Here is a 1,153,433-nt window from a genome sequence, read left to right on the forward strand (position 1 = left end):
TTTTTTTTTGGGACTAACTGGGAACAAATGCAACCCTAGGGCAGAGTCGGTGTGTCGGAACCAGAAGCGGTTCGGATTTTGTTGGAAAAAGTAGCACAATTGATAGCAGACAATACGCAGTTGAGAAACGAATTAACATCTAGAAGTGTGCGGGAAACCGCATCTGATCAGTCGTTGTTGCCTAAGGTGCAGGAGATTGATCCAGCTGCCGCGAGTTTGATTATTCCGTTTTCTGGCAAGGCTTCTGAGGATGTGCGTTCGGTTGCGGTGGACTTGGAGGCTTCAGCGGTGATGAAATGTTGGCCTGATGAGCCGTTGTTACATACAGCCAAGATTAGATTAACGGGTGAAAACATGTGTAAGGTGTTCTGAGACCTTAAGGAAGGCAAGGCAGTTTAAGCAGTTAAAGGATGGGCTTTTACAAAGGTACAAAAAAGCAGAATAGCGCTCAGTACTTTAAAGAAAGGTTGAGTACAATGTCAAAGAGACAGGGGGGGAAGATGGAGAAATTTGCGGACAGGATAAGGGAAATTAATGAGTATACTTACGAGTTGGGCCAGAGGAATGAAGCGAATACTGTTCTGTTGCAGGAGGCCGAGCAAAGGGCACTTGATGTATTTTTGAGAGCGTTACCAGCGCATATGTCACGGAAAGTGCGTGAAGGGACTCCGAAAGATTTGTATTTGGCCATTCAGCTGGCAATTCAGTGTGGGGAAATAGACGTGGCAACAGGGGTACGCAAGAGGTTCAAAATGGTTCAAATGGCTCTGAGCACTATGGGACTTAACAGCTGTGGTCATCAGTCTCCTAGAACTTAGAACTACTTAAAACTAACTAACCTAAGGACATCACACACATCCATGCCCGAAGCAGTATTCGAACCTGCGACCGTAGCAGTCGCGCGGTTCCGGACTGAGCGCCTAGAACCGCTCGGCCACCATGGCCTGCTAGGCAAGAAGCAAACAGTGTTTACAGTAGGTATGAAATTTTTCAAGTGTGGTCGTACAGGAAATGTGCAGAGGCAATGTACCCATTCTCTGAGGAATAGAGGAAGGATTGGAAATCAATAGCGTGGAGGATGGAGAAGTGGAGATAGGAGAGGTAGACAAGCGTTAAACGGCAGAGGGGGCCCAAGACTCACCTAAGGGAGCTCCCGTTTAATTTTAATGCTACAAATACGCATGCAGAGGTGGAATGTTCAGTGGTAGGATCCATAGTAACTAAAAAGTTTAAGATGTTGTTGGACGCAGGGGCGCAAGTGTCAGTGACTACTAGGAAGATAATGGGACGAAGGAAGCTAGACCCACCACGTTATAGGTTGTGTGGAGTGAGGGATAAGGAGGTCACGCCTTTGGGGTCGGTGACAGTTGACTTTGCATAGGGAAAGTCTGATTTAATGCATGCATGGTGGTAGTACCATGGGTGAGCGAAGGCTATGACATGATCCTAGGAGTAGATTTCTTGGATCAACATCATGCCACAATTGACCTTGGACAACGAACTGCGGAACTTGGTGGAATGTTATTTCCGCTAGGGGAAACTGTTGTCAAAGCAAAGCCGTCGCGAGGGGCGTTCAACGTAATGAACAAACCAATTGAACCAAGTACATTAGCATTAAGGATTAATTCGCATGAGTGTGTGTCTAGTGGCACCGGGAAGTCGCTTTGGGTGTGTGGAATCAAATCTACCTGCGGGTGCAGTGTGTGTTATTGAACCATTGGAGGATAATGAAGTTTGGGGTCCATTGGGTTGTTTTGTGAAACGTAGTGTTGTACACGTACAGGAGGGGAACGACTGGCGAGTAGTTCCCGTGAACGTGGATAATTTTAGCGCTGTAGACGCGAATTTGAGGAAAGGAGTTTTAGTAGGCAATTTGGCTGTTCCAGATGACAAAGACTGATGTTCGAGAGTAAGGTGAAGCGATCAACCACTAACTGCCGATAGAACTGCATTGCGTGACAAAATTAAGCGTTTTAATGGAGGAGAAAGAGAGCATATAGAAGAATTATTGTGGGAATTTAAGGATTTGTTTTTTCCGCAAGGCCCGTTATCAGCAACTCCATTAGTTCAACATAGAATACCAACAGGGAATGAAGCACCTGTTTACCGTAAATCATACAGAATACCGAGTTGTTTGCAGCCGATTGCGGAGGATTTCATTGATCAGCAGCTTACGGACAGTATTATAGAGCATAGTAACAGTTTCTGGGGAGTGGGCACTGTCATTGTGCCTAAAAAATCTATGAACGGTTCTAAGAAATACGGGTTCTGTTGTGACTACCGGTACCTCAGTAATAAGACAGCAACGGATGCATACCCCATTCCAAACATATCGGAGACTTTGGATCACTTAGGACAGTCTCATTACTTTTCTGCGATGGATTTGGCAAGTGGTTATCATCAGTTAGAGGTGGCTCCAGATGATCGTCCAAAAAGTGCTTTCTCTACTCCTGGAGACCATTACCAGTACAATAGAATCCCATTCGGTTTGAAAAACGCTCCGGCAACGTTTCAGAGGTTGCTCGACAGTGTCTTGAGGGTTTTGAAACCACGGTAGTGTCTCGTCTATTTGGATGACATTATAGTGCTTTCAAATAGTATGGAGCAACATAGACGGCGATTAAGGGAAGTCCTTATCAGGTTAAGAGCAGTTCGTTCGACGTTGAGCCTGGAGAAGTGTCATTTTGCATTAGAAGTAAAATATTTGGGTCATATTATCAGTAAAGACGGAGTGCGAACAGATCCGAGGTTAGTACAGGCTGTAAGGGATTTTCGGGAACCGAAAACAGTTAAGGAAGTGCAGTCATTCACCAGAATTTACAATTTCTATGGAAAATTCGTGAGGGGTTTTGCAGATTTAGCATGGAAGTTGATGCGATTGTTATGGAAGGGTGTGAAATTTGAGTGGACAGAAGAGGGTCAGAAAGCGTTTGACAAACTGAAAATAGTGTTAACATCAAGTCCAGTTCTTGTGTTTCCAGATTTTGAAAAGGAGTTTATACTAGCAGGGGATGCATCGAATCAAGTATTAGGGTGTGTCCTTAGTCAGGAAATTTATGGGAAAGAACATCCTGTAACCTATGCGTCTAGGCAGTTCATGCAGCGTAATCTATTGAATCACATATTTTAAATGCTATTTATAAGGGAGAAGATTTCGGGTAGTGACAGATCATGCTGCATTGAAGTGGTTGTTGGGGTTGAAGGATCCGTCTACTAGACTCACTAGATGGGGTGTGAGGTTTAATGAATTCGACTACGAGTTGGTGCACAAGCCTGAGAAGAATCACGGTAATGCGGATGCACTAAACAGAAAGGTGGTAAAAATAGAAGTCATAGGTTATGACCTAGCAGTATGGCAAGAATTACAGGACGTGGACAACGATTGTTAATAGTATCGGACGCAGCCACAATTTAATATGTACGACGGTCTTCTGTGCAAGGGTAGTAGTGCCAACGAAGCTGAGGGATGGGGTTTTCAAGGAAGCACATGATCACGTGTTATCTGGTCATGGAGGATGTAGAGCGACGAATAGGAGAGTGGCGGAGAGGTATTGGTGAAGAGGTAGGAAAGTAGATGTGGATCAGTATGTCAAGAATTGTATATCATGTGCGCAGAGAGCAGATTTGAGCCGGAAACAGATACAGCTACAGCGATTACCGGAAGCGACATTTCTATTCTCTTCGCTGGGGATAAATGTCTTAGGACCTTTCAGGCAAACACCGTCGGGGAACAGATTCGTTCTGACAATAATAGACCATTTTTCGAGGTATGTATGCCAAATTAACAAGCAGAAATGGTGGCGCAAGCGTTAGTAAACAACTGGATTTTGAAATTTGGTGTACCGGAAACAATAATTACCGACCAAGGGACCAACTTCATGTTGCATTTAATGAAGGGACTGTTTAAATTGTTGAACGTAAAGAAGTTGAGGGCGAGCGCATTGCATCCACAGGCCAACGGAAGGACAGAACGGGTACACAGAACTATCGGGAAGATGCTGAGTTTTTATGTGGATTCTCATCGCCATCAGTGGGACGAGTATTCGAAGCATATTGTATGCGCATACAATGCAAAAGTCCATACAAATACCGGTTTGTCTCCATATGAGGTAGTGTACTGGCGAAAAATGCCGTCACCTTTTGATTTGGTGAGGCTACAGAAAGGAAGGACCGGTGAATCTGTACGTCAATTCGCAAGAACAATTCGAAATGTTTGGAAACGGGTACAAAAGGCGAATACAAAGGCTTTGGAAAGGCAGGAAGACGCAGTAACGCGGAAAGGAAGATTACCGCAGTATAGAGTGGGGCAACTGGTAATGCTGTCCAGCCCCTATACGCAAAAAGGGAAAACGAAGAAGTTCGTCACGAGGTATCATGGTCCATACCAAGTTGTTGAAATCACAGCCCCCGTTAATGTTAAGCTTCAGCTGCCAACTAGAACAACGATAGTACACATTGGGCGGTTACGGCCATTTAAGGGTTGCCCGGATGTGATTCCAGGCGTGTCACAGGATCACAGTAAAGAAAGAGGAAGAAAGACAGAGTGAAAAGATGTGTTAAGCACAGAGAAAACCAGGAAGATAGAGTACAACATGAAGTATGCTTTGCGATCCAGAAAGTAGTAGAGCATTTGTAGTTTTTTTTGTTTGGGTTTGCATAGAGTAATTAGGCATTGTATTTTCATATGTTGTATGTATTTTCGAATGTAGCCTGCTGCGGACAGCAGTCCTTTTGAAGAGGGAGAAAGGGTGATGGTGAGCCCTGTCTTCAGGTCACTGAAAGGGGGTGCGTTGGCATTGATTCATCTCTTCATCATCGAGGAGGACACATTACAGGTGCAGCACCTGGATGGGGGTGTGCTGTACTCAAGGCAGGAAGATGTGGTGATGTCGAGTCATCAGTGGGCATTAAGGTTGGTATGGAACGTATGAGAAATGTGGAATGAAGTAAGGAGGCTTGAGGAAGTGTTCGAAGAGCTTAGGCAATGTGCAGAGGGCAAGGGAATCCTGAAGGAAGTTGCAGGGGAGGATAAGAAATTGTATGCTTATAAGACGCTACAGAAGCAGGTAGGACGGATGGACGAAGCGGCGCCACAGGTAAGACGGGAACTAGGATGGCTGAACGCAGGGGAAAAAATGTTTAAGACTGCTTTGGAACCGCAGACGAAAGCGATATAAAAGAACTGAACAACACGGTGGAAGAGGTGAGGCAGCTCGCAGAGCAAAATAGGGCAACGGATACTTGGCTTGCAGCTCAGATAGGGACATTGGAAGGGAAGTCCTGAATAACACACGGTTGCTCTGCGCATAAGCAGTGCAGGTAGTGGAATACACTAAAGCGTCGGAAGACGCAATAAATCGTAAGCTGGGAACACCACAGGGACATCTAGAAGTACTAGACAGCAGGGTGGTGTTAACCAGACTTTTGCAAGGAGTATCTGACAGTGTGTGGGATGTGCAGGGAGTAATAACGAATCTGCAAGAAGTGCTGCATCACGAATTGCAAGGCCAGATAAGTACCGATTTGTTATCGCCGGACCAATATTTACGCAGGTAGAGCAAAGCGCAGAAGGAACTACTGTCAGGGTTAAATTTAATAATGGAGCCCAGCGAGCAAAACTTGCCGTTTTTCTACCGAGTTGCAACAGTAAGGGTAACAACCGACCACAGACGAGTGTATATTTTGGTCCAATTCCCGGTTATGGGAAAGAACGTGAGGTTTCAGTGTTACACGGTTCACCCATATCTAGCGAAGTGGGGACCGTTGATCAAGTGTGTGGAAGCGAAAACGAAAGAGGTATTGCTCATCTCGGCAACTAGAAACCGGTACGCCGAGATGGCAAGGGAGGAATTACGAAGCTGCCATAGATGGAAGGAAATTGTATGTACAGCCAGGGTGGCAAGTACCAATCCCGACACATGCACGGTGCAGTTACTTTTAAAATTAAAATTTTAAAACAGTCTTGATCGCAATTTTTTTATTGGAGTGAGTGACCGGTTTCGACTGTTTCATAGAGTCATCTTCAGACTCCAGAGCGGTGGATGGACACAGCCAGACGAGTTCTGTCGACTCTCGACGCTCGTGTTAACTGCTGTGAGCAGTTACTTTCGTAAGAAAGAAGTACATTTTTTCATAGGTATAGCTCGAAGTGTAAGGACAAGGGTGATCAGATAACTCTACTTAGTATTAATATTTTCTCTCTGTGTAGTGTCAGCATTTGACAGTATGTTGTCTATAAGACTTTCCGTTCTATTTGTTATTCTTGAGCGGTTATTTATGGGAGTAAACATGTTAAAGGTATGCAATATACTCACATCAAAAAAACATTTGCACCACCTCAGTTCCGAGAGTTCCGGAACCTATACAGAAAATTGGAATGAAGTTCAACATAAACATCGTTTCCGCCCTTTTTATCGCTCATGAAAACCACACATTGCATATTGTACCACCATACAGAGACACCTTCAGAGGTGGTGAAACGCGTATGTATTCAGTAGCAGCGATGGCGAGGCATGACAGAATCTCTGACCAGAGAGTTGTTTATCGTTGCTAGTCTGCGCTTGACTGCGCGAGAGTTCAGTTCCGAGTTGGACGCAGTTGCGAGAAGGTTGTTGTACGTAGCGAGTCGCGAGAGCATATAGTTGCAGTTGCGAGTTGTTCTCAGTCGGAGTTGCGAGTGAGGAGTCGGCGGGCGTCGACATGGGTCTCTGGTCAAGGTTCGGGACGAGGTATATTGTTGAATAAGGTAATGAAGCAGCATTGCGCGCATCTGATAATGTAATGTATGTTAATTGTAATTAATTAATTCAAGAAATGCCCAATAATAATTTCGTTTTCAAAGCAATCGTTTTTTAAAAAAAAGGAATCATTCCAATTGAAATAATATTTCCTATGCTTTTCCTCCCAGAATCAATTTAGCAGATTAATTATTGCTCAGGGCCTAAGGTCAGCGTAGCTGCCCTTATAAAATTTATCAGGTTCACCTTAACGTTAATTTTGTGGGGACTTAACATTTTTGCACATTTTTAATATCATTGAGTTTTATTACTGTGGGAAGCTAACATTTGGCTCTATTTGCAATTCTTTTCATTTTTATATTTTTGTGGGAAGGTTACATTTGGCTCTATTCCCATTAACATTTAATTATTGTCTTTTGAAAATTTCACGGGGAGGTTACAGTGGTGGTCCAAATTGCTGTACACACACCGGTACCTCTAATACCCAGCAGCGCGCCATTTTGCATTGATGCATGCCTGTATTCGTCGTGGCATGCTATCCACAAGTTCATCAAGACACTGTTGGTCCAGGCCGTCCCACTCCTCAACTGCGATTCGGCGTAGATTCTTCAGAGTGGTTGCTGGGTCACGTCGTCCATAAACAGCCCTTTTCAGTCCATCCCAGGCACGTTCAATAGGCTTCATGCCTGGAGAGAATGCTGGACACTCTAATCGAGCGATGTCGTTATCCTGAAGGAAGTAATTCACAAGATGTGCACGATGAGGGCGCGCATTGTCGTCCATGAAGACCAATGCCTCGCCAGTATGCTGCCGATATGGTTGCACTATCGATCGGGGGATGGCATTCACATATCGTACAGCCGTTACGGCGCCTTCCATGACCACCAGCGGCGTACGTCGGCCCCACATAATGCCACCCCAAAACAGCAGGGAACTTCCACCTTGCTGCACTCGCTGGACAGCGTGTCTAAGGCGTTTAGCCTGACCGGGTTGCCTCCAAACACGTCTCCAACGATTGTCTGCTTGACGGTAATGGAACACTCATCGGTGAGGAGAACGTGATGGCAATCCTGAGCTGTCCATTCGGCATGTTGTTGGGCCCATCTGTACCGCGATGCATGGTGTCGTGATTGCAAAGATAGACCGCGCCATGGACGTTGGGAGTGAAGTTGCACATCATACAACCCATACACACAGTTTGAATTGTAACACGACGTCCTGTGGCTGCACGAAAAGCATTATTCAACATGGTTGCGTAGCTGTCAGGGTTCCTCTGAGCCATAATCCATAGGTAGCAGTCATCCACTACAGTAGTAGCCCTTGGGCGGCCTGAGCGAGGCATGTCATCGACAGTTCCTGTCTCTCTGTATCTCCTCCATGTCCGAACAACATCGCTTTGGTTCACTCCGAGACGCCGGACACTTTCCTTGTTGACAGCCCTTCCTGACACAATATAACAATGCGGACGCGATCGAAACGCGGTATTGACCGTCTAGGCATGGTTGAACTACAGACAACACGAGCCGTGTATCTAATTCGTGGTGGAATGACTGGAACTGATCGGTTGTTGGACCACCTCCATCTAATAGGTGCTGCTCATGCATGGTTGTTTGCATCTTTGGGAGGGTTTAGTGACATCTCTGAACAGTCAAAAGGGCTGTGTCTGTGATACAATATCCACAGTCAACGTCTGTCTTCAAGAGTTCTGGGAACCGGGGTGATGCAAAGCTTTTGTTGATGTGTGTATTAGGAAACAGCTTCCTAGATGCAGTTTCATGTACAAGATCTATACTGACGTCCCCACAAACAATTATAGTGACTTTTTCAGTAAACATTAAGTTCAGCAGAGACTCAAATTATTAGTGAATGTGTCTGTGCCCTCACTATTAATTGCTGTAATTCGCATTATCTCAGCCAGCTCCACACGCAGCTCAACAGCAGCAGCTTCAAAATGCTCTCCAATGCTCTTACCTCCTGCCTCACTCTTCGCTCGTAATCCACTTTAGATTTAAGGAAAATACGAACTCCACCACTTTCGGCACCCTACCTACAAAACTGACTAGCCAACTTGTAATAGTCAATACTAATAAAACCAAGCTATTTTAGATCCCTGTGCCATTGCTCAATGTTACACATACATTCAGTATTGGCATGCTTAACAGCAACATGAGGTACAAAAAATTTGTTTCTCAGGCTCTGGATATTATAGCTTAAAATATGAAAACCACTACGACAGAGAGTGGTAGCAGTTGTACTCACACTTTGCCATGTCACAGCCGATGCTGTTTTGAGCACTACAGGTATTCTGCACCTTGCAAGGTGCTGCGTGCAGTGCTCTCCACGTGAGCTACTGGTGAGGCTGAGTCAACAGCTGCCAGCGATGAGTCTCCTACTACTGCTGCTGCTGCTGCTGCTGTCTGACCACCAGCTGCCGAAGCGATGTCCTTCGCCACTGCTAGGTGTCCCCCACTACAGGCGATGTGGCCCCCGCCGCCAGCGAGGTACTCTCCACTGACGATGAGGTGTCCTCCTCCAGTGTCAGTGTCTATCGGTCTAAAGTGTTCTGCTGTAGGTGTCCCAGCCTCCCTTGCAGGTGATCTGGCCCCTGCTGTGTATGATCAAACATTTGCTGTAAGTGGCCTGACCTCACATGTGTGTGTGACCCGATCTCAGTTGCAACAGTACTTGATTTCAGGACCCTTAGGATTTCAGCTGCCATTGCATCTTTTCTCTTTCTGTACTGGCGGAGGACATGTGTGGTGAAGTGTCCCGTAACAGTACTGTCTACACGAACAAAAGCTGCATTCGCAGTCTCTCAGCAGATTTTTTCCGGATCTTTGTTGAACTACTTTATGGTAACTTCAAAGAGACTTCGGGATTGAAGCCAGTCGTCGTAAACTTCACCCCACGATACTTTGATTGGGCACCTGCTAGTCATCTTGAGGTGAGCCCTTGTACACGGAGCCCATACAGTGTCGGATGCAAGTAGTTTGATTAAATAAATTGCACATTTAAAGGCAATGTTAAGAGACAGTAGATACTCTACTCGGCAAATTAACAGGACATTCTCAGCTAAAACCACGAACCGGGAAGTGGACAAAGACGAGAACGCGCCGTCAAAATCCCTAGCTTTTCTTCCCTTCGTTGGAAATATTTCCTTCAAAATCGCAAGAATCCTTAGTAATTTTGAGGTGATGGTGATTTTCCGCTCACCATCTAAGATTTCGGAATTGCTGGGAGCAGTACGGCAAAAAAAAAGGAATAAAAGTGAGATAGTGTTAATAGTTTCATCCTTCTTTACCTCCTCTGCATTACTGCAGATGACGTGTCACTGAGCACATTTGTACTGTGCATGCAGTACACGTGAGTTGCCTAGTTGTTTCCACTGCCGTGTGTGGAAAACGTAAGTTCTTGTACACTTCACTAATCTGCTGTCTTCATGATGATGATGTTGTCCGCAGCGCAGAAAACAGCACGCAGGTCGTGGATTATTTTTCTTGAGGCTGAAATTAACTTTGCGAGGAACTGCTGCTACGAATAAACTATAACTTATTTGGGATGCTACTCGCGTTTATATTGATATAGACACGAGAAACTATTCTTGATCACAACGTATTGAACATATCTTTCCACAGTCATTATATCTGGCTAAAATAACATGAAACACATCCTGCCACAGACAACATGTCTGTCTACTGGAACGGTCAGAACTGGAGAGCCGGACTGTCCGAGACACTTCGCGCGCCAAGCCAGCCAGGCGTGACCCGAAAGCCACCGAAGTGCATCGGCAGTAATACTTTGATTTTAATAATTTTGAAATGACTGATTGATAGCTGGCTGTTGAGAGATGTTTATTTTAAAAATGAAGTAATTTGGATGACAGGTTTAATTAATAATAGCAACTAAAGTTTAACGTTTTGGTGCCCTACCGCCGAACACAGCAGCCAATCACAGAGCAGCAGCATCATGCAGGCGGTCTTTCTCACAGGAACGGTACCGAATCTAACATTTGTCACCGGTACCTCATCCCACATTGCGTCATCTCTATGCTTCTTGCATCTCCACTGCCCTGGGAATAGCGTCCTGGAGCCTAATATGATGGCTGAATAAGCCAGAAATATTACAGCAGTGAAGGATAATTTTTTATTGCAGAAGGCCGGAATTTGCAAAAAACCTTGCCAGTGTGGTACGGCCTCTATATCACAAACAAAACACACAGTGGAAGAACGCTGCACAAAACATAAACGTTACACTCACCGTTTGCAACCCAGCAAGTCTGCAATTGTGGGACGTTGCATCTCCAACGGGCATTCGATGGAGTATTAGAAAACATTAATTTTGCCCACCGCAACATCTTTTACGGGCTCCATTATACAAGAATCCGGTGAAATACGCATCGCGGAAAATCTAATGAACCGTGACAGCGGCTACCAACTGGATAATGCGTGGAATCCCATCACCTCCGAGATTTGTTCCAGATGAAGACGCCAGAATACTGCAATGGCTGCGGTGGGCGGCAACGCCGAAGGCAGCTGATCTTCGCAATTCCATCAGCGAGGGCTCTGCCACCGGGTGGTGTGGTCCATCTTTTGCTGTGATTCTGACTCATGCGCGGCAATACTCTCAGCGCGCTATATAGGGCGGAGAGGAGAACGTCTTCGTCACTCTTCGACGGCTCACCTGAAGATGACTGGCAAATGTCCAGCCGAAATCTCTTCGAACATTTAATTCGCTGGGAAAATTTTAAATTTCACATCGGACACTTTATGGCACGGTTCACACACGAGTCACACATGAGCTTTCCATGGGGTCACGCCTATGAGGTACACTAACAATGATGAAATTTACTTCCAGTGTTTTTTGCAGTTTCCATAAGAACCGACACAGCAGTTTTGCGCACGTTTTTACAAACAACATTTGCGCTTCCAATTAGCATGTAGTCAGTGTCAGGTTTAATGAACTTCTCATTGCCTTTCAATATTTCTTTGAGAGAGGCACTGGCTTGGTGATACCCGTAACAATAAAATGAAATTCACTACTGGACATAATAGCTGCTACATCCCCTTCAAGGTATGGCTTTCAGACAATATAGCAATGTCATGAGCTTTTCTTTCTTTTTTTTTTTTACTTGTTTCTCTACTGCACTCGTTAATGTTTCGGCAGCTTAAGCACACTCACACAAATCATGACACCGTCTATTAAGGCAGACAAATGTGAGCCATTGACAGATTCGTCAGAATCCAGGACATGGAATTTATTAATGGTCCTCAACACGACTTGTGAAGTATCATTACACCACAGTTGAGACGATCTTTGTGGTACTCGTAGTGATAGCACACTACTGGCGTCTTCATGTTGACAACAGGATTGCGAGTTTCCGTAAGACGGCGATAGCGATGGCGTGGGATCCGGCGGACCCACTGGTGTGCGCCCACTGAGCCATGCCTCCAGCGGCTCTGCACCAGGAGCGGCCTTTGCCCCTGCAATATAGACCAACTGGCGATAGCCACTCCAGACACTTGCACTTGGAGCTTCACGCTACAGCACCGTCGTTTGTGCTTAGTACAGTGAGCCTCATCCTTGTTGACATTGTGATAGCTGGACTCTCTTTCTTGCTCCATTATTTGTAATGAGTCTTCATATGCTTGCAGGAATACAAGTTAAGTAAATCTTCTGTTTCCTGTGTTAACTTGTTCACTATTCCCAGAGGCTGAAAGTACCGCTATAGTTGTAAGGTTCTTCCGTTGCTCTGCGCTCGTTGTTAGCACACTATGTCATGTATACATCCATTGTGGCACTCGGGATCACAGCACCAAGTTACGACACCTGAAGATGGGCGTATAAGAGACCAAAACCGGTAGTGTGCTAAATAAAATAACCTTACAACTGTAGCGGTATTTTCAGCCTCTGGTATAATGCTCAGTTGCGGATGTTCCTCCGACAGAATTGTGTGTGTTCACTAATCATTTTTGCTCCTGTCCAGCTTTCCTATGAGGACAGTTGCTGCACCATTCTGTAACCCACCTCTCCTTACCGTTTTGTACGAAGTCGTACACAAGAGTATGCTTCGCCACGTAACACCACAAAATAAACTTAACAGATCTTCAGTTTCCCGAACATATCTTTTCGCTGGTGAAAGTTTGTACTGAAGGGCACTTTCCACACATACTTGGTGGTTTTCAAATCCTTTGGCGATTGCTGTTTCACTTGGGCTGCAGTAAGCGAAACCGCAAGTTTCATTTAATGTGCTTGTCTTCGCCAAACCAGTCAATGTGCCCGCACTTGCAAAACAGCACAAAGTCTCACGCTTTTCAACGCATTTTATACCAAATAATGCATTTTACATTTATGAAATGAAGAATTTCAGCAGAAGGATTTACTAACACGTCGGCACGCGACGCTATCTTGTCAACTTCAAATTAAACATTCACCATCTGAATGCCGTCTATGTATTCTACAGCACATTTTCCCCTGTTTGAAACTGCTGTTAGAAAACTGAAAACAACTCAGATACTTCTGTTGAGGTGGATAGAATAATAGTGGATCTTAAGAGCAAGCTAGAGAGCAGGAAACAAAATAAATTCTTAGGAAAGAAAGTTCGTGAGATCCTGGAAGAAATACCAAAATCACGGAAGTTGTGTTTTGAAAATGATACGCAATCTTTCTTGCATTGATTATTTGTCCCAAAACAATTACTTTCCTGAGAACATGTGTTCAATTTGCTTACATGCTTTTCACTTAAAAAACAAGAAGATTTTCGTCTGCAGTGGTAGGATGTTTTAAGGGTTGCCAACAATTTGAATCCCAGCCTGAATGAAGATGTTATACAATGAATTCTGTGTTTTTCGTAATGCATATGTTGGATTCGGTAAAATTAAAGCAGAGACCAGATTTATGTAGATTTCCTTAAGCAGCAGACCAAAATTGACATCTCCCATTCGCAATTGCTTAGGCTTATATCATAGTGTTTTTAATTCATATAACTAACTCATTTGGGCACAACAGCAGAGTTGTAAAAATAAAACAATTGCAACTTTTTTGTTACAAAACACATGTCTCAAGAGGATGCCTTGCTACATGCTGAAGTTGCAGCTGTTTGCTGAACGAATCTTCAGTACGATCAAGAACCAGTGGTCGGAAGAACAAAAATGGACGTCCTTGGTCACAGTGAAAAGTGATCTTCAAATAAAAGTGAACTTTTCTGAAAGTTGTGGTGAATTCTTGAATTTTCCGAGAGGGGGAAGAGTAAGGAATAGTTCAAATTGTTCAAATGGCTCTGAGCACTATGGGACTCAACTGCTGTGGTCATCAGTCCCCTAGAACTTAGAACTACTTAAACCTAACTAACCTAAGGACATCACACACATCCATGCCCAAGGCAGGATTCGAACCTGCGACCGCAGCAGTCGCACGGTTCCGGACTGCGCGCCTAGAACCGCGAGACCACCGCGGCCGGCTAAGGAATAGTGAAAGCAGCAAAGAGCAACGCAAAAAATGCATTCAAAAATACAAAATAGTAATCATTTTACTGTTTGGACATTTTCTTCGAGATTTTGTATCTCTCTTTTGTTATCTTAACCTTAATGTTACTGTATTTCCTGTAAATGTTTCAGTCTATTTTATGTTTAAATGGCGAACCATACATCATAGATAAGAGAAAGGGAGAACACTTTTTTTATTAATTTTTTAAAGACAATATTAAAATTATATTTTGATATGTTTAGTAGTTATATTACTTATGGTATTTGTAGTAAACTATTAGCATTGTGACAAATGGCCTGTTAACTTCTGTCCTAAGTTCTTCGGCCGACGTTTGATGACTTTTCGGACGTTTCGCCAGCACGAGTGGCTGGCATTGCCAAAGCTTCACCCTCCATTGTTGGTGGTGGACTGGAGTCGAATTCGAGACCGCAGATTATATGTCCACGGCGCGCCAGCTTCCACGTGTTTTCCCGTGCTTATTACCGCTACGGTTCTCCCCTTGCCACCTGCAACGATCTTCCGTCGCATCAGGGGAATCGAGGGCCCGTTCACATTATGGCTTTCGTCTTTCTCGATGAAGCTATTGTCATGTTTGTGTAATTCTATAGCTCCACTGACCAAGCAGGTGTGATAGTTATTCTGCGCAGCAAGAACTGCCGTGTCGGCGAATTTTACTGTGTGATCGGTCTGACATAGCGCTTGCTCCGCCACTGTCGGTTTTCCAACTGCGCCAGCCTGCAACGCAGCTTATTTTCGGTGATCCTGATGTTGATCAGTCGTCCAGTCATTCCAACATAGACAAGGAATGCCGTATATTCCAAGCGTTACGGATGGGTCCCTGTACTCCTTTGCCGATCTGAGACACACTTTGATCTTTTTTGTCAGTTTATAAATAGTCTTTACGTTGTGTTTGCGCAGTATACGCCCTATTTGTCCGTCACTGTAGGAATTTAAGGCAGAAAGGCCGTACCCAACATTTCTTTCTTCGATATATCACTTTACAGAGTATTTGATTCTGTGATACTTCTGGTGTAACTGTGGAGTACCCATTGCTCCCCAAGAACGCTTTCCCGATGTTGCACCTCGCGTCTGAGACGCTGGAGGTGACATATTCGTCTTGCTCGAGCTACGAGATTATTAATCATGCCCCTTTTCTGGCTCGTGTGGTGATCTGACAGTTTGTACAGTTATCAGACCCACTGTATCGTTTTCGATGTATACTATGTCACATGTTTTTCACCATCCCTCGTGACCAGCACATCTAGAAAGGGTAGCAGTTGGTCCTTTTTTACCTCCATGGTAAATTTTATGTAGCCACAGAGACTGTTCAAGTGTCTTAGTAAGTCACAGAGCTGTTCCTCACTACGGCTACACTCAATTATTACCTTTATTACCAATTCCATGTCATTTACCAGCCACAGCTGGACAGACAGCGTCAAGATACAACATCATCAAAATACATGAATACAACTCTACTATGATAGTAATTTATACCGCAAGACATATTTAAGTTATAAATTAGATTACAATAATATCACAACTATAAAATAGATACAAGTATATAATGAAATTAAATATAACAGTTGCTGTTGGAGTTATGGAACTGAGTTGCAGCTCAAGTAAACACTATGCTATTACTACAGAAGAATTCATCAATATTGTAAAAGGGTTGCTCTTTTAGCTTACACAGAATAGTAGTTTTAATCTGCTCCCGTGGTAAAGACTGAATGTCATCAGGTAGAGCATTAAACAATTTTAGGACCACCATTGGGAAGCTGTTTTGTGTCTTTGCTAATCGACACCTTGGCATGTCGATACTATCCTTGTTGCGAGAGTTGTATTTGTTAACTTTATTCCTCTTTCTCTAGATATCATGGTTTCTCTTTATGTAGACGAGGCAGTTCAATATATACTGGCTGTAAACAGTCAGAACTCCTACCCTAGTGAAAATTGGTTTACAGTCATCTGTTTTTTGCTCAAAGTAATGATCCTCATTGCTTTCTTTTGCAGTAAAAGCACATCCTTGCAGCCTGCAGAATGGCCCCAAAACAAAAGCCCATAACTGATGTGGCTGTGGAACATTGCATAACACACAGTTAGCAGGTACTGTTCTGGTACTATACCTTTGAGTTTCCTCAAGAGGTACAGGATCTGTGAAAGTTTGGAACATATATGTTTGGTGTGCTGTTGCCAGGTTAATTTGGCATCAATGAGAAAGCCCAGAAGTTTAACATCTGGTGCAGTACCCAGTGCTCCAGTATTGCCGAGGTTGCATATCATCCTCTGAGTATTTTTCATTAATTTTCACGTTGTTCATGATAAACCAGGGTCTAGCTTCATTGAACAAGACTTCTGCTTGTTGGACTGCCTGTACAATATTCTCTCCTTTTGAGAACAAGGTTGCATCATCCACAAACTGCAAGGTGTGCCCATTGGAGACTACGTCATTTACGAAAATAAGGAACAGCGGGGGCCCTATTACCGATCCCTGTGGCACACCATGCTGTAGCTTCTTCTCACCGGAATCAGCTCCTTGCACAGAGAAATCCCCCTATAACATATGTTTTGAGCTTTCAGAGCAGGGCCTTATGTGGGATGCAGTCAAATGCCTTACTAAGGTCACAGAGTACTAGTGCTATAGACTCTTTGTCTTCAAAACCCTGACTTATATTTGTAACTAAGTTTTGTTGTTGACCTGCCCTTCTGAAAGCCATGTTTCACATCATAAAAGAGACTATTTCCTTCAAAGTAACTTAATAGTTATTCTTTCATTATCGACTCCATCACCTTCACTAGTACTGATATTATAGATATTGGCCTGTAGCTTGACACTTAATGTGGACTGCATTTTTTTGTAAACAGGCACTGTTCGTGCTACTTTCAGGAAGTCATGAAATTCCCCTGCACAGAGGCTTTTATTTATTACTACTGTTAATGGCTGTGCAATTTCACTGATTATAGTTTTTAACATAGTACAGGACACGCCATAAATATCAGAGCTCCCTGAAGATTTGTAGCTTTTTACAATTTTTGTTATTTCTTTTGGATACACTCTCTTCCACATTACCACGCTGCAGTTATTCTCACATTTCACAGCAACTGCAGGATCTATTCCAAAGTCAGGAATTCCATCTACTGTGTTTTCCACTATTTTTATAAAATAGTCATTAGACTCATCTGGACTGCAAGATTTAGAACAGGAGGTAGGCTTCTTCCTGTGCTCATTAAACAGATCCCATGCTGCTTTACAAGGACTGTGAGCTTCTTCAATAAATCTGGCATTGCTTTCCTTCTTTGCTTTTTATACTCCCTTTCTGTAGATCCTTTTGGTCTGTAAATAACTAGAGTACAGTCTAAACTTAATATCTATATCTTTAGCAGCTTTGACCTTGTCATTTAATATTTGGACAATACATTTAACTTTGGCTAGTCTAGGAGTATACCACCTCTTTACTTTGCTAGTTTTTTGTCTACATTTCGATTTAGCATTTGAATATCCTTGTCATTTAATATTTGGACAATACATTTCATTTTGGCTAGTCTAGGAGTATACCACCTCTTTACTTTGTTAGTTTTTTGTCTACATTTTGATTTAGCATTTGAATATCTCTTGGGTTTTAATGGAAAATGTTCATCAAATGAAGGTATCGTCAATGTATCTGTATCACACCTTAGGTTTACGAGGGCCAAGTCCAGCGCCTGTGCTTCGAAATGTTCCATGAAGAAGTTGGTCACCACTAGACTAAGTGGCGACACCTTCCAGTTGTTCGTAGAAGTTGCCATTCCACGTGACATCGCTCGTGATGGAACATGTGTGAAAGAGATTGATGATGTCTTTCGGGAAAATAGAACCGATATACTCCAGAGAATCACTGAGTGGCACATTGGTAAACAAAGAAAAAATAGCAAAGCTGACCAGGATATCGTTTGGTCCAAGTTTTAGTTTCTTCAGCTTCTCTATTAAATGTCCTGAGTCCTTGATGTATGTTTCAGCCTTTCCCACATGCGGCTGGAGCAGAGAGGCCAAGTGTTTCGCCATTTCCTACGTCGGTGAACAAGGAGAGTTAACAGTCGGTCTTAATGGAACATTATTCTTATAAATCTTTGGTAATCCATACAGTCAAGGTAGTACGCCTTCTGTGTTGTCTTGATCAACCGATTCTTATTCCGTGTGATCCGCTTCGTCGGATCTGCCTTAGTTTTTGGTACGTCATTCGATCTAATACGTCCTGGATGTTCTGCTCATGATCTTCGGTCTCAATTAAGACGGTCGGCAAGCAGGCTTCGTGGAACATTTCCAAGAACAGGCGCTAGATTCGGCATCTTGTAAACCTAAGGTGTGGTACAGATACGTTGACGACATCTTCGTTGTGTGGAGCCATGGTGAGGAACAGCTCTCGGTAAGTAAGACACTTGAACAGTCTCCATGCCAATATAAAATTTACCATAGAAAAGGACCAACAGCTACCCTTTCTAGATGTGGAGCTCACGAGGATGATGAAGACCTGGGAGACAGCGTTATCGAAACCCGACACACACAGACTGATAAGTGCATGAACTGTCGAGATCACCACCCGGGCCAGGAAACAGGCGTCATTAATACGCTTGTAATGCGAGCAATATGATGCAAGATGTTTGAAAGTCTGAGAAACATAGGGGTAAGCTATAGGGAGGGATGGGTAATATATAATATGTACAAGAGCCAAGAGGGAATAATAAGACTGGACAAAGAGCGAAGTGCTCGGATTAAAAAGGATGCAAGACAGGAACACAATCTTTCACTCCTACTGCTCAGACTGTACGTGAAAGACGGAATGATGGAAATAAAAGAATGATTCAGGAGTGGAATTAAAATTCAATGTAAAAGGATATTAATGATACAATTGGCTGTGACACTGCTATCCTGACTGAAAATGAAGAAGAACAACATGATCTGCTAAATGGAATGAACAGTTTAATGAATACAGAATATGGATTGACAGTAAATATAAGAAATACAAAAGTATTGAGAAGTAGCAGAAATGAAAACAGCGAGAAACTTAACAGCAGGATTGGTGATCATGAAGTAGCTGAAGTTAAGGAATTCTACTACCTAGGCAGCAAAATAGCTCATGACGGACGGAGCAAGGAGGACATCAAAAGCAGACTAGCTCTGGCAAGAAGGCTATACTGGCCCTGAGAAGTATCAAACATAGGCCTTAATTAGAGGAAGAAATTACTGAGACTGTACGGTTGGAGCACAGTATTGTATGGTAGTGAAACATGGACTGTGGGAAAATCGGAACAGAAGAGATTCGAAGCATCTAAGATATGGTGCTAGAAACGACTGTAGAAAATTAGGTGGACTGATAGGTTAAGGAATGAGGAGGTTCTGCGCAGAATCGGAGAGGAAAGCAATATGTGGAAAACACTGAAAAAGAGAAGGGACAAGATGGTAGGACATCTATTAAGACATCAGGGAATGACTTCCATGATACTAGAGGCAGCTGTAGAGGGAAAAAACTGTAGAAGAGACAGAAATAGGAATACATACAGCAAATAATTGAGGACGTAAGTTGCAAGTGCTGCTCTGAGACGAAGAGATTGGCACAAAAGAGGAATTCGTGGCGGGCCGCATCAAACTAGCCAGAATACTGATGACTCAGAAAATAAAAATAAAAAAATAAACACATGGAAAGCGTTCTCTGGACCAATGGGTACTCCACCAGTTACATAAGAAATGTCACAGAGTAAAACACTCGGTGAAGTGACACACCAGAAAAAGAAATGCCGGGTATGGCCTTTCTGACATACATTCCCAGAGTGACGAACAGAACAGGTGGTATTGTGTGCAAGCACAGCGTAAAGATTACTTATAAACCGACAAACAATATCAAAGAGTGTTCAGGTCGATAAAGAAGAGAAGTGACCCACTTGTAATGTCGGGAATATACCACACACCACATACATGTCTAGTCTATGTCAGAACGATTGGCCCATCAACCAACACCAGGATCACTGAACATAAGCTGTATTGCAGGTTGGAACAGGTGGAGAAATCGGCTGTGGCGGAGCACGCGTTTTGTGAGACATACCACAGAGTAAAATTCGCCAACGCGGAAGTTCTTGCTGTGCAGAAGAAGAGCTATCACATCTGTTTGGGCACGAAAGCTATAGAAATACACAAATATGGTAATAGCTTAAACTAAAAAGAAGAAAGGCTAAAGGAAAACGGATCCTGGATTCCTGTCCTGCAGCAAACGACCAAGGGGAGAATCGCACCGAAATGCCTATGGAAAATCCGTTGGACGTATGTGCGCCAGATACACATAATATGTCGAAGCGAGCTCAACTCCAGTTCATCACCAGCAGTGGAGGATAGCAGCTATAAAGTGTAGGTTCTAGCTCACTTGGCTCAGTCCTGGATCACGCGAGGACCGAACCAAATTACCTAGAACCTACACTATATAGCTACTATAGTCCAGTTAAGTCCCATAAGATTTCACACATTTTTACTATAGTCCACATTTTTTGGTCGAATTCACATAATTTCATTACAAAAACGTTATTTTAAAATAAATTACTTAGAAAGTTAATAAGAATGACTATCACGTTCACTTATTATAAAATAATAATTTTTTTCGTACAAAAGCTGTGCATAAGAAAATAAATTTAATATTTTTTTTATAAAAGGTGCACATAAGAAAACAAGTTTAATTCATTCCCACAAAGAATAATTCATATCAAAAATTTACTGCCTCTCCAGTAGGTGAGGTGAATGTAAGTAAATAAATAAGAACTATTCTGTTTCTTACCCAAAGTTTTTCTAATTTTTTGTTCTGAGCAGCCATAAGATTTTTATGAACTGTCGATTGTACATGTTTTTTTAGATTATATTTATTTACAATTTAACATATTCACAAGTACCTCTAATTTTCAGGTACAACTTCTTACGTTCTTTACAAATCCAGTCATATATATCTTTTCAATATTTAACTTTATGAAATTCATTAATATTATTTCTCTCTAACAGTCACCACACCGTTTTAGCTGTTTGGTATTGTCCATTTCAAGATTGTAAAATTTAATACGAAAAAATAAAATTTTAAAAAAATTTCACAGAGTGAATTCCAGATCATGAAATTCATTACTTCCATTTTTAAGTTTCTTCATTCCTTTATATTTCACTTGCATCTGTTCTCTTCCAGTTTCTTGAAAATCCCCATCAGTATTTAATTTTGAATATCTATCTAGTAAAATGATCTTAAACCCATTATTAACCTCCATACCATTTTTTCTCCATATTTAGTATGTAAACATTCACAGCTAGCAGTAATAAATAAAACATTTATCTCTAACTCAATTGATTTTTTGGAAAATCCAGGAGGAATGAAACAATATTAAGGAAAGGAAAATTGCTACTCATCGTATAGTGGAGATGCTGAGTTGCAGATAGGCACAACAAAAATACTGTCACAATACAAGCTTTCACCTAACAAGGCCTTGTCAAATTTGATTACACACACACACACGAGCGCGCGCGCGCGCGCGCACGCACACACACACACACACACACACACACACACACACACACACGAGTGTGCAAGTGCACACACGCGAGCACACACGCGTAAATACAACTCACACACTCACGACTGCAGCCTCTCTCAGCTGAAGCCACACTGTGAGCAACAGCAGCAGTGCATGATGGGAGTGGCAGCTGGATGGGGGTAAGAAGTTGGCTGGGGCAGGGAGGGGGAGGGATAGCGGGGTAGGGGTGGAGGACAGTGAAGTGCTGCTGTTGGTGGGAAGGATCCATATGGCACAGGTTATACAGCAGTCATTGAAATGATGGATGTTGTGTTGGGTAGAATGCTCAGCAACAGGGTTGTCCACTTGTTTCTTGGCCACAGTTTGTTGGTGGCCATTCATGCAGACAGACACCTTCTTAGAATGAAATTTTCACTTTACAGCCGAGTGTGTGCTGATATGAAACTTCCTGGCAGATTAAAACTGTGTGCCAGACCGAGACTCGAACTCGGGACCTTTGCCTTTTGCGGACAAGTGCTCTACCAACTGAGCTATCCAAGCATGACTCACGCTCCGTCCTCACAGCTTTAAATCCGCCAGCACCTCGTCTCCTACCTTCCAAACTTCACAGAACTCTCCTGCGAACCTTGCAGAACTAGCACTTCTAGAAGAAAGAATATTGCGGAGACATGGCTTAGCCACAGCCTGGGGATTGTTTCTAGAATGAAATTTTGATTCTACAGCAGAGTGTGCACTGATATGAAACTTCCTGGCAGGAGTGCTAGTTCTGCAAGGTACGCAGGAGAGCTTCTGTGAAGTTTGGAAGGTAGGAGACGAGGTACTGGCGGATTTAAAGCTGTAAGGACGGGGCGTGTCGTGCTTCGGTAGCTCAGTTGGTAGAGCACTTGTCCGCGAAAGGCAAAGGCCCTGAGTTCGAGTCTCGGTCCGGCACACAGTTTTAATCTGCCAGGAAGTTTCAGACAGCTTCTTGGTTGTCATGCCTCCATAGAATGCAGCACAGTGGCTGCAGCTTAGTTTGAGATTACATGACTGGTTTCACAGGTAGACCTGCCTTTGATAATCAACAGCATGAGGATGCAGAAGGCAATGGAAACCATTGCATTAAAGTCACATAACATGTATCCACAGGACACGTGGTCTGTAATTGAAAAATCCATTGGCGAAAGATTCCGGAAGAGTCCCCTATTCGGATCTCTGGGAGGGGACTAACAAGGGATAGGTGTCTAATAAATACTGAATAATCAACGAAAGGATAACGTAGGTGAGGATACTGAAAGGGTAATACAGTACAAAAGGGAGATGAAAATCTAATAATGATGGGCGACTGGAATGCAGTGGTAGGGGAAGGAATAAAAGAAATGGTTACAGGAGAATATGGGCTTGGGATAAGGAATGAGAGAGGAGAAAGACTAATTGTGTTCTGCAATAATTTTCAGCTAGTAATAGCAAATATTCTGTTCAAGGACCACATGTGGAGGAGGTACACTTGGGAAAGACCAGGTGATGCGGGAAGATTTCAATTAGATTATGTCATGGTCAAACAGAGATTCCGAAATCAGATACTGGATTGTAAGGCGCAGCCAGGATCAGATATAGACTCGGATCACGATGTAGTAGTGATGAAGCGCAGGCTGACATTTACGACCTTAGTAAGGAAGAATCAATACGCAAAGAAGTTGGGTACAGAAGTAATAAGGAATGATGGGACTTGCTTAAAGTTCTCTAAGATATAGATACAGCAATAACGAATACCTCAGTAGGCAGTACAACTGAAGAGGGACGGACAACTCTAAAAAGGGCAATCACAGACGTTGGCAAGAAAAAGACACATACAAAGAAGTTAACTGCGAAGAAACAGTGGGTAAAAGAAGAAATACTTCAATTGATCGATGAAAGAAGGAAGTACAAAAACGTTCAGGAAAATTCAGGAATACAGAAATACAAATCACTGAGGAAGGGAATAAATAGGAAGTGCAGGGAAGCTAAGACGAAATGGCTGCATCAAAAATGTGAAGAAATCGAAAAAGAAATTATTGTCGGAAGGACTGACTCAGCGTACAGAAAGACCTTTGGTTACACAAAAAGCAAGGCTGGTAACATTAAGAGTGCTATGGGAATCACTGTTAAATGCAGAGGAGAGCTAATAGGTGGAAAGAGCGCACTGAAGGTCTCTATGAGGAGGAACATTTGTCAGGTGTGATAGAAGAAGAAAAAGAAATCGATTTAGAAGAGATAGGGGATCCAGTAACAGAATCAGGTTTTAAGAGAGCTTTGAAATACGTAAGATCAAATAAGGCAGAAAAGGTAGATAACATTTCACCGGAATTTCTAAAATCGTTGGGGATGAGGCAACAAAACAACTATTCACGTTGGTGTGTAGAACGTATGAGTCTGGTGACATATCATCTGACTTTCAGAAAAATATCATCCACACAATTCCGAAGACTCCAAGAGCTGACAAGTGCGAGAATTATCGCATAATCAGCTTAACAGCTCATGCAGCTAAGTTGCTGACAGCAATAATATACAGAAGAATGGAAAAGAAAACGGAATGTGCGAGATGACGATCAGTGTGGTTTTAGAAAAGATAAAGGGACCAGAGATTAGAAGAGACTAGATTTACTTTCATTCCAACTGATACGTAGTGAGGAGGACCTCCAGGATGTAGAACATGTCAGAAAAACAATAATACATGGCAAATATTTACAACTGAAACAAATAAGCTAATGTACCTTCCTACGGTCCCAAGTGGAATGATCGTCATTTTTTTAGTGAACACTATAAGAAGAAATCATTTTACAAACACTCATTTACTAAGATCACATTAATGCACTGAATTAAAAATTTTAAAAAAGTTTTTATTTATTTATAAGGTAATAAACATATAATAGAACTACTACAATACTTATTTACAATGAACACATTACTGCACTGAAACAGTGCAGAAGTTAGATACACAATTAGTCGGTTCTGCTGAGAAATTCATCAATGGAGTAGAAGGAGTTGGCCACGAATAAATCCTTTAGGCTTCTCTTAAACTGAATTTCATTGGTTGTTAAGCTTTTTATGGTCGCTGGCAAGTTACTGAAAATGTGTGTTCCTGTATAATGCACACCTTTTTGTACAAGAGTAAGTCACTTTAAATCCTTGTGAAGATTATTCCTATTTCTAGTATTGATTCCAAGCATTGAGGTGTTGGTTTGAAAAAGTGACATATTTTTAATGACAAATTTCATTAAGGAATACATATATTGGGAAGCAGTAGTTAGTATACCTACTTCCCTAAACAGGCTTCTGCAGGACGTTCTTGAGTTCAAACCACATATTACTCTTACTGCACGTTTTTGTGCCCGGAAAACTTAAGCTTGGCTTGATGAATTACCCCAAAAATAATCCCATATGACATTATGGAATGAAGGTATGCACAGTATGCCAGTTTTTTCATTTTTATATCCGCTATGCCTGACACAATTCGCATTGCAAATAGAGGTTTGTTTAGTCGCTTCAGCAGTTCTGTGGTGTAATTATCCCAGTTGAATTTATTATCAAGCTGTAATCCCAAGAATTTAACACTGTCTACTTCTTCTATCTGCCTGTCATCGTACGCTAGTCATATACTCATGGGGCACACCTTACAAGCTCTGAGCTGCGTGTAGCGTGTCTTTTCAACGTTTAGTGACAAAGAATTGGCTAGGAACCAGTGATTAATGTCCATAAATATTTTATTAGCCGAACTTTCTAAGGCTACACTTGATTTTCTATTTATTGCAATGTTTGTATCATCAGCAAAAACAAAATAAACTTGGCATCTGGTAATGTTACTGATGAAAGGTCATTGATATACACAAGAAAAAGTAAGGGCCCTAAGTTGGAACCTTGTGGGACCTCACATGTAATTAGTTCCCAGCTGGATGATGCCTGATGGCTTAATAGATGTTTCTTTCCTAATAACACCCTTTGTTTCCTGCCATAGATATAAGATTTCAACCATCTTGCAGCATTTCCTGTTATACGACAATAATCTAATTTACTTAAAAGGATATTATGATTTACACAGTCAAATGCCTTTGACAGGTCACAAAATATACCAGTTGCCTACAATTATTTGTCTAATAAATTAAGTACATTTTCACTGTAAGTGTAGATAGCCTTCTCAATATCAGAACTCTTTAGAAATCTGAACTGCGACTTTGACAGTATGTTATTTGTGTTAAGATGGTTATAAAGCAAATTGTACATTACCTTTTCTAAAATTTTTGAGAATGCTGGCAAAAGTGAAATTGGACGGAAATTTGATACTGTTTCTTTATCTCTCTTCTTAAACAGTGGCTTTACTTCAACATATTTCTACCATTCAGGAAATATTCCACTGATAAATGGCTGGTTACACAGATAGCTTAATATGTTACTTAACTCAGAATCACATTCTTTAATTAACTTTGTTGATATTTCATCAAACCCATTAGATGTTTTTGATTTGAAAGATTTTATGATGGACATTACTTCTCCTGGGGTAGTGAGGGTCAAATTCATGTTATGGAAGTTACTTGAAATGTCTGGTCTGAGATATTCCATAGCAGCATGTACAGAACCTGACAACCCCATCTTTTCAGTAACAGCTATAAAATGTTTGTTAAAAAGTTCTGCAACACTACACACATTTGTAACCAATGTATCTTATACTCTTAATGCTATTTGTCCCTCTCCATGTCTGATTCTACCAGTCTCCTCCTTCACTATATCCCATATTCTCTTTATTTTGTTGTCTGATATGACTATCTTTTCCTTTTAATATATTTGCTTTGATGTCTGTATTACAGTCTTTAATATTTTGCAGTATTTCTTGTAATGTGCTATAGCATCAGCATCAGAACCGTTTCAGATTGACAGACACAGTTTTCTTTTTGTTTTACCAGATGCCTCTATTCCTTGAGTAATCCATAGTTTCTTTGTAGACTTTGCTCTAACCTTGGTGAGTTTTGGGGAAAAACAGTGTTCAAATAAGGTAAGCACTTTATAAGCAAAAGTGTTATATTTTTATTCATGCCATGAGAACTGTAAACATCACTCCAGTCAATGTCTCTGAGGAGTGTCCTAAAATAATCTGTTTTTGACTCATTGATTACCTTTCGAGCTCATATTTAACAGATTTTATTTCCTGTTCAATATTAACATTTAACAGAAGGAACTGCATGTCATGGTCTGAGACCTCATTAACTATTTGTTTTGTAATATAATTTTGTTCATTGGACTTTTCTATGAAGATATTATCTATGGCTGTTTGTGACCAATTGGCTATCTTATTGGGGAACTTTACAGTGGGAATTACGTTGAATGATAGTGTTACTAAGTTCTTATTAGGAAAGTCTTTAAGGAAATCTACATTGAAGTCACCAGCAACCAAGATTTCTTTGGTTTTGGTTGTTAAATGGGCCAGCACAGCTTAAAGGTGGTTTACGACCAGATTAATGTTACATGCAGGTGCTCGATATACACTTAATATTATGAAGGATGTTTTTTAAAATTCTACTTCTCTTGCACATGCTTCCATATGCCGTTCCAGGCAAAATTTATGAATGTCTATGTCTTTAAATTTATGACAAATCCTGCCGAATGTGGCAACTCCTCCATTCTCCATTTCTGCTCTACAAAAGTGAGATGCTAACCTAAATCCTGTAACACTTAAAAGTTCTATACGAGTGGTCACATGCTGTTCAGAGAGGCAGATTATGTCAGCTGGGTTTGAGGACTCTAATTCATCTATGCAGATAATTAATTCATTAATTTTATTTCTCAGTCCTCAAATATTTTGATGGAATAAAGATAGCTGACATTTCACATTGACTGAGTTAAAATTGGATAGATTTGAAATTTCTGCAGATTGTGAAAATTCTTAACCAATAGCTATTTATACTGATTTAATAAGCTAGAACCATGTTTTTTGGTTTCTTTCTCAAACTGAAGGTTTGTCTCAATCCTAACCTCCCTTAAAACTTGGTTTCTTTCTGTCCTCCCTACCCTAAAAAAAGTGTCTTTTCTGAATCCTATAATCACTGGTATTTTATCATTCTGGTATTTAACTTTCCTGCTATTTTCCCAGCCAGTTTACCCTTCCCTTTCCTGTTGAGATGAAGGCCATGCCTAGTACAATCCCACCTATTGAGAGAATCAACAGGAACCACACCAATGTGTGACCCTGCACCCGACGTAAGCAGCCGTTCCAACTCCAAATTAACTCTCTTGACAGAAGAGTCAAATGATGTCGGCCATGGCGCTCAAGCACAGATTCAAACTCAACACTAGTATGCTTTGATGCTGATGCAATCTTTGCCAGGTCACCCTCTGTACTGTACCCAGTCATATATATACTGTCAATACCCAATATAACCACCGTGTCTTCCTTAATGAAATCTTTGGAAAGTAAACCTAAATCCTCTGTCACCTGCTCCAGACCAGCACTAGGTTTTAAAAAAATTGGTGACCTGGTATTCTGATCATAGTTCATCCAGCAAAAGTTGGCCAACACTTCGTCCATGGGAACTATCAAGCAATGACACTTTCTTTCACTTTATTGATTTCCCTATATTCTTACTTTTCAATTTGCTGCTGAAAGTTTGTTGAGCCCTGTCTACACCTGCAACTGCTTGAGGCTCACCAGCTTCTAACTGGAGCAACAGGTCAAATGTATTTGCCACATTCACCATGAATCTGTGAAACAAAATTCTAGGCCTGTTCCTCCTGTTACCTGTTGCCACTTCCCACCACTCTTTACGTTACTCCCTCCATAACCTGTCAAGTTCTCCCCTGGCCTTGTCTAACTCAGCCTGAAGGGCGGCAATTTTCCCATCCTGTACTGCTATCTTCCTATCTCTACTTCATATCCTACAATACCACTGATGAGTCTCATTTACTTCCCCTATTCCCACACCACTACAGTCACCCACATGGAAAAAACCACAGCGCCCGTCACACCAAAGCCCCGACCCCTAACAATTCTACGGCAAGTCAAACACTTTTCACTCGTGATAAACGTAATAGTTTATTAAGAATAAGTCAGTTAAATTACAGATAAACACGAAAATATGTTTGCATAAATTTGGCCTATACGCAATTGTATGTAAACAAAAACAACAGTGCAAAGTTTCTGAAACAACAACTTAAGCTTTACACTACTTCCTGAAAATGTGAGTTAACACTCTAAGCGCCAAGCCCGTAAAATTTACGGGCCTGGGATCGCGCGAAAATCACCAAGCCCGTAAAATTTACGGGCCGCTACATTTAATTTCATTCAAAACACTGCAACGTTATTTCTACGGGTTTGGCCAGCGCTATACGTTTTTCAGATGTTTATTAACAAAATGCGTCCATAGATGTCACGGCAGCGCTGTAATTCATGTTAAAACTTATCTTTGCGTTCTCAGTCTGTATATCATTCAGTTGTTTGTCATCATGTTTCGGCGCGGTTTATCAGACGCAGAAATTGCGGATTTGATCAATCATAGCGACACTCTGGATAATGTAGAGAGTGATTCAGACGATTCTGAATGCAATGGTGTGTTTGAAGGTACGTATTTCCGAATTTTCCACGTAATTGTGCAGTACGCACATATCTGTTGAACATGTGTAAACGATGTATGTAGTTACACATAATGTGATATTCTTTTTAGAAGACGAGATTGATGACAGTTTGTCTTCAGATGAAGACGAGAATGATGTTGAAGGTGTTGCTTCAAATCCAGCAGCTGTGCCGTATCCGAAAGACAGTGAGTGGACTGCAGTTGACACCTACCGACCTCTGCCTGTCAACACGACACCCAGGCAGATACTAGTGGATATTGATGAGTCGAGTTCTGTACTGGATTGCAGTAAAGTGTTCCTTACTGACAGTGACGTAAATGAACTCAAGAGACAGACAAATTTGTATGCATCACAGACAATACAGAAGAAAAGAAGAGGAAATAATCTGAAGCCCCATTCAGTTTTGAGTTCGTGGAAGCCAGTGACTATAAGTGAGATGAGGCGTTTCTTGGGTATTATTTTCCACATGTGTGTTTCGAAAAAGCCCAAAATTGCGGACCATTGGAGCACTAATCCTGTTCTTAGTTGTAACTTTTGTCCCCATGTCATGAGCCGTTTGCGTTTCACTCAGATACTGTCATGCTTGCATCTTGTTGACAATTCAAATCAGAAAAAACCAGGCGAAGATGGATTTCATCCACTTTACAAAGTTTTGCCATATTATAATAATTTGAAGGAGCGATGTATCCAGGCATATCGTCCCTCAGAAAAAGTGACAATTGATGAAGGAATTTGCCCATTTCGAGGTCGTGTGAGTTTCCGTGTTTACATGCAAAATAAGCCTCATAAGTATGGACTGAAAGTATATGCTGTTGCTGAAGCCAGTAGTGGCTATGTTGTAAATTTTGAAGTTTATGCTGGTAAGCATATTGTTGACAATTCTTCGTCTGCGGTTATTTTGCGATTGTTGTCTGACAGCAGCTTGCTGAACAAAGGCCACACTGTGTATTTAGATCGATTTTATTCCAGTCCAGAGCTATTTCAGCAACTGGCAGAGAAAGGCACTGGAGCTGTTGGTACTGTGAACAAATCCAGGAAAGGATTGCCTAAAGATTTAGTATCTGCTAAGCTGAAAAAGGGCGAAATGTCTTTTCGGCGTAAAGATAATGTATTGGCAATGAAGTGGAAAGATAAGAGAGATGTGTATACATTGTCTACAAGGCATCAAGCAACATTTGGTACGCATACTAAGAGAAATGGGTCTGTAGTATTGAAACCACTTCAGGTACTTGATTACAACCTCAATAAAATTGGAGTGGATATTGGAGACCAACGCCTGCAGTACAATCCGTTCCAGCACAGAACTGTGAAATGGTGGCGAAAATTATATTTCCATTTGCTGCTTATGGGAGTATCAAATGCATTTTGGCTGTACAATGCAGTGCACAGGAAGAAAATTACAATAACAGACTTTATAACAGTGCTTGCAGTTCAGCTTGTTGAAGACGACACACTTGAATTCATTCCAAGAAATGAAGGAACTGTAGGTCGGCTAACAAAGAGACATTTTTTGCAGCACATACCTGCAACTACTAAGAAGTATGCTGCTCGTGTGTGTCACGTGTGCAGTTCCAGGAGCAAGAAACAGAGTGGCAAGGCTTCTCGCAAAGAGACACGATACGAATGTGAACAGTGTGGCGTTGCACTCTGCCTGGAACCTTGCTTTAAAATTTTCCACACTAAAAAACAATATGATTCTGTGTGAAATTTATATGTAATACTGTATACTATCAGAAACATGTAATGTAGTGCCACAATTTTGGTTAAAAATAAATCACAATTGTATTCCCTTATTCGTATGACTTTTTCTAAATTCTTAAAACATCTAAGTGATTTCTATAACTGTACCTTAAAGCTGTGCATTGTAAAGTAGTTTCTTTCACTCAGAATTAAAGTAGAAATGTGCAGCTTCAAGATGGTACCAAATTTGCCACAATCCAAACAGTAGATTTGATGCAGTAATTTTTTTAATATTGGTAAAATTGCCCGGTTTCTAGGGACGGGTGCATAAAATAGGCCTGGTACAGAGAGTGTTAAATAATGAAGAGGTAAGCTACAGTTAAATTGCTGGAAAGAGCAAAGAACAATTAAACGATACTGTATGGATTTGCTGGGGCAAAACGTTAACAGAAAATAATAGACTGTAACCTGGCTGTTCTATCTTTTCGCGTTTTCTGCTATATTACGTTAAGAAAAATTAAACCTTTAATGGTACGCTTAAAAAAGCACAATAATGCACCTATTTACTACGCAATCAGTACTAAACTAAATGTTTTATAATCTAAACTGACTTATCTTTACGAGAACACCAAAACTCGCGCTAGCCGCCTGGTTGCAGGGCTGCCACAATTTACATTGTGATTGATAATGGAAGCAAGACTAAAGAAAAATAAATACATGTTCAAAGGATTTGTCGACCTGGAAAAAGCGTTCGGCAATGTAAAATGGGGCAAGATGTTCGAAATACTGAGAAAAATACGGGAAAGTTATAGGGAGATACTGGTAATAGACAATATGTAAAAGAGCCAAGAAGAAATAATGAGAGTGGACAACCAAGAACGAAGAGCTGTGATTAAAAATGGTGTAAGACAGGGATGTAGTCTTTCGCCCCTATTGTATTGTATGTTGCAGAAGCTATGACAGAAACTGAAAAAAAAAATCAAATCAGGAGTGGAATTAAAATTCAAGGTGAAAGGACATCAATGATGTGATTTGCTGATGACATTGCTATCCTGAGTGAAAGTGAAGAAGAATTACATTATTTACTGAATGGAGTGAACAATCTAATGTGTACAGAATTTGGATTGAGAATAAATCGAAGGAAGACGAAAGTAATGAGAAGTAGTAGAAATGAGAACAGCGAGAAACTTAACATCAGGATTGATGGTCATGGAGTAGATGAAGTTAAGGAATTTTGCTACCTAGGCAGCAAAATAACCACTGACTGACGGAGAAAAAGACATCAAAAGCAGACTGGAAATGAAGTCCGATGCTTCTTGACAGAGCATACGGGAACGATGTGGGATAGCCACACCGCCGTACTAGGCGAGGTCCTAATGGAGGTGGGTTGACGTTGCCTTCCTCTGACCATAATGGGAATGAATTATGATGACACAACAGCACCCAGTCATCTCCGGGCAGTTGAAAATCCCTGACCCCACTGGTAATTGAATCAGTCATGGCAAAAAGGGCATTTCTTGCCAGGAAAAGTCTACTAGTATCAAACATTGGGCTTCATTTGAGGAAGAAATTTCTGAGAATGTACGTCTGGAGTAGAGCATTGTATGTTAGTGAAACATGGACTGTGGGAAAGCAGGAACAGGAGAGAATCGCAGCACTCGAGATGTGGTGCCACAGTGGAATGTTCAAAATTAGGTGGACTGATAAGGTAAGGAATGAGGAGGTTCTGCACAGAACTGGAGAGGAAAGGAATATGTGAAAAACACTGATAAAGAGAAGATACAGGATGACAGAAAATCTGTTAAGACATCAGGGAATGACTTCCATGGTACTACAGGAAGCTGTAGATGGCAGAAACTGTAGAGGAAGATAGAGATTGGAATGCATACAGCAAATAATTGAGGACATAGGTTGCAAGCACTCCTCTGAGATGAAGAGATTGGCACAAAAGAGGAATTCGTGGCAGGCCCCATCAAACCAGTCCATAGACTTAACAAAAAAAAAAAAAAAAAGAAAGGTGACATTTGTAACCGGACGGCAGTAGGTGGCAGTGGGAAGATGTATGGGACTGGTCTTGCACCTAGGTCTATTATAGGGATATGAGCCATGAGGTAAGGAGTTGGAAAAAGGACTTGTGTATTGATGGATGGGTAAATTGTGTAGGTTTGCTGGATGGCGGAATACCGCTGGGGGAGGGGTGGGAAGGATAGTGGGCAGCACATTTCTCATTTCAGAGCACAACGATAGGTAGTCGAAACCCTGGGGAATGTAATTCAGTTGCTCCACTCCTGGATGCTACTGAGTTACAAGGGGAATGCTCCTCTTTGGCCGGACAGAGAGAGTTTAGGAGGTTGTGGAAGACTGGAAAAATAAGGCAGGGGAGATTTGTTTTTGTACAAGGTTGGGAGGATAATTTCGGTCTGTGAAGGCCTCAGTGAGATCCTCGGTATATTTCAAGAGGGACTGCTCATTATTGCAGATGCAACCATCACAGAGGGCTAGGTTGAATGGAAGGGGCTTCTTGGTATGGAACAGGTGGAAGCTGTTGAAGTGAAGGTTTTGCTCGTGGTTAGTAGTTTTGATGTGGACAGAGGTACTGATGTAGCCATCTTTGAGGTGGAGGTCAACATCTAGGAAGATAGTTTGTAGGAGTTGAGTAGGACCAGGTGAAGCAAATGGGGGAGATGCTGTTGAGGTTCTGGAAGAATGTGGATAGGGTGTTCTCACCCTTGATCCAGACCACATAGATGACATCAACGAATCTGAACCAGGTGAGGGGTTTAGGGTTCTGGGTTTTTAGGAGGTATTCCTCTAGAAGGCCCATGAATAGGTTGGCAACGGATGGTGCCATGCTTTGCCCATAGCTGTACCCTGGATTTGTTTGTAGGCAATGCCTTCAAAGGAGAAGTAATTGTGGGTGAGGATATAGTTGGTTGTGGTAACTAGGAAGTAGGTTGTTGGTTTCGAATCTGTTGGGCATGTTGCTCTAGATCCTGGAGTGCAAGAGGTTCAATGTGATTATGAGTTCCAGCAATTTGGGATTGCATAGTAGGAGAATTTTACAGATGGAGAGAAGGTATTGCGAGGAGGTTTCGGCTTGGTTGATGTGGTTTTGCAGGACTATGTTGGTGAGGGTTAAGGATTGGCGGAATCTGAGCAGACAGAGGACACTGCAGATGGAAGGGTTGCAGCTCGAGATGGGTAATTTGATGGTAAGGCCATTTGGGGGTTGGGAGTTTCCATGAGCCAAGCAACAATGCATGAACAGCATGTGGGACTGGGTTCTGGCTAGGGATAAGGAAACTTTCCTATATTTACGCAGATGGAAGAAGCAATGATCCATGGTGGTGAAAGAATGCGATAAATTATGTAAATAATGTAGAATTACATCCGAAAAAAGTCGCAAAAATACACTCCAATACGTAAGAAAAATTACTAGAAGGAAGAAATCACTCAGAATCGACAACCTAAAAAGACCCGTAACACAGTCATGAACCTTTCCTCCAAAAGCCTTAACCCTACAGAAACATCAGTACTTTCCAAAGGTCTTACCTTTTTTCCCCACCCCCAAATTTAATCACACAGGACTTGTTAAAGACCTTCTCTCCTTCTCCCAGTCCCTAGAATGGAAACACTTTTTTGCCATTAACCCCTAATAGTCAGACTCAACCAAAGGCCAATGTTGAACACTGCCTGATTAGTTCACTCCTCCATCCAACTGTGATCCACCCCCACTGCCCCAAAATCACCCCCTGTTAGCTTCTCAGAATTTCTTAACCTCGAATCTTGCCTCATCCTCATTCCCAAAATCCCTCAACATGCAAACTAACCTTACATCCACAGAAAGAAGTGCAGTCTACCATCTAAAGACTGATCATGACCTAATGATCCTACCAGAGGACAAAGGCTCCATCAATGTGTTTTTTGAACTGCAAGGATTACCTGGCAGAAGGACTCTGCCAGCTATCAGATACATCCACCTACAAACCTTGCACAGTGACCCCATTCCAGAAATACAACAGAATTTCATCTCTCCTCAAATCCTTAGTGCTATCCCAGAACCTCTCCCTGGAGTCCATCACTCTGCTCACCCCTACCATTCCCTGCACTCTTACCTTCTACATGCTTCCTAAAGTGCATAAACTTAGCCACACAGGGTGTCCCATTGTGGCCAGTTAGTGCGCCCCCACTGAGAGAATCTCCAATCTCATAGATCAACACTTTCAGCCTATTACCTAGAATTACCCTCCTACATAAAAGATACCAACTATTTCCTCCACCAACTCTACAAAGTTCCTGTCCCTTTACCACATGGTGCCCTGTTTGTCACTATTGATGCCACCTCCCTTTACACTAACATCCCTAATGACCATTGCCTTATCTCTGTTGAACACTACCTTTCCCAATGCACGATAGATTCCAAGCATACAACCTCCTTCCTAGTCGCCATGACGAACTATATCCTCACTCACAATTACTTCTCCTTTGAAGACATAACCTACAAACAAATCTGGGGTACAGCTGTGGGCACCCACATGGTACCATCCTACGCCAACCTATTCATGGGCCATTTAGAGGAATCCTTCCTAAACACCCAGAACTCTAAACCCCTCACCTGGTTCAGATTCATTGATGACATCTTTGAGATCTGGATCGAGGGTGAGGACACCCTTTCCACAATCCTCCAGAATCTCAACAGCTTCTCCCCCATTTGCTTCACCTGGTCCTACTCAACCCACCAAACCACCTTCCTAGATGTTGACCATCTCAAAGATGGCTACATCAATATCTCTATCCATACCAAACCTTCTAACTACCAGCAATACCTCCACTTTGACAGCTGCCACCCATTCCATACCAAGAAGACCCTTCCATACAGCCTAGCCATCTGTGGTCATCATATCTGCAGTGATGAGCAGTCCCTCTTGAAATATATCAAGGATCACACTGAGGCCTTCACAGACCGCATCATCCTCCCAACCTTGTACAAAAACAAATCTCCCATGCCTTATCTTTCCAGTCTCCTGCAGCCTTCCAAAGCCTCACTGTCTGGCCACAAAGGAGCATTCCCCTTGTAACTCAGTACCATCCAGGATTGGAGCAACTGAATTACATTCTCTACCAGGCTTTCAACTACCTCTTGTCATACCCAGAAATGGAAAATATCCTGCCCACTATCCTTCCCCCGCCCCCCCCCCCCTCCAAGTGGTATTCTGCTGTCCACCGAACCTACACAATACATTCGTCCATCCCTACACAAACCCTGCTCCCAACCCCTCTTGGCTCATATCCCTGTAATGGAGCTAGATGGAAGACCTATCCCATACATCCTCCCACCACTACTTACTCCAGTCTGGTCACTAACATGACCTATCCCGTCAAAGGCAGGGCTACCTGTGAAACCAGTCATGTGGCCTACAAGCCAAGTTGCAACCACTGTGCTGCATTATGTGTAGGCATGACAGCCAACAAGCCACTGACAAACTATGGACAAGAAACAAGTGAACCATCCTATTGTTGAACAGACTGCCAAACACAATATCCTTCATTTCAATGACTGCTTCATAGCCTGTGCCATAAGGATCCTCCCCACCAACATCAGCTTTTCTGAATTGCGTAGTTGGGAACTTTCCTTGCAATATATCCTACTTTCCCATAACGCTCCTGGCCTCAAACTTTGTTAGTAATTTTTCGCACCCATCCATACCCTTTCCTATTCTCATTCCAGCACTACACAGCCCTCATTCCTCCAATGTACCCAGTCTTTACTTCCCTCCTTTTCCACTCTCTCTACACCTCTCCCCTGCCCTCTGTCTAACCTCCCAACTGCAACTAACTGCCCTACCCTCTCTTCACCACATTCTTGTGCACTCCCCAGCAGCACTTCACTGTCCCCCACTCCCACCCCACTATCGCTCCCATCCCCACCCTAGCCTCCTCCTTACCCCCACCCAGTTGCCATTCCCATCATGTAATGCTGTTGTTGTTGTTTGCACTGTCAACAAAGGCCTCGTTGGCCAAAAGCTTACATTGTGACAGTCTTTTTGTTCTGCCTATCTGTGACTCAGCATCTCCAATATATGGTGAGTAGCAAGTTTCCTTTTCCTGATACTGTCATTTTATCTTTTAATCTCTTTCGAGATACTTGTGTTGTTTATCTTCTTAATTAGAGTCTCCATTTATAAAGCAAAATCTTTATTAGCTTTTTTTTATAATTTGTAATGCCCATATGGTAATTTATCTATTTTATTTTCCGTACATATCTTCTGTCATCATGAGGACTCAATGCTTTCTTGTTTATTTCAACTGTGTATATTTCGTGTTTTTCACTTCAGATCATATTAGTTTTTCTGTGGTGTTCTCTATTATTAAATAAGCAATTTCTATAATCTTCTAAACTTATTCTATTTCTTAACTACTTTAGATTTTTTCTCTGTTTTACCGCCAATTTCATAAATATACCTTTTTGCTCTTTCCACAAGATTCTTCTAGTATTTTTCCATTCCATTTGTCTTCCATTTTTTCTCAAACTTTCTTGTTTACTTGAAGAATACCATAAATATTATTTTCAGAACAATTACTAGTGTCAAAATTATCAATCATCATTTACATGTATTCATAAAAACGTTCAGTTTTAAATGTCGTAGATATAAATGTCCATATCTTGATAATACAACTCATTATTTTCTCCATATTTTGGTTTCATTATTGTATAGTGAAAATCATACATCAGTTCTTTCGATAAATCAAGTATACTCATATCAACATACATGGGTCTGTTGAACACAATTTTTTTATTCATATAAATAGCAACAGGATTTTCAGTAAATATAGTTTTTCAGCTGAAGTCCTTCCTTTGAAGTCCATGGCAGAGGATATGTCCCATTGTGCCACTTATTATGTTTTTTTCATTTTCCCTCACATTTGGAACACGGGAAGGACGATTGTTTAAATGCCCCCATGTGTGCTGTAATGAGTCTAACCTTACAAGCCCTATGGAAGTAATATGTAGAGGGTTGTAGTGTATTCCTAGAGTCATCATTTAATGCCTGTTCTTGAAAATTTGTATGTAAGCCAAAATTTGTATGTAAGCTTTCTAAGGATACTTTGCATCTATCTTCAGGAGCTTTCCATTTCAGTTTCTTTACCATCTCTGTAACACTCTCCAAATGATGATTCGTGCAGCTCTTCTCTGTATACATTCAATATCCCTTGCTAGTCCTATTTAGTACTGATCCCACACACTTGACCAATGTTCTAGGATGGGTTGTGTGAGTCATTTGTATGCTATCTCCTTTGTAGATTGACTGCATTTCCTTAGTATTCTACCATCTGCTTTATCACGACTGAACATATTTGCTCCTATCAGCACGAAGTGGTACACACACCAGGTGTTTGCATAAGTTGACTGATTCCAGCTGTAACTCACTCATATTATATTCGTAGGATACTATGTTCATTCGTTTTGTGAAGTGCACAATTTTGCATTTCTTAATATTTAAAGTAAGTTGCTACTCTTTGCCCCACTCTGAAATCTTACCAAGATCTGACTGAATATTTGTGCAGCTTTGTTCAGACTTCTTCATTGCAGGTAACTGCATCATCTGCGAAAAGTCTGAGGTTACTCTTAGTATTGTCTGCAAGGTCATTAATTAACAACAATACAACATGAACAGCAAGGGTCCAAAAACACTTACCTAGGGCACACTCGAAGTTACATCTACATCTGATGATGACTCCCCATCCAAGATAACACGCTGAATCCACCCTACCAAAAAACCATCTATCAGGTCACAAATTTCACTTGATACCCCACATGATCGAATTTTGGACAGTAAGCGTGGATGTGGTACTGAGTCAAAGCTTTTCGGAAATCAAGAAGAACTGCATCCACCTGACTGTATTGAACCATCACTTTCAGTATGGTATGTGAAACGAGTTGAGTTTCATATGATCACTGTTATTGGAATCTACGCTTGTTGGCATGGAGGATACCTCATTACGTTTGAGCTCAGAATACGCTCTAAGGTTCTACAATAAATCGCTGTCCAGGACACTGGATGGTAGTTTTTTTGGACCACATCAACTGCACTTCATGTAAGTGGGTGTGACCTGTGCTTTTTTCCAACTGCTGAGCTCAATTTTTGTTCCAGGGATCTACAACAGCTTACACATGGCGATGGGTATAAGGGCGGATGTTCCTATTGGTGACCGAGGACAGTGTACTGAACAAAATTGCATCAGTATTTAAGTTGTCTGCAGACTAATGATTATAGCAATTACAAGTTGTATGCTTTTAGGTTCGTTAGTACTTCCAAGCATGTGTGGCAAGAGCAATCCATTAATGCTTATTTTCACATGCGGAGCATATCAGGTGTTGAAGTGTGGGCGCGGGATGCAAAAAGGTTAGTCCATACTGACAGGCGTAGTTCACCTAGTGTAGTGGGACGCGGAATTGAAGCGTCACTCATCCACCAGTGTCAGCCCAGTTTGCAGGTGAATATAAGTTTAATTTAGTTTTTTGTTTATGTATTTTTGTAATATTTGTAATGGTTGTGAATTGTCTAAAGTTTTTATTTATTTTTTATGTTTCATGTACGGAGAGGGCGGCGCAACGAACGGAGACAGCATCTTCGCTGCCGGGACCAGAGAGAAAATTGCTGGCCACTATACGTCGCGGGTCGACAGCCAAAGAGCAACAGAAGATCCTGAAACCAAGTTGCGTCGTGCTTCTAAAAATTGAAAATTAATAATTTGTAATGTTTCTGCATCAATGACGTCATGCAAAGTTTACTCATGTTGTAAATGTTCAGTCCTATCTTGTCAAGGCTCAGGTTCACGTCTATATGTAGGAAGATAATAAACTAGTGTATACTACAAAAGTTTAAATACGTGTTCCGAGAATTTATTTATGAGGAATTATGTTACGTAATTTATTTGACAAGATTATTAATTTTTGACAACGTTCATCACGAGTTTGAATCTTGAAAGTTTATTCAATGTGGTTCTAATACCTATTAAAGCAGATAACTTGTATTAATATAATTTCTGAGGAGAAACAAACGACATCTAAACTGAAAAAGTTTACGCAAACCAATTGGACTAAGTGACGTAATTCTGCGCATACGACTCAAATGATGATGTTTTACAGTTTCGTTCAGGAACCATTCTGAGGCAATTTAAAAAGAATTTAAATAATTTTGAAGTGTGTTGTAACTGACGTAGGTGACGAAGTCTGCACATGGTCACATGTCAAAAAGAAAATCATTCATACAAAACTTGCGTCGTTACACTACACTAGTGGTACAGTTACGACCAAGCAGAAAACATCAGGTCGTAAACTTTGTGGCGTGCTTATGGGAAGAAATGTTTGATGGAGAGGAAAAACAACCAACACATTGTTGTGTGTACATATTAAGGCAACACATACAAAAATATCTGCACTTATATCCGTTACACTCTGTATAAGGGGCGATCAAAAAATTTCTGTTCGAAGGCTGTACAATCCAGACTCGGTACGCCAATCAAGCAAAATCGCCGTTAGCATCGAGAAAATCATCCTACCGATGCACTAAGTTGAAGACACCCGTTTGATAAAACAGTGTGTCCTACTGCGTGAAGACGTCCGTAACTACCAGCAGCACATCGTCGTCCGAGGGGAATAGTCGGCCCTTCAAGGCCTTTTTCAAGGAATCGGAGGTGTGATAATCGCATGGGAAGAGATGAAGACTATAGTGCAGGTGCTCGAATGTCTCCCAATTGAGTTGGCATATTTATGGGTTACGACATTTGCGATATAGGGGGACGTATGTTACCACGAAGCAGCAGCACCCCTTTTTGCACGATTCCTCAAAAGTGGTTTTTTACAGACATGCTGCCCCATAACATTCTACATTTGCCGATGGATGTGTACCACTATTTGATCTTTGGCAACTAAGAAAAGAATGATAGTGTGTTGGTCCTGTTTAGATGCATTAGGTAACAACGTTGCCATAGTTCACATTTCCGCAAACACATCGGAAAGACTCGAATGTCAACAAATCCCTTGCCTACATGTTGACACTTATATATTATATCACGCTACATTGCCTATACACTGCAGCAACACTCTCAAACAGAAAATTTTTGATCGCCCCTTATAGTTAACAAAAGGGCTAACTCAGCCACAAATTCAGTATAGAATCTGATAGAAATTCCATTGGGCCCTGGAACTTCGTTTAATTTTGATGTATCTCAACATCACTAACACTTATTTCGCTTGTCTTTTCAGTGGTATCAGGATTCAACTGGGGCAACTCTCCTGGGTTTCCCTTTGTAAATAAACAATTGAAAACAAAATTAAGCACCTATATGGTTTTGCTTTGCTAAGCTAAATTTCAGTCCTTATATCACCCATGAGTGACTGGACGATGACTTAGCGCACAAACACCCTTTGCATACGACCACAACTTCTTTGGGGGTCTGTAAAAGATCATAAGGTTCAATATTCTGGTACAGTACTCATTGAAGGCTTCACGCTTTGCTCTCTTTGACAGCCAAACATGTTTCATTTAGCATCTGTCTATAGCCCTATGCCTTTTATACCTATTGTGCAATAGTCTGTGTTTCTTTAGAAGTTTCTTTACAATGACTGTATGTGTAAACCACAGAGGACCTCTCCCATGATGTACTGTTCTGCTGGGTACACATCTATCCAGAGTTTGGTCAACTATTCTTTTAAACTTGATCCATAGTTCCTCTACATGCTCTCTTGTCTTGTGCTGAAAGTTTTAAGTTCCTCATTGAGAGATGACACTACTCCTTTATTTTGTTGATTTAGTTGCCCATTGTACTTTGTAAATATTGTTGCTACAATAGCCTCATGTTCACTGATACCAGTTTTGATGTGGATATTCTCAAACAGGTCAGTTCTATTTGTTGCCATCAGATCCAATATATTTCCATCACGAGTAGTATTCTGAACTTATCGTTCCTAAGTAGTTTTCAGAGAAGGCATTTAGTAATGTTTCACAGGATGTCTTGTCACGCCCACTACTAACAAAAGTGTAATTTTCCATATTGATTGTTGGATGATTCAAACCTCCACTGATTATTACAGTGTGATTGGAGAACTTACAGACAAATGAACTGAGTTTTTCTTTGACCTTTTCAGTTACATCAAGAGATTAGTCTGGTGGGCGATAAAAGGATCCATTTATAATTTTATGCCACCATTGATACTGAGTCTCGCCCACAGTCTCACATGCAGCTCCAACTTTTATCTCAGTTGATTGAGTTTCTTGTCTACTGTGACAAATTTACCACCTCCTTTTGCATTAGTCTATTCTTTTGATATACACACAAATTTTCCCCAAAAATATCACTACTGTCAACTTCAGATTTTAGCCAGCTTTCTGTACCTAGCATTGTGTGAGCTTCACTGCTTTTCAGAGGCGCTTCAACCTCTGGCACTTTGTTGCGAATACTTCGACAGTTAACTCCTAGGATTTTAATACTTTCGTCTTTTGGGGACTTTACTTTGGATCTTACACTAAAACTTTCTGGTCTCCTACAGCTGCCATTAAGGGGTTGGTATCTGGTTCCTCGTTCACTCCAGATGAAAATTCGGCGAGAATCACTGTTCAGACTATACCTGGACTCGTCCGTGAACACAACCTGGGACCACCGTTCCAATGACCATGTACTGTGTTCTTGACACCAGGCTTTACCGGCTCTCCTGTGATCAAGGGTCAGTGGAATGCACCTTGCAAGTCTCCGGGCGAATAAACCATGTCTATTCAGTCGTCTGTAGACTGTGTCTGGAGACAACTGTTCCAGTGGCTGTGGTAAGGTCCCAAGCAAGGCTACCTGCAGTACTCTGTGGCCGCCTGAGGGCACTGATGGTGAGATATTGGTCTCCTTGTGGTGTTGTACACTGTGGACGTACCGTACTATAGTGCCTGGACACGTTTCCTGCCTTCTGGAATCGTTGCCATAATCTTGAGATCACACTTTCTGGCACACGGAGGGCCCATGCTATGATCTGCTTTGTTTGACCAGCCTCCAGTCGCCCTAGTATTCTACCCCTCATAACGTCATAAATATGTGTTCTTTTAGCCATTTTTAACACACACAGTCACAATTAGCATGTCTGAAAACGTCTGCACACTTACTCGCTGCACTGTACTTTGACATTCACCAACACACCTCTGCGTATGTGGACTGCTGCCAGTGCCACCGTGCGACGACTGCTGGTCAAATGCACCGCATGGTCATACCCCGAGATGATTTAAACCTGCAGATCGTCCACCAGAGCGTTGTTTCACCATATATCAGCATTATCCTTAATTTATGAGCATGGGTGTGTATACTCTCTGATGATGGAACAAGGAATTATTAAAAAAAAAAAGATCTGTGACATTCACAAGCGTAACACAAGACAGGGGAAAAGTTTCCATGAAGGCTCCGCAATGGTCTCAAGTCTATAGAGGAGTAACTGAGTCAGGAATAAAAGTTTATAACAAGTTTATCAATATACAAAAAGGAAATTAATTACATACAGATGTAAAAGCAAACTAACAAATTCCTGAGAGAACAAACTTATTGTAAAATGAATGAATTCGTATAGTAATAAGCCAGCCTTTTGAGTAAAAAAAGAGGAACCCACATACATTTAAAAATAGAACTCTTAAAGAAAATTTTTACTTATGGCATGAGGACAAAATTGTATATTCCTAACATACATTATAATAATAAAATGTAAATTTATTTATATCGTAGGTTAAAATGTGTGTTAACATTTATTCTACGCCCATTAAGTATTCACTTGAACTTAAATATGTGATGAAGATAAAAGCTTTGTATTTTAATGTAAATCATAATGACAAAAAGTAAATTTACTTATTTATTTGTGGCACTGGGATAAAAATTTGTATTTCCATTCATTCTGCTATTTCAGACATTCACTTGAACTTACACCTGTAAAATGCAGGTTCTAATATTGTCCGCAAGCAATCATTCATAGAAAATAAATATTTGTATGGCATATAAAATGCTCACTTAATTTTGTATTAATTCACTTGACTTGTCCTATATTACTAGTACACCTGTGTACAATATGTAATCGACAGGACCAAATAAAAACCAAATTCAGTAAAAGAAAATCGTTCAAGTGGCGAGTCTTTCTATGACCAATAGACTTGTGAATTGATGTTGCACAACATGTCAAAGTAGATGGTGTCTACATAACAATCTTTGATGTAATGCAAGATATATACCGACAGTATTGAACAAGAGCAACAGACTGAAAACCAATCAGCTAATGCATTTTCGAATATGCAAAGACTTAAAACAGGGGTTTTGTAGTTCTGTTTCTGTTGTGTGAACCAAGTTCTTATGTATTTTTGTTAATAACTAGTGAGTATGTATTACCAACAACACTAATAACATTACTTTCTGTTGCAGTTTTGTGTCAACATTTGTGCAGGCTTGTTATCCTTCTAACAGTTTAACCTATGTTTTACACAACATGCTGCATGAATGTATGGTACTTTTCTTAACATTTATTTTTCATGTAGTAGTGCAGAATATGCAAGTATACATTTGTTTGTAATTATGAGCAATAAATTAATCCCCATTTGTTTCACAATGCGCCTATTTCCTTCCGAGTTTCTACCTTTTTCAACACACTTTTGTATTCTGGATGGATGGCAGGTATTCTACGGAAATAAGTCTGGATATACAAAAATGACTTATTTCCCGGTTTCTTCCACCACACCGTCAGCAGACACTGTAGAAAATGTCATGCTGCATGCTGCAGACAAGCACGTGCGCCCGCCTTCTGTTTGACCATGTCGATATGGCCCAATTTGAATAATACAATGTACGCGGACATTGTTCACGCGAACTGCCCACTCTCTGACTGAGCCTTAACGTTTCCATCTGACAGACGCATCACCAGCAAGAGTCAATGAACTCACTTCCTGAGAAACTGCATACGGATTTGGAATTTAATCAAGGACATAAAGGCAGAAGGAAAATTGTCAACACAGCATAGCATACCTGAACGGTTACCCATCAATACTGGCCACGCCCGACGGCGCGTAATTGATCTGACCGCAATGTGTGTGTAAACCGCGGCACTGCCATTGACTACTGCTTGTATGTCATAGAGACACAAGGCAGCAAAGTAAGACACGACAGGCATCATGTCACTTTTACTGATCCATAGCCAAGAGTCTGGAACAGTCTAAGAGACATTCTTGGCATTTGGGGGTAATTATGTCCACGATTGAAATTTTGGGTTAACGGCCAGTTTCAAGTGCTATAAATCATCCTTCAGCACATGTCATGCAGGAACCTACACACTCCATTTGATATTTTTCTGTCATTTTCCATACATATGTCAAAAAACCAAACGGCATCGTTAGTTACAGATATTAGCAAATAAGGTATTCAATGCATTTTAAGAACATTCAAGAATATTAGAGATATTATGCATCCAATTAAAAGGCAGCTTTGGTCTCGATGTTCCTGGAATATATAAAATTAATTGTAAATGCAGTAACATTGGCCAGTCTATACCTACAATGTCAGACTACTGCACACAGCACCAATACTGCAGTAAATATCATAGTTTTAAGTCTGCAGTTGCCAAACACACCCTCACAATCTGACAACTGTGGGCATTCTGTCATGATTGAGCTAAGAAGTGCAATAACAGCTTTAATCCGGATAGTGGCAACACCTTTAGTGGTGACTGGATACGGGCACTCAGTGTCAAATGGTACAAAGAAAGAAGCTGAATTATCCACCATTTAACTGAATAAGAATCTCAGGGTCTAGTGAAGCAGGGGATACAACCCGTCGGCTCTGACCAATGACGTCATACATTACTCATAGATAATGTCTTCACTTTCAGCCATAGACAATAAAACAGTTCTGTGTTCAGGATAAGCGCTACCATTGTACATTAAAATAATAGAATGTGATCCTAAAAGAGATCGCTACATATTGCTCAAACTATTCTGTGTGTGCATTTATTTAAATAATTGGTTGTTCGCAATTCATTCGGTACTTCATTTCATTCTTAGTGATCTTGAGGTAATTTGGATTATTAGTTTCTTATTTTAGGATAATTTTTAGTATCTCATTTTCGTTTGTAGGTATGGATTTATCTATTCCGATGAACCTGGATGATTTGAGAGAGACTATGTGAGTAGACATGTTGGCCACGATTTGTTTTTTAGAAATGTGTGGTCTCGTTGCCGAGTATGTTCGATGTCGTGAGTGAGGCGAACATATGCGCCTCACAAGTGTACATGCGCCATACTCACGACTTTTTCGTATGGCGCTGCAGCAAAGACCGGTTGTGGCAATCCATTAGACGAGGGACGTGGTTCGAAAAATCTAAGCTCGCCTTGAGAGGCATTATGAAAATCACGTACTGTTGTTGTTTGAGATATCCTGTGTGGCCATGAATGTTGTGTGAGTAAGCGTACAGTTGTGGACTGGTACTCTTTTTGTAGGGAAGGTTGTGGGGAATAAATGAAATATATGGGGCCGTTGGAGTGGCCGGGTGTTATGGTCGGAATTGACGAGTCACATTTTGGTGTCCGCAGCTCGTGGTCGTGCGGTAGCGTTCTCGCTTCCCGCGCCCGGGTTCGATTCCCGGTGGGGTCAGGGATTTTCTCTGCCTCGTGATGACTGGGTGTTGTGTGATGTCCTTAGGTTAGTTAGGTTTAAGTAATTCTAAATTCTAGGGGACTGATGACCATAGATGTTAAGTCCCATAGTGCTCAGAGCCACATTTTGGCAAAAGGAAGTACAACAGGGGGGAACCTCCGGTGGGATTGTGTGTTTTGGGGGTGGGGGGGCTGTTGTTTCAGGTCAAGAGTGTGACGATGTAGTGTTTAAAGTAGTACTTAATCGAAGGGAGGACGTTTTGGTCAGCTTAATTGAAGATCACTGCTATGATGAAAACTAAAACTTTCAGTCGATACTATTAGCATCGAAGGCGAAAAAAAAAAAAAAACAACTGATCCCGTAGTGAAGTACTGGATACAAATTGTATATGTGTCGTCTTATTGCCTCTTCGCGTAGTTCAAATGTAACGTACGCCCATTTCCACGTTTTCGTTAGCAGTGTACACATACACAGGTCAAGGGAAGTATGGGATACAAATATTATGTACGTAGCTCCTTCTGCTATCGGTAGTACTACTATCTACGTAAGAACAGACTATTCGTGGTAGCAGAGGCGAAAGAAACAACACATGTAAAATTTGTATCCCGTGCTTCAGTTGAGCTATTTAGTTCAACTGAACAACAGGAAATTAATGCTAACGAAAACGAAGAAATCGACGTAAGCTAAACTTGTATCCCGTACTGCAGTTACCCAATATAATTCGAATGAGGTTCGAGATACAACCAATATATATGTGACATGAGGTATTCTATGCTATCAATATTTCCATCCATTTTTTCCCCTTCATTTTCCACAGAAATAATACGATACAAACACGCGCTATCCTTAACGTGAAAATACTACTTGTCTTGATATATATCAACTATATTTTTCGTCTCTCGTATTCCTTTGTTTTTGAACAGCCTTGTCAGTTCTTTCATCTGTGTAATAAATGCTCTCTGGCCAATTCTGACGTCCTTGGTCAAAACCGACGGGCTGTATCCCCTGCTTCACTAGACCCGAATCTCAACTAATAGTCCTCCATCACAGCCATCACTACAATTTCTGATAGCACATGGAAGTTCCAGGCTTTATGATGTCCACATAACATACCGTAATTCAACCAACTACATATAAAAGTTTCACATGTCCTTTTAGTACGGCTGTTCTCCAGACGGTGAGCATCGTTGAAAGCTTGAGTTTAGGAAAAAAAACTCAGATGGGAAGAAACCTGTGAAACATTATTCAAGAGTTTCTGCACGCGCGCACACACACAAACTTTGGCAGTTTCCGGTGATAGAGGGAACAGTCTGTGGTGGTGGTGTTGTGCAAGACTCACACTGCCCCTTCATTAGTGAACTTACGCGAAGTTGTTCTTTTTTTAAAAAAAATGGCTCTGAGCACTATGGGACTTAACATCTGTAGTCATCAGTCCCCTAGAACTTAGAACTACTTAAACCTACCCAACCTAAGGACATCACACACATCCATGCCCGAGGCAGGATTCGAACCTGCGACCGTTGCAGTCGCGCGGTTCCGGACTGAGCGCCTACAACTGCTCCGCCATCGCGGCCGGCTGTTCTTTTCAGGATGGCTGACTGCGATAGTCTGCCTCACTTCTTCTCCGAAGATGCTGTTTTGGAGGAATTTTCTCTACTCTTAAGTAACTCCGTACACTCGAGATACTGTGAACTCAATCCCACTATACACAACACACAACAGTTTTCACATACAGGAATCATTTTTAGTTAGTTCAACAATTTCCGGTCTGACAGATACTATTACTTATTCTTTAACATAAATACAGTACATAAATCTTTCAAAGTTCTAGTTAGTCCACCATCCGGACCTCACGAAAGTAAGTGAATAATTCAGATAAGTGTCTTTTTTTTCTTTCTATAACCTTCAACTGTTTCCAATAATGACGGACGTCGCACCGTCATGGAGTATGGCGTGCTTGCTCCTTATGCTGGGCGTGTAACTTCTGAGGCGAGCGCTGCGGATACCAGCCAGCGCCGATCATCGCCAGTCCTGCACACACATAATCGTGGCGCAGTAGACACAGTTGCACTTTCACACACACGTCTTTAAAATAACGCGTAACGCGTGTTCGAGACGGTGTAAATACGAGTGTCTCTAGATTTTGCCCCGCAATTCGCGAGGCGCACACACACACACAACCAACCCCATGTTCTTACATAATTTTATCTGCATGACAACTCCTTTTACTCCACAGAAGAATTTTGAAATGTGTAATAATATGGTGTGTGTGTGTCAAAAAGATATATATATATATATATATATATATAAAAGAACGAGTCACTATATGTATGACAAAAAAAGAAACATACCCTGAATAGGTGTACTATAATTCTAAAACTGACTTGACCCACATTATAGTTATGGTTGTAATTATGACCCAAAGATGACGCAAATATCTAACTGGCATATTTCAATTTCCGTGGCAGAGTTATGTGGCCAATTCACAAAATATTTACGTTTATTTCCACTACGACTTCATTTTTGTTTTCTTATTCTTTTCCAGCACACATTCATTTCTGAAGTTCTGTATGACTTGCTCTGTTGCAAATCCTTTATCCATGGTGAAAAATAAATACAAAGTTCTGCTCCGAAAAACATGACTATGCAGTTGTATGCCACCTTCTCAAAATATATTGTAAAGACTGGAAGCACTGAAATGAGTTTGTACTTAGATCTCAATTTTTATCATTGATTTACCACTGGTTTTTTAAAGGTCAGGAAACATTGTTTCTGTCATTGATAAGTTACAGGTACAAATATAGATGAAAGGCGTTTCTATTTAGTCAACATGGGGTTTCAGTACTTGGTTAGGAGCAAGGTAGTGGACATAATAGTTTTTCCACCTGCTTAGTTGTTGTATTTTTAAAACTAATGTTCGTCAGTTATGCATACAGTATCCACCAAAGTAATGTAGTCAATGATTTCAAAGTGTCATCTTTGCTACTACAGTTACTGTCTCAGAACTAAACTTAATTTGCCTCGGCACTTTCGTTAGTTACACATGATCCCTAACTCACGCATTTTAATTGAAAAAGGTTTTACATTTTATGTATTTGCAAATATTCATTTCACATTTTTGGCAACAGGATGGAGTATTTTACAATAATAATGTGAATGGAGTTAAAAAACAACTACAACCTGTCCCTAAGAATCAGCCAGAGCTCTCTGCCTGGCACTAAAATTAATGCCAGTTGTTATTCACAATTTCTTCCTGTATCTGTTAAATTTTATCTCCATATGATTTTAAGATAGATGTCATAGAATTGTAGAAACAGTTTGTAAAACCAATTCAAGAAATAAGGGGGGGAGGGGGGGGGGGGACAAATAAAAGTGGCCCCGAGAATAAGAGTTGCAGGGTACAAAGAAGTGCAGCAGATGAAAGGAAATAATACGAACCTGACTATAGCAGATGTTGAAAGAGACCATCATTCATCTCTTGACACTTCTGGGCCCTGGGCAGCACGTTGCTGAAGGTGGTTTGAAACTTGACTGCTGCAGTCTCATCTGAAATGTTCTGTTGCAGTTCTTGAAGACTATGAGGGTCACTGCAAACACCTTAGACTTGAGGGCTCCCAACACAAGGTAATAGCACACTAAAAAAAAAAAAAAACACATCAGGGACCTGGCAGGCCAGCTAAGGCTGCAGTAGGGATGCATATGCAGGTCCATGTGGAGCGTTTGTCTGCACGAAGGATGTGATATTCTAGTCTCTTGCGACATATGTCGGGTTGATTTGGTAGGGCTCTGAAGGATTTTCTAGTGAACTGCTGCCACGTTTTCTGGTGTGCGGGCATATTTCAGCTATCTAATACCATTTTTGGACTCGACATTGCATGACTCCATTTAACTTCTCAGAAAGCAACTGACCACACCATTTCCATGATTCTGTTGTCATGTAACATTCCACAACAAACACTTGCTATCCCACTGTAACTTCATCCCTTTTGCACTGCTCCACTCACACTAACACAACCAACACTGCACTCTGAACCAGTGTGGATCACATGGCATGCGTACATGTGGTGTGCATGTCACGGGGTGTGATTAGCGCGTACATTCACGTGTAATTGTTTCCACTCATCTGGGCCCTTTTTATTTTCCCCAAGCTCTACTTAAATTTTTCACGTACACTCTGCTTTGTTCCTCCTAGACTTTCAACTGAATTCATGTTATAAACTTGTTTATACTGTATTCTCCACTTGACACGCAAACCAAAACCATTTGTGTCACTTTCGTATCTAAGTCACTGAAGACAGCTGGTTCTAAAGGCACGTTGTCAATTGCTGCTGCACTATCATCCCACTTGCTAGAACAGAAGATATTTGATGTTATAGTACACTATTAGTACTACTAATTAGAGTATTTCCAGATCTACTATTGTGTCACAGCATTTGATCAGTTCGGTTCACTATTTGCAAACCTATATGTCCTGGAAAAACCAACAAGTTCCAGACATACTGTCTGGCACTAAGTAGTGTTGTATGGTCCTGGGGAGATGGCACGCTACACTTCTTGTTAATTTACCTCTATACTGCGACCACAAAAGTTCTGTTGAATGTACAACAGGTTATAAAGAGCTTGTCCCTTTCTTCTATCTGTAGCTGCATTACAACAGATGTGTAGATAATTATTATTATTTTTACAATTATCAAGGAGTTTTTCAAAGATTACTTGATATACAGGGTTTCTACTGATTTTTCAGAGAATCAAATTCATGACTTTTCCATTACTTCTTTAGTTAAAATCATTACCTCTCAAAAACTGGAGTGGTATGAAAAAAACATTTTTTTTTAAAATGAACTGTTAACACTTTTGAAATGAAAGCTGGATGTAAAAATTCTTACATCACTTAAACTGATGACAAATACCTACACATGACTTACAGTGCAGCATTCATCAAATGCTACAAATGCATTCAGTTCTGACCTACAATAGGGTACTGCTATTTTCAGATTCACTGCATCATTTAAAATACAAATTGTTTTAACATAGTAATGTAGTGAAAACTTACAATCTTCAAAACAAAAGGTTCAGTGTTTTAAATATCTTGGCTAAACTTACTGAGCGAGGTGGCGCAGTGGTTAGCACACTGGACTCGCATTCGGGAGGACGATGGATCAAATCCGTCTTTGGCCATTCTGATTTAGGTTTTCAGTTGTTTCCCTAAACCGCTTCAGGCAAATGCCGAGATGGTTTCTTTGAAAGGGCATGGCCGATTTCCTTCCCCATCCTTCCCTAATCTGAGCGTGCGCTCCGTCTCTAATGACCTCATTGTCAGCGGGACGTTAAATACTGGTCTCCTCCTCCTCTTGGCTAAACTTGAAATTTCAACACCTGAAACTTCAGCTTCTTTTTTATCTCTGAGCTCTTTCATTTCTTGAAATGTTCTCCTTAAGATTGGTCACTTCATTTCCATCAGATTTCTTCTTTTTTAATGCTTGTATTCTTTGTGATGAAACAGCCTTCACAGCTAATATTGCTGATTTTGTGATGTCCATGTTTGGTTGTTTCTTACTGTTACGTAAGCCTCCCAAGCCAGATGTACTGCATTGTAAACACTTCTTTCTGCAACAACTGTATCATCAAAGTGTCCACTTTTTTGTTAACAGAAAAGTCTCTTTCAATTGCATGATTTTTATGAAACATACAGAACAGCTTCTATACAAACTTGATGGCGTCATAATTCACACTTTGTAGTACATTCAGCAGAAACTAACTGTTCCAGCTGTTTTTCAAGATATTCACAAAATTTTAAATATTCTCTCATCACTATGTCAACTGTTGATACAGTTTTACATTTTTTTGACACAAATTCTTCCAATGGAATTGTCACCTGAGAATTGCTCAAAATGGATGTAAGGATAACTTCAGGTAATAAACATGACCCACCTTTGACAAACTTAAATTTCAAAGGGCACTTCTTGGCGATTTTTTAAATGAACTGTACGACTTTTGAAATGAAAGCTGGATGTAATAATTCTTACATCACTTAAACTGATGAAAAGTACCTACACATGTAACTGTGCACTCATTTCTGAAAATAATGATACCCTTTCCCCTGCAATTCTTGAAAGCAGCACTTGCAATAAACCCTATACTGTATCCACATAATGACTTGTTTCATAGTTCTCTGCTAATATCAATAGCAAGTAATTTGACCGAGCGAGGTGGCGCAGTGGTTAGCACAATGGACTCGCATTCGGGAGGACAACGGTTCAATCCCGTCTCCAGCCATCCTGATTTAGGTTTTCCGTGATTTCCCTAAATCGTTTCAGGCAAATGCCGGGATGGTTCCTTTGAAAGGGCACGGCCGATTTCCTTCCCAATCCTTCCATAACCCGAGCTTGCGCTCCGTCTCCAATGACCTCGTTGTCGACGGGACGTTAAACACTAACCACCACCACCACCACCAAGCAATTTGCTAGAACAGTCTTCTTTATGAACTGAGACACATTATACATTAAATTGAACAACTCTTTGTACAATAAGGGGAAGACACTTACTCAAAAAATCAATGTCCAATTGATAATGACATAAGAAACTCAGGAAATGAATAGAATTAGAGAAACAGCTGTTCTGTCTGATAGTTCACCAGTACACATTAGATGACAGCACTGTCTTGGTTGGAGCTACAGTTTATACGTCATTTGCAGTAAGTGTATACACCTCATATAGGTCATTCATCAGTTTCATAACCAGAAGACACCCTGATGTGGTTGTTCAGTGTAAACTGATCACTTAATGTCAATGAGGCATGAAAGTTGCCCTGTTGTGAACTTGTAAATAAAAGTTTTGTCTGTGATTAAGATCCAGGTATTGTAATGTAAGGTAGGAAAATACTACATCATGTATTATACACAGTACTATAAATATTCCTGTTCATAATCTATACACCATTTGCTAAAGCTTACGGAAGATACTCTTTAAGACATTCTCAATGATGCTGCTGCTTTAAAAATGTAACACGTGAAAATTTTAGTAAGGATTTAAAACTGGTTTAATGATGTTCCTTAAACTCCAATAATTGTACATTGCTGTTTATAAACAGAACGTCAGTGAAAGAACCTTATTTACACGTGAAATGAGCTGCCTGTATATTGCTGCCAAGAGTATCTTTTGAAGGTTGTTCAAACTTGTCAAGTAACTGGCTATAACATAAATATATTATTGCTCTTTTCCAAGTGATGGAATACAGCTCAAGGTCTATAGCACAGGAGAAAATATTGTGCGCTAGGACACAAAGTAAACGTCCAGTAATAATACAATGCACCCACCATAGTTGATTTAATTAGAAAACATTTTTTACTAACTCATATTTGCACAAAAATGGTCATAAAAATAGTTTCAAATGCTCAATAGACATTCCATAAATTCAATGATTCTGTCTTTTGTTTTATTGCAAATGATGGAGTGCATCACAAGTAATAAAATTCTATGTTCACATATTTTACTAAGCACCATACACTATTTTAACTATAATTCATGTCAGTCATTGCAATGAGCATATTAAAAAACTTGAAAGATTTAATTGCACTACAATAAAGGTACAAAAGTATATCAAATTCTTCCGAGAATAAAAATTAGCAGACAAAAATACATAACAAATGGTAACTAATGGTAATGTATATCGAAACAATGAATAGCAAACAGGTAGCAGCTGAGCACCATTGTGCCTCATTTTCAGACTCTCTCTTTCATCTCAAGTCTTCTGTGACTTTCACATGCCATTACATTGAAAGTTTAAGGCTGTATGCCGACTTAAGCAAATTTTACTTCTAAAGATGTGCTGTCTTTTCTACACTTCCAAGTAGATAACTACATATACCATCATCACAACCATTAGAACAGTCACAAAAAAAAAAAGGACGCACTAGGTGATCTGAGGCATCACATGAAATCGCATAAAATAAATGACTATCACATTGGCAAGTTATCACTCACCTAAAAAAATAATGCCTACTCATATTTCATTTTAAATTGTTATTGAACCATTACCACCATTTATTTCCCTTCTGTGGCAAGCACCTTTTACATGGAACAACAAGATACTGTCCAGCAATTTGGAGGGATAGGGAGGGAGGCAGGGAGATGAAAATTTTGTTTTATTGGAAGTTTGTCAACATATTACAAGATTAATCAATGTTGCATGTATGCCACAACAAAGGCAAAACAAAGTACTACACATAAAATGTAAATGTAACACATAAATCTGAATTGGATGGACTAAATTTACGATAGACAAATAATAGATGGAGTGATTGTTTGGAACAATGATTATCTTTCTTAGTGGCTATCCTACTCAATTAACTAAGTTCCCCTTGTTTTCATCTTTTTAACCTTTCTCTAGTAAAGAAATAGCTTTGCAACAGACAGCTGCTACCTCATAAGCACACTATTATTATTAATAGCACAACCACAGGAAACACAACACACATCTGATGCTTAAAACAAAATTGTAGCACATTCCGAGGCTGAGGGCCACTATTTAAATATCTGAAGCAAAAGGTCTTTCAGATGAAGGACAATATATGCAAAAAATATCAAGGAGTGATCAAACACAGGTAAGTACCTCTTATTTCAGTCAAGTGCCATCAAAAATGACATTTGTATAAAAATCTGTAACTGGCCCTTTAATTTATGTTCCTGTTATTGTACTACGGCATATTCTTCTTTCTAACAAAATCAATATAAAATATTTATTTCTGATATACACAATATGTAGATGTATTGATGAACATAAGTGATACTGAAAAATGCATCTTCATAGAACATTTGTAATTTTTCAGCTAGGAAAAAAAGGTGTGAATTCATGAATCTAAAACAGCTTTTTAAAATTAGTCATTCCTTTTCCTAGAAACTAGATATTCTCTACTCAGCCCAAGTCTCATAAGGCTTTTCTGTGGCAAGCTTGTTTTCACTGAGATAAATCACATCTGTGTTGGATTTGCCACATAAAAGAACAGAGTTTCCTCGATTTTTGTTCGGAGCTTTCACCCAACTTTTATACATCAGAAAAAGTAAAGTAACACACTTAGTACCACTCATATAGAAGGTGTCCCTCCTAAAAGCACCCAATGCATTTTCTCTGGTGTTTTGCAGATATTTGCAACATAGTTTTTGCATTGTGTACCTGGAGTGAGCCCAAACAAATGCTGCACATACTGTCACACGTGATGCCCAGAGTCAATGGATAGTGTCAGTTTGTTTTCATTTGTAAATAAAATGATTTTTAAAGTGGAATTTTATATACCCACATGATAGAATGATCCTAAATTAGTCTACTGCAGTATTCATTTTATCAACAGGCATTAACTGGTACTGTAAAACATGAGGAATAAACCAGTACTTCAATAACAAATGAGCAGTTATGGTGCATGACAGTAGCTGTCGGTGTGGGCAGGGCCACGCTGTTGCTTCTGGTGTATTGGTTACTCTTCATGTTTTACTGTTCCTGTTAAAAGATACTGATAAAATGAAAATTGAACTAGACTAATTTGGGGTCACACTATCGAATGGGCTGTAAAGCTCTGCTTTAAAAATAATTTTGTTTGGGTGTTAACAGGAGATAAACTGACACTTTCTACTGACACTGAGTATCACATGAAAGACATGATGAGCAGTATTTGTTTGCAATAACTCTAGCTACATAATGAAAAACAATGTAAAATCCAGCATGGAATGTAATAATATTATGAAAAGGAAAGTTGCCACTCACCGTCGTCTATTTTTGATGCAGATTTATGGGCCGAAAGTTTCATTTGTTACAGTCTTTTTGTTGTGCCTGCCTGTGACTCAGCATCTCCGCTATATAGTGAGTGGAAACTTCCCTTTTCATAATATCATTAATGAAAAACAAAATTCAGAGTATCTGCTGAGACACCAAAAAAAATGCATCTTGAAGACTCTTAGCAGAAAGAACCTGTACATGCAACTGTCAAACTGAACTATGTCTGATGGGTTACCTTCAATGCAGCACTTACCCCACAATATTAAATATATATTGATGCATTATGCCTCCAAAATGAGAGTCCAATAGCCTATTACATTCAAAAATCACTGATATGTAATGTATACTTCAGAGGTAGGTACTGTACGTGCATAATTTCTACATGACTCAGCTAATGCAATACAAATTCCCATCTAAAATGGATCAACCTATCCGCTAGTAGTAGAATGACTTTCAGTGAATTTTTACATTACGTAAAAACTTAAAAAAAAAAATTTAAAAAAAATTCATCACCTATAGTCTTTTCATAGTGTTCTATAAATCCCCCCTCCCCCCCCCCCCCCCCCAAAAAAAAAAAGTAAATTAAATCAACTGCAGGTATTTCAAGGGGTCTCCTCAGTCTATGGCTTCTCAGTGGCAACTATATCTGTTGCAAAATACCATTCTGTCTGTCACTGTGTAATGCATCAAAATGTAGTCTCATTCCAACAACTGTTATCTGCTGGTAGGAAGTTTCCGCATTGTCACCAATCAGGAGAACAGTTCCACAATAAATGATGATAAATCAAACAACTTAAGTTTTTTTTAGGCTTTCCCAACATAGCAAATATTATTGAAGTTCTCATGTTTTGTCTCAAAAATAATTTCATAAACTATGCAACTTCTCCATAGAGCACCTGCTAATCTTGTTGTTGATTATTGGCAGAAGAGGACTACTTATGTAGTATTCTGGTTTAAGGAAGAAAGGTTAAGGTTTAGTTAGCTTCCTGCCAATGATAAGGCCATTAGGAAATTAGCACAAGCCAGGTGGGGCACAGGGGAGGAATTTGACAGTGAGATTTTCAAAGGAACTTGCTTAAGCAATTGTGGGAAATTAAGAAAACCTGAATCTGAGTGGCTGTTTGAGGATTTGGACACTGATTCTCCTGACATTTTGAGGAGGAGGTGGTGTTGGGACTAGTTGTTTTGTTTTAACACCCTCTTGATGAGATCATTACAGACAGAGTACAAGCTTGAACTGAGCAACGAAACTGGGCCTGTGCTAATCAAAGAAACCATCTTGGCATCTACCTTAAACAATTTAGGGAGATGATGGAAAACCTTAATCTGAAATGCCACATGGGGATTTGAACAACCATAATCTCGAATGTCATTCCAATGTCTTACCACTAGTTGATTCAAGTTCAATGTGTCTTAACCATTGCATCCCAATAGTTGGTATCACCAATTTTCCAAATCCAGTGCTTAAGACGTCAGTTCTGTCAATTTTTTAAATCTATGCCCACAAACATTATAACCTGTCACAGCAAAAATAGCTCTCATCCTGATATCTGAGTGACCTGTTCTTCCTTTTGAACTTCCCTAAATCCATTCCCCACTCATGATCAAGAAAGGAACTGATAATTCTAAAATTAGGATTGCAGCACGTACTTTTGTATGTGTCTATAGACAGTACAAAATATTTTGCCTCCTGAAGGTACGTGTTGTCCATAAAGCTGTCTGAGCAGTGAATCTTTTTGTTGCTATAAAATAGTTCTTAGCTAGAGCACTGCATCCATATTGCAGAACTGCATGAACAATGCTCACTTTGCCCATGTTGCAGAAGCAGGTGCCTGGCAACAGGTGAGTGACCCTGCCATGTGGCTTAAGAAGCACAAGCTTTGTACAGCTCTGTGACATGTAGTGGAACTAATGGGCCCAGCAAGCATTAGAATGTATTTTGAATTAGAATTTCTTTTCAGCTGCCAATTTTCCAAGTTTTCTATAAAGAATGTGTATGCTGTGTACCTGAGATTCACTATTACACAGTGACTGAGTACAACCACGTATAAACATTAAGGAGAAAATTGAATATTGAATGTGATTGATTTAGCTTTGACAGAGCAAATGAAAAGGAATTATGTTGAGGATCATGACAACATATTACAATTGTCAACTTCACTTATATTAACAAAGGAAGACTTCAATCCAGCTAAACAGTAGTAAGCAATAGGCAAATGAACTGACAGGACTCATTACAGTTGACAGTATTAACTGCAAATAATGAAATGAAGGAACGGAGTGCAAGGTGTATTGGCAAGAAGAGATGAGTATTATTCGAATAAATTTCTATTGGGATAATTATTTGAATAAATAGGTCATTCACACAAATCTATGCACAAATAAATTATTTATAACTTAAATAATGAATAATGTAGAATGCCACTGTATTTTCTTTGTTTATTTTTTGTATCAAATTCTATGACTAGTGTTCGTTCCCTTGGGTCAGTGCTGTTTCTGTTTGATAAATAAGTTACTAATGGATTGTTCATAAGTGTGCCTAGCTGGCTCAGTGGGTTATTTTCCAGATGAAAAAACTAAAGGTTTCATGTTTGATCTCCCTGTTGGTAATATGATTTTTTACTCTTACTTATAACTTCTTTCATTTCCGATAATGAGAAAAATGCAAAGTCAAGTTGCAGTATGTTTTGGAGTATATATTAAACTGTAGGTTCCTCTCCAAGTGGCTGTATAAGGTTCAGGTGTGTGTGTGTAAGGGGGGGGGGGGGGGGGGGGGGGGGAGCTAGGGCACATCACCATGCCTAGTAAAGCACTGCAATGTTCAAAACAAACTTTGGGTTGAGCACAACTTTACTTACTTTACAGAAACATAAAAATACTTAATAGGCAGTTGGCGTTATGGGTTTCACTACCAACACAGTCCATTTCAAATGATTCTGCACTTGCCAGTACTTCCCCCTTCTCTGTGCTAACATGTGGAAGTACTTTACAAGTAGCCACAGGTGAGAGTGCAGCCAACAGAAACTCTTAATCTGCAGCACCTTCTTCCACTGCAGCAAAATTGCTTGCACTATAGGATATTTATGTCTTATTGATATAACTATGCAATTTGTTCATGTTTGTAGTGCTTCAAAATGAGTGAAGCAAGTAAGAAATCAGTTGATAATGACTAACAACAGACTTTCAAGAGCTCCTATAACAATTGTGGAGTGTTGCTATACATACAAAATCATCCAAAAATGTTTTAGGATTAACTCTGACTAAGCTTTCTATCAGAATATGAAATAGTTTCTCATTCCGACTTGTGTATGTGTAAGATTCAAACATTCAGGAAGAGACAATGGATTAGAGTACATAACAGAATGCGTAAACTGCAGCACACTGACATCTTTTTTAATGAGAAAGTGTCAAGAAACAACTGGAAGACATTTTTTACCTTTATACACTGACTGGAATTAGTGTAGCATTGTCTTACCCACAATTTAAAAACAGAGAGTTCACCTGTATTGCTATCCATGACCAATGGAAGCTTACAACAAACTTGGGACATATAACAGCCAAAAAAATGTATAAGAAATTGGGACATGAGTTCTGTATGATGTTACAATGTAAAAAGAAAATTTTATTTTGTATGTGAAATAGGATATGAAATGAACATGGAATCAAACGAATTATCTTATAAAAACTACTGCAAAACTGAAGATTTATCAGTTTTTGCTGAAAACATTGAGAGCTGAAAGTCATATATCATTAAATAAGGACAATTTCAGGGGATTTAATACAGTGCTATCCTCTTTGCAAGAATTATTTTCTTTAGTGACAAATCTTCACAAGTCAAATAAAGTTTAAGAGGAAATCTTCGAAAAAAAATAGTTGTTCAGACAACTAATTTAAAAGCAACAAAAAGTAAATTTGTTTAATAGGTGACAAAGAAATGTTGTAGTAAATGTCATTGAATTTCAATTTTATCTATTATTCATAAAACATTTTTATTCTTGTAAGTGAATAATGTTTCAAATAATATTTAAACAATGAAAAATCCATCATTGAATATAAAAATATCATGAAAAGGATAGTCGCTACTCACCGTTTAGCAGAGATGCTGAATCACAGACAGGCGCAACAAAAAGACTGTCGGAAAGTGAGCTTTTGGCCAACAAGGTCTTCTCTGGCATCTGAAGACAGACTCAAGAGTTGTGTGTGTAAGTTGCAATTGCGCACGTGCACTTGTGTGTGTGTGTGTGTGTTTTGTCTATTTTCAACAAAGGCGCTGTTGGCCGAAAGCTCACTTTCCGAAGCTCTTTTTGTTGTGTCTTCAGCACCTCCGCTATATGGTGAGAGGCAACTATCATTTTCATAATATTGTTTGAATAATATTTGTTATTCACCAGTAACAAATACTAATTTTTATCTGTATTTGTTATTCACCACTCAAATTTTGCCCATCTCTGGCAGTAAGCAAAGGGTGTACTGCATATGTGCAAACTGCAAACTCACAGCCTGTGTGCAAGTTAATGCAAATGCATGACAATCACGTCACTATGAACAGGCATTCACTCAGCTGTGCCATCTCCACTGCTGTGGAGAACCGCTCGCTCAGCTGTCATTACGCAATACACCATTGGTAACCTTCAACAACTTCCACCAAAGTATGTGAAGTGTACTGCCACTCTCTTTCACATACCGCAACTATACTAATACCACACAAATCGGACATGAGCTTGCAGTGCTCTAATGCCATCCTGAGATCTTCCTCTAACAATCAACAGCACCTGGAGATGAGAAACGGGTTCTCAAATCAAAATAACAAATTCAGAGCCCAAGTGTCTTAGTAACATGAATATTTTTGAACTTCCTGAAAGGTGCCAGAATGTGATGCAAACCAAGACATTTGTCTCATATAGGAAATTCTCTTACCAACTGAGTTACCCAAACACGACTTACAAACGAGCACCCATATTTCATCTCCCTGTATCCTTCTCCTACCTTTCTAATTCTAAGGAGACTCCCCTCTATACCTTGCTGGACCATCACCCCTGGGACAAGGAATAGAACAGACAATGGCTTTGTTCATTAAGGGTTCCACAACAAATTTAGAGTGAAAATGCAATAAGATGTTTGAATCTAGTGGCTTCCTGGTAATCCCTTCACTTTCAAAATACAAAACTTTTCCCTATTTAAAAATTTTTCTCCCTCTTCCTCCAGTCACATTGTTTCTTTAAAATATTCTCTATATTTTAGTTCTTCTAGCACTGCAACTTGAAGCCCTTCCAAACATTGCTCCTTTTCCTCATGGTGTCACTTTTGTTCTGAGAATACAAAGATCTGCGAACTAGAAGACGAGTTACCGTTTTGATATACCTGAGATCAGAAAGTCGTTCAGAGCATATTACACATACACGAGAATATCATATACCTTTGCAAGAAGAGAATTTGGGACAAGTCTTGCACTATGTGCACCTACATCTGAAGGAAATCACAATGGAATGAAATTTCTCCCTAAAGTATAATGTGTACTCAATATAAAAAAAAGTATATAATGCATGCCACAACCATAAATATTATCTATCATTATAACACAATGCTCCCATACGAAATCAGCCGTAGATTTCTTTTCAAGCTCTTTGTTATTTTCTGTTAAAACAGATTCTTGAGAAGCTGCATTGTACCTCAACATGACAGCAATATTACCAAGGACTGTTCACATGTGTTGCAGAATACAGCAACACAAGGAAAATAAATGTTGTTATAGGATTGCGAAGTGCACTGAATAATGCATACTAGACAATAAATCTTCCAATCACTCAAATCTAATAACAGGTGGGCCCAAGTACTGTAGAAGCAGGTCACTGAGACCTGCAAAGTACATAATAATGGCAACTACAAAAGTATTTGTAACTGTATGAAAGTCCATTCAACACGTATTTCTAGAATAATCTTTCACATGCCTACAGACATGCATATATAGATATATACTTTATATTTATTTATATATATATATATTTTTAATACACAACTTTATTTAGTTTTTCTTTTCTTAAAACTTATAAATATATTTTGTGTCATTATAGTCACATATACTCAAATTTTAAGTCTTTTAATTAAATTTTTTCACACATGTATAACACGCACTGATTTCACAGTTACTTTAGGATGGATACCTAACATAAAAGCAGTTCATTTCTTAAAACAAAATTTAAAAAAGGTGCTAAACAATAAGCAGCCTCTACAGATGTTGTAACAACACACTCAAAAATTATTTGTTAAAATACAGCTATAAAAATAAAAATTTCTTGCATTTACTAATAGCTTTTTTTGCAGCAAGCTACAAAATGCTCTGTTAACAGCCAGAGCAGTTTAAAACGATTTTCTTGTTTCCAGTGCTACACAGTGCTCACATTAAAAACACTGTCGTAAAGGCAGAAGTCGAAATAACTAAAACATAAAAGAAAATGACAATAGTGAAGTGGGCATATAGAGGAAAAAAACGCCCTATTAAAGCAACTGTCACTGACAGTTGAATACATTAATAAACTACTTTTTCATACTGCTGGGTGCACCATCCCATATGAGAGTATTCAGTGAATGTGATTTGTTATTATAACCATGTGTGAAGGAAGCACTTCTCAGCTACTGTGTGGCTGGTAAAGCTGATGGGGCTGCTGTTGCTGTGGCTGCTGCTGTTGCTGCTGTGGCTGGGGTTGTGGTGGTGGAGGCTGTTGTTGCTGCTGTTGCTGGGGTTGTTGTTGTGGTGGTGGTGGTGGTGGTTGTTGTTGCTGAGGTGGTGGTGGTGGTGGTTGCTGCTGCTGCTGAGGTTGCTGCTGCTGCTGCTGCTGTTGTTGTTGCTGCTGCTGCTGCTGCTGCTGTTGTTGTTGTTGTTGTGGAGAGTGATGCTGTTGCATATGCTGTGGAGTATGTTGTGGTGCAGGTGGAGGTGGTGGTGGAGGAGGTGGTGGCTGCTGGTATGGGACTACCATTATTTGTGGAGGTGGGGGAGATGCAACCACTTCTTGATGACCTTCTGCTTCATATTTACACCGTTTGAACCTACCATACAGAGAAGAATAGGGAAGGTTGTAATGAATAGCAGCTTGGTTAATGCTCATTTGGCCAATTCTCACTGCCTCTAAAGCCTCTCCCATGGCATCCTCTGACCAAGGAGTTGGATTGCTTCGTGATAATTCAATGCCTTCACGCTTGCAACGTCCGTACAATGTGCCGGTTGGAATACCAAACTCTGTGGAGGCCCGTTGCACTGATGATGCTCCAGACCTTATAGATTCCAGGGCACGTTCCAAGTCATCTGGACTCCACGTCGTTGGTGCAGCATTGAAGGGAGCAGCTAGTCTGATACCTTCACGTCTTGCTATTTTATACAGTGTACTACTTGGTATACCTGCAGAAAAGATTATTGTCATTTGTTAGAAAGCAAACACGAAAAAAATTGATAGTCCTGCCAGTACACACCAAAGAAGGTTATTCAGTGTCAATAAGCACCAAAACTTGATAGTGACTGTTTCCAAGTTCAACTCACAATTTTCTATATTCATAGCGTCAAATGTACAATGTGCACTGTACTACTTGTTTTCATAATATAAACAAGGAGGATTCTAGGGACCTCAAGGAAGTATTCAAAAAACATGCCGTATTTTACACAGGAACTCAAGACACTCAAAGAATCTTTTATCCTTAGTCTGGGAATCTATGATCACAACCATAGGTGGAAGCATAAATGGTCAAAGACACGGCTAGCTAGGGCAAAACCACCTGTGGTGATTAACATACACAGCGACAACATCAGCAAGTTGGTGGTGGCATGTCTGTTGCTGTTAGAAGTAGTTTACCTTGTCGCGAAATTGAAGTAGATAGTTCCTTTGAGTTAGGATGGGCAGAGGTCATTGTTGGCAACTGGAATAAAATAATAACTGTATCCTTTTTATGGACCTCCAAAATTTACCCTTGATATGTTGGTGAAAATACATTTTTAATTCCGGAGGTACACATAAAATATCAGCTGAAACTGTGCTAAACGCATTCTCTGGAAATTATTTGGAGCAGTTAAAATGAACCCACGTAAATAATGAACAATTGTGAAAACACACTTGACCTCTAAGCAACAAATAATGCTAAGCTAGTAATGAACATCAAAACAGATAAGGGATTAGTCAACATAGGGTTGTCGTAGTGATATATATTGTAACCCACAAATACTTCAAAAATAAATGAAAAATATACCTATTCAAAAAAGCATATAAAAATTCACTTGATGCAATCTCCACTTCTTCCAAGTTAACAATGTAAGTGTAGACCAGATGTGGCTTGAATTCAATGAAATAGTATCAGCAGCAATTGAGAGATTTATATCAAATACGAGGGCTCTTCAATAAAGAACTTTAACATACTGTAGTAGTTTCATTGTTGGGGCTCCTGGTTCCTGCCTGTGAGAGGCAGGCAAGGTCAGACATGTTCAGTATCGCCTACCGATGCAACGGAGGTAACATGCGAGGAACAATATGCAGCTCCCAAAGTCTGCTTTCATCTCAAAAAATCTTCAGCTGAGGTCTATACAATGTTACAGGAGGCCTATGGAAAGTCTGTTCTTGCCTATAGCACAGCTTGAAGGTGGTTTAAAATGTTTAAAGAGGGAAGACAATCAATTTCAAAGGAAGGTGGACCCAGTGCTCCAGTTACTGCTCTTGCAGAAGAAAACATCAACACTGTTGCTGTCATTGTGAGAGAGGACTGACGAATTACCATAAGATCACTTTCTGAAATACTGAACATTTCATTGGGTACCACCCACACATTGGTGACAAAAATTACACATGACGTGTTAGTGCACGATGGGTTCCAAGACTGTTGATTCCCGAACAAAAGGACATTTGCGAGCAGGTCTGTATGCAGTTAAAGTTGTAATCACTGCTGATGAAACTTGGTTACATTATTGTGATCCTGAGAGCAAACAGCAAAGCTCAGTGTGGAAATCTCCTCGCTCACCAACCCCCAAAAAAGCAAAAGTGGTTGCTTCTGCTGGGAAAGTTATGGTCATCTTGTAGCGACGCTCCCGCGCGCTAATCCAAGCTCGCCGGTGTGTGTGTGTTTGTGTGCTGTGCGCGTGTGTCAGTGCAGTGTTGTGCGGTTGTAATTACTTTACGCGACGTTTGTGTAGTTCCGCGCCCAGCCTCTAGAGGTGCTGTGTTTTCTAGCTTTTATATACGTTCTGTTATTATTATTATTAATCCTTGTTGTTTGAGTTAGTGAGTAGTTCCGTGCCTCCTGACTTGTGTGGACGAGTACTGTTTTCCCTCCTAACTACGGAAGTTTCCGAGGATTAAGGATCCTCTGTATAGGCCGGAAGCAAATTTTATAGCTCCGATCTGTCCATGCATGCCGGGCGTCGGCAGATACGCGCTCGCAATAAAGTTATTGTTGCTCAACTGAAGGTCTTCATTCTTCTGAATCACGTTAAGCAAAGGTCGGACAGCCACCAGTTTAGCTGAACCCGACAAGTGGTGACCCCGACGTGATTCAAGCAAAGCCCGACGTGATTCAAGCAGAGCCCGACGTGATTCGAGCAGAGTCCGATGTGATTCGAGCAGAGTCCGACGTGATTAAGAAGAAGCAGCCGTGAGCTACGCAAGTAAAGAGCACATAATGACCGAACAGCAGGCCGTCTCCAGGATTGCAGTCCGTTTGCCGCCGTTCTGGCCCGACAACCCGGTACTCTGGTTCGTGCAGGCAGAGGCAAGTTTTAGCTGCCCTGGAATAACGGTCGAAGCAACTAAATTGGCGCTGATTGTGAGCCAACTCGACCAACGTTATGCAGCCGAGGTGCAGGACATAATCACAGCACTGTCCGAGGCTGGAGCTTATGCCAGGCTAAAATCAGAGTTGATTCGACGGGTGGCCGCGTCACAAGAGGACCGGATACGTCAGGTTCTGACAGAGGAAGAAATTGGCGACAGGAAGCCTTGTCAATACCTGCGACATCTACGCAGCAAAGTTGACACTGTTACTGTGCCAGACAGTCTGCTCAGAACGCTGTGGAGCAGTAGGTTGCCGCTGCAAATAAAAGCCATAATCGCCTCACAAACGGACATGCCGCTGGATGACGTGGCGCAGCTAGCAGACCGGATTCAGGACTCGATCACACCGGCTCCGGTCAGTGCAAACAGTACCACGTCTGTAGCACGAGCCGACCATGATTCTCTCGCTGCCAAGGTTGAGCTTTTGTGCGCCCAGGACAGTGCGCTGCTGGCACGTGACGACGACAATAATAGAAGAAGGCGATACAGACGGCGGCGTTCGAGAAGCAGATCTTCCGGCGGTACTACCACTCCGCAAGGCGAGGTACCGTTGTGCTGGTACCACCGACGATTCGGCGATCAGGCAAGGAAGTGCACATCGCCATGCTCGCACCCAAACGCCACCGGCGGTCGACAATAGGCGCAACCGACTGCCAGTTATCCTCCAAGCGCCTGTTCGTTACCGACAGGAGTTCCGGCGTTAAGTTTTTAATAGATACTGGGTCGGACCTGAGTATCATACCACGAACAGCCATACATCGTTGCCGGCCGCCAACTGCCTTCCGTCTGATGGCTGCCAACAATTCTTCCATCGCAACATATGGCACACAGAGGATGGAGCTTAATCTCGGCCTACGTCGCGCGTACGAGTGGAATTTTACAGTGGCTGACGTCACGGAGGCGATCGTCGAGGCTGATCTCCTCGCGCACTACCACCTGCTTCCGGACGTCGCGAACGCACGCTTGGTAGACAGCGTCACTGGCTTAGCAGTCACGGGTTTCCGTCGCAACACCGCAACGCACAGTGCCAAGTTGGTCCATGCTACGGAGGGTGAGTACACTGAATTACTGCTTAACTATCCGAACTTGACCAGGCCGCCCGGCGCTCCCAGGTTCATACCACATGACACGGTGCATCACATTCCAACGACTGATGGTCCCCCAGTAGCATGCCGACCTGGGCGTCTCGCTCTGGACCGATTGAAGATAGCGAAGGCAGAATTTGACGCCATGATTCGCGAGGGCATAATGCGGCCATCTAAGAGCCCGTGGTCCTCCGCATTACATCTTGTTCCGAAGAAGGGTGGAGCTTGGCGCCCATGCGGTGACTACCGTGCGCTTAACGCGCAAACAGTGCCGGACAGATATCCCGTTCCGTTACTGAGGGATTATAATCACGCTTTACATGGTGCCACGGTGTTCACAGTTCTGGACTGCGCTGAAGCGTATACACAGATTCCGGTGGCCAATGACGACATTCCAAAGACTGAAATAATAACGCCTTTCGGTTTATTTGAAAGCAAATTTATGACTTTCGGTTTACGCAATGCCACTCAGACCTGGCAAAGGTTTATAGACTCGGTTCTCCAGGGGCTGCCGTTCTGTTTCGCCTACCTGGACGATGTGTTAGTGTTCTCTGCTGACCGCGATCAACACCGACAACATCTGCGAGAGATTTTCGAGCGATTGGAGCGTTACGGTGTCGTCTTGAACGTGGACAAGTGTGTTTTTGGGCAGTCAGAGGTGACATTTCTTGGGCATAAGATTTCTGCTGAAGGCTCTCTTCCTCTGTCCGAGAAGGTGGACGCTATCTTGCAGCTACCCCAACCAACTACGATCAAAGAATTACGTCGTTTTTTGGGGATGCTCAATTTTTATCGACGACACCTTCCTCACGCTGCGGAGCTGCAGGAACCTTTGACGGCGGCATTATCAGGCCCTAAAGTAAATAGCAAGTCTCTGATACAGTGGACAGAGGACATGTGTTCTGCGTTCGAGGCAACTAAGAGGAGCATGGCCAACGCGGCGCTTCTCGCACACCCACGGCTCGACGCGCCCTTAGCAATTGTCGTAGATGTGAGCCAGACGGCGATCGGTGCCGCGTTACAACAATGGTCCGACAACGCATGGCAGCCACTGGCGTATTATTCCCACAAGCTTTCGCCTGCACAGAGAAAATGGAGCACATATGACCGTGAGCTCCTGGCAGTATACCAGGCAGTGAAATATTTTCGCCCCCAAGTGGAAGCGCGAACTTTCACGATATATACAGACCACAAGCCACTCACGTTCGCCTTCCGTCGGAATAGTGTCAACTGCTCTCCCCGTCAATTTCATCACCTTGAGTTCGTGGCCCAGTTTACTACCGACATTAGACATATTTCTGGGATCGACAACATTGTTGCGGATTGCCTTTCACGGATCAGCAGTGTTTCCTGTACCATAGACTTTCCTGCACTGGCACAGGCACAGAGAGACGACGAAGAACTCCTTGCCTATGTTAAAGACACGGCTTCCGCATTGCAACTGAAACTCGTTGATGTTCCGGGGGATGACGTTTCTCGCGGCCGACCTCGTCCCTTTCTGACGCCGGCTTTTAGAAGACAAGCCTTTGATATAGTACATGGATTGTGCCATCCCAGGGTACGCCCAACATTCCGCCTAGTATCGCAACGTTTCGTGTGGCCAGGCATGCAAAAAGACTGCCGTGAGTGGGTCCAATCTTGTCTTCAGTGCCAACGCTGCAAGATTAATCGCCATGTACACGCACCGATCGGTGATTTTCTGGATACCACCGCCCGCTTTGCCCACGTTCATTTAGATGTAGTCGGACCACTTCAACCTTCGAACGGGCAAAGATATCTGTTTACAATGATCGACCGTTTTACACGTTGGCCGGAGGCAGTGCCGGTGGATAATATCACAGCAGACACATTAGCTTCCGCTTTTGCAATGACTTGGTTGGCAAGATTTGGATGCCCACTACATATTACCACTGACCGTGGACGGCAATTTGAATCAGACCTGTTCTCACAGCTGGCCAAGTTTTGTGGTTACACCCACCATAAGACCACAAGTTATCACCCAGCAAGCAACGGAATGATCGAACGCTGGCACCGTTGTTTGAAGGCCGCGCTGATGTGCCACGAAGAAACCTGGACAACCGCACTACCAGTGGTCTTGTTAGGCTTACGGACGACTTTCAAACCAGACCTGGGGTCGTCAGCGGCAGAACTGGTTTATGGAGAAACACTGCGCCTTCCTGGTGACTTTGTAGACGCTGATGCCACAGAGACAGTTGCTACTGGCCAGCCGGATTTCTTGCGACGATTGAGGGACCATGTATCAAAGATTCGCCCTCCGAAAGCCACATGGCATGGCAAGCAGCCCACTTTCATGCACCAGGACCTGGAACAATGTCGTCACGTCATGCTCCGCACTGAGGGCGTTAAACCGCCTCTACAAGCTCCTTATTCTGGTCCATATGAAGTGCTACGGCGCAGTGCCCACACCATGGATATCCTAGTGAACGGCAAAACCATGACTGTTGTGTTGAATCGGGTTGAACCTGCGTATGTTTTTCCTGACACCCCACTAGCGGCACCTCGTCGTAGGCATCCATCTATCGCTGTTCCAGACACTGACGCCACATCTCCGGCGCCGGCTCTTCAACATCCGCCGCCCAACGCAGCACAACATCCGCCTCCAGACGTTGTTCCTCCTCCTCCGCCGAGGACGACCCGTTCTGGACGTCGGGTGCACTTTCCGGCGCGGTTGCTCGACGCCGACGCTCCGCTTCCGCCCGGGGGGCTGATGTAGTGACGCTCCTGCGCACTAATTCAAGCTCGCCGGTGTGTGTGTGTGTTTGTGTGCTGTGCGCGTGTGTCAGTGCAGTGCTGTGCGGTTGTAATTACTTTACGCGACGTTTGTGTAGTTCCGCGCCCAGCCTCTAGAGGCGCTGTGTTTTCTAGCTTTTATATACGTTCTGTTATTATTATTATTAATCCTTGTTGTTTGAGTTAGTGAGTAGTTCCGTGCCTCCTGACTTGTGTGGACGAGTACTGTTTTCTCTCCTAACTACGGAAGTTTCCGAGGATTAAGGATCCTCTGTATAGGCCGGAAGCAAATTTTATAGCTCCGATCTGTCCATGCATGCCGGGCGTCGGCAGATACGCGCTCGCAATAAAGTTATTGTTGCTCAACTGAAGGTCTTCATTCTTCTGAATCACGTTAAGCAAAGGTCGGACAGCCACCAGTTTAGCTGAACCCGACAATCTCATTCTTTTATATCAAGGAATGGTTTATCAGCATGTTGTACCTGCACACACATCAGTAACTGGACAATACTACAGGGATGTCCTGAAAACATTGAAGTCCAAAGGCCACATTTCCGTGAAGCAGGCTTGCACCACGATAATGCACACCCGTATATTGCCAATGTTGCTGCTGAATATCTTGTAAAAATCAAAGTGTAATGCATCCCTCACTCTCCCTATAGTCCGGAGTTAGCCTCATGTGACTTTTTTCTATTCCCTAGCATGAAGAAATGCCTTCGTGGCAGGCATTATCAATCATTAGAAGCGGTGGTGAAGGCTGCGGAGGCAATTTTGAAGGTCCTCTCAAAAAATGGTTTCCAACATGTATTTGAAGACTGGCAGACACTGTTACAAGTGCATCACATTCATGGGATACTACTTTGAGAAGGACCATCAATTTTGAGGATGAGTAAAGGTATGTTGTCAAAAGAAAATTATGATCATTCTTTATTGAACAGCCCTCGTAAATTAACAAATGATGGAACTGATCCTCCTTGGTACCCAAAATGTGTCAGAACACCGTTGCAGAAGCAACAAAAAGAACATGCCAAATTTAAACGGATGCAAAATCTTCAAGACTGGCGATCTTTTACAGAAGCTAGAAATTTAGCATGGTATTCAATGCAAAATGCTTATAATTGTTTCCACAATGAAACTTTGTCTCAAAACTTGGCAGAAAATCCAAAGAGATTCTGGTCACAGGTGAAATATGCTAGCAGCAAGATACAATTAATTCCCTCTCTGCACGATAGCAATGAAGATATTATCAAAGACAGTGTTGCCAAAGCAGAGTTACTACAGGCAGCCTTCTGAAATTCCTTCACCAAAGAAGGCGAAGTAAATATTCCAGAATTCAAATCAAGAACAGCTGCCAACATAAGTAACATGGAAGTAGATATCCTCGGAGTAGTGAAGCAACTTAAATCACTTAACAAAAGCAGGTCTTCCGGTCCAGATTGTATACAACTTCGGTTCCTTTCAGAATATGCTGATACAATAGCTCCACACTTAACAGTCATATACAATTGTTCACTCAACAAAAGATCCATACCCAAAGACTGGAAAGTTGCACAGTCACACCAATATTCAAGAAAGGTAGTAGGAGTAATCCACTATATTACAGGCCCATATCATTAATGTCGATATGCAGCAGGATTTTGTTAATATTTGTGTTTGAACATTATGAATTATCTCGAAGAAAACTGTCTATTGACACACAGTCAACACGGATTTACAAAACATCATTCTTGTGAAACACAACTAGCTCTTTACTTGCATGAAGTGTTGAGTGCTACTGACAAGGGATTTCAAATTGATTCCGTATTTCTGGATTTCCGGAAGCCTTTTGACACTGTACCACACAACTGGCTTATAGTGAAATCGGAATATCATCTCAGTTATGTTACTGGCTTCATGATTTCCTGTCGGAGAGGTCACAGTTCATAGTAACTGACTGAAAGTCATAGAGCAAAACACAAGTGATATCTGGCATTCCCCAAGGAAGTGTTATAGGTCCTTTCCTGTCCCTAAATAATTTGAGAGACAATTTGAGTAGCCGTCTTAGATTGTTTGCAGATGAGGCTGTCGTTTATCTACTAGTAGAGTCATCAGAAGATCAAAACGAATTAGAAAGGATATCTGTATGGTGTGAAAATTGGCAATTGGCCCTAAATGATGAAAAGCATGAGGTCATCAACATGAGTGCTAAAAGGAATCTGTTAAACTTCGTTTACACAATAAATCAGTCAAATCTAAAGGCTGTAAATTCAACTAAATACATAGGAATTACAATTATGAACCACTTAAATTGGAAAGAACACACAAAAAATAACCAAAGACTGCGTTTTATTGGCAGGACACTTAGAAAATGTAACAGATCTACTGAGGAGAGTGCCTAAACTACGCTTGACTGTCCTTTTTTTTATAATACTGCTGCGCGGTGTGGGATCCTTACCAGATAGGATTGATGGAGTACATCAAAAAAGTTCAAAGAAGGGCAGCACGTTTTGTATTATCATGAAATATGGGGAGTGTCACTGAAATTATACTGGAGTCGGGGTGGATGTCATTAAAACAAAGGCATTTTTCGCTGCGGCACAATCTTCTCACGAAATTTCAATCACCAGCTTTCTCCTCCGAATGCGAAAAACTTTGTTGACACCAACCTACATAGGGAGAAACGATCACCATAATAAAATAAGAGCAATCACAGCTCACATGAAAAGATACAGGTGTTTGTTTTCTCCTCGCACTTTACGAGACTGGAAGGATAGAGAATCGTGAAGGTGGTTCGATGAATCCTCTGCCAGAGACTTAAATGTAATTTTCAGAGTATCCATGCAGATGTAGATTAATATTCGATTAAGTTAAGGCAAGAGGTAAGCAGAAGGAACAGAAAACACCAATTTCAGATCCAAAACTACATTTCATGCAGGAATAAAATGGTAGGAACAAACACATTTATAAAAGCAATAACACTCAAAAATGAAACGGATGTCTGCTGTGCTGTGACAAACCAACAAACAGCTTGCTTGTAAGTATAATTTACAGATTCATCACTATTCTAACAGTTTAGATTTTTAGTGTATTCATCAATGTAGGTATTCAGAACACTTCTAGCTTTTTTAACATTCATAACTGTTTCTCATATACCGTCAATGATTTCAGTGCTTAGTCTCTAAAACCATGATTTATATATGACTCACATTTTTGCATCATGTTTATTTTATTCATCCAAAAGTTTTTACATATTTTGGAGTAGCTAGATAATTTGTTTACAAATGGCATGTAGGAATGTAGATTCATTGATTCTCTCTTTCTGACTGTTACAGAAAATATAACAGTAATAGCTGTCTGCAGAAAAGGAAGAAGTTTTCAAACCTGTGCACTATCTAAGATAAGAGACCAACAAACACCTATCATATAATGTGGGCGTACCCTGGAAAATTGCAATAAAAGTCAACAGTTAATACTTCCAACACCGGAAAGCAATAAGAAATTGTATTTCTCAGAGTCAATTCTAATGATTGCAAGCCTAGATGTACAGTGTATCACCAAAACTAACAAATAAAATCCTCTCAGAGCTTTGTTCCATACATAAAAATGGAACTTACTGTGTATACAAGAAAAGACAGATGAAAGAAGGGACAATAAAACCAGGAACAATACTTTTTTTTATTAACTACATAAAATCCACTCTGAAGTATGCCAGTGCTTTCTCCATAAGACCAGAACTAGCCATTACATCAACCAACAAAATTACGAACAACAACATAGAGCTATTAACTACTGAATGTAGCACCTTTACTATAACACCAGTATATAAACTCCATGGTGACAAGCTCAGCCTGACTTTGCCATCAAACTTCAACAACCAGAAAACACAGTTCATTTTAGATGACCTTAACTGCAACTGCACCACAGGAGTACTGAGGTACAAATGGAAATGGACATATACTAGAGCAATGGGTAGAAATAAAGAATTTATGCCTTTCCAGAATGAGATTTTCACTCTGCAGCGGAGTGTGCACTTGTTCGCTAAAGGCAAAGGTCCTAAGTTCGAGTCTCGGTCTGGCACACAGTTTTAAACTGCCAGGAAGCTTCAATTTATCTCCTTGTAATAGTCCCACACTCATACAGCAACAAGATCCAGAAGGGTGAATCCAACTCCGACAATTGTTTTGCAACCAGAAATAGGGGAAGATTGATACTTAAAAACCGTACATGCACCTCTTCCTAAAACACAACACCAACCTATGATAATCTGAACATATACTGCTGTGAGAACAACAAAAATACCATTCCGCAGGTGGATCAACTTTTAAAACACTAAATGGACAGGGTATGCTGAGGAGTTAGATGTACAAATAAAATCTCTGTAAAGTCCTGGAAAATTACCAAGCCTTTGTGGAGACCCTTCAAAAGACTTCTAGGAGACATATACTATGAGGCTGCACAGAGAATTTTATACCAGGCCTCTCCAATGAGTCAAAGAACATACCAAGGGAATATGAAATGCTCACAAACAGAATCCTTACAGTGAAGAGGTAGTCCTATATGGAGAAACACCAATGGAAATGATTAGAGTCAAAACAAAAGAAATGCGTCTAAATCCTAGGTAGAATGAATAAGACGTACAGCAGTAAAGTGGCCTGGAACTTTGTAAAAGAAATAAACAGTGACTCTAGGATAGTCAAACAACTCCCTGGAGTAATGCCCAAACAAACCGCCCACCAACTCCCACTAAATGGAAATTCCAACAAGAAATGCCAGAAAATAAAAATTATCAGAAGCAAGAGCCAAGACTCAAAATCCCATCATTTATTATAAAAGAAAAATGGAAAAGATGTCGGAGTCAACGATGTACGCATGAAGCAGATCAAGCATGTTGGCACTAGCATCAACTAATAGATTTTCCAAGTCTTTAATCGCCGTCTAAAATCTTGCACGATCACGAAGAATGGAGGAAACCAAGGATAGTAGCACTATCGAAACCAGGGAAAGGCACAGGCCAACAGAAGAACTAACACCCAACTGTGTCCCTATACCATTTGTATAAACTGTGCGAAGAAATTATTTTAAAATTGCACAGCAAATATTTCAGAGCAGAAGCTCATTTCCAGTCCCAAAATACCATGCATACCAGTCAAACCCTGTCCATTATAGAAAACAGAGGAAAGGTCAAAAAACAAACAAATAACAGGTGTAATTCTGGTGGAGTTAAGTTCTGCATATGACACTGTCAGTCATACAATACTCATGAAAGAACTCTACAACACTTTAAGGAACATCAGCTCACAAAAATGATTGAATCAAGTCAAAGGTATTGACAAAATAATGGTATCACCCAGGGCAGTGTCCCGGTCCTCTTTTTATTTAATCTACACACCAATGATCAACCAACCTCAGAACATATTATCCGTTTCTCGTATGCTGACGTTTTGGCTGTTACTGCACAAGGAAAGAGCTATGAGAAAATAGAAGAGAATCTAGAAAACTCAATCATCATGTCTGAATATTATCAAGAGAATTCCCTCGGACCAAACCCCTTGAAACACAAGTTAGCACATTCTGCCTTCACTCAAAACAGGCAAATGAATGCTGGACTGGCAGCAACCTGGGATATAATACAAACAAACCAACCTACCTGGGTGTTGTGCTGGTCAGATCACTGACATACAAATACGGTGACAGCAGGAAGGGGGCGGGGGAAAACAGAGAGAGAGAGAGAGAGAGAGAGAGAGAGAGTTGGTAGGGGTGTTTCTGCAGGTGAAAGATGATGTCTATTCAAATTTCGTGCCAGTCACTTAAGAGTGATGCTAACAGTGCTACTATGAAGATGCAAATAAGTTTTGCTTTCAATTCAGTCATGAAAATTAGTTACCTTTGAGATTGGGCATGGTGAGTTGATGTCAGTCAAGAAATGCCTTTAAGGTGACAAAGACACCACTATCAACACCTCACCGAGTTTGAATGAGGTTATGTAATAAGACTACAAGAAGCTGTCTATTCCTTCTGTGATACTGCAGAAGGATTCGGTATGAATGTAGCCACTGTACGTGACTGCTGGCAGCGATGTTCACGAGAATGTATGGTCACAAGAAGACCGGACTCCTGGCAGCCACATGTCACTACCGAGAGGGAAGACCATCGTACTCGCGTAAGGCTCTGCTGCATTGTATTGCACTTGTAACAGCAATCTGAGCAGCACTTGGTATCCCAGTGATAACAAACTATTATAAAAAAGGACAGCTCTGACACACACACACACACACACACACACACACACACACACACACACACACACACACACCCTGTAGCATGCATTCCACTGACTCCAAACCACTGCTATTTGTGACTTCAGTTGACTCATGTTAAAGCTCATTGGAGGGTGAAGAGGATGCCTGTTGTGTTTTCTGATGAAAGCTGTTTCTGCCTCAGTTGCAGTGATGGCCACGAGTTTCTTAAAAGGACCCCAGTCGAGTGCCTGTGACCGACCTGTCTGTGTGCTAGACACACTGGTTCGGGACACAATTTCGTATGACAGCTGTAGCACTTTCGTGGTTATCCCACACACCCTCACAGCAAAACTGTACATCAATCTGATGTTTCGATCTGTTGTGCTCCCATTCGTGAACAGCATTGCAGGGGGTGTTTTCCAACAGCATAATGCTCACCGGTGTACAACTGTTAGTAACCCAACATGCTCTACAGAGAGTTGACATGTTGTCTTGGCTCATCTGGTCACTAGATCTGTCTCCAATCCAACACATATGGTATATCATTGGTCAACAAATCCAGTATCATCCATGAACAGCATTAAACGTCCCTGTACTGAGCCACTATGTGGAACAGGCAGGGAACTCCACTCACAGACTGACATCCAGACCTGCAGAACACAAAGCATGCACGTTTGCATGTTTGCATTCAACATTCTGGCAGTTACACAGGTTACTAATGTAACAGCATTTCACATTTGCAATGACTTATCTTGCACTTACACTAACCTGTGATCTTGTAATGTCAACCACTTAAATATGTTACCTAGACAAATGTAGTCCCTAAATTTCATTACTCTACATTAATTCTTTTTTGGTGTTGCGATTTCTTTTCCATCAATGTATCACTGCAAGAAGACCTGTCGAAAGGTCATCGCCCGGAGCATCATCTTGAGAAAACTGGCAAATAGTTAATGAGGAGTCAGGTCAATCTTACTACGAACAACTGTCAAGCACTTTGCTTTTCCATGGTGGAATATTAAGGCTGAGTATGGTCCAGATCTACACATGCTAAAAAGTCAATCTAACCCTAAATGACACGCAGATTAACAACAGGATGCATGAAACCCACAGCACCTGGGAAACAATGTAAAGAGGTTGGATTCTCAGGATCTGAGCCCCCAAGAATTGCCCATGAAAATACAGAAAAATTTAAACAGATTTTCAATGAAGGCCACATCCTACATGGTATTCATGTGGACCTGACAAATTGAAAGGCCTGCAAGAGATTCCTTAAGACTGAGCTAAAAGAGCCCCCAAAGGGTTAACCTGTCTTTCAAGAGATGCCCTGTGACAATACAACAAGCTGGAAGATTTGGAGACTGAATCACATCATAATGGGTAAAGTACCAATCAAAACAAATTATTAAATAGGACCTCAAAGACAAGGCAGACAAGAAACACGATTGTGGTGAAGTTCATGACATGGAACATCATGTACAATAAAATAAAAGAAAATATGGTCTGCATTTGGCTGTAACATGGACGCTCTCTATTTAAATAGTGTGATTAGCTAACTTCGAAACTTGTCACTTCCAAGCATCTTGGCATCACTTTCTTTTGCAGACACTTCTTACTGAACGTATACATTCATTCCACTTCAGCATCTTTATCCAAATACATTGGTGTTTTATTATAGTAGCCTATGCTGTACTACAAAAAGACCTTAAAATTTTGTTTTTTGGGGATCCACAGCCTCCTAATGCTTAACAGAAGTAAACATGGTCTACAGTAAGCTGTAATGTAGATGACCTTTATTTACAAAAAAACATGGTTTATAGTAGGCTGAAAATAGAGATCATCTCCATTACAGCCAACTACAGACCATGTCAAATTTCCTGCACACGAAGAAGTAAAGTAAGCGTTCTTTGTATAGATCTAGAAACTGCAGAACTGTACCTGTCAACATATTTTACTTCTTTTCCATTAAGAAAATGAAAACACATTGAAATCAAATCAAATGGACCATGGCAGTAACTGTTTCATAAAAACTGGGACATGTTGTTGATGTTGTTGTTGTTGTTGTAGTTGTCTTCAGTCCTGAGACTGGTTTGATGCAGCTCTCCATGCTACTCTATCCTGTGCAAGCTTCTTCATCTCCCAGTACTTACTGCAACCTACATCCTTCTGAATCTACTTAGTGTATTCATCTCTTGGTCTCCCTCTACGACTTTTACCCTCCACGCTGCCCTCCAATACTAAATTGGTGATCCCTCGATGTCTCAGAACATGTCCTACCAACCGATCCCTTCTTCTAGTCAAGTTGTGCCACAAACTCCTCTTCTCCACAATTCTATTCAATACCATCTCATTAGTTATGTGATCTACCCATCTAATCTTCAGCATTCTTCTGTAGCACCACATTTCGAAAGCTTCTATTCTCTTCTTGTCCAAACTATTTATTGTCCATGTTTCACTTCCATACATGGCTACACTCCATACAAATACTTTCAGAAACGACTTCCTGACACTTAAATCTATACTCAATGTTAACAAATTTTTCTTCTTCAGAAACGATTTCCTTGCCATTGCCAGTCTACATTTTATATCCTCTCTACTTCGACCATCATCAGTTATTTTGCTCCCCAAATAGCAAAACTCATTTACTACTTTAAGTGTCTCATTTCCTAATCTAATTCCCTCAGCATCACCCGACTTAATTCGACTACATTCCATAATCCTTGTTTTGCTTTTGTTGATGTTTATCTTATATCCTCCTTTCAAGACACTGCCCATTCCGTTCAACTGCTCTTCCAAGTCTTTTGCTGTCTCTGACAGAATTACAATGTCATCGGCAAACCTCAACGTTTTTATTTCTTCTCCATGGACTTTAATACCTACTCCGAATTTTTCTTTTGTTTCCTTTACTGCTTGCTCAATATACAGATTGAATAACATCGGGAATTGGGACATAGTACTTATGTTTCAAAATAAAACTGCCGAGGAGCAGTCAAACGGTGCTACTCAATGGTTCAGGAAGGCTTGTGGCATCACTAAGTACAACTGAGTTTAACATTTAGTGACATGACAGCATCTGGCACTATTATAGTCATACCACTGAAAACTAGGTGTTCACACATGAATTTATAGTATGCTGCAAGGAGTGGCATCACTTCAGTTGTGTATGTACAGGGTTATTACAAATGATTGAAGCGATTTCACAGCTCTACAATAACTTTATTATTTGAGATATTTTCACAATGCTTTGCACACACATACAAAAACTCAAAAAGTTTTTTTTTAGGCATTCACAAATGTTCGATATGTGCCCCTTTAGTGATTCGGCAGACATCAAGCCGATAATCAAGTTCCTCCCGCACTCGGCGCAGCATGTCCCCATCAATGAATTCGAAAGCATCGTTGATGCGAGCTCGCAGTTCTGGCACGTTTCTTGGTAGAGGAGGTTTAAACACTGAATCTTTCACATAACCCCACAGAAAGAAATCGCATGGGGTTAAGTCGGGAGAGCGTGGAGGCCATGACATGAATTGCTGATCATGATCTCCACCACGACCGATCCATCGATTTTCCCCTTACAGAGGCATCCAGAAGCTTTAAACTGCGCATACCATCGCCGAATGGAGTTAGCAGTTGGTGGATCTTTGTTGAACTTCGTCCTGAAGTGTCGGTGCACTGTTATGACTGACTGATGTGAGTGCATTTCGAGCACGACATACGCTTTCTCGGTTCCTGTCGCCATTTTAACTCACTGCGCTCTCGAGCGCTCTGGCGGCAGAAACCTGAAGTGCAGCTTCAGCCGAACAAAACTTTATGAGTTTTTCTACGTATCTGTAGTGTGTCGTGACCATATGTCAGTGAATGGAGCTACAGTGAATTTATGAAATCGCTTCAATCATTTGTAATAGCCCTGTATATCAATGTAGCTTTACACAGTAATTACCTTAATCACCTGATGATGTCAAACAGTTGCTTCAAAGAAATATTGGTTGGCTTACAAACTTATCTGCTGGAGTCCACAAAGTGTATTTACAACTTATATGTAAACTGGAACTAACCAGTACTAGTAATATTGTAAACTCTCAGGTTTTATGCCATGGTCATTAAAAGCACAGGACATTCTACTCACAGTGGCTATTCTCTCATATTTTTCTTTCTTATTGCTCCCTTGAGAGGCATTCCACACAAGATCTGTCCTCCACCCGAAAATTTTTGCTTGTGTACTTCCTTATTGATGAAGGACAAAAGTTTTAGTCCCTGTGCTTTCTTACTTAAATGCACAATCATTGTTATGTATTCTCTCAGGCAGATTTGTTTATTTCCTTAGAAAATAGTGTGACTATTGTTTATTTGAATTCTGAGAAAATGACTATGTAGTGAAAATTAAAAACTTTCATATGCACAAGATGTTTTTAAATCACTGTCACAATAGGAAAAACAATAGTCATCCATCTTTTTATGTACTTACCACTGAATTGTTGGGCCACATCTTAGGTGAAATGTGACACGCTGACAAAACCTACATTATGGAAGTAGTCCATATTTGTTTACTTGAGGATTCCAAAGTTCAAATAAATAGTGTGTGTTTGTGATTCTTTTCTTCTAACTAGTTACATTGCTACTTCGGCAAACAAATATACTAAATACCATTCTTCAGAGAACAAAATTTCATTCTTATTATGTTTATATAATCATTGAAATACAATAATTGGGCCTGCCTGTGTTTTGTTACTTTGATTTCCCTTATGAAAAGAATTCAAGATAAGAAACATGAACAGAAGCAATCAGTCCCAGGATTTTATAAATAACCTGATATTTAAATGTGTGTACCAATGTAGGAGCAAACATGTGGTGTCATGAATGGAAGATGGGAATGATAATCTTAGCAGAACATAAATGTGACAGTAATTTTCTCATGCATGGAACATACCAGATATAAGTAGAAACCATACATATAATACGAGGACCAAAAGCAATTCTAATATTAATAGTTAATGAAATGACTTATGTACAGTGATGAAGCAATGCACTGCAGTAATTCAATGGTCAGAATCTTAAATAATATTCGTATAGCAACTACATGTAACTAAACAAATAATCATATGAATATAATAGAGGGAAACATTCCACGTGGGAAAAATATATCTAAAAACAAAGAAGATGTGACTTACCAAACGAAAGCGCTGGCAGGTTGATAGACACACAAACAAACACAAACATACACACAAAATTCTAGGTTTCGCAACCAACGGTTGCTTCATCAGGAAAGAGGGAAGGAGAGGGAAAGACGAAAGAATGTGGGTTTTAAGGGAGAGGGTAAGGAGTCATTCCAATCCCGGGAGCGGAAAGACTTACCTTAGGGGGAAAAAAGGACAGGTATACACTCGCACGCACACACACACATATCCATCCGCACATACACAGACACAAGCAGACATTTGTAAAGGCAAAGAGTTTGGGCAGAGATGTCAGTCGAGGCGGAAGTACATAGGCAAAGATGTTGTTGAATGACAGGTGAGGTATGAGCGGCGGCAAATTGAAATTAGCGGAGATTGACGCCTGGCGGATAATGAGAAGAGATGATATACTGAAGGGCAAGTTCCCACCTCTGGAGTTCTGACAGGTTGGTGTTAGTGGGAAGTATCCAGATAACCCGGACGGTGTAACACTGTGCCAAGATGTGCTGGCCGTGCACCAAGGCACGTTTAGCCACAGAGTGATCCTCATTACCAACAAACACTGTCTGCCTGTGTCCATTCATGCAAATGGACAGTTTGTTGATGGTCATTCCCACATAGAAAGCTTCACAGTGTAGGCAGGTCAGTTGGTAAATCACGTGGGTGCTTTCACACATGGCTCTGCCTTTGATCGTGTACACCTTCCGGGTTACAGGACTGGAGTAGGTGGTGGTGGGAGGGTGCATAGGACAGGTTTTACACCGGTGGTGGTTACAAGGGTAGGAGCCAGAGGGTAGGGAAGGTGGTTTGGGGATTTCATAGGGATGAACTAAGAGGTTACGAAGGTTAGGTGGACGGCGGAAAGACACTCTTGGTGGAGTGGGGAGGATTTCATGAAGGATGGATCTCATTTCAGGGCAGGATTTGAGGAAGTCGTATCCCTGCTGGAGAGCCACATTCAGAGTCTGATCCAGTCCCGGAAAGTATCCTGTCACAAGTGGGAGGTCCTGGGTTTGAGGGGCACCTACTCCAGTCCTGCAACCCGGAAGGTGTACACGATCAAAGTCAGGGCCACGTGTGAAAGCACCCATGTGATTTACCAACTGACCTGCCTACACTGTGAAGCTTTCTATGTGGGAATGACCAGCAACAAACTGTCCATTCGCATGAATGGACACAGGCAGACAGTGTTTGTTGGTAATGAGGATCTTCCTGTGGCTAAACATGCCTTGGTGCACGGCCAGCACATCTTGGCACAGTGTTACACCGTCCGGGTTATCTGGATACTTCCCACTAACACCAACCTGTCAGAACTCCAGAGGTGGGAACTTGCCCTTCAGTATATCCTCTCTTCTCGTTACCCGCCAGGCCTCAACCTCCGCTAATTTCAAGTTGCCGCCGCTCATACCTCACCTGTCATTCAACAACATCTTTGCCTATGTACTTCCGCCTCGACTGACATCTCTGCCCAAACTCTTTGCCTTTACAAATGTCTGCTTGTGTCTGTGTATGTGCGGATGGATATGTGTGTGTATGCGAGTGTATACGTGTCCTTTTTTCCCCCTAAGGTAAGTCTTTCCGCTCCCGGGATTGGAATGACTCCTTACCCTCTCCCTTAAAACCCACATCCTTTCGTCTTTCCCTCTTTCCTGATGAAGCAACCGTTGGTTGCGAAAGCTAGAATTTTGTGTGTATGTTTGCGTGTCTATCAACCTGCCAGCGCTTTCGTTTGGTAAGTCACATCTTCTTTGTTTTTAGATAAATAAATAATCAGTTTAAAATATACTCAAAACTATATACTTTATGAGTAAACACACTATTATCATCTTAAATTTGTCTGTTTCCCTACTGTATGGGCAGAATGCTTATTTAGACTTAACTATACATTCCAAAAGCTGAGCATAACATATCTGCAACTTACATGCCTGACAATGTAAATATTTCCCCACACAGGGCCAGAAGTCTTGCTTGATTAGAAAGCTGGAAATTATTGTAGATAATCAGACAATATGCCCTGTACATGAAGTTAAATGGTCAGAGAGAGGGGGAGGGAGGGAGGGAGGGAGGGGGAGGGAGAGAGAGAGAGAGAGAGAGAGAGAGAGAGAGAGAGAGAGAGAGAGAAGGGAGTGGGGGGCAGAGAGCATTTATGTAAACATTTTAATGTGGTAGTTTTTGGTGGGAGGAGTTCTGAACACTGGTTGGGTAATAGTGGAAGTTGGACTCAAACTACCATATCTACAACACTGCCAATAATTGTGTTGTAGCTGCTACTGAATATCTTCCGTTGTGCACTGTTCTTTCATTTATCTTTTTATTTTGAAAGGAGTTAAAAGACTGGTCCATGATGTGGTTCCAGTATGACTCTCACAACGCCAAAAGGGGTTAGTGATCCATATTACTACTGTGTCAGTTCTGGCCTCGTACGAGTATGGAGTATGTACACAGGCTGCCAGCCCTGTGAGAGGGAGGTAGGGCTCGTTTTCTCATTCCGCTCCGCTCCTCTCCTCTCCTCTCCTCTCCTCTCAGGATGTCAAGATACTTCTCTTTTTTGCACTCACAGACAACTGTCATAGTGTTTGCATTCTACCAGTCACTGCTTATTCTATATCACAAAATACAGAGCTGTCGGAATAAAGCCTGTGAAATGCTTATCTTCCTCTAGCCTTGGTCTCATTATTTCACTTTCAAATAAAGTAGGCAGTACATTCCAAACAAATCAAAGTCATCATGTATTTTGCACATCCCAACATTCATAACTTGGGCAGTTGCTATGGTGTATTTTTCCCACAGCATTTTGTTATGGTTTCATATTTCAGCAATAGAGGTTCTGAAATGTTGTCGTAATAACATGTGACAGGAATATTAGTGCAAACAATAGATAGGATTCAAGTGATACTACTGCTCTTCCTACACAATCCCAGCTGACAAAAATATTTTGTCGTCACGTACATGAATCCCTTCCACTCAAAGGTAGGTTAATTATTCCATCAAAGATTGTGGCCATGAACAAACTTATGCATCATAGACGGAAGGATATTAGTCAATACATCTAGAACCCTTTTGTAACATTAACAAAGCTGAATCATGCACTTGATGTTTAATTGTATGTTCACCAATTTCAGACATCATCGTGCCATCTACAGAATACATCAGCAGCTCATTCTGTCTTAAGACTGAATAATCTCAAGCCATATGTGAGATCCAGAGTGGCTACTTTTGGGATATCCTTTTCTTTAAATTTTGTAGATATAGCAAGTCATTTCAATAAATTTTCTGCTTTAATAATTCTCCTAGCTCAAACTCTAGTTAACTGCACATTTTTTCCACAAATTTTGAAGTTACATTTCTTGTTTCTTAATATTATTGTACATAGTTTACATTTTTTTTAAAATTTTTTTTATGCTAAACATTCTGCAGTGGTCAGGAAACTAGACAATTAAAATATATTTTTGGTAATACCAGCACTCCTTTACTTACCGTATGCTTTGCTTGCTTTGTTCGCTGAAATACTGCCAGTCCTTAGGGCTTCAAGTGCACTATTCAGGCTGTCCTCTGTCCAGCTTTTACTAGGCCCCTCTTTCTTGGGAGTGTCAATGCCTAACCGATGGGCACGTTGCCACAGTGTAGTGGATGGAATTCCATATGTTGCAGATGCTTTGGTCAAACTCATGCTATGATTACGAAGCGCATCCAAAGCAAGTTCCATATCTTCCTGTGTCCAAGACTTTGGACCTGTTTTCGTAACCTCATGGTGGCTGACATCTAAAAAGGATTTATTAAGTGAGTTTCTATATGAAAAAGAAACTACAAGCAAATACAGATGCAAAAACATTCTACATATCAAGTGGCAGAGAGAGTGAGGCACATTCAGAAAACATTACATAAATACAATTTTTTTGGAAGCATGGGTTCCCTCATTCAGCTAATATTCTCCCTCAACCACCCAGAGGAGCTTTTCAGTAAGTAGCAAGCCTTGCAACAAGCTGGTCAAGTCCTAAGCTCCCTCTCTATATGTGTCCTTGTCATAAAGTTCATGGACTTCATCGCTAATAGAAATCTATCAGCTATCTACCACCACTTGCGCCAGCCCTAGCATTGAGATTGATCTAGTTCAACAAAAGAAGAGTTATGAAGGAGATAAATGACAGAAAAACTTCTGGACCATTTAGGGGTAGAATCCTGGACATTTTGATTTGTAGTCTGGCATTTAACCACTTAGTTACACCATTTATACCTCTCTAATTTCATTATCTTGACATACGATTTAGGTCTTGTGACTGCTCCATAGCCAGGTTTGTCTTACGCACCACTAATACTTCCTCCTTCAGCGTCTTCACTGGTAAGACATATTCTAGCGAAGGAAAAAGCAATTCACACTGTATTTCAGCTAACATCAAGACACAGTTCAGCTTATTATCCCAGCATGATTACTAAAAAGCTATCAATAAGGATGCAGTTAGTTAAAATCAAACAATGGAAACACCAGACTGGAATATCAACCATACTAGGAAAAGGATAGATTGCTACTGAGTAACAACCTGTCCTTTTCCTAATGATGATGAAGTTAGTAGCACGTTCCTTCGAAAATATTTATGATCTATTACTATGCTGTGGGACAAGTTAGTTACCTTACAGTAATCACTCATTTTCTCTGCGAAAAATATGGCGGTCTGTTGATCATCTATACGATTACCTTCAATTTTTTTTTTTAATTCATATAGTGATTTACACCTAACTCCATATACAATCATTCACTCCCCACCCCTCTCTTTCTTTTAATTGTGCGCACACACAAATTGTATTAGAAACTCGGATATTCTTCAATGGGGTATAAAGTGTTGTCAATCAGATGAGATTTCACTTTGTGTTTGAAGTTAAGAATTTACAAATGTTACTGTTGTCTTCAAACTCTTTTTGATTATTAACAAGAAACTCTATGAAGGAGTAAATGTAGTGTGTGGCTGTTTTCAATACGCCCAACTATTTAAAGGACTAGCTTCAAGAAAAGAAAGTGTAGAGTTAGCACCGCATATTAAATTTATTAAATGGTCCTGTCCAACCAACGCTTTTTTCCTTAATGAATATTTGCGTTGGAATATGATTTCTTAAGCCATCAGTGATGGAACAGGAAAAGTATGTTAGCTTGTTCGACAACCCTGGTATCAGGCTTCATGCAAATGTTGCAGAATTCAGTCATTTTAAGACCCACAGCATGCAACTTCCAGTTCAGGTTTCTATCCATATAACCAACTAAGAATTTAGAGTATTCTATTTCAGAGATTGATTTTTCCTCATACATTATTTCTAATAAAACTCTCACACACTGAGGAGTACAAAACTGGATATACCGTGTTATTGAAGTTCCATTTGCAGACAACCAAATTTCAAGAAAACTTTTAGTGCTGGAGTTTCTTCAGTAGGCTTGATAATAATACTTGCATAATCAGTAAAGAGAATCAATTCAGTTTCTTGGATACATGACAGCACAGTATATGTAATAAGAACATAAATGGACGCAATATCGGTACGTGTGCATTCCACCATTTCCCCATCGGACAGACTCCCATACAGACGACATACTAATAAGCATCCCTGGCATAGAGAAACAGCTGAAAGGTTTGAAAGCAAATAAATCACCTCGTCCATATGGAATCCCAATTTGGTTTTTCAAAGAGTACACTATGGCACTGACCCCTTACCTAGCTTGCATTTATCATGACTCTCTTGCCCAGCACAAAGTGACTGGAAAAAAGCACAGGTGACTCCTGCAAATAAGAAGGGTAAAAGAACAGACCCACAAAATTACAAACCAGTATCTCTAACTTCGGTTTGCTGCAGAATCCTTGAACATATTCTCAGTTTGAATGTAATACACTATCTTGAGTTTGAGAGGCTTAGAAAGCATTGCTCTTGTGAAACTCAGCTTGTCCTTTTCTCCCATGATATACTGCAAACTATGGATGAAGGCCAACAGGCTGATTCCATATTTCTAGATTTCTAGAAAGCATTTGACATGGTACCCCTTTGCAGGCTGTTCATGAAGATACGAGCATATGGAGTAAGTTCACAGATATCAGTGGCTTGAAGACTTCTTAAGTAATAGAACCCAGTATGTTGTCCTCAATGGCGGGGGTTCATCAGAGACAAGAGTATCATCAGGAGTGCCCCAGGGAAGTGTGATAGGACCGCTGTTGTTCTCTATGTACATAAATGATTTGGTGGACATGGTGGGCAGCAATCTGTGGTTGTTTGCGGATGATTTAACGAATGGCAGCTAGCTCTAAATGAGGAAAAATGTAAGTTACTGTGAATGGGTAGGAAGAACAAGCCTGTAAAGTTCGGATACAGAATAAGTGGTGTCCTGCTTGACACAGTGAAAGTTATTTAAACATCTGTGCATGCCGTTGCAAAGTGATATGAAATGGAATGAACACGTGAGAACTGTGCTACGGAAGGCGAATGGTCGACTTCAGTTTATTGGGAGAATTTCAGCAAAGTGTGGTTCACATGTAAAGGTGACTGCAAATAGCATGCTGCACGAGTGTGTGTGATCTGTACCAGGTCGGACTGAGGGAGGACATAGAGGCAGTTTAGAGGAGGGGTGCTATATTTGTTACTGGTAGATTCAAGTAATGTGTGTCATGGAGATGCTTCGGGAACTCGGATGCAAGACAACATTCTTTTTGAGGAAAACTACTGAGAAAATTTAGAGACCTGGCATTTGAAGCTGACTGCCGAACAATTCTACTGCCGCAGACACACATTTCGTGTGAGAACTGCGAAAATAAGACACCTCACTCTATTTGCAAGTGGAACAGGAGAGGGAATGACTGGTAGTGGTACATGGTATTTTTACTGGGAGGCTCTTATCTGAGATAAATTCGAGGCTTCAACCTGAGGCTCTAATGATTATATGGTGATCTTAGATGCGAATTTCTAGATCTTTGCTATGGTGGAGAACTGTAGACCTTTGCACATAAGTTAGGTGCGCACTATGAAGTGCAATCAAAAATTAATAGAAATTTTTCTTTTTCTTAAAGAATTTACTTATTTAATCATGAACATCAACTTTGTCCCATTCATAAGTAATCCCCCCCCCCCCCGATATAATACACTTTTTCCAATCTTGTAAGCACTTCTGGAACTCACTTTTCTTTACAGCGTTCTGCTCCTTCTGTTCTTATTTTATCAATGGAGGCCAAACAATGCCTTTTCATGGTTCTCTTTAGCCTCAGAAATAGAAAAAAAAAAGAAAAAAAAATCGCATGGGGTCATGTCCAGCAAATACAGTGGCTGAGGCAACATAATGGGTTTGTTTAAAAAAAACTTGAAATAGCATTGAGGCGTGAGGTTGAACTTTATCATGATGCAATTTCCATTTGTCACTTTGGCACAATTCTGGACCATACAACCATAAGGCAGCAACTCATGATGCACTATGTCATTGTATTAAAAGAAAACAGTGGGAAGAACCTTCACATGTGATGGAACTTATCGAATTTTTTTCAGTCTTGGCTCTTCAGGCAGTTCCATTGGGACCATGGGGCCTTGGTCTCAACGTCATACCTGTAGACCCATGTCTTGTCACCTGTTATAACATTCTTTAGAAGTTCCATATCATTGTTGACTTTATTCAGCAATTCCGAAGTGTTGTCTACACGTAATTTTTGGTCAAAATTCAACAATTTCAGAACAAACATTGCTGCTACAAGTTTCATGCTAAAAAAAAAAAAAAAAAAAATTATATATATATATATATATATATATATATATATATGCTCGACATAAGCCACAGGATATGCTGACATCGTCAGCAATCTCTCTGATGGTTATCTGGCAATTTTCCTGAAACATTTTCTTTACTTCTACTACATTGTTGTCAGTAACTGCTGTGCTAGGGCATCCAGGGGCAGTCCGAATCTTCAACGTCTTCTCGATCCTCTTTGAAATGTTTACACCACTCAAACTCTTGTCTTACACACAGTACATTCGCCAAAAGCCATAGTCAATATTTCGAATGCGGTGCTGCACGTTATTCCATAGAAAATTCTTTCATCAATTTTTTCAACGTTTTCAACTGTCAACAAAACAGCTGAGAATGCAAACATTCATCAGGAGTTTGTGTACCAACACAATAATTTTTTAAATGTGACGTACAAAGCCCACAAAATTAAAAAAAAAGTCCCATTTCTTTTTGACCATACCTCGTACGTGCAGGAAGTGACTACTAGGGTATTAAGAGAATGTGTGGCACTGGATGTTTAGGATAGAAAAACCTCCAATGCTAATCTTCCCCTTTTATGCAGTGGATCTCTTGGTCTGTTGTTTCAGAAGGTTTCTTACCACATGATGTGGCTCAACAGTGACACTGAGCTCGCACTCACAGTGCCAGTTAAAATCTTCGTCTGGTCATTCAGACTTTGGTTTTCCAAGGTTTCTCTAAGCAGCTTGAGGCAAATGCTTAGACAGTTCCTTCGAAAATGTCATGGACAATTTTCTTCCCCATTTTTCCCAAATCTGTGCTTCAGCTTCATCTCTAATGACTTCATTGCTGACAGGTGATAAACCATAATATACTTTCCTCTTTGCAGCTTTATGAATTGATTCCCACAGGGTATCATTTCTTCACACTTTTCAGTTACATAATGTGGAGAAGGAATCACTAGATCTCACGGTTAGTATCTGTGTCCCTTTTACTTGTGTGCTCATAAGACTGCTGCCACTCTTTATGTGATTATACACACATTTTTATGGAATTGAAAACTAATTTCCACAAAACTGCTAAACGAAACAAACGTATTTATTTACCTGTTATATCAAGGCTCTCCTGGCTCCAACTTTTGGGGCTTCCTTTCACAGCATCCCCACTCAGATCTGTAAACACAACTGACCTTATTATTGTATTACTCACATACACGAGTTATATTTAGCAACTTAATTTTCAGGTAAGAAATACTCTTAATGACAAATTGAGTTGAGAATTTTTTACAGTTATTTGTATTTATATAATGCCATTTTTGCACAAGTTGCTGAAACTACATATAAGAATAAGAATCTTTACTAGCTGTTCATTATTTTCTTATACAATGGGCTTCGTCAACAAGTTCAATTACAGTACAAAGATGGTTATATTCTCGTAACAATGTATATATAAATCATATGAATGTTTGTGTAGTACAATAGCACGCATTTGGAATTTTGTATAGTGTTAATTTCACAATAATAAATAAACATTATACAAATTTATATTACGCGCGGAGTATTCATGTTAATGACGAACGGCTCTGAGCACTATGGGACTTAACTTCCCAGGTCATCAGTCCCCTAGAACTTAGAACTACTTAAACCTAACTAACCTAAGGATATTATATATAAAAACAAAGATGAGGTGACTTACCGAACAAAAGCGCTGGCAGGTCGATAGACACACAAACAAAGACAAACATACAAACAAAATTCAAGCTTTCGCAACAAACTGTTGCCTCATCAGGAAAGAGGGAAGGAGAGGGGAAGACGAAAGGAAGTGGGTTTTAAAGGAGAGGGTAAGGAGTCATTCCAATCCCGGGAGCGGAAAGACTTACCTTAGGGGGAAAAAAGGACAGGTATACACTCGCACACACGCACATATCCATCCACACATACAGACACAAGCAGACATATTTAAAGACTTTAAATATGTCTGCTTGTGTCTGTATGTGTGGATGGATATGTGCGTGTGTGCGAGTGTATACCTGTCCTTTTTTCCCCCTAAGGTAAGTCTTTCCGCTCCCGGGATTGGAATGACTCCTTACCCTCTCCTTTAAAACCCACTTCCTTTCGTCTTCCCCTCTCCTTCCCTCTTTCCTGATGAGGCAACAGTTTGTTGCGAAAGCTTGAATTTTGTGTGTATGTTTGTCTTTGTTTGTGTGTCTATCGACCTGCCAGCGCTTTTGTTCGGTAAGTCACCTCATCTTTGTTTTTATATATAATTTTTCCCACGTGGAATGTTTCCTTCCATTATATTAACCTAAGGATATCACGCACATCCATGCCCGAGGCAGGATTCAAACCTGCGACCGTAGCGGTCGCGCGGTTCCAGACTGTAGCGCCTAGAACCGCTCGGCCACTCCGGCCAGCCTGTTAATGACACTATGTCATTATCATATAGTTGTTGATACCACTATGTCATTATCCTAAGATATTGATACAAATATAGATCACTCGAAATAGGTCTATACCTATATGTTAGATATTGTTTATCCAAATTTAGGTCCTACTACAGGCAGAGGTACCTTTCTCTATGTTAAAACAGCAAATCTGCCATATTACAATCTTTATACTCATCAACTGAGTAAAATGCTTTACCTTTGAGCCACTGACCCAATGTTGTCTTAAATTTATTTTTAGATACTGTTTGTACAATTTTAGGGGGCATATTAAACAGTTAAAGGCCTACATATTTATAACTATTACATATCTTGGACAATCTAGAATATGGCAGATCAATTGTGTGGTTTCGTCTTGTATTAAGGGTGTGGACAGATGACCTAAGGCGATATTGAGCTATGTTTTCTTTTACGTGTAATAAGCAATAATAGATGTACCAACAAGGAACGGTCATGATGTTAAGTTTTTTGAAATGTTCGCTGCATGTATCCCGAGGAGATAAATCAACTATATATTGAAGAGCTTTTTTTTTTTGCCATCTAAAAATTGATACTGAATTGGGAGAATTTCCCCAGAGTAGAATACCATATGAAAGATGGGGGTGGATATAAGCAAAATATGAATGCAGCAGTAAGTTTTGGCTGACATTATTCCTAAGCTTATAAAGTAGGAACATAGCACGTGAAAGTTTAGAACAGACGTATGTGATATGTTTATCCCAGCTAAGTTTCTGGTCAATCATCATTCCTAACAGTTTAACAGACTTATTTTCTTTGTTTGATACCTTCAAATTAAAGAATATTTCCTCAGTTTTTGTTTCATTTATGTATAGGGAGTTTGCACTAAACCAATGAACCGATTTTTCAAATATTATATTATGTTTTTCTCGTACAGATTCAAGAGTCTGCCCTGAATTGATAAAAGTTGTAACATCCTCGTAGAGGACTGTTTTACAGGATAAATACTGTGGCATATCATTAACGTACACTACAAACAGGAAGGGCCCAAATATGGAGCCCTGTGGCACACCTCTTTTTATTGTTTGTGGGTTTGACAGCTGCCCTTTTACACTAACAAATTGTACTCTGTTGCTTAAGTAGGATTCTAATAATTTCAGGGTGCCCTCTTCCATGCCATAGTGTCTTAATTTCATGAGCAAAGTACTTTGAGATACAGTGTCAAATGCTTTACTCAGAATGATGGACTGTCAATCTACAGACTGAGGCTGCCTAAACTACACAGTACAGATCCCACAAAGATTATGCCTTTTATAATTGTCTCAAGTCAATGTCAACACAGATAGCCACCAATCAACATCAGCATCTAAAAACTGTTTATCTGCATGTGATTAACTATGCACAGAATCTTATATACATTTTCCTTCTGAACTTTTATAACCAAGTGAAACGTGCTGAACTACATAAACACAATGGATAAAACATCAGTCCCCTCCTTAAAAAGAAATTTTCAGAGTACCGCAGATATAGAAATAGTACCAGGTCGCCATGCGATATTCCAATTCAATCAATGACATAAGCCATGGCAGTGAAGCTGTATGTGTCAGTTGGTTTTATGGAGTTCGTGCAGTATGATGGGTCAGTCAACATGAAGATTTGACAGAATGATCATTCAAATTGCCATATACATAACAAACTCTGTTTATTTCAATATTCTCGGTGACCATTTGTTGCCCTTTTTTCTACAAATTCAGAATGATAACACTGTGAATAGTCTTTGACACAAAACCAAATGACCACCCTCCAGCTAAGGCAGAGACAAAGTCCGAGTCATCCACTTAAGGCACCAATAAAATTAGCTACCTCTCAGAATTTTCCGTCTGGCCATCTGCATGATCTGGCAACACTGTAGGACATGGAAGTTGCTGGAGGAACTGTTGTCTTCCACTTGAGAAATTAGGGTGCCGTATCTGCTCGTGGTCTAATGATAAATATGATACATGAAGTCGTAAGTTGGAGTCCTTTCTTTAATTTTTAACACACATTTCGATTGTCTGCTTAAGCCACCACACTGATTGAATCACGGAGCTAATTTGCATCGTTTTCTAAGCCATCTGTAACAGCAAAATCTTCTGCGAAAGAGGTCGTGGCTACTCCAAAATATGCTTAAAGATTTTCCTTGTCCTACAGTGGTCACCAGCCACCCGCCACTGGGCTCCTTAACTCCAACCACCACCCAACCAGTTGATTCTAGCATGGCACACTTCTCTTACATTTTCAACATAAAATTGTTTGTTATTGTAGTTTGATTTTTTCACATTAAATAACTTCAATAAACCATCTGAACATCATGCAGTTACACAAGTTGTGTCAGTTGTTACGAGTGTGTTTATAAAGTGTCATTTTCTTACCTGAAGTTCTAGCCTTATAGAAAATGTTTTAAGTGTAATAAAATAGAGCACTAGTGCAAAACATCTGACATTTGTGACATATTGTTCGCTTTGTGTTTAATGGAGGGGTGCAAGGAGAGGAACCAATTTGAAACATTTGTATCATGTAGTGTGAGTGCCATTGGACAGATAATACCATAAAAGGATTTTCTTATTTCAAGAAAGGTTATTCTAGAGTTAATGATTTTCCACATTCAGGAAGTCTCGTTAACTGACACATGATGAAGTGCCACATTTGCATTCAATACCTTAAGATTCTGGGGTTGGGCCTAGGAAAACTGCATAGTCTAATTCAAAACAACAAAAATCAAAGGGATAACTATTACTAAGATTTTGGTTGAACTAAATCGGTTTGCTCTTATGCAGTATTGTTACAGATGAAGAGTTATGGTGCCTTTATGTTAACTTCTCGAGGAGGAATTAATGGTTGAGTATTAACAAAACACATGTCCTTGAGCAAAGGGCAGTATCAACAAATAATATTTTGCACCTAATGGTACAAAAAGGGTAGTTGTACGCCGCATTTTTTCCAACAAACGAGACACATTTTGGTCACAGTGTAAGAAAAACAACCAAGAAAACTGTAGTAACTGCCACTACTACACAACAACACTCTGCTGATTTAACATACTAAATTATCCCAGAGGTTCTTGGGAAGTCTGGCCTCCCACACTTATTCATCTGACCTTGCAGCGTCAAATGTTTAGCTTCTCTGCTCCTTATCACACAACCGTCAAGGATGAAAATCTACTTCAAACATTTTTAACACCAAACGAGTGGATTCCTACAGGCATGGAATTAGTAAACTACCTGACCATTTATAGTCTTGTGGGGATGTAGAACCACTGGCTCTATCACCCCCCCCCCCCCACCCTCCCACAAATAATAACACTGCCCTATTGCAGCAAGAACAACCGTATGTTTGGCAGATTAGTTGTCTGCAGTAAATGCTCTATGCTACATGCATTGTGCATATGCTGTGAGAATAAAAGTATTCATATTAAGTGACGGGAGTGCAAGTGATTATTTATTGCCGTAATTACCACAAGCACTTCCCACTACCTACAGACTGTTATAGATAATGTCAGAGAACATAGTGTTGATGATTAACTTTTCTCTTGTGTTTACTGTTATTTTCAATAAACTAAAGGAAAAAATTACATTAAAATATGAACTGTGCTAATACAAATGAATTACGACTTACCAGAATAACCTTAAAATGAGTCTATTCTAATAAAATATTAAGTATTTGTAACACAAGCATGCCTACACCAGCATGAATTAATAAGACTTTGGACTTCAAAATGTACAGGTTTATGTGCTGTCCGGTGTCATACTTGAGTAGTATGGAAATTAGCAGTTGGAGTGGACACATAAAGAAGCTACAATTTAACTAATAAAATAATGTATACATAAAAAATAAAAAATTATGATGGTAGAATCAGAAAAAAGGCATTATCAAGTGTTAAACTTTGGTCTGGCAGATGGAAACTGCCACAAGATAGGTAAAAAACATGCTTGCACTGAGACCAAACACAGCATTTACTTTAGAGAGAGAGAGCAACCATGTCATCTCACAGCTAGCAAACAGCTGCCACATTTCTCTCTCCAATATAGACCATTTCGAATACTTTATGTTTTATTAAAATAGTATTTCATTGCAAGGTTATCATGGTAAAGTAGTAATTCATTTGTACTTGTACAGTGCATATTTTAAGTGTATTTTTCCATTAGTTTATTGAGAATAACAGTAAAGGTGACAGAGAAATTAATCATCAACAATATATTCTCTAACATTATCTAAAACAGTCAGTGAATGGTCAGGTAGCTTACTGATTCCACACCTGTAGAACCTACTTGTCCGACATTAAAGATGTGAGCATGCCACGTCTGAAGAGGATTTTTGTTGAGAAAGGAACTTTCTTGATGATTGATTGATTGATAAGGAGCAGGAAAGCTTAACATCTAAGGCCATAAGGTCAGATGAAGAAGTGCGTATGGGATGACTTCCAAAACAATCCCCTGGATAATTTACTACGTGAAATTAGCAGTGTGTTGTTGTGTAGTCGTGGCAGTTACTACAGTTTTCTTGGTTGTTTTTCTTATACTATGACCAAAAGGTTGCAAAAAATGCCATCTATGATGGAAACAACACCCTTATACCACTAGACACAAAATCTTATTTGTTCACACTGGCTTTTGCTCAAGGAAATATTTGTTCTTATCTTGATGCAGCCATGAGCTCTTTCCAGGAAGGTATCGATATTACCCGTGGGTTAGAATGTGATGCAAATTATCTTTGAGGTTCACTCAGTACACTACCTTCAGCAGACAGCAGAAATGCAGTTTAGAAAATAAAAGAAGGAGTGAACTTGTTTACTACTAAACAATGAGCAGATACAGCACTGTAACATCTCGACCAGAAGACAACACTTCCTCTAGACATTTCCACACCCTATAGTGTTGCCAAATTGTGCAGATGGCGGGATTTAGAACTCCGAGGGGCAGCCAGTTTTATTGCCACTTTAAGTGAATGTCTTGGACTTAGTCTCTATGACAGTTGGCTGGTGGCAACATTTTATGTCTATGTCTATGTCTGTCCAAGATGATGATAGCCATGTTCAAAGAGCTGCACACATACACCCCTTGTTTGATGACCACTCATGCACCATATCGCATACTGACTGGCCTGCTAAACCACCCCATCTCATACAGAAAATACCTCGGACTATTTGAAACCGTGGGTGTAACACAGGAATCAATATGTGGACAATTTGGTAGCTCTACAAGATTTAATATCAATGAATGGCTTCAAGTGGGTGTGGTGTACTTGAGAAAACTAGTAAACTCACTTCCTTGTTGAATTGAGGCCATAACCTCTTCATAGCATATGTAAGCAAACAATGTATACTCACAGTTAACCTGGCCACTGTACCTTTTCTTGCTGCAGGTAGTTCTCTCCACAGCTAGCGTAAGTTTGAACATTGTCATTCCCAGAACCACAATGTGGGCTTTGGAGAATGACGTGGGGGTTCACACTAGAAGTGGATTCCTAGGGTACAGGTGGTATACAGGACAGATGTATTTTTAACTAGTTCAGTGGAACTCCAATTATCCAGATCATTTTGAGGAAAAAGAAATTTGAACCATGACTAAAATTGTTAGTTTTGTTCGATAGTTATTGAACTATACATTACCACGTAATGTTTCTTTATTGTTCTAAAATCAATCCACAGTGAATGTAATAAAAGATAAAATCTTCCAGTGCACAATGAATACCATATGCACAATACACACACTATTGTGTTTGTGCTGTCATTCAGTGCAGACTACATCAATCTGTTTTGTGACCTTAACTTACACAATGATCTGTCACTATATGTTCTGTCTTCCAAGGCTTTCGCTTTGTTTTGTGTTATGTGGGTGTTTTAATTTACTGAGTGGCATAAATCCTCTAAAAGGAAATGCGCTGTCATATCATTGGCAGACAAAGCCAAAAAAAATCGACAGTTTGTCTTCACTTAATGTGAGCAACCGCTGCCTACAGAATTTCAAGGCAAGGCACAGTATTTGAGAGTTGGATTTAAGTGGTGAAAAACTATCAACAGGCCTAAAAGCAGCAGAAACATTTATTGAAAAATTCAAAACTGAAGTAGATCTTATGACACTGAATTTTTATACAACACGGATGACACAGCCCTTATTTGGAAGGCTTTGCTTGAAATAACTTCAGCTCTAAAAGGGAAACTAGTACTTATGGCCATATGGTTAGTAAAGACCATGTTACCGTGCTGAGCAGGAAACAAAAAAATACCTTTTCTGCTGACAGGAAAATTGAAAAACCGCTAGGCTATCAAGGCTGTTAAAAATTTCCTATATTCTATAAGAATTGACCAAAGGCCTGGATGACTGCTACTTTCTTTTCCTAATGGTATGATTCAATTTTCATACCAGCAGGAATAGTAATAATAATAATCATCAATAATAATAATAAGTACCGTGATGTTAATTCTGGGCCATGCACACACCTACCCCACAGAAAGCCTTCTTGATAGAGAAGACAGAGGTTTTGAAAAACTCTTCCTGCTGCCAAATGTAGTGAGTTTTCTGCAGCCAATGGACCAATTGGTGATCCAAACTATGAAGTGACACTACAGAAGGCACCTGTGGAGGAACTTTTGATAAAAGATGTAAATGAAGAAGGCACTGTGGCTCATCATCAAGTATTGAATTTAAAAGACTGCTTTTACATGGTGGTAGGAGCATGGAATTTAGTCAAAACAACTACATTAAAAAGAATTTGGAATCAATTGAAAGACATTTCAATTGAAGATGAGGTACAGAAAGATCAAGATGAAAAGCATATGTATGAAAAGGAAGAGGAAAGAACAGAAGCAGCTGAGGACAAACATTCATTTGAGGACAAAAGAAAGATCCTTTTGAAAATTCCTGTATGTTCCAACTGCAGTGGTTTGCTTGTGATTCCTCAGACCCTGGATTCCAGATTTTCAGTGACAATGAAATCAAACAAAGTATGAGAGAAGAAAATGATGGTCAGGAGGATTTTTCTTTTAGTGCTTCGCCTGCCTCGTGGATAGTTTCACTCTGCTCTGTGTTTTTATGAAACAAGGGACCGATGACCTTTGTAGTTTGGTCCCTTTAATCTTTAACCCAACCAACCAACCAGGAGGATTACACTGTCACTGAACCAGGTGTGGGACAGTCAGCTCACGAGGAATTTGTGTGTCTTGACACTGCACTAATGTGGATGGAGCAACAGCCTGAGTGGGACCATATCAGTTGCTCACCTCAAGCAGATGCCAGACTTGATTGCATGAAAACAAATGAAGACAGCACAGCAACTGACTGAGCGATATGTGGAAGAACTGACACCATATGTATATACAGTACTATAAACGGAAAAAAACTTGTTTTCATGATTTATCAAACTACTGTCCAGATAGGATCTGGTACCAAGTCAAAGGGTAACTGGACTTCTACTATATTTTCATAAGGGATGACTTTCAATGAATTTTTATGTTACCAAGGATGTCATCTACATTAAGAGTTTCAAGTACTGCAAATTACTACAGGCAGTTCAAATTATTCTTGTCCATATAATTAAGGTTTTCGTGTGTGTGTGTGTGTGTGTGTGTGTGTGTGTGTGTGTGTGTGTGTGTGTGTGTGTGTAGGTAGGCAGGCAATAAAAAGGTTGTTAAGCATGCTTATGACATTTACTACAAAATTTTACATCCATAGGTGATTTATTTATACAACCAACTCACACTAATTAATTTGAGAGAACTAATAATCACATCTCTCACCTCTCCGGTAATGGATTTACCTGAATAAAAACAGGATTGCGATTTCTTAAATGGATGTGTGTGGGTCCTCGACCTGACAGGGACAAATAACTGGTGTTTTTAAAATAAACTGAAAAGTATAGTGAAACTTAGCTTTGGAATGTCCTTACTTCAAATAGTTCTCTTGCCAATATCATGTAATTTGATTGGAAATTTAACAATGATCACTTTTGTTAGAGAAAACAGTCTTTCATTGGAATAAATATGAGGTCTATTCAAAAAATTCCGGAACATTCATAATTTTGCCTCAATAGTATGTTGGAGTGAAAAGTGTTTGGCATCCCCGCACATGCCAGTGTTTAAAGTATATGTGCTGGAAGTTTCATTGTTGTACGTCTGTTAGTTTTGTTCTGTGCTGTATTGAGTGGAACATTGTTGCACAATTTGTGAATTTCAGCATGGCGGAATTAGAGGAGCAACACGTCCACATTAAATTGTGCACGAAACTCAAGAAAACCTATACAGACACACACCAAATGATGCAGGAAGCTTACAGTGATGAGTGCTTAAGCCATACTTGGTTTATGAATGGTTCGCATGGTTTAAAAATGGCCGGATGGACGTTCAAGATGTCTTCAATTCAGGACACCCTTTGATGTCTACTGACAATTCTCATGTCAGGAAAGTCAATGAAATTGTGCATGCCAATGAAAGACTGACAATAAAAGACTGACTGACTGAGGGATTGCAGAAGAATGTAACATTTCAGTTGTATCATGTCATGAAATCCCAATACAGCACCTTTGAATGCATCGTGTTGCTGCCAAGTTCATCCTGTGACCCACGGGTCAAGACCGGAAAGACCTTCACCTCGTAATCTGTGAAGAGCTTTTGGATCACGCAAATGAGAATGAGATGCTTCTTTAAAGAATCGTAGCTGGTGATGGGACATGGGTCTACGGTTATGATGTCCAGACCAAGGGTCAACCTTTGCAATGGATCAGGAAAGATTCTCCAAGACCACAAAACGCTTGTCATGTCACGTCATGTCATGTCATGTCAAACGTCAAAGTCACACTGATGGTTTTCTTTGACTTTGAAGAAATAGTTCACCGTGAATTTGTGTCACAGAGACAAACTATTAATTGACGCTACTATCGGGACTTGCTGTGCTGGTACTGCGAACAGCTGAAAGCAAGGAGAATCTAAAGCCGTAATTTTTCTCGAGGGCATGCAGCTTTACTGTATGGTTAAATGATGATGACGTCCTCTTGGGTAAAATATTCCGGAGGTAAAATAGTCCCCCATTCAGATCTCTGGGTGGGGACTAATCAAGAGGACGTTGTTATCAAGAGAAGGGAAACTGGCATTCTACGGATCGGAGTGTGGAATATCAGATCCCTTAATTGGGCAGGTAGGTTAGAAAATTTAAAAAGGGAAATGAATAGGTTAAAGATAGATATAAAAATTTAAAAAGCAAAATGGATAGGTTAAAGTTAGATATAGTGGGAATTGGTGAAGTTCGGTGGCAGGAGGAACAAGACTTTTGGTCAAGTGAATATAGGGTTACAAATACAAAATCAAATAGGGGTAATGCAGGAGTAGGTTTAATAATTAATAAAAAAAAAATAGGAGTGGAGGTAAGCTACTACAAACAGCATAGTGAACGCATTATTGTGGCCAAGATAGACACGAAGCCCACGCCTACTACAGTAGTACAAGTTTATATGCCAACTAGCTCTGCAGATGACGAAGAAATTGAAGAAATGTATGAGGAAATAAAAGAAATTATTCAGATAGTGAAGGGAGACAAAAATTTAATAGTCATGGGTGACTGGAATTCAATAGTAGGAAAAAGGAGAGAAGGAAACGTAGTAGGTGAAAATGGATTGTGGGTAAGAACTGAAAGAGGAAACCGCCTGGTAGAATTTTGCACTGAGCATAACTTAATCAAATAACACTTGGCCCAAGAATCAAAAAAGAAGGTTGTATACATGGAAGAAGCCTGGAGATACTATAAGGTATCAGATAGATTATATAATGGTACAACAGAGATTTAAGAACCAGGTTTTAAATTGTAAGACATTTCCAGGGGCAGATGTGGACTCTGACCACAATCTATTGGTTATGAACTGTAGATTAAAACTGAAGAAACTGCAAAAAGGTGGGAATTTAAGGAGATGGAACCTGGATAAACTGAAAGAACCAGAGGTTGTACAGAGTTTCAGGGAGAGCATAAGGGAACAATTGACAGGAATGGCGGAAAGAAATACAGTAGAAGAAGAATGGGTAGCTTTGAGGGATGAAGTAGTGAAGGCAGCAGAGGATCAAATAGGTAAAAAGACGAGGGCTAGTACAAATCCTTGGGTAACTGAAGAAATATTGAATTTAATTGATGAAAGGAGAAATTATAAAAATGCAGTAAATGAAGCAGGCAAAAAGGAATAAAAACGTCTCAAAAATGAGATCGACAGGACGTGCAAAATGGCTAAGCAGGGATGTCTAGAGGGCAAATGTAAGGATGTAGAGGTTTATCTCGCTAGGGGTAAGATAGATACTGCCAACAGGAAAATTAAAGAGACCTCGGGAGAAAAGAGAACCACTTGTATGAATATCAAGAGCTCAGATGGAAACCCAGTTCTAAGCAAAGAAGGGAAATCAGAAAGGTGGATGAAGTAAATAGAGGGTCTATACAAGGGTGATGTACTTGGGCACAATATTGTGGAAATGGAAGAAGATGTAGATGAAGATGAAATGGGAGATATGATACTGCGTGAAGAGTTTGACAGAGCACTGAAAGACCCAAGTCGAAACAAGGCCCCGGAAGTAGGCAACATTCCATTAGAACTACTGACAGCCTTGGGAGAGCCTGGCCTAACAAAACTCTACCATCTGGTGAGCAAGATGTATGAGACACGCGAAATACCCTCAGACTTCAAGAAGAATATAATAATTCCAATCCCAAAGAAAGCAGGTGTTGACAGATATGAAAATTACCGAATATCAGTTTAATAAGTCATGGCTGCAAAATACTAATGCGAATTCTTTACAGACGAATGAAAAAACTGGTAGAAGCCGACCTCGGGGAAGATCAGTTTGGATTCCGTAGAACACATGAGGCAATACTGATCCTACGACTTATCTTAGAAAATAGATTAAAGAAAGGCAAACCTATGTTTCTAGCATTTGTAGACTTAGAGAAAGCTTCTGACAATGTTGACTGGAATACTCTCTTTCAAATTCTGAAGGTGGCAATTATAAGAGCCGAGGGGCATGAAAGGGAAGCAGTGGTTGGGAAGGGCGTGAGACAGGGTTGTAGCCTATCCCCGATGTTATTCAATCTGTATATTGAGCAAGCAGTAAAGGAAACAAAAGAAAATTTCGGAGTAGATATTAAAATCCATCGAGAAGAAGTAAAAACTTTGAGGTCTGCCAATGACATTGTAATTCTATCAGAGACAGCAAAGGACTTGGAAGAGCAGTTGAACGGAATGGACAGTGTCTTGAAAGGAGGACATAAGATGAACATCAACAAAAGCAAAACGGGGCTAATGGAATGTAGTCAAATTAAGTCGGGTGATGCTGAGGGAATTAGATTAGGAAATGAGACGCTTAATGTAGTAAAGGAGTTCTGCTATTTGGAGAGCAAAGTAACTGATGATGGTCAAAGTAGAGAGGATATAAAATGTAGACTGGCAATGGCAAGGAAAGCGTTTCTGAAGCAGAGAAATTTGTTAACATATAGTATAGATTGGCGACTCCATGGAGTGTCCTGTGCACCACGACCAGATAATGGGTATACTTGGAAGGAGAGACAGCATTGGTCGTATTTTTTTGTTTTATTAACCGCAAAATCGATTTTCGGTCACTTAGTGACCATCATCAGTGCTGTAATATACAATTTAAATTGGTAGGCACTGGTGTCAACAAGCTTAGAGCGATCACATAAACTCATGTGGTGCTGCAGAAGAATGAAGAAGATTAGATGGGTAGATCACATAACTAATTAGGAGGTACTGAATAGAGTGATTTGCACAGTCACTTGGGACTTTGCATTGGGCAAGAGATTTGTGATAGACGCAAGCTCAGTAAGGGGCCAATGCCGTGGAGTACTATTTGTAAAACTAAATTGGGATCCCATCCAAACCTGGCAACTTATTTGTTTTCAACTCTTTCACTTATTTCTTTACACCATAGATGCCTATTACTATGTTGTCCATACGGGAGTCTGTGTGATAGTCAATCTGCAGTTTCCTAAATACGAAATTTCAAACTTCAGCTTTTCTTTTGCTTCTTCTATTGTCACACCAGACAGGTCAATGAGATACTGGATAGAAGCCTTACCTGCTTAGCGATTTTACATAAGACCTCAGTTTTATCAGGTTCTCGGCCAGACCTTCTGCTAAGGTGTGAAGGTAATGAAGTTCATGCACACACCTTTTACACATGTACTAATCTTGCCTGTCATCATTTGTGCATTCTCTTTTGAACCGATAGTGTAACAGCCTTTGCTTTCTTAGCGGTTTTTGAATTTTGTTGTTAGACTACAGTGAGTTTTTTCTGTCCTTAATCCACTTACTAGGCACATACTTCTCCTGAGAACAATTTACAATCAATTTAAACTTTTCTCATAATTCCTCAACATCCATTACACTGGAACTAAATGATGTCACTTCATTGTCTGCTCTTTCTAGCAGACACAATGTAGTGCTTCGAGAATTTCGGGGTAAATTCTAGAAACACTTGACTCTCCACCACCTCGAACACCCGATATTTTAATGACAAGGATGAGAGAGCCTTTTTACTGTGCCACACATGTCTGTGTGATCAGGAAGGACAGCTGTCACGAGGAGCCAGGAGCTGTGTCAGACAAGCGGCCTCGACAAGTGGTTACAAGCAGCACCCTAGAAGTTATAGCAAAAAGTCAAAGAGTATTTGGATAATGTTCCATGGTCGGTGGTGTCATGAGGATTGTTACAGAGACTTTAACTTTATGTCTTGGCTCTGCATGAGAAAGAGCATATGTAACTGTACGAGTGTTTAGTAGATTTTGACTTTTATCTTGGAACCAGTTGGCTTGCTGGAGTTGTACAGAATAATTGTTACTTTGGGACAAGAATCGAAAATATATTGTTGTTGAACTGACAAGAGCCTACGAGTACATAATCTATTTCAAGAATCTAGAGCTGGTTCATAATATTCCCCTTAACCTGATACAGTCTTAGGAGATTAACTAAACGGTGACAGCAACGCAGCTGATAACCCAAAGAAGAGGATCGGCTGCACACACAATGTACAAGTCAACTGGAAGAGAAGTGTGAGTCATGTAATCCAACATCACACTCTCTTATTGTCCAAGAGAGCGTGAGAACATGGTGACCCAACTTACAGGACCCAAAGAAAGCGGGAATTTTATGACAGAAATCGAGATAAGATATTGAGTTGCCATTGCAACTGAGAGTAACAAGACAAGGAAACTGTTATACAAAATTGGATTCTGCCTAAAAAAGAAAAAAAGGGTGAAAAAGTTAACAACCACCGAACAAAGGAAGACGCAGAGAATAGTTCGAATAAGAAGATTTGGTGTGGGGAAGTAAACAGTCCTCACACATACGTCGACCCAGCTGATGTATATGCAGTAACCAGCCAACGCCGATGCAGTAACCAGCCTCCAACGTAGTATCCTGCCAATGACGCCGCCTGCAACTGCCGTTCACCGTTGCTGACTTCGCGTCCACTCGCCGACACAGACACCGCAACCACCTTTAGAAGCTGCTAGCGCCCGTGCTGATCACTGGTGCCGATTGTACACCTGCTCACTAACGCAGCCTAGACCTCTACGACGGGTGAGCGAAAACCAGTAACTGTTTGGTAAAGTTGAAAGAACTGCAGGACAATAAACTGTGGGTGTATTTATTGTACACAATATTGTATTTTAGGTAGATGATTACTAGGTCAAAGAAAAATAGAGAAATGGATAATATTCGGAACGTTGGGGAAACTTCTGAGCCAGTCATGGCAATGACTGTAACAAAATAAATGCCAGACTGGACTGAGGTAGCAAATCTAACTAAAGCACTGAACCTTAAATTATATAACCAGATACAAGAACTAAATGCTAGATTAGATAACCAAAGTGCTGAGTTGGATGACCAGAAGGCTAATACAGCCACTCTAAGTGAAAAGTTAGAACCACAGAGTGAAGCTTTAAATTCTAAGATTGATGTATTAAATGATAAAGAGGAACATTTATGATTAGATTCAAAGAATGAATTAAGTAATTCCTTAACTGTGCAAATGAATCAATGTTTACAAATTTTAACCATAGACAGGATGAGCAATTTCAGAATTTTGCAAAGAAACTAGAATTTGACACTAAAAGTAATAATAAAGAGCCCGAGCTTAACGAAAAATTAGAATCTTGTGAAAATTATGTAATATCAAATTTAATTCTGTAAGACAGGAACTGAATATCTGAAAGAGAGCACAGATCAACCCAAGGAGTTAATATCAATTATTCAATCGAAAATTCCAAAGAAGAGGATCGGTTGCACGCACAATGTGTAAGTCAACTGGAAGAGACGTGCAAGTCATGTAACCCAACACTGCACTGTCTCTTGTCATCCCAGAAAGCATTAGAACACTCCCTTCGTCTTCTTGACTGATTTATTAGCTTTCATAACCAAAGTCAATATGACGACATCATGATCACTTATCACCATCTCTGTAGTGATGCCACTGATAAGGTCAGGCCTTTTTGTAAGTAGCAGTCCAAAATATTTCCACTGCATGTGGGCTATCAAACAAACTGCTCAGGACAGTTTTCGAAAAACTTTGTTCAAAAGCTACTTTGTAAGATTGTTTGTCTGTACCCCCTTGCAATGAATCCATGGACGTTCCAGTCTATACTCTGTGGGTTTTTTAAGTCACCTCCAATTAATATTGTTTGATCTGGATATGTACACACTAGTGATCATAGACTTTCTTTTAATGACTCTAGAACTGTAACAGCAGTATCAGTTGGCTGGTAAGAACATCCAACAATTATCCTGATTTCACAAACATCTGTTTACATGAGGTAGTTCACAGTCACACTCAGTTTTGCCCTCAATAGATACAATATTTTTCTCAACTGCAATGAACACTCCCCTCTCCTATTGTGTCTAACCTGTTCTCATAATACATGTTCCATGGCTCGCTAAATATATCTGAGCTTTCTATTTTGGGTTTCAGCCAGTTCCCTGTCCCAACAATAATTTGAGTGTGAGAACTTTCCTGCAGAAAAGTAAATCCAGAAGTTATGTTACCAATACTTCGACAACTTACTGATAAAATTTTGACAATCAATGTGTCTTTACTCTGAATGTGGACTGATTTCACTATCTGCATGTAGTCTGGCAAGTGTTCATCAGAGTATGTCAAACTACTGCCTGATCTACAATGCCCGATGTGCACTCCACAAATACCTGAGTAGCTGCTTCCTTTGTGTAGCCACCCCTGACCTATCAAGGGAAATTCTACAATTCTCCACCTGATAATGCAGATCCAGAAACCTGCAGCCAAGACTACCACAGAGCAGATGAAGACTCTCTACTCGGCTCCAAACCAAAGGGGTCCCAATCAACTCTGGGAACAATGCTGGAAATTGTGAGCTCTTCTTCCAACATGTGTGAAGCCAGCAGCTTCTACAACTTCCACCAGCCACCTGTATGAATTGCGGATGGCCTCGGAACCTGTGTCAGGCATCATTAGTGCCAACATGAGCCACAACTTGCAGACAACTGCATCCTGCATGCTCAACAACAACTGCTGCCAGAAGTGCAGTCAGCTGTTCATGAACTGCAGCCAGCTCCTCCTGTGTCCACACACAGTAAGCACATATCCTATCCATCCTAAGAATACTGGCTGAAGAAGAAGAAGGAAAGTATAAAAGCAAGCAGAAACCTAGATATGCAATTTGCTGCCCTCCTGACAGGTTAGCAATGGACCATGTTGCATTAATAAGCTGAGTAGCTTGTCGTTCAGAAAAAAATAAAAACTTCACTAAAGACTTACTGAATTTACACTTGCAGTTAAAAAATTAATAAATCATCCTAAATAAAAAACATGCGTGGAGTTTAAGAAGCATACCACTAGGAAAAAGCAGGAAAAGCTATATATGTAACGTGCCTCTCTGGAGATGTGTAAAAGATGACAGCTGAAGACTGACTGACTAGCTTACTAGGCTGGAATGAGCACACACTTGTCTTCAAAACAAACAAATGAGCAAGTACTGCACTACAGACTGAATGAATTTACACTTGCAATTACAAAACCCAAGTTTAACCCTTTCGTTGCAGTGGCTGTGTATACATGTGACGTTCGCCATGTGTTCTGGACCCATACAAGGCTGTCGCTGAGGTTTTCCTACAATGCTACAGACGACAGAGTGTCGTAGGCCACTGACCTCTCACTGCTGTGGATGAGTTATTTCCATTTCTCGGCGAATAAAAATGTTTCATGCATTTATCGTACGATGTATGTGCCTTCTAGCATGCTATTATTTGTAAAAAAAAGTTTTGATATATTGCATTGTTTATGAGATATGATGATTTTTATGAGCACATGACCTGCGAGGCACGAGGCCATGAATGGGTGTGCCACGTGTGACTGTCCTTCAGAGACAAAATGCAGCAACTTGAGAATAAAATGAGGTATCCCTCTGCTCTCAATTCTAAATAAAATTTGGACATATTATCTACATTTATTCACTGCAATGTATGAGCTAAAACCAACCACAAGCAAAGTTTACAAAATGCTTTATTAATTTGATGCAGTGCAGTAAATGTGATGGAAAACAAAAACAAATTCAGTTCCTTACTGAGTGAAGATATCAGACTCCAAGATGTGCAAAATTCAAGTTTTTTTCATCTAACAGTTCTTGATAAATCAGATGATAAGCATTTCATATCAGCCAGAATGCCTCTCTCAGCTCATACGCCAGCATTTGGCGAGCAGTGAAAGGGTTATACCTCTTCAATAGAAAAACATGCACAAAATTCAAGAAATACACTCTTAGGAAAACACAGGAATAGTTAAATATGTAACTTAATGCACTGACGATGTGTAACAGGTGACAGCTGGAAAGATGTTAAGTCCCATTTAACTGTGAGGCCATAGCCACACTCACTGCAGCATGTTGTTGTGGTCTTCAGTCCTGAGACTGGTTTGATGCAGCTCTCCATGCTACTCTATCCTGTGCAAGCTTCTTCATCTCCCAGTACCTACTGCAGCCTACATCCTTCTGAATCTGCTTAGTGCAATCATCTCTTGGTCTCCCTCTACGAATTTTACCCTCCACGCTGCCCTCCAATACTAAATTGGTGATCCCTCGATGTCTCAGAACATGTCCTACCAACCGATCCCTTCTTCTAGTCAAGTTGTGCCACAAGCTCCTCTTCTCCCCAATTCTATTCAATACCTCCTCATTAGTTATGTGATCTACCCATCTAATCTTCAGCATTCTTCTGTAGCACCACATTTCGAAAGCTTCTATTCTCTTCTTGTCTAAACTATTTATCGTCCACGTTTCACTTCCATACATGTCTACACTCCATACAAATACTTTCAGAAACGACTTCCTGACATTTAAATCTATACTCGATGTTAACAAATTTTTCTTCTTCAGAAACGCTTTCCTTCCCATTGCCAGTCTACATTTTATATCCTCTCTACTTCAACCATCATCAGTTATTTTGCTCCCCAAATAGCAAAACTCCTTTACTACTTTAAGTGTCTCATTTCCTAATCTAATTCGCTCAGCATCACCCAACATAAGTCGATTACATTCCATTATCCTCGTTTTGCTTTTGTTGATGTTCATTTTATACCCTCTTTTCAAGACACTGTCCATTCCGTTCAACTGCTCTTCCAAGTCCTTTGCTGTCTCTGACAGAATTACAATGTCATTGGCGAACCTCAAAGTTTTTATTTCTTCTCGATGGATTTTAATATCTACTCCGAACTTTTCTTTTGTTTCCTTTATTGCTTGCTCAATATACAGATTGAATAACATCGGGGATAGGCTACAACCCTGTCTCACTCCCTTCCCAATGACTGCTTGCCTTTCATACCCCTCGACTCTTGTAACTGCCATCTGCTTTCTGTACAAATAGTAAATAGCCTTTCGCTCCCTGTATTTTACCCCTGCCACCTTCAGAATTTGAAAGAGAGTATTCCAATCAACGTTGTCAAAAGCCTTCTCTACGTCTACAAATGCTAGAAACATAGGTTTGTCTTTCCTTAATCTTTCTTCTAAGATAAGTCGTAAGGTCACTATTCCCTCACGTGTTCCAACATTTCTACGCAATCCAAATTGATCTTCCCCAAGGTTGGCTTCTATCAGTTTTTCCATTCGTCTGTAAAGAATTCGCGTTAGTATTTTGCAGCTGTGACTTATTAAACTGATAGTTCGGTAATTTTCACATCTGTCAACACCTGCTTTCGTTGGGATTGGAATTATTATATTCTTCTTGAAGTCTGAGGGTATTTCACCTGTCTCGTACATCTTGCTCATCAAATGGTAGAGTTTTGTCAGGACTGGCTCTCCCAAGGCTATCAGTAGTAATAATGGAATGTTGTCTACTCCGGGGGCCTTGTTTCGACCCAGGTCTTTCAGTGCTCTGTCAAACTCTTCACGCAGTATCATATCTCCCATTTCATCTTCATCTACATCCTCTTCCATTTACATAATATTGTCCTCTAGTACATCGCCCTTGTATAGATCCTCTATATACTCCTTCCACCTTTCTGCTTTCCCTTCTTTGCTTAGAACTGGGTTTCCATCAAAGCTCTTGATATTCGTGCAAGTGGTTCTCCTTTCTCCAAAGGTCTCTTTAATTTTCCTGTAGGCAGTATCTATCTTACCCCTAGTGAGATAAGCCTCTACATCCTTACATTTGTCCTCTAGCCATGCCTGTTTAGCCATTTTGCACGTCCTGTCGATCTCATTTTTGAGACGTTTGTATTCCTTTTTGCCTGCTTCATTTACTGCATTTTTATATTTTCTCCTTTCATCAATTAAATTCAATATTTCTTCTGTTACCCAAGGGTTTCTACCAGCCCTCATCTTTTTACCTATTTGATCCTCCGCTGCCTTCACTATTTCATCCCTCAATGCTGCCCATTCCTCTTCTACTGTATTTCTTTCCCCCATTCCTGTCAATTGTTCCCTTATGCTCTCCCTGAAACTCTGTACAACCTCTGATTCTTTCAGTTTATCCAGGTCCCATCTCCTTAAATTCCCACCTTTTTGCAGTTTCTTCAGTTTTAATCTACAGTTCATAACCAATAGATTGTGGTCAGAGTCCACATCTGCCCCTGGAAATGTCTTACAATTTAAAACCTGGTTCCTAAATCTCTGTCTTACCATTATATGATCAATCTGATACCTTTTACCACTGCAGCATAGGTAAAGCAAAGCAAGGAGTAGACAACTAACAAACTGTTAGGAAACCAGCAGAAAATAAAACAAAGGCAGGCGCAAGCAGTTAGGAACCATTAAAGCTCTAAAGCAGAGCTAAGAGGAAATTCTGAGGAGACAGAAAAAGCCTACCCATAAATAAAAGATGTAAATTGTAAGCTCGAAATGTCACTGTAGCACACGTAAGTATCAAATATACCATGAAAGTCCATTACTCGAAGTTGAAATCGCAACCTGTGATGAAGACCAGACAGATTTAGGAGGAGATAGCCTGCACTGGAAGAGGAAGTAGTTTCACTTGATAGTGTGTTAGAGAAGCCACAAAAAGAAGTAGTAAATATTATTTGCAAGCTGGAATGATAGGCAAGGAAAAACCATTGTGGTAATACAAAATATAACACAGCTATATTCACAGGGGGATTTCCTTAGCAAAGTTACAAACAGTAGTGTCCCTGTGCAATTACAAAGATGAGTTGCCAGACAGATGGCCAGATGCACCCAAAATTACACATGCAGTCAAATTATTGGAAGACAAAGCTACAAGTCGGGGTGAGAAGCCAGAAACAGAAATGATAACTTATGCCAATTTTGAAGCTGCATTTTGAGCTGAGTATTGGTTCAAGAGTAAACAAGATAATACAGTAAGTTTGATTAATAATCAGCTATATAACTGAGTGCAAGGTGGTACTCACACTAAAATACTAGAGGGAGAGTTTAAGCAAAATCAATGCGTTGACATCCCCATATGAAGAATGCACTGTAGTACATTGGGTGATAAAACTGCTTGCCATCAAGCATACAAGAGAGATGATTTGAACCACCACTGAAACACATGATTAAGTGAGAAATATACTTGACCAATTAGAGGAACATAGTATGGGTATGTGTGACTTTTTTTTCTGCTACCAAACAAGAGAGGAAAACAATGAAAATGGATCAGACAAAAGATAATTTTGGTACAGGAAACAAAACACCAGTGGCTTGGGAAGCCAGACACTGACCACAACAAACAGAGGTGGTGTCCAGATAAGCTAAAGCAACTGTTACATGGATATCACAACCTTGAAGCAGGAGCATGTCACACTGTGACACATAGCCATTTTTTCCCTCTAGAAAAACATGGCTCAGATACAGTTACGCAGCTCTTTAGGCAGCACTTGCCTTTTTTCCCAATCCCAATATTGATAAAAGACTACAACCTTGGGTGGGTAGCACAGTCCTTGTGACCTGTCATTTAACATAAAACAATATTGCTGCCTGTTAATCAATGCTATAAGCAATTCTTGGAACACCATTCCGTTCACTGGTGTACCACATCAGACAGGCATGCAAATAGCATTTATGCTAGCACCCAACAATGTTCTCACTAGATAGCGAGGGGCACATAAATTGCAACTCACGGAAAATGTGACACCTCCAGCATTGGCACAAGTAGTGAAAGTATTCTGTGTGTGTGTGTGTGTGTGTGTGTGTGTGTGTGCATAGTCAAAAGATTTATCGTTCAATTATGGTGGTTAATACTTCCCTTTTTCATAGTTTCTTCCATTTGTTTTGCAGCAGACTTTTAAATTTTCAAGTGAACAGAATAACACTGAATGACCAAACTGTGACACATGGCAAACATGCTTTATCTGCAAAGTTTCTGATGATCAAATGTATTTTTTTGTAATTATTTTAACATTTTACATTGTGATGATGCAAATATTTACAGACATTTACTAACTAAATAACGATGATAACTGCAATAAAGTTACACAAATTCCAAACAGAATAATTTTACACCATCTTTAAATTAACACTTTAAATGTTTTTTCTATGTTTCCGAATATTTGAAATATTGTCTAGTCTCAGCATGATTTAAAACACAAATGATGATTTTTGTGCTTGCATTTAAACACTGACTAAACCTTTTTATATACTTAATGTATGCTGTTTTTCATGTTCTATTATTGTGATTTGGAGTTAGGTCATATTAATAAGATTTGTGGATTTCTCTCTCTCTCTCTCTCTCTTTGAATTTCCCATATAATCTTGATTGTTAAGACAGATCTGATACTTCTTGAACAAAAGTAAATCTACCTCTGTAGCTGAGTGCTCAGCACGTCTGACAGCATCCAGAGAACCCAGTTTCTATTACTGGTATTGCCAGGGATTTTTCCTTTGCTGGAAGACTGGAATGGGTCTACACAGAGCTTTGTGATGCCAATTCAGGCACTACTTGAATAAAAAGTCTAGAAAAATGATAATGGACAGGATGGTGGTGTGCCAAATCTATATCCTTCCATGGCATTATATGACAGAGGATAACACAGTGGTTGACTGGCATCGCAGTTAGTGTGGGGGCATAAGCAAACCATGCGCACTTACACTTGACCAACATGGCATAATTTTTTTTTTCTGTCAATAGTTCTCTACAGGTTGTTGCATGGCCAGCAATACTCCGACATTGCCATGATGTGGAACAAAAATGTGGGAGAGTCAAGAACATAGTCTGCTTGGAGTGAGAGAGTGGGAAATGGATTCCTACAGGACAGATGACAGATGTAATCAAATAGTGTTTCCTCAACATTTGACTTTTGATGAAGTTTTATATTTCTGATGACATCATCTGTGTCCATAGCTTGAAATACTGAACATAATTATGGGTGGATAGAATTTTTTTGCAACTAAGGTTTTCACCAAAGCGCATTTTCATAAAGCCAACAAAGTGATTGTGAAGCAAACTTGGGATATTTAATACAAACTTTTATTGCCATGAGTGATTTATTCAGGACAGCAAACCTATGCTACTTAATTTGAGACAACTAAGAAGCTCATCTCTCTAATAATGAACTTTACCATAAAAAGACAGGACTGTGATATCAAATATAACTCAATTCTCGCTAATAGTATACACTTTCAATAGATGTTTAACCATGATTTAATTTAGAGCACAATAAATCCACAGATGTGAGCTCCGATACTTGTAAATCAGCACAATGCCTAAATTTTAATGAACTATAACAGTATCAATAATAGCTGGACACCTCTTAGTGGACATAATATGGGGAGTGTCCACCTTTGCTTTTATAATGGCCTGAACTCTGCTGGGAACACTTGAAATAAGACGTATAAATATATTGAGAGAAATGGTAGCCCATTCTTCCTCAGAGAGGGTAGTAATGTTGGTCAATGGGGTCTAAAGTGAAGATGATGTTCCATCTCATCCCAAAGGTATTCCACTGGGTTCAGGCTGGGACTCTGTGAAGGCCAGTCCATTTCAAAAATTTCTTGCCCACGAACAACTGCCTCAAAGACACCGGTTTATGACAAGGACCAACGACATGCTCCAGACTGTTTCTCTACAGCACGCAGTACACAATGCCGCAAAATATGTATATATTGATCTGCACTTAGAATTTTTTTGAGCGCAATAAGGCGATCACACCATAACCTGCCAATGTCATACCATCTCTTCCATACTTCACTGCTGGCACTAGATGATGGCATGTAGTGTTCTACAAGTATTTGTCAAACCAAACGCCTTCCATTGGAATGTCAAAGGGTCATTTCAAATCATTCACTTCTACACATCTACTGCCCAGTCGCATTGCTCTTTACACCACTTCAAGTGTTACTTAGCATTGACTATAGAAATTTGTGGCTTATGAGGAGCTGTTGGAACACTGTACCCCATTCTTTTAACACTTTCGAGACCAGCCACTTAGAAGAATGTTGGGTCTAGAAAACCAGGCATTTATGTCGCTATTTAAAGCAGCACTGGCACATATGTAAATGATGTATCTTCAAGACCAATACATGCTAAAAAAGGGCCAATCTTCAAGATTTATTTTTCATATTTACTTTAGTTCTTTTATTGATTACAAATTTCAAAAATAAAGGTCACAGAAAGTATAATTTTCCTTCCAAAACTCCCAAAGAAGTGCAAGATGAGTTACTGAGCAATTTCGTCCTCTTAAGCTTATAAAATTTCTTGCTCACTCAACAAACGTGATGTATTTGCTGCAGAATTACAGTAAACTGTAAAACCTTATGAATAAAGACACGAAATTAAGTCCATACTATCATATTGACTCAGCCATTCATGACAGCAACTGTTACATTCACTAATGTTTCTTTCAAAATAATTCTAGAAACTGACAACAGAAGGCAATCCCGGAGCAGGTCGTCAGATATCTTTACTTTGTCCTTATACGAAATGAGTCCAGTTTTTGAACAATAGGTGGCTCGCGCATCGAGAAAATTGCGTCCGACCTATACTCCGCTGCAGCCTTTTTAACACACAGTTGCAAGCTGAGTTATGCTTAGACTTCCAAAATGTTCACTCCCTGCACATAGTCACTGAGCTAGCTAGACTGCTGGTAGGATGAGTGATTGGTACCACTGATTTTTTACAAGTTTGTTGCAACCACCCTTAGCAATGCTCGATAGTCTCTATCCGACAATACGTGGGGCCTGCCTGGTCTTGGTTTAGCTGTGGTCGTTCCTTTGCAATTTCACTTCAAAATCACGTCACCAACAGTCAACTTGGGCTACTTTAGAAGTGTTGAAATGCTCCTGATGGGTAATGACTAATCCACAATCAAAGTTACTAAGCTTTCCTGACCCATTCCGCTGTTGCTGCCTCTCTACTGACAACACAATACTGCCCACCTCCTTTTATACTGGTACGCCTGCCTATTGTGTCATTTGGTGGCCAAATCCACATTACATACTGGTATTCAGATACTTTTGATCATACAGTGTACTTATAGGGGACTTACACTGCGTTAGATCCTATTACATATTTAATACTGACCAGGTGCCAATGGTCAAGTTAGTTGTTATATGGTCTGTATCACTTCTTTAAGTACTATAACATCACAATGATTTATATTGAGGACAAGCTGCTTGCATGAAGCTTAGATAAAAACTGCATCTTCTGGTATTTTGTAAAAATTTCCTATTGGCACAACCTAAGATATTAAAAACTTGGATAATAGCATCTCATAAATGATTTTCCTTTTGATCATTATTTCTTGGTCAAGGCAGCAGCCTTTGTTCTGAAACATCATACTACAATATCAATATTGTTACATATGCTTATCACATGAGCTCTCTGAAATAGCCTAGGTATAGAAGGAGCATATGGGAGGAGGGACAAATTTTGGCAGTAATGGCGTATACTGCCTCATTTATTTAAACCTCAGTACTGTGGCAATACAATGTTTGGCCAAAACATTGTGAACATCTGCTTATTAACATGCTGATCCATCACTGGAATGCAATACAGCTATGAGTTTGTAGGCATGGATTCAACAAGTCCTTGGTAGGTTTCTGGAGGTATGTGGCACCGAAGGTCTATGAAAGGTTATGCAATTCCTGTAAATTATGGGCAGGTAGTTTATGATTGTGAAGCTGGTGCCTGTTAAGTGTCCCAGAAGTATTCCATCAGGTTCAGATAAGGTGAATTTGGTGGTCAAGAAATCAATCCGAGCTCACTATCATGCTCCTCATGTATCATGATTTTGGCCTTTGACATAAGACAGTTAGTTATCTTTCTGGAAGATGCTGTATCCACTTGGAAGGATATCAAACATGAAGGAATGCAGGTTGTCTGCAATAATGTTCACATAGCCCAAAGCCGTAAGGGTGGATTCAATTACTATAGTGGCATGCACATAATACTGCAGCAGCATGATGCGTTCTATGCACAGAGAGATGAAGAATACTTTTCAGCATCGCCAGTGTGTTCACAGGCTTTGTTCCACACCTCATGCTCCAGTTGTTGCCTACCCTGGTAACTGGCAACAAAGGTGTGAGTAAAACACACACACACACACACACACACACACACACACACACACACACACACACACACACTGTTCCTGCTTTTTGACTTATTAGCAGAATTTATATGTTCAGAAAACTATCACTATCACTTCTTAAGGCAGTATTTGTTCCGTTTACTCTATGCCACCCACAGTGAATAATACAGTGGTTAGGTAACCTCAACAAATCTAAACTAACATGAAAATCGAGGCTAAATATTTCACACGCTCTCCTTGTGTGTGCTAAAGGCAGACACGGCATAATGATGCTATTGGATGAAGCATCATGTGGTACATTGCTTCTTGCCACTGCACATCGTCCCACCACCCAGGTTTATTATGTGCACACCACTATACCACAGGTCTCACCACAGGGGTTGAGATGGTTGGATGATACTGCCCCCACCGACCTGTGTCTGTGGGGCAGTGCATGTTTTGGGCAGCCATTCACCTGGATGACAACGAATTTGGACACAATCATCTACCTCATGTAACAAGGAATGTGATTCTTGAGGACCCCATGATCACTGCAATCATGATTGGTGAGTTACTGAGTTAACAAATAGGGGACATTTGCTTCAGAGCCCCCAACTGCTGAATGGTGGGCTTTGAAACACTTGTGCCTGCGGCAGTACTGTACCCTGCTGTCGGATTTACCACATATTGCCACCTATCCTGCTTTACAGAGGGCGCAAACTTTCACTTTCTGTGATAAGTGTGTGTGTGTGTCCAATATCTTGTCACTTCCATGTGGTTTCATCATCCTTCTAACACTTTACAGAAATTCTCATGACAGCGTCACATGAACAGCAGAACAACTTTGCAGTTTTTGAGATGCTCATTGCTAGGCACCAGGTCAAAGATGCTGATGTCAGTTTTTCCTTTCATTTCTTCTCCATTTATACATTTTTATTTTTTTATTTTGCCATGTCACTTGCCTGCAATGACACCAGGTACATACTGTCTCCTGATAGGCAGTAGTCACAACGTTTTGGCTCATCAGTGTATAGAGCCAGGTCTAAAGTCGGTACACTGTTATGGCATATAATACTGAGAGGTGAACAAACTGCTGACTACGTACCAGAATGTCCTGATGAGGACGGTATGAGGCCTAGAAGCTCTGGAGTAATCATCATCGTGTGCATTGTGTGATCCTCCTCTCCCACATTCTAGAACATAGCAAATTTATAGTTTGTAGACAGTTTGTACTAATGCAAGGACTTCAGACAACAATTAGGGTGAATAAGAAAGAAAAAGCAGAAGAAGAAATGAGAAAGAAGAAAGACTTACCCGCTCTGACATGTGGCTATCAATATCTATTGTATCAGCCTGCTCCATAGCACGGAGAGTTTCAAACTTCACTTTCACATTTCCTTGTTCATCACAACCAACGCCAGAACTTTCTGAAAACAAAAGGTAAATTTATTTGAAGTACAAACAAAACATGCACATGTACAAATTAAGTTGGTTGCTTGACCATTTTTAAATATATTAATTTTTTTATATGTGATTACCCTATAATTGAAAAGTTCAAAACAGCTTTTTTTAAATAATTTATCTTGCACCTTTACTGAGTGGCGGCCATTTTCATTTGTAAGCGCGCGACGATGTTTCAGTTTAGAGACATGAGCAAAAATATGAATATCACTGCACTGGGTTAAGTTATTTTAGAGAAGTGTCCTCTGTTAAATCTGAGCTCAAGAGGGTAGTTAATCAGCCAAAAACTGATTATTTTAGGACACTCCTCAGAGACATACTGGAGTGATGTTTACAGTGCTCATGGCAAGAATTAAAAATATAACAGTTTTGCTAATAAAGTGCTTGCTTTATTTGAACACTGTTTTTCCCCAAAACTAACCAAGGTTAGAGCAAAGTCTACAAAGAAGCCATGGATAACTCAAGGAATGGGGATAACTTGTAAAACAAAAAGAGAACTGTATCTGTCAATCCGAAACAATTCTGATGTTGGTGCTATAGCACATTACAAGAGATACTGTAAAATATTAAAGACTGTAATACGGACATCAAAGCAAATATATTACAAGGAAAAGATAGTCGTATCAGATAACAAAATAAAGACAATATGAGATATAGTGAAGGAGGAGACAGGTAGAACCAGACATGAAGAGGGACAAATAGCATTAAGAGTAAATGATACATTGGTTACAGATGTGTGTAGTGTTGCAGAACTTTTTGACAAACATTTTATAGCTGTTACTGAAAAGGTGGGGTTGTCAGGTTCTGTACATGCTGCTATGGAATGCCTCAGACCAGGCATTTCAAGTAACTTCCATAATATGAAAATTGACCTTAACTACCTCAGCAGAAATAATGTCCACCACTAAATCTTTAAAATCAAAAACATTTAGTGGGTACGATGAAATATCAACAAAGTTAATTAAAGAATGTAATTCTGAGTTAAGTAACATATTAAGCTATCTGTGTAACCAGTCGTTTATCAGTGGAATATTTCCTGAAGGGTTGAAAATATGCTGAAGTCAAGCCACTGTTTAAGATGGGAGATAAAGAAATAGCATCAAATTTCCATCCAATTTCACTTTTGCCATTATTCTCAAAAATTTTAGAAAAAGTAATGTAAAATCGGCTTTATAGGCATCTTAACACAAATAACATACTGTCAAAGTCGCAGTTCGGATCTCTAAAGGGTTCTGATATTGAGAAGGCTATCTACATTTACAGTGATAATGTGCTTAATTCATTAGACAAAAAACTGCAGGCAATTGGTATATTTTGTGATCTGTCAAAGGCATTTGACTGTGCAAATCACAATATCCTTTTAAGCAAATTAGAATATTATGGTGTAACAGGAAATTCTGCAAAATGGTTCAAATCTTACATCTCTGGCAGGATACAAAGGGTGTTATTAGGAAAGAGATATGTATTATGCTATCAGGCATCATTCAACTGGGAAATAATTACATGTGGGGTCCCACAAGGTTCCATTTTCGGGGCCTTACTTTTTCTTGTGTATATCAATGATCTTTCATCAGTAACATTACCAGATGCCAAGTTCATTTTGTTTGCTGATGATACAAACATTGAAATAAATAGAAAATCAAGTGTAGTCTTAGAACGTTCGGCTAATAAAATATTTATGGACATTTATCACTGGTTCCTAACCAATTCTTTGTCACTAAACTTTGAAAAAACACACTACATGAGGTTCAGTTCAGAACTTGAAAGGGGTGTCCCGCAAGTATATGCCTAACATACGATGACAAGCAGATAGAAGAAACGGACAGGGTTAAATTCTTGGGATTACAGCTTGATAATAAATTCAACTGGGATGAACACGCCACAGAACTGCTGAAGCGTCTTAACAAATCTCTATTTGCAATGCAAATTGTGCCTGACATAGGGGATATAAAAATAAAAAAGCTGGCATACTATGCTTACTTTCATTCCATAATGTCATATTTTTTTGGGTAATTCATCAAGCCAAGCTAAAGCTATCCGGGCATAATAACGTCCAGTAAGAGTTATAAGTGGTGTGAACTCAAGAACGTCCTGCAGAAGCTTGTTTAGGGAACTAGGGATACTAACTACTGTTTCCCAATATATGTATTCCTTAATGAAATTTGTCATTAAAAATATATCACGTTTTCAAACCAACAGCTCAACTCATAGAATCAATATTAGAAATGAGAATAATCTTCACAAGGATTGAAAGTCACTTATTCTTGCACAAAAAGGTGTGCGTTATTCAGCAACACACATTTTCAATAACTTGCCAGCAGCCATAAAAAGCTTAACAACCAATGACATTCACTTTAAGAGAAGCCTAAAGGATTTATTGGTGGCCAACTCCTACTACTCCATTGATGAATTTTTCAGTAGAACCAACTGATTTGTGTGTGTGTGTGTGTGTGTGTGTGTGTGTGTAAGTACAATCTAACTTCTGCACCATTTCAGTGCAGTAATGTGTTCATTGTAAATAAGTATTATAGTAGTTCTATTACATGTTTATTACCTTATAAAAAACACTTTTTTATTTTAAATTCAGTGCGTTAGTGTTTGTAAGATGATTCTTTCACATACTGTTCATTGGGGGGGATTATTGTTTTTCTGTCATGTTCTACACCCTGGAGGACCTCCTCACTATGGATCAATTGGAATGAAAGTAGATGTAATCTAATCTCTACAACATTCTCTATTACACAAAATACCCTAAATTCAAAAATAACCAGTCAAAATGACCTCCAAAGTTTGGTATCCAAATTTTCAAAAATACAATTTTTAGGTGCAAAAATAACAAACAAGGAGTGATTTATGAGTCTCTATTTTTTGCTATAGTTAGTTATCATACACTACTAGCCTTATATGGAGCAACAACACTTACAAATGTTTCCTTAATTTTTTATGAACTTTCGAAACTTGAAAATTTGTAAAAATTTCAGCATTGATATCTGACTGTGAACAAAGATATGAATTTTTGAAAATGAGGAGATAATTTACATTACAACTGATTTTATGGCTGTTGCCTATTCATGTGTGATATTGGCAGGATATAATCAATTATTATTGAAGTAAGGTACTGACCTATATACAAAAAGTGGAAACATCACTGAAATTAACATTTATATTATTTTGACATACTTAAAATAATTATTTTCAATTAACATCCTACGAGATGCGACTGTTCCTAAACCTGGTGGTGAATGTTAAGAACACTTATTTCTTCAGACAGCTTCTGTGATATAGACTAAGACCTCCCAGTTGCTGTGGCAAGTTCAAGCACTGAAAGTTTCCTTAAAACATTTTCCATTGGTATCCAAACTTTGTCACTAGTAGATTTCTTGAAAGATGTTCTTGGGCCCAGGATGGTAAAAGTGCACAAAAACATCATTGTTTTCCAAACTTATTCTTTCAACCTCTGCAAGCCACCACTGTCCACCATACACAACTGCCACTATGTCATTCAACGATAAAGACAGAGATGTAATTTTACTGCCACAATGATCCTCATAAATTTCAGTTTCAGATGTTACATAGCATCGAACTAAGTTTTCTGCAATGCCAAGGAATTTGTGGAAATGCCTTGCTCCTTTTATTGCTATACAGTTTTCAAATATGGTTTGAAGTGTTGTTTTCATGTGCAGAACCACTTCTTCTTTCTTGATCAGAAAATAGGTAATGCCTTAAATATTATCCTTGCAAAACACATACATGTCCTGTACTGTGAGAATTTGGTCTGTGGTTTATCTTTGTAGGCTGGCTTTACTTACTTCACATTTTGTTGTACCTCCTACTCCATCACATGCATTTTTATCATGGCAAGATGCAAAAAAGTGCCATTCAGCCTCCAACCCAAAGTCTGCTTTGTGGTTGCACAGATTTGAAACATTCTTTTTGTTCTTATACTGACTACCACTTGCATCTGAAAAGTATATCAGCTTCTCAACCTTGGGAAAATTTTCTCTTATGTAATTTATTACATACTTTTGAAACATATGTACAGCCAAAGTGTTGTGCTTTAAGTAGTCGCTTAGAATGCAAATTGAAGAACTGCTAACTTCATCTTTCTCATTTTTAAAATAGAGAAGGCTGCACTGTTGCCTGGTCATTGACCCAGTCGTACACTTGTATTGTATCCTGAATCACAAATGTAAAATTGTCTGCAAAATCAGCTAGCACTATGCATTCAGTTCCATAAAGTTGTGCTTTTTTGTCTGTCAAAACCTTACTTTGGGTTTTAGAAACATAGTGGTGACTTTTGAGGTTTTTGTAAGTTATCGATTAAAGATTCCAAGTATTCTTCCTGAGATTTAACCACTGTTATCATTTCTGCCCTGTCAGTTGTTTGAAGGTAATACTGTCTGGCATTTCCTCATCATAATTGTGAAACAATTCAATAACGGTTTCCTTATCAGGGCATTTATTACATAAACTCATCATGCAGTCATAACTGTTAATGTCACAGATCATTAAATCTAGTAACTCTTTGTAGTTAAAATCACTGAGTTTTGCATCTGCGATCATTGGCATTTTGATGATATAAACAAACACATACAGAGTGTGTCCCTGAGGATCTAGCCAAAATACACCACTTTGGGTGAAAGTCACAAAATTTTGACCTTCCAATTTTGCATTCAGGATGAGAATTTTTGAAAGCTACATAAAGTCCATTTAAATCTGACAGCACTAGTCCTTTCTGCTTTGTTACTTTAACTCCATTTATGACAACTCTCTTTTGCTATCTTTGCAACCTGGGCACATTCTACTGTTTTCATCATCCTCAAAAAATTGCTGGATCTTTCTAATCATTTCTTCACTTATACCTACTCCCTTCTTCTTTCCTAAAACTGGAGGAATGCCTTGTTCTTTCACTAATTTTTGGGTTAGTTTAACCGAATGATGAGAAATGTTCAATTCATGAACAATTTTTTCTCTTGACCATGAGTCAGGGAGCAAACTTCAAAATTTTTAACTCTTTCCGCTTTAGATGTCACTGAACATTTAATTTTTAATTTCTCTATTAAGCTCGAATATTCAGTGTCAGATGATGTTGGTGGTGGTAGGTTTTCTTCTTCTTTAGAAATAATTTTGGTATCTGTATTATTAAAGCCCGATTCCAAGTCTTTTCTAATTTTGTCTGAAATTTGTTGTACCTTATTTTCAATAGCTGCTTTTTATTCTGCTAATTAACTTTATTGTTTTTGAAGCAGGAGATACCTCTAACTCAGAACAAGCAAAATCCAATATGCCAACAGCTTCCTCATTAGGAATACAAATGTCATTAACAAGGTTACATGATTCTGGTTCTGAATTCACAGCAAATATTTTTGAGTAACAATTTAGGCACAGGGAATTTCCAGGAATCACATTACATTTCACTTGGGAAGCTGTTTCACTCTCATATAACAAGGACAAATGTCCAAGTTTAATTTCCCTCAAACCTTTCGTAATGGGCTTTTTATGAACTTGAAGTGGATCTTCCAAAAATGTGGTTGTACTTCAGAATATATTTCTTCTCATGATACTCACACACTGATGTTACAGAAGAACTTACTCGAAATTTAAACGAAGTTTGTCGAGCTTCATCAAAGTCATTGACATTTTTAAAATTTTTTTAAACTGAACTGTAAACTGTTTTGTGACACACGTCACTTGCTATCTGTCCAACAAAGCACTTGTTCATCCATGTTATTACATTCCAGTTAATCTCTCAAAATTAATTACAAATTACACACAGAACAAAGTGCATCACACATTCTACACTCTCGTTGAAGTATGTACATCCACTCTAACAGAGGTTTCAGAGCAGACTGACTATAAAAATGCCACACCCAGCAATAATGTACTTCTTTATTGAAAATAAACCTAAACATAAATGGGCATTTTTATTACAATAGAACAAAAGCGAAAGCTCCTATTGTATAATATTGCATTATTAAAAATATATGAACTAAATGAATATTGAGTGATGGTGTTAACTAAATATATGTCACAATTAAATTTTATTACAATGAAACAATAAACCATTTAAATAGGCAACAGCCATAAGATCAGTTGTAATGTGAATATTTCCTCACTTTCAAAAACTCATATCTTTATACACAGTCAGATATCAATGTTGAAATTTTTACAGTATGTTGCTATCATATAGGTGTACAAACTGTGCAAAAATAATATTTTTATGTTCAATCCCACCCGAGATAACTAACCCAAACTTTACTAAAAAAGAAAATTTTCAAATTTCAAAAATTAATAAAATATTAAGGAAACATTTGTAACTGTTCTTGCTCTATATGAGGCTAGTAGTGTATGATATTTAACTACAGGAAAAAAAGACTCTCATAAATCACTCCGTTTGTTATTTTTGAGCCTAAAAAGTGGATTTTTAAAAATTTGGATACCAAACTTTGGAGGTGATTTTGACTGGTTATTTTTGAATTTAGGGTATTTTGTGTAATAGAAAATGAGACAATGTTGCAGAGGACACTTTTTAAAAAACAATCATGTGAATTGCGATGTTGTAACTTAACCCAGTGCAGAGATATTCAAATTTTTGCTAATGTCTCCTGACTGAAAAATCATCGCGCACCTACAAATAAGAATGGCCACCATCCAGTAAAGGTGAAAGATAAATTATTTTAAAAAACTGTTTTGAACTTCTCAAATATAGGGCAATCACGTATAAAAAATATTTAAAAAGGGTCAAGCAACCATCACTGGACCACATCATATGGATTGACCCAGTATGTCACATACAACTGCATGTTACAACAATCTGACCTCCACAGCAACATAATAAATGTTTCCCCTAAATACATCTCTGTGCTTGTTTGAAAAAAAAAAAATGGTTTTTTGGTAAAAAAAAGTAATTCTTACTGTAATCCAGTGCAGTATCAAGTGATACTAAAATAAGAATCAGCTTAGTGTTACCAATGCAATTTCAAAATAACTATTACAGCCTACATTCATTATCTCATGTACACAATTGACAGTAATTTAAATCATATTTTAAAATTCTCATTAACAGCAATCACTTACTGAAATGAACTGATGGACCTAATGCCCATGTATCAACTGAACCAGTCATTTAAACTTCACTTGGGTGTTAGCGTTAGTTTGATTTGTGCTGCTGCTAATTACACAGTGGTGTGGTGCAGACAACACAAGTTTATGAATTATTTTATGATACGGCATTTATGTGGAATGTAGAGCATCAGTGGTGCACTTCCTTGTAACATGGACTGTATCCACTAATTTCTCTTAAACATAGTTCTTGATAATGGTTGGCTGGAAATGAATATAGTCCTTTTAATGCTGTACCTTATGTCTACCAGTGTTTGCCCTTCAGCAAGCAAGAAAATAACTGCACATTCGTCCTACTTGGACGTATATGACAATAACATTGCCATAGTTCACATTCCTGCTTTTACTGCACTCGCACACTTGCGTAGGAAAGTGCCAAATGCTATCCTAATCCCTTGTTTACATGTTGGTGCTTACATGCTCATATCGGAGCGGAGCTCTGTTACATTGTAGCTATACTGCAGCAACGCCCTCAAATGGAAACTTTTGAATCACCCGTTATATTTTTATATATATTGTGGATTGGTGATATCAGATGGAAAGGATATCCTCTATATTTTATTTATATAGTTCATTCACATTCTCTCTCTCTCTCTCTCTCTCTCTCTCTCTCTCTCTCTCTCTCTCTCTCTCTCTGCCCCCCCTCCCCTCTCTCTCTCTCTCTCTCTCTCTCTCTCTCTCTCTCTCTGTCTCTCTCACACACACACACACACACACACACACGAGGGGGGGCAGGATGGAAAGATCTTTCGGGGGATATGAGGTGAAATTTGTGTAAAACTTTAAGAAAGTTTTCGAGGGAAGCATTTGCCTGAATATCCATACCTGGAAGGGCTTACTTTTCTACAGGGTCGATACAGTATGTATAATTTATGTAACTTTCGTGGGGCAGGGCATTTATATGTTTTATTGATATTTTGGTTGAATTGGTAGGGCTTGTACATTTTTCTAGGGGCCGGTAGCTTTACTTACTATATTTGTCAACATGTAAAATGCACTTTTCCCCCTTCAAAAATATGCTCAAAAACTGGTGTGTGTCTACAAAAATGATCATTTGTCAAGTAAAAGCAAGATCCACTGACAAAGGGATTGCCAACTTTACTGGATCATCTTGGTATTCAAGATTTATGAAGAGGTATCGGCTTTGTAGGTGGACCAAGACAAAAATAACACAGAAGTCGCAAGCCAAGTACAAAGAACAAATTGCTGAACTTCATTGCTTTGTTGTTAACACAAGGAAAAGAGAAACAACAGAGTCCCAAAACAGCAAAACTTTGAACTTTCACAAACTGGAAGCATGGATGACATTTCCCTAATCTTTAATGTGCCTTCTAATAGAACTGTGTATTCCAAGGACACAAAAAGAAATATTCTTAAAACTTCAGAGCATGGAAAGCCCCATTACACAGGTTTTTTTTTATCCTGCTGTGTTGATGGGAAAATATTGCTGCCACTTTGGACTTCTAAAAGAAAGATGCTTCCTAAGGAACGATTTACGAAAGGAGTAATGTCCATATACGTCATACTGGCTGGATAGATGGGAGAGGAATGAGGTTGTGGATAGATAAAATTTGGACTAGGCAATCTGGAGGCCCACTGAAGAAGCCTGTATGTTAGTACGGGATCAGTTTCGTTCTCACTGAACAGAAGATGTTAAAAATAGACTGAATGACTTGAAGACTCCGTTAGCTGCAACTCAAAGAGGGCTAAGTAGTTTACTTCAACCATTACATGCGTGTATCGAAAGACCATTTAAGGGACTTATGAAGGAGAGGTGGAACAGATTTTGAAACCACACCATCAAGAAGGAAAAAAAGATCTAGCATTTATAAATTTGTGAGAGGGTCAAAGCTTCATGGCACTCCGTAAAAACTGAAACAGTGGTTAAATTGTTTAAGAAGTGTTGATCAATAATCTGGCTGTGTGTGTGTGTGTGTGTGTGTGTGTGTGTGTAAGGTGGGGGTGGGGGTGGGGGTGGGAATCCCAGGTTTTTCCCATTTAAAAATACACTCTCTTCTTGGTAAAAATGCACTATAACCTGGATGAAAGTACATTTTTCCACATTAAGTAACAATACACTTTCCCTTGGAGCTGTAAAACATATCATCCCTTTCAGTAGTGCAGGTTTTATACACAAGCATAGGACTTCCTGGCACTCCCAGCCAAAAAACAACACATTCTGGAAAGACTTTTAATGTGAGACAACACGAACACTGCTTATTTTGGTATTATGAAAAGTATAAATATGAGTTTACCAAATACAGCATTGTAGTTTCTGAACACAGAACACCAAAATTTAAGAAGTGTGATGCCCATGTTATGATAAGGAAGCAGATACCGTAGCAGTGCCACGAGTAGCCCGACAATGAACTTCAAATTCGGGAAAAATATGGTCTGATAATATGTATTCTTGCTTTGCGAAATACTGTTACCAGATAATATTTTTTTGTCAAGAAAAGCTAAGCTTTCACATGTAACACTGGTCGCCAAACCTTTTTTTTCCCCTCCCCCCTCTCTTCATCGACTGTGTGGTAAGGCAGGATCCCAAGACCACAGCTTAAACTACAGCAGCTGAATATTTCTAACAAGAATGATTGTAAATTTCACTGCTGTGCTCTACACATTCCTTGCATTACCCTGCTGAATACAAAGAACTGTCGATTATGGGTGAAATTGCTCAAGAACTCACCTTGCACTTTTTATGTAAGATACTTGTACTTTTTGCCATCATTACTGCATAATTTGTAGTCTCTGAAAGAACTAAAATAAATATGAAAAACTAACCTTGAAGATTTTTTTTAAGATGTGTGTTACCCTATAAGGTATATCAAACATGAATGGGCCAGTAAAATTTTAAATGATGGCATAAATGGCTGATCTTCTGAGCCTGAAATTTTTCTCTGTGTCTGGTCCTCATGTGCAAGTTTTGGAAAGAGTCAGATGCTCTATGATTTAAGAAATTCATTGCACATTCTCACATATAACATACTTCCTCTTGCGTAAGAGGAAATTTACTTTGGAAGTAACACTTCTCAAACTACCATTCATAATATATTCCCGAGACCTGTTGCAAATGTGAACTGTTGTAACATAATGCTCTTCGAAAGAAGTTTGTTGTTACAAAGTACTGCATAATCTTTGTCCTAAAGCCTTTGACACATTTTGCTGTCGGCAGATGCTTGTACAGCCACTGTATTTTGTTGGTGTAAATAGTGCACTTTATGTCCAACCAAAGTTTTTTCCCCCCCACGTTTATATTTTATTGCTGCAGTATTATTTTGCAGTAGTGGGGTAAAGTCAAATTCTCTGTTAGAGTATCTGTTCTTTCCACTCAAAATTATAGAAATTTAATTGAAAATTAAAATAATGGAGAATTCCTGGAATCCTACAAAATTTCTGTGTATTTCCTGGATTTTTCCCCAGATGAAAAAATCCCTGGATTCTTCACAGGGCGTATACACCCTGGTAATGCACTGGAAGCTGCAGAGGATAATTTATTGTATGGGGAGTCAGATTTTGATATGGCGGCTTCAAGTATTTCTTCCTTCAGCTCTGAGGGTGAATGTTGCAAATCTGAGGATGAAAATTGCAAAGTGCCGGCCGGAGTGGCCGAGCGGTTAAAGGCGCTACAGTCTGGAACCGCACGACCGCTACGGTCGCAGGTTCGAATCCTGCCTCGGGCATGGATGTGTGTGATGTCCTTAGGTTAGTTAGGTTTAAGTAGTTCTAAGTTCTAGGGGACTTATGACCACAGCAGTTGAGTCCCATAGTGCTCAGAGCCATTTGAACCAAAATTGCAAAGTGAAAACTTTTTCCTACTTATATTGCGTAAATGTTTGATGTACACGTATGTATGTGTTACGATTGTTTTGCAGCAGATATATTACGTGATAAACCTTTTTCCATTAAAAAAAAAAAAAAAAAAAAAAAAAAAAAAAAAAAAAAAAAAAAGGCATCTTTAAAGTGGGGTGCATCTTTTATGCCAATGCATCTTATGCCCTGGGAAATATGGGGTGCATCTTTTATGCCAATGCATCTTATGCCCTGGGAAATACGGGGTGCATCTTTTATGCCAATGCATCTTATGCCCTGGGAAATACGATAAGTAGAGCTCATCCTTATTGCATACCAATGAGTAACTTTCTTGGATTATTCCAAGTTTCAAGTTGTCAACTCCTAGTACCCTAGACTTTTATTTGTAGTATGATCAAATAACCTCCTTCTTCCAATCCCTTCCTTATGTTTTAATAGTGAGAACTGATCAGGTATTTCTGGTGACAGTATTATCACTCTACACAATAAACTTAATTAAGGTGACTATCAACAGGATTTAGAACTGGTTCACATGCTATTCTGGGAATAAATTATTCAAGTTGTGCCGTTATATTGAACAATTACAGGGATTCACTTATGATGAATATGAAGTTGCACATCAATTATAATTATGTAAAATTGTTAAACTTACATTGAAACAGGTTTGTTTGAGCTCTTTCTTTAAATAGTTTGTGGCTGTAGCAAACATGGCACTGCATATATAGAGGAAAACAAGTGTAATGCATGTAATAGTTCATGTAGTTATGTTCACTTGTTCATAGTGGCAGCAGATGAAAAGATGTAGAAACTTTGAGGGGTGAAAAACAGAACCTGAAATATGCATGAAGAACATCACACTAAAATTTCTGCCCCCTCAATGTTGTGACTAATGAGAAAATGTGTTGTGTTATAGAATTACGTTATTCTGCAAACTCATGTTTTACCTATGTACTGTAGACAATATTTTCCTTTGCTCGTATTTTTGTAACTTCTCTTTGAGATACTCGTTGGGCTGCGGGTAGCTTTGGGGACACAGCAGCCGATGGTACAATGTCAGAGCATGTGGAGCAAAGAGACCTCATTGCCAACCGCAGCATCAAGGAATACACCAGATGGAAGACTCCGTCAACCCGGGTTAACAATGGAGAAGAAGAAAATTCTGAATTTGTAATTAGTCATTCTTTAGAAAAACGTCTCACTGTATTCTCTGGTGAGACATCATTGCTTGTGTAACCAAAGCTGGCAATAAATGAATTTGACAACACAAACTTCAGGTCTTCTGCTTTAAGTGCGCTGGATAAGCAACTATTTTGTTGAGTAGTATGGTTCAAGAAAGTACCACACAACTTGTCACACTCACCGTTTAGATCATACAAATTCACGTGGCACACTTCCCCCCCTTCAATCAATATCCACACTCTTCCACATACTGATGATGTGTCACCCTGACTATGCTAGGATTAAGGGTAACAGGTAAATTGCAAGAACGGAACTGGTTTTCATATTTAAATAAATTCCAAACCGAATCACCACGCCACTGCCTCACGTAATTACTACCAGCAGATATTAAATTCTTCCATACAACGACTGGTCTCTGCATTGGCAGGGCACAGTGACACATGGTTGCCAGATAGCAGGAGCTGTTTACCAGCGAGATGCCGTAGCCCTGCTAACAACCGATTTAACATTATGGGCTACCAAAAAGCCTGTAATATACTGCAAGCAGTAATCGTAGCATATTATATGTAGGAACTGGAAGATCACAAAAACTGCCAACTCTGCCCAAGTCTGACACAAATTGCATGTAAACAGAACATGAGGAGTGACAAAATGTATTCGGTACTACATGTCAGTATGGATTAGCTCTGTTGAGAATAAGAAATTGCAAGAAATATGAAAACTACAGAGTCAGCAAAAACATGCAGAAAAATAGGCAGATGTGCAAAAAAACATTTCTATGGCTTTTCAGTATTCAAAACTCTTGCGTGTGCTGGTTATACTGTATACTGTATCAAGTTCACAATTGGGCCCCAAAACCTGGAGACAGTGGTAATGTGTGCTTTTGTGAATGAGTGCTTTTTTCCTATTCTGAAAGAAGGACTTTTCTGCCCAGAAACTAAAATGTTATGTAGTCCTTTCCACTGTCTTTGTTTGCAACTCGGTGCCTCCTTCATGTACGTGGTGAGTAGCAATCTATCTTTTCATACTGCTGTTGGTTGGTTGGTTTAAAAGTTCATCGGTCTCTTGTTCTGTATAAAACAATGCTGTAATGGTGAGAATAAAACGAATGAGACTGACAACACACAACGGAATGAAAGGAAAAACCACAAGCATGAAGGAAGGGCAACAAACACTTTAATGGACAAAAAGAGGTCAAGAAAATGACAGAAACAGGTAGAAGAGATTAAAACGACAAAGCAGATTACCATGGCTGGCTGACCATGAGAATAAAAAGGAGAAGCCAGCTACTTTGCAACACATTAAAACCTCCACCCTAAAGGCACTAGGGTAGAGGACACAAGGGACAAAGGACATGCGCTAAAACTTAAATCAAATGATAAAACCCACCCTCATGAATAAAACTTAATCAGCCGATGAGGCTCTGTCAGCTAAAATTAGCAGCAACAAGTCCGATAACCCAAGATTTCATTGTAGGGCAGTCAACAAGGGACATTGGACCAGAATATGGGCCACTGTCAACCGGGTGCCGCACTGACACTGAGGCGGGTCTTCATGGTGCAAAAGGTAGTCATGGGTCGCCCAAGCGTGGCCAATGCAGAGCCGACAGAGAACCACAGAGTCCCTACGAAAAGCCCACATGGAGGACTTCCACACAGTCATAGTCTCCTTAATGGCACACAGTTTGTTGTGCATACTGAACCTGTGCCATTCCGTCTCGCAAAGCCGAAAAGCCTTGGGGCGTAAAAACAAATGCAGGTCAGTTATTGGAATGTCGATCTCTATAAGTGGTTTCTGTGTAGCCTGTTTGGCCAGCCTGTCAGCAAGTTCGTTGCCTGGGATTCCGACGTGACCTGGGGCCCAGACAAACACCAACAAACGACTGGACCATTCCAAGACATAGAGGGACTCCTGCATGGTCGCTACCAAAGGATGACGAGGGTAGCACTGGTCGATAGCTTGCAGGCTGCTCAAGGAGTCAGTACACAGAAGAAACAACTTCCCAGGGCATGAACGGATGTGCACAAGAGCACGAGATATAGCCACCAGCTCTGCAGTGAAAACACTGCAGCCATTGGGCAAGGAATGCTGTTCAATATGTCCACCATGGACATACGAGAAGCCGATGTGACCGTCAGCCATTGAACCATCGGTGTAAACCACTTCGTGGCCTCGGTACATGTCAAGAATCCAGAGGAAGCAGGCCAATCTGTTGGCCTCTGGAAAAGACTGTTCAGATGGCAGGGTTAAATGAGTCCTTAGGGCCATGTGAAAGTTCCAGGAAAAGCCGTGGCGTAGGTGTACACCATGGAGGTATACGTGTATGGACCTCAAGTATAGATGGTAAAGGCAAGGACACCAGTTTGGATAGAAGGGATCGGCTGTGAACTGCAATTGTAAGTCTTTTCCTGGGCCACCAATGCGTGAGAACCTTCAATGGAGGGACTCCAGCCTCCACCAGGACGCTGGTCACTGGACTTGTCCTAAAAGCTCCCGTCCCTAGTCGAACGCCACAGTGGTGCACTGGGTCGAGTAAATGCAACAGTGAGGGTGCCACTGAATCATAAACCAGACTCCCCTAGTCAAGGCAAGTTTGAACAAGGGCTCTGTAGAGCTGTAGCAGCGTAGAGCGATCTGCACCCCAAACGGTGGTGCTCCGGCAGCGGAGGGCATTGAGGGGCCGCCAGCATTTCCGCTTAAGCTGAGGAAGGAGAAGTAGCCAAATCAACTGGGTGTCGAAAACCAGTCCTAAAAATCGATATGTCTCCACTACAGTGAGTGGATCATCATTAAGGTAAAGTTATGGTTCCGGATGAACAGTACGATGCCAACAGAAGTGCATAACTCGCGATTTTGCGGCCGAAAACTGGAAACCATGGGCTGCACCTTGTAAATGGCTCAGCAACACCAGTACTGGTGCAGCAGTACGAAATGCAGAAGTCGTCTGCATACAGGGAAGGTGAGACAGACAGCCCTACAGCTGCTGCTGCTAGACCGTTAATGGCCACTAAAAATAGAGATACACTCAATACAGAGCCCTGTGGGACCCCATTCTCCTGGATATGGGAGGGGGGAGGGGTGGGGGGAAGGGACTATGGGAGGCACCAACACGGAAAGTACGAAGCAATAGAATATTCTGGATGAAAACCGCGAGCAGGCCTCGGAGCCCCCACTCGTATAATGTGGCAAGGATATGAAATCGCCAGGTAGTGTCATATGCTTTTCATAAATCAAAAAAGACGGTCAAGCTGTTGACCTCTGGTAAAGGCTGTTCGGATAGCAGACTCGAGGGACACAAGATTATCAGTGGTACAGCAACCCCGGCGGAAACCACCCTGGCATGGAGCCAGTAGGCCATGTGACTCGAGGACCCAACTAACCGCCAACACACCATATGTTCCAGCACCTTACAAAGAACATTGGTGAGGCTGATGGGCTGCTAGCTATCCACATCAAGTGGGTTTTTACCGGGTTTGAGCACCGGAATGATGGTGGTCTCCTGCCATTGCGATGAAAGACACCATCACACCAGATCCGGTTGAAGAGGACGATGAGATGTCGCTTGTAGTTGGACGAGAGATGTTTCATCATCTGACAATGGATCCAATCTGGCCCAAGAGCTGTGTTGGGGCAATGTGCAAGGGCGCTGAGGAGCTCACACTCTGTGAATGGGGCATTACAGGGTTCACAGTGGGCTGTAGTGAATGAGACGACTTCCCTTTCCATCTGCCATTTAAGGATGCGAAAGGCTGGGGGGTAATTCTCCGATGCAGAGCCTCGAGCAAAGTACTCGGCAATCACATTTGCCTTGGTAGATAACATGCCACCGATGTTAATGCCAGGGACACCTGTTGGGGTCTGGTACCCAAAACACGTCTGATCTTTGTCCAGACTTGGGAAGGTGTCGTATGGCACCCAATGGTCGAGACGTATCTCTCTCAAGACTACTTTTTCAGTCTTTTTATAAGCTGGTGAACGTGGGCACAGAGCCGTTTAAAGGCTATTAGGTGGTCTAGGGAAGGGTGCTGTTGATGTTGCTGAAGAGCTAGCCAACACTCTTCAATTGCCTCAATGACTTTTGGTGACCACCAAGGTACTGACTTTCGCCGGGGGCACCCTAAAGACGCGGCATCGCATTTTCCGCTGCAGAAACGATCGGTGTAATGACCTGCTCAACCACAACATCAATGGCACTATGCATGGGAGATTCAACGGTTACAGCAGAGGTGAGGGCTTCCCAGTCTGCCTTGTTGAAAGCCCATCTGGGTAGACGTCTTCCTGTCACGCTGGGGGAGTGACAGGAAGATGGGGAAGTGGTCACTACCACCACACAGGTCGTCTTGTGTTTACCAGTGGACAGATGGGAGAAGGTCTGGGCTGCAGAGGGGTAAATCAATGGCTGATTAAGTGCTGTGAGCCACACTGAAATTTGTGTGGGCCCCAATATTTAAAGAAGCAGAGGTCGAAGTGAGACAGTAAAGTTTCGACATCTCTGCCTCTGCCAGTAAGCACGGTGTCACCCCACAAAGGGTTATGAGCATTAAAATTTCCCAAAAGCAGGAAAGGTGTAGGGAGCTGAGCAGGAGGAGGAGGAGGAGGAGGAGGAGGAGGAGATTAGTGTTTAACGTCCCGTCGACAACGAGGTCATTAGAGACGGAGGGAAGGAGGGGGAAGGAAATCGGCCGTGCCCTTTGAAAGGAACCATCCCAGCATTTGCCTGAAAGGATTTAGGGAAATCACGGAAAACCTAAATCAGGATGGCTGGAGACGGGATTGAACCGTCGTCCTCCCGAATGCGAGTCCACTGCGCCACCTCGCTCAGTGGGAGCTGAGCAATCAGTGCAGTCAGTGCGTTCACGGGCACTGCACCATATGGAAGAAGATACGTTGCAGACAGTTATTTGCTGTGTTGTCCTTATCCTGACAGCCACAGCTTCAAGAGTGGTGTGAAGGGGCACAGGTTGACTGCATACCAGAGTTTAGGACACAGACACAAACTCCACCTGACACTCTATTATAGTCACTACAGTTCTTGTAATATCCCCCATAGTCGCGGAGGGCAGGGGTCCGCACTGCCGGGAATCAGGTTTCCTGGAGGGCAATGCAGAAAGCAAGTGTAAAGCTTAAGAGTTGACGTAGCTCAGCCAGGTGGTGGAAAAAACTGCCGCAATTCCATTGGAGGATGATGTGCTCATTAGATTGGGAAGGCATGAAACACACGATCAGGCTGTCTATGCCGCAGGGTCACCTGCTGCCACCGGATGAGTACCTGTGCGATCAACATCCATTGTGTCTGAGGCCCCAGAGAGATCTAGGTCCTCAGCAGATGTCAGAATCTCCACTTCATCCTCAGATGCAGAGCTTGTAGGTAGCGGTGGTATGGGTGCCACCACAATGTCTAGGTTTTTGGGGGTCTTCTTCTTTTTTGTTTTCTCTCACTGACACCTCTGAGAGCCAACTGTAGGCCGTGGAATGGAAGGTGCTAGAACCATTATCGTAGCGGCCGGCGTAAGTGGATATCATACACACAGGATGTGGCCTCTTGTATTTTCGCTTAGCCACAGTGTAGGTCAGTCGGTCCAGGGTTTTGTATTCCATGATTTTCCTCTATTTCTGTAAGATCCTGAAGTCTGGCGAGCAAGGTGAATGATGCTCTTTGCAGTTGACACAGATGGGAGGTGGGGCACATGGAGTATTGGGATGTGATGGATGTCCACAATCTCACCATGTGATGGTGGAAGTACAGTGGGAAGACATATGGCCAAACTTCCAGCACTTCAAGCACCACATTGGGGGAGGGATATATGGCTTGACATCACAGCTGTAGGCCATCACCTTGACCTTCTCAGTTAATGTGTCACCCTCGAAGGCCAAGATGAAGGCACCGGTTGCAACCTGATTATCCCTGACGGATGCGCCAGCCGAAACGAACACCTCGCTGCCCTAAATAGGCGCACAGCTCATCGTCAGCCTGCAAATGAAGGTCCTTGTGGAATATAATTCCCTGGACCATATTTACGCACTAATGGGGCGTGATGGTAAGAGATACATTCCCCAGCTTGTCACAAGCAAGTGATGCCCATGACTGCACAGAGGATGCTGATTTGATCAAGACTGACCCTGACTGCATTTTGAACAAAGCCCTCCATCTCTCCCAGCTTGTCCTCTAAATGCTCCAACAAAAAACTGAGGCTTCATTGACATGAAAGATTCCCCATCAACTCCCGTACATACGAGGTACCGGGGCGAATAATCTCCGCTGCCATCCTTAGCCTAGTGATCCTCCCATGGTGTGGCCAGCGAAGGGAACGATTTTGGGTCATACTTCCGTGCATTAAATTGAGCTCTTGAACGCTTAGAGACTGCTGGTGGTTGTCCACCAGCAAGAGACAATGTACTATGCTTCATGGCGTGTCACCCACCCTGATGCCACCTACTCCGACCAGGGGCCCTCCCTACGGCAAAGGCTATCTGGCAGGATGGCCGTTGCTGGGAATCCCGATGCCCCAGGGTGACGGGCATCTACTCTTTGGCATATGCGGGGAGTTAGCGGCGCAGGCAGAGCAATCCCTGTGTGGTCAGGGGGCTACAACCAGCAGGGTACATGGTGGCCCCACCACAACGGACTGGCTACTGTGCTGGATATCAGGTGCAACCAAGCAAACAGGTCCATTATTATCGTTAGCGCAGAAAATGATACTGCACAGTGGATGGAGGAAAATGCACCCAGGAGAGTGACTTTACCCAATAGCTGGAAAATGAGCAGAAATGCAGATCCACGTCGATGAAGGATGCGAAAGGTCTCAGCGCACAATGGACACAATGCACCGTGTAAGGTGCCATTCCCCAACTGACTCGCTCCTTGGCAAAATTTTTAAGAATGGAGGTCAAATCCGACAGGGGACAATAACATACAGGCCGAAACATGTGAGACTCCTTTTAGTCGCCTCTTACAACAGACAGGAATACCTTGGGCCTATTCTAACCCCCAGACCCGCAGGTAGGCATACTGCTGTTATTCCATCCGGGACTTTCCATTGTTTAATATATTGTATCCTAACACACACAATAACAAATCAATATGTTACAAATAAATTTTTGTATTTTAGTTGGTTGTTTGATCATGAGCTTTTCAACATTCTACTGACAACAGAGCATGCAGCAAATAAGAACATAAACAGGAGGAGGGGACGGAGGAAGAGGAAAAACCACTGAATACAATGATGTGTAAAAGTGCAAAGCAACTGTCAAAATGAGAGGAGGAAGAATGATTATGGAACACAGTGCAGGTAAAGAACTTCCGTGTGCCATTGTCCTCCATAAAATACTATCCAATACAGAGTTTTATTGATTGGCGACTCCATGGAGTGTCCTGTGCACCATGATCAGATAATGGATATACTTGGAAGGAGAGACAGCATTGGTCATATTTTTTTTGTTTTATTAACCGCCAAATCGATTTTTGGTCACTTAGTGACCATCCTCGGTGCTGTAATATACAATTTAAATTGGTAGGCACTGGTGTCAACAAGCTTAGAGCGATCACAAACTCAATACAGAGTTATTCAAGTGATATTGATTACATAAGAAATGGAGGGAAATGATAAAGGAAAGGAATTATTTATATTGGAGAAAATAAGACAATGCAGATACAAAATGAATTTAAAATACAACAATTTAAAATTCATCTATGGTATATGTTCTAATTTGCTCTAATGTTTATAGGACAATTGTGACACTAATGTGAACAAATATCACTTAAAATAAATTTATTCTACATCACGTATTTCAGGATCACGCAACATGCACAATTACACATGATACGTCACAACACATCAAACAATCTGCACAGTTCTTAAATAAGCTCGAATTTTTTTTAAACTCTGTGCCATGATGTCCTTCCAGATTCCTATCCCATTTGGTTGGATGGAAAGCTTGAATTTTCCATGTATTCCAAATAATTCTGAAATTAGGTCATACAAATAGGAAATTCAACAATGCATACTAACTGTACACGATAGGAGAGAATGACAGGTTTCCAGTTGTTGGAAAAAGAGCTCACTTTGACTGCAGTGTAACACAGTTTAAAATTTGCCAAAAATTCATGTTCATCTGTGGAAAGGAATTAACAAATCTGTCTGTGCTGTGTTGCAATAAAAAAATAGAATTAAAATAGTGAGTAATGACAACAGGATGTTAGTCAGAAGGCAAGCCAGTATTAACCACGGAAAGACCTTCAGACAATACCTTCCACAAGCTCAGCTTCAGTCCGTCTTGACCAATGGGGGATACTTCTATGAGCCACTCACGCTGGCAAATAATCATATTAACAATAAAACAGTCATCGGCCATGGAACTCTGAACAGACATGTCTAGACAATACATCATGAGGTGGCTGCAAAAATCGCGAAGTTTACATAAAATTTAATGAGCTCTAAGAGGGATCCACAAGTTGGAGAGTGTTCCATGATGCCAGACTTCAACTAACTCAGATTCGCCCCAACATATTGCAGCGGTATTGGAATGTCACAGAAACAATGAATGAAACTGTCACTCTAGGAGGCAGAAGTCATCAACTGACAGTATTTGCTGCTCTATCTACAAAAAGTGTAGTATGAGCCAATAGTGACACATCCTTGTCAAGTAATGCTCATAATTTCTGCTAGCACTCAGATACCAGAACCAGTGAAAGAACAATCCACAGACAGGAAGTACAACTTAGTCTTCCTTGTTACTCTGCCAACTGTGAAAAAATTTCACAGTAAGAGTCAGTCTTCTTTTCTTTTTCTGAATATCCACTACTCTGTGTTTGCAGATGAAAACACTGTACTGGACAAAAACTTGAACCTGGAAGTTTACCTTTTGGAAGCAATCCTGTTACCAATTGTGCTATCCAGGGATGATTCATGACCCATAACTAACCCTCCCACCATCACTTCTGGCAGTACTAGTCTCATACTTAATAAACTTCACAGAAGCTCTGTTGCATACTCTACTAAGCTAACACTTCTGGAAGAAAGGATATTGCGGTGAAATTGTTAGCCACCCAGCCTAAATGTTGTTTCTTAAATTACTCTTATATTCTGCAGTGGACTATGCACAGGTTTGAAACATCACAGTTAATTAAAACTGTGCGCCAGACTGGGAACTGAACTCAGAACCTTGCCTTCCGTGTTCAACGATCTTACTGACTAAGCAATTCAGGAACAACTCCTTGGTCCTTCCACGCACAGCTTCACTTTTGCGAGTACATCAGCCATATTCATATTAGGCACGGTTCACAATGAGGCAATGCGATATACGATATGACATGCGATACAATGCATAAGCAAGCTGCATTGGAGAAGTGCAGGGAAACATAACAGAACTGACTTAACTGGTTCACTCTGGGATGAAAGCGATACAACACCGATACGTACCTCTACTGTACTGCCTAGTCGCAGTTTACGTTTGGTGCATTTTACTGCGTATATTGCTGCGTAAGAAGTGTATCTCACAAATCACTGGAAGAAAAGCTTTACCTCTTTCCATTCTCAAGTAAGTGTGTGGCACATTTTTGGTTTGGCTGCAATGAGCTATGACGTGCCACACACGACTTAGCAGTAGCCCAAATTTTTTTTAGTCTAAAATGAAGAGTTTCCTTATGGCTCACTCCTTCTGTTCTGTCGAGGAGCTCCTGGAAGAGCTAAAAAATTAAGCAAATTTCTGCGTTACATTGTTGATTTTCTTTATTTAAACTTACGACTTGTCACCTGAATATGTTTTTTTATCTTTCATTTTATCTGTTTTTAATATCGTGTTACAACTTCATGTATTGACTCGTTCCATGGCCATGGAGACTTCTCCTTAATTTGGTCCCACAGAACAATAAATAAATAAATAAAAATAAATAAATGATTGCATGTCACACTGTCAAGATTTCTCGTGCTGCTGCGTATACAACCCGAAGCATTCACTTGCATGTGTGCTTTATACTGGGAAGATGACATATAGCCTGTGCATTTCTGTCTGTGCAGCATGTAGTCAACATGCCATTTACACAACAGACACTTCGATGATGATATCTTTTGTCCAGCTTGTTGAGAAACGCCCTTGTCTGTAGGATTACACTATGCAATCACAGTTGTGGACAGATGTGACCAACTTGGTGTGGAGGGAGATAGCAACAGAAATGAAACAGGTAAGAATTTGCTGTGGAATCTGTACTATCGTTTTTTAACTCATTTTCTTCACTATTGCTGTTTCTCATTTAGATAATAAACTTATGGCTTTGGTTGGGGATTGTCAAATTTTGACTGTACTCTAAAAATTACTTCATTCAAAACTTAAATGGGAGAGTCCCTATTTAAGGTTCTGGGAATATTGACTGCAGGTATACAAACTAAGCAAGTCCTGTTTCCCGTACATTTAAATATACATCTTAGAATAAAAGTTGCCTACAGCTGCTTTGACAAATAGATGAAGCTATGGTTCAAGTTTAATCACCATCTTACCATATTGTAATTAGCTGCTTCTTAGCAGGAGAAATACCAAGATGAAATGTGTCTTGCTTCGACATAGTAGCTGATACTACACTCATGCTCATAAATTAAGGATAATTGCAGAATGTGGTGCCATACAATGTGGCACTACACAAAACTGGCGCTAACAGCATAGGCACATAGGGGACACACACGGCTCAGATCTGTAAGTCCACGGTATTGGTGATAAATTGAGAAAACCACCTGAAACACGTACTGCTAAACGCCACTGTTTCCTGCGCATGTAACCCGTCATCAATATGGGATATGATCACCATGCACGCATATACAAGCCACACAACGGGTTGGCATACTCTGGATCAGATGGTCGAGCAGCTGCTGGGGTATAGCCTCCCATTCTTGCACCAGTGCCTGTCAGAGCACCTGAAGTGTCCTAGGGGTTTGAAGACGCCGACCGAGAGCATCCCAGACATGCTCGATGGGGTTTAGGCCTGGGGAACAGGCAGGCCACTCCATTCATCTGAGATCTTCCATTTCAAGGTACTCCTCCATGATGGCAGCCCGGTGAGGCTGTGCATTATCATCCATCAGGAGGAAGGTGGGACCCATTGCACCCCTGAAAAGGTGGACATACTGGTGCAAAATGATGTCCCGATACACCTGACCTGTTACAGTTCCTCTGTCAAAGACATGCAGTGGTGTACTTGCACCAATCACAATCCCACTCCACACCATCAAACCACGACCTCCATACAGGTCCCTTTCAAGGATATTAAGGGGTTGGTATCTGGTTCCTGGTTCACGCTGAGTGAAAACCCGACGAGAATCACTGTTCAGACTATAACTAGACTCGTTCGTGAACATAACCTGGGACCACTGTTCCAATAACCACGCACTGTTTTCTTGACACCAGGCTTTACGGGCTGTCCTGTGACCAGGGGTCAGTGGAATGCATCTTGCAGGTCTCCGGGCGAATAAACCATGTCTGTTCAGTTGTCTGTAGACTGTGTGTCTAGAGACAACTGTTCCAGTGGCTGTGGTAAAGTCCCGAGCAAGGCTTTCTTCAGTACTCCATGGCCGTCTGCGGGCACTGATGGTGAGATATCGCTCTTCTTGTGGTGTTGTACACTGGACATCCCGTACTGTAGCACCTGCACACATTTCCTTTCTGCTGGAATCGTTGCCATAATCTTGAGATCACACTTTGTGGCACACAGAGGGCCCATGCTATGATCTGTTGTGTTTGACCAGCCTCCAGTCGCCCTAGTATTCTACCACTCGTAATGTCATCAATATGTGTCCTTTGAGCCATTTTCAACATACAGTCACCATTAGCACATCTGAAAATATCTGAGCACTTACTCTTTGCACCGTACTTTGACATGCACCAACACACCTCTGCGTATGTGGACCGCTGCCAGTGCCACCGTGTGATGACCGCTGGTCAAATGCACCGCACGGTCATATCCCAAGGTGATTTAAACCCACAAGCCGCCCACCAGAGCGTTGTTTCACCATGTATCTGCATTATCCTTAATTTATGAGCACAAGTGTAGTTGCCCCAAGAAGTGGAAACTGATAGGCTCATTCTACTTAATTTGTGGAATTCATGTTTGTATTGAGGGAGATCATGAGAAACCACAGGTGCACTATCTTTGATATTAATATCATTGTACAGGTGCACCTAATACTTCCTTTTTTCCATTGCTTGAGCTTTAAAAATTGATAAACTAAAATATTATCCTCTTCAGAAAAGTTCATAATTGTAACTAAGGCAGAAACGCAATTCATCCTGTCCTGTTGTTTGTTGCATCACATACTGCATTGTATATTGTATCGTTCAAGTGGAAATGCAAGTGTCTCACTGATAAGCATTGCATTGTGTGACCTGTATTACTATGAATCACATTGCCTCAGTATTAAGAACTTAAATGACAAGCCATTGCTATTCAAACAATGTAAGACTGAAAGGTGGTTGGAATAATACAGAAGGGCTACATAATCTAAAGAAATTGAAGAAAATTTTATGGAAAGGGAGGAGAAGTAGATAACGATGTGATGGGTGATGTGATAATGCTAGAAGACTTTGACAGAGCGTTATAAGTCACATGAAAAAGCAAGGCACTTAGAGTACACTTCATTCTCTCTTCTTGAGAGAACCAACCACGAAAAAAATTGTTTCAACTGTAAGCAGATTATATGAGGCGGGCCAAAAACTCTCAGAACTGGAAGAACCATTATAATCCAAATATCAAAGGTAATAAGTGCTGACTCAAACATCAGTTTAGTGCTAACCTGGAGGAGGAGTTCGTGTTCTGGAGAAATGTAGGAACACTAGAGGCAATGCTGATTCTATGCCTTATCTTAGAAAACAGGTTAAGAATGCTGAACACACATTTAGAGCATTTGTAGATTAAGGAAAGATTTTGACAATGTTGACTGGAATACATTCATTGAAATTCCAAATTTTCCGTAGATAAAATACAATGGAAAATATGAAGCATACTTTGAACACAAAGCAGACTGCAGTGGCAGACATGAAAAGAAAGCAGTAACTGAGAAAGAAGTCAGACAGGGTTGTAGTCTGTCCCTTACATTATCAATCTGTCATCAAGCTAGCAATAAAAAAAATTAAGGACAAATTTATCCTATCTCTTGTGCTATTCAGTGTGTCATCAAGCAGTCAGTAAAGAAAACTAAGGTCAGATATGGAAAAGGAATTGAAGTTCAGGGGAAAAAAAACACCCATATGTTGATGAGATTGTACTTGCATCGGAGATGGAAAATTACTTGGAAATTCATGTGAATGCAATGGATAGTGTCCTGAAAAAAGAATATAAGATAAAAAGAAGCTGTCAAATTTCTCAGTACATCACTGAATCAACAATAGCATTCATTAACAGAAATAGTGATTGGACCTCACTCTTCTGCGATCAAATGTGTGTGTGGGGGGGGGGGGGGGGGGGGGGGAGCAGAAAAGATGTGTGTGTGTGGGGGGGGGGGGGGGAGGCGGGGCAAGGGGGGGGGGGGGGGGAGCAGAAAAGGAGAGCAGGAATACTGAGAGTTATGAAAGTAAACATGAATGTTGTTGACTTATCCAGTCTCATATATGAGAGAGAGAGAGAGAGAGAGAGAGAGAGAAGTGGGGGAGGGGGAAAAACACACACACGTTCACACAAGCACAACTCACTCACACATGGCCACTGTCTCTAAGTCAGCCCCAGTGCTAAGAGACAGTGGGCCAGATGTGTGTGAGTTGCGACTGTGTGTGTGTGTGTGTGTGTGTGTGTGTGTGTGTTTTCTATTTCAGAAAAGGAATTTTTTGGCCAAAAGCTTAAATGTTTAGGTGTCTTTCACATTGTGCCAGCCTGTGACTCAATGCTTCCTCTGTGTGGCAAGAAGCAATCTATCCCTTTCACACTGTTGTCATTCCATAAAAATGAAGTGGAAGGTGTAAGGCTATGCTCTGTGTTGTATGTGTGGACACACTTGGTGTGTTTAATAAATGAAACTTCTTGTGGGTTCACACATTGCTCCACTTATTTACGTTAACCTCTTAAAATATGTATTATTTACAATATGATGGTTCTTTTTTCAACTAATTTTTTTATTGCCAAAGTGAAATAGTCAGTGAAGCACAATAATGACAGTAACAATGAAGTTATTTTTAGGTGCTTAACAATGGACATTTTCATCTCTAAATAGCCCTTGGTTTAAAATCACGAGTATACTCGTGATGGCTTAACTTTTTTTTTCTTCTTAAAATTATAGTAATTCTGTTCATCGAAGCACTAAAAGTGAACAGCAACACTAACCATTAAAATTTAGAGCCATTTTTTATATGTTTGTGGCTGTGTGTAATACCCTGAAGCGAGGATCAATACACAGAGCTACACCACAGTCTTTACACATGTATCTTGATTCCCTCCGTGCCTTCTTCCCTCTGGCATCACGCACATTACTGCGCATCCTACACGTTCTTGTTGGATTCTGCTTCTTCTCGGTCGGAGGAATCGTAGATGGGAAATGGCGTGGAACAAGTCGCGTTGGGGTTGATTTTGGGTGAACATTCCTCCCCCTGATGTTTGGCAATGAGCTGTTCAGCAACAGCCATGTGAAAGTCAAGGGCAGTGAGCTTTCCTCCATGTTTTTTATATAGGACAAAGGCATTCCACTCTGCTAATTCTAATAGATGAAAAAATATCTTCTTGTAATACTTTTTACCCCTCTTGCATGGCAATGGATTGTTTGCAATGTGCTGATCAGCTTTATCCACACTCCCCATTGTGTCATTATAAGCAAATACAGCCATTGGCTTGGAAATATATTTGTTTCTTACTTTCCGTGTTTGTATTTCTGCATTGTGGATAGTGGACAGCATGCAGATGTCTCTCTTATCTTTCCATTTCAGTGCAGTCAGTTTACCTCGCTGGAATGCTGCAACCTCCCCTTTCTTCAGTTTCTTGGTCCGGAAAGAAGACGGCATTTCTTTTCTAGTAGGACACACGGTGCCATAAATATCTGTTCTTTTTGTTAGCAGAATGTCAGCAAGCTGGGGAGAACTATAATAATTATCTAGAGTCAAGCAGTATCCCATATTTAGCAAGGGTTGCATTAGTGTCATTATAATTTGTGACGACATTGGTAGATCCTTGTATTCTTCCTCAAATGTAGTGCCCTTGCCAACATAAATAATAAGCAACAAAACATATCCAGTCTGTGACTCATACAACATGAATGTTTTTATGCCAAACCTAGCTCTCTTGAGTGGCAAATACTGGATCCATCCCAGTTGCCCTTTATATAACAGCAGGCTTTCATCTACAGTGACATCTCTCTCTGGAACACAGCTGTTTCTAAATTTAGCCGACAGGTAGCTCACAACAGGCCATACTTTATTCAGTTTGGGTTGTGGATGGCTATCTGCGTTATAGGTTGCATTGTCCGAAAAATGTAATTCAAATTGACAAACCTCTTGAATGGTAGAACCTCTCTAAAAATTGGTGTGGCTAATATAGCTCTTTTTGTCCAGTACATCTGATATGTGGGTTTTTTCACAATGCTTTGTAACAATATTACAGCAACGAACATGTACATCTCATCAATTGTTGTTGGCTTCCATGCCGGGATGTTTCTTTGTGTTGCATATTTGTTGGTCTCGGTAACCAAAATTTGCATGTATCCGTCATCAATGAACTGTCTAAAATAATGCAAGACATCTTCAATACAGGGTTCACAATTAATTTGAGGTTTACCTGTAAAAGGAAAACGTGGTACAGCAGGTGGCAGTGGCTTAGATGGATCTATCTCGTACCACACTCTGGCGCTCGCAATGTCACACTGAGAAGAAACTGATTCATCTCTTCCTTCTTCCGAACTCTCTTCATAACTATCTTCAGAACTCTCAGACCCACTAAATTCAATATCCAACTCATCTTCACTCTCCATTTTCATAAAACGTGAGGAAATAACAGGCAAACTGCAAGAACAGATTGTAGAGTGATCGCTAGTACAACTGCCTGATTCAGAGACATCTCTTCCCAGAAATATACACTTCAGAGTAACACACCACAGTGACATCTACCAAAAATATCAAGGAACTGCCAAAACACGAGATAGAATGAGTAAATTCGGCCTTTTAAAACGTGTGCCAGTCGGAAATGATAAGCCTGAGTATACTCCGCGTTTTATTATTACGTCAGAATCAAAAAAATGAGTATACTCAGGATTTTATGTTAAGCGGTTAAGTGCAGCATGGAAAAATGACCACACTGCTATATCAACTTACAGTCATGGAAGGGAAATAGTGGATATTATGCTAAATAGTGTTCCATGTTTCAATGTTATAGGTACCACCAATCCCAGCAACCCTCTCAAGGATGTACTGAAAGGCTGGGAGAAAATATTAAAACCTGGTTGTGAACGTGTATTAGTTGGAGGTGCCAATGATGTGTATAGGAATGAGGGCAAATCCAAGCAATGTATTGCACAGCTTCAATATGTTTCTACTACATGTTTCCACAGAGCGAGGTGGTGCACTAGTTAGCAAACTGGACTCGCATTTGGGAGGACGACAGTTGAAACCTATGTTCAACCAACCAGATTTAGATTTTCCACAATTTCCCTAAATCACTCCATGCAAATTCTGCGATGGTTCCTTTGAAGGGCACAGCTGATTTCCTTCTCCATCCTTGACACAATCCGAGCTCGTGCTCCCATTTCTAATGACCTTGATGTTGGTGGGATATTAGACCCAATCTTCCTCCCTTATAAACAGACCCCCCCCCCCCCCCCCCCTCCCAAAAAAAAGACAAATAAAATGTAAAGTATTACAGGCAGAAATGTTCAAATGTGGACACCGCAAATGTAGAAATTATTAATACTGATTTAGGTCTATATGACAATACTGGCCCTAGCCACACTATTCCTGCTATACTAGTTGAAGCTGTGCAATACATAGCTGGCTTTGCTGTCACTGCTGTGCAGAACATTGGCACCTGCAATTTACACACAGTCACTACCAGGTTTTAACATCTTCTCCGAGCCTTTCCCTTATCACACTCATATTACTCTTGGAACAGAGAGCTGACTGAAACCCAAAATAACAAGATGCAAAATATTTACGAGATTCGGGACATATATTGAAAAGCCACATTTGACTCCATACAGGGGGCTTTCATGAAGTAGACAGAAATACTGTGTCTATCATGGCCCACATTGATTCAAACTGTGAGGCTATCTGGATGCAAGTAACAGGCCGAGGTGAACTCAAGTTAATTATCCAAATTTCCACTGGCCACCCGATTCCCTGCGACAGTTTTAGAATTACTCAGAAAAAGTCTATACTCAGGAGTCCACAAATACTCAGATTATACAATATTAGTTAAGGCAACTTTAATCATCAAGTGCAGACTGGAACGTATACAGATTCATTGCTGCCAGGATGGACAGACAGTCTTGGGAAATAGACTTGCGCAGCTACTTTGATAGCCCAGATGAAATGGAAATTAGACATTGTACTTACAAACAGGCCTAACATTGTAACATTGATAGTGTTGGTGTAGAGTAGTGCCAGCATTGTGGAAAAATAGCAGTGCAGAATTGCAAAAGCCACAAGCAACTGGCGAGCACAGTATGTTGGCATACCAGCTACAGCAACAGGGCTGTTTATGCACTATGAGACAGACCAGGCCCGGTGCCATGAACCTACCAGTGCAGTGGTAAAAAATGGTTCAAATGGCTCTGAGCACTATGGGACGTAACATCTGAGGTCATCAGTCGCCTAGAACTTAGAACTACTTAAATCTAACTAACCTAAGGATATCACACACACCCATGCCCGAGGCAGGATTCGAACCTGCGACCGTAGCAGTCGCGCGGTTCCGGACTGAAGCGCCTAGAACCGCTCGGCCACCGCAGCCGGCTGCAGTGGTAAGATAGGGTCTTAGGGAACATGAAAATGTGTCAGGAACATGACTAGATGGCACATGGGAACAACAAATGAGCCTCTATCTCATGTAAATAGATGTGACTTTTTAGCAGAGATACTCAAGGCCCAGCCGAGTAACTACCAGACAGGGCTATACCAGACACCGCCACACCATGAGTCAGCAAGCAGCCACCATGAGACCGGTCAGCTGCCACTATGGCACACACTATTAGCACAAAGTCTGTCTTCTGGGACTTGGTGCCACTCCACTAATGTGCCACTTCAGGCTTGCCCCAGCAGCAGCTTGACTCCTGCCCAGGGTGCAACAGGTTGTGACCAGAGCAGTACTGCAATCAGCGCTTTTACACAGCCATTAGTAAAAGCAGGATTTCCACTGGGAGGGTGACATCCATTGCAAGTGAAATACCAGTCTGCCTTTGCATCACTTCACCACTTGGACACAGCACGGCTCACTGAAATGGGATGTATGTTGCTAGCTGGCTGCAGGCATCAGCATTCCGGGGCCACCAACTGTCACCACTCCACATGCGCTTCCTGCACCATAAGATGTGTGGCTGCTCACTACGGCGTCAGAGTGTAGCTGCATGGGTTGTAATAAAGTGATTGAGTTGTAAATGCTATTTTACTACACTGGCACTGGGCTGCGCCCTCGCCACAACCCACTGCCGTTGACCAGTCCAGCATAGAAGTGGCACATCACACCTCCCCTTCTCCCCCCCCCAGGTTGACTTCCGATGTGTTGAAGTCAACTTCAGTGGACATCAGAAGGCTCACCTTCACAACGTCACAGTCACAGCTTGCAGTGTCATCACGCAGTGGGATGAGGGAGCAAACTGTTGATTCTACTTGTGTGTGCAGAAGAGATGGGATCCAGGTATGAAATACAATGGAACTTGAAAGTTACATTAGTCAAATAAGTGGGACCTACTGTTGTGTCTCAGTTTTGTGGGAACTGTAGGGAGTACTGTCTGTAGCCAGTAAGATGTTCTCACTGGAACCTGCTAGGGTACAGTGCATCTTATGCAGAATCAGTGCTGGCAGAATTTTTTTGTGTGCTGTCATTATGGCTATACTGCTTAGCAGTTTACTGAATCCAGGTGGTGCATGGCAAGGTGTAGAGTACACATTGATGTCGATTAGAGCTATGTTGTACTTTTTAGTGAGCAGGCGCTGAAGATTTCACAATAGCAGAGTTCACAGACACATGGTGTTTCCGCAGTGATATTGCAGGTTTTACTGGATAACTTAGCACAGTTAACCATAGATAAAATGAAGTTACTATAACAAATGGCAATTAAGGATGAGCAGTTATCAATCCAGCCATCCGAGGCTGAACTAGATCCAGCTGTGGCCAATCTGATTACTTCCTTTTCTGACAAGTCAACTGAAAATGTGGTGTCTTTTGTGCAGGACCTTAAAAGATCAGAAGGGGTGAGTGTTGGTCAGATAATCAGTTGTTGCAAGTGACAAAGTTATGTTTGATGGGAGAGGTAAAACTTTTGTTAGGTGTACAGAGGCAATAAAAATGCAAAGTCATTTGGGCAATTGGAACAAGGCCTTCAAAATGATATAGGGAGCAACAGAGGGCAAGGTTGTTTTGGAAATGATTAAGCAGAATCATGAAAAGACACAGTGAAACAATGGAAGATTTTGCAGATAGGATACATAATGTACAATCATACAAGTTAGGTGAGAATGATGAGGTGAATAAGATTACACTGAAGGAAGCCAATCACAGGACACCTGACACCTTCCTGAGGGGCCTGTTACCCTATATGTCACGACAGGGTGAGACAGTAATCTCCAGTCAGGTTGAGAACACAATTTGAGAAGACTGATATGGCAATGGAAGTAAGGGATAAGTGCAGATTATTCTCCACTAATACAAAATATTGTAGGCATGGATCAACAGGCACATCCAAAGACATTGTCAACAACCTCACCATACTGAAGATTGAAGGTGGTAGGAGACAGTACTGTGAAGTCTTCAAGGTCAGAGGAATTAAATTGTCTGGTTGGGTCACTTCAATTTGAAAAATGTGTGGAAGTGTTGCCTTATGTGAGCAAAAGTTACTATGTGATCCTGAGATTAGACATTTTTGTATGAACATTGTGCCAAAATTAACCTTCAGCGAGGTGTGGCGGAACTTAGTGGGACAACATCCCAACTGGGGAAAAAGCTGCAGAGTTTGAAGTGCTCCTGCAAAGCAATGAAACTCACATAATACTAGGCACAAAAAGCTGGTTGAAACCCGAAATTGATGGCAATGATATTTTTGGGGAAAAGATGTGTGTTTATTGAAATGGTAGGCTAGTGAGAAATATGTAAAATAAGATTTTACTTTTTAGAATATTTTAAGTGAGAATTGCTAGAAAACAGTGAAAACAGTGTGAAACACCCTAATACTAACACCATTTTAATACAATGCAGCCAATACTTAAAATAATTTCACTATCAAATATGTATCGGCTACCATTCTGCAATTTATGTTATTATTAAATATGTACAGTAATTGCTCTGTATTTTAAAATTTTGTAATGAGTATCCTATGCAAGCAGTTTCATAGGTATTAGAGAAACTCTTTCAGTCATTCTTTAGACACCTTGAGCGATGTTCTTACAGTCATCAATAGTCACTTATAGTTAGTCATCACTGGGACATAGTTTCATACTGCAAGAAATATTCTAATCACTGGAATAGTTTTATACATACCACATGCATAGTTAGGTTAGAATACGTGAAGTTCTTTTACAGTGTTTACATTTTGTAAAACTAATGGATCTTGGTAATAGAAAGCTGCTCTGATTATTACCAACAGCTATTTATTCATCAGTTGAACTACAAAGAGAACATTCTATAGTGCATGAAGGTTCATGTTAGAAGTGTAGCCTTATATGCCAGGGAAACGTGAATGTTAAACAGTTCAGACAAGAGGAGAATAGAAGCTTTTGAAATGTGGTGGTACAGAAGAATGCAGAAGCTTTGATGGGTAGATTGAGTAACTAATGAAGAGGTACTGCATTAAACAGGGAAGAAGAAGTGGGGGGCAGGGAGTGGCCTGTGTGTGTGTGCGCGCCGAGAGGGGGCCCAATAGTGAGATCATGTACAAGTGTACTTGTGTGTAGAAAAGGGGGAGGGGGGGGCGGAGGGCTTTAGAGGAGAAACTAAGGCTTGACTGTTATGGTAAGCAGGTTAGAGTGGCTGTACGCTGCAAGAGGCTACATCAAACCAGTCTTTGGATGGAAGACCACATGACAAGATAACACAACAAACCACCTCTATCTCTACTTTCCCAATTCCACACACAGTCCCCTGTGAGAAATAACAGCAAAACATAATTTCCAAAATGATTTTGCGCTGTTATGAAACTTCCCACTTTTTCTGTTGCCTAAATAGAGTGCAAGACAGGCCTACTGGTTGACGAGCGAATATCTTATTCCCTAATCTGTATCTGTTGCAGTGAAATACCTTTGAAATGTGTTTGAATCATTGCAAAGTTAATCAGACTTACCAGAGTAACATCTATCGCATGTTAACAAGGATTCTTCATCTTGGGGTCAAAGATGTTGTACACTCCTAATCCAAGCAACCATGATTCTTCACTTGGCACCAAACATGAACACTATTAAGCATATCTGGGATGTCTTGCAACATGCTGTTCAGAAGAGATCTCCTCCCTCTCGTACAGTTGCGGATTTATGGACAGCCCTGCAGGATTCGTGGTGTCAATTCCCTCCAGCACTTCAGATATTAGTCAAGTCTATGCCGTGTCGTGAGGCGGCATTTCTGTGTGCTCACGGGGGCCATACACGATATTAGGCAGGTGTACGGTTTCTTTGGCTCTTCAGTGTATGTATCATTAATTAATGGTTTTACTAACATTCTCAGGTTATAGATTATCCTCAAAGATGTTTACTTCAGTCTGGGCACTGTCATAATATACTGACTGGACGAAATTACAAATGTCTGTGAGAAGTTTGTTAACAAACAAAGGTTTCTCAGAAAAAACAATAATATTTGTAACAGGAAAGTGGAAATCCAATTAACAGCTGCCACATTAAGATTAATCAGAGGAGGGTAACAAATGTCTAGATCTTTATGAAGAAAGGAAAAAGAGGACAAGAGAGGAGAGGAGAGGAGGAGGAGAGAGAATCTCCTGATTTTAATTTCATTTGGGGTTGGGTATGGGGGGTGGGAGTTGGAGGAGGAAAACAGAAGACAGAGTTAGCTATAGAATTGCAGAAGTGAAGAAACGTTAATCTGAAATCTGCATCAGCAGTTATAAACCAAGGAAAGTATTTGTGAGTAATAACAAAATAATACCCAAGAAACAAATACTATTTCCCTGTACAAGGAAATTTTAAAAATTCCAGAAACTAGAGATTCAACCAGATCTTTTAATTTTTTGTTATTTTTGAAACACATGCACACTGGATTTGGAAGGAGACAAAATTATCATATCTAACCAGATGTCATGGGCATGATGTGAATACTGGCGTATTATGCTAATTTCTAATTTAATATCATCTCGAAAAATTGGGAAAAGTATCAGGTCATCACTCACCCAACAGATGGAGCTGTAATGTGGCCAGCAAACACATATAAACGCTGCATATATAGTTTTCAAATACCACCTCCATTTAGGAAATACTAGATACACCTGTCAGTTATACCTCTGTATCAAGATTAAATATGATTTCTTTTGAATGAAAATAACACCTAACTGAGGTCATCCATCTCTTCTTTAACTTAATTAACTTTGCAGAGCACAGTGTGTGTATGTACAATGAATCAACTATCATGCTCTTTTTGATTGATAACGTTTCACTCAACCCAAACCAACAAACTGAAGTATTTTATGTCTTGTTATTTCCACACAGATCTGTTTTCAAGTCCTACATCTGTAGTGACAGATCATTCACTTGATGTTACAGAGAACCACTTGCCCTCACACTGGCTCTACTAACATGCTATGGAAACTCTTTTGCAACTCATCAGCCAGTTCTGTACATGCATTGCATTTTCTAAATAATACCTCAAATATTGCAGTATTTCCTTAAAAATAACACTGCTTTATTTTATGCACTATTATTTCCATATACAATAAGCAGAAATGTTCAACATAGCCACTGTTTGGCTGCTGATGGAATAATGTAAAAAGAAATCAGTCTTAGCAAGCCAGATTATGATTATAAATAATGACTGCAAATATCAAAAGCCAATCCAGAATGACTTTTCACTTTGCACTAGGCACTGATATGAAACGTTCTGGCAGATTAAAAGTGTCAATTGGGCCAGTATTTGAACCTAAGACCTCTGCCTTTCACGCGCAAGTGCTCTATCAACTGAGCTACCTGACGACGACTCTCAATCCTGGATTCGAGTCCCAGTCCAGTACACAGTTTTAATCTTCCAGGAACATTTTTATGAAAAGCCAATGTTTACACAGCAATATAATGACCAGATGTTCATTCTGATCATCTTTATGGAAAAGTGGCATAAACACAGCAATATAAAAACCGAAGACCAGATCTTCTTTACAGGAAAGGGGCACAAACTTTTAGCTTGCTGTTTCCTTTGAATGTTCCTTATGAATTGATAACGAGATTTTATTCATAAACCAGTAAATGAGTATGGTTAGCCTTTTCTTGGGGAAAAAATTTTGGTTAACTTTTTACCTGTTGTTATTCAACTACTCTCACTGTGGAGCACAACATTGTCCCAAAGTAATTCAAATTAAGCTGGAGGAGGTGGGGTAGGGGTGGGAAATCACTGACTCATCTCAAAACACCTTTGTACATGACAAATAATGAGTTGGGATTACCTAAGTTCCAGCATCAATGGCGTATTCTTGTACATATTTTTAACATGCAAGATCAGATCAGAACCAAGATTAGTAAGAAAATCGCATTCATGCACAGCACAATTATTTATATCACTTCAGCCAGATTATCATCAGGGTATTACTATTTATTGCCATAGGGAAATACTACAGTAATCTTGTGATGACAGTACCACTGTTTGCCACTTTGTACGAAGTTGTACACAATAGTTATGTTAGCAAAGGTTTATAAAATGAAGCAAGTTGATTATGGTCATTTGAATCTCATTCCGGATTTGTGATCTACTTGAGAAGAAACAGTATTACTTGTGTAGAATGGTTAAAACACACCAGTCAGTTTAATTTGCATTGTAATATACTAATAGCACAACTCTCATCACAAGCTCACACAGAACAGGTAAACTGATCTCAAATTGTGAGGTGTGCCTTTTGGCACTGTCAGGACAAGACAGAAGCTCCTTCAATTTACAATAATAGTAAATGGTAACATAGTGAAGACAGCACAAAAGGCAGATTTTCCAAATCAGATTATTTTTACTGCAGATTTTCTCAAAGAATAACAGTGATTGTAAAGCGGTTGTCGAGGTGGGTTTCAATACCATAGTGATTTACTATTTGTGGTCCCAATGGAGGTGGTACTTTCTTTGATGTACAAACCCGGATAGATAACTGTCTAATGCAGAATCTGAGCTATAGAGCAACCTGGCATTCATCGTAACACAAAGCATTCCAAATCATTGTTTTAAAGACATTACAGAAGATGAGTGGACAAATATATACGTCAATAATGAAATCTTCTGTTGTTAGTCAACACACTTTGTGCTGTACAACACCCTGAGTCCTTAAGCTCTTACCTCTACTAATGGACTACTTTTGTTTTAATTGACTTTTGACTTTTTGGTTCTTTTCATTTGCACTGTTTTTGCTGTATATTTAAATTTGAACACGTCCCACATTTTGCCCTCTCAAAATCAAAGGAAATAACATATAAGATTATTAACAATAATTGTAACAAATTTGGGTGATTAGGTATTTCTTTTTAACTAGTATGTTAAAGCCCAGCTATTTTGATAATCAATTCTTCATGCATCTTTTTAAAGATTACCACAGTTTCCCCAGCTTACTACTGACTCTGATATTTATTGGTAATAACTAAGATTGTCACAGTTATTATCTATTTCATAATCTTCGAGGTGTCAGGTCCTGGCAAAATTTCTTTGGTATCCCACATGCAATCACTACTGATAGATCGCTGCTAACAATTCAATGGTTTGAAGATAAATTATACAATTTGATCACAATCACAAAACAATCAGAGGGCTCACACAGACTGTAGATCTTGCCAATCTTAGCATGTATCTTTCACTCTGCAGTGGAGTGTGCATTGTTGAAGAACTTCCTGATAGTGTAACACTGTGTACAGGAGCATGACTTGGACTCAGATATTTGCCTTTCCTGAGCAATGCTCTTTTTGATTGTTCTACCAAGGCACGAATCATGTATGACTTCACAGCATTGATTCCATCATCAGCTCCATACTATATTACACACTTCATGTAAGTTCTGCATAGCTTGCTGGACTACCACTGCTGAAAGAAAGACTGCCCTGGAGAAAATGACACAGTCATTTGCTTAGGTGTTGCTTCCACAAATGAATGTTTCACTCTGCAGTGGCACCCGCATTGTTGTGAAATTTTATAATAGATTAAAACTGAGTCTTGAATCTTGGACTCAAACCTTGTCTCCTAACTTTCATGGGCAATACTCTTACTGACTGAACCATCAGCTCCATAATATGTTTTCTTCCAGGAATGACAGTCCAGGAAGGTATGCGGGAAAGCTATTCGCAAGTTCCGAAAGTATTGGAGAGAGATATTGACAGAATTGAAGCAGTGAAGAAAGGTTGCAAGCCTGCAAGAGAATTCACCATGAACAGCAGTGTTCTGTTTCGTATCCCAGTCTACGCACATTTTTAATGTAGTTCTTTATTTATTCATTTTTAAAATCATAGTACTCTCAAACTGTCATTTATTATAATCTTGTCTCCTTCAAAAGCCTGATTACACACACCATCTCTTTCCATATTTTCCATATCACATTAACTATTGTTTGGTGCGAATGCATTTGGGGACTAGTCACTCCTTTGCTATCTGAGAATCCTCCCTACCTGATAAGAACAAAATACCTTTAGATATGTATTAGCTGGCCACATCTAAGATGTATCTGTCAGCTGAGTGATGGCCCACTTCACATTCCCACAATTTATATTTTCGGCAACAGAATTTCCTTTAGTCTTGAATAAGCAATAATTTTCAATTACCACAAAATTGTTAATCCAAAACCTGAAACAGAAACATGAGTGAAATAGCTTGTGTATTCAACTGCACCCATAGTTTAATGAATAAAAAAATGACAAACATTTCACAAACATCATGTCTGCCATAAGTTAAGGAACAAAAATAAAATAATGTAAAGGAAAAAGATTTGGTGAAAAAGTGAACTAATACAATGACCCTTACATAAAATAATGTTAACATAGATCAACATAAATTCCACAGTAAGCATATTATTTCCAATCACATCCTCCTCCAACCTTAATGAATACATTGTTAGGGAACTAATGAAGCTGAAATATGCAACAACAATATCCCTGATGAAGTACAAATGGAAGATTGAAAGCAGACTAGAGACTGTAGGATTGTTCAACATTTATCTTTTGATTGATATAATTAATGTAAAATACTGCACAGAATTACAGCAGAAAACACAGTGACTAACACTGCCTGCCAATGATTTAAACTCCCGTATGGGTCTCCAATAATTTGCACATGAGACAATCTGTACATACTAAACTTTGTGAAGATGGTCTTACACTCTTGCCAATCAGTGGTATTCTCACTTGAAAGGAGTAGGTGGCATTTACAAAGAACTATGGAAAATGTGTTAGTCGTTTCTTCACAAATGAATATCAATTCCGTAGGTAGTGATTTTATTTATGTGCAATAGTCTAGAGGAAACTGAGATGTACTGGTTCTTTATGCCCTGTATAACTTGGCTGCTTTGTGGGAAAAAGAGTACTTTTCTATTATTGTTTCGGACAGCTCCTATAAATAAAATAAGAGAAATAATTCCATAATGTGACAATGTTACTTTACACAGAATCCATTTAGTCATGAGGAGCATAATATTTAAAGAATAGCAAGGTCCTTGGGGATTATCCCAAATGACTGTGTAGGACATTTTCTGTCGTTACCTGCCTGGGATTGTGCTTTCTGAGGACAATTGATAGAGACAACAGTGCAAGCTATTCTTAATTGCTTGCGAACAATTATAAGGCACGCATTTCTATCATTTTCCATAGTTGGGCTCAAATGCAACCTCACTATATAGTTTTTCTACAGGCCTTTTCCATGTTCAAGAGTGTAAAATATTGTTTTCTCAAGAATATAATTTCAAGTAAAATCTGACATTGTTTTCATTGCACACGCTGATTTTGTTTTGTTCCTTAAGTTACGACAAACACTGCATTTAATCATAAATGCAAACAGTGTACCTCGGTCATGAGCTGTGCACTCATGCATATCCATATTCTCCACAAGAGTTGCAGAAGGGGCAGGTGGCTGGGCCTCTGGAGGGATATCAACATCTGTTGGACCACTTCCAGAGCTGTGTGGCGTTCCATCCATAACCATCTGTTGCGTTGGCTGTGGCTGCATTCCGTGTGGTGTCATCACAGGAGTAGGTGCATTACTGTGCATCATCTGGAGAGGTAACAACTATAAAAATAATATCAGGAAAATCTAGCTCATACATTTCAAATTCATTGACACTGTGAATGGTAGTCCACTTTATGCTACCATAATTAGCATTTTCAGCAACAGTACTTCCTTTATTTTTGGGTTTGCAGTGATTTTCAATGCTTATTTGTTTGTGACTGTGATGAAAATGTAGCAAAATAGACTGATTGTGGATATAAATTTATAGCTATAAATATAATAGAGGGAAACATTCCACGTGGGAAAAATTATATATAAAAACAAAGATGAGGTGACTTACCGAACGAAAGCGCTGGCAGGTCGATAGACACACAAACAAACACAAACATACACACAAAATTCAAGCTTTCGCAACAAACTGTTGCCTCATCAGGAAAGAGAGAAGGAGAGGGAAAGACGAAAGGATGTGGGTTTTAAGGGAGAGGGTAAGGAGTCATTCCAATCCCGGGAGCGGAAAGACTTACCTTAGGGGGAAAAAAAGGCGGGTATACACTCGCACACACACACATATCCATCCACACATATACAGACACAAGCACACACACACACACACACACACACACACACACACACACATATCCATCCACACATATACAGACACAAGCAGATGTCTGCTTGTGTCTGTATATGTGTGGATGGATATGTGTGTGTGTGTGTGTGTGTGTGCGCGCGAGTGTATACCCATCCTTTTTTCCCCCTAAGGTAAGTCTTTCCGCTCCCGGGATTGGAATGACTCCTTACCCTCTCCCTTAAAACCCACATCCTTTCGTCTTTCCCTCTCCTTCTCTCTTTCCTGATGAGGCAAAACAGTTTGTTGCGAAAGCTTGAATTTTGTGTGTATGTTTGTGTTTGTTTGTGTGTCTATCGACCTGCCAGCGCTTTCGTTCGGTAAGTCACCTCATCTTTGTTTTTATATATAGCTATAAATAGTTTGAAACACATGCCAATAACAATTAAAGTAAACTGGTATGTCAAAAGCATATCACTATAAAAGTATGTATATTTAAGTAACACCAACTGCTTTCCCATTCAGTGGAAAAATCAGAGTAAATATGAAAATTTTTTACAGGGATATGAAATATTTTTAAGCAATCACAAAACATTTAGCATCTGAAACTGTCAAGGTGGTAGCATTTCTATGAAGCTGCAGCAATACATAGAATATACAATCTTTGGCAAGATGGTGTCACACATAGATGTAATAGTACTTGCTCTGCTGAAAACCACAACTGTGTGCTAATAAAGGGCATTCCGTGCCATAAAAATGTATTGAAAGGGTTAGACTATGTTCTGTGTTGCACAGGTGGGCACATTTAGCTTATTAATTAAATAAAACATGTTGCTGTCATTTCGCGCATTATAATTGAAGAGTAACAGCCATCGCCAAATTTTTCGAAAATGTGAAGAACCCACAAAAAGTACTCTCATTAATGAAAAGTAAATTTTGGACACTGAAGAGCTATTGAATACATTTTGCGACAGAAATGGGAAACATGAATTTGAACTGAATGACAGTACTGTAGGACAAAAACATTCTGACCGCAGTATAGCAATCCGAAATTCATGTCAAGGGCCATTAATAGATTCGAAGCATCAGAGTCAAATGAATTTCAATCTGACTTAGTTATATCAATCTTGTTAGATAATGCAGTAATTTGTGTTACACACTAAAGCTGTCCTGTACACAAGTACAGCAGACAAACACGATCAAAACATTGCACCACACTGCTATGCTATCTTACAGTCTTGGAAGGGAAGTAGCAGAAATTAAGGCAATGATGTTATGGATATCACCAATTCTAGAGCCCCTCTCAAGGGAGTACTGAAATGCTGTAAGATGATATTAAATATGGGTAGTGACTGTGTATGAATTGGAGGTGTCAACATTGCGTATAGGAAAGAGAGAAAATGTGCAAATGTTATTAGGGAGCTCTGCGAAAAATACCTGAAGTGAATTTCTTTGTTGCTAGTGTGCTGTGAAGACATGATCTCATGGAAAATTCATGTGGTAATCTTGGAATAATAAAGTTCATGATCTGCAGTGATGCCGTCAATGCAATACCTTTTTATGCAGACAGTTTTGTAAGACAACCTCTACATCTACATCCATACTCCGCAAGCCACCTGACGGTGTGTGGCGGAGGGTACCCCGAGTACCTCTATCGGTTCTCCCTTCTATTCCAGTCTTGTATTGTTCGTGGAAAGAAGAACTGTCGGTATGCCTCTGTATGGGCTCTAATATCTCTGATTTTATCCTCGCGGTTTCTTTGCGAGATATACGTAGGAAGGAGCAATATACTGCTTGACTCCTGGGTGAAGCCCGTACCGAGCTACTGAGCGTCTCCCCTGCAGAGTCTTCCACTGGAGTTTATCTATCATCTCCGTAACGCTTTCGCTATTACTAAATGATCCTGTAACGAAGCGCACTGCTCTCCGTTGGATCTTCTCTATCTCCTCTATCAACCCTATCTGGTACGGATCCCACACTGCTGAGCAGTATTCAAGCAGTGGGTGAACAAGCGTACAGTAACCTACTTCCTTTGTTTTCGGATTGCATTTCCTTAGGATTCTTCCAATGAATCTCAGTCTGGCATCTGCTTAACTGACGATCAACTTTATATGATCATTTCATTTTAAATCACTCCTAATGCATACCCCAGATAATTTATGGAATTAACTGCTTCCAGTTGCTGACCTGCTATATTGTAGCTTAATTATAAGGGATCTTTCTTTCTATGTATTCGCAGCACATTACACTTGTTTACATTGAGATTCAATTGCCATTCCCTGCACCATGCGTCAATTCGCTGCAGATCCTCTTGCATTTCAGAACAATTTTCCATTGTTACAACCTCTCGATATACCACAGCATCACCCGCAAAAAGCCTCAGTGAACTTCCGATCTCATCCACAAGGTCATTTATGTATATTGTGAATAGCAAGGTCCTACGACACTCCCCTGCGGCAACACCTGCTCATAAGAACAAAAAGGGTAAAAAAGCAATGATAATTGAAATTCTCACAGTCGTGAAATCATGTATGAAGGTCAAGGCAACATACATGCGAACTTCCCAATCATCAGCCAACTGAACTACAGAAAAAGTTATGGCAGCCACAGCAGCTAAGGTCAGGTCACCCATGGCATAGCATGGGTCACCTATGACAATCATCAGGTCACCTACAGCAGAGGTCAGATCATTTACATCAGAGGACCCTACACCAGCAAAACAGAGGAGCCTGAACTGCAGTTGGAGATCCAACACCAGGAGCAGCAGCCTCATCTGTAGCAGCTGTGGAGAACATTAGAATGCAGCCACGTAAAATACCTACAAGGCTTAGAATACCTGTAGTAGTCAATGGATCAGATATGACACAGAATAGTGTATGTACAACTATTAACTGTATCTACATTAAAGGTTTTCATATTTTAAACTGTAATAAACAGAGTTTGAGAAATAAATCTTTTGAACTTGGAAGTTACAGTTAACAATGACAATACTGGCTGTACATGTATTATGAAACACTAGTCCAGGGATTTTGAATTAGTTACTGATAACGTTACTTATTATAAACTGGCTAGTCTGTTCTGAGAAATGTTGTCAAAAGTGGAGGAGTTGCATTTTTATTAAACCTAATGTTGAACATAAAAGGAGGTATGAGGCAGAAATACTGAGTATTGAAAAGCATTGAAGCTACCGCTGCTCAGTTGCATGGGAAGCTGTATAAAGTAATAAAGTAGCAATCTATCTTTTTTTACAATATTGATATTCCTACACTGAGTTTTCATCACCTACTGGGGACACAGACATATTCATCAATAAATTATCAGCTGTTCTGGACATTATTCATTTACTAAGAAGGCCATGATAATAGTCTATGGGAACTTCAATAGAAACCTTGTGAATGAATCTGCATCCAAGGAGCTATTTCTTAATGTTCTGTACAGCTTCAACATGTTTCCTCTTCTAAATAGGCCCAAAAGAGTAACAAGTAGTACGGAAAGTCTTATAAACAACATATCACCAAATATGGGCATCACAGAGAAACAACTTATTAATATTAATTTTGTGCTATCTCATCATAATGCCCACATCCTTACAATTCCTTCTATATCTGGGAAAGAAAGGGATGTATATCTTTCTTATAGAAGAGACCACACTGTTATTCCTAAAATATTTACATTCTGAAAGAGTTTTCCTTACTATATTTCTTACCGAGGAAATTTCTCTGCAGAAATCTTTGCCAGTTTTATAAACAGTCTGTATAATGAATCATGGTCAGAAGTGCTTTCACAATTAGGTACTAACAATGCTTTATCTTCAGTGTTCATGACTATCTTTGAAGAGAGCTTTTTGAATAAAGTGACCAGAGTCCATTCACAAAGGACCTAGTATGCAGTCATGCAGTAACATTTCCCACAGGACTCTAACCAGGCCTAGACCCCAAATGAAAAGATCCCCATTTCTCAGTTTATAGAATATGTTAAGACTTGTAAGAGAATATAGCAAAAGGGAAGTGCTAAAGCAAACCTACTTAGAAATGACACCGTGATATGACTGTTGGACAATAAATCTAATTCTGTGTGGTAAATTGTAAAAAGGGAAGAGACATGAAGAACAGGAAATTGCACAAATGCTGATAACAGTAATACTGACAAAAATACTTGCCAAATTACATAAATGATTACTTTATAAACATTTCTCACCACGAACCTACTACGGTGTCGTAGCAGGCGGAGAGGTGATACTCCGACGTGGCGCGTCCCAGGTGGCGGATAGGGGGGTCCTCACCGGTTTACCGGCGGACTTGAGCGAAATAAAATAGCTCTCGCGGACCAAACACTAAACAACCTCTACGGCTAACAACCGTAGTTGTAACTCGGAGCTTGCTCCATACAAGGTTGACTACCTTTGAAAGTCAAACATGGAAGGAAATCTTTCAAGGAATAATCCACCGCTTGGCAATAACCAAGGAAGACTGCACTCGGATACGGTGGGCAGTCACCTGAAAGATAACTTGGATGAGTCGGAGCATCTGAAAATACCCAAAACGGACAGACGACCAAAACTCAAGACAGGACAAATAAACTACATTGCGACACACAATATAAATTCCCTCATACAACCAGGCAAACTCAAAATTCTGACGGATGAAATGGATCGCAAGGGGATTCTCATAACCAGACTTCAAGAAATGAGAAATACTGATCAGGAGCCGATAGAGTCACAAGGATATAGGATTTAGAAGGGAATACCAGGGAAAAGAGTCATGAAACAGTGTCCACAATTTGGAACAGGATTCGTGGTGAGTCTGAAAATAATAGAGTCCATAATAGAATGTAAAGCACAATCTCCCAGGCTCTCAACATTAACTCTAAAAGCTGCAAATAAAATGTACACAATAATAAATGCCCATGCCCCGACAAATGATAAAAATAATAAAAAAGAACACAGAGAAGAGGTAGAAAAATTTTGGGAGCTCTTAGATCAAACGACGAATAACATTAATAAAAATCACATCAAAATTTTAATTGGAGACTTCAATGCCCAGCTAGGAAGGGAAAAGAGATATAGAGACATAATAGGGAAATGGACAGCACAAAGAAGAACAAACAAAAATGGCATAAGACTAGTGGAATTTTGCAGAAACCATTGCTCAAAGTCGACATATTTTAAGAGAAGACCAAGTAAACTAAAAACTTGGAAACATCCAGACTGGAAAAAAAGGAGAATGGCAACTGGACCATGTCTGCATGGATAAGAATTACCAAAAGGAAATTTACAATGTGAAAGTACTGAGAGGGACAGATACCGGATCAGATCATTACATGATAAAAATTAAAATTAAATTAACCCCATTAGCAAAGAAAAAATCCCACCAAAAGAAGAAGAGAACCTATGACCCTCATAAACTGATACAAAATGAGGATTATGAAGCACAAACCAGGGATATAAAAATAACAGATAATCTGGAAGAAATAATTCCCAAATTGAAACAAATAGCTGAACAAGTTGCCCCTATAAATCCAAGGAAAAAACACCAGTGGTGGAACGATGAATGTGATGAAGCAGTGTTGGGTCGACACCAAGCCTGGTTAAGGCATCAAAATGAAAAAACAGAAAAATCATATTTGGAACTCACAAAACAAAGGAAGACAACACAAAAAATAATAAGGAGAGTTAAACGTCAGTACCAAAAAGATATACTTCTAATGATAGAAACAAATAGTGAAAAAACAAACTCAAGAGATTATTACAAAATATTTGGCAGACAATTACAAAGATATGATCCTCCAACATTAATGTTAAAAGATAAAGATAATAACCTAGCCCATAGCAATAGTAAAAATACAGAAATTCTAGCAGAAACATTTAACAAGTTACTAAATTGTGAAGATCCCCCAGAACTTCTGCAGATAAACACAGAAACCCCAATTAAAACACCAGCAGAAAATATAAATCCACCTACAATTAATGAGGTCTACAGAGCTTTGAAAGAACTCAAAAACTACAAAGCAAGTGGAGAAGATCAAACATTTGCTGAACTTTGGAAGTATGCAGCAGAACCAGTAAAGATAGCATTACACCAATGCATAGTAAAAATCTGGAATGAAGAGAAATTACCAGAAAATTGTACTACTGCTATAATACATCCATTACATAAGAAAGGAGAAAAATCAAATCCAGACAACTATAGAGGAATTTCCCTTTTGGACTGCACGTATAAGATCATGTCAAGAATACTATACAACCGCTGTAAAGATCAACTAGAACTGGAACTGGGAGAATATCAAGGAGGATTTAGATGCTGGAGAAGCTGCCCAGAACAGATAATCACCTTGAAGTTAGTTATGGATGTCTACAAAAGAAGGCAAAAACAACTAGTCATAACCTTTGTAGATTTCAAAAAGGCGTATGATTGCATCCATAGATCTTCAATGATGAAAATATTAAGGAATTTTGGACTTCATCCTAAATTAATAAAAATGATACAGTTAACCAAAACAAACACCAAATCCAAAGTAAAATTTAGAGGAGAAATATCTGAACCATTTACGATTAAAACAGGGTTGAGACAGGGAGATTGTTTATCACCATTGCTATTCAATTGTGCTCTTGAATATGTAATGAGAGAATGGTACAAGGAAAATCCTATGAATATTAAAATTGGAACTAAGAAAGATAAAATAAACCTAAATTGCTTGGGATTTGCTGATGACCTAGCATTACTAGCTAATAATATTCAGGAAGCCACGAAACAAATAACAAGCTTACAAAATACAGCACAAAAATTAGGACTCCAGATATCATTTGAAAAGACTGAAATAATGGTAACGGATCCACTTGTAATAGATCACATCACAGTGAACAATAGGGAAATTAAAATAGTGAAACAATTTAAATACCAGGGTGAAATTATAACACATAAATTGGACGAGAAACCTGCATGGCGAGCAAGAACTAATAAAATGATAAAAGCTCAAAAACTAACATGGTCTACGTACAATAAAAAATGTCTATCAATTAAAACAAAATTAAAACATTACAAGACGGTGGTTCAACCAGAGGTTACATACGGAAGTGAAACTCTTTTTAAAGTCACCCAGAAAAACAGAATTGACAAAATTTTAAAAGTAGAGAGAAGAATTGTTAGAACATGCATAAATAAGAAATATCAAAAAGCTGGGCAATGGCGGATAGTTCCAAATGAAGTGGTATACAGAGAACTGGAGCCCATCACCGATACTATACGAAAGAAAAGGATCTCTTTTTGTGGTCACATTCTGAGGACACCAGAAACCAGATTATCAAGGAAAATTATTGAGAAACTCTGGAATTTGAAACAACAAGGAGGATGGCTTAAGGAAATAAGAGAGGATATGGAAGAACTGGAAATAACTCTGGATGATTTGCAGAACAAAACGCCAAATTTAAAGAAGTTGAGGGACACAGAAATAAGATTTAAACCAAAAATTGACAAACGACATACAATGAAAAGGGTATTTACAGATGAGGAACGACGAAAAGCATCGGAACGAATGAAGAGATACTGGGCCACTCGGAAGGGGAAAATACCAAAGAAGAGGACCAGAAATGATTGACTGAAGTGGTCCAATGAGGCCGTAAAAGCAGAAGAAGAAGAAGAAGAAACATTTCTCAAATACACCTTGAATTTCATAAATCAAGGTAAAAATACCTGCACACAACATGGATTAACTACAGCTAGTGAGGGTTAAGTATTAAAGGTGATTGAAAGCCTCAAATGAAAATTGTCAGCAGGTATAGATGAAGTACTAGCATCACATATAGCTCTTACAGTTTCACAAATTGCAAAGCCCTTGGCTCATACTGCTAACTCATCATACACTGAGGGACTGTTCCCTCACAGATTAATTTTGAAAGTAATACCCTTACTCAAGAGTGGTAATAGGTATAAAGTTGAAAATTAGCTACCATATCACTCCTCTCAGTACTAGAGATTAACAAAACAATGAATCACCAAGCAATTCTGCCGACTTTTCCAGCAATCTGTTGACATCTTGAGGTGTCAGGTATTCTGCCAGATAATAGCATCGTTCATACACTACATTTTGACAACATAACATGTTACCTTTATCATATGCTACCTGAGATTGCTCATTGAGTGGTGAACTTGTATGTGTGCTGGCATTCTGTTTTCCATCCAGTGTGGTTCTATGTGTTTCCTCTGTGATCTGCTACCACAGAAGTGTCCTGTGAAGTTCCATCTTCAATCTGTCATGCCTGGTGCTATGTCTGAGTACGTTCACCATGTATACACCTTCAGTTCATCTTTTCATGGAGTTCTCCTGCTACCGCTGTTGTGTTTTCAACAACTCAAGTGTGAGATTTCAGGCTCTGCTGAGATTGGTAATCAGTATGCCTATTCTTGGGGATTTGTGTCACCTTTACAACTATAGATTCTCTTGTAACACTGCCCCAGTATCTGGGGATCTGTGCTGGACAGTTCTTTTCATTGGTTCACGGAATAATTTATTACCAGACAGTGCTCGGCTATGGCTGATTTCGTTTCCTGTTTTAGTTGGGTGTGCCCCTGATGTTCACTGAATTGGATGTCCACTGTCCTACAGTCCGATTAAAGAACAATGGCGACGCGCAAAGGTTAAGGCTTGGACAGGAAGTACACGGTTGCAGGTTTGAAGTGACAGTCACAGTACATGCATACACGTGCTCTGTGCTTGAAAAAAAACATTCATTGTGTAAATTATGTCTGTCCCTTCATTATGTAGAATTTGTCACATACACCACCATCAGCGATGACAACTCACAACAAATGGAATGGAAATTCATTAAACGACTTGCTGCAATCACATTTTATACTTGCACTGACTATGATATTCACAGTAGAGTGCTCAGGACACTACTAAACACTCATTGGCTGTCATAAGATAAGAGATGCAGATGCAAAGAACAAGCCTAAATTCTACTGCCATCTATAGTTGCTTGGCAACTATACAACACGCCACACTTGCAGGGTATATTATAAATTCCTGGGATTTGTAGTTTCAGGTCATATTTCACATTTCCCAGTAGTTCTTTGTTTAGTAATCCACAAATAGTACACTCTCTTTGTGCCACAGTGCCCAGTTGTCAGCAACACTGGTGCATCACTGTAGCCAACAGCAAAGTCCTTGAAGAAACTGCTGTTCCTATATGTGGGAAAGTGTATTCATCACACCCACCATTCTGAGGACTTCTTGCAACATCTCAAGCAACTACATATCACAAAATCTGATACAATGGTCAGTTTCAGTGTGGTATTCCTGCTCACTAGGGTGCCACTGAAAGGCTCATTTGAATTAACTGCAAAAATCTGATGATGCTCTATTGGACCTGTTCAGGCATGTACTGACTACAACTTATTTTCTGCATGGGGGCCAACATTATGAACAGACAGAAAGTGTAACCACGGGCAGGCATTAGAGACTGCTAGATACAAACCTACAAGCTTCTTCAAGCATTTGGAAGATACCTTTGTGATCTGGTCTCAATGTGGCAAGAGGCTCAATGAGTTTTTGGAACCTTTTTACTCACACCACCCAAATATTAAGTTCACCATGGAACTGGAAAGGGATGGCCATTTGCTGTTTCTGGATGCACTTGTGAGAAGAAGAGTAGATGGGCCATTGGGTCACAGTGTGTGTCGCAAACATATATACACTGGTTTATAGCTGCAAGCCAGCAGCTGTCACAACCCAATGCAGAAGAGTAAAGTTCTGAAGCATTGGTTCACAGGGTACACACCTTGTTATACTGAAGTAATCTGGCAGCAGAAATAAAGCATCTACGATTAGTGTCCTTTGAGAATGGAGATACAGCCAAACAGATACAGAAGGCCCTTTAACCAGCCATATGATATACACAAAAAGCTGGATGAGTCAAAGACTTTGCTTGCCCTATGCAGGTCTATTTCTGCCAAAATCAGCAGGACTCTCAGGAAGCATAACATTGAGTGTCTGTTCTGTCCACCTACAAAAATAAGAGAACTACTGGGAAACATGAAAGATGACCTGGTACTATGAAACCCAGGAATTTATAATACACCTAGCCAAAGTGGAAAGTCATACATTGGCTGAACAACATGGACAGTGGACATCTGACATAACGAACATTAGGGAAACACCTAAGTAAATCCAGGCAACTACATCAGCCATTGCCGAGCATTGTCTGGTACTCAGCCCTTCTACAAACAATGATGAAATGAAGGTTCTTGAGATGCTGGATACCAACCCAGTAGAGCCTGGGATACCCCACTGGAGTTGCTGAAAACACAACAAAGGCAGCACCACAACAACACAAAAAGAGTAACTGAGGATGTAGACAAAGGGAACACACCACAGACAGAACACCAGGTGTGCTAGACTAAACACAAAACTTTGCAGAATGCTTCCAGCTGGAGTGGACCACAGTTGGAACACTTAGAACCATATCAGATCAAAACTGAACGCCAGCACACATATGGGTGCATTGGACCAAAGATGAAACACGAGTGCTCGGCCTGGTGCACTGGACTGAAGAATGAAGCGCTTAAGAATGTTTACAACAGGAGCGGACCTCGGATTGAACATCAGGAGCCACAACAGACAAAAACAGAATGCCAGGGTGCAGATAGGGAAGAGGGAACACCTAAAGACACTGCTAGCACGTGCTGGCTGTAGAATGAATGCCTGGAACTAACCATGGAGGGGGAAGGCTGTAGGTATAAATACCGGACCTTGTCAACTTCTTGAAATACTGTGCATGAATCACACTGATATCCAGCAGAGTACCTGATGCCTCCAGATGTCAGTCACCAGGTACTTATACATACACACATTAATTAATAGTAATCAGCACTGTTTTTGAACAAATACAAGTACAGAAACAGCAATAACAGATTATACATATGAAATAATTAGGATACAAAGGATAGAAAACAAATGGTTTCAATCATATTTGCAAAATGGATCACAGGTTGTGGAATTCACTTCCGCTTATTCTAATCGTAAACTCAAATTAACCCTTTCATCGCTGCTAGGTCCCAGCATCCTGCCTGCCTCGACAGCTAGTGGGGACAAACATATTGAATGCCTAAAAGATATTCACAGTTCCGAAAACAGAGAACCATCAGCTGTATAATGGAATTAAAACAACAAAAATTTGTACCGGACTATCATTATGCTATCCAAGCACGCTTCATGACATGACCCAAACTTCCACATGTCGTCGGGGTGTCTACCACCTGCACCCCTTACGCCCATTATGTATATTTCCGTACAGGGGGGGACATTGTTACTGAAAGTTGTTTGCCCTGTTTTCAAGTATAAATACTGCAGTGCCTATGTTGTTTAGATGTATGATGGAAAGTCCCTGAAGACATATATGTATGTCACATGGCTGACAACATATGGAAATTTGGGTCTGACCTGAAATATACTCTGATAGCCGAATGGTAAGGCAACTGCTTGCATTAAGTGGGAAATCTGGGTTAAAGTCCCAGTCCAGCACAAATTTTCATTGTCGTCTTTTCATTAAATAGCTGATGGCTGTCTATATTCACAACTGTGAATACATTTCATGTATTTCACAATGGCTGTAGCCATTGCAGTGCCTTTTCCTTCAGATATGCATGCAGGCTCTGCAATATTGTACTGTGCGCCTGGCTGGCAGACAGCTGACACAGCCCGACGACTGCTGCACACTATGGCCCCTGTGGGCTAATTGCACATTCCTGTATACACAGAACTCCTTTTGTAACATTTCATACATCAGTTCATTATGATAATTCATGCCCTTCAGATTATATAGGATTATTTCTTTTGTCTTCTGTAGGTTAAGAAATCAGACTACATCTACCAGTTGACTCATAAGCAGAAAGGAACCAGGAGCATGTGAAATCTGTGTGAATTTCCGACATTACAGAGATCAGCAGATAATAAACAGCATTGGCAGGAATATTGTAAGGCAGACAAAAGTGAGTCACCATTATGCTGTGCGTGTTTACCTGCTCCTGTGCCCATGGGTACATCTTTGCTATTAGCGGCTGGGCCTTCCTGCCTGTCAGGTGTAGATGAATGCTAATAGCCATCTGAGTATTCTATCTGTTCGAAATACACGTCTGCCTGTAGCTGTGAAAGAGTTGATATTTTATGCAAAGAAAGTCAAAATGTGTTTACCACAGGGCAGTGTGATGGCCGCCTCCATATATATATATATATATATATATATATATATATATATATATAAAAAAACCAACTGCGTCTCAGCATTTCCGCTATATGGTGAATGGCAACTTTCCTTCTCATTTTATTTATATATAAAAAAAGTAATACAAGCCTCAGAAACTCCAACTAAGACCTTGCTGTTCACAGGTGGGACTAGCGTAATATTGGGCAATGTTAAGGAATCTCTGCTTACAACAATCGATCAAGTCCTCAAGTCCTTGCATTCATGGTTCAATGGCAACAGGTCGATGTTTAATGCAAAGAAAAAAAAAATTATACTCAATTTTAAAAATGAATCGAAACCAAGATCTCCATCTGGTACTGTGTAGAAACGAGTTAGAAAGGGTACAATGCAGAAAATGTTTAGTGACGTATGTTGACTAACACACAATGGAAAGACTACATGACAAAACCATTTCAGGGACTCAGTTCTGCAAGTTTTTCTCTGGGAATCATTTCTAAAGTATGCTCTTCAGTAAGTGCTCGAATAGTTTACTTTGTCTTTTTGTTGCGCCTATCTGCAACTCAGCATCTCCGCTATATGGAGAGTAGCAACTTTCCTTTTCACAACATTGTTACAATGGCTTACTTTGGTTACTTCTGGTCTCTTATGGCTCTCATGCAATAGTTTTTTGGGATAAAACTATAGAATACATACAAAGCTATTTGAATTTTGTCACATCGCTCTATAAGGGTTAACTGCAAGTTCCTATTTAAGAAATTGTGAACACTGATAATACTCTTCCTACGAGCACACAAGTGTGTGTTGATGAAAGAGCTAATCTTGGAGACCTGCACACCAGCAACGATTACCATAGCTAAAACACTCACAGCTGTGGGACCTTCCATGTAAAGCAAGCAAAAACACCTCATACTCAAGGACATGTGGGCTACTCTGGTGTCGTTCTTTAGAATGCGGTGCTAAATACATGAAGAGGTTGCAAAGGGAAATGGCTTTTAGAGCAGAGTTAAAAACATTTCTTGTTGAGATGTGTTTCTGTAGTATAAGAGAACGTGTCAGTTTACAGAATTGAAGCCCATCATTTACTGATGAGAACCTTTTAACCAGTTATTAGGTGCAACATCTATGCTCTGTGTGTCTTTGTACAAGAATGTTTCTGCTGTTGGTTTCTTGTTCTCTCTGTTTCACATGCAGTGCAATACATCTATTCAAAGTAGGGAACCAGGTGCAAGAAAAGTTTCTAGGGATATAGTGTTGGCAGGTGTTCTTGTGTTTATATTTTTTCAAGGTGCAACATAATTTTTCCAGACTGAAATTTTCACTCTGCAGGGCAGTGTGCACCGATATGGAACTTCCTGCAATATTAAAACTCTGTGCCGTACTGAGACTTGCACTTGGGACCTTTACTTTCCCTGGGAAAGTGCTCAGTCTCTGCACTACCCAAGCATGACCGTCCCCACAACTTTACTTCAACATAATATTTGCAGCATAATGTGTTGGTGTGTTCGTATTTCTCAGATGCGTACAACAAATTTTCAAATTTTAGTTACATATTTCATTTTACTATATCTACATCTATACTCTACAAACCACCATGAAATGCATGACAGAGGGCATGTCCCATTGTACCAGTTACTGGGTTTCTTCCCATTCCATTCACATATGGAGTGTGGCAAGAATATTGTTTAAATGATTCCGTGAATGCAGTAATTTTTCTAATCTCATCCTGATGATCCCTATGTGAGCTATATTTGTAGTTTATTCCTTGGATCATCATTTAAAGCTGGCTCTTGAAACTTTGTTAGTAGACTTTCTTGGGATAGCTTACATCTATCTTCAAGAGTATGCCAGTTAGGTTTCTTCAGCTTCTCTTTAACACTCTCCCATGAATCAAACAAACCTGCAAGTATTTGTGCTGCCCTCCTCTGTGCACGTTCAAAATCTCCTGTTAGACCTATCTGGCATGGGTCACACACATGTTAGCAATATTCTAGAATGGATTGCCCATTTGTATGGACTGTCTCATTTGTAGACTAATTGCGTTCCCCTAGCATAGTACCAATAAACCGAAGTCTACCACCTGCTTTACTCACAACTGGGCATATTTGATTATTCCATTTCATCCCCCCCCCCCCCCCCACACACACACACACAAAGTGCTACATCTAAGTATGGCCGATTCCAACTGCGACTCACTGATATTATTGTGATATGATAGAGACTATGTGATTTCATTTATTGAAGTGTACAATTTTACATTACTGAACATTTAAAGCAAGTTGCTGGTCTTAGCAGTACTTTGAAATCTTATAATGATCTGACTGAATATTTATGCAGCTTCTTTCAGGCAGTACTTCATTATAGATAATGGCATCATCTGGAACACTTCCCTGGGGAATACCTGAAGTTACTTCTACATCTGATGATGCCTCTCCACCCAAGATCCACTATATTTCCATCATGGATAGTGTTCTGAACTATCTGTTCTAGCTACTTTAGGAGAAGACATTTAGTACTGTTTCACAGGATGTCTCATCATGCCTACCACTAACAAAACTGTAGTTTTCCCAATTGATTGTTGGATGATTAAAGTCTCCGCCAATGATTACAGTATGGTTGGGGCACTTACGTACAAGTGAATTGAGGTTTTCTCGAAAGCTTTAGGTTACATCAGGAAATAGGTTTGATGGGCAAGAGAAGGATCCAATTACCATCTCATGCCCACCACTGATACTGGGTCTGGCCCAAATAATTTCACATGCTTTTCAGAAGTGCCTCAAACTCTGGTATTTTGTTGTGAATTCTTCAGCAGTTAACCACTAGGATTTTGAAACTCTCACCTGTGGGAGGCATTTCTTTTGAACTAACACTGATACTTCTGGGTTTCCTACAGCTAAAAACACCTTGTGGGCATCCCACACACAGTCAGCTACCTGGCTAGAGCCTCTGATGTACACATTTGGGGCACCATACAGTTCTCAACCCTACGCTGCAAGTCCAGAAAGTCACTGCCTAGCTTGCAACGGGACTTTCAAAATCTCTGAGCAGTCCTTCCGCTCAATTCAGAGCTGAGGGGTCATGATAAGTTCCAAGGGCAATACAGCAAACTGTAAGCTGCATTGAACTCCTTGCACAAGGCCAGTCTTCTCAACCTTCTCTGCCAATCAGGGGAATGATCAAAGTATGACCTTGAAGCCCAGACGACAGGCATCATTTACTCCAATGTGCGCCACAATCTACAGTTGCTTGCACCCGGTTTCTTCAATGGCTGCTGGAATAGACTCTTCAACATATTGAATGCGGCTTCCAGATGCACACATAGTGCACCTGGTGTCCTGTCCTGTTCCTTGCTGCCATTTACCAAAGGGGTATCATAATTTGCTGTATGTTTAAACTGCCAACAATTAGCAGAATCCTATCCTTTTGCGTTTGTCTCCTCTTGACACCAACAAATGTGATGATTGATCAGAATCTGAAGCACACATACAGTGGTATTGTTATGCTCTTGGAAGTAGGTCCTACTCATGTATTAGATATCTTATCGCTGAGTTACATTAAATGAAATTTAAGATATTCTAATGTATTAACAGTCAACAACAGTTTTCTTAATCAAGCATTTTGGCTATGTAGTTTTTTTATTTCAAAAATCATTTACAGTCACAGTCTTTCTACTTTTGTGCTTTGATTGTTGTGCTGTTAAAATATGCGGTATGATAATGGCGGAGGTTGCTTCCTCTCCGTAATGAAACACACATGTGGAAAACAATTAAAGAGTGCCGAGAAATAGTTGTTCTTCATATTTTTTATAACCATACAGAAAAAAAATCGGCTCTGAAGTTTTCTGAGGGACTTTATTTGATACAGTTGAGATGCAAGCAGACATTGGATGTTTAGTGGAATTGCTGGTTAAGTCTCGCCTGGGTCTTGGTGATCTTTATTTATTTATTTATTCTTTTTTTCATTCAATTTGAAATAACTACATCTCATATTGTCAATAAAGATTGCTTAAATTAAGAAAACAACTTAATTTTTCAGGAAAAAAATGAAAAACCAAATACTTTTTATTTGGACTATGTCCATTGTTTTATACCACAGATGTAGTCTCACACGAATCAGAGTAGTAAATGTCATAGAAACACAAAAAACAATCATTTTCACAGCATCGAGCACATCATACAAATGTATTTTTTTACATTTGTCACTGTACCATCACAATATAAACCCAATAGATTTGATATGGAGCCAAGTTAAGCAATTTATTATGAGAATTAACAAGACTGTTAAGCTGCCTAATGTACTGGAACTAACACATGCAGCTTTTTCATATGCCACTGCCGAATGCTGGTGGGATATAGAACGGAACATAGATAGAACTTGATAGAAGATATAGAGAAGATCCAACGGAGAGCAGCGCGCTTCGTTACAGGATCATTTAGTAATCACGAAAGTGTTACGGAGATGATAGATAAACTCCAGTGGAAGACTCTGCAGGAGAGACGGTCAGTAGCTCGGTACGGGCTTTTGTCAAAGTTTCGAGAACATACCTTCACCGAAGAGTCAAGCAGTATATTGCTCCCTCCTACGTATATCTCGCGAAGAGACCATGAGCATAAGATCAGAGAGATTAGAGCCCACACAGAGGCATACCGACAATCCTTCTTTCCACGAACAATACGAGACTGGAATAGAAGGGAGAACCGATAGAGGTACTCAAGGTATCCTCCGCCACACACCGTCAGGTGGCTTGCGGAGTATGGATGTAGATGTATATGTAGAAAAGAACAGGAGGAAATGCGGAGCCTGGTTGGCTTTGTGGATTCTGTTGTTGATCAACTCATTATCAACGTAGCAGATGACAGTTCCAGAACTGAAATGTATTTCTCAGATTCAGATAAGGGAGGAGCTAAGAAATTATCAGACAATTGATTGTAATTAATACCTACAGTGGCTTCAGAATTGAACAATATAGTGAAATCCCTGTAGCATGCTTTTGCATCACACATAGCTCACTCAGAAAAGTTAAGTTAGGAATTTTCATCACTCTTGTTTGTAATTGGAAGATATGTTAGGTGATAATAAAAGCATTTTACCTGTAATTAATACCTACAGTGGCTTCAGAATTGAACAATACAGTGAAATCATTGTAGCATGCTTTTGCATCACACATAGCTCACTCAGAAAAATTAAGTTAGGAATTTTCATCACTCTTGTTTATAATTAGAAGATATGTTAGGTGATAATAAAAGCATTTTACCCTTTCTGTTAGGCCACGTAGGAATCGTGCGGTACTGGTGGAGTTTTGCTGAATATAATTTCATTCTCTTTTAAAAATTAAATGTCATTCAAAGCTATATTGTTTCTCTGCTTGTCTCATTTTACATCTAAAATGCAACTACTCACATCATTGCAGGTTAGTTCGACCAGGTGGCTGACCAGTGCGTCCAATTAAATGCACTGGTAAAGCTGTTATCCCACATCAGCGCTCAGTCTATGTGCATGTTAACACAGCATAAAATGTATCCTTATGCATCAGCACTTAGTCTACGTGCATGTTAAGACAACATAAAATGTATCCTTATGATTGTACTTGACTGTACTAGACATAGCTTGGCTTCCGCTCTACATGAAATGAAACCCAATCAGATTCAAGCAAATGCAGAAAATACATGGTGTAAAGCGTACATAAGGTTTACTCTTTTGATGGATACAGTATAGACCTAACATCAAAACAACACTAACAAGCAAGTGAACAAGTAATGACAGATCCCATACTTTCTACAGAGGAGACAGGATTCACAGGAGAAGATAACTGAACTTTTGTACCGGTACTATAGGTACAGGACTTGTGACAAAGCAAGCTGGGATAGTTTGACTTCCCCTCTTGTTTTGCCATCTACCACCTTAAAATTCATTTCTTCACTTCTAACTAATTAACATTAATATACATAAGTATAATCTGCATTTTCATAAAAAAGAAAGGTTGGCAATCATTTTTAAAGAATGTAACAGTGCTCCCTGCCGCTGTTGGATAAGCAGCTGCAGCAGCAAGTCGTATACTCCTAGCTCACTCATTTGTTACATAGTTTAATTCTTAATTTCTTTGCCTGTTTTTGGTACTTGCATTGTTTCATTCATAAATTTCAGGCGTATTATAGTATTTGAGAGTTGTAGCATCGCGTTTTAGTACCTGAATAGTGTAAAATCGCTTAGTCTCCTTCCACCGCCGAGCAGTGTGTCGGCAGTGTGCAAGTAGCAGCATTACTGCTTTTACTAGGCAATCTTGTATTTTAATAACCGTTTAAATTTTGTGTCGATTTGTTTGCGCTCTCTGTAGATTAGTTCAGACGTTCTTTGCACAACAGTTTTTAGCATGGATAGGGACTGCAACTGCTGTGTTCGGATGCAGGCTGAGTTGGCATCCCTTCGCTCCCAGCTTCAGGCAGTGTTGGCTTCGGTCACACAGCTTGAGGCTGTTGCCAATGGGCATCACTGTGGGGGTCCGGATGGGGGTTTGTCGGGGACGGCCAGCTTGTCCCACGCATCCCCCGATCAGACTACGACTGTGGTTGCCCGGGATACTGCCCGCATTGACGCTGATCCCACACCTGAGGTAGAGTGGGAGGTCATCTCAAGGTGTGGCAGGGGGCGAAAGACATTCCGGAGGGCTGAACGGAAGGCCTCTCCAGTTTGTCTGACGAACCCGTTTCAGGCTCTGTCTCAGGCTGATACTGATCTTTGGCCTGACATGGCTGCTTGTCCTGTTCCAGAGGTTGCCCCTCAGTCTGCAAGATCCGGGCGGTCGCAGAGGGTGGGCTTACTGGTAGTTGCGAGCTCCAACGTCAGGCACGTAATGGGGCCCCTTAGGGATATGGCAGCAAGAGAGGGGAAGAAAACCAATGTGCACTCCCTGTGCATACCGGGGGGAGTCATTCCAGATGTGGAAAGGGTCCTTCCGGATGCCATGAAGGGTACAGGGTGCACCCATCTGCAGGTGGTCGCTCATGTCGGCACCAATGATGTGTGTTGCTATGGATCGGAGGAAATCCTCTCTGGCTTCCGGCGGCTATCTGATTTGGTGAAGACTGCCAGTCTCGCTAGTGGGATGAAAGCAGAGCTCACCATCTGCAGCATCGTCGACAGGACTGACTGCGGACCTTTGGTACAGAGCCGAGTGGAGGGTCTGAATTAGAGGCTGAGACGGTTCTGCGACTGTGTGGGCTGCAGATTCCTCAACTTGCGCCATAGGGTGGTGAGGTTTCGGGTTCCGCTGGATAGTTCAGGAGTCCACTACACGCAACAAGCGGCTGCACGGGTAGCAGGGGTTGTGTGGCATGGGCTGGGCGGTTTTTTAGGTTAGATGGCCTTGGGCAAGTACAGAAAGGGCAACAGCCTCAACGGGTGCGGGGCAAAGTCAGGACATGGGGGGACCAAGCAGCAATCGGCATTGTAATTGTAAACTGTCGAAGCTGCGTTGGTAAAGTACCGGAACTTCAAGTGCTGATAGAAAGCACCGAAGCTGAAATTGTTATAGGTACAGAAAGCTGGCTGAAGCCAGAGATAAATTTTGCCAAAATTTTTACAAAGGTACAGACGGTGTTTAGAAAGGATAGACTGCATGCAACCGGTGGTGGAGTGTTCGTCGCTGTTAGTAGTAGTTTATCCTGTAGTGAAATAGAAGTGGATAGTTCCTGTGAATTATTATGGGTGGAGGTTACACTAACCACCGAGCTAGGTTAATAATTGGCTCCTTTTACTGACCTCCCGACTCAGCAGCATTAGTGGCAGAACAACTGTGAGAAAATTTGGAATACATTTCACATAAATTTTCTCAGCATGTTATAGTCTTAGGTGGAGATTTCAATTTACCAGATATAGACTGGGACACTCAGATGTTTAGGACGGGTGGTAGGGACAGAGCATCGAGTGACATTATACTGAGTGCACTATCTGAAAATTACCTCGAGCAATTAAACAGAGAACCGCCTCATGGAGATAACATCTTGGACCTACTGATAACAAAGAGACCCGAACTTTTCGACTCTGTATATGCAGAACAGGGAATCAGTGATCATAAGGCCGTTGCAGCATCCCTGAATACGGAAGTTAATAGGAATATAAAAAAAGGGAGGAAGGTTTATCTGTTTAGCAAGAGTAATAGAAGGCAGATTTCAGACTACCTAACAGATCAAAACGAAAATTTCTGTTCCAACACTGACAATGTTGAGTGTTTATGGAAAAAGTTCAAGGCGATCGTAAAATGCGTTTTAGACAGGTACGTGCCGAGTAAAACTGTGAGGGACGGGAAAAACCCACCATGGTACAACAACAAAGTTAGGAAACTACTGCGAAAGCAAAGAGAGCTTCACTCCAAGTTTAAACGCAGCCAAAACCTCTCAGACAAACAGAAGCTAAACAATGTCAAAGTTAGCGTAAGGAGGGCTATGCGTGAAGCGTTCAGTGAATTCGAAAGTAAAATTCTATGTACCGACTTGACAGAAAATCCTAGGAAGTTCTGGTCTTACGTTAAATCAGTAAGTGGCTCGAAACAGCATATCCAGACACTCCGGGATGATGATGGCATTGAAACAGAGGATGACGCGCGTAAAGCTGAAATACTAAACACCTTTTTCCAAAGCTGTTTCACAGAGGAAGACCGCACTGCAGTTCCTTCTCTAAATCCTCGCACAAACGAAAAAATGGCTGACATCGAAATAAGTGTCCAAGGAATAGAAAAGCAACTGGAATCACTCAACAGAGGAAAGTCCACTGGACCTGACGGGATACCAATTCGATTCTACACACAGTACGCGAAAGAACTTGCCCCCCCTTCTAACAGCCGTGTACCGCAAGTCTCTAGAGGAACGGAAGGTTCCAAATGATTGGAAAAGAGCACAGGTAGTCCCAGTCTTCAGGAAGGGTCGTCGAGCAGATGCGCAAAACTATAGACCTATATCTCTGACGTCGATCTGTTGTAGAATTTTAGAACATGTTTTTTGCTCGAGTATCATGTCATTTTTGGAAACCCATAATCTACTATGTAGGAATCAACATGGATTCCGGAAACAGCGATCGTGTGAGACCCAACTCGCTTTTATTTGTTCATGAGACCCAGAAAATATTAGATACAGGCTCCCAGGAAGATGCTATTTTTCTTGACTTCCGGAAGGCGTTCGATACAGTTCTGCACTGTCGCCTGATAAACAAAGTAAGAGCCTACGGAATATCAGACCAGCTGTGTGGCTGGATTGAAGAGTTTTTAGCAAACAGAACACAGCATGTTGTTATCAATGGAGAGACGTCCACAGGCGTTAAAGTAACCTCTGGCGTGCCACAAGGGAGTGTTATGGGACCATTGCTTTTCACAATATATATAAATGATCTAGTAGATAGTGTCGGAAGTTCCATGTGGCTTTTCGTGGATGATGCTGTAGTATACAGAGAAGCTGCAGCATTAGAAAATTGTAGCGAAATGCAGGAAGATCTGCAGCGGATAGGCACTTGGTGCAGGGAGTGGCAACTGACCCTTAACATAGACAAATGTAATGTATTGCAAATACATAGAAAGAAGGATCCTTTACTGTATGATTATATGCTAGCGGAACAAACACTGGTAGCAGTTACTTCTGTAAAATATCTGGGAGTATGCGTGCGGAACGATTTGAAGTGGAATGATCATATAAAATTAATTGTTGGTAAGGCGGGTACCAGGTTGAGATTCATTGGGAGAGTCCTTAGAAAATGTAGTCCATCAACAAAGGAGGTGGCTTACAAAACACTCGTTCAACCTATACTTGAGTATTGCTCATCAGTGTGGGATCCATACCAGATCGGGTTGACGGACGAGATAGAGAAGATCCAAAGAAGAGCGGCGTGTTTCGTCACAGGGTTATTTGGTAACCGTGATAGCGTTACGGAGATGTTTAACAAACTCAAGTGGCAGACTCTGCAAGAGAGGCGCTCTGCATCGCGGTGTAGCTTGCTCGCCAGGTTTCGAGAGGGTGCATTTCTGGATGAGGTATCGAATATATTGCTTCCCCCTACTTACACCTCCAGAGGAGATCACGAATGTAAAATTAGAGAAATTAGAGCACACACGGAGGCTTTCAGGCAGTCGTTCTTCCCGCGAACCATGCGCGACTGGAACAGGAAAGGGAGGTAATGACAGTGGCATGTAAAGTGCCCTCCGCCACACACCGTTGGGTGGCTTGCGGAGTATAAATGTAGAACAGCAGACCTAATTTTGTGCTTAGTTTTATGTGCGTAATTGATTTTAAAATTTATTTCGACTACTCCTAGTTAATACTTTTGTTATAGGGTGAAATCAGTAGTTATTTCATAACTTAAATTCTATTGTTGAATTATAAATAAATATAAATTCCGTACTAATTATAAACATTTGGGGGAACAACTAATAGCATTCTTTGAGTATTTATTTGGCTCCATTCGAAAACATTTTAACAAAGTCAGCTCTTAATTACTTCCAAAAAATTTACCAGTTTTGTCAAAAGTATTGTTTGCATAACCATATTTCTTTATTTCACCATTGAAAGAAATAATTCGGCCAAACCTTGTAGTAGAAGAAACTGCTAAAAAGAAAGAATTTTTCCAGGTTTTCAGTTAATTGAATGAGGTATGTTTTAATTGTAATATCTGTAAATTAAACATTGAACAATGTGTAGTTTTGGTGCCTATTATTGTGATGATATATAAGGGCCCGATTTTTGGTCCTGAGACAGTCAGTCCACGGCCGAGTTTCAGACAAGAAACCTGTGTTGGTTAGAACAACAACATTGTTCAACTTAACTGTGAAATAAGTGTAACAAAAATAGGCCATGTGTTAATACAATGACAGTGTCTGTTAAATTTATTTGAAGTACTGTGAAGTAAGTGGTTATACTTTTACTGTTCACAGATATTCAACAGCAAATTATGGTAGCAGTATGCTGATGTTTGCCAGAAAACTATTAATGAGGCTTATCGTTAAGTTAAACTATAGTGCACTGACCATTTTAACTGTGTATATTGGGGGGATGTGAACAGCGTAAAGTAAAGAACGATAAAACGTAACTATGCAACTGTCAGCTACGTCATTTAAAGTAGGTGGTGTCGAACTTCCACCCCCATTTCTCAGCCAGTATAGCAACGCAGTACGTCGTCACCAAGGACGATCAACGAGGAAATAAAGGAGGCGAACGTCACAGACTCTCAGGAGCTGTTGTGACGCAATGATTTACAGCAGTGTCAATTATTTGACAGTAGTCTAGTCAGGATGATTTCCAGCTGCTTACGAATGTCAACCAACTCAACCGATGTTCGAGAACAGCATCCCAGTGGGACTGCCTTTTGCCTGGTGCAATGTATTACAGGATAGTGAACAAATAACTTGAAACTAAGCCTGCTGATTATCTTTTATATCTGTGGAGCTACAAATATAACTACTTCCCTAAAAGAATTGAAGCAAATACACAAAAAAACAAGATTTCTATTAAGGAAACAGAAAAACCTGTGGCAAAAATCACTAATTTTCTTAAACTTTTCGAGGTTAAATATAGTTATTAGCAAACTTGAAAATAGAGCAAATTTACAATAAATGTAAATAATGTATGCTCCTCTTCAAGGGAAAACTAGATGTAAGACAACATGTTAGTTAGAATATCTGCTACAGTAACTAAATCACGAGTGTCAGTTTACTACAAATTAGATTATGCATGGAGCAATTATAACTTCCAAAATTTCCCAAAAATGTGCATTTATTTGCACTGATATACAATGAAATTCAGGATGATTTATTCTTTGGGAGTATCAAAAATGCTGATTTGGTATGAAATAAGTTATCCAAAAACATTCGTACTCGTAACTTACAAAAATACATTTTTGTAAGTGTCCAAAAATCCTCAAAAATAACCTATTTCTCAGGTAATGGTACAACAAAATTAAAGAACATTTGTCCTGAATTAGGATAGGCGTACTGTCCTCAAAAATTGTAAAAGAGTACAAGTAAGTTTGAGCCTACAATTGATGATAACAGTAGGAGTTTATCCCGACATTTGTGAATTTACGAAATTTCACAATACATCACAACACAAACAGTTATTGCTACAATCAAAGAAAGATTATGCAAAAGTGATGGAAACAGTAAAATATGTGAATCTGGAATTTCAAATCAGTGCGCAAATTTGCAGATGCGGTCTTGCACAAAGGAAAATAAATATAAATAAACATGCAAACAGTACAGATTTTACTTAGCTGTTTCACGCCAACGTCTATACTGGTGTGCCAAAGGAGAACGCTACAACTTGAGTTTATCTCAGTCAGAATCTGGTAAAATGTGTAGCGCAAACAAAGCACGACTTCTGCCTGTTGCAGCTAACAAAGAATAACTAGTATCATCAGAATTGTCCAAGAGCTTCCTCTTGATGGCTCTCCTACGCTGTCTGGCCATCTTTGAATAGATTTTAATAAACTATCTGAAGACAAGAGCCATTCCTTGTCCAAACAAAGCACGGCTGCTGGAGTCTAATCCTTTGCTGAGCCCAATCTTCTGCAGACCTTTGCCACTTTTTTATATGGGCCTGATTGCGCAGAGCCTCATCTTCTGCGGACTTTGCCACTTTGTTATACGGCCTTAAATACAGTTTTGGTACCAGTTCCACATCACATTCCACACACTCATTTGGATTCATTTGGAGTCCGGCCACGAAGTCATTTCTTTAGTAGACTAATATATGCAAGGTCTTGGAATATTGGTTTTAATTCATCCGTTATGGTATGTGGCAAATGATGAGGGCGATGTTTAGTTACATTGCCTCTATTCTACTTGCATCAACTATCTCCTCCTCCTGGATGCAGCCCTTGTTGGGGATCTTCACTGCCTAAAGCTGAGTGAAAAAATACAGAGCCCTGGCTGTTGTTCTCATTAATTCTGCATGTCTTGTATTTTATCTAATTGCTAGCAATATAGCAAAATCTGTCAGTCAGTTTTTCCATCCTCAATTTCTTGCCATTCATGCTAGTGTTGAGCTGTTGAAGTCTTGATCCCAACATTTTCTGAATGTTGCCAACAAACCATAGTTTTCAGATGTTCATGATCTTCCCTTGGTCCCTCAGTTCCCAATTTCTTTGAATGCCTCTGAATCATCACTCCAAGATAAAAAATGTATGTAAAGTTGCATCATTTTACTAAATGTTGATAAATACTCCTTACTCCAGCAATTTCCATACTAAAACTTGAATCAAATTTGCTACACACTCTCCCTCATGTTTATTTTTCATTTTATCCTTGGATCTGCACATCTTGGAAAGTACTTCCACATCAACTTCCTTGCCAGCGTCCACACTTGTATCCGTTACAATGCCATTCAGAGATATGTGACTTCCCTTCTGCCAGCTTCCCTCAAAAGCTATAGACAAGTCCCTGCTATTATTATTTTCAACAACCGATCCTTCAACAGCACCTTTCATATTTTCCTGTCAATGATGAATGTGTCAGATTTTGAGGGCGGAGCATAGAGGTTCATCACACCACATAACATGGCACTGCAGCCCTGCACTTACCTACAGACTGTAATCCATACACCACCAGTTCAATGTGTATATCACATAGTTTACCTGTATCTACAGTAGCATGCGAGGAATTGAAAAAGATAACATTGTGTTTGCAATAATTCCACATCAACTCTAATCGACAAGGAAGACCTACATATATGTAGCTCTCAGTGAAAAATATTTTCTACAGTGTTCCTGAAAGCATCTGATGATAAAAACACATTAATCATCTCATATTTTGTAGTCCCAGTTTTTACTTTCTTGTATCATTCTCCCATTTCGGTTAGTAGCTAGTTTTCTTTTTGAAGCACTTTCAGATGTAGTGGCAGGAGCATCACAGTCAATGTACCACTACCAGTGTAGAAGTTAGATGCAACTGGGATATCAAATACTGACATGAACAATGCATTAGAACAATACTGAGTACCCTTTACTTTCCAGCACCAACGTAAATACTTTCTAAATACCTTCAGACTAGTTCTTGGCATGTTTTTTTTAAAAACCAAAACAATAACTTCACCAAATATGAGTTTCACAACAAGCACATTGATATACCAAAAAAAATTTAGAAATGGTGCAAAACTGATTGTCAACTGTCTTGTAGCGTAGCCAACAGAAAAGATAGCTCTACTGTGATCCATTAAATCTCTGGCAAGGCAGACTACATCAGTCATGTTCTGTATCTCATAAACACAGTATGGAATATCATGTGCCGCAATTTTTTAAAAACTATTGAGGATACTTCTATCCACATCATCTCAATATTTTATACACAATTTTAAATGGGAGACTCTAAACATTTTGAAAATGCATTTTCCCAAAAATTGTTTTCCTCATAAAAAAAACTCATTCTGTATACCATTAAGAAATGTTAGTGGAAAATAAGAAGTTAAGCTTTTGTGTAAAGTTGGCACTGGCAAACTAACTGTCAACAAATAAGCAAGTAATGTTGTTGTTGTTACTGTTGTCTTCAGTTCAAAGATTGGTTTGAGGTAACTCACCATGCCAGTTTATCGTTTCTTCTCCGCTCAATTACCTTAACCTAAATTCATTTGAATTTCATTGGTCACATGATCTATTATTTAATTTCCAGCATTTTTCTGCAACACCACATTTCAGTTAGTATTATATGTAATTAAAAACATAACTTTTAAGGGGGGGGGGGGGGGAGATGAACCTCCATCTACATATATACTCTGCTAGCCACCAAGCGATGTGTGGTGGGGGGCACAATTCCCGCCAAAGTCATATCCCCCCCCCCCCCCCCTCGTTACACTCGCGGATCGCACGAGGGAAAAATGACTGTCTGAATGCCTCATTATGAGCTCTAATTTCCCTTATCTTTGAATCGTGATCATTGCGCGATTTGAAAGTTAGTGGTAATAATATATGCTCTACATCCTCGGCGAAGATCGGATTTCGGAATTTAGTGAGCAGCTGCTTCCGCTTAGCGCGTTGTCTATCTGCAAGTGTATCCCACTTCAAATTTTCTATGAGATTTGTAATGCTCTTGTGATGGCTAAATGTACCAGTCATGAATCTTGCTGCTCTTCTTTGGAATCTCTTGAATCAGACCCAACTGGTACGGGTCCCATACAGATGAACAATACTCTAAGACTGGACGAACTTAAGTATTGTAAGCAATTTCCTTTGTTGAAGGATTGCATCACTTCAGGATTCTACCAATTAACCACAATCTAGAGCTCACCTGACCCGTTACTTGTGTAATCTGATCATTTAATTTGAGATCATTTCGAATAGTCACACCCAGATACTTGACAGATGCTACCGCTTCCAAAGACTGGGCATTTATTTTGTACTCATACATTAATGGGGATTTTCGCTTTGTTGTACACAATAGGTTACACTTACTAACATTGTGAGATAACTGCCAGTCATTACACCACACATTTATTTTCTGCAAATTCTCATTAATTTGTTCACAACTTTCATGTGATACTACTTTCCTGTAGACTACAACATCATCGGCAAACAGTCTAATGCCGCTGTCAATACCATCAACCAGATTGTTTATGTAAATCGTAAAAAGCAGCGGACCTATTACTCTGCCCTGGGGCACACCTGAAGTTACACTTGTTTATGCTGAAGTCACCCCATTCAGGACGACATACTGCTCTCTGTCTGTTAGAAACTTTCTATCCAACTGCATATGCCACTGGATAGACTGTAAGCGTGCACTTTTTGGAGCAAGCGACAGTGCGGAACTGAGTTGAATGCCTTTCGAAAGTCGAGAAATATGACAACAACCTGGGAGCTGGTATCTAGAGCCTGTTGTATATCATGCACAAAGAGGGCCAGCTGAGTCTCGCATGACTGCTGTTTCCTACAACCATGTTGGTTTCTGCAGATGAGATTCTCAGAGTGTAGAAAGGCTATTATGTCAGAACACAAAATATGTTCCACGATTCTACAACAAATTTATGTCAGTAAAATTGGCCGGTAATTAAGTGCATCTGATTTTCTACCCTTTTTATAGATTGCTATGACCCTGGCCTTCTTCCAGTCCCATGGAACAGTTTGAGAAAACAGATGAACAGGAGTCAGATTTTATCATACAGCCTCCATTTAAACAGTGTTTAACAGAAAGTAATCAGAAACTGCCAGTTCATCTTCGCCAAAGCAGTTACAATCCCATTAGTATGCAGTATCAGTTATCTTTATTACACCAGAACATTCCGGGACTTAGAAATAAAGTTGATGAACTCCTCATTTGTATCGATGAAATGAATTTATCTAACCAAATTGACATAATCTGCCTCTCTGAACATCAAGTGACCACTGATATAGATATGTTAGACATTTCAGGATTTAAGCTAGCTTCCTACTTCTGCAGAGTAGATATGGATGGAGGAGGAGTTACCACATTTATCAAAAACTGCCATAAATTCAAAAACATTGACATTAATAAATTCTGTTTAGAGCAGCATCTAGAAGCATGTGCAACAGAAGTAGAGTTCCATAACAGATCCTATATAATAATAACTATTTACCGAGCACTTCACCAAAAGAAATAACGTCCATAATAAAATCTTTAAAAACAAAGCATTCTAGTGGGTACGATGAAATATCAACAAAGTTAATTAAGGCATGTTCTTGTGAGTTTAGTACAATTCTAAGTTACTTGTGTAACCAGTCAATTATAACTGGGACATTTCCTGTCTGGCTAAAATATGCAGATGTTAAGCCTCTATTCAAGAAAGGGGATAAAGAGATACCATCAAACTACAGACCGATTTCACTTTTGCCAGCATTCTCAAAAATTTTAGAAAAAGTAATGTAAAGGCAGCTGCTCAACCATCTGACCACAAATAACATATTATCAAGAACACAGTTTGGATATCTGAAGGGTTCTGATGTCGAGAAGGCTATTTACACCTACAGTGAAAATGTACTTAATTCATTAAATAACAAATTACAAGCAGCAGGTATTTTCTGTGATTTGTCAAAGGCATTTGATTGTGTGAACCACAACATCCTTTTAAGTAAATTAGAATTCTATGGTGTCACGGGCAGTGCTGCAAAATGGTTCAAGTCATACCTCACTAACAGGAAATCAAAGGGTGTCAGTGCAAGGGACTAGTGAATTAAGTCATCAGTCATCATCAGAATGGGAAAAAAATTACATGTGGTGTCCCACAGGGATCCATCTTAGGGCCATTGCTTTTTCTTGTGTACATTAATGATCTCTCATCAGTTACGCTGCCAGAAGCAGAGTTCGTTTTGTTTGCAGATGACACAAGTATTGCAATAAATAGTATGTCAAGTGTAGTTCTAGAAAGATCTGCTAATGATATTTTCATGGATATTAATAAATGGTTTAAAGCCAACTCACTGACATTAAACTTCGAAAAGACTCACTATATGCAATTCAGAACCTGTAAGAGGTTGCCACCTAGCATATGCATAAAATATGAAGAAGAGCAGATAGAAGAGGTTGACAGTCTTTAATTCCTGGGATTACAACTTGATAATAAATTCAGTTGGGAAGACCACATCACAGAACTGCAGAAACGCCTTAACAAATCTGTATTTGCAATTCGAGTGTTAGCAGACATAGGCGACATAAAAATGAAAAAGCTTGCATACTTTGCCTACTTTCATTCCATAATGTCATATGGTATAATATTTTGGGGTAACTCTTCAAGTCAAACAAAAGTTTTCAGAGTCCAAAAGCGTGTAATACGTATTATTTGTGGAGTAAATTCATGGACGTCCTGTAGAAACCTCTTCAAAGAACTGGGTATACTAACTACTGCCTCTCAGTATATTTACTCATTAATGAAATTTGTCCTAAATAATACATCTCTTTTTCCAACAAACAGCTCAGTTCATACATACAATACCAGGAACAAAAATGATCTGCACAAGGACTTAAAAGCACTTACTTTAGTTCAAAAGGGGATCCACTACTCAGGAACACTCATCTTCAATAATTTGCCAGTAAACATAAAAAATTTAGTTACAAATAAAGATCTGTTTAAAAGGAGCCTGAAAGACTTACTAGTGGCCAACTCCTTCTACTCCATTGACGAATGTTTTAATAGAAACAAATGATGTATTGTATATATTCATACTATTAGTATTGTTATTTCAGCTTAAAAATTAAAAAAATACCATGTTCCACATCCACGAGGATCTCCTCAGCACGGATCTATGGAACGAAAACTAATCTAATCTAATCTGCTGTTCCAATGATCTCTGATAGATGATGGATAAGAATGGTGCTATATTTGTAGTACAGTCAACATATAATCTTAAGGGGATATTATCTGGGCCAGATGCCTTCCTGTCGTCTAAACACTATGTCAGCCATCCTTGCGTTTGTTCGATAATTGAAAGGGGAAATGGTGCTGCAGTCCTCTATCGTAAATGAGTTTTTGAAAGCTAGGATTAGGATTTTGACCTTATGTTTATCACCATCCATTACATTACCCGTACTGTCAGCAAGAGAAGGTATTGAATTATTTGTAGCGTTCATAGATTTTATTTACATACAACAAAAATTTTTTGGGGTTATTTTTTTAATCTGCAGATAAAATATTGCTTTCAAATTCGTTAAAAGATTCTCTCATTGACCTTTTGACAGCTTCTTTCATTTCGCATGATTTCTGTTTGTCAGTGGGGCAGTGACTACATTTAGACGGTTAGACCGTCAGTGAGCGAGCACATCGATTTCCTGCTGCTAATAAGGCGAGTACACCGTTCGCTTGTTACACATTTTTGCGAGCTTCAAACAGGTACAACTTATTTTCAGTTATCTGGGTAGTTACTATTTTATTTTTGTAATTTCTTGTGTGTTTGAGTGCCTACTAGACACAACCGTTTATTTTAATAACAGTGTAGTGTACAGTATCGCCGTTGCTATCGACCCTCGTATCGTACAGGCTTTTGTTTGTTTGGTTAGAACAGCTCAGTGTCGGTTAGACCGTCAGTTAGCGAGCACTTCGATTTCCTGCTGCTAATAAGGCGAGTACACCGTTCGCTTGTTACACATTTTTGCGAGCTCCAAACAGGTACAACTTATTTTCAGTTATCTGGGTAGTTACTATTTTATTTTTGTAATTTCTTGCGTGTTTGAGTGCCTACTAGACACAACCGTTTATTTTAATAACAGTGTAGTGTACAGTATCGCCGTTGCTATCGACCCTCGTATCGTACAGGCTTTTGTTTGTTTGGTTAGAACAGCTCAGTGTCGGTTAGACCGTCAGTGAGAGAGCACTTCGATTTCCTGCTTCTAATAAGGCGAGTACACCGTTCGCTTGTAGGGTAAACATAGTCATGTGTAGGGACTGTGGTTGTTGTGAGCGGACGCAAGGAGAATTGGCCACTCTTCGGGGGCAGGTGGAGGCTTTGTCTGTTAGGCTCATCGAGCTCGAGGCGCAGGCGTCGGCTCGTAGTGGCGTTGGGGCAACTGTGGTGAGACCTATGCCTACTTCGGTGGCCTTGGAATCACATGGAACCCCTGATGTCGCTGCGTCTTCCGGCAGTGAGCATCTTACCGGTCAGCCATCACTCCAGGGTGAATGGCGGACAGTGGTGGGCTCGCGCGTGCCTGGCCGAAAGGCGAAGGTGGGATCTGGCCGCGTGGCAGCTGCCTTACCCCTTTCCAACAGGTACGGGGTGCTTCCTAGTGATGATGACATCGTTTCCGAGCCACCACAGGATGCCTCGCCTGTTGGGCCAGTGGCCGATTCTCCGGCAAGGTCCCGACAGTCACAGAGGGCGGGCCTATTAGTTATAGGGAGCTCCAACGTTAGGCGGGTTATGGAGCCCCTTAGGAAAATAGCGGGTAGGTCGGGGAAGAATGCCAGTGTGCACTCGGTGTGCTTGCCGGGGGGTCTCGTCCGTAATGTGGAGGAGGCCCTTCCGGCAGCTATTGAACGCACTGGGTGTGACCGGCTGCAGATAGTAGCACATGTCGGAACGAATGACGCCTGCCGCTTGGGTTCTGAGGCCATCCTTGGTTCCTTCCGGCGGCTGGCTGATTTGGTGAAGACAACCAGCATCGCACGCGGAGTGCAAGCTGAGCTTAATATCTGCAGCATAGTGCCCAGAGTCGATCGCGGTCCTCTGGTTTGGAGCCGTGTGGAGGGTCTAAACCAGAGGCTCAGACGACTCTGCGACTATAATGGTTGCAAATTCATCGACCTCCGTTATTGGGTGGAGAACTGTAGGGCCCCCCTAGACAGGTCAGGCGTGCACTACACGCCGGAAGCAGCTACTAGGGTAGCAGAGTACGTGTGGCGTGCACACGGGGGTTTTTTAGGTTAGAGGGACCCCCCCTTGGGCGAAACGATAAAATACCTGACGGCTTACCAGAGAGGACATTATCATCGTTGATAAAGAACGTCCGTCCTCAGAGACCAAAAACAGGAAAAGTCAACGTAATATTGGTAAACTGCAGGAGTGTCCAGGGCAAGGTTCCTGAATTAGTATCTCTTATTGAAGGAAATAGTGCGCATATAGTATTAGGAACGGAAAGTTGGTTAAAACCGGAAGTGAACAGTAACGAAATCCTAGACACAGAATGGAATATATACCGCAAGGATAGGATAAACGCCAATGGTGGAGGAGTATTTATAGCAGTAAAGAATTCAATAATATCCAGTGAAGTTATTAGCGAATGCGAATGTGAAATAATCTGGGTTAAGTTAAGTATCAAAGGTGGGTCAGATATGATAGTCGGATGCTTCTATAGACCACCTGCATCAGCAACCGTAGTAGTTGAGCGCCTCAGAGAGAACCTGCAGAACGTCGTGAAGAAGTTTCGTGATCATACTATTGTAATAGGGGGAGACTTCAATCTACCAGGTATAGAATGGGATAGTCACACAATCAGAACTGGAGCCAGGGACAGAGACTCTTGTGACATTATCCTGACTGCCTTGTCCGAGAATTACTTCGAGCAGATAGTTAGAGAACCAACTCGTGAAGCTAACGTTTTAGACCTCATAGCAACAAATAGACCGGAACTTTCCGACTCCGTGAATGTAGAAGAGGGTATCAGTGATCATAAGTCAGTGGTTGCATTAATGACTACAAGTGTAATAAGAAATGCCAAGAAAGGAAGGAAAATATATTTGCTTAACAAGAGTGATAGGGCACAAATCGCAGAATATCTGAGTGACCACCATCAAACGTTCATTTCTGAGGAAGAGGATGTGGAACAAAAATGGAAAAAATTCAGAAACATCGTCCAGTACGCCTTAGATAAGTTCGTACCGACTAAGGTCCAAAGCGAGGGGAAAGATCCACCGTGGTATAACAATCATGTACGAAAGGTACTACGGAAACAAAGAAAGCTTCATCATAGGTTTAAGAGTAGTCGAATCATAGCTGATAAGGAAAAGCTGAACGAAGCGAAAAAGAGCGTAAAGAGAGCAATGAGAGAAGCATTCAACGAATTCGAACATAAAACATTGGCAAACAATCTAAACAAGAACCCTAAAAAGTTTTGGTCATATGTAAAATCGGTAAGCGGATCTAAATCCCCTATTCAGTCACTCGTTGACCACGATGGCACCGAAACAGAGGACGACCGAAGAAAGGCAGAAATACTGAATTCAGTGTTCCGAAACTGTTTCACTGCGGAAAATCGTAACACGGTCCCTGACTTCAGCCGTCGCACGGACGCCAAAATGGAAAATATTGAAATAAACGATATCGGAATTGAAAAACAACTGCTATCACTTAGTAGCGGAAAAGCATCCGGACCAGACGAGATACCCTTAAGATTCTACAGTGATTATGCTAAAGAACTTGCCCCCTTTCTATCAGCAATTTATCGTAGATCGCTGGAAGAACGTAAAGTACCTAGCGACTGGAAGAAAGCGCAGGTCGTTCCCATTTTCAAGAAGGGTCATAAATCAGATGCGAATAATTATAGGCCTATTTCGCTTACGTCAATCTGTTGTAGAATAATGGAACATGTTTTGTGTTCTCGTATTATGACGTTCTTAGATAATACAAATCTCCTTCATCATAACCAACATGGATTCCGCAAACAGAGATCATGTGAAACTCAGCTCGCTCTATTTGCCCAAGAAATTCACAGTGCCGTAGACACTGGCGAGCAAATTGATGCCGTATTCCTGGACTTCAGGAAGGCATTTGATACGGTTCCGCACTTACGTTTAGTGAAAAAAATACGAGCTTACGGAATATCGGACCAGGTTTGTGATTGGATTCAGGATTTCCTAGAAGAAAGAACACAACATGTCATTCTTAACGGTTCAAAATCTGCAGATGTAGAGGTAATTTCGGGAGTACCGCAGGGAAGCGTGATAGGACCTTTATTGTTTACAATATACATAAATGACTTAGTTGACAACATCGGTAGCTCCGTGAGGCTATTTGCAGATGACACGGTTGTCTACAAGAAAGTAGCAACATCAGAAGACTCGTACGTACTCCAGGAGGACCTGCAGAGGATTAATGCATGGTGCGACAGCTGGCAGCTTTCCCTAAACATAGATAAATGTAATATAATGCGCATACATAGGGGCAGAAATCCATTCCAGTACGATTATGCCATAGGTGGTAAATCATTGAAAGCGGTAACGACCGTAAAATACTTAGGAGTTACTATCCGGAGCGATCTGAAGTGGAATGATCACATAAAACAAATAGTGGGAAAAGCAGGCGCCAGGTTGAGATTCATAGGAAGAATTCTAAGAAAATGTGACTCATCGACGAAAGAAGTAGCTTACAAAACGCTTGTTCGTCCGATTCTTGAGTATTGCTCATCAATATGGGACCCTTACCAGGTTGGATTAATAGAAGAGATAGACATGATCCAGCAAAAAGCAGCGCGATTCGTCATGGGGACATTTAGTCAGCGCGAGAGCGTTACGGAGATGCTGAACAAGCTCCAGTGGCGGACACTTCAAGAAAGGCGTTACGCAATACGGAGAGGTTTATTATCGAAATTACGAGAGAGCACATTCCGGGAAGAGATGGGCAACATATTACTACCGCCCACATATATCTCGCGTAATGATCACAACGAAAAGATCCGAGAAATTAGAGCAAATACGGAGACTTACAAGCAGTCGTTCTTCCCACGCACAATTCGTGAATGGAACAGGGAAGGGGGGATCAGATAGTGGTACAATAAGTACCCTCCGCCACACACCGTAAGGTGGCTCGCGGAGTATAGATGTAGATGTAGATGTAGAAAACGACTGCATAAAATTCTCTGCTTTCTCAGCAACTTCCTAATATGTTTGTCGTACCAAGGTGGGTCCTTTCACTTCCTTATATTTTTGCTAGGCACATACTTCTCTAGTACATGGTGGACAATACATTTAAATTCCGACCAAAGATGCTCAATATCTTTGTGTCCTGTGGTGAATGCTTGGAGCTGACTATGAAGATATTCATTAATGACACTTTTATTTGCCTTCCCAAACAAGAAAACTCTACACTGCTTCTTTGCCCTCTTTTTTTGTAACTTCCACTGACATAGAAGCCACAATGACATTATGGTTGCTGATACCTTCTTCTAGATTAAACTGAGGGGATATGCTACTCACTGAAATAAATTACTAGATGTAGACATTGAAATATTGCAGCAGAACTGAACATAGACCACCCTGCATCTATACACTACTTGCTGAAATCAGTCTTTATCATTTCTCAACTTTCTTTTCAACTTGTGGAAAAACTAATTTGATTATCATCATTTAAGATATATTACATTTAACAGTTTTACCTCATCAAACTAAACACAGTTTTGGAAATTACAACACAGAAAATGCATCATGAAACATAAGGGAGGAAACAGTGCTGTGCTTAATTACTTTACCTGATGCTGCTGTGGAATACGACTCTCAAGCACCACAACAGGTAAATTTTCATGATCATCTTCAGTAGATGTTGCAACAGTGACACATTCTGGTCCCATGGGAGGTCTGTTGGCACCCAATTCAGTCATTTCCATTTGCTGTTGATGCTGATGGTGGAGCTGATGCTGGATTGCCATTGGGTTTGGCTGTAAATGCTGGTGTTGAGGCTGCTGGTGAATGTGGATTTGCTGTTGCTGCTGCTGTTGCTGTTGAGGCTGCAGAAGTTGTTGCTGGTGTGGATGTGGGTGTTGATGCGGGTGCTGCTGAGGTTGTTGATGCTGCTGATCGATAAATTCTTTGAAGATATTGCGACGCAGAGGTTCAGGTTGCCGCTGTCTTTTTATGCCTGTGAGACGTCGTAATTTGGTGAAAGAGCGTCGAGAAAGAATAGGCATTGGGGTCACAGGACCCTCTTTTCCATCTGGTACTTCACAAAGTCCTTTGATTTTTAGTTGGTCAGCTGTTTTCAATAAAGACTGCAAAGCAAAGAGCAAATGGCTGTTACCAAAATAGTCCTCACAACTATTTATAAACATACATTGTTATTTATAAATAGAAGTAAAGCTTTCATAAAGACAGGACCTATAAAATGCAATGGTTAAAGTGTTACTCAGCAAGGTGAATTGGTAACCCAGCTGTTGCAGGAACTAGCTTGCTCCCACAACTAGGTACAGTCGCATTCCAATTGAAAGCAGCGTGCATTGTTAGCTCATAGTATGAGCATGACAAGTGTTCATGAGTGACAAGCGCAGAAAATACCTTCACAGGAAGCCATGAGAACCTGCTGTTAATGTCATTAATTTTACTGACAACAAGAACAACATAGGTGTGATAATACCAACAGATGAGGCACCAGCAAGCAAATGTTGACAAGGAAAAGTTAAGTAGGTCAATGGTGTGCAAATTATGGAAGGATGGACATGATGCTGAGTGGAACACTTTCCTAGTATGAGCCCCAACATAGAACAAGTAAAATGCACACAATAATTATTTCACTGTTGGTATAGATAAATGTATTATTAGGCAGCAGTGTCTAAAATATTGGGAAAAAATTGTTCCATCTTTGGGATTTGATTTTAAAAGGTGTCTTAATAAGTGAGTCACTATTTATTTTTCAAACACACAACACTGTAAATACATGCTGAAAAGTCACAGTATCTGACAAGTATTGTTGAACAACAGCGTCAAGCAATGTTCCATTACTGTGAATACATAATTTTGTTTCATGGTCATTTCTCCTCTTATGACTGTAACAGAGAAACTTGTGGACTGTCATGTAGAAATGGACAGAAAAATATTAAAAATACATACAGAAAGTCAAACCTATGGCATTAACTGAGGAACACCAACCTTCCCCTCTTCATTCTACTGACTAAATTTTGCAAGAAAATGGTTTCCTACCTACTGCTGCCATATCATCTAGCGCTAATTCTATAGGATTAGTCTGCAATCTTGTAAAGAATAAGATCTGTAATCATAATATGTCAAGTATCTCACACTCCAACGGAAATAAAGAACGGCTGACACTTTTGTTGCTAATAAACAAACTTCATCTATCACCTTGTCCGATGTAAGCCTTTCAGTGTTAATGCTACTTTATTGACTTGTGTATTAATTTCGCTGCTTTTATATTCAAGTAGCTTTTCAAACAATGGAAAATGACAATATTATGAAAAGGATAGATTGCTTCTCACTATATAGCGGAGATGTAGAGTCGCACATAGGCACAACAAAAAGACTGTTATACAAATAAGCGACTCAATATGTCTGCTGTATGCTGAGTAGCAATCTATTCATTTCATAATACTGACAAGTAGATTTTCAGTTTGCTTCACACAGCTCAGTAGATCTCCTTCCAGACCTTTCAACTGAGAAAATTTTTTGATGTGGTTGCCCAGTACTGAACCCAAGGCCTAAATATTAATGGTCAAAATCATTGACCACTAGACCACATTGTCAGTTTGCTTTTGCTGCTATAATATTAGCCTTTACTCTTGTGATATTAGAAGACCTGAAAGGCTAAGTATAACACCAAAAAAGTGAGTGATGACTATCGTACTCTGATAGACGAGGAAACTGAAAACATAATAAAATCAGTCAGCACATATTCAAACAAAGAGTCAGCAGCCTAATTTGTGACAAATGGCAGATGATAAATGAAAAACTCCACTGTGAAATGTAGTGATAGCTCCAGGGAATATAATTTTATGGATACTGCAAGCGAAGCATCATGAACTACTAAGGTGAGAAATACTGTATGTTCTGTTTCTGACCTTGTTCTAAATGGACACTTCATTCAGTGATATGTAACGACACACAGTGTGTGCATAATAGTAGTGGAGTGTACTCTGTTTGCTACAACCTCTTCCTGCTTCTCAAGTGTAATGGCCAGTTTACCAGCTCAGTTTGCGGAGTGGCACTAGTAGGAGCTACTAGCAAAAGCATGAAATGAAAGGGGAGGGTGGGGTGCAGTAGTTGTTATTCTGCAGACATATGTAGCCATTTTCTGCAAGGTACAAGGTGATAAACAGAAGGATTAAAAAAATGAAAAGAATTAAAACGAAGAAAAACAGCTGTTGTTGCTCAGTAAATAAATACACCCTGCAAGAGAGAGGTAAAGGAACCTGGTACTAAGAACTTTAAAATATAACATAGCTCCAGAATGACACACTTCTCTTTTGCATAAGTTTGTATTTACTATGTTCCTGTGTAGGTTCATCTTCTGTCTAGTTTCATATGTGTGTATATCATAGTTGTGTTTGAAGATATTTTCCTTTTTTAAGATGCTCCCTTTTGTGAAAATTAGTATTTCATATATATACAAGCAAGGCAGTGGCAATATTTTCAGAGTTTTAAAAAGGGGTCTACAGGAACTCTTACATTTAGATTTTTTTATCACCCTGATAATCTTTTTCTATATTTTAAATGTTTTTGTAGTATTTGTGGAATTCCCCCAAAAAATTATTCTGTACATAAGTAGCGACTGTATACTGCAATGATACATTGTCAGCACTGATGAACAGCTTGTATTTTGAGTGAGGATCCTAACAGCACATGCTAGTGAATTCAGTCTCTTATTTAATTTGTTTAGGTGTACCTCTGACTTCAGATCTGCCTGAATATGTACACCTAGAAATTTTGTGTGACTGACCTTCAACACAATTTTTCCTTTGTTAGTGAAAACAGGGTTTACAGGATGGAGGTTTTGTGTGGTATGAAAGTTAACTGCCACAGTTTTTTCAGAATTTATGATAAGCCTATTGGTCTTGAACCTGTGTGTTAAGGTATGCATAACTTATACTGCAGCCTCCTGCAGATTTTCCTCATTCTGTGATTTAATTAGAATATTAGTGTCTTCTACAAGCAGTACAGTGGTTCCTTCATGTATTTTACTAGCCAAGTCATTTACATACAGCAGAAATAGGGCATTTCCTAGAACTGACCCTTGTGGGACTCCATACTTGATTTTCTGCTCATCACTGTAAAAACTAGAAATTTTTTGTTTCGCTGTCTTGGTGTTTTATTTCTGTAATCTGCTGTGATTACTGAGATACACTTTTCAGACTGGCCTCTAATTCCATAATTACTTAATTTACACAAGAGAATGCCATGATCAATTACATCAAAGGCTTTACTTAGATCCAGAAATATCCCAAATACATATTGTTTATCATCCACTGCTTTTAATACTTCATTTTAAGAAGGCAAAAATTGCTGACTGAGTTGACTTTTCAGCTCTGAACCCATGTTGGGAGTCACTTATCAGCCTCTCTATTTAGGAAAACTGTTAATCTTCTAAGGAACATTTTTTCCATAATTTTGTTGAGGCCTGACAAAACTGAAACTGGTCTATAATTAGCAATATCACTTTTTGCACCCTCCTTATGCAAAGGTGTTACATTTGCAGTTTTTACATTATCTGGAAATACACCACTCTCAAAAGATGAATTTACTATGTCTGTTAGTGGTTCCACAATAAATGTTGCACTAGCTTTGACAATAGCATCTGGTATGTTATCAACATCCACTGAATATTTATTAGGTAATTGTTTTAGGATTCTTGACAGTTCCTCACGTGTTGGTGAATACAGGAATAATGTGTCCGAATGAATTTTTTGATCTGAGTGATTGGTTGGCTGTTTGTCATTGTATGTATTTATTAACTGCTGTGCTATATTTGAGAAATAATTGTTGAAAGCACTAGCAACATGTTTGGGGTCAGTTAGTTTATTTTTATTCATAATCAGCTCAATATTACTGTGATTAACTGGCCTGGTGTCCATTTCTTTCCTTATAATTTGCCAGGTTGCTTTAGTTTTATTCTTGGAATCACATAATATTCGGTCATTTTCTAGTTTTTTTGCTTTTGAAATAACTCATGTTAGTATTCTTTTGTATCTTTTGAAATATGCAATAAAGTCAGGACTGGTATTATGCTTGAAGTACTCATACATTCTCCTTTTATTTTGACATGATATCCTTATCCATTTTGTAATCCACTTGTTTGTTTTTTGAGTAGAGTTCAACATAGTTGTTTTCTTGGGAAAAGCCATTAAAATAAAAAAAAGAAGAAAAAAAGTTTGAATGTAGCCATAAGCTTATATTTCTTATTGGTCTCATTACAGTCATATACATCTTTCCAACTTTCACCCTCTAGGAGAGAACAAAAATATTCCACATTTTTTATACTGAAATTCCTTACAGTGTGTTGTATTCGACTGGTAATTTGGGGTCCTGAAACATTCATTGCGAGAATTTGATCATAGTGATCGCTAAAACTGATGTTTACAACTTGTGTGTTATAGGCATATTTGGACGTATTTATCAAGATCTGATCAATAATAGATGCAGAGGTAAGTGTTTCTCGAGTTAGTTCAGTTACCGTTGGACTGATGTTGAACAATTGTAGTAAATTTACAATGTCATCTCTGAATTCATTGGATTTTGAGAAATCAATATTCAAGTCACCACACACAATTATATTTTTCTTGGGAGAGTGAATTTCTTCCAAGAGTTCCTCCATGTGATTGTAAAACATTTTTTGTCTCCATCTGGTGACCTGTATACACAAATAATGACTGTATTTTGCCTTGGTAGTTCAGCAACAGAGTGTTCTATATCATTTCCACAGGACAGTTTATGGTATTTAGTTACACTATTGAATTCAATATTTTCTTTAACATATAGACAAGTACCCCCATGACTCGATATTTTCCTACAAAACATGCTTGCAAGTTTGAACTGAAGAAGGTATGTTTGCTCTAACGTATCTTGTTTGAGCCAGTGTTTTGTAAAGCATAGTACAGAAATAGCATCTAGATCATTTAATATTATTTCTATTTCATTTAATTTATTCAGGAGTGGCTGAACATTTTGATGGAGTAATTTAAAATTAGGGACAGGGAGGGAATCATTCCTTGCTTGACCACTTACCTCACTACTTGAGAAAGTGTACTTAGTGGTAAAAAATCCTCATGTTTTCCAGGGATGGTATCCATGGTGTTTGCCTTGTGGCTTGCTGGTTCAATCATCTGTCGATTAATGACTGCCTTGTTGCTGCATTTGATGGCTCGAAATTCGATCTAGTAAGTGTGTTGTTATGACTTTCATTGGGCTTATATTTTGTTATAAAATGGTCCATAATAGTCTATTTTTCATGGGTGGCTTTTTCACTTCGAGACTGGCACTTTATATCTGATTGTACATTTGTGTATGCTTTTTTCCTGTACTGGTACTTGATTTTCCAGTTTTCGTCATGTGTATGAAAGGAGCAAGCCTATTACAAATGCGAATCTTTCCTTGTTTGTTTAGATGTAAACCATGAGTTGTATATTCATTTCTTTTCAGGCGTTCGATTTCGAAATTCACAGATAATCTCTTCCTACACACGGCTGTGGCACTGTTGATTTTTTCTAACATAATGTGGTTTGCAGCTTTGATTTTTCCATTTAGACCTTGTGTGTCATTTCTAACCAGTATTGGGTGAATTATTACATTTGTTTTTCGCGTGGGTTTAAGTATGTATTCCAAAGAAGCTTTCATGTTCCTCTGCAATTTTTTCAGGGGTTTATCAGTGTCATTTGTGCCACCAATAATGATTAAAGTATTGTTGACGAAGATGTTATCAGTTAATTTGTCTGCATTTTTCACAACTTCCTTAATTTTACAATACTTTGCACACTGAAATTTTTGCCTAATTTGTCTTGTAGTATATTCCCCCTATGAGCGTAAGCAGCTTCAAATCATTGGAAGGTAGAGGATACTTTGATAATGTGTTTTTTTTCACATGATTTGTTACAATCAAATGACAGGAAACAAAATATCGGTAGTTAAAGGCTGCTCTTATTTGATGCTTCTCATTTTCAACTCCATATGGCTTAGTCCAATATGGCATCTCCAAAGTTCTACTTGTGACGTAAAGGCAGTATCGCATCCCATGGACCATGTTCCTCACCGCAAGCCAAAAATTTGATCTGGTAGATTCTTCCTTTCACATTTTCTAATGCAGTTGAACATGAACTTCCATGCTGTGATGTCGCTAAACTTGACCAGATACTCATCCACAAATGCTTTCACATCCCACGAGAGGATGAAAAGTAGCACATTCATGTCTGAGAACTTGCAATTTTTTTTGCCTATGTTTTCCAAAAGATTCTAGGATTTTCTTATTAATTTAATTTAATTTACAAGCATGATCTGCAATACTAAGTGTTATTGTAGTTTTGCTAGTGGTGTGTGTGACAAGACATCCCATGAAACATTACTAAATGCCTTCTCTGAAAACTACCTAGAACAGATAGTTCAGAACTCCACCCATGATGGAAATATATTGGACGTAATGGCACAAAACAGACTTCACCTCTTTGAGGAAGTCTACATCAAAACTGGTTGCACTGACGATGACACAAATGGCAACAAAGGAAGGCATATATGTTCAATACCGTAGATGAAAAAGCAGTACTTTTATACCTGAATGAAGAACTTTAAACTTTCAGCACAAGGCAGTAGAATGTAGAAGAACTAAAAGAATAGTTGACCATAAACAATGGGACAATAGAATAAAGAAACAATTGCATCACACGTGCAGAAGTATTAATAATAATAATAATATCATTCATTTGTGACCATGTGAATCGACTAGAATCTATGTCTTTGATGTCACGCCAGAAGAGTCCTCAAAGATGGAAATGATGTAATGCCACAGATGGAGAAAAGGGGAGTGTTTTACTCAAGACAAAAGAAAATGGAAATGCTCAAATATTGGCTTAATGTCAAAAATCAGCCGAAGTCAACCCAAACATTTACACATCGCACAACGTCTGCAATGAAAAACAGATTTTGTACTAAATGCCTTGCATGGTGTATGTTGTATGAATGGAAATGTCGGTGGGAAAGAGGAGATTTAATGTTTGTGAAGAAGAAGAAATACAAGCATATTATAATGCATGTGACGGAGACCTTCAAACACGGCTGCCATAGAGTTCGACGTGTTCGGGAAAAACAAAAGCAAGACACTTAAATTTTCCAAGATTGATACCAGTGAATGTTAAGTCTTGTGCTGAAAGTGTAAAAACAATACTGTAAGCTGTAAAGTCAAATCTTCTGTTACAGTGAAAATGTACCATAACAGAAACAACATCCAGAAAATGGTAGAGGACTGGCAACAAGCAACTCGTGCGCTCATGACACCCTACACGTATGCAAAAATCTACAATGCTGACAAAAGTCGATTCAACAAGATGTCTGTGGTCCGCACTCCTGTAACTAGAGGTTCTAAAGGTATTGTAGGGGCTATACAGTCCGTTCACACGACAACCCATATGTACGCAGTTAATCCATTGCTTTCACAGATGTGCAAACGTGCTCCAAAATTGTTTAATGTCCTTCAAGGGTCTCACTCTTTGAGTACTCATACACGTCAGTCCACGTTCACAGCACCAAATTTAATCGTCCACTCTCATTCCTCCGGCAAAATGACCAAAGAACTGTTCAGGACATTTCTACAAGAAGCGGCAGTGGAATAAATCAGTGGAGAGAAACTTATGCTAATACTGGATTCTTACAGGCCCTACACAGACACTAGTGTTCTTTGTGACCTACACATACAAAATAAACTACCTGAACACAAAATCTAAATTCACTTAATTCCACCAAACACAACCTCCATTTGTCAACACTGTCAACCCTTTGCTCTTCATTTCTTCAGAATGTACAAGCATGAGATTCATAAAAAATCTGATGCTGCTCGAGGTCCTTCAGAAGAAATTAGTCTACAACAATAGAATAATCTTCTTAAGCTGTAGTCCCTCACTTACAATCACCTGTGTTCTCCACATTTCTATAACTCTCACTGTCACATGTGGATTATGGCTGAACTCATTCATTAACCCAGGCCCTTTGAAACTTCGACAAAGTTCTGTTTTGGAAACAAGCTTTTATTCTGCAATACACAAGGTGAATGTGCAAATGTGGGATTCATCAAATGAGCTTGGTGTACGAAAGTAATTTTGTATGCAACCATTATTGTGAAGCCTTTGCCCCTGAATAAATGACACTCTTTGTGTGTGTGTGTGTGTGTGTGTGTGTGTGTGTGTGTGTGTGTGTGTGTGTGTGTGGGGGGGGGGGGGGGGGGGGGGGGGAGGTGGTTGTGTGTGCATTGATTTTTGAATGTTACATACTTATTATTAATCTTATTATTTTGTTCATTATTACTACTACTACGTTTAATATGTGTATTACTATTATTACTTCTGCACATGTGATGCAATTGTTTATTTATTTTTCTGTTCTGATTTTATATTCTGTGAAACTACAAATGTACTATATAGATTTACTACTTTAAAAGATATAAAGTGAAAGCAGACTGTGAAGATGACATTGCTGTAAACTCCAATCAGCCCTTTTACATGTCATAAACATGTTGTCCCATATAACACTTCCCCATTTGCCACATTCGGATTTCAACCCAGGACCGTTCATATGACGACCTAACGCTCTACCAACACACCCACAGAAACTATACACAATAATATACACAAACATGATGTGACTCACCAAAAGAAAGTGCTGGCAGGTCGATAGACACACAAACAAACACAAACATACACACAAAATTCAAGCTTTCGCAACCAACGGTTGCTTCGTCAGGAAAGAGGGAAGGAGAGGGAAAGACAAAAGGATGTGGGTTTTAAGGGAGAGGGTAAGGAGTCATTCCAATCCTGGGAGCGGAAAGACTCACCTTAGGGGGAAAAAAGGACGGGTATACACTCTCGCGCGCGCGCGCGCACACACACACACACACACACACACACACACACACACACACACACACACACACACACATATCCATCCACACATATACAGACACAAGCAGACATATTCAAAGGCAAAGATACTCTTTGCCTTTGAATATGTCTGCTTGTGTCTGTATATATATGTGTGTGTGTGTGTGTGTGTGTGTGTGTGTGTGTGTGTGTGTGTGTGTGTGTGCGCGCGCGCGCGTGCGAGAGTATCTTTGCCTTTGAATATGTCTGCTTGTGTCTGTATATATATGTGTGTGTGTGTGTGTGTGTGTGTGTGTGTGTGTGTGTGTGTGTGTGTGCGCGCGCGCGCGCTCGCGAGAGAGTGTATACCCGTCCCTTTTTCCCCCTAAGGTGAGTCTTTCCGCTTCCGGGATTGGAATGACTCCTTACCCTCTCCCTTAAAACCCACATCCTTTCGTCTTTCCCCTCTCCTTCCCTCTTTCCTGACGAAGCAACCGTTGGTTGCAAAAGCTTGAATTTTGCGTGTATGTTTGTGTGTCTATCGACCTGCCAGCGCTTTCGTTTGGTAAGTCACATCATCTTTGTTTTTAGATATATTTTTCCCACGTGGAATGTTTCCCTCTATTATATTCATATCAATAATATACACGTTTCCTATGCTCTGGTAGTTCTGCTGTTATTTTTATTTAATGTTTATGGCTGTTCTGCTGGGGACAGCACTTAGTACAAACCAGATCAGAGTTTTCGTCTGTCAACATGCAACATTTGGTACAGATCTGAGTGTCTGACATCTGGAGGTCTGGGTGTGAGTAATGTGTAATGCAACATATGACATACATAGATGAAGTTGAAAAATGATGCTCGAAAAGAGGAAATACAACATCACATAAAGTCAATGCAGACAAATAAGCTGATAAAGATATTCATTAATGAAAGATGGACGACAAATTAATACAATAATGCCTAATGCAGAAAAAGGGTGACAATCTTTTGCAATTACCGAACTTGTAAATATGACAGCAAACACGAAACAACTTTATGTAATTATGAAATGTGATTTGCAAAATAATACTCTTAAGATTTAAGTTTTAATTATAGAAAGGGCTAACCCGTGACTGGTGAGAAAACAACAAGTAATTGGCTTCCACTGCTCCAACAATGTAGGAGTAAATTCCTGGATAACTATGCAAATCTGATAAGACATAAAAGGGAGAATGTAGAAATAATCCTGTTTGACACAAAAAATATTTTTTTCTTACTATATGAAAAGATTTTTGGAATGTAAGAGGGCACAAATGTAAAATGTGATTTTCATGGTACAATGTTATAATTACGAACTTCCAGCATGCTGGAATAGCTGTGGGTTAGCAACTTCTGTTAATCAGTATGACATAAAAACAAGCCAAAGTTGCGAATTTCACTTTTTATTCACTTGACGATTAGTTTCAGACCAGGACCCACTTTCAAATCATCATAACATAGTGAAAAATGCTATTTCCAAAAATGCTAAAACATGTCAAAAACGTGCAAATGAACAGCTACAGCACAGTTATCTGTATGCGCTGTAACTGTTTGCTCATTTCTGACACGGTTTCTGCATTTTTGAAAATACCACTTTTGACTATGTTACAATGATTTGAAAATGGGTCCCGGACCAAAACTAGTCACCGAGTGATTAAAAAAGTGAAATTTACAACTTTGGGTGGTTTTTCATCGTATTGACAATGTTATAATACCTCTATTGTATAGCATCTTTGAAGGAACTGAAATGATCGATGCACACTTTCAGGGCATCTAGAAAAGAGGAGACAAGAAAGATTTTTCTTTTTCTTTTTTTATGATAAATTTTATTATCTTACAACCACTTACAGCAAATTGTACATAGCAATGTGAACTAAGAAAACATAATGTCTTTGAAGTCCAATATTAGGTTACATTCAATTTTTTTTAGTTACTACCTCTTCTGTCTATTTGAGTTATTGGTGGAGAATGTTGAATAAATCAGACATAATAATGATATGTAATAGAAACTTTACTTATAAACACATGAGTCTTTATGAACACAAAACTTATTCAATTAATTTCTATATCAATTTGATACAAGAAAAGGATTTTTAGTGGATAAAAGACACAGAAGGCTGGGCGAAAATGAACATTACACTGCAGACTCCAAGCCAAATGGAAACAACGCAAGATTCATTTTGGCAGACCGCGATTAAATTACTGAGGCTGGAGGACCACACTATGAAGAGGTAAAACACCAATCTTAAATATCTCCAAAAGAATCAGCACCCATAATTACTCCAGAAAGGACAATCCCTACAAAAATCTTTGTAGAAAATTTTCATTGTTCTTTCAGTTTCTGTAAGGGATACTTAAAAAAACACTTAACTGATCAGTAAAATAGCAGCATAATAGCGTACAGTTGTGCATAAATGTAAACATATGACATTGCCTGTAATGTCTCAACAAGGTAGTTTGAACACCATCTCTGAATGTCACTAGCATCAAAACATTTATGGACAACTAGCAGGGAAAACTGTACATGTGACATTTTTATCAGATAAAAAAGTGTATCCTTTTATCTTCTATTTACACAGCAAAATTCTGTCAGTATATTTTGTAACACACTGTATATTGCAACACAAAAAAATTCCAGGCTTGTTACAACGTTCAATATACAGTGCTGGCCACCGTAAATGCAACACCAAGAAAGACAAGAGGTAGCACAACAAAATTTATTTTGTAGATAACATGTTGACCAAGTATCAAATGATTATGTTTACAGACGTCTGTGACATGTGGTTCATGCCAGAATCAGTAGCCAGAGTAGCCTCCATTGTTGGAGATCACCACTGCCACACGTCTCGGCATTGAGTCAAAGAGACGTTGGACGTGTTCCTGGGGTACAGCAGCCCAAGCAGCTTCCACACATTGCCAAAGATCATCTGGTGTGGCAGCTGGGGATGTAATCTGGGTCACTCGTTGAGCAACCATGGACCACATGTTTTCTATCGGCGAAAGATCCGGAGAGCGAGCCGGCCAGGGAAGCACTTCAATCTGGTTATTGATGAAGAACATTTGGACAATGCGTGCCACGTGTGGTCGCGCATTATCCTGTTGAAATATGGCTGTGGCCGAGCCCTGAAGGTAAGGAAGGACAACTGGCTCCAGCACCTCGGATATGTAGCGCCGGCTATTTAAAGTACCGGCAATGTGTACTAGAGGCGTGCTAGAGTAATATCCAATACTGCCCCATACCATAATACCCGGTGCAAGACCAGTGTGGCGGTGCATAATGCAGCTGTCCAGCATCCTCTCTCCACGGTGTCTCCACACTCGAATCCGACCATCGTGGTGCTGCAGACAGAAGCGTGCCTCGTCAGTAAAGACAACATCATTCCATTCTGCCGTCCACATCCGTCTGTCATCACACCATTGGCGACGGAGACGTCTGTGGTTCTGCGTCAATGGTAGACGAAGCAATGGACGTCTTGCGGACAGACCACTCTCCTGTAAACGGCGTCGAATGGTACGCGCAGACACTGGATGATGCGTTACAGACGCAATGTGCTGTGCTATGGTTCGGGATGTCACTGAGCGATCCGTCACTGCCATGCGCACAATTTGCCTATCAGCACGTGCAGTGGTGCACCGAGGTGAATGCGATCGACCACGTTGGACCGTCGTACCCTCCTGCATCCAACGGTCACATATCCGCATGACAGTTGTTTGGTTTCGTCCAACACGACTAGCAATTTCTCTGTATGATAATCCACAATCTCCGTAAGCCACTATCCTTCCTCTGTCGAACTCGGATACTTGATCAAACGATGTTCGCTGTTGTCTACGAGGCATAACTGATCGTCTTGTGAAACAACCACAAGGTAAACACATGTGCCGAACGTACACTCGTCAAAATCGCCAAGCCTTAAATGGCACTATGAGGTGGCGCCACAGGCGCGCGTGATGTGCGTCTGCGCTGAAATTCTAATCAGTTGCATATCTCATCGCTGCAAACCCATGGTGTAAATTTCACTTGATTCGGATGCTTCCTTCAGGGTGTTGCATTTACGGTGGCCAGCAGTGTATCTTGATTATTACATCACTGATTCAAGTGTTAATAAAAAGAAACAATGATTAGCACTGTTAATTTGTGGTGTCTTTTGTTTCCTCGATAGAAGTGAGACACTTAAACAAAAACTAACCATGCTATCACTTTGCAAAAATACTATGGTCACTTCCTTGCCCTTAACAGGACAAGTCAGTGGAGTTTATTCATTCTCGTGTAATATAAATACAATAGTAATGCTTAAATGTGTATGACAAATGTGTATGCAGAAAACAACAGAGATAAACAACTGAAATATCTGTTCGCCACAATTTCTAGAACAGTGCTCTTTCTTGTGAAAGAAAAAATGACAATGTCAAATAATAATGACATGTAGACCAGTTGATGAAAAATGACTGTTGAAAGAAATAAAAATGTTTGAAATCAAAGCACGCTAAACCTTTCAGTGAAGAATTCTAATAGTCATGTAAATTACAGAATAACAACATATAAAGACTTATTAGTTATTAAAAAAAAATCAAGGAGCATCCACATTACAGCAGAGTCCCGGTAATCCGAACATGAAAAATGTTAGTCTAAGTATGGAAAACTGTACGGTAAACTGCTGTACATACACACTGTTTTAACTTACACAGTGCAGTACACATGTATTAGAAAAATTGGCAAGAAAACATTAGGTATAATCAATGCCTAACAATGAAATAAAAGCTGTCAAACTTAGTAAAATACAGCGGACATTTTATCCCTACTTTTTAGAGTAATTGTTTTCTGGCATAATGAAGGCAGTCTGTTATATAACGCATAGTTTCGCCATTGTCTCAAACATCAAATCAGCAGGTGTAGCAGTGGGCTGTTGCTCCAAATAACGTAGCGTGAGGTCAAGGGATTCTGCTGTGCCATTGTGTGGCTCCAGCTCTCCTTTGTCGCTTTCAGGCTCATTGTCACTTCCATCACAGCAGTCCACTTCTTCCTGGTCTTGAGTCACAGCAACAACTAAATCAGTGTCAGTAAGGTTCTCCACACATGTCACATCTGCTACCATCCACTCATCTACACCTCCTTCACTAGCTTCTTCACATCCAGGGATTGTCTGTATCATTTGTAGTAGATTTTCCTCTTCATTTTAAACTAGGTTGTCCTGAAATTCAAGAGATGTCCACAATTTTCTCCACAATTATCTCGGAGTATTTTCTGAAATATTCTACCATGCCTCAGCGGCCCAATAAACAACATCCTTCACATCGGTCTTTTTTATTTTGCCCACAAAAGGAATGCTATCATCTTGGATCAGCGTTCTTAAAAATTGTTTTCTGTAAATCAGTTTTAATGTTTGCAGTACACCCTGGTCCATCGGCTGTAGATGTGGTGTCACATTCGGCGACAAAAACTTTGCCACAATTTCTCCATTGCATAATTCCTCAGAATTGGGGTGAGATGGCGCATTATCAGTCAGAAAGATTGCACGGGGGGACAAATGATTTCCTTAGAAAACCGTTGAACAGAGGGAACAAACCGGCCGCGAAACCATTCTTTGAACAACTACCATCCATCCATGCTTTTTTCTGGTTGCGATAATATCCGAGCAGGAACTTCATGTTGCAGTTTTTAAAAGCTCTGGGCCTAGCAGATTTGCCGATCAGCATTAGAGGCAGCTTGCGATTACCAGCAGCGTTGCTGTACACTAATAAAGTCACACATTTTAAAACCAGGAGCATGGTCTTCTGCTTTTGATGCCAGGCTTTTTGTTGGCAATGCCCTAAAATTAAGGCCAGTCTCGTCAGCATTATAAATTTGTTGGGGAGAATACTGTCCCCCTCTCTCATTTTTTCAAACACACCCAAGTATTCCTTCACTGCATCACGGTCAGAAGAAAGCTTCTCTCCAGTAATTGTTAGCTGACTGATTCCATGAAGTTTTTTGAATATGTCCAACCAACCCATACTCGCACTAAAAGACTCCGCTCCATTCGTTAACTTGTTCAGGTAAACAGCCTTCTACTGAACTAGTGCTCCATTCAAAGGAGTCCCCCTTTCTCTTTCTTGCGTAAACCTAGGGAAAAAGAGCTTCATCCACTTTATCGTACTAGGACTATTTCAAAGTATGCAGAATTTCGAGTGTTTTTCTCAAAGACGTTGCACAGGACTGTTCAAGCTTCACTTGGTTCTTCTTCCAATAACAAACGGTTGCTTTACCAACACCCAGTTCCGTTGCCAGTTTAGATACATTCTATCAGCTTCAAAGCATTCAGTTTTTCTTTGAGAGTTAATGTTGTATGTTTCCGTTTACTCATCTCAACAATGCACAACAATAAGGACAGGGAGTGAGTGAGAGTGAGCCATTGTTCCCACACTTGTTCCCATTTGTTACCATGGTGTACCTACTTGTCTGCTTGGTATACTTCACTGTAGAAACTCGTCACTGCAATTCCGGCTAATCTGAACAAATACGAGGGTTATTCCAAAAGTAAGGTCCGATTGATTGCCAAATTGAAACCACAGTGAACATCAGAAATGTTTTACTTGTAACAATTAGCTACACCTTTCAGCTACTTCTCTACGTAGTCGCCGTTCTGACTTAGACTTTTGTCATAGCGTTGTACCAACTTTTCAATAGCCTCATCATAGAAGGCAGCCGCCAGTGCTTTCCGCCAATTCTCCACGCTGGCCTACACCTCGTTGTCTGTGTCAAAATGTTGTCTTCAAAGACAGCGGCTCATGTGACCAGAGATGAAACTCAGGGGGAGACAATTGCGGACTGTATTGTGGGTAATCTCACATTTCCATTTGAAAACGATGCAGGAGCATCTTCATTGCCCCTGCAGAATGCGGCTGAGAATTGTCGTGAAGACGAAACAGCACGACAGTTATGTAATGTTGGCTGCATAGCTTCAGGCGAAATTTCTCACCAGGCCCTCGTACTTGGCGGCAGACACTATTTTCTAGACATCTTTACGCACTCACTGCGAGCTCAGAAATGAGAAGAGCGACGTGATGCTAACTGGGGTTATACTAGAGACACTACCCAACACATCTGTGCAAAGCTTTATCGGATTTTCATAGTCGTTTCCATTTCGCGACCGATCGGACCTTACTTTTGGAATAACCCTCGTAGGTAATCCGAACAAGGTCCAGTCCCAATTAGTTCGGATTAACAGGACTCTACTGTATGTCAGAAATCAGTAATTCTGACAACAGCCTTAAGGCTATATGGAATGAAGTGAAACAAGAGACAGGACAATCAGCCAAAGAATAGGATAGTATCACTACTGACTTAAATGGAAAGACTGTAAATGATGGGTCACATGTTGTAAATTTGTTCAATAATCATTTCTTAAATGTGGTAAAAAAATACGGGTGTAAACAGTTCAAGAGACAAAGCACAGCATGAAATTTGCGATTTTCAGCCCCTCTATAAGAAAGGTGATAGGAGACATATCAGTAACTACTTACCTGCTTCACTACCGACACCATTTTCCAAAATTTTTGAAAAACTGATGCATTATAGAACAGTAGCCCACATGAGCAACAATAATATACTCAAATTCACACTTTCGATTTCAGAAGAGCTGCTCTACTGGGAATGTCTTTTACAAGTACACTCACCAAATTTTACAAGCATTGAATAACAAAATAGCACCAGTTGGTATTTTATGTAACCTACCTAAAGCATCTAGCTGTGTGAACCACAATATCCTCCTACTCCTTGATGAACTGAGGTTTTATGGAATTGATGGTATAGCCAACAAATATTCATTTCTAACTGAACGAATGCAGAAAGTTGTACTTAGTAATTCAACAAATGTAATCAAGGAAGATCTCTGACTGAGGAGAAATCACACAGTTCTTGGATCTGACATTGTTCCTCCTGTGTGTAAACCATCTACCATCTAATACAAAACAAGCAGAATTAGTTCTTTTAGCAGGTGTCACCAATATAGTAAGTTATCCAAGCATACCTACAGCAACAGAAGAAATGGGGGAACAGGTCTGTGGAGTACAGAGGCTGAACCAGCACAGTGATTTCATTTTTTGTGCAACAGTCACGGACCAAAAGGAATGAATGTGCAAGTGTGTTACCATGATGCAAAAGCCATGAATTGTCTTCGCCACATTTCAGGCCATTTCCTTCTCACATTTTCTTGCAGCCGTCGAAACATGTCCCGATAGTACCATCGATTAATAGTTTGTCCCTGTGGCACAAATTCATTATGAACTAATCCTTCAAAGTCAAAGAAAACTATCAGTGTGGCTTTGACATTTAACCTAACCCGACAAGCTTTTATTTGGTCTTGGAGAACCTTTCGTGACCGAATGCGAAGGATGAACCCTGGTCTCAACATCATAACCATAGACCCACATCTCACCTTGAGTTATGATCCTCTATAGGAACATCTTGATCTTGTTCGTGGAATCCAAAAGCCCTTCACAGATTGTGTGGCAAACGTCTTTTTTGTCTTGAGTCACGAGCCGTAGACAAACTTGGCGGCAACTTGATGCATTCCAAGGTGCTGTGTCATGATTTCATGACATGATCCAACTGAAATGTTACCTTCTTCTGCAATCTCTTGGACAGTCAGTCTTTGATCAGCACACACAATTTCATTGATGTTTCTGACATGAGCATCATCGGTAGACATTGAAGGGAGTCTTGAAGCAGGATCATTTTGAACTTCCTTCTGGCTATTTTTAAGCCATGTGAACCATTCGTAACACCAAGTACGGTTTAAGCATTCATCACTGTAGGCTTCCTGCCTAAACACACAACATTTAATACAGACACATTGCTCCTCTAACTGTGCCATGTTGAAATTCACAAAATGTGGGACACGATGTCCCACTCAATAAAGCGCTGAACAATAACTAACAGACATATAACAATGAAGCTTCTGGCAATTACACTTGAAACACAGGAGTGTGTAGGGATGCCAACCGCATTCCACTGCAACACACTATTGGTAAAAATTACAAATGTGCGGTAATTTTTTGAACAGACATGGCATTCAGTTTCAAATGTCTAGAGGTACTACTCCAAGGAAGGCCACTTGACAGTGAGGGGGTGGGGCAGAATGATTGATGTACTTAAGCCCTCCACGAGACACCTTCATCTGGATTACCTGTGAACTCTTGTGAGACTTTAATAGCAGAAAAAGAACGCGAGGAGTCAGAATTATCAGTTGCTTGCTAGTCAGAATGACAGGAAACTACTTTTGGTACTTTAATTTCATTTGCATACAATTTACCAACACTAGGATTAGACATAATCAAAGCTTTTGCTGTGACCATCTGTCAGGAGCAAGGTGCACAATCATATATTATTATGGCACTGATTAAACTGTAGCCCAACTGCAATGAGGTGCATATGATGACTACAGTAATCAGTTACCAGAGCGCACACATCATGAAAAGACAAAACCCTATGGTCCGAAAATGGCATCAATTTCTACACTGCTGCCGTGGACTGACATCTCTGTTACTGTTAAGACATGAACTGCCGGAGAGAAAGGTGCTGTTCTTGCTGTTGTTCCTTGTACTGCTACCGTTGCAGTGACGGCAGTTGCTGGTGGTGTTCCTCTTTAAGTGCAAACTGCTGCTGCTGCTATTGTTGTTGTTGTTGTTGTTGTTGTTGTTACCAAACTTCCGAATGATTGTGAACATGTCACTGAAAGCATGATATGACAAGACATGGTAGCCACTTTTCTGTCAGCTCCCAACATGGTCATGTAATACATAAAATGAAGTTCATTGAGAGCAGAACATTAAGCGAAAGTCAGTAATGGGAACATGTTCTGGTACAATGCAGATTTGAAATCCAATAAGCAGAATGCTGTGACTGATAGCAGGTCATTTAACAGATTGTACAGACTGAATCATGGCTCCCTGCTTAGTCCTGTTGACGCAAGAGGTTCAGTCCACATGACTTGCTGCACACGCCCCTTGTGGTTATTGTCAGCCGCAGTCTGTAGCGCCTTTGAGCCACAATGGATATTGGCGTTTGGTGGTGATAATGTAACACAGATCTTGCCTCCAAAAATGCAGGATGAAATTAGGTATTTTATCACTTTTCATTTGTATCTAAATTGGGCACCACCTCCTGAGTATAGATGTTTTCTCTAGCTTTATTTTATTGTTACTATTAGAATTATTATTATATTATCACGAAATTTGCAAGCAAGTTACCTGCAGCTCTGCTTGTGAGACATCAATTTCTCCGCGATACACAAATTCAATAATAAATTTGAGATCACTAAAGCATACATCTTGAGGCATAATAATTGTGGGATGCTTGCATGGGTTCTCCATTAGCAACTTCTGAAAATATGATGAGCATGCCGAAAGGACAACCTGAAACCAGAACAAATGCATCTTATTAGTGGATCCTGTATATACAGTGTACAAAAAATGCTACACCCACAGAACTAACTTCCTAAACTGCTATCTTCTTATCTGCAGCTGATTTTTAATCTTATTCATAGCTCGAATGTAACAATCCATCTGCAGGGGTAAAAAGACCTCCATAGCAATCAGCACATGGTCTAATGGTTAGAGGGAGGGATGGACAAAAAATGAAACCAATCTTTAGCTTTTCATAAAACATATGTCACAAATGTATAAAACCTGATGGAGTTGGCACTCCTCGACTCTGAAAAGTCTTTACATTCAGAAAACCAGTGACATGAAAAGCAATTATATTCATATCATGTATCTAACCTGGTTTACTACTGAACTGGAAACTTCTTGCAGAACGCAGCACTCTATCCTAATTGAAAAATCAACAAAATATGCAAAAGTGATTTCTCACAAGCCTTGCGGCAGTTAACAGTTCTATTACAGTCTGTTACATGGTGAAGACTTCTTGTTGCTGTAGTATTTAGTACGAAGATAGGTTTGATGCTGCTCTATCCTGTGCAAGCTTCATCTCTGAATAACTACTGAAACCCACATCCATTTGAACCTGCTTACTGTACTCATCTCCCGATCTCCATCTGCAATCCGCCCCACACTCACACTCACACTCTTCCCTCCAATACTAACAATTCTCTGATGCCTCAGAATGTGTCTTTCCTTTGATACATATCTAAGCCTAACTTTGTTTTGTACGAATAGCAGAAGTTCTTCTATTGTAAGCTTCCATAACTATTTTAATCTGAGTTTTAGTTGTAAATTTATATTATAATGTTTAACAAATGAGAATGTTACCACAGAATAGATAGACATGGAGTGGGATGTGAGTGTTTTGAGTTATGTTTCACTTGGTAACCTGTGTGGGGAAATTCAACAGAGAACTCACTGATGCAGTCCCACTAAACTATACATCACACAGAGAAGATAATCGCTGGTCAGATGAGAAAGATTTTTGCTCTTCAGGGTTAATTAGATCCCACAATATGTGACTTAGACATTCTGAAGAAAGAACTAGGAAAATATTAGAAGCAAGGAATGATAAGGGAACTGAGTTCAAGTGACATTTTACATAACACTAAATGAGTGAACATCAAATATAAATGACACTTTTTGAACAGAGACCACAAAAAAAAAAAAAAAAAAAAAAAAAAAAAAAATCGGGACATGTTTGTGTCTGCGACCATGTAAAGACTACTGCAATGAGTGTGCGCTCACATGTGTGAAAGAAAGAGAGAGAGTATTTTGTTCTTCTTGTGCAACAAATTGCAACAAGTTTTCTCGTGAACAGGATTATTAATGTTGCTGAAATTAGTCACCTTCTCCCCTCACAGTTCTGGGAAATAAACTTTTCATAGCAGGCATGGTGCACAAGTTCAAGAAAGAAGGCCCACTTGCATTGCTCCTATTAGAAGCATTACTACACTGAAGATTAACACTTTTTGTGAACTTGTCAAAGGTGATTAGCACTTAACTGGGCTTGAAGTCCCTAAAACTTCAAATCAGTTATGGCAGTATTACTATCCAGAATGAGTTGGGATTCCTATAAGTCACAGCTCACTGGGTTCTAAAGTTGTTGAATAAACAGCAAAAGTTGAATAAATTGCAAGTCATTTCACACTTCTCATGAGATGCAAGAAAGGAGATAAAACCCCTGAATCAAAGAAAATCAGTATGTGGAGGCAGACGGAAGTCAAGATATGGTTCTCTGATGATACACTCATGGCTATGTTGTTCTTGAGGCCGATTTCCTGCAGGAACATAGGACCACTGCTGTCAACAAGTTCAAGGTGACTACCATTCAAAAAGGCACAGAAACTAGATCAGAAGTGTGTTGCTCCACCATTACAATGCCAAACTCACATTGCAGCAATAGCCCAACAAACAAAGGCCAATATACTTTGGGTTACAGCCTTCAACCAGACTTACCACCGTGTGACTTCCATCTGTTTGGATTGCTCAAGGAAGCTCTTAGTTGAGAGCACTTCACGACCAATGCAGAAGTACAACCATTTAACCATTTGTACCAAATCATTTCAGTCAAGTTCTTGTACTTTCTTTGAAAATGGCATTGTTGTTATTTGTTTTTGCATTAAAAAATTTATGAAAGTATGGCTAAAATGTATCACTAACATACAAGATTATGTAAAAAACAAATAGCTAAACTTTAAATTTCAATTAATTTTGAATAATAAAAGTTTTCTTAATTGAATATAAACAGTCAGAACTGCAATAAACTTTCTTTTTTTATTTATAAAGGGTAACAGTTTCCATCTGTTTTGCACTATCTTCCAACCCACACTATTTATTTATTTATTTATTTATCCTGTGGATCACATATTGTACAAAGTACACATGTTATAGGACAAGTCATTTTTCTTAACAAATATGTAGTTTGGAGAAAAAAAATAGGCAATGGACTGCCATTTAAAAAAAATGTACACAAAATTGTTCGTTGATGAATATAGTAACTTCACATACAGAGAATACAAACAATTTACCTGGGGAACTAAGAAACATGTAGGCAATGTAGTGCTACTTTAAATTTACACAAATAATCACTGAGATTACAGAATAGCGAAAATGTCAACTGGAAACACAACAGAAGGACAATGTCATTTAAAAACTACATTAAACATGAAATTAACATTGAGATTTCACAGACAATTAAGTTTTAATACTAATAGAATGTGTACTTGTACATTCAAAAGCGAGTTGAAAAATTTTGGGAAGTGAAACTGAAATATAGTTGTGTATAGTAGAAATTAGGTTATTATTTTGCCTACAGAATGTTTTACTCTAATCACAGTATTTTACAAAGGAACTTTATAATTTTTCATTTCCAGGAATTCTTGTACTGAATAGAAACAGTGCTTTGTCAGAAATGCCTTTAGTTTATTTTTAAATATTGGATCTGGAGCAGTTTTTATTTGTTCTGGAATTTTATTGTGTAATACGACACCCAGATGAGTTACATATTTTTGGTATGATGATGTCCTTGAAAAAATTTGATGGATATTAGATTGCCCCCTGGTATAATGAGCATGTATATCATTGTTTCGGATTAATTTGCCTGTTCTTGAGAGGTATTCCCTGGTGAATAGGATTGTTTCTTGAATGAATAGGGATGGGATGCTTAGAACATTAATTTTTATAAATTGACATTTACAGGATTTCAGCTTTTTGAGGCCACAGATTATCCTCAGTGCTCTTTTTTGTAGTTTAAATATATTTGTGCTGTGAGTTGAATTTCCCCAAAAGATGATTCCATAGCGGAGCAATGAGTGGAACTGCGCATGGTATGCTTGCATTAGTGTGGATTTACTTGTAGTAGATTTTAGTATTCTTAGTCCATAGCACAATGATGAGAGTTTCTTTGATAAGTTGTTTATATGTGTCCCATCTTAAATTTTGTTGGACCCGTAGACCCAAAAATTTTGTTGCATTTACATTTTCAATTTTATCATTATTTAACTTTACTTGGATAGTTTTTTGACTGGATGTGGGAATTAGATGGAAGTTGATACATACAGTTTTCCCACTATTAACAATTAGGCCATTTTTGTTAAACCACTCAAAGTTTTTCCATAGAGTTATCAGATATTGTCTGAAGGGATTCAGGGCTAGATCCAGTCAACACTATGCTTGTATCATCAGCAAACAGGATAGTTTTTTGTGGGCTCATACGTTCAACAAGATCATCTATGTAAATGAGGAAAAGTAATGGCCCTAGAACAGAGCCCTGGGGAACACCATATCTTATTGTTCTTTCCTCCGAGAGGAAAACTGTGTTATTTATTTTATTCTGTACATTAATATCGTATTGAAGTGATACCTTCTGTCTGCGGTTTTGTAGGTAAGAGCATAGCCAGTTGTGAGCCACACCTCTTATTCCTCTTCTTTCCAATTTAGCAAGCAGTATTTTATGATCTAGTACGTCAAAGGCTTTAGAGAGATCTAAGAAGATACCTGCAGCTATATTATGTTGGTCAATTGATTTCAGTATGTGGTCCAACAGTTCAAAAATTGCTGTCTGGGTGGATAAAGATTTACTAAAACCATGTTGTTGAATGCTGATTGGTGCGTGGTTTTTTATGAAATTTATAAGCCTGTCATAAAAAAGTTTTTCCAGGATTTTTGAAAAGATGCTTAATATGGATAATGGTCTATAATTGGATACTAAATCAGGGGAACCTTTCTTTAGTAATGGTGAGACTTTAGCTATTTTGAGAGCATCTGGAAAAATGCCAGTTTTTAATGATTGGTTGTAGATGGTTGATAATGGCTTTACTATATGGGGAGCACACACCTTTAATATGAGGTCAGGTACTTCATCATAGCCACTAGAGATTTTATTGCATAACAATTTTATTATGTTCATAATTTCATCAGGGTTTGTTTCATAAACAAACATTGTAGCATTAGTGCTGTTTGATGTATTGGTGGAATTGAAGAACGATACCTTGGAGTTTGCCTGAAAGAGATCTTCTGCTAGTGAGGTGAAATATTCATTGAACTTGTTTACAACTGTGTATGGATCTGTGACCTTAGAGTCATTAAGTGTTAGAGAAATGTTTTCCTTTTTAGGTGTTGAACTACAAGTTTCTTTTTTAATAACTTTCCACATAGCTTTCATTTTGTTTGAAGAGTTTCTTATGAAATTGTCACTCCATAAAAGTTTTGCCTGTCTAATCACTCTAAGATAAGTTTTTTTGTAGGCTTTACAATAGTCAGAAAATTCTTCAGTGACTATGTATTTTTTGGAGCAATATTGGAGAAATCTGTTTCTCTCACTAGAAATTTTGATTCCTTTTGTTACCCACGACTTTCTATTTTGATTGCTTGAAGTTTTTGTTTCAAAAGGAAATGCTGTATTAAAGTAATAAAGGAAGGTGTTATGGAAGCTGAGGAACATATTATCAACAGTTGTTTGCATGTAAACACTGTCGCAATTTTCCTTAGCTAATAGGAAGGTAAAAATCCTAATATTGCCATCTGAAAAGTTTCTTCTTTGAAATACTTTTTTGGGGCTGATTTTACTATTTCCCATGTCAACACTCAGTAGCTGAGCATCATGGTCACTGTATCCCATGCTCAGTACTTCGCCAGTGAATTTGTAACCAGTATCAGATATGAAGATTTGATCAATTATTGAATCAGTACGCTCTGTTGATCTTGTTGGAGAGTGTATTGTGGGGATCATATTAAAGGATTTGGTCATGTTTATCAAATCAAGTTTAGCATCACTGTTTTTTGATAAATCAATGTTAAAATCGCCACAAAGTATTATTCTAATATTTAATGAGCTGACACTATTCAGCAGAACTTCTAATTTGGTCATAAAATTTGGAATATTACTACTTGGTGCTCTGTATACATTTATAATTATATAGTTTAGTTCAGGCAGCTTAACCATAGAAACCTCAAATTCCTTATCTTCAGATAATGCAATCTGTTCATTTAGGCCTACCTCACTGAATTTTATCTGGTCCTTTACAAATATAGCAGTACCGCCATGTGTGGAGAAATTCCTACAATAGAAGCTTGTTAATGAGTACCTTGGAATAGAGGTTGACTGAATTTCTTCTTTAGACAGCCAGTGTTCGGTAATACATATTACATCTGGATTTATTTGAGACTGAAGTAACACTTCCAGCATTTGAATCTTATTTCTGAATGACTGGACAATATGGTGTAATACAAGAAATAATGAACTTTGTGACTTTTCAGTTAAGGGTTTAATTAATTTCCTTTCTAAAGGTATTTCTGACACAGCACTTACCCTAAAAAATTGGCCGAGATTTTATTTTTGTGTGTGGCTTCTTGCACGCAATTTTCAGTAGCAGAGATGGTTTTGAGTGGTTGACACAGTTCTGCTTCCATCAAAGCTTCTGTTTTTGGCCTAAACCATTTTGTAATTTGTGGTTGATTGGCGATCTTGATACTTGGGGCTGATTTCTTCAGGATATGATTTCGGAGTTTTTCTACTATTTGGTCTTTTCCTAACATATTTAAATGTAGTCCATGAGCGGTATGAAATCTTCTTCCTAAATTGTATGTATCAATCATCTCTACGTTATGAAATGTAGAACATATTTCTGATATCAGTTTGTCTGCAATGCAAATTTCTTGGTTGACACAGGACCAGGAAGGCAAATCATAACGATGAGGAATGTTAACAACGAGTACATTTGTATGTAATAGGTTGTTTAAGCATTCCTTCATTTCTTTTGCAAACCCTTTTGTTTCATTCCTACATATATCGTTTGAACCACCTAGAAGCACGACAAAATCACAATCACTTAAGTGAGATACATCAGTAGAGTTTGTTAGTTTATTTACCTCACAAAACTGCGCTCCTGGCTTCACAACACCTGTTACCATTAAATTACATTTATCTTTCAATAGTGCTGAAATTCCACGTCCATGACTGTCACCAAGCACACAAATTTTTTAGTTCATCACAGTTTTGGGGCTAGAAGGTTTTGAAACGTGTTTTTGCTGTGTAGATATATTCTGTTTTTGCACATTCGTTAACCTTTTTTGATAACAATGAACCTGTGTTAACTTTGCGGTCTTGGGAGCAAGTTTATTGTATGCAGAAGAAGTTTGTTTTTCACAATGACCATCGTTTTGTGGTAGGATATCGAATTTGTTTTTTTGATCTATTACTGAAGAAGAAACACTATTTACGATATCTGCACACTTTATTTTACACGGACTCTGTTGTGTAGGTTCCACATTTTTCTTAATAACAGGCTTTTCTTTCAGATGGTGCACGATTTGATCTTTTGTTGATTGGCCTACCGTTTTTTGGAGCACGGCAGGAGAATTTATTACTAAAGGCGACGAAATGATTGCGCTATGGTTAGCGTTACCGGTACACCCAGAATGTGTTGGAAAACTTGAAATGGCGACGGAATCATCGGTTACTGTGTACACTTTATTTCTGTCGAATTCACTTACGCCCAGCTCGGCGTTTTTTAGTTTTCCCATGATCATTTTCAAGACATTTTGAGTCTATCAGCTAATACTCTGTTTTCTGCCAAGGATCTGCGCACAATTTCTTGCAACGAATTAATAGTTTCAACTAGTTGTGCTTTGTCAGGATGGACTTCACATGTTACACACTTACATTTTGATTTGGATGATTTTTCACTGCAGTTTTTTTGCGTAGCACTAGACTTGAAACGTTGCGAAGCACTTTTGTTGATCATCTTCTTGCTATTGATGCCGGATAACATTTGAAAATTCGAAATAACTGGAGGCACAAATTCACTAAACTTCTCAATCTAATGTAGATGGTGGCTGTGAACTGAGCAGGCACTGCTTCTCCACGAATGCTAACAACTCACATAGCAGTTAGCGCATAGTGCAGCACCTGCATAAATGCTAACTGCTATGTGAGTAGTTAGCATTCGCAGAGGAGCAGTGCCTGCTCAGTTCACATCCACCACCTACATTATGGCGTGGGTCTGAAGATGGCCCAAAACACACCAAAACTGGTAACCTTATATATATAAATATAAAAATAAAAGTTTACTGTGGTTGTGACTGTGGATATTCAACTTTAAATAATAAATAAATTGCTGTACTCCAGAGAGACATTTTCTCAGAAATTAATAAAAGTTTCATTTCAAGAGGTTTCTTTGTGATTTAGTGAAACTTCTAAATCTGGCCTAAAGTATATGAGGAGTCTCACAACATGGAGAAGAAAGTAGGGTGCAGCACACTGTTAGATGTGTAACTTAAAGGCAGGTCAGACACAAAGACAACTGGGGGGAAGAACACCTTGTTGGTAGGTAGTAGTCTAGGGATGAGTGTAAGTCAAATGCTATTGGATAAATAAAGAGAAGGCAATCAGGTCACAAATATGATGAAGTGGCGTAGCAATTTGCCCAGTAGAAGATTTTCAGTTCTAATTGTCTTTCCCACTGACCACAGAGTAGAATAGCCTTTATAATTAAAAAAATATTTTTTAACCAAAAAAAAAACCCTACTATAACAGATGTATTCTTAAAAACTAATATGGCTCATATTATGGAACACTCATAGCTTATGAAATGAACGGTTCAGTAATCAACCATGAAACTTTAACTGTAAATGTGAAAAAGGTTGTGGACTGAGCATAATATGGGACTCTGTTACAAAAAACTGAACAAATTATTTTTGGGAGTTACCGGGGACGTGTCAATGCAGATCTTTATAACTCCAAGTATTTTCAGGTTGACAAGGAGAGAGAGTGGCATTGTTTCTTGGGACAAGCTGTGTATATTATTCTAACAATCTTCTTCTGTGTTTTTAATATGGCTGAAGCATGACTAAAGTGAACCAGGCATGAGACAAACACAAGTATTCTACCCTTAGATACTCAATAGTGACTAAATCTAAAAGTTTGCACACGAGATACGACACTCACACTGTATTTCTGCATATTGTTAATACGTTCTTCCCAGACTAGTTATGAGTTTACTACATCTATACTCTACAAACCACCGTAAGGTCCATGGCAGATGGAACATCCCATTGTACCATTTGTTAGGGTTTCTTCCTGTCCCATTCACATATGGAGTGTGGGAAGAATGATTGTTTGAATGCCTCTGTGCATGCAGTAATTATTCTAACCTCGTCCTCGTGATACTTATGTGAGCATACGAATAGGTTTGTAATATACTCCTAGAGTAATCATTTAAAGATGGTTTTTGAAACTTCTTTGGATAGTTTACATCTATCTTCAAGAGTCTTTCAGTTCAGTTCCTTCAGTATCTCTGTGATCTTCTCTCACAGATTAAACACACGTGTGACCATTGTGTAGCCTCTCTCTCTCTATACGTTCAATATCCCAAGATAGTCCTATCTGGTACGGAACCCCCACACTTGAGCAGTATTCTAGAACCAGTTACACGAGGGATTTGTAAGCATCTCCTTTGTAGATTGATTGCACTTCCCCAGTATTTTAGCAATAAACTGAAGTGTAACATATGCTTAACCCACGACTGAACCTATGTGATCACTCCATTTCATATTCCTATAAAGTGTTACACCCAGGTATTTGTATGGGTTGAAATATTCCAACAGTGACTCATTGATGTTATAGTCATAGGAAACTACATTTTTTTTCCATTTTGTGAAGTGCAAAATTTTACATTTCTGAACACTTAAAGTAAGTTGCCAATCTCTGCAGCATTTTGAAATCTTATCAAGATCTGACTGCATATTTATGCAGCTTCTTTCAGATAGTACTTCATTACAGGTAACGGCATCATCTGCAAAAAGCCTGATTTTACTATTAAATATACATCATCAACAGCAAAGGTCCCAATACATTCCCTGGGGCACAACCAACATTATTTCCACATCTGACAATGACTCTCCATCCAAAATAACATGTCGCTTCCTCAGTCCAGTCACAAATTTCACTTGATACTCCATATGATCATACCTTTGACAATAAGTGTAGGTGTGGTACCGAGTCAAATGCTTTTCAGAAATCAAGAAATACAGCATCTACCTGACTGCCTTCATCCAGCTTTTCCTATCATCAGTGTTTCCGAAATTCATGCTGGTTGACACTGAGGTGGTCATACTGTTCAAGATACCTCATTATGTTTGAACACAGAATATGTTCTAAGATTCTACAACAAATTGATATCAAGGAAAGTGGATGATAATTTTTGTGGATCACTTCTACTACCGTTCTTGTAGATGGATGCAACCTGTGCCTTCTTCCAAGAACTGGGCACGGTTTTTTGTCTGACGGGTCTACGATTGACTATAGTTAGAAGAGGGGCTAACTCAGCCGCAAATTCAGTATAGAATCTGACAAGGATTCCAACAGGCCCTGAAGCTTTGTTCAATTTTAGCGGTTTCAGCTGTTTCTTTATACCACTGACACTAATACTTCTTTCAGTCATCTTTTCAGTGGTACGAGGATTAAGTTGGGGCAATCCTCCTGGGTTTTCTTTCGCAAAGGAACACTTGAAAACTGAGTTATGCATTTCAGATTTTGCTTTGCTAACCTCAATTTCAGATCCAGTCTCATTCACTAGGCTCTCGACACTGGCTTTGGTGCCACTAACAGCCTTTACATAGGGCCAAAATTTCTTTGGGTTTGTGAAGATCACTTGACAATATTCTGCTACAATAGCCATTGAATGCATCACACATTGCTCTCTTAACAGCCAAACATATTTTTTTATCTATAGTCTTACACTTTGTTTCACACCTATTATGCAGTAACCTCTGTTTCTTTATAAGTTTCTTTACAGTGAATGTATACCATGGAGGTTCCCTCCCATTACAAACTGTCCTGCTGGATATATATATCTATCCAGTGCATGGTCAATTATTCTTTTAAAGTCGAGCCAGAACTCCACCATACGCTTCTGCCCTGAGCTGAAAGTTTCAAGTTCCTCACTGAAATAAGACACTACTGACTCTTTATATAGTTTCTGCTTGTTTTGGTTCCCCTTTGTACTTTTGTAATCATTGTTGCCATGACTGCATGATCACTGATACCAGTCAGTGAGCTCTGGTCTACTTGTTGCCATTAGATCCACTATACTTCTATCATGGATATCATTCTGAACTAAATGTTCTACGTAGTTTTCGGAGAAGGCATTTAGTATTATTTCACAGGATGTCTTATCACGCCCACCACTAACAAAACTGCAGTTTTCCCAATTGATTGTTGGAGGATTAAAGTCTCCACCAACAATTACGGTATGATTGGGGTTTTCTCGAAAGCTTTTGGTTACATCAGGAGATGAGTGTGTTGAGCAAGACAAGGATCCAATTACCATCACATCCCCACTGCTGATACTGAGTCTGACCCAAACAATCTCATATGCTGCTTCCATTTCTATCTTGGTGCATTTGAGTTTCTTGTCTACTGTGGCAAATAAACCATCTCCATTTGCCATTAGCCTCTTCTTTTGATACACACTTTTATTTCCCCACAAAATCTCACTGCTATCAATTTCAGGTTCCAACCAGCTTTCTGTAACTACACCACTGGCCATTAAAATTGCTACACCAAGAAGAAATGCAGATGATAAACGGGTGTTCATTGGACAAATATTATACTAGAACTGATATGTGATTACATTTTCATGCAATTTGGGTGCACAGATCCTGAGAAATCAGTAACCAGAACAACCACCTCTGGTCATAATAATAGCCTTGATACACCTGGGCATTGAGTCAAACAGAGCTTGGATGGCGTGTACAGGTACAGCTGCCCATGCAGCTTCAACACGATACCACAGTTCATCAAGAATAGTGACTGGCGTATTGTGACGAGCCGGTTGCTCGGCCACCGTTGACCAGATGTTTTCAATTGGTGAGAGATCTGGGGAATGTGCTGGCCAGGGCAGCAGTCTAACATTTTCTGTATCCAGAAAGGCCCATATAGGACCTGCAACATGCAGTCGTGCATTATCCTGCTGAAATGTAGGGTTTCGCAGGGATCGAACGAAGGGTAGAGCCACAGGTCATAACACATCTGAAATGTATCGTCCACTTTTCAAAGTGCTGTCAATGCGAACAAGAGGTGACCGAGACGTGTAACCAATGGCACCCCATACGATCATGCCGGGTGATACGCCAGTATGGCAATGACGAATACACACTTCCAATGTGCGTTCACCGCGATGTCCCCAAACATGGATGCGAATATCATGATGCTGTAAACAGAACATGGATTCCTCTGATAAAATGATGTTTTGCCATTCGTGCACCCAGGTTCGTCATTGATTACACCATCGCAGGCACTCTTGTCCGTGATGCAGCGTCAAGTGTAACCACAGCCATGGTCTCCGAGCTGATAGTCCATGCTGCTGCAAACGTCGTTTAACTGTTCGTGCAGATGGTTGTTGTCTTGCAAACGTCCCCATCTGTTGACTCAGGGATTGAGACTTGGCTGCACGATCCGTTACAGCCATGCGGATAAGGTGCCTGTCATCTCGAATGCTAGTGATACGAGGCCGTTGGGATCCAGCATGGCACTCCGTATCACCCTCCTGAACCCACCGATTCCATGTTCTGCTAACAGTCATTGGATCTCAACCAACACGAGCAGCAATGTCGCGATACGATAAACCGCAATTGCGATAGGCTACAATCTGACCTGTATCAAAGTCAGAAATGTGATGGTACGCATTTCTCCTCCTTACACGAGGCATCACAACAACGTTTCACCAGGCAACGCCGGTCAACTGCTGTTTGTGTATGAGAAATTGGTTGGAAATTTTCCTCATGTCAGCACATTGTAGGTGTTGCCACCGGTGCCAACCTTGTGTGAATGCTCTGAAGAGCTAATCATTTGCATATCACAGCATCTTCTTCCTGTCGGCTAAATTTCGCGTCTGTAGCACGTCATCTTCGTGGTGTAGTAATTTTAATGGCCAGTAGTGTAGTATTAGGTAAGCTTCACAGCTTTTCATGACTGCTTCAAACTCTGGCACTTTTTTGTGAATCCTTTGGCAATTTACCATTAGCATTTTAATACTCCCACCTGTGCGAGGCATTTCTTTTGATCTTATGCTGATACTTCTGGGTTTCCTACAGCTTTCGTTATCTGGACTGGATGGAGAGTCACCTAATCTAAAAAACCCTTATATGCACCCCACACACAGTCAGTTACTGAAGTAGGAGCCTCTGAAGTGTAGTGCACACCAGACCTATTTAGGGGGACCCTGCAGTTCTCAACTCGCCCAAATCCAGGAAGTTGCAACCTAGCCTTGTCACAGGATCTTCGAAGTCTCTGGTTCAGTCCTTCCACTCGAACCAGAGGGTCACAATCAGTTCTGGAGACAATGCTGCAAATTGTGAGCTTTGCTGGAGCTCCATGCACAAGGCTGCCCTTCTCAACCTTCTCTGCCAGTCACCGTACTGACATAGAATGAGCTCAGATCCCAGATGACAAGCATCATCTGTTCCAACATGTGCCATAATCTGCAACTGGTTGCACTGTGTTCTTTCAATGGCTGCTGGAATAGCCTATTCAATATGTTGCATGAAGTACCCACGCATACACACTGAGTGCACCTAGTGTCCTTTCCTGCCCTTGCTGCCATTTTCTTAAAGGGTACCCTCATTTTCTGTACATTTGAACTGCCAGCAATTAATAGACCCCTATCCTCTTGCGTTTTCCAGTGAACATTGCACAAAACAGGTTTCCACAAAACAGGTGAAGTGACTCCCACTGGCTCAGTATCAGTTTCAGTGAACGACAGCACTCCAAAGTTATTGGTTAGGGGAACCAGTACAACACTCCCTGGTATTGTCCACATCTTACAGAACATGAAGATCTACCACTGACACGCCACTCACAGTCAAGTGTACAAGTAATGACAATTCCTATACTTCCTGCAGAGGAGACAGGATCCACAGGAGATGATAGTAATTCAGGTACCTCTGGTGCAGGTATCACAGGTATATGGCTCTTGGGAGCTCTTACAACAGACCAATTCACAGCAGCTGCCAATCGTTAGACTGTAGTTCGGATGACTTCCAGATGCTTACGAACATCAACCAACTCATCCTATGTTCGAGAGTAGCACTCACAGTGAGGCTCCATTTTGGCTGGTGCAATGTATTACAAGGCAGTGAACAAATAGTTTTAAATTACGCTCACTGATTATATTCTAATCTGTTGGGCTTTAAATTTGCTAAATTGCTGTAAGAATTAAAGCAAATACACAAAATGAAATTTCTATCAATGCAACACAAAAACCTGTGGTAAAAACTACTACTTTCCTAAAACGTTTTGAAGTTATTGATAGTTGTTAACAAACTTTAAAACAGAGTTAATTTATGGTAAATAAAGAAACTGCAAAACGCTATGCTTCCCTACGGGAAAATTAGATGTAACACAATATGTTAAGAGGATCTGCAACAGTAACTAAATCACAAAAGTCAATGTACTGCAAACTGCTAATAGATGATGCAAAGGACAATAGTAGCTTCCAAAAATGCTCGAAAAAGCATATGTATTTGCAGGGTTGATATATTCTTTGGCAGGGCTGTGAATTGCAAACACTGAATTGCTACAAAATCTATTATGTATCTAAAACACTCGTACCAGTAACTTACGAAAATATGTTGTCCCAGAAATTCAACTGACTGCTCTCTCTGTCTTTGGTTAACCATAGCTGGATGTGCTGCAATTTTCCATATTTGCAGAGCAGTTTATTGGATGTAAAGGAATACTGTGCTGAGTTCATTGTTTCCTGCATAATATGGTGCAACTCTCTAGTACAGTGATGTGCAGTAACCAGTTTTGTTTTGACTGTGGCACTACGTAGCTAAACATATCACTGACAACAACTATGAAGTAGAATGGTTAATGAACTGAACCCTTCTACACATCTATCCTTACTTCCTTCATAGCAAAATGTAATGAGACAAATTGTACCCTGTTGCTTAAATATGAATGAATTACAACCGTGGACAAGTTGCTTATGCAAGGGTCACAGTGCAAGTATTCTGGCGCAGAGTATTAAGCGATTATACCGAATGAAGTAAATAACAGCCTGACTAAAGAAGGAAGGTATAGTATTTGATGTATCCTGAATGGAATAAGACCAGCACAAGTGTGTTATTTGTGAGTGGTCCTACAGTGTCATATATATGCTCAGTAAACTAGAAAAAAATCAGTACTGTTATATCTCAGTGAGGAATGTTCTTAGAGAACAAAAGCTAAAGGGAGGAAAAGAGTGGCTTCCTAAACAAAAGTGGAGGGAATTAAAAGAGCTTGAGCCCAAGAGCTCCAAGAAAAGACTGTCCCTGGGTGAAGGGGGTGTACAATCCCCTTCTACATTGGACAGCAGACAGTAAGAGAACAAGGGAGGGATCTAAGACTCCCAATTCCCAGGACAAGCATATCCAGAAAAAAACTGAGGCAAGAAGTAGGGAAACAGACCTATAGTACTGTAGTCTCGGTTTTTAGGATGGTGGTTATCCAGCAAGGCTATCCACTGGTCAAGATCACCTCACAACAGGAGCAGCTCGTGCAGATGGCTCTCTTTAAGAAGATTTGGGGGGTGTGGGGGGTGGGGGGAACACACACACACACACACACACACACACACACACACACACACACACAGGTCCAGTACCCAAGTTCAGGAGAGTCTATCTGGATCACGGTGCTCTAATCTTTGTCTGTGAAGGGGTGGGTACAGTGCACTGGCTTAAGGAAAAGGTGCCCTATATCACTGTAGGAGGATGTGAAGCTGCTGGTAAAGACAGCAGCTGAGCTCTTCAAGACGGCAAAGATATTAATCTGGGTGCCAAAACTCTTTAAGGATACCTCTCCAGAGACTGAGTGAGAAAATAGGGTCTCACAACCTGAAAGTCTCGACAGAGGATTGGCAGGTAATCAGCCGGAAGGTTGCACCAAACGGCCAAACCATTGGGGTGGAAATCAGAGAGAAGTCCCTCAAGGCAATGTGAGAACAGGACCTGAGACAGTTCTTTGGGTTCTCGCAAGTTGCCGTCAGAGTACTCAAAAACATCAGAAGCGACAATGGCGGCAAGATAGAGACTGAATATGCTGCAGACACAGTAAAGGGGCCACTGCTGCCCTGAGTTGTCTTCTGGGAAGACAAGAAGTGGACGTGGCCCTGATTCAGGAACCCTATTTATATAAAGGGGGTGTATCAGGCCTTGGCAGCACTGGAGGTAAGCTGGTTTATGCTAGAACTATAAGAAACTCCAGAGCATGCATTTATGTAAAAAATGGAATCCCCTTCATGCCGATTGCAGACTTCTGTTCTAGGGACTTAGTGACCATCAGGATGCGGCAACGCGAGAAAGGTATCATGACTGAGTTTGTATCGGCATACCTTCCTTATGAGGACAGTGCTGCTCCCCCTCCTCAGGAGGTGAGGAGACTGACGAAAGCCTGTGCACAACAGGGTTACTAGCTATCGGTTGGATATGGTGCTAGTGCCCACAACTTAGTGTGGGGCAGCACCGACACCAACAGTAGAGGTGAGAACTTTCTAGAATTTCTTCTAGCTAATAACTTAGAGGGAACCTACATTTAGGAATATAAGAAGGGAAGATGTAATTGACATAACCTTCAGTCCCAATTTGATGGATAGTTATGTCAAACAATGGCAAGTGGCTTTAGAACCATCCTAACCAGACTACATGTATATTAAGTTCGAGGTTGAAATGGGCATTAGACAGACCATGTCCCACAGGAATCCCAGGAAAACGCACTGGGAGGCGTATATGAGGGACCTTAATTCAAGCCTATTGGAAGTCAGTGCTTCGATAAGAATCCAGTATAGTTTGAGGAGGTAGCAGAGGCAGTGACCTCTACTATCATGACCTTATACCATGACAACAGCTCAATCACCAGGAAGTGCATGAATAGGAATGTATCTTGATGGAACAACAACCTGGAATCACAGAGGAAACAGGTATAAAGACTGTTTAACCTGGCAAGAAGGAAAGGACAATGGGCGGAATATAGGGAGGCCCTTCTCAAATATAATCTTCCAAAGAAGCAAGCAAAGCAGGTGTCCTGGAAGGTATTCTGTGAGGAGGTAGAGGGTATGGCTGTTCAGGCTAGACTTCACAAAATCCTCACTAGGATACCAACTAATCCAGGAGGAACTTTAAGGAAAGAGGATGGGGAGTATACCAGGACAGCACATGAAATGCTGGAACTACTCCTCAAGACTAGTTTTCCTCAATGTACTATGACAGACAACATAGACCAAGATGAGATTCCTGTAAGATATTGGTTTTCAGGTATTTGAAGGGAGAACTGGGAATCTGTCAGAGAATGTGTTGACCATAGCAAAATCCAACAGGTGGTGAGAACATTCCAACCGTTCAAGTCACCTGCCCCAGATGGAATTTTTCCAGTACTCCTGCAACAAGGAGTGAACTTAGTAAGATTCCTGTGCAGGTTATTTACGGTTAGCCTAGTAGCACGAATCATCCCTAACATTTGGAGGGCAGTGAAGGTTGTCTTCATTCTAAAGCCAGGGAGAATTGATCATACCAAGGCCAAGGATATTAGACCAATCAGTCTGTCATCCTTTCCTCTTAAAACATTTAAAAAACTGATCAACAAGCGTGTTAGGGAGAGGAGGTTAACTAAGGTCCATCTACATGTAAACCAACATGTGTACCAACCAGAAAAATGATTTGAAACTGCTCTCCACCAACTTGTTGGTAAGGTAGAGAAACCATTACACTTTCAGGAAATAGCCCCCTGTATCTTCTTGGACATCGAAGGAGCAACACGACCTTCAAAGCAGCAGGGCAGCAGAGGTGCATGGCTTGGAGATCACCATTTGCACGAGGATTAGAGCCATGCTTAGTGGTACAAAGGTAGAAGCCACCATGAAGCAGGAAAAAATGGTAATCAACACCACCAGAGGCTATCCAAAAGGAGGGTCTGGTCCCCTCTACTGTGGAACCTTGTGACAAATGATCTCATTGTAGAATTAAACTCCAGACAGTACTTTTGCCAGGGATACGCAGTCAGAGCTATGGCACAAGGAGCACTGAACATTGTGCAAAACTGGTGCAGGAAACAGCATCTAAGTGTCAGTCCCACGAAGACTTTTGTAGCACCATTTACAAGGAAACAGATCCAACACACATTGAAACTCAAGCTTCTTGATGAAACACTACCAGTGAAGGGGACAGTAAAATATCTAGGGGTAGCCCTGGACGAGAAACTACTGCACCTGTTCCAAGGCAAAAGGTGCTCTAATGAGTAACAGGAGAGCTTGTGGTAAAAACTGGGGCTTAAGCCCCAAGAGTATGTACTGGATATACACCATGGTAGCTGACCTATGATCACTTACAGGGCTACAGTGTGACGAAAAAGGCGAACAGCAGGTAGCTGCTAAGGAGCTTGCTATGGTGCGGAGATTGGCCTGCTTAGCCATTACAAGTGGAATTAGCAGCACACCCACTCTTGGATGGGAACCATGCTGGACATGCCCCCATTACCCTTGTGGGTAAAGATGGAGGCAGTTGGCAAAAACTGGAACTCATTGGGATTTCCAGGACCTCTCACTAAAATACTGAGTGAGATAGCCATAGGTATGGTTAGTGAAATGCTGGCCAACTATATAATAATTCTCAGTTGCTTCAACAAGGCTTTCAATGTAGTAGTTGGAAGTAGAGAGCTCTGGGAGAACAAATTTCAACACCGTACTGGGGACATAGTCTGGTTCACTGACACTTCGAAAACAGACCAAGGTATTGGGGCCGGGGTATACAGAGTGCAGCCAAGGCTGGAGAGTGCAGTCTCTCTAGGGAAGATGGCCACTGTGTTTCCAGCATAAATATCTGCTATCAGGGTGTGCGTGGAGGAGAATTTGCAGAGGTGCTACAGAGGTCATAGCAGTTTCATTTATTCAGACAGCCAAGCAGCCCTGAAAGCACTAGCTGCCTCTGAAACATGGTCAAAGATTGTGGCAGAATGCCACAAACTCCTTGTGGAGCTAGGGGAAAGTAATGGGATAAACCTATGGTGGGTCCCTGGTCACTCAAGGATTAGTGGTAATGAGCAAGCCGATAGGTTGGCAAGGATAGGGGCGATGATCAAAATAAAATTACCAGACTGGACAAGGAGACAGCATGTAGAATATAGGGGCTAAAGTCTAAAAGCAAAAACATGGCAAGGTATTGATGCTGAAGCCATGTTCTAAGAGAAGTCTCTCAATCCTGGACTTGAACAGGAGAGAAATGAAACTCATTTGGACTATTGACAGGCCATGGGAATTTCAAAAAGCACCTACATACAATGGTGGTAATAGAGAAAGACCCCAAATGTAGGATGTGTGGTGTGGGCGAGGAAACCGCATCACATTTGATCTTCGAATGCGAGGCATTGAAAATTAAAAGACACATAATATTTGGATCAAACAGACCTGAAGAAATTGTGTCTAGCAAAGCACTGGTAAAGGATCTCCTTGCACTGTTCAAGTACACTGGTTGGCTTTGCTAGAGACACAGGGACAATAAACTGTTTCGGTGTAGGCTGCAGCAGGCTTGACCAATGTTATTTTGCTTCACTGGTAAAATCAAATCAAAGGTAGCAAAGCAAAAGCTGAAATACGTAACTCCATATTCAAATGTTCTTTTAGAAAGAAAAACCCACTGGTTTGTTGTAATTTAATCCTCATACCACTGAAAAGATCAATAAAATAAGTATTATTATCAGTGGTGTAGAGAAATTGCTGAAATTGTTAACATTGAAGAAGCTCTAGGGCGCAACAGCACCCCTGTCAGATTCTATAGTGAATTTGCAGGGGAGTTAGCTTGTCTTCGAACTGTAATCTAGAAAAATGTGGGTTCCCAAAACAATGATAACGTGAAACCCAACCCGCACTTTTCTCACATGACCAAGCGTGCCAACTTACAAAGAATATTAGGGGGCCCATACTGGGGGTCTTGCCACGGGAAATTTTCTAAATTTTAGATGAAAAATAGTAAGTTTTAAAGTTTTTTTTTAAAGCATTTTTGAGTCATGTGATCAACATTAGAACCCCAAAAACTGGACTCTCGATAACTTGACATGCCTGACATTTTTTTTGGCTTTGAATACAGAAACAAAACAAACATGCACGGCATTTTCATAAAAAGCTAATTTAATTTACAGTAATAATCATACTTATAGACTATTACAGAGCAGTGAATATATAGCTCTGAGACGAATGAAATTATATTCAAATTCTAAACTATCATTAAAAGAATAAAACATAAAATATTGCTGTCGCACAGTAATAGCACTTTGATTGATAAGTGAAATAGCTACTATAAGCTTACTTTGAATAAGGCTCAGGGTTCATTAAATAAAAACAATATCTCAAAGTTAAAGCATTAATACAGTTAATATAAAGTTAATACAGTATGCCTAAAACTTTCAGTCAGAAAGTATGTAAATAGTGGGTTTTAGTTGGGTCCTACACCCTAAAAAGATTTAAGTATTTGAAAATAACTAATACAGTACTATAGTAATACAGCACAAAACTAGTACTAATATTTCGAGTCTGAAAATTAACATGTATGTACAGGGTGTTTCAAAAATAACCGGTATATTTGAAACGGCAATACAAACTAAACGAGCAGCGATAGAAATACACCGTTTGTTGCAATATGCTTGGGACAACAGTACGTTTTCAGGCAGACAAACTTTCGAAATTACAGTAGTTACAATTGTCAACAACAGATGGCGCTGCGGTCTGGGAAACACTATCTACATTTACATCTACATCTATACTCCGCGAGCCACCTTACGGTGTGTGGCGGAGGGTACTTATTGTACCACTATCTGATCCCCCCTTCCCTGTTCCATTCACGAATTGTGCGTGGGAAGAACGACTGCTTGTAAGTCTCCGTATTTGCTCTAATTTCTCGGATCTTTTCGTTGTGATCATTACGCGAGATATATGTGGGCGGTAGTAATATGTTGCCCATCTCTTCCCGGAATGTGCTCTCTCGTAATTTCGATAATAAACCTCTCCGTATTGCGTAACGCCTTTCTTGAAGTGTCCGCCACTGGAGCTTGTTCAGCACCTCCGTAACGCTCTCGCGCTGACTAAATGTCCCCATGACGAATCGCGCTGCTTTTCGCTGGATCATGTCTATCTCTTCTATTAATCCAACCTGGTAAGGGTCCCATACTGATGAGCAATACTCAAGAATCGGACGAACAAGCGTTTTGTAAGCTACTTCTTTCGTCGATGAGTCACATTTTCTTAGAATTCTTCCTATGAATCTCAACCTGGCGCCTGCTTTTCCCACTATTTGTTTTATGTGATCATTCCACTTCAGATCGCTCCGGATAGTAACTCCTAAGTATTTTACGGTCGTTACCGCTTCCAATGATTTACCACCTATGGCATAATCGTACTGGAATGGATTTCTGCCCCTATGTATGCGCATTATATTACATTTATCTACGTTTAGGGAAAGCTGCCAGCTGTCGCACCATGCATTAATCCTCTGCAGGTCCTCCTGGAGTACGTACGAGTCTTCTGATGTTGCTACTTTCTTGTAGACAACCGTGTCATCTGCAAATAGCCTCACGGAGATACCGATGTTGTCAACTAAGTCATTTATGTATATTGTACACAATAAAGGTCCTATCACGCTTCCCTGCGGTACTCCCGAAATTACCTCTACATCTGCAGATTTTGAACCGTTAAGAATGACATGTTGTGTTCTTTCTTCTAGGAAATCCTGAATCCAATCACAAACCTGGTCCGATATTCCGTAAGCTCGTATTTTTTTCACTAAACGTAAGTGCGGAACCGTATCAAATGCCTTCCTGAAGTCCAGGAATACGGCATCAATCTGCTCGCCAGTGTCTACGGCACTGTGAATTTCTTGGGCAAATTGGGCGAGCTGAGTTTCACATGATCTCTGTTTGCGGAATCCATGTTGTTTATGATGAAGGAGATTTGTATTATCTAAGAACGTCATAATACGAGAACACAAAACATGTTCCATTATTCTACAACAGATTGACGTAAGCGAAATAGGCCTATAATTATTCGCATCTGATTTATGACCCTTCTTGAAAATGGGAACGACCTGCGCTTTCTTCCAGTCGCTAGGTACTTTACGTTCTTCCAGTGATCTACGATAAATTGCTGATAGAAAGGGGGCAAGTTCTTTAGCATAATCACTGTAGAATCTTAAGGGTATCTCGTCTGGTCTGGATGCTTTTCCGCTACTAAGTGATAGCAGTTGTTTTTCAATTCCGATATCGTTTATTTCAATATTTTCCATTTTGTCGTCCGTGCGACGGCTGAAGTCAGGGACCGTGTTACGATTTTCCGCAGTGAAACAGTTTCGGAACACTGAATTCAGTATTTCTGCCTTTCTTCGGTCGTCCTCTGTTTCGGTGCCATCGTGGTCAACGAGTGACTGAATAGGGGATTTAGATCCGCTTACCGATTTTACATATGACAAAAACTTTTTAGGGTTCTTGTTTAGATTGTTTGCCAATGTATTATGTTCGAATTCGTTGAATGCTTCTCTCATTGCTCTCTTTACGCTCTTTTTCGCTTCGTTCAGCTTTTCCTTATCAGCTATGATTCGACTACTCTTAAACCTATGATGAAGCTTTCTTTGTTTCCGTAGTACCTTTCGTACATGATTGTTATACCACGGTGGATCTTTCCCCTCGCTTTGGACCTTAGTCGGTACGAACTTATCTAAGGCGTACTGGACGATGTTTCTGAATTTTTTCCATTTTTGTTCCACATCCTCTTCCTCAGAAATGAACGTTTGATGGTGGTCACTCAGATATTCTGCGATTTGTGCCCTATCACTCTTGTTAAGCAAATATATTTTCCTTCCTTTCTTGGCATTTCTTATTACACTTGTAGTCATTGATGCAACCACTGACTTATGATCACTGATACCCTCTTCTACATTCACGGAGTCGAAAAGTTCCGGTCTATTTGTTGCTATGAGGTCTAAAACGTTAGCTTCACGAGTTGGTTCTCTAACTATCTGCTCGAAGTAATTCTCGGACAAGGCAGTCAGGATAATGTCACAAGAGTCTCTGTCCCTGGCTCCAGTTCTGATTGTGTGACTATCCCATTCTATACCTGGTAGATTGAAGTCTCCCCCTATTACAATAGTATGATCACGAAACTTCTTCACGACGTTCTGCAGGTTCTCTCTGAGGCGCTCAACTACTACGGTTGCTGATGCAGGTGGTCTATAGAAGCATCCGACTATCATATCTGACCCACCTTTGATACTTAACTTAACCCAGATTATTTCACATTCGCATTCGCTAATAACTTCACTGGATATTATTGAATTCTTTACTGCTATAAATACTCCTCCACCATTGGCGTTTATCCTATCCTTGCGGTATATATTCCATTCTGTGTCTAGGATTTCGTTACTGTTCACTTCCGGTTTTAACCAACTTTCCGTTCCTAATACTATATGTGCACTATTTCCTTCAATAAGAGATACTAATTCAGGAACCTTGCCCTGGATACTCCTGCAGTTTACCAATATTACGTTAACTTTTCCTGTTTTTGGTCTCCGAGGACGGACGTTCTTTATCAACGATGATAATGTCCTCTCTGGTAAGCCGTCAGGTATTTTATCGTTTCGCCCAAGGGGGGGGGGGGGGGGGGGGGGTCCCTCTAACCTAAAAAACCCCCGTGTGCACGCCACACGTACTCTTCTACCCTAGTAGCTGCTTCCGGTGTGTAGTGCACGCCTGACCTGTCTAGGGGGGCCCTACAGTTCTCCACCCAATAACGGAGGTCGATGAATTTGCAACCATTATAGTCGCAGAGTCGTCTGAGCCTCTGGTTTAGACCCTCCACACGGCTCCAAACCAGAGGACCGCGATCGACTCTGGGCACTATGCTGCAGATATTAAGCTCAGCTTGCACTCCGCGTGCGATGCTGGTTGTCTTCACCAAATCAGCCAGCCGCCGGAAGGAACCAAGGATGGCCTCAGAACCCAAGCGGCAGGCGTCATTCGTTCCGACATGTGCTACTATCTGCAGCCGGTCACACCCAGTGCGTTCAATAGCTGCCGGAAGGGCCTCCTCCACATTACGGACGAGACCCCCCGGCAAGCACACCGAGTGCACACTGGCATTCTTCCCCGACCTACCCGCTATTTTCCTAAGGGGCTCCATAACCCGCCTAACGTTGGAGCTCCCTATAACTAATAGGCCCGCCCTCTGTGACTGTCGGGACCTTGCCGGAGAATCGGCCACTGGCCCAACAGGCGAGGCATCCTGTGGTGGCTCGGAAACGATGTCATCATCACTAGGAAGCACCCCGTACCTGTTGGAAAGGGGTAAGGCAGCTGCCACGCGGCCAGATCCCACCTTCGCCTTTCGGCCAGGCACGCGCGAGCCCACCACTGTCCGCCATTCACCCTGGAGTGATGGCTGACCGGTAAGATGCTCACTGCCGGAAGACGCAGCGACATCAGGGGTTCCATGTGATTCCAAGGCCACCGAAGTAGGCATAGGTCTCACCACAGTTGCCCCAACGCCACTACGAGCCGACGCCTGCGCCTCGAGCTCGATGAGCCTAACAGGCAAAGCCTCCACCTGCCCCCGAAGAGTACGATATTTTCCACATATCCACCATGCGTAGCAATAATATGGCGTAGTCTCTGAATGAAATTACCCGAATCCTTTGACAACGTGTCTGGCGGAATGGCTTCACATGCAGATGAGATGTACTGCTTCAGCTGTCCAATTGTTTCTGGATTCTGGCGGTACACCTGGTCACAGGGGTTCATGTCTGGCGAATAGGGAGGCCAATCCACGCCGCCTCCTGTATGTTTTGGATAGCCCAAAGCAATCACACGATCATCGAAATATTCATTCAGGAAATTAAAGACGTTGGCCATGCGATGTGGCCGGGCACCATCTTGCATAAACCACGAGGTGTTCGCAGTGTCGTCTAAGGCAGTTTGTACCACCACAAATTCACGAAGAATGTCCAGATAGCGTGATGCAGTAATCGTTTCGGATCTGAAAAATGGGCCAATGATTCCTTTGGAAGAAATGGCGGCCCAGACCAGTACTTTTTGAGGATGCAGGGACGATGGGACTGCAACATGGGGCTTTTCGGTTCCCCATATGCGCCAGTTCTGTTTATTGACGAAGCCATCCAGGTAAAAATAAGCTTCGTCAGTAAACCAAATGCTGCCCTTATGCATATCGCCGTCATCAATCCTGTGCACTATATCGTTAGCAAATGTCTCTCATGCAGCAATGGTAGCGGCGCTGAGGGGTTGCCGCGTTTGAATTTTGTATGGATAGAGGTGTAAACTCTGGCACACGAGACGATACGTGGACGTTGGCGCCATTTGGACCGCAGCTGCAACACGGCGAACGGAAACCCGAGGCCGCTGTTGGATCACCTGCTGCACTAGCTGCGCGTTGCCCTCTGTGGTTGCCGTACGCGGTCGCCCTACCTTTCCAGCACGTTCATCCGTCATGTTCCCAGTCCGTTGAAATTTTTCAAACAGATCCTTTATTGTATCGCTTTTCGGTCCTTTGGTTACATTAAACCTCCATTGAAAACTTCGTCTCGTTGCAACAACACTGTGTTCTAGGCGGTGGAATTCCAACACCAGAAAAATCCTCTGTTCTAAGGAATAAACCATGTTGTCCACAGCACACTTGCACGTTGTTAACAGCACACGCTTACAGCAGAACGACGACGTACAGAATGGCGCACCCACAGACTGCGTTGTCTTCTATATCTTTCACATCACTTGCAGCGCCATCTGTTGTTGAAAATTGTAACTACTGTAATTTCGAAAGTTTGTCCACCTGAAAATGTACTGTTGTCCCAAGCATGTTGCAACAAACGGTGTATTTCTATCGCTGCTCGTTTAGTTTTTATCGCCGTTTCAAATATACTGGTCATTTTTGAAACACCCTGTATATAATCCTATTTATGTATTTAATTCTCTATTTTATAAAGATTTTTAATATTGCTCTAAATGGCATTATTAGGGCTAGAGTGTCTTTAGAAAGGTGCAAATGTCGACTGCCTGACTGGATTACTGAATATGGTCAGATATCCGATTCATCCAAAACATCTCGGTGGGCACGAAGATCATCCAAGTTGTTCAATTGCTTCTGTCCCATTGTTGATTAGAGATATGACTTTACACGTCTAATGTCGCTAAATGACCATTCTGCTGTTGGTTAAGTGATTGGACCTACTTGGTGAAGCTTAATGCACTTCACTATTTCACATAAAATTTCTCCAACTGCAAGCTCTTGTGTAATGTACTTTCTTTCATCACGTGTGTTTTTTAAGATCTTTGCGATATTGGCTAACATATTCAAGTGTAAGTGCAGTCTCTCAATATCTAGGTCATTTTTGAGAAACTCGGTTGATTTCTCCAAATTTGTTTCACCTCTGTTTACTAAAAGCAAGCACTCTTGTTCAACTGCAATGACCTGTTTGAGTCCAGCTAAAGCAAACCGTTCACTAATGCAAGAATGCACCGTTTCACAAACTTCAATGTAAATAGCTTTGTAGTATTCCTTTGGGGTTTTGAAAGTGTGTGGTGAGCTGGCTTCGTTGTTTTCATACTTCTTTGGTATACTTTGATTCCGAGGCAGCGAAGGATCATCAACTTGTGAAGGTTTTTTTCTTTTAAACACAATTCCCAAACATATTCAAAACTATCATACCTTCCACTCAATATACAAATCAAGCCCTCATATTTTTTCCAGATCAGCAATATTTAGATGAGGGCACTGAATTTTTTCAGTCACATCCTCTACTGGGTTCATTGCATGGCAATAAAGACATAAAAAGAAGTAAATCTTGAATTGTAACCTTGACTTAAGGTAGCCTACATATTTGTAACCTGCCTGTTTTGTCCTCTGTAGAAAATGTTTCAAAAAAAGTTCTTCAAAGTTTTTCAACATTCTCAAGGCACTAGAAACTCACACAGTCCATCGAGTCGGGCAAAGTGGCCGTAGACCAGCTTGGTCATTGGCGCTCTCACAGCATACGCTTCTGGAAAGTCCCATCCTTTTATTGGATTCCCTTATGGTGTTTATTAAGTCCTTGGCTAAAGTCATAATGTACCTCATAGGCTTACGATGGTGGAGACTGTCTACAACTGCCAAGTCTAAACTGTGAGCACCGGCCGCTGTGGCCGAGCTGTTCTAAGCGCTTCAGTCCGGAACCGCACTGCTGTTGCGGTCGCAGGTTCGAATCCTGCCTCAGGCATGACCTTAGGTTAGTTAGGTTTAAGTAGTTCTAAGTCTAGGGGACTGATGACCTCAGATGTTAAGTCCCATAGTGCATAGAGCCATTTGAACCATCTAAACTGTGAGCAATACAGTGCACATAACGTGCTTTTGGTTGTATATCCAAAAATAACTTTTTTGGTCCTTTGAACTTACCTCTCATACTCGAGGCACCATCATAGCACTGTCATCTTCAGTTGTCCATTGACAAACCAAGACAAGCAAAAACATCTTTTAAAATACTAAACAGAGCTTGTGATTCAGTTTTTGGGGTCTTCGTTGATGATTAAGGAATCATCGACAGCATGAATACAAAATGACACTTGTTCATAAATTGAAGAATCACTTGTTTTGTCAACCATAATAGAAAAACATTCAGTTTTCTTGATTGAAGTCAATACCTTTCTCAACACAGACTTTCCTAGCAGATCAATGATCTCGTTTTGAATATTGTGGGACGTCCACATATACCCCGAATGCTCTAACCAATCTTTAAACTCAGCTATGTCATTCTTACAATTGAAAAAAAAAAATTTGAGTTTACATGTTCGTGCCCTCTAATTGCTAGTCCTCGACGGCATAGAAATTTCATGGTAGTAAAATCTCTCTCAAGAGCTAAACGACCTTTCTTCATATCACTAACTGTTCATTCAATTGGAAAGCCACACTTTGGTTAGTGATAGAATTTAGTTTCAGAACACCTTCTTTATGCCTAAATGTATTTTCATGAAGACAGAATTTTTCGAAAGCCTTTTTCCAGTTAGTAAACGCTACAGAAGTAAATGCATCTTCTTTTTTTGAAGAAAATTTTAACGGATTTTTAGCATCTGCCTCTTTGCAGGTTTTGTAAAAAACTTTTTCGGTAAATGTTTCATAGTCTAGCCATGTATATTTGATCAACCAAGACTACTGAATTGATCTTCCCTTACCGGATTGTCCTAGTTTTGGCTGTGAATGGTTCTTGCCTGAAGATTACGAAGCAATTGATGATACAATAATTGTTGGAGGTTAACTTGCAGTATCATCAACTCGCACCTTTTTGGTAACAAATTTATCCATTGCAAACTTAATTCACAATACACTAAGAGAATACAGTAAATGAATAAAATATGATGAGGCAACAGTTTGTTGCGAAAGCTTGAATTTTGTGTGTATGTTTGTGTTTGTTTGTGTGTCTATCGACCTGCCAGCGCTTTTGTTCGGTAAGTCACCTCATCTTTGTTTTTATGAATAAAATATAGTCACACAAAATAGTCCACTAGACACTAAAGTCAGAACACTAAGCTAATGTCTCTAAGCATCAAGGCGATGTGAGGCGGAGGGTTCCAGGTGCTTCTGCTCCAGTCCTATTGATGGCGGCGCAGCCGCAGCGCTGGCCCGCCGGCGCCAGATTTTACTCAAATGTTCGCACACCGGGACAAATTCTAAGTGTGCCCACAGCACTGTAACACTATCATGATTCACACAACTCTTTCAGTTAATCTGCTTATGGCCATAATAATTATTTGTTTTAACTCATTATTGAATGTATTTTAAAAGGTAACCATCATCAAACAATGAAAATAAAAAATTCCAACGTAATTTTGTGATTTTACAAAGCATATTATAACTAATAATATTCTTAAAAAAATGAGGGGGTTTGGGCCCCCTCAGGCCCCATGGAGTCGGTGCCTGTGCACATGATATATCTAAGGCTTTGGATCAAGGCAGTCAGGTAGATGAAGTATTTCTTGATTCCTGAAAAGCGCTTGACTCAGTACCATCTATGCTTATCGTCAAAAGTACAATCATACGGTGTATCAAACAAAATTTTCACTGCACTGAGGGTTTTTGGTAATGAGGACACAGCAGATTATATCAGATAGAGCACCAACGTCAGATACAGAAGTAACTTCGGTTGTACCCCAAGGAAGTGTGTTGGGTCCCCTACTGTTCATGTTGTATATTAATGATCTTGCAGACAATATTAAGAGTTACCACAGACTTTCTGCAGATGATGCAGTTATCTATAATGAAGTACTGTCCAAAAGAGGCGGCTTAAGTGTTAAGTCAAATCTTGATAGGATTTCAAAATGGTGCAAAGATTGGTAACTTGACACAGGAAGCCAATGGTGATGAGTGCTTAAGCCGTACTCAGTGTTATAAATAGTTCACACAGTTTAAAAATGGCCAGACGGAAGTTAAAAATGATCCTCATTTGAGACTCCCATCGATGTCGACCGACGATGCTCAAGTGAGAAGTGCCAATGAAATTGTGCCTGCCAATCGAAGACAGACTGTGTGAGAGAATGCAGAAGAATGTAAAATTTTAGATGGATCATGTCATGAAATCCTGACACAGTACCTTAGAATGCATCATGTTGCCACCTAGTTCAGCCCATTGTTCACAAGTCAAGACCCAGAATGACCTTCGCCTTGCACTCTGTGAAGAACTTTTGGATTCCGCAAATGAGAATGAGAAGTATCCTAAGATCATCATACGTGGTGATGAGACATGGGTCTACTGTAAAGATGTTGAAACCAAGGTTCAATTTTCACACTAGGCCAGGAAAGGTTCTCCACATCCCAAAAAAGCTAGTCAGGTCACGTCAAATGTTAAAGGCATGCTGACAGTTTCCTTTAACTTTGAGGGATTAGTTCATCAAGAATTCATGCCACAGAGACAAACGTTAATCAATGGTGCTATCAAACGTGTTGCGATGCCTGTGAGAAAATGTGAGAAGGAAAGAGCCTGAAATGTGGTGAGACAATTCATGGCCCTTGTATCACAATAACACACCCCACACATTCATCCCTGTTGATGGATGACTACAGCACAAAAATGAAGTCAATGCATTGCCTCATTCTCCGTATTCTCCAGACCTGGCCCCTGCGGACTTTTTTTTGTTTCCAAAGTTGAAAACCCCATTCAAAGGACAAATATCTGCAACAATAAGATGAGATAAAATAAAATTCACAGATGATTCAATGTGATTCAGTTGGAGAGGAGCAGGGACAAGAAAAGAGAACTGTGTGCACTGTCAGAGAGTGGTGCACATTGATGATGAGGCGGCATGAATGGGGTGGTGGTGATAGAACAGACGAGGAGAAACTGTTGGTTAGGTGGTATGGGAATACTACATTATTACAGGATGAGGCCAGGATAATTTTGAGAGCAGAGTATGGGTTTTAACCTTAACTCCCATCTGCAAATTCAGAGAAGCCGGTGGTGGCAAGGAGGATCCAGATGTCCCAGGTTGTGAAGTAGCCACTGAAATCAAGCACGATACATTCAGCTGCATGTTGTGCCATAGGATGGTCCACTTTGTTCACTGCCGAAGTTTGGCACTGGACATTCAACATGGCGGACAGCTGGTTGGTAGTAATACCAATATAAAAAACTGTGCAAAGATTGCAGCAGAGCTGGTATACGACATGGCTGCGTTCACAGGTGCCTGGGAACTAGTAGAATAGGATAAGCGTGATACAGAATTGGAATATGAAGTGCTGGATGGGTGGATTGGGATCTTTGGTAAGATGACCCTTATTTCAGGGCATATAATCAAAGCCCTCAGGAAGGATGTGGTTTAGTGGTTCCTGTCCAGGGTGGTATTGATTGATGATGGAGTCACTCCTTGGTAGCTAGTTTTTGGGGATGGAGGGAGGACTGTGTGTGTGTGTGTGTGTGTGTGTGTGTGTGTGTGTGTGTTGGTGGGGGGCAGCATATGGTATGGGAAATCTGTTGGCAGATTAGTTCAGTGGATTGTGTCTTTCTGTGAAGGCCTCTGTGTGGTCTTCAGGGTAGTTGGTAAGGAAGTTCATGTCACTGCAGGTATGCCTTATCCAGTTGGCCAGGCTGTATGGAAGGGTTTTTTTTTTTTTTTTTTTTTTTTTTTTTTGGGTGGAATGAACAACAGCTGTCCAAATGCAGGTAGTATTGGTAGTTGGTGGGTTTAATGTGAACAGGGGTGTGGACGGAGCCATCAGCGAGAAGGAGCTGGCTGGCATGCTGTGTTGAGGAGGACCAGATGAAGCAGATGGGAGAGAAGGTGTTGAGGTTGTGAAGGAATGAGGATAGGATGTCTTCGTATTTAGTCCATATCATGAATATATCTTAAGTGAACCTGAATGAGACTAGGGGTTTGGTGTTGTAGTTTGAGAGGCTAGCAAGGTTTCTTCTATATGGCCCATAAATAGGTTGGCACAGGAGTGTGCCATGCAGGTGCCCTTGGCTGTGCTATGGATTTGTTCATATACCTTCCACTCAAATGGAAAGTAGTTGTGTGTTTGGATACAGTTAGTATGGTTTATGAGGAATGAGTGTTGAGTCTGAAGTTTGTTGGGAGAGGTATGATAAATAGTGGCAAAACCATGGCAAAGATGAATGCTGACGTGTAGGGAAGTGTTGTCAACAATTACTAGTAGGGACAAAGGTAAAAGGATGGGGATGGTGGGAAGTGGGTGATGATGTAGGAGGCTAGATTTTGGGCAACTGGTTGGAGGTGTTGGTCATTACGAGCTGAAATTCCATGAATGGAAGCATAAGAAATAACAAAGACAGTTGAGTTTTGAGTTTGTGAATTTTGGGGAGCACGAAGAGTGTGTGTGTGTGTGTGTGTGTGTGTGTGTGTGTGTGTGTGTGTGTGAGAGAGAGAGAGAGAGAGAGAGAGAGAGAGAGAGAGAGAGAGAGAGAGAGAGGGGGGGGGGCTGCCATTTTGGAGTTGGAAGAGAAATGGGTTCAGAGGAAAGGTTCTGAAAAGAGCCCAAGACTAGGTGGAGATTGGAGGTTATGCTGGGTTTCCGAGATGGGATCACTCTGGCACAGATTATAGTTGGAGAGTCAAACAATTGGTGGAGATCTTCTGCAAGGGAGTCATTGTGATTCATAATGGCACTGCCAAGGGCACCTGTATGGAACCTTTCTATGCAAACCTGTTTATGGGCCATCTAGAGGAAGCCTTGGTCTGGTTCAGGTTCACTGATATCTTTATAAACTGGACTCTGGGCCAAGACAACTGTCCTCATTCCTTCACAACCTTCAAATTCTTCTCTCCCCGCTTCACCTGGTCCAACGCAACCCAGAATGCCACATTCCTGCGGGTTGACCTTCTCCTCTCTTATTGGCCACAATTCTGTCACAAACCCACCAACACCAACAGTACCTGGATTTTGACATCTGCCCTCCCTTTGACATCAAAATATTTCGCAAATGCAGCCTCTCCACCTGGCACAGCATATCTGCAGTTACAAACTCCCTTGCCCAGTATGCTAAATGTTGCACATGGGCCTACACAGACAGGCGCTATTCCCCAGATCTAGTCTGCAAACAGATTTCATGCCCCACACCCTCACACATCTCTAATCCTCTCACCAGCCTCCATGAAACAACTACAATGGACTGTCCCCCCCTCAACCCAATACCACAGAGACTGGAACAACTGAACCACATCCTTCATTACAACTTTGGTTATCTATCATCCACACCCTAAAATGAGGGACACCTTACACAAGATCTTTCACTAAGGTGGTATTCTCTAACCCATCCAACCTCCAGAAAAATCTAATAAATCACTATACCACTCCCAGTCCCAGCATCTTGCCACATGGATCACACCCCTGTGGAAGACCTAGGTACATAAAGGTCCACCCACCAACCACTTTTTATTCCAGTTCTGTCAAAGGCTTATCCTGCCAAATAAGAGGATGGGCCACCTGTGGAAGTAGCCATGTTGTATAGCAGCTCTGCTGCAAACATTGCACAACTCTTTACATTAGTATGACTACCAACCAGCTGTCTATCAGGATGAATGGCCACCACCAATCTGTAGCAAAGGGCAAAGTGGACCATCCTGTGGCACAATCAAGCTGAATATAACATACTTGACTTCAGTGGCTGCTTCACAGTCTGGGCCATCTGGTTCTCTCCTCTACCACCAGTTTTTCTGAACTGCTCCCAATATTATCCCAGCCTCATCCAACAATAATTTACTGTTCCCACGCCTTAACCCAAGAGTTCATGCTCCCTTTATTCTATTACCGGCACCCCACTCAAATTCCCTCATCCACATTCTGCACCGCTCTCTGCCAATACACTCACCTGTCTTTTCCCCTCTCTGCTCCTCTCCTTTTCCGTTCCCCCTCCCCCACAGTGTCCCGATGCAGCACCTGGCAGCCTTGTTCTGTCACTGTCTAGTCCCTGCACACTTCGCTCTTCTCTCGTCCAACCCACACCCTGCTATTCCTCCCCATTCCTTACCCCACTCCAGATTGTTGCTTCTGTTCAGTGAAATAATTGCAGTCTGGCCAGAGCAGCTGGAGATGAGGTGTGCTTACTTTGTGTATGTATGTGTGTGTGTGTGTGTGTGTGTGTGTGTGTGTGTGTGTGTGTGTTTCTTTTCTGAAGATTTTGGCTGAAAACTCAAGTGTTTAACAGTCATTTTGTTGTGCCCATCTACAACTCTATGTGTCACCATTTTAGTGAATAGCAATGTATCATTTTCATAACTGCTGATATTACAACTTAGACATTACATTGTTGTATTAAGAAATAAGGTCTAAGAGGGTCTCACCTTTTTGAAGATTCACAAAGTTTTGAAAACATCTACAGCCTGAACCTATTTCAACATCATGTAAGTAAAGAGGTCAAGTTTAAATAGTTATATATTAACATCTTCCTCTTGTAGAATAAATACAGAAAAAAGAAAAAGATGGTACACATATAAAAGGCACGTGTGTGTGTGTGTGTGTGTGTGTGTGTGCACGCCTTGCAGGGGGGGCAAGGGGAGGCAAGACAGGGAGAGTCCAACATCCCAGCTATTTGCATCTACATATTCTATTCAGTACTATCATGCATTTAAGACTAATGTCAAACAATACACAAATCTTTACAAGCTTAATGAAATTGGGATTTGTAAGCCATTAAAGTTCTAGAGCAGCAGGATCTGTTGGGGCATTCACTTACTGAAAGTAATCACACTATGGGTTTGTTTAACTATTTGACCACAATTATTTTGCAAAAAAGAGATAATTATCTACTTTTAGTTATTGATTATGATTTTTATTTCAATACATGACTCATTTTGAGCCCTGTGATCTTATCTTCAAGTGACTGATCAGTTTACATCACATCTCAAAAACGTGTTGCTTCTGGTTATCAGCAATAACAGTTACATAGTTTTAAGGTACAGCACGAGTAAACACACACATGCATATGAAAACTTTCAATTCCACAGCACAGTTACACAACATTTAACCAAGTGTCTACATGTTTAGATATTCACAGATTTTTTTTTTTTTTTTTTTTTTTTTTTGTGTTAATGTGTTCTGGAACTAGAAGTGTTTGTTTACATGTAAATGTGTCTACACATGCTATACCTAAAATCCATGTAACCACTACTCAATGATCGAGCAACAGAGGATGAACCCCCAAGGCTCAAAAAGAATAATGTACTATTTAAAATAAAAATTTTAAAAAATCTATGATTAGTGACTGAAGGCAGTTTGTTTTTTGTTTTACAAAATTAAAAGTCATAGTGACAACACCTGTCAACAACGATAAAGCTTTAGGTACAATTCCGTTTCATTTTCTTATTAATTGTGTGTGCGAGTTCTGACAATAAAAGATTACCAACTAACTATTCGTTACTCTACCAAAAGCAGAGAATGACCAAATGTTTTATTTCATAATCCTAATTAATCTTGTCTTCAAGATCCCCATTTAGCATTTGTTATAGATACTTCCAAGAATGTTTGTCATGTTCAAAGACTAAAGTTATTTCATCCCTTAGATGACCAACAAATTCAGATTATGATGTCTGAAACAAATAAAAATTACTTATAGGCACCAGAAGCAGAATATTATGAGACACCAAGAGTGTAGTTCACAGACTTCCAGATGGATAATGAACTGAGTCTGCATCAGCTCATGGATAAGTTAACCAAAAATCTCAGCTCTGTTTCCTTTTCACCTAGGAAATGTTGCTCATTGGTTGACCTGAAGACAGGATTGCTAGCACACTTTGTCAATGGTGTCCTACGGCACAATCTTTTGGACCAATACAGCTAAGAGCAAAATGGATTTATGCTAGAGAACTAAGTAATAAGAATTTTGTGTGAAGTTCAGAAATGAACATCTTGCAGAACCCTCTTCAGGGACCTTGGGATTCTTATGCTTGGATGTCATTACATAACAAGAACGAATTTACGATGAACTATAAAATTCATGGTAAAAAACTAAAAGTAAACTAATTTAATATAGACTATTCATCTCTATCTAGGGTTCACAACAAATGTTTATATTCTGATGCAAAAGGTTATTGTCAGACATCACGCAAGAATCTGAAAAATCTCATATATTCAAAAACAAAGTAAGAGAATACCGAGTTAAGCACTTCTATAATTTACCAGAATATTTAGACCCAATTCTATTCTACAGAGCAGACAAGCCTCCGAAGCACACATTCTGTGAAGAGTTGTGGACATTTAATGCAGCAATTGCAGTCTGGCCAATGTGAACAGAGATAGCAGTCACTTGTGCATGACGTGTGCCTGCTTGAATGAATAAGTGTGTGTGTGTGTGTGTGTGTGTGTGTGTGTGTGTGTGTGTGTGTGTGTGTGTGTGTGTGTGTTTTTCCTGTCTTTGCTGAAAAACGCTTTGGCCAAAAGTTCAGTGTGCAACAGCCTTCTCATTATGTCTGTATGCAACTCAACACGTCAGCTTTATGGTACTCTATCCTTTTCATAATTGTTGTTATTACTTCATCCCCTACCGCCTAATGGTAGTTTCACTGTCCTTCTACTTATTTCTGTAATGCATACAACAGTATGCACATAAACATTTCACCAGATTTGCCATTTTCGATATACTCTTTCACAGGCTCTGCATAACAATTATCTGTCGTTTGTCAAAGTTGCTATTTCAATGGATCTCCCCTTTACAGGGTCATACCCTGTTCCTTCCTGTTTCGCTTACACACTTTTGCTACTGTGTAACGTGCCTACAACACCACCAGGTGGTGTAGGATGTAGAGGTGGACAGTGATCATAATATTCTAACTTATCAGTGTAAGTCTGACGCTGGGTTTATTGCTTGAAATAAGTAGGGCCGAATAATAGGCTGCCGCACTCTCTGTTCAAAATGAGGATGTGCAAACGATGAGAGGCAAAGATTAGTAGAGATTCTTATGTCTATGAAGAGACCTATGCACAAGGCTTACAACACCTTGGCTAAATATCTGGCGGAAAACCAAAAAAAATTCTGGTGCTATGTAAAACTGCTAAGCAGGTCTAAGACTTCCATCCAGTCACTCGATGATGAGTCCGGTTTGACAGTAGAAGATAGCAAAAGAAAGGCCGAAGTTTTAAATACCAAGTTTAAGAAATAATCCATGGAGGAGAATCATACAAATGAACCGTCATTTGACCATTGCACGGAGTCCTGTATGGATGAGATAGTAATAAGCATCCTCAGCATAGAGAAACAACTGAAAGAGTTGAAAACAAGTAAGCCACTAGATCTGGATGGAATACTATTTCCGTTTTACAAATGGTACTCTACACTCTGGGCCCTTACTTAGTTTGCATTTATCACCAATCTCTCAATCAGCACAAAATACCAAGAGACTGGAAAAAGTACAGGTGACTCCTGTATATAAGAAGGGTAAAAGAGCGGACCCACAAAATTACAAACCAGTATCCATAACTTCGGTTTGCTGCAGAATTCTAGAGCATATTCCGAGTTTAAATATAATTAATTTCCTCGAGACTGAGAAGTTCATGTCCACGAATCAGCATAGCTTTACAAAGCATCGCTTGTGCAAAACCCAGCCTCCTCTTCTCTCACACAATATATTGCAAACTATGGATGAAAGGGCCACAGGAAGATTCCATACTTCTAGATTTCTGAAAAGCATTCAACACAGTAGTGTGTTAACGAAGGTATGTGCACACAGAACAGGCTGCAAGATATGTGAATTGTGGCTGGTTACTGTGCCCCCACTGAGAGACTATCTGCTCTCATAGACCAACACCTTCAACCTATTTCCCAGAAACTATCCTCCTATATAAAAGATAGCAACCATTTCCCCAACCGAATCTCCACAGTTCCTCTCCCTTTACCACACGACGCCCTGCTCATCACTATTGATGCCACCTCCCTGTACACTAACATTCCTAATGCCCATGGCCTTACTGCTACCGAACACTACCTTTACAGATGCCCTATGGATTCCAAACCTACAACCTCCTTCCTAGTCTCCATGAACAACTACATCCTCACCCACAATTACTTCTCCTTTGAAAGCATTGCCTACAAACAAATCCACGGTAACGGCTATGGGCACCCGCATGGCACCATCCTATGCTAACCTATTCATGGGCCATCTAGAGGAATCCCTCCTAAAAAACCCAGAATCCTAAACCCCTCACCTGGTTCAGATTCACTGATGACATCTTTGTTATCTGGATTGAATGTGAGGACACCTTATTCACATTCCTCCAGAACCTCAACAACTTCTCCCCCATTTGCTTCACCTGGTGCTACTCATCCCAACAAGTCATCTTCCTAGATGTTGACCTCTGCCTCAGAGATGGCTACATCAGTACCTTCGTCCATATCAAACCTACTAACCACCAGCAATACCTCCACTTAGACAGCTGCCACCCATTTCATACCAAGAAATCCCTTCCGTACAGCCTAGCCACCTGTGGTCGTCGCATCTGCAGTGACGAGCAGTCCCTCTCTAAATATACCGAGGGTCTCACTGAAGCCTTCACTGACCATAATTATCCTCCCACCCTTGTACAAAAACAAATCTCTCGTGCTTATCTTTCCAGTCTCCCACCAGTTTCTGAAGTCCCACAGTCCGGCCACAGAGAAGCATTCACCTCGTAACTCAGTACCATCCGGGACTGGAGCAACTGAATTATATTCCCCGTCAGGGTTTCGATTACCTCTCATCGTGCCCTGAAATGAGAAATGTCCTACCATCTATCCTTCCCAACCCTCCTACCGTGGTATTCCACCGTCCACCGAACCTACACAATATACTTGTCCATCCTTACACAACCCCTGCTCCCAATCCCTTACCTCATGGCTCATACCCCTGCAATAGACCTAGATGCAAGACCTGTCCCATACATCCTCCTACCACCACCACCTACTCCAGTCCGGTCACTAACATTACCTATCACATCAAAGGCAGGGCTACCTATGAAACCAGTCATGTGATCTACAAGCTAAGCTGCAACCACTGTGATGCATTCTATGTAGGCACGACAACCAACAAGCTGTCTGTCCGCACGAATGGCCACCGACAAACTGTGGCCAAAAAACAAGTGGACCACCCTGTTGCTGAACACGTTGCTAAACATGATACCCTTCATCTCATTGACTGCTTCACAGCCTGTGCCATATGGATCCTTCCCACCAACACCAGTTTTTCTGAATTGTGCAGGTGGGAACTTTCCCTGCAATACATCCAATGTTCCCGCAACCCTCCTGGCCTAAACCTTCATTAGTCACTGTCCTCATCCATCCAGCCCCTCCCTGTTCCCATTCCAGCGCTACTCAGCCGTCATTTCACCGCCACACCAAGTCTTTTAATTTCTTTCCTTTCTGCTACTTACTCCCTCCGCACCTTCTCTCCTACCCTCCGTCTAAACTGCAACACTTCGCTGTCTGCCACTCCCACCATACTATCCCTCCCCCTCCCCCTCCCCCTCCCCGCCCCAGCCTCCTCCTTACCCCCACCTAGTCGCCACTCCCATCTTGCACCGGTGCTGCAGCTCGCAGTGTAGTTTCAGCTCTCTGAGACTGCAGGTGTGTGTGTGTGTGTGTGTGTGTGTGTGTGTGTGTGTGTGTGTGTGTGTGTGTGTGTGTGTAGCATCTCCGCTATATGGTAAGAAGCAACTTCCCTTCTCTCGTATTGTTACATTCCATCCTGGATTTTCCATTGTTCGAAAATGAAAATGTGGATGAATAGGAAAAACAAACCCGTAATGTTCGGATACAGCATTAGTATTGTCCCGCTTGACACAGTCACGGCATTTAAATATCAGGACATAATTTTGCATCAAATTTTTACAGCGAAATCAGAAATCTTCAGTCGGATGATAAAATGCCACGAAAAGCAAAAGTGACTATGTACCACACTTACCAATGCTTAAGTATGGTTTAGAAACATCTACCCACTAAACAAGGACCTCAGCAGAATTAAGACAACAGAAATGAGTTTCATTAGAACTATGAATCACAACAACTAGAAAGGACAAAACCAGGAATGAGATGAATATAAAAGTAGCTGGTAATGAGGTTCCTGTTACCACTTTCATAAAGAAATGCATGCTTCAGTGGTATCAGCAGATAATGGGACTGAACAGTGAAAGCTCTGCCAATGTGAACCTAGTACGAAGAAGACCATGGGGAAGACCAAGAAAATGTTGGATAGAAGTCTCTACAAAAGTAAGATTAGACGTGGAGGAGAAAGGACACAAATGGGAAGTTTTCCTGCAACAAATATGTATGAAAACAGAAGGAGATGGTGAGCACTTGTACACCACACCCGGGAAACTGGAGTTGGAAAATAATAATGATGATGAAGAACATTGCAGTGCGATATGAAATGGAACGAGCATGTGAGGGTTGTGGTAGGGAAGGTGAATGGTCTACTTCAGCTAATTTCGAGAATTTTAGGAAAGTGTTGTTCATGAGGCTACATATAGGACGCTAGTGCTACCTATTTTTTAGTTCTTCTCGAGTGTTTAGAATCCACACCCTGTCGGATTGAAAGACAACCTCGGAACAATTCAGATGTGAGCTGCTAGATCTGTTACCAGTAGGTTAGATCATCATGCAGGTGTTACAGACATGTTCTGGAGCGCAAGTCGGAATCCCCTAGAAGGGCGCAGACATTCATTTTGAAGAACTAGAGAATCGGCATTTGATGCTGACTGCAGAACATACCTATCGTTGCCAACACATATTTCACATAGGAACCCAGAAGATAAGATACAAGACATTAACGCTAATATGGGGGCATACAGACAGTCGTTTTTCCCTCGTTCAATCTGTGAGGGGAACAGGAAAGGACACAAATAATTGTGGTACAGAGTACTGTCCCCCACGCACTGTACGGTGGCTTGCTGAGTGTGTATGTAGATGAAACAACCTATTTAGGATCATGAATTTGCATCAACTGCTAAAACCCAGTAAATTGAACTGAAAGCCAAGATATAAGCATTTCCCTATATTATCAGCACTACATCTGATTGCATCAAATATTTATGAACTACTTTAAAAGGAAACTGAACAAAAAGTGAACAACTTACCTTATGTGCTTTCAGAGATGAATCATTGCAAGCAAGAGTAACATCAACAAATGCCTCATTTCGCAACAGCTGATGGAATACCGATGTCATATTTGACTGATAGTTGTTCCAGCGAAGGCAGTAATGTTGACCTGCCATGCTGAACACAACAGCAGTCACTGTAACATGCAGAAGTATTACAAGTTAGTTTATTCAATTATTATTTACTAACTTAACAGTTCAGCTGGACAATTCTCAAAACAATCTCGGAGACAATGCCTGTAGTGTTGTCTTGTGCAGTGCACTGTGAAAAGTGAATCAGACACCAAGCTAGGAAAAAGTCTGCTTTTTGATTTTTTTTTTTTTTTTTTACATAACATCCTAATTCAATGCAAAGAAATTTAAGCTTCTCATTGCATTTCTGTGCAAACACCACATCTCAAAAGTGATTATTTGCATGACTGTAAACATTATTTTTTCACGTTTTCATTTCCATAATACACAACTATGAAAAACCCATTTTATGTACACATAATGTGCACCAATACATCTTATTTTATTGTACTTGAAAGTCATAACCTAACATCAATGTTACTGAATAAATGACATTACGTTTGGTAGTTTACATTTCTACAACATTTACTATTAGAGCTGTACCAAAGTCCAGGGAAGGAACTATCAACAAAGTACAACGAACTAAACATACAACTGGTGAAACAATTTTTCCTAACAATGTATCAACATCATATGACAAGCAGCATGTAAAAGCTTGAAGTTCCAAAGGAGTGTAATCAGACACAGAAGAAAGATTATGGGCTTAACAGGACTAAACTACCTGGTTATTGAGTCCGTCAATTCACAGGGAATAGGACAATTGACAGCTGCAGGGTCTGTGACCATGTCACTGTGGTTGAAAATGTATGTGACAGAATTATTAACCACGTGACTAAAAAGTGAGATAAAACCCAGGCAGCTAAACCTGTATCCAGTCACTGAAGGATACAGAAGGGCCATCTTAGTCAGTACAACTAAAATGGGGCGAGAAATTAAAATGGATTGAGAAAATACAGACTGTACAGACCGGAGAGCTAATCACCTTAAAACATAACTGGATAGACAAAAATCTACTCATGAAGTGGCAGCAGGAGAAAACTCACAAAAAAGTACTGGAAATGTGCACGCTTTCAGAGCCAGTGACTCCTCCTCGTGGCAGAAGGGTTGAAGTGAAAGGAAAAGGAATGAAAGAAGAGGGGTGGCAAGGTTTAGGAGATGGGAAGAGTTACAGAAAAGTTGCCAAGAACCCCGGGTCAGGGGAGACTTATCAAGCAGGATAAGAAGGAAAGACTGACCCTCGGGACTGCACTGGATGAGATTCAGAAACCTGAGAGCTTGATGGTAGAACACAGGGTAAAAATCATGATTGTTACTGACAAACCTGGAGCAACAATTAACAAGAGTGGAAAGCTAAAAATGCACTGTACTTGGTAGACAGGCGAGGGGAGGGGAGGGGAGGGGGCAACAGACAACTAAATAAATAAAAGATATAGAAAATTAAAAGGGAGTGAGGAACAGAGAAAGTTACTACAAATATATGCTGACACAAAACAAACTAAAGTAAATTTAAACCAGTTGGATGCCAAGAACCAAGCATATGTCGCAACACCAGTTCCAGTCCTTTGCCTTTATACCTCTTCCCTTACCTTCTCTCCTGCCAGGAGAAGGAGCCACAGGCTCTGAAAGCTTCGACACTTCTATTACTATTGTATGAATTTCTCCTGCTTAGTAAATAGATTTTTTAATGTATCCAATTATTTAGCCCGAGGCCACTGTAGAGAACACCGCAGCAAGAGGTACTCCCCCAACAACCATCCCTAACATCAAACGTGGACACACATTAAATTTTGTTATACATTTTTTTCTCAGAAAATGTAAGACTTCGGTAGCTGCTAACCCATCTTTCACAAATATCTGAGGTTGTGAGGTTGATTGCTTCTCAGGTTAGCCTGCAGGGCACACACAGCGACAATGTGAGCGATCACAAGGTCACTGCCGTAGCTGCACTGTGGGGGAGAGTCCATCTGATGCAAAAGGAACTCATGGGTAAGACTGGAGTAACCAATATGCAGTCAGCAAAGTACTAGGACATCTTTCTGAGAGGCCTGAAGAGAAGTATGCCAGGCCTTCGTGGTCCCCTTGATCACTCTCAGTCAATAAGCTGATCATGGTAAGCTCCCACTGCATATCCCAGGATTTCAACATCTGATGTTGCAATTGTAATCTTACGTCACTGTCTGGTACCCTGAGCTCAAGTTCATCTCCTGTGGTTGCTTCTTTAGCTAATTTGTCAGCAAGTTCATTTCCTGGAGAACCCAAGTGACTCAGTGTCCAGATGAACGTTACTGTCATTCCAGAGCTGTAGAGGTCAACCAACATGTTTTGGACGTTAGCGACCATAAGTTTTTTGTTTTGGCATCTGATGGAGTCACTACAAATCAGGTTAAGACCTTTGTGGCAAAAGTTTTAATGTACTGCAGAGCTCTTGATATGGTGACCGACTCTGCAGTGTGTACAATGCATGCACTTGGCAGAGAATACTTCTCATGCCCACTTGCAAGTGCAAAAGCAAAACCGACTCTATCGATGACTTTTGATCCATCTGTGTAAAGTTGAATAATCATGGCGAACCAAATGGAACAAGCATCTGAGAGTGATGGGATCAGTGCTTTTCTTAGGTCCGTCCAAACAATGGCACTGTGTCAACACGGGTAGGATTGTGGATGCTGAGGAGGAACTCTGAACACACACCAGAGGAGACAGTTGGAAGTCCTTGCACTGAGCTTCCAGTTGTATCCCATCTGGTCTACCTATTTCTGAGCAATTCGTAAACAGCCTGAACTGTTGATTGTGAAGCAGAGTCGAGTATCACAGATGAGTAGGCATCTCAAAGACTGTAGGCATCTCAAAGACTGTGACTGCATAATTTGCCATGTGTTGCTGGCATCTGACCCCTCAATGATGGGACACCTGGTTACACCAGGAGGCTGGATACAGGGCTTCTAAGGAAGGCTCCACTTGCCAACCATACAGCACTGTGGTGGAAAAGGTCTAACAAGCTCAGTATTGATGGTTTTACCAACCTGTAGGCAAACTGTGAGTAGCCAAGTTGGGATACAATCTAAACATTACAAAAAACACAGAACTGTGCAGGTAGCACCCCAGAAGCTGCTGCTGAGAAATCTGAAGGTATTAAGTTTCCTCATGCAATCTACCTTGAGCTGGTGTACATGTGGTAACCACGTAAGCTCAGTGTGAAATAAAAGGCTTAAAAATGTGAAAGTTTCAATGGATTCAACCAGCTGGTTCCTTAGGTATAGACCTGGGCATGGATGCACAATTCTGTGTTGAGAAAAGTGCACTAAGCTATTTTTGATGTGAGAAATTTGATACTCACAATTCAGGGCCTAATTATGTGCTTTTGTATGGCCCATCAAGTTGGTGCTCTGTGGTGCACAATAATGGAGAGCTATAACACTGTGAAGATGAGATTGTGGGTCCCCAAGCAGTCATGATACCACTGATTGCAATGGTAAAAAGGGTTACACTAGCACCAATACCTGAGAGACTCAGTTTCCTGTAGGTATTGGTTGCTGAAGTTTGAACCTATCCAGAATCAGGATTGTCAGAGGGACAGAAAATTCTGGACAAGAATGAGTAAACAGCCCCAGAAGTCCCCCCACTTGTGCAGTGTAGACAGGATATGATGGCACCAGGTGGTACTGTGTGTCTTCTACAGATCAAAGAATACAGTAGGCTTCATTGCTTCTGTAGCATGTATAATTGTGCCAACAGCATCTTGTACCACTCCTTCGATATCCCTCTTTGAATGGTTTCAAAAGATGCTCTGGAGGTGAAAGTTTGCCAGTTGGTTTTCCAAAGTAATCAATAGGAAAGCTATCTCTGTTGGAGAAGGTGCCATGAATGAACCATTGGATTAATGATGAGATGCTCAGGCTGCAGACTGTAATATCTATGGCTGAGTTCCATTGGCCATACTGAAATGTGTTGCAGCTCTGGGGTTCAGGAGGCAGATTTCAAATTCTGAAATTAATTGCTCTATTACCTGATCTCTGCTAGATGTGGTTTGGCTGCCCCACGAGCAATTGTGGGCATTGAAGTCATGCAGTCGGAGGAAGGGAGGAGGCAACCATTCCAACAGCTCATGGTATGATATAGATCTGTCTTGGGGTTGACACGTATTACATACTGTTACCCTAACTGACAAGTAGACATGCATACCAAGACTTGTAATATAATGGTTAGCAGCACCAACTCACTGAAAGTATCAGTTTGAATGAGTGTACAGAACCATTGAGAGGCCCTGTTGGTGTTAATGAAATTAATACAGTAGGATGTGTAATTTTTAATAGTAGGGAGTTGGGTTTCTTGAAGGATGTCTCCTGAAGTGCCATGCCAACTGCAGAGTAAGTAGAAATTAATTAATGAAGTGGCAATGGTAGTCTTAGTTACAATGAAGAAACGTCACATTGGGATCTGAGAAAGTAGCGAAGGAGAAGTGGGACTATGAATTACTTTACTGGAGAATCGTACTCCACAAGAATGCGTTGTTCTCCATCTGTATTCACAGGCTTGAGCCCCAGCAGAGGGACGGGAGGGGGTGAAGGAAACGGGACTGACTGGAGCAGCGGATTCAGCTCTAGTTTCGATTTATTCTCATCTCTGCGAGGTTCCAGTTTCTGTGAGTATTTTCCCAGCTTGAGTTTGGGACAGAAGAGGACCCTTCTTTTCTATGTATGACCTGACACCCGCCGCTTGGTCAGCTACTGGATAGTGAGAGACTAATGGTCTGTTTTGTCCTGGGAAGGAGGCACCTTGACAGATGCCCCCTTCCCTAATGATGCCAAAGTATAACCAAGCAACTTCAGCCACAATGGGGCGGAGTCCATCCCCTGACTGAGAACTGTTCATCGTACCAGATGTGAATTTTGCCAATATGTTTGTAAAACATCACACCTTATCGATCAGTTGGAGTGGTGCAAACTTTTTCTTGGCATCTTGACAAGAGAGGTGGTCAAATGTTTTATATTCCAGGATTCTCTTCTCCCTCTTGAAAACAGAACACATAGGTGAACAAAGGGGATTGTTTTCTGGGCATTTACATATGTAGGGGGCTTTTTGCAAGGGCTGTCCTCATACACTGTCTTGCCACACAACCCACAAGTAGCCTCATTACTACAGCGGAACGACATGCGTCCAAAACCCCTAACACTCAGATCATCTCACAAAGACAGAAACAACATGGAGCTGTAGGCCTCTGCATTAAGACTATTGCTTTCTATCTGCTGAGACGACCCTGTTGCTATAGCCACTGGTATGGATGGGTTTGATCAGTTTCACTACAGATCATCTGGCCTGATGCCACTCACTCCAATGGGCACCACTCCACCACAGCAAAGGCTACCTGGCACAGTAGCCATTGCCCCCAAGTCCCTCTGTCCCACGTTGGATAGATACCTACTCCTCTGTATACATGGGGAGATGACAGTTTAGGCATCAGCAGGGCAAACCCTGTCCTGTAAGGAGGCTACGACTGTGAGGGTACACTGACACCTCCCTCCCCCCACACAATGGATGAGCTACTGTCTTGGATTTTGGGTGTGAACATAAATCCATTCTAATATTAGCTATAGAAGGTCATGGCACACGGTGGATAGATATCCAACAAGTAAGGTGCCCTTCCCCAAACGGGCTGCATTCCAGCCTGAAGGGAAGGTTCTGAAATAATTTAAAACTGATGGGTGCCCTAATTATAGTCAAGTCGTCAATGTAAAATATTCTCTAGAAATAGGACTTCTTTTAGTTGCCTTTTATGGCAGACATGGAGCAACAAGATGTATATTCCAGCCCCTGACACTACCAGTGAGACAGAAGAAAGGAGATTCAGAAAACAGGATGGAGTCAATCCCTGAGAACCAGCCACCAATCAGTGCTTCACGTATCACCCAGGGCTTGATAATCAGCAAACTCTCATCATGCCCTGAGACGACAGGTACCTTATTTAGAATCCTAATCACAATCTTTAAGTTGTATTGCGTAAACCGCCCAAGCTACACAATATCTGATGCCATCCAAATGCTAATTTTGTCCCAAATTCTGCACCTTATGGGACATTCTGCTGTGGATGACCCAAGTGAATGAACTTTAACATCTGGTTGCTGAACAGGCAACACATTGCCTGTCAATGAATAACCACTGCTAAGAAGGCACAATCATGGCTATCCTGTTGTTGAACATTTTGCACACCACAAAGCTTCAAAGACTATGTGCAAATTCTGAAACCCTACACCTCCTCAACTTCTCTGAATAATGTGAAAATTGGTGACTGTAGATACAGAACAGGGAAAGCTTCAGAGTTAGGAGAGGTTAGGATGGGGGAAACAAGTGGCTCAGCAGAAATAGCAAAATGATGATTACCTATGGTGAAAAGAAAGAGAGAGAGAGAGAGAGAGAGAGAGAGAGAGAGAGAGAGAGAGAGTGTGTGTGTACTTTAAGACAACAAAAATCTCAAGAGGCTAACAAAATTTTCTGGGCTGTTGCTTGCATCTACGCATCACTCATCTGGAGAGAAAACAAAATCTTTGTACCTGAAACGAATGCAGAAGAAACATGTATCCTTCTGCTACTAACTGTACAAAGATCGACATAGACAGGGTGCAATTCTTTTTTAGAAACAATATGTTCCCACAGCCATGAAATACAGTGGAACCTCACTTAACAAGCACCTCCCATAATGTGCAATTCACATAACACACAAAACAAATTGTAAGAAAGTTACTCTTTTTAACAAGCCATATTTCGCGTAACAAGTGACGATGACAGTGTAACATCATCAGCTGTTCACACGCAGTAGGGGAAACATTCAACAATACGAACACCTTTCACTGTTAGCAGCAGCATCTGAACTATATATTTAGTATGTACTGCAGTCTGGGTTTAGTGCTCTTTCTGCTATCATCTTAGTGCAGCCTGTGATCACACATTTTTCTAAACTTGTGTTTACACAGTGTTTTTTGTGTGCAAACTTTAATAGCCTTCGTAAAAATGTCCCCGAAGATAAAGCAACAGAACACAACCATAAGGAAAGAAAATGACCTTACAATGAAATGTAAAATCATTGAAAAATGCGAAAGTAGTGTGAGTGTTGCTGACTGAGCACGCACATACAATCGGTCTGCATCAACTATTTGCACTATCCTCAAGAACAAGAACAAGATTAAGGAAATAGATGCTTCGAAGAGACTGACAAGAGTATCTAAACAAGTGTTTCGTATTCTGGACAATGTCGAAAGGTTGCTCCTTATATGGATAAATGAAAAACCAATTAAAAGGCGACACTAACAAGAACATCATTTGTGAGAAGATGAGAATGAATTTCACTGGCCTCATTAAGAAGACACCAGGACCATCAGTGGCCAATGAAGTGTCCATGGGAAGCCATTGTTGGTTCGAAAAGTTTAAGAGAAAAACCAGCATCCACAGCGTTGTGAGGCACGGCGAAGCAGCCAGCAACTTCACAATGCTCCAATATTCTGAGGGTTATCTGCCACAACAGGTTTTTATAGTGATGAGACAGGTCTGTTCTGGAAAAAGATGCCGAAGCATACCTTTGCAACAGCAGCAGAGGAGAATGCATTGCCCGGCCAAAAGCCAATGAAAGACTGCCTCATAGTGCTATTATATACCAATCCAAGCAGTGATTTGAAAATTAAACCACTGCTTGTCCACACTTCTTGAAGGCTTGTGGAGTTTCTGAATGGTCAAGTCCGGAAGAGGAGGTTCAATGTGATGTGGAGGTCTAAGAACAGGCCTGGGTGACATGCGATCTTTTTTGTGATTGGATCAATGAAGTGTTTGGTCCTTTGGTTAAAAAAAAATTTGCTCGACATGAATCTGCCACTCCATGTCTCGCTTGTTATGGGCAATGCTCCTGCCAATTCTCCAGGCCTGCAAGACTACCCCGTTGAAGAATTTTGATTTATCAAGATCCAATTTCTGCTCCCCAAAACCACTCTGTTACTCCAGCCTATGGTCCGGCAGATTATTTTTAACTTTAAGAAGCTCTACTATAAAGCACTCTTTGAGCATTGCTTTGAGTTGATTGAAGCTACCAATTTCACTCTCAGAGAGCTCTGGAAATATCCCTTCAACATCACTGCCTGCATCAAGATGATTAAAAATCTGTGGGAATGGGTTACCAAAAAAACTCTCACTTCTGCTTGGAAGAAGCTTTGGCCAGAGCGCATTGTTGAATGTGAGTCTGAGGCCACAGCATGGAACTAGAAGTGGGAACAATCATATCGATGAGCTTGTGAAAGACCACAGCCAAGAAATGACCACTGAAGAGCTTATGAAGATACAGTGTGTTTCACAGCAGCAGGTTGTGGAGAGGGGTTCTTCAGTGGAGGAGAAGGCAAGTGAAGCAGCAATCTTCTGGTGCACTAAGAGAAATGCTGAAAGCATGGGAATCAGTTGCGTCATACATTAAAATCATCATGCCAATAAAGCAGAGGCTAGTTGCACTACAACTTTCACAATAATGCTGTGTTGCACTTTTGCCAAGTGTTAAAGCAATGGCAGAAGCAAATGACTACAGATAGCTTCTTAGTAAAAAAGAATTAGTTATGTATTGTGAATAATAAGTACATAATACTGTATGTATAATTTCACTGAAATAAATTGCTTGAATAAGGTAAGAGTTTTAGTGCTTTTTCTGCATGGAACACATTATCGTATTTTACCTTAATTTTTATCGGATAAATTTTTTCACTTAACGAGTGTTTCACACTATGAGTAAGATTCTGGAACAAATTATGCTTGCTATGCGAGGTTCCACTGTATTTTGAAAATCAAATATAAGCATTTTGTATTTGTATTTTATTACAAAAAAATCCAGGGAGTGCTGGAGGACAACAACGGCGACTCTCACCAGGGTCTTAACTGAAAGAATTTTTTGGGTGTTTGACAATGAGATTTTTTAAGTGGTTTGGGTTGTAAATTACATACATATACTAATTGTACTGATTTAAATGTTATAAATATTTTATATTTCATATGTAAAATCTAGGATGGAATGTAACAGTATTACGAAAAGGATAGTTGCTGCTCACTTTACGTCAAAGATGCTGAGTCAGATAGGCACGACAAAAAGACTGCAGGAAAGTGAGCTTTTGGGCAATAAGGCCTTCGTGAGAGATAGACAAAACACACACACACACACACACACACACACACACACACACACACACACACACCTCATGGAGCGCGGAGGGGGAGGGACAGCATGGTAGGCATGGTAGTGCTGCTTGTGGGAGCATAAATGGATGAGGTGGAGAGAGGGTAGGACAGCTAGCTGCAGTTGGGAGGTTATACGGACGGCCAGCAGGAGGGTTGGGGTGGGCGGAAGGAGGTAAGCGGGAAAAGAGAGAAATAAAAAGATTGTGGGTGCGTTGGAGGAATAGAGGGTTGTGTAGTGCTGGAATGAGACAGGGAAGGGGCTAGATGGGTAATAAAAATGACTCGTGAAGGTTGAGGCCATGAGGGTTACAGGAACATAGATATATTGCAGAGAGAGTTCCCACTTGCACAACTCAGAAAAGCTGATGCTAGCGGAAAGCATTCAGATGGCACAGGCTGTGAAGCAGTCATTGAAATGCAGAACGTCCTGTTGGACAGTGTTCTCAGCAATGAAGTGGGGCCAGCTGTTTCTTGGTCACAGTTTGTCAGTGGCCATTCATGCAGACAGACAGTGTGTTGGTTGTCCTGCCCATGAAGAATGCAGCACAGTGGTTGCAGATTAGCTTGTAGATAACATAAGAGGTTTCACAGGTAGCCCTTGTTGGGAAAGGTGATGCTTATGACCAGACTGGAATGAGTGGTGGTGGGAGGATGTATGTGACAGGTCTTGCATCTACCTCTCTTACAGGGATATGAGCCATGAGGTAAATGGTTGGGAGCAGAAGTTGTGTAATGATAGACGGGGATATTGTGTGAGTTCAGTGTGTGGCAGAATACTGCTATGGGAGAGGTGGCAAGGATAGTGGATAGGACATTCCTTATTTCAGGGTATGACGAGAGGTAGTCGAAACCCTGGTGGAGAATGTGATTCAGTTGCTCCAGTCCTAGGTGGTTCCGAGTCACGAGGGGAATGCTCCTCTGTGGAAGGACAGTGGGACTTTAGGAGGTGGTGGATGACTGGAGAGACAGGGCACGGGAGGTCTGTTTTTGTACAAGGTTGGGAGGGTAATTACGGTCTACGAAGGCCTTAGTGAGACCCGCCATGGGTGCGACAATCACTGGTGGTTACGCTGTAAGGAAGTGACTTTTTGGTGTGGAATGGTGTCAAAGTGGAGGTACTGCTGCTAGTTGGTAGGTTTGATATGGGCAGAGGTACTGATGTAGCCATCTTTCAGGTGGAGGTCAATAGCGAGGAAAGTTGCTTGTTGGGTTGAGTTGGACCAGGTAAAGAAAATTTGGGGAAAAGGTGTAGCGGTTCTGGAGGAATGTGGATAGGATGTCCTCACCCTCAATCTAGAATAAGACGATGTCATCAATGACTCTGAACCAGGTGAGGGGTTTGGACTTAGAAAGATTCCTCTAGATGGCCCATGAATAGGTGGTTGGCATAGGACGGTGGCATGCGAGTGCCCTTAGCCTTACCCCAGATTTGTTTGTAGGTAATGCCTTCAAAGGAGAAGTAATTGTGGCTGAGGATGTAGTTGATTAAGGGGACTAGGAAGGAGGTTGTACGTTTGGAATCCGTTGGGCACTGGGAAAGGTAGTGTTCAATAGCAGTAAGACCATGGGCAATAGAGACGTTAGTGTGAAGCAAGGTGGCATCAATAGCAATGAGTAGGGCACCGTGTGCTAAAGCAACAGGAACTGTGGAGAGTTGGTGGAGGAAATGGCTGGTATCTTTTTATGTAAGAGGGTAGGTTGTGGGTAATACGCTAAAGGTGTGTGTCTACAAGAGCAGAGATTCTCTGAGTTGGGACAAAGTAACTGTCCACAATGGGGTGTCCTGATTGGTTGGGTTTATGGACTTTACCAAGCATGTAGAAGGTAGGAGTACCGGGAGCCGTAGCGGCGAGGAGAAAGATGGACTCTGGGGAGAGGTTCTGGGATAGAACTAAGCATTTGAAGAGAGACTGGAGATCCTGTTGGATTTCTGGAATGGGTTCACTGTGGCACTGTTTGCAGGTGGATGAATCTGACAGCTGGCGGAGTCCTTCTGCCAAGTAATCCTTGCAGTTCAAAACAACAGTGGTGGAGCCTTTGTCAGCAGGTAGGATTATAAGGTTGGAATCAGTTTTTTGGTGATGGATTGCAGTTCCTCCTGTGGATGTCATGTTAGTTTGCATGTTGAGGACTTTGGGGAATGATGCTGCGCAAGGTTCGAGGATAAGAAATTCTGGAAAGTTAGCAGAGGTGATTAGCAGGCAGTGGGGGGAGGGGGGGGGGGGAGGCACATCACGGTTGGATGAAGGAGTGAACTCAGTAAGGCAGGGTTCAACATTGGTTTTTTATTGAAACTGATTGGTAGAATTGATGGCAAAAAAGGATTGGGGGAAGGAGAGGTGGTCTTTAACACATGCTGCACAATTTAATTTGCGAATGAGGCAGAAGGTGAGGCCTTTGGTAAGGACTGATACTTCTGCAAGGCTAAGGCTTTTTGAGAAAAGGTTCATGACTGTGTTTTGGATCTGTTTATGTTCTGCATTCTGTATGGTGGTGGGAGGTAATTTTTTAGGACAAGGTATATGTAGTAGGTCTGCGAGACAGGGCTTGTCAGCTATGCGAGGTTTGGAGGTTGTTGCAGAGGTGTTTTGAATAGTAGTAGTCCAAGGTGGGAGTAGGAAGGGAACAGGGTCGAGATTATTTTGAGGTGGCGTTTGGAACATTGCTGTTGTTCCTGGAGGGCAAGCGTTTTAATGTGTGATATGGGAACCAGAAATTTGGGATTGTATAGCAGAAGAATTTTACAGATGGAGGAAACTATTGCAAGGAGGTTTGAAACTGATTGATATGATTTTGCAGGATTATGTTGGCAAGGGTTAAGGACCAGATGGAGGTCATTGTGGAAGGAAGGGTGGCGGTAATCCATTTGGAGCGATTCCATGAGCAAGCAGCAACACAGGAACAGTATGTGGGGCTGGGTTCTCGCTAGGGATAAGGAAACTTTTCTGTACTGATGCAGACGGAAGGAGTAAGGATTCATGGTGAAGAATAAAAACGTGTAGAAATACATAAATAACATAGAAATACGCCCAAAAAATTTGAAAAAATGAACCCAAACACATGGGAAAAGCCACGAAAAGGAAGAAATGGATGAAGTAGAGGGAAAAAAGATGAAATCTGATAGTGAAAGGTGAAAACCAACTGGAATAGGCGTGAAGACAATGAGATCAAAAGAAAATAAATAAATAAAAAGATTGTAGTGAGGGTTATGTGTGAGAAAGGGGGACAGCAGATGTGACCAGATTAGGTGATAATGTGTGCAAACTCGAATAGAGAGGAGGAGTTGGAGATGGGGAGGGGTTGGTACGGTAAGATACGAATTTGTGTGTCGCAGGAAGGTACGAGAAATATCACGCGAAAATACATGACAGTGAGGCAGGAAGAGTGATCAGTTTGAAGATATTGCAGTAATTATATTGGCAGGAGTAATACTGGATGCGAGATTCTGCACCAACAATCAGCGCAGTCTTTTAGTTGTTGGTTGCGCGCGGCCGAGACAGTTGATACAGTGGGACTGTAAGTACAGCATGAAATGCAGTTTGCAAGGCAATGAGAGAAACACAGGAAAGAGAGAAAGCAGGACAAACACTGAGTATCGGAGCATTAGAAAATAATGTCAAAGGGAAACAGCACTGGGTTAAGGTATGGAAGACAAGCAGCACGGCAAAATTCAATAATGGAAAATCCAGGAGGGAATGTAACAAAATGATGAAAAGGATAGTTGCTACTTACCATATAGCACAATGCTGATTGCAGATAGGCACAACAAAAAGACTGTTGGAACGTGAGCTTTTGGCCAACAAGGCCTTCGTCGGAGAAAGACAACATCCACACATTCACTCATGTAACTCTCACATATTTTATATGTTTTTATTTAGAAATATCAGTATTGCATGTAGACCATTCTTATATTATATTAACTGGTTTACTGACAATAAATAAATGTAACAATGATGCTGGTGAAACTTGCATATCAACGCAATTCTATTTTGTGCCCCATTATCATTATTCTGGGAAGATTCTTTGAGCTGCAGATACAGTTCCTATATAATACACAGTTGGTATGGACACAGTGGGCATTCTGTAGAGTGCTTTTTTGTGTCAGCATTTCTTTTAAAGTGAATCATGAGGTGTTTCAACACACTGTCGAGCGCAATTGGCCCAACAGGCAAAGCTGAAATGTTTTTGTTCCCCTCTCCCCAATTAGTCGATGTGGGCTTTTGCTGAAATTAGTACCTCCGTATCTTCAGGGGTTGTTTACAACCCTCTCCACTAGTTTCCATGCAGATGTGACGTTTGTGGCCTCTCAAGCTCACTGTGCACAAATATGTCTCACTTATGGAGGTATGTATTTCTGGTTCATCAGAGTTGTTATTTTGCTCAGTTGATAGATGAGTAATGTGAATTTGTGAAAATATACAGTATTGTGAGCTCGGCCTTTCAGTCACTGCGCTGGGGTACTGCTGAAGATGATGAAGGAAGAGACGACAAAACAAGGAATTTTTATTTGGGAAGAGAGAAGAAGATCATGTGGGTCAAAAAGCCATCTCGGAAAAGACATCGTACGGGATCTCACAACGTCATCGCTCACCTCTCTGGAGTCATAGGAATAAGAACACTGAAAGTGCAACTGAATGTTGGAATAATTTACTCACTGGTGACATCCTTGACACCATTGTCAAATACACAAATCAATACACTGACACTGAATAGTTTCTCCAGAGAAAGACATCAGTTCCACAGATGTAACTGAACTAAGGACATTTAATGGTTTGTTGTACCTTCCAGGGGCATACAGAGGGAATCGTCCAATTCTGGAGGAACTACAGGGGACTGGAGGTGACGGTGTCTAAAAATTCAATCTCGTGATGAATCTCAAAAGAGTCGGATATATTGCCTTCATTTTGAGTACCAAATTACAGAGCTCAACAGAAAGAATTTGACCAGGTAGCTTCTGTTCGTGAAGTTTTTGTAAAGTTCATGGAAAATTGTCAGATGTGCGATTGCCCTGGGGATAACATCACAATAGACGAAATGCTTCCTGGTTTTTGTGGTAGACGTGTTTTTAGGCAGTAAATACACTCAAAACCAAATAAATATGGATTAAAACATTTTGCTTATGTTGATACTATACTTATACACACAATGAACATGGAGATCTACGTTGAACTAAAGCCTGCAGGTCCTTTCTGTGTAAGCAATAATCCAACTCGAAGTAGTGCGACAAAGGGGGTATCATCCAACTCAGCATAGTTGCCACATTTATTCAAAATGGTGGCCATAGATGTGACAACATCACACTGACGTCATGCTGGGAAATTCATATTTTGGCAGGAATATAGGTCAACTGGGCTACCTCCAATAACCGGCCTCCACCCCCCTCCTGCTTGCCCCCATCTGGAAAATGGCAGGAAAAGGACTCAGTTGGTGCTGGGCTGCCAGGTAGTATGGACATAAGTCTTTGTTGTTTTGTGTGATGTGCAGTATATTGCTTATGCTAGATGTGGGGTGGATATTTTCACTATTCATCTAGCACTGGAGAGTTGCTCCAGCCTGTCTATCCAATAGCCGTATATGGAAGGATAGATGATGATGGTAATAGGACAGCAAGGTACCACTGACGTACAGGGGGGTAACCTCCTGCCGATCTACAAGTGAATACCTGCTGCTAGGAGGAACATATGGGTGGATAATAATTATAATATTGTAACAGGAACCCACCGTGCCCCCCCCCCCCCTTCTTTTGTGGTTGCTTGGGATATAGCGCAACTGCGCGTCTACCATCCTGCCCCTATATACAGGACTACTTTAGCAACATCATTTGAGAATGAAACACACTTATACGTGTTCCAAGTTGCATTCTAGCCAACAGAAACACAGGAAATACATTGTATGATATGTAGTGCTCATTATCTCACGTGAACATAGTGTCTCAAGACGAAAAAGAAAACTGACTAGCCACCTCCAGTCTAGCCTAGCATCATCTACCAAATGTGTTTTGTACATGAAGAGCCGGCCAGCCAGGGAGTTGCTGCTCACCAAAGGCTCAGCTAATCCTCTATTTCCTACTACCCCAAGAACTCTTACTGCCATCTGTGGTACATTGGGGCCCGGCTCGGCCTAATTCCAGTCCAATCCCTGACATAGACCCCTCAGTTTAAAAATTCTGAAACTGTGATATTTTGTCAATACACCTCAAATTTATCACATGAAATATACATTCCTCCCATTTATACAAGTTATTTTTGAAGATAGAAGAAATCGGACCACGTGTGCATTTTCACGTCAATAAAAATTTCATTACTTGTTGTGAAAATCCTGTACATCACTATGTCATAGGCTATATTTCCTGTAACAAGGAAAATTTCCCATCGCACCCTCCCTCATATTTAATGGTGAGAGGGCCCAGAGGACAGCCCACCAAAAACTGGAAACAGATCAAGCATGAAAACAGTAATAAGGTGTACTGAACTATCAAAAAAAAGTAAAATAGAAACATTCAATGGTCTAAGGACAAGATGTGCAATACAGGGAATCTTGAAATAGCAATGGTGTCGTAGTTAAGTGGTAGCGGTGTTGGACTGCCACGCAGGCGACTCGCGATCAAAACTCACTGCCACCAACTTACATATCAGGTAAAGTCCACAAAGATAAGATACGGAAAATTAGTGTTCATAGGGATACATACAGGTTGTCTTCCCTTCCTGTGTTTGTGAGAGGAATAAGAAAGGGAATGACTAGTAGGACTACAGGATACCCTCCGCCACACACCGTGCAATGCCTCACAAAGTAAGCATATAGATATAAATTTAGTCTCTCTATTAAAATGTCAGTCCATTCATTTATAGGCAATCAAAGAATGTTGTCTCTTATTTAATGAGAAAACAAAAGACGGAACTTCTGCTGTTGCTGATGGTCTCTCTGTACAAACCTTCGTATTAGCCCCAATTTTCTCACTGCAGTTATTTCGTGAGACGTATGTGAGAGGCTGTAATCTACATCTACATCTACATTTATACTCCGCAAGCCACTCAACGGTGTGTGGCGGAGGGCACTTTACGTGCCACTGTCATTACCTCACTTTCCTGTTCCAGTCGCTTATGGTTCGCGGGAAGAACGGCTGTCTGAAAGCCTCCGTGCGCGCTCTAATCTCTCTAATTTTACATTCGTGATCTCCTCGGGAGGTATAAGCAGAGGGAAGCAATACATTCAATACCTCATCCAGAAACAGACCCTCTCGAAACCTGGACAGCAAGAGCGCCTCTCTTGCAGAGTCTGCCACTTGAGTTTGCTAAACATCTCCGTAACGCTATCACGGTTACCAAATAACCCTGTGACGAAACGCGCCGCTCTTCTTTGGATCTTCTCTATCTCCTCCGTCAAACCGATCTGGTACGGATCCCACACTAATGAGCAATACTCAAGTATAGGTCGAACAAGTGTTTTGTAAGCCACCTCCTTTGTTGATGGACTACATTTTCTAAGGACTCTCCCAATGAATCTCAACCTGGTACCCGCCTTACCAACAATTAATTTTATATGATCATTCCACTTCAAATCGTTCCGCACGCATACTCCCAGATATTTTACAGAAGTAACTGCTACCAGTGTTTGTTCCGCTATCATATAATCATACAATAAAGGATCCTTCTTTCTATGTATTCGCAATACATTACATTTGTCTATGTTAAGGGACAGTTGCCACTCCCTGCACCAAGTGCCTATCCGCTGCAGATCTTCCTGTATTTCGCTACAATTTTCTAATGCTGCAACTTCTCTGTATACTACAGCATCATCCGCGAAAAGCCGCATGGAACTTCCGACACTATCTACTAGGTTATTTATATATATTGTGAAAAGCAATGGTCCCATAACACTCCCCTGTGGCATGCCAGAGGTTACTTTAACGTCTGTAGACGTCTCTCCATTGATAACAACATGCTGTGTTCTGTTTGCTAAAAACTCTTCAATCCAGCCACACAGCTGGTCTGATATTCCGTAGGCTCTTACTTTGTTTATCAGACGACAGTGCGGAGCTGTAGTGAACGCTCTCCGGAAGTCAAGGAAAACGGCATGTACCTGGGAGCTTGTATCTAATATTTTCTGGGTCTCATGAACAAATAAAGCGAGTTGGGTCTCACACGATCGCTGTTTGCGGAATACATGTTGATTCCTACATAGTAGATTATGGGTTTCCAAAAACGACATGATACTCGAGCAAAAAACATGTTCTAAAATCCTACAACAGATCGACGTCAAGAGATATAGGTCTATAGTTTTGCGCATCTGCTCGACGACCCTTCTTGAAGACTGGGACTACCTGTGCTCTTTTCCAATCATTTGAAACCTTCCGTTCCTCTAGAGACTTGCAGTACACGGCTGTTAGAAGGGGGGGCAAGTTCTTTCGCGCACTCTGTGTAGAATCGAATTGGTATCCCATCAGGTCCAGTGGACTTTCCTCTGTTGAGTGATTCCAGTTGCTTTTCTATTCCTTGGACACTGATTTCGATGTCAGCCATTTTTTCGTTTGTGTGAGGATTTAGAGAAGGAACTACAGTGTGGTCTTCCTCTGTGAAACAGCTTTGGAAAAAGGTGTTTAGTATTTCAGCTTTAAGCGTGTCATCCTCTGTTTCAATGCCATCATCATCCCGGAGTGTCTGGATATGCTGTTTCGAGCCACTTACTGATTTAACGTAAGACCAAAACTTCCTAGGATTTTCTGTCAAGTCGGTACATAGAATTTTACTTTCGAATTCACTGAACGCTTCACGCATAGCCCTCCTTACGCCAACTTTGACATCGTTTAGCTGCTGTTTGTCTGAGAGGTTTTGGCTGCGTTCAAACTTAGAGTGAAGCTCTCTTTGCTTTTCGCAGTAGTTTCCTAACTTTGTTGTTGTACCACGGTGGGTTTTTCCCGTCCCTCACAGTTTTACTCGGCACGTACCTGTCTAAAACGCATTTTACGATTGTCTTGAACTTTTTCCATAAACACTCAACATTGTCAGTGTTGGAACAGAAATTTTCGTTTTGATCTGTTAGGTAGTCTGAAATCTGCCTTCTATTACTCTTGCTAAACAGATAAACCTTCCTCCCTTTTTTTATATTCCTATTAACTTCCATATTCAGGAATGCTGCAACGGCCTTATGATCACTGATTCCCTGTTCTGCACTTAAAGAGTCGAAAAGTTCGGGTCTGTTTGTTATCAGTAGGTCCAAGATGTTATCTCCATGAGTCGGTTCTCTGTTTAATTGCTCGAGTTAATTTTCAGATGTGCACTCAGTATAACGTCACTCGATGCTCTGTCCCTACCACCCGTCCTAAACATCTGAGTGTTCCGGTCTATATCTGGTAAATTGAAATCTCCACCTAAGACTATAACATGCTGAGAAAATTTATGTGAAATGTATTCCAAATTTTCTCGCAGTTGTTCTGCCACTAATGCTGCTGAGTAGGGAGGTCGGTGAAAGGAGCCAATTATTAACCTAGCTCGGTTGTTGAGTGTAACCTCCACCCATAATAATTCACAGGAACTATCCACTTGCTGTCCTATTACCACTACCACCTATCCTTCCCACACAGGGCTATTGGATAGGCTGGCTGGAGCAACTCTCCAGTGCTCGACTAGTAGTAAAATATCCACTCCACATCTAGCAGTTATTGATGAAACTGGATGGAGTTACTGTCTTGTGATCAATCAATGGCAATTCCAATTGTTTAAACAAACAATATCCTGCATGGCATAAAAAATAATAAAGACTTATGTCTGTCCTATCCAGCATTGACTTGGGTGTTCACGTGAGGATGAGGGGTATGTCAGCTATAGTACAGCTAGTGGCAGGGTCTCCCATGCCAGACAGGCATCAGTGGATCAACCTGGCGAAGCGTGTCCCATAAAGCCTCATTTCTCTGACATACATTCCCATAGACCCTCCCTAATCCCCCAGTGTCTCGCTTGGATAGTTAGCTGCAACAGGCAGAAGAAGTGCTTTGATGATGCAGCACATTTTAGCGAGTTTGACCCAGATAAACTGATGCTGTAGTGTTCTTCAGCACGACAGTGTGCATAGAAACAGCTACGTGAAAAATCCTTGAAATATGCATTTATATATAAAAGCCAACTTCGGAATTTTCCTTGTGTGTGACCACGTGTCCAAGAATCGTGTCGATTTGAAGTTCTAGATTCACATACCTTACTGTTTGCGTTTCTGCTGCATATTCTTTCAATGACTGTATCAGTGCTTATTTGCAGTGTGATACGCTGAGAAATTTCAAACATTTGTGACTGCCGCGATAAACTCGTTCTGTTACCGTCAATTATAGGATTAAACTTAATTATGCTCTTTCAAAATTTTTGAGAATATTAGGCCTATCCTCTATCAAAACAGTCCTTCTCTAACTTCTTTGTACAATTATGTGAGAAATCTGTTAGTTATGAGAATTTTCGGATGCTTGCAAAACTACATTTTCTTAAGTTCCTGGTACAAGTGTTTTGGATATGTAATTTATTTCAAAGCAAAATAGCATTTGTGGTTCACAGTTCTCTCAAAGATTACATCACATCACCCCTCAATTTCATTGTATATCAACAAAAATAAATGTGTATTTTTTAAATTTACGGAAGTTAACATTGTCCTTTTGCATAATCATGAACAGTCTGTATAAAATCAGTGTTTGTGATACAGTTGCTGTAGCAGGCATTCTAACTAACATATTGTGTTACATCATCTTCTTAGAAAGGAGTAGCCCTACACATTATTTACAGTTGTCGTAAATTAACTCTGTTTTGAGTTTGCTAACAACCAAAATTAACCTCTAAATGTTTTAGGAAACTAGTAATTTTTACCACAAGTTTGGGAGTTGCAGTATTGATACAAATCTCATTTTGCATATTTGCTTTGATTCTTATAGAGAATTGATAACTTTTTAGCTCAACAGACTGAAGGATAATCAGTGAGCTTAACTTAAAGTTATCTGTACACTGCCCTGTAATACACTGCACAAGCCAAAATGCAGCCCCATTGTGGATGCTATTCTCGAACACGGGATGAGTAGGTTGACGTTTGTAAGCAGCTGGAGATCACCTTGACTACTTTCAACCAATTGGCAGCTGGAGATCACTGGGTGATGGAAGAGCTCCTGAGAGTCGCGCACCTGTCGTACCAGTACCAAAGGTACCTCAAGTACTATCCTCTCCTGTAGATATGTCTCAAGATACATCATTACTCATCCACTTAACTGCAAATGGCATGTCAATGGTAGATCTATGCATCCTGTATTTGTCTGGTGGCAAGAGGAGGCAAACACAAAAGGGTAGGAACCTATTAATCGTCGGCAGTTCAAATGTATGACAAATGATGTACCCCATAGGGAAATGGCAGCAAAGGATAACAGGTGCACTCTGTGTGCATGCCTTGGGGGTCTCATTCGACATGACAAAAGAGGCTATTGCAGCAGCCAAGGAGGAAACAGGGTACAATCAACTACAGAACATGGTGCACATTGGAACAAATGATGCCCGTCGCCCCGACCCCGAGGCCATACTTGGGTCATTCTAGCGACTGGCAGAGAAAGCTGAGAGGACTTCATAAAATCCTCACTAGAATATCAACTAAGCCAGGAGGCACTCTAAGGAAAGAGGAGGATTGGTATACAAGGACAGCATGTGAGATACTGGATGTGCTGCTTGAGACTCACTTCCATCAATGCACTCTGGCAATTAACACAGAACAAGTCTCTATCAGGTACTGGTTTATAGGTAAGGAGAACTGGGAATCTGCCATATACATCCAGAAGGCGACTGGAACATTTCCACCATACAAGCCACCAGGTGCTGATGGAATCATTTCGGCTCTACTGCCACGAGCAGGAGAGGGGCTAGTTAGATTCCTACCCAGACTGTTTAGAGTCAGCCCAGTAGCAGGAGTCATTCACATTGCTTTGAGGACAGTGGAGGCTGTCTTCATTCCGAACTTGGGGAGATCTCATCACACCAAGTCTAAGGATATGAGACCGAAGATTCTATACTTTCTCATAAAGACATTAGAAAAACTAAGGAGGTTAATTAAGGGACATTCACATGAGAACCAGTGCACATTAACCAGGCAAATCAAGTAAAGCAGCACTTCACCAACATGTTGGGAAGATGGAAAAAACTCTGTGCATCTTCTTGGACATTGATGGGGCTTTTAGTAATAGTATCATCAAATGTGAGGTTAGAGCTGCAGAAGAGCATGGTATTAAGACACCACATGCAGATGGCTTAAAGCTATGCTAAGCAGATGAAAGGTAGAGGCCACCCAGATGCATGAGAAACTGGCGATTAACACCACTAGAGAGTGTTCGAAAGGAATGGTTTGGTCCTTGCTACTGTGGAACCTAGTTGAGAATGAACTCATTGAAGAGTTAAATACTAGTGGTTATTTTTGCCAGTGCACAACTTGCTATCAATTCACCACTGTATGCAGATGGAGACACAACAGCTCAGAGCTTTGCTTCACCACTCATTCTGTGGCATTGTATGAGAGGAATGGTACATCATGAAACGTTACAAAATTGCAAATTCATTCACAGATTTCAGAAGAGGTTTTAAGTAATTTCGTAACTGAGTGAGTCTTGACATTCGAAATGAGGCACAGATTTTAATGTAGAATAAACACAGCCTGTGTTGTGTTTTTTTTCCCATATTTTGAAGGGTTGCATTAGTTAGTAGTGCAGTGAAACTGGCAAGTGCCAAACCTTGGGATTTCCCACTGATGATGATTTGGTGAATGTCGGTGCTCAACAAAATTAGCATCAGAGCCATTACCGAGACTCAACAAGTAATTTCGTTGTTTGGGCGGAGGGGGGGGGGGGGGGGGGGGCGTGTGTTAAAAGGTTAAATCCTATATACAGCCTGCCAAGCAGCACTTACTCCCATCAATGTGGTTGGTATGGAGTCCACCATACCTGTGTAGTTGACTTGAGTTGCTGTCCACCCCTTCCAACCATTATGTTTCCCACTGATTTACAATTCTTTTGTCAGATAATGAGGTATGGCATGCAAGAGGACAGAACACTGATGTACAACAACATATTGACCTGCTTATTTCGCTGCTTTTGCCAGCTATGTAGTTTCTCTGTACCCTGATGTGTCCAGATACACAGCAAAAGACCACCTCCTTGTCTCACTGCTGTAAGGAATCATGGACGGACTGAATCACCTGGTCTACTGAATACATTTGGCGGACTGCTTACAGCATACAGAGTGTCAGAACAGACAAAAAAACCTTGTACTGTGAAGCCTCTGAATCCAGCACAGCACTGTCATAATGCCATATAACTCTGCACAGTAATTTGTAAATTGTTCTGAACGGCATACTTGAAAAACACTTTTGGGGACAACAGCTGAACAACTGAGGTCATTCCCTTGCTGTGATTCATACATATAAACAATAATAAAACTGTGGTACACACTTAAAATTGAAGAGAACTGACTTGTAGAAACATGTTCTGGGGCACAAGTTTTCTTGTACTGCATCAGGCTTTAAATCGCTTTGGGTCTCTGAAGATGCCAAGATGGTAATTTGTTCTATCTCTGATTGCGTATTCGGAGGTCTAATAAATACACATCTGTGAGACAGTTGTTAGCATGAATACTGAATGGCTTGGCTGGATGAGACCAATTGCTGAAAAGCTGCTCAAAGTTGGGATTGATCACTGCACTAAATGCCAAAGACTGAAGCAAAGCTGAGATTTTTACGGCCTGTCAAGCCATAGGGAGACACTGTCAGTTCTAGAGTGGTGGTCCACCAGCGTCCGGATTTGAGGAGCCAGACGAGGCGGCAGTTGAAAATGCACTTTGGAGTCTTAACCATACAGCTATTAAGGGCTACCTCTACACTCCAGCAACTACCAGGGCTGGCACGATCAATGCCTGCTTTCCATAAGGGAATTAATATTGCTTCCTTCCAAGTGAAGGGGTAGTTTCCATCAAACTAGACCTGATTAAAACAAGGTAGGTGCTTGTCTTTACTCCACGTCACAGTTTGTCCAGATAATGCATAGACAGCAAATAAGTGTTCAGCTAAAACATCAGTCACATCTTGGCCACATCCACCAAGACTCGATTTCTCAGCAAGGCCATAGGGGGAGATGTACTGCCCTTGTCTGAAGTCCACGTTATTGAGTCACAAATTCATGTGGTGAAAGAGGACCGATCAATGGAAATAATGAATTCCTTCCCGAGTTCCTCATCCATTGCTTTATCACTCCTCTCACTCATGGTCTTGCAGACTGGAAGACACAACTACATTGTCTATAGTTGGATCATGCTCGAATTGCCACCTGGCCCTGATTGACAAGTGACATTCTTCATTCCACTAAGGGACAGAAAGTTGTTTGATTACACAGGTGACATGGTCCGCCATCTCATTAGCAAATTCCTGTTGTTCAAAGAAGGCCTGCTGCTTACATCGCAACCAATTTGCCCTTTGAAGCATCCATTTTTGGGGTCTACTGCCATTCATCAACCGAGTCAGCATATGGATTCACACGGCAAAGGAGTCACTAAAATGCAAATCTGTGGCCACTTCTCACTGAACCTGAGTCTGTAATAGCTGGGGAGTTAAAACAAAAATCAATGGGGGGAAAATGACTAACTGTAGAAAAGTGACTAATTTGACCACAGCTCAAAAGGCAGACCCTCTCTAATGGACAAGATGCTTATTAATTCGACCCCTGGAGCACGTGGTAGCTGGGCCTCACACCACATTTGTATGCACTGAAGTTACCCATGAGGAGGAATGGGCAGGTGAGCGCCCAGAAGAGTGCTGTCAGTGTGTCTGCGGGCAATGGATCATGAGGTGGAGGATATAAAGAACGCACTGTGATCTGGTATGAGAATTTCCACTGCAACTGCTTGTATGGCATGGTAAGAGGAAATGGAGAAAGATCATCCTTCATGTAAGGATGGCAGCCTCTTAACTCAGTTGTGTCAGTGACTTCAAAACACGTTTGTAGTAGGATTCTCCAGTTTCTTCCAGCACATTTGTTTCTTGAACAGTCCATGGGTATACTGCCAGTTCATAGTGTCAACGGGCACAATATTTCGGTGATCAGACATGTCGCCATTGTCAGGTGCGCTGACGAACTGAGCTCCTGAGGGTGAGCGACCAATTTAAATCCCCTCCCCCCCGCGGGCCGCTCTCTCTGCCGTCCGCACCCGCGCGCCAGAGGTCACGAAGACGTGGGCGTCAGAATCTTTGATGGTGTGCAGTGTTGTTGGCGAAGGTTCCAAGTTCGTTCGTTGACATCTTCCAATGGTTTCAAGGTCAGGTGTAGCTGGCAGACTAGGACCCTACTACTATTACTATTCTGAGATGACTTCACGGACAGACTGACCAACTGAGCTCTCTTTGTTGGGTGGATATAGGTACTACCTAACAGTATAACCATCCCTTCAGGAGTAGATGTGAACTGAGGTGACTCTGTAAGGACTCCATGAGCTGGTAGGGAAACAACTGTCGACCCAGGCAGAGCCCCATGTGCTGACCAAGCAAACAACCGTGGGGGCGGGAGGTGCTTCAGAGGATGGCCACTAGAGACTGTTCTATTTCAACACCTATTCACCCTGTCAACATTGCGTAAACCTTGTGATTCAGGATGAAGTCAGGGTTCCCATTCTTTGAAACACAGTATGTTCCACTGCCGCACATACTGATGGTTTCTGAAGTATGCCAAATTCCCAGTTTGGGAAACAGGGATTGCTGTGCCCACAGCCAACCACTGATAGTGGAGCTTCCTGAGAAAACACACCCCTCCCTTTGCTAAAGAGTCGGACACTTGTTCTCAGGTCACTCCCCCAACGACTGTCCTGCCTGAGTGGCACTGCCAGCAGTTATGCTACCGCCAGCATAGCCCTCAGCATCACTGAGGCACCCAAAGCCTCCAGCTGGTGTTGATGGGGCCTAAAATGAGGAGGGAGGGACTGTTGCTGCTTGCCAACATTGAATAGGTCCCCAATACTGATTGTGGGGCAGGGCATCTCGGAAGCCAATATGGAGACTTTTTCTGGAGATTTATTGGAATGTTTTTTCTCATGTCAGTGTTCAGCTGAAGCATTTAGAGGTATAATATTGTATACTGAGTGCTTGCCTAAGTAACATGTGGATGCAAAAAGTGTCATCTACAGATTCAAATTAAAAGAAAATACACTCCTGGAAATGGAAAAAAGAACACATTGACAAGGGTGTGTCAGACCCACCATACTTGCTCCGGACACTGCGAGAGGGCTGTACAAGCAATGATCACACGCACGGCACATCGGACACACCAGGAACCGCGGTGTTGGCCGTCGAATGGCGCTAGCTGCGCAGCATTCGTGCACCGCCGCCGTCAGTGTCAGCCAGTTTGCCGTGGCATACGGAGCTCCATCGCAGTCTTTAACACTGGTAGCATGCCGCGACAGCGTGGACGTGAACCGCATGTGCAGTTGACGGACTTTGAGCGAGGGCGTATGGTGGGCATGCGGGAGGCCGGGTGGACGTACCGCCGAATTGCTCAACACGTGGGGCGTGAGGTCTCCACAGTACATCGATGTCACCAGTGGTCGGCGGAAGTTGCACGTGCCCGTCGACCTGGGACCGGACCGCAGCGACACACGGATGCACGCCAAGACCGTAGGATCCTACGCAGTGCCGTAGGGGACCGCACCGCCACTTCCCAGCAAATTAGGGACACTGTTGCTCCTGGGGTATCGGCGAGGACCATTCGCAACCGTCTCCATGAAGCTGGGCTACGGTCCCGCACACCGTTAGGCCGTCTTCCGCTCATGCCCCAACATCGTGCAGCCCGCCTCCAGTGGTGTCGCGACAGGCGTGAATGGAGGGACGAATGGAGACGTGTCGTCTTCAGCGATGAGAGTCGCTTCTGCCTTGGTGCCAATGATGTTCGTATGCGTGTTTGGCGCCGTGCAGGTGAGCGCCACAATCAGGACTGCATACGACCGAGGCACACAGGGCCAACACCCGGCATCATGGTGTGGGAAGCGATCTCCTACACTGGCCGTACACCACTGGTGATCGTCGAGGGGACACTGAATAGTGCACGGTACATCCAAACCGTCATCGAACCCATCGTTCTACCATTCCTAGACCGGCAAGGGAACTTGCTGTTCCAACAGGACAATGCACGTCCGCATGTATCCCGTGCCACCCAACGTGCTCTAGAAGGTGTAAGTCAACTACCCTGGTCAGCAAGATCTCCGGATCTGTCCCCCATTGAGCATGTTTGGGACTGGATGAAGCGTCGTCTCACGCGGTCTGCACGTCCAGCACGAACGCTGGTCCAACTGAGGCGCCAGGTGGAAATGGCATGGCAAGCCGTTCCACAGGACTACATCCAGCATCTCTACGATCGTCTCCATGGGAGAATAGCAGCCTGCATTGCTGCGAAAGGTGGATATACACTGTACTAGTGCCGACATTGTGCATGCTCTGTTGCCTGTGTCTATGTGCCTGTGGTTCTGTCAGTGTGATCATGTGATGTATCTGACCCCAGGAATGTGTCAATAAAGTTTCCCCTTCCTGGGACAATGAATTCACGGTGTTCTTATTTCAATTTCCAGGAGTGTATATTACGAACATTATGGACTTTTCTGTGCATGAAACAATATAACATTTGCAGTTTATTTAGTAAGAAAGAATTCTAAGAGCTTACAACATTGACTACAAGGATGATTCTTTAGTGAAGAAATACACAGCCTAACAACAAAGTGACACACTCAGGAGATATGGTCTGACATCAACATAGCTTCATACACATACAAACCATTGGCGGGTATGCAAATGATTACATTTGCAATTCTCTGTGACAAGTAGAATGGTCACCACACTGCATTAGTGTTGTTCATGTTTACTGCTGTCAGCATTAAGCCACTCTCGCATTTTGGTCAGTTGCAGTTGACATATTTTAAACTGCCTTTATTAATTTTTTAATAATATTATTTACATACAAAGTAGTCTCTAAGGGTGTTAAGTAAAGGAATAAAAGAATGTTATGTTGTAGACTGTTCCAGTCTGTATAAGCTACTATATGATACTGTTAGCTCACTTTTTTTTTTCTTGCTTGCTGCACATATTGCTTGAGCTTGGATCTGTGCTGTGTAAAGAAAGTATTGGAAACACTACAAAGTTTATTTTAAACAGCACACATTCTTTAACCAGATATCCCTGCACCAAGTCAGCACTGAGAGAGAGAGAGAGAGAGAGAGAGAGAGAGAGAGAGAGAGAGAGATTAATTAACTTTTTATTAAAAGAGAATTGATTAAGAATTGACTTTTAACCAAATAGCCTGTGGGAGTTTAAAAAGTGACTTTAATCAGAATTTTTTAGTGTGAACAGTTTGGCACAAACAACCACGGTGACAGTCATACGTCAACCTCAAAGTTCAAAATGATGCAGATAATAAAATCTCTGGTCAAACTTTATGTGAGCTAGCTGGAACTTTTTCTGATAATTAATTAAATCATATTTCTGGGCCTTGTATGTTATTATATAGCATGTGAACAAACAGTGCGTTACTAACATATCACATGTAGTGCATATTAAAAACTATTAAAACAATGTATTATTACAAACTGTGTTGCTTGGGACCAGGTTGTGTATCTTGTCAATGAGTAAAAAAGACCAGAGTATATATTTACAAAATAGAATTATTGTTACAAAGTAAAGCAGTAGCAAGATCTTTTCTCTCAAGGCGATGCACGTCTCAAGGCGATGCACAAGGATCGTTTCATCTGCTGACCCCACTACTACAAAAAGAACCATGACAATACAAGTAATAAATAAGACTTACTGCTAGTGAGACAAAATACCTTGAACTGGGACTGGTAGAGTATATGAGAGAAGACTTTTAAAGGAGTCTCACGGTGGGTCTTCATTTGGCCGGATGGTCAAACTGTGTAATACCCACAATTGTGGGGAATTGTATGTAACAGTGGCCCGATGCTGGACTGAGTGCGAACATGAGGGCAGATGTACTTGTTGTCAGGTCCCAGTCGACATAAACTGACCACTCCAAGGGCAGATCTCCAATCACGCATCTGTGCCTCCCATCCATAGCAAATAACAGACTCCCTGCAACATTCTGTGTCACCCTACACTATTGGTGGAGACTAGCAGCAACCAGACTAGGGAACAGTTAACACCAGAGCATCAACAGCTGCATTTAGAGTGGTGTTGGGACTGGAAGCATGGACTGTTAATGACTGGCATCACGTTGTCTTCAGCAATGTATAGCAGTGCTTCAGTATCCCGGATAACTATCGTTAGTGAGTATGGTGGCCACCTGGAAGAGGTCCCATTCTTTCAATGCTTTGGAGTGGTACAGCAGTGTTACTCCTATGACATGGACATCCTGTATCCTAAAAGTGTTACCTCACATCCAACAGTATCATGGTGCCATTTTGCCACAGGGAGATGCTCATCCACACATGGCACATCTCTGTGAAATAGAACACGTGTGGTATCAATGACAGTATCCAGAATATAAGGGATTAGTTACAAAAGCTGTGGGCCATTTGCCTCAGTAGCATATACAATGGCTTTATGACACACTTGCCAACTGAATCCGTGCATGTATCCCAGTCTAATGGGGTGCAACATCATATTGAGAAGTTGGCTCATACTGACAATTTATTCGTAAATCTGACTAGAGTTTGTAGCTTCTGAAATAACGTCACACAGCTTTTCAATCTGTGAAGTCAAATAAAATATTTAAAAAATACTACTCAAAAATTAAGATGACTGTTCCTGATTAATTGTTATGTCACTGAATACTATATTAGACAGTTACCCCATCCCAAAAACCTCAGTCATACACTTCCATAAGAACTGTCCTGGTACTATTAATTCCAACAGTTTTCTGCAATGTCCACTTATCAGTGTCACTGGTGACTTCTTTATTAATATTTGCAGAGTACTAATATTTGCAAGTCTCTAATCCTGAAATATTTTTCTTATTTTTTTTTGGCAAATGAAATCAACTAAGACACTTAAAAGACTACCCTGTAGTGATTTTTTGTTTTTGGTTCTCATTTATGCCAATACTATATATATATTTGATTGCAAAGTGATTTTGGTGACCATTTCCACTGCTAAAATTTGTGGCTTAGGTGAACAAGTTTGTAAAACACTAAAAAGTGGTCTCACATAGTAAAAAACTCCTATAGTTTCCATAATATGTATCAAGCATGGCATCAAAGAGATTGCAAAATAAAATAGTGTATGTACTTGCAGTATAGAAGTCGTTCATGAAATTACAAGCAAACATTCTGTCTTATTAATTGTTTGTTGACTAAAAGACTTTTAGGCTTATTTTAATCCATTTTATCTTGTAAAAAACAATGATCTGGTGTCACAGCCTGCTGTATTTGTATTTATTGTTAGTAAGTGAATGAAGATAAAATAAAGTTTATCTGATACAGCACTGAGCAACCAGGCCTTGTACAAGAGCTTTAACATCCATGTAGTTGCCTGTCCTGTAAAACAAAGTATGTGGCAGCCTATGGCACCACTTATAGTGGAGTACAATGCTGAAGAAGGTATAACGTATTATGAGACTACTGTTCACTGAACATTGTAGCATTCGCAGTGGATGACTCGTGTAAGCATTAGTTGGTCCAAGAAAATCATCAGTTATTACTATAATGGCACAGGAACATTGTGGTTGGATCATGGAACAATGGATGCAGATTACCCAACCAGTGGTACTTGTGGAATGTTGCAGATTTCTCACTTTTATTTTGGTGTCATCTATCAAGTTATCCCTTGCACACTCGCCATGTCTGACTTACCAAACTACATCTATTTTTAAACATTTAACTTTAAACAATATGATAACAAGGTGCAAATTCATGAGTGATGCAAGAAAATAAATGGTGATGGGGAATTGGCTGAACATACACGTGGACACATTTACCAGAATATAATGATATTCAGGAATTTAAGAACTAAGTGAAGTGGAGCTAAAGCCACAGCATGGCACTTTCATTGCAGAGGAGGAGAGCTGACATCCCTTTTTGACCATCCAGATTTAAATTATTTATGGCTCCCTATTATTGAATTTAATCGATGAAAGGAGAAAATATAAAAATGCAGTAAATGAAGCAGGCAAAAATGAATAAAAACATCTCAAAAATGAGACCGATGGGAAGTGCAAATGGCTAAGAAGGGATGGATAAAGGACAAATTTAACAATATAGAGGCATATATCAATAGGGGGTAAGATAGATACTGTCTACAGGAAAATTATCGAGACCTTTGGAGAAAAGAGAACCACTAGTATGAATATCAAGAGCTCATATGGAAAACCAGTTCTAAGCAAAGAAGGGAAAGCAGAAAGGTGGAAGGAGTATATAGAGGGTCTATACAAGGGTGATGTACTTGAGGGTAATATTATGGAATTGGAAGAGGACATAGGTGAAGATCGAATGGGAGATATGATACTGCATGAAGAATTTGACAGAGTACTGAAAGGTCTAAGTCAAAACAATGCCCCAGGAGTAGACAACATCCCATTAGAATTACTGATAGCCTTGGGAGAACCAGCCCTGACAAAACTCTACTGTCTGGTGAGCAAGATGTACAAGACAGGTGAAAAAGCCGACTTCAAGAAGAATATAATAATTCCAATCCCAAAAAAAGCAGGTGTTGACAGGTGTGACAATTACCGAACTATCAGTTTAATAAGTCACATTTTGCAAAATGCTGACACGAAGTCTTACACATGAATGGGAAAACTGGTAGAAAACTATGTTGGGGAAGACCAGTTTGGATGCCGTAGAAATGTGGAACATGTAAGGCAATACTGACCCTACGACTTGTCTTAGAAGATAGATTAAGGAAAGACAAACCTACATTTCTAGCATTTGTAGACTTAGAGAAAGCTTTTAATAATGTTGACTGGAATACTCTCTTTCAAATTCTAAAGGTGGGAGGGGTCAAATGCAGGGAGTGAAAGGCTATCTACAGTTTTTAGAAAAACAAGATGGCAGTTGTAAGAGTCGAGGGGCATGAAAGGGAAGCCGTGGTTGGGAAGGGAGTGAGACAGGGTTGTAGCCTATCCCCGATGTTATTCAATCTATACACTGAGCAAGCAGTAAATGAAACAAAAGAAAAATTTGGAGGAGGAGTTATAATCCATGGAGAAGAAATAAAAACTTTGAAGTTTGCCGATGACATCGTAATTCTGTCAGAGACAGCAAAGGACCTGGAAGAGCAGCTGCATGGAATGGACAGGGTCTTGAAAGGAAGATTTAAGATGAACATCAACAAAAGCAAAATGAGGATAATGGAATGTAGTCTAACTAAATCAGGTGGTGCTGAGGGAATTAGATTAGGAAATGAGACACTTAAAGCAGTAGATGAGTTTTGCTATTTGGGAAGAAAAATAACTGATGACGGTCGAAGTTTAGAGGACATAAAATGTAGATTGGCAATGGCAAGGAAAGCGTTTCTGAAGAAGAGAAATTTGCTAACATCGAGTATAGATTTTAAGTGTCACGAAGTCTTTTCTCGAATTATTTGTATGGAGTGTAGCCATGTATGGATGTGAAATGCGGATGATAAATAGTTTAGACAAGAAGAGAATAGAAGCTTTCGAATTGTACTGCTACTGTAGAATGTTGAAGATTAGACGGGTAGATCATATAACTACTGAGAAAGTACTGAATAGAACTGGGGAGAAGAGGAATTTGTGGCACAACTTGTCTAGAAAAAGGGATCGGTTGGTAGGACATATTCTTAGGCATCAAGGGATCACCAATTTAGTATTGGATGGCAGCGTGGATGGTAAAAATCAGAGGAAGACCACGAAATGAATACACTAAGCAGTTACTTGGAAATGAAGAAGCTTGCACAGGATAAAGTAGCATGGAGAGCTGCATCAAATCAGTCTCTGAACTGAAGACAACAACAACAACAACAACAACAACAACATGGCTCCCTAAACCAATTGTGTCAAATAATAGAAAAATACCTTTGAAACGATCCCAATTAATTTTGCTCTCCATCATTGTCAATAATGGATTGCTCATTATCAAGTGACCAAATCAAAGATACTCCCAGCTTGATCATCTTCGATTTTGATTACCTCAGTCAGACCATTGTTCTTAAGCTAATAGAGCTAGGATCCTGCATCTTGCCATCCTAACATTCACACAGAAATAGCATTCCAGCAAATGAAAATTAAAAAGAAATGCCTATGGTATACCTTACAACACTGACGTATGATCATGTTTGCACTGAGTTTTACTCACTGTACAGGGTGTTACAAAAAGGTACGGCCAAACTTTCAGGAAACATTCCTCACACACAAAGAAAGAAAATATGTTATGTGGACATGTGTCTGGAAACTCTTACTTTCCACGTTAGAGCTCATTTTATTACTTCTCTGCAAATCACATTAATCATGAAATGGAAACACACAGCAACAGAACGTACCAGCGTGACTTCAACCACTTTGTTACAGGAAATGTTCAAAATGTCCTCCGTTAGCGAGGATACATGCATCCACCCTCCGTCGCATGGAATCCCTGATGCAGCCCTGGAGAATGGCGTATTGTATCACAGCTGTCCTCAATACGAGCACGAAGAGTCTCTACATTTGGTACCAGGGTTGCGTAGACAAGAGCTTTCAAATGCCCCCATAAATGAAAGTCTAGAGGGTCGAGGTCAGGAGAGCGTGGAGGCCATGGAATTGGTCCGCCTCTACCAATCCATCGGTCACCGAATCTGTTGTTGAAAAGCGCACGAACACTTCGACTGAAATGTGCAGGAGCTTGATGCTAGTACTGTAGAGCAATGAGTCGCATGTCAACACAAGCACCGAAGTCAACATTACCTTTCTTTAATTGGGCCAACTGGCGGTGAATCGAGGAAGTACAGTATGTACTGATGAAACTAAAATGAGCTCTAACATGGAAATTAAGCGTTTCCGGACACATGTCCGCATAACATCTTTTCTTTATTTGTGTGTGAGGAATGTTTCTTGAAAGTTTGGCCGTGCCTTTTTGTAACACCCTGTATATTCCTAGTGAAAATGTGGGAACAATTTTTTCAGCAAATTTGGAAAGAGAGAGGGAGAGGGAGAGGGGGAGAGAGAGAGAGAGAGAGAGAGAGAGAGAGAGAGAGAGAGAGAGAGAGACATATGCATTGATTTCTGATTTTCATTTGTTATTTCTGTTAATACTCTCAGGATTGCAAGTTGCAGCTCTATTGGAACAATAACAATAGCTTGTTAATCCCTCCCCCCCCCCCCCCCCCCAAAAAAAAAAGTACCGAAGAAAGAACAAATTGTGAAAAAGTTATGAATGGCACTGAAACTTCACATAAGTTCATGTATGTCCCTTGTGTAAGCTCCATACAAATTTCGATTAAACTTAAGATTGTTGAGGTGCAGTCCCTAGCTCACGTAACATGGAATGCCTCTACTACAATAGCAAGCATTTGCACTGTCTCTATTTGCATCTCTAATCGGACATTACAACCCAATATTCATTCTTCTGCCTTGGGTTAGGCTTGAAGTACTTTCCTCTTCATCTGTACTATTAGGTTTTTTCATAGTTCTCACTAATCGTTGAGGCAAATGCCGAAATTGTTTTCTTTCAAGAGGGCACGGCAGGCTTTTACTTCCAACATCCTTGTAGTACATCTTTTGTGCAATTATATTATTCTTTACTGTTATATGCAATTATACTTGTCTCTCCATTGTTTCTAGGTCCCCGGTTAATATACAATACAATGCTAGAGGTGAACTGGATATAATACACAGACAAACTATTTTGAGCTTTTGTGCTGACACATAGTAAATTACTGATGTCTCATCGTCTGCACTTGAATTTCTGTGATCTCCCCTCAGAGATAACTGGGATCTGAGCTAGAGGGAGTGGATGGGGGAGCAATCATATTAGTTCCTTGGCAAATAGCATAACAGTCTTGAGATTTCATGACTAATGGTTCTGGGTACACTGCTACTAGTCAGCATCCATTAAATGTTCCACCCTCCTCCAAACTCATACTGAATTGTGATTCTTCAACACCTCCCAGCATAATTAATGACAAAATAACTTACGGATGAATGACCAGATGTCCATTTTGGCAAGTGACCACACTGCCATCAGCGCACTTGATGAAGACAATGTGGTCTCTTGTCAAAATATTTGGCAGTTGAAAACAGAAATCCAGAGATTCGCTCATGAATTATATAGTCACACTGACCTGATACATCTCTCTTTGTGGTGGAGCAGGATGCAAGTTCAGATAGTGAAGACTTTTTTTTTAAATTGGGCGTGGGAGGGTGGTGGGAGCAGGGGGGGGGGGGGGTAGGGGACAGTGCTGCTCCCCTGCTCCTGTGTGTTTCCATGGTGATGATATGGCATATAGCTAGTCTGTGGTTCCCACATAAATCATTTGTCCAATTTTTTAAACTGAATCTGCTCTCAAAGTTGGTATCCATACTGTATACTGTTTTTACACTGTGACACCACCACCCACCAGTAAAAACCTGTAAGATACTTTCATCCATCACCTAGGCAACTTCTTATCGTTAATTGTAATGCATTTGCATTTTACATAACTGCAACCTACAATGTAATACAGGTATTGTTTCTCCTCCTCAGTTTTTTAACCTAACATCAAAAACTGAAATACACTTGCAGTCATTTTTGTTATGGTACCTATGTAGAGTCATTCTTGTTAGGCGATTATGGCGACAAGATAAGTGAAGTTATTTACATGACACTGGTATCTCATGTGTCAGTAATACATTCAAATTGTACTGTTAACTATCTTCAGTGCCAATAGAAACTGATTATGCAATGCTGCCTTTCGCAGACGGTAGCTGTGTCCTTACTACATTTTGTTCCACGCGGTTTAGCCATTGTCCACGACATATTCTCTGCCCGACGTTTCGTCTCCTAATGTTGGAGACATCGTAAGAGACTACAAGGACACACACTACGTTTACATGCAACACATATTCTGGAATATGAAAACCGAATTTCGCTGTTGTATTTCCATATCAAGGTCTAAAGTGATTTGCTAGGCCAGTTACATATGGTATCTGAAAACCAGTGATCCAGTTTCTGATTCGGTCAACCAAATCATTATTTCTCTTCACTTAAATATTACAGGTAGACAGCTTCTTGCTCAGTTTTTCTGCATCTTATTCACTGCATAGTAAGTCCATAATAGCCGAATATTCTGAAAACAAAATGTAACTTGACTACCCAAGCATATTTCAAAACCGGCTGCTTTTACATGGGAGCGAAAATCGATTTCGGAATTGGAAAACCGACAACCAGAAGCAGATTTCCAGAATTGATACTGAAATGTTTCACCATCCAGAAGCGGTATTGGAAATAGGTTTACGAAATTCTGTTTTGGGAGCCTCATGTAAGCGGTGTGACAGACAGTAGCTTCAAATTTGAGCAAATTATGCAGGCCAAACTGTTTTACGTAACCCCGCAACGGTTGGTCCGTGACGTCATAGACCGCTGCCGTAAGAATGCGGGTCACAATGGCACCCATATCGGTGGATACCGCCGCCGACCGACATCAACCGACCATTTAAGATTAGCGATGGGTTAAAATGCGATTTTTCGATATCAGTGATTTATGTGAACGCTACTTTTCGGCAACTGCGGTTTGTCGCAGTTAAGAACCGCAGTTGACGAATTCACAACTTGTATCCCTCCGCTATTTCTGCTATTTGCGCGACTTCGGCGCTTTATCACCGGAAGTGTTACACTGTCATTAGTAAGAAGTGAAGTGTGTCAATGCAACCGAGAAATATGTTCTCGGCTCTATAGACAATTGTTTGTGAGAGCCTAATGTAACGTTTCAGTAACCCAACTGACAAAAAGTTACCTGAAATGGTATAGTTAATGTTTCCAACGATTCTCCCTCAGTTGTACATGATATACGGAAGATAAGCTTGACCGCGTACAAAATTTAATCTCAACTAAACAGTCAGTATTAAGTATATTCTTCCTTTAGCCTTTGTTGGAATTGTGTGAACAATATATTTCGTGTGTGACGGAGTAAAGTGCATTGTGTAAAATAGACCTCTTTGGCATTGTCTAACACTCTTTGTGTGCGCTAATTATTTTGTTGTGTTCGCTGTAAATTTTTTGTTCTTGAATGTGCAAATATAGTTATTAGTAAAATGTCCTTTTTTCTCATTAATACTTATTCAGCTGCGCAAATTCCAATAGGTTATGGGCCCAGGCTGCATTTGGAATAAGTATATCAATAAAGTAGTAGGGAGAAAGTACTGGAAAAGTTCCAATTTACGTGAAGTGCGATCGCAATTTTTTTCCGCATTATTTTACCGTTAAGAATGAGTGCGGCACAAATTCCACAGATTGAAAGACTTATAGGTCGCGAAAACTATGCAACCTGGAAGTTCGCAGTAGAAGAGTATTTACGTTAAGATGACCTATGGGACGTGGTAGATGGGACAATGAAATCCATAGATCAGAATTATTCAAATAAGGATAGGAAAGCAAAATCAAAACTGATATTACTGATTGATTCGGTGAATTATGTTCACGTTGAAAAAGCTGCTACAGCGAAAGAAGTCTGGGGCAATTTACGAAGTGCATTCGAGGATGGTGGTCTTACGATAAAAGTAGGATTATTACGCGAGTTAATTACCGCTCGTCTGGACAAATGTAAGAGTGTAGACGAATAAGTTAACAAAATAATAACCACGTCGAACCGACTGAGAAACATCAGATTCGAGATCGCTGACGAATGGATAGGAACATTGCTGTTGGCAGGACTGCCCGAAAGGTATGCACCTATGATTATGGGACTTGAAAGCTCGGGTATACCAATCACAGGCGACAGTGTTAAGGTGAAAATACTACAGGACGTAAAGAGTGCTCCAAGCTGTTGTGCATCGGAGAAGGAAGGTGCGTCTGCTTTCTACTCAAAAAACAAAAAGAAGAAATCGGCGAGGTGCTATAAATGTCAGAAGATGGGACACATTGCGCCTCAGTGCAAAGAAAAAGTAAGCCCAAGATCAGACACTCAGCAAAAGAGGTATGTTACTGATAGCCCAGAGAGAAGGACCAATAACAAAGGTAAGGCACTCTCATGTTTTTATTCTTTTGGTGGGGTGAGTAATGGTGATATGGAATGGATTTTAGACTCAGGTGCATCTGTGCATATTGTTAAAGATAAATCACTTCTTTATGACATCAAAGATAGGACTCATATGGGAATATCTACTGTTGATGGCAACAAGCTCCAGTGTCACCTGGCTGGGAAACTAGATCTACATGTAAGTTTAAATGGCGAATCAGATATGGTTACAGCACACAATGTTCATTATGTGAAAAATGTGGCAACTAACCTGCTATCTGTAGGGGAAATTGTCAAGAAAGGAAATACAGTCACTTTTGACATGCAGGGTGCAAGAGTAATCAGTGAAAGTGGTGAAGTTATAGCTACAGCAAGTAACGAACGGGGTATTTTTAAGTTGGATACCATTGACAGTAAACATAAAAATGTTAGTGATTCAGTATGTTCAGCAGAAGGTTTTTTATGGCACCAGAGGCTTTGACATCTAAATAGAAAGATTATGTCTATAATAAAGGATATGGTAAAGGGAATACAGAATTTTAGTGTGTCCCAGGATCCTTGTGAGACATGTATCAAAGGAAAACAAGCAAGGTTACCCTTCAAGACTAGTAATAGTAAATCCACAGAAGTCTTACAGTTAATCCACACAGATGTATGTGGCCCAATGGAGTGTGAATCCATAGGTGGGAGTTATTATTTTCTTACGTTTATTGATGATTACTCACGATATACTCATGTTTATTTTCTTGGTTCTAAAGACCAAGTGAGAGATATCTTTGAGGAATATTGCAATATGGTTGATAGGTGGACGGGAAAGAAGATCAAGATCATCAGGTCTGATAATGGGAGAGAATATATTAACCAGAAATTGAAGAAACTTCTGGAAGAAAAGGGAATCAGGCATCGAACTACCATAAGGTACTTCCCATCTCAAAATGGAGTTGCTGAGAGGGCTAATAGGACCATTGTTGAGAAAGCAAGGAACATGATGACTGACAATGAAATATCCAAAGATTTTTGGGCAGAGGCAGTGTCAACAGCTGTATATTTGAACAATAGATCACCTACAAGAGCATTAAAGAATAGAACCCCTTATGAGATATGGATAGGAAAGAAACCTGATCTAAGCAATATAAGGTTTTTGGGTGTGATGCAATGGCACATATTCCAAAACAGCTAAGATGAAAATGGGATCCGAAAGCTAAAAAGTATATTTTTGTAGGCTATTGTGAAAATTCAAAGGGCTACCGATTAATGGACCCATTGACTAAAAATATTGTCACAAGTAGAGATGTAATATTCTTTGAAAATAGAAAGGACTCAAAAGAGAGCAAAACCACTAAGTCAACTGCACCTAGTTCAGAAGGTGAAACCTTGTGTGAAGAAATAGAAAGTGAAGAAGAGGAAGACGACAGCCAAAGACAAATGGATACAATTTATGACAAATGGATACAATTTATGATGACAATGAGTTAGAGGACGAAAAAAATGAAGAAAACAATGTAAGGCGTTCTTCTCGTGTACCAAAACCGAAGGAATATCCTGATTTTGAGATGTATACAGCACAGTCTTTTAATGATGAGCCAAGAACAGCAGAAGAAGCAATGAGTCGCCCAAACTCTCAAGAATGGAAAGAAGCGACGAAGAGAGAATTAGAATCTTTATATCAGAACGAAACCTTTGAATGGGTAGATATGCCAGGAGATAAGCAACCACTGCAGGCAAGTTGGGTATTCAATTTGAAGAACCATGAAAGCTCATCACCAAAATACAAAGCAAGACTTGTGGTAAAAGGATATTCACAAAAACAAGGGGTACATTACGAAGAAACGTTTTCACCTGTAGTCAAGTATGCATCATTGAGATATCTTTTAGCCTTGGCAGTAAAACGAAATTTAATAATTCATCATATGGATGTTAAAACGGCATATTTAAATGGGAAATTGGAGGAGGAGATATATGTCATTCCACCGAGGGAAGCCATAAAAACCAGATCAGAAAGTAAAAAGATTTGGCGTTTGAGAAAAAGTATTTATGGACTTAAAGTGGACGTTGCTGGAATCGATGTCTACATGAAACTCTAATAAATATGAATATGAAGCAATCCAAGGCAGATCCCAGCATTTACTATAAGGGGAGAAAAGAAGAAATAATAATAATGGCGATATGGGTGGACGATTTCTTTATACTGACTGAAAGTGAAGGCCAAATGAGAATTTTCAAGAAACAGCTGCAAACCAAGTTTAAGGTGCATGATTTGGGAGAAGTCAAACGTTATTTAGGTATGCAGATTACTAAAGATGAAGAAAGACAAGAATTGAGCATAAGTCAATCATCATACACGGAAAAAAATATTAAAGAAATTTGGCATGAGTGATTGCAAACCCATAAGTACTCCAATGGAAGTAGGAGTGAAGTTAAGTGTAAATGAGACTGATGTGGAATGTGACAAGAATGTTCCTTATTTAGAAGCAGTAGGGAGTCTGTTATATTTGTCTCAAACGTCAAGACCCGACATTGCTTTTGCCACCAATGCAGTGAACAGATATTGCAGAGACCCAAAGGAAAAGCACTGGAAAGCCGTAAAGAGGATATTCCGATACCTAAGAGGAACCTCAAACTATGAGTTAAAATACCATAGAGATGGTAACGCAAAACTAGAGGGGATATAGCGATGCGGACTGGGGGAGTGAATTGGGAGACAGATACTCCACCACTGGCTGCTGTTTTAAATTAATGGGGGGCCTCACATCTTGGTCCTGTCAAAAGCAAAAAACTGTTGCATTGAGCACCGTAGAGGCCGAGTATATGGCACTATCTTACACCACACAGGAAGCATTATGGCTACGAACATTAATAAGTGAAATAGAACCCAATTTAGTTGAGGAACCTACAACCATCTTCTGTGACAATAAGGGAGCCATAAACCTAGCTAAAAATGATGTTACTAGTGCTAGGACAAAGCATATTGATATACGGCACCATTTAATTCGGGACCACATAGAGCGACAGAACATTGCCGTGGACTACCTGCGCGCAGAAGACATGTTAGCTGACCTTCTGACCAAACCCTTGGAAAGGGAGAAGTTTGATAAGATTGTGGGACTATTTGGTTTATCTTGTGGAAGCAACACACAAAATATAAGTTCAAGGAGGGGTGTTGGAATTGTGTGAACAATATATTTCGTGTGTGACGGCGCAAAGTGCACTGTGTAAAATAGACCTCTTTGGCATTGTCTAACACTCTTTGTGTGCGCTAATTATTCTGTTTTGTTCACTGTACATTTTTTGTTCTTGCATGTGCAAATATAGTTATTAGTAAAATGTCCTTTTTTTCTCCTTAATACTTATTCAGCTGCGCAAATTCCAATAGCCTTGAATTAATGGAACAAATGTGAAAATATTGATAGTGTTATGTTGAGAATCATAACACAATATATCGTGCAGTACCATAGGAGTTCATGTTTGGAATAGGGATTCTAACCACATTGTTACGTTCACAAGTATCTGAATCACATTGTCGGTCGCCGGATAAAGCAATAATTCAAAATATGACAGCAGAACTGGAAAAGCTGCCACAGCGTCTTCGTCAGAAGTATGATTAGCTTCTAAGTTTGTGAATGTACGTAGGGCATCGTCTGTGCAAAGTGTGAAATCTCCCCTCTCTCAACTGCTTTCATTACCACAAGTATTAGCAGTTGTATAATGTTAGTTATACTGCTAGTAATTAGTAGCAGTATGAAAGTTTAATATCCCTCGTGATTTTCCAGACGCAGTTCTCATTTCGATTACTGATTGATCTATGTATCCATCCACAACTAGAAGAGATAATCGTAAAGATTGAAGAATTCGCAGCGTAGAAGAGCGGTAATTGACAACGAACGTGTGCAAAATGAGTATTGGTATAGTGTGTCATTCAACACTGTGAGTGAATTATGAAAGTTCCATTCTGACCTTTCATCCCACATTGGAAAGCACTGATCTTACAGTTACAAGTCGACATTTAGAATAATAATAATGCTATATTTCAAAATACAGACAGAAGTTTAACCGATATGCGGAAAAAATATCTGTCTTGTGAATACAGTTGTTAGACATTCGGTAAAGTTACGTAGTTGACACAAGATTGCATTTATAGTAGTTTATGTACGGTGTGTGTGTGTGTGTGTGTGTGTGTGTGTGTGTGTGTGTGTGTGTGTGTGTGTAATACGCATCAAAATACTCATCGGAGCCTTATCCTTTATCTGTTTTTGAAATTCCGCGCAGTTTTAGCTTATATGATGAAGAGTATGTTTAAGTATGTCACGAAAATTCCAAGCTAAGCTTGTCAGTTAGCAGTAGTTTTATTCGGTCTTCACATTCCTCGGCTGCACCAATTCTAAATCGAGTATAAAATTTTTCTCAGAGCAAATTAGTTTCTTGGTTCATTTCTTCGACCATAAGCATGTAACACATCCATATCGTGAGACACAATGTTCTTAGAACGAAGTAACGACGTATGACAAGAAATGGCAATAGCCTCTAATGTTAGCTGCGCTTTTTAGTTGCTCCTTGCGACTTCTAGCTGCGACTTGTCACTGAAATTGCAGCTAGACAAAAGGTTCACAAGAAGTAGTACGAAATTCTGCCAACAGATGGCACACGGCATTAATGCTGAAGGCTACGTGCGACTCCTAGTTGTGATGAAATCGCAGCCAGTTTCTGTACAGTTATATCTCAGACTTCTTAATCGCTGTCGCTATGATTTATAACAGATACGCGATTTCTTCCTCCCTCCTGTATCAGATCAATACGCCACTACGAGCGCAGTCACACTTCACTCCATCTCATCGTCCGAACGTAGAGACTTCACAGACGATAGTTGGTGAAACTCTTGTTTTCTTCCGTCAAATCAACCGACATTCTTTCACACAAAGTACTGACTCAGAGACGGTGATAGTTTATTCCAAGAAAGAGTGGGTTTGTGGCATCCTGAGGATGAAAAATATTATGGGGTTGTAGTTCGGAATATGTGGGTAGAAACTGCACGTTTATTGGTAACTACACGTAGGCGAAATCGTTATCAAAATTGTTTGGCGTAAATAATAATCTGTTCAGGTGAGAAGGGTGCGTATCTTATGCTTATGGATACTGTAGTGGCTCTCTTTTGGGTTGTGGTGGATGGGTAATAGCTGCATACAAATTACTACTACACTTCCTGACGTTTTTATGCCAGCAGAATGGTGACTTATATGAAATGGTTTGCAACTGTAGTGTTTCTACTTTTCAGTGCTTAAGGTTCTCCGAGTGTCTTGATCAAAACTTTATGCTTGTCTCTCACGTGTTGCTGAATAGTAGTCACTAAAAGTTAACTAACGTATGTCTCGAAAACTTGAAATAAATACAGGAAAACAGGGTGTCTGTCATCTTTATCCTCAAGCTCAACACGAATAATCTAGAGTAGATAAACAACGTTTTCGTATAGAGTTCGTGATTTCTTTTTCAATGTGAGGGCAGGTTCTCATGTGCAGATTTTTCATTTTATCTCTATAATGTCTCAGGTGCGGTCTCATAGACAGCTGGCGGTTATTGTTGCTATTGCGTAGGAGATTACAGCATTGTGTAGTTGCTCATATCCGAAGCTGCCGTGGTTCCCTTTGTCAGAAGCCGCTTTAATATGACGTGGACCTGTACTAGGCATCTTTCGTGCCACCAGTCTCTTGACCGCTCCTGGGACTTCGCGTTATGCATTCAGTAGCCAGGTCTGCGTCTATTGTTTATGTTTCAGATTCTGGCTTCGAGGATGCTGTTTAAAAATGGCTTGGGGACAGTTTAGGGAGTGGTGCTAGATAAGAGAGTGACAACGAAATTGAAAGTGAACATAATACTGTATAGGAACGGGGGGGAAAGTTAAGACAAATTTGTTTTGCCACCTGTGAATTCCTCGAATGAAACAAGTCATCAGGCAGATGCAGAGAGAAGTGTGGAGACTGAATCTATAGCTAGAGGTTCTGCTACAAACATATTAGGTCGAAACAAATACCGCTGGTTGTCGAAACCTTTTCCAACAATGGCGAATGGCATTATTTTTCCGCATGTTGGACGTAAGTGGTGGACTGCGACTGTCCTTCACAATTCCTACAAAGACAACACTCTGGTAAACCGCTTTAATTGTTGAAGAAGCTTGTAAACTCGCTGGTGACAGAACAGATAAAAAGCGAGAAAACTAGTATCACACACCCCCTGACTTTCGTGCATCCTTCACCGTGTTTTGGGTGTAGCAGAACCAAGATTATAAGTCGTCGTAACCGATTCGAAAAATGCAAAACACGCTCTACCTGTGATCCAAAAACGAAGAGAAAGGCATCTTATATTTGCCATTGTTGCAAGAAGTTAACCTGAACTAAAATCTGTACAAAAATTACTAACGAGTGCTAAAAAAACCTCTGAGAAGGAAACTGAACACCAAAAAAGTGCAAGTGTAATTTTCATTTTTCTGTATGTTTTGTGGGAGTTTTTAATGCTTTTATCATTACATAAATAGTAAACAATAAAAATATAGCAAAAAGTAAAATTAAGAGAGCAAGGTATTTTAGTTTTGATAGCATTAACATTATCATGTTATGTTCATTATGTACAATTTTCTGTTTAAGTTCGTTTTTTTCGTAAAAATGAACTTTAAAATCTATTTGAATATATTTTGTGTAGTAATAATGCAACCTTTTAAATGTGTGGTATTAATGCAACCTTTTACATAAAATCTGAACTGTCCCCACTGAAACTTCTGAATGCAGTTTTTATGGTTTTTTCAATATAGAGGGCACTCAGACCGCACCTGAAAGTGTGTGTGTGTGTGTGTGTGTGTGTGTGTGTGTGTGTACCTTATGGGCTACACCATTCAATGGATCAACATATTGGTTTCTTCTTCAATAAACATAGTGCCAGCGTTAATGTTAAAAATACCATATTTGCATTTGTATCCATACCCAATGGTGCCAAAATGCAGCATATACAAAAAGCACCTGTTTCAAAATTAAAGTTAAATTGACAATGTTGCTTGGTAACTTCACACGTTTGTTTGACATATCTGTGGCTATATACGGCGAATTTGACAAAGATTCCTCTTTTGCGGGGGTCATAATGAGTTCTGAAAGTTTCATCGACCATTCGAAGAAAGTTGATGTAATCCTCGGATTCTGAGAGTGATATTTCCTTTAGCAAATTTTCATTGGCGAATAACTTGTTTAAAGTCATTACCTGGGCCAGCCTTTTTTTTCTTATTCCTTAAACGCAGTACCAAAGTCAATGCCAGGACTGCTTTGTCTGAATTTGTGGTTATTCTCAAAACTGTCAAAATACGAACACCGTGAATGCATTACATTGACACACATTGCTTGTAAGTATACGTGCTTCCGTGGCAAATCCGTGGCTAGACAAGAACGGTTTTGTCAAACACGATTGATCGTTTACGGGGACCTTTGGCGGCGAAATCGTGTCGACGTGTGTTATGAGCTTGAAATGGGAGAGATTTGGCACTGATTGCTTTATGTAGCTCTAAAGCACACAACTTGTTTAATTTCTATTCTTCTTTGACTGAGGGTCTTATTGCTAAATAAGGCAAAGAGCAACTCTTCCCCACAACATGCTTCAAACATACGTCCGTGCAACACAGCGTAAGGCAGCGGTTTGATGACGTCACGAGACGACTGTTGCCTGGTTACGTATAACCAATTCTACTTGCTGAGCTGGCTTAAGTTTGAAACTGCTATCTAAGTCTTCACAGCCTGTGATGATGTCTCAAGCACTAGAAGACGAAACGTTGGGCACAGAAATGTCTAGTACAACGGCTTAATGCCCATAAAACATAAATGAGAGAAGAGACAAAAGAAATTGTCAAAATTTAGCCATTTCATCTGGCATCACATACAAAGTGAAAAATTTCATTTTCAAAATTGTCGTTCAGAAATGGCGTGAAGAATATCACAACGGGATTCTGTTGTATACTTCCGTAACTTGCAATACACAAGGACGTGGTTACTTATGATTCTTCGTAATTCCTGGGCAGGGACCACAAAGCTGTCGAGATACTGTCCGCCAAACGCGCAGTAACAGACGAGGAGAAAAGAAGTCAATTTATAAATGAACAGGGTGAGGTAGTAAATTTTCCTAAGCTTCGTGTTCCTATCTTGTGTCCACAAGTCGCGACTGTAGAAGCACGATGTTTCACAGTGTAATTTAGTACTAGTAAAATCATAAACGATAATTACCTGATAGATTTCGCTAACTTATTGGAGACGACCACCACACAAGCAAGGAAAAAAAGGACATCACGAAATTTTACATAACGAAATAGTCGAACGTCTAACAGTGAGAAAGCATAACTGAAGGTGAATTCCAGTACCGTTTGAATTCAAACCTACGACCAAACAGCGGAATCGTTGACGGCATCTATGACAGCAACATTAAGGGCAGACGCCTCCTCGATCGCGGTTCGACCATGTGAAACAAAGCATAGGTCATGTAATGTCCCTTATTCATATGCATCGAATAAAAATTCTAGTTTCTGTAAGTTGTGATCAGGACAAAACTGACGTGACCGATATGAATCATGTAACAATGGTAGGACCAAGTTCAAAGATGCACTGGTCGCAAGAGGTTTTCCTTTAGCTACAAGTGTTGCCTTCTCGCTCTCAGAGATGTAAAGAAGTGCTCTCTGATAGAGGAATACTTAAAAGAAGCTGATATACTAATTTAAACTTGGTAAAACTAAACACGTATATTTGAATATGAGTACTTAATATGTTTCACACTATCTTGAATATGACACACTAAATGAAACCATTGTGGGAATAGATTTCTACATAAAGTGTTCTCCTTAATATATTGTACTACCATATTAATTAATACTTATTCTGTCAAATTACTTTAACCTAAAGTTTACGCTAACCCTGCGCTGTTTTAACTACTGCTAGCTGTATGGTCAATGTTGCCTAAATCTAAAATAAAAAAAAATAAAAAAAAATGGTTTATGTGGAGCGACTTGGTTCATACATTTGCCGCCTACACACGTCACTCCTCTTCAACATTGGCATTCTTGCTGCCATTTCGCTACGGCATTTTTAGGGTCTCAAAAGGCTGGCGAGCAGGTGTTCTGACAAATATGCTATTTGACCGAAGGTTCCAGCTTTTGCCGACGGAGAAATGTAACTCAAGCCAGTGATTTTTCTGCTCCAATTTCCAGTAGGTACGAGCGCCGAGTAAGTAAGAAAATATTAACTATTACGCTTTCAGTGGTTGATGAATAGTATTACGGGCGTTGTTAGCCGTCATACCTACAAATAGCTATCTCTGTTAATCGAAGTTGAACGCTCGTGGTAATAAACGTTGTTCCGTCACTGGCACCTGCTGAATTGCTCAAAAGCCTGGTGTCTTAAGGCCACTGGAAGTGGACTTTACTTATGCATGAGATATTTTATTATTCTAGTGTGAATGATAACAACACATGGTATAGCAAAGGAAATCTTTGCGAATCACTCTGCTGAACATATGACCCACGTTATGTAGTTCTTGTATCAAATCTCGCTGGAGATAGTTTCGCTGTTCTTCATTTTTAATAAACCCACTGACAAAGTAATAAAATTTGCTAAATCTATGTAGAGAAATTTAATAGTTTTATAAGGGGAGGGAGGAACAGGCAGCTTTGGCAACTATGGCAAGTGCGCAGTCACCTCAATACTGTTCTGCTCCTCGTGCACCAATGGATGACGACGTTACTTTACGGAACACCTCAAAAGTAACGACATAATTTTTAGTTAAAAATATACCATATGTCAACGTCTCGCGTCGACTGCATCTTATAGTATATAATTGAAAACGTATTATTAAACCGATATAGAAATTCACAGATCTTCCTACGATTACACCGTTAATAATTTTACGTATGAACTATGAATTTTGGTCCATGAGCTCTCCGCGGAAGCAGATAGGTGACTTTCCCATTTTGACAGTGTCCTGTTAAAAAGCAGCTATTGCACGCCGTGTGCTATTACAGGGAAGTAGTGGCAGAATAAAGAGGAACAGGTGATGCCGAACAGCAGAAGACACTGCGGCAGCACACATTTGACAGAGAAGCAAAAACGAGTGGTGACAAAAATAGCATATTAAAGTGCTGGCAAGAGTGAACGAACTTTTTCAAACTCATTTACTGCCTGGACTTTACGTCGACTGTATGGTGAAATGAATGATCGCTTTCGTCCTTTATTAATGCTACAATTGTGAAAACGTTATCGACATGCAGCAGTATAATGCCACTGAGAATTAAATTTGACGGTTCTCTCAGTTCTTCCGTTTCTTCTCGTGCAGGCTGCTTCCTCCATTATCGGACGCTGCTGTCTCCCCACTTCCTTTCACGCAACTCTCCGCCGCGTGCGATTATAGGGAAGTGGGTGTATAAGGAAGAGGAACAGACGGCAGCGAAGAGAAGAAGACACTGCGTCCGCACTGTTATGAGAGAAGCGGAAACAAATGGAGCTACAAATCGCATATAAAAGTGCCGGAAAGAGTGGTTGGACTTTTCAAATACTGCTAGGACTTTAGATTCGCCGTGCTACCTGCCTGAAAACGTTATCTAAATGTGAGAGCACAAGACCACGGAGAAATATATTTTGCCGCTCCCTCTGTTCAGCAGACTTCTGCCTCTCATTATCGGCCGCTGCTGACACCGCGTATCCTCCCTTTCACACAACCCACGGGGAAAAAGGAGGCAGCATGCTGCAGGCCGCAGAGCCTTCGGCATGCAACAGTTTCCTGAAATCAGAAAGCATGTGCCGAATATTGTTAGGAATAAAAAAAAAACATTTCCCTTCAACCACCAATTACGAACCGCCATTAAAACTGCTGATATTACAAACGATACAAGGGCGAGTTTGAGGTGGAAATTAAAGACTGACAAAACAATAACTACTGGCAAAAAATGACCAAATTATTGCACGACCACATAGTGCATACATGAGTGTACTAGTCTAAGGTTTATTTCGTACATAACTATGATTAATTGAGAAAAAGTTAAATTTTGTGATTGGTAAAAGGAGGAGGGAACAAGGTAGAATGGCATACTATCCCACATAACGCCAAACGAAACACGATGAAACAGTTCCTTTTGGATATGATTTGATTCCAGTGTTTTAATATACAATCCTAGAAGAACTGGGTTCCTAATGCTCCACATCATGAATTGGCAGCAGAGACTTACTCTGGACTGGTAAGCGACTGGAAGCGACGTGACATCTGTTCCGTCACTTGTTGTCACCCTGTGCAGCAGTTTACAGTTGTGGGAACTTTGAATCTGAGATATTAAAGCTTAAACATAGCTGCTGTTGTTGACCCGAATACGTAATCTCATATATGCTATGAACTTTGCACTGATTTATCACCTTATGCTCAAAACTGGGTAACTCACAACATACTGTAACATACTAAGCAACAGACTGTCTACAGCTGCATCTTACATCACAACATTCTGATTTCATATATGCACGTCTTTAAATGGAGAAAACCTTCACATGACTTTTGGTCACTCAACTTTTTAGTTTGCACATCACCTGTATCTACTGACTGCATTCACAATCTTGTTAATTTTTATTATTTACCAATGACTAAGCCCATCTCATTTTATACAATCAAAGATCAATAAAGATTCTTGTTTCATGATCCATAAGCTCGTTTTCTTCACTCTTACTAGTTCCCAACACGTATTTCTCCATTACCCACTGAGCAATGCTCAGTTTTTGATTGGTTTTTCTTATAATAGTCTATGCTTCATTACTGTATGTCAAAATGGGAAATACATATATTCTATAAATTCATTTTTTAAGACAATTTGCAATTTGAAAACACTATTTAATTCATCAAAATTTCTCCAGGCTCTTCTGTTTATTTCGTCTGCAGCCCATGTAGTCCCCCCTATTCAACTGTCCCACATACACTATCTTGTATTTAATTGACTAAGTATATATTCTTGATCCTCACTTGTACAATTTCATTTTCTATGTGTTCATTGTACATTACTGAAGCCTTACGGTAACTAGCTTATATGCATTTTTTTTTTTTTTTTTTACCCTCCTCTTATCAAACTGCTTCTATTTCTTGTTGAATTTTTGCCTACAACTGATGCAATCGTCATGTGTCATAAGTATAAAAAAATAGGCAGTTCAGGTCTATTCCATTAATGAATATTCCTTTTCGATTTTCTCAGTTTTAAGATTGGCAAATTTCTTCTAGGGCTGCTGAGAATAATTTTTGTGGTATGCAATTTCTTGCCCAACTCGTGCTCCAATTTTGAATTTCTCACTGTCCTGCTGAACTCCAGTAGAAGCTACAACTTTGACACACATATTCTTCAGTATAGTAACATCCCTTGAATAAATGCCTGGTTCTCAAGGGCAATTAGTATAACTGTTGAAAGTAAGTAAATCTTTGCAGCCAACTTCAACAAATTTTATTGTAACCCCATCATCTCCAAGCACCTTTCCTGTCTTAAGCATTAATGTACACAAATTTTTGAAGGAATCTTAAAAACTTGGTGTCCACTCAATATAAATTCCTGTTTTGTTTCCTTCAGAGAATGACTGTGTTAATTGTTAGTCTTGCCAAGTACTTCCTATATCTAGTCACATAGTCCCCCTAACATTCCCAAACAGTTTTTCTTTACTTCAGCAAATTCTGTCATTGTCCCTACTGCTTTTGTCTAATATAAACGTACTTAGTACTTATAACAGAATATTATCTTTTCTGATTAATATAAAAATCTAACCAAACAATGAAAATATGTGCCAATTTATTATTTATTACTTCAAATTGCTTTTGCAATTATCATACACTTTCACTAAACCTGGTTGAATACCAGTTACTGGACTCGGTGCCTACCATGACCATTGGACTCAGGTAGATAGCTACACAGCCCCATCTAGAATTCTATTCAGACATCTGTTGGGGAACCCCAATATTCACTATTACACTTTAATGATAGGCTGCTTCGGCACAATCAATTCAAGTCTCAGTGGTTATATTAATCTTTATTGATGATACTTCATTGATGTGCATTTTTTGTCCCCATGCAGAAATATTCCATCAAATTCATCTGTCCCAATCTCGTTTACCATAGAAGTGATAGTGATTTCAGAGGCTCTCAGATTTAACTATCATGCAGGGGTCTAGAACCCGCTGATAATGTCAGACATAAAAAGCATATGACAATATATTGCAAACCTGAAGTGGAAAATTAAAATGAACATCCACACATTGGAAATTATAATAAAAATGTCAATAAAAGAAATTACACGAGAATTGTAGCAAAATAAATTAAGACGAATGAGAATCTCCTATACAAAGGCCGCAGCTCACATAGGATTGTTTTACAAGAAGGCCGACCTGATGATGGAGGTTGGTATTTCTGGCCCTGCAATGAACGTCAATCTACCATCCTCCGATTTCAATTTGTGGATATGCCAAACTGACAGAGGAAGAGAGAGCGAAGAACTGGCACCTTCCAATTTGCCATAAAAATCAGTACTACACTGTTATCCAATGAGTAATGAGAACACCCCCCCCCCCCCCCCCCCCCAATTTTGAAAATTTCAAGCAAGCAGGACACTTGGTACAAATGCATACTAACAATCATTTGATAACTACCCATTTATATCAGATGAACGATAACCCTTTCTGTGACTGCCAGTGGAAAGGAGGAAGATGTAAATCACTTCCAGTTTTCTTGCAGTTCCTTTGAGGAACACGTAAATCACTTATTGCAAAAACTTGTGAAATTAAAGGTGCCCTTTTCAACAAGTACTTCTGTTTTACTGTGTCATGAAGATACTCAAATTTACAAACCCTTTTTTATTTTATGGAAGGTGGTAACATATGTATATGAAATTTGGCGTACTATCTGCGGATATGAAAACACACTATCTCCAGGCTTGCATACCACTGTCCTCAACGCTTGTAAGCAGTCTCTTAAAGTAAGGGCACCTGATATAGTGGAGATTGAATAAGTTTGAAGTTTAGCGAAACCAACACACTAGAATGTATTAGGACACGTAAGGAACTGGCCAAGGTCTTGGAGAAGCTATTACGAGTTTGTTTGATCTGACTAACTGATGCTCACATTTACAAATATATGAACAAGCCCCCCAGAGTTGCCAGTCAACAATGCTATACAGCTGTCTTTTCACTTCTGGTAACTTCTAAATTAACTTTAAAATGCATTGGAGCTGCTGTATATAACAACAGGAAAGTATACATTGCTTCACAAAAATATATTTCTCTCACAAATTTTATCACGAATCTGTGAAAGGCTAGCATTGTCAGTTGACTGTCTTACATAATGGTTATATACTGAGGAGAGAATGCTGTGGTTGTTTTCAGTAGCGAGTTACTGTACTGTGAGGACTAAATAAGAAAAACATATATTCATGTGATTCTGTGTACTTTAGGAATAGATACTGCAAGAGATCTCAAGCACTGTAGTATTAATACGTCACATTCTTTTGCACACCTTGAACATTTTGTTAACAATGAAAGTATAAATTTACTGTAACAATCCTTGGCACGGATTAAGAAATGACATTTGTTGGTGTTAAAACTGTGTGCTGCAATGGGTCTCTAGCACATACCATTCTTTTAATTGGGCACCCTTATTCACTTCTCACCTTCCATTTAGAAGCACTCTACTCACAAAAAGCAGATGTTTTGAGTGGACTCTCAGTCCATTGCGTTGTAATGTTAGCTGATGATGTCGACATTCTGATGAGCAACTAGACTGCAAGATATCCCAATACTGTTAATTCTTTGTTTGATGTGGCAGAAAGATGAATCATTGCAAATAATTTTTAATATCACAAATTAAATAATGCAGGTCTGGAGGGATAAAACAGTTTACAGGTCCCCTGGACCGGCACTGAACAGCAACGCAATATGGAATACCAGCTAGTTAGATGTTTTTAATATGGAGATGACTGCTAAACAAAAATAATTTCTGAGATACAAACTGTAGTCCTAATAATGGAATCGCAATTGCTAATATTAATTCAATCTTAACAATTTGTACAAAGTAGAGATTAAGATCAAAACCACAGATCCATTCAGCTATGGGCCCACCATTCAATTATGGGTCATGCTACTAGTATCTTTCACTGAACACACATTTCCATTTCGATGATCTACCCAATAGAATAAAGTAGTATCAAGCATTATCATATTGAATGTTAAAATATTTCTTTTCTCTATAAACTCCCCCCCCCCCCCTTTCTTCAATCAGCACATAGCCATAATTACACAATAATATGTGATATGAATATAAAATGACTCACTGTACATCTTTACGATTTAGACCCATGGGGGACAAAAGTAACTACTAAAATACTTGAAGAACTGGTACTTTTTGGAGATGATACTAGTGTTACAATAAATGTCATATACATCTACACTTGTACTCTGCAAACCACTGTGAGAGGCACAGCTGACGGTACATCCCACTGTACCAGTTAGTAGTGTTTCCCGTAATATTCATGAATGGAGTATGAGAAGAATGATTGATTGAATCCTTCGTGCCTGCAGTAATTATTCTAATCTTATCCTTTTGCAAGGCCATTAATATACAACATGAACAGCAAGAGTCAGAATACACTTCCCTGGGGCACAACTGAAGTTGTTTCTCTATCTGATGATGACTCTCCATCCAAAATAACATGCTGCATCCTCCCTACCAAAAAGTCTTCAATCCAGTCACGAATTTCGTTGATACCCGTCGCTTCCACAGAACCATACCAGTCCAGAGTAAGTCCCCGCTGCCCAGTTCTTGTTTCATCGCATTTCATCTGGTGTTATGTGGGATAGTATGCCATTCTACCTTGTTCCCTCCTCCTTTTAACACACACAAAATTTAACTTTTTCCTCTATTAATCATAGTTATGCACAAAATAAATCTTAGACTAGTACACTCATTCATGCACTACGTAGTCGTGCAATATTTAGTCATCTTTTGCCAGTAAATATTGTTTTTGTCAGTCACGAATTTCGTTTGTACCCTATATGATCATACTTTTGTCAATATGTTTAGTTGTGGTACTGAGTCAAATGCTTTATGGAAACCAAGAAATACTGCATCTACCTGACTGCCTTAATCAAAAGCTTTCAGTATCTCACGCGAGAAACATGTGTGTGGGATTCCATACGATTTAATGTTTTCAGAATGCAAGCCGGTTAGCATTATGGAGGTCATTCCGTTCAAGATATCTCATTATGTTTGAGCTCAGAATATGTTCTACGATTCTACAACAAATCAACGTAAAACATATTGGACTGTTGTTTAGGGGCTTACTTCTACTACCCATTTTGTAGACAGGTGCGACCCAAGCTCTTTTCCAAGAATTGGGCATAGCTTTTTGTTCGAGGGATCTACATCCGGTAATAGAAGAGGCTAAATCAGATCAAATTTAGTATAAAATCTGACAGGGATTCCGTCGTGTCCTGGAGATTTGTTCAAGCCACAAAAAAGTTTGTTAATGATGTTCTTAAATAGTTCCCTGTAAACAGATTCTCCCTTAATTGTAATAAAACACTATATACTCAATTCTGTACAATAAGTAGTCATACCAACAACTGATGTAGCACATGAACAGGAGTCTGTAAATGGGGCAGAAAGCTTCAAATTCTTGGTGCCCATATTGCTGAAAACAAACTGCAAAGGCGTATTACTGAGCTGGTCACACAATTAAGCTTAGCTACTTTTGCTTTTCAGATAAATGCTACTCTTGGAAACAAACCAATCAACCTCCTAATATATTCTGTATTTTCATTTAAAAATGTCTTAAGAAATCATTTCCTGTGGTAACTGATCACTTAGAAAGAAAGTATTAATTATAAAAAAGCAAGCATAAAGAATAATATGTAACATTCACTTGCAGTACATCTTCAAATGATCTATGGTACATGTAACTAAATAACTCACAAACAAGGCCAGAAAGATACTACAGGCTTTCGGATTGGTGGAGATACACTTAAGCAGAAGATAGGTGGTAGACGATAATGCTGTAGCATCAAAGAATATCATAGGATGAAAAAGTTTTTATCCCTCAGATTTTGTGCGTTAGCAAGCTGAAAATTCCATGACGTCTCAGAATGTTTCCTATCAACTGCTTCCAAGTGCTTCGTCATCTCGCACAGAATTACGTCATTTGAAATCTGCATAGTTTTTATTTCTTCTCCCTAAACTTCAATCCATTTTCCAAATTTCTCCTTGGTTTCCTTCACAGCGTGCCCAATGTACAGACTGATGATAAAAAAATCAGGGATAGGCTACAACACTGTCTCACTCTCTTCTCAACTATAGTCTTTCTTTCAGATTCTTTGACTCATTTTGTAGTCTGGTTTCTGTACAAGTTGCAAATAATCTTTTGGTCTCTGTATCTCATCCCAGCTATCTTCAAAATTTTACGTAGTGTAGTTTAGTCCTCATTGTCAAAAGCTTTCTCTAAATCTACAAATGGTATAAACATACCTTTGTCTTTGTTCAACGTATCTTCTAACATAAGTAGTATAGGGTAAGTACTGTCTATATTTCACCAAAACTCTTAACTGATCTTCCCCAATGTCAACCTCTACCAGTTTTTTTCCATTCTTTTGTAAATAAGTTTTATAATATTTTGCAACCATTATATTCTTCCTGAAGTCTAGAGGGTATTTTGTATGCCTCTTATTTCTTGTGGACCAAGTGGAATAACTTTGCCAAGGCTGACTCTCCCAAGCAACTCAGTATTTGTGGGAAAGTTGTCTAATCAAGGTGGTCTTGTTTTAGGCTTTGTTCTTTTAATGCTCTGCCAATTCTACTTGGAGTATCATATTTCCCATCTCGTATTCCCCTTCTCTTTCTATACTATTGTTGTTAGGTGTGTTCCTTCCACATTTCAGCTTTCTCTTCTTTGTGTGGTGTTTACTTGCCTTCTGAGCACTTGATATCCATACATTTACTTCACTTTTTTCCGGAGGTCTATTAATTTTCCTACAGACAGCATCTATTTTTCCTGTAGTTATACACGTTTCTATAACCTTCCAGTTCCCAGAAAGGGGCAGCGGCCTTTCCGGCAGTTGTAGGTACAACGGTATGGATGATTTGCTAATTTTTTTTAACATCAGCTAAAATGGTTTTGCTGTAAACAGCTTAAAGCAATTGGAAACTACAGATTGGATCTTTGCCCGACGGCAACCAAATCTACTAAAAGGTTTAATTATAATGGAATCCTCTTGGCTAAAATTTTCTGGCGATAACAATTCAGATCTCCATGTGGGGACTACTCAGGAGATGTTAGCCTCAGGAAAAACAAGGCTGGCATTCTGCAGGATGCAGCAAGCAATGTTAGATTCGTTAGTCAGGTAGCTACAACAGAGAATTTAAAAAGGGAAATGAATAGGTTTTAGTTAGATACAGTGAGAATGTGTAAAGTTCAGTAGCAGGAAGAACAGGACTTCTAGTTAGGTCACTACAAGGTTATCAACACAAAATCAGATGTGGTAATGCAGGAGTACTCCTAATAATGAAGAAGAAATGAGGAATGCAAGTTTGTTACTTTGAACAGCATAATGAACAAATTATCATAGCCAAGACAGACATGACCCCAGCACCAATCAAGTAGTAAAAGTTTACAAGCCAACTAGCTCCATAGACAAAGAAGGGACTGAAGGAATGTATAATGATATAATGGGAATGATTCAGGTAATTAAAGGAGATGAAAATTTAGTTGTGATAGTTAACCTTTAACTGCACGAGTGGGGTCTCAGCAGACCCCACGCTACATTTATGTTTTATAATTTCCATTGTTGGTGCACTACAGACTCGTCATTGTAGGTATTCTCAGTGTGCCGCTGACGCTTGCAATAGGTGGATGTGCACCGCACTCTCGCAACAGTATGTGCCTGTTTGTCATTGTTGGGGTACCTGTAGACCCCATGCATGCTTTTACATAGTATTTATTTACAATATGCTAATAAAGTAATTTCCTCTTATTTCAGTGTATTTACACCGATGACCCGCTTTCTTCGTGATGAGGATATTGCACGACTGTTGGAAGAAGGCACTGACTCAGAAGGTGAAGACACAGAACTAAATGACCCAGATGATGTTGATGACATCAGTGATCATGATTCGATACACAGTGAACACCTTTCTGGTTCAGATGGAGCTAATTGAAGGCTCTTCTTCTAGTGAAGAAGGCGAAGAAAGCTCAGGAGAACAATTTTTACAGTAAGAACAGATTCAAATGGAGTAAATCTGCCCCACATTCATCTCGTGTATAACAGCACAATATTGTACTAGAACGCGTGGGACTGAAAGGACCTGCTGCTTGTAAATGTGAAATGTCACCTGTAGAGAGTTGGGAACTATTATTTACCGATGATGGGATTGAGACTATCGTGCACTGTACCAACAAAAAACTTCAGGACAAATATTCACCTCCATTATTACAGCCGTATTATGCCAACAACATTGATCGCTGTGAGTTATGAGCTTATCTTGGATTACTTTTGTTTACGTTGATATTCAAGTCAAATCGTGAACATGTTAGATCGCTATGGGTGACTGATTTTACTGGAAGAGACATTTTTGTAATGGTGATAAACAGGTTTTTATTCATTAATTTCAATGTAACCTTTGATGACATCAGCACATGAGAAGAAAGAAAATCTACAGATAAACTGGCTTTGATACGAGGAATTTCTGAAAATTTTATAAGCAATTGTAGTATGTAACTATTCTTGTGGTAAAATGTCGAGGAAGGTGCTCTTTCAGAATGCTTATCAAATGTAAACCTGGAAAATATGGCCTGAAAATGCAGTGTATTTGCAATGCGAAAAGAAACTATTTATGTAATGCATTTATATACTCTGGAAAACCACTTACCCAAAGAAATATCCCTTTCGCAGTACCAACACAGGATGTGCTAAAACTTGCAGAGCCATTTTATGGAACTAATAGGAATATCAATGGAGACAGTTGGTTTACGTCTGTTGAGTTAATAGACGAATTACTGAAACGAGGACTAACATACGTGGGTACTGTACGAAAAAACAAATGACGAATTCCTTGTCAGTGTTTGCCTGATAAAAGAAGACCCACGAAACCATCATTATTTGGATTTGTTCGGGACAAGACCTTGGTCTCATTTGTCGCAAAGAAGCATAAAAGTGTAGTTCTACTATCTTCCATGCATCGTGAAGTGTCTGTAAATCAACAATTGAAGAAACCTGCAATTATAGACTTTTACAATGCGACTAAGGGAGGAGTTGATGCCTTGGATTTGAAATGCTCAAATTACTCTTGTTCACGTAGAACAAGAAGATGGCCGAATGCAATCTTTCCTGCAATGCTGAATATTTCTCTTGCTAACGGATATGTTCTTTGGGTCGGTTCTAATCCAAATAAAAAAGTCAGCAGAAGAGAGTACATAAAGTCCACTGCAATGAGTCTTGTAATGCCATAAGTTTGCAGGAGATTAGAAAATAACCCAAAGCTGGCCAAAGATGTAAGGGAAATTATGTGCAAATTGGTTGGTAAAGAACAAAGGTTTTCAACGCCTAATGCAGATGAGCCTGGTCCTAGCGCTTCTAGAAAGTGAAGGTGTTATATTTGCCCAAGGTCGAAAGATAAAAAGAGCTCTCTAACATGTAACACTTGCAAACAATGTATTTGTAAGCTTCATTCAAAGACAATTTTTGTTTGTTCTGTGCAGCCAAAGGAAATGAATGATTTTGTAGGCACAAAATGTGGTGTTATTTTTTTGTCTTGTTACTTTTTCTGTTTTATAATTTTCCATTTGATTTTATGCTCAAATTCCATACAAAATTAAAAAAAAAGTTTAGTTAGAAGTTAGTATTTGTTGATTTTTATGTCATTTTAACTGAGCTGTACAAACAGAAAACCAAAATGACATGTTTTTGTAAATGGCTTAAAGTTTCTGATAAGACTGATAATAAATGACTGAAATAATAAATATGTTGTCTTTTATTATATACATATAAAATAGCCAAGTTATTTCCAGTAATTACTTGTAAGCACACCTAAACACTGTTGGGGTACTTCTAGACCCCACATGTGACTGTATGTTACCAGAAACAGCGCGTGTACTTTAAGGTTAACTGGAATTCAGTACTAGGAAAAAGAAGACAAGGTAAAATAGGTGGGAACTGGGGGAAATATTGAATTTTTTGTTTGATATCTATAGGGAGCCTGTTACAGACTTTTCATCAGAACATAAAACTCCAATGTGAATGCAAGATAGGGATACCTAATATACACAGAAATTATTTTCCGTTCTACAACTGTGTTTCCAAATTTCACAGTTCAACACAGATTCACTCAGTAACCACCAGTGTCATCAGGAAATAAATGTATTGGTGTGCATTTGTAAGAATCTCAAAGACCCTGAAGTGGCTTCTGCACAATATTTAGTCATAAAATTCACATTATCCTTAGTGCATGCTTCTGTGAAACAAATATATCTTCTGCCTTACAGTATAACAACTTATATGATTATGATGTAGAATATATTGGCGAATTATGCTAGTAATCAAATATGTAATGTAATGTATTGCGAATACATAGAAAGAAGGATCCTTTATTGTATGATTATATGATAGCGGAACAAACACTGGTAGCAGTTACTTCTGTAAAATATCTGGGAGTATGCGTGCGGAACGATTTGAAGTGGAATGATCATATAAAATTAATTGTTGGTAAGGCGGGTACCAGGTTGAGATTCATTGGGAGAGTGCTTAGAAAATGTAGTCCATCAACAAAGGAGGTGGCTTACAAAACACTCGTTCGACCTATACTTGAGTATTGCTCATCAGTGTGGGATCCGTACCAGGTCGGGTTGACGGAGGAGATAGAAAAGATCCAAAGAAGAGCGGCGCGTTTCGTCACCGGGTTATTTGGTAACCGTGATAGCATTACGGAGATGTTTAATAAACTCAAGTGGTAGACTCTGCAAGAGAGGCGCTCTGCATCGCGGTGTAGCTTGCTGTCCAGGTTTCGAGAGGGTGCGTTTCTGGATGAGGTATCGAATATATTGCTTCCCCCTACTTATACCTCCCGAGGAGATCACGAATGTAAAATTAGAGAGATTAGAGCGCGCACGGAGGCTTTCAGACAGTCGTTCTTCCCGCGAACCATACGCGACTGGAACAGGAAAGGGAGGTAATGACAGTGGCACGTAAAGTGCCCTCCGCCACACACCGTTGGGTGGCTTGCGGAGTATCAATGTAGATGTAGATGTAGATGTAAGTCAATACAACAAGGAAGCTTTTCCAAGTGCAAATGAGGCTTTTATCAATCTAGGTGCTGCAAACTTCACACACTAAGCCTTAATTGGTGAGAGCCCATCAATATCTACTTCTGGTGTTCCATTATAATTTTGGATGTGTCTAGTATGTATGTGTAGCGTTGTTTATCAGTGCATTTCTATCATCAGGATCTCCGTGTGACACCACATTTGATGTTTGCCCATTCTGAAACAAGGTTTAGTCCTGCAGTATCATTTTTTAAATATTGGTTTCTACTTTTTTTATCATTAAGTTATTAGTTCACCAATGTAATGGGAATGCTTTATGTTTTACTTTCCCAAGTAAAGTTCTATGACCTACACAATCGAAGGCCTTCGTGGGGTTGCAGAAAGTGCTGACACAGAATTTAGTCTATTTTTACCATACGGAGTTTGTGGTATCAACATATTGGATGTTAAAAAAATGCACAACTTCTGAAAAGTTATAATCAGGAAGTGCTTTAATATTCTGTTATGAGATACTTTTCAAAAATTCTGAAAACACAGGAAGAAGAGAGATGGATTTATAATTGGAGGACCCTATCATACGAAAGCTCTTGATTAAATGCATTCAAAAGTGTGCTATGGAAGCAGAAGACATAAGGGATATGCCACGTACAGTAGGACACATACATGATTTTTAAAAGTTTAAAATTTGGTACTTTTTATCTATTGTTTGAAAAGGCTTGACTTCTTATTGTATAACAACAATTATTGCTTTCCCTCTGTAATTTGTAGCCATTTCGTAATGGCCACATTTTTCGGGTGATGAGAGAGTGAATTATTGGATATTTTGGACCTTCATTTCAACTAACTGGCAGGTAAAAATTAATATATCATTATAAGAAGGAAAGTTGCTACTCACCATATACTGGATATGCTGAGTTGCAGATAGGCACAACAGAAACAAATCTCCCAGCCCTTATCTTTCCAGTCTCCCACCACCTCCCAAAGTCCCACCGTCTGGCCACAGAGGAACATTCCCCTTTTAACTCAGTACCACCCAGGACTGGAGCAACTGAATTACTTTCTCCACCAGGATTTCAATTATCTCTCTTCATGCCCTGAAATGAGAAATGTCCTGCCCGCTATCCTTCTCAGCCCTCCCACAGTGGTATTCTGCTGTCCACCAAACCTACACAATATATTCGTCCATCCTTACACAACCCGTGCTCCCAATCCCTTACCTCATGTCTCATACCCCTGTAATACACCTAGATGCAAGACATAGCCCACACATCCACCACAACCACCACCTACTCCAGTCCATTCACTAACAGTACTTAGCCTATCAAAAGCAGGCCTACCTGTGAAACCAGTCATGTGGTCTACAAGCTAAGCTGCAGCCACTGTGCTGCATTCTATGTAGGCATGACGACCAACACGCTGTCTGTCTGCATGAATGGTCAACAACAAACTATGACCAAGAAACAAGTGGACCACCCTTTTGTTGAACACACTGCCAAACATGATATCCTTCATTTCAATGACTGCTTCACAGCCTGTGCCACATGGATCCTTCCCACCAACACCAGCTTTTCTGAATTGCACAGGTGGGTACTTTCCCTGCAATACATCCAACATTCCCATAACCGTCCTGGCCTTAACCTTCGTTAGTCACTGTCCCCACCCATCCAGCTCCTTCCCTGTTCCCATTCCAGGACAACACAACTGTCATTCCACCACCACACCCAGTCTTTTTATTTCTCTCCTCTACCACTACTTCCCTACCTCTCCCCTCTCCTCCGCCTAAGCCGCAGCACTTCACTGTTAGCCACACCCACCATACTATCCCTCCCCCTCCTCTCCCCAGCCTCCTCCTCACCCCCACCCAGTCACCACTCCCATCATGCAATGGTGCTGCTGCTCGAAACGTAGTTTCAGTTGCCTGAGACTGCAGTTGTGTGTGTGTGTGTGTGTGTGTGTGTGTGTGTTGTTGATGAACGCCAATGGCTGAAAGCTTTAATTGGGAGACACTTTTTGTATGCCCATCTGTGACTCGGCATCTCCGCTATATGATGAGTAGCAACTTTACTTCCATAATATGTTACATTCCATCCTGAATTTTCCACTGTTTGATTAGTATATCATTATTTATACTACAGTTACAGACCCTAATGTGTTGCATGAACAGTATAAAATTGAAGTAGGTAAATTATAGATTAGGATAAATAATATAATAGAACAGCATGAACTTTCATGTAACGTGAGCTGCTTTCGTGTAATTAACTTTATATTAAGAGAAATGCAGCCTTGGCAGCAGCCTCGTTTCCTGGCTGACCGACATGACATTGGCTCCACCAAGAGTGAGCAAGTGACAGTTTTCCTGGACCCGCTGCACTAGGGGATGAGCAGTGTACAGCGCACAGAGACTTCGGAGGGCACTGAGTGAGTCTGAGCAGAGGCACAATTGGGAAGGCTGTGTCGCCGGATGTACTCCGTGGCCTGATACACGGTGAAAAGCTTGGCTGTAAATACCAAGGAGTGTGCCGGAGGCCGATATTGAAAGACACGGGTGCAATGACGAAGGCACACCCGACCCCACGGTCAGTCCGAGAGCCATCAGTGTATACAAAGGCACTATCGCTAAGTTCTATGCGAAGGTCGTGAAACTGAAGGCGATAAATGGAGGCTGGAGTAGTGTCCTTAGGAAGCAAATGAAGGCCAAGGTTAACATTGGCCACTTCGCGAAGCCAAGGTGGTGAAGGGTTCACACCCACTGGTACAGTTGCAGGTAGCGTGAAGTTAAAGCCACCATAGCATGTGGCGAAAGCTGACTCCAGGAGGTAACAGAGAAGAGGGACAAGCCCCGTACTGACGATCTAAGGAATCAAAGGAGGAGGCATAGGAGGGGTGGCCACACATGGCAGACAAACGGCATGCATGCCTGCTGAGGAGAAAGTCATGACGGTAGGACAGTGGTAGTTCAGCAGCTTCAGCATACAGACTCTCAATCGGCTGAGTGTAAAAGGCGCCCGTGGCCGAATGGATGGCATGATGATGGATAGTGTTGAGGCAGCGTAAAAAGGATGGGCGTGCAGATGCATAAACAAAGCATCCGTAGTCGAGTTTCGAATGAACGAGGGACCGGTACAAACTAAGTAGGGTGGTTCGATCACCACCCCAAGAAGTACCATTGAGGACACGTAGGACACTGAGGGACTGCGTACAGTGGGCTGCCAGGTAAAATACATGGGAGGACCAAGAGTGTTTCCTATCGAGCATGAGCCCCCAAGAATTTTGTAGTGTCAATGAATGGACGGGCAACAGGCCCAAGATGTAGAGATGGTGGGAGAAACCATTTGCACTAATAGAAATTCATACAAACAGTTTTGTCAGCAGAAAAGCGAAAGCCATTGGCGATACTTTAGGAGTGAAGAAGATCAAGACAGCACTGAAGACACCGCTCAGTGAGACAGGTCCGTGGAGAACTGCAATATATGGCAAAATCATCGACAAAGGGGGAGCCGGAGATGCCCGGCAGGAGACAGGCCATTATAGGGTTAATGACAATAACAAAGAGGATGACGTTCAGGATGGAACCCTGAGGTGCAACATTTTCCTGAGTAAGGATGTCCGACAAGGCAGAACCCACATGCACCTTGAAAACTCTGTCTTGTAAAAGTGCCCAAAGAAAACAGGGTAGGTGCCCATGGAAGCCCCACGTGTATAGAGTCCGGAGGATACCAGTTCAAATGGTCCAAATGGCTCTGAGCACTATGGGTCTTAACATCAGAGGTCATCAGTCCCCTAGAACTTAGAACTATTTCAACCTAACTAACCTAAGGACATCACACACATCCATGCCCGAGACAGGATTCGAACCTGCGACTGAAGCGGTCGCGCGGTTCCAGTCTGAAACGCCTAGAACCCTCAGCCACTGCGGCCGGCAATACCAGTTCTCCAGCAGGTGTCATAAGCCTTCTCCAAATCGAAAAACACAGCCTCAGTTTTGGATTTCCACAGAAAACCAATCATCATATGGGTGGACAAAGCAACGAGATGGTCAACTGCAGAACGCCAAACTCAAAATCCACGCTGTGCATTCGTGAGTAAATGGCGAGACTCGAGCCACCACATCAGCTGGGCACGAATCATACATTTCATCGCCTTGCAGACATAGCTGGTAAGAGAGATGGGGCGGTAGCTGGAAGGAAGGTTTTTATTCTTTCCGGGCTTATGTATGGGTATGAAGGTGGCTTCACGCCAGCGTCCAGGAAATGAGCCCTCAACCCATATGCAGTTGTATGTGTTAAGTAGAAATAGCTTGCCCGCAAGAGAGAGGTGCGGGCAGCGTCTGGCCCTGGGGTGGAGGACCGGGATGAACTGAGAGCATGATCTAGCTCACTCATAGTGAAGGCAGCATCGTAGCACTCACGAATCGGAGAAGAGAAGGGTACGCCCGAGCCTCCTCCACTCTTTTCCGATGGATGAGGGGAGGGTGGTATTGCGTAGAGCTCAAAACTTCCGCAAAATGGCGGCCCAAGGTGTTGGAGATAGCTACAGGATCCATGATGACATCGGCACCTACTGTAGGGCTGGAAATGGGGGAATGGAACTTGGTTCCAGAGAGCCGTTGGAGATTTGCCCACATGACAGAGGAAGGTGTGGAACTGTTGAAAGCAGCAGTGAAAGAAATCAAACTAGCTCTTTTGCTATCCCGAAGAACTCGACGACACTTTGCATGCATCTGTTTATAAAGAATGCAGTTTACCAGCGTAGGGTGGCGGTTAAAAACGAGGAGAGCATGTCTCCGTGCGCGAATTGCGTCGTGGCATGCCGCAGTCCACCAAGGGACTGGGACACGACATGGCAAAGAGGAAGTGGGAGGAATGGAACGTCCTGCAGCAGTAAGGATAATGTTGGTGAGATAGTCCACCTGGTCATCACAACTGAGGAAATCTTGTTCTGCGGAGGTCACCAGGGAGGAGTAAAGCTGCCAGTCAGCCTTAGAAAGATGCCATTTGGGCATTCATGTGGATGGGGTAGGAGTCAGCAGATGGCGAGTACACGTGAAATGGTCGCTTGAGTAGGCGTCAGAAAGAACGAACAGACGACTCAAGACTATGGGCAAGCTGGGCAATGCAAAAGGATAGGTCCATATGGGAATAAGTATGCGAGGAGTCAGAAAGGGAAGTGGGTGCTCCAGCATTAAGGCAGAAGAGGTCGAGTTGGTTAACAGGGTGTCTACATGGACAAGGAAAAATAATTCCCGGATTTCCCGGTTGAAAATACACTTTCTCCCAGGTGAAAATACACATTTTCTGTGTTAAGTGACAGTATACTTCTTCTCGGCACTTATCAATCCTTTTATGGTTTATGGTTTTATACACCGGCGTAGAATTTCCCGGCACTTCAGAAGATGAAACTCAGGGGAAAAAACACATTTTGGAAAGTTTTTTGATGTGCAGCAACATATACACTGCATATTTCCGTGTTACGAAGGTATAAATTCGAACTCCACCAAACACCGCATGTTACTTTCCGAAGCATTAAAATCGAGATTGTGACGCGCTTTTGTAAGCCAGTCACAGCTCATGTTACCTGATCTCGCCAGCTGATGACAGCATTTGACACGTGATGTAGTCAGCCAGTAGCAAGATCACTCTTAAGTAGCGCGAACAAACAAATATGAAAAATTAATAGCTTAAATTAATGTACAATTGTTGCTACAAGAAAAGAAAAGCTATCATATATAATATTGGTCTCTAAGACTAATAAGCTGCAAGAGAAGGTAAGCTTCCACATATATTGTTGATCTTTTTTGCGCATCATAAGTCACATAAATGTGCCAGTAAAATTTTTTAATAACGATGTAAATGTCTGATCTTCTGGGCTCAAAATTCTTCATATGGTCATCCCCAAAGAGTTGATTTTTAAACGAGAGTCAAAGCTCTGTGATTTAAGAAATTCGTCGTACACTCTCTCACATAGTTTATCTTACATAAAAGGAAATTTACTTTGAAAGTAACGCTTTTCAAAGCAATATTCGCAATATTTTTCCGTGACCTATTAGAAAGGTACATTTCAGCAGTTGCCAGAGAGCGCCAGATAACAGGCGTCACTGCACTTGCGCAGCTACGATGACGCAGGAAGCCCGCATGTTCGTACGTGTGAAACATTAAAAGATCTTGCATTGAAACGAATCTAATGTAAAAAACTGTCACTTCACGCTCATTGAAGGCAATGTGTTATTAAGAAGAACTGCACAGTCTTCCTAAAGCCTTTGACACACTTTGTTGCTGGCAGACTCTTGTATGAGCACTGTGTTTTGTTATTGTATATGTCGCATTTTCTTTGCGATTTAAGTTTTATTTTAGTTTTTTTCTCTCGTTCATGTTTTGTTGCTGCAGTATTATTCTGCAGAAGCGGGATACAGTAATTTTTTTGTTAGAGTTCTTACCAGTCAAAATCACAAAAATTTAACTGAAAACTAAAACAATGAAAAATTCCCAGAACACAAAAAGATTCCCGGGTTTTCCCCGGTTTTCTCCTGGATGAAAAAATTCCCGGGTTTTTCCCGGATCTCCCAGTTGTCTCGGGTCGTAGACACCCTGGTTAAGAAGGTCAGCCAAGAGGGCACCTCTCTGGCAGGTCCTGGGAGAACCCCAAACGGGATGATGTGCACTGAAGTCACCGAGTAGCAAAAACAGGGGAGGTAGCTGCCCAATAAGCTGAAGGAAGTCTGCCCTGGTGACATCGAAGGAAGGAGGTACATAAATGGTCATGGTCATCCTGTATGAGCAGCATGACACTCCCCTGAGATGGGATGCCGACCTCAGGGGAAGGTTAAAACGAATCGGTAAGTAATGTGAAAGCCCAAAGTGGTCTTGAGGGCGCAATTTCATTTCCTGAAGGTAGAGTACAAGGGGATGCTGTGATGCTAGAAGCAGCCGTAAATCCTCTTTGTGGCACCGAAGGCTGCAAACGTTCCATTGGAGGACAGTCATGAGGAGTTAGAGATGAAGGAGTGTCAACTCGGTGGCCACCGAGGGACAGCCGGTGGAGAGTCGCTACTACAGGGCACAGAAACAGAAGGATCCTGCTCCAAGGGGCCCGCAGAAGCATCGGCGTGCTTGTGCGGTCGGTCTGTTGAGTCCACAGATGCAGAGCTGTGAGACAGAGGATAGACGTGCTAAGTGACCATGTGGCTACACTGTTGAACAGGATCTTTGTGTTGGTGAAGGAGAAGACCGTTTGTCTTTAGTGGACTTCTTCGAGCCCTTCTGATTAGAGGATGACTTGGATGTTGTTTGGCTGGAGGGAAGTCTTCTTGGGAGTACTCCTTCTGTCCTTTCCTGCTTGCCAGTTGTGTAGTGGGTAGCTTCGCCCCTTCATGCAAGAGTTTGACAGTTTGTTGCACAGTGGAACAGGGGATGGCGATGCTATCTTGACACTGGTCAACTTCACAACCCTAGATTACCAAAATATCTTGTACAGCCCGCTCATCTAGATACACAGTAAAATCCCGGGAGGAGGTGGTGTGGCCACCATTGCAGTTGATACAGCGGGGAGAAGGAAGTGGACATTCGCCGTCTTGTGTATCCCTGCCACAGGTTATGCATTTGGGTGGGTATTGATAAGATGTTCTAGTGTGATTGAACCGATGACACTGGTAGCAGCGCATCAGACTTGGAATGTATGGCCGGATTGTGATGATTTCATAGCCAGCTTTAATCTTGGATGGCAGTACCACCCTATCAAAGGAGAGGAAAAGAGTGCTGGTGGGTACCAAGGAGAAATCGACCTTTTTCATTACACGATGGACAGCAATGACACCCTGATAAGAGGGGTAAGAGTGTATTTCAGCCTCGGTGATATTGTCATGCAGCCTGGTGCACATTACACCACGGGAAGAATTCAAAGCTCTATGTGCCTCAGACACGAGCAGGGTAGCCATGGAGAAGCGAGGCAGCAAGTAATTGTGCTCGAGAATCAGAAGCCATCTCCAAAAGCAAAGTGCCATTCCATAAACGAGAGCAGGATTTCACAGGGCCAGCAATGGCATCAATACCTTTCTGAATAATAAACGGACCGTGGCGAAGGACTGATGGTCTTAAGCATTTGATACCACAAGGAAACGCGGTGCAGCGGGAAGGGTCTCTGAATCAGTATCCTCATTATGTCTACGTATTGTCGATGACGATGGAGAGGACGATTGACTCATCGCGAGGATATCCCCCATGATTGCCAGCACCGTCAATGGCACACCCCTTCCAACTGGGGGCCCCCTTCATGAGGGAGTGCACCTGCCTTAGGTGATTGTTCACACCACAGGTCATACCTCCTGAACATCTGACAGATGGACCAATCGGCAGTTTGGGAAAATTACAGCTCAGGCAATCACCCTTCCCTGGACCTGGCCTGTACCAGGGGGTACGTGTGAACCCTACCTGTCGACCTGGGGCTGAGAATTACACGTTACAGTCACCTTTTACACGTCAGATGCGTGGGCCGGCCTTTGGATACGCACAGGGAGGAAGAAGAATAAAAAGAGGATCCTCAAATGCTGAAGTAGAGGAACGACAAAAAGAAAGTTGAGACTGTTCGCAGGTCAGCGACAGAATGCAGAACATTCTCAATAACACCCCAGACATGTTTCCCAATAGAGAGGAAAAAGAACAGTAAGAGGATAGACAGACAGCACGGAAGGGAAAAAGTGCTGCAAAGGCTGGGGCCCCATGGTAGCAAAGCAGGAACCCGCCAAAGAGTGGCGAGCCCTCTGGGGGTTCTACAGTTGTGATTTTAGTCGCCAGTCACCAGGCAGGAAGGACACAACAGTGATTAGACAAAATAATGAGGAAAAGACAGTTCATATTCATCACTCAGTCATGTCCATCATGGAAACATATGAGGCATTCAAGCAGGAACATCCTGAAGATCAAATTGTGAAATCTGAGTTTGCGGAAGTACTATCACTACATGTTCCATTAAGTGGCAATTTACCTCATAACATATGTTTGTGTAAATATCACTAAAATTTCATAAATGCTATCAGCAGCCTTTATAAGAAACATTGTAATATTCCACCTTACAGCAACGAATTTGTATCAACCATCATATGAAAGCCACCCAGTGAGCTTTGTTGGCAGAATGAATGTATCGCACGTCGAAATGGTAGAGATTCCGATGAAGCCTATATAATCACCGAGCTGAAAATTGTGAATTTATTACTGTACATTTGAAAGATGGAAGAAATCACCTCTAAAATTATTAAAAGTCAAACAAGAAGGCTCTACAGCTGATATAGTGAAAAACATCATTTCCATAAGTCCTCAGTTTCTTCTTCATTGATGCACAAAGACAGCTCGCTCTGCATCTTATTATCATAAAAAAGAAATGGTTCTGAGCGAAGATTCCAAGATGTTTTCATCACTGCATATTGATTTTGATTACACTTGTGTTTATCAAGACTAAGTGCAAAGAGCACAGTGGGAACAAGCGCAAGTTAGTATTTTCACTGTGTCATTGTGGCATTGAGGTTCTCATCATCCAATTGTTGTTTCAGACAACCCATTCCAAGGATAATGTGATTGCGTACATTAGCAAGGTACTGTCAATTACCTGAAAAGGTAGTTTCAATTTGGTTAGATGAAGCTGCATCACAATTTAAAAACAAATACATTACTGCTGCTGTACCTCAACTTAAACTGTTCCACGCTGTGGAAATTATTTAAACTTTTTTGGTACATCCCATGGTAAAGGAGCCATAGATGAAATTGGTGCAGTTGTGAAACAGCAAGTGTAGAACACAGTAAAAAAGCAAGAACTCATGGTAGGTGATGCATCAACTTTTTCTTAGCCAGCTGCAAGAACCACAACTATGTAGGATTTTCATATGTCTACTGATAAAATTCAAGGAATCAATGTGAAACTCAATCTGGCTCAAACATTTTCTTCAACTTCATCAGTACCAATCATAAAAAGCATTCACTGCTTTCACTACAAGAAAGGAGTACTGTAAACATATTTGCTGTCTACAAAGAATTTCCCTGTTGCAAATCATCATACTGAAGAAACTATGGATAGTGTCAAAATGGAGATGGGCACAAAGTATAGTATGATGGTAAATTCTATGCTGGAAAGTACATGCAGTTTTTGTAAATTCTCACCAACTTAACACAATGGAGCACAGTGCTCACTACTGGGAAATGGCCTGCAAAATGTGATGAAACTGTACACACAGGACAACATTATGAAAAAATTAATCCATCTGATGTTATCAATGCGAGAGGATATTTTCAGTTCTCCAACTTTTAATTGAACTTACAGTTTATTTTCACAGATGTCATTCTCTTATAATTTTTCATAATGTTTAAAAAGTGAAATTTTAACGTTACGTTTATCTAATTTTGCAAATAACATCATATTTTCATTTCGCTGCTCACAGGAAAAAGTTTTTCCAACAATAAGTAGCAAGCAACATAAGTCACATAACATTGAGTCACGCATTTTTTTCAATACATTACAATATTTTACATGGTATAAATACTTAGACCTCCCACCATGAACCATGGATCTTGCCGTTGGTGGGGAGGCTTGCGTGCCTCAGTGATACAGACAGCCGTACCGTAGGTGCAACCACAACGAACGGGTATCTGTTGAGAGGCCAGACAAACGTGTGGTTCCTGAAGAGGGGCAGCAGCATTTTGGTAGTTGCAGGGGCAACAGTCTGGATGATTGACTGATCTGGCCTTGTAACACTAACCAAAACGGCCTTGCCGTGCTGGTACTGCGAACGGCTGAAAGCAAGGGGAAACTACGGCTGTAATTTTTGCCGATGGCATGCAGCTTTACTGCATGGGTAAATGATGATGGTGTCCTCTTAGGTAAAATATTCCGGAGGTAAAATAGTACCCCATTTGGCTCTCTGAGCGCGGGTCTACTCAGGGGGTTGTCGTTATCAGGAGAAAGAAAACTGACATTCTACAGATCGGAGCGTGGAATGTCAGATCCATTAATAGGTTACGTAGGTTAGAAAATTTAAAGAGGGAAATGGATATGTTAAAGTTAGATATAGAGGGAATAAGTAAAGTTCGCTGGCAGGAGGAACAAGACTTCTGGTCAGGTGTATACAGGGTCATAAATACTAAATCAAATAGGGGTAATGCAGGAGTAGGTTTGGTAATGAATAAAAAAATAGGAGTGCGGGTAAGCTACTACAAACAGCATAGTGAACACATTATTGTAGCCAAGAAACATACGAAGCCCACACCTACCACAGAAGTACAAGTTCATATGCCAACTAGCTCCGCAGATGACGAAGAGATTGATTAAATGTATGATGAGATAAAAGAAATTATTCAGACAGTGAAGGGAGATGAAAATTTAATAGTAATGGGTGACTGGAATTCGATAGTAGGAAATGGGACAGAAGGAAACGTAGTAGGTGAATATGGATTGGGGGAGGGGGGAATGAAAGATGAAGCCGCCAGGCAGAATTTTGCACGGAGCATAACCTAATCATAGCTAATAGTTGGTTCAAGAATCATAAAAGAAGGTTGTATACATGGAACAAGCCTGGAGATACTGACAGGTTTCAGATAGATTATATAATGGTAGATGTGGACTCTGACCACAATCTATTGGTTATAAACTGTAGATTAAAACTGAAGAAACTGAAAAAAAGGTGCGAATTTGAGGAGATGGGACCTGAATAAACTGAAAGAACCAGAGGTTGTAGAGAGCTTCAAAGAGAGCATTAGGGAATGACTGACAAGAATGAGGGAAAGAAATACAGTAGAAGAAGAATGGGTAGCTTTGAGAGACGAAATAGTGAAGGTAGCAGAGGATCAAGTATGTAAAAAGCTTAGAGCTAATAGAAATCCTTGGGTAACAGAAGAGTTAAGGAATTTAATTGATGAAAGGAGAAAATACAAAAATGCAGTAAATGAAGCAGGCAAAAAGGAATACAAACGTCTCAAAAATGAGATCGACAGGAAGTGCAAAATGGCTAAGCAGTGATGGCTAGAGGACAAATGTAAGTATGTAGAGGCTTATCTCACTAGGGGTAAGATAGATACTGCCTACAGGAAAATTAAAGAGACCTTTGGAGAAAAGAGAACCACTTGTATGAATATTAAGAGCTCAGATGGAAACCCAGTTCTAAGCAAAGAAGGGAAAGCAGAAAGGTGGAAGGAGTATATAGAGGGTCTATACAAGGGCGATGTTCTTAAGAACAATATTATAGAAATTGAAGACAATGTAGACGAAGATGAAATGGGGGATACGATACTGCGTGAAGAGTTTGACAGAGCACTGAAAGACCTAAGTCAAAACAAGGCCCCGGGAGTAATCAACATTCCATTAGAACTACTGACAGCCTTGGGAGAGCCAGTCCTGACAAAACTCTACCATCTGGTGAGCAAGATGTATGAGACAGGCAAAATACCCTCAGACTTCAAGAAGACTATAATAATTCCAATCCCAAAGAAAGCAGGTGCTGACAGATGTGAAAATTACCGAACAGTCAGTTTAATAAGTCACGGATGCAAAATACTAACGCGAATTCTTTACAGAATGGAAAAACTGGTAGAAGCCAACCTCGGGGAAGATCAGTTTGGATTTCGTAGAAATATTGGAAATGTGAGGCAATACTGACCTTACGACTTACCTTAGAAAATAGATTGAGGAAAGACCAACCTACGTTTCTAGCATTTGTAGACTTAGAGAAAGCTTTCGACAATGTTGACCGGAATACTCTCTTTCAAATTCTGAAGGTTAAATTCAGGGAGCCAAAGGCTATTTACAATTTGTACAGAAACCAGATGGCAGTTATAAAAGTCAAGGGGCATGAAAGGGAAGCAGTGGTTGGGAAGTGAGTGAGACAGGGTTGTAGCCTCTCCCCGATGTTATTGAATCTGTATATTGAGCAAGCAGTAAAGGAATCAAAAGAAAAAGTCGGAGTAGGAATTAAAATCCATGGAGAAGAAATAAAAACTTGAGATTCGCCGATGGCATTGTAATTCTCTCAGAGACAGCAAAGGACCTGGAAGAGCAGCTGAATGGAATGGACATGGTCTTGGAAAGAGGATATACGAGAATAATGAAATGTAGTCGAATTAAATCGGGTGATGTTGCGGGAATTAGATTAGGAAATAAGACGCTTAAAGTAGTAAATGAGTATCGCTGTTTGGGGAACAAAATAACTGATGATGGTAGAAGTAGAGAGGATATAAAATGTAGACTTGCAATGGCAAGGAAAGCATTTCTGAAGAAGAGAAATTTGTTAACATCGAGTATAGATGTAAGTTTCAGGAAGTTGCTTCTGAAAGTGTTTGTATGGAATGTAGCCATGTTTTTGTTGTTGTTGTTGTTGTAGTCTTCAGTCCAGACACTAGTTTAATGCAGCTCTCCATGCTACTCTATCCTGTCCAGGGTTCTTCATCTCCCAGTACCTACTGCGACCTACATCCTTCTGAATCTGTTTAGTGTATTCATCTCTTGATCTCCCTCTACAATTTTTACCCTCCATGCTGCCCTCCAATGCTAAATTGGTGATCACTTGATGCCTCAGAATATGCCCTACCAAGCAATCTTCTTCTAGTCAAGTTGTGCCACAAACTCCTCTTTTCCCCAATCCTATTCAATACCTCCTCATTAGTTATGTGATCTACCCATCTAATCTTCAGCATTCGTCTGTAGCACCACATTTCGAAAGCTTCTATTCTCTTCTTGTCTAAACTATTTATCGCCCACGTTTCACTTCCATACATGGCTACACTCCATACAAATGCTTTCAGAAATGACTTCCTGACATTTAAATCTATACTCGATGTTAACAAATTTCTCTTCTTCAGCAACGCTTTCCTTGCCATTGCCAGTCTACATTTTATATCCTCTCTACTTCGACCATCATCAGTTATTTTGCTCCCCAAATAGCAAAACTCATTTGCTACTTTAAGCGTCTCATTTCCTAATCTAATTCCCTCAGCATCACCCATGTATGGAAGTGAAACATGGACAATAAATAGTTTGGACAAGAAGAGAATAGAAGCTTTCGAAATGTGGTGCTACAGAAGACTGCTGAAGATTAGATGGGTAGATCACATAACTGATGAGGAGGTATTGAAAAGAATTGGAGAGAATAGAAATTTGTGGCACAAGTTGACTAGAAGAAGGGATTGGTTGGTAGGCCATATTCTGAGTCATCAAGGGATCACCAATTTAATATTGGAGGGCATCGTGGAGGGTAAAAATCGCAGAGGGAGACCAAGAGATGAATACACTAAACAGATTCAGAAGGATGTAGGTTGCAGTAGGTACTGGGAGATGGAGAAGTTTTCACAGGATAGAGTAGCATGGAGAGCTGCATCAAACCAGTCTCTGAACAACAACAACAACAACAACAACTTAGAAGTGTGTCAACACGATATGCATTTTCTGTGATACAAACCAGATCCATACTCCTAACAGTTTAAGGACACTTTTGACTTACAATGTACATTAGCAGTACACATTAAATTTTTTTTCTTTGATTTTAATGCTTCTTCCCTGTTTAAATGTTAATTCAAGATCCTTGCCTGAATAACATAATATGTAATGATGATTTACAAAAGAAAATCTAAGTTTATAGACTGATAAAAAGACTACATAATCTAACACCCGATTCCAGAATGTAATATTAGTCAGCATGGAATCTCCCGTAAACAAAGTTCTCAAAATTATCACTGACTGGTTTTCTGTAAACAGTCTCACCATAATTTTTAAAAAGACACAACATACTCAGCTTTGGACATCTAGGGATAATACACCAATGATAAGTATAGCACATGACGACAAAATAATAATTATGGTGGAAACTTCAAAACTCTTAGCTATCCTTAGAATGAGAAGTTAAATTAGAAATAGTACATTTCACAACTCCCGATACAAATGAATTCAGCCACATTTGTATTTAAAATTATTGGAAATCTTGTGAAAAGACAAATCAGTAAGTTAACATATTTTCATTCCGCAATGTCATATGGAATAATGTTGTGGGGTAACTGTAACTCATCTTTAAGAAAGAATGTCTCCATTGCACAAAAAAGTGCCACAAGAATAATATGAAGTGCTCAAACACGATCATCTTGTAGACATCTATTTATTGAATTGAGCATCCTGACTACCGCTTCACAGTATACTTATTTCCTCATGAAGTCTGTTGTAAATAATCCACTACAGTTCAAAACGCACAACACTGTGAAAAATAAAATACCAGAAGGAAAAAAGACATTCACTACTCCACACGAAGGTTAAATGTAGCACAAAAAGGGGTGCAGAATGCTGCAACAAAAGTCTTTGATCACTTGCCCAGTAGTATAAAATGCCCAACTGACAGTAAAGTAAAATGTGAAAACAAACTGAGGAAGTTTCTCCTTGACAACTCCCCCTATTCCACAGTAAAATTTATTTTACTGTAATGTGTATAAGGTGGTGAGTAGGGATTACAAACTCACACCTCTATATCTTTTCTATTTTCTTTTTGTGAAAAGAGGTAAAGCTTGAAGTTCAGAATGTAACTGAATGTACAAATTATCTGATGTAAATGTAAAATGACACGTTCCACTTCATTATGATCTAATTAACTGTGCTAAGCCAGACAACAAACAGGTCAACAGTGAGTCGTACATATTATGGAAACTTCCATTTGTTGCTTACGTGTGGATTTAGCTTCTGAAGAAATTAGGGCACCATCAAAATACATACATTTAGGAAACAGAAAAATGCTGCCCTTTATGTAATTTGAATACATTAAGCCATATAAACCTCTTCACAGTGGGATTTACTTTCTTCTTTGCAGCACTAGGGAACTGTGAGAAGATAAATGTGCCAGTTGATAACATATGAGAAAATTACTATCATATCTCCTTGAATATACAAGAACTGTGTTTCATACAAGAGCTACATTAATCACATCATAAAATATCAAAATAAAAGTTCTTACTAAAAGCAATATTTATAGATACTTCGTGTATTGTTTAGCAACTGCAATTCATGCACATAATTTGCAAATCAAAATTCATGCTATTATACATTTTGTATCTGTAAATTGGTGTTTTACTACGACATTTACTTATGTTCTCTTTCCTTTCCTCACAGTAAATGTGTCATATATACAGTTTACTAGTAAAGGGTGTGATGCATCAAAAATTCAGTGATACAGAAAATACTGCTCAAGATCACCTGGGCATGTGTAATGGTTAACCATATTTAGGTACAATCATATTGTGACAATCAGCTTTATTTACTGAACACAACTTCTTTAACAAACGGACTTGAGTGTATTTATTTGTTGCGTAACGGGAACATATACCTATTAATAGTTATGGTTGTATTTGAGCTGAACTCGCTACATAAAGTTAAATAAATGTGTAGGCTTCATCTTATTTTTAAAGTTCCAGGTTGTGCATGTATGAACTGGGCAGGCCTGGGTAGGGCTGAACGGGAAATACAAAACCCCAGTTGTTACTGTTAACGCATCGTGGGCGTCTTAATTTGTTAGAACCCTTGCATCACAAAATCGTAAGCAAAGTGGTTTAGCGATTCAAAGCACGTTTCAGATATTCATTGTCCCTGTAATTTAAACTAGTTGGACTGCTCTGTCTAAAATTTATGGTAGTGCCACATTCACGCTTTAAGAATTGACCTGAAAGAGGCAGGTGTCTAACGATATGGTAAAGAGACATCATATGAAAATAATTAACAATTTAAATGAGCATAACAAAGAAATGTTATTACCGTACCCGTTCTAAGATACGTGTCTCGGTTTTTGCAATAAATATCGCGTTCATTTCGCTTCGCTAAACAAGAACTGAAATCTAAAACAGTTTTCTTTTTGCAAATAAAAAAATAAAAATATTATTCACGGGGAACAAAAAGCAACACAGCTAAACTTTAATAATTTTGGCTTCCAATCAATAAAATGTGATTCTTATTAAACGGGCCATAACTGATATGTCGTGGTCGGATATTGTTTTGAGAAGCTGGATGATTGGTATAGTCAAAGAAGATTGATTGTAGTCTGAAAAAGTTGTCTCGTAGCACTGGCTGTTGTAAAGACGGCCATAATTTGCACCACGGAAAGAAGTTTATTATGATGGCAAATGGCGTTATGGACTTTTATTGACAGTAGAAGTAGTCAGACGGGGAGAAATCTCAATTTTAAAGTGTCACAGACACCGTTGGGCCGTCCAATCTTAATTCCCTTTGCTGAATGTTTACCTCGATTCGATGCCATATTTATCAAAAACGCCGAGGAAATTATTGACTTTGTGTACACATCCTATGGCAATTTAATCACGCTTTAACTGGATCATGTTTGTGAAATGTGTACAAAATAATGGAAACAGTATGTTGTGTTATTCATAAAATGTAAACTTGCTGCCCATAAATGAGTAAATTAAGCATCTCCCTCCATGTAGCTTCCTTTGACCCGAAATGAGTTATAATAATTGCTGATTTTCCAGACCTTCTTCATTGCAAGTGTTGAATGTCGAATGTAATAATGGAACATTATTATCTCGAAAGCTTAGCGTGTTTAAGTAAGTTTCTTGATAAATAATTCTGGGAAATGTATTTTATTTTAATATATGGTACGAGTATGCAACGTCGGAGTTTATGTCAGTTTTCTTACACGAACAGTGAATTATTATATTCTTTTGTATGTCCCTTGAGTACCACAGGTAAAAACAAATCAAATCTGGTGATGTGGAGTAGGGAATTGAAGGAAAGGAAGAAAATTTATGTACACCCCTGTTCAGGTGTGTGGATTCAATAAAAGTCTTTCGAAAATAAATATTTCTTGCGCTGGTTTTATATCGGAAAAATAGAATCCAGTAGTTTATCATGTTGCCAGAGTTTCACCCCAAGCCAATAAGAGACAGCCGCAATCCTTATCTACAATACATGGGCGTGCGGCTTGTGCATATCGCAACTAGCACTGCACAGCTCAACTGCAAGAAAATGCGCGCCTCGAATCGATCTACGTATGCCACCTACACCATCCACTGTCCTCTGGAAAGTATGCGCATTCTCAAATAAACAGTGGAAGGGAAGCATGCCAAAAAGCGGACAGCGGATAACAGACAGGAAAAACTATGCAGTGGTCAAATCTTTTTATCAGTGCTCTCGGTAGCTCACAGCTGTACTGCACCGCACTATGGCGCAAATTTGTCAATTTTTTCCAAGACTTCAAATAACAGGTCTAATTACCTGAAATTTACTACAGAATTTCAATTTTGGTTGTATATCTTAAGCACTAAAGGCAATAAAATACGAACTAACTTGACTAACGCACTTTCCTAAAACCGCAACGCTTCGGCGATGATTAAAACAGTAAACATATTTCATACTTCATAATACCACTATTTTGTGTCCTTACCTGCTAAATATGATCGAATGAAGTAATGGTTAAATTTCTGCAGCCAACAGTAAGGCAGAAAACAAAGTAGACAATTTTTAAGCTATTTTGTTGTGAACCCACTTCTTCCTCTCAGATCTCTCTTTGGACTTTTCACCGTTCTCCTTGCACCCTTTTCTCCTCCCGGTTCATGTAAAAGGTGGACGTAGGGGGAACGAAAACTGTTACGGAATGATAGCCGATAACCGCCAACGCCGCATACACAAAGATGCGCAGAGTGCGTAGTTTCGTATCTGCGCAGATTTCCGTTCTGGACGCTTCCACCTTTTCCCGTCATCAGCAGTGTGCAGCAGTCGCTACAGACGGTAGCAGGTAGAAGGTTTTATGCTGTTGGCGGTGCTGGCAGAGTGATCGGGTAGCTGCTGAAGTATTTTGTTATTTTTGTGCAAAGTTCCGTATTTTTTAAAAAGTAGCGACAGAAGAGGTAATAATGCAGTTACAGAACATTTTTATCTGTTTATCGCATGTGGTTAAATATACGGTCTAATTTAATTTGATGTGATCTCACCACCCTTTGTACTAACTACGGAGGAACTGTATACTAAGTTTGTAACTAGTTTATGTACAATGTTTATCATTTAATTTTTTTATGTTTGTCGATTGACAAACTGGTATAATTTAGTGTACGTGTTCTAAAACTTGGTCTTTTTGTATTGAATGGTATTGACCCAGCCATCTTGTCTAGTTCGTGCAGTGAAGCGGCCATTGTGCAGTGGCGTCGCCCCCACCCTAGTGTAGGGTCAGTCAATGCAGTGCGGCAAGATGCGTAGTTAATCAAATTTCAGTCATCTTTAAATTCTTTTCCAGGAACTGAATCGATATGGGATCAGAACAGCAGTTTTGTTTGAGGTGGAATAATCATCAAAGCACTTTGGTTGCTGTTTTTGATACTTTACTGGAGAGTGGAACTTTGGTTGACTGCACTTTGGCAGCTGAAGGCCAATACTTGAAAGCGCATAAAGTAGTTCTTTCCGCGTGTAGTCCTTACTTTGAGGTAAGTGTGGTGCTAAAATATTAGTATACAAATTACTAACTAATTTAACAAATTCGGATATGTGTTTCTAACTCTTGTTTTTCCTCCATTACAGCTCCTGCTGAGTCAGCATTATGAGAAACACCCGATCGTTATTCTTAAAGATGTGAAATTCCAAGAATTGAAAGCTATGATGGATTATATGTATCGGGGTGAAGTGAATATTTCTCAAGATCAATTAGGAGCTTTATTGAAAGCCGCCGAATCTCTGCAGATAAAGGGTTTATCGGATAGCGGTGGCGGAGGTACAGAGAGGGAAGTGGAACCTAAGAGGAGAAAAGAATCGGTTCCACCTCCTCCCACACCAGCAAGAACGCCACCTATTCTACAGCATTCGTCGTCGGGCCTCACTATCGAGCATCGACGAACGGCGCAGCCATCTCAAGTTCCGCAAGTTATTGATTTACCCGAGGATGCCCCGCCGCCGATGCCGTTGCAGAAGATGGCCACGACGAGGGAGGGCAGCATTTCGCCCGTCTCACGTAAACGGAAGAAGCATAGACGCCGATCAAGTTGTGATGAGAACAGTTTAGGGGCACCTGGTGTTTTACCATCAACTGACAATCACGAAACAAGTAGCTCGTGTGAACTTCCACCCCAATCGCAGGTACCTCCTGCTCCAAGTATACCCGCCACCATAACGCCGGTTACGTCGACGCCAATACCCAAACCGTCGTTAGATACCCAGTTAAGTCATACAACTGAGGAGAAAAACAGTGACTCTGAGATTATGAGCAAACCTTTGGCCTCAGTGCAAGGTGCTGTAGCCTCCCCACAGACAATGCCAATTGAACCTGAACCTGTTGTGCATAAAGTAGAGCCACAGACTGAACCTCTATTAGAACCAAAGTCAGAGTACCTGGAGGAAGTGAACGATGACAGTGTGGAGGACTTGACTTTAGATGATGACATGGACGATATGGATCAGCCTAGAGCGGGTCCTTCGCATGGTGGGGAGGGTTCCAGCAGTCAAGGAACAGGTTAGTGTCGACAGTATATTATGTGTACATCTTGATCTTCAGATTTCGAACGTTTAGCTTGAATTAATGCTTGGTAGATTTAGCTCATTTTTTCCTAGCAGTCAGTAAAATTTTTCGGCATTGTCAGTCATTAAAAGCATACGCAAAGATATGAAATGATGGGTGTGTATCTGCAGGCTTTGCACCGTGGCATGTAACTGCAACTGACAGATCGACGGATGAAGTCTTCATGGCTGCGCAGGAAGCGGTTGGTGCTCATAGGGATTCTCAAGGTAAGAGAAAAGTTTTACTGATTATTAGCATATTTCTACGCAAAGTCGGAACATTGTGATTTAAAGTGTAGCTATTTTGTACTACACCGATCGGAAATTGTCTATTCTGGCCGATTTGTTGCTTTGCGGAGAAATATGCGTTCATGTAATTGGGAGGATGTGCCAGCAAATAAATTATGTACTGTCAAGAAAGTGTACCAGCGAATTAGTTGTATATTGCAGGAAGGATCTGACAACTGAAGATATTGGCTACATAAGTATCTATAATCACTTCATACATAGGTTTAAATGGGCTGTTGAGGTTCTTAAGTTATGAGTGGACAGTAGGCACATGTTAGGTTGTTTGGAGGTGCAGTACTTAAAGTATAAAGTTTTCATTATGTTATTAGTGTTCTCTCTGTCTAGGTGTTGGGTAGTATCTGCTTCTGAACTAATGGCACTTGTAAAATCTTAGTGACATGCATAAAACATGAAATCTGTGGGAGCAAAGTAAATTTAAAGGATAGTGATACAGCATACTTGATCTTAAAACTTAAAATTCCCAACTTCATAAATTAAGGGTAGACGGTTTTAGTGAAAGGAATCAACTGTGAAGTTTCTTTATATAGGATTTTAGTGTTGTGCTGCTTGGGTCTACTGCTGTGCTTGGTACTTAATAATTGGCATTCAGGAGCTGGCATGTCCTCTTAATTTTCTTTTGTTGCCATGCTTCATGAGTAAGTTTTTAAAATTGTCAATCATGTTACAACTTACTCATGAAGAATGTCGCATTGTTAGGATTATATGTACTGTTAATCATTCTGTGCATGTATTATTATTAACAACAGGGTAGCTTTAAAGATTAAGTGCTAAGGTTTTGTTTGAGAATAAGGCAAGAACAGGTAGCCCAGGTCTGAAGTAAATTATATAAATCATATACATGCATTGCCTTACAATGAGAGGCATTAAACAGTGCTCTCTTCCAATATGATTTTTATTATTTTATAAGCATTTTATAGAATTAAGACAAAAAAGTTGGAATTCAGCAAATGGTACCCGTAGTTGCATATGCCCATACTTTGTGTGGAAGTGGCTGATGACACCATATAAAGTCCCTATTTGTGTATATAGATGTCTGTATACTGTTCCTAAACAGCGTTTTCACCTCGAGCATTGAGTTTCATTCAAAGTGCCACAGAACGTCAAAACTTTCCAGTTCGTTCGGAACATCGTGTCAACTTTTTTGCGATTATGAAATTTCGGATACTTGCTTTATGTGCGCATCGTCTTTATTGATCATACACTAGAAGAATCAGTCAAGCGGTGCTTATTACGAAAATCTTACAAGCCAACAAGATGTCACATGACCATCATTTGATGGAGAAGACATCAAGATATGCTGCAGCATGGAAGACTTCAAGATCAACAGTGTGGATAGAAGTCATCAAGATCTGACGATGCCAAAAGCAGTGAGCTTGCACATCCCATGAAGTGAAGATGACCACAAATCCTGATAGGAGGCCTTGATTGCAGAACAAAGTTTCAGAGAGTAAGTAAATTTTAATTTTTCTTAAATTACTGTTAGTCGCATATTCATCTAAAGTTGCTGTCTTACATGGAAAAGTTTGATAGGATTGTTCTGAGGGTGCTGATCTGAAATACATGTTACTAGTATTCTTTAGTTGTATGAATATAAGATTTGCAGGCAAGACTTTTGTTGGAAGCTTATAAGGTTGTTGGTAAAAAATTTCCACCATTTGCGGATAAGAAAACACTGGATTAACACAGCTACACACAGTGTATTTTGCCTGAAGCAGCTCTGAAACTTATTTCACAGTTTTGAAAGAAAGCCTTCCGTACTTGTTATGGTGCGTTGTTTGAAAATGTATTCTCACCTTTAGGACAGCATCATTACAAATTTTCAACACTGATGACATCCCTAGAATTACCAACGTGCCTTTGAGGAATTAGGTGAGTGCTGAATGTTTTCAGGAAAGTGCAGCAGAAGCCTTTGTACATTATTACCTTAACATGAAATTGGATTTCAGCACACAGGTGAGTGGTATTTGTGGTACCTGCGACTAAGTGGATACTGCTTGTTTTTGCTGCTGTGCAGAATAAATATCAATTTTATTTAATTTATTTTTTCCGTAATGAATGGAATGCGATCTTACTGAACACCGCGGAGGGTGGTTTCACCCAGCCTGAGCGTCAAACGATAAAGTTTCGCGTGCGCAAATTTCTGAAGAGAACTTAGCATCGGTTGCTGGTTATTTTAATACTAGCAGTTGCGATATATTATGAAGCTCTCTCATCATCATCATCTTCACAAGAATTTGGCAAGAAGACAACTTTCCAACTCTGCTTAAGAAGATTACCCGTTGCTGTACTGAAGCAGTGAACATGATGAAGCAGCTGATGGTGGATGGTCCAACAGAGTGCATTCAGGCTATGGTTGACCAAATTGCAGTCCAATTCCATGCTACTGACATCATTTATGAAGATGGATGCATAGCTTATGATGGTCAGTATCATTTTTATATGGCACTTTTAGAAATTTTAATAGTGATTAGATGACATGTCTCTTCTTTCCTTGCGTAGTAGCTGAAAATGTCGGTGGCAGACAAACCTTTATCAGTTGTGATGATAATACAGCTTTCAGAATGCAAAGCTGAGCTTGTTTGTGGTTCTATAATGTTCCCTGAGCAGTTGATGTTGCAATTTGGATTGTACGAGTGTGCCACATTGTTGGTACTGAAACTCATGTTGATTTTGAGAGAGGGGGCAAGACTAGACATGGTAAGTCCATGGTAAGTTGATGGAAGCATCTAATGACAGGCCATAAAAAATTCTGTTGGTTTAATTTGAGTTCGATTAACATGTATTGGATGTGGTTGTGCCTCTCCCGGAGGTTGATGTGACCTGTGAGTGTATTTTGGGCATATGTGTCTAGTTTAATACTATAAATGTGCCCAGTTATATTTGAATGAATTTAGGTTTAAAGCAGAACGGAGTGGTAAGAAATAATTATTTTATGAATTTAAATACCTGACACAAATATTTGCCTGTTTCTTCCCATCTTCAGCAAATTTCTTAACATATACCTAGTGTAGTGTTTATTACAGGGCCTTTCGTAAGTATTGGGTTTGATGTGTTCAGGAATGGTTGAAATTGTGTTTAGTTTACTTTCTCCCCACTGCTTGAGGAGGCAATTATAATGGCACCAGGAACAATGCACTCCAGAGGTTTGTCACCCAAGTCTGACTGTTCAAATTATCAACTACTGTTGGAGATCAAGTAATTACAGATGTTGGAAATATGTTGCTGTCGAGGTGCATTTATGGTGTTGAGGTGCTGTGTGTGGGCACAGTGCTGGTGGAAGTTTTTTTGACGTATTATCATTGTGGCCATCTGAAATGTTGACATGGGAATACTTCACAGGTAATGTACTACTGTTGCTGCTGTGTTTTCAGGTATTTTCACTGTTAAAATGTGACTTTGAGATGTTTGTAGTTTAACTTCTTTTTAAATTGGTATCATAGCTTTAAGATTTCCTGCTCACACACACACACACACACACACACACACTGTGCGCGCGCACACACACACCCACACACTCAAAATTATTGCTAATAAGGAACTAGCACCTGAAATGACTATTATAATGTGGTTGATTATAATTGCTTTGTGGTTGGTTTCCCCAAGTTAATTTTGCCTAAGACGTGTGACTGGTTCAGTATATCTTAATAAACAGTTTTATTTTATGCGTAAAAACTTTTGATGGGACAGATGTAAGTATCATATGTAAGAGCATGTAGAGTGAAGAAAATTTAGTTTAATGGAACTTTAGAATATGGCATATATTTATAGTTAATGGCGAATCACTATGTTTCATGGTAATACAGGAAAATGTGTGCTTGAAATGTGTACCAAATTACTAGCTGAATGAATTCTGATGTACATGATTTGATAGTTATAGTTTCTGTTCTTACTGGTACTTGTGGTATTGGGCTTAAGTTGTATGGAAGATTTTCCCCATATGCCTATATTTAGTTTGGATAGCAGGTAGTGACATAGGGATGTTTATTGTTGTTCCAGAGGTCTGGCCACTGTATCGCAGACTGGCCACCTTCTCCAGCCGGTTGACTACACTATCCTCAGACATAGGTTGTTCTAGCATGTTGAGTTGTCCGCGTTGCGACCGAAAGTACTCGGTCACCTACACACTTGATCGACACATGCGGTATGAGTGTGGAGTGGAGAAGCAATTTTGTTGTGCAGTTTGTATGAAACGATTTAGTCGGAGTGATGTTCTTCGTGCACACCAACGTAAAGCAGGTCACTTACCAGTTGAAGCTGGCTGGATGGGCTCTCTATTAGCTTACAATCGCAAGTGATTTTTAATGACACTTCACATACGAATGATTGCAGCAAATGGTAACATGAATTTTGAAGGTCTGCATTATCCTGTCACATAACCACTAATTTACTTAAGTTTTATGGTGCAGTAAACTTTCTAAGCTTTCATTGGTAAGAAAATATTTTACAGTTGTTGAAGATTCATTTAAACTGATCTGTATGTAAGTTGGAATTCTGGTTGGAAGTATTCCAGGGGTCCTACACAAATGATGCTTGTACCATGTACTCTGATCCATTATAGAGGTGGAGGCCTACCTATTGTGCAGCTGGTGCTACAGGTGCCAGTGAAGATGAACATTAGTCTAACTCTGTGCCTCACATTAACTTCATAACACATCCTGAAATTCAAAATTTTCAAATTCACAGGTGAAACATTGTCATTTCATATCAAGGAAATTACATCAAACACCAACTGGATGTGATTAAGCCATACCTGGATGCCTAAGTGTTTTGATGACTTACCAATGAATTTCACACATTGTTTACAGGCATAAGTATGTTGTGGAGGAAGTACACGAAATGTGTGTGTGTGTGTTGTGCTTGCTTTACAGATAGCATCATCACATTATAGGCATATCCTTCATAAATCTAGGTTCTTAAAGGGCAAGTTGAATGCCTAAAATGTGACAGAAAAGTCACATACTGATATCTTGTCATGTATTACATTGGAACAACTGGGGAGATTTGAAGCGGTGTGCACAGGTATATTTTGAGAAATCGCTCTGCACTAATCTGCTGCATTCATGGAGAGCCAGTTGGTGATTGGGTGTGAACTGAACTGCTGCCATTGCCACACCAAACTTCACTTCAGCTATTGAAAGTAAGTAAATACAATCTAGTTGCTTAATTAATAAATACTGTTTGAATTTTGAAATAATTTTATTTGCAATGCAGTTCAGAGGAACAAAAATAAGAATTGGCACTTAGTCATGTGCCCCCCTCCCCGAATTTCTCTCTCTCTCTCTCTCTCTCTCTCTCTCTCTCTCTCTCTCTCTCTCTCTCTCTGTATCTATCTAGTCCCTCCCTGAATTTCTCTCTCTCTCTCTCTCTCTCTCTCTCTCTCTCTCTCTCTCTCTCTCTCTGTATCTATCTAGTCTTCCCACCCTACAGCCTTGGTTCCTCTGAAATGTGTTGCTGGAATTTAAATGATACTAATGTATTTCTTTTTTCCGATAACAATTTTGTAGGTGCGGCATTTGGTGTTCCATTGTGTCTTTTCAACGTGTGCCTTCAAGTTGGAGAGCGTATTTCCTAAGCAGACAGCCTATTCTATGTGGACTAGAGGTATGTAGTACAGCTAATGATTTTTCGATGTTAACCTTTTCAAACAAATTCCTTAAATGGGAGTTATTACAAATGCCTCAGTTTGATGTAATGACTAAATATTAACAAATTATGAGCCCCCGAGTAAACCAGTTGCTGAATTGAGGGATAGTGTATGCTATGAAATTTGAGAGTGAAATTTTCAAATCCCTGTACTGTATGAAAGGGCGACTTGAGTAAAATGTTGTTCGCTGTTCCCTTTTTAACTTAAACTGCCGTGACTTTCACTGTAAATACTCTTATTGTGTAGCTAATTATCCTGGTTAAGATAGTTATCAAAGCATAACATCATGTGGAGTCCTAAACTTGCACATATTTGCTGAATAGAGGGTAGTCTCGTTTCAGCTATTCATTGACAGGTGTAATCGAACTTTGCTGTCCCATTTCATAGTATGCTCTCATCTCTGATAAGAGCTACTTCATATTTATACCAGTTCCTTTCATACTGTATTGCCATTTACTGATGAAATGCGAGTCGAAGTAATTAAGATTTGTTGTTAATTTTGTACATGATATTTGTGGCAAAAGAAGTGTTATCTTCTTTTGCAGTGTACTATTACCACCCACAGAAACACTTACACATATAGTAATGTTGTGATTTTTTATTCTTTACATGTTTGTTAAAGTGACAGTTTCGAATTTTAGTTCTTTTTCTTGGTATGATGTAGACTAAAATCGGTGTTACATGCTGCAACTGAAACATGGCTCTACACTTACTCAAGTCCGTAAACTTAAGTTTTTTTGTGTTACTGTATTGTTTCCATCTCGGGGAAGGTGGTTTTAAAATATCACTGTGGATTTGCTCAGTGCAAAACACCAAAGCACAGCTCATATTTCTTCTGTTGTCAGAACTGCAGCAACAGCACAAAGATAATTGATTTAACTCACCTGCCAAGTGAATGTTACAGGAAATATGTGCACACTGTGCATTGGTGTGGTATAAATGCATGGTAATGTACTGGAAAATAGTCGTTCAGAACTTGAGATATCCTCTTCCGATCTTTAATTCAAATTATACTTACAAAAGAGATTCATACTGGTGTTTGTTCTCCAGTTGCAGATCATTTCTGTTTTTACAGTGTATTCTGGTTTATTAATGGGGTCTTTTTTTCTCCCCCAACCCTGATTCTAAAGTAATAAATATGCCTGCTATTGTAAAGTATACTTCCCATACTGCAACTTTGTACACTTGTTGTTGTAAATTTTAGAGGGTCTGTATTCTGGTCTTACTGCCACCTCTTTGCTAAAGTTTGTCTTGTAAATATAGATTAACAGTTTGTTTTCTGTTGGGAGTTATAGTTATGAAAACTTCGATTTTTGTGGGTCACTGATCCATTTGAGGCACTTGGCAACACATTAGATACACCAAAATAATTCTCATGAATTTAATAAGGTGCCATTCCATTACAGGTGTGGTTATAAATATTGATTTTGCATCAGATTTCTCTTTAATTTGGTTCATGTCTTCTTTTCAGATTTCCAGCTCATGTCAGCATGTAGAGAAGTTTGTTCGCTGCATTTCGTAGAGGATGTACACATAGGGTGGTGTAGGTAGTGTGTGTTGCGAAGGACTTGAAACTGTGAACACTTCTGTGACTTAGTGCCATCTGTGAATGAAGATATCTTTAACATTGAAATAAATGGAAACTTTGTACTTTACTGAGAGAGAAATAATATCTTATTTTTCTATTACATTGTTTGTTCTTTGTTGCTATATTTGTACAAGGCAGCATCGAATAAAGGTTCCATAGTTGTTCCTGTGATCATTAACTCATGTTCTCCATCAAAGGTTAACGATGCAACTTAATCATCCAAGATCAATGATTCATCATACCTATCCTTACCTGTATTGGGATTTACACACATGCTATATGACAGCTCACACAAAAAATATAGTCACACTAACAATGTGAAAGGTCATCTCATAGCTAGCTGGCAGTGTAAACTTTCGTATGACATGTGACACTACTAATGGGCAGATACCAAAACTTTTCAAGGAGTGTTCAAAACAATTATTTCCATAGGTTATATTGTAGTTTCTTGGAAGAAGGAGAAAATTTATTTTGGAAATGTTTTTCTTGCAACCAAATTGGAAAGAATGGTATTAGCTATTTTTCTTAATAAATTGTGTAAATACATTTTTTCGTTTATATAATGCTTACTGCAAGTTCTAAGACTGCAGGCAGTTTTTAGGGGTAACTGGGAAAATAGATTTATTGCATTTATTCTTGTCATTGGCAGTGGTTGCTTTTGATAATAAAACTAAATGTCTTGGCACATCTTTGGCTCTTAATCAAAGAGGAGGTATTAGAAATGTTCAGATATGTGTTGTTGCTGCAGTGCTGCCAGACAAAGAATGGGGCATGTTCTTTGTATTTCACCATGAGCATATATGTAATTTAACACATCTTAGTGGTGTACACAGTACCTTGTGGCTTCTGTTCTTTCCTTATTTACTTGCATAGCATGTGTTTTATAGCAGAATGATGTAAATCCCATAATTTGCAAAACTGCACTTCGAATGCTGCTGTTCAGCTACTTCATTTATCAGAAAGTTGCCAGTTACTTCCATCACATGGCAGGCAGTTATTGATTGTTAGTATATGTGGTTCTGTGTACAAAATGTTGCTGGTAACATTGATAAAGGATTAGTTAATTTTACAACTATCAAAGCTCCACAATAATAGATGGTAACATGTAAAAGTAAAAAGTTTGTTAATGGGTTGAAGTGGATATAACTTGTCTTGAAAGCTTGTTGAATGTGTCTGTATTATGACTGAATTGTTGACTTGCTGGAGCAACAGTTTAAAGTAATACCCATTGTTGGTGATGCACTTCTGGGAACAGCTATGAGAGACCTGATTTTAATTTGAGGAACAACTATAAGGCTTGAAAGTAGGTTGATTGACTGACACAACTCATCTGTTGGCCAGGAATTGTGCTCTGGAAAGGCAGTGCGTTGTCAAGCATTGTTGTGGAGCAGAGTTGAAGTCACCTTATGTGGTGTACTGGAGGTGTACGTGCGTAATCTTTTGCGGCATTTACTGTGGTGCCCTTGTGGAGGAATTGTTGATAGGGCCATGATTAATCTTCCATGCAAAAGAGGTCTCCACAGGTGTCAATTTGAACTTGCATTTGTTCTAGGATGAGTGTGGGGAACAAATTGGGTAAAGCTTCCATTTGCACGTATGTGGATAACTATGAAGTGGGTCATCTCAGTCAATTCCTCTTATCATTTGCACTGTCACATGATTCTTTGACAGTTTCTTCACTTCCTGTATGCCGTCCAGGGTGCATGCAGTTACAGTTGAAGTTCGAAACAGAGCAGCATACATGTTCACTGATCCATTTTGTGGTCTAGATCATGTGCACTACACCTTCACTCAATGTGCAGTTGAAATACCACACACACACACACACACACACACACACACACACACACACACACACATTATTGCTACTCAAGAACTGTCTGTTAGCAGTGTGATATTAGAGAATTTTCTGGACTGAGGTTGTGCCTCGTGATTGTAAATACTTATTGAATATTGATGGTTGGTGGTAAAAAGTGCTCAGAAGAGAGAAGTGAAGTACAAGCTATTAACAGTATTGTCAGAAATTGAATTGCATGTATCGCATCTTGTTGATTGTACTAGTGAAAGGTTGTTGCTTAGGCCCTTCCTTATAGCATTGCAATCCATAACTACTGTCATTGTCCACTCTGAGATTGATGTAAAATGAGATCATCTTATTTCACTATGTGCTCAGCATGACTTGCGACTAGTTGCCTGTATGGCCAGACTGGCACCTGCATGTCAGTGCACAGTGTTCCTCAAACATTTCTGACAGTTCAGTAACTTGGGGTGGTACATAGTTTTTCTGAAGGGACAGGGTTTTTTTTGTGTGTGTGTGTGTGTGTGTGTGTGTGTGTGTGTGTGTGTGTGTGTGTGTGATTGAAGGAAGCGCTGCTGACGATTTACACTGCATTGGATTCTTTGGTAATTTTTCTTGATTGCAGTATTTTCAATAGACTCTTTGACAAGGTGGCACAAGCTAAACATTAGTACAAGTTAAAGCATGTGTAAAGGAAGTAACCAATTAGAACTGGTGTTTGTGGTTTCTTTCTGTGAAGGTTACCAGAATGTCTTGGTTGCACCAAGGCGAGATTAAGTTGGTCAGAAGAGCATACATGATTTTTAGGAATGTTAGTGAACTTTCGTTTGTCCAGGAAGTAACTAATGTGGTACAATGAAGCTGCAGCAAATTTATTTGGGTCAGTCTAATGTAAATGAGACAGATGAGAAAAAGCAAACTTGTTTATTATTTCACAAATAATCTCCAGAACTATTAGCTTTATTTATATTGCACTGAGAGACAACACTGCCATAGCCTTTGGGGGAAATTTTTTGTGGTTGCCTAAATGTCTATGTGGACACTTCACTAAAAGTAGCCTGCAATCAAAGTGACCAGACAGTCATTTCTGTTGTGGGATAATGCCTTGCCCACATTTTGCCAAGATGGTTTTCCTCATGCATTTCCCTTGGGGCCTTGAAGAAAGACAATTTGTGACTGTCAACTTTGGATCAAGAGGTGCATGCCCGAGTATAATCGTGGCTTTGTGGGCAGCTACAAAGGTTTTTTCGTGAAGGCATTGACCGTTTTGTCTCTCTGGGACAAATTTTTTGAATTACGGCAATTACTTTTGAGGTAATAAACCATTTACTTTCTTTTTTGATCTCTCATTTCCATTTGACTGTCCCTTATTGATGCACACTGAGGTAAGCAGTCAAACAACCACCTTTCCGTTGTGGAATATGCATCATCTGTTAAGGTGAGTTATTCCCACACAGGTGAGCAATGTTCAAAACTTTATGAGGTAGAGGTTTATCAATTTAAAGGGATCATTTAGATTGGGTGTTACATCTTAAAAGGGAAGGCTGTACTTCATTTGCTCTCATATCTCCACACACTCAATGGAACACAGATTTCCACATTTTGTTAATAGCAGAAAAGTATTAGTGGACACACTGTTGGTAATTCATACTGTTACTGCAATCGTACAGTGTTAACTGATAATACTGAAAATGGTATTTTTAATAAAGTTCATGGCAATGGAACTTGTCATTTTGTTGCATATTGCTTTAAAGATTTTCCACACACACACACAGACACACACCCAACCAACCAACTTGTCACCTCTGTAAACTTACTTTAATTCTTGAGTACCAAGCTGTTTTAAAATGTACATGGAAGTATTACTTCCAGGACTCTATTGGAAATATGCAGAGGTAGACATTGGGATATACATTTTTTTTTATGTTAACACTGTTGAAGCTTGTGGCACGAGGTACTTGTTACAATTGATCCAATTAATTCCATAAAAAATGATTTAAGAACATATGAAAAATTTTTACAATCTTAGTTTCACGGATGTATTTCGTGGTTTTTGTGTGGTTAATTGCAGATATCTGCTGTTTCCTCCAGATGTAAGGTTACAAACATTTTATCACTACCTTCCTAAGGAAATATTTCAGTGCACATGCACTCATTCGAGTAAGTTTCCTTTTTGAAGTGATAGCATAGCAGTGGAGAGGCAGAACAGTTGCACTGAATAATTTTGTGCATGTAAATATGTTCGGCACTGAGTTCCTGTATTTTTAAACTATTAAAGTGGTGAAATATGAAATGTAAGTACTTACCCTTGCAATGAATGAGTAGGCTAAAAATTAATGAATTGCACAATACTGCATTAAACTTTCTACTATAAGTCACGTCAGGAGATATAAAGAGCTACATCAAGTTTGAAGCAGATTCCAGAAAAAGGAAAAATTCATTTTCTTACTGTCCTATCAAAACTTCTTAGTGTGTCCAGCAAAAACAAAACTTTTGAGTGTATGCGGCTGTTACGGTTTGCTGGTGGTGTTTGTAGAAGGTAAGTAAGCATTTTCAGTGAAGAATGTAACATTTCTTCATATAGAAGACATACTGGAATTTGATTTGGCACACCATCTGAAGAAACAGTATTTATAAAGTTGTTGGAGTCATTGAAATGGTGTTCATTCTACTAGATTCTTGAACTTTATTACCTATGATTGCACACTACATAAATTTGAATTAGCTATTTTCAGAATAAAATGTGTGTTCATGTGTATTGACATATACGTTTAGTATAAAAAGAAAGTATTTGACAATTTGATTGTGTTGACTTGAATCCCTATCAAGTATTGAGGAGATACGGAATTTGAGCCAGTGAACGCGATCATCTTTGCAATGAACAAACACTACATGACGGCAGCTACATTACTATGTCACTGTTGTTGATTAAGCAGTTTTGAGTGTTTTAGGTTGTGTATTTGATTCTTGAGTGGTTCAAGAGCAAGGTGGTTTGGTTGTTTTCATAGTGATTGCTGTTCAGATCAACAGCCCATGCTGATATCGGCACATATACTCTGCCCAATGTGGTGTGTTCAGCACATCCCATTGATGCTGGGATTAGGGTTTCTTAGTGTTCCATTCACGTACACCGTTTGGGAAGAATGATTGAATACTTGACTATGTGCTGTAATAAATCTCTCAGAATCATTGTGACACTCAGAATCATCGTGTGAATAATACAGGGGGGGTTTTTAGTGTCTTCTTAGTGGATATTAGGTGGTGGTTCTTGAAGCTGTGTAAGTTGGCTTTCTCGGGGTAGTTTACATCCAACTCAGTCCGCCAATTAAGTTTCTTCAGTATCACTGTCAATTACTATTTTGTATGGGTCCCACCTACTTGAGCAGAATGGGGTAGAATAAGTGATTTGTAAGTAGGAGTATATAGAGGGTCTATACAAGGGTGATGTACTTGAGGGAAATGGAAGAGGAATAGATGAAATGGGAGATACAATACTGCTTGAAGAATTTGACAGAGTACTGAAAGACCTAGGTCGAAAATGGGCCCCGGGGGTAACAACATTCCATTAGAACTATTGATAGCCTTGGGAGAGACAGGCATGACAAGAGTCAGACAAAATACCCTCAGACTAAAAGAAGTATATAGTAATTCCAATACCAAAGAAAGCAGTTGTTTACAGGTGTGAAAAATTGCCAAATCATTAGTTTAATTAGTCATGGATACTGGCACGAATTGTTTACAGATGAATGGTAAAACTGGTAGAAGCTGATGGGGAAGATCAGTTTGGATTCCGTTGAAATGTTGGAACATGTGAAGCAGTGCCTACGACTTTCCTTGGAAGATGAATTAAGGAAAGGCAAACCTATGATTCTAGCATTTGTAGACTTGAGAGAAGGCTTTTGACAATGTTGACTGGAATAATTTCAAATTCTGAAGGTGGTAGGGGTAAAATACAGGGAGCAAAAGGCTATTTACAATTTGTACGGAAACCAGATGGCAGTTGGGGGTCAATGGGCTTGAAAGGGAAGCAATGGTTGGGAAGGGAGTGAGACAGGCTTCAAGCCTATCCCACTTGTTATTCAATGTTTATATTGAGCAAGCAGTAAAGGAAACAAAACAAAAATTTGGACTAGGAATTAAAATCGATGGAGATGAAATAAAAACTTTGAAGTTTGCCAGTGACATTGTAATTCGGTCAGGCAGCAAAGGACATGGGACAGCAGCTGAAGGAAATGGACAGTGTCTGGAAAGGAGGATATAAAATGATCATCAACAAAAGTAAACTGATAATTTAATTTAGACCAATTAAATTAAATCAGATGATACTGAGGGAATTAGATTAGAAAATGAAGACACCCAAAGTAGTGGAGTAGTTTTGCTACTTGGGAAGCAAAATAAACTGATTATTGTTGAAGTAGGGAGGATATAAAAGTAGACTGGCTACAGCAAGGAAAATGTTTCTGAAGAAGTGAAATTATTTTGTTAATCTTGTGTATAGACTAGGCAGGAAGTTTTTTCTGAAAGGCTAGAAGAAGGGATCGGTTGGTAGGTCGTGTTCTGAGGTATCAAGGGATCACCGATTTTGTGTTGGAGGGAAGTGTGGAGGTAAAAATTGTAGAGGCATACAAAGAGATGAATACTCTAAGCAGCTTTATAGGGATGTAAGTTGCAGTAGTTATAAGGAGATTGAGGCTTGCACGGGAGAGTAGCATGGAGAGCTGCATCAAACCAGTCTCTGGACTGAAGACGACGACAACATATGTTTACAGAATTCGTGCTGGCATGGAGGTCATTCCGTTATATATAGAACATGTTTTTGAGTTGACCTGAAATGAGCAGAGATTCTGCAACAGTTTAGTGCCAACAATATTGGCTGGTTATTTTGTGGATCACTTGTACTACTAGTCTTGTTAAATGCGTGTGACCTGTGCTTTCTTCCAACTACGCTAGACTCTCATTAATCCAGCTTCTCAGTAATCTGGCACATATCCAAAAATGTGCACAATGAATATAGAAGGCTATGAGAATGAAGAACGGGATGTAGCTGTTTATAAATGGTTCATTCTATAACACAGTAAAGGAATTCCATCAGTGGTTTGATTATAAAGGTAAAAGCAACTGCATTTAACTAACAAGTTGGCTGTAGTAACTTGTTTGCAGCAAGTGAGGATTGGCTATAAAACTTAGAAAAATTTAAATGGCATTCGGCAGCTGACAGTTACTCGGGAAAGTTGCTCAGCTAACAGTAAGGAAGCTGATGAGTTCGTAAGCAAGATACGGAAGACGATAGAGGAAGGAGATTTAACTGCTGATGCCTTGTATAATGCTGATAAAACAAGACTTCTTTTTTTTTTTTACAAGATGCTTCCATCAAAAACATTAGCTGCCAAGAGGAAGCTTGTGGTTACAAGCAACAGAAACAGCACGTAACATTAATGGCGTGTTGTAATGCAAATGGGAGTCGTGAACTACCGCTTATGGTTGGAAGATCCCAATATCCACATTGTTCTGGGCCTCAGCACACTGACGTAAATACTCTACCAGTGCAGTATTGCATTCAGATGAAAGTGTGGATGGACAGACAAAATTTTGTACCGGCAGTGAGAAAAGAGCTAAAGAAGGAAAAACCTTCCACTGAAAGCTATCTTTATAATTGACAGTGCTCCCAGTCATCCTTCAGATGTTTCTCTAAAGTCTGATGGTATACTAGCAATCTTTCTACCATGCAATGTGTCAGACCTAATTCAGAGCATGGACCAGGGAATTTGGAATCAAACGTCATATCGACATTCACTTCTTGTCTCCTTGCTGAATGAAAGTGAAAACGACTTGATAAGACTACGCTGAAGGGGGTGGAAAGCAATTAATGTATGTGATGTTTTCCAAGGAGCTGAAGCATGGGCTAAAGTGGAGAGCACTACCCTAATGAAGAGAAAATTGTTGCCATCCATTGATGCAGAGTTGGATCCAGTAGTTAGTGACAGCGATGAGCCAGTCAATTTGGAATTATCATTTACTTTGTCCAGTGACAAGTTCCCCAACCAGTACCAATGTAATACTTGTTATGCAGTTGCACGATAAAGCATGCCACTATCACGTATCATCATTGCGACAGTTAAAAATTAGGGACATGTTTCATGGTGAGTGGTACGGCTGTATAATTATGTACAGTATACATTCAGGGACTAAGTTTTCTTTGGAAATTAAATGTATTTTTGGATTTAATAAAGTATCTCCTTGGTTTTAAAATTGTATTCTTTGGTTAAATAAAGTACAGTACACAATATCCCCTTTGTTTTCATAATAAATGAATAAAATAAAATTTCAGAAACTCAATAATCTGACACTTCCGCTAATCCTGCACCCATATGCGCTAGGAATGGCCGGATTAGTGAGAGTGTAGTGTATTGGGCATGCTTTTCCTAGTTGAAAGAGGGGCTAGTTCGACTGCAAACTCTTGTGTTCAATTTTAACAATGTGGGCTATTTTTTGACACGACAGACACTCATATTTATTTCATTCATCTTTTTAGTGGTACAAGGATTTAATTGGTGCGATTCTTGTGGGTTTTCCTTTGTAGAAGAATATTTGAAAGTGGAATTGCTTTGTTGCCCTGACTTTGAGTTTCTGTCTTATTTGTCAATGTCTGGATACTGACTTCAGCGCCACTAATAGCCTGTGCATATGACCAGAATTTATTGGGGTTTTGTGAAAGATGTTGCCCTCTTGAGAACCAAACACCTTTCATTTAGCATCTTTCTATCTGTAGTCCTATGATTTATTTTACTTATTTTTTGCAGTTATCTGTTTCTTTTGAAGTACATTTGCATTTGACTGTATACTGTGGCTGGTTTCTTCCGTTATGAACTGTTGTGCTGGGTACATAATCATTCAGTGATCAACTTGAACCGTAGTTCCTTTAAATGCTCCTGCTCTGTTCTGAAAATTTTAAGTTCCTCATTGAGATGGCACTACAGCTTTTTCGTCTACTACTTTACTGATCATAAATATACCTTTCTTTGTTGCCAATCATGTCATCGTCACTGATACAGTTTCCATGTGAACATCCTGAAAGAGGGCAAGTCTGTCTGTTGTGTAACTGTGTGTTTATTAAAATTTTATGCCCACCGTTGATATTAAATCTTTCCCAGTCAGTCTCTATCTAAATTCTGATTTAATTTCTCTTAACTGCAAAAATACATCTCCATTCACCATTAGCCTATCTTTTCGATAGCACCTTAATGGTTTCACTAAGAATCTCTGCTTATCAGTTTATGGTTTCCATCTGCACATAGCATTGAGAAGGTCATTGGTTTTCAGATGAATACTTTTACAGTTAAGGATTTTAATACTCTCACCTTTCGGGAGGGGGCAGGCATTCTTTTGGATCTTACCCAAATACTTCTTGTTGTCCTACAGCTGTCATTACCTGGACATGTTGGAAAGTGCCTAAACTATAAAAACCTTTGTGTGTGTATCCTACACACAGCTATCTGGGTAGCAGCCTCTTGATGTGTGGTGCACACTGACACCTTTATGGGGACCCAACAGTTCTCAACCCTGTTTCACAAGTTTGGGAAATCTTACAGCCTAACTTGTCTTAAGAGCCTTTGAAGACCCTGTTTTGTCCTTCCACTCGGCTCAGAACCTGGTGGCCGTAATCTGTTCTGTGGACAATGCTGCAAATTGTGAGCATTTGTCAAAATTCCATGTGCAGGGCTGGTCTTTTCAACCTTCGCCGCCAGTTGCTGGAATGACCCAGGTGGAACGTCGGAGCTCAGATGACAGGTATTATTTATTCCAACACGGTCCACAACCTGTAGTTCGTTGTATCGTCTTGTTCTCTCTATGGTGGGCAATATTGCTTTTTCAATGTGATGAATGAGGCCCCCAGGCATACAAACTAAGTGCACTTGGTTCTTTGCTGCCATTTTCCTAAAGGGCACTATTATTCACCATTCATTTGAACTAAAAGTTGCCCTTAATCTGTTGTTCCAAACACTGGTAGTAGTTGGAAATAAGCTACGCAGCAGTTTCGTCATCTGATTGAGTAGTAAGTAACAGAATCACATTCACTCATCATTCATGTCCTTTGAGAAAAGGACCAGTGGCCTACCACCAAATTAAGTTTTGGGCTGAGTGCTTTTTGATGACAGCGTTTTATGTATCTGCATTAGTTCAACAGTGGTAATTGTTGTTTACAAGAGCCATAATGTGAAATGGTCAAATCAAGTGAAGCTGAAGAAATTTTTACAATGTAAAGGGGTAATTGGAAGAAAGTGTGTGTTGGTTAATTCTGAGGTCATAATTACTGTAAAATAAAAGTCTGTTGATAGACCACACGTATCTGACGAAGTAGTGTTACCTGCTGACAACAGGAGGCAGAGCAGTAAGGAGTTCCTGACATCCTCTCCCTCAGTATTTTCTCATTCACGAAAACTGAGATTGGAGATGAATTTGCTCATTTCAGCATTTTTTACCTCCTTCACCACTTGAACAACAGCATTTTTGATTGCCGGTAACAGCAAGAATTACCAATAAGCATAATGTTTGTTTATATTAGCCCTACTACTGTCAAGTTATGGATAATTGTTGATTTACAAAAATGGTATGTATTCCACTTTGGTTTTGACAGCAGTGAGTCTACTAATTCAACTTTCGTGACAGTTATCATTATGTTCTGTAAGGTACATGCTTCTAAAGCAGGGGCTGCCAAACTTTTCCTCTGACGGAACACTTTAGGAATCCTAGTACTTTGAAGGAACACATTTTTATTTTTAAGGTTATAAAATTAAAAAAAAAGAAAAAATTGTTTCATTCACTTATTTCAATTTTAAATTGAAACAAATACCAGAAATTACAACATCATAAAAAAACTGAAACAATCCATGTTATTAAGATTTTTGCGGAGCACGTATTCATTTACTGCTGAACACGTGGTTCTTGGAACAGTTTGGAAAACTGTTCTAAAGCATATGGAAATGTCACTTTTGGTCATTGCATGTTTCTGCTAGATTCAAATTAGCTGTTGTTCCATGATTGGTACAGTTTGAAATGGTTCATCAAGCGAATGTTAATCATAAAATACAGGGTTTCCACACTAGAGGTATACAAAAAGAGTTATTTTTCACTGTTTATTAAGCCTTATAACTTCATTTCTCCAACATTCTACACAGGACATTTTTATGTGCATAATTGCAGTTCAGTGTGAACATAGTTTGTAGCTTGAGAGTTACCAGAATGGTGCTTAATTTCTTGCCCCAAGTTCATAAGCTTCACAGGTGTTACGGTTTCTACTGCAGCAAAGATACATTGTGTCAAATGTACGACAGCCCAAACTTGTTCAGTGGGCTTTATAAACCCCAGGTAGAAATCCAGTGGTATGTGGTAACAAATACATGGTGGCTAAGAGGGAAAGGTTGGGGGTGGGGGCACAACCCTGCTGGAAAATGGGGCAGAGAATGCATTTGTGGGACTGCATAGTTTGCCAACGTGTCAAGATAGGTGCACCCTGTCATTGGAGACGAGGTGCTGTTCGTGAAATGGTGAGGATCACATGTGTGGAAGTGTTTTTGTCTGTATATTTACTCAACAGTATAAAATGTTGACTTTCTTTTCTTGGATATAAGGATTTGTCTGTTTACAGCATTTGTATAAAAAGTAACGAGACTGAGCTTGTGAATCACAATTTATCATAGATATCACTACAACCACTAAGTACTTTTCAGTGTATGACCCTTGCGTCAAAAACCCACTGCATGCGATATTTGCATACTTCAAATGCTATCGCAAACACACAGTCTGGGATGGCCTTCAAAGCCCTAGTCGTGGCGGCTTGGACCTCCTCCAGGGTACCATGATGGTGTCCTTTCAGGGAAGTTTTTAGCTTGAGGAACAATAGTAAAGTTGGGCGGGGCCACATCATGACTGTCGGGGGTGGGGGGGGGGGTGTTTCTGAGGTATCATTGGAATCCCTTTCCAGATAGCTGGCCACCATCAAGCAGGTGTGACTGCACGTTGTCATGATGCTGCTTCCAATCATTTGTGATGGCTGACCTCACACGTGTCCAAGGGCAACGAGACAATTTGGGATTCGTGCCAAGCATTTGCTTGAGTCCCTTGGTGTGGAGCGTGTGGCACCCCAACATCAGGGTTTTACCCGCCTGCCTCCCTGGTTGCTCCAGAGGCCCAGCGTCCTTTTAGACTTGTCAGAGTACCGGAGGAGCTGCACTCCTGCGTTTGTTTTTACCTCCTTATTTTACGATATTTTAAACCAGCATCCCGACCATGTACCAGTATTTACAGATGGCTCTAAACAGGGGGACTCTGTAGGTTGTGCTGTTGTTTTCCCTGATCGAGTCGTCAAGTTACGGCTTCCTGCAGCGTTTACCATCTTTGATGCCGAATTGTTTGCGATCTTGCGGGCATTGGAGCAGATGAGATGTGTTCCCAGTCTTAAGTTTCTCATCTGTTCTGACTCCCTGAGTGCCCTTCAGGCCATGCAACACTTGTACCCAGCGGATACGGTCGTCCAGAACATCCATGATGCCCTACTCCACCTGCAACGGCAGGGGAAGGAGGTTTCTTTCTGCTGGGTGCCGGGGCGCGTGGGTATTAGGGGAAACGGAACTGGCGGATGTGGCTGCCAAAGATGCATGTTCCCTCCCTCACGTTGTTGAATGTGCCGGCCCCCTCCATGCTGTTACCTCCCTTTTGCGTTCTCGTGTTATGCGTCAATGGGAAGAGGAGTGGCTGGCAGTCGGTGAAAATAAGCTGCGTTTGGTCAAGGCCACCACGCGGCCATGGCGTATGTCCTACCAGTCATGCAGGCGGGATGAGGTTCTCCTCACTCGCCTCCGCATCGGGCACAGTCCCTTAACGCACGGTTTTTTACTCCGGCGGGAGGACCCACCAATCTGTAGTGCTTGTGGCGTCCAGATAACTGTCCGGCACATTTTACTTGACTGTCCTTTATTCTCTGACCAGAGGGCGGTGGTTTCCTTGCCACCGGATTTGCCCTCTATTTTGCAAGACGACGCATCGACTGTGGTTAAGGTCTTACGGTTTTGTGTCCTGTCCAATTTGTTGCCTCGGATTTTAGGGAGAGGATTTTAATGTGCTGCTGGGTGACTGGTTCACCCAGGCTTTAGGTAAGAGGTCCGCCAGTCACGATTACCTACTTGTTTCACTTCGATTTCTGTTCTCTTTTCCTTGTGTTTCCTTTCCTTTTTTAGTACGTTTCTTCTCCTCTTGTTTTGCCTCTGTATGTTTTCCTTTCCTTTTTTAGTACGTTTCTTCTCCTCTTGTTTTGCCTCTGTATGTGAGGATTTGTAACTGCCTCAGGCCTGTACCTTTTAACCGTTCTCCTTGCTCGCTGTCCGTCTTCGTCCCTTCTCCGCATGTGTTCCTGTTTCTGTGTGTTTGGGCGCTGGTGACCACGCTGTTTAGCGCCCGAAAACCTCAAACCACACACACACACCTCACACGATGGACCCTTCGCAATAAGAAGCACTGTTGATATTTTGACAAACTCATGGTGAACCGTGCCCCTGCCGTTGAAAACCACAATCAGCATAGCTTTCACCTTCTATTTGTTTATTGGGTATGGGGATACTGCGGTGTGCCATTGAGCACTCTTGTGCTTTGTGTCCGGGTCATACTGAAACACCCAGGTTTCATCTCTGTGATAATTTTATCTAAAAATTCCACATCAACTTCAAAAAGCTCTGGAGATGTCTTGGCAGATGCCCACATTTGCTTGCTTTTGAACGTTTGACAAAATCTTGGCGGGGGAGTGGGAGGTGGGTTGCAAGATCGAGCATTTGCTCTTGCGTAGATTCTGGGTACAGCCTTTTTATTCGTGATAGAAATTAATGGAATTCACACACATTTATAATAGTGAATATCAAAACCTAAAGAAGAGATTCAACACCACTGAGCCTGTTGGCAAATATACCATAACTTTAATAATCCCAATTTTTTTTTTGTTTACACAATGTTCAAAGGAAACTATGCCAATTGTTCAAAGGAAACTATGCCAATTGCCAAATGTGGTGGCAACTTGAGTGGTGTTCTGCAGTCAAGTTGGATACAAAACCGTGCTGAAGCAGAGTACTCAATTTTTTCTGTGTCACTTCCTCATAGACATTGCTTATCGAACTGAAGATTCCCTTGTGCATGGACACTGATGTGGCTTCCCAGAACATAAACATAGCTGTAGTATACCTTCCCGTTATCTGGTCCCCAGGCCCCATGACACCAACACCCTTAGCTGCAAAACAGAATAGCAACACCAGTTTTCTGTGGACAAAGGAGACCTGTGATGGCTTGCTGAACATTCAGTTGCACATGGCTAGCAACAGTAGTACTCTCTGGTGAACATGGTCATTGAATGCTGGAGGTGTGAACACACATTTCATCTGGGAGTGAGATACATGGGGGTGGGAGGAAATATAATTTTCTGTTGTAGACAAGAGGAGGCAAAGTGTAATTTTAAGGTTGAAAGGCTGTCGTCCAGGAATTGGGACTTACTCTAAACTCTATGGGGTGCTACACAGCACAATACACAGTCATGAGAGCTAAGAATTCTGCAGTGAGGTTGGCTGGCTTTAAAATAAGTGTGAGAAATTGAAGACATGAGGGTTGCCTTCATTCAATCCCCGACTGTTAAGCCAGTTCCACAGGCCAGTTTACGGTTGGTTTTGGACATACCACATTTCTCCCGAGGATTTTTAGGATTCCATGCGGCAATCAGTAGAAAGGGAATCCTTATAGGACCACCTTGTCTGTGTCCGGCTGTTGAGAACCCATTTTCTCAGGAACAGGTAGGTGTATAAAGTTCAAATTTGCCATATATGGTCGCTTGGAAGTGGAAAAATTTTATTCATGTAAGTCGCTTCATTCAGAAGATACGGCCATTTATTTCAAGGGTAGTTCCCGCTTAACTAGAATCATGAAATTCAGCTATCGAAAGATTACTGTAGAGACTTTGACACTGTCTTGGGAGTCCTGAGACGAGTATCTTGCTGCTGTCGATCTTGATAATGGGCAGAAATTGTTGTTTCTCGATTTCCAGGATTTGTGAACTGTATGTATATACATAATTGTATAGAACCCTCAGTGCGCAAGTCATATTTGTACTTGGCCAATTTATGTCCTGGGCTATGCTTTCTCATATATTTCAGATTGTAGAATATCAAAAGATTGCATACATCGTTGAAATATACATACTGCGTAGGTATTGAGTAATCTGTACAAGAACTCAGCAGATCCATTAAACTTTTAAAACTGGCATTTTTAGAATTTTCACCCCTCTTGGATATATTCCTGTGAGTGCGCATGTCAGGAGCAGTAATAATGTATACTCAAATGAGGAACATAGAAGTTAGTTAACTTGCAAAATTTTAATAGTTGCTGGGTTTGTGGTTTAAAACAGTAAATATATTGTGGAATATCAGGCGGTGCCACATATTATAACAGTACCTCATGGCTTTCTCTTTCCCTTTTTTAAGAGCTGAAGTGCAGCGGAGGAGATCAGAAGCGAAGACCTCTGAGATTACGTATGAAGTTCTTGAAGGGCCATTACGAGATTCTTGGGTAAAAATTTCAGATATTGGGAACAAGTTGCAACCCGACTTTTTGGAGGTAATTTAGATGTAGGAACAGCATGCATCACTGAAAAAAGCAAATTGTAGGTATGTCCATTGTAGCAATATAGCTTGGCAATGTGACAACATACAGCTGCATTCAAGGGCAAAATGGCACTATTTTCTCGGTCAAAAAGTAGTTGGGGACCTGAATAAAAGATAAGTGTGTGTGAGGAATTTGCAACCAAGATCTTACACTTTGTGCGTAATTGAATTTATGAAATCACCAGAGAGAAGAATGACCATAAACAGAAAGAACAGGAAAACACAAATTGTCCATTATCCACTGTCTGTCTCTTAAATTAGGTCCATTGACTGAATCCAGTCGAGAAGGAAACATGTTGACAATATTGATGAGAATTCCGAAGCTGTAGAGTTCAAAATGATTTGTATCTATGAAATACAGGTAGAGGAGCTATGTCTGAAGCAATAAAACTTGTAGTTGAAGGTTGGTGCAGTAGAAGGCTGTTTAGCAATGGACCGGAAACAGGAAAAGGAATATGCAGGTGAAGTACAGTGACTAAGGAAACTTGAGGCCAGGATGGTTACGGGAACACCGATATATTTCAGGGAGAGTTTCCACCTGTGCAGTTTAGAAAAGCTGGTACTGGTGGGAAGGATTTAGATGGCACAGGCTGTGAAGCAGTCATTTGAAATCAAGAACTTTATATTGGGGAGCATGTGCAGCAACTGGTCTTGCCACAGTTTGTCAGTGGCCATTCATGCAGACAGCTTGTTGGTTGTCATGCTCACTTAGAATTCAACTTGGCGGATTGCGGCTTAGCTTGTAGTTCAAATGACTGGTTTCACAGGTTGTCCTACCTGATGGGATAGGTGGTGGTGGTGGTGGTGGTGGTGGTAGTAGTAGTAGTAGTAGGAGGAGGAGGAGGAGGAGGAGGGTGTATGGGACATACCTTGCACCTAGGTCTATTACAGGGCAAGGGATAGGGAGCAGAGGCTGAGTAGGGATGGACCAGGATTTGGTGAGCGGCAGAATACCACTGTAGGAGGGGTTGGAAGGATAGTGGATTGGACATTGCTCATTTCAGGGCATGGTGTGAGGTAGTCAAAACCCTGTCAGAGTATGAGAATTCAGTTGCTCCAGCCCTTTGTAGTATTGACTCATGAAAGGAATGCTTCTCTGTGGCTGGATGGTGGGACTTTTGAAGATAGTGGGTGACAGGAGAGAGAAGCCAAGGGAGATTAGTTTCTGTACAAGGATGGGAGGGTAATTCAGGCTGTGAAGGCCTCAGTGAGTCCCTTCATATGTTTCAAGAGGAGAGGTTCGTTACTACCGATGTGATGACTGCAGGTTGAGTAGGCTGTGTGGAAGGAACTTATTGGCAGGGAATTGGTGATAGCTATCAAAGTGCAGGCATTGCTGGTGGTTGGTAGATTTGATATGGATAGAGGGACTGATGTAGCCATGTTTGATGTGATGGTCAACATTGAGGAAGGAACTTGTTGTTTAGAGGAGGACCAGGTCAAGTGAATGGGGGAGAAGGTGTTGAGGTTGTGGAGAAATGTGGGTAGGTTGTCCTCACCCTCTATCCATATCATGAAGAATGTCAAATCAAACACCTTATTTTATTGGGCTGCCAGTTCTGACAATATATTACATGATCCTCAGGCCTCCTGACTGACTTGCAGCAAGATTCCCACCTTTGGGCCTGTCAAAATAGGGGCCAGCATTCCAAGACTGGTATCCGTAGATTTTTGAGACAGCGATCACGGCAAGCATCACTTGCTGACCAAGTGATCGCTGTCTCAAAAAATCTGCGAATACCAGTCTTTGAATGCTGGTGTCTATTTTGGCTGGACCAAAGGTGAGAATCCTACACATTTGTCAGGAGGCCTAAAGATGGCATCACTCACTGGGACTGGTAGCCAAATAAAATAACAATTTGGAAATTTAGACAGCTGAAAGGTGTTTGATTTGATATTCTGTGCTGAACAGCCAAGGTTCTGCAACCATCTGTGGAAAGATCAGCATACAGAGATATTGTGTAGATGTCATCAATGAAACTGAACCAGGTGTGGGATTTGGGATTGTGGGTGGTTAGGAAGGATTACTCTTAAGATGACCTGTGAATATGATGGTGCTCTTTGCCATAACCTGGATTTATTTGTAGGTGAAGCCTTCAAAGGAGAAGTAATTGTGGGTGTGAATATAGTTGGTCATGGTGTCCAGGAAGGAGGTTGTAGGTCTGGAACCTATTGGGTGTTGGGAAAGGTGGCATTCAATAGCAGCAAGGCCATAACATTAGAGATGTTAGTGAAAAGGAAGATGGCATCAATAGTTGTGAGCAAGACAGCGTGTGGTAAAGAAATAGGAACGACAGGGAGTCAGTGAAGGAGATGGTTGATAAGTTTTGTGTAGGACAGTTCGTTGTGGGTAATAAGGCCTGTCTGCGACTCTGTATGTCCCTTATATGGTGGGTAGCAAACTGTCATCTACACAATATTGTAAATATTCGATCCTGTATTTCCATTGTGTGAGAAAGTGTATTTCGATGACTGTATTTTTCTAATTGTACAGCAACATTTTGTTCACTTATTTTAACATCTCTTTCAGTTATTTCAGTTGTGAAAGAAACATTGTCAATGTCACCTGGAATAAAGGTACATTGCTTGGACGTCTTTCCATGACTTTTTATGGGAAGTGATTAGAACCATAGTGTTTTTTTTTGGGGGGGGGGGGGGGGGGGCACAGGATAATTTACAAGGATTATCTACTATCCTACAACCCAGTGCTGTTTTTTAAATACCCTGATACAGGATGGCAACTTGTCTGGTAAATTGAGGAGTCAATGGGAAACTAGATTTTTCAGAGCAGTTTGGGAATTATGAGAGACTAAAGGGGAATTGAACAATTGGAAGAAATATTTTATTACAAATCACTGACATTCATCTTTTAGGAAGCAGTTTGTTGTGGAGTGGCTTAAGGGGGATAGGATGCCAACTTGGAGCAGGAGAGGCACCACAGGACACTTAAAGGTGTATGAAACTCTAGAATTTTCCAAATCTGTTAAAAATTGAGGTAAATAACTATAAAATTTGTGTTTTTTCTAATCATGAAGTTTAAAATATAACAGCTCATTTGTTTTTTCATAAATTAAATAAATTCTAGAGTTTCATACACCTGTAAGTATGGTATGTATGCTGTGCAAAATTCATCGAAGAGTCTCTCTAACTTACGAAGAAAAGTGTACCTATAGCAACAAATGCTGCCATTAGTAAGAGAAAAATGATGAAATTTCACAAGGAAAAAAATTTATTTTGTCATGTTTTTAAACTTCCACCGCAATGAGTGTGAATCCTGAATCCTTCCTGGTGATGCTGACAAAGTTTTATGAATTTATTTGTAATAGTATAGACACTGGAAACTAAAATGTCCTGTGATGCCTCTCCTTTCCAAGTCGGCCCGTTTGACGTCCTACCCCCTTAAGGAAAGTTGAAGGAATTAATTGAATTGCCGTAATGGCTAATGTCTGCTGCCTGATCGTGACTACCTCGTTCCCACTCGTTGAGTACAGGAATCTTTGTAATTGTCTCCAGTTGCATGGGGCTCTTGAATCTGTTTGCCGTTGTCTGAGTATTGCTTGTTGGAGTGTAACATGAATACGAGTTGGGTACATAATTGTGAATTTGCCTTTTGCAGAAAGTTCCATGTATGAACATGTTGTATACACATGTATTGTAGTTCAATACTGAATATTCTGTCTTCAGTTCATTTTTTACTAATTTCTGTGCAAAGTAGTACTTTGTTAACCTACTCTCAGTCTCTTACTGAAGTTAGCAATGCTGACAATGTAAAGAGCACCTGATTTGAAACGTGACGAGTTAAAGCTATGAAAAACTAGCATTCCATTCTAATACCAAGGGTCTGATGCATATCCCTGCAGTAATTTCCCATGTGCCTGAGGTTATTGCACGGTGCCACAGAGTGGTGTATAATGATAGTGAAGAAATTTCCAGGAATGGCAAGGGGGTGTGATGTACAGTGTTGCTGAGAAAATTGTGAAATGCCAACTCAAGAGTTTTGATTTGCAGCCATGAAAAGTAGTTCAGTAAAACACTCAATGTATACAGTAATAATTTACTCAGAGAAATTTGGAATTTCAACCTGGATAAACATGGAAATTTTAGATAAATATTTTGACGAAACAAAAGTTGCCATCCTGTAATAGCTTTTTGTAGTTGGTGACTACTGAAAATTGTGAATGTCATTTGGGGTTTTGTGTATTGCTGTTTGAGTTGAACATATTGATTTTGTGCTGTTGTCTGTATAATTGAATTTGTAGACGGACACCATGACTTGAACACAGCAAGCATGCTGCAGTAAATGTAGGCTGCAGTAGTTACACTGAGATTAAAAAGACATTTGCAAGAATGACAAGTATAGAGAGCTGCATTATTCACCCAACAAAAACTAATAAAACATCAACATATCTATGGGGGAGAGATCTATGTTATAATTCCAATCAAGGTACCTACTTTTAATTTGTCGCATGTTCCCATGAGTTACTATTTCTGTTTTATTTTATTACTGTTAGCTCAATGATTATACTGTCAGGTATAAATCTAAGGTCGAGGGTTCAATATTGAGTCAGTCCTAGAATATTTTTATTGTTACTTACGGTTTCTTTAATCCCCGGGGTCTCATTTTTATTATACTGCAGCCCCCTATAACTAGCTTAGTAATTCAGTTCGTTGAAAATAACACCATAATACCATCTCCACTGGGACCATGCCTTGCAAGAAACGCAGTGTTGTTCCTTTTGAGAACAGCTATAATATGTTTATATTGTTGTAAGTAGGAAAGGTGGACCTTCCATCTCAGAATAATTTTATTCTACACAACATCTGTTAGTGTTGTTTTGCTTGGAATGCATTTTTAAGAGCTCTTCTTCGGATCAAGTGTGTCTTCAGTATCTATCACATGGTCTTTAGGTTGTAGCATGTAACTAATTTGTTATTGTTGCTGTTTAATGAAGAATACAAAAACATCTTGCAATCTTTAACGTCACCGCCATTCAGTTGGGATTTAATTATTTTATTTGCAATTAATATGAAAGGCAATTCAGATTGTGAACTATTTTTATACTAAAATGAAAAGCAATGGCAGCAACGTTAAAAGAAACTGGGGCCTCTTTCATTAAATGATTGATGTAATTCAGAACTTTTACAAGAGTTAATGCAATTTCTTCTGAAAGTAGTAACGACCAAAAGCTTTGCAAATCTCTTGGTAAAATTTGTTACTGACCATGAATGTAAATATGTTTCCTTGCAGAAGTTAATATTAAACTGACTATCAGACTTCTAAATATTAAAATGATTGTAGGTTCTGTATTATCTCACAAACAAAAGACTACAGCACATGATGGTGGTGGTGGTTAGAATTTAACGTCCCGTCGACAACGAGGTCATTAGAGACGGAGCTCATGCTCGGGTTAGGGAAGGATTGGGAAGGAAATCGGCCGTGCCCTTTCAAAGGAACCATCCCGGCATTTGCCTGAAACGATTTAGGGAAATCACGGAAAACCTAAATCAGGATGGCCGGAGACGGGATTGAACCGTCGTCCTCCCGAATGCGAGTCCAGTGTGCTTACAGCACATGAAGTGGCACATTTAATCTACAGGGTGTTACAAAAAGGTATGACCAAACTTTCAGGAAACATCCCTCACACACAAAGAAAGAAAATATGTTATTTGGACATGTGTCTGGAAACTCTTACTTTCCATGTTAGAGCTCATTTTATTACTTCTCTTCAAACCACATTAATCATGGAATGGAAACACACAGCAACAGAACGTACCAGCGTGACTTAAAACACTTTGTTACAGGAAGTGGTCAAAATGTCCTCCGTTAGCGAGGATACATGCATCCACCCTCCGTCGCATGGAATCCCTGATGCGCTGATGCAGCCCTGGAGAATGGCGTATTGTATCGCAGCCGTCCACAATACGAGCACGAAGAGTCTCTACATTTGGTACCGGGCTTGTGTAGACAAGAGCTTTCAAATGCCCCCATAAATGTAAGTCAAGAGGGTTGAGGTCAGGAGAGCGTGGAGGCCACGGAATTAGTCCGCCTCTACCAGTCCATCGGTCACCGAATCTGTTGTTGAGAAGCGTACGAACACTTCGACTGAAATGTGCAGGAGCTCCATCGTGCATGAACCACATGTTGCGTCGTACTTGTAAAGGGCCCAATCGAGACATCAACAACAATGCGTGCCCAAATGTTCACAGAAAATGTGTGTTGATGACGTGTTTGCACAATTGCGTGCGGATTCTCGTCAGCCCACACATGTTGATTGTGAAATTTTACAATTTGATCACGTTGGAATGAAGCCTCATCCGTAAAGAGAACATTTGCACTGAAATGAGGATTGACACATTGTTGGATGAACCATTCGCAGAAGTGTACCTGTGGAGGCCAATCAGCTGCTGGTAGTGCCTGCACACGCTGTACATGGTACGGAAACAACTGGTTCTCCCGTAGCACTCTCCATACAGTGACATGGTCAACGTTACCTTGTACAGCAGCAACTTCTCTGACGCTGACATTAGGTTTATCATCAACTGCACGAAGAATTGCCTCGTCCGTTGCAGGTGTCCACATCGTTCTAGGTCTTCCCCAGTCGCGAGTCATAGGCTGGAATGTTCCGTGCTCCCTAAGACACCAATCAATTGCTTCGAACGTCTTCCTGTTGGGACACCTTCGTTCTGGAAATCTGTCTCGATACAAACGTACCACGCCACGGCTATTGCCCCGTGCTAATCCATACATCAAATGGGCATCTGCCAACTCCGCATTTGTAAACATTGCACTGACTGCAAAACCACGTTCGTGATGAACACTAACCTGTTGATGCTACGTACTGATGTGCTTGATGCTAGCACTGTAGAGCAATGAGTCGCATGTCAACACAAGCACCGAAGTCAACATTACCTTCCTTCAATTGGACCAACTGGCGGTGAATCGAGGAAGTACAGTACATACTGACGAAACTAAAATGAGCTCTAACATGGAAATTAAGTGTTTCCGGACACATGTCCATATAACATCTTTTCTTTATTTGTGTATGAGGAATGTTTCCTGAAAGTTTGGCCGTACCTTTTTGTAACACCCTGTATAATAACCAGAAGAAATGCTTTCATATTTAAGAAAAAATACAAAATTATGGATCTGTAAAGGAAGAACAGGTTTATAAATGAAATACGGTTAAACTTTTGAACAGTATATTTTAAAGAAATACAAGTCAGCTTACACTATTCCTCACAGCCTAATATTTATAGCAAAAGGTCCTCTACATGAAATGCATGATATTCAAATGCACCTACTTGATATTCCGATTTCTAATAACAGTTCCAGTTGTAAATAATTAAGTAAAAGTCCAAGAAAGATCTCCTGTGACCATTTCATTGAATCCACAGAATTAATTGCGTTACATGAATCAAGCTAACCAAGAGAGACGAGCATAATGGCAAAAAGAACAGAGGAAGAAAGAAAAGGGAGTGGTGCCCTTGTTTCACGACTGTTTATACTAATTACACATTATGATCTGTGGATGATTATCAATATATTATCCAGAGGTGTCTAGCATAGTTATATTACTTTGGGGTAAATTTCATATAAAAGTTAGGGACGTTATAAATTGCTCCCTCCATTTTTGACAGTTGTCATTCTTTATTGTTCTTGACTGTCTGTGATCTGTGTGGACTTCTAACAGTACTTTGGTTTTCTGTTAATTCTCACTCAGAAGTGTGTGTGCCGATCATCATCCTGAAGTTCACAGAAGCTTCCTGTCATTTCAAAATGTGTGGTTGTGGTGGTGTGTGTTTGTGTCTACTAGAGTCATCACTCTTGGGTGCATAAAACTGAAGTCACTTTTAAGTTTCACAATTTACTTTTTAGCCATTGTTCACAGTGCAACAGTTTAAGGCATCAGCAAACTAGCAACAGTTCAAGGCATCAGCAAATTACTTACCTTTGTTTTCCTGTTGCACTAAATACCTTCATTTCCACACTTTGTTTGTTGTGTCCAAAAATCTGCACCGTTTACTGGGAATTTTGTATTTATGTCATATTTATTTCAAGTATTTCTCTTTTTGTTTTCAGATTTCTTTTTCTTACTTTTCTAAAATATTTCAAACATAGACCAAATATTTGTGTAATGTGATACCAGGAGTTAATGGAAAACATTATTTTGGTTCTTATTACAAACTAAATATTCTTTGAATAGTAGTTTTGTGTAATCTGTTGAGGGATGCTTCAGTGTTGTGGTGCGGTGTTGGGTTGAAGGTTGTATTTTGAGAGTACTTGCTGGACACTGACTATTTACAGCAGCAACTTGAGGATGTTCACTTTGTGGGAGGAAATGGAGGACTGTGAAGCATGACACTTAAGACAGTGAATAGACTTCAGGATATATGTATCCTACTTTCCACAAAAGAACATTGTTTCTGAGTGACAAATGTCCAATTTCAGTATGGCTACACAACATACAGAACAGCACCTAAGTGGCTGTAACTGGCTTAATGTGATATGATGTCTTTATAGCAAACAGAATACTGAGAGGTCACTGGTGTTAATTGTGTATTCATAAGTATTTTAACCTACAAAAGGAAGCAGCTTTTGTGTTGAATTTGTGCATACTCACAATTTCTGAGTGCATTAAGTCAAGTTTTAATTGACTTAGGGTCTTCCAAACTTTAAAATCGTTTCAAATGACAGTGTTACACAAAATCCAGAAATTACAGTCTATCATCTTATTTCTTTCTACGTCTCTGTGTTGATCATTTTGGCAGTATCCTGTCTGGAAACTCTTCGGAAGAAGCCAAAAGTACCTAGAAGGAACATAAACCAGGTACATTTTTTACTTTTAATCATGGACCAGCACAGAATGCCAGTACATTCAAATAGGAAAGTAACACTAACATCATTGCACACAGTTCAAAGAGGGTTCACTTTGAACAGAGTTAACTATAAAAGTCTGCCTTGTTGGAAGTAAAAGGGGAAGAAGAAAGAAAGGTCAGATTTGTAACAATGATTTTCATATTGTGGTTGGACGTGAATACACTGCTCGCCATTGAAATTACAACATGATGAAGACAGCATACAGTAAACACAAAGTGGCATGAATTGTACTTGGTGTTCAAAATGCAAAAAATTAGCATTTCAATACACTGCACAAATTAGGTAGGAGTAATGCCAGATATATTCTGTATACGAGGTCTGTTCAAAAAATTCCAGAACTTTGTCCATGAAATTTTTCTACATTTACCATTTACTTATTGTGCATGTTCTACTTCAGAGTACTGACCTCCACAATTAATACACTGCCCCAAACACCATTTCCACCTCCATAAGCAGTTTTGTTACACCTCTTGCTGGATCACACCAAAGTGCCGTCAATGAATTTTCTTTTATTTCGTCACTCATTGTAGATCTTCATCCTTTCAATGTAGTTTTCAACTTGGAGAATTAAAAACAGTTTCCAGAGACCCAAGTCTGGAGGATGAGGCAGCACAGTGATTTCGTTTTTTGTGCAATAGCCGTGCACCAACAGGGATGAATGTGCGAGTATGTTATTGTGACGCAAGAGCCATAAATTGTCTCACCACATTTCAAGCTGTTTCCTTTTTACATTTTCACTCGGGCATCACAAAATGTTCCTATAGCACCATCGATTAACAGTTTGTCCCTGTATCATGAACTGATGATTAACTAATCCTTCAAAGTCAATGGAAATTATCAGCATGGGTTTTGACATTTGGCCTGATGAGCTTTGAACTTTTCCAGACCCACTATGAAGATTGAACCGTGGTCTCAACATCATAACTGTAGATCCACATCTTGTCACCAGTTATGATTCTCTTAAGGAACTTCTCGTTCTCATTGGCACTATTCAAACGGTCTTCACAGATTCCGAGGCAGAGGTCTTTTGGTGTTGCCTCATGAGTCATGGGACGAAATTTGCAGTAACATGATGCATTCCAAGATGACGTGTCAGGATTTCATGACTTGATCCAATTGATGATGTGATCCAACTGAAATGTTCTATTCTTCTCCAATCTCTCAGACAGTTCAGTCTTTAATTGTCATGCACAATTTCGTTGACGTTCCTGTCATTAGCGTTGTCAGTAGAAGTTGAAGGGTGTCCTGAACTTCTGTCTGGCCATTTTTAAACCTTGTGAACTGTTTGTAACTTCGAGATGGCTTAAGCTTTCATCACCATAAGCTTCCTGCATCATTTGGTATATGTCTGTATAGGTTTTCTTGAGTTTCATACAAAATTTAATGCAGATGTATTATTTCTTGAAACTGCGCAATACAGCATTATACTCAATACAGCCCTGAGCAATAACTAACAGACATACAACAGTGAAAGTTGCAACAGCTACACATTAAACACAGGCACATGCAGGGATGCCAATCACAGTTTGTTTCAACATACCATTGGCGTGAAATTATGAATGTTTGAATGTTCAGAATTTTTTGAACAGACGTCGTATGTGGTAAGATTACACAGTCTTTTTTTGCCCCCCTCATTCAGAAACCAAATCGGAATGTTTGTTTGTGAGAAGATGGCAGCTGTGCCCTATCTTCTAGGTCTCCTTGAAATTATGGTGCAACAAGACCTTATATCCATTCTGTCCAAACCTACCTCATACAGAGTGTGTTGCCCTGGCCAGCACATTCTCCAAACCTCTCACCCATTGAAAGCATGTGGTCATGTATTTGCAGTAATACTGGCACGCCAACATTCACCAGCCCCCATATTTGATTAACTCTGGCATGGAATTGAAGCAGCGTGGAATTATGTACCTGTATCTGTCATTGAAGCTCAGTTTCACTCAGTGCCCAGCCGTCATGCTGGCAGAGATGGCAGCTGTCTACACTAAATTTTATCCCCATATAACCCCAAATCATTAAATTTAATTGCATGTTCTTGCATACTAAAGTCCAATTCATGAATGCTGCCAGTCTGTGTAGGTCAAGGCATGGATGGGTTTGCAACATATCATTTTCAAATTACATGTGTGATACACACCCGAAGAAAGCATTTATCCTGGAAATTATGTCTCACTTACTTACATTGAATTTCTTGCTTACCACCATTATTAGCTATGACAGCTTGCAACAAATGGAATAAAAATTCAGTAAATAACTCGCTGTTATCACATATAATGCTCGCACTATCTACAACATTCAAAGTAGAGCACTCAGAACACTACCAAATGCTGACTAGCTGTTGGAGAATGTTTGATGTCAAGTGTGCAGAAGAAGCCTAAATTTGGCCGCTGTGGTTCACGGCTCCAGCTATAGCACAGACAAAGAGGGCGTTGTTAGTCAAGAGAAGTCTAGTAGTAAATAACATTGGCCCTATTTGAGACAGAAGTTTATGAGAATGTACATCTGGAGCAAAGCATTGTATGGTAGTGAATCATGGACTGGTCAAAAAGAACTGAAGAATTTAAAATATTGTGCTATAAAAGAATATTGAAAATTAGTGATATCAATATAATAGAGGGAAACATTCCACGCGGGAAAAATATATTTAAAAACAAAGATGATGTGACTTACCATACGAAAGCGCTGGCAGGTCGATAGAAACACAAACAGACACATACATACACACACGTCTGCTTGTGTCTGTATATGTGTGGATGGATACGTGTGTGTGTGCGAGTGTATACCCGTCCTTTTTTCCCCCTAAGGTAAGTCTTTCCGCTCCCGGGATTGGAATGACTCCTTACCCTCTCCCTTAAAACCCACTTCCTTTCGTCTTTCCCTCTCCTTCCCTCTTTCCTGATGAGGCAACAGTTTGTTGTGAAAGCTTGAATTTTGTGTGTATGTATGTGTCTGTTTGTTTTTATGTCGACCCACCAGCGCTTTCGTATGGTAAGTCACATCATCTTTGTTTTTAAATATTGAAAATTAGATGGATAAAAAAGATGTTGAAAATTAGATGGAATGTCAAGATGAGGAATTTGGGGGGGGGGGGGGGGGGGGGTGTCTGAATAGAGGGTAAAAACTATGGAGGAAGGTGGAGATCACAATACATTCAGAAAATAATTGTGATCATAGGGTGCAAGTGCCTTTCTGAGTTGTTGAGGTTAGCAAAAGAAAAGGATTTTGTGGTGGGCAACATCAAACCAGTGAAGACTGATGAAAGATAAGTTTATAAATATTCTCCCAGTTGTGCTGTGTATGCATAATAAGTAAAATTTTATTTGCAGTCCTTCTCAGTTGTTGGAACTTTAATGGCAAGCCATGTACTTTTTGTGTGCCATTTTTAAACAGTGTGAATCATTCGTAACACCGAGTACAGCTGAAGCACTCATCACCGCAGGGTTCCTGCATCAATTGATGTGTCTCTGTACAGATTTTGTTGAGTTTCACACAAAATTTAATGCAGATGCATTGTTTCTCAAAAGTCACAAACTGTGTGACACAATCTTCTACTCAATACAGCACTGTACAATAACTAACAGACATACAACAATGAAAATGTCAGCAGCTGCTCATTAAACACAGGCCTGTGCAGGAATGTCAACCGTATTTTGCCGCCAACACACCATTGGCGTGAAATCACAAATGTTCCAGAATTTTTTGAACAGACCTTGTATGTGCTGAAACGGAAATTCCTGACCTGAGAAACTTACTGGTATTTGTGTTTTAAACTTTTTCTGCACTGTTGTTAGTGTCTCAAGCTTAGTGGTGTAAGAGCTGATGTTAGAGCTGCTATAATAATCAGTGACACATATCCTTTCTTGCTTCTGCAACTAATAAAGATTCTCTTTATTTACTCTCTGGCGTACGTACAAAAGTATTCAATTCTGTTTCTAAAAATTCAAATGCTCGCAATAAGTGTCACAGTAAATTGCCCCTGAGTTGTTCAGAGTGTGATACTGTCAGAGTGTGTTGGTCACAGAGAAATCATTACAGTGTTGTTACGTTAATCTGTCTGTGAACTGAAGAACTATCAGATGAATCCCTGTTCAGTCTACCTCAGTGCATCATAAAGAGCAGTTACAGACTGTTGCATAAAATTATACCAACCCTCCCTCAGGCCAACTCTTAAATCAGTGATTAGGAATGTTCAAACATATCTGTTAGTTTATTTGCGTGGCCGTACTCTGCAGTGTTATTTTCCACTAGGTCTGTTAACAATAAACGGAAAACAAGAGGGTAGGAGCTACCCTGTAACCTCCCCACACCCTGATTCTTTAAAGAATTGAACTCACATATAAAACAGCTTTAAATGTCAATTACTGTACAAATGAGTTAATTAGTTTATGTTAATCAACCTTTACGGCTGAAGATGCAGTTAGTTTTGTTGGTTTCAGATTATTCACTCGTAGGTTAATGAAAAAGTCAAAACCAAAATGGAATCAGTATAGTCTGGATAATTTGCACTTATTTTAAAAATAGCTAGTTTTTCATGCACCTCAATGTTTGTGATGTCGCATCACCTTAACACCTTGTACACTGATATTTTGTAAGGACACACTTTGACATAAAACCTGACCACCCGGCCCAGAGTCCGAGCCGGCACTGGTTGTTATATGGGACAAATAGACTGGTCATGCTGGTAATAATACTATGTAAGTCCAGCTACCTGCGCTAACTGGCAACACTATAGGATGTGTATCAGTTCCTGGTGAATGTTGTGTCGCCTGTTCGCGTTGTTATGATGTGTCAATACTCATGGTCTAATACTAAACAGTATGTCATCTGAATGTAATGTCTTGTGTTCGAAGCTGCTTGTTGTCTAAATTCTTGCAGCACATTTTGTCCAAATGCTGAAGTCTTTAGTGTAATGGTAGCACAGTTGCAATGTATTTCACTTCCATACACACTGGTTTCAATGTTTTTGTGAAAGCTTACATGGTAGACTGACTGTCACTGGATGCATTAGAGCTCTCCATGCCCACTTGCTGGTGCCCGGCAGAGGCTGCTGCAACTCAGCTGTGCTGCTTCGACTTTCTAAAAGTGTCATCTACTTCTCATAGCTTTGGAGAATAGAAAATGCTTTCCTGTTGTTCAGTAACATTCCTCAAAAAATGTCTGTGCGTTTCAACCTCGATAACAATGGGGCAGATGACCCATTATTATATGATGATTATTGTACTACACTTATATGCAAGGCATGAGTATGGCTCAAAATTAATTTCATAATCTGACTACCTTACTATAAAATTAATTTTATAATCTGTCTACCTTACTATGTTGTTTAACATTATTCTTAATTCTTTATACCTCGTTTATTGCTCTTTTTGAAGCAATTTCTCATGCAATTTTTGGGCTAGAAATTCAGATTTGTATGTTTTCTTCCGCACAGTTAGTCACTGCGATGTAATGTGTTTTACTGCCATGGTTTGATTTATAACGCTAAATGTATGCGATAAACTGAATGAATACCTTGCAGTGCATGCTCTATTGCAACGCAGGCACACTGCGCATTTTGAAGTTCGTGAACGGATTCAAGGTGAAATTGATGCTGATCTAAAGTGATAGATTTAAACCAACAAAATTGCATATTTTTGAAGCTACCTAGAGTGGAAGGTAGTTCCTAACATTGGTGGCAGCAAATGTCTAGATGGGTGCCTAATTGCTATTTCACAGATTTAGCACAAGGTAACACTTTATAACTATTACCCTGACCTACGAAACTCGAATTTATGTTGTTGATGGTTGAGTCTTAAGTTCTTCAGATGCGTTCGTATAGAAGACACTAATTTTCACAGAGCAGACATCTATGACCATTAACACAGCCTACTGAGTCGAACTTGTGAGAAAACTTAATATGCAAAGTTTTCCTTCAGACTTTGTTAAAGAATTTCTTCTAACAATTTGTAGCTGCATTAAATAAAATGGAAAATAATAACCTAGAGTTCACTGGTCTCTACCACAATTAGAACAAGAACTCCCACTGTCTTGGGATCACAAGACGTATGCAGGAGAACTGAGCTAACAAGATGTTCCTGGGTTCAGGTCTCTCTCATTGCAATATCAGTCATTGAGACTTATAATGCAACATTACCTGTAAGAATAGCTGTTGCGTATGTGAAGTATGACATCCCTGGAGTCCAAAACTAAAATTTTCTCTCTGTGTCTCACCTTACATGAGGATTTTATAGCATAAGTCATTAAAATGAACTGTCTGTGTGTCTTGCCTTACATGAGGATTTTATAGCATGAGTCATTAAAATGAACTCTCTGTGTGTGTCGCCTTACATGAGGATTTTATAGCATAAGTCATCAGAATGAAAAGGGAATTCCATGTGAATTTAGTGGAATGATTCAGGACCACATGCGGAAGTAAGTGCACAATCACAGGGTTGTTAAAGGCACAGCTATGTAGCGAAATGTTTGGCGTGCTTGTCGTACACGGGCACTCAGAGGGGAGGCACGACTGCATTTGGTTTTTATGCAGCATTACCTTCTGATACTTTTTTAACGTTGCGAATTATGCTTGTCAAAACATCCAACGTTCCATCCTTCTTGGTTCATTGGTCATGTGCAGTTATACCAGATAGGGATAGAAAAGTTCTCGTGAGTGAATGAATAACAATGGCAGTGACAAGCCAATGATGGATGAAATTTGTTGCATTAACCCTCTGGCAGGTGCACCTGTTGTTGTCACACAAGCAAAGGCTTGTTGCCTAATTTACAACATGGACATTTGTCAGTAGAAATAAACATATGCTGAACTAAGTATTGTATTGATTGAAGAAAGCATTTTACATTCACTATCTTCAACATTTGTAACGAAAGCTTTCACTCTTTTAGTTCTTTTAATAACAATTAAGCCCGGTATTCTGACAACTGTTTATTGTCAGAACACCTTTCATAGACAGTTTGTTTCTTACAGTGCTGTTTACAAGCAAGATTATTACATCTGCGACATTTAGTGGATATGGATTAATTTTTTTATGTCCACAATTGATACAAGCCACGCCTTTCTTTGCTGAGGGTTCGGGTTGCTTTTCTTTTGAAGTCGATGCTTGTGCATGAAACTGCGTAAGAAATATGGTGAGATCAGCTGGTATTGATTTGAGTTGAGCTCTAGATATGAGTTGTTGTTCTGCTTGCTTCTTGAGATCAGCACATCTGCATGAAGTTGACTGTGTCTATGTGAAGGAAAACAGTAGGTATGAATTCATTCCAGCAATGTTTAAAAAATAATAAAATGACTTCAGGTTTGTGTATTTCTTCAACTGTTGCAGTGTCATGCATAGCATACAAAAGTATGATAACACAGTTTTTATGAGGTCTTACCCTGCTGAAATCCAAACATTGTACTCCCAGTTTCTCCTGTTTTGTTTGGGAGAAATTCTGGAGGAACTTCAGATATGTTCTTCCGCATTGTATTAATACAAGTGATTTTCTTCTGCAGCAGATATTCAGAAAGGAGGTAGCTTGTGTACCAATTGTCAGTTGTAAGGTTCCTATTAGAATTTTCGACAGACATCACATTTCATAATTACTGAACAAACAAACCAACCTAAAGCACAAAAAGTTTATAGAAAATTTTATTCACATTATTAATCGGGAAAACGGGTAAAATAATATTATCAGTGGTTCTAAACAACAGATATCCATAGTAACAGAACACCAACATAAATCATAGACAACAACAGTTATTATGAAAAGTTAAAAAAGGAAAATGAAAGTAAAACTAAACTTAGGCAAAAACATAATTTGGAACAAACCTATATGAAAAAAATAATAATGAACAACTGAACTTCAAAAAGGTGTACGACTGTATCGACTGGAAAACTCTCTTCAAAATTGTAGCAGAATACAATGTATACAACAAAACACGTATTATCATAGAACAAGCCTTGACCAGCATGACCTCCAAATTAAAGTTCTGTGGGGAACTATCAGAGCTCTTTGAAATTCGCACAGGTGTCTGAGAAGGTGATGGCCTCTCACCCCTCCTTTTCAATCTAGTGTTAGATAAAGGTAATAAAAGAATGGGAAACATCACAACAGGGGATAACCTTAGGAAACCTACAGATTAAATTCCTGGCTTTTGCAGACAATTTGGTGATTGTCATGAAAGGTATAAACGAAACAAAAGACGCTGTTGAAAAACTACACGAAATCCCTTCCAAAACTGGACTACAGATCTCTTATGAAAAGACACAGTTTATGAGCACAAAGAAACTCTCATCTCTGAACACAAAGTACGGCACGATTTACAAAACGGCAAACTTCAAATACCTCAGTGAAACACTACAAATGAGCGGACATTACAGAGACTCAAACGAAGAAAGAAAAACTAAACTGGGCAAGGCATACAAAGTAGTGTGGAATCATTACAACAAGAAGTCTGTCTCACCAAAAGCCAAATTACTCCACTACAACATGGTGGTGCTCCCTGAGGCACTATATGCAGCAGAGACCACACTAATCCTAGGGCATACACGTATCAGATAACTAGAAAAAGCAGAACGGAAAATACTTAGAAAATATTTGGCGCAACTAACAACAATGGAATATGGATCGAGAAACCTACAGAGGAACTACACAAACATACGGAGACAATCACAAAAAAGATTAGAAAAAACAGACTACAATTCTATGGACACCTATAGAGAATGCCATCACACAGACTGATCAGACAGATGTTTGACTGGCTAACAACTAGAAACAACAAATGAGTGGCAGAGGTAAAAAATGACCTGAACCAACTCAGCATAACAGAAGACACAATAAACGACTGAATAAAATTCAGAAACATCATTAAGAGAAGTAAACTACATGAGATATACTGTGACAAACGAACAGGCATAAAATGGACCAAAGAATGCAAGCAAGATCACAGCCGAAAGATGAAAGAAATATGGGCAACCAAAAAGGCAATCAAGGTTAAGCCGAAGACACAAAGCCGACAAAAAGCACAGACAGATGACCGGAAACAGAAACACAGTGAGCGAATGATGGAAGTTTGGGCAGCAAGGAATGCAGCAAAAGGAATTGGTCATGTAGTTTAGTCCAACTGCGCTCTTTAAGGGCAAACATCAATAATAACAATAATCAACTGAACTTCATGATCACTTATTTATAATGGTAACTATGTAAACATGTAATGTTGCTGACCCACTGTCATCCGACCATCAGGGAAGTTGCATATTTGGAAAACAAATAACATCTGATATACATCTCCACTCTACACCTGGGTGCAAGTAGTAATTCCAAAACAGACAGGACATGACAGGAACAATGTTACATGTAAGGTAAAACACCTAATGATATATTATAAATTTTCAAATTATAGTTACAAAACCATTATATTAAGACCATCGCTTATCTATGTATTACAAAGCACCTAACGATGACAATTTGCCAAAATGGGCTCATTGTGAACGAGATAAAATATAAACAACTTGCATAACAGTGTAGCTAGATATTATTCATAAATAATCATGTCATTAAAAGACATATTTTGCACTGCATGCCCCATCCCAAACACAGCCATTATTGTGTGCCTCGATGTGATGTTTATCATTTCGTTTGCACGAGAATAGATGTCTCTCTCACTGTATATGTATTTGTATAATTTATGATTTCATCAATAATGTCAAGCTCAGTTGTTTTCAAAAAAATCACTAACTTATCAGGTATATGCATCACGTTTCTCTTTGGACCTCGTAGAATTTGCGCACTGTACTTTCTGTTGCTTTTTGACATTTTAGTACACTCACTTCAATATACATCCATGCAGAACTATTTCTTTTCCAATAAAGAACTCCTGCATATCTGCCATCTCTACTGAGTTCATCACCATCCTCACCTTCAAGTTCACATTCAGGACTGTGGTCCTCATATTCATTGTTTCCATCATTCAGATCCACTTCACTTTCCTCCTATTCTCAAAAATCTGGATAGCCTTCATCACTTTCTTTGAGTAGTTCGTGAATTTCCTCATCTGATACACCCTTTGAACTGCAACAAAACATAAAAAGAAATGAAATGAGTAAATAAATTCACATGTCAGTGTAATGAAATTAATGTCTAATGTGCATGTATACAAAATAAAAAAACAATTATCAAGTATAGTTAACTTTTTATTACACTTACCTCTGAATACTGACTGCTGGGGCAAAGCTTGCAACTGTCACTTCAGCAGACGCGCATTGTATGAGGGTGGTTTGAAAAGTTCTCAGAACTGAATAGAGAAAATGTACTTACATTACTGAATTTTCAATGTAGTCTCTGTGTAGATTAATGCACTTGGTCCAGCGAAGTTCCAGTGACTTGATCCCTTCTTGAAAATTAGTTTCCTCAAAAATAGTTGTCAACTCTTGCTATCAGTTCTTCGTTTGAAGTGAATCTTCATCCACCAAGAAAAATTTTCAGTTTTGAGAAGAGATGGAAGTCTGACAGAGCCATATCAGGTGAATAAGATGGATGAGGCAACAATTCATACCTTAGTTTGCGTAATTTTACCATGGCAACGGCACATGTGTGTGGGTGCGCATTGTGAGTCATGCAACCCATCTTGCAGATAATTTTTTAATTTCTAATTCTTCATTTAAAAGTGATATACCCTTTCAGATGACATCTGGCAAGCGTGAGCAATTTCACGCACTTTCAATCGGCGATCCTCCATGACCATTTTGTGCACTTTTGCAGTGATTTCTAGAGTAGTGACATCTTGACCGACCACTGTGCGGATTATCATCCAAGCTCTCTCGACCAAATTTAAATTCATTTGTCCACTTGGCAACAGTTGAATATGAATGAGCAGAGTCCGTCCGCCACTGTATTCTGGAAATTGACATGAATGTCCTTTGCTTTCATACCTTTCTTTGCGAAGTACTTAATCACTGCTCAAATCTCGATTCTTTCCATCTTCACAAGTCACTGTGCAGGAACAACAGCAGAGCCATGTCACCGCCACAGATCTCTTCTAAGATCACTGATGTGGCATGTGTTCACAGGCAACAGTCCAATGAATATTACATGAACAACTCGTTGCGCTAGCGCTGACCTCTCGTGATTCTGAGAACTTTTCAAACCACCCTCGTACTTTTTACAACATTTGACACCTGCTTGCTTACAATACAGAAAACAAATTAGGAATGCTAACTAAAGGATCTGAGGCCACTGTAACATTGTAGAGAAAACATCAACACTGGAATACATGGCATCGGTGGCACAATAGCTCAAAGTTAAGGAATCGATTGTGCATAAAAACTGCTGCTGATGTACTTCTTACAACAGTGCACCCGCTGTGGGGTTAAGAAGAATGTTGAAAATTAAAAATAAAAATAGGCTGATGTTCAGTTGGAGCAATGCAAATGTTTTCGTAGCATTTTGTTACTGAACTCTGTTCTGGCTGCTTTCAGAGAAAAAAGAAAAAAACCGAAGTGGTACAGATCAGTAGTCCAACGAGATCTGAACCAGCAAGTACCCTTGCCTTAGATCATGAGATGAGCATGGTGCTACTCAGCAAATATGACAATGCCTCATTTAGCTCTCTGTCATTGCTCTGCTGGTAGTTAATGCAGACAATTTACAATGAAATACAAAACCAGTTGAAATTTATCCATGGAATTACCTTCCTAGGGTAAAAAAAAAAGAAGAAAAAAAACGATCATGCTCTCTTATAAACATGATGACTATTCAGGTTACTATACGAGTATAAAAGGAGTGTTAAGAAAATCTAGCAAGATGAACGACCAGGGGGTGCCAAACATTGTCAGCAATATTGCCAAGTTTCAACTGCATTAGCAATAGGAAGAACTTCATGGGCAGCTCATAATGTTCTCACTGGTATCCACAGCCTGCTCCAGCCAGCCCTCAGTGGAGTTGCACTACCAGTCGCCAATCTAAGAGGCAGCTTTCAACTGACTGTAGATTATGGCATTGAAAAATACAAATGAGTTGCTCACTTATCCTCTTTGGCTTGTGGTGAAAACTTATTTTAACAAAAACTTGTTTTAACGAAACTTATTTTAACAAAATGAAAGATGTGTGCAAAATTAATTTCTCCAAATCAAATGGACTACGTCCATGTCCAGTCTAGTGTCGTATGCAGCTACGATATCTGGAATACCTACAAACTTTGGTGATATTATGGATAGTAAACTATGCATCTGTGCCACAGAGTAATAAATCAAATTGTGAATTCACAGGGAAAAATTGAACATGAGCCCACTCAATTTGAAACAAATCAGGCGAATGTGCACTGCCGGCCGCGGTGGTCTTGTGGTTAAGGCGCTCAGTCCGGAACCGTGCGACTGCTACGGTCGCAGGTTCGAATCCTGCCTCGGGCATGTGGATGTGTGTGATGTCCTTAGATTAGTTAGGTTTAAGTAGTTCTAAGCTCTAGGGAACTGATGACCACAGAAGTTAAGTCCCATAGTGCTCAGAGCCATTTGAACCATTTTTTGAAGTTGTGCACTCTCATACAATCCTCACCTCCAGATCTACCATAGGTAAAGCATACTAATAATCTTGTTCATTGCTTCCATGATACATCCCATTTTGTTTGATACAGAGATGAAGAAAGTACATGTTCATGTCACAGACAGCTGCTTCAAATCTGATTGGGGACTTTCTTTTGTTTTGTTGGTGCTTTAATGTGGTATTTGTGATTCAGACAACGATGGTTACTCCTGTGAGATTGCCAGGAGACATATGACATGGAGTGTTAAGATCATCACTTAGCTTGTGACAGTTAGCAGCTCAGTCAAAGTAGTACTGAAAGGAGGTGATAAGATACAGTTTGTGCACAAAAGCTCGTACTGATTTCGAAACAGCTACTATTTCAGAAAGGGAGTACTTTACAGCTATGCAGACAAGACATTGTTGCAGTGCACTTTCTCTCATTGCCATAACCATAGCTCAAGTAGATAGTTCACAATGTGAAAGATGAGAGGAAGTGTAGTTAATGTATGAAATAACCTCTTTTGAATCATAAAAGTTTACTAACCCAGTGTGATACTTTAGTGGCTGTTATTCAAAATATTTTATCAAGATATGAAAAAGTCAAGCGGATTTGGTAAGATCAATCAGTCTCTCAACCGCTAACACTGTTATGGCAGCAGGGTTGCCAAACAATGACTAAGGCGTTGCAAAGTCTTCACTGTGCTAATGGCAGAATAACAAATTTTCCTAACAGGAATCTTGCAAGATCTTATCCTGACATCCTGTCTAACATGAGACACTGTACTCCATGTATTTAAGATATTTTTAACTTTCGAATTCCTTTATAGAGCAACTAGCAATTCAAACAATTTGATGGTATACAACAGTAAAGGACCTTCTGGATTATGAGGTGTGATTAGAAAGTTTTAAGAATGGGCTTGTAATTGTATAGTGGTGGTACTTATGCTACTGTGAAGCATCTCCTTCAAAATAGTCCCCTTCTGACTGAACACACTGACTCCAGCGGTGTTTGCACTTCTGGAAACATTCCTGGAAATTTTTTTCCTGAAGTGTGTTAAGGATACTCTCCGTATTTGTCTGGATGTCTTCAATCGAGTCAAGTCTCTTCCCTTTCAGTAAAATTTCAGTTGAGAAAACAGGTAGAAGTCTGCAGGGGTCAAATCAGGGGAATATGATGGTTTTGGAAGCACAGGAATTTTGAATTTGGTTAAAAATGCAATGATGGAGAAGGCATGATGAGCTGGAGCATTGTCATGGTGTAGCACCCAACTCCTGTCTTTCCACAATGCAGGCATTTTCTTCTACACCTTTTCTCGCAAACACTGAAGGACGCATTTGTAGTATTCCTGGTCAGTTGTCTGTCCTCTATAGGTAAATTCATGATGCCAGTACCAGCAGAATTAAAAAAAAAAAATAAAAAAAATAATAAAAAAACCATCAACATTGTCTTCATCTTCAACCAACTTTGCCATGCTTTTTTCGGTCGTGGTGAACCTGGGGTCTTCCACTGTGAAGACTGCATTTTGGTTTCAGGATCATATCCATATACCCACTATTTGTCACCTGTAATTACCCTATTTAACAAATCTGGGTAATTTTTAGTCTGCTTAATCAGTTCTTGGCACACTTCAATTCGGTGTTGTCTCTGGTCACTTGACAACACTTTAGGAATGAATTTTGCGGACACTTGATGCATGTTCAGATCTTCAGTTAAAATTGACTGAACTGCATAGAAACTTAAATTAAGTTCATCAGCCATCTCCCTAATTGTAAGTCTACGATCGGAGTGCACTAAGTCGCAAACTTTCACAACATTTTCATTCATTTTTGAGGTAGAAGGACGGCCGGACCGTGGTTCATCTTCAAATGATTTGCAGCCATTATTAAATCTGTTGAACCAGACAAAAACATTTGACGGCTCATACAGTTATCTCCAAAAGCTGTTTTTAATAGTTTGTAAGTCTTAAAAGCTGATTTTCAGGTTTTAAACCAAATTTTCATGCAGACAGAATCCAACAAAAAGCCCTAACAGATGTGCACTCGACCAGTTGCCATAACGAACTGAATAAAGGAAATGCAGTTTCCTGTCAGAGGGCATTCAAGGACAAGGCAATGACTCACTCCCCAGCCTCCGTGTACCTGCCCGCCAAACCAGTAAGCAGTAGTGGATCCATTCTTAAAACTTTCCAATCATACCTCGTAAGTTCTGACTGCCAAATGAATTAACCCTATCCAAAACCAACAAAGCAGGCGACAGTGAGAGAAGTTTTGAGTACATTCAGTATGTCATCATGACATGGGGTGAAATTAAAATTAGTAAGAAACTGAAAGGGACCTAACATAGTAAGATATTTCATCTACTACACTTCAGTAGCAATTCCCTTGTGAATATGCCGATAATTTTTCACTAATAGTGCCTTTAGCAGCAATTCCCTTTTTTTTTGCCCCCACAGAAGAGCTAAAAATCTTTGCCTCCGGCATGATTACAAGTGAAAACGAATGCCCTCTTCCACCTGAAGTGTGAACAGTTTACTACACTAGCATACATGTGCGTATAATAGTGTTATCTTGTTGTCCTAGCAAAGAAAGAGAATTCGCAATGCTAATGATGAAGTAAGCTGCAATTTTTGTTGGAACTAACTTTCTTAACACGAAACCATAAATTTGCTACCTCTTACCTCGTTCCTCAAATGAGAATATTCAGAATATTTACTGTAAGTGACATGAAACTATCAATTGAATTTACTACGGTAATTCAGAATCAACAAGCAAGTAAATCGAGAGCCACATAGTTGCCAACATATTCCCAAAAATGGCCGAGCGGTTCTAGGCGCTACAGTCTGGAACCGCGCGACCGCTACGGTCGCAGGTTCGAATCCGGCTTCGAAAATGGATGTGTGTGATGTCCTTAGGTTAGTTAGGTTTAAGTGGTTCTAAGTTCTAGGGTACTGATGACCTCAGCAGTTAATTCCCATAGTGCTCAGAGCTATTTTTGATTCCCAAAAATGTTGGCAATTCTTCCTTAGACTAGTGATGAGTAGAATACCACTGCTCAGCCGTTGTGAATCTTGAACTGGTTGGAATTGGGGAAGCTTGTATTTTGAAGAAGTGTTGCAGGCTGTCACTGCAATGACTGGGAGCAGACATAACTGGTATAGGCCAACAATAAGTTTTATTCACATTCCCGTCAAATATGATCTGGGTTTAAACCATAGTTATGAATAATATCCAGATGCACGAACTATGTCTCCAGCAGCATAAATAAAGAACAGGGAGAAATGGAGAAATATTTGGGCAGTTCTCTTCTGTAGCTGTCACTGTCCCCCCCCCTGTCTTAAGCAAACTGAAAAACTAAAAATCTCATGCACTGGAAGTGATTCAGATTTTCAGCATCACCAAACACTATTAATGTTATGAGTAAATAACATTCATTTTATCACTATACACTTGAAAACAGTTTTCCTTCAGGATGCTTGCATTGGCACCACCTTCCGTGCAAAATAACACAAATAAAAAGACAAAATAACTCTTTCTTTTTTTTTGGATGTTCAAGTTTGGTGATCAAATTTCATACGCTGAAAATAACGTATAGTTTCAAATCGCAAAAGCAAACCTGCAAGGGCATTTTTCACAATGACTGAAAAATAGGTCTCAAAAGCAGCTAAGATAATTAAACAAGTAAACTGCTGCAATCTCACCTTAATTCCAATAACATGAATGCACAAGTTGTGTTCGGATGTGAAACAAGGAACAAAAAGTGCCAAAATTAATGTTTCAAATAAGTCATTCTTAAGCAAAACTGATATAAATTCCATACAAACCAAAGGGATGAAAAGTGCCATCTTCTTGTAATGATTACATTATAACTGCTGGTTATGTTTTGTCTATAATGGGGAAGAGTGCTTGATGTATTACCTTTCCAGTTTTCAGAAAGCTACTTAAGACAGAGAGAAACCAAAGTGACAAGAAGAGGATACTGTAAGTGAGCATGGGATAGAACATCTAAGCAGTATGCCGCAACTGGCGCATTTTGCTTTTAGTTTATTTCTTGGTTGTTTCACAATAACAAGCCCTCTATTCTATCAAAACATTCATACGTGAATTGTTGTTGTTGTTGTGGTCTTCAGTCCTGAGACTGGTTTGATGCAGCTCTCCATGCTACTCTATCCTGTGCAAGCTTCTTCATCTCCCAGTACCTACTGCAACCTACATCCTTCTGAATCTATCTGGTGTATTCATCTCTTGGTCTCCCTCTACGATTTTTACCCTCCACGCTGCCCTCCAATGCTAAATTTGTGATCCCTTGATGCCTCAGAACATGTCCTACCAACCGATCCCTTCTTCTAGTCAAGTTGTGCCACAAACTTCTCTTCTCCCCAATCCTATTCAATACCTTCTCATTAGTTACGTGATCTACCCACCTTATCTTCAGCATTCTTCTGTAGCACCACATTTCGAAAGCTTCTATTCTCTTCTTGTCCAAACTAGTCATCGTCCATGTTTCACTTCCATACATGGCTACACTCCATACAAATACTTTCAGAAACGACTTCCTGACACTTAAATCTATACTAGATGTTAACAAATTTCTCTTCTTCAGAAACGCTTACCTTCCCATTGCCAGTCTACATTTTATATCCTCTCTACTTCGACCATCATCAGTTATTTTACTCCCCAAATAGCAAAACTCCTTTTTTACTTTAAGTGCCTCATTTCCTAATCTAATTCCCTCAGCATCACCCGATTTAATTTGACTGCATTCCATTATCCTCGTTTTGCTTTTGTTGATGTTCATCTTATATCCTCCTTTCAAGACACTGTCCATTCCGTTCAACTGCTCTTCCAAGTCCTTTGCTGTCTCTGACAGAATTACGATGTCATCGGCGAACCTCAAAGTTTTTACTTCTTCTCCATGAATTTTAATACCTACTCCGAATTTTTCTTTTGTTTCCTTTACTGCTTGCTCAATATACAGATTGAATAACATCGGGGAGAGGCTACAACCCTGTCTCACTCCTTGCCCAACCACTGCTTCCCTTTCATGCCGCTCGACTCTTATAACTGCCATCTGGTTTCTGTACAAATTGTAAATAGCCTTTCGCTCCCTGTATTTTATCCCTGCCACCTTCAGAATTTGAAAGAGAGTTTTCCAGTTAACACTGTCAAAAGCTTTCTCTAAGTCTACAAATGCTAGAAACGTAGGTTTGCCTTTTCTTAATCTTTCTTCTAAGATTAGTCATAAGGTTAGTATTGCCTCACATGTTCCAACATTTCTACAGAATCCAAACTGATCTTCCCCGAGGTCCGCTTCTATCAGTTTTTCCATTCGTCTGTAAAGAATTCGCGTTAGTATTTTGCAGCTGTGACTTATTAAGCTGATAGTTAGGTAATTTTCACATCTGTCAACACCTGCTTTCCTTGGGATTGGAATTATTATATTCTTCTTGAAGTCTGAGGGTATTTCGCCTGTCTCATACATCTTGCTCACCAGATGGTAGAGTTTTGTCATGACTGGTTCTCCCAAGGCCATCAGTAGTTCTAATGGAATGTTGTCTACTCCCGGGGCCTTGTTTCGACTCAGGTCTTTCAGTGCTCTGTCAAACTCTTCACGCAGTATCTTATCTCCCATTTCGTCTTCATCTACATCCTCTTCCATTTCCATAATATTGTCCTCAAGTACATCGCCCTTGTATAAACCCTCTGTATACTCCTTCCACCTTCCTGCCTTCCCTTCTTTGCTTAGAACTGGGTTTCCATCTGAGCTCTTGATATTCATACAAGTGGTTCTCTTCTCTCCAAAGGTCTCTTTAATTTTCCTGTAGGCAGTATCTATCTTACCCCTAGTGAGACAAGCTTCTACATCCTTACATTTGTCCTCTAGCCATCCCTGCTTGGCCATATTGCACTTCCTGTCGATCTCATTTTTGAGACGCTTGTATTCCTTTTTGCCTGCTTCATTTACTGCATTTTTATATTTTCTCCTTTCGTCAATTAAATTCAATATTTCTTCTGTTACCCAAGGAGTTCTATTAGCCCTCGTCTTTTTACCTACTTGATCGTCTGCTGCCTTCACGACTACATCCCTCAGAGCTACCCATTCTTCTTCTATTGTATTTCTGTCCCCCATTCCTGTCAATTGTTCCCTTATGCTCTCCCTGAAACTCTGTACAACCTCTGGTTCTTTCAGTTTATCCAGGTCCCGTCTCCTTAAATTCCCACCTTTTTGCAGTTTCTTCAGTTTCAATCTGCAGTTCATAACCAGATGATTGTGGTCAGAATCCACATCTGCCCCTGGAAATGTCTTACAATTTAAAACCTGGTTCCTAAATCTCTGTCTTACCATTATATAATCTATCTGATACCTTTTAGTATCTCCAGGGTTCTTCCAGGTATACAACCTTCTTTTATGATTCTTGAACCAAGTGTTAGCTATGATAAACATATGCTCTGTGCAAAATTCTACCAGGCGGCTTCCTCTTTCATTTCTTCCCCCCAATCCATATTCACCTACTATGTTTCCTTCTCTCCCTTTTCCTACTGACGAATTCCAGTCACCCATGACTATTAAATTTTCGTCTCCCTTCACTATCTGAATAATTTCTTTTATTTCATCGTACATTTCATCTATTTCTTCATCGTCTGCAGAGCTAGTTGGCATATAAACTTGTACTACTGTAGTAGGCATGGGCTTTGTGTCTATCTTGGCCACAATAATGCGTTCACTATGCTGTTTGTAGTAGCTAACCCGCACTCCTATTTTTTTATTCATTATTAAACCTACTCCTGCATTACCCCTAATTGAATTTGTATTTATAACCCTGTAATCACCTGACCAAAAGTCTTGTTCCTCCTGCCACCGAACTTCACTAATTCCCACTATATCTAACTTTAACCTATCCATTTCTCTTTTTAAATTTTCTAACCTACCTGCCCGATTAAGGGATCTGACATTCCACACTCCGATCCGTAGAACGCCAGTTTTCTTTCTCCTGATAACGACGTCCTCTTGAGTAGTCCCCGCCCGGAGATCCGAATGGGGGACTATTTTACCTCCGGAATATTTTACCCAAGAGGACGCCATCATCGTTTAATCATACAGTAAAGCTGCATGTCCTCGGGAAAAATTACGGCTGTAGTTTCCCTTTGCTTTCAGCCGTTCGCAGTACCAGCACAGCAAGGCCGTTTTGGTTAATGTTACAAGGCCAGATCAGTCAATCATCCAGACTGTTGCCCTTGCAACTACTGAAAAGGCTGCTGCCCCTCTTCAGGAACCACATGTTTGTCTGGCCTCTCAACAGATACCCCTCCGTTGTGGTTGCACCTACGGTACGGCCATCTGTATCGATGAGGCATGCAAGCCTCCCCACCAACGGCAAGGTCCATGGTTCATGACATTTGCACAGTAGGACAGTGTTGCATGCTCTAATGAACCCTGATACCTTCTTCATCATGCCAATACAAGGACTCGAATCCGTAATCTTCCAGAGGAACTTGCTTGTGTTAATGAGTAGCGTGTGTTCATCTTTCTTTTTTTGATGAAGGCTGTGGCCAAAAGGTTATGTGTAAGTGTCTTTTAATTGTGCCAGTCTACAACATAATATGTCATCTTCGCAGTAAGTATCAATCTATCTTCTGGATTGTTCTGTGTTATTTAGCTATCAATTGAGTAATTGAAAATGAAAACATATAAATTTTATTACATCAAGTTTTGCTGTATTCCACAGGGTGATTCCTATCATTAAATTGTTCATGCATAAACACTCAAAACGCTGACAGCAGTGTATGAAGGCACATACTCTGATCAGCCAGATCATCATGACCACTGACATACTATCAGTATAAACCTGTCCAGGCGATAGCAGCATCACCTGGTAAGGAATGACTGCTATGGGACACATGCACGGTGCATGTAATATCAGTGAGCGTGCTGTCCGTGTGTAGAATGGGGAAGGCATGCAATCTATCCAAGTGTGACCAAGGGAAGACTGTGGTGGCCCGGAGCCTTGGCTCAAGCACCTCAGAAGTTGCACAACTTGTTGCGTGTTCGAGGAGTGCTGTGCCGAGTGTCTTCAACATGTGGCGAAACAAATGTCATGTCCAGACGTCAAGGGGTTGGGCAGACACCCCTCATTGCAGATGTCGGATGTTGTACTCTGGGCAGACTGGTAAAACAGGACTGGTGGTGACCTGTGGTGGAACTAACAGCAGGCCTTGTTGGTGGGCAGAGTACAGTGACCTGTGGCGGAACTAACAGCAGGCCTTATTGATGGGCAGAGTACAAGTGTGTCTGAGCACACAGAGCACCGAACACTCTTAACTATGGACCTCTGCAGCCGATGACCCATGCATGTTCCAATGTTAACACCACAACATCGGCAACTACGGCTGAAATGGACACGTGACTATTGGCACTTGACACTTGCACAGTAGGACAGTGTTGCATGCTCTAATGAACCCTGATACCTTCTTCATCATGCCAATACAAGGACTCGAATCCGTAATCTTCCAGAGGAACAGCTCCTTGATACCTGTACTGCGGGACAGAGACAGGCCGGCGGTGGCTATATTGTGCTCTGGGGGACATTCACGTCGGCATCCATGCATCCAGTGGAGCTCATGCAAGGCACCATGGCAGCCAAGGAGTGTCGTACACTGTTTGCAGATCTCATACATCCCATCTTGACGATCATGTTTCCTGACGGCAGTGGCATTTTTCAACAAGATAGTGCTCTATGTCACAAGGCCAGGGGTGTGATGGAGTGGTTCGAGGAACACAGTAGTGAGTTCTAATTGATGTTCTGGCCCCCCAACTTGCCAGAGCTTAACCCGATCAAACATAACTGAGATATGATTGAACGTGGTGTCAGCATTCATCGCCCCCCTCTCCCTGGAATTTACGTGAAGTAGGTGACTTGTGTGTGCAGATGTGATGAAAGCTCTCTCCAGCGACCTACCAAGGCCTCATTACTTCCATACCATGACATATTGCTGTCGTTATCCATACCAAAGGTGTAAATACCGGCTATTAGGTAGGTTGTCGTAAATGTTCTGGCTGATCACCGTATGCTACAATGTTCTTTAATGTGAATATCATTAAGAAAAGCAACTTTGTTAACATTCAACATGCCTTATGATCTGCCATTAATGCCGCGGTATACAAAGCACATAAAAGTATTTCTCGTAAGCTGTTGCCTGCAATTGATTACAGATTCATTGCTTGTACTTGTGATTTCCGTTTGTTGTGTGAAAGGAATGGGGCAGTAGTAGGGGAATTTAATTCTTCACCTGCCAGTAAAAGTATACTTCATAAGGGTGACAGAAGGCATACAGTTTGGTAGGATTCCTTTTAATGAACTCTTAGATATTCCAATTTCATCGACAACAGGGTCATCGTGTAAGGAGGTATAGCTTTGCCTGTCCCACAAGTCAGTAATGTACAGAACAGCTCCCATTTTATGTAACGTCACAAAACTTTGTCCAGAACTGATGAGGGTACCTTTTGTGAGCTTTCCAGATTTTGTGGCTGTTGTTTACACATTATGATGCTGCTCCATCGGCTAGTTTACGTCTTGTGGGACTGGAGGGCCAACTTTTCCTTTGACTTCTTGGAGACAAACATAAACTGTTGTTTACAGTTTCTGAAAAGTGTTGAGTGCACTAGCTCACAAGTATAAAACAGCTTTTCAGTGGGGCACCCAAGTGACAAGCAGAGGATCGACTCAACATAAATATAAAATGATTGACTTGTGTCTATTCAGACATTTTACAGAGGCTAGAAACAGTGGATATGATTTAACCACATGAACATTGCAGCAGTGGGCATTGGCTGCAAGAGCATCATTGTTGTCAGAGAGTTTTGAATTCGAAGCCTGAAACACCTGGTGAATTTAGTAAAGGGGAAACACAGCATTCAGTTGCGTCATGTCACCAAATACCCACCACCAATGACACGCTAATGTTAATGAATTATTGAAAACAGTTACATTCTTTCAGCTTCAAAGCCCCACTGCATGAAGTCAGCCCTTATTTAGTTGTAAGTATGGATCTCAAACAGAATGTGTTACGTCTGTGGCAAGTGAATGTTATCGTTTCGAGGCAATGATGATGATGATGATGATGATGATGATGATGATGTTGATAACAATAACAACAACAATTTTGTGTGTCTCAATGGCCTGGTACAAGTCAATAATAATAATAACAACAACAATTTCATGTGACTCAATGGCCTGGTGCAAGTCTTTATATTGGACGCCACTTTTGACGACTTGCATGTCCGTTTACCTACCCTAGTTATCCATCTGGATAAAGGGAACCAGCAGTTTAACATGGAATCTGAACCACATATTGTTTTGGCAACCCCTCACACCATTGAGAGGAGAAGGCTAGGTTAAAACAACTGGAAAATCCATGGTCTCACTAAGATTCAGTCCCATTATCTCTCATTTTGCAGGAACACATTTACTGCTAGACCACCATGTCTGACATATATGTAGATAAAATCCAGGATGGAATGTAACAGTATTATGAAAAGAATAGTTGCTACTCACCACATAGCAGAAATGCTGAGTTGCAGACAGGCACAACAAAAAGATCGTTTGAAAGTGAGCTTCCAGCCACCAAGGCCTTCGTCGAAAATGGACAGTGCACACAACCACATTCACGCAAATGCGACTTGCACACAAATGATAACAGTCTCTGGTAGCTGAAACCAAATTGGCGTCTACTTTCGATGAAGGCCTTGTTGATCAGAAGTGCGCTTTATGGCAGTGTTTTTGTTGTGCCTGTCTGTGACACAGCATACTCGCTATATGGGTGAGTAGCAACTATTCTTTCCATATGTAAGGATAATTTATCTATAACTTTGATGAATAAGTTTCTATTCATATTTGACGCATATCGCTGAATGTTTTGACTGCGTTGGCTTAGAAGCTTAATTTATTTACATTGACAAGGGAATGTGGACCTTAGTACCTTACATAAATTTAAACTCGTTACCTCCACACATTCCTTAAAAAGGGGTCTTAACAATCAGACAGACAACAGAATGTTCCTATAATGGGTTCCGTGTTTACCGTTTGAGGTTCAGAAACCTGAAAGTAGAGTCTTTTCTGTACAGTATTGACTTTCGAGGTGTGCAAAGCTGCCCAGCTTAATGCAGTCTTATCGTTGTCGAAGAAATCGGCATGTTGAAGTGTTCATTGGAAGTGATTCTACTTCTGTCAAAGTGTATGCTATTCTTTCAACCCTACTTTTACTGACAAGTGAAAAATTACATTTGCCTGTTACAAAAGTGCCTTTTTCTTGTCACACAAGAATAAGCAGTCAAATTAATATAATTTACGACTGGATCCATAATCAGTTACATGCTCCAGGTTTCGAGAAACTGGTTTGATACACTTGGTTTGCCACAACATTATCAACAGACTGTGAGGTATTTAGGATGCAAAGGAATATGTTTTTACTCACACAATGCTGGTGGTGGTTCAATTTTGTATGCTTTGAATGTTTTTGTGACAGGTATCACCTTGGGGAATACACTGATTCTCTTGAAGTGTAAAAGAAAAAATCAAACGAAAAATTGATATACTAAAATTCACGTGTTTTTCATTTTCAATTACTGTTAGTTACATACCATTATATAAGATTTGTTATGGTACATAATCATAACTAACACTTGGTTTAAGAATCATGAAAGAAGGTTGTATACATGGAAGAACCCTGGAGATACTAAAAGGTATCAGATAGATTATATAATGGTAAGACAGAGATTTAGGAACCAGGTTTTAAATTGTAAGACATTTCCAGGGGCAGATGTGGACTCTGACCACAATCTATTGGTTATGACTTGTAGATTAAAATTGAAGAAACTGCAAAAAGGTGGGAATTTAAGGAGATGGGACTTGGATAAACTAAAAGAACCAGAGGTTGTACAGAGATTCAGGGAGAGCATAAGGGAGCAATTGACAGGAATGGGGGAAATAAATACAGTAGAAGAAGAATGGGTAGCTTTGAGGGATGAAGTAGTGAAGACAGCAGAGGATCAAGTAGGTAAAAAGACGAGGGCTAGTAGAAATCCTTGGGTAACAGAAGAAATATTGAATTTAATTGATGAAAGGAGAAAATATAAAAATGCAGTAAGTGAAACAGGCAAAAAGGAATACAAACGTCTCAAAAATGAGATCGACAGGAAGTGCAGAATGGCTAAGCAGGGATGGCTAGAGGACAAATGTAAGGATGTAGAGGCCTATCTCACTAGGGGTAAGATAGATACCACCTACAGGAAAATTAAAGAGACCTTTGGAGATAAGAGAACGACTTGTATGAATATCAAGAGCTCAGATGGAAACCCAGTTCTAAGCAAAGAAGGGAAAGCAGAAAGGTGGAAGGAGTATATAGAGGGTCTATACAAGGGCGATGTACTTGAGGACAATATTATGGAAATGGAAGAGTATGTAGATGAAGATGAAATGGGAGATATGATACTGCGTGAAGAGTTTGACAGAGCACTGAAAGACCTGAGTCGAAATAAGGCCCCCGGAGTAGACAATATTCCATCGGAACTACAGACGGCCGTGGGAGAGCCAGTCCTGACAAAACTCTACCATCTGGTGAGCAAGATGTATGAAACAGGCGAAATACCCTCAGACTTCAAGAAGAATATAATAATTCGAACCCCAAAGATAGCAGGTGTTGACAGATGTGAAAATTACCGAACTATCAGCTTAATAAGTCACAGCTGCTAAATACTAACGCGAATTCTTTACAGACGAATGGAAAAACTAGTAGAAGCCAACCTCGGGGAAGATCATTTTGGATTCCGTAGAAACACTGGAACACGTGAGGCAATACTGACCTTACGACTTATCTTAGAAGAAAGATTAAGGAAAGGCAAACCTACGTTTCTAGCATTTGTAGACTTAGAGAAAGCTTTTGACAATGTTGACTGGAATACTCTCTTTCAAATTCTAAAGGTGGCAGGGGTAAAATACAGGGAGCGAAAGGCTATTTACAATTTGTACAGAAACCAGATGGCAGTTATAAGAGTCGAGGGACATGAAAGGGAAGCAGTGGTTGGGAAGGGAGTAAGACAGGGTTGTAGCCTCTCCCCGATGTTGTTCAATCTGTATATTGAGCAAGCAGTAAAGGAAACAAAAGAAAAATTCGGAGTAGGTATTAAAATTCATGGAGAAGAAATAAAAACTTTGAGGTTCGCCGATGACATTGTAATTCTGTCAGAGACAGCAAAGGACTTTGAAGAGCAGTTGAATGGAATGGACAGTGTCTTGAAAGGAGGATATAAGATGAACATCAACAAAAGCAAAACAAGGATAATGGAATGTAGTCTAGTTAAGTCGGGTGATGCTGAGGGAATTAGATTAGGAAATGAGGCACTTAAAGTAGTAAAGGAGTTTTGCTATTTGGGGAGCAAAATAACTGATGATGGTCGAAGTAGAGAGGATATAAAATGTAGGCTGGCAATGGCAATGAAAGCGTTTCTGAAGAAGAGAAATTTGTTAACATCCAGTATTGATTTAAGTGTCAGGAAGTCATTTCTGAAAGTATTTGTATGGAGTGTAGCCATGTATGGAAGTGAAACATGGACGATAAATAGTTTGGACAAGAAGAGAATAGAAGCTTTCGAAATGTGGTGCTACAGAAGAATGCTGAAGATTAGATGGGTAGATCACATAACTAATGAGGAAGTATTGAATAGGATTGGGGAGAAGAGAAGTTTGTGGCACAACTTGACCAGAAGAAGGGATCGGTTGGTAGGACATGTTCTGAGGCATCAAGGGATCACAAATTTAGCATTGGAGGGCAGCGTGGAGGGTAAAAATCGTAGAGGGAGACCAAGAGATGAATACACTAAGCAGATTCAGAAGGATGTAGGTTGCAGTAGGTACTGGGAGATGAAAAAGCTTGCACAGGATAGAGTAGCATGGAGAGCTGCATCAAACCAGTCTCAGGACTGAAGACCACAACAACAACAACAACATGGCAAAATGTAATTTTAATAACATTTTTAATGCTTACACATTTTGTAAATAAGCCCATTGTATTTTTCTGATGTGTCATACATGCCACATACTTCCAAGACAACAAAATGAAAAAATAATAATATCATAAGGTTGGATTTGAACATGAGGCATGAAACATTGAACATGTGCTTTCATGAATTTTGTGTCAGCTCAAAATGTTGAATTTATTGCATCAGCCTCATTTCATCTAAATGCATTGCTTTACCAATGCTTAATTTTTTAAGTTATTCCACAGTGATGTAAAGAGTGACATGTCTCGTCTCAATGCCTATTTGTCCTTCTGGTTTTGTCATATTTATGTGACCCTGAACTTTCTAGTTACCAAGGGCTCATGAGCAGTTGCCCCAGAAGACAGGTTGGTGTGTGCAGTGAATATTTTTAGAGCATTATTAAGCCTCTCCAATAGTCTCCAAGGTAAAATGAAATTACGGAGTCAGAACCAGGTACAAGTGCTGTCATATTTAGAATAGCATACCGTTTTAACAGTTACATCTCGATAATTCAGATATGAATGTTGTGATAGACTAGAAGGCTTGTTAGTGTGAAGCAACCGAGAAATAAACTAAAAGCAAAATGCGCCAGTTGTAGCACACTGCTTAGATGTTCTATCCCATGCTCAGTTACAGTATCCTATTTTTGTCACTTTGGTTCCTTTCTGTCTTAAGTAGGTCTGAAAACTGAGAAGGTAATTCATCAAGCACTCTTCACCATTATGGATGAAACATCACCAGCAATTATAATGTATTCATTACAAGAAGATGGCACTGTTCATCCCTTTGGTTTTTATGGAATGAATGTCAGTTTTGCTTAAGAATGACTTATTTGACACATTAATTTTGGCACTTTTTGTTCCTTGTTTCACATCCTTAACACAACTTGTGCATTCTTGTTATTGGGATCAAGGTGAGTTTGCAACAGTTTACTTGTTTAATTAACTTCACTGCTTTTGAGACCTATTTTTCAGTCGTTGTGAAAAATGCCCTTGCAGGTTTGCTTTTTTGGTTTGAAACTATACGTTATTTGCAGCATATGAAATTTGATCGCCAAACGCGAACATCCACAAATAGAGTTATGTTGCCTTTTATTTGTGTTATTTTGTATGAGAGATGGTGCTAATGCAAGCATCCTGAAGGAAAACTGTTTTCAAGTATATAGTATGAAAATGAATGTTATATACTCTTAATATTAGTATTGTTTGGTGATGCTGAAAATCTGAATCGCTTCCAGTGCATGAGATTTTTAGTTTTTCAGTTTGCGTATGGCGGAAAATAAACTGTGACAGCTACAGAAGAGGAGAACTGCCAAAATATTTCTCCCTGCTCTTTATTTATGCTGTTGGACATGTAGTTGGTGCATCTGGATATTATTCATAACTATGGGTTAGACTCAGATCATAGTTGACAGAAATGTGAATAAAACTCATAGGCCTATATCAGATATTTCTGCCCCCAGTCATTGCTTTGGCAGACAGCGATGCTAGATCTTCAAAAGACAAACTTCCTCAATTCCAGCCAGCTCAAGATTCAAAAAGGCTAAGCAGCCATATTCTACCCATCGCTAGTCTATTGAAAAATTGGCAACATTAGAAAATATGTTTGGCAACTATGTGACCCTCAATTTACTTGCTGGCTGGTTCAGAATTATCCTGGCAAATTCATTTTATAATTTCTCACCATTTAGATTAAATATTCTGAATCTTCTCTCTTGAGGGATGAAATACGAGGTAGCAAATTTTTGGTTTCGAGTCCAGAAAGCTCGTTCCAACAAAAACTGTAGCTTACTTCAAATTAACATTGCGAATTCTCTTTCTTTGCTGTGACAACAACGGAACAGTGTTATACAGAGATGTATGCTAGCTTAACGGTAATTTGTTCACTTTTTCAAATGGAAGAATGCATTAGTTTTCAGTTCTAATCTCACTGGAGACAAAAAGATTTTTAGCTCTTCTGTGAAAGAGCTACTAGCAGGAAGTTTGACAATCAGTAACGAAATTCTAAGAGAACTTTCCCCCCCGTAAGTTTTGTCACTGCCTTGATTCTATACCTTGTGGATCTGAAGGTCAGAAACTTTGTTAGTGCCTGATTTTTCAGTTCTGTCATTTGTATTGACTTCATTGTAGCATTGAATAATTTGTTAACTGGATTTTGTTACGTATTTACCACAACTGCTATGTTTGCATACTTTTGTGGTAGTCCTGTAATGCTACTTCAATATGAAAGTGGACTGAACTAAAAGACAGACCATTTTGAAGATGAAATGGCATATTACCTGGTTAATTTGTATAATTTGGGATACCTTGCTTAATTTTTTTTCACAGATCTTTTTTGCAACTATATGTTGATAAGTGATATGTAATTCATGTGTTGGAGTACATTGCATACTAAATAACATCTTTTCTTTAGTATATTAAACACAGCAGACAAACAAACAAGGGACAAATAAATCAGTAACAATATAATCTACATGTTTTCTACATGTTTTGCATAGTTTTTTGGTTTCATCTTTATAGAAAATGTATTGGTAGCACCTTGTGTCCTTGCATATTGTGCTGTATCAACAGACAGCAAAGGTGTCCAATCTAGAGCTAGATACTGCGCTCTCAGGATTTCCGATACGTGCTGTAGCGAGGTGTTTAAATAGAATAGACAACTGAATAACATCCCAGTGAGCATTTTTCCATTTCTGTGACTCTGTTCATGGGTCATTCTTATAAAGGGATATGTTTACAGGCTGTGTCAACAACCTACACCATTAATCCTAGCATATGCCCACCAAAGATTTGTTCATTGTTTTTTAAGTATATTAACAACATAATTTTCAAAGAGGTACTGATGTGTAAGAACCTGGAAATATCTTCGAACACACTTAGCAATCACTAAGTATTTTAGTAGCATATACTACCAAGCTGTGCTGGAGTGCAGTACAACTACAGTAAAATAATTTTTAAAATTGAATTTTGTTGATTGTTGTTGATACTTCCTAACATTCACATTTATCTTTCATGTTTGCATGTTTATCTTTTGACAAAAGCTGTTCTTGCTTTTGCCAGTCTGTATTTTATATCTGTTGTACTTCTGCGACCATCAGGTGCCTTGCTGCCTACATAGAAAAACTGACTCTGCATCAACTGACTTAATTCAGCTACAGTTTATTGCTCTTCTATTTACATGTACACATCAAAAGGGTGATAAGCATCATCTACAATTAATTTTTACAGCATGGTTGTTCAGGAATCTTTGCCAATAAATGCAAATAGAATCTGGTGAAAGAGCTTTTCAATTTGCATATACTTCAGACCAAAAGAAAGAAAATAATAATAACAATAAGAGCAGCATTTTTACCATCTTGAGTGTAGGCAGGGCTGATGCACTGTCCTGAAGTTGGTATAATTTTCTCCCAGTTTACTACCAGATTGCTCCTAAAGGCACTGTTAGAAAAAATAATTGGCATATTCACATGGGAATTACTACTGAAGTGTAACAGATAAAATATGTTGCTAAGTTAAATCAGTAAGTGGATCGAAACAGCGTATCCAGACACTCTGGGATGATAATGGCATTGAAACAGAGGATGACACGTGTAAAGCTGAAGTACTAAACACCTTTTTCCAAAGCTGTTTCACAGAGGAAGACCGCACTGCAGTTCCTTCTCTAAATCCTCGCACGAACGAAAAAATGGTTGATATCGAAATAAGTGTCCAAGGAATAGAAAACCAACTGAAATCACTCAACAGAGGAAAGTCCACTGGAGCTGATGGGATACCAATTCGATTCTACATAGAGTACGCGAAAGAATTTGCCCCCTTCTAACAGCCATGTACCACAAGTCTCTAGAGGAACGGAAGATTCCAAATGATTGGAAAAGAGCATCGGTAGTTCCAGTTTTCAAAAAGGGTTATCGAACAGATGCGCAAAACTATAGGCCTATATCACTGACATCGATCTGTCGTAGAATTTTAGAACATGTCTTTTGCTCGCGTATCATGTCATTTCTGGAAACCCAGAATCTACTCTGTAGGAATCAACGTGGATTCCGGAAACAGCGATCGTGTGAGAGACAACTCGCTTTATTTGTTCATGAGACCCAGAAAATATTAGATACAGGCTCCCAGGTGGCTGCCATTTTCCTTGACTTCCGGATGGCGTTCAATACAGTTCCGCACTGTCACCTGATAAATAAAGTAAGAGCCTACGGAACATCAGACCAGCTGTGTGACTGGATTGAAGAGTTTTTAGCAAACAGAACACAGCATGTTGTTCTCAATGGAGAGATGTCTACAGACGTTAAAAGTAACCTCTGGCATGCCACAGGGGAGTGTTATGGGACCATTGCTTTTCACAATATATATAAATAACCTAGTAGATAGTGTCGGAAGTTCCATGCGGCTTTTCGCGGATGATGCTGTAGTATACAGAGAAGTTGCAGCACTAGAAAATTGCAGCGAAATGCAGGAAGATCTGCAGTGGATAGGCACTTGGTGCAGGGAGTGGCAACTGTCCCTTAACATAGACAAATGTAATGTATTGCGAATACATAGAAAGAAGGATCCTTTATTGTTTGATTATATGATAACGGAACAAAAACTGGTAGCAGTTACTTCTGTAAAATATCTGGGAGTATGTGTACGGAACAATTTGAAGTGGAATGATCATATAAAATTAGTTGTTGGTAAGGCGGGTGCCAGGTTGAGATTCATTGGGAGAGTCCTTAGAAAATGTAGTCCATCAACAAAGGAGGTGGCTTACAAGACACTCGTTCGACCTGTACTTGAGTATTGCTCATCAGTGTGGGATCCGTATCAGGTCGGGTTGCCAGAGGAGATAGAGAAGATCCAAAGAAGAGCGGCGCGTTTCGTCACAGGGTTATTTGGTAAGTGTGATAGCTTTACGGAGATGTTTAGCAAACTCAAGTTATTTGGTAAGCGTGATAGCGTTACGGAGGTGTTTAGCAAACTCAAGTGGCAGACTCTGCAAGAGAGGCGCTCTTGCTGTCCAGGTTTCGAGAGGGTCTGTTTCTGGATGAGGTATTGAATGTATTGCTTCCCCCTACTTATACCTCCCGAGGAGATCACGAATGTAAAATTAGAGATATTCGAGCACACATGGAGGCTTTCCGGCAGTCGTTCTTCCCGTGAACCGTACGCGACTGGAACAGGAAAGGGAGGTAATGACAGTGGCATGTAAGGTGCCCTCCGCCACACACAGTGGGGTGGCTTGCGGAGTATAAATGTAGATGTAGATGTAAGTCACTTTGAGTTTCTTACTAACCTTAATAGCACCCATCTTTTGATGACATACTGAATGTATTCCAAACTTCTCTCCCTGTCGCCTGCCTCGCTGATTTTGGAAAGTGTTAATTCATTTGACAATCAGAACTTAACTTAGAAAACCCATCACTGTTGTATACCAACAAATTGTTTAAATTACTAGTTGCTGTACACAGGAATTTGAAAGTAAAGAGTACCTGAAATTTGTGGAGCACAGTGTCTCGTGCTAGACTGGACCTCAGGATCTGATTTTCCACAATTCCAGTTCAGAAAACCTGTTATTCTTGCCAGTAATGTAGTCATGACTTTGCAACGTCATAGCCATTTTTGGCAACTCTTTTGTCATATCAGTGATTTTGTGAGAGTGGAGCTGATTGATCATGCCAAGTTTACTTGTCTTGAAGAAGTATTCTGAGTAATTGTCAGTTAAGATATGACACTGAGTTAGTAAAGTAAACTTCTGATTCAAAATCGGTCATTTCGTGTGTAAACTACCCCTGCTCTCATTTTTCGTGTTGTGAGCTGTCTACCTCAGCTACGATTTTGACAATGAGAGAGTGGTCACTGCAGCAATACCTTGTCTGCGTAACTGTAAAATACTCCCTGTCTGTGATGGTAGCTGTTTCGAGATCAGCTGGAATTTTTCTGCAAAAGCTTTATCTTATCACCTCCTTTTGGTACTACTTTAATTGAACCACTAACTTTCACAAACTTTGTTATCATCTTAAGCCAAGTGACGATCTTAACACCACTGTCACATGTCTTCTGGCAACCTCACAGAAGTAAACATAGTTGTTTGCATCACATGTACCATGTTACACCACCAAAAAAACATGAGAAAGTCTCTGAACAGATTTGAAGCAATTGTCAGTGACATAAACATGTAAGTCATTCATCTCAGTATCAAAGAAAATGGGATAAATCACGGAAGGAATGAATGCATATTTAGTTTTTGGATCAGTAGTTAGTTCAGGTATCAGGAAAAAGAAAACTGGCGTTCTACGGATCGGAGCATGGAATGTCAGATCCCTTAATCGGGCAGATAGGTTAGAAAATTTAAAAAGGGAAATGGATAGGTTAAAGTTAGATATAGTGGGAATTAATGAAGTTCGGTGGCAGGAGGAACAAGACTTCTGGTCAGGTTAATACAGGGTTATAAATACAAAATCAAATAGGGGTAATGCAGGAGTAGGTTTAATAATGAAAAAAAAAATAGGAGTGCAGGTAAGCTACTACAAACAGCATAGTGAACACATTATTGTGACCAAGATAGATACGAAGCCCACACCTACCACAGTAGTACAAGTTTATATGCCAACTAGCTCTGCAGATGATGAAGAAATTGATGAAATGTATGATGGGGTAAAAGAAATTATTCAGGTAGTGAAGGGAGACGAAAATTTAATAATCATGGGTGACTGGAATTCGAGAGTAGGAAAAGGGAGAGAAGGAAACATAGTAGGTGATTATGGATTGGGGGTAAGAAATGAAAGAGGAAGCCGTCTGGTAGAATTTTGCACAGAGCATAACATAATCATAGCTAACACTTGGTTCAAGAATCATGAAAGAAGGCTGTATACATGGAAGAATCCTGGAGATACTAGAAGGTATCAGATAGATTATATAATGGTAAGACAGAGATTTAGGAACCAGGTTTTAAATTGTAAGACATTTCCAGGGACAGATGTGGACTCTGACCGCAATCTATTGGTTATGAACTGTAGATTAAAACTGAAGAAACTGCAAAAAGGTGGGAATTTAAGGAGATGGGACCTGGATAAACTGACTAAACAAGAGGTTGTATAGAGTTTCAGGGAGAGCATAAGGGAACAATTGACAGGAATGGGGGAAAGAAATACAGTAGAAGAAGAATGGGTAGCTCTGAGGGATGAAGTAGTGTAGGCAGCAGAGTATCAAGTAGGTAAAAAGTAAATGAAGCAGGCAAAAAGAAATACAAACGTCTCAAAAATGAGATCGACAGGAAGTGCAAAATGGCTAAGCAGGGATGGCTAGAGGACAAATGTAAGGATGTAGAGGCTTATCTCACTAGGGGTAAGATAGATACTGCCTACAGGAAAATTAAAGAGACCTTTGGAGAAAAGAGAACCAATTGTATGAATATCAAGAGCTCAGATGGAAACCCAGTTCTAAGCAAAGAAGGAAAAGTAGAAAGGTGGAAGGAGTATATAGAGGGTCTATACAAGGGCGATGTACTTGAGGACAATATTATGGAAATGGAAGAGGATGTAGATGAAGATAAAATGGGAGATACGATACTGCGTGAAGAGTTTGACAGAGCACTGAAAGACCTGAGTCGAAACAAGGCCCCGGGAGTAGACAACACGCCATTAGAACTACTGACGGCCTTTGGAGAGCCAGTCATGACAAAACTCTACCATGTGGTGAACAAGATGTATGAGACAGGCGAAATACCCTCAGACTTCAAGAAGAATATACTAATTCCAATCCCAAAGAAAGCAGGTGTTGACAGATGTGAAAATTACCGAACTATCAGTTTAATAAGTCACAGCTGCAAAATACTAATGCGAATTCTTTACAGACGAATGGAAAAACTGGTAGAAGCTGAACTCGGGGAAGATCAGTTTGGATTCCGTAGAAATATTCGAACACATGAGGCAATACTGACTCTACGACTTATCTTAGAAGAAAGATTAAGGAAAGGCAAACCTACATTTCTGGCATTTGTAGACTTAGAGAAAGCTTTTGACAGTGTTGACTGGAATACTCTCTTTCAAGTTCTGAAGGTGGCAGGGGTAAAATACAGGAAGCGTAAGGCTATTTACAATCTGCACAGAAAGCAGATGGCAGTTATAAGAGTCGAGGGACATGAAAGGGAAGCAGTGGTTGGTAAGGGAGTGAGACAGGGTTGTAGCCTCTCCCCGATGTTAGTCAATCTGTATATTGAGCAAGCAGTAAAGGAATCAAAAGAAAAGTTTGGAGTAGGTATTAAAATCCATGGAGAAGAAATAAAAACTTTGAGGAAGACCACAACAACAACAACAGTCATATGTTCGATTTTTCGTTGTGAATCCACAATTTGATTTTTTATTCAGTGACATCGATGCTTTGGTCTACTATCCATAATACCTCCACATTTTGTAGGTGTTCCTTATATTCTGCTTGTGTGTGACACGGGATTGTACATAGGTATAGCCCATTTCATATTTTGGAGAATGTCATTTTGCACGCATTTTTAGTTTTGATAAAATAAGTTTTCACTTTAAGTGTGCAAGTCTTTTGTGTTTTTCAGTGGTGTAATCTACTGCATCTGTTACCATAGGAAGCTATTTCTATGCTTAAATTTCAGCTGGTTTTGTATTTCATGGTGAACTGTCTGCATTAACTGCCACCAGAGCAATGATAGAGAAATAAATGTAGCATTGTCATGTTTGCTCAATAACACCATGCTCATCTCATGATCTAAGGTGAGGGTACTTGCTGGTTCAGGTCTTGTTGGGCTACTGATGTATGTTGCTTCTTTTTTTTCCCTCCAGAAATAGCCAGAACAGAATTCAGTAACAAAATGCAAAGGAAACATTTACTGTGCTCCAACTGAACATAAGATAAGCCTATTTTTGTTTTTAATTTTCAATGTTCTTGTTAATGCAGTAAACTTCATTCATCTCTGGTTTGCTATGGTTCTCTCACAAGAGCTTTTGTATCCCTATTTGGTACCAACACACATGATCGTGATTCTGGAAGAATGAAATGTTGGATGCTTTGGCACGCAGAATTCATGACATTAAAAAGTATCAGAGCATAACCCTGCATAAAAATCAAATGTGCTCACGCCTCCCATCTGAGCGCAGGACAAACATTTCACTGCACAACTGTTCCCAACACAGCTATGAATTGGCAACATTGTTGCAGACATTTGAAATCCCTGTGATTGTGCCCTTACTTCCACATGTAGTTGTGAATCAATCCACTAAATTCACCTGCAATTACCTTTCCATTTTGATGACTTATGCTGTATAAACCTCATATAAGACAGGTCACTGAGAAAGAAAATTTAATTTTTGGACTCTAGGAACGCCAAACATCTTGTAAGTTAACAGCTGGTCTTATCTTTAGCATTGTGTTATGAAGCTCCCAGGAGCATCTTATTAGTTCAATTCTCCTACATCTATCTTGTGATGCAATGGCAGTGGGAGTTTTCGTTCTAATCACAGTGGAGGCCAGTGCACTCTAGATTATTATTTTCTGTTTTATTTAATGCATCTACATATTGCTAGAAGAAGTTCTTTAACAAAGACTGAAGAAAACCCTTGCACATTAAATCTTGTCACAAGATCAACTTCGTAGGCTGTGTTAATGGTCATAGATGTCTGCTCTGTGAAAATTAGCATCTTCACTATACAAATGTGTCTGAAGAGCTTCGACTCGACCATCAGCCATACAAATTCAAGTTTTGTTTGCCACACAGGACCCATATGTCAGTGACTGTAATATTTATGAAGTGAGTATAGTTCCTTTGTGCTAAATCTGTGCCATCGCAATTAAGCACTCCTTAAGATATTTGCTGCCACCAATGTTAGCAACTTTCTTCTGTTCTAGGTAGGTTAAACACACACACACAATTTTGTTGTTTTCAATCTAACTTAATGCCTTAAATATCGCTTTAAATCAGTGTCAATATCCCCATGAATCCTGCAAATTGTGCGGTGTGCCTATGTTGCTGTAGAGCATGCACTACAAGGTATAGACTCAGTTTATCACATACATGTAATGTAAGAAATCAAACCATGGCAGTGAAACTCATTACTCTGCAGTTACTGACTGTGGCTGGACAAAAGCATATGAATTTGTGGCATAAAAATTGCGTCTAAAAGGTAAGAAATAAGATATAGAACATTAAGAATATCATTAAGGAGTGTAGCCAGATTGGATCATAAATTATAATTAGTTTTTAGCCATACCTGTGTCTTGCCTATCCGTGTAGTACAATACTAATGATATAAAAATGTCTCATCTACCTCCATTGCTATGGAGTATGAAATGCATGTTGTAGACATTTTTTGTTTAGCATCACTCATCACTCAACAACAGTAAAGCATTTTATATTCTCCAAAGCAATGAATGGTAGTTGATGCTTTTGACAAAATGCGAGGCAGCACTGCACTTCTTGGCAGCCGCTGCCAGGCGCCAGCAAATGGATACCAGGCAGCTCCGAGGCATGCAGCATTTAGAGCATACAGTGTGCCAAGTAATCAGTCACAAAAATGTTATCAGATGGATTTGTTCTTATTGATGAGTCAGAAAGTGAAATACATTGTAGCTGTGCTACCATTACATTAAAGATCTCAGCATTCAGACAAATGGCGATATGAAATTTTAGGCAAATAGTGGTTTTTAAATGTGAGCCATTGCATTCAGATGACATGCTGTTTATCACTAGACCACAGGTATAGATGTAACAACTCAAACAGATGACAAGACTGCTGCAGTCTGCATTGTTGCCAGTTTGTGCAGTTTAGGTGGACTTAGCTTTGGCCAGCCACAATTAGTGAGGGTTTAGATCCTGCGGTGGCCAGCCAAGTTTAATGTCAAAGGATGTACATTCAGTGGTATATGTAGATACTGTCTGTGAATAATGTTAGTAGCAAAGGAAAAATAAATTGAAACATCATGCCTGATACTGAAGTCTTATTGCATGAACAATGATAATGTCATAGGTTATAAAGTATTTTCCTTTCAGCATTTGCATGGGGGTGTCAGTGAGCAAAAGTTTTGTGTAGGGTGAAATATGTGTAAATTTGTTGTTATTTGCTAAGTGTCCTGGTTCTCAAATACTGAATGACTATAGGGTGGGTAATTTGTGCCCTTTGAGATACACTGCCTCAAGACACATACACAGTTTCTGACATTAGTACTTGACTTCTTGTGCTAAACCCAACATAGGATTATACCCCTTAATGAGTAGGTTATGACAGCATTTTAAATTCAGTCAATAATTATATGGGACATTGAAATTAAAATTTTTGTTTCCCCAGGAAGCTTTTACATTGTAATCTTCAACTGAGTCATGAACCAGGTTAGCCATTTCTATGCAAATGCTCATTGAGAGCAATCTTTTATGATGCCCATAATGGTTTGCATTTCAGCACCATAATCACAAGAGAATCAGTTCCCAATACTGAATGACAGAAACACTTAATCCAAGACTATTCATGTCATGTTAAGTTTTGTCTATGCGAAGTGAGAGTGTTGAACTAAGTAATTTTTGTATAAAGCACAGCTAGACAGGGAACCAATTCATAGGTGTACTATACACCATGTAAACTGTTCTTCTTGGAAGGCCACATGTCCCCCACCCCCCACCCCACCCCAGCCTCCACACCTCCACCACCCTCCCATGAGCACTGGTTGCTGTTCAGTTTACTGTCATATTAATTTCTCACAACACCGTCCCATTTTCCTTGCTGACATTTCTCAGTTGGAAGGACTTGATTACTTTCCATCAGACCGAGTTTGACCATCTTGGGGGTTGTAGGGTGAGGTTGGAAGTACACAGTGACTACTGTAATGATAAATAGTTGAGAGACCACTTTGTGAGACATAGCTGAACTATGACATAATGATTTCTTGCTATTACTACCACCAGGAGCCAGAATCCGAAATTCTGTCACCGCTGAACATCGTCATAGAGGATGCTTATTAACTTCAGTTTCATTTACGATATTTACAGATCTATATTTAGTGTATTATTCTACATTAACATTTGTTTCCAACGAAGTTTGTGCACACAAATATATTTACATCATAAAAAATTAAATAAAGTAAAGATGGAGTGCTTAAGGTCAGCCAAGTACCTCAATGGATACTTTTTAACTTAGGTCTTCCAACAAATCAGTGAATGCTCATTGGTGGCAATCTTTTATGATGTGCACAATGGTTTGCATTTTAGCACCATAATCACAAAAGAATCAGCTCCCAATACTGTAAGACAGCAACACTTCCTCCAAGACTAATCGTATCCTGTTAAGTTTTTTCTATGTGAAGTGAGAGGTATTGAAACAAGTTAGTTTTGCATGTTGTTGTTGTGGTCTTCAGTCCTGAGACTGGTTTGATGCAGCTCTCCATGCTACTCTATCCTGTGCAAGCTCCTACATCTCCCAGTACTTACTGCAACCTACATCTTTCCGAATCTGCTTAGTGTATTCATCTCTTGGTCTCCCTCTATGATTTTTACCCTCCACGCTGCCCTCCAATGCTAAATTGGTGATCCCTTGATGCCTCAGAACATGTCCTACCAACCGATCCCTTCTTCTAGTCAAGTTGTGCCACAAACTTCTCTTCTCCTCAATCCTATTCAATACCTCCTCATTAGTTATGTGATCTACCCATCTAATCTTAAAGCTGCATGCCAATGATTGCATATTGTTAAGGTCGTACATGCATTTGAGACTGTTGGTAGCCTGTATGCTCCTCAGATGCATCAGATAAATCTCATGCTGTCTTCCATGCAGCTTTAGAGATTACAGTCACATTGTAGCACTTTTACTGTCATCTGATCCTAGACCATAATCATGCAATGGCACTTTTCCCTCTATTGTGAGGAAATTGAATGTTGCTCATTGCAGATGAACAATGTAGTCAATATGATTCTTTTTATTTGGCGCATTAGACATCAACCTTGTAGTGTATAACCTGTTTGACCATACCAGGAGGCAATATTCAGCTGGTGAATATACTGGGTGTTTCCCTCAAATGAATGTTGGGGTTTTAAGGCTTTGTAGCATTTATTACATACAACTTACAATTATAAATAATACATCAAATGAAGGGGGGATGATATCAGGAACATGAAAGGTATCAGAGAAGAGATGAAGAATTATTTTGAAATCTTACTGAATGGGGAAGGTGCACGAGAAAGTGACACCGAAGTCATTGAATTAAAGGAGGAGTAGGATCCAGTCTCTTGTTTAGAAACTGAGACTTCCTTGAAACAGATGAAAAGTGGGAAGGTGGCTGGAGTAGATAAGCTGACAGCGGATATCATTGAAGCCGCAGGAATCCATGGAATACAATGGTTACACTGGGTGCTGGGGTGATATGGAAAGAAAACAAAGTGCCGGATGAATGGAAAAAAGGAATCATAACACCATTGTTCAAAAAAAGTAGTAGAAACAAATGCACCAACTACCAAGGAATCACACTGTTATCACACTGCCTTAAGATAATCGAAAAGGTCGTAAAAAAAGATTGTAGAAAATTCTAGATCACCAATTAGAGGAACAACAGTGTGGGTTCAGAAGTTACAGGGGAATAATAGATCTCATTTTCTCCCTCCGTCAGTTAATGAAGAAATATTGGGAAAAACGAAAGGACTTCATAGCAGTATTCGTGGATTTGGAAAGAGCATATGACATTGTACCAAGGGATAAAATATGGGAATGCTTGAGAAAACATAATGTTCCTGATGCATTAGTTAAAAAAGTCCAGATGTTGTTTGATGGTTGTGAGAGCAGTGTACAAGTAGGAGGTGGAAGATCAAAATGGTTTAAGACAAAGAGAAGTGTTCAGCAAGGCAGTTCGCTCTCCAGTTTACTCTTCATTACACTTATGGACACAATCATGAAAGAAATCAAGGAAGGAGAAAATGAGGATCTCAGTGCTTTTGTTTTTGCTGATGACATTTCCATTTGGGGAGAAATGGAAATGGAGATTCAGAGGAGACTAGATTACTGGAACACAAAATTTAAAAGATGGAACTTAACTTTGAGTAGGAACAAGACAGTGGCAATGAAGATGAGCAGGACGCCCAAACCTTGTCACATCATACTGGAGGGGGAGAAGGTTGAATGTGTGAAATGGTTCAATTATCTGGGTAGTATCATATCACACAATGGAAGTTCCAAACTAGAAGCCTTAAACAGAATAACAAAAGGATCTAGCTTCTTCCATCAAGTACGGAATCTAACCTGGGACAAGGAAGTCCCTCAGGGCAACAAACAGACCATGTATAAAACTTATCTCCTGCCAATTGTGATGTATAGTCTAGAGGCCTGTGCCATAAATAAGAGAGAAGAGAGTCAAATACAAGCATGTGAAATGAAGTTCTTTAGGTCAGCTCTGCAAAAAACTAGGAGAGACAGAGTCAGGAATGATTATGTAATGAGAGACCTGCAGGTGACATTGACTACAGAGGAGAAGATGATTGCTTTAAGATTGAAGTGGTTTGGTCATGTGAAGTGAATACACCCGACTCGAACTCCATGCCAGTATTTGGAGATGGAGGTACCAGGAAGAAGACCAATTGGGCTGCCTAGAAAGAGATGGACAGACCAGGTTAAGGAAGATCTTAAGAGGAGAGGAGTAACATGGGATGTAGTGGAGAGGGAAAAGCTATACCAGGACAGAAACCAATGGAGGCATATTGTTCACAAGTTCCTACCCGGCTCAATGGAAGGAAATCCTGATGATATCAAATGAAAGAGCAAGTCAAACAGTTTTTCTTACAATATTCGATGTGAACACCATTCATCATGTACTCATCAAGTCATTAGGCTAGTTTTTTCTAAACCTTGATCAGTATGCCTGCAGGAACTTTTGCGACTCCTACAATCCTGTTTCATAAGTCGGGTAGATCTGTTGATAGTAGAAGCACATACACACAATCCTTTATGAATCCCCAAAGGTAAAAATCACATAATGTCAGAGCAGGTGAGTGATGGCCATGTGAAACAACTCTGTCATGTGGCCCTTTGTGGCCAATCCAGTGGTTGGTTACAATGTTGTGCAACCAATCACATACCGAGTTATTCCACTGATGCAGCACACCCTCTTTTTTCCCCCCTTAATGAAGTTCTGTGATTTGGCTTTTTGCGGTTGAAGAAAGAGACCTAGTTTTTATGTATCAAGATAATAAATACCAGCTACAGTTGCTTCACTGCAAAAGGAAGGCCCACAAACTTTCCTCCTTGATATGGCACAAAAAACATTCGATTTAGGGAGTCTCATAACTGTGCCATCTCAGGGGAATATGCCGACCCCCACATTATGTGTGTTCACATTTTCTTGTACTGAAATGTCTACTTTTCCCTGAAGACAACATGATCGAGAAAATCTTCATCATCGTGTACCAACATTTCGTTTGCAAAACTGCCATGTAAATCATATTCTGTAGGTTTTAGAGTTTGTAACAATTACAAATGACAAGGACATAATTGTAGTTGTCTCCTTAAAATACTCCACACAGATGTCACTGAAGTTGCTAATTCACAACTAGCGTACCAAACTGACTTCTTAGGTCTATGCACAAAAGACTCTCTCATTCATTCAACACGTTCTTCACTCACTCTTGGTTGTCCCATACTCTTCCCTTTGCAAAGACAGCCAGTGCCTTCAAACTGACAGTACCATCTACAGATGATATTATCACTTGGATGACTGCAATGGAACTTAATACGGTACACACATTTCACTGTAACAACAAATTCAGTCCTTGCAAACTGTAAAACACAAAAATCTTTTTGTTCACCAGTTGCCATCTCTGATACTCCCACTTTGTGGTGGAAGACGTAGGAAAGAGTGCATGCACGTGCACATGCACATGAACCCAGGTATGCAAACAGAATTGTTTGAGTTGCTCTGTCATTTGATGTATTATTTATAATTATAAGGTGAATGTAATAACAAATGCTACAAATCCTTAAAACCCCAATATTCCTTTTGAAACATCTGGAGTTAATGCTGAAGCTGTTGTTCATAGCATACTCACATTTGCAGATTCTTACCAGAAGTTTTTATGGCTTATAAGTTTGGCTGCTAGTTTTTAAAGATAGTACTAGTAAGTTAAGTATCTATCTAAGATATGTAATTCCAGTTTGAATAACAACTTGTGGAAACCAGGCACCTGCATACAGGGGCAGACGGGCAGATCACACTTACTTTGAGATATCAAATATGATTGCAAGAACACGTTTTTGACAGAAAAAATTCAACCTAAGTAAAAAGTTTAATACATCAATGAAACATGAGACTTACTTTTATTTATAGATTTGTTATAACCTTTAATCACCAATAATTGCGTGGATATTCAAACACACTCACTTAGAAACAATAGCTCGTTACATGATAACAACTCAGTATCTCTTATTCGACTGCCATGCCGTGACATGTGGCCGGCGCCGTTCGTAGCTAGGTGGCGCTTCCGCGCTCAGCCGAGTTGCGGAGCACCTCTATCGCCGTTTGCGCGTACTGTCATGGCGGCACTGTTGAATGTCGTGGCACTGTCACAACACTTTTCCCCCCTTGAGAAAAAAAAAAAAAAAAACACTCACTTCCTTGGAGACATGGACAGTGCAGAGACATCCATGGCCTCTTGTGAGGCCCCGAGAAGATCCCGCGGAGAGACACGAGAGTATGGTCGAAAATGTCCAGGACGGAAGCTCGTGCATGGAACGTGCCTCCTGGACGAGATGATGGGGGAAAACTCTGGAGCAGCATCCATAGGTGTCGTGGACCTGGGGGTGTGCTCCAGCGAGATGGGTCCCGGAGAATGCGGCGTCGCGACTGGGGCCGGTTCCGGCGTACTCAGAAGTGGTAGCGACGTTGGCTGCATCAACACGTACAGTAGATCGGCAGCAGCGACAGGACTGGCTTCTCGGGCTGGTGGAGGCGAAGGAAGGGGCGGTGGCACCGGCGTGGCCACCACTCGTGGGTGCATCTAGTCATAATGGCGAACAACCATGCCGTCGTCCGTACGTATTTCACAAAGCCGGCGGCCGCGAAGAGCCTTGACCACCCCTGGAATCCATTTAGATCCATACCCTCGTGCCCACACGTCGGCGCCCACCGGGTATTTTCCCGCACTAGGGGACACATCACAAGGCCTGACAGGGTGAAGCAGGTGCAGTAGAGTGCGCGGTTGGTGGCCATGCAAGAGTTCAGCAGGGCTGCGATCACCCAGAGGCGTGAAGCGATAAGAACTCAGAAATTGCAGCAGAGCGTCATCTGTGGAAAAATCACTAAGGAATTTTTTCATCTGGCTTTTGAAAGTGCGGACAAGCCGCTCGACCTCCCCATTCGATTGCGGATGGAAGGGCGGTGCTGTAACATGATGAATCGCTTGTCCAGTACAAAAATCACGGAAGGCCTTCGAAGAGAACTGAGGGCCATTGTCCGTGACGATCGTGGATGGAAGACCTTCTAGCGCAAAGATTTTGGACAAAGCCAGCGTCGTCGCCGCAGCGTTGGGCGACGGACATCGAACAACAAACGGAAACTTCGAGAAGGCGTCAATCAACAGTACCCAATAAGTACCGAGGAAGGGGCCGGCAAAGTCAGCGTGCACCCATTCCCATGGCTGCACCGGATCAGGCCACAGAGAGGGCATAGTACGAGGTGCAGCCAGTTGTTGAGCACACTGACCACACACAGCAACCATGTGGGCGATGTCCGAATCGATACCGGGCCAATAAACGTGCCTGCGGGCCAGGGACTTAGTCCGAGAAATACCCCAATGGCCTTCATGCAACAGTTTGAGAACATCTTTGCGAAGAGAGGCTGGCACCACGACCCGTGGAGATGCGCCATCCGTGGCCAGAAGAACAACACCATGACGAACAGACAGACGAAGGCATGATAGTTGCGAAGGGGATCCGATGCCCGGCCCTTGGTCCTGTCCGGCCAACCCCGTTGAACAAAACCGATCACCTGACGCAGGACCGGGTCCCGCGCAGTAGCCGACGCGACCTGGGAACCTGTAAGTGGAAAACCCTCGACCGCACGACGTTCTTCCTCATCAATGTGGAAACAGAGTAGTTCATCACGATGGAAAACCGGGGCGGGGCCCATCGGCAATCACGACAATGCGTCGGCGTTGGCGTGCTGGGCCGTGGGGCGATAGTGAATCTCATAGTGAAAACGAGACAAGTATAAGGCCCAACGTTGCAGGCGGTGAGCTGCCTTATCCGGAAGCGACGCCGATGGGCTGCACAGAGAGACCAGTGGCTTGTGGTCGGTGATGAGGTGAAACTTAGAACCATACAAAAAATCGCTGAACTTTTTTAGAGCATAAATGATAGCGAGCGCCTCCTTTTCGATTTGAGAGTAACGCCGTTGCGCATCGTTGAGGGTCTTGGAAGCATAGGTGATGGGTCGTTCCGATCCATCCTCATACCGATGGGCGAGAACAACCCCTAGGCCATACTGTGACGTGTCAGTCACCAGAACCAAGTGCTGACTCGGACTGAATGTGGCAAGACAAGGCGCCGACTGCAAATGAGCCTTCAGGCGGACAAAAGCCTGCTCACCCTCGTCGGACCAACAGAAAGGGACGTTTTTGCGTAACAGTTGATGCAGAGGATGAGCTACCGCGGATGTAATCAATTTGTGATAATAAGCAATCTTGCCTAGAAACGCCTGAAATTCTTTGACCGTGGACGGCCGGGGTAGAGCGTTAATGGCCACAACGTGCTGACGTAGAGGACGTATACCCTCACGGGACAAGTGGACACCAAGATACACAATGGAGGGTTGGAAGAACTGTGACTTGTCCAGATTGCACCTCAACCCAGCCGAATGCAAAACCCGAAACAGTGAATGCAAATTGCAAAGGTGCTCCTCAGTGGAGGCCCCCGTGACAACAATGTCATCCAGATAGTTGATGCAGCTGGGAACGGAAGCCGTGAGCTGTTTCAAAAACCGCTGAAAAATGGCCGGCGCACTAGCGACTCCAAATGGTAACCGCTGGTACTGATACAACCCACAAGGAGTGTTGATGACGAGACATTCCTTGGAAGATGCATCCAATGGCAACTGATGGTACGCCTCCGATAAGTCAGGTTTGGAAAAGAACTGGCCCCCAGCGAGCTTGGTAAACAACTCCTCAGGACGGGGAAGAGGATAAGTGTCAATGAGGCTCTGAGCATTGACAGTGGCTTTAAAATCACCACACAATTGCAGACTCCCGTTGGGTTTAGAAACCACCACGATTGGCGATGCCCATTCGCTGGAAGTAACAGGAAGGAGAATCCCTGAAGCTGTTAACCTGTCAATCCCAGCTTTGACAGGTGCACACAATGCTACCAGAATAGAGCGTGCCCGGAAAAACTTAGGGCGAGCTGTAGGTTTAAGAGTAATGTGGGCTTCAAAATCCTTGGCACGACCCAGACCAGCAGAGAACCCGGACGAAAATTCAGAACACAATCCATCCAGCTGTTGATATGGAATATCCTCAGAGATGAGGTGCACATCATCATCAATGGAGAACCCGAACAACTGGAAAGCATCATAACCGAACAGGTTTTCAGTGCCCGCATGATCCACCACATAAAACGTGAGGGGCCTAATAAGAGACTTGTAGGCAGTGGAAGCATCAAACTGGCCAATGATAGGAATTTTCTGTTTATTATAAGTTCTCAGATTTCGCGTAACTGGAGACAAGGGAGGGGAGCCCAACTCCAAATAGTGCGAGAATTAATGAGAGTTACTGCAGAGCCAGTGTCCACTTGCATGCGAATGTCTTTATCCAGAACACGAACAGTAACAAACAACTTATTTGTTTGAGAAAGCACACAGTTAACATCCATGTCTGATGCCTCGTCCTCGTCGACAGGAACTTTAGGGGACTGACACACAGAAGCAATGTGGCCGTTTTTCCTACATGAATTACACGTGGCACAACGTTTTGGACATGCAGCCCTGTCATGCTGTACGAAACAACGTGGACAAGAAGGAAGTGCGGAACGAACCTGCATCTGTGGTTGATGTTTTCGCTGCGAGCGTTGTGGCCCAATGCGACGTTGTTTACGCGAGTGAACCGCCGCCACATCTTCGTTCTCCTGTGAAACAGGCAAATTGTCCGTGTCGAAAGTTGACTGTACAGCGCCTACATCACACCATGCGTCTATTTGCGCGCCAGCAGCGTGAGACACTTCAAAGGATTGAGCGATGCTTAGAACTTCCGACAATGACGGGTTTGGCAGTTGTAGGGCACGTTGCCAAACTTCTTTATCAGGAGCAAGTCGTAGAATAGCATCCCTAACCATTGAATCAGCCTAAGACTCATGATGAGTGTCCGTGACAAAGTGACATTTCCTACTCAGACCGTGTAGTTCCGCCACCCAAGCCCGGTAAGATTGATGGGGCTGTTTATGACACCGGTAGAATGCCACGTGGGCGGCAACGACGTGGGTGTTTTTTAGGTAATAGTTAGACAATAAGTCACACATTTCTTGGAAGGACAGAGAGGCAGGTTCCCGCAGAGGGGCTAACTGAGATAGCAGCTGATAGATCCATGGGGAAATCCAAGATAGAAATAACGACTTACACATAGGAGCGTTGACAACACCGAAAGCCAAGAAGTGTTGCCACAGACGCTTCTCATAATCCTCCCAATCCTCAGCGGCCTCGTCGTAAGGAGAGAATGGAGGCGGAAAAGAGGAAGACAGACGATGAGTATGCGACGTTGACAACGCCTGTATAGCAGCCGTCATCTGTGTTTGTTGTGCCTGAATAGCAGCCGTCAGCTGTGTTTGTTGTTCAATGAGCGCTTGCATAAGCTGTTCCATGTCTGCCCCGTCACGAACACACAAATCCACAACGCAGTGAAAATATTCGACCTCGTCACCAAAAAGTGTTATAACCTTTAATCACAAATAATTGCGTGGATATTCAAACACACTCACTTAGAAACAATAGCTCATTACATGATAACAACTCAGTATCTCTTATTCGACTGCCGTGCCGTGACATGCGGCCGGCGCCGTTCGCAGCTAGGTGGCGCTCCCGCGCTCAGCCGAGTTGCGGAGCGCCTCTGTCGCCGTTTGTGCGTACTGTCGTGGCAGCACTGTTGAATGTCGTGGCACTGTCACAACAAGGTTATTGTTTAATAATGGAAGTGGAACTTTTCTACCGATTTTATACTTTTCATGGCAGAATTTATCTATGTGTTCACAATGAAATGTTGCCCCCCCCCCCCCCACACACACACACACACTCTAGATGGCAGCTGCATTTATATGTACTTTCAGAAAATCTTTAAAATACTGTTGTTAACAACATCATGTGATTATAATTACCGTGCTTGTAAATCAGTCACTATCTGTACATCCAAATGTACAGTGTACAGTGCAACTGAAAATTGAGCAATAAATAATTTCTGTTCACTGTATAAGCTACTCAGGTCTTGAATCCTTGTCTCAAAGCTTTGATGCGGTGTACAATGTTCTGTTAATGAGCAACAAAACAATGTGTCTTGTGGTAAATGCAACAGTGTAAGACTTTTAAGTTCCCAGCACCAAAGTACCATTGAAATGTATTTAGTTGCCAATGAATGCATTTTATTGCACACATTAATAACTGACACATTCTGCTGTGTACAGAACCACTATTCAGCAATGTTCTTCCTATAAACAGTATACCCTGTATGGTCACAGTTGTTATAGTTTCTGATAACCTGGAAAGAGAGCTTTGAAACTAACCAACACTTTCAGTTATATGTTTATTATGGGCTGAAAAACAGTTGGTTTAGAAAATTGATTGGACCTTTTTTTGATAGTAAATCCTGTAACTTGAGACTTGGAGCTCGATGTATTTGTCTAAAATTTCATTAACATCAAACAAATGTGTTTCAAGATATATAATTTTAAAGTGAGTAGTGCGTAGCAAAAACGCTCAAATCTCAGCTAATTCTTGATACTATCTTAAATAAAAAATTAGTACAGAAATTTAAAAACCAAATTGTTTCATGTATCTGGACTTAGAGTTAAATAAAGAATTTATCTGGATAACTCATGTTACAATAGGCCTGTGGCTTCGTTTGTGATTAAAGCCTAAAGTCATTCTCCACAGTAAGAAATCAGATAGTAAATGTCTACCTTCTTCATACTCACTGTTTTCTTTTTCAGCTCATCATGTTCAGTACAGTTAACTTTAGTGGCTTCACATCCTCATTTTTGACGCAGGCTTTGGACTGCCACTGGCTGAGTTAAAAGCCATTTTTTTTACTTTTATTTACTTTTTTATTTTTATTTTTTACTTTCCTTTACCTGAAACTTTGTCTCTGTGGTGACTTCAGTGCTAATGTCAATGCACAATTGATCATGGATTCGTATCCTCTCCCATGCCAGGAGGAACTGTTGGCAAAAATATCAGGTGGCCAGTACTTTTCTAAAATTGATTTGTGTGAATTGTACCTGTAGGTTCCTGTGGACGAAGAGTCTCGGCAAGTTCTTGTTCGAATACTCCTTTTGGTCTCTATCAATATTTGTGTCTCCCTTTTGGTGTGGCTGGCACCCCACTATTTTCCAATAATTTTTAGAGCAATTGATTATGCCTGTCTCAGATTGCACTAATTATCTGGATGATATTGTTGTTACAGGCTCCTCCACAGCCAATCACTTGAAAAATTTGCATGCTTTGTTTTCTGTCTTACATTCTACAAGTTTATGGTGTAACCTTGGGAAATCGCAGTTTTCTCAATCTTCTATTGTTTCTTTGGGGTTCGAGGACTCGCAAGATAAGGTTTGCCCTCTGCCAGACCACATCTCCACTGATACATCTATGCCTCACTTCTCATCCATGAAGGAGCTTCAGGCCCTCCTAGGAAAGATAGCCTACTACCATAAATTCTGCTGGGGGCAGCCACATTGGCTCACCCATTGCATCCCTTGATGTGCAAGAATGTACTTTTTTGTTGGAGCCTGCAGTGTGAACGTGCTTTTCAAATGTTGAAATCATTGAAATCCAAATTACTCCCAGCCCCTTGATTAACAATGTTCTCTGCAGACCAGCACGTAGTTTTGGCGACTGATGTCTCACAATATGCCCTTGGCGCAGTCCTAGCACACTCTTGCTGTGGTCTATGCTTTCTGGGAATATCATGTTCCTTTGCATGGCTCCAAGTTTCACCTTATTACTGACCACAAACCCTTGGTTTCCTTTCTTGCCTGACAAGGCATCACAGTGCCTACTATGCTGGTCCCTGTTCTTATCTCACTACAGGTACAAAATCCATTTTCAACCTATGTCTTAACATATAAATGTAGATGCCTTGTCCCGCCTTTCTGTGGATCCTGATCCAACTTTGATTGTGAAGAACTGCTTCGCTCACATTGTAATATTGAAATGCAGGCCACGGTCAAGGGTTTCCCAATTACGAGCTCGTGCATAGCAGCTGCTGTTGCTGCCGATCCATTCTCTGCTGGTGGTTTGGTTTGTTCATCAGGGCTGGCCAGATGAACAGCTCGGTTAGGCTTCAAACCCCCTGTGCAATTATTTTTCCTTGCAGTAGTATAGTCTGTCGGTAAACTGAAGAGCGAGCAAGCGAGTCCCCACTCTGCCAAGTCAGCTACGTCACAACGCTCTTCTACAGGCTATTTCACAAAGTAGTACCTCCCCTGCCACGGCACGCCCTTTAAATCTGTGGCGATGCCGTGTACAGATACGTCTCGGCTGCGTTCATTTTCAGACAAATATATTAAGACCATAAGGAAAACAAAAAATGATACCTTCTTCCGAAACACAATATTATAGAGTAAATAATATTAAGATAAGAGTGGAAGTCAGGATTATACTACAAACATAGAACCGAATGCCTGTTCATGTGAATGTATTGTATGTTCCTCTATTGCTATTCGTAAAACGAACCCCATATAATGCAATCAATCTGTAGAATTTGAGGCTTGTTCTTACTTTGTGTTTCTACTAAAAGGTAGAAGTTTTCTTTGAAGGATTGCATCGAAACTTAACAATTTTTGCAGCACGAAGAGTGTTTAAAAAGTAAGCAGAAATTTATAATTTTGTGTGTTGTATTAGTCTGATTTACACTACTTTTTGTCACTGTCTTCGTAAACATGTCTCAAAAGTATGTGTACGATGCTATGCATATTGGGTATTTACTCTGTTGTCAGCTGTCAAAAAGGTTACATGTGTTTCGGTAGCATCAACGATTATTTGTTTTGTATAAAAATAGATTAGAGAATCTGTATTAAATTTTGTTATAGGAATGTAATGAAGTCTATGAAAATTTTAGAAATGTTAAATATTGCTTTTGGTGAGCCTGTTGTAAGTGAACCAAGGGCATACAAGTCGTATAAACATTTCAAAGCAGGCCTTAAAGGACAGCGGTTTTATAAGCATGGATGAGATTAAAAGTGCACAGTTAAGAGACCTATAAACTAACCCGAAGAAACAGTTCCTAAAGAATTTCGAAAATTGGGAAAAGCAATGGCACAAGTGTATATAGTGTGTAATGGGGAATAACATTGCTGTAGATTAACAAATAAACTTCTTACCAAAAATTAAAAATTAATACGTGAACGCATCTCGTATGTCAAGCTTTTTGCTTAGAAGTCCAGAATCCACATACATGTTTCGAAGAAAATTTCAGCAGTGTTTAGAATAGCTAATGCGCACAAATTTCAAGCAATATGTCTCAGAATCAGGTGAAGCGTGACCGAGATAGAGCTTTAATGTTCCATAAGCATCAAAGGTTTTACGTGATTTAGAAATTGTTTATAACGATCGGTTTCCTCCCAAGATTATTAGTTTTCCTTCGTGACAATTCCACTAAACCATGCGGCTTATTTTCGCGTTCCTTCCTTATGGGTGCTACTGGATGTTTGCATAAATTGCAGCCCTTTGATTGGGACTGGTAATATTAACCAACAGTCCTTTGTGGGTCGCCTCTTTAATACACGATGCAATAACATTAGAGATGATCGAACGCTCGTTACTCCCCAAATACCTCCTCTTCCTCGTATTCTGCACATTTTCTTGCAATGCTAGATGATTATCCATCACTTCTGAAAATCGAAGTATATCAGTAAGTATACAAAGTTATCTGACTGACACTGGCAACTAAGATCATACGAACAGAAACAACATATATCACTACACGGCGATCTGCACCTCTAGACATGTAATGGGCAACAGATTTTGGGTGCCTCGGCTCGCTCTTAAGTTTACAGACAGACTATATCACCTCTCTGTTTCTGATGGTGGTTTGCTGTTGTCGACCGAACACTTGTCTCTCAGAGCAGTCATTCCTGCTGCGTTATGCTGTGATGTTCTATGCCTTCTCCACCAGGGCCATTGGGGGCTTTCATGCACTAAAGTGTAAGCTAGGAGACACATTTTCTGGTCAAGGATTGAAGGCAAAATTGCCCATTTTGTCACAGCTTGCGAGCAATGTGCCTGACGACAGGCAGTCCCCAGGACTCTCTGTCCCCCTGCCCTGCTTCATGCCAGCCATGGAACTGAACTCTTGTAGACTTTGCGGGTCCCTTCTCAAATTCCTGTAGGCTCTCAGTTGTGGTTACATTTGCTGGTTTCTTTACATTCTCCAGTGTGCATTGATATGGAGGTCATAATTTTTACGTATTTGAGGAATTTTTCTATTGAGGGGTTGCCTTGTACCGTAGTTTCCAATAATGGGCCCCAGTTCTTTTCTCAAACCTTTCAGTTGTTTTGTTCTTGTCATGTTATGGCTCCACCATTCTGCCCTCAATCAAATGGCAAAGCAAAACGAGTAGCATGTACATTCAAGTCCCAAAAAGAAAAGTTTGTTGAGGACTCTTCACCAGATGAAGCCCTTCCCCAATTTCTGAACAACTATCACGTCATACCTACAGCGGAGTCAAGCCCGACAGAGTTGTGTCACGGCTGGCAGCCGTGCAAATTCCTCCACTTTCTGTGGTCTGTGCCTCACCTGCCATTGTGGCACCCTCCTCCCATCAGCTGCCTTCTCCACTTGCGGCACAGAAGGGTTTCAGCTTCTCGGTGCTGGGCACTGGTCCATCTCTGGCTTCGGGTCCATTGCCGCAGCCTGCTGTTCTGATCCGGCTGTCTCCACTGGCACCCTCGCCATCGCCACCTCATCCGTCGCCACTGGCGAGTCCGGCCCCTTCTTCTCTGCCCTGGGACTTGCCTGCTGCTGATAATGCAGAGATAGCAATGGTAGTTGTTGGGCACTGTGGAGGCCCACAGCCCTGTGGCATGCCTGCCTCTCTGTGCTTTGCAGCCCTATGTTCCGGTGCCCACCCAGCACATTCTCCCAGCCCTGCCATCAGCACCAGATGCCACTGCTCTGGATCCATCAGATGTGCCTCATATCATGTGCCTACATCTCATGGGTGCACTCTTCACACGAGGGAGAGGCGTGTTGTATTCTACTGCTAGTGCGTGTGAGTGTGAGTGCACTAGGTGTAGTGTCACTGCACACGGTACTTAAATCGACCACCAATTGTATCGGTGCAAGCCGGCCACTAGAGGCGACCTGTAGGAAGCGTGCACTTGGGACGGTGTCTGGTGCGCTGTCTACCGGTGACGTGCGCCTATGTACATGCAGACCAGTGCTGTCTCACTGTCACCATGTTCTTTTAGAGTGTACTGCTCACATAAGCTGTTCAGTGTATTGCTTATGTCGTATGTTCTGTGTGATTCTTTTGTCTTGTTATATGTGGAGTCAAGAGATTCTCATTTCCGCTATTGTTCAGAGATTTATAAATAAAAGCATATTTGTGTTACTTGTATGGGTTTTGTGTATTACTTGGTTACTACAAAAATATGGAAGAGATGGGAACTCTGCTACACTGGTGACTTTTGCAATACAAATTGATGAGGAACAGTGTGTTTGAAGAAAAATCAATGTAAAAAAAAAGCTCTTGTACTTAAATATGCTATGACAGAGCACAATTACGCTTGGTACCTTATAGAAAACTGTGGCTGCAAGATCTATCATATCAGTTTAGTTTTTATGAAATGTTTATTTCAGCTGACAGGAGAAATTATGTTCTTGAATAGACAGCTCATTATTCTGTTATGAGTATGAATGATTTTCATTATAACTGTAAATCAAACCCTCATGCCTGAGATCAGTGCCACAATGTTTGAAACTGCAACGCACTTGACATTGTGTTTCCTGATGTTGGCTGACCGCAGTAGGCAAACACCATATAAGGGACTAGAACTTAAATCATTGCATCACTCTGCCTACTGAGCCATTCAAGCATGATTTATGGGTCAACTCCCAGTGTCAGTCCTCCAGTACAGTCTGGGACTCCAGGATAAAATACATAAAAATTAAGCAGAAATAGTTCTTATATACAATAATTTGTCTTTACACAAAAACATTCATAACAATCTCTAGGACACAGATTCGCAACCCAACATTGTCTCTTTCACATCACTATTTTATTTATTTATTTTAATTAAAGGTTTTTTGATTTTTCTGTCTCTCAGGGATCATCTCACAATGAAAGACGGTTTATCATGATGTTGTAATGAAAGTAAATAGCTCAGAATATTCGTACACGCAGAATATATGAGTATCCTTATGTAAGGGCAGGGCATGTGTTTGGCCATGACCTTAATGAAGCAACCATCCTGGCATTTGCTGGAAATGATTTAGGAAAACCTGAATCAGGATGACTGGCTAGAATGAACTCCATACTCCTGAATGCGAGGTCATTGTCTTAACAACTGCACCACTTCATTCAGTTGGTCCTTTGTCTCTCTTTGCATTATTTAGCTTATGCTCCTTTCTCCTTTTCCTGGACATACAGTGCTATTCATTGGGCATTTAAATACTCTTCTAGATTCTGTAAGAGGCATCTGGAAGTGTTATGACAACTGAGGAAAGAAGTTTATGTAACAAAGACCAATTTTCAAATGTAGTGATGAAGACTGAATATGAATCACTTACTAATTATGTTGCTTTATCTTAGACTCATCTTTTTTTAAAAGTGAGCGTACAGTGGCTCCCTGCCGCCGTTGGATAAGCAGCTGCAGCAGCAAGTCGTATACTCCTAGCTCACTCATTTGTTACATAGTTTAATTCTTAATTTATTTGCGTGTTTTTGGTACTTGCATTGTCGAATTCATAACTTTTGGGCGTATGATAGTATATGAGAGTTGTAGCATCGCGTTTTAGTACCTGAATAGTATAAATTCGCGTAGTTGTTTGTCTTCTGTTTTTGTTTTGAACGGCCAGTGCCGGTTGGTCACAGTCAGTGTGCTTCCTGCCGCCATTGGATAAGCAGCTGCAGCAGCAAGTCGTATATTCCTAGCTCACTCATTTGTTACATAGTTTAATTCTTAATTTCTTTGCGTGTTTTTGGTACTTGCATTGTCTAATTCATAAATTTCGGGCGTATGATAGTATTTGAGAGTTGTAGCATCGCGTTTTAGTACCTGAATAGTATAAATTCGCGTAGTCGTTTGTCTTCTGTTTTTGTTTTGAACAGCCAGTGTCGGTTGGTCACAGTCAGTGTGCTCCCTGCCGCCGTTGGATAAGCAGCTGCAGCAGCAAGTCGTATACTCCTAGCTCACTCATTTGTTACATAGTTTAATTCTTAATTTCTTTGCGTGTTTTTGGTACTTGCATTGTCGAATTCATAAATTTCGGGCGTATTATAGTATTTGAGAGTTGTAGCATCGCGTTTTAGTACCTGAATAGTGTAAAATCGCGAGTCTCCTTCCGCCGCCGAGCAGTGTGTCAGCAGTGCGCAAGTAGCAGCATTACTGCATGTACTAGGCAATCTTGTATTTTAATAACCGTTTAAATTTTGTGTCAATTTGTTTGCGCTCTCTGTAGATTAGTTCAGATGTTCTTTGCACAATAGTTTTTAGCATAGGGACTGCAACTGCTGTGTTCGGATGCAGGCTGAGTTGGCATCCCTTCGCTCCCAGCTTCAGGCAGAGTTGGCTTCGGTCACACAGCTTGAGGCTGTTGCCAATGGGCATCACTGTGGGGTTCCGGATGGGGGTTTGTCGGGGACGGCCAGCTCGTCCCACGCATCCCCCGATTGGACTACGACTGTGGTTGCCCGGGATACTGCCCACATTGAGGCTGATCCCTCACCTGTGGTAGAGTGGGAGGTCGTCTCAAGGTGTGGCAGGGGGCGAAAGACATTCCGGAGGGCTGAACGGAAGGCCTCTCCAGTTTGTCTGACGAACCTGTTTCAGGCTCTGTCTCAGGCTGATACTGATCTTCGGTCTGACATGGCTGCTTGTCCTGTTCCAGAGGATGCCCCTCAGTCTGCAAGATCCAGGCGGTCGCAGAGGGTGGGCTTACTGGTAGTTGGGAGCTCCAACGTCAGACGCGTAATGGGGCCCCTTAGGGATATGGCAGCATGAGAGGGGAAGAAAACCAATGTGCACTCCGTGTGCATACCGGAGGGAGTCATTCCAGATGTAGAAAGGGTCCTTCCGGATGCCATGAAGGGTACAGGGTGCACCCATCTGCAGGTGGTCGCTCATGTCGGCACCAATGATGTGTGTCGCTATGGATCCGAGGAAATCCTCTCTGGCTTCCGGCGGCTATCTGATTTGGTGAAGACTGCCAGTCTCGCTAGCGGGATGAAAGCAGAGCTCACCATCTGCAGCATCGTCGACAGGACTGACTGCAGACCTTTGGTACAGAGCCGAGTGGAGGGTCTGAATCAGAGGCTGAGACGGTTCTGCGACTGTGTGGGCTGCAGATTCCTCGACTTGCGCCATAGGGTGGTGGGGTTTCGGGTTCCGCTGGATAGGTCAGGAGTCCACTACATGCAACAAGCGGCTACACGGGTAGCAGGGGTTGTGTGGCATGGGCTGGGCGGTTTTTTAGGTTAGATGGCCTTGGGCAAGTACAGAAAGGGCAACAGCCTCAACGGGTGCGGGGCAAAGTCAGGACGTGCGGGGACCAAGCAGCAATCGGTATTGTAATTGTAAACTGTCGAAACTGCGTTGGTAAAGTACCAGAACTTCAAACGCTGATAGAAAGCACCGAAGCTGAAATCGTTATAGGTACAGAAAGCTGGCTGAAGCCAGAGATAAATTCTGCCGAAATTTTTACAAAGGCACAGACGGTGTTTAGAAAGGATAGATTGCATGCAACCGGTGGTGGAGTGTTCGTTGCTGTTAGTAGTAGCTTATCCTGTAGTGAAGTTGAAGTGAATTATTATGGGTGGAGGTTACACTCAACAACCGAGCTAGGTTAATAATTGGCTCCTTTTACCGACGTCCCGACTCAGCAGTATTAGTGGCAGAACAACTGAGAGAAAATTTGGAATACATTTCACATAAATTTTCTCAGCATGTTATAGTCTTGGGTGGAGATTTCAATTTACCAGATATAGACTGGGACACTCAGATGTTTAGGACGGGTGGTAGGGACAGAGCATCGAGTGACATTATACTGAGTGCACTATCCGAAAATTACCTCGAGCAATTAAACAGAGAACCGACTCATGGAGATAACATCTTGGACCTACTGATAACAAACAGACCCGAACTTTTCAACTCTGTATGTACAGAACAGGGAATCAGTGATCATAAGGCCATTGCAGCATCCCTGAATATGGAAGTTAGTAGGAATATAAAAAAAGGGAGGAAGGTTTATCTGTTTAGCAAGAGTAATAGAAGACAGATTTCAGACTACCTAACAGATCAAAACGAAAATTTCTGTTCCGACACTGACAGTGTTGAGTGCTTATGGAAAAAGTTCAAGGCAATCGTAAAATGCGTTTTAGACAGGTACGTGCCGAGTAAAACTGTGAGGGACGGGAAAAACCCACGGTGGTACAACAACAAAGTTAGGAAACTACTGCGAAAAGCAAAGAGAGCTTCACTCTAAGTTTAAACGCAGCCAAAACCTCTCAGACAAACAGAAGCTAAACGATGTCAAAGTTAGCGTAAGGAGGGCTATGCGTGAAGCGTTCAGTGAATTCGAAAGTAAAATTCTATGTACCGACTTGACAGAAAATCCTAGGAAGTTCTGGTCTCACGTTAAATCAGTAAGTGGCTCAAAACAGCATATCCAGACACTCCGGGATGATGATGGCATTGAAACAGAGGATGACACGCATAAAGCTGAAATACTAAACACCTTTTTCCAAAGCTGTTTCACAGAGGAAGACCGCACTGCAGTTCCTTCTCTAAATCCTCACACAAACAAAAAAATGGCTGACATCGAAATCAGTGTCCAAAGAATAGAAAAGCAACTGGAATCACTCAACAGAGGAAAGTCCACTGGACCTGACGGGATACCAATTCGATTCTACACAGAGTACGCGAAAGAACTTGCCCCCCTTCTAACAGCCGTGTACCGCAAGTCTCTAGAGGAACGGAAGGTTCCAAATGATTGGAAAAGAGCACAGGTAGTCCCAGTCTTCAAGAAGGGTCGTCGAGCAGATGTGCAAAACTATAGACCTATATCTCTTGACGTCGATCTGTTGTAGAATTTTAGAACATGTTTTTTGCTCGAGTATCATGTCGTTTTTGGAAACCCAGAATCTACTATGTACGAATCAACATGGATTCCGGAAACAGTGATCGTGTGAGACCCAACTCGCTTTATTTGTTCATGAGACCGAGAAAATATTAGATACAGGCTCCCTGGTAGATGCTATTTTTCTTGACTTCTGGAAGGCATTCGATAAAGTTCCACACTGTCGCCTGATAAACAAAGTAAGAGCCTACGGAATATCAGACCAGCTGTGTGGCTGGATTGAAGAGTTCTTAGCAAACAGAACACAGCATGTTGTTATCAATGGAGAGACGTCTACAGACGTTAAAGTAACCTCTGGCGTGCCACAGGGGAGTGTTATGGGACCATTGCTTTTCACAATATATATAAATGACCTAGTACGAGGGCAGTTCAATAAGTAATGCAACACATTTTTTTTCTGAAACAGGGGTTGTTTTATTCAGCATTGAAATACACCAGGTTATTCCCCAATCTTTTAGCTACACAACACTATTTTTCAACGTAATGTCCATTCAGTGCTACGGCCTTACGCCACCTTGAAATGAGGGCCTGTATGCCTGCACGGTACCATTCCACTGGTCGATGTCGGAGCCAACGTCGTACTGCATCAATAACTTCTTCATCATCCGCGTACAGCCTCCCACGGATTGCGTCCTTCATTGGGCCAAACATATGGAAATCCGACGGTGCGAGATCGGGGCTGTAGGGTGCATGAGGAAGAACAGTCCACTGAAGTTTTGTGAGCTCCTCTCGGGTGCGAAGACTTGTGTGAGGTCTTGCGTTGTCATGAGGAAGGAGAAGTTCGTTCAGATTTTTGTGCCTACGAACACACTGAAGTCGTTTCTTCAATTTCTGAAGAGTAGCACAATACACTTCAGAGTTGATCGTTTGACCATGGGGAAGGACATCGAACAGAATAACCCCTTCAGCGTCCCAGAAGACTGTAACCATGACTTTACCGGCTGAGGGTATGGCTTTAAACTTTTTCTTGGTAGGGGAGTGGGTGTGGCGCCACTCCATTGATTCCCGTTTTGTTTCAGGTTCGAAGTGATGACCCCATGTTTCATCGCCTGTAACAATCTTTGACAAGAAATTGTCACCCTCAGCCACATGACGAGCAAGCAATTCCGCACAGATGGTTCTCCTTTGCTCTTTATGGTGTTCGGTTAGACAACGAGGGACCCAGCGGGAACAAACCTTTGAATATCCCAACTGGTGAACAATTGTGACAGCACTACCAACAGAGATGTCAAGTTGAGCACTGAGTTGTTTGATGGTGATCCGTCGATCATCTCGAACGAGTGTGTTCGCACGCTCCGCCATTGCAGGAGTCACAGCTGTGCACGGCCGGCCCGCTCGCGGGAGATCAGACAGTCTTGCTTGACCTTGCGGCGATGATGACACACGCTTTGCCCAACGACTCACCGTGCTTTTGTCCACTGCCAGATCACCGTAGACATTCTGCAAGCGCCTATGAATATCTGAGATGCCCTGGTTTTCCGCCAAAAGAAACTCGATCACTGCCCGTTGTTTGCAACGCACATCCGTTACAGATGCCATTTTAACTGCTCCGTACAGCGCTGCCACCTGTCGGAAGTCAATGAAACTATACGAGACGAAGCGGGAATGTCTGAAAATATTCCACAAGAAATTTCCGGTTTTTTCAACCAAAATTGGCTGAGAAAAAAAATGTGTTGCATTACTTATTGAACTGCCCTCGTAGATAGTGTCGGAAGTCCCATGCGGCTTTTCGCGGATGATGCTGTAGTATACAGAGAAGTTGCAGCATTAGAAAATTGTAGCGAAATGCAGGAAGATCTGCAGCGGATAGGCACTTGGTGCAGGGAGTGGCAACTGACCCTTAACATAGATAAATGTAATGTGTTGCGAATACATAGAAAGAAGGATCCTTTATTGTATGATTATATGATAGCGGAACAAACACTGTTAGTAGTTACTTCTGTAAAATATCTGGGAGTATGTGTGCAGAACGATTTGAAGTGGAATGATCATATAAAATTAATTGTTGGTAAGGCGGGTACCAGGTTGAGATTCATTGGGAGAGTCCTTAGAAAATGTAGTCCATCAACAAAAGAGGTGGCTTACAAAACACTCGTTCGACCTATACTTGAGTATTGCTCATCAGTGTGGGATCCGTACCAGATTGGGTTGACGAAGGAGATAGAGAAGATCCAAAGAAGAGCAGCGCGTTTCGTCACAGGGTTATTTGGTAACCGTGATAGCGTTACGGAGATGTTTAACAAACTCAAGTGGCAGACTCTGCAAGAGAGGCGCTCTGCATCGCGGTGTAGCTTGCTCGCCAGGTTTCGAGAGGGTGCGTTTCTGGATGAGGTATCGAATATATTGCTTCCCCCTACTTATACCTCCCGAGGAGATCACGAATGTAAAATTAGAGAGATTAGAGCGCGCACGGAGGCTTTCAGACAGTCGTTCTTCCCGCGAACCATACGCGACTGGAACAGGAAAGGGAGGTAATGACAGTGGCACATAAAGTGCCCTCCGCCACACACCGTTGGGTGGCTTGCGGAGTATAAATGTAGATGTAGTTGTAGATGACAATAAATGGGCTTTGTGGTGAGATGTGTTATAGGTTGACAAGAGATTAATGAACAGTGGACGAAGGAATAGTGAAAATTATACTGAGAATGCAGCACATACCTAGAGCCTATGCGGCTCTAATAAAGTGAATCTTACAGAACAGGAAACTGGATGCCAGAAGCATATGCTCAAAGGAAACATGAAGGAGAAATCTAAAATTATGAAAGACTATTGGCATTTGGTAGTAATGGTGATGAAGATAGGTTGATAGAAAAGAAAAGACCTGTCTTGGTACTAATAAATCACACTGTAAAATTCCTAAGATCTTACATTAGTAAAAGAGCAAGTAGCACATACAAATAATGATTCCAGTTTAGGTGGTTGGAAGGTAGCATTTAACTGGTATGCAGACACTATCGTTATCACCATCACTCATTAGTAGCATGAAGTACTTCCCATTCTGTGACAGCACAAACTGTTCAATTCATCTATAATATGGTCTTTCTAAACCTAGCCTGCATATTTGATATTGGAGCATTTTATATGGCAACCTATTATGTGACATCCTAACAACTAGATGGTTCATTTTAGATTGGTACATCTGTACAACATGCAGTCATTATTGAGATCATGACACTATTGTTGTACATAATGAAAACTCATGTCAGTTTCTGTGGAGTACAGTAGTATAAACTGGCCTCACAGGATATGTAAATAATTTGAATCATACAGTGCAATTTGTTGTTGTTCACTTGTTTCTCCCGCCACCCCCCTCCTCCCCCCACAAACCGTGGACCTTGCTGTTGGTGGGGAGGCTTGCGGGCCTCATCGATACAGATAGCCATACTGTAGGTGCAACCACAATGGAGGGGTATCTGTGGAAAGGCCAGACAAATGTGTGGTTCCTGAAGAGGGGCAGCAGCCTTTTCAGTAGTTGCAGGAGCAACAGTCTGGATGATTGACTGATCTGGCCTTGTAACACTAACCAAAATGGCCTTGCTGTGCTGGTGCTGCGAATGGCTTAAAGCAAGGGGAAACTACAGCCGTAATTTTTCCCAAGGGCATGCAGGTTTACTGAGAGCTGCATTAAACCAGTCTCAGCACTGAAGACCACAACAACAACAACAACAACAACACTTGTTTCTCTAGAGCCATTGCCACTTTCTGACAAGTAAATCTACACAAGAAATACACTTCGATTTGATTGGCTTTGAATATGTAGTAGTGTACAGCAAAATAAGAATAAGAGAAACACTTTTTTTTATTAGTGCCCATATGGCTGTTAAGAGGGTGAAAAAATTGCGTTTTATATTTCTGAATGAGTACTGGTGAAAATATATATATAAACAAAGATGATGTATCTTACCAAACAAAAGCATTGGCATGTTGGTAGACACACAAACATACTCACAAAATTCAAGCTTTCACAACCAACGGTTGCTTCGTCAGGAAAGAGGGAAGGAGAGGGAAAGACTACACGTATACACTCACACACACACACACACACACACACACACACACACACACATATATCCATCCGCACATATACAGACACAAACAGACGTGTATACCTGTCCTTTTTTCCCCCTAAGGTAAGTCTTTCCGCTCCCGGGATTGGAATGATTCCTTACCCTCTCCCTTAAAACCCACATCCTTTCGTCTTTCCCTCTCCTTCCCTCTTTCCTGACGAAGCAACCCTTGGTTGCGAAAGCTTGAATTTTGTGTATGTGTTTGTGTTTGTTTGTGTGTCTATCAACATGCCAACACTTTCGTTTAGTAAGTTACATCATCTTTCTTTTCAGACATATTTTTCGCACGTGGAATGTTATATATAAAACAAATATTCTGTAACTTATCAAATGAAAGCGTTGGTATGTTGATAGAGACAATAAAAAACACGCAAACACACACACAAATTTTAAGCTTTCGCAACCCAAGGTTGCTTCATCAGGAAAGAGGGAAGAAGAGGGAAAGACAAAAGGATGTGGGTTTTAAGGGAGAGGGTAAGGAGTCATTCCAATCCTGGGAGCGGAAAGACTTACCTTAGGGGGAAAAACTACAGGTATACACACTCTCTCTCTCTCTCTCTCTCTCTCTCTCTCTCTCTCTCTCTCTCTCTCACACACACACACACACACACACACAGACACACATCCATCTGCACATATACAGACACAAGCAGACATATGTAAATGCAAAGAGGTTGGGCAGAGATGTCAGTCGATGCGGACGTACAGAGGCAAAGATGTTGTTGAATGACAGGTGAGCTATGAGCGGCGGCAACTTGAAATTAGCGGAGGTTGAGGCCTGCTGGTTAACGGGAAGAGAGAATATATTGAAGGGCAAGTTCCCATCTCCAGAGTTCTGATAGGTTTGTGTCAGGGGAAAGTATCCAGATAATCTGGACGGTGTAACACTGTGCCAAGATGTGCTGGCCGTGCACCAAGGCATGTTTAGCCCCAGGGTGATCCTCATTACCAACAAACACTGTCTGCCTGTGTCCGTTCATGTGAATGGACAGTGTGTTGCTGGTCGTTCCCACATAGAAAGCTTCACAGTGTAGGCATGTCAGTTGGTAAATCACGTGGGTGCTTTCACACGTGGCTCTGCCTTTGATCGTGTACACCTTCCGGGTTACAGGACTGGAGTAGGTGGTGGTGGGAGGGTGCATGGGACAGGCCCCTTCCTTACAGCCTCTAGCCTCCAGCCTAGGTCTTCGTGGCAAACGAATCTGCTCCAGTCCGGAATCCCTGAACCATTACACCAACAACCTGAAAACAGCTTTCGCATCCCGCAACTACCCTCCCGACCTGGTACAGAAGCAAATAACCAGAGCCACTTCCTCATCCCTTCAAACCCAGAACCTCCCACAGAGGAACCCCAAAAGTGCCCCACTTGTGACTGGATACTTTCCGGGACTGGATCAGACTCTGAATGTGGCTCTCCAGCAGGGATACGACTTCCTCAAATCCTGGCCTGAAGTGAGATCCATCCTTCATGAAATCCTCCCCACTCCACCAAGAGTGTCTTTCCGCCGTTCACCTATTATATACGTATAACCGGAGCACCCAGATTTGCCTAAAAAGGTTTTTTTTCCCCATATAAATCTTCTCCCCCCCCCTCTCCTACACACACACACACACACACACACACACACACACACACACACACACACAACTACTTTTTTTTTTATTTTAGCATTTAATAGCATAACTTATAACATCATTAATACCAAATTAAATCATATGAAGTGGTATTCCAAAGATGAATTTGTCAGAAATAACCTAGAAATATTGCTGTAAATATAAATGTTATGTGTCTGCTTCAATGTCAATTGTTGTGTTGGCTTGTTTAGTATGTCTTTCCCAGATAAATATATTCTAAATTTATATTTTAATTTTATTAACTATAAAGTATCTTGTGTTGTATTTGTGGTTTGGTGTATTTTGTTTGTTTTCAAGTTGCAACCTTTTCAGATTTAATTATATTATATTTGAAACTGTTTGTCAATTATTCTCAGTCTGTACAATAATGAGGGAGCACAGAATTGTTCCTCCGCTGTCCTGGTGTACAGAATCAAATGCATTCAACATCTTTTTGACCTGAACAATTCTATACTTCCTCGTTATTGTACAGATTTTCAATAATGTACAAACAATTTCAAATATAACATAATGAATCCTGAATGGATTAAAACTTGAAAAAAAAAATACATAAAACATCAAATGTATTAGGTTTGTATATAAGTTTGTAGCATTTTTCCGTGAGTTTAATAAACACAACACAAGACTTAAGTCATCAATAATATATTCTCCCTCACTATTTGCAACTGTCTGCCAATGCTCGGGTAACTTGCCGATTCCACGAATGTGGAAATGACGTGGTTTTGAGATGAAGAACTCGTCGAGCAATGTTCGGAGTACATTTTAATCTGAAAAGGAAGTTCATTGAAGATTGTTTGATAGAGAGCAGAAACGATTAAAATCTGAGGGTGCAGTATCAGGTGAATAAGGGTAGTGCGAAATGACTTAACCAACACAACTCCTGAATGGTTTTTTTGTCAGTCTAGCATAATGCGGGTGGAGATTATCGTGGAGTAGCATCATTTCATGCAGATTTCCAGGTCTTTGTTTGTGGACTGCATCTCCAAGACATTTCAGTTGTTGACAATAAATGTCAGCAGTGATGGTTTTGTGGATATGTGTGTGGCGAACATGGGACCCCGAGCTACTGCCACTCTCTTTCCTTTCCAGGCTGCATAACTTCGTTTTCTACATCCCTCCCTGTCCCCCAACCTTCCCCACTCCCTCCTCCTGCCTCTTCCCTTCCCCTTCTCCCTCTCTTTGGGAGTATGTTTCATGCCTATCCCCAGAGACAGAGGCTTTTAACTGTAAGACATTGTTTCCCTTCTTTGTTCTCTCTGCTGGAATGTCTCTGTCCTCTCTTTGTCCTTCTCTTTTCCTTGCTTCTTCTCTTTACCCTCTTCTCTGCAGCATTGTTGGAGACCTCTCTTCTTTCCTGTTCTTTGTTTCTCCCTTTCTCTTTCTTTCCTCCCTCTTTGTGTCTGAAGGCTGACCCTCGCATAGCTGGTGGTGAGCTAACGCGTAATTCCCTAGCTCAGGTAGAGGGTGATTACCCGAGCTGCTACCTTCCGAATGTGCCAATTGGTCCCTCCATCCATTTCTCAGGAGGTGCGACCTGAGGTGTGGACAATCATCTAAGGCGGGAGTGCCCTCAGAGAGGGCCCCCACAAGGAAGGAGTGCGCCATTGGAGATGCCAGTAATCATGGGGGATACTTTCGCAATGGTTTCATCTACTTCTGCAACTTCTGCCCACTAGAGAAAGCTGGATGAGTCTCAACCATGGACAGTTCTTCCATCAGTGCCAAAGTTCCTAATTGTTTCTCAGTCTGACGAAGGTCAAGACTTCTCCACAGTCAACCGTTTCATTATTCAGAAAGGCGTCGATGCAATTGCAGATCCTGTAAAGTCTTGTTCCCAATTATGAAATGGCACTGAGTTGTTAGAAATAGTCAGAGCCCTACAGGTGCAAAAATTGCTGCAAACTACATTGCTATACACCTTCCCTGTCCGGGTGAAGGCGCACCATACTTCAAATTCATCATGCAGTGTGGTTTATACACACACACTCGATGGATTATCCAACAAGGACATTCAACACTACCTGTCTGACCAGGGCGTAATGGCTGTACATCGAGTCATGAAACAGGTTGACAAGGACTTGGTACCGACCCGTACTCTCTTCTTGATGTTTTACAGAGTTCATCTTCCTTCGAACATTAAAGCGGGATATGAGATCATTTCAGTTCGCCCTTATCAGCCCCAGCCCTATGCATTGCTATCAGTGTCAGCAGTTTAATCATACCAGGAAAACACTTTCCAATCTGGCCAAATGCATTACATGGGGCAGGGATGCCCATGAGGGTGATTGTCCTCCTCCATGCCCTTGTTGCATCAACTGTATGGGCGACCATGCTGCTTCTTCTAGAGATAGCCCTATTTTCAAAGATGAACGAGTAATTCAGGAAAGCTGAGTGAAGGAAAAGGTGTCCACATTTGCTGCTCGTAAGTTACTCGCCATTAGAAAGTCCACTGTGTTCCTAACAGGTAAATATAGCACTGTCCTTACATTGCATATCCTCGGCCTACTAAGGAGGTAGCCACACAGACTTGCGATCTCACCTTCATTGCTACGGTCGTCAGATACGCCAGCCCAAAGATTGCCCATTTGTCCTCCCCACTATCACCTGCTCACTCTCAGGTTCACCCACCCTTTATCAGCTCAAGCTAAATCACGGGCCCCAAAATTGGATGCCTGGTCTTCCAAAAAAGAGCTCACTCAACGAAGATTTTTTATGTACCCTGATCTCCCATCCGTCGATTCCTCCCTCCTCTCACCGTCCTGCTTCCAAGAAGACTCAAAAGAAACAAAGTTCCTCTCCTTCTTCTGCCAGGGCATGTCTCATCTGCAGCACCACCCAGCAGTAGCCATCCTCTGCCGTGTCGCTGAGCGGCACTGCTGGCGGCCGATCCACCAGCCGATCACTGGCGGCAGGAGCTGCCCCTGAACAACCTACGGATCAGGATATTCTGTTTTTGGCTGAATGTCATTCCACACCATTGGCCGCCGGCTCTCAGTGGTCGTTGTGTTGGCGGCAACCGTGGTGAGACTTTTCCCCTTTCTGTCTGCCCTATGTCAATTATCCACTGGAATATCCACAGAATTCACTCCAATTGGAATGAATTGTCGATCCTCTTATGATCCTCTTCCCAGTCATCTTCTGCCTTCAGGAAACAAAGCTATATCCCCATGATCACTTTGTCTTCCCTCATTTCCAATCGGTCCAGTTTGATCTCCCCTCTGTTGATGGCACTTTGTCACATGGGAAACTTATGATTCTTCTCCATTATACTGTCCATTAACATCCAATCCCCTTTAACAGTTCCTTCCAAGCTGTCACTGTACGTCTTTCCATTTCTGGATACACCTTCTCCCTTTGTACCATATACATTCCATTGTCCACATCAATGGCAACAGCTGATCTCCTTCATCTCCTTGGTCAGCTCCCGCACTCCTATTTGCTGATTGGGAACTTCAATGCCCACCACCCGCTTTGGAGATCTCCGCGTCCTTGTCCACGAGGCTCCCTATTGATTGACCTCTTCCACCAAGTGGATCTTGTTTGCCTCAACACTGAGGAACCTACATTCTTGTCTGCCTCCACATCGAACATTCTCATTTGGACCTTTCGGTTGGTACTGTTCAGCTAGCTCGGCACTTTGAATGGTTCACTCTTGCTGATACACACTTGAATGACCATTTTCCATGTATCCTTCGATTACAGCCATATCTGCCATCTATGCGCCCCAGACAATGGAAATTTTCCCAAGCTGATTGGACGATTTTCTCCTCTGTAGCAACATGACCATCACTTTCCTAGCATTGACGATCAGGTCACCCATGTTACAGAAGTACAGCCACGGAACATTCAATACGTCATACCTCCCCTTTGCCCTGGCGCCCCCCAGTTCCTTGGTGGAATGAGACATGCCATGACGCAATACGTGAGCAGAGACGTGCTGTTCGCTTTTTCTGCCACCATCCTACATTGGCCAATTATATCTGCTATAAGCAATTACGTCCACGATGTCGTTGCATCATCCGCGATAGCAAGAAGGCAAGCTGGGACTTCTTTACAAGCTCCTTTAACACCTTCACTCCCTCATCTGTAGTTTGGAGTCAAATACGACGGTTATCCGGCATGTCTAGTTTCTCCCCAATCTCTGGGCTCACTGTCGTGCCTGATATCTTAGTGGACCCAGTCGCAATTTCTAACTCATTGAGACAACACTTTGCTGAGATTTTGAGCTTCAAATTATCTGCCAGCCTTCTCCTGAAGAAATGAACAGTGGAAGTGCAGCCTCTTGCTTTCTCATGTCAAAATCACAAAAGCTATAATAGTCCTTCACCTTTATAATCGAATTTGGAATGATAGTACTTTTCCCAGAAGATGGCGGGAAGCTATTGTCTTTCCTGTTCTGAAACCTGGAAAAGACAAACATCTCCCCTCTAGCTATTGCCCCACATCTCTCACGAATAGTGTGTGTAGGGTTTTGGAGCATATAGTGAATTGCCGTTTAGGCTGGTGGCTGGAGTCCCAAAACCTTTTAACACCTGCCCAATGCAGTTTCTGAAAGCATCATTCTGCAGTTGACCATCTTGTTGCTCTCTCCACTTATATCATAAACAATGTTCTCAGGAAACACCAAACAGTAGCGATATTTTTTTATATGGAGAGAGCATATGATACCAGTTGGAGGAGAGGCATCCTCCACGCACTGTTGTCTTGGGGCTTTCGAGGTCGGCTACCTCTTTTTATTCGTGACGTTATGACAGAGCACACCTTTAAGGTGCGGGTGCACACCACTCTCTCCTGTACTTTCTACGAAGAAAATGGGGTTCCTCAGGGCTCTGTGCTGAGTGTTGTACTGTTTACCATCGCCATAAATCCAATTATGGATTTTCTCTTTCCCGATGTCTCGGGCACCCTCTTTGTTGATGATTTTACAATCTACTACAGTTCTTGTTAGCAGAGTAATTTACAGGTGGTTTCTGATTGGAAGAATTTGTTAATACATTAAGCAAGCTCCGTGAATTACACACACAAAACTCAATACACAGAATAAAATAAATCATAGCATCTGTAGTTGCCCAAAGCAACACAAAAGATATTCACACACCAGGGAGGCATAGATTCTAAAATCTCTCGTCCCCACTAGAATTATGTCTGCAACAAAGATACACACACACACACACACACACACACACACACACACACACACACACAAACAAAACAAAAAACTACTTTCTTAGTCCAAAATCTTGCAGTAGCATATAATGGCGTACCTTCGTCAGAGATTTTGTCATCATATCTGCCAGCATTTGGTCGGAAGTATGAGCTCCACAGTAATTTGTGCTGACTCTATTTTTTCCCTTAGGAAGTGGTGTCTTGTATCTGTATGTTTGGTTCGACTCTTATAGCCACTAGTCTTAGACAGGTCAATTGCTGGCTTGTTGTCACATAATAGTTTGATAGGCTGTTTTTTGGGGTTTGGTGATATTTCATTGCATAGCCTTTGAAGCCATAGAGCCTCCTGGCATTCTGAGGTCAGAGCCATATATTCTGCCTCAGTTGTAGATAAGGCCACTGTTGGCTGTTTCTTACTCTGCCAAGATATCACTGCTCCTTGAGATTTAAAGAAATATCCAATCGTTGACTTTCTGTCTTCAGAATCTCCAGCCCAATCTGCATCACAGTAACCTACTATGTGGCAGTCCTCTGATTTAGAAAACAAAAGTTTCATATCCTTAGTACCTTTTAGATATCTGAAAATTCTTTTGACTTCGTGCCAGTGCGGTATGCCTGGATTATTACAAAAACGGCTAACAATTGGAAAGGTGAGGTCCGGACATGTTCCTAATTGAACATACATTAAACTACCTATTGCTTCACGATAAGGTATGTTCTTCATAGATTCTTGCTCTTGTTCTGTTTTCGGACACATATCATGAGTGAGCATCTGATTACTGTCCATTGGTGTACATATTAGTTTACACTCTTTCATATTAAATCTGTTGAGAATTTGTTCCACATAGTGTGTCTGATACATCCACAAAAAGCCTTCTTTGCGGTTCCTAGTAATTCAAATGCCTAAACAGGTTCTAACTTCACCAAGATCTTTCAGCTTAAATTTTTCTCTGAGTTTGTTTTTAAAAGCATCTCTGTCTTGTGAATTGTTACCAAAAATGAGCATATCGGCCTCATAAACAAGCAACTGTTCAAAGGTCTGAACCTTAATTTTTATAATAGACACAAGGATCAGCTATTGAACTTTTGAAGTTTAGATTCAATAGTCTACTATCTAATTTCAAGTTCCAGCAGCGACCACCTTGTTTCAATCCATATACTGCCTTTTTCAGTCTTTTTACACCATTATCTTCCACTGTCTTTGTAACTGGATCTACTTCTGGAACTTTCACATAAGTCTCCTCATGTAAGACACCTTGCAAGAAAGCTGTGACAACATCTAAGCGATCAATGTCAAGATCATATTTAGCAGCAACCATAGCAAATAAATACTTTAACGAGTTATATCTTATGACTGGTGCATATGTTTTATCATAGTCCAGGCCTTGCTTCTGGGCACAACCTTTTGTCACTAGCTGTGCTTTATAGCATACAACGAGACATTTCATAGCTTTCTTTCTTTTAAATACCCATTTTGCTTTTAATGGCTTTTTATCTGAAGGTAAATCAGCAGACTCCCACGTGTGGTTCCTTTGCGAGATTGTAACTCATCATGTATTGCCTTCAGCCAGTTTTCAGTATTGTCTGACATCATCGCTTCTTCTAATGCCGAAGGATCAGAGACAGTAGACTGCTTAGACTGATAAGTTACAAAGTCATGCAGTTTCTTTGGCTGTGGAATTCTCTATGACCTTCGTATTTTCTGCAGTTGCTCGTTATCATTAATTGTATTGTCTGGACTTGTGTCATCATTGCTGGTAGTATTCATTGAACTACTACTTGGTTTACACTCTCAGGTTCAGGTTCAGTTTCTTCTAATTCAGTTGTAGTTACTTCATCTTGCTTCTTCTCTGTCAGTGGGAGAAACAGTCAACTTGGTTCCTTTGACTCAGTTCCCTCTGTACACTGTTTCGAAGTATCTTCATCAAAAATCACATCTCTCATTTTTATGATTCTCTGACAGTTAGGTTCAAAAAATCTGTATGCTTTTGAATGTTCGCAGTATCCTAGCAAAAATACACTCAACACTTTTTTTGTCCCATTTTTGTCTGTTGGCTCTTGGAATGTGAGCATGTGTCTTACTCCCAAATATTCTAAGATGCTTAAGATTCGGCTTCTTGTTTATCCAAGCTTCCTCTGGGGTCTTGTTCTTCAGGGCATTAGTCGGGACCTGTTAATTAAATAAACAGCAGTGGAGACTGCTTCTGTCCAGAATTTATTTGGCAAATTTGCTTCAAAGAGTAGGCATCTTGCTTTTTGTACTATTGTACGGTTGTAATGCTCAGCCACTCCGTTCTGTTCTGGTGTATACGGCGCTGTAGTCTGATGTTGGATTCCTTCCTTTCTGAAAAATGTTATCAGATTATCATTAACATATTCTGTGCCATTATTGGTATGTAGAGTGCAGATCCTTTTTCCAATTTGCCTTTCTACTAGATTTTTGAAATCTCATATTAGTTGTGCTACTTGATGTTTATTTCTGAGGAAATATACAGATACTTTCCTGGAATAATCATCATTTAGAGTAAGGAACTATTTGGCTCCTCCAATTGATCTAGTTTGCATCGGCCCACACAAATCTGAGTGAACTAGCTCTGTGGCTCATGAGCTAGATCGTGGAAAAGGAAGTCTTGTTTTTTCCCCTCTAAGCAAATTGCACAGGGAGTATTTATTGTTCCCTTATATGGAATTACACTATCCAGGCCATTACAAAGTGCATCCATAGCTTCAGAATGCAGATGACCTAGTCTTTTATGCCACAAGTCTGCACTCTTTGCCTGCAATACGGATTTTGCTTCAAAATTTCGATCATATGGTTGGTCTAGTCAGTACATTCCATTTGCTAATGACACACTAGCAACCATATTTTTTGCATGCATCATAAATACGACAACCTTGTTTGTCAAATAAAATCAAATGACCTTTTTCTACTATTTTACTAGATTTGTGCTTAGCTGAGGCATATACAGAATATCCTCTACTTATATTCTAGCTTTCTTGTTACTAGTGAGAACATCTACAAATGAAGAGCCTATACCTTTTACGGGTAAGTTTTCATTATTTGCTATTAAAACTTGTGAACCTGTCAGTGCTTCAACTCTACTTTAATTACAGTGATATTTAGACATGTGCACTGATGCGCCTGACTCTACATACCATTCTGTCCATGTATTTTTACCTGCAGCTGCTGTTGTGAGAAACGTCTGGTAGCTGGCTGTCTTGGCCGAAGTTTTTTCATCATTTTTCTTCTTGGTGCGACAGTTTAAAGCCAGATGCCCATACTTGTTGCAGTTTTAGCACCTGGGACTTTTTTTGAATATTACATTGCTCTTTTTCTTGTTGTCTCACAGAGCAGATCGCTCATGAATTGTTTATTACAAGCTTCATCATTTATTTCTTGCAGTACTTTATTTTTTATGGAGGCTTGCTTTAGCTTGTCGCACGCTTCTTTTGCTGAAGATGTATCTTGCAAGTTTACATATATTGACAGATGGACGGAGAGTATAATTTTGGCTCTTGCTGTACAAACTTTAGTTACATCCTGTACTTCGCCACTGATGCAACCCCACAGTTGTTCGTGTTCTAAATATGTTCACATAGCAAACTGACAGGTACTGTGGTTTTCTCTTCCCATCAGTTTTTCGATCGTAGGTAATGAATTGGTATTTACTGACACCGTGATTTTACGGATTACGTCGTTCCAAATTACCGCGCACTGCTGCTACTTTTCCTGAGCAGGTGATCTTGTAATTTTTTTTTAGAATATTATTATATACTACATGAGATTAAAAATTGTACCAACTTAGTAATAAACACAGGAGAAACAGTTACAGTGCATATACACACAGTGCAAAATAAATGTCCACTAGCACCAGACATAGAGTTGTTTACTAGAACCCTCGAAAATGTAAGCTACAAAATTTCTTGGGATATGGATCCAAGAAGATCTAAGGTGGGTCCAACATGCAAATTACATTACAAATAAATTAAATAGCATTTGCTATACTATCAAAATTCTTTCTTATTGCACATTGAAAGAGACACTAAAAGATGCATACTTCGCCCAGCCAAAATTCTTACTGCGATATGGCATAATCTTTTGGGGAAAGGCATCGCCTAGCAAAAGTTGTTTTATCTGCCAAAAGAGAATTGTAAGAGCAATAGAAAATGCTGCATCAAGAAGCTCATGCAAGCACTTATTCAAGAAACTACATATCCTTCCACTACCATGTCTGTAAATTTTACTGGTAATCGTATTTGTAAGGAAAATCTTAGAAAATAGCAACAATCTTGTGTCAACCAACCAGAGTATCCACCTGTACAACACAAAGAGAAAGCAGGACATACTTGTTCAACATGCACACACAACACTAAAACAGAATGGACCACTGCAAACAGGAAACAGACTATACAATAAGCAACCTACAAACATTAAAACAATAAAAGACACTTCAAAATTTAAAACTGCTGTCCATAAATATTTATTGCAAAAATGTTATTATAGTATAGATCTTGAAACATCAAAATTTATTGCCAAGGTTAAATATAATGTATGGAAGCTAAACCTTCAGTTGTGTTAATATTAAGCCTAAATCAATGTAAATATTCTTGTGTGATTTAAAAGCATGTACTGTAAATCACAATGACTTGTCCAATATCATATTGTATACCTTGTACAACAAATGATCAAAAGGACCAATAAAAATGTAATGTAATTTATAATTCTGGGCCCATAACCTGTCAGCAGAGTAATTTACGGGTGGTTTCTGATTGGAACAATTTATTAATACATTAAGCAAGCTACATGAATTACACACATAAAGCTCAATACATGGAATAAAATAAATTATAGCACCCCTAGATGCCCATAGCAACACAAAAGATATTCACATACCAGGGAGGCATAGATTCTAAAATCCCACGGCTCTCAACGGACCAACCTTCTTGAATGACATCTTCAAGGATGCCTCGATCGCCTCCACTCATGAAGCATTGAAACCGGGTTCAGATTTTCTCCCAGTAAGACTGTCTGCGTAAATTTTTGCTGTTGTTTATTTTATTTATTTATTTATTTATTGTTCCGTGGGACCAAATTAAGGAGAAGTCTCCATGGTCATGGAACGAGTCAATACATGAAATTATAACACGATATTAGAAACAGATAAAATGAAATATAAAAAAACATATTCAGGTAACAAGTCGTAAGTTTAAATGAAGAAAATCAACAATGTAACACTGGAATTTGCTTAATTTTTTAGCTCTTCCAGGAGCTGCTCGACAGAATAGGAGTGAGCCATGAGGAAACTCTTCAGTTTAGACTTAAAAGTGTTTGGGCTACTGCTAAGATTTTTGAGTTCTTGTGGTAGCTTATTGAAAATGGATGCAGCAGAATACTGCACTCCTTTCTGCACAAGAGTCAAGGAAGTGCATTCTACATGCAGATTTGATTTCTGCCTAGTATTAACTGAGTGAAAGCTGCTAACTCTTGGGAATAGGCTAATATTGCTAACAACAAACGACATTAAAGAAAATATATACTGTGAGGGCAGCAATGTCAGAATTCCCAGATTTTTGAATAGGGGTCGACAAGAGGTTCTCGAACTTACACCACATATAGCTCGAACAGCCCGTTTTTGAGCCAAAAATACCCTTTTTGAATCAGAAGAATTACCCCAAAAAATAATACCATACGACATAAGCGTATGAAAATATGCGAAGTAGACTACTTTTCGTGTTGAAGTGTCACTTATTTCAGATACTGTTCTAATGGTAAATAAAGCAGCATTTAGTTTCTGAACAAGATCCTGAACATGGGCTTTCCACAACAGCTTACTATCTATCTGAACGCCCAGGAACTTGAACTGTTCCGTCTCGCTTATAATATACCTACTCTGTCTGATCAAAATATCGGTTCTTGTTGAATTGTGAGTTAGAAACTGTAAAAACTGAGTCTTACTGTGATTTAGCATCAAATTATTTCCCACAAGCCACGAACTTATTTCATGAACTACATTATTTGTTACTGTTTCAATATTACACACAAGATCCTTCACTATCAAGCTGGTGTCATCAGCAAACAGAAATATTTTTGAATCACCTGTGATACTAGAAGGCATATCATTTATATAAATAAGAAACAGCAGTGGCACCAGCACCGACCCTTGGGGAACGCCCCACTTAACAGTGCCCCATTGGGACTGAACATCACTACCACTCTCAATATTGCGGAGAATTACCCTCTGCTTTCTGTTCTTAAAGTAAGAGGCGAACCAATTGTAAGCTACTCCCCTTACTCCATAATGGTCCAACTTCTGCAATAATATTTTGTGGTCAACACAGTCAAAAGCCTTCGTTAAATCAAAGAAAACACCTAGCATTCGCAACCTTTTATTTAATCCATCGAAAACCTCACAGAGAAAAGAGAATATAGCATTTTCAGTTGTTAAACCATTTCTAAAACCAAACTGAACATTTGACAGCAAATTATGTGAATTTAAATGCTCTAGTAACCTTGTATATACAACCTTCTCGATAACTTTAGCAAACACCGATGGCATAGAAATAGGTCTAAAATTGTCAACATTATCAATGTCTCCCTTTTGTGCGGAGATTCCTATGCCTTCCCTACATCTAGGCCCTGTTGACCTTCCGTTTGCTGACGTCGCCCAATTCTCGGGACTTATATTTGACAGAAAACTGTGCTGGTCTTCCCATGTTTCATATCTTTCGGTTCGCTGTATGGGATCCCTCAGCACCCTCAATGTTCTGAGTGGTCCCTCCTGGGGAGCAGGCCGAGTGGTCCTCCTCCGCCTATATCGCATCTTAGTGCACTCGAAATTCGACTATGGAAGCGTAGTTTACTCCTCTGCACGGCCATCTGTTCTTTGGTGTCTCAACTCTGTCCATCTCCATGGATTCTGTTTAGCATCTGGAGCTTTTTATACCAGCCCCATGGAGAGCCTTACGCTGAGACTGCTGATCCTCTGCTGTCCAATCAGTGAGCTGTCCTATTGAGTCATTACGCTAGTCATCTGTCTTCCATGCCTGCCCATCTGACCCATGCCCTTTTTTTTGACACATCCTTGGATTTAGCATATGCAGGCCGCCCTTTGTCTCAACTAACACTGGGAGTCTGCTTCCTTTAAGTGTTACAGTCTCTTTCCTTCCACTTTCCTAAAACTTTCTTGACATTTGGTTGTACAGCGCTACCTTGGCTTTGTCCCTGGATGTGCCTTCCTCATGCCCTTTGTCAGCTTCACAAGGATAGTACCCCCCTATAGTTTATCATTGGGCATTTGCTGCTCTATGCGCACAAATGGAGGATGCCACATCTATTTACCCTTATGGCTCAAAGAACACATTTGGTGTTGGGATTGCCTATATTGTTGACAACACCCCTAATAGATTTCGGCTTCCCGACCAGTGTTCGGTTTTTACTACAGAACTTTATGCTGTTCTCCAGGCTGTCCAATACATCCATCACCATAAGCGGCTACAGTATATTACATGCTCAGATTTGCTCAGCTCACTTCTCAGCCTCCCAGCTCTTTGTCCCGCCCACCCTCTGGTCCACTGGATTCAGGACAGCCTCCACTAGCTCCACTTGGGGGGAGTCTCTGTGGCATTCCACTGGATCCCAGGGCACGTTGATATCCGCGGAAACGAGGCAGCTGATATAGCGGCCAAGGCTGCAGATTCTCTTCTTCGGCCCGCTGTTCGTATGGTTCCCTTTGCTGATCTACACAGCGTTTTATGTCATTGTGTTACTCTTTTATGGCACACACATTGGTCTACATTTCCCAATAATAAATTACGGGATATAAAACCTCTTCCCTTTGCTTGGACATCTTCTTCCTGGCCTCGACATTGAGAGGAGGTAATTTTAACTAGACTCCGGATAGGGCTTTGTCTTTTTAGCCATCGACATCTTTTAAGTTGCGATCCTCCCCTGCTTTGTCCTCACTGCTCTCAGCCGTGGACAGCTACATACCTTTTACTTCAGTGCCCCTATTTTAATCCGCTATGCACCCATTTACAGGTGCCACCTGATATATCTTCCCATGCAGCAGATGACCCGCGCTCAGCAGATCATGTCTTTGAGTTTATCAGTGTCAGTGAGATGACATCGGTCATGTGAAGCACTTTTTTTTGGGGAATACAATCCCCCTTCAATAGTAGTTTTCTAAGGTTTCCTTCCATTTTTAGTTTCCCTCCTCCTTGAGTTTTTCTCCCATTGCTGCTGATTTCGCATTCAGTTTTTTATCCTTCCCTAAGCCACAGAATGAGTGCTTATGACCCTAAAAAAAAAAAAAAAAAAAAAAAGGCAGTGAAGGTTACACTTTGGGGAAGCAATTCATAGTTCAACATATCATTGCTGTTCCACCAGATGCATAACATTATCTTTTTTGGATGCGCACAGGTCTTTGCACAGGCAGTTGCTGCTTCATTTATGCTCAATAAATCCTTTCTTTTCCTTATGTTAGCATAAATACACCACTTCTCCTCACCAGTAATGATACAGGATAGAAATGGTTGGTATTGTTCAAGAGCCAATTGATGATGAGCAGGCAGAGATGCATTTGTGGCCACCTGCTGATTTTTGTGACTTTGGCTTAAGAGCATGCGGTACCCATACACCTGATTTTGAAAACATCCCTATTGCATGCAGATCTGACACGGTGGTGGAATTATCATAGTTCATCACATTTGCCAGTTCTTGAGTGCATGGATGTGTATTGTCGTGGATTAATGCCTTTAAATGATCTTCGTCGAACTCCAGAGGTCTTCCTGAAAGAGGAGGGTCACTAATGGTGAAACAATCCTCCTTAAAATGAGAGAGCCATTTTCTTGCCATGCTCTGTCCAGTGGTATTATCCTCATTCAGTCTGCCTCCGTAGTGCAGCGGTACCATTACTGCTTTCCACACAAGGGCGCCTGGGTTCGATTCCTGGCAGGGGACTGGGTGTTGTGTGTGCTTCATCATCATTGACATGCAAGTCGCCGATGTGGCGAGAACTAAACAAGACTTGCAATACGGCGGCTGAACCTCGAAGGTGATATCCCAGCAAATAAATACCATACGATCATTACATTTCATCCTCATTCACGGCACAAATGTTTGTGTCTGTATCAACTACTGTCGCCCCTCTATTGAACTCAGACAGAATAATATGTTCTAATTTCTCCACTTGGCACTCCATTTTCCAGTGTCCACAGTTCCACTCACTATCTCCAAATGACAGTATGTAAACTGAAATAGCGATGGTTAAGTACAAATAAAAAATGACAGTTGATTAATAAATCCATAGTAACCAAAGTACCAACATGCCCTCCCCCTCCCCCCCTCCCCTTTTGCCCAAGCTAAGAAAAACACAAATACAAATAAATATTTTATTTTTCATAAAATTAAAGGAAAATATGTATACAGAACAATATATGTGGAATACACATCTAGTGAATATTTATCTGAAGAAGCATTATTAAACAACCCAAACTGATAATTAGTATTGAAGCATGCACATACCAGTTACGGATACAGCGTTATAAAGGTATTTCTAGCTTATTTCTGACAAATACACTTTTGGAATACTACTTCATCATATATGATTGAATTTTGAATTGATGATGCTATGCATTTTGCTATTAGAAACAGTATAGTAGGGGGTGGGGAAGGTTATTTTCGGGGGCAAAATTGCTTTTTCTGTACAAATCTGGTTTCACCATTTTGACATATTTTAACCATGGAACTTTTATTTGAAGTTTTTATTTTAAATCTGTTACTGTTTCAATGATATTCATTCATAAATATTGAACCCATTTTTTCAAGGGCTTGTTTCACCTCCTTAATGGCCTTATGGACTCATATAAAAATATATGTATCTCTTATTTTCCTTTACACTACAATATATTCAAACCTGAAGTGTATCCTTGAATAAGTTTACTTGTGAGTCAGAGAAGATGGATATGTGAGAATGTTATATCATCAGTACTGTGTATATGTGTAGGTGAATAACAGTCCAAGTGCAAACAAGTTTTTTGTGAAAGTGATAATAATCCTGCAACTGTAGCTCAGTAATAGTGTTGTTGCAGAATGTGCACTTTTTGAAACACATTTTAATGTAAATTCATTGAAATGTATTAAATTTAGGACTAATTGCTAGTCATTTGGGAAGGACAGAGTAGCTCCTCCCTCATATATCTAGCCTTCAACAAAGCCAGTGAATTGAACAGCAGTCTCTAAGATAGAGACGCAACGGTAGAACTCCTCCACTTACCTGAAATAGTACCTCAGCATTATTTATTTAAGATACTCTGGGCATGCCATGAAATTGCATATTTGTCTTTATAGCTTAATAGATGTGAATGAAGGTCTAGTGGATGGTGGATGAGGTTTCAGAGAGGAAAAGATATTCTACCACTGTGAAACCTATGATAATGGTATAATAGCTTGTCTGAAATAATTTAATCATTATGTATGCACATTTGTTTGTTGTCAGATTATGTATCATTTTAATGGCTATTTATTATAAATGAAATTGTGAAAGTGATGATAATCATGCAACTGCAGCTCAATAATAGTGTTGTTGTAGAATGTGCCTACATTTAAAGCACATTTTAACATAAATTCATTGAAATGTATTAAATTTAGGACTAATTGCTAATCATTTGGGGAGGGCAGAGTAGCTCCCTCCTCATATATCTAGCCTTCAACAAAGCCAGTGAATTGAACAGCAGTGTCTAGAATAGAGACACGGCACTAGAATTCCTCCACTTACCTGAAATAGTACCTCAGCATTATTTATTTAAGATACTCTGGGCATGCCATGAAATTGAATATTTGTCGTTATAGCTTAATAGATGTGAATGAAGGTCTAGTGGATGAGGTTTCAGAGAGGAAAACATATTCTACCACTGTGAAACCTATGATAACGGTGTAATAGCTTGTCCAACATAATTAAATTATTATGCATGCTCATTTGTTTGTTGTGAGATTATGTATCATTTTAATAGCTATTTATTATAAGTGAAATTGTGAAAGTGGTAATAATCATGGAACTGCAGCTCAATAATAGTGTTGTTGCAGAATGTGCTTACATTTACAGTACATTTTAACATAAATCATTGAAATGTATTATATTTAGGACTAATTGCTAATCATTTGGGAAGTACAGAGTAGCTCCTTCCTCATATATCTAGCCTTCAACAAAGCCAGTGAATTGAACAGCAGTGTCTAGAATAGAGACATGGCAGTAGAATTCCTCCACTTACCTGAAGTAGTACCTCAGCATTATTTATTTAAGATACTCTGGGCATGCCATGAAATTGCATATTTGTCTTTATAGCTTAATAGATGTGAATGAAGGTCTAGTGGATGAGGTTTCAGAGAGGGAAAGATATTCTACCACTGTGAAACCTATGAGAACGGTATAAATGCTTGTCCAAAATAGTTAAATTATTATGCATGCACATATGTTTGTCGTAAGATTGTGTATCATTTTAGTAGCTATTTATTATAAATAAGGCAGTTTATAAAGTTGTTGACACCTTGGGAGAAGAAATGCCTGGCCACCAAGATGTATTATGTATGTGTTATTAAACTGTTCTGAAATGTGTTGTACATGTAAATATACCTGTTTTACCATCTAAATTGTGTGAAACATAAAAATAAAATACTTGGATATCGCTGTGAAAAATGAAATAAATATCACTCATGTACAAAAATGTGCAGTATCATGGAAGCAAATTAAAACTGTGTTTTTTTTTAATACACTACAGACTTAGACAGAGGCGTACAGCAAAGGCTTGCTGGAATCTTATGTTAAAGTTGTGTGGATGTTGAGAATTGTTTTGTTATTTAACCTTATCTGGAGACTATGAGCATTGATAGTTTTACTAATCTAGTGATCCACATTTTGTATTGTTTTTTTTCTGCCTGAGCTCGTTGTTTTGCATTGATCAAAATGTTGAAATGTTGTTTGTTCTCTCTGTGTTTAGGCTAAACATCTATGTAGTGAATGAGCCCGTCCTCCCCCCTCCCCCCCAACCCCATGCCACACTGAGAACATTGCATCCAGCTTTGATTGATTTTCATGTTCATCATGTGCGCAGTGAAGTGTATATAGTTACCGAGAATCAATTATGTAAAATAGATGTCTGAAATGTACTGCATGTGTTTAATTCTAATTTCTATGTTTACGTGATGTTTTCAGGCATAACACAAGATTTAAATGACTTTCCTTCAGTTTTGGCTTCACGCAGATTGCCTTTCTCGGATACTGTGCGTGAATTTCCAGCTTCTCACTCTGTTTGTGAAGGTGATATAGATTCATTTTCATATTTGTCACCAAACTTCAGTAATCAGAGCCATCAAGAAGCCCCATATCAAAGTAAGCACTGGACATTTTACTGTTTGGACTTTGACCTTTTTTGTCCCATACACAACAAAATATTCAGGGGACCTTGTAGCCCTCAGTTTAAAATAATTGCATTTTTGAAGTACTAAATGCTAGTATTGTAGTTCTTAAGAGTTTTGAGTATTTATTGCAAGCAGTAATTTCAATTCAAGTATGAATGTTTTATAAAGACTACACATGTTTTCATTGCAGATGATGGGTGAGTATGAGACCACTATTTTTAATCATCATAAAATGGAGTTTCATAATGGAATAATGCAGTAATGATAGAAACTGGTTTAAACATATACAGTAAATGTGAATATACACACAAATTAAAGGTGGCACGAATGTTAGGTTTTTGGCATCAGTGTATTTCATGCAGTAAAATAGCGGGAAGAGTTTTAGGAACAAGTCTGTTGTAGCAGTTAAGTAGTAAAAGGTACCCAACATCCCTGATCAGTGAAAACACATTAGGGGGAACAGTACTCAAAACTAAAATTCTGATATCATATGAAAACCCAAAAAGGTGGTAGTTGTAGAAAGAGAGTGGTAAAGAAGTCAGTAGTAATGAAAGGACAGATTGAAATTAGAAGCAAAGATCGGGTAAATATGGGAGAAATGAAGAAACCTGTGAAGCAGATAACAATCAAAGGAAATTAACAGTAAGAATAGCTGTGAAATACATAAGAAAGATCAAATGGGAATTTAGTAAATAAATAAATGTGCAGTTGAAAGATGCTGCAGTACTGAGTTACGATAAAAATTGAATGGAAGTAGGCAAGAAGATTAAGTAGTTTTTAAGTTGAAAGCGGGTGAGATGAAGGAAACCTGGCCTACTGCTGCCCGCAGATAAACACCTCCTTCTGCGGGTCTACCCATGCCATGAGCTGTGTGCATCCTCCACACTATTTCACTCCACTACCCTCACCAACAGCCTGTCTGCCTCCAATGTGATGTCCACAGGTAGGGTTACTAAATTACCCCCCCCCCCCCCCCCCCAAAAAAAAAAAAAAAAAAAAAAAAAGGTCACATAGGGCTGAAAATGACCAAACTTGGGTTGCAATCTCTGGCGCAGAACTGGAGAGGCCTCAGGAGAACCTGAAATTGAATCAACCACCAAAGAAGGCAATGCGCTTGGTGATAGATCCATGGGAATGGCAGAAAGGCACAGAGGTTGCAACAATGGGTGTCCACCGGCAACAGTACAGGTGATACCACCTCCGTTGGTGCAGGGTGGGTGGATCAAAATCCATTGAGCTCCCCATTGACAGGGTAAGTATGGGCCTCATTGGGGGCTGCTGCTGCTGCTCCAGATGATAGGAGGACAGTGGAGCACAGGAAGGGGATGGCAGTGGGGAAACATGCTGTTGCAGTTGGGAGCCATTACCCGTAACAACATCATGACCCAACCTGCTGCCCAGGGCAGACCAGCAATAGCTGATTTGCATTACAGGTCAGCTGCTTCCTACCAACATCCATCACAACCAACAGCTGACTCTTGTACTCACCATGACACCCTGATGCTGGCAGAAAGACTGGCCCTAAGATGTAGCCCGGGGAGATGGCACTCCACAATGCAGTGGTAGGTGACTCGTGCAACAAATCCAGGGCACCCTGCAGCTGGTGCCCTTGCAAACATTCTGCCGGGTGGCACCTGTTTCCTGGAATTTCTCCAACAATGCATTGTCACCTGGACATCTTCATTTAGGTCTTAAATGTATGCTCTGAAGTGCTCCAACTCTGAGTTAGAAGCTAGGCGACACAGAGCGGTAGTCAGATGCTGCATACCACTGCAAACACAAAAGTCCTCAAACTCCCATAATACATACTGCCAGCTGTTGTCAGATACCAATATCCTGTGGAATCCCTCAGTGGCAAAAATAACCGACGATGCCTGAACCATTGCAGTCAACAACATGGAGGACAACTTGACAAAGTATGGGAAAATGGGATAATACCTTGACCACGAACAACCACATGTGCCCAAAAAGGGGCTGGAAAAGTCAAAGTGCAACCTGCGCCAAGGGTGATCTTGGACTGGCCAAGGAGAGAATTGGCACAGCAATGCAGCCTGATTATGTTCACAAGCCATGCAAGAATGCACCAGATGTTTGATATTGCACGATGCATGCATCATCTGGAGTATGCAAGGATGAAATGCTGCGGGAACTACTTCATGACAGCATTGTTCCTCTGTGGCAAGCATAAGAGATCCCTCTGTACAATGTTAAGCCGATCACATAGATGGAAAAACATACACCACACCTGCTCCGCACCTGAAGAGATGTGCTGGAAGGTCAGCAGCTATAGCGATCATGACTTCACATGCATCAGTGGAAAGTCCAACCGGGTTTGCTGCAAGACATCACCCAGCACAAACAGAAAAGAGCCTCCTGCCGATCAAACTCTGAATCAGACCCTACCAGTAGTGCAATAGTGCACCAGCATTGGCATGCTGGGTAATGGAGCAGTAATAAATATTATAAAAATAGTTGCAAGTGGGTCCACTACTGCAACCAGTGGGCAAGGCTATCCAGCAGCTTGGAACAAGGGCAAAATAAGGAAACCAATGGCTTGGGGTTGGTAATGAGGAGATATGCATCTTTGATATGTAAGGAATGGGCTGTTTGATGCCGTTCGGATTCCACTGGGACAGGATGGCACCAATGCCATACTGGGACATGTCAGAGCCCAGAGTTAAAGGTTTACCCAGCATAAAGGAAGACAGCCAGAAGGCAGAGCACAAATGCTACTTGAGAGACTGAAAATCCTGTTGACAATCGGCAGACGAGAAAAACTTAATGGTCTTCTGGTGTAGCCAGTTAAGAGGCGGCAGAAGTGTGTAGCCTGGGGATTGATTGGAGCATAATACGAAATCTTGCGCTAAAAAGGCTGGAGCTCCTTCAGGTTCTTGAGCTGTAGGTTGACAATGGCCTTGATGTAATCATCAGTGGGGACCAGGGTGATTTTTACTAAGTACATAAACCAACAAATGCGCCTTCATGGAGAGAAAACTGAACTTCTGCAGCTTGCAGCAGAGGGCATTCTCCAGGAGGCATTGAAAAACTGTCTGGTTTCATAAATTCTCCTTCTGAGTATGGCCCATTACCTGAATGTCATCAAGGTTTTTGATGCAACATGGAATGCCCTGAATCGGGAACACTTTCCATTATATATTGCACAAGAACTAAACATTGTACAGATGTCATACATATTGCATTTTGAAAAGAAACTCTGAAAGTTTTTTTTACAAACATTCAATACGTGAGCCATGAGTGAGCGGGCAGATGTCAGTATGGTGATTGAATTCTTGCCATACCTGTCCCAGCATGGCATCGTCGACTGTGGCGGTCGCTTCCCGTAATCTCTACCAGAGTTCTGCTACATCATGTGGTAGAGGCGGTACATACACCAGATCTTTAATGTGTCCGCGCAGAAAACGTCACATGGAGTGAGATCTGGAGATCGGGGAGGCCATTTCATGAAACAGCTGTCCCCTTCTGTAGCACAGCCATGTTTGCGACTAGCACTGACTATTGGAAAATTACCAAACTACGTTGTGGCGGTATACATGAAAAAAAGCTTTCATATGTATGATATATGTACAATGTTTCATTCTTGTGTAATAAACAATTGAAAGTGTTTCCAGACTTCATGTACACCCTGTACTGTTGGTAAATTCCCAGTGCAGATGAGATTCTAAAAGGCAAGCAGCTAAACTGATAAAGCCCAAAGGGGATGGGGGATGTTGAGGACCAGGAAAATCAGAAACTGCATCCAATGTCAGCTCCAGGTATGCATCACACAAGTTAATGTGGGAAAAATACTGACCTTCCGACAACATTGCCAAAAACTCTGCCTGCCACACACATTGCACATTGACCATCTGCTTAAAATCACTGCAAAGGTGCATGGTGCCATCGATCTTATAAATCCCCATCAGAGGGGTGGCCCACTGACTCAACGAAATGGGAGAAATGACACACTGACCCTGCCAATGCTGGAACTCAACCTTTACCTTAATGTGCATAGTGAAGGGAATGGGACGAGGGTGACAAAATTTGTGGACTGCCAATCGCTTAAGAGAAACGTGCCTCGAAATGTCCAGTTCAGGCCAAGGTATTTCAAGCAATGGGCTATAGGACAACAATAACAAGTCAAAATCGTGAAAAGGAATGGACTGACACTAAATGCACTTTGTCAGTGATCTGGAAGCAAAAAATAGAAAATGCATTGAGCCGAAAGATATTCTGTGCCAGTGGTGAATTGACCACTAAAAAGATGAGTTGCTGTTTCACACTCTTATAATGCGTGGAGATGGAGAATTGCCCCTGCAAAGGAATTCCCTGTGTACTATAAGACACAACCAGATGGAGCAGGTGTTGCAACTGTAGGCACCCCAAGATCCTGTACATATTTATGTTAATTGTGCTGAATGTTGCTACTGTGTCTACCGGAAATTAAACTGGCCACATATCCGTTACCAACATCAGCAAAATATGCCAGAGTTACATGTGTGGGACATTGGTGGCAGTGCCAGAGTCAAGTAGAAACATCAGAACGTCTGACAACTGAGTTATGGCCCATCAACTGTCACAAAGAATTGCAAAATGTCATATCACCACCATACCTTAGACGTAACCTCCACATGCGGGCAGTCACCTCGAACGTGCAGCAAATGACAATCAGGGAGGACTGCTGTCTTACACAACAAATGGAAGGAGAATGACACCGAGGACCCAAGAAACATCACTGGCAGGAATTATGATGTGCGAACCTGCTGAGCTAAGCACAAGCAAAGATGGGCAGCACTGCAATGCCACTGCATAGGCATCATTAACGGCAGCAACACATGGTGACTTACCCTGAGGCAAGACCAGCAGGGGTATCCCTTGGGACACTGGGGGCCGTTTACCATGCAAACCCAATTGAGCCACCTGCCAATTATCAGAAAGGATGCCCACTGCTGTACAGTCATGAAATTCTACGAGTTGGGCAACTGCTGTACAGTCATGCAGTTCTGCAAGTTGGGCAACATTGGGTAAAGATGGGTCAGGCAAGGTCAATGCTGTACTCTGAACCTCATGATCAGGAGCTAACCTGACAATCACTTCTCAAATTAGTGAGTCTGCATAAGAGGTAGCATATTGGGGACACCCAAAACTACACTTGCTTGGAGTCTCTGCAAATCGGTGATCCAGGCCACACACGACTGCGCTGGGCACTTATGGTGCTGGTTAAACAGTAACTGTGCTGCCACCACATGGGTTTGATGTCCACAATACAGCACAGGTAAATGACAAAGCTTATCACTGGGAAGTTTCTTGTACGCAGTGGAGGGCTTCAAATTTTGTACAACTTTGTGTAAACCTGTGCTTCTGGACAACAAGGCAACCTTATCAACTGGATCAACAATACATCTTAGCTGGCAGTGCAGCAAGAATTGGCTCAGTTAATTTTCCCACCTTTCAGTCAACTCATGAAAACTGGCAAACAGCTTCATAGGTGGTAGAAGTGGCACAGAAAACAGAACTGTGGGTGCCTGTTCCTCAACAGCAAGGCAAGGGCATAAAGCAAGTTCGCATTCTGGTTAATCAGCATCTGCATGTTCACCTGTCGATGCTGCTGCTTCTTCTTCTTCTTCTTCTTATTCTGTTAGGCACAATTGATCCTGCCAGCATTGCAGAAATGCTTTGTCCATGGTTGCCCAAATGAACACTAGGAAAAGGGGAAAGATGTTGGCATTTTACTATTAACACAGGTATGAAGCAGGGGAAAATGCTGCTTCACTGCATGGTCAGCACAGATGCTTCATGGACTGACAGTGGTTCAGTGATAGCCGAGGAACAAAACTACATGAGAGGGAAATGAACTCACCACAGGAGTCAGTCTACGGGAAGCAGAGAGTATGAACCCACATAGGCAATCACAGAAAGAATCCAGCACCATCTGGTGTGGACACCTGATGGCTAAACACTTGTCACAACACGCAAGATGAGGTCCACAGTGGTTGAACTCCAAGTAAGCCCTAGCCTGCCCATCCTGCTGCTGATTACAGGTAAAGTCTTCCGCCAGCAGGTGTGCCCAAACCACGTGTTGTGGGTGCCCTCCATGGCAGCTTTCAACACTGTTCCCCTGCACTATCCACACCAACTCATCTGCTTCCATCATGATGTCTGCTGGTGGAGATCATAAAGTGGCCATGCCATTGCTCTGTTAAGCAGAGTTGGAGTTTGTGTTGCACTGGTGTTGTGGGCTCATCTATGAGGGCATATGATCATCTGAGTTATGCTTGTGCACCATCAATACTCTCACAGATTTCACTCATTAGATGTAACATTGCACATGCTACTTCTTCCATCATAACTCATTTCCATATAATAATTCATTTTCCCTTTGAGATTTTGTCATTTAGCAATCAATGTAGGAACTTGTTTATGGTAGAGGACTGCAGCACCATTACCCCTTTCAATTATTGAACAAACACAAGGATGGCCGACATAGTGTTTAGCGTACCTGAGATTGTAAAACAGTTAAGATTCTTAGATGCCAGGAAGGCATTTGGCCAAGATAGTATCCCCATAAGATGTTATGTAGACTATGCTACAAATATAGCACCATTCTTATCCATCATCTATCAGCTCATCTGCTGAAACCAGCATGGTTTCAGGAAGCAGTGGTCATGCGAGACACAGCTGGCCCTCTTTGTGCATGATACACAACAGGCTCTAGATACTGGCTCCCAGGTTGATGCCATATTCCTTGACTTTCGAAAGGCATTCAACTCAGTTCTGCACTGTCGCTTTCTCCAAAAAGTGCACGTTTATGGTTTATCCTATGACATATGCAGTTGGATAGAAAGTTTTCTAACAGTCAAACAGCCATATGTTGTCCTGAATGGGGAGACTTGAACAGAAACAAGTGTAACATCAGGTGTGACCCAGGGCAGTCTACAGGAAAGTAGTATCACATGAAGGTTGTGAACAAATCAATGAGGATTTGCAGAAAATAAATGCGTGGTGTAATGACTGGCAGTTATCTCTCAATATTAGTAAGTGTAACCTATTGTGTATAACAAAGCAAAATTCCCCATTAATGTACGAGTACAAAATAAATGCCCAGTCTTTGGAAGCGGTAGCATCTGTCAAGTATCTGGGTGCGACTATTCGAAATGATCTCAAATGAAATGATCAGATTACCCAAGTAACAGGTCAGGTGAACTCTAGATTTCGGTTTATTGGTAGAATCCTGAAGTGATGTAGTCCTTCAACAAAAGAAATTGCTTACAATACTTTAGTTTGTCCAGTCTCAGACTATTGTTCATCTGTATGGGACCCTTACCAGTTGGTCTGATTCAAGAGATTGAGAAGGTCCAAAGAAGAGCAGCAAGATTCATGACTGGTCCATTTAGCCATCACAAGAGCATTACAAATCTCATAGAAAATTTGAAGTGGGACATACTTGCAGATAGACGACGCGCTAAATGGAAGGGGCTGCTCACTAAATTCCAAAATCAGATCTTTGCTGAGGATGTAGAGCAGGCTGTTCCAACCGAGCTCCAGGGAGCCGGAGCGCTCCAGAGCGCTCACTGCGGCAGCTCAGAGCCCGCGTGGAGGGGGAAAGCTAACTCACTGCCCCCTGGCCGCATGCAGCTGTAATAATCCGTGCTCAATGACAGCTATGACTAGCTGCGGGAGCCCTGTACCTCTGTTGGAGGATACCTTTCTATTCATTGAGAGGCATGGTCGACCGCAGTGTTTTGTATGTCATAAAGTATTTAATTCTGCGAAGAGGTACAATATACAGAATTAAGTACAGTCAGGTAGAAGGCGTTACACGCAGAGAACTGGTAGCCAGGCTTAAGAACGACATACCAGTAGACGTATGTTTAAAAACGGATTCGTAATACGGAGGGTATCAAAACATGCAACATAGTTCGTGTTCTGTAGTGCACCAATAGGCAATGTGTGCTGAAACAGTAGAGCTAGGTGGCGTAATGAAAGATGTCGTGGGCGTGAAGTGTGTGAATTTTGTGCGTCGTCAAAGGATTCCTGAAAGATGTGGAAGCGGAGTATGGGGATATATCTTACCACAGTACAGTTCGTTGGCTGAGTCGTGGAAAAGTTCTTGATGTTTTCTTTGCCATTAGTGAGGAAATACCCCTTTTCTAGAAATGAAAGGGGAAGAAATGCGTTGTCTGAAAGATATAAAATGGATATCAGACCTGGCGTTCCTAGCTGACATAACTATGCATCTGAATAATTTAAATCTGTCATTGCAGGGCAAAGGGCAGCTAATCGTTGACATGCACAACCAGATCAAAGTGTTCATGGAAAAGTTACGTTTATTTGAGAGGCAGATGAGTAATGGACATCTAACGTTCTTCAATCATCTTGCTTCTTTAAAACTACCTGAAGGTACTACTTTCGGCGATTACCAAGCAAACTTAAAGCAGCTCATCACGTCATTTGAAACACGATTCCGAGACCTCACTAGTTTGGAAATGGAACTTAAGGTGTTCAGCACTCCTTTTTCAGTTTCCACCGATGACTTATCATCGTCACTTCAATTGGAGATTATTGATTTGCAAAATTCAACTTTGTTGAAAGAGAGGTACTACAACACGTTGTATTTGTCACGATGGTAGTGTTCATTACAGAAAAAACATTTCCCAAACTTCACAACAATGCCGCTCAGATCATGTGCATGTTCGGATCTACGTTTTGATGTGAGCAGCTTTTCTGAGCAATGAAAACAGTTATGAAGTAAGGAACGATCGCTTCTTCAGGATGCAACAATGAAGGCCATCCTCCGCATTAACGCTGCGAACACTTTGACGCCTGATATTTCCGATCTTGCAATGAAAAGAAAATTTCAAACTACAGAGGCCCAATAAATTTAGTATGCAATTTCTTGTAAAACATTTGTTTCTTATTTATTTCCCGAAGATCATATTTTCTGGTATAGCACGTCACCACGTCTTAGCAGCTAAGAGTGTGGTTGTCGATCTTGTAAGACGCAGCTGGCACATCAAAACGCTTGCCTTGCCGCCTGCCTCAGCCAGCCGTGCCACGTGCCAGCGTGCCGGCCCACTTGACTGGTCACAGCGAGCGACACGGCTCCCTGGAGCAGGGAGCGCTCCGCGGCTCACAACGGAGCCCACGAGCTGGAACAGCGTGATGTAGAGCATATATTATTACCACCAACTTTCAAATCACACAATGATCGCCATTGCAAGATAAGGGAGATTAGATCTCGTACTGAGGCATTCAGACGGTCGTTTTTCCCTCGCGCGATCCGCAAGTGGAACAGGGGGGGGATATTACTTTGGCACGAATAGTGCCCTCCGCCACACACCACTTGGTGGCTTGTGGAGTATGTATGTAGATGTAGATGTAGAACTTAACACATGATATTCAACGGCAGTCTCAAGTAAGAAGTATAGTAAATAAAAATGGCACAGATTCTGATGCAGTGTTCTAGTACGAACAACATTACCTTCGATACTGTGTTGTTACAGGGTTGTAATCATTCTCAATTTCCTGTCACAGCTGTAGTCCCAGCAAATTTGTTACAGAAGGAGTGTGACTGGTAAGCTGATGATGTTAACTCTGGTTGTGATTGATGTGATCCATTGTGAACTAAATTATGTTTGAGATGAAATTATTTTCCATTACTTGAGCTGAAGTACTTGAAGTACTTTGGTTATGCTTTCATCATCTACGTCTTGTATGTAGTGTAGTTATAAACAATCTGGAAAGCCTGTAAGGTTGTTGCAGGGTAGGTTGTGCTGAGAAATAATTGTCAAGAAAAAAGTTTGATACATAGCACTTTTTCCCAGTTAATTAGCATTGATGTTAGTCAATGAGGCCATTGTGTTCAAAGATTCGAGCAGCCCACGAGAGATGGTGTCACCAGACATGTTCTTTGTTTGCTATTTTACAACCAAACAAGGGACACTATCATCTACACTATGAGAACAACTGACACTAATTGCGTCTGGCGGGCTGTGTAAATTTGCACATGCAATGGCCTGATTGCCTAACTTCAATGTTAGTTAACTCAAAAATGATGCAAGATATCAATTTTTTTCTTAACAGTTATTTCTCAGCACAACTTACCCTACAGCACACTTACAAGCTTTTCAGACTGTTTCTGACCACCCTGTATATTGTCTCTACAAAGCCTGTTATCATAGCATGTGTCATCATTGAATCAATGAGAAATATACCAGGGATACTAGAAGTGAATTCCCAGAGGTGGTCTGGACTGCATGAGGAAGGCATATGAACACACACTACTGTGCATGCTGCAGGGGTGCCCTCATGCTGATGACAAAGTTGGTGTGCCCACACACTAGCAGGGACCTTTTCATGTACAATGACAGTGGTGGTGTGATTTATCCTTGTGTCATACATAGCTTATTTGTATATGACATTGTTTGAGTGTACACCTTTATTCGTAATTTTAATAACTCTTTTTGTTGTCTTTATGTGATTGCTGAAAGTGCCATCCACATTTAAATTATCTCCTGACTATTTGCTGGCGGCTTGCTTAACATTTTGCCTCATTTAAATTTTAGAATTTTAACTGGTTTTCCTTCTGAGTAACTTTTATAACATTGTGTTGTATAAATATTATAAACTGCGCAATATACCACATACATTTTGCAACTATTCTGTGGATAAGTTGATCAATTTAAAATATATATATATTATCTTGCGTTTAGCTCTTATCACACCTATGTCAGGCTGATCCAACTTCTAACAAAATCAATTTTGTGCAGATTAACAGATGTAGTCCTTCAATGTCTAATGCCTCAAATGCATGAGATTCATGAATGTTGTGATGGTTACTACCAGCTTGGTGTCAATATTCGCTGCGCGGAGAATTGAATCTTGTGCATATGCTGCAACAAGTTATTAAAATATTGTAGAAAAAAATAATATAATCTTCTGCACCACTTAGAGCAACTTGAATCACTCTTTCAACCTCTTTAACATTCAGAAAGGAACATCCAGGCTGAAATAATGACAATATTATGAAAAAAATGGATTGTTACACACCATATAGTGGAGATATTGAGTCACAGACAGCCACATTGGTAAACAAGTAAGTTTTCAGCCAAAAGGCCTTCTTCTGAAGTAGACAAAGTAAACACACATTCATGCAAACATGACACACACACACACACACACACACACACACACACATGAACGCAGACTGTGAGAAACAGCACATAATAGGAGAAGCAATCTGAGTTGTGGGGGCTGGGATGATTAGGGGAGGGCAAGGGGATGGTAAAGGTGAAGAGAGAATAGGGTAGCTAGTTGCAGTCGTAGGATAGGTGCAGGGCAGGGGGTCAGAAAAGGAGAGGAATAAAAAGAATGTGGGTGCATTGGTGGAATTGTGTAGTGAGGGAAGGGTATAGGTGAGTGAAGGACTGTGAGTAATGAAGGTTGAGGCCAGGAGAGTTCTAGGAGCATAGGATAGATTGCAGGGTGAGTTCCTAACTGTGCAGTTCAGAAAAGCTGGTGTTGGTGGGAAGCATACAGATGGTGCAGCCAAGTTGGTGTTGGTGGGAAGCATACAGATGGTGCAGCCTGTGAAGTAGTCACTGAAATAAAGAATGGTGTGGTGGGCAGCATGCTCAGCAACTGGGTGGTCGAGCTGTTTCTTGGCCACAGTTTATAGATGGCCATTCATACAGACAGGCACCACGGAGGTTGCAGCTTAGCACGTAGCTCACACCACTGCTTTCACAGGTAGCCTTGCCTTTGATGGGCTAGGTGATGCTTGTGACAGGACTGGAGTAGGTGGAGGTGATGGTGGGAGGATATATGGGATGGGTGTTGGGTCTAGGTCTGTTACAGGGATGTAAGCCATGAGGCAAGGGATTGTTAGCAGGGGTAGCATAAGGATGGATGAGGATGTTCTGGAAACCCTGGCAGAGAATGTGTTTCAGTTGATTGAGTCATGAGTTTTACTGACTCTTGAGGGGAGTGCTCCTTTGTGGCCAGATGGTGGGCTGCTCTCATAGACCAACACCATCAGCCTATTAACTACAATACCCTCCTACATAGAAGACACCAACCATTTCCTCTACTGAATCTACACAGCTCCTGTAGCTTTACCTTGTAGTGCTCTACTTGTTACCTATGATGCCAGTTCCTTTTACAGTAATATCCACAATGGCCATGATCTTGCCACTATTGAACAGTACATATTCCAATGCCTGACAGGTTCCATACCTACAGCTTCTTTCATGGTCACCATGACCAACTATATCCTCAACCAAAATTACTGCACCTTTTAAAGCACCACCTAAAAACAAATCCATGGTACAGCAGTGGGCACCCACATGTCACCATCCTATGCCAACCTATTCATGGATGTCTAGAGGAATCCTTCCTAACCACCAAGAATCTAAACCCCTCATATGGTTCAGATTCACTGATAACATCTTCCTGATCTGGATCAATAGTGAGGAAATGCTATCCATATTCCTCCAGAATCTCAACACCTTCACCTGGTCCTTCTTAAACAAACAAGCCACCTTCCTCGATGTTGATCTTGACCTCAAAAATGGCTACATCGGTACCTCTGTCCATATCAGATCTACCAACCACCAGCAATACCTCCATTTTGACAGCTGCCACACATTCCTTACTAATAAGTTCCTTCCCTACAACCTAGTCACCTGTATCTGTTGCATCTATAGTGATGAACAGTCCTCTTGAAATATACCAAGGGTCTCACAGAGGCATTCACAGAACAAAATTACCCTTTCAACCTGATACAGAAACTAATCTCCCATGCCTTATTTCTTGAGTCAACCACCACCTCCAAAAGTCCCACCATCCAGCGACAAAGGAGAATTCCTCTTGTGACTCAGTACCACCAAAGACTGGAGCAACTGAATCACTTTCTCTGCCAGGGTTTCTACTACCTCTTGTGCTCTGAGATGAGGAATGTCCTACCAATTATCCTTCCCACCCCTCACACAGTGGTATTCCACCACCCATTGCTCCTACAGAGTAATCTTGTCCATCCTTACTCCACCCCTGTTCCCAACCCCTTGTCTCACGGTTCACAGTCTTATAATAGACCTAGATACAAGACCTGTCCCACATATCCTCCCACCCCCACCTACTCCAGTCCTGTCTCTGGCGTCTTGTACCCCATGAAAGGCAAGGCTACGTGTTAAAGCAGTGATGTGATCTAAATGCTAACCTGTATCGACTGTACTGCCTTCTATGTGGGTATGGCAACCAACAAACTGTCTCTCTACCCGAATGGCCATTGACAAACTGTGGCCAAGAAACAGCTGGACCACCAAGTTGCTGAGCATGCTGCCCAACAAACGTTCTTCACATGTATGTGCCATCTGGATCCTTCCTACCAGCACCAGCTTTTCTAAATTACGTAGGTGGGAACTCTCTGTGCAATATATCATATGTTCTCATAAACCCCTGGCCACCAGCCCTTTTCACATTCAAGCACTATACAGCCTTTTAGTCCACCAACAAACCCGTGGCGTTTTTGCTTCTCTCGTCATCAACCCTCCACCCCTCACCCCTCCCTGCTCTCCCGCCCTTGCACTCCATCTAACCTCTCAACTATACCTAGCTGCCCTACGCACTCTGCACCACGTCCCTGTATTCTTCCACAAGCGACACTTGACTGTCTCCAGCCCTGCTCTGCTATCCCTCCCTTCCCCACCCCAGCCTCCTCCATACCCCCACCACCCAGATTGCTTCTCCCATCACGCACAGTTGCTTGGAGTCTGGTCTCGGAGGCCAGAGACAGTGGTCATGTGTGTGTGTTGTCTACTTCAGAGGAAGGCCTTTTGGCTGAAATCTTACTTGTTTAGCAGTCTTTTCATTGTGGCTGTCTGCGGCTCATGATCGCCTTTACATGGTGAGTAGCAATCTATCCTTTTCATAATACGGTAACATCCTGGATAGATTCTGTGGCCTTCATCAAGCCTTTCAATTGTCACAGTTCATGTGACTACCTATTGTAATACACTTTCCCTCAGCACCATGTTATTATTTACTCTTTTTACATATACAAGGGTCACTCCAAAAGAAGTGCACACTATTTTTGTAAAAATACAGTTTTCATTCTGCATGTGTGAAAGTTTTACAGTGTGTAGATACATCCTTCCTGCTTGTTTTCAAACTTAGTTCAACTTGTTCCCATGAGTGGCACCGTCACAGCATGTCTTCAAGATGGCTGCTACCTTGACATTCATCAGAAGCAACGTGCCGTCATAGAATTCCTGTGCTGTGAAAACGAGACAGTGGGAAACATCCACTAGAGGTTGAAAAAGGTGTATGGAGATGCTGCTGTCGGTTGCAGTATAGTTAGTCGGTGGGCAAGCAGGTTACGTGATGAAAGCGGGCATAGCAATATTGAGGATTGTCCTCGCAGCGGCAGGCCTCACACTGCACACACTCCAGACAATGTGCAGAGAGTTAACGAATTAGTGACTGCTGACAGACGCATCACAGTGAACGAATTGTCACACTATGTTGGGATAGGGGAAGGTAGTGTTTCCAGAATACTGAAAGTGTAGGAGTTAAAAAAGGTTTGTGCCAGGTGGGTCCCCAGGATGTTGACAGTGGCTCACAAAGAAACAAGAAAAATGGTATGCAGCGAACTTTTGGAACACTACGAGAATGGTGGAGGTGAATTTCTTGGAAGAATTGTGACAGGTGATGAAACATGGCTCCATAATTTTTCACCAGAGACGAAGAGGCAATCAGTGGAGTGACATCATGCAAATTTACCCAAGAAAAAAAAAAAATAAATTCAAAACCACACCTTCTGCTGGAAAAGTTATGGCTACGGTGTTTTTCGATTCCGAAGGACTCTTGCTTGTGGACATCATGCCAAGTGGAACCACCATAAATTCTGATGCATATGTGACGACACTGAAGACACTTCAAACTCGACTGAGTTGTGTTCGACCACATCAGCAAAAGCAGGATGTTTTGCTGTTGCACGACAATGCATGGCCACATGTCAGTCAAAAAGCCATGGAAGTGGTCACAAAACTCGTATGGACAACACTGAAACACCCGCCTTACAGTCCTGACCTGGCTCCATGTGACTATCATCTCTTTGGGAAACTGAAAGACTCTCTTCATGGAAAAAGGTTTGAAGATGATGACTCCCTTGTGTACGCTGCCAAACAGTGGCTCCAACAGGTTGGTCCAGAATTTTACTGTGTGGGTATACAAGTGCTGGTTCCAAGATAGCGTAAGGCAGTTGAGAGGGATGGAAATTATGTGGAAAAATGAAAATATTGTTCCTAAAGGATGTATCTACACACTGTAAAACTTTCAAACATGTAGAATAAAAGATGGATTAAAAAAAAAAAAATAGTTTGCATTTCTTTTGGAGTGACCCTCGTACATACATGCTCTGCAAGCCACCATACAGTAAATGGTGGAGAGTACCTTTTATCACTGCGAGCCATACCCTTTCGTGTTCCACTCACAAATGGAGTGAGGCAAAAATGAGTGTCCATATTCCTCAATAACAATGTATCAAAATGATTAATTTAATCTCTTATTGTCTGCTGTCTTTTGCTCTCCCTGCTTTTTGCCTTTTTTCCCCATTTCTCTCTCTCTCTCTCTCTCTCTCTCTTTTATTTTGCACTCATTCCATCTCCTTTACACAGTTATCATTTTTTACCTTTTGTGTACTTTTCCTGCTTTCCCATTTTATTTTTTTATTGTTGCTAATAACTTTTGTGTGTTATACATACTTCAGTCTCAGTTGGTTTACCCTTATCTCTTATGTGTCTGCTAGTTCTAACTTCTGATTTTTTGTGTATCTTTCGTTTGAATATTTCATTGTTGATTTTCTTTTCATCTTGTCCTAGTATATCTCCTCCTAAGTTGGATAAAGCCAAAAGCCAGCATTTGTGTTTGTTTATTGTGTCCAGGAAGTAAAAGTGCTTTCATTTGATTTCAATTTCAGTTTTTAAGTTTGTTGTAGCGATTTGAGTATACTGAATGTAAGTAAGCATTTTCAGGATCTGTTCTGAGATATGTAATGAGAAACAATGTTATGCATATTAGAACATTAGCTTTACAGCCAAGTTTTGCAGCAGTTGGATTTTTTTAAGGTCATTCATATATAAATTATCTGATCTTGACTGTCAACAGAGAAAAATGTATCGCATGGAAAGATGAATAACTAGTTCGAAAATTTGCATAACAGACATGTAATTTCTTATCAGATACCTGATATGTCTGTTGGTGTGTATGTTTGCTTGAGTGACAGTTAATCAAGAGGCAATAATACCAGAGAAGGAAAGTTTCTACTCACCATATAGCAGAGATGCTGAGTCTCGATAGGCACAACAAAGAGATTCACACAATTATAGCTTTCGGCCATTAAGGCCTTTGTCAGCAGTAGACACACATACACACATGCACACAAACACTCACACAAATGCAACTTGCACACACATCTGCAGTTTCAGAGGACTGAAACCACACTGCGAGCAGCAGCAGCAGTGCACGATGGGAGTGGTGACTGGGTCGGGGTAAGGAGGAGCCTGGGGTGGGGATGGGAGGGATAGTATGGTGGGAGTGGCGGACAGTGAAGTGTTGCAGTTTAGACTGAGGGCATGAGAGAAGGTGTGGAGGGGGGAGGGGGTAAGTAGTGGAAAGGAGAGAAATAAAAAGAAATGAAAAGACTGGGTGTGGCGGTGAAATGATGGCTGTCTAGTGCTGGAATGGGAACAAGGAGGGGGCTGGATGGGTGAGGACAGTGACTAATGAAGGTTGAGGCCAGGAGGGTTACGGGAACATAGGATGTATTGCAGGGAAATTGCGCAATTCAGAAAAGCTGGTGTTGGTGGGAAGGATCCATATGGCACAGACCGTGAAGCAGTCATTGAGATGAAGGATATCATGTTTAGCAACATGTTCAGCAACAGGGTGGTCCACTTGTTTTTTGGCCACAGTTTGCTGGTGGCCGTTCATGTGGACAGACAGCTTGTTGGTTGTCATGCCTACATAGAATGCAACACAGTGGTTGCAGCTTAGCTTGTAAATCACATGACTGGTTTCACAGGTAGCCCTGCCTTTGATGTGATAGGTAATGTTAGTGACTGGACTGGAGTAGGTGGTGGTAGGAGGATGTATGGTACAGGTCTTGCATCTAGGTCTATTACAGGGGTATGAGCCATGAGGTAAGGGATTGGGAGCAGGGGTTGTGTAAGGATGGACAAGTATATTGTGTAGTAAGACTAAAAACAGCCGACCAGTCGCTTATGAGCTCTGCTACATCCATGTACTAATTTTTATTTGCGTGACAAACCCTATTTTCAGGGCTATATTTTATTTTGGACTAATGGATCTATGCAGATATTTGTAAAAACGACAATGATACATCATTCCATATTAATGTAATACTGCCGCCTTCTGAAGAAGACAGGTTTAAATCTGTCAAAACCTAGGTAAAGATTACTTTATCCATTGCAACTGGTCGGCTGTTTTTAGTCTTATTGCGTGGAACCGTTGCTGTTGCGCAGCTATGTTTAAAATACTATATTGTGTAGGTTCGGTGGACGGCGGAATACCATGGTAGGAGGGGTGGGAAGGATAGTGGGTAGGACATTTCTCATTTCAGGGCACGACGAGAGGTAATCGAAACCTTAGCAGAGAATGTAATTCAGTTGCTCCAGCCCCGGATGGTACTGAGTTACGAGGGGAATGCTCCTCTGTAGCCGGACTGTGGGACTTCAGGGTGTGGTGGAAGACTGGAAAGATAAGGCATGGGAGATTTGTTTTTGTACAAGAATGGGAGGATAATTACGGTCAGTGAAGGCTTCAGTGAGACTCTCGGTATATTTTGAGAGGGACTGCTCGTCACTGCAGATGTGACGATCATGGTTGGCTAAGCTGTAAGGAAGGAACTTCTTGGTATGGAATGGGTGGCACCTGTCGAAGTGGAGATATTGCTGGTGGTTAGTAGGTTTGATATGAATGGAGGTACTGATGTAGCCATCTCTTAGGTGGAGGTCAACATCTAGGGTGGTGGCTTGTTGGGTTGAGTAGGAACAGGTGGAAGCAAATGGGGGAGAAGTTGTTGAGGTTCTGGAGGAATGTGAATAAGGTGTCCTCACCTTCAATCCAGACAGCAAAGATGTCATCAATTAATCTGAACCAGATGAGGGGTTTAGGATTCTGGGTTTTTAGGAAGGATTCCTCTAGATGGCCCATGAGTAGGTTAGCACAGGATGGTGCCATGCAGCCGCCCATAGCCATACTGCAGATTTATTTGTAGGTAATGCTTTCAAAGGAGAAGTAATTGTGGGTGAGGATGTAGTTGTTCATGGAGACTAGGAAGGAGGTTGTAGGTTTGGAATCCATAGGGCATCTGTAAAGGTAGTGTTCGGTAGCAGTAAGGCCATGGGCATTAGGAATGTTAGTGTACAGGGAGGTGGCATCAATAGTGATGAGCAGGGCGTTGTGTGGTAAAGGGAGAGGAACAGTGGAGATTCGGTTGAGGAAATGGTTTGTATCTTTTATGTAGAAGGATAGGTTCCGGGTAATAGGTTGAAGGTGTTGGTCTATGAGAGCAGAGGTTCTCTCAATGGGGGCACAGTAACCGGCCACAGTGGGGCGTCCTGGGTGGTTGGGTTTATGGACTTTAGAAAGCATCTAGAAGGTGGGAGTGCGGGGAGTGGTAGGGGTAGGTATAGAAATGGACTCTGCGGAGAGGTTCTGTGATGGGCCTAAGGATTTGATTAGTCACTGGAGATCCTGCTGGATTACTGGAATGGGATCATTGTGGCATGGTTTGTAGGTGGAAGTATCTGACAGCTGATGGAGTTCTTCTTCCACGTAATCCCTATGGTTCAAAACAACGGTGGTGGAGCCTTTGTCTGCAGGTGGTATTATAAGGTCAGGATCAGTTTTTAGATGGTGGACTGCAGTTCTTTCTGCAGATGTAAGGTTAGTTTGCATCAATACAATTTTAATCGTAAAGAAGAAGGATTAAAATTGGATAAGATATGGCGGTCGACGTTGCATCAATCACGTGACAATCGATTGCCTGCAATCGAGAGAACAGACGATAGCCAGAGATAGCTGCACATCGACGCCACGTGACATGCGGTGGCGCCCCCTACGATATCCATATAAGCGGCGGCCCCAGCTCCTAGCAGCCAGTCGTTGACTCACCTCGGAAGATGTTCTCCGTAGTTTAGAATGAAACGTCAGGGAGAAGAAGTTCTACAGATCGACCACGACAACTTAGCCCGGAAGAGTTTACTGATGATTTGGGGAATGATGGTGAGGCAAGGTTCGAAGTTAAGAAATTCTGGAAAGTTAACAGGGGGGTGGTTTGGAGGCAGTGGGTGTGGATTGTGGTTGGATGGAGGGGTGAACTGAGTTAGGCAAGGTTCAGTATTGAGCTTTGGTTGAGTCTGATTGGTTGGGTTGGTGGCGAAAAAGTGTTTCCACTGTAAAACTGGGGCAGCTGAATTACATTCTCCGCCAAGGTTTCGATTACCTCTCGTCGTGCCCTGAAACGAGAAACGTCCTGCCCATTATCCTTTCCACCCCTCCTACCGTGGTATTCCGCTGTCCACCAAACCTACGCAATATACTTGTCCATCCTTACACCCTTACACAACCCCTGCTCCCAATCCCTTACCTCATGGCTCATACCCCTGTAATAGACCTAGATGCAAGACCTGCCCCATACATCCTCCTACCACCACCTACTCCAGTCCGGTAACTAACATCACCTATCCCATCAAAGGCAGGGCTACCTGTGAAACCAGTCATGTGATTTACAAGCTAAGCTGCAACCACTGTGCTGCATTCTATTTAGGCATGAAACCAACAAGCTGTCTGTCCACATGAACGGCCACAAGCAAACTGTGGCCAAAAAACAAGTGGACCACCCTGTTGCTGAACATGCTGCTAAAATGATATCCCTCATCTCAATGACTGCTTCACAGCCTGTGCCCTATGGATGCTTCCCACCAACACCAGCTTTTCTGAATTGCGCAGGTGGGAACTTTCCCTGCACTACATCCTATGTTCCCGTAACCCTTCTGGCTTCAACCTTCATTAGTCACTGTCCTCACCCATCCAGCCACCTCCCAGTTCCCATTCCAGCACTGCACAGCCGTCATTTCACCGCCACACCCAGTCTTTTCATTTTTTTTTTTATTTCTCTCCTTTTCGCAACTTACCCCCTCCCTCCTCCACACCTTCTCTCCTGCCCTCCGTCTAAACTGCAACACTTCACTGTCTGCTACACCACCATACTATCCCTCCCCCTCCCCACCCCGGCCTCCTCATTACCCCCACCCAGCCACCACTCCCATCATGCACTGGTGCTGCTGCTCACAGTGTGGTTTCAGTTCTCTGAGACTGCAGACGTGTGTACAAGTTGCATTTGTGTGAGTGTGTGTGTGTGTGTGTGTGTGTGTGTGTGTGTGTGTGTGTGTTTGTGTTTGTGTTTGTATGTGTGTTTACTGCTGACGAAGGCCTTAATGGCCAAAAGCTATAATTGTTTGAATCTTTTCGTTGTGCATATCGCGACAGCATTTCCACTATATGGTGAGTAGCAACTTTCCTTCTCTGGTATTGTTACATTCCGTCCTGGATTTTCCATTGTTTAATCAAGAGGCAGGTATTCAGCTGCTTGTTGATTTAATTTAATCGTCCTTGACTATTCAGTGTGTAAAGGGCGAAGGAAAGGTTTGGAAGCTGAAACATTAATTGTAACTCTTGACAGAAAGCACCAGTCACCAAATGAAAAATGATAATATATAGGGATATCTGTTACATAACTTTAAGAGGTTAAGTATACATATAGCTGTGAATAATTCAGTATTAGTTATTGACAGTATTCCTCTGGGTGTCATTTTAAATCATCACTTTGAGTAGCTTATGAGATGAATTTATGGTCATTGACTTTACTGATGTCATTGTTGCCATAATGAGTTACAGTTAGCAAAGTGCCTCACAATCACATGTATGGAGAGACAGTCTTCCATAAATAGTTCATATTACTAAGTGACATTCACAAGATTTTACAATAAATAATTTTCTGTTACTGATGTCATTTTTACTTCTTTCCCCTTAGGAAAGGATACTACTGCTCAGAGGGACGAATTTAATGTAGAAGCAAGGAATTCTTCTGATGTGTCCTCTCAGAGGCTTAAGTGCAGAGTAAGAACAACATTGAAAGAGCAACAACTTGCTGTTCTGTGGAATAGCTTCAGTAATAATCCACGGCCTAATTCACAAGAGAAATTACGTATTGCTGAAATGACAGGTTTAAGCGTGAAAGTTGTGTCAATATGGTTTCAAAACAAAAGATGTCTGCAAAAGAAGAAGAATACTCTGTCTCAAGTCCAATGACAAATTATTATTTTGGCTGTTCAAAAACGTTCTGTTCTACTTTCTTGTATTCAGAAATGGAAATTGCATGTGAAGATGTGTACCATAAGCTGAAAAGCTCAGTAGTTGCTGCTGAGAGCTTATTAATGCTTAGTTACCTTCCATATACATATTTCTATTAATATCACTTGTGTTATCTGCCCCTTATGGAAGGTAGGTGCAATTACTTCATCAAAAGTGATGCAATCTGTGCTGCGTTATCATATGTGATAAATGTTAACAGTGATAGAATTGTTTCTTTCTACCACATAAAAGTGGGAAAGTGGGAAAAAGGAGAACTAACTGACAAACTCCACTTCTTAATTCTTCCAAGGCCCTTCATAACAGCAATTTAATATGTGCATTGCTCCTATCTTCTGTGTGTGCTGAATGTCATTGCACCAGTATCCATATCTTTCTTTCTTTTCTAATTCCACTTGGTTTAAATTGACTCACCAACTACAACCTGAAGTTGTTTACTTCTTTAAGTTGTGTGTTGCGACATTACACCAAAGCATGAGACTCACATTCATCCTTCTCTTCCCACTACTTTTATTCTTTGCCCTGTGCTATCCTTCTTTTCACCCTCCATTCCTATTCTGCCCCATCCTTTCCTACTCTCCCCCTCGCTCCCCCCTTTTCCACACTTACGTACTCTGCTCCATCCGCTCCTACTCCCCCCTATTTTCCTACTCTGCCTTATCCTCTTCAGCCCATCCCCTTTTCTCCTCTGTCTTTTTTTTTTTTTCAGTGGTTAGCACACTGGACTCGCATTCGGGAGGACGACGGTTCAATCCCGTCTCCGGCCATCCTGATTTAGGTTTTCCGTGATTTCCCTAAATCGGTTCAGGCAAATGCCGGGATGGTTCCTTTGAAAGGGCACGTCCGATTTCCTTCCCTAACCCGAGCTTGCGCTCCGTCTCTAATGACCTCGTTGTCAACGGGACGTTAAACACTAATCTCTTCCTCCTCCTCCTCTTTTTTTTTCTTTTTTTTTTCTTTTTTTTTCCCCTACTGATTTCTTTACTTTTCTCCTAGCTTTCCCCTACATTTCTTTCCTCTTTGACTAGCTTTCCCCTCTGCCTCTATATCTTTATCCTCTACCCCTCTTTCATTCGTCTTGTTGCCTTTGATTCCTGCTTTCAGCTTTTCTTCTCCTCCTCCTGGCCCTTCTCATTTTTCTGCCTCTTCCTATTCCCTGCCTAACTTACACCCTCCATGGCCTCTGTCCTCATCTGTACAACTGGTCCTTCTGTGTGGCAAAACTAGACAGCCACCTGATGTGCCAAAATTTGGAAGGGTGCCAAATATTGGGTAAAAGTACAGAAGTTCAACAAATTTAATTTTTCTCTTGATTAACACTGTTAGCCGTTTCATCTCCTGACTGCTGTGTTACAGAAGAATCACTCTGGAGACTGTGCACAGCCAAGAAATGAGCAACCTGCTCAGCAGTGACACACATCAGCCTTTTTCTACATTTAAGTCTCACAAACTGTTACTAAACAAGCTTCTTAAAGATTATAATTGTTGGATTATGGGTCCATACTGACTTAGCATTCTGGCTCTGATGAGCAGTTCAGTGCCTATCAGCCACTGTGTCATCCTCCATTTGAATGCAGCATGGAAGGTGTGTAAGGTTAGGAGAATGTTCTCCTAGCCATTGTTACCTCTCCAAACCTTAAAGAAACCTTCATTCATGATGCTCCTCAATGGGCACTCCATTCCAGTCCTTCCACCTAGAAAAAATCTCTAGTGGTACTGGGAACTTAACCCAAGTCCTCTGCCTGAACCCTCAGCTATGAATTAATTAAACAACATTATATTACAATATATAATTATTTTTGTGGTGTGAGGCTAAGATTGAATGACAGGGGGTTTGTTGGCAAAGGGATAGTGGGGGCACCAAATACATTACTTATCACAGGTGCGAAAGTACTTGGAAGCATCCATGCTAACATATGACATAAAACTGTCCCAGAATTTATTATGTGAATGTAGACATGCCCGGTATATGCTAGTGATGAAAACTCATGGGTTTCGAGCCAAATGATAGTGTTAAAGTGCTGCAGCTCGTATTCATACAGTACTAATCATCTTATGACAAAGTCACATTATATAACACTCTTCGAAATGTTGCATTATTTTAACACTGCCACCTGATTAGAAACACGAGACCTTTTCATCAATAGAATTTATTGCATTCACTATCTTTTCACCTATCAATGCAACACCTGGCTTTCAGGTACTTATAATGTATGACAGGAGTCATCGAAACTATTCATTATTGATTAAATCCTCTTGGATGGTTCATTTGGTTTTTATGTGTTCTGTCTGCCACTGGATTAAAAATGCTCTCCTGTAACTGAAAGACGAAGATGTATACCATGCACAGTGAAATGCTTCTGAATGGTACTACTCCGACTTGCAATATATTGTGTTCTGTTATTAATTAATTCTTTGATAACTACTTGGGGAAACAATACAATCCTTAAGAATGATTACACTAATGTGTGATTATTCTAAAACTGTGTATTTAACTTGTGAATTGATCTTTGTTTTGTTTCTTGACAATGTCTTTGTAGTATCAAACTAGAAACCGAAATATTTCACAAAAATGTGTTCCTATCTTGTTTGTCACTCATAAATATAATTGAAATTTTCCTTTAAATTTAATGTGATTATTGAAATTGTTTTTCTAAATAAATTTTTATTTGAAATTACTGTAGTTGCTGTAAATTGAACTGTCATTTGTACCCTCACATTCACCAATAATAATTGTGATAAACTGAAACATATTGATATTAAATAAAAGAAGTATTTGGAGATGGAAAATCTTATTTGAGCTTTCATTTTCTTTGTGTAACTATGTTGGCTCTTGTAACACAATTTTACAAAGACTTACCAGTTTTTGAATGGGGCTGTTGTTTTGACATCTTGCCAATCAGTGCACTTGATATAGTTGTGGCTTTGGATATTATGCTTTCAGCTGAGCAATGTAAACATTCTGAGAAATGTATGAAAAAGACTTCATATAACTTAGAGTCTTTTCTGCAGAAATTAGCTTCATGTGTAAAATAATGCTAGTAGTTCATATTTCCCAAGACCAGCCTGGCCAGTGCCTCCTCATTGCAAGCAATTTAATTTCTAGTACTTGTAAAATTAAAAAGAGGTTACATTTTTGCTCTTGGCACTTCACTAAAACCTAAACCAATTGTTTTAATAATTATATGAATATAATAGAGGGAAACATTCCACGTGGGAAAAATATATCTAAAAACAAAGATGCTGTAACTTACCAAACGAAAGCATTGGTATGTTGATAGAGACAATAAACACACAAACACACACACAAATTGCAAGCTTTTGGAGAGGGAAAGACGAAAGTATGTGGGTTTTAAGGGAGAGAGTAAGGAGTCATTCCAATCCCGGGAGAGGAAAGACTTATCTTAGGGGGAAAAAAGGACAGGTATACACTCGCGCACACTCACACATATCCATCCGCACATATACAGACACAGGCACACATTTGTAAATGCAAAGAGGTTGGGCAAAGATGTCAGTCGAGGTGGAAGTACAGAGGCAAAGATGTTGAGTGACAGGTGAGGTACAAGCGGCAGCAAATAGAAATTAGCGGAGGTTGAGGTCTGGTGGGTAACGCTAATTTCTAGTTGCCGCCGTTCATACCTCACTTGTCATTCAACAATATCTTTGCCTCTGTACTTCCGGCTCGACTGACATCTCTGCCCAACCTCTTTGCATTTACATATGTCTGCCTGTGTCTCTATATGTGTGGATGGATATGTGTGTGTGTGTGCGAGTGTATACCTGTCCTTTTTTTCCCGCTAAGGTAAGTCTTTCCGCTCCTGGGATTGGAATGACTCCTTACCCTCTCCCTTAAAACCCACATACTTCTGTGTTTCCCTCTCCTTCCCTCTTTCCTGATGAAGCAACCTTGGGTTGCGAAAGCTTGAAATTTGTGTGTGTATTTGTGTGTTTATTGTCTCTATCAACATACCAATGCTTTCGTTTGGTAAGTTACAGCATCTTTGTTTTTAGATATGTTTTGATAGTTAAATTTACGTGAACAAGAAATGATGCCATAATGTTCTGCAGGAGTCATTCGTAAAGTTTGGAGAAAGTAATGTGTATTGTTGCCTTTCTTAAAAATGAACTATCTTGTCAAAGTTATTCTTTTCTAAATTGTGTGTACCAGAGCTTCCTCTCAAACCATTCAGTGAAAACTGTCAAATATTCTTTCTGGAGAAGACCGGTGAATACTATGTAAAGAGATACAGCCACGTAGAATTCTTCACATGCTTTCTTTTGGTTTTGATAAGAGAAAGAAGTTACTTATGGCGTGGTATAGGTCATTAAGTAATGCCAAAATGTATAAAATACATGTTTCTTAACTGTCCAATGAGCAGGAGCATGGCTGTAGTGCCAAATTTCAAACACATCTTTCCTTGGCTACTTCTCCCTGATTCGTTTGAAAAGCTCAGAAGGGCATGCTCCACCATATCATTCAGCAGTTTCTGTAACTTGGTTTCACTAGCTCATGTGATAATTTGCCCACTTTCTGTGAGGAAACCGTATGATCCAGAATGGCAGACCTTACTACATTGTGGGCCAAACACTGTAAAAGACAATGCCACTTTTGTTAGGCAAAAATTTTTGGAGGCGATCCAAATGTATTATCAACTTCTCATCTCTGGGTTATATTGACCTTGCTTCTTGTCATCATGAGTTGTAATGTTAAATATAGATTTTCATATTCCTGAACTATAAAGCAGCTGTTAACAGAATCTGAGTTATTGGTTTAAGCAATGTGGGAGGGAAGTCCTGGCAATTGGAGTTCTGAACTAGTTTGTAAGGTATACTAAGATGCATCATCAGTTGACTGTTCCCCATGGTCTGTCAGCTAGAAACGTGTCTAGGATACCACTGTACATGTACCGTGAGATAGACGAATGCAATTTTCAGCATTGTGTTCATTTGTGCAGTAAATAGTATAAAATATTCCTTCAGACCCAAATGTATTACTATCACTGACACAATTTGCGAGAAATGTGAAATTTTATACTATAAATTGTTTATTATTTGTTTGTTTATTGGGAGGAACTCTGACTGCATAGTAACAGTAACGATAGTGATATGAACATCTGCAACTTGCCAGTTTATACACTGTTTGTATTTATTTAAACTGTAACTAATGATTTCTTGGTGTAAAGTGGCTGTTCACTGTTGGGTTAATCTTTTGATCAATAGTAATGCATGTTACTGTGTTTTCATTTGACAAGATTTTTAAGTAAAAGGGATCTGGATCCCATTTCATATCTCTCTTGTTTAACAATGAAAGAGACTAAAATGTTGATACTTTGTTCTTCATACTTGCTTTTTAACTTTTTCATTCGGTCTACACTACACCATGAAAATAAACATTAGAGTGATAAAACAGTACTTCAAACTCTGCTGACTGTTTTTGAAAATGATACTTGGAAAAGACACCTAAAAATTAATATATGTAAGGCACAATTTCGACTTGTGACTAGGTATTTAATGCCTATGAGTTTTAAACAAAGCTTGCTTCTCATACTTTTATCAACTTAAAAAGGACACAAATAGATTTCTGTGTACATTTTCAGTATGTATACAACAATGCAAATTTTAGATATGCTACATTTTTTGTGTCTTTATTCTCAAATAAATATTCAAATGTCCAGTATGTTTCATTAATGTGTTTTAGTAAACACACAGTGCTATTCTCACGTGATTGATTTTGCAGAATGAAATCAGTTTCTGGATTTTATTGAATCACACTTATAAATCATGCACAATATGGTTATTTTGTAGGAAAGTTCTGGCAGAATGTAAATGCTTTGGAAGAAAAGGAGACCACTCACTGGAAAACAGAAGCATTGAGTCATCAGCAGACACACACAAAAAAGAAAGAAAACATGCTAGCTTTTGGAGTAGAGGTAGAGCGTACACGCATACATGCATGATGTGCCCTTTCTGGGAATCGAGTATTTCAATGATTGTTGCCTGTGATCCAATATTGGTACTAGCAAGATATCAAAATATGTGACATAAATAGCTGTGTCTTTTGACTGGAGTGATGCAGAAGCCTAATGTTTTAACATTTCCAAGGGACAATAGACCTTAGTATGTGACATAAATTTCAACTTTCTTCATCTGTCCTTTCCTGAGAAAAAGGATTCTTCTCAGTCAGACATATCAATAGACACTCGGGCAACTAATCGATCCTATAAGGGTTCTGTTTTTGCTGAATGATGCACAGACCCCTAAAAATATAATGAAAAAGAGTGGGGGTGATGAATTAACTGAGAGTGAGTTCAGGCAGGTGTTTGGCTGTGTTGGAGGTCAAGCTTCCTTTTCAGGAGTTCAGGGAATCTTGTGTCTGATGGGAGGATTCGAATTGCCTTTGTGGCATAGCATACACTCCCTTGAGTCATGCTGTAGACCATGTTCAGCAGTTGGGTGCTGCATACCCCAAGGTAGCAGTTCTTCTGTCTCTATTCATGCTTTCAACCAGTTTAGTGGTCGCCATTGTTACATAAAATCCTGTACTGTGGACACAAATTAGTTGGTAAACAACATGTGTGGTTTTGCAAGTTTCTTTACCTTTGATATTGGGGGATTTACTAGTAGTCGGAATGGAACATGTGGCAGTGGGTGGATGCATGGTATAGGTTTCACAGTGGGACATTTCCAGGGATAGAAAAGTTGTTGTAAGAGTAAGGGTTAAGAATGTCATACGGTTTTACTATGATGTTGAGGAGATTAGGAAGGCGACTGAAGGTGACAGTAGGTGGTGTAGGGAGTGTATTGGTGAGAGAGGATCTCATTGCAAGGACTGATTCATGAAAGTCACAGCCTTTGTGCTACTGGATGACAAGGGGGATGTTTCTGAGCTTTTTTGTACGTGGGAGATGTATTAGTCAGAGGGTGATACTGCCCAAATATTTGTTTGTGAATAAGATCTGTGGGGTAATTGTTGGGGAGTAAAGTGTCAGAATGGTGATTGTGTAGTTGCTGATGGACACGTACACCAATGTCACAGATGAAATCTTCTTGGGTTACCAAACAAGTAACAAGATTGTCTCAAAGTTTCTTATTCATCTTCTTCAAGTAAATTATTAGGTTCCCATTGGATATGATCTTTTATTGCTACTAGCCCACTCTTACTCAGCCAAGAGATTACTGAGTGAGTGAGCAGCCAACTGCCTGCAACCACAAGAACGTGTTCCAGCCTGTGGTGGTGTTTTTTGTGTAGCAAGGTTGAATTGTTTGTGTCATGCGAAATAGCATATTGTTTGCTGCTGTGTCAGTGAATGTAAGTCTAACAAGGAGCAGAGATTCCTTCCTTCATCGTGCTCCTACAGAATGATTTGTTTCACTCAATGACCTTGTTACAGAATTCCTCAATGAACTCATCAACATTTTTATAATAGTTCTCAGCACACTGCTAATTTCTTTTCTAAATGAGGTAAAGGGTGTCAATATGACAATTAAATTGCCTGTATTGTTATTGCATGTTCAGAAATTTTGTACACATTATTTTCAAAGCTCTCACTGTAGTGATCAGCAAGTTCTAATACTGCCTGGTCGTTCTGTTTGCTCTCAGTTAGGAACTTTTGATGGATAAGTGCTAATGCAGTGTTGTACATAGAACATAGATGAAAACCTCTATCCCGGTTGGCAATTGTGTCATATATTTGTAAGAGAGATATCAAGAAAGTAACAGGCATTTTGGTCTGCCATTCAGTGGGCAGGGCTACAGCTACTATCTTGGTACCATAAATTTCTTACACAATACTCATCCAGCAATGGCAGCATGTGGTCTGTGTCTCTGCTACTTTGCTTTCTGTGTCATGTTAAAATGTGCAATGCAATAGAAAATTCTGCTACTTGTGAATTGTGTTGGCAAGAAACAGCAAACCAATTGAAATTTATCACAACCTTTGTGATGTGTACAGAAAAGGAATAATGAGTGAAAGCTAAAGCAGTGGTGCATTTATTCTAAAAATGGCTGGATCAACGTTCACAATGAGGACCACAGATGTAGACCTAGCTTTGTCATGGATAAGCTGGTCATAAAAATCAACATCAAAATTCATGAAAATCTTCATGATTATAAAACTTTTGCAACATTTCCCCCAAATTTCATGAAGTTTGGTACATGAAATTGTGGCAGTGAAGCTTGGTTACCCAAAAATTTTGTGCTAAGTGGTTTCCCAAAATCCAGACAGAAGGCAACAAATAACAAAGACTGGCTACAGCTTTAACATTCCTCAAAGATTATGAGAGAAATGGTAACAAAGTTATCGATCATATTATAACTGGCGACGAAACTTGGGTGAAGCATGTCAGTTCTGAAAGAAAAAAGCAATTTATGAAATGGGGACACACAGATTCTCCCAAGAACCAAAGGAAATATTTGCAGATGCTGTCAGCATGGTTACTATAGTACTCTAAGAGAGTGATTCTTGTTGATTTCCTTGAATGTGGCACAACAGTTAACTCAGAGAAATATTGTCAAACAGTGACAAAGTTAAGGCAGGTGTTACAAAACAAGTGCCAGGGAAAACTTAGTACAAAAGTTTTGTTTCTTCATGACAATGCACATCCACACAAGGCCAATTGTACTAGAGAGCTCCTACAGGGCTTTGGATGCAAGCTGTTTGATCACCCACCATTTAGCCCAGATTTGCTGCTGAACTATTACCATCACTTCCCAGCAATGAAGACATGGCTTGCTACACAATGATTCAATACTGCTGCCTAACTGCTTACCAGTATACACCCGTGGTTGTAATTGCAGGTGCAGGTTTCTGCACAGACAGTATTGAAAAACTTTGCACGGTATGATAAGTGCCTTAATTTGAATAGCGATTATGTAGAAAAATAGCTTACGGATGTACTTTTAAAATGTATACAATGAAGTCGGGTTTTTCCTTAGTTTTAATTTTTTATTTCAAAATGTTTGTTACTATCTGGATATCCCTCATATACCCACTACTTCTATGAAGACTGTCACAAAACCCATTGGCATAACGCACATCAGTTTTCACTTTTATAGATTGAACATGTGGTCTGCCACTGCAGAGTCATCTGTCTGGCACAGGCAAATGCTTCTTATATCCTCCACACAGCATGTAGTTTACAGCACTTCATTTAACTGTAATACTGTTGGGATATGATTTGTAACTGTTGTTTCCCAGATTCCAGTCGGTTTTAGCTGTGGGTAATTCTACATGCAGTAAGAATGATAGACATTTGGTTTCCTGTTACAATTTCTCCTTCTTCTTCTTCTTCTTCTTCTTCTTCTTCTTCATGTTCGACTGCAAAGAACATTTTATTTGCTCTCCAAGTAGCCAATCTTGCAGAAGGTGTCTTCTGCATACATCCCGTAGATGATTGTTGCCAATGGTCCAAGATCTGTGCACCTGTGTGGTAAACACATGGTATTGTTCTGCATTGGATAGTGGCAGCTCATATTATTTAGGTACAGGTCTGTGCATGTTTTCTTCTTGTAGATACAAAGTGTGTTCAAAAAGTTTTGCGCATTTGTCTCTAATTTTTTTATGTTTTGCAGGAGGAGAATTGAATTTTTTGTGAACGTACTTGGAACATTTAGCTATAAGTTGGTATATAAAATTATTTTCTTTTATTTAGAGGGGAGCCATAATGGACCGTGAAGTAGATGTCAGGTTGCGACAACGGTCGGTGATGGGGTTCCTCTTCAAGACCAGCAATGACACAACAGTTTGCTCCAATGACTCTTTTGTCACTGTATAGTGTGGTATCACTGGTACAGTCACTAGGGAACAGAAAAATCTTTTTGATTATTTGAACAATGGTCTCCTTATTCATATCACTCACTGCTGTCGATGGTCTACCGCATCGTGCATTAGAGAGAAATCACCTTCTTTAAACCTCTGGAATCACCGCTGGATGCTACTGTGATCCACTGTGTCCTCTCCATAAACAGCGAGCAACTTCCTGTGAATCGATGTGGCAGAGTCATTGCTGGTCTTGAAGAGGAACTCCATCACTAACCATTGTCACAACCTGACATCTACTTCATGGTCCATTATGGCTCAATTTTATATACCAACTTATAGCTAAATGTTCCAAGTATGTTCACAAAAAATTCATTCTCCTCCTGCAAAAAAATAAAAAAAATTAGAGACAATTATGCAAAACTTTTTGAACACCATTTGTAGTTACCCAAGAGTACCATCACATTTTTCTTTATTGGACTGTCCAGGAGCAATGTCAATAAATAAATAGATAGAGCTCCTTTAGCCCCTTTAAGCACTATTTTGTATATAGAGCAGTTACAGGAAAGAGCTCTTGAATTCATTTCCTTTAACCAGAATCAGTCTACATATATGTATGAATGTTTCATGGTTAGACCAAAAGGCTAGAAAACCTGCAGAAATTCCTGCACAGCATCAACGACATGCACAAAACATCAAGTTCACCATGCAGATGGAAGGAAATGGATACCTAACATTTCTGAAATATTCACGAGACCTGCTATGAAAAATATAATGAAAATGACAAACTGTTGTCACCATTCTGACACATAGTAATCTACAACAGCACTTTCAGAGCACACTAAAAATACATTTGTTTTTCTCACAGTAAGACACCCAATACGAAAATGAAAATGATGTCTGAAACACCAGTTTTTCATCATATGGTGTTGTTTCATAACAGAGAGAAAAACTGCATAGAATGTGGCACAGCAGATATCAAGTGAGTTATTTGTCTCTCTCTTAAAATATGCATCAGTTGCTCTGGGAGTCTCTTATCTGGAACAGTGAGAATCCGTTGTACATAGGAGAGAGGAAGATACTGTCTACTGAGATAAAGAAATAAGTCAATAATGCCTGTACAAATTCACACACTTACAGTGCAGCTGCTTAATACTTGCATCAAAGTCATCTCATCCAGACATCCCCACAAGGAGGCTACAAATTTACGCGGCTCACCGTGTCTTTCTGACCAGCACTTAAAAACAAGTACACGAATGCTAGGTCGATAAAGCATTCAAAAATAGAACAACCTTAATGAGGAGAAGACAAATGATAACAAAGTCTCCCCTTTCACCCTCTCTACTGATTTGGATTTATTGTGTCAGTCTTATGACTGTAGGCTAATATGGTCCCTCCGATGTAACGTCATGATTCCCACAAAAAACAGCATTTTTTTATTATTATTATTTTTTTAACTTCAAAACAGCTCCCCCATCAATTCTTTCTTTGTCGGTACTTCATTAAATACATTGTGATATGCAACACTGGTGTCAGCTGTCAAGATTTTGAGAAATTTATGTCAAGAGAAGTAGTATGTGTTCTGAACATTGAGCAAATTACACACTTAGTCTGTTCTGCAAGTTCTTTCTCAGTCATAAATATTTATTATGAATTTCTAACAAGTAGAAAGTATCAATTTTTTCGACTCCAGTGACATCTTCCCACTTGGATCCAGCAGTCAGGCAGAGTAGTATCAGGAAAAAACTACCAAAGTTAGTGAACTGGACAATTTCCAGGCGAATGCTGATTTTTGAACATCGTCAGCATCCAACCTTATGAACTTGATGTACCATCCCATGGAGACATTCATTACACACTTTCAGGACACTTCCAAATGTAGGCTGTCTTATATACAGTTGACATTATATTCTTCTGGGTGGCATCTCTGAAAGTTAACACTTCATAGGGCTGTGTTTTGAGAGTGAAACACAAAAATGTTGAACACTATCCTTACAACAAAGCATACATTTTTCTCTGTTTGATAGTCCAAGTGGTTTGGATGCAACAGTCTCATTATCAAACACCCACTTTTGTGTAGCGAGGTTGAAAGGTTTGTGCCATGCGAAACAGCATATTGTTTGCTGCTGTGTTAATGAATGTAAGTGTAACAACGAGCAGAGATCCCTTACCTCATTGTGCTTGTACAGAATGGTTTGTTTCACTCAACAACCTTGTTACAGAATTCCTCAATGAACTCATCAACATTTTTATAATAGTTCTCAGCAAACTGCTAATTTCTTTTCGAAATGAGGTAAAGGATGTCAATATGACATTTAAATTGCCTGTATTGTTATTGCATGCCCAGAAAATTTGCACATATTATTTTCAAAGCTCTCACTGTAGTGACCAGCAATACTGTCAAATGAAGCTGTAAGTTGACAGGTATCTGTAATCTGAAAACTTGGATAATTAACTCTATTCAAACCACTGTAGATTCAAAATCTATGTTGATGGATTTATTGGTTGTGATAAATACAGTGCACTTGCCTTTGGAGTTGGCTTGTCTTTCTCTTTGATTTGCATTTGCACATGATATTTTCACTATTTCATGAGACTGGTTTGATGCAGCTCTCCATGCTACTCTATCCTGTGCAAACTTCTTCATCTCTGAGTTACTATTGCACTCTACATCCTTCTGAATCTGCTTAGTGTCTTCATCTCTTGGTCTCCCGCTACGATTTTTACCCTCCACACTGCCCTCCAATACTAAACTGGTGATCCCTTGATGCCTCAGAACATGTCCTACCAAACTATCCCTTCTTCTAGTCAAGTTGTGCCACAAACTCCTATTCTCCCCAATTCTATCCAATACCTCCTCATTAGTTATCTGATCTACCCATCTAATCTTCAGCATTCTTCTGTAGCACCACATTTTGAAAGCTTCTATTCTCTTCTTGTCTAAACTATTTATCAAATAATTTAGAAAGGAATTCCTGACACTTAAATCTGTACTTGATGTCAACAAATTTCTCTTCTTCAGAATCGCTTTTCTTGCCACTGCCAGTCTACATTTTATATCCTCTCTACTTCAACCGTCATCAGTTATTTTGATCCCAAAATAGTAAAACTACTCTACTACTTTAAGTGTCTCAGTTCCTAATCTAATTCCCTCAGCATCACCTGATTTAATTAGACCACATTCCATTATCCTCGTTTTGCTTTTGTTGATCTTTTATATCCTCCTTTCAAGACACTGTCCATTCCATTCAATTGCTCTTCCAGGTCCTTTGCTGTCTCTGACAGAATTAAGATGTCGTTGGCAAACCACAAAGTTTTTATTTCTTCTTCATGGATTTTAATCCCTACTCTGAATTTTTTACTGCTTTTTCAATATGCAGATTGAATAACAACTGGGATAGGCTACAAGCCTGTCTCTCTCCCTTCCCAACCATTGCTTCCCTTTCATGCCCGTCGACTCTTACATCTGCCATCTGGTTTCTGTACAAATTATAATAGCCTTTTGCTCCCTGTATTTTACCCCTGCCACCTTCAGAATTTGAAAGAGAGTATTCCAGTCAACATTGTCAAAAGCTTTCTCTAAGTCTCCAAAAGCTAGAACGTAGGTTTACCTTTCCTTAATCTATCTTCTAAGATAAGTCATTAGGTCTGTATTGCCTCACGTGTTCCAACATTTCTATGGAACCAAACTGATCTTCCCCAAGGTTTTCCATTCGTCTCTAAAGAATTCATGTCAGTATTTTGCAGCTGTGGCTTATTTAACTGGTAGTTCGGTAATTTTCACACCTGTCAACACCTACTTTCTTTGGGATTGAAATTATTATATTCTTCTTGAAGCCTGAGGGTATTTCGCCTGTCTCATACATCTTGCTCACCAGATGGTAGAGGTTTTGTCAGGGCTGGCTCTCCCAAGGCTATCAGTAGTTCTAATGGAATGTCATCTATTCCCGGGGCCTTGTTTCGACTTAGGTCTTTCAATGCTCTGTTGGATTCTTCAGGCAATATCATATCTCCCATTTCATCTTCATCTATGTCATCTTTCATTTCCATAATATTACCCTCAAGTGCATCACCCTTGTATAGACCCTCTATATACTCCTTCGACCTTTCTGCTTTCCCTACTTTGCTTAGAACTGGGTTTTCGTCTGAACTCTTGATATTCATACTGGTCCTCTTTTCTCCAAGGTCTCTTTAATTTTCCTGTAGGCAGTATCTATCTTACCTTTAGTGACATATGCCTATACATCCTTACATCTATCCTACAGCTATTCCTGCTTAGCCATTTTGGACTTCCTGTCAATCACATTCTTGAGACGTTTGTATGTATTCCTTTTTGCCTGCTTCATTTACTGCATTTTTATATTTTCTTCTTTCATCAATTAAATTCAATATCTCTTCTGTTACCCAAGGATTTTTACTAGGCTTCGTCTTTTTACCTACTTGATCCTCTACTTCCTTCACTATTTCATGTCTCAAAGCTACCCATTATTCTTCTACTGAATTTCTTTCCTTTGTTCCTGTCAATCGGTCCCTAATACTCTCTCTGAAACACTCTACAATCTCTGGTTCTTTCAGTTTATGCAGGTCCCATCTCTTGAAATTCCCACCTTTTTGCAGTTTCTTCAGTTTTAATCTACAGTTTATAACCAATAGATTGTGGTCAGAGTCCACATCTGCACCTGGAATTGAGACTTTTCCGTGTCTCCAGGCCTCTTCCATGTGTATAACCTTCTTTCATGTTTCTGTGTTAGCTATGATTAAGTTATGCTCTGCAAAATTCTACCAGGCAGCTTCCTCTTTCATTCTTTACCCCCATTCCATACTCACCTACTACTTTTCCTTCTCTTCCTTTTCCTGCTATCAAATTCCAGTCCCCCATAATTATTAAACTTTCATTTCCCTTCATTATCTGGATAATTTCTTTTATCTTATAATACATTTCTTTAGTCTGTTCATCATCTGCGGAGCTAGTTGGCATATAAACTTGTACTACTGTGGTAGTAATGGGCTTTGTATCTATCTTGGCTGCAATAATGCGTTCACTATGCTGTTCATAATAGCTGACCCACACTCCTATTTTTTTATTCATTATTAAATGGACTACTATATTGCCCCTATTTGATTTTGTATTTATAAAAATGAATTCACCCGATCAGAAGTCTTGTTCCTGTTGCCACCAAACTTCACTAATTTCCACTATATCTACCCTTAATCTATCCATTGCCCTTTTTAAATTTTCTAACCTACTGGCTCAATTAAGGGAACTGATATTTCATGCTCCGATCCATAGAACGCCAGTTTTTTTTTTCTCCTGATATCGATGTTCTCCTGAGTAGTCCCTGCCCGGAGATCCGAATTTACCTCCGGAATATTATACCCAAGTGGACACCATCATCATTTAACCATGCAGTAAAACTGCATGCCCTCAGGAAAGATTACAGCTGTAGTTTCCCCTTGCTTTTAGCCATTCGCAGTACCAACACAGCAAGGTCTTTTTCGTTAATGTTACAAGGCCAGATCAGTCAGTCATCCAGACTGTTGCCCCCTGCAACTACTGAAAAGGCTGCTGCCACTCTTCAGGAACCAAATGTTTGTCTGGCCTCTCAAGAGATACCCCTCTGTTATGGTTGCACCTACTGTACTGCTATCTGTATTGCTGAGGCACACAAGCATCCCCGCCAATGGCAAGGTCCATGGTTCATGGGGGACACTATTTCAGACAAGTGTTTTAATACTTCAAGTGTTTTAATCAGATATCCACCTATAATAAGAGAAAGACAAAACTTTAATTGGCAAGTGTGTTGAACACTTATTATCAACATAAAAACACCAGGAAATTATCTCAAGTGGTTAAGATTTTACTATCTAACCTGTAAGATTGATATTTACACTCAAGAACAAAAAAAACCGGTACACAGCACAACATGGCATGGACTCAACTTATTTCTGAAGTAGTGCTGGAGGAAATTGACACCATTAGTCCTGCAGGGCTGGCCATAAATCTGTAAGAGTCTGAGGGTATGGAGATCACTTCTGAACAGCATGTTGTAAGGCATCCCAGATCTGCTCCATAAATGTTCATGCCTGGGGAGTTTGGTGGGCAGCAGGAGTGTTTAAACTTGGAGGAGTGTTTCTGGAGCCATTATGTAGCAATTCTAGATGTGTGGGGTGTCGCCTTGTTCTGCTGGAATCACACAAGTCCGCCGGGATGCACAATGGACATGAATGAAAGCAGGTGATCAGAAAGGATGCTTACCTACACGTCACCTGTCAGAGTCATATGTAGACATATCGGGGGTGTCGCATCATTCCAACTGCACATGTCCCACACCATTACAGTGCCTCCACCAGCTTGAACAGCACCCTGCTGACATGCGGGGTTTTTGATTCATGAGATTGTCTCCATACCATTATGCATCCATCCAATCGATGTGATTGAAAATGAGATTTGTCTGACCAGGCAACCTGTTTCCAGTCATCAACAGTTCAATGTCAGTGTTGATGGGCCCAATCAAGGCATAAAGCTTTGTTCTGTGCATCCATCAGTGGTACAAAAGTGGGCTTTTAGCCCCGAAAGCCTATATCGATGATGTTTTGTTGAATGGTTGCATGCTGGCATTTGTTGATGGCAGCATTGAAATTTGCAGCAATTTATGGAAAGATTGCAGCTGTGTCACATTGAATGATCCCATTCTTTCAGGATCTTTTTCCACCCGCAGCAAAGTTGGAGATTTGATGTTTTACTGATTTGCTGATATTCATGATACACTCGTGAAATGCTCGTATGGGAAAATCCCCATTTCATCGCTACCTTGGAGATGCTGTGTCCTATTTCTCATGTGCTAACTATAACACCATGTCCAAACTCACATAAATATTGATAACCTGCCATTGTAGCAGTAGTAACTGATCTAACAACTGCGCCAAACAGTTGTTGTCTCATATAGGCGTTGCCAACTGCAGCGCTGTATTCTGCCTGCTTACATATCTCTGTACTTGAATACGCATACCTATACCAGTTTCTTTTGCACTTCAATGTATATCCAGCATGGAACCCTGAATTCTCTCTCTGAAGAGGCCTACATAATGACACTTGTTGGGATTAATTAAGTTGAAAAATTGGCATGTGTAGTCTGCAGATATTGTATTACCTGAATATCTGTTTTGTATATGCAGTTGACTCAATAGGAGAGGTCCACAGAAATATTGCATGTTGGTTTCAGAGGAGGCACATCTTCCGGTTTTGCCAAAACCAAACAACAAGAGTCCGATCAGTTCTTGGTACAGTGGTGCATGTGGTGAACCCAGGAGCCAGCCTGATTTGTGAGGCTTGCAAACTTCACCACAGCACTGTGGTGTCAGTTGGAACTCAGGGTGACACAGGTGAAAAGCACGGCATCACTAACATGGAGTACAATTTACAGTGGACTGTACCCTTGATAGCCACTGTTACAGCTGTGTCCACTCCTCATCTTGGATTTGAGTAATTGAGGTAAAGATAAATCTGTAATCTACCTGAAGATTAGTTCCAGCAAGACAGTGATTTACTAGGCTTCATCCCAGTGGAGATGGTAGACCCCTGCCATTTTCCAGTCTTTGAACAAAGTTACCTGTCCAATTGCAGGGAAAACTACAGTTTACCATGGACTCTGAACCATGGACGACTTGGCATTTTCCCCATTAACAAATCATTGCCAGAAATGAAAAAGTGATAAGTGACAGAAATCTCAGGATAGACAAAGAACTGTACCATGGACCTATGAGTTTGAAGTTGGAAACTTCACTGTTTAGCCACTGAGTCACACAATAATAATTTGTGCCATTTGACACCAAGGGAATGGCCATAGTTGAAAGAGCAGTGGAAAGTTGTACTGCCTTAGTTTAATATCTTAGTTGATCTATCACCTTCAAAAATGTTGCATACATGTTTGTAGGGATAACTGACCAAGATCATACTGATAAGAGAGCAAGGAGAGAATTTATTGATCTGGCACATGGATATCAATTTAAAAAAAAAGGTTTTATTATGCTAAATCATAGCTGATTGCAAACTGATCTGTGGAACAGGTAAAAGAGATGTAAGAATTTTTTCATTGTCAATGAAAATTTGTCTAAAGTTGATGATGGATAATAAGGACTCTAATTCTTCATTATCAACATTTAAGAGACGAGCTCCTGAATCGATGCTGTTGTAAGCTTATGAGCCCCTCCTTTTTCTGCATGCACGCCCCCCTCCCCCCCCCCCCCCCCACACACACACAGTGCATTTTTTACCTAATTCACAATTCCTTGATGCCTGATGATGTTTCGTATCAAGCAAACCTGTCTTTTTATCAAGTTGTGCCTTAAATTATTTTATTTTCCAGTTTGATCTAATACCTCACCATTACTTATTAGTTATTTCATCTACCCATCTAATTGTCAGCTGTATGGATTAGGATAGATTGCAACACATAAAATAGAGGAGACATTGAATGCTAGACAGGCACATTTAAAAGTACATTTGAAAGTAGACTAAGATATCAGACAAAAGATTTAGAAAAATATGCACACACATTCATACACACACAACTTACACATTCCTTCCTTCCTGCGTTGTGTTTGCATGAGAGTGTATGTGTATGATGTCTAATTGTGTCGAAGGTCTTTTTGGCTGAAAGCTTACCTTTTTGTCTTTAGCCTATCTGCGACTCAGCATCTCCCTATGTGGTGAGAAGCAGTGTATCCTTTTCATAATATTGTTATTATTCTAGCCTAGATTTTCCATTGTTTGATTCAAAAGTAGTATTGACTTTGTTTTTGGTAAATTAGCTGTCACTTAGTTAAAAGAAAGGAACATAATTCATTCAGTCCTGTGCAAGGTAAGATACATCTCATCAAGATCAATACAATTTTGGGGGGAAGGGGGGGGGACAGGAAATAAGTAAAACGGATTGTCCAGAGCTCCTGGGCATGCATACTGATCAGCTGACTTTGGTGATGAAAGAATCGGAAAGTTGGCTTACTTTGGATATTTTCATTTTTTGATTTTGTATGAAATAATTTGTTGGGACAATTCCACACACTGCACAAAGTATTCATTGCACAGAAACATAGTGTAAGAATAATACCTGGTCTCCGGTCTTGAATGTTCTGTAGGTAAATGTTTAAAAAATTGAGCATAGTAACAACTGCCTCACAGTACATTTACACTCTGATAAAGCTTGTTGTGAATATCGAGGACTGTTTACAAATGGTAGTAAAACTCATAAACACAACACTAGGAACAAAAGTGGTCTCCATTATCCCAACTTAACCATAGTCTAGCAAAGAGAGCTGCAAGTATGCTGTCATAAAAATATTTATTTTACCACCTCCCTTGTGAATTAAAGGAACCGACAGATAATGGAAATTTTCGAAACAAACTGAAATCATTTCCAACTGATGACTCCTCTATACCACAGATGAATTTCTGAGTGGTTATATGTGATTGGGTTACATTTATCATTGTTTGCTGTAGATTAAGATGAAAATAAAAACTACAATTATGCACGCGATCAAGATATATCTATGTTTTCACAGGGAAAATGTGCCTTATTTGTGAACCTACTGACACATTTCACATAGAGGTGAGCTGTTGTGAGTATGATCCACAAAAAATTAAACTAAGATGGCGTGACAGCAACAGATGCTCACAACGAAAATTATCTTTTACCCCCAGTTGCGCCTTGGGTGCTTTTATGTCACTGCTGAGGAGGAGAGTTGTGTCTTAGTAGGAGAATGATAGGCTGGAGCTAAAAAATAACAAATTAAGGATGGTGAAGTCCACAGTTTTGCCATTGCAAACATTCAGTCACACAATTGGAAATAAACATCTTTAACACAAATCAGAATAGGGCACTGTCCTTTGACACAGCCACCACCTCCAGTGGTAGGACCTACCAGAGTCTTGTGCTTGTGGTGTTCCAATGTTGGCCCACCACATTTTACTTGATTGCAATTTATATTCAAGCAAGGCATGGCATTTTTTCTTGATAGTGATTTGTCCACTGTGAGATGTGTGTGGAGAAGTTTTAAGGCTTCATGTGTTGTCCAGACTCCTGTCCAAATTTACAGGTTCCCTGTTTTAATGTGACTCGTTCATCCTTTTTCAGTTGGTGATCAAATCGATCAAGATTATATTAATCATGGCCATTTCTGTTTTAATATGTTGTTGTTGTTGTGGTCTTCAGTCCAGACTTGTTTGATGCAGCTCTCCATGCTACTCTATCCTGTGCAAGATTGTTCATCTCCCAGTACCTACTGCAACCTACATCCTTCTGAATCTGCTTAATGTATTCATCTCTTGGTCTCTCTTTACGAGTTTTACCCTTCACACTGCCCTCCAGTACTACATTGGTCATCCCTTGATGCCTCAGAACATGTCCTAGTAACTGATCCCTTCTTCTAGTCAAGTTGTGCCACAGATTTCTCTTCTCCCCAATTCTATTCAATACTTCATCATTAATTATGTGATCTACCCATCTAATCTTCAGCATTCTTCTGTAGCACCACATTTTGAAAGCTTCTATTCTCTTCTTGTCCAAACTATTTATCGTCTATGTTTCACTTCCATACATGGCTACACTCCACACAAATACTTTGAGAAAAGACATCCTGACACTTAAATCTATACTCAATTTTAAGAAATTTCTCTTCTTCTGAAACGTTTTCCTTGCCATTGCCAGTCTGTGTTTTATATCCTCTCTACTTCAACCATCATCAGTTATTTTGCTCCCCAAATAGCAAAACTCATTTACTACTTTAAGTGTCTCATTTCCTAATCTAATTCCCTCAGCAACACCCGACTTAATTTGACTATATTCCATTATCCTTGTTTTGATTTTGTTGATGTTTATCTTATACCATCCTTTCAAGACACTGTCCATTCCGTTCAACTGCTTTTCCAAGTCTCTGACAAAATTATAATGTCATTGGTGAACCTCAACGTTTTTATTTCTTCTTCATGGATTTTAATTCCTAGTCCAAATTTTTCTTTTGTTTCATTTACTGCTTGCTCAAGATACAGATTGAATAACATTGGGGATGGGCTACAACCCTGTCTCTTTCCCTTCCCAACCACTGCTTCCCTTTCATGCCCATCGACTCTTATAACTGCTATCTGGTTTCTGTACAAATTGTAAATAGCCTTTCACTCCCTATATTTTTACCCCTGCCACCTTTAGAATTTGAAAGAGAGTATTCCAGTCAACATTTTCTAAAGCCTTCTCTAAGTATGCAAATGCTAGAAACTTAGGTTTACCTTTCCTTAATCTATCTTCTAAGATAAGACAAAGGGTCAGTAGTGCCTCATGTGTTCCAGTATTTTTACGGAATCCAAACTGATCTTCCCCAAGGTTGGCTTCTATCCGTTTTTCCATTCGTCTGTAAAGAATTCACATTAGTATTTTTCAGCTGTTACTTATTAAATTGATAGTTCAGTAATTTTCACATCTGCCAACGCCTGCTTTCTTTGGGATTCGAATTATTATATTCTTCTTGAAGTCTGAGGGTATTTCGTTTCTCTCATACGTCTTGCTCACCAGATGGTAGAGTTTTTGTCAGAGCTGGCTCTCCCAAATCTGTCAGTAGTTCTAATGGAATATTGTCTACTCCCGGTGCCTTGTTTCAACTTAGGTCTTTCAGTGCTCTGCCAAACTCTTCATGTAGTATCATATCTCCCATTTCATCTTCATCTACATCATCTTCCATTTCCATTACATTGTCCTCAAGTACATCGCCCTTGTATCGACCCTCTATATACTCCTTCAACCTTTCTGCTTTCCCTTCTTTGCCAACTACGGTAGTTCAAGTTTATATGCCAACTGGCTCTGCAGATGATGAAGAAATTGATGAAATGTATGATGAGATAAAAGAAATTATTCAGGTAGTGAAGGGAGACGAAAATTTAATAGTCATGGGTGACTGGAATTTGAGGGTAGGAAAAGGGAGAGAAGGAAACATAGTGGGTGAATAGGGATTGGGCGAGAGAAATGAAAGAGGAAACCGTCTGGTAGAATTTTGCACAGAGCATAACTTAATCTTAGCTGACACTTGGTTCAAGAATCAAAAAAGAAGGTTGTATACATGGAAGAATCCTGGAGATACTAGAAGGTATCAGATAAATTATATAATGGTAAGACAGAGATTTAGGAACCAGGTTTTAAATTGTAAGACATTTCCAGGGGCAGATATGGACTCTGACGACAATCTATTGGTTATGAACTGTAGATTAAAACTGAAGAAACTACAAAAAGGTGGGAATTTAAGGAGATGGGACCTGGATAAACTGAAAGAACCAGGGGTTGTACAGAGTTTCAGGGAGAACATAGGGGAACAATTGACAGGAATGGGGGAAAGAAATACAGTAGAAGAAGAATGGGTAGCTCTGAGGGATGAAGTAGTGAAGGCAGCAGAGGATCAAGTAGGTAAAAATACAAGGGCTAGTAGAAATCCTTGAGTAACAGAAGAAATATTGAATTTAATTGATGAAAGGAGAAAATATAAAAATGCAGTAAATGAAGCAGGCAAAAAGGAATACAAACGTCTCAAAAATGAGATCGATAGGAAGTGCAAAATGGCTAAGCAGGGATGGATAGAGGGCAAATGTAAGGATGTAGAGGCTTATCTCACTAGATGTAAGATAGATACTGCCTACTGGAAAATTAAAGAGACCTTTGGGGAAAAGAGAACACTTGTATGAATATCAAGAGCTCAGATGGAAACCCAGTTCTAAGCAAAGAAGGGAAAGCAGAAAGGTGGAAGGAGTATATAGAGGGTCTATACAAGGGTGATGTACTTGGAAATGGAAGAGGATGTAGATGAAGATGAAATGGGAGATACGATACTGCGTGAAGAGTTTGACAGAGCACTGAAAGACCTGAGTCGAAACAAGGCCCTGGCAGTAGACAACATTCCATTAGAACTACTGACGGCCTTGGGAGAGCCAGTCCTGACAAAACTCTACCATCTGGTGAGCAAGATGTATGAGACAGGCAAAATACCCTCAGACTTCAAGAAGAATATAATAATTCGAATCCCAAAGATAGCAGGTGTTGACAGATGTGAAAATTACCGAACTATCAGTTTAATAAGTCACAGCTGCAAATTACTAATGCGAATTCTTTACAGACGAATGGAAAAACTGGTAGAAGCCGACCTTGGAGAAGATCAGTTTGGATTCTGCAGAAATGTTGGAACACATGAGGTAATACTGACCCTAAGACTTATCTTAGAAAATAGATTAAGGAAAGGCAAACCTACGTTTCTAGCATTTGTAGACTTAGAGAAAGCTTTCGACAATGTTGACTAGAATACTCTCTTTCAAATTCTAAAGATGGCAGGGATAAAATACAGGGAGTGAAAGGCTATTTACAATTTGTACTGAAACCAGATGGCAGTTATAAGAGTCGAGGGGTATGAAAGGCAAGCAGTCATTGGGAAGGGAGTGAGACAGGGCTGTAGCCTCTCCCTGATGTTATTCAATCTGTATATTGAGCAAGCAGTAAAGAAAACAAAAGAAACTTTTGGAGTAGGTATAAAAATCAATGGTGAAGAAATAAAAACGTTGAGGTTCGCCGATGACATAGTAATTCTGTCAGAGACAGCAAAGGACTTGGAAGAGCAGTTGAACAGAATGGACAGTGTTTTGAAAGGAGGGTATAAGATGAACATCAACAAAAGCAAAACAAGGATAATGTAATGTAGTCTAATTAAGTCGGCTGATGCTGAGGGAATTAGATTAGGAAATGAGACACTTCAAGTGGTAAAGGAGTTTTGCTATTTGGGGAGAAAAATAACTGATGATGGTCGAAGTAGAGAGGATATAAAATGTAGACTGGCAATGGCAATGAAAGTGTTTCTGAAGAAGAGAAATTTGTTAACATCAAGTATAGATTTAAGTGTCAGGAAATCGTTTCTGAAAGTATTTGTATGGAGTGTAACCATGTATGGAAGTGAAACATGGATGATAAATAGTTTGGACAAGGAGAGAATAGAAGCTTTCGAAATGTGGTGCTACAGAAGAATGCTGAAGATTAGATGGGTAGACCACATAACTAATGAGGAGGTATTGAACAGAATTGGGGAGAAGAGGAGTTTGTGACACAATTTGACAAGAAGAAGGGACCGGTTGGTAGGACATGTTCTGAGGCATCAAGGGATCACAAATTTAGCGTTGGAGAGCAGCGTGGAGGGTAAAAATTGTAGAGGGAGACCAAGAGATGAATACACTAAGCAGATTCAGAAGGATGTAGGTTGCAGTAAGTACTGGGAGATGAAGAAGCTTGCACAGGATAGAGTAGCATGGAGAGCTGCATCAAACCAGTCTCAGGACTGAAGACAACAACAACAACAACAACTCCTTTGCTTAGAACTGGTTTTCCATCTGAGCTCTTGATATTCATACAAGTGGTTTTCTTTTCTCCAAAGATCTCTTTAATTTTCCTGTAGGCAGTAACTATCTTACCCCTAGTGAGAAATGCCTCTACATCCTTACATTTGTCCTCTAGCCATCCCTGCTTAGCCATTTTGGACTTCCTGTTGATCTCATTTGTGAGATGTTTTTATTCTTTTTTGCCTGCTTCATTTATTGCATTTTTATATTTTCTCCTTTCAGCAATTAAATTCAAAATCCCTTCTGTTACCCAAGGATTTCTACTTGGCTTTGTCTTTTTACCTACTTGATTCTCTGTTGCCTTCACTATTTTATCTCTCAAAGCTCTCTGTAATATACAGGGTGTAAAAAAGTATTCCATATTTTGAGAGATTGTAGTATGGACAAAAACAAGAAATATATTGCTCACTTAATCTGGGCTTTAAAATGCATACCTTAAGAGCTATGAGGACATACACATCTTCAGTACTCTTAAACACATCTCTTCTACTTCAAGGTCTTTGCTATTATTAATGACCTATGGAATATAGTAAAAAAAAGGGGGACACATTCCTCTGTTATTGTCTGTGGATATAGAATGCAGTAAACATCTGTTAGTGTTCTTACTGTAAACTGTATTCACAGCTCTAGGTAAGTGCAGCACATACATTAGTTCTAATGGAACCAGTTTATGTTTTTAAAGGTTGGAAAATGCTTTTACATTGTAGTTTTATCTTTGTGCTTACCAGCTTAGTGGAAACACTTTTATTCCACACAGAAAATGGCAGATATGATCTTCTGTGATGGTCTGACATGTGGAAGCAAACAAAGATTGTGTCCATCATTTCCCATATGGAATAATAAGTTTCCATTATCATGGTAAGTGCAAAATTAAGACTAGAGCTTTACACATTTCAAAAACTTAACAAAATAGAAACTGTTCCCATTATCACTAATTTATGTAGTGCAGTTATGCAGAACTGTAAAAAACATTTACAGTAACAACACTAACAGATGTTTAGTGCATGCTGTATGCATGGACCATAACAGAAGAATGTGTCCTTATTTGTTTACTGCATTCTATAGGTCATTTGTAATAGCAAAGAGCTTGCAATACAAGAGATGGGTTTTGTACTGGTGAAGATCAACAACCCTTTCAGTCTTTTTTTCCGTTTTGGGGATGAAAATTTTGTAATCTGGTATCCAAGTAGAACTTACTTATTGGAACTGTTTCACGTAGCAGAAACAAAAATTGGACTATCCTAATCGAAGTTATAGATTACGCACTTAAATTTTTCATATTTTTTCGGAATTTTTTATTGTGTATTTTTAGTCTCTAAAGTAATTGTGACATCTGTTCTAAAGGAATGGAGCATTGAAATATGTTAGTAAAGTAGCTGTGAAAATTTATTAGAAAAAGCTTTGCAAAAGTGAAATGATGCTACTGACACTGTATTTTCATGCAAAGTTTATTTTGTATTGAATTGTAGAAAGCAGTTGTGCCTTCTTGCTATACACAGATGAAGCATGCATTTGGGACACTGTATCTGTGTTTTAGCTTTCCAATCAAGATTTCATTTGAAATTCGGCCTCTCTTCTTAATAGTTTGCTTTCATGCCGTAATCCACGATTCTGCAATATACTGATGAAAAGTGAATATATCCAAAGTTTCCTTTTCACGAAACCCAAGATATTTTGCCACATGCCGATATTCCAGCCATGAAATGGTTACAGCCATATCACTGGCATGAGTAAACATGTGCTGTGTCCACCTACGTGATGGAATTAGTTTTTTATAAATTGAAATGAAAAGGTCACACTTGTCAACACTACCAGTGGCTGTGTTGTACAGTTCCACATCCTCAATCTTGGAACATCAATATTCAATTTATTATTCTTATCCCAACATTGACATGTATCCTTGGTTCCAAAGCCTTTTAAGTTCCAGTGCCTTTGAAATTAGAGCCTAAAATCACAGCTGTTGTCAGACTTTGGAAGAATTATAGCACCGATATTCCTGACAACCTGCTACATAAGTCTTTTTTCTGAAATCAATTTACCCAGATAGTTCCAATAATACCACTGGAATAGCCAGTATGTGCTGAAATAATTATCAAAGTGTTACTGTGGAAATGGAGCACTGATTCTCTCGGTTAGTCACATGACAGTACTTGCACCTAGACCAAACTGCATTTACTCTTCATGTATAGTTGAAGAAACTCCTTGAAAAATCAGGAGGACATTGATGTCACTTTCCACACACAACACAGACACTTTGAATCCTCACCTTTTTGGCTTAATTAGTATGAATGGTTTGACACTGATCTTCCGTTTTAAAGGGTTTGGGCTCTAACTTTTAAAGGGATCACCTGTTCATCCGCACACAATTGAGGTTCCATTTCATGAGTTTGACGCCTCTATTTGACTGCATCAAACAAAGGACAGACTTCCCAGAAATTATCTGAATTCTGGGGATCTTTATTATTAGTATCTACAAAATGCAGATTTTGTCTCAATTTGAAAACCTTATTCATTGTTATAGCTTCTGATATAACATGTACACAAAACTTTGTATTCTAATTTAATCATATTTGTGGCTAGTTCAAGTTTCCAATTAGCAAAAGAACCCCAATGTAACATATCATTTCTCCTACATTTGTCGGTGTAAAATTTGTAGTATTATTCTGAAATCCATACAACTTTGTACTTTCTACTGTTGTAAGTGGTAAATCTTTTAGTAAAATAATTATCATTGTAGGTGTTGGGGGCCTGACTACTGTTACATGCTCTTTGCAGTTGGCTGAGAAAAATGAATTTGTGGTGAGACGTACAACAGAATTCCTTGAAATGTCCATCTTATATGTGAGCTTTTGTCCATTCAAATATTTTCTTGAAAATCCATCACCAGGCATACATGTTTGTTCAACAGAGTCCTTCTCTCCAAGACTTGTGATTCTTGTAAAGTATATCAAGAATCAGGCCCACTATCATGATTATATTCATCTAAATCTTCCTCCTTGAAATAGTCCATTGTCAGGGAAAGTTCAGCATTGCTGTTAGCCACTGAAGAAAAATTATCATGTAAAGTTCTTCAGTATCAGATATATAGCTATTTTCCAGAACTTCTAAAATCTCTTCCATACTGAGTTTTTCTTTATTATTCCTGATCATTGTTGAAATAATTCCAAGTAATTACTAACAACAAACTATGGTGAAAATGAGAGCAAGCATTTAGAACCAAGTTGAATTGTTGTAGGAAACCGAAGATGAGAGTTACTGTAGACACTTTGTTCACTGTCGCAGACAATTTTTTGAAACTTTGCCATGGCAACTGTGATTCCACTAACTTATGATTGTATCCAATTTTGACTTTATGAAAAGCTCCTTCAACAGGAAAAAATACCAACAATTCATTGAACATTTAGAAAAAAATTGTATACAGTACTATAGGTACACTTTCTGCATGCTTTGGAAGTTCAAGCATTGGTCAACAAATGACACTGGAATGCAGACTCATAGAAGAGAATGTCCAATAAAAAGTACACGATGCCCAGCACCTTATGAAGCTTTTAGAATGTGTACATTGACTGAAAATAATATTGTCCACTACAGTGGACAGATAAATCGAATGGGTTACAGTATGCATTTTAGGGCCCCTATTTAATGGACATTTGTTTCTTGTTTTGGTCCTTACTACCACCTTTCAAAATATGGATTATTATTATTATTAACACTGTGTATTCTGGGATTAGATTTTCACTCTGCAGTGAAGTGTGTGCTGCATATTTCTTAAACTGAAACTGAGGTTTTCCGTTAAGCAATTTTAACAGCCACATATAGAACCGTTGATTAACTTTTGCTTGTTCTCATAATGACTGGCCACTGTTTTTATGAGTGGTCAGCCAGCCACATGTACCACCTATTCTGCATGTAGTCATGCTTGATCGCATGCTTAATTTTTAATGATCAGTTTAAAACATTTTGTAATTAAACACTGCTGCCGTTGTTGTTGCCACTGCTGGTGAGTCTTTCAAATCTCTAATATATGTCCATGGGCCATTTTTCCAAGAAGATTGCTTACTAGGAAAGACTATTCTCACTAACCATTTAGTTCATATTCTACAAGGGCACTCGTAACAATTTCGTTGAGTGCTATGAAACCAAAACAATCACCATCATCATCTTATATGCTGATAATAAATTGCTTGTCTTGGTCACTCTGTTGTTGTGGTTAGGTAATCAAACAGATAAGATAATTAACTTGCTATCAACAGACCTATGCAGGGAATATTGCTCTTGGTAGTCTGTGCTTTGGATGTTTCGAAGGAAAACAGAAAGTATGACCAGTCATCTTTTGAATACTGCCACATAGAAGTAATTCAGGAGGATATTGTCAGGGATTTAAAACTATGCACAGACAGTGGGCCTCATCATTTTAAAGTTTTGAGTGCTCCCACACAGGATTGCAACAGAATGAAGCTGTGTTACAGCCAAGAAAAGAGGACATACTTCAGTGTGAACAATCACTGTTGTAGTTTGTGGATGATATGGCTGGTGATCTCCAGTCATTACATTTGAAATTGACCAAGCTGATAATTCTTGCAGGAAACTTCGGCTGCATCTCTTTTACACTTTGTACTTGCATGCTGGTGCTGCTTGTGTGAAAAATTGACTTATCTGTTTTGACCATGTAGAATGAGACACTTCTGTGCATTGAGACTCAATCCCACATGGTCAGTGGCTGGAACAGCAGTGCCAACAGTCTCCTGTAGATACGGCTGGCAATGAACAAACAGATGTCATCAAAGAAAGAACTTACATTCATCCTTCTTCTAATTACTTACACAGCTATGTGAGATGGAAGCTTATAGTACATCATGATTATCTCTGTGTTGATGCGATGTAATTTAGGAGATGACACTGTAACTCCACATGACAGCAGCCCAACATCTGATGACTTTCCAGCTGAAACAAACAGGATGGTGCTGCTTTTAAAACAGCAGACTCCATTTGGGTGGATCAAGCTCCAAATCACCATCCAGCCATCCACAGTTTATTTTTCTGTGGCTTTGCAAAATCACTTAAGGCAAAGGTCAAGATGGTTCCTTTGGAAAAGGATATGGCTGACTTTCTTCCCCAATCTTAGTTAGTGCTTTGTCTTTAGTGACCTCATCACCAATGGGACAAGAAACTCTAACCTTCCTGACTTCTCGACTAATGCGATTGTGACCATACTCATCTGGAACTGTCTTTACTGGTCCCAGAATATTAGAATACATTAAATCAGAGACCTATGATGTGTCCAGAGTTGCCATACAGAATCACTGACTGGACAACATTACATCAGGAATTGTGAGGTGAAGGAGAAAGTGGTTTTCCTGAATCCGATCCTAAGAGGTGAAAGCACAATGTCATTCATACAGATCAAGGAAATGCATAAGGTGTCTTGGCCGCTACCAGAAGTTATGAGAGCTGTGCACTGAGATTGAGCTCTCCCACTTAACACAAATGGCCTTTCATTGTATCAGGAGACATTGTGGGAAGAGCTTAACCTGTTTGTAGTTTATAAAATTAGCTCCCTTGATAGTTAAGGAAGTCTAAGCATGAGTAATAGAATAATCTCTCCTAACCCTCTCAGTGTGACTCTCCAGATTTGTTACTTTGTTGCGGGAATGATATGGTAGATTCCTAGGCAGAGCTTCATATGGAAACAACTGTATCCTGGCACAAGTCACATGCTACAGCTGGATCCTCTCCAGAATTGGATCATTGGCTGGGCATAGGGTCTGCTCCACTTACATATCATTCTTCTCAATGGATTAAGCTAGAAAATTAGTGACCGAGGCATGCCATCTCTGTGGTACCTCTAGTGCTTGTCCACTGCAGTTGTAGCTACTCCCACAATGGATGGTTTAACACTACAGCATTTCACCAGGCAGGGTCCTGTTGGAGGTTGTGCAGTCTTATCTACCTCTGATTGGTGAAGCAGCTTTTCCACCCAGATTGGGGTGTGTACTCCAAACAATATAGAAATTAGTTATTTGTTACTTAGGAAAATAACTTTTCAAGATGAAAACCACATTACACACAAAGAAAATAAATAAAATCATAATACTGCAGGAATCAAATAATGAACTCTGCATTTGTATCTTGACTCATACCCTTTGCGTCGTGTAACATAGATTCTGAAAAACAACAGTAAAGTAATCCAGAGGGGTAGCTGCTCCATTTCTAGAAACACATTCTGCACAGTGTATGAACCTCCTATTTGCTCTTTTTAAATGTGTCCTATCTGCTTGGTTTCCTGTGGCCTAAGTGTGTCAACATTCTTTGCTTCCTTTGAGGTGACACGTTCTTCTGCTAAGTGTTACAATTATGAAATATGGTAATGGAAAGTCTTAGTGGAATGTAAATAATTTAAGCAGTAAAGGTAGAACATCACCAAATGGTAGAGGTGCTGAGTTGTTAAAGGACATAAAGAAGATTGAGAACTTAACTAGATTTAGGCGGAATTCTTTTTCAGAGCTGTAGGAGACATGCGTGCACACCCAACACACATGTACACATGCATGTGCATGCACGCACGCGTGCGCATACACACACACACACACACACACACACACACACACACACCTACCTCTGTATGGCTATATTGTTCTTACTGGTTACACTGTACCAGTGTTGCTGCTTGAATGGAATGAGGAGGGGTTGTGTCGGGTGAAGTGGGTGAGGGGAGAAAGGAAGTGGGAGGGCAGCTGATGGCTGGAAAGAAAGACAGAAAGTGCACAGGACAGAAATGTGGCACCAGTTAACTCATTCTTGCCTCAGGCAAGGGCTGTTGAACACACTGCACAGTGACATCAATGAGTGCCAACCGACTTAGGGACCACCTATGAACTTTTCAAGACAGCCACAATTCATGTCCAGTTCAGGGCTTCAGCTATTTATCATTGTGCCCTGAAATGAGGGAATCCTACCCACAATCCTACCCACCACTTCTAAAGGGATATTCCAACAACCACTCAATTTACGTAATGTCCTAGTCCATCACATCCACTTTCAACCACCTGCCATATATGTGCCAATAAATGCACCCAGAACAACCTACTCCACCATTACAGGCATATCCAATTCTATCAGAGGCAGGACCACTTTGGAAGCAAACATGTCATATTCCATCCCTGCCGTAATTTCTGCACAGAATTTTGTATGGACGTGACTGCCTACCAGTTGCCCACCCAAACGAGTGAACACCACTAAACTGTGGTGAAGAGAGGAGTTGACCACTGTAATATTACCATCTCAAACATCACTATTAAAATTCTCTGTCTTTGCACAAGTTTTGAAAGCTTCAAGAGGTGTAAGATATACAAAAGGAAACCTTTTTACTTATCTTCATTTTCTCTTCTTATTGTTGGCTGCAGTTATTGCGTCTAGCGGTACATTCTTGTGGCTGAATTTTTGGTTTATAACATTGAGGGTTCCTGATGACTAAATAACTGATAAAGATTTACCTGTATTATTCTTGAATTTTATTCTTTGTCACATTTTCCAGTATAGCAGCAACTTTACAATTTCAGTTTGTATCACACCACAAATTAAATTATTAGTGACACAATCAAAAACATGTCTCACAATATTCCAAAGAGTTAACAAAGCAAAAGAGTCTATAAACTTTCTTGACAAAAGAAGAATCATCACCAAGTTATAACATTATTTTATAAATGGATCCAGAAATTAATTTAATAGTTAGCATCAGATTGTGCAATTAATAATATGAATTTTAAGTATGCCAGATATATCGTAACTTCAGATATTTCTGCAAGAAGAATAATTTTAACTGTACATACAGAGCATAACAAATTAATTTATTTTTATACATTTTAGTTGAAACATATATACAGAATCATATGAAATTCTTTTAGTTATACAACTGAGATAATGTTCATCTATACGAGAATCAGTAGTATAAATGGTATCGGTTATTTCTATAAGAAAAAGGTTATGTTAAAAAAAGGGTGTCCCATTACACCACTCAGTGGCAGACCATGCTGCTGAGCACAGCCCATGTCATCTGGATCCATGCCCCCAAAACCAGATACTCTGAATTTTATAGCTGGGAGTTGTTCTCGCAACACATCCTTTGATCCCATAATCTTCATGACCTTCATGTTTTCTGTAAATCACTGAAGACAAATTGTGGCATGGTTCCTTTGATAGGATATGGGTGATTTCCCTTCCCACCTTTTCCCCCAGAACAAGATTTTCCTCTATCTTTTTAATGAAATTGTCAACAGCACCTTAAAGCCTAATCTTGTGACCCTCCCAGTTGACAAAATATTGAATGGCTTGAAACAGTGAATTATGTGGCAGATTTGCTTGGTCAACACATGAATATTGTAGAGACACTTGCACAAGAAAACTCAATAACAAAGGCAGTATGTGAAGAACTGCATTCAAATTTTGAGAACTCATATTCACAGAAAATTGTAAAGACATATCACATAATAATGAAGTAAAGAGAGGATACGATGTATAAAGAAGTATATGGACAGTTTTTTTGTGCATTGCATCCACAAACATAATATGAAGGATTGTAAATTATACTGACACCAGGTACCTTTCATGAAATACATTGAGTTGTCGAATAAATGCAGAAATAGATATTGCATTTTCCAATCTTTTGTTTGAAATGGCATCAGTCCCTTTTGAATTCATTGGTTCATTTACATATTGTTTCTCTAAATACATAAATAACAAGCTAGTGCTGATCTACTCACATTGTTAAGTACAGAAATTACTTCTGTACGACATAAAAAACCGCTACTTTGAAGGAAGAATACAACTACACTTATGCTATTCAGTGGTTGGTTTCACTTGATATTGTTGCAGAAGAAGCTGAGTATCACAGTCACCATGGTGTAGTGGTTATGACACTAGATGGTTGCATGGATGGTCATTAGTTCAAAACTCACCTGAATTGTAAAATTTTAATTTCTATATTCAGTTCAAGTACATTCTAGAAGTATCCAAATATGTCAAGAATCATTGTACTTGAATGTTCTGTAACTGTATATCTACCATATGTGTTCTGGCCAAAGGCAGTTCGCTCTGCACTCTTGTGTGTGCAAGTGCTGAATAAACCATCGTTAAGTGAAGTTAGTGTTCATCATTCATCTAATTACACCTTCTTCTACGTGACATTATTCTGGTGGAGGTGCCGCACATTGTCGACGACACAGTGGCTCCCATTAGGTCATGACAGAGCTGCTGTTTATGTGGCAAGAAACCCGAGTTCGAGCCATATTCAACAGATCACAATCTATCACAGATAGAAGAAGAAGAGGACGTTACAATGACAGTAACTGTGTGCCACCACTTGAGACATCCCTTCGGGTTCCCTGGTGACAATGGCCAAGATCCAAACAACTGGCTGAAGGTGTATGAGTGTATAGTCAAATTTAATAAATGGGATGACACCGTGTGTTTGGCTAACGTATTTTTCTATTTGGAGGGCACTCTCAAGTAACGGTATGAGAACAGTGAGGAGAAGTTCACAAGCTGGGAAGTATTTCAGGTGGAACTGCACAAGTATTTCGGCAACACACAATGACAGAAGTGCTAGGCTGAAGATAAATTAAAGTGCAGGGCACAGCGTCCAGGAGAAACTACAGCATCCTACATTCAAGACGTCTTGGAGCTGTGTAAAATAGTTGATCCTAGAATGAAGGAGGAAGATAAGATTGCACATCTCATGAAGGGTGTTGCTGAGGGCATGTATCAAGCCCTACTGCTGAAGGAGGTTTCAACAGCAGATGACTTCATAAAATGGTATCAATATATGGAGACAATGCAGCAAAAAAGAATTACATGCAAGAAGTTTGAACAGCTTCCAAATGTCATATCGATGTCTGTGATGGAGGAAGGAACTGATTTCACAAATGTTCTTAATCAGATAGTGAGAGAGGAAGTTCAGAAGGCACTTGGATTGCATGGCGAACAAAAAACCGAGACACTTCGAGAGGTCATAAGGGAGGAAGTGGAGCAGACATTGAACCCAATCTCTCGTCCTTCATTTCCCTTTAAAACGGTGAAAAGGTTGAGACCCAGGCGAAGTTACGTTCCTACAATGTCGCATGAGGAACCTGTTTGAGCACCAAGGAAGACTGAAATCTGGAGGACCCAGGATAACCAACCAGTATGTTTCCACTGGACATGTGGTGTGCTATTTTCGAGAAAGGCAGCGGATATTTGATGACACCCGTGCCAGAAGACAGCAGACTGATCTTAGCCGATGCCAACTTTGGGACAACGAAGATGAACAAGAAGATGTGTGTGCAGGACGACGTAGGTCACCATCGCCGCAAGCTAGCTGGTGGAGAGGATGCTCCTCAACATGCCGATCAAGGTCTCCATTGCCGTTTAGAAGCTCCAACCGATCACCTAGCCACTGCAACCTGAAAAACCAAAGGGCCACCAAAGAGAAAAATCCCCCACTGTCGATCACTACAAAAATGATAGGAAACTATGTTGATATCTTCATGAATGGCTGACCAGCCCAAGCTCTTGTGGACTCTGTAGCATCATATTCAGTCATTCCAGAGAAGTACCATTGGCAGTTGCAGAAAACTGTATTGATTGACTACAAAACATCTCTGCTGAAGGTGGCTAATGGGAAATATGTAAAACCTACACAAAGATGTACCATTTGTATGGGTATAAGAGGCCATACACAACCATTAGAACTCGTCATCTTACAAGAGTGTAGTCACGATGTCATTGTCAGATGGGACTTTTTGAAAGGTTCTCAGGCAATTATAGAATGTGGTCGCTCAAAGATTTTGCTAGACGAGCTGGGATACTGTGGGCAGAAAGATGCGCATCCGAGTGTGTGGAGACGATGTGTGCTGGATGAAGTGATCTTTCCTGCAGTCAGTGCTAGAAAGGTAATTGTCACATGTCATGCCATGCATCAACCCATGGGTCTTGTAGTGGAATGTAAGAGAAGCATACCACTGAAGAATAACTTTGTCATCCCAGCCTCTTTTGTCTTGTTCAAGAACTGATTCAGAGAATTGTGGATTGTTAACTGTTACTGAGAACCGCAGATCCTTCCAAGACAGCATGTGCATAGCAAACGCTGAGCTGGTAACTGAATAACAACTGAGCAGCATAGAAACCTCTCATACTGTCTGTGGGCGAAATGAGTGCTACCACTAAAATTCAAGATCTTCGAATTCGATTATCGGCGGGCCTCACTAAGGGACAACAGAAGAAGCTACTTGCCATTCTTTAAGAGTTCTCTGAATGCTTCAATCCACAGGTGAAGAGCAACTTAGACAAATCGACAGTGAAGCATCAGATTAGCACTGGAGACGATCAACCAACAAACCAGAGAGCATACTGTGTCTCAGCAATGGAACATCGAATAATTCATGACGAGGTAGAGAAAATGATGAAGAATGACATCATTCAGCCTTCACAGAGTTCATGGTCATCACCAGTGTTTCTTGTCAGGAAGAAGGATGGCAATGGACGCTTTTGTGTTGATTGCAGGAAGCTTAATAAGATAACTAAAAAGGACGTTTACCCTCTTCCACGAATTGACGATACACTAGATTGTCTAAAGGGGGCTAAGTTTTTCTCAACCATGGACATGTACTCGGGATACTGGCAAATCGAAGTATTTGAGGCTGATCGTGAGAAAACTGTATTCATCACCCCTGAGGGCCTGTATGAGTTTACAGTAATGCCATTTGGTTTGTGTAATGCACCAGAAACTTTTGAACAGATGATGGATAATCGTCTAAGGCACCTGAAGTGGATTATGTGTCATTGATATTTAGATGACATTATAGTGTTTTCAGAGGTATTTGATGAACATGTAAAAAGACTGAGGGCCATTCTTAAGTGTCTCCAACAAGGCGGACTGAAACTTAATTCAAGAAAGTGTCTCCTTGGAGCAAAAGAAATTAAAATACTTTGACGCCTTGTGTCAAATGAAGGTGTGCGGCCAGACCCAGAAAAATTGAGATCTATAACGGAATTTCCTATTCCTAAAAGTATTAGAGATATGAAAAGCTTCCTCGGATTATGTTTTTATTACCGTTGTTTTGTCAAAGACTTTTGTATCAAAGCCAGGCCACTCTAAGAGTTGTTAAAAACTGATCTAAAATTATCTGGTGTGGTGCTCAACAAGATTCTTTCAATGTGCTGAGAAAAGCTCTGACGAGTGACCCTGTACTTGGTCTGTATGATGAGAGAGCACCTACCAAACTACACACAGATGCCAGTGGGTATGGGATCGGTGCTGTTGTAGTGCAAATTTCCGATGGGAAAGAGAAGGTTATAGCCTATTCTTCTAGGACACTTACAAAAGCCAAGAGAAACTACTCAACTACAGACAGAGAAAGTCTTGCTGTGATCTGGGCCGTGTGCAAATTTCGACAGTATCTCTATGGAAGGCCATACACAGTTGTTACAGACCATCATTCACTTTGTTGCTTGACAGGTCTTAAGGATCCAACAGGATGATTCGCCAGGTGGGCACTACGTCTTCAAGAGTATAACACTACCATAGTGTACAAAAGACGAAGAAAACAGCAAGATACCGACTTCCTGTCAAGAAAACCTGTGCAAGACCATCAAGACTTTGAAGAAGATAGTGACTGCCTCGCTGCACTCCAGGATCTCTCTGCTGAGCAGAAGGAGGACGCCAAGATATCTCAAATTACGCTTGCCTTAAATTGGTCAGAGGTTGTGAATTGACAATTTAAGGTAGTTAATGGATTACTTTGCAAGAAAAACTTTGATCTGTTTGGAAAGAGGTGGCTACCAGTGATTCCTAAACACATGCGCTTAGATGTTTTGTAGAAATTCCATGACACACCTGAGGTCAGACATTTAGGATTTATTAAGACATATGATAGGCTCCGCAAGAGATTTTTATGGCCAGTTTTATTTAGAAGTGTCCGTCACTATGTGTCGCACTGTCGAGAGTGCCAGAGGAGAAAGGCAGTTCATCAGAAACCACCTGGCCGACTCATATCAATAACACCAGTATAAATGCCTTTCCATTGTGTTGGGATTGACCTCCTAGGATGATTTCCAAAGTCTGCTAGTGGAAATAGATGGATTATTGTTTGCATTTATTATCTGACTCACTATGCCATTACAAAAGCTGTGAAAACAGCGCAAGTACTCGAGGTAGCCAAATTCATCATGGAAGACATTGTATTAAAACACCATGCCCCAAGGTGGTTAATTACAGATCAAGGGAAAGTTTTTCAATCAAATCTTGTGACAGAGATAAACCGTCGGTGCAATATTACTGATCACATGATGACTGCCTACCATCTGCAAACTAACGGGCTTACTGAACGCCTTAATAAGACCTTGGCCAACATGCTATCAATGTTCGTCAGTGTTGAGCAGAGCAACTGGGATGAGGTGCTACCATTAGTGACATTTGCCTACAACACCGCAAAACAAGACACAACAGGATTTATGCCATTTTTCCTGGTGCATGGGTGTGAGGCAACTACGACGATAGACACTGTGTTTCCGTTACGTCCTGATGATGTGGACAATGACTACATCAGCCAGGTGTTAACCAGAGCTGAGGAAGCTTGGCAGTTAGCTTGACTCTGCACGCTGCAGGCTCGAGAAAATGATCACCGAAGGTATGACGCGAGGCACCGCTCTGTTGTCTACCATCCTGGGAACCTTGTCTGGATCTTCCTCCTCAGGCACTACTTTGAACCTTATAAAGTTGTAAAGCAATTGTCTGATGTTACTTATGAAGTTCAAGATTTTGACCCCGACACAAGACAACGAAAGATCAGAGATACAGTCGACGTCCTTTGAATGAAGCCTTATAAGGATCCTGCAACCCAGGGTAAATTTGAAGCTCCAGTGACAGGCAACAAGTGGAAAGGTGATGAAGAGCATAGCAGCAAAGGAAGTTCTAAGAAGATCACCGCCAGGGCGAACATCAGTCATCGGGAGTCAGAGTATGCAGGCCCGATGACTCGTTCCCGGACTAGGAGGACATTACACCGAGATGCTGTTCTCTTAAAGAGGGAGCAGTGTTGCAGAAGAAGCTGAGTAGCACAGTCACCGTGGTGTAGTGGTTATGATACTAGACTGTTGCATGGAGGATCGTGAGTTCAAAACTTACCTTCTAAACAGCTTGGCGGTGAGCTGGTATGACATGGGCATACAAAAACTGCAACAACGTCTACAAAAATGCATCGACAGAAATTTCTATATTCAGTTCAAGTACACTCTAGAAGTATCCACAAACGTCAAGAATCATTGTAGTGGAATGTTCTGTAACTGTATATATACCATATGTGTTCTGGACAGAGGCAGTTCACTCCTCTCTCTTGTATGTGCAAGTGCTGAGTAAACCTTTGTTAAGTGAAGTTAGTGTTCGTCATTCATCTAATTACACTTTCTTCTACGTGACAGTATTACAGAGCATGTGTATAACTTACACAGAACAGCGATGACAATATGAGAAGAATGGATGGCTGCTCAACACTGAGTGACAGACAGGCATATTGAAAAAATGCTGTTAAATATTATTAGCCACCAAATTGGGTTCTTCATCAAATATAGACAAAACAAAATACACAAACGTTCACACTTACATCACTCACACACTTGCTAGTGCCATCCCTAGGGACTGAGGTAAGCAGCAATCTTTGCTCGTGTAGAACGTGAAGGTACAAGAGAGTTATGGTGTGAGGAGGGGGAGAGTGGCAAAATACTAGTACTGCCTGTAGAGGCATGCAGGGACATGACTGGGACAGTATAGTGAACTAGTAGGTGCAGCAGCAGGTCATGGTTGGGTAGGGGAAGGGTAAAGAGGAGAGAGGGAAGAAGAGGAAAGGAAATGACTACAGGTATGCTGATGCACTGGTGTGAAGAAGGCATGTGCGGAGCTGGAGTGGGAGCGGGGAGGATAGGAGATGGCTGTGCCCAGCCCATCAAACCATGTAATCTACCAACTTAGCAACAACCACTGTGCTGCATTCTGTGTGGGCATGACCACTAACAAACTGTCGGTCCATATGAATGGCCACTGCCAAACTGTGGCCAGGAGACAGCTGGACCAACCAGTTGCTAATAAGCATGCTGCCTAACACAATGTGCTTGACTTTGAGGACTTCCTCACAGCTTGTACCATCTGGAGTCTTCCTGCAAACACTAGCTTTTCGGAACTGCGCAGGTGGGTATTCTCCCTGTGGCATACCCTTTGTTCCCATAACCCCCCTGGCATCAAACTTCATCAATCTCTGTCCTCCGCCTGTCTATTCTCTTCCATGCTACCACTCAATCTCTACAAGGGTAATCCCTAAAGTAAGGTCTCCTATTTTTTTATAAGTACATAGACCTGTTTAGTTCTACAATGGTTTACTACAATTTACAGCTTGAACATTTAGCTATTTTTTGATATAATCAACATTTCTGTCGATGCATTTTTGTAGACGTTGCTGCAGTTTTTGTATGCCCATGTCATACCAGCTCACCGCCAAGCTGTTTAGAAGGTTACAAACCTCTTCTTTCACCTCGTTGTCAGAGCTGAATCACTTTCCGGCCAAATGTTCCTTTAACCTAGGGAACAGGTGATAGTCACTGGGCACCAAGTCAGGACCGTAGGGTGGGTGGGTGATTATGTTCCACTGAAACATTGCAGGAGAGCAGCGGTTTGCTGAGTGATGTGTGGGTGAGCGTTGTCATGGAGAATGTGTACACCCTTGCTCAACTTCACTGGTTCTGAATTGCCCGCCTGAGTTTTTTCAGAGTTTCACAGTACCTGTCAGTATTAATTGTGGTCCCAGTGGGCATAAAGTCAACCAACAATACCCCTTTCTGATCCCAAAAAACGGTTGTCATGACTTTATTGGCAGACTGTGTTTGTTTGAATTTCCATGGCTTTGGTGACGAAGGGTGCCGCTAATGGTGTGATTGTTGCTTGGTCTCAGGTGTAAAGTGGTATACCCAGGTTATGTCACCTGTGACAATTGAGTCCAGAAAGTTGTCCTGTTTGGCTGCAAGGCGGTGAAGAAATGCACTGGAAGCATCAACTCGTTGCCGCGCGTGGTCCTCAGTCAGCATGCGTGGCACCCATCTTGCACACACCTTTCGGTAGTTCAATGTTTCTGTTAAAATTCTGTGAGTGGTGGTTCAGGAAAGCCCAGGAACCAACATCCAGAAACCATCCAGGGTAATCTGCCGATCTTCACGCATGCTTTGCTCAACCTTCAACACTGTCTCCTCAGAAATTGATGGTCTCCCGCTCCTTTGTTCGTCATGAATTTCAGTCCGACCAGATGCAAACTCTCTACACCACTTACAAACATTTTTGACGTCCATGCACAACTCACCATACACTTCTGTCAATTGGGGGTGGTTTTCAATTGGCGCAGTGCCCTTTGCATTCAAAAACCGAATAACTGCGCGCAATTTGCACTTGGCGGTAACATCCAACAGGAGCTCCATTCTCAACGGCTGCCAAGTCAAGACTGAGTGCCCCAGCACAGCATGCACATGTTTACACACAGCGCATGAAGCCCTCTTAATAACAGTGTGACCAACTGCCACACAAACAGAGTTCTGTAGTTTAAAAAAATAGGAGACCTCACTTTTGGGATTACCCTCGTACAAAGTCCCTTCTATCCTGCCATTGCAGCTGCATAGTACTTTCCCCTTCTCTATTTCTCTCTCTTCCCCTTCGCCCCCCTCCCCCCACCCTCTTCTTAAGAACAACGTCCTGACACTGCAGCTGTCAGCCCACTATCTTGTCCCCGCCAGATCACTGCATGCTTCTTCCAGCAGCACTAGCATCTTCTCCCACCCCTGCTACCCCTTCCTGCCCTAAACCTTTTCTGTTCCCCCACTGCCCACCCCATCAAAGATCACTGCTTACCTCAGATGTAGTCTTGGTTGGGCCTAGCACCCGGAGACAACAATGGCTATAGGTGTCTGAGCTATTCATGATTGAATATGTGTGTGTTTTGTTTTGTCTGTGTCCGATGAAGACTTAGTCTGATAGCTAATGATATTTAACAGTGGTCTCTCTGCCATTAATGATTTGGATTTAAAGTCATATGTCTCATTGCTGCTATTGTCAGGGTGTTGAATACCATTTGCCTTACTGACTTTATTTGTTTTATACCTAATGATGTCACAAATTCTCTTTGCTTTGCTTGTGATCTTGCAATTTTGAATTTTTTTATGCGTACTGCATTTTTATGATGCAATTCTGAATTTGGCAATACTGCTTGTATCACAACATTAAGTTGTACTTAGAGCTAGTCCTCTGCATTCAGTAAATCTGTCTTCATGGAGCATTTTCTGGGTTTCCATTGGAAACATCACAAATCTGTTGTAACAGAAAACTGGATTCATAGTGTCATAAGAATATTTTTAGGAAAGATAAATTTCTTAATTAGTGTGGATCTTTTGTAAATTTCTTCCTATTATTCATCCTGTAAATTCTCTCTGAGAAGTGTAACTGATTTAGCATATATGATTTGCTGAAACTGTAATTTCCTTTCTTAGCTAAACATGATTGATGACTATGATTATTGTTACCAATTGACCATCGTAATTGGATAAATAATTTATTAAGGGACTTAAATCTGTTTCAGAAAAGATTGTTGGATTTAGAAATAAGTTACCAGTCACTGTTGTGCTGTGTCCTTTTCTGTTGTTCTGAACATTATTGTATAATAATCAATAATATTTGACATCTACTGCTAGATAAAGGCCTCCTTCAGACTTTTCAATACAGTACCCTCTTCAGTTATATGCACCTTTATTTTTTCTACTGCCGACTCACCTCCTGTTAGGCTGTCACTTTGATTTGTTCTCAGCCCTTGGAACCCAGAATAGGACATCCTTGGTGGCCACAGGCCCTGCCCACTTTCATTGCAGTCATAATTACACATGTTCCATTCAAATCTTTATACTTAACCATCTGTCTGTTTTCCTTCCTCTTTTAATAATTCCCATTGTGCACCTGTCTATTGCTCACTGAGCAACTTGCAATTTGTGTAGGGGTTTCACACTGAAAGTCCATGTCTCACAGTCAGCTGTAGCAGCATGACTTTAATTCTGCTTTGCTACTAACATAGAAAGTACTTTCCTTAGTGAGTTCTGCAGAAGATGGCCTGTCTTAGAGCAACGTGCAACGTCCCTCAGCTAAGAAAAGCTGTAAAAAATTAGCTGCACTACGTGTGTCAACAGGGTGCACGCATATATTTAGGTTTATTATACTGTTGAAGTGAGTTAATTTTATCATGTCTGGCTGGAACTAATGAATGAAGAAAAGTCTTTGCAGAAAACACGTGTTCCATATTGTCACTTTCTTCACACACATTAAACCAAGTCCATCTTAGTATACAATTTCAGAAAGGAAAGAACGAAATTAAGCACAGTTCAACTTTTCACATTTACAGATTTATATCACTCTATCTCTCTCTAGTAGCTTGTTTAAGGTTTTAGCTCAGACCTGACACTGAAAGAACCACAAGAAAATATGTTTAATAGTTCTGAATACTCATTCAAATATTATGCAAATTATCACTTTTGGATTCTGAAAGTTCACATTTGTTACTGTTCAGCACACCACATGGAATTTATACCCTCAAACGAAAATAGTGCTGATCTGCTCACACTGTTAAGTACAGAAACTACTTCTGGATTACATTATCATAAAAAAGCTACTTTGAAGTAAGAGTACAACTACACTTAGGTTATTCAGCTGTTGGTTTCACCTGACATTACAGAGCATGTGTATAACTTACACAGAACACTGATGACAATATGAGAAGAATGGATGGCTGCTCGACACATAGAGGAGGCACTGAGTGACAGACAGGCATATTGAAAAAATGCTGTTAAATACTATTAGTTATCAAACTAAGTTCTTCATCAACTCTGTACTGCCACACTGAGGCAAGCTGCAACTGTGATCATCTTGCTGTCAGTCCAAAGTGCTCCACACATTGCTGCCCTGTCTGTGCGGATATTTGTCTTGCTCTGTGGAACATTAAATTGCCACCTCAATGGACTACAAGCTGCTGCTGTAAAATTCTGACAGGTGCCGGCAGACATTTCTCCTCCTTATGTAGAGCATAACACAATCTCCTCAACAACAAACAAATTTTAAGTTTGAATGCTGAATGAGAAACCTGGTGCATAATTTGAACTTGCTTACAGAATGTAGATGCCATTACTTCTACTTTTGCATAACCAAGTATATCAATCCATTGCATGCCTCCTTCAGAGAGATGCCATTTTAATGGCCTGCAGTGTACATTACAATCAACACCTACAAATAGAAAACTGCCATGCATGATTCCCCGAAAGGTTGTCTTGCATTAGTCTTGAAACTGCTCAAACAACAGTAGAATTCTCTTCCATCTCGTCAGTTTTTTTCCTGGTTGTGATAACATTCGTGCTGCAGTGTTGTTATTTGCTAGATTCCATTACATAGCCGGCCAGAGTGGCCAAGCGGTTCTAGGCGCTACAGTTTGGAACCGCACGACTGCTACAGTCACAGATTTGAATCCTGCCTCAGGCATGGATGTGTGTGATGTCCTTAGGTTAGTTAGGTTTAAGTAGTTCTAAGTTCTAGGGGACTGATGACCAAAGACGTTAAGTCCCATAGTGCTCAGAGCCATTTGAACCATTCCATTACATATTTTCATGAACACTGCACTGTTACACACAGAAACACACCCACGCGCACACACAAAACCATAACATACGAGGTCTATTCAAAAACTTCTGGAAAATTTGTAATTTTGGGCCAATGATGCATTAGAGCAAAATGAATTTGGCACCCCTGCACATGCCTGTGTTTAAGGTGTAACTGCCTGAAGTTTCATTGTTGTATGTCTGTTAGTTATTGTTCAGTGCTGTATTGAGGTGTCAGTGTTATAGGAGCAAAGTGTCTGCATTAAATTTTGCATGAAACTCAAGACAACCTTTACAGAGACACAGCAAATGATACAGGAAGCCTATAGCGATGAGTTCTTAAACCATACTTGATGTTACAAATGGTTCACACAGTTTAAAAATGGCCAGGCAGAAGTTAAAGATTACCCTCGTCCAGGATGCCCTTCAACGTCTGCCAATGATGCTCTTGTCAGGAATGTCAATGAAATTATGCATGCCAATCGAAGACTGACTGACTGAGAGATTTCAAAAGAATGTAACATTTCAGTTGGGTCATGTTAAGACATCCTGACACTGCATCTTGGAATGCATTATGTCACTGCCAAGTTCATTCCACGGCTTCTGAGCCAAGGCCAGAAAGACCTTCATCCCGCATTCTGTGAAAAGCTCTTGGATCGCGCAAATGAGAACAAGATGTCCCTGAAGAGAATCATAACTGGTGATGAGATGTGGGTCTATGTTATGACGTTAAGACCAAGGTTGAATCTTCATAATGGATCATGTCAGGTCAAATACCATGCTGATAGTTTTCTTTGACTTTGAAGGATTAGTGCCTCATGAATTCATGCCACAGGGACAAACTGCTAATCGATGGTACTATCGGGATGTGTTGCAATGCCTGCAAGAAAATCTGAGAAGGAAATGGCCTGAAATGTGGCAAGACAGTTCATGTCTCTCGCATCACGATAACACATTTGTACATTCATCCCTGTTGGTGTGCGACTATTGCACAAAAAACAAAATCACTATGTTACCTCATCCTCTATACTCTCCTGTCCCTTGCAATTGTTTTTTTTTTTTTTTCCCCAAAGTTGAAAACTCCATTGAAAGGGGGAAGATCTGCAATGATAGACGAGATAAAAGAAAATTCTTGAATGGTGCTTCATGTGATCCAGCAAGAGCCATACCAAGACTGCTTCTGGAAGTGAAAACAGCATTGGGAGTGGTGTATCACTTGTGGAGGAGAGTATTTTGAAGGAGACTATAAGTAAAAGGTAAGCACAGATAAATTTTGTGGACAAAGTTCTGTAATTTTTTGAACAGACCTCGTATTACACGTTTGAGGTGAGCTAATGTTTCATCTGAGTTAATCAAATACCTGTGTCAAGCCTGCCAGGTATGTGATTAGCACACTCATGTATGATTTTAAAGTTGAATGCTGCACAATACCATCAAATAAACTAAACATGTACGTTTTGGAAGATTAGCAGCGTGCTTAGTAACAGATTAAATGTGTTATTCTGATCTTGCTAAATGCCAGATGATTACTGACACACAAATTGTTTGAAATATAGAAACAATTTTAGAGATGCTTTTGGGCTATGTTGTCATGAGTACATGAAAGCTTATTATTCTCTTGCAAGTTGCTAAGTGCTCTTTGTCATGATACCTGTCTACATCTTCTCTGTTACTTTTTCTGAAGGTATTATCAGATGAAGTTTAATGACCCAATTCAGCTGACCTACTTCTTGGTCTGGAAATCTTTATAAGTCTTGTCTATAATGAGATCATAGTATTTTAGTGCCTTGGAATAGAGTACAGCAGGAAACTAACATGTAGATTAAAATATCATTGTGCTGAGAGTAAGCAGCAACATATGAATCAGTTTCTTTTGGTATTTGGATATCTTTTCACCATTTTCAGTGTTCTGTAAACATAGTCTTACAAGTGGAATAATGGTATGACAAAGCAGTGATTGGATTTTAAAGGTGAAGAACATGAAAGTGAACTCTGTGTGCATACAGAAGTAATAACCATTATTGTTACTGGATATGTGTATCCCTTTAAATATTCTGAATCACAAACTTCACAGTCATTTCATTATGACATTGAAATTCCATGTGATACGGTACAGCTTTTCCCAACATTAAGGTTGGTTTCAAAACCACATTGTTTTACTAAGCATGGTTCTATTGGAAGTGGTATCCCACTTGCCTTATTACAACCTTTGAAAATAATTAACCATCCAATTACAGTAGGACCTACTGTTTAATGCTGTCTCTCAACCATTGTACAGCTTGGCATTTTCACATTAATAATAGTGACATAAAAATATCCTATTACAAACTGAGAACTGAAACTCGAACTTTAGGATTTTCTCTTGGCTACTGAAGATTTCTAGTAGCCTAGTATTAAAAAATAAGTTGATGTAAAAGTTTGTTCAGTATTTACATGTTACCCACATACACTCAAACACATAATCACAGCAGGAGATGTTTATTTACTATAATGGTTTCTTTTTTCAGGTTACAATATATTTCAAAATACTTTAGAAGAAAGTGGGAAAACACCTGTACCTCCATCTCCAGTACTTGTACTTTGCAAAGGAGAACCATACTTCAGTGCTGAACATTTCATTAATGGTGAAAATAAGATGTACAGCTCTATCCATGACGAACGTGAATTGTTGGTAAGAAATGTGTGCAGCACTCAGTACTTGGACTGGAATACTGATCTTGGGAGTGACAGCCAACAGGTGCACTCTTTCCATTTAGTTGAAACTTCTCTTCACAGTGAACCTGATAGCAACTTTCATAATGTCTCCAAACAACTGTATAATTATACTGCTTGTAAGAGTGGTGATCAAATTACTAGTAAAAAAGTATCACTTCTAAGAAAAAGTACCACCTCTAAAAATTCATCTAGAAGATCTTCAAAGCAACACTCCCAAGGAAGACAAAATGTACAAGGTAACAGCCACTGTCAGAAGAAAAAAAAAAGAGTATGTAACACACAGCCTAATGATACATCTCACACGCAACATAAAAAGAAATCAGCTACAGTTTTTCACAAATTTGATTATGTGCATAGTACGTGTACTTCATTAAATGCTAAAGTTCCTTGTATACAATGCCAGCAATATTTCTGTAACAATAACCAACTTATGAAACACTTATTATCATGTAAACAGTCAACACAGCAAGGAAAAAAACACAAAAAATTATAGAATTGTAATTAGATATTCCACTCCCAGTACATTTAAGTAAAATTGGCTTTTGTGATGTGTGCTGTACAAATATGCATGACTTCCTCAAATTGGCATTTTACTAATTTAGTTCAGCTGGTGAAGCACTATATAAAAGTATAATTATATGTTTATGCACCATTACTATTAACAGTTTAGTAATCTATACCACTTGACTCCACATTAAATTTGCAGACATGCATTTTTGTTGTCATTGCTTACAATTTTATTTCTCCATTTACATAATAAGTGCTTGATTATTTCACCACATCATAACTGATAAATCTAATCTCACTATTAACTGTACTGATAGCTTTTTTTCCCTTCCCATGTATTTAATTTTTGGTTATTAAAAATTCATGTGCTTTCTTCTTCTCTCCTTTTTTTTTAAAAAAAAAAAAAGGGTGAAAAAATTGTAAAATAAGTTCCAAGATTCTGCAATGTAGCAGAAAGAAATTTTAAGTATTACTTCATCATTAGTCAATTGTTTAATACAATTTATTATTTGTGGATATGACAATAGTACAAAGAATCACCACTATATATTTAATTTTGAAAGAGCATTGAACTGTAATCATACTTGAATGCAAATACGAATAACAGTTGTAATAAAATTTTATAGCAGGTTGTGCACCAAACAATATTCTGTACAACATAACTGTTAATGTATATATCAGATAGAATCATGAAACTTTGATTTGTTTTCTAGTGGTCAGTGTAGTAGGAACTGTAATCAGAAGGAAATAAAAATGCGTAGAATTATTTCTGCTTTGTGATTTTACCCTATATGCATTTTCAGGAAATAAGTGAGTAGCAATTAAATTTACAACATGATTGTAAATAGCCTTTTCTGAACATGATACATGGCAATATACTCAAATGATATGTTCTTGAGAATTTTCTTCATCAGTGAAAAAGTGCATGTAAAGTAAGCTAACATAATAGTTTATGAACACTGTGATAAAATTGCCCAGTGATAAATATAATTATGTATGGTAATCAACTAAATGTAAGTAATATATAAATGTTATAACGATCAGGAAATTTAAATACAGCTACAGGATAAATTGCATGTACTGGAAAAAAAGTCACTGGTTAAATCATTTAAAAAAATTTTCAGCTTAAAGCTTACGAAATTCACTGTGTATTAGTCCTGACACAAATGACCTGTAACATGACACTTCATTTCCTTAATGACTATATTTTCAGATTTTGGTATTCATTACAAAGCTGCACATTTTCATTGCCCTCTTTTCTGTGAAACTGAGCCCACCTATAACATGTTCTGGCATAAGATCTGTAGCAAGTAGAGCACATTTTCCCAATCTGCAATGGAAGAAGTTTAGTTTTCTCTTAACAAACTCTGGCTCAAGCAAACAAAAGATAACAACAATAATAACAATAAGTTGAGCAAGTACTGCCATAGTAATCCAGCACAACAGTCTGTGATAAGAGGGGCTTTGTATCGTATTCAGTTTCACAGTGGAATTTCTGAAGAAACACAATAGTTGAAAAATAGTGTATGACTAAAGATATAAAAAATGCTAAGTTAAACACTTTTGACTGTAAAAGAGCAATGTAAGAAACATTCAAAAGTCTGCTGCAATAGAATATTATTCAAAGATCTCTCACAAACCCCCAAAAAATTATATTTCCTTTGTGGGGGACAGCAGTCATATAGAATTTTTTGAAAAAAATTTCCACCATTTGACTGTTAATTGTTCATTTGTTGTGTACAATGGATGTGTACAATAATTGTTCATTTATTGTACACAATAAATGAACAACAAACATTCAGATAGTGGAAATTTCTTTCAAAAAAAATTAGGTCACAAGTAAAGGCTGATAGTGGCATTAAACCCAAATTAAAAATACTTTGTGATTGATGTTTCAGAGTGTCGAGTGGTAGGGGCCAGCAGCCAATCATAGTTCTTCCCTGAGTGCCATGTGCTCCCTCTGTTGCCTGTTTTGTAGATACACGCAGCGCCTCATGAAGTATGGCTGGCTGCACTGCCACACCCCTCCACCCCTCCTCTCCCCTGCGACTACAATCTATCAATCACAAAGTAATTTCAATTGGTGTATAAAGTTAGTGTGCAGATACACACGAAAAGCACACAAACTGAAACCAAGGATATCAAACCAAAAACAGAAATACTGAAATCTCCTTTCATATGTTCCTTTTGCAAAGCACAATCCAGGTGCACTGCCCCTGTTTAAGCCTCACACTACTGCAAAGATAAGTGATATAGGTAGTAGTATCAGTGATGTTAAGAAACATATGAAACTGCTAAAAATAAACAAGTCTCTTAGCCACAAAGGAACCACTACTGAATTGTATAAAGAAATTGTGTCTGAGGTTGCCCTTCTTTTAACCATAATATACCCTCTCTCCATTGAACCAGTAATTGTAAGAAAGCACAGATCACACTCATCTACAATAAGGGTAGCAGAAGTATTCCACCGAACTTATGTTCAATATTGTTGGCATCCACTTGTCGTAGAAACTTAGAACATATTATGACCTCAAATGTAATGAGGTATATCTTACAGAAAGACTTCCTCTGGTGCAACCATCATATAGTTTGAAAACATTGGCTGTGTGAAGCTCAACTGGCACTTTTCTTGCATGACATCCTGAAAACCATGGGTCAAGGCAGTCGGACACATCTGCAAGCCACCATACTGTGTGTGGTGGAAGCTATCCTGTACCACTATTTGCAATCTTTTTTTCTGTTCCAATCACAGATATAGAGATGGAAAAGTAACTGTCCATATGCCTCCATATGAGCCCATATTCCTTGTATCTCTTCTTTGTGGTCTTTACACAAAATGTTTGTTGGCAGGCTGCAGTAGAATTGTTCTGCAGTCAGCTTCAGATGCCAGTTCTCTAAATTTTTTCACTAGTGCTCCTCAGAAAAAACCCACGGCCCTCCAAGGATTCATAGTTGAGTTCCTGAAGGATCTCCGTAACACTTGCACGGTCTTCGAACCTGCCGGTAACAAATCTAGGAGCCCACCTCCAAATTTCTTTGATGTCTTCCTTTAATATGACCTAGTATGGTTCCCAAACCCACAAAGCAGACCTAATGAACAGGCCGCATTAACGACCTATATGCAATCTCTTTTACAGATGAACCACACTTTCCTAAAATTCTCCCAATACAATGATGTTGAGCATTTGCCTTCTGTACCACAATCCTAACATGCTCATACCATTTCATATCGCTTTTCAGTGTTACACTCAGATATTTAAATGATGAGACTGTTTCAAACAGGACACAACTAATGCTGTACCCAAATATTACAGGTTTGTTTTCCCTACTCATCTGCATTAACTTACGTTTCTCTACATTTAGAGCCACCTGCCATTCACCACACCACTTTGAATTTAGTCTAAGTCAACTTGTATCATCCTGTGGTCACTCATCTTTTACAATTTTCAATACTTCACAGCATCATCAGCAAACAAACTCAGATTGCTGCCCACCCTCTCTGCCAGATCATTTATGTATATAGACAATAATAACAATTCTATCACACTTCCCTGAGGCATTGCTGACGATACTCTTGTCTCTGATGAACAACCATGCCAAGGGCTACATACTGGGTTCCATTTGCTTAATAAGTCTTTGAACCACTCACATATCTGAGAACCTGTTCCGTATGCTAGTTAGTACCTGTGTTAACAGTCTGCAGTGGGGTAACCATGTCAAGTGATTGCTCCTCATGCATAGTTTGCAGTATATCATGTGAGAAAAGGGCAAACTGAGTTTCACACGAGTAATGCCTTCTAAAACCATACTGGTTCATGGACATAAACTTTTCAGTCTCTGGGAAATTTATTCTATCCAAATTCAGAACATGTTGTAGAATCCTACAGAAAATCAATGTTGAGGCTATTGGTCTGAAATTTTGTAGGTCTATCATTTTACCATTCTTATTTACAGGAGTCAGTTGCATTTTTTTTTTCACTCGCTTGGGACATTGTGCGAGAGATTTGTGGTAATTGCAAGCTAAGTAAGGGAGCAATGCCTTAGAGCACTCTTTGTAAAACCAAACTGGGATTTCTTCTGGACCTAGTGACTTATTTGTTTCCAGTTCTTTCAGTTGTTTCTCTACACCGGGGATGCTTATTACTGTGTTGTCCATACGGGACTCTGCATGATAGTCAAATGATGGTATGTTTGTATGATTCTCCTGGGTGAACGATTTCTTAAACACAGACTTTCAAACTTTGGCTTTCATTTTGGTACCTCCATCTGCCACACCAGACTGGTCAATGAGTGATTTTTATTTATTTATTTATTTATATACTTGTTCCATAGATCTGTACATGTGAGCAAGTCACTCAGATGTGGAACGTGTCAATATACATAATGATATGAATATAATAGAAGGAAACATTCCACGTGGGGAAAAAAAATATATCTAAAATCAAAGATGATGTGACTTACCAAACGAAAGCGCTGGCACGTCGATAGACACACAAACAAACACAAACATACACACAAAATTCAAGCTTTCGCAACAAACTGTTGCCTCATCAAGAAAGAGGGAAAGAGAGGGAAAGACGAAAGGATGTGGGTTTTAAGGGAGAGGGTAAGGAGTCATTCCAATCCCGGGAGCGGAAAGACTTACCTTAGGGGGAAAAAAGGACGTGTATACACTCGCACGCACACACATATCCATCCACACATATACAGACACAAGCAGACATATTTATACATCAATATACATAATAAAATACATAGAATAAAGACATTGTTATAGTATTAATAACAGTGCACAAAAGTCATACTTATTAGCTTAAAAACTAGTCAACATAAATGTGAAGATAGCTGTTTCATATTCAGGGCATTTTGCATTTATTTTAACCTTGAACAGTAATCAAAACTTCCCACTTTGGGTTTAAAAGTGACCCAAAAATGGAAATGAGAAAAACAGGAATTTTTACATTAGGGCATTAATACATTAGTTTAACAGTAAACAGTGTCAAAAAATTTAAAAACATCTTTCCAATCTGGGTTTTACTTATTTCTCTGAAAGAATTCCTCTAGTGAATAAAGTGAGGTCTCAAGTAAATAATTTTTCAAGCTACGTTTAAATACTGATGTACTACTCCTTATACTTTTGATGCTGTTGGGTAGGGAATTGAAAATTTTCATTCCAGCGTAATTTACCCCTTTCTGAATAAGTGTCAAGTTCTTTATCTAACAGTGGAAATCCTCTTTTCTTCTGGTGTTATGTTCATGATGTAGGCAATTCGTTTCATACAGAGTGGGGTTATTTATTATGAAGCACATCAGTGAATATATGTACTGAGATGTTGCTGTCAGTATTTCAAGTCGTTTAAAAAGATTTCGACATGAGGTTCGTGGGGGTACACCACAAATGATTCTTATTGCTCTTTTTTGTGCTGTGAGGATTTTCTTTGCGGCAGGTGTATTGCCCCAGAAGATGATGCCATAACGCATGACTGAATGAAAATAGCCAAAGTAAGCTGACTTTGAGATGGTAATGTCATTGAAGCGTGACAAAATTCGTAAAGCAAATGTTGCCGACGTCAGCCGTTTTAGTGTTTGTAGAACGTGATGTTCCCAGTTCAGCCTACTGTCCACGTATATGCCTAGGAATTTTGATAAGTACACTTGCTTTATCATCTGATCATTCTGTGTGATAACTATTTCTTTTGGGTTTTTGTGGGTTGTCTGGAACTGGATAAAATTGGTTTTTTTTCAGGTTTATTGAAAGGGAGTTAATACTAAACCAACCCAGAACTTCTTTAAGGATATCATTGACCTCGGATTCTAAGTCAGTAGTTGACACATTATCCACCACAATGCTCGTATAATCAGCGAACATTGTAAATTTACACTGCTTATTGATGGATAAAGGCAGGTCATTAACATATATGAGGAACAGCAAGGGCCCAAGCACTGATCCCTGTGGCACTCCATGCTGCACAATTCCCCACTCAGAGTCCACTATACATTGTGATACACTATCTGAAACATCTAGAATAATCTTCTGCTTCCTATTTTCAAGGTACGATTTTAACCAGTTCCCTACAGGTCCTGTAATTCCATAATGACAGGCCTTCTTGAAGAGTATCTGGTGATCTGCACAGTCGAACGCCTTTGATAGGTCGCATAAGACACCAATTGGCAGCCTCTTGCTGTTTATAGACTCTAGAACATCATTTGTGAATCAGAAAATTGCGTTATCTATTGAAACTCCCTTTTGAAAACCAAACTGCTGACTGTTAATGATGTTCAGGTCACCAAGGTGTGCCACAATCCTGTTGTACAGAGCTTTTTCTAGGACTTTTGAAAATGTTGTTAATAGAGAGATAGGGCGATAGTTTGACACATTTGTAGCATCCCCTGCTTTGTACAGGGGCCTGACAACAGAGTATTTCATTCTGTCTGGAAACACTCCTTGTTGCATGGATGTGTCGCAGATGTGAGACAAAACTTCAGCCACTTCACTACAGCAAGCCTTCAACAGCTTGCTTGAAATATCGTCGATGCCAGCAGAATGTTTATTTTTCAAAGACTGTATGATTTTTTTTATTTCATTGGCAGTAATGGGAAGCACACTTATTTGACTGAAAGGTTCTGGAAAATTATTTTTCATTATACAGGCAGCTTTATCTACAGAACCATGGCAACCTATCTGTGTTGGGACAGTTAAAAAGTGTTGGTTAAAGATTTCAGCAATTTCCTCACTATTAGTTATCTCTGAGTTGTCAACAGTTAAAACAATATTTTTGTCTTTGGTGTAGTTTACAGTCCCTGTTTCTCTCTTTATCACATTCCAGATTGTTTTAATTTTATTTTCAGAATTAGTAATTTCAGATGCTATAAACATACTTTTAGAGTTTTTAATTACTTTGGCAAGAATTTTACAGTAGAGTTTATAATGTTTTAGCTGAGCAGGGTTGTTAGAAGTCTTTGATGCTATGTAGAGTTGTCTTTTTCTCTGACAGGAAGCTATGATGGCCTTAGTGAGCCATGGTTTTTTTTGCAGACCTAGCAGGTTGGACTCTGTATGACTTTTTTGGAAATACACTTTCAAAGGTACCTGCTATCTCATTTGTGAATAAATTGTATTTTGAATTAGCAGTTTCTGCTAGATAAACAGGTGTCCAGTCAGTATGCTGAAGACATGATCTGAACGTTTGAATAGCTTCCTCACTTTATTTTCCTTGCTGTTTTCCATCTAAGTGAGGTGTCACTCAGAGGAATTCCCAAGCTGTTGAAAGTAACTCGTTGTCCGTCATGGTCAGACAGACCATTTATAACCATTTCAATATTAATATGGTTGACTTTACTCTGATCAACAAAAACGTTATCAATGAGAGTACTGGAAGAGGTTGTGGTTCTGGTGGGCGAGCTAACCACGGGAACAAGGTTGTACGTGCCCATGAGATTTTCAAACTCCACCTTGCAGGGAGAATTAACCAAGAAATCTATGTTAAAATCCCCAACAACTACCATGCCCCTATTTTTTCTACTTAAGTACAACAAAAGAGTATCTAATTGTTTAACAGATAGACGACATAAAGGGAAGAGGAAATTATGCAGACCTGAAGAGGATGACAGAAGACCGGACAGCCTGGAGAACTACCATGTGAAAACCTGCCTTTAGGCAGAACACTGATGATGATGATCAGTTCAGTGATTGTTTGTTCTCTACTGTCACCCTAGCTTTCTCAAACCTAACACTTTCAATATCTGCCTCCGTAGCAGAGTGGTCAATATGACAGGCCCACATGCAGGGAACCTGGGTTTGACTCCCAGTACTGCCAAGGATTTTTCCATGGTGAGAGGACTGGACTGGGGTACCCTTAGCCTCATCATGTCAGTTGAGGAGCTACCTGATTGAGAGGTAGTGACTCCAAGGTTGGAAAGTTGACAACAGCCTGGAGCATGGTACCCTGATCTCATGACCCTCCATACTGCATCTAATGATGAATGACTGAGGATGACATGGTAGTAGGTAGACTATCAAGTGGTCTTCATGGCATGATTATGAGGTTTACTTTTCCTTTACTTTTCTAATACTCTCAGTTTCAATACTCACATTCAGTTCTGCTTTATTTGCATCTAGCTTAACACCTTCGGCATACAACTTCATTTGTACTTTGCATTATACTGTACCAATTGTCCCAAAATAGCACTCATCTCAGATATGATTTTAAACATTTCCTCCATTTTCCTGGTTCTCAGTGGCATACACTTCAGTGATGATAAATTAGCAGCTACGTTCTTCCAGGTACTACCTGAGTAAGCTCAGTTAAGAAGCGGAAGAAAAAGACATTGGGGGAAAAATGAGAAAAAGGATAGGAAGGGGAACGAAGATGTGAAACTAAAAGCAATAAGGAAATTATTTAAATGAGTCATAATATAAGGTGCAACAATAAAGTAATGAGACTGATGTGAAAAAAAAAAAAAAAAAAAAAATGTTGCTTACCATTTTAGTCAAGTTTAGTTTGTCTCCTTCAGAGTAGTTCCCTTCTGATTGCACACACTTTTTCCAGTGCTTCTGCCATTGATGGTAACATTTCTGGAACTCATCTTCTGTAATATTTTCCAAGACCCTCATCATAGCTTTTTGGATATCTTGTGTTGTTTGAAAATGGTGTCCCTCGTCCGCTGTTTTGACTCTTGGAAATAGAAAAAAGTCGCAAGGAGTGATATCTGGTGAATAAGGTGGCTGTGGTAGTACTGAAATTTGTTTTGAGGTTAAAAATTGCTATACTAACAAAGCAGTATGGGATGGCTCATTATCGTGATGCTGAATCCAGTTATCAGCAATGTTGGCACGGACACGAAGAACTATTTTGCGAAGTCTTTCTAAAATTTCTTTGTAATAATATTGGTTAACTGTTTGTCCAGGAGCACCCACTCTTTATGAACAATTCCCTTGGAATCAAAGAAGGGCACAAGCATGCATTTCACTTTTGACTTTGACATTCGAGCTTGTTTTTGGTCTGGGTGATCCCTTAGAACACTATTGAGAACTTTGGCATTTTGTCTTTGGATTGTACTGGAAAAAAATAAAAAATAAAAACAACTTTCTTCTTTCATCACCAGCGATAACATGGCTCAAGAATTCTGGATTGATTTCCATTTGCTCTAACAGATTGGCAACCACATTTTTCCATGTTTCTTGCTGTTGTGGTGTGAGATTTTTGGGAACCATTTTTGCACAAATCTTTCTCATACCAAGATCTTCAGTTATTATTAGATGAACCATTTCTTGATTGATGTTCAGTTCTTCTGCAATCATTTTCATGGACAATCTTCGATCAGATCATACGAGTTCATGCACCCTGGCCCAGATGACATCTGACCATAATGTTGATGGTTGTCCACTCGATCTTCATCTTCAACATTTGTTCTGCCTTCACTAAACATTTTATGCCAACGAGAAACTTGAGCTCTTGACGTAACCTCCTCTCCAAAAGCCTTCTAAAGCAGTTGTCATTGCGCTTTCACCCAATTGAATGCAAAAAGAAACGGCATACCGTTGGCAATATTATGTGGTTCCATTTCCGTGATGAAAGATACAAACATTTGTTAACTTATTACAGCGCAACTCACGACTGAGCAGTTGCATTGATGTGCTGCTTGGACTATAAGCAGTTTATAGACCAAGGTCAAAGATAATGTGCCTACCAAGCCTGCAGGGTTTGCCACATCTTGCAAAGAAAATCAGTCTCATTACTTGTCGCACCTCATTAATAAAAAATCTGGATAATGCAAATAGGATTCGTGCACCAAGGGTTCCATACAAACTTCTCTCATGTTAGTTATTTTTGCATACTACTCAAAAGGTACCCTGAAGGAAGAGACTAAGAATTCAAAGCTACATTGCTGTGATTGTAATCAGCTTGTCTAACAGGTGATGTGGAAAAGCTCAATGAACATAAATAGATATTGGTGGAATAAAGATGATTAGTTCATCACAAAAGGTGGTAGGGTAAATTTTAAAATAATCTATGTTTGAGATGTATCTTACATAAAGACATTGTGTAAGAAATTAGGGTGAATATGGAGTTGCATGTTGTTTGCTCATTTCATGAATGGAACAGGAAAAGCAGTAAGAAAAATTGATATGAAGTACTCTCCACTATCCATTGTTAAGCAATATATTTTGGATGTGTAGAAATAATCAGGAATTTCATCAAGCTACAATACCACAACAGGTTATTCATAGCTGAGTCATGAATCATGAATATTTGTTAGAAAAATTTATTTAGATCATTATTGAAATGTCAGTTGTTTTTAGAATGGATCAGTAGTCACAGCATGAAATTAGGCACTCATTTCAAATGACTTCTCTTTTGAAGAAATTTTACTCTTTATTTCAGTATAATTGTAAACATATTTGTCTCAAGTGAAATGATTACTGAATTACAGCATTTTACATTGTTTTGTCTAATTTGTAGTTTAATTAGTTTGAAAGTTCTACATTTATGTACTATTTGTTACATAACATATTTTCAGCATTCTGTCTTTCAGATAATGTACCGTCCATTTCTTTTTTTTGTTTTCACAGGGTACAGAAGAAATAGTGAAATGTATATTAACCAGTTAAAGCTGTGTCATATTTCACAAAAATCTGTTCCTTTAAATTCAAAAATGTGGAATTATGTGGATGGAAAATTTAAATGTAATGGATGTGGAAAGATGTACCAGTGGAGAAACTCACTTTACAACCATGTGAAACTTGAGTGTGGGAAAGAACCCAGCTTTCACTGTCCTTACTGCCCACACCGTTCAAAATTAAAGGGAAATTTGTTAAAACATATGAAAATCAAGCATGCAGAAATAATTTAATTTATGGACTGATGAAAATTATCTTCAGAAAAAATCAGAAGATTTATCTGAAGTTTCTTTTCTCTCACTTTTCATTACAAGATATTTCATTTTCTATTTTCATTTTATGTGTTATTAAGTGGCCCATACAAGTATCATTTGATGCCTGCACATGATCCATTAAGAAAGGTGTCACTGATTTACTCAGTAATAAGTACTGGAATACAGGATGTACAATATTCATTGAGGTATATTTTTACATGAAGCATAAAAGCTGAAATCATAATTTGAACTTTTTTCAAAGTAACTCTTCTGAATAAAATTCCATTACAGTGACATTCAGAAGCAAAAATCACTTAATGCAGGAACTAAATATTTAAATTGTAGATGTTATACTCATATTGTTTTCCTCTGAGCCAGGAAAGCAACAGAAAAAAAAAACAATGAAAGACTTCAAATACACGAGAATAGGCCCTGCACATAAAGTGTTAGTAGAGACAGATGAGCAGGGAGAAGAAAGGAGAACAGAAACAGTTAAACAAGATTTGTAATCTTTGAAGAATGACACTGGAACTATATCATGAAAAAGTGTTAGTGCCACTATTATTGCTACACAAATCTGCCATAAAGCAAAATAAATTAATGGAGACATTATATTCACCAGGTTAGGAAGTATACTGTAATGCTTGAATCTTAGAAGATCTTACGAGTATCAATAGTGTTTTGAAAAACAGGCATAGCATATATAGAAACATGTTGAGTATCTAAATCATGAAGAAGATAGCTAAAAGGAAGATGCACAGTTATTAAGGATGCAAATGTCTACAGCAAAATAAAATATTTTGCCTTAAGCTGCCCCTTTGTAACCTAGATATCACAAAAAAAGTCTTAGCAGTGTTGTGTAAGATATAATGGAAATTAGAAATGCACAATTTCTAAAAATGAAAACGAAAGAGGTAGCTAGTTTTCTTCTATCAAATTTTGTTTTTTTATTGATTGAAGCATTCACAACATAATTCAACAGTTTAATGACATATCTAAGAATTGGAAATATGGCTCCTGGAGCTGATATCAGTGTGGAAACTATGTAAATTAAATAAAATTAAAATAAAGTGTGTGAACCATTCATAACTGATTGACCTAAACTATCACCCAGAAAAAGTTATTTCTGTGTATGTAGACCTTCAATTTCCTAGGAATTTTTTTGTTCGTGTGGATGATGCTATATTCAGAAAACAGATTCAAGAAGAACATATATTACTAAATAAATAAAATACTACATGTTTTCATGATGACGGAATACTTTGGTCCATTCAGCTGCAGGTAGTCTTTAAATTTGAATGTATACTTGTGAGTCAACTGGAAAAAATTATAGGGCTAATAGAGGAGTGTAATTCATCCATAAAACAACTGAATAAATGTGTGCACTTAATAGTGTATGCAAATGCATATAATACAGAACTTCCACGTGAGTATAGTGCTTTGCTATGCCACCATAAGTTGGGTATTATGAACCAGGAATCATTTATCACTGAAAAGCAATGTTATGTTTGTGGACCTTTTAGGTTTTTATGTTTACTATCTTTCTTAGGTTTCTAGTCAGTTTAACTGTTATATGCACACAACTATTCGCCAGAACATCTTTGTGTTATTACCAGACACCTCATGCTAAACTGCTATAATTGGATGAAATTATTGGATTTTACACTTAGCATTCTAATCCAACAAATTTTGTGATGTGCCCTTACGAGTAACTACACAGACAAGACTAAAAGAGCTATTGCCAAACCAAAGACTGGTCTGAGCAAGGCAGTGCTTTCCAAAGCATAATCCAATTAAGGGTGGTATACCCTTGTCTTCTTCAAATATTTCAACTGATTTATCCAACCAGTTGCAAACGTACTAACAGTATAATGAGTTCTTGGAACATGGTGCTACTTGGTATTTTCCACATATGCAAATCAATGTTAGAAGTGAGAGAAGAAATTAGTGACTCAAAAAACCCAAGAACTGTCTGAGAATCAAACCCTGTACCTTTAGTTTTGTACACTGGCAAATAATCACTTAGCCACCAGTCAACATGTAAACGAGTGCTGCTTTTTAATTTCAAGATAAGTGAGTTTGCCTAGAGTGCGGTAGCAGAAAAATTTGCTTGTGAAATAATGACAGTTTTAATAACTTGGTATGCTGATTATATGAGAACATCACCAACATTAAGAAAGTTTTCTTCAGCAAAAATCAGTATTGACAGTGTGACCTTTCACAGCTACATGAGAAGAATGTGACAGTGTGCTTCTTTTTTTCATACAAATGAGTGCAATTGATGTTTTAAAAAAGAAAAGATAATAATTCATTTGTATACAATTTGTACTTGGATGCTGACATTACTGCTCCACATAGTCTCCACCCATTTTCTGACATTTTTTATAATGTAACACCAGCTTCTCTATCGCTTCATCAAAGAACAGTGTTGTCTGGTGTCTCAGCGAATTGTTGACAGCATCATTAATTTGATTATCTCTTGTTAAGTGCTGAGTAGCCAGCCAGTCTTTCATCTTGGGGAGGAGATGAATGTTGCTTAGTGCCAAGTACAGACTATAAGAGGAATGTCAGAACAACGTAAGGGAATGCAACCAGGTGACATCTTTGGCAACTACCAGTATTCTGACATGTGACCATCCCATCATTTTCAAGGCATAAGTGCAATAAGATGACATTGTGCAAGGAAACTTAAAACCTTGATTGGCAGAGCTATATTGACCAAGAACTGTAACAAGACATATGTAGAAAGACAACACACACACACACAGAGCCAAAGAGAGAACGTTGCATTAACTCTCCCTCTCTTGTTTGACTAGGGAGAGAGTATGATTCCAAACAGAATTTAAGCAATAACACCGTTTTTATAAGGTCATCAGCTAATTTAATCTCAACTGATCCTTAATAACACTGTCACAATAGCTGGAAGTTCATGTGAGAATCTGTGACTTGTTATACTCCGTAGGATGATCAGTACTGGGGCAAACTTCTGCAGTGGCAGATTTGCTCAGCTGTTGTAAGCATGTGTGCTGCTTATGCTGTATAAACCATTCCTCCATGATAATGATGGTCTGACCACTGTATTACATGCCACAACTGCATGGAATATGGTAGACACTGATCATACATGCACCGATGTCCTCCTATACAGTCCCATCTTTTTCTTGAGTCATTAATCTTCTAACTGTTGTGATGCAGCCAGCCACAAGTTTCTCTTTTGTGCCAACCTATTCTTTGATGTCTTAACACACATCCTATCAACCTGTCCCTTCTTCTTGTCAATGTTATCCACATGTTCCTCTCCTCACTCATGGATGGAGAACCACCTCATTTTTGATCTTATTGGTGCACCTAATTTTCAATGTCCCTCTGTAGCACCATATGTCAAACACTTCAATCCTCTTCTTTCCCAATTTTCTCACAGTTCATGACTCACTACATACAGTCCTGTGTTCCAAACATACCTTCACAGAAATTTATTCCTGAAATTAAGGCCTATATTTGCTAACATTAGGCTTCTTTTGGCCAGGAACACTCTCTTTGCCTGTGCTAGTCTGCCTCTTTCATTCTCCTTCCTTCAGCTGTCGCACGTTATTTTGCCTTCAAGGTAGCATATTCTGCAACATTGTCTAATGTGTGGACACCATTTGCTTTTATCTTTGTTTGGTTTAGTTCCCAATCCATCGTGTGTACTCATTAATCTGTTTATTTCGCTCATCAGGTTCTGTAATTCTTCTTCACTTTCAATAATAACAGCAATGTCATCAGCAAATATTATTATTGGTATCATTTCACTCTGAATTTTAATGCCATTCTTGTCACTTTTTTTATTTCCATTACTGTTTCTTTAATGTGTAGATTGAACAGTAGGGACAAAAGACTGCATTTTACATCTACATCCATACTACGCAAGCCACCTGATGGCATGTGGTGGAGGGTGCCTTGAGTACCTATATCGGTTCCCCCTTCTATTCCAGTCTCATATTGTTCATGGAAAGAAAGATTGTCAGTATGCCTCTGTGTGGGCTCTAATCTCTCTGATTTTATCCTCATGGTCTCTTCACGAGATATAAGTAGGAGTGAGCAATATACTGCTTGACTCCTCGGTGAAGGTATGTTCTCGAAACTTCAACAAAAGCCCGTACCAGGCTACTGAGCATCTCTCTTGCTGAGTCTTCCACTGGAGTTTATCTATCATCTCTGTAATGCTTTCGCAGCTATAAATGATCCTGTAACGAAGTGCACTGCTCTCCATTGGATCTTCCCTGTCTCTTCTATCAACCCTATCTGGTACAGATCCCAGATAGGGGATTTGCAAACCACCATAAAGTTCATGGCAGAGAGTACATCCCGTTGTACCAATTATTTTGAGGTGGAGTATGGCATGTCAGAATTTTGAACGGGATAAGGAAGCTAGAGAATCTGAAAAAGAGAATGAAAAGGCTCAATCTAGATATAGTGGGGGAGAGTAATATCAACACCAGCAGAAAATGGTGTAAGAGGAGTAGAATCCATTAAGAAGGTATGGCAAAGAATGAGTTCCTGTTAACAGTTCAGTGATACACCAGTTCCCACCAGAATCAACTGTAAACCCACCTCAACAACAACTTTTCTGTGGATGAGATGGAAGAAGAAATGGGAATCAGTATAAAAGACATAGTGAGTCCATATTAGAGTGAGTGTTTAACAGATCTCTGGAAAGGATGGCAGAAGACACAGATGACATTCCATCAAAATTTCTGAAACCATTGGGGAGGGGGTGCCAACTAAATGATTATTCAAGTTGGTGTGTAGAATTTATAAACCTGGAGACAAGCCACCGCAATTTGGAAGACTATCATCCACAATCCTGAAGATAGCAAAGACAGATGAGTGTGAGAACTATCGCACAATGAGATTAACAGCTTATGCATCCAAGTTGCTGCCAAGAATAATACATACAGTGATAGATAAGAATATTGAGGATCTGTTGGATGATGATTAGTTTGGCTTCTGAAAAGGATATACACCAGAGAGTCAATTCTAGCATTGAGATTGATAATGGAAGCAAGACTTCAGAAAAATCAATGTTTTCTTAGGGTTTGTTGCACTAGAAAGTGTTTGACAATGTAAAATGGTGTAGAATGTTCAAAATTCTGAGAAAAATAGGAGTAAGCTGAAGAGAATAACAGGTACTATGGAGTATGTACAAGAACCAAGAGTGAACAAAAAGCATGAAAGAACAAGAATGAAGTCCTTGAACTGAAATGAGTGTAAAAAAGCAATCATCATGACACTTTTTCAAATAAAGGCCCCTAGGTTCTGTGGAAACAAATTATTTGTCTCTAATGCAGTGGTTTCCATTGCCTTCTGCATCCTTATGCTGTTGATCACTGCTGATTATTCATTCTTTTAGGAGCAGTTTCCTACTCCAATGCCAAGATGTTGCACTGAAACTCTCCCCAATCCTTTGTCCTCTTTGACGAGGCCATTGACAGAACTAGAGTGACTCCTTGTTCTGGAAGCTTTCAACAACCACCACTGACAATCTTTATTCAAAACTTAAGCAGAGCCTCAGATCAAATCTGGATTGTTATTATTATTATCTTTCCTTTCTCAGACCTTGGGTCTGGTTCGGAATGAAAGTGACGCGGACCTTGATCAAGCGTCACTTCCTTTTAACTGTACGGTATATGTTACATTGCGTTTAGGAACTTTCGGGTAATTGAACATGTATCAATAATTACGGATTTCTGAAGTTGTATATATAAGTTTGGATGTAGCTGTATTGCATTGATGTACTGGTGGATATTGTGTGGTATGACTCCTGTAGTTGAAAGTATAATTGGTATAATGTCAACTTTATCCTGATGCCACATGTCCTTGACTTCCTCAGCCAGTTGGATGTATTTTTCAATTTTTTCTCCTGTTTTCTTCTGTATATTTGCTGTATTGGGTATGGATATTTCAATTAGTTGTGTTAATTTCTTCTTTTTATTGGTGAGTATGATGTCAGGTTTGTTATGTGGTGTTGTTTTATCTGTTATAATGGTTCTGTTCCAGTATAATTTGTATTCATCATTCTCCAGTACATTTAGTGGTGTATACTTGTATGTAGGAATGTGTTGTTTTAAAAGTTTATGTTGTAAGGCAAGCTGTTGATGTATTATTTTTGCGACGTTGCCATGTCTTCTGGGGTATTCTGTATTTGCTAGTATTGTACATCCGCTTGTGATGTGATCTACTGTTTCTATTTGTTGTTTGCGAAGTCTGGATTTATCTGTTGTGGTATTGGGATCTCTAATAATATGCTTGCTGTAATATCTGGTGTTTATTGTTTGATCCTGTATTATTATTATTATTATTATTATTATTATTGTTGTTATTATTATTATTTTCGGTTATTCCCTTTTAAGAGAGCAATTGTAGTCATTATTTCTTCTTCTTTCTTCGTTCTTCCCAAATTCTCTTTATACGTTCACTGTGTTCTCTCTTGTGTTCTTCCAACCATCTTTTTCCCATTCTGTTCTCTGTGTGTTCTTGTTTAAATGTGTGTTTCTTCATGATGTTTCTAAACTGTTCTCTATTGTTTATGTTGTCTTGTGTGATCTCCATTTCTTTACTGTCTTGTTCTGTTTCAGTGATCCACTTTGTCTTGTTTTTGCTCTTGTTTACTATCTCAAAGATTTGCCTTGAGAGTCTGCTTTTATTCATCCTGCTATGTCCATAAAATTTCATCCTTCTCTTTCTAATGGTGTCTGTTATTGTTTCTATGTCTTTGTAAATCTCTCTAGCTGGCCTCTTCATCCAAATTCCTTCCCAAAACACTCGTCCATATATTTTCCTCAGAATTGTTCTTTCCTGCTTTTCAATCTCTCTGATCTTCATATGATCATGAATCACTGTAGTTTCTGCAGCATAAAGTGCTTCTGGTAGGACTACTGTGTTGTAATGCCTTAGTTTCGCATCTTATTATAGTGGCTCCAAGTGAGCTTATATGCTTTTTGTAATCTGGAGATTCTATCTGTATTGGCTATTGGTTTCAGTCCTGATGGATTATCTCTCCCAGGTAACTGAAGTGGGCAACTTGTGCCACTTTCCCATTTTGGGTAGTAATGGGGAAATTATCTACAGGTTTGTTTTCCATATACTGTGTTTTCTCGTAGGAGATTTGTATTTGGGTCATTTTTATTATTAGTCAGAGAGGCTACAGCTAGACTTTAAAAGTGCCCTAATTTAGATGGTGATAAAAAAACACACTTTAGAGCATGTTTCTGCAAAATACAACCAGTCCTGTTGGTAATGCTACCTGCATAAGGCAAAAAAGGTGTGGATCTTATCGTTTTCATCACTTACCAAATTCACAGTTGGTCAATAGCACAATGCACAACTGATCTGTCTTTCACTGTAACAATTCTGGCAAAAAGTAACTTTGAGGTGGGCGAAATCAGCTGAAAAACTTTCAAGATTTAAATATCCCTTTGTGCTGAGCCAGATGGTGACAACTATCACGCAAAGATACAAATTGGTGAGAGTTGGCTCCCTATAAATATCACCTCCCTAGTGCAGAAAATATTCAGGTGGCTGGAATTCAGATATTCTAAAAAGCATTGCAAAGTTTCACTGTCATGCGGAAAAACAACAAAAATATCACCTACATATCTAAAGAAGCATGTGAGTTTCAATGGACCTTGAAAACAGAGATTGAGGCTTTTGCTTAAATTCTTCTTGGAATCCTGCTCTCTCCATGGCCAAATGCCAGAGGAACAAGTTACGCTACTTTCTCACCCAGTGGTAATTAGAGTTTACTATTGATATCATCTGATGTTGGTCATCTTTGGATGTCAAGTGATGCTAGTTGTTTGTCTTTCCGCATGTGCCATTTTTTGATTCTTCACCAGCATACCCGTGCATACTGAAGATTTATATTTCCTTTCAAAGCAGTGTGTCATTGCATTTGTGCCTTTAAAATGATAGGATAATCACCTGCTGAAATATCAGTGCTATCAAAGACATCATCTGCCTGCATTTCCATAAATTGTTTGAACATTTTATACATTGGGAGGAACTTAAGTTTCATATAGGGAGAATACTGAAAAATGTCCCAGGCAGAAAGTCTGAGATTTTGCTTCAGTTCATTTTCACTATGTGGACACACATTATTGTGAATGAGAATGATTCCTTTTGTATTGGTCCTGTACTGTTTGTTTTGGAATAACCTTCAGAGTATTATAAGTGTTTACAATAAATACTGTTGATGTCACAGTATTCTCGTGTATTAACTCTCATGAAATGTGCTGTCAAAATTCCTTTGCAATCCCAAAAGACTGTAATCATGAGCTTGCAGTTTCACAATGTCTTTTGGAGTTTCTCTGGTTTATTTAGAGAATGAATGTGCGTCGACCTGTTTGGACTATTAATTTGTTTTAGAAATCACATACTGTACCCAAGTGTCGTCATAATTCTGTTCAGAAACTTCTCCTCCTCTTCATATAGTGATGAAGGGAATGTCAAGGCCAAAGTTAGTTAGTTAGTTAGTTGGCTGCATGTTCCATTGATCAATCACATGGTACAGTAGCTGTTATGATGTGGAACGTGTCAAGTGCAAAGAATTCGTCTATGGTATAGAAGGAGTTGTCAAGGAGATATGATTTCAATTTATTTTTGAAGCTATTACTGCTGTCTGTCAGACATTTTATTTCATCTGGTAATTTGTCAAAAATTTTTATAGCAGCATATTTTACCCCTTTCTGTGGCAAAGATGGGTTGAGTAAAGGATAGTATAAGTCTTTCTTTTTTCTGGTATTATAATCATGAATGTCATTGTTGTTTTGAAACTGGTCCATGTTGTTGAGAACAAATTTCATTATTGAGTAAATGTACTGTGAGGCTGTTGTAAGGATTTCCTATCTTTTAAAAAGATGCCTACAAGATGTGCGACTATGAATCCCACACATTATTGCGATGACTTTCTTTTGAGCAGTGGATACTTTTTCTCTAAATGTTGAGTTACCCCAAAATATTATTCTGTATGACATCAGAGGGTAAAAGTATGCAAAGTATGTTAGATTACTAATTTCTATATCCTCAAAATTGGCAATTATTCTTGTTGCAAAAGTTGCTGAACCTAGTTGCTTTATAAGATCCAAAATACGAATTTTCCAATTAAGATTCTCATCTATATGTACACCCAAAAACTTAGTATGCTCTACCTTCTGTTGATGTGTTATATTTATTGAAGGAACTGTACTTTTTGCAGCAGAAAATTGGATGTACTATGTTTTTTCAAAGTTTAAAGCAAGCCCATTTGCAGAAAACCAATTAATGACTTTTCCAAAGACCCTATTTGTATCATTTTCAATTGAAGTTTCTTTTACTGGATTAATAATGATGCTTGTATCATCAGCAAACAGTATCAGTTCAGCTTTTTGTTTCAGATAAGAAGGGAGGTCGTTCACATATATCAAGATTGGAAGGGAACCCATGATTGAATCCTGTGGAGCACCCAATGTAATTTCACCCCAGTTAGATGAAGTGGCAAACTTATTTAAATCACTTGACCCACATAAAGAAACTTTTTGTTTCCAGTTCTGTAGGTATGACTTAAACCACTCATATGCTATTCCATTTATAGCATAGAATTGTAATTCCTGTATCATAATGTCACGGTTCACACAAATGCTTTGGACAAGTCACATGAAATTTCTATTGGTGACATTTTACTATTTAAAGACTCTATTATGTGGACAGTCAAACTGTATATTGCTGTCTTAGTGGAACAGCATTTTTGAAATCCAAACTGTGATTTACTAAGTATCCCATTACTGTCGAGATGGCTAACCACTCTTGAGTACATTACTTTCTCAAAGATTTTTGAAAATACTGTAAGCAAGGATACTGGCCAGTAATTGTTGACGTCTGCGGTGTCCCCCTTTTTTGCAGAGAGGCCTGACAATGGCATATTTTAACCAGTCTGGATAAATACCTTGAGTTAGTGATGCATTACATATGTGACTCAGAACATCAGCTGTAATTGCTCCACATTGTTTTAATATCTTATTAGAGATGTCATCTACTTCAACAGAACATTTATTTTCCAAAGACTTAATACGAGGGCTATCCACAAAGTACATTATGTTTTGGAATTAAAAATAAATAAAGTACTGGAAATTTTTTTATTATATACAGATGAAAGCCACACTTAAATACTACTTTTCTACAAAGTTGCCATTTAAATTAAGGCACTTATCATAGTGATGGACGAGCTTGGAAATTCCTTCGTCATAAAATTTGGCCACCTGCACCTTCAACCACGTGGTTACCTCTTCTTGAAGCTGTGCATCGTCATCAAAACGCTGCATAGCCGACCACTTCTTCATTGTTGGGAATAAGTGGAAGTCACTCGGTGCCAGGTCGGGACTGTACGGCGGATGAGGAAACAACTCCCATTTAAAAGATTCAAGAACTTCACGAGTGGCATTTGCCGTGTGGGCCCGGGCGTTGTCGTGAATCAGCAAGATCTTTGAGCCCAAATTTCCCCTGCGCTTGTTTTGTATTGCTCTTCTGAGGTTTTGCAGAGTTTGGCAATACCTTTGAGAGTTTATTGTAGTGCCTCTTTCCAGGAAATCCACAAAAATCACACCTTTTCTGTCCCAAAAGACAGTCGCCATCACCTTCCTTGCCGACATTGTCTGCCTGCATTTCTTGGGTTTTTGGGGGGAATTTGTGTGCCCCCACTGCATTGACTGCAATTTTGTCTTGCAGTTCACATGCTTAACCCATGTTTCATCACCAGTAACGATGCGATCGAGTAATGAGTCGCCATCTTTCTTGTAAGCATCCAAAAACGTTAATGCTGCAGCCATTTGCTGATTTTTGTGAATCTCTGTCAAGATTTTTGGTATCCATCTTGCACAAAAGTTGTGGTAACCAAGCTTTTCGGTAATGATTTCGTGCAACAAACTTCGTGAAATTTGTGGAAAACTCATAGAGAGTTCCGTTATTGTGAAATTACGGTTTTCACGGACTGCGGCATCGACTTTTTCGACAAGTTCGGCAGTCACTATGCTGGGTCTTCCACTTCGCTCTTTGTCGTGAACATTAGTTCGGCCATTTTTAAATTTTATGACCCATTGACGCACTCCACCTTCAGTGATTATGTTGTCCCCATACACTTCACAAAGCTGCCGATAGGTTTCTATCGGTGTACAGTTTTTTGCAGTCAGAAACCTTATTACAGCACGCACTTCACACTTCACGGCATTTTCAATTAACGCTGACATTTCAAACTGTCACAGTAACTCAACGGAGTACAGCACGAACCTCTCACTAGCAGGCAGGATGCCGACTGAGCGGCGGAATGCCATGACACCAAGATGGCCGCGTTAGCCCCACCCCTAATGGTCAGAAACGAAAACGTAATGTACTTTGTGGATAGCCCTCGTAATTTTACTTATTTCACAATAGGTTGTTAGGTGAAAATCTGACTAAAATTTTTCAAAACTGACTCTTCTATGTACTGCCTGGCTTTTTCTTTTGAACTATTCTCACCAATTTTTTCTCCTACACTTAAGATATGGTTGTTAAATACATTAGCTACTTGTGTACTGTTGGTTAGGATGGGCTCATTCTCTTTAATAGTAATACTACTTACCACAGTGGTTTCTTTTCTTGTCTCCTTTCAAACAACATTCCATACTGATTTGATTTTATTGCCAGAGTTGTTAATTTCTTCTCCAACATACGTATTTCTTGATTTCCTTACAACTTTTCTCAGTGTGTTACAATAATTTTTATAGCGTAAAACTACTTCTGGATCTTTACTAGTTAAACCTGTCTCATACAGTTTTCTTTTTCTTTCTGAAGACACTTTAATACCTGTAGTAATCCAAACCAGTTCTTTCACCTATGTGAACATTGGGTAAATAGTTAGATTCATGTTCCATGGATCATTTGCACAACAAACAGTGCACAAAACATATGTTAATCTAACCTCTCTATGACAATGTTAAAGAGGGTTGTTCTTCAAATCTGAAGCCCATCTTCAGAAGTTGTGAAGTGACATTTCATATTCAGAAATTCATCAACATGTTGCAGAAGTTCATCAGTCACATGTGAATGTTTTCCTTAACCACTTTCATCATGCATATCTATGTGACCAGTCTTGAATTTTCTGCACCACTCCCTCACATTCTCTTGTATATGACCAACTGATGACAAATTTCAGCAGCATTGACTCTTTCTGCTTGCAGGAAGTACATGGCTGGCCACACGAGTGGATTTCTGCAGCGGGCCAGAAATGATACTCAGTTCTTCCGGTATTTTTATCAGATCTTGCCTGCCAATCACAGGCCTGTTTTTTTCCCCTAATGATCAGATCCAGTCCCTCAGATCAGCCTGGAGGCCAGGTCTTTTTGTGTGTGACACAAATCAGTGGATTTTCATGAATACCTGTGGACCCAGGACTGCAGTGCATCTTCAACAGGTGAGAAGCCACAGGCAGCAGAGTTCAGTAACTGCAAACATGTCTCACCAAAAGTGCGACTTTCTAGGCGTTATTAAAAAAACACGTGTGGATTTTGAAACTCATTCACATTATCAGCAGGAAGTTAGTTTGGGCGATAGCAGGAAGAAAACTGTGACAGTCACTGGTGACTTGTACACTGTGCGCTCATTTATTTTTTGAAAGAAAAATCACACAAAGTGGGGAAAAAAACACCAAAAAGCAACATTCCAGATGTACAGATCTGATTTAGGATATTGGGCATTTCCTTTGACAATCATGAGGTTCCATATGCAAGGATGAGGATGTTCTTGATCCTTTGAAAAGTACAGTAATTCATAATACCTGTAAAATAATGGATGAGACACAGTTGTGGGTAAGACAATAATGAACATAGTGCTAGCTACTTTTAATTGACGCTTAACATAATGTTTGTTTAAATTCTACCTTCTGTCCTATTTTCCACTTCTTTCAAGAGCCCTGTACCTTTCTGAGCACTCTGATGTCGTTGTTGAAGGTATTTTAAATCTGTAGGTGCAACTACAAGAAAATGCTTTTTTTTGTCACCCTATGTGTTTCTTTTCTTCTTTTTAATAAAACAACATATTGTGTTGTGTTTTGCACCAAGAAATACTATATTTTGGAAAACAGTGTGGGATAAGGCAGAAAATAACAGTGCCTAACTAGGGGATTTTTGTAAAGAACTGTTTTCAGCTCCAGGAAGCATGCCAAATTGCAAATGTTTCATTAATGCTGTTTTATTTCAATAAAGCTAAACATGTTTGGTGACAGAAATAAACTTTTTTTGTAATTGGAACTATGGATTTAAAATACCTTCAAAAATTATAGAGAAACTACAGACAATATATCCACACAAATGAAGAATCTCTTTTCTGAACTTGATTTCAAATTTTGTACCTTAGATTTCATTAACTTTGACCCATAGTTGGTATATCATCTAGGAATGTTTCAACCATTCGTGTTTGTGTAATGTTCATGTCTGATTTCCACAAACACGAGGTATTTCATCGTAGAATTGTACCAGTACAAGTTTCTCACTGGGGTCTTTGGCCCATACCTTTACTATACTAGTAGCAACTAAAATTTGCTGTTCCCTGAAAACCACAGGAAAATTCACAGACTTTCTAAACATGGGCTGCCGCAGAAATCTTCATGTGTGTGCCCGGCTGGGGGGGATTGCTAGTTCCGAGCTCTGCAGGCCATACCTCCACTAATGCACAGGCGTTGAATTTAGGTGTTCCAGAATTCATCGGAAATATCCCTGGCCCATTGGTAAAATCTGCTTGTGAGTGGCCAGTTAATGACAGAACATAACTGGAACATAATTGGCAACTGGCGGAAGAAGCAATAACACCATTCTTTTCAGTCGCTTGCTGCTTACAGGGTGACCAACAGAAGACAGAACTGACTGGTGTAATGTGACATTCAAAATCTCCTTTTACAGCTATGCAAGTGGCATGAAGCTACAACAGGATGTATATGCCCCGGGACAAGCAGAAAAAAAATCAGGAATTTTTTCATCTGGAAAAAACTTGAGAATTTTGTAGAATTCTGGGAATTTTTCATTGTTTGTTTTCAGTTCAATTTTTGTAACTTTGACTGGTGAGAACTGATACTCTAACAGAAAATTATAGTTTATCCCACTATTGTAGACAAATACTGCAGCAATAAAACATAAACGAGTGAATAATACCAAATCAATACTTTAGTTGCAAAGGCAATGCACCATTTACAACAAAACACAGTGCACACACAAGCATCTGCTGACAGCAAAAGTGTCAGAGATTATGCAATGCTTTGTAACACCAAACTACTTTTGATGTGTCTTACTCATGAGCCTTGTTTGGATGAGCGTGACGTCACAGCTGTTTATATTTCTATCAGGCCATGGGAAAATATTGCGAGTGGTGGTTTCAGAAGCTTTACTTTCACAGTAAATTTCCTTTTACGCAAAGTGATTTATGTTACGTTCGAGAATGTGCAATGAATTTGTTAAGTCACAGACTGTTAGACTCTCATTCAAAGCATAACAATGAGGGCTAGCTGCAGAAAAATATTGACCCCAGAACACTAACGATTTATGCCATTATTTAAAATTTTACTGGGACATTTGTGTTTGATATATCTTCTTAAAAAGGTAACACACACTAAAGAAAGACCCAAGTTTCAAGGTTAGTTTTTCATGTTTTAGTTCTCTCAGATTACAAATTATGTAATAACAATGGCAAAAACTATAATATCGTGAAATTTAAAATTTTCCCAGCGAATGAAACATTTGAATAGATTTCAGGAATGCAGCCAGTCATTATAAACTTCACTCCACTGCATTTCAACTCGACACCTGCTAGTTAACTTCAGGTGAGCCACTGATGTCCATTTGAAATATCGTGGAGTGAAGTTTATGACGACCAGCTGCAATCCCGAAACCTATTTGAACAAGTATAATATTATAGTTCAGGAAAAAGTGTAAAGTGAGTTCATGAGCAATTGACATGAGCCTTGCTTTACCATGCAAAATGTTGAAGAGATTGATGGAACTTGCATCCAGCCAGGTAACCTATGAAATGTCTTGTGTATAGCTGTGAAATTTATAATCGTGCTCGTCAGAAATAATCATCTGCTGCAATTTAAGCTGGTGCTCTTAAGATCCTGCGTAATCGCACCCTCTGACAAAAATGCAAATTAGTTTTGACGATGAATATTGTATATGAAAGCTTAACTTTGCTTCCGGTTGTGCTGCGTGTATATTAATTTAAACCATTAACATTTCTGTTTGTGTGTTCGCACTATGAAATGATGCCACAATTGGCTGGAGTAGAGGTGGCAACAGTGCCTCTGCAGCTTGAGACTGGTCCATTGCCGTTGGAATGGGGGATGGTTTGGGAGGAGGGAGTAGTTCTGCCTGTGATCCCATCACCCAACTATGTGCAACTAGGAATGTAGCTTCGGAAGTTGTACCATGAGGGGTGAGAGAGGGGTGGGAGACGTGGCTGAAAGTGATCGTGGTGGCCACGGGATGGAGGAGGAGGCCAGGACAGGAGCACCAACTGTGGTCATAGCCAGTGCTGGTTGTGATGGCAGAGCAGGGGAATGCCGCAGCCTCGACATCAAACAGCTGATGGGGCCTGAATCTATGATGACCTCTTTGGTCCACAATGGACACTAGACAGATGTGCAAGCCCAGACAGCAGCACCCTGAGTGTACGTGGGCCTGTACACAGGAGGGGCACAGTGCATTGGACACAGGAAGTCTATCAGGTTCTGATGTCTGTGTCTGTGGAGAAGATCAACTGGACAAGAGTGAATAGATATATCATGGGGAAGCTGTGCAATGCATCCTCAGTTGACAACACTTGTAACATGTGAGTCTTGAATGGTAGGATGATCTGTTCAGCCTCCACAATGGAGATGAGATGGAAAGGGGCAGTGGTTGGATGGTTAATGTCATTTTGAAGAAAGAAGATCTGAAACTGAGTTTGGGGCCTCTTCTGACACCAGGCTGTGGGGTCCCCCTCAGTGGTGAAAATCCTCTCATGGGCACTGATGGTAGCGAGGATGTAGTGTACGACATGTGCACCACATATGGAAATTGGGAAAAGGCATCCACAAACAACAACCATATAGCTTCCTGAAATGGCCCAGCAAAACCATTGTGAACATTCTCCCATGGGTGGTCACAGTGGGGCCATGGCAAAAAACATTCCGCTGGGGATGCCTGATTGAGGAAGAAGGCGTGGCAGGAGTGGCAACAATGCTGGGACAGCTGCCGGACCAGTGCCTTCGTGCATGTCTTCCTCTAATAGGATGCATGAAGGAGTCCTCCACAGCCAAAGTCTAGACACCCTGAGAGACAGTGAGCTGGTATGCAACTTAAAAAAAAAAAAAACACAGGTTGGCCTGGGGGAAACATGCTCCAGCTACTCCTTCTGGACTGCCTACAAAACATTGTGTGAGATAGGTCACAGGAAGCTGCCAAGGTGACCATGTGTGCCACCAGTGGAAATTCATCCATGGTTGTTTATTTTGTTGATCCAACAAACAATTTCATGGCGGTCAAATTCTGCATTGGAACCAAGAGAGAGGCAGGACAGGTTACCTGTGTGATATGTTAGGTAGCAGGGCAAGTATGGTTGTATTAATGATAGATGCTTAAAAGCAATGCCCGGCACTGCTGATGCTGCAGTTTTATCTAGGAGCTTTGACTGGTGCCCAGTCAAGGAAATTAAGGATTTGTCATCAGTCAAGAGGTGAAATTTGTAGTGATACAGATACGCATAAAACTTTTTGACAAAATAAGTAATTGCTGAAGCTTCTTTGCCAATTTTGGAGTAGTTGAGAGATGCAGAGTTTAATGTTTTATAGGTGAAGGCAGTTGGGTACTCTGAACCATCTGATAGTTTGTGAGACAAAACCTCTGCAATGCCTTACTTGGACACATCTGTCACTAGCATCAGCCCTGGGATCAGACATGGAGCTGCCTTAAGACCATACTTAAGGCATCAAAAAGCCTATTGGCAGGAGGCTGACCACACAAGTTTAACACCTTTCATGCACTACTGATTTAAAGGGTGTGCATCTGCACAACTTATGGAATGAACTTGGCATAGTATGTGATTTTAGCCAGGAACATTGGCAACTATTTATGGTTACTAGGAACTTTCCAACTGACAGTGTAAACCATTCTCCTTGAGCCATTTGAAGGGGGATTCAAAAATTCTTTATAATGTTATGCATGAATTGGGCCCATAACAATAATATTGTTCAGATAATTAACACAGTGCAGAATAGCTTGAATCATCTGTTCTAATTACAGGGCATTATAAATTAAACAATGGAAAATTAAGGACAGAATAATGACAACATTATGAAAAGGATAGATTGCTACTCACCAAATAGTGGAGATGTTGAGTCGCAACCGGGCACAACAAAAATACTGCTAAACAAGTAAGCTTTCCGCCAAAAGGACTTCTTCTGAATTAGACAACATAAACACACACATTCATGCTAACACAACTCACATATACATGATCACTGTTTCTAGCTGCTGAGGTGAGACTGTGAGCAACAGTGCATGAAGTGATCTGGGAGGTGGAGGTAAGGAAGAGACTGCAGCACAGAGGGGGTTGGACAGCAGAGTACGTGTGGGTGACAGTAAGGTGGTACTTTCTGTAAGTGTGCAGCTATGGGGTGGGGAGAGGGTATCGCAGCTAGATGTAGTGGGGAGGTTAGATGGAGGGCGGGGACTGCGGGAGGGAAAGTGGGAGTGGAGAAGGAGAGAAGTAGACTGTGGGTGTGCTAGTGGAATAGAAGGCTGTGTGGTGCTGGAGTGGGAACAGGGAAGAGGATGGGTTGGTGAAGGACAGTGATTATCACAGGTTGAGGCCTGGATTGTTACAGGAATGTAGGACATATTGCAGGGAGAGTTCCTGCCTGTGTAATTCAGAAAATCTGGTGTTGGTACAAAGGATCCAGATGGCACAAGCTGTGAATCAGTCATTGAAATGAAAAATGTTTTGTTGGGCAATATGCTCAGTGACTGGATGATCCAGCTGTTTCTTGGCCATAATGTGCTGTAGCCATTAATGCAGACATACAGCTTGTTGACTATCATGCCCACGTAGAACACAACACATGGCTGCAGCTTGGCTTGTAGATCACATGACTGGTTTCACAAACAGTCCTACCTTCAGTGGGATAGATGATGCTTGTGACTGACTGGAGCAGGTGGTGGTGGATGGATATATGGGACAGGCTTTGAATTTATGTCTATTACAGGGGCTGAGTAGGGATGGATGAAGATACTGTATATGTTTGATGGGCGGCAGAATACCACTGCGAAAGAGGTGGGAAGGATAGTGGGTAGGACATTCCTCATTTCTGGGCACAATGAGAGGTAGTTGAAACCCTGGCGGAGTATGTGGTTCAGTTGCTCCAGTCCTTGGTGGTATTGGGTTACAAGAGGAATGATCCTCTGTGGCCAGATGGTGGAATTTTGGAAGGTGGTGGTTGACCGGAGAGATAAGGTTTGAGAGATCTGTTTCTGTACACGATTGGGGAAGGAGGGGGAGGAGTTTTGATCATTGAAGAGGAACTACATGTCACTACAGTTGTGATGGCCACAGGTGGCTAGACTGTACGTAAGGGACTTATTGGTATGGAATGGATGGCAGGTTTTGAAGTGGAGGAATTGCTGGTGGTTGGTAGGTCTGGCATGGACAGAGGTACTGATGTAGCCCTCTTTGAGGTGAGCTGGAAGTCAACATTGAGAAAGATGGCTTGTTGGGTTGATGCAGTTCATGCAAAGTGAAAAGGGGAGAAAGTGTTGAGGTTCTAGAAGAATGTGGATAGCGTGCCATCACCATTGATTCAGATCATCCTCACCACCAGCTGAGAGCACGAAGATGTTATCAATGAACCTGAACCAGATGAGGGGTTTGGGCTTCTGGGTGGTTAGGAGGGATCCCTTTAGATGGTCTGTGAATAGGATGGCATAGGATGAGGGCAAGCGGGTGCCCATTACTGTACCCCAGATTTGTTTGTAGGTGTTGCCTTCAGAGGAGAAGTAATTGTGGGGGAGGATACACACTGAAGCACCAGACAAACTGGTATTGGTATGTGTATTCAAATACAGAGATATGTCAACAGCCAGAATATGGCACTGGGGTCGGCAATGCCTATATAAGACAACAAGTGTCTGCTGCAGTTGTTAGATCGATTACTGCTGCTACAATGACAGGTTATCAAGATTTAAGTGAGTTTCACATGGTGTTATAGTTGGCGCATGAACGATGGGACACAGCATCTCTGAGGTAGCAATGAAGTGGGGATTTTCCTGTATGACCATTTCAAGAGTCTACCGTGAATATGAGGAATCGAGTAAAATGTCAAGTTTCCAACATCACTGTGGCCAAAAAAAGATCCTGCAAGAACAGGACAAATGAATACTGAAGAGAATCATTCGACATGACAGAATTGCAACCCTTTCACAAATTGCAGCAGATTTCAATACTGGGCCATCACCAAGAGTCAGCATGTGAACCATGCAACAAAACATCATTAATATGGGCTTTTGGAGCTGAAGACCCACTCGTATACCCTTGATGACTACAATACACACAGCTTCATGGCTTTCCTGGAGCTGTCAACAATAACATTGGACCTTTGATGGCTGGAAAGATGTTGTCTGGTTGGACGAGTCTTGTTTCAAATTGTATCAAGCGGAAGGATGTGTACGGGTATGGAGACAACCTCATGAATCCATGGACCCTGCATATCAGCAGGGGGCTGTTCAAGATGGAGGAGGCTCTGTAATAGTGTGGGGCATGTGCAGTTGGATTGATATGGCACCCCTGATATGTCTAAATGTGACTGTGACAAGTTACACATACTTCAGCAACCTGTCTGATCACGTGCACCCATTCATGTCCATTGTGCATTCTGACAGACTTGGGCAATTCCAGCAGAACAATCCGACACCCCGTATGTCCAGAATTGCTACAGAGTGATTCCAGGAACACTCTTCTGAGTTTAAACACTTCTGCTGGCCACCAAACTCCCCAGACATGAACATTATTGAGCATAGCTGGGATGCCTTGCGATGCGCTGTTCAGAAGAGCTCTCCACCCCCTTGTCCTCTTAGAGATTTGTGGACAGCGCTGTAGGATTCATGGTGTCAATTTCCTCCAGCATTATTTCAGACATTAGTAGAGTCCATGCCACGTTGTGCTGCAGCACTTCTGCATGCTCGTAGGGACTCTACATGATATTAGACAGGTGTACCAGTTTCTTTGGCTCTTGAGTGTAGTTGATCATAGTTACCAAGAAAGAGGTTGTAGGTGTGGTATCTGCCAGGTTTTTGACTACTTCACATCCTGGCCTGAAATGAGGAACTGCTCACAGTCTGGTCTCATCAGCCAGCGACAGTCATCATGTATGTGTGAGTTGCATTTGCATTTATGTGTGTGTATGTTGTCTAATTCAGAAGAAAGCCTTTTGGCCAAACACTTATTCACTTAGCAGTCTTTTTGTTGTGCCTATCTGTGAATCAACATCTCCACACATGGTGAGTAGTAGTCTATCATTTTCATAATATTGTGTTCATACATTAGTTTTACAACACTAACCTTTAACTGTAAAAAGCATAAACAACTTACAGAAATGTTTCCTACAGCACTGAATGCAGTTATCTTCCAAGTTTTATTCCTAAAGAACACTGTTAGCTCCCAATGTTCCCACTAGGTGGAAAGCACAAATGAGTTATTCCGACAGTCTTTATTGAGTGGTATAATGGTGCAGAGACTGAAGATTATTTCTTAATATAATTGTGTTCAGTAACAAAGCATCAAAGGGAATCAGCATAATGTTCAGATATGGGCTGAGCAGAAACCAGATTTAACAAGATTTATCGTCCTTTCTTTCTTGCTGGGTCAACTGTAACTGGCATATCATAGATGGATATGCCTGAACAATATCCAGTGCCTCAGTTACAACAGTGTATGGGCACGGAATTTGTTTTTTCAGTAACCAGATTATCATGATGAAGTTGTCACATATCTCTGTAGGGACGTGCTGATTTGAGCGGGGCATGTTGGAACATCATCCTGGGCACTGTGATCACCTGATTAACCTTATGGATTTGTGTGGATGGGTTACATTAAAGACAGAGTGTTCCTCCACTTCCAGGAAATATCAATGAGCTGAAACAACAGATGATACAAGCAGTTGTCACCATACTCCAAGATGGGCAGAAAACTGATTAAATACGGGACATTTGTCATGTTACAAAAGGTAGCCACAGTGGACATTTGTAAGTAAAACTTGAAGATATACTGCATTCAGTGTTGTATCAAACATTTCTGTAAGTTATTTACCATTTCCACAATTAAAGGTTACATTTGTGCAACTGATTTGTAAACACCCTGTACTTTTGAAAATGGCAGATACACCTGAAACCCCAAATGATAAGTGATTATACCAGATTAACCTGAATGGTGCATTTAAAACCAGCAACTGACCTGAAGACTCATCAAGTGGCAGTTGGAGGTAAGCATCCTGTAAATCAATTTTTGAAAAATATTTCCCCTCAGCTAGCTTAGACAACAGCTTCTCTGGATGGGGCAGTGAATGTATATCAATGTTAGAATAATAGTTAACAGTAGACTTAAAATCACCACAGATACATAATGGTCCCATTTAGTTTCTTAATGGCCAGTACAGGAATTGCCCATTGACTGGTGGAAACTGGGGAAATGATATATTGATCCTGAAGCCATGTGAATTCCACCTGAACAGCCTCATGAACCACAAGTGGGTGGGCTCTGCAAAGTTTGGAGAAATACGAGTGTGAGCCATAAAGAAATTTGCACACCCGAGTGTTTGTTCCAGTATTTCCCTACATGTCATGTGCAGTGCATCAAGACCAGAAAAAGGCACAATGGTAGACAATAAATTAACTTGGTCCTCCACTGTGAACACAAAAATTGTAAAGGTGTCTAAGCCAAAAATGTTGGTAGTAGTCAGGGAGCATCATATTAAAAGATTAGTACTCATTCAATGTTTTTGTAATTAGCTACCAGAAAAAATTCACTGAGAAGAGGAATGACTCTATGGCAGTAAGACAGATCTCAGCACTGGGCCTGTTGCAACATAGCAAACCAAGCTGTCAGTACGCAACCACATTGATTAAGGACACAGCAGCACCCATGTACAGTGGAATCATGTGCCCTGGATGAGTAGTGTCAAGTCCAAGGTAAGCTTTCGTGATGGCAGGGAAACTGCCAGTGCTAAACCCGTGATGAGGTGGATGGCCTTGTTGTCCTCCTGCTGCAGTGGAGTATGCATCCATTGGGCTACTTGTTGATACACAACATCCAATTGACCACCCTTGCCTCAAGCGCAGCATACCACAGCATAATGTGGGCATCAGCATCTGGTATGCCCACTGCCACACGCACGCATGTGAAACTGTACTTGTATGTGAGAACCTGCAAGTCACCTGCCCAGGTGGCATACAATTGACTTCTGCACTGTTTATGACACTGATTAATCTGAAGCTTAGCAGCAAGAAGTGCCTCTGCTGAATGTAGTATTTGGTTAACAGAGCACAGAGATCACCAACAGACAACTCACTAGGGTCCAAGAGGCTGCAATTTCCACACTTTGTATAAATGACTGCTAGAAAAAAATTAAATTATGTTTCCACTCTCTGGAAATATAATACACAGGACAAAACAAGTCAAAATGTCAGAGGCAGACATCTCAGCTCTCTGAAGCCTTGTCAAAGGAAGTGAACATCAGTGACGGGGCAGCTGTGTCCTCCACTTGATGTGCTTGTTGTTGCTGAGATGCAGACTGCTGTTCCTGCTGAGATCCAAGCTGTTGCTATTGTAGCTGCTGCTGTTGCAGAGCCACAAACTGTTTTTGTTGTAGTGACAGCTGTTGCTGCCACTGTTCCATAAATATGGACTCCATAAAGCAGGAACTTAAGGCAAAGCCAACGGCGCAGAAACAATAAGGTAAGAACTCAACACCTCTAAAGAGTCCACACCTGATGCAAATATGGGATCCTTGAATAAAGCCAAAGTTGTCATGAGTAGAGCATTAAACAAACACCAAGAATGTGTACCAGAATGTAAAGTTCAAAGCAGTATCGAATTGTGAATAACAACTGAGCCACAGTGGCTCACTTACCCTGTAGCTGTCAGTGTGTCAGACCATGTGACTCTTGCAGCCATGCCTGACTAGGTCTAACTGTAGTGCCTCTGCTTTGCTGCTGCTGGTGGAGATATCGAGATATTAAATGAGGGAGACAGGAAAGGGGGAGAGAAAGGGAGAAGGATGGAAAGTAGAGGAGAGGGGAGAGAGAGAGAGAGAGAGAGAGAGAGAGAGAGAGAGAGAGAGACAGAGAATGCCTGCACCTGTGTTTGGATCAGGAGGGGGGGGGGGGGGGGAGGGAGGGCAGTGGTAGGACAATTCAGTACATAATCTGTATGGGGAAGAAGTAGTATGGACAGAAGAGAGAAGGGGAAGGTAAAAGGTAACAAGAGGAGTCAGAAACAGATTAGCAGAGATTTAGGTCAGGCAGATTGCAAGGGTGCAGGTACACTGAAGAGAGGATTCTCACCTACGTAGTTCAGATAAACTTGTGCTGAAGAGAGTACCCAGTGATGCGTCAGTAGAGGCTCTGGTAAGGTTATCAATATATTTTAACTTCTCATGCTTTCTGCTGCAGATGCAACATCTAGGGGCTGGTGAGTCTGTAAAGAAGATACTCGTTGACACAAAACGGGTGACACTTGTCAATGTGGAGCTATTGTTGGTTTGCTTGATATGTACCAATGCATTTATGGAGCCATCTGGGAGATGAAGATCAGCATCTAGAAAGGTGACTCATTGGGTTGGGAATAGATATTTAAGTTGCGAAGGAAACAGCAAAGGTTTCATTGCTATGAGTCCAGCTCATGAAATTTTCATCAGTGAATCCAAACCAGACAAGGGATTTTAGGTGTTGACTGGATAGGAACAATTCCTCCATATGGCCCATAAATAAGCTGGTAAAGGACGATGCCATGCTGGTAACCATGACAGTACCATGGATTTGTTTACAAATTTGACCTTCGAAAGTTAAATTACTATAGTTCAGGATGTGGCTGGCTAGGAGGATTAGGAAGAAAATGACCCGGAAAAATCACCTTTGGGGAAAAAAGATCTATATTTTTCGTATTAGAAATGAAGGTCATTCTTCAGAACGTATTGCAGAACTGCCTGTAGATTTTGTAATGCTTCTTTTGCATGGAATTCATGACCCAGATATAATCAAGCTAGTTTATGCAACAGAAAATGCCATGAATCAACTGCTCCAAATATTGTGCCGAGCAAGCTGGTGCAGTGGTTAGCATACTGGACTCGCATTTGGGAGGATGACAGTTCAAACCTGTATCCGGCCATCCAGATTTAGGTTTTCCACGATTTCTCTAAATTACTGCAAGCAAATGCTGGGCTGGTTCCTTTGAAAAGGCGTGGCTGATTTCATTCCCCACCCTTCTCACAATAAGAGCTTGTGCTCCATCTCTTATGACCTTGGTGTTGATGGGATGTTAAACCTCTTCCTTCCTTCCAAATACTGTTGATAAATTCCAAGCGTGGACAAGATCCTAAAATGCAAGTGATTAAAGTGATAAAGTGTAAGGGGGGTGTTGAGCACTAAGAAACTCAGAGGAGCAGTATCCAGTGACAGCTGCAGGTATGTGTTGACCAAGTCAGCGCATGAAAAATACTGGCCCCGTGACAACTTTCCCAGTAACCCCTCCTTCCATGGAATCAGATATGCGTCTGAGATACATTGTGCATTAACCATCTATTTGAAATCAATGCAAAGAGGTGTGGCACCATCTGGTTACTGAATCATCACTAAAGAGGTGGTCCGCTGACTCGATGAAACAGGAGGAATGACACCGAGGTCTTGACAGTGCTGCAACTCTGTCCTGATATTTTACACCAAAAGTGAATTAACCCCTGGCAGTGTAAGTTGCCATTCCGTATTCTTATAATGTGCAGAAATGGACAGTTGTCCTCTAAAAGGAATACACTGTTTACTATAAGACACAATGTCACGGAGTGGCTCTAGCAGTGGAGGGGAGCACAAGAGCCGGTATGTATCTAAGTTAATGAAGCTGACTGTCACTCCCATGTTTCCCTGAAACACAATTGGTCACTCATCTACTACCAGTATCCGTAGAATCCTAGTGGAGCAACATTTGTGAGGTGTCGGAGACAAGCTCCAAGTCCAGGAAAAACTCTGGGGCCCCTACTGACCATCCCACAGCTCGCCCACTGTCACAAACTGTTGCCAAATGGCCTAATTTGCAGTATACTCCATGGACAGCATCTGTGTACAGACAGCCCTATTGAATACGCAACAAATGATATTTGGGACAGGATTGCCTGCTTGCTCCTTGAGTGAAAACAGGTGCGGAAGGGGAGGGAAACTAAGAATTTGAAAAGTGTTGTGAGTGGGGATTATGATGCTGAGCCCAGCACAGGTGAAGATGGGCAGCACCATGCATCAACATATGGTGGCTCAGCGGAAGGGAAGGCCACCCAGCTCACCTCCTGGTACACTGGAAGCTGTTTACCACACAGTCTAACTTTGCCACCATCACTTTTTGGAAAGAACCTCTCGTGCTGCTGCAATAAGTTCATGTGATTCAGCAACCTTAGTGACTTCAGCTAAAGAAGGATTCACCAAGAACTGGCCCAGGTAATTTTCCTGCCTTTCCATAGCCTCATTGAAACCTGAAAATTGTGTGGTGAGGGTGGGGGGATGGGGAGGGGGGGAGAAAGTTTCCCTGCACATTGTTTTGAGGATATTGAAATCTATAGCCACATGCACCACAATAAGATTGATATTCTTAACGAAGAAAAAAGCCTTAAAAACATTGCTGTCGTGGATGCCTTTCAGAATGTATTTGATGTATTATAATGTAATTAATTTTAGTTCTGTTATGTCTCTTTCAAATTCTAAAGTGGCAAGGGTAAAATACAGGGATCGAAAGGCTATTTACAATTTGTACAGAAACCAAATGGCAGTTATAAGAGTCGAGGGGCATGAAAGGGAAGCAGTGGTTGGGAAGGGAGTGAGACAGGGTTGTAGTCTCTCCCCAATGTTATTCAATCTGTGTATTGAGCAAGAAGTAAAGGAAACAAAAGAAACTTTTGGAGTAGGTATTAAAATCCAGGGAGAAGAAATAAAAACTTTGAGGTTCGCCGATCACACTGTAATTCTGTCAGAGACAGCAAAGACTTGGAAGAGCAGTTGAACGGAATGGACAGTGTCTTGAAAGGAGGATATAAGATGAACATCAACAAAAGTAAAATGAGGATAATGGAATGTAGTTGAATTAAGTCGGGTGATGCTGAGGGAATTAGATTAGGAAATGAGACACTTAAAGTAGTAAAGGAGTTTTGCTATTTGGGGAGCAAAATAACTGATGATGGTCGAAGTAGAGAGGATATAAAATGTAGACTGGCAATGGCAAGGAAAGCGTTTCTGAAGAAGAGAAATTTGTTAACATCGAGTATAGATTTAAGTGTCAGGAAGTCGTTTCTGAAAGTCTTTGTATGGAGTGTAGCCATGTATGGAAGTGAAACAAGGACAATAAATAGTTTGGACAAGAAGAGAATAGAAGCTTTCGAAATATGGTGCTACAGAAAAATGTTGAAGATTTGGTGGGTAGATCATGTAACTAATGAGGAGGTATTGAATAGGATTGAGGAGAAGAGAAGTTTGTGGCACAACTTGACTAGAAGAAGGGATCGGTGGGTAGGACATGTTCTGAGGCATCAAGGGATCACAAATTTAGCATTGGAGGGCAGCGTGGAGGGTAAAAATCATAGAGGGAGACCAAGAGATGAATACACTAAGCAGATTCAGAAGGATGTAGGTTGCAGTAGGTACTGGGAGATGAAGAAGCTTGCACAGGATAGATTAGCATGGAGAGCTGCATCAAACCAGTCTCAGGACTGAAGACCTCAACAACAACACGTCTCATTACACAGTACAGCAGGCAATTAATTGTAAACAGCAGACCATGTTCAGTTCCTTGTGGTTACAGGTTGTATTAACATCATTTTTGCATGCAGATATATCTTTTGCTTCTTCATTTTGTTTACTGTTGTTGGTTTCCAAATTGACCTTTCATTCATCATAGGGTCTCTCAGTGTCCTATATTGTGCTTTCTCTCTTTTTGTGACCATACTTTTTATGTTTTTTATGCATCCTTGTTGGTCATTTAAATTCCAATTTGTTTTGTATTTTATTTAACATTTAAAGCATTTTTATCAGTTTTTAACTGCTCACCTGCATCTGCCTGCTTTCCTGGCTGACCCCTAAAGACATCATTTGCAACTTTCCTCTCACCTACTTAGGTGCCAGCTCCTGACACATCTTAGCAGTGATCCTGTGTCCTCGTAGGATGCCTCACATGTAAGTTCATGTGACATATGTCAGTTTCCTAGATTTTAACCAATTTCATACAACATCTAACAATGGATGTGTGTTTTCTGTTTCATAAGAAGGAATTTTTGGCCAAATATTTAAATGTATAGCAGTCTTTTTGTTGTGCCTGTCTGTGACTCATGTAACATCTATGTTATTATGGTGTTTTTATTATGTTTGTTGACAAGCTTGTTTTCAACATTATTCAGTGTAATAACATGTATCCATTTTAATAGCAGATGAGTTCACAATACATTACTCTGTAATTTGTTTCTTTTTGAAGTCTATGGAGAGTTGTTTTGAACATTTATGTATTTGATTTATTGTCGATGATGCTTATTGCTGCATTCTTCACTATTTGACTAACTCTGTTGTACTTTGTTGTTTGATGCTATGTATACATCACTAGATAATGGCTGTGGGGGCTAAATCTGGTCATGGTTTAAAATAAAAAGAAAAGTGCAACTGATACTGATATTTTCTTCAAAACCATTTCTGCAGTTTCAGTATGTACACCAAGACACACCATATGCTGAACAAGAAATTTTTGAGGATGCTCCTAGTTTCATTTATGAAATGTATTATTTATGTTTATCTCCATACAAAATTGTGTCAACTTTTGTACTTGAGGCTTTTTGTAGAACTTCTGTTAAGTTTTTGAAAACAGCATGCATGTTACCATTGGGTGACCAATACACACTCAAAATGATTAATTTCTTGGTGATTTCAAGCCCTGCTAATTCAATAGATGATATTTCAAAGTGTTAGTCTTCACTTACTGTTCTCAGGCCTTGACTTGATTGAAACTATGTTCATTTTCTGATGTAAATGGATGGTCCTCCAACTTTCAAAGTGGTCCTACAGTAACAGTTGTGACAATAATGGCTTCTTGCTGTTTAATTCTGGGGATAATTTATAGTCTACACATAGTAATTGTGTGCTTTTAAAATAAAATAAAGTAATAAATTTGCCTTAGATGTATTAATCAGACAGACAAATAACTCCTAGGTTGACCGTAGATGTGATCAATGTTAAATAACATACCCCAGCACAATGGTTTTTAGATTAACTAAAAGAAGTTTAATGTCTGTAACAATCACAGATTAGTTCATTGGCTGGTGTAAGAAACTACTCATTTAAGTGATTTGAAAATAGCTCAAGCCCCTAATATAGGGCTGAGCGAACATGCTATATAAAATTAATAAATAAAAATAGCTGGAAAACACATACTGGTTCATACCTCAAATTAACAGAAGATAAACTCCTTACTAACTCACATATAATAAGAGTCTTAAATGACACACAAAGCATAACCTAAATATTGATTAGTAACAGAAAATATTCAAAATACTCATTGGAAAACTGAGTTAAAGTACATACTCAGTGCAAAAGTTCAGAGTCTACATCAACCTTCACATGCAAAACATACAAAAATACAAGTTCTGCTGAACTGCTGGCAGAAATAAATCAGAGTCATGACTACCACAGAAAAACTCTTTATAAGTCCCAGCAAACTAGCGTTAAATACATTGGGTTGGTGCATAAGTTTGTAGTGTTTTTCTATAGGTCTATAAACGCAACAGACACATATAACAGATACTTTAGCCACCAATAATATATTTCTCCTTCACTGTTTAGAAAAGTGTGCCAGTGCTGGAGTAACTTCTTGATTCTGTGACGGTAGAAATCAAGTGGTTTTGAGGCTAATGACTCATTGAATAATGTTTGGAGCCCAATTTCACCTGGAAAGAAGATTCATTGAAGGGTGTTTGTTAGCAGAAAAGGTGAAAATCTGAGAGCGCAAGATCAGGAGAATGAGGTGGGTGTGGAATGACTTCCCAACCCAACTCTTCTATGGTATTTTTTGTCAGCCTGGCAGCACGGGTCTTTGTACAGGGCACAAACATTCCTTTCTTTTCCTTACATCAACATAAAGACACCATTTCTCATCACCAATAATGATGCAGTGTAGGAATGCCTGGTGTTATTCATGAGCCAATTGATGATGAGCAAGCGTAGATGCACATATGGCCACCCACTGATTTTTGTGATTTTGGCTTAGAGCATGTGGTACCCATACACCTGATTATTGAACCTTCCCCACTGCATGAAAATTTTGCATAATGCTGGAATGATCACAATTCATCACATTTGCCAATTCTCAAGTACACTGACATGGATTATTGTGGATTAATGCATTTAAACTACCTTCATCAAACCCTTAAGTTCTTCCTGAATATGGAGAGTCACTAATGTAAAAACAATCCTCCTCAAAGTGAGAAAACCATTTTCTTACTGTGCTCTGTCCAATAGCATTATTCCTTTACACAGTGCAAATGTTTCTGGCAGCCTCTGCTGCTGGTCACCCCTTTATTGAACTCAAACAGAAGAAAGTGTCTTAAATGTTCTGATTTCTCCACTTTGCTCTACATTTGCTAGCATCCACAGCTCCACTCACTATGTCCAAATGACAAAATGGCTGTATGTGTACTCAAAGAGTAACAGTGAACTTCAAAATAAATGACAAACAATAAATAAACCCATAGCAACCAGAATACCAACATGCAAAACAAAAATGCTGCAAACCAACCCAATATTTCTGAGTGTTGTGACTGATGACGTGAAAAATATCTATCACCAAAAATATGTGTTGCTAGATCACAGTTCAGACCAATGTAGATCTTGCCACTTCAAACTCATACCAAACTGCATGTGTCAGCGAGATGGTGGCAGCCCTTTTAAAGTGTTAGAGCTCCCCCCTCCCTGCCATGAAATGCCATGCATGTAAATCACTTAATGACTTTATACTTTCCCCAGCCTGACTCATAACTTTTTATGGATAAATGATATCCAAAATCTGATTGTGTTATTACTGTGTGCCTAAATTCAGACTGATACCTTACACTTAATTTTATGTGCAGTAGTTCACCAAACAAATGCAAAGTTTTGTTTCAGTGTTCAAAATCAGTTCATTATTTCTGTGGCATCAATTCAACTATTACAATAAATATGGATATGGCACAACTTTCTTATTAGATTTTCCTCCTCTTTCCATTGAAATTATCAGAGAAAATGGTTAGGTATAACAGTTTTTAAATTGTGGGCAAAACTAGGCAAATATTTAAATAATTAATTACAGATCCCAATAAAAATTATAAATCTTATGAACTCAATGTTGGAGGTGGTGTGTAAGTATGTCTGCCAGTGCATACAATTGTGCTGACTGTGTGTGTGTCTTGTATTAAATTATATGTAGACTTTTAATCAAAGTTCATGTAAAAACAGTCTCAGAGCCTAATAAATTATGATGTGATACAAGTGAGTAGTTCAACTAATGCACATTACTGGGAGGCACAATTTGAGTTCTTGATCTCTTTTGTATCATAAATATTATAAAAGTTATTAAAGATTTGTTGAATTTAAAATCGATAAATCTTCTAGGTGTTGCATATTCTGACTTATACTTATTACAAATTATATCTGCATACTAGCAACTTCTCTGTATCCATCAAAGTTTGTGCTGCAGGTGTACAAACACAAACATTATAAAATAAGCCATTTGTGTGGACTGGTGGTGGAAATGACATCACACTGCTAGTTTCAATCTGACAAGAGCATGAGTGTGCAGTCACTGCCACTCAGCTGTACAGCACAGCATGCTGGCATGCGACCACCTCCTCCCAATGCCTGGTTAGCGCTTGTCATCAAAACCAATCATCCATGCTCAAACATAGTAAGTCGTATCACACAGTCTGTCATTTTACAGAAAGTTAATTGGATCTTTGTGCCTCTACACCACTGCTCAGTGACACAAAGTACTGTGCTGTTTAAAGACTGGAACTCAACTTCAAATTCCTGTATCTTATTTTTTCTTGATTGTATGTTTTGATGTAGGATTGTAAACCGTGTGAAATGTTCCATGTTAATTTTTCCAATATTTTCTGTTCTTCATCACTTGTAATATCATGTGTCATTTGGTGTTTTAGAATGTATGTCATAAGTCATTACTTCAGAATTTTTTAGACTGTTAGAGAGGCTCTTCAGACAGCAGAATATGTCATCTGGATTTATCCTAAAAGGCCGTGCATGACCTGAGAGCCACTTCCTGTACTTTCATGCATCAGCTGTGCCAGTCTCCCATTCCCAGTCCTATTAAGTGGAAGGCTATGACTAATGAAATCACATCTACTGAAAGTCCTGACTAGTACCAGACAACACACATAAAGTCAGCTGTCATCATGCAATCTCTAACCCTACATTAATCTCACAGCTCCTTTAAGGTATGTCTAAACAGTTGTGACACATTTCTGTAGGCACAGGTATATAACACATTCAGAGAACACAACTGGAATCACAATCTCACAAAGACATTGCCTGCTAACTCTGGAAATAGGCTTAAATGGCCATAAACTGACTGAAACACTGTGTATAAAATTCTGTGGAGAGTAGCTGGTCAGCCAGAAATAGACAAACTAATCAAGGAACTCAGTTTAATATGTTTTGCTCTTAGAAGTATCTTTCATTGTATTGACTTAAACACATGAATGTTGGCTTTTATGTATTTTCTACCCCCCATTCTCTTAAGGGATTGTCTTCACGCGCAATGCACCCAAAGTAAGTAAAGCTAATCTTCACCACAAGCGAGTGGTAAGAATATTCTGTAAAGTTGATAACAGTACATCTTCCAGGAGCCTCTTTAAGGATCTTTGAATTCTTATACTCACTTCCCAACACATTTACTCCTTAATAGTCTTTGTCACTGATAATTGATATTTTCAGATCAAACGTAATTAGCATACACACAATAGAAGATGAAAAAAAACATTTTCATGTAAACTTTGCTTCCTTGTCAAGTGTTGAAAGCTGAGGTCTGTGCTTTGGTGCAGATGTCTTTAACAAGCTCCTATCTAATATAAAGCAAGAAACGAGGACTCGCTACCTTTTGAAAAGAAAATGAAAACATACAACTTTAACCAGTCCTACAAATTATTGTGTACATGTAATGACTGAAAATTCCTATTAGCTCTGTGGCAAGTAGCAGTGTTCATTGTAAAACCATATGACGAGTAGTAGTATATTGTAAACTGACATGTGTTGTTATAGATATCTATTTTCCTTGGGAAAATACCATTGTACTCACAAAAAAATTAAGCTGGCCATAGGAAATAAACAGCAAGTTGCATTTACAGAGTGATTCTTATTAATGTTTAAGAACCCCTGAAGCGGCTTAGATGACTTCAAGACATGTAATTTAATATGAAATAAATGTCGGGAAATACCCCAAAAGTGGATGACAAATGTTGAATGTGTGATGTCAGCAGTTGATGTACTTTGCTGCACATGCAGCAGTGGAGTGTATCGATCTCTTGCACTAGATCATCCCAACCAAAGTCAAGTACTCACTTCAGGGTGGCTCTGGTCCTGCTTGTGTGACTTTAGCACTTGGGGCTCAAGGTTTGAGTCCTGCATGTGGCAGGCAGTGAGTTTTTTGGCATTGTGTTAGACAGTTGTGTGTTTATGTTGAGGTAAGATTTATTATTTTATTTACTGGTCTCACAGTCTCATGGAGCAATGTGTAGCACTGCCCCTATTGACGATGGTAGGGTCGACAAGCCCACTTGTTGCACATGTGCTGACATACCTCATGTGATGCTGCCACATTTTTAACATCCACTTTTGGGGTATTTCCTGACATTTATGGCCTGATGTGTCTTACATTACACTACTTGTCTCACTGTCAGGTATGTCACTTTGGAGGTTTTTAAACATTAATAAGAATTGCCCAATATCATATAATAGCAATTTATCAGATTCCATTTAGCTTAGAATCAGTACCGTTAATGATAAGTAGTATACTGATAATTTATTTGCAGTGGTTAAGTTACTTCAAGTTGCTCATCTTTTACTAAAATATAACTTGGCCCATTCCACATGCCTAAGATTATGCTTCTTGATGGGATTTGTAGAACACCATGAATGATTGAAAGTGTGTAATAAATAAATGTGATAAAAGTCATAGGAGTTTGCCTAAATGCTGCATTTACCAATGAGTAATTGTGTTATTCAGGTTTTACTGCAACCAGCATTCAGTTATAAAGACATTTACATAACTGAAAGTCATCATTTACATTTCCTTTCCATTTGCTTATATTTCATTTGATTTATTGTTAAACTGTGCTGTGGAAGCTGTTATTAGCTGTTAATTCTTGGAATGTAAGGAAGTGTAAGTGTATAAAGACACAATAATTTTCATGTCATTAATGTCTTAATGGCAAGAAAAAGGAGAGTGCCCAGACTGTTACAGAAAGGAAAAGAAAAAAATGGAGAATGAAATACTGAACAAAGCCAGAAGACTACAGTCTGTATAACAGGTTTATTTTCCCTGCCTTGCTCATGATAGGGTTACGTCTTAATATCAGCCTAAAAACAGCCTGTATTTTTGATCATTTCCATGTACTGCAAAAGGAGACAAGCAAATACTTTTGCATAACTAAATAATTAAACTAACGCAGCATGTTCACAGTAGTGATATAGATTCAGGTTACTGTGAATGAGAATGTTAACAGTAAATGTAAATCAGTGTTGGTCTTTACCTTGATCAATTATTTTTATGCTACCATGATTAATTCCAGATGGCACAGAATGATGATCATACTCCCATCTCATACACAGGTGTACAACTTTGACTGTTGGAAATATAATGCACAAAATGTTTGTTTAAACACACATGTGGAACATCAGTCTTTCTCTAGTTAACATACAATTGTGTTAATATAACACAAAAAATTCCTAACTTTCCATTTTGGTCAGAAAAAAGTCTTTGATAGGAATGTGGCAAAAAACTTAACTTTGTGTACTTATTTCCCCTCCTTAAGGCACCATAAAAATATCAGTATACATACACTGAATACCTACAGTAATAAACAAGTAATCTACAAAAAATATGTTTTTTTCTGTTTGTTTTTCTGAATTATTAACTCCAAACAAATTATTGTCAGAAATAAAATATGTTACATGAGTATTAGAATTCTTATTGTGTACAAAGAAGAAAATGTGATGTAGTTATAAAATTATGTAACTTATATTTTTACAGCACTGTCCATTGTCAAAGGAACTTGTTGTTTTGGTTTGGACTTACTAAGAAGAAGCATATTTTTTATACCAAATATGATCAGTAACATAATTGCTACAAGTAATGAAAGCAATAATTATTAATATTTTAATTTTTTTCTTTTGAACATAAATTTTTGTTTTCTGCACTGTTTGTACTTTGAGTAAGGAACTTCCTTTACTATTTTAAAACCAAAAAATATTTGCACAGTGAGAAGATGAACTTCTATAGCATCTCTATGCGAGAATTAGAAAGTAACAAAACAAGAGGTTGATTAAAGTGGTTTTACAGTGCTAAAAGTGTCACACAATCACATGAAAGGTCTGTTTCCAAAATCCAAGGACATGTTACTCTCTACATATGTAGTATCTCTCTCTCTCTCTCTCTCTCTCTCTCTCTCTCTCTCTCTCTCTCTCTCAAAAGTAGGGGCAATGTCTCATAAACTAGCTTAAAACAGACACTGCTACTGTACCTGAGTAGGCATTTTTTTCTTAGTGTGCCTCTTTAAATCACAGTGAACACTGTACCATGCTGAAGACATGGCTCATGTGCCTCTTTAAATCACAGTGAACACTGTACCTTGCTGAAGACATGGCTCATTCCCAAATAAGTAGCTTTGTATGCACAAAAAAATTGAAAGGCGATCAGTTGCTGGGAATTACACACTGAAGAGCCAAAAATATTTGGTACATGTGCCTAATATTGTGTAGGGTCCCTGAGAGCACATAGAAGTGCTGCAACACAATGTGGAATGGACTCGACTAATGTCTGAAGTACTGCTGGAGGGAACTGACACCATGAATCCTGCAGGGCTGTCCACAAATCCATAAGAAGACAAGGGGGTGGAGATCTCTTCTGAACAGCGTGTTGGAAGGCATCTCAGATATGCTGAATAATGTTCATGTATGGGGAGTTTGATGGACAGCTGTGTTTAAACTCAGAAGAGTGTTCCTGGAGCCACTCTACCAATTCTGGACATGTGGGGTGTCTCTTTGTCCTGCTGAAACTGCTCAGTCCATTGGAATGCACAATGGACATGACTGGATGCAGGTGATTAGACAGTATGCTTATGTATGTGCCACCTGTCAGAGTCATATCTAGACATATCAGGAGCCTCATATCACTCTAACTACACATGCCCACACCATTACCAGCTTGAAGAGTCCCTGCTAAATCCAGGGTCCATGGATTCATGAAGTAGTCCCCATACCTGCACACATCTTTCTGCTCAATATAATTTGAAATGAGACTCGTCTGACCAGGCAACAGGCTTCCAGTCATCAACTGTCCAATGTCAGCGTTGATGGGTCCAGGTGATGCATAAAGCTTTGGGTCATGCAGTCATCAACGGTAGTCGAATGGGCCTTCAGCTCTGAAAGCCCATATCAATTATGTTTTGTTGAATTGTTTGCACACTGACGCTTGTTGATGCCCCAGCATTGAAATCTGCATAAATTTGTGGGAGGGTTGCACTTTTGTCTTGTTGAACGATTCTCTTCAGTATTGGTTTGTCCTGTTCTTTCTGGATCTTTTTCTGGGTGCAGCGATGTCAGAGATTTTTTGCCAGATTCCTGATATTCATGGTACACACATGAAATGGTCATACAGGAAAATCCTCACTTCATCACTATCCCAGAGATGCTGTGTCCCATCACTCATGTGCTGACTATAACACCACATACAAACTCACTTAAATCTTGATAACCTGCTATTGTAGCAGCAGTAACTGATCTAACAACTGCGTCAGACACTTGTTGTCTTATATATGCATTGCTGGCTGCAGTGCAGTATTCTGCCTGTTTACATACTCTGTATTTGAATACACATGCCAACAATAAGCAGCTTTCACTCGGTTAATACGTGGCAGAAATCAAACCTCCATTTGGATCGGACTTCCTTAACTCTTGTGCAAAAAGGTGTGCAGCATACTGCTGCATCCATTTTCAATAAGCTGCCACCCGAATTCAAAAATCTTAGGAGTAATCCACGCGCTTTCAAATCGAAACTGAAGAGTTTCCTCATGGGTCACTCCTTCTATTCTGTCGAGGAGTTCCTTGAAAAATTAAGCTGATTCTCATTATATTGCTGATAGCATTTACTTAAACTTATGGACTGACCTTTTTTTTTTCAGGTTCATGAACATTTATTTTTATCTGTTATTACTTTTATGTTGTAAGTTCATGTACTGACACATTCCATGACCTTGGAGATTTGTTCCTCAATTTGGTCCTACGGAACTTGACATGTGAATAAATAAATAAATGCCAGTTGCTTTGCCACTTCTGTGTATTTACTCCATTTTTGCTCTGAGCAACATTCATTGATAAGAGAACAATGTAAGGATGCACATCACTCCCTTGAACTGGCCTGTATCACAATGTATTGTATCCAGTTAGGAATACTCATAGAACAATAACTAAGGCATGACTGTGGTGCACGGAGAGGGAGGAAGATTGCCAAGGTCTTGTGCAGCTGTATGGACAAGCTGTGCTGTGAATGTCTGTTACACAGGGCATGGCTGGACTGTTTCTTCATGAGAGAGTAAAAGATAGTGTGTGTTGTTACCCTTACCTCTCTTTCAACACTTGGGGTAGAGCCTAGGGTGGGGTGAGAGTCAGTGTGGTCTACTGTAGTGTGACAGTTAGTCTGTATTGGAGTGGAAGTGGGGGAGGCAGGGGAGTAGGCTGTGGAATTGGCGGGGTCATAGTTGTGGTTGCCTTATCCTTCATTTGGTTGTGTGGGAGTGGATGCTGCTTTTTAGTAGCTATGATGGTAATGCTCCGTCAGCTGGTAATCATGATCTGATCATGGTTGGTTCGACATCATGGGTTAGTTTGGTTTGTAGCTGTGAATAAATTGCCTGGAGAGGAATCCATCCTTAACCTACCATTCTCTGTGCTGTCCTTCAAGACAATGGAGTTCTTGCCCAGTTTCTCAGTGATGTCTTTTGTTTGCCAAGTTTCACTAACAAACTGCTGTTGCTGTTTGACATGTCAAATGCACAGGCGTGCTCTCGAGTAGCATGATAATTTCCATTTGTGTGTGTTGTACCTCCGTTAGTTGTGCTGCTGGTATCTTGCATAATCCATGGAGGTTCACTATAACAGAGGTCAGTTTCCCCTCGAGGAGAGGATGTCAAAGGTGTTAGCACTGCACTTTCTCACTCTGTGGGACCCTGAATATGGTATTGCAAGACAGGGAAAATAGAATCATTCCACAAAATGACAGAGTCATTTTCTTTTAGAGCTGGATATTCAAGCCACATGCCTGCAGAGGTGGTATTCTGAGGCATGCAGTGTGCTGTTTAACTTGCCGGATAGGAGTAGGTAGTTACCTGATGGTAAGACAAAGTCAACTTGTAGGGTGAATGGCTCACCATGTAAGATTTCTGCAGGTCAGCTTTATACACAGAACTCAAATATAAAACACCCACAACAAGGATTCTGTCCAATCGCCAACATGATGTGAGTGCTGTTTTTAGTGTGTGGTCCCAGTGCTCCACCAACCAATTGCTTTGAGGGTGATAATCTGTAGTGCAGAGTGTTGGACATTGCAGAGATTACAAGAGTTCGGTAAGTAGAGATGACTCGAACTGTCGATCTTGGTTGGTCATGAAGGAAGCAAGGCAGCTGAAACATGAGATCTATAACTGTTAAATCCTCTTGCCGTAGTTACTGCTGTGGTATCAGGAAGAGGTATGGCTTCAAGCCAGAGGATGACGTGATCAACTGTGGAGAGAATCCTCCTGACCCTGGGAGGAGTTTGACTGGGTAAAGTAAACATGTTGAGTGTGGCTTTTAGGTATCACAAATTGACCTATTTCTGCTGTGTACAGGGTGATTATAATTAAAGTTAAACTTTCAAACTGATGTAGAAATAACACTACTGGTCAGAATGACGTCAAATTGCAATGGAATATTATTGGAGAAGGTGGAAAATGTATGTCAGAAGAAAAGTAAATAGTTACAAAATTCAGCAATAAATGCCACTGTAAGCATCATAATGTAATGACAAATGAATCATACAACAATGCCTAAGGTGTATGTTTGATATTAAACAAACTGTACCACTCATTTTGTGTGGGTGTATAGGTGTGATGCTGTTAGTTACATAAGCCCATCCACCACAGCAAGGTCATACCACATCCGATGGGAAAAATTGGTTTTTAATTGCTCTGAGGCCAAAAACCTCATGAAAAGCATCAATCACATCAGTTTTTAATTGTCTTGAGGCCAAAAACCGCATAAAAAGCATCAATAAAAATCAGATCGGATTATTAATTTCCGTGTGACTGACACAAAACATGTTCAATATGTTGTCCACCATTTTCTGCAACAAGTTGAAATTGAGAAACAGCATGTTCCACAACCAATTGAAGTGTTTCTGGGGTCTTATTCAGAATGTGTTGAGTAATGCATGCCTTCAATGCAGCTAAGTTTGTAGTCAGAACACTGAACACAACATCTTTCAGATAGCCGCGCAGCCAGAAGTCACATGGATTAAGATCAGGTGATCACGACAGCCAGGCTGTAGGGAAATGGGGGCTGACAATTCTAGCATTTCAGAAATGGCATTTCAGCAGCCACTGAACTGGATTAGCAATGTGCAGAGTTGCACCATCTTGCAATAAAATGATCCCATCCACACTGTTGGAGAGCTGAAATGATGTGGTTGTGCAAAAGACACTCATAGCGCTTACCAGTGACAGTAAAAGTGACAGCACCTGTCTCTTTGCAAAAATATGGCCCTATGATAAATGATGCTGTAAACCTGCACCACACAGTGACCTTTTCAGGATGAAACAGTACTGGTTGATTTGTGTGTGGATTTTCTGTTGCCCATATTCAACAATTCTCTGTATTGACATATCCTGTCAGATAGAAGTGTGCTTCATCTGTCCACAAAGTCTCCCATGGCCATTCGTTGTCCACATCGATATGAGCAAGAAATTCTGAAGCAAAGGTCTCTCTTGCTTGCAGATCAACAGGAAGCAGCTCATGCACATGGGTTACTTTGAATGGATAGCAAAGAAGGATGTTTTGTAGGATTTTATGTCCAATCTTCAGGCAATTCTCCATGCACTACACATTTGCACAGCACCACTCATCTCCTCCTGCATTACTTTGGCCACTGCTACCACTGACATCAAATCAATTCATTTCTTCCCTCTACCAGGTTGCACACCAAAAGAATCTGTCTTTTCTAATCATTTTCTTCAGACCCACAGCAGTCATCAGAACAATGCATTTTTTTCAAACCCTTCAGTGTCCAGAACTTCTGCAGAGTGATGTGTGCACAGTCATCATTCTTGTAATACAGCTTTACAAGCAGAGTGTGATCCTGCATTGAGTCAGTCATGGCGAATGTCGCAGACATGAAAGGAGGAATTGCAATGTACCCGGCATGTTTATACCACCTTCAATGGGCAACCGCATGACAGGTGTTTTCATTTACATATTCTGACACATACAGCACCATCTATTGATCAATTTTCACACAATTATTTTCTTCTGCCATACGTTCCACCCCCCCCCCCCCCCCCCTCTCCCTCTGATAATATTCTCATTGCTGGGTGTGACTGTCCACGCAGTCAGTCATAAACTGTGTGATTAGTCCAGGTGTTGTAAACGGCAAGGGCAGCAGTCTTTCGATGGGCTATGAGTGAAATCTGCCAATGGCTAGCGATCGGTATAAATAGTAAAATGTCTGCTGTCTATGTTGTCTTTGTAATGACACACTGCTGCATATACTGCCAACAACTCCCAGTCGTATGCTGACCACTTATACTGGGACTCAGATAGCTCTGTGAAAACGAAATGCAACAATTGCTCTACTCCTGCTATAGTCTGCTGAAGTCACCGTATCACTCGCGTCAGATGCGATTAACAAGGGAGTGGTTGGCAGCAGGTATACCCAATTAGTAGCAAGAGATAGGCTATCTTTAGTGTCATCAGATGCTTGTTGCATATGCAGGATTATCACAAGATTTCTTTTGTTGTATGCTTGCTTTCTTGCAAGTGCATTCATCTGTGGAGCCTGAATGGCAGCCAAATGTGTAAGTGCTGTTGGTAAAAGTCCACCACACCAAAAAATCAGCATAATTCCTGGTGGTTCTGGGTCTGTAGCAGCTGATGGATGAGTTCCATACATTTCACTGTTGGGCAGATGTCATTGCTAACAGAATGGTCATGGAAGGTCACTTTGGATTTTTACAGTTGGTATTTGTCGTTATTGATCAAGATGCTGAAATGTATCAGTGCTTTGAAAATGATTATGAGATGTTCCTCGTATCTGCGAGGGGAAAGGGAAAAGGCCGAAATATGATTTAAATGTGCATAGCAGAAAGGAAACTTGAAGACAATATTGTGTGTGAAATTCTGTCAAGTTTGCCCTGCATTTTTCAGGCTACAGGACATGAACAGAAATTTATGAAGCACAAACAGGATGATAATTGCTGTGTTGGATATATCCTACTTGTCAATAGCGATTTTCAAGTAAGCTTTCCTACTATTTTAAACACTGAACACAGAAGTAGCTGGTAATATTTTGGTGAAGTTTTAAACATTCAAGTTCAGGTAGCTATCAACAATTGTACAAGTACTGAGTATATGAATAGCCACATAATTGATATGTAAAATCTGTTTTGGGGATGGGATGGATGGGTGAGGCCCAAGGGCTGTCAGACTGTCTGATGATCCCTGCTTGAAGTGCTTTATTTATAGCTGAATTTTCTGCATGGAGTATATCTGTATGGCACACCGAGGGCCGGGGGCTAGGTGTAGTGCTAATCTTATGTACAGCACCCTATCAGATAGCACTCTGTTGGGATGTCACACATGAGTCCTAAGGAGAAGGGGGGCTCACGCATGGGAAAGTGTTTGGGCACTGAGAAAAATTCACTATACTGACCTGTGCAATCTGTACCGGAGACGTGTGTATGTGTCCACTGTTGGCAGTCTCAGCACTCACTGTCTCATTCACAATGCTGTTTCAGGAAGACTGTGACTGCTCAAGTGTGAGGTGTTGCAGATAAGAACATGTGGCACTGAGCTTGTCTGCAGTTGACAAAAATTTAGCACGCAGTTCGTGTTTATCCATGTGTTGGCTGATAGTCTCTTTTCTGACTTTTTCATAATACCACATCATCTGTTGTAACTCTAATTTCATTGTTTGACATTTGCAGAAAATTAGTAGATGGTTACTGTAGACAACAGTATTTGATGCCTGCGAGTCAGTATCTGTCAATGTGTATTGTGCTGGGGCACTGAAAACGCTGGTCACAGATTCTCAGTTGCTTGGCTGCTGTGCTGTGTAAGATTCACGCATGTCAGGCCTGCAGAGAAATGGAAATGGTGAAAAGCCTGTCACCAAAACAGGTTCTCTGCCGTCTGTGTCCAAAAAGTGCCATGGGAATGTGTGATGTAGGCCCAGGTTTATAGTTCAAATGCCGATTTCATAAATTGCAATAGGAGAATTGTTTGCAGCAATAAGTCAGATGGCTGGTAAGGTCCACTCTGTCAGAGGGTCCTCATAGGGAAGGGGTTCCAACCCCTGAACAAGTGTTGATACGAAGGAATCTCAATGTGGTGGTGGATCAGATTCATTGATGACATCTATGTGATATGGACTGAGGGTGAGGACATCCCATCCACACCCCTCCAGACACTCAACACATTCTCCCCTGTTCACTTCATCTGCTCCTCCTCAACCCAAAAAGCCACCTTCCTTGATGTTGATCTGCACCTTAAAGCTGGCCACATACGTACCTCCATCCATATCAGTCTTACCAACCACTAGCAATACTTCCACTTGAGAACTGCCACCCATTCCATACCAAGAAATCCCTTGCATACAGCCTAGCCACCTATGGCCATCACATCTGTAGTGATGAGCAGTCCCTGTCGAAATATAGCAAGGGTTTCACTGAGGCCTTCACAGACTGAAATCATCCTCCCAACCTTGTACAGAATCAGATCTCCGTTGCCTTATCTATCCAATCACCCACCACCTCCCAAAGTCCCACCGTCTAGCCATAGAGGAGCATACCTTTTGTGACTCAGTACCACCCAGGACTGGAGTAACTGAACCACACTCTCCACCAGGGTTTCGGCTACCTCTCATTGTGCCCTGAAATGAGCAGTATCCTATCACCCACCAAACCAACACAATATCCTCATCCATCCCTACACAACCTCTGCTCCTGGCCCCTTGCCTCATGACTTATATCACTGAAATACCTAGATGCAAGACCTGCCCCATATATCCTCCCACCACCACCACCACCACCACCACCACCACCTACCCTATTCCAGTCACTAACATCACCATCCCGTCAAAGGCAGGGCTACCTGTGAAACTAACCCTGTGATCTGCAAGCTAAGCTGCAACCACTGTGCTACATTCTATGTGGACATGGAAACCAACAAACTGTCTGTCTGCATGAATTGCAACTGACAAACTGCGCTAAGAAACAGACCAGCAGGTTGCTGAGTGCTGCCCAACACAACGTTCTTCATTTTAATGACTGCTTCACACCCTGTGTGATCTGGATTCTTCATACCAACACCAGAATTTCAGAATTGTGGAGATGGAAACTCTCCTTGCAACATATCCTACATTCCTGTAACCCTCCTGGCCCCAGCCTTTGTTGAACTTTGTCCATCACCCATCTGTCTCCTTACCTGATCCCACTCCAGCACTACACAGCCCTTCTATTCCACCAACACACCCACAGTCTTTTTACTTCTCTCCTACCCCTCACCCTCCATCTGACCTCCTGACTGCATTGTGCTACCCTACCCTCTTTCCACTTCATCCCTGTGTGCTCTCACAAGTAGCACTTTACTGTTTACCACTCCTACCCTGCCATCCCTCTCTCGCCCTGCCTGATATTCCTCCTGACCCTCGTCTGCTCCCCTCGTGGCCTTGGCAGCAAGAAACAGTGGTTGTGTGTGTGTTTGTATGTATGTGTGTGTGTTAGCAGTCTACCCTTTTCATAATATTGTCATTATTCCATCCAGTATAATATTTTGGGTTAGTCCCATACCAGTTTTTGTTCGATGTTGAATAATAACGTGAAGGAAAGATCATATTTTCTCTTCATACTCTTGCGGCATTTCCTGAGATATTTTGGTTTTGGTTTTCATGCCAAGTCCATGACACTTCATAAAACTGTAGCACCAACCAACTCCACCCTTAAAGTCTGTTAGGTTCCACTGTAGCCCTAGTTTACAGGTGTGTATTTGAATCATTTTTGTATTAATTCCAGTGCCATTTTGATGGTGTACTTGAATCAATTTCAGTATGTCATCTTCTAGTTTTGGTCATTTTGCGTTCAAGCCTCTATTTGCACATTTAATCTTCCTGATTCTTTTATGTTCTTCTTGACTAGCCCACCAATTGCAAATGGTTTTTTCTGTTGGTGGACGGTCGAAATGCCATTCAGTTGCTCTGTTTCCATGTTCTACTGCATATGCTCTTACTTTCAATTTATAGCCCATGTCATATGAATCGTTTTTATTTTTTTAATTATGAAACTAGCTGCTAACAAAAATTCTGTACTGTTACCAATAACATAATCACCTTCAGTTCAAGTTTACTGGCACTGTAGACTGCAGTGACACATATGCTAGACAGTGTTCTGGGTTTGTGATGGCAGAGCGGAAGAGAGAAGGTGTTAGCAAGTTTGTGAATCCCCAGAACTCATGTTCATCGCATTGGTGCACTGCTGTTGCCAGTTGAGTCAAATTTTAACAGATAGGGATAGGTTTCCTGTGGCATTGAAAATATGGCCATTTTTAAGACTGATGGTAGCATAAGATGCATCTGAATTTTGGAGGCAATTTTTCAAAGAAAAAAATGGGTCTTATACTCCATAATGTATGGTTCTCTCGCAACCTATTAAGTTTTATTTTGTTCGTGCCTCACCTTCTTGGTGCTTCAGTCTTTTTCAAGCAGTGGATTTCAGTATTATTGCACACTAATTAGTGTTTTTCTCCCATGTTTGCTGTTTATGTGACTGTGTCTTGGTTAGGATCAGGTGTATTTTACTAGGATTTGTCATCAGTAACTTTTATTAATCCAAGTTGTCATTAACATTTGATCTCATTGGCAAAATCCTTTGTTATGAATCAGTTCTTAATGTTCTCCATCAAAAATTATTTCAGTTTGTTCTATCTCACACTCTGTGCATGATCCTTCAGCTGATATATTCTTACATACACATACCACTCCAATATGGAGGAATCTTCCACACCAATTCACAAAAAGTCAGCTAGTCATTACACAATCACTGTCCATGGAATGTGTAGCATTAGACTCTATTTTCAAGACACAGAAGAGGGAAGTTTTTACTCAGCTGATTGTCTTCATGTTGTCTTCTTTGTCTTCTTTAGAGGCATTTAAATTTCCGCAGACTGGGCTAGTACATAGAAAATTAACTGATGTAAGGATTGTGAATATCTGCTAAATTTTAGGTTACAAAATGAAATAAAGCATCTCAACATTTAAATGTTTGTATTCTGATACTCTTCACACATTACAATGAAGAAATTTGAACTAATAACTGGAACAACACATCTACTTTCAGCAGTCTCATAGATTTGCTTGATCACCATTCATCAGAGCCTTCTTCCAAATCTATGTACGATAAAGGAGCACGAAGATACTATAGGCTACAAAGCAAAGCTCTTACGTCTTTGTGAGAGACATTCACTGATAAATATTTAATAAAACTTAATAGAACTGCATTTATAAAGTTTTATGTTAAAAACTTCAATAACAATTTAAAGACATTAAATATAAATATTTAAATATGAAATAAAACAATGGAAAATCCATAATGGAATAATGAGAGTTGCAGACAGCCACAAAAAAAAGACTGCTAATGAATCTTCATTAGTCCTGGTCTTTCACCTATCTATCCCCCTTCCCCCTTCCCTGTACCCAGTCCAGCACTACACACCTTTCTATTCCATCAGTGCACCCACAGTCTTCATCCCCTCCTCTGCTTCTCTCCTTTGCCACTCCCCCCCTCCGCTCCCCCCACTCCCTCTCCCACTGTGTAATCTCCTGACTGCACCTAGCTGCACTACCCTGTCACCACCACATCCCTATATGCTCCCACAAGCAGTACTCTTCTGTCCTTCACCCCCACCCTGCTATTCCTCCTCCTCCTCCCTGCTCCACCACCATTCTCATCCCAACCACTCCGATGATGTGTAGGTGCTCGCAGTCCAGCCTTGGTGGCCAGAGGCAGGGTCATGTGTTTGTGAGTTGTGCTTGCATGAATGTGTGTGCGTGTTGTCTGCTTTAGAAGGATGCCTTTTGGCTAAAAACTCACATGTTTAGCAGCATTTTTGTTGTGCCTGTCATGCAACTCAGCATCTCCTGTGTGTAGTGGTGGATAGCAGTCTATCGTCTCCATAATATTAAGCGTGAAATAATTAATTTTAGTTGCCATAGTTCTTATATGAACTTTTCTTTTGTAAATGAAAATTCTGTGATATGCACAGCGTGGTAGGCGTAAAGAGAACGTCTTAATCACAAAGGTAGATGGCTTATGGGAACATGTGTTATTGCATCTGTAGGCAAATGCAAGCAAGCAATTGGAGAAGACAATGTGAATTTACTTAGCCTTGGTAGCGTAACCAAACAGTGGGGCAGGAATGTGAGGCAGATGTCATCTGCTGCATCATTCAAACTGGATTCCACCAGAGTTTCATAATTTATTTTAAAAAATCTGTGTATATTGCATATAGTTATTTTCCACACATAAAATGTATTGAAATGATCACAATTTATCATTTCTATTTTGTTTTCTTTGGTTGTTAAATGACTGTACAGTACCTAAAATATACGTATTTTGTAGTGAATAGCTAAGCCAGAAGGAATCAAAGGGCATCTTGCACTGGTTACCTGATAGTCTTAAATAATGTTTACTTCTCCATGAATACTCCGTGTAGAAAAATTCCTTGACTGTTATCAACGTACCTTTTCTGATTGTGTATTCCATTCTGCTAATTCAGATGTCTCTATAGACATTACTTTTTAAGGTCATAATGTCCTTTGCCCTCCTTCTTGTCTTGCTGTGCCTTTATCACCCTCTTCTCTGCTTTTGTGGCTGGTTTTACAAACTACTGATGTGCCATCTCCATGATTATTACCTTTCTTCTCCTCCTCCACATGCTCCTGACCGGACCATGCAGCAGCTGCTACTTCATTATCATGCTACATCAGTCAGACTGAATACGAGATAATTGAACCCTAGAGTTTGAAAATTAATTTAAAAAAATCTGTGTATAATTGCATGTTGTCATTTTCCACCTTCATTCTCTTCTAAATGTTCTATGTTAGATGTTTCAGTATCTGGTTCATGATTTAATCCTGCCATTTGGTTTTAAAAAATAGCTGATGATAACTGTTTTCGTACTGAAATATTATTCTTATAATACTGTTAGTATGAATTAGTTTGTCTTTTTTTCTAATTATTCCAATATAATAATACGATTAGTCATAAAGTCATAGTTGTACATAAGCACTACAGGATTGCAGTTATGCAGATTTTAAAAATGCAATTTATTTTTATCTTTTTTCCTTGGATATACTTCACTCCCAGTTGAATAAGAATTGGTGTTACATTAAACTGTTCTTTGGTAGATGGATAGTGCAGCCTCAACCTAGTGTATTGCATTACACATAAAGTGCATGGACCTACACAGTTTCAGTGGGGTGAGTCAGTGACCTGTGCATTGATTCACCATTCAGCTGTATGTCATGCCACTTTCATACAGTAACTGCAATTTCAGTACACTACACACATGAAGGGCATGCTAAATAGTGTTCCATGAGTTACAAAAACACTTGCATATATTCTTAAAATGATGCATCCAAATTACTCAGTTACATTTTAAACAGTATTTTTTTCTATATGCTCTGATTCATTAGAGGCTGGAACAGATTATTGGCAGACCATTTTTGGAGCTAAAAGTTCTAAATGTTCCACAGCAGTTATGCAAAGTTCATTTGGTGCTTATTGTACTTGTATGATATTTAATTCAATCCTGACATGGTGGAATACATATTTTTTTCTTTGCCCCCTCATATTGTACAAAAATCTTTTCAGAGATCATGCTATAATTGTGCTGAGGGTATCATGTCATGTTTTTCTTCTGTAACCACTTTCTGTTCACCTAATTGCATTAGAGCCACACATTTTTATGCTATTAATATCACATTAAAAATACTTTCCACATAGAAACAATGCTATAGCACTTGTGTACTGTGGCTGTCCTTCCACGTGACAGATTTGCTGACTCACTCTGACCAGACTGCTGCCACATTGTCAGTGACAAAACTAAAATTATGGCAACAATGTGCATGTGAAATTATCTAGTGCAAGCACTTAATTTCAAAGGAATGACATATGCTTACAAAATGATTCAACACCACGAATCCCTCACTGTATTCCACAATAAATAAATATAATTTAAGCAAATGAAGGATAGCCCTTACACTCTCTTGTAGCTGTAATGTGTGTCATTTGTTTTTCCAAACATGTAACAGATTGTTAAGTGACCATGCAAACTGTTGCCATCTGATGAAGCAATGGTGAACTATATCCTTGCTTAACCACTGTTCTGATAAAATATAATATTGGAGAATTTGTGTACACAGTACTACATTTTGTTAATTTCTGAATTTTTGTTTTCTGAATGCCTCACATAATCATCTCCAATATGCATGCAACTGCAGCTGCTCTGCCCCAGTACTCATCAATCTTAATTTGGAGATAATCTAGATGAGACAATGTTATCATCAATCAGTAAAGCATGGAAACTGATAGCAGTATTTAAACCAAAAATTATGTTTACAGTTATTCCTTTAGTTACTTCTTGTTCACTTTTCTTCTGACATCGACAGAAATGAAATATGAAGAATTGGTGAAACCTATTGTATGTCTTCTGATGCTGCGGCACCTGTTATTTTTATCCAGTAATTAAAAAAGTAAACTGCCTGGACAACTGAGCACATTAAAAGCATCTGCTTCTCGGACATGGGGAGACACTAGACCTGAATTAAGTCTGCATGGTGATTAACGACGAGGGACAGTGTGCTAACTGGTCTGGATGTTGTCTTTAGGTGGTATATGCTGGGCTGATTCCCATGTTCTGCCTCAGATACACAAAATACATACACTTTGAAAAATAATGTCACATTTAGCCAATGAATTACGCTAGGGGTACACAGATTCATCCCAGGAGGAGGAGTGGAGGGGTGGGGGGTAGTCTTAAAATGCTTTGTGGATGGGTGGCTGCATTGTATGAGGGTCATTCTGAAAGCAGTGCCTCCTATTTTTATTCATGGAAACGACAAGGGATACATAAATCACAGCGTAGCTAAACAGAGCAATATTTTAGCTACAGACTGCCATTTTCCCACATAGTCACCACCATTCATTATGAACTTTTGCCAGTGATGAACCAGAGCCTGTATGCCACACTTGTAAAAATTTTTACCAGCTGAAGCTCACCACTTCCTTACAGCTTTGACAACTGCATCTGAGTTCTGAAAATGTTCGCCACGTACTCCATCTTTCAGAGGCCCTAAGAGATGGAAGTCTGCAGGCGCTAAATCGAGACTGTACAGTGGGTGTAGTAAGACAGTCCAGCCACATTTTGCAATGAGTTGCATGGTCACAAAACTAATGCGGGTCGTTTCGTGTTGCATGTGAAAGTTGGTCTTCTTCTCTGGCCTTACCCTTGAAATTCAGGCTTTTGGTTTAGTTAGTGTCATCTTGTTGCATACTGAATTGACAGTTTCTCCAGTCTCCAGGATATCCAAAAGATCCATAACCTGGCTATCCCAGAAGATTGTGCACATCACATTGCCTGAAGATGACTGTGTCTTGAATTTCTTCTTTGATGGAGAATTTACATGTTGTGATTCCATGGACTGCCTTTTGGATTCTGGCTCATAGTGGTGACACCGCTTCTCATCTCCAGTGATGATACTATCCACAAAATAGTCACGTTCAGCTTCATATTCATCATGCAGGTCCCAACAAATTTCCATTCAATGAGTTTTTTGTTCTTCTGTAAGCAACTGTGGGACCCATCTCACACAGACTTTGCAATAACCAAGATGTTCCAACAGAGTTTCTAAGGCATTCCAGCTGACATTCAGCTTTGCATTCAATTCTCTGGTCATTATCGGTTCAGATGAATTAATCAAGACATCTTCATTGCAAGGGATGACAGCTGTGCAGGGTTGATTGGGCCATGGCTTTTCATGCACACCCTTTTCACCACCTTGAAAATGCCGTACCCATTGCCTGACATTGCTCACGTCTATTATATTGTCTCCATACACCTTTAGCAAGTGTCAATGGATTTCATTCAGCACAATTTCTTCAGCAGTGAGGAATTCAATCACACATTGCTGTTTTATACACATGGCCACCTCAGACTCCATTTTGGAACACTCCTCTACTGGAGCCAACTACAGCAGAACAACGGAACCACCTGCAAATGAAAGAGGAAGATTCAAGCATTAGCACTACACCAATGAGCGCTGGCATGGATAACCAAAGTCACCACAAACAAATAGTGGCAATACTTTTGGAATGTCCTTCATAATAGTAGCTGATATATGGGTGTAGTGGTTCTCTGCAAAATTGGAGAAGTGCCATATCAGTCCTGACCCTTTATCAACTGGATAAAGGGGACCAGGAAGGAAGGAATTAAGAAGCTGATTCTGTTACAAAAAGTATAGCAATACAATCACACGATATTACATTAATTTTTTGATTCTCCCTTCACTTACAGTGGAATGTGTGGTGAAGGGAATGGCAATAGTAGAGAGGGGGGGGGGGGAGGGGGGGGGTGGAGAACTACCATAATAAGTTATTCCCATATGCTAAACAAGTTTACTTATCAAAAGACAGCAAATTAACAAGTAAATACAACAACTGAGAGAGTCATTAGCTTTCAGATACAAGGATTCCCCTGCCATATGAAATAGGGTGAAAAAGAGTTTAACAAAAGTAACTTTGCTTTAGTAAGGGCAGGAAACATATTTAGGAAAGTAATCAAGATGAAATCAATAAAAAGGGCTTCAACAGGATGCCTAAGACTATTGCTGGAATTTCATTCTTAGTTTTCCTGTTGCTCTGTTCCACAGAGAATAAACATCAATTTCATATTTAATCATGCTGCTGTCAATAACAAATGTAATATCCAGCAATAGCTATTTATTTATGTTTTACGAGCATCAGACCTTCTGTGTAATCCATGCTGTTATTGCTTCCAGACTATGAGGAAAGGTGCCATAAAATCTCTGGCTGTAATTCATTGCCCGTAGACAAATTAAAATTTTGATAAGTTCAGATATATGTTTGTCAGTATTCACAGTTTTGTGATGATACAATGAAACTCATGTAATAATTATTATAAAACAAAGCAAACTGTTCCCTCTAATATAGACTCAGTTGTGTAATATTCCTGCAGTTGTTGTCCAATGACTGTCAAGAATTATCCTATAAACCAAAGTGACCTCTTGCATAAACAGACATGGATATTTATCTTTTTTTGGTGTATTGTGGACATTGATTTTTATTAAAATTTTACTTTTTAGTACACTTTCAAATGATAACTGTGTTTTTATGAATCCATTTGAAGTTACATGCCATCTGTTAGCTTTTGTTTAGGCAAGATTCTTAGGAACTTAACAAACACTGTTGTAGACCAGTCACAAACATATTGTAACTCACTCCTGCTGCTTCTCAATCCAAAACAGGACTAGTTCAGAAATTATCTTGTAATATGAAAATGGATCTTAATCTCTGTGTGTGTGTGTGTGTGTGTGTGTCTATATATATATATAGACACACACACACACACACACACACACACACACACACACACACACACACACACACACACTCTCCACGACTCCATAGCTGAGTGGTGAGCAAAGCTGACTGCCATGTGCAAGACCTGGATTTGGTTCCTGGTACCCTGGTACTGCCAGGGATTTTTCCTTGTTGGGAGGATTGGTACAAGGTGCACTTAGACTTGTGAGGCCAACTGAGGAGCTACTTGATTGAGAAGTGGTGATTCCAGATCACGAAAACTAACAATGGCCAGGAGAGCAGTGTGCTGATCTCACGTCCCTTCATATTGCATCTGATGACACCATGGGCAGAGGATGAAACAGCAGTCGGTTGGTAGCAGCAGGCCCCAACATGGCCTTTGGATGGAATTTATGTTTATTGTTGTTATATTTCCATCTACAAGCCTTGCTGCAAGGATCTGATTCAAAATCTCCAGGAAGACCTCTGATGCTTCTTGAGAGCCCTTTACTCATTCCAGAATCTTGTTTCCTTCCTCACTCCTGTAAATTTGACTTACTCTTACTAAAATCCATAAATCGTATTACCCTGTATGCCTCATTCTAACTGGTCATTGTACTCCCATTAGAAAGTTTCTTACCTTATTGACTAACACATTCAGCCCATAATCCCACATCCCAACTTACTGCACCAAAACACCATTTCATCCATTGCCTCTCCACAGCTCCTGTCCCATCATCACTGAAATTCTCACTTGTTACTTTTGATGCAACTCCCATACACTAACATTTCTCATTTTAAAGGCTATGCCACCATTTAAAACTGTCCGCCCCCGGTAGCTGAAAGGTCAGCGTGATGGATTGTCAAACCTCTGGACCTGGGTTTGATTCCTGGCTGGGTCGGGGAATTTTCTCCACCCAGTGACTGGGTGTTGCGCTGTCCTCATCATCATCCTACCATCCTCATTGACTGCAGGTCGCCGAAGTGGTGTCAAATTGAAAGACCAGCACCCGGCAAACAGCCTCCCGATGGGAGGCCCTAGCCATACAATTAAATAAAACCATTTAAAACTGTCTCACTTCTCCTATGAGGGAAAGTATTCAAACAGATCTATGTCACAGTCACGTGTAACCCTCATATCATTCTGTTTAAGGCATTCATTGGCAATTCTCAACCACTAATCTTATTCAGGTTTAGCATTATCACTGGAAGCTGGGTCCAGAGTCAAGATATTTCATCATTATTCTTCTACAGTCTTAGTTCTTTAACTCCAATTTTTTTCACCTCCCTGAGTACTGACCTCCACCTCTGTGATAGTGCCACAAAAACTTTCATCTCCTTTAAACCCAGCAGTAACTAATAATACCTCCACTTTGATAGCTTTGATTCTTTCTACACCACCTCAGAGTTGTTTTTGTTGATTCCTAATTGGTAGTCTGATGTCCTCTAGACACATATAGTTTCCTGCTCAATCTCAGTCCACTTTCCCTTCTAACTCGTTGGTCCATCAGTCATATCAGTGTGAAAGACACACTATAAACCTGCCCCATAAACTCACTTAGCACACCCTATTTCAGTCCTGTCAGATGTTTCTTACCTCATTGGAAGCAAGACCATTAGTGAAAAAAGCCACCTAATTTACTCATTCTGCTCTAATTACCACTTTTTTCCTTATGTGGGCATGACCAACTGTTGGTCTGTGCTCCCATTGAAATATATCCTATCATAATAGACCAACACTATGGACAAAAGCAAATTTGACCTCCTTGATGCAGAGGACATCATCACATTCAGTGGTTTTTACCCCACCCTCCCCCGCTCCCCTCATCACCTCGGCCCATGTTCCAACATTGCACCACCTCCCAGGGGTGCAATATCCCTAACTCCCATTCTTCTGCTTTTGCTGTCATTCATCATTTCCTTCCCTAGCCTTGCATCTCCCATATTTCCCTTCTCTTCAGCTCTTAATTTTCCAAATCCCTCATTTCACCCATTATAACCTGTCACCTCAATCATAGTGCAGTGCTGGGAATCTGTAGTATGTGTGTGTGTGGGGGGGGGGGGGGGGGGGGCGGAGGGGGGGGGTGCACATGTGTGTGTGTGCGCATGCATGGGCACGAATCGTGAAGAAGAAATGAGTTTGTAAATTAGAAACTGTCAGTAAAACCCATTTCTTTAAAGAAATGAATTCCTGTGTGTAAAACCACTTCAAACTTCTGATTGATTTACAACTTTACAAGTAAGTTAATGTATTAAATATTTGATGTTATGCATGTAAGCAAGGGAAACTTCAGAAAAATGTTTGAAATTATGTATAAAGTTCTCAAGAAGTCAGTAAGTGCTCTCATCATCAAACACTGAATGAGTATAGTCTGGGTAATTTGTGCTCTGTTGTAAACAAAAGCTAGTTTCTGATGCATCTCAGTGTTTGTGACAGCATGTCTCCTGAATTATCTGTTGTGCAAAGGTATAATGTTGCAGTTACATTCAATGGTATAAGTAGATACTACCTATTAAATGTGTTGCAAATAGAGTTACTAGTAAGGAAGTCATCATCATCATCTTGGACAGTTTCCAGCCACTGGCTGGGTCTGTCGGGAACACAAGCCTCTCCATCGTGTTCTGTCTTTCCACCATTCCCCCTCTTCCACTTTCATCCAGTTCTCTCCTCTTCTCATCACACATTCCTTTACTCCCTTCACCCATCTATCTCTTGGTCTTCCTCTGGGCCTCTTCCCCTCCAGTTGCAGATCAAACATCCTCTTTGGAATTCTTCCCTCATCCATTCTCTTCATGTGTCCATACCACTGCAGTCTTGATTTTTCTATCCTGTCCTGTACTGGTTCCTCCTTTAGTCTTTCCCTCACATACAAATTTCGCAATCTGTCTCGTCTTGTTACACCCAACCTGCTCCTCTGGAACTTCATTTCACTAGCCTGTATTCTACTTTTGTCGCTTTTGTGCATTACCCATGTCTCACTTCCGTATGTCAATATGGGGACAAAGTAGGTTCGGTATATAATTCCCTTGGATTTCTGTGGCACCTCCTTGCTCCAAATAAGCCCCCTAATGCATTTGTAGAACTGCCCTGCTTTTCTGCACCTTTCATTTATTTCCATTGCGTTTCCCCCCTTACTTTCAATCACGCTTCCCAGGTACTTGAAGTTCTCTACCACTTGTAGTTTTTCCCCTCCACAAGTTATATCCACATTTGGCCTATTCTTCTTCCTTGTTGTGACGATTATTTCACTTTTCTTTGCAGAGAAATGCATTCCATATTGTGCTGCCGTTGCCTCCCATGCATCTAACTGCTCTTGCACCTCCTTCACGCAATTTCCCCATAACATCAGGTCATCGGCAAAGAGCACTAGTAAGGAAGTAATAAAGTAAAATGTTATACCTGAAGCTGAACTTTTATTGCACAAACAGCAAAGCTAGTAAACAATAAACTTTTTCAATTTCGTCATTTTATGGGGATATTGGAAGGAGGGTTATCAGCAAGAAAAAGTTTTGTGGTGTTTTTAAATTATTTGTAAAGTTTGATGGAGGTTGCTAAACACTCTGGTTCTCATGTATTGGATGAATACAGTCTGGGTAATTTGCGTGTCGTGAGCTGTGCTGACTCGTGACATATACCCAATTTCTAACTGTAATGCTTGTCTTCTGTGTTAAACGTTAAACATAAGATTATAACTTCTAATGAATAGATTTGACAGCATTTAAAATGTTTAAATTCTGTCAGTAATTATATAAAATAATGAAAATCAAATTTTTATTGGCTCTAGAAGCCTTAAGATAGGCACCTAGAACTAGAATTGAGTGACCATGCCTGAGGTCAGCCATTTTGGTAATGTCGATTTTTCAGTATTATTTTTAGATATCCATCCAATGTGCAAATGATTATCTTTACTCACCCTGCTGCCTTTGTGGTAAAACAATTATGTAATGTAATTATCATTATAAGATGAAGTAAGAGATCCTCTAATGCCAACAAATACCCACAAAAAACTAATTTCTTGCAATCATATTTTTGTGGCATATCAAGCATTACTTGAGAGGTTCTAGTAAAACCTTTCAAAATAATATGTGGAGATCTGTATCCTGTCACCTATATTGTGAACACTGATTAATATTAAAATGTTGGTTCTCTGTAGTGCTCTATATGATAAATTAGTTGGTTTAAGTTATGTACAGCACATCCATTTGTTTTCACAGAATACAGAGGAACTGATGGACTAAATGAAAATATGGTACAAACATCCCACAGTTCACAACTACTATTCCCTGTCAATCCAAAAAGATGGGCCTATGCAGACCGAAGATTTGAGTGTAGTGAATGTGGTAAGTTGTACCAGCAGAAAAAGTCACTTTACAACCATGTGAAATATGAGTGTGGGAAAGAACCTACTTTCCAATGTCCTTATTGTCCCCATCGCACAAAACTGAAAGGAAATTTCCAGAGACACATAAGACTTCAACACATGAATCTCTCACAACTCTCTTCATAAATTTGTCTGTCTTGAGCTATGAGAAAGTGAAATGTAACTTCAATAATGTGATAGTGCTCTTATTTTCAGTGTGTCTTATGTCTAACTGGGTAAATTTTGTACTTACCTAAATTTTCATTAGATGGAGTATTAATTTAATGTTGAATGGAAGTAACACAGTGACTTATGCATTAAAGATTTCATGAATGTGAGCAAGTTGTGTAGTGTGTCTTGTGTAGATTTTTTTATTTTAACATTACAGTGGAGACAAAAAATGTATTCAGATGCTACCTGACTAAAAGTTGTTAAATCAACATCCTAATAAATATTGTAAGAAATTGCTGTGTTTTGATGCTTTTTAAAATTATTTATTGTGATATTATCATTTCTTATCTTACTAGAAGGAAAAATGGTGTTGCAAATTTTTCTTTAAAAACCTATCTGTGCAGATCAGCTGACAGATGAGTAAAATGCATTTTATATATTTGTAGCTTCTGTTATATTACCCAATACATGGAGTAATGGTGTTTGGGAATCCTCTATGATGCTATTTTTCCTGCTGGGACATGAAATCAAAAATGTTCATTTATATGTTGCCCTTTTTCACCACACACATGAATGGTGTTGTCCCCAGGATATGCTTCATCCATTGTTTGTGTCATTTGTTAATTTCTTCTGTATCCTAAATTACTATCATCATACAAATGTTGATTTATATTTGCAGATGGCAGCTCTTTGTGTTGAGTACACAGTGAAGTCCTATCTAGTGCAACTTACTTTACTTTTTCTGTAAAACTTTAGTATGCTTTGTGATAAACATGTTTAAACATTGTAGTTTTCTGTTACAACTTGGATGAAGATGAAGTAACTAATATATTTTAATTACAGTAGCAAAATTAGGTAAGTAACATGAAATTCTAAATTGTTTTATTGATTAGCAATGTTAAAATTACAGAAGTGAGTATAGAGAATTTACTGTATAAATTTTTATATAATTATGTACTCAAATGTCTGTATATGCTATAAGATTATCACACTGTATTTCTAAAAAACTGACTCATTCCACATCCTTGTGAACCAAACACAGTTGGACCTATGGAACACAAAATCAAATCAGTGCATAAGTGTTATTTAAAGTCTGAAATCATTTGTAAATGAGTGAGATAAAGTGCAACACTTATTAAAACTGAAATACTTATTTATTTTATTCATTGGGTAAATATTCCATGGTTCTCTAAGTGTAAGTGACTTGGAAGTGAAACGAGTTTATATATACAGGAAAAATAATAGTTACGACAAATGTGGCAACAGTGTGTTAGTAGTAATCAGCATGTTATAAATGTTACAATGCCTAGTTCATTCCATTGAATTTTCTTTTTGTGGTAGTTGAGGCAATTTTCTTAAACCTGCCATGATATATTTATCATTATAAGTACAACAAAAATATCGAGGTGGTGGTGAATAGATTTTTTATTATGTTAATGGATTATTTTGTTGATCTTTTGGTCTCCCTCTACAATTTTTACCTCCCACTCTCCCCTCCACTATCAAACTGATGTTTCCTTCATACCTCTGGATGTGATCCCCTCTTTTGTCAAGTTGTGCAATAAATTTCTTATTTTTCCAAATAAATTCAGTGCCTACTCATTGATTACTCATTCTAGCCATCTGATCAGTATTCTCATGTAAGACCACATTTTATAACCACATATTTTAATCTTTTTTGAATTGCTTAGCATCCATGTTTCAGTTTTGTCCCATGCTACACTCAGTACAAATACAATTTCACATGTACAAAGAAAACAGAAACTGTTGATGCCCTATATGTTTATTTATTCTGTGAACAAGTTTTCAGCTTTCAAGGCCATCATCAGATTTTTTACTATTGTTTTGTGAGACTTTAGAAAACTGTTGAATAAAACTGGGAAGAAATCATGTATGAAATGTTTGTTTCAAAACTTGCAGAGTAAAAATTGTCTTTGACAGTGCAGTCTTGATGTAGCAGAATATATAAAAAACTAATGATAAATAAAAATAAAAATCAAGTGAGAACTGGGACTATGTCCCAGATGTTTGTCTCCAAGAGAATCAGTTTTCTCCCTTTGTTTGCTAAGTGGATGATTGGTAGTGCCTAGTGTATCTGGTATCTGTCACATCTGTTAATATGGGCACAGCAAATGGAAAATTGGTCCTTTTCAACCTCTCGCTATGTTCATACTCACTGATCAGTTTGATATGGTTGACTGGTACCAAACTAATGAATAATGACAGCTGAAATATATTTATACTCTACTGTTATCTACAAATCTTCTTTTGTCTTGACTGTTAAAATTATACAAAGCTGTAGTATTTATAATATAATATGATGTTTTATAGTTGCAGGATTGTGATGTTTCTGGGATACTAACGCAATTGTACAGCAATTTTCTGCTAACTTTGCAATGAATTGTTAGTGGAGTACAGTATCTTAATTTTTTATGTACAACATGATCACCCACAAGCAGAGTATATTCGTTGTTGGTGGCAATGAATTTCATGGTATCTAGATCTAATTGAAGATACACTTACAGTATGTGAACAGATGTGAGATGATGTACCATGGTGTGGAAATCTACAGGTTTCTGTTCTAATGAATGCCTTATGCAAAAATTATCACTTCAAAAATTCCTGATAATAAAAACTATGCTGAACCTGTGACATGAACCTGGGTCCTTGCTCTTCACAGGTAATGTTACTGAATAAACAATCCAGGTAAGACCCACAACCTACCCACATTCATTTATTCTTTCATTGTGTTTCATGACTCCATTCTTGAAGGAGAGGCTTCAGGGATGTAAACAAATCAAAGTGTACATTAACTGGTAGAAGCACTCACAGAAGTATACTTATAACCAATTATTACTAGTGCTGACATGTTTTGGGGGTGTGATAAAAAAGTAACAGGATATTTTTTCTTAAAGCATCTTTATTTATTCATCAACATCAACTTTGTTCCCTTCAACATAATCCCATTCAGATATAATACACTTGTACTAGTGATTTTTCCACTCTTGGAAGCACTTCTAGAACTCAGTTTTTATTAAGGTTTCAGATCCTTCAGCAATTATGTTTTTATTTCCCAGTGGTTCTCTTCATCCTTGGGAACAGAAACAAGTTGCAGGGAGCCATGTGTGGTGAATATGGTGAGTGAGGCAACATAAAAATTTTATATTTTGCCAAATAATCCCAAGCATTGAGGTGTGAGTGAGAGCATTTTTGTGATGCAGTTTACTTGAATGGTTTTATCACAGTTCTGGTCATTTTCTTCAGGTTACTTCAAGCAAATGGTGAATAACTTCCATATAGTATTCCTTATTGACCATATGACCATGAGGCAGCAACTCTTGAGGCGCCATCCCACTGTAATAGAAGAAAACAGTGAGAAGAACTTAACATGTGATCCTACATGTTTCATGCCCAATGAGCATGAGCTAAAGGATATGTCAACATCATCAGAAACCTCTCTGATGGTAATTTGGTGATTTTCCAGAACCATTTTCTTCACTTATTCCACATTTTCATCAGTAATTGATGTGCTAGGGCATCCAGGGTGGTCATCATCTTCAATGACTTCTAGGCCCCCTTTGCGTAATATGAGATGTTGTAAGACAGAAAGTTAAGCTATTTGCTGGGAATCAGTTGTAAGCTAATTCCAGTATTCCTCTGGATATGTCTGATATTGATGTGTTTTGACTTGTACAAGTATGTTTATGTCATCATCAAGCATCACTGTTTTTCTAAGAGTAATTTAATACATTTGATAAATAATTTAAGTGTATGAAAACAAAAGTCAGCAAAATATAAACCTTCCTGGGACACCATATTTAATGTTCTCGCGTTATGAGTTTGGTTTTATTTTTATGGTAATATTTCTTAATGTGACCTTTTGATTTCTCTTGTTGGGATATGAGTCCAGATATCAAAGGAGCTCCTTGTAACGCCATAATATTTTAATTTTTCTAGTAGAACTTTCCATATTGTTGGTATCTCTCTACTACTATTCAACCTTCAGAGAAACTCTCATGCCTAATTGCATGGACTAACATACATAAATGGAATCCACAGCTTAGGCATTGTTTCTAGAGGGGGTATGTACTCTTCTGTGGTGTCTACTGTTGTGAAAATTACTGATTACTGTGAAATTTTGGACCAGGACTGAAATCTCTATTGTTATCATTTGTGAGCAATGATCTTTTAGTTTGTTAATAGTTGTTGTTTTTACTGCCACTCTGAAGAAGTAATAATTGAATTTATGCTTCTATATCTGTTTTACATTTTTTGTACCATAAAATCCTTTCTTTCAGAAGTGCTAGTCCTGCATGGTTCGCAGGAGAGCTTCTGTAAAGTTTGGAAAGTAGGAGACGAGGTACAGGTGGAAGTAAAGCTGTGAGGATGGGGCATGAGACATGCTTGGGTAGCTCAGTTGGTAGAGCACTTCCCCGCGAAAGGCAAAGGTCATGAGTTCGAGTTTCGGTCCAGCACACAGTTTTAATCTGCCAGGAAGTTTCATATCAGCACACACTCCACTGCAGAGTGAAAATCTCATTCTGGAAACATCCCCAAGGCTGTGGCTAAGCCATGTCTCTGCAATATCCTTTCTTTCAGGAGTGCTAGTCCTGCATGGTTTGCAGGAGAGCTTCTGTAAAGTTTGGAAGGTAGGAGACGAGGTACTGGCAGAAGTAAAGCTGTGAGGATGGGACGTGAGTTGTGCTTGGGTAGCTCAGTTGGTAGAACACTTGCCCATGAAAGGCAAAGGTCCCGAGCTCGAGTCTCGGTCCGGCACACAGTTTTAATCTGCCAGGAAGTTTCAAAATTGCAACTGCTTAGTCATTAAAAATTATGATAATTCATATGCATTTAATCACAGAAGGAATAAGATGAGTATTTCATGTCTACTAAAATCATAGCTCATTGCATGGTGAAAATATTACTTCTTATGCAAATGAAACATATACATTACAATTCTTTTGAAAGGATATGGGAGCAATTCAAATAAATAAGATTTGTAAACATTTTATTGTGAAACATTTTTCAGGCATATAACTATGCATTGTGCACAGTATGTCCTGGACACTGCATTGGTTTCACACAAATGCACTGAAATTTTCATATCTTTAGGGCAGACTATGGCAGTGACATCATTGTAAATTTACACGCTGATGTGTGTGATACAGTGTGATGAGATGAGATGGAGGGTGGATGTAAACTAAAAAAATACTGGTGAATTGGGAAATGAGCAGACATTGGCCATCTCATCAGCTACGATGGTGATGGCATGCTGCTTGTTGACTGATCAAAATATTTGCAAATGTGACATACCCAATTTGTGTCATGCCACAACATGATGTAGTGCATCCCATTACACCAATTGCAGCTTTCATTCATGGTGACACCACTTGACTGTACCCAGAAATGTGAGATATGACACTGTACAGACCTTCAGTTACTCTGACAGAACACAAAATGTTTTAAAACCTGTTCATATCAGTGTCTCTCTGCCTCCACACTGTAAAATGACATAAATAACATTTTACTAAATGTAAATCCGTTACATTCATGAAATCCCAACCACTCCACCTCCCTGCCTTCTTTTCTCTTGCTCAGTCCCTCTCTCTTGTCCCCCTTATCCTCCCATCTCCTCTGCACCCCCCCCCCCCCCCCCCCCAGTTATCTACATGGATAATTTCAACAGTTAGGTAACTCTACTTTTTGTAAAATAGTAGATACTACAGGTCTAGTTTTATTTTGTTTTGAGATCTGAAGATAATCCAGGGAGTTCAAAATAAGTCACAATGATAACAATTGTGCAATGGGACTGGAGAGTAAATGATACATAAAAATTTTTAAACTTTTCATGATGATGGAAATATTCCACAGGTTGTCTATAATCTATGTATGTGCACAGTCCATCTTCTTTTTTATTGAAACAATTTGCTAGCAAGTGATTTCTTGAAACCAATCTTCACATAATGAAAAATACTCATCATAGCTTCTTGTGTCAGAATTCCCTCTGTTGCTTTGCTCCTTCTTAATCAGTAATCTCCACATTATCTAATAATACCCATATTTATTTAGTTTCATGATCCAAAGACAAAGACAGTTTTTCTTGTACCTTAACAGGTACTGTTTGAATTATAATTTCAACTAACTCTTGTTCTTGTACTGGATCATCTATATATTCATTTTTACTCAGGTTTTTTGTAAACATTTGTACATGGTACTTTCATTCCCTGTGTAATTTGGTAGTGATAACAACAATGATTTCATAAACCATCAGTGGCTTTGTGACCAATATTTGTTCAACAAAGCTGCTTCAAATTCTTTAAAAGTTACACATGTTGCAGATGCTTTACTTCACACGTGTTAATTTTTTTCTTTCTTTATGGACAGGTTTTAGGATAAAGATTTTGAAACTGTTTGGTGATAACCACTGGATGTATGTCATGAAGTAGTTTGAATTCATAAAATTTCAAATTTAAACTGTGATTCATGATGAGTACAGATGTGGTAAAAATAAATTTACTGGTCCATTCGCTGAATGCTGTATGAGTCTCATTCTTCACAATTTCATCATAACACTTCGCTGTATTGTTGAGGCAGTTCACTAATATTATTAAACTTTATTTCAAGTTCTTTCCAGTAAACTCATACACCATGTGTCATTTTTGTAACTGGGATTGTTGTGGCTGAAATCACATTATTTTTTCACTAATTTGACTGCTTTCAAAATTTCTTCACTTTCTTCTAGTTCAGATCCATTAATTACATCACCTGTGCATTTTTGTTATGGTATCAATTTCTCGATTCTGACCAAATGAGAACCTTCAGCTGCAGATTTTTGATTCTGTATCTTCTGTTCTTCTCACTGTATTTTTATTGCGGTGATTTGGCCCTCAGTATGAGTGCATTTACCTTGAAATTTGGCCTTGAGCACATGATGCTAAATGAATACAAAAATGACAATTTTACAAATGCTGCTTTTTTGTGTTGAAATAATGATATTTATTTATTTCTAATCACATTAATGTGAAACAATTGTTCTTTTGAAGTAAACTCAAGTTAACAAAACACGTAATTTTCCTACAGTTATTTTTGAATGGCCTGGTCAAAAATTGTCTTATTAATCAAAGTGTCCATGATAAGGGTCATCTGTGGAAGTTTCTAGCCTTTAGTGTAAATTTTGGGTACTAATTGTTATACAAATTTTCTTATGTGTCTTATGACTTAGCAAATCTATGTGTTTTTAAGGACATCACTGAAGTGACATATCTGTATTTCTTTTTGTTTTCATAGGTTTCATGGAAATTGAAGGAATATGTGTAGTCAGATACCAACATTGTAACATGACTGCCTGCTTTGTCTCAGCTCCACATCCCGGAACAACAAAAATGCGTTTTGAATTTAGTATGTATGGTAAGATGTACCAGCAGAAAAGCAGGATTTACTGTCATGTAAAAAAAAGAGTGTAGGAAAGAATCATGATTCCAATGTCCTAATTACTCCTTCTCATCAAAACATAGAGGAAATTTCCAAAGACATATCAAATACTGACATATGCACTTCTTATATGTCATATTTTTCTTGTATTGAAGCCTAATACAGTAAAATATCCGCAACTACAGAACTGAGGGAGAGCATTACTTCCTAAGAGCACCTTAAATTCATTTGGACAGATTGTATTTTAATCCAGATTGCTACAAGATTGGGCATAGAAGTTTAAACAAAATATCTACAAATTCTGGTCTATATTTCCAAATAGATAACAACAGGTCCACATGCACCTACGTAGCTCTAAAAGTGACAAACTCTGATTAAAAGTAGTCATTTCATAAAAATAAATGCACAACTGAGACAACAAAATGAAAAAAACTGTAAATCTCAACACAGTTGAGAATCCTTCAGGACAAATACATCGGTGATAGTGAAATTAATCTACCATACCACTGATTGCATCCAAGTAAGTTTTTTTTTAGTAAGTGTCTGATTATGAGCTACACTATTCTAATTGAATACAAAGATAAAGCTGTGTCTTTTGCCTTCTTTTTAACATGAGGTAGTGAAGGTGACAGCTGTGTGTGTATGTTATCTAGATGGAAGTAAGCAGTTCCAAAACATTAATAAAATATATAAGAAACCAATGACACCATCATTTCTTATTTTGTTGTTATAGAGATAATGAAATAAGGAATTATGTCTTCTGATTAACAAATTATTTGAGATCCTAATAAATACTTTGAAAAGGAATATGTGTCATGTATGCGGATTCATGATTTTTACGTCCATGACAGGGAACAATGTAGCAAATTCCATGGTGATCACAGTCACGATCAGAAAGTGAACTGATCAAATGCGGTGTGACACCGTGTTCTAGTCTTGATCCTCTTTTGCTTCTGATATGCATAAATGACCATCAACTTACATTTTGAGTAGAAATAAATTTTCTTTACGTGGAAGATGATACCTGTTTTAGTGCAGGAATACACTCAGGTGACAAAAGTCATGGGATAGCAATATGCACATATGCAGATGGCAGTAGTATCAAGTACACAAAGTATAAAAGGGCAGAAATGGCAGAGTTATCATTTGTAGATAGGTGATTCATATGAAGAGATTTCTCACATAATTATATAGTTGCATGACAGACTACATGGGAGATTCCATTTTGGCAATTGTTAGGGAATTCAATATTCCAAGATCCACAGGGTCTAGAGTGTGCTGAGAATTTCAGGCATTACCTGTTGCTGCAAACAACACAGCGGCTGACGGCCTTTGCTTAACGACAGAGAACAGTGGCGTTTGTTTGTAGTTGTCAGCACTAACAGACAAACAACACTGTGTGAAATAACCTAAGAAATCAATGTGGTGCATAGGATGAACATATCCATTAGGACAGTGCAGTGAAATTTAGCATTAATGGGCTACGGCTGCAGACAACTGACACTAGTGCCTTTGGTAACAGGATGACATCACCTGCAGCAGCTCTTCTGGACTCGTGACCATATTGGTTGGATAATAGATGACTGTAAAACCGTGATCTGGTCATATGAGTCCCAATTTGAGTTGGTGAGAGCTGACGGTATGGTACAAGTGTGGCATAGACCTCATGAATCTGTGAACCCAAGTTGGCAAGAAGGCACTGTGCAAGCTGGTGGTGGCTCCATAATGGTGTGGGCCATGCTTGTACAGAATGGACTGGGTCCTCTGATCCAAATGAAACTCTTGCAGACCATTTGCAGCCACTCATAGACTTGTTCCCAAACAACTTGTGGAATTTTTATGGATGACAATGCACCATGCCACTGGGCCACAATTGTTCACGATTGATTTGGAGAATATTCTGGACAGTTCAAGCACATGTTCTTGCCACCCAAATTGTGTGACATGAATCCTATTGAACATTTATGGAACATAATTGTGAGGTCAATTCATGCACAAAATCCTGCACTGGCAACACTTTCACAGTTACGGATTGCTATAGAGGCAGCATGGCTCGATATTTCTGCAGGGGACTTCCAAAGACTTGTTGAGTCTGTGCCACATTAAGCTGCTGCACTAAGGTGGGCAAATGGAAGTGCAACATGATGTTGGGATGGATTCCATGACTTTTATCAACTCAGTGTATCTCACATAAATTAGTACAAAATGCTAGCTTTTAATTTTTAGGGAAGTATCAGTATATGTGTGCCAGAAATAGTCTTATGTAACTTCTGTGCCCTTAAAACAGTTAGTTTAATACAGTCTAACTGACAGTCTTTTCTGAACATAGGTGAGTGTTGTTCTTGCAGCACATCCTTTATTCCAACAATCCTCCTGTCTCAATCTCGACTAATCAACTGTTCTCACATCCTCAACCCAAAAGTTTCGCCTGCCATTGTCCTATCACACCCTCACAATCTGTGCCTCAATGTTATCCTATTCGTGCCCCGCACCTAACCTGCTCCAGCACCCATGTATTGCAGGGGTAGGCCACACATCTGGCACTATTCCTCCTGCATTCCTAGCCACACAGCTCCTGCCTCCCTCTGAGCTGTTAGCTACTGATCCCCAATCCCTCCTGATTCCTGCCTCTTTCTCCCTCTACCAACTCTATCTGACACAACTCTCATCACAGTCTACCTGCTGAACTGCAATTCTATCATTGTATGTCGAGCTGGCACAATGTGGTGCACAGTTTTCTTTGTATGTGTATTTGTACTCTAGCTCATCAAAAGATTTCTTCTGATAACTAGCAAAATTTTCTTTCTCTTTTGTGTGTGTATATCATTCCTCAACACTTCTGGTTAAATTACTTATATTCCATGAAGATGTTCTTTACTGTATTTATACTAAGAAGTTGTTCTGATTTATTTTGATTGTGTAATGGCTGTGAACTAAACAAACAGCTATTTCTGTGGTAGTAAATGTTTTCGTCTATTGTGTAGTCTTCATCAACTGACACTTACGATCAATAAATTGCCCTTAGAAATCATGTGAACATAATCTTTTATGAATGTTTCCAGAATGAAATTTTCACTGTGCAGTGGAGTGTGCACTGATATGATACTTCCTGGAAGATTAAAACTGTGTGTCAGACCTGTCCTCACAACTTTGGGAGACAAGGTACTGGCAGGAGTAAAGTTGTGAGGATGGGCCACGAGTCATGCTTGTGTAGCTCAGTTGGTACAGCACTTGTGTGCGAAAGGCCAATGTGCCAAGTTCGGGTCTTGGTCTTGCACACAGTTTTAATCTGCCAGGAACTTTCATGAATGATTTAGATTTTTTCTCATAAGTAAATTTCATTATGTACAGTATTTAAACTTACAAGTTACATTTAAATTTTACTGTGCAATTGTCACTAAATTGCTCTCATTTACAAAGTAATTGATCAAAAATTCAAAATTTATATGTTACCTTTCATTGAAAAATGTTCTTTCTTCGAATAGTGTAAGCAAAGCTCAACTGTCAAAATAGGCAAGTGTGTAAGCTACCACAGAATGCGACTGTGACCATCAGTATGTGGAACATTATCAGTATTCTCATGTGGCATGTTATAATAAATCTTCAATGACAACTGAGCTGGCTCCATGCATATTATCAATACTAGGAATAAGAACAATCTACATTAAGACCTAAAATCACTTACCTTGGTCCAAAAAGTGGTCCAATATTCAGGAACCCACATTTTCAATAAATTGCCAGCAACTGTTAAAAACTTGGTTTCAGATAAAGCACGGTTTAAACAGAGTTTGAAGAATTTTTGATAGGCAACTCCTTCTATTCCACAGATAAATATCTTAACATAGACTGTTAAGCCAGCTTAAGCAAAAATGTGTTAGATTTCAGTTTTGACAAAACTTGGTCACAACAGTCAAGATTAGGTATTTTGTCTATGATAAATTTATTAATAGTGCATAACAGTGTTTCATTCTGACAGTTTGTTGATTCTGTAAATATTAGATGTTCCCATTTACTGCATTGTATTAACCTATTTCGACTATCTCCTGATAAATGATTAGGGTAGTAAGTATTATATTCAATGGCTATGAGCCACATGTGAAATGTCAAAAGTCTGTCAAAAAAATTTGTTGCACCACTTATGATAAATCAAATGCATGTGAAATTCTCAGCACTTCTTTCAGCTAGAGGCCCAATTGTCATTGTTTGCAAGACTCCTTATCTGAGGCTAAGTGAATCACTATGCCATGATTTTAATTTTACACGTATGTTTTACCACACTCACTTGTGAAGTTACATTTTCGACTCAACTCCCACAGTTCCACAATCTAAGCAATATAACTGGCATAAACTGACTTGAAATGTTGCAACAATTTTAGCATGCCAGTACCATATTCATTTGCTCAGAGAAATGCTTGGACAATATAAAGAATAGATCAGACAATAGGAATGCAAATGGATTGAATAATGGAGCTAACTTTTGAATCAATGAATATACTGAGAACTCATAAATAGCAGAAAGGCCCATTGGTGATCTGAACATTGGATATCACTTGCCTAAAAATGAAGTGCAATGCATATTTGAAATACTTTCCAGTCTTCATGAGCCTCGTTAAATAGCTGAAATGCTGGGATGGTTGGCAACTCCTGTGATGCTTCTGCTGCTACTGCTATTGTTGCTGTTTTAGCCACTGTTGTATTGAACTAGACAACCAATTGAATAATTCTTGATGCTGTTGTTGTTGCTGATTTAGCTGTTGCTGCAGTTTTTCCTGTGCACATTGGTGCTTGATCAAGTTGTTATGCTGTTGCTGCCCAAGCTGGAGAATTCTGGTGTCCATGGTAATGGATGGGTAACTTTTCATAGATCACTCCATAATAGGATTTGACCCCAGTGAGAATAGCTAGGTAACACACTTCATAAGGTAAAGTCCTGTAAAGGCAAGAAATTGTGGGAATCACAATTCCAGGAACTATTGTAATAATACACATGCTAAACTACTAGCACTGCAGAGTCCACTTGTAGAGATGATTGAATAACGGTGAACTGAGGCAGTGGCAACTGACAGTTGGCATTTTATTCAGCCCCTTCTGATGCTCATAATACTGGACTGCGATAAGGGCCAGATTCCTGCCACAGGATGTGTGCGCCATTGCCTAATTACCCATATCAATCATTTATTTGCACATTTGGTGAGATTACTAAAAACAATCTACAGTTACTCTAAAGTGTACAAACAAGTGGCATTAATGTGTTGTCAATATTCAATAAATGTCCAATGAAAATATTACACAGATGAGCGTCTGATGCCACAAAAGGCAACAGTAAATTCATCTACATGCTGCAATGCCTCAGGGAAGTTTTGGCACACCATACAGAATAAACAACATGCCCTACAATCTTCTGAAGTGTTGCACCTACATGGCACTGCACAGTGTTATTCTGCTGCGTAATCTTAAGAGTTAATGAGATCCTTTGGGTGGTAGTGAATGTGCTATGCATGATATAGTCAGACCTTGCACCGAGGTATTACTGCCAGTTCCACTGCCTGATTATGTTTCTCACTGATAAGTGTTTATAAAAATCTAGAAAAATAGCTTGAAACTTAAGGAGTTAAAATGTTAATGTAAATACTTTTATTTTTATTGAAAAACATACCTTACATGAAAAGTGAACTTTCTAGAAATCAAAAGTGCATTGCAGTGTGTGCTCTAAATTTCTCCGAGGAACTCCTGTAGTGATAATATACTAACCAAAACACCATGACTGGTGCTGTACTTATATTTACTTGCCTTGTGTCTTTCCATCTTGGGAAGGCCCCTTCTTTTCCTTCACCTTACTCCTCTATTCCCTTTTTCCTTGTGCTTTTCATCTGCTGTACTGAACACCACTTCTCATTTTCATCCAGCAGCAGTGGGATGGTGCAGCAGTGTGTGTTTGTACATTCTTAAGAGGAGCAAATAATGGTAAACTCAGCTTCTGTGGTCCAGTTCTTGTTTGCCCATCTATTTACTATCCAATACCTCCACCACACTTGTTTTTTAAAGTTAGTTAATTCACAGATATACAAACAAGAAAATCACTTCTTGATATTCTATGTTTAAAAGTATCTCTAATTATTCTTGCTTGAAGACAGAACCTTAACTTCCATTCCATACATTTAGTCAGTCTTCTCTCACAGAAAAAATTGCTGGGGCAATTCATTTAGAGAAAAATGAGACATAAGAATACTATGTAAAGATATCAGCTTATATCACAAAGGCCCATTCAGAGAGATTGAAATTTTCATGCTTGCTTTAAGTACATTTAAACCTTAATGTAATTTGCTGATTATAATAAAACTCTTTAATTTACACAACCATTTAAAGGCAGCATGATAATAGTAATAACATCAACATAGACTTTAATCAGCATTAGTGTTGTGAGGGATGTGCCATAATATAAACTGTCATTCTGTAATTGCAAGTATAAGACCACGCCAACTTGGCAAAATTACATTAGTCATGATAATTTCCTAATCAATTTGAACCATTTCAAGTAACTAGTTTTGCTAAGGCTCAATTCAGTTAACTAATCATTTTTTTTTCAAGTCATGATAATTTCCTAATTAATTTGAACCATTTCAAGTAACTAGTTTTGCTAACAGGATAGAGTAGCATGGAGAGCTGCATCAAACCAGTCTCAGGACTGAAGACCACAACAACAACAGTTTTGCTAAGGCTCAATTCAGTTAACTAACCATTTTTTTCCTATTCCAGCCACAGAGTTGACATGTAAACAGGTGTAATTACTATATTGCTGATAAAGTTAGGAAAATAACCCAAAAATAGAAATCTGTAAAGTATTCATATAGCTAATGTCCAAAATATGGTAGGAACATCAACACTTAATTAGTTTCTAGGAAATTAATGCTTTTATGAATGGTATTGTTTATTTAGCTATTTTTGCAACTTTCAGTCAAAACTCTTATTGTATTGTAAAGTTCAGACGAAAACCAGTTTCCCTGCACTATTCAATTAATTTGAGATGTTAACTTGTAAATTGTTAAAATTACGTATTTAATGTGAATGTTCTGCAGCCATTTTTGAAAAGATATAAAAGCACTGAGTGGGAAGCCATTTTTAAGTCAGTCCATTCTGAGATTTTGAGTGTGGAAGCAATGTCAGTCAAAACAGCATTAATGTAATGGTGCGATGCTGTGTCGTTGTGAATAAGAAGGTGGACAATAAAGAAGGACAGTTAACAATGATTACAGACTAACTTTAATACACTCATGCTCATAAATTAAGGATAATGCTGATACATGGTGAAACAACACTCTTTTGGGTGGTTTGTAGGTTTAAATAACCTTGGGGTATGACCATGCAGTGCATTTGACATGCGGTTGTTGCACGGTGGTGCTGGCAGCAGTCCACATATGCAGAGGTATGTTGGTTCATGTCAGAGTATGGTGCAGCAAGTAAGTGTACAGACATTTTTAGTCACTCTAATGGTGACTGTGTGTTGAAAATGGCTCAAAGAACACATATTGATGACGTTACGAGGGGTAGAATACTAGGGCGACTGGAGGCTGGTCAAACCCAGCAGGTCATAGCACAAGCCCTCCATGTTCCACAGAGTGTGATCTCAAGATTATGGCAACGATTCCAGCAGATGGGAAATGAGGAAATGTGTCCAGGAATACAGTATGGGACGTTCACAGTGTACAACACCACAAGAAGACCGATGTCTCACCATCAGTGCCCGCAACAGCCATGGAGTACTGCAGGTAGCCTTGCTTGAGACCTTACTGCAGCCACTGGAACAGTTGTCTCCAGAAACACAGTCTACAGTTGACTGAACAGAAATGGTTTATTTGCCTGGAGTCCTGGAAGGTGCATTCCACTGACCCCTGGTCACAGGAGAGCCTGTAAAGCCTGCTGTCAAGAACACAGTAAATGCTCATTGGAACAGTGGTCCCAGGTTATGATCCCGGGCAACTCTAGGTATAGTCTGAACAGTGATTCTCACCGGGTTATCATCTGGCGTGAACCAGGAATAAGATACCACCCCCTTAACGTCCTTGAAAGGGGCCTATATGGAGGTCGTGGTTTGATGGTGTGGGGTGGGACTATGATTGATGTACATATACCCATGCGTGTCTTTGACAGAGGAACTGTAACAGGTCAGATGTATCAGGACATCATTTTGCACCAGTATGTCCAACTTTTCAGTGGTGCAGTGGGTCTCACCTTCCTCCTGATGGAAGATAACGCACAGGCACACCGAGCTGACATCATGGAGGAGTGCCTTGAAACAGAAGATATCAGATGAATGGAGTGGCCTGCCTGTTCTCCAGACCTAAACCCATCAAGCATGTCTGGGATGCTCTCGGTCAACATATCGCTGCACGTCTTCAAACCCCTATGACACTTCAGGAGCTCCGATAGGCACTGATACAAGAATGAGAGGGTACACCCCAGGAGCTGCTTGACCACCTGATCCAGAGTATGCCAACCCATTGTGCGGTCTGTGTACAAGTGCATGGTGATCATATGCGTATTGATGTCGGGGTACATGCACACGAAACAGTGGCATTTAGCAGCACGTGTGTTTTGGGACAGTTTTCTCAACTTCTCACCAATACCGTGGACTTACAGATCTGTGTCATGTGTGTTCCCTATGTGCCCATGCTATTAGTGCCAGTTTTGTGTAGTTCCACATTGTGTGGCACCACATTCTGCAATTATCCTTAATTTATGAGCATGAGTGTTGTTCGTCAGAGTGAGACTGTTGTAGGTTGATTAGGTTATATTACACAGTGCTCATTGTTGTACAGTTAGAAGGTGCAACATATGCAACTTGGAAAATGAGACTTAATAATCTAATTAAGACATGGACTGGCCGTAACACTAATTCTGTGAGGGGGATCTAGCATTTATGGAAGTAAAAGATGTGAGACCAAATGTGTGTGTCTCATCCATGTTATTGGATATAGGTTGTGCTGGTGCAGTGATGGGGAAGGATAGCAGAGTATGGGGGGGGAAGATGCTTTATTGCTGCCTGTGGGTATATCCAGGGATGTGTTGGTGACCACATTTACAGCCAATTGTTCACTGTGATCGCTGCCACTGGGAAACTTCAAGCAGATGTATGACTGGGTATGTCAAAACTCCTTATCTTCATTTCAGAATAGCCAAAGACAGCATAATAATAAATTCAATGTAGACTTTTTCTTCTCACTTTAGATTCAGAGTAGGTTAACTGTATTCTACTGAAAAGATCTTCAATTCCTACAGTTGCAAAATAAAATGAAAAAGATTGCTGACTACTTGTTCCTCATACAAATTATTTGGCTCTGAAGGAAGTAAGTTTCAGGTTTTACTCCAAGAAACTTCAGTTTGTAAGTAAACCTTAGAGTAAAAGTATTAAATCCTATTTTTGAAATAATGAAAGATCACAGATATTTAATTAACATTCATGCAAATAAAACTCACTTGTTTTGGTAGGTGTTCAGTTAAACAAAGTAATAATAAGGCAATGAGAGAGGTTGGTGTTTCTCATGTGTAAGACCATTTTTTAATAAAATAGTGGAAAATCCAGGGTGGAATACAAAATATGAAATAGGATGGAATGATATTCATCACACAGAGGATGCATTGAGTAGCAAATAGGTACATTGATGAAGACTGCTTGATATTATCAGCTATTAGATTAATTACTTTGTCATATGTAAACAAATCAGCAATATAAGCTGGGATGAGTAGTAAGAGAGCTGAAGAGGCATGGTGCAGTGAAGAGGAAGGATAGCAGAGTATGGGGGAAGGGGGGGGGGGGGGGGGGGAGATGCTTTAATGCCACCTGTGGGTATGTGCAGAGACATGGTAGGGACAGGATGGTAGGCTGCTAGGTGCAACATGGGGAGACAGTGCTTTCGGTGCAGAAGGCGAGAAGAAGGAAGTAGAGAAGGGGTAAGGACTGTGCAGATGTGCAGGTGGATAGAAGGCATGTGTGTGAGATTTGAGTGGTATCAGAGAAGGGGTTAGAGACAGGTGGAGGACAGAGACTAGTGGAGGTTGACACCAGGGGATGTTACGGAAACAACGGATATGTTGTATGGAGAGATTTCAAGTGACAATTCATGTGAAAAAATATGTTTTTGGGAAGAACCTTGATGGCATAATCTGTGAAGCAGTATTTGAGTCAAGAACATCATGTTGGGTGGAATATTCAGCTACTGGGTAGTCCTGCTGCCTCTTGGCCACAGCATTAATGTAATGGTGCGATGCTGTGTCGTTGTGAATAAGAAGGTGGACAATAAAGAAGGACAGTTAACAATGATTACAGACTAACTTTAATACACTCATGCTCATAAATTAAGGATAATGCTGATACATGGTGAAACAACACTCTTTTGGGTGGTTTGTAGGTTTAAATAACCTTGGGGTATGACCATGCAGTGCATTTGACATGCGGTTGTTGCACGGTGGTGCTGGCAGCAGTCCACATATGCAGAGGTATGTTGGTTCATGTCAGAGTATGGTGCAGCAAGTAAGTGTACAGACATTTTTAGTCATTCTAATGGTGACTGTGTGTTGAAAATGGCTCAAAGAACACATATTGATGACGTTACGAGGGGTAGAATACTAGGGCGACTGGAGGCTGGTCAAACCCAGCAGGTCGTAGCACAAGCCCTCCATGTTCCACAGAGTGTGATCTCAAGATTATGGCAACGATTCCAGCAGATGGGAAATGAGGAAATGTGTCCAGGAATACAGTATGGGACGTTCACAGTGTACAACACCACAAGAAGACCGATGTCTCACCATCAGTGCCCGCAACAGCCATGGAGTACTGCAGGTAGCCTTGCTTGAGACCTTACTGCAGCCACTGGAACAGTTGTCTCCAGAAACACAGTCTACAGTTGACTGAACAGAAATGGTTTATTTGCCTGGAGTCCTGGAAGGTGCATTCCACTGACCCCTGGTCACAGGAGAGCCTGTAAAGCCTGCTGTCAAGAACACAGGAAATGCTCATTGGAACAGTGGTCCCAGGTTATGATCCCGGGCAACTCTAGGTATAGTCTGAACAGTGATTCTCACCGGGTTATCATCTGGCGTGAACCAGGAATAAGATACCACCCCCTTAACGTCCTTGAAAGGGGCCTATATGGAGGTCGTGGTTTGATGGTGTGGGGTGGGACTATGATTGATGTACATATACCCATGCGTGTCTTTGACAGAGGAACTGTAACAGGTCAGATGTATCAGGACATCATTTTGCACCAGTATGTCCAACTTTTCAGTGGTGCAGTGGGTCCCACCTTCCTCCTGATGGAAGATAACGCACAGGCACACCGAGCTGACATCATGGAGGAGTGCCTTGAAACAGAAGATATCAGATGAATGGAGTGGCCTGCCTGTTCTCCAGACCTAAACCCATCAAGCATGTCTGGGATGCTCTCGGTCAACATATCGCTGCACGTCTTCAAACCCCTATGACACTTCAGGAGCTCCGATAGGCACTGATACAAGAATGAGAGGGTACACCCCAGGAGCTGCTTGACCACCTGATCCAGAGTATGCCAACCCATTGTGCGGTCTGTGTACAAGTGCATGGTGATCATATGCGTATTGATGTCGGGGTACATGCACACGAAACAGTGGCATTTAGCAGCACGTGTGTTTTGGGACAGTTTTCTCAACTTCTCACCAATACCGTGGACTTACAGATCTGTGTCATGTGTGTTCCCTATGTGCCCATGCTATTAGTGCCAGTTTTGTGTAGTTCCACATTGTGTGGCACCACATTCTGCAATTATCCTTAATTTATGAGCATGAGTGTTGTTCGTCAGAGTGAGACTGTTGTAGGTTGATTAGGTTATATTACACAGTGCTCATTGTTGTACAGTTAGAAGGTGCAACATATGCAACTTGGAAAATGAGACTTAATAATCTAATTAAGACATGGACTGGCCGTAACACTAATTCTGTGAGGGGGATCTAGCATTTATGGAAGTAAAAGATGTGAGACCAAATGTGTGTGTCTCATCCATGTTATTGGATATAGGTTGTGCTGGTGCAGTGATGGGGAAGGATAGCAGAGTATGGGGGGGGAAGATGCTTTATTGCTGCCTGTGGGTATATCCAGGGATGTGTTGGTGACCACATTTACAGCCAATTGTTCACTGTGATCGCTGCCACTGGGAAACTTCAAGCAGATGTATGACTGGGTATGTCAAAACTCCTTATCTTCATTTCAGAATAGCCAAAGACAGCATAATAATAAATTCAATGTAGACTTTTTCTTCTCACTTTAGATTCAGAGTAGGTTAACTGTATTCTACTGAAAAGATCTTCAATTCCTACAGTTGCAAAATAAAATGAAAAAGATTGCTGACTACTTGTTCCTCATACAAATTATTTGGCTCTGAAGGAAGTAAGTTTCAGGTTTTACTCCAAGAAACTTCAGTTTGTAAGTAAACCTTAGAGTAAAAGTATTAAATCCTATTTTTGAAATAATGAAAGATCACAGATATTTAATTAACATTCATGCAAATAAAACTCACTTGTTTTGGTAGGTGTTCAGTTAAACAAAGTAATAATAAGGCAATGAGAGAGGTTGGTGTTTCTCATGTGTAAGACCATTTTTTAATAAAATAGTGGAAAATCCAGGGTGGAATACAAAATATGAAATAGGATGGAATGATATTCATCACACAGAGGATGCATTGAGTAGCAAATAGGTACATTGATGAAGACTGCTTGATATTATCAGCTATTAGATTAATTACTTTGTCATATGTAAACAAATCAGCAATATAAGCTGGGATGAGTAGTAAGAGAGCTGAAGAGGCATGGTGCAGTGAAGAGGAAGGATAGCAGAGTATGGGGGAAGGGGGGGGGGGGGGGGGAGATGCTTTAATGCCACCTGTGGGTATGTGCAGAGACATGGTAGGGACAGGATGGTAGGCTGCTAGGTGCAACATGGGGAGACAGTGCTTTCGGTGCAGAAGGCGAGAAGAAGGAAGTAGAGAAGGGGTAAGGACTGTGCAGATGTGCAGGTGGATAGAAGGCATGTGTGTGAGATTTGAGTGGTATCAGAGAAGGGGTTAGAGACAGGTGGAGGACAGAGACTAGTGGAGGTTGACACCAGGGGATGTTACGGAAACAACGGATATGTTGTATGGAGAGATTTCAAGTGACAATTCATGTGAAAAAATATGTTTTTGGGAAGAACCTTGATGGCATAATCTGTGAAGCAGTATTTGAGTCAAGAACATCATGTTGGGTGGAATATTCAGCTACTGGGTAGTCCTGCTGCCTCTTGGCCACAGCATTAATGTAATGGTGCGATGCTGTGTCGTTGTGAATAAGAAGGTGGACAATAAAGAAGGACAGTTAACAATGATTACAGACTAACTTTAATACACTCATGCTCATAAATTAAGGATAATGCTGATACATGGTGAAACAACACTCTTTTGGGTGGTTTGTAGGTTTAAATAACCTTGGGGTATGACCATGCAGTGCATTTGACATGCGGTTGTTGCACGGTGGTGCTGGCAGCAGTCCACATATGCAGAGGTATGTTGGTTCATGTCAGAGTATGGTGCAGCAAGTAAGTGTACAGACATTTTTAGTCACTCTAATGGTGACTGTGTGTTGAAAATGGCTCAAAGAACACATATTGATGACGTTACGAGGGGTAGAATACTAGGGCGACTGGAGGCTGGTCAAACCCAGCAGGTCGTAGCACAAGCCCTCCATGTTCCACAGAGTGTGATCTCAAGATTATGGCAACGATTCCAGCAGATGGGAAATGAGGAAATGTGTCCAGGAATACAGTATGGGACGTTCACAGTGTACAACACCACAAGAAGACCGATGTCTCACCATCAGTGCCCGCAACAGCCATGGAGTACTGCAGGTAGCCTTGCTTGAGACCTTACTGCAGCCACTGGAACAGTTGTCTCCAGAAACACAGTCTACAGTTGACTGAACAGAAATGGTTTATTTGCCTGGAGTCCTGGAAGGTGCATTCCACTGACCCCTGGTCACAGGAGAGCCTGTAAAGCCTGCTGTCAAGAACACAGTAAATGCTCATTGGAACAGTGGTCCCAGGTTATGATCCCGGGCAACTCTAGGTATAGTCTGAACAGTGATTCTCACCGGGTTATCATCTGGCGTGAACCAGGATTAAGATACCACCCCCTTAACGTCCTTGAAAGGGGCCTATATGGAGGTCGTGGTTTGATGGTGTGGGGTGGGACTATGATTGATGTACATATACCCATGCGTGTCTTTGACAGAGGAACTGTAACAGGTCAGATGTATCAGGACATCATTTTGCACCAGTATGTCCAACTTTTCAGTGGTGCAGTGGGTCCCACCTTCCTCCTGATGGAAGATAACGCACAGGCACACCGAGCTGACATCATGGAGGAGTGCCTTGAAACAGAAGATATCAGATGAATGGAGTGGCCTGCCTGTTCTCCAGACCTAAACCCATCAAGCATGTCTGGGATGCTCTCGGTCAACATATCGCTGCACGTCTTCAAACCCCTATGACACTTCAGGAGCTCCGATAGGCACTGATACAAGAATGAGAGGGTACACCCCAGGAGCTGCTTGACCACCTGATCCAGAGTATGCCAACCCATTGTGCGGTCTGTGTACAAGTGCATGGTGATCATATGCGTATTGATGTCGGGGTACATGCACACGAAACAGTGGCATTTAGCAGCACGTGTGTTTTGGGACAGTTTTCTCAACTTCTCACCAATACCGTGGACTTACAGATCTGTGTCATGTGTGTTCCCTATGTGCCCATGCTATTAGTGCCAGTTTTGTGTAGTTCCACATTGTGTGGCACCACATTCTGCAATTATCCTTAATTTATGAGCATGAGTGTTGTTCGTCAGAGTGAGACTGTTGTAGGTTGATTAGGTTATATTACACAGTGCTCATTGTTGTACAGTTAGAAGGTGCAACATATGCAACTTGGAAAATGAGACTTAATAATCTAATTAAGACATGGACTGGCCGTAACACTAATTCTGTGAGGGGGATCTAGCATTTATGGAAGTAAAAGATGTGAGACCAAATGTGTGTGTCTCATCCATGTTATTGGATATAGGTTGTGCTGGTGCAGTGATGGGGAAGGATAGCAGAGTATGGGGGGGGAAGATGCTTTATTGCTGCCTGTGGGTATATCCAGGGATGTGTTGGTTGACCACATTTACAGCCAATTGTTCACTGTGATCGCTGCCACTGGGAAACTTCAAGCAGATGTATGACTGGGTATGTCAAAACTCCTTATCTTCATTTCAGAATAGCCAAAGACAGCATAATAATAAATTCAATGTAGACTTTTTCTTCTCACTTTAGATTCAGAGTAGGTTAACTGTATTCTACTGAAAAGATCTTCAATTCCTACAGTTGCAAAATAAAATGAAAAAGATTGCTGACTACTTGTTCCTCATACAAATTATTTGGCTCTGAAGGAAGTAAGTTTCAGGTTTTACTCCAAGAAACTTCAGTTTGTAAGTAAACCTTAGAGTAAAAGTATTAAATCCTATTTTTGAAATAATGAAAGATCACAGATATTTAATTAACATTCATGCAAATAAAACTCACTTGTTTTGGTAGGTGTTCAGTTAAACAAAGTAATAATAAGGCAATGAGAGAGGTTGGTGTTTCTCATGTGTAAGACCATTTTTTAATAAAATAGTGGAAAATCCAGGGTGGAATACAAAATATGAAATAGGATGGAATGATATTCATCACACAGAGGATGCATTGAGTAGCAAATAGGTACATTGATGAAGACTGCTTGATATTATCAGCTATTAGATTAATTACTTTGTCATATGTAAACAAATCAGCAATATAAGCTGGGATGAGTAGTAAGAGAGCTGAAGAGGCATGGTGCAGTGAAGAGGAAGGATAGCAGAGTATGGGGGAAGGGGGGGGGGGGGGAGATGCTTTAATGCCACCTGTGGGTATGTGCAGAGACATGGTAGGGACAGGATGGTAGGCTGCTAGGTGCAACATGGGGAGACAGTGCTTTCGGTGCAGAAGGCGAGAAGAAGGAAGTAGAGAAGGGGTAAGGACTGTGCAGATGTGCAGGTGGATAGAAGGCATGTGTGTGAGATTTGAGTGGTATCAGAGAAGGGGTTAGAGACAGGTGGAGGACAGAGACTAGTGGAGGTTGACACCAGGGGATGTTACGGAAACAACGGATATGTTGTATGGAGAGATTTCAAGTGACAATTCATGTGAAAAAATATGTTTTTGGGAAGAACCTTGATGGCATAATCTGTGAAACAGTATTTGAGTCAAGAACATCATGTTGGGTGGAATATTCAGCTACTGGGTAGTCCTGCTGCCTCTTGGCCACAGCATTAATGTAATGGTACGATGCTGTGTCGTTGTGAATAAGAAGGTGGACAATAAAGAAGGACAGTTAACAATGATTACAGACTAACTTTAATACACTCATGCTCATAAATTAAGGATAATGCTGATACATGGTGAAACAACACTCTTTTGGGTGGTTTGTAGGTTTAAATAACCTTGGGGTATGACCATGCAGTGCATTTGACATGCGGTTGTTGCACGGTGGTGCTGGCAGCAGTCCACATATGCAGAGGTATGTTGGTTCATGTCAGAGTATGGTGCAGCAAGTAAGTGTACAGACATTTTTAGTCATTCTAATGGTGACTGTGTGTTGAAAATGGCTCAAAGAACACATATTGATGACGTTACGAGGGGTAGAATACTAGGGCGACTGGAGGCTGGTCAAACCCAGCAGGTCGTAGCACAAGCCCTCCATGTTCCACAGAGTGTGATCTCAAGATTATGGCAACGATTCCAGCAGATGGGAAATGAGGAAATGTGTCCAGGAATACAGTATGGGACGTTCACAGTGTACAACACCACAAGAAGACCGATGTCTCACCATCAGTGCCCGCAACAGCCATGGAGTACTGCAGGTAGCCTTGCTTGAGACCTTACTGCAGCCACTGGAACAGTTGTCTCCAGAAACACAGTCTACAGTTGACTGAACAGAAATGGTTTATTTGCCTGGAGTCCTGGAAGGTGCATTCCACTGACCCCTGGTCACTGGAGAGCCTGTAAAGCCTGCTGTCAAGAACACAGTAAATGCTCATTGGAACAGTGGTCCCAGGTTATGATCCCGGGCAGCTCTAGGTATAGTCTGAACAGTGATTCTCACCGGGTTATCATCTGGCGTGAACCAGGATTAAGATACCACCCCCTTAACGTCCTTGAAAGGGGCCTATATGGAGGTCGTGGTTTGATGGTGTGGGGTGGGACTATGATTGATGTACATATACCCATGCGTGTCTTTGACAGAGGAACTGTAACAGGTCAGATGTATCAGGACATCATTTTGCACCAGTATGTCCAACTTTTCAGTGGTGCAGTGGGTCCCACCTTCCTCCTGATGGAAGATAACGCACAGGCACACCGAGCTGACATCATGGAGGAGTGCCTTGAAACAGAAGATATCAGATGAATGGAGTGGCCTGCCTGTTCTCCAGACCTAAACCCATCAAGCATGTCTGGGATGCTCTCGGTCAACATATCGCTGCACGTCTTCAAACCCCTATGACACTTCAGGAGCTCCGATAGGCACTGATACAAGAATGAGAGGGTACACCCCAGGAGCTGCTTGACCACCTGATCCAGAGTATGCCAACCCATTGTGCGGTCTGTGTACAAGTGCATGGTGATCATATGCGTATTGATGTCGGGGTACATGCACACGAAACAGTGGCATTTAGCAGCACGTGTGTTTTGGGACAGTTTTCTCAACTTCTCACCATTACCGTGGACTTACAGATCTGTGTCATGTGTGTTCCCTATGTGCCCATGCTATTAGTGCCAGTTTTGTGTAGTTCCACATTGTGTGGCACCACATTCTGCAATTATCCTTAATTTATGAGCATGAGTGTTGTTCGTCAGAGTGAGACTGTTGTAGGTTGATTAGGTTATATTACACAGTGCTCATTGTTGTACAGTTAGAAGGTGCAACATATGCAACTTGGAAAATGAGACTTAATAATCTAATTAAGACATGGACTGGCCGTAACACTAATTCTGTGAGGGGGATCTAGCATTTATGGAAGTAAAAGATGTGAGACCAAATGTGTGTGTCTCATCCATGTTATTGGATATAGGTTGTGCTGGTGCAGTGATGGGGAAGGATAGCAGAGTATGGGGGGGGAAGATGCTTTATTGCTGCCTGTGGGTATATCCAGGGATGTGTTGGTGACCACATTTACAGCCAATTGTCCACTGTGATCGCTGCCACTGGGAAACTTCAAGCAGATGTATGACTGGGTATGTCAAAACTCCTTATCTTCATTTCAGAATAGCCAAAGACAGCATAATAATAAATTCAATGTAGACTTTTTCTTCTCACTTTAGATTCAGAGTAGGTTAACTGTATTCTACTGAAAAGATCTTCAATTCCTACAGTTGCAAAATAAAATGAAAAAGATTGCTGACTACTTGTTCCTCATACAAATTATTTGGCTCTGAAGGAAGTAAGTTTCAGGTTTTACTCCAAGAAACTTCAGTTTGTAAGTAAACCTTAGAGTAAAAGTATTAAATCCTATTTTTGAAATAATGAAAGATCACAGATATTTAATTAACATTCATGCAAATAAAACTCACTTGTTTTGGTAGGTGTTCAGTTAAACAAAGTAATAATAAGGCAATGAGAGAGGTTGGTGTTTCTCATGTGTAAGACCATTTTTTAATAAAATAGTGGAAAATCCAGGGTGGAATACAAAATATGAAATAGGATGGAATGATATTCATCACACAGAGGATGCATTGAGTAGCAAATAGGTACATTGATGAAGACTGCTTGATATTATCAGCTATTAGATTAATTACTTTGTCATATGTAAACAAATCAGCAATATAAGCTGGGATGAGTAGTAAGAGAGCTGAAGAGGCATGGTGCAGTGAAGAGGAAGGATAGCAGAGTATGGGGGAAGGGGGGGGGGGGGGGAGATGCTTTAATGCCACCTGTGGGTATGTGCAGAGACATGGTAGGGACAGGATGGTAGGCTGCTAGGTGCAACATGGGGAGACAGTGCTTTCGGTGCAGAAGGCGAGAAGAAGGAAGTAGAGAAGGGGTAAGGACTGTGCAGATGTGCAGGTGGATAGAAGGCATGTGTGTGAGATTTGAGTGGTATCAGAGAAGGGGTTAGAGACAGGTGGAGGACAGAGACTAGTGGAGGTTGACACCAGGGGATGTTACGGAAACAACGGATATGTTGTATGGAGAGATTTCAAGTGACAATTCATGTGAAAAAATATGTTTTTGGGAAGAACCTTGATGGCATAATCTGTGAAGCAGTATTTGAGTCAAGAACATCATGTTGGGTGGAATATTCAGCTACTGGGTAGTCCTGCTGCCTCTTGGCCACAGTTTGGTGGTGGCTATTCATGTGGACAGACAGCTTGTTAGTGGTCAGGCCCATTAGAATGCCATATAGTGGTTGCGGCTAAGTTGGTAGACCACACGACTGCTTTCATGTTTGTTAATACCTTTGTTAGGTTGGGAGATGCCTGTGACAAGGATGGAGTAGGTGGATTTTGGAGGATGTATGAGACAGGTCTTGCATCTAGGTCTATTACAGGGGTGGAACAGGGACAGACAGAGATATTACACAGGTTTTGTGGGGAGCAGAATACCACTGTGGGAGGAAAGTAGTGAATAATAGGGTGGATAGTTCCCATTTCAGAGTATTACAAGAGGTAGTCGATATCCTGATGGAGAGTGCGATTCATTTCCTCCAGTCCTGGGTGTTATCAAGTCTGAGAAAGTTGCTTGTGTGTGGTGGTCGGTGAGTATGTGGTGAGGTGTAGGAAAATGCTTGGTAGAGCATATTGTTAATTGTAAGTGCTAAATTATTTTATCTGTGATTGAGCATTTTTTATTACAGACATCGAGTATTGTTATTAGTTCTGTGAACATTAAAACATCATATATTTCAAATCAATATTGGTAAATCTACAACTTGCAATGAAAACTGTCAGTCTTTTCCGGTCTATTAAAATATCCACCAACTTTCCTTGCAAGATAATGTAAGTTTGATTTCTCCAAATAAATTCACAAGATATGTCAGTTTGAAAGTAAATACATTATTTGTTATTTTGTCTTGATGAATGAACAAACAGAACGGTGAACAACAGGCAAGGTTGTAATTCAGTCAAATGACTCAACTTGTCATGGTCATCTCTGAATGTGTACAAATTTCAGATAACATTGTTTCTGGATTTGTTACACAAGCTGTGGCTTCTTCCACTTTGGGTGATATGATTTGAAAATTTCTGGTAATCCTTGTTGACTTGTGCAATAAAAGTTAAAATCTAATGATATAATGATTGTAGAGATGGCTTATTAACTAAAGTAATTTAATTTAGTGATATGTTTGGTATTTAAAATTTTGTATTATCCTCCATGTGGTAATTACCCACATGTTGGCAATCACTGACATAGTTTGAAAGATTGAAACTTCTAGTGACTATGTAACAAGTGGTTATGTTCATTATGAACAGGCCACTATTCTAACAGCATGTAAGTTACCATTATTCTTTGATAAATATCTGTATGGTCCTCTCGACATTAATGTATAGAAAGGAGATACATGACAGGGATGTAATATAACCTCTTAAGTAACAGACTAGTCTCAAAGTGGTAACTTTCTTGTTAAGCTTAATACGTTATTAACATTCCACATGAATACACATAGTTTATAATGTTTAATGATCATTATTGCTAATACTGTTTTTAAGATGTTCTTCACTTTGTCTGTACCCAAATTCTTTTCTTCATTTTATGGACAGAAAATGATGAATAACATAAAGGAAGATGTCGTACAACCTACCTAAGCAGATAAATGTCAGATAGACAAGATAAGTGTTTTCAGATGAGACTTAAAGTTGCTCCTTGGTAACTCATTCTTTACTATAAAGGAATTCTTTACTAACAATAAGGTTTTAATTACAAACATGGCAATATCCAGCATGTAGTCATAAAAATATATATTTTTTTAGAAATTTTTGTAATGGTTGTTGAATTGATGCATTTCTTATGATAACATTTGCTGTGAATGTGATCCACAGATCACATCAGATCATTAACTAAACCAGGTTATTAGAAAATAAACTAATTCAGATATGTATTTGTATGTGTTAGCTGTTTTTTTAATGAAATAATGACAGTGATGTATCAAAATAATGTGAAATAGAATGTTCCTTTGATGTAAACTCCATTTAACAAAATGCTTTATTTTTATACTATTGTCTTTTTATGGTCTGTTACAAAATTGCCTTATTAAGCAATGTGTTGATCTGGATATTATCCATTTGTTTGTATATTTTGGATACTAATTTTTACATAAATGTTTCATTTTGTAGGCTTTTTATGACTAACAAAGTTAATATGTTTTTAAGAACTCAATTGAAGTCATATACTCCATATTTACTTTTTTTTCACAGGTTACGTGAGAACTGATGGAATACATGTGGGCCAGATATCAGTGTTGCAGAGTTCACAACTGTATCATCTCACTTCCAAAACATGGAACAGCACAGATGCAAGCTTTGAATGTAATGAATGTGGTAAGAAGTACAAGCGGAAAAGTGGACTTTACAGTCACGTGAAAAATGAGTGTGGGAAAGAAGCCAGATTCCAATGTCCTTATTGCTCATACCGGTCAAAACGTAAAGGAAATTTCCAAAGACATATCAAATACCAACATAGGGACATCTTGTAACTCATTTTTTATGATGTGAGGCTGATACAGTAAAATACAACTACAGAAGTAAGAGAGAGCATTCATTTTCAGAACAACCTACAACCATCTGGACAGTTATTATTCTAATCCTTATTGCTGTGAGATTGGGTACAAATGAAGGAACAAAATGATCTACCATGCCACTGATTGCATCCAAAAAAATTTATCATATGCTCTTTGATTATGAGCAACAATATTTTAATAAAATATGGAAAAAATTGTGTTTTGTTTTCTTTGTAAAATGAAGTAGTGAAAGTGAAAATTGTACCATGTGTAGTAAGATATGTTAATAAATGTCAATGTGAAACTTGTGTCATCATCCTTTTTACTAGATACACACACACACACACACAATTGAACAACAGTATTAATACAAATTGTTGTTTAGATTAAATTCATATGATTATTTTGAGAACAATGAGGTTACACAAAACTATTAATGTCTCACATTTACTGATACTTTGCTAAAAACAAAAACAACATAGCTGTTTTGGGCTAAATTGTTGAGACAGGCTAATATTGTTAAAGATGTAAATGCACTAAAATTAAACTTTATGCCAAGGCTGTGCAGTTTGACAAGATTATGAATGTTCTTAGTAGTGTAAATTTCATGCAATCTGCAGGACTGAATCACAGACAATGTCAAGATTTGATGGATTCACTAGAATCTGATTTCAATGATGTTTCCTCTTTCCCATTCTCTTGATATTTTTTATGTAGTATTCATGAAAAGATTTGAGAATTTCATGTCACTTGAGCTGACTTTGACATCTTCATGTCAACCACACATGTTGACACCAGAACTGTGTCTGCAGAGGTGCAAGCAGAATTAATAGATCTGCAATATAATTATTTTATTAAGGAGGCATTTAGAATAGGAAATGACGTCATTCAGTTTTATTCTTACCTTCCACAGTATAGATTTCCTCAACTATGTGCAAAAGTGGCAACTATTATGTGCATGTTTGGTTTTACATATTTATGTGAACAACTTTTCTCATCCTTAAAATTTTGCAAATTGAAACACGTATCACAAATGGCAGACCACACAAGCCTGATAATGTAAATTCTCTAAAAGCAAACTAATTACAAATTCAATCTTCTGTCAGTACAAAAACTACAACCACCACACATAAGACCTTTTTGTCGTTTTTTGTTGACACACAGCTAACCTTAATTATTCTTTCAAAACTGACCATGAGGGAGAAATGTGGGAGCTGTTATAGGATAGAGAGTAGGGGGATTTGTTACCAATCTTGTAGGAAATATTTTCACTGGGGGGGGGGGGGGGGAGGGGGGGGGGGAGGATGCAGTGGGGAGAATGTTGGGAGAACAGAAGAGGCTCTCTCCTGCAACTGCAGAATATGCAGTAGGAACATTTTGATTGGGGAACAGGAAAGGAAAGTCTGTGCCCTTCAGGCACAGTTGACAGAAGCAAGGAAGGAACTCATAAGGACCCAGGGAGATAGGGAGGAGGAGGGTGATTGGGTACTGGCAGCTGGTAGGAGGATAGGAAGAAAGAGAACGCGGTCTGATAGTTTTATCATCAACACCAAAAAGAACTGCCAGAGGGGATTACAGAAGCATCTGATTACACCTGTCTGCTTTGACCCATGATGTTACCAATATGGCGGAAAAATCATTCTCAATGTCTCCAATATGGCACCTATGATGTCATTACATAAACACGACAACAAACACGAAAATACATATAAAACCAACAAACATGTACCCTCCAAAAATATAATCAAAATAATGGGACCAGCATGGGAAATTTGGGGGTTTGGGCGGGGACAAACGAAATATAAAAACATACCCACACACACACACACACACACACACACACACACACACACACACACACACCATGATCCCAAATCACAAAGCATGACGACATAAAAACACCACAAAATCCCCAAATTCCGCTACACTTACAATATCAACAGGAATAGATCACTTCCCTGCACCTACATAGCTCAACTGCAATTGTCGATCCCACAAAATAAAAACCAACTACTCCAAAAATTATAATCCACCATAACTGTCGATTACACAAAACCAACACCTAAAACAACAAAAATTGTATTTGGACACTTCCCTTGACCTATATAGCTCAAGAGCAGCTCATGATACTAAAACACACACACAGCTACGACACATTGGAATTGGACACTTCCCTTGACATATATAGGTCAACAGCAACTCACAGTACCAAATCACACATAGCTACAGTGACACATTGGAATCGGACACTTTCCTTGACCTATATATGTCAACAGCTGCTCATGATACCAACACACAGTTACAATGGCAAATTGAAATTGGTCACTTCCCATGACTTATATAGCTCAAATTCAACTGACGATACAAAAGAAAATTGAAATTGAATACTTCCTCTAAGATACATAAATCAACCACAAGTAATGATACCATAACATCAACCACCAACACATCCAGTAAATAACACCGACCCAATAACACATAAAAAACCCACCGAACATCATAACACACAAACAGGAGACCCAAAAAAACAACTACTTGCCACAAAAATGTTCTGGTGCTACACACTAGCTCAGCCACCCCAAACACACACACACACACACACACACAAAAGCTTAATGATGGACAACATGTCATCCTCCATTTCAGCTTGCAGACATGCACTATTAAACTTAAAAGTCATATCCATACCTAACAAAAAAAGCCACAAATTGAATTAAACAGCTTAAAATGCGACAAACAGCAAACCAATAACATCAAATGATACCACAATAACATAAACACAATGGAAACTTAATTCTTAACTCACTGAAATTAATTTCCATTCTTCTATAACAGTCACGACCGATAAATGCACACTGCAAGCACCGACACCCAAATGAACCCAATACACCACATAACATGCAGACCATACACACACCGCCAGAGGACACCACCAACTGCAAAAAGACAACATCTACGAATACAACACACTCATAAACTAAACTCCGTGCCGTCATGACATCACACACGACAACACCCTTATGTCATGGGTCAAAGCCGACAGGTGGGATCAGATGCCTCTGTTGACCCCTGCGAGAGTTAAGTGGAGAAGAGCCTCAGATAGAACAAGGAGCAGGAAATGTGCAGCACACTTCAACCAATGCCAAGAAGCCTAGAAATGTACAAAGTGTTAGGAAGATGAAAGTGCCGCTGCTAGGCAATAGCCTTGGGCGAGGTGTCGGCCCTCGGTTACAGGAAAGTTTAGGGGCAGCTTACCAGGCCACCATTATCTTCAAGCCAAATGCAGGGCTAAGTCTTTATGTATGGACTTTACAAAAGAGGACCATGTAGTGGTAGTGGGTGGTGCAGGAAACAGTTTGGACAGGGATGGGGCGTATGACGTAAGTGGTGACTTGAACAAGATAGCTTCCCTGACTCGTGGCACCAGTGTACACTTCGTTGAGCTGTTCCAGCATCATGATCGACCACACTTTGATGGAGCTGTGGGGTGAATCAATGTGGGGTTAGGGATGGCTCTGAGGACAGCCAACTTTGCTCATGTTTCTCTAGCACCTGTCAGGACTATCAACAGATGGGGTTTTGCTAGGCATGGCCTACACCTAAACAACACTGGGAAGGGAAGATTCATGAAAGTATAGGGGGTGGATCTCAGGCCACACATGGTCAAATACCTGTTGTCATAGGTAGGAAAAGTAAGTCTTTTTTAGGATAAATCCAGACAACTGGTTCTCCTGCCTAAAGAGTATCTCCAGCAGTTTAAAAAATACTGAAACAATCACTCACAAGACAGATTTTAACACTTCAAATATCACACAAACCAGGTGTCACAAAGAAAAACAAACCATTGGAAAGAGTAACATAGGGAATTTCACAGACTCAAGAGTCCTCCATCACTACATGCAATCAATAAAAAATAAAATACAACCATTAGAAGTTGAGCTCCAAACTTTGAACTCCACAGTCATTTGTGGTACTGAGCACTGGTGTAGAGACACAGAAATCCAACATGTAGTATTATAATTGTATGAAAGGGCAAACTGTTACTGCAGAACTGCTTCAAGGGGTGGAGGCTCTTGCATTTATATCAGAAAATGAACACAGTTCAAATCAAGACATGACCTCAGTGCAGTAAGTGAAGACAAGCACTTTGAAATATCAGCTATTGAATTAACAGGGCTTGATATCACCAAAAAATTAATCATTTTGTGTGTGTATAGATCTCCCAGTGGTAATGTGGACACAAGTACAAAGGTCAACATAATTCTGTGCGGGGACGTTAACATCAACACTAATATCATAAATGAATCCAGCAGCATCTTCATAAATATCTTCAAAGTTTTGGCATGTCCCTATTGGTCAGTAGCGCAACATGGGTTACTACAATGACTGAATCAGTAATTGACCATCTGGCCACAAATATGGACAATTCAAAATGTGATGTAGCTGTAAATGAGTTAAAGGATCTTCTAAGACTCTTTTCTTGTGAATTAAGTAGGCACTCGAATGTTACTTTTCATCAACTAATGATACACTAGAACTTCATACAGAACAAAAGTCTCATTTCTCACATAAACTTCTCGTAAGTCATTCATTTTGTCTCGCATCAGAAACAAAGTTAATCATATTTACAAATGAGTTGGCTTAATAACCACAACTCTATCACAGGATTCATAAAAAATATCTTGCCTCTAGCAAGGCTGGAATAAGAGTTTTTTAAGAGTTCTTTTTTCACTAACAATAGCCACTGACACTATTGTCATAGAGTTACATAAATACTCCATGGTCCTCTCGTATGCACTCACTAAACATCCATGCACTACCTGACAGATACTTGTCGGTGCCGTTCAACAGCCGCATCTACATTCTTCCTGTGACTGAATTTAAGCCTGCACACACAGACGTGTGACACGCAGTTGGTAGGATTCCACACTCTCACACTCATATCTAAAATATTATGTGTTCGAGATGGTAGAAGGCCGAGTGGTTCTAGAATTTACACTGAAATTCTTAAAACACTACATATTCCCCCCCCCCCCCCCCCCCCCCCCCCCCCCCCTCTCAGATCGAACACGTGATGTTTTATACATAATCATTATGTACATAATATCACACATGCTAACATTTACATTTTAGTAGTATACATTTCTTACATAGGTTTATATACAACTGTTCCACTTCAATAACAACCCTTTGTTTTCTCTAGACCAATCTTTAGCTGAGCGTTTCTTTATTTTATTCTCACTTTACTTTGATTTCAAGACCTGAGTATTCATTTGTGCTTTAGTAAGCTTGACTAGTATTTAGGAATCGTGAGGCTTTTTCTTTATTTCCAATTGTGAACTTCACGTGTTCATGACACTTGAGTATTCTATTTTCTGTTCTCATTCTTTGTATTAGTTTGTAGCTTGTGGCATATAGTTTGGAGGAACTCTGGTTGAAATGAAAGTGTTTCTTTTGACACTCATTTCTTTATATGAAACATAATAATGCTAGTTGTGCATAGAATTCAAAAAATGGTTCAAATGGCTCTGAGCACTATGCGACTTAACTTCTGAGGTCATCAGTCACCTAGAACTTAGAACTAATTAAACCTAACTAACCTAAGGACATCACACACATCCATGCCCGAGGCAGGATTCGAACCTGCGACCATAGTGGTCGCTCAGCTCCAGACTGTAGTGCCTAGAACTGCACGGCCACACCGGCTGGCCATAGAATTCAAACTTTCCAGAATAATCCCTATAAAATTTTGTGACTTTTGTCACGATACTGTCCCCTTCTCCTAGGATCAGTACCTATACCTTGCTTGTGGGTTGACACTATGAGAGCACTTCCTCTTTCCATTTTGGTAGGTATGCCCCCTTATAAAACATTCCTATCTTTTAGGCCACAGGTAGTACTATCTCCATCATGTAGGTATGCCTGCCCTATATACTTCGTAAATGCCGGGTACACCCCCCCCCCCCCCCTCCCTCCTACCCCTTATCCTTTCTGAGTAGGCCTCATGGTTCATTACCCTAGTATACATTTCTATGTATACTATAATTAAATATTCCTTGGTAAAGCTACAAATCTATTCTACACTTCACATTCACTTTTTACTGCATCATTTACCCCCTAGAGCCCTCCTCTACTTCCCAATTCTATACTCTCCATAGATAATATGTCTCCATACACTATTTAAGTCCCACTATCCTACAATCCATCAATTCCTCAGAGTATAAATTACACTGACTTTTCTTAAATGACTATCACAATTAATTCCACTCTAGCTTACATTCTCTTTCTTTGCTCATGCCTCTTCCTTGTCTGTCCCCTGCTCTCTACTGCTTTATTGTTATTCCACTAACTGACATGCTTTTGTCTCTCTTTGCGCATGAGTTGATCGCCACTATACTTTCTTAATTTACACTTCTTCATATAAATGGAACCATCATAGTTTATATATATATGTACATATTTTCCTATGCACACACATTCTTTCCCCTACAACACCTAGCGGTTCTCATATCGCAACAGGTTTCTAGTCTGTCATTTCAATGTTTGTGCATAAGGGTATTCTTGTGTGTATGTGGGTGTGTGTTCGTGTAGTCTGATTCTTCGGCCTTCTTATCTAAAGATAAGATGTAGGTTATTGAAACCACAGAAACCAGGAAGGACTTCAGCAATAGAAGTTAGTGAATATGGAAAAAGGGAAAAATAGATAGGTCTTCAAATGATAAGTAAGAAAGAAAAAAATAGATATGGTTGCTAAGATTGAAGAAGAGAAAGAAGATAGCCCCAAAGACAGGAAACCCTTCCCACCCCCATTCCCCAGGATCCCTACCTCGCAGGTACTTGAGTGAGACACTGGAGGAGGTTTGGTGTTAAATCGTCTCCTACAGAACGTACATTCCCACCTTCACCCTTGAGGTCCCAAAATGAAATTTTAGCAACCCCATGGAAATGGCAAGTGATGAAGAATCAGGCACATTTGTTTGTGAGGGTTGTTTGAAAGGTGTGATGTATGTTTTGTGTCAGTCATGATTTATGTGTTATAAACCATGCTTTTATCTATGTTAACCACCCCTTTCAAAATTGATACAAACCCTCCCATCTACATCACATTTCATAAAAGGTATAAAATATTCTATACAAAAGAGAACATTTATACACTATTATACAATAGTTATTTAGTTAGTCACATCATATTATATTTTCCACACATATAATATTTCATTCCTTTTATTTTCATGTCGATACCTCTTTCCTTCTTATTCTATGATTCACCTGGATAGTTTTCTACTTGATTTTCATGTGCAGTTTTCTAAGTACTAAAATTATAGGATAGATTTTAGGAATAGATGACAGAATAGTTTAAGATTTTGAAGGAATTCGGTGCAGGAAAACTATTTTGTAAGAAAAACCGAAAACAACTCGGTATCCGACAGTCATCACTCTACCTGTTAACACAGAATGTTAATGTCTCTGGGGGATATATGTCTCCACCCAGGTCCCATGGATCTGCACTTGCAGATCAGTACTTCTCTTTAAATTTCATTTGGAAATCTGCCCAAGAAGAAAAGTTCTCAGTTTTTACAGTCCCCCATTCTGCAGGCTTCCCCCAAAAAGGCAACCCACAGTAAATTCAATCTTTTTAGAATCTTCCCAATTTTTCAGCAGAGCTTGGTTAAACATTGTTGAGAAATGCATTGGATCGACATCTCCATCGGGCTTGAATTTAGGGAATTGTCTCGTTAACCCCGAATTCACTCCCCATTGCAGATCAGTAACTACTTCACTAGTTAACACGACATTGGGTGAAGTTATCCATTTTTCCACTTTGTCCTTAATAAGTCTGACTTCCCTCCACAGGTCATCTATGCCCTTCCTGGTATCTAAAAGTTCAGAAGAAACAATAGGCGACATGTTCCCAGATGTTATTCTCTCGGTGACTTTTCGATCTATAATCCCTTTAAATTGTTCCTCCAAACTACTTATATTTATGATATCAGAGTTTGCTATATTCTCTTGAAAACTTTTCTCTACATTCTCCACTCATGTACTTACACCTGTAATTTGCGATTGAATGACAGGCATTAATTCATTATGCTTATTGACATTCTCTTTTAAAGTATTCTATCCCTGCTTTACAGCATTAAGCTTAATATTACATACATTTTCAAAGAATCCTAACATTTCATTGATTTCAGATTCTGCAGTATTACATCTGTCTTCAATGTTAAATTCCATCTTTTTTGTAGAGCTAGGAAATCGTCATTTTGTTTCTGACTAAGGTCAGTAAACATTTGTTTTACATGAATGGTCAAGGAACTAGTCAATTAAGTCTTTAAATCTATTTTTAAATTATCCACTTTATTATTTAATGCACTGAATTCAGTCTTCATAACACCCATGCCTTTGCATAGATTACTAAATTCTTTACTTTGTGAATCGACCTTGGCATTTAACAAACATAAAGTTTCACTGTGAACCTTCAATTGAGCATTTAATTGGGTTCTTAAAGCTTCACTCTGGGCATCTAATCAAACGTTTACTGAGCCTATTTCTTCACTTAGAGTCACTTTTAATTGTATACTCTGAGCTTTAATTAGATTTACTAATTCAGACCAGTCAGAAACTTCATTGGGAACTTTCACGGCCATGGTTGGTTCTGAAGTTTCCCCAACAGACCTTGTGAGCATTTAAAAATTAACTTTAAGTATAATAACTGCACTACTAAAGTGCACTCAACAGTTTGTACCACTTTGTACTAAAACAATAAAGTTCTGTTTTACGCTCACGTGGCATAGAATTTGTGACATGTTGGTGAGCAGGTCAGCACCGGTGAACAGCAAATGGTGCCGGCGGCATCTGAAGTTGGTTTTCACGTCTGCATCACCGTAATATGTGTGAGAGCTGTACACTCCGCACACTTTACCGTCTTAGGTGAATCGTTCTAGGCGTATCTCTTCTTGGTCTAATACATCGAGATTTTCTCTTCGGTTTTTAACATTGTGACTCTCTCACATCTTCTCCTTTTTTTGCGTTCACAAATTCTCTCCATCAGATATGTGGGCAGGATCTAGTTTCTTAAAATGGTTCCCTTGTCTTGTTATGCTTGGTTGCAATGGCAACACTTGACAGCTTTTCCCTCATTTTCATCTCGAAATTCCTTTTTTCTTCGGTCCTTCCACACCGGTCACCACATTCTAATGGTTTGGCCAACAGAAGAGTGTGTGAAGTGTATGTATGCTACCTTCCCCCCTCCTTTATACAAGTTGACTTACTCGGGAGTGCACAGTCAACCTTCTTCGCTGGTAAGGTGGCTGCTGGAATCTCTATAAACTTCTTCTCTGAAGGATGGTGCTAGTTAAAGGAACCTCTAAGACTCCCTCTTTACTCACGAAATAAGTAGGTACTCGAAGGTTACTTTTCATCAACTAACGATATATTAGAACTTCATACAGAACGAAATTCTCATTTATCACATAAACTTCTCATATGTCACTCATATCATCTCACATCAGAAACAAAATTAATCATATTTACAAATGAGTTGGCTTAATAACCACAACTCAATCACAGAATTCATAAAAAATGTCTTGCCTCTAGCAAGGCTGGAATAAGAGTTTCTTAAGAGTTCTTTTTTCACTAACAATAGCCACTGACACTATTTTCACAGAGTTACATAAATACTCCATGGTCCTTTCATACACACTCACTAAACATCCATGGACTACCCAACAGGTACTTGTTGGTGCTGTTCGACTGCTGCTGCTACATTCTTCCAGCAATTGAATTTAAAACTGCACACACAGATACATGATGCACAGTAGGTAGGATTCTGATCTCTCACACTCATATCTAAAATATAGTGTATTCAAGATGGTAGAAGGCTGAGTGGTTCTAGAACTGACACTGAAATTCTTGAATCACTACACTCTGTGAAATAACAACAGTAAAATCAGGCATTGAGACATTCCCTAAGCTACAAGGCTACAAATGACATCTATCAGAAATCAAAATAAAAGATTTTTCAAAAGAACTAGAAAAACAAAGCTGGGATGACGTGTATAAGGAAACCAATGTGAATATGAAATTCTCTACATTGTATTCAAGAGTAGCTTCATATATCTGTAAAAATGAAGTACTAACAAAATGTCAGTTTGGTTTCCAGAAAGGTTTTTCAACAGAAAATGCCATATATGCTTTCACCAGTCAAATTTTGAATGATCTGAATAGCCGAACACCACCCATTGGGATTTTTTGTGATCTCTCAAAGGCTTTTGATTGTGTAAATCATGAAATTCTGCTAGACAAGCTCAAGTATTGTGGCATGAGTGGGACAGTGCACAAATGGTTTAATTCGTACCTAACTGGAAGAGTGCAGAAAGTTGAAATAAGTAGTTCTCGTAACATGCAAAGATCAGCACATTCCTCAAACTGGGGAACTATCAAGAATGGGGTTCCACAAGGGTCAGTCTTGGGTCCTTTGTTGTTCTTATTATACACTCCTGGAAATTGAAATAAGAACACCGTGAATTCATTGTCCCAGGAAGGGGAAACTTTATTGACACATTCCTGGGGTCAGATACATCACATGATCACACTGACAAAACCACAGGCACATAGACACAGGCAACAGAGCATGCACAATGTCGGCACTAGTACAGTGTATAGCCACCTTTCGCAGCAATGCAGGCTGCTATTCTCCCATGGAGACGATCGTAGAGATGCTGGATGTAGTCCTGTGGAACGGCTTGCCATGTCATTTCCACCTGGCGCCTCAGTTGGACCAGCGTTCGTGCTGGACGTGCAGACCTCGTGAGACGAAGCTTCATCCAGTCCCAAACATGCTCAATGGGGGACAGATCCGGAGATCTTGCTGGCCAGGGTAGTTGACTTACACCTTCTAGAGCACGTTGGGTGGCACGGGATACATGCGGACGTGCATTGTCCTGTTGGAACAGCAAGTTCCCTTGCCGGTCTAGGAATGGTAGAACGATGGGTTCGATGACGGTTTGGATGTACCGTGCACTATTCAGTGTCCCCTCGACGATCACCAGTGGTGTACGGCCAGTGTAGGAGATCGCTCCCCACACCATGATGCCGGGTGTTGGCCCTGTGTGCCTCGGTTGTATGCAGTCCTGATTGTGGCGCTCACCTGCACGGCGCCAAACACGCATACGACCATCATTGGCACCAAGGCAGAAGCGACTCTCATCGCTGAAGACGGCACGTCTCCATTCGTCTCTCCATTCACGCCTGTCGCGACACCACTGGAGGCGGGCTGCACGATGTTGGGGCGTGAGCGGAAGACGGCCTAACGCTGTGCGGGACCGTAGCCCAGCTTCATGGAGACGGTTGCGAATGGTCCTCGCCGATACCCCAGGAGCAACAGTGTCCCTAATTTGCTGGGAAGTGGCGGTGCGGTCCCCTACGGCACTGCGTAGGATCCTACGGTCTTGGCGTGCATCCGTGCGTCGCTGCGGTCCGGTCCCAGGTCGACGGGCACGTGCACCTTCCGCCGACCACTGGCGACAACATCGATGTACTGTGGAGACCTCACGCCCCACGTGTTGAGCAATTCGGCGGTACGTCCACCCGGCCTCCCGCATGCCCACTATACGCCCTCGCTCAAAGTCCGTCAACTGCACATACGATTCACGTCCACGCTGTCGCGGCATGCTACCAGTGTTAAAGACTGCGATGGAGCTCCGTATGCCACGGCAAACTGGCTGACACTGACGGCGGCGGTGCACAAATGCTGCGCAGCTAGCCCATTCGACGTCCAACACCGCGGTTCCTGGTGTGTCCGCTGTGCCGTGCGTGTGATCATTGCTTGTACAGCCCTCTCGCAGTGTCCAGAGCAAGTATGGTGGGTCTGACACACCGGTGTCAATGTGTTCTTTTTTCCATTTCCAGGAGTGTATATTAATGACTTGCCATTCTATATTCATGAAGAGGCAAAGTTAGTTCTCTTCGCTGATGATACAAGTATAGTAATCACACCTGAGAAACAAGAATTAACTGATGAAATTGTCAATACTGTCTTTCAGAAAATTACTAAGTGGTTCCTTGTAAACGGACTCTCACTGAATTTTGATAAGACACAGTACATACAGTTCCGTACAGTGAATGGTATGACGCCATTAATAAATATAGACCTTAATCAGAAGCATATAGCTAAGGTAGAATATTCCAAATTTTTAGGTATGTCCATTGATGAGAGATTAAATTGGAAGAAACACATTGATGATCTGCTGAAACGTTTGAGTTCAGCTACTTATGCAATAAGGGTCATTGCAAATTTTGGTGATAAACATCTTAGTAAATTAGCTTACTACGCCTATTTTCACTCATTGCTTTCATATTGCATCATATTTTGGGGTAATTCATCACTGAGGAATAAAGTATTTATTGCACAAAAGCGTGTAATCAGAATAATAGCTGGAGTCCACCCAAGATCATCCTGCAGACATTTATTTAAGGATCTAGGGATATTCACAGTAGCTTCTCAGTATATATACTCTCTTATGAAATTTGTTATTAACAACCAAACCCAATTCAAAAGTAATAGCAGTGTGCATAACTACAATACTAGGAGAAAGGACGATCTTCACTATTCAAGATTAAACCTAACTTTGGCACAGAAAGGGGTGAATTATACTGGCACTAAAGTCTTTGGTTACTTACCAAATAGTATCAAAAGTCTGACAGATAACCAACAAGTATTTAAGAAGAAATTAAAAGAATTTCTGAATGACAACTCCTTCTACTCCATAGAGGAATTTTTAGATGTAAATTAAGAAAAAAAAATAAAAAAAAAAAAATATTAAAAAAAAAAAATAAAAAATAAAGAAAACAAAAAAACACAAAAAAATAAAGTTGTTATATTAACTTAAGTATGTTGTTAAATTAACCTAATTATGTCATGTATTGGAAAATCCGACTCGTTCCACATCATTACGAAATATTGTATTCATGATCCATGGAACTAGTATTAATCTAATCTAATCTAATCTAATCTGTTTAAATTGAACTTTGCTAAAGGGCATTTTCAAAAGTATGCATGTCTGTATCACCATCTCACAAAAACAGATGGATAAAAGCAGGCATTAAGAAGTCCTCCCAAACATTTAAACACCTCAGTTCCATGAAAAAGATTCATAATGATCTAGAATTCTTAAATTTCTATCATAGGTACAAAAGCATCTGTAGGAGGGTGTCATTTAATGACAAAATAATATATAATGCAGAGAATAAAAGCAAAGCAGTCTGGGATGTTATAAAAAACGTAACGGCCAGAGGCACACAAATGCAGAATAACATACTGCTAAGGGAGGGGTATAAGGTAATAAATGATCCACAACATTTAGCAAACTATGTAAATGAGCATTTCTCAAGTATTGTAGAGAAGTTACAGCAAAAATTCCCCAAAACAAATATAACACCTGTAAATAATGTTGCACTAAGTACAATGATGTTACTTCCAACCATAGAGAATGAAGTCAATAAAACTGTTCAAAAACTAAAAAATAAAAACTCAATAGGCTTAGATGAAGCACCAATGTGTGTACTGAAATGATGCATAGGGATTATACAAGCCCCTTAACAAATATAATAAATGAATCCTTCACATCAGGGACATTTCCAGAGCAGTTAAAACAGACAAGAGTTGTACCTTTGCTTAAGAAAGGTAATGCAGAAGACACAGAAAATTACTGGTCCATTTACCCTGCTGTCAGCATTCTCAGAAATAATAGAAGCAAGTATGAAAGACAGATTAATGAATCACCTGAATAAATACAATCTTTTAAGTGAATCACAGTTTGGTTTCTGAAGTGGCAAAAATACGGGGTCAGCCATAGTAGAATTCACAAAAGTTGTACTCAATGCTCTTGATAAAGATGAGTGTGTCACAGGCATAGTTTTGGATTTTTCTAAGGTGTTTGATACTGTTGACCACAAGATTCTATCAAATAAATTAGAAGCATTAGGAATAAGAGAGGTAGCTAATGGTTGGTTTCAATCATACCTAGCAGATACGGTACAAAGAGTGGAGATAACACATACTTCAAATAGATTTAAGCATTTAGTAAAACACTTATCAGAACCAAAATACATTAATATAGGGGTTATGCAAGGTAGCACATTGGAACCAATACTATTCCTGATATACATCAATGACTTTCCCAGTAGTGTTACTCATGGTGAAAAAATTCTCTTCGCTGATAACAGCAATATTACAGTTATTGAGAAAACAAGAGAACTCCTTGCAGAGAAAGCAAATTAAACTCTCAAGGAAGTTTATGATTGATCAATAAGCAATAAAGTGACATTGAACATAAAGAAAACTAATGCCATGAATTTCAGTTTGAAGACGAAAAATGACAATGTTAAATTAAATGTAGATGGCACCTCTGTCGACTGTGAAACAACTGCAAAATTTCTAGAAATGAATATTGATTCAAAGTTGAAGTTGCATGAACACACAAAGATACTTGCAAACAGAATGTCATCAGCATATCATGCCCTTAGAATCCTACCATCAGTGTGTAACATGCAGTGTCTTTTAGTTACATATTATTCATATGTACACTCAATTCACACACAAAAGGTGGGAATTTAAGGAGATGAGACCTGGATAAACTGACTAAACCAGAGGTTGTACAGAGTTTCAGGGACAGCATAAGGGAACAATTGACAGGAATGGGGGAACGAAATACAGTAGAAGATGAATGGGTAGTTCTGAGGGATGAAGTAGTGAAGGCAGCAGAGGATCATGTAGGTAAAAAGACGAGGGCTAGTAGAAATCCTTGGGTAACAGAAGAAATATTGAATTTAATTGATTAAAGGAGAAAATATAAAAATGCATTTAATGAAGCAGGCAAAAAGGAATACAAACATCTCAAAAATGAGGTCGACAGGAAGTCCAAAATGGCTAAGCAGGCATGGCTAAAGGACAAATGTAAGGATGTAGAGGCTTATCTCACTAGGGATAAGATAGGTACAGCCTACAGAAAAATTAAAGAGACTTTTGGAGAAAAGAGAGCCACTTGTATGAATATCAAGAGCTCAGATGGAAACCCAGTTCTAAGCAAAGAGGGGAAAGCAGAAATGTGGAAGAAGTATATAGAGGGTCTAAACAAGGGCGATGTACTTGAGGACAATATTCTGGAAATGGAAGACGATGTAGATGAAGAGGAAATGGGAGATATGATACTGCGTGAAGAGTTTGACAGAGCACTGAAAGACCTGAGTCAAAACAAGGCCCTGGGAGTAGACAACATTCCATTAGAACAACGACGGCCTTGGGAGAGCCAGTCCTGACAAAACTCTACCACCTGGTGAGCAAGATGTACGAGACAGGGGAAATACCCTCAGACTTCAAGAAGAATATAATAATTCGAATCCCAAAGAAAGCAGGTGTTGACAGATGTGAAAATTACCGAACTATCAGTTTAATAAGTCACAGCTGCAAAATACTAACGCAAATTCTTTACAGACGAATGGAAAAACTGGTAGAAGCCGACCTCGGGGAAGATCAGTTCGGATTCCGCAGAAATGTTGGAACACGTGAGGCTTATCTTGGAAGAAAGATTAAGGAAAGGCAAACCTACGTTTCTAGCATTTGTAGACTTAGTGAAAGCTTTTGAAAATGTTGACTGGAATACTCTCTTTCAAATTCTAAAGGTGGCAGGGGTAAAATACAGGGAGCGAAAGGCTATTTACAATTTGTACAGAAACCAGATGGCAGTTATAAGAGTCGAGGGGCATGAAAGGGAAGCAGTGGTTGGGAAGAGAGTGAGACAGGGTTGTAGCCTCTCCCCGATGTTGTTCAATCTGTATATTGAGCAAGCATTAAAGGAAACAAAAGAAAAGTTCGGAGTAGGTATTAAAATCCAGGGAGAAGAAATAAGAACTTTGAGGTTAGCCGATGTTATTGTAATTCTGTCAGAGACAGCAAAGGACTTGGAAGAGCAGTTGAACGGAATGGACAGTGTCTTGAAAGGAGGATATAAGATGAACATCAACAAAAGTAAAATGAGGATAATGGAATGTAGTCGAATTAAGTCGGGTGATGCTGAGGGAATTAGATTAGGAAATGAGACACTTAAAGTAGTAAAGGAGTTTTGCTATTTGGGGAGCAAAATAACTGATGATGGTCGAAGTAGAGAGGATATAAAATGTAGATTGGCAATGGCAAGGAAAGCGTTTCTGAAGAAGAGAAATTTGTGACAACGAGTATAGATTTAAGTGTCAGGAAGTCGATTCTGAAAGTATTTGTATGGAGTTTAGCCATGTATGGAAGTGAAACATGGACAATAAATAGTTTGGACAAGAAGAGAATAGAAGCTTTTGAAATGTGGTGCTACAGAAGAATCCTGAAGATTAGATGGGTAGATCACGTAACTAATGAGGAGGTATTGAATAGAATTGGGGAGAAGAGGAGTTTGTGGCACAACTTGACTAGAAGAAGGGATCGGTTGGTAGGACATGTCCTGAGGCATCAAGGGATCACAAATTTAGCATTGGAGGGCAGCGTGGAGGGTAAAAATCGTAGAGGGAGACCAAGAGATGAATACACTAAGCAAATTCAGAAGGATGTAGGTTGCAGTAGGTACTGGGAGATGAAGGAGCTTGCACAGGATAGATTAGCATGGAGAGCTGCATCAAACCAGTCCCAGGACTGAAGACCACAACAACAACAACAACACTCAATTCTTAGCAATGGCATTCTTTTTTTGGGAACAAACACACAAAATATGAACACAGTTTTCAAACTCCAGGAAAGAGCCATAGAATAATAACCAAAAATACTACTCAATCTCATTGTAAAGATCTGTTCAAAACACTCAGGGTTTTAACTGCTCCATGTGTATACATTTACCTGTCAGTTGTAAACATAAAAAATAACATTCGTAATTACTAAAGAAACAACCCTGTCCATGACCATGCAACAAGAGCTAGACTCAACTTACATTTACCAAGAAAAAATGAACATAAAACCCAAAACAGCATTTCCTACCAAGCAATAAAACTGTACAATAAATTACCAAAAGAGGTTAAAGAAGTTGCAAAAATACAGTTATTTAAAAAGGCAGCTAAAAAGTACCTGTTATGCAACACATTTTATACATTGAAGGATTACTCAGATAAAACAGAGTAGGGTTTGATAAAAAATGTTATATAAATAATAATAATAATAATAATAGTAATGATTATAAAATATCCAACATTCCACATAATACCTTCAATTTATGTTTTTTCCTTCTTTTTTTCCCTTTCTAGTAATACTTATCCCCAAGCTATGCATAGCACAATACTAACACCTCATCCTCTTCTGAGCTCAACATCTCACTCACCAATGTGTGTGTGTGTGTGTGTGTGTGTGTGTGTGTGTGTGTGTGTGTGTGTGTGTAGTGAGTGAAGTGTCACGAAACAATGAAACAATGTGTGTATAGTGTGTGGTGACTGATAGTGAGATATGAGTGAACAGTGTGGCATTACATTATTTAATAAGTTATTTGTAAAAAAAGTATTGTATACCAGGAGTAAATCTAATGATTTCCTCTAACTAGAAGTCTGTAAATGTATGTGTGTACAAATTCCCTTATTTTAAGTTTGTCTAATTTTGTAAATATTTCGACATGTCCTATATCCTTGTAAAAAGAGATCTACAGATGAATAAACCAACTACTACCACCACTACTACTAGCAACATCAGGGGGCTGTTCTTCAACTGCAGACCACTGGTGATATTTGTCCATACATACTTTTACTTACAGCAAAACTCAGAAAATATACAGCATAATATACAAGAATGAAAGTTACAATGTCTGTATTTTTCTATGTGATGTAAATATATAGTAAATAATAAAATAATATTAAATTTAACCTGTTGCCACTGAACCCCTATCACTTCCAGGTGTGACACTGCAGTTCCAATCACTGCCCAGTAGAGCTGAGTTTGCTCTCTTGCTTTGTCTTGCTACACTGTGATGTGTGTTTGCTGCTAAGTTGTCCACATTTATATCAGCTGACTACTTCTGGTCTGGATGCTGCTGCTTGCAATTTCATAAGTAGAGAAGTTGAATTTTAGTACCTTCACACCAATAGCAATATCCTCTTGTCTCTACCTAGGGGACAATATTTATTACAGTGATATGTCTCAACAATTTATTTTTTAAACAATGGAAAATCCAAGATGGAATGTAACAATACCAGAGAAGGAAACTTGCTACTCACCATATAGTGGAGATGCTGAGTCATGATAAACACAATAAAAAGATTCACACAATCATAGCTTTTGGCCATTAAGGCCTTTGTCAGCGATAGACACACATACACACACGCGCACACACACACTCACACAAACGCAACCTGCACACACTCTGCAATCTCAGAGAGCTGAAACTACACTACCAGCTGCAGCACCATTGCATGATGGGAGTAGCAACTGGGTGGTGGTAAGGAGGCGGCTGGGGCGGGGAGGGGGAGGGATAGTATGGTGCGAGTGGCAGACAGTGAAGTGTTGCAGTTTAGACAGAGGGCAGGAGAGAAGGTGCAAAGGGGGCAAGGTGTAAGTAGCAGAAAGGAGAGAAATAAAAAGAAATTAAAAGACTAGGTGTAGCAGTGAAATGATGTCTGTGTAATGCTGAAATGGGAACAGGGAGGGGGCGGGATGGGTGAGGAAACTGACTAACGAAGGTTGAGGCCAGGAGGGTTACGGGAACATAGGATGTAGTGCAGGGAAAGTTCCCATATGCGCAATTCAGAAAAGCTGGTGTTGGTGGGAAGGACCCATATGGCACAGACCTGAAGCAGTCATTGAGATGAGGGGTATCATGTTTGGCAGCATGTTCAGCAAAAGGGTGGTCTACTTGTTTTTTGGCCACAGTTGGTCGGTGGCCGTTCATGTGGCCAGACAGCTTGTTGGTTGTCATTCCTACATAGAAAGCAGCACAGTAGTTGCAACTTAGCTTGTAAATTACAAGACTGGTTTCACAGGTAGCCCTGCCTTTGATGGGATAGGTGATATTAGTTACCAGACTGGAGTAGGTGGTGGTAGGAGGATGTATGGGACAGGTCTTGCATCTAGGTCTATTACAGGGGTATGAGCCATGAGGTAAGGGATTGAGAGCAGGGGTTGTGTAAGGACATACGAGTATATTGTGTAGCTTCAGTGGGTGGCAGAACGTCATGGTAGGAGGGGTGGGAAAGAAAGTGGGTAGGACATATCTTATTTCAGGGCACGACAAGAGATAATCGAAACCCTGGCAGAGAATATAATTCAGTTGCTCCAGTCCCAGATGGTACTGAGTTATGAGGGGAATGCTCCTCTGTGGCCGGACTGTGGGACTTTGGGAGGTGGTGGCAGACTGGAAAGATAAGGCATGGGAGATTTGTTTTTGTACAAGGTTGGGAGAATAATATTGATCGTGAAAGCTTCAGTGAGACCCTCGGTATATTTAGAGAAGGACTGCTTGTCACTGCAGATGTGACAGCCATGGGTAGCTAGGCTGTACGAAAGGGACTTCTTGGTATGGAATGGGTGGCAGCTGTCAAAGTGGAGGTATTGCTGGTGGTTAGTAGGTTTGATATGGATGGAGGTACTAATGTAGCCGTCTCTGAGGTGGATGTCAACATCTATGAAGGTGGCTTGTTGGGTTGAGTAGGACTAGGTGAAGTTAATGGGGGAGAAGTTGTTTAGGTTCTGGAGGAATGTGAATAAGGTGTCCTCACCTTCAATCCAGATAGCAAAGATGTCATCAATGAATCTGAACCAGGTGAGGGGGTTTAGAATTCTAGGTTTTTAGGAAGGATTCCTCTAGATGGCCCATGAATAGGTCAGCATAGGATGGTGCCCATAGCCATACCATGGATTTGTTTGTGGGTAATGCTTTCAAAGGAGAAGTAATTGTGGGTGAGGATATAGTTGGTCATGGAGACTAGGAAGGAGGTTGTTGGTTTGGAATCCATAGGCCGTCTGGAAAGCTAGTGTTAGATAGCAGTAAGGCCATGGGCATTAGGAATGTTAGTGTACAGGAAGGTGGCATCAATAGTGATGAGAAGGGCACCGTGTGGTAAAGGGACAGGAAATGTGGAGAGTCGATCGAGGAAATGGTTGGTATCTTTTATATAGGAGGATAGGTTCTGGGTAATAGGTTGAAGGTGTTGGTCTACAAGAGCAGAGATTCTCTCAGTGGGGGCACAGTAACTGGCCACAATGGGGCATCCTGGGTGGTTGGGTTTATGGACTTTGGGAAGCATGTAGAAGGTGGGAGTGTGGGGAATGGTAGGGGTAAGTAGAGAGATGGACTCTGGGGAAAGGTTCTGGGATGAGCCTAACGATTTGGGTAGTGACTGGAGATGCTGCCTAATTGCTGGAATGGGATCCCTGTGGCATGGTTTGTTTTTAGGTGGGAGTATCTGACAGCTGACAGAGTCCTTCTGCCACGTAATCCTTGTGATTCAAAACAGGAGTGGTGGAGCCTTTGTCTGCAGGTAGGATTAAAAGATTGGGATCAGTTTTTAGATGATGGACTGTGGTTCTTTCTGCAGATGTAAGGTTAGTATGCATGTTGAGGGATTTGGGGAATGATGGTGAGGCAAGGTTTGAGGATAAGAAATTCTGGAAAGTTAACAGGGGGTGGTTTGGAGGCAGTGATAGTGGATTACGGTTGGATGGAGGAGTGAACTGAGTTAGGCAAGGTTCAATATTGGTCTTTGGTTGAGTCTGATTGGTCAGGTTGGTGGTGAAAAAGTGTTTCCACTGTAGGGACCAGGAAAAGGAGAGAAGGTCTTTAACTAGTTCTGCGTGGTTGAATTTGGGAGTGGGGCAAAAGGTGAGGCTTTAGGAAAGGACTGATATTTCTGTGGGACTAAGGCTTCTGGAGGAAGTGTTCATGACAAACCCTAATTCTAGGGCTTTATTTTATTTTTGATAAATGGATCTATGCCGAAAATTGTAAAAACGGTGATGGTACATTAGTCCTTACTAATGTAAAATTGTAAGTATCAGTCATCGTTATCATACTTCTGTGATGCAAGAGTTCTCTAATTTATCTTAAAATTTATTCTTAGCTTATAAGTTTCATACTTTTCTAATGTAAACTATGATGTTCATTGCCCTTAGGTTACCCCCTTAAGAAGACAAATTCATATTTGTCGAAACCTAGGTAAAGAATTTCTTTATCCATTGCAACTGGTCCGCTGTTTATAATTTTATTATGTGAAACCATTGCTGTTGTGCAGCTATGTTTAAAATATTGAAGTTTTGTGTAACTTAGTTGCTCTCAAAACAGTTACTTAAATTTCATCTAAACAAGAAGTTGTAATGATTTCTCTTGATTGTGCGGTAGCTGTGAATCCTTATTTATGAACTATTTTATCAAAATCACAATTTAGTTTTTGTTAGTGTTCAGGGTTATCTCTCACTGATCAGAACTCTTTAACTGAATGCTGTAAGCAAAACTCAAATTTCAAAATGGACATGTGTACAAATTGCAACTAAGTCATCAGAATGGCAGCCATTGTATCGATGGTGTGTTCACGTGGAATTGATGCTAGCCATTCCTGGAGGTACAATGATTGACACTACCTCTACACAGCATGGGAAGAAAGATAGAGATAGCAATTTATGAGAGAACTTTTGAGTTGTTGTGGCAGAAGTACATGAAAAGGTTTGTGAGTGGCAGTCTGCTATAATACTTTTAGCGCTGGGCTAAAAGTCATGATTACTGTCAAACTATGCAAAACAGTGAAAAGATCTAGGAGATGCTGCAAGTCTGAGAGCTTCAGATTATCTGCCCCCAGTAGCTTCTGTACTCAAGAGATTATGGACAAAGCATTCAGACAACACAAGATATTCAGAAGCTGTCTGACAACAGAGCATAAGGTGCAAGAAGATTCTATGATGAAAAGTATTAAGAATGTTTTATTGCTGGGTCATTATGATGTTACGGGAGGGGGGAGGGGAGGGGGGGGGGGGGAGATGTCAGAACTGGTAAGAAATTCTTTGAAAGATAATTACCAGGTAACTTGTATTTTTAACCCAAGTGAAGGGCTCAGTGATGTCGCCTGTAATGTATGGAATTTGAGGAAAGTTGTTGGAAAAGAAGAATATGTAGTATTGATGGAGTTGTATGCAACCCTTTGGACAATAACTTTATTCATACAATGGAGAATGATCCCATTGCTGAAAAGACTCCTTACACTAATTTAAAAATTGTGTCACTCTATCAGTGGTGTGGTAAGCTATGAAAGAAGTTTGCTGTGGAAGATGTTGCAACAGAACTTGGTAAATTGCTCTGGGGAAAGAGACATTCTTACAAGGAATTGACTGATGTATCACTGCTCCTTTGGGCTCTTTGTATACAGTGTGTTTTTCATCTGAATTCTTCTGCTAAGAGGCTACTCCTACAGCTAATTGCTAGGATCATCCAGCCTGACCAAAGCAGTATCCATCATTTTCCAGTGATTTCTGATGTGTTCCCTAGGCCAACTTTGGATTATTTGTCATAGTAAAATTCTTTGCAGGTATTAAATGATACAGTGCTACAACTAATGACAATGTACTTGTAGGCTCAACAACCTGCATTGGTTTAGCTATAAAGCCAATGTCCATTGGCTTCTCTGACAATGATAATCAAGTGTTAACAGTTGTAAGAGGTATCTCTCCTAAGAGTTCTCAGGCACATTGTCTCTGGTGTTTCAGCAGATATTTGCAATTTATTTTCAGTACTTTGTAGATGGAGTCAGCCCAGACAAATAGTGCTCATCATTTCTTTCAATTGTCAACAGAAAGTTTCGGCTTATTATCTGTCACAAAGAAAATGATTTTTAAAGTGGAAATTTTGTGCGTCCATTTGATTGAGCAGTCCCAGATCAGTTTTCGGTGATATTTGCGAAATTGATATGTATTAGCAGTAACAGTAAAACTCAAAGAATAGCCAGTATCCAACAGTGACAGTACTGTCTTGGCCCACACTGACTGCTGCTGCCAAACATGCAGTGCTACTGAGTTGCTACAGGATTGTTGTTTATTCTTCAGGTTCTATTCGAAATGGCTCTGAGCACTATGGGACTTAACATCTATGGTCATCAGTCCCCTAGAACTTAGAACTACTTAAACCTAACTAACCTAAGGACATCACACAACACCCAGCCATCACGAGGCAGAGAAAATCCCTGACCCTGCCGGGAATCGAATCCGGGAACCTGGGCGTGGGAAGCGAGAACACTACTGCACGACCACGAGATCAGGTTCTATTGTTCCTGTTAGTACATATCACTAAAACAAATATTGCACTAGATTAATTTGTGAACACTCTATCAAATGCACAAATAAAATTTCAATTTAAAAATAATTTTGTTTTCCATGGGAAACAAATTGACACTTTCTGTTGACACTATGCATCACATGAAAGGTGCAACAAGCAGTAACTGTATGGGCTAATTCCAGCTAAAATGCTAAAATAAAATTCCAAATATCTACCAAAACATCAGAGAAAATGTGCCTGACAAATCTTAGAGACTTAAAAATGATTCCACTATGGTGTTTAGAGAGAAATTATGAGAATAAACTGAGAGGTAAATTTATCAAGCAGGCAGTGTAGATGGAAAATTTACCTCTTTTTGTATAGAAATTTCAACAGAACTTTGCATCTTGTTTTCCCCTAAAACAACATTATTTCATTGATTCCTTCATTATATTTCATAGAGCCCATCAAGGAGGAGAATCTTCAGGGATATAGAACAAGTCAAAGTATATATATTAAATAAGACAAAGGCATCATAGAAATTTAGTCCATATGCTATATTAACCATAAACTGTCACTATACTATTTGATGCTTTCCACAGTTATGGCATAGAAATCTAACTGACAATGAGTAAATTACTCAGAAAACTCCCCTTTCCTCAGTTTTATTATATAGCTATTGTTTATCTTCTATTAGTAAGGTAATATCTACTTACAGTGACATTTTTTGTAGAAAATATTTTGACACCTGTAAATACTAAGTCCTATTTATAATACATTATTCTGTCTCATGCAGCTTTATATCATACATTACTACTTGCTATGTAGTTAATAGAACTTTTCAATCCCTGACTCTAGAGATTCAGATAATTTGTAGAAAGAGTAATTAAAGAATTTTTTTGGGTGGGTGGATCTCATTTCTTGCTTCATGTTGGATAGAAGCTTATTGAATACCTTTGCACCAAAGCATATAACACCATTCTGACTCTGGACAAGGAGGCAAAGTCTACATGAAAATTGTGTTTGTGTCTTGTATTGTGACTTTTTATATTACAGTTCAGATGGAAACGGTTGTTGTTATCAGCAACAAGAAACATTAAGGAGTAAATATGTTGGAGACTGAGTGTAAAAAATCCAAGATCCTTAAAAAGGTTGCTGTAAGACGTACAGTTATCTACCTAACACAGCATTTTTACTGCTTGTTTCTGTTATACAAACAACTTATGTTAGGTGAATTCCTCTCGAAGATAATTTCATAAGAGTAAAAATATGCAAAGTAAATAACACTCTTTTCTTTACATCAACATAATGAGGGAATCTTCTAAGGACATAACATGCTGAACTTAGCTTCTCAATTAGTTTAACCATGCCTTGACTCCATATGAACTTCTTGTCCATCTGAACCCCAAGGCATTTTACATGCTGTCTCTCATTCAGCACTTACCCAGTAATGCATACTTCTGGCACTAAAAGGTTATTATTGCTTGCTTGAAAACACATAATATGAATCTTTGTAAGATTAAAACTTAAACATTTAGCTGTGAACCACTTGTAAGCCTTTTCATCTACCATTTGAATAGTGTTTCATGTGGTTGAGTATCCTTGTGTTGCCGTGAAACATCAGTTTTGTTTCGCCCTTTAAAGTCACTGGAAAATCGTTTATGTAGGATGGAAACAAGAGTGAACCCAGTAGTGATCTTTGTGGTACTCCATTCAATATGTTTCCCCATAGCACATTCTGCAACTTAGTGGTCAACTTTGTTCTTGGCAAGAGTTTGGTTGTGACCATTCAACCTCATGTAAAGCTCATTAGTAGTTATATTGACATTAAAAGCTTTGCATTGTTTGCAGCAGAGCTGATACATGATGTAGATGCTTTCAAAGATGGTGTGGCTTCTCATGGGGTAGGATTTATTTATTTATTCTCCATAGACAAATACAAGGATTTGTTTTGGATTGTGAACATATTTTACACTTCTTCTCACAATTCTGTGCAACTAGTTTAAACAGCAAGGATAAAAAAGTGTATAACTTGATTACTGGCACTACTCTCTGATAGTCATTCCTTAGTACTATAAAAAGATTTATTGGTGAGAAACTTCTTCAAGGCCATTTCAAAGCACCTGAGCTTTTGAAGTATGTTATAAAATTGGATCCCTATGTATTAGGGGTTCTATACATGTTTCCTCCTCACTGTGTGGTAACGCTTAGACTATTATATGGCTTGTATTTTAAAATTAGATTAACAGTTTTATATTTTTAACATATATATTTCAAGGAAAGCTGTTTGATCATCAATTTCATTTCTGTACCATCATCAGACCCAACACACCATTTAACTAGGTCAGGTTGTTGGTGTACTTGAAAGTCCATTAGACTTATTCTACTGATATCTAAACTTAAGTGATTGTTTTGGAAATTATTCTTCAATCCAAGTAAGACATCATAAAAATTTTGCACCAGATCGCTCATTGTGGGTCTCCTGGTAACAACTATTGTGTTAGCTGCATAATTTAATACCTTGCTGTTGTGCTCTGTGTGCAGATCATCAATACATAATATGAACAATAAAGGCCCCAGAACTGATCCTTGGAGCACACCACACTTAGCTATAGCTGAACTGGAGCTGTAATTGTTAATGATGTTGTCCACTTTGTGTGAAACTTGTATGACCTGATATCTGTCTTGTAGGCATGGCTGTAAGATACTTTTGGCTATTCTTTTTGATACTGTTAGTTTCCAGCTTATCAAGTAGCAGCTCATGATATACTGTGTCAAATGCACACAGTAGATCTAGGAATAAATGTGGCACCATTTCTTTCTCATCTAACTTCATAAATATTGTAAATACTAGGTCATATATGGCAGATACTGTTGAGTAACATTTCTTAAAACCATGTTGGGTTTCTCATAATACTTTTTCCGACAAGAAAATTTTCTCATCTTAGTGCAATAATCTATTCTGACGCTTTGGTTTGGACTCCCATTAAGCTGTTTGGTTGGTAGTTTTTGACTTTGTTGGTGCTACTTTCTTTTTTGTGCAATGGCTTAACTGTTGTACATTTTAATTCAGATGGAAACACACCTTGCGTCAAACATTCACTGAAAAGATGGACTAGAACAGGAATGAATAAATGGATTGATCTTTGCAGAGGAAAATTCATCCTGTCCAGGGGGGACTTTGTTTTGCATTTTTTAAATTATTCCCTGTATTTCCATTGCATCTGTTTCATGCATGAACATTGATTTTTGTACCTGGTAAGGGGTTCTGTAGTTATCAGCACCATAGTTCACAATTCTGCTACCTGAATTAATAAAGTGGATCTTAAAAACATTACTGGTCATATAAAAACTGTTACACTATTACTCATCAGTTGGATATTACTGACATTTGACTTTGGTTTTCTGCTGAGTCTCTCATTTACACAGTTCCAAACTGATTTGCTTATGCTATTTGAGTTTGCTATTTTTTGTTGTATAATTCCCTTTGTGTATAAATTCAGTGACTGTTTATGGGCTTTTTGACATGTTTGGTAGTTATCCCTACCTGACAGCTCTGGAAACTCTTTATATATATTTTCCAAGTAATAAACATTTTCTTCTTCAGTTGTTTCGCTTCTAAAGACAGTGTTACACAGTTTTGAGTATATTTCTTTTTGAAAGTAAGTGACCATGTTACAATGGAATTGGCAAAGGAAGTGTTTTAAAATTTAATCAATTTGTCTGCAACCTTCTCTGCACAATATGCATCATTCCATCTCTCAGACTGCAATTTGGAGTCTCAACTTCTCTAAAGATTTTTCATTTACACAACTTATTTTCATCCTCTCATATGTACTTTTTGAATCATGAATATTCATTATTTCCATTGTCTGTTATAAATGATCAGAGAGGTGGAAGGCTTTTTGTATCAACTCTGCAGTTATCTAAGTTGGTGAAAAGTGATCTAGACAGTGTGAGGAGTCTTTAATTAGTGTAGTTGGCCCATCAACTCTGACTGACAAATTATAACTATACCGAATATCATTTAATTTATCAGAATCTTATAAGCCTATGACAGGACTGGAGTAGGAAGTTCTATGTGTGTGAATTGTGCAAGTCTTGTACCTCCATCCACCATAAGGATATGATCCCTGTGGCAAGGGGTTGGGCGATGGGAGGGGGGGGGGGGGGGGGGCATAGATTTAGTTTTGTCTGTTTCTTGTTGAATAATGTTCCAACTAGTTTTTGCCTTATTCTTTGAGTGTATGATTTTTTGACAGAGTGGAGGATTCTACAGTATTGATGGTAATGGAGTTTAAAATCTTGATTACTGTTTGTTCTCACAATCACATAGACATCTATCTTCTTAACACAAAATGCTTTAATGCCAGGAGTTTTCTAACCATTATCTTTGCTTTTATTAACTTTGCCCTTATTTGTTTAAGGGGAAAACAAGACTTAAAAGGCTGTAGGAACATGTTTTAAAAAAATTAAAATTTTCCATTAACAGAATTTGCTTTATAAATTTCTTCCCTGAATCCTTCCTGTAATTTCTGTCCAAATGCCATGATTGAATTATTGTTTATGATTCTGCATTACTAACTTTCCTTTTATGATCCATACCTGACTGGTCAGTAAATTTTATTGCTAACTTTTGTTAATACACTACTCAGTTGGGGGAAGGCCACTACACATTTTCTCTGAAACACTGTTAAGTGGTCGAAGAAGACTGAGTGGACAACAGCTAGCTGTACACAAATCCAAAAGGACAAATTGAGAGGAAGTCAAATGGGAAGTTAAAAGAATCATCAACATTGTATGAACAAAACCTGAGTAGCAAACTGAGAGAATAACCTAGAGCAAGCATGCCACTGCCTGCAGATACCAATTTTGGTGACTAGACAGCTTCAGATACATAAACACAACTAGCTGAGAAATACCATCAATACTGCAAAATCCTCCACTCTGTCTAAAAATCAGACACTCACTACTGATCGAAGGCTAGCCAAAATATGACTCAGTATTATGGGTGCAAATGCAACTGTTCACTACCAACCCACTTTGCAGATGAGCCACGTGTAAAATAGGTAGTGAATGAGCCCAAGTACAGTTGCAGCAGCCACAACTGGTTTCAGTGATGGGATAACTGCTCCAAGCCAGATGCAACATGGTACATTTGGTGATCAATGTGGCTGAGAATGAAGCCTAGTGTTCAACCTTGCTTCCGACTGAATGTGGGAGTCACACGGTGGCACACTGGTGATAGCGGGGTGTGTAATTTGGGCTTTCAGTCTGCGGGGCAGGTTGCAGCAGCCTATGAGTGTGCGCAGCTTGCACCTGTGGAGTACCTCAGCTGGGCTCTGTCTGTTGAAAGTGCTGGACTCATAGATGGTCCACTTTCAAGTTTGATGCTGGGTAGAAAGGGACAATGATCAGGTGCTTTATTCCATTGCATTGACAGAGTGTCTCAAACTCTGAGGTCCATTGTAAGATGAAAAGGTGTGTGTGTGTGTGTGTGTGTGTGTGTGTGTGTGTGTGTGTGAGGGGGAATGATAACATGTGCTCTAATCATAACATGTGCAGTCATACAAGTGTCTCACACATCATATGGAAAACTAGAGAGCAACCACAGTGCATGTTGGAAAGGGTCAACAAAGTCAATGTGCGCCCTCTCCTAAGGTTGCTGCATCTGGGCTCATGAGGAAAACAGTTTTGCTGGGGATGCTTGATTGTGAACCCAGGCCTGATATATATGCAGTGGTAGCTCTATTGTGCCATCTATCTCAGACCATTTAATGTGATACTAAGCTAAAGCTCTCATCCTTGACATATTCCAGAGGGATGTATGTAGCAACTGGAGGATGTGGCTGTGGAGTGAAGTAAAGCAAAAAAGCAACTTTCAGTTTCCTCTATAGACAATAATGGTTGGGAAATCTTGCAAGGTGTGGTGCATAGTCCTGTGTAGGGCAAAACACACTCCTTTCAGAAGGCCAAACTCAATATTTGAGTTGATGGGGAAGTATAACAAAGCATGAAAATGTGGACCAAACAAGAGCCAAGGAGTTTGTGATCTGTAAGTAACTGGAACTTATTGCTATATAGGAAAACATGGAACTTTTTAATGCTGTACACAGTGGTCAAAACCTTCTCCTCAATTTGTAAATAATTTTGTTGTGCCTGTGTGAACATCTTAGATGCAAAACTGATCGGTTTCTCTGCGCCACTGGTATTTTTATGTGAGAGGATGGCCCCAATCCTGTAATGTGACACATCTGTTTACAAGGTCAGGAGCTTGCCCAGTGTGAATGCTGCTAAATGTGGGGTCTGTTCTCAACTGTACTTTGGAGACCAAATAAATGTAATGTCTACCTTCCTCTAATGGTCCAATGAATGTGTGAGGTAAGCTAAATGGGGATTGAATTCACATAGTAGTTCACTTTCCCCAGAAAATACTGCAATTCCTATATGTTTTATTAGTCTGGCAGCCTCTCAGTTGCATCAACATGTTCTGCTGTCAGTGTGATGCCTTTACTGCTTGACATATGCCCTAAGTACTGCACAGACAACTTGCATTTATCCATTTTACAATGGAACCCATTTTCCAGCAGCCACTGACATAATGTTTATAAGTTCTACATGTGGTCTTCCCTAGTAGTACCCACCAGCCAAATGTTAACAATATCAACTACTCACTTCAGAATACCATGCGTTAGTTGTTCTACGTACCTATGGAAAACTCCTGGTGCTGAGGCAACCCTGAAAGACAACCTTTTGTATTGATACTTTCCAAAAGACATCTTTAATACCAGGATTCTATATGTGTCAGCATCTATATGTGTTCTTCAAATCAATCCTTGAAAAACTCTGCCCTTTCTGTTAACCATGCTAAAAGTTCCTGTGGCTGAGGGATTTAGTAAATGTTGACCTCCTTTTGTAACAATATTATGAAAAGGAAAGTTGCTACTCACAATATAGCAGAGATGCTGAGTTGGAGATAGACACAACAACCTTCTGGTCAGTAAGGCCTTTATCAAAAATAGACGACACACACACACACACACACACACACACACACACACACGCAAATGCAACTCACACATACAACTGCAGTCCCAGGCAACTGTAGCCATACTGCGAGCAGCTGCACTAGTGCAAGATGGGAGTGATGACTGGGTGTGGGTAAGGAGGAGTCTGTGGTGGGGAGGGGGAGGGATTGTAGGGTAGGGATGGTGGACAGAGCAGTGCTACTGGGGAGTGTGCAGGGAAAAGGTGAAGAGAGGACAGGACAGCTACATGCAGTCAGGAGTTAAGATGGATGGCAGGGGAGAGGTAGGGGTGGGGGGGGGGGGGGAGGGGGGGGGCAGAAAAGAATAGAAGTAAAAAGACTGGGTGTGATGGTGGAAAGAGGGCTTATAGTGCTGGTATGGGAACAGGGTGGCTGGATGGGTGAGGACAATGACTAATGAAGATTGAGGCCAGGAGGGTTACCGGAACATAGGATGTATTGCAGGGAAAGTTCCCAACTGCGCAGTTCAGAAAAGCTGGTGTTGGTAGGAAGGATCTATATGGCGCAGCCTGTGAAGCTATCATTGAAATGAAAGATGTCATGTTCGGCAGCGTGCTCGGCAGTGAGGAGGTCTAGCTGTTTCTTGGCCACAGTTTGTCAGTGATCATTCTGGTGAACAGACAGCTTGTTGACTGTGATGCCTACATAGAATGCAGCACAGTGGTTGCAGCTTAGCTTGTAGATCACATGACTACTTTCACTGGTAGTCCTGCCTTTAACGGGATGTGTGCTGCTTGTGACAGAGCAGGAGTAGGTGGTTGTGGAAGCATGTAAGGAGACAGGTCTTGCATCTAGGTCTATCACAGGGATATGAGCCATGAGGTAAGGAGTTGGGAGAAGAGGTTGCATAAGGATGGACGAGGATATTGTGTAGGTACGATGGGCAGCAGAATACCACTGTGGGAGGAGTGTGAAGGATAGTGGGCAGTACCTCCCTCATTTCAAGACATCACAAGAGGTAGTTGAAACCCTGTTGAAGAATATGATTCAGTTGCTCCAGTCCTGGATGGTACTGAAACATGAGAGGAATGCTCCTCTGTGGCCAGATGGTGGCACTTTGGGAGATGGTGGGTGACTGTAGATCTAGACATGGGAAATCTGTTTCTGTACAAGGCTGGGAGGGTAATTACTGTCTGTGAATGCCTCAATGACACCCTTGGTATGTTTTGACAGGGACTGCTCATTAAGTACAGATGTGACAGCCATGGATGGCTACACTGTATGGAAGGGACCTCTTGGAATGGAATGGGTGGCAGCTGTTGAAGTGGTTGTACTGTTGGTTGTCAGCAGGTTTTATAAGGACAGATGTACTGATGTAGCCATCTTTGAGGTGGTCAGCATCAAGGAAGGTGGCCTCTGGGTTGTGGAGGACCAGATGAAGCAAATGGTGGAGAAGGTGTTGAGTTTCTGGAGGAGTGTGGACAGGGTGTCCTCACCCTCAATGCATGTCACGAAGATGTCACATAAATGAACGTGAACCAAGCGAGGGGTTTAGGATTCTGGGTGGTTAGAAAGGATTCCACTAGACAGCTGATAATTAGGTTGGCATAGGATGGTGTTATGTAATTGCCCATTGGCTTATCCTGGATTTGTTTGTATGTGATGCCTTCAAAGGAGAAATAATTGTGTGGGAGGATGTAGTTGGTCAGGGTGACCAGAAAGGAGGCATTAGGTTTGGAATCTGTTGGGAATTGGGAAAGCTAGTGTTCAGTAGGGCCATGGGCATCAGGGATGTTAGAGTAAAGCAAGGCAGCATCAGTGGTGATGAGCAGGGGCACCATGCTGGAAAGGAATAGGAACTACATAGAGTCAATGGAGGAAATGTTATGTATCTTTCATACAGGAAGGTAGGTTGCAGGTAATAGGCTGAAGGTATTGGCCTATGACAGCAGAGACTCTATCAGTGGGGGCACAATAACCAGCCACAATGGGGCATCCTGGGTGGTTGGATTTATGGACTTTATGGAAATGGAAATGAGCAATTGTCGTCATTGGCCAGGAGGCCCCTTACAGGGCAGGTCCCGTCGCCGTAGTGCAGGTCTTATTACATTCGATGCCACATTAGGTGACATGCGTGCCAGATGGGTATGAAATGATGATGAAGACAACACAACACCCAGTCCCTGAGTGGAGAAAATCCCTGACCCAGCCAGGAATCGAACTCAGGCCCCTTAGGACGGCAGTCCATCAAGCAGACCATTCAGCTATCGAGGTGGACATGAACTTTATGAAGCATGTGGAAGTAAGGAGTGTGAGTAGTGGTAGGAGTGAAGAGAGAGACAACCTCTGAGGAGAGGTTCTGAGATGGGCCTAAGAATTTGAGGAGAGACTGGATATCCTGCTGTATTTCTGGAGTGGGTTCACTGTGTCAGGATTTGTACACAGATGAATCTGACAGCTGGCAAGTAATCCTTGTGGTTCAAACGACAGTAGTGGAGCCTTTTCCAGCAGACAGGATTATATGGTTGGCATCAATATTTAGGTGGTGGATTACAGTTATTTCTGCAGATGTAAGGTTAGCTTGCATTTTGAGGTATTTGGGGAATGATGGTGAGGCAGGGTTCAAGGTTAAGAAATTTTAGAAGGTTAACAGGGGTACTTTGGGGGCAGTGTGTGTGGATCACATTTGGATAGAGGAGTGACATGAGTCAGATAGTGTTCAATATTAGTCTTTGATTGAGTCTGATTGGTAGGGATGATGATGAAAAAGTTACAGTGGTCATGTGTATGTGAGTTGCATTTGCGTGAGTGTGTTTGTGTACATTATCTAATTTGCGAGGCCTTTTGGCCAACAGCTTATTTGTTTAACTGTCTTTTTGTTTGTTCCTGTCTGCAACTGAACATCTCTGCTATATGGTGAGTTGCAGTCTATCCTGTTTATAGTAGTATCGTTATTCCGTCGTGGATTATCTGTTGTTTGAATTCCGGCTACACTTTGATACTGGAAACATCCCATATAGTTAAGAGTTGGAAGTCAGAATGAAAGCTTTTGTACAATTGTAGTTCATGTTGTGTAGCTCTGACAAACAGTGTTCTATGGCTACATATTTACTTAGCTGCAGTAGATAAGACTGCAGCTGGTGTTCGTGCAGCAGTCTTCAGTAATGCACACCATTTGGATATGGAGGTCAAGGACAGGGCAATGCAAGCTGTGAAAGTCATGTGGAGCATGGAGATAAATGTCCTGCATTTACCTGACAGCTGTCAGTCCATCAGTTCAACTGATGATGGCGGCATGGTCAACTAGCGAAACATTATGTTCATAGAACACAAAGATCCAGCCAAAGGCTCAACAATAATTTTCTCAGCCTTAATGCTGGGAGAAACTGATGAGATACAACTCATGTCAGATGCCAACTTATGTGCAACCACTATTCATCCTTTTCTCTTAGTATTTCAGCCACAAAGTTGCCAATAAAAATGAGTGGACATACACGATTGCCTCTATGTATTGCGAACACAAAGTACCTTGTAGCAGAACATATTCTGCAGCACAGTAATTATGACCTTGTCACACATTTTTGACATGTAATGTGCTTCCAATTCCAGATTTCTGTGACTTCACATGTGAGAACACTCAACATGTGCTTAATTTGAGCTAATCACCATGTAATACTAGTAATTTTTCGTGGTGTGCTCTTCTTTCTTCTCTTATTTCTTTCCTTGCCTTTTCATTGTATCTATGTATTTGATCTTCCTATCTATGATTTTTCCCCTCTCTTTGTCTCATTTACACTTGTGTCTGACATGACTATTGACACCTCTGTTGTTTTTGTTGTGGCCTTCAGTCCAAAGACTGGTGTGATGTCGCTCTCCATGCTACTCTATCCTGTGTGGGTCTCTTAATCTCCAAATAACTACTACAACCTCCATCCTTCTGAATCTGCTTACTGTATTCATATCTTGGTCTCCCTGTATGATTTTTATCCCCCCACACTTCAGTCTGATACTAAATTCATTCTCTTGATGTCTCAAATGTGTCCTATAAAACCAATTGTTTCTTTTGGACAATTTGTGCCACAAATTTCTTGTCTCCCCAATTCCATTCAGTACCTCCTCATTAGTAACATGATCAACCCATGACGTTATCAAATTTCTCATCTTCTGAAATGATTTTCTTGCCATTGCCAATCTACATTTTATGTCCTCTCTACTTCAGCTATCATCAGTTACTTTGTTGCATTATAGCAAAACTTATCCACTACTCTAAGTGCCTCCTTTCCTAATCTAATTCTCTCAGCATCCCTTGATTTAATTCAACTATCCATTAGCCTTGTTTTGCTTTTGTTGATGTTCATCAAATATTTTCCTGTCAAGACACTGTCCATTCCACTCAACTACTCCTCTAAGTCCTATGCTGTCTCTGACAGAATTACAGTGGCATTGGCAAACCACAAAGTCCTTATTTCTTCTACCTGAACTTGAATTCGTACTCCAAATTTGTCTTTGATTTCTTTAACTGTTTGTTCAATGCACAGATTGAATAACTCTGTCTCACCCCCGCCTTAGCCACTGCTTCCCTTTCGTACCCCTTGACTCATACATCTGCTGTCTGGCTCCTGTGAAAGTTGTAAATAGCCTTTTGTTCCCTTTATTTTACCCGTGCTACCTCCAAAATTTCAAAGAGAGTTATCTACCTAACATTGTCAACAGCTTTTTCTAAGTCTACAAATGCTCTAAACATAGGTTTGTCTTTACTTCGTCTATCTTCTATGTTAAGTCATAGGATCAGTATTGCCTCACGTGTCCCTACATTTCTCCAGAATCCAAACTGATTTTCCCCAAAGTCGGCTTCCAAAAGTTTCTCCATTCTTCTGTAAAGAATTCATGTTAATATTTTGCAATCATGACTTATTAAACTGATTTTCACACTGATTTCTTTGGAATTTGATTTACTACATTATTCTTGAGGTCTTAGGATATTTTGATTGTCACAAACATCTTGCATACCAGATGGAACAGTTTTGTCATGGCTGGCTCTCCCAAGGCCATCAGTAGTATTATTGCCAGCCTATAGGTGTTTGGGACAAAACCAAACAGAGTAGGAAAAGGAGGTGAAGGCAGTTTATGTCAAGTACTGCTGGTCTCTGGTTATGAAGGAGGTAGGACTAGAGACAGATGGCATGGAGCAGTCAAGTCTGTCTGAAAGCTGGAACACAAGAGAGAGATGCAACCACACCCTGCTCACAATGATGTGGCCAGAAATCACCATGAAACCACGAGGGGTATGCTGGCTCATTCAGCAAGACACCAGAAAGGTTGCTTTGGCGTTGATTCCAACAACCAAAAGAAAATGTTGTGTGATGCTGGCTCTGAAGTTCTCAGGCATATAGGCACAGCAGAAACTAGGGCCAGAGGAGTATTTGAAGGACTTGTCGAAAGATGAAGTTTGAAATAAAATGTTTGAGGAAAAATCCTAAATATTTCCAGATTGACTGGCCATCCTATCCATACCTGAAGTCATGGAAGTAAGCACCTGTATATCCGGGTTTGTACACAAAAAATAAAGAACGGTAACTAGTCAACTACAGATGAATATAGCGTGACCCATAAATACAGTAAAACATTGAACAGCGTCACTATCACTGGTTGTCAAGCTTCCACTATTCTTACAGCTTTATTACAAACAGCCATCCATTCATCCATTCTCTCTCTCTCTCTCTCTCTCTCTCTCTCTCTCTCTGACACACATACATACACATACACACACACACACACACACACACACACACACACATACACACACACAGAATGAATGAATAAATGAACATAATGTACAATGGAGGTGAAAATTATTATGTGGGGTTGTGAAGGCAGATGGAAGGGAAAGGGAGCAAGAGAAAGGAGTGAGGCAGTGGGGAAGTTATAAAGGTATAATACATTAGGAAAGTTGCTACTCTTCATATAGCAGAGATTCTGAGTCACAGATAGGCACAACAAACAGACTTGTCACAAATAAAGCTTTTGGCCAGTAAGGCCTTCGTTGAAAATAGAACACACACACACACACACACACACACACACACACACACACACACAAATGCAACTCACACAAACAGCCGGCCGGTGTGGCCGAGCGGTTCTAGGCGCTACAGTCTGGAACCGCGTGACCACTACAGTTGCAGGTTCGAATCCTGCCTCGGGCATGGATGTGTGTGATGTCCTTAGGTTAGCTAGATTTAAGTAGTTCTAAATTCTAGGGGACTGATGACCACAGTAGTTAAGTCCCATAGTGCTCAGAGCCATTTGAACCATTTTTGATCACACAAACATGACTGCCATCTCAGGCAACTGCAGGCCCCTTCCCTTCCCCACCTCTCCCCTGCCCGCCGTCTAACCTGCAGCATTTCACTGTCCAACTGTTCACCATTCCTACCCCACTGTCCCTCCCCCTCCCCACCCCAGACTCCTCCTTGCCACCACCCAGTCACAACTCCCATCATGCACTGGTGCTGGTGCTCACAGCGTGCCTACAGTTGTCTGAGACTGCTGTTGTGTGTGTGAGTTGCATTTGCATGTGTGTGTGTGTTTTTTTTCTTGATGAACACCTTACAAGCCAAAAGCTTTACTTTTGTCAGTCATTTTGTTGTGTCTATCTGCAACTCAGCATCTCCACTGTATTGTGAGTAGCATCTATTCATTTCATATGATTGTTATCATATATTTGGGTCACAGTAGAAGTAGGTAAGTTTTGGGAGAAATGCAAGAGGGAAACAGATAGGTCCCAGAGCCTGTAGCAAAAATGATTATTATTAGTGGTACCAGTCAACAGATTGAAAGTGTTGAAATAGGAGATAAAAGAGGGAAAATAGAGAATAATACCTTCGCAGCAGAAGTAAGCTGTGGAGGAAAATGAAGAGAGGGGTTTAGGTGAGAAGTGGGGCAGGGATGACAAAGGATGGAAACTAACAGAGGTTTTGGTGAGGGTGACTGTGGGTATAGAAGATGAGCTGGAGGGACAATTTCCCTTTGCACAAAATAATAGGAGCAGGAGGAGGAGTTGAATCCAGATGGCCTAGGTATAGAGCCACTTGTTCATGCAACTGGTTTACATCATGTTCAGCAGCTGTGTGGTTGAGTTTGTGATTCATCACAGTTAGGTGGAGACTGTTCATACAGATAGTTCTCTATTTATTTGTTTGTACAGATAGTTCTGTACTTATAAAAGTATGTGAAATGTCAGTCAATAGGTGCAGTACATCTGATAACAGATATATCCACTTTCACCTATGATCTTATGTCTGATTGCATAGAAAATGTCTGTGACCCATCTGAAAATTAGTGTGTAACAATTGAACAACAATGGAGATAAATACTCTTATGGTATTGGATGAGTGAAGGAGTGGAACTATTTAGTAGGAATAGCCTCAGTCATTCCCAGAAAGCATTGCTAAATTTAAATACTTGGTCTAACACTAGCAAGACTCCAATAATTATCGCTAGTAGGATAGTTTTCTAGCAGATTATTGTGTAATAATGCTAGGGATGTAATGTATACCTGTGATGATAACCAACTCAGCAACAGCCGTACTTGTGAGCAAATTAAAAATTATCCAATTAAGAGGTGGTGGGCTAGTATATGGGACAGAGCTTTCATCTGAGTCACCAGGAGGGAAGCACCATCAGGCTGTAGAATCAGAAGAAGGTTTAGCATAAGTATGAACCAGAAAGTACAATAGACTGGGCAGCTGAAGGAATGCTGTTGGGGGAGTGACTGGGGCTTATAAGTGCAGTATTTTGGTTAGCATAGTATTCTTGTAGGAATGCAACTAGAGATATCTAAAGCCTTGGCAAAGTGTATGACTGGAGTTCTCAAGATTAAGGTGGTAAGCAGAGTACTAGTGATTGACTGGTTGTTGCCACTGATTTATTTGTTGATATTATGGAAAGAAATGAAAAGGAGGATCCATCAGTGTATATAGTGGATGCAGTTTCCATGGGTGCCAAATGCAAGGCTGAACGGAATGGAGTTTTTGATTGGAGTCTGTGAAAGCAGTGACAACAGAAACCACTACAGATTAAAAGTGTAGGTTCCATTCTCAGGATGAGAGCTGATAAAGATGTTGGATGACTTGAGAAATTGGAGAAGATAATTTACTTACACTACGGTTTAAGAGGAGGAGTCCTGTCTCTATCTGAAGGAAGAGAGGTTAAGAGAAAGAGAATTATGTTTGTGGGTTCATAAGGTCAAAGATTATGGGTAATCAAGCCCTAGACAAGTGTAATATCAAATATTATAACCCTGGACTTGTGCCACAGCAAAGATGCAAGAAGACTTCACTAAGGCATTGGCCCCTAACCTAGCTTGTATTTGTGCTGAAAAAGTGGGTTACGGATGGAAAAGACCCACCGTGGTTTAACAGCGCAATTCGGAGAATGCTCAGGAAGTGAAGACAGTTGCACTCACGGTACAAGAAAGATCGGGAGAATGAGGACAGGCAAAAGTTAGTAGAGATTTGTGCTGCTGTAAAAAGAGCAATGTGTGAAGCATACAACCACTACCATCATCATACCTTAGCAAAACCCAAGGAAATTCTGGTCTTACATAAAATCGGTAAGCGGGTCGAAGGCTTCCATCCAGCCACTCACTGATAAGTCTGACCTGGCAATGGAAGACAGCAAAACGAAAGCTGAAATTTTAAATTTAGCATTTGAGAAATCTTTCACGCAGGAGGATCGTACAAACATACCGCTGTTTGAGTTTCATACAGATTCCTGTATGAAGGACATAGTGATAAACTTCCCTGAGGTTGTGAAGCAGCTGAATGGGTTGAAAATAAATAAATCACCAGGTCCTGATGGGATTCCAATTCGGTTTTACAGAGAGTACTCTACTGCATTGGCTCCTTACTTAGCTTGCACTTATCGCGAATCTCTTGCCCAACGTAAAGTCCCGAGCCAATTGAAAAAAGCACAGGTGGCCCCTGTATATGAGAAGGGTAGAAGGATGGATCCTCAAAATTACACACCAATATCCTTAACATTGGTTTGTTGCAGGATTCTCTAACATATTCTCAGTTCGAATATAGTGAATTTCCTTGAGACAGAGAAGTTGCTGTCCATGCATCAGCACGGCTTTAGAAAGCATTGCTCCTACAAAACGCAACTTGCCCTTTGTTCACATGATATCTTGAGAACCTTGGATGAAGGGTATCAGGCAGATGCCATATTCCTTGAATTCTGGAAAGCGTTTGACTCGGTGCCCCACTGCAGACTCCTAACTAAGGTACGAGCATATGGGATTGGTTCCCAAATATGTGAGTGGCTCGAAGTTGTCTTAAGTAATAGAACCCAGTACATTGTCCTCGATGGTGAGTGTTCATCGGAGGTGAGGGTATCATCTGGAGTGCCCCAGGGAAGTGTGGTAGGTCCGCTGTTGTTTTCTATCTACATAAATGATCTTTTGGATAGGGTGGATAGCAATGTGTGGCTGTTTGCTGATGATGCTGTGGTGTACGGGAAGGTGTCATCATTGAGTGACTGTAGGAGGATACTAGATGATTAGTACAGGATTTGTAATTGGTGTAAAGAATGGCAGCTAACTCTAAATATAGATAAATGTAAATTAATGCAGGTGAATAGGAAAAAGAATCCCATAATGTTTGAATACTCCATTAGTAGTGTAGCGCTTGACAGAGTCACGTCGATTAAATATTTGGGCGTAACACTGCAGAGCGACATGAAGTGGGACAAGCATGTAATGGCAGATGTGGGGAAGATGGATAGTCATCTTCGGTTCATTGGTAGAATTTTGGGAAGATGTGGTTCACCTGTAAAGGAGACCACTTATGAAATACTAATACATCCTATCCTTGAGTACTGCTTCAGCATTTGGGATCCCTATCAGGTCAGATTGAGGGAGGACATAGAAGCAATTAAGAGGTGGGCTGCTAGATTTGTTACTGGTAGGTTTGACCATCATACGAGTGTTACATACATGCTTCAGGAACTCAGGTGGGAGTCTCTGGAGGAAGGGAGGCATTCTTTTCGTGGATCGCTACTGAGGAAATTTAGAGAACCAGCATTGAGGCTGACTGCAGTACAATTTTACTGCCGCCAACTTATATTTCGCAGGAAGACAACAAAGATAAGATAAGAGAGATTAGGGCTCATACAGAGGCATATAGGCAGTCATTTTTCCCTCGTTCTGTTTGGGAGTGGAACAGGGAGAGAAGATGCTAGTTGTGGTACGAGGTACCCTCCGCCACGCCCCATATGGTGGAATGCGGAGTATGTATGTAGATGTATATGATGGTTTTTTACTTACTTTTCTTGTGAAACTGCTACAATAACCATTCCTACTCTTAAGGTGTGTGTTATGCTAATGTAGATGTAGATCATGGGTCTCTCACCCAGCACAAAGACTGGAAACAAATGCATGTGACTCATGTGTATAAGAAGGGTAAAAGACCAGACCCACAAAATTACAGACCAAAATCCCTACCTTTGGTTTTCTACAGAATCCTTGAACATGTTCTCAGTTTGAATATAATAAATTTTTTTGAGACTGAGGACCTTATGTCGAAGGGTCAGCATAGTTTAGAAAGCATCACATGTGCGAAACTCAGCTTACCCTTTTCTCACACAATATACTGTGAACAATGGATGAAGGGCAACAGGCAGATTCCATATTTCCAGATTTCTGAAAAGCATTTGACATGGTGCCCCATTGGAGACTGTTAAGGAAGGTATGAGCACACAGAATAAATTCACAGATATGTGAGTAGCTTGAAAACTTATTAAGTTGTAGAACCGAGTATGTTGTCCTTGATAGCAAGTGTTCATGAGAAACAAGGCTTTTGTCAGGAGCGCCTGAGGAGAGTGTGATGGAACCATTGTTGTTCTTCATATACATAAATGATTTGGCAGCAGGGTGGGCAGCAATCTGCGGTCATCTCCTGACAATTCGTCAAAGTTGAGTGACTGTAGTAAGATACAAGATTACTTAGACAACATTTCTAGTTTGTGTGATGAATGGCAGCTAGCTCTAAATGTGGGAAAATATAAGTAAATGCATTTGAGTAAATAGAACAAACCTGTAATGTTTGGCTACAGCTTTAGTAGTGTGCTGCTTGATGCAGTCATATCATTTAAATATCTGTGTGTAACATTGCAAAGTGATATGAAATGGAATGGGCACGTGAGGACTGTGATAAGCAAGGCTAATGATTGAATTTGTTTTGTTGGGAAATTTTTAGGAAAGTGTAGTTCATATGTTACAGGAGACTGTGTATAGGATTCTGGTGCAACCTGTTCTTGAACACTACTTGAGTGTTTGGGATCTGTACCACGTCTGACTGAAGGAGGACATTGAAGCAGTTCAGAGATGGGCCGCTACATTTGTTACCAGTATATCTGAACAACACATATGTGTTATGGGGACACTTCTGGAATTCAAATGGGAATCCCTGGAGGGAAGGAGATGTACTTTTTGAAGAACAAAACTGAGAAAATTTAGAGGAATAGCATTTGAACGTGACTGCCAAATGATGATACTGCCACCAAAATGCATTATGCGTAAGGACCATGAGGATCAGATATGACAAATTAGGGCTCATACAGAGGCATACAGACAGTGGTTTTTCCCTCACTATGTGCAAGTGGAACAGCAAAGGAAATGGCCAGTAGGGTACAGGTTACCCTCTGCCATGCATTGTACAGAGGCTTGTGGAGTACCTGTGTCAATATAGATGTACATGTAGATGGAATGAAAGGATAGAATAAATTAAATTAAGATGAAGTCTCTTCATTGCCCAATGTTTCCTCTGTGCATAGAGTAATTATTAATGCTGATTGTATTGTTTGTATTCCATGACTAAAGTTGTGGTGGTTATTGCTGAAACAACCATTTTTGGTTATATCAGTTGTTTTCTATGTCAGTTTAACCTGACTGTTAAAACTGCTCAAAATAACTAGTTTCTGACATAACCAATTTTCAGTTTCTTCCTGTTATTTCCTTTAATAAATGTAAAAACCAAAGATTGAAGAACTTTGACTCTCTCAGTTCGAGATACTTACAATCAAAATATTAAATTAAACAGGCAAATAAAAGAAAATGTAGTCCCACCACCATTTGGTGCTTGTCCTCAAAATGTGATAAGTGGTTGAATACCATACAACAATCAATCACTGGATTCACCTAGTGGTTCTAACTTATTGAAATTCTGCTCAAAAATCTTCTTGTAATCAGGGATAATACCACTATACAGTTCCGCACTGTCGCCTGATAAACAAAGTAAGAGCCTACGGAATATCAGACCAGCTGTGTGGCTGGATTGAAGAGTTTTTAGCAAACAGAACACAGCATGTTGTTATCAATGGAGAGACGTCTACAGACGTTAAAGTAACCTCTGGCGTGCCACAGGGGAGTGTTATGGGACCATTGCTTTTCACAATATATATAAATGACTTAGTAGATAGTGTCGGAAGTTCCATGCGGCTTTTCGCGGATGATGCTGTAGTATACAGAGAAGTTGCTGCATTAGAAAATTGTAGCGAAATACAGGAAGATCTGCAGCGGATAGGCACTTGGTGCAGGGAGTGGCAACTGACCCTTAACATAGACAAATGTAATGTATTGCGAATACATAGAAAGAAGGATCCCTTATTGTATGATTATATGATAGCGGAACAAACACTGGTAGCAGTTACTTCTGTAAAATATCTGGGAGTATGCGTACGGAACGATTTGAAGTGGAATGATCATATAAAACTAATTGTTGGTAAGGCGGGTACCAGGTTGAGGTTCATTGGGAGAGTGCTTAGAAAATGTAGTCCATCAACAAAGGAGGTGGCTTACAAAACACTCGTTCGACCTATACTTGAGTATTGCTCATCAGTGTGGGATCCGTACCAGGTCGGGTTGATGGAGGAGATAGAGAAGATCCAAAGAAGAGCGGCGCGTTTCGTCACTGGGTTATTTGGTAACCGTGATAGCGTTACGGAGATGTTTAATAAACTCAAGTGGCAGACTCTGCAAGAGAGGCGCTCTGCATCGCGGTGTAGCTTGCTCGCCAGGTTTCGAGAGGGTGCGTTTCTGGATGAGGTATCGAATATATTGCTTCCCCCTACTTATACTTCCCGAGGAGATCACGAATGTAAAATTAGAGAGATTAGAGCGCGCACGGAGGCTTTCAGACAGTCGTTCTTCCCGCGAACCATACGCGACTGGAACAGGAAAGGGAGGTAATGACAGTGGCACGTAAAGTGCCCTCCGCCACACACCGTTGGGTGGCTTGCGGAGTATCGATGTAGATGTAGATGTAGATGTATTTGAGCATTATGAATAGTCATTGTTAAAGGATGAAAATTGAACATGAAGAACTCGGTTTTTCATGGTAATTAGCCCACTTTTCAAGGGCTACAAGCAGATAAAAGGCAGATTATATAGACACAGGGAGCAAATCAGTTATTTTCTATTTTTATTGTATACTATCATGAACTGTTGTTAAGTTTAAAATTTATTACTCTTATCGTAATTTCCTTCTTCTTTCATCATTTCATAGAAATGGCAGACAAATCTTCAGTCTTTTAAAGCAAACAAAGCATTGCACCTCATTGCTATGCCACATGATAACAATATTTCCAGACTAGCATTGGTGCCATTCAGCAAGACAATGGATGCCTGGTGACAGCAGTGAGAAACTACTGTACGGTTTGGGTGGAGGCAAATCTTGCACATTGCACAAATACACATACCTTAATTCATGACATGCAGCAACATGGACATTATTGTCTCAGATGTGCTGTAACAGTTCTAATGCCATGTGTTTGTTGCTTGTTTCTGTCAGCATTGTTGTTAAAATAGCACTGATTACTTATCCCATTTTCAGTAATAATGCCATATTTGAAACCAACGCAAATTTTACTTATAAAAATTACTCCTTTGGGAAAAATGTTTATTTAAAAAAGAAAAAATTTACCATTCCTGATAAGGCTAATTGATATTTCAGTTTTTTTACTTGGTTATTAGTTTTCACCAAGACCAAAGAAATACCAAAAAATAATAATTATTCAGAATTTAAATACTGGTATCAGTTTTAACTAATTGGTTTTTCCCATCCCTAGTGAGATGAGGTGGTAACCAATAAGTTTGTCCAAACAGAAAGTGGAGAGTGAGGTTAGCAAGTGGTGGAGGCTCTGGTGATGGGGTCATTGGGGTCAATGCACTGGATGTTTGTTCTGTTGACAGAAATTGGGGCCGAGGTGTCTTTTAGCAGCCATGACTATGAGAAACCCATCTGCAGAAAATGTGGAAGTGATGGAATCCAGATTGGCCTCCAGCAAGAGGTGGTATTGTCAGGAGAATGTTCCTGGTAGTGTGCCATCATGGACATGTTGCTGCGATCATGATTGACCTCTGATGAGGGGTGGCACTGCCAGGAGTATATTGCTGGTGATGTGTCATCATGGATATGTTGCTCATCTTGTTATCCTTCTGAGAGGAGAAGGTCTTCAATTAGTTTGACTGAAATATCCTCAGGTCAGAATTGGTGTAAGTTCATTCACACTATAATTATGTTGTCATCTAGGTTAACATGCAGAACATTGTCTATGTGATTGCTGATACCATGTCACTGCCATGTTCTGTAAGGTGGCTTATGGAGTATCTATGTAGATGTAGATGTAGTTAGGTGAGTCTGTGGCATCATGCAGGGTCCACACCAGTTTAAGTCTGTTGACCATAACAGTGGTTAGTTTACCATGCAGCAAAATATCGAAAGTATTGTCAGTTTACCATGCAGCAAAATATCGTAAGTATTGTCGCCCTGTCTAATTACTTTATGAGATCCTGAGTTGCATGTGTGGATTGCCATTTGGACACGAACTTTGCACACAATTATATGATCCCAGTCCTGCAGAGCTTCATCCACAAAGACTTTATGTTGTCCATGTACTTGTGGTGGTGGCCTCTTTAGATGTGCAGTATGTTGCTTGATTTTGCTGACAGGCTGCAGCAATTCTTTGTATCTAGGCAATTGTGGCAGTTCTGTGAAAGGTGATGGTTTCTCTGTAAAGGAGTCCTGTGAGAGGTGCATGGAGATCTTTATGAGCTATACACACACCTAGAAGAACACATGAGAAGGTGTCTGTCCATTCCCCTCCATTGCACCTGAGAGGAGTTTTCTTGTGCAGTGCCAGCATTCTATGAGACCATTAATTTGTGTGTGGTAAACTGTTGTTTGAAAGTGCTGGACACTGCATGTGTTACAGAGTTCAGTAAAAACTTCTGACTCGAATTGCTTTCCTTGGTCTGTTATTATTGTGGCAGGACAACAAAAACAAGAAATCCTTTGGCTGATAAATGTTTTTGCAGTTGTTTCAGCAGTGATGTCCAGAATTAGTGTAGCCTCGACACAGCATGTTACTCTTTCAATCTCTGGAAGAATTTATCAATATCCAATCGATGTGCTGAAAATGGCCTTAGGAACAGACTTACAGCTGAGTTGTGTTTGTGCATACCATCCTATTTTGGAAAACTGGTCTGTAGCACAAGCTTATCTCCAATATTTACAGTCTTTCTTGACATTTGGCCAGACGAAGCAGTCAGTGACAACCTTCGTTATTAGGTATATCAATAGATGTGCAAGTCCAAGCAGTTTATAAAAAAATGGTTTGTCTCATGGTATGTGGTACCAGTGAACATACATGGTTTTGGGAGACATCACACAGTACTTGTTTTAAAGATCCAGAGGCATTACAGATTTTGACAAGCAGTCCTGCTGTGTTGCTATGCAGAAGGTCCTTTAACTGCGGGTCCTTGAAGTATGCTTGCAAGTGTAGCACAATCAGTATCTATTGAAACAGCATTTATCCATGAAAGAAAATCAGCTACAACATTATCCACAACCATGCCGATGTTGGACATCTGTTGTGAGTTGTGTGATGAAATGGCGGAAGTGCTGAGCACAACAATCTTTCATTAAATTTCTAATGGAATGCAAAGGAGTTCAATGATCAGTATAAACTGTCAAAGGTCTGTCTTTAATGTCATCTGTAAAGTACTATATTGCTCTGTACACTGCCAACAGATCTGTCATAGGCAGACCACTTACATTGCAAGTCTGTCAGTTTTCTGAAAAAGAAACAGAGTGGTTGTGGCATACCTGTTATTGACTGTCAGAGGACAGTGTCAGTCACAAAATCACTCGTGTCAGTGATGGTAATGACTAGTGTGTGAGCCATGGTTAGATTAGATTAGATTAATACTAGTTCCATGGATCATGAATGCGATATTTCGTAATGATGTGGAACGAGTCAAATTTTCCAATCCATGACATACTTAAGTTAATTTAACAACATACTTAAGTTAATATAACAACTTTTTTTATTTTTTTGTGGTTTTTTTTTTAAATTTTTTTTAATAATTTTTTTTTTTTCTTAATTTATATCTAAAAATTCCTCTATGGAGTAGAAGGAGTTGTCATTCAGAAATTCTTTTAATTTCTTCTTAAATACTTGTCGGTTATCTGTCAGAGTTTTGATACTATTTGGTATGTGACCAAAGACTTTAGTGGCAGTATAATCCACCCATTTCTGTGCCAAAGTTAGATTTAATCTTGAATAGTGAAGATCATCCTTTCTCCTAGTATTGTAGTTATGCACACTGCTATTACTTTTGAATTGGGTTTGGTTGTTAATAACAAATTTCATAAGAGAGTATATATACTGAGAAGCTACTGTGAATATCCCTAGATCCTTAAATAAATGTCTGCAGGATGTTCTTGGGTGGACTCCAGCTATTATTCTGATTACACGCTTTTGTGCAATAAATACTTTATTCCTCAGTGATGAATGAGTGAAAATAGGCGTAGTAAGCTAATTTACTAAGATGTTTATCACCAAAATTTGCAATGACCCTTATTGCATAAGTAGCTGAACTCAAACGTTTCAGCAGATCATCAATGTGTTTCTTCCAATTTAATCTCTCATCAATGGACACACCAAAAATTTGGAATATTCTACCTTAGCTATATGCTTCTGATTAAGGTCTATATTTTTTAATGGCATCATACCATTCACTGTACGGAACTGTATTTACTGTGTCTTATCAAAATTCAGTGAGAGTCCACTTACAAGGAACCACTTAGTAATTTTCTGAAAGACAGTATTGACAATTTCATCAGTTAATTCTTGTTTGTCAGGTGTGATTACTATACTTGTATCATCAGCAAAGAGAACTAACTTTGCCTCTTCATGAATATAGAATGGCAAGTCATTAATTTATATTAAGAACATCAAAGGACCCAAGACTGACCCTTGTGGAACCCCATTCTTGATAGTTCCCCAGATTGAGGAATGTGCTGATCTTTGCATGTTATGAGAACTGCTTATTTAAACTTTCTGCACTCGTCCAGTTAGGTACGAATTGAACCATTTGTGCACTGTCCCACTCATGCCACAATATTTGAGCTTGTCTAGCAGAATTTCATGATTTACACAATCAAAAGCCTTTGAGAGATCACAAAAAATCCCAATGGGTGGTGTTCGGTTATTCAGATCATTCAAAATTTGATTGGTGAAGGCATATATGGCATTTTCTGTTGAAAAACCTTTCTGGAAACCAAACTGACATTTTGTTAGTACTTCATTTTTACAGATATGTGAAGCTACTCTTGAATACATTACTTTCTCAAAAATTTTGGATAAAGCTGTTAGAAGGGAGATTGGATGGTAATTGTTGACATCAGGTCTATCCCCCTTTTTATACAAAGGTATAACAATAGCATATTTCAGTCTATCAGGGAAAATGCCCTGTTCCAGAGAGCTATTACACAGGTGGCTGAGAATCTTACTTATCTGTTGAGAACAAGCTTTTAGTATTTTGCTGGAAATGCCATCAATTCCATGTGAGTTTTTGCTTTTAAGCAAGTTTTTTATTTTCCTAATTTCAGAGGGAGAAGTGGGTGAGATTTCAATTGTATCAAATTGCATAGGTATGGCATCTTCCATTAACAGCCTAGCATCTTCTAATGAACACCTGGATCCTACTATATCCACCACATTTAGAAAATGGTTATTAAAAATATTTTCAACTTCTGACTTTTTGTTCATAAAATTTTCATTCAATTTGATGGTAATACTGTCTTCCTGTGCTCTTGGTTGACCTGTTTCTCTTTTAATAATATTCCAAATTGTTTTAATTTTATTATCAGAGTTGCTGATTTCAGACATGATACACATACTTCTGGATTTTTTAATAACTTTTCTTAATATAACACAGTAGTTTTTATAATGTTTGATAGTTTCTGGGTCACTACTCTTTCTTGCTGTCAGATACATTTCCCTTTTCCGGTTACAAGATATTTTTATACCCTTAGTAAGCCATGGTTTGTTACAAGGTTTCTTACGAGTATATTTAACTATTTTCTTGGGGAAGCAGTTTTCAAATGCATTTACAAAAATGTCATGAAATAAATTATATTTTAAATTGGCATCAGGTTCACGGTACACCTCATCCCTGTCTAACTGCTGTAGGCTTTCCCTGAAATTTGCAATTGTTAAATCGTTGACTGAACGTACTACTTTGGAGGACTGTTTAGTATTGCTGAATGGAGCTATGTCATATATTGTAACTAGCTGTGCACCATGATCAGAAAGACCATCCTCAACAGGCTGAGCATTTATCTGGTTACACTTATCTTGGTCTATAAAGAAGTTACAGCATGGGAAAGGCCATCCTCAATTTTGTCGAATGCTTGTTGCATCTGTGGAGTCCAGTGAGTAGTCATCATGTGTGAGGTGTGCTTGTCTTTTAATGTGTCTGTAAGAGGTGCCTGTGTAGGAGCTGCATTAGGCAATTTTTTTTTACAATAAAAATTTATCTTGCCGAGGAATCAGCATAACTCGTGAAAGATCTGTGCTCGGGGCAGATGATGGATTAATTCAGCACATTGAGGTGAGGAACAAGTACTGTCATGGAAATCAAATGGCTGAGCAAGGTAACTTGAGACTGTCTCAACAGAAATTTAATATGTTTGTGTAAAATATCAAAAACTAAGTTGAGATGCTCTTTTTGCGTCTGTCTCCAGAAGAAGAAAAAACTAAAATATCGTTCAAGAAAGCATAGCAGAAGGGGAATTTAAAAAGATCACAGTCTATCAATCTTTGCCGTGTTTGTGCTGCATTTTCAAGGTCATATGGCAAGTAAAGATATTCATACAGTCTGAAAGGGGTGACGATAGCTTTCTTTGGAATGTCATCAGGGATCGTAGGGGTCTGTAAATATGTTTTCTTACAATGCAATACACTGAAAACAGAGGCACCTGCCAAATAATGTATGAAGTCCTGAATATTTGGGAAAAGATCACTATGCGGTACCGTGTAGGAGTTTAGCACTCGGCGGTTGCCGCATAGTCTAAAAGTACTGTCCTTCTTGGGTATTAATGAGTGAGGCCCAGGGACTATTGAACTGCCTAAGAATTGCAGCTTGTAATACTCCTCAATAACCAACATAGCTGTGCATAGTCTGTTGGGGACCAGTCTGTGTGCTTTGTATTAGATTGGTGGACCCGGCATAGAACTGTACTGTTACTATAAAATTGTTACTGATAGCAAGTTGTTTGAACTGGACACAGGGATCAGGTGTCACAGGGAAGACACACATGGCAGCTGCACAGGTACCAGAAGAGCAATGCATTTAACTGACATTTACAAGTGCTGATGAAGCTGTTGCAGATTGCTCCGATTGTGTGTGAGTGTCTGCTGTGGTCTGTCTCGTGCTCACTGATTCATTTGTGATGAAAAAACAGTAATAATTAAATGAATAAACAGGGGATTCATTCATTTTGTCTAAGCACCATTGTCTTGTTGCCTTTAAAGTCTTATAGTTTTACATGTCTATGAGTTGTCTAGGTTGATGACCTGTTTTCTTTATTATCCCTTTAAATGAAGTATTGCAAGTGCCCGAACCAACCAGTCCTGTTTTACCACCTTCTACATAATAATGACTTAAGTTACTTCCTGGTGCACTACATGGACCTGTGTCACTCTGGACTTCTAGGCCTCTGGTATGACCCTGTGCTCAGTTCTGGTTTGCATCCAAAGCATACAACTGCATGACGGTGTACAGTGTGGGTACAGTATTTAGTTTTTGTTCCTTTTTCTTTCATCCCATTGAATGGACGTTAAATGTTAGGTACATGTGATTGTTGGGCCCTCACTCCTTTTTTTAGTTTCACCTAAAATGCAGTGACTTCGAGCCCTTGCACTGTCTGGCCTGACTGTATGTTAAGTATGATACAATAAGTGAGTCACCTTGTTTCATTAGTCTGCTCTTCTGATTTTTCCAAATATGAGATGTGATCAGTAAGTAATGGAATTTTTTGTTTTTCTTAAAGAATTTTTATTTATACATCAACATCAACTTTGTCACCTTTAAAGTAATGCTCCTCAGATATAATACACTTGTGCCAGTGCTTTTTCCAGTCTGGAACTCACTTTTCATTGTAGTGTCCAGCTCCTTTAGTGATTATGTTTTTATCTTATCAGTGGTGGCAAAACAACATCCTTTCATAATTCTCTTCAAACTCAGGAAAAGAAATAAGTCACAGGGGGCGATTTCCTGTGAATACAGTGCCTGGGGCAACATAAGGATATTGTTTCTTGCCAAAAAAATCATGAACAACCATTGAGGTGTGAGCAGAAGAATAATCATGATGCAACTTCCATGAGCAGTTTTGCCACAGTTCTGGTTATTTTTTTCAGATTGCTTTGCACAATGCACAAGCAGCACATAGCTAACAGATAGTATTCTTTATTGCCCGTGTGACCATAAGGCAGAAACTCATTATGTAGTATCCCATTGTAATAGAAGAAAACAGTGAGAAGAACTTCACATCTGATTGAACTTGTCACTTCTTCTTCTTCTTCTTCTCCTTCTTCTTCTTCTTCTTCTTCTTCTTTTTTTTTTCTTTTTTCCTTTTTTTTCTGCGCTCTTCAGGCTTTGGTTGTACTCGTATACCCATATTTTGTCATCTCTTATGACTTTCGTTAGAAGTTCTTGATCATTGTCAACTTCATTCAGCAATTCCTGAGTGATGTCTACACAACATTGATTTTTGGTCAAAATTAAACAGTTTTGAAAGAAACTTTGCTGCTACATGTTTCATGCCGAAAACATAAAAAAAAAAAATTGCATGGCATAAACCACACAATATGCTAACATAATCAGCAACCTCTCTGATGGTGACTCAGCAATTTTCCAGTTCAATTTTCTTGACTTCTTCTAGATTGTCATCTGTAATTGATGTGCTGGGGCATCTATAGTGGTTGTCGTCTTCGTCTTCTCGATCTGCTTTGAAACGTTTGTAGGATTTGGGTAATGAACACAATGTTCATGATGTTTAATGACTGTCAACGTTACTGATTTACATACACAATATTTATTTATACACATTATACGGACAGATATGACTTAAACACTTGGTGTCTCAGAACACACTGCCCAAGGTCCAGAGATAATGTTTTCGCAGCAACGTTCATGGGGATGGAAGTCCATAGAGCTTGTATCATGACACATTTATAGGAGTACCTCTTGTAAATACTTGTCTTACTCATAGTAGATTCACCATAGGCAACACTCAACATTTTGATTGCAGTGCTGAACTTTATTCCATCTTTCAAGCAAAATGTAAAGCACATTCTTTGATCCATCTTTTTCTAAAGTGAATATTCTCTGAGCACTCCAGGACACATACAGTCTTCTTGACTGTCAACAATAAACTAAACATTAAAAACAGCTGAAAATGCAAACATACATCAGGAAGATGAATACCAACAAGATAAAAAAGATATGAAAATCGGATGTATAAACCCCACGAAATTAATATAAATCCGTTACTTTCTGATCACACCTCATATGTTTCCTCACTCCTACCCTTCTGTATGTTACAGTTGTTTATACATGTGGAGACATGATTTTAACACCCAAAACTGTCTGTGGACTGAATCATTTAATAATGCAACTGAAGCAGATCTCTTTAAAGTAATTAACTTGAATGATTGTTTGGAATGTGTCACAATTTTTTAGGCTAAGGTTAGGAAGGAACGCAAGAGCACAACTTAAATTGAAACAAACAGCAATCATATTTATAGTCTTGGTTGTCACAAACATTTAACATTGATCAAATCCTTAACCATGCTTTTGTAAATTTGTCAGTCATGACAGACACCGCACCACTCGAACAAGCAATGTTACATGATTGCTTTCCGGTTTCATTCAAATGCCAGACACACTTTTGATTTTTAGTCACTTTTCCTCTCTTATTAACTCTTGCACACTTTCGTCAGTAAACTCTCTCTTGCCTATCACTCTACCTTCCACCTTGAAGATCTCAGGATCACAAATCTCATTCGATTCAGTCCTCAACAATCAGTGTTTCCTTGTCATCCCGTGTGGTAAGTGTCCACTGACTGGTGGTTCTGGGCAGACAGTTCCATAACTCTGCCCACTTTGTAAGCCTAACTTGTCTGTTTCCTTCATTCTTCTTTCTTTCCCTTCAACAGTTGTACAAGCAGAAAGAGTCACTGACTCTGAAAGCTTGCACATTTCCATAACTTTTATATATGTTTTCTCCTGACACCACTTGGTGATAAGATTTTTTTTATCTATCCAATTATATAATATTTTCAAAAATGGATTATTTTTATTGGCTGGTCTATATTAGCTCTTGAGGCTGTCATTTCTTCAAATATAACCCCCATGTCTCTCTTTGTCATTGTATTGTGTTATCTTGTTCATCTTTTTTCAAGCATTTCACGTGTTACACATATTATTGCCATAACCAACATCTTTTCATGCCATACTGATTTCCATCGTCTTAGATGGGTGCATTTTATTTACAAGAGACCTGCATAGGAAATTACTCAGTACACTCTGCAGTTCCCTCTGAGAAATGGCAGCTATTTCTTTATTAATGTTAGTTTAATGTCACCTGAAGTGTGTGGATTTGATTTATACACTTTCTCTTTTAATGTGACCCCCCACCCCCACCCCACTCCCCCTCCTCACAGAGGTAAAAATTGCAGGGGATTTAGTTGGGGTAATGGGGACCCCATATGTTGTTAGTGATAACTGTATCTTTGTAAATACATAATGAATTTTCTGTAATGAGAGATTGGCTGTATGTGCCATCACAGAGCCACTCTGAAAAGTCACAAAATTACATTCTCTCTCAGTTAATTGGACAAAAAATAGCTGCAAAATGTTTTCCACATGTCTCTGACTGTTAATTGTTTCCTGGAAAAATATAGGGTGAAATATTATGTCAGCACTAACAGTACACCACACTCCTATTTTTTGAGCCTACAGGGATGCCTCATTTATTACGTTAGGCCTTTCAGAATTCCAATAACAGTTACTTTGTGAATGAATGTCTCCACTTAGATGGAACCATCACTTTTCCAAGAAGAAAGATAGTCAAGGGTAAATGCCTCCTATTCAGGGTCCAGTCACAAAAATGTAACCATCCTGGAGTGTCACACAGCTTAAGTTCTTGCACTACAATTATTTTATAGGGCTGTAACCTTATTTTATAGCTGTTTGAACACAGTCACTGGAAATCCCTATTTCACTTAATTTTATTATCTACCTGTAAATCATTTGCATGATGTAGGGATTGTCATGACAAACTTATTGTACAAGTACAAGTACTACAAACACAATAATGGAATATCACCTTCAAGGTATTTTTAAAAATAAAAATTTAGACATGTAAATTAAAATGTTTAGCAATAATTTTACACACAATCAAAGTACTCATCTATGTCATAGAAAGGTAATTTTTAAGCTCAGTCTTAAATTTTCCTTCATATATTAATTCCTTCATGTACACTGGCAAAGTATTGTAAAGTTTTATTCCAAAATAACTTACATGCTTTTGGGTTTGTGTTGTCCTTACCCTTTCTACATACAAATTCTAACGACTTCTTGTATTACACTACTGGTCATTAAAATTGCTACACCACGAAGATGATGTGCTCCAGACACAAAATTTAGCCGACAGGAAGAAGATGCTGTAATATGCAAATGATTGCTTTTCAGAGCATTCACACAAGGTTGGCGCCGGTGGCAACACCTACAACATGCTGACATGAGGAAAGTTTCCAACCGATTTCTCATACACAAGCAGCAGTTGACCAGCGTTGTATGCTCAAATGTTGTTGTGATGCCTCATGTAAGGAGAAGAAATGCGTACAATCATGTTTCTGACTTTGATAAAGGTCAGATTGTAGCCTATTGTGATTGCGGTTTATCGTCTCGCGACACTGCTGCTCGCATTGATCAAGATCCAATGACTGTTAGCAGAATATGGAATCAGTGGGTTCAGGAGGGTAATAAGGAATGCCGTGCTGGATCCCAACGGCCTCGTATCACTAGCAGATGAGATGACAGGCATCTAATCTTCATGACTGTAATGGATCGTGCAGCCACGTCTTGATCCCTGAGTCAACAGATGGGGACGTTTGCAAGACAAAAACCATCTGCATGAACAGTTCGATGACATTTGCAGCAGCATGGACTATCAGCTCGGAGACCGTGGCTGCGATTGCCCTGGACACTGCATCACAGACAGAAGCAACTGTGATTGTGTACTCAATGATGAACCTGGGTTCACGAATGGCAAAACGTCATTTTTTCGGCCAAATCCAGGTTCTGTTTACAGCATCATGATGGTCTCATCCGTGTTTGGCGACATTACGGTGAACGCACATTGGAAGCATGTATTTGTCATCACCATGTTGGCGTATCACCCGGCATGATGGTATGGGGTGCCATTGGTTACACATCTTGGTCACCTCTTGTTCGCAGTGGCGGCACTTTGAACAGTAGATGTTACATTTCAGATGTGTTACGACCCATGGCTCTACCCTTCATTTGATCCCTGCAAAGCCCTACATTTCAGCAGGACAACACACAACTGCATGTTTCAGATCCTGTACGGGCCTTTCAGGATACAGAAAGAGTTTGATTGCTGCCCTGGCCAGCATATTTTCCAAATCTCTCACCAATTGAAAACATCTGGTCAGTGGTGGCCGAGCAACTGGCTCATCACAATAAGCCAGTCACTACTCTATATGAACTGTGGTATCGTACTGAAGCTGCATGGGCAGCTGTACCTGTACACGCCATCCAAGCTCTGTTTGACTCAATGCCCGGGCGTATCAAGGCCGTTATTACGGCCAGAGGTGGTTGTTCTGTGTACTGATTTCTCAGGATCTATGCACCCAAATTGCGTGAAAATGGAATCACATGTCAGTTCTAGTACAATATATTTTTTCCAATGAATTCCCGTTTATCATCTGCATTTCTTCTTGGTGTAGCAATTTTAATGTCCAGTAGTGTATAATTGTGGCATTCTTCGTTTGTACATAGATTTTTCATATATGCTCTTGTACACATAATACTTTTAAATATATACAGTGATGGCATTGTGAGTATTTGTAGTTGTTTGAAAAGGGGCCTACAATGAGTTCTTGGAGAATTATGTGTTATGATTTGTATAGCTCTTTTCTGAAATTTGAAGATATCTATTAAGCTTGATTTAGTTTTACCCCAGGGCATTATGCCATAAGACGTGATGGACTGAAAGTAAGAAAAACACACAAGTCTAGTACAGTCTGTGCTGCACACTCTAGATAATATCCTCAATGCAAAACATGCCAAATTGAGCCTGTGGGATAAATACTTAGATGGACTTTCCAGCTTAAGTTTTGATCAATATGCATGCTCAAAAATGGATGGACTTTCCAGCTTAAGTTTTGATCAATATGCATGCTCAAAAACTCTGTGGATTGCACACTCTCTATCAGCTTATCAATTAGTTTTAACTGGAGGTCCATTTCTTGGGTTGTTTTGCCATACCATTGTTGTATATATTTCAGGACTATGTCAGTTGTGATGTTTAATGATTTTTTATCATCACTTATAACTATGCTCATGTCATCTGTGAACAACATTATTTTGGTAGAAATATTTGGATTTTTTTATATCATTTATATAAATCAATAATAATAAGGGACCAAGAACACAGCCCTGTGGGACTCTTATTTCCATTTTCTTTGCATCTGAAATCCACTTGATTTTCTGATTTTTATGTTCTGGATGATTTCGACCACCTGAGTTCTATCTTGAAGGTAAGATTCAAACCATTGCCTTACAACTCTCCTTACACATATTTCCTCCATCTTGTTTAACAGAATTTGTTGATTTACTGCATCAAAAGATTTAGATAGATCTAAGTTAATCCCCACTACACATTTTTTAGTGTCGAGATTCCGGACAATCTCTTCAGATATGCATGGATAGCTGACTGTGCTGTGGCCTGAGCCAAAGCCATGTCAACTGCAGTTCAGAAGTTTGTAAGCATCTAAGTAATTTATGAGTCTGGTTTTCATTAATTTCTCTATAATTTTGGAAAATGATTGGAGAAGGGATATTGGTCTATAATTTTCTAATTTGTGTGGATCTCCTTTTTTAAACAAAGGTCTAGCCTTAGAGATTTTCAACCTCTGAGGAGACACATCTTCACTGAAAGACAAATTGGCAATATACCAGGGGCTTTATAATTTGTTGGGCAATTTTCTTGATTATTGACACAGGCACTTCGTCCACACCTGCAGACATTTTTGATTTTAGACTCTTTATCACCTTTAATATTTCATTATCATTTGTGGGAATTAACAACATACTACTGTCTACTTTTGGGGTTCTTAATTTCTCATGTTTAGTAAAGTTTTTACTTAATTACACAGGTACCCTTAAAAAGTAAATATTTATGTAATTTGCCAGAGTTTCATCTTTTAATTCAATATTTTCAATGTTTTTGAGTACTATTTCCTGATCCCAGGGTGCCTTACCTATTTCCCTTTTCACAATTTTCCAAGTTGTTCTTGATTTATTACTTGATTTTCATATTAATTTATCATTACTTAATAATTTTGCTTTTGTAGTTACCTTTATATATATATTTTTTGTAGTTTCTTACATGTTATTTAAACTTGTGGTCAGTACATCTTTTCAGTTTATAGTTAAGCATTTTCATGGTCCTGGAGGAATTTCTAATACCTGTTGTGACCCAGGAGTTAGCATGTAAATGCCCATATGAGTTTGTTTTGACAAGTTTTTTTTAGGAAAACACATTTCAAAATTCAACATAAACGGGGAAGAAAAAACATTGTATGCAGCATTTGTGGTAGTTTGTAACAGTACTTCTGCCCATGATTGGTTAATCAGCATGTTTATGAAGTGACTGCAACTATTTGTGTAGAAGGTTCTTTTGTACATTTGATATTAACTATTTTTGGTTACAGGTGCTATGGGAAATTTAAGTATGAGTGCATTGTGATCAGGTATTCCTAGGTCAAAATTCATTACATCTATATCTATGGAATCTATATTTGTGAAAACATTATCTATGAGACCTTTTGAAGAGTTTGTTACTCTTGTAGGGTTAGTTATATGCGGATGCAAGTTGAAGCTCTGTAAAACATTCTGGAACTGATCTCTGGATGCACCTTCAGTCAATAAGATGACATTAAAATCTCCACTTATAATTATTGTTGATTTTTTATGATGTAATATATTTCTAAAAATTTCAGGATCACCACATGGTGAGCTGTACACTGATATTGTTATTAATTTACTCTTTTACATATTCAGCTGTTTTGCAGCAGCCTCGAAATGTTTTTCTTTGCTCAAGAATTCAGTTACAGTCATATTTCTAACCTTTATTCCAGGTTTTACATAACTGCAAACACCACCATGTCTTCTTTCCTTCCTGCAATAATGACTTACTAATTTGTATGGGGAAATGCAAATATTTTCTAGTTCATAACTCATGCACATATGTTCTTGAATATAAATACAATCTGTACTAGCTTCACTGGCTGCAATCGCAAGTTCTAATATTTTATTTTTAATGCATTGTATATTAAGGCTCATTATTTTTAAATTATTAAAATTAGCTTGAGAGGAGAGTTCGTACTTATGCTTCCCAAAGTTACCAGCTATTCCTTGTTGGGGCTGGGTACCAAAAACCCTTAAGAATTACATATTTCCTGCTCCTTGTATTTCTTACCTCTGGAGGTGCCACCATACTTGTTGTTGTAGCTGCTGTTTCAGTGGATGCTGGAGGTGTTTCTGGAGCTGATGTTCTGTGGATGTTGGAGATGCTGCCAGTTTTGATGCTGAATCCGTTTTTGTAACTGATGTTCCAGTTGACACTGGAATTTTTGCTGAGACTGAAGCTTCTTTTAAAACTGGAACTACGGTTGGTGCTGATGTTACTGTGGATGTTGAAGCTGCATATGAAGCTGATAAATGATGCTTTGATGCTGTTGATTTTTCTTCTGTTGATGATGTCTGAGTGTCATTTTGTACCACTGGTCTTGCCTCTGTTCTTCTGATTGCTTGACTAGTCACAGATGCTGTGATTGTTTTCAAACCTGCTGGAGAAGGTGGTACATCTGCTGCTGATGATAATGGTTCAACTGTTTTTGATGATTTTGACACCCTTGATGAGTTGGCTGATGTACTGGATGACACTTCAGATTGTTTTACTTCTTCTAATGCCAAAGAATCTTCTGTTGTTACCAATGATTGTGGGACATCACCTCTTCCTATTTCCACTAATGTTGATACTGTATTAAGGTTGTTTTCAGACAGTGTGATAGTGTCTCATACTACTTTTGACTCTTTAGTATCAATCGATATTTAAGCACTCATGGCTTCTTTCCCTTTCATGTTCTGTGAAGTCCATGCTCTGTAAAATGTTCTCTGCAACCACTATTTATCCTAACATATGTAGCATTAGGATAACCTTGACATATCTTGGCTAAAGGTCTGTTGGTTGTGATAATTTCAGTATTCACGCAAGAGATCATACCTACAAGGGATACTGGCAACAAAAAATTTGACTTCAGACATTTTATAAATTACTTGCGTTAAACTGTTGTAGCACATTTAGTTTCATCATGGTATATATCGCTGGCACCTCCAATTATTACACATGTGCTGCCATTCATCACAGATTGCTTACAGCTATTTAAAACTTCACATAGTGGTGCTCCTGGTTTGATTATGCCTGTTACGTTGAATCCTGATTTGCCAGAACTCGTAATTTCAGCTACACCTCTTCCACGGCTGTCTGCTAGAATAAGGATTTCATGTCTATTTTTAATGTGTGTTTTTTGTTTTGTTTACAAATATTAGGGTTATTTGTTTTGCTTTGTAAGTGCAATTTAGCATTGATCATTGAAACTGTCCATGTGGATCATAGTACAATTCGATTGTTCTTTCTCATCTGTGTCATTTTCAACCACACTAAACCTATTTCTTAGTTTTAAAGTAAGTTCCACTGTTTTTGTTTTTGGTCGTGTGCTGCTTATTTGACTGGTATTTGAGAAGTCTTGAAGCCAGGTTTTGAGGAATTTCTTATACTTATTACCAAGTTTTCAAGTGTTTTAACGTATTTTATAGTATAATCAAGTTCTTTCCTAAGTTCATTCTCTACATTCACTTGCAAACCTGCACTGTGCATTTCACTGGCATTGTCCCACCCCTTGCATTCCATACCACAGTCACACTTATTTAGAACTTCCGATCATGAGAAACAATGTGTGTGACACCACTTATGATTGAACACGCAAATTCTTAATCCATTTAACACAGTATTTTGGCATAGGGTACACTTCACTGATGAAATATGATCACAAATTACAGAGTGATTTGAGACTACATGTATACTTGCTGGTGAGACAGATGTCAAACTGATTTTTAGGAGACTTTTCCAGAGCATATGCCCAGTGTTACCACTTAAGACAAATGCCAGAATGGTTCCTTTGAAAGGGCATGGCTGCTTTCCTTCTCCATCTTCCCTAATTCGAGCTTGTGCTCCATGTCTAATAACCTCACTGTTGATGAGATGCTAAAAGACAATCTCCTCTTCCTCCTCCTCCAACATTGTCCAGAGTTTCTTCTCTGAGTACTGTTTGTGGTTGCCTTATGTTTCCTGTCAAGAACAGTTCCTGTTATGAGGAATTTATTTACCAGTTGGTGAATCATGCTCTGATTAGGAACTTGAACATGACGAAATTCCTAGTGAATTATTCTCCTTACTGAATGCACTGATTCTGTACACACATATGAATCATACAAGGATATTCATTGACAAATATAACACTTTTAATTCGCAAATAGAATACTTTTATTCACCATTTCACTTGAAACACTTTCATTTAATACAATGTATTGCATTGCCTAAGGAACATGTGCTACCTCTTCAAACAAAGGGCTTGCAGCAGTGGAGAAATATAACCCCCGTCACTGCCACTGCCGGGTGGCTGCCCCAGGCAGATGCATTAAGAACTGATCACCCTGTACATGGCCTGTATGCTGCTGAGCTCTATCTCAATGAGTGCCCAAACCTGTAACATCCTTCCTGCTCACCTTCATCAACTTTGCGTTTACTAATACCTATTTTGCCTCTCAGGAGCACATACTAGCAGGTCAAAGGCATGCCCATTGGAATGAGGATGGCTTCTTCCTATGCCAACATTTTTGTGGCCTGCTTGGAGGTGGCTTTTCTGGGATCCATATGCCTCTGGTTGGTTTAGATACAGTGATATCTTTGTCATATAGAAGTATGGTGAGGCTGACCTGTTAAAATTTTTGTAATCTCTAAATACATTCAACCAATGAAATTTCACATGATCATATTCCAAACCCCATTCCACTTTCCCTGATGTTGACCTAATCCTCTCTGAGGGTCAGCTACCCATTTCAGCTCTCATTAAACAAGGGGTGAGAAAAACTTGGGTATTCTTTAAAAATCAGTCCAGTGTCTGAAGTTCGGTTTTTATGGGTTTTTAATTTTTCTTTCATATTGACAATTAAATAATTCATTTTAAATCTATTATTCACAAAAAACCATTCTTACAAATACTTAATTAGTGCCTCTTTTCCATCCCTGCCAGCACTGCATCCATTGACAGAATTTTTTCCACCTATGGGTTTGTTTGTTCAGAATTAATAAGTAATTTAGGAGAACAAAGACCAAGAAATTAGTGAAAACTATAAAGTTTTGCATTCATCAAAAAATTAGTAAATTGCACTTTACACTTATTACAATTCTTCATTAAGTTAAATTTTTTTTATCTGCAAGTGTAAATGTTATGTAGCTGTGTTTCTTATGTTAAAAGGTAAGTTAAAACCCAATATTCATGAAATAAATCCTTGTGACATAAATATTTGCCTTTAATAAATGTGATTGCTCTTTTTAATTTGTGTAAAGCTAAGTATGTAACAACACAACATATTTTATATTGATTAAATTCTCATAATTTTTTGGATTTGGTTTTCCCAGGTTGGGTTAAATTACAACAACCCTGCACTAAATCTGTAAACAAAACTTACATTTTGATAGATGGCATCTTCTCCAGACCAAACACTCCCTCCCATACAGCCTTAGCATTTCAGTCAAACATATTTGTTCAGAACCAAACTCTTTACAGCAATACACCACCATTCTTACCTCAGCCTCCACTGGACATAATTATCCCACCAACCTAATTCAAAAGGAGACTTCTCAGGCTGTTACATGCAGTACTGCTGCTGCTAATCCCCCGAAAAACAACTTAGGAGTATACCTCTTGTCACTCAGTACTACCCTGTCTTGAATGTATTAATCAATTCATTCAACAAGGCTAGACTTCCTAAAAGCAAGCCCTGAGATTAGGTCCATTCTGTCTGACATTTTGCCCACCACACCTAGAATAGCTGAACAGCTTTTCATTGCCCCTCCCCCTCTGCACCACTCCCCCTCCCCTGTCCCCCCATTCCCCATCTCTCCTCCGTCCACCCTATCTCCACAGTACCCCGCTCAGACACTATGCTTCTTCTGCACCCATTTCCTTACCCTGTTAGCCCTATCCCTGTAACTGTCCACCCTGTAAGACTTGCCCCATGCACCCTACTACCACTGCATACACCACCTCTGTAAATGGCAAACACATATACGAGGGGAGAGCCATCTGTGAAACAACATGCCATACCATCTGGTACGTAAACATTATTTGACCTTCTGAATTGGTATTACCACCACCAAGTTATCAGTTAGGCTAAATGGGCATAGACGTAGAGTGTATACTGGCAACACACAATATCCTGTTGCAGAGCATGCTCTACAATATGGCGGTCATGACCTCGTTGCCTGTTTCACCACATGTGCCAATTGGATTCTCCCTCCTGACACTAAGTGGGAACTGGCTTTACAACATTTCCTTGGTTCTTGCAACGCATCTAGCCTAAATTTACATTAATTTCCTTTGGTGTCAGTATTTGTTTTCAGTAGCTATTCCTTTTCTTTGCTACCTTTTTGTTTTCTGTATCTTTTATTTTCTGAACCTTCCCCTCCTCCACCCCCTCCCCAACACACCTATCTATCACATAGCTTTCCACCCTTATTAGTTCTTGCATGATGTTTTGTCAGTAATGTCTGTCTTGCTTACTACTCTTATCATACATCTCATCTCTAAGCTCTCAGGTTCTCAAATCTTGTCCACAACAATCAGTCTTTGCTTCTCATGCTGTCTGGTATGTCGCCCCTGACCCACAGTTCTGGCCTACTTTTCAGTAACTCTCCCCATTTCCTCAACCTCACTAGCACCTTTCCTTCATCCCTCTTCCTTCCAATTCCACCATTCTGCAAGAAGAAAGAGCCACTGGCTCAAAAAGCTTGTACATTTCTGTAACTTTTGTATTTGCTATCTCCTGCTGTTGATTGGTGAAAAGAGTTTTTAATCCTTACAGTTACATTATACTTTTAAAAATTGATTATTTTCATTGACATATTGGCACTGAATGTTTGATTTTTAACAATGCCATCGACAAATTTGATTGATTTTTTAAAATAAATTCAGGTAACAATGGCATTACAGTCAATGGTTACTTGTCAATTTTGTAGTCCTTCCTCATTTCTGACTAAGAATTCCTTCTTTCCATTCTGTCAAATGGACATATTCATCTAAATGCAATTTTCGTCAATTATAGTCAATAGATAGCAATCATTGTCACAGTTTTGGCATATGGATAATGAATTGCTGAAATAATCACCAGCATTTGAAGATGTGATTGTATTCACCATCTCTAACCATAATTCAGTGAGCAAAGAATTACAGCAACACTGTGGAATGTTCCAGGGTCTTAAATAACTATTCTAATATTCCGATATTGTGAGAAGGAAGTTGCTACTCACCATATAGCGGGGATGCTGAGTTGCAGATAGGCACAACAAAAAGACTTCCACAATTCAGCCTTTTCCCACTGGCCTTCATCAACGCGCGCGCACACACACACACACACACACACACACACACACACACACACACACACATACACACAACTGCAGTCTTAATCAACTGAAACCACACTGCTTCTCCTGGATTCCATCCTGGATTTTCCATTATTCTTATATTCCTAAATACTACTAACTTGACTGGAACTAATCATCCAATTTTCCTTGGTGTTGCTATTCAGTAGCTTGGATGCTTTGGTGCTGTGCTGCTTTTACAGGCAGGAAGGCAGCATGATAGCAGGTCCAGCAGGTCTACCATTGTGCTAATGATTAAAGATTAACACTGACATACTAGCACATACTCTTAATGCAGCAACTAAGGGTAGCACCACAGCTTCACTCTTGCTTATACATACTGTAGTTGCCATAACAAACAATGGGGCCTGAAAAGGGAGTGGTTAGCAACTGAATGATGTAGAAGTGATTAGTAAATGAGATGTACATTTTTCTGGAGAAATGCAGTCATTCACTCAAATTCACCAAAACATCATATAAAAATTTGTTAACTTCAGATGTGTTCAGCACATCACTTACAAGAGCACACAGAAGGCACTGATCACAGGCATCTGCTTTGCCAGTGTGCCTTTAGAGACAGCTGCTAATCATGCTTGTAAAAGTTATTATGATTGTATTTGTGAGGGCAGACTAGTTAATACTAGTCAGAATTCATTGAAGAAGGGAAACTGAAAAATGGTACCCTCTATATCAATTTAACTTGGATTGAACCTACTATATGGGCCACACTACCATTCTGACAGCATGAAATATGTAGGACTGTGTTATTAAGGAGGCCATACATATCCATATGGCAGACAATCTTATCAACAGAGATGCAGGTTTTCAATTAAGTGCCCCCTGGAATCTGGCACTGGCTGCCATTAAATCAAAAAAGGGAAAGTGAGAACTTCCAATTCATGATTCAATGCAATGTACTGCTGAGATTTAATTCAGCTTTTAACCACAGGATCATCTGGCAGCACAGTGCACAGTGCACATGCCAAAGACCTTTCTGCAGCTCCAAGTAGGGGCACTGGGAGTGCCGCTTTCATCCAACTGTGAGCATCTTCCCCTGTGTTCATACTGCTTGCTCCTGGCTTGATACATTTTGACACTGCTGTGCGATTATCATCAGTAATGTCTTGCAGCAGTAACAGCAGCACCTACCACCACCTGAAGATGTCAAGCAGTTGCATCAATGAAATATTGTGGGATTTACACAATACGATCTGTCAGCAAACCTGAGAACTGTATTTGTGAAGGCTGAATGTACTTCTCTGTAACTCAACCCACTACGTGCAGTGCAACTCTTGTTTGGTATGAAAGGAAAAAAAGACTAAGTTTCAGTGCTACAGTATTCCTAACTGAGTCACTTCAGCTTAATGGAGGCATGATTTCTTACTGCATTATATAATACAAATAGCAGTTACAGTTGCTACACTACAATATAAATATCAGTGACGAGTTGCTGCTGTAATAATTGCTGACAAATGAACCATAATTCAATTGCATGAGTGATAATTCTTTATTGGTTACAGGATTTGTACTTGGATTGATTTGTTAGATGTTGAAGAGCTAAGCTACTATCTTTATCTTTCCAAAATATTTCTAGGTACAGTTGCAAGTCATAATTGAGATGTTCTTCAGCAATATGTTGCAATGTATTCTTTAGCTATTGAATAATGATGTCATGCTGTCAATATTTGCTGTCAGTGATTACCTATATGACCTTGAGGTGCATTTAATATTCATTCAAGCTCAAGTCTTGGTCTTTTGTAGACTTGAATGACAGTCTTATAGTTTTCTGAGACCATTTATTCCGCTCTTGAAAACAATGACCAATTGATTGTGATTATAGAGTGGTTATTGTAATTACTGGACTTATTGTAGATCCTAGGTGATGGTGCATTGCTGGTCCACTCTGAGTTGTTCATCATTGCAAAAATAGATCTGTAGAAATTTAACATTGGCGATCTGACGTTGCCACTCATACAGCACATGCCTTGAGTCTTGCTCTTGAATTTTTGTTTGCCATAGTACCCCAATTTCCCAGGGAATCACTTTGGATGTTGATTGTGTATTTCATGGGCCTACAGTGCAATCCACCAAGTTCCAGACTGCATTTACTGCCATGGTTTAACTCATCAATTAGCATGAAGATTGCTCATTCTTTTCATGTTTCATTGCTCCTGCAATTTCTGTTTTTCATCAGATTCTCAGTTTTAGTATGAATGAATCCTTATTCTCACGTATGTTTTAATATCCTCACTTTAACCTTCTCTTCCTAACTGCACCCCTCTTCAGATTACATGACGTCATCTTTCTCTTTCTTCTTTTGTTTTGTTTTTTCATACTGTCTTATCTAGTTGTTATTTTGCTTCATACTGTGTAAACATGCTCTTATGGTTTTGCATTTTATTGATAATTTTTGATTATTCTTTGCTAAAATAACGGTGGATGATGGCAAAGTTTTGCTATCACAGTGTAAATGAATACAGATCATGTAGAAGTGTATGAAGTGATGTACCAAGTGGCCATCAAAATGGAAGCAGACTAATGGACACTAACGGAACAAAAGCCGCCATTACTGTCACAAGCCAGCACCCAGCATTATGCTAGAAATAGTGATTAACACCCAGAAAATCATCTGAAGATATACCTGAAAAGGTTCAAAAACTGGTTCAAGTAATAATAAATAACTATTAAAGAAAGTGATGGTTGCAGTTTTATGTATTTACTTTCAATTGACAGTCACAGGTTCCAAAATGTCTGTAATGGATAAACTTAATCAAGCCTTTTGTTATTTGCAGTCTTATTTCAGCATTAGCTCATAACCAAGAAGAGGACAGGTTGTCTGCTAATCTGTAACAATACAGAATGGAATAAAAAATTATAGAGCAAACAGTATCAGTAAAAAGACAATTCAAAACAAACCAGTGATAGGCCTACTTACACACCAACATCATCATTTTCTAAGTTTTCATCAGTGTCTACATTTGGATCTGGCAGCTCAACAAACCCATCACCCTCAATATCATCATTATGATGAATCTCCAGCGTCTCAGTAAACGATAAATCTCTTCTAAAGCAAAAAAGGGAAAATTCATCATTTTACTGGGTAAAAGCACTTATAATTGCCATGTGGCTGCACAAAGTTCAAACAGCCTAATTCAACATAAATTCCACATCAAGCAACAACTTTTAAACTATATGTATTTGAGTATGTAAAGCATAATCATACTAAAAGACAAAATCATATTCCATATCAGTGTGTAAAACATACTTACCTAAAATTATACTCCATTTTTCCTTCATTCAGCAAATGATGAATTCCAACACTGCAATGTCACAACTTTTAAATGTATTGTTAAGACTATTGTATTGTAGTGATCTTTACAGTTGTATGAAATGGAAGCAAGTGCTGCCAAAACTCTCGCTTCATTGCTGTCATGAAAACAATGATTTTAACAATGTGTGACAAATGCATAGTGCTAATGGGTTAATAAACACCACTCAGTCTTGTTAAGTTGCTAATCTTTATTTAATGTTTCCCCCAAAATTGCATTATTTTAAGCTTATTATGTGACCTCTTGGAACCACTACTCTTCTAATATTAATTAACTTTTTAATTTTTTATGTTGGCTCATGTTTAAAAAATCCTGGAATTTTATTTTCATTTTTGAAAATGTAAAGTAAATAGTTAGATGAAAAATCTACTCACCTAGTGGCAGCATGAAAACACACACACACACACACACACACATATAAAGGTTAAGGAAATTTTCAAGCCTTATGAGCCAGTGGCTCCTTCTGGCAGAAGGGCTAAAGGAGAAGACAGAGGGATAAAGAAAGAGGACAGGAGGGGTTTGGTAAATGGGGAGAGTTTGGATAAGGCACCCAAAACCCTAGGTCAGGGAAGATGTACTGGACAGGATGAGAAGGGAAGACTGATTGCAGGGGACTGCACTGGATGAGATTTGAAAACCCGAAAGCCTTGAGGGGGAAGATATGGCAATAAGCAGGACAGAGATTACTAACAAAACACTGTGCAAGAGTTAATAAAAGCAGAAAGCTAAGTGCGTTTTAGGTGTTGGAGGTACGGGGGGGTGGGGGGTGTGGAATAGACAGATCTGAAAACAAAATATATGAAAGCTGAAAGAGAGTGAATAAAGGAGTAGTTGCTGAGAGAAAATGCTAAGACTGAAAAAATTAATGTAAATTAAGGCCAGGTGGGTGGTGTAACTGAGGATATGTTGTAATCCCAGTTTCCACTTGTGGACTTCTGAGAAGCTAATATCTGGGTAAAGAATCCAGATGGCATGTGTGTGAAACAGGCACTGAGGTTGTGACTGTGTACATACTCTGCATCTGGGTATTGTGTGTTGTTAGCATACACCCTCTGTCTATGTCCATGGATCCCGACTGATAACTTGGTGTAGTTATCCCATTGTAAAGGGATGAACAGTGTTTACATAACAGCTGGCACATGACGTGTGGTTTCTCAGGTGGCTCTCCCTTCTACAGGGCTGGTAAAGGTGATGGCAAGAGGGTGCGTAGGGCACGTTTTACAGTGGGGATAGTCACAGGGGTAGGAGCCATAGGTTAGAGAATTTTTGTGGCATGAACAGTGCAGTCTGACAAGTCTATCCTGACCCGGGGTGCTGAGAAACTTTTTCAAATCCTCCCCATTTCCTAAACCTTGCCACTCCTGTATCTTTATCCCTCTTCCTTAGAGCTACTGGCAAATTTCTTCAACCTTTGTAAGTGTATGTTCTCCTGCTGTCACTTGATGAGTAGATTTTTTTTATACATCCAGTTACATTATACTTTCAAAAACTGGAATCTTATATATTTTATTTAATTTTTTTCCTCCCAACCCTTGAATATTTTACACAAATAAATTCAAATAAATACAAATAAATTCCGATGATATATATTTCTGATGATAATCTGTGAAAGAAATATGTTTTTTTGTTGAGTACAAAACAAAACGTTCTTAAACAGCTATGACCTGTTGAAGGTTTAAGAACTTTTAGCATCATACTCTACACTGGGAAAAGAGCCGAAATCTAGATAGAACAAAAGATAAATACACTAATGCACTGTCAGATGGTGGTTTATTCTTTCAAAAAATATTGCATGACTGTTACTCAGCACATTCAAAAACTTCTTAAAGAAATATTCATTTGTATGGTGTAACAACTTTTATAAGAAATGGGTGTATTCATATGGAATGACAAGTATTTGACAGATTATCTGCTAATGTTCCAGGATAGTTTTTTTCCCTTTTTTCGTGGAACATTGCATCAATTTAAATGAGGTATGGGAGAACATTGTCTGAAATCACACATGGGCTATAAAAATAGGATGTCAATTTTTCTGGAAAACCTGAATTCTCAGGGAATTACATTTTACCTGGAAAAGTCAGGGAAATCTCAGAGCATTTTGTGAAATCGCATGGAGTTCTGTGCTTTTAACCTAACATTGGAATTTAATTTTATTGAGCATTTTATGTCTGAAATTTTAAAATGCTTAATATTTCGTAGTGTGTTAATAATTTGAGTACTAGTCCTTATAAATTATCAGTGTTTAAAAACTGTAGTTAAATCACAACTGTGAGGGAAGAAAAGTAAGTGATGTGATACTTTTTTTTTTTTAAGTATTCCAAATTATACAGACTTTCTTAACCTGTATCAGACTGATAAACCTTTGCTCCCATAAATGTTACAATATTAAAAAAGTGATTCATGCATTAATGTGAAGAATTTTGAAATCAAAATTGTTGAATAATTTATAGTTGTCTTAATAAAAGTTGAATACCAGAACCCTATGGATCACATTCTTACAAAAAAGTTGAACTTGGTTTGGTTGGTGAAAAAGAGATTAAAGAACTGTATTCTTCTGAAAAGGTTTCCAATGGAGGAGTACTGACTTTTTATGGATGTAAAATTGGTGCTAATTAAAGTGGTATGAGTTATAATTTCAAAATCACCAGCAGTTTTCTGCACTGTCAGAAATTTGTCATATGTGATACCAATACATTTAGTTGAAGAGAAACAAAATTGTATGAGGAAGATGAACTGTCTTCTAAGTAGCTTATGAGATGTAAATATTGTGAAAATTGCTGAACGTGATGACATTCCAGCAGGTTTTGTCAATTTTTCCAATGAAAATGTTTGTGAAAACATGGAATTATGATAAGGAACTTTCATGGTTGGACAATTTTTTTCCCTCTCATTTAAAAACAAAACTTATTTAAGTTTGGCCATATACCCAGAAGCTTATTTTATTAAGCATGACCAAGCAACTGTGTGAAGAGGTTTTAGTATTAACAAAATAAACAGAAGTCGGAAACCTTAAAGAGGAATCATACATAGCTTTGAGATTCATTTGTGATCATATAAATGCCTTAGTTGGAGATGACAGAAAACTTGTTATCAATAAAAATTCGTGCAACTCTTTTTCAATGGGAAGACATCGTAATTGATATCTTAAGATGTAAAAAACACAGAAAACACTAAACAAATAGGATGACTGAGATTAGTGAACTTGATGAAAATGAATTTAAAAAGAAAGGAAAACATCTAGTGCATAGAGAGATTACAAAATATGCAGATGAATGTGCTGACTAGGCAGAGAAACAACACTATACGACTGTGTTAACAAAATCAAATAGGTTGAGGAAGTCTGCAAAAGAAAACAGAAATGATCTGCAGAAATTAGAAGAAACAAATAATTTCATAACTACAAATTAGCTTTAATACATTGTTTCATGTAGCACATACTTCTATCCTCAAAATAGTTTTATAGAAGTTTTCCAACAATTTTTTCCTTTTTATTTAAATGTTCCTTTGTATGTCATAGCCTTCTGGTGTATTATTTACTCTAATTTTAAAAAATATATAAGACAAAGTTAACCTTTGTTACATTATTGTTGATCTTTGATTTATATTTTGTGGACATATGTGATGTAATTGAAATATCAAGAGTAGAAAATGTAGATGCACATCTTACATGAATAAAAGTAATGCAGCCTTTTTAATACTTTTTCTGAAGCATATATGAAATGAACAGAATTCACTGTCTTGTAGGATGAAAATTTGGCTTATGAAAAGGTTGAAGTGATTACTGCTGTTCTAAAATAACATATTTATAAATTAAGTTACCATATTCATGCATGCAATTGTTTTTTTTCCTCTTTCCTCAGTTTACTTAAAAAAGCAATTTGCATAGTCAGCAGTCACATAATGTGTGTTTAGGGTTTATTTTGTCTGCACATACAAGCAACAGTCATTGATTTAATATATATATATATAATAGAGGGAAACATTCCACGTGGGAAAAATATATCTAAAAGCAAAGAAGATGTGACTTACCGAACAAAAGCGCTGGCAGGTCGATAGACACACAAACAAACACAAACACACACACAAAATTCAAGCTTTCGCAACAAACTGTTGCCTCATCAGGAAAGAGGGAAGGAGAGGGGAAGACGAAAGGAAGTGGGTTTTAAGGGAGAGGGTAAGGAGTCATTCCAATCCCGGGAGCGGAAAGACTTACCTTAGGGGGAAAAAAGGACAGGTATACACTCGCACACACGCACATATCCATCCACACATACAGACACAAGCAGACATATTTAGTCATTCCAATCCCGGGAGTGGAAAGACTTACCTTAGGGGGAAAAAAGGACAGGTATACACTCGCACACACGCACATATCCATCCACACATACAGACACAAGCAGACATATTTAAATATGTATACCTGTCCTTTTTTCCCCCTAAGGTAAGTCTTTCCGCTCCCGGGATTGGAATGACTCCTTACCCTCTCCCTTAAAACCCACTTCCTTTCGTCTTCCCCTCTCCTTCCCTCTTTCCTGATGAGGCAACAGTTTGTTGCGAAAGCTTGAATTTTGTGTGTGTGTTTGTGTTTGTTTGTGTGTCTATCGACCTGCCAGCGCTTTTGTTCGGTAAGTCACCTCATCTTTGTTTTTATATATAATTTTTCCCACGTGGAATATATACACACACATGAGACCACCAAGGTCTAACACATATCAGATTTTTAATGATGTAGGAAAATACAGATTGAACTAACGGTTTTTTGATCTTAAAGCAAATCAAAATGTAAATAACTTAATTACAGATCACTGAGGATGCTTTACCTCAATAAAGCAAAACACATCTGATGAAAAAAAATAATGCATTTTTGTAGTTGTAACGACAGAAAAAAATACCCTTGTAAAACAACTACAGACAATATGGCCACACAAATGAAGAATTCAAGCATTCTCATTGTCATCTCTGTTCTACAAAGCATGGCACCACAGTCCCCATGCACAGCAGCTGCAGAGGTAGTGCTTCATATCATCCATGGGAGACTGTGTGCAGTGTCATAAAATTTGTGTTGGAAGAGCCCAATGAGGGAGTAAAAATCCCTTTAAAATGTATGCTAATGAGGGTTGGCACTCGTGTTTCTCAATGCACAATAAAGAGAATAAAAAATGTGGTGAGAAACATAGCTATAGTTTCTTCCAAAGGTTTCTCTGTTCCAAGAAAGGCACAGAAGATGGAAAGAAAAGTTTACCTTTAGACAATTTTGATGAACAAGTTGTCAGGAGACTAATACATAATTTCCCCATGGCACATAAACAGTGCTCAACATTAAAGTCACTACTTCCTTTAAGACGGAAAAAACTGCTTTTAATGATGGCGTTTCATTAATATGATCCTTACTACACAAATTGTCCGCCCCCAGTAGCTGCATGGTCAGCGCGACAGAATGTCAATCCAATAGGCTCGGGTTCGATTCCTGGCTGGGTCGGATGTTTTCTCCACTCAGGGACTGGGTGTTGTGTTGTCCTAATCATCATCATTTCATCCTCATCGGCGCGCAAGTTGCTGAAGTGGCGTCAAATCGAAAGACTTGCACTAGGCGAACGGTCTACACGACGGGAGGCCATCGTCACACAACATTATTATTATTATTACTACACAAATTAGGCTACAGTTACATCAGTTTCTGTTTTATTGTTCCCAACTTCTTTCTATGTTTAAATGTTTGTACATTTCACATTCTATAACACATACCAGGTGTAGAAGTCATCAGAAACACAAAGGCGCAAACTGAACATTTAAAAGCACAAAGTAAATATACAGACTTCCTGAAAAAAAGCTGAGAAATTGCCATTAAGAGGGAGGTTCATCATATCTATCAATGAAAGGTATATTCTAGTTCTCATATTAGAAGGAATAAAAGCACTACTTTCAAAAGGACAACTCCTTGCTGTAGCACACACAGGTAAAAATCATATATCATGTCACCATTGTGCAGAATACAAGAAATTTATTTGTGTCTTGAGATTAAGTAAATGATTCCACTACAGGAGGAATATCTGATTATGTTCCAAATGGACTTTTAACATTAAAGCCAAGGAGTAAAACAGCAGATCGGTACAAAGAGACAATTGCTGTGACTTTTTCATGATAATTGTCTGAAGCCTTACAGTACTATTCGCTTCAAATGTAGGCATAAAGCAATATTGCATTTCAACTGAATTACTGTCATTTTTGTATCAGGTGGCTGGAAAAGAAATCAGTTTTTTAATTTCCCAGTAGCCCCACTATTGTGCTTGATAATGATATTTTGAAATTTTGTAGTTGTTGAATTATTGGTTGTAAGTATCAGAAATCAATCATTAATGCGTAACTTATAACTATACATGGAAATGTGATCTGTATGGCCTATTTTAGCTTTTTAGAAAATAGGCTGTAGTTATGAAGAATAAATAAATAAACAAATAAATAAATATTGGTCATATTGATTTAATCTTTAATGTGATCATTTGCAGGCTAGACAGCTGTAGGATAGATAGGTGTAGTTATGCAGGATATGCTATGAACAAAGGCATAGCTATCCTAACTGAATCTCCCCTACTGCACAAGGCCATTCACAGGGAAACCCCCACCACTACCATTGTCCCCTCCCCTACTGCACTCTCTGTGCAGACATGGCCATGTTATTTTATGTGACCTATAACATCAATATTCTGAAAACTGTGACTTATATGTTTACCTGTTTAATAACATTTGTCACTTCTTTCTGTGGTTCAACACCCTCTCATGTTAAAAAGTAAACACTACATGGATAATCATTACCCATAAAATCCTTCCATGGTATGCAAAAATTAAAGAGTTTTTTTTTTTGTTGCCTGTCAAGGATTATCTCACTAGCTAAATTAACTCCTTGTATATTTTGGCAAGGAGTAATAATAAAATAATGTGTTGCTCTAGCCTTCTTCTTCATATCTGTATATTTTACAATCCTTGAAAGTTATGTATCCCATATTTCCTTTTTTCACAGGATACAGAGGAATACAAGAAATGCGTATAAATCAGATGCAAGCATGTCACAGCTCTCAACAACACTTTCCTCTAAATCAAAATGCATGGAACTACACAGATGGAAGATTTGAATGTAATGAATGTGGTAAGGTGTACCAGAGGAAAAACTCACTTTACAACCATGTGAAATATGAATGTGGGAAAGAAGCCAGATTCAAGTGTCCTTACTGTCCTCAGCGATCAAAACTCAAAGGAAATCTGCAAAAACATATCAAACACAAGCATATGGGCTTTATGTAACTCAGTTCATATGTCTGTCTGCTCAGAAACCTGAAAAAGTGAAACAAAACAACAAAAGTTAGGAGATCATAGTCATTTTTAGAGTCTGTTACTTCCACCTTCACAGATCATATTTTAATCCATATTATCATAAGGTGGAATACTGACATAACATGAAAGGGCTGTATTCCAGCACTGATTGCATTAGAATCTGTATTTTGTGGTGCCTGGCTATAAAAAATCTCTGTAAATATTCTAATAAACTTTGAAGAGAAGCTGAATATACTGTATTTTTCTATTTTAAACTTATAGTTATGGTGGAAAGTGCATCATGCCATCCAACTAGATACTCTAAATGTCTTAATAATCATTTATGAGAAAGTTGTTTCATCTGCACTTTTTTATTTCTGTGTTATAGCGATAACAAAAAGGGATCATTTGTAACTGACTTATAAATTATGTTAACATTCTGATAAAATTTGAAAAGAAAGATATACCTTCTGCATTCAACACACAAGTAGAAAAAGGTTTCATTTTGCATACAAGGAATGAATATAACTGGACTGCCTTTTAGAAATTTCGAACTACTGTGAACATCATAGGATATATGTTGTTTTTGTTTGCTGCTGCTGTCATATTACCCTGTATGTAAAGTAGTGATGAATGATGATTTGTCTGCAATAGTGGGAAACTTCATTGTTTTTGATGAGTCTCTACATCAAACTGTGCACCCTTTCTATCCCTTATCCCTCTATGCTTGAACTATGTTAGTACAAGGCTGTCTCACAACAAATTGACATTGGAATGTTGAACCCTAATCTGTTCCCCTTTTTTCCTACAATTACTACATCTATTGATATTGTCTGAGTCTGTTGTTAACCTGTAACATATTATTGTCATATTACTGTACACAGGCCCAGTTGTGATATCAGTGGGGCTGCTAGTTCTCCCATAAGAAAATTATTTTCCACATTTTGAGATGGTGCAAACTGTTAAACTTATTAATGGTTTTAAGCAAAATGCTTTTTGAATAATATCTGTATTGTGAATATAATGATATAAAAGAGACTAATATTTGTTTGGTTATGATAAGAAACAGTATGAAGCAACAAGTATCACCAATTATGTTCTCTTTTTTTCAATCATTATAAAAATTTTGAGAAAGGTTCTATGGACACTCTGTTCATTATTAGTAATGAATACTAAAGAAGACTTTCATTCTGAACCAAGTAGTGTGGATTTATGCTCCAAGAAAATGTTTTTTTGCATTCTGTTTGGTTGACATAATAAACATTGAATTGTTCCTTGCTATCTGGGTGGTTTAATTTGTAGCATGTTGTTCCCCCTGGTCATGAACATAACAGTTCAGCTTGCTTATTCTTTACATGTGGCCTATCCATTTACAATGTCAGTTATGATCGGATATAGGATTAGAGCTTGGCAGATCCAGTTAGAGTGTAACTATTAAACTGCTGTCACTTTGTAACTAACATTTAATTTCAACACCTTGACACCATTTACAACCTTAATTACAAAACAGTCCACTATCGATGCAATATGGACATCACATCAATGTAGACATACTTGAAAATGGCAACTAAGCCAAAGAAGTATGTCCAGTCTGTCGTGAATAAACATTACTTATTGTGAGCAGCTATTTGGTGTATGTACTCAAACAATCATGTCATTATCAGACATATATTACGCTGCTGACCCTAAAGAAGAAAAATTGTTATTTAATCTGCAAACTGATGGAACGTTGGTATTGAAGACATACAAATGGTCATTGTTATTGTAGGTTCATGCTTTTCATGCTATGACATTTTAACACCTTTAGTATTTTTTGACAAATGGCAGATTCTTTTAAGACATCTATATTAAGATTTCCTTACAGCAAATATTGGGGTATTTTAGCTGTAGTGTTGTAGCAATGTTAGCAACTATATCAAAATCAAATCCTTTTATTTGTGTGAAGAAAACATGAGGCATTATCAAGCATAAGTTACTTCTTTAAAGACAACAGAATACAATGTTACACATTTAACTTTCATAAATGTCAGTTTACTCTTGAATATTACACAGTTTATATTTTACAGCATTTACTTCACATTATAATTAAATTATTGAATCATTTACACTATTACAACATTGTAGATGGCCTTTCTTTTTAGCCATGATTCCATCACCATTCTAAATTTGTTGTGTGGCATTTCCTTGACACTTTATGGTACTTTGTTCAGAAACACCTTGTCAGTGTGTGCACAGTTGGTTTTGGTCTTAAATAGTCTAATCCAGTGGACATTTATTTAGTTTCTCTCCCTGGTTTCATAAGTATGGACTCTAGCCATAATTTTATGTATATGGGTATTCTCTTTGACATAGACAAGAACTTAAGACTATGTGCAATCTGGAAATGGGTCATACTGTATTTTATATTCAGTGAAGTATTTTTTGTAGGAAGTTGCACTTTGTAGAACAAAAATGTGTCTTATTACTTTCATGTAGATGTATATAGCTCACAAGCTTAAGAATTTTGATCTACTGCAATATGTTCAACATGTTTTTCATAATTCATTTGTTTGGCTTTAATGTGGGGTTACATTATACACTGTTTCTGGAAAGGCAGTCACTTCCCCTTTTGTTATTTCTACAAAACTGATCAGTAGTGTGGTAGCCTGGAAGAGAAAAATAATGAACTTCTAATCTTTATGACAAAGCTCAGCTGAACAAAGCAAATTTATAGCTGCAGCTGGATGTTTAGGAAATATGTGTTTTCAAAATTTAGCTTACATGATCTTGTGTAAACACTAGTATTTATTAATTTTCTTTAACCTTCTGAAGCTGTGACCAAATTTTAATCCATTATTTTAAATATGAACGGCTGAAAGCAAGGGGAAACTACAGTCGTAATTTTTCGCGAGGGCATGCAGCTATACTGTATGGTTAAATGATGATGGCATCCTCTTGGATAAAATATTCTGGAGGTAAAATAGACCCCCATTTGGATTTCCGGGTGGGGACTACTCAGGAAGACATTGTTAAAAGGAGAAAAAAAACTGGTGTTCTACAGGCCGGAGCATGGAATGTCAAATACCTTAATTGGGCAGGTAGGTTAGAAAATTTAAAAAGGGAAATGGATAGGTTAAAGTTAGATATAGTGGGAATTAGTGAAGTTCAGTAGCAGGAAGAACCAGACTTCTGGTCAGGTGAATACAGGGTTATAAATACAAAATCAAATAGGGGTAATGCAGGAGTAGGTTTAATAATGAATGAAAAAATTGGAGTGCATGTAAGCTACAACAAACAGCACAGTGAACACATTATTGTGGGCAAGATAGACACAAAGCCCACGCCTACCATAGTAGTACAAGTTTATATGCCAACTAGCTCTGCAGATGACGAAGAAATTGATGAAATGTATGATGAAATAAAAGAAATTATTCAGGTAGTGAAGGGAGCCGAAAATTTAATAGTCATTGGTGGCTGGAATTTGATAGTAGGAAAAGGAAGAGAAGGAAATGTAGTAGGTGAACATGGAATGGGGGTAAGGAATAAAAGAGGAAGCCACCTGGTACAATTTTTGCATAGAGCATAACTTAATCATAGCTAACACTTGGTTCAAGTGGCTCTGAACCAGAGCCACTTCCTCATCCCCTCAAACCCAGAACCTCCCACAGAAGAACCACAAAAGTGCCCCACTTGTGACAGGATACTTTCCAGGACTGGGTCAGACTCTGAATGTGGCTCTACAGCAGGGACACGACTTCCTCAAATCCTGCCCTGAAATGAGATCCATCCTTCATGAAATCCTCCCCACTCCACCAAGAGTGTCTTTCCACCGTCCACCTAACCTTCGTAACGTCTTAGTTCATCCCTTTGAAATCCCCAGACCACCTTCCCTACCCTCTGGCTCCTACCCTTGTAACCACCCCCCGGTGTAAAACCTGTCCACTGCACCCTCCCACCACCACCTACTCCAGTCCTGCAACCCGGAAGGTGTACACGATCAAAGGCAGAGCCACGTGTGAAAGCACCCATGCGATTTACCAACTGACCTGCCTACACTGTGAAGCTTTCTATGTGCGAATGACCAGCAACAAACTGTCCATTCGCATGAATGGACACAGGCAGACAGTGTTTGTTGGTAATGAGGATCACCCTGTGGCTAAACATGCCTTGGTGCATGGCCAGCACATCTTGGCACAGTGTTACACCGTCTGGGTTATCTGGATACTTCCCACTAACACCAACCTGTCAGAACTCCGGAGATGGGAACTTGCCCTTCAGTATATCCTCTCTTCTCGTTATCTGCCAGGCCTCAACGTCCGCTAATTTCAAGTTGCCGCCGCTCATACCTCACCTGTCTTTCAACAACATCTTTGCCTCTGTACTTCCGCCTCGACTGACATCTCTGCCCAATCTGTTTGCGTTTACAAATGTCTGCTTGTGACTGTGTATGTACAGATGGATATGTGTGTGTGTGCGAGTGTATACCTGCCCTATTTCCCCCTAAGGTAAGTCTTTCCGCTCCCGGGATTGGAATGACTCCTTACCCTCTCCCTTAAAACCCACATCCTTTTGTCTTTACCTCTCCTTCCCTCTTTCCTGATGAAGCAACCGTTGGTTGCAAAAGATTGAATTCTGTGTGTACGTTTGTGTTTGTTTGTGTATCTATCAACCTGCCAGCACTTTCGTTTGGTAAGTCACATCATCTTTGTTTTTAGATATATTTTTCCCACGTGGAATGTTTCCCTCTATTATATTTGTAATTACTTAGTAATAGTTTAATGAAGCTTAAGCTCTATGGAATTACTACTGTTATGTTACTGACCAATGATGAGGCACTAGATATGACAAGATAATTACGATAATATGTTTGAGTTCATCTGTACCATCTGCGTTTACTTTTATGTCTCATATACGTGGTGTGTGCTCTTTTGGGTGTGTCCAAAAGAATGGACACCATTTTGATTCTGCAGCCATCATGAATCAGAAAACAAAGGATTTAAAGACATCAGTTTCCAGAAGGCATTGATTTATATCAATGGGTAAGTTGAAAATTTGTGCTGGACCAGGCTGCAAATCCGGTTCTCTTGCTTACTAGGGGAATGTGCTGACTACATCATGATCTGGACACAGTGGTCATCACAACCACATGGACAACCCTAGCATGCCTCCCTTCAGACCAAAATTCTCAACTTATACTGCACACTACCGATTACAGCCAGTGATCCCTTCAGTCAAAATGCACACTAAACTTGAGCTCTAATGGGGATTGGAAAGATGCCACAAATAATGAGGCTAATGAGAAGGCTCACTACATTAATATGTGGTAGAAGTCTGACGGGAGGTGTACTATGGGTAGTCATTGCAGGTGTGGTGGCCACTGTGCCCGAATAGCATAGTGATCATCACATCTGCCTAGTAAGCAGGAGACCTGGGTTTGAATCCTGGTCTGGTACAAATTTTTAACTTGCCCCATGGATATAATTCAATGCCCATTTCAGCCGAAAATAATGAGGTAAGACTTTTTTTCAAAATTTGCAAAAAAATGTTAAGAATGATTTCTGTACTATGCAAGTGTTTTTGTTGTTGTGGTCTTCAGTCTAAAGCCTGGTTTGATGCAGCTCTCCATGCTTCTCTATCCTGTGCAAGCCTCTTCATCTCCCAGTACCTTACACTGATCAGCCAGAACATTATGACCTCTACCTACCAGCTGGTACGTCCATGTTTGGCATAGATTACAGCAGTGATATATCATGTCATGGAAACAGTGAGGACTTGGTAGGTTTCTGGAAGGAGTGGGCATCACATCTGCACAAACAAGTCACCTAATGCCCATAAATTCTGGGGAGGGAGGCCGTAAGCTCTGAGACCACATTCAGTCACAGCCCAGATGTGTTTGATTGGGTTCAGATCTGGCAAGTTAGGGGGCCAGACTATCAATTGGAACTCACCACTGTGTTCATCAAACCACTTCGTCACACTCCTGGCCTTGTGAATGGCGCATTGTCCTGCTGAAGAATGACAGTGCCATGAAGGGGTGTACATGGTCTGCAACCAGTGTATGATACTTCTTGACTGTCATGGTGCCTTGCACAAGCTCCACTGGATCCATGGAAGCCCACATGAATGTTCCCCAGAACATAAAAGAGCTGCCGCAAGCTTGTCTCCATCCTGCAGTAGTGATGTGAAGGAGCTGTACCCTGGAAGATGATGGATTCGCTCCATCCTATCTGCATGATGAAGAAGCCATCAGGATTCATCAGACCTTGAAATGCTCCGCCACTGCACCAATATCCAGTGCCAATGGTTACATGCCCATTTCAGGTGTAGGTGCTGATATGGTGTTAACATTGGTACATCCTTGGGTTGTCGGGTGCAGAGGCCCATTGTTAGTAGTAGTGTTTAGTGCACTGTGTATTCAGACACACTTGAAATCTATCCAGCATTAAAGTCTGATGTTAGTTTCACCACAGTTCACTGCCTGTCTAGTTTTAACGGTCTGCCAGCCTATGACATCTGACATTTGTAATGAGAGAGGCTGTCCAATCCCACAATGTCTGGGTGTATTTTCATCTTGGTTTCGCCGTATGTTATAGACACTCGGAAACCCAACATGTCATGCCAAGCCTACAGGCCATTCCAATTTGCCTTTGGTCAACCTCACACAGATTACGGGGCTTCCCCAATCTACACATGGACAGCATGCTGACTGACACTACATGCACCATGCATGTGTCTTACAAGCAGTCAGATCAGTAGTAGGTCAGCGGTCATAATGTTCTGGCTGATCAGTGTATATCCTGCTGAATCTGCTTACTGTTTTCATTTCTCAGTCTCCCTGTACGATTTTTACCCCTCACATTTCTGTCCAATACTATCCTGTGATCCCTTGATATCTCTGAATTTGTCCTATCAAGTTATCCCTTCTTCTAGTCAAATTGTACCACAAATTTCCTTTCTCCGCTATTCTATTCAGTACCTCCTCATTAGTTATGTGATCTACCTATCTAATCTTCAACATTCTTCTGTCTCATCACATTTCTAAAGCTTCTATTCTCTTCTTGCCAAAACTGTTAATCATCGATGTTTCACATCCGTAAATGACTATACTCCATACAAATACTTTCAGAAAAGGCTTCCTGACACTTAAATCTATATTTGATGATAACAAATTTCTCTTCTTCAGAAACACTTTTCTTGCCATCACCAATCTACATTTTATATCCTCACTACTTCAGCTGTCATCAGTTACCTTGTTGCCCAAATAGCAAAACTCATCTGCTACTTTAAGTGTCTTGTTTCATAATCTTATTATCTCAGCATCACCTGATTTGTAATTTTCAGTGTGATAGAATCTGCAGCTGCAATGAATTTTTTGAAAGATTTCATGATGCCTTCAGCTGCCATTCTCTTTATTTCATATATTATTGTACAATTTTGCCCTTAGACCATTTCAAGTATCTAAAGTGGAAGCATCAAACAATGGAAAATCCAGGATTGAATGTAACAATATTAGAGGAGGAAAGTTGCTACTCACCATATAGCAGAGATGCTGAGTCACAATAGGCACAACAAAAAGATTCATACAACTATAGCTTTCGGTGGTGGTGGTGGTGGTTAGTGTTTAACGTCCCGTCGACAACGAGATCATTAGAGACGGAGCGCAAGCTCGGGTTAGGGAAGGATTGGGAAGGAAATCGGCCGTGCCCTTTCAAAGGAACCATCTCGGCATTCGCCTGAAACGATTTAGGGAAATCACGGAAAACCTAGATCAGGATGGACGGAGACGGGATTGAACCGTCGTCCTCCCGAATGCGAGTCTAGTGTGCTAACCACTGCGCCACCTCGCTCGGTAGCTTTCGGCTATTAAGGCCTTTGTCAGCAATAGACACAAATACACACACACGCACACACACACTCATGCAAACGCAACTTGCACACATGTCTGCAGTCTCAAACAACTGAAACCACACTGCCGAAGCATTATAAATTGGATACATTAGTGATACTTGTGATTTTGATGTGAGAAAAGGGCACATCTGTAGATATACTAGGCACATTATAACTTACTTTATGGATGATTTAATTTGACTACATTTTGTTAACTTTGTTTTGCTTTTGTTGATGTTCATCTTATATCCACAACCAAGACACTGCCCGTTTTGTTCAACAACTCTTCCAAGTCCTTTGCTGTCTCTGACGGAATTACGATCTTATTGGGAAACCTCATAAAAGTTTTTTTCTTCTCCCTGAGCTTTAATTCCTTTTTCAAATTTTTATTCATTTTCCTGTTCTTCTTGATCAATGTGCAGACTGAATAACATAGCCTCATGTATGTCCACATTTCTTCAGAATCCAAACTGATCTTCCCCAAGGTCATATTCTACCAGTTTTTCCATTCTTCTGTAAAGAATTCTTGTTAGTATTTTGCAACCATGACTTATTAAACTGATAGTTCAGTAATATTCACACCTGTCAGCATATCCTTTCTTTGGAATTGGAATTACTACATTCTTCTTGAAGTATGAGGATATTTTGCTATGTATCTTGTACCCCAGATGGAGAAGATTTGTCATGCCTGGCACAGCCAAGGCTATCAGTGGGTGTGATAGAATGTTGTCTACGTCTAGGGCCTTGTTTTGACCTAGGTCTTTCAGTGCTCTGGCAAATTCTTCTCACAATATTCATGTATCCTATTTCATCTTCATCCAAGTCCATTTCCATTTCTATAATACTGCCTGCAAATTCTTCTCCCTAGTATAGATCCTCTATGTTCTCCTTACCTCTAGCGATATATGCTTTGAATCCTTGCATTTGTCCTCTAGCCAATCCTACTTAGCCATTTTGTGCTTCTTGTCACTCTCATTTTTTAGATGTTTTTATTCCCTTTTGCCTGTTTCACTTGCTGCATTTTTATATTTTTTCCTTTCATCAGTTAAATTCAATATCTTATATGCTACCCAAGGATTTCTACAAGGCCTTGTCTTTTTCCTATTGGATCCTCAGGTGCCTTCACTACTTCATCTCTTACAGTTACCCAATCATCTTGTAATGTAATCCCTTCCCCTGTTCTAGTCAGTTGCTGCCCAATGCTCCTTTTGAAACTTGCAACAACCTCTGGTTCTTTCAACTTACCCATATCTCATCTCCTTGATTTCCTACCTTTTTGTAATTGCTTCAGTTTTAAGCTAGAGTTCGTGACCAATACATTGTCATCAGAGTCCATATCTGCCCCTCGAAATCTCTTACAATTGAAAATCTGGTTCTGAGATCTCTGTCTCACCATTATATAATCAATGTGAAACCTTCCAGTGTCTCCAGGTCTCTTCTGCATATATAAACTTTTTTCATGATTCTTAAACCAAGTGTTAGTGATGATTAAATTATGCTCTGTGTAGAATTGTACCAGGTGGCTTTCTCTTTCATTCCATTTCCCCTGTCCATATTTACTTAAAATTTTCCTTCTCTTCCTTCTCGTACTTTCAAATTTCAGCCCCCCATCACAATAAAATTTTCGTTTCTCTAAACTACCTTAACAGTTTCTTTTACCTCATCATACATTTCTTCAATCTCTTCATCATCTGCAGAGCTAGTTGACACATACTTTTGTACTACTATGCTAGGTGTGGGCTTCATGTCTATCTTGGCTACAATATTGTATTCACTATGCTGCTCATAGTAGCTTACCTGCTTTCCTATTTTCTTATTCATTATTAAACCTACTCCTGCACTATCCCTATTTGATTTTGTATTTATTACTCTGTATTAACCTGACCAGAAGTTCTGTTCCTGCTTCCCTTTTTAAATTTTCTAACCAAACTTCCTGATCAAGTGATCCAACATTCCATGCTCTGATCTGTAGAACACCAGTTTTGTTTATCCAGATGATGAAATCCTCCTGAGTAGTTCCTACCCAGAAATCTGAATGGGAGACTATTTTACCTTTGGAATACTTTACCCAAGAAGATATCATCATCATTTAACCATACAGTAGAGCTGCATGCTCTCAGGAAAAATTACAGCTGTAGTTTCCCTTGCTTTCAGCTGTTCACAGTTTCAGCACAGTAAGGCTGTTTTGATAGATGTTACAAGGCTAGATCAGGCAATCACCCAGATTGTTGCCCCTGCAACTACTGAAAAGGATGCTGCCCCTCTTCCAGAACCATATGTTTGTCTGGCTTCTCAGCAGATATCCCTCTGATGTGGTTGCACCTACAGAGTGTACTGTATTGCTGAGTCATGTAAGTATTATAATTGTGTGAATAATCTGATGATCTTGGATTGTCCCATTATTTCGGTAGCTAAAATTCGATTGTTTATTTTTCGGTCATATCTTTGAGAGGATTAGAAACAAGTATCTCTATAAATTTCACAATGGATTTTTGTTTGAATTTTGGGAACCACATGAACATTTAGAAATCAAATTGACCAGCTGAGGTGTACTTTTTTTTCTGTGAGTAGGGGGGGTAGATGAATTGTCAAAATGTTCACTTATTCAGGGCCCAGCTTTTCTGTGCAGAAAAAGTTACATTGGTGTTAAAATTGTGGAATTCTTTCTTTCATGTTGAAAAACTAAAATCAGTATCAAATTACTGGATGAACTGAAACTTCTCTGCTTTCTCTTCATCTATGTGTTGCTACTAATAACAGAATACCAATCATTATTAAAATATTTTGTAATTCATGCTTTCTGAACAAAACTTGAAAATAAAAAATTGAAATACAAAAAGGTTAAATGTTTTGTGAAATGTTTTGTGAAATGATTTGTTTAAAAGTAAGAAATAAAATAGAGTATAGAAACATTTAATGTACCTTGGAATGATGTACAGCATCAAAATCATGTAAAGCAAATGAGGTGCCGACTGAGAATTTAAAGTTCAATGTTTAACTAAGAATCTTATGATTTTTAAGACTGCTGTATGATTCTGAGTGTCATTCGAAGGCATATTAAATATTTATTTTATCTTTTTTGTTTCTTACTTTTACACAGATTGTTTCACACAACATTTTACCCTCTTTCCTTAACCATGTGTATCTAATCCTCTACTTATGGAAGAAGCCCTACAACACAAATATATTCCTTCATATGAGAATGTAACTGTAATGGGACAAATTACAGTAGAATTTGAGGCAGAAGTCAAAGCCCAGAACAGCAGCAAGGACACAGCCCGATGGCAGATGCTGTTCATTGTACTGCACAATCAGCTTCTGTGTTGTCAGATCACCAGTGCCAAAATCAAGCCACAGACATTGGGAGCAGCTGGCCGTCATCCATGTTTTATTAGCACCTCTTAGCAGCAGCAAGACTGGCCTGGGTCCAGCTCTTTAGAAGCCTCTGTGGCTTTACTGAGTTCTGTTGTTATGCCAGAGACCAGTCATTGCCCTATTCCATACAGTTCACAGTGGCCCACAAACACAGCACTTCTGCTAATTCAACACCAAGAACAAGTATGTAATTGCTGATCTGGTTAAGTACATCATGTTCAGTGTGGCAGGGCCATGCACAATGCTTACTGTGTCAGCTGGGAGTCTTCACAGTAAACTCTGCAGTCACCAGTCACGAACAAAGGACCTCTGCACGTCTGCCCAGCCCTGGAAGCCAACACTGCACCAGCCACCCACAACTACTCTTCACTATTGGTTTGTACTTTGAATCCATGCAATGCATTTCCTGCACCACCCGGAATTCTGTGGCCTACCGTAGAAGTAGAAGGCACTGCTGGCTGGCCTTCTTCTACACTGCAACCTGCATATTTGCTGTCAGAACTGAAATCTTTGGGAGACTAATGGAATAACAATAACCAACAAAAGATGCAGCATGCTGATGGAAGAAGACTAGAAACAGTGATTCAACAGGGTCAGGATGAGATGTAAGTAGTAACCCAACCTTTTTACTTTCACTCTCGGGATTATGTACAGCCTTTGGTTTGAACTTCCCATATTTTTTCCCATTATGTCTGTGTTAGATACCACTGTAGTGTTCAGTAAGGGACCAAGGGTCAAAACATTAATTTCAGTAATATGGACCAAGTGTAATTTACCTGGGCACATCAGAAAGGTCATTACACGAACCATTGTTGGAAGTGTGTTTGGTTTAGATGTGGAAAACTGTGCTTGCTGAGAGGACTTAAGAGTAGACTGAAGTAACTGTAAGTTTCACATTTAGAAAGAAAAATGAGAACTGTAAGTAGTTAAAGTTTCGGTAACAGGTTAGAGAAACTTTTAGATTAGACTCAGATTGTGTGGGATACGAGTATAGTTGAAACATAGCATGGTCAAGGAAAGGATAACCAGTGGTATGTAAGCACTGACCAAGTAGGGCATGGTTTGAGAGCAAGAACAGAATTGGATGGTTCATATTTTCTGTCTCTACATTATGCATGACTGACCAAAAGACCAATATGCTGAGGCACCACGTGGATGCGTGACTTGTGACTGTCAAAGATGTCATCAATTAAATCACTCCAGGTTTGCCAGGACACAATGCACATAATAGTGGCAAATCAAGCTAGTGAAAGTAATTGATGATGCTACCTTATCCGTACTTAAAAAGGGGCTGAATTTCGCACCAACACCGACAACATTACCAACAGAACAATTCATCAGCGTGGTAGAACAGGCTGCTCTTGCACTTCCACGAGACGCTGCAGAGGAAATACGATGGGAAACATACCATGTACTCACCAGGGTGGTTCCGCTGAAGCCAAACATCTTCAGGGAAGAGAGGAAAGCACTGAAGCGGCTCCGAGAAGATGCCGAGACTGTCGTCCTCCCAGCAGATAAAGGGAATTGCACAGTCCTACTACCATGTAATGTATTCAAACAAATATTGTATGACCTATTAGAAGACAAAACCTACCAGAGAATTGAAGATGATCCTACCAGTAGAGTGAAAAGGAAGACTATTGAGCTTCTCCAGCACACCTTTGAAGATAAGAAGACGGTGAAGAAACTTCGTCCACTAGCAGCTGCACCTCCTAGACGTTACGGACTACCTAAAGTCCATAAGGATGGATTGCCTCTCTGCATGATTGTAAGCAACATTGGAGCACCAACATGTGAATTAGCAAAACATCTGATGTCGATACTGAGTCCCTTTGTGGGCAAATGTCAGCACCACATCAGAAACTCCGCACATTTGGCCAGCAGCTCCAGACCTTCCAATTAGGCCAAGAAGACCTCATGGTGAGCTTTGACATGGTATTCCTGTTTATTAGTGTACCTCTAAGAGAATCCCTAAACCTCAAAGGAGAAAAATTCGGACCGACAGTAACAAAAATTTTTGAATTCGTACTTATGTCAACATACTTTCTGTTATATGGGAACTACTACAAACAAACTAATGGAGTAGTGATGGGCTGTCTGCTATCACCAGTAGTGGCCAATATGTTTGTGGAGGCTTTTGAAGAAGAAGACAGGCCTTCTTGCTTTTTTTGATATGTAGACGATACATTTGTAATCTGGCCACACAGAGGACAATGCCTCCAAGACTTTCTGTAGCATCTGAACTTGCTGCACCAGAATATCAAGTTCACGATGGAGGTAGAAGAAAACAACCAGCTTCCATTTCTGGATGTGCTCATCAAGCAAAGACCAGATGGCACACTAGGACACAGCACCTACCGTAAGACGACACATACAGATTTGTACCTGTATGCCTCCAGCGGTCATGCTCCTTCACAGCGAGAGGGTGTTCTAAGCACACTGCTGCACAGAGTACACAAAATCTCAGATTGTGAGAGCCTAGCAGCTGAATTGCAGCACTTGCAGGCCATGTTCTGTATGAACAGTTACAACAACCGGCAGATGAAATGGGCCTTAAGACTGAAGAAGCTGGACCGCAGCCTTCCGAGGACAAAGACAAACCGGTTGTGACAGCGATCATAGCAGATGCCGGGAACACATTGGTGAAGATCGGCAGAATACTCAAACATTGGCTAGACATCTCACCTCCTTGCTACAACTGCATATTAGTAATACTGATAATCACATTAAAAATTCTGTGCACTTTATTGAAAAATTGAAGGAGATGACTGTCAGCCCATGTGATACCCTTGTAAGTTTTGATGTGGCATCCCTGTTTACCATGGTTCCTGTTGACAAAGCTCTTTCATACATAGCTGATATGCTTCCCACTGATATAGTAGCTCTGTTTCCACACTGCCTGCCTATGACTTGTTTTCGGTATGATAATGAGTTTTACGAGCAAACGGAAGGAGTTACCATGGGCAGCCCTCTGAGTCCAGCTGTTGCTAATCTATTCATGGAATTTTTTGAGCAGCAGGTGCTGCAGTCTGCCAGTAAAATCCCTTTTAAGTGGTATCAGTATGTGGATGACACTTTTGTGGCATGGAATCATGGTGAAGAGGAATCGTATGGTTTCTTGGTGCACCTAAATATATTCATCCAAAGATACAATTTACTATGGAGAAAGAGAGCAATCAACAACTAAATATTCTGGATGTATCAGTAATCAAATGGGCAGATGGGAATTTAAGGCATAAAGTGTATAGAAAAGATACAAACACTGAGCGTTACCTCCATAATGATTTGAACCATCATCCCAAGCAGAAGAGAGGTGTCATTAAAACATTGGTGGGCAGAGCTAATAAGACCTGTGAGCCAGTTTATTTGCAAGATGTACTAAATCATTTGCGAATTGCTTTTAACAAAAATGGATACACTGACAATGAGATAGATTGAGCACTTCATCCCAGAAGAAAAGTGTCTGACCACATTCAGCAACAACAATCGTCAGCTGGAAAAGTTTTTCTTCCATTCATCCGCAATATTACAAACATTATTGGGAAAGTTCTGGCCAAGTTTCAAGTTGACACAATCTTTAGACCCACTAAGAAGGTTAATGAGTATTTAAGATCAGCGAAAGACACACGATGCCCTTTAGCAACTCCTGGTATATGAAATTCCGTGTAACTGTGGAAAGGTTTATATTGGAACAATGAAAAGATGGGTCAGTACCCTCTTAACTGAACCAAAAGGAACTGTCGACTAGGACATACCCACAAATCAGCTGTAGTGGAACATGTTTTTAAAGACAGTGATCATGAAATAAAATTTAGTGATACAGGCATGCTAGCCAGGACATCACATTATTGTGCAAGTATGTATAGTAGAAGCCAACCTCGGGGAAGATCAGTTTGGATTCCGTAGAAACACTGGAACACGTGAGGCAATACTGACCTTACGACTTATCTTAGAAGAAAGATTAAGGAAAGGCAAACATACGTTCCTAGCATTTGTAGACTTAGAGAAAGCTTTTGACAATGTTGACTGGAATACTCTCTTTCAAATTCTAAAGGTGGCAGGGGTAAAATACAGGGAGCGAAAGGCTATTTACTATTTGTACAGAAACCAGATGGCAGTTATAAGAGTCAAGGGACATGAAAGGGAAGCAGTGGTTGGGAAGGGAGTAAGACAGGGTTGTAGCCTCTCCCCGATGTTGTTCAATCTGTATATTGAGAAAGCAGTAAAGGAAATAAAAGAAAAATTCGGAGTAGGTATTAAAATGCATGGAGAAGAAATAAAAACTTTGAGGTTTGCCGATGACATTGTAATTCTGTCAGAGACAGCAAAGGACTTGGAAGAGCAGTTGAATGGAATGGACAGTGTCTTGAAAGGAGGGTATAAGATGAACATCAACAAAAGCAAAACAAGGATAATGGAATGTAGTCGAATTAAGTCGGGTGATGCTGAGGGAATTAGATTAGGAAATGAGACACTTAAAGTAGTAAAGGAGTTTTGCTATTTGGGGAGCAAAATAACTGATGATGGTCGAAGTAGAGAGGATATAAAATGTAGACTGGCAATGGCAAGGAAAGCATTTCTGAAGAAGAGAAATTTGTTAACATCGAGTATAGATTTAAGTGTCAGGAAGTCATTTCTGAAAGTATTTGTATGGAGTGTAGCCATGTATGGAAGTGAAACATGGACGATAAATAGTTTGGACAAGAGGAGAATAGAAGCTTTCGAAATGTGGTGCTACAGAAGAATGCTGAAGATTAGATGGGTAAATCACATAACTAATGAGGAAGTATTGAATAGGATTGGGGAGAAGAGAAGTTTGTGGCACAACTTGACCAGAAGGAAGGATCGGTTGGTAGGACATGTTCTGAGGCATCAAGGGATCACCAATTTAGTATTGGACAGCAGCGTGGAGGGTAAAAATCATAGAGGGAGACCAAGAGATGAATTCACTAAGTAGATTCAGAAGGATGTAGGTTGCAGTAGGTACTGGGAGATGAAAAAGCTTGCACAGGATAGAGTAGCATGGAGAGCTGCATCAAACCAGTCTCAGGACTGAAGACCACAACAACAGCAATGTATAGGGAAGCTATATAGATTCAGAAACATCGCAATAATTTTAATAGAAAAGAGAAAGGTTTGAATTTAGGCAAGACATGGCAGTTGACTTTGCACCAATGATGTGACAATCAATTACCTTCAATTGAGAATAATGACAATAGTCACAGATAGACTTACAGTCAGCCTCACATGATGTATGGTGAAGCCCTCTACGTGATCTATATAAATGGGACCTCCACCGCCTGGAAGCCAATTGTTGACTCACCTCAGAACATGTTGCCCACAGTTGGCAATGAAATGTCAGGAAGAAGATGTTTTACTGATTGACCACTGCCTCTCAGCCTGGAAATTTTAACTAATGGATACAATATGTTATTACAGATTAATATAATATAATATAGATATAAAAACACAGATGATGTGACTTACCGAACGAAAGTGCTGGCAGGTCGATAGAGACACAAACAAACACAAACATACACACAAAATTCAAGCTTTCGCAACAAACTGTTGCCTCATCAGGAAAGAGGGAAGGAGAGGGAAAGACGAAAGGATGTGGGTTTTAAGGGAGAGGGTAAGGAGTCATTCCAATCCCGGGAGCGGAAAGACTTACCTTAGGGGGAGAAAAGGACAGGTATACACTCGCTCACACACACATATCCATCCGCACATACATAGACACAAGCAGACATTTGTAAAGGCAAACTCTTTGCTTATTTTACTGCCTAGGTAGCAGAATTCCTTAACTTCATTGACTTCGTGACCATCAATCCTGATGTTAAGTTTCTCGCTGTTCTCATTTCTACTACTTCTCATTACCTTCGTCTTTCTCCGATTTACTCTCAAACCATACTGTGTACTCATTAGACTGTTCATTCCATTCAGCATATCATTTAATTCTTCTTCACTTTCACTCAGGATAGCAATGTCATCAGCGAATCGTATCATTGATATCCTTTCACCTGGTATTTTAATTCCACTCCTGAACCTTTCTTTTATTTCCATCATTGCTTCCTCGATGTACAGATTGAAGAGTAGGAGCAAAAGGCTACAGCCTTGTCTTACACCCTTCTTAATACGAGCACTTTGTTCGTGATTGTCCACTCTCATTATTCCCTCTTGGTTGTTGTACATGTTGTATATAACCCGTCTCTCCCTATAGCTTACCCCTACTTTTTTCAGAATCTCGAACAGCTTGCACCATTTTATATTGTCGAACGCTTTTTCCAGGTTGACAAATCCTATGAAAGTGTCATGATTTTTCTTTAGCCTTGCTTCCATTAGTAGCCATAACGTCAGAATTGCCTCTCTTGTCCTTTTACTTTTCCTAAAGCCAAACTGATTGTCAACTAGCGCATTCTCAATTTTCTTTTCCATTCTTCTGTATATTATTCTTATAAGCAGCTTCAATGCATGAGCTGTTAAGCTGATTGTGCGATAATTCTCACACTTGTCAGCTCTTGCCGTCTTCGGAATTGTGTGGATGATGCTTTTCCTAAAGTCAGATGGTATATCGCCAGACTCATATATTCTACACACCAACGTGAAAAGTCGTTTTGTTGCCACTTCCCCCAATGATTTTAGAAATTCTGATGGAATGTTATCTATCCCTTCTGCCTTATTTGTCCGTAAGTCCTCCAAAGCTCTTTTAAATTCCGATTCTAATACTGGATCCCCTATCTCTTCTAAATCGACTCCTGTTTCTTCTTCTATCACATCAGACAAATCTTCACCCTCATAGAGGCTTTCAATGTATTCTTTCCACCTATCTGCTCTCTCCTCTGAATTTAACAGTGGAATTCCCATTGCCCTCTTAATGTTACCACACTCTGACTATGTTGGGGTAACTTGTTAATTCCACCACAGTAGAACTCAGATGGTTTTGAGGCAGAAGACTTGTTGAGCCATGTTTGAGCACATTTTCATCCTGAAAGGAAGTTCCTTGAAAGTGGTTCAGTAGACTTTAAATTAATTTTTGTTTGTGTTTTTTGTTCTATTTAAATGTACTTCCCTTTAAAATGTGAGACTGTCACATTTGCTGCCATGTTAATATTTACTAATTTTCATTTGCTACATATATTACTGGTAGGTTACTCTATACAATGATTTAGACCCTTTTTTATATTCTGTTTTTAGTGCATTTAGTACTAAGATTTATCAATATTTATTTCTCTTTCTCATTATATATATCTTCTATTTTTAGTTAAATAATGTTGCCTGAATTCTGTCTGTGAGTTTGTTCATAAACTGTTACCAATCTTTGATTGATTTTATTGCAGAAATGAATAAACAACAAAAAACAGCAAATTTGTATTAAGTTACCAGTGTCCAGATTGCCTGAAAGTGTACAAGAAGCTGTGTAATTTGAAGCAACACCTGAGAAATGAGTATGGCTAACCTCCTCAATTCCAGTGTCCATACTGCCCTCAAAGAACCACACGGCAAAACAGCTTAAGACAACATATTATTCAGAGACATGACAGCAACATTCCATATTTTTAAATAATTGCAGGATAATAGGAAATTATTGTTGCTGATACAAGTGCTGTAATATAAATATGGAGTCAGCCACTTATTAGTAACTTTACCTTAAGAACTTGAGCTTCCACATTGTGAACTGCTGCAAATATACAGATATGAATTTGAGATCATCCAAGTGACTTAATTTCTTACATAGAGTGAAACTCTCTCTCTCTCTCTCTCTCTCTCTCTCTCTCTCTCTCTCTCTCTGTGTGTGTGTGTGTGTGTGTGTGTGTGTGTGTGTGTGTGTGTTCACTCTTACAATAGAGTTCAGTTCAGTTCTACATGAAAATATAAACACTATGACACATTAATAACAGATGATATCAGCCATACTTTATTTGAGACACTTGTTCCTTGCTGGTAGAGACATAAATATAGCTTAACTAATGTAAATAGATAATGACAAAATGGAGAGAATAAAATGCTAATCGCCACATAGAGAATGCTGAGTCACAGAGAGGCACAGTGAAAAATACTGCTAAGATAATTAAGTTTTCGGACAAAGTTCTTCTTCCAAAAGTGATGGGGCACCTGAAGATTGTGGCAATGTATGTGTGAGTTGCACTTGAGTAAATGTGTGTGTGTTTTCTATTTTGGGAGAAGGACTTTGTCCGAAAGTGTAATTATTTTAGCTCTCTTTTTCATTGTGCCTGACTGCAACTCAGGGCCTCCTCTATGTGGTGATTAGCAACCTATCCTTTCCATATTGTTGTTATTGTTTACTGGACATTTCATTGTTTTGCATAGATAATGGATGTAATAAAGATAAAAACTCACTGTAAAATTGAGGCATGTAGTAAAGGTAACAACTCACTGTAAAGTGAAGGCACTGAGCTGTCAATAAGCACATAAATAAGACTGTAAAGTTTTCTAAGCTTTTGGACAACATCCTTCTTCAAAGCTAAGTAATGCAGAACACAAAATATGGCTGCACTGTCCCAGTCAGCTGCATTATACAGGCACTCCACGTTAACTATGTGAGGGGTTGTATCAAATTGATTGGAAGAGAGGAAAAATGAGTTGGGCGGTGGCTGGGTGGTGGGAATGGTGGCTGACAGCTGAAGCTGGCAAGGAGGATGGGGGAAGAGGGAGAAAATACCATGGGATGGGGGTTAAGCACTGGTGGATCCACCCAGGTACAGGAAGAGAGAATTGCATGTCACACAATAAGGTGGAGGAGTGAACTGGGAGTGGAAGATTCCACTGAGGAGGAGGGAAATAGCTTTTTCTCATTAAAAAGGGGCAGGCACATATGCAGTGAGTAACCAATTTTGATAATTAATGGCATTATAATATCATGTAGAAGGAAATGGGAAGTATATCATAACATGGAGGACAGTCGGAGCCTCATAACAGAAGTAAAGTGCTGAGTAATGTCATCTGATAGGCCATAACATTGCATTATGCCAAGAGATTAGGAATCTCACAGAACAATAATGAAACTATTTGGTGAGTTGTGAATGAGGTGTCAGGGTAGAATGTGAATGCACAACAATTTACATCCATCCTTTGTAAGAATTAAACTGTTAGTGACACACTGTAGTTGTGTAAAATCAATTGTTGTCAATAGTCAGTATATTTAATCTAAATTTTATTGATACAGGTAAATATGTAGAATTCTTGAAACTTGCTGTTCCGGACAACTACATCATATGCGGCTACAGGAAACAAGGAAAACAAAATTGAATCAATTATTACACCATTAAAGAATGAAGACTCCCATAGGTATGATGAAGTTTCGAGGATTATGAAGATCAGTGCACCAAACAATAGTTCCACACTCAGTCACCTGTGCAATGTGTGTTTCAGGTGTTATCAGTTTCTTGATAAACAGAAACACTGATTTGTGACACCACTGTGTAAAATGAATCAAGAGGTAACATATACAATCTTTGGCCAATATCTTTGCTGCCAGTGCCTTCAAAAGCTTTTGAGAAAGCAATGTATAGGAGAGTAGAGGCTCATTGCAGAACACATAATTTGCTGTTGATTCTCAGTTTGGCTTCAGGAAGGTAGTATCTACAGAAAATGCTAGTTATTCTCTTGTTTGTGAGACACTAACAGGTCTAAATAATAAGTTAAGATGGTAAGCATTTCTTTAATTTAACAAAAAAATTTGATTTTCTGCCATACAATACTTTTGCCTAAGTTGAAACATTGGTTCCACTTCATATCAGGGAAGTAGGAAGCATAAGGTTATCCTCCAGTGTCAGCAAAGAGAAAAGAGAAACAAACAGAGAAGAGACTGGGCTCATGTAAAGTGAAGAGTGTCACAGATTTCTGTTTTGGGTCCATTTTTTCCCTCTTCTTAGTGTGTGTCAATGATCTGTCACTTAACATGACGAATGACGCAGAAATTGTTCTCTTTGCAGATGACACAAGTATTATTGTGAAAGACATTGAACATAGTATAAATTATATAGCTAATAGGGGATGGATATGTGTGTGTGTGCGAGTGTATACCTGTCCTTCTTTCCCCCTAAGGTAAGTCTTTCTGCCCCCGGGATTGGAATGACTCCTTACCCTCTCCCTTAAAACCGACATCCTTTCATCTTTCCCTCTCCTTCCCTCTTTCCTGACGAAGCAACCATTGGTTGCGAAAGCTAGAATTTTGTGTGTATGTTTGTGTTTGTTTGTGTTTCTATCGACCTGCCAGCGCTGTGGGAAAATATTTCTAAAAAAAAATACGATGTAACTTACCAAACAAAAGCGTTGGCATGTTGATAGACACACAAACAAACACAAACACACACACAAAATTCAAGCTTTCGCAACCAACAGTTGCTTCATCAGGAAATAGGGAAAGAGAGGGACAGACGAAAGGATGTGGGGTTTAAGGAAGAGGGTAAGGAGTCATTCCAATCCCGGGAGCGGAAGGACTTACCTTAGGCGGAAAAAAGGACGGGTATACACTTGCACACACACACATATCCATCCACACATGTACAGACACAAGCAGACATTTGTAAAGGCCCTTACAAATGTCTGCTTGTGTCTGTATATGTGCGGATGGATATGTGTGTGTGTGTGAGTGTGAGTGTACACCTGTCCTTTTTTCCTCCTAAGGTAAGTCCTTCCACTCCCGGGATTGGAATGACTCCTTACCCTCTCCCTTATAACCCACATCCTTTCGCCTTTCCCTCTCCTTCCTTCTTTCCTGATGAAGCAACTGTTGGTTGCAAAAGCTTGAATTTTGTGTGTGTGTTTGTGTTTGTTTGTGTCTCTATCAACATGCCAACACTTTCGTTTGGTAAGTTACATCATCTTTGTTTTTAGATATAATGATATAATAGGGTACTTAGTAACATTACGACATGGCTTTCAGAGAACAGATTAATTCTTGATTGTATAAAAATGCAGTGCATATACTTTTTGACATAAAACTCTGTAAAAGATAAATTCCATTGTCTGGTGGTGGTTGAACAGTCAGTGAATTCAACCATTATAAATTCTTAGTAGTGAGGGTGGATGGAAGACATTATTGGAATCACCACTGTCGAGTACTTGTGCAGAAAATGAATGCTACTATCTTCATTATGACAAATATCTCTACTGTCTCTGACACTGAAACAAAAAAGCTTGTTTATTTTGTTTACTTTCATTCTATTATCTCCTGTGTTGTCACTGAGTGAGGTGGTGCAGTGACAAGACATCAGAAGGAGGATGGTTCAAATTTGCGTACAGCAATCCTGATTTAGGTTTTCTGTGATTTCCCTAAATCACTCCAGGCATATCCCAGGATGATTCTTTCCCCATCCTTGAAACAATCTGAGCTTGTGCTCTATCTCTAATACCCTCATTGTCAATGGGACATTAATCCCTAATATTCCTTCCTTTCCTGTCTTGTCATATTTTGAACCAACTCATCAATAATATTCTTAGCCCTGAAATGGACTGTCCAACTGATCTACGTTTGCAGTTCATGAACTTTGTGTTGACCACTGTCACAGCTGTCTAACTTTGCCATCCTTGTCCATATAAGGGGCATTCAACTGAAAACGAGACAGAGGGAAAAACCTAAGTAAACTGTTTATTATTTCAAGAGTAGTTGCCATAATTGTTAATGCATTTATCCCACCATGAGACAAGATAGTAAAAACCTTCATGGAAAAATGTGTGCAGTTGCCTGTGGAACCACGATTGTACCTAGGCATGCACTCCTTCATCTGCAGCAAATCTACAGTCACAAACGTCTTTCTCCAGGGCTCCAAAAAGTGGAAATTGCTTCGGGAGAGATCAGGACTGTATGGAGAATGTGTAATGGCTTCCCAGCAAAACTTGTGCAGTGTAGTTGATACAACTTTGGCAACATGTGGGTAAATAAGCCCAGAAGAAAGCCATTTGTAGCCATCAATTTATGTACTTCAGACTAAGAGATGCACACCCAGCTACAGTCATAGTTTTTCAGGCATCCACAAACATTTTTCCACAAAAGCATTGACCGTTTTGTCTCACAGTGGGATAAATGTGTCAACAAGTATGTTGATTACTTTTGAAACAGTGAGCAGTTTACTTAGGTTTCTTTCCATCTGTCTCATCTTCATTTACTGACCCTTATATATTGCATCATGGGATTTGCTGTTGACAATATTAACTCATTCAGAAGAAACTGCAAGATTCATTCAGCGACTACTAGGTGGAAAAATGATGTGCACTTATATAAGACTTCATTAGGGATTGTACAGAAAAGTGTGTATCATTCAGCAGACTTCAGTTTTCAATAGGGTTTCAGCAGAACTTTGTTCGTGATACACATTCCATGAGCTCATCTTTAACTTGTAAAGTTATGGTTGGGTTTTCTGCTTATGTGGAAACCAATACTCTTTTTTTTACACTTACGGTTCATTTGTTGTTTTATATCCACATGCATATGTGCCTGGGTGTTTATTTGGTTTTTGTATATAGTACACTTGGTAACACATTACTCATCACTGACTGGTATGTTAGTGTCATCAGCAAACGATACTGTTTCACTATGTTCGGCATGTTGGTGAAAATTTATAGTAAATATCAAGAAAAGTATTAGCACATTCCTTGGGGTACTCCAATATTAATGTATTCTGGTGGAGAAAATTTTTTTAAGGTATGATTGGAGTTAGTTTCAGTGATCTCCATCCATTGTACTCTGTTTTTCAGGTATGAATGAAATTGCTTATTTGCTACTCCCTTTATTCCTAGTGCCTCCAGTTTACTTAGCAGAATTGTGTGTATCAAAAGCTTTGGTAAAGACGAGGAAGATACCTGTTATATGATCTCATTTCTCTACTGCTTCCAGAACAACATTTATAACTTGAGTGATAACTGATGCTGTGTTTTTACCAGATCTGAAACCAAACTGTTCTTTACACAGAAGATTGAACTTTGTTATGTGCCCCATGAGTCTATTTTTATTTGATTTCTATTAATGTTGAAAATGATAAGAGTAAAGAGATGGGTCTATAGTTTTCTATGGTTTCTGGGTCATCTTTCTTATGTAGAGACAGGATTTTTCATTCTTTAGTGTCAGTGGGAAGTGACCCACAACAATGAAGGATTCATTTATGTTATGCACTAAGGAATCCACAAAGTCCTTCAGCAAGCACACAGGTACTTCATCTATATCTGCTAAGGTTTTAATTTATAGGTGGCACACAACACTGCTGAGTTCTTCCACAGGGTTGCAGCATCACTGTGTTTAGTATACTGTACAGTGTTTGTATAGGCTGGGCCTTATAAAACTACTGTTGCAGTAGGTGTCTATATTGCTGAAGCACTGATGTGCAAAGTTTGCTAGATTTTTGAGTTCATGTACTATGGTACCATCAGGCTGAAATTGCATATTTACTAGCCTCCCTTTTTTTCCAGGTTGCTTTGATTTTATTTCCTGCCTTTTAATCATTTTGGAACTTTTTTCTGTTGGTAACACTTTTCTGTATATCTTTTTGTATGTGTGGTGACAGTTTCTAAATGCAGGATAATTTTGTTTGTTTTTTATGCTGTTGAGTTATTTAAGGTTTATGGAGGACTTCCTTATGCCATTGGTCATCCAGTCATTATTTGTTTTGTTCTGTAATAACTCTTTGTGCTTTTGGAAACACTTCTTCAAATTTGAATGTAAATATCTAGAGGAACTTTGATAACTTTCCGTTCATGGTAGTCTCTCTGTGCACTTCATCTCATGTGTGATTTTTCAACTGCATGACAACTTCAACTCTTTCTAGATTAGAGAAAACCCTTCTGTATGTGAATATTTTAGTTTTGTGTTCTATGGATACATTTAATTTTAAGATCTGACTGGAGTGATCTGAAAGGCCAATATAATATTCTATATTATAACTTTCTTTCTCTATCTCGGTCAGTATATGACCAATCACTGACACTGCTAAATAGTCAAACCTCTGGAGAAGGATGTGTTTTCAGCTTTTCAGTCTGAGGTGATGTTGGGTAATTGTTAGTGACTCTTTTGCAGCTGGTTCTCGTGGACAGTTGTAGGATTAGGCGTATATGTGGATAGTTTGTGGAAGATTTGGTTGCAGACCATACTTGGACGGTAGTGCATGTCTGCGAAAGCCTTACTAAGACCTTTAGCATACTATGCAAGGGATAAATCATCATTGCAGTTACTCTGTACTTAAATTACATTTCATACCACAAATGTGTGCCAGGCCCAGACTTCAGATCAAGGGAAGTGTTTGGTTCCAATTTTGTTGGTTTGATGTAGTTTTTGAGTAATGATGATTGTGGACATGGTTGTAGTTTTGAGTTTCATGATTTGGTGTCGGTAGTTTCTGTTGACCTGTATAGGTCAAGAGAAGTGTTTGATTGTTGTTTTTAGTTGATTTTGGGAATGATGTTGTCATTTTATTTTATCGTTTTTGTCATTTGGTTTAGTGGTGTCTGTTTATTTTTAGTTTTCCCCACCCACAAACCCCCAGTTTCCCCTGCTTGTCCCGTTAGTTTCATTATATTTTTGGAGGAATATGTATTTGGTTTTTCGATCTATTTTTGGTGTTTGTTGTCATGTTTATGTAATGATGTCATAGTCACAATATGGGAGTTGTTGTGAATGGTCGTTTCCACCATATTGGTGACATCATTGGTCAAAGCAGATGGGTGGAATCGGACATTTCCGTTAACTCCAGACTTCAACCCAGACATGTGTCTTTCAAATGTAATCCCCTTACTGTCTGAGCTACCTTGGCAAATCTTATGGCCTTTTTCAGAGCTACTATACTGTAACCCCATCCCATATATGATAAACTCTTGCTACAACTGTAAGAAGGATGATACCATCAAGTACTTCCACAACCATGGCTACATTGTCCTTTAGTAATAGACACAGTAAATACATTAGATAGTTCGACTTTATAGTCATTTTGTAATAAATTCTGAAGAAGGACATGATTCAAAAAATTCTCAATATTTTCATCTTTGTTAACTCACTACCTCACATACAAGGTGACGGTTATTATTACACTTTACATTGTTTGTATTCCACTCAGGATTCTCCAGTACCATATTAACTCATGATTACCAAGATTGTGTATTCAGCAACAATTGCAGTTTTTCAACCAGCCTTGAAAGTCATTGTAACTTCATTTATGTAGCCTAAGAATAAGAGTGAGCCCTGTACCAATTACTCTGGGTCCCCACATTCTTCCCAATTCTGGTTAGTTTCATTCCTGTAACATAGTCTGTCAGTGAGATCCCTTGTTTCTTCTGTTGATGGTAAGATTTAATCCATACTAGGTCCATGAATATGAGACACTGTACAGTTAGCCATGTAGAATTTTGTCATTTACACAACCAAAGGCTTTGGCAAGGTCACGAAGTATACCAGCAGGATAATTTTTCTTTTTTAGCTGGCATTTCCTTTAGGATGTCTTGTAGCATATTGTTCTCACCAAGAACAATTCTTTACAAAATCCAAAGTGAGAGATAACTAACAAGTTCTGTTCAATCAAACAAGTCAGTATTCTATCACAGGTCAGTTTTGGAAAGATTGGAAGATGAAATAGGTTTGTAATTAAAGGTGGTTTGTGTATCTCTCTGGTTTTATATACAAGTGCAACTACAGCATAATTAAGTGTGTCAGAAAAAAATGCCCCAAGTCATTGACTGATTTCAAAGAATGCTAAAGAAGAAGCCTATCAATTCAGCATAACTTTCAGTGTTCTGCTAGAAACACTATTATAGCCAGTGGAATTATTACTTGTTAATGATCTGGGAACTCAAGTTTAATATTGATGACTATTTTTGATAAGGTTTTTTGTTTGAGTTTATTCTAAAATGTTTTACCTTATTGTTGGAATGTTTTTTTTTCTTTTTTTTTGGCACTTAGTGCATGTATATCACTTTTTTAATAGCAGACTGATTGATTTTACAATACTAGCGATAATGTAGTTGAAACTTGGGACTGCAGCTTGTCCTCAAAGTTAGGTGAAGCTCTTTCTCTTCTAGCACAAGGTATTTTACTCCCAGGAGCTACCCATCCATAATCCTTGCTGCTGTTTGTTTTACTTTTGTTTGTTTTAGATGAAAACATGACTCAAAGTACTGTAAGAATATGTTTAAGAAAGAGTGAAATTTTCCATTTACACTGTCTGCTTTATAAATTTCTTACAAGTATACTTCCTATAATTTATCTCTAAATGCTGTGATAAAACCATCATTTATCATTCTGCAATACAATACTTTCGTTCTATAATCTGTACCTAGCTGGTCAGAATATTCCATCATCAACATTTGTCCATCGTGTTCATATAAACCATTGGCTTTTGGCTTTACACTTAAATCATTGCAGATTGTTGGGTCTAAACACAAGCTATCAGTGACTGTCAGTCCTGTCCTTCAATTGTTATAGAGAATTTTACAGTGGCAAATAATCTGAAATTGGACATCAACATCTTTTGGTGCTCTTGATCAATACTGTCTGACAGAAAACAATGATTCTTTGGTTGAGTGTGCATGACCTTATTAAAACTGTCACTGGCTGTTTTATGAAACTTAAGACAGTATTACTAACTTGTGTGTTTCTTGTTCCAGTATTGTGGCATAGCAGTCAAAGACATGTTCATTAATCTCATTTGCTTCTCATTTCACATCAAATGTTATTCCTTCTTTCGCACTGAATCTCTTGTGTTCTTCAGTTAGCATAAGAGTGTATCTAGAATTGTTGAGGTTTGTTTTCATTTTTCAATCACTGGGTTCCTAATCTTTTACTATGCCATCCGTGTGCCAGTACTCACCAGTTCCTTGAAGCTGCCATAGGATCCATAATACTGTTGCAGTAATAATTGTTGAAATGTATTTATAGCAGACTTTTATTTAAGAGTGATATGATGTGAGTATTTGAGGATGAGAGCAGTATTTTTCACTTTGCTTTTCCAGGTAACTCATCTGAGTGGACATCATTTGCTGACAGTTATCCTCTGGAAGATACTGAGCAATTTATTCAACACAGTGCAGAAAAGCCACTTAACCAAGATGAGTTCCAGTGTCCAGCTTGTGACAAAATTTACAAATATAAATCAAATATGATTCGTCATTTTCGTCATGAATGTGGTAAGGAACCACAGTTCCAGTGTCCCTATTGCCCATATCGTTTGACACAGAGAAGCAGTCTTTATGTTCATATTAGAAGAAAGCACACCACACATAACTGACAAATCACAGTTTTAAAAATCATTTCATAATTTCAGATGTCTCACAATCAGTGAACTGTCATATTCACTGTGATGGATCTTTGTAAACCAAAGTAGAGCAGTTGCTGTGACCTTGAATCAGGCAGCAAAATGGAAGGTGCCAGTTATGTAAAGTGTCAGATCCAAAGATCCATTTGCATTCTCATAATTTATTTGAACTCCGACAATTACATAACAGTACATAATTTCACTGGTGTGTTGCTATTCAGTCATTCATCCATTCACTGATTAAGTTCCATATGTACATTAAAAACAGAAGCAGCTGTTAGAGACTATATTAATAATTATCTGTTGTTAAACTACTGTAAACTATTTGCGCTCCCTCATGCTAAATGCAAATTAAAAGTAACAGTATATTTGCCACTTTAAAAGTGCTGACTCTTTCTCTGTTGTATTAAATATATGCCATGTTCTTCCTACTAGTATCTTATTTTTGCCATGATCATATTGCTTTTAATCATAACATCAAGTATTTGCATTTGTAACAGAGAGGACCTGTATACCATGAACAGTGGGACTCGTCATGAATCTGAAAGGGAACTTCAACCCTTAAAACTAGCTTATCAGGTACTCAACATAGGTTGTAAGAATATTACATTATTTATTATATCAAGCACTACAACTTCCCAAGATATCTTGTTTTTTTTTCTTATTCATATGTTGTGAAATATGTAAATATCATTGATATGAGGATGACATCCTCATAACAGCTATTGACTGCCAAAGATGCACTTCATAGTAAGTTGTCACATGGGAAATAGAAAAATGATGAAGTCATTATTGTAAATAAATAAATTCAGTAACATTCCAGGTGTAATATGTTGTACTTTCTGAAATACTGTAGAACTGTGGATGCCAGTTAACAAAAAATAATAGATTTATTAATTTTTCCATAAATTGTGTTCTGTAGACCCTATCCTGAAGACATATTCAGGGTCGTAGGACAAAGTTTATTACACATTAACATAGACTACCCCTACCACTAAGAGTATATAAAGGTAACGGTTAGCCACTGAACACAACTTATATCTGAACTGTAAATAAACATCATACAAAATTATCATAAATTGGTTACTTTAATGTAATCTGCTCCTTTTTTTGTTTGTGCAGCATGTAAATTAAAAGTATTATGCATTTACTATAAGAATTAAATGTCATTTTAATGAAAGCATTCTTCTAAAGAAACACACAAGAAAAGCTGTAGGACCAAATACAGTGGATTACCATTGAAATGTTAGAATAATGAATGGGCATAGCTGAGAACTATAAAATATTACAAAAGCTGTATGGTACAGTACAATAATAAGAGATGCAAAAGCAAAATTAAATTAACAGCACCATAATGAACACAGAAAACAAGATAAAGGTAGATTCAAATGTAATTAATTCTGAAAGAAAGGAAAACGATGTATCAAACAGGGAAACATAGATCAGGACAATGAAAGTACACAATGCAGTGGTTACAGATGGAAGAGAAATAGCAAACATACTCAGTAATAGCTATATAAACATAGTGGAGCACTTATCATTGGAAAGAAATAGGTCAAAAAAGTGGGTTACTAAGATATCAAGAAAATTATGTTTCTGAACCAGTCACAGAAGATGAACTGAGAAAATTGATACAGAAATTAAAGTCCAAGAATCAGCTTGTGACAATGAAATATGAATTCATACAACAAAACTAGTATGTGACCAAGTAATTACATGATATATTCTTCTTTATAATCTATGGAGTTAGAAAGTCTAATCAAACTGGTTGCTCTTTAGGAAATAACTGATAATCAATGCTTTCTGTCTTTGATGTGTCTTATATTCCACAAACTATTACAAACAATGAGGAACCCAGGATGGAATGTAACAATATATGAAAAGGATAATTGCTTCTCACCATATAGCAGAGATACTGAGTTGCAGAGAGGCACAACAAAAAGACTGTCAGAAAGCTAGCTTTCAGCCAATAAGGCCTTCGTCAAAAGTAGACAACATACACACATGAGCAAACTCATGCACACGCACCTAAGGCACAAATGGCCACAGTTTCTGGCAGCTATAGCGAGAATGTGAGCAGAAGGGCATTGTGGGAGTGCAACTGGGTGAGGGTAAGGAGGAGGCTGTGGTGGCAAGGGGAAGGGATATCAGAGCAGGAGTTGGGGACGGTAAAGTGCTGCCAGGAGTGTGCAGGCACGATGTGGAGAGTGGGACTGCAAGGTACAGTTGGGAGGTTAGACAAAGGGAGGGGGAGAGAAGGGGGATAGCTGAAAAGGAGAGAAGTAAAAAGACCAAGTGTGTTGGTGGAATAGAGGGCTGTGTAGTGCTGGAATAAGAACAGGGCAGGGGCTGGATGAGTGACAATGACTAATGTAGGTTAAGGCCAGGAGGATTACGGGAACATATGATCTACTGCAGGGAGAGTTCCCACCTACATAATTCAGAAATGCTGGTGTTGGTGAGAAGGATCCAGATGGCATAGGCTGTAAAGCAGTCATTGAAATGAAGGACATTGTGTTGGGTGGCATGCTCAGCAGCAGGGTGGTACAGTTGTTCCCTGGCCACAATTTTTCGGTAGCCATTCATGCAGACAGTCAGCTTATTGGCTCTCAAGCCCATGTAAAATGCAGCACAGTGGTTGCAGCTTAGCTTGTAGATCACTTAACTGGTTTCACAGGTAGCCCTGCTTTTGAGGGGATAGGTGACATTTGTGACAGGAACGGAGTGGGTGTTGGTGGGAGAATGTATGATACAGAACTTGCGTCTAGTTGTATTACAGGGATATGAGCAGTGAGGCAAGGGGCTGGGAGCAGGGATTGTGTAGGGATGGACAAGGAATTGTGTAGGTTTGGTGAGCAGCGGAATACCACAGTGGGAGGAGTGGGAAGGATAATGGGTAGGACATTTCTTGTTTCAATGTACAATGAGAGGTAGTGTTAGTCATTGTCCTTACACATCCAGCCCCTTCCCTGTTCCCAATTCGGCACTACAGAGCCCTCCAGAGCCCTCTATTCCACCAACACACCCAATTTTTTTACTTCTCTCCTTTCCTATTTTCCCCCTCTCCCCCACCTCCCAACTGCACCTAGCTGCCCCACTCTCCACCTTGTTCCTGCATTCTCCCAGCAGCATTTTATCATCCCTGTCCCCTCTCCCGCTGTCCCTCCTCCTCCCCACCCCAGCCTCCTCCTGACTGCCATTCAGTTGCCTCTCCCGTTATGCCCTGCTGCTTGCAGTCTGGCTCTAGCTGCCAGAGACTGTGATAGTATGTGTGTTAGTTGTGTTTGCATGAGTGTGTATGTGTCTGTATGTTGTCTAGTTTTGACAAAGGCCTTGTTGGCCAAAAGCTTACTTTCCAGCAGTGTTTTTATTGTGCCTTTCTTCAATTTAATTTATCCATTTATTCTTTTCCCATGGACTTGAGCTGATAATTTTCAGCTGAGTATGGGGTGCAGCATACGGTTTTATAGGAAGACACACTAAGACAGATGTTACATATGTGCTTTAGCTGCATTTACTATGTTACATTAAATCAAACTTATGTACAATGTATATATAATAAATGCATGGTAACAAAAACAGGATTACATTTAACATGCCGATAAAAGCTCATTAAATATTTTCTGTAATAATACCCACTGTTAAACTCCTGTCGATTTTTTGTACTCACTGAAGCTAAATTTGAAAAAGTAAAATAAGTAAGAAAGCTGTTTCTATAAAACAGTCTGCTGTTCCCTCAATTAAATAGCTGCAATTTCTTTCTTTCTGCTGGAATAATATTTGCAAGGACATGCTTATTTTTATCAAAGAACTACAGTTACCTATATGATGTAACAATAGACATCTGTTTAAAATGAACATTGCAGTTTGTTGTGCAAGTAAAAGGAATATTCAGGCCTTGAATCTAGAAAGATAACTTTGTAATTTCTTTCTTTGTATCTGATGAGAGTTTGTTGTTGTTGTTGTGGTCTTCAGTCGTGAGACTGGTTTGATGCAGCTCTCCATGATACTCTATCCTGTGCAAGCTTCTTCATCTCCCAGTACCTACCGCAACCTACATCCTTCTGAATCTGTTTAGTGTATTCATCTCTTGGTCTCCCTCTACGATTTTTACCCTCCACACTGCCCTCCAATGCTAAATTTGTGATCCCTTGATGCCTCAGAACATGTCCTACCAACCAGTCCCTTCTTCTGGTCAAGTTGTGCCACAAACTCCTCTTCTCCCCAATTCTATTCAATACCTCCTCATTAGTTATGTGATCTACCCATCTAATCTTCAGCATTCTTCTGTAGCACCACATTTCGAAATCTTCTATTCTCTTCTTGTCTAAACTATGTATCGTCCATGTTTCACTTCCATACATGGCAACACTCCATACAAATACTTTCAGAAACGACTTCCTGACCCTTAAATCAATACTCGATGTTAACAAATTTCTCTTCTTCAGAAACGCTTTCCTTGCCATTGCCAGTCTACATTTTATATCCTCTCTACTTCGACCATCATCAGTTATTTTGCTCCCCAAATAGCAAAACTCCTTTACTACTTTAAGTGTCTCATTTCCTAATCTAATTCCCTCAGCATCAACCGACTTAATTCAACTACATTCCATCATCCTCATTTTGCTTTTGTTGATGTTCATCTTATATCCTCCTTTCAAGACACTGTCCATGTCGTTCAACTGCTCTTCCAAGTCCTTTGCTGTCTCTGACAGAATTACAATGTCATCAGCAAACTTCAAAGTTTTTATTTCTTCTCCATGGATTTTAATACCTACTCCGAATTTTTCTTTTGTTTCCTTCACTGCTTGCTCAATATACAAATTGAATAACATTGGGGATAGGCTACAACCCTGTCTCACTCCATTCCCAACCACTACTTCCCTTTCATGCCCCTCAGCTCTTATAACTGCCATCTGGTTTCTGTACAAATTGTAAATAGCCTTTCACTCCCTGTATTTTACCCCTGCCACCTTCAGAATTTGAAAGAGAGTATTCCAGTCAACATTGTCAAAAGCTTTCTCTAAGTCTACAAATGCTAGAAACGTAGGTTTGCCTTTCCTTAATCTAGCATCTAAGATAAGACGTAGGTTCAGTATTGCCTCACGTGTTCCAATATTTCTACAGAATCCAAAATGATCTTCCCCGAGGTCAGCTTCTACCAGTTTTTCCATTCGTCTGTAGAGAATACACGTTAGTATTTTGCATCCGTGACTTATTAAACTGATTGTTCAGTAATTTTCACATCTGTCAGCTCCTGCTTTCTTTGGGATTGGAATTATTATATTCTTCTTGAAGTCTGAGGGTATTTCGCCTGTCTCATGCATCTTGCTCACCAGATGGTAGAGTTTTGTCAGGACTAGCTCTCTCAAGGCCATCAGTAGTTCTAATGGTGTGTTGTCTACTCCCGGGGCCTTGTTTTGACCCAGGTCTTTCAGTGCTCTGTCAGACTCTTCACGCAGTATCTTATCTCCCACTTCATCTTCATCTACATCCTCTTCCATTTCCATAATATTTTCCTCAAATACATTGCCCTTGTATAGGCCTCCTATATATTCCTTCCACCTTTCTGCTTTCCCTTCTTTGCTTAGAACTGGGTTTCCATCTGAGCTCTTGATATTCATACAAGTGGTTCTCTTTTCTCCAAAGGTCTCTTTAATTTTCCTGTAGGCAGTATCTATCTTACCCCTAGTGAGATAACCCTCTACATCCTTACATTTGTCCTCTAGCCATCCCTGCTTAGCCATTTTGCACTTGCTGTCGATCTCTTTTTTGAGATGTTTGTATTTCTTTTTGCCTGCTTCATTTACTGCATTTTTACATTTTCTCCTTTTGTCAGTCAAATTCAGTATTTCTTCTGTTACCCAAGGATTTCTACTAGCCCTCGTCTTTTTACCTACTAGGTCCTCTGCTGCCTTCACTACTTCATCTCTCAAAGCTACCCATTCTTCTTCTACTGTATTTCTTTCCCTCATTCCTGTCAATTGTTCCCTTATGGTCTCCCTGAAACTCTGTACAACCTCTGGTTCTTTCAGTTTATCCAGGTCCCATCTCCTTAAATTCCCACCTTTTTGCAGTTTCTTCAGTTTTAATCTACAGTTCATAACCAATAGATTGTGATCAGAGTCCACATCTGCCCCTGGAAATGTTTTACAATTTAAAACCTGGTTCCTAAATCTCTGTCTTACCATTATGTAATCTATCTGATACCTGTCAGTATCTCCAGGCTTCTTCCATGTATACAACCTTCTTTTATGATTCTTGAACTAAGTGTTAGCTATTATTAAGTTGTGCTCTGTGCAAAATTCTATCAGGCGGCTTCCTCTTTCATTTCTTAGCCCCAATCCATAATCACCTACTACATTTCCTTCTCTCCCTTTTCCTACTACCAAATTCCAGTCACCCATGACTACTAAATTTTCATCTCCCTTCACTTCCTGAATAATTTCTTTTATTTCATCATACATTTCTTCATCATCTGCAGAGCTAGTTGGCATATAAACTTGTACTACTGTAGTAGGCATGGGCTTCGTGTCTATCTTGGCCACAATAATGCGTATGCTATGCTGTTTGTAGTAGCTTACCCGCACTCCTATTTTTTTATTCATTATTAAACCTACTCCAGCATTACCCCTATTTGATTTTGTATTTATAACCCTGTATTCACCTGACCAAAAGTCTTGTTCCTCCTGTCACCGAACTTCACTAATTCCCACTATATCTAACCTTAACCTATCCATTTCCCATTTTAAATTTTCTAACCTACCTGCCCGATTAAGGGATCTGACATTCCATGCTCCGATCCGTAGAACGCCAGTTTTCTTTCTCCTGATAACGACTTCCTCCTGAGTAGTCCCCGCCCGGAGATCCGAATGGGGGACTATTTTACCTCCGGAATATTTTACCCAAGAGGATGCCATCATCATTTAATCATACAGTAAAGCTGCATGCCCTCGGGAAAAATTACAGCCGTAGTTTCCCCTTGCTTTCAGCCGTTCTGCAGTACCAGCACAGCATGGCTGCTTTGGTTAGTGTTACAAGGCCAGATCAGTCAATCATCCAGACTGTTGCCTCTGCAACTACTGAAAAGGCTGCTGCCCCTCTTCAGGAACCACACGTTTGTCTGGCCTCTCAACAGATACCCCTCCGTTGTGGTTGCACCTACGGTACGGCTATCTGTATCGCTGAGGCACTTAAGCCTCCCACCAACGGCAAGGTCCATGGTTCTTGGGGGGGGGGGGGGGGGGGGGGATGAGAGTTTATTGAAGCTTAACACAAGAATGCTGGACACCACTCCAGCCCGAAGTTAAGGAGATAAAATATACATGAAAAATTACTTTTGTGTCTATATTGTAGCTGGTCAGATCATGGTTCATCTGAAACTGACGTTTATTATTACAAATAAATACCATCAAGCAACAAAAGTCCTAGGAAATTAGTGTAAGAATTCTGAGAGCTTAAAAAAGGCTTGTTCAAGATGTTAGTTACTTTACAAATTCTCCTTATGTCTATTATGCTGAATATGAACTTTATTTAATATACTTTTAGATGATATTTCTAAAAGACAAAGGAAAGTGATAGCATGCAAAAGAAGATGGCATATTTTTCTTCATGTCAGCACTGTGAGATATGTTTCCAAATGTAATATACTTGCTGCTGAACATCTGTTTAGTTTATCAGTGTGTTGACTCCACTTTTTGCTGTGAACCAAATGAAGTCCTGTTGTCCTGCCACCTGTGTCAGGTATGTTCAGGTTTGGGCTTTTGTTATTACCATATTCTATTGTCATCATCACAGACTATAATTTTTCAACAACACTTCAAAGTTATGGGAAGGTCATTGATGTATAGTATGAGTAATTGAGGTCCTGATGTGGAGTGTTGTGGCCCATCAAATTTTGTGTTCTCATATTCCAAATTTAGTTTTATTCCTGTTGTGTAACTTGTCAGTATGGCTTCTGTTTCCTATTAAGAGTATAATGCCATAAAATTTTCATTTATGTCTTCTAGTACTTTGTTTGTACTACCATTTACGTCTTTCTCTGAAGAGAATCCCCTATGGGAACAAAAACTATGAGAGCCATAGCCAAAGCCATTTGACAAGTTATGCTCATCATGGTGAATCAGCTTTCTCTTCAAAACCACAATATCAGATTTTAAACCAAACAACTGAATGAACTGAAACGCAGTTGGAGTTATAATAGATTTAATTCTTAAAACTATTATAGATAATTATTGTTATGGAATACCGTATTTAAGTCAGTCTCGAAACTTTCCTTGAACCAAGCATTCCGGTAGTTGTATACAGTTGACAAAAGATTTTATTCTTCTATTCAAGGGCCCAAATTGGACCATGTCAGAAGCAGCCCAGATTATTTGTTGGATCACAGCAAATAGTTTGACTCTTAATTTCAGATAGCTTCTAATTATGAAAATTCAAGCAAGCAGAATTTACCTGTTGGTATCAGATGAAAATAGTAATTATTGTTCTTAAATCATTCACTTACATATTGTGTTCCATATCATCTACTGTGTTGAAAAGCCTTCACAGAATAAGTCAAGTTATTTGTTTAAAGACAGAAGCAGCCATTGGAGTTTGCTTCCATAAATTACGCTAAAGCCATTTACACATAGGAGCTCATCTATTCACATAACTAATTATGGAAACCACTTCTATATTATTTTTTAAAACATGCATTGTGTGTCATAATTAACTGCAAAAACTGACACAAGTGAAAGAATAACGTCAGTATTATGGAAAGGATAGATTGCTTCTCACCATACAGAGGAGATGTTGAGTGGCAGACAGGCACAACTAAACAACTGCTATACATTACAGCTTTCAGCCAAGAGGCCTTCCTCATAATCCAACCACAACGGTCAGAGACAGTGGTCATGAGTGTGTGACATGTGCTTGTATGAATGTGTCTTCTGTTTGTTTTCTGTTTTAGAAGAAGGCCTGTTTTCTGTTTCAGAAGAAGGCCTTTTGGTCAACATCTAAAATGTATAGCAGTCTTTATGTTGTGCCTGTCTGTGACTCAACGTCTCCTCCATATAGTGGGTAGCAAACTGTCATTTTCATAATACTGTTTTTATTCCATCCTTGATTGCAACAGCTGAAAGAATATTATAATACAAGCAAAAATGTGCCAGTAAACATTTGGCCACAAACCACCCATTTACAAGATGATTTCAAATTTGTTGTTATGAGCCACTACTGATTTCAGTACAAAATACTGTCCTAGTCAGTACAAATGTGTATGAAATGTAAACTTTTCAATTATGTCCCCATCTAATTGGGTTTAAATTATAACCATAACCTACCTTAACAAGAAATGCAGTACTACTTTAGCATACTACATGTTCCAATTTATTGTACACCACATCCGATAAAGGAGATGCTGCATGTATCATCCTCACTTTTGTAGGCAATACTGCACTCATTTCTGCAGTGGGTTACTGATTCTTTCAAATACCCATGGACAGTCTGATAATTCTTGACAAGATGCCATGATTTTTTGCTTTAGTTCTTGAACATTTTTACTTTTGAAATGATCCTAGACAGAAAAATTGAGGTTAGAGTATCTTGGAGGTCAAGCTAAAGGCCCTGCTTGACTTGTCCCTCTTGGTCCCAATTGCTGCATTAAATGTTGTCTTATATCAGCAATATAATATGTTGGTGCCCTGTCCTATACAGTGAATGGACAAAACTATGGAAACACCAAAAACCCAATCCTAATAGGATGCAGGAAAATCTTGGGCATTCAAACTGGCTCCCTGCCATCTTGGAAATGGTAAATGCAGGTCCTGTATGGTTTTGAGGGAATCTTATACCATTCTTCCTGAAAAATTGAGACATGTTCAGGTAGCAGTGTAACACACACCCATCTCTCCAGAGTAGACCAGAAAGGCTCAACAGCATTGAGGTCTGGTGACTGTGGCAGCCATGGGAGATGTGACAGTTGACGTCACTATCCCAAAACTAGTCCTGGATGATGCAGGCTGTGTGAACAAGGGCTCTGACATTTTGGAACGTGGCACTAAAGATATTGTACCATGAGAAGGATCTGATCAGCCAAAATGGTCACCTAATTCTTGGGAATAATGCAGTTGCTGAGTAACCATGGGGCCCATGGACTACCACAATATGGCTACCCAAATCATCACTGAACCCCCAAAATGTTTCACTCGGATAGAAGTTGGAAACAGTGTGAAAGAAGACTCATCTGATCAAATGACTTTCTTCCAATGCTCCATACTTCAGGTTTTATGGCTTTGGCACCACATTTTCCTGCTATGGGAATTTGAATCACTGGTGGCTGGTTTTGGAATTCATATCATCTTGCAATTCCCTGCTTATGGAGCTCTGTTTGTGTAGTTTTGGTGCTGACATGTTTCACAGATGCTACGTTCAATTCTGATGTGACTTCTGCAGCTGTTGTCCTCTTTTTATTTTTTTTGTCACAGTCCTCCTCAGTGACCATCCATGATGATCACTCGACACACACATTTGTCTGTTCATTGTGACTTAGTAGATTATGTTTTTCCAATTTCCCTGAATGTGGTAGAGATCTTTGATGCGCTTCCTCTTGAAACACCAAACACTCTGTCTACCTGTCTTGGAGAAGACCCATCCATATGAGCACTAACAACAATCTGAATGCACTGAGCTCTGATGTAATGCCCTCACTGCTATGCAGAAAACTGCCCTGAGCACGAGAAACATTTGCAACAAATTGAGGATATTGAGCAAGTTCCGTTCATGGTCGACTCCAGTAGCGTAACCTGCAGGCTTGGCTAGCATTTGCATTTTTGTTCAAGCTCGCATTTCTCACTGTGTTTCCATATTTTGTCTACTCCTTAATAGGTACCACATTCCCAAAGACAGCTTATGGGTGAAAGTTGAGCCTGATTAGATGGGCACTTTATCATAAAGCCTACATTTTAAATAAAGGTATTCTAGCTAGTACTAAACTTCGTACTGATGTCAGTGGCAGCTTGTAATCAAAAATTTGCATTCATCTCATAAATGACTTGTTTGTAGTCTTCTTTCACCCATGTCAGTTTTTCCACAGACCCTCTATATCAGTATAAAAAATACACCTCTTCCTCAGTGATTGGTCAGCTGCTTTTTTATCTACTATTTCATACAAAGCATTTATATACATTTACCAATTTCAAAAATTACTGGGAAGTTAAAATATATTTAATATGAGCATTAAAGTTATCTGGAATTAACATCCCAAGTCTTAACATCTGATTACATTATACACTGAAGTGCCTAATATTGTGTAGGGCCCCCGTGAGCATGCAGAAATGCCACAACTTGACATGGCATGGACTCAACTAATGTCTGAAGTAGTGATGGAGGGAACTGACACCATGAATCCTGCAGGACTGTCCACAAATCCATTAGAGTACGAGGGGCAGGAGATCGCTTCTGAACAGCACATTGCAAGGCATCCCAGATATGCTCAATAATGTTCATGTCTGGGGAGTTTGTTGGCCAGCGGAAGTGTTTAAACTCAGAAGAGTGTTCCTGGAGCCACTCTGTAGCAATTGTGGATGTGTGGAGTGTTGCATTGTCCTGCTCAAATTGCACAAGTTCGTCTGAATGCACAATGGATATGAATGGATGCAGGTGATCAGACAGGATGCTTATGTATGTGATCCCTGTCAGAGCCATATCTAGATGTATCACGGTCCTATATCATTCCAACTGCACACACCTCACACCATTACAGAGCCTCCACCAGCTTGAACAAGGTGCTGACATGCAGGGTCCGTGGATTCATGAGGTTGTCCCCATAACTGTACAAGTCCATCCACTTGATACACTTTGAGATGAGACTTGTCCAACCAGGCAACATGTTTCCAGTCATCAACAATCCAACGCTGATGTTGACGGGCCCAGACGAGGCATAAAGCTTTGTGTCATGCAGTCATCAAGTGTACATGAGTGGGCCTTCAGCCCCAAATGCTCATATTGATTATGTTTTGTTGAATGGTTCACACACTGACACTTGGTAATGGTCCAGCCTTGAAATCCGTAGCAATTTGCGGAAGGGTTGCGCTTCTGTCATGTTGAACAATTCTCTTCAGTTGTTGTTAATCCTTTTCTTGCAGGATCTTTTTCCAGCCACATCAAAGTTGGAGATTTGATGCTTTACTAGATTCCTGATATTCACAATACACTCATGAAATGGTTGTAAGGGAAAATCCACAATTCAGCACTGAGATGCTGTGTCCCACCACATGAGCACCGACCATAACACCACATTTAAACTCACTTAAATCTTGATAACCTGCCATTGTAGCAGCAATAACTGATCTAACATCTGCTCCAGATATCAAGTTTTGTAGTCTGATATAGGGATTGCCAACCACAGTGCTGTATTCAGCTTGTTTACATATCTTTGTGTTTGAATACGCTTGCCTATAACAGTTTCTGTGGTGCTTCAGTGTACATGGAGTGGCTAAGACGGAACTGTTTTACCTTGTTCTTCACAGGTGTGGAATTCCAATTTCCTTTACTAAGTTTGGTGGAAACCTGTTTAAGACCCTTGCACTAAAATGTAAGACACATATACAAGAGTACATGGAAATTACTTTATTTCTAGTATTTGAGCTGAAAACTCCTTAGTTCATCCTAAATTTATTGTTATTAGTAATTACAAATGCCTTTAGGGAGTCAGTGTACTGACATGTAGGTGTAAGAATCCAAAGGTCCCCAATGATATGCCTGGTTATCAGTAATAAACTGTATTCTTACTTCACACTTCTATATAATAAGTCCTATTCAGACTATTTGTATATTGACCCAGAAGATTACGGGGGAAGAGAAACAGCTTGATAATAATGGCGGAGTAGTGTAAGGGCTATTGAATTGGGCAAAACTCAAATAATCAGACTTTGAAAATCCACCATTGTGGAGCTATGGCTGTAAAATTACAGCCAATCAGTGATGAACATGCAGAAGTGTGTGCAACAAACTAACTTATCCCAATTATTACCTGATATGCTAAAGACAGCATTTAATAATTAAATTAGCCAACAATAATCATTTCTGGTGATCAATCAAAGTTAGGCAAAATTTGAATTCTTGTGCATGGTTGTCTCTGTTAGACAGAAAAAATTTCTGAGTCATCTACTGAGTAAAACTTAAATATGAAAACAACTATGCTAAAAGTACCTAATGTTATTAATATGTTAAGATAATAAGCCACCATGCAGTAACATAGTACACATGCGGTACTGTAAGGTATAATACAGTATTATTAGTAATGAAATCTAAAGCCTACATGATTTCATTTTTGCTAATGTATGGAAGGCATGAATGAATTTTTATTCTAACGAGTACAGTAGAACAAAAAGTTTGAACTAAGACAATGGTGAAAAAGAGAAGAGAAATTCAATTTTACACTCTTTTTTTCACATTTTTTACAGCAAATGTCAAAAATTCCAGCCTCCGACATTGCTAAATAATTTTGCATAGTCAAATAAACAGTTGGTACACCCTGTCGAAAACTACCCTCATGTTGTGAATAACACACACATTAAAAAATGTTTTGCATCACCCTGGTTCCCTGATGTTCAGAGGTGTCACTAAACCTGCCTAAAGACGTAAACAACCATGCATGAGCAGCACCTATTAGATGGAGGGTGTCTGACTGCCAATCAGTTCCAGTCATTCCACCAGGAAGGAAATACACAGCTCATATTGTATGTAGTTCAACCATGCCTAAACGGTCAATACCATGGTTTGATCATGTCCACCACTGTCACTTTGTGCCAGGAAGTGCTCTCAACAAGGACAGTGTCCAGGTGTCTCGGAGTGAACCAAAGTGATGTTGTTCAGACATGGAGGAGATACAGAGAGACAGGAAATGTTGATGACATGCCTCGCTCGGGCTGCCCAAGGGCTACTACTGCAGTGGATGACTGCTACCTATGGATTATGGTTCAGAGGGACCCTGACAGCAATGCCACCATGTTGAATAATGATTTTCATGCAGCCACAGGATGTCATGTTATGACTCAAATTGTGCGCAATAGGTTGCATGATGCACAACTTCAGTCCCGATGTCCATGGTGAGGTCCATCTTTGCAACCACAACACCATGCAATGTGGTACAGATGGGCCCAACAGCATGTCGAATGGACCACTCAGGATTGGCATCACATTCTCTTCACTGATGAGTGCGCGTATGCCTTCAACCATACAATCGTTGGAGATGTGTTTGGAGGCAACCCGATCAGGCTGAATGCCTTAGACATACTGTCCAGTGAGTGCAGGAAGGTGGAGGTTCCCTGCTGTTTTGGGGTGGCATTATGTGGGTCCAATGTACACCACTGTTGGTCACGGAAGGTGTCGTAATAGCTGTATGATACATGAATGCCATCCCCCGACCGATAGTGCAGCCATATCATCAGCATAATGGCGAGGCATTCATCTTTATGGATGACAGTTCACACCCCCATCATGCACATCTTGTCAATGACTTCCTTCAGGATAATGATATCACTTGTCTATAGTGGCCAGCATGTTCTCCAGACATGAAACATATTGAACATGCCTGGGTTTGATTGAAAAATTCTGTTTATGGACGACGTGAACCACCAACCATTCTGAGGGATCTGCAGTGAATTGCTGTTGAGGAGTGGGACAATCTGGACCAACAGTGCCTTGATGAACTTGTGGGTAGTATGTCAGGATGAATACAGGTATGCATCAATGCAAGAGGACATGCTACTAGGTATTAGAGGGACTGGTGTGTACAGCAGTCTGGACCACCACCTCTGAAGGTGCAATGCGTTGTTTTCATTAGCAATGAAAATGGCAGCAATGATGTTTATGTTGGTCTCTATTCCAATTTTCTGTAATGGTTCTGGAACTCATGGAACCAAGGTGATGCAAAACTTTTTTTAATGTGTGTAGTTGCATCTACAAAGATTCTTGCAGCCAGCCCTCCATGGGTGTCAGTTGAAATCAGATGATCTGGGGATCACTCTCAGAAACCACCATGCCAAACGCACCTGCAGCTGAACACTTTACTCAAATGTCACCTGACTGCTGGAGTAAAATGTGGCAGACCACCATTCTTTTGGAATAACATCCTTTGGAGTGTGTGAAGAGCAGTGTCTTCCAACACTGTGAGCAGTTTCACCTGCAAAGATTGGAAGTAAATGTGTTCATTTAATCAAGGAATCAGAATGGAAGGTCCAGCTGTGAGTCACTGTTGCTGCATCTCAGTCAGTATGAGACAAATACAACTCCCTTGAGGAGCAACAACACATGTTTAAGCACCTCTGGACTCAACAAAGAGTTTTGCTGTTGCTTGTTTTTGAGCGTGCACCTGTGTGGCAGATGTTAAACTGGTCAGCCACAAACACTCGGTTAAAGGGAATATTTGAAAGAAAGCCAATCAGCCTGCTGAATTTTACACATGTATTGGAAGAATATTGAACAGTAATTCTCAAGTAGTGAATGTCATCCAGAACTGAAGCATTCGTGGAAGTTAAAGTTTTATTCAATTCTCATGGCATGATTTTATTGGTATAATTCAATAATACCTTTTGACAAAGGATATAATGAATTATTAGTATGTAATGAAATTCATCCAAACAATCACCAAATGATACTAATGATGAAACACTCCACCATCAACAAGGAGAAAAGTAATTATCAACAAGGTGAGCAACAAAGTGAAATCCTCACACAGTCAGTCTGTCAATGATAATTCACTGAAAACATTCCTGAATATAATTGGTATTTTCATATGCCCACTGGTTACAGTTGTGGACATTAAGTAATTACTGTTTGCCTTGCCCATAAACAGGAAGAATTAGGGAAAATTCACATTTTTGGGTGCTAGTATTGCCTTCCCACCCACACACAAAAATTTGCTCATGTTGGATAATATTCTACTTTCAAAGCTTGGATCTTTTGTATATGGCAAGGATTTAAATTATTTTTCTTTCCAAGATTCCAAACAAGCCAAAGTGTAAAATCATATTTGTGAATATTGCTGTGTTACTATTTATAGGCATTGTCTCAGAAGGACTTTTTTGGGTGCAAGCATTTCCATTTCTATCAAGTGACAGTCCACAAGGCTTCTATTTTGGACATGTTCAGTATGCCCTATTCTCACACCCACAGTACAGCATCCCTCTTTCCATAAGCCACATATGAATGTTGACCAACGTGTTGTTTGTGTACCTGTTTGTGGTGGCTGCAATACAGTACAACTCATGGAAACAAGTGCAATAGAGCACAATAACCACAGCAGCAACTATGCCACTAGAGACATGAGACATGTTCATTACCAGGCAATCTTCTACACATTCCTCACATTTCAACTGTCATTTTATGCAAATTGGTTCAAAATGGTGCATTTCTATATTATGGATATTTAAAAGATTTTGCTCAACTTAAAGTCTCCTACTCTGATCATACTGTTTCTCTTGACCCTGGCTATGTCTGTTTGTTACATAATGACATCCTGGTACTTACCCTCAACAGGAAAAATTCTTAGCACTCATGACTGATACAAGTAAAAGTACAAGAAAGTATCCCAGTGCTACCTCAAGGAAGAACGTGGCATAAGTTGAGGAACTTTGTAAAGAAAGGGAAGGTCACTCAGAAACCTGTTTTGAGTTTTATTCTTGGAGTATTTGTGATGTCACTAATCTAATGTAGTTTGTCTCCTCTCATTGCCTCTCCTGCAGCAATCTCCAGCCTGTAGCTAAAATAGAACTGCAAAAATCTTACTGACTCAACAATTTTATTTACACTAACTTGCACATTTATTCACTTTTAGTTGTTTTCATTGATAAAATGGCCAGTTTGTTGGATATAAAAAAGTAATAAATAACCATGTCAGGCTAGCCTACAGCTCACAATAATTAATTGTCAGTGTGGCATACCTCAATAAATCTAATAGCAGGCAGCTGAAGCACAGTTTTTCAGTGATGATGATGAGGTCCCATACTCCAGTTCAGCATACAAATACAGCTTTTTAAAATAATATTTCTTATACAAGCTGACACAAGATGTGGAGTTCTCCATGTATTTTGACATACATTTTATGTCTAGAAGCTGACTAAGGCCGCCAGTTTTGGGGCCAAGGTGGCCTTATAAAGACTAGTGTAAGAATAAACTATTATTTTGCAAACTACATAAAACTTTTAAATCTGGCTACGTTAGATTTTATTGCTTTGGGGAGACTGCAAGCTCCAATATGATTATGACTTACAGAAAATGTTGCTGGTTAGAAATGTAGAAAAGTACATGGATGCTATCATTTTTCTGTGATGTGGATCCTCTTGCCATATTGAAAAATGTAGTAAGTTACTTGAAAGTATTAATTAGTAAGTTGAGTAATCAGTGGAATCTGTCATATTTTCCAGAAAATCTAAGCAGCAAAAGTAGGCGCTCAAAGTTCAGAATATAACAGTAGTTATGACAAAATCTGTGGTGAAAAATGATACTAGATTGTAATTTCAGATCTGATTATTTTGGACGTTAATTAGTTTTGGGCAAAATAAAGTATGTTACATGAAAATTGGAATACTTAACATTACAGTGGTATGTGTCATTAGGTAGAATGTGCCAATTAGCTTACAAAGTTTCCAACATGTCAAATTATAATGCTAACTTTAATCAACCATAACTTTTAGTAAATGTGCTCTATAGACCAACTAATATTACTCATGGAATCAACCTAGCCAAAAGGAATACCTGAACAATAAACTGAAGTGGGGGAAGCTTAATCACACTTTTGGAATATCAGTACATATATCACATATTATTTATATGACAATGTTGAAAATATAGCAGAAAACTGGAAAAAGGAAAAAAATTTACTATGGGGTGAAAAACAACATATGGGTTAAAACTATCTTGCTATGTCAAATGTGTTTGTTAGTCATATCCTATTTATTCTGTTGTTCAGATATGAATTAACCCATGTAAGAGTGATCCCACATTTTAGTTTCCAAATAAAGTTCTAGTATCTAATTAATTAAAGCATTTGGCATATTTACAGAAAATTAACATAGGGTGGTTTTCATTGTTTAGTTCTACAAGAACCAAGTTTATGAGATCCTATGTTGCTCTCCCTGAAGGCAATCCTACCAAGCGAGTGGCACAGTGGTTAGCATCCTCGACTCGCATTCGGAGGATGATGGTTCAAACCCACAGCTGGCCAAGCAGATTTAGATTTTCCTTGATTTCTCTAAACCACTCCAAGCAAATGCCAGAATGGTTCTTTTGAAAGTGCATGATGTATTTCCCTCCCCATCCTTGACACAATACAAGCTTGTCCTCTGTCTCTAATGACCTTGATGTTGATGATGTGTTAAACACAATCTTCCTTCCTGTCTTCTTCAGACAATTCTTTACACAAGCCAAATTGAACAGTTGTAAAAGGTTACTGTCAGAAAACTGTCTCAGAGTTCTGTTATATGCCACCTTCTCAAAAAATGTTAAGGAAATGGGAAGGAAGGAAATGGGCCTACAAATTATGAACTAAATAAAGCACAATTTACAAAAATTTTTTGTGCTGCAGCTAATAAAAACCTCTGATTCTTTCAGAACACCTTTGAACTAATTCAGAAGGTGAGTCATTTTGTGATTTGAAGAAAATAGTACTAGCTTATTTTTGGATAATTTAATTCCCTGTTATCTTATAGAATTGTCTTACTAGCCAATGCAGTTAAAGAAAAAGTAATTAGACAATAGAGGTGAATAGTAAGAATATTGTATGAACAAGATAACCAGTATCTTCATACATTTTAGAAATCTAACACTAATTTCCTAATACAATTACCAATTTACATCATTTTTTGCTAATATTAAGAATTAATTTAAACTGAATTGTGAATTAGACAACCATAATATAGGACACAATATTAATTTTCATGCAATCTTTGTTCTCTTGTCTAATATTGAGGATAGTGCTCTATATTGTGGTACAAATATATTCAGCAAGATACCGTCAGCCATAAATTAGGAGAGTTTTAAACCCAAAATAAGTTAAATGTACACCTTATTAGAACACCCGTAAAATGTCTAATTATTTAGATTCAATGACTGAAGTTTATTATTAACTGCATGACACATAATAATGTTCATGGGAAACAAGTCTCCATTTTTACACCAACTATCATACGTAAACAAATATTCATTTCATCATATAAATATTGTACTACCTGTAGAAGATTAACTGCAAAAGCTTAACTTAACAGGGGGAGCAATAACTCTTTTTAAAAGTTACATCTTTGCTGCTATTTTTACTATGTTCATGTTAACATGGTTAAGTGCAAATATGGTATTGCTCTTTATTGATAGTTCATTGTCAGTTTGTTACTAACAAATGTTTCTCTTTGTTAATGTGTTCCTTGATTTGTTCCACATCCCTGAAAATTCTCCTTCAAGATATGACCTAAGTAACATTATAAATAGTGAAGTAATTCAGGACATTAGATTTGCGGCAAGCTGGAGCATCTTCCGTATCTGTTTTCCATACTGCTTACAAAATGAATTCAGTACATATGGCCACTTTTAACATGTTCATTTTGATATTTTATTTTCCATTTTGTTACATAAATAATCTACTAGGTTTAACATATTTTGTAGGTACAGTTGGTTGTATTACTATACAAAATAAAACCAATTAAACATAAGTGCCATGACATATGGCACATATAATTACACTTCAATAGTTCAAGATTTGTCACCTCTTCAAATTTTGAATTTGTAAAATGGCTTTTGTACTGTAAACTACCAGTGACATATGCACACCTGTGGATAGTTCAATAACTATAACTCTTGTCCAATACTGCTAGTTAGAAATATATGTATTTTTGTCTCAGAGACTGATGTATTAGTACAGGAATATAGTATACAAGATATCTTTAAAATATACTCACAAAAACAAATGAAGATGTATTAAAATTCATGTAAAATATGAATAAATGCACATGATGAATCATGTAAAATATACAACTATTTGACTTTGTGATGACTGTTCATTTAAGTTAATACTATAAAAAGAAAAATCTATAGTGGTAGTTACAAGTTTTATAATGAATTTATGCATTCTCCTCATTGCATACTGTGATACAGCAACATTTCTAGATAAAATAGAATATTATGTTCACTTTAATGTCTTGTATGATGTAAACATGCACAAAAGTAAGTACCTTTATTTATTTTATTTATTTATTTATCCATCTTTAAGCAATTACATGCAGTTGATGTCATCGTGAGTAATGTACAATTTACATATTTGGACCTGACTGTTATATTAACTGACCATTTTCTGTTTAGGAAGTATGTAGATAGGACTTTACAACTGTATGTGTATAAACAGCCTGTAATGATCACAGAAAATGACCCTTATTTCGTGGACCCTTGTAAGATATTAAAATAAAATTAACAATGCCTAAAACAGTTTTGTAGTTTCATTATCAACATCTGCATACACACTCTGCAAACCATCGTACCCTATGCCACCACTAGTCATTTCCTTTCCTGTTCCACTTGCAAATAGAACATGGGAAAAATAATTACCTACAGGCCTCCATGTAAGCCCTAATTATCATATCTTATCTTTATTTATTTATTTATTTATTTCATGTTCCGTAGATCTCGTATTGTGAGAACGTCACATGCAAAACAACAAACTTACAAAAAGATACAAAAACAGTCTTCATTAAATACATAAAAAAATGTTCTACATAACTGCATATAGTTAATACCAAGTTTAGAGGAAAAACAGATATTGTACATATAACAGCAGATTTCTTTGCGTGTTAATACAAAATTTCATGTTTTAATTTGGAGAAAAATTGCAAGCACATTTCTTTGTTAACAAGATGGATAATTCTATCTAAATGCTATTTCCCTTTTTCATCATAAAACTCTTCTAATGTATAAACAGACATATTTAACAAATATTCCTTTAGTTTTGTTTTAAAAAGAGATTCATTTTCTCTTAAACATTTTATCTGGTCAGCGAGATGGTTAAAAATTTTTGTTCCTGACCATTTGACACCTCTCTGAACAACTGTCAGGTTCTTAAGTTCACAATGAGGATTTTCTTTCCCTCTTGTATAATATTTGTGATAGTTCTTATTTGATGGAAATTGTGCAGGGTTCTTAATTACAAAACACATCAGTGAATATATGTACTGGGATACAGTGGTCATCATTTGCAGCTTTTTGAAAAGGTTATGATATGATGTCCTAGGGGGTACCCTGCACATAATTCTAATAGCCCTTTTCTGGGCCACAAAAATTTTCTTTGCCAAAGCTAAATTTTCCCAGAAGATAATTCTGTAACACATAACGAAGTGAAAATACCCATAGTAAGCGGACTTCATAGTGGTTAAATCTCCAATGGAAGACATCATTCTGATAGCATACATAGCCGAGCTCAATTTTTTTAGGGCCCTTACATGAAATGTATGCTGGCATCAGTGGAATTGAAACTTCCTGGCAGATTAAAACTGTGAGCCCGACCGAGACTCGAACTCGGGACCATTGCCTTTCGCGGGCAAGTGCTCTACCAACTGAGCTACCGAAGCACGACTCACGCCCGGTACTTACAGCTTTACTTCTGCCAGTACCTCGTCTCCTACCTTCCAAAAGTTTGGAAGGTAGGAGACGAGGTACTGGCAGAAGTAAAGCTGTGAGTACCGGGCGTGAGTCGTGCTTCGGTAGCTCAGTTGGTAGAGCACTTGCCCGCGAAAGGCAATGGTCCCGAGTTCGAGTCTCGGTCGGGCTCACAGTTTTAATCTGCCAGGAAGTTTCATATCAGCGCACACTCCGCTGCAGAGTGAAAATCTCATTCTGGAATCAGTGGAATTGTTCGGCAGTCAGTTTCAGATGCCAGTTCTCTAAATCTTGTCAATAGTTTTTCTTGAAAAGAATGTCACCTTGTCTCCAGGGAATCCCATTTCAGTTCCTGAAGTATCTCTGTAATACTTGTGTTTTGCTTGAACCTTCCAGTAACAAATCCAACACCCTGCATCTGAATTTTTTTGATTTTTTCCTTTAAACAACCTGGTGCAGATCCCAAACACTCAAACAGTATTCATGAATAGCTCACACTAGTGTTCTGTCTGCAATGTCTATCATAGATGAACCACACTTTGCCAAAATTCTCCCAACAAACAAAAGACAACCATTCGTCTTCCCCACCATAATCCTTACATGCTCATTCCATTTCATATCATTTTGCACAACTATGCACAGATATTTAAATATCATAATTACGTCAAGCAGGATACTACTTATGCTGTATTCCAACATTATGGGTTTGTTTTGCCTGCTCGTCTGTATTAACTTACATTTTGCTGCATAGCTTGCTACCATTCATTGCTCCAATTAGAAATTTTGCCTAAGTCATCTTTTATCCTCCTAAAGTCACTCAACAATGACACCTTCCTGTGCACCACAGCATCATCAACAGACAACCTCAGATTGCTGCCCTCCCTGTCTGCCAGTTCTTTTATAAATATAAAAATAATAGCACTCTTATCACTCTCCCCTGGGCCATTCCTCATGAAGCCCTTGTCTCTGGTCAACACCTACCATAAAGGACAACATTCTAGGTCTTGCTACTTAAGAAGTTTTCAAGCCATTCACATATCTGGGAACCTATTCCATACACTCAAACCTTTGTTAACAGCTTGCAGTGGGACATCATGTCAAATCCTTTTCGAAAACCTAGAAATAGGGAATCTGCCTGTTGCTCTTCATCCATAGTTCACAGAGTGCACATTGTCAGGCAATGGTAAGCTGAGTTTTTGCATGAGCAGTTCTTCCTAATACTGTGCTGATTCATGAAAAGCAAATTATTGTATTCAAACTCAAAACATGTTCAGGAATTTTGCAGCAAATCAGTGTTAAGGATATTGGTCTGTAATTTTGTGGGCCTGTTCTTTTACTCTTCTTATGTACATGAGTCACCTGTGTTTTTTTTCAGATGCTTGGAACTTTGCACTGGGTGGGAGGTTTGTTGTAAATGGGCTATGAAGGGCCATTACTATATAGTATTGTTTGTAAAACTGAATTGGGATTCCATCCTGACCTTTGATTTATTTGTTTTCAGTTCTTTCAGTTGTTACTGTACACGAGGTATGCCTTTTACTATGTTGTCCGTAAAGAAGTCTGTGCAATGGTCAATCTATAGTGTGTTTGTGTGATTTTCCTGCACGAATGATATCTTAAATGTGAAATTTAAAACTTTGGTTTTTGTTTTGTTATCTTCTACTGCCATACCAGAGGGGTCAGTGAGTGGCTGGATGGAAGCCTTAGACCCACCTAGCAATTTTACTTAGAATCAGAATTTTCATGGATCAGAGCCAGATCTTTTGCTAAGGTGTGACAGTTGTAGATGTTGTTTGCTTCACACATAGATCTTTTAACAGACACATAAATCTCTATTTGCCTGTCATTATTTGCACATACTCTTTTCAACTGAAAGTGCAACAGCCTTTACCTTCCCACCATTTTCTGAATTTCATTGTTAAGCCACGGTGGGTCTTTTCTGCCCTAAATCCACTTACTAGGCACATACATCTCCAGAGTATGATTTATGACCTGTTTAAACTTCATTAATAATTCTACTTTGCCCATCATACTTGAAGTAAATGATATCAGTTCTTTGTCTAAAGTCAATTCATTGTATAAGTGAGAGGCTAACAACTGCTTATGTGATCCTTCTACTGCAAAATGCTCGTACATTTCGTGACTGAGTTATTATCTTCAGTGACCATAGTCACTATAATGACATAACGATTACTAATCCCTGTCTTTATACTGCTGCTGTCAATAAGAAACTTTCTGGAAAATGTGTTCAGTAGTACTTTGCAAGACTGTCTGTCTGTACCCACTGGAATGAATCTATGGATGCCCCAGTCTATACTTTATAGGTTAAAGTTGCCTCCAACTAGTGTTGCATGATCTGGGTATTTACACACTCCTGGCTGTAGTCTTCATTTGAATAACTCTAAAACTGTCACAATAGAATCAGATGGCTGGTAAAAACATCCAACAATTACCTTGACTTCACCTAGACCTGTTATACATGACCAGATAACTTCACTGTCACTTACTATTTCCCTTCAATAGGGAAAATACTATTGTTAACTGCAATGAACACTCCCCTTCATATGGCATCTAATCTGCCTTTCTGATATATGTTCCATGATTCATTAAATATCTCAGAGCTGCCTACTTCAGGTTTCAGCCAGCAAAGTACGAGAACTTTTGTGGACTTCAGTAAATTTGGGAACTTTGTTATGGATGCTTTGATAGTTAACTGATAAAATTTTGACAATCAAAGTCTCTTTACTCTGAGTAAGGTCTGATTTTGCCATCTGTTTGTCATCTGGTGAGTGTTCCTCAGAGTACCTCAAGCTACCACCTAGCCTAAAAAAAATCCCTGCACTCTCCACAAGTACTCTGCTACCCAAGTAGTTGTTTCCTTTGTGTAGTGCAAACCTGACCTATCAAGGAGAGGCCTACAATTCCCCACCTGATAATCCATGGCCAGAAATCTGTAACCCATCCCATCACAGAGTTTATGAAGTCTCTGGTTGAGACTCTCCACTTGGCTTCAAACCAAAGGACTCTAATCACCTGTAAGGACAGTGCTGCAAATTTCAGCATCTGCTTACACCTCATGTGTGAGGCCAGCAGCCTTCCTAACTTCTGATAGCCACGTGTATTAATTGAGGACGGCCCTCAGGACCCATGTGTCAGGCGTCATTGGTGTTGAAGTGAGCCACAACTTGCTGACGATTGCACCCTGGACACTTGATAGCCACAGGCAAAACCTCCTCCACATCTCAGATGAGGCCGCATCAGACATGCCGAGTGCATACTGGCTTTCTTTCCAGCCCTGAATACTATCTCCCTAAGAGGCTCCATAATGCAACTAAAATTGAAAGTCCCAATAACTAGAAAACCCCTGCTCACATGTGCCTGCTGAGATCCTGCTGAGGGAATAGGCAGTTGTTCACTCACAGGGCAAATAGGGGAAAACAGGTGACTGATCCGCTGGATTGGGTACACTAGGAGGTACCTTGGCAGCAGAGTCCATGGGTGAAACAAGCTACACCTGAGGTGTCCCATGTGAAGCGTCAAATTCTCCAACGCCCCAAGGCAGCAGCCTGAAGGTGACTAGCCATAGCCAGAAGTGCGTGCAACTGTTTGTGAACTGCAGTGCATTCCTCCTGCATCTACATGCAGTATGCAAACATCCTGTGCACCCTAGGAAGAATAGCTGAAAGAGTAAACTATAAAAGTAGACAAAAACCTGGATATGCATTTTGCTTTCCTCTTGACACGTCACCAATGGATGCTGATGCTTTAATAAGCTGTGTAGTTCACCAGCTGATCCCAAAAATAATAATAGAGTGATGCTGAAAGAAATGTGCTTGGCTGTCAAGAGAACACTGTATGAAGCCTCTAGTGAGTACCATAAAAAAAAGTTTGAAAGATCTTCCACAAAACCCAAAGAAATTCTGATTGTATAAGAGGCTGTGAGTGGCACCAAAGTTAGTGTCCATTCACTCACAGACTACACAGCAACTGTATTTAAAAAACAGTAGCTAGAGAAAACCACAGGCGATACCCATCTACAACAAGGCTAGCATAAGTGATCCACAAAACTACGCTCACAGGCAGACTCACCATGTTCATGCCAACCAGCACAGATTTCTTATACATTGATAAACTCATACTTTTCACACACAACATACTGAGCACCATGGATTAAGGCAATCGGGTATCTGCAGTATTTCTTGATTCCCAGCAAGCATTTCCCTCAGAACCTCACTTAAGTGAGTAATCAATTATGTGGGGCTTTTATAACTTGATTGAGGATTTTTTGGTAGGGAGGACACAGTAAGGTATATTGGATGGGGCGTCATCAACAGATGTTGAAGTAACTTCACGTGTGTCCTAGGGACAACATGTGTTGGCACACTTGTTGTTCATGTTGTATATTAATGATCTTGGTGACAATGTTAATAATAACCTCAGACTTATGTAGATGATACAGTTATCTACAGTTATGTACTGCCTGAAAGAGGCTGCACAGATATTCACTCAAAGCTTGATAAAGTTTCAAAGTTGTGCAAAAATTGGCAACTTGCTCTAAATGTTCAGAAATGTTGAATTGTGTACTTCAAAAAATTTTCTAACCCATCACTAAAATATCAGTGAGTCACAGTTGGAATTAGTAAATGATTCCAAATACATGGGTGTAACAGTTAACAGGGATATGAAACAGAATGATCACATAAGATTAGTCATGTGTAAAGCAGGTAGCAGACTTTGGTTAATTTGTAGAATATTATGAAAATGCAATATGTCTACAAGGAGATTGCTTATAAATCACTCATGGGACCCATTCTACATTATTTCTGAAGTGTGTGGGACCCACACAAAATAGGACTAATGTACACAAGAAGGGCACCATGGATGTTGCAGGTTTGTTTGACCCATGAGAGAGCATCAGAAAGATATTGAAAGGACTGGACCCACAGACTCTTGAAGATGACTATTTATAGAGAGATTCTCAATGAAACATATAGTTAATTTTAATTGGATAGATAAAAAATCTACTCAACTAGTGGCTGCAGGAAATCACACATGTAAAAAAAGGTTTTACGTATGCAAGTTTTGGAGCAAGTGGCTCATTTTTCTGGCAGAAGGGTTGAAGGGGAAGGAAGAGGGCGAGGGAAAATAACTGAAGAGGTTTATAAAAAGGGATAGAGAGTGGAAAAGTCACTCAGAACCCTGGGTCAGAGGAGACTTACTGGACAGGATGAGAAGGACCATTCATGTCAGTCTCAAAAATACAGTTGTATTATATTTGTAAGTTCACTTCCTGTCAGTCTCATTTTTTATATATTTGTATGCCCTGTTGCCTGCTTCATTTGCTGCATTTTTGTGTTTTATCCTTTCATCGATTAAGTTCAATATCTCCTGTATTATCCAAGGATTTCTATGAAACCTTGACTTTTTACCCATTTGATCATCTGTTACCTTTACTATTTTGCTCTTACGGCTGCTCATTAATCTCCTACTGTATTCCTTACTCCTGCACTATTCAACTGCTGCCTAATGCTCCATCTGAAACTCTCAACAATGTCTAGTTCTTTCAACTTATCCAGGTCCCATCTTCTTAATTTTGTACCTTTTTGCAATTTCTTCCTTTTTAATCTACAGTTCATAACCAACAAATTGTGGTCAGGGTCCACATCTGCCCCTGGGAGTGTTTAACAATTTAAGATTTGGTTTCGAAATCTCTGCCATACCAATATATAATCAATTTGAAACCTTCCAGTGTCTCTATAGCCTTTTTTCATGATTCTTAAACCAAATTTTAGTGATGATTATGATCTGTGCAAAATTGTACCAGGTGGCATCCCTTTCATTCCTTTTCCCCAATCCCATTCATCCACTATTTTTCCTTGTCTTCCTTTTCCTACTATCAAATTCCTGTCCCCCATCTCACATACATTTCTTTAATCTCTTCGTCATCTGTGCAGCTAGTTGAATATAATCTTGCACGATTGTGGTAGGTGTGGGCTTCTTGTCTATACGTTCACTATGCTGTTCATAATAGCTTTCTGATTTTCTTATCCATTATTAAACTGTTACCTCTATTTGATTTTGTGTTTATAACATTGTATTCATGGGAACAGAAGTCCTGTTCCTGCTACCACTGAACTTCACTAACTGCTACTATATCTAATTTGAATCTATCCATTTCCCTTTTTAAATTTTCTGGCCTCTTTGCCTGATTAAGGGGTGTAACATTCCATGCTCCAAACTGTAGAATATCAGTTTTGTTTCTCTTGATGATTACATCCTCCTGAGTAGTCCCTGCCAGGAGATCCAAATGGGGGACTATTTTACCTCCAGAATATTCTACCCAAGAGGATGCCTTCATCTTTTAACCATACAGTAGAGCTGCATGCCCTCAGGAAAAACTACAGCTGCAGTTTTCCCTTGCTTTCAGCCATTCACAGTACCAGCACAGAACGGCTCTTTTGGTTGATTTTACAAGGCCAGATCAGTCAGCCATCCAGACTGTTGCTTCCACAACTACTTGAAAGGCTTGCCCCTCTACAGGAACCTTACGTTTTTCTGGCATCTCAAGAGATATTTATCTGTTGTGGTTGCACCTACAGTACAGCTATCTGCATCACTGAGGCATGCAAGCCCCCCCACCAATGGAAAAGTCCATGGTTCACATATGTAAACCATTTACGTTGTTGACTTTTGGAGGACAACTCTCTGTATGTACGATGCAAAATTTGTAATGGATGAAAAATGTGATATTTTATTTATTTATTTTTATGACAGTTTATATTATTTGAGACTGGTTAATAATGACACTGTGATGCTCTTTATTTTACTTTGATGTGGCCACTGGCCATGGACGTGCACCTAAACGTAAAACACTTCTCTTATATTCAGATACATAATGTTTATGCACCACATTATAATTAATATTTGTGTAATACTTGTACATTTGTTATTGTCATTACTACACTGATGTCAAGATTAATAAACATGCTTAGATGCATCCATATTTAAAACACAATGCTCCGATTGGCTGTGGTCATGTGCTTGTACATGATCCAAGCCATTATTAATGTCTAAAGCTTCCTGGTGCTGTTGGCTATGTTGACCTCCAGTTTGATTTTGCTAAGAGGCACATGTGGACTGTGATAGTCATTCTGAAAACATTTTACGAAGTATGTATTCCCATTTTTAGGTTTATTATTGAGATAAGGCACTCTCAGTGCAGGTACATTTAAATTCAAGTAATTAATTTGTGTTAATTTGAACTTTATATTGTAATTCCATTTTTCTATTCACTGTTCACTGATGACAATGTACTGTTATTTTGTAGCCTCAGTAGGCCAGGCTTGAAAATGAACCACATGGTTTGAAACTAGTCAACAAACATATGTACTGCAACTATTGACAGATTCATTAATAAGAACTTCATGAAGGCATTAAGAAATTTAAATGTTTACATTATCTGCATTGGAAAGACAATAAAACTGAAAACTCACATTTCTTACTATTTTATATGCCAATTCACCATTTAATTCTATATTGGGCTAATAAGCCATCCATAACATTTTATCATCACATTGGATTGTTGTATTCTGCAAAAGATATATAACGTATCTATATTTGTGAACTGACTTTTTCTTGGTTGTTAATGATCACAATGGTTATGAAGGAAAAGCAGATTTTCTGTTATTTTCGGTTTTCTGAATGGAGATGAAATTGTGATTAATAGTTCTACTCTTGCTCTTTTTTCCTGCTGTATAATGAAATGTATAATTATATTTTTCGCAAACTCCATTGTATGTTAAGAAAAAAACAATGATTATTTGCCAGTGCAAAATAACAATGATAAGAGATTATTCATGTTCACTTTTTCAGAATCAGCCAGTTGGTCATTTTTAACCAACAGTGAGTCAGGAGACATTCTTCAGCAGCTTCATCAGAACAGTGATAATCAGTCAAATCATCAAGAAGTGTTTCATTGTCCATCTTGCAGGAAGATGTACAAATACAAGTCAAATATGACCCGCCACTTTCGCCATGAATGTGGTAAGGAGCCACAGTTTCAGTGTCCCTACTGTCCATATCGTTTGACACAGAAAGGCAATCTTCTGACCCATATTAAAAGAAAACATTCAGATACTCAGGCAAACATACAAACTTCTCCTGAATTTTTCGATGTTTAAAAAGCATAGACCTTTTAAGATAAAAAGTACAGTAATTAGACACTGAGTCAAAGTAAGCTTCATTAAAATAAAAAATGTGCAATTTATGTTATTCTCCGCTTCACAGACATTGTAAATGAGTATGAATTTAACAATATTAAACTGTTTGAAAAAAATGAAGTTTTACATTCATTCAAGTTTCCCCTTCCTTATATGTGTGATTGTCTCCAAGTAAGCATATAAGTGGAAAATTATGCTTTTCTTTTATTCTGTCTACTCATAGCACTTAAAATTAAAACCAATTTAAAGAAAACTAGAAGTCTTTAACTTTCATACTGAATTTTCTGTATATTTTTAAACTGATAGCATTGAATTATAGAAAAAAAATTACATAGCTGTTTACAAGCATAATGTGATAGTGAGAATTCTTGAAGGATTTTACAAGGTACACAAATGCTGTAGTAGGCTCCATCTTTCCTATATGATTTAAACTTTGTTTTCTGGAGATGGCCACATGTTATTTGAATGGTCTTCCTTTTGCTATGTGGCATCTTGCTCTCTCTTTTCCCTTTTCTCTACATTTTTCCTGGTGAAAAACTACTTAAAAGTTTTGAAGACTAGACTTCAGCATTTATTTTTAATTTATCTGGCTGTTGCCATACTCCAGTTGATACTTTTTTCAAGGACTGGTAAGCAGATTCTTCTTCTCCATCTCATTTCTCTTTTTTTAAATTTCCTTATGTTTTTTAAATTTCTGTTGTTAACTGGATATTGTTTTTCATTCCTTTTCATCAGAATAAATGTAGTACTATTAATACATTAATTCCAATAAAGAGCCCTTAGCAAGTTCTGTTCAGAGAAACTTAATAGGGATACAATTGTACATAGTTATATAGTTGAATTTTGAGAATAAGAATGAGAAATAATGTAACTGTTGGTTACTTGTACCAAGTATTAATGCAGGATGTATGAATCTGATTATAATGAGAACTATTACTGATCTGTAATGATTACTTCCTTGAGAGACTGATAATGTTTCATAACAATTATTAAATGACTGTTGAACTCTTCAAACATAACTGCATATAGGTACTATGCTAATCATAATGATGAATGATTAATTAATTACATTGCAGAAATATAGGTTACCAAACTTGTAAAGAAGTCAATATGACTTCATTTCAAATTAATTAAGTAACTGTGTTATGTGTAATGGATAGAGAACATGAGCCTTCAGAGTTGTAGAATGAGTCAACTTATACACAGATATTAGAGAAAAAACTCCTAGAAACTTTGTTTTTGCTCTGTATTCACAAGAAACTGTCACTGTGTGGCTTAATACTAATTGTGCTTTTGCCATCTGAATATAACTTACTAAATTAGCTAGTAAAATATTTCTGCTTTCTCAGCTATATTGAATAACTGCTGTTTATCTCTCATTGGTAGATTGGTATTTAAAAGAACACCCTGGTATTTTTCAAAGAAAATCAGTAGCAGTTATGTATACCTGTTACAGTACACTAATTCTAGTCATTTACCTTCACAAAAAATACTGCTACTTACCACAACAGGAACATTAAGTTCTTGAAACTATATAAATAGATAATTTGTGTAGCCCACAAGCCAGTGTAAGAGCTCAAAGACCTTCAAAGAAGACTGCAGAAACATGTGGTTAGTTGCTTTACATAATATTCTTTCTGGCCAGATATTCTGAATAATTGCTTTTATGTGGCATGTAGCTAACAAGAATTTTCATTTATTTTAATCTAGTGTAGTCAGATGATTTGTAGAAAGAGTTGCTGATGATTTGATCCACTTCAATGGCAGGGCAGTCAGCTTTTCTGACTGTCACTTGGAGGCCCTGAATTTGGTTCACAGCACTACCAGGGATTTTTTCTTGGTGGGGCATCTGGAGCTGCAAGCACTCACTAGGTCAATGAAGGCACTGCTGAATGAGAAGTACCTGCCCCAACATCTGGAAATTTGACAATAGTTGGTAGTGTGGACCACATGTCCCTCCACACCACACCCAAATGACAATGCTGGCAGATGACATGGTGGCTGTTTGGAATGTGTGGAACATGTAGTCCGTATTGGCTAGTGATTTATAATTTTAATTTTTGTGTGGTTTTTTGGGGGTTCCCAGTTTCTTGCTTTATGTTAGATGGGAACTTGTTGAATAGCCTACCTTTGCACCAAATTATACAGGGTGTTACAAAAAGGTACGGCCAAACTTTCAGGAAACATTCCTCACACACAAAGAAAGAAAATATGTTATGTGGACATGTGTCCGGAAACGCTTACTTTCCATGTTAGAGCTCATTTTATTACTTCTCTTCAAATCACATTAATCATGGAATGGAAACACATAGCAACAGAACGTACCAGCGTGACTTCAAACACTTTGTTACAGGAAATGTTCAAAATGTCCTCTATTAGCGAGGATACATGCATCCACCCTCCGTCGCATGGAATCCCTGATGCGCTGATGCAGCCCTGGAGAATGGCGTATTGTATCACAGCCGTCCACAATAAGAGCACGAAGAGTGTCTACATTTGGTACCAGGGTTGCGTAGACAAGAGCTTTCAAATGCCCCCATAAATGAAAGTCAAGAAGGTTGAGGTCAGGAGAGCGTGGAGGCCATGGAATTGGTCCGCCTCTACCAATCCATCGGTCACCGAATCTGTTGTTGAGAAGTGTACGAACACTTCGACTGAAATGTGCAGGAGCTCCATCGTGTATGAACCACACGATGTGTCATACTTGTAAACGCACATGTTCTAGCAGCACAGGTAGAGTATCCCGTATGAAATCATGATAATGTGCTCCATTGAGTGTAGGTGGAAGAACATGGGGCCCAATCAAGACATCACCAACAATGCCTGCCCAAACGTTCACATAAAATCTGTGTTGATAAAGTGATTGCACAATTGCGTGCAGATTCTCGTCAGCCCACACATGTTGATTGTGAAAATTTACAATTTGATCACGTTGGAAAGAAGCCTCATCTGTAAAGAACATTTGCACTGAAATGAGGATTGACACATTGTTGCATGAACCATTCGCAGAAGTGTACCCGTGGAGGCCAATCAGCTGCTGATAGTGCCTGCACACACTGTACATGGTATGGAAACAACTGGTTCTCCCGTAGCACTCTCCATACAGTGATGTGGTCAACATTACCTTGTACGGCAGCAACTTCTCTGACACTGACATTAGGGTTATCGTCAACTGCACGAAGAATTGCCTCGTCCATTGCAGGTGTCCTCATTGTTCTAGGTCTTCCCCAGTCGTGAGTCATAGGCTGGAATGTTCCATGCTCCCTAAAACGCCGATCAATTGCTTCGAACGTCTTCCTATCTGAACACCTTCGTTCTGGAAATCTGCCTCGATAGAAACGTACCGCACCACGGCTATTGCCCCGTGCTAATCCATACATCAAATGGGCATCTGCCAACTCTGCATTTGTAAATATTGCACTGACTGCAAAACCACGTTCGTGATGAACACTAACCTGTTGATGCTACGTACTGATGTGTTTGATGCTAATACTGTAGAGCAATGAGTCGCATGTCAACACAAGCACCGAAGTCAACATTACCTTCCTTCAATTGGGCCAACTGGTGGTGAATCGAGGAAGTTCAGTACATACTGATGAAACTAAAATGAGCTCTAACATGGAAATTAAGCGTTTCTGGACACATGTCCACATAACAGCTTTTCTTTATTTGTGTGTGAGGAATGTTTCCTGAAAGTTTGGCCGTACCTTTTTGTAACACCCTGTATAACTCCACTTTGAACATTAAGCAAGGAATCAAAGTTTACATGCAAAGTACTGTTGTGTATTTGATTGTGGCTGTGTAGGTACAGTGCAGCTGAAATTGGTTCTTATTATAATCAGCAAATCATAATAAGGAATAAAAAGTATTATGAAATGAGTATATTATTTACAATGCTGTAACACACCTGCTTCCAATATATTTATGAAAAAATTAATTTAAAATATTTTTAGCACTCAAATGCAGTTCTTCCAAACAATTAAATGAGATTTTTGTAATATTTCAAGAACTTTAACTTTAAAGAATAAATTCTGCTGGTAACTGTTGATTGTGGTAATTCTTCATTCTGTTCGACAGCAGAAGTCCTAGATTTTTCATTTGTTGATTATGTATACGATGTGGAACATGTTGTACACCTTTCAGATACATTCTGACATCCATCTTACGTAATTGTTTTCTTTTGTTAACAATTTTTACTTCCAGCCTCTCATATACTGGTGATGACAATTGCTGCAATACAATAACTTACAACCCATAACTGCACTCTCTCTTTCGCTTCGGCCTAACACCAACCCTTATATGCATTAATGACAATGCATTATTATTGGGATATTGTTACAATTTCAGTTTTTCATAGTTTGCAATGAAAACAAATTTGTTCAAATAATTTTAATGATTAGAATGACAAAGTGCCTGGTAGCTAGTTGTTTACAGGACAGTTACCACAGCAATAACCAATTAGAGAATGAGTTTGATCACACTCAAGGTCTGTAGAAAAATGGTTACACCTTGTGTCCAGTGCACAGTTGCCATATCACTCTGCTACCATTGCTGCTGGCTACCAGTCATCTGTGGTCGACAATTCTGGCCCATTACATAATTGTTATGATTTGTTCTCACGCGCTTCAGTTCTCTCTGTAGTAATTTTTTAATGAAATTTTCTTAGGAAAATAGTGAGACTATTAAGATCTGTTAAACAGAAGACAATACTACAACTAATGGGAAAGTATGAGTGTACTCACTAAGGAACTTCACTGTATTATGTATTGCTTTAACTCTTCTTACGTAGTTGTGACTGTAAAGTTGAAAGTTAACCCATGAACATAAATATGTAACTATGCAATAAACATTCATTGTGTACTATGTTGTTCAGTAGACAGGTGTATCATATATTTCAACTGGTGAATCTTGGTCTATCACAATGCAATGAGCAATTATTTACTTTACACAATATTCTTAGTACTCATTTCTGCTGAATAATTACTTTATTTGGTTTAGATGCTTTGTCTAAGAAGATGATATCCTAACACTATAGGCAGTGAATGTATTGTCTTTATGTTAAAACAATGGGAGATGCTTTTGATTACAAAACATGCTCAACAGAGTTTTTTTATCAGTTCCTCTGTGGACTGACCCAGTGTTAACTTATTATCTAGCTATATCCCAAGGAATTTAACTCACAGTATTTTATTCAGTTTATGATGATTAATGTCTACTTATGGTACTAGTAGAGCATTTTTAGTTGTTTGAAATTATAGAATATGAGTCTTTATGAGATAAAGGCTTAATATGTTAACTGTGAACCAAGTGCAGTCCTATTCATGTGTAATTTGTATCCTGGTAATGAAGATACCTTGTAGACATATAATGCTATTTTAGACATACATCATTAATCAAATTAAATGGTTTGAAATCACATGTTAAAGACAGAAAGCAAAGGACAGATCAATATGTTTCAGACAGCATATCATGTTATACAGTATCATCTGAATGGGAGTCCCACAGTGATCTGATTTTTTGCCACTGTATATCTAATATGTCAGTGGCATTCCTTCACCTGTGTGTAAAAAAAGTAACTTGACAGTGTTTACAGATTATACAAACATGTCAACTATAAAATCTCAAGATTTTAAACATGGCTGAAACAGCAACTGTTGGAATTCTTCACAGTAAATGATAATTGCCAAACAGTTGCAGGATATAGATTATTAAATTTTTTGCTAATGAAGGTGTCTTCCTGTTCAGGTGTATTTTACTTCTGATGAAGGTATATTTAGATATACCGAAACCGTGGTCAAGGATTTTAATAAATCTTTATCCTGCAACTGTCTGGCTGTTATCATTTACTGTGATCAACTACAAAACTTAAGAGTGTTATGTGCTAACCTCATTCTCAACTCTGTATGAACAAATAAGAAAAACTCACTTCACACAAACCACAAAAACATGGAAGGCATAGTTATTGCACATAACTATTAGATTGCAAAGCAAGTATAATCCTGCAAGTTTATGGCTGTTCAGTCTAACATAACTGATGGAGTAACAGCTTTTTTCATTCTAGTAGCTCTGCTGCTAGTTTTACAAAGATGAATGTAGCTTTAGTTTGCACAAACAGCTAGGAGGAGTTCAACAGTTATTAATGGAATTTCAAACAGTTGCGTCACTTTGTTAGTTTATAGTTTCACTTGTTTGACATCCATGAAGGTTATCTTCCACAATTGGACCTACAGAATGTAGTGAATAAATGAATATATATGCAACTGGCTGAATGGGAATAGGATATTCTCCTGACACTAAGAAGGAAAAAAAATCAGCATTTTGTGTCAGGTCTGAAACTGACTGTCATGAAAGAATGAAAAATATGGTAGCAATCCTGTCTGCAGGCCAACACAGTGAGAGAGATTTTTGAGTGAAAGCAGGCAGGACTCAGCTTTTTGGTTAGCTTATCCACACGATGGTGCCATTTCAGCTTATTCTCCACCCACACACCCCTGAACTTCACACATGGAGCCCCATCCAGTGTACAGGATTTAAATGAGTTAGCAGCAAACACGATAGAATACACGGCATAGTGTTTACATTCTTCTACCTTTTCTTTTAATTTATTTGCTGACGCAGAGGTTTTCGTGCCAGTATTTACCTTTGTGCCTGCAAAGCATCCCTGTGTAGCACTACATATGTACGACGGCAGACGTTAGTTGTGGCAGCACCTACCAACATTTTTCAGAACTTCCGCTTACTTTGCACTCGATTCTAAGCCGCAGGCGGTTTTTTGGATTACAAAAACCAGAAAAAAAGTGCGGCTTAGATTCGGGTAAATACGGTATGTTCAGCATTCTGCTAGATGCAAAAATGTTGTCTTTTAGTTTTAGAGGCCTCTCTTCTGCAATCATAAAAGCTAGAATAATTCCCATATTAATTCTCCAAAATGTTTGATGACACAGGAAGAAGAGAGATCAGTCATGAATTAGACATCAGTTGCTTACTTCCATTTTTGTGTATTGGTGTTACAACTGCATACTTAAGTCTTTCACACAATACATCTTGACTCATCAACTGATTACAGAGGCAACTCAAGGATGGCCCTTTCCAGTTATCACAAGATGTTAGTACTATCACTGACATACCATTATAATCAGAATATTTACTACTTTTTTCAGTCACAATTGATTTTTGTGATCTGTCTAACATATGAGTTGGCAAAAGTGATGTCTGGCTTTGGAGTATGAATAACATCTCCAAGCAAGCTTATGGAACTGCATTTGATTGACAATTTTTTTTTTTTTTTTTTTTTTTACCTGTGTTTCAGCTACTGTCAGTAAGAATTCATTTATTTTGTAACCAAGGGTTTGAACCTTGCAATACTGTTTGTTGTGTATTTTTATATGTTGATTAGAACTAGTCCTTTACTTTAAATTAAGCTCTCTCTCCCTATTACATTATATTTTTGATTCAGATGCTACCCACTGTTTATCATGGTTTCCACTTTAAATGTCTCTGGGCGATTTTAAAGGATAACTGACTTCATAAAGTGGGAAGAATATTCTTAGGAAAGGATTAATTTCTCATCCTCTTTGTGTCTTTAGTAATCTTCTTCCCATTTTTCACCCTGTTAGTTATTTAATGGGATATAAAAAAAAAAAAATCTGCTTACCAAGCAGCAGCAGAACACATGCATAAAAGGGTTGTAATTTGCAAGATTTGGAACCAGTGGCTCCTTCTTCAGGGAGAAGGGTTGAAGGGGAAGGAAGAGGGGTGAAGGAAAAGGACTGGAGAGGTCTAGGAGAAGGGGTAGGTTTTGGTAAAGTCACCCAGAACCACAGGTCAGGGGAGACGTACCACATGAGATGCGAAGGAAAGAGGAGAGAAGCAGTCTTTTCTTCTAATCCTCTACAGTAAGTCTCCCCTGAAAGAGGAGAGGAGTCTTTCCTTCTCATCCCCTATGGTAAGTCTCCCCTGGTCCATGGTTCTAGGTAACTTTCCCAGACTCTACCCCTTTTCCTAGACCTCTCCAGTCCTTTTCCTTCACCCCTTTTCCTTCCCTTTCAACCCTTCTGCCTGAAGAAAAAGCCACTGACTATGAAAGCTTGCCAATTACAAGTGTCTTTTATGTGTGTGTTCTGCTGCCACTTGCGGAGTAGATTTTTTTATCTATCTCATTAAATAATTTTGTCAATAATTGTTGTTTTTGCTGTTAGTTAGTTTCATGTTCTTTGGATCATTTGCATGATAGATCATAATGACATGCAACAAGTCATTTTATATTTTCATCACAAATTATTTTGAAAAAATGCCAACATTTGGATCATTTATAAGTTTTTCTCTATACATTAAAGAAGAAGAAGAAGAACAAGACAGAAAGACAAGTGTGAGTTAGTAGTTTGTACCTGCAACCTTTTACAAATTAGAACAACAGAAGTTCTTCCTCAGATTTGTCGAGGAGAAATATTTTCATTTATTTTCAAATTTACTTTGATGTCTGTGAGACATTTTCTATCACTGTGTAAGCCATCAAAACTTTTGGTTGCAGGATTGTGCACCCCTTGTAATCTAACCTTCCCTCACATCATTTGTTGATTTTCACTGTCTTTATGGTTAACTCTTTGAATAAGCTTCGAGAGGAGTAAGATCTAATATAAACACTTTACTTATCTTCTTTTCTTGTTATTGGCTTCAGTTCTTCGCATTTAGGGGCTGTTTCTTGAAGCTGAAATTTTTAACATTAAAGGTTTCATCATTCCCATTGATGTAATAAGTTTTGAAGTAAGCCTGTTCAGCTTTTTTGTTTTCTACACTATACTTTATTCTTTCAATTTTTCTGTATCACACTGTCTTTTGAATTTTCACATTAACAAAAACTAAAATTAAATGTTTATTCCACATCACAAAAACACATCCAATCACATCAGAGGCATGCCCACTACTACTCACTCGGCAGTGATAACAATATTCCAAAGGGTTTACACATTCTCTTGACAAATGAGTTTCTATAAATTTATATTATCATTTTGTAAATGAATCCAGAAATGAGCATAAAATAGTACCAAATTTTGTAATTAATAATAGAAATTTTAAGTTTGCCAAACACTTTGTAATTTCAAATGTTTCTAAAAGAAAATAATTTAAACTGTAAATTCAGAGCTAGTACATATCGATTGTAATAAAGAAAATAAAGTAATTTCTTTTTACAGACTTTAGTTTGAAATATAATTCATTGTGTGCAAATTTATATGAAATTCCTTTAGAAAAGCAGCTGAGATGATATTAACCTATTCAAAATTTGAGTATATTCCTGGTGTTGATTACTTCTGTTAAGGAAAAGTAATGCTAGAGGCAGGGTGTCGCTTTACACTCTTTATGTGCTAAAGACAATCTTAACATGGAGTAATTAATGTCATTTTCCATTCTGGAATTGTAATTATGTACATCCTTGATCCTTGTTCCTCTTAAAATGTAGTGGATTATTAAAGAAAAAAACCATTCTTGAGAGGATAAATATACTGTGAAGCAGTAGTCAGAATGTCCGCCTCCTTTAACAGATGTGTACAAGATGATCATTGATGAGCACTACATCTCATTCTTACAGCACACATTTTAACAATGAATAATGAAGACTTTCTTTCTTAAATATGAGTTACCCCAGAACATTATTCCATGTGATGCTGAATGGTGTCAACTTACTAATTTTTGTCTCCCCAAAATTTGCATGGATTCCAAGTGAAAATATGGCTGAACTAAGTTGTTTTAGCAGTTTCAAAACCCGCTTTATCCATTTTAAATTCTTGTCAATAGGACACCTAAGAATTTTGAAGTTTCCACCCTATTTATTATTTCCCTCCATGTGTTATGCCTACTTTTATGACCTGATGAAGCTGTGGATTCACTGACTGCTCTGAGAGATGGCTGATTGAAACTACAATGTATGAAACATTGGTTCACTTTCTTGGAAGAATGACAAAAATGTATACTTAACCATAAACAATCCATTGCCATGGAAGTGTATCAAATGTTTACAACTTTCTTGGAATATTAAAGCATCACTTGATGCACACAATTACAATATCTTCTCTTGAATTAGTAGTTCAACATTTACAAAAGTTCAGTTCCATCTGAGACTTGATTAGCACTGGTGTCCTAACTATATGATGTTGACTTGAATGAAATTTTCACTCTGCAGCAGAGTTTGTGCTGATATGAAACTTACTTGTAGGTTAAAACTGTGTGCTGCACTGAGGCTGAAATTGGTATTTGTACCAACAAGCACTGCACTTATATGAGATTTCATTTCAGTCACAAACAGCATGTTATACACACACTGAGCCCACAGCAGTGTTCACCCAGAGCTGGTCAGGTTCTGTAGGACCTCCAAAAACACACTATTAAGTGTGTTTGTTAGTATTCTTATTTCATCCAGGTCACATCTAAGGCTGTAATTTCTGTCTTCAGCCAAGCTGTTCCATGTTCCACATCCTATATAATAAACTGATCCCTTTTGTCAGAATCCTTGGACAAATTCCCTTTGTCCTCGGTCATCTGGCTAAGGCTAGCTTCACAATACTTGTGACCTGGTGCCCTGTTCCTAACATGACCTGTGCCATCTGACCTACACCCCTGGCATGACTACTGTCTAGCAGTAAGACTCATTTGTTCCTTCTCTCTATTGGTACAGACCTAGTCTTAGTTTCTTTGATAGAAGTCTGCTGCACCCTACTGTGACCTACAGCTGGATGAGGTTCTTTACTTCAGGTAAAAAGTCAAATTCATTTTATACCATGAGCTCAAATGTAGACAAAAAAGCTGAAGAGCTGTTCCCCTTTCAGGCATCACTTATAGCCTTTACCCAGTTCCCACAATCTTTTCCTACTTTCAACCACTCTAGTACAAATTTTGTGTAATCTAATTCAGCCTGAAGGGCACAAGTCTTAACATCCTGTTTAGTGATCCTCTTGTCTCTTTCTGCGGAGCCTAAAGTTCCATGGAACAGCCTCGTTGAGTTCCCCATACAGTTCCCCACCAATTTCACCTCAGTGACACCCCAACCCACGACCTACATGTCTGACCAAGCTACAGCAACATCCATATTCATGCCTTGTGCAGTTTCATCTTGTAACAGATTACTAGCATGTGACACTGCCATGTCATTTATGGAAGAATCTTGTGCAGGTAATATAAAAACATTACTGAATTAGATAAACACCAATTTCACCTCAGTGACACCCCAACCCACGACCTACATGTCTGACCAAGCTACAGCAACATCCATATTCATGCCTTGTGCAGTTTCATCTTGTAACAGATTACTAGCATGTGACACTGCCATGTCATTTATGGAAGAATCTTGTGCAGGTAATATAAAAACATTACTGAATTAGATAAACATTACATTACTAAATATTTTCCACAGAAGGTGATGTTCCCTGTATGCCACTGCCACTATAGCATGTATTTAGATCAGGTTATGTTGTGTTTGCTACACAAACAAAAAGTAAACAAACTTTGTAGGAAAATGTAGCAATGCACTTTGTTTGTTCTATTATCTGGATCGATGAAAAGCTAGCCACTGTATTATACAAATGACACTTTAGAATGACAATACTGCAGTAAATGCTTAGCTTTGTTGTTCTTGGAACTCTGACTATTGACAATATTTGATAATTAAAGTAAAAATTGGTATGCTAAAACTTCGACTGCTGTCCTAAAATATATCTTTTAAGTAACTAATACTTTTACAGCAGCTTTTTAATCGCTAAAATAACAAAATTTAATGATGGCAGATGTTTACAGCATCAATGTTCAGTGTATTCAACTTATAAAAAAGCATCTTCAGATCATTTGATTTGCTCTACATCTAATATGTTAAGTCGTACTTTGAAACATAGTTTTTATTAAACATATCATGAAAAGGATAGATTGCTACTCATTGTACTCGCATAGTGGAAATTGCAGACAGGCACAACAAAAAGACTTATTTAGCAGTCTTTTTGTTGTGCCTGTCTCCAACTGAACATTTCCACTTTATAATGAGTATCAATCTATTCTTTTCATAATATTGTCATTATTTCATCCTGAATTTTCCATTGGTTTATATTTTTAATAAAAGTTATACAATAATTTACGTTATTTGCCACATATTAATGTACACTGGCCATATAACACACACTACTTTTCATAGTTTACAGAAAAATATACAATTTTCTTGTTTGAAATGAAAATATCATACACAAATTCTTCAGCAAATAATAACACTTTTGCACTGGAAGGTTAAAGAATGGTCTGCTTTAGTGATCCAAGCTTCTTTCTAAATATGTTTGTGCCTTAATGCTTACTTCAAATTATACATTGATGTTTGGACACAGAGTTTTAAAATGTGCGTAGGAAGCTTACAATTTGCTCTGCATCATGCTGTATTTGTGCTGGTAATGGAAGGTTTCAGCGGTATATTAGTTTTTGTATAAGAATTTCTAGATCTCATAAATGTGTGGCACCAATGAGGTCAACACCAGCATTGATATACATTCGTCTTTGGACTCTGAGCATCGTCTTTGGACTCAACATTGTCTTTGGGCTGTTCTGCCATGATCAGTTCTTTGTGAGCCTTGCATGTTTGTTCCTGTCCCCCCAGACATAATACATGACATCTCAATAATACTGCATGATTATATACTGTTCGTCATGTGTTCCTCTTCATCCAGTGCTCATGACACAACCTCCATCATTCCCTGCCACCTGGTGAAATGTGTTCCCCTCCCACCCGACGTCGACCTGGACATGCTTCGTGTGTTCGCCACACCCACTGGAGACATCGTCGTAGTCACTCCGTTCCACCTGCAAACCGCTGGCCTACCTGTCGCCGCACGACCAGCACGCCCAGTACGATGCCCGGCTTGCTTCAATGACTTCCAGGTTTGTTGGCCGAACCTTCCTTCATTACATCTACCCACACAGCTCCCCGATGACGCTGTTGAGCTGACTGTGGTCCGGCTCCCATGGACCACCCCTGCTGATGCCTTAGTCACCCCCCCCCCCCCCTGCCTCTCAAGAGTACCCTGTACTGCTATGTGACACCGATGAGGTCAACACCAGCATCGAATCATTTGTCTTTGGACTCTGAGCATTGTCTTTGAGCAGTTCTGCCATGGTCAGTTCTTTGTGAGCCTTGCATGTGTTTAGGTGAATAAATGAACTACTGCTAAATGAGTGTTGTAACCAACCTGAACATCTCCCTCAAATGTAAAGGGGAAAAACATTATTTTCAAAGTGTGTCAAAATGACACACTTTTTCTGGTGATATACTTGTTCCTGTGTATCTTCTTCAGCAGTGTTGGTTGTCTCGTAGCTTTTGTTAAATTCTGCAAGAAGCTTCTGCCGCAACAAATAACTGATTAAAAGTAAATATGGTACACTATTTTCTTGGTATCCATGTTTGTAGCACTAGCAGGATACCCATTGCAAAAGTTTATGTGTATCTTCCAACAAAATTTTTGTGAATATTTAGGTCTAAAATGTTTTCAGTGTTTGCTTCTGTCATCTCCTGATCATTGCTAGTTATTTTTATGTTGTTAAGTTCTATTGATTTAGTTTGAGCTTCTATCATCTGGTTTTTTTGTGACTTTTTTTTAGTCCCTGCTGACTGAAGCAGGACTCATTCTCTCAAAAGTGTTTTGCCACTCTCTGGATTTTTTTCTGGCACTTTGTATTCAATTTCAGTTTATCTATCATCCACAAATAAAACTGAATGAGCATCAATAATAAGTGGTAGAGCATCCATATAGAAAAGAACGTAGGAACCCTATATCAAACCCTGTGGGATCCCTCAGGAAACAGATTTTCAGAGAAATAATTGCCAGAATTTGATATTACAATTATTTTTTGTTCCCTGTCTGTTATGTATGAAGTGACCACTGTAAAGCACTGTCCCTGACTCCATGCATCTATAATCTGGGCAGAAGTAAGGAATGATTCTCTGAACTGAATCCTTTTGTCAGAACACAGAATTTTTGTGTGGCCCCTTTACTGTTATCTTATGTGGATCTTATCTTTTATGTAGATTTTCTAATGGCTTTCATAATGCCTTTTTTTCTTTGTTAGAAGCCTATCTGTTTTTATAATTTATAGAACTATTTTCTGCAATCTTTTAAAACTCATAAGAAAAGTCCAGTGGAATAGTTATAGAGCTGTATTTTCATATATCTTTGTCAATACCTTTCTGAACAATGGTTTAACCAACTCATATTTCAGCATGTATGTTTACAACATATGTTTCCACGTATCAGAGGAATTTCAATGAAACTGGCAATGATGCCTATGTCCACATCTCATTTGAATTATATAATAATGACACAGTGAAGGAACAGCTAAAAAGATATTTCAGATCACAGTGAGGTGTATTAAAATCAAAAGTGCATTTGATCCTCTGCAAGAAAGTCAAAGGGGTACAGTTATCATTAACACATTTCATGTAAAACATTGCAGTAAACCTAAACTATTTGTAAGTATCAGTTTAGCTGATCTATTCTCTGCAAGAATGTCAAAGCGGTACAGTTTTCATGAACACGTTTCATTTAAAACATTGAAGAAAACCTAAACCATGTGTAAGTATCAGTTTAGCTCATCAGTAATGTATATAATTATCTATAATACCTAAGGAACTTGCTGGAAGGAATAATACATAAAATAAAGGAAAGGTAATCACTCGCCTATAGCTGACTGATCTGTGGTGCATAAAAACACTCAACAAAAAACAGTATTTACATTAGTTTTTTTAGCAGAAGTATCTGCATTCATACACACAGCCACACAGACACCCGAATGTACACACCTGCAGCCATGTGTACTTCTACCAGAGAAAGAACAAGAGTTCTAAAGCTAGTGGAAATATTGTTTTCTGTTGTGTCATTCTATGCTATAGGCTAGTGGTTGCCTTTCCTTTATTTTATGTATTATATAATTATCTGTTTTGAAGATTGGAAATATTTGTTAATAGGATGATAACTAATAATGCTCAATGTAACTATGTTGTTTTTCTTACAGTTTGTACATAACTGCCATTCTTTGGTAGGGGTCAAGATAGTGGTTTACATTTATATGATATTTCTGGGGGAAAATCCTCTGTTCACGGAGAAATGTGTATGTTCATGAAAAAATGTTTATATTTCTTTAAAAAAGTGTCAAACATGACAAGCTACAATTTGTTAAAAGTCCACTTGCAGAACACAACTTTAGAATATCTGCATAACTAACCATATTAAAACTAAAACAATGGAAAATCCAGGATGGAATGTAACAATATTATGAGAAGGAAAGTTGCTACTCACCAAGTAGCTAAGATCCTGATTCTCAGACTAATATTAGGTTTGTGCATAAATTGGTAGCGTTTTTGTTTTGAGTGTTGGTAATCTGGTTCCTTTGTGCTTATTTATCAATTGTCATGTTTTGTTTATTGTTCATGTTGCTATTTGAGTTTAAATTTTGTCATTTAGTCATTTGGATAAAGTGAGTGGAGATGGATGCTAAAAAATTGAGTGCCAAGTGCAGAAATTGGAACATTTCCAACATTTTCTTCTGTTTGACTTCAGGAGAGCAGTAACAGCAGCAGAGGCAGCCAGAAACATTTGTGCTGTGTATGGGGATAATGCCACTGGGCTGAGCATGGCAATGAAATTTTAAGGAGGATAATTTTGACATTAGTAACTCTTCACTTTCAGCAAGACTTTCAGGGTTTGATGAAGATTGTTTAAACATGATAATACACAATTATTCATGTCAGTGTAAGAGAGAACTGGCAAATGTGATGAAATTTGCATGCAATGGGGAGAGTTCAAAAATCAGGTGTACGGGTGCCGTATGCTCTAAGCCAAAATCACAAACAAATATCAGTAGGTGGCCATATGAGCACCTTTGCTTGCTTGTCATCAATTGGCTGTTGAACAACACCAAACTTTCCTATCCTGTGTCATTACTGGTGATGATAAATGGTGTCTTTATGCTAACATACAGAAAAGAAGGGAATGGTTGAGTCCAAACGAAAGATAATGTTATGCATCTGGTGGAACAGTGATGGTGTTGTGTACTACGAATTGCTTCCACTAGGTGTAACTATCACTGCTGACATTTACTGTCAACAACTGAGATGTCTTGTAGAGGCAATACAAGAGCAATGACTGTGTGAAGTGATGCTACTCCATGCTAACGCCAATGCACATTCTTCTAGACTGACTAAAAACACTATACAGGAGTTGGGTTAGAAAGTCAGTCTGCACCCACTTTGTTCACCTGATCTTGCATCATCATATTTTCACCTTCACTCTCCACTGAACAGCCTTCAAGGAAGTTTCTTTCCAGATAAAAATGCATTCTGAACATGGCTCGACAAGTTGTTTGCCTGACAACCATATCATTTCTACAGTTTCTAACAACAAGAGAAGCGGTGCAAAACTGGATAGCGAACTCCACACTTCTCTTACTACAGTTGACTAACTTGAAATGCTTAGCCAATCTTCGTCTTTGGACACACAGCTATGTTGATCTACATAACTTCTTCTCCAAAGAAATAATGCTGGTTAGACAAGCCAAAAAATTACTATCTCTCTCACTTGAAATAACTCGGTACTCTCATACTTTCAGTTCAGCTCAGGTGTATTTTCCTTTCCACAAGTTTCATATAATTTACTCAAATCTAAGCCGCACTTTTTTTCCGGTTTTTGTAATCCAAAAAGCCGCCTGCAGCTTAGAATCGAGTGCAAAGCAAGTGGAAGTTCTGAAAAATGTTGGTAGGTGCCGCCACAACAAACTTCTGCCATCGAATATATGTAGCGCTACACAGGCATGCTTTGTAGGCACAAAGATAAATACTGGCACCAAAACCTCCATGTCAGTAAATAAATTTAAAAAAAAAAGGTGGAAGACGAGCTTTTTTTCTCTGCCCCAAGTTTCGACCACTGCATTTTCATACATTATCCAACGAAGTAAATACAAATTCCGTATTGTTCATCTTCAAATGTAGCAGAATTTCAATGTACTATGAAAATCCGACATGCAAGACTGTGATGTTTGATGGCCAACTCTACTTTCTGAATTTTTTCCTACCTGTGAGAAGAGATGGTTGCTAATAGGAACCTGATGAAATGTGAATCACATGCAGTATTCTCTTCACCATAAGAATAATATGAATATAAACATTTTGCCATGTAGTCTTTCGTGTTTGCTGCTATCTCATTTAAATCCTGTCTGCCTAATAAACTACGAAACTAGAGTGAGACAACAGCAAACGCGGAAGAATATACATATCGCTTCATGTTTATATTCGTATTATTCTTATGCCTAATAGTGATACAGTCAGAAATGAAGCACAGCAACTGACTAGATTTTTAATCCTAGGATGACTCTAATTTCTGTGCAGAATTTGATGTACTAAAGAAGCAGCCGCAAGGATTTTCAAACGGAGAAACATTATTGCCTAACTCTCGTTCAGAACATGTTCTATCATACGCAGTCTATTATTTGGTTCTTGTTGATCATTATCAAAGAAAGCAGCAGTGTAAGTAACAACAAATAGCAGTCTCTTGCCATTGTTTTGCTAATGAGATGATTACTCTCTCTTTTTTTTGAATTGTAAGCGGCGGTAGTGCTCACAAAAGCAAGTCATGCCGCGAGCAGTGACACGCAGTAAACACGCACTATCAGAATGCGACAAACAATGCGTGACACAGTACAGTAATGCATTTTCAGCTTTGAGTGACGTACACCTATAACAAAGAAAACAGCACTTATCAGATCAAAGCAAAATAAGCAATCGATTCAAACCAGACGAAGCACGTGAAAAAGGAAGGGTACCCGTATAAATACAGACGGAGCACCTGATGCATAGCAATGGCTACCTGGTAAAGCTTAATTGCTAAGCTTACGACTCGAACCAAACTACTGTAGCTCTATCGTCATTCATTTGACCTAAATTGTGTCTCATATTACAATGGACCAACTTTGTTTCGATTTGGAGGTGCGGCCTAAAACTTTACTCTCCCCTTGAATTTCGAGTCTCAAATTTCCAGTGCAGCTTAGATTCGGGACATTTTTTTTTCCTTTATTTCGAGTCTCATTTTTCAGGTGCGGCTTAGATTCGAGTAAATACGGTAAGCATACGAACTCTTGCAAGTCAACTACACTGATACCCATGAGATACAATTAAATATAATCACAATTGCATGGTTTTAACAACCAAATTATTTATATACATCCCACGTGTGTTGCTTCGTTCAGAGCTAAGACATGAAGTTAAAATTCTATAGTCAAATGTCCGTTTTTATGTTGTTGTCTTTTTTTTTTTTTTTTTTTTTAACAATCACATTCACTAACACAGCAAAGAATAGTGTTTAATTACTCCGTGTCCTTTCGCAAAGCTTCTTTGGCTCTTGCGGCAAACAGTTGTTGGCATTGTTTGACTGCCCCGATTATTGTCTTCTCATTAAAAACTTTGAACCTGCACACAGAAACCAGCGGTGCAGTAGATACCTTTTTGTTCTCTTACTTACTTTTAAAATATCGGGTGTTGAAGAAGGTGGAAGGCTGAGTGTCTCTAGAATCTACACCAAAATTCTTGAGTTACTACATATCCCTCCCCTTAGCTCGAACATGCGAATTTTATACATATTCATTATGTACTTTAATATCTCACATAATGCTAATTTATATTTTAATCAGTATACATTATATTTCATTTAGTAATTGCGTACTTAAAAGCAACCCCATTTTCAAGAAGGGACATCGAACAGATGTGCAGAACTAAAGACCTATATCTCTAACGTCGACCAGTTGTAGAATTTTGGAACACGTATTATGTTCGATTATAATGACTTTTCTGGAGACTAGAAATCTACTCTGTAGGAATCAGCATGGGTTTCGAAAAAGACGGTCGTGTGAAACCCAGCTCGCGCTATTCGTCCACGAGACTCAGAGGGCCATAGACACGGGTTCACAGGTAGATGCCGTGTTTCTTGACTTCCGCAAGGCATTCAATACAGTTTCCCACAGTCGTTTCATGAACAAAGTAAGAGCATATGGACTATCAGACCAATTGTGTGATTGGATTGAAGAGTTCCTAGATAACAGAACGCAGCATGTCCTTCTCAATGGAGAGAAGTCTTCCGAAGTAAGAGTGATTTCAGGTGTGCCGCAGGGGAGTGTCATAGGACCGTTGCTATTCACAATATACATAAATGACCTGGTGGATGACATCGGAAGTTCACTGAAGCTTTTTGCAGATGATGCTGTGGTGTATCGAGAGGTAACAATGCAAAATTGTACTGAAATGCAGGAGGATCTGCAGCGAATTGACGTATGGTGCAGGGAATGGCAATTGAATCTCAATGTAGACAAGTGTAATGTGCTGCAAATACATAGAAAGATAGATCCCTTATCATTTTGCTACAAAATAGCAGGTCAGCAACTGGAAGCAGTTAATTTCATAAATTATCTGGGAATACGCATTAGGAGTGATTTAAAATGGAATGATCATATAAAGTTGATCATCGGTAAAGCAGATGCCAGACTGAGATTTACTGGAAGAATCCTAAGGAAATGCAATCTGAAAACAAAGGAAGTAGGTTACAGTACGCTTGTTCGCCCACTGCTTGAATACTGCTCAGCAGTGTGGGATCCGTACCAGATAGGGTTGATAGAAGAGATAGAGAAGATCCAACAGAGAGCAGCGTGCTTCATTACAGGATCACTTAGTAATTGCAAAAGCGTTACGGAGATGATAGATAAACTCCAGTGGAAGACTCTGCAGGAGAGACGCTCCGTAGCTCGGTACGGGCTTTTGCTAAAGTTTCGAGAACATACCTTCACCGAAGAGTCAAGCAGTATATTGCTCCCTCCTACGTATATCTCGCAAAGAGACCATGAGGATAAAATAAGAGAGATTAGAGCCCACACAGAAGCATACCGACAATCCTTCTTTCCACAAACAATACGAGACTGGAATAGAAGGGAGAACCGATAGAGGTGCTCAGGGTTCCCTCCGCCACACACTGTCAGGTGGCTTGCAGAATATGGATGTAGATGTAGATGTAGAACCTCTTCTTTTTTCATTTTGATAATAACTATCTGAGCATTTCACCTAATGAATTTTTATATCTAGGAATCATGCAGACAACATTCTTGATTTCCAATCACAAACTCCAGGTGTCATAGACACTTAATTATTTCTTTTTTCATTCTAATTCTCTGTACTATTTTTTTCTTTAGTACGTTATAGTTTCATTACCTACAGTAGCTTGTAGTCTGGAGGAACTCTGGGCAAATGAAATTGTTCTTTCTGACACTTATAAACATAAAACATAATAATGCTAGTGGAATGTAAAATTCAAATTTATGAGAGTAATTTCTACAAAATGTTTGATTTCTGCCATGATACTGTCCTTTTCCCTTTAGTAACAGTACCTATACCTTACATACAGGTTGACCCTGTGAGCGCACTTCCTCCTTCTGTTTCGGTAGGTATCCCCCTCTTAATTCCTATTTTCCTATGGTACAGGTCAATCCCCTTCTTGGTGTCTCTGTCCACACAGTGTAGGTCAGTCTTTCTCAGATCTGCCTATCTGCCTTTTGTATCCAATAAATGCTGGGTGTGCCCCCCCCCCCCCCCCCTTTTATCCTCCCTGAGTAGGACTCATTGTTCATTTCCCAAGTATACACCTTTATGTACTCTATAATTAAATATCCTCTGGAAAATAAAATCTATTTCATATTTAACACTCACTTCCTAATACTTCACTTCATCCCCTAGAGTCCGGTGCTACTCTTCCACTTCTAAGCTTCCAGTAGATATCACATTTATTTACACTATTCTGTATATCATTCATTTACTTATGCCATACTTGTCCTCTATCCTACAAATCATCAGAACAAATGTTCAACTGACATTCCTGAAAAATTATCACAATTAGCTCCTTCTTGGTTTATGCTCATTAATTCCTCTTTATGTATCTTATGTATCCCTAATGTAGAATTATCATAGTTTTCATACACACACACACACACACACACACACACACACACACACACACGCGCGCGCGCGCGCGCGCGCGCGCGCGCACATATCCATCCGCACATATACAGACACAGGCAGACATATGTAAATGCAAAGAGACTGGGCAGAGATGTCAGTTGAGGCGGAAGTACAGAGGCAAAGATGTCCTTTGAGAACATTTCTGTTTTCTGTCAGATGGGAGTTATCCTTACAACACATTCTCCTCTCCTGAAATCCTCCCGGCCTTAGCCTGCAGTAATCTAGTACTCCACATACTCCACCCAACAGTTTCCACTCCCTCTGTCCTATCAGCTCCTCCAAACTCACATCCTCTTGCTTGTTGTTCACTGCTCTCTGCCAATGCACCCACTGATATTTACCCCTTCCTTGCTCCTCTTCTTTCAATTCCTTTTTTTCCATTCCCTCCCCCTAAACAGCCTCCCTATGCTGCACCAATGGGCCTTGTCTGCCACCTCTAGTCGCTGCATACTCTGCCAGGCAACATTGTTTCCTCTTCCCCCACTCATACCCTGCTACCCATTCCCCTTCCCCATTCCACTACAAATTGTTGCTCCCATTCAGTTCATTTGTTTCAGTCTGGCTTGAGCAGACAGAAATAGTGGTTGTGTGTGTGAGGTCTGCTTGCTTACATGAATGCATGTGAGGTTTTATTTTCTGATGAAGGCTGTGTCCTAAAACTTACTGTGTAACAGTCCTTTCATTATGCCTGTCTTCAACTCAATATATCATCTTAATGGAGAGAAGTTTATTAAACAGCTTAAGAAGATCTGCTATATAGATATTCCAGTTAAGATTTTCATCAATTTGCGCATCCAAGAACTTAGAACTTTCTACATTGTTTATTATCTTTTTTTGTTAACTACATTAATATGAGAGGGAGTATTTTTGACAGTGCAAAAGCTAATCTTACTGTGCAAAATCTGTTAATAATTGTTACAAAGGTTGTTGTTGTGGTCTTCAGTCCTGAGACTGGTTTGATGCAGCTCTCCACGCTACTCTATCCTGTGCTAGCTCCTTCATCTCCCAGTGCCTACTGCAACCTACATCCTTCTGAATCTGTTTAGTGTATTCATCTCTTGGTCTCCCTCTATGATTTTTACCCTCCACGCTGCCCTCCAATGCTAAATTTGTGATCCCTTGATGCCTCAGAACATGTGCTACCAACTGATCCCTTCTTCTTGTCAAGTTGTGCCACAAACTCCTCTTCTCCCCAATTCTATTCAATGCCTCCTCATTAATTACGTGATCTACCCATCTAATCTTCAGCATTCTTCTGTAGCACCACATTTCGAAAGCTTCTATTCTCTTCTTGTCGAAACTATTTATTGTCCATGTTTCACTTCCATACATGGCTACACTCCAAACAAATACTTCCAGAAACGACTTCCTGACACTTAAATCTATACTCGATGTTAACAAATTTCTCTTCATCAGAAACGCTTTCCTTGCGATTGCCAGTCTACATTTTATATCCTCTCTACTTCGACCATCATCAGTTATTTTGCTCCCCAAATAGCAAAACTCCTTTACTACCTTAAGTGTCTCATTTCCTAATCTAATTCCCTCAGCATCACCCAATTTAATTCGACTACATTCCATTATGCTCATTTTGCTTTTGTTGATGTTCATCTTATATCCTCCTTTCAAGACACTGTCCATTCCGTTCAACTGCTCTTCCCAGTCCATTGCTGTCTCTGACAGAATTACAATGTCATCGGCAAACCTCAAAGTTTTTATTTCTTCTCCATGGATTTTAATAGCTACTCCAAATTTTTCCTTTGTTTCCTTTATTGCTTGCACAATATACAGATTTACTAACATCGGGAAGAGGCTACAACCCTGTCACACTCCCTTCCCAACCACTGCTTCCCTTTCATGCCCCTTGACTCTTATGACTGTCATCTGGTTTCTGTACAAATTGTAAATAGCCTTTCGCTCCCTGTATTTTACCCCTGCCGCCTTTAGAATTTGAAAGAGAGTATTCCAGTCAACATTGTGAAAAGCTTTCTCTAAGTCTACAAATGCTAGAAACGTAGGTTTGCCCTTCCTTAATCTAGCTTCTAAGATAAGTCGTAAGGTCAGTATTGCCTCACATGTTCCAACATTTCTACGGAATCCAAACTGATCTTCCCCAAGTACGGCTTCTACCAGTTTTTCCATTCATCTGTAAATAATTCGCGTTAGTATTTTGCAGCTGTGACTTATTAAACAGATAGTTCGGTAATTTTCACAATCGTCAACACCTGCTTTCTTTGGGATTGGAATTATTATATTCTTCTTGAAGTCTGAAGGTATTTCGCGTCTCTCGTACATCTTACTCAGCAGATGGTAGAGTTTTGTCAGCACTGGCTCTCCCAAGGCCGTCAGTAGTTCTATTGGAATGTTGTCTACTCTCGGGGCCTTGTTTCGACTCAGGTCTTTCAGTGCTCTGTCAAACTCTTCCCGCAGTATCGAATCTCCCATTTCATCTTCATCTACATCCTCTTCCATTTCCATAATATTGTCCTCAAGTACATCGCCCTTGTATAGACCCTCTATATACTCTTTCCATCTTTCTGCTTTCCCTTCTTTGCTTAGAACTGGGTTTCCATCTGAGCTCTTGACATTCATACAAGTGGATCTCTTTTCTCCAAAGGTCTCTTTAATTTTCCTGTAGGCACTATCTATCTTACCCCTAGTGATGTAAGCCTCTACATCCTTACATTTGTCCTCTAGCCATGCCTGCTTAGCCATTTTGCACTTCCTGTCGATCTAATTTTTGAGGCGTTTGTATTCCTTTTTGCCTGCTTCATTTACTACATTTTTATATTTTCTCCTTTCATCAATTAAATTCAATATTTCTTCTGTTACCCAAGGATTTCTACTAGCCCTCACCTTTTTACCTACTTGATCCTTGCTGCCTTCACTACTTCATCCCTCAGAGCTACCCATTCTTCTTCTACTGTATTTCTTTCCCCCATTACTGCCAATTGTTCCCTTGTGCTCTCCCTGAAACTCTGTACAACCTCTGGTTTAGTCAGTTTATCCAGGTCCCATCTCCTTAAATTCCCACATTTTTGCAATTTCTTCAGTTTTAATCTACTGTTCATAACCAATAGATTGTGGTCAGAGTCCACATCTGCCCCTGGAAATGTCTTACAATTTAAAACCTGGTTCCTAAATCTCTGTCTTACCATTATATAATCTATCTGATACCTTTTAGTATCTCCAGGATTCTTCCATGTATACAACCTTCTTTTATGATTCTTGAACCAAGTGTTAGCTATGATTAAGTTATGCTCTGTGCAAAATTCTACCAGACGGCTTCCTCTTTCATTTCTTACCCCCAATCCATATTCACCTACTATGTTTCCTTCTCTCCCTTTTCCTACTCTCGAATTCCAGTCACCCATGACTATTAAATTTCCATCTCCCTTCACTACCTGAATAATTTCTTTTATCTCATCATACATTTCTTCAATTTCTTCGTCATCTGCAGAGCTAGTTGGCATATAGACTTGTACGACTGTAGCAGGCGTGGGCTTCGTGTCTATCTTGGCCACTATAATACGTTCACTAAGCTGTTTGTAGTAGCTTACCGTATTCCTATTTTCCTATTCATTATTAAACCTACTCCTGCATTACCCCTATTTGATTTTGTATTTATAACCCTGTATTCACCTGACCAGAAGTCTTGTTCCTCCTGCCACCAAACTTCTCTAATACATAGGTATCAATTTCCATTTTCCTTGTTGGTGCTTCTGTTATTGGCTTAATGTGTAACAGTCTTTTCATTATGCCTGTCTTCAACTCAACATGTCATCTTAATGGAGAGAAGTTTATTAAACAGCTTAAGGAGCTCTGCTATATAGTTTTTCCAGTTCAAATTTAATATGTAACAGTCTTTTCATTATGCCTGTCTTCAACTCAGCATGTTCAAATTTTCATCAATTTCCACATCCAAAAACTTAGAACTTTCTACATTGTTTATTATCTTTTTTTGTTAACCACATTAATATGAGAGGGAGTATTTTTGACAGAGCAAAAGCTAATCTTACTGTGCAAAATCTGTTAATAATTGTAACAAAGGTATCAATTTCCATTTTCTTTGTTCATGCTTCTGTTATTAGCTTGAGTATAATGCTTGTATAATCTATAAAAGGAGTTTATTCAGGATCTGGATTCAATTAAAGAAAATAAGGATAAAAAAATTAGTTTTTAATTGAGAAATGTGGGAGTGGAAATATGAGGCTATCACTTCTATGCACTGTAAAAACTACAGTTTACTTTTAAATATAAAATTAGGAGTTTATACAAAGAATGAGACATTCTACTGATTATCTAGTATACTGAGGTGTTAGATTTCTATAAATGAATGATGTAGCAAGAATATTTCTATATACTTACTTATCAAATATTAAATGCAAAGTCTGTGTTATATGAATGCCTAGCCACACATTATTGTGATTGAGTAAGACCCACTTTGCTACAACTTCATACCATGATAGAGTAATACTTCATGTGCTTGAGAAGAGTTTATGAAACTGTCATTGTTCATAACATTAATACCAAGAATTTTATTTATTTTTATTTCACAAATATTGAATGAACTAACTGGCTTACCCATATAACATAATGCACAGTGTGCTATCTTGTGAGACAGGGAGGTGAGCCAGGCCCATGTTGAATCCAGGCAACAGATTAATGACTGAGTGTAGTTTTCAGGTGGCTTCCTGTGCCTGCTCCCCAAATTCTGCCTCAGAGGGAACGTTTCACAAACACTTAAAATACAGTCATACAGAACAAAATTTAGTGCACATGACTTCCTTCACTTATTTACTTTGTCAGAAAGGGCATCCAGCTGCTCGGTTAAATAATGGAAATAAATTTGCCAAATCCTGAATCTGCATACAATACAGGATAAATGCAAGGGAAAAGAAAGAGTTTCATTTATTAACTAAGAAATTGCTATGTTTTTGGCACAAAATGACATAACACAGGACCTTTCAGTAACTTGCAAGTTAAATAATGTAGGAATTTGAATTTTTCTATTATACTGCATCTTGATAGTATTTGCCATTTTCTTCTTTCCTTCCGTCATTTCAGAGAAAACACTAGAGAACAGTGATTTTATGTGCTTTCTACATAATTCAAATAAAAAAAGCAAGCTCTTTGCCAAAACTGTGGCTTAAAGGGGTTTAAAAATGATTCATTCACTGCAATAGATAATCCATAGGCATTTCAGTGTGTTTTCTGATGGTTCGTTAACAAGATTATGTATTTACTATAAATGTCTCATACATGTTGATTCCAATAGAAGTATGACAGAATTGTTATTTATTGTTTCAGATGCAGCAAACAAATGGAGCAGTTTTGCCCTGAATACTTTCTGTACAGAAGCACTTAGGAATTTTGATTCAGAAGCTACTACTTCAGAAAACCCACCCCGTTTCACATGCCCTCACTGTGGTAGATCATATCGATACAAAAGTTCACTGACTTCTCACCTTAGGGTTGAATGTGGGCGTGGACCACAATTTCAGTGTCCTTACTGTCCTCAAAAGACAACACAAGACAGTAGTCTAAGAAGACATATTCGGAAACTTCATCCTGGAGCAAGTCTGGAGATACATTGATACAAAAGAAGATCTATTTAAGTATCAGCTGCCTTAAATAATGTACTTTCTGTTACTTTTACCATGGTAACATGTAATCCAGATCTGAAGCTCTTTGCTGGGCTAACAGAGACACACACAGCTTTGTTATTAGGATCAATAGAATAATATTATCCTAGTTCAGAGGAGTAAGCTATGGGTTCTTAAATCCACAGAAGTCCACTGATCCCAGCTGGGTTTTGAGCCACTGCAAAGGAAAGGTACAGTTAGTTTCTGCGGCTGGCATTGGCCAATATTGGAGCAAATTTGGCTGTAGTATTTATTTTCATCTCAGCATCTGTCTCCAACTCAATACAAATATTTTGGAGAACTAATGATTTCCAAAGCTTCACAGAGAAGGATTTGAAGTAAATCTGATGAGACAGTATGAAAATATTCTCATGTTTAAATATAGAAGTAACTGTAATATTCAAGTGAAAATATACACTTAACTGAGGTGAATGTGATTAGAGTGTTTAATATGATAATTTGGTTCATCAGTAATGCAGCCAGATAAACAAGAAGCAAATGTTTAATGGCTGTTAGAGTGAAACAATTGTAGTACAGCTGACAAAAGCACAAAAAGCAGACAGACAAATTTTAATTTCTACAGTTATAGGTATCTTCCTTGTGACCTCCTGGAAATACAGATGAAAAAAGTAATGTTAACAAGAAAGATAAAATTAGTGGTGCAAGGTAGAAGTCACTCACAAAAAAGTACCCACAAAGACAAAAGTGGTAACTGAAAAGATATTGTTATATCTGGCTGCTTCTGTGTAACTTCTCTCTCAGTTTGGTGTTCTGAGTGACATTTTCCTCTCCTTCTTACTCTGTTAATCTTAACGTCTCCCCTATTTTGCCAGCTGTTAATAAATAATACAAGGACAAAATATCTGTTTGGAAGCAGGAGAGTCATTGTTTTCATTTTCCATTTTTATATCTTTAAGATCCACCTTTTTCAGCAAATAGTAAGTGCTACTCTTTTTAATTAAAGTATTATTGGATATCTTTAGTCTTCATTTTTCTGAATCTAATTCATCAGGCCAACAGGACTATTCATAACTTTCAGTTAATCTTACTAAGAATGAAACAAATATTTTAGTAAATTCTAAAATACTATTGTTTTTATTTTAATGGTAAAAAGTCCTAGAATGTTTTCATAACTACTGTTCATCAGATTTCTTTCATGTAAGTATGTGAAATATACCTCATATTCATTTAATACTTCTATAACAGTTTTTTCATTTGTGTGTCATAAGGTAGTTATGACTTAATACATAATTTATTAAATGTGTTAGAGTATCTAAAAGGTTTCACACTGTTTCCTGACATAAAGCTGCAAGAAACATATAAACCTCTTATGAAACTGGTGAGTTCACTTACATCAGAAAAAGGAGTGGTTCATGTTTCACCTGCTGCTTGAGAATTAGTGGTGGATCACTTTTCTTTATCTCCAAACAATCACTTAATATACCAATGTAAGTCCAATAATAAGGAAGTCTATATTTTTTGTATGCTAAGATTTTGTTGAACATTTCCCTCTGAACTTGGTGTAACAACATCTAAAAAAGAAAAAAAAGCTATATCTTGCAATGAGGTAGTTTACAGCACAAAGTCATTAAATGATATAGAAACAGTAGTGGGGGCATAACATACTTGATATTCTTCCCATCTAAACACTTAAATGCTTTACTGGCTCCCTTCTGTATAAATACCTGATAACTCACAAAATTTAAGGATCACTATAAGTAAATAATATTGGACTGATGCTTTGCTCAGAATTGATTGTTATATAAATCGATAAGAAGTCATAAGAAATGCAAAATTTATTCATACACATTCACTAGTCATGTCATATAATGCAAGTATTCTGAACAGCAGAAGTTCTCTCTAAGAAATCTACATGTGCAATGTCTCATTGCATCAACATTTGTCCTCAATTGAAATTTATTTTTGTGACTCACCAGTCTATGACCACAATTATTCATTACACATGCATGAGTACACTGCAGCATGAAACAAAAAGTCAGTAAGGAAACTGTAAAATAAGTAACTCTCCTGAGCCACAAGGAGATTAAAAAATTCGAACAACAAATTCACTGTGCATGCAGGTTAAGCAGAATACAGTGAAGCTGCTGTATAGTACCACAGATTTGGCAATACTAAAAGACAGTGGTAGAAACTACTACAGTAATTAGTTAGTTCACTTGGCTGAATAAGTATATCAGTCCATAGGTGACAAAGTTTAACTTCAGTCTACCTATCTTACATATAGGCATAGTTGACTTTAATAATAGTACGCACAGACTCCTTCACTGACTGACAGAGTTTGCAGACATATAACATCCTATCATTGGAAGTGTCAGTTAGATCAGAACATGGCATCCGAGATACAGCAAGCTGGGACCATTCCATATCTTATGATGCCAGAAGAACATTTGTGAATGTGCAGTAAAGTGCAGCATTATTCTGTAGTGTTGAGCACACTGACAATCTTCTTTACTCTTTTATTTTTATGACTAGTCTTTCTATTGACTTAGATTTTTCACTTCATGGTGTCCACACTTAAAAATAAAAAGATATTGGCTAACTACTTCATTGGATATGTAGATGAACAAACATAGCACTGTACAGTATCACCTACTGCAGTCAGTGTGTCCCCCCACACACATTGTATTACAGATCAGCATGACACTTTGTTGAAGCACATCGAAATTTTCAATGTGACATTGGAAACCAAGAAAATGCTGCATTGAACCTTCCTATTGCATCAAGGCATGACCATTCAGTGGATAACAGTAGGAAGCTGAAAATATGTCCATTCCTGATAAACCTGAATTATGGCTTGCAATGCTCAATCTGACTTTCTAGTGCAATGGAACTGTAAATGAAGATATCAAATTTATGATCACCATTAGTGTGCCTGGCAATAAAACATCAACAATCAGCACAGGTATAATATGCCACCCGACTGCCATGCAGAAGTGTACACATTTTAAACAGTTACTTCTTGAGTGGCTACATCAGTCAGTGGAACAATATATCCAGCAAGCACTGTGTAATGAAAAGAGAGGAGGTAAGTCACCTTCAGAATTTTGGCAGCAGCTGTAAAGCTTAGTTGATGACACCAAGTTGCCAGATACAACACTGCAACATGTATGGCGTGTGGCCAGAGACAGTTAGAATGGCTGTGGCGTTTTCTGACGCATGTGATATTTCATCATTGCTCTCAGTAGCCAACAAGGTCTATGTCTCGTTAGATTCAGAGCATACATCATCTGTGATGTTCAAACATAACAGTACAGACCTTGAAGAAGCCACAGCGGAATGATGACGTCAACAACCGGATGTTACTCGACAACTGGACGAGCTACAAAATCACATAGACAGCTTACATCAACAGATATCAACATTGCTTGGAGGCAAGGCAGGTACATAGAATAAGAGCAAGGAAGATGGCAGCGTGTTTAAGGAGCTTATCTCCTGGTATCACCATTGCATCAGAGACAAGGTGATGCCGTGCAAATAATTCTGTACTCACACAATTGGTGACAGTGGCCAGCGATAGGCACTGCCAGTCACGAGTTTGAGCACCAGTGCCTACCACTGTAAGATGAGAGTGATCACAGGCAACTACTGGTGGGTAACCTTTCTACTTTACCCTTGCTGTCCCATCGACTTTAAGTCACAGACGTTAAATCCGGCCGCACTTATCTAATCGACTCAAGTTCCGGCATCAGCACATTGCCTGTTGAAGGTGAAATGTGAAGCTTCCTCCATCTCAATCAAAGCTCACAGCAGCAAATCAGACTTCAATAATGACTTATGGAAAATCCCAGATACATGTAGAACTCAGTTTAAAAGAATGTTTACCATGGACTATCATGATTGCTGATATGTCAGATGCAATATTGGGTGCAGATTTGTTCTTTATTTATGTAGTTGAAGTAGCTATTGGCTCATTGAGCATTTGTGGGGTACACAGTGCATTACAGGCACCCTAGGAAGAGGTTCTCTGCCTATGTTCAATGACAGACAGGGGGTGACACCACACGTAGTGTACTGCAAATCCTTACCATGTGTGCAGGCAGTTAAGCACAACATGGTCCATCACATCTGGACTATGCCTGGTCAACCAGTGTCTCAGTGCCTGCACTGGTTACCTCCTGATCATTTCGCTACTGTGAAGACAGAATTCGGAAAACTATAGTGCTCGGGAATCATCCGTAGATCTGACAGCCCATGGTCATCACCACTCCATCTAGTAAAGGAGAAAGACAGGAGATGGAGACAATGTGGAGACTACTGGGTACTCAATACCTGTACCATTTCTGATTGTTAACCAATACCACGTATTACTGATTTTATACAAACACTGGCAGGCAACACCATTTTTAGTCTCATCGATTGCTGGAATGCATATCACCGGATGCTGGTCACACCTGCAGATATACTAAAGACAGCTGTGATGAAACCATTTGGCTTATTTGAATACCTCTATATGGCTTTTGGTTTGAAAAATGAGGTACAAACTTGGCAGTTATTTGTCAACAATATACTAAACAGTTTACCGTACTGCTTCACATACCTCAATGACATTCTGGTCTTTTTGGCATCTGCTAAATATCACATACTGCATCTAAAGAATGTTTACCTTGACATTGATGCATATGAGATTTCAGTCAATGAATCAAACAGTTTATTTTGACAATGTCAGGTGGGCTACTCGTGACAGCAGCTCACTACAGGATAAAGTTACTCTTTTCAAATAGATGGCTTGCCACCGATTTTCACCAGCTGCACTGGTTCCTTGGAGCAGTGAATTACTACAGACAATGTCTGCCTAATACGGTGGCTATAAAGGGACCTTTCATGTCAGCACCAGCCAGCAAGGATACAGTGGGCAAACAACATTTGCTGTGGGCACCAGAGATACTGATGGCATTCGATAAGATCAAAGCATGTTGGCATATCTGGTTGCTCACTTACAACTGGCAGTTGTTGTGGATGCTAGCCAGCAAGCCACTGCTGCAGTCTATGGCATGTCAAAGGCCACTGGCATCCTCAGGTCTTCTTCTCCCATAAGCTTATGTCATCACAAGTTAAATGGAGCGCTTACAATATGGAATTGCTGACAATTTACAAAGCTGTCAGAGATTTCTGGCCATATGTGAAAACCACAGATCACAAGCCAATTACTTTCGTCTTCAGTAGGAACAAGGATGACTGCTCACAATGACAATTTAGACAACTTGAATTCATCACCCAACTCATGACCTGCAGCATATAAAAGTATCTGAGAATGTAGTGCCAGATTTCCTGTGTGTTTGGAATCAATCTCTCAGGCTATTGACTACAAGGAGTTAGCTGCTGGGGAAGAGTCAGATCATAAACTCACTGAATTCTGTTGTGATAGTTAATGTGGGTTATATCTGCAGGAAATACAACCTGCTAGTGAACATTTCCAAGTTTGGTGCAACACATCACGGGGTAAATCTGAGACATTCTGTACCTGAGAAATTGCAATGACAATTATTTGACAGCATCCGTGGGCTGTCTCACTTGGGAATAAACGCCAGTGTCAAACTGATAATGGACATATCCATGTGGCCCAGTGTAAATGCATGCATATAGACCAAAATGGGAAGAGCCAAGTAGTATTGTTGTTCTGTTGGAACGGATCAAACCTGAGCATGTGTTACCAACTGAAAAGGACATACATGCTAAACACAAAGTGTCACCTTCCACAGAACCAGACATGGAAGATACTGTCTCAGTGCTACAAGGGGAACTGGTACAAGCACTGGAGGCTGATGGAGTTCAAGCGACACCTTCAGTGTAAATACCCCCTACATTCCCGGAGCTCTGCTCTACCGGCAGAAGGGATGGGGGGGGGGGGGGGGGGGGGGGCAATTGTGTGAGTGTCACCAAAAGAACATCTGTAAATAATGCAGTGAAGCACAGCATTATTCTGTAATGATGAGCGCATCGACAATCTTTTTTACTCTTTGATTTTTATTACTATTCTTTGTATTGACTTAGATTTTTCAGTTTGCGGTGTTTAAGCTTAAAAATAAAAAGTTATTGCCTAACTACTTTGTTGAATCTCTTTAGCGGACAGAGATATAAACTGGAGTTGGTTGAAAAGGTAACATTTTTAATGTGCTGACCCTAACACTGCACTTAGTTTTACTGGGAAGTTAGGTAATTAAAAGTTATACCTAATTTAAAATTCCACCATCGTACTTAATAGGAAAAACCTCCTGAGCCAATATGTATTTCTGGATGTTGTGACACCATTAGTTATAAAGACTGGCAGTTTAAATTTCAAATAACATATATTAAATTTTGTGAAACTAATTAATTTAACCTAATTAATTTAAATGTCAGATCCCTTAATCGGGCAGGTAGGTTAGAAAATATAAAAAGGGAAATGGATAGGTTAAAGTTAGATATGGTGGGAATTAGTGAAGTTCGGTGGCAGGAGGAACAAGACTTTTGGTCAGGTGAATACAGGGTTATAAATACAAAATCAAATAGGGGTAATGCAGGAGTCGGTTTAATAATGAATAGGAAAATAGGAGTGCAGGTAAGCTACTACAAACAGCATAGTGAACGCATTATTGTGGCCAAGATAGACACGAAGCCCATGCCTACTACAGTAGTACAAGTTTATATGCCAACTAGCTCTGCAGATGACGAAGAAATTGAAGAAATGTATGATGAGATAAAAGAAATTATTCAGGTAGTGAAGGGAGATGGAAATTTAATAGTCATGGGTGACTGGAATTCGAGAGTAGGAAAAGGGAGAGAAGGAAACACAGTAGGTGAATATAGATTGGGGCTAAGAAATGAAAGAGGAAGCCGCCTGGTAGAATTTTGCGCAGAGCATAACTTAATCATAGCTAACACTTGGTTTAAGAATCATGAAAGAAGGTTGTATACATGGAAGAACCCTGGAGATACTAAAAGGTATCAGATAGATTATATAATGGTAAGACAGAGATTTAGGAACCAGGTTTTAAATTGTAAGATATTTCCAGGGGCAGATGTGGACTCTGACCACAATCTATTGTTTATGAACTGTAGATTAAAACTGAAGAGACTGCAAAAAGGTGGGAAATTGAGGAGATGGGACCTGGATAAACTGAAAGAACCAGGGTTTGTACAGAGTTTCAGGGAGAGCATAAGGGAACAAGTGACAGGAATGGGGGAAAGAAACACAGTAGAAGAAGAATAGGTAGCTTTGAGGGATGAAATAGTGAAGGCAGCAGAGGATCAAATAGGTAAAAAGACTAGGGCTAGTAGAAACCCTTGGGTAACAGAAGAAATATTGAATTTGATTGATGAAAGGAGAAAATATAAAAATGCAGTAAATGAAGCAGGCAAAAAGGAATACAAACGCCTCAAAAATTAGATCGACAGGAACTGCAAAATGGCTAAGCAGGCATGGCTAGAGGACAAATATAAGGATGTAGAAGTGAGTATCACTAGGGGTAAGATAGATACTGCCTACAGGAAAATTAAAGAGACCTTTGGAGAAAGGAGAATCACTTGCATGAATATCAAGAGCTCATATGAAAACCCAGTTCTAAGCAAAGAAGGGAAAGCGGAAAAGTGGAAGGAGTATATAGAGGGTCTACACAAGGGCAATGTACTTGGGGACAATATTATGGAAATGGAAGAGGATGTAGATGAAGATGAAATGGGAGATATGATTTTGCGTGAAGAGTTTGACAGAGCACTGAAAGACCTAAGTTGAAACAAGGTCCCCGGAGTAGACAACATTCCATTAGAACTACTGACAGCCTTGGGAGAGCCAGTCCTGACAAAACTCTACCATCTGGATAGAAAGATGTATGAGACAAGTGAAATACCCTCAGACTTCAAGAAGAATATAATAATCCCAATCCCAAAGAAAGCAGGTGTTGACAGATGTGAAAATTACCGAACTGTCAGTTTAATAAGTCACAGCTGCAAAATACTAACGCGAATTCTTTACAGACGAATGGAAAAACTGGTAGAAGCCAACCTCGGCGAAGATCAGTTTGGATTCCATAGAAATGTTGGAACACGAGAGGCAATACTGACCTTAAAACTTATCTTAGAAGAAAGATTAAGGAAGGGCAAACCTACGTTTCTAGCATTTGTAGACCTAGAGAAAGCTTTTGACAATGTTGATTGGAATACTCTCTTTCACATTCTGAAGGTGGCAGGGGTAAAATACAGGAAGCGAAAAGCTATTTACAATTTGTGCAGAAACCAGATGGCAGTCATACGAGTCGAGGGGTATGAAAGGGAAGCAGTGGTTGGGAAGGGAGTGAAACAGGGTTATGGCCTATCCCCGATGTTATTCAATCTGTATATTGAGCAAGCAATAAAGGATACAAAAGAAAAGTCCGGAGTAGGTATTAAAATCCATGGAGAAGAAATAAAAACTTTGAGGTTCGCCGATGATATTGCAATTCTGTCAGAGACAGCAAAGGAATTGGAAGAGCACCTGAACAGAATGGACCGTGTCTTGAAAGGAGGGTATAAGATGAACATCAACAAAAGCAAAAACGAGGATAATGGCATGTAGTCGACTTAAGCCGGGTTATGCTGAGGGAATTAGATTAGGAAATGAGACACTTAAAGTAGTAAAGGAGTTTTGCTATTTGGGGAGCAAAATAACTGATGATGGTCGAAGTAGAGAGGATATAAAATGTAGACTGGCAATCGCAAGGAAAGCGTTTCTGAAGAAGAAAAATTTGTTAACATCGAGTATAGATTTAAATGTCAGGAAGTCGTTTCTGAAAGTATTTGTATGGAGTGTAGCCATGTATGGAAGTGAAACGTGGACGATAAATAGCTTAGACAAGAGGAGAATAGAAGCTTTCGAAATGTGGTGCTACAGAAGAATGCTGAAGATTAGATGGGTAGATCACATAACTAATGAGGAGGTATTGAATAGAATTGGGGAGAAGAGGAGTTTGTGGCACAACTTGACAAGAAGAAGGGATCGGTTGGTAGCACATGTTCTGAGGCATCAAGGGATCACAAATTTAGCATTGGAGGGCAGCGTGGAGGGTAAAAATCGTAGAGGGAGATCAAGAGATGAATACACTAAGCAGATTTAGAAGGATGTAGGATGCAGTAGGTACTGGGAGATGAAGAAGCTTGCACAGGATAGAGTAGCATGGAGAGCTGCATCAAACCAGTCTCAGGACTGAAGACCACAACAACAACAACAATTAATTTATGAGATAATCAGTATTCAGTTTCGGAAGTAGCTACATTTTCCATGGCAGATTTTTTCCTCTTTCCTTAGTACATTCTGACCTTTGATATTATACTCTTGTCAATCTGAATTTGATACACAAGATGACATACTTCATTAACTGAGTCATTATCCAAGATTTTAAATACCTTAACATAATTTTCAATACAATGTTTGTACTCATAAGTCAGGTGTTTCCAGTGCTGATGCCTAAAATGATTCTACAAACTTTTTCTAAATTTCTAGACCATCACATTTTAATAAAACAAACATTTATCAGTACTTATAGTCCAACCTGACTAGCAAAATCTTATCTAGAAATTTTTCAAATGACTTTGTAGTAGCTGAAATAACAGTTCATTTATAGACAGTCTGAAAACAGTCAGACGTCACTCAAGATCAACAGTCTGCACACAGTCCTGTTCAAGTTAACTAACATGTAACACCCATATTGAGTCTGCTTCTGATGTTCGCTCATGCATTAACTAATACTAGTTAGCCCTTGAAAATACCCATATTGACTTGTACAAAAAATACAGTAATTTCAAAGTCTAAAGGGCTTGAGTGCTTTCTTAATTCAAGTTTGATAATGTTTTGACTGAACTGTGTAAAAGTTGGTAGGAGGTCTGTACTGTCATTGTCTTTTGAACAAGTTATTGTTGAGAATGACAACTTTAATTAAGGACTGAACTTAATGTATGTCCACCTGATCAGTCTGAGAACAATGACATGAAGTGTAAATATGAACCATTTTCTGTACCACATTTAAAATATTTTTTTAGTGATATATTCCATCTACCACTGGTTATTGGACAGTGCTTTATTAACTTATGCTTCAATAACTTTACAAGTACTCTGAGTAATTCTGCCACTGCATTCTTAGTTGCTTGTGGGCACCAACATGACTGTATACACTAATAATCTCACAAAATTGAAAAACTGATCATTGTCTAAGCAATAGAGCCACAGGATAATAAATGTGTGAAAAGTACAACCAAAATTGTGGTATTGTGTACATTTTTGGGCAAATACCATCCCATATTCATTAAGATCTTCAGCTTCATGACTACAGACATTTGCTACCAAACAGTTGATGGAAGAGAGACTATGAAAATCAGCTAGATGTCCTTACAATATGGTACCACAGTTTTTGGAGCATAATGCAGTGGGAGTATTGTGTTAAAGAATGCTTGAGGTTAAAGACAATGATGTGTGGCAAAAATTATAAACTGATAGTTTGTGAACTTAAGATCAAAACTGAACAGTGGCAGTGAACAGTAAAAGCAATTACTGTGGCAAAAATAAACAATAATGTGAAGAGGACTGTGTGTTTGATGTGTCTGACAGGAACCAAAATTAATTAAGACACTGTGCAACCAACAATAAACAGATGCTACCATATGGAGACGACTTCTGCAAATCAATTATGTGGAGATCGATGACATTCTAGACTGAGCAGCAGGCAATGAGGTGAACCAGCTTTGGAACCCAGCAGTACGCAAATCAGCCTGGTACAGAAGCACAAATGACCTGATCTAAGAGCTACAAGGAAGGGCAATAAGCTAAGTGTGGGCAGCAGCAACTGCCACTGGGATAATTTAAAGGTAAAGTGTTCTTGTTATTGGATATAATTAACTGTTCACCAAAATGAATGATGAAGGAAGAAAAGGCAATGTGTCTGTAAACTGTGAGGGACAGGTGGTAAAAATCAAAAGTAAAACTAATGACAACAGTATGTCTGATGATCAGGAAGAAGAGCTAAGATTTGTATAGAAACAGAATGCAGGAATTCATAGTGAACTTTGTGATAACAATGGGTTGAGATCAGAGCTAAACCCAACTTTGTATGATGAAGTAAATGCCTGTCAAGTTCTACACAAAATGTCAAAAACTTCACCCAATGATTATTGTAATGTGAAGGAGGAATAGCATAATTCTGATTTGATTGGACAAGTTAGTGTCAAATAATGAATTTTGCAATGTAAAGCAATGTGTGCAAGAAACATATGGGACTGAAGGCATTAGGTCAATATTAGAGGCATTCATGGACAGCCTAAATGCAAACAAAGACAAATATAGTAGTGACATCAAAAATATTATGAAAAGGAAGCTGCTCACCATATAGCACAGATACTGAGTCGCTGATAGGCTCTGTCACAAATAAAGCTTTCAGCCAGTAAGACCTTCATCAGCGGTAGACGACACACACACACACACACACACACACACACACACACACACACACACACACACAAACAAACAAACACAACTCACACATACGACTGCAGTCTCAGGAAACTGAAACCACACTGTGAGCAGCAGTACCAGTGCATGATGGGAGCAGTGAGTGGGTGGGGTAAGGAGGAGGCTGGGGCAGGGAGGGGGAGGGATAGTGTGGTAGGGGTGGTGGACAGCAAAGTGCTGCAGGTTAGACGGAAGGCAGGGGAGATGTGGGGAAGTAGTGGAAAAGGAGAGAAACGAACAGACTGGGTGTGATAGTGGAATGGTGGCTGTGTAGTGCTGGAATGGGAACAGTGAAGGGGCTGGATGGGAGAGGACAGTGACTAATGAAGGTTGAGGCCAGGAGGGATATGGGAACATAGGATGTATTGCAGTTAAAGTTCCCACCTGTGCAGTTCAGAAAAGCTGGTGTTGGTGGGAAGGTTCCATAAGGCACAGACTGTGAAGCAGTCACTGAAATGAAGGCTGCCATGTTTGTCAGCATGCTCACAACAGGGTGGTCCACTTGTTTCTTGGCCACAGTTTGTCAGTGGGCATTTATGCGAATAGGCAACTTGTTGGTTGTCATGACCACATAGAATGCAGCACAGTGGTTGCAGCTTAGCTTGTAGATCACATGACTGGTTTCACAGGTAGCCCTGCCTTTGATGGGATAGGTAATGTTTGTGTCCAGACTGGAGTAGGTGGTAATAGGAGGACGTATGGGACAGGTCTTGCATCTAGGTCTATTATAGGGGTACGACCTATGAGGTAATGGGTTGGGAGCAGGGGTTGTGTAAAGATATATGAGTATATTGCGTAGGTTCAGTGTACAGCAGAGTACCATTGTGCAAGGGGTGCAGGACATTTCTCATTTCAGGACACGATGAGAGATAGTCAAAAACGTGGTGGAGAATGTAATTCAGTTGCTCCAGTCCTGGGTCGTACTGAGTTATGAGGGGAATGCTCATCTGGGGCCGGGTGGTGGGATGTCGGGAGGTGGTGGGAGACTGGAAAGTTACGGCATGGGAGATTAGTTTTTGTACAGTCTGTGAAGGACATCAAAAAGGAATTTAAGAATGATATTAGTGAGTTGGGTTTGAAACTGAATGAAACTAATAAAAAGATAGATTCCATGAAAACTTGTTTTGAAAATAATGTAGGAAAAATATATTGCTACTTACAGTAAAGACGACATATTAAGTTGCAGACATGCACAATTAAAACACTTACACAAAGCTTTTGGCCACAGCCTTCATTAGCAAAAGAGAAACACACACCATTCACACACACACAAGCAAGCACACCTCATGCATACAAGACCACTAAGTCCAGCATCCCTTCACTTCCGCCAGTACCTTATCTCCTACCCTCCAAACTTCAGAGTTATGTCAGCTGTTCATTGAAGAAATAAATTATATAATAAACTTTGGTGTGGTTGAACAAAATAATCTTGTCTTTAATAGGCCCTAAATTACAAAAAGATAAGATATACAAGTGAGATTAAGCAGGTAAATGAAGCGGCTGTGATTATAAAAAGTATTTATTTTAACTCAACAGGAGGAATTATAGTAACTGTAATAAAGGAAAATGGGGCAGTTGAGTAAGAGGGATAATGTACAACATGGCCTGGATGCACTTATGAGTAGTATCTGCAGTTATAAGTGGTGAGTAAGGCAACTATGTCTGGTCATTGAGTACTAAGCTGGGTCACTCAGATACCAGGCTTTCCTTTTTACTTTCATGTTATAACACAGCACAGTAAGAGAGAGATCTAGAATGCAAACAAGAGGATAACTGAAGAGAAAGAAATAACTAAATTTGAAGTAATGAAACAACTAACTTGAACTACCGACAGGCATTACTCTACCAAATTTGCAAAGTGTGAAAATCCTCTTGAGGATTTAAATTCTTTATTATATCAGTGTTACATAGTCATTTTTCTTGCCATTTTGAGGTATACCAGAAACAATGTTACTGGGTGTGGAATAGCCACTATTTTAAATAGTCCATGATATTTTTGAAAAATTTATTGATTTCTGTCTTTAAATTATAACTAGGATGGAAATCCTTACCTAATAGCAGATCATTAACCCATAGTGGTGGTATATTGCCTTTCCATTGGCTTTATTAATCTATTGTTTGCTTATTTTAATAGACGTCCTTTTACCAGATACTGTTTAAAATGCATTGAGGGTAGCCTTTAAACAGCTTTAACAGTGGTTTGCCAATAAAAGTTTCCTCCATAATTTCTACTGGTGATAGTCCTGTAGACATATGAGGTAATTCATTTAATATCTGGAACTCAGGAGTCAAATAAACCCATGTTGTATGGTTGTTAGGAAAATATGTTCTATGTAGACATCTAATTTCTTTCATCATGCATTACAAGGATTTGATTGTGGATGATATTTCGAAATAGCTACATGTTTTACACCTTACCATGGTAAAAATTACGTCATATTATTACTTTTAAAGTGTGAAGAATGCTATGAGGATTACCCACATCTTTAAACTAGTCTCTGATACAGTTTATTACTGTATCTGTGCTGGCTTGTTTAATGGGGTGAAGTTTTATGCGTTTTGACCAACATTCTATTAGTAGAAGAATGTATGTTACTCCTCCCCTATGTGTAGGTAACTCTCTATAAATACTAGCAGCAGTTAAATCATGTAATCTTTTGGGTACTGTGGGATATAACTTATTTTGTACTTAGCTATGATAATTCTTAACCTTCTAACATACTGCACAAGATCACATTAACTTAACTACTTTTCTACTTAAGTTCCTAAAGTAATAAAATTTATTCATGTGAATAATGCATTTGCAAATGTTGAAATGTCCATATTATACCTTCTTCTATGCTCTTAGAAATGCCTTACAACTAGATACCTTGTTATCTAATCTCCAGAACAAAATATCATCAACAATGGTCCACTGTTCCTGCTCATCTGATAACATCCTTGTATGTGTGTTGCAGAAATCTGGCACTAAAATAGTCACCCGTTTTACACCCCGCTTTGTTCTTCTCTTACTGATGTAACTTAAGGTTAAAAAATTAATCCCAAAAATGACACCAGGCCCTTCACTATGTTTCATTTCACTCATATTCAAACATAATCTTGACAGTGCATGAGGAACTAGATTCTGAGAAACTTTTATGTAATTTATTTCTGTTTGGAACTCTTGTAGAAAACAAGGCCCACCCCATTAGATGGTTATGCAATAGCCTACTTTCCATTAAAAGTGCTAATGTTTGATGGTCAGTGTAAATAATTATTTTTGATCCCCAAGTTAACATCTGGAATTTTTGTATCCTCCAAACAATAGCTATTAACTCCTTCTCTGTAGCTGTGTAATTTAGTTCATGTTTGTTACAGCTTCCACTTGCAAAAGTGATGTTTTATGTTCACCAATTTTCGGTTAACATTCTGTCTGGAATAATTCTGGCACAATGCCATATTCTGATGTATCTGTGGCTATTTTAAATGGCTCATACCTTACAGTAGATTGGCTCTTTCACTAGTACTTCTGTAGTATTCTTAATTGCTACTGCTACCCTTCATCTCATATCCATTTAGCTCTCGGCATTCCAGCCCAAAATGCTGGAGTTGGCGGTCATGTGTGCATGAGGTGTGCTGTGTGTGTCTAAGTATTTGTGTGTGTGTGTGTGTGTGTGTGTGTGTGTGTGTGTGTGTGTGTGTGTGTGTATCTTCACCAACGAAGACTGTGGCCAAAAGCTACATGTGAGTGTCTTTTTATTATGCCTGTCTGTATCTTGACATCTCTTCTTTATGGTAAATAGCAATCTATCTTTTCCTACATTGTTAATATAGCTCTTTGTTTGAATAATGATAACAATCAAGGATCATTCATTACTTGACCCTGCACATATCAAGGATAAAATCCAGCTAGTCAGAGGAATGAGCATAATTATTTTACATTCTGGGCAGTTCTTTATGGCCCTTATCCTTTCAGGATCCAGTTCAATGCCATTTACCCCAAACAGATATCCCATGAACTTCAGTTTTTCCCTGCTAAAACGAGATTCTGGTAATTTAATAGTAATAACTTTTTCATAAAATTTCTGCAGTGTTTTTGTTAATTAGTTACAATGCTCTTCCCACATTTTGAATACTAATAAGATGTCATCCATGTAGATAATCTGTTGCTATAACTGTTCTTTCCCCAGTTTCATCTAAGGTACCAATAAAAAGGTAACACCCATAACTGATGTGAATTTCCATGAAACTATAAAGCTTTATAACATTTTGCATTTTCATGTAATTTTACTTGCCAGTATACAGGTACCAAATCTCTTTAACTGAAATATTTGTCTTGGTTGAAGAAATGAGGAATTCATCGATGCATGTAGGTCTATATCTTTCAGTGTCTATATGCTTAATCAGAGAATGTATGCATAAGACCCAGCACACCTTGCCTGTAGCTTTCCTAATAACTAACAACAGATTGTCTTAGACACTTATGCTCTGTTCAATTACTTTGTTTTCTGTTATTTTATGTATATCTTCTTGTACTGCAGATCAGAAACATTAAGGTACAGGATAGGGTTTGCAAAAGAAAGGGCTCTCATCTTTTATTTTAAATTTGCAAATGTAATCACCTATTACTCCCAATTTATCAGAGACTATTGACCTATATTTCCACAGAACATTTATAATTCCTTTCCTGCTCCTTCCCTAAGGGGAGATATTTGATCGTTATCAGTTTGCATATCAACTGCAGGTCATTATCTACTTATTAACTTCACATTTGGAATTAAATGTACATTATTCACCAATACATCTTGTCTATCTATTGCTGGATTCATCTTAAACTATATTATTGTCCAGCAGTCATCAAATTTCCAAACCAATAATTCTGCAGTAAATTTGGAGCTAAACTGCTTCAGTTGTAAAAGGCTTTTATTTTTTGAATATCACAACTGGTTCCAGACTAACAGATGCCCATCATCAGGTGTAATATTACTGAAACAAGCAAGACATAATGTTAGAGAATTTTTTTTTCTCAAATGATTGTAAGCATAAGGCAGTGGATACTAATAAGAACTATCTTAGCTAAAATTCTACCTGTGATTGCTCTAGCTGTGGTGAAAAACATAAGAAGCATCACAGAACAATAGTAGCTGGAGAATATAGAATGGAAACAGAGCCTGTATTGATAGAAGGGTATAATGCAGAATAACAGGTTGAAACTTATGTTGCATGTTGTGACCCTGAGCACCACAGGGCTGGTTAGAGCAGGGGCATCCACCACAATCAGGAGCAGGGTATGGAGTGGCACATGCAGAGAAGGGAAGTGAACAGATAAGCTACTAAATCAGCTCTGATTGTCATGGGACAGGGTAGAGCAGAGGTTACCAGCACAAGCAAGAGCAGGGCACAGAGCGCTGCACTTGGAAAAGGGAAGTAAATGGGTAAGCTACCAAATTGATGGGGTGATGCGATAGCCATTTCCCAGTATGACTAATAAGTGCCACGAGAGTGACTAGCCTAGCCACTCACATGAAAATGACTGTCTTAAATACAAGCTGGGAAGTATGGTATGAGAGATGTAACTGTTGCTGAAGGTGCATAAAATGAAAAAAGGTATGGTAAAGCAAACTGACCATTTAAAAAAAATTCAAAATTGAAACAGTATGCTAAAAGCAATGTGAATGATTGCATAAAGTGTAGGAGGTATAATAAAACAGGCTAAAAGATTAGATAAAATAAGTCATAATAAGGAAAACACACTTTTTTCACATCCATAAATAAAAACACAATTAACAATTCCAAAAACCTTCCTACTTACCAAGAACATGTCATATAATGAAAAACATTGTTGAGATGCAATAAGACAGCAACCAAGCATAATTAAATAATTATCTGAAGCCAGAAAGCAGAAGAGGTGAAGCTGGACACTGTTTCAAAACAGATAAATTGTTCAGCAGGGCCATATGTTTAAGTGAGTTTGTTCTTTCAAGAGTATTTCAGTTACCTTGAGAATACTTAGGACACAGTCTTTATGGTGAATGTGTGGGGTACTAAAATCCATGTTTATGTCTGAAACAGAGTGACAATTATTTTTTAATTGACTAGTCAAGGCTGAATTTTAGTTGCTAAGGTCTTGACACTCTCTGAAAGGTATGTTAAAGGAATGGCCAGTCTGGCCTATAGAGACAGACAGACTGGCAGTCCTTGCAATGAATCAGATGGATACATGATTGGCTGTAGTAACTGCACTCTATGGCTTTGTGATGTTGCAGTTAGAGTCCAACTTTAGTGAGGATGTAAAAAGCAGATGTCATCCCTGCTTTCCTAAGCTATTTACTGATTCTATATGATGTGGTACCTAGATACAGGACTCTGCAGTGAATTTTTACAAGCATGTCTGCACTAAGGGGTGATAAAGTAATTTGGTAACTGTTGTTATGAAGGACTTTCAGTTGCTTTTTTTGGATGAATGAATCAATAATATTTGGTTGATAACCATTAGATAAATTTAACTGTGGGATATGATTGGCACAATGAAGCATTACACCGAGAGCAGCCGTTTTATGCAGTTTTGGGTGATTTGAAGTGCACTGAATGTACACTTAGTCATTGTTTCCATCCTGAAAATATTAAAGTGAACTTTATTGCAGGATTGTTTCCAGACCCAGAAATGGAAATGTGAAACAACTGTCATGCTCCAAAGTGTACTGAAGGTTAGGATGCATTTTATTAAAATCCTGCTAAAAGAGCAGTAATTGGGCATCAGTTCCATTATGAATGAGTATAATGTCATTGACATATCTTTTATAACAAAATATTCTTTGAAGGTGCTGAGGATGGGTTGAAAAAAACTGATGTTCAATATAGTTAATGTTAACATCGAGTATAGATTTAAGTGTCAGGAAGTCATTTTTGAAAGTATTTGTATGGAGTGTAACCATGTATGGAAGTGAAACATGGATGATAAATAGTTTGGACAAGAAGAGAATAGAAGCTTTTGAAATGTGGTGCTATAGAAGAATGCTGAAGATTAGATGGGTAGATCACATAACTAATGAGGAGGTATTGAATAGGATTGGGGAGAAGAGAAGTTTGTGGCACAACTTGACAAGAAGAAGGGATCGGTTGGTAGCACATGTTCTGAGGCATCAAGGGATCACCAATTTAGTATTGGAGGGCAGCATGGAAGGTAAAAATCATAGAGGGAGGCCAAGAGATGAATACACTAAGCAGATTCAGAAGGATGTAGGTTGCGGTAGGTACTGGGAGATGAAGAAGCTTGCACGCAATAGAGTAGCATGGAGAGCTGCATCAAACCAGTCTCAGGACTGAAGACCAACAACAACACAATTGATACACTGCTCCCAATGCTGTTTCCACTTGTGGAAACGGTCTTGGTTTGCCTCTTGCTGGATCGCATGAAGTGCCATCTGTGAATTTTCTTTTATCTCATCTATTGCTGCAAATCTTCATCCTTTCAACAGGATTTTCAACTCTGGAAATAAAAAGAAGTCCATATGGGACAGGTCTGGAGTGCATTTTGCTCCAACCCACTATTGTTGAGAAATTATGAATGTTTCAGAATTTTTTGAACAGACGTCATACGCCAAACAGTGCTCGTAAATTAGCATTTTGTACTTTCAGTAACGTCTACATAAATTCGAACTTTTTTGTACTTACAGGTATATGCATTTCTTGTTTAATTACATTACCTTCACTTCCATTAATACCTACCATATATACACCAATAAAGGTAGTAGAAGACAAAGTACTCTACTTCTTATTGTAGAAATTTCTGGGAGATCAATGAAATCTCACTGCCTCAATCTATATAAATGTATATACTTTCTTTCTACATGGTTCTCCAGCTATTATTGGTTTTCTTCAATTTCCTCATTTTCATCCGGTAACCACTTTCAGGTAGGCATTTTAGGCTAAAAGCTATGGACTTCTCTATATATGGGCATAATGCTGTAGTTTCACAGTCTGGATTCTGGCCTCGGGTCCAGGGCACTCCACTTTTTCTGCTACCCTGATAGGATAATCCCTTAGTAGTACTCCATTATTGGTCCAAGATATACTCTTAGGTATTTCATTATTATATTCACTGTTGTTTACATTTGATACTGATAGTTGGGCCGGCCGCGGTGGTCTCGCGGTTCTAGGCGCGCAGTCCGGAACCGTGCGACTACTATGGTCGCAGGTTTGAATCCTGCCTTGGGTATGGATGTGTGTGATGTCCTTAGTTTAGTTAGGTTTAAGTAGTTCTAAGTTCTAGGGGACTGATGATCACAGCTGTTAAGTCCCATAGTGCTCAGAGCCATTTGAACCATTTTGAACTGATAGTTGTGACTGTGTGTTATTCCTTCTATGCTGTCATGAACGATTTTGATTGTTAGCTCTGTTGCTTGTACAGGATAAATTAGTTTCCCACTTTCATGCAAAGTTGTTGGAAAAACTTTTGTTTTCTGTATTAGGATTGATCTAGTTCTTTATATGGACATCTGCATTACATTCTTTATTTAATGTATTGAACCCTTCCATGCAAGTCAATAAATAACTAACTGTTGTCCATCCTCTCTACCAAATTTCCTTTTGTGCATAATGGGGTAATCTGCAAACAAAATCTTCACTGGGCATGATTCTTCTATCATGTTATGTAAATATTTAATCTAGTTAAATGCCATTCAGTGAACATCTTACAAATACACCAAGGACTAGCATAGTGCTGTGGAACTAGTGCTTTAGTGTTAATTTGTCTAGGGTACTAGGTGACCAATATTTTCCTGTGATTTTTTTCTGGAAATCATCCAAAGATGTGAATTCTTCTGAACCGGTAATTCCCAATTTTGTGGCATCACCCGGTAGACAACTGAGCACAAAATATATTTTTGTAGAGTCCTCTGATTTCTTAGGTAATGATCTGGAGTATACTCTTACAAATAGGTGCCTAATTGAAATTCTACTAACCAGTCGCTTACTATCCCAGTGTTACCTGTAAATGAGCTCTTGCTAAGTTCACAATGTGTTCTTTCCATTTTCCTCCCATAATTTCTTAAACTCCTTTTGGCTTTATACTAACCACTCATCAAATTAAGTGTAGTACTAGCAGAATCTACTTTTCTTGTACTATTACTTTCACAAATACCTGTAGTCATTTTTCCAAACCAGTCAAAACATTCAAGTCACTAATAATGTTAACCACATCTCTACCTAGTTCTAATGCACCTACTCAGTTTCATGTCTCTGAGATTTGGCTATGTATATCTTTGGGTTCCTGAGTGACTACTTCCTCTATATTTTCGATTTTACCATCTCTTAAAGTTGTACAGTCACTTTGTTTCTTACTAGGGCTCACTGCTTATTTATTTACAGCTATAAATCCTTAGGTAACTTTGCTAAGATAGCTTCTGTACTAGAAATCTTAATACCTTATGGTTTACTGTTAGAGTTTAAATCTGCCTTAGGTGATTTCATTATTACTTTTTAATTCCTCCCCTTGTCTTTTCTATTCTTTAATTTTTTTCAAAGTTTTTGACATTCCATTAGCCATTTTTTGTGTGGTGAACAGCATAAAGTAATATCTTCTCTTACAAACAATGAAAGACAATTTTCTTCTTTTAGACATCAATGCAAGGAATCAGTAAAGCATATCCACACTTCAGAATCAGATCAACTCCCCCCTACCCAACACACACACACACACACACACACACACACACACACACACACACAAAATGGGGCTGACAACAGCTCACCTAATAGGGCACTCTGTACACTGCAGCTGCATTGTGTTGGGGTAGCTCGATGTCTCAACTAGCTCCTGTGCAGTGGTCAGTCATGTAGTCAGCTAATCAGCCACTGTGTGGATCGGCTGCCCTAGAGATGCTCTTGTAGATCACTGCTACTCATGTAAGCATGGAACCAGCATGTTGAAATCTTCCATTTTGTAGATGTACTGTTTCTTCACTCTCCTGTCAATAGTTCTTTCAACATGCAAATATTTGTTGTTGGTGATCTGATGGTATATTCAACTAATCTTATTTATGACTTCTGTTGTGCTAAGTCAAACTTGTTTTATTTTTATCAAATCATGATTAACTTCATGGTAAATACAGTAGTTATGTTGGGGGACACTAGAGCTTGTCTTTGCCTGTATCTTCTTCATTTTGTTCTTCATCTGCTCTAGGCAGCATTGTACATTTCTATTTTATTTCATGAAAATATTAAAAGGATAGTTGCTACTCATCGTATAGCAGAGATGCTGACTTACAGATAGGCACAACAAAAAGCCTGTCAGAAAGTAAGTATTCAGCCAACAAGGCTTTTGTTGGAAATTGACAACACACACACACACACACACACATATACACACACACACACACACACACACACACACACACACACACACACATGACTTGACTGTTGAGGCCACACTGAGAGCAGCACCGCATGATGAGAGAGGCAACATGGTGGTGGTGGTGGTGGTGGTAAGGAGGGAGCTGGGTGGGGAGGGGGTGGGATACCAAGGTAGGAGTGGGAGACAATAAAATGCTGCTTGTGGGAGTGTACAGGGACGAGATGGAGAGAGGGTGGTAGGTTATATCCCTGCAACAGACCTACATGCAAGGCCTGTTCCACACATCCTCCCACCACCACCCACTCAAACAGTCCAGTCACAGGTATCACCTATCCCATCAAAGGCAAGGCTACCTGTGAAACCAGTCATGTGATCTACAAGCTAAGCTGCAACCACGGTGCTGCATTCCATGAGGCATGGCAACCAACAAGTTGTCTGTCTACATGAATAGTCACTGACAAACTGTCATGCTGAGCATGTGGACCAAACAACATTTTTTATTTCAATGATGCCTGTGGCATCTGGATCCTCCATAACAATACCAGCTTTTCTGAATTGCACAGGTGGGAACTCTCCCTGCAACACATTCTACATTCCAGTAAACCTCCTGGCCTCAATCTTTGTCAGTCAACCATTGTCCTTACGCATCTGGCCCCTTCCCTGTTCCCATTCCAGCACTACATAGCCATGTATTCCACCAATGCAACCAAAATCTTTCTACTTCTCTCCTTTTCCGCTATCCCCCCTGCCCTGCCTATTTTCCTGACTGTACCCTCTCTATCTCATCCCAGTATGCTCCTTCAAACAGCACTTTACTGTCCTGCACCCCTATCCTGCTATCCATCCCCCTCCGCACCCCAGCCCCCTCCTTACTGTTACCACCGGGCCTTGTCAGTCGAAAGCTCATTTCCTGACAGTCTTCTTGTTGCACCTATCTGCAACTTGGCATCTCCACTATATGGTGAGCAGCAATTATCCTGTTATGTTATTTCCTGAAAACTCCTTTTTGTAACTCAAAATCTCTCTTATCGGCATCCTTCACATTGGGTGCCAAATGAAGTGATATAGAGGGGCCTCTGATTACAGATTGTAAATAAGTCCACACTTTTCAGTTGATGTGTCACCCTCGTACTTTATGTTATTTAAACTCGACAGGCACCTTACCGTAGTTTCTCTGATGTTGTGGACCTGCTATGCAGTGCCACTACACCTGGCCGTGTGTCTTTGTCACCATCTGTAGATGGTTGAGGGCTGTAAGGGAGCTCATAACTACACTTTTCATTAATAAAATGATGTAAACAGTGTATCATTAATTTTCTGTATCTTATGTTCAAGTTTTCTCTACATACAACTTCAATGACCATTTCACATGGACAGATCTCAGACAATTTCAACATACATATGTTTTCCTTTGACATATGCCAAAAATTGAGACAGTTATAATTACTGCTCATCATTTGTTTTTTTCATTGACATCATTGTGTGCCTCTTTTTGCTCCTTGTTCTACAAGGCACATAAATCATGTGAAACCCAACTCAGCCTTTTTTGACATGATGTCCTGAAAGCCATGGATCAAGCCAGTCAGGCAGATGCAATATTTCTCAATATCCAAAATGCATTTGACTCAGTAGCACACCTATGTTTCTTATCAAAAGTATGATTGAATGGGATCTCATCCAAAATTTGTTGCAGGACTGAGGATAATTTGGAAAGAAGGATGCAGCATGTTATCTTGGATGGAGAGCCATCAACAGATGTAGAAGTACTTTGGGTATACTCCAGGGGAATGTGTTGGGTCCCTCACTGTTCATTTCTATATTACTAACCTTGCACACAATATTAATAGTAGCCTCAGCTTTTTGTATTTGATGCAGTTACCCACAATGAAGTACAGTCTGAATAAAGCTTCACAAATATTCATGGAAATCTTGGTAAGACTTCAAAGTGGTGCAAAGATTGGCAACTTGCTTTAAATGCTCAGAAATGTAAAATTGTGCACTTCACAAAACAAATAAACATAGTATGCTATAAACATAATGTCAGTAACTTAACAGTTGGAATCAGTAAGCTTGTACAAATACCAGAGTGTAACACTTAGTAGGGAAATGAAATGGAACAATCACATAGGCTCAGCTAAGGGCAAAGTAGGTAGCAAACTTTCGTTTATTGGTAGAATATCAGGGAAATGCAATCAGCCCACAAAAGAGATTGTTTATGAATCACTCATGTGACCCATTATAGAATATTGCTTAAATATTTGGGACCCATACAAAAGAAGACTAGCAGGGAATATTGTCTGTATACATAATAAGGCAGCACAAATGGTCACAGGTTTATTTGACCCCCAGAAGAGTGTCACAAATATGTTGAAAGAACAGAAATGGCAGACCCTTGGCAAAATATGGCAAATATCCCAAGAAAATCTACTAAAAAAGTTCCCAGAAACAGCTATAAATTATGACTCTAGGAAGATACTACTACCACTTGCATATAGCTCCCACTGGGTTTGTGGGGACAATGTTAATGTAATTACAGCATGCACAGAGGCATTTACACAATCATTCTTCCCTACTACTTATGTGAACAGAATGAGAAAGAGCCCTTATAACTGCTACAGTGGGATATATGTTTCTGTCATGCACTTCACAGTAATTCACAGAGTATAGATGTAGATGTGAACATATGTGTTTCACTGCTCTTTAGTTAGTACATTATGTGGTGATTAATGCCTCCCAAGGTGTGTCATTCTATTCTTCCTTTTACACATCACTTGATCTTCTATCATATCAATAGATTGTAAGGAAATGTAAGCACCTTCAGTTTTTCTCAGTTCTCATGTATGTCAAAGTTTACTCTCTCAATGATTGTCAAGAAATGCTAAGAAAGCAGATGGAAGCAAAAGCAGTTAATGTTATATTCCATGAAGCTTCAGAACTGCACCAGATGGCATCAACTTCTTGCAATGTTTTGGATGACACCCAGTCAGCCGTCTTCAGGTAAGTGTTTTGCACTGGACATTGCTAGTTTGCATTGCAAGCTTTATACCAACAATTGGCACTGAAAAGCATGAACAAAGCCAGCCGCCGTATGAGCTATGTTGAGTTTCTCACTGTCTCCAAGTATTGATCCACCTATGGCACACAGGCATACATATATTGGTCATACTGCCAGAACGTGGGCTTGTTGTTGCTTTTGTGGTCTTCAGGCTGAAGACTGGTTTGATACATCTCTCCACACTACTCTATCTTGTATAAACACCTTCATCTTCTAATGACTACTACAACTGATGTCCTTCTGAATCTGCTTACTGTATTCATCTCTTGGTCTCCCTCCATGATTTTTACCACCCCTTTTCCCTCCAGTACTAAATTGGTGATCCCTTGATGTCTCAGAATGTGTCCTATCAACCAATACATTCTTTTGGTCACATTTTGCCATAAATTACTTGTCTCCCAATTTCTATTCAGTACCTCTTCATTAGTTACATGATCTACCCATCTAATCTTCAGCATTCTTCTGAAGGACTACATTTCAAAAGCTTCTATTCCCTTTGTACCGAAACTGCTTATCGTCCATGTTTTTTTTTTTAATTTATTTTATTTATTTATTTTATCCATCTTTCAGCACCTACATGCAATCGATGTCGTCAGAAGAGTTACAGCTATTTGTACATTATGTTTTACATACCAAAATATTACATAGTAAAAATATAGCAATGTTGTAAACTATTAGCTTACAACAGCCTCTATACCTAGATCCATACATAACAGTAAGCCATAATTTATCAGCATTAACATGCAATCAATGTTGTCAGAAGTATTATAGCTATTTGTACATTATGTTTCATATAACAAAAATATTACATGGAAAAAAAAAGATAGCTTATAGCTAGCTGCCTCTACATCCATAACTATACATAACAGTACGCCTTAGTTTATCAATAAATTAGATCATCTTTACAACTATTCTGAAATTCTTCTACACTGTACAAAGTATTTTTCTTCATCCACACTTTGGTTTTAGTTTTGAAAATATCCATTGAAACCAATTGAGCCTGTATGGGTAAAGTGTTGAATAATTTTATGCCTATGTATTCATAGCTAGATTGGGTTTTCTTAAGCCTGGTTGTGGGTATATCAATCATATTTGTTTGTCGAGTATTGTGTTGATGAACTGATTCCCTTATAGTGTAGTGGTTTAAGTTTTCTTTTATGTTTAATAGGCAACAATATATGTAAAGAGATAGGACTGTGAGAATTTTTAAGTCTCTAAAATAAGGTCTACATGAGGTCTTGTTGTCAGTGATTCCGTACAAACGTCTAATTGCTTTCTTCTGCCAAGTGAAAATTTTTTTGGCTCCTGGAGAGTTACCCCATAAAAGAATGCCATATTGTAGATGGCAATGAAAGAAGGCATAGTATGACTGAAGCAATAAATCTTGTGTAACACATGTGTGTAATTTGGCTAGTAGGTAGATAACTCGTGATAGCTTTCGACGTACATAATCTGTATGTGTGTCCCAAGTTAATTTTGAGTCAATGTGTATTCCTAGTAGTTTAACAGATGGTAACTCCATGTTACTGTTCGATAAACTGAAGATTATCTTGACAGCCTTTTCATGGTTCATAGATAAGTCATTAGCTTTAAACCAGATATTAGATATTTTGAGACACTCTTCACTTTCCTCCTTCAATATGTTTATATCCTTTCCAGAATTAGCTAATGTTGTGTCATCAGCATAGAGGATAGATTTACAGGGTAAGTTGTTCGGAAAGTCATTACAAACAATATAAATAGTAGAGGGCCAAGCACTGAGCCCTGAGGAACACCTCGTTTTATACTTAAAGTCTGTGACTGTTGGTCATTATGCTTTACTATTTGTTTTCTATTGCTGAGGTATGATTCAATTAGTGAGAGTTCCAAGTGTTTGATTCCATAGCAACACAGTTTATCTAATAATAATTTGTGGTTAACTGAGTCGAAAGCCTTACTCAAGTCAATTAGAATGGCTTCAGCAGATAATTCTGACTCAAATGCGCTTAGTACAAAAGAGATAAGGTTTTCAACTGCTTTGACTGTTGATGAGTTTGACCTGAATCCATACTGAGAATCATTTAATATATTATTGTCTGATAGGTGTATGCATATTTGCTGCGTTTTGCAATGTTCTATTATTTTTGAGAGAATAGGCACAAGTGAAATTGGTCTATAATTATTTATACAGGACTTCTCACCCTTTTTGTATAATGGTATGACAACTGTTTTTTTGAGACATTCTGGAAAGTGTCCACTCGGGAGCATCCAGTTTATCAGTATGCAAAGAGGGTATGTAATGAGATCTACAACTTTTTTAATTACATAGTTTGACAGGCCATACACATCTTCAGATCTAGAGTATCCTAATTTAGAGGTTGCTTTAATTATATCAGTTACTTGTACTTCTCTCCATTTACAAGCTGACACTATGTTTGTAATGTTTTGTTGAAAATTTCTGCCAGATATGGGGTGAGAAATAGGTGTATGTGTTGAATTGGAATTCTGGTTGCTATGGGTTGGAAGGCTAAGATTGGCAGAGTTGACAAAAAAGTGATTGAAATCATCAGCAGTGACGTTAGCAGCATTTGTGTTGTCTTTGTAGTTTATATCCATACCTAGCTCTGCTTTTATTACTTTCCATGCAGCCTTACATTTATTGTGTGATTTTTTAATGAAATCACCATTTGCCTTACACTTGGCTATTTTAATTTCAGATCTATATTTTCTTTTCAGGTTTTTGTAAGTTTCTTTATCTACTGCTCCCTTTTTGACCTTATCGTGACAAGTAATTACCAATAGCCTCAGTTTTTGTAATTGGGCTGAAAACCACTTCTGTAAAGTTGAGTGGCTAGGTTTCCTAACTTTTTTGTTTTTTTGTTTATTAACCAATGGACAGCATGTGTGGAAGATTTGAGAAATGATTTTGAGGAATGTGCTGAAGGCTTCATCAACATTTCTGGAGGAATGTATAACAGTATTCCAATCTATAGACTTAAGTTCTTCTCTATACTTGCTAATATTTGTATCTGTAGATAGTCTGACACAGTGAGTTTGTTCCTCGTCTTCTTTTGGTTTTTTAGTAATTAGTTTCACCCATATACCTCTATGGTCTGGCAGGTAATCGACATTAAGTAAGCCTAGTTTCACTTCCATACATGGCTACACTCCAGATAAATACCTTCAGAAGAGACTTCCTAACACTTAAATCAATACTTGATGTTCACAAATTTCTTTTCTTCAGAAATGATTTTCTTGCCATTGCCAATATCCATTTTAAATCCTCTCTACTTTAGACATCATCAGTTATTTTGCTACCCAAATAGCAAAATCATCTACTACTTTCACATCTCATTTCCTAATCTGATTCCCTTAGCATTACCTGATTTAATTTGACTACATTTCATTATCCTTGTATTGCTTTTGTTGATGTTCATCTTATATCCTCCTTTCAAGACACTATCCATTCCAGTCAGCCACTCTTAAAAGTCCTTTGCTGTCTCTGACAGAATCCAAACTGATCTTCCCTGAGATCTCCTTCCACCAGTTTTTTCATTCTTCTGTTAAGAATTAATGTTAGTATTTTGCAGCTGTGACTTATTAAACTAATTGTTCAGTAATTTTCACACCTGTTAGCAACTGCTTTCTTTGTAATTGGAATTACTACATTTTTCTCGAAGTCTGAGGGTATTTTATATGTCTCATACATCTTTTGCACCAAATGGAAAAGTTTTGTCATGGCTGGCTCTCCAGTCACATGGACAGATCTCAGACAATTTCAACATACATATGTTTTCCTTTGACATATGCCAAAAATTGAGACAGTTCTGACAGAATATTGTCTGTTCCCAGGGCCTTGTTTTGACTAAGATCTTTCAGAGCTTTGTCAACTTCTTCTCACCATATCATATCTCCCATCTCATCTTCATCCATACCCTCTTCCCTTTCCATAATACTTCTTTCAAGTTCATTTCCCATGTATAATCTTCTATATACTCCTTCCATCTTTCAGCTTTCCCTTCTTTGCTTATGACTGGTTTACTGTCTGAGCTCTTGATATTCATACAACTGCCTCTCTTCTCCCCAAAGGCCTCTTTAATTTTCTGTAGGTGGTATCTACCTTTCCCCTAGTGATATATGCTTCTAAATTCATACATTTGTCCTCTAGCCATTTCTGCTTAACAGTCTGGCACTTCCTGACAACATGATTTTTTAGCCTTTCATATTCCCTTTCACATGCTTTATTTGCTGCATTTTTAAATTTTCTCCTTTAATTGTTTAAGTCTGATATCTCTTGTGTTATCCGAGGATTCCTCCTAGGCCATGTCTTTTTCCCCTAGTTGATCCTCTACTGCCTTCATTATTTCATCTCTTAAAGCTACCCATTCATCTTCTACTGTAGTCCTTTCCATTGTTATAGTCAACCACTGTACAATGCTCCCTCTGAAGGTCTCAATAACCTCTGGTTCTTTCAACTTATGCAGATGCAATCTCCTTATTTTCCTACCTTTTTCCAATTTCTTCAGTCTTAATCTACTGTTCATAACCAATAAATTGTGGTCAGAGTCCACAGCTGTCCCTGGAAATGTCTTACAATTTAAAATGTGGTACTGGAATCTCTGTCTTATATAATCAACAAGAAACGTTTCAGTGTCTCCATGTCACTTCCACATATAGTCTTCTTTTATGATTCTTAAACCAAGTGTTAGCAATGATTAAATTATGCTCTGTACAAAATTTTACCCTGCAGCTTCCTCTTTCATTCCTTTGCCACAGTCCATGTTCACCTACTATTTTTCCATCTCTTTCTTTCCCTGCTATTAAATTCCAGTCCACCATCATGATTAAATTTTAGTCTCCTTTAATTATCTGAACAATTTATTTTATCTCATCATAGATTTCTTCAATCTTCTCATGATCTGCAGAGCTAGTTGGAATGTAAACTTTATTACTGTGGTAGGCATGGCCTTTCTGTCTGTCTTGGCTATGACAATTCGTTCATTATGCTGTTCGTGGTGGCCGCCCTGCATTCCCATTTTCTTGTTCATTATTAAACCTACTCCTGCATTACCCCGATTTGATTATGAATTTATAACTCGGTATTCACCTGACCACAAGTCCTGTTCCTCCTGCCACCAAACTTCACTAACTCCCACTATATCTAACTTCAAACTATCCATCTTCCTTTTTAAATTTTCTACCTTACCTGCCTGATTAAGAGATCTAACATCGACACTCCAATCCGTAGAATGCCAGTTTTGTTTCTCCTGATGATGACAAACTCCTAAGTAGACACAGCCTGGAGATCCAAACGGGAGATTATTTCACCTTTGGAATATTTTACCAAAGAGGACACTATCATTATGTAACCATACAGTTCAGCTGCATGACCTCGGGAAAAATTATGGCTGAAATTTTCCCCAGCTTTCAGCTGTTACCAACCAGTACAGCCAGGCCGTTTTGGTTGATGTTACAAGGCCAGATCAGTCAGTCATCCAGACAGTTGCCCCTGCAACTACTGAAAAGGCTGCTGGCCCTCTTCAGGAACCACAGACTTGTCTGGCATCTCAACAGATACCCCTCCATTGTGGTTGTACCTATGGTATGGCTATCTGCATCACTGAGGCACACGAGCCAATTAACTGATGGCAAGGTCCATGGTTCATGGAGGGAGGGGGAATGTGGGTTCATGGAATTAAAATCTGGATGTCACATTAATAAAATTACTAGTCATTAGGCGTGTCATTAGCCATAAATTGCTTTCTTTCTGAAGGTATAAAGGAAATCACTGGTCCTACACATGATAGAAATGAAAGCCACCATGATAAATAATATGATCTTCCACCAAATGTATTTCATCGATTCCTTAATAACTAAATCCCAGAAGGCTCTCATCAACCAAGGCAGAATAATCCATGAAATGTCCTGAGTAGATGCAATGCTCATCTATGGCTGATGTACTGGGCTGCGAAAGGCTAGTGTGGCAGTCATGTTCAACTCAGCTTTCATGCACCGTGCATGTTGCCTGACCAATGTAGACATTGCCACACTCACAAGGTATTCTGTAGGCTGCAGTCCTCCTCAGTTCCAGATTGTTCTTTGCTGGACTGAGAAGAGTACAAGTCTTTGTAGATAAGTCGAAGATTACTTTGACTTATTGTTTCCTTAAGATTGTGCTTGATTTTGACAAAATATTGCCAAAGTATGGGTGGAACACCCTGGACTTGTACCGCTCTTTCTCCTCTTGATCTTGTGGGTGGTCACGCTTTTTCTTCCTTAACGTTGTGCTGATCTGATGAGAGGAGTAATCATTATCTTTGAACACAGACTGAAGGTATTCCAGCTCTTTTGCAAGCCTATTGCTATCACACACAATGTGTGCCCCGTGCACCAATGTTCAAAGGTTGCCCATAATTTGTGATGGGTGGTGGCAGCTTGATGCCTGCAAATACACACCAAGTGGGCTAGCACAGTGGTTAGCACACTGGACTCACATTTGATAGGATGATTGTTCAAATGCATATCCGGCCACCCAGATTTAAGTTTTCTGTGATTTCCCTAAATCACTTAACACAAATGCCAGGATCGTTCTTTTAAGAGCAAGGCCACCTTCCTTCTCTGTTGTTCCCTAATCCAAGTTTGTGCTCCATTTCTAAGGACCTTGTTACTGACAAGCCATTAAACAAACCCAGGTGTAAGAATTAAGATCTCCTGCCACAAAGTCAGATTTTGAACAACAAGCACACACACACTGCACTCAGAATGAAGACAAACAACATGGCAATCCTTTAATATGTAATACTCAGGTGAAAGTGTGACACTCAATGTGAAATTAATACTAAGAAATGAGTGCAAGCACGTATGATGGTAGCAACTACCATGTTGGCCATTAGCAGCTCGTGCTTAGCCACCAAACATGCCAGTGCACAGGCCCAAAAGCAATGAAGCCGAAGCAAATTGAACATTGTCAGCATGCTAAATTCAAATATGTAGTGAACTATCACATTATGTATATAATCTTTTGTAGAATTCGAACATATGTAGGATAAGCTGACATATCCACTCCATTAAATAAAAGAAAAGCTGACAGTAAAAAGGGGATTTGACCCCTATCAGCAGATATAGATGAAAGTTACACACATACAAAAACACTGTATGTCTCCGTACCATATCAACGTGCAGTGTGGGGGCTATTATGTAGGTACTTGGTGAAAGACCACCTGGATATGTTAAAGTTAAAATTTATTAAAAATATCAAACAGCAGTAATGATATAATCAAAGACTGACTATAAGCATCAGAAAAGACATTAGTTATGAATGCACAGTAAAGTGCAGACAAATGACCATAAAACATCATTCACTTTTTGTACATGATCTTGTTTCACTCTCTCGTATGTAGAAGTTTTGTTACACTGTGCTGCTTGGAGTATGGCAGGCTACGAGTTTTTCTTATCGTGTTTCTGAATAAGAGAAGACTTAATAACAGTATTAAGTATTTTTATTAAAATGAAACAGAACCAAGATAAGAAGAATTCCTTCAGATTTTATATCATCATAAGAGGCACTGGTGTTCCCTGTAATTGGCTGCCTGCATCTACAATTGAAATTGAGGAAAAGAAGTTTGCGGTCACATTTTCATAAAATTAACAGAAAGAGAAGCTTTCCGAAGATGAGAAATACAATTAAAATATGTATAGCGATGGACACAGTAAAATAAATGATGCAAGATAAAGTGAATGAACAATGACACAATTTCATACATGCTGAACATTTCATAATAATGCACTTGTACTAATACTCTCTTTTCATTGCAAGTGAAAAGACAATTACCAATCAATTTCTTTCATTCTTTCCTTTAATTTTTTAAATTATTTTTTTATTATAATACAGCTGGTGGCCTAAGTGCCATGACTTCAGGACACCAGTTGTAAGTAGGGTTTGCTAACTATTGTTCTAGTAAGAAGTTGTTATTAGTCATAATAACTAATTGTCTGTACTTTCTGTTTGCATGAATCACAATGGGGAGTAAGTAAAGCAAAAAGGCAAAAATTGAGGAGAAATTTTGAAATGAAATAACAGTTGGGCCCAGTTTATGTAAAATTTTACATAGTGAGCTGTTTTGTTCAGCGCAGCAAAGATGGGATGTCTATGCAAGTTGCTTACATGGTTACACTTGGTAGCACTTCATTTGATATAGATAGAAACCTTTTCCTCATTATTCCCTTCCTTGAATTTTATTGTGGAAAAATTACAGGAATTTTTCAGGTGATACGCATTGTCAGTAAAACATAAAGAATTACAACTATGGTGTGTCTTATACTTATAACACAGAAATAGTTTTCGACAATCACGGTAACAGTCATGATGAATGTCTCACATCAATCAGTCAACAACCAAAGCAAGTAAAACAAAGTACAAAAAAGCAAAGGTATTAATATTTTCTGGCAGTTCTGCCACAGAGCCCCCCCCCCCCCCACCACCCCCCTTGTAACTGTAACTGAAAAAGAACTTTGGCTGTACATTGGGTATTCAACAAATTCAAAAATTAATTACTAGTTCACAAAGTCATCATCTACACTGATCACAAAGCATTATGTTATTTTCAGGTGTTTAAGCTGTGCCATAACAGAATTACCCATTGGGCCTCGTTTTTACACCAGTTCAGTTATGAAATCAGATGCATTAAGGACACAGACAATATAGTTGCTGATGCTTTGTCCAGACTCCCTTTAGGGAATGAATTATCTAACAAAATTTCGAAAAGGAGAGAAAGAGTTTAGAATTATGTACTTGAAAGGTGTGAAAGGGTAACAACAGATCTTGAAAATTTGCAAAGACATCTGCGGGTATCAAAATCATGATCAAAACTGGAAACTGGTTAAGAGAATGTTGGCTAAGGAAGGAGGGGAAAAAATGGAACAGTATTACAAGGTACACAAGGGTATTTTATTCAGGAAACATAAGATGACTCGGAGGATTGGAGATTGGCCAGAACAATGTATTGATACTTTAATTACTTATACACATGAGAGTTTTCATCATTGTGGAACAACCAAATGCACATAAAAGATTTAGGAAAACATCAATTTTGCAACATAGGAAGAAGAGTCAAGAAGAAGATTGCCAGGTGCGACAGATGTCAAAGAGTGAAGGTTAGTAACCAAACAAGTAGAGGTCAAATGCAAAACATACTGCCTAATAGTAATATATACCTCATGTTGCTTATTTCTAAGAATGTATTTTGTTATGTTTTTGTGGTGGGTGATGTATTTTCGAAGTTCATAAAGCTGTTTCCCCATAAGAATGCTATCAGTAAGCAAATCGTCTCTAAGTTCAAAAAAACATATTTTCATCAGATGGCTATTCCCTAAACAATTTTATCTGATAATGGTTCTCAGTTTACATCACAAGCTTGAAAAGATTTTGTTGATAACACAAAAATAAGACATATTCTGACTTTGGTGTACCATCCTTCGAGTAACCCTGCAGAAGGTGTATGAGAGAGATTGGAATACTGTTTAGAACTTATTGTAGTAAGAATCGTGCCAGTTGGGTAGATTATGACAGTGATTTTTAGAATATAATGAACAGCTTACAAAATACTTCAACAGGTTTTTCACTATTTGAAGTGATGTTTAATTGCAGACCATCTAACCTCGATTCTGAAATTGTTGAGTTTCCACAATTAAAAATTCTGTCACCACAATTGAGGGAATAATGTATTTGGGAGATGATGAAAAAACAGGGGGATAGGAGAAAGCAGACACACGATGGTAAAGGGAGATTTTTGAAGTTTGAAGTAGGGGATCTTATGTTGGCAAAACCCAAAGAGAAATGTAAAGTGTTGACATTTGAGATAAAGAAATTTTTCAATATTTATATAGGACCATTCGAAATTCATAAAAATCCACATCCTAATGCATGCAGGCTTGTGCACCCTAAATCTAAGAAGTTGTTTGGCTTACATAATATCACTGAACTGCAAGGACATAGGCATGGTCCTAAGCATCTGATTTTTGTTTGTTTCTTCTTTTTTCATTGTCATGGATTTAGTGTGTAAGATGATGTTATTTCTAGAGTTCTGTCTTATCTGTTGATTGAGTTAAGAATCTATGACACACTATATAGTTATGTTCTTTAATAGGTTTGTGCTTTAGAATTAGATACATATGTACCATGAGACTAAATGAGTATTCCTTTTACAATTTTGAAATGGGACAATGTTCATAATTTGTATTCTAAAAATTAGGAATAGTACATTAGGCATAACCCATGTCACTTTAGGCAGGGGGTTACCTTCATAGTCTCAGATATTATTGAATTTAGCATATGTTAAAATTCAGGAGTAAGTAAGAAACACTTATTTTTTGTTTACTCCAAAAAAATTCCTGCTCCAAGATACAGGTCTCCAAAGATGACACTGCCAACACCATTTTGAACATTCAGAAAAAAATTTTTAACTGCTGGATCTCTAAAGTGTTCGATATGCAACAAATTCTGTGTGTATTATGACAGTACATGTATGCCACGTTATATTATCGCAAAAGTAGACGCCAAAAAAAACCTGGTAACAGGAAAATGTTATAATCAGGCATCTCATCCAGCAAGTACTTCGACTCATTCGTGGGAAATGGTGAACTCTGATACAACATGCCATTGCAAGAAACGTGTTGTAAGAGGGATAATGTGCTTAAATTGTAAAACGGTTTTTCATTATTCGTGTGTTAATGTCAGTCCTAAAAGGAAACTATGGTTCTGCAATAGCTGTTTCAAAGGCGACTTAGGTCAAAAACCTAATATGAGAAACACCAAAGACGAAGTTATCAGTGCTCTACTGGAAGAGTTTTCAGTTATAAAACATCACGAACACGAACAGTATGAAAAAGAAGCAAAGAGGCTTAGCGTTTTACCTCAAGATACTGTAACTTTTGTTAATAACAGTTCTGTTGTTTATGTTTGTAGAAAGTGCGGGAAAAACACAAACAGTGGTGTAACCTGTTGCGAGTGCGAACGAAAACATCAGTCTAAAACTCCCGTCCATGTTCCAAAACTTTACATTTTAGGCGATAGCCACAGCCGCGGTATTGTCTCACGCATAAATAAAGCTTCAAATGTGAAATCGATGAGCTTTGTAAAGCCTGGGGCGCCCCTCTCAGAAATAAGAAAACTAGTTTTTTCTGAAGAAATAAAAAAGCTGTCTTCGAAAGATTTTGTTGTCCTCTTTGGTGGATCTAATGACATTTATCAAAATGATACATCTAAAGCCTGTTGCGAATTAAACAAGTGTATCTGAACTAAGTCATACAAACGTTATCCTCGTAAATATACCACAAAGGTACGACTTGATGTCCTGGTCGTGTGTAAACAAGGAAATTAGTGCCGCCAATGAACTTTTTTCCAGTATATGCAAACAATATAGAAATGTTTCTGTTGTTAATATTAATACCATTGGACGCAGATTCCACACTACTCACGGGCTGCACTTAAATGGCCTTGGAAAGCAACTTGTTACATTAAAGCTAATGGAAATTATTCAGAGACTGCAATACTTCTGCTGCAACATCTTCAGTGGTACCTGTATCATCATCACAGAAAGTATCTCTAGGAGTGACTGATGCAGAATTAGATACAGTAACAGAAAATGCAGCAGAAGTACCTAAAGAAGCAATACTAACAGAAGTAGAATCAACAGCAGCGTCAGAAGAACCACGTTCAGTAACAGCAGAAGTAACTCCTCCAGCATTAGAACGAGCTCCTACAGCAGTAACACCATCTCCCTCACCAGCAGTAACAGCACAAACTACTTCACCAGAAATAGCAGAAGAAACACCATCAGCAACAGCAGAAGCAACTCCTCCAGCAGTAGAACTAGTTCCTATAGCAGCAGCACCATCTCCCACACCAGCAGTAGTAGAACCAACTCTTTTACCAGTAATAGCAGAAACAACTCCTCCACCAGCAGCAACTAAACCAACTTCACCAACAGCAGAAACAGTACAAGCTCCTCCTCCATCACCTTCAAGAGTAGCAGAAAAGAATAGACCAGTCACAGTAAGTAAAGTATCATCTTTGTCTCATGATGAAGTGATACCAAATGATTTGGGAAAACACGTTCCTATAAAACTTGCGGACAGTAAAGTGAAACAAACTTCCAACCGTGTTTCAAACAGACCCAAAAAATTACCTAAGAGAAATGAAGATTTTTTATGGTTTATCCCAAGGAAGTCCAACCGCCACCTAACGTAGATTCCAGGGCTGAAAAAACAATTAAATGTTCTCCATTGCCCCATAATACTGTACTCCTCCCCTCCTGTGACAGTAACTCTATTTTATTTCTGCACTTAAATGTCAGGTCTCTGAAAAATAAAGCTGATGAGCTTGGTATACTATTAAAAAGTAACAAAAGAATGATTTTATGTATAAACGAACATTGGTTAAAGGAAGAGGATATAAAATTGTATGTACCATCAGGTTTCAGATTAGCTACATACTTCTGCAGACCCAGTGAATCCTATGGGGGTTCATCCATATATATTAGCAATGATCTAGACCTAAAGTTTTCTGTTCTTGAAGTTAGTGACCTATGCACTAAAGGTGTTTTTGAAGCAGCTGCTTTTATTATACCTAGTATACAGCTCATAACTGTGTCTTGATATCACACTCCTGAAAGTAATGTAGAACAATTTATAGAACGTTTAGAAAAACTTGTGATCACTATACAAAAATATACTAAATACAAAATTTTAATCTTTGGGGATCTAAACATAGACATTAGGAAAATGACAGCCAGAAATGTTAATTTAGTAAATATGTTAAGATCCTATAATCTCTTTTGTGCTAATGAAAGTCCTACAAGGCACTCCTCCTGTCTTGACAATCTAATAACAAATGTATACAAATGTGATTTTGAGCTAGGCTTACTTAATGTCGATTACCTGTCAGACCATAGAGGTATATGGGTGAAACTAATTACTAAAAAACCAAAAGAAGACGAGGAACAAACTCAGTGTGTCAGACTATCTACAGATACAAATATTAGCAAGTATAGAGAAGAACTTAAGTCTATAGATTGGAATACTGTTATACATTCCTCCAGAAATGTTGATGAAGCCTTCAGCACATTCCTCAAAATCATTTCTGAAATCTTCCACACATGCTGTCCACTGGTTAAAAAACAAAAAAACAAAAATGTTAGGAAACCTAGCCACTCGACTTTACAGAAGTGGTTTTCACCCCAATTACAAAAACTGAGACTATTGGTAATTACTTGTCACGATAAGGTCAAAAAGGGAGCAGTAGATAAAGAAACTTACAAAAACCTGAAAAGAAAATATAGATCTGAAATTAAAATAGCCAAGTATAAGGCAAATGGTGATTTCATTAAAAAATCACACAATAAATGTAAGGCTGCATGGAAAGTAATAAAAGCAGAGCTAGGTATGGATATAAACTACAAAGACAACACAAATGCTGCTAACGTCACTGCTGATGATTTCAATCACTTTTTTGTCAACTCTGCCAATCTTAGCCTTCCAACCCATAGCAACCAGAATTCCAATTCAACACATACACCTATTTCTCACCCCATATCTGGCAGAAATTTTCAACAAAACATTACAAACATAGTGTCAGCTTGTAAATGGAGAGAAGTACAAGTAACTGATATAATTAAAGCAACCTCTAAATTAGGATACTCTAGATCTGAAGATGTGTATGGCCTGTCAAACTATGTAATTAAAAAAGTTGTAGATCTCATAACATACCCCCTTTGCATACTGATAAACTGGATGCTCTCGAGTGGACACTTTCCAGAATGTCTCAAAAAAACAGTTGTCATACCATTATACAAAAAGGGTGACAAGTCCTGTATCAATAATTATAGACCAATTTCACTTGTGCCTATTCTTTCAAAATAATAGAACATTGCATAATGCAGCAAATATGCATACACCTATCAGACAATAATATATTAAATGATTCTCAGTATGGATTCAGGTCAAACTTATCAACAGTCAAAGCAGTTGAAAACCTTATCTCTTTTGTACTAAGTGCATTTGAGACAGAATTATCTGCTGAAGCCATTCTAATTGACTTGAGTAAGGCTTTCGACTCAGTTAACCACAAATTATTATTAGATAAACTGTGTTGCTATGGAATCAAACACCTGGAACTCTCACTAATTGAATCATACCTCAGCAATAGAAAACAAATAGTAAAGCATAATGACCAACAGTCACAGACTTTAAGTATAAAACGAGGTGTTCCTCAGGGCTCAGTGCTTGGCCCTCTACTATTTATATTGTTTGTAAATGACTTTCCGAACAACTTACCCTGTAAATCTATCCTCTATGCTGATGACACAACATTAGCTAATTCTGGAAAGGATATAAACATATTGAAGGAGGAAAGTGAAGAGTGTCTCAAAATATCTAATATGTGGTTTAAAGCTAATGACTTATCTATGAACCATGAAAAGACTGTCAAGATAATCTTCAGTTTATCAAACAGTAACATGGAGTTATCATCTGTTAAACTACTAGGAATACACATTGACTCAAAATTAATTTGGGACACACATACAGATTATGTATGTCGAAAGCTATCACGAGTTATCTACCTACTAGCCAAACTACACACATGTGTTACACAAGATTTATTGCTTCAGTCATACTATGCCTTCTTTCATTGCCATCTACAATATGGCATTCTTTTATGGGGTAACTCTCCAGGAGCCAAAAAAATTTTCACTTGGCAGAAGAAAGCAATTAGACGTTTGTACGGAATCACTGACAACAAGACCTCATGTAGACCTTATTTTAGAGACTTAAAAATTCTCACAGTCCCATCTCTTTACGTATATTGTTGCCTATTAAACATAAAAGAAAACTTAAACAACTACACTATAAGGAAATCGGTTCATCAACACAATACTCGACAAACAAATATGATTGATATACCCACAACCAGGCTTAAGAAAACCCAATCTAGCTATGAATACATAGGCATAAAATTATTCAACACTTTACCCGTACAGGCTCAATTGGTTTCAATGGATATTTTCAAAACTAAAACCAAAGTGTGGATGAAGAAAAATACTTTCTACAGTGTAGAAGAATTTCAGAATAGTTGTAAAGATGATCTAATTTATTGATAAACTAAGGCTTACTATTATGTATAGTTATGGATGTAGAGGCAGCTAGCTATAAGCTAATAGGGTACAACACTATCTTTTTTTTCCATGTAATATTTTTGCTATATGAAACATAATGTACAAATAGCTATAATACTTCTGACAACATTGATTGCATGTTAATGCTGATAAATTATGGCTTACTGTTATGTATGGATCTAGGTGTAGAGGCTGTTGTAAGCTAATTAGTTTACAACATTGCCATATTTTTACTATGTAATATTTTGGTATGTAAAACATAATGTACAAATAGCTGTAACTCTTCTGACGACATCGATTGCATGTAGGTGCTGAAAGATGGATAAAATAAAATAAATAAAATAAATAAATAAATAAATAAATCTCTGTAACAGTTCTATATTTTTTTACAGGTTTTTTATTTTGAATTTCTTTTAAATTTACAGATTTTTCCTTTTTTTCCCAAAAATGCCAGTCCAGAAATCTTCAGAGTTTGGGGATTATAAGAACCTAGACACAATATATCTTTCAGTGAGGCTTGTAAAGAAAAGCACACTCTTCTCTTCCCCTGCATGTGTAACTTAAGCTGGATGGATGTATTCACAGTATCAAAATGATACTGAAAGTATGCTGTACTATGACTAAGTAGTGTTCTTGCAATAGGGAATGAATTTTATGATTGAGCCCCTGATCTGCCAGTTACTTTGGAATTAGTAGTTGATTGCCTTAATTATTTAACAACAGTCCGTTTATTAGGCACACAGTTCAGTTTATAAAGAACGGAGATCATAATATCACTAACTGCTCAATGCGAATACTCCACTGAATGATAGGGAGGATATTTTGTGTTCACTGATAACTTTCTCATAGTCTAACAATTACGATCTATGCCAAAGCCAAGGTCATGCATCACAGCTGAGAAGATGGCAGCTACACCATCCAATATCACATGCAGCAGCCAATTATGCAGAACAATAGCTTTCTTTATTCAGTGTAAAAGTTTTGACTATAATTGGTGCATTTAAACAATTACTGCAACGTGTATGGATTCATCCTCTGGTAACAAATCCATAATTATTACTTGCTAATAAAATTCTGGGACAGCTCTGACATTCAAGGATTTCATTTTACTTAGAGGCAAACATTGAAAACCTTCGAGCAAACTGTTATGAAGCAACAGTTTATAAGTGTGCTCGGTTTCTGCCCTTTCAGCATGAGAATCAAGGAGCTCAACTTCACCACTGTTTAATCTGAAGGGTCACCCATGTTCAGTATTTCCATCAAAACTGAACTCAAAAACAACGTCGCTTTCACTCTCTCCTCTTTGGTGCTTTTCTTAACTTCTGCTCATTTCAGTTTCTCTGTTATGATATTACAACTACTACCTGTCCTGCCGGGTTCCACATTTACTTTTGAATGCCATGCTTTCTGCACTCATTGAATAAAGAGATGTTACATTTATTATAGTCCTTGTGCCTCGTTCTCTCTTTAGACAAATGTGCTGTAGCTCCTCTTGCCTCCAGCGTTTAGTGTGTTGTTTCCTGTTGTCCCAGTCGCACCCAACATACTCTGGTCTGCTGCTCTGCAGCTTTCTCTATTTGGCGGGTGCTGGTCACGCAACTAAAGGCTAATTCATATTGGTTATCATGGCACTATGTCAAGGCACCATCATATTAAGATGTATTCACACTGTCCATCACATCACAGCATGTCAATTAACGTAACATGATCTCAACTCGCATGGCTGCGCTCAACCATGTTGTTGCAGGAACTTCGAGCTTGACAAGATGATTTTCAACTGTTTTTACATGTGAAGTGCACTTACGCCATGGAGGTAAGAATAGCTTACCTCCATGACTTACGCAATCTGGCAGCTCGCATACATGGTTGCTAGAGTCCACATTTGTACGAAGATGGCACGATGGTTAGCAGCTTGCAGGGATACCTTAAATATTAGACAAGGAACCAGGAGCGCCGACTTATAAAAAATATATGGGAGGACCATACTGAGGGTCTTGCCCTGGGAAATTTTCTAAATTTTAGATGAAAAATAGTGAGTTTTAAAGTTTTTTAAAGCATTTTAGAGTCAGATGATCAATGTTAGAACACCAAAAACTGGACTCTCGATAACTCGACACTCCAGGAAACTCAGCAAGCTTGACACAAATTTTGGCTTTGAAAAAAGAAACAAAACATATACATGCATGGTATTTTCGTAAACAGCTTATTTAATTTTCAGTAATAATCTTGCTTATAGACTATTACAGAGCACTGAATATAGCTCTGAAAAGACTGAAATGATATAAATCCTAAATTATCATTAAAAGAATAACACATAAAATATTTCTGTCGCACAGTAATAGCACTTTGATTAATAAATTAAATAGCTAATTTAAGCTTACTTTAAATAAGGCTCACGTTCATTAAATAAAAGCAATATCTCAAAGTTAATGCTTTAATACTGTTAATAAAGGTAATACAGTATGCCTAATACTTTCAGTCAAAAAGTATGTAAATAGCGGGTTTCAATTGGGTCTTACACCCTAAAAATATTTATTCAAGATGGCGTAGAGTAAACGTGTAACATATTCAAAGCTCACGAAAACTGATATGTAAATACGAGACTATTATGTGCGAAATGTGTAGAAAATGGTGGCGATAAGGACATACTCTTGCGCTGTAAAAGTAAATAACTGTAAAGGTATGTTTACACGATCAAAAACGAAGAACTGTGTTTTGGTGCCACATGGCGATCACAAACTCGTAACGGACTCAGCATCGAAAGACGAAATAATTAAAGGGTTGCAAGAGGATAGAAACGTTCTGTTAGCGAGAATCGGCGAGTTAGCACCAGAACTAAGCAGATACGTAAGCAGTGAAAAGTGGTGCACCGCAAAAAGTGCGCCCAACACACACAATTTAAAGTCGCAACTTAAAATTCACTCGGTTTATAATCTATCTGCAACGCCAACGGTATCCAGAAAAAGTGCGTCTAAACAAGTAAGTGCACCTTCACATAAAGAAACTGTTCTGATGTCAGTTGGTAAAGAGCAGTGCAATGTGTAAGTGTAACTGAAGGCAGTGTTTACACGGCAATCAGCGAAAACGGATATGTAGTGAACGATACCAACAGTGTTCCAGAAGATAATGCACCCGAACATATGAAACAAAATTGCGAGTAAAGGCATGCCGTACGGAATCCGAAAGTTTTAATAGTGAGTGACAGCCAAGGCAGGTACATTCTGGAGACAAAACTAGACACAAAATATGACATTCAAAGTTTTATTAAACCAAATGCTCCTCTCTGTGAAGTTTTTAATCAAATTGACAAATTAGCAGAAGACTTAAACGCGAGTGATACTCTCATCTTAATGGCTGTGTCGAATGATACTGAAGACTCCTACAACAACATTGTTGAAAGCATTGATAACGTGTTACCAAGTGTTCTCCAACTCAGTAACAAGACAAATATCATTTTGCATCCAATTCCACAAAGGTTCGACAAAGAATATATAAACGAAGAAATTGACATGGTTAATCATCATTTAGTGCAAACAGTGAACTGTTCAAAATCTTGCAACAAAAGTAGAATATCCATAAACTTTGAAATGGAAAGACTGTCTCGTGATAAATACACACATCACGGATTCCACTTGAACAGACAGGGGAAGCAGCAAGTATGCAATAGACTTTCTTCGGTAATTAAAATTAACAATCGTACAAACAAGATGCATGTATCTCTGAATCGACCACTCTACCTAAAGAAATCAGTGTTTCACCAAAATAAATACAAATGAAAGCCAATGCAATACAAGTGCCTAAAATGAAACAAATGCTACTTAACAAGTGGATTACCATTAGAGGCACCACAGCACACGAAAGGCAGGGCCCAGAATCCAGGGAACCAGCTAGCAAGAAGACACCACCCACACCTCAAATTCAGGAGGATTTTTTACAGCTAACAATACTAGATGTAAAAAAGAGGTAAGTGGTCAAGCAAGACACAATATAGTCCCTGCTTCATACTTTAAATTGTTACATCAGAATGTTCAGTCCCTTTCCAATAAACTGAATGAAATACAAATCTTGTTAAATGATATGAGTGATATTTCCGTTTTATGCTTTACTGAGCACTGGCTAAATAAAGACATGATAGAACTAGCACACCTACCTCAGTTTAAATTAGCTGCCACATTTTGTAGACAAGTACTCAGGCATTGTGGTAGCTGCATATATGTCTGAGAAGATATAGACTTCACTAACATAACCAAATTTGACAGCTTATCTAAAGAAAGAGAGATAGAACTCTCAATAGTAGAACTGGCTACTAACAATTCTGTAATCATCTGTGTATATAGGTCACCAGATGGCGATAAAAAAGTTTTTTATAATCATATGGAAGAGCTGTTGGAGGACTTCAACACCCTTAAAAAAATTATCATATGTGGAGATTTCAATGTTGATTTCTCCAAACCCAGTAAATTTAAAGATGGAATCAAAGACTTACTGAAGTCCTTTAACCTAAAACCAACTATAACCAACCCAAATCGTATAACCACTACGTTTGCAAAAACCATAGATCAGGTGTTTGTAAATACAGATAAATATATCTACAACACACAGACTGCAAACACGGTTTAGTCATTATAATGCCCAAAAACTAACAATCGCTATTCCAGGAAACGCGAAAGTCCAGAAAACTAGATCTATTGTGAGGAAATTTAATAATGAAAACATGGATTACTTTTGTTCTCTCTTGAGAAGAGAAATCTGGACTGATGTTTACAGTTCAAACAACACAGATGACAAGTTTGATAAATTTATGGCCACATACAAACATTGTTTTGAAATAGCCTTTCCTAAACAAATGTCACTTATAAATTTTGTGAACAAACCAAATAAATGGATCACAACAGGAGTGAAAATATCATGCCAGAATAAAAGGAACTTATACGAAAACTCAAAGTAAACCACAAATCCTGTATTTATCAACTACTTTAAACAATATAAACAAATACTTAGACAAGTTATAACAAAAGCAAAGAAAATGGAAAATCACAAACAAACAAAAAATTCCAGGAACAAGACTAAAGCAACCTGGAGTGTCATAAAAAGAGAGACAGGTACTACATCATTAGCCCACAAAAATATAGAACTTCATGAAAACAACAATAAAATAATCAACCCCACAATAGTGGCTAATAAATTTAACAACTACTTTTCTAATGTAGCACACCACCTGATTACCAAACATTACAACTCACAACCAGAGAGCAATACACTTCAGTCAGATACAAAAATTCTTACAAGAACCCTATTCATGTCTCCAACAACACCTGAGAAATTATCTGTCATTATAAAAAGGTTACCCAATAAGTATTGAGCAGGTACTGATGAAATACCAGATATTATCATCAAAGCAAGTATAACGTCTATTGTAGAACCATTAACAGATTTTTCAATTCATCATTCATGAGTGGTATATTCCCGAAAAATCTGAAAATGGCAGAAGTGACACCACTGTACAAGAATGGGGACAAATACGAAGCTGCAAACTGTAGACCTGTATCCGTATTGTCAGGATTTGGTAAAATTCTTGAAAAACAATTTTTTAGAAGGCTGACAGCTTTTCTAAATAAAGAAAACATAATAAGTGATGTGCAACACGGATTCAGAACTGGCAGATCAACACAGTCGGCTATTTATACCTTCTTAAATGAAATTCTAACTGCAGTAGATAATAAGCAACATCTGTCTGGCATATTTCTTGACCTTAGTAAAGCCTTCGATGTAACTGATCATAACACTCTGTTGCAGAAGCTAGGTAATTATGGAATACAAGGCCTGCCAAACAAGTGGATACATTCCTACCTGCATGACCGTCAACTGATCACTCAAATAAAATACGAAGACATAAAAACACAAAAAAATTGTAATTTTTACAGGAAGACACAAAACATTACATATGGAGTTCCTCAAGGGTCAGTCCTTGGGCCAATTCTTTTCATTCTTTATGTTAATGATTTGTCAGAAAAAATGACTAAAGGGACAACAGTACTTTTTGCAGATGACACAAATATCCTAATCAAATCGTGTGATGAAGAAAGCTTACAAAAAACAGCTACAGGTATAATACAAAATTTGACACAATGGTTCAGAACAAACTAGCTAATAATAAATAATGAAAAAACAGTGACAGTCAATTTCCACAATTCACAGAAACTACATCCTGCAAGACCAATTTTTAAAATTGATGGAAAAACTGTCTCATCTGTGAGCGACACAAAATTTTTAGGTATACATATTCAGCAAAACCTCAAATGGGAGACACATCTTAACCATGTAAATAAAAAGCCTAACACACTTACGTATGCAGCAAGAATCCTTGCACAAAATACAAGCCATGCATCTGTGATCACAATGTACCATGGCACTGCTGATGTTCGGCATTATCTTTTGGAGGAACTCAATAGATACAAACAAAACATTTGGCTACAGAAAAAGATTATTAGAATAATAAACCATGCTAAGTACAGAGACTCCTGTAGACCAATATTTAAAAATCTCAGTATACTGCCTCTTCCTTGCTTATATATGTATGAAATATTAAATTTCACAAAAGGAACTATTTTAAAAGATGGAAATATCTTCAAGTATAACTGTGATTACATCTCTCATGATACTATGCAGAAGCAATACTTGCATGTCAACACAGTAAGTACAAACATTTGTAAGAGAGGAGTGTATCATACTAGCATAATGCTTTACAATGACATGCCACCCTACTTGAAACAGATTCAAAATTTACAAAAGTTTATAGTGAAATTGAAAGAGTACTTGCTTGACCACTGCTTCTATTCTGTTTCCGAGTTTTTAGAGTACCAGAAAAGTGTAGTGTAACTGCTCAAATATTCTTAATAAGTCTATCATTTTATTTCATTATATTAAATTTGTCATCAATATTCAACATGTATTGAATAATTTTTAATAATTTATTCTTTCAAAATAACAATGTGTATGATGTTGTATATACTGTACCAACCTCTCTTGTCCTACATCGTTTGTGTAAAATATGTACCTAAACACGATTTACAGGACCAATAAAGAAATACAAATACTAATACTAAACTAGTGCTAATATTTCGAAACTGAAAATTTATCATTATGTATGTATTTAATTCTCTATTTTACAAAGATTTTTAATATTGCTCTAAATGTCACCTAGAAAGGTGCATATGTCGACCGTCTGTTTTACTGAATATGAACTCATTGATGACTGGTCAGATATGCAATTCATCCAAAACATCTCGGTGGGCATGAAGAACAGCCAAGTTGTTCAATCGATTCTGTCCCATTGTTGATTGGAGATATGATTTCAGATGTCTAGGGGCACTAAATGACTGTTCTGCTGTTGCTGTTGTGATTGGAACTACTTAAAGAAGCTTCATGCACTTCATTACTTCACATGACATTTCTCCAGCTGCAGGGTCTTGTGTAATGTACTTTCTTACATCACTCATATTTTTAAGACCCGTTGTTTTTTATTAGCGATATCGGCTAACATATTAAAGTGTAAGCACAATCTCTCAATATCTAGGTCATTTGTTTCACCTCAGGTTACTAAAAGCAAGCACTCTCGTTCAACTACAAAGACCTGTGTTAGTCCAGTTGAAGAAAACTGCTTAGTAATGCAGGATTGCTCCATTTCACAAACGTCACTGTAAATAGCTTTGTAGTATTCCTTTGGGGTTTTGAAATTGTGTAGTGAACTGGCTTCGTTTCTTTCGTACTTCTTTGGTATACTTCGATTCCAAGGAAGCGAAGGATCGTCAACTTGTGAAGTTTTTTTTGTTTTTTTTTTTAAACACAATTCCCAAAAGTATTCAGAACTATCAAACCTTCCATTCAATATACAAATCAAGCCCTCATATATTTTTTCCAGATCAGCAACACTTAGATGAGGTCATTGAATTTTTTCATTGACATCCCCTAGTGGGTTCATTGCAGGGCAATAAAGACGTAAAAGGAAATAAGTCTTGTATTGTAACATTGACTCAAGGTAACCTGCACGTTTGTAACCTGCCTCTGTTTTGTCCTCTGCAGAAAATGTTTCAAATAACTCTAGAAGTTCTTCAAAGTTTTTCAACATTCTCAAGATACTAGAAGCTTGCATAGGTCATCGAGTCGAGCTAAGGGATCGTAGACCAGCTTGGCCATTGACGCTCTCATAGCATATGCTTCTGAAAAGCCTGATCCTTTTGTTTGATTCCCTTACGAGATGAACAATCGTATTACTTAAACAATGCAATTAACAAAGTGTCGTGCATATAAAGAACCACATATGTGGATAACGACTTTAGATCTATTATGGGAACTATAGCCTCATGGACAAATGTAACATGCGCCCTTATATTTCTCATGAGTACGGTGGTAACCGATACAAGGATTGCCAAATCAGTGCCAACCACCGGGGATAATGATGTGTGCTCATCAATAACTATGCTTTTTTCCTGTAGATGGCCACAGTGGTTCGATCTAGTTCACTGAGGGAGTAGATTAACAGATTATATGGTTACTGTTTTTCCGTTTTCTAATGGTTAACATGTTGTTATCAGTATCGCCTTACTCGATATATGGCGGCCTTTATATTTTTTGGGCAAAATTACGTTGCTAATCGTTGTTTCAACGAATATTTTAGGTCATTAGAATGTACGTTTGCAGCATTGAGCAGATGATCTGTGATTGCAAGATTGTTCATATTTGTTCACTTAGTACCATACAATATAACACAGTATGTCGTGTTGTTCTCTTCCTGATGATTATTTATGTCACATTACATCAAGTGACGTCTATTTATTCTACGATTTTAACTATTGGTTTTATAAATGGTTTTGTATCTCCTTATATGTATTAACTTTTAAAGAAAATATGTATTTTGTCAAATCTGATGCAACTGCCAATTTTGGCACCTAAACCGAGCCATTCTTATTCAAAAGAGTGGTTATTAGATGGTAAATGGTTTTCGGTGTTTAGAGTTGGTTTTACATATTTTGAGTGTGCTGCTCTTGTTGTTTTGTGTTTGACTTTTGAGCACCTATTTTGTCATGGTGGTTTGCAGTGATATAGCAATCCTTGTATTAGTTACCCTTATACTCATAAGAAATATAAGGGCGCATGGTACATTAATTCATGAGGCTATAGTTCGCATAGTAGATCTAAAGTCGTTATCCACATGAATGGTTCTTTATATGCGCAACACTTTGTTAATCGCATTACTTAAGTAATACTTTGTTTATCTCATACTGTAATTTTTACCTTAACTCTGTCAACTTTGGATTTATGCATTCAGCAACATAGCGTCATCTATTGGAAGTAACATAAATGTGCCTTTTGATGCACTTGTAGTTCGTGTGTAGAATGGCACATGGCGATTGATACCACTATTCGGTTTCGTCATTATGAAAAATAAGTTTCATTCCTTCAATTTGTGTGAATGGAATCATATTTTAGCGAGTTTATCTCTTCTTACAATTCTGATAATCGGCGTTTTGACGTATATACTTAATTTTTTATTATCATTTTACAAACAATGTTAAGACATTTTCACTTTTATAATTATTTAAATAGGTTATTATCAATTACCATCACTGTATAATTTTTTGTAATGTGATCTATTCCTTATTGCTTGTATTTCACATTACATTTGTATTTTGCATAGAGTGCGGTTATTGCAATGTGGCACCACATGTTGTCTTGTTGTAGTGTTGACGAATGATGTGTCACTTCATGATAGAAATCTGCCAAAGACGGTGCTTATACTTGTGGTATGTATCGGTTAGAAAAATGGTATGTTATGACTTTGAATTTAAATTTCAGACATTTGTATATGTTGTAATTGATATAACTATGTTTTATTGTCAATTTTTTTGTTTGTTAAAGCAGTTGTTGTTTATGCCCTGTCTCTTGTATTTGTTTTAGCACCGATGATGACTGATATCAATCAAAATCGATTTGCAACAGGATAAATAAATTACGTTTCTGCGACTGGTTGCTACATTCTTTATAATTCCCTTACAGTGTTTATTAAGTCTTTGGCTAAAGCCATAATATCCCTCAGAGACGTAAGATGGCGGATGCTGCCTACAACTGCCAAGTCTAAACCGTGAGCAGTGCAGGGCACATACTGTGCTTTTGGTTGTATATCCAAAACTAACCTTTTTAGTTCTTTGAACTTATCTCTCATATTCGAGGCATCATGACAGCACTGTCCTCTTAAGTTATCCATTGACAAATCAAGATGAGCAAAAAGTCTTTTAAAATACTAAACAGAGTTTGTGATTCAGTATTGGGGGTCTCTTATAAGCCAATAAAGTCTTGTTCGTGAACAGAAGAAAATTTGTTCAGTCTTCTTGATTGAAGCCAATACCTTTCTCAACACAAACTTTCCTAGCAGATCAATAATCTCGTTTTGGGTATCGTGGGACGTCCACATATACTCCGATTGCCCTAACCAATCTTTAAACTCAGCTATGTCATTCTTTCAGAGTTCCAACAACTGAAAAAAAATTGAGTTTACATCTTCATGCTCTCTAATTGCTAGTCCTTGTCGGCATAGAAATTTCATGGTAGTAAAAATGGTCTCAACAACTAACCGGCCTTTCTTCATATCACTATCTACCTGTTCATTCAATTGGGAAGCTACACTTCGGTTAGTGGTAGAATTTAGTTTCAGAACACCTTCTTTATGCGTAAACATACTTTTATGAAGACGGAATTTTTCCAAAGCCTTTTTCCAGATAAAAAACCTACGGAAGTAAATCCAGCTTCTTTTTTCAAGAAAATTGTAATAGTTTTTAGCATCTGCTTCTTTGCAAGTTTTGCAAAAAACTTTTTTGGTAGATGCTTCATATTCTAGCCATGTATATTTGATCGACGAAGACTTCTGAAACAATCTTCCCTTACCGCATTGTCCAGGTTTCGGCTGCGAATGGTTCTCACCTTAAGACGATGAAGCAATTGGCGACACAATAATTGTTGGTGTTGAATTGCAGTATCGTCAACTTCCAAGTGTGCCTTTTTGGCAACAAATTTATCCATTGCAAACTTAATTCACAATACACTAAGACACTAAAGTAAACGAATAAAATATAGTCGTATAAAATAGTCCACTAGACACTAAAGTCAGAACACTAAACCCATCTGCAGCGTGCAATGAATGAAAGTATCCATACTGAATGACTGTGACAGCAGGGTGGTCTTTATATAGCATGTTGTCGTAGTGTCTCAAAGCGTCAAGGCGAGACAAGGTTGAAGTTCCAGGCACTTCTGCTCCACTCCTTTTGATGTCACCACGGCCACAGTGCTGGCCCGCTGGCGCCAGACTTTACCTCAAGGTTCGTGCATAGGGACAAATTCTGATTGTGCCCACAGCACCATGGCACTATCATGATTCACACCACTCATTTTAATTAACGTGCTTCCTACTGTAATAATTATTTGTTTTAAGTCGTTATTGAATGTATTTTAAAAGGTAACTGTTGTCAAACAAGGAAAATAAAAAATTCCAACATAATTTTGTGATTTTACAAAGCATAATATAACTAATAATTTTCTTAAATAATCCCCCCTCATACGAACTTTCGAGGGGGCTTGGGCCCCCTCAGGCCCCATGGAGTCGGCGCTGTGCAAGGAACACAGAAGTGCAAAACAATGTGAAAAAGAGTGTAGATACGAATAATACTGTTACATAGTCAGAAATGGAATTTCGCTTACTATACAAGGAGCTCGAGGAAGAAGAATCTGCATTTTATTTTTACAAAGTCAAAGCACCAGTTTGTTTCATTTGTTACGTCTATATGCACCCAGAATTACCAAAAGGAACTGCTATCACTGCCTGTGAAAAACTGGTTTCTTTAAGGTCCAGTTGTCAATACAGTGCAAATTTTCGTGCAATAGTCACAGATCCCTCAAACCTTTCCCTTCAAGATTTATTGGTTTCCTTTAAACCTTGTATCTGTTTTCAAATAATTCAAATGTCTTTCTTGCACTGGGATTAGCTAGTGAAACCACTTACACATTGACCACAGACACTTGCAAAACTCTTTCACACATAGTCACAGGAAATACTTAACAAAAAATAAGCCTGCCACAAACACATATTTAAACAAAGAACCCAATACATTACTTGGTGCATATTTCATAGAAAAGCATTTTCCAGTGTTGCGGTGTCTGAAGGTTTCAGTCCATTTCTTTGTGAAACATTACAAATCCCTGCCAACATACAAGTAAATTCCACTTACTTATCAGTCTGATTCTACCCATTACTTTTATCTCTTCCAGTTGCAGCCACATTGCAACACGTTTCATTGTAAAATATTAAGTATCGTATTAGTATGTATACAATACTGCTTTATAAATGTAGTAGAGGGCAAGTAATTTAGACACTAACATTGTACAGTTCAGACTGCTGCCTCACTGCTTGAATTAATCTTTCATCATTTATTATGAAATTTTAAATTGCAACAGAAGAAATAACAAAACGTAACAGTTTATAACTAACAAGTAAAATAACAAAGAACTGATACCAGCCACAAAAACCATGATGAAACAAAATATGGAGACCTGTGCATGGTCGCATATTAGGAAGAATTGAGCTTGGCGGTCATGTGATCAGTAACAGATAGGTGATGCCAGTTATCAAAACATTCTTCCCAAGAAAGAAATTACAATGAAATCCAGACATTTAGCTGCTTACAAGCGTCGATAAAAATCAATGGGCACAGTTGAAAACGTGTGCCCCAACTGGGACTCGAACCCAGGACCTCTTGCTTCAGCCCCTGTAGGTCTTGTATCACTCAAATTTATTTTCAAGCCTTCTTTCTGTTCCATTAACTCCCCACTACTCTACTTAGCTTTCATCAGCGTTTAAAAGTCTTGTTTAATGCATGTCTGGACTGAAACACTTAGTACTACTTAGCTCCCTCCATCTCAACCACCTCCCACATCCTTACAATTGTCCTTCACCTCCTCCTCAATGCTAGCTTTATCCTGCCTGCCATTCTACTTTTTAATCTTACAAAGCTGCTCAACAATGAGTAAAAGGCTTTGTGGTTTTGCTTTGATGACTTCTTCGATGCTGCTACTGTGTGTGTCTGCCTGGATGACTGCTTTGCTACTTCCATGACCATTCTTCTCCATTCAGCTCTCGTCATCTTCTTTGTGTAACGCTTTGGCATCTGTCTCCAGCTCTTGTCGTCCTCTTCATGTGGCTCTTTGGCGCTTGCTGCCAACTCCCATCGGCTGCAACATCTGCACCCTTCACAACTTTTTATGCAAAGCATACACCCATATCAGCTACTACATAAGCCTTTCAACTGCCACAGCTCCCAACAACACGTGCGTATGCTACCCTACCTTGCCACTCTGCTGATGCACTGGATTACTGGTCACTGGACACTTTTAACATTCCCCTTTTACCTGATGCCAAACTACCAACAAACAATTACGTTTCACGTTTCTTCTTTTCTGATGACTAATTACTCATTTCTAATGTTCCTGTTTTCACGTTATCCGGACATCTAATGCACCATATTTGTAACATTGCATCATGTCCTGCTCTCTTAAGGAGAACACCCTACTCCTACCTGTCGGCAAAAACAAAATAAAACCTAACATTGGTTTTTTATTAGGGCAAGCAATGAATGACAATCGCTATGTGACAGTATACCTAGACCACTTTGACTGATCTGGTATAGTAAGCAATAGCTTTGAGGCTTGTGTGGCAGGTCCTATCTATGGCATTAGCAGCACAGTCAGCCTCCACATTTTCACGACCTTTAACCAACCTTGCCTGCAGTACAGCTACTCATGCATTTTTCATCATCACGTTAATTCTGCCTCTCTACAAAAGTGTAAAACTGATGTATGGAAGTGAAGGTTTGCCATTGCTAAAGAAAGTACCAAAATTCTGGTAGAAATGAAGTAAATTCTTGAGGTGCGTTGACCTCTATAAAATCTTTTTACAAAGTTTCCCAGAAATCACCACTTTCGTGCTGCATGACTCTGAATCCGTTATGATGGCGGATGTGTGGTTATGCCCATGTGTGTCACGCTTACCCCACTGGTGCAACATCCATTCCAGTTCCAATTTGTAATGAATTGTTCACAATTAGTATAATCTCATTTGTGCCATTGAGGCTAATGTTCTTTTTGCCAAACAGGTCTTCCTTATAAAATCACAGAATCTTTTCGAAAGGGACAACATGGAACTACACAGTCTCGCCCCATTAAAGTCCCGCAATTCAAATTAGTAGCGATTTTAACCAATAGGCTATCGTCGACTTCTGCTTGACTACAAAAGAGAAGTACAGCAGCTGACTTACCATGACCGACAGGATCCCTGTTGTTGAGAAGAATAAGCTTTGCTGAATGAACTGCGTCCGTCTATGCCTCTATCATTCTCACTGTCCAAATCACAACCTATGTACACATTACTTCACAGTCTCTGGTTCTGTTTGAATAAAACGGAAAGCTTATTTACAAGGTTTGGTCTAGCGACGCTGACGCCCATCCGTCCCGTTTTCCCCTTAATTCCATGTCCTAACAATGGCGTTCCTGCCACCCTTCCTTGTCTCTGCCCAACCATCTTTTTCGTGAAATTGAATGTGCTCATGCTTAACTCGTTCTTACTGACGCCCTAGCACTCGCAACACGGAATTATGTCTTAGTATTAATTTTTAGAACTGTTTTCTGCTTTACTTTAACTGTTTACCGACACAACTATTTTGTCTTTGCCGGAGGGCACTGGTGGAACCAGTCCATCTTTCCCAATGTGGAGGGTTGTCAACCTATAGGTACGCGTTTTGAGTTTTTGACCTCCTCTTCGCGGTCCCTGTGGGAATATCTCTCGGTTATTCACTTAAACCTGCTTTTCGAAACTTTGTTGGGAGGCTTTCTCTTGAAGTGTCTGGCAGCTTCCTTGGGCTTTTCATTCTGCAGCGGTACGCACGAGTGTTTTGTAAGCAGTTTCATTTGTAGACGTTCTCTTTAATAATATGTGGAGCTTTACAAAACTTGAAATTATTTTCATTTTCAATTTAAGTCCATATTTTTCAAAGGTTGCGCTCTCCAACCTCAAACTTTCTATTCCGACAATTGAATTCTTTCATAAGCGTTGTACTTCTCTTACAGAAAAAGACGTATGGCACCTTAAGCCAAACTCGCCACAGTAACTGTTATCAGAAACGATACTCTTGCGGCAGTGAGACGGTCCAGGTCCATTCAATATTCGATGCAAATCCTTGAAAACTTGTGAAACACTTTCATCACTTCTCACACCGAGAAATCCATTTTTGTATACTACCGCCACGAGCGATCATATTCCCATGAGCATACTACAGAGTTAAACATCGAGAGATCATTCGTGGCAGAGATACCTATCGTTCGGAAGTGTGCTGAATTTGTGCAGATGGTGTTGTTAAGTTGGCGAGTGTGTAAATGTAAATATGAAGTTGTTTGTTTTCGAAAGTGTGTGGAAATGCGGGTTCTATGTTTTCGTTGTAATTTAAGTGATTGGTGGAATAGTAATTGTGAAATTTTGATTATTTAAAAAAAATATGAAACCCAATTACAGAGCATTAAGTAATATTCATCACTCACATTGTAACAAAACGGAACCACAATAGGATTGTAGCAGCACATCAGCTTTTGTGTTGTGTTCTGTCGGTACTGTCAGGTATTAAGTTAATCAAGCACTGATAGACTGTAGGTGCGAAGATCTAACTTTGTTCCGGTATTCTATATGACGTTATCTACCTATATTCACCCAGCTCGTTCACGTTAAGTTTTTATGAAATTCGTTTGTGTTATCGTAAGTTGATAAATCTCATTAATGTTATGCTACTGAGTCTCTTGCGTAGCTTCCTGAGCCCAGAGAAAATTTATAACATGGGAATGGACAAACAGCCTATGTTTCCCATACTCTTTAGCTTTCAATCGAGAATAGGCCTATTTATATGGTATGAGGAGTGATTGCCTAAAGACTAATTACTGAGCAAAAAGGCAAAATGGAATTTGGTTATCTGTGCTAGCTGCGTATTAAAACTATTGAGTTGTCAGAAGATACTGATAAGAAAACAATGTGGAGACGTCTAACATAGGCCTATACATATAAATATTTTTTTGTGCGTTTAAGTATCTTGAATCAGTGCATTGAGAAAGGGTAGAGAACTCTTCAGTGATTGGAATTAAACAGAAATTTTACGTTGCTTACAGTTTAGTGAATTTTCATCGACTTGGATGTTGCACAAGTGGTTACTTTTTGAATTTTCCATTTGCTTCTGGTTTTTTTTTTCTTTTTTTACCATGAATGTCGAAAGCTAATTTATAATCCACTCTCACAAGCAGCAATAACAGCTTGTCATTTATATTCCAAGTTAAGGTCATAGTACCCAACCAAGACTATTGTGCTGTTATCATAGCACCAGTAATAAAGCCAGGGAACCTAACTATTTTGAATTTGTGGGACTTTAATTTTTGACAACTGTTATTTTTATATATATATATATATATATATATATATATATATATATATATATATATATATATATATATATATATATATATATATATATATATATTTCGAAATTAGGAGAGACCAGTGTATTATTGACTGAGAGCAGAGCTAGCTGACTTGCCCTAATGATATGGGTCAAAACTGTGATAATTTTTTACGTTTTTCTAAGGATAGGAAATCAATAGCAAATGAATTTTGCTGTTCCTTTGCAAAATCTAAGTAGTTTGTCAACAGACCTACTCATAATGGGATGTAGAATTTTTAGATGCTTTTCATTTATTTGTTACATATATTGTATACTTAACACTTCATTTGTCTATTAAAACTTTTATTCGAATCCCATACATCTTACAGTGAGACCAAGTCAAACTAAACAATAAGGATGACATTATGGTTGTATTATGAAAAGAAGGGGCAGATAATCTGTTATTAGCATCTCGCTTGGACAGTGAACTGACATATCTTAGTTCCACTACGATGGGCAAAGTGTAGTCAGGTTGTAAATCATGGCCTGGAGAATTATATGCCTAGTAAGTGCATTAAGGATGGAAAAAGTCATCACTGTTTAATAATGAGATACAGAAACTGCTGAGGAAGCAGAGGCTGTTGCACTCTTGGTCCAAACGAGAATGCACAAAGGGCAACAAGCAAAAGTTTGTAGAGATTCATGTGTCTGTGAAAAGGTTGATGCGCGAAGCATACAACTGCTACCGCTGTCATACCTTAGCAGGTTAGCAAAGAACCTGAGCAAAATTCTGGTCCTATGTAAAATCACTTAGTGGGTCTAAGGTTTCCATCCAGTCACTTGTTGAACAGTCTAGTGCTGCAGTTGGAGATAGCAAAATGAAAGCCAAAGTTATAAATTTCTCATTCAAATAATCATTTGTTCAGGAGAATCGTACAAACATACCATTGCTTGACCATCAGACTGACTCCCTTATAGACGACATCCCTGGCGTAGAGAAACAGCTGAAGGTGTTGAAAACAAATAAGTCGCCATGCTGGATGAAATCCCAATTAGGTGTTTTGAAGAGTACTCTACAGCATTGGCCCCTTACTTAGCTTGCATTAGTCGAGAATGTTTCGCCCCCCTACAAGGTCCCAAATGACTGGAAAAAACCGCGGGTGACTCCTGTGTATAAGAAGGACAGAGGAATGGCACCACAGAAATACAAATCAATATCCCTAAGATATAATCTGTATCACTTCAGGCAGGGGGGCTACCTTCATAGATTTAGATGTTATTGAATTTAGCATATGTTAAAATTCAGGATTAAGTAGGAAATGTGTATTTTTTTGTTTTCTCCAAAAAAATTCGTGTCCTGAGATACAGACCTCCAAAGATGACACTGTGAGCACAATTTTGAAGCTGCGAATTTTGGAAAAAAATTTTAAATGCTGTATCTCTGTAATAGTTCTAGATACTTTTTTAGAGTTTTTTATTTTAAAAGATAACTGATTTATGATTACAATGGTATCCTCCATTTGGACATACCTGTCAAAGTGCTTTTATTGTTACTTTTTGATTTTTTTTATAATTTACAGAAAAAAACCTTTTTTCAAAAATGCCAATCCAGAAAAGTGAGATTTTTTTTCTGTTGATTAGTACCATGTAGTACTATATTCTATGTAAAGGAGAGCTTCCACATTTTAATTTGGACAGTTTTTGTTTTAAAAAATCATATTTTTTAACTTTCATGGGTAATGTATGTCTTAACTGAAGTTGTTTCTTAATAATTTCGTTGTTACAAAGTTTATTTCTATTGTCTTTGTTGCAGTTACTTCTTATTACTTTCTTTGTTGCAGTTATTTCTTTTCACTTTCATTGTTGCAGATATTTCTTACACTTTCTTGTAGTTTCTTGTCAGTTTCTTTGTCCTGCTTGTTCATTGCAGGTTTCTATATTGTAGTTGTTCAGTGCAAATTTGTTTACTGAAGAGGCTTCTAAGAAATCTCAGACCACCCAGTGAGTTCTGCATTTTTATGATGAATTTGCCTGTTGACACAGTTGCAGTGTGTTTTGTGAAAACGACTGTTCGAAATGCCTTCTGATTGGGGCCACGGGAGAGTGAAGTGTGCTGACTATTTGCATATCCATAAAAAAGTGATATATAAGACAAACAAAAAAACAGACTTTATTCAGGTTGGAAATAAGTGTTCTCATATGACGACAGTTTCAAAGTGAAGATTTTTCCAGTGACGACTTTTCGTGTTCTAAATGTTTTGACAGAATAACAATAATGATAGTATCTGAACAAGGTGAAGCCTCCCATGGTGCAAATGATGCAGATTTTGCATCAGTAGAGGAAGAATTAAATACCTTGAATCAATCAAGTTAGAAGTAGCTGTTAGTCCTGTTGAGAAACCGTGGTCAGTGAAGTCGAGTCATAAGCTATATGCATCAAGAAAGTACAGAGAAATTACTAAAGGTATGGATGAATACACTACAGCAAAACTGACCACACTCTTCAAAGTAGGCTAGAAATTCCATCTTCAGAAGAAAATTAACCAAAGCACTCTTGCACCTCTTGCCAGGAATTTTTCACGAATATCAATTCAGCTGTTAAGTATTGTGTATCCTACAGTGAAAAGGCGCAAGATTTAATTGTTATCCCAGAGGCATTTTCAAAGAAAACAATTTGAACCATGTTCCATCAGTATCAAAGTTCATGGTAGACAAATCAAGAAATGTGAGGTCTGTAGAAGGAGCCTTTGGAAGACCAGATCCCTATTATGTTCATCCTGTAGAAGCAGCTCAAGTTCAAATAGTGCAGTCATTTTATCTGGAAGATAAATGGGGCTGTTCTCACCAGAGTGCCAACAAAAAAGACATCATAACTGCAACAGCTGGAGATCAAAAACATGTGAAAGTGAAGAGGTACATGACTTGCAGTATTAAAGAAACTTTTGCAATTTATAGGAGTGACTATACAACTTCACATATTGGAAGATCAAAATTTTACGTACTTTGACATAAGTGGGTAGTTCCACACCCACCTAGAGATGCCTGTTTATATGTGCACTGCGCAAAATTTGAACTTTGTGTGGTAACTTTGAAGAACTTACTGGAGCACATGAGATATGGCACCTGGACTGAGCGTGTGAAGTCATTACTAGTTTGACATAAAAGCGAGAGACTTGTTTGTTTCAAGCATGTGGTGACTGCCCTGGAAAGGGAGGACTGTCTTAACAGACACTTGGCCTGGAAGAAGTAGCAGATAACTCTGCAGAAATTACATATCCGACACGGGAGGAAAATAAACTAATTACGAAAAATGTTGCCTTTGTCAGATTCAGTGATGAACTTCGTAAATGGTCAGCGAAAATAGTAACACACCAGCATCTGAAGAAATTGCAGCAGCAGCACTTGCTGAAGTGGAAGAGAGTCTACAGGCTGAAGAACTATGTTTAGTGTTTCACTGTGATTTTGCTAAGAATATGTCTGTAATTCACCCATAAGAAGTACAAGGGTGTCATTGGAGTAATGACCAGGTTTTAATTTTTACAGGAGTGACATATTTTCTAAACAAGACCACAAGTGTTGCCATTATAAGTGATGACAGCACATTCTTTGCTAGCAATGCCCAAAATTATTCAACTGCAAACAGGGGCAGAGAAGATCATCATTATTTCTGATGTTGTCGTAGTCATTTTAAAAATCGTTACCAGCTGTTTGAAGTGAGTAAGTCACTTGTGCCAACTGACTGGGTATACAGTGCTACTGGTCACGGAAGGTGAAGTGAGTAAGTCACTTGTGCCAACTGACTGGGTATACAGTGCTACTGGTCACGGAAGGGACCTTGTGATGATGTAGGAGACCTGCTGAAGCACCATGCTACAACACACAATGTTTCCAGACCACATACAGCTGTGATTAAGAACGGTGAGGATTTTACGAGAGTCGTGAAATCTTACACATCCGCAGCCCTCAATCTTTTGTCCATTGAGGAAATCATAGAATTCAGTGAGCAGAAAAAAGAAGAATGATCCAAACAAACTACTCCTGTGAAAGGAATGCAGAAGACGTATTTTTGCACCAAAAGTGATAGGCGAACTCATATTGCACGCACTTTAAAGAGCAAGAAAGAAGAAATATCATTTGTTTGGCTGACACCTCAGAAACAGCAGGATAATATTCAGATTCACAACCGGAGAAGGGGGATGTTTGTAGCATGTGTGTATGACTGTGACTGGTGGATTGCAGAGATTATTGACATCAATTATGAGTTAAACGAAACTGTAGTGAACTTTATGGTACCACATGGACCAGCTGCTGGGTATAGGTTTCCAGCTGAAGGACAGCAACAGTGCCATCAGTGCTCTCTTCCTATTCACAATGTTCTGAAGATTGTTAGTGTTCCAGTTCCTATTGGTTCAACAGGAAGGCATCTCTCTATATCAAAGAAAGATACTGAAGCAGTGGAACACATTTTTAGTGCATTGACTGGCTAATTTCAGTACAAAACAGAGTGCACAGGAGTTGTATAAATTGAAACCTTTGTCTTTGGACCTTTCACATACATTTTGAAACCATTTAAAATGCTTGAAAAATGAGTCTCTTACTCATCTTTCAAAACTAAAACTATGTTAAATAATTCTAGATTTTTATTTTTATTAGCCTGTTATGTGATAACGTGGTAATAAAATAGGTTTTACATATGGCAAAAATTTCAATTGTTTATAAAACCTATAAAACCTATTCAACCTAAAAGTGGAAGCTCTCCTCTTCAGGGAATGTTGAACTAATCAACAGGAAAAAAATCATAATGGTATGCACAGTGTTATCTTTAGGGGGCTGTATCTCAGAGCAGAAATTTTTTTGGAGAAAACAAAAAAATACACGCTCTTTGCTTAGTCCTTCATTTTAACATTCAATAACATCCGAGACTATGAAGGTAGATTTTTTCCCAGCTTGCCTGAATTGATATGGACTATGCTGTATCATTGATTTGCTGCAGAATCTTTGAACATATTCTCTGTTTGAATATAATGAATTTTCTTGGAACTGAAAGCTTATGACCACAAATCAGCATGGCTTCAGAGAGATCCACATGCGAAACTCAGCTTGCCCTTTTCTAGCATAATACACTGCAAACTATGGATGAAGGGCAATAGCCATACTCCATATATCTAGATTTCCAGGAAGTCTTTGACACGGTGTCCTATTGCAATCTTATAAAGAGGATATGAGCGTATGGAATAGGTTTACAGATATGTGAGTAACTCCAGGATCCTAAGTTATAGAATCCAGTAACTTGATCTCGGCGGCACAATGATATCGTCAGAAGTACCCCAGGGAGGTTTGATGTGATGGGACCACTATTATTCACTGTATATGTTGTGATTTGGTGGACAGGGTGGACAGCAATCTGTGGTTCTTTGCTGGTGATGCTGTGGTGTATGATAAAGTGTCAAATTGAGTGACTGTGGGAGGATACGAGGTAACTTAGACAAGGTTTCTAGTTAGTGTGAAGTATGCCAGCTAGCTCTAAATGTAGAAAAATATTAGTTAATGTGAAAGAGTAGGTAATGCAAACCCTAATGTTCAGATACAGCATTAGTAGTGTCCTGCTTGGTACAGTCACATCATATAAATATCTGAGCATTATGTTGCAAAGCGATATGAAATGGAATGAGCATGTGAGGCTTGTGGTAGGCAATGCGAATGGTTGTCTTCAGTTTTTTGGGAGAATTCTAGGAAAGTGTGGTTCATTTGTAAAGGAAGCTGCATATAGGACGCTAGTGTGACGTATTTGTACATGGCGTAGTGCTTGAGTGTTTGGGATCCATACCAGGCCGGATTAGAGGAAGACATTGAAGCAATTGAGAGGTGGGCCACTAGGTTTGTTACTGATGGTTTTGAACAACGCACAAGTGTTACAGAGGAGCTTCAGTAACACAGGTGGGAATCCTAGAGGGAAGGCGACATTCACACTGTTGGGAAAATTTAGAGAACCAGCATTTGAAGCTGACCGCAGAACATTCCTACTGCCACCAAGATATATTTAGTGTAAGCATTGCAAAGAAAAGCTACAAGAAATTAGGGCTCATACAGAACCATATTGACAGTTGCTTTTTCCTTCTTTCTGTTTCCAAGTGGTGGTACGAGGTACCCTCAGCCACACAATGTAAGGTGAATTGCAGAGTATTGATGTGGATATAGATGAAAGTTGCAGATTTCACTTCTTTATTTATTTATTTGTTGACCAGTTTTGGGCAGGGACCCATTTTCAAATCATTCAGATAAAAAGATGGTATTTCCGAAAATACAAGAATCATATAAAAATATTGTGGAATACAAATGAACAGTTTCAGCACATAAAGCACAGTTATGTGTATACACTGTAACTGTTCATTTGCCTTATGATATGTATATATTTTTGACATGATTCTTGTATTTCTGAAATACCATTTTTACCATCTGGATGATATGGAAATGGGCTCCGGCTGGGAACCAGTCATCAAGTAAATAAAAAAGTGAAATTTATAACTTTGGCCTGTTTTCCCTTGTACTGTACGTTGGAATAGTTTGTGGCAGTTTGTTAGTGAGTTATTTTAATGTTGGCAGTTATGGGCAATAGATTCATTTTCGGATATGGAATTATTGGTGCAGTCTGCTGTATATGGTTGGAGATTTACTTTTATGTTTTATTTTTTGCTAGTTATAGATGCGACAATGAAGATCATGAGTAGGTCCCTGCATGCTGCAATGGCAGACAACATTTTGACTGTGATTAAATTGCTACAGTTATTTGGTTTAATTGCCAAGTATGTGAAGTGTTGCTTTTGTGGAGAAGGTATCACATTAATCAAAGTTGCTCGCCTTGGACCATGAACCAGTATATGTGGTGATGTTTGCTGAATAGAGTATCTAGAGGGGCTTTGGTTTGAAAACTCTAGGCTGGCCATTCGAGAGATTGCGTCATCGACATTTTTGTAATTGCTAGTTTACTAGATTTATTTGTTGGCTGATTTTGTTTGGTAAGTATGTTTTTATTTTTTTATTATATATGTATGGATGTGTGTTCATACTCATAATTGTATGTTTCTTATACATCAAGATTTGGTGTTAATCTGATTTTTTTGTGAATTTTTTCATTGTGTTGTTGGTAATTATGCTGAATTGTGATTGGTAGCAGTTGTGAAGGTTTCACCTACACTGGTGAAGTTGGGTTTTTAATATTAGTTATATGCATGAGTTTTGGTTTTGTGGTCCTGTGGACTTAGTTTCAGCTATGTAGGTCAAGTGAAGTGTTAGATAGCTTGCTCAATGTGACAAGTTGTGTGTGGCTTTTTGGTATCATAGATATAATTTGAGGTGCATAGGTTAAGTGAAAATTCTGGTACCAAGTTTTGGATTTATGTGTGGTTTCATGATATTGTGGACATCGCTTGAACTGTATAGGTCTAATGAAATTTCCGATACCAGTTCTTATTCAAGCTTTTTGAATTTTGGTTTTCTTGATTGCTGAGGATTTCATTTGTTTTATTTTTGCATTAATAAATTTTTTGGTATGTCTTCATTATTAGAATTGTTATATATTTAGTTTGTTCCTGCCCTTAGTTCCATGTTATTTCTGAAATTAAATATGTTTCATATTATTTTATTGTTTCCCCTTCTGTGTAATGAGTGACATCATGGTTACCATATTGTATAAGCTTGAAACAGAGGTGTGTCTTCTGTTTTGCCAAGGAGTTTAAATTTTTCTTGTAGAAAATACTACTGTACAGCTCTGTAGTGGATCTGTATCTTTTAATATTTACTGTGTTTTGCTTAATTCTACTTTTCTTTTACCTCTTAGAGAGCTTAAAATTCCAAAATGCACAAGAAATGTAAATCTCAGCAGTGACCAACTTGTTCATTAGCATGTAGAGATACTTTGCAGTAAAATTTCCTCAATTTTGTGTGATACTGGGTAAAATGGCTATTAAGATAAACAATCTTGCCAGTGGGGATTACAGTTGATGATTGAATGTGTCTTTAAATGTGAACATATTATGTTAGGCTTTACCGTGACTGTTATTGATTTCGAATGAAACAACATGTTTGCTGTTACCAGTCTCGGTTTGCTTGTATCTACACCGTGTTTTGAAGGTTTAAACCTCCATCATCAAGTGGATTTACAAATCGTAACACAACACGTCCATCATACTAACACAGATCCACCATAATGATGAAGGTTTAAACTTTCAAAACCTGCTGTGGATGTAAACATACAGTGACTGGTGACACAAACTTGTTGTTTCATTCAATTCAATTCAGTGTCTCATTTAGATATGCACACTGTGGTTTATATTCCGTGTGAACTATGTGACGTTTCTGTACAGACTGTCAGTAATGAGTGAAAGAAAAATAAGGTAGGTGTTGTGCACTCAGGGAAGACAGTATCAAGTTGTACAGTGCAGAGTCAGTTTAAAGATACTGTGTCATGGAAGCTTGATTTTGGTAGTGATTGAGATCCCAGGAGGACGACTGTTAGATCTGGGTCACCAAACTAATGCAATGCAATTCTTAATGCAAATTGCACCTAAAGGCATGAGGTGTAGGCTCAATGCAGTCACACTGTATTAGACCTCAAACCTACTGGATTGTTGTTGGGATGTGCTGATGTGTGGAACCAGTGCATGTAAGAGCAGACATAATGTGCCTGGGACAATTGCAATAGCTGTTGAAAAATTAAAACAGATTTTCATTTCAGTCATATTTGTGATTAAACACTAGTAATTACTGGTTTTCAAACAATGGAAACACCAGGTAGGTATATTAACAATCTAGGAAAAGACAGATTCCTACTTACCATAAAGAAGACACTCAAGTAGCAGACAGGCACAATTAAAAGACCCTTACATATAGCTTTTGGCCACAGTCTTCATCAGTTAAAGCGAGACACACACACACACACACACACACACACACACCTCATGTACACATGACCACCAACTCTAGCATCCATGGCATTATGCCCCAAGATGCTGCAGTTGGTGGTCACGTGTCTGTGAGGTGTGGTTGCTCGTGTGTCTGTTTTTTTACTGATGAATGCTGTGCCAAAAGCTATATGTAAGTGTCTTTTAATTGTGCCTGTCTGCAACTTGATGTGTCTTCGTTATGGTAAGTAGCAATCTGTCTTTTCCTATATTGTTAATTTCTGGTTTTAGTCATTACAGGTGCTCACCTTGAGGTATGATGGGAACAAAAGAAGGTGTGGCAGCTGCTGGCCCCACACAGCCATTAAGAGCAGTGACATGTTTTGTAGCAAGACATGACATGTTTTATAACAAGACGTTACATGTTTTACATCTACATGCGTATTCTGCAAGCCACCATACCCTGCAAGTCGGAGGGTACCGTGTACTGCTACTAGTCATTGCCTTTCCTGTTCCACTCGCAAATAGAGTGAGGAAAAATACTGTCTGTGCATCTCCATATGAATGCTAATTTCTCGTATCTTACCTTTGTGCTCCTTACACAAAATGTATGTTGGTGGCAGTAGGATCATTCTGCAGTCAACTTCAAATGCTGATTCTCTAAATTTTGTGAATAGTGTTTTTTGAAAAGAACATTGTCTTCCCTCTAGGGATTCTTGTTTGAGCTCCCGAAGCATCTTTCTTAGCACTTTCTGAGCCTTCTAGTAACAAATCTAGCAAGCCCACCTCTGAATTGCTTCAATGTCTTCCTTTAATCTGATCTGGTGCAGATCGCAAATACTTCAGTGGTACTGAAGAACAGGTCACACTAGCGTCCTATATGTGGTGTCCTTTACAGATGAACCAAACTGTCCTAAAATTCTCCCAGTAAACTGAAGTCGACTATTCTGAACATTACAGGTTTATTTTTTCTACTCATCTGCATTAGATTGCATATTCCTACATTTAGAGCCACGTGCCATTCATCACACCATCTAGAAGTTTTGTGTAAGTCAAGTTGTATCCTCCAGCAGTCACTCAAGTTTGACACCTACCTATACACTGCAGCATCATCAGCAATCAAGCTGTAGATTACTGTCTGCCAGATCATTTATGTATGTAGCGAATAATAGCAGTCCTATCATACATCTTGGGATGCACCTGACTATATCCTCATCCCTGAATAACGCTCGGCGCTGAGGACAACATACTGGATTCTATATCTGAAGAAGTCTTTGAGCCACCCACATGTCTGTGAATTCCATATGCTCATACCTTCTTTAAGAACCTGCAGTGGGGCACCATGTCAAATGCATACCGGAAATCTAGAAATATGGGTCTGTGCGTTGCCCTTCATCCACAGTTTGTAGTATATCTTGTGAGAAAAGGGCAAGCTGAGTTTCACACGACTGATGCTTTCTGTAACCATGCTGATTCATGGACATAGGCTTTTCGGTCTTTAGGAAATTTTTTATAGCTTAATTCAGAATATTTTCTAGAATTCTGCAGCATGCCAATGTCAATGATATTGGCCTGTAATTTTGCGGGTCCTGTCTTTTACGCTTCTTATATATAGAAAAGCTTCTGAAGTTTGAGGCAATGGAGTATTTTCACTTTCTCTTATCATTCTAGGTGCTATTTATTTTGTGACATGGCTTCTTTTTATGTGACACATTTGTTGGTTACACAAATATGCAATGAATTTGTCACCTTTCAGTCTAACTTATACCTCAGGTTATGCCACAGAACAGTCTTGTCATCATAACCTTCATTCAGAGTAAGTATCCACGAATCAACAATGAAGACAAGAATTTTTCAATTTCGTCTCTGTAAATATACAGCCTCTTTTCTTGCCTCTCATTAATTACTTGAAATTGTGTCCCACTGGCTATGTGAACCTGACACATTGCTAGTCTCGGAGCAACAATGAAAAACCACTGTGACTGGCGCTGTACCCGATCGAGACTTTAGCATTGTGATTCAGATATGCTCACTGAACTTGAAGCAAGACAATATTGTTTTTGCAAAACGATATCGGGTAACATCATAGAACTGGTATTCAAAGAAGACTGTGTGAAACTGCTACTGCCATCTTGCATTTGAACCATGAGAATAAGATAAAAGAAATTGTGGCACTCAATATGTGAATGGATTAAGAATAGAACTCAATGACATTGGAACAAAGTGCCCTCTGCTGTACACTGTTCAATGGCTTGTGAGGTATATATGTAGATGTAGGGTTATCCTCTATACATGACCAGTTTTCATGCAGCCCAGTCCATTTTAGTGGCTTGAAATTGTAACAGTGTAAATTACTCCAATATCAACAGTATTTTTAGGTATTCATTCCATTCCAGTGAATTACATTTTCATTGCAGTTACATTCCTGCAATATAAGTAGACCTAAAGTATTTTGTAACAATAGAAGTTTTCCGGGGAAAGAAAAAAAGGAAGATTAGGGTTTAATGTTCTGTTGACAGTGAAGCCATGAGATGGAGCACAAACTTGAGTTGGAGAAGGATTGGAAAATAAATCAGTTTTGTCCTTTTCGAGAAGACTGTCATGGCATTTGCCTTACGTGATTTTGGAGTACCACAGGAAACTTGGATCTAGCTTGCTGGACAGAACCTCCATCCTCCCAAGTGCTAGTTCAGAGTGTTGACAACATATCACCATAGTTAATAGTTTATGAGGAAGAGGTTTCAAATTGCATTTGAATTCTTGCTTTTTGTCATTAAAAACATTAATTTATTGCGGAAGTTTGTTGAAAGTATGTCCTGTAGAGTGCTGCACACTTACTTAATGGCAGTTAAGCATGTACTCATAATACGAGAATATTCCAGTTTTGGGTTTCCAGATTGGGTGCTGCTGTTCCTTTTATCCAAGTTCATAATGGCAGTCACAGATGTCATAAGTAGATCTCCTGTTCTGTTATTGTGAGAATCCCCACATTATTAAATAGTGGCTACTTTAGCTTTGTGAATTATGACCAACTTGTAGACCAGAAATATTTATTCTACCTGAATCAATTTGCATTTTCCTATCTAGCTTCAAATAATGGAGGCAGGAAAAGTAAACAAGTTCCTTTAAGGAATTTAATTTCGAGAACACCACAGACTTCAATGTACGAGGGCTATCACTAAAGTGTTAACCGTCACCTCAAGAAAAAAGGAAAAATAAGAACTGCACCCATGAAACGTGGTGGTGGTGGTGGTGGTGGTGGTGGTAGTAGTAGTAGTATTATTATTATTATTATTATTAGTAGTAGTAGTAGTAATACTTTTCTGTACATTCACCATCAGTGAAACACACTTTCCCAGTGATGAGCGACTTAATGGACATTGTAGAAGTCTGCATTTTAATTTAGGATTTTCAGGAATCATTTCACCTCGAAAATCACATTCTCATCATTCTGGAAATGCGTGCTACACAATAGTTTCTTCAACTAAAGAAACAGGAAGAAGACACTCGGTATCATGTTAGGAGAATAGTTGCAAATTCTTTAGCCCTCTGCGGAATGTAATGGGACATTATCATGGATCAAACACCGCCCCTTCGATAGGGTCCCATGACATTTCGTCTTAACAGCCTCCCATAACCTTGTCAGGAGATTTTCATAGTATGCATTTGTGGCAGTTTGCCTCTTTTGGGTTAAAAGCAATCTTAATCACCTTTTCCAGTGATGGCTGAATCTTTGCTTTTTTGGCTGTGATGAATCCACATGCTTCCAGTGGTTACTTTGTTCCCTTCTTGTCATCGTGATTTTGCAGATAAAAAGTCATCTAGATTGACCTGACACAGCTGCCTCTATTCGGCAGGCTCTTTAGAAAGATGTGAGCAGTCACAGAACCCAATAGGTGACCACCTTTGCTGTCTTAAAAATGTTCTATAATATGTTGAAAACTAGCCCGTGACTGCTTTTCACTTTTACCACCATTGCTTCAATTCTGATGTGGCGGCCTTTGAGCACTAGGGTCTGACAGTCATTGTGGTTACTGATTCTTCACAGAGAGATGGTCTGCCACCTCATTCTTCATCATTCACACTTGTTTGACTGCACTGGAAGCATCTGAACTACTTACTCATTGTATCATATGACGATGCGTAGTTGCCATCAACTCAACATGAGTTGTTGCAGTGTTGTTTACATCTAAATGGAGAAAACAAATAACCAGACAATATTCTGTGTTATGTGTGGACTGTGTCATTTTGTTTTGACTCCTCTAGTGGCATTCTACAGTGCTTTTGCATGGAGGATTCATTCTACCCATATACAAACATCTATTTTGTGGCAACTAGTTTTGTTTTGTATTGATCATCATCTGTTTGGTCATAGCTATCCTTCTGTTATGGCATCTCTTTGGTGGTGCTCATGTCATTGTTGCTATTTCTGTATTCAGTTAACTTCTTAGTGGGCCTTGTGTAGTTTGCTGGACTCCATTCTACCATGGAAACATCTGACGTTGTTGACTAATATCAAATTTGGTTTCTCTGAATCTGTAAGTTGGAATGTCAGCTACTAGACACTGTCATAGATGGTTGGAAGATCCAGATGGATATCAGGGAAGTAGAAATTGATGACTGTAATTCATTCAGGAGCGAAGGAGCGCACTGCTTAAATATTAGAAACATTGAGTTGTCAGCTGGTACACAAAAAAGAATGAAAACTTTGCTAGAATCCTTTAACAAGTTAGAGTACAGAAACACACACACACACACACACACCTTTCTGTGCAGCTATGTTGTACCAGATTAACCCACAGTACTGGGATTGTAGTTCAGCATGTGGACTCTGGTGAAGAAATGGGTGGAGGGAGAAAGAGGCCAAAGGAGGGGATGGAGAGGACGTCATTGGAGCTCAGAGGGAGGCAGCAGGTGTATGGCAGGGGAATGGGTGAGGGAGGAGCACAAGCTAAGAATGCATCAAATGGACACCAGAATCGATGAGTTTGTCCAGTGCATGATGACATGGATTGGGAAGGGGATCAGGACAGAGGAAAGGGAAGCTGTTGGACAGGGTGTGTGTGCAGTGCGTTAACGGAGATTGAGGCAAGAAGGATTACGGGAGCAAAGACGTGCTGTAAGGATAACTCCCAGCTGCGAGTTCAGGAAAGTTGGTGTTAGAGAGAAGGATGCAGATGGCACAGGTTGTGAAGTGGCCATTGAACTCAAGTGTGCTGTGCTCAGCAGTGTGTTGTACCACCTGGCCACAGTTTGGCAGTGGCCATTCATTCTGGTGGACTGTGGATTGGTGGTCATGCTCAGATAAAATTGTGTGCAGGAATTACCTTAGGGCTGGGATATGGGTGGTTGCTTTCACAGGTGGCCCTGCGTATGAGGGAATAGGATAAGCCTGTGACGGTACTAGAGTGGGGTCTGCTGGGTGGGCAAATCGGGTAGGTCTTGCACCTGGATTGTCCACAAGGATATGACTTCTGTGACAAGTGGTTTGGAGTGGCAGAGGAATGGATCAGGATGTTCTGTAAATTTGGTGGTTGGTGGAATATCGTTTTAGGAGGGGTTGGAAGTTTTGAGGGTAGGATGTCCCTTGTTTCCAGGCATGCAGACAGATAGTTGAAGCTCCGTTTAAGCAAGTGGTTCAGTTGCTCCCATATGCGATGATATTGTGTGATGAGAAGTGCACTTACTTTTAGCTGGTTATTGAGGATGATGGGAGTATCATGGTTGTGTGAGGTTATGGCACAGGAAATTTGTTTGCAGAGAAAGTTTGGGGGCTGGTACCTCTCTGTGGAGGCCTTTGTGAGACCTTTAGCATACTGGGCAAAGGGATCCTTGTCACTGCAGATATACCGTCCACAGTTGGCTGGGCTAAATAGGTGTGGAAGGGGTAAATGCCTTGAAATGCAGATACTGTGAGCTTGATATGGACAGAGATATGGATGAAGTCGTCATGAGGTGGAGGTCAGTGACCAGGAGGGTGGCACATTTGTCTGAGAAGGACCTCTGGTGCAGCAGATGGGAAAGAATGTGTGGAGATTGTTGAAGAATGAAGAAAGCTCTGGATCCAGATCATAAAAGTATCATCAGTGAACCTGAACCAGAGAAGGGCTTTCAGGTTTCAAGAGGCTGGGAAGGTTCCCGTGTATGATTAGTTAACAGATTGGAATAGGAGGGTGCCATGCAGGTGCCCATGACTGTGCCACATTTCTGTTTACATATCTTCTTGTGCGTGAGGATGTAATTGAGAAGGTCAATAAGGAATGAGGTAGTGGGAGGCTGTTGGGAGAGGTAGTGTTTGATAACAGCAAGGGCATGGGCATGAAGCATGTTTGCGTATGGGGAAGTGGCCTAAATGGATGAATAGGGATTCAGGTGGTAATGGGATGTGGATGGCCAAGAGTCAGCAAGGGAAGTGGTTTGTACAAGAGCAGATCAAATATAAACAGAATTTTATTTTTTATTTAAATTCATTTATTGAAAAACTCAAAGCAATTATAATTTATTTTTCCACATAGTCTCCTGCTTGGAAATGCATTTGTCCCAGCATATGGGCAGCTTTTTGATGCCCTCATCATAAAAAGAACTTTGTCGTGCCACTAACCAGTTGCACACAAAGTCTTCCACACTCTCTTCATCTTCAAATCGTTGCCCTTCTAGAGTTTCTTTAAGTGGTCCGAATAAATGGAAATTGCAGGGTGATAGGTCCGGGCTGTAAGGAGGATGATCGAGTGTAGTCCAGTGTAGCTTGGAGACAGCTAGAGCTGCAGTATGGGGTCACGCATTGTCGTGGAGGATGACCTGTTGAATCGATTGGTCTTGTCTTTTGTGGCGATATGCAACTCTTGCCTTTTTCAACAGTGCGCAGTAGTAAGCAGCATTGCTTGTGCGTCGCTCATGCAAAAAATTGATCACCAAAATGCCTCGCTGATTGAAAAAAATGATTGAAAGAACCTTGCCAGCTGACAGTCGAGTCTTGGCTTTCACTGGGGCTGCCTCCTTTCCTCCGCCACTCCTTACTGGCTTATTTGGATTCTGGAGTGTAGTGGTGAACATGTGTTTCATCGCAGGTGACTATCCGACTCAAAAATGCATCATCTTCTTCCGCAAATCTTGCTGTAAGCCTCTGACAGACCTCCAGATGTCGCAACTTCAGATTTTCGGTGAAAAGTTTATGGACCTATCTGAAACATACTTTACGGAATGGTAGGTTGTTTGTGATGATTGCTTGACAGCTCCCATACTGATTCTGACTTCTTGTGCAATTTCTGATACTCTCGCCCGTCGATCGTCATCAATAATGTCTTTAACCTCACAAATGTTTTTGTCTGTAATGCTAGTCCGAGTATGGCAATCGTGTTGCTGATTTTCCACATGTTATGTCCTTCTTTGAACTTTTTATGCCAGGCAAACAGATGCATCATTGATAATGTTTCATCACTGAACTGTGCAGTCAATCTTTGGCAAATTTCCGGTGCTGTAACTCCTTCACAAGCAAGAAATTTGATAAATATGTGTTGTGCAATGCAGGGGTGCACCTGTTGCTCAGACATCATGAGCGTTACTGACGAAACAGCAGGAAATATCTAACAGCACGCTCTCCTCATTTCTAACAGTCCCACCTAAGCATAGCAGACGTGCGGGGCCAGTCCTACCAGCTGTTGATGTTCGGGAACAAAAATCCCATTTACATTTGATCCTCCCTCATATATACGAGAGGCTAGAATATGGGAAATTGGTTGGAGGTATTGGTCAACAAGAGCAGAGATTCTTTCAGTAGGAAAACAGTAACCAGGTACAATGGAACTTCCAGCCTTCATGGGTTTGTGGATTTTGGGAATCATGTAGAAGATGGGTGTGCGAGGGGTCATTGGTGTGAGGTGGAAGTTGGATTCACGGGAAAGATTCTGGAATGGGCTTAAGGATTTGAGTAGGAATTTTAAATGGAGTAGGTAATTGTTTGAAGCCTTCTGTTAGTTAGTCGCTGTGAGCCATCACCCCAGTGGTGCAATTCTTGTCTGCACAAAGGACGATTAAATGAGTGTCTATCTTGGGATTACGAAATACTGTTCTTTCTTCTGTTGAGAGGTTTGTATTCTAGGAAAGGTATCTGGGAAAGGGTGCTGAGGCCAAGTTGGAGGCAAGAAATAAATTCCTAGAAGGTGACCAGGGCTAGGTTAGATGGGAGAGGGAGAGAGCCATAGTTGGATAGTGGAATGATCTGAGAGGCAAGATTCAGTGTGAGGGTTAGGTTGGCATTGTTTGAAGGGATTGGTACTAAGGAAGTATTTGCACTGTAGGGACCACCGAGCGAGGTGGCACAGTAGTTAGCACACTGGACTCGCATTTGGGAGGATGACGTTTCAATCCCGAATCCGGCCATCCTGATTTAGTTTTTCTCTGATTTCCCTAAATCACTCCATACAAATGACGGGATGGTTCCTTTGAAAGGGCACAGCCGACTTCCTTCCCCATCCTTCCCTACCTAATCCGATGAGACCGACGACCTTGCAGTTTGGTCTCTTCCCCCAAAACAACCCAACTGTAGGGACCAGGGGGGGGGGGGGGGGGGAGATTAATCTCTGATGAATCCAGCAGTATGTTTGAAATTAAGTGTGGGATTGAAGATGATGCTTTTGGGTAGATCTGAAACTTCTGTGGGATTGAAGTTTTTGGTGGATAGGTGGAGAACAGTGTTTTGGGTTTGTTTAGGTTCTAAGTTTAGTGGAAAATTAGGAGGAAGTTTGGGAGGATGTGGCAAATTGAGGAAGATTGCAAGGCATGGTCTGGATGCTACAAGGGGTTCAAGGGGTTGATGGAAAATGGAGGGGGGGGGGGGGGGTTATGCTAAGATAGCTGTTGATGGATAGCGGTGCTCTGGATGACGACGATATCTGGTTTGTGAAGTGCTCAGCTGCACGGTCATCAGCACCCATACAAAGTACCAATTTTTACACAGTCCAATCCAGCCTCTGTCACAGATGATGATGATGATGATGATGACAGTGATGATGATGATGATAATGACGATGATGATGACGACGGTGACGATAACACAAACACCCAGTCCTCGGGCAGAGAAAATCCCCAACCCCTGGGAATCGAACCCGGGCAGCACTGCTAGCAACTAGACCATGAGCTGCAGATGTGGTGCTCTGGGGCAGGAGTACAGGATGTCAACAAGTTTGATAATTTATGCAGTTGGTGTCTAAAAAGCTTTTCCATGTGTTGGAGGGCAAGGTTTTCAGTTTGGGATATGTGTGTTATAGGTAGTTGGGACTGCATGGTAACACCACTTTGCCACAGTAGCAGTAACTTGAGGAGGAGGTGGGAATGGTAGTGGGATGCCTGCACCATGATTTGTTTCTATAGTACCAGGATTGTGAGGAATAGGGACTGGTGGAATCGAGCAGTGAAAAGACACTGTCAAAGGAGAGATGGGTTCCAAAGAAGGAAACGTATGGTTAGAAAACATTTAAGGAACAGGATTCGGGACTGGTTTTTAGCTAAGAGTGTGGATAATGAGCTAACATGGATAGATAGAGCAGTAGTTAATTTGGAATGGGATATCGCTAGGAAAACATGAAATACACAAAGGAAGCAGATGAATGAAAGCATTAGACACTTGTAAAGGGAACTGTGGATAATCAGTGTAGAGGGTGGAAGATGATGTGCTTAGGGCTGTCAGATAGTTCTGTCACTTGAGGAAATTTAATCACATGTAAGCCATCATTGCACATAAAAAAAATAAAAATAAAATCCAGATGTATAGTTGTGATGGAAGTAATGTGTAAGGAGAGCTGGGGCAAAATGGAGATGCAGTGTAGTAATTTGTTGCTTAGATAACGTTCAACTATAATCCAGCTGACAGGTAGTTCATAAGATAGCATGCGATACAGTCTAAGTGGCCACTACTCATGTTGCAGGGCATCACAGCATCACAGAAGTAACACACCACCATGCTTGTAAGACAGGTGAGCAGGAAAACATAGGGAAAGATAGGGATGACGAATACGGGGAGGACAAAGCACCTTTGATGAGTTACACACACACACACACACACACACACACACACACACACACACACACACACGGATTGGGGGTTTTCTCTGCCCGGGGACCGAGTGTGTTGTCCTCATCATTTCATCATCATCATCTTTTGTGACAGTGGCTGGATTGGACTGTGTAAAAAAAATTGGACTGTGTAAAAATTGAGAATTCGTACGGGCCCTGACAACCATGCAGTTGAGCACCCCACAAACCAATAATAATAATAATCATAATCATTATCATCACCACACACACACACACACACACACACACACACACACACACACACACACACACACACACCTGTGCAAAAATTTTGGTGGCAGCATTGTGCAATCCTTTTTTTGCTAAAGACAACAATGTGGAGTTAATGAACATCATTTTTTTCTTCTGGTGTTTAACTATATACATCGTTGTTCCTTTTAAAGAGCATGGGATTATTTGCAACAAACCTCATGAGGAAATAAGTATATACTGTGAAGCAATAGTCAAAATGCCTAACTCCTTCAACAGATGCCTACACAATGATTGTGAGTGAACACCACATATTATTCTTACAGCATTTTTTTTAGCAATGAACACTTCTTAATGGTGAGCTACCCTGGAACATTATTTCATATTCCATTGATGAAAATATCCAAAATATATCAACTTATTGATTTCTCTCTCCCCAAAATTTGCAATGGTTCAAAGTGTAAATGTGGCTGAACTAAGTTGTTTTAGGAGTTTAAAATGTGTGTTTTTTTTGGGGTTAAGTGGTCATCAACATGTAGACTAAAATGTTTGAAGTTTCCACACTAGTTAATATTGCCTCACCATGTGTTAAACCCATCATTGGTGTTGTACATAAGGATGGGCTGAACTGAATTTGTTCTATCATATTTTTGAAATTGAGAGTGAGATCATTTGCAGAAAACTACTCAGTAATACTTTTAAGAAAATCATTTATCGTTTCTTCTATTGCTGCATGTGCATTTGGATTGATTGAAGTACTAATGTCATCTTCAAAAAGAACCAATTCTGCTTGTTTTATGTTAGACAGAAAGTCATTTACATGGTGTGAGAAACAATAGTGGACTTGAGGTTGAGCTTTGTGGAGCCCCATAAATGATTTCTCCCCAATAATAACTATCTCCCTTGCTTACATTGGTTGAATTATTAAGTATAAGTTTCTGCATTCTCTTAGGTAGATAAGACATTATTCATTGGTTTGCTGTACCATCAGTTCCACAAAACCTTGGTTTATCCAGGAGAAGATTGCAATTCACACATTTGAATGTCTTGAAAGATCACAGAAAATACCAGCTGATGCTGTTTTGTTACTTATTGCTTGTAAAATTTAGCGAGTGAATATGTAAATGGCACTGAGTAAATATTCTGAAATCCAAACTATGATATACTAGGATATTATTGTTGTTTGTGTGATAATGTTCTGGAATACATGTAGTCTTCTCAGTAAGTTTGGAAAATGACATCAGTAGTGAAACAGGTTGGTAGCTATTGACATCTCCCCTATCAGTTTTCTTACAAAGTGGCTTAACAATTGAATGTTTCAACCTCTCTGAAAAAATGCCCTGAGTTCATGATGCATTACATATTTTAGAAAAGTCGGTGCTTATTATATGGGAGCTTTAGTACTCTCCTGAAAAGCTCATTGAATCCAGATCAGCTTTTAGTTTTGAGAGAATATGCAATTTTCTTAATTTCAGAAGGGGGATTGTGTGTCTTATTACATCATCTCTGATCAATCACCGAAACCAGTCGCAACCGGTATTGTTTTTTCTGGATCAGTCTAAGGTGATAAAATGGCGATTCCTTTGTTAGCATAGAAGGCAGACTTTAGACTGAAATTCATTGGAAGAGTCTGAAGGAGTGTATTTCACAGACAGAGGAGGTTGCTGACAATACTCTTATCCTCTTGATTTTTGTATAATGTTCATCAGCTTGGTAAACTTGTAAAATTAATGGAGGAGTATGGGTGAATTCAAAGCTGAATAATGTGATATGTCATGTTATTGTTCCGTGAACATTTAAGCTTCAAAGAAATGCTCTATGAGAGATACTGCAGGTAAGTCATTATGATTGAAGAAAAGGTTTAACTCTTAAAATTCTGAGACCCTATAGCTAGGCAAGTAAAGGAATAAATTTCTTTCACCCACTTACATCTTCTGTAATCATCATGATGGTAGAACTAGAAGAAATTTACCCTCGTTTTCCATCACACAGTCTGCAGTTGTAGTAGGAAAAGTGCAAAATATGAAAGGTGCACTATTATAAGTCCCTACCAAAAACTGCGCAATGTGTTATGGAGTACAAAACAATGTCCCAGAAAAAATCTTCATTTTCAAATAGCCTTTCAAAATTAGTGTTGCAACTGAAAATCCCTCCAAATGTGACAGCCGTTCTGCAGTAAGGGTTCTAGTGGCAAACAATTTCTAAATTCTTGATATTCATCACATACTTTATGCTCTGTGTAGACCAAATAAGTGTAGGTATTATGCATTGATATTTGTTATTTAAGAGTGGAGGGACAAATGTTCATGATGATGACAGAAGTACTCATCCATCAATAATCATCCAAGAACTGGTGCAGAAAATTGACAGAAAAATTTGTGAAGATTGAAATTACGCAGTATTTCAACTTTTGGGCAATTTTCCACAGATTTCTTGGAGTGTTTTACGTGGGATTGTGGCCAAAAAATTACGGTACCACAAGTTCTGTGCTTGTTGGGCTCCAAAACTCTTTTTTGAGAACCACAAAACTCAATAGATGTCTGCTTTTTTGAACTTTCTCATGTGTTATGGTGTGTGGAGAGAACGCCTACCATACATGAACTTGACCAATGACAAGACACTGAGACAAAGCAGAAATCAGTAGTGTATGGACATACTGCCAAGAAACCAAAGAAAACACACCAAACTCTTATCAGCTTGAAAGGTTATGGATGCCCCATTTTTGGGACACTAATTGAATCTTGTTTACGGATTTTATGAAACATGGAATGATGATCAATTCAGAAGCTTACTGTGAAACAAAAGAAAACTGAAAAGAATAACTTAAGCCAACCAACACAGTCACAGTCTCTAGATGTGCAATATCATGTTTTGCATGACTGCTTGGTCACATTCTGTGTGCAAACACTGGAATTGTTACATCAGTTCAAATCGGACATTTTGTGAACATCTACCTGAAAACCCACACTTGGCTCAAAGTGATTTCCACATCTTCAAGCACATTAAAGGTTCTTGACTGCCAACAAATTTACTCCGATGAAGAACCTTAAGAGTGTGTTACGATCTGACTGCAATGTCAGGGGACAGAATTTTCTGCGTATGGAGTTTGACAACTTGTGGAGAGATATGCTTAAATTTGAATGATGATTATGCAGAGGAGTAAAACAAAGGTACAGGTTTAGATTTTTCTAACCAGTTTACTTTAAATATTCTAGTATTTCGTATGTAGCAATATGACTGATGGGTGTAGCTTAATTGACAGAAATTGAATGAAATTCGTGAGCATTAATTGCTTTCTGGACACTACCGATTTTAGTTAGCCAAACACTACGTATTTAGCATGCCTGTGTCTAAAAAAAGCGATTTCAAGCTCAGTTCTATATAACATTTCAGCAGATGTTAACTCTGTGTGTCACTTCTGCTTCAGAGACATAGATACGTTAAACACAGTGTTAATTGTTACTTAAGTTGGTAGTGACTAGAAAGCTGATAATACCAGTCAAAGGCATTCAATTTCCATCCATTCAGTTGCTGTCCTCAGCAATCTCATCAAGAATCAGTTTGTAGAATGCACAAAGTATATTCTTATTTCTTAATTTTTTCCATTATGAATTCAAGAAAATCCTTTTTCTCTTACTGGAGTGTGTGGACATAAATATTTTGACATGTCAGCATATTCAACATAATTTGCATTAGTGTAATGTGTGTGAGGGGTGAATGGCTATTCTTTGCCAAGAAAATTCTTGTACACTTCCTGGTGGTGGTAATTGGAGTCTTTGCTGCAGCAAAAATCTGAAATAATGTCTGCAAATCAGAGTGTGATACCCCAGGGGCCCCACAGCTCTTTGGTGGGTACATATGATGCGTGCATGAGGCCCCCAGCTATTGCAGCCTTTCTTCTCTCCCCGACTGCTCTCCCTTCCCTATACCCACACCTTCCAATCCTAGCTCCTCCCCTGCCTGCATTCTGCCGTCCCCCTCCACCTTTCTCCCTCGATGTTTCCCTTTATGAGGACCCAACTATGTTTCAATTTTGTGTGTCGTGTTTCCCCGTCCCCCTCCACCTTTCTCCCTCGATGTTTCCCTTTATGAGGACCCAACTATGTTTCAATTTTGTGTGTCGTGTTTCCACTTACCCTGCCCCCCTCAGCCCCACCTCCTTTTTTTTCCTGGTCCCCTTTTGGGTTTGAACCCCCTTTCTAAATTGTGTTTCCATAGTGTTATGAGCCATTTGTGGAAGAACTCCATTCCTATAATCTCTGGCATGGGCTCCCTTCCTTCTTCTCCTTCTCCCCCCCCCCCCCCTCCTTTCCCTGCCATAGCCCCCTTCTCCTCCCCTGCTAGGTGATGAGCACTTGTAGCCAGTTCGTGTGCTGGAGCTGTTATATGCCAGTCTGGCTAAGCCCCCTGACAGCACGGGGATCACACTTCCGGTACCCGAGCTGTCACAGCTTGTGTATGCCTAGGAAAGATTGCTCTTCTTGTTGGGGTATCATAACTCCTGGCAATGCCTCCTTTGCCTGGTGGCACTGGCCACAACTGTATGGCACCCACAGCATGATCCCCTGATCAGAGTGGGTGCTACCATGGCAGACACTCCACACATGAAGCATGCTCAACTCAATTGTGGTTGCTCTTTCGTAGCCATCTCTTCAGACAGGAATGGCTCTCTCCCTGCTCCTACTTTTTCTTCCCTGGCCTCCCCTTCCCTGGCCAACCCTGAAAAGAGGGCGAGGCCCACTAACTTGGGGCAAGACTGTTCCCCCATTACTTGGTTTGTTCAAGGCAAGGGGAGACTTTCATCGCTACCAAACTACTCCTTTTTTGTAAAACATGTTGAAGTTTGCTGAAGTTGACTCAGTAAGAAGCCAACTGGTTCAGTACTGATTAAAGCTACTTTTGCCAGTCAGTCACCTTCCCTTTGTGCCTGTGAGTGTGTAGGACACATTCCGGTGAGCATTACTCGTCCTGGACTCACATTCGGGAGGACGACGGTTCAATCCCGTCTCCAGCCATCCTGATTTAGGTTTTCCGTGATTTCCCTAAATCGTTTCAGGCAAATGCTGGGATGGTTCCTTTGAAATGGCACGGCCGATTTCCTTCCCAATCCTTCCCTAACCCGAGCTTGTGCTCCGTCTCTAATGACCTCGTTGTCGACGGGACGTTAAACACTAACCACCACCACCACCACCACCACCACCACCACCATTACTCATCACCAGTCCTTAAATGTGACCAAGGGCATTATTTTCTACACATAATTCGTTCTTAAATCTGATGAGGAACTTGAATCTGACGAGTACACGGAGGTCCTAAGGACAGTCGTGTTGATACCGGTGCTTTTATCGTGGCTTTTGAGTGGGTTACGCTTTCGGGAAAAGTCAAATTTATGGTTTACCATTGTAATGTGAAACCCTGTATCCCACCTCCAATGTACTGTTTCCAATGTCTGTGATTTGGTCATATGTCACCACGATGTACAGCAAACCCTGCTTGCGGTGACTATGGCCACCCTCTCCATGTGTGAAGTCCTTGCACCCACCATCCAACTGGATGAATTGTTCTGGCCCACACTCTCCACACTATCCAGATTGCCAGATGTATAAAAAGGAAAGGATAGGGAGATTCAGGAATTCAAAACTCTTGACAGAGATTTGATTGTCTCCACCAGGTATCTTTAACGTCTTCCTTTGCTGATGTTGCATCCTTTCTGTTTCCTCAGTCCTCCTTACTTCCATCCTGCCTCACTTCCATTTCCTCCTCCCAGACGGTTCCCATTCCCTCCCTTCGTAGAACCCCTCCTTCTCCTCGGGTGGAGAAGAAAACTTCTCTGGCAACTGCTTGGGCTGGGACTCCCTGTAGGAATCCCCCTCTCTGGCATCTCCAAAACAAGAAGCCTGTTACTTTGAGTCGGACGTGAGACCCAACTCTGTGGGCCTCAAGGCTGCTTGTTCTCTTTTGGATTCTGATATTAGCTGTGACTTACTCTCTTCCTGACCACACCTTCACCTCTTCTCTTGCGCTCTGAATTAGAGGAAGAAGTGCAGATCTCAGGTAAGGCTCCCCTGCTCTCTCCCACTCTGACATCCCAGGGATGTCATTCCTGGATTGGATGTCACTGCATCCTTACACTGAGTTGGCACACTGATGATTCTAGCCCATTCGGCATCCATCTGGACTCTAGTACTACTCTGCTTCCATGGAACTCTAATGGTTGCTGTCACCACCTTCTGGAATTGCAGTGTCTTCTTTCTCTCTACCCTGTAGCTTGTGTTTTATTGCAGGAATTTGTTTTGGGATGCTCATTCACCGACTTGTTGTATTTTCTCAGCCTTCTGCTGTAACTGGGTCAGCCCTTTGCGAGCCTCTGGCTTTGTCTGTATGTTGGTCCAGATGGACATTGTTAGTTCCTGGGTTCCTCTTCATACTGTGCTGTAAGCAGTGGCCATTAGGCTCCATTTAGACTCTGCTGTAACAATATGTAATCTTAATCTCCCTCCAGACCAGCCTCCTACACTGCTTGCTCTTCTTGTCCTCCTTCAACAGCTCCCTCCCCCTTTCCTTCTCCTTGGGAATTTTAGCATCCATAGCCCTCTGTGGGGTAGTATTGCAACCAGTGACTGGGGTAGGATTGTTGAAGACCTGCCGACAGGGCTTGATCTCTGCCTCCTCAATATGGGAGCCCCCACATGCTTTAGTGTGGCACATGGCACTTTCTCAGCTGTTGATATTTCCACCTGTAGCCCTGGATTCCTCCCTTTCATTTAGCGGGCATTTTGTGACGATTTGTGTGACAGTGATCCTGTTTGAATCGGCTTACCTTTTCATTACCATCACTCGCCTGGACACCCTCTCAAGTGGGTCTTTACTAATGTGGATTGGGATATCTTTTCGTCTACTGCCATCCCATTCACTCTACCACACAGCAGCACTGATGATTCCGTATGGAATTTGGTCGAAGCCATCCTTTTGTCAGCTGCTTCAGTGACTCCTTCCTCTTTGGGTTCTCCCTGACGGAAGACTGCCCCTTGGTTCACAAAAACTGCTGCAGTTATTAATGACCGCCATTGTGGCTTCCAACGTTACAAATGGCGTCTTTCTGTTGACCACCTCTTGGTCTTTAAACAGCTGTGCCTGAGCTGTCATATTCTTAAACACCAGGAACAGATTTGTTGGGAACGATTGTTGCTGTCATAGGACCATATACTCCCTCTTCACAGGTATGGGCAATGATCAGGTGCATTTCGGCCACCATCTCTCTACCGGATTTCCCAAGAATTTCCGTGAATAGTGTTATCCTCACCACCGATCACAGCATTTTGCCGGATTTCGCCCAATCCTCAGCACCAGTCCACTATCCACCAGCATTCCATCTTCTGAAACACTGCCTGGAATGATTCCCTTTATCTTTTGTTCCCCACCACCAGCCATATAATGCCTCGTTTAGTAAGTGGAAATTCACCAGTGTTGTTGCTCTCTGCCTTGACATGGCTTGTGGACCGGACCAGGTGCAATCCAAATTTTTCAACACTTATCAGTTGCTAGCCAGTGTTATATACTTGTTCTTTTTAACTTTCTTTGAAGTCAGAGGAGTAGCCGTCTCAGTGACGAGAAAGTGTCATTATTCCAGTTTTGAAATTTGGTAGCCTAAACTGTCTCTTCAAGTGGACAACTATTGTTCAGTCAGTTTAACCAATGTCCTCTGCAAGTTACTTGAACGTATGGTGAGTTAAACACTGTATTGGGTCCTAGAATCTCTGGATCTTTTGGATTTGACCCAGGGCTGTTTTTGCTGAGGTCGCTGTACTGCAGATAATTTAGTCCATCTGGAGTCTGCTATCCCAATGAGTTTTGCATAGTGTCAACACCCTGTTGCAGTCTTCCGTGATCTGCATAAAGCTTATGATACCACATGGCACCACCACATCCTTGCCACCTTACATGAGTGGGGCCTCCATGGCCCACTCCCAATTTTAATCCAGAATTTTCTTTCATGTTGCACTTTTCAGTCACAAGTTGGTGCCTCCCATAGCACCTCCCACCTGCAGGAGAACGGAGTTCTGCAGGGTTCTGTGTTGAGTGTTCCTCTCTCTGTAGTGGCTGTCAATTGTCTGGTGGCAGCTGCAGTGCCTGTGGTGTCCCCTCTTTGTACGCTGATGATTTTTGCGTTAATTTTTGCCTGTCTGCAATGGGCATTGCTGAATGCCAACTGCAGGGATCTATACACCAAGCGCAATCTTGGGCTCTCACTCATGGCCTCCATTTTTCAGCTGCCAAGACCTGCGTTACACATTTGTGTTGTCACCATACAGTCCATCCCCATATGGATCTGTACCTTGATGGCCAGTCCCTCAGTGTGGTGGACTCTCATCATTTTGATACCCAATTGACATGGCTTCTACATCTTTGTCAGCTAAAGCAGACACGTTGATCACAACTCAGTGCTTTTTGATGCCTCATCAACCCCAACTGGGGTGCGGACCACTCTACTCTGCTACATTTCTACAAAGCATTGGTGCAGTCCTGTCTACGTAGATCACTGGAGTGCCACATATGGCTCAGCATCATCTTCTGTGTTGCAGATGCTCGACCCTATACACCATTTTGGGGTATGACTGGCAACTGGTGCCTTTCAGACAATCCCTGTAATCAGCCTTGTAGCATAGGTAGGGGTTCCAACATTGCGAGTTCTGCACCAACAACTGTTGATCATTTATGTGTTAAGCATCCACTGCTTCCTGGAGCAACCAAACTGCTGTCTCCTCTTTCCAAATACAGAGATCCGCCTCCCACAATGGCGACCCAGATCTGGGATTAAGATCGTCATCCACATCTGGGAACTCCAGCTTTCCTCTCTTCCACCTGTTTTCCAGGCCCACTCATGTACACTTCCATGGTGCAGCTCCAGTCCACAACTCTGCCTTGACCTATTACAAGGTCTGAAAGACAGCTCATCCTGAGACACTCTGCCGACAATTCTTCTCCATTCTTATCACATTTCGGGATTCAGAAGTAGTTTATACAGATCATAATGGCTCGATGGTTACTGGTCATGCTTACTTTGCTGATGTTCATGTAGGATGCAGTGAACTCTTGCACCTTGCTGGATGGCTCTAGCATTTTCACTGTGGAGTAGCCGTCTCTTGTGTTCTTGAGCATATCCATTCCTGAGCTGGATAGTCCTTCCTCATCTGTTGTGAATCTTTGGTCAGTTTACAAGTTCTTGACCAATGTTACCTTCGCCATCCCTGGGTCCTGACTGTCCAGGATTCCCTGCCTTCCTAATAACATTTTTAAGCACTGTACAATAATGTTTGTAATGGGCTACTGTAGCTTGATTGTGATTACTTCTAACATTTTGATGTAATTCCCGCTTTGTTCTATGTTATATCCTTGTCCCACTAGTCAGCCACCCAGGCTGCCTTTAACTGCTAGTACAATGTTTAGAACATTCTAATGGAATGCAACTCTGAAAGAGCATGAGAAATGTGTTAAGGAAAGCTTTATATTTGTCACCTATGTTATAACCACTATAAACATCTTGCCAATCTTGTTCCTTAACAAGGTTTAAAAAACTCTCTGTTGCCATTGGATTAGCTTTCCTATATAGTTTGTAATTATATGTGACATTTTTTTAGTGCAAAATCCTTTCAATGTTAAAATTTGTGCATCATGATCTGAAAGGCCACATTCACCCTCTTACTAACAGAATGCTCATCTAGTAATGAAGAATGAATTAAAATATTGCCTGTGGCTGTGCTTCTGTTCCCCTGCCCCTTGGTTGGAAAAAACACAGTGTGCATCAGAACATGATTTTAGGAGATCTACCAACATCCTTTTTCTTGCACAGTCATGTACAGAATTAATATTGAAGTCACCACATGTAACTAACTTTTAGTACTTCCTATAAAGTGAACCAAGAACCCTCTCTACCTTGAGCGGAAATCCTCTGAAGTCAGCATTAGGAGACCCGTAAACAACAACTACAAGTTTAGTTTCACTAAATTTAAGTGCCCCTGCACGACGTTCAAATATCTGCTCAGTGCAGTGCCGTGATATGTCTACAGACTCAAATGGAATACTGTTTTTTACGTGCATGGTCACTCCCTGATTCCACAAGAACCTTCTTGATAAACAGCCAGCTTATCTGTATCCTAGTAAAGGAAGTCTCTGAATTAGCTTATCTGTATCCTAGTAAAGGAAGTCTCTGAATTGTCAAATTATTTAAGTGGTGCTCCGATATACCAATACCCATGTCAGAGTCAACATCTATCAGCAGTTTACTAACTTTATTTCTAATACCTCTTATATTTTGATGAAATATGCTAATTTGTTCTCTACTTGGATACCAGATCTCCTCTGAAGGTGATTTTTTTGTTAGAGGGACTTCCTTTAAGCAGATTTACTTACCTGCTGACTTTGTTTTGTTGACTTTTTGGTGACTGGCCTGTTCCAGGAGAGAGGGACTGATAACCTCCTAGTTTGGCCCCTTTAATTAGTAGAGCTACCAGCCACATTGTGGGAGGTGGATTTGTTGTATAAACAATATGTACTACCATCAAATGGGGTGATTTCGGACGGTTTTGTCATTATTTTGATTGTAACTTTCATATATATTGTTAGATTAAATTGATTGTTATGGAAGTGGTAGGGTATATGTGTAATGAATAAAATATCCCAGAACCAGAAAGTGTACCGAGCGAGGTGGCGCAGTGGTTAGACACTGGACTTGCATTCGGGAGGACGACGGTTCAATCCCGCGTCCGGCCATCCTGATTTAGGTTTTCCGTGATTTCCCGAAATCGCTCCAGGCAAATGCCAGGATGGTTCCTTTCAAAGGGCACGGCCAACTTCCTTCCCCGTCTTTCCCTAACCCGATGAGACCGATGACCTCGCTGTCTGGTCTCCTTCCTCAAAACCAACCAACCAACCAGAAAGTGTATGTGTAGGTATATTTATCTGAGGCAGTTACCGTAAATAAGTGTCCGAAGTCACCCCATGGATTGGGGTGATTGCGGACACATGTGATTTTTAAATCTCTGTCCGAAGTTACAGTATATAACGTATTTACTCGAATCTAAGCCGCACTTTTTTTCCGGTTTTTGTAATCCAAAAAACCGCCTGAGGCTTAGATTCGAGTGCAAAGTAAGCGGAAGTTCTGAAAAATGTTGGTAGGTGCCGCCACAACTAACTTCTGCCGTCGAATATATGTAGCGCTACGCAGGCATGCTTTGCGGGCAGAAAGATAAATACTAGAGCCAAAACCTCTGCGTCAATAAATAAATTTAAAAAAAGGTGGAAGACGAGCTTTTTTCTCCGCCCCGAGTTTCGACCATTGCATTTTCATACATTATCCAACGAAGTAAATACAATTGCCGTATTGTTCATCTTCGAATGTGGCAGCATTTCAATGTACTACGAAAATCCGACTGGCAAGATTGTTTGGGATGTTTTGTCAATATGGCCAACTCTACGTTCTGAATTTTTTTCCTACTTGTGAAAAGAGATGATGGCAAATAGGAACTTTTATGAATTGTGAATCACATGCAGTATTCTCTTCACCATAAGAATAATACGAATATAAACATTTTGCCATGTATTCTTTCGTGTTTGCTGCTATCTCATTTAAATTCTGTCTGCCTAATAAACTACGAAACTAGAGTGAGACAACAGCAAACGTGGAAGAGTATACATACCATGTCATGTTTATATTCATATTATTCTTATGCCTAATAGTGATACAGTCAGAAATGAAGCACGGCAATTGACTAGATTTTTAAATCTAAGATGACTCTAATTTCTGTGCAGAATGTAATGTACGAAAGAGGCGTCTGCAAAGATTTTCAAACGGAGAAAAATTTTCGCTAAACTCTCGTTCAGAACATCTTCTATCATATGCAGTCTATTATTTGGTTCTTGCTGATCATTATCAAAGAAAGCAGCAAAGAAAACAAATAGCAGTCTCTTGCCTCTGTTTCGCTGATGAGTCGAAAGCAAGCCATGCCGCGAGCGGCGGCAGGTCATAAACACTCATAATCAGAATGCGACAAACAATGCGTGACACAGTAAAATAATGCATTTTCAGCTTAGAGCGACGTAAACACCTATAACAAAGAGAACGGCACTTATCAGATCAAAGAAAAATAAGCAATCAATTCAAACCAGACGAAGCATGTGAAAAAGGAAGGGTAACCGTATCAGTACGGATGGAGCACCTGACGCATAGCAATGGCTACCTGGTAAAGCTTAACTGCTAAGCTTACGACTCGAACTTAACTACTGTAGCTGTATCGTCATTCATTCGACCTAAATTGTGTCTCATATTACTATGGACCAACTTTGTTTCGATTTGGAGTTGCGGCCTAAAACTTTTCTCTCCCCTTGAATTTCAAGTCTCAAATTTCAGGTGCGGCTTAGACTCGGGAAATTTTTTTTTCCTTGATTTCGAGTCTCATTTTTCAGGTGCGGCTTAGATCCGAGTGCGGCTTAGATTCGAGTAAATATGGTAGAGGGTGAATTTGGACAATTACTGCCTTTTTTTTAAAATTCTACATGCTTTTTATTTGATTTTGGTGACATTTTAAACATTTTAAGGTACCCTTTGTTACGAATAAGTGATATGGAATGATGTAATGAATTTTATATATTACAGATAAGTTTTTATTTTGCAAGAGTTTAAATAAAAATTTTTTTACAGCTCTTAACTGAAGTATTAGAAACAGACAGAAGCAAACAAAGTAATTTAACTAAAAGGTCAAGATAATTTTCTCACTTATCATTCTAAATTAAGTTGCAAACACTTTAAATAAATGATTGTCTTCGAGTCTAAAGTGCATCTTCTCGAAAAATGAACATTCCTTGTTTCACAACTAGTGTGGGAAGTATTCTCGAAATTTGCAATTTTGGTATTGTGTCTTCATCGGAGACATTAGGAAACACAAATATGTTTTTGCTTTTCTTGTGTGGGCGCAAGAATTTCACACTTACTTCCCTAGCACCAACATTTGTGGCCACTCCAACATACTGCCTTGTTTCCACGTTTATATTTGTACTCTGCAACAAGAAAAGCCTCTTCTTTCAGCAGTAAAACTTTGTTGGATGATGTGTCGTTTTCACTTTCACTACTGCTAGAAGCACTGTCACTTGTTTCAGCACTGTTTTCGTTTTCTTGAAAATCTCGCCCAGGATTGATTTTCCAGGTTGAATGTCAAGTTTGCGTCGGCGGGAGCTACCAAGCTTATTTGGAAGATAACGAATTTCTTTGAGCATTTCTTCAAAAGTGGAAGACCATGTGTCTGCATTGCTTTGCTGGCTCTCCTTATTATCAGGCAATTTTCATAAGACATGATCTAGATCAAAAGGGATTAGGCCTGTGGCGTGAAATCCACCCTTTATGTTTTCCTTGGAGTTTGCTGAAATCTTAGTCTGTGTGTGCTTCAGAAAAGATGTGAAGGCATACTGGGAAATGGTCCCACGAGTGTGTTTCTTCCAATCAGTTAATACAGCACGCCAAGCTGCTTTCATTGGCCTGAAGACGCTTACATTGAGCGGTTGGAGGAGGTGCGTACTATTGGGGGGGGAAGGAGAATGAATGACATATTGTTCCGCTCACACTCTTCAATAACACGTAAAGACACATGACTGGGTAAGTTGTCTCCAATCATGACTGTTGGCCCATTTTGCCTCTTCAAATAGGGCAAAGCGATTGTAAAGAACAAGTCTTCAAATATTGGCAGGTCAAACCATCCACTTTTGTTCACTGAAACGGGTTCCTTGTGGTCCACCTTCTTCCCACGTGTCCCACAAATGGTCTGATTTGTAAAGGACGTACGGAGGAAGCAGTGTACCATAAGCACTAGGTGCTATCATTATTGAGATACTAGATTTTGATGAGTCCATCACTTTTTCAGAATGCTTACTCCCTTGTTTTGTAATTATCTGCTGCTTGCCTGGATGATCTGACATGTTGATTTCACCATAGTCGATCATGTTGCTGGGTGGGAGATTTTCCAGCTTTGCCTTGATATTGGAGAAAAACATCTCTGACTGTCGTTTGAGGGATAAATGCACCCATTCTTCTCCTGGCAAATTATTACGAAATTTTTTCTCTTTTTGGGCAGATTTATCAAGGTAGCCTTTAACTAAATATCTAATATCCAGTTTAGTGAAGGGAAATCCCCAATATGCAGCCCTCAAGATACTTTGCTTCAAAATTTCTTCTTCTTTATTTAGCACTGGCTGTCCTCCCATTTTTTTCGGATGTGCTTCCTGCGCTTTATTTTGTAGGGTGGGTTTAGGTATACCATACAATTCACACGCTTTTCTATACGATAATTTACCACTCTGAATATCACAGCTTTATCTAAAAGTTCCGGGTCATAATTACACCATACTGTAGCACCTCTCTTGCTCTTATACGTTCTTGACATTGTTCAAAATCAATCCACATAGTACACAGTTTTACAAAAACCATCATTATTTTATAACCGTACACGAGAAACTCAACAAACTTGTACAGGAATTGTCTCAATGCTGTTAGCTACTGAGCGCGCCGATAATTACGGTTACAATAACTTCCCGCTCGGCGCAACAATAGAAAGTTTCCACTTTACGATAATGCATGGATTTTTAACAATTATTCACCTAGGGAAACAACTGACACAAAATAAAAGTTGTGGAAAGCGATAAATGCAATCTTGTGCTTAAAATATATGGCACACGGATGTTAAAATAAGTAACTCTTTGTTTCTATGCAGTGGCAAAGAGCAAATAAGCCATATTGTCTGAATTTGCCCCTGTGTCCGAAATCACCCCGTTTGACGGTACTCATTTTTTTGTAGCCAATAGAATCACTTTCCTGGCATATTTGTGATCAAGTGAAGTTTGTCATTCCCAAGTTTTCACACTCATGTGGCCAAAGGGGACCACTCGCCGATTAGCAGAAGAGAATGAAAACTTATTATCTTTCATGTATGAGTTATGCATGTGTGAATGTGTATGTGTATGTGTTTTGTCTGTATCTGATGAATGGCTTAGTTTGATAGCTATTTTTATATAGCAGTTTTTGTTCAGTGTACCTGTGTGCCGCTCAATACCACATCTATGTGGTCAGTAGCAGTCTGTCCTCTTCACATAGTTGTCAGTACAAATGCTATAAATACGGTATCCATAAGTGTATGAATCTTAGTAAATAACACACCTTCCACAGAAATAACTCACTAATGATATAACATTGTCAAAACATGTCTCAGAAAAGGCAAAAATGTAGACACTGTTTGCTCAAGCCGCTGACCTCAAGGGACCGTATCTCTCTAATAATTCTTTTACTTTGTCTTCTTATTGCTATTTCTGTTGTTATACTTTTTAAGAATAGTTTTCTTCTTAACTGTTTGTTTTAAATAACACTCTTATCCATTGATCTCCTGTTTATTTCCTTTATGATCCTGCTGTCGTCATACTGATGTTATCTCTGCTATTTTGCTCATACTATTCCAGTCTTTATGGGTTTGTGGTGTTTTTTTTTTTTTTTTTATCTATGCTTATGAATAGGCTGACTTGTCTTTCACAGTCTTGCTTAGGAAGAGACTGCAGCTGTAAAGCTAAGACACAGAGCTTTTATTTATACGTATGTTTTGCCTGTAGCAAATTGATTACTTTTTCTTGCTGAATTAGTCTGTTTTCAATAATATTATTATATAGTGACGCTATTGTACTTGTATTTGAATTTCTGTCATATGCAGCAGAAAAGTTGCTGAAAAGTAATTGTAAATTTCCCTTTTTATTAGTTTGTTTCATGAATAAATATTTCATAGATTTGAGAGGGTTCTTGGAATGCTATACACATAATATGCATATACACAATAAGGAAGATGCCAAGAGAGAGAGAGACAGAGAGAGAGCATAAAACCTACTATTGTGAAAAATATAGGCCTCTTTTCTGTGGTGTGATGTTGTGAGTGTTTTTCTCATTAATGGATTAATGGAAGGTAAATGATATATTTACCTGTGGTGTGTTTGTCGTTATAGTGAATATTGGATTGGTTTTTGTTTTTGCAGGTTCATTAGTGTATCATCACCTATGTCATACAAGAAAAGAACTAAATTTATGTAACTTTTTGTGCACTGCAGATATTTTGTTGTATTGTTAAATAAAAACCTAAAATGACCACTTTTAAAGGTCTGAATGAAGTATTGTTGACTAAAATACTAGTCTATAAGACTACATAAATCACAAAATTAGTGCCTCCATGTTGTTGGCTGAGCCAATACCAACTGCAGTATGGATAACAGAATAACAACACAATAAAAGGAAGTGGGTTTTACACTATACATATTGTGATCCTAATTTTTTTCTTCTGCAATGATGGTAAAGACTGTAAGATAATTTTTATGAAGTTTTGGATTGTCATATCATGAATGCCGACACATATTCATTTATAAATTTGTCCCTCGTTTCCCAGTTCCTTCAGTCAGTGAAATGTATAACACCATTTCATTTTGTGGTGTTGCAGATGATAAGGACTGGCAGTGGTCAACATATCCACCTCCGACCAAGCAGTTTCATCAACATCCTCATGGGAGAGAAGCAGAATTATTATCAGGTTATTCAACAACACTCACACTTAAGAAAGATTTCCAACCTGTAAGTTCCCTGTTGCCATCCCAACCTGATCCATTTCCATGCACGCGTTGTGGAAAACTGTACAAATGGCGAACAAATTTACTTCGGCATATAAGGCTCGAATGTGGCAAGGAACCTCAGTTTCAGTGCCCCTTTTGTCCAAAAAAGACAAATCGTAATGACACACTGGTGAGTCATATTAAACTGGTACATCGCATTCCTGTACCAGCACGAAATGCTGATGGAAATTTCTTAGCACCAGAAGATTGCCGCTAGACATGCTTTTGACATTGTTAATATATTTGTAAAAAAGAATTCATCCTAGCAACAATACGAGAATATTTCTGTCATGAATTTTTTGTCTGCAAAATCAAATGGAACATAATTATTTGCTGCTGTTCGCGTTTCAGAAGATTGGATGTTATTGAAATGGTGTGTGAACAAATATTACAGAGAAGGTTTGAGATCATTGTTTCCATAATAATATTGTAATTGAATGTGAAGCTTATATTGTCATGAATCAGATATTTTATTTTGTGTGTAAAATGTAAAATATCAGTAGTCCCCTGTCTCTTATGTATACTTCAATTAATTCTTTGATTTAATTATTTATTAAGCTTTATTTTCACAACATTAGATTTATTAGTAATTTTTTGACCTTGTTGTAAACTAATAAATCAGCTTGTTGAAAATTCCAGACGCAACTATACATACTTCAGAAGTTATGACAATTGCTTTTCATTACAGTTTGATATTTATGTGAGCTTTGGAAGTAGTTGTATGCTGTGTCAAAATTTCTCACTAGTCTCTAAGCTATAAGATTTGATGAGAGTGCGTAGATATAGCTATTTTAAATGATGTGCCTAACATATTATTGTTGTTTTTACATTCTATAACTTGAAACTATCTTCTTCAATTTTGATTTTCTGTATGTTCATACAAGATCCTTTATTTTGTTGTCATTTAGCACACAGCAGATACATCTGTTGCTTGTTGATTTGGTATTAATGATGATTGTAACTTGTGAACTGAAATTTAGCAAAATAAAAGGGGGTTATCATGTATAAATTTTCTGTGCCCAATGTCTATATTGCATTTTCTAGTGATGCCAAAAATTACACTTCATCACTTTTGGTTGTTTGCAATAAAATGCTAACAGATGACTTATGTGCTTGAAAATTTTTGTAACTTTTAGAGGTATGATGTTGATTGAATTTAATATGTGTATTAACAGGCAAATAATGTTGATTATTTACACTCCATGCATATGATTTTGAGATCTGCTTTTGCTTGTCATTTTGCTGCCCCTGTTTCTTTGCCGCCTGCCCCCCCCCCCCCCCCCCCCCCCCGCCCAACACACACACACACACACACACACACACACACACACACACACACACACACACACACATATATTCATTCTTACAATAACTATTTTCATTGTTTACCATGTGGTGTTTTTGTAGCTGTATGGGCAGCAGCAGGCTGACCAGTGCATGTATTACCTAATTCCTATTTTTGCTTTCCTTTGTGTTAGTATTTTCCTCTTGTTGGTCAGATAATTTAATTGCCTAATAAACACAGAGCAGAATTTTGCTTATTATTGTTTCTATGTAAAAAAAAAAGAAAAAAACCACATAGTTTCCCATGAACTCAGCTGAATAATATCCAGGAGAGACTCTGATCATTTCTTTCTGCTACACACTTTAGCGTAGACTGTTCACAAAAGTAGTTGCCGAGTGGTGCACACATGCACAGAGTGCATGCAGTAAGGCTACTTACCAGGTAGCCATTGCTAGCTGAACTTGGCTGTGAGCAAACTGAAGGGCACTCCCCTGCACCCGTGCCCCTTGGAGCTGTATTGGAACAACTTACTTTAGAGAATCTTTTTCTTTTCGGGAAGGTTCTAAGGTTTTACTTCTTTTTGGCATAAACTGCTTCCATACATTCATTGTTGGGTCCATGTTTTTGCTGTGTAAATATTGTACTTTAAGATATGAAGTAACTGTTTCTGATCTTAGTAAGTAAGAACTAACAACATGGGACATGAGATACAAATTACGGAAGGTTTAGTTTGTAAACACATATTAAGTGGCCTGCTAAACAGCTGAGCATGGTGTACTATGCCATAGCTAGTGTGCCAGGTTAGATCTTTTCTGTTACTAACAACGACTTGCTTAATTTAGAAGGCAAATAAAATGTTAACTTCATTTTATGCATTTAATTCATTGCATCACTATCTGTATCTGGTTTATTGTGATTTGCCTATCTAAAAAACCTTTTATTGGTTACTAATATGGGCTGTGGGTAGGTACTTGTATCTGTGACTAAAACAGTGTATATCTGGTAAGACCTATAGAATGTATAGTTGAACTACTAATTTTATGCCTTCCAGTTGTAACTTCTTGAATATATTTTTATAAAGATGTCACAGAGTGTACAACCTCCTTTATTCTGTGACAGCACATACATTAGATTGAAATATGGTACTATTCATCATAATAAAGAGGAACATCTCCAAGTCATGGATGTGAGCTTACTGAGAAAACAGTAATATAAATAAAATTACATTTGCAATTTGAAGTTACAATTCTTCTATATAAAGAATACATCTGCGCTCTATGCTTGGTGCTGTACACATCAGCAGCTTAGTTTGTACTCGGATCCACAGTCATCATGAAGTTATTGAATGAAACCATTTTCCTGCATAAGCTGTTGGTTTATTTGAAAGAAACAGTTATATCACACAATTGGTCAGTTATGACACTTTTCAAGTGCACATAAGTTTAAGTGCATAACACCTACAAATTCAAAAGAAAAAGATATTTTAGCTACCAACCCTCCTACAAATTACCCGATTAACTTCTTGTAGATCCAAGAATTGAAACCTCCTATTAACTGTATGATGAGTAGCAATATTCAGTGTAAAATGCCTTTTTGTTACAAGTGTAGAATATGGTAGTGTAGTGCTTAAGCTAGTAGTGGGAGATAAATAGCAGTTGTTAAACAACACTGAGGCAGAAACAGCATTTCCAAAGTAGCATCTTACCAGCTAACCTTTAACATTGTAAACCGTGGTAGTAGTGTACGGCTATGTCGTTAATACAGTGTAATGATGTAGTTTTGGATAACTGGTTGGGTGTACAGATTTAAATTTGAACAGCTGAGCTCATTCCACTTTTCCAAATGGTTCTTCTTCTTGATTGGATATGTGAAAAACAATCAGTGAATAAATGGGAAAAAAATGAAAAGTATTTTTGGTACTGAACTTTGCATGTTCTATTAACGAGGGTAAGCTTTAAATGTACATCTGCTAATGCAGTGTTCAACTGCTTCATGTTCAGAAGAAATGAAATAGATGCTGTACAACTATTCAGATTATGTAAATCCCACTTGAAGTGTCCTTGATAAATCCAGTCACAAAGATGGGTGTCTGGACCTGTGGAACAAATCCTAATGTACACTAACAATGAAAAGTAGTTATTGCTAACTTCTTTTGAAAGCTGTATTAACAGTTAACTAACACAAATATACTCTGATATACAATATTCATACTTGAAAAGCAAATACACTTTGAGCTAGTGGCCACTTCTTAGAAGAAAAAATACCTGCTACTCTCACAAGGATAATATTAAGTACCTCTCTTCTGGTACCGTCTGCTTAAGATTGACATGAGTAGAATGATACCAGATGATGGTGATTATCTGTGTGTTATTACCTTTTTATTACTAACAGACATCACAAACTCCAAAGCAAGATAACCACATGATTGAAACAAGTAATGGCTAATAAGGTAAACTTAAGTATACTTTCAAAATTATGAAGATTACCGATTTTTGTAGCTTTATATCTGTTGTGTATGATAGACTTTTGCATTGAAACCTGGAAACAGAGCTGAATGGTCTATGCTACAATTATGCTTGTGCTTTGTATTGTAGTTGTGTAAATTATAAGTTAATAATATTTTCTCCAAATACTCTTAATCTGGGAATGTATATTCCAGAAGTGTTTATAGAGACTGGCTGGAGCGTATATATCTATTGCATACAATATTATTATTCCTGACATTGCAGTACCTTGGAAGACATATCCTTAAGACAATGCAGAGTGGTTTTGCATAACATAAACTGACGTTTTTGTGTGTAGCTCATTGCAGTGATACTTCTAAATGTAATGCATACCAAACCAAGATTGTTTTCAGCTGAGAGTAGACACTGAAAAAAAAATTTGTCTCTCCATCAGAGTTTGTTACCAAATTTTCAGACTTGTTGAGAAAGAATTCAAGCAACCTAAAATTTCTCGGAGTTGTTAATTAATCACATGATTTTTTTTGCTGCACAATTCACTGATCTTTACTGTTTGTTTATTATCATATATTAAGTGTTACATATCCAGAGACACAGATGACTACCTTGGCATATTTAAGGAACAACTGTTGTAATGGACTTTACTGTGCAAACTAGGAAGGTGATTTACACTTTTCAGGTACTTACTTTATTCTAAGAAAATGCAGGAATAAATGGAGAGAGAGTATTGATTTGAAGTTATGTAAGTATTCATTTTTACATTTCCATGAAATCTTTTAACTGCAACAAATTCTGTTGTCAGTGATTAGGTCATATATGCATTTTATTTTCAAATGCATCAAGGCAGTTTGTAGAATTTTTATCTAATAAAAATGGTACAGAACTGCAGTTATTTCCATCCAGTGATTGCTGTGAAAAATGGTGAAATTTTTCTATAACCTACCTGAGTTGGTTACATATTTTGTGTGACAAACTTAAGATGATACACCATTACTATTAATACTGAGTATTGTCTGAATTATATAAAACTAAAGTAAAGTAATAAGAACAATTGATTCTGTGTTGTCCTAGCGCAGAGAGCTGAATGTTGACTTTTTTTGTCAAATATGGACAAATATGATTTCTTCTGCTGCAGCACTATTTTCATTTTGGTTGTGCTTGAGGCTGTTGTCTTATGCAACAACAGAGGGCACAGTTGACATGGATTAGTATTAAGTTTAAAATTTATTTCAGGCATCAAGCTTGAGATTTAAAAAAGTTTACATATATACAGTTTAAGAACTGCACTAGAAGAGTATTTTTTGTGATGTGAGTATAATAGGTTGAATTCTTTTTCAGCTAAAGAATCAAGCAAGTGGCTTCAGCAAGATCGTTCCTCCCACTCATTCCTTCGATTGTCTTCAGAATCTGCTACAAAGTGCTTGACAGAAAATGACTTTCAGAACTTGGAGACAAATTTATACAGTGGGATGAATTCAAATTTTGCAAAACCAACAGGAAATACAGCATTTCAGCAGTCTGATGACATCAGTAATAAGGAACCTGTATTCAGCAACACCTTCAATAGCGCAACAAATCAACAACCTGCTAATTTACAGCTATTTACATTCCAGGATTTTCCTCCATCATTCCCTTGTCCAACTTGTGGCAATGTGTATCGTTACAAATCATCCTTGGCCAGACATGTAAGGCTAGAATGTGGGAAAAATCCTCAATTTCATTGCCCATATTGCCCACACGAAACAAAACATAAAAGCAGTTTGTTGAGTCATATAGAAAGTAGGCACAGGCAGGAGAAAATGTAGGTCACATGTGTAGAAGGAGTTATTCAGAATTTCAGGTTATTACACATAAATCAGTCACTGAAGGTAGGTGATGTGTAAGAAACACTACAGAAACCATCCAGACAGCTTTACTTTTTTTTTTCATATGAGTTTGTCTTTGTCTTCACCTTTACATGAAATACACTGAGATCTGAAAATTGTTAATTTGTTTTCTCAACAATCTAAGTGCATTTGTCCATATACAAAGTGCCTGCCATGTGAAAGCATAGTTCAACTTTGGAAAGTCAGAGCTTAAAAAAAGGGGGTGAAATTTAGACATTTGCCAACATTAAAACTGTTGTACTTTTAGTGAGTGTCAAATTTCCAACAATGGGAGAATGGCATATGACATTATAAGAGTGAACTAGTACTCATCTGAGGGAAATCACATCATTTTTTCAGTCTGCAAACATTTGTGCTATGAAGCCATTCATGAATGGTGTAAGGAAGGGGTATGATTGGTAGATGATTGGTCTTGAATTCACACTTTGACTGAGATTAAAGGAAGCCTGTCATAAAGTGTTACCAGATGGCTGTAGCTTTCATGGCAAATTATTTACAAGGATTTGATAATGAAAACTTTCAGGTAATGATACATTAGATGATGTGGAGGATTATGTAGACTCCACTTCAGAAAATAATTCTTTAGATAAAACATAATTCTTATACCGTCTTTTAATTTTTTTTTTTGTGTTTGTGGTTCATTATATTTCTTGTTATTTGTGTAAGCACATATTGCAGTCATGTATTTATACCTACATTTATACCCATTTAAATTTCTTTTCGTGTTTGTGCTTCATTGTATTTCTTTTATTTGTGCAAGCATTTATGACAGTCTTATGTTTATACCTATAATTATTTGTACAAGTACATATTGCAGTCATATATTTATACCTATAATTATAACTACTACCATTTTTATGTTATCATGAATTGCAGTATTTGTAAATGATATTTCATAATAAAGTGCAGCATCCCTAACATACATGCAGTAAGCATCTCAAATTACAATTCTTTTTCCCCTTGGAAGATTTGTATCTGTTCGCAAGCACTAGTCCCTTACTCAAATCTCTCTTTTTTTATGAATTTCTGTAATATCTTTATATGTCCAGCTGTCCATCAGTATAATACTATTATCTTGGCATCATGGTGTTTGGAACATTGATGGTATGTAAAAATTGAAACTTTCGAATCAAGGTCTAATTTTTCAATTTTGGCCTGACTAATGTCTTGAGACATTGGTATGCTGGCTTGATGCTCCCATTGAATATTATGTATGTATGTACATTTTTTTTACATTTCTCAGTTTAACAGTATACTCTTTTAAACAGCTTTCTGTCAGCAAGTGAAAGCAGTCAGCAACATTCATCAATATATTCTTATTTTGAGTTAGATGTACAGGTAATTTGCGACTTAAGTGGGGTAAAATATACATTTTTGTTTGTTTTTCAGTTGCAAGTTTAATAACTTGGTTATCCAGTATCTGCTGCTTCTTTCACAGTTTTTAAGTATTATCACAAATACTTTTTCTTTTTTTCAAACTTTTTGTCCTCTTTTTTTTCCATGGGCATTTGTTTTCTCATAGACTATCATAAGTAAAAGTAAATGTGTTTATGGATATTTCAAACTAATTTTTCAATGACTTTTAGGCCATTAGTATTGTGTTTGTTTATTTGTGATTTTCTGTAGGCATGTCTGTCTGCTGTACCATTGTTTTGATAGGGAAATGTGATTTAAAATGTTCTGCTGCATGTTAACCAATGCCATTTTTATGTTGTTCCCTAGATTACTTAGGCTGTAAATATTTAATCATAAATAAGTGCATCTGTTGTGCATAAATGACACAAAAAACCTATTCATGTCAACTTCTTGGCTTAATTCTGCAAACCACTCATTCTCCTCTTTTGCCTTACCTTGTAGAAGTTTTTAAAGACATTAAATACGCATTTGTATCTGTATGAATAGACACACAAATTTTTCATTACATATTTTTGAACAGCATATACCACTAACATTTCTGTCAGTTTTTGTGGTGGAATAATTGTGTATTCAGCAACATTTTATGTAGACAAATCTTTGTCAATTTTATCAGTACTTTAAAAAAATCCTGTGTCTCAGTGTATTATCATCCACAAAAGGCAACTATTTGAATATTCTTCCTTACATTTAATGTAAAAGTTTTGTGAAAAATATTAAATATGCAACTGAGGGCATCTGCTTCGAAATTACCCAAAACATTTGAGCTGAATACATTTTTTGTTTATTACCAAATGTATTGCTATAGAATCAGCTACTTCATCCCAGTTTTCCAAACCAGTTTCATGTAATATTTTGAACTATTGACTAGTATGTAAATATATTTAGTTTGTGTTGCAACCTTTCCCCATATGATCTCTCTCTCTCTCTCTCTCTCTCTCTCTCTCTCTCTCTCTGTTTGTGTGTGTGTGTGTGTTTTAATTAATTGGCGAAGCAGTGCTATTTAGTTTAATCATGAAACTTTTGCAATATGATATTCAACACAAAAGTGCCAAAATGATGCCTGACTGTCAAAGTCTCACTGTGGCTATCAACTGGATATTACTGCTCTTCAGTGTTTATGTTTTCTCCACTGATGGAACATGATCAGGATACATAGCTCTTGTGTATTAAAATGACAAAACAGCTGTAATTGCTATAGTAAAACAGTAATCATAGTTATTCATCAATACTATGCTAACTGACAGATTAAAACTGTGTACTTGTTAGGTACTTGAAATTACAGCTTTTGCTTTTCATTTGCTAACACAAAGTGTGGATTTGAGTACCATCCTGGCAAACAGTTGTAAAGTACATTGGAAATATTTTTATTACTGCACTTTGTATTGTGGAACAAAAGTTTCATTCTAATCCTGCATACTGACTGTCTGTATTAAGTACCTTTATGTGTCTGTGATGTGTATTTCAGTTGTGTACTAGTATTAAATAGCAGTTCGGTTTTCATTTTAAATGTTTTCATTTTAGTGTATTTGCAGTAATAGATACTTTTATGTACTACATTTTTATGAGTATTCAGTTGTTGGGGAAGGTTGCTTGTATTTACTATGCATGTTTGTGGGTTTCATAAGTCTTTAGGCATGTCACATTTCACAAACTGCTGCAACATTATTACCTTTCACTGCAACTGATATATACGTTTTGTTTCAGACAGTGAAAGATTATGGAGTTCCTACTACGAAGGCTGGACGTGTCCCCCCAGCCCACAAAAATTTGGCGAAATTGTGTCAGTGGTCAGTATTAATAGTGAGGAACGAAAGAAATTTAAATGCCCTAATTGCCTGAAAGGTTATTGCTCCAGAGGTACATTGTTACGACATTTGAAGTTAGAATGTGGGAAAGATCCACAGTTCCATTGTCCTAATTGTAGCTATCAGACGAAACATAAAAGCAATCTCCAAAGACATCTAGCAATACACAGAATAGATTAGGTGAAATGGTAGCATGCCGTGGAAAACGTGTGTATTTAGAGCGCAGCCAGCTGAATATCTGATGTAACATACGCAAGACAAATCTTAGCTTAAAATATTTATGTTTGAAAGGTGTTGTAAACTGATTATATGGTAAACCAGCAACTGAATTATGAAATGGGAAGATTTGTTGCACTAATTAACTTCTTTGATCTCTCTCTCTCTCTCTCTCTCTCTCTCTCTCTCTCTCATATGTTGAGAAGGAGAATAAAATGTCATTAAACAGTATGGACATATGAAAGCAGTTATAGGAAAGATGACTTAGATTTGTTATGAGTATTCTGGAAAAGTGTGTTGTGTACCTGTTTGGGTAACCACGTTTGGAATCTTTAGAAGTAGACCTAGTAGCGGAGTATGAAGGAATTTTGAGTGCAGTGTTAAAATCATAATAAGTTGGTATGGTTCATAGGAGAGAGTAACAGAGAAGCTTAAGGAAGTTAAATGGGAACTGTTGGAGCGAAGATAGTGTTATTATTAGGAAACAGTATTGAGTAAATTTGGAGAACCACTATTTAAGTTTCACAGTGTGACAATACTTTTGCCTCTGTTTCTATGCATCTGTTCATGAGAGTAGGTTAAGAGAGATTAGGAGAAATGTGAAAGCATACCAGTAGTAATTCTAGGAACAAACGGGAGGAGGGGGACGATAAGTAATGGTAGTAAATACTCTCTTCCATGCAGCGTACAGTGGATTGTGTAGCAAGAATGGATAAAAAAAATCATATTCTGGATAGAAAAATTAAAAAAAATCAGTTAAATAATAAACACACGTACCCTCTGTTTACTCACCACTGATAACTGTATGACATTCGTGCACATCTTGTTTATACAACAGCTGATTAAGTGTAGTGTTTCATTGCCTTGTTTTTTCAGTATTGCCAGTGGTAATAACTTCTCAAATAATGTGCGGAACAGCAATGAATGTGCTATTCAAATTACAAGCATTGCTGTTTTTATTTTGCTTGAAGAGGCAAATATTAAATTGAGGCTTATTTGAAATTCTAATCCATACTAGCTTTCTAACAGAGAACACACAGCACACACAAAATAAGTTAAGATTCCAAAATGGAGTATTATGGTGTCATATTCTAGATTTAGATAGAAATTTACTGGACTTCTATTAGGTTGTGTGTCATTTAGATTCAAAAACTTGTAAATTATCTTTGTGTTCAAAATCCATCACTCCAATGAAATATATTCAAGTGGCAGGATATTTTAGTCTCATTTTATTGTTGTTATTGTTGTTGCTGCTCATTCCTTGTTTCATACATAATGTTATTCATGATATGAACTACACAAAATAATTAAAATTGTCCCTAGTATTGTAATAATGGAAACATTTCATCTGAGATGTTAATGAAATGATCTGAGATGTTAATGAAATGATCTGAGATGTTAATGAAATGATCTGAGATGTTAATGAAATGAAAATGATTTGTTAATGTATATCCCCAAGTGTTCTCAGAAATGTCAAATGCCTATCAGAGGTGGATAAACGAAGCGGTGTGCAGTGAGTTATGTACACAGTGTTTTTTCAATAATTAAGCATAAGAATGTAAATGGGATAGCTGTGAAGAGAGAATATTGACTGCTTTAGTGAAGGGAATTTGTATTGGAAATGATTCGTAGTAACAGTCTACATTGTATGCTTAAAACATTTGTTTTGGGCATGCCACTTTTATATTAATGGCACACACATTAGAGTTTAATAAAGTGACATAAAAATAAGCTTTAGCTTACATAATTCTGTTTTTTTTTTTCTCCCCCTCTCTCTCTCTCTTTGACTTCCTCCTGACCCAGCATAACCTGAAAACAGTATTTGAAATCACAGTTGTCATTATTATTATTTATTACTTTAAGCATCCATTAGTTTCAGAGATCAGAGATGATAAAAACTGAGGTTTGTATTTTGCAGTTTTATATCCAGTGGTATGAGTCATAACTGTCATATATGTATCACAATTTAGTTAAAAATATATGATTTTTTTAAAGTAATGAAATCTAAGAACACTCCACATTCAATTTTGTATGTATGTTTGGTTTAAGAAAAGTTGTGTTAAGTGAAATACTGAATGCAAAGCAGTTAACCAAGAATAAGCTATGTATTTCAAGTAATGAAACTCCACCACTTCTTCTCTATTTCCAGTGCTATAAAGTCATAAATCTTTTCTCCTCTTAGTAACCCCTGAATGAATGCAATTCTGTGAGATTCTATGGCCGTGATTTCTTTGTATAGGTCTTTAAGCAGGGTAAACAATATTTTTCGTAGGAACTTATTCTTGCCTGTAGATTTATTCGCTGAATGAACATACAACATGGTTTTGTGTGAATGCAGTTCCTGCGGATTATTATTAAGTAACATTTAACATGCAAATTTCCATTGCTTTCTTCAACTTTTATGTATTTAGGTTATTGTTGCAAGAAAATCCTTGGTGTATATGTCTTTAGTAGTTTTGAACTTACTTAGCCTGACAAATCAGAGATTTATATTCAAGTATAAACATGCAATATAGAACCTTGGAAAAATATGATAATGCAAAAGAGACTGTAAGTTGATATGTAAGTTGTAGATGAATGACACCATTGTGTGTCATGGAGATATTGTTTTGCCTAGACACACTCTACTTATAACAGAACTGACTGGTCCATACGAAATCAGTAAGTGGAAATAAACTAAGATCTAATGGAGAGAGACAGCATTTAGGTTGAAAGAAGATGACAGTTTACATTTTTGGAGACAGAAAAGCAAGAATTGGTGCCTTAGATGTGGAATATTAAAGGGAACTTCCTGTAAACAGATCTTAAAATGAAACAAACCCACAAGAATGATGAAAAGAAACTTGTTTGTGAAAAAGATTAAACATAAACATTTTGCCCTTTGAACAGGCTACCATTTTTCATTTGTTGTCTTTCTATTCTTCTACTACTCCATAGTCTTTTTTTCTCTCAAAAGCATGAGGAATAAATGTAGACTTCTGCAGTCAGCACAGTGTCAGTAATGTTATTCTATATGTATTATTTCATCTTCCTCCATTATTTTTGCTAGTATTGCAGGTAGCCACTTTCAGGGTGATTTTGTGTGTTACTGAAGCAGTGCACCACAGCGTTACGTACATACTGTTGCGTCTTCTTGTCTTTGCTGTGATTGAGGTATCATGGAACTCCTATTTTCACCTGTTTATGAGAGCATGAGGTAGAGGAGCTTAAGTGCTTTGTTGATATTGATTTCCATTTAATTTTATTAGGCAGTACTGGTGAATCAGGTAATAGACACTGCTATATAGCACTGTTCACAGCAACTGGTTGTGATTGAGATAAGTCAGTGTTTTATGTTTCTTTAGCTGCAAAGTACAAAGCTTTGTCTGATGAAACAACTGCATTTGCATTGTATGCCTGTAGGCTGCCTGTTGTTAGGATAGGAGAAGCTTGTATTCATCAGGCTGTTTAAACTATCAGGAAGTCCTTGTCTTCTTTGCAAGGCTAAGACAAAATGCCTGTGCTGGTTTGTGTGATATTCTGGTTATTGATTTCTCCATTGTTTCCACAGGAATCACTAATATGTCTTCCTGGTAGGCTTGTATAGAACCAGTTTATAAAGTTATCTCAGATCATTCATTCTATCAGTGTGGTGTACTTCGTGATATTCTCATCTAGGGTAAGGTATTAATTTAGTATCAAATGTCATTGTTTGTGATATCCATTGTGGATGCCCATAAATTATTTCTTGGAAATTTCATCTTGGATGACTTCAATCCTTGACTGATATTTTGCTGAGTGTGTCCAGTTCTCACCTCTGTAAAGTAGTGTGAGACCTGCCATTACTCTGTCAAATTTAATTCTGATCTTGTGTGTTATGTGTGTGAAAAAGAGTATATGCTGGAAAACATAAGTTTTTATGTGAAATATTTTTTGAGTTGTTGCGTTATAACACACTCATATATTTGAAATGTGCCATTTGTTTAAGGCTGTTTACTGCAATTTAACATTTCACTGTTCTTACATTTGAAGGAAAATAAATTTGTCTTTTCTGTCAGTGCTTTAATATAATATTGTGATACTTTTGCACCATTAGGCATGCTAATAAGTCCCTCTGTCTCACTTATGTATATTAATCCACTTTCACAGCTTTCATCTCCAAGAAGGTGCAGTATTTCCATAGAGAACAGCAGATTACCAATTTTGTTACTGGTATGGTAAACTAGTTTGATGACCACCTATCTTAGAAAATGGTCACAGAGCCATGACAGTTGTAGCATGATGGCTATTGATCTGTGTCCTTATTCTTGTCATCCTTGTCTTTGTTTCAAATTGTCGTTATTTTATCAGTGGTATTCATATGAAACCTTAGCCTCAGATGATACAAACCACTTTTTGTAATTCCACCTTCCAAGTCTTCAGCATCACATCTCCAGTGAATGTTCTTGCTTGGTGTCTGCAGAGCAGAATAGTTTTATTTTTGTTCATCAGTAAGGCATGATGTCTAAGATAAACATCCAGTTGAAAACATCCAGTTGACACACATTACAATGATGGCTATAAGGCTCAGTCCCCTGGCCAACCACAGCAGGAGGTGTGCAGCTCAACAAAAGTCTTGTGGTTATAAAACACCGCATCTGAATTAACATAACAAACTAATACATCTTAAGTGATAAATCATAGAATAACAGCTACATTACAACAGCAGCATACACCTGGTTTGTCCATATTATCTAGTAAATTCAAATTAGAGTTATTTTAATGATTTTGTGGTTACATATGTGCAACTAAATAACAGAAATTCTCATTTTGTCTTATATGTTTCACCTTGTTCTTTAAGAAGTATTTTCTGTAGCCTAAAATATATATGTATACAGGGTAGTCAGAAACAGTCTGAAAGGCTTGTAAGGGTGCTTTAAGGTAGTTTAAGGTAGTTGTCAAGAAAAAAATTGAATATGTTGCACTGTTTCTAAGTTAGTTAGCATTGAAGTTAGCTAATCAAGACATTGTATGCAAAATTTCAAGTGGCTTGCCAGAGACGGTGTCACCAAATACATTCTTCATTTGGTTTCCTAGAATCGAAGAGACTGATACAAAAATTGGACATAGAATAGTAGTAAGAAAGGAATGCGAGCCAAAGGGTGGGCATTCCCATGCATTATCATCTATGCTCTGAGAATGACTTGACACTCATTATATTTTGTGGACCGCTTAAATTTGCATGTGCAACAGCCTGCTTGGCTAATTTAAATGCTAATTAAATTGGAAGTGGCATTATGTATTGAACTTTTTTCTTAAGGGTTATTTCTCAGAACAACCTACCCTGCAATACCCGTTCAAGCTTTTCAGACTGTTTCTGACCACCTTGTGTACATGCAGCACTTTCCATTAATATATACTAACATTCTCGGAATAGCCTATAAACTGTTCTGTCACTGTCACATATGTAGTGAAAATTTTCTTCTGCCTCCGACACTATGATAACTTTTGTGCTGGTGAATATGACAACTTTTTGCTGGTGAAGTTTTTCTGTTTTCAGTACTATAACCAATTGTCATAGCAACTGAGGATTGATGAGACATCTGTATTGAAGATCAAATTAAAGCTGTAATTACTAAAGTGACTCAGTCACCCCTTCCTCCTGTTTCTATATTTCACCCACAACATGAGTTTCATGATTCTCCTGTCAGGTTACAAACAAGAAAGGGAGACAAAACATTACTGCACTGGTTGAGTAATATACATAAGCAACTAGATTAAACCCACCTGCAATAATATCTGAATCTATTAGGGTATTTGGCATCATGATTGAGTCACTGAGCCAAAAGAATTTTAATGAAAACATTAAATATGTAATTTTTCTGATTGTTAATGCGGATTATGTTCAGTTAGGACAACACAAGATAACTTGGGTATGGATATTACATTTTGCTTTTTCATAAAAATTAATGATGTAATTGATTAAAAGGAAAATCTCATCCAGAAATATGAAAAATATAGAGAGACAAATGGATTGGCCAGTACGTCCTTAGTGCAGTACAGCTGCCAGTCACAAAACATTTCCCTTGCTAACTCTTAATTTAGGGTAGGTTATACTCTTTTTCCCTCTCTCTTCTTTCCTCCCTGAAGGGAGCTAGATTTTATTAATTTTTGTGGGTTTTGTGTAACTGTCAGCAACACTGATCCAAGGTAAGTACTGGCCAGCCCATCTGCCTCTTTGTATTTTTTTCACATAACTGATGTAATGTACAGTCTGAATGGATATCTATAATTAAAAAAGCGATAAAATAACGATTACAGGCCCTTTTAACAATTACTTGCTCTGGTGTTGTTTTCTTTTAATTTTCAGCAACATTTGAGCATTGCATCTTAATCTTGAGGGAACTTCTTTTCTGTCACACATTTATGTAATTCTTTCACCTGTCATATGAAAGAGCAAGGGTGGTTTTTAAGTCATTGTTTACTGTTTCCCTTTCCTAATTTTTAATCTGAGTGAGCTGTATTAGTTTTTATTGCTTAAGTACTTCTGAATGTTTTAGCATATTTGGAATCAGTTGTATTATTACACGTGAGTGGTGGGAATATGTTGAAATTGGAGAACGTGCAACACCTTCTGATTCTTTTTTGAAAACACATTTTTCATGCAATAGTGAATCCATTATATTTCATATGATTTTTTCTCATTTTTATAGGTACTTTCAGTGTGGGGCCTGTTTTAGATTGGACTACTTCACAAACAAAGATAAATTTGAAGCCATCTGTAGAAGCAACTGATAAAAGAGAAGCGGTGAAATTATTTTTACCAAACCAAATTGCAAATGACGAGTTGTTCCTGAACAGCAGTACTGCAGTCACAAAACCAGACCAGCCGCCACTATTTAAAGTAACTTATCATAGTGAGAGTGCAGTAGGTCAGTTTGCTTGCCCTAAGTGCAACAAAACATTTTGTCACATGCGTATTTTTGTAGAACATTTGGCTCTGGAATGTGTTCAGAAACCTCATTTCCAGTGCCCTTACTGCCCCCAAACTATTACAAAGAAAGGTAACCTCAAGAGGCATATAAGAGAAATACATAACTGTGTTTTGTGACTGGAGTCTGTGAACTGTTTGCCTTGCTCAGTTTGAAGAGTCACTGGACATATATATTTATTTATTTATTTTATTTTTTTACTAGGTAACTTTATCCAAAATTCAGTGTCACTGTCATCGTATATGATTAAGAAGCTGGTAGCCGAGTAACATGTATTCACATATTGAAGAATAAATGGTTGTCATACGTCACGCAGTAGTTAACTTCAATTTTTTGGATTTGAAAGTATTTCATCCGGCTAAAGTTCTTGTGCGCATTTTTTAAAAATAATGGGATTGTACTTTTAAAGTTAATTATCATTTTTCTGTTTAATTCTGACATTTTACAACAAAATATCATTTGTGGTATACTGAATGGACATTTTTGTTAGAGTTATTATTTATAGAAAAGATGCTAGATGATTGTTTTTGTCACCTTTGATTTAAATTTATTCATTTATATATTTTACTTGATCATAATTTTGAGTATTGAGTGATCAAAGTGTATTTTTACATAATCATTTTGACATAAACCAAAATGATTGGATTAAGGTGATAACACATTTGCTCTAAGGCGTATTTGACAAAACATAACCTTTTTACTCATGTGTTATAAAATTTATTGAACATTAGTATTATTGTTGTAAATGTGGGATAGACTGTGTAGTATTCAGCACGAATTATCAGTTCAGTTTAATGTTGCCACAGTTGAAAATTTCATTACATGAAAAAATTGTAATAAGACTGAAATTAATTTTCTGATTGATAATGCAGAAATAATATCCTGAACTGACAGTCATTTCAGGATTATGCATGGTTGTTAAAAAAATTGCTGAAACAGCTGAAACCTGTTACCTTTTAACTTTTTTCTGAAAGCATACAATGAATACTTATAGAAATCTTCATTAGCATACAAGTTTTGATCTTCAAAATTTGACACGTTTTCTGTGGAGAGGGTATGCTGTATATTCAGTTACTTTATATAGGAGTAAATGATCTATGACTATATACCATCTGCAGACAGAAACAAAACGTTGTAGTGATTGGTAAGCAAAGTGGTTGAAAGTTCATCATGATAAATTATGATTAAAAAATGCAGACTAAAAAGTCATGTTGATGTAGAGATAAACTAATATTATATCAACTTTAAATGGAAATTGAAACTACTTGAAACGAAAAGGGGCATGTACTTGCCAAAGTGAAATAAGAAAAACTGACCAGTGGCAACAGATAAAAAACCATATATACGTATAGACAAAAAATATGAATCTGCAGCTTTGAGAATTTTAGAGCAATTACTATCGCAGGAGAAGGAGAAAGATAAGAAATCACGTGCTCCCTCCCAATGAAGGCCTATAATTAAAGTTCCGGAGACCAGAGTGTCCCTATGCATGTGTTTAAAATTAGTGTTTAGGCTGTTCTTTTTTGCCCACATCAGTAGTTAGTAAGTAAATCCTGCTCTTCTGTTTCCTGTGGCAAAGATAGGATAGGAATCATTCACCCTTAGATGCCACATTGTAAATGGCCTGCAAAATGCAACTTATAAGTCAGAATGTGTTCCACAGTTGAAAATAAAAAGCTTTATGAACTTTTAAAAATACCTCTGTTTTTCTAGACAAATCCATCTTTGTTTAAAGGCATGGCCTGTTAAAGAAATCACACTTTGATGTGTTTGCACCAAGACAGAGATCTCCGGTTGCTCTCAGTTTTAGCATATTTTTCAAATTACATCACAAAATATTTCAGCATCAACATTAACTGGCGTTATATTACTGATCTCATCTTCTGTGAGCTTTTGAATGATATTAAAAATAAGAATATAGTGATGTAACACTTGTTGATGTTGATATTAAAATATGCCTTGAAAGTATCTTAGAAACAAACTAAAATTCAGAGCAGCTTGTGGGAGAGTTGTGTACAGCATATACTGAACTGTATCCCTAATATGTTCTGAATGCTAAAATCTTATCTGACCTTGTACCCGTGTTGTATAAAATAAGGGCAGGTGGAACTATGTCCATAGCTTTGGTCTGTCTTCTTGCAGCATATACCAATGGAAAATGGCAAGAGAGCCTCATTGGGCTGTGTTTACACTGGACTCTGTCCACCTTGCCTCTCAGTATTTTGTTGATTTCTCAGATACTTTTACCAAAAGATTCAGAGCCAACATTAATAAGTGCTATATTATTATAATTGTATTATAAAAAATTTTTGAACATTAAAAAAATTACATCACCCAATTAAAAAAAAAATAAAAAATAAATAAATAAAGAAGCTTCCTTCAGTATCTCCATTGATGTACAAGTTAACAGCTTTAACCATATAACAAAATCAGATGCACCTTTACTCATGGAAAGCTTGTTCCATTATATTAAAATATTCAGTAAACAAAAGGATGTTCTGTCGTATGTGACTCACCTTTACAGTCGTTACTCCATCCTGGTTTTCCCATTGTTTGATTTCACCCTGTACACTCCTACTTACATTCAGAGATGTATTTGGAAATGTTAACTCCTTTTATGTAAACAACACTATTTGGTTCGGGAAGGGGGGGGGATTATTTACATTTAAGCAGATGGTGTTATTTATGGTTACTGACAATTTGCAGTTGATGTACTAACATTTCGAGATCATCTACATTAATCCTCTGCAAACCATTGTAAAGTACATGGATTTAACCACATATTAGCATTCTTTCCCATTTCATTCATGATGGATTGCAGGAAGAATGCTTAAATGCTTCAGTAATTCATCTGACCTTGTCATTGAGGTCCATATAGCAGCAGTATGTAGGAGGCTGTAGTATATTCCCAATTTACTGAGTGAATACTATTCATGACACTAGGCTGTAGTATATTCCTAGATTACTCAATTAATACAATTTGTGACACTTTGTAAGCAGACTTTCACGTGTTAGTTGTTTTCTATCTTCAGTTGTTCACCACTAAGAATTCTCAGCATTTCTCTGTGACACTGTGTGGTGGGCCATGCAAACTGGTCACCATTCATGATTCCCTTCTCTGTATACATCCAGTATAACCTGTCAGTCCTATTTGGTGTTGTTCCTAGACAAATGTGAGGTATATTTTAGAATGGATCACATGAATGTTTTGTAAGCAAGCTTCTCTGTAGGCTGAGTGAGTTTACTCAGTTCTTGTCAATAAACTGACGTCTGTCACTGCTTTACCTTTGACTGCACCTATGTGATCATTCCATTTCGCATTCGTAACAAATTGTTCTACCCAGGTATTTGTACTCCATTTTTTTTGTTGTTTCTTTTTTTTTTGTTGTGAAGTGCACAATTTTACATTTCTGAACATTTAAAACATGTTGCCAAGTTTTGCACCACTTTGAAATCTCATCAAGATCTGCCTGGATATTAGTACAACTTTTTTCAAATAGTACTTCATTACAGATAACTGCATCATCCACTTAAAGGCCGAGATTACTACTAATGTTGTCTGCCAGGTCATTAATATACTACAGGAACAGCAAGGGTCCCAACACATTTCCTCGTGAAACACCTGAAGTTGCTTGTGCATGTGTCTATTACTTTCTATCTGAGCTTATATGCTGCACACTACCTACTGAGACAGTCTCAGTCCAGTCACAAATTTTGTTTGGTACTCAGGCAAATGTTTTTCAGAAATAAAAAATACTGCACTCACTGTATTTCCATTATCCATGACTTTCCGGATGTCTTATGAGAAAAGTGTGAGCTGGGTTTTGCGTGACTGATGTTTACAGAATGTATGCCGTTGGCATGGAGTTTGTGATACATCATTATGGTTTAGCTCAGAATGTGTTTTGAAAATCTATGGTCAGTGGGTGTCATGACAATGGACAGTTGTTTCGCTGATAACTTCTGCTACCCTTCTTGCAGATAGATGTGATCTGTGCTTTCCTCCAAACACAAGCGCACGGTTATTTGTTTGAGGGAACTGTAGTATATTATAGTTAATTAAGGTTCTAACTCATCTGCATATTTTTTGTAGGCTATGACAGTGATTCCATCATTCAGTTTTAGGGAGTTCAGTTTTTTCTCAATGTTTCCTCTCAGAAGACGAATACAGTGGTAAAAAGTTTGACAATAATAAATGTATCATTCTTCTTTCCTGTGGTGCAAGAATTAAACTGGAGCATTCCTCATAGATCTTACTTCAGCATTTATGGTTTAGTTTGCTTCCCTCAGTTTTGGTTCCTGTGTTGTCCTTGAGCATGTCACTTGTCCTTGAGCATGTCACTAACAACAGCCTTAACCTGTAACTAAAATTACATTGGCTTTTGTGAGAGATGTTTTGATAAGATTCTGCTATAGCAGTTGTTGAAGACTTCACTCTTTGCCATTTATTTCATTTAGCACTCTCTACCTGTATCCTATGCATAGTTTTACACCTATTGTGCAATAGTTACTGTTTCTTTGAGACTTTCTTTATAGAGACTATGTATTATGGCTAGCCGTTGTCCTCATGAACCGTTCTACCAGGTATATATCTGACCAGCTACTCTTCTTACTGTTGCTAAATCTACTTTACTGAACGTGTAAATCTTTGTATTTTGTTTTAGTTGCCCATTCATAGCTTGATAATCATTGTTGCTACAACCTGCCTTGTGCTCACTGATACCAGTTTCAGTGTTCACAGCCTCAAAAAGGTCATGTCTTTTTGTTGCCATTAGGCCTATTTTCTTCATGAGTGGACTTCTGAACTATCTGTTCAGGTACATTACTGGCCATTAAAACTGCAACACTGTGGAAGTGGCAAGCAACAAACATCAAATTGGCATGAAGTGTACTACGTTCATGGACAGCAAATGATTACACCATTTCAGTGCAGTTGCATGGAATGGATAGGAGTTACACCATCTGTTTTCTGTGTATAATTATGATTATACAGTATGTTTCTCATTCAGATATAACCTTTGAGTGATTGTTGTTTCTGAGAAGACGTAAGGGAAGACACTTTTGGAATCGCACATTGGAGTTCTTGGTCCGTCAAATCTGTGGTTTGACATTCCATTTTACTGCTACTCGTGTTTGTTAAAGTCTTGTTACTTGTTTGTGTATGGACACAGTGTGTTCAGGTGAACTGTACTCATTGGCGTGCAGGGTCTTACTAGCTCTACATGACTATCACACTTGAAAGCAGACATATTGTATTTTTGAGGATCATACACGCAAGGCATGCAACCTGAGTCAGGAAATAGCTAGTTTGCAGCATCATGGGTAGTCAGCATGGTGACCATTGTTTCAGCTTCCTTTGACGTAACACAGAGAGAGGGGTGGTGACAGCAGTGCAACCAAGGATAACACTGGACACATTAGTGGCACCACGTTATTTTATCAAATGAATCTCGGTTCTGTATATAGCATCTTGAGGACACATCCCTGTGTGTAGGTTCTGTGGATAAAAAAAAACATTGCCAGATTGCGTTTGTCATAGTAATACAGGTTCAGCATCTTGTATAGTGATATAAATACCCTTGGGTACTCAACAGGATCACCTCTAGTTTGCATAGCCAGTAATTTACAGCAACCATTACATTTCTCTGCATTATCATAAAGATCTCCATGACATTATCTTTCAACAAGGTAATGCAAGACTGCAACTTGCCTGTACTGTTCTGACAACACCTTGATACAGAGGTTGCTGGACTGTTGGGCAGATCTCCCAACTTTCGAAAACATCTGGTCGTCGGTTGCGAAGACATTGGCATACCACCCCTCATCTGCCACTATGATTTATGCATTATTGGCATAGAGTCAAAACAGCATGGAATGTGAGTTAGGTTTGACTCGATGATCAACCAGGTTAGACCCCTTGTTACTGTCAGATGTGGCTGTTGCAGCTCTGTGTACTAAATTTTATACCTTGTAAAAAGGTAAACATCACTCAAGGATTAGGTCTAAGGCCTGTACTGACATGTCAACTGCTACCTAAAGGCAGTACAATGAGCGGTCTATGGCTGTGGGACACGTGATCAGTATGTCATCGGTCCCTGTGGCCTTTATTGCCAGTAGATGAATCCCGCTGATGCTGTTGCTCCTTTATTCGAACAGCTCCTCATTTGGCCTCTTGAGGCTGAGTGGACCCCATTCTAGACCCTCCTAACTCATGTTATGGCTGGAAATGGATTGCCACTACAAGGGGTGGTGGAACTAAGTTGTTAGCATCAGAAAGCCAGTAGAGCAACACCCTAAGTGAGGTAGCAATGGAGCAGTGTATGGATGCCTTGTAGGCGCCCAATGTATCAACACAGAAACATCATTTTAGAACTTTTATTTATTACTCAATAAACTACAGCAGTCATGTTGGTGCTCACAGAAGTCAGCTTTCCCAGGATGTGAGCTGTAGGCAGTGTGTGATGAGGTGCTACTGTCAGCAGCATCGCAAGGGTGGTAGAGTGATAATGCCAGCAACACCCAGAAGAGCACTGACCACAGCAGCGGGCGGCAAGAAGTTTGCCCACACTGGAGAGTAAAAGCGTGTCCAGCTGCATTGGACAAGGCGTGCCAAAACCACACTGTGAGTCCAGTGTGGATGAGAAGGCTCACAGCAGTGTCAGTGTCTGTCTACATCAACAGAAGCAGGCAGCAAGGGATTTGCCCGCACGACCAGTAGTGTTCATCGGTGGGTGGTTCGTGGCCTCGGGCTCGAACAGTTGACAACCCGTGTAGGGGGCTGGCAGCAGCTGAAGTAGACCCTGAAGTGATCTGCTGGTTATAGGCTGTTAAGTTTGTAGCATTGGATTTGATACGAGCCACACCTATCTGATGCAGAGGCAGGAGGTGGTGACTTGTCGATCCGTGTAGGCCCGTAGAGCCCTAGGTGCCCCATGGGGCTGGTGTGTGGCAGATTGCAATACCTTTGACTAAAAATGACAAGTATCTATAACCCACCAGGGGACTGACAACTTCCCCGGCAGCTTAACGTCACACTATCTTGCACATTCCTGATGGGTGTGAATCCTTCACTGATTTGCCTTTGTGCAGCAGCTCACTTTCATATTTGACTTCATTCGCTTCCCAAGTACACCACTCTGGAGTTGATCTGATCTATTGCTGTAAATTTCTCGACCATCGCATGCAACTTAGCTACAGCATCTTCGTGTGGCATCAGTCTGATGAGAAATAAGGCTGCTGGCACTGCTGTCAAGGCTGCAGTCGTCCTGTCTCAGCCTTCTGTCTCTTCCATTCCACTAGATGATTTCCATGTTGCCATCTGCGGCAGGTGGTGCCACTTTGGCATCATCACTGGTCTCCTCTTCACAGGAACAAGCTCCAGTGAATTAAACCTTTCCCAGTGGCTTGGCTGACCACATCTCGGCCCTCTCACCACGAGGAGTTCATTTTAGCTAGGTTGCTTATTGGGCACTGACTTTTTGGCCATCGCCATTTGTTAAGTGGTGGTCCCTCGCCACTTTGTGCTCATTGTCGTCAACCTTTGACAGTGTGGCATTTCCTGACTGAATGCCATCAACTGTTTTATCAAATGACGCGCGGACAGTTGACTGTATACTCCTCTTTATCCATTGTAGCAATATGGCAAAGAACATCTAATCTTTGGTTTGAGATGTCCGCTGTGTCTACAGTGTATTTTGTGGACCTTGCTCCAGGAGGAAGTCCTTGTTTTTACCTCTCTTTCCTTCCATCGAGTGCGCTTAATATGTTAACATCTTTTTCATATTAATGTTCTAAGATTATGACATTGGTGCTTGTGCCCTAAAACAAAACCAAACCAAAAGTATTTATATGATCTTGGCTCATCCTTTTTTTGCTACGGCATCGGTTTCTATCACAATAGAACCATGGCTCGGACATGAAGCAACTTGATCACTCATGCCGCAGAGTCTTTGCCTTTCTGCAATGTCAATTCTAATACGTCTGTAGGCCCCTGCTTGGTTCCAGCACGTTGTAATCATCTCAATGCCTTGGAGCCACTACTTATGATAACAGCAGGTAGCCCCTGATATAACTGCATCTGTCTGGCTGTGGTCTGCCCCACTTCCATGGCCTCTTGCAATAGTTACAGCAGTACCATTATTTTTCTCAGTTGTGCCAAAAAATAGTGGTGGCATTACACTAAAAAATCATTCTGAAATGGTATCGGTAATCGAACCCAGGTCCTTTGAAACTAAAGGCAGTGACACTAACAGTTCGGCTACTTGTACACCCTGCGTACCCTCAGATAACCTACATATATGCTCATGTATTCTTCACAGTACTGTGTAAAAGCAAAAAAGTAAAATTTCGGTATTTGGTATCATTTCTACTGTTACAATTTTATTACCCAGCAGTGTAGTTTTCAGAGAAAGCATTTCGAATTGATTTGCAGGTGTCTTTTCACACTGAGCACGAAACTGTAACTATTCCAGTCAATTGGTGGATGACTAAATTCTCCTCCATTGATGACAGTGTGATTGAGAGCATATTTATTAGCAAGCTGTGATTTTTGGTTACATATGGGGGAGAGTTTGGTGGTCATATTCATCGTAAACATAATGAAGTAGTTTCATTGGTACAATAGTTACACACATTTAATTAAATGTGATACACTACTTTATGCAGACCATTTACAAATTTTTTGTTCAATAACTCAGTCAAGAAAGGAAGTGGTAATCAAAAAGAAAGAACTTTAAACAGCTTGCATATGTATTTAAATTATCAGCCATGATATTTCCATGTGAAAGAGTTCTGTGGCTGTGTACTTCAGCATTTTGTCTACCAAAATTGGTTTGATAGAAAGTTGAAAATTATTTTTCCTTCTGGTACCATACCTTGATGACTTACTGCTGTTGTCCAACAGCAGTGGGTTATTCATAAGAAATTTCACCAAAATAAATGTAAGAATTGTTTAGATACACTAGTGAAACAATGGCAAAACAGTCATGGTGTCAGGCATGAAGGTGATCATAGATGTGATATTTATTTCCATATTAAAACTGGGCGCCTTACTTGATCTAAAACCCAGGATCTTGTCTTTCATTGGCAATTTTCTTATCAACCAAACTACGCATGCACATCTCACTAGGCTTACTTGAAATGGAGAGATAGTGGCAAAATTGAAACTGGAGGACAGGTCTGTAGTCATGACTGACTAGCTCAATCAGTAAGAGCATTGCCCATGAAAGGCAAAGTTCTGGCCTAGAGGCTGCATCTTGCTTGCCATTTTGACCTGTGTGGTATTTTCAAAATGGCACACAAACTACTGCAGAGTGAAAGATTCATTCTGAAAATAATCTCCATGTTATGGCTAAGCCATTTCTCCATGCAGAGTCGCAGATAGGCACAATAAAAAGACCGTTACAAATACAGCTTTCGGCCCATAAAGTCTTCATCAAAAATAGATGACACACACACACACGCACACACACACACTCTCTCTCTCTCTCTCTCTCTCTCTCTCTCTCTGTCTCGTTCTTGCGCGCACAAACGCAACTCACACATGCGTGACTGCATTCTCAGGCAACTGTAGCTACACTGCGAGCAGCAGCATCAGTCCATGATGGGAGTGGTGACCGGGTGGGGGTAAGGCGGAGGCTGGGGTGGGGATGGGGAGGGGTAGTAGGGTAGGGGTGGCAGACAGTGCAGTGCTGCTGGGGAGTGCGCTGGGAAGAGGTGGAGAGAGGATAAGGCAGCTGTATGCAGCTGGGAGTTTAGACGGAAGGCAAGGGGAGAGGTGGGTGGGGGTGGAGTGGGGTGGAAACGAGAAGTAAAAAGACTGGGTGCAATGGTGGAATGAGGGCTGTATAGTGCTGGTATGGGAACAGGGTGGCTGGATGGGCGAGGACAATGGGACAATGACTAATGAAGGTTGAGGCAAGGAGGGTTACGGGAACGTAGGATATATTGCAGGAAAAGTTCTCAGCTGCGCAATTCAGAAAAGCTGGTGTTGGTTGGAAGGATGCATGTGGCACAGGTTGTGAAGCAGTCATTGAAATGAAGGATGTCATATTTGGCAGCATCCTCAGTAACCAGGTAGTCCACTTGTTTCTTGGCCACAGTTTGTTGGTGGCCATTCATGCAGACAGACAGCTTGTTGGTTGTCGTGACCACATTGAATGCATCATAGCGGTTGCAGCTTAGCTTGTAGATCACATGACTGGTTTCACAAGTAGCCCTGCCTTTGACGGGATAGGTGATGTTTGTGACTGGCTGGACCACCACCTACTCTAGTCTGGTCACAAACCTCACCTGTGCTCTCAGTGTGGCTACAGTTGCCTAAGACTGCAGTCATGCATGTGAGAGTTGCGTTTGCATAGTGTGTGTGTGTGTGTGTGTGTGTGTGTGTGTGTGTGTGTGTGTGTGTGTGTGTGTGTGTATTTTTGATGAAGGGCTTATGGCCTGAAAGCTTTATTTGTGACAGTCCTTTTGTTGTTTGTATCCGCGACTCAGCATCTCCACTATATGGCGAGTGGCAACTTTTCTTTTCATAATATTGTTAGATTCCATCCTATATTTTCTATTGTTCGACTTTTTTCTGGAAGAGCTAGTTTAACAATGTGTACTGAAGAGCTTTTGTGGAGTTTGGAAATTTGGAAAGAGTTAGTGTTAAAATAGAGGCTGTATGGTGGATTGTGAATTGGGCCTAGATAGCTCAGTCGGCAGTAACTGTGAAAGTTTGTGTGATGATCTGGCACATAGTTTGTTTCAAAGCAGTGCACTTTTTGGGTGATATTAAATCCTGTTACTACCACGTGTTATTGCGATAGATAAAGAGATATTACCAGTAACAGTCAATACCATCTTACCATGTGCCTGTCATGGTAGGTGCAGGACATCTGGTGACTGTGGTTGCCAGAAGATTTGACAAACATCTCTGAGAGTATATTAGGTATCATAATGTGTGTGTTTTTGGGGATGTTCGTCTGCAGATGTACCTCTCTCAAAGATTGTGATGTTGACAGCAGAATCGACTGGATGCTGCTGCACTCTTTAGTGGTCTGTCAACAAAAATTGCAAGGGCGTGGGAGGGGGGGGGGGGTTTGGTCATTGCAGACTATCACTCTCCTCTGCATCCTGACGGAGGTGATCCCGTATGTCACTGTGTGAGACACTACAGTGTATTCAGTAAAGAGCACATTGATGGATGATTATTTGAAACATAACATACTGCAATTGTTATAGTTCAGACAAAAATATTCATTCGTTGCTACAAATTTCATGTGCTCAAATCTGACCAGTGCTATCAGGGAGGCTTTTATCTAGTCTTAACCAATATCAGTCTGCTGGGTGGCAAGTGCTATTAATAGTCTAAAATGGTTGTTGCTGAATACATACAGATCATTATTAGGTACTACCAGCAATATGGTACAACAATTGCTGAATATGTGCAGAATATTATTTGGTACTAAAAGCAGTATGGTATAACAACTCTTACTCTGCCTTGAATATATAATCTACATTGAAAGGTATTTATATCACTGCATAAATAATTATTTATACTGGCTTATGCTAATGTAATTTTAGTTTATAATTTATAAGCCAATTTAAGTGTTAATTAATTAAACCCGTAAAATATAGTAAAGACAACCACTTACTATAGCTGAATGACGTGTGGCACACAGAAACACTCAACAGAAAACAGTATTTACACTAACTGTCGAGCTCTTTCTCTTTCTTGAGCAAAAGTACGCGCGCACACACACACACACACACACACACAGAGAGAGAGAGAGAGAGAGAGAGAGAGAGAGAGAGAGAGCCATGGCAAGAGTGACTGTTGATTACCATGCATGAGGTGATGAGAGGATAGCAAGATGGTGTGAAGCAGGGCTTTCAACAGATGAATCACAGCAGCTGTGCAAAAAGACGAAAGGGGTTCAAAGGGTAGAGCATAGAAGAGGTAGAGAGAGGAACAAAGAGGAAAACATAAGGGAAAAGTAGACTAGAGCTGAGGTGAAGGGGGAGTCAGAGGAAGAGAGAGAGAGAGAGAGAGAGAGAGAGAGAGAGAGAGAGAGAGAGAGAGAATATGCCCGTTTGTGGGAGAGGGGAAGAAAGCATGATAGGAGAAGGCAGTACATGATATGGATGCAGAAGGAATGTTGGGGACAAGAAGAGAGAAGGAAACATCTAAGGAGAGGCAATGGGAAACAGGTTAGCAGAGTTTATGCAAGGAAGATTGCAAGCGTACAGGATATGCTGGAGAGAGAATCCCCACCTGTGTAGTTCAGAGAAACTAGGACTGGTAGGGAGTATCCAAATGTCTCCATGGAATGCTTCACAATAATTGTGGTATAGTTGATATATAACTTGGGTTCTTTCAAACATGGCCCTGCCTTTTATAAGGTAGGAATAGCCTGTGACTGGATGGGGTGGGAGGTCATGGGTGGATGCATGGGACAAGTCTTGCAACTGGGTCAACTACAAGGGAATAACCTGTGGGATTCAGAACCAGAAGCAGGACTGGAGAAGAGATGGACAGGGATATTCTATATGTTGGATGTATGGTGGAACACTACTTTGGAGGATGTGGGACGGATTTTGGATATGATATCCTTCACTCAGGGCATATGAGAGGCAGTCAGTGCTCTCATGCAGGATGTGGTTGAGCTTTTCAGGGCCTTGGTGATACTGGGTGATCAGAGAAGTGCTGGCTGGTGACTGGTTAACAGGTTGGCTGGTGTCAGCGGAGCTGGTGGCTCAGGAGATTTGTCTGTGGATGAGCTGGAGGAGATATTATCTCTCAGCAAAGGCTCAGGTAAGGTTATCAGTATATTTTGACAGCTCCTGCTTTCTACTGCAAGTGTGGTCTCCACAGGTGGCGAGTGTCTACGGAAGATACTTTTTGTTATGGAGCAGGTGACAGCTGTCAAAGTGGGGGTACTGTTGGTGGTTCACACAATGAAAATCAACAGGTGTATTTATGGAGCCACCTGAGAGGTGGAAAAATATGTCTACAAAGGTGGCTCATTGAGCTGAGGGGGACCAGGTGAAGTGGATTTGGGAATAGGTGTTGAAGTTATGGGGGAAATAGCAGAGGTTACCATTTATTTGCATAGCTATGTTGTTTATTGGGACTAGGTGTTGAAGTTATGGAAGAAACAGAAAAGGTTACTCTACCTTAAGTCCAGATTATAAAAATGTCATCAATTAATCAGAACCAGACAAGGGATTTTAGGTGTTGACTAGATAAGGAAGGATTGCTCCAGATGACCTAGAAATAAGTTGTCATAGTATGATACAAGTACCCATGCCAGTACCATGAATTTGTTTACAGGTTTGGCCTTCAAAAGTGAAATAATTGTGGGTCAGGGTGTGGTTGGCTAGGATTAGCAGAGAGGTGGTGGGTTTAGTATTAGGAAGACCTCGAGAAAAGTAGTATTCCATGGCTGTAAGACCGTGGACGTGGGGGATGATATAAGGATATCACATCCACAGTGGTCAACAAGGAATCCGAAGAAAGCAGGACAAGAACTGAGGAAAGGCGGTGATGGAGGTGAATGGTGTTTTCAGTGTGGGATGGGAGATTATGAACAGGGTTTGGAGGTGTCGGTCAACAAAGGCAGAAGTTCGTTTCTGTAGGAGCACTGTACCCAGCCACAATGGGATGACCATTAGGGAGACCTGTGGTGTTGGGTTTGTGGAGTACGTGGAATAGGTAAAAGGTAGGCATTCAGGGGGCTGCTGATGTGAGGAGGGAGGTGGATTCAGGTGTCAGGTTTTGGGATGGAATTTAGGTTATCTGCTGGGGATTGTGTTCCACTTCTGGGATAGGATCATGGCTGTAAGGTTTGTATGCAGAGGTGTCGGAAAGTTGGTGGAGACCCTTAGCCACGTACTCACTTTGATTCGTGATCATTGTGTGGAGCCTTTGTCTGTGAGAAGGATAATAAGGGCTGGATTGGTTTTCAGGTTACAGATAACTGTGTGTTCCATGGGAGGAAAGGCCAGATTAGAAGTGAGGAATTCCTGTATTACTGGCAGAGGGCAGTGTGGAAGAGTGGGAAGAGTGGAGGATCACAATTGGAGGGATGTTGGAACTTTTTTAAACAAGGTTCTTTTTGGAGTTTTAGTTGTTGTCAGTGAGGTGTGTTGTGAAGAAATGTTTTCACTACAGAGAATGAGTAAAGGAAACAAGTCAAACATGGCTGAACACAGGTTTTGTACTAAAGGCAAGGAGTTAGAAAGTACTGATACTTCTGTAGGGATAAGAATTTTGGTGTAAAGGTTGACGACAGTGTTGCAGATTGGTGTTCAGGAACAGTGTGTTTCATGGAGGGTGGAGGAAGTTTTTGGGGATGTCGAAGGCAGAATGAGTCAGCAAAGCATGGTCAGGGAGCTATGAAGGGTTGACAGGGGGGTGAACAAGAGTGGTAGGCTATTTCTTGGCTATAGGCAATTCCATGTAGGCATAGGACAGGAGTAGCTCGGGCAGCTTCCTCAGATGGTGCTGGGAGCACTGTTTCAACAGTTGAAGGCCAAGAGTTTGTATTTCCAGTGGTTGCAATAAGGAGGTTGTGGTAATGGAGTAAAAGAATTTTGTGAAAGAAGTAGACTGTCAACTATGGTTTGAGCCTGGATTGTAGGATTCTGAAGGACCATATTGGTGAGGGGCTGATATAACTGAAAAACCTCATCCCAACCCTGACATCCTTTCTTCTCCCCCCCCCCCCCCCCCTCCTCCCCTCCAGTTCCCCCAATCACTCTTAACCTCTTATATGCTCTATACTCTGAACTCTTTCCATCTTGTCGAAAGATCTGCCTCACATTATCTTGCTATCCTCTTCTCGCCTCATGTATCCATCCCTACCGCCTCCTTACCTCCAAGTACTCAGGCGAATGCCCTCAGTAATGATAATTATAAGTCCCTCTTGCTATAGGCATGAGCGTTTGCTTGTATGTGTAGTTGTGTGTCCAAATGTGTGTACTTCAGCTACAGAAAGAGCTGGAGATCAAAAGCTAGTGTAAGTACTGTATTATGTTGTGTGTTTCGACGTGCCACAGGTCATTCAACTATAGGTGAGTTGTGGCCGTTCCTTTAATTTATGGATTAATAGGATCCTATTGTTCTGAAGTTTAATTAACACAATATTTGTTATTATCTTTTGATATAAATACACAATATTTAAGTTAAAATATTCTCAAAATTATTATGTATTATATAAAACCAGACACTTTTCTGTAATAAGAATACTTAAATCTTTAAATCTGCATAGGCAAATATTCCAACAAAAGCATTTTAGTGTGGTGTGAAATTTTAAATATCACTTTCCTCTGTAAAAGATAACCTTCTGCTAAATGTATATTACAGTCTGATTAACAAGAATTATGAAAAAACCTGTAAAGTAATTTCAGCATTGTCTGCAAATAAAACAATTTTTTGTTGCTCATGTATATGACCGTTGCCATAGTGGTGAACATAATGTTAGTTAATCACATAACAAAATTGTATCCCTAGTATTGTTATAGAGTGTTTTACTATGCAGCAGATGAAACTGAATTTACCCTTACTATCTTGGCCGTAGTCGTTGGTGTTCTGCCAAGGCTAGACCTACTACGTGAGTTTAGTCATGATTTTTGGAAATTGACTGAGGATTCCCCTTCGCAAATTGTTTCACTCATTTACTAGCCACCAGCATAAGAGTATTTACTTCCATTGTTGTTCAATGATTTCACACTTAATTTATACTGTTGGCCATTCCTTCTTTTGTATATGCCATCAGAAACCAGTCAATGTCCTATGTCTTCCCCTCCATCTGTCTACAATTGCTTGGTAAATGCCAGTAAACATAGTTCTCACCATTCTTTGTGCCAGACTTTGCAATTTAAATTTTTTGAGCACTTCTGCGTTACTATGTGTCATTCTCTAATCTCCCATTATATACTCCATCTCAATCCTTCTGTCTGCTTTGACTGGTATCTTTGCTGAGGCTATCCCTGCTGCCTGCTTCAAGTGGGTCCTTACAAGGGACATCTAGGCTTTCTCCTTTGTACCATTGCTCAACACCTTTGGTGTTTTCACATCGGTTACAGAGACTTATTCTGCTTGTTTACTGCTTCAGTTATGTGTAGTACCCAGTGTAGTTTTCCAGCACTTGAGTGTCACACACAGGTATTGGGCTTGTCCTGCTGTGATGATTTCCTGTCCCAGCTGTACTAGTTTCTCACAACACTTCTACTGTTTGTGAAGGTCACCAGTTGGCTCTTTTCTGAATTTGCTAACATCCCATTTCTCTTTATCCTATTTCTGATGTCTTCTAGGTCCTTCTGTAGTATCCCGCAATATTCTATTTTTTTATTTCCTTGAATACTACTATGTCATCAGAAAATAGTCTTAATTCTAATTTTAACTTTTCCTCAATATCATTTAATAAATCGGAAACAGCATTGGCTGTAACTTACTACCTTGTAGTATGCCTCTCTCTTCCATCACTACCTTTGATGTGGACTCTCCTATCCACATCCTCTGTTTTCTGTGGTGTAAATATCGTGTCACCCAGCATACAATTCATTCAAGACTGAGGCCTTACAGTTTTGTTAGCAATACTATGTTATTCACCCTATCTAACACTTTGGAGAGATTGGTGACTATACAATCAAGTTGTCCTTCCTTTTCAATCACTTTTGATATATCTTGCTGAAATTTTTTGTATGTTTTGTATATTTGTAAGTACATGTCTGCAGTCCTTTTTGACAATGGAAACCCATCACCACATACTGTAGCACACCACTATAGGAGCCAAAAGAAAATGATGCAAACCATTGATAAACTGAAGATGATGTGTTGCTTCCACTCATTTCTTCCAAATCAGCATGGATTGTTGCAGCATTGTTCTCTTTCAAATGCCGAATGTTATTACCATAAGATACACCCAATTTATCAGTGGGCTGCACCATTTTGTTTTGATTCATCTAGTGGTGTGCTTTAGTACTGCAGCAGAAGATTTTCATTCTGTACCAGAACTGCAGTCTTGTGCTTCCAAATTAACAAAATTTCAATTACAATGGAAGCACTGAGCCCCAATTATAGTGAACAGCGATCTCACTAGGGTGGGGGTTTATTGGGGGTACACAAGAGGTATGAGGTGAGGAGGTGGAGGCAGAGCAGGACAGGGATGGGGAAGATGCTATAGTGCTATGTGTAGGAATATGCTTGGATATGGCAGGGGTAGGGTGTCGTGCTGTGCAGCATAGTATCCAGAGGCTGTGCTGGGGGTTAGAAGGTGAGTGTGAGGCTGGAGGTGGAGTAGGGAAAGAAATAGAGGTAGGTGAAGGCCAGGGGCAAGCAAAGGTTGATGCCAGGGGAGTTAAGGGAATGAAGGATGTGTTACAGGAAGAGTTCTCATCTGTGCAGTTCAGAAAAGGTGGTGTTGGTGAGAAGAATCCATGTGGCCTGGGATGTGAAGCAGTCATTGAAGTCAAGCACGCTATGTTGCACGGCATGCTGGGCAGACAGTTCATTAGTCTTCATTCTCGGGTAAAATGCTGTGTAATGATTGCAGCTAAGTTGGTACACTATATGGCTGCTTTCACAGGTGACCTTTCCTTTGGTGGAGTAGAAAATGCATGAAACAGCACTGAACTATATGATAGTGGGAGAATTTATGGGACAGGTGTTGCATCTAGTTCTTTTAGAGGGACACAGGCCTTGAGATGTGGACTTGAGAACATAGTTGGAATGGGGAGAGAGAAGGATGAGTGGGTGGGAGGGATGCAGTGGATAGTAGAGAGGATATTACTCATTTCAGGACACGATAAGAGATAGTGAAAACTCTGGCGGAGAACGTGATTCAGTTGCTCCAGTCCTAGGTGGTAATGAGTAGTGATGAGAGGCAACTCCTTTGTGACCAATCAGTTGCTATATGAGGGTAGTAGGCGACCTGTGAGACAAGGCCCAGGAGATGTATTACATGGCAAGGCGTAGAGGGTTTGTAGAAGCCTGGGCAAGACCCTTGGCATTTGGCAAGGGACACTTCATCATTGCAGATCCAGCCACCACTGGTGTCTAAGCTGTGTAGAACGGACTTATTGGTGTGGAAAGAGTGGCAGCAGTTGAAAAGGAGATATTGTTCGTGATTGGTAGGTTTGATGTGCACGGTAGTACTGATTGAGCCATCCTTTAGGTGTACGTCGGCATTGAGGAAGAGGTCTTGTTGGGCTGAGGAGGATCAGGCGTAGCAGTGAGGGAGAAGGTGTTGAGGTTCTGTAGGAATGAAGATAGGATGTTCTCACCCTTGGTTCCAGATCGTGAGGACATCTTCAGTGAATCTGAACTAAGTGAGGGGTTTGGGATTTTGGGTGGCCAGGAAGGATTCCTGTAAATAACACAGGAATAATTTGGCACAGAATGGTTACATGTGGATGTCCATTGTGTACCATGGATTTTTTTGTAGGTGATGCCTTCAAAGTAATTGTGGATGAAGATATAGTTGGTCATGGTTTCTTTGGGGTTGTAGGTTTGGAGTCAAGTAATTGGGAAAGGTAGTGTCCCATAGTGGCAGAGCCATGAGCACTGGGGATATCAGTGTAGAGGGAGGTGGCATCGACTGTGACAAGCAGAATACCAGGTGATAAAAGGATGAGGGCGATGGAGAGTTGGCAGAGGAAATAGTGTCATTTATCTAGAGGGTTAGGGTACAGGTAATAAGCTGAAAGTGTAGGTCCCCAGGTGCAGAGATTCTGTCTGTGGAGACATCGTACCCAGGCACTACGGAGTGACCTGCGTACTTAATTTTATTTCTAAAAGTGATAACTAAAACTTCATGACTATCTCCTGTACTACCACATCTTTCCACTCATCTAGGAGTACATTATTATTTATGTAAAAATCAAATAGCAATTGTAGGTAAGACACAGTGATACAACCTATGACTTTTTGAATTTCTTAATGTATACCTCACCCCAGCTGCCTTTCTTGCACCTGTTATTTTTATGGCAATGTATGATTCATTTTTATTAATGTGGAGCTGCTCCACTTTGCTACCTTTCAAGGTTGGTTGCTCAGTGCTGGTATTTGAGAGGTAGTTCAGTGAATGGCATCCTTACTTTTAGTTCAGCTTCCAGGAAACATGTTCGATGGTCCTGAGTGACTATTTGGGTGCACTGTTGGCCCTGGTTTCTGCTTCAGTCTCTCTTAGATCAGCATTATACTGCTTTTAGTGATGTTCTGTGTATTTAGGATGAACTAGTCATCAATTATCACAGAAAACACATAACTATTTTCTTTGTTTATAGTTCTTTTGGTTGTGTTGTCAACATTTCTTGATTAGTGCAACTTGATGTTAAAAAAAGAGAAGTTTTAAAAATGATGGAATTAATGAAAAAATGTTGTGTGAATTAGATCTGTACGAAGAGGATACTACAAAACTGGCCATTTGTGGGGCTTCCATAACAGTTGAGACAAAAATGCAGGTAGGGTGTAGCCAAAGAAGAGCAGAATGAGTGATCACAGGACAGTTTGCACACAAAAGAGTGCAATGAAAATGCTGAGAAATCTCAACTAATATACAATGAAAAGAAGACATCAAACATCTTCTAAAAATCTATTTAGAAAATTACGGGAACTAGGTTACAGGATGGAATCTCATTTATCCCATAGGAAGTGAAAAGATAAAATTAACCAAGATGCCAAAAGCAAATAATTACAGTTGCTGTTACAAAACAAGGCGGTTCAAGGTTGCTCATGACAACCTCTTAAGTTTCACCCCACTTCATCCCTGCCTATAAAGTGTCATCATTTACTGGCTGTTCATTTGTCACAATTTGCTATGTCCATGTGTTTGGTTTCATTTTGTTTTGTGAACTCTCTTCTCTGCAGACAATTATTAATGTAACTGAAGAGCAGCTTTCTTTTCATAGCATAGTTACTAGTCCATATTTTCTTGGTGTCTACCAGGACTTAATGGACATCAGAAAACAAGCTAACTGTGTAGTATTTAATGCCTTAAAGTTTTGCAACGAACTTCCACATTGTAAAGAAGCTAGACAGAATATTGACTTTGCTCAAGAACAAAAATTGATGGCAGACTCATGTAGAGTCTCAGAAACAACACTGCAACATGTTAGTGGCATCATAACATTTACATCTACATCTCTGGCAGAGGGCGCCTTGCGTGTCTATATCCCTCTGTACAAGCCATAATTTCTCTTATATTTTGCGATCCTTACGCAAAATGTACATTGACAACAGTAGAATCATTCTGCAGTCAGTTGCAAATGCTTGTTCTTTAAATTTTCTCAATAGTGTTTGGTGGAAAGAATGTCATCTTTCCTCCAAATTCCCATTTGAATTCATGAAGCATATCTGTAATGCCAATGTGTTGATTGAACCAGCTGGTAATAAATCCAGCAGCACAATCCGAAATTACTCCATCTGACCTGGTGAGGATCCCAAACACTCAAGTATGGGTCACACTAATGTTGTATATGTGATCTGCTTTATAGGTAAGCCACACTTTCATAGAATTACCCAGAGAAACCGAAATTTATCATTCACTTTCCTTAATGCTGACCTTATGTGCTTGTTCCATTTCATAGCTCACTGCAACATTCTGCCTAGATATTTAATCGACATGATTGTGTTAAACAGCACACCACTAATATTGTATCCGTATGTTTAAAGATTGCTTTTTTTTTTTACTCATCTGCATTAGTTTATATTTTTCTATGATTAGAGCAAGCTCCCATTCTTCACACCAAATAGAAATTCTAAGTCACCTGTATCTTCCTACAGTCACCCAATGAAGACACTTTCCTGTGTGCCACACCATCACCAGCAAATAGTTGCAGATTGCTTGCTCACCTCATCAGTCATGTCATTTCTGTATATAGAGAACAAGAGCAGTCCTTTCACACTTTGGGGCACTCCTGACGGCATCCTTGTCCATGTGATATTTGCCATCCCGAACTATTTACTGGATTCTGTTGCTTAAGAAGTCTTCAGGTCATTCATGTGAGAAACTATTCCATATGCTTGGAGCTTCCTTAACAGTCTAACTAGGGTACTACATCAAATGCTTTCTGGAAATTAAAAAAAAATGTTATCTGCCTGTTGCTCTTTGTCCATGGTTCGCAGGATATTATGTGAGAAAAGGGCACGTTAGGTTTTGCACGAGTGATGCTTTTTAAATCTGTGCTGATTTGGGGACAAAAGTTTTTCTGTCTTGAATAAATTTATTACATTTGAACATATAATATGCCCAAGAATTCTGCAATGAACCAATATTAAGGATATTGGTCTGTAATTTTGCAGGTCCATTCTTTTACGCTGCTTTTATACAGGAGTCACTTGTGTTTCTTTCCAGCCACTTGGGACTTTCCACTGGTCAAAATTTTCATGACAAATGCAAACTAAGTAAGGGTCCAGTGCCGAAGAGTACTCCCTGTTAAACCGGTTTAGGATTCCATCCAGACCTGGTGACATCTTTGTTTTCAACTCTTTTAGTTGCTTCTCAATGCCGGCTATGCCTATTCTGTGGTCTCCATTCAGGAATCTTTGTGATAGTCAGACAGTGTTACGTCTGTACGATCCTCCTGTGATCTGTTAAATACAAAATTTAAAACTGCACCTATCCTTTTGCTGTCTTCTATTGTTTCACCAGACTGGCATAGTGACTGAATAGATGCCTTCAACCTGTTTAGTGATATTAAGGAGGACCAGGATTTTTTTGGATTCTGGACAAGATCCCTCACTAATAGCTGCGAAACTTGTTGAATGTTTTGCGCAGCAGTCTTTTTGTACATCCTTGAATTTCAACTAACATTTGTCTGTTGATGTTTCTGAATTCTTTTTTAAACAAAGTGTGTGACACTCTCTGTGTTTCTTCAGCATTTTTGGAATTTTGTTGTTATGCCATGATGGGTCCTTTCTGTCCTTAATCCCATTACTCAGAATGTACTTCTCCAGAGCGCAATTCACAGTCAGTTAAATTTTGCCCGTAGTTCCTGTACATACATTATATTGAAACTAAATAATGCTCATTCATTGTCTAACTAGGATGATAACAACTCATTATCTGCTCTTTACAGCATTAAAACTCTCCTACCCTCCATGATGTTTTTGTTACCTTTAGTAACTATTGTTGCCGTGATAACATCATGGTCTCTAATCTCTCTGTCTGTATTGACACTGTTGATAAGGTCAGGCTCATATGTAGTTACAAGATCTAAAATATTTCCATTGCGTTTGGGTTGTTAAACTAGCTTGTCAGGACAGTTCTTGGAAAACATCTTCAGAATTGCTTCATAACACATGGAATGTATTTGCAGTTGTGAATATGGACAACCATCAGCTGTGTAATGGAATGACAACAATGAAAATTTGTGCTGGATTGGGACTTGAACTCAGATTTCCTGCTTATCGTGACTGGTCGCCTTAGCCTTAGGCTATCCTAGCATGCTTCATGGTTGTGCCCAAACTTCCATGTGTCATCAACCGTATGTCTGCAACCTGCACTCACACAATCATTATGTATGTTCTCACACAGGGGAGATGTTTTAATTAAAAGTCACTTGCCCAGTGGCGGCAGATAAATATATTGTAGTGCCTGTGTTGTTCAGAAGTACGATGCAGTGTTTCTTTGGACATGCTCGTGTGTCCAAAGAAACATTGCATCATATTTCTGAACAACACAGGCGCTGCAATATCATACTTCACATGACTGTCTGTGCCACCTGCAATGATTGCATAGATGTCCACTCTATATTCAGTAGATTAAAATCACCTGCAACTAATATTTTATGATCAGGGCACTTCCACACTACTGAGTGTAAAAATTTCTTTGAATCTTTCTACAACCATTGTTATAGTGACCAGAATTGAACAAAATTGGAGAAGACGTGACAGTCTGTATAGACTGGCTAAATGGCTGAGGGTGTCAGCAGCAAGCTGCCTAAGAGCAAACAGGTAGACAACAAGAAGAGGAGGACAAACAGTGGAGACACAAGTCCAGTGAGTTTAACCAAGTCAAAAAGCCAGAGACAGCGAATCCAGAAAGAGACAATAATGTTTAGCAAGATCAGTGCAATAGCGCAGTGAAAACTTAACTAGCTGAGCAACTGCACTGCTGGGTTGAAAGAGCAGCTGTGGTTGCTGATATGCCACTGGGACGGACATGTAGTCTGGGTTGCAAAGGCGACAGCAGTGCTCTCAGATTATAATAGTGCCTCTAGTGGTTGTGATTGAGGTCTATGCCTTCTGGTGGGCTTTCAAACTTGCCGGTCCAGAATACCAGATCTCTGTCCCCTGCAATGGGCTCTTGAGATTCAGGATGATACTTGAGAAGGTGAACTGGTGGTAGTCGGGGAGTCGCGGCACTGTAGCCCACCAGCTGGAGGAAATAAACCTCGCTTCTGGCAACATGCTGGGGACCGACAACTGTGGGGGCAGAGTCTACAGTAAGAACTACTTCACCTCCATGCCTGCATCCATGGGAGTGATGCCCTGGAGAGAAAGTTGTATCCATGCGGATGGGGCATCAGCAAGGTTGAACGTTCCGGCTCTGGCTGTGCCACTTTGCTCGTGGTGACAACCTCTGTAACTGGCTTCCACGATGGTTTCACACTATATGGGTGATCCAAGTGGGTATCTTGTCAGTTGTGGGCTGTGCGGCTAGTAGATGGAGGAGTTTACATGGCTGCCAGCCATGGAGGGGCTTTGCTGGGCTGTGGTTATGGGAAGTGGTGCCCAGAAATATTGTGAACGTAGCAGTGGTGGTGGAAGTGCCCATCGCCTTTAACGTTTGTGTTTAATCATTCACACCATACAATCCACTTCACTTGTGGAGGACAGGAGAAACAAGTGTTTGATGCTGTGGGAGGTGCAGAACTGTTTGAAAGTAGCCCTATGAATTGGTGTTCACTGTCCATCACGATGGTGCAGGAATGCACTTTGATGGCTAGAATAGGGATGAGGGCATTGAGGTTGGCTTTAGTGGTGATGGATGCCATGCTGATCACATGTGGGTAGTTAGAGTAAGCTTTTGCTACAATAAGCCTGGGCTATCAAAGTCCAGGTGGTTAGTCGCGGCAAGTGGGTCAGTAGACAAGTCACCTTGCAAGAACTATCCTGTGATATACCCTTACCCACAGAGGAGTTGCAAAACCTGAAGGCACAGGGTAGACAGGATGACGTCATGATGAGTATCTGCCCCTGCATCAAGTGGGAGAACATTGGAGATGACTTTTAAATGGTGGGGGAGGCGAGCCCAGGCCCAGTGTTCCAGCTTGGAAGATATCTAAAAGTAAGCAGGCCATCCATGGAGCACATAGCATAGGACACACCATAAGACAGGGTTGCGGCATTTGTCTGCAACAATATGGGTAGCTATAATGTGTAATGTACCCAAGGCATACTGTCATTTCATGTCAGTGTGGTGACATGAGATCTTCTCTTGGCCAAATACTGGGTTGGGGCTCGAGGGGAGACGAGAGAGCATCTGCATTTGTGTGATGCACTGTGGTCTTGTATTTAATAGCATAATTGTAGGAGCTGAAGAAAAGTGCCCAATACTGAAGCTGTTGTGCTGAGCTCTCCAGAGGTCAAGAGTGAGCCCAAAGAATGGTACCAATGGCTTGTGATCTGTAACAATGGTGAACTTGGTCCTGAATGGGTAAACATGGAACTTCGTAATGGCAAAGGTGATCACCAGAGCTTCTTTTTCAATTTGCGAATAGATCTTTTTTGAGCAGGTGTCAGCGTCTTGGAAGCATAGGCAGTTGGTTACTTGATACCGTCATCGTTTCTATGCACCAGCTCAGTTCCAGTGCTGTAGGGAGAAACATGCATGACTAAACCCAGTGGACATGTGGAGAAAAGAGCACATGGTAGGGTGCCAAGTGCAGCAGATACTTCAACTGTGTGACAGCATGCTCACAGTCAGTTCTCTACTGGAACTGAACACCCTTCTTTCACAACTGGTTGAGTGGAGAAATAATATGGCATGCTTGTGGAAGAAACTCAGATTAATAACTCACCTTTTCCAGAAAGAGCCTGCAGCTGCTGTTAACTTTGGTGTCTGGTAGAGAATCAGAAACTTTGCAGTCAGTGGGCTGGATACCAGTTTTGTTAAGCATGGAAATCTGTGACTTACCCCAGGTCAGTTTCCAGTAGAGGTGTGATGGCTGTTCTGGAAGGGAACCGTGTCCGAAACAACCATAACCTTGTCAGTGATGGAAAATCCAAACAATGAGAAGGCATCCAGACTGAAAATGCTACCAGTTGAGTGACTTTCAATAGTAACAGAGTTATCAGTGGAACAACCTTTTTGTATGCAGCATTGACTGTGAACTGAATTGACCTTGCAGGGGAATCGAACTGTCATCATGTACAACAAATGTACAGGAGAACGGGGCCAAGTCAGGGGAACCAAGACAAGCATATGTTTGGAAGTTAAAAGTAACAGTAGCTCACGTGTCCACCAAGAAACAGACTTCCTGCTTTGCAGTTGTGAAGTTGATAAACAACGTAGTGGTCAAAGGATCACCTCGAGAAACAACTGCCTAAAGTTTATGCACAATCCCTTAATGCATGTGGTGAGGAGTATCTTATTGGGGGCATCTGACTGTCCTTACAGTTGACAACAGACAGTTCAAAGATGCCCATCTTTCCCACAATGGGTACAGTGTGCCCAGCGATCTGGAGAGTCCACATGTGGGTGCATTGTGGAGCCATCAGGACAAGATGGGAGACTCTGAAGCTCATGTCAGTGGGGTATGACAGCTGCTGAGAGGTCATTAATCTGAAATTGATGACTTGCAGCACTACCATTGGGAAAAAGACTTACAAGAATTCAGAGGGCCCTCCCCTCCCCCCCCCCCCCCCCCCCCTCCCACTCCTCGAGGCCGCTACATGGTGTTGAGCTATGCATGATATTGAAAGACCGGAAGATTTTCAAAATATTGTCCAAGGAAGGGTTGTCTAGTTTGTGGCCTGCAGTGCATACTCTGGATCTGGAGCCAATTGGATCACTACGCCTTGATAAAACAATTGATATATGAAATTTTGCAAGCTGGGTTCGTACAAGTGAAAGTACAATGTTGACTCATTCCTTCTAAATATGCCGTCCATGGGCAGTATGGCTGACCAAATTGCTCATGGTATGGGTGGAACTCAGCATGTGATGAGACTACATGAAATTGTTGTGAATAATAACTTGACAGCAATGAACAAATCTTCTCAAATGCAAGTTCAACCAGATGTGAGAATGGAACCAATGTCTTTAATAAGGAAAGTGTTTCTGGGGAAGCCCAAGAAAGGAAGAGTGACCATCATCCAAAACCTAAAAAATGGCGAAATGCAAACATGTGTCCCAATTCTTTTTGGAATCCTTAAACAGCAGAAGTGTATGTGGGTTGCTCTCTGCTGGAAATTATCGCAATCTGGATGTGTTGGGAACAATGAACCTAATGGAACAAGTCAGTTTACTGCTGCTGCTGCTGTTGAAACTTCTGTTGGAACTGCTGCTGCAGGAGGAGCTGTTGCTGTTGCTGTTCCATGAGTTGCATGGGCTTTGTGATCATGGGACACTGCTACTTTTTATCTCATCGTCAGTTATAGTGACCAGAATCAGACAAGTCCAGGAATGCCTTGAGAACCTATTGAGACTGACCTAGGGTGTCAGCAGTGAGCTGCCAAAGAGTAAACACGAGGACAACAACAAAGAAGTACAGAAAATGGAGACAGCCCAGCTGAATAATAAGTCCAATGAGTAAATCGAGATTGAAAAGCCTAAGACCTAGTGAATTGAAAACTAAAACAATAATATGTAGTGTGATCATTACAGTAGTGCATTGAAATCATAACTCACTGACTGAGCAGCTGTACTGCTGAGTTTAAAGGGCAGTTGCGGGTGCTGATAGGCCATAAGGATGGTTATGTCTCCATAGCCAGTGCTGCAGCAGCAGCAGCAACAGCAACTGTTGAAGATTATGGTAGTGCTGTCTAGTGGTAATCATCGAGGACCATGCCTTCCCTCAGGCTTTCAAACCGTCCGGGCTGGAATACCAGAGTTTTGGTGGAATCAGGTGGCTGGTGAAAGTGACATGAGTTCACCTAGGCCGGTTACTTGTGTGCAGATAACTTTGTGGTTGGATTCAATTTAACCTCAGCAGGCACAAAATTTTTTTGATTGTAGTGAATTCTGCTTCTCCAAGGGCTTACAACCTGTCTTTTCATGTGTGTTCCATGCCTTGATAAATATTTTGGAGGTTTCTGCTTTGGGTTACATCCACCTGCTTGGTCTTGGTACAATGTGAGTATGACAGCCTTTCTGGACACTGGTAAATTCGGGGACTTTTGTTATAAACACTTAAGAAGTTTGCTGTTAAAACTTAGGCGCATGAAGTGTCTTTACTTTGTTCACTGTCTAATTTTGCTCTCTGCATATTGACTGGTGGATGTTCAGTCAGTGTCAGAGGGGTGTAATCTACTTCCTAGCCTAAAAAGCCCACATATGCTCCACAAGTACTCTGCTGCCAGAGTAGCTGCTTCCTCTCTGTAGGGCACCCCTGACCAACCAAGGGGCTGCAGAGGCAACATGTGTTCCTTATCAAAACTTTATGTGCTGTGTCCCTCTTGCAGTCTCTAGAATTACCCCCTTACAACTCCTGGATGCCTGTAGTAGGAATTGTGAAACATTGTGTATAAATATGTAGATGTGCAGAGCAGAGGGTTTCTGCACTGATACCACCTTGGTCAAGGGATCGAAGATGAGTGCAAATGTAGTTTGTGCAATGCAATGCTTTAATGTTGTTGTTATCATTGTCATACATTGTTTATGTATGTTTCAAGTACTTTAAGGGTATCTAGATATTTGTTTGTATTTTTTATTTAAAAGCAGTCATCTCTGTACTGCTTGTTGACCATTCTTGATACAGTGTCAGTAGGTGTAATCCCATACTCTCTAATCCAGGGTTACTCTTCTTCACATTCATTCTCATACATTGTTCTGTTCACACACACAATCACACACACACGCGCGCGCGCACACACACGCACACACACACACACACGCACACACACACACACACACACACACACACACACACACACGCAATTTACTTATGATGTTTTTGCCTCACGTATGTGTTCCAAATTCCTCTGCCTTTTCTTTCTTTGTTAATAGAGGTTGATGTCAAAAAAACTTCATTGCACATACCGTATTTACTCGAATCTAAGCCGCACTCGAATCTAAGCTGCACCTGAAAAATGAGACTCGAAATCAAGGAAAAAAAATTTCCCGAAACTAAGTCGCACCTGAAATTTGAGACTCGAAATTCAAGGAGAGAGAAAAGTTTTAGGCCGCACCTCCAAATCGAAACAAAGTTGGTCTATTGTAATATGAGACACAATTTAGGTAGAATAAATGACGATACAGCTACAGTAGTTTGGTTCGGGTCGTAAGCTTAGCAGTTAAGCGTTACCAGGTAGCCATTGCTATGCGTCAGGCGTGCTTCGTCTGGTTTGAATCGGTTGCTTATTTTTCTTTGATGTGATAAGTGTCGTTCTCTTAGTTATAGGTGTTTACGTCACTCTAGGCTGAAAATGCATTATTGTACTGTGCCATGCATTGTTTGTCGCATTCTGATAAGTGTTTATGACCTGTCACCGCTCGCAGCATGACTTGCTTTTGTGCGCGCTACCGCCGCTTGCAATAAAAAATTGAGAGGAATTGTCTCATTAGTGAAACAATCGCAAGAGACTGCTATTTGTTGTTACTTACACTGCTGCTTTCTTTGATAATGATCAACAAGAACCAAATGATAGACTGCGTATGATAGATGTTCTGAACGAGAGTTTAGCTAAAATTTTTCTCCGTTTGTAAATCTTTGCAGACACCTCTTTTGTACATTACATTCTGCACAGAAATTAGAGTCATCTTAGATTTAAAAATGAAGTCAATTGCCGTGCTTCATTTCTGATTGTATCACTATTAGGCATAAGAATAATACGAATATAAACATGACATGATATGTATATTCTTCCGCATTTGCTGCTGCCTCACACTAGTTTCATAGGTTATTAGGCAGACAGGATTTAAATGAGATAGCAGCAAACACGAAAGAATACATGGCAAAATGTTTATATTCGTATTATTCTTATGTTGAAGAGAATACTGCATGTGATTCGCAATTCATAAAAGATCCTATTAGCAACCATCTCTTCTCACAGGTAGGAAAAAATTCAGAATGTAGAGTTGACCATATTGACAAACATCCCAAATAGTCATGCCAGCCGGATTTTCGTAGTACATTGAAATGCTGCTATATTCGAAGATGAACAACACGGCATTTGTATTTACTTCGTTGGATAATGTATGAAAATGCAGTGGTCGAAACTCGGGGCGGAGAAAAAAAGCTTGTCTTACACTTTTTTTTTTTTTTTTAATTTATTTACAGACGCAGAGGTTTTGACGCCAGTATTTATTTTTGTGTCTGTAAAGCATGCCTGTGTAGCACTACATATATTCGACGGCAGAAGATAGTTGTGGCAGCACGTACCAACATTTTTCAGAACTTCCACTTACTTTGCACTCGATTCTAAGCCGCAGGCAGTTTTTTGGATTACAAAAACCGGAAAAAAAGTGCGGCTTAGATTCGAGTAAATACGGTACACATTTAGCAATTTTGGTCTATTTTGAACCTGCTTTTTCTTATGCTGCATTTGTGTTTTTCTACTTCACCTCACTTCTGGAAACTACACAAAAGAAATAATACTATAGTTTCAAGTATTAAGCACTAAGCACAGTGTTTATGTTCATTCATTTATTTGCTTTTTAGGTTTTTTGAGTTTTACCAACCTCTGAAAGTACATTTTTTTCTTTGTATTCGTGTGTGTCTGTGTGTGACAGAGAGAGAGAGAGAGAGAGAGAGAGAGAGAGAGAGAGAATGCAAATTAGAACAGATATATTAGATGTGAATGAGTGGGAGTGTGGTGATCAGTTTGGGAAGAGGGGAATTGCGATTATAGGAAAATCGACTGGAAGGAGATGGTAGAGGTGGGTGGGATCTCTTTTCAGTACAAAATAGGCAGAATTGAGTACTTTGGTTTACTTATCCACATAATGGTTTCACCTCAGTTTTTTATCCATTTGGATGTCTATAAATTTCACAAGTGAGTTTTTTGTAGTTGTGAGTGCTGATTGATCTCTACTTTTAGAACCTTTTCTTTGTTTGCTGTTGCATAATATCAATCTTTGGAAAATAGGGCTTAAGATGTATGCTGTAAACCAGTTCAGAGCCTTTTCGATTGTTCCTGCTGTTTATGGTATGGATGTTTTTTGGCCTTTATTAGTACACATATGTCATCAGCAAACATTGAAATCCTCCAATGTCCCAGGCAACTCATTTATGTAGGTCAAGAACAGGAGAAGGCAAATCACCGAACTTTCCAGTATACCATTCTGAATTAGCTAAACAAATAGTGAGAAATGTACAAATGGGATATCAAATTCACCAGTGTCATGTTTAGTTTTGCAAAGAAGGTTTATTTACTTTTAAGTAATCATGTAGTTAAGAAAAAAAAAACAGTAATTTGAGGAAAATTTTTTATCTGAATTCTCATTGCCATATGAAGAATGGGAAATGGACAAGTGGGGCATCAAGTTGAACAGTGTGAGGGCGAATTTTGCAGAGGGGGTGGAGGATTACTTCAAAATAACTTGGGTAATTAAGAAAAACTTAATGATTTGAGGGCAAATTGAACAATATGTCTGCCAGTGGTGATGGAAAACTCAGTGAAGACATCAGTCGTGCAGACATTCTACCTCTACCTTTATTCGTTTCTGAGGTTGCTTGAACTGCCAAAAGCTTTGTGCTTAGAGTGATGTGGGAACTGAGACAAATTATGTACAGCAAGACTGATGCTGTTCTTGTCACTGTACCAACTGCTGTTGCAGCTAAGAATGTAAATGGGATGACTTGCCAATGTGACTTTAGCCTTTGAAGTGACCAGAATTGTCAAATCACTTCTGTGCCATTGGCCGGTGAGCAGCTGGAGAAAGAAGTTGATAAATTCAGTGACGTTCATTGGATCATAACTGATGAATGCTCAGTGATTTCAGATGGAACATAAGCTGTGTTGAACAAGCGATGCATAGAAGTCATTGACATCCAAAATGGAAATTTGCTAATGGAAACATTCTCATTGGAAACTTGTTTCAATTGCATCCTGCTCTCGATTGGGGGGTTTTCAAATAGTCATAGTCATACAAGTGTTCTGTTAGTCTTTGATGCCTCTTTAATTTCATGGAACTCCATCAGAGTGTTTGACAGCAAGATAATGTCTTCATTGAATTGCTTAATTGGCTTCATGAAGGCAACATCACTTCAGATGACATGGATGTCCGCTACAGCAGAGTTGTGTCTGAAGTTGACTTGAGACCGGAGAGTGTGAAGCAGTTGCTTCTCATCTATCGAACAAATGCACTATGCATTTGGAATCAGCAAAGTCTTGCAGAACTGGCTGGAAAAGTTTGTAAAGTTTGCACCAGTGATACATACTCCAAAATGTCAGAGAACCCAAGAAAGGCAGCAGTGAAAAAGTATTGTAAACAACATGCCAATGGCTATGGAAGGTTTTATTGACATAATTATTATTCCAGTAGGTGCTGGAGTTATGCTTAAGGTACACATTTCAGTTTGCTATGGTCTCATGAGTGGCACATTGGGTGAAATTGATGAGATTCGTTGGTTGCTTCACAAAGGTCAGCAACCAGTGGAAGTTATTGTTTGCTTTGATGACATTTCAACGAGTGATAAAGTGATTATACAAAACATTTGGCTGTATTATTATTATTATTATTATTATTATTATTATTCGTTGTGTTGTTCTCACAAGGGGCTACCTTTCATCCATACCATTTTAGTTTACCTAGTAGAATTTTGTGATCTCAAATTATAAATGTATACAGTTGAAATCAGTTTCTTGTAAGATTCATGGATTACAGGAATTATGTATTTCAGGACATCTAAGTCACTCTAGACAACATTAACCAGCTATATTCCATGTTCATTAGCTTTCAATCGAACACCATTTCTCAATCAACAAGAGATATTTTTACACAATATGCAGTTATTTGGTGTCCACAAATATATGCCCATCTTTGACATTGAGTAAAAGCGATAAAAATGAGGACTGGCAAGTAGTAGTTACATGAACAATTGATTACATTTATTATGAAATTGAAGGCGAAAAATAAAAAAATCAGGAAAGATATTGTTAACATTAATGAAAACATCCTTTTTATGTCAAGTAAATCTTAATGGTACCAGTTCATATTTTGTGCTCTGATTTAATTGTTTCTGAATCACTTATTTTATTGCAGTAGCTTATTTCTTTGTAAAAATCCAGTTGCTTTCTTGTTTGGTGATTTATTGTTGATGTCTTCATAGAGTGTTGGGGTACTGTGTAAACTGTAGGATAGATGTTTCTATGGGCAAAAATGTCAGGTCTGAAGTATTTTCATTTCTACTTACAAGCCTTCACAATGTTTTTATTCATATGGAGCGGTAAAAGACCACTGTTGTTTTATAGGAAAAGAGAGCCTTTGTCAAATGAATTAGAGAAAATAATTGTGATTATCACAAAAATTACCACATGTTTGTATCTATATCACTGCTTTGTTGAGTGTTTCCATCTTAAATGGAGTGCTGGAGTACTGTATTTCATAAACAATATATGATATAGAAAATTTAAAATTCAGGATGCAATAATGACAATATTACGAAAAGGATAGATTACTGCTCACCATACAGCAGAGGTGTTGAATCTCTGATAGGCACAACAAAAAAGACTGTTAATGAAGTAAACTTTCGGCTAAAAAAGCCATGCAAACGCAACTCACACACGACCACAGTCTCTGGTCTCGGCAGCCAGAGACTTTGGACATATCTGTGTGTGTGTGTGTGTGTGTGTGTGTGTGTGTGTGTTTTGTCTAATTCCGATGAAGGCCTTATTGACCGTAAGCTTACTCGGTTGACAGGCTTTTTTTTGTACCTATCTGTGACTCAGCATCTCAGCTGTATGGTGAGTAGCAACCTATCCTTTTCATAATATTGTCATTAATATAATTTAATTAGACATACTAAGCAGATTAATGCCAGTTAATTAGTTTTGGCCAACTCTGTTAATGTTAAATTTTTCCACATTCCTGATTGTCTGTCTTCATGATGAGCTCTGTGGAAAAGAAATAAATGAATACATGCTGGGTCATTAGGAGAAATATAATTTACATAGAATTTCAATGAGGAGACTGGTCCCATAATACTTGATGTTTTCTTATTTCCAGTTAAAAACGCATTTGTTTTTTCATGTATATTTTGTCTGTGTTATTACAACTCTTCATTTATTCCACAGTAAACAAACATTGTAAAGAGAACTTACATGTAAATGTAGAAACTGCAGTTAAACCACCACCGAGCGAGGTGGCGCAGTGGTTAGACACTGGACTCGCATTCGGGAGGACGACGGTTCAATCCCGCGTCCGGCCATCCTGATTTAGGTTTTCCGTGATTTCCCTAAATCGCTCCAGGCAAATGCCGCGATGGTTCCTCTGAAAGGGCACGGCCGACTTCCTTCCCCATCCCTCCCTAATCCGATGAGACCGATGACCGCGCTGTCTGGTCTCCTTCCCCAAAACCAACCAACCAACCAAGTTAAACCACCTACAAGAATGGAAAGTTGATGCAGCTGTCATTTATTTGAAACTGATCTGTCCATCTTTCCTCCACCACACTGTTTAATGAGCACCAGTTTTTCTGTGCCTCCATTTTCATGCCATCCCCATTTATAAGATTTCCAGACATCATTATTTCAATACTCCTCTTATGCATGATGTCCCAAAAACATGATCCTGCACCATAATATTGGTCTTGTCATATCTCATTTCGTGGCTGTTTATAAGGCAGTGCTGATTTGGTTGGTTGTTTCAGCTAAGTGTACTGCTAGTGTTCCTTGAACCCCACCTTGACTGTTCTGAAGGTCTGTGCAAAATGCATCATGCCACATTGTTATGAAATGCAGTGTATGTCTGGGCAGTGTAACCTAGTTCGCCTTTTAACATTACAAGCCAGATACGTGATCTTTGTCAGTGGGAATGAAATGTGTTGGATTTCATGTTTAATGGGATGTCCCTACATTTCTGGCAATTGGTCTAGCATAGGGAGTGAAGTGACTTTTTTTCCTTGGTCTTGATCTCTTTCACAGGTATTATTATTCTGACTATTCCTTTGGAGTGTTATTTATGGCTGTGATGTTCTCTCCTTGTTTGATACTGTGGGAGCTTTATGAACCAAAGTTCTTATGTAGTCTTACTTTGTGACAGATGATGATGGCTCAAGGCATGGAGACATAGTTGGTGTGTGAGGGTTTTCTGTACGTATGCTGGTGAATAGATCTGCCCACTCTTCTTGTAATTATTATCTAAAGAAAAGTATTTGGCCCTTTTTATAATCCTCCGTTGTAAATTTTGTATTGAAATGGGTAGAATTTAAGTATTCTAAGAAATTTTACAGTTTTTCTGTTCCATGTTTTTCCATTTTGTGTGACCACAACAGTTGCGTGCTCTTCACATACTGATGTAAATATATTGGCTTAAACATGGTGGTTTGCATTGCTTCTAAATGTTCCATTTGCAAGTTACAGGGAGCAAGTGATAGTACCCTGTCTGTTGTCGTCCTGTCAGTTTGTTGAGATATTTTCCTCAGATAGAAAACTGATTGATGTGAGGGTTCAGTGGTGATTGTAGTGTTTGCGTTTCCCCACATATTGGCAGAGAATGTGCTTTAGTGGAGTATACACTGTTTTGAAATGTCCTGTCCGATCAAACTATGTGCCAGACTGCAGTTCAAACTAGAACCTTACACTTTGCAATCATTGCTCTGCCAACTGAACTACTAGTCAAGCATAGTATCCAAAATGAAAGGGTCTGGGTTCGACATCTGGCCCCACATAGCAAGTTTCAAAACAATATGTACTTTCTGCAGCAAAGTGGAAGATTAATCCTGGAAACAGCCCCAGATTCTGGGTAACGTATTTTGCTGTAGTTTCCTTACTTCCAGTAGTGTTAGTCCAACAAGGTATGCAGATGAGATTCCATGAAGTTTGTAAAATAGAAGAAATACATTGGCAGAAGCGGAACTGTGTGCCTCTTGAGTTGTGCCTGGGTCACTTGGTAGAATATGACGTGTGAACGACAAAGATGCGAGTTGCCAGTTTTAGTCAGCCGGGAAGTTTAAAAAATATTTCTATTTTTGGACCCTGTCATTATCCTCATCAGATCACCAAATTAAAGTTTTTTTAGCCTAATGCAGATTTGTAAGTGCTGTTCTTTCTTGAAGACATTGTACTTCAATGTTAGTACTTTGGTAAGTGCTCTACATTATTCACGGAAAACCTCTTTTTCTGCCTTTAGTGGGAATGAAATGGTGACGTGCTCTCCAAATCTAATGTAGTTTGTTATTGTTCATACTTTTGAATTATGTTCAAAATTAGCTCCTTGGCAAGACTCTTAATAAATCATATCCTCAGACAGACGTTCTTTCGTTAGGTTAATTGCTGTACAATCGTCATCATCATCTTGTTTTGTCTTTATGTACAAAAAATTACCATGCTGCATAAACATTTTCAACAGCATTAATTCTGCATGGGGCCAAGCATTAACTGGAAAATAATTGAAGGTGGCAGTAGAAGCAAGTGCTTATCCACAAGGTTGTATTTTGAGTTATTCCATCTAACATGCGTGGTTGAATACAGAAACAAAAAACTTAGAAAACACTAAGACATAACAGTTTATATAGTTGACAGTGCTTTGTAGCAGAACATGTGGAAGTACTTGTTATCAGCATGTTCAGTATTCGAATATACAGCAGATGAACCCCTTCAGTTGTGAAATGAGATACAACAAGGCAAGTATCATGGAGCAGCTGTAATCGTCTGGGATTGTGTAGCTAAGCAGTCTGTTGAAATAAGGATGTAGTGAAACTTCATAAACATGGATGAAAATTTCAATTGAAACTAAGCTTGGGATCCACCTCTCAGTCATTAATGTTTCACTAAACATCTTGTATATCAGGGCTAGAATACACTGAGAATATCTGTAATTTGTTGGATAAAAGCATGGAAATATGAAACAAATTTGGATCAATGGTTGCAAAGGGGGCTAGAAGTTGAACTTGGTTACAAATAAGAATGTGACTCCATTAATCCTTTTAAGTGGGCACAAAGGACATCTGCTCATTCTCAATGAATTGGACAAATATATCCATCCACAGGTTTTGTGTGAGTTTTAATTCAATTTCTAACAAAGAGATAGAGGGGCTGGCCAGTACTTACCTCAGCTCAGTACAGCCGATAGATACACATAAAACAGAACTGAAAATTTACATTCCTAGCTTTCGGAACTTTGTTCCTTCATCAGGGAGGAGAGAGGGGAAAAAAAAGGGAAGAAGGGAAAGTGGATTCAGTTACTCACAACCCAGGTTATGAAGCAACAGGGAAAGGTAAACAGGGAGGGTAGCAAGGATGGAGGCATGGTTGTCAGAGGATAAGGTACACAAAAGATGATGATATATGGTGTTAGTTAAGCTTATTCCACTAAATTATAACTCTTGTTAGTGACAATAATGTGTTCCCAGCTAGTTCTAAAATTTTCTCACTTTGTGCCATCAAGTGGTGGTTCAATAGTATGCCTTTCATACTTTTTAATGATATTTTGCTGTGGCAAAAATGAGTTGTTTGTTGGAGTCAGAAGTAGAATAGCAGCTTTTAGAAAGTGACAACAACTTAATAGCTCAGAGTGTTTACAAGACATGGACAGTGAAGAAAATGAAAGTGACATGGATTCAGGATCATCTGACAACCACACAACAATGCAACAGACCTCCACAATATGCTTTTGTAGATGTTAATTCAGATCACCATCACTTTTTATTTGCTTTTGTGATTTCTATAAATGTGCCACTATTACAGTATCATGTGATGACTTGTTTTGAGTGGTTTATAGAGAAGTCTTTGTGCCAAACAGGATCAGACAGAAGAAACTTAATACGTACATCAGTACATAGCTTCTCATCCCAATACAGCAACAAGCTTTAGGATTCACGATTGGCACGAAACAACAGTGATGAGCTGAAGACACTCATTAGAATCTTAATTCTTCAGGGGATTTTGCACAAGACAGAACAAAAACTGCAGTTTTTGAAGACATAAGTCATTTGACGCACAATTTTTTAGGAAACTTGTGAATGAATCTTTCGCTGAAATTTCTTAATTTTGCAGACAATACATCATATGAGCTCTTAGGTACTGTGAGCAGAAAACTATTCAAAGTTCAGCCGATTATAGAATATTAAAGATGCACTTTCAAATGAGTTTATATGTCAAAAAGGAACATTACTATTGGTGAATCTCTGTTGCTCTGCAAAGAACAGCTTGGGTGGAAGGAATTTATCCCATTAAAGTTCATCAGATTTGGCTTTCTTTTTTTAATTTGATGAAAAGTGTTCTGGATGTATATGGGACCTTTTTGTTTGTATGGGAAAGGAAACAAATTATGGTAGTCATTATCCCAAAGAGAATGCAACATCTCAAATTGTTTTTGAGCTTACTCATTATTGCTCAGAAAGTGTGGTTATATTTACCTCAACGATTGGTACCTTAGTTATGATTTGGATGACAAACAATTGATATGAGTACCAGTATTGGCAGCACAACAGAGACAAGACAGAAAGGAATTCCCAGGCTTCATGAAAAATAATAAACTGCATAAGAGGAACAGTTAACAGAGTACAGAAACAAGCATATGTTGATGAAATATAAGAACTAGAGAGATGTCATAAGGGTCCAGGCATGTTCCATCATGATGCATTTATACAGTCAAACTCAAATAATGGCATAATGCATAACCTGTGTGTTTTCATGGATTACAACAAGAATATTGGAAGTGTGAATAGGAGTTTTTTGCAGTTGCAAAGCTACCAGGTGGCCAGAACAGACTGGGAAAAAAATTGTAAACTTTTTCTACATTTCTGTAGAAACTGCATTCTTCTTTATAAAAAATCAGAATCAATTTTGTGGTCAGTCTTGGCTGGGGTTATCAGTTGACACCCCCTTGAACACCAAATGCAACTTGTCTTAAAACTAGATGTTGAATATGCATGAGAAGAATGCTTACAAAAAAGACATCCCACTGGCATTCTGAATATAAAATTCCTCTGTGTTAAGTACCATGTTTTAAAATATTTCATACAGAAAACAATGTGTAGTTAAATAAAAATAAAATAACATTTGCTTCTTTACTTCATTTTATTCAATCTTGATCAATTTTCATGTAGGATCATAAATTAAAATTCAGAGCTGAAGAAACTTGCATAATATAGACTAGTGTGGAGAGCTGCATCAAACCAGTCTTTGGACTAAAGAGCACAACAACAACAGTGCATGTCGTGCACCTACAGTTGGGGAAATCACCCAATGAAGCAGAAGTGTACTTCCATAAATTATCCACTGATCAGATTAACACCTCACAATCTGGAGACCAGACAGAGAGCACACTAATGCACGCTGCTGCTGGTAGGAAACAAAGAAAACATGTTGTTGAGCTTACAAAATAGAGAGCACAAAACGGAATTGTCAACTCTCAGCATACCATCCACTTAAAATGGAAGTAAAGATAACTTTTCACTATATGATTGAAGGGTTGAGAAGTCGACAACCAAAAATGAATTTTTTTGCTAAGATATTATACACTGTCCTTCCTGACTGACTGACAATACACACACATGGTCACATTGTTCTGAAACCTGACTGTTAGGCTTCAGTGTGTGTGTGTGTGTGTGTGTGTGTGTGTGTGTGTGTGTGTGTGTGTGTGTTTTACATGCTGACCAACCAAAACGTTTGTGATTGTATGTTGGTCCACTTGTCGACTGCAACACATCAGTGATCCCTGTTCTGTTGATTTGACTAGTACTTGGTAGGTTTCTTGAGGTATGTAGCACCAGATGTGTATGCACAGATCACACAGTTCCTGTGAATTTGGGTTGGGGGTTTGGATGCTGAGCTGGTTCCCAGTAGCACCCTAGATGTGTTGCATTGGATACAGATAATGTGAATTTGGTGACTAAAAATGTACATGAGTTCACTATTGTGTTCCTCAAACCACTGCAACATGGTTCTGTTGTGAAATGAACAGTTGTCCTGCTGGAAGATGACATCACCTTAGGAGAAGACATCAAGCATGAAGAGATGCAGGCTGTGTGGAATACTGTAAACACAGCTATTGTGGTGCCTTTGATTATTACCACAGGTCCCACGGAAGCCCAGGTGAATCTCCTCCAAGCAAAATACTACTTCCTCTGTCCTGTGGCTATGATGCAGTGCACATTTTGAGCACCAATTCTTCTGAATCGTGGCTTATCTGGACAGGATCGTTGATTTGGTGTCACAAGATACATGATTCATCTGACTAGGGTCAGATTTTCATTGATCCATGGTCCAATCTTGATGATCCCATGCCTACTGCAATCATAATTGACTATGTTGTTGGGTCAATGTGGGAACACCTAGGGGTTACCTGCTGCAGAGCTCCATGATCAGCTATGAGTGCTGAATGTTGTACTCTGTAACACTTGTGTCTGCACCAGCATTGTAGTCTGCTTCAGACCGGCTACAGACTGCTGCCTGTAATGCTTTACAGAGAGGACAAGCCCTCTGATCACCATATTCTATGATAAGGCTTGGGCATCCAACACCTTGTCACCTACGCACAGTTTTGTTGTTCTTCAGTTGTTTTCCAAAGACATTGGCAACAGTCGTATATGAACAGCCAACCAGCTTCGCCATTCTGCAGATGTTCGTTTCCAGGTACTGTGTCAAAGCCACTTACATGTCAGTAGATTTCCCGTGTCATCACTAGAATGAATCCCCTTTCATCTCTGCTCTGCTTGTATACTTTTGTTATAATGTCATATGCCCGTAATGCCACCAGGCGGCATTCAATTTGGTGGTCATAATGTTTTGAATGATCAGTGTCTCTCTCCACTCCCTCCACCTCTCCCATCCTTTTGTGTATGTGTGTGTGTGTGTGGGGGGGGGGGGGGGGGGGCACACTTGTGTTTAGCAACAAGTTCATTCTTGATTATCTTTCTGTTGACTGTGCAACTTTAGTCCTCTTGTCATTTGTTTCCATTCAGGACTTTCCAGCATCCTGTTAAAACCTCCCATTTATCTATTTTTAATGACACTAACAAACCTTTGTGTGAAAAACTTACTAAAAAATAAATCTACTGTTTCTTCGGACTTCATTTGGAACCATTTATATAGGTGCATGCACATTTTTTACTTGACCTCCTAAAATTCTTCTTTAGAGTAATAATGTGTTTTTCGGCTTGAGTGTAATAGTAATTAGGGTATGAGAGTGTGCCAGAACAATTATGAAAGACTATTCTAACAAATTTGTTTAATTTTGGAAGGAATATACTCTTGAACATTAAAACATGTATTCATTACAGATAATCCAAAATATGAGATTTTAGTCTTCAGTCGTGACCAGCAAATCACCTTTGTAATTCTAGCACAACAGTGTTTCTCATTATCACATATGGCCCCAATGAGAAGCAGGGGAGAACTTTACCAACCACTCCAGGAAGAATTGGAGAAAGATAAATTTCTGATCATTGTCCATCAAAGTCTCATCCTGCCTTGATGCAAGACCAGACATATCAGTTCAGTATCAGTTTGAAAAAAGTCCAGAAAATGTAGTAGATTTTAAGTAGTAGGAAGTGGGTCCCAAACAATTTGTCATGAAAGTTCAAAACACCTTCACAGTTCTCCTAAAACTGAAAATGCTAGATGGCCCTGGATTCTAAAAGCTTCCAGTAATGTTACATGTTCAGTTCATGATGTTTCTTCTTGTGTTACTTGCCAATATCAAAAACTACTAAATATGTGAACATAGACATTATTCGCAACGTTACCTGTCTAACATCAAAATAAGACCACAAATCGCATACAAACTATACTCTCAGATTAAATACATTTTGTATAGTACATACCTATTATGAAATGGGAGCGCTAGTGTTTCTACTGATTGATGAAAACCGTTTTTCAATAGTTTTGAGTTTTATTTTGTAAGAAATTGTGCTTTATTCCTTCCACCCCCTGAGCTCTTTTTTTCTACATACCCCTCTTCCCATCCGCCTCTTCCCCTCTCTTCACAGTTTTTTGCTTTTCCCCCATCTCCTCTTTAGGTTTTAATTGCAATATTCATTTAACATTTCATTTATCTTCTTCTTTCCACCATTTCATTTTCACTCTTCCCTTGCACCTCCTCTGGACTGATGCTAGTGTTTACAGATAAAACATCTTTGACCTCCTACACTTTCTGATGCCTCCTTGTACATCTTTGTTCCCTCTCATTCTCATAAGAGGTGGGCCCTTTCATTGTGAATTCTGAATAATCTGCTGCTCTTCCTTTTTATCCAACTCCCCCCTCTCTCTTTCTCCTTGCCAAGAAAGGAACTAGTAGTCCTGAAAGCTAAGGTTAGTGTTTTAAATTTTAAATGTGTCTGTCAACAGAACTGAAATTAGCCTCCAATTTCAAATATTTAAATCTTCTTTTTTTCATGTAATCATGTTACATTTTGATCCTGATCTAGAACTGTGATTCCTGCTTTATGACTTTGTCTGTTACATGTCCACTAGGTTACTTCTACAGGGTTAAGTACATTCTCCAAGTGTTACTTTAACTTGAGTTACACATCTACATCTACATCTACATCCATACTCCGCAAGCCACCTGACGGTGTGTGGTGGAGGGTACCTTGAGTACCTCTATCGGTTCTCCCTTCTATTCCAGTCTCGTATTGTTCGTGGAAAGAAGGATTGTCGGTATGCTTCTGTGTGGGCTCTAATCTCTCTGATTTTATCCTCATGGTCTCTTCGCGAGATATACGTAGAAGGGAGCAATATACTGCTTGACTCTTCGGTGAAGGTATGTTCTCGAAACTTTAACAAAAGCCCGTACCGAGCTACTGAGCGTCTCTCCTGTAGAGTCTTCCACTGGAGTTTATCTATCATCTCCGTAACGCTTTTGCAATTACTAAGTGATCCTGTAACGAAGCACACTGCTCTCCGTTGGATCTTCTCTATCTCTTCTATCAACCCTATCTGGTACGGATCCCACACTGCTGAGCAGTATTCAAGCAGTGGGCGAACAAGTGTACTGTAACCTACTTCCTTTGTTTTCGGATTGCATTTCCTTAGGATTCTTCCAATGAATCTCAGTCTGGTATCTGCTTTACTGACGATCAACTTTATATGATCATTCCATTTTAAATCACTCCTAATGCATACTCCCAGATAGTTTATGGAATTAACTGCTTCCAGTTGCTGACCTGCAATTTTGTAGTTAAATGATAAGGGATCTATCTTTCTGTGTATTCACAGCACATTACACTTGTCTACATTGAGATTCAATTGCCATTCCCTGCACCTGGCGTCAATTCGCTGCAGATCCTCCTGCATTTCAGCACAATTTTGCATTGTTACAACCTCTCGATACGCCACAGCATCATCTGCAAAAAGCCTCAGTGAACTTCCGATGTCATCCACAAGGTCATTTATGGATATTGTGAATAGCAACGGTCCTATGACACTCCCCTGCGGCACACCTGAAATCACTCTTATTTCGGAAGACTTCTCTCCATTGAAAATGACATGCTGTGTTCTGTTATCTAGGAACTCTTCAATCCAATCACACAATTGGTCTGATAGTCCATATGCTCTTACTTTGTTCATTAAACGACTGTAGGGAACTGTATCGAATGCCTTGCGGAAGTCAAGAAACACGGCATCTACTTGTGAACCTGTGTCTATGGCCCTCTGAATCTCGTGGACGAATAGCGTGAGCTGGGTTTCACACGACCGTTTTTTTCGAAACCCATGCTGATTCCTACAGAGTAGATTTCTAGCCTCCAGAAAAGTCATTATACTCGAACATAATACGTGTTCCAAAATTCTACAACTTCTTCGTGTCTTGACAAACGACATTGGTATTTTAGACTGAATGTTGCTTGATATGCAATGCCTTGAGTTTTGTATGTAAAGTATCAATGATTCACAAGAGTTCTGAGTACAATTTTAACTCCCATGTAACAAATATGCCAATCACTGTTTCATATTGATCTCAAGATTCCAAGAAGGTGATGTAAATGACAACAGTCAACCAAGCATAATAATGAATATCGACAGAGCAGAGCATTGTCATGATTTTGAAGCCAGATTTACTCTACTGTTTCATTTATGCATTTGAAACTTTGATAATTAAACAGAAATTATGACAAATAAAGAAATCAGTTAGCTATTATTTCAACAATACCTTTCTTTGACATGGAATGTTTCGGTTAGTTTACAAAGATAATATATTTTTGTACAGACCATTTCGATGACTGATTTTAATTAATGTGTTTCTAACTTTCAATCTGTGTGTGTTGATAAACTGGAGAACCTCTTCAACAACACAGACAGAAAAAAGTGAAATACAATGTTATATATGAGGTGCGTCAATAAAGTAATGAGACTGATGTGAAAAAAATGTTGCTTGGCATTTTAGTCAAGTTTAGTGTTGTCTCCTTCAGAGTAGTTACCTTCTGATTGCACACACCTTTTCCAGTGCTTCTGCCATTTATGATAACATTTCTGGAACTCATCTTCTGTAATATCCTCCAAGACCCTTGTCACAGCTTCTTGGACATCTTGTGTTGTTTGAAAATGGTGTCCCTTGACCACCGTTTTGACTCTTGGAAATAGAAAAAAGTCGCATGGAGCGATATCTGGTGAATAAAGTGGCTGTGATAGTACTGAAATTTGTTTTGAAGTTAAAAATTGCTGTACTGACAGAGCAGTATGGGATGGCGCATTATCGTGATGCAGAATCCAATCAGCAATGTAGGCACAGACACAAAGAACTCTTTTATGAACTCTTTGTAAAATTTCTTTGTAGTAATATTGGTTAACTGTTTGTCTAGGAGGCACCCATTCTTTATGAACAATTCCCTTTGAATCAAAGAAGCACACAAGCATGCATTTCACTTTTGACTTTGACATGTGAGCTTTTTTGGTCTGGGTGATCTATTTGAGAACCACTGCGAACTTTAGCATTTTGTCTCTGAATTGTACTGAAAAAACCAACTTTCATCACCAATGATAACACGGCTCAACAATTCTGGATTGATTTCTATTTGCTCTAACAGATCGTCCGCCACATTTTTTCGTGTTTCTCCCTGTTGTGGTGTGAGATTTTTGGAGACCATTTTTACACAAATCTTTCTCATACCAAGATCTTTATTATTAGATGAACTGTTTCTCGATTGATGTTCAGTTTTTCTGCAATTATTTTCACGGATAATCTTCGATCAGATCGTACGAGTTCACGCACCGTGACCAAGTTGACATCTGTACGTGAGGTTGATGGTCGTCCACTGCAGTCTTCATTTTCATCATTCGTTCTGCATTCACTAAACATTTTATGCCAATGAAAAACTTGAGCTCTTGACATAACCTCTTCTTCAAAAGCATTCTGAAGCTTACCGTAAGTTGTCGTCGCGTTTTCACCCAATTTAACGCAAAAAGAAATGGCATACCGTTGCGCAACATTATGCAGTTCCATTTCCGTGATGAGAGACACAAACACGTGTTAACTAATTACAGCACAACTCACGACTGAGCAGTTGCATCGATGTGCCACTTGGACTTAGAAGCAGCTTATAGACCAAGGTCAAAGATATTGTGCCTATGCAAGCCTGCAGGGTTGCCACATCTTGCAAAGAAAATCAGTCTCATTACTTTATTGTTGCACCTCATACTTAAATATTCTTCTATTAAACAGGAGCTGTGAAAAATCTGATTTGAATTTGTTTTTAAAATTGTTTGTATTCTACGTCTACACTGTTCTACATCTGCATACGTACTCCACAAGTCACTGTACGGTGCACGGTGGAGGGTACCTTGTACCACTGCTAGTCATTTCCTTTCCTGTTAGAATTGCAAATAGAGTGAGGGAAATACTTCCATATGAAACCTAATTTCTTGTACCTTATCTTCGTGATCCTTAAGCGACATGTATGTTGGTGGCAGTAGGATTGTTCAGCAGTCAGTTTCAAATGCTGATTCTCAAAAAGAACTTTGCCTTCCCTCCAGGGATTCCCATTTGAGCTCCCAGAGCATCTCCATAATACGTGCATATTGTTCAAATCTACTTACCAGTAGCCCACCAATGAATTTCTTCAGTGTCTTCCTTTAATCTGGCGTGGCACAGATCCCAAACACTCAAGCAGTATCCAAGAATAGTTCACATTAATGTCCTAATGTGGTCTCCTTTACAGATTTACCACACTTTCTTAAAATTCTCCGAACAACCTGAAATAAATCATTCCCCTTCCCTACCACAACCCATATATGCTCGTTCAATTTCATATTGCTTCACAACGTTATGCCCAGATATTTAAGCGACTTGACTGTGTCAAGAAGGACATTACTAATGCTGTATCTGAACTAATGCTCCCATTTTTCCTACACATCCACATTAACTTATTTTTTCTACATTTAGAGCTAGCTATTATTCATCACACAACTAGAGATTTTCTCAAGTCATCTTGTACTCTTCTACAGTCACTGAGCTTCGGCATCTTACCTTACACCACAACATCATCAGCAAATAACCACAGATTGTTGTCCACTCTGTCTGCCAGATCATTTACATATATAGAAAATAACAACAGTGCTATCACATTTGTCTGGGGCAGTCCTCATGACACCCTCGTCTCTGATGAGCTCTCATCATCAAGGGCAACATACTGGGTTGTATAACTTAAGAGGTCTGTGAGCCACTCACATATTTGGGAATCCATTCCATATACTGTGGGGCACCGTGTCAAATGATTTCCAGAAATCTGGAGATATGGAATGTGCCTGTTGCCTGTCATCTTAGTTTGCAGTATACCACATGAGAAAAGGGTATGCTGAGTTTAGCATGAGCAGTACTTCCTAAAACTGTTCTGATTTGTGGACATAAGCTTCTCGGTCTCAAGAAAATGTATTGCATTTTGACTGAGAATATGTTGAATGATTTTGCAGAAGACTGGTGTAGGGGATATTAGTCTGTAATTTTGTGGGTACGTTCTTTTACCCATCTTACATACAGGAGTCACCTGTGTTTTTTTTTCCAGTCACTTGCGACTTAGTGCTGGGCCAGAGATTCACAACAACTGAAAGCTAAGTAAGGGGCCAATGCCCTAGAGTACTCTTTGTGAAACCAGATTGAGATTCCATATAGACCTGGTGACTAATTTGTTTTCAACTCTTTCAGTTGTTTCTTTACACTGGGGACGCTTATTGCTGTGTCGCCCACATGGGATTCTGTTTGATGATCAAACAACTGTGTGTTTGATTTTCCTGCATGAACAATTTCATAAACACGAAATTTAAAACCTCTGCTTTCATTTTGCTGTCTTCAACTGCCACACCAGACTGTTCAACAAGTGTGTTGCAGCCTTAGACCCACTTAGCAATTTTACGTAGGACCAGAATTTTCTTGGATCCCTAGCCAGATATTTTTGCCAAATGGTGGTTGTTATTGTGTGTGTAACGCATAAATCTTCTCACAGACGCATGAATCTCTACTATCCTTTGCTTGCCGTCATTTGCACATTGTCTTTAGAACCAAGGGTGCAACAGCCTTTGCTTCCCCTGCATTTTCTGAATTTTGTTGTTAATGGGCTCCGGAATGCCCTATACTTGCAATGTTAAAATAACGCTTATAAATTACATCTTTCCTCACAAAGTACTTGAGGTAGGAAGTTGAACTTTTTACAGATTATTTATTGGAATATGGGCTACAACTTAACACAGGGATTTTACAAAATTTTAGTTCAGTTATTAAAGATGATTTTTTTTCGATTGTAATGAAAATTCACAACATTTTTTTGCAATTTTTTATTTATATGTTCAAAAATATACAGTTTTTTGGAAAAAGGCTGTGTTAAATTATGCAGAAGGTACTGTGTAACATTTACTGAAAGTTTGAAGCAAATATGTTTGGAAGATCCTTAGAAAACATGTAATTAGTATGAGAAAATAAAAGTTTTGGGAATCGAGCGACAAAGATTGGATTAACTTTTTAGTGCATTCCAGGTCCATAGGATGGATTATCTTCATCCTCTGCAAACTCCTCCTCCAGCTTCCTCTTGTTCCTCCTCCTGTTTACTCTTGCTTGTATTTCTAGACTCTTTACAGCCCTGTCTGCAGCCCGAAGGCGTTCCTTGTCTAAAGCAAGCATCGCTCATTGTTATGTTTGTAGATTTTGCTACCATTTTCTTCAGTTGCAGTTACTGCAACACTGTTCCAAAAGGTGGTCATGTATGAACACTTATCACATTTCAGTCGTATTTCACTAGCAAGTCCTACGTGCTTTATTATCGAGAGTTCCAGACCAACTTCACTACAATGAATACATCTTACACAGTTTGAAAAAATTCCTTTGAGAACCGACATATCAAATATTTCATTCACATCCGATTCGCCCATAAAACATTCATAGTTTTCACTCATTGAACCAAGCTGCTTCTGTGAAGTATTTTCTTTCCCACTTTGACTGCTATGGGCAGGTGTACTTGAGAGGTTAGGTTCACTCACTTGGTTATCGTCTTTATTGTTTACAGTAACAACACATACCTTTGGCTTTCCAACATTTCTCCTTTTCTTAAAAGCCTTCAGAGTATTTCTAATAACTTTACTTTTACTCATTATTATACTTCAACAAAACAGAGACTCAAGAAACAGAATTAATTACGAATATTTTCGAGACAACGACAGAGTAAATAAACATGAAACAATCGACAATCACACCAGCGATATATATTGAACCATCACAGGTTAGCCACAACACATACTTTATCTCACATCACTAAAATGTACCTGATGAACACGGACGTTAATAATAACACCATTTGACAGCAGTTTAACAGCGCCACAGTGGGTTACGCCCATGTAGAACACATTTCAAAAAAAATTTAAAAATAGTTGTAGTCTTTGGAATTGAATAAATTATATATCTATTAAAAGGTAATAGTCTGCAGATTCAGAAAACGCAAAAAAGTAAAAATTGAACTTTTCATGATTTTGAGCCTTTCCGGAGCCCCTTAAACCATGGTGCATCTTTTCCATCATTATTCCACTTACTAGGACTGAGTGCGGTAGCACAGTTGTTAGAACACCAGAATTGTATTCCAGAGGATGATGGTTCAAACCTGCATCCGGCTATCTTGATTTAGGTTTTCCAGGATTTCTGTAAATTGCTTAAGGCAAATGCCAGGATGGTTCCTTCAAACAGACACAGACACTTTCCGTCTTCATCCTTCCTTAATGTGAGTTTGTGCTCTGTCATTAATAGCCTTATAGTTGATGGGACACTAAACATTAATCTCCTCATCCACTTATTAGGCACATAGCTCTCCAGATCATCATTTACATTCTATTTAAACTTTGTCAACAATTCCTCCATGCCCGTCTTGCTGGAATTGAGTGATGTCATTTCACTGTATAAATGAGATATGGACAACTGTTTTTCAGCTCCTTCTAGTGGAAACACTCTCCTAGCCATCTTGACTGGTTTATTAACTTTTGCAAACATAGTTGCTATAATGACATCATGCTCATCAATTCCCATCTCTATATCGATACTGTCAATATGGTCCAGCCTGTTTGTAGCTAAAAGGTCGAAGATATTTCCATTGCATGTGGCTGCCAAACTAGCTGCTCAAGACAGCTTTCAGAAAGCATGTTGAAAAGTACTTCACAAGACCGTCTGTCTATATCTCCTGCAGTGAATCCATAGACACCCCAGTCTGTACTATTATTTTGCTAGGAACTCGATTGAGTATATTCAAGGCTGCATAATTAATTGTTTTGTTGTTTCAGAGTTAGACTATGTTGTTCCTCTGTTTATAGCTCTGTACTGTTATTTTCAAATGTGAACAATTGTTGGTAGCGAACTTCATGAGAAAATACATTCATGAGCAATTTAATTAAAGATAACTGCCATGTAAGGTAAGGAAACACTCCTGTTATCACGGCAAATGGAGCAGTCTAATATTGGCTGTTGGCCCGACTGTCAAGCACATAATGTACAAAGTCTGTTGTATAGGATGTAATGATCTTGCTCTAAATATTGATGAAGATTGATACATAATCTAGCAGTAATTGCAGTTTACTTTAAAATATTGAATTTACTGCAATATTTTTAAAGTTATATAAGAGCAGGAAATGAAATGTATTTTGTAATTAACTTCAAGAATCAATGCTCTTGGCAGTTGTTGATCATAGTAAATCCATATTTTGCAGAGAACCATGGATTTTTATTTTCTTTTGCATACAGTATGTGAAACTGATGAGTTTTTGGATAAATTTCAACAGCCAATTTCAGTAATTCTCCCATGTATTCACATTCTCTTGCACACATAACATTATTGACATATTTTTCCACTTTGCTTGCTCGACCATAACATTTTGCACTACCTTTGTCATCCTGGCCACTCAGCAGCATCACTCACAGCTAACTACTTAGCCTTGCACAAGCCATTGTATAGACAAATAAGAACTGCAAATTTTCTTATACTGTTACAGTTTTAATATTTTGATTTACAAAGAAGAACTGAATTTTTATATAAACCCTTAAGTATGGGAATATGTTTTTCATAAATCAATAGCAGATTTGAAACACACATTTTTTTGAACACAAAACTTTCCAGTATTAAATTTTTTAGTTTTAACAATCATTTGTAAAGGGTACAGATTTCAGTAATGTGGATAAGATATTTTATTTGCCTTCATTCACAGAGTTCCCCATGCTTAAGTTTTATTATTCTATACAAAATAGTCTTTAAAATTGTACTGTTGGTTTTTTATGTGCTAAATGTTTATATTTTGAACACTTGGCTACATCATTTCATGATGTTTTCCAAAACCTTCCATAACAATATTCTATGCCTTTTATACAACAATATCATTTCATCAACAAATTTCTATCTTTCCAAATTATTAAGGAATCGAAAAATGTAAGCACAAGATTTCAGTTTGTACAGAATAATAATTTTTAATAAGAAATGAAATGACGAACTTTTCTATTGCAGCTCATTAAATCACTTTAAATGGTAATAAACAGTATTTACTGTATATGATACTATTACATTATACAGTGCATTTGATAATGACTGTGTCGTAGGTGTCTGATGTATTATCTGATGTATGGGGCACTCCATCTCTAAGACTGTGAAGACACTCTGACTTTCACATACTGCCATGTCAATTGTGTACTGTGTGTATCTCAACTTGTGTGAAAAAACTCTTCTGCCAATGTCAACTGGTGTGAGTGAAATAGTCATTGTTGCAGGCAGAGAGAGAGAATTGTGCAGAAACGTATAGTTCATTCATGTGAATTCCTGTATTCAGAAACAGAATCTTGATGGGCATCTGCAGGCAGCTGTTGAACAGTCAACGATGGGGCTGAAAAAATGTCACCTAAACTGTGTACTGTATTTATTCAGAATTGTTGAGATCCCCCCCCCCCCCCCCCCCCAATCCCCACTTCCCCCCTCCTGTGAACCTCTTATTCATGATTGTTGACATGTCACACTTTGCTTTTTTTCTCGGTTCATCTCAGAAAAAATTCATAGCACTTGGTTGTTTGCTGCTGCTTGATTATTGCACTACACATGAGAAAAGAGTGCTATATTATCATAAACCACAGCAGCATGTGAGAGGTTGTTCAATGTCATTCCTGTGAAAACAATTTTATGAGTTAGTTTTTTAATATATCTATCACTTTTCATATGACGAAAAGAATACTTCTGTTTTTCATTTTGCATGGTTTATTTCACATACAAGATATTTTACATTATTTTGGAAGAATTATTTGCTAAAAATATGTAATTTTTTGTGTGTAATACCCACCAGCTCTAGTCATCAGTGAGCTTCATTTTTCAACACTTTTCAGGTCTAGTGGAGTCTAGAACATGCTGTATTAACACCATGATCAGGGTGAAAAGGGCTGCAATACACTGCTAGGTGGATGTGGCTAGTTAAGTTGTCAATGATTGTAAACATATTGTGAAGAAGTTGGTATCTTTATTTGCTTAAGCAGTTTCGTGCATAAGTGTATAGTATATAAAACTTGTGCAGTGAGTACTTTCTGTCCAAGTGTTGAATCATCCCAGATTAGCTTGAGTGATATTAAAGACAGAAGTACTCAAAGTAAATTAATTTTATAACATTTTGATCTTGAAATTAGCAATCGCACATCTGCCAGCAACTGGCAAAGAAGTTAGGGAAGACCAGCCTTGTACATGGAGTTTCAACGAAGTTCACAATTTGCAGCGTTGTTCCAGTGGCCCCTTGGTTCTGAGTCGAATGGAAGGACTGAACTAGAGACTTCGAAGGTTCTGTGATGGACTAGATTACAAATTCCTGGACTTGCACCGTAGGGTTGAGAACTGTAGGGTTCCCCATAATTGAGTCAGGTTTGCACTACATGTCGCAGGCTACTATCCAGGTAGCTGACTGTGTGTATGTGGGATGCTCACAAGGGTTTGTTAGATTAGATGACTCTCCATCCAATCCAGATAATGAGAGCTGTAGGAAGCCCAGAGATAAGATTGAATGACATACCTCCAACAAGTGAGCATTCAAGTCCTAGAGGTTAACTGCTGAAGCATTCGCAACAAAGTTCCAGAGTTTGAACTGCTCCTAAAAGCAGTGAAGCTCCATAATACTTACATATAGAAAGATTGTTGGAACCTGAAGTTGATAGCAGTGACATTTTTGGGGAAAATTTAGGTTTATATTGAAATTATAGGATAATGGGAAATGGAGGTGGTGTTTTTGTTGCAGTAGACAAAAAAGTCTAATCCATTAAGATAGAAATTGAAGCTGTATGTGCAATTGGTCAAGACTCAGTATGAGGGGTGAACATAAAATGGTAATTGGGTCCTTCTGCCACCCACCATACTCATCTCCTGATGTAACCAAAACTTCTAGAGAGAACTTCAGTTCATTGTACATAAATTCCCCAGTCATACTGTAATCATTGGTGGGGACTTAAATCATCCAACAGTCGATTGGGAAATTTACAGTTTTGTTAGTGGTGGGTGTGATAAGACATCCTGTGAAAAATTACTAAATGTCTTCTCTGAAAACTATGTATATTTATTCCATAAACTAAATAAAAAAATCATCAGTATCATATCTCAACATTGGAGTTGAAACTTTCAGCACAGGACAGAAGCATGTAGAGGAACTGTGGATCATGTTTAAAAGAACAGAGTCTTTGCACTTGATAGATATGTACTCAGTTCTAAAGAAACAGAGGCTACCACATAGTAAGTGTAAAACAAAGCATAGAGCTATAGATAGAGAGGTGATGAATGAAACACGTAAGGAGACCATGAATGAAACGCGTTCAGCTGTCAAGAGAGCAATGGGTGAAGCCTTCTGTGACTACTATAGCACAATATTGTCAAATGATCTTTCACAAAACTGAAAGAAATTCTGGTTGTATGTAAAGGTGGTTAGTAGCACCAAAGTCAATGCCCAGTCTCTAGTGAATGAAACAGGAACTGAAATTGAGGATAACAGAAAGAAAATTGAAATGCTTAACTCTGTTTTCAAATATTCCTTTGCAAAGGAAAACCCAGAACAATTGCTCCAGTCAAGTGAAATTTGTGAGTGGATTGAGAACTTTTTGGCAGAGAGGACACAGCATGTTATCTTCAATGGAGAGTCATTATCAAATGTAGAAATAACTCCAGGTGTGCCCCAGGGAAGTGTGTTGTGACCCTTGCAATTCATGTTGCTTGTTAATGACTTTGCAGGCAATAACCCTCAGAATTTTTGCAGATGATATAGTTATCTGTAACAAAGTACTGTCTGAAAGAAACTGCATAAATATTCAGTCTGATCTTGAGAAGATGTCAAAGTGGTGCGAAGATTGGCAACTTGGTGCAAATGCTCAGTAATTTAAAATTGTGCACTTCACAAAACCAAAACAGTTGTATCCTATAATATCAGTGAGTCACATTTGGAATCACCAACTTGTGCAAATAACTGAGTTTTACACTCTGTAGGGATATGAAATGGAACGATCACATAGGCTCAGTCATGGGCAAAGCAGATGGGCAAAGCAGGTGGTAGACTTCAGTGTACTGGTAGAATACTTGGGAAGTGCAAAGGAGATTGCTTAAAAATCACTCGTGCAACCCATTCTAGAATATTACTGAAGTGTGTGGGGCCTGTACCAAATAGGATATTGAATGTATGCAGAGAAGGGCAGCATAAATGGTCACAGGTTTGTTTGATTCATGGGAGAGTGTTACAGAGATGCTGTTACAGAGATGCTGAAGAAACTGATCCGGTAGACTCTTTGAAGGTAGATGTAAATTACACCGAGAAAGTCTACTAACAAAATTTCAAGATCTGGCTTTAAATGATGACTCCACGAATGTACTACAACCACTGTGTATTGCTCACATAGGACTCATAAGGACAAGATTAGAATAATTACAGCATGCACAGAGGCATTCAAACAATCATTCTTCCCAGCTCCACGTGTGAATGGAATGGGAAGAAATCTTAACAACTGGTACAATGGGATGTACCCTCTGCTATCCAATTTGCAGAGTACAGCTTTAAATGTAGATGTAGTTACAGCTGCTGAGCATAGTCTTTCAGTATTACATTGTACAGAACAGAATTTTTTGTGACATCTTGAAAACTTTGGGTAACTTTGGCTAAAGGTATTAGTTGAGTGTTGTGAGAACAGAGTCGCTAATATTCTATACATTTTTTAATTATTGATGGAGATATTATGGTTGATGATGAACATCATCACTATCAAACATCTAACCATTCCTGGTAATTTACAACCTCAAATGTTTTGATCCAACCATGTCTTGTTAGGTTCTGAAACATTTCTTCTTTTGTGGTTTGACTTATAGCTTATGAACATCTTTCGAGTTCTGGTCTCGCCCAGTCTTGTCTTACATTCCTTCCATTTCTTTATATATTTTATTATTTCCATTTTGAGGTTAAGTGTCTTTACTTGTTTTCTTATGTCTTGTCTTCTATTCCTGTTTGGTAAGAAATCTACATTATTTCTGGTATGTTGTTTCATCAGTGTCCAGCATTCACTTCCATTAAGCAATGCTGACACTGCTAATGCTTTGTAGATTTCTAGGTGTTTCTCCTGTGTGCCATTCCAAAAGTTCAACTCAGTACCAGACAGAACACAGAAACCAAAATGTTTGTAGCTTTTGAAACAATATCATGTTGTGATTTATAGATAATGCCACATACCAGTAATAGGAACATGTTGGCTAATTCTATGGTATTGTTGTTAGTAAGTATCTTGTTCCAGATTGGCTCACTACCTCTGAATGCCATCACTTTGGTCTTCATTGCTGAAATTTTCAAATTGTATTTCTGACCTACTTTTGGAAGCATGTGCAGCTCTCATTGGAGATCAGCCTCAGAGTCCACTAAAATCATTTGCTAATCCACAAGGAGTATTATGTTTAGAATGATATCATTAACTGAACAATGTATTGGTGTTTTTTCTGCCATTAATTCATGTCATTATATACACAAATATTAAAAAGAGAAGGTGACAATGGACACATGCATCTAGAACCATGGATGAGATGCTTGTGCAGTAGAGATCAGAAATGAGCTCCGTATACTCCCTTTAATCTCGCAAGCAAGTCCTGTGACATCATTTCTGTACTCACTTTCTCTTTGTGCTTGGAGACTTGCCTCAAGAGGCTGAGCGATGTGGTGCAGTGGTTAGCACACTGGATTCACGTTCAGGGGGATGACAGTTCAAACCCTTCTCTGGCCATCCTGATTTAGGGTTTCTGTGATTTCCCTAGATCACCTCAGGCATATGCCAGGATGGTTCCTTTGAAAGGGCAAGGCTGATTTCCTACCCCATCCTTCTCTAATCCGAGTTTCTGCTCCATCTCTAATGACCTTGTTGTCAATGGGACGTTAAACACTAATCTCCTAATCTGCTTCAACTCAAGAGTCTCCGCTGCTGCCCTTAACTGGAAACTTGTCACTTGAGTTGTTGTTAGCCACAAGTGGACTTGTTCCACGTAAAAATAAGAGTGATTACACAAGCTCACAAGTATTACCACTAACTCGTGGCATTACTACTCGATATGTAACCAGTGTGTGTGACTATTATTGTATACCTATACAGTGGCTGAATGGTTAACAGTGAATGTTGCTCTGTTAAGTGTGTGTGTGTGTATGTGTGTGTGTGTGTGTGTGTGTGTGGGGGGGGGGGGGGGGGGGGAGAGAGAGAGAGAGAGAGAGAGAGAGAGAGAGAGAGAGAGAGAGAGAGAGAGAGCTCTGAAACACCTGGATTGATTTCAACCAAAGCAGACTTGAGGAGTATCAGCACTGTGAGGGGTTTCTAACCTTTTAGCTTCAACAGAAGTAGAGAGATGGAGAAAACCACATTTTTTAGTCCCTGCCATGTAGGATGTTCTGCATGGCAATAGGCTTGTGTCAAATTAGTATCAACCTGCTTTGCAGGGCAGGCTTCATGTCAAGGACAAGAAATGTTTTTCTGGCCCCTGATGTATAAGGTGCCATGAACCAAAGGCACGTTGTGTTAGACTCTGCCTTATTAACCTGCTTTACAAGACAGCCTACATGTCAGGCGAAAAAAAAGTTTTTCAAGCCTCTGATGTGTTGGCTGCATGGCACTACAGACGTTTTGTGGCAGTAGAACCGGTCTGCTTCATTTATCTGTTTTCCAGGAACTATGTGTGCAAATGGGCATGGTTGGAGGGGTTTTACATGGATAGAGGAGGTGATAGACACAGAGAGAGGGAGGCAGGAGGGAATGGATAGGAAGTAAGGTGGCAGGAGGGGATATGTGGTACATTTGCTACTTGCTATAAGAGAATTAGCACTGTGGGGGCTAGAAACTCACCCCTCTCATAGGAACTGAGAAAAGGGCAAAAATTTTTGTATTCCTGACATGTAGGCTGCCATCCACAATAGGTGTGGTTTTTGGGTAGTATCAGCAGGTCTTTCAGGACTACAAGTGTGGATGGGCATGGCTGAGCAGAGAGCAGAGGGAGGCTGGGTGGACAGAGAAAGGGGGAGGAGATGATGGACAGACAGACAGACAGACAAAGGACATAGTGCACAGAGAGAGAGGGGAGGAGTGTATGGACAGAAAAAGAGTGGTGGGATGAGGCATACAGAGAGGGTGGAGAGGAGTAGAAAGAGGGAAAGAGAGGACATGATCACGGCAAGGGGGAGGAGGGGGAGTTGTAGGCGGCAGGTGGATTGTGTTGAGGAATACCAATTCGATTCTACACAGAGTACGCGAAAGAACTTGCCCCCCTTCTAACAGCCGTGTACCGCAAGTCTCTAGAGGAACGGAGGGTTCCAAATGATTGGAAAAGAGCACAGATAGTCCCAGTCTTCAAGAAGGGTCGTCGAGCAGATGCGCAAAACTATAGACCTATATCTCTTACGTCGATCTCTTGTAGAATTTTAGAACATGTTTTTTGCTCGCGTATCATGTCATTTCTGGAAACCCAGAATCTACTATGTAGGAATCAACATGGATTCCGGAAACAGCGATCGTGTGAGACCCAACTCGCCTTATTTGTTCATGAGACCCAGAAAATATTAGATACAGGCTCCCAGGTAGATGCTATTTTTCTTGACTTCCGGAAGGCGTTCGATACAGTTCCGCACTGTCGCCTGATAAGCAAAGTAAGAGCCTACGGAATATCAGACCAGCTGTGTGGCTGGATTGAGGAGTTTTTGGCAAACAGAACACAGCATGTTGTTATCAATGGAGAGACGTCTACAGACGTTAAAGTAACCTCTGGCGTGCCACAGGGGAGTGTTATGGGACCATTGCTTTTCACAATATATATAAATGACTTAGTAGATAGTGTCGGAAGTTCCATGCGGCTTTTCGCGGATGATGCTGTAGTATACAGAGAAGTTGCTGCATTAGAAAATTGTAGCGAAATACAGGAAGATCTGCAGCGGATAGGCACTTGGTGCAGGGAGTGGCAACTGACCCTTAACATAGACAAATGTAATGTATTGCGAATACATAGAAAGAAGGATCCTTTATTGTATGATTATATGATAGCGGAACAAACACTGGTAGCAGTTACTTCTGTAAAATATCTGGGAGTATGCGTACGGAACGATTTGAAGTGGAATGATCATATAAAACTAATTGTTGGTAAGGCGGGGTACCAGGTTGAGATTCATTGGGAGAGTGCTTAGAAAATGTAGTCCATCAACAAAGGAGGTGGCTTACAAAACACTCGTTCGACCTATACTTGAGTATTGCTCATCAGTGTGGGATCCGTACCAGGTCGGGTTGACGGAGGAGATAGAGAAGATCCAAAGAAGAGCGGCGCGTTTCGTCACTGGGTTATTTGGTAACCGTGATAGCGTTACGGAGATGTTTAATAAACTCAAGTGGCAGACTCTGCAAGAGAGGCGCTCTGCATCGCGGTGTAGCTTGCTCGCCAGGTTTCGAGAGGATGCGTTTCTGGATGAGGTATCGAATATATTGCTTCCCCCTACTTATACTTCCCGAGGAGATCACGAATGTAAAATCAGAGAGATTAGAGCGCGCACGGAGGCTTTCAGACAGTCGTTCTTCCCGCGAACCATACGCGACTGGAACAGGAAAGGGAGGTAATGACAGTGGCACGTAAGGTGCCCTCCGCCACACACCGTTGGGTGGCTTGCGGAGTATCAATGTAGATGTAGATGTAGATGTAGAATGAACAGGTGGGAAGGAGGATATGTACTGGGGAGGGAGATATGGTCCGAGAGATGGGTGGGGGAGATGGACAAAGAGAGGGGGAAGAAGGAAAAGGAGAGACAGAGAGAAAGAGAGAGTTGGGAGAAGGAGACAGACATATAGAGAGAGGAGGATGAGGCGGATGGAGAGATGAGAGTGGGAAGAGGGGGACACAGAGAGGGCAGAGGAGGAGATGGTTCAAATGGCTCTGAGCACTATGGGACTTAACTTCTGAGGTCATCGATCCCCTAGAACTTAGAACTACTTAAACCTAACTAACCTAAGGACATTACACACATCCATACCCGAGGCAGGATTCGAACCTGCGACCGTAGCGGTCACGCGGTTCAAGACTGTAGCGCCTAGAACTGCTCGGCCACCCCGGCCGGCAGGAGATGTGCACAATATTTGTGTCAAATGCATTCGCCTATGAAGCCACAAGGAAGAGGATGGTTTTTGTGTGTGTGTGTGTGTGTGTGTGTGTGTGTAACTATCTCAGAGACTGCTGTAAATTAATTTGTAAATTAATTTTTATATTTAATTTATTTTTGGAGAATAACAATTATGTTGATATACACAACACTTTCAAGATGTTATCGAGTGTGTAAGGACAGTACAACAAAACATGACATATAGATGAAACATATTCTCTAAATAGTGCTTAATCATTAAAATACATTTAGTACAATCTTCAAAAAAGTTTCTTACATTAATTATGAAGTACACAAGTCGCAATTAGCCCATAAACACAAGTTGGGCTCTATGTTTACAGTGATACAATGATGACGTTGCTCTGTGCCATTTTCATTTGATGGAGCACATTTGTTTTCTCATGATGGAGGTGGAATAAACAAGAGTACAAACACTCTGTTTGCACTGGACAAAATTTGTTTGTTTTTCATCTAAATTATGGACTGTAGTATGTAACTTGTTCCAGACATCACTCTTGCTCTTATGCAGTGGTCAACAAACCATGCCCCATGGGCTGCATGCGGCCTGAACCCCTTATTCATGTGGCCCGTGGATGACAAGCATATTTTATAATAATATACGTCTAGTAACTAACATCCACATCCAAAAACACTAAATGTTATTAACAGCACCTTAAGGGTCTAATCTTCCCATTCACTAACAAAAATACTTACAGAGACTGTAATATTTTAAGCTGTGTTGAATTTTAATTGACGTTGTTAAATTCAGCTGTGGACCAAATAAAGTTGACTACTAAACACATGGGTAGGCCAGTAAGTAGCGTGTCCGCAAATGGGATTAGGGGATGTGAGAGGAAGAATGTTTTATTATTTGTCTTCTGACAACTCATAGGCATGTGTGACTCGTATCAGTCAGCTGCTATGGTATAAATTTCCAGCGGAAGTAGTATGGATTCATGAATATGCATCAAATAGGACAAAAAAAAAAAAATTATCACCGTGAAGGAATTACCTTTATGAGACACAAATCGGTAGCAGGGATGTACGTTTACAGAAAAGCAAATGATTACAGTTTCAGTAAAATTTGATGCTTTATACAAAAGAGAGAGTGTCACAAATTGAACAAGTGGTAATGTGTTGGTCCACCAATAGCCCTTATGCAAGCAGCTATTTGGTTTGGCTTTGACTGATAGAGTTGTTATAAGTCCTCATGAGGGATATCATGCCAAACTCCATTCAGTTGGTGTATTCGATTGTCAAAATCCTGAGATGATTGAGGGTTCTGTCCATAATGCTACAAATTTTCTCCATTGAGGAGAGATCCGGAAATATTTCTGACCAACATAGGGTTTTGCAAGCACAAAGACAAGCAGTAGAAACTCTTGCCATGTATTGGTGGGCTTTATCTTTCTGAAAGGCAAGTCCATGATGGCTTGCCACGAAGGGCAACAAAACGGGGCTATAATATCACAAAGGTTTCACTGTGCTGGAAAGGTGTGTTGGATGACAACCAAAGGAGTCCTGCTACAAAGAGAAGTGGCACCCCACACCATTACTCCTAAATGTCTGGCCATACGGTAGGCTACAGACAGGCTGGCATTCCACCACTCTCTGGGGCGACTCCAGATACATCTTCGCTGGTTGCGGAGCTGAAGTCAAAGCAGAACTCATCACTGAAGACAATTTTACACTAGTCAGTGAGATTCCAATCCGAAGACATGTCTGGAGATGTCCCAGACAGTGGTGGGATACCAGTCTGACTCTAGCCTGCCATACGGCCTGACAACCAGGAATGATGGTCTGGGGTTCCATTTCATTTCATAGCAGGACCCCTTTGGCTGTCGTCTGCAGCACCCTGCACAGCAGTATGTGAACAAAATTCTACCTCCCAGTTTGTTGCCCTTCATACCAAGCCATTCCGGGCTTACAATTCAGCAAGATAATGCCTGCCCACAAACGGTGAGAGTTTATAGTGCTTATCTTCGTGCTTGCTAATCCAGACCTTGGCCAACAAGGTCACTGGGTCTCTCCCCAAATGATAATGTTTGAAACATTATGGGTGGGGCCTTCCAACCATCGCAGGACTTTTATGATCTAATGTGCCACTTGGACAGAATTTGGCATGGTATCCCTCAGGATGACTCCAACAGTTCTACCAGTCAATGCCAATCCAAATAACTGCTTGCATTTAGGGCCATTGATGAACCAATGCATTATGCCTTGCTCAATTTGTGAATGTCTTTCTCTTGAATATATCATCCAGTCACTCTGAAACTGCAGTCATTTGTTTGTCTCTATGTGTACATCACATCTGCGGATTTCCATCCCATTTGGATGATTCCTTTGTGGTTTTATTTTTTATTTTTTTTCCCCGTATCGTGTATTTGTAGCAAGGAATATGAAATTAAATTAAGGTGGTTGTAATACAACACAGTGAGTAGATGAAAAATGTTGTTCAAAACAAGTAGTAAATCTGTGAGATCATGTCTCATAATGCATAACAGACAGTTACAATGTCACAACTTATAGGTCATTGAGGGTGGCAGCAATCTGAAAAACAGGGCAGTTGATACGAAGTGTTCCATTGATGGCAACTTTCTGTGATCAGTGCATGGAGTTCAGCAGCCAACTTGTCATGCTCTTTGATGGGTGGTCTATTAGGTGCTCATAACATACAAATTTATCCAGGTTTCAAATTAATAATAAGTTCGGTATGTATGTGACCCAAGGTATTGCCCTACAATGTCAGAATTGGCTCTTTGATGACTGCTGCTTAAATGGAACACATTTGCAATTGTGTGCACTGTGTCACTCAATTTTTGCCTTCAAAACACAGCTTTGTAGAAAGAGATCTGATCCCAACTACTTATCATTTTGCCCTGTCAGTGTTACTTTACAACAGCAGGATTGTGCATTCGGCTTCGATACTAAGTCACGTCTAGCCTTATACTCCTGCTCACTTCAGCAAGAGAAAACATGTCGATGAGTAAGAAGTGGTCACAGTGCCACCATTCTCAGACTAATCATATTCATGGAACTACAACAGGAAGGAAGGAAGGAAAACAGTACACTACTGATGCAACAATGGTGCCTTGATTTGTAAAGTATCAGCATTAGGTTCATATTCACTCTGTTTGTGTTCTGTGTTGTGGTGTGCCATCTAAAATTCTGAAGTTATTGTTTGTGGGAGGTCCCTTGTTCTGTAAAACTTCCTATAACTTTAATCTATTTACTCTTTCCTTGCAATAGCAGTACTCTCTTTCAGAGGTGCCGACTTGAAAATATATATATATATATATATATATTTTTTTTTTTTTTTTTTTTTTTTTTTTTTTTTTTTTTTTTGTGTGGGGGGGGGGGGGGAGGGGGTTGGCAAGGACCATTTTATTAGGTACTACATTTGACAGATAACTTTGCGTTTCCATCTACATGTTTCACACTCCAAACCAGTCCTATTTGCAGATTGAAGGTGGAAATAGAAAGGCTTTTAGGCTGTATGCTGAAGTTACAAATGAAAAGATTTCAGAGTGGTTTGTGAGGAATAAGCTACTGATTAACCCTATTTTTAAAAAAAGAAAAACGACACTATACAATTCCACACACAGCAAAATTAAAAATCCGTCAAAACCAAATATTTCTTTGGAAAACCAAAAAATTAAGTGTCACTGAAACAAATTTGCTTTGTTTACTTACAAGGCAATCTGAAATGGAATTCCTACATCACATTCTTAAATTCTAAGCTATCTAAAATGACCTATGCAATGAGAATTATATGGAACAACATAAGTGCTGAAGGAGAGAGGTGTATTGTGTACACGTACTTTCCCTTTTGAGTTATGACATATTCTTGGGAAATTCCCCTCACAGCATAACAACTTTCAAGAAACAAAAAAAGATTTTGAGGATAGTGAAAAATGCAAACAGCTGAAAATCATGCAAACTACGATTGGCTGGCGACTAGCCCCTACTCCTCAACTCACTGAAATGTCAATCACAATGTCATTTCAGTTGGAGTATAGGTCAGTAGTGGTACAAAACAAATACATAAGTAAAGTTGAAGAAACATACCTTAATTTTTGAGGGCAAATGTACTGCTGCTCAGATCATTCCTGCGTATGAACTCGTCACATATGGCATCAAGGTCGAATTTCATTGATTCATCTCTATGGGCGTTGAGAAGTGTGATGGCATTTAGATGATCCTGCCTCATTATAGAACAAAGATACTTTTCTCCCTCCGCATACAAGAAAACGATCCCTTAGCGGTGCAGGACGTTACTGGAATCATCAACACCACACGTATGAATTTCACTAGTTCAGGCAGTAGGTCAAACAGGTGGTTTTCCTGTTTTAGGTATTTCACTATGTCATACAACGAACTAATATTCACAGAATCACTACTTTGGATAATCTCATGAAACATGCTTCGGTGGAGAAGCAAGCGTTCTTTGTCTGTATCTGATTCGTAGAAAGATAAAAGATCGAATGAATGTTTGTTATCACCAAGAAGAAATTGTTCAATTTGATTTACAAACATGAATGATTGAGTTTTGAACCGTGATTCAAAGAAGTGGATGGATGTATCCATTGTTTCAGAATACAATCTTATATATTTGTCACATACTTCAGTGAATGTTTCTATAGATGAATTGATGGAGTCATCGTATTTCGTAGGGCCTCCTCTAAGTGTAGGGATTTCCTCTGTAATGCTACGTTTACGGTATCAATGTGACTAAACAGTTTTACCAAAAGTGATAACATGAAAAAGAAATCATATTTCTGCATATTAATCAAAAAGCCGTTTGCTTTGACCCCGGTGTCTGATTGTCATTTCTTGAAACATTTGGAAAAAATTCCTTAAGTTCTGTGTAGTTGGATAGAACTGAAGACATTGCCAACTATCTTTACGGCCCACCTTATAGGACAGAGTGGTTTCAAATTTGTACCGGCATCTGCCTTCAGGTGAGCAAAAAGATCTACTCTTTTAGGGGAACCTCTCACAAAACATTCAATGCATTTCGACATTCTGGAACTGCTTTCACAGTGTCTTGTAGTGTTAGATCTAAACAGTGTGCAAGGCAGTGCACAAACACAACTCTCTTCTCCATTTCCATAAACTTTGCCTGGACACCATTATATAATCTGGCCATGTTAGCTGAACCGTCAAAGCATTGGCCAATTAGATGTAGGCAAATCAAATCGTCTTAAAATGTCAATAATAATAATATCAAACAGAGCCTTACCTGTGGTACTTTGTATTGAGTATAGCCCTAAAAAATATTCTTCTATCTCTAGCGAAGCATCAACAAATCTTATACAGATACTAAATTATTCTTTGGTGGCTATGTCTGTTGTTTCGTATGCTACTATTGCAAAATACTCTGCACTCTTGATATCCTCCAATAATTTTCTAAGAAGTGTATGACTTAAAATGGCCAAAATTTCGTTTTGCACATCATGGGATGTCCATTTGTAAGTTTCGCACTGTAGCCATATTAAAAAGTAGCTGATTATCTTCACATCGAAGGCATAATAAATTGTCCAAGTTACTTGTTTCATCAGTATGCCCACGTATTGCAAGCCCCTGCACTGCTAAATAATGGGGGGAAGATATGATATTTAGTAAACAACCTCAGTTTTCTTTCATTTGTGTCAGTTTTTCTTTGGCAATCTGGCTAAATACATTGACATTCGATTTTAAGGATTTGAATTTCAGTACAGCTTCTTTGTGGCCCGCGATGCTTTCCGATGCGTTTCTAACTTTTCTACCCCTTTCGTCCAGTTCGAAAAACCAGTTTTCATTAAAGGTTTTTTCCATTTTGTGAGAAAACTGAAAACGATTTTCTTCAAACATTTGTCTGCAAATTTTGCAAAAAATAACATCTTTTACCTTATTGTAATCGATCCATGCAAATTGCTGTTTACAAGAGGGCTGATAACAGCATTGTTTTTTTCCAGGAACAGTGTTTTTTGTCACCGCCACAGTTCCGTCACTAACTGTGTCTTTGTTGTCACACACAGCACCACTAACACTGGGTCTAGCTTCACCATTGGTAACACTTGCCACATTGTCACATTTCTTCCTAATTATAAACTTGTCCATTTTAAACTGAGCAGTAAGGGACTAAAGATTAACAACTGAACCGAGTCACAGTTAGACTAACTGACCACTGGCGATGCCTAGCTCTGGAATATTTACATTAGCTGCCAACATTAGCTGCGGCCTGCGTAACAGTACTGTGCGCCCAACAAGAAGTAGCCATGTAACAATAGTGTTGATTATTGTCAGGGCCGGCTCTTAGGCATGGGCGGAGGGGAGGGGGGGGGGGGGGGGCGAACCGTGCCATCGCCCAGGGCGGCAGATTTTTGGGGGCGGCAAATCCATCTTGCGTAAATGAAGGAATGTGAAAATAAATTGGAAATACAAATTATTCATAAAATCAAGGGTCTTATTGAAAATTATCTATGGTACAGAAACAGTGTGCTCCGATTTACGAAAGAAACATTTCCTCCAACAAAAATGGCTTAAAATGTATTGCACTGGAAATGTATCACTGACTGCTGCTTTGATCTTAAAGACATACTCACAACAAAGAGACGAATGAGTGTGATATGTGAAAATAAGGCGTCGTGTATGAAATATATTGTGGAAAAAGTTGACTATGTCGAAAAAGGGGGGGTGGGGGTGGGGGCACTTGATGTGTTCGCGCGGGGCGGCAAAATCCCTGGAGCCGGTGCTGATTTGTGTGGTGTTGTACCTAGTGATTGTCAATAGAATTTACAAAAATGAATGAAGAGTCTTTGACGTTACCTAGTCCTTCTAGCAATCGCCATCAAATTTGGTGTCACTATTGCTCATTAGTTTCTTTTACAAGCTGCCAGCGGGCTGCTGTGGGAGGAAGTGGAGCTCGTCGTAGCAGCCAGAGCGCTGCAAGCTCATGGTGAGCTTTCGTTCCCTGCATACCTCCGTACAGTAAAAGTGTGTGAATACTACAGATGCAGGGGACAAATCCTGTCACGACAGTTCGTCATATGCAGAAGTTGGAGGAGTAGCAGAAAGGAATATGCAATAGCTCGTAAAATTGGTAATTTTTTCCTACATAATCATTACATAGTATTATGCAAAAATGTATGTGCAAGTTTTAACAAATTTCCCAGTAAAGGATGAGGAAGGGGGAGAGAGCGGTGAGAAATGCACGTGGGGGAGGGGGGGGGGGAGGGCAAGGACCCTACTTTTAGCTATTGCTCCTTCCCCCCCCCCCCCCCCCCCCGAGTTGGCTCCACTGCTCTGTTTACACTTTTTAATCCTCTTTCTCAACTGTTAAAAGTCATGTAAGTTTGCCAACTATTTTCTCTGTTTTATATATATTTAACATTTACAACGAACATTCAAAAGCGTAAACAGAATAAAACACACACATACAGTACAGTACAATCCAGTCTGTGCATGATCTATCTTTGCAGAAACCATTTTCAGCACCACATATGAGTGCTGCTGCTGTAATTCCAACTTATACTTGAATGTCAAACAATGGAAAATCTAGGATGTGAATGTATCAATTTTATGAAAAGGAAAGTTACCACTCACCATATAGTGGAGATGCTGAGTTGCAGACAGGCACAACAAAAAGACTCTCACAATTAAAGCTTTCGGCCATTGGCCTTCGTCACCAATACACACACACACGCGCGCGCGCGCACACACACACACACACACACACACAGATGCAAACACAACTCACACACATGATTGCAGTCCCAGGCAACTGAAACCACAATGCGATCAGCAGCACCAGTGCATGATGGGAGTGGTGACTAGGTGGGGTTAAGCAGGAGGCTGGGATGTGGAAGGGGAGGGATAGTTTGGTGGCGGGGCTGGGGTGGATAATGAAGTACTGCAGGTTAGACGGGGGGGGGGGGGGGGGGGGGCAGGGGAAAGGTGAGGGAAGTTGGTATTGGTGGGAAGGATCCATATGACACAGGCTGTGAAGCAGTCATTGAAATGAAGGATATTGTTTGCCAGTGTGTTCAGCAAAGGGTGGTCCACTTGTTTCTTGACTTAAGTTTCTCAGTGGCTATTCAAGTGGACAGACAGCTTGTTGGTTGTCACGTCTACATAAAAAGCAGCACAGTGGTTGCAACCTAGCTTGTAGACCACATGGCTGGTTTCACAGGTAGCCTTGCCTTTGATGGGATAGGTGATGTTAGTGACTGGACTGGAGTAGTAGGTGGTGGGCGGATGTATGCGACAGGTCTTGCATCTAGGTTTGTTACAGGGGTAAGAGCCATGAGGTAAAGGATTGGGAGCAGAGGTTGCGTAAGGATGGATGAGTGTATTGTGTAGGTTGGGTCGATGGCGGAACATCACTGTGGGAGGGGTGGGAAGGATAGTGGGCAAAATATTTCACATTTCAGGGCATGAAAGAGGTAATCGAAACCCTGGCGGAGAATGTAATTCAGTTGCTCCAGTCCTGGGTGGTACTGAGTTACGAGGGGATGCTCCTCTGTGATCTTACGATGGGACTTTGGGAGGTGGTGGGAGACTGAAAAGATAAGGCACGGGAGATTTGCTTTTGTACAAGATTGAGAGGATAATTACAGTCAGTGAAGACTTCAGTGAGACCCTCAGTATATTTCAAGAGGGACTGCTAGTCACTGCAGATGTTACGACCACGAGTGGCTAGGCTGTATGGAAGGGACTGCTTGGTATGGAATGGGTGGCAGCTGTCCAAGTGGAGGTATTGCTGGTGTTTAGTAGGTTTGATATGGAGGGAGGTACTGATGTAGCCATCTTTGAGGTGGAAGTCAACATCTATGAAGGTTGGTTGTTGGGTTGAGTAGGACCAGGTGAAGCAAATGGGGGAGAAGTTGAATGTGCTTGGCATACATTTTATAGACTGTGCTCTGTAGGCCTATGCCCCTTTAGCTAAAAGATTTCACACTCTCTCTCTTAAATATTGGGCACACTGTTGCTGTGTTCCATTCCTCAAATATGTATCTGTGATCCCAACAAAGATTTTTGTAGCTCATATCTATTTATTAATTCATTTGCTTGTTTTGATTCATGACTTAACCATTTGACAATATTTTCTATTGTCCTTTTCTTCTATACATGATTTTTTTAAAACTCTTTTGTAAAATATTTAACATGTGGCATTAATCTGTTTTCCTTATCAACACACCATCAAGACATACAATTATTGTTTTGACATTTTATAAGAAAACCCAGAGAAATCACATTTGTGAGACATTTGAATGTAAAATCCTTTTCCATGTTACATTTACAGGAAAGGAAGAATACATTCAGAAAATTATTTTGTAAAAGTTCTGATGCAATGCCGGCTATGGCAAAAGAAAGGAAAAAATATAATAAACACTAAGTGGATTTAATAATTATTAGTGTATAACAGATATAACTTGATTGCAATTTAGGCTTGTAAAAAGACATAAATATTGTTATTCATTTTCTGTCATTGCAGTTTCATGTTCAACAGAGTCCACAGATTGGATGAAAGACTCACTGGGCGTTTTAAATGCTTCAGAAGGAACAACAGAGTGTTGGCCACAGCAAAAGGATCTTGGAAATAACAGAGAAATTGGAAATGGCAGTGATGAATTTTCATTCCAGCAGTCAAGCAGCAGTACTGAACATTTCCATCAAAAACATAGGTTTGAGGGTTATCAACATTCACTTCAACCAAATGAGGATGAACACCTTGTCATACTGGAAGATAGCACACGAATGCATGCTCCACAATACGCTGCACAAAACTCCAATGACTTCCCAAGTCATGAAACATTTGAGTGCCCTCGGTGTAATTCGAAGTTTATCTCACATCTTAGTTTATCTGAACATCATTGTTCGAGGGGCAGAAAAGTTTCAAAAGAAATGCAGATCTTATGGTATCGTTGTCACCAGTGCTATAGATCCTATGCACGGAAAGGAAGCCTTGCAAGACACTTAAAATTTGAATGTGGCAGGGACCCACAGTTTGAATGCTCAATTTGCCACCAAAGAATTAAACACAAAAGCTCGCTTGTACAGCATATGGCGGTCAAACATGGGCTTACCTCTTCAACTGATAAACCTGGGGAAAATTGATAATAAGAACTTTATTTCATATGATTTATTGCAATTGTAACATTTTAATAATCAGTGACATACCATTTATGTAATGAAAACTAGTACCCTTATGAGAATATATGATGTTTCAAGAGAAAAAGTAATTGTTATTTTTAGACATGAATGCTTAAAATTCTGTGCAACCTAGTTCATGTGTTCAAATTGATATAGCTTATGTTGTTGATATGATGTCTTTACAGCTAAAGTGACATCTAAACCGTATACACAGATATTAACAATATGTTCCATTTATCTTATCTTTTAGTCAAATTCAGTATTAAGCAACTATTTATAACATTAACTACCGTAAACAGCTACCAAAGTCTATTTTTTCAAAATGCAGAATCTGCTGTTTAAAACTTTTTTTTGGTTCAATTTGTCACTTTGCTTACTCTGTAAGTCTCTCTTGCTTGAAGACTTGGGCCAGTATAATGTTTTAATCTGTTTGGAAGTTTCACAACAATGTATGTTCTACTGTATAGTGAATGGTACATACCTTGTATTAAAAATTACAATGCCCTTAAGTATTGTTGTAAAAGAGAAGTTTTTTATTTTATTTTAAAGCCAGCATTATCAAGATTATATGTATTCATTACACTTACATCAATCATGTTGAAGAAAACCGCCAATGGCCAGCATCTTGTTTTTCTCTTGACACTGTAGCATTATGTCTTCTGGTCTGTGGTGTCAACATCATCTTTTGTGGCATTTTATGTCATTATAACTTTGGGCTTCTTTGCTTCTGATGGTAATATCATTGGTTGTTCATAAAGACAGCTAAAGACAGTAACAACTTTGTTCTTCTTAGGAACATGAAAGGCTCTCATTACATCAGGTTGAAAAGTAAATAGTGTGTCTATTAGGTCTAATGAAATTGGCAGGCAGTTTACCTTGATTTTTCCAGGTAGTACAGACTAGTGTTAGATATATTGTCAACAAATAATGAGCCAAATTGAGAGATGGAAAAAAAAATTATCACAGGTGATACTATGTCCATACTTTTCAGGTGTGGTCACCAGGTTTTTCTCAGCATTCTCTCTAAGTTGCATGGCTTTGGTTTCTTCCTCCATACCCAAATACACTTTAACCTTCCAGCAGTACCTTGTTTCACTGTCACAAATTGCTCAGTACTAAAGTCCAAATGTACCAGGTCTTGAAGGCATGGACAGCAACCTCGAAATGTGACCAACTGTTCATCCATGGTCATGCACCATCCTGAGTAGTTCCCCGCATCTCAAAAACTTCTCTGATTGGTTCCAGTTTGTCACTTGACATATGTTCACATCAGGCTGCTGCGTTGTCTAAGTGTAACACACTCAGAATAGCATGGAAGCAATTGCGGGGCATAATTTTGTTGACCAGTGGCTGGCTATTCTCAACGCTTCAGAGGTGACTGATATCTTCATTTCTTGGCTTGTAAACACCAGTCAGGATCAGAACACCAAGAAACTTTTTCATTTCATCACATCTACATCCTCTCAGTCCTTGTAAACAATTCGACTTTCCTTGTTGGTCCACGTGCACGCTTTTTCAGCGAGGGGTACATGAAAGAAAAACATAAAACAAGATTCTTCATTATCATAGTTCTAAACCAAATATTTAATAAGTCCCTGTTCTTTTTTCAGTACATTGTTTATACTATGCCTACAATACCAGAAATTCCAGCTTGAGGGATTGTAGCCCATATTTCATTCCCATCACAAGAAAACAATAAGACATGCTCAACAGAATTTGCATTAAATTGTTCTCTGTATTTGTAAAGGGATTCTTCATGATGGTGGTCATCATCATCATCATCATCATCATCATCATCGTCATGTTGTTCTGAGTTTTCGGTGACATCTACCTCATTATCATCATCGCTGAAAAATTCAAATTGACTAGGTGGGTTTCAGATCAGGAGACTGCTTCAATAGTTCTCTTATCTCCTCATCTGATAGTCCTCTTCTCCATAACATTTTCACTTTGTAGAACAGACAACTGAAATAACGCACCAAAATAAACACGTGCTTATCACAAATAGGACTATTGAACTTTGAAAGAATAACAACATGAGTCAACAACAGTAAATGACGTAACAGACACTGCACAAATTATGACTAACAAGATGAATTAGAAAAAGTCCTAAAATTTCATTAAAGTAAAACATATAGTTATTAATAGAGAAGATGGGCCTATGCGGTCTGACAGTAGTAAAAGGGTTACAGAAGTTCCTTATGTTGTTTCTGATAGCCTGTTTACTTTCAGTTGTTTTCCTATTTCTGTGGTCCAGGTTGACAACCTTTTCCAGAAATACAGAAATATTTGTGTTTTTGACCTGTCTGCTTCCATTTTGTGTGGGAGGTGCCTGTAAGTTTTTACAGAAACAATTAAAAATATATATTTTTTGTTGCTGTGAAAAACAATTTTATTGCTTCTTAAAATACATACACTATAGCATGTTTTTGAACCAATTCTGAAACCTTTTTTTTTTCGTTCTGATGTTGGCACCTCAACAATAGGATTCAACCAATTCTTGAGTGATGAAAATCATTGTGCAGGCACTTCTTGTTTGATCTAAGAAAAAATAAAACAAAGTCATTGAAATCAGGTGATATGAGCAGTGAGACATTAATTTGATGTTTTTCTTTGTCAGTTAATCACTTGTGTGACAGTTTGCATTGTCATGAGAAAGTTCGGTATTTATTTATTTGTCCTCTGAATCATTCTTGTACAAGACCTGCACATGGTGATGCACAAAACACACTTTATGATATGGGACAAGTCATAGTATGACATTATGGATGATATGAGGTGAGGTGAGGTGATGAGAAATTACAAAACATGACTTTACATGGCTGTTATTTATTGCTTTGTTGTTTTAGGTTTGAGTCCGACTCACATACACTACTCGAACAGAAGTACCTGGACATGTGTACATAATGTGGAATTGACCACTAGATACCATGAGAGGTTGACCCACCAGTATGAAAGCAAATGCGGAAAATTGTGCTGTCAGTAGTCCAACTAGCATGTAATAAAAAGAATGAGGCTCATTGGTCAAGCAGCTCCTCATAAGCCACAAATTTTTGTACTCAGTGCTAAGTGATGCTTGAGGCCGTGTAAAGAGTGATACCACTGGACAGTGGATGCCTGGAAATGAGTGATTTGGAGTGATAAGTGTGCTATACCCTGTGGACATCCAGTGGAAGGGTTTGGGTTTGGTGAATGCCTGGGAAACGTTACATGCCATTATATGTAATACCAACAGTGAAGTACTGGAAAGTGGGTATTGCAATATGGTTCTTTTTTTCTTCATTATTAGTGTGTGGTCCTTTTATTGGGCTCAAGAAAATGCTAAATGTGGAAGGACATGGAACACATTTTACCGCATGTGTATTGTGTACAGCAGAGAAACAGTTGGAGGACGATAATTATATCAGTATGTCAGTGCATCCTGTCACAAAGCAGCATCTGTGAGGCAATGGTCTGTGGGAAATAACATTCATTAAATGGATTTGCCTGCCCAGAGTCCTGACTTGAACCCAATGGAACATGTTTAGGATGAGTTAGAATGTCAACTTTGCTCCATATCCCAGTGTCAAACATCACCACCTTCTCTGGTTTCAGCTCTTGTGGAATTATAGGCTACCATTCCTGCACAGTCATTCAGACACATCTTTGAAAGTGTGTCTAGAAAAATTCAAGCTGTCAAAAAGGCAGAGGGTGGACACACCTTGCATTAATGTCTGCTAACAGATGTGGGATACTTTTTATCAAGTAGTATATATGCAAAACAGGTACCTGGTAGTCATAGTTACATATTTTAAGTTATTACAAGCACACAGTTGGCATAGTTGCATATGGTATAAACAGAATACATTTTTTACACATATTTTTTGTATCAGTGTTTATTTCTGATGCAAAAATTAGTCCTACAGTCGATTTCATATTTATTTGCACACGTATCAATTAAAAATTCAGATAAAGTGTGAAAACAATGATCAAGTGAGAATGTTTTCAGATACATATTAAACAAAGACAGATACTACCTTTTTTTAAAATTTCTGATGGCAGATTGTTGTAAAGCTGAATACCTTGATTAAACAGTGAATTTTTAAAGGCAGAGGTCACATTTTTTGAACATGGAGTTTCACTTTTACTCTTGTACCATGATCATGAACATTCACATACTTATTGGATTTTGCAATGTTACTTTTTATAGGCTTATAATTTATAAACTTGTAATGTAATTGAATGGATAAAAAATCTACTCACCAAGTGGTGGTGCATTTATGATATGTAGGGACTGCCTAGAGATAAAATGAGTGTATTTTTGGAAGAGATGTCTCCAGCTGTCAGTAGGCTTTTTCACTTTGCATTATTTGCGCAGCTCTCTTCTGAGTGAGAAGAATGTCTGAGCTATTCAGGGAATCTCCTCAAAATATAATACCATGCTGCATGACACTATGAAATTGTGTATAGTCAATGGTGTGAACAGTCTCTGGACTTGTGCAGTATGAAAGGGTGCATTTGGCAAAGTATAGTTTATTCAGTTTACTATTAATTTTGCAGTTGTGTGCTTACCATTTTTATGTTTTCTGAAACCACAGCCCTAAAAACCTTGTTTTTGATATGGCTGATATTTCAGAGCTATTTATTTTTGTATTGGGCATAAATTTCTTTGTTCTTAGGTGACAGTTCAGGGAAGTGGATTCATTTATGCTGACACTCAGGTTATTTTTATCAAACCAGTCACGCAACTTACATTTACCTTCAGTTATGGTCTCTTGGAGCTCATGGTCATTCTTGCTGCTAAGTGTCATCTGGAAATAATATGCTGGTAAATGCAGCAATGTTCAACAGTAGGTTATTTATGTAAAGAAAAAACAGATTTGGTTCAAGTGTAGGTCCTTGGGGCATATCTGTGCAATATCTCCATAATCAGAAAGTAATTTCTGATATGTTCTATATCTCTGTGTTTTTACTGCTGCTTTCTGTTTCCTGTTCATCAGATACGATCTGAACAATTCAAAGGGATGCCTCTGATGCCACAGTACTGCAGTTTGTCTGTAGTAGTATTTTGTGGTATGTGGCATCAAATTCCTTTGACAATATAGGAAAATACAAAAAGGGTTTTTTTTTTTTTGTCTAGAGCACCTAGGGTGGAGTTCACATACTCATATAAAGCAATTGTGGGTTTATGTACATCGTAGCTGGTGGGACTGTATGCGGATTGTGGATTTGTTCTTCCTGGAGCCATGCTCTGCATCAGGGAGGATTTGGTTCCTTTCAAGAGAATTAATCTTTGATAAATTAACCTCCCCATAAGTTTACTAATGACTAATAACAATGGCATGGGCATGTAGTTTTCCACATTATTTTTCTCACATTTCTTTAAGATCGGGATACATTTAGATAACTTTTGCCAGTTTCATACAATCAGGAAATGTACCAGTCATTAAAGACAGATTATACACATTAGACAGTGGGACAGATTATTTATGATAAAATCTGTGATGTCATCAGTCCCAGATGATAATTTATTTTGTAGGCTCTTGTGGGCTTCAGTATAATTTTGTCAGCAGTGATTTCCCAGAAAATATAAAGGCTAAGGAAGTGTTTATTTTACTTTGTCTTTTGTGTGTGAGTGTTGACACTGTATATTGGTTTCTTTAAATTACATCCGTAGTGGTTATGGAATATATTTGCAACTTCTTGTGGATCAGTGACTCTGAACTTGTTGTAAATCAGTGTAGTGTTTTCATGTTCAGAAGGCAGTTGATTTGTTTCATGTCTTACGATATTCCACACACTTTGCTTTTTAGAGGATGTTGCTCCATAGCTGTCATTAGCTGTTCTCTTGCCTTGTGCTATAAGTTTCTGTACTGTTTTGACATATTGCTTAAAATGTAGTTATCCCGTCCGCCCATGGTAGCGGAATGGTCAGCGTGATGGATTGTCAATCCTCTGGGCCCGGGTTCGATTCCTGGCTGGGTCGGGGAATTTTCTCTGCCCAGGGACTGGGTGTCGTGTTGTCCTCATCATCATCCTATCATCCTCATTGACTGCAGGTCGCTGAAGTGGCATCAAATTGAAAGACCTGCACCTGGAGAACTGTCTGCCCGATGGGGGTGGGGGGTGGGGGGGGGGGGGGGGGGCCCTAACCGTGCAATTAAATAAATAAAATGTAGTTATCCCAAGAGGAGGTAGGATTGTTATTTATTAAGTATTTCAACAGATCTCTCTTTCTTTTGCAGGAAATCTTTAGGCCAGTTGTTATCTATGGCTTTGTTTTGGATCCATTTGATTTAATATATTTGAATTTGAGAGGAAATCCAACACCGAACTAGCAGAGAAATGCATTTAAGAAGGATTCTATTTTTTTGTCTGTATGCTGTGCTTCATATACTCTGTTCTCCTTTTCTGATTCTTTGAAATCATTAAACGTTTTCATAGTTTTACTGGTGTAACTTCTTATTTCAGTGGTGTATTTTTATTTGTAATTTGAAGGGAGGACACTTATAAGGTAGATGATTTGGCCACAGATGTCATTATAGCCCATAGCCACAGGTTCTACAGAAACTTTATAAATATCTGTTGTAGAGCTGTTTTAATATAGTTTGTTCATCTTGTGGGGAAAGTTACAGTAGCTTTCAGACTGAAGGAGCTCGTGAGAATTAAGATAGAGTCTCTCACCTGCCCCAGAGTTTCAAAATTAACATTAAATTTGCCACAGAAAATGAGTAATTTTTTGCGTAGTTTGTTTATTTGTGATTGTTTTTCCTGATTTTCTTTGACAACTTTAGGCAAACTGATTGTCATGTACCATCCAGTGTTAACTGTATTTTGAAACCCCAAGGAGATGTTCATGACAAGTCCAATGTGACCAAAAAAAGATTTCTGAGCTGCAGTTGTTTTAAAAATAACAAGTCACATATTTCGAAATAATTGTAATGTTTGTAAAGACTTAGACAACACTTGTAGAAGGTCCAAAAAAAGAATAACCTTCACTTTGCATTACCGTGATATTTTCCATACATTTGTACAGGCTTGATCAATAACATTTGGCCACAGATTCTGAGAGATCATGTGTAGCAATATTATATGATCATGGAACAAGCTTCTGCACAGTTACAGAGCAGTAACGGCAATAATTTTTTTAAAAAAAGTGTACCAGCGAACAATACATTGCAGTGAAAGGCAACTGTTTGGAACTCCTGTACAGAGTAAAATGAGTTGACAGCTATGTTTCGTTGGCCTTTTGTGACTGTTCACCGTATCTGTCTGATTGTTTATGTATATGCGGTGTCCTAGGGGGAATGGTCAATGTCCAGAGGTATGACAGGAATGATCATTTGAAGCAAAAAGTCTAGTAAACATGGGATTTAAAATGCATACCTTAAGAACTGTGAGCACTTCATCATCGTTGATACTGTGATTCAAATCTTTTCTGCTACAAGCTCTTTGATTTTGATTTTTTGAGTGGTGATAGTATGTATCAAAAAAAGAAAATAAAGTCCAGTAAACGTGGATTCTAATGTAGATATCTTAAGAGTTATGAGCACTTACTTATCTTCGTTACTGTGAAATATATCTCTTCTACTGAACAAATGCTTGCAGCTCTTAAGGTATGCATTTTAGGGCCCATTCTTTGTTTCAAATGATGAATTCCTGTCACATCCCTGAAAACTGACTATTCCTCCTGGGACACCCTGCATAAGGAATAAGAGCATCCCTATCACACTTTCCTGTGTTACTCCTGCTGATACCTTTGTTTGCCCTGCTGGACAGTGTATTAGGTTCTGTTACTTTACAAATCTTTGAGCCACTCATATATCTGAGAACCTATTTTGTACACATGGGCCTTTGGTAGTGGTCTGCAGTGATTAACAGTGTCAAATGCTTTCCAAAAATCTTAGACATTCTCTCGCTTGGGATCTGAATCATTAATACATAGGAATGTCTTTAAATCATGTGTAAAAAACATACATATTTGCCCTTTTGGGTAACGAAAGTGCACAGGAACTGACATTGTTTATATGTTGCCCATATGAAGACAGTTTCTAAAAGGAAATGGGTAATAACCATGGGATCTCCATATAACACAGAGAATACCATTAAATCACCATTACAGTGTTGCTGAAAATTTTTGAAAGATGTACATTAGAAAACTGATTATGAACTTTCGTACTTTATTTTGCATCATATAATTTCATTTTAACTGAAAAATACTGTAGGTCCAACAAACACTGTTTGTATGTGTGCTTGCACTAATGTTCCCAAATATTATGACCACCTCCTTAGTAGCATATTGCATGTCGTGGATTTGACAACTCCTTGGTAGATTCCGGGAGTCAAATGGCACCAGATGTCTGTACAAAGGTCATGCAATTTCAGTACATCTGCATCTACATGATTACTCTGCAATTCACATTTAAGTGCTTGGCAGAGGGTTCATCGAACCACAATCATACTATCTCTCTACCATTCCACTCCCGAACAGCACGCGGGAAAAACGAACACCTAAAACTTTCTGTTCGAGCTCTGATTTCTCTTATTTTATTTTGATGATCATTCCTACCTATGTAGGTTGGGCTCAACAAAATATTTTCGCATTCGGAAGAGAAAGTTGGTGACTGAAATTTTGTAAATAGACCTCGCCGCGACGAAAAACGTCTTTGCTTTAATGACTTCCATCCCAACTCACATATCATATCTGCCACACTCTCTCCCCTATTACGTGACAATACAAAATGAGCTGCCCTTTTTTGCACCCTTTCGATGTCCTCCGTCAATCCCACCTGGTAAGGATCCCACATTGCACAGCAATATTCTAACAGAGGACGAACGAGTGTAGTGCAAGCTGTCTCTTTAGTGGACCTGCTGCATCTTCTAAGTGTCCTGCCAATGAAACACAACCTTTGGCTCACCTTCCCCACAATATTATCTATGTGGTCTTTCCAACTGAAATTGTTCGTAATTTTAACACCCAGGTACTTAGTTGAATTGACAGCCTTGAGAATTGTACTATTTATCGAGTAATTGAATTCCAACGGATTTCTTTTGGAACTCATGTGGATCACCTCACACTTTTCGTTATGTAGCATCAACTGCCACCTGCCACATCATACAGCAATCTTTTCTAAATTGCTTTGCAACTGATACTGGTCTTCGGATGACCTTACTAGATGGTAAATTACAGCATCATCTGCGAACAACCTAAGAGAACTGCTCAGATTGTCACCCAGGTCATTTATATAGATCAGGAACAGCAAAGGTCCCAGGACGCTTCCCTGGGGAACACCTGATATCACTTCAGTTTTACTCAATGATTTGCCGTCTATTACTACGAACTGCGACCTTCCTGACAGGAAATCACGAATCCAGTCGCATAACTGAGACGATACACCATAGGCCCGCAGCTTGATTAGAAGTCGCTTGTGAGGAACGGTGTCAAAAGCTTTCCGGAAATCTAGAAATACGGAATCAACTTGAGGTCCCCTGTGAATAGCAGCCATTACTTCATGCGAATAAAGAGCTAGCTGCGTTGCACAAGAACGATGTTTTCTGAAACCATGCTGATTACGTATCAATAGATCGTTCCCTTCGAGGGGATTCATAATGTTTGAATACAGTATATGCTCCAAAACCCTACTGTAAACCGACATCAATGATATAGCTCTGTAGTTTGATGGATTACTCCTACTACCCTTCTTAAACACTGGTGCGACCTGCGCAGTTTTCCAATCTGCACGTACAGATCTATCGGTGAGCGAGCGGTTGTATAGGATTGCTAAGTAGGGAGCTATTGTATCAGCGTAATCTGAAAGGAACCTAATCGGTGTACAATCTGGACCTGAAGACTTGCCTATATCAAACGATTTGAGTTGCTTCGCAACCCCTAAGGTATCTTCTTCTAAGAAACTCATGCTAGCAGCTGTTCTTGTTTCAAATTCTGGAATATTCCATTTGTCTTCCCTGGTGAAGGAATTTCAGAAAACTGCATTCTATAACTCCGCTTTAGCGGCACAGTCATCGGTAACAGTACCATCGGCACTGCGCAGCGAAGGTATTGGCTGCGTCTTGCCGCTTGTGTACTTTACATACGACCAGAATTTCTTCGGATTTTCTACCAAATTTCGAGACAATGTTTCGTTGTGGAACCTATTAAAGGCATCTCGCATTGAAGTCCGTGCCAGATTTCGCGCATCAGTAAATTTTGGCCAATCTTCGGGATTTCGCGTTCTTCTGAACTTCGCATGCTTTTTCCGTTGCCTCTGCAACAGAGTTCGGACCTGTTTTGTGTACCACGGGGGATCAGTTCCATCTCTTACCAATTTATGAGGTATGAATCTCTCAATTGCTGTTGCTACTATATCATTGAATTTGAGCCACATCTCGTCTACATTTGCATAGTCAGCTCGGAAGGAATGGAGATTGTCTCTTAGGAAGGCTTCTAGTGACACTTTATCCGCTTTTTTAAATAAAATTATTTTGCGTTTGTTTCTGGTGGATTTGGAAGAAACAGTATTGAGCCTACCTACAATGACCTTGTGATCACTAATCCCTGTATCAGTCATGATGCTCTCTATTAGCTCTGGATTGTTTGTGGTTAAGAGGTCAAGTGTGTTTTTGCAACCATTTACAATTCGCGTGTGTTCGTGAACTAACTGCTCAAAATAATTTTCGGAGAAAGCATTTAGGACAATCTCGGAAGATGTTTTCTGCCTACCACCGGTTTTGAACAAGTATTTTTGCCAACATATCGAGGGAAGGTTGAAGTTCCCATCAGTTATAATCATATGAGTGGGGTATTTATTTGTTAAAAGAGTCAAATTTTCTCTGAACTGTTGAGCAACTATATCATCGGAGTCTGGGGCTCGGTAGAAGGAGCCAATTATTAACTTAGTTCGGCTGTTAAATATAACCTCCACCCATACCACTTCGCACCGAGTATCTACTTCGACTTCACTACAAGATAAACCACTACTGACAGACACAAACACTCCACCACCAATTCTGCCTAATCTATCTTTCCTGAACACCGTCTGAGACTTCGTAAAAATTTCTGCAGAACTTATTTCAGGCTTTAGCCAGCTTTCTGTACCTATAACGATTTCAGCTTCTGTGCTTTCTATTAGCGCTTGAAGCTCAGGGACTTTCCCAGCACAACTACAACAATTTACAACTACAATTCCGACTGTTCCTTGATCCAAGCATGTCCTGTATTTGCCATGCACCCTTTGAGATTGCAGCCCACCTCTAGTTTCCCGAGGGCTTCTAACCCAAAAAACCGCCCAGTCCACACCACCCAGCCTCCGCTACCCGTGTAGCCGCCAGCTGAGTGTAGTGAACTCCTGACCTATTCAGTGGAACCCGAAACCCCATTACCCTATGGCACAAGTCAAGGAATCTGCAGCCAAAACAGTCACAAAACCATCTGAGCCTCTGATTCAGACCCTCCACCCGGCTCTGCACCAAAGGTCCGCAGTCGGTTCTGTCGACGATGCCTCAGATGGTGAGCTCTGCCTTCATCTCTTAAGCAAGACAGGCAGCCTTCACCAAATCAGATAGCCACTGGAATCCAGAGAGAATTTCCTCATATCCAAAGTGACACACGTCATTAGTGCTGACATGTACCACCACCTGCAGCTGGCTGCACCCTGTGCTCTTCATGGCATCCGGAAGGACCCATTCCACATCAGGAATGACTCCACCCGGAATGCACACAGAGTGCACACTGGATTTCTTCCCCTCCTTAGCTGCCATATCCCTAAGGGGCCCCATTACGCGCCTAACATTGGAGCTCCCAACTACCAATAAGCCCACCCTCTGCGATTGCCCGGACCTTGAAGGCTGAGAATCATCCTCTGAAACAGGGCAGGCAGCTGCATCTGGCTCAGCCAGAGACAGTACCTGAAACCTGTTTGTCAGACGCACTGGGGAGGCTTTCTGACCAGCCTCCGGGGACGTCTTTCGCTGCCTGCCATGCCTTGGAACGACCTCCCAATCAACCACAGGCGAGGGCTCAGCCCCACTGCGGGCAGCAACCGGGGCAACCACAGTGGCAGACTGATCTGGGGACAGACGGAACGAGGTTGACATCCCCATGATAGCCAAGTCCGGCTCCCCACAGTGGCGTCCATTGGCAACGGCCTCAAGCTGCGCGACCGAAGTCAGCGCTGCCTGCAGCTGTGAGCGAAGGGATGCCAACTCAGCCCTCATCTGAACACAGCAATCACAGTCCCTCTCCAATCTTATCAATGTTGAACAACAGTTACTGAAACACGAGTCCGTGCCTAGATAACGCAAGGGAAACACGCAAAGAATGTATGAACTAACCTGTACAAATGCCTAACGACTGCACTACAATCTGCGCTACAATCAGGTACTAAAGCGCAACGTTACAACTCTCAAATACTATAATACGCCCGAAATTTATGAATTAAACAATGCAAGTACCCAAAAACACGCAAAGAAATTAAGAATTAAACTATGTAACAAATAAGTAAGCTAGGAGTATACGACTTGCTGCTGGCAGCTGCTTATCCAACGGTGGCAGGGAGCACACTCATTAGATTAAAGGTCACTGGTTTGTGGGCATGGAGATTATGCCATATAGCAACCCAGATCTCTGCAGTCAAAGAAATACGTAATGATTTGAATACCTTAAAACAAATAGCAGTAGCTAATGAGTATACCAAAAAAGACGTGATATATTCTTATAATAGAATAAAGAAAGCAGCACTTGATTAGCACTGGTGCATATACCTCTGGCAAAAATGCATTAAAATAATGTTTTAAGATGTGTAAATTTCAAAAATATAACTCCCAGAAGTTCATAGCACTGGAACCCCTTTTTTTGCAAGTCACTGATTGAGAGAACAGCTATTGTCAGAGCTGTGCACAGGACATTTCATGGTAAAATATCACAGCAAATCAAAAAAATGCTTTGGATGGTCCAATATCAGTTTTGTGGCTTCCAAGTATATAATAAAGTACGGTTGAGAATTGGGTGTAATAAAGTAAAGAAAAACAATTTTTAAGGGTCAGGGTTATACACGATTGATTGTGGCCCTTATTATATATGCCAGATTGGCAGATCCTTCAATGTATGGATTAGGGAGTACTAGTGATCATAGAATGGGTCCAAACTTGGCATTCATTTGTCTGAAATTGGGCATTGACTAGATAATATAGAAAAGAGTACACACATTCTCCACAAGGCACCAAAGTGGTGCACTCTTTGAGGTGATGGGTGATCTGTAAGCATAGGAAGGATCAGCCAAACAGAGCACTTAATGAACAAATTGATTTTGTGTATTCTGGTCTGTTTGATAGCTTTCTAAGAAAAGTCAGCTCTTCTTTTCTTTTTTCTTGGGAGTCATATTGAGCAAGTAGTACAGCCTAGAGCCTAGATAATTACCAGTAGTATCTCTTTCTAGCTTGATTTCTTAGGTACTCCACTGATATTCTATTCCATTGTTGGTTTCGCCCCTTGTACTTGATCCCCACACTTCATAAGTTGTATTAGTTACATACAACATGTGAACTGTCTTTCAGTATTGAATATAACTAGGTCACTTTTTATTCCCTTCAACCAATACCATTTCTTTGTGAGTTGTGTGTGCAGGAAGTTTAAATAAGGATGTTTGATTGACTATTCCTTTCTAAAGCATTTTATACCTTAAGTTTTGACTGCCCTTTGCATTCCATATGAGCCCTGTGTTTCACAGTTTTATATCTTAATTGTTTTTAGTCATCTTCCTCTTTATATTTTCGTGTGTGTCTAAATGTTGTTCTATTTTCCTGTGTATGAATGCATAAAGCATTTAACATGTGTGCAAATTTGTCTTTTCAACATCTTATTTGACAGTGGGCCATTTCTGTACAGAACATCACAGTCCAGGGAATGGAGGCTGTGCAAGAACAGGCAACTAGGTTAAGGTAGTTGGGGAGATTAGCAGTTAGCTTGGAACCTAATGGGTGAAATTTGTTTCGTGGCTAGCATGGGTGAAACAGTAGCTTGATTGGTGAGTTGGAACTCTAGAAAAATTACCAGAGGTTCAATGAGTAATCTATGCCTCTTGTGTGGTGCACCTGTTCTGTAGTGACCCAAGCTTAGTGACCCAAGCTCTTTTACCTCAAAGAAACATGTATTTAACCTGATTTAAAATTTGAGACAATAAACGTTTATACTTAAAAAATAGCTGGACCCGTGAACTGCCTAAATCTTTTATGAACTGGCCCATTTCAAATTTAATTTAACAGAAGTTTCAGTAAGCCACTGCGGAACAGCACTTAAAGGGAATAGGTAATTTCAGCGGTCCAAAATACCCCTAAAAGCTGGAGTACAGCACAAAAGCAATGGAAGCGATCATTGGTAGCCGTGCAGCTTTCAACTTGTCAATGGAGCCATCTTTGTGGCAAAAGTGCCTGTAACAGCTTAGCTTTCAACCTGGCAACAACAGCAGCAACTTCACATTGCAGGGAGCACACAGATGCAACCATGAGGATCAGCAATGGGCAGCACTCTACATAAAAGTTTAGTGAACAGCTGTGCAACTGTACTAGTGCATTGTTCTTCAGCTTCACTAGCTATGGTCGATAGCATGAAAGAACTGATGAGCAATCAGGAATGTCCTAAATCGCCAGGGGACATGGAGTTTGAGAACTGTGGACAGAATTAAATGAAGAAATTAGGGAAATGAAATATAGCATGAGCAGTGATGTTGAAGGGATTGAAATTAGAATTCATAAAGGAGTTAGGAAAACATACAGAATCGGTTGGTGGGATTAATGAGAGAATTTAAGGGGTGGTATCTCACTTAATAGCGCAAACTGAAGCAGCAGAGAGGGATCTGGGGAGTGTAATGTAATAAAATAAAATTTTTTATTATTTTGTGACTATTAGTGTACTGTAATAAAATAAAATATGAGCCGTGACTTATATTAAAAAAGAAACACACATTAATGCAATGGCTCAGCATAAAAGAGAAAATAACTAATGTAGGAATATAATTAACAATGTAATATGTGGTTTAATTTAGCCCGACGTGTATAAGCACTCAGTAACTAGCTCAGTTCTCAGGGTAGTTACGTAATCGTCGATTATTAATTGTCCTTTTCTTATTTCCCAAACACTGTCGATATTATTCCAGCTTCATGAGAAGTCATGTACTTATTGCACTAGAGAATATTTGCCAAGTCTGTTCGATGAACACTACTGTAATATGTAACTTGTCATTGTTTTGTCTCAATTCCCCAATATAAGATAACAAGAGTAGCATCCACAAATGAAATCCTATAATGGAACTGGAATCCTGTGACCAGACCTTTTCTGCCTGGGATGTTACCTCATTATATAAAGAAAATCTGTTAATAAAATTGTTAAATTATTAGTAGCTGCCTCTGGTCTCGTGGGATCTGAAATAAACTTAATTGTCCTAGCCGACGGCCCATCTTGTAGAGGAGCTAAAAGAAAAATGTTAAAAATTTTTCTAAGATGGCGCTTAACAATGAAAATCCTTTGTTGATGCCCATATCTACTTAAGGCAGTCTAGGTATCAGACTCTCAACAGATTGACCACATACACAAATTCTTTTGACAAAATAACCATTATATTTTTTGGGTTTTAAGTACATCTTACATTATCAGCTGGTACAGCAAGATGAGCTTAACACAAGAACGTTTTCTTAGGTCCGAATCCAAGCAGATAAGATAAGCAAATGACAAAGTTCATGCATAGAAGCGCAAGAGTCCATGGAATGACATGCCCATTGTAGTTCTATCTCTTCTTCTTTGGTGTACTTGTCGATTATTTATAAAATTTATCGTAATATTTAGTTTCCTTTTTTTTTATTTTTTTTAACCCCTGTCCACCCAGGAGAAACGGCCCCCTGGTATGGCTGGGACAAAAGGATGTATTTGAACCAGACATACCACAGTACTGTTCAGTTCTTCCACATGATTGTACATGGATGTTTATTCAGTTAGTTTCCAAAATTAGTTTGCACATATTATCATTTAAAATGCATGTTTTCTCAAATGGTAAGGGAGAGCAAGTATAATCCCCTTATTTGTGTGACAGAAGTTTCAGTCCAGAAAAATGTTGACTAATCTCACTGGAAAACGACTTATGTTAACCCCCCATTCGGGTTCACAGGCATGGGAAAACCGGGAGTCAAATACCAGCCCAGGGTCTTCGGATTATTACAACATTTATCCAGTGTCTCAAAAAAAAAAAAAAAAAAAAAAAAAATCACAATCTGAATACTGTTAATTGCTTAAGGACATAGTATTTGAATGTTCCACAAGTGAACTGGGTCAGAGAAAAGGTACAACAGTAGTTACATATTGATATATATTACATAAATTTCTCATATATGATAATCGGAGTACACTTTTGACTTTTTCGTGTCAGACACACTTTGACTCCCATAATTGGAGCTTGCTACCACAACACATGCGCTCATCACACGCAATACACGTTGTCGATAGTCGATTCTGCGCAATTGCGGCACCGGTGTAACGAAGATGGTGGCGCGGCGATGCTGCATGTGACGAAGCTGCCTGTCACCCCCCAGCACGCGCAGACAGGCGATTGTTGAGCGGTGGCTGTTGGCCCCCTGGTCAGCTGTTTCGCCTCTGCTTGCAAGCCGTCTCAGCATCGTGTTCATTGAATGCGCGTGAACGTGAAATAACCCATACTAGCATTAGTGTTAACTAATTCCGTAACAGATGTAACTGGCTAGGGGGGGAAAGAGAGTTATTAGAAGTTAATTCATTCCATATTCATTCACGAGTGTTTGTTTCAATGTTCTGTAACTTATTCAAGGTTCCGTGTAACTTTTAGTCCAGTTTTCGGGACACGATATGTTTTCTGTCAAATTCCTTAGAAAATTATACAGTTTATTACTCCATGACTAGCTAAGGTTGGCACTCTTAGAATGTCCTGTGAACTTTTGTAGTCACTTTACATAAACTCCCAACTCTGTACCGTCATCCACAACACACACGTACACAGTTGTATAACACACACTGAGTTTTCTACCTTGTCACTATGGTTGGTATCCAAAGGTTGATTCACTTTGGTTCATATTTACTACCACGTTTCCCGTGTAAAACATTTAGCTTCACACAATATTACCATTCATATTATTTCGTGAAGTCATCTTTGCTGCACAGCTATAGTCTTCACACATTAACTATTTAAAACTACTTTTTTTTATATCAGAACAAAATAAATTACTGTGTCAGTCATCAAACTCCAATTGTAGAGTCCTTTTCTCCTTAAGTTGTTAACTGATAAACAAAATGCACATTGACACAGTCTTGATGCGTTTGCGCTAGTATTTCTTTCTTTTCTTATGTAGCACACGCTGATGCTTCTATAACTGACATTGTTTCACATAAACTGTTTATTGAAACATTATTAATCCTGTTAAGATTGACATTACATTTTCAGTTTGACAAGTCATGACATTAACATTTTGTCCACATTAGGATTTGATGTTATTTAAATGATTTTGTCATCAACTGTCCTCAACCTTTCGTGCCGAAAGTAGACCTTGGGCCATCTGGACTACCAATCCTCAGGCAGTTACATGTGTGTTATGAGCCATGCATCACAAATCCACACCCTTAACTATTCTAAATTTTAAGTGAGGAACAGTTTGCCCTAAGACCGGGTCTCAACTTCATGGATACAATCCATGTTTTCGCACGCTTCATTTCCTGACAGACCTCAACCTTAAATGTGGTGTCATGAAGTTACTTTCTCCACATGAGATGCTCTTTTGAGATGCTCTCTTTAGTTCTCAGTAGTGCCCCCCGGACACATGCAATTACATGGCTGAAGGCCACTACTGGAAGAAACAAACTATCATGTGGTCTCAATAGTGTTCTTAAGTAGTCATAATATGCTTGTTTGTATTTACACACTGAGAAGTCAATTATTAGTCACTATTTCACATTATTATTTTATTTCTCATGTACTCTGGCAAGTTCTTAATCATATAATATAAAATCACATTTTATTTACTAAAATTGGTTACTAAAAAAAAAAAAATAAATAAAAAAAAAAAATAAAGAAAAAAATTGCATAAGAAATTCTTATATTAGTATATACACACAAAACTGGCAACCATCTTTTAATTCTACCTTCAATGCAAGTTATTCATTGCTACTTCGTTTTGTTTCGAAATCAAGTGCATCCTTCAGACTGAAGGTCTTATTACCACCATATCTTATCTTAAAACCACAAAAATATCAATGATATTGACACATGAATATAAAATTTCTTAATTACTAAAGTATTTTACTATGTACATTACAAGTCAAGAACAAATGTTCTCTTTCTCAAATGTCTATCGTTGTCTGTAAATACAATTTTAAGTCATAGTGTAGGTATATAACCCGCATATCTTTCCTGAGTCGGGATACCCCAGAATATAGCATCCTTCATTTGGAATTCTTAATATTTTGTGCGGTCCTGTGTATATTATTTGCCATTTTTAGTTTACTTTCTTTACTGCTGATGCTTTTGGGTGCGCCTTTAACAATACGAGGTCTCCTTCGTGGTATTGTCGGTCATATTATGGTTTCCTGAGAGCCGCCTGCTGACTCAGAGCCTGCAGCGCCTCTTTTATTTTTTCCTCATGACTTTCTGTTCTTGTCCTTACTGGTATTATAATTTTGTTGATATCTCTAGCATCATGTACTAATCTGATACTCCCATCCGCTTTCCCCAGTCCAACATTTTCTTTATTTCCCTCCACACATCTTCATGTTTACTCCACAGCATGGAATAAGAAGCATGACAAAACGTCTGACGCAGATATACCTGCATATCATATACGTAGCCTTGAATTATTCCAGGTTTTTCCGAAAATGTGCCAGTGTAATCACTCAATAATTTAGAGAGTTCATGCTGCTCATCGGTTAAATATCCTTACTCCTTAACCTTGGATTGAATCTCCTGTTGTATCTGAAGGACTTCTTCATTTGTTTCGGGATACGCCTTTAGTGGTACATTATACTGAATATTGAGTATAAAGGGTTCTACTTCTATCTTTTCAAACCACTAACAATACCTATTGTGCCTTGCCATTGTTTTAATCAATGGTAATTGCAAATCCTTGGTAGGCATTCGCAGGAAGCTTAAGCCCTGAGGGATGTCGATTATAGCACTCCTTTCCCTCAAGATGTCCCATTCCATGATGCAAGTTGCAGTTAAATTTTTAACAATGAGGAACGTGCATAATATTGGATCATTTCCTATTTCTATTCCTGCCTGCACCTGGGCCTTGACACTTTGTGCCTTTCCCTTTAGCGCTGCCATAATTTTACAATTTTAAACCGGCAACGTAGGCAGTCTTTTACTGTTGTTAATAATGTTAAAGAAATCCTCAGTCATGACTGACAGAACCGCTCCTGTGTCAATCAAAACTTTTGCAAGTACACCGTTTGCTTTCACATGTACTGCAGCCTGCACAATCTCTGTTTGCTGGTCAGAACATTTACGCAGTTTGACGATTAATTCCTCCCGCAAATCCTGGCCGTCATTATAGCGCAGCATAGCAATCCAATTATTGTTGTTTTCAAGTTTGCCTTCGCATCTATTCCTGGTGGTCGAGTGTCGAAGGCTTACATCGACCCGCTGTAGTTTGTTGGCTGGTTCTCCTCGGTAACTTCTACTATTTGCACATTGTGTTGTCTATTCGCACTATTTTGTGAGGTACTTGGTTTATTAACCCATGTTGGAGTCGCAGTATTCCCCGGCATGCGAACAGCCTCAACACTATTAATCAGGATTCCCTGCTCTGGTCTATTTGACAGCGCCGACCAGTTAGCAGTCTCATTCTGATGCCACTGGCCACCTTGTTTCATATTTTGGGTTGAAAATTACCTCTGTAATTTTCATCATTTTTCCTTTTTCGATTCATCGTGTCATTTCTATCCTTATTCAGTGAGCAGTTATCGCTCGACATACCACTTCCTCTATTCCCCTTACCTCCTTTTTGTCCATTTGCTCTCTCATAACTATTGCCGCCACATTCATGTCCACAATTATTATTTCGGCTCTGATTTCCATAACCATTATTTCTAGGTTTATGGTTATTCTTTATTCCCTCACCATTATTTCTTTGTTGTCATGCATCCTCTTGTATCAAATCTAGAGAATCCACGACCAACATGAATATCTCTAAATTGTTATCAGGTACGTGTATCAATTCTCTCCTATTGAGATCAGCAACTTTGATTTCAATATCCTAAGCACGTCGTGTGTAGTGATCAGCTCGGACCAGTACCTTGTTTTGTTAATATACTTTCCAAAGTATTTTCTAAGTGTTCCTTGCTTGAAATTGTACATCTCCGGATTGTATACCTGTTTCCGCAATCTCTCTTGTTTACTAGCCGACCAAAATTTGGCCAAAAATTGTTGCTCGAACTCACAAACAGAATGACAGTTCTCTGTAACTTCAGATGTCCATAATGGGGCATCTTCTTTTTTTTTTTTTTTTTTTTTTACTCCGCAAGCCACCCAACGGTGTGTGGCGGAGGGCACTTTACGTGCCACTGTCATTACCTCCCTTTCCTGTTCCAGTCGCGTATGGTTCGCGGGAAGAACGACTGTCTGAAAGCCTCCGTGCGCGCTCTAATCTCTCTAATTTTACATTCGTGATCTCCTCGGGAGGTATAAGTAGGGGGAAGCAATATATTCGATACCTCATCCAGAAACGCACCCTCTCGAAACGTGGCGAGCAAGTTACACCGCGATGCAGAGCGCCTCTCTTGCAGAGTCTGCCACTTGAGTTTATTAAACATCTCCGTAACGCTATCACGGTTACCAAATAACCCGGTAACGAAACGCGCCGCTCTTCTTTGGATCTTCTCTATCTCTTCCGTCAACCCGACCTGGTATGGATCCCACACTGATGAGCAATACTCAAGTGTAGGTCGAACGAGTGTTTTGTAAGCCACCTCCTTTGTTGATGGTCTACATTTTCTAAGCACTCTCCCAATGAATCTCAACCTGGTACCCGCCTTACCAACAATTAATTTTATATGATCATTCCACTTCAAATCGTTCCGCACGCATACTCCCAGATATTTTACAGACGTAACTGCTACCAGTGTTTGTTCCGCTATCATATAATCATACAATAAAGGATCCTTCTTTCTATGTATTCGCAATACATTACATTTGTCTATGTTGAGGGTCAGTTGCCACTCCCTGCACCAAGTGCCTATCCACTGCAGATCTTCCTGCATTTCGCTACAATTTTCTAATGCTGCAACTTCTCTGTATACTACAGCATCATCCGCGAAAAGCCGCATGGAACTTCCGACACTATCTACTAAGTCATTTATATATATTGTGAAAAGCAATGGTCCCATAACACTCCCCTGTGGCACGCCAGAGGTTACTTTAACGTCTGTAGACGTCTCTCCATTGATAACAACATGCTGTGTTCTGTTTGCTAAAAACTCTTCAATCCAGCCACACAGCTGGTCTGATATTCTGTAGGCTCTTACTTTGTTTATCAGGCGACAGTGCGGAACTGTATCGAACGCCTTCCGGAAGTCAAGAAAAATAGCATCTACCTGGGAGCCTGTATCTAATATTTTCTGGGTCTCATGAACAAATAAGGCGAGTTGGGTCTCACACGATCGCTGTTTCCGGAATCCATGTTGATTTCTACATAGTAGATTCTGGGTTTCCAGAAATGACATGATACGCGAGCAAAAAACATGTTCTAAAATTCTACAACAGATCGACGTCACAGATATAGGTCTATAGTTTTGCGCAACTGCTCGACGACCCTTCTTGAAGACTGGGACTACCTGTGCTCTTTTCCAATCATTTGGAACCCTCCGTTCCTCTAGAGACTTGCGGTACACGGCTGTTAGAAGAGGGGCTAGTTCTTTCGCGTACTCTGTGTAGAATCGAATTGGTATCCCGTCAGGTCCAGTGGACTTTCCTCTATTGAGTGATTCCAGTTGCTTTTCTATTCCTTGGACACTTATTTCGATGTCAGCCATTTTTTCGTTTGTGCGAGGATTTAGAGAAGGAACTGCAGTGCGGTCTTCCTCTGTGAAACAGCTTTGGAAAAATGTGTTTAGTATTTCAGCTTTACGCGTGTCATCCTCTGTTTCAATGCCATCATCATCCCGTAGTGTCTGCATATGCTGTTTCGAGCCACTTACTGATTTAACGTAAGACCAGAACTTCCTAGGATTTTCTGTCAAGTCGGTACATAGAATTTTACTTTCGAATTCAATGAACGCTTCACGCATAGCCCTCCTTGCGCTAACTTTGACATCGTTTAGCTTCTGTTTGTCTGAGAGGTTTTGGCTGCGTTTAAACTTGGAGTGGAGCTCTCTTTGCTTTCGCAGTAGTTTCCTAACTTTGTTGTTGTACCACGCTGGGTTTTTCCCGTCCCTCACAGTTTTACTCGGCACGTACCTGTCTAAAACGTATTTTACGATTGCCTTGAACTTTTTCCATAAACACTCAACATTGTCAGTGTCGGAACAGAAATTTTCGTTTTGATCTGTTAGGTAGTCTGAAATCTGCCTTCTATTACTCTTGCTAAACAGATAAACCTTCCTCCCTTTTTTTATATTCCTATTAACTTCCATATTCAGGGATGCTGCAACGGCCTTATGATCACTGATTCCCTGTTCTGTACATACAGAGTCGAAAAGTTTGGGTCTGTTTGTTATCAGTAGGTCCAAGATGTTATCTCCACGAGTCGGTTCTCTGTTTAATTGCTCGAGGTAATTTTCGGATAGTGCACTCAGTATAATGTCACTCGATGCTCTGTCCCTACCACCCGTCCTAAACATCTGAGTGTCCCAGTCTCTGGTAATATATGAGATAACAAACTGTCTATTTTGCCTTTCCTGCCACAATGCAGGTAACACATTCTTAAAACTTTTTGTAAATATTACTGGATGACAGGATTTTTTCTCTTCGGAACATACCTGAAATTGTCTATGTTTCAGCAATGACTCTTCCTGTTTCAGTGTGGTCAGAGTGTGTGCTTCTTTGCAAACAATTACCGGGTTATTTTTACCTGTATTCGCTACTTATGGACTGACAGTTACACTGTTTGCTTGTGGGTTTCCGCACGCGCCTCGATTTGAAGCATAATTTTCTCCCTGCTGTGCATGACTGTAACAGGGACTAGGTGTAGCACAGTTCCTATTTCTATTATCATAGTCATTCACTGGCTTTTCTGTAATCTCAGGTCTTACGGGTTCGTGGTTCATGGAGGTACCGTGATGACTCTTGTGTTCAACGTGGTCGAGCATTACAAGCTTCACTTCAGCTTCTACCTTTCGCTCAATAGTTAAAGAGATTTCCTCGATGCCTTCGGTTAATTGCTTAACTTTGGCATCAAGGGATTCCTGCACCTCTTTGACCTCTGATACCTCTCCTGCTAAAGTATTTATGTTATCGGGTAATTCCTGTAAATTTTTCTTCACTTCCGATACCTCAGATTCAACCTTTTCTATCTCGCTGTTAACATGTTCTAATACGCATTGATCCCTATCGTCAAGAGCATGATTCAGTTTTTGTATCAACACTTGTCCACTGTGGCAATTAGGCTAGTCTCAACTTTTTCGAAAAACTCATTCTGATGTTGGATATCCTCCTTGTGCTCTCTTTTCCTCTGCTGTTCCATTAATTCTAATTTCTGAAATAGCTGTGCAAGCATATTGCTTGGATTTGGAAAGTCGACCTGCGCGCAAACAATTTCGTCTGCTTTCTTGCAGTTGATTTCTCTCGCGGTCTCGACATTCTCTTGTCCGCCCAGCGATTGTATATTCGGTTGAGAAATATCAATCTGCAATACTGCACTATCATGTGGGATCGTAGCTTGTTCATTTTCATCAGCACCCGACCCTCCTGCCAATGATCCAGGAATATTCTCTAATTGGTCATCACTTTCATAATTCTCAACCTCCACAAGGTTACGTCTAGTATTTGGCCTAACCATGTTGCTAGCTGATACTAATCAGTTCACACACTTGATTCAGACTATAACTACTCAACACTCCCAACACTAATAGTCAGAATTGAAAAACTAGAAGAAAGCTGTGTGTACAGATTGTTTTAATTGCATGTGCCCAGGTGCTACTGACTAGTTTTAATTAGAAACCTGGTCACGTGCATTCGGTTCCTTACCTTGCGGTCTATGCCAGATATAATGCGTTGGTCTGCAATTACTCATTCAGTTTTCTATCAGCTTGCCATAGTTCCCGTCATATGGTACATGAAATGGAAATGTTTTATGCATTAATTACAATTCACTATTTCTGGTATACATATAGGTAATCAATTACAACAATGGAGATAGGTCGTAGGATTCCAGTTTCGATTTCGGCCCCACATTGGGCGCCAAGTGTAATGTAATAAAATAAAATTTTTTATTATTTTGTGACTATTAGTGTAATGTAATAAAATAAAATATGAGCCATGACTTATATAAAAAAGAAACACACATTAATGCAATGGCTCAGCATAAAAGAGAAATAACTAATGTAGGAATATTATTAACAGTGTAATATGTTGTTTAATTTAGCCCAACGTGTATAAGCACTCAGTAACTAGCTCAGTTCTCAGGGTAGTTACATAATCGTCGATTATTAATTGTCCTTTTCTTATTTCCCAACACTGTGGATATTGTTCCAGGTTCATGAGAAGTCGTGTGCTTATTGCAATAGAGAATATTTGCCAAATCTGTTCAATGAACACTGCTGTAATATGAAACTTGTCATTGTTTCATCTCAATTCCCCGATATAAGTTAACAAGAGTAGCATCTACAAATGAAATCCTATAATGGTGGAACTGGAATCCTGTGACCAGACCTTTTCTGACTGGGATGTTATCTTGTTATATAAAGAAAATCTGTAAATAAAGTTGTTAAATTATTAGTAGCTGCCTCCGGTCTCATCGGATCTGAAATAAAGTTAATTGTCCTAACCGACGGCATGTCTTGTGGAGGAGCTAAAAGAAAAATGTTAAAGATTTTTCTAAGATGGCGCTTAACGATGAAAATTCTTTGTTGAGGTCATGCATAGAAGTGCAGGAGTCCATGGAATAACATGTCCATTGTAGTTCTGTCTCTACTTCTTTGGCGTACTTGTCAATTATTTATAAAATTTATCGTAATATTTAGTTTACTTTTTTTTTAACCCCAGTCCACCCAGGAGAAACAGCACAGGAAAGACAGGAGCAAGAAGCAAGATACAGATGTAAAAAGGGTTCTGACATGTGTGGATGCTAGGATTAAAGTTTATATGTTTGAGGTGAAGACTTGTTTCACAAATGCAGTGGAACAGGTATTGGCGAACAAAATAGAAGGGGAAGGGATAGATCATGAGTTACAAACTTTGGAACTGTGCAGCATAATAAATAATGTGGCAATTTGTCTGGCAGGAATACAGATGGGAAATATTTTGCTCATATTTGGAATGCATGTTTCTTTTCTGGAGAAGGAAACTAACACATAGTGGATTTAATAGCTAACTATAAAGACTGTTTTGTTGTGGGAAAGGTTGATGATTCAAAAATTAAATTTATGAAGTTTAATTTTGAAGGATATGTGCAAAACATGGATGAACCAAAATATGAGTGTACTTTGTGATTTCACCACGTTCAAGACAATGTTATTAGATAAATTTTGACAGCAGAATAAGCAAGTCAAGCTGCAAAATGGATTCTTAAATGAGCCAAAGTATTGATACAAGATGGGTAACATGAAAAGTTTTTGTCAAAAAGAGATGAGTTGGTTGGCATGCTTGGATCATTGTCTGGTTGTATTGATAGATATTTTGACTTTAAAACATCGCTTGCCAGAGGAAGTGCTGTGGGAGTTGATCCACAGCCACACAGATTCAATATAAGATTCTATTGGTTTTGTTGGCAAAATGGATTGTGCTTTGTAATAAAAGCCAAGATTGGCAGAGAAAAATTTTAATAGAGCAGAATAAATGTGGATGAATGAATGGGAACTGGTGTGAGAGTCAGCAAGAAATAATGGAACGTTTAATGGGGGCAGTCATGTAGAAAGTGATAATGGTGATCCCATGAAGTAAGAGAAGCCAAGTGCAAGAAACTAATTTGTGCTTTGAAGCAGGTTGGTAGATAGGTTTGACAATTTGCAAGGAATAGGACCATGAATAATAGTAGAACATATTTTAGAGGAAAAGAATCCATGACAGTGGTCAGCTTATCACTGCTGTAAGGATGCTATTTTGGAGGATGATTAGTGTGAGGCGGTTTTAATAAACATGAAAGAAAACTTAAGAATGAAAAGAAATTTAATAATAATAATAGTAAGAGAGGCTTCAATGGCAGTTTTCATGTAGGTGAACTATTTGAAATAAATTGCATAGGATTCACTGCTATGAGTATCTATGAGGCAATTTGTCAGAAGGGAGATGCCTTGTGCAAATCTGACAGATAGTGTGAAAGGTTATGGAATGAGCATTATTGGTGAGAGAGATTTTAGGAATGGAATTCTTGTGTTGGTAAAATAATTGTCAGAAATAAAGGAGGGTCAAGTATTTAGGAATCAGCATAAGGTAATAATGAAACATCAGTGTATTGTGGTAGAAATGAATTATTGAGAAATAATAACTGTTAGGTTAATTCATCGGTTGGGTGTATTTGTTACACTCAAGGTGAAGAAGTTGACTTTGAGTTGGTTGAACACTTATGGAAGGATGATGTGAAAGGAATTTTAATTAACTGATTTTTAATAAAATAGTTGAGCATCACAAGATTGATGTTGTCAGCGATCAAAGTTTACATGATGTTAGTGATGTTCTTGAACCATGTTATTTGATGGAATATGTGCAAATATGCATCTCTCTACAAGATGGGGCTTCTGTGGTTCTCGATGATAATATTAAGTGATGAATTAAGAAAAATAAAGAAGATCATTCTGTATGAGTTTAGGTTCCTTATGGTAAAGTAAATAAAATATTGTTCCCTGAGGAGTGGGAAGTGAACAAATGTAACTTGGCAAGGGAACTATATGCACAAGGTAATGATGTTGAAATAGAGAAAACATTCAAGGAGGATTTCATTTGGGCTGAGGATATAGAGCTACCCACTGAGGAAGTGTTTAGGAGAGAAAAGGGTGTATGCAGATAAACCGTAGAAGATTTATTGGAAGTAGTTGCATGTAAGAGATGAGCAGAAGAGAATACAGCCAATAACTAATGTAAAAGTAGGAGACATAGAAAGCAGTGCTTTGCTGTTGGAGTCAGATGTCAGCAATGGCAGTGCAGTTTGTAGATACAATTAGAAATAAAGATTTAGTTGAACTATTTGTGGTGTAAGGATAAAGATAGTCTCAGGAGCTTATAGTAAACCAGTAAAGACAGAGATTATTTTAGAATATGAGATGGATGAAAATAAATTTGTGATGAATTTTTTTTTACCAAGTGCTGAATTTGACCATAAATATCCTGGGCATGGACTCTCTGTGCACGTACTCGTGCAGCATCAACTGTAAGAACAGGTTAATAGAGCTTAATCAGAAGGGGAATAGAAAGTGTGTATGTTTCAAAGGGTTGCTTCAGTGAAGGGATTTAATGGCACACATTGTCTCAGACATATGCAGTGAGAGCAAAGAGTGTACCATTGACCAGTTTAGAGAGAAAGTAGATGAAATTGAGCCTCTGCATGCTGAGGGCAAAGATGAATTGCTTTTTACTGCAAGTACAAAGGTATCTTTTCCGATAGACCTGGCCTCATTGAGGAGTTTCAGTGCAAAGTAAAAGTTATTTGATATGATCCCACAAAAGTGAAGCCATATCCAATAGATTTAGCAAATAAGGAATCTGCCAAGATGAAGCTGAGGCAAATGGTAGATTAGGGCATAATCGAGCAGGGAAGGAGTGGTCATTGAAACCCAATTGTTGTGGTTAAGAGATGAGATGGGTCAGTTCAGACTGGATTGCATGCCAGATGCCTTAACAACATAATTGTCAGGGAGTAGGATGAGACTGAGAATATGGATGAATTAATTCAGAATTTCATGAATATAAAAGTGATGTTGACTATGTGCCTAGCATATAGTTTTTGGTAGGTTCCAATGGCAGAAGAAAGCTGAAGATAGACTGCTTTCTTATTTGAAGGGTGCACATTCACGTTTAAGGTTGCCCCTTTTGTTCTATCTATTTGGTAGCTGTATTTATCCGAGTGCTAAATCATGTGCTTGGGAGCAGATGTGATGAGATACTTAAAGATACTTAACAGTGTATGTTGAAGACATTCTGCATACATCGTGGAATGGTCATTATCAATCACTGGGGCAAGTTTTTACAGCAGTATGCAGAACTGTCGTGACCTCAAAACCCAGTAAATGTGAGTGTGTGGGGGCTGAACTAATGTTCTGAGGGCCCAGTTTGACAACTGAGGGAATGTGCTGGACAGCATTAAGATCAAGGCTACTGATGAGTGCAAGATGCCGCGCAATCACAAACAATTGAAATCTTTTTTTGGACTGTGTGGATATTATCACATATTTCTGTATGATTACACCTTAAATTTACCAAGTAAAGAAGAACAGCGTATGGATGCACACTGAGGAGTGTGCGAGAGAATCCGTGGTGATCAAAAATAGACTATCAGATAGTAAGCTGTTGTTCAATGCACATATGTTGTTTCCTTTCTGCCTGGCAGTTGCTGACTCAGATTACAGGATAATTGTAGTACTGTCCCAGAAGAAAGTAATGGATGGCGTCAAGAACCACTGAAGCACTGTGTTCACAAGTACAGTGCTTTCATACCATGAGAGGGCATATGGGATATCAAAAAATGAGGTTCTGATATACACAATATACCTGCAACAATTTCAGTACATCATTAAGGTGGACATACACTCCCTTGTCTACCTATTGATAAGGCACATGGCGTTATTGATGAAGGAGGACATGATGAATATCAGTTGTTGTATATAAAGAGGGTGGAAGAGGAGAAAGAAATTAAGTCCACGTGCAGGGATATCATGAGGATGAAGGATCGAACTCCTGCACTGAAATTATAAAAGCTAACTTTGGAAGCAAAGGATGTAAGAAGATTCTGAAGTGAAGTATTGTAAAACTTATGAAGGTGTTCTCTTCCTCGAGAGAAATCCTTAGGAGGACAACTGGAAGTTATACTTTCCAGAGGGCAGGGTGGAGACACTAATAAATTCTACCCACCACAGTTGCTAGCATTATGGTATACATAAATGATTATAGATCCTGCAAAAGTATGTCCTGTGTAATAATAAGGCTATGCAGGTGAGCAGGCTGTTGGCCGCATGTGATCTGTGCCAATGTGTCAAATACAATACTGTGGCAGGGCACGAATTGATGCAAAGGTGGGCTAGCTTTTTTGTATTGCTCCCAACTGGAAGGAGAGACCTAAAATATAGTCTTTTGGCTGTGGATATACTTTCAAAGTTTGTCAAGCTGTGTCCTTTTGAGAATCATGGAAGCTGGAGAAGAACTACTCGAAAAATGTTAAGGTGTCTGAAGCTATTCTCTCTGACAACAGGCCACAATACATGCCAGGACTGTGGAATACATTCATAGAACTTCTGGATCTCATTATAGAGCCCAGCAAGTAATCATGCTGAGAGCTATAAACAGGATTTAGAGCACTTGTATTGCATTTTTTGTTCCCAATGGCGTGCAAACTCGGTAACCTATATGCCTGTAATTGAAGACCTCATGTATACGATAAAAAGCAGTGCAGCAACATTCTCCCCATGTGATGCTATGACCAGTGTAAAGCCTTGCCGTTGAATTGCCAAAATAGTTTCATTCCTCCCAGGTGTTGTGATCACTGTGAAAGAAAGAGAGAGAACAGTCAAGCAACAGCTGGAAAAGAATGCATCGGAGAGAAAGAGGAGACACGAGGCTAGATACAAGGTGACACGCTTTAAGGTGGGGTAACAAAAGTCTGTGTAAAAACTAAAAGAGAAATCTGGTGAGATAAGAAGTTATTTATGCTACATCAAGAGCTATTTGAAATCTTTAGTTCTTCTCATCCAAATGCATGTGGTACCCAAGAAAACATTTGGGCTTGGCAACATAACTAAGGTGGCCACAAGAGAGGGGGGGGGGGGGAGGGAGGACAAGAAGGGGTGCTCGTCTCTCTCCCCCCTCGAATCTGGAGTACAGAGTTTTTATTTATATATTGATTGGATAACCACCAGTTCTTTGGGATGTAACAGTTAGCTCTTATGGCATGATGTGTCTCGAAACTGAACATCTCATTCTGTCAAAAATGGCAATCATAAAGTATAACCCCCTTCCCTGGAAGACTTTCTGTAGACTAAAGTTGTACATTGAGAAATTGATTAAAAAGGAAATACAATGGTTTTTATGTATTACTTCTTGGTGTAGCTGTTTATGTATTGATGGGTAATTTGCTTTTAATTGTGATTTTAGTTCGGTGATTGGTAGTGTTGTTGATATTTTGTTCCTGCTGATTGTTTATATTGTCATTATGAGGGAGGATGTCAGTGTTTATATTATGAGGGGGGGGGGGGGGGGGGAGAAGTCAGTGTTTATGTTATGAGGGGGGATGTCAGTGTTTATATACTTCTTATTTCGCAATCTTTTGATGAGAAATAAAAAGAAATAGTTTTGAAAGATGTGCTGGCATATTTATTTGTATTGATTTCATAGGTCACGTAGAAAGGAGTACTTTATTTGATGCAAATATAATGGTTAACTGAAGTGAATATGACACCTTCATTGTGAGACTGGAGTGTGGGGATGGTGTTACTGTGAGACAGTTTTGAGTATAGCTTTTGCTTTTTTAATGTTGGGATTCAATTAGTGGATATTTAGAAAAAGAAGCTTGATTATATCTCAGTGCTTGGGGAGTTTGTTTTGTGAGGAATGTAGTATCTATAGTTGTTTGGGAACTGTGTTTAAATTGTAAGTAGTTATAGAAAGCAAACTGAATACCACTTTGATAAGGTGGAATGTGAATTACATACAACCAACATAAAAATCATTTGTTTCTGCCATGCGCTAGTGTCAGAGCTATGATTTTACTTTCCTTGTGTGTCACAGTGACAAATGTTTTGTTTGTAAAGATGGGTGAAGCTCCGATCACTGACAAAGGTATCACTGTGAATAGTTCTGTATCATGTGTCCAGTGTTCTTCGCCTATTGATTTCTACTGTAAAACCAGAGGAGAGGTTTGATAATCTTATCCAGTGGGGAGTCAGGAACATGTAAGTTCTAGTTACTACTGGGAGATTTCTCTGCTTCCATTGCTTGATAGCATGAGTGAGGCATGGCGAATGAGAGTGGAGGTGACACATCTCACAACTGACCCTTTGGTGAGGTGTTGGAGTGGCCAAACTTGCCTGGTTTCGCGAACCTTGCATGAAGATGCCTAAAGAAGACAACACAAATTGAGCGTGTGTCAGCTCAGTTTACATTGAGCAAGTTTGTGTTGTGCAGTTTATCTTTTGAATTTTGGTTCGATGAATGCAAGTTTCAAAATTTGTAAGTCAGATGAGGCATCCACGCTAAGAAGACAAATTTCGTACTTCAAAAATTTGAAAATGGGGATGATGTCCAAAACGCAGTTTGCCAGATATTTTGCTGAAAAACAATTGATTTTTATTGATCCAACATTGAAAATTTGCTCTGTAGATGGCAAAAAGTTGTTAATAACAAGGATGATTACATCATTCATTAAAAATAAAAACTTGTTAACAATGTATCTGTTTGGACTTCATGTAAAAATGACATTATGTTCTGGTTGCCATAATATTTGTTTATCTCTTCATGCAGAAGAGTGACTGACTATGATGTATGGCAAATATCAGATGTCATATATGACTACAATTGCTAGTTGGCAATGATGTATGGCACATATCAGATGCTATATTTGATTACTCCTTGTAATATAATTTTACTTATTTTCTGAATTATGCTACAGTTCTGATGAGCGGAACTGAGTTCAAGCATATTGAAGCTCCATCTGTACACTGTTTGGTATTTGACAGTGATGGATGTGGACATGTCACAGTTACTAAAGCTATGAGTGGTGGCTGCAGGCCGCCGTTGTAAGTGGAGCCATTGTTGAGATATGCACGTCATGTGGCACCACCCGATGGTGACTTTTTGTCACTGAGCGTGTGACCTGGGCTCACAGTGCGGTTCATTTTTCATCACCCCCGCCCCGTCCCCCAGCAATGTATTTTGGAAATGTTTGTTTTACCAGAGCCTGAAGCTACATATGTTACCTACATTTCTACATGTTGTATGTCAATATAAAGTCATGTGTCCAGCACTCACCAAACACAATATGGAAGTTTGTTTTGTTTCTTTCTTGTCTGTGTCATAATGCAGAATAATATTTAATTGACTGTAATACGTGGCAGGTTTCAGATGCTTCAGTATGATGGCTATTTGTAATACATTTTATCCACACTTTTGTTTTATTCTACAGCCCTAATGAGTAAATTATATGTGTACTGAAGCTCCAATAGAACCTTGCACATGTTTATGTGTTCATATTTTTAACTCTTTTATTACTATTTGGCACTCCGATCCACACATGATTCATTTATTCTATAGCCCATATAAAAACAATTGATATGTAAGGCAGCTACACTGAATATGTTCTGTCTGACAGCAGCCTATTCACCTGATCATGCAATTGTAAACTCATTGTCTGTTACTTTCTGCCGCCCGCGGTGGCCGTGTGGTTATAGATGCTTCAGTCCGGAACCGTGGGACTGCTACGGTCGCAGGTTCGAATCCTGCCTCGGGCATGGATGTGTGTGATGTCCTTAGGTTAGTTAGGTTTAAGTAGTTCTAAGTTCTAGGGGACTGATGACCTAAGATGTTAAGTCCCATAGTGCTCAGAGCCATTTGAACCATTTTTTTGTTACTTTCTGTCAAATAGGATGCACTTTTGTGTTTTAGTCATCCTGGTTGGAACCTTAACTCATGATTAGCAATTGTATTTTTGTTTTGTTTTAGCACTTAGTCATCATGATGCAAAATATATCTGATGCATGTCTCAGAATGTAGACAAAATTCTTGTATCTCAGGCTCATAGTGGTAGGATGTTTGTTTTTAGCATATACATGTGCTTACGGTAAATTAGAGTTTATGCGTCAGACTGTTTTAGTTCAATTGCCATTTAAATTGTGCAATGTTATTTTTAAATCTGTTTTGCAATATATTTATTAATGGTCGTTAATAAAGCCTCCATCTCTTTGTGATTATAGTGTAAATTGCTTGCTAGTACTCTGGTGACTGCTGTATTATTAAGTTGTGTTAGCTCCCACTGAAATGATTTTGTACATTCATTTATCAAATAAATAACGAATGTACAAGTCATGTGACCTGTTGTACAGTAGTGACACCTAGTGTGCCATACTGCAGCAGTGTTAGTTGTTGCTGCAGTACAGTGTAATAAGTTTCTTCATAGTGCCAGCATTCAACGTGTCTGTTACGGTTTCCATATGGTACTTAAATTTTATATGTATACGATGAACCTTGTTTGAGTGATTATCAGGACTATACCATCGTTACATATGCCGACTCGATGTGATTAGCAAACTGTGTGACTCAGGTTTGTGACTTTTGTTTATTCTTAAATTGGTTTTTAATGCCTTGTTTTGTGATTCTGGTATATTTTGTATGTCAAGATGCCTCTGTATTTGGCAGGTCTTAATGTGGTTGTTACTGACCAAAATCGTGATCCGTAACGGGAATAAAAAATGTATAAACTTCCCAGATGTGTTCCATTGGCATCAGATCATGAGAATCTGGTAACCAAGACATCAATGTCAGTTCACTGTTATGCTCCTCAATTCTCTGTAGTACAATTTTCATCTTGTGACACTTGCAGTTATCCTATTGGAAGATACCATTACCTTGAGGAAACATCAAGCATGAAGGGGTGCAGATAATCTGCAGTAACTTTCTCTTTGTCCACAGCTCTCACGATGTCTTTGATTACTACCACACCTCCCATATTACTGCCCCAACCAACCTGTGAGCATAATGTGATGCGTGTTTCGATCAGCCATTCACCTGGATGACGCCATATCTGTCACAATTGACTTGGTGTGACAAGAAACATTATTCATCCAACCATGTGTCATGTTCCATTGATCCACGGTGCCTGCTATTGTAATTAATGATGTTGTTGTGTCAGCAGGGGAACATCTTGGGGACATCTAGTGTGGAGCACGATGTACAACAGTGTGTGCTGAACAGTGTGTTCTGAAACACTTGTGCCTGCACCAGCCTTGTTCTGTGTCACCACAGATTTCTGCCTATCCTGCTTTACAGAGTAGGCAAGCCTGTGACCTCCACATTACATGATTAGATGTGGACATCCAACAACGTGTCACCTAATTATGGTTTCAATCATCCCACAATCACTTCCCGTAGTTGCTCATGACAGTAGCATGCGAACAGCCAACCAATTCTGCTGTTTCCAAGATGTGTGTTCCCAGGCATCAGGCCACAATAATCAACTCTTTGTGAATGATCTGTGGAAGATGCTTATGTCAGTTGATTTCTACATCTACATCTGTTCTCTGCAAACCACAGTGGTGTGTGCTGGAGGGTGCTTTCCATTGTACCAGTTATTAGGGCTCCCTGTCATTCCATTCACATATGGAAATGGAAGAATTACTGCTTAAATGCCTCTGTATGTACTGTAATTAGTCTAATATTTCCCTTACGATTCCTAGGGAGTGATACATAGGGTGTTGCAGAAGTGGGTGGTTGTAATTAAACTGACAGTGTTCCGAGTGCTGCAGTGTGGGCTATATGCATCACAAGATGCTGAAACATAGGTATGTTCATTAATTGGAGTGCTCACAGAGGTTGCTGAAAAAAATATATCCCTGTAAATTGTTACACCCAGATATTTGTGTGAGTTGATTGATTCCAATTCTACCGTATCTTCCTTCGCCGTCGGCGTTGTCGTTGTTACCGTGAGACACCGTTATACCAAGAGGAAAGGCGCGTCAATCTTAAGAGCATGAGATATGATGACCTTAAGCCATTGACAACACACAACAGTCACGGTAGCACCTGATTCCAGAATAGCTGCAGTAGTTAGGATCTACGAACTATCCCCTCTTGACCAGGTCCCCAAAACTTAACTCGTAACGAGATCCCTTCAAAGCAAATTGTCATAATGATCGTCTATAAAGGCTTCGTACAACGAGAAGAAATGTTACAGTTTATTAAATAATAAGAGATACGACCAAACTGTCTTGTCTCTTCTGCTTTATTTAACATAACTTCGTTCACAGTTTCATTTCGCATTCACCACTCATTCACCGAAACCCTTTGATGAACAGTTTTGGTTGCTTGACACCAACAGTCAATGATCTTTTCTCCTTTTTATAAATTGAAGCCCGCTCTCCGCGATATAATTAAAAAAAAAAAAAAAAACGGCTTCAATACTGCGTCCCTCGTGAGATGGGAATAGACTTATCCCAGAATTGACCGCCCTGTAGGTGTATTCAGTTTTTTTTTTTCCTGAGTAAACGGGAAAAAAAGACGCCGTATCATTAGTTGATGTAAAGCAAAACACCTTAATATGCCCAATTTTACCTCTTCTTATAGGATCGGCTACCTTACTCATTAATTTACTACATATTATTTCCAATAACACTAAACAGGTATCACCATTATATTTTAATTGTTTTCAAAAGCATGTTACTGTTATTATGACCGACCAAATCGTAACAAATCGCGCGGCATGCATTTTTAACGATAACTTTATGCTATTCAAGTTCCGTTACAGCTATCTTGACTCATAATGTTACACAATTATGAGTCACTGATATTGTAGCCAAAGGATACTATATTTTCTTTTGTTTTGTGAAGGGCACCATTTTACATTTATGAACAATAGTGCAAGTTGCTAATATTTACACCACTTTGAAATAATAAAAAGATTCTTTGAGTTTTGTGAGAGATCTTTCAGTAATATTCAACAATTGACAGCCAAACATGTTTCATTGAGCATCACTCTACCTACAGCCCTATGCTTTGTTTAACACCTGCTTTGAAATAGTCTCTGTTTCATTACAATTCTCTTTACATTGACTGTGTGTCATGGATGGTCCTTCCCATCATGATCTGTCCTACAAGGTGTATATCTATCAAGTGCATGGTCAACTCTTCTTCTGAACTTGAGCCACAGTTCTTCTGTGTACTCTTGATTAGGTCCAAATGTTTTGAGTCTTTATTGATATGTGATGATGCTGCCTCTTCATCTAATTTGGTGAATGTATGAATTCTATGGTTTGATCTAGTTGCTATTTTTTCTTTGCTAAACATAGTTGCTGCAACTGCCTCTAGGTCACTGATACCAGTTCTAATGCAGAGATGCTTGAAGAGTTCAGGTCTAAGTGTCATCATTAGACCCAATATATTTCCCCATTTGTTGCCCATATAATGACTAGAATGTTTTCCCATGTGTCCGTGCTCTGATTATATATTTCCTTACTGCAACACTCCCACCCCCTCCCCCCAACACAACGTCTCAACAGACAGTGGTCGTAATATTTTGGCTCATCAGTGTAATTTCAGTTAACCATTTAACCAATATTCAGAATACACATTCTCCCAGTTATCACATGTCAAGTTTAGCAGTGTTAATGGTCACAATAATATGAATCTTGTTCTTGTTGTGGTCTTCAGTCCTGAGACAGGTTTGATGCAGCTCTCCATGCAATACAGTAAAGCTGCATGCCCTCGGGAAAAATTACAGCTGTAGTTTCCCCTTGCTTTCAGCCGTTCACAGTACCACAACATTAAGGCCATTTTGGTTAGTGTTACAAGGCCAGATCAGTCAATCATCCAGACTGTTGCCCCTGCAACTACTGAAAACGCTGCTGCCCCTCTTTAGGAACCACACGTTTGTCTGGCCTCTCAACAGATACCCCTCCATTGTGGTTGCACCTACGGTACGGCTATCTGTATCGTTGAGGCACGCAAGCCTCCCCACCAATGGCAAGGTCCGTGGTTCATGGGGTGGGGGGGAATACGAATCTTACGACTAGGAAATGTGTTGAGATGGAGCATACAATTTGACCAGTTATGGAGGTGGGCAGTACAATGAAAAGCATTTCAGCTCAATGGGGCAGTGGTGGATGAGGTGTGCTTCCTCTCAGAAAGTTGCTTCAGAAAATCATAGCTGTCAAGTATAAGTTTACTGATGGACTCTGGAGCAGATTAATATTATGTGACTATATAGCAAGAGTCTCTCTCTGTTGGGGACTGGTTGAATTGTTTTCACGTGCCTACTTATAGACGAGTCTGATAAGGTATAATGGTATTGCAAAGAGTGAAGACAGTGATGTAAACTTTCCATACATTCAGTAGTTTAATAGGGTGCAAAGCTCATAGAAATTTTAACATTGTGTGTTGTTGGACACTGTTAGTGTGAAAGTTATGTTTTTGTATGGTGGGTTTGAAACAGTGTGAAGTATGAAACTGGTTTTCCATGAGAATGAGGTCAACACTGGGGAAGGAGACACAGAATTTAGATAAGGACAGGGAAATCTATCCATGAAAATACATTCTTTTGCTATGTCTCTTGTTGTCTTTTGTTACACCAATTGTAAACTGATGAGTTTCTTGTCCAACAAATGGAAAATGGTGGTGCAAGTTCTGTAATTGTAGTATCACTTGGTATCAAATGACAGCACCAGTTGCCATCAGCACCAGTTTCCGTCAGCACCAGCTTTTTACTTTCAGTTATCATGATCAGTTTTGGCCACCAAGATCATAGTCCAGTGGTTATATGTCTATCATTGTAGGCAATTGTGATAAAAATAAAATTAAAAGGGCATCTGGTGCTGTTGTTAGACTCATAGTAAAGTGTTAATTTTTGATGTCTTAGAAGTCATTTTACCACACTGTTTCTTCAGCTAAAGTTCAAATGTGGGAACCTCTTCTCAATTTTACTTTCTTTCACTGATATTTATTACATGCTTCTGAGTTGTTATGTTTCAGAAGGATGCAGTATGTTCTCAGATATGGAGTTAGTTGTCTTAATATAGATCCTACCACACTGACTGTTCCATCTGAGTTTGGGACACATACAAATTTTCTCACATTAGGTATTTGCTGTTATCATTATCTCCACTTTTGTCATTCTGTCCTTTTGTAGTGTGAACATGATAGATTTTCTGTCTTTTCATCACAAAAATTCAAATACATATTTAGTTCCTGCAACTGCAGATGCCTTCTATAGCTCTCCAAATACAACAAAAAAAGAAGTCCTGGTTTATATTTATTCTTACCATGCTAAAAGTACCATAGCGAGCAGTTTAAATCCTTGAAATGTCAGGCATTTTGTGAATTAATATTCATCTTTCTCTGGTAGCAGTACATGTGAAACCGTCCTAGTAAAAGCTCTGACCATTTTATTCGTAATTTGATTTTATGCTTCGGCTTAAAGTTTTTCTTGGATATACTCTACACACTCTTGTCTGAAGTATATTATCAAGTCCTAGTAGTTATACCAGCAGAATTGCTATGATATATTGCATTATCATATGAAAATCAAGGACAATCAAGCAAAAGTTAATGAAATATTTTTTGATGTAGGATGGGTCTATTATCTTCATTTTATGATTAAACATGGTAGCTTTCCATGGTCAAAAGATATATGTATCACAAACACAATTCTGAGTAATCCTCATTTTCTAGCAAAATCTCATATGCAGATATGTCATTCCAAGCTCCAAGTGAGCGTGAATGGTATCCAAGATACACAGTAAAGAGACATACATAAAACATGCCAAAACCACACCAATTATGTATTTACTGTAATGCAACTATCAAGTAGAACTATACGAATGTTGGAATATAATATTTCACTGGCATGGTTTTATGCAAATCTGTTTATTATTTATTAAACAATCGAAAATCCAGGATGGAATGTAACAATATTATGAAAAAAGAAAGTTGCAACTCACCATGTAGCAGAGATGCTGAGTCACAGATCGGTACAACAAAAAGACTGTCACAAATAAGGTTTTGACCAGTATGGCCTTCATAAAAAATAGAACACACACACACACACACACGACGTGAACACCACTCATAATTATATTTTAAAACAGCAGCTCTAGTTATGCCTGTGTGTGTATTTTATTTGTGATTTTTGCTTGAAAATGAGAATTATTAAAAACTGCAGTTGCAATAAATAAGAGTTTATGATAGCCATGATTCATAAATACCATTTTTATAACTAAGGAAGTATTTGTTTGACAAAATGAAACAGTATTAATGTTGCATAAAATTGACAACTAAACATTGTGCAAGCGTTTCTCCGAGCACTTTGGCATTCTTTCTCTTGTATAATTAAAATGACATAGACTTGAGCCTCTGTCTAGCCTTGAGTGTTCAGTCCTTTGTTTGGACACTAATCTATTTAACATGCAATGTGTGGGTGTAGGAAACCAGCAGAAAGTAAGATTATAGAACATCCTTATCAGCCATCCAGTCTATAAATTTTCAGGACTCCAGCAGTAATAATCACAGTTGTACCTAAAGGAAATAATGCTCACAATAAACAAATCTTATTGTACTTTCATACTTTCCTGTCTACTTTTGACAAGTTTTCATACCCAAACTTGAATGTGAGCTTTGTGCAGTAGCTACCATGCAGCCATGTACTATGATCATAAATATAACAGCTTTCTTTGGTTGTTCTGTCTTTGAAGTGACTTGTTTTTTTGTGCTATTGTAAAGAACATATTAAGTGAAAAAATTGCATTTCCTGAATATTACGTATTATTATTATTATTATTATTACTATTATCATTAATGTTAATTGTTTTTGTGCCCAAAAGAAACAGTTTGTAGTACTTCTTCTTTGTGATATTGAGCTGCCTGTCTTGTCCTACATCCATGAAAATTTATAACCATAATGGTATGTGCACACATTAGTTAATGAGAAAGAAATTATAAAAACATCTTATTTGGAACATAAAATTTCCAATGCACTCTTTTACTGTTGCACTAGAGAATAGATTTATTCACTTTAAACTCTTTGTTCTCCAGTGTTACTGAGCTTACTTTGCTTGTAGTGATAGTTAACTTAAAATCCATCCCAACATTTTTGTTTCAATATTACAAAAGGATAGTTGCTACTCACCATATAGCGAAGATGCTGAGACGCAAAAAGGGAAAACAGAAAGACTGTCGGAAAATTAGCTTTCAGCCAACAAGGCCTTTTGTGAAAAATTGACAAAACACACACACACACACACACACACACGCACACACACACACACACACACACACATGACCACAGTCTCTGACAACTGGAGCCAGCTGCCAGAGACTGTGGTCGTGTGTGTGTGAGTTGCATGTGCGTGAGTGTGAGAGTGTGTATGTGTGCGCGTGTTATATATTTTTGATGAAGGCCTTGTTGGCCAAAAGCTAACTTTCTGATAGTTTTTTTGTTGTGCCTTTCTGCAACTCAGCATCTCCGCTATATAGTGGGTAGCAACTATGCTTTTCATAATATTGTAACATTCCATTCTGGATTTTCCATTGTCCATTGTTTTTGTTAGGTTGATGAAGTTATGGAAAAGAGTTTATATTAAGTTTAACTTCTTTAATTTGACTTTGAATGCTATAATATGAAATGTAACCATAATTAACTTACACTTAATTTTTAATGTTGATATTTACAAGCCTACTGTCTTCTTTTCAGTGAACGTATGTGTAAAAACTATTGTAACAAAAATATATATTCTTATTTGCATTAATGTGAATGCCATGTCATGAGTGTGTTTGCTTGGATAAATAAATAAATAAATTAATTAATTAATTAATTAAATAACTAACAACCCCTTTCTGACTTTCAGTGTATACTTCTTATCTTTTTGTTATTTTCTCAGTTAAAGTCCAAGTCCCCTTATGAACAGGCATTTTTGACATATACATCTGGAATCAACACCTTTTCTAACTATTTCTCAATATCTGCTTATTTCTTGTATGGCCTCTACCCACTTATCATTTTCAGTTTATCTGCAACAATTCTGTTTTTGCACTTTTACATCTGTTGCAGCTTTCCTTCTGAAACAGCTTATAGCTTTAGTTCTTTCTTCGTCCATCGTATTTTTAATTTTTATTCTTATAGCCTGAGTATCTGTGAAGCCTTCCCTGAAAATGTCATATCCTCGCACTACATGTTTGTAGTTTTTCATGTAACTCCAATTGCTTTAGACAGTATTGTATTCTGTTTTACTTTTATTATAATATCCTCATGAACCAGGGATCTAGAGCCTCAGGGAAATGTATCTATTGGTCTTTAGTTGCACTTCAAATTTTTGCTTTCAAGTATTTCGTATCATTGCAAGGGCATGAAATGAGTGAGTTACATACACCTGGCCAGGTTTTGCTGTTGGAAATTTAATTTTCTAAAACTCTTTTTAACTACAGGTCTAATGTACCTGCTTATGCCTTATAGTGTATTTTTAGTCATATTGCACTGTGATTTTAAAGACTGTTTGTGTGTGTGTGTGTGTGTGTGTGTGTGTGTGTGTGTGTGTGTGTGTGTGTGTGCGCGCGCGCGCGCACGTGCATGCGCGTGCGCATGTGGGGGGGGGGGGGGGGTTCAAATGTATGTACACGCATGTGTGCCTGTGTATGACAGAATGAACTTATTCAAGATCCTACTTGTCTCTTTTTACTTTCCTGTTGTTTATATTTCCTAATAGAATTGCACCGTTTACTCTTAAATCACATAGCATTCCATTCTGTTTAAGTTATTATACTGATGGAAATGAAAAATGGCATACAATGAAGCAACAACCTGATGTTTATAAAACTATGTGAAGATGTTCATCCCATAATGGCTATTAAGTGATTAAGCTTTCATTATGTTCAGAACAGTTGTCAATTACCTATATCAGTAGGACATGCAATTCTCACGGGTATGAGTATGCTCTTGTATTCATAATGGCAAGGAGCGAACAGTCTCTGAATGCTGTCTTAAGGAATTTTTTGCCATGCCTGGAACACATGCTGTGTCAGATTGCTGATATCAGAGTACTCATGTATGTATTCCCATCACATTCCCAACCTACTCTACAAGTGACAAATCAGGGGACTATGGAAGGCAATGAAGGATCAGTACATTCCTCAAGGTGTCTTTGTTCTGAACTGATCTGCAGTGTGGGGGCTTTCATATCCTGTTGGAATGTGCCATTTGCTACCCGGGTCAAGAAGGTTATGTTGACAAGTGTTAACCATTCTTATCACAGACTGGCTCTTGTTTCAACATTTACCAAATAAGTCTTGCAGTCTTGTTCATCTGCTTCCTGGACTATGATTCCAGGAGCTGTATAGGTATGGGGCTTGAGGATTGTGGCTTCCTGTGACCTTTCACTAACTGGCCTATGGACATGTTGGGATTAATCTGACCACCACTAACCGAACCAAGACTCATCACTGAACACCATACCCGTTGACTACAGCTTTGCACCACGCATGTGGCTGTTGTCTGTCATATTATGGCAGTAGTAAACTAAATGTAGCAACTCAAAATCTCAACTCAGTTTCCACTAATCTGTTTGTAACCTCCACTGGGATTTCTGCTGTTGTTATCTAGATATTTGTCAGAGCCAGTCGAACAATCCTACAATCTTCTCATGGTGAAGTCCCTCTGGAATAATCTGTGCCTACTAGTTTTACCATCCTGTCACATAAAACTCCGTCATCACCACTTGGTCTGCAGTCATTGGACTACAGCCAACTGTCTGTGTGATCTATTCATTTGATGCTCCCACATCACTCATGTCAATGACTGACCTTTCTGAAACTCCAAAAGACAGTGATAAGCTGCATGTTCATGTCCCATAAGCGTGCTGTGCTGTGATATCCATATGAAAATTTCCAATAACCTTAGAAACACACAGCTCCATCTTAAGCATACACCATTCATCATTTGGAATGGCTTTCTCATACACCATTCATCATTTGGAATGGCTTTCTTCTGTACCGAAAATAAGCAAATGTAAGGATACTTGAGTATCAGTTTGGTAGAATTTGGTCAAGAAGTTCATGGTGTAACACTTTCCGTTTCCATCAGTGTACGTTTTTATTCTTCAACTGGCTGCAGTAGGTCCTTAAATTTTGTATATGCCCTCTTTATTTTACCATCATATGCTTGTGGTGGTGAATTAAACATATATAAAGATTTGGCTAACTGCTTGCTGAGAATGATTGGTTCCATCAGTCACCCTATGAGTAACACAAGCTACGTGTATCTGGGAATGGGCTGCAAGGAGGACAAATAATATAAATACTCTCCACTTTAGAGTGTGTGGCCACTTGTGGTATATGAATACAATGGATTTGTGTGCTTGCATGCTGCTGATTTGTTACATCAAATGTCACAGTGATTGTGTTATGATACCAAGAACTTTGTGGCAATATGACCAAAACAGAAATGAGAGGTTTATATAGGATGAGGGTAGTAACATATAAGCAAAAGGGGATGAAAACATGAGGAAAGAAAAGAATCATAATGGAATTTAAAAAATTTGGTGGGCACTAAAAGTTCCATCTGGTCGGTTTTTTAATTTGCCCCTCAAAATTTGCTTTACATTTTTTGCAGATTCTGATGACCTGCATGTTTATACTTGTTCATTCTCATACATTTTTGGATGGTTGTGGTGTAATTGTAGAATGCTGGACAGTGTTTTGTTTGTGAGCTGTTAAGTAACGAGTGTTCTTGTCAGTTTTGCTTCTAATGATGAAAATTGTGTTAGACTTCATTCATCATTCATTCATTCATTCATAAATTGTGTTTCACAAATCCCATCATGAAGAAGAACCTTCAGGAAACGGATCAAGGTATACATTAACAGGCACACGCAGCCACTGCAGTCAACTTCTGTAAAGTATGCTACAATAAATTGTGACTAGTGCTAATCTACCCTTACTGATAATTACAGGAATTACTTCTAGATTAATTTATATATATTTATGATAAATGCGGCTTAAATACACTGCTCTCTTCTTATAGACAGTGTTTCAAAATGGTTCATTCACTTACACAAGACCATATCTTCTACATGAATGCAGATAACAACTTGGGGTGAATTTTAACTTGTGCATCAAAACTAAAACTTTAGCTTGACCTTCAGTTTAAAGTTGCTGGTTCATGAGGTAGCTGTTAGCTCCCTAGTGCAGCTAGCTCTCTCACTTGCTTATTAATTGTCCAACATGTGTCAAACTGAGATGGTGCTAACACAGCAACAAAAGGCATTTTGAATTCTCTGTTTCTGTTGAAGTGATTCAGCTCCAAATGTGTTGCACAATTTTACTTGAGATTATGGCACTACACCTCCTGCAACTGAAAGCATTCAATGGTGGCACCAGCAGTTTCAGGACACTGGTTGTTTATGTGCTGATTTAGGGCATGTGCACTTGATGAAGTTGTGCACATAGTCCATAGGAGTCTACTTCTCATACTGGCTGAGAGTTAGCCCTTCCTGAAGTGTCCGTCTGGTATATTTTGTAACTGAATTGCTCTTGTTATACAAAAGGCCTTGGGCTGCGGTGTTAACACTGTGTACACTCATTACATATTGGATAATGAACAAGTGAGCAAGATAGCTCCACCAGGGAGATCCTATACTGGCAGCCACCTGAACTGCCTGTTTTCAACTGCAGTCAAGGCAAACTTTCAGTTTTGATGTGTAAGTTAAAATGTGTGGCAAGTTTTCTTCATTTGTGTTGAAAATATAGTTCTGTGAAGTTTCTACTGTTTTTATTTACTACTTCATTTCAAGCACTTAATTAAATTTTTGAAACCAATGTATCTGTCTATTTGCTAGAACAGTTATATACATTTATTACTAACATTAGTGCTAGCCAGAATTTACATCCAAGTGTCTAATTATTCTGAAAAAATATGAAATCAGTGGCCAATAAGGTGCTCTTTTTAAATATCTGGGGATTTGCATCTTTCCCCCATACATGTTTTGAGGGTGTGCTGTCTGAGACCTTGTAAATATTTAGAAAAAGTTGTATTTGTTTACCACCAAGAGCTGCTGGTAAAATAAATCTTTATTTGGTATCTGTGTCATTTGAAATAATCATGATGCACCGCTATCATCAGTTATCCAGGATGAGTGTTTTTTTTGTTATTATTATTATTATTATTATTATTATTATCGGTGCTGCAATGAGAGTGATACCATATTTGCTGCTGTAAGACTTTTATGTTGCCAGATAAAGACTTCAGCCAAAACTGGTAGCAAATAAAGGTTTGTTTTATCAGCAGCTCATCATCATACATCGTTTCTCCCTTATTTCTGCCAGCAACCTCTTGTAAACTTTAGCACTAGAATATAAAACTCATTTCTGAACCATAGACAAGGATGCAAAGTTGATGTGGAAATTATTTTTACTTCTTGTATTGTAGTTGTGAACCTCACAGTTCAAAATGGTTCAAATGGCTCTAAGCACTATGGGACTTAACATCTGAGGTCATCAGTCTCCTAGACTTAGAACTACTTACACCTAACTAACCTAAGGACATCACACACATCCATGCCCGAGGCAGGATTGAAACCTGCTATGAACCTCACAGTTCATCCTACATTCACTTGTATTAACCACTTATACTATTAGGCAGTAAATGTGTTGGCAGGAATGAGTAACAATCCCAGGGTCCATAAAGATGCATCTGCAAGATGTCCAGTTATTCTTTCTTCATCCTGCTGTAGAACAATTTTTTTTCAGCTATATCTGCATTGCCCCAGAAGGTTATACCATAGAACAGTACTGTACTGCAAGTCAATACGATGAGAAAGATTTCCTAGTTCAAAGCAGGCAGAAATGAGTGTTTTGCTTGTTTCTCACGTGAATGCCTAGGAATTTCGCACAATAAAAGATGTGGATTGTTTGAAAATAATGTGTAATCTAAAGCCATAGAAAGTAGTTCTGTGTATACACTGAAGTGAGAAAAGTCATGGGATAGCAATATACAGATGTACATAAGGTTGTAGTATTGTGTACAAAGGTATAAAAGGGCAGTGCATTGGCAGAGCTGTCATTTGTAGCCAGGTGTTTCATGTGAAAAGGTTTCCAAAGTGGTTATGATTGCTCAACAGACTTTGAATGTAGAATGGTATTTGGAGCTAGAAGCATGGGACATTCCATCATGGAATTCATTAGGAAATTCAGTATTCTGAGATCCACAGTGTCAAAGTGTGTCAAGAATACAAAATTTCTAGCATTACTTCTAACCACAGACATCAAAATGGCCAACAGCCTTCACTTCATGACCAAGAGCAATGGCATTTGCATAGAGTTGACAGTGCTAACATACAAGCAACACTGTGTAAAGTAACTGCAGAAATCAATATGGGATATATGATGAATGTATCCATTAGGTCAGTGCAGCAAAATTTGGTGTTAATGGACGGTGGCAGCAGATGACCAACAGCAGTGCTTTGCTAACAACACGACATCGCCTGTAGTGCTGCTTGTAGGCTCATGACCATATCGGTTGGACCTTAGGTGACTAGAAAACTGTGGCCTAGTCAGATGAATCCTGATTTCAGTTGTTAAGAGCTGATGGTAGGGCTCTAGTGTGGCACAGACCCCACGAGGCCATGGGCCAAAGTTGTTAACAAGGCACTGTGCAAGCTGATTGTGGCTTCATAGTGGTGTGGACTGCATTCACATAGTTTGACTGGGTCCTGTGATCCATTTTAACTGATCATTGCCTGAAAATGGCTATGTTCAGCTTCTTGGAGACCATTTGCAGCTATTCATGTACTTCACGTTCCCAAACAGCAATGGCATTTTTATGGATGAGTATGCATCATGTCACTGTGCCACAATTGTTCACAATTGGTTTGAAGAACTTTCTAGACAACTCAAGCGAATTATTTAGCAACCCAGATTGCTCACCATGAATCCCATGGAATGTTTATTGGACATAATCGAGTGGCGAGTTCATGCACAAAATCCTGCACTGGTAACACTTTCACAGCTATGGGCAGCTGTAGAGGCAGCAAGGCTCAGTATCTCTGCAGGGGACTTCCAACATCTTGTTGAGTCCATGCCATGTCAATGTGCTGCACTACGCCAGGCAAAAGGAAGTCCCATACAATATTAGGTGGTATCTCATGGTATCTCATTGTGTAAATTTCAGAGTGAGGAGTTGGTCACATTTCTTACCTTGTAACCTTTTTTAACATTGTTTTCTCTTTAAATTTTTGTCACCTTCTACAACTTTTAGATCTTTTAGAGAGAATAAAAGTTATTTACTTTTCTTGCCAAGTTTCTGTATTCATGTTTCTTCATTTAAATTTTGGAATGCTCCAATGATGAAAGTAGATAAAATCTAACCTGAGGGGCATCTGAAATTTGTGATAGATTGTTCCTTTTTGATTTTTTTGAGGGTTTATGTTTTGTGCAACTGTTATTAGTGTCAAATATCCCACATCACTGGAACATCATTTAGGCTAGCCTGTTGTTCATATAGGGATACTGAAGTTAATCATTTCTCTTTATGTGTCTGCAGCTGCTAAAGCTAAATCTAAAGCAAAATTGTCATTATGTATTTGTGAATTAGCTTCATCATGCTCAAGACTGGTAGTGTGAATTTAAACATATCAAAAGCATGTAGCACCTACATGGAGATCATACTTGCTGTTCTACTCATGGGTATTTTATTTTTCCATCCAGCCAGAATTGTTCATTGACACTGCAGATGGAAAATTCCTGTAAAATTTATTTGCCTCTACTGCATCCTAGACTGAGCTTCTGTTAACCCTTCACTCTCTGATCCAGACCCTACTCTTCTTTGCATTTCTTCAAGTAATTTCTTATATATACTGTAACTACTCTCATTTTTTTGCTCCAGCCAGTTTTGTCATATGTTTTGTTCATATTACCATTTCCAAAATGATTTTCAGATTATTTTAATTGATTCGGCTATGGGTTCTTGGTGAAACATTGCATTTTTTAACAACTAGATGATACATTCTTTTGCCTTGTTTCACAGACTTTATTATTATTGTATAGGTTTGGTGTTACATGCTCATTGTCTAGTACACAGCTGATCCCAAAGCTAGGAACCAAGTGAAGGTAAATCATCAGCTTCTTAATCTATCAGTTCTGACTTCGACTAGAAAAGTTATCTGTGTTGTCAATTTTGACACGATTACATATATATTGTACACAACTTGTTAGGACAGCATTTAGAATGATTATGAATAAACATATATTGGAGTAGAGCAATGTGCACAGGATTGGGAGTTTGTGTCATTATCAATTTATGAATAAAGGCACCAAGTTTCTTCTCCGATGCAGAGGTTGTCTAAAAGGGCTGAATAATTGTAATGAGTTTGCTAATTCATTAGCAAATGTGATGATACACACACCTTTTCTTATTTTTTAATATTCCTAACCGAGTGAGCTTTGCACAGTTCCAGTCTATGTGTAGAACTTCTACATATATTATGTACTTGTGGTTTTTGTCTAAGCAAAATTCAAGAAAGGATGAATCTGGCTTCTTTATCTCCTGCTTCGTTGGTGTTCTCTGGGTCTAGTGCAGATAGACCTCCCAGTCTGTTCAGTCTTGGCAGATGATCTTAGAAACCCCATTTTTCGAAACAGCTGATTGTTAACCTTTTCAATTGAAGAAACATCTACCTGATCTCTGTGGGACATAGGAAAACACAAACCCCATTGCCTTTAAAACAATGCTTATTCATTTTGAAATTTTGCCTATAGAGGATAAACTACACTATTTTGTTTTTGATCTATGTTTATTGTACGCTAAGTAATCAGATGGTGTGGCAATGGGCTCACCCTTATCCCATTGCTGGCAAAAATGTTCATGGATAAGTGGGAGACTGATTTTCTTGGTTGGCAGCCCTGCAGCCAAGCGACTAGCGCGAGGTTTGGTGTTCTCGTAAAGATAAGTTATTTTAGATTATAAAACACATAGATTAGTACTGATTACGTGGTAAATAAGTGTATTAGTGTGCCGTTTAAGTGTACCATTAAAGGTTTCATTTCTCATTACGTAATATAGCAGAAAACGCGAAAAGACCGTACAGTCGTATTTTCTGTTTACGTTCTGCTGCAGCAAATCTATAGAATTTCGTTTAGTTGTTCCTTGCTCTCTCCAGCAATTTAACTTAGCGTACCTCTTCATTATTTAACTAGCATTTCCGGAAAGTAGCGTAAAGTTTAACTTGTTGTTTCAGAAACTTTGCACTTTTGTTTTTGTTTACACACAGTTGCGTATAGGCCAAATTTGTGTAACCATATTTTCGTGTTTATCTGTAATTTAACTGACTTATTCTTAATAAATTATTACGTTTATCATGAGTGAAAAGTGCTTGACTTGCCGTAGAATTGTTAGGTCGGGGCTTTGGTGTGATGGGTGCTGTAGTTTTTTCCATGTGGGTGACTGTAGTGGCGTGGGAATAGGGGAAGTAAATGAGACTCATCAGTGGTTTTGTAGGATTTGTAGTAGAGATAGGAAGATACTGGAACAGGAGGGGAAAATTGCTGCCCTTCAGGCTGAGTTAGACAAGGCCAGGGGAGATCTTGACAGGTTAAGGAGGGAGAAGGGTAAAGAGAGGTGGGAAGTGGCAACAGGCAACAGGAGGAACAGGCCTAGAACTTTGTCTGACAGCTTTATGGTGAATGTGGAAAATAGATTTGACCTGTTGCTTCAGTTAGAAGCTGGTGAGCCTCAAGCAGTTACAGGTGTAGACAGGGCACAACAAACTTTCAGCAGCAAATTGAAAAGTAAGAATGTAGGGAAATCAGTAAAGAGAAAGAAAGTGTTGTTGTTAGGTAGTTCCCATGGAAGAGGTGTTGGCCAACTCTTGCAGGATGAACTAGGATCAGAATACCAGGTCACCAATTTTTTTAAACCTAGTGCTGGTCTGGAGCAGGTGACAGAGGATTTAGGATCACTTTGCAAAGATTTCACTAAGGAAGACACCGTGGTTATAGTGGGTGGGGCAGGTAACAGTATTGACAGAGATCCTGGGTACAGCGTAGAGTGTGACCTGGCGTAGATTGCATCAGCATCGAGGCATACCAGTGTTGAGTTTGTATCTGTTCTTGGGCGCCATGACCGACCTCATTTGAACTCTTCTGTCAAGAGAGTTAATTTGGAGCTGGAACGGCTGCTCATGTCGGGTGCGGGGTCACACATTGGTGTGGTTCATGTTGATTCTGTCAGTAGGTGGGATTATACTAGGCATGGCCTTCACCTCAACAGGAAGGGGAAGGGTAAATTGGCTGGGGAAATAGCAGGAAAGTTAAAGGGGGGAGGCACTGTCATGAGTGGTAAAATACCAGTGGTTATAGGATTCAGAAAAGACCCTTTTTTAGGGTAGGGAGGACAGAAAGAAAACAAATTTTAAGAGAGGTTAGAACTGAGACAAACCTTCAGTTTGAGAAAGAAATCAAAAAACATAATTCCAGCTTATTACATCAACATAAACAGCCATTGGTTAAGAATTTTCAACTGTCAGCAGATATTTTAACTCCATCCAATTTTAAGTCAGTCAATGTGAAATGTCAGCTATCTTTATTGCATCAAAATATTCGAGGACTGAGAAATAAAATTAATGAATTAACTATCTGCATAGATGAATTAGAGTCTTCAAACCCAGCTGACATAATCTGCCTCTCTGAACATCATGTGACCACTGGTATAGAACTTTTAAGTGTTACAGGGTTTAGGTTAGCATCTCACTATTGTAGATCAGAAATGGAGAAAGGAGGAGTTGCCACATTCATCAGGAACTGTCATAAATTTAAGAACATAGACATTCATAAATTTTGCCTAGAACAGCATATGGAAGCATGTGCAACAGAATTAGAATTTCACAAAAAATCTTTCATAATATTAAGTGTATATCGAGCACCTGCAGGTAACTTTAATCTGTTTGTAAACCACCTTGAAGCTGTACTGGCCCATTTAACAACCAAAAACAAAGAAATAGTGGTTGCTGGTGATTTCAATGTAGATTTCCTTAAAGACTCTCCCAATAAGAACCTATTTGAGTTAGTAACACTATCATTCAACTTAATTCCCACAGTAAAGTTCCCCACTAGGATAACCACTTGCTCACAAACAGCCATTGATAATATCTTTATAGAAAAGTCAAATGAACAAAATTATATTACAAAACCAATAGTCAATGGCCTCTCAGACCATGACATGCAGTTCCTTCTGTTAAATGTTAATACTGAACAAGATATAAAATCTGTTAAATCTGAGCTCAAGAGGGTAATCAGTAAGCCAAAAATTGATTATTTTAGGACACTCCTCAGAGACATTCACTGGACTGATGTTTACAGTGCTCATGGCATGAATGAAAAATATAACATTTTTGCTAATAAAGTGCTTACCTTATTTGAACACTGCTTTCCCCCAAAACTTACCAAGGTTAGAGCAAAGTCTACAAAGAAGCCATGGATTACTCGAGGAATAGGGGTATCTTGTAAAACAAAAAGAAAACTGTATCTGTCAATCCGAAATATTTCCAATGTTGATGCTATAGCACATTATAAGAAATACTGCAAAATATTAAAGACTGTAATATGGATGTCAAAGCAAATATATTACAAGGAAAAGATAGTCATATCAGATAACAAAATAAAGACAATATGGGATATAGTGAAGGAGGAGACCGGTAGAACCAGACATGAAGAGGAACAAATAGCATTAAGAGTAAATGATGCATTGGTGACAGATGTGTATAGTGTTGCAGAACTTTTTAACAAACATTTTATAACTGTTACTGAAAAGATGGGGTTGTCAGGTTCGGTAGATGCTGCTATGGATTACCTTAGACCAGACATTTCAAGTAACTTCCATAATATGAATTTGACCCTCACTACCCCAACAGAAATAATGTCCATCATAAAATCTTTAAAATCAAAAACATCTAGTGGGTATGATGAAATATCAACAAAGTTAATTAAAGAATGTGATTCTGAGCTAAGTAACATATTAAGCTATCTGTGTAACCAGTCGTTTATCAGTGGAATATTTCCCGAATGGCTGAAATATGCTGAAGTTAAGCCACTGTTTAAGAAGGGAGATAAAGAAATAGCATCAAATTTCCGTCCAATTTCACTGTTGCCAGCATTCTCAAAAATTTTCGAAAAAGTAATGTACAGTCGTCTTTATAACCATCTTATCTCAAATAACATACTGTCAAAGTCACAGTTTGGATTTCTAAAAGGTTCTGATATTGAGAAGGCTATCTACACTTACAGTGAAAATGTACTTAATTCATTAGACAAAAAATTGCAGGCAACTGGTATATTTTGTGATCTGTCAAAGGCATTTGACTGTGTAAATCACAATATCCTTTTAAGTAAACTAGAATATTATAGTGTAACAGGAAATGCTGCAAAATGGTTCAAATCTTATATCTCTGGCAGGAAACAAAGGGTGTTATTAGGAAAGAGACATGTATCAAGCTATCAGGCATCATCCAACTGGGAACTAATTACATGTGGGATCCCACAAGGTTCCATTTTGGGGCCCTTACTTTTTCTTGTGTATATCAATGACCTTTCATCAGTAACATTACCAGATGCCAAGTTTGTTTTGTTTGCTGATGATACAAACATTGCAATAAATAGCAAATCAAGTGTAGTCTTAGAAAGATCAGCCAATAAAATATTTGTAGACATTAATCACTGGTTCCTAGCCAATTCTTTGTCACTAAACTTTGAAAAAACACACTACATGCAGTTCAGAACTTGTAAGGGGTGTCCCAAGAGTATATGTCTAACATATGATGACAAGAAGATAGAAGAAGTGGACGGTGTTAAATTCTTGGGATTACAGCTTGATAATAAATTCAACTGGGAGGAGCACACCACAGAACTGCTGAAGCGTCTTAACAAATCTCTGTTTGCAATGCGAATTTTGTCAGACATAGGGGATATAAAAATGAAAAAGCTGGCATACTATGCTTACTTTCATTCCATAATGTCATATGGGATTATTTTCTGGGGTAATTCATCAAGCCAAGCTAAAGTTTTCCGGGCACAAAAACGTGCAGTAAGAATTATATGTGGTGTGAACTCAAGAACATCCTGCAGAAGCCTGTTTAGGGAACTAGGGATACTAACTACAGCCTCCCAATATATTTATTCCTTAATGAAATTTGTCATTAAAAATATATCACTTTTTCAAACCAATAGCTCAATTCATGGAATCAATACTAGAAATAAGAATAATCTTCACAAGGATTTAAAGTCACTTAGTCTTGTACAAAAAGGTGTGCATTATTCAGGAACACACATTTTCAATAACTTGCCAGCAGCCATAAAAAGCTTAACAACCAATGAAATTCAGTTTAAGAGAAGCCTAAAGGATTTATTGGTGGCCAACTCCTTCTACTCCATTGATGAATTTCTGAGGAAAACCAACTGATTTGTATATAAGTACAACATATCTTCTGCACAATTTCAGTGCAGTAATGTGTTCACTGAAAATTTGTGTGTGTGTGTGTGTGTGTAAGTATAATCTAACTTCTGCACCATTTCAGTGCAGTAATGTGTTCATTGTAAATAAGTATTACAGTAGTTGTATTACATGTTTCTTACCTTATAAATAAATAAAAAACTTTTTTATTTTAAATTCAGTGCAATAGTATTTGTAAAATGACTCTTAGTGTTCATTAAAAAATGACGATCATTCCACTTGGGACCTGTGGAATGGTACATTAGCTTATTTGTTTTAGTTTAAATATTTGTCATGTATTGTTGTTTTTCTGACATGTTCCACATCCTGGAGGACCTCCTCACTACGGATCAATTGGGGAAAAAAAAAAAAAAAAAAAGAGCAAATCACTGGCAAACATGATATGTATTGGTACAGTTTTGTCAATGATGTTATTTTTATGTATTTTTTCACACATCTAGTTCTGAAGGATCAAATTGAGGAGCAAATCTGCATGGTCATGCCATTTGTCAGTACATGAAATTACAACATAAAAGTAATAACAGATAAAAATAAAATGTTTATGAACTCAAAAAAACCTCAACAGAATAGAAGGAGTAACCCACAGGGAAACTCTTCGGTTTGGATTTTGAAAGTGTGTGGATTACTGCTAAGATTATTGAATTCTTGTGGTAGCTTATTGAAAATGGATGCAGCAGTGTACTGCACATCTTTCTGCAAAAGAGTTAAGGAAGTGCAATCTAAATGCAGATCGGATTTCTCCTGAGTATTAACTGAGTGAAAGCTGCTAATTCTTGGGAATAAGTTGATATTGTTAACAAGAAATGACAATAAAGAATATATATATATATATATATATTGAGATGCCAATGTCAAAATATCCAGACTAATGAACAGAGGTCGACAAGAGGGTCATGAACTTTAACAATTTATTGCCCTAACTGCCCATTTCTGAGCCAAAAATATCATTTTAGAATGAGAATAGTTACCGCAAAATATAATACCTTGTGACATAAAGGAAGGAAAATAAGCGAAGTAGACTAATTTTCATGTCGAACGATCACTTACTTCAGATACCATTCGAGTAGTAAAAATGGTAGCATTAAGTCTTTGAAGAAGATCCTGAATGTAGACTTTTCATGAACACCTAGAAATTTGAACTGTTTAGTTTCACTAATCATATGCCCATTCTGTAAAATTAAAACTCTGGGTATTGTTCATTTGTGTGTTAGAAATTGTAAAAACTGAGTCTTACTGTGATTGAGCATTAGTTTATTTTGTACAAGCCATGAACTTATGTTATGAACAGCATTATTTGAAACAGAGCCAATGTTGCACACAACATCCTTTACTACCAAGCTAGTGTCATCAGCAAACAGAAATATTTTAGAATTACCTGTAATACTAGAGGGCATATCATTTATATAAATAAGGAACAGGAGTGATAAATAAGGAACAGGAGTGGCCCCAACACTGATCCCTGGGGCACAACCCCCCTTCTCATTTGACTGTACCCCACATCACAGCCTTTCTCAACACTGTGAGTAACGACATTTTGCTGTCTGTTGTTAAAGTAAGAGGTGAACCAATTGTGAACTACTCCCCAAATTCCGTAATGGTCCAATTTCAACACAATCAAACGCCTTAGGTAACTAAAAAAAATATGCTTTGTGTTCAAAACTTTTTGTTTAATCCATTCAGTGCCTCACAGAGAAAAGACAATATAGCATTTTCAGTTGTTGAACCACCTCTAAAACAGAACTGTACATTTCATAGCAAATTATGTAACATATAATGATCAATTATCCTTACATACACAGTCTTTTCAATAACTTTAGCAAACATCAATGGCATAGAAAGAGGTCTAAAATTGCCTACATTATTCCTTTCTCCCTTTTTATAAAGCGGCTTTACTACTGAGTACTTAAATCGTTCAGGAAACTGACCAATCTTAAAGGAAAAATTACAAATATGGGCAAGTACAGGGCTAACATGTGCACCACAGTACATTAATATTCTGCAAGGCACTCCATCATATCCATGAGAGTCCTTAGTCTTCAATGATTTGATTATTGACTTAATCTCCCCCTTGTCAGTGTCACAGAAGTATTTCAGAAAGGTATTTTCCAAGAGAGATATATGATTCTCTGTAGAAACTAAATTTTTATTTATTTCACCAGCAATGCTCAGAAAGTGATTGTTAAATACTGTACAAATATCTGACTTATCAGTAGCAGAAATATTTTTACTATGAACTGACTTTGTATTGTCAACCTTGTGCTGTTGATCAGACACTTCCTTCATAACTGACAACATGGTTTTAATTTTATCCTGTGAATTTAGCTGCTCTGTTTGTGTACCACATACTCTTTGCCTTAATAATAACATTTTTAACCACCTTACAATACTGTTTGTAATGGGCAACTGTAGCTTGATTGTGACTACTTCTAACATTTTGATATAATTCCTGCTCTGTTCTACATGATATCCCTATCCCACTAGTCAGCCACTCAGGCTGCCTTTTACTGCTAGTACCATGTTTAGAATGTTATAATGGAAAGCAACTCTCAAAGAACATAAGAAATGCGTTAAGGAAAGCTTTATATTTGTCATCTATGTAATCAGCACCATAAACATCATGCTACTCCCATTCCTTAACAAGGTTTAAAAAAGTCTCTATTGCCATTGGATTAGCTTTCCTATATAGTTTGTAATTATAAGTGACATTTGTTTGAGTACAAAAGCTTTTTAATGTAAAATTTGTGCATCGTGGTCTGAAAGGCCAATCACCCTTTTACTAACAGAATGCCAATCGAGTAATGAAGAATGAATAAAAATATTGTCTATGGCTGTGCTACTGTTCACCTGCACCCTATTTGCAAAAAAAAAAAAAAAAAAAAAAAAAACGCGGTCTGCATCATGTCATATGTGTTTAGGAGATCTACCATCCTTTTTCTTGCACTACCATATACAAAATTAATATTGAAGTCACCACATGTAACTAACTTTTGGCACTTCCTATAAAGTGAACAAAGAAACCTCTCTAGCTTGAGCAGAAATGCTCTGAAGTCAGCATTAAGGGACCTGTAAACAACAACAATTACAAGTTTAGTTTTGCTTAATTCAAGTGCCACTGCACTACATTCAAACATGTGTTCAGTGCAGTGCCGTGATACGTCTGTGGGCTCAAATGGAATACTGTTTTTTACGTACATGGCCACTCCCCCACTCCGCAAGGAACTCCTTGAAAAACAGCCAGATAATCTGTATCCTGATAAAGGAAGCCTATGAATTGTCAAATTATTTAAGTGGTGCTCCGATATACCAATAATGTCAGAGTCAACATCTATATGCAGTTCATTAACTTTATCTGTAATACCTCTTATATTTTGATGAAATATACTAATTCCTTCTCTACTTGTATACCAAACCTGCGCTGAAGGTGATTCCTTAGTTGGAAGGACTTCCTTTAAGCAGGTATACGTATCGACTGAATTCAATCTGAAAAGGTGCAGCTCTAACACCAACTACTACAGGAATTTTTCCATGGTATTCTCTGTATGTGGAAAGGTTCCACTTGACAACTCTACAAGTTCTTAGAAATTATGAGTCAGTAACATGAGTCAGTACGGAATTAGGGGGTTCCACCATTAATTTACCAGACATCAGCTTATCATAAATTTAAAATTAACTGGAAAGACACCTTTACTGACATATTCATCCCAGATTTCTTTCAATATCCATCAGCCTACAATGATGCAGCATTCCACTATGTGATCTATCATCACCTTTCCGTTCCCATCTCCCAAGGAGACTAACCAGGAGCTAAATGCATAAAAGCAGTAGCCAGAAATAATGGATTTGAATCCTCACTGATCTCTTTCCCTTCTCTAATCCTCTCCTTTCCACACCTTTTTTTCTCTTCGCTCCCTCCCCCCATCCTCCCGACACTGCACCGGGTGACATTCTCTGCCACTTATAATCCCTGCAAACTCCACCAGGCAGCACTCTTTCCTCTTTCATCACATGTACCTTGCTATCCCTTCCCTTCCCCACTCCACACAGATTGTTAATCCTGTTTGACACTTTTCAGTTTCAGTCTGTTCTGAGCACCCAGAGATAACACTTGTGTGTGTGTGTATGTGTGTGTGTGTGTGTGTGTGTGTGTGTGTCTGTGTGTCTGCAACTCATCATCTTTATGGTGAGTAGCAATTTACCCTTCCCGTAATTGCTGGTATCCCAGACAGGCTTTCCATTGTTTGAATTTGAATCTAACATCATTAAAAAAAATTCTCAATAAAAAAGCTGGAAAAGTATGATAGATCCTTACAGTACACAGTGATAATGTAGACAGACTGAAAAGGAAATGATGTAGTGTGCCTTTTGTAAGTGAAGTTTCAAATTTGATAAACAACATTTTGAAGCCAAAGGATTCACTGTGTTTCTCTATGTGCTACAGACATTAGGCAGATGTTTTTTCAGTTCAAAAGATAAAAAAACCAGCTGTCGTGAAAAGTAGGGTTTCTAAGATCATCTGTCAAGAATGTCAGTCCTGCTGTATTGGATGGACTGGGAGGTCCATTTGTACTAGACCCAGAGAACACCATTGGAGCTAGAGAGTAAAGAAGCCAGATTCATCTTTTGCTGAACATTGCTTGAACAAAAACCGCGAATGCATAATAGATGTAAAAGTCCTACACATAGAGGGAATGGTGAAAAGCCCGCTCAGTTATAAATACTAGAATTTAAGAAACAGATGTGTGTATCCCCAAATTTACTATTGAATGAAAAAACTCAGTTCAATTACTCACCCCTTTTACACAATGTTACAACCTCTACACAAGAGAAGAACCTAGATACCTTCATTCATAAACAGATAATGACAGAAATTTCCATTCCTTTGCAAAAACTATGTGTTTATTCATGATTAGTGTAACCGAGCGAGGTGGCGCAGTGGTTAGCACACTGGACTCGCATTCGGGAGGACGACGGTTCAATCCTGCGTCCGGCCATCCTGATTTAGGTTTTCCGTGATTTCCCTGAATCGCTCCAGGCAAATGCGGGGATGGTTCCTCTGAAAGGGCACGGCCGACTTCCTTCCCCGTCCTTCCCTAATCCGATGAGACCGATAACCTCGATGTTTAGTGTCTTCCTCCAAACAATCCAATCCAATCCATGATTACTGTAAATGCTGTTCTAATGAATTTTGTATAAGATGTATGTAACCATGTGAAAATTGTCACCAGAGATAATTTTGAAACACGTTTCTTGTTGTGGCCATTTTCACAGCAACTGTATATAAATTGCAGTTGTTTCAAAGAAAATGCCTTTTGCATGATGCGCATCGAAATTTTTATTTTTATTTATGCACTCAGACACGTTTTGCCTTTTTTACAAGGCATCTTCAGTGGGTGTCCTGAAATATTACGATTTGTCCTTTTTACACATAGGTTTCTTTGAAACAACTGCAATTTATAATTTTTAAAGTTTAAATCGGAACTGATAGATTAAGAAGTTGATGTGTTTGTCTTTGCTTAGTTCCTATCTTTAGGACCAGCTGTATACTATAAAATCAGCTTATAACCCAAAACATAGGTCACATAATAATAATAAAGTTTGTGAAATTGGCTCAAGAAATATTTTGTTTATGCGTTGAACTCGTACTCTTCTATCTTCACCATATTTAATATCTTCTGCTAGCAATCCATTATGCCTTCCTGAGTTACTCTTCTTATATGTTCCATATTTGTCCTATTTTACTATTGGTTTCTCAGTAATCAGTCAGACAGATTCCTACATTTAGAAGATTTACCTTGCACCAGTACTCTGACTGACTGGCTCTACACATTGCATCTCCTCATATTTTTCTAATCCTATATAATTTTTGTATCCATTTTAGGAGGAAATAACATGAGGCAACAAAATTTCAGCATTATTTTGGGATAGATATCAAGTGACTGTGCAGCTATCACTTTGTATGGTTATTTGTGCAATTTCCTCATAATTATTGTTACGGATTTAGTAGAAAACAGCACGTCTATGGTATCTCTATAAGCTGACTTGATAATTTTATATGGCTTGAGTCTTTAATCATGTCTGCGTTGTAGAAATAATTTACTTTTATTTTCCATAGTTACTTTTGCTAGCTCGTATTTATTTCATTCCTTATTTGCATGCATTTGTTTATAAATTCACACTTTCCACAAACACACACACACACACACACACACACACACACACACACACACATACACACACAGAGAGATATATACAAGGGGCAGTCAAATGAAAATGAGACAGACGATATAAAATGGCTCTGAGCACTATGCGACTTAACTTCTGAGGTCATCAGTCGCCTAGAACTTAGAACTAATTAAACCTAACGAACCTAAGGACATCACACACATCCATGCCCGAGGCAGGATTCGAACCTGCGACCGTAGCAGTCGCTCGGCTCCAGACTGTAGCGCCTAGAACCGCACGGCCACTCCTGCCGGCACAGACGATATAATAAGCATGGTGTGGACACATTGGTAAAGTAGTTGCGTGTGTGTGTAGAAGTGCCATTTGTCTGTTAGATGTACCCAAGATGAGGTCAGCAAGTCATGTGTGCGTCATACTTCACTGTGGAGGCTGGTAAAGAGGAACAGGGAGATGTGCAGTTTTTGACTGTGGAAGGAGTGTCAGGAAATGAAATTCGTTCCTGAATGCGTGCTGTGCATGCCAAACACAGTATATCGCATGCACATGTGTTTCTATTGAATAAATGATTGTGAGAAGGTTGGGTGCCACTGAAAGATAGCAGTTAATCAGGACAGGCTCATCTAGTCATTACCCCTTCTGTCATTGCTGCGGTGGATGTTGCCATCAGAATCAGCTGATGATCGATGGTGAAAGACATTCAGCTCATGTTGGGCATCAATCACAGTACTGCTCATGCCATCATGACAGAGCAGTCGAAGTTCTGGGAAACCTGTGTGCGGTGGATTCACCACAGCCTGATGGAGGAGCAGAAGTTGAAAGGAATGTTGATGTCACTGCAAGCACCAGTAATGGCATCACAATGAAGGATATTATTTCCTGTCATGCAGTCACAGGATATGGGACATGTTGTCATCATTTTTAACTGGAGAACAAGTGTCAGAGCCAACAGTGAAAGCACATGGGTTCAATCCCATCAAAATACTCTGAAGCCATGGATGCCAACTTTGGGAAAGTCATGATGACCTCTTTATTTGACTTTTGGGAACACCGCATCACAGTTAATGCTCAGTAATATGTGGACACTTTGCAAAAATTGAAGTGTGCCATCAATTCCAAACACCCAGGAATATTGGTACATGACATCATTCTGTTGAAGGATAATGTCCGCTCACATGTTGTCAAAGTTGTTTCGACTACACTATAGAAGTTCCACTGGGAAGCCCTTATACATCCTCTATACAGTTCCTATCTTTCCCCATGCAATTTCCATATGTTTGGATCCCTGAAGAAAGACATTGTTGACCATTGATTTGTTTCAGACGAAGAGGTACGGGCCTGGGTACAATCGTGGTCCTGTAGGCAACCACAAACATTTTTCCATGAAAGTATTGGCCATGTTGTCTCACAGTGGGATAAATTTATTAACAGCTGTGGGGATTAATTTTGAAATAATAAACAATTTACTTACCTTTTTTTACATCTGACTCATTTTCATTTGCCTGCCCCTCGTACATTGATGGATGCCTTCTTTAAAATGCTGTTTGTGCCATCTTTTTAGCATACTTTATCAATTTGTGTAGCTTACTTAAAAAAATCCAGATAAACAAAGAATTGTGTTCCTACTTTCTAAGCAAATATAGATAAATAATATTCTGAGAGATTTGCATGTAAAATGCTTTTACATGTTACGTTATTTTGAAGGACGGAATTTGTCCAGAAAGTGCTTTTGCAGAGGTTGTGGTATGTGGCTGGTAGTGGTGAGAGGAATGGTGCTAATGGATTTAATTATTATTAGTATATAACAAAAATAAACTTGATTGCATCTAGATTTTAAGAGAGGAACCTAAATGTTGTTATTCATTTTCTGTCATTGCAGTTTCATGTTCAACAGAGTCTACAATTTGGATGAAAGAATCACTGGATATATTAAATGCTTCAGAAAGGACAATAGAATGTTGGTCACTACAAAAGGATACTGGAGATAACAGAGAAATTGGAAATGGAAGTGATGAATTTTCATTCCAACAATCAAGCAGCACTAGTGAACAACATTTTCATCAGAAAAATAGGTTCAAGAGTTATCAAGATACACTTCAACAAGATGAGCAAGAACATTTTGTCATCTTGGAAGCAAACACTCTTGTGCATGCACCACAATACACTGCTCAGAACTCCAACAACCAGGACTATCAGGAATCATTTGAGTGTTCTCAGTGTAATTCAAAGTTTCAGTCACATTTGAGTTTATCTGAGCATCGTTGTTCTGATGGTGGGAAAGTTTCAAAAGAAATGCAATCCTTATGGTACCGTTGTCACCAGTGCAATAGATCCTATGCATTGAAAGGAAGCCTTGCAAGACACTTAAAATTTGAATGTGGTAGAGATCCACAGTTTGAATGCTCTTTTTGTCACCGAAGAACAAAACGAAAAAGCTCACTTGTGCAGCATATGTTTGTTAAACATGGGGTTCGTTTTTCAATTGATAAATCTTTGGAAAATCTGTAATAAATATGTTACTTCATACCATTTGTTATAACTCTAACTTCTTATTAATCAGATACATATTACTTATGGAATGAATACTGATACCGTTATGAAAATATCATGTTTTAAGAGATAATATAATTATTAGTTTTACATATGAATGCTGAAAATTACATGCTAAATAGATCATGTGAGTGAATTAATATGGTTAACCTAGAAAAATGCATGATGACACAGAGCTGTCTTGTAAATTATTTATCCACAACCATCTCCACAGTGGAAAATTTTTTACAGTTGCAACATAACATGTCATTCATGTCTTCAGATATGAATGAATAACATGATCAAGTCAAAAACATAAGAAACATTTGACAAAGGTATTCGGTACTACAGCAATGGCTTAATCAGTGAGAAGTGAAATATTCACTTCTTGTTGACTTACGCCATTGCTATACTACTGAATGACATCTCATTTTGCCACTGTAAAAAAATTTGCCACTATGGAGATGGTCTATGACTGAAACTGATTGTGAACAAATAATGTACAAGACAGCACTGTGTCTTAAACATTTTTCTAAATGTATTGATACTGTTAACAGTTGCTAAAAAAAAAATATTAATATAGCTGAGGTAGTGACACTAATACATGGCAGCTAAAGTGACAGCAAAATAATATATACAGATACAAAAAAGTATGTTACATCTAAGTGATTTTTTAACTAAATTGTGTACAGTTTTGTTCATTCCAGTAACTACTAGGAATTTCTACCAAATTCAAAATTTCTTGAATGAATAATTCATAATTTTGCTGTGACTCTGTGTTGTTTCCTTTAGTATGTTGCCTTGTGTACTCTGTAACTAATGTTTTGTAATTATGTGACTGATAATATCTCTTAGAGCAGGAATCAGCAAACTTTGGGGATCTGTGACCAGATTCACATACTTACTTAAGCTAATGGGTCGCTTATCACATGAAAGCAATATTCCTAGCACAAAAAGTCAAATCTATAGCACCCGTGAGGTTAATGGTGATGGGGTAAAACAATGATATGAATGGCATCCCTTTCCTGATACACCGTGCCAGCAAATTTTGCCTCAATAGATATAGTTTTTGAGAGTACGTTTATCTTGTGTTCACCTGGAATTTCTTCTGCAGCCAGACTGAAACTGATTGCAGGTCAGATATAGCCTGTGAGCCATTGGTTGCCCACCAGTGTCTTAGAGGAAAAATAAGTTTTGCGAATAGAAACCTATTAATGTTGAAGATCTGGTTACATTGTTTTCTGATGTCTGTCTGAATCAGCATTCCAAATAAATTACCAACATGTCTCTTATCCATCTTAGACTACATGCCATGCATTTGCCTTTCTCTCTTTAATGGTTTAACCTCATAGGGAAGAGCCTTTGGTTTTGGAGTATGAAATTATGTGTTGAATAATTAATTACTGTGTGTTTATTACTCAGCCAGCAGCGTCTCTTCTCATATTTTTCTGTCCTCCTCAGTTTAGTAAGTCTTCTAATTTTATACGTGTTAAAGCATTTCTTTTCTTTGTATGTCTATTAAATTATGTTAGTTTCACTTATATTTTCTATTCTGTCAGCTTCTCATGAACAGCTTACTTCTTTTTTTACTTTCTTTTTTCTGTGTCTCTCTTGTGTCCATTGTTCATTTCATGTATGCTCTCTTCCAGTGATGTAGAGCTCTTCCATAAATCTCCATTTGGCATCTGCCTTTACCATGTCTAGATTTTTGTCCTTTGTACCAAATTACTGAAGAGATCTTTTCTTACAATTCTGCCTTTTCGATGACCAAAAAACTGTTTGTGTTTCTGAAAATCGTCTTTTGTGGCATTCATATTTGTGCATGTGTATGTTGGTGCATGATAAGTGTAATGTGCTATCTACAATTTAGAAAAATACAAAAGAAATGTACTTTTGTATAACAAGCTACTTCAGTCTTATGACTCAGTGTGAAAGCCGTACATTAGCACAAAATGACAAATATTTTTGTTAAAACTGCAAATTGCTTTTGTATATGAGTATAAATGGTAATGAGATGTTAAAAATTTAGTGGATGGTTTATGGTATTATACAAAGAGACATTTCATCTCCTAACTTTCAGAAACTTTATCAGTATTTATTATAGTTGTATCTTCTTAATAATGCCTCATCATCATCACCACCACCACCAGTGTTCTGCCCAAAGGCAGGTTTTCACATGGTAACTCTCCATGCTCTGCTGTCTTCTGCCATCCTCTTCAACCCCATGTAATTTTCACTTCTCCTCCACCAAACTAAACCTTCCAAAGTGTCTGTTATCAAGAATTCCTGTCATAATAATACATAAAAAACTGAATTTATTTCTACTACAGTCAACTGTGTCATAAAAATACCAACTACAAATATATTCAGAATGAGAAAATAAATAGAGGTATGGTTTTTGCTTCTGTGGTAAATTTTCAGGTGCCCCGAGTAATTTTTAACATTTATAGATTCTGAAGTGTGATTTTTGTATGGAGCTTCTCCTCTCTCTCTCTCTCTCTCTCCCCCTCCCTCCCTCCCTCCCTCCCTCCCTCCCTCCTTCCCTCCCTCCCTCCCCCGCCTCTAGCCTTCCCCCCTCTCTATCTATCTTTCGAAAAGAAAAGGGGGGGGGGGGGTTATGTGTGCTGGCACCTGGTACCAGGCACCAGTATCTTCAAAGAGGACTTCAGTGACAGAACACGTATGAAACACAATCAAATAATAAGGTAACAGCATTGAAAACCACTGTTCCATTTTCAGGAGCAGAGGTCTTATAAATGTCTACCCCCTACCATACCAAATGTAAGAGAAACGCAAAACTCAGGTATAGTTCATGTGTTTCCATTTGCACTTAAAGACCGTCATTCTGTGCCATGCTGTTGTAGCAATCATCCAAATTGATCATGAAGCTATTTAGAGTTCTACGTTTTATATGATGGCCGAAAAAATAGGTATGGTTTTCGTTTGTAGTTATGTAACCAAGCTGTTAGAAAAGCAGTGTGTTTGTATCCTGAAAGGTATCCTGATCATGCAAAGACCTCATGATCTGTTTTTGAAAACTTTATGAAAAAAGTTTAACAGACTGAAAGTATGAAGAGTGAAATAAACTAACAAAGAAGAACTACAACAAATCAGAGAAAAGCATCTAATATTTTAGCAGCAGAAACACACAATCCACATATCACTACAAGAGAGCTTGAGTGTGCAAGTGGAATCGGTTAACAGTGTGTTCCACAGTGAATGCTACATTCTAATGCACTTAAATCTTTCCGCATGTTGGACCATCAACAGCTTCATGGCAATGGCACATGAAACTGATTGCAGTTATCTGAATAGGATCTACCAAAACTGAGAAATGATAGTGTGTTTCTATGTAGGATTTTGTTTTATTGATGAAGCATCATTTCCAAACCATAATCAAATCAATATTCCCAACATTCACAACTGGTAAACTGTAAACTGATGATGGCTGGTAGAGGTGGATAAATAATGGCCATGGTCTTACAACATTGTCAGGTTTTCAAGAGTCTCATCATCGCTTCCTATTCATCAATGAGGTTCTAAATATCCCCAGGTATATATAGTTTTTAACAATATTCTGCCAGTCATTAGAAGATATCTCAGTCTATGTAACACAATTCATGTGATACTGACATGCCTGATGTCCCACCCATTCTGCACAGATAACTATAGGTATTCTTAAGAGAACATTTGGAGATTATTTCATGACATGTTAAGGTAACACTAAATGGCCTGCTCCCTCACCAAACTTAACACCCCTTTTGGGGAAAATTAAAGCAAGAAGTTTATGTGGAAACACTGATACTCACAAAGACATAAAATGCCTTATGATGCAGATCTGTGCAGGAATAAGTCCAGATAAAATTCTAATGTGCAGTATTGTCTGTCCCTAATCATCCTATGTTGTGTCAGTCTTTGATCAACTTAACATTTGTAGTACTTGCTATCACAGTCATAATAAGAAGCACACAAACTGTACCTGATTTACATGTTTGGTGCAGTAGTGCAGATGATGGCAGGATGGTGGTTTTAGGTACTGTTGTCTAGTTACTATATGATTAAGTTCCACACATGTTATGTATTGAAGCCCTTTCACAGATTCTTTCCAGTCTTCTGTAAACATTAGTAATCTTCGTAAAAACCATACCTCAATAGTTTTATTCATTAAGGATATAGTTGGCATGGTCTGTTTTAGCTGCCTCATTTAGTGGAGCATCAACATTGAAGAAAGTAACAAATCTGTCAGGTCTACTAAGAATGTGGCAGGGATTTTGTTTTAATGTAATGTGTCTCATGATGGATTTGTCTCTATCCTCCATTCCCCCCCCCCCTCCCTCCACCCCAACCCCACCCCACTTCCCCACCCCATCCCTCTCATCCAGTGCTGATATTCCCATTTTTGGATACTTTGTACAAAAAAAGTCCCCAGACCAAATTTGTTAAATGTTCCAACTTGTCAGTTTATAGCCCTTTACAAAAATATTACCCTCTGCAGTTGATTATATATTTACTCATGTATCCTGCTATGAAGTGGCTAACATTATAAAATCCCTAAAAAATCTTAAATCTGTGGAATGAGATAAAATTTCAACAAAAATAATAAAGACAGGATGTAATAATATTGCACCCCAACTATGTCACATAATAAATCAATCGTTTGATGAGGGCTACTTTCTGGACAGGCTGAAATATGTGGAAGTTGGATCTATCCACAAAAAGGGCAGACAAGAGGAGATACAAAATTTTTGCCCAGTATCAATACTACCAATTTTTTCCTAAAATATCTAAATGAACAGTGTGTAGCCAATTAGTAAAATATATTTAAAACATGTAACATCATTCTTAATAATCAATATGAATTTAGAAAGGGGCAAAGCACTGTGCATACTTTTAATGACCTCATCACTAAAATAAGCAAATGCCTCAATAACAAGGAGTGCATATTCGGTATCTTCTGTGACCTCATTAAAGCATTTGATAAGGAACACCATAAGCAGCTGCTTCTTACAGCTTCTATGAAAAATCTTTAAGTTGATTCTCATCCTATCCCAAAAATATAAAACAGAGGGTAGGACGAGAAAGCCTGCTCTAGGTGGAAGGAATTACAAGAAGGTGGTCTATACTACAGGCTCATTACTGTTTCTGTATCATACAAATGACATGTCAGGTAAGGTAACTTCAGATACAATTCTGTATGCAGATGGCTCAACAGCAGTAGTCTGCTGTAAAAAAACTGAAGAATCAGCACAGGAAACAAAACAAATTCTTCAAGAATTAGAAAATTGGAGACACAACAATGCTATGAAAGTTAACCTAGCAAAAAACACAAAGTGTAAACCTCAGGACCAAACAAATTATTGAATGCATAACACAGCTAAGTTATGAGGGCAGAGAACTTATCAGTGCAGAATCTGTTAAATTTCTTGAAGTGACTATAAAACAAAAACTTGTCATGGACTGCTTTCTGATGCAGTTAAGTAGATTTGTTTACACAATGATGGTTCTAAATACAGTAACTGACTGAGTTGTTAAGAAAATTGTGCACTATGCATATTTTAAATCAGCTGTAAGATAAGGCATAATTTTTGGGGGTTTTGAAAAAGAAAACCTGTTCAGAGTGTTCAAGCTACAGAAAAAAATTATCAGAGCTATGACTGGAACAAGCAACAGATGATCAAACAAATCTTTATTTTCAAGCCTTGACTTATTGACAATTCCTTCTATGTTTATAGATGAAACACTTCTCTTTGATCTAAAAAACCCACATCAGTTTGAAGGAAATTCATTTTCACATGCTTCAGAAAAAAGGCATAAACAAGATCACATGGTACCTTGCCAAAGACTAACATTATTAGAAAATACTTCATATTACATGGCTTTGAAGTTTAGGATTAAAATAAAATCAAAGTCCAAAGGACTGCAAGTTAGAATCCACAGGAGCAAACATTGAAGGATACTTGAAAAGCGACTGTTACCATAGTGTGGATGATCTTATGAACAAGGAAGACAAGTAGGAGGTATTAAATTTGTTTTTTTTTTTTCCACCTACATTGTGTTCCATGTGTATGCACATGTTCTCTTTTAATGAAGGTATAGGTTCTTTTTATACATGTCCATACTTATACATTATGTATGTACATAAACTATGTGCCTAAGTATCTTGGTGAATAGATATGTTCCCTTTTATGGAGGTATGTGTTCTTACCATATACATCCATATTTACAAACAAACAAGAAAAATACTGTGTTGCATTAGATCTGCGTTGCATTATATTGGGATGTATGTGTGGAGAAGGGAGATCATCAGTTTTATTTTAAACTGTAAAGTACATTCTTCATATATATATGTCTAGAGTTTGTAATCATTTCCTCATCAATTTCTAATTTTGGATTAAAACTTTTCATTGTTTCAGCATCTATTTCAATCTTGATAATCTGTCATACAGCTTTTGATTTATTTGTGTCTTTTTCTATGTATTTACTGTTTCCCATTTGTTTTGCCTTTTTAATGACTCTGCCAAAAATTATTTTTTATATGTTTACATATCCGACAAACTGTACATCACTGTTGTTCTTTACTTCCACATACAGTTTTCCTTTTTTGATACTACAGATCCCGATGTCTTCAGTTACCAACACCGTTTTTTTTTTGTTTTTTGTTTTTTTTTTTTTTAAATTTTTTACCGTTTTTTCTCGTGTTCTGTTATAAAGGGGAAACATTCATTGAAAACACAAGCATGAATTCTGGCATAAAAGCAATGTATTTTGTGGTTACTGAATACCGGTTGATGAACAACTAGGGAGTTTTATTTAGTCTCAAGACAAATGTATGCACTTTTCATTGGCTTTAGTTCCTGATTTGTTTCATTTTTACAGTTTTATCAAAATTTGACAATGAGATAAAAAGGGCTGAATATTCCTAATTCTAAGGTGAACTTTTCTGTAGCACCATAGTTGATACTGCTCATTATATTGTCTATACATGTTGCAGTAGATGCTGTTACCGTATTGTACTTGCTAAAGTTTAATATTAGGCCATTTGTAGGTAGCAAGTCCTTCAGAGAAATGGCAAACCTGTCATCATCTGTTACATCTATGTTGAAGTCATCACAAATAATGATTTCTTTACATAACATTTTACATAACATGCATAGTGACTTACAGTCTCCCTATTGGAACACAACCATCAGTTTATGGAATTCAGCTCCAATGTTTCTGTTTAGTCCTATAGATAATGATGATGCACAGGTACTAGCACTGTTCAAACATTATCCTTAGGCAGAAACAGCTGATAAAAGGAAATGGGAAATAACCCTAAGCTGTTTGTATAATGCAAGAACACAGTTAAACGAGCATCAAAATCTCATTGAAATTTTCAGTGAAGGTATACAGTAGAAAATTAATTATGGACTTCTGTACTTTATTTTCCATCATATAATCTCATTTTGTCTAAAAAATATTGGTGATTAAACTAGTAATGTACATTGTATGATAGCAATTACAATCATTTTTAGAAAAAGGCCATGCAAAGCATGCAAAAACAATTTCAAATGTCTAGGCAATTTAACCTATATATCTCTGTACCTATCCAAATCAAAAATATACATCATAAAAAAATAGTTAAGAGTGGATAACAAATACTGGTGTCCATATCCAAACATACAGATCAGGAACCAGTTAAGAAATGTGCCCTACTGACTGTTAATAATCAAAAAAGACTTGCCAGTTTCGTTTGAAGTTCATGAGCTGTCCGCCTAAATACCTACAGTGTGGTGTACAGCAACTTTCCTAAGCAGCTCACATCTGGTGGAAAAAGAATATTACATGGTTAAAGGATTATCGAATAAAGAAATTTTATAAGTATTGTTCTTTGTATGAAAATTTTGCTATTTAGGGAATGTGTGATCCCAGATGTTTTATATTCTTGATGTGCTTTCTGTTACCCTACACAGTGTAATACTACAAGGTCAAATAAAATTGAAAGCAAAATCAAATATGTTCATTTGTGATACTTCAAATTATATATAGAGTGAAGCAAGTAATTTCCCTTTCATCAAATAAGTATACTATTACTAAAGTTAATTGTTTTTTACCATAAAGAAACAAGTTTTAGCAGGTTCTACTTTGTGCTAATGGCTTCTTTTACATTACTGAGAATTCACATTCTTGCTGTAGTCTGTACATGCAAAATAAGGAAAAAGAAAAGGAAAAAAGTGCTTTTGTAGTTTTATTTTTTAGTTCAGTGTCAGATTGTATTCTCTTTCCTGTTGCTTATACATCCTGATAATTTTGAATTCTTTACTTTTTAATTCTACAGCTGGTAATTCATTCATGAATGTTAAATGTTTTTTATGCTTAAATGTATATTAATATTTTGTTGTGAATTAATAGAGGGAAACATTCCACATGGGAAAAATATATCTAAAAACAAAGATGATGTGACTTACCAAACGAAAGCGCTGGCACGTCGATAGACACACAAACAAACACAAACATACACACAAAATACTAGCTTTCGCAACCAACGGTTGCTTCGTCAGGAAAGAGGGAAAGACGAAAAGATTTGGGTTTTAAGGGAGAGGGTAAGGAGTCATTCCAATCCCGGGAGCGGAAAGACTTACCTTAGGGGGAAAAAAGGACGGGTATACACTCGCACACACACACATATCCATCCACACATATACAGACACAAGCAGACATATACAGAGGCAAAGAGTTTGGGCTAATATTTTGTTGCCTGGATGTGTGTTAATGTAAAAAAATAATTACTTCTCTTAGCATCTTTTGGCTCTAAAGCAATGTGCTGGAGTAACTGGAGGGATCATGCATTATTGTTGTTATTGGTTTTATTAAAAAACATTTAATTCTACCCCTCTTTCCTGACTCATTTCATGGAATAGAAGAAGCAGTAGTGTGAGAGTAGACATATACATGATACATAAAAGTAGTTTTGTGCAATGAATAGATATATCAAGAAGGCAAATACTGTAGTTCAGCCTTAGCACTAGGGTACTTCATTAGAGAACAAGTGTACCATTTGTATACACAATATTTCTGATATTCGATCTGTTGTATGTTGCAGATTTTAGTGAATGATCACCATGAAATATTGCCACTGGAAACAAGCATACATAAAATATATTAGTAATATTCCAAGATTAGAGTTTTTGTTTTAAAAAAACTTGAAAATCATTTATACACTCCTGGAAATTGAAATAAGAACACCGTGAATTCATTGTCCCAGGAAGGGGACACATTCCTGGGGTCAGATACATCGCATGATCACACTGACAGAACCACAGGCACATAGACACAGGCAACAGAGCATGCACAATGTCGGCACTAGTACAGTGTATATCCACCTTTCACAGCAATGCAGGCTGCTATTCTCCCATGGAGACGATCGTAGAGATGCTGGATGTAGTCCTGTGGAACGGCTTGCCATGCCATTTCCACCTGGCGCCTCAGTTGGACCAGCGTTCGTGCTGGACGTGCAGACCGCGTGAGACGACGCTTCATCCAGTCCCAAACATGCTCAATGGGGGACAGATCCGGAGATCTTGCTGGCCAGGGTAGTTGACTTACACCTTCTAGAGCACGCTGGGTGGCACGGGATACATGCGGACGTGCATTGTCCTGTTGGAACAGCAAGTTCCCTTGCCGGTCTAGGAATGGTAGAACGATGGGTTCGATGACAGTTTGGATGTACCGTGCACTATTCAGTGTCCCCTCGACGATCACCAGTGGTGTACGGCCAGTGTAGGAGATCGCTCCCCACACCATGATGCCGGGTGTTGGCCCTGTGTGCCTCGGTCGTATGCAGTCCTGATTGTGGCGCTCACCTGCACGGCGCCAAACACGCATACAACCATCATTGGCACCAAGGCAGAAGCGACTCTCATCGCTGAAGACGACACGTCTCCATTCGTCCCTCCATTCACGCCTGTCGCGACACCACTGGAGGCGGGCTGCACGATGTTGGGGCGTAAGCGGAAGACGGCCTAACAGTGTGCGGGACCGTAGCCCAGCTTCATGGAGACGGTTGCGAATGGTCCTCGCCGATACCCCAGGAGCAACAGTGTCCCTAATTTGCTGGGAAGTGGCGGTGCGGTCCCCTACGGCACTGCGTAGGATCCTACGGTCTTGGCGTGCATCCGTGCGTCGCTGCGGTCCGGTCCCAGGTCGACGGGCATGTGCACCTTCCGCCGACCACTGGCGACAACATCGGTGTACTGTGGAGACCTCATGCCCCACGTGTTGAGCAATTCGGCGGTACGTCCACCCGGCCTCCCGCATGCCCACTGTACGCCCTCGCTCAAAGTCCGTCAACTGCACATACGGTTCACGTCCACGCTGTCGCGGCATGTTACCAGTGTTAAAGACTGCGATGGAGCTCCGTATGCCACGGCGAACTGGCTGACACTGACGGCGGCGGTGCACAAATGCTGCGCAGCTAGCGCCATTCGACGGCCAACACCGCGGTTCCTGGTGTGTCCGCTGTGCCGTGCGTGTGATCATTGCTTGTACAGCCCTCTCGCAGTGTCCGGAGCAAGTATGGTGGGTCTGACACACCGGTGTCAATGTGTTCTTTTTTCCATTTCCAGGAGTGTATATGGAAAAGTTAAAATTGTCCTAATTGGTGCTTCTCATCAAAATGTCAAGAGTAGATTTTGTAAATTGAGAAGATATAGCCTTAGTTGATTTGAATCTATCTATCGAACAGAAAGTGGTAAGTAAAAAAGTTTCAGTACCACTCAGAGAGTTTACATAATTTATATAGTGAAGGAAACTTCGATCTGTTGACTTAAACCACTTGGGAAGAAAGATGTTATATCTCAATTTTCACATAATGCTGGTGATTTCAGTTTTAATTCTCTACCAAACCTATTCACTTCAGTCAAATTAAATGCAGATGAAATCCTACAAATCTGTTTGAAAGAAGGTAAAAAATAGTCCACAGCTGAAATTTTTGCTATGTTTATTAAGTTTTTTATGTGTTACATGAAATGTTCTCAGATAGAAATGAATAGAATTATAATGTAAGATATGAACTTTTGTATGCCTTTTGCTTTGGGATCAGCAACAATAGCCCTGTATAAAAACTAATACCATGTTGCCTGTAAATGTTCACTGAATGATGTACGATCACATAGGCTCAGTTTTGGGTAAAGCAGGTAGCAGCCTAGGTTTAATGGTAGAATACTAGGGAAATGCAGTTAGTGTACAAAGGAGATTGCTTACAAATCAATTGTGTGATCCATCCTAGAATATTGTTCAAGTGTGTGAGACTCATACCTAACTAGGACTAGCAGGGGATACTGTATGTATACAGGGAAGGGCAGCACAAATGGTCAGAACTTTGTTTGACCCATGGGAGAGTGTCACTGAGATGTTGAAGGAATTGAACTGGTAGACTCTTGAGGATATACAGAAATTATCCTGAGAAAGCCTACTGACAAGGTTTCAACAACTGGCTTCAAATGATGACTCCAGGAATATATTAGAACATCTTACACGTTGCTCCAATAGGACTCATGAGGATAAGATGAGATTAATTACAGCACACTCAGAGCCATTTAAACAGTCATTCTTGATGCACTTCATAAGTGAACAGAATGGAAAAGAGTGCCCTAATAACTAGTACAGTGGGATGCACCCTCTGCTATGCACTTCACTGTGGTTTGCAGAATATGGATGTAGATGCAGATGTACGGTGCAATAAACTTGCTTCAGTTTACAATGGCATACCGTGAGTCATTTCATTGGCTTAATACTTGTGAAAACTTGAATACCATTGAGAGAGAAAGTGTAAGAAAATGACATTGGATACAGGCTGACAGAATAGTTACCATGTGACCATATCTCATATATATATATATAATCTCATAAATGGCTAGTATCTGTGTTAAATAATATCTTCTACATAGGAAAGACAGGGTTGCTCAACCTAAACAGATGTAATCAGATCTTGTCATTGAAAAGAGTGTCAGAAGGATGTTAGAAATGGTGTGATTTGGTGTAATTTCTGACAAGCACAAAAGGTCTGGAAAAACATCATTCCTCAGTAGCTGGCACTCAATTTTTCACAGGAGTGCATACCTTAGTACAGATTTCCATATGATATGATACTCAAAAGCATATTGTAGAACATGGAAATTGCTGCAATATTGTTTAATGTCCCTTCAGCCCTTATTTTACTGTAAGTATGACTTGTCCAAAATTATAATATTTGTAATTATGCATTCCATTGTCTGTGCTCTTTATTCCATTGTTACTTTGGATGTTAAAGACATAAGATTGATTAACCCTCAAAAATGTACCAGGAGTACAGCAAATTCCATTGAATCATTAACCTAACCAAAACCAAATCTTTAGCAATAACACAGTGGTGTTCAGAAATTCAATATGAAAGCATTACACTGACACTTTTCATAGATGAAAATCATTCCTTGAAGTGTATGTTTACGTGCTGCTCCATGACTCTGCTGTCAATATCTTTATTCTTTGCTTTTGTGTAACTTTTGTGTTTTTTCAGTAAATGTGTTTTTTTTTTTTTTTTTTTTTTTTTTTTTTTTTTTTTTTTTTTTTTTGTATCCAGGTGTAATTATAAAGTTAATAAAATGTTTTATTGCCTTTAAAATAATATTTTTCATCAGGTTATGGGCCCAGTACATGTGTAAAGGCAAACAGCATAGTTTAATTAAAACAATATTTGAAATGAGCCTATGTTTGCTAGCGGCGATTATAAGGTCAGCATTGATAAGCTTGAAGGACCTGAGGACTGGGCCAAATGGAAATGGCATATTTCTATGGTGTTGTGTTCATATGGACTAGAAGATATTATTAATGGTACGCGTGAACGTGTAGAGTTGCCGCAAGATGCGACAAGTGCACAAAAAGAAGCGTGTGTGGAATGGCACTAGGATGACGCAAAGGTAGCAAGTCTTATAGCAAGTGCGCACAGTAAACCTGTTGCAGAACTCGTCTTAACGTGCAAGAATGCTAAAGAAATCTGGGACAAATTGCGCCTGCTTTGAACGTAGCAGTACTCAGCATTTGAATATGTTGATTGAAACATTTTTCCGTGTTAAACATGATGAAACGGAAGATATTAGTGCACATGTGGCCAAACTGCAAAAGTTATTTGTGGACGTGAACGATGAATTAGCAAGACATGAAGAAATACACAGAAGAAATTCTGCAAAGATTTCGAATGGCAGAATGCAATACAGTCCCAACTCATATTGGACGTGAGGACAATAATCAAAACGAAGATGTTTCATCATCTGTACCCTTCTGTGAAGCAATTGGTTGTCTCATGTACCTTTCAACAGTAACTCGTCCAGACATCACTTTTGCAGACAATAAAGCTGCCCGAGCTATGGAGAAACCGACCACTGAAGACTGGAATAGAGTAAAGCGCATTTTCCGGTATTTGAAAGGGACCTTAAATTTTGGAATTGTATATAATAAAAAAGAAGGGTTAAAGATTTACGCTGATGCAGATTTCGCAAGTGATAACCAGATAAGGCGCTCGACAACTGGAATTCTTGCAGAGTACTCAGGTGGTGCAGTGTCATGGACGACAAGTCAGTTGCAGAAAGTAGTGGCCACATCCACAACCGAGGCGGAAATAATTGCAGCTAGTGAAGGAGCGAAAGAGTTAGTTTGGTTAGGTTGTCTGCTATCAGAAGTAGTGGAAATGTCAGGGCAGCCTCCAGTTCTTTACATTTACAATGCTAGTGCATTGAAGTTAGCAAAAAATCCAGAATATCATCGACGTTCTAAACATATAAAGGTCAGACATTTCTATGTTTGTGAAAGATATCTGAATGGTGAGATTTTCTTGGAACACATAGATGGACACAACCAGTTGGCAGATATTTTGACAAAACCCCTTGAACAAGTTCCATTTAATTATCTATGTTCAGAAATTGGCATGCAAGAGACAAAGCAATAATTTCATGATTTTTTTTTGTTTTGGAGGAAGTGTTAAAAGAAAAGAAAAAAAATTCCTTGAGGTCTATGTTTATGTGCTGCTCCATGACTCTGCTGTCAATATCTTTATTCTTTGCTTTTGTGTAACTTCTGTGTTTTTTCAGTAAATGAGGTTTTTTTTGTATCCAGGGTGTAATTATAAAGTTAATAAAATGTTTTCTTGCCTTTAAAATAATATTTTTCGTCAGACATGTCTGCTTGTGTCTGTATGTGTGGATGGATATGTGCGTGTGTGCGAGTGTATACCTGTCCTTTTTTCCCCCTAAGGTAAGTCTTTCCGCTCCCGGGATTGAAATGACTCCTTACCCTCTCCCTTAAAACCCACTTCCTTTCGTCTTCCCCTCCCCTTCCCTCTTTCCTGATGAGGCAACAGTTTGTTGCGAAAGCTTGAATTTTGTGTGTATGTTTGTGTTTGTTTGTGTGTCTATCGACCTGCCAGCGCTTTCGTTCGGTAAGTCACCTCATCTTTGTTTTTATATATAATTTTTCCCACATGGAATGTTTCCTTCTATTATATTTACAAATTTAGATCAATTTAAAATAAGCTAATTCGTATACACATATATTTACAGTTAGAGACAGTCATTAGATTTACTCCTGGTATACAATACTTTTTTTTTGCAAATAACTTATTAAATAATGTAGTGCCACAATGATCACTCATATCTCACTATCAGTCACTGCACACACTATACACACATTGTTTCATAACATTTCACTCACTACACACACACACACACACACACACACACACACACACACATACATACTGGTGATCTCTGGGCCATTTTCCGTACCGCAACTTCCCATTTGCATTCCTGAAAAACTGAGTCAGCATCCCTCCATAATGAGTGAGATCTTGAGCTCAGAAAGAGGATGAGGTGTTAGTATTGTGCTATGCATATCTTGGGGATAAGTATTTCTAGGAAGGAAAAAAAACATAAACTGAAAGTGTTATGTGGAATGTTGGGTATTTTATAATCATTATTATTATTATTATTATTTATTTGTATAACTTTTTTATCAAACCCCTGCTCTGTTTTAGCTAAGTAATCCTTCAATGTATAAATGTATTGCATAACATACTTTTTAGCTGACTTTTTAAATAAGTGTATTTTTGCCATTTCTTTAATCCCTTTTGGTAATTTATTGTACAGTTTTATTCCTTGGTAGAAAATGCTGTTTTGAGTTTTATGTTTATTTTTTCTTGGTAAAAGTAAATTGAGTCTATCTCTTGGTGCATGGTCATGGACAGAGCTGATTGTGTTGTAATTACCAAAGTTATTTCTGATGTGTACAACTGACTGGTAATTGTATTCACATGGAGCAGTTAACATCCCCATTGTTTTGAACAGATCTTTACAATGAGCTCAACTAGTACTTTTGGTTATTATTCTTATGGCTCTTTTCTAGAGTTTGAAAACAGTGTTCACGTTTTGTGCATATGTTCCCCAAAAAAGAATGCCATAGCTAAGAACTGAATGTACATATGAATAATATGTAACTAAAAGACACTGCACGTTACACACTGATGATAGGATTCTAAGGGCATAACATGCTGATGACATTCTGTTTGCAAGTACCTATGTGTGTACACACCACTTCAACTGAGAATCAATATTCATTCCTAGAAATTTTGCATTTGTTGCACAGTCTATAGAGGTGCCATCTACATTTAATTTAACATTGTCATTTTTCCTCTTCAAACTGAAATTCATGGCATTAGTTTTCTTTATGTTCAATGTCACTTTATTGCTTATTGACCAATCATAAACTTCCTTGCGAGTTTCAATTGCTTTCTTGGCAAAGAATTCTCTTGTTTTCTCAGTGACTATAATATTGCTGTCATCAGCGAAGAGAATTTTTTCACCCTGAGTAAAACTACTGGAAAAGTCATTGATGTATATCAGGAACAGTATTGGTCCTAATATGCTACCTTGCGGAACCCCTATATTAATGTCTTTTGTTTCTGATAAGTGTTTTACTAAATGTTTAGATCTATTTGAAGTATGTGTTATCTCTACTCTTTGTAACCTATCTGTTAGGTATGATCGAAACCAGTCATTAGCTACCCCTCTTATTCCTAATGCTTCTAATATATTTAATAGAATCTTGTGGCCAACTGTATCAAACACCTTAGAAAGCTCCAAAAGTATGCCTGTGAGGCACTCATCTTTATCAAGAGCATCAAGTACAATTTTTGTGAATTCTACTATGGCTGACTCCATATTTTTGCCACTTTGGAAACCAAACTGTGATTCACTTAAAAGATTGTATTTATTCAGGTAATTCATTAATCTGTCTTTCATAATTGCTTCTATTATTTTTGAGAATGGTGCAGCAGGGAAATGGGCCGGTAATTTTCTATATCTTCTGCAGTACCTTTCTTAAGTAAAGGTACAACTCTTGCCTGTTGTAACTGCTCTGGAAATGTCCCTGATGTGAAGGATTCATTTATTATATTTATTAAGGGGGTTTGTATAATCCCTATGCATTGTTTCAGTACACACATTGTTACTTCATTTAAGCCTATTGATTTTTTTTATTTTTTAGTTTTTGAACAGTTTTACTGACTTCATTCTCTGTGGTTGGAGGTAACAACATTGTATTTAGTGCAACATTATTTACAGGTGTTATATTTGTTTTGGGGAATTTTTGCTGTAACTTCTCTGCAATACTTGAAAAATGCTCGTAAATCATTTATTACCTCATCCCCCTCTCTTAGCAGTATGTTATTCTGCATTTGTGTGCCTCTCCCCATTTCCTTTTTTATAACATCCCAGACTGCTTTGCTTTTATTCTTTGCATTATATTTTATTTTGTCATTAAATGACTTTTTTGCAGCAGTCAGCGCCTTCCTATAGATCTTTTTGTATCTATGATAGAAATTTAAGAATTCTGAATCATTGCAAAACTTTTTCATGGAACTGAGGTGTTTAAGTGTTTGGGAGGACTTCTTCATACCTGCTGTTATCCATCTGTTTTTGTGAGATGTTGATACAGACATGCATACTTTTGGAAATGCCTTTTCAGAGTTCAGTTTAAACAATTTAGAGAGTTTCATACTCACATTGGTTTCCTTATACTCTTCATACCAGCTTTCTTTTTCTAGTTTTTTTGAAAAAAACTTTATTTTTATTTATGGTAGATATCGTTTTTCGGCTTGTAGTTTTCACATTTTTTTTTTCCCGCTTCTGCCATACGTTTTCCCCCTTCTCCGATAATATTCTGTTGCAATTTGACGTCATTCTGACCAGTGGTGTTGTTTCTACAGCATTTTGAAAGTTTAACTTTAATTATAATCACCCTGTATATATTTTCCGTGTTCACATGATATAAGCCTGTTGAAGACGAGACTCTTTGCCATTTTACCAATGAATCCTAATCTATTCTCCTCTGTTCATACTTAAACATTTCTACTGGTTTATGGAGTTCCAAAAATGGCTCAAGTACTTCAGAGTCTCATATGGGTAACAGAACAGCCATGGCTGAATGTAACACACAAAACCGGTTTCAGCATTGTTACAGGGTAGCTTATAACCATCAGTCTTGTTTCTTACTGTTCTTTGATTGCAGATATTCTGACTAGAAAATCATAAATTAGAAATTCTCCACTTTGCAGCAGACCGAAATGAATGCTGTAAAAATGTTTTATTTGTAGGGCTAACTAAGTGTGATGGGCTGGACTTTATAATGAGCTATGTCTACTATGTCAGTTACGCAATTAATTAGTTTGACGTTCCATGGATCATTTGTATGATTAATCCAAATGATGTGGATTGAGTTGTTACATTGAGTTTTGGACAACACTTTTGATGCGAAAGCAAAAGGCCTATCTTTATCACAAATTCTGTGCGAAAGCACTGCACCGATTCCGTAAGAGGAAGTGTCAGCTTGCAATAAGCACTCCGTCTTCAGGCCACGAGTGGCCAGCCGGGACCATCGGACCACCATGTCATCCTCAGAGGAGGATGTGGATAGGAGGAGCATGGGGTCAGCACACCGTTCTCCCGGTCGTTATGATGGTATTCTTGACTGAAGCCGCTACTATTCGGTCGAGTAGCTCCTCAATTGGCATCACGAGACTGAGTGCACCCCGAAAAATGGCAACAGTGCATGGTGACCTGAATGGTCACCCATCCAACTGCCGACCACACCCGGCAGCGCTTAACTTCAGTGATCTCACGGGAACCGGTGTATCCACTGCAGCAAGGCCGTTGCCCGTCAACTTGCAATACAACAGGTTTTTCAGGATCAACATGAACTAAGCATCGATCACTGAGCAATGCAACTTTAAGTTTTTGGAAGCTACATGGCACTCATCTGTCCAGACAAAGGGGACATTCTTGCGTCACAAGTGATGCTACAGAGCTGCGATTTGTGCAGCATTTGGTATAAACTGAATATAATAGTTCATGTTCCCTAAAACTGACTGCAATTCTGTGACATTGCAAGGAACTGGCAAGTCATGTATGGGTAATAAATGTGATTGCAGATGATGTACACCTCGACTGTTTATGACATGACCAAGATACCGCGACTCAGGTTTAAAAAAATCACACCTGTCCAGTTGACACTTTAGTCCTGCATCATGTAACACACAAGACAAAGCATGTAAATTTGCAATGTGTTCATTGGGTGTACAATCTGCTACTAGAATATCATCCAAATAGTTTGAACAGTTTGGCACTTTCGCAGTCAGCTGCTCCAAATACTGTTGGAAAGTGGCGGGTGCAGAAGCACTGCCAAAAGGCAAACACAAATATTTAAAGAAGCCCAAATGAGCATTTACTACACACACTTTTTGAGATTCTTCATCAAGCGGTATCTGAAGATACGCCGCACAAATCAATTTTTGAAAAGTAGCATCCAACACATAATTTGTCCATAAGATCCTCTGGGCATGACAGTGAATACGTATCAGTGACTTTTTGTGGGTTGACTGTAGAATTAAAGTCAACACAGAGATGAATGCAACCTGAAGGTTTGGGGAGAAAATCCAGTGGACTTGCCCCCTGATATGGGCGCAAGAACTTCACTATCTTGCAACTGTTTAAGTTCAGCAGCGACTTTGTCCCATAATGCAATGGGAACAGTTCTGGCTCAGCAAAATTTCAGCTGAGCATTGTCTTTCAGCGTAATATGTGCAACAAAATTGTTAGCTTTGCCTAAACCTTCAGAAAAGAATTCTTCTTGCAAGTTAGCTACACTGTCTTTTGCACTGAATGCAGACACTGACAACACATTGTCCTGAATGCTAAAGACAAACAAGTCAAAAGACCAAATATGTTCTCACACTCTCATGATTGTAGCACTGTAAAAGTCACTGTTCGCATATGGGAGCCATACATGGCAGGCAAAGTACATGTTCTGAGAACGGGAATGTCTTGTTCATTATAGCTGTTAGTTGTGTGCTTGTTTGAGACAGGCACTAGTTTGAGAAAGGCATGAGAAGCCTAACAGTTCATATGGGCGATGATTGAGCAATGTGACAGAGGCACCCGTGTCCAAATGAAATTTCCCACACTTCCCACAAGTAAGTAAAGGAACCAAAAGTTTGTTTGACTGATGTATCACTGTAGAAACTGCACGTTTGCTAGTTGCAGACTTGGAATATGCCACATTAATGACATGGGCCTTGTGACGAGAGTTTTGTGAGTGGGCTGAATTCTTATGTTTGTTCTGTTGCAAACATAAAGATTGCACATGTCCTTTCCTACCACAAGCTTAACACTGAACTTGTTGGGAGAGGCAGTCTTGGCATTTGTGCCGTGTATAACAAAGAGGGCAAGACTTAATTCTGTTCACCGGTGTAGCTACCTGTTTAGCAGACTGCTTAAGTGGTGTGTAAGGATGTTTACTTGGCATGGCTAGCACACTCTGCTGGTGCGGAATGGGGTGATCACTACTAAGGGACTCAACTCGACAAATAGCTGGCTTGTAAAATGTATGAGCTGACAAGGCACCAGAATCATACTGATCTAACATTTGCACTACCTGCTGAAATGATTGATCAGACTGTTTCAAAATTTGTTCTCTGATTTGACGTCAGGCACATTGTACATGATCGCAGCATGCAACATAAGATCTGAACATAATGCACCACAAGCACATTTGAATTTACATTTCCTTGTCATACCCTGCAAATCTGTTAGCCACTCGGGATAAATTTGTTGTGACCATGTTTTGCAATTGAAGAACTGATACCTAGCTGCTACCACACTCACTTGTTGGTCATAATAGTTTGTTAGGTCATAAGCAAGTTTACTCGGAGTGGCGTTAGGAAAGAGCTTTTGAATTAATCTGAACACTGCACTTCCTACCATGGATCCTAGGTATGGAAGTTCCACAGTACCTGCAACATTGTGGGCGAGTAAATGTGCCTAAAATTGTTGTAACCACTTCACCCATTCCTCTCTTGGTCACAAAACAGTCGAAAAGGTGGTATAGCAGCTGTAATAGGCGGTGCTTGTTCTGTCAGGCGCACAGCGTTGGCAAGTAGCTGCTGCACCATGTTGAGCAGGGTAAAAATCTGGTTCATCTGAAACTGAAACATCTGCATTATCTGTGTTGCATCTAATGCTTGCAGCTATGGTGTGTGAACAGGGGGCGGGACAGGATTGGTTGGAAGACAAAAATGCAAAAAATATACAAGGCAAATGACAAGAAATTGTTAAACCAAAGTGAGTGCCTCTTCAAAGTAAAGACAAGAGGGAACTAATGTGCCACCTCATAAAAAAAAAAGGACAGAAGTCCGTGGCCAGCAGGCACCTAGTTCGGTTGATGACTCATCGCCAGTTGTTGTGTCTTGCCCACTCTTTGCTTATGGGCGTGTAAAGGATGTTGCATTCTCAGAATGCTCTACAACAATTCAAACAAATAACATTAGTAGTTTTATTTCTAGAAAGCAAATTGACACTACTTAACTTAGATTACAGCAAATGTCACTAGCGAGAGGCAGCTTGAAAACAGTAAAGTTCTTGCTATACACAAAGTCCATGTAAGAACTTGATACGGATCACGACAATCTGACAGCATAGCACTTATGTCCGTTGCAGACAGGGCCAATCTGAGCAGTCAAGGCTAGCAGGAGTGGCGTTTATATTCACTTCTTCCAGGTTTCGTTCTTGGTGCAGTGCGGTCCAATTCCGCGCACCATTGGCTGACATTTCCTCACTGTCATACTCTGGTCTTGCATACTGCTTCTTCATTCCGGCACTTGTGGTTATGCCAGAACACACCAGTAAACAGTTGAAAGAACTGCTACGAAACTAAAACCTAGTAAATGTTCTTGGATGATAGCCCAAGATTTAGCTTACATGTCTTTCACACCTAGCAAATTATAAAGACAGGAATTGCCTGTAGGCATTGTCACAGCATTATTAACATCTACGATATTTATGCAAAACTGTCTGGCTTCAACCTCTGTCACTCCATTTGAACCAAACTTACAGTATATGGTGTGTTGTCAGAAGACTGATTAGTTTCTCCTGCTTGTGTCAGGGGCGCAGAAGTGTGTCATGCACATCATAAAGGACTGCTTTCTGTAGGAAATCACTGTATGACATACTCTCATCTTTATTATCTGTCGTAAACCTTAGGTACATCTAACACTTATGTTATTTTACTGAAAAACTGTAACAGTTACAATATTAACTCTACTGTGTGTTGACACTGCTCTCAGTTTTTTGACCTCCCAGGCATGAGCAGAAGACCGTAATGGTGGTTGTGGCTCTTAGTACTTAAAAGATAGCCAAAGGAGGTAGCCCAAAGATTGGTGAATTTTTGTCCAGACTTCCAAATTGATATATTGCACAAACAATAATTTATCCGACACCTTAAAACTGAAATTCTTACAACCTGGCCTTTGTAAGCATGCTACCCAGCTGGAGACCATTCCAGTGGGCTATTGGCTGCCTACCAATGGTACAAACATTACTGGAAAGAAAAGAATGTTCATGTCTCCATGGTTAGACAGGAAAGCGATTGTGTGCCTTTGTTAACACATTCTCTTGTGGAGTTGCTACCATGAAGATTTAGATGAATTTTACATGGGAAAGACATAAGAAATGTAAAAGGCAAAGGCCCTACACATGTGTGATATATTGCTGGTAATCTCTACAGTGGTATTGCATGCAATGGGTCACTTGCTTTGACCCTGCCACACATGAATGATCACGATTTACGAACCAGTATTTTGATCACATCTATGTCATGAAATTCTTCTATGGAAATTGAACTGCTGTGTTTAGCATCAATGGTCATTGATCTGTGTATGCCAACTAATACCTGAAAAAGAAAAAGTGTTGACCATACTAATCTTCTTGTGTAACATTTTGATAAGGTAAAGAAATCCATTTCATTTGTAAATGATATGTTATTAATACAACTAGTTTTGGAGACAAGTGCTCCACTATTGGGTCTTATACATCATATTGCTTGTCAAGTCATGGGTGTAGGATATAAAGACCAATTAATTGCAAAAGATTTCAGTTGCACATATGTGACATTAGGATGTGCCGGAGCTCTGAGAGAAACGCTTTTCATGAGAACTGTATGCTACTCACTAAAGAAGTGCTTAGACCTAAATTATCTGCTACTTACCTTAAAGAACTTGTTGAATGTTTTTGCAGGTTGGGACTATCTTTGATCATTTTAAAGAAATTTCCTCATGTTCATGTTATTATATTCATTTTTATTTTCTTTTTCTTTTTTTTACAGTGTTTCAAATAGTTGTCATCTTAGAATGAAATTTTCACTCTACAGTGGAGTGTTCGCTGATATGAAACTTAATCTGCCAAGAAGTTTCATATCAGCGCACACTCCGTTGTAGAGTGAACATTTCATTCTAGAAACATCCCCCAGGCTGTGGCTAAGCCATGTCTCCGCAATATCCTTTTTTCAGGAGTGCTAGTTCTGCAAGGTTCGCAGGAGAGCTTCTGTAAAGTTTGGAAGGTAGGAGATGAGGTACTGGCAGAAGTAAAGCTGTGAGGACAGGGCGTGAGTCGTGCTTGGGTAGCTCAGTTGGTAGAGCACTTGCCCGCGAAAGGCAAAGGTCCCGAGTTCGAGTCTCGGTCCGGCACACAGCTTTAATCTGCCAGGAAGTTTCATAGTTGTCATCTTGCTTGAAGAATTTATTTTTCTCAAAAATACGTAGATTTTGACTATGATTTTCATTTGGCACTATAAAATACAATTTGTTATGTGATTGAACCATGTAATTAATTATTTATGTCTCTTGATACTTACTTTTTGAAAATATGATTTGGAGAGATAAAAAATCTATTCACCAAGAGGTGGCAGAAGAACAGGCATATAAAAGTATTAAAATTTGCAAGCTTTTGGAGCCAGTGACTCCTTCTAGCAGAAGGGTTGAAGGGGAAAAAAGGGATGAATAGAAAAGACTAGCAAGGTCTGAGAAATGGGGAGAGTTTGGAAAAGCCATCCAGAACCCCAGGTCAGGAGAGATTTATGGGACAGGATGAGAATGAAAGACTGACTGTTGGGAACTGCACCAGATGAGGTTTGAAAACCTGAGAGCTTAGAAGTGGAATATAGAGTAATAAGGAAGACAAAACAGCATGCAAGAATTAGTAAGAGCAGGATATTATGAGTGTTATATGTGGTAGAGGTGAGGGTAGGAAAAAACAGTCAGAACAGAAAATAAAACATATATAAAACTAAAAGGGAGTGAAGATAGGAATAGTTACTGGGAAGAAATGCTTCAACTTAAGAAATTAACACAAATTAAGGCCAAGTGTGTGGTGAGGACCAATGTAATGCCAGTTCGCACCTCTGGAGTTCTAAGAAGCTTGTGGTGAAACAGGCACTAAGATCACATGCCCTGCAATGGTATATTGTGTGTTGCCAGTGTATATCCTCTGTCTATGTCTGTCCATCCTGACTGACAGCTTGGTGATAAGTCACAACAATGTAAAAGTCTGAATTGTGCTTACATAAGACCTGATACATGACATGTCGTTTCACAGGTGGCACACCCTTTGATAGTGTATGTTTTGCCAGTTGCAAGTCAGGTATAGACGGTCATAGGAGGGTGCATAGCTCAAGTCCAACAACAGTCTCAGTCAAAGGGGTAGGAGCCATAGAGTATGGAAAGGGATGTAGAGGGAACATAGAGTCTGACCAAGGTATTGCAGAGATTGGGAGGCTGACAAAAAGCAGTTAAAGCAGTGGTGGTCAAAATGAGAGATTGAGAACACTGTCACATGTAAGGCACCCTCCCCTACTAAATTATCTGAATTATCAAAGGGTTTTACTTTCAGCACTAAACCTCCATTTAATCGTGCTGCTTTGGTGAAGGATGTACTTTCATTTACACACAATCTCAGCTGGAAATGTCACTTTGTAAGCCAGTCCCAAAACCTTTCTAACAACAAACCTGACATTGAACCCTGCTTTGTTGAACCCTGCTTTGAACAGTTCTGACCATGATCCCCACTTAATCCACTACTACTACCTCAAAATCACAACTTAAAAGCCTTCCAAAAGTTCCAAACATCCAGCATTACTTTACAACACTTTCTCAAGTCCATACAACATGACCCTAACGTGTCCTCTCCAGAATTCCAGGCTCCTCGTTCTCTAAAAACTGATGACTCTATTATTATTCTTCCAATGAACAAGGGATCTACCACTGTGGTACTTGACCTACACTTGTATGTAAGCAAGGGTCCACAGCAGCTGAATGACACCTCTGTATACAGCATCTGCCATCGAGATCCCTTCCCAGTGATACAAACTGACCTACAGTCTCCCCTTAAAACCTCAAGTCCCTCACAAAGAAGCAACACCTCAATCCACAAAGCTTCTACTCCACTCAAAACACACATGCCTGTCTTTTATCTCTTTCCTGAGATCCACAAACCTTCAAACCTTGGCTATACCATAGTTGCTGGCTTCAGAGCATCCACTAAATGTATATCTGTCTTAATTGATCAACACATGCAACGTATGGTACAACGATGTCCTTCCTATATTAAAGATGCTAACCATATCCAGGTTCGATCTTTCTTACGTCAACCTTCTCGTGGCTCACTTGGAAGGGGCTTTGCAAGGACCCATAAGCCTTCAGTCCCAGGTCTAGTTTAGACACATTGATGACGTCTTTGCCATATGGACTCATGATGAGACGGCTGTTAAAATTTTTGGAATATCTAAAAACATTCCCCCAATTCCATTTCACACGGTCCTGTTCTGAATCCCATGTGACTTTCCTTGATGTTGGTCTCATCCTCACCCAGGATCAGCTACACACTTCTATTCACTTTAAGCCTACTAACAAGCAACAGTACTTGCATTTTCATAGTTGTCATCCTTTCCATGTCAAACATCCCCCCCCCTACCCCCCCCCCTCATACACCATAGGCATTCAGGGCAAATGTATTTGTTCAAATGCAGACTATTTACACAAATACATAAGCATTCTTATGTCAGTCTTCCCTGAATGTAATTACCCCCACCAGCCTAGTTCAAAAGCAGGTTTCCCAGGCCATCACATCCAGTCCAGGTACTGATGATCCCTGTGAAAAACAACTTAGGAGTACACCTCATGTCACTCACTATTAACCTGGTCTTGAATGTATTAATTAGCTACTTTGACAAGGCTATGACTTCCTAAAAATCATGCCCTGAAGTGAGGTTCATTCTGCCCGGCATTTTGCCCACCACATCTAGAATACCTTGTCATACTCTGCCCTCCTCCCTCCATTCTCTAAAATATCCTGGTCAGACCCTATGCTCCTTCTTTACCCATTTCCATACCCTGTGGCGCCTACCCCTGTGATTGGCCCCACTGTAAGATTTGCCCTATGCACCCTCCTACCACCACATATACCAGCCCTGTAAGTGGCAAAACTCACACTATCAGAGGGAGTGCCAGCCAGCATTGTAATCGCACACCAATTGTCAGATTTTTCAGCCAGCATTGTAATCGCACACCAATTGTCAGATTTTATGTAAACACAATTCAGACTTTTACTCTGGTGTGACTACCACCAAGTTATCAGTCAGGATGAATGGACACAGTCAGAGGGTATACACTGGCAACACATAATATCCTGTTGCAGAGCATGCTCTGCAACATGACAGTCATGATCTCAGTATCTCAGACAGTTGTTCCTCAGGCCTTTGCAGGTGGGAATCAGCATTACATTTCTTTGGCTCTCACCACCCCCTTGGCCTTAATTTATGTTAATTTCTTCAGTCTCAGCATTTCTTCTCAGTAACTATTCCTTTCTTCCCTCCTCCTTAGTTGTTTGTATCCTTATTTTCTGATCTGATTGCTTTTCCCCCACGCCACCTATACCACAGACATTGTACTCAGCTTTCTGCTCTTATTGACTCTTGTATGATGTTTTGTCACCACTCAGGTCTTGCTTATTACTCTATCGTCCATCTCCAAGCTCTCAGGTTTTCAAATCTCATCTTGTGCTGTCCCCAACAATCAGTCTTTCCGTCTCATCTGACCCAGTGTGCTGGATGACTTTTCCAAACTCTTCCCATTTCCTAAACCTTTTCTTCATCCTTCTCTGCTACATCTTGCTACTAGCATGTGTGGGTGTAAGTATGCTGAGTGTAGTATCACCATGCATATGTACTTAAATAGACCATAAAATGTATCAATGCTGGTCGGCCACTAGATGCTGTCTGTAGGAAGCGTGCACACAGCATGGTCTCTGCTGTGCTGCCTACCAGTGACATACAGAGCACTACTGATTCACGCTCACTATATTCTTTTAGTTTGTACCACTCACAACATTTGTTCTGTGTATCACGTATGTTGCACCTTCTGTATGATTCTTTTGTCTTTTTATGTGTGAAGTCATGATAGGCTTATTTCTGTTATTGTTCAGAGGTTTTTGAATAAAGCCATATTTACTTGGATTGGTTTCATGTATTACTTGGTTCCTACATGATTGGCAGTGGTGACTGTGCCATGCGCATGCTTCCTATGGTTGGCCTCTAGGGACTGGCCCATACTGATACTGTTGGCAGTTGATTTAACCAGAAGAAGGCTGTGAGAACTTATAGATTTTAATACCTCTATATGTGTGTGTTTCATGCTGCTGCTTGGTGAGTAGATTTTCTATCTACACAGTTACATTATATTTTTAAAAAACTCAAAATTGATTATTGTTGTTGAAACTTACTTTGCACAATATTCTGACTCAGTATATTGTACTGGATTTGGAAGCATTTAATCTACATGTAAAAGTTATTTTTTTAGGACATTTGTTTTCAAAGTAGCCTGTGACTATGTTTCAAAATACTTTTTGCCCCCCTCTTGCTAACACGAGATGTATTGTATACATTTTTATGGCATGAATTTTGCAAATGCATCTGGTAGTTCTCAAATCCCTTTTCAATTATTAGTCTAGTTTTCTAACAAGTATGTGAATAGCATCTTTGCAAACTTCATGTATTTCCAAAATGTTATCAACAGCACCTCTGTTGATTCCCCCTTGTAGTAAATTGTATGAGGGTGAAAGAGATTGTGTTAAATAGCAAGAGACTTCAGTATAGCTGTAGATTAGTTATGTTCTAAAAACTTGAATTATAAGCTTCTCTGAATATTACCTCATTTTTTCAGAACTTATGTCAAGTTGTTTAATGAAAAACTCATACTCACTAACTAGAGCCAGTATATTGTGTGTATCACTATTAATTTCCAAGGAATTTATATTTCTGCAGCATAAGCTTAAAAACACTGATCACTGCAAAATCAAAGAGTATCAGTGTTTTTATATTTGAATTCCATCTTAACATAAGTAACAACTCCTCCTTCACCTTCATTTTCCTGATTGATATGTGCTTCTTGATTAACTGTAGATTATAATGTAAAGTCTTTATTCCATGTGGGTATAGTGGAAGAACAGAAAGAAAAAGAAAAACCATGGTACACAGTGACACTTAATAATTAGACAAACAAGTCACAGGCATACTACCACACGTAGGTGTTATGTCACATGCAGTTTATCATATTTCCTTAGAGTTATGAGCAGTCAGTGTTCTGTCAATGTGCTCTTCAATTTTCCCACAGATATGCAATCTTCATACAGATTGTGCAACCTGGCAATTGATCATCTTTTCTTCATGTGTGTGGGGCACATTAGCTTTGGTCAGAGCGCACCCACTTACACATTAATGTTAGGGCCCTTCGTCCTTGGCACTCGACTGTCAAACTACAATTTACTGGGACTAACTGAAGCCTTTGATACTGTTTCACCAACTCAGAACCAAACTGTCACCTTTCAGCCTAACCTAGGTCTCGGGCTACGCTACAGATCAGTATGTTACAACTATGATTTAATGTTCATATTCATTGTCTTCACTAACTCACAACCAAATTCTCAATGTTCATTCTAACCGTTACCTCAATCTGTGCTGAGGATCAGTCTGTCATCACAGTTTACATTATGAAATATAATATAGATGACAAAAAATATTGCCAGCATTTTCTTATCTTCCTGTTTGTTGATGTGTCACATGCCAGAACATGTTGCATCCTGGGATGAAGCTGACTTCCAGTATTAGCTGGTTCTGATGACCCAGTTAAGCATGACCTCTAGAGACAATGAGTTTAGAAGAAGTTTCTCACCAGCTTACAAAGAAATCAACAAGTGTGGCAGGTTTCCACTCCGTTGTGCTCTCGCCCCATTTGGGGGTAGAGGATTAAGGCGTCATCCAACTCCTTTTGTTGGCTGTCAGCTTTATTCCCCGCATGAGGAAACATTAAAATATACAGTGTGCCTCATAGTTTAATACATTATCTGGGAGTTGGTAATTGAGTTTGACTAAAAATATGGCTTGTAGATTACAGAGTAAACTGACAAATACACAACTGATAGAATGGAAGAGCTAAATCATCTCACCTCCCCTATTCTCCTCTCTGTGCCAAGGCATGGAGAGGGCTATTTGAAATCTGAAAGATCATTACAAAGACATGATTCTTTTTAGCCAATTGCTTGACAAGCTATTTGGGGGGGGGGGGGGGGGGGAGGGATTCCTAGTTGGGGATAAATGGGAGGTGATTACCAGTTATGGGATTTGGCTCACAACAAGGAAATCTGACAACCTTGGCCAGACCAGGGGAACTGGAACTATTTCTAATCCTAAACATGGCTGCAAAACAGCAACTGTGTAATTCTGAATAGACTGAAAAATCAGCCAACCAGTTGCAAATAAAGTTTTATCATCCCCTGACCATGATCTCAATATTTGGAAAAATATCTTCTTCAGAAGATACATAAGGTACATGCTATCTTGTGACACCTACTGCATCATGTGATGTAATAAGGCCAATACTTCTGAAGAAGATAATTTTACAAACATTGAAACCATGATCAAGGGATAGTAAAACTTTATTTGCAACAGGTTGGCTGATTTTTCAATCTATACTATTTTTAATCTGTTTCTGGAATGTTGTTGTCCATTATCCCAAACAAAAATTTAAAAATGAGGTTGTGTGTCCAGTCATGTATTCCCTGAGGCACTCACTTGGCTGAGTGAATGAGATAGTCATGCTTGAGAGACTGACTGTAAGTCTGAAGCACTTTTTCTGTGTTGTTTTTAATGTTTTTTGTATGTACAACTTTGTTCTAAATGATAGGTATTCTACCATTAGATGCATAAAAAGAAAGAAAAGCCTGGCACTGTAATTGTATGAGCTATAGAAGCAAGGAGAGTACCACATAATTCATTTATTCCTAGGACCATCAAATTGTGTGCAATTTAATTATATTTATTTCACAAGAGTATTTGTACAAAGGCTTCACATGTTGAACTGCACTCTCCTGACACACAGTAACTGCTCGTAAGTAAACACTCACAACTACCATTGTCTCCTGCCCCACTCTGCTGTCTACACAGATACCAGGTAAGTTATATTATGTTCACTGTAACAATATTGAGGAATCATATAAAAGCTTCATTATCTGCAGTCAATTGTTTCTAATTGTGTTCAGTCATCTTGCTACAATGTATGAGTAGCAACTGACACATCTGAAGTGAGGAAAATGAACAAGAAATGCTAATCTGAAATTTACATGTTGATCATAATCACTTGTATTGCTGTTTAATTGTTTTGAGTTATTCATTTTTTGCACATATAAATGCCAAGTCTGTGGTGTCAAAAGCCTTAGCAGATTATCGTGGAAGGAGATGTTGCTTGCTTGCAGATATCCAGATTATTTTGTTGTGAACAGGCCTGTCAGTGCACTCGCTGTGAATGTCTTAGTGTGATCTTTTGTGTTTGAAGTTGAAACATGCTCTGAACATTATGGTAATTAAGCTTATTGAAGAACCAGCCCCATTGCTGGTTTCACTGCAGACACAAGTGAAGCATCACTTTATATAGGATGACTTGGTGTGATAAGTGAAGATCTTTGTCTCACAGTTGCTGCCATTCCACATTGCTGACTGGCCACCAATGGAACATCTTTTTATGAACAGTCTATGACCAATTGCACTGATGTGGATGGGCTCACTTCGAGTGAATGTGTTTCATATTATGATAGATTGTATTTGTTGACAGTATTCCTTCCCTAATTGTTTTATAATAATCAGATAGAAACATATTATGTGGCATCTGCCCAAACACACAGGAGAGGGGTTTGGTGTTGTGCTGATTGGCTGGCACAACGAATTTTGGTTGATAGAAAGTTAATATATCTTGTGTGATATTGTAGATTACTGTTATTTATGTAGATTTTCATTTGGAAAATATCTTGTTAATAAAGACCAATTTCTCTTACTTGTCTTTGCATATTTGTGTATGCTTAAAAGTGTGTGTGTGTGTGTGTGTGTGTGTGTGTGTGTGCGTGTGATAGAGAGAGAGAGCAGTTATTCTAAAATTTTAGTTACATTATTTTTAAACCAAAGATGGTTATAACTCTGTCTTTGAGCATTAATAAACCATCCACATGTAGTTGCTTTACTTACAACCACCAATTATTAATGTGCTGACTGTCTTCTGTCTTCATAAAATTTTGAGTAACAATTATTGTTGTTGTTGTTATGCTCTTTTAACATACAACATTTCTGATTGAGTTCATGAATAGCAAAAACAGCATTTTTCTGAATGTGTCTTGCAGAGTTGTTAAGATGGATGTTTAAATAAATTTTTTTCTCTCCATGTTTTTCCTATAAATATACATTTTTATTTTTTACTGTGAAGTAGCTGTTGGATCACCTTTTGTAAAATATGATATATTACTCAACAACTGTAATAACAATGATATTCACAGAGTAACAGCTAGAAGTGGCTGTAATTGCTTGATAGTAATTACACCACTTATCCACTTTAGCACAAATATATGTTCCAATATTATATCACACAGTTAATGACTTTGTTACTGTGCTTTCCAGGACTTCTACAGTCTTCAAGATTCTTCCATACAGTGCCGGGACAACGAACAAGAATTACAAGTCTTCTAAAATATCAGTGTACAAATTGTGGTAAATTGTATCAGCATAAAACAACACTGAACAGACATGTTAAGTTAGAATGTGGTATAGAGCCACAGTTCCCATGTCCATACTGCCCTCATAGATCGAAACAAAAGAATCATTTGGTGAAGCATATTGCTGCTTGGCATAAGAACTATTAACTTTTAGCTTGTATTTTTATATAGAGTGTAGAACATTTGTTCGGCTTTCAGCAGAGGTTTGTAACATATAATATTCATCCTGTATACTTTCTGAATCATTGTTGGAAGAAAACAAGTTGTTTCAAATAATTAACAACAGTTAGCATCAGTTTTCCCGCACATTTGTGAAAAATTGTTTATAACAAATGTTCTGCTGTTAGACTGCAAGACTTGGGGGTCAGTGATGGCCATAGCACGCAGATGTGAAGCATAAATCTGGACTCTTGAACGCTAATCAAATAGAGGAAAGATTCTTTTGAAGATTTTCAGATGATGTGATTCAGACACGGAACTTTGCCTTTCACAGGTATTACTTTTACTAGCTGGGCTGTCCAGGCACAATTCTCAACCCATCCTCATAATCTAAATTTTGCCAGTACTTTCCTCCTAGTTTCAAAACGTCACAGAAACTTTCCTGCTTATCTTGAAGAACTGACAGTATTGGAAGGAAAGTAAGAGTGAGGTACTGACAGAAGTGAAGCTTTGTGGGTGGGTCATTAGCTGTGCTTTGAACTGCTCAATCAGTTAGAGCATTGTCTACAAAAGGCAATGTTCCTGTTTTGAAATCTGATCCTGCACACAATATTAATCTGCCAGAACATTTCAAAAAAATTCACATGCCACTTAGAATGAGAGATCCATTTTGGAAAGAACGCATAGGCTGTGGATAAACAATCTCCGTGCAGTGTCCTTTCTTCGCAAAGTGCTAGTTCTGACAAGATTTGCAGGAGAATTTATGTTAGGCTTTGAATGTAGGAGAGATGTTGTGGCAGCAGTGAAGCTGTGAGGGCAAGCCTTGAGCTCTTACTAGATAACTCAGTTGGTTAAAGTACTGTCTGGGAAAGGCAAAGTTCTCGGTTTCAGTCCCTGTCCGGCATGCAGTTTAAATCTGCCAGGAAGCTTCAAAACAGTGCACAGTTTGTTACAGAGTGAAAGGTTCATTCTGAATCATGAATTACAAGTATATTCAAGAATGGCAGATGTTGACAAATGCAGGGTTACATAACAGGAATGATGGAACACCATGAGTGCTTATTGCACAGCCATGCTTATAGTTGTGATTTACTGTATCAACTGTGATCCTTTAGCTTTAGCCAGTGAGTTAGGAACTGTTTGTGGTAGAGAGATAAGAACAATGTACCTTCAATTGTATTTGCATACTAAGTTTTGTATGTTTGGAAAATATAATTATACTTTTTTTAAATGTATAGTATGCATGCTTCTAATTAGAGTCTGAGATGCCATAAATCAGTATTGCCAATGAAATCCTAAAACTTAATGCCACTGAACACAGGTAACTCATTTCAGAATTGTAATTTATAGAAATTACACCAACAATTATAATAATAATAGTGTACTGGTAGATGTTACATGTCTAAGGCTATAACTTTAGCTCAAAGTGAAGCTCGAAGTGATAGAAAGTGGTGAAATGTAAGGAAAAATGAAGGGGACATGTGGGTATGAACTGAATTTTTGTCAGTTGTCCTCATATGTTCACCTGAGTTTATATTTTCAACCTACAAATGTTTACTCTTCTCCAATATCCAAACACCTGTCCGAGTGGTGCTTCCATTTTGCCTTGAAATCTTGGGAAGCTTTGTATGAGTTGTCGTTTACTGTATGTTTCAAATTCTCCTTATAGGATTGATAGCGTCAAGATGGTGCACTTACAATACTGATTTTAATTTGAGGAAAGGTGGAAAGTCACTTACAGTGTGAAGTGCAGGTGTCTGGGGGACAACAGTCATCTGATTTTTGTTTGAAAAGTTAGGTAATTGCAAAGATGAGTTGAGCAGGCATGATGTGATGGTGAAGAAAGCATAAACTTCCTTGCCAGAACTGTTGTCTCTTTTCACAAATTTGTCTACAATATTTTCAAAATTCTTGCCTAAAATGATGGTTGGTTGTTTCACCTCAAGGAAAATTGATTATTTCACCTTGAGGAAAAATATAGGTCTGCATAATTTCACTTACATTGAGGGAAACTGTGTGCATTACTTTAACAGTGGAAAATGCAGATTCTTGGCAAACCCACTGGGATGGCTGAACTTTTGTCTCAATGCAGTAACTGTACACCCAACACTCATCTCTTTTAATAGTACTTTGCATAAATGTTTTATCATCATGAGTCTGTGCAAGGAGGTCCTTGGAATGTCCAGTCAATGACCCCCTGCTTGTTTGCCGTCAAATTATAAGATTTATCCAGAAAATACTGTCACTAAACCCATGAAAACCAAATTATTGATAGAACGGAACACTGCATCAAAATACCTCAAAGTAGGGCCCTCATCTGTCAATACATTTTTGACAGTGAGATTTCCAAGTGTTATAGGCATCCTATAAAGGCCTAGGTTGGTATGTCTTTTAGGGCATGTGTAACTGGAGCTTTCACATTGTTGATGGTCAAATGCTGTCCTTTTAATCATGACTTCCATCAGGGAAACGAAAAAAATCTGCTGGAGTGAGGTTGGTACTATAGGGGAGTTGGTGTGGTGTTGTCACCTCGTTTTTGACCAGATAATCCCTCACAAACAAGGCAGTGTGGTTAGGTGCACTGTCTTGATGGAGCTACCAGGAAATGAATGTGTGTGGTCTGATGTATGTGATCCTCTTTTTTTCAAACTTTTGAACACTTCCACGTAAAAGGAAACATTGGGTTTCCTGGTAGGTACAAACTCATGGTAGATGATAACACTAGCATCAAAACAGACAATGAGCATTGCCTTCACTTCGGATCTGCTCATGAGTGTCTTTTTGGGTATGGTGTCCGCAAGGAGTGCCACTCAGAGCTCTGTCTCTTCATCTCAAGGTCATATCAAACTCTTTGTCTTTAAATATGTCTGCTTGTGTCTGTATATGTGTGGATGGATATGTGTTTGTGTGCGAGTGGATACCCATCCTTTTTTCCCCCGAAGGTAAGTCTTTCTGCTCCCGGGATTGGAATGACCCTCTCCCTTAAAACCCACATCCTTTTGTCTTTCCCTCTCCTTCCCTCTTTCCTGATGAGGCAACAGTTTGTTGCGAAAGCTTGAATTTTGTGTGTATGTTTGTGTTTGTTTGTGTGTCTATCGACGTGCCAGCGCTTTCTTTTGGTAAGTCACATCATCTTTGTTTTTTATATATATATATATATATATATATATATATATATATATATATATATATATATATATATATATATATATATATAAAAAAACAAAGATGATGTGACTTACCAAATGAAAGTGCTGGCAGGTCGACAGACACACAAACAGACACAAAATTCAAGCTTTCGCAACAAACTGTTGCCTCATCAGGAAAGAAGGAAATATATATATAAAAAGAACGTACAAGTTATAGTATTGTACAAAAAAGTTGTTTTATTTCTATGTAATTCAAGTAGTTCACAAACAAGGGCTCTGTTGGGCTAATGGTTGTCGGTCAGAACTTTTGGCACCAGTTTCACCCACATATTTTCTTCTGCAATTTTTTGGTGACACACTCATTGGCTGTGGTTTTGGATATATCTAGAGCTTGAGCTATCAGATGAACATTAATTCTAAACTTTGTGTGTGAACATAAGTCACAATGTTTTTACCTTTTGATGGTGAAGGGTGTCCAAAGCAAGTTTGACATCATTCCATCTTCCAAAAATGCCATGTGCCACTGAAACACCTACCATTTTGACAGACATTCAGTTCCAAATGTTTATTCTATCACTGGAAACTTTTCAGCATTGGACTTCCCAAATTTCTTACAGAATTAGGTTGCATTCCATGCTTCAGGTGAACACTACATTGGGGCCAGACTCTCGGTGAGTTAAGAGGAAACTGGGGTTGGTCGTATGGGAAGATAACAACTCCCAGCAACTTGTCCAGGCAGCTGCCAACCCTCCAACCAATAGAAGAGTCCAAATAGAAATGGTGATGTTACATCCCAGACAATCCTTGTAAGAACAGACTTTGCTGCAACATGATACATGTTCAATCTTTTGCTAAATCTCATGGCCAGTTTATATTCCAACCTCATCATCATCGTAATTATTTTCAACATCATGGTTTTCACCTGCTGCCTGATGTATCTTGGAACTGTTCTTGCCACATTTCTAAAGGTTGGCCAGCATTTTGCTTTCTTCTGTGATTGTATTCAAGAGCAAGCATTGTGACTCTCTTGTCTACCTTAAATTGAACTTTACTACGTATTTTTATAGCTTCTGTAACTGACTCCATGTTTGACTCATATCTAATATCAATATTATTCTTATGATCTAGGCCTGAGCGCAACATAGTGGAGAAGCCTACTTCAGATTGTTAAGTTTGTCGTATTTGATCAAAAACTAGAGGGCAGCTTTCAGATCCATACAACAATAGCAAAAGTGCTATAACTTGGTGCAGTTTGAGCAGAGTTTCATTTTGAAGATTATGTTTCAGTCTTCATTGCATTGTGTCACAGAAATGGCCCAATCTTTGAAGCTTCATTCAACATTGTCTGATTGTGTACACTTAACTTCATATCCCAGATATTTAAATCCTCTTATCTGCGTGATTATTGGTCCATTAATTACAATTTTTGCTCTTATTGGTTCTAACCCTCAAACTGCTACTACTTTAGTGTTAACTGTGGAAATTCTCATACCACACATAGTGCAAACCTGTCTTGTTTTATGTAGTGCTATCTGTATATCATATTCAGCATAGCCTATCATAACCTGATTGTCAACAAAAGGACAAGTTGTTAAATTTATTTTGGTAATAATAAAACTATCATTTATGGTTTTGAGCCAATTCTAATGTCAATATAAACATAAAAAATGTGGGGGAAACTGGACACCATTGCCTAAGTCCTTGTTAGTGCTTCATGAGATTGATTCACATTTCAGAGGATGAATATTTATCTTACTATCCATGTGCTGGGACTGATCAACTGAGATTAAGTGCACATGTTTTCCAACAGATGACAGTTGACATGCACCAGGCATTTGACTTTCAGAATTTGAGTACAACCGTGGAGGTTGAGTTTCTTTGTGGTAGAAGTTCATCTTCAGTTGACTGTTCAGAGGGCACTACAAGGAGCATAAAGAAAAGGAGATGAAGTCAAAAGATTTCTTTAGAGGATATCATAGTCACTCTTCACTGAAGAAATATTTATTTCACAACTGTAGTTTCTGCCCTTGGGTCATTTTTACATGGTACTGCAAAATATTTTACTTCATCAGATGCCAGACTTCAAAATTGTTTTATATGGAAACATGTCACACTAAAAAAAAAAGTAATATTTAATTGGATAGATAAAAACTCTACCACAAAGTGGAGGCAGGCAGAACACACACATAAAAGACTGTTGTGATTGGCAAGCTTTCAGAACCAGTGGATCCTTCTTCAAGCAGAAGGGTTGAAGGGGAATGAAGAAGGGGAAGGAAAGGGACTGGAGAGGTCTAGGAAAAGAGGTAGATTTTGTGAAAGTCACCCACAACCGTGGGTCAGGAGAGACTTATCATATGGGATGAGAAGGAAAGACTGAGTGATGGAGACTACTTCGGACAAGATTTGAAAACCTGAGAGCTTAATGGTGGAAGACAGGGTAATATGGAAGACAGAGATTACTACTAAAACTTCGTGCATGAGTTAATAAGACTGAGAAACTAAGTGCATTGTATGTAACAGAGGTGGGAGGGCAGTGAAAAATAGATGGGAAGACAATGAAAGATGTAGAAAACTAAAACGGAGTGAAGCAAAGAGTAGGTTCAGTGAAGAAAAGCTGAGACAGAAGGAATTACAAACAGATCAGGGGTCCAGCCATGGGAACCAGGAAGGCTTCTTCCTACGCCTACCTTGTAATGGGTCATTTGGAAGGGGCTTTCCTGGGATCCATAAGTCTTCAGCCTCTGGTGCAGTTTAGATACATTAATGACATCTTTACCTTATCATAGCGAGGCTGACCTGTTAAAATTCCTGGAATCTCTGAATACCTTCTCCCAATTAAATTTCAGATGATCCTATTCCGAATCCCATGCCACTTTCCTTGATGTTTATCTCTGAAGGCCAGCTACACACTTCTGTCCTCATTAAACCTACCAACAAACAACAGTACTTACATTTTGACAGTTTCCATCCTTTCCATGTCAAACGTTCCCTCCCATGCAAGGCAAACGTATTTGTTTATATGCAGACTCTTTACAGCAATATTCCACAATATTCACATCAGCCTTCACTTTACATAATTACCCCACCAACATAGTTAAAAAGCAGATTTCCTGGGCCATCACATCCAATCCTGGTACTGCTGATCCCTCCACAAAACAGCTTCGGAGTAGGCCATTGGTGACTCACTATTATCCAGGTCTGGAATGTGTTAATCAGCTACTTCGTCAGGGCCATGACTTCCTAAAACCATGCACTGAAATGAGGTCCATTCTCACCACACCTAGAATAGCTTTCCATCGTCTTCCCAATCTCTGCAATATTCTTGTCAGACCCTATGCTCCTTCTGCACCCATCTCCCTACCCTATGGTTCCTACCCCTGCGACCATCCCCACTGCAAGACTTGCTGTATGCACTCTCCTACCACCACATATAGTAGCCCTGTAACTGGTAAAACATATACTATCAAAGGGAGAGCCACCTGTGATACGACACATGTTATATACCACCTATTATGTAAACACTGTTCAGCCTTATGCATCGGCATGGCTACCACCAAATTATCTATTAGGATGAATGGGCATAGGCAGATGGTATATACTGGCAACTCGCAATATCCTGTTGCTGAGCATGCTGTACAGCATGACATTCATGACCTTGGTGCCTGTTTCACCGTACGTGACATCTGGACTCTTCCCCCAGACACCAGTTTCCCAGAACTCTGCAGGTGGGAACTAGCACTACAACATGTCCTTGATTCTTGCCACCCATCTGGCCTTAATTTATGTTAATTTATTCTGCCTCAGCTTTTCTTCACTGTAACTTCTCTATGGTTCACTCTGTTTTAGTTTTCTACATCTTGCATTGTCTTTTCCATCTATTTTTCACTGCCCCTCCCACCTCTGTTACGTACAACGCACTTAGCTTCTCACTATTATTAACTCGTGCATGATGTTTTAGTAGTAATGTCTGTCTTGCATATCACTCTGTCTTCCACCTTTAAGCTTTCAGGTTTTAGAATCTCGTCTGATGCAGTCCCCAACAATTGGTCTTTCCTTCTCATCCAGTATGGCAAGTGTCCCCTGACCTGCCGTTGTGAGTGACTTTCCCAAAATGTACCCATTTTCCCTAGACCTCTCCAGTTCTTTTCCTTCATTCTTCTTCATTCCCCTTCCCCTTCAACCTTTCTGCCTGAAGAAGGATCCACTGGCTCAGAAAACTTGCAAATCACAATAGTCTTTTATGTGTGTTTTCTGTCACCACTTGGTGAGTAGATTTTTTTTATCTATCCAATTAAATAATTTTATCAATAATTGATTGTTTTCATTGTGAAATGATGTAAGTTACATGAAATGGTTCCAGTCTTGACATCCTATGCTCAAATTGCTACAAATCAATGTTTTAACATGTTGCTTATATATGAGTTCATATGTAAACATAATAGAGGGAAACAATCCACGTGGGAAAAATATATCTAAAAACAAAGATTTTGTGACTTACCAAACGAAAGCGCTGGCAGGTTGATAGACACACAAACATACACACAAAATTCAAGCTTTCGCAACCAACGGTTGCTTCATCAGGAAAGAGGGAAGGGGAGGGAAAGACGAAAGGATGTGGGTTTTAAGGGAGAGGGTAAGGAGTCATTCCAATCCTGGGAGTGGAAAGACTTACCTTAGGGGGGAAAAAGGACGGGTATACACTCACACACACACACACATATCCATCCACACATATACAGACACAAGCAGACATATTGAAAAGCCTTTGCCTTTGAATATGTTTGCTTGTGTCTGTATATGTGTGGATGGATATGTGTGTGTGTGTGTGTGCGCGAGTGTATACCAGTCCTTTTTTCCCCCTAAGGTAAGTCTTTCCGCTCCCGGGATTGGAATGACTCCCTACCCTCTCCCTTAAAACCCACATCCTTTCGTCGTTCCCTCTCTTTCCCTCTTTCCTGACAAAGCAACCGTTAGTTGCGAAAGCTTGAATTTTGTGTGTATGTTTGTGTTTGTTTGTGTGTCTATCGACCTGCCAGCGCTTTCGTTTGGTAAGTCACATCATCTTTGTTTTCATATGTAAACAGTATGTTATTACATTGATTTCTAGCAGTTTGAGTGAACGATGTTAACATTGGTAACATTTGAAGTAATTTATATCATTTCAAAGTGTACGATGTGCCGCACTTGTCTGATGTTCAGTTTTTCTACAATGACAATGTTTATTTTTTATGATGACATGTGTACATGTCAGAAGATTTTAAAATCTGACTGAAGCAAAATCTTTTGCAATACTACTTGAAAATGGTCCAAAGGCCAAAATAACAATTGTGAAATAAATAAGTTCTTGTCAATGTTGAATATGATGTCCTAAAAAAAATTCTACATGACCATGAACCCCAACCCTGAGAAGTTAATTTAAAGCCAAAAGACATAATTATGAATTTTAAATCTTACATCTAAAAGTACATATATAATGAGAAAGCCACTGTCAAGTTTATGGCAGAGGATACTTGTTTCCAGTCTTAGAGAGTATGTTACTTTGTGATGGGGGGAGGGAAACATCACTCTGTACATGCCTTATCTATCTTATCTTATTCTCATGATCCCTACTTGAGATATCCTTGTGGAAGCAGAATTGACACAGTCTTCCTATTTTGTGATGTGATTTGCGTTTCAGGGTGATAAACAGTGAGGTCATCAACACCCACAATCTTCCTTAAATACTATTCTCTAAATTTATCCAACAGGGATTTGTGAGAGCAGTGTCACTTTTCGTCCAGAATTGCCCATTTAATTTAGTGCAGTTGCCTGGTTAGATGTAAGAGAGGGCCTGATGGCCCTAATCTTGCCAGGTTAAATAAATAAATAAATATAATAGCCCAATGAAATATGAACTTGTAGACATAATTGTCATCAACCAATTGATTGTGGTACCAACACTATCAGATAAATTGTTTCTGAATATTGAAATTATTAAAAAACCAGTGTTTCCTTGTGGCATACCAAATGTTACTTTTGTTTCTGCTGAACATGCACCATCTAGAATAACATACTAGGTTCTGCCAGTAAAAAATGTTTTGTTCTAGTCACATAACTATGAATACAATTTACACAACCATATGCAGGTTATTAGAAAATGGTGTGGTACAGTATTGAATGCCTTTCAAAAATCTACCTGTTCACATCCATCTGTAATTTGCAAGAAATTGTTTATAAACAAAGCAAGCTATTTTTCAAGGATTTGGCTGAATCCATGTTGATTTTTTGATAGAAGCTGCTTTTCTTCCATGAATGTCATTTTGTTACAGCATAGAAGCAGGCATGACATTTTTCCAGTCACACAGAACTGTTCAGTGTGCAGAAGAAACTTGACAATTATGAACTGGGAGGGGGATTGGTTTTGCGGGGGTTGAAGGGACCAGACTTACAAAGGCCATCAGTCTGTGAACTAGGAAAGGGGCTAATTTCCCAATGTGTTCCTTGTAAATAGTAATAAGAATTTCTTCAGGGTATGGTGCTTTGTTCACTTTGAGTTGTTGTAATTATTTGTTTTTTCAATACCTTACATTTTGTGTGTGTGTGTGTGTGTGTGTGTGTGTGTGTGAAATAAATCATACAAGACAATAAAACAGACCTAATTAGATATATTATGACCTATACAAAGGAGTCTGACATATAATCACTAAATACCACACCATAGAAGATAATGTGGAAGAAATAAGCAAGGAAGTAGATGGAGACCTTGCATATGCAATAAAAGAAAATTAAATAACTATAGAACTTGTACATTCATGTTCCATGTGCCATTAGGAATGATTTCTTTCATATACATCAGTGTATGGGATACATATAAATGATTTAATTGAGTGTACGGCTACATGCTGACTATTCACTCAAAGGCTTTTTTTATGAATAAATAATTTTTGGACACTTCTCATATTATTATTAGCATGATATACTGTAATTAACCAACTAAAGTAAACATCTTTATCTTATCCATTATTACTGAAATAACCATGATTGTGGTAATTAACATGAATTTATATAGACATTCATATTTTTTAATATTTTTTGGTCATACTACTGGAGAAACATATTAAAATTTAGCAACAAATTTAAATATATTTGGCCTCTGTATTACACATAACTATGGCCAGTCTAAGCAACACAAGCCACTTGAGACCCCAGGCTGAAAAATTTGCATATAGTGTGTATCACAATTAGTAGCAGAAACTGACTTTGGTGCAATTTTTCATGGGCAAAGTGTCAAGTGGGGAGGGGAGGTGGGACAGGGGGGGAGGGGGGTGTTGCCAAATGGTAAGTCACTTGTTTGGAAAATTGTTCTCAAACTGGCCCTGCATATAACTGTGTTTAAATGAAGATAAATTTCTGTTGGGAAGATAGGATAGTATAGAAGAAAAGATTATTCTCTATGAATAAAACTTGTTCTGTTTTATGTCAGATTCTGTGTTATGGGGGAAATAACTAACAAATTTTTGTGACAACAAACTGAACATTCCCTGAGCCACTGACAGCTTAAGTGATAAGTAAATGAAAGTAATTTTTTGTTGTTGTGGAATTAACTGTTGTTTTCATAATGCCATGCATTATTTATAAATAATTTCATTAGTGAATAATGTTGTGAAGATGTAGGTGGAATGCCTAATTTCTTGAAGAGGTACTTGTAAGACAAAATCCAGATTCATGAGCTTGTTGGTAATGGGGTGTTATCTTTTTTCTTTGCTGAATATTTCTATTTGAGAAGGAAGACTGTGTTTGCAGAGAATCACTTTCTATTTCTTTGAAACACATTAGACACAATTACTTCTGCCCCTGTAATGGGTTTAACTGAAATACTTTTCATTCATCTGCCAAAATACCAACCCTCATTGAACAAGTCATTGAGAGATGCGGGACTAGACCTCAAATTGAAACCTGTGGAAATCTATTGGTGATATTTCTAATTTCCCTAGAGTATTATGTGCTTCCTGCACTGTTTTAATTATTTAATGTGACTTTTTGCCTCCTTTTTGTTAATTATGGTTCAAAATAGCTGTTAATGACAACATAAATCTTTTTCGTGGAGAATATAGTGAGCCACATCATCATAAGCTTAGGTTAGATCACAAAAGTAGCATTTGGTAGTTTTTTTAAAAAAAATTAGAGCTTGAATATTTCGTGCATAAATGTAGAAATGGCATACCAGTTGAACAACTCTCCTGGATTTAAAATTGTGACCTAATAAGTATATTATTTCTACTTAAGTATGACACAAATCTTAGGCGCATTACTTCATTTCTTGTTATATTTCTTACAAAAAGTACTTAAGAATGGCAATTTTAATCTCTCTGGACAAATGGAATTTTATATTCTTGCATTACAGATGTCACTAATGGTGTGATGTAGGAAATTAGAAATGCTAACCATAACTCTAATCAGTATTCCATTGATACTGTGCAAAGGTTTTTTAGAACTTCTACATTCTGTCAGTTTCTTAAAAAAATGTCAATGTTTCTTTCAATTACTTAATTTTTATGGAGTGACATTTCCAGTAAATCTCAAATTAAAATATTAGACTAAGTTTTCTCTACTACATTTAGGAAATTATAATTAAAAATATTTTCCACTTGTGATTTTCCATCTGCAGTAGGACCATTCAGATTAAAATGAAACCCCTATTTTACATTTTTGTGCACTCCAGACTTATAAAGTGCAGAATTGAGGAAGATGAAGAATTGAGGAAAATGTTAAACACCCTCACCCAAAATATTATCAAAACCACATGTAATTGGCATGTATGATTGAAAATCACAACCCTGTCCAATACTTTGTATAAAATCTGTCTAAGTGAAGGAAATTAAATGTACAATACAATGTTTATACAATAATTTGTGGTAATGAATTTCATCAGTTCTTAAAAAGTCACAGATGTGTAACAGCGAGTAAAAACTCATCAAAAAATTGAAATTGGTACCTAGTTACAAGGTAATCCAGCTGTTTTTCAACTTGCTATGACTACAAATTAAATGCTCAAAACACACATTTTTGAGAGGTCATCCTTTGCGCTCACCGAGAAGAAATCAAACATTGCTGAACATGTTGAATTAAAACGAAAACATCACAGCAGCTAAGTGGTTAAACCATAAGCATAAATACCGACATCTGCTTGGTTACATACTTTGGCACAATTGCTGTTATTGTTTAATGCTTTTCTTGTGAGCCACACTTCATATGCTCACTGTTAAGGCATTATTTTAGGCTTAATGAGAGAAACAGAGACTTGAAGAAATGCGTTTGCTTTCCCAGTTGATGTTACAAACTTAGTAGAAGTCAGTTCAGTGAATTTCTGTATACTGTATAAGATGTAAATTTGCAAGAAAGCTCAGGTGCTACATTTTCAATTCATACCCTCTAACACTGCTGCCAGTCTTTATGATGTACAGTGGTACAAAGTATATACATGAGTAGTGTATGTAGTTGTTGCAACTGCATCATGTCATATTGGAATATAGAAGTCTTTAAAATGTGCTATCGCAAAACCCTTGTTCTATTTCTGTGTGACAACTCTGTCATAGCACATCATCTGCATGAAAGGTAAATTTTCAGCACTTCATAAAATGCTTTCACCCGTACCTGCACTCCTATCACTGAAGGGCCACTCCCCTCTCCACACATCCAGTAGGTGAGCTCATTTTACACGTGTTACTGTGGTGTGGTGGCTGGGTTAGTGGGTGACTTAACAAGTCGCCAGTCAATAACAGTTCACACAGCCACAATTGGGCAACATTTCCTCAATTATGACCGAGCATATTCATGGAGACTCAGTGTCTGAATTTAAAAGGCTGATGATTGACATTGTTGATGAATACAGTACATAAGAAATAAATGCAAAAAGATGAGACTGAGTTATAAATGGCAAAAAGAAAAAAAAAGGTGGCGGCTGAACCCCTTCATCACATATTTGTTCAGCCAGGCACACTTCACATCGACTGTCTTGTTCTTCTATTACCACTGCAAACCTAGCAGTAGTTGTATCATAATTGTACAATGAAGCTAAATGCCTCAAGTTGTGTCGGCAACACCGATCATGGATTGCATCAGCATTTCCTCTTCCATATCTCCCCTCTCCACAACAGCCTAAAATATTCCCTTAATTCCACCACCATCCTTGGTGCGAACCATCTGTCTTTTGAACCACTTATCAATTGTTCAGTCACATAAAATGTCAGTGGGAAGCCAATGGGACAAAGTCAAGCAAGAAATTGAGTAAGAACTTGAGATAAACCCTGCCTAGGAAGAAATGTAAAATCAGGGAATTTTTAGCATTGATCTTAAGGGATCTTCACAGGGTGTATGAATTTATGGTGTAGAATCATGTAAAATATAAAAGCAGAGAATGTAAATTGAAGTTCCACTGTAATGGCAACACTGTCTTCTATAATTTTTGGTTTTATTGTCTCTTAATTTACTACATTTCACGTATTTTTGATTTTATTGCCAGCATAATTAAGTCTAGTATTGATGTGTATATTTTTTCATTATTTGTATTAATATTTATATTTTTTCATTATTTGTATTAATATTTTGCAGTATGTTTTATTGGCTGCAACTGATATAGGTTTTTTATATGTCCTGTTGATTATATATTTCTGTTATGTTTGCTAGATTTTTTTTACTTCCTTTAGTTGTTTATCTCTCTCTCTCTCTCTCTCTCTCTCTCTCTCTCTTTTTCAGGAGGGGGAACTACTTACAGTTATTAGCATAAAAATCGCATGTGTTTAACGTCACATTAGCGTCTCCTTCTATGCTGCTCTTATTCTTCCTATTTTTTATTGTTCTTCAACATTTCAATGTGGTGACATTAATAAGTGTTTCTCTTTTTGCATGGACATCCCTTGGAGCTGTTTGATACTACATTGTTTATTTTCATTATTTGTCAGTCATGAATGAAAAGGGGGAAACAATATTTTTTCACTGTGAAATCCAACAATGGAAACAGGATAGATTGCTACTCACCGTAAAGATGGCCCACTGAATTGCAGACAGGCCCAACGGAGACACTGTTACACATTACTGCTTTCGACTGAAGCTTCCTTCAGGAAAAATAAATAAATAAATAAAAAGAAAAGCAAAAAAATGTGACCACCATGACAGCATCTCTGACCAAGCTGCTGCTGCTGCTGCTGCTGCTGCTGGTGGTGGTAGCAGTCTGTGCACATGAGGTGTGCTTGCTTTTGTCTGTCATATGTGTGTGTGTTTTCTTTGCTGAAGAAGGCTTGGGCTGATAGCTCTTTCATTGTGCCTGTCTGCAACTCAGTGGGTTATCTTTACAGTGCATAGTAATGTATCCTTTTCCTGATATTGTTTTTCAATGTGAAAAATTTATCAGTATTAATTAGTAGCTTATGCTCATGAGTTTGGAAGTTCACTACTGAAATCCAATTGCAGCTGTCAAATAACATTATTTGATTGTTCATTCTGTCAGAATCTTTCAAGCCATTTACAATGAAGTCTCTACAAACTGTCAGCTATTTTCTCTCATCTGATAAGTAACTCAACAGTAGTTTTACATTTCCCATAAATAGTTGAAAGTTTACCAGTCATGCGTTGTATACCCTTACAATTATAAGTCACATATTAGTCAGTAACAACTCACTATCATTTACATAAAAATTTCTTTTTTTACATTGTGTTTATGTTCATGAAATCTTTGCCATGTTGTCCTTACGTGAAGCTGATGTTAGCCTGTAACAACTTTCTTAAACTCCTCTAACCCCAACACCACACAGGGTTCTGATATGCACAAAACATCAACCCTTCAGAATTCTACAAATCTTCTAATCAAATGAGAAGCTCACTTAGATTGGTTTTGAGTTCTCCAATATTGTTCCAAAAGAAAAAAACCAACTTTCTTTTTAAGAAAACTGTAAGGAATTTTGTCAGTCTGTTCAGTTTTAATTTTTTATAAGACGGTCTCTCGAACCTTATCCTAACCTTAAATGTTGTGTCCCTATCACGCATGGATTTTTAATTTAAGAAGACCATCGAAAACTGAGAGCTGTTCAATAGGCATTAGATAGATGTACATGGAGATTACTGCGAGACACGAAGGGGGAGGGGTGGGGGTACTCCAAGGTTTTTGGTGGCAGATAGGCTAAGAATATTTTATCTATGATTCCAAGAGAGATGACAAAACTAACAAAACCACCTAATTAAGGTGGGAAAATGACATCAGAAAACATACAGGAGCAATCTGGGTGTACATAGCTTAAGACTGTAACCCATGGGAAAGTTTGTAGCAAATCTGTATCCAACAGTGGATGTCAGATGACGATGATGATGAATTGATGAATGAAAAATGATACCAGGTTCTGCTTAACACTGTAGGTAACTAAAACCTGAACTAATTTCAAAGAAAATTCATAATAAAACTAGGACATTTCCGTGAAATAATTTGTGATACAGATCAGTTCAGTTCATAGAATGAGTTGTGACAACATTAATCAAATTCATAAATGGTGAAACATCACCATTTTCAGTAATAGTTGATGTTGTTAACACTGACAATACAGGAAACACATAACTAGCCATGGGAAAATATATTCAGTTTCGTCAAGCAGTAAGGAAATCATTAGTATGATTATGCAGACTTAACTGAAACTCATTGTTTGTGGAGAATTTTCTGTCTGGTAGTACTGATCAATAGTATTGAAAGTTCCAAATGTTGGATGAAGGCCATAGTGCAATAACCACTGACAATTTTTTCTCAGGCGTAAATACTTTCATTGGTTTAGACGCAAAAGTGATGGGAAATTGCGTATATGACTTAAATGGTCAAATTTTCACAATGCAACCTGTCATGTGGTTAGGTTCAGATCATAAAAAATAACACATAAAATGAATTTAATCAATGATTTGATGACAAACTTCTGATAAAAGTTATGGAAAGAACACTTGCAATATAATTGCAAAGCAACCAGTATAAATGAAATGTGCTCTTTCGACACAGAGGATGAAATTATGCAGAAAAAGGGCCAAAGTATGGACAGCATTTGAGATAAACCTCTCGACTCTAGAAGAAAATCCTCTAGCTAATACAGAGGACAAACTGTAATGAGGAGTAAATACATCATTACCAATACTATTGTCAAACCACACAGTGTGTTACCATGAATGGAGTTCCATTAACGTAGCACTGAGACACTTCAAGAATGAATCAGAACCAATCATCCCTCTGTAACATTGGCTCTAAAGTAACAGATTTCTTTATCCGGCAAGAATAACCACTAACAATACTATGTAAAGCAGATAACTGCACATCTTCAAAAAATATTGGAATGCTTGTACTTACTTCGCAGCACATGTACTCCTGAATGGTATATTTTGTTAATAATTGTTGAATTGTAGTTTACAGAATGACAATATAAGAAAGAAAAATTATTTCCATGTAGACTTTGCCTCCTTCAGAGAGACAGATTGAATATAATTTAATAGATAGATTCAAAAATTCACTTATCAGCTGTCCTGAAATATGACTGGAATCTTCACCCTAATCTTTGTGATGATATCCTTCACTTCAAATGTGTACTGATTGTGTGTCTGCCATTCTCTAATTTCTTTGTTTTCAAGAGCTAACATTTATGTCTCTTGTACCCATTGCTCCATTCGTGCCAGTCTGATGTAATATAACATCTAATATCAGGATTTAGGGCACAAAGTGGTAGACTACTAACAAGCTTGAAATGAAGTTAATGTACGCAGGGATGGAAATCTTTATTACCAAATGCTGGAAGAGAATGATGAAGACAAGCTGCTGGCAAGTGCTATGAATAATGTCAGAAAGAGAAGAGGCACATCATGTGAGCGGAACAAATTATAAGGGATTATAAAAAAGTAATATAGGAAATACAAAATCATAAAGAAATGACTTAAAAACAATGAAAGACAGAAAATTTTGCAAAGAGGAAAGAATCAGACATAAGAGAGCAAAAAAGTAATGCTTTGACCTAAGTAAGGCCAGAAGATAAAAAAAGCTGGGGTGGGAAGAAAAAAGGAAGAAATGTAATTGGATTAAAAGAGAAAGAAAGTACAAGGTGGCTTTAGATGGTTGGAATCAAAAGCATAAAGAGCTGTTTTACCTCTGTAATCAGAAGCATTTGAGAGGATTTCATAATGCACTAGAATAAACAGTTTCCTTATAATTATTCTTTTTTTTTTTTTATTTATCTTACAGCTCGGAACGTGTATTTAACATGCGTGGGCAATGTTACAGCAATTACATTTAGATTATTGATACACAAAAAAATTATATGAAATTCTAGCTTTCTCAACCAATGGTTGCTTCATCAGGAATGTAGATCCTCATTACCCTAGCCAGCTTCATCCTGACCCACAACTTCTTCACTTTTGAAGGCCATTAAAGGGAACAGCCATGGGTACCAGGATGGCCTCCTCGTATGCCAACCTATTCATGGGTCGCTTAGAGGAAGCCTTCTTGGTTACCCAGGCCTGCCAACCCAAAGTTTGGTACAGATTTATTGATGACATCTTCATGATCTGGACTCACAGTGAAGAAGAACTCCAGAATTTCCTCTCCAACCTCATCTCCTTTGGTTCCATCAGATTCACCTGGTCCTACTCCAAATCCCATGCCACTTTCCTTGACGTTGACCTCCACCTGTCCAATGGCCAGCTTCACTCGTCCGTCCACATCAAACCCACCAACAAGCAACAGTACCTCCATTATGACAGCTGCCACCCATTCCACATCAAACGGTCCCTTCCCTACAGCCTAGGTCTTCGTGGCAAACGAATCTGCTCCAGTCCGGAATCCCTGAACCATTACACCAACAACCTGAAAACAGCTTTCGCATCCCGCAACTACCCTCCCGACCTGGTACAGAAGCAAATAACCAGAGCCACTTCCTCATCCCCTCAAACCCAGAACCTCCCACAGAAGAACCACAAAAGTGCCCCACTTGTGACAGGATACTTTCCGGGACTGGATCAGCCTCTGAATGTGGCTCTCCAGCAGGGATACGACTTCCTGAAATGAGAGCCATCCTTCATTAAATCCTCCCCACTCCACCAAGAGTGTCTTTCCGCCGTCCACCTAACCTTCGTAACCTCTTAGTTCATCCCTATGAAATCCCCAAACCACCTTCCCTACCCTCTGGCTCCTACCCTTGTAACCGCCCCTGGTGTAAAACCTGTCCCATGCACCCTCCCACCACCACCTACTCCAGTCCTGTAACCCGGAAGGTGTACACGATCAAAGGCAGAGCCACGTGTGAAAGCACCCACGTGATTTACCAACTGACCTGCCTACACTGTGAAGCTTTCTATGTGGGAATGACCATCAACAAACTGTCCATTCGCATGAATGGACACAGGCAGACAGTGTTTGTTGGTAATGAGGATCACTCTGTGGCTAAACATGCTTTGGTGCACGGCCAGCACATCTTGGCACAGTGTTACACCGTCCAGGTTATCTGGATACTTCCCACTAACACCAACCTGTCAGAACTCCGGAGATGGGAACTTGCCCTTCAGTATATCCTCTCTTCTCATTATCCGCCAGGCCTCAGCCTCCTCTAATTTCAAGTTGCCGCCACTCATACCTCACCTGTCTTTCAACAACATCTTTGCCTCCGTACTTCTGCCTTGACTGACATCTCTACTGAATCTCTTTGCCTTTACAAATGTATGCTTGTGTCTCTGTATGTGTGGTTGGATATGGGTGTGTGTGCGAGTGTATACCTGTCCTTTTGTCCCCCTAAGGTAAGTCTTTCGCTCCTGGGATTGGAATGACTCCTTACCCTCTCCCTTAAAACCCACATCCTTTCATCTTTCCCTCTCCTTCCCTCTTTCCTGATGAAGCAACCATTGGTTGCGAAAGCTAGAATTTTGTGTGTATGATTTTGTGTGTATGATTGTGTTTGTTTGTGTGTCTGTTGACCTGCCAGCGCTTTCGTATAGTAAGTCACATCACCTTTGTTTTTATATATATATATATATATATATATATATATATATATATATATATATATATATATATATGAATATAATAGAGGGAAACATTCCACGTGGGAAAAAATATATCTAAAAAAGAAAGATGATGAAACTTACCAAACAAAAGCGCTGGCAGGTCGATAGACACACAAACAAACACAAACATACACACAAAATTCTAGCTTTCGCAACCAATGGTTGCCTCGTCAGGAAAGAGGGAAGGAGAAGGAAAGACAAAAGGATATGGGTTTTAAGGGAGAGGGTAAGGAGTCATTCCAATCCCGGGAGCGGAAAGACTTACCTTAGGGGGAAAAAAGGACAGGTATACACTCGCACACTACCCTCCCGACCTGGTACAGAAGCAAATAACCAGAGCCACATCCTCATCTCCTCAAACCCGGAACCTTCCACAGAAGAACCCCAAAAGTGCCCCACTTGTGACAGGATACTTTCCGGGACTGGATCAGATTCTGAATGTGGCTCTCCAGCAGGGATACGACTTCCTCAAATCCTGCCCTGAAATGAGATCCATCCTTCATGAAATCCTCCCCACTCCACCAAGAGTGTCTTTCCGCCGTCCACCTAACCTTCGCAACCTCTTAGTTCATCCCTATGAAATCCCCAAACCACCTTCCCTACCCTCTGGCTCCTACCCCTGTAACCGCCCCCGGTGTAAAACCTGTCCCATGCACCCTCCCACCACCACCTATTCCAGTCCTGTAACCCGGAAGGTGTACACGATCAAAGGCAGAGCCACGTGTGAAAGCACCCACGTGATTTACCAACTGACCTGCCTACACTGTGAAGCGTTCTATGTGGGAATGACCAGCAACAAACTGTCCATTCGCATGAATGGACACAGGCAGACAGTGTTTGTTGGTAATGAGGATCACCCTGTGGCTAAACATGCCTTGGTGCACGGCCAGCACATCTTGGCACAGTGTTACACCGTCCGGGTTATCTGGATACTTCCCACTAACACCAACCTGTCAGAACTCCGGAGATGGGAACTTGCCCTTCAGCATATCCTTTCTTCTCGCTATCCGCCAGGCCTCAATCTCCGCTAATTTCTAATTTCAATTTGCCGCCGCTCATACCTCACCTGTCTTTCAACTTCATCTTTGCCTCTGTACATCCGCCCCGACTGACATCTCTGCCCAAAAAATGCCCAAACTCTTTGCCTTTACAAATGTCTGCTTGTGTCTGTGTATGTGTGGATGGATATGTGTGTGTGTGCGAGTGTATACCTGTCCTTTTTTCCCCCTAAGGTAAGTCTTTCCGCTCCCGGGATTGGAATGACTCCTTACCCTCTCCCTTAAAACCCATATCCTTTTGTCTTTCCTTCTCCTTCCCTCTTTCCTGACGAGGCAACCATTGGTTGCGAAAGCTAGAATTTTGTGTGTATGTTTGTGTTTGTTTGTGTGTCTATCGACCTGCCAGCGCTTTTGTTTGGTATATATATATATATATATATATATATATATATATATATATATATATATATATATATATATAAAAAAAAAACAAAGATGAGGTGACTTACCGAACAAATGCGCTGGCAGGTCGATAGACACACAAACAAACACAAACACACACACAAAATTCAAGCTTTCGCAACAAACTGTTGCCTCATCAGGAAAGAGGGAAGGAGAGGGGAAGACGAAAGGAAGTGGGTTTTAAGGGAGAGGGTAAGGAGTCATTCCAATCCCGGGAGCGGAAAGACTTACCTTAGGGGGAAAAAAGGACAGGTATACACTCGCACACATGCACATATCCATCCACACATACAGAAATATGTCTGCTTGTGTCTGTATGTGTGGATGGATATGTGCGTGTGTGCGAGTGTATACCTGTCCTTTTTTCCCCCTAAGGTAAGTCTTTCCGCTCCCGGGATTGGAATGACTCCTTACCCTCTCCCTTAAAACCCACTTCCTTTCGTCTTCCCCTCTCCTTCCCTCTTTCCTGATGAGGCAACAGTTTGTTGCGAAAGCTTGAATTTTGTGTGTTCGTTTGTGTTTGTTTGTGTGTCTATCGACCTGCCAGCGCATTTGTTCGGTAAGTCACCTCATCTTTGTTTTTATATATAATTTTTCCCACGTGGAATGTTTCCTTCCATTATATATATATATAAAAAAAACAAAGATGAGGTGACTTACTGAACAAAAGCGCTGGCAGGTCGATAGACACACAAACAAACACAAACATACACACAAAATTCAAGCTTTCGCAACAAACTGTTGCCTCATCAGGAAAGAGGGAAGGAGAGGGAAAGACGAAAGGAAGTGGGTTTTAAGGGAGAGGGTAAGGAGTCATTCCAATCCCGGGAGCGGAAAGACTTACCTTAGGGGGAAAAAAGATTCAATCTTCTGATCACCATATGAAAGTCTGATTTGTGTCCTGTATCATAATCATGGATTTCCATATTCCTGTTTGTCACTTTTTTGTCTTTTTTCACTAATAATATTGATTGAAACATATATACTGCACAGATAGTCATAATATTAAAATTAATAAACACTTTTTGCATGAAGTTCTGTGTCTTACTTTTGCCATAGTTCTTATTACTCTTTTCTGCAATACAGATACCCTTTTTATATTGTATTGGCTGCACCCACCTCACAATACAATTCCATAAAATAGATGGGGATGCACCAACCCAAAATACATTATTTTTATTCCTTCAGTATCTAGATATTTAGCTAATTTAACTAAATACAGACTAGATGTTATTTTACCACAGATATGATCTATTTGCTGATTCCACAAAAGTCTGTCATCTATATCTATCCCCAGAAATTTACATTCTGAACAGGTATTTTCCTGAATGTCCTCATTTACAACAGTATTTTTATATCAGCCACTTGTCTTAAAATAAATTAAATTAGTTTTGTTAATATTGCCCCTCAGGTTTTCTTTTTCAAAATGTGTTTGTGCTTTTTCAACAAAGTTCTGTACCACTGAATTTAGGCCATCATTACTATGTGCCCAGCAAACCCCAGAGGTGTCATCAGCATACATAGTAATACAATGACTGGTGTCTAATACTTTTGGGAAATCATTCGCGTAGCAAATAAACAAGAAGGGGCCCAAGGTAGAGCCTCATGGCACACCAAAATTTATATTTCTTATCTTTGATCTTCTTTTTTTTTATTACCTCTCCATTATCACACACAACTTCTGTGCATTGTTGTCTATCTTTAAGGTAAGATTCTATTAAAAGCAACAGTTTCCCACTGACACCATTACAAGCAAGTTTACTTAAAAGAACACCATGATGGACTCCATCAAATGCTTTAGAAAGATCTAAAAGCACTCCTCCCGTTTTGTAACCCTCATTTATTTTCTCCATCAGACAGTGTACAAACTGTACTGCTGCAGATATGGTGCTCTGACCACTTCTAAAGCCATGTTGGAAATCTCCTATTGAGTTATTCATATTATAGTGCTCGATTAAGATTTCTAGCATTATTTTTTCAATTAATTTACCAAACACTGAGATTAAGGCAACTGGTCTGTAGTTCTGTTGTTGCTTTCTTCCCCCTTTTTTATATAAAGGTTTAACTATAGCAAGTTTCAGTTTCTTCGGAAACACACCTTCTTCAATTACACAATTTATTAGATGGACTAATAGTCTGGCTAACTCACCCTTGCATTTTTTCATTAGAAAAGGAGAAAATTCATCCAATCCAGCTGATCTTTTATTTTTTAGGCTGTCAATTAGCTGTGTTATGTCCTTGATGGTTACTGTAGCTAGCTTACAAGAGTCCCGTTCCTTTTCCTTATCATATTTAAACTGCCTCTCCTGTTTGATGCAAGTATCATTTTCTATAGCATCTATAAAGTAATCATTAAATATATTGCTAACTATATAAGGATCAGAAAAAGTACCATTATGTATACTTAACTCTATATTATTAATTTTAGTTTTTGAATCAGTGTTCCTCATATCATTAACTACTGCCCAGCATGACTTTGAGACACAATCAGAATTTCTGGTCTGTTTGCTAATATGTTCTACTTTCCTTCTCCTTACTTCCTTGTGGTACTCAAATTTATATTTTTTAAAAGCCTCTTTATATAAATCAAGACTGGTTTCTCTGTGTAGCTTATACATATACTCCATTCCTTCTTGGAGTCTTTTCACTTTTTCATCCAGTTTTACGCATTTGACTACTGGTGGTTTATTTTTATTTACATTGATCTTCTTTGCTGGGATAGTAATATCTATGTGTCTAGTTAAAATGTTTACAAATACTTCCCATTTGCTGTCAACTCCCCTTTCTCTATAAACTGATTCCCAAGATTCTTGACCCAAAGTTTTCTTTACCAAGGTGATGTTGTATTCAGAGAATAATCTTCTATTCTCATATTTTTTGTTTTGTTTAAGTTTATCAAGACAACCAATGACTAATAATTGTCCTAGATGATCAGATATGTGCCCATTTACAGTCTGTGCTGACACAACATTTTCATAATTGGTCATTACATTATCTATGGAACTGCTGCTTGACTCAGTTATTCTAGTGGGCACATGACCAAGTAGATCTTTAATATCATAGGATTGTATGCAGTCTTGTAAACCTTTGAATTCTTGGCTGTTGCTTAGTGTGTTTATATAAAAGTCTCCTAACATTATAATATTTACTGTATTGCCACCCTAGCTTAGCTTCCCCAATACACTATCCAGTGCTTCCAGGAAAACCTCGAGATTACCAGAAGGGGCTCAATATATACCTACCACAACAAGTGGGACGGATACAATCATTAACTTAATTATCACCGCTTCAAAATCTTTCTCAATACAATAATCATTAACCCATGATACATTTTCTACAGAACTTATTAGGTTACATTTCCCTACATAAGTAGCAACTCCCACCTCCTTTATGTTCTGTTCTACAGAAAAACAATGTAAGATTATACTCCTGTAACTTATAATATTGAATATTATGGTTAGTTTTTTGATGCTCTGTAACCACGATTACATGTGGAGCTAGATCTGTAACTAAGGCCTCAAATGCATCAATTCTGTTACCCAAGCCCTCAACATTATAATGTAAAAATGATACATTAGTACAATCATGAGAGGATATATCGTTGTCAAGGTTAATATTATCACACAAATTGAAAGTTTCTAAATTAGGAACACTGAGGGACTTTGTTCTCCTAAAAAATCAACAGTCTTGACATTGCAGTGAGGAATTATTTCCATTTGCTTGCTCTGCAGGCATATATAATTATCACTTCCGTCTTTCATGTGTACGACATCTGAGGTACAAGGCAGCAGATTTGAATTATTGCTTCTTGTTTCCTCAATAGCTCTGTTGATGTCAGTTGCTAGAGTATTCTTACCCAGACGATTAAGATGTAGTCCATGTACAGTGAAGCTGGTTCTTTGATAATGGTTAAGGTCCAGTAGTCTCACATTTTTTAACTTGGAGCAGAAATGTTTTAATTTTTTATTTGTAGATTGGATTTCTCGGTTCACACACGGCCATACTAACTGAGAACTTTTTAGTGGTCATCTTTATACAGAAACAATCTCGAAGGATATAATGCATACCCTTGGCTAAGATTGCTATAGGTGTTAGTGAAAGAGATGGTAGATAAAGTGTAATTAATGTAAGGCTTGAAGAGCAAGAGGAGAATGTGCAGAATAGTACAAGTCAAAGTCTGCTTGAATGTAAAACAGAAGTTCAAATTGAACAATATGGATGGGAAGATACGCTCAGTCTTCTCAAACTTGTAGCATCTCAGTCAAACTCTCAGGCTCCTTTTAAATCTCAACTCTCTGTAGCACTAATCAGTCCATGAGAAAATGTCATTCAATCTTTCACTATAGACTCTGTTCATCATGAAGAAACTTCGGAGATGTGGGGTGAGTTGAACTATACACTAACAGACTAACCTTATTTGTGACCTATCAAGACAATAATTTCAGTAATTTTTTTGGCATATCAGTAGCAGAAGCACAATTGTTTTATAAGATGTGCCATGCCAAGAATATGATTAATTATTTATGCAAGAGATGCTCAGGATCAACCATGTGTACAACCAGAAGTTTCAGAAATGATGTTAGTTCTTGAAAGAGCACGTGCACAGAATGGAAGGGCAATTCTTGTGAAACCAGGTCTCCAGTTCAGCAGTATTCATCACACAGAAGAAGACAGCAGACGCATTATGCCTGTGGAGTTTAGTGACATTATGGATAATTCTCTGTACTGTCCTCAATACAAGGACTTCCCTTCCTCTTCTCCCAATAACTCTTACAGACATAAATATGAAGTAGTGCTACAAACAATGTCAGAAACATAAGGTGTATTTGTTTTAACTTGATACAGCTAAATATCTTTAAAAAAAAAAAAAGTGTTATTTGGAAAACAAATGATCTAGGTGAAAAGTTTGTTATATTAACGGGGCCAGAGGGGGAGGGGGGGGGGAGGAGGGGAGAGGACATCTGACTGTGCTACAACTGGCCGACCTCTAACTACTTCTGCTGTATGGGCTGGGTCAACTTCATATTTTCAAATGGAACCCCCCCCCCCCCCCCCCCCCCATTTTATAGGATATTCAGATTCTAAACCAATAAATATATACAGTTTACTCAAACCAGTGTTTCTCATTCATGGTAGTTGCCTAGTAATCAACAAACAACAAGTGTGTCTGCTTTTGCAATTAAGAAGCACACATTTGATTTTACATTTCATTTACAATGCAAATGTAAACTTTTGTGCAGATGTTACTTGAAGGTTGTACAGTGCAAATAATGTGGCTAGGCATTGACATTTCTGGCAAGTAAGCTACTTGTATAGTAATATAGTCTTCTGTTCCCTTTAAGGATGATCGTGGTGAGTCAACAAACCATTGGAATGCTTGATTTTGGTGGCCACCCTCAACCCCACCATAACAGTGACTGATTTAGGTGTGTGTTTCCATCCTACCACCGTAATTCTCGCGCTGGACACTGCACGATTACTGACAGAATACAAACCCAACCATTGTAATAATGTAAAATGTCTGTGAAGTGATAGTGAGAGGCACACCTGTCCTGGTTACTCACAAAATCGACCAGCCCAGTGGTTCGAGGCAAGGGGTGTCACAAAAATCGAACACCCCAATGGTGAAAGGCAAGGTGACTCACTGAAATCAAGCACCCCAATGGTGAGAGATGAGGGGAAACATCAAACAGAAAACTATTACATCAGCATTGTTGTTCTCGGAACATGCTAAAAGTAGTTTGTAACCAGAAACTGAAATGGCGAACCATATTGTACTGTACAGTCAAATTTGCAATGCTGAAGTAAATTTCAAATCTAAATATCACCCATAAGGACACAAAGGATGCAAACTGAAAACCGTATGTAGGTTTTGATATAGAATTCAAATATGCAATGAAAATGAGGTGTTCCCATTTGAAAATATAAAAGTTGACCCTGCTCATGCAGGAGGGTTAACTAGGAGGTGGCCAGTTGTAGCTCAGACAGATGTTCCTTTTACTAATATTAACTTTTTATCTAGATCATTTTTTTCATATGATGCATTGTTTTTGAGATATTGAGTTGCCTCAAGTTAAAACAAACTGAGAAAGAAAATGTCCCATTTGGCACTGAAATCTGACCATATGCCTATGAACTAATTTCTGATCATCTATAATGATTGAATCTAACTTTGATTTCTGTGGCCAAAAAGCTTGAACATACCATAAAATCTTCATTAATTGACACTTGAGTCAAGTAAATTGCTGTTACAGATTATATGAACATAGTCATTCATAAAAAAAATTTATTCTTTTTGGTAAATGAAGCTGTATTTTGTGAATAACTTTCATTTTCTCACATAAGTTATTTTTATTATGCCAAGTATTCAAGCTTTGAAACTACATGTAAATTACCTATCACAGTTGTTAGTAATTAATTATCATTTTCAAACAATTCTATCCAATACATCCCTTAGGTTAGAGGATGTTTTGGTAATAGTGATCATATTGTTCCATCCACATCCGTCAGTTTGACTCTTTATGTTCCAGCTTTTTAACTGTATACCTTGATTGTCATTATGGACAAGCATGTAAACTACTACAGAATCATGAAGAATGGCAATTAGTGTGAGAGATATCAGCATTGTTTTCATGTGGGATGTTGCAATACAACCTACATCTGGAATGGTGCTGAACACTTCTGGAGGTGCAGTGGCCAACATCCATACAATATTCATTGTCAATAGTTGGATAAATAAATAAAAACACTGTTACAACTGCTACACAATACTGGATAAAGAACAGCTTATCTTGAAACTTTGAGCTGATTTTATTGTAGTGCAAGAATATTTAGCAATTTTGTGAGCTCCAGTAAGCAGTGATAATGTTAGGGTTAGACTAGAAGATTGGATTACATTCAAGTCTTCCAAATCAGTGAAAGATGCTGCAAGTCTGATAGGGTTTTTTCATTCATTCATCAAGTTTCATAGATCCCATCAAAAACGAGAACCTTCAAGAATGTAGAAAGAGTGAAGGTACATATTAAAAAAGACAAATAAATCATATAAACTCAATCTGCATACTGTATTAACAGTTAACTGTCACTGTATTAATTAGATCTGTTCTTGCTTAAATTGTCTAAATGCTAAATTGAGTAAATTAGAAAGGAAGCTGCTACTTTGACAAAAGTTGCTGTCTCCTCATTGTACTATATAGCTCCTGTAGCTGTTGATGCTGTTACTAGCTCAATTATTGGATTACAGTGGTATTTCTGAAAGTAATATTTTTCTACATCTGTAAATACTAAGTTCTATTTTCAGTACATAACTACTTATCGTACAGCTTTATAAAAAACAATACCACATGTCACGTAGGTAACAAACTTTTCAATTCTTGAATCTAGACATTCAGAAAATTTTCGTAAATAGAGGCCAATGAGATATTTTTGTAATTTTGTTTTGAATTGCTAAGGATAGACAAGGAGGTAAAGTCTACATGAAAATTATTTGTGTGTCTTGTAATCTGACTGTGTAAATCATAGATCAAATTAAATTGACTATCGTTATCATCAATAAAAAGCATCAAGGAGTAAATGTATTTGGAACTGATGTAAGAATTCCAAGATTCTTATAAATGCTTCTGAAATATGTTCAGTGATCTACATTACACAATATTCTTACTACTCACTTTTTCTGCATAAACACATTATTTATTTTTGTACACTGCTCCAGAATATAATTCCATAAGACAACATGGATTGGATATATACAAAATAAGCCAACACTATTATATTTTGGTCAATGCAATGAGAGATGATTCTAAGAGCATAACATGCTGAACTCTAGCCATCTCCAAAGATTTGGGTACTAAGGACAAAAGCATAAGGCAGTGCAAAGAGTCCAGAAATAGTCCTATTGCACAGGGCATACATTTTTATGGCGGAATTGTTTGCTGCTGTGAGACACAGTGTTTTCGCCATCCTGCAATCTCTTAGCATGGTTCTAGGACAAACTGATAAATCCAACCCAGTGTCGACTAGGTACTTCATGCCCCCACCCCTTCTGTCACATACAGACTCTGTGATATCGTACTGCATGTGGGTGCACCTAGGCTGGTCACAGCCGGTATTTGGGTGTGAGCAAGAGGCATGGCACTTGGTCACTTCATTGCCGAATTAGGTGTGGTACCATCAGACTCTGACATCAGCGGGGTACTGTGAAAATGGCTTCTGCTGTGTTACTGACTGTGTGAGCCACACCACTTGTCACCTTGTCTGCTGGCACTGGCGATGCCTGCTGCCCTCTTGGTGTGAGCGTGCCAACTGGTCGACCAGTGTGATGAGTGCTGCCACCAGGGTGGCCAATTTCTGATGAGGTGCTGCAGGTCAGTGTTCATTGCTGGGGCTGTGGGAGGCTTGTGTTGCTGTGGAGTGAAGGTGGCTGGTGGGGGTAAGGGGCCATTGGCAGCTGCGGATGCCATGCTTGGCACCATTGCCAGCGCATCGTGCACCCTGACCACCAGTCCCAGCAGCTCCCAATTGCATGTTGGTCTGCATCGTTGCTATGACTGCTTGCACCTGAGCGGGTAAGCTGCACACCCAGATAGCATGCAACAGTGAATCTGGGACCATATCTGACTGTGAAAGGCTCTGCAGGTGGTGCAGAAACAACAAAGGCCTGTGGTCACTGCATTCTTCTTGGCACAACAGTTGCTGTGTTCACTGGCTTCTTGGATGACAAAATTCAGTGTATCAACTCTTCGTTAAGCTGCTTGTGGGAGAACTTCATCATTGGGGCAGTTATTGTGTCCTGTACTTTGGCTGTGTGATTCTGGTCCAGGTGCCTAATGAGTGATATTATTGCTTAGGAAAACCATTTCCACTTGGCTAAACCACATGAACGAGTCACGGGGCCGAAAGGGGGGCAACCTAACCAACACACGCCCAGTGCTGGTTGCTGCACCAGCAGCAGCAGAGGGCAGCAGTGTGGTGCTGTTTTGCATATGCAAATTTTCATGGACTGGCTCTGGGTAGGCAGAGTCTGTGCACGTGGTTCGTGTCTGCAGCTCATTTTCCAGTAACTGATTAAATGCCAACAGCTCCTCTAGTGCCTTTGGAGATCCTCCGTCGTCACAATTATCCTACTGCTCTAAGTCCTCACACAAGAGTGGACACACTGAAATCATTGAGACACAAGCAAAGGAAATACACACAAAAGGAATAATGTTCAAGACCCCAATGTTGTCTGCATGGACTATGGGTGAGCACAGAAACACTCAAAAGTGAACCCACTTGCAATTCCTGGTCACTCATGCCAATTGAGTCTATCATCACGTGTTTTTGTCTACCAATAACCATGTCAAAGTCACCACTGAACCATGCAATGAGTGGTTTTTCCCACTGTGAGCTGTGCGAGACCTAGGTGAACAGCTCAACCACTGATCCCCGGAGGGTACACACTTCTCAGTGGTCAAACATGGAGTGCAGCCTAATGGTCACAGAAAGACAGTGAATGCACAACTAGCCGAGCATGCGAATGGCCTCCCATCTCAAGGATATCATTTAATTTGCGGGCGTAAGAATCATGGCGAATGAGAGACAGCTGTCCAGCTTGTGTATGTGATGGTGGGGAGCATGTGTTGAGTTCAGTCCACATGGATTGCAGCCCATGAGATCAAAGAACAGTGTGGACATCTGTGTAATATCGGCTGCTATCTCACATTGCTGTCTCTCTTTATGTTCTGCATGCTTGTGGGTGGAGCATCATTGCCAAGCTTTGGCCTAATGGTACTTCTGTACGGAAGCAGGCAAATGTCGGCCCACTGGCTGTGTCATAAACAATTGCTGTGCTGCCATCTGCAGATGTGGAAATGGTTCCCACAACAAGTGACTAAGATGGTGTCTTTTTTCATTATACGTAGACTGGTCACGGTTCCCAGAGACCTAAGTTCTGCAATTGTGTTCTGATTATCTCAAGTAGAAGATTTTGATGTTTAATGATAGCTACATTCTTTTATGATATTGGACAGTTGTGGGTGGAATACAAGCAGTGGAACAGATGAAGATAACGATTACTATGTTGGAGATGTTAAGTGGTGGTGAACATAAAATAAGAAAATGAACACAGTAACTCCTGCTTTTAGTCAGAGCACATTTCTTGAACAGTGTTTCTGTGTTTGCGTTCTCTGAAGTAGAATGGAAGTTAATAAACTATTACATTCCAGTTGTTAGTGGACCTACCTGCTGTGTTACACATTCTCGGCTGGGTAAATGGTTATCTTTACTCATTCCACCACCCACATTCTTTATATTCAAATTCTGCTTAATATCCTTTCATATGACAAGTGACTAAGATGGTGTCTTCTTTTCATTATGCTTATAGTGGCCACAGTTCACAGAGACCTAAGTTCTGCCATTGTGCTCTGCCTATATCAAGTTGAAGATCTTGATTTTCAATGATAACAACATTCTTTTTATGATATTGGACAGTTGTGGGTGGAGTACAAGCAATAGAATGGATACAGATAATCGTTGCCATATTGGAGATGCTGAGTGGTGGTGAACATAAAATAAGAAAATGTACACAGTAACGTAGGATAACTCCTGCTTCCAGTCAGCCCACAGTTCTTGAACAGTGTTTCTGTGTTTGCATCAGTGTGTTTGCATTCTCTGAAGTAGAATGGAAGTTAATAAACTATTACATTCCAGTTGTTGTTAGTGGACCTACCTGCTGTGTTATGCATTCTCTGAGGGGTAAATTGTTATCTTTACTCATTCCATCGACTGCATTCTTTGTACTCAAATTATGCTTGAGATCCTTTCATGTAGTGAGCTCCTCCAGTAATTCTGTCTTGTTTCATGAACATTATCCATTTTATATGTTACTGTAAGCTATAAACTTCTAGTGGCAGTCATAAAGAGAGAAATTAGTGTGAGCAGTGCAGTGCTTTATTGTGTGTTATTCAAGTAGAGGTAGTGCTACCCATCTTTTCCTCTAAGCTGAGAACTGGCACACACAGCCATTTAGAAGAGATCACTCAATTTAATGTGGAATTACAACAACAATTCTACATGGTACACAAGGCTAAATTCTGTACCGTGAAAAGGGGGGGGGGGGACATGTTGGTTTCAGAATTATATATCTACCCATATTAGTTTTCTTTTTGGTATTAATTATAAGGATTTGACTAAATTTATTTTCTTGTTTTATTCATAAATGTTTCAGTATAACTAAAGATAAGTTTGCTACTGAGATTACTATGTTATTGTCATGTTGTGTTATGCTGTAAACATGAGTTTACTAAACAGTCGCAGTTCATGCAGTAAGTACCCCTAAAAACACAGCTCATAGCACATAAAGAAGATGACATGGTTGGTCATTTAAATATTGTGCGTAAAGTGGAATAAAAAACTTGGCCTAATGAAGCTTTAGCAGGAAGTTTATAGTTTTGCTGCTACAGGAACAATTATTTTTTACCTAGTGCACAGATAATTCTTTTTAATGTTTTCCTTCAATATTCAGCATAACGAATTCTTTACTTACTAAAGAGATTATAAGCTTATTTGGCATTTTGTGGCATTAGATCATCATGTATTTCGTATTATTGATGGCTCAGAGCATTGAGAAATATTTCCAAAAGTCTATATCATACTTAGGCCTGATTTACTCATTAATAACTTAATGTCTCAAATTTCAGGTGCAGAAACAGCCCTAGAGAGATGTTACATAAAAAGCCATTTTCAGGACTTACAGCAGTTTCTTCCTGTATTTAGATGTGAAGAATGTGGGAAATCGTACAGGCATCAGAAAAGTTTATCAAGGCACAAGAGACTGGAATGTGGAAAGCAACCTTCATTCTTTTGTCCTAGTTGTTCTTATGTTACAAGCCAAAGATCTAATCTTCTGAGACATATACATTCTTTGCATGCAAATAACTAAGTTTATACTACTTTATATTATGCAGCTGTATATGTATGTGTAAAAGAGAGCATGTTTATGTTCACATGTGCACACATTTGTGCTTGCAGTGTTTTCATTATTCATTTATCAATTTTACCACATGTTAATGATAAAAAAAAGTTTTTATGTGGAATAAGTGTCCATTATTTCAATATATGGGGTAAATCAGAACTTCACTGACAAACTTTCGGAGATTGTTCAGGGACACCTTATGAATATTTTGGAATAAAGGACCCAAAGTCTCCATCAGCTTGTTGCAGAGTAATAATGAAATTATGATTTATTCAATTTGTTACCACAATCCTGTAATACTGAATACCCAAAATGGAAAATACACAATACAGAGTAATGCAACAACCTCCAAATGTGAGGCAATTTCTGTCACAGTGGGATCAGCTCAGCATAGTATGTTGTGCCCCTCTTCCACTGCACTCAGTGAACCCATAATGTATATTGGCCAAATCTTCAACAATAAACCTATCCATACTGCTTTATATCACTGTTAACATATGACTAACACTGCAGGTAAACAAACCTAGGACAGAACCATGCAGTACGGAATGCAAGCTTGAGGGCAAAGAGCCAAGCAGGCGTTATTGTTGTCAACAGCAAGTACTGTGACTGAATGGAACAAGCTCATTTCCAAACAAGAGACACAGTGCATACCATCAATATTTGCACTGTTGTGCACTGTTTTCAGTGCAATACAGAAACAAAGCTAATTGCGGAAAGATGCCAAATGAAATGTGATTAACTCTGTAATGAGCCACCCTAAGACCATGGGTCCCCTGTACCAAAACATTCAGATGATATCCCTGAACAACATCTGAAACTTTGTCAGTGAAGTTTTGGTTCACCGTATTATGGGTAATATTCTAGGTAGTTTTTGATTTAATAGAGATACTTTAAATAACTTTTTGTATTGTTATTAAGATTGGTTGCCATCATTAGAGTGTTAATATTGTTGCACTTCATGTTACTTGACTCTTACTGAATGCAAACATTTGATGTAGTACAAATTGTTTAGATATGCAGAATTACTGTATATGATGATGCAATAATATAAGCATTATTTGCAAACTGATCATGGATTGTTTTTATGGAATAAATCGTACTATTCCATATAATACAATGTGTCATTGCTGTGTAAAAAGTATAGTATGCCACACTGAATAAAAATGCAGGAGTATAAAGATGATGAAAATAACAGCTGTGGAAAATTTGACTAATGAAGATCAATGTTGTATTGTCATATCTAGAAACTGGTGTAAAGAAAGGGCACTCAGTAATAAGGGCATGTGTCATGAGACAAGCTACAAAAATCATTCACTATTTAGTCATTGAGTATTCATGTTTTAAAAATTCCATGAGAGAGAAAGTAAGGCCCAAGAGCAACAGGCTCCTGGGGCTGAATTTTATTTGGTACCAGCAGGAAAATTTGGTTGAGAGAACTAAATGTCTTAGATTTTAAATCATTTTATAGAAAACTCTTCATGTAACTTGTCAGCAAAATCCACAACTTTGACTTATCTTTGAAGTGCAAAACAAATGAAACTTTTCTTTGTAGGAAGATAACAACTTTCGGTATATTGTAAGGTACAGTTTGCATTCTGTAGGAGTTCATTGGGACTATAAAATGTTGACAGTAAAATATTTATTCTGCACAGTCATACACTCCTGGAAATGGAAAAAAGAACACATTGACACCGGTGTGTCAGACCCACCATACTTGCTCCGGACACTGCGAGAGGGCTGTACAAGCAATGATCACAGGCACGGCACAGCGGACACACCAGGAACCGCGGTGTTGGCCGTCAAATGGCGCTAGCTGCGCAGCATTTGTGCACCGCCGCCGTCAGTGTCGGCCAGTTTGCCGTGGCGTACGGAGCTCCATCGCAGTCTTTAACACTGGTAGCATGCCGCGACAGCGTGGACGTGAACCGTATGTGCAGTTGACGGACTTTGAGCGAGGGCGTATAGTGGGCATGCGGGAGGCCGGGTGGACGTACCGCCTAATTGCTCAACACGTGGGGCGTGAGGTCTCCACAGTACATCGATGTTGTCGCCAGTGGTCGGCGGAAGGTGCACGTGCCCGTCGACCTGGGACCGGACCGCAGCGACGCACGGATGCACGCCAAGACCGTAGGATCCTACGCAGTGCCGTAGGGGACCGCACCGCCACTTCCCAGCAAATTAGGGACACTGTTGCTCCTGGGGTATCGGCGAGGACCATTCACAACCGTCTCCATGAAGCTGGGCTACGGTCCCGCACACCGTTAGGCCGTCTTCCGCTCACGCCCCAACATCGTGCAGCCCGCCTCCAGTGGTGTCGCGACAGGTGTGAATGGAGGGACGAATGGAGACGTGTCGTCTTCAGCGATGAGAGTCGCTTCTGCCTTGGTGCCAATGATGGTCGTATGCGTGATTGGCGCCGTGCAGGTGAGCGCCACAATCAGGACTGCATACGACCGAGGCACACAGGGCCAACACCCGGCATCATGGTGTGGGGAGCGATCTCCTACACTGGCCGTACACCACTGGTGATCGTCGAGGGGACACTGAATAGTGCACGGTACATCCAAACCGTCATCGAACCCATCGTTCTACCATTCCTAGACCGGCAAGGGAACTTGCTGTTCCAACAGGACAATGCACGTCTGCATGTATCCCGTGCCACCCAACGTGCTCTAGAAGGTGTAAGTCAACTACCCTGGCCAGCAAGATCTCCGGATCTGTCCCCCATTGAGCATGTTTGGGACTGGATGAAGCGTCGTCTCACGCGGTCTGCACGTCCAGCACGAACGCTGGTCCAACTGAGGCGCCAGGTGGAAATGGCATGGCAAGCCGTTCCACAGGACTACATCCAGCATCTCTACGATCGTCTCCATGGGAGAATAGCAGCCTGCATTGCTGCGAAAGGTGGATATACACTGTACTAGTGCCGACATTGTGCATGCTCTGTTGCCTGTGTCTATGTGCCTGTGGTTCTGTCAGTGTGATCATGTGATGTATCTGACCCCAGGAATGTGTCAATAAAGTTTCCCCTTCCTGGGACAATGAATTCACGGTGTTCTTATTTCAATTTCCAGGAGTGTATTTGCAAACTGTCACAAATGATAACTAGTTTCTATCACTAAATGAACATCTTCAGATCTAACAGTAATACAATCAAACATTAATAAGTATCTATTGAAATAGCTAATATATATGAAAATATTTAAAACTGTACCTGGTTAATAACAAGTTGGGAAATTCAAACTTTCTTCTTCCCTCCTTCTCTCTCTCTCTCCCTCCCTCTCTCTCTTTTTTTAAAATAGAGCACACACTGATTAATTGGAAAATAAGAGGAACAGTACTACAGCTGTACAGCACGTCTGTAACAACATTCAGTCATTTTACTAATCCCATTCTGCAGTTTACAGATCTATGTGTCATGGATGATGGATAGGGACGGTGCGGAGAGGGGGACGAGGCTGGAAGTAGAAAGGGAAGTGGTATTAAAATGTAACAAAGATATTGTCTAAAACATATGTTTCACAAATATTATGAAAACAAAAGTTGCTACTCACCATATAGCAGAGATGCTGAATCACAGATAGGCACAACAACAAGACTGTCACAAATAAAACTTTTGGTTAGTAAGGCCTTTGTCAACAATAGGCAAACACACACACACACACACACACACACACACACACACACACGTGCACAAGTCGTGTGTGTGAGATAAGTTCGAGGCAGTGTGTATGTATGCCTGTTGTCTGTTGTTGATGGAGGCCTTACTAGCCAAAAGCTTTATTTGTGACAGTCCTTTTGTTGTCCCTATCAGTGATTCAGCATCTCTTCTATATGGTGAATAGAAACTTTTCTTTTCATAATATTGTTACATTCCATCCTGGACTTTCCATTGTTTCACTAATATTTTAGACATGAAACCAATAAGGACATTACCAGTTGCTAAACTTACTCTGCTTGATGATAAATTTTACCATTAAAAGTATAATAACCATAATCTGAAGATGAAAACAAACAGTTTGTAATCAACATTTAGCAATTTTCATTGGGTGCATTATCCAAATAGCTTAACAGTTTTAAACTAATTTTAGCACATTTTTTAGGCAATATCTTTCTTACATTTTAATAGTTTCTTAGCCACTATCCCTCTCAGCCCCCCCTACCCCCTCCCCCCAACCATTATCCATGACACATGGATCTGCATGACACAGAGTGGGATTAGTAAAACTATGGATACCACTGAATGTTATTACAAGTCTGCTATAGAACTCTTCCTGTTATTTTACAGCTAATGACTGTTCTTTTACAGACAATGTGTTATCCATTGTCATTTGTTTGTTGGGAAAACCAGTAGCAGAAGAAATTTGTAAAGCTTTGAAACCTTACATGGAAGCAAAAGCATTCCAGTAGTTAATTATAAAAAACAATACAAGGACTGAAGGTAACCACTCATCATATAGTTGAAACATAGAGTGGTTGGCAGACTTGTAAACAAGACCGAAATTGTTGCTGACTTTTCAGGCAATGTCCTTCATCAGAGCCATTTAATACCTAACACATACAAGCATGAGGTAACCACTCATCATATAATTGAGGCATTGAGTGGTTGACAAACTTGTAAACAAGACTGAAAATTTTGCAGAGTTTTCACGTAATATCCTTGATCAGAGCTATTTAATGCCAAACACATACATGCATCACACATCCAACACCCACATACTTGTCTGTAGTGTCATATGAAAATAGATATCCTTCTAGTTGATGAATATGTATGAGAGGAAATGGCTACCTCAAGGCCTATATCAGGATGTGTGATCTATCCTAGGTCACTTAAACATCAGTCAACAGAACAGAGTTTGGTCTCTTAATAACAAATAACAGGTTATAAGTCATGTTGGAAAACAGAAACAGACCTCTTATTTCCAAGAACAGTGCTTTAACATAAAACATATCAAGTGTGCCTCGTAACTTACAATTCCAGTAGAGTGAGATACCTTAACTCTAAAGGCCTGCTGATAACCACGGCCTACTTCATGATACTTTTTATTGCTTCTTCTTTCTTCTAACCTCCTTCTGTCATCAAGTTGGATTCCATTCTGCCAGTTTTGCTATAACTTAAATTCTGAAACTTCCTGGCAGATTAAAACTGTGTGCCCGACCGAGACTCGAACTCGGGACCTTTGCCTTTCGTGGGAAAGTGCTCTACCAACTGAACTACCGAAGCACGACTCACGCCCGGTATCCACAGCTTTACTTCTGCCAGTACCTCGTCTCCTACCTTCCAAACTTTACAGAAGCTCTCCTGCGAACCTTGCAGAACTAGCACTCCTGAAAGAAAGGATATTGCGGAGACATGGCTTAGCCACAGCCTGGGGGATGTTTCCAGAATGAGATTTTCACTCTGCAGTGGAGTGTGCGCTGATATGAAACTTCATGGCAGATTAAAACTGTGTGCCCGACCGAGACTTGAACTCGGGACCTTTGCCTTTCGCGGGCAAGTGCTCTACCAACTGAGCTACTGAAGCACGACTCACGCCCGGTACTCACAGCTTTACTTCTGCCAGTACCTCGTCTCCTACCTTCCAAACTTTACAGAAGCTCTCCTGCGAACCTTGCAGAACTAGCACTCCTGAAAGAAAGGATATTGCGGAGACATGGCTTAGCCACAGCCTGGGGGATGTTTCCAGAATGAGATTTTCACTCTGCAGCGGAGTGTGCGCTGATATGAAACTTCCTGGCAGATTAAAACTGTGTGCCCGACCGAGACTTGAACTCGGGACCTTTGCCTTTCGCGGGCAAGTGCTCTACCAACTGAGCTACTGAAGCACGACTCACGCCCAGTACTCACAGCTTTACTTCTGCCAGTACCTCGTCTCCTACCTTCCAAACTTTACAGAAGCTCTCCTGCGAACCTTGCAGAACTAGCACTCCTGAAAGAAAGGATATTGCGGAGACATGGCTTAGCCACAGCCTGGGGGATGTTTCCAGAATGAGATTTTCACTCTGCAGCGGAGTGTGCGCTGATGTGAAACTTCCTGGCAGATTAAAACTTTGTGCCTGACCGAGACTCAAACTCGGGACCTTTGCCTATCGCGGGCAAGTGCTCTACCAACTGAACTACCGAAGCACGACTCACGCCCGGTACTCACAGCTTTACTTCTGCCAGTACCTCGTCTCCTACCTTCCAAACTTTACAGAAGCTCTCCTGCGAACCTTGCAGAACTAGCACTCCTGAAAGAAAGGATATTGCGGAGACATGGCTTAGCCACAGCCTGGGGGATGTTTCCAGAATGAGATTTTCACTCTGCAGTGGAGTGTGCGCTGATATGAAACTTCCTGGCAGATTAAAACTGTGTGCCTGACCGAGACTCGAACTCGGGACCTTTGCCTTTCGCGGGCAAGTGCTCTACCAACTGAGCTACTGAAGCACGACTCACGCCCGGTACTCACAGCTTTACTTCTGCCAGTACCTCTTCTCCTACCTTCCAAACTTTACAGAAGCTCTCCTGTGAACCTTGCAGAACTAGCACTCCTGAAAGAAAGGATATTGCGGAGACATGGCTTAGCCAAGCCTGGGGGATGTTTCCAGAATGAGATTTTCACTCTGCAGCGGAGTGTGCACTGATATGAGTCTCGGTCGGGCACACAGTTTTAATCTGCCAGGAAGTTTCATATCAGCACACACTCCGCTGCAGAGTGAAAATCTCATTCTGGAAACTTAAATTCTGTTGCTGCTTTTTCTTATGGTTCTGTCACTTTACTTTCATCCATTCCAAAGCCTGTGTATAGTCTGGCTTTCTTCCTTACTCAATAAATATTTCTTGTCAGTTCTGTTCACAGCACACCAGAGCATCAGAATGTTTTTTTAATGTTCATTTTTCTCTTCTTTTCTGGCAAGATATTATAACAATGATTTCTTGCAGCAAGCTTATTGCAAATCATTTTTATTATGTTTCAGAACTATTAACTTACAATTGCACTGCCATATTATTTATGATTTTTCTATTTTTTTTTAAATTGTGGTAAAATGTAGAATCACTCTTGAAACATAGTTTCATGAGCATTTAATGTAAATGTATTTATCTTTTTTTGAAACAACTTTTTTTTCAAATTTCTTATATTAATATTATTTTTATGCTTTGTTTGCCCTCTACTCTCCCAATGCCTTTACTGCTTTGTATTCTGATAGTTCACACCTGAATGAGTGCAATTAAGTTTGTTTATTTGTTTGTCTTTATTCATCCAAGGATCGTCTGTCAAAGATACAGGAATTGCCAAGGCAATACAGTGGCAATCAATAGCTCTAAATATACACCCACATAGAATAGATAATATGCTCTATTGGGATAAGAGAGGTGGTCTGTGAGTATTGCACAGGTGATTGACCATGGCCCTGATTGAGGAACTATTCCAGCATTTGCCTAAATGATTTAGGGAAACCAAGGGAAAGCCAAATGAGGATGGCTAGACATGTTCCTCAATTTGCATACAATTTGTTTCAAGTAACTTATATTATGACACAGTGTTTCGTTCTTCATCACCACACACCCTAAAAACACATGTTGATGACTCCTGGACTGTGAAGATACTGCTGTGCCCTGTGCACAAAATCCAGTCTGTTGAGAAAGCTGGCTCTATGTGCGCACACATATTCGACTATGATCCTCAGTCCACATAAAAAACTGTGTCAGGGCACCCCCCAACCCCCAGAGTGAAGTTTTGAGTGTTAAACTCAGAGAATGACAAGACATAACTATAGTGCATATTACATATAGACACATTATTTCCTTGTGAAAGCAGTAAACCATAATCATGTACTGAAATGCAACAGAGTGGGGGAGTTGTCCCTTATGATTGCTACCCACTGCTCTGTGTCCTCTGAGTAATCTTTAATTGTGTAGTATACAATACTTATGAAGAACATTTTTAGCTGCCTTTTTAAACAGATGAATTTTAGTAATCTTGTGGCTTCAATTACCAGAGACTGCAGTCATGTGCGCATGAGTTACATTTGTGTGTGTGTGTGTGTGTGTGTGTGTGTGTGTGTCCTCTATTTTTGACAAAGACCTTGTTGGTGGAAATCTTATTTGTGACAGTCTTTTTGGTGTGCCTATCTGTGACTCAGCATCCCTGCTATATGGTGAGTAGCAACTTTCCTTTTCGTAATATTTTTAGTAATCGTTTTCATTTTCGTTGACAATTTATTATTCATTTTATTCCCTAATATAAAATCTTGTTTCAAGATTTTTTTATGGGTAAATGTAAGTTCAAACTGACTTTGGTTCCATGATTATGTACAAAGCTATTAATCAAATAATGGTTTTCCTGATATGCACCATAAACTGGTAGATGAAATCATTTGGTATAGTAAGGATGCCTAATTTTTAAGTAGTTCCTTACAATGAGCTCAATTACAACTTCTAGTTATTATTCTTATTTCCCTTTTTTGCTGTTTAAAAACTGTCTCCATCTGCCAGAAAAGAATCCCATAACTAAGATATGAGTGTATGTAGGCACAGTATGTAACCACAAGACACTGGCTGTTACAGACCAATGCTAAAATGCGAAGAGCATAATGTACTGATGACATTATTTTTCCAGTATCTTTGTGTGTTCATTCCATGGTAAGACAATCAATGCTAATTCCTAAAAAATTTTTATTTGTTACACACTCCATGGATGTATCATCTATGCTTAATCTGACAGAGTCATTTCCCATCTTTACATTAAAGTGCGTACTGTTTGTTTTCTTTATGTTCAACATCAATTTATTACATACTGCCCAGTTATGAACATCCTTGAGGGTTTCATTTGATTCTAACAGGAGATCTGGCATTTTATCAGTGACTATGATGTTGTTGTTACCAGCAAGGAGAACTTTATCTTGTAGAATTCCTCATATTCTGTGATTGTGTAATTTTTCTGTGTTTATTTCATGTTTTCAGATGTTGTGAATAAACAGTCTTGAGAGTGAAATTTATGAATGGAATGGTAAACTTATTGCAGATAGATGGTGAGCTCTTATTGTCCATTTTAGCAGTGGTGTCCAGCGATAGTAAAAGAGTTGTATAAGACTAATTTTGAACTTTTCTTTTGAACAATTCTACTTGTGTTCTAGAATGTCATGACCATATACAGTAATGTATCCTAGTTCACATCATAACAAACAGTTTTTTAAAGTTAGCTATAATTATGAAAAAATTACTGTGTTATTATTTTGCGAAAAATGTATAACATGAATTTTGAAATGGTATTTCTGTTCACATATACAGGGTGGTCCATTGATAGTGACCAGGCCAAATATCTCACGAAATAAGCATCAAACGAAAAAACTACTATGAACAAAACTCATCTAGCTTGAAGGGGGAAACCAAATAGCACTATGGTTGGCCCACTAGATGGCACTGCCATAGTTCAAATGGATATCAACTGCGTTTTTTAAATAGGAACCCCCATTTTTTATTACATATTCGTGTAGTACCTAGAGAAATATGAATGTTTTAGTTGGACCACTTTTCGCTTTGTGATATATGGCGCTGTAATAGTCACAAATGTATAACTACGTGGTATCACGTAACATTCCGCCAGTGCAGACAGTATTTGCTTCTTGATACATTACCCGTGTTAAAATGGACCATTTACCAATTGTGAAAAAGGTCAATATTGTGTTGATGTATGGCCATTATGATCAAAATGCCTAACGTGCGTGTGCTATGAATGCTGCTCAGTATCTTGGATGACTTCATCCAAGTGTCCGGACCATCCAAGTGTCCGGACCGTTCGCCGGATAGTTACGTTATTTAAGGAAACAGGAAGTATTCAGCCACATGTGAAACATCAACCACAACCTGCAACAAATAATGATGCCCAAGTAGGTGTTTTAGCTGCTGTTGCAGCTAATCCGCACATCAGTAGCAGACAAATTGCGTGAGAATCGGGAATCTCAAAAACGTCGGTGTTGAGAATGCTACATCAACATTGATTGAACCTGTACCATATTTCTGTGCACCAGGAATTGCATGGCGACAACTTTGAACATGTGAGTACAGTTCTGCCACTGGGCACAAGAGAAATTACGGGACGATGACAGATTTTTTGCACGCATACTATTTAGCGACGAAGTGTCATTCACCAACAGCGGTAACTTAAACAGGCATAACATGCACTATTGAGCAATGGAAAATCCATGATGGCTGCGCCAAGTGGAACATCAGCAACCTGGGCAGGTTAATGTATGGTGCAGCATTATGGGAGGAAGGATAATTTGCCCCCGTTTTATTGATGGCAATCTAAATAGTGCAATGTATGCTGATTTCCTACGTAATGTTGTACCGATGTTACTACAAGATGTTCCACTGCATGACAGAATGGTGATGTACTTCCAACACGATGAATGTCTGGCACATAGTTCGAGTGCGGTTGAAGTGGAATTGAATAGCATATTTCATGACAGGTGGATTGGTCGTCGAAGCACCATACCATGGCCCGCACATTCACCGGATCTAACATCACGGATTTCTTTCTGTGGGGAAAGTTGAAGGATATTTGCTATCGTGATCCACCGACAACGCCTGACAACATGCGTCAGTGCATTGTCAATGCATGTGCGAACATTAAGGAAGGCGAACTACTCGCTGTTGAGAGGAATGTTGTTACACGTATTGCCAAATGCATTAAGGTTCCTATTTTTTAAAAATGCAGTAGATATCCATTTGAACTATGGCAGTGCCATCTAGTGGGCCAACCATAGTGCCATCTGGTTTCCCCCTGCAAGCTAGACAAGTTTTGTTCTTTGTAGTTTTTGTGTTTGACACTTATTTCGTGAGATATTTGGCCCGGTCACGATCAATGGACCACCCTGTAGACAATAATACATGTTTCTTTTCTGAACCTTCTTTACGTTAGTTAAAGTGTATGCATAAGAACTCCTCCTATTAGTTGAGCACATCATATGACCATCACCAAGTTAGTCGCATATTAACGTTACTTTACAGATTTAAATAATAAAAAGCTTTTCAGAACTTGTGACCCCAAACATGCATATGTGTATGTGCTAACTACAGTATACAGTATATTTATTCAGCACCAGTCATTATGATTTGTCAATGTTTTTGTGTTACCATGCAGTCAAAATCTCCTTCCATCATTTAATTCTTCAATTTGCTTGTTGCTGTAACTTCAGGTACCAGTATGGGATAATATGCAGTTGCAGCACTGTATATGACCTTAAAAATAATTTATACTTGTGCTGTAAGTATTTGATACATGCAGCGTAGACAATTAGTGAAAAATATTTCCAAGATTTTTGTTATTTTTGTTTGCACTACACATAACATATTTGTCCGATTTTTATGTGACACCGTTAAGCTTGTCTCTGTATGAAATAAAACTTATAATATGTTAAATAATAGTAAATATAATTCTACAATTCCAGGTTCCGCTTACTCAAGACCGTATTGGACAGACCGTGGTTCTTACCCATGTCAGGTGTGTGGTAAATCATATACCTACTATAGCAATTTATATCGACACACAGCATTTGAGTGTGGCAAAGAACCACGATTTGCCTGCAGCAGGTGCCCATTTAAATCAAAGCAGAAAAACAATCTGAAAAATCATATGTTGTCTAGACATCGTAATGAGTTAACATACCCAAACGATTATTGCTGATCATATGCTGTTGACTACTGGAGTGTGACTGCATGTATGGAAAGGAAATTTCATGTTTGTGTGTTGTTCAAGAACCCAAAAAACCTGAAAAATGATTGATAAATATTTTGTTAAAAATGTATGCAATTCGTGTAAAAATGTTGAATTTTATGGAAAATGTGTGTTATTGCACGTACTCCTCTAGTAAAGAATTTTTTGTTTGAAATACATATATATCTTTGACACAGAGGATTTCAAATATTATATCACAAAAAACTGTGGATTGAGAAATTGTTATATTGCTCTTAACGATACAACTAGAATTTAATGGAGAAAATTAGATTTCTAGTCTAGATTTGTGTCATTTATAGAGACAGTTAAATTGGTCCCACTCAGTTGAAGTCAGGATGACCATCCACTGTTTTTGGAAACAGAAACCGACATGTATCACTCACCTTAACTTTTTGGAATGCGGTTGTTTTTTTTTTGTTTTTTTTTTTCCCCCCCCCCACAGATCTAACTAGTAAAAGAAGTAAACAAGACTTTTCTGCACTGATGTGTAAATGGACATTCTTATATTGTGATGTTCCAGTGATATATTCTTTAGCTTCTTATTGTTAGGTGATATTTTGTGTTTGTTCTATATTTTATTGTCTTATCCTGGTAAAACCAATGAAAAGACACTATATTTATTAAATGTCACAACAGTTGAATAAAGAGGAATGAGACCTGAGAAATGCGGCATTACAATTTCATCTGTGTTACACTTTGTGATGTTACTGTTTGCTGGTACTTAAAACTAACTGTTTTTTGGAAAAACAGAATAAAATTGGATTTATGGGTTGGAATAAAAAACAATGTAAGTAATAGTAGTAATATTAGTACTATTAATAGAACCATGTGTGTGTGTGTGTGTGTGTGTGTGTGTGTGTGTGTGTCTGTCTGTCTGTCTGTCTGTCTGTCTGTATATATGGACATGCATGTGTTCATTTGTGGATGCCTACGCATGCAGATGCCCTCTTGTATGTACATATGTTTGCCCGTTCTTATTAGTGTTGTAGCTCCAACAAAATGATATGCCCCCAGATGTTTATGTTATTCTCCAAGGAAACTATCCATCAAGAATGATGTAAACATCATATATTGGTTGCATTGACACTAGTCGTGTCTGCGGAGAGTGGCATAAACTTCTGGATGCCATTCAAACACCTGCAATTACAGCACTAAAAGTTTTATTACATAATTTCTTGCCAGGTCTATAATAAAACTTACATCACTGGATTTCAAACAGTGGAAACTCCACATAGGCATATCATTGATGTATGAAAAATTGATTGCTACTTACCATAAAGAAGACATGTTAAGTCGCAGTTTGGCACAGTTGAAAGACACTTCCACAAAGCTCTTGGCTACAGCCTTCATCAGTAAAAGAGAGGCAGAGGGACACACACACCATTTATACACAGAAGCAGGTACACCTCACCCTAGATTTGTGTCATTTATAGAGGCAATGATTGCTTGTATGTATGAATGGTGTGTGTCTCTATGTTTCTCTTTTACTGATGAAGGCTGTGGCCCAAATCTTTTTGGAAGCGTCTTTTAATTGTGCCTGTCTGCAATTTAACATGTCTTCTTTATGGTATGTAGTTATCTAAATTTTCATACATAGTTTATATCACTGAATTTGCTTTGTACAGACCTACTATTCTGGTGGGAAAAAATAGCATAATTCCACTTAAAAAAACAAAGCTGATGCCTGTATCTTAGGAATTGATGAAGTTGTGAAAATGAGAGTCGTTTTTCCTTGTGTGTTGGTTACTGTTCATTTAGATGAAAAGGGATTACAAATATCAACTTAATGAGTCAAAAGCAATTTAATGTGAAATATACATTAATCTGTAGCAATTTTCATAATTATCAATTTATCAATAGATGTAGATTGACACTAGTCTGATTTTATTTTTAATATAGTCTACATAAGCTGCCTGCTGTGGCTAACTTCTGCTAATTAATACATAAATTGACATGCTTCATGAACTTGAAAGCTCTGCTTCAGGATGGAGTTTAGGGAACATGGTATGATGAGTGAATGAATGAATAAGATCGTGCTTATTAGAGGCAGTGTTTGTGTGGATTGGACGGGTATGAAGGAAGGAATCATCTACAGTCTTGGTGAAAGAACCATCTCTACAATATTTATTTTTGGAAACCTTGGAAACCCTAAATCAGACTCGACTAGATGGAGATTTAAATTCTCGCCTCCCCAAAAATGAGTCCAGAACCTTACTCAGTGTAACACCTCACTCAGTAATAATGAACAAAGCTTAACATTTTGCAGAATAGAATAATTGTCATATTAAAATGCAATTACATTATTGACCACCCTTATGCCATAGTTATGGATAAGGCTGTATATATCACAGTAGAAGTACACCACTAAACCAAATATTCACATTGTGATGTACACTAAAAGACCAGGATAACACAGTCTTGCTTGTATGTAGTAATACACACAGACATAGTGTAGAACAATGATCCATCAATGAAACTCTACAAATTGCAGCAATATGAAAAACAAAGAAATTAAGTCTTCTGTAAAGTTAATCAGACAATGGAAAATCTAGGATGGAATGCAAGAATATTATGAGAAGGAAAATTTCTACTCACCATATAGCGGAGATGCTGAGTCACAGATAGGCACAACAAAAAGACTGTCACATTAAAACTTTCAGCCATTAAAGCCTTTGTCAATGATAGACAAGCATAACCACACACACACACACACACACACACACACACACACACACACACACACTCACACACACACCGGTTTCAGTTGCCTGAGACTGCAGTTGTGTGTGTAAGTTGCGTTTGCGTGCTCGTGCACGTGTGTGTGTGTGTGTGTGTGTGTGTGTGTGTGTCTATCATTGACGAAGGCCTTAATGGCTGAAAGCTTTAATTGTGACAGTCTTTTTGTTGTGCCTATCTGTGACTCAGCATCTCCGCTATATGGTGAGTAGCAACTTTCCTTCTCATAATACTGTAAAGTCAACCAGAATAGGTAAAAATTGTAAAATGCCTGGAATTACTGCCATGTACCACAAAACATCCTAAGAAAACCCAGATGCAAGAATAATAGCAAGAACAACTCAAATTAATATTTATTTATGATTGTAAAAGTGCCACTCATTCCAGAGGGTAGTAGTTGATATTTTCTCATTGTGCATTACTTGTTGTAATCATGCTTCATCAACTTTTGATCAAATAAGGTGAGATGATTTTTTAATTACTAATAAGATAAAAAAACGTTCATTTCTATTTAATAATGAAAGTCCCAGTTATGGAAACAGATTGTTGGATTGTGCAGATAATGTGAAAGCTATGCTTAGGTCATCTTTCTACACACTCATTTCAATGCTTAAATGAAACATTTGCTATGCAAGGAAACAACAGAAATATTTTGTGTTGTAAATGTGCAATTACTGGAAGCTTGAATAACTCTCATATAAATAATGTATTGCGTGATGTGTGCAAGCTGTATTTTATTGTACACGTATACAACTATCATGTTATTCTTTGTTAGATTTATGCATACTTTACTCAAAACTTTCTGCTTTCATTTTTGTATATTGATAAGAGAATTACTCATCAAATCAGAGTCTGCTTTACTTTGTATCTATATTGTTGTGTAATGTGCATATATATCTACCATGTTGTTCTTTATTTCCTCTGTGCATCTTGTACTCAAAACTTTCTGCTTCATATGTGTTTAGTTATGAGTCTTCTTGTTATTAAATCAACATCTTTACATCATTGCTGAAACTGTTTAATGAAATGTATGTAATTAAATATGTATATTTGAGGCTGTAACTGCAATCTTTTCAACATCAAGACTTTGAATTGGCCATTATTGTACAATGTTGGTTCTATTTTTTGAGACCTTTTATTCAATTTACATGCCATTGTTAATTTCCTTAGCTTATTGAAAGTAATTATTGTAAGTAGAGTGCCTTTCACAATAATGTATACTCATAATGCAAAATTTAGGTATAGGAATTATGGAATGTTAAAGTAAATCACTTTTCTTAAATTGTGTTACCTGTATTTACACAGTGTGCATCACTTTTGCAATGATTTTCATGTTTCTTGCTTTCTTTGCTTTTGACTGTGTGAAAGGAAACCTATAATGAGCTAAGTAACAGCACAATTGTACAATTTCAGGTTCTTCAGCTTCAAAAAACCATTGGACAGAGCGTGGTTTCTACCCATGTCAACTGTGTGGTAAATCGTACAGCTATTACAGTAATTTTTATCGACACACTACATTTGAGTGTGGTAAAGAACCACGATTTGCCTGCCCCAGATGCCCATACAAATCAAAGCGGAGAAGCAGCCTTAAACAACACTTCTTAGCTAGACACTATAGTGAGTTAACAGCACCAAATGAGAACTTCTGATGCTGTGCAGATGGTAAACTTGGAACTCTTCTTTAATCATGGTTCCTATTTGCTGAAACTTTTTGTTTTCTCAAATGAAGTGGGATCTGCCATGTATTTTGTTAAATATGTGCATATTCTGTGTTTATCGATTGTTTGGCAAAAAAAAAAAAAAAGTTGTTTACATGTGGTTTTTTTATGTTTATGTAATATTTACTTCCTTGACACAGAATTAATAAATATATAATACTGAAATAAAACTGTGAGTTAAGAGTTTGTTTCGTTCTTAAAGTTACAATACAAAACTATTATGGAGAAAGATGAAATTTTCAGTTCATATTTGCTCACCTAATGAGAGAATTTAATTGTTCCTGGTCACTTGAATTCAGGATGATTGCAAACTTTTCAGAAACTGAGACTGGCTGTTATTTTTCAGCTAAAATTTTGAGATGAGGTGTTTTCTAGTGAACAATCTAGACACACAAGTACCACTGAGGTCGAACAAGACTTCGTTTCATAGCAGTGAAAATGGATATTCTGGGGCTGTGATGCTCCAGTTAAATGTTCACATGTTACTTGCTGCAAGATTTTGTTTTGTTTCTTTATAGGAAACAAAATTTTCTCTCAATTTCCAGTGAAACAAGAAGGATGGTATCAACTTAAATACCACAAACATTTAGCAAAGTGTCATGTGAATAAAGAACACTTCTTAGCAGTTTTCTTTATTCTTTGCCATATTGTGCTTTTGTGTACGATTTTTAAATTTTTTTGTATGAAAGAGGAAAAAATAGTATACTGAAGCATTCACTGCTTTGCCATATTGTACTTTTGTGAACTGATTTTTAAATTTTTTTGTATGAAAGGGGGAAAAATAGTATACTGAAGCATGCACTGAAATTAACCACATTTGGTGACGTAAATATTTGCAGTAGTCCTAATTATATAATGTATTTTATTGGAGAGTTAAAAAGATAACTATGCAACTTGAAATTCAAATAGATGTCTGCCAGTTGCAAACTAATTAACAACATAGGACTAATTCATTCCTCTATTCATTCATTGTGTTTATACATCTCATGAAGAAGCAGAACGGAGACTCCTCAAACACACAGAAAGGTGAAGCTACCCATTTCTTTCAGTGTTTTTGTCCCTGCAAGAAAATTACACCATAACTTTGAGGAAATCTTAAAAACTGTGACGTGTGACATACTTTATGCCTCAGTTGATGAACATTAAAAATTTTGTAAGCAATATTGGAAAGTACATTCATGCAGGTGCTGGGACCAGAAAACAGTGATTTTTTTATGATATCAGCATTCACAAAAATAAAAAATAAATAAATAAATAAATAAATAAATTCTAAAATTTATTTCCGAGATGGACATACTACACTGACTTAGCAGATGTCATGGGATAGTGGGGCACAGATGGTGCAGGTGTGTTGTATGCACATTAGACACCTTGTGTGCCAGCTACAGTTGTACAGAAGACCTCCTGAAAAGTGGTTGTGAAAGTGATTTGTGTAACATGCGGCATCATCGTGAGCTGACACCATTTAAAAAGGGTATGGTGGTTGGTGCCCGACAGATCTGAATTCTGATTTCGGCAGTGGTGCAGGAATTTGGCTTCACACGTTCAACTGTGTTCATGGTGTATCTTGAATGGCTGAATGAGATCGTCACAGTCCATGGCTGAATGAACTCGTTGTGGTCCACAATTGATAAACTACCCACTATCCAGCCACCTTCTATGAATATGTCCAGCGACATCTGAGACAGATTGTCAATACTGACTAAAGGGCAACAATGCAACAAATAATGGCTCAACTCAATGCAGGACATGCTAGACACATCTCCCAGGAGATAATCAGCAGGAATAGGGGTTACACAGCTTATTGAGCCAGTGCAGCATGTGGGTGCCACAGTTAACCCAACGCCATTGGACACAGTGACTTGGCATAATCCATATCACTTCAGGCGGGGGGGTTACTTTCATAGTCTCAAATGTTATTGAATTTAGCATATGTTAAAATTCAAGAGTAAGTAAGAAGCACATATTTTTTATTTTTCTCCAAAACAGTTCCTGCCCCGAGATACAGGCCTCTGAAGACGACACTGCGAACAACGTTTTGAAGATGCGAATTTTGGAAAATTTTTTTAAAATGCTGTATCTCTGCAACAGTTCTCGATATTTTGTTACAGTTTTTTTATTTGAAAGACAATTGATTTATGATTATGATGGTATCCTCCATTTGGACATATCTGTAAAAGTTCTTTTACTGTCGCCTTTTGATTTTTTTTTTTTTTTTTACAATTTACAGAAAAAAATTTTTTTGCTAATGCCAATCCAGAAAAGTTAATTTTTTATGTTGATTAGTACCATGTAGTACTATATTCTCTGTAAAGGAGACCTTCTGCTTTTAAGTTGGACATGTTTTATTTTTAAAAAATCATTTTTTCTTTAACTTTCAAGGGTGATGTATATCTTCACTGAAGTTGTTTCTTACTAATTACTTTGTTACAATGTTTATTTCTATTGTCTCTGTTGCAGTTACTTCTTATTATTGTAGCAGTTATTTCCTTTCACTTTCATTGTTGCAGCTATTTCTTACACTTGGTTGTAGTTTCCTATCAGTTTCTTTGTCAGGGTTTGCAGGTTTCTGTATTGTAGTTGTTCAGCACTAATTTGTTTACTAAAGTGGTTTCTAAAAATCTGAGACCATCCAGTGAGTTCTGTGTTTTCGTGAGGAATTTGTCAGTCGATACAGTTGCAGTGTGTTTTGTGAAAAGGACTGTTTGAAATGTCTTCTGACTGGGGCCACAGGAGAGTGAAGTGTGCTTACTATTTGCATGTCCATAAAAGAGTGATAAGACAAACAAAAAACAGATTTTATTCAGGTTGGGAATAAGTGTTCTCATTTGAAGACTCTGTTTCAAAGTGAAGATGTTTCCAGTGATGACTTTTTGTGTTCTAAATATTTTGACAGAATAACAAAATGATGGTATCTGAATAAGGTGAAGCCTCCCTTGGTGAAAATGGTGCAGATTTTGCATCAATAGAGGAAGAATTAAATGCCTTGATCAGTCAAGTACAGAGGTAGGTGTTAGTCCTGATAAGAAACTGTGGTCAGTCAAGTCGAATCATAAGCTCTACGCATCAAGAAAGTGCAGAGAAATTACTAAAGCTATGGATAAATACACTACAGAAAAACTGACCACACTCTTCAAAGTAGAAATTCCATCTTCAGAAGAAAATGAACCAAAGTACTCTTGCACCTCTTGCCAGGAATTTTTCACAAATATCAATTCAGCTGTTGAATATTGTGCATCATTCAGTGAAAAGACGCAAGAGTTAACTATTATCCCAGAGACATTTTCAAAGAAAACAATTTTGAATCATATTGCATTAGTATCAAAGTTCATGGTAGACAAATCAAGAAATGTGAGGTCTGTAGAAGGAGTATTTGCAAGACCAGACCTCTATTATGGTCATCCTGTAGAAGCAGCTCAAGTTCAAATAGTGGAGTCATTTTATCTGAAAGATAAACGGGACTGTTCTCGCCAAGTGCCAACAAAAAAGACACCATAACTGTAATAGTTGAAGGTCAAAACATTGTGAAAGAGAAGAGTTACATGACACACTGTATTAAACAAGCTTTTGTAGTTTATAAGAGCAACTGTGCAACTTCACATATTGGAAGATCAAAATTTTATGACCTAATTGGGTAGTTCCACACCCACCTAGAGATGTCTGTTTACATGTGTACAGCGTGAATTTTGAACTCTTTGTGGTAATTTTAAAGAACTTACTGGAGCATGTGACATATGACACCCTGGTTGGGTGTGTGAAGTCATTAGTAGTCTGTAACTTAAAGTGAGAGACTTGTTTGTTTCAAGAATATGGTGACTGCCATGGAAAAGGAGGACTGTCCTTACAGACACTTGGCCTGGAAGAAGTAGCAGATAACTCTACAGAAATTACATATGAGACATGGGAGGAAAATAAACGAATTAAGAAAACTGTTGCCTTTGACAGTTTCCTTGATGAACTTTGTAAATGGTTGGTGAAAGCAGTAACACACCAGCATCTGAAGAAATTGCAACAACACATTGCACAAGTGAATGGGTGTGTGCAGGCTGAAGAATTATGTTTAGTGCTTCACTGTGATTTTGCTGAGAACTGGTCTCCAATTCTCGCACAAGAAGTACAATGGTATCATTGAAGTAATGACCAGGTTTCAGTTTTTAGGGGAGTGACATATTTTCAAAACGAGACCACAAATTTTGCAGTTATAAGTGATGACACAGGACGTGAATCAGCACATGCTTTGCTAGCAATGCACAAAATTCTTCACCTGCAAACAGGGACAGAGAAGATCATCATTATTTTTTATGGTGCTCCTAGTCATTTTAAAAATCGTTACCAGCTGTTTGAATTCAGTAAGTCGCTTGTGCCAGCTGACTGGGTATACTGTGCTACTGGTCTCAGAAAGGGGCCTTGTGATGATGTAAGGAGGCCTGCTGAAGGACCATGCTATAAAACATAATCTTTCCAGACTAAATACAGTTGTGATTCAAAATGCTGAGCAGAAAAGAGAAGAATGGTCCAAACAAATTACTCCTGTGAAAGGAATTCAGAAGACACTTTTGTACTCAAAGTGATTGGCAAACTCTTATTGCACTCACTTTAAAGAGCAAGAAAGAAGAAATTTCATTAGTTTGGCCAACACCTCAGAAACAGCAGGATAATATTCAGATTCACAACCTGAGAAGGGGGATGTTTGTGGCATGTGTGTATGGCTGTGACTGGTGCATTGCAGAGATTATAAATACCAGTTATGAGCTAAACGGAATTGTAGTGAATTTTATGGTACCACATGGACCAGCTGCTGGGTATAGGTTTCCAGCTGAAGGAGAGCAACAACGTCATCAGTGCTCACTTCCTGTTCACAATGTTTTGAAGATTGTAAGTGCTCCAGTTCCCATTGGTTCAACGGGAAGGTATCACCCTATATCAAAGGAAGATACTGAAGCAGTGGAACACATTTTTAGTTCATTGACTGGCTAATTTCAGTACAAAATAGAGTGCACAGGAATTGTTTAAATTGAAACCTTTAAGTCTTTGGACCTTTCATATACATTTTGGAACCATTTAAAATGCTTGAAAAATGAGTCTTGTACTCTTCTTTCAGAACTAAAATTATGTTAAATAAGGTCAGATTTTGATTTTTATGAGCCTGTTATGTGATAATGTGGCAATAAAACAGGTTTTATGTATTGCAAAAATTTCAATTGTTTATAAAACCTGTTCAACCTAAAAGTGGAAGTTCTCCTTTTCAGGGAATGTAGAGCTAATCAACAGAAAAAAATTCAAAATTTTATGGATTGGCATTTTTGACAAAAAAAAAATTCCATAAATTATAAGAAACATTCAAAACATTACAGTAAAAGAACTTTGGCAGATAAGTCCAAATGGAGGATTTCTTTGTAATCATAAAGCAATTATCTTACAAATAAAAAAAACAACAAAGTATATAGAACTGTTCCAGAGATACAGCATTTAAAAATTTATCCCAAAATTCGCATCTTCAAAACGGTAGGTGCAGTGTCATAGTTGGAGGGCTGTATCTCATAGCAGAAATTTTTTTGGAGAAAACAAAAATATATGGGTTCCTTACTTAGTCCTTCATTTTAACGGATGCTAAATTCAGTAACATCTGAGACTATGAAGGTAAGTTTTTTCCTTAGTCTGCCTGAATTGATATGGAATATGCCACTTGCATTTGCCACCAATCACCAGAGATGGACACTGGAACAATGGTGTAATGTGATGTGGTCAGATGAATCACAGTTTCAACTGCACTATACCGATGGTAGGTACCATCGCAGACTGCATGAATCGATGGATCCCACCTGCCGAGAAGGAATGGTCCAAGGTGGTGGTGGTGTGTCTGTTGTGGTCTGGGCTGCATTTTCCTGGTATGTAAAGGGCCCCTAGTTGTTCTGGAAGATAATTTGAACTGTTTGCAATATGTCAAGCTGCTGGGGGACCATCTCCACCCATTTTTGGGCTTCCAACACCCTGACAGTTCTGCAGTGATTCAAGAATATAAAGTGTTACCACATCCCTCCCATCTCACCCAGGAATGGTTCCAGGGACATGCAGGGAGGTCCAAAGATTGAGACAGCCATCTTGGAGCCCAGATTTGAACCCTACCGAGAGTATCTGAAATGTCATGGAACACAGACTCCATGCTATGGATCCTGCACCCACAAACAGACCAGAACTGGCTGCCGCACTGCAAGCAATTTGGTGTCAGCTGCTACCAGTGGAGAACCAGGGCCTGTAGGCTCAATTCCATGGCACCTCACTGCAGTCTGCAGAGCCAGAGGAGGCCCCAAGCGCTATTAGGTGCCTATTCCTTGGCATTTGCTAAGTCAGTGTAAAGTAAAGAAGTAAAGAGGATTCTCATTGTTAAGTATGCATTTATTGTGAACAATTTAACTACCTCACATTGTTATCCTATACACAGTCATGATGGAAATAGTTTGTCACTGCATTCCACATATACAATGTCAGGTGAGTAATTGTATTCTTTAGATAATTGTACTAATTTCACTGGTACCACAATTTACATCTACATCTACACTCCGCAAGCCACCTGACGGTGTGTGGCGGAGGGTACCTTGAGTACCTCTATCGATTCTCCCTTCTATTCAAGTCTCGTGTTGTTCATGGAAAGAAAGATTGTCGATATGCCTCTGTGTGGGCTCTAATCTCTCTGATTTTATCCTCGTGGTCTCTTCGCGAAATATGTGTAGGAGGGAGGAATATACTGCTTGACTCTTCGGTGAAGGTATGTTCTTGAAACTTCAACAAAAGCTGGTACTGAGCTCTTGCAGAGTCTTCCACTGGAGTTTATCTATCATCTCTGTAATGCTTTCGCGATTACTAAATGATCCTGTAATGAAGCACACTGCTCTCTGTTGGATCTTCTCTATCTCTTCTATCAACCCTATCTGGTACAGATCCCACATTGGTGAGCAGTATTCAAGCAGTGGGCAAACAAGTGTACTGTAACCTACTTCCTTTGTTTTTGGACTGCAATTCCTTAGGATTCTTCCATTGAACCTCAGTATGGCATCTGCTTTACCGATGATTAATTTTATACGGTAATCCCATTTTAAATCACTCCTCATGCCTACTCCCAGATAATTTATGGAATTAACTGCTTCCAGTTGCTGACCTGCTATAATGTAGCTAAATGGTAAAGGATCTTCTTTCTATGTATTTGCAGCACATTACACTCATCTATATTGAGTTTCAATTGCCATTCCCTGCACCATGCGTCAATTCATTGCAGATTCTCCTGCATTTCAGTACAATTTTCCATTGTTACAACCTCTTGATATACTGCAGCATCATCCGCAAAAAGCCTCAGTGAACTTCTGATGTTCTCCACAAGGTCATTTATATATACTGTGAATAGCAACGGTCCTACGACACTCCCCTGAGGCACACCTGAAATCACTCTTACTTTGAAAGACTTCTCTCCATTGAGAATGACATGCCGCGTTCTGTTATCTAGCAACTCTTCAATCCAATCAAAAAATTGGTCTGATAGTCCATATGCTCTTACTTTGTTCATTAAACGACTGTGGGAAACTCTGTCGGTTTCACACAAACGTCTTTTTCGAAACCCGTGCTGATTCCTACAGAGTAGATTTCTAGTCTCCACAAAAGTCATTATACTTGAACATAGTAAGTGTTCCAAAATTCTACAACTGATCAACATTAGAGATATAGGTCTATAGTTCTGCACATCTGTTCGAAGTCCCTTCTTGGAAACGGGGATGACCTGTGCCCTTTTCCAATCTTTTGGAATGCTACACTCTTCTAGAGACCTACGGTACACCGCTCCAAGAAGGGGGCAAGTTCCTTCGCATACTCTGTGTAAAATTGAACTGGTATCCCATCAGGTCTAGTGACCTTTCCTCTTTTGAGTGATTTTAATTGTTTTTCTATCCCTCTGTCATCTGTGCGACAATCTAGAGAAGGAACTACAGTGCAGTCTTCCTCTGTGAAACAGCTTTGTAAAAAGACATTTAGTATTTCAGCCTTTAGTCTGTCATCCTCAGTACCATTTTGGTCACAGAGTGTCTGGACATATTGTTTTGATCCACCTACCACTTTGACATAAGACCAAAATTTCCTAGGATTTTCTGCCAAGCCAGTACATAGAACTTTACTTTCGAATTCGTTGAATGCCTCTTGCATAGCCCTCCTCACACTACATTTTGCTTCATGTAATTTTTGTCTGTCTGCAAGGCTTTGGCTATGTTTATGTTTGCTGTGAAGTTCCCTTTGCTTCCGCAGCAGTTTCCTAACTCGATTGTTGTACCAAGGTGGCTCCTTTCCATCTCTTATGATCTTGTTTGGCACATACTCATCTAATGCTTATTGTATGATGGTTTTGAACTTTGTCCACTGATCCTCAACACTATCTGTACTTGAGATAAAACTTTTGTGTTGAGCTGTCAAGTACTCTGAAATCTGATTTTTGTCACTTTTGCTAAACAGAAAAATCTTCCTACCTTTTTTAATATTTGTATTTATGGATGAAATCACCAATGCTGTAACTGCTTTATGATCGCTGATTCCCTGTTCCGCATTAACTGTTTCAAATAGTTCGAGTCTGTTTGTCACCAGAAGGTCTAATATGTTATCACCACGATTCGGTTCTCTGTTTAACTGCTCAAGTTAGTTTTAAGATAATGCACTTAAAATTTCACTGGATTCTTTGTCCCTGCCACCCACTGTAAATGTTTCAGTCTCCCAGTCTATATCTGGTAAATTAAAATCTCTACCCAAAACTATAACATGGCCGGGAAATCTACTCAAAATTTTCCTTCAGGTGTTCTGCCACAACAGCTGCTGAACCAGGGGGCCTATAGTGACATCCAATTACCATGTTTGAGCCTGCTTTAACCGTGACCTTCACCCAAATTATTTCACATTTCGGATCTCCGGCAATTTCCTTCGATTCTATTGCACTTTTTATTGCTATAAACACACCTCCCCCTTCACTGTCTGGCCTGTCTCTGCGGTATACATTCCAATCTGAGTTTAGAATTTCATTACTGTTTACATTTGGTTTCAGCCAACTTTCAGTCCCTAGTACTATGTGGGCATTGTGACCGTTTATTAATGAGACCAGTTCTGGGACTTTTATATAGACGCTCCTGCAGTTTACTATTACCACATTAATAGTGTCATTCCCTGTTGTGTGTTGCCTACTGCTACCTTGTCGCATCTCAGGAGGCATCTTGTCTGGCCTAGGGAGGGATTTCTCTAACCTAACAAACCCACATGTGCACTCCACACGTACTCCGCTACCCTTGTAGCCGCTTCCTGCATGTAGTACATGCCTGACGTATTCATGGGGACCCTACATTTCTCCATCCGATAGCGGAGGTCGAGAAATTTGCACCCCAGATGTGCAGAATTGCTTGAGCCTCTGGTTTAAGCTTTCCACTCGGCTCCAAACCAGAGGACCACGATAGGTTCTGGGAAAGACACTACAAATAGCTCAGATTCCAGCCTGCGAGTCAGGCTTTCCACCTTCAAAAACTCGGCCAACCACATGTATGAGCTGAGGATGACCTCTGAACCCAGATGGCAGGAGTCATTGGTGCCAACATGAGCAACAATCTGCAGTCGAGTGCACCCAGTGCTCTCTATTGCCGCTGGCAGGGCCTCCTCCACATCTCGGATGAGACTCCCCAGCAAGCAGACAGAGTGAACACTGGCCTTCTTCCCCGACCTTTCTGCTATTTCCCTAAGGGGCTCCATCACCCGCCTAACGTTGGAGCTTCCAATCACTAATAAACCCCTCTCCCTGTGTGACTGCTCGGACCTTGCTGAAGGAGCAGCCACATGTCCACTCACAGGCAGAGCGGGTGATGCCACACGGCCAGCCTCCACATTGACCCTCCGCCTCGTGCGACACGAATTCCGTTGATCCCATCACTCCCCTTGGGAAGAGGGTGATCCAACCGCGCCCGGTACCCACGAAGATGTCTCGACAGCAGGGACTGTGGGTGAAGCATGTAATGCCTGGGGTGTACCATGCGACGCACCATACTCCCCACTGCCGCTCACTCCGAGGCAGCAGCCTGAAGACAGCTGACCGCGGCCATCAGCATGTTCAGCTGTTCGCGAACAGTGGCCAGCTCCTCCTGCATCTGTACACAGCAGTCACACATCCTATCCATCATGAGAAGTCAACAAAATACGTAGAGAGTTAAGAAATCAACTTTTAACTAGACTGCTAATTCACTAACGGTGGCTGATAGCTGTCAAAAGTGTGGTTACTAGACACTTCTTGTTGGAAACGATGAAAGTAAGCGCTAACTGTCTCTGGACTGTATTCAAAACAAACACGAAATCTATGGAACACTATTACTAGAACTCGAAATTTAAAGCTTCCTAAAAGGAAAAACACACGGAAAAAGAAGTGAAAAGTAAGAAAAACATAGTTAATACTTAAATTTACGTAGCTTGCTGCACAGGAGATGTGAATCATACGGCAGTTACGACAACACTGGCAGTACTGGCACTACAGCTGACTAAAGTGAATTAAAAGAACAGGAAAAAGCGCTTTGAAATGGGCACCACTTGGCGGCCAACCTTCACTTTCCTATGGTTTTGCAGCTGTAGGCAGGGAGGCAAATTGTGAAGCAAAGTAAATGCAATAGTTTATTGTTTTAAAGCAGAGAATAGGTACTGCACTGCAGTCACTATTTGTGTCTCAAGAAACAACTTTTTCAGTCTGCAGCAGAGTGTGCACTATTTTGAAAATTCTGGACATTTTAAAACTGTGTGCCACACTTTGGATGCAAACCTGGAATCCTGTCTTTTATGAAGTTTCAAACCTCCACACATTCTTCTGTGGAGTGAAATATTCATTTGGGAAACAACTAGTAGGCTGTTGCTAGGAAATTTCTCCATAGTACCCTTCCTTCCAGCGGTGTTAGTCCAGTGACATACGCAAGGGAAGTTCTGTGGAGTTTAGGAAGTTAAACAGAGATACTAGCAGAGTTGAAGCTGTGCAGCTGAGATGGCCTGGGTTGCTCAGCCACTAAGAGAGTTGCTTGCAAAGGGCAGGCTTGCAGGTCTTAATTCCAGTTCAGTACACAGTTTTAAATTGCTGATGTAATGGGGAGCAGTAGTATCAAGACATTTTGACTCTGAATTATGCATAGTAATTCTGGAATCCAACACACATCTGAAACCAGTTGGCTAAAATTGTGATTTGAAAAATAAAGATTTGAAAAATTTACAGTTCCAGTAAACTCAAAATTTCAAAAAATAAACTTTCAGTTCAGAAAGAAATTTTTTCTTAGAAGGTAATGAGGGAAACAATTGCCAAATTGAAACTTGTGTATGTGATGCGAACCAGACTAAAAACATTTGACAGTCACTCTAAAAGTTTTTGAGGAAGTAATGCATTATCTATTTCCTCGAAATGCATCTTCATTTTTTTACAGTATTTTCACTCAAGCTGTCACATTTATTCATTTATTTTTACGGTTATATAAGTTTCCAAAATAAACCACTTCTTGTTTTGTTGCAGTCCACATTTAAGTCATTGGATTTGCTTAATGCTGTCTCGAACATTCCATCACCTATCCACAATTTTTCCTTCTCTTCTGCTCTCAATCTTTTTCCTTCCACCTTTTGAACTTTTTTACCTTGGTAAGCTTGCGGCATCTTCATTTTTTTTAAACATTTTGTGCTAGTCTCATTTTATTGCTTGTTTACATCAATTTCTTCTAGATCAGTGGTTCTCAAAGTGTGTGCCAGGGTGCAGTGGTGCACCCTAGAACATTTATGGGTGTGCCCTGTAATATTTTAGGAAAACATATGGCCAAATATAAGTGAACATATAGCTACTCAAAATTATCCATTTCACAACAGGTATAATACAGAATGAGTCCTTAAGTTTTGTAGAATAGTTCAGTTTGGTTTAGGAAATAAGGTGACTTATTCTCCTTGTAGTATCAACAGTATTTGAAACATTTCATGCCAACTGTCTTCTCTCTTCCATTGCTGCTAATCTTAGCTATCTATTAGTAGCAGCTGTTTGGGAACTGGGCAAAGGTATTTCAGAATAATGAGTGATGATAAAGCCATTGTTGTCCCATCAAGGTCATGCTTCACACCACTGAGAAGTGTAAGGAATTATAGGGAAAATGTAATTCACAGTGGGGTGAGAAAAATAATTATTCAGATGGCAGAATTCTGGGGTTTGGAGAAACAGAATAGTCAGATAATTGTCACATTGCTACAATCATAATAATATGTAGTGGTGGGAGTGATTAATTCATTTAATAATGAATGTAACTGTATTTATAAATGTAACACTTATCCATGGTAAAGTTTGGTGTTGCCAGCACAGTAACTTATTTGATATATTGTAAAAAAACTTGCTGTCCAAGACTGCAACCATGGACTGCAAGTTTCTTACAACATAATGCTTCATGGTCATTCAATGCCTCAAATGCCATATCCTTGCACTAGAACTGCATTACAAAAGTCTTACCTTAATTTCACAAGTTTTGATAGAAAGAACCCACTTTTAGCAAACCCTTTCTACTTTGTGTGTAAAATATAACTGTCTTAGTCGCTGATTGGTACCAGGCCAACAGGCATCCTTGGATGACAAGCAGTGGTCGTGAAATTTCCTAACTATCCCCCCTCTCTGCACCCATCGCCCTACAGGTGCCGTGCAAATTATTTTTGCACATCTCATACCACGAACTCTCTCCATAACCTAACAGTACGACATTTGCGTCGCTCTTAAAGTTTGTAAATAAATATTGAGTTAATCCACAATGTTGTCAAGCGTTAATGGATTTATGGTCAGATCCAAACGTTCAGAATCAGGAGAAAACGGTGAACAAATATTTGATGACCGACAGATTTTTGTGACGGGAACTCTTACGGATCGTGTCGTGCTTTTGTTTCAACGTTGATTTGCCTATGGACGTTTTTCTTTAATGATGGTAGCCGAGCTGAAATTGAGCCTTGTGCGCTATGCATGTCATCACAACTTGTCCATAGAATTCGGAAGGTTTAGCATACTTCCCAGTGATTGCGAACCTATTCCACCTAACTCCGAGTGGTGCTGCAACAGCACATAGGAAGTGATTTGCATATTATTATTATTGGCCATTATAACCTATTTAGGTACCACGACATTGTATCAAAAGATTATAAATAACATCCGCAACCAGTCATACTATAATAATATTTTATTGAAAATGTGTACCCTTCTATTGTCAGTAAAATATTATTGAAAAGAGACACTGAGAGAGGAAATTATCTGTGATAGCTGCTTATTGTTTGACCTCGTGCTGTCCATGACTAAAGGAATTTCATTTCATGTTCTTTGCTACAGATGAGTAGCACATGGGAACATGATCGCCATTGTTCATGAAGCTTTGCTACTTTTGAGCGTCATTACCACTGCAATTTAGTGATCCAGCTGATTGGTGACAGAAGCTTCCAGCAAGGTTAATGGAACTTGAAAATTATCGTTGGCAACACTGTTAACCCATGGAAGCACAACAATCCAGGCCCAGAAGGAAAACACGTTTCCATTGTTCTGCGCTTGACGTTATCGCAGTGCTCTCAGGTGACATGTCAGTGAGGTGGTGTTAGCGTATGGGGGCTCTCGTTTTTTGTGTACAGCGTACTGCTTATTTTCAAAGCGCTAGAAGTGAATCTTATATGTAGAATACAATAGAATAAAATGGACAAATTTCTGAAAAACAAGCATGCCATCGGAGAATCCGATTCTGGAAGTGAACAAACACTAAGTTCAAGTAAAAAAGCAAAACGGCATGCTACTCGTAAGCACAATGAGAGCTACGTAAGCTATGGTTTCACTTGGACTGGAAGTAGAGATTGTCTTTTCCCACTATCTATATGGGTATAAAATGGCAAATGAATCCCTAGTTCCTAGTAAACCGAGCAAACATTTTAAAATAATGCATTCACATTTGCAAGATAAACCTGTAAGCTATTTCAGGAAACTCTGAACAGCAGACAAGGGCAGCAAATTCTTTTAAAAGTGTAATGTCTGTTTCTGATAAAGATCTGATTGCATCCTATCCTATGAAAATAAGCAAGACTCCTTTATCGAATGATACAGTTCACAGGTGTATTATAGAAATGTCTACTGATACTGAGAAAAATAAATGCAGTAATAAACTCAAGCACTCAAACTTTGCACTGCAAGTCGGTGAATCAACAGATATTACCAACCAAACACAACTCTTAGTATTAGCCCTTTCATTAATCTAGATCAGATAGTAAATCAGTTCCTTTTATGCAAAGAATTACGTGTGTCTACTAAAGGCGAGGAAGTTTTCAACATTTTAAATGATTATCTTAATAAGTGGTAGTTAACACGTAAGTCATGTGTAGGCATTTGTACAGGTGGCTATGTTAAAGGCCTAATTCCTTTTGTAAAAACACAAAATGAGGATGTTATTATAACTCACTGCTTTCTTCATAAGGAGGCATTAACAGCAAAAACATTGATAGAAAAATTGAGAGAAGTCTTAGAGTAAGTTTTTCATATGGTAATTTTACTAAAACAGCACCTGTCAAAACCCGTTTATTCGAAAAACGTTGTATCGATATGGAGTCAGAACACAGACGCTTGCATTTACACACAGGAGTCAGGTGGTTGTCAAGGAGGAAAGTAGTTACCTGTGTGCGTGAGCTACATGAACTTATAGTGTTTTTCGAAGAAAACATGAACAGAAGAAGAAGAACTGACAGCTATATCTACTGATCATGAACTGATGATTAAGTACAAGAAATTGTCTCTTGAAGGCTTTTGAATTTCTATAAAAGAAGAATATGTGTCGATATCTAAAATGGCTTTGACCATTTTTTCTTCAGTTTTCGACGTCATATTTAAGTGAATTAGGATTTTCTGTCCTTTCTTTGGAGTGAATTTTGGATTGCCAGATTGTAGGATTTGGCCGATATATATCAGCAGTTCAACATTTTGAGCACTAGCATGCAAGGGAGATAACAAAATATCCTCACATCCACCGACAAAATTAAAGTGTTTCAGAGAAAACTACAAATATGGAAAAGAAAAGCTGTTCAAGGTAACTTGGAAATATTCTCGTTGGTAAGGAGCGCACGCATAAATGAAATACTTCCAACGGTAGTAGATCACTTATAAGTTTAGAAGAGAAACTGAGTTCATTTTTTTCCATCCCTCAACAATGAACGGCACAATTGGACTCGAAACCCATTCATGGAAACTTAAAGGTGATTTCGGCTTAACATGAACAGAAGAGGAAGAACTGACAGCTATATGTACTGATCATGGACTGATGATTAAGTACAAGAAATTGTCTCTTGAAGGCTTTCGAATTTCTATAAAAGATGAATATGTGTCGATATCTAAAAAGGCTTTGACCATTTTTTTCTTCCGTTTTCGACATCATATTTAAGTGAATTAGGATTTTCTGTTCTCATCCCAATTAGGTGTAAAAAAAGGGGAACTCTTTTATGTATTGATGGGGAAATGAGAATTTGTCTTTCAAATTTATGTCCAAACATTGAAGAAATCGCGAGGACACATCAGGCTCCTGTTTCTCATTAAACACTAGAAAGAGTAGATGTAAGGTACATTTGATTTGTATTGTATTATTACTTTTCTCTATAACTTGAATTAATCTGTAGTTTTATTGCATTATTTCATTTCATAATGTTTCACTTACTAGTTCTCTTGCCATTCGTCTTGGCAGGTAGAAGGTGATGCGGCGCTCGGCCGTCGCATTTGGGTGACAATCGTGCTTCATGAATCACATTTTTTATACAAAAATTATTTGTTCACATTGTGATAATGTATGTTTTTTATTATTGTAAGTTGTATTTTCTCTAGTATGGACGCGAAATTCGAAATAACGTGACTTAACTGTTATTTTATCATGGTAATTATTTTCTGTATTGGCTGTCATAGAATATTCCTCAGAAATGTGTATATAGTGCGCCCACCATTATTCACAGCCTTTTAAATGCGCCCGAAACTCAAAAAGTTTGAGAATCACTGTTCTAGATCATGTACTTTTCCAAACCAGTTGGGTTTACCTTTAAATTTTTGAAAGTGTTGTACATGCTTCCTTGTCTTTCTGTTAGGACTCATTCTTTAGATGTGCTCTTCTGCCTATTACATTATTTATAGCGCCGCGCGGGATTAGCCAAACACGGATGTGACCATCATGATGCTGTAAACAAAACTTGGATTCATCTGAAAAAATGACGTTTTGCCATTCGTGCACCCAGGTTCGTCATTGAGTACACCATCGCAGGCTCTCCTGTCTGTGATGCAGTGTCAAGAGTAACCGCAGCCATGGTCTCTGAGCTGATAGTCCATGCTGCTGCAAACGTCGTCGAACTGTTTGTGCACATGGTTGTTGTCTTGCAAACGTCCCCAGCTGTTGACTCAGGGATCGATACGTGGCTGCACGATCCATTACAGCCATGCGGATAAGATGCCTATCATCTCGACTGCTAGTGATACGAGGCCGTTGGTATCCAGCATGGCGTTCCGTATTACCCTCCTGAACCCACTGATTCCATATTCTGCTAACAGTCATTGGATCTCAACCAACGCGAGCAGCAATGTCGCGATACAATAAACCGCAATCGCGATAGGCTACAATTCGACTTTTTTCCGACCTTTATCAAAGTCGGAAACATGATGGTACGCATTTCTCCTTACACGAGGCAACACAAGAACATTTCACCAGGCAACGTCAGTCAACTGCTGTTTGTGTATGAGAAATCAGTTGGAAAGTTTCCTCATGTCAGCATGTTGTAGGTGTCGCCACCAGCACCAACCTTGTGTGAATGCTCTGAAAAGCTAATCATTTGCATATCACAGCATCATATTTCTGTCGCTTAAATTTTGCGTCTGTAGCACGTCATCTTCGTCGTGTGCAATTTTAATGGCCAGTAGTGTAGTAGTTTCCACAATGAAACATTGTCTCAAAATATGGTAGAAAACCCAAAGAGATTCTGGCCGTATGTAAAGTACACCAGTGGCAAAAAACAGTTAGTACTGTCAGTGCACGATAGCGATGGCAATGTTACCGATGATGGGTGCCACTAAAGCGGTGTTACTAAATACAGTTTTCCGTAATTCCTTCACGAAAGGAGACGAAGTAAATACTCCAGAATTCGAAACCAGAACAGTTGTTAGTATGAGTGACATAAAAGTAGATATCTTAGGTGTCGCGAAACAACACAAATCACTTAAGAAAGGCAAGTCTTCCGGTCCAGATGGTATACCAATAATGTTCCTTTCTGAGTATGGACACACAATAATGCCTTTCTTAGCAATCACATACAACCACTCACTTGACTAAAGGTCTGTTCCTAAAGACTGGAAAGTAGCACAGGTCACACCAATGTTCAAGAATGGAAATAGAAGTAATCCATTGAATTACAAACCCGTATCACTGATCTCAATTTGCAGTAGGATTTTGGAGCATATACTGTTCTCGGACATTATGAATCACCTGGAAGAAAATGACTTATTGATGCATAACCAACACGGATTCAGAAAATATTGTTCTTGTGTAACGCAACTAGCTCTTTATCCCCATGAAGTAATGAGTGCTGTCGACAAGGGATCTCAGATCGATTCCATATTCCTAGATTTCCAGAAGGCTTTTGATACCGTTCCTCACAAGCGACTATTAATCAAATTGTGTGCATATGGAGTATCATCCGAGTTATATGACTGGATTCGTGATTTCCTCTCAGAGAGCTCACAGTTCGTAAGACGGTAAATCATCGAGTAAAACAAAGTGATATCTGGTGTTCCGCAAGGTAGTGTCATAGGCCCTCTGCTGTTCCTGATTTACATACATGATCTAGGCGATAATCTGAGCACCCCCCTTAGATTGTTTGCAGATGACGCTGTAATTTACCGTCTAGTAAAATCATCAGACGATCAATTCCAATTACAAAGCGATCTAGAAAGAATTTCTGTATGGTGCGAAAAGTGGCAATTGGCACTAAACAAAGAAAAGTGCGAGGTCATCCACATGGGTACTAAAAGAAATCTGATAAATTTTGGGTATACGATAAATTGCACAAATCTAAGGGCTGTCATTTCGATTAAATACCTAGGAATTACAATTATGAGCAACTTAAATTGGAAAGACCACATAGATAATATCGTGGGGAAGGTGAAACAAAGACTGCTCTTTGCTGGCAGAACACTTAGAATATGCGACAAACCCACTAAAGAGATAGCCTATATTACATGTGTCCATCCTCTGCTGGAATATTGCTGCACGCTGTGGGATCCTTACCAGGTAGGATTGACGGAGGACGTGGAAAAAGTGCAAAATAGGGGTGAGGATGTCACTGATATGATACGCGGGTTGAGGTGTCAGTCAGTGAAACAAAGGCGTTTTTTTTTTGTGGCGAGATCTATTTACGAAATTTCAATCACCAACTTTCTTCTCTGAATGCGAAAATATTTCGTTGACACCCGCCTATGTTGGGAGAAATGATCATCATAATAAAATAAGAGAAATCAGAGCTCGAACGGAAAGATTTAGGTGTTCCTTTTTCCCACGCGCCATTCTAGAGTAGAATGGTAGAGAAGTAACATGAAAATGGTTAGATGAACCCTTTGCCAGGCATTTAAGTGTGAATTGCAGAGTAACCATGTAGATGCAGATGTAGATGTTGATATGCAGCAAGGGAAGTTCAAAATGGCTCTGAGCACTATGGGACTTACCATCTGAGGTCATCAGTCCCCTAGAACTTAGAACTGCTTAAACCTAACTAACCTAAGGACATCACACACATCCAAGCCCGAGACAGGATTCGAACCTGCGACCGTAGCAGTCGCGCAGTTCCAGACTGAAGCGCCTAGAACCGCTCGGCCACTCCGGCCGGCCAAGGGAAGTCAAACGGCGTTCAGAATAACGACACTTCGACCATTTTAAGCAAACTGTTGAAGAACTTGTAGTACAGCTCCTGAATTTACTGGCCTCCAGGGAAGTTCTCACGCTGAAATTATTCTTGGGAACGAGAGCTAGCTGAAACCTGAAATGGAAGGCTCTGAGATATTTTGCGAGTTGTGTAACATATATAGGAAAGACAGATTAGCGGTCATTGCAGGCGAAGTGTTCACTGCAGTAAAGTTATCTGGTCTCGTATAACAGGTGTAGGTGAAACCAAGTTAATTAACTTCTTATATCTGGGATTCACAGTCATGTAAAACTTTATAAAAGACACCATATTTACGCCAGTGACTGTAGCAGTTTCTTTATTTCACGATTGCAGTTTCGGCCTTAGGCCATTATCAAGTGCAGATTCTTGTGGCTTTACGCCATGTCAACTTAAAATGAGATGACACATTAATTGTTGCTTGTTTTTACGAGCCACCTGATTCTGCTGTGACAGCTTTACATTCATTCGAAGAAAGTTTATGGTCAATAGCATGTAAATACCTGGATCATTCAGCAATAGTAGGAGGCGACTTTAATCTGCCTAATACAGATTGGGAAGCATCATTTACAATTAATTTTACATTTATCTACTACTGTAAACGTAAACGGCCAAATATTGTTCCAAATGCTCGGTAGTAAGATTGTGTCTTCGATCACTCGAAACATTTTTATTAGCAGAAAAGGACCTTTCTACAACTAAGGTAGCTGGACAGTATTTGAATTTGGGTACTATGTTGGCACTTATTGCTTCTGGTAAAGTTCACCTGTCCCATTAATAAAACTATCAATTTGGCGCAATGGTTCAAAGCCTGGGTTATTGTTTAAAATGTTTTAAAACATTTCCTTAAGTTTTCTTGAGACTACCTCCAGCATTGAGGAGTTACTAGAATAATTTTATTGATTAACTGAATAGATTCATTCAACACCAATTCTTGAGTTTCAAGCCCTTTAACACTTACAGGTGTATGGGAGAAATGAGGTGCTAATCTCAGCAATATCTTTTTTAATATTGGAATCATTAAAAGGTTCATTGCAATGGCAAACTGCCAAATCCTCTGCACTATCGAAGTCGTTTACTATGCCTTTAATGGCCTTTAAACGTTTATTGTAAAACAAACACAGCTTCGACTCACATATCCCAACGAGTTACCACTGGTTCGGGAGGTATGGCACATTTGTAGGTCTTGATGCGAGAAGGAACCTTTCGAAACACTTTCTTTATGGATGAAATCAATTTATTTATATTCACAAATATGGAAAGTACTTCTTCAGCAACGTGATGTAGTCCATGAGCAAGGCACGTCACATGAATCAAATTTGGGATAAAATACTCGGATGGCTTTCCCTGCTTTGATCATACAAGGAGCAACATCTGAAATAAGTACAAACACAGTTTCAACCACAGAAGATTCTGGAAATATTTTTCTAATACCCTCATTCAGAAACCTGGCAATCGTAGAACGATTTTCTTTTTCAAGTTTTTTGTAGGCCAGTAATAGGAAGAAGAAGGCTCTTCTTTTAAAGCATCAACGATTAAAATTGCAATGTAATGGGCACAAGATTCTGTAGTTTTGCCAGTTGAAATCCAACTAATGCTGACTGTGAGTTCATTGCATATTTCGTCCGGAACATTTATGTAAATTATCGGTATGTAATTTTTACACAATGTTGATTCATCTGGTATATTTTGATTTAAGCAATATTTGGCAGGGAGCCTTCGAGGATAGGGTTCGTAAGTTTGTGAAGAGGAATATTGCTTGCAACGAATCCTTCACATAGACCAGTGTTAAACCGACATTTTTGGTTACCTTTGGACAAATCGCTGCTACTGCAACTTGCTGTGGTCAGAAGTTGTTGTCGTGGTCATTTCTTCTGCATTCCTGTGATACTGTCTTGACATGCTGGTCTATTTGAAACTTTTTTTTTTTTTTGCACAAAATGTTTTTCTTGCAAACTCGATAATTTAAAACAATTCCATCACATGTAAATGTTCCACGATGGTCAGCTATCCACGAAACGACATTTCTTTTTTCGGGCGGCAGGGCTTACAACACGTTAACACACTACATGTCGTAAACATGTTCAACTGTATACAAGTAAATAGAACGCTAAGCTGAAACAATGGACATGCGACTAAAAGCTTGTGTAGTTTTAATTGTTGCCGTTGCATACGGTATGACAGCGGGGAGATTAACCGGGGGTGCGGGCGCACGATCGTTGACTCCGTCTGCTTGTTCTGTTCCTCTTCTGTAATGATTTCTCTAGGCAGTGGCCTCTCGGTTAGCCACTGCAGTCAGTTCTAGGTTACAGCCAATCTGTGAGAATCAAAACTAGGTCGACCTAGAAACCGCTCATCTAAATTTTTAAAATATTGTAAACAGAGTGAAACTATGTATCGTCACTAGTTTCTACTTAAAATATGCAATAACCGGTGGAAAGGAGCCAAATATGCAAATGCATATGCAACATGCAAATACATATAATCTGGTCTCTAGTAATGAAACATGATGAAAAATTAAAAGTTCAAGATTATTGATTCTCAGTGCATTGACTACGTGCTGATGTGGTTACAAAACACAGAAATTTTATTTGATGGTCATGGTATGAAGAAATTCTACGGATTCCACCCGTAATTTTTTAATGAAAGTTGGTGAAATGATGGATGATTACATCCAGGATGAAACCAAAAAGTTATGAATTTGTTTGCCTGGATTGCTTAATCTGATATTAGAGCTGTTTTCAACGTGAAGGATAGTTTGAGCACCACAGTATTTTACTATGCATGGATCTATTGCAGGTAGTGTGTCCCTGCTTTCCTTTGATCTTTGAACGGACTTAATCAGCCAGTCAGTTTAACATGGTCTCTGAATTACAGTGCAACTTGGGCATTTTTCCCACATAAAAGTCATTGCCAGAAGTAAAAAATGATATTTGACAAAAAAAAGGATGGAGAGATTACGTAACAAATATAAAACCTTATCACAAAAAACTGTAACAGCCACATTTTTGGATGACTAATTTATTTTGCTGTAAATGTTCGCCAGCATGACACCATCGTCAGATGGTAGCAAGGATTTCTTGTACAAATTTTACATTCTTGTCTCAAGGAAAAGCTTTTTGCTATACATTGCAGCGCAGGGGTCTGCAACCTCGATATGCAGCATGTCGAACATGAGCTTTTTGTGCAATTCTTTATAAGACAGACCTTCCAAATATCAATTTGCTAGGGAAGTGTACGAGTACACCCCCCCCCCCCCCCTCCCCACCGCCCATGGTGCTAGTGAAATGTTGCGTAAAGTTTGACCCTTGACTCTGATATTCCATATACAACACAACAATCTGGTAATGCAAATATTTGATGATATTTAATTTGGGGTTTCCTGCAGTTAATTATAGATTCAAATAACTGATTTATTTGCTGATTACTGAAGATTGTTCTTGTATAGTGCTAAAACTGAGCGAGATCCTAACTACCAAAATCAATTATTGTATTCTAAATTTTTGAAAACACTCTTCTTTACTGTTTTGAGATTTAGGCGAAGGAATGGAAGGAAGAGGTCTCCCATTTCATTACCATAACTTCTTGATATTTATTCTCCAACAAAATTTGTTGTCAACGGTCCCCATAAGTTTAAAATTGATAGACATAGTCATAAAACATTAAAAGGAAAGAAATTGATGTCTTGTAGTGTCAATGCATACTAAATCATTATGTCACCTACGCAATAGATGAAATACCCTGATCCGTCCTTACACGCACCTAGTCTCAACCTTTTGCCACGAGAGTCTTATCCCTCTGGATATGTCTTACGAAACCACACAGGACATACTATTCCAGTCCTGTTATAGACATTTCCCACCCTATCAGAGGCAGGTCTTTGCGTGAAAAGAGTCATGTTATTCACTACTTTTGCCACAACTTATGCATAGACTTTTATGTGTGCATGACCACCACACAACTGGCTGCCCAGTGGACGGCCAGTATCCAGCTGTGGCCAGGAGGAGAGTTGATCACCCAGAGGCAGATTATGTTGCTGAACACAACATGCTTGACTTCAAAGGCTGCTTCACAACCTGTGTTATCTGGATGTCTGACCACCCCTCCCCGTCCCATCCAACCTTTTCTCTGAATTGCTTAGCTGGGAGCTTTTCTTACAACATGTCATTTGATCCTGCAATCCTCCTAGGCTCAATCTCCACTAGCCTCTTGTCACAACTGTCTTTATGTCCATCCCAACCCCACTTTCTCACTTCACTCAAGAAATCTTGAGCTCTCTCTTTCTCCATTCTGTTCACTTCTCCATTCCATTTCTCTACTTCATTGTGTGCATCATACAATTCTCCTTTCCTGTTCCAGGGCAGACTACTCAGTGCCAGATTTTTCTCCTGTTTTCTTAATACCTTTCACACCCAGCCCTCAGTCTTCTTGTTGGTTGATTTGGGGGAAGGGACCAAACAGCTAGGTCATCGGCCACATTGGATTAGGGAGGGATGGGAAAGGAAGACAGCCATGCCCTTTCAAAGGAACCATTCCGGCATTTGCCTGAAGTGATTTAGGGAAATCATGGAGAACCTAAACCAGGAATTCCGGATATGGAATCCTCCCGAATGTGAGTCCAGTGTGATGACCACCGTGCCACCTTGCTTGGTCTCAGTCTTCTTTTCCTTCACTTTTTTCTTCTCACCCACTCTGCATGATAAGTACTCTCTTCGATAGAGCTGTATCCACGGAACAGTGTGGTCATATGTGTTTTGTGTATTCTCTATCTCTAAAGAAGAACTTTGCTTGAAATTTTATCAATCTTTCCAACCTTGTTTATATGATTATTGACTGCTCAACAGTTCAGTTGTATGGTGTGTGGCTATCTTTATCCATTCACTTTTTTAATACTTTTACATGATTATACTAATTTTTACAAGTATGTTTTGCATTACTCTGTAAATAGAAGTGTTGTGCTTGTCCACAACATTGAGGGCCATTTCACTTAGAACCTGTGGAAGATATTATTTCTGAGATTATATGGAAGAAACAAGAGTATCTAATCTAGGCTCTTTCTTGACAACAATATGGAAAGGATAGACTGTTACCACATTTAGGAGTCCCTGAGTCACAGCCAGGCACAATAAGAAAGAACACTAATAATTGGATTGCGGAGTGTGTATGTAGATGTAGATGTACTGACAGCTTTTGTGAACCTAAGATGTTTAGCTGGGGTAAGAAGGAAACATGGGGCAGGGAGGGCAAGGCATAGCTAGATAGGGGTAGGGAAGATACTAGTGCTGCCTGTGAGAACATGCCAGTATTATGTGGGCTCAGGATAGAGCTGCTAGGTGCAGTATTAGGTGGCTGTATTGGGGTAGGGGATATGAAGAAGAGAGAAGTATAGAAGAGGAAAGGACTTGAGGGATAGAAAGTGTGTGTTTACAGGAGCTGGGATAGGGAAGGAGATAAGGAGGTGTAGGACAGTGATTCGCAAATGCTACGGGAATGAAGAATATGTTGTAAGGAGAGTTCCCACCTACACAGTTCAGAAGTGCTGGTGTTGGTGGGAACAATGTGTGGCACAGGATGTGAAGCAGTTATTAAAGTGAAACACATCATGCTAGGTGGCATGTTCAGTATCTGGCTGGTCCAGCTATCTCTTGGCTACAGTTTGTGTATAGCCAAATGGGCAGCTTGTTAGCTGTCCTGCCCACATAGAATGCAGCGTAGTGGTTGTACTTAAGTTTGTAGATCACATGGCTGCTTTCATAGGTGGCCCTGCCTATGATGCAGTATGAGATGCCAGTGAAAGGACTGGATTAGGGGGGTAGTGGGAGTATGTATGAGACACGTCTTTCATGTGGGTCTATTGCAGGAATATGTACAATGAGGTAAGGGTTTGGGAACGGGTGGAGTACGGCCAGACAAGGGTATCGCTTAAGTTACCTGGGCAGCAGAATACGACTGTGGGAGGGGTGGGGAGGATGTTTCTCATTTCTGGGCTCAGTGAGAGATAATTGAAACCCTGGCAGAGAATGTGGTTCAGTTGCTCTTGTTCTGGGTGGTACCGGGTCACAGGGGCCTAGACTGTGGGTATTTTGGGGATCATAGGTGATGGGTGAGAAGGGTGTGTACACCCTGGGACAACCGGGAAATGCGGGGAAAACCCCTGAAATTTTTTCATGTGGGTGAAAATTGGAAAAAACCTAGAAATTTTTTAGAATTCCATGAATTTTTCATTGTGTTAGTTTTCAGTTAAATTTTTGTACTTTTGGCTGGTAAAAACTGATACTTTAATGAAGAATTTTACTTTAGCCTGCAACTGCAAAATAATACTGCAACAACAAAACATAAACGAGAGAAAGAAAACCAAAATAAACTTAAGTTGCAAAGTAAATGTGCCATGTCCAACAACAAAACACGGTGCACACACAATTGTCTGCCAACACGAAAATGTGTCAAAGGCTTTAGGACAAGGACTGTGCAATACTTTATAACAACAAATTGATTCCAATGCCTATGATGTCACAACGGTTTACATTAGGTTCATTTGAGCAGTTGCCAGCAAGCTTGTGCACATGTGCAGTTGAGTCGCGTATGAACAGTACTGGTACTTGCTTGCAGTTATGGCTACTTGAAGTACGGCTGTTAGCTGTATCACCAGTAGCAGTTAGCAGCGAGACACTAGTCGGAAAAAGTCTTCTGGCAAGCCAGATTTGTGCATTTGCAGAGCAGTCAGAGTTGCAGTGGAGAGGGTGCTAGTCTCCATGTGCCACGTGTTTAGGTTTAGTGATTTTGCTGTTTCTTCTTCGTTAACAACTCTCATGTCAAATGAAAACAAAATGGATTTCTGTGGCCGAGAGCTAGCAAATGAATTAAAATACATTCACATACTTATGGAATGCTAAAATATGTTATTAGTTTTAGTTTTCTGGTTTTATTTTATTTCCGATTTTTTGGCAGTCGAGCATTAATTGCCTTGCAAAACACTCAAGTAATTTTGTTGATTTGCTGAAGAAATTTGGGTTTTATTAATCTTTTCCACAGAGGCAGTCAGTTTATTTGAAAGGAAGTGTTTCATTCCACAGTATCGCCTAGTGTCAACTGTTTGCTGAATTGCAAGTGCCTGTTTTCATTTCCTGCACATATGATGTTGTACCATAATAAAGAACCAAACATGAGGTAATATAGCACTGGTACTCCTAGAAAATCTGCATACCAGAAACCACAGTGAAAAGCTTAATATCAGGTTGGGGCTTACTTCTTTGTGAATCTGGACTTCCATGCAATAACAACTCTTTAACAATATGCAGCTTATCAAAACAGTGATAGATGACCTAGTTCACAAAACCAAACCCGAAAAATAAAGGAACTGTCAAAAAATTTGGTATGTTTAATAATATGCCCAGTGACTGTAGGTGGCACCTGTCAAAGAGGAAGTATTGATGGTAGTTCATAGGTTTGATGCAAAAAGAGGTACTAATGTAGCCATCTCTGGGGTGAAGGTCGATATCAAGAAAGTTGGCTTGTTGAGCTGAGGTGGACCAGGTAAAACAGATGGAGGAGAAGGTGTTGAGATTCTGGAGCAATGTGGATAGAGTTTCCTCATCCTCGGTCAGGATCTTGAAGATGTCATCAGTGAATCTGAACCAGTTGATGAGGGGCTTGGGTTTCTGTATGGTTAGGTAGGATTCCTCTTGGTGGTTCATGAATAGGTTAGCATAAGATGTTGGTATGAGGGTGCCCATTGTTGCACTGCAGATTTATTTGCAAGTGATACCTTCAAAGGAGAAGAAATTATGGGTCTGGAGTCAGTCAGGCATAGGGAAAGGTAGTGTCCAATGATGCCAAGGCCATGGGCCAAACTGTTGCCAAGAGACAGCTGGACATCCAGTTAGTGAACATGCTGCCAAACATCTTATGCTTCACTTTAATAACTGCTTCACAGCCTGTGCCATCCATTCTTCCCACCAACACCAGTTTTCTAAATAGTGCATGTGGGTACTCTGCTTACAACATACCCCTCATTCCCATAAGCCCCTACCCTCAACTGTCAGTAGCCCTTGTCCTCTGTTTCCATATCCCCTTCCCTGCACCCACTCTGGCACATGCATGGCTTTTATTCCACCAAAACATCTACAAGTCCTTTCCCCTTCTCTACTTCTCTTCTTTCCCCCTCCCCCCCCCCCCCCTTCCCCATCCAATACAGCCACCCAATGCTCCACCTGCCAGACCTATTGTGTCTGCACTGCATCCAATCCGTGCATGCTCCTACAGGCAGCAATAGCATATTTTCCTACCACTACCCAGTTTCCCCTCCCCCTCCCTGCCCCATGCCTCTTTCTTAACCCCTCTCCCTGCCCCCACCTACCCCTTGTTGCCTGCTTTTCATGTCAGACATAGTCACAGCCACAGCTGGGCCCTAGTGCCTGATGACAATGGCCTTGTATTGTGAGTTGTGTGAAAGTGTGGAAGCTCTGCTTCTTGAGGACTGCCCAAAAGCTGTCAGTATTTTTAAGTATTCTTTTTCATTGTGACTGTCTGTGACTCAATGCCACTCACCAAATGCATGAAGTGTTGAGCTGTAGAAGTGCACATAAACTAGGAAACGAATAAAGTGGTTGGGTGAATGTGGATGAGCTGATGGGTAGGGAGAGAGCCAGACAGTAGGGTAAGATGATCATAATATGGAGACAGAGTGAATTTTACCAGATACAGGTAGACTGATTTCTTGTTACATATGATAATTGATAGGATTATATATCAAACCAGTTGAAATAGATCACAAGGAAAATGGTTTGGAGGAAGGCAGAGAAGGGTTGTATATCTACATCTCTGCTCTGTAAGCCATCTTACAATATGTAAAAGAAACTATTTTGAGTACATCTTTTTCGCCTTTACCTGTTCCATTCATGAATGATCCAAAAGAAGAACTGTTGGTGACAAAGGCCAAAAGTGAAAAAAGTTATGAGACCCTGATCAAATTTAACTCCCTAAGTGTGCTGCTGGGTCTCAGCATCCCAACAATAAGTAAATACATAATATAGAAGATGGGTTAGCTTTCTCTGGATACCAGCACACTAAGGCACTTGTTTAAAACCTTTTTCAGTGAATCCATACACACTGCATGTAAAGCAAGGGAAGAAAAGTGAGAAGAAGCATGACAGCTCAGAGGTCATCACTGTTATAACATACAAAGTTAAGCTCACAGAAGGGGAGGAGAAAACAAAATGAAACTTCATGGGTTAAGAGGTTATATGATGGTATTTCAGTAATTATAATATTAAGTCAAGCTTACAAAGAACATGGCTGTATGTGCTCACTTATCAGTAAGACATTGCATCCCCTTCGACCTGGATGCATGGAGTGACTCAATTGGGAAGGGTGTCACATAGCTATTGTGTTCTCTCTTGAAGCAAGCTGACCCACAACTGTTCTAACTGGTCTGTGATATCCTGGATACAGGCACTGGGATGAAGTTGATGTCTGAGTTGGTCCCACACATATTCTATCAGGGACAGAGCAGGAGCTCTTACTTGCCACAGGTGTACCCCTATGTCATGCAGATAGTTCATAGAGCATGTGTATGTGTGTGTGTGTGTGCTTGTGTTTGTGTGTACAAGCATTATCCTGTTGAAAACTGGCACCACAAGCCTCTCACATGAGGACACAAGATGTCAGTGATGTACTGTTGTGCTGTCAGAGTTCCCTCAATCACTACCAGTCGTGACACGATGGCTACCCACGCCATAACACTGGGAGTATCATTGCAGTGCCTCTGCAAAACATTGGGAGACTGGAACCTCCCCCTAGATCACCACGATAATAGTCATCCAGGTTAGTAGATAACAGCTATTCACCACTGAACACAGTGCTGTGCCACTCATCAGGAGTCCATGTTTCTCTCTCATGGCACTGCTCCGCACTACCCACTCATGGCACCACTCCAATGCAGCCATTTGTGTTGTGGTGTAAACGGCAGCCTATGTGCTGGACCATAATTCCCTAGTCCAGATGATGCTAGTCTCTGACCAATTGTGTGGGGTGACACAGAATCTTGCAAGGAGTTCATTATGTGTTCTCAAATGGTAGGCACAGATGTGAACAGGTTGTGGTGCATTTGGTGCTCAATGTGGCAATCTTTTCTTGTTGTTGGCATACGTGGTTGACTGGAACCTTGATGACAAGTATGCCTACCCTCATGTTCTCATGCAGTCCACAATTGGGCCACTGTTACATCCAAATGACCCAAAAATCTGGATATTGCATACTAATTGGACGAGCTATCCAAATAGAGACCCATAATGAGGCCCCTTTCAAATTCTGTCAGGTGCTGATAATGCTGTCTCACATGAATATGTGGTGTCTTCATGTTCTTCACAGTAATTGCGTAACACCTGATGCTGTTCATGCCTCTTATATACCCTACCAGGTCTGGTAACAACACTAAATATCAAGAACACTAATGAACTCTGGTGGCCATTCTACCTGTCACACAGAATTTCAACCCTAATCAGTTAGATCCCTACCATGTACACATACAAAGTTACACTGACATTTGACCATATCATCTGAGTGCTCCACATTTTTTTTTTTTTTTTGTTAGATAATGTATTCCCCTGAGAAGCTCATGGTTTAAGGGTTGAATATGTGCTAGTGTCTCAACGTGCAAAGGTGATGAAAATCATATTATTTTCAAATGTGCAGTATCACAACCAGGAAGTAACTTTCTGTAAGTGATTCAATAAATTAGAACATAAATTTCCCATTAGTATTGCAACTATCCTTCTATTAGAAATTGCAACTACTTACTGAATAATCCAATTTTTTAAAGAGATAATAAATCTGCATACATATTTGAATATATCTGCCCATGGAGTCCAGCATTATTATGACATGGAGATGTTATTTAATACTTATCCTATGGCGTATGAGGGTTCTAAAATTATCAGACATTTGATTTCAGAACAAATTATTGCGCTAGTAATGTTATTTAGTTGTTTGCTATCGATAATCAAAAAGAACTGAATTTGTTGGGATGTGCCAAGTGTGTAACTGCAATCTGCTATCAGCCTTTATGTGCTTGGTTGCTCAGTGGATAAGTGCCACATTACAAATAGAAAAGTCTGGAGTTCAGTGTCCTCTGGATCCCAGGACTTTTATTGTCACCTGTTGCTTCTTTAGCCCCATTCAATGATCTGTTGATGTGAAAAGAAAGAACTGTCTAGTTGCATCACGTTCAGAGTTCATGTTAAGCTGCATGTCCTCATGTAACTTCTTGGGTATGTCATTTATAGGTAGGAAGGATGCAATGGCCTAACACCTATAGGGCCGTGCCTAGTGTAGCACTATACTTTCGAATCCATTCTCGAGGTTGATGAAAACTTTACCTTTTATTATGTGCTCTGTACCTCTTCACACAAAATTTTGTAATCATCAGAAGGACTACTTATTAATAAGGTTATGGCTGTGTAGCATGTGTGCCAAATGTCTTTCTTTCCCTCTGTCTCTCTCTCCTTTTAAATGGGTTCCTCTGAACTAGAGTTATGAGTAATCTGTCCTCTCCTCCCTCACTATTCATCTATGTTGCAATAACTAATTTGTCTTTCCTCCCAAGAAAAGCTAGGAGAGCAGTTATCTTTTTATGTGTTTCAGTTGACTGTACCAGGTAAGCATTGGGTGATCAAGTGAGAATATATTGCATAGTAATTTCATGGAGAATCAGATTATTTAATTCCACTTTATCATTCTGTCAACTGAAAAACATGCCTCATTTAACTTTCTGGATTTCAGGTACTGGGCATGACATTATGTTACCACAGGAATCACAGCGATTCCCATGCCACCAATGCCATAATGTCTACTGTTATCAAAGCAGTCTTGCTCGCCACATTAAATTTGAGTGCGGCAAAGTGGCACAAATACAGTGCCCATTTTGCTCATATAGATCCAGGTACAGAGCTGACATGACAAAGCATATTCGATTCAAGCACCGTATACCTGAAGAAGAGGTCAAACTGTTAAAACTTCTGTATATCTGATACTTTCTTTTTACTGGTTTAATATTTTTAATGACTTTAAGCACTTTTTAAAATGGAAAAAATTTGATAGATAATAGTATGAACTGCACAACCTAATGAGGAATCTGTGTTCATACTGTCCAATGAGATGTGAAAATTTAATTAAATTTCTGATTGTAAATTCCATTTTCCTCAACACCTAATTGAGATGTTTTGCTGATCACAGAAATTTTATGGCAGGAAATATTATTTTTCCCATAGGTTAACTGTCATTGCATATTCCTATAAATCCATGGCTGTTATATTACAATAGCTAGAAAAGTTTTATAAAATGTCTTTCTTTGAATGTTTTAAAGAGTCCTGAATAAAAAGAATTTTTAATAAAAAAATGTGATTTTATAGTGTTAGTGTAATTAATAAACAGCTTCATGCCTCTACAGATAAACTATTTTAATAACTCAGACCATTTTTTCACACTAATTGTGTAAAAAGTACTGGAATAGTTACAAAGTAACAATAAATAACTTTAAAGCAAAAACTGATCTTACATAGAAACATATTCTTTGCTTCCCACATCTCTCAGTTTTCATTCCTAAAATTTAAATTAATTTTCAGTCAGTTAATTTCTTATCATCACCATCTACATTGGTTTTGTAGCTATTGTCATTCTCTTCCTCCCTGCACCATCTTAATACGGGATTCACATTCATTTATATGTACATTGTGGTCAATAAATCCCACCAAGTTGAAGTGATTACGGGAGTGTGGAATGAGGCAGATTAAGTGAGAGTTTGTGAGTAGTACTAACCTACTCACAATGATAATTGTAGGAATTATTTCTATATCTGTCTTTATCATGCAAAGTAGCTGAATGAAACAGGTTGCATAAAATTGCTTCTTGAAAGTGAACAATTTCAGTTCATGCCAGGAAAACACACAATGAAATTATTTTCACATGATGTATGCACAGTATCCGGTAGCTGTTCTTAAAACTTCTTGGCTTACAATCGGCATCACCATATGGGAATTCTGCCATGAAGTATAAACAAGGTGTAAATATGGCAATACTACACACATCCTCCATCTACAGCTACAACATCAATTTGTTACCAACAAATAAATCTAACCAGGTACGTTTGTATTGTTTTGAGAATTGAATACATGTAAAGAAATACACTTTGTCACTCCCTGACAAGTTGCTATCAAACTACACATGCCAACGACCGGGATTTCTTGTCCATTGTAGGCAAACAAAATAGAAGTGTTCTGCTATAGTGGTGAGCTACTGATCCGGGTGTAAGTGTTTTCATTAATCAGGAAAAGAGAAGTACTAGTCTACAACTGCAACTTAATTGTCTCATATTCCATTTTTAACTGAACAGAATGTTTGTTTGCTTGTTGGGGTATTGCATCAGAAGCTTTCCATGATGTGGAAGTACTTGGTTTGGCTCACGCCTGAGAGAGTAGTTTCTGCTGTACTGTGAACACTTGTTGACATGAAGTTGTGGTCACTGGGCACTAGCACGACAGTGACTGTCAGTCTTGCCTTCCATGCCTCATAAACATACAGTCTGAAGGTGACCTCCTGTCCATGTTGAAAGCAACTAGCATTACAACAAGGACAATCTTTCTGATCATGCCTCAAAAGTAATTGAAGACATGATTTTCTCCCAGAGCTTTGTAACACAAGCCATGTATAAGGGATATTCAAAAAGAAACAAGCTGGAGGGATAATTACAGAAACCAGTACCTCTATGTTAGAAGTTTTGACCCTGGCTGTTGAGACACTTGTCCCACTGTGACACAAGGTGGTGAATGGCTGTCTCATAAAGTTCTTGGGACTGCAATGTGAACCATTTCCGTATGTACAGCAGGACATCGTCGTCTACATGAGTGCAAGAAAGGTTATGCTGACATTCTTCTTTGACCAAGATGGCCTCCATACAGTCCGGACCTCTCTCCCTGTGATTATGCCATTTTTGGTCCCCTTAAAAAGGCTCTGAGGGGCAGACAATTCATCTCGGATGACGATGTCCAGCTGTACGTGCGGAACTGATTCGCATTGCAGGCCCGGGAATTTTATGAGACAGCCATTCACTGCCTTGTGTCACTGAGGGACAAGTGTCTCAACGGCTAGGGTCAATACTGATAACATACAGGTACTGGTTTCTGCAATTATGCCCCTTATACTATGATAGTGTAAGTTTTTACTTCTTCTGTTCTTACTGTTTGTCTGAGCACTGTACTTAAGTACTTAAACACTATTCTGTACATGAGACTGACTGTTGAGCAAATAAAATGCATGGAGCCTCAAAATTAGCCTCTGCTGAGTCTGCATTTGTTTGAGAGTCCACTATTGACAGTACTGTTTTTAAATCAGGTTAAGACTGTTTTAGGATTGCAGCACAAATGCATGCATCTGGTACATTCTGTGTAATGGCATCATGCAATGTGGTGTCACTGCACTGAATTCTACATGAACATTTAAAGTTACAGTGCCTGGTGAGAACTTTGAGTTCTGGTGTTCCCTGTTTGACTGTCTGAGCAGGCTGCTGCTTCAGCTGAAAACATTTCAATTGAGCAGCTACTATATGGATTTGATAGTCATAATATTCATCTAGCAGTTTCACAGGGCCATTGTAAGTGACTTTCTCGGGAACAGTTTCAGTGCACAGTTTCATACAAAGTTGATACACTGAGGTGCCACTAATTTGAGTCTGTAGACCAACCATTCTTCATCTTGGGCATGGTATGAGTGAAATTTTGGAGCAACTACTGGCAGTGGTGCTGCATGCTGTAAGTAATGATGCCAATTGGCTGACAGTGAGGAGCAGTTGTTCGATCTGCTGCACCTGAAACTGTGCAATTTCAGTTAGAGACATTTCCTGTCAGGTCTGAGATATGGTGAAATGTTGTAGGACACACAATACAATTGACTAGAAGCATAACATCAAAATTGAGGAAAAAAGATGTATGCAACAGGCAGGCAGCTGGCTTGCATTATGAGCTAGTTAAATGCCACATGTCATCACCATTTGTTGTAACCAAATGAAAATACTTTCATCCAACTACAACTGTGTATTCTTTGATTGCTCTGGGAGAAGACTCATTGAACTAGAACACATGAAATATTAGCTCATTTTATTACATTAATGAGTAAAATATTTACATAACTTTGCCACAGGAATACTGGATAATTTCCAATTGTCATTGACCATGAAAGCATCACTTGATGCAGTAAGTAACAAACTGTTCTCTGGAGGTACAATGTTCAAACAATGGAAAATCCAGGATGGAATGTAACAGAAGGTTTGGTCTTGATGAGTGCTTTACTGCAGTGATGCACTGCTAATATGTGTGATACTGATTCAGCTTGCCAAAATTGGTGTGGCACCACAGTCTCTGGGTGATACCACAACAGTGATTTACAAAGGCACAGTCAAAAGTTTCTGAAGTCATGTCCACAAGTGGTACCAGGATTAGGTACCTAGAAAAGTGATAGGTAATGGATAAGATGTACTTATTATTCTGCATAAGAAGTGGAAATGGGTCAACAATAACCAAGACAACAGTTTTTAGATTAGATTAGATTAGATTAGATTAGATTAATACTAGTTCCATGGATCATGAATACGATATTTCGTAATGATGTGGAACGAGTCAAATTTTCCAATACATGACATAATTAGGTTAATTTAACAACATACTTAAGTTAATATAACAACTTTATTTTTTTTGTGTTTTTTTATTTTTATTTTTTTATTTTTTTTAATATTTTTTTTTCTTAATTTATATCTAAAAATTCCTCTATGGAGTAGAAGGAGTTGTCATTCAGAAATTCTTTTAATTTCTTCTTAAATACTTGTTGGTTATCTGTCAGACTTTTGATACTATTTGGTAAGTGACCAAAGACTTTAGTGCCAGTATAATTCACCCCTTTCTGTGCCAAAGTTAGATTTAATCTTGAATAGTGAAGATCGTCCTTTCTCCTAGTATTGTAGTTATGCACACTGCTATTACTTTTGAATTGGGTTTGTTTGTTAATAACAAATTTCATAAGAGAGTATATATACTGAGAAGCTACTGTGAATATCCCTAGATCCTTAAATAAATGTCTGCAGGATGATCTTGGGTGGACTCCAGCTATTATTCTGATTACACGCTTCTGTGCAATAAATACTTTATTCCTCAGTGATGAATTACCCCAAAATATGATGCCATATGAAAGCAATGAGTGAAAATAGGCGTAGTAAGCTAATTTACTAAGATGTTTATCACCAAAATTTGCAATGACCCTTATTGCATAAGTAGCTGAACTCAAACGTTTCAGCAGATCATCAATGTGTTTCTTCCAATTTAATCTCTCATCAATGGACATACCTAAAAATTTGGAATATTCTACCTTAGCTATATGCTTCTGATTAAGGTCTATATTTATTAATGGCGTCATACCATTCACTGTACGGAACTGTATGTACTGTGTCTTATCAAAATTCAGTGAGAGTCCGTTTACAAGGAACCACTTAGTAATTTTCTGAAAGACAGTATTGACAATTTCATCAGTTAATTCTTGTTTCTCAGGTGTGATTACTATACTTGTATCATCAGCAAAGAGAACTAACTTTGCCTCTTCATGAATATAGAATGGCAAGTCATTAATATATAATAAGAACAACAAAGGACCCAAGACTGACCCTTGTGGAACCCCATTCTTGATAGTTCCCCAGTTTGAGGAATGTGCTGATCTTTGCATGTTACGAGAACTACTTATTTCAACTTTCTGCACTCTTCCAGTTAGGTATGAATTAAACCATTTGTGCACTGTCCCACTCATGCCACAATACTTGAGCTTGTCTAGCAGAATTTCATGATTTACACAATCAAAAGCCTTTGAGAGATCACAAAAAATCCCAATGGGAGGTGTTCGGTTATTCAGATCATTCAAAATTTGACTGGTGAAAGCATATATGGCATTTTCTGTTGAAAAACCTTTCTGGAAACCAAACTGACATTTTGTTAGTACTTCATTTTTACAGATATGTGAAGCTACTCTTGAATACATTACTTTCTCAAAAATTTTGGATAAAGCTGTTAGAAGGGAGATTGGACGGTAATTGTTGACATCAGATCTATCCCCCTTTTTATGCAAAGGTATAACAATAGCATATTTCAGTCTATCAGGGAAAATGCCCTGTTCCAGAGAGCTATTACACAGGTGGCTGAGAATCTTACTTATCTGTTGAGAACAAGCTTTTAGTATTTTGCTGGAAATGCCATCAATTCCATGTGAGTTTTTGCTTTTAAGCAAGTTTATTATTTTCCTAATTTCAGAGGGAGAAGTGGGTGAGATTTCAATTGTATCAAATTGCATAGGTATGGCCTCTTCCATTAACAGCCTAGCATCTTCTAATGAACACCTGGATCCTACTATATCCACAACATTTAGAAAATGATTATTAAAAATATTTTCAACTTCTGACTTTTTGTTTGTAAAGTTTTCATTCAATTTGATGGTAATACTGTCTTCCTCTGCTCTTGGTTGAGCTGTTTCTCTTTTAATAATATTCCAAATTGTTTTAATTTTATTATCAGAGTTGCTGATTTCAGACATGATACACATACTCCTGGATTTTTTAATAACTTTTCTTAATATAACACAATAGTTTTTATAATTTTTGATAGTATCTGGGTCACTACTCTTTCTTGCTGTCAGATACATTTCCCTTTTCCGGTTACAAGATATTTTTATACCCTTAGTAAGCCATGGTTTGTTACAAGGTTTCTTACGAGTATATTTAACTATTTTCTTGGGGAAGCAGTTTTCAAATGCATTTACAAAAATGTCATGAAATAAATTATATTTTAAATTGGCATCAGGTTCACGGTACACCTCATCCCAGTCTGACTGCTGTAGGCTTTCCCTGAAATTTGCAATTGTTAAATCGTTGACTGAACGTACTACTTTGGAGGACTGTTTAGTATTGCTGAATGGAGCTATGTCATATATTGTAACTAGCTGTGCACCATGATCAGAAAGACCATTCTCAACAGGCTGAGCATTTATCTGGTTAAACTTATCTTGGTCTATAAAGAAGTTATCTATCAGTGAGCTGCTATCCTTTACCACCCGAGTAGGAAAATCAATAACGGGTGTCAAATTGAAAGAACCGAGTAATACTTCAAGGTCATTTTTCCTATTACCCTCTTTCAGAGAATCTACATTGAAGTCCCCACAAATAATAATTTGCTTCCCCCTGTCTGACAGATAGCACAACAAGGAGTCCAAATTTTTCAGAAATAGATGAAAATTTCCTGATGGGGACCTATATACAGTTACAATTATAAATGTGCCTTTATTTAATTTAAGCTCACAGGCACATGCTTCTATATGTTTCTCTACACAAAACTTTTTTGTTTCTATACTTTTTGCACAATGATAACTTTTGACATATATGGCAACTCCTCCTTTCTCCATATTTTCTCTCATTACATGTGCAGAGAGCTTATAACCACTTACATTTACCTTATCCATATCAGTAACAATGTGATGCTCAGACAGGCATAGTATATCTATTTCATTCTCAGCTTCTAAATCTTCTAAACAAACCAGAAGCTCATCTACTTTATTCTTTAAACTCCCAATATTTTGATGAAATATACTTACATTATTTTTAATTATACTTTTATGAGAACCTGTCCTTATTCTAACATTTGCAGTACTCTCCTGTCTGAGTTTCTCATTGTGCTTAGGCCTAGTTCCTATACCTGTGGTCACATGGTGTTCAGAGAGGCAGATTATGTCAACTGGGTTGGGTGACTTTAATTCATCAATGGAATTACCTAGGACTGAGATACAACTTGGTGGAGATAAAATTTCTGGTGATTGGTTTGAAATGGACTGTAGCAACTGGAAGAGTTTGTAAAGGAATTTTGGTCCTCAGTGGAGGCACCCTCTGCGCACAAATCATACAATTCTGTATATATTTATGGACATCAGTTTGCCCACCTCTCCACCAAAAGCAGGAGGCTATCCTAACATTTGTGTTTCATCACACATTATGGCAGGCCTGTAAACTGTCATGACATTGCGCCATAATGTGCTGTTGCAATTATTTTGGTATTACTACCCGATTATCCATGGGGTTTTATGGTACAAGATACCTTCTTCTGCAGTAAAATCCAGGTGAGAGGCATACCGGTGGCATTCTATACCTGTTTCCTGTGGATCTTTTAGTTCTTCTACTGAAACAACATCTGTCTGAACAACCCTGACTTTGCAGCTTAGTCCATCAGTTTTCTATTGTAGGTGACCTGGCTTGTGGTGTACATTGTAATTACTTACTCCTTGGCACTGAAGCCCATGTAGGGTCTTGGCCTTTCTGATGATCATAGCCCAATCCTGACGATTTTCTGCTCATTTCCTCCATCTCATGACTCCAATCTTTCTCAAATCATTTTCCACATCCTCCATCTGTCGTTTCCGGGGTCTCCCATTGCTCCTTTTGCCACCTGGATTTCCTGTGTACACCTTTTTGACAGCTCGATCCTCCAACATTTGCTCTACATGGCCCAGCCATCTCAGTCTGTTACACTTAATTTCAGTCACAAAGTCAGGATTTCTGTACATATCTTCCAATTCCTTGTCTCTCCTTATCCTCTATTGTCCCATCTAATACACAGCTCCAAAAACCTTACTTAATATTTTGCCCTCTCATCTTTTCAAGAGCTCTTCTTCTGCTACAGTCATTGTCCATGTTTCTGAGAGCCATACATTACCACCAGTCTTATGACTGTTCGATAGACAGTCACCTTCAATTTTCTGCTCGAGCTACGTGACTGAAGGATCTTGATCAGGGCCCAGTAAGATCTATTTCCTGCAGCAGTCCTAGATTTTATTTCTTCTCTTATGCTGCTATCTTCCATAACCAGCACTCCCAGCTATTGGAACTTCTCACATCTCTCATAATTGCCCCTGTTCAACCAAATATATTTCTCTTTAACAACAGCATTTTTCCTGGAAGCAAAGAGATATTGTGTTTTTGTGTTGTTTACTCTAAGTCCCAAATGTTCTGCCTCCTTTTCCAGTCCATCAAATCCTTCTTCCATTTCTTTCAAACTTCAAGACGGCATACACACATCATTGGTATAAGCTAGATTTTGATGCATACAGTTCAATAGAGTGCCACCTTGGTTATCAATCTCCACCCTTCACATTTTGCATCACTCTCTCCAACACTATGTTGAAGAGTAGTGTGGGTAATACATCACCCTGTTTTAACCCTTGGTTGACCTCAAATTCATTAGAAAGTTTTCCTTCTACTTTTATGTGGCATTTTGTGCTGGTGAGGGTCATTTGTACCAGTCTGATAAGTTTACTTGGGAATTCCATCTCCATTAAAGTGTCGTATAGCTTTTTCCTTATCATAGGCCTGTTTAAAGTCTGCAAAAAGCTGGTGTAGACCCACATTATATTCGTAACACCTTTCCATTATTTGACTTATAATGAAGATCTGGTCAGTTGTTGATCTGCCCTGTCAAAAACCACAGTGGCAGTCTCTGAGTACTTCTTCTGTAATTGGTGCAAGTCTCATAGCAATGACTTTGGCTAATATATTGTACACCATGGTGACTAAAGCAATACCGCAATAATTTTCACAGTTTGCTTTGTCCTTCTTCTTATGAATTGGGCATATAATGGCCATGTTCCACTGGTCTGGCATCTCTTCCTTTTCCCATATTTCCACTATCAGCTGATGTTCCAATCTTGATAGATGTTCACCTCCACCCTTGATCATCTCTGCTGAAATGTTGTTGTTACCTGGAACCTTATTATTCCTTAGGCTTTTAATTGCCTTCCTAACTTCGTCTATTGTTGGTATAGATACATGTCTTCCATCCTGCCTAACATTCTGCCACAGTTGGTCATCCTATGTTTCATTTTCTTTCAGAACTTCTCTTTCTGTAGTGACATTCAGCAGCTCACTGAAATATTTGGCCCATTGGTCTAGAACCTGTTCTCCTCCTATAAAATTTCCTTCTTTATCTCTGCAGAATACCGTACGTGTTTGGAAGCCTTTCTTCAGTTCCTGAACTCTCTTGTAGAATTTTCTTACTTCTTTATCATTATACTCTTCTTCTTACTTTCTAATCCATCTCCTCTCTAATTCTCATTTCTTTCTTCTGCAAATCCTATCTGCCTCTTTCCTTTTCTTCATGAATTCTTCTGTATTAGATCTTGTTGTCCTGTTTATCATTTTCTTCCTTGCCTCATTTCTCTATTCCACTACCTTTTTACAACCATACCATCCTGCCCTAGTCACCCTTTCTTCTAAACCTAAAACTACTTCTGCAGTTTCTTGTAGAGCCTCTTTAATCATATGTCACTTCCCTTCAATGCTTTCCAGAGCTTGGCTTTGTTTAGTCTCACACTTCTTCTGCAGTTCTGTTTCATACGTTTTGGATACTCCCTTCTCTTTCAATTTGTATCTCTTTGGAGCTTTTCTCTTCCCTCTCAATCTATAGATGGCTATGTGTTGTATGTATTTCAGTCTTACCATATAATGATCTGAATCGCAGTCAGCCCCCCTGCAGCTATCGACTTCAACGATGTCAGACGCATGTCCGCTGTTGATTACCACATGGACAATTTGATTAAAAATAGTGCCATCTCGTGAGTGCCATGTGGTTATCACTATGTTCTTTCTCTGGAGCCATGTGCTCTTCACTACCATTGCATTCCCCATGGCAAAGTCTATAAGTCTTTGTCCATTTTTATTCGACATCTCATGCAGGCTCTCGTTTCTCTAAAGGTTTCTTCTTTTCCCACTTTTGCATTGAAGCTGCCCATCACTATCTTTGCATCATTCCTTGGAATGCCTTCTATTTGCTGTTTCAGTCGACCATAAAACTCATCTTTCACTTCATCCTCATTATCTTCTGTGGGTGCATTTACACATATTAGAGTGATGTTGAAGAAGTGGGCCTTCATTCTCAAATACACATCCTTTCATTTATAGGGTTAAAATTTATGACTGCTGCTTTATACTTATTGTCTACAAGAAAGCCAGTACCACCTACTATACCACTGTCTCTTCCACTACACATAGTTGTGTAATTGCCATTTCTAATGATACCCTCTCATTTCCATCTGATCTCTTGAATTTCTGCTACTCCTATACAGTATTTCTCCATCTCTTGTTTGAGTCCATGTAGAGCTCCTGGTTTGTTCAAGTTACTACATTAAAAGCAGCAAAGTATATATCGTTTTTTCTTTCACAGTGTCCTTTTCCTTGCATGGGTCGTTAATCAGTATCATCAGTCCGGCTGTTCCTATCTTTGATTTTCATAACAATATGTTTTTTCCAATATGGGGTTGTTAGCCCCATGATCAATCCCCAACCTGGAGGGCCTGGATTTGTATTGGGTTTACTCCCTTAGGGAGACTGGCTTTACCATGCCCCTAGAGCCCTCACTGCCCCATGTTGTAGGAAACTGAAAATGATGAGGAAAAAGGCATTTTGTGTTTTGTAGTAATATACAATTTCTCCATACTCTTCATTTAGTTACATTAAAAGCAATTGCCATTGATGATGTAATAATATATGTGTCGTTAGAAAATTTATTAGTCACACCACCAGCTTCATGACATGTTCTATGCATGCATATTTAACACATAGTGCTGCTTTACGTACTGAACAATTAATCCCATGCATATTGTCTATTGATTGTTATAATTTTTAGTTCTTTCATCATCAACTAAATCTTTAAATTATTTCTACATGCTGTTGTAATGCTTTTTTTTGGCAAATGTGCAGTACCTGTCAAAAAAATAAAACAAGGCAGTTGTAATTAAACTGACAGTGTTCCAAGTGTTGCGGTGCAGGCTGCATACATTGCAGGACACTGAAGTGTCGTAGGTATGTTCATTTATCAGTGTGCTTGTGGAGTATGCTGAAAAAAAAAATTATAGTTCCACTATCTGCCAACAGTTGAAAATGTGGTGCTGTAAGCAGCTAGAATGGGTGTGGGTATAGAAAAAGAGGAGGAATGATCAAACACATGATAACTTTGTCTCTGGCACATTTATTAGGATACAGTCACAAATTACAATATGTGTTCAATATGGTCTCCCAACTTGGCAACATGCTGCATCCTTAATACAACATGGTTGACAGTTGCCTGCACAATTTCTGGTACAATCAGAGTGATAGGCCATCATATGCTATCCTTCAGATCAGGAAGAGTTTGGATACACCGTGATAGAAATGATTTTTCTGATATCCCCACATCCAGTAGTCACATGGATATAGGTCAGGGGATCTGGAAGCCACACATCTTGAAATTGCCTAGAGATGATGCAGTTGCTACTGAAGGTTTCTTGAAGTAAATCTTTCACCTGGCTAGTGACATGTGGTGTTGCTCCATCTGGCATGAAAATAGTGGTGTGGATAAAGCTGCATTCTTGCAAAGCTGAAGTCACATGTTGCATAAGGACGTCATTATAACTTGCAGGTGTTTTTGTACACCTAACTGGCCCACAAGATGTCAGTTCCTTGAAGAAAAATGTACCGAGAATGAAGGAGCCTGTTAAATCACACCACACAGTCACATAAGCTGAGTGCAGTGGATGTCCCTCCACCACATGTGGTGGACTAGAACCCCATATGTGACAGTTCTGTGCATTCAGGACACCATGCAGAGTAAAATGTGCCTCTTCCATCCAAAGAATATTTCCTGGCCACATGTCTTCTATCTGCATTTGTGCTGAAAAACAGCAAATTCACAGCATTGTAGTCCATCTTGGGGCTATATTTCATGCACATTCTGAGACTTGTAGGGATACCTGAGTAAAATGGACCACAAAATATTTTAAATTGTTGACCAGGGAGAGACAATTCCCATGACGCAGCGGACTTTGAGCCATGTGCTGCAACTGCCATGGAAATGGGATGCTTCCCTCTCCTTGCTGCACCACCTAGTTCAACAGTTTCTTCAAATTTCTTGAACATATTCTTTAGCTCATTTATTGACATGAGGCCTCTTCACAGCTGTTTCTGTCAGCAATATTCCCACAAAGCAGCACTGTTGTTGCTGCCATTCTGGTTTCTTTACCAGCAGTGCACAGTCATTCTTCTCATTAAGCATTTCATTTTACATGAAATACCTCAGCCTTAACCCTTTACACCTACAATCCCTTCACAAATGAAATTGACATGCATAGCCAAGAGACAAACAGCTTACTGATGTCAAAACAGGAAACATTTGACAGACTGAGTGCTTAAAGAGCTATATTTTCATCTGGTGGCAGAAAATGGAACTATTAATTTTTCAGCATACTTCATGAGTGTACCAATTAATGAATATACCTATGATATTTCAGCATCCTGTGATGTATACAGCCCACACTGTGTCACTCAGAATGCCACCAGCTTAATTATAACCACCCAGTAAAAATTGAGAGTACTCATCCTTGTCCTCTGTGATTCTCATTCATTTTTAAAGGATTGTTCTGATAGATTGCCAGATTGCCTTGTTTTGTACATTCACTGGATCTTTGGACTTGCTTATACTATAAACAAATAGCAATGGATAAACAGTGCTTACACCACAATTTTGTACAACTGAAGAATTCACTCCAACCAAAATAAGCTGCATCAAATGCAGAATGAAAGTGTTGCATTGCACTTCTAAATGAAATGCCTCACTGTACCAAGAAGGACAGAGAAAAGTCGAGACATAGTGGGTGATGCCGAGACAGGCCAAGCCCAGGACAGCATGTGGGCAGCACACTGTGCACATGTGAAGTTTTGCACATGGTGGCCGGCCATGATTTATACTGTTAGGCACATCTTATTTAGCCTAACCAGCTGTGCATCATTGCCAGAGAGAGCCTCTGTCATTGGATATACAGTTGTTTTCTTGCTTTGAGCTTCGACAAAGAACACATTCCCAATTAGGGTCTGTTGTCTTTATCTACCCACATTGTAAAGTTGATTATTGAGTTCAAATCATAAGATCTAAATAAAGTTTCCAGATCATTCTTCTTATGACTGCAACTAACTAATTATTCCCAGGTGTTATTCATCCCCCATCCTTGCTTCTTTCCGATTTTATCCTCATTTGTTCAGGGGGTATCAAGAGTCAAAGTGCTATAGGAAAAAGATCTAAGAAAGAGTTAAATTTTCCATATGTACTGTTTGCTTTACAAATCTCTACCCAGCATACCTCCCATAATTTTTCTCTTAACAGTGTCATTGAGTCATTGTTTATGATCTTGAATACAATGCTTTTTATGATCTGTATCTAATTTGTCACGAGACCTACAGTTTATTATTAATATTTGACTGCCATGGTAAGTTAAACTATTAGCTATTGTTTTAATAGCTAAATTATTGAATGTTGATAGGTCTAAGAGTAAATTGTCAATAGCTGGTACCACTATGTCCTTCTATTGTTGCAAGGAATTTTGCTGTGAAAAGTAATCTAAATTTGGACACTAGCAATTCTAGATCTCTGTAAACTGCACTACCTAACATACGTAGTGATTTACATGATAGGTAGGTATAATCTTATGAAAACTGTCTCTGGCTGCTTTATGAAGCTTCAGATATTTTCTACTGGTAGCCAGTAAACTGTTGGTACTACAAAATTGTGCATTTTCCAATTCACTATTATAGCACAGCATTCAAAGAGTAATTCAACACATTATTCAATAACCTAGTGGATCTGAGACTTAACATTGTTTTTTGCGTTTGTAGTCACTCTCCTATTCTCTTTGTTTGTTCTACAGTTGTGCAATATTAGATTGTTAACACTCAATTTCATTAATGTTCTGGCAAGCACAATAATTCCAACCATGCTTTCATTTTTCCTGTAGGGTTATGGGAAGTTCATCCTTTTTATTAATTAAGCCTCTGATGTTTTGGTGAAAGACACTAAACACATTTTTGTTAAATCCTATGTTTTGTAATGAGTGAGGGATGATACATCAATCATGCCCATGTAAATGTCCCTCTTCCCTGAGTGATTTTCCAAGCTCTGCATTGACACTTTCCACAGGTCACCCCTTTCCAGGGCTTATCATACTGCTCAAAGTGTGAAACCTGTTAACACTAGTACAAAGAATATTCCACAATGGTCCTGATGTCATCCTTAGATGTATAATTAATGTTCCAGTCCAAACTGTTTGCATTTTAATGTGATAAGTTTCTCCATTAAAACTAAACTCCATTTGAACAGGCCTTATAGGGCCCAGTGGTACCGATTGACCATTGTTTCTTCCTCAGCTGATAGGTGCACTGGATGTGGATATGGAGAGGCATGTGGTCACCACACTGCTGTCCCAGCCTTTGTCAGTTTTGTGACTGGAGCCTCTACTTGTTACTCATGTAGCTTGTCATTTAGCCTCACAAGGGCTTAGTGCACCCTGTTTGCCAAAAGTGCTCAGAAGATCTTGATAGTCACACTTCCAAATGATAACCAACTCAGAGAGCACTTATCTTCGGTGATCTGAGGGGAACCAGTGTTCCACTGCAGCAAGGTCATTGGCAGTTTCTCCACTAGGCTTGATGATAATGCATGCATCATGTAAGCTCCCACTACTGCCTAATCATCTGTTCCTCACAATTGCATGTTTAAGAATTAATATAATCCAGATAAGTCTGCAGCTCGTGGTCTTGCAGTAGTGTTCTCGCTTCCCGTGCAAGGGATCCTGGATTTGATTACCGGTGGGATCAGGGATTTTCCCTGCCTCGAGATGGCTGGGTGTTGTTTTGTCATCTTCATCATCATCATTCATCCCCATTATGGTCAGAGGAAGGCAATGGCAAACCACCTCCACTTGGACCTTGCCTAGTCGACGGTGCAGGTCTCCCGCATTGTCCCCTATGCTTCTCGGAGTATCATCATCATCATAATCCAGATTGGAAAAGTTAGAGGATGGGCACTAGTTACAAGAATTTATGATTATTGCTGATAGAACTTCAAACAATAAATTATTTATTTTCATATAGCACCACAAATTTTCACAGATATATATAGAAAACAGAAAAAAATACACCACAAGTGATTGATGCAGTGGCCTCTGCCATTTTCATTTCCTTTTATCCACTGATACATTTGATGAATGCACAAGCAAGAATATGTCTTATTGATGCAGAAGTGAACTAGATAGTTCCTTCTCTGCACAGGCTAAATGATGTGGTTTAGAGCCTTTACAGCTCTGCACATTGTTACATAACAAACCTCACATATCTCCAGAATCTGGAAAAAAAATCACAGCATATTTGGTGAGAGACAAAACACCATAAAAGTAAAAGAAGAGAGGGAAAGGAATCAGATGGGAAAAAATTGCCATAAAATAATAAATATAAGGAAAGAATATAATAGAGGGAAACATTCCACGTGGGAAAAAAATATCTAAAACACAGATGATGTGACTTACCGAACGAAAGTGCTGGTAGGTCGATAGACACACAAACAAACACAAACATACACACGAAATTCAAGCTTTTGCGACAAACTGTTGCCTCATCAGGAAAGAGGGAAGGAGAGGGAAAGACGAAAGGATGTGGGTTTTAAGGGAGAGGGTAAGGAGTCATTCCAATCCCGGGAGCGGAAAGACTTACCTTAGGGGGAAAAAAGGACAGGTATACACTCGCACACACACATATCCATCCGCACATACACAGACACAAGCAGACGTTTCTTATGTCTGCTAGTGTCTGTGTATGTGCGGATGGATATGTGTGTGTGCGAGTGTATACCTGTCCTTTTTTCCCCCTAAGGTAAGTCTTTCCGCTCCTGGCATTGGAATGACTCCTTACCCTCTCCCTCAAAACCCACATCCTTTCGTCTTTCCCTCTCCTTCCCTCTTTCCTGATGAGGCAACAGTTTGTTGCGAAAGCTTGAATTTCGTGTGTATGTTTGTGTTTGTTTGTGTGTCTATAAATATAAGGAAAATTTTGTATATGCATGGTATTCAGTGAACCAAGCAAAATTATTACATATGTGTCATAGTATCACGTTTATGATCATTACAATTAAATGTAAAAAAAAAAAAATATGTTAGGAGTATCATATTAGTGTGAAGTAAAACATGAATATACAGTGGCAACAAAATTTAGATTTATCATAAAAGTAAAATTGTATATGCTTATTGAAATATAAATGAAAGTATCAAGTGAATGGAACTTTGTTTTGGAGGGTAGTGTGCAAAAGAACTATGTAAGTAGTTGTCAATGTTTATAGTAAGCAATCAGTGTGAATATGCTGCAGCCTAAGTGACATGTTTATCACATGACAGTCACACAGCAAGAAACAAATCATTGAATGATACATAAAACTGACTATCAAATCATCAGACAGGATGAAGTCTGTTTAACTTTGTTACAGATTGATGTAACATTAATTAGCAATAATGGCAAAACTTATAGTTGAATTGTCCAAAACTACAATATGGCCTAAACTATCAAGTGAATTGAAAACACACATATGAATGTAAACATGAAAAATATTTGCAAAATAAGCTGAAAACGTAAGGAAATTCTTAAAACTACTGTACAAATAAGAAACATCCTATATTAAATTGTAATAGAATTAAGTAAGAACAAATTAGTTGACAAAATTATGAGATTAAAAGTCCTATCTCAAAATGAAATACCAGGAATGTTTGTGGCAAGTGCCCAGTGTACTAGTAAACAGTTCATCTGATTTACTACAATATTTGTGCATGTTAACTGATACACTTGTTTTAATCAGAGCACTAGATTTCTAATAAAAAAATTTTTCTGAACATAACATTTGTTTTTATGCAGTTCAACCTTTATGTTGAAGTGAATGACAAATGCATAATTCATGTTGGTTTATGACGTGACGCATTGACAGCTGACCTGTATGTGGACTTGGCAAAGTGGAGGGAGAAAAAGTGGGTGAATGATGACAGCTACTGATTGCTGATGCTGCCAAGGGATGCATGGTGTCATGGCTCAGCTGATTGTTGGTGCTGTTAAAGAGGACACCAAAATTGGAAAACACTTGCGATGACAGCTCTGGTCACGTGCTTCTCTCATTTACAAGAAAATGAATGTTACCAGCGGTAATTTATAAACACAACAAATGTAGTTGCTTTTTCTTATAATTTTTTCTGCTAAAGCACTTGTTTGAAGAAGTCTATACACACAGAGAATGTTGTTCATATAAAACGCACTGCTGTGATGTCTCCATTGCATCAATTACGGTCTGTAAGATGAAAGAATAGCACACACAAGATATGTTCTGCCTATATATTCTTCCTGTATCCAGAAAATCCTTAACAGGGGAAACAATCACTGTTACATATGATTGTCTATTTAAATGAAAAACTCTACACACATGATTCCATATCGTCATTTTTGTGGTGCAGTTTAATATTTTCAGTGTGCTGTAACCCACAAAATTTTCCTGAACTGATGTACTTCAGTTCATCACAGTTATGGTGTACAATTCTTTTTATTTATTTATTTTATTCTGAAGGAGCCCATGTGGTAATGATTTTATTTCTTAATAGCTTTAACAGATTGTTCCTTTGGCTATGAATGGAAAAAAGCACATGATGCTGGTGTAATCTTTAGTTTCACTTGTAATATCTTACCTGTTTGTAACAATGAACCTGTTAAGAACACATTTATTTTGTTCAGTCAGCCACTTGGAGCTTGCCACCATATATACTATATATTATTTAATTTATTTATCTTCTAAGAGAATTTGCTGTAATTTGTTGTGAGATGAATATTGAATGTGTCTCATATTGTATCTGCATTAAATAGTTTTATATCACATTTTACTGAAATAATTACTGTTATTTTACTCTTAAATCAAACATTAATACTTGTCATCTTTGAAAACAAACTGAGATGCTATGTAGATGCATGTCTCTGCTTACAAAGATTGGCTTTATTCATATGGCCTAACATTAGTTGCAACATTTTGTATTGAGAGATTTCACCTTTCTGTGGGTATGTCATATTCTGTTCAAAAATATTGGCTGGCTCCTGATAAAAAAAAAACTGTATTGGTGGCATACTGATGCTGCCTTGATTCAATTTGCAAAACACTGTTTCAAAGTATTTGAATTTTTCAAACCAGTTTTTATGGAGTTTTTCGCAGCATGCATAAAAAAAATCTTTGAAGTTCTTGCATAATATGTTATTCTGGATTCAGAGCTGGACAATAAGTAGAAATTAAGCTTTGCTTTATGCTATGATTCCTAAAGAAACTTTTTCATAATTTTGATCAAAACTGTGAGCTGCTATTGCTGAGAATTCATTCTGGTTTGATAACATGTAGAAAAATACTAATTTTTTGAGTGTTACATGACCCTTAGATTTTTGTCATGATAAGTGTAATATTACCTTTACATCTGGCAACATCCATAAAGATTAACTAAAGGCATTTGGCCAGGTTTGTCACATATTATGCAATGCATTTATCCTTTATGCTGCTCAGCTGAAACCTTCCTGTGCTGATGCACATCACATTTTCAGTATTATTCAAACTCAATTTGCCATGGTATTAAATATACAATGATGTGGCAATTTTTTAGTTTATTTCCTTGGGTCAAAATATTAGTAACTCTGTTTAAATCTCTTGAACATATTTAACAAGATCATCTACTGCATGTTGTGGTGCACATAATTCCAGTGGTCAGAATTAAAAACTGGTATATGACTAAAAAATTCCAACTGTGCAGGCATTGTTGGTGTACCTGCAACAATATTAAAGAAGAGTGCATCAAACCTAATTGAAATACTCACACACTAATGTGACTGCTCACTTCAGGCAGGCACTTGCCCTGATGTATTGAAAACATCAAAAGTTATTCCAGTATTTGGAAAAGGTGGGAAAGATAATGTAAATAACTACAGACCCATCACAATTTCCTCCTGCATCTGAAAAGTGTTAGAAAATGTTATGTATGACAAACTTATGAATTTATAAATAAGAACAACATGGATTAAGAAATAAGAGGTCAACAACAACTGCTGTTTACGAGTACATCAATTTCATCCCAAACCTGATGGACAAAAAACAGGAATTAATAGGAGTATTTATTGATGTGTCAAAAGCTCTTGACATGGTGGATCATAAAATTGTGCTACGAAAGCTTGAAAGATGTGGTATTCAAGGTCTGTCCAGCAGTTGGATCAGTTGCTTCCTGACTAATTATAAGTAGACAGTGTGCATCAAGGTGAACACTTATCTGACTATAAACAGATTAAATGTGGAGTATCCCAAGGATCAGTAATGGGGCTCCTTGTGTACATAAATGATCTACACTTAAATGTTGACGCACAAGAAACAATCATATCTGCAGATGCCACCACAACTCTACTAAAAGGACACAGCAGTGAACAGCTACAGGAGTCAGTAAACATGATCATAAAACAACTTAGCAGCTGGGCACAGAATAATCAGCTTGTAATAGACAGCAAAAGAACCATTGCAGTGAAATTCTACAATGCTCCTGACAAGGACATGTTTATCCCATCTGTCTCTATCAATGACCAACTAGCTGGTAACAGTACTGAAATCAATTTCTTAGGACTTCAGCTGCAGAGCAACGTAAAATGGAATAAGGATATTGAGTATCTCAATGCAGAACTGAGCAAAATATGTTACCTTCTATGCTCACTAAAATCTTGCTGTAGTGAGAAAACAGTAATGAATGCATATCATACCTACTTTCATTCTCATTGTAGATATGGGTCCACTTTCTGGGGAATCTCTAAAATGGCTAAAAAGAAATCTTGTATTCCTCCATTGCCGTGTATATACATTATGGAAACTCTTATTATTCTTTAAAATAAATGCAATAGGTAAGGACTGAAAAAAAAACCAACAAAAAAAACAACAACAAAAAACTGTGCTATACATATTCACTTTACCAGACAAAAGAGAAACTTACATATAACCCAAATCAGCACAGATCTGTGCCAAAAAGGTACTTTTCACAGGGGAGTTCGCCTTAACTTGACTTGTCCAGTGCCTTATGCATAAGCTGCTTCTGCTTTGTAGACAACAGGGCCAGTAAATACAATACAATACAGTACATTCACTGATAAAAATATTGTGCTGTTTTAGATTATAATCACTAATATTTCCTCCAGTAGGTTCAGATATATATGTGTCTTTTAATATTTTGTCGGCCTCTTGTTCTGCTCAAATATTGCATCACAATTTCTTGACAAACTTCTATCCTGCAACAACACTGATTCAGTTAATGCTCATATCTTGCTGCAATAAATGTGCAGTTTTCATCACTTCCTTGTTATTTGTAAGTTGTGAGATGTGTTTGGAACTAGGCCTGGTAGATAGGAAATCTCATAGTCAATTTCTTGTAAAGTTAACACTCAGTGTGTCAGGTAGTTGTGTATGAAATGACTGCTTGGTAAAAAAGATAAAGCTTTGTAATCTATCATGACAATGGTTTTTCTTCCAAGAGCAAAACTTCTGAATTCCTCAGACAATTGCGAAGGCTTCACACTTGATAACTGTATACCGCTTTTCCCAGAGCTATAAGAATCAATTTGTTAATGCAGTTGTTGGAAGTTCTTTTTGACCATTTGTTCCATAATTTGGTACACCTCAGTATCCATGGTGTAATTTCTGCTTTCCATCTGATGAATACATTTTTTGATGAATCAGGATGGTGCAATAATTTAGTTTGACGTAAGTTTGATTAGGTAAGATGGAAATGGCTTTGCCATTCCTCCTACCATTTGCAAAAATTTGCCTCCTTCAATAGTTTTCACAGTGAAGGCACTGACAGACAACTATCTACAACAAGCGGTGCGTTAGCGAAACGGAGGCGTACAGCTGAGTATATATAGGTGTTGTTTTCTAACGAGAGGAATTCAAGTGGGGTAGCTCTCTGGGATGGCGAGGCATGTCACACTGCCGAGCTACACACAGCAACAGATAGGGCGACAGTGTCCTAGCCCATGGCGGGTCATTGGTTCGACCCTCTGAGGCTGTCATGGGGTCTGCAGTCAGCCAGCAGCTCACTACTGCAGGCAATCGTCTCGGCTCCCGACACACGCCAGAGACTTCCGAGGCGAGGGCCGATGATTCGGATGCTGAATCGCAGGTGGTCATTGCCACCGCATTCTCAGCTATGCCAGCGAGGAAGAAGCAACAGCAGGGCCGGCCTACAGCTCCCAGTGGAGCAGCACGGAGTCAACGGGGATGGTGGTCACTGAGTCGGCTGCTGGCGCAGCCATCCTGACATCATCAGGACTCGGCGGGCTGGCCAAGGCTGGCACAGCACAGTGTTGCATTGCACAGGCCGCTGGAGTGCTTCCTCAGCAATTTGGGGCCTTGTGACGCAGACCGAGGTGAACGGAGCACTGTAGTGGTAGCAAATAAATCATTTGGAAAGTTCTTGCTGTGTTTAAATATGGCACCTCCTGGCACCCACCCACTACATTTGGTGTCATCCCACCACATTTGGTCATCCTGATGTATTTGGTGGCAGAAGCTGCCACAACATTTGGTGTCAGAATATCAGGTGTCATCTGTACAGTACGTCATACGAGCCCACCGCCTGCAGTACAGTCACAAGATGTGGTGAGTACTGTCAAAATTGTTCTTTTGGGTGCTGGACATTTTCTTTCTTTTTTGTTTGTGTTTTGAGTATGAAGTGTCAAAAGCCACATTGTAGATGTTTTGCGTGGGAATAGTGTCTTTTGTTGTCAGAATAGGTGTTAGTGTATTTGGGGCAGTAAGATTTATTATTTTTTTGTAGCATTTAATTACTTATGTATTGGCTTGTATGTGATGTTACTGAGTATGATTATACTGAGCTGTAATAAATCAGGTTGTTCTTGTACTTAATCCTGAAACAAAATGGCTAACTGGGACTGAAAACAACACAATGGCAGAGTCAAGGATGCAAGGTGTGTTGAAACCAGAAGCGGTGCGGATTGTGATGGAAAAAGTAGCACCATTGACAGCAGACAGTACGCAGTTGAGAAATGAATTAACATCTTGAAGGGAGCGGGAAACCACATCTGATCAGTCGTTGTTGCCTAGGGTGCAGGAGATTGATCCAGTCGCTGCAAGTTTGATTATTCCATTTTCTGGCAAGGCATCTGAGGATGTGCATTCATTTGCAGAGGACTCGGAGACTTCAACGGTGATGAATGGTTGGTCTGATGAGCAGTTGTTACATATAACCAAGATTAGATTAACGGGTGAAGCAAAAGCATATGTAAGGTGTTCTGAGGCCTTAAGGAAGGCAGGACAGTTTATGCAGTTAAAGGAAGGGCTTTTACAAAGGTACAAATAACAGAATAGCACTCGGTACTTTAGGGAGAGGTTAAGTACAATGACAAAGAGACAGTGGAGAAATGTGCGGACAGGATAAGGGAACTTAATGAGTATAGTTATGAGTTGGGTCAGAGCGAAAAAGTGAATAGTGTTCTGTTGCAGGAGGCCAAGCAAAGGACACTTGATGTATTTTTGAGAGGGTTACCGGCGCATATGTCACAGAAAGAGCGTGAAGGGAATCCGAAAGATTTGTATTCGGCCATTCAGCTGGCAGTTCAATGTGAGGAAATAGATGTGGCAACAGGGGCACGCGAGAGGCAAACAGTGTTTGCGGTGGGTATAAAATGTTATAAGTGTGGTTGTAGAGGACATGTGCAGAGGCAATGTACCCAGTCACCAAGGAATAGAGAAAGGGGTGGAAATCAGCAGTGTGGAGGATGGAGAAGTGGAGATAGGAGAGGTGGACAATTGTTAAATGACAGAAGGGGACCAAGACCCACCTAAGGGAGCTTCCGTTTAGTTTCAGCGCTATGAATACATATGCAGAGGTGGAATGTTCAGTGGTAGGATCTGTAAGAACTAAAAAGTTTAAGATTTTGTTGGACACAGGGATGCAAGTGTCAGTGACTACTAAGAATATAATGGGATGAAGGAAGTTAGACCCACCATGTTACAGGTTGCGTGGAGTGGGGGATAAGGAGGTCACGTCTGTGGGGCCGGTGACAGTTGACTTTCACATAGGGAAAGTCTGATTTAATGCATGCATAGAGGTAGTACCATGGATAAGCGAGGGCTACAACATGATCCTAGGAGTAGATTTCTTGCATCAATATCATGCCAAAATTGACCTTGGACAATAAAATGTGGAACTTGATGGGATGTTATTTCCGCTAAGGGAAACTGTTGTCAAAGCAGAGCTGTTGTGAGGGGCGCTCAGCATAGTGAACAAACTAATTGAATCGTTTACATTAGCATTGAGGCTTAATTCGCATGAGTGTGAGTCTAGTGGCACCGGGAAGTCGCTTTGGGTAAGTGTGGAGTTGAATCTACCTGTGGGTACAGTATGTGTTATTTAACCATTGGAGGATAATGAAGATTGGGTTTCATTGGGTTGTTTTGTGAAATGTAGTGTTGTACGCGTACAGGAGAACGACGGGTGAGTAGTTCCGTGAACATGGATAGTTTTAGCACTGTAGACTCAAATGTGAGGAAAGGAGCTCTGTAGCAAATTTGGATGTGCCAGATGACAAAGACTGGTGTTCGAGAGGTAGGCAAAGTGATCAACCACTAACTGCCGATAGAACTGCATTGCATGACAAAATTAAGCATTTGAAAGGAGGAGAAAGAGAGCATATGGAAGTATGCAGTATAAAGTGGGGCAATGGGTAATGTTGTCCAGCTCCTATATGCAAAAAGGGAAAACGAAGAAATTCCTCACGAGGTATCAAGGGCCTTACCAAGTTATTGAAACCACATCCCCCATTAATGTTAAGCTTCAGCTGCCAACGAGAACAACGATGGTACACATTGGGCGGTTACGGCCATTTAAGGGTTGCCTGGATGTGATTCCAGGCATGTCACAGGAAGGAAAGAGGAAGAAAGAGAGAGTGAAGAGAGGTGCTGTGCAGAGATAACCAGGAAAATAGAGTACAGCATGAAGTACCATATCCTTTGTGATCTAGAAAGTAGTAGAGTTTTTTTTTTTTTTTTTTGGTTGTGTATCAGTGGGTTGGCATAGATTAATTAGGCATTGTATATGTGTTTTTGAATGTAGCCTGCTAGGGGCAGTGTAACATAATAGGACCAACCTTCCATCTGGTAGCGTCAGTTTCAGGAGTCACACAATTGAATGTTACGCAGCCACAGCTGTACTGGCCATAAACCACTTAAGAATTTTTCCTAGGTAGAATCTGACCTTGTTAAATCAAACTCTGTAGCCAGGTTTGTTGAGATCCATAAACCAGTTCATTTTAGAGCAAGAGGGACGCTTATCAGCCGAACAGCTTGTTCAACATGTTGCTCAGTACAGGGAAAGACAACGGCAAATAACGATCATTTTGAGCACCTCTGTGCCAAGTGTCATCACAGCCTTAACTTTGTTATGTGTTGTTTTCTTTCTTATCAGGCGGAGAGCCAATTCCCAGAAGGATCCGAGGGTAGTCCAAGTCCCAGTAGACTGGCTACCGAGGGTGTAGGTAAGTGGATGAACGAGTGTTCAGTGGAGTGGTCATCCATTAAGGATTTTTTTTATGTTTTTCCCCTCTTGTCGTGTGCTTAGGAGCACTGGACCGTGTCTAAGTTTTCTAATAGTAAGTAGGCATGTCATAAGCTCCAATCCAAACAAGTTTTAGAGTTAGTTAAAGGACGACCCGGGGACCGGGCCTTTCCAAACAGGGGAATAATGTAGCGGCACCACTGTTTAGGATAGGGAAAGTTAGTTTTGTGCGATATTCAGAGAACGAGTTACAGCCAGGTGTGGGCCGGACTGCAGTAAGTTATGCATACCAGCAGTTGCAATGGCAAATAGAGGCCACGGGGGTGTAGAACTGCCGGAGAGGCAGCACACAGCAGTTTCCATGGCGCAAGTCACAGGCAGAAGAGGGCCACTGGCCAACATAAGTCTTATGCATATGTGACACGAAGTGGTGCATTAGTGAAAAGGAGGCATGCAGCCGAGCATTAATAGGTTTTGTTTTATAGCGAGAGGCATTCAGGTGTGGCAGCTCTCCGGGACGGTGTGGCATGTCACAACGCCAGGCTGCAAGCAGCAACAGATGGGGCGATAGTGTCCCAGTCCATGGCTTGTCATTGGTTCAACCCTCTGAGGCTGACACGGGATCCGCAGCCAGCCAGCGGTGGGCCACTCTTCGGCTCGCTACCGCGGGCAGTCATCTTGGCTCCCGACACTCTCCGGAGACTTCCGAGGCAAGGGCCGCAGATTCGGACATTGGATTGTGGGCAGTCATTACCGTTGCATTCTTGACTATGCTAGCTAGGAAGAAGCAACAGCAGGGCTGGCCTACAGCTCCCAGCAGAGCAGTGCGGAATCAATGGGGACAGTGACCGCTGAGTTGGCTGCTAGCACAGCCATCCTGACATCATCAGAACTCAGCGGGCCAGCCAAGGCCGGCACGACACAGTTTGCATTGCACAGGCTGCTGGGGTGCTTCCTCAGCATTGTGGGGTCCTGTGACGCAGACCGAGGTGAATGGAATACTGTAGTGGAAGCAAATAAATCATTTTGAAAGTTTTCACTGAGTTTTAATACGACACCTCCTGGCACTCACCCACTACATTTGGTGTCTTCCCACTACGTTTGGTCATCCTGATACATTAAGTGGCAGAAGCCTCCACAGCACAGTGATGGGTCAAAACCACAAGCCATTTCTATGGGTGTCTGTAATGGATCGGGCCTGGCGATCTGCAGCTATTTAATTCCCACTAATGTGCAGGCCCTGCCTGTTGGATGTAGCTGCACAGATCTGCCCACAGGCCAGGCCTGTTTGTGTGTGGAGTAATGCAGTGGATTTTCACAGTTTATCCATTGACCCAAGACTGTGGTGCTCCTAAGCTGGCCAGAGGCCACGGGCGATGGATTTTAGGAATTGTGGCCGTATCACTACAAGTATGTTGTACAGTGTGGCATTTTGTAGACATTTTATTTGTTCTAGTACATTTTGGCACTTCAAAAGTAATTTATATGTTACAAAGTATGGACAATAAGAAGAAGAAAATGGTGTCAGTTACTGGCAGTTCGTACGCTATGCAGTCATGCATTTCTCGAAATAAAAATCACACAATACATGTAAAATCGCTGGCGGGTCGATAGACACACAAACAAACACAAACACACACACAAAATTCTAGCTTTCGCAACCAACAGTTGCTTCATAAGGAAAGAGGGAAGGAGAGGGAAAGACGAAAGGATGTGGGTTTTAAGGGAGAGGGTAAGGAGTCATTCCAATCCTGGGAGCGGAAAGACTTACCTTAGGGGGGAAAAGAGGACAGGTATACACTCACACATATCCATCCGCACATACACAGACACAAGCAGACAAAAAATGTCTGCTTGTGTCTGTGTATGTGCGGATGGATATGTGTGTGTGTGTGTGTGTGTGTGTGTGTGTGTGTGTGTGCGAGTGTATACCTGTCCTTTTTTCCGCTCCCAGGATTGGAATGGCTCCTTACCCTCTCCCTTAAAACCCACATCCTTTCGTCTTTCCCTCTCCTTCCCTCTTTCCTTATGAAGCAACTGTTGGTTGCGAAAGCTAGAATTTTGTGTGTGTGTTTGTGTTTGTTTGTGTGTCCATCGACCCGCCAGCGCTTTTGTTTGGTAGGTCTCATCATCTTTGCTTTTAGATATATTTTTCCCACATGGAATGTTTCCCTCTATTATATTCAATACATGTAAAATAATAGATATAACTCAGGGGTAATTACCAACAATAATGAACATAGTAGAACCAACATTTTATTGGTGGTCACCTGCAGTGTTGGTTTACAGAATTCTTTCCCACCATGTATGCTTCTTTCAAGAGGCCTTCTTTCTTCTGAGGTTTTTTCTGAAATCAGTGAAGGTTTTTAAATCTGTCTTGTGAATCCAAGGAAATGCGTATTTTTATCACAAAATGTGTTTTGTTTTATTGAAATAAAATAACATCAGTGGTCGTAATGAAACACAAATACTATTTGGCTCGTTCTCTCCATCTAAAAACTGTTTATTACAAGAGATGTTGATATCAGTACATAAGATTTTTGCTCACATCAGGAAATGTCATCTGATAGCAAGCTTTTTAAAGTATTTCTTCATTTGCACTATTGTTTCTTGTACCATAGCCAGAGAGACAGATTGTAAACTTATGTCTTAACTTACCATTGAGATCTCAAAATTTTTCAGGGAAATATTTAAAACTTGTCTGAAAATCAGGGAAATATCACAGAATTGCAGTTGGGGAAACTTGTGGCAACCCTGGGTATTCCAACACCTAGCATCACTACACAATATCCATGTCATACCTATTCCACACCTGCTCCCAACCCATTGCCTCATGGCTCATATCTCCGCAACAGACTTAGATTCAAGACCTGTCCAATACACCCACCCACCACCACCGACTCCAATCCAGTCACAGGCATCTCCTATCCCATCAGAGGCAGGGCTACCTGTGATAGCAGTCATGCGATCGACAAACTAAGCTGCGACCACCGTGCTGCATTCTAACAAGTTGTCTGCACACATGACTGGCCACCAACAAACTGTGGTGAAGAGACAGCTGAACTACAGAGTTGCTGAACATGCTGACCAGCACAACATGCTTCACTTCAGCTTCTGCTTCACAGCCTGTGCCATCTGGATCGTTCCTACCAACACCAGCTTTTATAAACTGCATAGCAGGGAGCTCTCCTGCAATATATCATACATTCCCATAACCCCCCAGACCTCAACCTTCGCTAGTCCCTGGCCTTCACCCACCTATCCCCTGCCGTGCTCCTGCTCTAGCACTATACAGCCTTCTAATCTATGAATGTACTCACTAGCCTTTTTCCCCTCCTCTATTTCTCTCTTCTCCACTCACCACTCCGTAACCACCCTCCCCTCCCCACCAAACCACTGGAATTCACCTGACAGCCCTACCCTGTCCCATCATTTTCCTGCATGTTCCCACAAGCAGAACCAGACCCTCCACTACCTCTACAGGGTGTCTACGACCCAGGACAACCGGGAGATCCGGGAAAAACCCGGGAATCTTTTAATCCGGGAGAAAACCAGGAAAAACCCGGGAATTTTTTAGAATTCCGGGAGTCTATTATTGTTTTAGTTTTCAGTTAATTTTTGTGATTTTGACTGGTAGGAATCAATACTCCAACAAAGAATATTACTGTATCCCGCTTCTGCGGAATAATACTGCAGCAACAAAACATGAACGAGAGGGGGGAAAAAAACGAAAATAAAACTTAAGTCTCAAAGGAAATGCATGCAACAGCAAAACATAGTGCTCATACAAGCGTCTGCCAACAGCAAAGTGTCTCAAAGGCTTTAGGAAGACTATGCAATGCTTCCTAACAACAAATTGCTTCCGATGAGCGTGACGTAACAGACAGTACTGGTACTCAAGAAAATTTACATCCGAATCTGGACATACAAATGTGCACTTTAAGCCGAATTATGCATTTTAATATAGTTCACGAAATTCCGATACTCTTGAAGTATCCTCTGATGTCTTTTTTCTTTTGTTACATAGTGCAAGATCTTTTAATGTTTTACACGTATGAACATACGAGCTTCCTGCGTCATCGCAGCTGCGCATGAGCAGTGGCGCCTGTTATCTGGCGCTCTCTGGCAATTCTGAAATGAATCAGTCTATAACAGGTCACAAGAAAATATTGTGAATGGTTGTTTGAAAAGCATTACGTTCAAAGTAAATTTACTTTTACACAAGATGAACAATGTGCAAGAATGTACGATGAATTTCTTAAATCACAGAGCGTTTGACTCTCAATAAAAAATCAACTTTTTGAGGACGACCATCTAGAAGGATTTCGAGCTCAGAAGATCAGAAATTTACGTCGTTATTAAAAATTTTACTGGCACATTTGTGTGATATATCTGAAATTGTAACACGCGCAAAAAAGATCAACATTATATGTGGAAGCTTAGCGTCTCTTGCAGCTTATTAATCTTCGACACCACGATTATATGTGAAAGCTTTGTTTTTCTTGTAGCAACACTATGTATATTAATTTAAACCATAACTTTTCCTATTTGTGTTTTCGCACTACATAAAAGTGATCTTGGTATTGGCTGACTACATCACGTGTCCTATGCTGTCTTCGGCTGGCGAGATCACGTGACATGAGCTATGACTGGCTTACAAAAGCACGTCGCAATCTCGATTTCAATGCTTTGGAAAGTAACATGCGGTGTATGGTGGAATTCTAATTTATACCTTCATAACATGAAAATATGTAGCGTAAATGTTGCTGCACATCAAAGATCTTTCCAAAACGTGTTTTTTCCGCCCCTTAGTTTCGTTTTCTAAAGTGCTGGGAATTCTACATCGACTTATAAAACCATAAACATTCAAAGGACTGATAAGTTTTACAGTGCCGAGGAAAAGTATACTATCACTTAACACGGGAGAAAGTGTATTTTCAACTGGGAAATCCGGGAAAAATCCGGGAATTTTTTTACCTTGTTCCTGTATACACCCTGCCCTACCATGCTATCTCTCACCCACCTCCTCCTTATCGCAGCCTCTTCCTTATTTCCACCACCTAGATTGCTCTACCATCAGGTGCAGTTGCTCACTGTCCAGCCTTGGTGGTCAGAGACAGTGGTCAGATGTGCGTGAGGTGTGCTTGCATGAATGAGTGTATTTTCTGCGTGAGAAGAAGACCTTTTGCCCAAAGCTCATGTGTACAGCAGTCTTTATGTTGTGCCTGTGTGCAACTCATCTCCTCTAAAAGGTGAGTAGGATTCTATCTGTTTCATAATGTTGTCTTTATTCCATCTTGAACTTTTCATTGTTTGAGCTACATAACCCCATGTCCAGCACCTTGTCACAAACATGTCTGCAATGTTATACATAAGTTTTGTTCCTGTTTAATTTAAGCTTTCCAATGATAACACAGACTTTCATTTCACGTTTAACAATGTACATTACAAAAGGTTTTTAATTCATTTGGTAATCAATGTATTTTATTCCTATCAACAACATGGCCTCCTGTTTTAAGATATCTCTGAGATGTGCAGTTTGTTTTCATTGAAATAACTCATGAGCAATGAAAACATTGATTTTCACATTTTCTAAAATTTGAAGTTTTATGGAATAACATAATATGAAAAAAGTAGTCATGTGACTGGTATTGCAAAAATTTATAAAATGCAGTATCACATTAGTTATAAATGGCTGGCATTGCAGACTTCAGAATCCAACTTGATCTACCATGCTACACAGGGATAAAATATATGACTGAGTAGTTATACACAACATGTACAGAAACGGAACTGCAGTTATATGAGTTAAGAATGTTGAAGGAAAGAAGTGGGCGAGAAGGGAGGCTTGTTTGTATGCTATGCCTATCAGTATCAGTTGCAAAGCGATTTAGAAAAGATTGCTGTATGGTGTGGCAAGTGGCAGTTGACACTAAATAACGAAAAGTGTGAGGTGATCCACATGAGTTCCAAAATAAATCCGTTGGAATTTGATTACTCAATAAATAGTACAATTCTCAAGGCTGTCAATTCAACTAAGTACCTGGGTGTTAAAATTATGAACAACTTCAGTTGCAAAGACCACATAGATAACATTGTGGGGAAGGTGAGCCAAAGGTTGCGTTTCATTGGCAGGACACTTAGAAGATGCAACAAGTCCACTAAAGAGACAGCTTACACTACACTCATTCATCCTCTGTTTGAATATTGCTGCGCGGTGTGGGATCCTTACCAGGTGGGATTGATGGAGTGCATCGAAATGGTGCAAAAAAGGGCAGCTCATTTTGTATTATCATGTAATAGGGGAGAGAGTGTGGCAGATATGATACAGGAGTTGGGATGGAAGTCATTAAAGCAAAGACGTTTTTCGTCGCTGCGAGATCTATTTATGAAATTTCAGTCACCAACTTTCTCTTCCGAATGCAAAAATATTTTGTTGAACCCAACCTACATAGGTAGGAATGATTATGAAAATAAAATAAGAGAAATCAGAACTCGAACAGAAATGTTCAGGTGTTCATTTTTCCCGCGTGCTGTTCGGGAGTGGAATGGTAGAGAGATGGTATGATTGTGGTTCGATGAACCCTCTGCCAAGCACTTAAATGTGAATTGCAGAGTAATTATGTAGATGTAGATGTTACACAATCTGTATATTTAGCACACAGTAAAGGGAACCAAGGAGAAATTTGGAGAAGGAAATGAAGTTCAGGAATGTGTCCAGTGAAATTGTAATTCTAGCAGACACAGCAAATGACTTGGAAGAGGAGCAAATGACTTGGAAGAG

The 1,153,433-nt window shown here is 39.4% G+C and overlaps 6 protein-coding genes and 1 non-coding gene across 26 annotated transcripts; 4 read left to right on the plus strand and 3 right to left on the minus strand.

The window, feature by feature from the left end:
- Positions 1–22,215: 22,215 nt before the first annotated feature.
- Trnal-caa lies at positions 22,216–22,290 on the minus strand. The gene has a single exon. It is a non-coding gene; the product is annotated as a tRNA-Leu (tRNA).
- Positions 22,291–29,379: 7,089 nt separating this feature from the next.
- On the plus strand, positions 29,380–31,032 carry LOC124606534 (piggyBac transposable element-derived protein 4-like). Its single transcript, XM_047138518.1, has one exon. The coding sequence runs from the start codon at positions 29,380–29,382 to the stop codon at positions 31,030–31,032; it is 1,653 nt and encodes a 550-aa protein (XP_046994474.1).
- A 19,844-nt stretch (positions 31,033–50,876) lies between these two features.
- LOC124606535 (protein bric-a-brac 1) lies at positions 50,877–332,404 on the minus strand. Its single transcript, XM_047138519.1, has 12 exons — positions 332,253–332,404; positions 254,124–254,281; positions 213,829–213,993; positions 194,278–194,793; positions 157,479–157,686; positions 117,891–118,003; positions 117,682–117,769; positions 90,282–90,347; positions 84,951–85,235; positions 63,315–63,835; positions 61,141–61,211; positions 50,877–51,018 (listed from the first exon to the last, which is right to left on the minus strand). Exons 2-12 carry the CDS (start codon positions 254,259–254,261, stop codon positions 50,877–50,879), a joined length of 2,313 nt encoding a protein of 770 aa, XP_046994475.1. The 5' UTR covers positions 254,262–254,281; positions 332,253–332,404.
- Positions 332,405–332,559: 155 nt separating this feature from the next.
- Positions 332,560–880,232, plus strand: LOC124605166 (longitudinals lacking protein). Of its 20 annotated transcripts, none has more exons than XR_006978612.1 (7): positions 332,560–332,715; positions 333,099–333,285; positions 333,380–334,304; positions 334,481–334,576; positions 338,654–339,794; positions 340,162–340,258; positions 341,773–341,989. XR_006978612.1 is itself a non-coding variant. In XM_047136669.1 (7 exons), the coding sequence occupies exons 2-7, from the start codon at positions 333,112–333,114 to the stop codon at positions 879,791–879,793; spliced, it is 1,446 nt and encodes a 481-aa protein (XP_046992625.1). In that variant the 5' UTR covers positions 332,560–332,715; positions 333,099–333,111; the 3' UTR covers positions 879,794–879,874. The 20 variants fall into 20 exon arrangements, 19 of the variants coding, with proteins under 19 accessions (XP_046992625.1, XP_046992626.1, XP_046992611.1 ...); XM_047136669.1 differs by lacking the exons at positions 338,654–339,794; positions 340,162–340,258; positions 341,773–341,989 and adding exons at positions 863,802–863,891; positions 872,728–872,806; positions 879,712–879,874; XM_047136670.1 differs by lacking the exons at positions 338,654–339,794; positions 340,162–340,258; positions 341,773–341,989 and adding exons at positions 863,802–863,891; positions 872,724–872,806; positions 879,712–879,753.
- A 117,143-nt stretch (positions 880,233–997,375) lies between these two features.
- LOC124606536 (zinc finger protein 586-like) lies at positions 997,376–1,010,707 on the plus strand. The gene is made up of 4 exons (XM_047138520.1): positions 997,376–997,409; positions 1,007,964–1,008,040; positions 1,009,904–1,009,942; positions 1,010,030–1,010,707. Exons 1-4 carry the CDS (start codon positions 997,376–997,378, stop codon positions 1,010,705–1,010,707), a joined length of 828 nt encoding a protein of 275 aa, XP_046994476.1.
- A 53,873-nt stretch (positions 1,010,708–1,064,580) lies between these two features.
- Positions 1,064,581–1,066,158, minus strand: LOC124606537. Its single transcript, XM_047138522.1, has 2 exons — positions 1,065,120–1,066,158; positions 1,064,581–1,064,984 (listed from the first exon to the last, which is right to left on the minus strand). The coding sequence occupies exons 1-2, from the start codon at positions 1,066,156–1,066,158 to the stop codon at positions 1,064,581–1,064,583; spliced, it is 1,443 nt and encodes a 480-aa protein (XP_046994478.1).
- A 20,225-nt stretch (positions 1,066,159–1,086,383) lies between these two features.
- LOC124607234 (longitudinals lacking protein-like) lies at positions 1,086,384–1,091,221 on the plus strand. Its single transcript, XM_047139506.1, has 2 exons — positions 1,086,384–1,086,461; positions 1,090,845–1,091,221. The coding sequence occupies exons 1-2, from the start codon at positions 1,086,455–1,086,457 to the stop codon at positions 1,091,078–1,091,080; spliced, it is 243 nt and encodes an 80-aa protein (XP_046995462.1). The 5' UTR covers positions 1,086,384–1,086,454; the 3' UTR covers positions 1,091,081–1,091,221.
- The last annotated feature ends 62,212 nt before the right edge of the window (positions 1,091,222–1,153,433 follow it).

The sequence above is a fragment of the Schistocerca americana genome, chromosome 3, assembly GCF_021461395.2.
Source record: "Schistocerca americana isolate TAMUIC-IGC-003095 chromosome 3, iqSchAmer2.1, whole genome shotgun sequence".
Lineage (NCBI taxonomy): Eukaryota > Metazoa > Arthropoda > Insecta > Orthoptera > Acrididae > Schistocerca > Schistocerca americana.

Coding starts and splice junctions, on each gene's coding strand:
- LOC124606535 (XM_047138519.1), bottom strand. CDS start 254,261: ATGGCAGGTCAACATTACTGCCTTCGCTGGAACAACTATCAGTCAAAT. Junction 90,348..117,681: donor GTCCTCATCAGGACATTCTG/GTACGTAGTCAG, acceptor TTGTGTTTACAG/ATCTGAGTGGGGATGCTGTG. Junction 85,236..90,281: donor GGAGAGCCTTGATATAACAG/GTAAATAAATAC, acceptor AATCCTTTTTAG/ATGTCAGCCACCATGAGGTT.
- LOC124605166 (XM_047136653.1), top strand. CDS start 333,112: ATGGGATCAGAACAGCAGTTTTGTTTGAGGTGGAATAATCATCAAAGC. Junction 334,305..334,480: donor TTCCAGCAGTCAAGGAACAG/GTTAGTGTCGAC, acceptor GTGTATCTGCAG/GCTTTGCACCGTGGCATGTA. Junction 334,577..447,381: donor TGCTCATAGGGATTCTCAAG/GTAAGAGAAAAG, acceptor TGATGTTTTCAG/GCATAACACAAGATTTAAAT.
- LOC124606536 (XM_047138520.1), top strand. CDS start 997,376: ATGTTCATGGATAAGTGGGAGACTGATTTTCTTG. Junction 997,410..1,007,963: donor GTGGGAGACTGATTTTCTTG/GTTGGCAGCCCT, acceptor GTGACTGTGCAG/CTATCACTTTGTATGGTTAT. Junction 1,009,943..1,010,029: donor GTGCTTTTGCAGAGGTTGTG/GTATGTGGCTGG, acceptor GATTGCATCTAG/ATTTTAAGAGAGGAACCTAA.
- LOC124606537 (XM_047138522.1), bottom strand. CDS start 1,066,158: ATGTTAGGAGACTTTTATATAAACACACTAAGCAACAGCCAAGAATTC. Junction 1,064,985..1,065,119: donor AAATTGTGTAATTGAAGAAG/GTGTGTTTCCGA, acceptor AAATAATGCTAG/AAATCTTAATCGAGCACTAT.
- LOC124606534 (XM_047138518.1), top strand. CDS start 29,380: ATGTATGTAGTTACACATAATGTGATATTCTTTTTAGAAGACGAGATT.